General features: G+C 47.2%; 3 protein-coding genes, 1 non-coding gene and 2 pseudogenes across 57 annotated transcripts; 2 read left to right on the forward strand and 4 right to left on the reverse strand.

Moving 5' to 3' along the window:
* The first annotated feature begins 547 nt into the window (after nt 1-547).
* On the forward strand, nt 548-786,799 carry LOC144480519 (CUGBP Elav-like family member 4). Of its 50 annotated transcripts, none has more exons than XM_078200058.1 (15): nt 548-803; nt 3,676-3,758; nt 537,144-537,195; nt 589,628-589,639; nt 609,047-609,064; nt 720,209-720,334; nt 726,716-726,795; nt 733,792-733,935; nt 736,724-736,868; nt 741,448-741,597; nt 752,112-752,174; nt 753,455-753,457; nt 759,756-759,836; nt 765,488-765,571; nt 786,672-786,799. In XM_078200058.1, the coding sequence occupies exons 1-15, from the start codon at nt 548-550 to the stop codon at nt 786,797-786,799; spliced, it is 1,425 nt and encodes a 474-aa protein (XP_078056184.1). The 50 variants fall into 50 exon arrangements, with proteins under 50 accessions (XP_078056184.1, XP_078056187.1, XP_078056183.1 ...); XM_078200061.1 differs by lacking the exon at nt 753,455-753,457 and adding an exon at nt 755,214-755,216; XM_078200057.1 differs by lacking the exon at nt 753,455-753,457 and adding an exon at nt 758,707-758,712.
* Nucleotides 337,706-337,915, reverse strand: LOC144480608 (U2 spliceosomal RNA; annotated as a pseudogene).
* On the reverse strand, nt 343,505-344,392 carry LOC144480419 (large ribosomal subunit protein eL42-like; annotated as a pseudogene).
* Nucleotides 572,590-572,662, reverse strand: trnaf-gaa (transfer RNA phenylalanine (anticodon GAA)). Its single transcript has one exon. It is a non-coding gene; the product is annotated as a tRNA-Phe (tRNA).
* Nucleotides 786,800-836,593: 49,794 nt separating the features above from the next.
* On the reverse strand, nt 836,594-948,462 carry parp6b (poly (ADP-ribose) polymerase family, member 6b). The gene is made up of 25 exons (XM_078200007.1): nt 948,338-948,462; nt 928,198-928,354; nt 924,396-924,512; nt 920,428-920,505; nt 903,384-903,422; nt 893,893-893,987; nt 886,828-886,888; nt 878,808-878,898; nt 877,332-877,398; nt 875,206-875,355; nt 872,227-872,377; nt 867,630-867,683; nt 866,227-866,322; nt 865,464-865,556; nt 862,750-862,875; nt 861,687-861,752; nt 860,628-860,695; nt 856,944-856,992; nt 854,223-854,335; nt 850,164-850,236; nt 845,706-845,775; nt 843,710-843,792; nt 840,376-840,439; nt 838,227-838,311; nt 836,594-836,964 (listed from the first exon to the last, which is right to left on the reverse strand). Exons 2-25 carry the CDS (start codon nt 928,198-928,200, stop codon nt 836,862-836,864), a joined length of 1,995 nt encoding a protein of 664 aa, XP_078056133.1. The 5' UTR covers nt 928,201-928,354; nt 948,338-948,462; the 3' UTR covers nt 836,594-836,861.
* A 53,677-nt stretch (nt 948,463-1,002,139) lies between these two features.
* Nucleotides 1,002,140-1,043,595, forward strand: LOC144480510 (pyruvate kinase PKM-like). 5 transcript variants are annotated; one of them, XM_078200010.1, is made up of 11 exons: nt 1,002,140-1,002,244; nt 1,012,681-1,012,862; nt 1,014,241-1,014,332; nt 1,020,161-1,020,292; nt 1,022,324-1,022,510; nt 1,024,324-1,024,594; nt 1,025,683-1,025,833; nt 1,027,156-1,027,308; nt 1,035,798-1,035,964; nt 1,042,158-1,042,339; nt 1,042,948-1,043,595. In XM_078200010.1, the coding sequence occupies exons 2-11, from the start codon at nt 1,012,700-1,012,702 to the stop codon at nt 1,043,052-1,043,054; spliced, it is 1,605 nt and encodes a 534-aa protein (XP_078056136.1). In that variant the 5' UTR covers nt 1,002,140-1,002,244; nt 1,012,681-1,012,699; the 3' UTR covers nt 1,043,055-1,043,595. The 5 variants fall into 5 exon arrangements, 4 of the variants coding, with proteins under 4 accessions (XP_078056136.1, XP_078056135.1, XP_078056134.1 ...); XM_078200009.1 differs by lacking the exon at nt 1,035,798-1,035,964 and adding an exon at nt 1,035,217-1,035,383 and having other exon boundaries at nt 1,002,146-1,002,244; XR_013495678.1 differs by having other exon boundaries at nt 1,002,149-1,002,244; nt 1,035,217-1,035,964.
* Nucleotides 1,043,596-1,153,433: the final 109,838 nt, after the last annotated feature.

Genomic DNA, 1,153,433 nt, shown 5'->3' on the forward strand with positions numbered 1-1,153,433 from the left:
GTCACTTTAAGGCAGTGTGAGTGTGTGTGCGTGTAGAGGGTGTGTGTATTGGGAGTGTGGGGGTCACTTTAAGGCAGTGTGAGTGAGTGTGGGGGTCACTTTAAGGCAGTGAGTGTGTGTGTGTGTGTGTGGAGGGTATGTGTATTGGGAGTGTGGGGGTCACTTTAAGGCAGTGTGAGTGAGTGTGGGGGTCACTTTAAGGCAGTGAGTGTGGGTGTGTGTGTATTGGGTGTGTGTATTGTGAGTGTGGGGGTCACTTTAAGGCAGTGTGAGTGAGTGTGGGGGTCACTTTAAGGCAGTGAGTGTGTGGGTGTGTGTGTATTGGGTGTGTGTATTGTGAGTGTGGGGGTCACTTTAAGGCAGTGTGAGTGAGTGTGGGGGTCACTTTAAGGCAGTGAGTGTGTGTGAATTCAGCCACATTTGTTTCAGCACCAACCAGGCAACCCTGACGTCAGGACTTGCAGAGTCTCCTAGTTAGAGGCTGACGTGAGCGAGCAGAGAGAGAGAGAGAGACAGAGACACAGAGAGAGAGAGAGAGTGCTTGAAGATGGCCACTGTAACCAACGGAGTGCAGCTAGACAGCAGCAGCAGCAGCAGCGGCGGCAGCAGTAGCAGCCGGATGAACGGATTGAACCACAGCAGCCAAAACACCATCCCCATGAAAGACCACGACGCTATCAAACTCTTCATCGGCCAGATCCCCCGCAACCTGGAGGAGAAGGACCTAAAGCCGCTTTTTGAAGAATTTGGGAAAATCTATGAACTGACTGTGTTGAAGGATCGTTTTACAGGAATGCACAAAGGTCTGTAATCCTCGCTGTCTTTATTCCTCTGTACAGTGTGGATGCTGGAGACAGCCCAGAGCAGTGTGTGTGTGTATGATTGTGTGTGTGTGTGTTTTAACATATAGACAGCCAGGCTGACTTTATTTTCCTGCTTTCCCCCCTCTGGGTTTCCCATCTGCTACCCATATCTGGCCAGTTATTCCCCCCCTTCTCTCTCTCTCTCTCTCTCCACTCCTCTACTTTTCCCTGACCCATCATTAAAGTTTCCTCACAATTTGCAAACACCCATTTGCAGCTCATGTGAAGCAGCGGGCTTTCTCTCTCTCTGTGTGTCCCTTTCTCTCTTTGAACCCCAAATGAAACACTTGCATTTGATAGCTGATTTTTAATTAATTATTTTTTTTTTACAATGGTCAAAATTGTGCTCCATCCCAGTTCCAAAAGAAAAGAAACGCAGCAAACCGACCCTCCCAGCTATCGACAAAGTTTATTCATTTTGGGGTTTTTTTTGCTGGCGATTATTTTTCTTTATGTTTCTTGTTTATGTTTATGTTTGCAAAGCTCAAGATGCAAGATGCACTTGCCCCCTCCTTCTCCCCCTCTTCAGCTATCGACAGTAAAAGTTTAATTATTATTTTTTGGCTGGTGATTTTTCTAAATTTTCATTTGCAAAGCTTAGGTGGGAGCTACACTTACCCTGTCCTCTCCCCTCTCAACCATCGACAGTAAAAGTTTAATTATTTGTTCTTTTGGCTGGTGATTTTAAAAAAAAATTCATTTGCAAAGCTGAGGTGGGAGCTACACTTACCCCCTCATCTTCCTCTCTCAGCTATCGACAAAGTTTAATTATTGTGGGGGGTTTTTGCTAGCTATTATTTTCCTTTATATTTCTGGTGCAAAGCTCAGATGGAAGATGCACCCCTTAGCCAGCGGCAAAGTTTAACTATCTGTTTTTTTTTGCTGGTGATTTTTCTTGTGGAAACTCAGATGGAAGATGTACTTACCCTCTTCCCCCATCCCTCTCAGCCAAAGTTTAATTATTTGCTCTTCTGCTGGTGATTTTTCTTGATATTTCTTGTGCCAAAGCTTAGATGGGAGCTACACTTATCCTCCCCTCTTTTCCCCCCTCTTTGCCAGGGTCTAATTTTTTTTTCTCGCTGGTCATTTTAAATTTCATTTCTTGTGCAAAGCTTAGATGGGAGCTGCACTTTCCTCCCTCTCCCTGTATTTTCACAGAAAACCTAAATTTGTAGCAACGACCGACAAAGCATCCTCTATTCAAATCCGGATAGACGAATTTAACAAAGAAAACACAAAAGTGTATTGGAGTCAATTTCGGTCGCGTAAAGTTTGGTGAAATTTACAAACTCGAGTGTTAGTCTAGTTTAAGTGTATGGTAATCGCCTCTGCTGTCTTGGTTAGGCACTTGCCTGTTCAACTTCAACTTGGATTGCTTTTATTTTAATTCCCTCCTCTGTTTTCACTTTGAATTCTCAGCGTTGTTGGGGAGATGACAGAATCCCGGTGAAAGCACCCACCAGTTTGAACCCTATGTGGCAAATTGCCTATTAAAGGCATGGATTGATTCGCAGTTGCTGAGATTTGTCGCGGTAAAAATCGGATTGACCCTCTTGAGTTTTGAGTTGCACGATTTCGACACAAGTCGAGTAACGTTGTGTGGGGTTCTGTGCTCACTCCCTCTCCCCCTTGCTTTGTTTTGACAGTTTCCCTGACACCCCTTCCAAAGGCTGAATTCACAGCAGGGACTGATAGCAAAAATATATATATATTGTCAATTAATATAATCATCAGTATGCATTGAGTGACCTTAGCTTGGTGTTAAATTGTCAATGGGATTTAGATCTTAATGGAAACTTGTTCCCCTTCATTGGTTTTTTAGGAGTTCATGTAGCTGGAGTTGTCAATAACTTTAGCTTGGACAATAAACTGTGGACATTAATGTCTACCCATTTGCAGGCAAATCTTATTAACACGGATGCTGATGGGCAGATACCTGACTGGCAAACGATTGCATTGTTCACATTACATAAAAGGGAGGGTTGATGGATCTTAAACTGCCAAGAGAAGCAGCAAAACTATTGACATCTGTTGCAGTACATGTTAATAAGATGTGTTCACACTCTCGTGCAGCTTCGAGTTTCTGGAAGTCCTCTTAAGAATGTAATGCTTTGGATTTTTGTTTCTCCCGTTCTGAACTGGGTTGTTGACAGCGGCGAGACGTCGCTCAGTGAGCCTCCTGAGCTGCGCCTGCAACTAATCTTTACTCAAAGCTCCCCCTTTGCATTAATTGTCAGCTGAATATGCGGGTTGTAGACTGGGAATAATGCTGGGCACAGTGGGTGATATTGAAGAATTCGGGTTAAGTTGGGGCACTTGGAGTGGAAAAAGGCTCGCCACAATTCAGGTCTGTGCGGCGGAAGATGTTCTCGTAGGTAACTTGAACCAGTTAGAACACACATCCCCCCCCCCCCCCCCCCCTGTCCAAGGCAAGCTCTGCTTCTCTTCTTTTAAGAGTGGCATTGGGGCAAGTTAGATGGATGATTTGACTGAAAAGTTTCCATTCGCTGTTTCCGCCTGTCAAAAAAAAATATAAATGAAAGCTGCCTGGGCTTTTTATTTTGGACAAAACAGAACATTCCCTGCACTTTGCTTGACTCCAGTCCCCGAGAGTGGATTCTCTTTGAATGGAGGAGGGGGTGGGGGGGAGTGCTCTGGGTGGGGAGGGAAGTAAAATAGGCTGTTCAGGGAGAGAGGGGAAGGCAGATGTGCAAGCAAAGAGGCAGATTCTCACTACCTTACCCTCAGCGCCGGATGAAATGAATTCGTGGTTTCCAAGTAACTTGCTTTGTGTTTTTTTTTGTTAACGCAGGTTGTGCCTTCCTCACGTACTGTGCCAGAGATTCAGCCCTCAAAGCTCAGAGCGCTTTGCATGAACAGAAAACATTACCAGGGGTAAGTCAATGCTATTTTTCTTTGCCTACTGTACGTACCATCTTGAACCCGTTTTTCTCCTCAAGCTCGGTATTGTGCGAGATACAGTGCTTTTGGCAGTTTCTGTTGGTGGGTTTGCCCTTGGATGCACATGTACAAGTGTACCAGTTGCTTCAGCAGAAGGGGAGGGTTTCTTTTCCCGTTGCTTCCCCCCTCAATAAAATAATGTGTCAATCTATCTTGTCAGTTGCAAGACTTGACATTGTCGCAGACAAGATCACCTACAATTGTACAGAATAAATCCACTGAGAAACTCTGCCTCCCTCGATTTTCTTATTATTTTTGGAAATGGGACCTGCCAGTCCCACAGCTGGTGAGACAGGCACAGCACCTACCTGTGTTTTATTTCCCACATTTTCCATCCCTCTGTCCCTTGACATGTTTCCTGTATCGGCGCCTAACGCTGATTTCTAAATGTTGTGCTGCGAGCTTGGAATTAATTGCAACTGTGCCTGAATTTCTTCACACTTTCTCGCTGATGCTGATCAACGTTGCTGGTTTGTGTGTGTGTGTGTGTGTAGCTTCCGAGCTGCCATGGGTTGAATTAAATATATATAAAAAAAAGATGTGTCATGCTGCAGTATTTGCATTGTTCTTCAAGTCACAGATATAAGATGATAAGGTCCATGTATGTGTCACAAGAGCACCTCGCGAAGAAGGGACAATCTGAAGATGGGGTTTTGCAAATTCCAATTGATCCTTGCTGTCATTTGACCAAAAGGGGCTTTGTGAAAGAATTACCGTGATCATTCATCATTTTATTATTGCTATCTGCACTCCAGTCCTCCAAAATACTTGACAGGGACAGATATTATTGCCAAGCATGTTATGGTTGGGCAAACAAGAGAAATAGGGGCAACAGTTCCATATAAAAATTGTTTTGGTGAATTACTATTGCCGTTCGAAATATTCTTTTTTGCATTGAGTGGGAACAAGAGAGTTGGGGACCTGGCGTGACATGATACTAAAGTTGGTAGCAAAGGGTTGCCAGCAAAAGCAACACACCCTCCTGAGTGAGAGCTCTCACACAAGACATGTGGGCTACACTTGACATTTATCTCCACTGCTTAATTTCAAGATAGTTAAGACGAGAGCTGCCTTCCTCCCTGAAGACATCAGTGTTTTTTTTCTCCCCCCACCACCCCGACATCCTATTCAGCACTCCCCGTTTGGATAGTTACTGAGAATCGTGCAATGTTCCAGTCAGGCGTCTGTGACAGGGAGCTGTCCAGCGTTGCAAGCCACTTGAGACGAGGGAGTCTCAATGTATTGTGGCTTATCTGCCTGTCTCCTGGAAGAGTTAGCGTTTAAGATCAACTGCAAAGAGACTGGGTGAAGGAGCGAGCTGCAGTTTGCAGCGATTAATATTATATTAAACGTTCTGTTCCCGAACATATTTGCTTCCCAAATGCCACTGACGTGAAAACTGCAGCAGACACACTCTCGGCACTCCGCACAAGGTTGACTGGGGAAACTGTGTGGGGCTGGTGAAAATTTTATTATGTAAACACAGCATACGGCTCTTCAGGGATTTTTAACTTTCTATTCGGGTGTTGATATTTCCCATGGAAAGTTATGAATATGTATTGTTTTCAAAAAAAAATATCAGGGAAGATATTTAGTCAGTGGCCAATGTTGAGAGGGGAACTCTTTTAGTGCATTTTAACATAGCTTGTTCATTTCACAATATCAGGATGCTGTTCTATTCCCATTCCAATGCTGTTCATCTCTCCCCTTGGGAAATGCTGGATAAATAGCACTTCTGACTGCAAATATTTTATCTTCTGACCCATCTTGCTATAAGTTTTGGATGTGAGGCTGTTTGTGGTTACGAGTTGTCCTGTTGTTAAAATACAATTCAGATTTTTTTTTAAATCTTGTTGTTCTGAGGATATAAAATTACATTCCTCTCCTTACAGGAGCGGTGAATAAATCATTAACAGTCCCCTCTGAGGTTTTGCACCTCAAAAAGGGATTGTGCAATTAATTCAGTGCGGCATTTGCTATTTATTGAGTGACACAGAGGTATCTTGTGAAATTGTCCTTGGGACAATAGATGAGAAATTTCAGCGTGGTGCTTTTCATATTAAATATTTTGCAACCTCTTAAACTGCCATTGTATTTTTCTTTAAAGGCTCCTCCACTTTCTGAATTACTCTCTTCCATTTAATTCTCATTCCGGATTTAATTTTTTGGGGGTATAATGTCACAAAGGATGATTTTTTTCATACACTTTCGGCTTCACAGGGTTTACTGCAGTGTTGAGTCGAGTTGTTATTTTGGACGTTAGGCAGCTGAAGCAGCAAGGGAGGGGTGAGAGGTTTGGGGGGGGTGGGGGGAGGGGGGAGAACAGGTGTAAATCATGCTACGTGGTTGCGCCCGAAACTGAGTGTGGAAATACGACTGCAGGAAACTTTCCAGCATCCCAAGGGTTCAGAGATTAGACAGTTCCAGCAGCCACAGGGCAGATCCCAATAGATATAGAATCACCAAATCCCGACAATGCAGAAGGAAGACATTCAGCCCATCAGGTCTGCACTGACTCTCTGACAGATTATCTTACCAAAGATGCACAGGTTAGGTGGATTGGCCATGCTAAATTGCGCCTTAGTGTCCCAAGATGTGTCGGTTAGGTGGATTGGCCATGCTAAATTGCGCCTTCATGTCCAAAGACGTATAAGTTAGGTGGATTGGCCATGCTAAATTACTCCTTAGTGTCCCAAGATGTGTCGGTTAGGTGGATTGGCCATGCTAAATTGTGCCTTAGTGTCCCAAGATGTGTAGGTGAGGTGGATTGGCCATGATAAATTGTGCCTTAGTGTCCCAAGATGTGTAGGTTAGGTGGATTGGCCATGCTAAATTGTGCTTTAGTGTCCCAAGATGTGCAGGTTACGTGGACTGGCCATGCTAAATTGCGCCTTAGTGTCCCAAGATGTGTAGGTTAGGTGGATTGGCCATGCTAAATTGTGCCTCAGTGTCCAAAGATGCGTAAGTTAGGTGGACTGGCCATGCTAAATTACCCCTTAGTGTCCAAAAATGTGTAGGTTAGGTGGATTGGCCGTGGTAATTGCGCAGGGTTACAGGGAGAAGGTGGGATGGTGGAACTGGATAAAATGCTCTCATGGAGTGATGACTCAATGGGCCGAATAGCCTCCTTCCGCAGTGTAGGGATTTTATGGTTCTACAGCTAACGATGCAGCCACCAGTGGTGGGGGAAATAGGGCAAGGATGCAAGATCTAGGGGAACATAGAGTTCTCACAGAGATAAGGACAGGAGGGGATAAGTTCAAAGGCTGTATAATCCTGTGATTTAGGATGTAGCTTACCACTAAGGCTTTATTGAATGGCCTCCATTCTAATACTTTGGATTTATTTATATAATGCCTCTGACCATTGTGGGAGAAATTTGTGACTTTAGGTGGCGTATCTGTACGTCTCTGGTGCCTGGTATCAACTCCAGGCTAGAGTGATGAAGATCTCCCCCTTACTATGGTAACTCTACTCACCCTTATATGAGATAGCTTGTAACCTCGTTAACGAAGGTTTTAGTAAACTTAAATCTAGAATTGAATGCCATTTGAAGCTCAACTCCAAGGGGAGATGAAAAACGTAAATAGATCAGGGTTTTTATTGGTGCAATGGAGTGTATGTCCTGAAGTTGGGGTGAAGGCACATCTTTCAGAGCACATAGAGGGCATGTGATAACCCCCAGGACTTGCATGGGGAATCACTGATTGACCTCCCCGTAGGACCCATTGAATACGAGCTCCTTGGGGATTGGTAATTAACTCACCAGGTAGAACTCTTCTACGGAGCCCTGTATAAAGCAAGCCCTTGAGCGGGTCCATGATTGCATTGCCCCAGTTGGGACCTGTTTGTGTTCGCCACGGGCCTGTGGCTTTGCTTTACTTTATTCTGTACAATAAAGCACTGTTCCTTTACAGCCAAGTCCTGAAGTTATTATAGGGTGTTTTACATTTGTGCTGACTATGACCAGTGATTATTTGAACACTAAGAACAAAAAAAATAGAAAAATATATGTAGTTTGGTTTTGAGGCCAGCTATTGTACATTGTTTCCCAAACTTTGTTCCAAATGCAGAAGGGCACAGATGAGGATCCAACACCTCCATTTAATTTTGGTGCAGGTTCTATTCTACCCCACTCCATACCTTGCAATGGGTGCCAATCTCTTTCAAACCCACCCACCAGACTATTCCAAATTCTTTATATATTCCTTACAAGCTGTGGCCAACATATCATGTACCTTGACCTGAACATCACTGGGATTGTAAAATGGCTCATTTCCAGCCTCTAACATCCCACCACCCCCCCCCCCCCCCCCCCCCCGCTTCCCCCTCACTAATTAAATTAAGTACACGTGATAAGCTATCTCCATTTGAAATTCCAAATGGATAAAAACAAGGACAATGCAAGAAGAATAAAGGTGTGTATTGAAAGCTTTCGTGGAGACATTAAAAGGCGTCTTGTTTTCCTTTTCGTATAGTTTAAAAGAAGAAATGAGAGATTTTTCAATACCGTTGTGATCCATTTAGATGCATGATGCTTGAATTAATATAACTTTCCTGACCTCTGCTCCCAGTTCTGAGTGTCTGGTTTTATTTATTGATGAGTATCGCACTGATGTTTCGAACATATATGGTTTATTCCAAGCAATGTTGTTAGGTGTACTTGACTTGAATATATTTATTTCTTAAAAAATGGATAGTTTTTTTTTCCCACCGCATTTGAACCAGCATGTATAATGAATGCACTTGAGAAGTAGATTATTAAACTGTTTGACCACAGCAAATCTGATTCCGACACTGCCTCGCTACCAGACAGTAGGTCATCTTTGACTCTCAAATGTAGAAAACGTCACAGTGATTGTGGATGCAGTGCTGCAGATCGGAGCATGTGCCCTCCGATTAAAGTTAAAGTTTATTTATTAGTCACAAGTAGGCTGACATTAACACTGCAATTAAGTTATTGTGAGGATACTGCGAGGCCTGGATAGAGTGGACGTGGAGAGGATGTTTCCACTAGCAGGAAAAACTAGAACCAGAGGGCAGAAAACCTCAGACTAAACGGACCATCCTTTAAAACAGAGATGAGGAGGAATTTCTTCAGCCAGAGAGTGGTGAATCTGTGGAACTCTTTGCCGCAGAAGGCTGTGGAGGCCGGGTCATTGAGTGTCTTTAAGACAGAGGTAGATAGGTTCTTGCTTAATAAAGGGATCAGGGGTTATGGGGAAAAGGCAGGAGAATGGGGATGAGAAAAATATCAGCCATGATTGAATGGCGGAGCAGACTCGATGGGCCGAGTGGCCTAATTCTGCTCCCATGTCTTATGATCTAAAATCCACAATCCGGTGCCTGTTCGGGTACACTGAGGGAGAATTCAGCACGGCCAATGCACCTAACCAGCATGCCTTTCAGAGAGCACCCGGAGGAAACCCACGCAGACACGGGGAGAACGTGCAAACTCCACACGGACAGTGACCCAAGCCAGGAATCAAACTCGGGTCCCTAGCACTGTGAGGCAGCAGTGCTAACCACTGTGCCACCGTGCCGCCCCGATTGTGGGTTTGAAAGAGTTACATGTAGTAATCTCCGGGGGCAACTCTGTTCCTTCAGAAGGAGCTCTTCAAATGCAGACAATAAAAAATAACAAAACTTACTCCAACTTATAAATCAAAGAATTTAATAAAGAAATTTCATTACTCCAAACTTGGGGCCATGCCCTGGGCCAATCCAAGCTCCACACAATTCCCAATAGGTTCTTATTTATAGTGAGTCAGCTGACCATCACATCATTCTGTAATTGGTTCTATGGTTTACTGGGTCAGCTGACCCTTACAGCTTGTTACCTTTGGTCACATTATATCCGATACAAAGTTGTCACCGGTTACATTCGAACAAACTGTTGGGTGGTCGCTGCAGTTGGGAATATGAAGAACTCGATGTATGTCAAATCGTAGCAGCATTTTATTTTCCACATCATGACACATCAGAAGGCATTTCACCGTAGTGTGAGTAAACTATCTATGACATGAAGCCACGTAAGGAGATACTGGGGCGAATTTTACCGTCCTGCCGACTACGGGAATCAGCCCATTCAGCCCATCAGCCATTCAGCCCATCGAGTCTGCACTGACACAATGTACGGATATTGTATAACATCACTATAGTGCAGAAGGAGGCCATTCAGCCCATTGAGTCTGCACTGACTCAATGTACGGATATTGTATAGCATCACTATAGTGCAGAAGGAGGCCATTCAGCCCATTGAGTCTGCACTGACTCAATGTACGGATATTGTATAGCATCACTATAGTGCAGAAGGAGGCCATTCAGCCCATCGAGTCTGCACTGACTCAATGTACGGATATCTCATCGCCTCATTACAATGCAGAAGGAGGCCACTCAGCCCATCAAGTCTGCATTGACTCAATGTACGGATATTGTATAGCATCACTACAGTGCAGAAAGAGGCCATTCAGCCCATCGAGTCTGCACTGACTCAATGTACTGATATTTCATAGCATCCCTATAGTACAGAAGGAGGTCATTTGGCCCATCGAGCCTGCACCGACAGTTATCCCACCCAGACCCTATCCCCATGTATTTACCCTGCTTGTCCCCCTGGCACTAAGGATCAACTTAGCAAGGCCAATCAACCTAACCTGTATGTCTTTGGACTGTGGGAGGTAACTGGAGCACTCGGAGGAAACCCACGCAGATACGGGGAGAACGTGCAAACTCCACACAGACGGTGACCCAAGGCCAAAATTGAAACCCGGGTTCCTGGCACTGTGAGGCAGCAGTATTGCGGTATCGCCAACTTTTATCAGGGAGGGTGTGCCACCCGCATAGAAAATCATTGTGCCACCATGCTGGCCAAAGGGGTAGGTCTTAAAGAGGGTCTTAAAGGAAGAGAGAGAGGTTACGGCGGTATGGCAGCACAGTGGTTACCACTGCTGCCTCACAGTGCCAGGGACACGGGTTCGATTGCGGCCTTGGGTCACTGTCTGCGTGGAGTTTGCACATTCTCCCCGCGTCTGCGTGGGTTTCCTCCGGGTGCTCCGGTTTCCTCCCACAGTCCAAAGATGTGCGGGTTACATTGATTGGCCATGCTAAATTGCCCCTTAGTATCAGGGGGATTAGCATGGTAAATATGTGGGATTACGAAGATAGGGCCTGGGTGGGATTGCGGTTGGAGCAGACTCAATGGGCCGAATGGCCTCCTTCTACACTATAGGAATTCTAAGATTCTATATGAATTTGGTGCTCAAGTAGGCCACTCGGCCCATCGTGCCTGCTTCACCATTCAATAAGATCATGATTTAGGGAGGGTTCCAGAGCTTTGGTCTCGGCAGCTAAAGGCTCCACCATCACTAATAGAATGATTTTAAAATGGCGAACGCACCAGGGGCCAGAAACTGAGGAGTGCCGACACCGTCAGAAGGCTGTGCGGCTGGAGGAGGTGACAGAGATGGGGAGGAACCAGGCCATGGAATGGAATTCAAATCACGGTTGAGAATTTTACAATCAAGGAGAACCAGTTCACCAAGAGCCAACGCAAGCCAGCGAGAACGGGGGTGGATGGTGATGGGCGAATGGGACCGGACCATGAACTAGGTGATCAAGGTTTGCATGAGAGTTTGTGCACAGGGTTAGCACTGTGGCACAGTGGTTAGCACTGCTGCCTCACAGCTCCAGGGACCCGGGTTCGATTCCCAGGTCACTCTCTGTGTGGAGTTTGCACGTTCTCCCCTGGGTTTCCTCAGGGTGCTCCGGTTTCCTCCAAAGATGTGACGGTTAGGCGCATTGGCCATGCTAAGTTGCCTCTTAGTGACCTGGGATGCACAGAGATTAGCGGGGTAAATTTGTGGGGTTACAGGCATAGGGCATAGGTGGGATTGTTGTCAGTGCAGATTCGATGGCCCGAATGGCCTCCTTCTGCACTGTCAGGTTTCTATGATTTCTATGAGATCGGGCATATGATCACCAGAAGGTGGAATGCGAGAAGCAGGTCAAGTGTGAATGGGAATAAGAGACAGTAAAGGACATAGATGAGAGGATTCAGTTGCAGGAGAGCTTTGAATGACTCGGATGATGTTATGGATGTTGAAGTATGTAGTCTTATTTACCTCAAGGCTCAAAAGTTTAATAAATATTTGATTTGATTTATTATTGTCACATGGATTGGGATACAGTGAAAAGTATTGTTTCTTGCACTCTATACAGACAAAGCATACTGTTCAGAGAGAAGGAAAGGGTGTAGAATGTAGTTAGTCATAGCTAGGGTGTAGCTCAATTTAATATAAGGTCGGTCCTATTCCATTAGTCGGAGAGACTAGGATCCGAGGGCACAGCCTCACGAATTTCTTCAGCCAGAGGGTGGTGAATCTGTGGAATCCATTGCCACAGAAGGCTGTGGAGGCCGGGTCATTGAGTGTCTTTAAGACAGAGATAGATAGGTTCTTGATTGGTATGGGGAGCAAAGGTTAGGGGTAAAAGGTGGGAGAATGGGGTTGAGAAAGTTATCAGCCATGATTTGAATGGCAGAGCAGATGGGCTGAATGGACTAATTCTGTTCCTATACCTCATGGTTCAAAAGTCTGATGGCAGCAGGGAAGAAGCTGTTCTTGAGTCGGTTGGTACGTGATCTCAGACTTTTGTTTCTTTTTCCTGATGGAAGAAGGTGGGAGAGAGAATGTCCAGGGTGCGTGGGGTCCTTAATTATGCTGATTGATTATCTCAAGAAAATCAAAGCAAACAGAATCCCAACAGTGCAGAAGGAGGCCATTCGGTCCATCGAGCCTGCACTGACGACAACCCCACCCAGGCCCTAATCCCAGTAACCCCACATATTTACCCTGCTAATAACCGGACACTAAGGAGCAATCTAGCACCAATCAACCTAACGTGTACGTCTTCGAACTGTGGGAGGAAACCGGAGCACCCGGAGGAAACCCACACAGACACGGGGAGAATGTGCAGACTCCACACGGACAGTCACCTGAGGCTGGAATCGCACCCAGGTCTCTGGAGCTGTGAGGCAGCAGTGCTAGCCAATGTGCCACCGTGATGCCCCCAGGTACCAGGTATTTATTTTGTACATCTCTCATGTACACTACAAACATACCTTTTTTTAAAGGCGGTGTTAATTTGCACCAGTCACTAATTAAGTAACCCCAGCAGTTGATTCATTCCTTCGTTTGTGTCTTTTGTTTAGATACCTTTTATTTGGGTGCCTTTCCATTTCGAAGTTTTGCTTCGATTCAATCAGTATTCATACTGCAGACCTTTTAACTTTTATCCAAACTGTGCTGCTATGACCTTTACAGTGTGACATGTGTAAGTATTATTAATTTGATCATACTGGTTCAAAATACAGTGGTTTGATTGGTTGGGTACTGTACATTTAATCTCCATTGACGACATGTTATGCCTTCATACTTTAGTATAGAACGGTCTCAACTAATCACCTCTTCAATGTAATACTGCCTGAGAGTTCTCGGTCATATTTTAACTTGTGCTCGATGTAAAGCTGTGACAGCAATTATGGATATTGGAGGGTGCAGATCTTTCTCTCGTATTTTCTCTCCCCCTCCCCTTCCTGTTTTTTCACTTTCTCCACTTTTTCCTTCTCACATTATAAAATCACAGAATCCCCACAGTGCAGAAGGAGGCCGTTCGGCCCATCGAGCCTGCACCGACCACAATCCCACCCAGGCCCTATCCCCGTAACCCCATTTATGTACACTACCGATCCCCCTGATACTAAGGGGTAATTTAGCATGGCCAATCCACATAATCTGCACATCTTTGGACACCAAGGGGCAATTTTGCATGGCCAATCCACCTAACCTGCATATCTTTGGACACCAAGGGGCAATTTAGCATGGCCAATCCACCTAATCTGCACATCTTTGGACATTAAGGATCAATTTAGCATGGCCAATCAACGTAACCCGCACATCTTTGCACCGTGGGAGGAAACCAGAGCACTCAAAGGAAACCCACACAGACATGGGGAGAATGTGCAAACTCCACACAGACAGTGACTCAAGGCCAGAATTGAACCTGGCTCCCTGGCGCTGTGAGGCAGCAGTTTTTAAAAAATTTTATTCATTTGTGGGACATGGGCATCGCTGGCTGGCCAGCATTTAGTGCCCATCCTAATTGCCCTTGTTGAGAGGGCAGTTGAGAGTCAACCACATTGCGGTGGCTCTGGAGTCACATGTAGGCCCCCCAGCTAAGGACGGCAGATTTCTTTGCCTAAAGGACAGTAGTGAACCAGATGGGTTTTTCCAACAATCGACAAGAGTTTCATGGTCATCAGTAGATCCTTTAATCCAGATATTTTTATTGAATTCAAATTCCACCATCTGCCGTGGCGGGATTCGAACCCAGGTCCCCAGGACATTAGCTGAGTTTCTGGATTAACAGTCCAGCAATAATAACACTCGGCCATTGCCTCCCCAGCAGTGCTAACCACTGTGCCACCGTGCTGTCCATTCTCTCTTCTCTCCTTTCCAAAAAATATTATTCTTTCTCCTTTATACTCTCTTCTCTTGCTGTCATCGCTGATAGTCTCCTTTCTTTCCTTGTCTATTTGTTTTAACGTTATTCTCCCAATGTTTAACCTTCACACCACACAATGTAATCTAGTCGCTCTTTGTGATGTTCTGACATGTCTGTTCCTAGAATTGCAACTCTATGTAACTCCTCACTCTTGACCAATTTCCTCTTCTTCTCTGGAGCCTGAGGTCCTTAAACCTCAAGGTTGGTAACCTCACATCTTAACGTCGCCTCACTTTCCATCCAGCCTTGTTGCTGTCTTGTACTCACGGACCTTGGATCTTTGGATCAGCAAATAAAACATGAAGAAAAAATAATGGAATGAATTCAAAAATAAACAGACTAAATATTAGCAAAGAGCTGTGTTGCATTCTTTCCAAGGACTTGAAGGCAACCCAACCCAGCAGTTTCACAGAATCCTGACAGTGCAAAAGGAGGCCATTCGACCCATCACCGACAACAAACCCATCTAGGCCCTATCCCCATAACCCCACGTATTTACCCGCTAGTCCCACTGACCTACAAATCTTGGGACACCAGGGGGCAATTTAGCATGGCCAATTAACCTAACCCGCACATCTTTGGACTATGGGAAGAATCCGGAGCACCCGGAGGAAACCCACGCAGACACGGGGAGAATGTGCAAACTCCACACAGAGAGTCACCTGAGGCGGGAATTGAATCCGGGTCTCTGGCACTGTAAGGCAGCAGTGCTAACCACTGTGCCACCGTGCTGCCTCAGTTTACATCAGCTCAACTTCTATCTTGTGTACACACAGGACTAACTGTTAATTACATATTGTTCAATAATCATTGCATTTCTAAATAATTAGAATACATTTTTTCAATAATTATTACACATTTTAAAATAATGGTTACACTTTTCATTAATTGTACGTTTTTCAATTATTACATATTTGTTCTATAATTCTTACATATTTTAAAATAATAATTACATTTTCAATAATTATACACATTTTTCAATTATTCAATATTTGTTCTAGAACCATTACATATTTTAAAATAATTATTACATTTTTCAATAATTATTACATATTTTTAATTACAAATGTGTTCAATAAGCATTATATATTTAAAAGTAATTATTACATATTTCAATAATTGCTACACGGTGGCGCAGTGGTTAGCACTGCTGCCTCAGAGCACCAGAGACCCAGATTCAATTCCCGACTTGGGTCACTGTCTGTGTGGAGTTTGCACATTCTCCCCGTGTCTGCATGAGTTTCCTCCGAGTGCTCCGGTTTCCTCCCACAGTCCAAAGATGTACAGGTTAGGTTGACTGGCCATTCTAAATTAACCCTAGTGTCAGGGGAATTAGCAGGGTAAATGTGTGGGGTTACAGGAATAGGGCCTGGGTGGGATTGCGGTCGGTGCAGACTCGATGGGCCAAATGGCCTCCTTCTGCAATGTAGGGATTCTATGTGTAATGACTTTAATCAGGCAATTGAGGTGGGCCTGTTGGAATATGAACTGCCTGATTTAAGGGCCAAATTGATGGGCCAATCAGGGAGCCTCTTGATTTGTATTTAACCAGGCGTGTCAGTTCCTCTGGGACACCTAGTGTAGACTGTTAACTGAAAGCATTCTGTATACTGTTGTCAGACTTGTAAATAAAGGGATTTTTGGTGATGAGACTTCTGCCTCCAAGGACTTATTACACTATGATTCCATGAATTATTACATATTTTTCAACAATTATTACATATTTTAAAATAATACTTACATTTTCAATGCTTACATTTTTCTACTGTCATGTATTTGATTAACAATATATTCAATAATTATTACATTTTTTTCAATAATCGTTGCTTCAGTGGGGAATGATTAACAGCTACTTTCTTGTAGCTATGCTCCCGATCTCTCTTACGTATCAACTTTAAAGTTAAAGTTTATTTATTATTGTCACAAGTAGGTTTACATTCACACTGCAATGAAGTTACTGTCAAAATCCCCTAGTCGCCACACTCCTGTTCGGGTACACTGAGGGAGAATTTAGCACGGCCAATGCACCTATAACCAGCACATCTTTGGGCTGTGGGAGGAAACCGGAGCACCCGGAGGAAACCCACGCAGACACGGGGAGAACGTGTAAACTCCACACAGACAGTGATCCAAGCCGGGAATCGAACCTGGGGTCCCTGGCGCTGTGAGGCAGCAGTGCTAACCATTGTGCCACTCTGGATGAATATGTGAATTAGAACGTGGACCATTATGCTTCTGAAGCACCAACACATGCTGGAGCTCTGGTGCAAGCATAACTTGGAAATGTGTCCCTCTTACGGCAGCTGTTTCATTTATTCTAGTCACCAGGGAAACATAACTTCTGAGGGTGAAGTTCTTTCTGTCAGTGCGAATACTCAAAACAAAATTCTGCTTCTGGTATGATTATTATTCATGCTAATTTTCACCCTTCCATAGTTTCCACATTCTACTGACTGGTTCAGTAACATTAGGCAGCGTACAGAGCTAGGCGATCATTGCCTAATTAGTTGGTCCTGTCGAAGATAGCAGGAAAGGGGGTTATAATTAGTTTGAATTGACCAGATTTCCCAGGCCTGATCACTTTCACAGAACCCTACAATGCAGAAGAAGGCCATTCAGCCCATCAAATCTGCACCGACTCTGCGAAAGTGCATCCCACCCAGGCCCTATCCCCGTCACCTCACATATTTGCCCCGTTAATTCCCCCTAACCTACATATCTTTAGACACTAAGGGGCAATTTAGCACGGCGGCATGGTGGCACACTGGTTAGTACTGCTGCCTCACAGCGCCAGGGACCCGGGTTCAATTCTGGCCTGGGGTCACTGTCTGTGTGGAGTTTGCACGTTCTCCCAGTGTCTGTGTAGGTTTCCTTCGGGTGCTCCGGTTTCCTCCCACACTCTAAAGATGGGCAGGTTAGGTTAATTAGTCATGATAAATTGCCCCTTAGTGTCAGGGGCATTAGCAGGGTAAATAGATGGGATTAGGGGATAGGGCCTGGGTGGGATTGTTGTCAGTGCAGGCTCGATGGGCCGAATGGCCTCCTTCTGCACTGTAGGGATTCTAAGCTCAATCCAACTAACCCGCACATTTTTGGAGGGTGGGAGGAAACCGGAGCACCCGGAGGAAACCCACGCAGACATCGGGGGGAACGTGCAAACTCCACACAGACAGTGACCCAAGACAGAAAACGTTCCAGTGACCCTTTCCTTCCAGGCTCATTCCGGGGATGGCGGGACTGATGTATGAGGAGAGATTGACTAGGTTAGGACTGTTTTCACTGGAGTTCAGACGAATGAAGGGGGATCTCATGGAGACTTATAAAATTCTAACAGGACTAGACAGGGTAGATGCAGGAAGGATGTTCCTGATGGTGGGGGAGTCCAGAACCAGGGGTCACAGTCTGAGGATTCGGGGTAGACCATTTAGGACGGAGGTGAGGAGACATTTCTTCACCCAAAGAGTGGTGAGCCTGTGGAATTCATTGCCACAGGAAGTAGTTGATGCCAAAACATTGAGTGTATTCAAGAGGCAGCTAGATATAGCACTTGGGGTGAATGGGATCAAAGGTTATGGGGAGAAAGCAGGATTAGGCTATTGAGTTGGACGATCAGCCATGATCGTAATGAATGGTGGAATGGAATGGGGGATGGAACATTTAAGTTATGAAGAGAGGTTGGATAGGCTTGGGCTGTTTTCGTTGGAGCAGAGAAGACTGAGGGGTGATCTGATCGAGATTTTTAAGATTATGGGAGACATGGACAGGGTGGATAGGGAGCAGCTGTTCCCCTTACTTAAGGGTCAGTTACGAGGGGAGACAAGTTAAAAGTGAGGGGTGGGAGGTTTAGGGGGGATTTGAGGAGAAACATCTTTATCCAGAGGGTGGTGAGGGTCTGGAATGCGCTGCCTGGGAGGGTGGTGGAGGCGGGATGCCTGGATGAGCACTTGGCACGCCATAACATTCAAGGCTATGGGCCAAGTGCTGGCAAGTGGGATTAGGTGGGCAGGTCAGGGCGTTTCATGCGTCGGTGCGGACTTGATGGGCCGAAGGGCCTCTTCTGCACTGTATTATTCTGTGATTCTAGCAGGCTCAAAGGGCCAAATGGCCTCCTCCTGCTCCTATCTTCTGCTTCTACGTTCCCGTATTGAACCTGCATATCTGATGTGCGTATCAATCGAAGGTGGGATTTGAGCGTCACTAACTTCGCTTCCCCACATATCCGAGATGGAAGGCCTGTCAAAATCCCTTGGCGTGGTACCATTGGAGAGAACCCAGCTGGCAATTCCTGGAAACTCCTGGCCAATCCTAGAGTGTTGGCGACCCCATCGGTGAGGAACGCTACGGCACCAGCCCCGCAGAGGTGGCAAGGACTGAATTGGTGAGATTGGCCCAGCGTACGGTTCAAAGGTTCTGGCCAGAGTTCTCCAGTCTCGCACGACCCCTGCCGGCGAGAATGGCGAAATTGGCGCTCAGCCAAGCCTCCATTCACTGCAGCGGGACTGGAAAATCCCAGCCTGGTCGGAAAATCTGGCCCCTAGTCAGCAAAATAGGTTTCCAATTCTAGACGATTGTGGGGAATGCAGTGGAGGCAGGAAGAAATCCTTCCCATTCACAGTAGCAATGATGTACACAAAGAGAGGCTCCCAGTAATAATGATTCACACTAAATAGCAACCACTCTGCCGCAGTGCCTTATACTAAAGAATGATCTGGCGACTTACACGAAATGGCTGTGACTGTGCATAAAATTCAACAAATGGCCGCAGTAAAATTCGAAAGATTTTAACATAAATAAGGAGAAGCGATTTACAGGCCAGCTATTGTTTCTAATAGACAGTGATTTCGAAGAGATGGTGAGATGTGAAGTATGGGTAATAAATGTCCCCATCATTGGGAAGGGAAGGATCCTGGAAACCTATGTATTAACCTCCTGAAATTCTCGGCAAGCTTCCAATCCGAACTGTTAAGAGGATGGGTAGCAGAGTCTGTGCTATTCGTAGGGTGTCAATTAAATGTCCTTTCAGTGCAAAGGGGCATAATGGCCTTTACAATGTGATTGTCCCTCTCGTCTGATTGCGAAGCAACTGAAGCAAGCTCATTGAGTCTGTGTGCGCATTTGTGTCTGTGTCTGCGTCTGCACGCCTATGTGTGCATCTGTGTCACTCTGCGTGCGCACACCTGTTTCTGTATGTGTGTGTGCATCTGTGTCTGTGTGTGTGTGCGCATCTGTGTCTGTGTGTGTGCGCGCATCTGTATCTGTGTGTGTGCGCATCTGTGTCTGTGTGTGTGCACGCATCTGTGTCTGTGTGTGTGCGCGCATCTGTATCTGTGTGTGTGCGCATCTGTGTCTGTATGTGTGCACGCATCTGTGTCTGTGTGTGTGCGCATCTGTGTCTGTGTGTGTGCGCATCTGTGTCTGTGTGTGTGCGCGCATCTGTATCTGTATGTGTGCGCGCATCTGTGTCTGTATGTGTGCACGCATCTGTGTTTGTATGTGTGCACGCATCTGTGTTTGTATGTGTGCACGCATCTGTGTCTGTATGTGTGCGCGCATCTGTGTTTGTATGTGTGCACGCATCTGTGTCTGTGTGTGTGTGCGCATCTGTGTCTGTGTGTGTGCGCGCATCTGTATCTGTATGTGTGCACGCATCTGTGTTTGTATGTGTGCGCGCATCTGTGTTTGTATGTGTGCGCGCATCTGTGTCTGTGTGTGCGCGCATCTGTGTCTGTATGTGTGCACGCATCTGTGTTTGTATGTGTGCACGCATCTGTGTCTGTGTGTGTGCGCATCTGTATCTGTATGTGTGCGCGCATCTGTATCTGTATGTGTGCGCGCATCTGTGTCTGTGTGTGTGCGCATCTGTATCTGTATGTGTGCGCGCATCTGTATCTGTATGTGTGCGCGCATCTGTATCTGTATGTGTGCGCGCATCTGTGTTTGTATGTGTGCGCGCATCTGTGTCTGTGTGTGTGCGCGCATCTGTGTTTGTATGTGTGCGCGCATCTGTGTCTGTGTGTGCGCGCATCTGTGTCTGTATGTGTGCGCGCATCTGTGTCTATGTGTGTGTGCGCATCTGTGTCTGTATGTGTGCGCGCATCTGTATCTGTATGTGTGCGCGCATCTGTGTCTGTATGTGTGTGTACACATCTGTGTCTGTATGTGTGTGTACACATCTGTGTCTGTATGTGTGTGTACACATCTGTGTCTGTATGTGTGTGTGCACATCTGTGTCTGTATGTGTGTGTACACATCTGTGTCTGTATGTGTGTGTACACATCTGTGTCTGTGTGTGTGTGTGCACATCTGTGTCTGTATGTGTGTGTACACATCTGTGTCTGTATGTGTGCGCGCATCTGTGTCTGTGTGTGTGCGCACATCTGTGTCTGTGTGTGTGCGCATCTGTGTGTGTGTGTGTACACATCTGTGTCTGTATGTGTGCACGCATCTGTGTCTGTGTGTGTGTGTGCATCTGTGTCTGTGTGTGTGTGCGCATCTGTGTCTGTATGTGTGTGTGCATCTGTGTCTGTATGTGTGTGTGCATCTGTGTCTGTATGTGTGTGTGCATCTGTGTCTGTGTGTGTGCGCGCATCTGTGTCTGTGTGTTTACGCGCATCTGTGTCTGTATGTGCGCGCATCTGTGTCTGTATTTGTGCGCGTCTGTGTCTCTGTGGCATATGTGTGTGTGTGTATGTATGCTTTTGTGTGTTTGTGTGCATGGTTCTGTGTTTGCATGTGTGTGTGCGTCTGTGTGTGCATATGTGTTTACATGTGTGTGTGTGCACGTTGAAGTGTGTGTACGTTTCTTTGTGTGTGTGTATGTGTATCGCGCGTGTCTGTGTGCATGTGTCGATGTATTTTTGTCTGCAGTTTTAATACTTGCGTAAATTAACAGGACCTCAAATGTTTACCTTGAATGTGTATATTTTTAAAAAAGAATTAACAATGAGTGATTGACAGGCTTGTGGACTGAAATGTGAAAATGAGTTTGATGTCCTGCTTTTTCTCATTTTTGTGTCAAGTGTTCTGCCGTATCTCACTTTTTGATTTCTAAAGAAAACTAACGGCTTGTTTTAAAAGTAGCATTGAGTGGGCCCCACTTCCCTTCCTCCAGAGCTGCAACATCTTCCATTAAGAAAAACTGTGTGCAGTTTTGGTGTCCTTATCTGAGGAAGGATGTCCTTACCATAGAGGGAGCGCAGCGAAGGTTTACCAGGCTGATTCCTGGGATGGCAGGTCCGTCATGTGAGGAGGGACTAAGTCAGTTAGGATTATATTCACTGGAGTTTAGAAGAGTGAGAGGGGACCTCATAGAAACTTATAAAATTCTCACACGGTTAGGCAGAGTAGATTCAGAAAGAATGTTCCCGATGGTGGGGGGAGTCCAGAACCAGGGGTCATAGTTTGAGGATAAGGGGTAAACCTTTCAGAACTGAGGTGAGGAGAAATTTCTTCACCCAGAGGGTGGTGAATGTGTGGAATTCACTCCCACAGAAAGTAGTTGAGGCCAAAACGTTGTGTGATTTCAAGAAGAAATTAGATATAGCTCTTGGGGCTAAAGGGATCAAGGGATATGGGGGGAAGGGAGCAACAGATATTGAATTTGATGATCAGCCATGATCAAGATGAATAGGGGAGCAGGCTTGAAGGGCCGAATGGCCTCCTCCTGCTTCTAGTTTCGATGCTTTTAAACACTATTAGTGATGGGAGACAGTTCTCAGGTAGCCAGAATCCTGAGGTGATTATTAAAGTCTGTCGACTGTCTGCTCACCTGCTGTTTTGCTGTGTGGGTTAGATATGAAGGAAGTAATTTTTTTCTGATTCAGATTAATGCAGCATTCTGTTTTATATTCATCCCAGTTGAAGAGGAAATTGACTTCCCTCTCCCCAATCATTGAATGGATGAATGAGAGCCATGGAAAGGTTGCAGCACAGAAAGAGGCCATTCAGCCCAGCTTGCCCATGCCAGAAGTGAATCAAGCAACACAAGTGAGACCTCAGCAAGGAATAATCTGAAATTTAGGCGCATTTAACCTGTTTATACTCACGGATCTGCAATAATTATCCAATTACAAATTTGGAGAGGCGCGGTAAGTAGTCTCACAACACCAGGTTAAAGTCCAACAGGTTTATTTGGTAGGACGAGCTTTCGGAGCGCTGCTCCTTCATCAGGTGAGTGATGAAGGAGCGGCGCTCCGAAAGCTCATGCTACCAAATAAACCTGTTGGACTTTAACCTGGTGTTGTGAGACTACTTACTGTGCCCACCCCAGTCCAACGCCAGCAACTCCGCATCGTTCTGCACCGTCCCCCATATCACCTAATTACACTGGCACCCAAACATCTATCATTTCTACCCTCAAAGATTTGATTTGATTTATGATTGTCCCATGTATTGGGATACAGTGAAAAGTATTGTTTCTTGCGTGCTATACAGACAAAGCATATCATTCATAGAGTACATGGGGAGAAGGAAAGAAGAGGGTGCAGAATATAGTGTTACAGTTTATTATTGTCACATGTATTGGGATACAATGAAAAGTATTGTTTCTTGCGCGCTATACAGACAAAGCATACTGTTCATAAAGTACAGAGGGGAGAAGGAAAGGAGAGTGTGGAGAATGTAATGTTACAGTCAAACCTAGGGTGTAGAGAAAGATCAACTTAATATAAGCAGAGAGTCGGAATAAATGGGTGCTTTTCTGGTTGGCAGATGGTAACTAGTGGCGTGCCGCAGGGATCGGTACTGGGGCCTCAACTATTTACGATTTATATAGACGATCTGGAGGAGGGGACTGAGTGTAGGGTAACAAAGTTTGCAGACGACACAAAGATAAGTGGAAAAGTGAATCGTGTGGAGGGCGTAGAAGGTCTGCAGAGAGATTTGGACAGGCTGAGTGAGTGGGCGAGGATCTGGCAGATGGAGTATAACGTTGACAAATGCGAGGTTATTCACTTTGGAAGAAATAATAACAAATTGGATTATTATCTAAATGGAAAGAAATTACAACATGCTGCTGTGCAGAGGGGCCTGGGGGTCCTTGTGCATGAGACGCAAAAACCCAGTCTGCAGGTGCAACAGGTGATTAAGAAGGCGAATGGGATGTTGGCCTATATCGCGAGGGGGATAGAATATAAAAGCAGAGATGTCATGCTGCATCTGTACAGGGCATTGGTGAGGCCGCAGCTGGAATACTGTGTGCAGTATTGGTCCCCTTATTTGCGGAAGGATATATTGGCATTGGAGGGAGTGCAGAGAAGGTTCACCAGGTTGATACCAGAGATGAGGGGTGTTGATTATGAGGAGAGACTGAGCAGATTGGGTTTGTATTCGTTGGAATTTAGAAGGCTGAGGGGGGATCTTATAGAGACCTATAAGATAATGAAGGGGCTGGATAGGGTAGAGGTGGAGAGATTCTTTCCACTTAGAAAGGAAACTAGAACTAGAGGGCACAGCCTCAAAATAAAGGGGGGTCGGTTTAGGACAGAGTTGAGGAGGAACTTCTTCTCTCAGAGGGTGGTGAATCTCTGGAATTCTCTGCCCACTGAAGTGGTGGAGGCTACCTCGTTGAATATGTTTAAATCATGGATAGATGGATTCCTGATCGGTAAGGGAATTAGGGGTTATAGGGATCAGGCGGGTAAATGGAACTGATCCACTTCAGATCAGCCATGATCTTACTGATTGGCGGGGCAGGCTCGAGGGGCTAGATGGCCTACTCCTGCTCCTATTTCTTATGTTCTTATGTTCTTATAAGGTAGGTCCATTCAAAAGTCTGACAGCAGCAGGGAAGAAGCTGTTCTTGTGTCATAGATCATAGAAACCTACAGAAAGAGGCCATTCGGCCCATCGAGTCTGCACCGACAACAATCCCACCCAAGCCCTATCCCCGCTTAGTTACCCTGCTAATCCGTTTAATCTATCACATTCCGGGACACTAAGGGTTAATTTAGCATGGCCAATGCACCTAACCTGCACATCTTTGGACTGTCGGTTGGTATGTGACCTCAGACTTTTGTATCTTTTTAGGGATTCTATGAGAGTAGTCCAGAGGACACGTGCCTCACCAATGATTTGATTTGAATTGATTTGATTTATTATTGTCACATGTATTGGAATACAGTGATAAGTATTGTCTCTTGCGCATTGGGAAAAAGATACAAAAGTCTGAGGTCACGTACCAACTGACTCAAGAACAGCTTCTTCCCTGCTGCCATCAGACCTACCTCACATTAAGTTCATCTTTCTCTACACCTTAGTTATGACTGTAACACTACATTCTGCACCCTCTCCTTTCCTGCTCTATGAACGGTATGCTTTGTCTGTATAGCACACAAGAAACAATGCTTTTCACTGTATCCCAGTACATGTGACAATAATAAATCAAATCATTGGTGAAGCAGGTGTCCTCTGGGCTACTTTCATAGAATCCCCACAGTGCAGGAGAGGCCATTCAGCCCATCGAGTCTGCACCGACCACAATCCCACCCAGCCCCTATCCCCATAATCCTATTTATTTACCCTAAAAGCCCCCTGACACTAAGGCGCAATTTAGCATGGCCAATCAGCCTAACCCGCACATCTTTGGAGTGTGGGAGGAAACCGGAGCACCCGGAGGAAACCCACGCAGATACGGGGAGAACGTGCAGACTCCACACAGACAGTGACCCAAGCCGGGAATCGAACCCGGGCCCCTGGCGCTGTGAGGCAGCAGTGCTAACCCACTGTGCCACCGTGCCGCCCTACAAGGCTGTGCTGTGACTCAGGGGGAGCAAATACCTCGGAGGAACTCCTGGATCTGCATAACTAAAGGGAAAGATGACTCCTCCCCATTCTTTCCGGTTGGGATGAAGGAACTAGACTCCCTCTGTTGGTTGCACTCATGGAAGGTTGTGTTGCTGCCCTTGCGTGAAATCAAAATCTTTCAGCTGTTCGGAATCTGTTCTTGTGCGGGTGTGTTTGCACATGTTGGGTTTACTTCTATTTTTAAGTTTGTTTTCCTTTGCCTTAACGAGAGAGTAGAGGCAGGAATCTGGTGCGAGCCTGTCATAGCTCCTGCTCTCGAGAGCAAGCTTCTGAACGAGTGATTAGAAGGCTATTGACTTTTCACAACAGACAATAAATACCTCCTTTGGCAGTCCTGTTATTACCTCTCCGAGCCACAGCGGGGGAAAATCTTGTCTGTCACTGCAGAGCTCAATTGTCGCCGGGACATTTTGAGAATTTATGGGACCAATTTGTGTTCAGCTAACTCTGGGAAATATTGATTTTTATTTAGGGGAATAATTAAATATTTATTTTCACTTTGTTAAGCTCTGGAGGTCAAAATCCACATAAAAAGCGTACAAGAAATCAATAGATTAGTTTGCGGGCCATAATATTTAATTTTGCTTTGATAAATATTTGCCCAGTCCGAGTTGCTGTGAACACTTGTAGAAATTGCACATTGAGAAAAGGACAAAGACCAAGAAGCAGGAGGAGGCCATTCGGCCCTTCGAGCCTGCTCCACCATTCATTTTGATAATGGCTGATCATCAAATTCAATATCCTAATCCTCCCCTCCCCCCATATCCCTTGGTCCCTTTAGCCCCAAGAGCTATATCTAATATCTTCTTGAAATCACACAACGTTTTGGCCTCAACTACTTTCTGTGGGAGTGAATTCCACACATTCACCACCCTCAGGGTGAAGAAATTTCTCCTCACCTCAGTCCTAAAAGGTTTACCCCTTATCCTCAAACTATGACCACTTGTTCTGGACTCCCCCACCATCGGGAACATTCTTTCTGAACTGACCCTATCTAACCATTGGCACGGTGGCACAGTGGTTAGCACTGCCTCAGTGCCAGGGACCTGGATTCGAGTCCCGGCTCGGGTCACTGTCTGTGTGGAGTCTGCATGTTCTCCCAGTGTCTGCATGCGTTTCCTCTGGGTGCTCCGGTTTCCTCCCACAGTCTGAAAGACGTGCTGGGTAGGTGCATTGGCCATACTAAATTCTCTCTCAGTGTACCCAAACAGGCGCCGGAGTGTGGTGACTAGGGGATTTCCACAGTAACTTCATTGCAATGTTAATATATTTGATTTGATTTATTATTGTCACATGTATTAGTGTACAGTAAAAAGTATTGTTTTTTGCACGCTATACAGACAAAACATATCATTCATAGAGAAGGAAAGGAGAAAGTGCAGAATGTAGTGTTACAGTCATAGTTAGGGTGTAGAGAAAGATCAACTTAGTGCGAGGTAGGTCCTTTCAAAAGTCTGATGGCAGCAGGGAAAAAGCTGTTCTTGAGTCGGTTGGTACGTGACCTCAGACTTTTGTATCTTTTTCCTGATGGAAGAAGGTGGAAGAGAGAATGTCCAGGGTGCGTGGGGTCCTTGATTATGCTGGCTGCTTTGCCGAGACAGTGGGAAGTGTAGACGGAGTCAATGGATGGGAGGCTGGGTTTGAGTGATGGATTGGGCTACGTTCACGACCCTTTGTAGTTTCTTGCGGTCTTGGGCAGAACAGGAGCCGTACCAAGCTGTGATACAACCAGAAAGGATGCTTTCTATGGTGCTTCTGTAAAAGTTGATGAGAGTTGTAGCTGACATGCCAGATTTCCTTAGTTTGAGGTAATGTAATGTAATGTAAGCCCACTTCTGATTCTCATAAATAAACTAAAACTAACCCTGTTAGAATTTTATAAGTTTCTATGAGATCCCCTCTCACTCTTCTAAACTCCAGTGAATATAATCCTCACCGATTTAGTCTCTCCTCACATGACAGACCTGCCATCCCAGGAATTAACCTGGTAAACCTTCGCCGGACTGTCTCTACAGCAATGACGAAGTGAAGTTAGAGGCTCAATGCCACGCATAAAGAAAATTTGCCCACCTTTCTGGTATCCTGCCACGGGTGGTGCTTTGCGTGATTTTAAAAAAATCTCCCCTCTCTTCCTGGCTTGGTGTAAAATGTACGCAGGCCCCTTTACTCAGTTGACTGCTTTTACCCATTCTTTATTGTCACCCACTCGGGATTTTGAATTGATGATGTTATCTGTCTGTGATGGCAACAAATAGCCTTAGGGGTGTTTCCACGGCTATATTTACCTCGGAGACAATTGCGCGCGCTTTCCCTTTTTCAGGAGAGCTCTGCTTTCTCAGAACCCCGATTAGCTAACACGTCATTATCGACGCCAGTGAGGGCAGCCCGTAAGTTTTAAAAATAAAACCCTGGGAAATCACGAGATCTATATATATATATATATATATATATGTTGATTATTTCACCGCAATGTGTGAAGTAATTTCCGAATGGGAAAAGCAAAGGTAATGGATTCTGTATTTTCTCTCTCTCTCTGGGTTTTAATTAGTGTGGCCCAGTGGGTAGTGGCGTCACCTCTGGAGTCAGAATGTTGCATGTCCAGCTTCCACTCTGGAGATTTGAGCATGAAATCCAGGCTGGCACTCCACAGTGCACTGTCAGAGGTGCCATCTTTCAGATGAGATGTCGGACCAGGACCCTGTCTGCCCCCTTGGCTGTATGTTAAAGATAACATGGCATTATTTGGAAGAAGAGCGGGGATACTCTCCCCTGTTTCCTGGCCAATATTCATCCCTTAACCAACACCCAGTGTGGATCATCTGTTTCTGAGGGCGACACGGTGGCGCAGTGGTTAGCACTGCTTCCTCACAGCATCAGGGACCCAGGTTCAATTCCGGTCTCGGGTGACTGTCTGTGTGGAGTTTGCACGCTCTCCCTGTGTCGGCGTGGGTTTCCTCCGAGTGCTCCGGTTTCCTCCCACACTCCGAAGATGTGCAGGTTAGGTGCATTGGCCGTGCTAAATTCTCCCTCAGTGTACCCGAACAGGCGCCAGAGTGTGGCAACTAGGGGATTTTCACACTAACTTCATTGCAGTGTTAATGCAAGCCTATTTGTGACACCCATAAATAAACATTAGCCTCTGCGTCCACAGCCAGATTTAACTGACCGAGCATAGTAAGCATCAATAGTAAACTGACTCTCATAATCAAACACAATTACAATTGAACAGTGCGCAAGTTAAGGTTGCTGACAATCCGAGTGGTGGGATAGTGGCACAGTGGTCAGCACTGCTGCTTCACAGCTCCAGGGACCTGGGTTCGATTCCCGGCTTGGGTCACTGTCTGTGTGGGGTTTGCACATTCTCCCCGTGTGTGCATGGGTTTCCTCCGGGTGCTCTGGTTCTCCAGATGCTCCGGTACCCTCCCACACACCAAAGATGCACGGGTTAGGTTGATTGGCCATGCTAAAATTGCCCCTTAGTGTCCCGGGATGCATAGGTTAGAGGGATTAGCAGAGTAAATATGTGGGGATAGGGCCTGGGTGGGATCGTTGGTGCAGACTCAATGGGTCGAATGGCCTCCTTCTGCACTTAGGGATTCTATGGTATGGTAACCCCATCTACACCCCGGAGCTTCATCCCAGAGGTTCCATCTGACACATGACCTTTAACCCTCCTGGCATTACTTGCTTCCCATTGGTTGCCTGATGCCTACAGGTTTGCAGAACTGCCCAATCAGAACGCAAACTGACTCGTAATCACCCAATTGTCTGGCGCTCGACAATTTGAACCAAACAGACTCTTTATCCCATCCCTAATATTTTAGTAGTCAATGAATGTTAAAAAGAAATGGGGAACATTTATTCTGCCTGTGATTTTTCTCCTGGGCTGCTCGTAGCGGTGTCCTGGTGATTAATCTTTTAAATCTCAGAGACTCCAAGACAATCCTAGCAGTATGGTAACCCTATCTACACCCCAGAGCCATTGAGGCTAATTATAACTCTCAGATTGCTACCCCTGCTAACTGAGCCTATCAGGCAATACACCTGAGACCGCACTGGTCTATATGGATCTGTGCCATACTTGCTAATGATGAATAGTGTATGCAGGAAATATTAATTAAAATTAATTTTTAAACTCCGAGGTCTTGTATCACACAAGCAAAAAAAAATCTCGTCACAAATTTCAGGAGATAAAAATGGCAATGAAAGTTGGGCACGTGAACTTTTGAGGCAGTGCCTAATTTTAAAAAGTTATTCACCAGGCCAGAGAATCAACGCAGGAAGTGATTGGGCTAATGCGACACGCACAAGGATAGGGTCTTGTCTCAACTCTACTTGATCGGAGAGATTGGCTCTCTGGGCTTTTCCTCGGGGGAGAATTCGCTTATTAAACCCTTAAAACAAGTTAGCCGCACAGGAGGCTTCAGTTATTGAAATTCTTGCCCTCACTTTTTCCTCTGATCCTAGTTGATCTCAATGTCTAAAGCAGCCTGCAGCAACAATGACTCCCTTATTGTTGCCAAATAGTAATTTTCTTCCCAATGACTGAACGCTCCGATAAATGTGCCTGACAACTGATATTTCTCTCAGCTCCAATATCTATCTTTCTCTTTCTCTTTTTTTCCCTTTTTCTCTTTTTCCCATTCTCTTCCTCTATCTCGCCCTTTGTTTCTCTCCTCACTTGCTTTCTTTCTCCACCACTATTTCCTCCCTCCATTCCCACCCTCTTTCTCTTCCTCTTTCCCCTTCCCTCCTTTCTCCACCTCTTTTCCCTCCCTCTTTACTCTCACTTCTCGACACCACTTTTTTCTCTCCCCTCTATTTCCCTCCCTATTTTCTTTCCCTCTGTTCCCCATCCCTCTTTTCATTTCCTCTTTCTCTCCCTCCATCTTTTGCTGCCTCCCTCTTTTCCCCTCCTTTTTCCCTTCCCACTCTCTTTATTCACTTCATCTTTTTCCCCTCCCTCCCTCTTTTTCCCCTCCTTCCCTCTTTTTCCCCTCCCTCCCTCTTTTACCCCTCCCTCCCTCTATTTTTCCCTCCCTCCCTTTTTCTCTCACCCTCTCTCTTTTCTCCCTCCCTCTTTTTTCCCCCTCTCCCTCTTTTTTTCCTCCCTCTTTTCTCTCTCCCTCCCTCTTTTCTTTCTCCCTCCCTCTATTTTCCCTCTCTCCCTCTTTTCTTTCTCCCTCCCTCTATTTTCCCTCTCTCCCTCTTTTTTCTCTCCCTCCCTCTTTTTTTCCCTCCCTCTTCCTTTTTTTCTCCTCCCACTTCCCTCAGGGGCAGGGGAGTGGCACTAAATCATGATGCCCATTTGGAGAGCTGGCATAGATACGATGGGCTAAATGGGGGCCTCCTGCACCGTAACAATTCTGTGATTTTTTTTTTGGTGGGACATTCGTTTGATGAGTATCTTTAAGACCAAAACATATCACCAGGACTAAAGGAAAGTTTATCCTCTTTCTGCACTGCTGGTGTTGAGAATCATGGGGTGGAATTTTCCAGTCCTGCCATGGGGATTGTAGCAGGCAGCATGGGGACCATGTAAAGATCCGTTGACTTTGGACAGAAATTTCAGACTTTGGGGCGAGCGTGGCCGGAAAATCCTGCTCATTGTCTCAAATCATTCATAGAATCATAGAACAGAATCGTAGAATCTCTACACTGCAGAAGAGACCATTCGGCCCATTGAGTCTGCACTGACGCCCTGACAGAATATCTTACCCAGGCCATCTCCCCCACCTTATCCCTGTAAGCTCACACATTTACCATGACTAATCCACCTCACCTGCACGCCTTTGGACACTAAGGTGCAATTTAGCATGACCAATCTGTCTAACCTGCACATCTTTAGACAATAAGGGGCATTTTAGCATGATGTGGCGATGCCAGCGTTGGACTGGGGTAAACACAGTAAGAAGTCTCACAACACCAGGTTAAAGTCCAACAGGTTTATTTGGTAGCAAACGCCACTCGCTTTCGGAGTGCTGCTCCTTCGTCAGGTGAGTGGGAGATCTGCTCTGTTTGCTATTTATGAGCAGATCTCCCACTCACCTGACAAAGGAGCAGCGCTCCGAAAGCTAGTGGTGTTTGCTACCAAATAAACCTGTTGGACTTTGACCTGGTGTTGTTAAACTCCTTACTGCATTTTAGCATGGCCAGTGCACCTAACCTACACATCTTTGGACTGTGGCAGGAAACCAGAGCACCCGGAGGAAACTCACGCAGACAAGGGGGGAATATGCGGACTCCGTACTGACACTGACCCAAAGCCGGAATTGTACCCGGGTCCCAGGAGTTGTGAGGCAGCAGTGCTAACCACTGTGCCACCCATCCATAAGATTTCAGAAGCATGCAACACTCTGTGTCTCCCTCAGTGACTCCTTTCCTCCCTTGTATTCTCCTATCCTTCAATTCCCTGAAACTGTCACCTAATCAGTCAGTCCATATTCATTTCATCTCTGCTGCCTCATTCAGTCACGTCCCTCACGCAATGGGACCCTGCTGTCTTTTATTAAAAGAAAACTTCCAAAGCCTGATAATTAATAAAAGTCTGGCATTCAAAGGGTTCCAAATTATGAATCAATACTACATGTGTAACTGCATGAGTCTCCCCGTGCTTTTTTATTTCCGTGTGCAGGGATCTGAGGTCTGATGTGACCAGTAGGCCGGGATTCCACTGAGAACCAGAGGAATGTAGATTTGACAGTAAATGTTCATTTGAGATTTTGAACCGTTTGAACGCTAAACAATTTCAATGAGTGCCACCACATCACTTGTTCCAATCTGAAAAGTTAGCAGTAAGTAATTCAGGTTTGGGATTTGCAGTCGTGAAACGTATGTGCAGCAGCAAAAAAGCCTGACAAGACTTGAATTTCTATTTATTGCTTGTATAGGAGAGATGCATCTGTGAGTGGCACGGTGGCACAGTGGGTTAGCACTGCTGCCTTACAGCGCCAGGGACCCGGGTTCAATTCCCGGCTTGGGTCACCGACTGTTTCCTTCCACAGTCCAAAAGCCATGCTAAATTGCCCCTTGGTGTCCAAAGATGTGCAGGTTAGGTGGATTGGCCATGCTAAATTGGCCCTTGGTGTCCAAAGATGTGTGGGTTAGGTGGATTGGCCATGCTAAATTGCCCCTTAGTGTCCAAAGACATGTAAGTTAGGTGGATTGGCCATGCTAAATTGCCCCTTAGTGTCCAAAGATGTGCAGGATAGGTGGATTGGGCATGCTAAATTGCCCCTTAGTGTCCTTAGATATGCAGATTAGGTGGATTGACCATGCTAAATTGCCCCTTAGTGTCCAAAGATGTGTGGGTTAGGTGGATTGGCCATGCTAAATTGCCCCTTAGTGTCCAAAGATGTGTGGGTTAGGTGGATTGGCCATGCTAAATTGCCCCTTAGTATCCAAAGATGTGTGGGTTAGGTGGATTGGCCATGCAAATTGCCCCTTAGTGTCCAAAGATGTGTGGGTTAGGTGGATTGGCCATGCTAAATTGCCCCTTAGTGTTCAAAGATGTGTGAGTTAGGTGGATTGGCCATGCTAAATTGCCCCTTAGTGTCCAAAGATGTGTGGGTTAGGTGGATTGGCCATGCTAAATTGCCCCTTAGTGTCAGGGGGACTAGCTAGGGTAAATACATGGGATTGCGGGGATGGGGCCTGGGTGGGATTGTCGTCGGTGCAGATTCAATGGGCCAAATGGCCTCCTTCTGCATTGTAGGGATTCTATGATTCTCTCTCATTTGGTGGTATGGGGGAGAGGAATTTTCCCGTCCCGTCCCGCCCGCTACGGGGATTGTAGTGGGTGGGGGGGTGTATCATACAAAGGTCCTCGGGCGGGATTTTCCGGTTTTGGGGGCGAATATGGCCAGAAAATCCCACCCATGCGCTGGAATTCTAACGCGCTGACTGCCAATTTATCAGAGCGGGCGAAGGGTGGAAAATGGAAATATCCATTGACCAGGGGTGGGGCTTTCCAGTCTCGCTCAAGCAAGGCTGTCAAATGCTGCCCCTCATGTCTAATAATATCTCTCTACAGCTCTGAAAATGTCAGCTAGAATTCTCCCATTCCGCCACTGGAATTCTAGTGGGTTCTGTGGGGGGGCATGGGGGAGTGGTGACCCTGTAAGGGTCCATTGAATTCAGGCGAGAATCTCCAGTTTTCAGGCGAGCGTGGCGGAGAATCCTGCCCGTAATGTTTTTTAAGTTTACATTAACATTGCAATGAAGTTACTGTGAAAATCCCCGAGTCGCCACACTCCGGCACCTGTTCGGATACACTGAGGGAGAATTTAGCATGGCCAATGCACCCTAACCAGCACGTCTTTCGGAGGAAACCGGAGCACCCGGAGGAAACCCACGCAGACACGGGGAGACTCCACATAGACAGTGACCCAAGCCGGGAATCGAACCCGTGTCCCTGGTGCTTTGGGGCAGCAGTGCTAACCACTGTGCCACCGTGCCACCCTGTAACTCACCATTTAACCCATCCAAGGCATTTAAAATCGCTTCTCTTGGTGGAGTTTGTTCTGGCTGCGAGCTTGGGCTGTTTTTGTGTGAGCTCCACCCTCTGTGATTTGTCTCCTGTTCTTTTCCGTCTCTCCCATTTCTTTGAAACAAAAATCCCATTCTCCATCAAAGACCACCTCCGGTTCTCTCGAGAGGGTGGTGGCACAGGCGATGGTCAAATGTGCCACAGAGTTGTACAGCCTAAGGAGAGTGCCCTTCAATGGAATTGCGACGCTCACAAAATTGCTGTGGCAATCTGGGTCGCCACTGTCAGCGCAAGATTAGGGCGGCACGGTGGCACAGTGGTTAGCACTGCTGCCTCACAGCGCCAGGGACCCGGGTTCGATTCCCGGCTCGGGTCACTGTCTGTGTGGAGTCTGCACGTTCTCCCCCGTGTCTGCGTGGGTTTCTTCCGGGTGCTCCGGTTTCCTCCCACAGTCTGAAAGACGTGCTGGTTACATGGACTTGTCATGCTAAATTGTCCCTTCAGTGTCAGCGGGATTAGGAGGGTAAATACGTGGGTTTGTGGGGGTAAGGTTTGATTGGGGTTGTTGTCAGTGCAGGCTCGATGGGCTGAATGGCCTCCTTCTGCACTGCAGGGATATTATGATTCCAACCATTGGGTGAAAACAAGCAAGTTGACAGATAAAATCGCCGTCTTGAGCCTTGTTTTGGCAATTCAGCATGTCAGTTCCGATTCTCACCAACCTTTACAGAAAGCATTCTTTCTGATTGTATCACAGCTTGGTATGGCTCCTGCTCTGCCCAAGACCGCAAGAAACTACAAAAGGTGGTGAATGTAGCTCAATCCATCACGCAAACCAGCCTCCCATCCATTGACTCCGTCTACACTTCCCGCTGCCTTAGGAAAAGCAGCCAGCATAATTCAGGACCCCACGCACCCCGGACATTCTCTCTTCCACCCTCTTCCATCGGGAAAAAGATGCAAAAGTCTGAGGTCACGTACCAACCGACTCAAGAACATCTTCTTCCCTGCTGCCATCAGACTTTTGAATGGACCTACCTCGCATTAAGTTGATCTTTCTCTACACCCTAGCTATGACTGTTACACGACATTCTGCACCCTCTCCTTTCCTTCTCTATGAATGGTATGCTTTGTCTATATCGCGCACAAGAAACAATACTTTTCATCATAGAAATCATCATAGAAACCCTACAGTGCAGAAGGAGGCCATTCAGCCCATCGAGTCTGCACCGACCACAATCCCACCCATTTTCACCGTATACTAATACATGTGACAATAATAAATCAAATCAAATCAAATTGTTGTTTCAAATTCTGACCTGTTCCTCTGAGCGAGCAGTGGGAAGTTTGGAACAGTGGAGTGAGTCATTCGCTGTGATGAATGCTTGTAAACACACTTTATAAAAAAGTAGACTGTATTGGGATACCTTTCAGCCTTTGTAATGTTTGAAATAATTTTTGAAACTTGTAAGTCTGATGTGCTAAGTGTAACTTTACAAGATGTAATTTTTTCATAGAATCCTACAGTGCAGAAGGAGGCCATTCGGCCCATCGAGTCTGCACCGACCACAATCCCACCCAGGCCCGATCCCCATAGACCCATGTGCTTCCCCTAGCCAGTCCCCCTGATACTAAGGGGCAATTTAGCACGGCCAATCCACCTAACCCGCACATCTTTGGACTGTGGGAGGAAACCGGAGCACCCGGAGGAAACCCACACGGGGAGAATGTGCAGAATCGCATTTTTAAAGATAGGAGCAGGAGGAGGCCATTCGGCCCTTCGAGCCTGCTCCACCATTCATCACAATCATTGCTGATCATCCAACTCAATAGCCTAATCCTGCTTTCTCCCCATAACCTTTGATCCCGTTCACCCCAAGTGCTATATCCAGTCACCTCTTGGATACATTTCATGTTTTGGCACCAACTACTTCCTGTGGTAATGACTTCCACAGGCTCACCACTCTTTGGATGAAGAAATGTCTGCTCACCTCCGTTCAGAATGGTCGACCGCAAATCCTCAGACCGTGACCCCGCGTTCTGGGCACTCCCACCATTGGGAACATCCTCCCTGCATCTCCCCTATCTAGACCTGTTAGAATTTTATAAGTCTCTATGAAATTCCCCCTCATTCATCTTAAATTTAAGCAAGAGCTGGTGGGACCTTTCTTTACCTGAGCCAAAATGGGGTTTAAATCAGACTTGTGAGTTAAAACAGTCCAGCATTTTATCTCTGGAAGAGCAAATAAGTTCTCCTTTTTGTTACCCATCTGTGAAAAACCCACCAAGTTGTGAGTGTGTCAATTGCGTGATTGTTATGCTGCACTGAGATATTCAATTACTCCACCCAGCAAATTTAAATTGGGGTTTTGATTGTACTTGTTTCCCATAAACCTAGGGATGCGCAAATGTTTAGTCAATTATTAATTCAGAGCTGCGTATTGCTGCCATCTGGAAAAACTCCAAAAACAAATGTCTTTATGGAGGATAGAAATGCTTCAAATTAATCAGCTTCACACTAGACCTTTAAATACACCTTTGCCTCTTCACTCGACGTGATATATCCATTGGCCCAATGTTGGTGGTCGCTCCCAATGCACAATTTGAAAAAAAGAGACATGCCGTCAAAGTTTTTCATCTTGCACTCACCAGGTCAGAATGGCAAGAATATCAAATCTCCATCTCGATGAGTACAAGGTGTAAAAGCTTTGACCTAATATTGATTGATCCATCCAAAACAAACCCTCAGAAGAGGGGTCAATATGGGGGCGGCACGGTGGCGCAGTGGGGAGCACTGCTGCCTCACAGTGCCAGGGACCCCGGTTCAATTCCGGCCTCGGGTCATTTGCACTTTCTCCCCGTGTCTGCGTGGGTTTCCTCTGGGTGCTTCGGTTTCCTCCCACAGTCCAAAGATGTGCGGGTTAGGTTCATTGGCCAGGTTAAATTGACCTTGATGTCAGGGGGATTCGCGGGGTAAATATGTGGGGTTATGGGAACAGGGCCTGGGTGGGATTGCGGTTGGTGCAGACTCGATGGGCCAAATTGCACTATTGAGATTCTAAAATAAAAACCAGGGGGCATAAAAGGAAGGGGCAGGAGATGAGGGATTTGAGGAAAAACGTTTTCACCCAGAGGGTGATGGGAATCTGGAGCTCACTGCCTGAAAGGGTGGTGAAGGTGGGAACCTTCGCAACATTTAAGAAGCATTAAGAAGATGAACATTTGTAACACCATAGCACACAATGCTACGGACCAAGTGCTGGAAAATGGGATTAGAATAGATGGGTTATTATTATACTAGAATAGGTGGGCAGAACAGTGGCACAGTGGTTAGCACTGCTGCCTCATAGTGCCAGTGAACCGGGTACAATTCTGGCCTTGGATCATTGTCTGTGTGGAGTCTGCACGTTCTCCCCATGTCTGCGTGGGTTTCCTCCAGGTGCTCCGGTTTCCTCCCACACTCCAAAGATGTGCAGGTTAGGTCAATTGGCCATGCTAAATTTCCCCTCAGTGTCAGGGGGATTAGCAGGGATAGGGCCTGGGTGGGATTGGTGTCGGTGCAGGCTCAATGGACCGAATGGCCTCCTTCTGTCCTCTCGGGATTCTATGGTTCTAGATTCTTGGGCCGGTACTCTCCCATCCAGTCTGCCACTGGAATTTTAGCGGGCAGTTTGCGGAGAATGTGAAACGCCATTGACGGTCGGGCGGGAATTTCCAGCTTTTAGACCAGCGCGGCTGGAGAATTCTGCCCTTGATGGCTGGCGCAGACACAATGGGCCGAATGGTCAAATTTTATGCTGTAAAACTTGATAACTCTTGAACTATAGTCACTGCTGGAATGTGGGAGATGCAGCAGTGATTTTGTACACAGCAAGCTCCCACAAACTGCAATGTGATAATGACCAGATAGTCTGATCTTGCAATGCTGATTTGAGTGACATATTGAGGGAGCATGTTCAAGGTAGTTCCAAGGGATCTTTTACACCCACCCAATGAGGCAGATGGGGTTCAGTTTACCTGCAGTGCAGCACTCCCTCAGCACTGCCTCCCCGAGTTATGTACTCGAGCTCTGGAGTGGGATTTGAACCCGGAACCTTGTGATTCAGAACCTGCCAACTGAGCTGCAGCTGACATGGAAACATCTCAGCACTGGCGACGGCAGAGGAAAGAGCTGAACCCTCGGGTTTATGAGGCGAGCTTCGTGGAAAGATTTGAAGTTCGGAATATTACTCTCAATATATAATATGTGAGACTAGGACACTGGGACGTGAAGTCAGACTCGTACAAGATAAAATTAGAATTGATATCAGCAATTCTTCACACAGTGATTCCTGTACCCCTGCAGAGTAATTATAATACACACACACACACACACTCACACACACACACACACTCACACATACACACACACACCCACTCACCCACTCACACGCACCCACTCACCCACACACACACACTCACACACTCACACATACACACACCCACTCACCCACTCACACACACCCACTCTCACACACACACCCACTCACACACACTCACACAGACACACACTCACACACACACACACTCACTCACACACACACACTCAAACGTATTATATACACATATGCAAATGCACACACACTTATCTATACATACACATATATGTACACACAGGTGTATATTTATTTATCGATATATATGCATGCACATGTGTATCTATACACGTGCGTATATACACACACACACACGTGCATATAGACACATACATATATCACACACACATTTGAATACACACAATTGCATACGCACACACATATATACACACACACGCATGTGTATATAGACACACATATATATATCACGCATACACATACACACATGCATACACTCTCATATATATCGACACAGATGCATACACACACACACACACACACACACCCCTTTGTGAGCTATGAAACTGTCACAGACACACATGCTCACTCCACCTGGAGCAGGTGGTATGGAGGATGGGCACTGGGTAGCAGGTGTGAGTGGGAGAAGGATTGAAAGCTCAGGAAGCACCTCCCAAGGTAAATAATCCGAATCTATTAGTGAGTGAGCACAGCCTTATCCCACTCCCGTCCAATTCTCCCATCACAACTCTTGTGGAAAGGAAGCGGATGACGTCAAGCCCAATGGACTACTATGGAATTCACACTGTGACTGTTGCTGGCAATCTCCCCGTAGCATAGCCCCTGCTTATGTCCCCTGAGAATGTTTTATTTTAGGACACGCTGCACTAAGACCATGATTTTCTTCCCAGACGGAAACCCTTGTTGAGATATTGTCACTTGGTTTCGCGTTGTTTTGTCAGAGCTGCAGTCCATTTAAGAAGGAATTAATTATAGAACAAATATCTGGCTGATCAGTTGATGTATCTAGGCTAAAATGGAACTGAAGGGAGTACCTGAGATTGGTTCAGTTTCAGCGTCCCTATTTTGATCCAGTAAGCTTGTGGACATACCTTATTAAGCAAGTGCGTTGTTATCCAGATCCCTTGAAACATTGCATTTGGACACTCTAGGTAATTAGAGTAATAGATTCCCTACAGTGCAGAAGGAGGCCAGTCGGCCCATCGAGTCTGCACCGACCACAATCCCACCCAGGCCCTATTCCTGTAACCCCACATATTTACCCCGCTCATCCCCCTGACACTAAGGGCAATTTAGCATGGCCAATCATAGAAGAAACCATAGAAACCCTACAGTGCAGAAGGAGGCCATTCGGCCCATCGAGTCAGCACCGACCACAATCCCACCCAGGCCCGACCCCCACATATTTTATCCACTAATCCCTCTAACCTACGCACCCCAGGACTCTAAGGGGCAATTTTTTTAACCTGGCCAATCAACCTAACCCGCACATCTTTGGAGTGTGGGAGGAAACTGGAGCCCCCGGAGGAAGCCCACACAGACACGGGGAGAATGTGCAGACTCCACACAGACAGTGACCCGAGGCCAGAATTGAACCCGGGTCCCCGGCATACTGAGGAGGCAGTGCTAACCACTGTGCCTCCGTGCCGCCCAAATTGTGGGCACTTCCATAAAACCGGCATCTTAATCAAAGAGCTGAATTTACTCGACCTTTGAGAATGTGGGTGTGTTTCTGAGTCGCACCTTTGCCCCCCAGACAACCCCATTGCTTTTAATTTCGTAAAGATAGTGCCTTGGGGGAAAGAAAGCAGACATTGCAGCAACACTGGGGCTGGATTTTCCCAGCTGGGTCATAGAAACATGGACATAGAAACAGAGAAAGTAGGAGCAGGCGTAGGCCATTCGGCCCTTTGAGCTTGCTGCACCAACATGGCTGATCGTCTATCACAACGCCATAATCCCAATGCTCTCCCCATACCCCTTGACACCTTTAGTGTCTGGAAAGGTGATGGCCTACTGGTATTATCACTAGATTATTAATCCAGAAACTGAGCTAACGTTCTGGGAACCAGGGTTCGAATCCCACCATGGCAGATGGTGGAATTCATTTTATTCATTCGTGGGACATGGGCATCGCTGGCTGGCCAGCATTTATTGCCCATCCCTGGTTGCCCGTGTTCAGAGGGAATTTGAGAGTCAACTATATTGCTGTGGCTCAGGAGTCACATGTAGGCCAGACCAGGTAAGGACGGCAGATTTCCTTCCCTAAAGGACATTAGTGAACCAGATGGGTTTTTCCGACAATCGACAATGGTTTCATGGTCATCAGTAGATTCTTAATTCCAGATTTTAATTTTTATTTGAATTTTTATTTTTATTTGAATTCAATTTTTAAAAATCTGGCAGGTCCATCTGGCTGGAAGGGCTAACGCCATCCTCCCCCCCACCCACGCTCCCCCCCCACAACACCCCACCCAGCCCACAGACCTCCTCCCAGCCTCCCGGGAGCCCCCCTCCAATAAGCTGCAAATCTCTGAGCGAGGCTTCTCCGATGGCATCAAGATATTGGTGCCATTGTATATGATGACGTCAGCCAGGCAAATGAGGTTGGCTTGCTACAGTATGAACCATCCTAATTGATGGTTAAATCAGGGAGCCTCGTGCTCCCTATTTAAAGCAGGTGTGTCAGATTCCCAGCCTGCATTCAGCAGGGAGCAACTGGAGAGCTGGCTGTGCACAGATGTATGGTGTAAATAAAGTAACTTGGTGACGGGACTTTCGCCTCCGTGGAGTTATTACGCATTGCCAAATAGTCCCTGAGTGCACCCATAATCATCCTTCCTGGCAGCCAAATAAACCATAGAAACCCTACAGTGCAGAAAGAGGCTGTTCGGCCCATCGAGTCTGCACCGACAACAATCCCACCCAGGCCCTATCCCCGTATCCCTATATATTTACCCGCTAATCCCTCTAACCCTCATATTTACCTGCTAATCCCTCTAACCTACGCATCCCGGGACACTAAGGGGCAATTGAGTTTGGCCAATCAACCTAACCTGCACATCTTTGGACTGTGGGAGGAAACCGCAGCACCCGGAGGAAACCCATGCAGACACAGGGACAATGTGCAAACTCTGCACAGACAGTGACCCGAGTTGGGAATCGAACCCAGGTCCCTGGAGCTGTGAAGCAGCAGTGCTAACCACTATGCTACCGTGCCGCTCCTGTTGAACTTTAACCTGGTGTTGTTAAACTTCTTACTGTGTTTACCCCAGTCCAATGCCGGCATCTCCACATCAAGCCTACACTGGTCCCAGCCCACCTCTGGGAATTTCCCTCAAGAGGTGGAAATGCGTCAGTGAGCCCTAATCCATCTAACCTGCCCATCTTTGGACACTAAGGCAAAATTTAGCATGGTCAATCCACCCAATCTACACATCTTTGGATGTTAAGGAGCAATTTAGCATGGCCAATCCACCTAACCTACACATCTTTGGACACTAAGGGGCAATTTAGCACGGCCAATACATCTAACCTGCACATCCTTGGACACTAAGGGGCAATTTAGCATGGCCAATCCATCTAACTTGCACATCTTTGGACACTAAGGGGCAATTTAGCATGGCAAATCCACCTAATTTACACATCTTTGGATGCCAAGGGGCAATTTAGCATGGCCAATCCACCTAACCATCTTTGGACACTCAGGGGCAATTTAGAATGGCCAATCCACCTAACCTACACATTTCTGGACACTGAGAGGGCAATTTAGCATGGCCAATCCACCTAACCTGTACATCTTTGGCCACTGAGGGAGCAATTTAGCGTGGACAATCCATTGCTCCCACACTGCCATCTCCCCAGGTATCTGGAAAATTTGGCCCGCTTTGTTTTGTTGTGGTGTCCGGCTTTACGGAAGTGAGGCCTGGGGTCTAGTTCACAGCGGTCCTCGTGCTGACATCGTCAGCGGTTGCCTCCCTCAAGGAAATTGGTGAACCAGATGGGCTTTTCCGACAATCCACAATGGTTTCATGGTCATCAGTAGATTCTTAATTCCAGATATATCTTTTATTGAATTCAAATTCCACCATTTGCCATGGCGGGATTCGAACCCGGATCCCCAGAACATTAGCCGAGTTTCTGAATGAATAGTCTAGGGATAATACCACTGGGCCGTCGCCTCCCCATATTTAATTGCAGATTTTTCTGCATCATTTTTGTTGCTCCCCTTTTCTGAAGAGAATCTTTTTTTACTTCTAATTTTCCAATTCCTCTTGAGGTTAGACAGTTTGATCACTGATAATTAGCAGTAATGAGGAACTCTGAAGTGTGACAGACTTGGGCAATGTATGAAACATCACAGATGCAGATGTAAAGTAATGATGCGAGAACTCAGGCAGACTTATTAAAAACGTCACCCCAGTTCTCTGTTGGTTTTTTTCTAGTCTTCGCTGACTTACAAAGGAAATTTATCTCTGTAGGTTGAAAGGGCAAAAGGGGCAGTTCAGCCTTAACCCAAGTCCATTCGATCTTGTCAATTGATTTTGATTTGATGTGATTTGACTTATTGTTGTCACATGCATTAGCATGCAGTGAAAAGTATTGTTTCTTGCGCACCACACAGACAAAGCATACCGTTCATAGAGAAGGAAAGGAGAGGGCGCAGAATATAGTGTTACCAGTCATAGCCAGGGTGTAGGGAAAGATCAACGTGGTGCGAGATTCGGGGGTGGCTGAGTAGGGGAGGGTTTAAGGGTTTCAGGAGGGGCGGTGGGCTAGAACCATAGAGTTCTTACAATGCAGAAGGAGGCCATTTGGTCCATTGAGTCTGCACCCACTCTCCGAAAGAGGATCTTACCCAAGCCCAACCTACCCCCCCCGCCCAACCCCCACCACCCTATCCCAGTAACCCCGCGTATATAGCATGTCTAATTCACCTAACTTGCACATCTTTGAACACTAAGGGGCAATTTAGCATGGCCAATCCACCTAACCCGCACGTCTTTGGACACTAATGGGCAATTTAGCATGGCCAATCCACCTAACCTACACATCTTTGGACACTAATAGGCAATTTAGCATGGCCAATCCACCTAACCCGCACATCTTTGGACACTAATGGGCAATTTAGCATGGCAAATCCACCTGGCCTGCATGTCTTTGGACACTAAGGGGCAACTTAGCATGGCCAATCCACCAAAGCTACACGTCTTTGGACACTAAGGGGCAATTTAGCATGGCCAATCCACCTAAACTGCATATCTTTGGACACTAAGGGGCAATTTAGCATGACCAATCTACCTAACCCACACATCTTTGGACTGTGGGGGGAAATTGGGGCACCCGGAGGAAACCCATGCAGACACGGGGAGAACATGCAGACTCCGCACAGACAGTGACCCAAGCCGGGAATCGAACCTGGGTCCCTGGCGCTGTGAGGCAGCAGTGCTAACCATTGCGCCACTGTGCTGTGATGGGGGTGTGGTGTGGTTGGAGGGTGAGGGGCTTGGCGGTGAGAGGTGGGAGGAGTGGGAGGGGGTTCAGCGGATGGTGGGATTAGAGGGGGTGGGCTGTTAGGGAGGTGGAGTGGACTAGGTCATCCTATGGTGTGGTGGGGTTTGGGGGGATGGGGTGTTCGGTGGATGGTGAGATTGGAGGGTGGCGGGGGATGGGTTCAGCAAGGGGGTGATAAATCTCAAAATGTAGAGCCAGACCCTTTAGGAGTGAGATTAGGAGCCACTTCTTTGCACAAAGGACATTAGATATTTGGAACTTTCCTCACAAGCAGTAACTGATGCTACATCAATGGTACATCCATTCTTAATTTGATTGATAGAATTTTATGGTAGTAAGGGGTCTGGAGCAAAGGTAATGCATATGGAGTTAGGTCGCAGGTCAGCCATGGTCCCATTGAATTCAGGGACAGACCTGAGGGGCTGAATGGCCTCCTCCCACCTCTCTGCCTCTATGATATCCTCTCTGCCTCAAATCTACTTGTTGCAATGACATTCCAAACCAGGAGAAGTGTTGTCACGTTGCCCCCCCCTACCACCTACCCCTCCTCCTGATAATATTGCAGGGGGTGGCAATGATGTAGTGGTATTGCCATTGGAGAGATCCAGGGTAATGTTCTGGGGGAACCCAGGTTCGAATCCCACCACCGCAGATGGTGAAATTTGAATTCAATTAAAATCTGAGATTGGGAGTCTAATAATGACCACGTCAATTGGTGTAAAAACTCATCTGGTTGACTGACATCCTTTAGGGAAGGAAATCTGCTCTCCTTACCTGGCCTGGCCTACGTAACTCCAGAGCCACAGCAATGTGGTTGGTTCTTAACTGCCCTCTGAAGTTGTTATGTATGTAATTGGGTGAATACTCTTTTGAGAGAGCGGGACAGGTGACCCAGGGCACAAGCTCCATTCTGGGTGGAGCTTGCTAGGGCAGTCCTGTACTGACTGTGCTACAGGTGTTGAATAAAGCGGGTTCCGGTTTGTTTTACACTTACGTAACTCGTGGTCTCTTTATACTCTTTAGACTTCAAGCATAACAGAAATGTCCTGGCGAGTCCCTCAGTTCAAGGGCAATTAGGGATGGGCAATAAATGCTGACCCAGTCAGTGACCCCCACATCGCATGAATGGAAAACAAATTCTGGTCTCTTTCTCCAAAATGCATAGCGGCAAAATTAATCAAATCCACATTGGCTTCCATAGAGCCATAGCCAAGATTACTTTGATTTGATTTATTATTGTCACATGTATTAGTATACAGTGAAAAGTATTGTTTCTTGCACGCTATACAGACAAAGCATACCGTTCATAGAGTAGTGGGTTGTTTTCTCTGGAGTGGCAGAGTCTGAGGCCTGATGGAAGTCTATAAAATTATGAGAGGCATAGATAGGGTTGTCAGTTAGAATCTTTTTCCCAGAGTTGAAATGTCTAATACGAGGGAGCACGCACTTAAGGTGGGAGGGGCAAGTTTTTTTACACAGAGAGTGGTGGGTGTCTGGAACATGCTGCCAGGGGTGGTGGTGGAGGCAGATAGGATAGGGGTATTTAAGGGGCTTTTAGATAAGCACATGAATATGCAAGGAATGGAGGGATAAGGACCAAGGACAGGCAGAAGGGATTAGTTTATTTTGGTGTCATGTTCAGCACAACATTGTGGGCCGAAGGGCCTGTTCCTGTGCTGTACTGTGCTATAAACTTTAAATAAAATATGTAAATAGGGACAAGGAAAGGAGAGGGTTGTGTTGCAGTTACAGATAGGGTGTAAAGAAAGATCACCTTAATATATGGTAGGACCATTCAAAAGTCTGATAGCAGCAGGGAAGAAGCTGTCCTTGAGTCGATTGTGATCTCAGACTTTTGTATCTTTTTCCCAATGGAAGAAGGTGGAAGAGAGTATATTTGGAGTGCATGGGGGTTCTTGATTATGCTGGCTGCTTTTCCAAGGCAGCGGGAAATGTAGATGGAGTCAATGGATGGGAGGCTGGTTTGAGTAATGGATTGGGCTACGTTCACGACCCTTTGTAGCTTCTTGCGGTCTTGGTCGGAGCAGGAGCCGTACCAAGCTGTGATACATCCGGAAAGGGTGCGTTCTATGGTGCATCTGTAAAAATTGGTGAGAGTCGTAGCGGAGTTGTCAAATTTTCTTAGCCTCCTGTGAAAGTAAAGACATTGGTGGGCTTTCTCAACCATAGCACTGACGTGGAGGGACCCGGACAGTTGTTGGCGATCTGGACGCCTAGAAACTTGAAGCTCTCGACCATTTCTACTTCATCCCCATTGATGTAGACTGGGTCAGAAAGAAAACACTAAGGAAGAGACAATTCACACCTCACCTTCCAGCGTCTGGTCCGAACACGTTTAAAAAAAAAATCAGATTCAAACATCAAGTGAGTGGGTATGTTGGCTTCAGAAACGGAGGAGCGGGTCTTAGCCCTGACGCAATGGTAGTCCTATTTCTTCAGAGTCTCCTGAATTGGGAAAAGAAAGATTTCAGATACGCCTGACAACGAGTTGTCAGAAATATGAATCAAGCACCGCCAATCACTGTGCTGTTGAGACTGTCTAATTGGCGGTTAATTGGAACTTTGGAGATAATCTCAGTGGCCAAGGTTATCGATTAGTGAGCCCGGGCGTGAAAGACATTAGGCTTATGACAGAAAGCTCGTGTGTGGCAGCCTGTAATGCATTCTTTCAGCTGGACTAATTACCATGGAACTGCCTGATAATTGGAAACTCTTACATATGGCTTTTTCAATGTGTAGCTGTCTCGTGTCAGACTAATCAGGAGCCTGGCATTAAAAGGCTTGCAATTTCAACTCTTTTAACGCCGTCCCTTTCTTCCTGCCCCGGCGTGCATGCTGCTTCCCTGGGCTACCTGGCTCTCTCTCCAGGCTGCGAATTGATGTACAGTTTGAACGAGCAATTATTAGCCACCCGGCCATACTGGCGATCGATCAGGTAGTCCAACTTGGGCTTGACCCGTGGCATGGTGGCGCAGTGGGTTAGCACTGCTGCCTCACAGTATCAGGGACCCGGGTTTGATTCCCGGCTTGGGTCCCTGTCTGTGTGGAGTTTGCACGTTCTCCCCGTGTCTGCGTGGGTTTCCTCCGGGTGCTCCGGTTTCCTCCCACTGTCTGAAAGACGTGCTGGTTAGGGTGCATTGGCCGTGCTAAATTCTCCCTCAGTGTACCCGAACAGGCGCCGGAGTGTGGCGACTAGGGGGTTTTCACAGTAAACTTCATTGCTTTGTGAATGTAAGCCTACTTGTGACTAATAAACTTTAAATAAAATAAATAAATCTCAGCTAAAAGTCCGAGGAGGAATCGACAGCGCAGGTGGAGGCCATTTGGCCCATCGTGTCTACACCGCCTCTCCAAATAAGCATCATGGCTTAGTGCCGTTCCCCTGCCTTTTCCCCATATGCTAGTTTCTAGTCAAGAAATTATCTAACGCCCTCTTGAATGCCTTGATCGAAGCTGCTTCCACCACACTCTCAGGCAGCGCATTCCAGACCCCGACCTCTCCCTGTGTGAGTGTTTTCTCACAATAGGCAGCAGAACAGAATATAATATATGTAGACCAATGTAAAGTTGGTGGGTGTTACATTTGTAATGAACACAAGCAGCTGCCTTTGGGCCGAACGCACAGAGCACGAGGCAGCAGCAACCTTGGCTTAGACCTCAACCGAAAGGGGCGGCACGGTAGCACAGTGGTTAGCACTGCTGCTTCACAGCTCCAGGGACCTGGGTTCGATTCCCGGCTTGGGTCACTGTCTGTGTGGAGTTTGCACATTCTCCTCGTGTCTGCGTGGGTTTCCTCCGGGTGCTCCGGTTTCCTCCCACAGTCCAAAGATGTGCGGGTTAGGTTGATTGGCCATGCTAAACTTGCCCCTTAGTGTCCTGGGATGCGTAGGTTAGAGGGATTAGTGGGTAAATATGTAGGGATATGGGGGTAGGGCCTGGGTGGGATTGTGGTCGGTGCAGACTCGATGGGCCGAATGGCCTCTTTCTGTGCTGTAGGGTTTCTAAGATTCTTCTAAGAAAGGATGCGCCTCCAACAAGGCAGCACGGTGGCACAGTGGTTAGCACAGCTGCCTCACAGCGCCAGGGAGTCGGGTTTAACTCCAGTCTCGGGTCACTGTCTGTGCGGAGTTTGCACGTTCTCCCCATGTCTGCGTGGGTTTCGTCCAGGTGCTCCGGTTTCCTCCCACAGTCCAAAGATGTGCAGGTTAGGTTGATTGGCCATTCTAAATTGCCCCTTCGTGTCCACAAATGTGTAGGTTTGGTGGATTGGCCATGTTAAATTGCCCCTTGCTGTCCCAAAATGTGTAGGTTAGGGGGCTTAGCAGGGTAAATACATTGGGTTATGGGGATAGGGGCTGGATGGGATTGCTGCCGGTGCAGACTCGATGGGCCAAATGGCCTCCTTCGGCACTGCAGGGATCCTATGATTCTATGATTTAGTCGTTATCTTGATTTCTCTACCACTCCAGATAACTGACTTGTCAGTCTCCAGCCTCGGGATCAGGAGAAGATGCATAGGCATGCTTTGGATTACCAGCTGTAGCCCTCCATGCATTTCTCTCACTCAGTGCGTAGGTTTTTCATCGCGGCCGTCGTGGCCCCAATTTCTGGAATTGTCTCTCCATCCTTCCACCTCCTTCTTTAAGACACTCCTTCCAATCTACGAGTGCCATCTTACCAGCCGGTCACGCCACGCTCCCACTCCCGCTGCAGCGAGGTCGGAGAATTTGGCGCCCAGCCAAATCTCCGTTCACTGCAGTGGGATATAGGACATTCCAGCCGACCTCTTTGACCAAATTGACTCAGCAGCGCTAACCGGGGAAGAAACAAGGTCCTCGTCCATGTCCACTGGACCCCTTTGTCTCCCAACCCCTGTTGCCAAAGCTGCCTCACTCCGCAGACATGTGTATCTGCTCCCATCTGTGTAACCCTAAGGAGGAGACAGCCTCCTGGTATTATCGCTAGATTAATCCAGAAACTTAGCGAATGTTCTGGGTTCGAATCCCACCACTGCAGACGGTGGAATTTGAATTCAATAAAGAAAATCTGGAATTAAGAATCTAGTGAACACAATGAAGCCATTGTCGATTGTTGGAAAAACACATCTGGTTCATTAATGTCCTTTAAGGAAGGAAATCTGCCGTCCTTACCTGGTCTGGCCTACATGTGACTCCAGAGCCACTGCAATGTGGTTGACTCATAACTGCCCTTGGGTAACTAGGGATGGACAATAAATGCTGGCCCAGCCAACAATGCCCATGTCCCGCTAATGTCCTTTATGTGGAGATACCGGCATTGGACTGGGGTAGGCAAAGTAAGTAGTCTCACAACACCAGGTTAAAGTCCAACATGTTTATTTGGTGGTACGAGCTTTCGGAGTGCTGCTCCTTCCCTAGTTGCATGTTCTTTAGGGAAGGAAATCTGTCGTCCTTACCTGATCTGGCCTACATGTGACTCCAGAGCCACAGCAATGTGGGTGACTCTCAACTGCACTCGGGCAACTAGGGATGGGCAATGAATGCTGGCCCAGCCAGCGATGCCCATGTCCTGCTAATGTCCTTTCATGAAGGAAATTTGCCATCCTTACCCTGTCTGGCCTACATGTGACTCCAGAGCCACAGCAATGTGGTTGACTCACAACTGCCCTCATGCAACTAGCTTTGGGCAATGAATGCTGGCCAGCCAGCGACGCCCATGTCCCGCGAATGAATTTTAAAAACCCGCTGCTACCTTTACCTTGTGCCTTCAGGAGGATCCCATGTGGGTTTTGAGCCTCTCACCTTGGCAAACGTCAGTCAAAGCCTTTAGGCAAAAGTGCAGGGGGAGGGGGGGGGGGGGCTTCTGGGTATCAGGGAGGCCATTTTGCTTTGCATTTGAAAAGCCCGAGACAATGTAATCTTGCGCCTACTCCACTAGAAGAAAGTAACCTCGGTATAATCAGCGCGAGGGATCTAAGGCTGAACGCGGGGAAATTAACATTTCTCTGTCGCCATCCGAGATGCGGTGCAAGGGCCAGATTTGGGTTACGATTGTAATTAAGGGCACTGTTCCGCAGTGATTGAACGAACGAAATTCCCTTCGTGCAACACGGATGTCTGGGATCTATAATCAGTGTTTTAAGGTGCGCAGTCCTCCAAATTTGTCCATTTTCTCCGCATGAAGATCGCGAGCCAGTGACCTCAGTCATAATGAACTGTGCATATTAATTGGGCTTCCTTGTCAGGTTCAGTGGTACCATCAGTTGCTCTTTTTAATAAACTGAATCATCATTAACGTGGCAATGCGTGGTGCATATTAATTCGGCCTCCTCGATAATTCCTCCAAACCAGTTCTTGCAACAATGCCGTTATCATTAACCTTGACCTGTATTCCCCCCCCCCCTCACCCCGCCCACAATTCTGTTGATTTATAAATGGTTTATTCATTTCTGTCTTATGAATAATTTACGGCCTCGTATATCACTGGTGGATTTTTTTCAAGGGGGAAAAAAAAGTCTTTGTGTTGTTTTTTTTACTAATGGGTAGTTGGCCACACTGGACGTAACCCTGGAGGTTGTGTCATATGACCTCTGATCACCACCACCACCCCCCCCCCCCCCCCTCAGCCAAAAAGTCTCGCTCCTCGCCTCGAATGCTCACGTAACCAAATAAACGGAGGCGTTTGAAGAACTTTATTTTCAGACACTTTTTGATCTTGCTTCTTTTCCCCCTGGGTTTCCTCCCCCGCAGCATCCAAGGGGTTCATCTTTCATCCCTGGAGGCTCCAGGGAAGATCGTGGCCCAGTGGCATTGTCGCTGGATTAATGATCCAGATACCCGCGGTAATGCTCTGGGGACCCGGGTTCAAATCCCACCACGGCAGCTGGTGCAATTTGAATTCGTAGAGTCATGGAATCCCTGTAATGCAGAAGGAGGACGTTCGGCCCGTCGAGTCTGCACCGACTCTGCAACAGAGCATCCCATACAGGCGCACACCCCTTCCCACCCTATCTCTGTAACCACGTGCATTTACTCCGCTATCATAAAACCCTGACAGTGCAGAAGGAGGCCATATGGCGGGCGCGTCAAGTCTGTACTGACTCTGACAGAGTATCTTACCCCATCCTATCCCTGTAATCCCACACATTTAACATGGCTAATCCACCTAACCTGCACATCTTTGGACACCAAGGGGCACTTTAGCATGGTCAATCCCCCTAACCTACACATCTTGGGGCACTAAGGGACAATTTAGTATGGCCAATCCACCTAACCCGCACATCTTTGGACACCAAGGGGACAATTTAGCATGGTCAATCCCCCTAACCTGCACATCTTTGGACACGAAGGGGCAATTTAGCATGGCCAATCCATCTCACCCGCACATCTTTGGACACAAAAGGGCAATTTAGTATGCAAAGTTACTAACTAGTTTTGCAGGGAAACAACTTGTGAGTGCAGATGAATGAGTAGAAATTGGAAAAAACTCTGATTAAACCTGTTTAGATCCAGGAGAATGCCGACTCGAGTGAGGTACCACAGGTGCTGGTAATCTGTGATCCTCCCTTCCCCTCCCACCTCAGAATTAATTCCTTCCTCATGAGAGGAGGGGGGAGAAGTAGGTCACAAGGGTGGAAACTCATTCAAGGATGATGACTATGGAATGCAACTTCCTGTCCTCAATTATTTCGTAGGTTCTGTCTCCTGATAAAACAGTCCTGCGATAGAATCATAGAATCCCGACAGTGCAGAAGGAGGCCATTCGACCCAACGCATCTGCGCCAACTCTCTGATGGAGCATCTTACCCAGGCCCATCCCATGCCCTATCCCCTTAACCCCACACATTTAACTCGCTAATCCCTCTAACCTACGTACCTTTGAGCTGGGTGGGGGGTTGGGTGGGGGGGGGGGGTGCAATCTGTCATGTCCAATCACCCTAATCCACACCAATTTGAGCCTATCCACTCCTCAGATCTGTATCACAGCTTGGTACGGCTCCTGCTCCGCCTAAGACCGCAAGAAAATACAGAACGTACCCAGTCCATCATGCAACCCAGACTTCCATCCATTGATTCCGTCTTCACTACTCATTGCCTCGGCAAAGCAGCCAGATAATTATGGACCCCACGCACCCCGGACATTCTCTCCTCCACCTTCTTCCGCCGGGAAAAAGATACAAAAGTCTGAGGTCACGGACAAACTGACTCAAGAACAGCTTCTTCCCTGCTGCTGTCAGACTTTTGAAAAGTAAAATCTTTATTTATTAGTCACCAGTAGGCTTACATTAACGCTTCAATGAAGTTACTGTGAAAATCCCCTAGTCACCACATTCCAGCGACTGTTCGGGTACAGTGAGGGAGAATTTTAGCACGGCCAATGCACCTAACCAGCACATCCTTCAGACTGTAGGAGGAAACCGGAGCACCCGGAGGAAACCCATACAGACACGGGGAGACGTGCAAACTCCGCACAGACAGTGACCCAAGCCAGGAATTGAACCCAGGTCCCTGGCACTGTGAGGCAGCAGTGCCAACCACTGTGCCACCGTGCCACCAATGAATGGCCCTACCTCGCATTAAGGTTGCTCTACACCCTAACTGTGACTGTAACACTACATTCTGCACCCTCTCCTTTCCTTCTCCCCTATGAACGGTATGCTTTGTCTGTTTAGCGTGCAAGAAACAATACTTTTCACTGTATCCCAATACGTGTGACAATAATAAATCAAATCAATTTAAATCTATTCGTAGCTACAGTTAACTTGAGATTTTCATGTTGCTTCTTTGAGGAGAATCCGCTTGCAAATTTAGTGTCAGGTTAGCGACTGCTTTGTGATCTGAGTGCTTGCCGATTGGGGACTCAAGATGAGCTAATAATAAGACTTGTGAAAGCTGATGTCGAGGGAGAAAGTATAGTGAGTGACTCAGCCCCTGAAAGCGCAAGATAAGCTCATATTTCAGCAAATTCGTAATCATCTAAAACCCAGTGGAGGTTCTATCTGAAGGAGAGCATTCCCTTCATTGCGTTTTCCCAGCAACCTCCCCCTCAGGCCCAACCTTGGGTTCAAAAGGACATTGGATTTCCCCCACAGCAGGCACGGATTCTTCACACACTTGTTCTTCTTTTTAATTTATTCTTTCATGAGATGAAGCAAGGCCATCGTTTGTTGCCGGTCTCCAGTTGCCTTGGAAACTGAGTAGATGGTTGGATCATTTCTGAGGGCAGTTAATTGTCAACCAAATCACTGTGGGTCCGTAGTCACATGTAGGCCTCATGGGGTAAAGACGTTAGATTCCCTTCCCTGAAGGGGCATGAACGAACCAGGTGCCATCATGGGCAGCACGGTGAGGCACAGTGGTTAGCACTGCTGCCTCACAGCGCCAGGCACCCGTGTTTGATTCTGGCCTCGGGTCACTGTCCGCACGTTCTCCCCGTGACTGCGTGGGTTTCCGCCGGGTGCTTCAGTTTCCTCCCACAATCCAAAGATGTGCAGGTTAAGTGGATCGGCCATGCTAAATTGCCCCTTAGTGTCCAAAGACGTGTGGGTAAGGTTGATTGGCCATGTTAAATTTACCCTTGGTGTCCAAAGATGTGCAGGTTAGGTGGATTGCCCATGCTAAATTGCCCCTTAGTGTCCAAAGATTTGTGGGTAAGGTTGATTGGCCATACTAAATTGCCTCTTAATGTCCAAAGGTGTGCAGTTTAGGTGGATTTGCCATGTTAAATTGCCCCCTAGTGTCCAAAGGTGTGCAGGTTAGATGGATTGGCCATGCTAAATTGCCCCTTAGTGTCCAAAGGTGTGCAGGTTAGGTGGATTGGCCATGCTAAATTGCCCCTTAGTGTCAAAAGATATGTAGGTTGGCCATGCTAAATGTGCAAAGTTCCAGGGATAGGGCGAGAGAGAGAGTAAGATACTCTGTCAGAGAGTTGGTGCAGACAAGATGGGCCGAAAGGCCTCCTTCTGCACTGTGGAGATGCTATGAGTGGGGCTGGACAACAAATGCCGGCCTCGCCAACAACGCCCACGCTGAATGAATAAAAAATGCTTAAAAAGCCACTTAAGGAGTGAAGTTGCGAGATTCGACCTCGCTGGCTCTGGGATTCAGCAGATGGTCTCAAAGAAAATAGTATAGCAAATCAGTTTACATAACTGGATGGACTGTTGTTGCTGAGCAGGGACTTTAGAGCAGCATTTGTGGTGTACACGTGTTTTACACTTGCTGACACATGTTTGCATAGAAGAAGTGAATGATTATTATTGCAAACTCCGAGAAAGGTACCTACCCATTTCCACTTTACCACCATCACCCACCATCCCCCAATCAGCGGCCTTCCCCCAAGCTGTCTTTCAGGCAGGTGAGCGGGACGCCCTCGAGGGTCCTATCATCTGTTTGTCTTCAATGCCATGACGTTGCAGGTGACCTTTTCGAAGGTAAGATGGCAAATGACCATCGCGTGAGCAAGCATTTTCCACCGTGTATTTCAGGCAGCAGTTCAGTTTTAAGGCCTCGCTCTCTACTTACCCAGATTGCCAAGTGTTGGGTGTACAGAATGTTTGCAAGCGCGCTTGAGAGTTGGCTGAAAGCATTGTAATTATCAACATATCGGTGAATCATTGGAGTCCGTTTTCACATTTTAGACAGAATTTTACAGCCACGATTGTCCCCAAGATTAGAAAATCCCGCCTGAGGTCAACGGAACTTGGCATGGTCTGGGTCCCGCCCCCAACGATTAATGTGGCGTGCGGGGTGGGGAAATTCTGCCCTTTCTGCACTTTCTTAAAATTCATTTACAGGGTGTGGATGTCGCTGGCTGGACCAACATTTATTCCCATCCCAAATTGCCCTTGAGAAATTGGCCTTCTTGATCGCTTCAGTCCATGAGGTGGAGTTGCCGGCGTTGGACTGGGATGGGCACAGTACGAAGCCTCACAACACTAGGTTAAAGTCCAACAGGTTTATTTGGAATCACGAGCTTTCGGAGCATTGCCCCTTCATCATTTGATTTAATTTTGATTTGATTTATTATTGTCACCTGTATTAGTATACAGTGAAAAGTATTGTTTCTTGCGCACTAGACAGACAAAGTATACCGTTCATAGAGAAGGAAAGGAGAGAGTGCAGAATGTAGTGTTACAGTCATAACTAGGGTGTAGAGAAAGATCAACTTAATTTGAGATAGGTCCATTCAAAAGTCTGAAGGCAGCAGGGAAGAAGCTGTTCTTGAGTCGGTTGGTACGTGACCTCAGACTTCTGTATCTTTTTCCCGACGGAAGAAGGTGGAAGAGAGAATGTCCGGGGGGCGTGGGGTCCTTAATTATGCTGGCTGCTTTGCCGAGGCAGCGGGAAGTGTAGACAGAGTCAATGGATGGGAGGCTGGTTTGCGTGATGGATTGAGCTACATTCATGACCATTTGTAGTTTCTTGCGGTCTTGGGCAGAGCAGGAGCCCATACCAAGCTGTGATACAACCAGAAAGAATGCTTTCTCTGGTGCATCTGTAAAAGTTGGTGAGAGTCGAAGCTGACATGCCAAATTTCCTTAGTCTTCTGAGAAAGTAGAGGTGTTGGTGAGCTTTCTTAACTGTAGTGTCGGCATGGGGGGACCAGGACAGGTTGTTGGTGGTCTGGACACCTACAAACCTGTAGCCCTCAACCCTTTCTACTTTGTCCACGTTGATGTAGAGAGGGGTATGCCCTCCACTACGCTTCCCGAAGTTGATGACAATCTCCTTCGTTTTGTTGACATTGAGGGAGAGATTATTGTTGCCGCACCAGTTCACCAGATTCTCTATCTCATTCCTGTACTCTGTCTCATCATTGTTTGAGATCCGACCCACTACGGTGGTGTCGTCAGCAAACTTGAAAATGGAGTTGGAGGGGAATTTGGCCGCACAGTCACAGGTGTATAAGGAGTATAGTGGGGGTATGGTCGGAGTATAGAAGGAGCACTGCTCCTTCATCAGATGAGTCTTGTATAGGTTGTGTGAGTCTTGTGTGTTGTAGGTATACCTACAGTTCTGTGACTGCATCATATTTGGATTTTTGTTTCATTTTGTGGTGTTGGTTCCTGATTTCCGATTGTGCTTTATTCGTGGTAGACCAAATAATTTTGACTCATTGTGTTCAGGATCATGAGCAGCCCTGCCTGCCACTTTGCTTCCATTGTCATCAGTTGCGACCTACATCTATGGCAGCCTCTGTATACGATAGATAATCACAACAACTTTCACTTATCTCGCATAGTAAAGCACCCCAAGAAGTGTTATCAGACAAAATTCGACACTGAAGCAGCACGGCGACACAGTGGTTAGCACTGCTGCCTCACAGCGTCAAGGACCTGGGTTCGATTCCCGGCTTGGGTTAATGTCTGTTTGGAGTTTGCACATTCTCCCCGTGTCCACGTGGGGTTCCTCCGGGTCCTCGGGTTTCCTCCCACGCTCCAAAGATGTGTAGGTTAGGTGGATTGGCCATGCTAAATTGCCGCTTAGTGTCCAAAGATGAGTAGATTAGGTGGATTGGCCATGTTAGATTGTCCCTTAGTGTCCAAAGATAACTACTGTGCCACCATGCTGCCCCTGCTTAGCGTCCAAAGATGTGCAAGTTAATTGGATTAGCCATGCTAAATTGCCCTTAGTGTCCGAAGATGTGTAGGTCAAGTGGATTAGCCGTGCTAAATTGCCCCTTAGTGTCCAAATATATGTAGGTTAGGTTTATTGGCCATGCTAAATTGCTGCTTAAAGTTAAAGTTTTTTTATTAGTCACAAGTAAGGCTTACATTAACACTGCAATGAAGTTCCTGTGAAATTCCCCTAGTCGCCACACTCCGGCGCCTGTTCATGTCAATGCACCTAATCTGCACATCTTTCAGACTGTGGGAGGAAACCGGAGCACCCGGAGGAAACCCACGCAGACACAGGGAGATGCGCAAACTCCACACAGACAGTGACCCAAGCCGGGAATCGAACCCGGGTCCCTGGCGCTGTGAGACAGCAGTGCTAACCACTGTGCCACCGTGCTGCCCCTGCTTAGCGTCCAAAGATGTGCAAGTTAATTGGATTAGCCATGCTAAATTGTCCTTAGTGTCCGAAGATGTGTAGGTCAGGTGGATTAGCCGTGCTAAATTGCCTCTTAGTGTCCAAAGGTGTGCAGGTTAGGTGGATTGGCCATGCTAAATTGCCCCTTCGTGTCCAAAGATGTACAGGTTAGGTGGATTAGCCATGCTAAATTATCAAACGATCACAACCACTTGCACGAAAGGAGCCTATGGTTCCCCATGGCTTTCTCCATGGCAACACCTCAGCCAATCAGAGTTGAGTTGCCAACCAATCAGCACCCTTTGTTCCTTGGAGGATAAATTGTTGGGATTGGTTGAAATTTGACATTCTTGTAATTGTCTGCAAAATGAAAAGCTTCGGCGACACCGCTCTCTTTCTTTCATCAATGTACTTTTTTGTGTAAAGGGCTGTAAAATCTTCATAGAGTCATGCAGAAAAGGCCCTTCGGCCCATTGAATCTTTACCGACAATATTTACCACTAAAGGTTCGCTAATCCCATTTTCCTGTACTTGTCCCATACTCTTGAATGTCATGATACTTTCAAGTGCTCATCCAAATATTTTTTAAAGGTTGTAAGGTTTCCGGCCTCCGCTTACTTTCTCACCACCTTTGAGAGAAAAAAGTTTTTTTGTCTTTGATTTTATTTGATTTATTGTCACATGTATTAGCATATAGTGAAAAGTATTGTCTCTTGCGCGTTATACAGACAAAGCATACCGTTCATAGAGAAGGACAGGAGAGAGTGCAGAATGTAGTGTTACAGTCATAGCTAGGGTGTAGAGAAAGATCAACTTAATGCAAGATAGATCCATTTAAAAGTCTGATGGCAGCAGGGAAGAAGCTGTTCTTGAGTCGGTTAGTACGTGACCTCAAAGGACAAAGAACAAAGAAAATTACAGCACAGGAACAGGCTACTTCGGCCCTCCAAGCCTGCACTGACCATGCTGCCCATCTGAACTAAAACCCCCTACCCTTCCGGGGACCATATCCTTCCAAATCCATCCTATTCATGTATTGGTCCAGACGCCCCATAAAAGTCACTATCGTATCTGCTTCCAGCAGCGGGTTCCAGGTACCCACCACTCTCTGTGTAAAAAATCTGCCCCATGCATCTCTTTTAAACCTTGCCCTTCACACCTTAAACCTATACCCTTCGTAATTGACTCTTCCATCCTGGAAAAAAGGGTCAAATCCCCTCTGAATCTCCTGCCCCTTATCCTAAAACTATGCCCCCTTCTGATTGACCCCTCAACCAAGGGGAACAGTTGCTTCCTACTCACCCTGTCCATACCCCTCATAATCTTATCCACCTCAATCATGTCCCCCCCTCAGCCTTCTCTGCTCCAGAGAAAACAATCCAAGCCTATCCAGTCTCTCCTTATAGCTCAAAAGCTCCATCCCAGGCAACATCCTGGTGAACCTCCTGAGGAAGGATGTTCTTGCTCTCGATGGAGTACAGCAAAGGTTTACCAGGCTGATTCCGGGAATGGCGGGACTGATGTATGAGGAGAGATTGACTAGGTTAGGATTGTTTTTGCTGGAGTTCAGACGAATGAGGGGGGGATCTCACAGAGAGTTATAAAATTCTAACAGGACCAGACAGGGTAGATGCAGTGAGGATGTTCCCGATGGTGGGAGTGTCCAGAACCAGGGGTCACAGTCTGAGGATTCGGGGTAGACCATTTAGGACGGAGGTGAGGAGACATTTCTTCACCCAAAGAGTGGTGAGCCTGTGGAATTCATTACCACAGGAAGTAGTTGATGCCAAAACATTGAATGTATTCAAGAGGCGGCTGGATATAGCACTTGGGGCGAATGGGATCAAAGGTTATGGGGAGAAAGCAGGATTAGGCTATTGAGTTGGATGATCAGATATGATCTTAATGAATGGCGGAGCAGGCTCGAAGGGCCGAATGGCCTCCTCCGGCTCCTATCTTCTATGTTTCTATGAACCTCCTCTGCACCCCCTTCTAGTGCTATCACATCCTGACCAGAACTGCACACAGTACTCCAGCTGTGGCCTCACCAACACTCCCATTTAACCCAGTGGGTAAACTCTTGGATTGAGTAACCCTCTCCCCCGCCTTCCTCCATCCTTGCGCATTCTTCCATTGTTTTGCGCCAACAACACGATTTTTTTTTTCCCCTTTTAATCTTCTTCAACATTTTAATGACTGTCTGATCCCAATTGAAACCCTGGAAAACATTAATAAGTGAATGAATATTCATCCATATCTTTTGACTAGTGTTAGACTAATTGCAGCGTTTTAATTGAAATAGAATTTGCTATAAAGTTCAATTGATTCCAATAGGTTTAATCTTGGCAGCAAAGAATGTTAGCAGTTTGTTTAATTTACATAGAAATGAACTCCTGTTAATTTTCTTTTCTGCACTAGACACTCTAAAAACTAGCATCTGCGTATATTCATCACTGACCAAGTTAACAGTCCAGCTTATAATGATGCAATCTGGACAGTTATGGATGTCCCCTTTATTATGAGTGTTCCATATCTGTTTGAGTTTATAATTTAACAATCAGTATCTGACGACGGATCAATTAGGTAGTCGGTTTGAGACAGATTGCCCTGGGAAGAGATTGTCGGTCTGTAACGCAGATGGCTGAACGGTCGGCACGGCGGCACAGTGGTTAGCACTTCTGCCTCACGGCGCCAGGGTCCCGGGTTCAATTCCGGCCTCGGGTCACTGTCTGTGTGGAGTTTGCACGTTCTCCCCCTGTGTCGGCGTGGGTTTCCTCCGGGTGCTCCGGTTTCCTCCCACTGTCAAAAGATGTGCGGGTTAGGTGGATTGGCCGTGCTAAATTGACGCTTCGTGTCAGGGGGACTGGCTTGGGTAAATGCTAACAGGGATAGGGCCTGGGTGGGATTGTGGTCGGTGCAGACTCGATGGGCCGAATGGCCTCCTTCTGCACTGTGGGGATTCTATGAACTTGCCGAACAAAATGCTTTGATGACGCTACTCCTTTTCATTTCATCTTGGCACTCCAGTGAACCAAAGAACGGATGACTGCTGAAAATAAGTTGGAGCAGAAAACCATCACCCAATGCTTAAATGAAAGAGAGAGCTTTGTCGTGTTGGGCAGAGATGGCCTGGTTCTTGCAAAAGCTCGGGGCAGTGCAATCACCTTCAGTGTCCCCGGGTTAACATTGGCTCCCTGGACAGTGATCTGAATTCTTTTTTTAAATCCCTGCTCTTTAAAGCTTTGAAAACAGCAGGTTTCAGCTGCCGTGTCAGTGAGATTTAAAAGAAAAATCCCTCTGCTGGACTGTTTCGATTGACAGCAGCTGGGCATGCCGTTTCAATTGTGGTCTTTGCTGTCATTTCATAGAATCATAGGATGCCTATAGGGCAGAAGGAGGCCATTTGGCCCATCGAGCCTGCACCGAATCTCCGACGGAGCAACTTACCCAGGCCCGATCCATGTAACCTCATGGGTTTATCCAAGGACTGAATTCCTGGCTGAGTTTCAAAAGTTACAATTATCTCAGCAGGTGGCTCTGAGTGCATACAAATGAATGGCCTAGTCGGACCAATGAGCGGCACAGGCTTGGACGGCCGAAGGGCCTGTTTCCTGTGATGTACTGTTCTTTGTTCTTTGTTCTTTGTTATTTGCACAGTTTGATTGACAAGTTAAAGAGGCTATTAAAAGATTGGTTGCCTTCGCTGTGGCTATGGCGTGATGGCACAGCGGTTAGCACTGTTGCCTCACAGCGCCAGGGATCTAGGTTCAATTTCTGATTTGGGTGACTGTCTGTGTGGAGTTTGCACATTCTCCCCGTGTCTGCGTGGGTTTCCTCCGGGTGCTCCGGTTTCCTCCCACGGCCCAAAGATGTGCGGGTTATGTTGATTGGCCATGGTACATTACCCTTAGTTCAGGGGGTCAAGCAGGGTAAATAAAGTTAAAGTTTATTTATTAGTCACAAGTAGGCTTGCATTCGCACTGCAATAAAGTTACTGCGAAAATCCCCTAGTCGCCACACTCTGGCACCTGTTCGGGTACACTGAGGGAGAATTTAGCATGGCCAATTCACCTAACCAGCACGTCTTTGGACTGTGGGAGGAAACCGGAGCACTGGGAGGAAACCCACGCAGACACGGGGAGAATGTGCAAACTGCGCACAGACAGGGTCCCAAGCCGGGAATCGAATCCGGGTCCCTGGTGCTTTGAGGTAGCAGTGCTAACCACTGTGCCACTGTGGGGCTACGCGGATAGGGGCTGGCTGGGACTGTGGTCGGTGCAGACTCGATGGGCCGAATGGCCTCCTTCTGCACCATCGGGATTCTATGAATATAAGTGTGTTTTTATTAGAGAGTAACCCATTGTGCTTTAAAAAAAAACTTTCAATGTGTTTTATGATTTTGCATGATCAAGTAAGCTATTCAAGGGAGGCAGCACCGCAGTGGGTTTATCGCTGGACTCGTAATCCAGAGAGCCGGTATTATGTTCTAAGGACCCGGGATCGAATCCCACCGTGGCAGATGGTGAAATTTGAATTCAATAAAAATCTGGAATTAAAAGTCTAAAGAAAACCATAAAACCACTGTTAATTGTCATATAAACCACTGTGCCACCATGCTGCACCCTTAGCACAGTGAAACATCCCAAATTACTCCACCAAAGAGCATTGCCTGGATGGGTGCAGCTCCAACAACACTCAAGAAGCTTGACATCATCCAGGACAAAGCAGCCTGATTGGCACCACATCTAAAAACATCCACTTCCTCCACCACCAACGCTCAGTAGCAGCAGTGTGTACAATCTTCAAGATGCATTGCAGCAATTCACCAAAGATCCTTAGACCCACGATCACTTCCATCTGGAAGGACAAGGGACAGCAGATACCTGGGAACGCCACCACCTGCAAGTTCCCCTCCAAGCCACTCACCATCCTGACTTGGAAATATATCGGCCGTTCCTTCACAGTGGCTGAGTCAAAATCCTGGAATTCCCTCCCTGACGACATTGTGGGTCAACCCACAGCACGTGGACTGCAGCGATTCAAGGCGGCAGCTCACCACCACCTTCTCAAGGGGCAACTAGGGATGGGCAATAAATGCTGGCCTAGCCAGCGACGCCCATGTCCCGTGAATGAATAATAAAATAACATGGTATATCAAAGTATGATACCGAGTCACATGAGGCGATATTAGGTTGGATGAACAAAAATGATTGGTCAAAGAGGTACGTTTCAAAGAGTGTTGTAAAGGAGAAAAGCGAGAAAGAGAGGTGAGGAGGTGTAGGAAGCGCATTCAACAATGTAGGCAACTGAAGTCAGGGCCACCAACGGTGGAGCAGTTATAATTGGGGAGGCACAGAAGGTCAGACTTAGAGGAACACACATATCTCTGAGTCGCGAGAGGAGATGGTAGAGGGGCAAGGAAGTACAAGGATGTGAAAACACAAATGAATGTTTTAAAATGAAGACATTGCTTTGTATGGGAACCATTCAGAGAGAGCAGGCACGTGAGAGAAATGGGGCTTGGTGCGAATTAATTGTTTGGACGATTTGAGGGGGGAGTTTGAATCCAGAGATGAGGGGTTGAAGAGAGATTGAACAGTTTAGGCTTATACTCTCTGGAATTTAGAAGAATGAGGGGAGATCAAATTGAGGTATACAAGATGATAAAAGGTATGGATAAAATAGACGTGGAGCGGATGCTTCCTCTTGTGGGGCATTCTAGGACGAGAGACCATAGTCTTAGGATAAGGGGTAGCAAATTTAAAACAGAGCTGAGGAGAAACTATTTCTCCCAAAGGGTTGTGAATCTGTGGAATTCGCTACCCCAAAGTGCGGTGGATTCTGGGACAGTGAGTAAATTTAAGGAGGAGTTAGACAGATTTTTAATTGGTAATGGGTTGAAGGGTTATGGGGAGAAGGCTGGAAAATGGGGATGAGGAGTATATCAGCCATGATCGAATGGCGGAGTGGACTCAATGGGCCAAATGGCCTAATTCCGCTCCTATGTCTTATAAACTTATGAGTATGGGAGAACAGCCTGGAGTGCGTTGGAATAGTCAGGGTTGGAGGTAACAGACATGAATGAAGGATAACTCTCAGATTTTCACTCGCGGACACAGAGCTGGAACCTGCGAATGATCATTTGTACTCTCACAGAAAATTGAAGCTAGGATGATGAATTAAGCAACTTAGAAGGAATGTCCATCGTGGTTTATCAGGGAAGGGCTTCCGGCCACTAATATCACAACAGCTGGAATGGACAAACTCAGGAAACTGGAATCGATGGTTCATCCCCTCCAGCTGCGTCAATGATTAAAAGGCCAGTTATATCTGTAGGGGAGGCAGCGGCGTAATGGTATTGTCACTGGATTAGTAGTGGCGGCACGGTGGCACAGTGGTCAGCACTGCTGCCTCACAGCGTCAGGGACCCAGGTTTAATTCCCGGCTCGGGTCACTGTCTGTGCGGAGTCTGCATGTTCTCCCCGTGTCTGCATGGGTTTCCTCCGGGTGCTCCGGTTTCCTCCCACAGTCCGAAAGACGCGCTGGTTAGGTGCATTGGCCGTGCTAAATTCTCCCTCAGTGTAACCCGAACAGGTGCCGGAATGTGGCAAGTCGGGGATTTTCACAGTAACTTCACTACAGTGTTAATGTCAGCCTACTTGTGACACTAATAAATAAACTAAACTAAAGTAATTCAGAGACCGAAGGTAATGCTCTGGGGACCCGGGTTCGAATCCCGCCTGGGCGGATGGTGAAATTTGAATTCAATAAAAAACTGGAATTAAATGTCTAATAATGAGCATGAAAATATTGTCAATTGTTGCAAAAACCCATCTGGTTCACTAACGTCCTTTAGGGAAGGAAATCTGCCGTCCTTACCCAGGTCTGGCCTACACGTGACTCCAGACCCACAGTATTGCCACTCAATTTGAGACCAATTAGGGATGGGCAACAAATGCTGGCCTACCAGGCACACTTACCATGGCCAATCCCTCTATCCTGCACATCTTTGAACATTGAGGAGCAATTTAGCATGGCCAATCCCCCTAACCTACACATTTTGTAGCACGAAGGGATAATTTAGCATGGCCAATGCATCAAACCTTTGATTTGATTTATTATTGTCACATGTATTAGTATACAGTGAAAAGTATTGTTTCTTGCACGCTATACAGACAAAGCATACCATACATAGAGAAGGAAATAAGTGCGTACAGAATGTAGCGTTACAGTCATAGCTAGAGTGTAGAGAAAGATCAACTTAATGCAAGGTAGTCCATTCAAAAGTCTGACAGCAGTAGGGAAGAAGCTGTTCTTGAGTAGGTTAGTACGTGACCTCAGACTTTTATATCTTTTTGCTGACGGAAGAAGGTGGAAAAGAGAATGTCCGGGGTGCGTGGGGTCCTCAATTATGTTGACTGCTTTGTCGAGGCAAATCAAAGGCAGCGGGAAGTGTAGACAGAGTCAATGGATGGGAGCCTGCACATCTTTGGACACTAAGGGGCAATTTAGCATGGCCAATTCACCTAACCTGCACATTTTTGGACACTAAGGGATAATTTAGCATGGCCAACCTGCACATCACTTCCTTATTTTATAATTTATGTCACTCGAATTTCAGTGCCTTATCTGTCTGTGTTGGTGTCCGTCTCTCTTTCTCTCTCTCTTTCCCTCTCTTTCTTCTTCTGTCTCTCCATCTCTTTCTGTCTCTGCCATTCCACGCACGCCCGCCAACAAATATTAAAGCAGATTAACATTGATAGAGCGCATCTCTCCGCTACATCTCAAAGCATGACTCACATTCAATTAATTACTCGGATGTGCGGTCGCTACTGTTGAACACTAAAGGTGAAAGCTAATTTTGTGCCAAGCAAAGAGTCATGAGATGCACAGCCAGATAATCTGAATTTTAGTGACATTGGTTGAAGCAGCAATGTTAGTTTGGAGTTGAGAGAAACTTTGTCAAGTCCCTTGACTCCAGCAGAGCAGGTAAATGTGGCCTCTGAAAGATGACACGTCCATCAGTGCAGGGTAACACGGTGGCACAGTGGTTAGCATTGCTGCCTCACAGCGCCAGGGTCCCGGGTTCAATTCCCGCCATTCAGCCCTTTGAGCCTGCACCGACAACAATCCCACCCAAGCATTACCCCCGTAACCACACCTATTTACCCTGCTAATGTCCCTGACAGTAAAGTTTATTTATTAGCGTCACAAGTGGGCTTGCATTAACACTGCAATGAAGTTACTGTGAAAATCCCCCAGTCGCCCACACTCTGGCACCTGTTCGGGTACACTGAGGGAGAATTTAGCATGGTCAATGCACTCTAACCAGCACGTCTTTCGGACTGTGGGGGGAAACTGGAGCACCCGGAGGAAACCCACGCAGACACGGGGAGAACGTGCAAACTCCACACAGTGACCTCAGGCCAGAAGAGAACCCGGGTCCTTGCCGCTGTGAGCAGCAGTGCTAACCAGTGTACCACCCAATTAACTTTAAGAATGGAGGAAAAATTTTTTTTAAAAGATGAATCTTTCTTCACCCCTCTGGATTTTAAACCATTTGCAATTCCCGAGGAAGATGTCCTCACTGGTTAAGTTTCTCCAAGCTGCCTTTTAGAATGTTCCGGATGTTTGCGAGCAATGGGAATGCGGACTTTTGAATGGGGTTTGATGAAATTTACCAGACCCCAAATTATATCACACGCGCCGCTGGCATGAAGTTTTAACGTAAGCGAGCGAGTGTGGAATATCCCTGTGTGCACTTTGATGTGCGTGTCAAAAAGAAAGTGAGACTCATGTTTAAGTACTTGTGAAGTGATTCCCTGAATGGGAGAAAACAAGTCTTGAAAAAGTGCCAACCCTGCAGTTCAGCAGGAGGCAGCTCCAGGAGTGGGGCGGGAAAGACTTTTTTTTTGTGTTGTTGGGAATTTTAATATCATGTGCTTTGTTTGTTGGATACCAGAAACGTTAAGTTGCCCAATACATCAGTGTGTTAGTCGCCCCCCCCCCCTACCCCCGCACCCCCCCATGTTACCTCTTTAAGACACTGAACTTATAAGTTCATTAAATATAGGAGCAGAATTAGGCCTTTCGGCCCATCCAGTCCGCTCCGCCATTCGATCATGGCTGATATGCTCCTCATCCCCATTTTCCTGCCTTCTCCCCATCACCCTTCAACCTTCATTCCAAAATCTTCCACGTTTCTTCTTTTTCAGACTCCAAGCTCCTCTTGAAGGCCTCAATCGGCCCTGCCTCCACCGCACTCTGGGTGGCACAGTGGGTCAGCACTGCTGCCTCACAGCGCTAGGGACCCGGGTTCGCTTCCCGGCTCGGGTCACTGTCTGTGCGGAGTCTGCACTTTCTCCCGGTGTCTGCTTGGGTTTCCTCCGGGTGCTCCGGTTTCCTCCCACAGCCCGAAAGACGTGCTGGTTGGGTGCATTGGCCATGCTAAATTCTCCCTCAGTGTATCCGAAGAGGCGCCGGAGTGTGGCGACTAGGGGATTTTCACAGTAACTTCATTGCGGTGTTAATGTAAGCCGACTTCTGACACTACTAAATAAATTTAAACTTAAACATGATGAAATGGTGAAATTGAGTAAACTAGGGTTGGTCTCCCTGGAAAGACGGAGGTTGAGGGGCGACCTAATAGAAGTTTATAAAATTATGAAGGGCATAGATAGGGTGAACAGTTGGAAGCTTTTTCCCAGGGCAGAAATGACAAACACAAGGGGTCACAAGTTTAAGGTAAGGGGGGGGGGGCAAAGTTCAATACAGATGTCAGGGGGACGTATTTTACACAGAGGGTGGTGGGGGCCTGGAATGCACTGCCAAGCATGGTGGTTGAGGCAGACACGCTCGGATCATTTAAGACTTATCTAGATAGTCACATGAACAGACTGGGAATAGATGGATACAAACGGATGGTCTAGTTAGGAACACATGACCGGTGCAGGCTTGGAGGGCCGAAGGGCCTGTTCCTGTGCTGTATTGTTCTTTGTTCCTTTGTTTCTATGTGACTCCAGAGCCACAGCAACATGGCTCCCTCTCAAAAGCCCTCTGAAATGGAGGCCAGTTAGGGATGGATAATAAATGTTAACCCAACCAATGATGTCCGCATTCCATAAATGAATTTAAAAAAATTTCAAGTTTCTCAGCTGTTTTAAAACTGAACTCAGTTTCTTAAGTTTCCACATTGGGGTTTGAACTTGAGCACTTTGGTTTTTTAAGACTAATTTATTCATCAATAACGTAACGAGCTACCCCAACTGTATCTGAAAGATTATCTCTGTAAGATATGTAAGCATCATAGAATGGCACAGCACAGTAGGAGGCCATTTGGCCCACGAGGTCTGTACTAGCACTTTGGTGGAGACAGCCAACTAATCCCATTATCCTGTTCTCTCCCCTTTACCTGGCAACGTTTTGTCATTCAAGTATTTATCTAATTCAGTTTCGGATTTTATGATGAATCTGCTTCTTTTTACATTGTGCATTCCAGATCACACCAACTCACCACATCTAAAAAAGAAACTTCTCCTGTATATAGACAAGTAACTGTCCTGGGAAAAGTTAATTAGTTGCGAGGAAGTCACAAGGGAAGTCACTGGCTCACAGTAGTAAAAGGCAAATTAAGCGCTGATGCCACAGAGTAATACATGGGCACGGTGGCACAGTGACTGGGCACTGCTGCCTCACAGCGCCAGGGACCCAGATTCAACTCCCGTCTCGGGTAACTGTCTGTGCGGCGTCTGCATGTCACCATAGAACCATAGAAAATTACAGCTCAGAAACAGGCCTTTTGGCCCTTCTTGTCTGTGCCGAACCATTTTATGCCTAGTCCCACTGACCTGCACTTGGACCATATCCCTCCACATCCCTCTCATCCATGAACCCATCCAAGTTTTTCTTAAATGTTAAAAGTGACCCCGCATTTACCACTTTATCCGGCAACTCATTCCACACTCCCACCACTCTCTGCGTGAAGATCCCTTTAAACCTTTCTCCTTTCACCCTTAACCCATGCCCTCTGGTTTTTTTCTCCCCGAGCCTCAGCGGAAAAAGCCTGCTTGCATTCACTCTATCTATACCCATCAAAATCTTATACACCTCTATCAAATCTCCCCTCAATCTTCTACGCTCCAGGGAATAAAGTCCCAACCTATTCAATCTCTCTCTGTAACTCAGCTTCTCAAGTCCCGGCAACATCCTTGTGAACCTTCTCTGCACTCTTTCAATCTTATTTACATCCTTCCTGTAACTAGGTGACCAAAACTGTACACAATACTCCAAATTCGGCCTCACCAATGCCTTATATAACCTTACCATAACACTCCAACTTTTATACTCGATTCTCCGATTTATAAAGGCCAATGTACCAAAGGCACTCTTTACGACCCTGTTCTCCCCGTGTCTGCGTGGGTTTCCTCCGGGTGCTCCGGTTTCCTCCCACAGTCTGAAAGATGTGCTGGTTAGGTGCATTGGCCATGCTAAATTCTCCCTCTGTGTACTTGGACAGGCACCCAAGTGTGGCGACTCGGGGATTTTCACCATAACTTGATTGCAGTGTTAATATTTTTCTTATTCATGCGTGGGACATGGGCATCGCTGGTTGGCCAACATTTATTGCCATCCCGAGTTACCTAAGGGCAGTTGAGAGTCAACCACATTGCTGCAGCTCTGGAGTCACATGTCGGTCAGACCGGGTAAGGATGGCAGATTTCCTTCCCTCAAGGACATCAGTGAACCAGATGGGTTTTTCTGACAATCGACAGTAGATTCTTAATTCCAGATATTTTTTATTGAATTCAAATTCCACCATCTGCTGTGATGGGATCCGAACCCGGGTCCCCAGAACATTAGCTGAGTTTCTGGATTAGTAGTCTAGCGATAATATCACTAGGCCATTGCCTACTTGTGGCACTAATAAATAAACTTTAAGCTCAACCAAATGATCAAAACAATTGTCCGTCACATTGCTGAATGCATGCCAATTGGCTGTTGCATTTCCTGCATTTTTGGTAGAGCTCGTGACCACAATTTCTTTTTAACTCATTCGTGGGACATGTGCATCATTGCTTGGCCAACTTTTATTGCCCATCCCTAATTGCCCGAGTGCAGTTGGGAGTCAACCACATTGCTGTGGCTCTGGAGTCACATGTAGGCCAGACCAGGTAAGGACGGCAGATTTCCTTCCCTAAAGGACATTAGTGAACCAGGTGGGTTTTTCCGACAATGCTTTCATGGTCCATCAGTAGATTCTTAATTCCTAATACTTACTATTGAATTCAAATTCCACCACCTGCCATGGTGGGATTCGAACCCAGGTCCACAGAACATTAGCTGAGTTTCTGGATTACTAGGGTGGAATTCTCTGGCCATGCTGATCTGAAAGCCGGAAATTCCCATCCGACTGTCAATGGGGTTTCACATTGTCCACAACCTGCCCACTAAAATTCCAGTGGCGGGCGGGATGGGAGGATTCCTTCCACAGTCTAGCAATAATCCCACTAGGCCATTGACAACTTGTGACACTCATAAATAAACTTTAAACTCAACCAAACGATCAAACAAAGGTCCGTCACACTGCTGAATGCATGCAAGTTGGCCGCTGCATTTCCTGCATTGTTGGCGTAGTCCGTGGCCACACCTCTTTGGCTGCAAGGCCCTTTGGGAGGCTTTCCTGAGGCCACCAGGGGTGCTATAGAAATGCACGTCTTCTCTCTGCAGAACGGACATGGTGGATAAAACTCCAGGGAGTGACTACAAAGCAGAAATTCTCATTGAAGATTCCAGATGAATCGTCGAGCGCACAAGTGCAAACCCAACTGGGGGCTGGTAATTGTCTTCGAGATAAGACTGGCCACTTTGAAGTGACTGCCTTTGGGGCCACCTTTTTTCTCTATAATCGTTACTCTATGAAGTCGATGGGGCCAAATTCATTCTTATTTTGCTCTGTGGTATTTTTTCTTTTCTCTTTCGCTGGCGAACGGCCCGGTGACATCAGCAACGAGGGCACTTTGTGTAATCAACGACCACTCCATGTAATTAATGAGCGGCGATGCTCAAACTAAAAGATTAATGATTGCAATGACCGCGGCTTTATCGAATCATAATCTACAATTGATTACGAGGAAATAGCAGAGTCGATATACCATCTACGAGTTGTGTGTTTTAGGTGGCGAGACCGGATTTGCACTCTGTATATTAAGCATTGAAGAATGTGTTAAAATTTATTTATTAGTGTCACAAGTAAGGCTTGTATTAACGCTGCAATGAAGTTACTGTGAAATTCCCCGCAGCCCGGCGCCCGTTCGGGTCAATGCACCCTAACCAGCACGTCCTTCAGAATGTGGGAGGAAACCGGAGCACCCGGAGGAAACCCACGCAGACACGGGGAGAACGTGCAGACTCCACACAGACAGGGACCCAAGCTGGGTCCCTGGCGCTGTGAGGCAGCAGTGCTAACCAAGGTGCAAACGTGCCGTATTCGTTGCAGCCAAGTGTTCTTAAGTTGGTTTTCAGTTCTGTTGCAAAGTACAATAACGTCATGACATTGCGGTTTGTTACATTTATCAATTTAAGTTCGCAAGAGATTAAAACGCAACACGTTTTTCTTCTATTTCTTTGTTCTTGAATGTTGTGCTCATCAAAGGTGTGGGGGCAATGGAGCACTTTAGCATTTATGTCCTGCATGTATGAGAACCAAAGAGTCACTGAGCTACATTTCACAACTGAGGGTAGAACTTGCACTCACGGCCATTCTGCCAGCTAAGAGGTCACCCCTGTACCCTTTGCTCTGGATCAGCCCTCTCCCGTGCCAGTTTTCCAATTCTGCCACGCACCTGTGATGTCTTGCAGTGCCAACAGTTGTTGAATTTTGTATCCTGCGCCCATGCCAATTTGGAAACAATGGCATAGTGGTAATTTTTTATTTTATTTGTTATTGGGATACAGTGAAAAGTATTGTTTCTTGAGCGCTATACAGACAAAGCATACCGTTCATAGTGTATGATGAGGGGATGCTGGCATTGGACTGGGGTGGGCACAGTAGGAAGTCTCACAACATCAGGTTAAAGTCCAACAGGTTTATTTGGAATCACGAGCTTTTGGAGCACTGCTCCTTCATCAGGTGAGTGGAGAGGTAATGGTTTAGGTTAGTTGGTCATGCTAAATTGCCCCTTTTGTCAGTGGGGATTGGTCGAGTAAATGCATAAATGGGATAGGGCCTGGGTGGGATTGTTGTTGGTTCAGGCTCAATGGGCTGAATGGCCTCCTCCTGCACTGTAGAGATTCTATAATTCTGTAATTCTAGTTGCCCTTGAGAAGATGGTGGTGATACAACTGAGTGGCTTGCTAGGCTATTTCAGAGGGCAGTTGAGAGTCAACCACATTGCTGTGCCTCTGGAGTCACGTGTAGGCCAGACCAGGTAAGGAAAGCAGATTTCCTTCTCTAAAGGGCATCAGTGAACCAGATGGGTTTTTCTGACAATCGACACGGGTTTCATGATCAGCAGTAGACTCTTAATTCCAGATGTTTTTTATCCTGGGTTCGATTCCCGGCTTGGGTCACTGTCTGTGCGGAGCCTGCACATTCTGCCCGTGTCTGCGTGGGTTTCCTCCGGGTGCTCCGGTTTCCTCCCACAGTCCAAAGATGCGTGGGTTCGATTAATCAGCCATGTCAAACTGCCCCTTCGTGCCAGAGAGATTAGCAAGGTAAATTGTTGGGGGTTACGGGGAGAGGGCCTGGATGGGATTGTTGTCGGTGCAGGCTTGATGGGCCGAATGGCCTCTTTCTGCACTGTAGGGATTCTATTTTGGGGGGGGGGGGGAATTTTCCCATTCCTCCCACCACGGGAATCGTAGCAGGATTCGAACCCGGATCCCCAGAACATCACCTGAGCGTCTGGTCTAGCAATAACACCACTGGGCCATCGCTTCCCTGACATATATGGAAGCCCAGTGGGAGCAGTACCAACCTCCACAGACACGTGGGAAACAAGAGGAATCCTGCCATATCCCCCACGGACAATAATTAGGGAACAGATGGGTGTTAAGTAGGCCTGGAAGTGAATGATAAATATTTCTATTTGTTAGGCCGTGCCTGGTGGGAATACAGCTACTATGCTACCGGTGATATATTTGGGAGTAAACACAAGGTGGCTGCGAGAGAAGGTTTAGTTCAAAGTTCTGCCTTCTGTACACAGCACAATAATCTGTTATCAGAGTGTGAACGTTACGGCATCTCAAACAATAGAAACACCTGCCGCCAGCCATAAAGCATCTCTTAACGTGCGGGTAAGCAAGTCCTGTGCTTTCCGCTCATTCATCAACATTATTTGAACAAAGAGAAATCAGGTCCGCATGTAAATGTTTGCTCAGAGCCGGCAATCTGAGCGCTTTGTGGAAGCAATTGGGCAACGACCTCTTGGCGCCCAGGCCGATTCCTGTTGCCTGTATTTTCCCAAACCCTGCAAGTGCACGGGGTCAGTGGCTGTCCTCTGAATCAGGAGGTCACGGGTTGAACTCCAGCCCAAAGATCTGAGCGCAATGTCCGGGCAGCACTGAGGGAGCAGCATTGTGCAGCCGATGGCTTGAGAAGTCCCTGGAGCGAGATGTCAAACCCCTGTCCCCATCTGCTCTCTCTCGGATGCATCTAAAAGATCCCACAAGCTGTCCCTGCTCTCCTGGCCAATATTTATTCTTCAACTAACATAACTAAGACACAATAAGAGGTTTCACAACACCAGTTTAAAGTCCAACAGGTTTATTTGGAATCACGAGCTTTCGGAGCGCTGCTCCTTCATTCGGTGAGTATCAGACTCACCTGATGAAGGAGCAGCACCCCGAAAGCTTGTGATTCCAAATAAACCTGTTGGACTTTAACCTGGTGTTGTGAGACTTTACCATTCCCACCCCAGTCCAACACCGGCATCTCCACATCATAACTAAGACGTGCAGTCACTTGGTGGGATGGAGCCTGAATATAGCTGAAAAGAGACATTTTGTCAAAGTTTTTCATCCTGCACTCATCAGAACAAATGCCAAACATCGAACACTCACAACAATTTATACTTGAGGAGAAAGGGGTGCTGATTATTTGGTGAGTCGACTCTGATCACCCTTTCATTGGTGTAGGGCGGGATTTTCCTGCCGTGCTTGCCCCAAAATCAGAAAATCCCAATTCAATGGACCTTTGCAATGTCCGCCCCCCCGCCCACCCCCAACCCCACCCGCTACAATTCCCGTGGTGGGCGAGATGGGAAAATTCCACCCCATAGGAACATAGAAACCCTCCAGTACAGAAAGAGGCCATTTGGCCCATCAGGCCTGCACCGACCACAATCCCATCCAGACCCTATCCCTGTAACCCCACTTATTTACCTTGCTAATCTCTCTGACACTAAGGGGCAATTTGACATGGTCGATTAATCTAACCCGCACATCTTTGGACTGTCGGGAAAAAAACGGAGCACCCGGAGGAAATCCACGCAGACACAGGGAGAACATGAAAACTCCACACAGCCAGTGACCCAAGTCGGGAATTGAACCCGGGTCCCTGGTGCTGTGAGGCAGCAGTGCTAACCACTGTGCCACCGTGTCCGTTGTCCAGTAGCAGCGACAAAATGTGCAGGATCACAGCATTCATGCCAATGGCAATGGGTCACCTCTCAGTTTTTATCATTGAATCATAGAAGCCTTACAGTGCAGAAGGAGGCCATTCAGCCCATCGAATCTGCACCGACCACAATCCCACCCACGCCTATCCCCGTAACCCCTCATATTTAGCCTGCTAATCCCCCTAACACTAGGGTCAATTCAGCATGGCCAATCAACCTAACCCGCACATCTTTGGACTGTGGTAGGAAACCGGAGCACCCGGAGAAAACCCACGCAGACACGGGGAGAATGTGCAGACTCTACACAGAGAGTGACCTGAGGTCGGAATTGAACCCGGGTCCCTGGCGCTGTGAGGCAGCAGTGCTACCTCTTGTATGCCCTGCGTCCTTTACTTTTTATATTCCCTGTTTTATCACAGCAGAATCCTTGTCAAGTTTCAGGTCAGTTTCATATCTTCCACCAATGAGCCCATAGGTGATTTGTAACTGACTTTTTGCACTCCAGCCTGGGCTGGGTGTGAGCTCACCCGAGGAGGTGGCATAGTGGTGGTGCAGCACGGTGGCACAGTGGGTAAGCACTGCTGCCTCACAGCGCCAGGGACCCAGGTTCGATTCCAGCCTTGGGTGACTGTGCGGAGTCTGCACGTTCTCCCCCGTGTCTGCATGGGTTTCCTCCGGGTGCTCCGGTTTCCTCCCACAGTCCGAAAGACGTGCTGGTTAGGTGTTAAATTCTCCCTCAGTGTGCCCGAACAGGCGCCGGAGTGTGGCGACTGTGGGATTTTCACAGTAACTCCATTGCAGTGTTAATGTAAGCCGACTTGTGACACTAATAAATAAATAGGTGGTGGGGCATGGGGTTCAAATGCATTGCTACACCATATCTGTGGAATTCCCTGCCCAGTGAAGCAGTTGAGGCTACCTCATTGAATGTTTTTAAGGCAAGGATAGATAAATTTTTGAACAGTAAAGGAATTAAGGGTTATGGTGAGCGGGCGGGTAAGTGGAGCTGAGTCCACAAAAAGATCAGCCATTATCTTATTGAATGGCGGAGCAAGCTCGAGCGGCCAGATGGCCTACCCCTGCTCCTAGTTCTTATGTTCTTATGTCCCCAGTCCCCAGTGCAAATTACCATAGAACCATGACGAATTGGCGCAGCAGGGAGGCAGATATAAATTATGGGTTATGCTCTATTTTCACTGTGCCGGGTACAGGAGCCACCCTCGGTACCTTATCGCCGGCTCACCGCGGCCTTAAAAACAATTACTTTTATTACTCCTCTCGCGGTAATAGATTGCAAAGCTGGGCCCGTTGGCATGGCAACACCTCTGGCACTTTGCAAAGAAGCTTAAGTGACTTTGGTGTTTAACTTCATCCTCACTGAATTGTAAGCTTTTTAATTAATTGGACATCAGACTCTTTTTGTGGCCCCTGTTTCCCGTGACAGGAATAAGCATGGGACCTGTTACATTGGCTCAGTATAGTGCCAGTAACATTATTCACATTGTTTAAAACATTATTGATTCGTGGGACATGGGCATCGACGGCTGGCTAGCATTTATTTCCCATCCCTAGTCACCCTTGACTTTGTAGCGATTGATACAACTGAGTGGCTTGATTGGCAAGGGGACCAAAGGTTACAGGAGAAAGGCGTGAGAATGGGGTTGAGAAACATACCAGCCATGGTGGAGCAGACTCGATGGACCGAATAGCCGAGTTCTGCTCCTATACCTTATGGTTTTATGGGGAGGTGATGGTCTAGTGGCATTATCGCTAGACTATTAAGCCAGAGACTCAGCTAATGTTCTGGGGGACCCGGGTTCGAATCCCGCTACGGCAGCTGATGGAATTTGAATTCAATAAAAAATATCTGGAATCTCCTGATGACCATTGTCAATAGTCGGAAAAAAACCATCTGGTGTCCTTGAGGAAAGGAAATCTGCCATCCTTACCCGGTCTGGCCTACCTGTGACTCCAGAGCCACAGTGGTGTGGTTGACTCTCAACTGCCCTCCAAGGGCAACCAGGGGTGGGCAATAAGTGCTGGTCCAGCCAGCGACGCCCATGTCCCGCGAACGAATGAAAGGAAAGATGGATTTTGACCTTGTGACCTTTGGCCTTCCCCGAGCCGGGTCCACCAAGTGCTAGACTCGCCAGGCTGCGAGATGCTCCCTTTGTTATTTAAAAGCAAATTAAATCCACGTTGGCCAAGTGTCTGAATGTAATGGCCGCTCAGTCTGTGGCGTCACGGATCAGAGCATCACGCTCTCAGTATGTATGTGGCAAGCCTCTCCCAAGCAGCTCAATTATTAAGAAAGGGAGCAGACACAAAGGCAAAAATGCTAATTCAGACCATAAAAGGTTGAATGTTATTATCATAAGCGATAATTTGTACTACAAGCAACAAAGCATGTTAAAGTGAGATATTTTATAGGGCAGCTAATGGACCAATGCTACAAGCATTTTTATTACCAAGAAATATTAATTTGCAGTATATAGAATTCATTAACCCCCCTCTGGTGTTTTAAGGATGCTGTTTACAGTTTCTTAAGCGCCCAGATTCAATATATGTATCGGCTAATGCATGCACTGATGGCAAAGGCTCCCTGTGTGTGAAGTATAATGATCTACAGAGCCAGAGTATAAATCAGCAAGTGCGCTTCCGTGACGGGGCCTGCCAGCTCAAAGTACAAGAGCGTTACACAAAGCAGAGGTCTACTTTACTGTACTTGGGAATCACTTTCAATTAGCTCAGATCCACGGCCGCTTTCTGTACACAGTTGACTGAGCAGTGAAGGTACCCCGTGCAGTAGCTCTGAAGGTGTGTGTGTGTCTGCGTGTTGCATTCCTGAGAGTGTGCATGTTGTCCATCTGAGAGTGTGTGTATTGTCCATTTGAGAGTGTGTATTGTCCATTTGAGAGTGTGTGTATTGTCCATTTGAGAGTGTGTATTGTCCATTTGAGAGTGTGTGTATTGTCCATTTGAGAGTGTGTGTATTGTCCATTTGAGAGTGTGTGTATTGTCCATTTGAGAGTGTGTATTGTCCATTTGAGAGTGTGTGTATTGTCCATTTGAGAGTGTGTATTGTCCATTTGAGAGTGTGTATTGTCCATTTGAGAGTGTGTGTATTGTCCATTTGAGAGTGTGTGTATTGTCCATTTGAGAGTGTGTGTATTGTCCATTTGAGAGTGTGTGTATTGTCCATTTGAGAGTGTGTATTGTCCATTTGAGAGTGTGTGTATTGTCCATTTGAGAGTGTGTATTGTCCATTTGAGAGTGTGTGTATTGTCCATTTGAGAGTGTGTGTATTGTCCATTTGAGAGTGTGTGTTTTGTCCATTTGAGAGTGTGTGTATTGTCCATTTGAGAGTGTGTGTATTGTCCATTTGAGAGTGTGTGTATTGTCCATTTGAGAGTGTGTGTATTGTCCATTTGAGAGTGTGTGTGTTGTCCATTTGAGAGTGTGTGTTGTCATTCTGAGAGTGTGTGTATTATCATAGAACCATAGATCCATAGAACTTTACAGCACAGAAACAGGCCTTTTGGCCCTTCTTGGCTGTGCCGAACCATTTTTGTGCCTTGTCCCACTGACCTTCACCTGGACCATATCCCTCCACACCCCTCTCATCCATGTACCTGTCCAAGTTTTTGTTAAAAGTGAGCCCGCATTCACCACCTCACCTGGCAGCTCATTCCAAACTCCCACCACTCTCTGTGTGAAGAAGCCCCCCCTAATATTCCCTTTAAACTTTTCCCCCCTCACCCTTAACCCATGCCCTCTAGTTATTTTCTCCCCTCGCCTCAGTGGAAAAAGCCAGCTTGCATTCACTCTATCTATACCCATCATAATTTTATATACCTCTATCAAATCTCCCCTCATTCTTCTACGCTCCAGGGAATAAAGTCCTAACCTATTCAATCTTTCTCTGTAACTCAGTTTCTCAAGTCCCGGCAACATCCTTTGTAAACCTTCTCTGCACTCTTTCAACCTTATTAATATCCTTCCTGTATTTAGGTGACCAAAACTGCACACAATACTCTAAATGTCTTATACAACCTCACCATAACATTCCAACTCCTATACCCAATACTTTGATTTATAAAGGCCAATGTACCAAAAGAACTCTTTACGACCCTATCTACCTGTGATACCACTTTTAGGGAATTATGTATCTGTATTCCCAGATCCCTCTGTTCTACTGCACTCTTCAGTGTCCTACCATTTACCTTGTATGTTCTGCCTTGGTTTGTCCTTCCAAAGTGCTTGTCTGCATTAAATTCCATCTGCCATTTTGCAGCCCATTTTTCTAGCTGGTCCAAATCCCTCTGCAAGCTTTGAAAACCTTCCTCACTGTCCACTACACCTCCAATCTTTGTATCATCAGCAAACTTGCTGATCCAATTTACCACATTATCATCCAGATCATTGATATAGATGACAAACAACAATTGACCCAACACCGATCCCTGCGGCACACCACTAGTCACAGGCCTCCACTCAGAGAAGCAATCCTCCACTACCACTCTCTGGCTTCTTCCATTGAGCCAATGTCTAATCCAATTTACTACCTCTCCATGTATACCTAGCGACTGAACCTTCCTGACTAACCTCCCATGCGGGACCTTGGCAAAGGCCTTACTGAAGTCCATGTAGACAACATCCACTGCCTTCCCTTCATCCACTTTCCTGGTAACCTCCTTGAAAAACTCTAATAGATTGGTTAAACATGACCTACCACGCACAAAGCCATGTTGACTCTACCTAATAAGTCCCTGTCTATCCAAATATTTGTAGATCCTATCTCTTAATACTCCTTCCAATAATTTACCTACTATTGACGTCAAACTTACCGGCCTATAATTTCCCGCATTACTTTTTGAGCCTTTTTTAAACAACGGAAAACATGAGCTATCCTCCAATCATCCGGCACCTCACCTGTGGATACCGACATTTTAAATATATCTGCCAGGGCCCCTGCAATTTCAACACTAGTCTCCTTCAAGGTCCGAGGGAATACCCTGTCCGGTCCTGGGGATTTATCTACTCTGATTTGCCGCAAGACAGCAAGCACCTCCTCCCCTTTAATCTGTGTAGGTTCCATGGCCTCCCTACTTGTTTGCCTTTTGAGAGTGTGCATGTTGTGCACAGACGGACAGTGACCTAAGTCGGGAATCAAACCCCGGTCCCCGACGCTGTGAGGCAGCAGTGCCATCCTGTGTGTGTGTTGTGTGTGTGCGTGGTGTGCATGCCTGCTTGTGTTTTGCACCTGTGCTGCACATGTGTGTACTGTGCACATGTATTACACGTGTGTGTTGTGTATCAGTGTTTTGTGTGCATGTGACTGTGTGCATGTATACGCATGTGTCTGTGAGTGTGTGCGTGTGTCTGTCTGTCTATGTGTGTGTGTGATATGCATGTGTGTGCGTGACATGTACAAGTGTGTGCAGCGTGCGTTTGCATGTTGCACATGTGTGTTGCATGTGTGTGCACGTGGGTCTGTGTGTGCGTGTGTGCGTTCACGTGTATATGTTGTGTATCTGTTTTGTATGTTTCTGTCTGCATGTACACGTGGGTGTGTCACGTGTTATTCACATGATAAATATTCGACTAACAGAGTGTTTTTAAATTGTTGACACGATGGGTGGAATTAGAGACAGGATTTTTTAAAGTAACGATGCAAAGTTGAAGGGTAAATTAGCGATAGAGATTAATACACCTCCCAGGCTAGTTACATACTTCCTGCAGCAGCTCAGTAAATGTGTAGTTTAGTAAAAGCAGTGCTTACGGTGAGATTGAGCTAAAATCTCAGGTCCGACTGTTGCTCTACTGGAGTTAGGTGGCAGCAACCACAAAAGAACTTGAATTTGTATCAAGCTTTCCATAGTCTCGGGCGGGGGGAGGGGGGGGGGGGGTTGTTGGTGGGGGGGGCGGGGGCATAGAGTGATTCACATTCAATTGAGTGCTTTTTGTCAGATCGGGAAGACAACTGTCAGTTTGCGCATAGCATGATCCCACCAGCAAAAATGTGATAAGTGGTCTGCTCGATTACTCCGCAGTTATTCTTCAGAGGGAGAGTAGAACACCTCATTGGTTTGACCTCAACTGGAGTATTGAGTCCAGTTCAGGGCACTGCTCTTCAGGTAAGATGGGAGCCATACGATCCTTACAGCGCAGAAGGAGGCCATTTGGCCCAATGAGCCTGCACTAACTCTCTGAGAGAGCATCCTACCCAAGTCCCACCCCCCGATCACCGTTACTCCGCACATTCACCACGGCCAATCCACCTAACCTACACAGCTTTGGGCCTAAGGGGCCCAAGGTGTTTAAGCTAGATGGATTAGCCAGGCTAAATTGCCCCTTGGTGTCCCAAGACGTGTAGGTTAGATGGATTGGCCATGCTAAATTGCCCCTTGGTGTCCAAAGATGTGTAGGTTAGGTGGATTGGCCATGCTAAATTGTCCCTTGGTGTCCAAAGATGTGCAGGTTAGGTGGATTGGCCATGCTAAATTGTCCCTTGGTGTCCAAAGATGTGCAGGTTAGGTGGATTGGCCATGCTAAATTGTCCCTTGGTGTCCAAAGATGTGCAGGTTAGGTGGATTGGCCATGCTGAATTGCCTTTTGGTGTCCCAAGATGTGAAGGTTAGCTGGATAGGCCATGATACATTGTCCCTTAGTGTCCCAAGGTGTGTAGGCTAGATGCATTAGCCATATGTAATGTGTGGGGTTAGAGGGAGAGCACCTGGGTAAGGTACTCTGTCAGAGAGTCAATGCATACTCATAGAATCCTTACAGTGCAGAAGGAGGCCATTCGGCCTATCGAGTCTGCACCAACCACAATCCCCACCCAGGCCCAATTCCCGCAACCCTACATATTTACCCTACTAATCCCCCTGACACTAGGGTCAGTTTAGCCAATCAACGTAACCCTAACAGCTTTGGACTGCGGGAGGAAACCGGAGCACCCGGGGGAAACCCACGCAGACGCGGGGAGAATGTGCAAACTCCACACAGGCAGTGACCCGAGGCCGGAATTGAAGTCCATTGGATGGGCTGAATGGCCTCTTCTGCAGTGTAGGGAATTCTGTGATGACTCCTACGATTAATGGGGTTAACTGAAACAGGGCTGGAGTGGACCAGACAGCAATATTGACCAGTTGACTGGACGGCCAGTTGTGGTGCTGTTGATGTCTCCATATCACCTCCAACTAGACAGTTGCGTTGGCGACGCAGATGCCAAGACTTCATCAAACTGAGCTCGATCCTCCCACAGGTCATGGAGGGATAAACGTATTCTGTTTTCCCAACACTACCATCCCTCAATCGAATGGAGTGTTTGGTACCTTCAAAGGACCCTGAGTGTAATTTTATTCGACATTGTTCTGTAAGGTTCAGGCAGCGCAAAACAGTTTTGCCTTCACCCAGGCTTCCGAGAAATTCAATGCGATAAAAAAGCCTTGAAGACTTATCCCATTGTTTAACTCATAATTCACTCTGATGGTATTCAGAAAAATCATGAAATCATTATTAGAGATATATTCCAGAGCTTAAAAGTTGGCTCTGTGGCATAAATCACAACTCGGGCCGTCGCACGCTGCAATCAGAGGACGTATAAGTGAGATTTAAATTGATGATCATTGTCTAATGCGTTGCTCGGCACTACAGCACATTTGTCTATCGTGTCACATGCTCTGGCTGCCCCTCCATGAGTTAGACTTTTGAAGGCTTTTTTTTTTAAAACCTCCCGGGTAGAAGCAAAGGCTTGGTTCCTGGGAAATGTAACATTTTGTGGAGGGACTTTACAGAAATTAAATGGAAGCTATGCCACGCGCAGTTGCTTGAGAATCATAGAATCCCTACAGTGCAGAAGGAGGCCATTCTGACCACAATCCCAGCCAGGCCCTATTTCTGCAATCCCACACATTTACCCTGTGAATTCCCCTGACACTAAGGAACAATTTAGCCTGGCCAATCCACCTAACCTGCACATCTTTGGACACTAAGGGACAATTTAGCATGGCCAACCCACCTAACCTGTACATCTTTGCCCACTAAGGGGCAATTTAGCATGGCCAATCCACCTAACCTACACACCTTCTTGGACACTAAGGAGCAATTTAATTCATGGCAACTCCAACTGGCTCTTGACATTAAAAGGCAAAAACAAAACTTCGAAAGGGGCATGACACTCTCACAACACTGTTGGGGGACCTACCTCGGCCATTCAACAGGTGAAGACTTGATAAGACCATAAGACCATAAGACATAGAAGCCAAATTAGGCCACTTGGCCCATTGAGTCTGTTCCACCATTCAATCATGGCTGATATTTTTCTCATTCCCATTCTCCTGCCTTTTCCCCATAACCCCTGATCCCCTTATTAATTAGGAACCTATCTATCTCTGTCTTAAAGACACTCAATGACCTGGCCTCCACAGCCTTCTGCGGCAAAGAGTTCCACAGATTCACCAGCCTCAGGATGAAGAAATTCCTCCTCATCTCTGTTTTAAATGATCGTCCCTTTAGCCTGAGGTTGTGCCCTCTGGTTCGAGTGGAAACATCCTCTCCATGTCCACTCCATCCAGGCCTTGCAGTTTCCAGTTGTGGGACATGGGCGTCGCTGGCTGGCCAGCATTTATTGCCCATCCCTGGTTGCCCTTGAAACTGAGTGGCTTGCTATAGGCCATTTCAGAGGGCTGTTGAGTGTCAACCACATTGCTGTGGCTCTGGAATCACATGTAGGCCAGACCAGGTAAGGATGGCAGATTTCCTTCCCTTAAGGACATTAGTGAACCAGATGTGTTTTTCCGACAATGTTTTCATGGTCATCAGTAGATTCTTAATTCCAGTTATTTTGTATTGAATTCAGTTTTCACCATCTGCCGTGATGGGATTCGAACCCAGGTCCCCAGAATATTTGCTGAGTTTCTGGATTAATAGTTAGCGATAATACCACGAGGCCATCGCCTCTCATTGGCAGAATTACTACGGCGCAGGAGGAGGCCATTTGGTCCATCGTGCCTGCACTAGCTCTCCAAACGAGCGTCATGACTTAGTGCCATTCTCCTGCCTTTTCTCCCGCACCCATGTATTGTTTCTACTCAAATAACCATCTAATGTCCTCTAGAATGCCTTGCTTGAACCTGCCTCCACCACACTTCCAGGCAGCTCATTCCAAACCCTCACATATTATTGTTCATTTTGACAAATGGACTCACAAGGACAAGATTACCCAGCTAATAGAGAAAATGCTGGAAAGTCTCAGCAGGTCTGGCAGCATCTGTAAGGAGAGAAAAGAGCTGACGTTTTGAGTCCAGATGACCCTTTGTCAAAGCTAAAAGGCAGAGAAAGTGGGAGATATTTATACTGCAGGGGGAGGGAATGAAAGATGAGTCATTGCCACAAAAATCAGGGGAAAGGCTGCCAATAGCTACTACCCAGCCAATCCCTAAATGCTGTTTAGCCATTCAGTGCCTGATCTAAATCCCATTCTGATCTCCTTTCCCCAATACCTTGGCTATTACTAAAAACCTTTTCGATCTCGGACTTAGAGAGGCGATGACCTCGTGGTATTATCACTAGACTAGTGCATGATGGACTGGGCTTCACTCACGACCCTTTTGTAGTTTCTTGCAGTCTTGGACAGAGCAGGAGCCATACCAAGCTGTGATACAACCAGAAAGAATGCTTTCTATGGTGCAGCTGTAAAAGTTGGTGAAAATCGTAGCGGACATGCCAAATTTCCTTTGCCTCCTGAGAAAGTAGAGGCGTTGGTGGACTTTCTTAACTATAGTGTCAGCATGGGGGGACCAAGACAGGTTGTTGCTGATCTGGACACCTGAAAACATGAATCTCTCGACCATTTCTACTTCGTCCCCATTGATGCAGACAGGGGCATGTTCTCCACTATGCTTCCTGAAGTTGATAACTATCTCCTTCATTTTGTTGACATTGAGGGAGAGATTATTGTCATCACACCAGTTCACCAGATTCTCTATCTCTTTCCTGTACTCTGTCTTGTCATTGTTTGAGATCCGACCCACTACGGTGGTGTCGTCAGCAAACTTGAAAATTGAATTGTCGGGGAATTTGGCCACACAGTCATTGGTGTATAAGGAGTATAGTTGGGGCTGAGAACACAGCCTTCTGGGGTACCGGTGTTGAGGATGATTGTGGAGGTGTTGTCTATCCTTACTGACTGCGGTCTGTGGGTTAGGAAGTTCAGGATCCAGTCACAGAGGGAGGAGCCGAGGCCCAGGCCACGGAGTTTGTAGATAAGTTTTGTGGGAATAATGGTGTTGAAGGCTGAGCTGTAGTCAATAAATAGGAGTCTGACATAGGTGTCCTTGTTATCTAGGTGTTCCAGGGTTGAGTGCAGCACCAGGGAGATGGGATCTGGGTCTAGAGTACACGGGGTCCTTGATTATGCTGGCTGCTTTTCCGAGGCAGCGGGAAGCGTAAACATTGCCAATGGGTAGGAGGTTGGTTTGAGTGATGGACTGGGCTACGTTCACGATCCTTTGTAGTTTCTTGCGGTCTTGGGCAGAGCAGGAGCCATGCCAAGCAGTGATACAATCAGAAAGGATGCTTTCTATGGTATGTATGTGAAAGTTGGTGAGAGTCGTAGCTGACATGCCAAATTTCCTTAGTCTTCTGAGAATGTAGAAGCATTGGTGGGCTTTCTTAACTATAGCGTCGGCATGGAGAGACCAGGACAGGTCTTTGGTGACCTGGACGCCTAACAACTTGAAGCTCTTGACCATTTCTACTTGGTCTTGGTCTTGGTCAGAGCGGGAGCCATCCCAAGCTGTGCCACATCCGGAAAGGACGCTTTCTATGGTGCATCTGTAAAAACTGGTGAGAGTCGTAGTGGACATGCCGAATTCCCTTAGCCTCCTGAGAAAGTAGAGGCGTTGGCGGGCTTTCTTAACGTCAGGTGTTTACTCTGAACTAGTTGCGCACGGATTCCTCTTGGCGGTTCCTGACTGGGAATCTATTAAGCAAACATGAAGATAAATTCCCGATGCAAAATTCATTAAATCAACGCAATAAAGGAAAATTAAATGAGAGTGGGAGTGGAGAAAAAGCGGAGAGTGTTTAAATAAGAAAGCGAATTGAGAGTACTAATTTTATTTTGGTTGAAAAATTAATTATTATTTTTTTTTAAAAACACCTCAGTTGACTAGGAGTTTTAAAACCCAAATATCATTTGAATAATTTGTCTGAATTGCTGGCCCTTCCTTCTCTCCCTATAGTTTGTTGTGTTCATTATTGCAGCAACTAATTTGAATCATCGGCAGTTTTTGAGATGCTTAATCTAAACCAAAATGAATTTTTACAGCTCGCAATCTCTTTTTTCTTTAACGCCTGTGTGTGTGTGTTTTTTTCCCATATATAAAATATTCTGTGTGCCTAACTGTAAAACAATTTATGCTGTACTGCAAATGAGAATGAGAGTATTCCATCTTTATCCTACATTATAAGCTGACGCTCCTTATAAATAATTGCATTAAAGTTTAATGCGGCACATGTATAATGTCAAACTTGTATTAAACAGTCTCTCTTACAGTAAGGAGCAATAGCAAATATTGTTGTATTTAATATGTCGAGGCCCTGGCAGTCATTTCTCAACGCTCTTTTAATATGAAAGGAACAGTTCCATTAACGTTTTCAAGCCATCCTTTTGTTAACTGTTCTCGTTGTTAAAAAAAAAATAAAGTAAGAGCTGTCCTGTAACGGGGGAACATCAGCTTTAATTAAATTCTGCCTTTTTCATCGAAACATAGGGTCTCTCCAGTGTAGAAGGAAGCCATTTGGCCCATCGAGTGTGCGCCAACCACAATCCCACCACTCGTATTTACCCTGCTAGTCTCCCTGACACGAAGCGGCAATTTAGCCTGGCTAATCCACCTAACCCGCACATCTTTGGACACTAAAGGACAATTTAGCATGGCCAATCCATCTAACCTGCATATCCTTACACACCAAGGGGCAATTTAGCATGGCCAATCCAACTAATCTGCACATCTTGGCACTCGAAGAGTCAATTTACCATGGCCAATCAACTTAACCTGCACATCTTTGGGCACTAAGGGACAATTTACAATGGCCAATCCACCTAACCTACACATCTTTGGACACTGAGGGGCAATTTAGCATGGTCAATCCACCTAACCTACACATCTTTGGATACTAAGTGGCAACTTAGCATGGCCAATCCACCTAACCTGCACATCTTTGGACACTAAGGGACAATTTAGCATGGCCAATCCACCTAACCTACACATCTTTGGACACTAAGGGGCAATTTAGCATGGCCAATCCACCTAACCTGCACATCTTTGGACACTAAGGGACAATTTAGCATGACCAATCCACCTAACCTACACATCCTTGGACACTAAGGGGCAATTTAGCATGGTTAATCCACCTAACCTACACATCTTTGAATACTAAGGGGCAATTTAGCATGGCTAATCCACCTAACCTACACTTCTTTGGATGCTAAGGGGCAATTTAACATGGCCAGTCCACCTAACCTGTGGGCGGAAACCTGAGGACCCGGAGGAAACCCACACAGACACGGGGAGAACGTGCAAACTCCACACAGACAGTAACCTGAGGCCGGAATTGAACCCGGCACCCTGGCGCTGTGAGGCAGCAGTGCTAAGCGCTGTGCCACCGTGCTGTCCTTGATCAACACCTATCTATCCTCTGTAGTTGATTAACATTCAGCCTGCTTGAAGACCCATGCCCGGTGATCTCCGCTGTCTGTCACTTGGTGTGGAAATCACAAATGTGTTCTTCAGAAATGCATATCCAGCCTGGCGACAGCCAAAGCAAATCTCTGAACATTTTCAAATACTATAATCAAATGCAACATGCCAACTGCAAGGACAATCATTGCATTCAAAGTAATTCATTGCATGTGTGACACTGAGGCAATACTTTGAAGCAATGTGCTAATGCTCTCTATAAATGCAAGTCATTTTTACATTATTTCAGATCTTTCTTTATATTTTGAAAGCCCATTTGAAAGGGCTGCCATGAAAAAAATATTATCAAAGCCACTCTCATTGGAAAAGGAAAAAGAAAGGAAAGAATTTGTATTTGACTAGCGCCCTCAGGATGTCCCCTCATTTGCAACCAATGCAGTACACTCCAAGTGTTGCCAATCTTGTCATCTTGTGACTTTTTTTCGTATTCATTTAAGGGGATGTAGGTATCGCTGGCGGGGCCAGCATTTAGAATCATAGAATAGAATCATACAATCCTTACAGTGCAGAAGGAAGCAATTCAGCCCGTCAAGCCTGCACTGACCACAATCCCACCCAAACCCTATCCCCGTAACCTCCACATATTCACCCTGCTCATCCCCCTGACACTAAAGGGCAATTTAGCATGACCAATCCACCTAACCTGCACATCTTTGCATAAACGAAAATTACTGTGAATGCTGGAATCTGAAACCAAAAGACCAAACCAGCCACCCATCCATTGACTCCGTCGACACTTCCGGCTGCCTCGGAAAAGTAGCCAGTATAATTAAGGACCCCATGCAGCCCGGACATTCTCTCTTCCACCTTCTTCCGTCGGGAAAAAGATACAAAGGTCTGAGGTCACGTACCAACCGACTCAAGAACAGCTTCTTCCCTGCTGCCATCAGACTTTTGAATGGACCTACCTCGCATTAAGTTGATCTTTCTCTGCACCCTAGCTATGACTGTAACACGACATTCTGCACCCTCTCCTTTCCTTCTCTATGAATGGTATGCTTTGTCTGTATAGCGCGCAAAAAACAATACTTTTCACTGTATACATGTGACAATAATAAATCAAATCAAATCAAAATGCTGGAAAATCTCAGCAGGTCTGGCAGCATCTGCAAGGAGAGAAAAGAGCTGACGTTTTGAGTCCAGATGAGTCTTTGTCAAAGCACAGAGCTTTGACAAAGAATAGAGCCAACGTTTCCAGTCTGGATGGCCCTTCACCAGAGCTAAGAGCCAGGTTTGAATTGTGTTAGCACAGTGACATTTACATTTCAACAGCGAGCGCACTCCACAACCTCTGAGTACTTTGTTCTCCATCCAGCCTTTGCTAAGATCGGGAGAGACATTGTGAAAACACAAAGTCTATTTTCTTTTCCCTTTTAGTCCATTCATCCCGATCTCTCAATGCACACAGCACGGAAAAGTGCACTGCTTGACGGCTGTATGAGCAGCTGTTCCAGTAAGCACCTGGAAACTCTCCTCACTCTGACGCAGGATTGTGAGAGAGAGAGAGGGAGAGACAGACAGACAGACAACGCCCGCACGCGATAAGATTAAAGCCACAGATTGAAACAAGAGTGTTGATGATTTGTGAAACAAAAGGGGAAAAAAAAGTTCCACGCAAGAGTGGAAAATTAGGAACCTTTATTGTGCAGCGCAACTTGTGAACGAATAACTTGTACATTTGTGTGGTGTATGTGCATGTGCAAGTGTGTGGATCTATGTGTGTGTGTGTGAGAATCTATACATGTTGTGTGAGAATCTATACATGTTGTGTGAGAATCTATACATGTTGTGTGAGAATCTATATGTGTGCGTGTGAGAATCTGTGTGTGTGATAAATCTATATGTGTGTGTGCGAATCTATATGTGTGTGTGTGAGAGAATCTGTGTGTGTGAGAATCTATATGTGTGTGTGAGAGAATCTGTGTGTGTGAGAATCTATATGTGTGTGTGAGAATCTGTGTGTGTGAGAATCTATATGTGTGTGTGAGAGAATCTATGTTTGTGTGTGAGAATCTGTGTGTGTGAGAATCTGTATGTGTGTGTAAGAATCTGTGTGTGTGAGAATCTATATGTGTGTGAGAGAATCTGTGTGTGTGAGAATCTATATGTGTGTGTGAGAATCTGTGTGTGTGAGAATCTATATGTGTGTGTGAGAATCTGTGTGTGTGAGAATCTATATGTGTGTGTGAGAGAATCTATGTTTGTGTGTGAGAATCTGTGTGTGTGAGAATCTGTATGTGTGTGTAAGAATCTGTGTGTGTGAGAATCTATATGTGTGTGAGAGAATCTGTGTGTGTGAGAATCTATATGTGTGTGAGAGAATCTGTGTGTGTGAGAATCTATATGTGTGTGAGAGAATCTGTGTGTGTGAGAATCTATGTGTGTGTGTGAGAATCTGTGTGTGTGAGAATCTATATGTGTGTGAGAGAATGTGTGTGTGTGAGAATCTATATGTGTGTGAGAGAATCTGTGTGTGTGAGAATCTATATGTGTGTGAGAGAATGTGTGTGTGTGAGAATCTATATGTGTGTGAGAGAATGTGTGTGTGAGAATCTATATGTGTGTGAGAGAATCTGTGTGTGTGAGAATCTATATGTGTGTGTGAGAATGTGTGTGTGTGAGAATCTATATGTGTGTGTGTGTGAGAATCTATGTTTGTGTGTGAGAATCTGTGTGTGTGAGAATCTGTATGTGTGTGTAAGAATCTGTGTGTGTGAGAATCTATATGTGTGTGAGAGAATCTGTGTGTGTGAGAATCTATATGTGTGTGAGAGAATGTGTGTGTGTGAGAATCTATATGTGTGTGAGAGAATCTGTGTGTGTGAGAATCTATATGTGTGTGAGAGAATGTGTGTGTGTGAGAATCTATATGTGTGTGAGAGAATCTGTGTGTGTGAGAATCTATATGTGTGTGAGAGAATGTGTGTGTGTGAGAATCTATATGTGTGTGTGAGAATCTGTGTGTGTGAGAATCTATATGTGTGTGAGAGAATCTGTGTGTGTGAGAATCTATATGTGTGTGAGAGAATCTGTGTGTGTGAGAATCTATATGTGTGTGAGAGAATGTGTGTGTGAGAATCTATATGTGTGTGAGAGAATCTGTGTGTGTGAGAATCTATATGTGTGTGTGAGAATCTGTGTGTGTGTGAATCTATATGTGTGTGTGAGAGAATCTATGTTTGTGTGTGAGAATCTGTGTGTGTGAGAATCTGTATGTGTGTGTAAGAATCTGTGTGTGTGAGAATCTATATGTGTGTGAGAGAATCTGTGTGTGTGAGAATCTATATGGGTGTGTGAGAGAATGTGTGTGTGAGAATCTATATGTGTGTGAGAGAATATGTGTGTGTGAGAATCTATATGGGTGTGTGAGAGAATGTGTGTGTGAGAATCTATAAGTGTGTGAGAGAATCTGTGTGTGTGAGAATCTATATGGGTGTGTGAGAGAATGTGTGTGTGAGAATCTATGTGTGTGTGAGAGAATCTGTGTGTGTGAGAATCTATATGGGTGTGTGAGAGAATGTGTGTGTGAGAATCTATAAGTGTGTGAGAGAATATGTGTGTGTGAGAATCTCTATGTGTGTGTGCATGTACAAGTGTGTGAATCTATATGTGTGTGTGAGAGAATCTATACGTGTGTGTGAGAATCTGTGGCCAGAATTTTATCGTCCCGCCTGCCACGGGAATCGGAGCGGGCGAGGGGGCGGACCATGGAAAGGTCCATTGACCTCGGGCGGGATTTTACGGTTTCGGGACGAGTGAGGCCACAAAATCCCACCTTATATGTGCAGGTCTGAGAATATGTGCAGGTCTGAGAATATGTGCAGGTCTGAGAATATGTGCGCGTGTGAGAATCTATATGTGCGTGTGTGAGAATCTATATGTGCACGTGTGAGAATCTATATGTGCGCGTGTGAGAATCTATATGTGCGCGTGTGAGAATCTATATGTGCGCATGTGAGAATCTATATGTGCGTGTGTGAGGTGTGGGGTGGGGTGGGTCAGGGGGAGGGTAGTTGGGTGCAGACTCCAATCAGGGACGGGGTAGGGAGGGCTGGGGAGCCTCTGAAACCTCCATGTCGGGCTGGGTGAAGGTTTATTGCTGTTCTGATTGGGGCACCCTCTAAAGGTGGTGCCTCGATCTTGAGCAGCAGGGGGTTTGCCAGTGTGTTCAGGCCCGTGCCCCCTGTATGACGGAGTGAAACACGCCCCCCTGATCCTTGTTGGCAGTGTTACAAGCTCTGGAGAGAAAGATGAAGTGTTTCGGAAACACGCTGGTTTTCTCACCGGAAACAAAACATCACCATTTTTTGGCGTGTGTGTGTGTATCTATACATGTGAGTGTGTGCATTTATACATGTGTGTGAATCTTTACACATTTGTGTGTGAATCTATACACGTACGTGTGTGTGAATCTATAGGTGGGGTGTAAATCTATATGTGTGTTTATCCATACACATGTATGAATCTTTCCACGTGTGTGTGTGTGAGAATCTATACACGCATGTGTGTGAGTGCGAGTGTGTGTGTGTGAGTGTATGCGTGTGTGAGTGTGTGTGAGTGTGTGTGTGTGAGTGAGTGTGAGTGAGTGTGTGTGAGTGTGTGTGAGTGTGCATGTGAGTGTGTGTGTGTGTGCGTGAGTGTGCGTGTGAGTGTGTGTGAGTGTGTGTGAATGCGTGTGCGTGTGCATGTGTGTATGCGAATCTTTTGGAGGCTTCTGTCCGCAGTTCTCCCAGTGGAGTGATACCCTTTGACAAGTACGACTGGGAATAGTTTGCTAATTCGCTTTGTGACAGATGCTCTTAAATGTTGCTCAGGAAACATGTTTGGTAAAAAAAGGCACTTTAATTATAGAGTTAGCTGCTGGTTACTTTGTACCTGGCTCCCAGATTTCCACTTTCTTTTCCCTAAATAGTACAAGAAGCCATGTGTTCCCTTCTCTGGAAAATAAGCTCTGCTGGCAGTATTATTCATAGAATCCCTACAGTGCAGAAGGAGGCCATTTGGCCCATTGGGTCTGGACCGACTCTCCGAAAGAGCATCTCACCCAGACCATCCACTCTGCCCTATCCCCATAACCCCATGCATTTACCATGGCCAATCCACCTAACCTGCACGTCTTTGGACACTAAGAGGCAATTTAGCAGGGCCAATCCACCTAACCTGCATGTCTTTGGACACTAAGAGGCAATTTAGTATGGCCAATCCATCTAACCTGCACGTCTTTGGACACTAAGAGGCAATTTAGCATGACCAATCCACATAACCTGCACATCTTTGGACACTAAGGGGCACTTTAGCATGGCCAATCCATCTAACCTGCACATCTTTGGACACTAAGGGCCAATTTGGTATGGCCAATCCACCTAACCTACACATCATTGGACTCAAAGAATTAATTTTGCATGGCTAATCCACCTGGCCTACACATCTTTGGGCATTAAGGGGCAATTTAGCATGGCCAATCCACCTAACCTGCACATCTTTGAACACTAAAGGGCAATTTAGCATGGCCAATCCACCTAACCTACACATCTTTGAACTATGGGAGGAAACTGGAGCACCCGGAGGAAACCCACGCAGACACAGGTAGAATGTGCAAACTCTACACAAACGGTCACCCAAGGCCGGGATCGAACCCGGATCCCTAGCGCTGCGAGGCAGCAGTGCTAACCACCATGCTACTGTGTTCAGGAATAACATGCAAAATTGCGATCGATCATCTCCCAAAAGGGCGCATGATCTCATCAAAGCCTCCATTGCAAGAGCAAATAACTGTAAGGTTCAACCTTCTCTTCTTTTTGCCAATTCTACATCTCTGGGGGGGTGGGTGGACGGAACAAAAAAACATCATGACAGTTCTTCGCTGCAACGCCCCTTTGAGGCTAATGTAAGGAGTGTGCAAATGTTTCATGTCTCCATGATTATGTCATGCCCTTAACCCTTTGCAAGTACAACTCCTGCTGTGCCCTCCAGATGGGAGTTTGTTCTGCATCCATCCTTTGACACTCTGGCAATGAAAATCCACTATGACTTCAGACCCCGTATCATATGACCTCTCGCTATGGCAACAGCAGCATTCCATTGCAACAGCGAGAGGATTTGCTTCGGAAATCTTTATCAGGCGCTCGGTTGGAGGTGCCTCTCTGTGACTCCAAGGCAGTCTTGTCGCTTGACAAGCCATCTGGACCCTGCGATTGATAGTAATTAGACAATGTGTCCAACACACGTCATGCCTGCCTCTGGGCTGCAATAAGTGGCAGTGGTTGCAACGAACTTTGTCGCCTTTGCAACTGGCGATAATTGGAAAAATGTGCGATCCCCAATATCAGCCCAGGGTCAGAATCACAGCAGGGCAAGGCGCGCTGGGGAAGAGTGCAGAACCAAACCTGGCCTGGTTTCCTTTCCTGAATAGTAGGCCTTTAGGCTGTCTCATTTCTCCCCTATACATAATAGGTAAGAATTCCTGAACAAGAGGTCACAGGTATAGGTTGAGAGGCGGTAGATTTAAACCTGAGATGAGGAGGAACTACTTCTTGCAGAGGGTGGTGAACTTCATAGAATCCCTACAGCGCAGAAGGAGGCCATTTGGTCCATCGTGTCTACACCGATCACAATTCCACCCAGGCCCTATCACCATTACCCCATGTATTTACCCCAGCCAATCCCCCCTGACACTCGGGTCAATTTAGCATGGCCAATCCACCTAACCCGCACATCTTTGGAGTGTGGGAGGAAACCGGAGCACCCGGAGGAAACCCACACAGACACGGGGAAAACGTGCAGACTCCACACAGACAGTGACTCGAGGCCAGATTTGAACCCGGGTCCCTGGCGCTGTGAGGCAGCAGTGCTAACCACTGTGACACCGTGCCGCCTCCTCTCCCCACTCGAAACCTCAGACGATCCTTTAAAACAGAGATGAGGAGGAATTTCTTCAGCCAGAGAGTGGTGAATCTGTGGAACTCTTTGCTGCAGAAGGCTGTGGAGGCCAGGTGATTGAGTGTCTTTAAGACAGAGATAGGTAGGTTCTTGATTAATAAGGGGATCAGGGGTTATGGGGAAAAGGCAGGAGAATGGGGGTGAGAAAAATATCAGCCATGATTGAATGGCGGAGCAGACTCGATGGGCCAAGTGGCCTAATTCTGCTCCTATGTCTTATGGTCTTATGGTCTTTTCTCTCCTTACAGATGCTGCCAGACCTGCTGAGATTTTCCAGCATTTTCTCTTGGTTGCCTTCATCGCGTTTGCGCGGTCTACAAAAGGTTTACCTAGATGTGGACCTGTCGAGGGGGGTGCCCCTGGGGCTGTAATGGTGATTATAGCCCCCAGGAGAGAGAGACATGGCCAGGCAGTGGCCTGGCGATGCCCCTTAGCACAAATTGCCACTGCCAAGTTGGCACCATGCCACCCTGTCAGTGCCAATCCACATCAAACTGTGAGAGGGGCAGACCCCAGTGGGAGCCACATGGTGGGGAGGGCGATTCATTTATATCTGGTGGTGGGCGAGAGTGAACAGGGCAGCAGGGGATGCCAGCGATGGCAATTTGAGGGGGTTTGGGGGGAGGAGGGGGGGGTGTGCAAGGAGACGGGGAGATGGGTGCTGTCTCCGGTGTGGGGAGAGGAGGTTAAGGGGTCTGATAATTGAGGTGGGTGGGGGGTGGTAGAAAGTGGTGGCGGGGAAGGGCCCAGTGATCGGTGGGGGTGGGGGGTGTTGGCGGAATGAAGGCAGGCTCTAACCGGGTGAGAGGAGGGAGGTGGATGGGTGGGACCTCCATGCTGTACTGGGTGGGGGAAGGACGGGTTGTTGCTGTTCTGATCTTTAAAGATGGCGCCCTGATCTCAGTGGGTGGGCGGAGCTTTGCCCACCACCCTGCATGACAGCATCAAACACCCCACCTCCTTGATTTTTTTTTGGCAGTGTGTGGTAAGATCTGGAGAGAAAACTAACCTGGAGAGAAACACACCGGTTGTGCATGGGCTGGAACTCCTGTGCTGGTGGGCCTGCGCATGATGGTGTCCAATGGGGTGACTTCAAGTGACCCCTGAAGAATAAGAATTTGTACCTCTCGAGTTGTATTTTTGTCTTATTCCTTTCTGGGATTTGGGCATCACGGGCAATTGTTGCCCACTGCTAATTGCCCCTCAAAAAGATGATGCCAGGGCTCCTCCTCAATTGCAACTGCAAATTTGCAGATGACACAAAGAGGGTGTGAGCTGTGAGGAGGATACAGAGATGCCTCAGTGTGATCTGGACAGGCTGAGTGAGCAGGCAAATGCATGGCAGATTCAGTACAATGTGGACAAACGTGAGGTTATCCACTTTGGTAGCAATAAGAGGAAGGCAGATTATTATCCGAATGGGTGTAATTTGAGGGAGGTGGATACTCAGTGAGACCTTGGTGTCCTCGTGCATCAGTCGCTGAAAATAAGTGCGCAGGTACAGCAGGCAGTAAAGAAGGCAAATGGTATGTTGGCCTTCATTGTGAGAGGATTTGAGTGTAGGAATCGGGATGTTTGGCTGCAATTATACAGGGCTTTGGTGGGACCACACCTGGAGTATTGTGTGCAGTTTTCTCTCCTTATCCGAGGCTGGATGTCCTTGCTATAGAGGGAGTGCAGCAAAGGTTTACCAGACTGATTCCTGTGATGACGGGAGTGACGTATGAGGAGAGATTGAGTCAGTTAGGATTATATTCGCTGGAGTTCAGAAGAATGGGTGAGGTGGGGGGGGGGGGGGGGGGGGGTGGATGGAATCTCATAAAAACCTACAAAATTTCAACAGGACTAGACAGGGTAGATGCAGGAAGGAAGTTTCTGATGGAGCAGGAGTCCAGAACTAGGGGTCATAGTCTAAAGATATAGGGTAAACCATTTAGAACAGATACGAGGAGAATTTTCTTCATCCAGAGAGTGGTGAACCTGTGGAATTCTCAACCACAGAAAGCAGTTGAGGCAAAACATTCTATGTTTTTAAGAAGGAGTTAGATATAGCTCTGGGGGCGAAGGGGATCAAAGAGTAGGGGGGGAAAGGTGGGAACAGGCTATTGAGTTGGATGATCAGCCATGATCAATCATAATGAATGGTGGAGCAGGCTTGAAGGGCCGAATGGCCTACTCCTGCTTCTAGTTTCTTTGTTTATTTGTTTCTCTGCCCGACTCACTAGGACAGTTTGGAGGGCAGTGAAGACATTGCTATGGATCTGGAGTCACATATAGAGTAAACCTGACAGGAGATTCTCTTCCCTAAAGGCCTGATGCAAGAAAGACATCCCTGATGGTGGGGGAGTCCAGAACCAAGGGTCATAGTCTAAGGATACAGGGTAAACCATTTGTCAACCAGACGGATCTTTCTGTCGATCCGCCATTTCATGGTCACCATTACTGAGACTAGCTTTTTAATTCCAGATTTATTTAACGGACAGCAGTTTGTATGCTCCAATCTCTTTCCTGGGATCTGCAATTGTGTCTTTATGTTGTTAGTCTACAAGAGCAGGTCAGATGTTAGGAATATTGCGGTGAGTAACTCACCTCCTGACTCCCCAAAGCCTGTCCACCATCTACAAGGCCCAAGTCAGGAGTGTGATGGAATATTCCCCACTTGCCCTGGATGGTACAGCTCCAACAACACTCAAGAAGCTTGACACCATCCAGGACAAAGCAGCCCCGCTTGATTGGCACCACATCTACAAACATCCACTCCCTCCACCACCGACGCTCTGTAGCAGCAGTGTGTACTATCTACAAGATGCACTGCAGCAATTCACCAAAGATCCTGAGACAGCACCTTCCAAACCCATGACCACTTCCATCTAGAAGGACAAGGGCAGCAAATACATGGGAACCTGCAAGTTCCCACCAAGCCACTCACCATCCTGACTTGGAAATATATCGGCCGTTCCTTCACAGTCGCTGGGTCAAAATCCCAGACTTCCCTCCCTAACGGCATTGTGGGTCAACCCACAGCACGTGGACTGCAGCGATTCAAGAAGGGAGCTCACCACCACCTTCTCAAGGGCAACTAGGGATGGGCAATAAATGCTGCCTAGCCAGCAACGCCCATGTCCCGCGAATGAATTTAAAAAAACCTCTGAATAACTAATCCAGGCACATAACAACTATTCCACCATAGCACCCTAAAGAGGGATGTGTCAGTTGAAATGTATCATGGGGCGGCACGGTAGCGCAGTGGTTAGCACTGCTGCCTCACAGCGCCAGGAACCTGGGTTCGATTCCGGCCTCGGGTCACTGTCTGTGCGGAGTTTGCACGTTCTCCCCGTGTCTGCGTGGGTTTCCTCCGGGTGCTCCGGTTTCCTCCCACACTCCAAAGATGTGTGGGTTAGGTTGATTGGCCATGCTAAATTGACCCTTAGTGTCAGGGGGATGTGTGGGGTTACAGGAATTGGGCCTGGGTGGGATTGTCGTTGGTGCAGACTCGATGGACCAAATGGCCCCCTCTTGTACAGGAGGGATTCTATGCTTCCATAAACGTCAGAGGAACAGGCTCAATGGCATTGACTCAGTACCTGTCTCTGTCTGCATTTCCTTAATATTCCTTCTCTGCAACAGTTTTTGTGAAGAGTTGGGGATTGCAGATTCCTTTCTCTCCCTGCCCCTGCCCCCCTCATATAAACACAGTGGCTACAAGGGCAGGTCAGAGGCTGGGAATCCTGCGGCGAGTAACTCACCTCCTCAAGAACCTCCTCAAAAAGACTATAGTCATCAAATCAATCGAACCTCTAAGCCCCAATTTCTAATACAATGGACATCCAAGTTTCAGTCTGAATAAGGAGCAGAAAGTTGAGAACGGTGCTATTAATATTTTATTCCAAGATGAAAATGTAACTATTTATAAAAAATCACACTTCTAACCTCTGTTCAGGGTTCTTGCCTTTGTTTTGCTAATTAATCTCTTGACTACCTCCCACTTGCTAGACCTCTACGGAGTTAGGGAACGTAGGTGGGAACTTTGAAAATACTCCATTAAAATGTGGAAAAATAATCTCCGAACGCAGCCAGTAAACATTTAGTAATACATTTATTGCTGCCATCTGACTTTTGAATATGCAAGATTAGTTATAGTTAAGAAAGTCCTCCAACACCTCTACTTTCTCAGGAGGCAAAGGAAATTCGACACATTCGCTACGATTCTCACCAATTTTTACAGATGTGCCATAGAAAACATCCTTGCCAGATGTATCATAGTTTGGTATGGCTCCCATCACAAGTATGCTTACATTAACGCTGCAATGAAGTTACTGTGAAAATCCTCCAGTTGCCGCACTCCGGCCCCTGTTCAGGTGCATAAGAACATAAGAACATAAAAAATAGGAGCAGGAGTAGGCCATCTCGCCCCTCGAGTCTGCCCCGCCATTCAATAAGATCATGGTTGATCTGAAGTGGATCAGTTCCACTTACCCGCCTGATCCCTATAACCCCTAATTCCCTTACCGATCAGGAATCCATCTATCCGTGATTTAAACATATTCAACGAGGTAGCCTCCACCATTTCAGTGGGCAGAGAATTCCAGAGATTCACCACCCTCTGAGAGAAGAAGTTCCTCCTCAACTCTGTCCTAAACTGACCCCCCTTTATTTTGAGGCTGTGCCCTCTCGTTCTAATTTCCTTTCTAAGTGGAAAGAATCTCTCCACCTCTACCCTATCCAGCCCCTTCATTATCTTATAGGTCTCTATAAGATCCCCCCTCAGCCTTCTTATAGGTCTCTATAAGATCCCCCCTCAGCCTTCTAAGGGGCTATTTAGCATGGCCAATGCACCTAACCAGCACGTCTTTTGGACTGTGGGAGGAAATCGGAGCACCCGGAGGAAACCCACGCAGACACAGAGAAAACGTGCAGACCTCGCATAGACAGTGACCCAAGCTGGGAATCGAACCCGGGTCCTTGATGCTGTGAGGCAGCAGTGCTAATAACTGTGCCACCGTGCTGTGCTAAGGGTTGTGAACAAAGCCCAGTCCATCGATTCTGCCCACACTTTCTGCTGCCTCGGGAAAGCAGCCAGCATGATCAAGGACCTCACGCACCCCGGACATTCTCTCTTCCACCTTCTTCTGTCAGGAAAAAGATACAAAAGTCTGAGATCACGTACCAACCGACTCAAGAACAGCTTCTTCCCTACTGCCATAGACTTCTGAATGGACCTACCTTATATTAAGTTGATCTTTCATAGAATCCCTACAGTGCAGAAGGAGGCCATTCAGCCCATCGGGCCTGCACCAACCACAATCCCACCCGGGCCCTATCCCCACAACCCCACATATTTACCCGACTAGTCCCCCGACACTAAGTGGCAATTTAGCATGGCCAATCCTCCTAGCCCGCACATCTTTGGACTGAGGAAACCGGAGCACCCGGAGGAAACCCACGCAGACACGAGGAGAATGTGCAAACTCCACACAGACAGTGGCCGAAGCCGGGAATTGAACCCGGGTCCTTGGTGTTGTGAGGCAGCAGCGCTAACCACTTTGCCACCGTCCCGCTCGTTTCTCTACACCCTAGCTATGACTGTAACACTACATTCTGCACCCGGTTTGGAGGGTAGGTCTCATGAAGAAAGGTTGAGGGAGCTAGGGCTTTTCTCTTTAGAGCGGAGGAGGATGAGAGGCGACTTAATAGAGGTTTATAAGATGATGAGGGGGATTGATAGAGTGGACGTTCAGAGACTATTTCCTCGGGTGGATGTAGCTATTACTAGGGGGCATAACTATAAGGTTCACGGTGGGAGATACTGGAAGGATGTCCGAGGAAGGTTCTTTACTCAGAGAGTGGTTGGGGTGTGGAATAGACTGCCTGCTGTGATAGTGGAGTCGGACACTTTAGGAACTTTCAAGCGGTTATTGGATAGGCACATGGGGCACACCAGAATGATAGGGAGTGGAATAACTTGATCTTGGTTTCGGACAAAGCTCGGCACAACATCGAGGGCCGAAGGGCCTTGTACTGTGCTGTACTGTTCTCTGTTCTATGTTCTCCTTTCCTTCTCCTCTATGTGTTCTATGAACGTTATGCTTTGTCTGTAAAGCGCGCAAGAAACAATACTTTTCTCTGTGTCCCAATACATGTGACAATAATAAATCAGATCAAATCAAGCAACCATCTTATATAGCACTGCAGAAGAGGGACCTGTGTCCATGTGTCATCCAGAATGTTTTTTGCAATAGTTTTATTGATGTTGACCACTTAGCCGCACCAATTATCCAATCCGCACCAATTCGTAAGTGGCTGTGTGGGTAGCACTCTTGTCTGAGCCAGAAGGTCATGGGTTCAAGCTCCCACTCCAGAGAACCGAGCACATAATTAATCCAGACTGCTACAGGCTTGAGTGTTGTCTGTCATGTCCATCAGAGCGGCACGGTGGCAGTGGTTAGCACTGCTGCCTCACAGCACCAGGGAGCCAAGTTCAATTCCGACCTTGGGGTGTGTCTATGCAGAGTCTGCACCTTCTCCCCGTGTCTGCGTGGGTTTCCTCCGGGTGCTCCAGTTTCCTCCCACAGTCCAAAGGTGTGCGGGTTAGGTGGATTGGCCACTTAGCGTCAGGGGGACTAGTAGGGTAAATATGGAGGTTGTGGGGATGGGGCCTGGGTGGGATTGTGGTCGGTGCAGACTCGATGGGCCGAATGGCCTCCTTCTACTGTAGGGATTCAATGATTCTATATTGCACTGTTGGAGGTGCTGTCTTTTGGGTGAGACATTGAAGGATGTGCGGGTTTGCTGCCAATGCGACGTTGCATTGGGCTGATGCAAGCACAGGCTAACGGCCGCCATCTTTACAGCGGACAAAGTGCAGCAGGGCGCAAGTGTCGCCGCCATCTTTATAGGGGACAATGTGCAGCAAGGAGCATGCATGGCCATCGCTGTTCCTGGCAGCAGGAGGAGAGAATCTTGTGAAATTCCATCCTGCACTGACTGTGACGGATTTTGGAAAGCCCTTTCGCTGGGAGTTTGAAGGATTTGCGACAGGCAATCTAAAATCTTTTCCTGGTGGGATGCTTTACTGCAGCCATGTTGGTCAGTTTTTCTAAACTCTCCCTCACGATGTAATGTAGGCCTTGGTGTTACTGAGACACTGCCCTCTCCCCCATCAGCTTCCCGTAGCCACACCGCACATGGAGATAGAATCATACAACCCCTACAGTGCAGAAGAAGAGGCCATTCGGCCCATCAAGTCTGCACTGACTCTCTGACAGAGTATCTTATCCAGGCCTCCTCCCCCACCCTATCTCCATAACCCCACACATTTGCCATGACTGATCCATCTAATCTACACATCTTTGGGCACTAAGGGGCAATTTGCCATGGCCAAACCAGCTAACCCGCACATTGTTGGACATTATGGAGCAACTTAGCATGGCCAATCCCCCTAACCCACACATCTTTGGACTGTGGGAGGAAGTCAGAGCACACAGAGGAAGCCCACGGATAGGGGGAGAATGTGCAAACTCCACACAGATAGTGCCCCAAGCCAGGAATTGAATCCGGATCCCTGGTGCTGTGAGGCAACAGTGCTAACCACTGTGCCACTGTGCCAACCAATGTGAGATAATGTAAGTGGATTATAGATTTCTGAGTGTTAGACTATATTGCCTCTCCTTCTTCTCCCCACTCTGAGCTCCAGGTTGCAGCGACACCTTTGGATTTTTGTACACGCACGGACCAGTGCATGTGCGCAGATGGGTATCAGCGGCCATCTTGCATGGCCATGTTGTATTGGCAGGAGACACAGCGGGTTGTGAAACCTTGGCACTGTCTGCCATCTCAAATTGATGCAAAAGATCCCGTGGCGCTGTTTGGAAGAGCAGGAGTTCTCTTCTGGTCAAGTTACCGGATGGCCTAGTGGTATTATCGCTAGACTATTGATCCAGAAACTTAGCTAATGTCCTGGGGACCCGGGTTCGAATCCCGCCACGGCAGATGGTGGAATCTGAATTCAATAAAAAAAGAATCTGGAATTAAGAATCTACTGATGACCATGAAACTGTCATCGAATGTGAGGAAAAACTCACCTGGTTCACTAATGTCCTTGAAGAAAGGAAATCTGCCATCCTTACCTGGTCTGGCCTACATGTGTCCAGAGCCCCAGCAATGTGGTTGACTCTCAACTGCCCTCTGAAATAGCCTATCAAGTTACTCAGTTTCAAGGGCAACAAGGGATGGGCCGGCCAGCCAGCGACGCCCATGTCCCACGAATGAATGAACGAAAACTGATCAGATTGCTGTTTGTGGGATCTTGCTATGTCAAAACTGATTGCACTTCAAGGCTGGAATTTTACCGGCCGGCCCACCACAGGAATCGGAGTGGGCGAGGGGCAGAGCATGGGAAGATCCATTGGCTTCCGGCGGGATTTTATGGTTTCGGGACGAGCGAGGCCATAAAACCCCACCCCAAATGTGCACATTATGACCTACAAAGGACTTTTGGACATGAGGGAGGCACGGTAGCACAGTGGTTAGCACTGCTGCTTCACAGCTCCAGGCTCCCGGGTTCGATTCCCGGCTTGGGTCACTGTCTGTGTGGAGTTTGCACATTCTCCTCGTGTCTGCGTGGGTTTCCTCCGGGTGCTCCGGTTTCCTCCCACAGTCCAAAGATGTGCGGGTTAGGTTGATTGGCCATGCTAAAATTGCCCTTAGTGTCCTGAGATGCGTAGGTTAGAGGGATTATTGGGTAAATATGTGGGGATTTGGGGGTAGGGCCTGGGTGGGATTGTGGTCGGTGCAGACTCGATGGGCCGAGTGGCCTCTTTCTGTGCTGTAGGGTTTCTATGATTCTATGAGGGATGGAATTTTTCGACCACGCTCGTCCCAAGACCGGAAAAATCCTGCATGAGATCAATGAACATTTGCATGGCCCTGTCCCAGCCGCTACGATTCCCATGGAGGGCAAGATGGGAAAATTCCGCCCAAGGTTTGTGCAAGTTCCCTCTTCTGTGTCTTTTCTGAAATGACCAATCCTGCTTTTGGCCTCAGTGCTTTTCTGCACAGTGGTCCAACTGAGTCAACATGGGGCCGCACGGTGGCACAGTAGTTAGTACTGCTGCCTCACAGTGCCAGGGACCCGGGTTCGATTCCCAGCTTGGGTCACTGTCTGTGCAACGTTTCCACATTCTCCCTGTGTCTGCGTGGGTTTCCTCCGGGTGCTCCGGTTTCCTCCCACAGGCCAAAAAAAAAAGACGTGCTGGTTAGTTGGATTGGCCATGCTAAATTCTCCCTCAGTGTTACCCGAATAGGTGCTGGAGTGTTGGAAGTAACTTCATTTTAGTAAGCCTACTTGTGACACGAATAATAAATAAACAAACAGACGCTACTCTTCCTTGGCTCCTGGGGATTGCAGGAAAACTATCAACATTGGCTAAACAGGGAACATACAAAGACCTATCTGCTGGAACTCATGTTATGGTAACCTCTCCAAAATGTGCATTATCATTGCTTCAAAATCAGCCCACGATCCTTTCCGTATCTCTCTCTACTCACATTCCCACCAGTTAATTACAGGGAGAAATGTGGAGAAGAGTCACTGGTGTCTCTCTGTTGATTCCCTGGAAAACACTCCAATTAGCACATGTTGTCCTGGTTTTCATTCCCCCATTCCTAATTGGTGAACATCCTGGGGAATTTAATTGGATCCAATGCCAGTGTGGCACGCACCTTAATTAAAAAGACACTTTACTTTCCTTCCCGCGCCTCTGGGACTGCGTTTCGCCAGTTATTTTGAGGGCACTGTCATCTTCAGAGACTTTACCTAGTTTTGTAAACAGAGAAATGATATCATTGAAACCCATTGATCCCTCGAGCTTAAAAAAAAACCCGAAACCAACGTTGCGACGTTTGAGCCACAGGAGGTGGAACATTTGCTGCAGACACGTTTAGCCCCAGTGGCCTCGGCAGCGACTAGATGTGGTTGGGTTTTTTTCTCCCCTCAGAGGATTGTTTAAAAAAAGAACACACCTTTATTCCTTTTAGACGAACGGGGCTCCTTTGACAGCTCGGTTTCCTTTTTGTTGAATCCAGCCTGGAATTGAGATTGTGCGGAAGAGGTGAGAAAGTAAAGGTGTGTGGGTCAAGACCTGCTTAGGGGATTGGCCAAGATAAAGACAAAAAAAAAGAAACAGGGTTGAATGACAAAATAAGAAGGAGGCCATTCAGCTAATTGATTCTATACTAACAACAAGCCCATGACCCATGACAACATCCGACCCAGGCCCTATCTTCGTAACACCACGTATTTACCCTGCTAATCCCCCTGACATTAAGAGGGAGTCTGAGTGGAGTTTGCACATTCTCCCCATGTCTGTGTGGGTTTCCTCCGGGTGCTCCGGTTTCCTCTCACACTCCAAAGATGTGTGGGTTAGGTGGATTGGCTGTGCTACATTGCCCCTTAGGGGGACTAGCAGGGTAAATACAAAGAACAAAGAAAATTACAGCACAGGAACAGGCCCTTCGGCCCTCCAAGCCCGCACTGACAATGCTGCCCGTCTGAACTAAAACCCCCTACCCTTCCAGGGATCGTAACACTCTATTCCCATCCTATTCATGTATTTGTCAAGACGCCCCTTAAAAGTCACTACCGTATCCGCTTCCACTACTTCCCCCGGCAACGAGTTCCAGGCACCCACTCCTCTCTGTGGAAAAAATCTGCCTCGTACATCTCCTTTAAACCTTGCCCCTCGCACCTTAAACCTATGCCCCCTAGTAATTGACTCTTCCACCCTGGGAAAAAGCTTCTGACTATCCACTCTGTCCATGCCTCTCATAATCTTGTAGACATCTATCAGGTCGCCCCTCAACCTCCGTTGCTCCAGTGAGAACAAAACGTGGGGTTACGGGGATAGGGCCTGAGTGGGATTGTTGTCGGTGCAGACTCGATGGGGCAAATGGCCTCCTTCTGCACTGTAGGGATTCTGTGATTCTATGAATGTCCTGATCTCCCCTAGCCTTGATCCCTTTAGCCCCAAGAGCTATATCTAATCTCTTCTTGAAGTCACACAATGTTTTAGCCTCAACTACTTTCTGTGGTCGTGAATTCCAAAGAGTCACCACTCTCTGGGTGAAGAAATTTCTCCTCACCTCAGTCCTAAATCGAACCCGGGTCCCTGGCGCTGTGGGGCAGCAGTGCTAACCACTGTGCCACCGTGCCGTCCCACGATGTGAGACACTTAGCTTACTCGGTTGTGTTGCATGACAGTGCATTGTTTCGAATTGTTTGGAGCTCTCGCTGCCACATTGATCTCAAACTATGACCCCGAGTTCTGGATTCCCCTCACCATGGGGGGATATGGGTCACTGGATGACCCGTAGAAATGTAATGTGTTAAGATGTGCAGAAATGCATTAGCCTGAAGCAGTGGCTATGCTGCTCCGTGTATTATGTTGCTCGGGAGACGGGAAAAACTATCTGTAGACATGTCTTGTGCTGTTTTGTCACTTTTTAATGTGAGGAAAAGGCAATTGTGATGTGATAGTGTGTCGATTTCAGGCTGTATGTTATACTTCTGGCATTACATTAATCCAGAGCAAAAGATTATTCTGCATCATCCCTTCGTTTCTCTCGGTTAGTATGTTATGCTGCATGGCATCACCTTTATGCAAAACAACACCCCAGCTATGACTGTAACATCCTGCACTCTCACCTTTCCTTCTCTATGAACGGTATGCTTTGTCTGTATAATGCGCAAGAAGCAATACTTTTCACTGTATACTAATACACGTGACAATAATAAATCAGATCATATGCCTCACTTAATGTTGCACAATGATGCCAAATAAGATGTTATGTTGTTCAAAATTATAAAGTTTATTTATTAGTGTCACAAGTAGGCTTACATTAACACTGCAATGAAGTTACTGTGAAAATCCCCTAGTCGCCACACTCTGGTGCCTGTTTGGGTACACTGAGGGAGAATTTAGCACGGCCAATGCACCCTAACCAGCACGTCTTTCGGACTGTGGGAGGAAACCGGAGCACCTGGAGGAAACCCACGCGGACACGGGGAGAACATGCAGACTCCGCACAGACAGTGACCCAAGCCTGGAATCGAACCCGGGTCCCTGGCGCTGTGAGGCAGCAGGAATGGGTTAACAGACCTCCCAATTAAGTCCTAACTTGATGTCAATTATTCGGTGGAAGTCACTGATACATAAAGGGGCCACAGGTGGCAACTGGGTGTTGGTAGGGAATTGTATGTGGAGTTGGATCAAAGAAATAAAGGTAGTTTATGTAGAAGCAGAACTCGTGTCTCCTTTACTGAATGGCAACCGAGAGGCTCAAACAGTGCTAAGCACTGTTCCACCACGGGGGGGATAGAGTGTCTGACACCCTATCAATTTAGCTCACTCAGTCACGTTACATGACACTGCATTATTTAGAATTGGTTGTAGTCCACGCTGCCACATTGATTGAGAATAGACAGTTATGTTGGAGAACTATATGGAATTAAGATCCCCGGCCCAGGGTGGATCTCATCACCTTTCATTCTCAAATAAAAGCTCGATACTCCGGATGCTGGAGATCTGAAATACACAGTAAGAAGTCTCACAACACCAGGTTAAAGTCCAAAAGGTTTATTTGGTAGAACAAGCCACTAGCTTTCGGAGCGCTGCTCCGAAAGCTAGTGGCTTGTGCTACCAAATAAACCTGTTGGACTTTAACCTGGTGTTGTGAGACTTCTTACTGTGTTTACCCCAGTCCAACACCAGCATCTCCACATCATCTGAAATACAAGCAGGGAGCACCGGAAAAAACCCTATCAGGTTTGGCAGCATCTGTGGAGAGAGAAACCGTGTTCATCGGGGAGGCAATGGGGCCGAGTGGTATTATCGCCAGACTATTAACCTAGACACACAACTAATGTCCTGGGGACCCGGGTTCGAATCCCGCCACGGGCAGCTGGTGGAATTTGAATGCAATAGAGAAGAATCTGGAATTAAGAATCTACTGATGACCATGAAACCATTGTCGATTGTCGGAAAAACCCACCTGGTTCCCTTTAGGGAAGGAAATCTGCCATCCTTACTCTGTCTGGCCTACTCTCTGGGTAAACTCCAGAGCCACAGCAATGTGGTTGACTCTCAACTGCCTCCCAAGGGCAACTAGGGATGGGCAATAAATGCTGACCAGCCAGCGATGCCCATGTCCCTTGAATGAATAGAAAGAATGTTGTTGCCCTTTGGGCCAGTGGGATCTTACAGTCCCGCTAATGGCGCACCGCCCCTGCGGGTTTTCCAGTGGTGAGGGGGTGCATGTAATGGGAAACCCTGTTGACAATGCTGGGACCCCATGTACTTACCCTGCCAATCTCCCTGACACTAAGGGGCAATTAAGCACGGCCAATCAACCCAACCTGCACATCCTTGGAGTTCATAGGTTGTAAAGCACTTCGGGACTCCCTGAAGTAGTTAAAGGGTAAATTAATGCAAGTCCTCACTTTCTCTGGCTCTCCGAAACTTTGGAAGCTCCACAAAGCAGCAACAAGCCCTGAAAATGTCAGACAATTGGCGATGAATGCTGCAATTTGGCATCTCCAGTCTTTATCTTTGACCATCCTTCAAAGAGCCACTGGCAGCCACCTTGGGAGAGGTGTTGGAGACGTCTGTCACCTTACAGCAGTGAAGGACTGTCAGCAAGAGGCATGAACCACAGTGGCATCTTTCAATTGCAGTCACTGCCAACAGGCACCAGTTGGAATGGGAAGGTCAGGCACCAATGCTGTAACCCACTGCTGTGTGGTTCGCATGCTGCCTCATGGCGACAGGGACCCGGGTTCGATTCCCAGCTTGGGTCACTGCCTGTGTGGAGTTTGCACATTCTCCCCGTGTCTGCGTGGGTTTCCTCCGGGTGCTCCGGTTTCCCCCCACAGTCTGAAAGACGTGCTGGTTAGGGTGCATTGGCCGTGTTAAATTCTCCCTCAGTGTACCCAGAGTGTGGCGACTGGGGGATTTTCACAGCAACTTCATTGCGGTGTTAACGTAAGCCGACTTGTGACACTAATTAAAGAAATAAAATAAATAAAAATCTTTTAAAAACCTGTCAAAGGCGAGCGGAATGACCTCCTTTCCTGCTGCACCTTTCTACGATGCTACGATGATGCTTTTAGGAGCCAGGCTTCAGAGTACGAATGGACTCCAATGGTTCAAGGGCTTGGTTGGTGCTTCCCTGCTGCAGGATCAGAAAATCTGGCCCTAACAGACACCGGGCGTTAAGAGGTTTGACACGTCGTAACTAAGTGCCAGGTGCACGCCTGATTGTCAAACAACCCGGGACCTTCTTTCAGTGCTGACCTGGTGAGTTGAGTGCAATTGTGCATCTGGCAATCATTGGCCCTCTGATTGTTTCCCAGACAACAGCAGAGTAATTGGAGACTGCCGTTGTTCGGCAAGCTGTATTTATCATCCTCTGCGCAGTCAATTAAAGAGGCAAAGGCCCTTATGCTCTGGTTCTGTACACAGCTTCAGAAGGGACAATATCTCTTCTGTACTCTCCCGGCGTACATCTCGTAGAACGCGTCGGGACACAGCGTCAACTTCTGGCTGCTACTCAGACCCTGATTTTTACCTGCAAGGCCGCCCCGAAATCGGGGTGGGCGAAATTGGCAGAACAGTATTCCCCGTTGGCTTCGGGCATGAGCCCCCCGCGTGCGCGCGAGGTGGTAAAGTTAAGGCAAAGTTTATTTATTGGTCACAAGTAAGGCTTACGTTAACACTGCAGTGAAGTTACTGTGAAATTTCCCACACTCCGGCGCCTGTTCAGGTACACTGAGGGAGAATTTAGCACGGCCAATCCACCTAATCAGCACGTCTTTCGGACTGTGGGAGGAAACCCACGCAGACACGGGGGAAACATGCAGACTCCGCACAGACAGCGACCCAAGCCGGGAATCGAACCCGGGTCCCTGGCGCTGTGAGGCAGCAGTGCTAACCACCGTGCCGGCCACAAATCAGGGCCTCAATGTCCTCGGTCTCCGACTCCATGACAGTTCTTTGCCCTCCTCCCCTCCTGAAGAATCGCACAGCTCATCCAGCCTGCCCTGACACGCGAGAAACAGCTGGGGCGGAATTTTATGGCCTCCCTCATCCTGAAACCATAAAATCCTGTCCCAGATCAGCGGACATTTCCATTGCCCGTCCCTCGCCCACTTCGATTCCATGGTGGGCGGGGCGGTGACACTCCAGCCCTGATCTCCCACCTAATCCCATCCACCAGCACTTGTTCGATAGCCTTGTATATTGTGACGCACCAGGTACTTATTAAAGGATGTGAGTCATCCCACCTCCATCACCCTCCCAGGCAGCGGATTCCAGACCCTCACCACCCTCTGGGTGAAAAAGCTTTTCCTCCAATTCCCCCCTAAACCTACTGCCCCTCAGCATTGCTGCCTCACTACGCCAGGGACCCGGGTTCCATTCCCGGCTTGGGTCACTGTCTGTGTGGAGTTTGCACATTCTCCCCGTGTCTGTGTGGGTTTCCTCCAGGTGCTCCGGTTTCCTCCCACAGTCTGAAAGACGTGCTGGTTAGGTGCATTGGCCGTGTTAAATTCCCCCTCAGTGTACCCGAACAGGTGCCAGAGTGTGGCAACTAGGAGATTCTCACAGTAACTTCATTGCAGTGTTAATGTATGCCTACTGGTGACACTAATGAATAAACTTTAAACTTTGAACTTGTGCCCCCTCGTGAATTATAGCTGTGATTCATCATTTGAGGTTGACGGTTGTGCCTCAGATGTCAAAGGTTACCTCAAGGAGGCGACCTATTTTTTGATCTCCCAACATCGGAAACAGAGCAGTGCAGGGTTTAGGCTCAGACGTGTGACTTGAGAAGATTACTCAAATAGGGATGAGCGAGACTGCAGAGGGATTTACAGAGCTAAGGACTCAAAATCCTGAATCCAATCCTCTGGGACCATGCAACAGTATTCACAGCAACGTTGAATGAATATGAAGTTTATTTATTAGTCACAAGTAAGCTTACATTAACACTGCAATGAAGTTACTGTGAAATCCCCTAGTTGCCACACTCCGGCACCTGTTTGGGTACACTGAGGGAGAATTTAGCATGGCCAATGCACCATAACCAGCACGTCTTTCGGACTGTCACTGGGTCACTGTCCGTGTGGAATTTGCACATTCTCCCCATGTCTGTGTGGGTTTCCTCCGGGTGCTCCGGTTTCCTCCCACAGTCTGAACGACGTGCTGGTTAGGGTGCATTGACCCGAACAGGCGCCGGAGTGTGACGACTAGGGGAATTTCACAATAACTTCATTGCAGTGTTAATGTAAGCCTTACTTGTGACGAGTAAATACGACTAGGGGAATTTCACAGTAACTTCATTGCAGTGTTAATGTAAGCCTTACTTGTGACGAGTAAATACGACTAGGGGAATTTCACAGTCACTTCATTGCTGTGTTAATGTAAGCCTTACTTGTGACGAGTAAATACGACTAGGGGAATTTCACAGTCACTTCATTGCAGTGTTAATGTAAGCCTTACTTGTGACGAGTAAATAAATAAACTTCAAACTTTAATAAAACTGTGGGAGGAAACCAGAGCACCCAGAGGAAACCCACGTAGACACGGTGAGAACATGCAGTCTCTGCACAGACAGTGACCCAAGTCGGGAATCGATCGCTGTGAGGCAGTAGTGCTAACTGTTTCTTCAGAAGGAACTCTTCCAATGCGGACAATAAACGTATAACAAAACTTACTCCAACTTATAAATCAAAGAAAGAGTTTAATAAAGAAAATTCATTACTCCAAACTTGGGGCCTCGCTCTAGGCCACTCCAAGCTCCCCACAATTCCCAACAGGTTCTTATTTATGATGAGTCAGCTGACCATCACATCATCATTGGTTCCATGGTTTACTGGGTCAGCTGACCCTTACAGCTTGTTATCATTGGTCACATTACATCCAATGCAAGGTTGTCACTGGTTACATTCTAACACTACCCACTGTGCCACCGTGCCGCTCCGAGTCTCCTTCTGGTAATGCGGTGAGTAGAACCGTACGCAATATTCCAAATGTAGTCAGGCACTTAGAGTGTGGTACGCTGTGTTGGAAAAAACTGAACTGCAATTCATGTTGAAATGTCAAGTTCGAACTGTTATGCAATGTACTTCTACAAACGTTATGAATAAGGTATATTTTTTGGTAGGCTGAAAAAGGCTAGACTAGAATCTATTGCCCCGTATGATCAAAGAAGCTGCGAAACCACGACTGTCGATGTTTTTTCATGGGGAGGTTGACTGCTTCTCTCTGAGATGTAGTAAAGCTGAGTTAGCACTGAGAGAAGGCACAGTAAGTAGCTTCGCAACACCAGGTTAAAGCCCACCGGGTTTATTTGGTAGCATGAGCTTTCGGAGCGCTGCTCCTTCATCAGGTGAGTGCCTGGCGCTCACGACACACGACAGCGCAGAGTCGCCGAGCAGAAACTGATAGCCAAGTTCCACACACGTGAGGACGGCCTCAACCGGGATTTTGGGTTAATGTCACACTATCTGTAACCCCCACAACTTGCCTGGGCTTGCAAACTCTCACTAACTGTCCTGTCTGGAGACAATACACATCTCTTTAACCTGTGCTTAACGCTCTCTCCACGCACATTGTCTGTACCTTTAAGACTTGATTACCTGTAAAGACTCACATTCCAACCATTATTTTGTAAATTGAGTTTGTGTCTTTATATGCCCTGTTTGTGAACAGAACTCCCACTCACCTGATGACGGAGCAGCGCTCCGAAAGCTCGTAGCTTGTGCTACCAAATAAACCTGTTGGACTTTAACCTGGTAGTGTAATTGCATCAGTAATTAGTGCAATTCGCTGATCAGAGATCAGAGTGACATGATTCACAGTGGGGTTTATTTTGCGTGTTGGTCACTTTTGCACTCACCTGCCTTGCCCCTCACACGGACATCCTTTCAGTTTGAGAGGTAAGTGGTATGTGTGTGTGTGGTGTGTGAGTGTGTGTGCGCGTGTTTAAAGTTTAAAGGTTATTTATTAGTCACAAGTAAGGCTTACATTAACACTGCAATGAAGTTACTGTGAAATTCCCCTAGTCGCCTCACTCTGGCGCCTGTTTGGGCCAATGCACCTAACCAGCACGTCTTTCAGACTGTGGGGGGAAACCGGAGCACCCGGAGGAAACCCACGCAGACACAGGGAGAACGTGCAAACTCCACAGAGACAGTGACCCAAGCCGGGAATCGAACCTGGGTCCCTGGCGCTGTGAAGCAGCAGTGCTAACCACTGTGCCACCGTGCAGCTGTGCCCCTCACTTGGGCATCCTTTCTGTTTGAGAGGTAAGTAGTGTGTGTGTGTTTGTGTATGGGTGTGTTCGTGTGTGTACGTGTGTGTACGTGTGTGTACGTGTTTGTATGTCATAGAGTCATAGAAGTTTACAGCATGGATACAGGCCCTTTGGCCCAACTTGTCCATGCCATCCAGTTTTTACCACTAAGCTAGTCCCAACTGCCCACATTTGGCCCATATCCCTCTGTACCCATCTTACCCATGTAACTGTCTAAACGCTTTTTAAACGACAAAATTGTACCCGCCTCTACTACTACCTCTGGCAGCTTGTTCCAGACACTCACCACCCTCTGTGAAAACGTTGCCCCTATGGACCCTTTTGTATCTCTCCCCTCTCACATTACGTGTTTTCTTTTATTAATTCATGGGACATGGGTGTCGCTGGCTGGGCCAACATTTATTGCCCATCCCTAGTTGCCCTTGAGAAGGTGGTGGTGAGCCGCCTTCTTGAATTGCTCCAGTCCATGTTCTGTGGGTTGACCCACAATGCGGGGGCAGCACGATGGCACAGTGGTTAGCACTGCTGCCTCATAGTGCCAGGGACCCGGGTTCAATTCCCGGCTTGGGTCACTGTCAGTGTGGAGTTCGCACGTTCTCCCCGTGTCTGCATGGGTTTCCTCCGGGTACTCCGGTTTCCTCACACAGTCTGAAAAACGTGTTGGTTAGATGCATTGGCCATGCTAAATTCTACCCCAGTGTACCCGAACAGGCGCCGGGGTGTGGCGACTAGGGGATTTTCACAGTAACTTCATTGCAGTGTTAATGTAAGCTTGTGACACTAATAAAATAAACTAAACCCACAGTGTGTGTCTGCGTGTTTCTGTGTGATTGTGTGCTTGTCTGTATGTGCTTACGTGTATGTGTGTTTGTGTGTGTCTGTGAATGCGAGTGAAGTGTGTTTTTCTGCGTGTGCTTTTGTTTCTCTTTGTGTTTCTGTGTGTGCTAGTGAGTGTGTGTGTCTGTGAATGTGATTATGTGTGTGTCTTTCTGTGTGGTGTGTGCATGTGTGTATCTGGGAATGTATTTTTGTGTGTGTGTTTCTGAGCGTGTGTGTGAATGTGTTTTTGTGTGTGAGTGTGTGTGTTTCTGTCTGTGTGTGTGTGTGAATGTGTTTTATGTGTGTGAGTGTGTGAGTGTGCATGTGTTTTTGTGTGTGTGTGCGCGTGTGTGTGAATGTGTTTTATGTGTGTGAGTGTGTGTGTGAATGTGTTTTTGTGTGTGTGTGAATGTGTTTTTGAGAGTGTGTGTGTGTGTGTTTCTGTGCGTGAATGTGTTTTTGTGTGTGTGTGTGTGAGTGTGCATGTGTTTTTGTGTGTGTGTGCGCGTGTGTGCGCGCGTGTGTTTCTGTGTGTGTGTTTCTGTGTGTGTGTTTCTGTGTGTGTGCATGTGTGTGTTTCTGTGTGTGTGTGTATATGTGCGTGTGCGTGTGTTTCTGTGTGTGTGTGTGTGTGTGCGTGTGCATATGTGTGCGTGTGCGTATGTGTGCACGTGTGTGCGTTTCTGTGCGTGTGCGTGCGTGTGTGTGTGTGCTTGCGCGTTTCTGTGCGTGTGCATGTGTGTGTGCGTGCGCGTTTCTGTGTGTGTGTGTTTATGTGCGTGTGCGTGTGTTTCTGTGCGTGTGTGTGTGTGTTTCTGTGCGTGTGTGTTTCTGTGCGTGTGCTTCTGTGTGTGTGTGTGTGTTTCTGTGTGTGTGTGTGTGTGTTTCTGTGCGTGTGTGTGTGTGTGTGTTTCTGTGCATGTGTGTGTGTGTGTGGTGTGTGCCTGTGTCTTAATTTAGTGAGGTGTTGAATGGGAGTCAGTTAATGGAAACGCAGGAATGAAACCATGACGACAAAATGGCCATTTCAGGGTGTGAAGTTACCCTGACCTCGAGGCGGAGGTTCCTGCGTGTGGGATCTCACTTCACACCACACCTTGCACACTCTTGTCGGAAAGTCGGACAGCGACTTTCCATTTATGAGGGTTACCTCATCTCTGTTAACAGCATTTGTCCCCCTCACATTTTTGCGATTACAGCATGATTTCTCTTAGGAGCTATTTAAGGTGAATGATGTAATTATAAAGACATGTTTACAATCAAGCGGCTGCCAGGAGGCACAATTCGAATTGTGTAGTTCAAGTCATCAAAGAGGAAGAAAGTCAGTTCTTTTCCCTGCTGCTTTTTTTTGACCTTGTAACCTACTCTCTCTCCCTAAGGGCAGGAGGCAGGGATTTAAAAGCCTTTGCCAAGGTACAAAAACCTCAACCATTATCCTCTAACTGTACACAGACTTGTGCCTGTGTCCCACAGAGACAGCAGTGGCCTCAAACCTTTGAAATGTTTAAAATTTATTTATTAGAGTCACAAGTCGGCTTACATTAACACTGCAATGAAGATACTGTGAAAATCCCCGAGTTGCCACACTCCGGCGCTTGTTCGGGTACACTGAGGGAGAATTTAGCACGGCCAATGCACCTAACCAACATGTCTTTCAGACTGTGGGAGGAAACCAGAGCACCCGGAGGAAACCCACACAGACACGGGGAGAACGTGCAGACTCCACACAGAACGTGACCCAAGGCTGGAATTGAATCCAGGTCCCTGAAGCTCTGAGTATCATAGAATCCCTACAATGCAGAAGATCTGAACTGCACTGATTCTCTGACAGAGTACATTACTCAGGCTCTCTATCCCGCCCCATCCCTGTGACCTCACACATTTCCCATGCCTACTCCATCTAACCTACACATCTTTGGACGATAAGATACGATCTAGCATGGCCAATCCACCTAACCTGCACATCTTTGGACACTAAGGGGCAATTGACCATGGCCAATCCACCTAACTGACACATGTTTGGACACTAAGAGGCAATTTAGCATGGCCAATCCACCTAACCTACACATCTTGGGACACTAAGGGGCAATTTAGCATGGCCAATCCACCTAACCTACACATCTTTGGACACTAACGGGCAATTTAGTTTGGCCAATTCACCTAACCTACACATCTTTGGGCACTAAGGGGCAATTTAGCATGGCCAATCTCCCTAACTGACACATCTTTAGGCACTAAGAGGCGATTTAGCGCGGCCAATCCACCTAACCTGCACACCTTTGGACTGTGGAAGGAAACCGGAGCACCCGGAGGAAACCCCACGCAGCTTCAGGGAGAACGTGCAAACTCCGCACTGGCAGTCACCCAAGGCTGGAATCGAACCCGGGTCCCTGGCGGCTGTGAGGCAGCGGTACTAACCCCACCGTGCCACCGTGACGTTCTGCGGTGCTATGTAGATGCGAGCTTTCTTTTTTTTTCCTTTTGCCGGCATGGAACGGTTTGGGGTGGGGGGGGGGGGGGGGGGAGTGTAGCGATGGGGATCGCTGCCGTCAAACAGCGGCACCGCGATAAAAAGCAAGGAAAATATGAAGTGAGAATGTGATTTTAAGGCAAGGAGGCTTTCTCGAAAGCAGATTTATGAGAGGACAAGTCAGCACAGGTCTCAGTTTGCGCTGCCGCAGTCTGTGGGTTTTGACAGGTGAAACAGGATATTAGAAAAATCTAATTACTGCTTTATTGAAAAATACGTATTACTGTCAGCATGTTGAGCTGTAATTAGTTTTCTAGAGAAACCTGTGTAAAAGTATATTAGACTGTAGTGTAAGCTGGATCTTGACAGAATACTGCTTGTACTGATTCTGCTCTGATACCTTTTTTTAATATTATATAGACATATATATATATACGTGGATTCTGCCTGCTTTTAACACATTCCTTCTTCGCAGCAAATTTTTGAAACAGTGATCTATGTTGCAACTGCGTTCACTGTTTCACTCAGAGAAGGAAAAAAATGATCTGTACACTAGCCTTGTTCCTCATTTTTATTCGTACCCCCGCTCCCCTCTGCCCACAAGAGATTATTGTGCAGCATTTGTAGATGGATTTGATGGATTGCCTCTCCCTCAATGTCAGTCAAACGAAGGAGATAGTCCTCGACTTCAGTAGTGGAGGACGTGCCCCTGTGGGGAAAGGAGAAAGCCTGGAGGATCCAGGGGCAAACACAGTAAGAAGTCTCGCAACACCAGGTTAAAGTCCAACAGGTTTATTTGGTCGCAAAAGCCACTAGCTTTCGGAGCGCTGCCCCTTCGTCAGGTAAGGGGCAGCGCTCCGAAAGCTAGTGGCTTTTGCGACCAAATAAACCTGTTGGACTTTAACCTGGTGTTGTGAGACTTCTTACTGTGTTTACCCCAGTCCAACGCCGGCATCTCCACATCATGGATCCAGGGTAGACAGTGGCCCTGGTATATTGAAGTCAACATGGAAAACTCTTAAAGTTAAAGTTTATTTATTAATGTCGCAAATCGGCTGACATTAACACAGCAATGAAGTTACTGTGAAAATCCCCCAGTCGCCACACTCCGGCGCCTGTTCGGGTACACTGAGGGAGAATTTAGCACGGCCAATGCACCCTAATCAGCACGTCTTTCGGACTGTGGGGGGAAACCAGCGCACCTGGAGGAAACCCACGCAGACATGGGGAGAATGTGTAAACTCCACGCAGACAGTGACCCAAGCCGGGAATCGAACACGGGGCCCCTGGCGCTGTGAGGCAGCAGCGCTAACCACTGTGCCGCCCATATATACATCATTGAACACTAAGTGGCAATTTAACATGGCCAATCCACCTAACCCGCACATCTTTGGAGTGTGGGAGGAAACCGGAGCACCCGGAGGAAACCCACGCAGACACGGGGAGAACGTGCAAACTCCACCCAGACAATGACCCAAGTTCGGGTACATTGAGGGAGAATTTAGCATGGCCAATGAACCTAACCAGCACGTCTTTCGGACTGTGGGAGGAAACCGGAGCACCCGGAGGAAACCCAAACAGACAGGGGGAGAACGTGCAAACTCCACACAGACAGTGACCCGAGCCGGGAATCGAACCCGGGTCCCTGGTGCTGTGAGGCAGCAGTGCTAACCACTGTGCCACTGAGCCTGAAACAACATAAAGCTGACAGTTGTGTCAAAATCCAGTCAGATGCTAAAGGGAACTTGAGGTGGTAAACTTAACATACTGGAAGAATTTTCGCAAAAAGCAAGGGACAAGAGAGAGAGAGAGAACAAGGCAGAATCCCTGTCCATCATGCAAATAATTATGTATCCGGAAAGATTTGCCAACTGCATATAAATATGTATGTGTGATATAGGGAGATATACACACATGCGTACATGTTCGTAGCCACTTTGAAATTCAGAACAACATGGATATGAAACTGCTTGACAGAGACATCATGCCATAATGAGTTACTTTATCACACACATCTCCAGCCCGTGTAATAGGCTGCTTGCTGTCTGGGTGACTCTGTTTTGCAAATTGCAAATCCAGTCACCTTAGCCTGAGACAGACTTTCTTCAGCCAGAAGGGACCAAATTAAAAATATGTACGGTTCAGTGAGGTGGATGGGCGGAGGGGCGAAGAGGAAGGACAGAACTGGAGAGGGGGAAGAAAACTTACCTTTCTGAGGAAAAAAGGCTCCAGATACGAGTGACTGTTTTGCTGCTTTTGGAGTCAAAGAACAAAAACAAAGAACAAAGAAAATTACAGCACAGGAACAGACCCTTCGGCCCTCCAAGCCTGCACCGACCATGTTGCCCGACCGAACTAAAACCCCCTACCCTTCAGGGGACCATATCCCTCCATTCCCATCCTATTAATGCATTTGTCAAGACGCCCCTTAAAAGTCACTACCGTATCCGCTTCCACTACCTCCCCCGGCAGCGAGTTCCAGTCACCGACCACCCTCTGTGTAAAATTCTTGCCTCGTACGGCACGGTAGCACAGTGGTTAGCACTGCTGCTTCACAGCTCCAGGGACCTGGGTTCGATTCCCGGCTTGGGTCTCTGTCTGTGTGGAGTTTGCACATTCTCCTCGTGACTGCGTGGGTTTCCTCCAGGTGCTCCGGTTTCCTCCCACAGTCCAAAGATGTGCGGGTTAGGTTGATTGGCCAAGCTAAAATTGCCCTTAGTGTCCTGGGATGCGTAGGTTAGAGGGATTAGGGGGTAAATATGTAGGGATATGGGGGTAGGGCCTGGGTGGGATTGTGGTCGGTGCAGACTCGATGGGCCGAATGGCCTCTTTCTGCACTGTAGGGTTTCTAAGATTTCTAACATCTCCTTTAAACCTTGCCCCTCGCACCTTAAACCTATGCCCCCTAGTAATTGACTCTTCCACCCTGGGAAAAAGCTTCTGACTATCCACTCTGTCCATGCCCCTCATAATCTTGTAGACTTCTATCAGGTCGTCCCTCAACCTCCGTCGTTCCAGTGAGAACAAACCAAGATTCTCCAACCTCTCCTCATAGCTAATGCCCTCCATACCAGGCAACATCCTGGTAAATCTTTTCTTTACCCTCTCCACAGCCTCAGTTTTTAAAAGTTTACTTATTAGTCACAAGTAAGGCTTACATTAACACTGCAATGAAGTTACTGTGAAATTCCCCTCGTCGCTACACTCCGGCACCTGTTTGGGTCAATGCACCTAACCAGCACATCCTTCAGACTGTGGGAGGAAACTGGAGCACCCGGAGGAAACTCACGCAGACACGGGGAGAACATGCAGACTCCACACAGACAGTGACCCAAGCTGGGAATTGAACCCTGGTCCCTGGTTCTGTGAGGCAGCAGTGCTAACCACCGTGCCACCGTGGATCAGTGAGCAGTGAGTCAGAAATGGTGGAACCAGTTGAGAATCCTTCAGCTTCACATTTTGGTGTCTGCAACTGTCAGGGTGGTCGAGATAGACGCGGGGGGCAACAGATCTGGAGAAAATATCCACCCTATTGAGTGGGAGCTGGACCAGGTGGCGGGGGGAGAACACATTGTAGACACATTGTGGGTGGCACGGTGGCACAGTGGTTAGCACTGCTGCCTCACAGCGCCAGGGACCTGGGTTTGATTCCAACCTTGGGTGACTGTGTGGAGTTTGCATATTCTCTCCATGTCTGCGTGGGTTTCCTCCGAGTGCTCCGGTTTCCTCCCACAGCTAGTGACGCCCATGCCCCGTGAATGAATGAAAAAGAAAGGTTCATGTGGGCAGATCATCCAGTGCAAACTCAACGCATTAGCTGCTTTCTTACCATTCTTTCCGATATGCTGCATCGTGTCCCGGAGTGTTCGCTTGGAGACTTTTAACCTACATCCCTCATCGATCCAGTTCTCAGGACGGAGGTGTGTGTGCAGCTAATGTCACTTACAGCTTCACTAAAAATAGATACCAAATAAGATTCGGAACGATGGGAATTGAGGCGACAGTGGACCAGGGTCACGTAAGGTCAAAGATTCGTTGGCAAGCAAGTAAATGGAGGGGAGTTACTGCTTCAGTAGAGAGTTCTGAACAAAGCTGTTGAATACAGGGATACTCGAAAAGCTGCCTTGTCAGACAGGTTTGTCGAAACCCTCTGAGATTCCACTGGAGTCACCAGGAATTCAGGATTCATCTCCCGCAAGTAATCGGGGGAGGAAAGGAAACACGGGAGCATTCAAAAAAGTGCTTTGGTCGCTTCGATTGCGCTGGTTATAAATATATATATCAGAGATGAGGAGGACAAGGTGGCTGCTTGACTGGGTGGAAGTGGAAGGTCATGCGATGAAACCTCCAGGATTGGCAACCCTGTTGGGATGGTGGCCATTTTGGCATGGCAGCCATTTTGGCATGGCAGCCATTTTATGCTACACTGGGCTCTTTTGCTAGAGCATACTGCTTTACATTTCTGTGCTACTCTTCTTGAAAGCAATTCTGGTGGAGGTGACGGGTCGGGCAGTCATGGTCACTGTGTGGCCAGTTATGCGTTCAGGGTCTAACTTCTGGTCCCTCATCTCTCAAATTGCCAAGCAACGCAACTTGTTAATTCACCAGGAAAGCTTACTCTGAGAAACCTGGTTATTTGGAAAGAGGGACTGTGAAGAAGTGAGGGAATGTTGTTAACTAAGAGGAGAGATGATGGCCTAGTGGTATTATCGCTGGACTATTTATCGAGAAACTCAACTAATGTTTTGGGGACCCGGGTTTGAATCCCTGGCAGATGTTGGACTTTGAATTCAATAAAAAAAAATAAATCGGGAATTAAGACTGGAATTTTACCGCCTCGCCTGCCCCGATTCCGGGGCGGGCAATGTTCGCAGAACAGAAATTTCCGTTGGCCTTGGGCGGGATTCTACGATCTTGCCCGAGCAAGGTCGTAAAATCCCACCCTAAGAATCTACTGATGACTGTGAAACCATTATCGATTGTTGGAAAAACCCATCTGGTTCACTAATGTCCTTCAGGGAAGGAAATCTGCCGTCCTGGTCTGGCCTACATGTGACTCCAGAGCCACAGCACTGTGATTAACTCTCAACTACCCTCGGGCAACTAGGGATGGGCAATAAATGCTGGCCAGTTAGCAACATCCATGACCCATGAATAAATTTTTTAAAAGTTACTATATAAAAGCAAGCCTCTCTCTATTTACAAGAAAAGATGCAAGTTACTTGCTTGGGCGGCACGGTAGCACAGTGGTTAGCACTGCTGCCTCACAGCCCCAGGGACCTGGGTTCGACTCCCGGCTTGGGTAACTGTGTGGAGTTTGCATGTTCTCCTGGTGTCTGCGTGGGTTTCCTCCTGGTGCTCCGGTTTCCTCCCACAGTCCAAAGATATGCAGGTTAGGTGGATTGGCCAGGCTAAATTGACCCTTAGTGTGTGTCCTGGGATGTGTAGGTTAGCGGGGTAAATATGTGGGGTTACGGGGATAGGGTCTGGGTGGGATTGTGGTCGGTGCAGACTCAATGGGCCGAATGGCCTCTTTCTGCACTATAGGGATTCTACAATTTCTATGACTTCTACTCTGTTTGGAGCTTTAATCGAGAAAAGTGTGATTACAAATTTCTAAACTAGTTCATCGTGGATTTGTAATTTTTAAGCCACAAATTCTTCACCAAACTACTCAGTCTGTATTTGTTTCCTGTTTATGAACCCATTCAGATCATCACAGAATAATGAGTTTATACAGTGTCGCCAAAGCAGCCACCTTAACGAATATTTGATGTGCAAAATGTAACAGTCTGAAGAACATTAATTTGCAGCTATTTTCCTTGGTATTTTGAAGCGATACATTGATGATTCAGACACTCTGGTTTGCCAAAGACGCAACATTTTCAGACTAAGCATTGACTTGCCTTGAGAATCTGAAGGAGATGACGTAAAAGTCCATTCGCCAGTGTTTCTCTATTCTTTTTTCGGGGGATGTGAGTAGCACTAGCTTTTGTTACCCAATCCTAACTGCCCTTGAGAAAATGATGCCTTCTCACTCAGTGGTTGGATCGACCAATTCGGAGGTCAATTATGTAAGAGGCGACCATGTTGCTGTGAGTCTGGCATCACAGGCAGGTGAGGAGAAATTTCTTCACCCGATGTAATAGGTCTGCGGAGGCAGAAGCCCCTTCACCAGAATTCCTTCATTTACAATTCCAACAGCAGTACACAGAGTGCTTGCAGTCAGCAGTCTACCCTCGGGAGTGCCGGAGGAACTGAAACTCCTGGTTAAATACAAGGCAAAGATTCCCTGATTGACCCATCAATTGTATCCTTAATTAGGGAGTTCATGCTCCAATAGGACAATGGCCTGATTGAAGTCATTACACCCAGAGGGTGGTGAATGTGTGGAATTCACTACCACAGAAAGTAGTTGAGGCCAAAACGTTGTGTGATTTCAAGAAGGAATTAGATATAGCCCTTGGGGCTAAAGGGATCAAGGGATATGGGAGGAAGGCAGGATCAGGATATCGAATTCGATGATCAGCCATGATCAAAATGAATGGTGTAGCAGGCTCGAAGGGCCGAATGGCCATTGAGTTTCTATGTTTCTATCAGGTAAAGAAGGCAGATTTCTTTCTCTAAAGGGTGAAGAGGTTAAAATCATTGACTGAATCATCGAATCCCTACAGTGCAGAAGGATGCATTTGGCCCATCGAGTCTGCACGGACAACAATCCCACCCAGGCCCGATCCCCGTCACTCCACACATTTACCCCATGAATCCCTCTAAGCTACGCATCCCGGGACACGAAGGGGCAATTTAGCATGGCCAGTGCACCTAACCCTTACATCTTTCGGAGGACACCGGAGCACCCGGAGGAAATCCATGCAAACACGGGGAGAACGTGCAAATTCCACACAGACAGTGACCCAAACCGGGAATCGAACCCGGGTCCCTGGAGCTCTGAGGCAGCGGTGCTAACCACTGTGCCACATGCCGCCCAATGGCAGTCGTGTTCCCTTGTGAATTCAGTACGGCACATTTCCCAAGGATGCTGCTGTGAAGATGCACATCTTTGGCCACTAAAGGGCAATTTAGCATGGTGAGTCCACCTAACCAGCACATCTTTGGAGCTAACCATTGCAGTATGTGTGGAGCGGGTTTCCCCGCATGCTTTTGATAATCTACACAATTTAAAAAAAAATCAAAGCATGCAAGTACACATCATAAAAGCGGCAGGGGGTCATTATAAAATGAAAACACATCAAAACATACATTGTAGGGTCTCTGGCAACACACGTGTCCTCTTTGTGTCAGTTGTGTTTCAAAGGATTTGTGCATCCGGTTCCAGACCTCCGTAACTTTAACCCAATGACAGTGGAGAGTTGACTATCGATATATTTTTATAAGTTTAAAGTTTATTTATTAATGTCTCAAGTAGGCTTACATTAACACTGCAATGAAGTTACTGTGAAAATGCCCTAGTCGCCACACTCCGGCGCCTGTTCGGGCACACTGAAGGAGAATTTTTCATCGCCAATGCACGGCTTTCAGACTGTGGGGGGAAACTGAAGGAAACCCTCCGTGCACACGGTGACCCAAGTCGGGAATTGAACCCGGGTCCCTGGCACCGTGAGGCAGCTGTGCTAACCACTGTGCCGCTGTGCCGCCCTGTTTATTTCATATAATATGTATGTTATTCACATGCAGGTGCTATGTAACTGAGAGAGGGACTTCATAGAATCCCTACAGTGCAGAAGGAGGCCATTCGGCCCATCGAACCTGCACCGACCACCCAGGCCCTATTCCCGTAATCCCACATTTTTACCCTGCTAATCATGCCTGACACTCGGGTCAATTTAGCATGGCCGGTCCACCTAACCCGCACATCTTTGGACTGTGGGAGGAAACCGGAGCACCCGGAGGAAACCCACGCAGACAGGGGGAGAATATGCAGACTCCACACAGACATTGACCCAAGCCGGGAATCGAACCCGGGTCCCTGGTGAGGCAGCAGTGCTAACCACTGTGCCACCATTCCATTCAAGTGGTAAAGGTTATGGGTTTAGTAAGTGTCGAAAGTGAGCAACTGAACAAAGCCAATGCTTTCTTAATCAATCAAATTCACTGAACGTAGGTGTACTCATACTGAGGAGTTTGATGTGACATTGACCAATGAATGACCCAGGAAAGTCAACTGCTGCGATTTTAATTTGATGTAAAAATCCACAATTAAGAATCCTCTGTGTCTTCAGGGAAGTCGAATGGCCACATTATTCCAGCTTCATTTACATATACTCCAGTTATAATAACTGCAGTCAGAGGGGACCTGCTCAAGATTGGTGAAAGAATTGCCTGCAGATAAATTGCTACAACTCCGAGTCTGTGGGCACAATAGAAATACCGTTTCTCAAAGATGATGCAGAATCCCACAGAGCGCCCAGAACAAAGGACAGGCAATGTTGTTTTAGGGGGATAAAATTGTTAAGATTTGATTTGATTTATTATTGTCACATGGAATAGAATCACTACAGTGTAGAAGGAGGCCATTCAGCCCATCGAGTCTGCCCCGACCACAATCCCACCCAGGCTCTATCGCCATAACTCCATGCATTTACCCCAGCTGGACCCCTGACAATAAGGGGAAATTTAGCATGGCCCATCCACCTAACCCGCACGTCTTTCAGAGGAAACCGGCGCACCCAGAGGAAACCCACCCAGACACGGGGAGAATGTGCAAACTCCACACAGACAGTGACCCAAGCCAGGATCGAACCCGGGTCCCTGGTGCTGTGAGGCAGCAGTGCTAACCACTGTGCTACCATGCCGCTCACATGTATTGTATACAGTGAAAAGTATTGTTTCCTGCGTGCTATATAGACAAAGCATACTGTTCATAGAGAAGGAAACGAGAGTGTGCAGAATGTAGTGTTACAGTCATAGCTAGGGTGTGGAGAAAGATCACCTTAATGCAAGGTAGGTCCATTCAAAAGTCTGACAGCAGCAGGGAAGAAGCTGTTCTGAAGATAGATGCGGGAAACTCACAGAAAATAGGAGCAGGAGTAGGCCATTCGGCCCTTCGAACAGGCTCTACTATTTGATTTGATTTATTATTGTCGCATGTATTAACATACAGTGAAAAGTATTGTTTCTTGCGCGCTATACAGACAAAGCATACCGTTCATAGAGAAGGAAAGGAGAGAGTGCAGAATGTAGTGTAACAGTCATAGCTAGGGTGTAGAGAAAGATCACCTTAATGCGAGGTAGGTCCATTCAAAAGTCTGACAGCAGCAGGGAAGAAGCTGTTCTTGAGTCGCTTGGTACGTGACCTCAGACTTTTGTATCTTTTTCCCAAAGGAAGAAGGTGGAAGAGAGAATGTCTTGGGTGTGTGGGGTCCTTAATTATGCTGGCTGCTTTTCCGAGGCTGCGGGAAGTGTAGACAGAGTCAATGGATGGGAGGCCGGTTTGCGTGATGGATTGGGCTACATTCATGACCTTTTGTAGTTCCTTGCCGTCTTGGGCAGAGCAGGAGCCATACCAAGCTGTGATACAACCAGAAAGGATGCTTTCTATGGTGCATCTGTAAAAGTTGGTGAGAGTCGTAACGGACACGCCAAATTTCCTTAATCCTTGAGAAAGTAGAGGCATTGGTGGGCTCTCTTAACTATAGTGTCGGCATGGATGGACCAGGACTGATTGTTGGTGATCTGGACGCCTAAAATCCTGAAGGCCTAGACCATTTCTACTTCATCCCCGATGATGTAGACAGAGGCATGTTCTCCACTCGGCTTCCTGAAGTCGATGATTATCTCCTTCATTTTGTTGACATTGAGGGAGAGCTTGCTGTCATCACATCAGCTCACCAGATTCTCTATCCCTTTCATTCAACATGGTCATGGCTGATCCACTGTCTCAATGTCACACTCCCGCGCACTCCCTACACCCCCAACAGAGACCGTCTGGAATACTGGGGAAGCGGGGGAAACTCTGATGCTTTTAGCCATGTGCCGAGGCGAGCAGCCTCTAGACAGGAGGCCCTGGTGCCGTGTCCATAGCTGTCCTGACCTGTCACAGACTCATTGGGGCCGCTAGGTTTAGGTGCAAGGTCCTGGCTGGTTTATCGGCTATTTGTGTCTCTGGTCCTCTCTCTTTCAAGTAACAAAACGATCCAGAGGGGTTGCTAAAAATCATCAGTGATAGTTTAATGGTCACCACTTTCTCAGAAGACTAAGGAAATTTGGCATGTCAGCTACGACTCTCACCAACGTTTACAGGTGCACCATGGAAAGCATTCTTTCTGGTTGCATCACAGCTTTGTATAGCACCTGCTCTGCCCAAGACCGCAAGAAACTATAAAGGGTTCTGAATGAAGCCCAGTCCATCACACAAACCAACCTCCCATCCATTGATTCGGTCTACGCTTACCACTGCCTCGGCAAAGCAGCCAGTATAATTCAGGACCCCACGCACCCCACCACCTTCTTCCGTCGGGAAATAGATACAAAAGTCTGAGGTCACGTACCAACTGGCTCAAGAACAGCTTCTTCCCTGCTGCTGTCAGACTTTTGAATGGACCTACCTCACATTAAGTTGATCTTTCTCTACACCCTAGCTATGACTGTAACACAACATTCTGCATTCTCTCCTTTCCTTCTCTATGAATGGTATGCTTTGTCTGTATAGCGGGTAAGAAACAATACTTTTCATTTTATCCCAATATATGTGACAATAATAAATCAAATCAAATCAAACCACTACGACGATTAGCTTTCAATTCCAGGTTTATGTTAATCAAATTGATTAATGAATTTGAATTTGAATTCCACTGGCTGCCTTGAGCCCAAGTCTTTGGATTACCAGCCCAGTGACATTAACACTTTGTGCCTCGGATTTGTAACTGTGGCCGGGAGTCTCCAGCCTCGCCCTCAGCTGCGATTCTCCAGTCCCGCTGCAGTGAATGTAGTTTTGGCTGAGCGCCAAATTCTCCGCTCTTGCTCGCAGTGGTGGTGGAGCAAATGCGATGGGGGAATTCCAGCCCATGAGTGATCCAGGCCAGAATTCTCCAGCCATTCACGCCCCACTGCCAGCCAAGGTGGAGAATTTGGCACTCAGCCAAAAGTCCATACACCACAGCGGGACCGGAGAATCCCGGCTGCGAGCAAGGGCAGAGAATCTGGCCCCGAGTTCCACAGAATCCCGACAGCACAGAAAGAGGCCATCCGGCCCATCGAATCTGCACCAACTCTCTGACAGAGCATCCCATCCAGGCCCTCCCCTCCACCGTATCCCTATAACACCATACATTTACCATGGCCAATCCACCTGATCTATATTTTGGACACTAAGGGGCAATTTAGCATGGCCAATCCACCTAACCTGCACAGCTTTGGACTCTAAGGAGCAATTTAGCATGGCCAATCCACCTAACCTGCACAGCTTTGGACACTAAGGGGCAATTTAGCATGGCCAATCCAGCTAACCAGCACATCTTTGGACACTAAGAGGTAATTTAGCATGGCCAATCCACCTAACCTGCACAGCTTTGGACACTAAGGGGCAATTTAGCATGGCCAATCCACCTAACCTGCACAGCTTTGGACACTAAGGGGCAATTTAGCATGGCCAATCCAGCTAACCAGCTCATCTTTGGACACTCAGGGGCAATTTAGCATGGCCATTCCACCTAACCTGAACATCTTTGGACACTAAAGGGCAATTTAGCATGGCCAATCCATCTAACCTGATCGTTTTCGAATACAAAAGGGCAATTTGGAATAGCCAATCCACCTAACCCGCACATCTTTCGACTGTGGGAGGAAACCGGAGCACCCGGAGGAAACCCACGCAGACACGGGGTTCCACACAGACAGTCACCCAAGGCCGGAATTGAACCCGGTTCCCTGGTGCTGCGGGGCAGGAGTGCTAACCACTGTGCCACCTCTGAAGCCTTTCAGCAACGCAAGTAAAAATGCCATGGTACATGCACTCCCAGTGGGAGGGTGCTCTCGCACAGGAACAGTATGGGTCAGAGCTTTGGACACTAAGGGGTAACCTGCCCCTTAGTGTCCAAAGCTGTGCAGGTTAGGTGGATTGGCCATGCTAAATTACCCCTTAGTGTCCAAAGATGTGCTGGTTAGCTTCAGCGCTACACAAAGCGTTTGATCGCTGAAAAGTCACCTGAGAAGTGGCGAGAGGAACTGATTACTTTTTGGCTGAGTTTCATCGGCACCCTCTTGAATGGCCAGCGACTAATTTAATTCCTTTTATCCTCTCGAACGCGTTTGAGTTATGTCTCTCCTGTTTGGAATGACCTTCCCTGAACTCAGCTCACCTCCAATTAGGTCTCTGTTCTGTCAAAGGTCATCTCATTAGTGAAACTTTATGTTACAGTTGCCCTGAAATACAAGTCAGCCGCTGATTTAAATAATGGATATTGCCATGTTTGTTAGCAGGTCGAATCCTCGAGTGGCGTACATTATTTATCAGGAGCTGACTTCTCGCCAATATCTCTGGCCAGAGGAACAGAGGCTGGCACTGAATGTGATTTAACTTCTCCGAGAGAGAATAACTCCTGCTGAACGAGCTCTGGATGACTGCGGCCTGGGTACAGAGGCAGAGAGGGATTCAGGGATTGATTGCTCAGCTATCAGAGCGAACTGGAAGACACGGTGGCCCATTTTTAGTCCGATTGTTAAGCCATGTTACCTTATTTTAATATCATTGGCCTGACCATTTGCTCTGTGCCACTGAACATTGAATCACGCCTTCTAGTTATTTTGTATGTTTTGTGTTTTATCTTTTTGCTGCAGTTTTTAGTTATTCCCGTACGATGCTGGAACAGAATAGAGCGGCACGGTGGCACAGTGGTTAGCACTGCTGCCTCATAGTGCCAGGGACCCCGGTTCAATTCCGGCCTCGGGTCACTGTCTGTGTGGAGTTTACATGTTCTCCCTGTGTCTGCATGGGTTTCCACCGAGTGCTCCAGTTTCCTCCCACACTCCAAAGATGTGCAGGTTAGGTGGATTGGTCATGTTAAATTGCCCTTTAGTGTCCAAAGATGTGTAGGTTAGGTGGACTGGCCATACTAAATTGCCCCTTGGTGTCCAAAGATGTGTAGGTTAGGTGGATTGGCCATACTAAATTGCCCCTTAGTGCCCAAAGATGTGTAGGTTAGGTGGATTGGCCATGCTAAATTGCCCCTTAGTGTCCAAAGATGTGCAGGTTAGGTGGACTGGCCATGGGAAATGTGGCGGGTTACCTGTGTAAGATGCTCTGTCAAAGAGTCAGTGCAGGCTCGATGGGCCAAATGGCCTCTTCTGCACTGTAGGGATCCCATGATTCTCTGACTTTTATTAGCCAAGGTGTTCAGGCAAAGCTTTGGCATTTTCCACGGTGATCTGAAAGATTTCCAGAGGGTAGCCAGGGGCCTGGGTTCAATTCCGGCCTCGGGTCACTGTCTGTTTTGAAGTTCGCAGGTTCTCCCCGTGTCCGCGTGGGTTTCCTCCGGGTGCTCCGGTTTCCTCCCACTCTCCAAAGATGTGCGGGTTAGGTGGATTGGCCGTGTTAAATTGCCTCTTAGCGTCAGGGGGATTAACAGGGTAAATATGTGGGGTTACGGGGATAGGGTCTGGGGTGGGATTGTGGTCAGTGCAGACTCGATGGGCTGAATGGCCTCCTTCTGCACTGTAGGGTTTCTATGATTTCTATAATATTTCTATGCTTGCCTTCATCGGCCGGGGCATTGAGTTTAAAAATTGGCAAGTCATGTTGCAGCTTTATAGAACCTTAGTTAGGCCGCACTTGGGATATAGGGTTAAATTCTAGACGCCACACTGCCAGAAGGATGTGGAGGCTTCGGAGAGGGTACAGAAAAGATTTACTCGGATGTTGCCTGGAATGGAGGGCATTAGCTATGAGGAGAGGTTGGAGATACTTGGTTTGTTCTCACTGCAATGATGGAGGTTGAGGGGCGACTTGAAAGAAGTCTCCAAGATTATGAGGGGCATGGACAGAGTGGATAGTCAGAAGCATTTTCCCAGGGTGGAAGAGTCAGTTACCAGAGGGCACAGGTTTAAGATGCGAGAGGCAAGATTTAAAGGAGATGTACGAAGCAAATCTTTTACACAGAGGGTGGTAGGTGCCTGGAACTCGCTGCCAGGGGAGGTAGTGGAAGCAGGTATGATAGTGACCTTCAAGGGGCGCCTTGACAAATATTTGATTTGATTTGATTTGATTTATTATTGTCGCATGTATTAGTATACAGTGAAAAGTATTGTTACTTGCGTGCTAGACAGACAAGCATACCGTTCATAGAGAAGGAAAGGAGAGTGTGCAGAATGTGGTGTTACAGCCATCGCTAGGGTGTAGAGAACGATCAACTTAGTGCAAGGTAAGTCCATTTAAAAGTCTGACAACAGCAGGGAAGAAGCTGTTCTTGCGTCGGTTGGTACGTGACCTCAGACTTTTGTATCTTTTTACCAATGGAAGAAAGGGGAAGAGTGAATGTCCAGGGTGTGTGGGGGTCCTTAATTATGCTGGCTGCTTTGCCGAGGCAGCGGGAAGTGTCGACAGAGTCAATGGATGGGAGGCTGGTTTGCGTGATGGATTGGGCTACATTCACGACCGTTTGTAGTTTCTTGCGGTCTTGGGCAGAGCAGGAGCCATACCAAGCTGTGATACAACCAGAAAGAATGCTTTCTATGGTGCATCTGTAAAAGTTGGTGAGAAATATAGCGGACAAATTTGCTCAGTCTTCTGAGACAGTAGAGGTGTCGGTGGGGCTTTCTTAACTATAGTGTCAGCATGGGGGGGACCAGGACAGGTTGTTGGTGATCTGGACACCTAAAAACTTGAAGCTCTCGACCATTTCTACTTCATCCCCATTGCTGTAGACAGGAGCATGTTCTCCACTCCGCTCCCTGAAGTCGATGACAATCTCCTTTGTTTTGTCGACATTGAGGGAGAGATTATTGTCATTGCACCGACGGAAGAAGGTGGAAGAGAGAATGCCTGGGGCGCGTGGTACATGAACAGGATGGGAATAGAGGGATATGGTCCCAGGAAGGGTAGGGGGTTGTGATAAACCACTGTTAGCTTATTACCTGTATATGTGACATGCCTGGACACATCCCTGCCGGCCCTACCCGAGACCCCCCCCCCCACCCCTCCAAGGTCCAGGTATAAAGGCAACTGCTCCCCACCCCCCCTGCCTCAGTCTGGACCAGTTCATCGGCACGGGTGTGCTCCAAGTCTTTGGCTAATAAAAGCCTATTTGTTCTTGCATACAAACTAGTCTTTGCCCGATTGATGGTGCATCAGGGGTTTTACTTCAATCGGGCAGCATGGTCGGTGCAGGCTTGGAGGGCCGAGGGGCCTGTTCCTGTGCTGCAATTTTCTTTGCTATTTGTTCTTATAAACAAATGCAACAAAAGAAAAAAGGCCATGCAAATTTAAATTAAAATGAAGGTTAACGGTTTGTAGCAGCAGAGAGTGCAATGCATTTTTAAACAGCTTGAAGGGAATGTTGATGAACAGTTTGCCTGTCGAATTGCAAGTCTATTTCTTACTCTCTCATTTCCAAACAGCTTCTAAGAGGTGCTAATTGGAAATAATGAGAATTGGGGTACCGCAGGATACAGGTCATCGATTTTTTTTTTGATGAACATCGATACATAAATACCTTCTGATTTTTGCAGACTGTGGCTCATGGCAATTGAGACTTTCCTCCTCTCTATCGTGCCTCTATTTTTAGTCAGGTCTAACACTCGGTGCCCACACCATGCTAAGTCGCTACCGTTTCCATGGTGGTCTGTAATTCACGCCTGCATGGCAGTGCCAGACGTTTGTGGGGGTGGGGGATGGGGGAGGAGACTTACAGTTCTGGTCACCCGATTATAGAAAGGATATTATTAAACTAGAAAGAGTGCAGAAGAGATTTACTAGGATGCGACCGGGACTTGATGGTATTTAAGTCATAAGGAGAGGCTGGATCGACTGGGATTTTTTTTTCCCTGGAGCGTAGGAGGCTTTGGGGTGATCGTATAGAGGTCTATAAAATAATGAGGGGCATAGATCAGCTAGATAGTCAATATATTTTCCCAAAGGTAGGGGAGTCTAAAACTAGAGGGCATAGGTTGAAGGGGAGAGATACAAAAGGGTCCAGAGGGGCAATTTTTTCACAGAGGGTGGTGAGTGTCTGGAACAAGCTGCCAGAGGTAGTAGTAGAGGCGGGTACAATTTTGTCTTTTAAAAATAATTTAGACAGTTACGTGGGTGTAGATGGCTATAGAGGGACATGGGCCAAACGTGGGCAATTGGGACTATCTTAGTGGTAAAACAAAAGGGCAGCATGGACAAGTTGGGCCGAAGGGCCTGTTTCCAAGCTCTAAACCTCTATGACCTCCCACTTCTGCTAATTCAGATGGCACCAGATTTGAGCTGCCGTATCCAGCTCGGAGCTTTCACTGAAGATTTTATTTGTGTTGCAGCAGGGCTCCGGAATTCCTATTTCACACTCTCGAACCTGCCTTTATAATTTTCCGCAGTCCATATTGCGGTTTGTCCAGTCCTAACCCGCTGCAATGTTCGCAACAGGGATTCATTAAAGATGATTACAATCTGTGTGTGCGAGCGCTAATTACATTATCACTATATAATTATATATTATGTAATGATGTTTATCTATATCCTAAAATAAATGTCATTACATCAATGTTTATCAGACACACTGCGTGGGGAAAATACTGATTTGAATCAGGGTGTTATTTATGCTTTCTGAATATTAAACTGGGAAAGAATCCATTTTTTTTTCCTGCCACATTGTTGTGGCTTCTCTTGAAGGGATGGCATATAATCTCACTGATGTTATAAGTCCAAATGGCCATCCCTCATACGGCACGGTGGCACAGTGGTTAACAGTGCTGCCTCACAGTGCCAGGGACCCGTGTTCGATTCCGGGCTTGAGTCACTGTCTGTGCAGAGTCTGCACATTCTCCTTGTGTCTGCGTGGGTTTCTTCCGGGTGCTCCGGTTTCTTCCCACAGTCCAAAGACGTGCGGGTTAGGTGGATTGGCCATGCTAAATTGCCCCTTAGTGTCAGGGGGATTAGCAGGGTAAATACATGGAGATATGGGGATAGGGCCTGGGTGGGATTGTGACCAGTTCAGAGTCGATGGGCTGAATGGCCTCCTTCTGCACTGTAGGATGCTATATGCAAGCGAGGAGATACGCCATCCTTGTAAATCCTCCTCCCGCTTTCCCCAACTTTGAAACAGTAAAGGCCTTCATTTGCAGATGCACAGGTTTGTACCTTATTTCCCTGAGATCTGGGCATTGCTGGCAAGGCCAGAATTTGTTGCACACTCCCCCAACCCACTCCTCCCTGGTTGCTCATGAGAAGGAGGTGGTGTTGGAGTTTCCTACCAATCGTGGTTCTCACAGCCAATGACAGGAAACCAGAACACCCGGAGGAAACCCACGCAGAGACGGGGGAGAATACGCAAACTCCGCACAGACAGTGACCCAAACCAGGAATCGAACCCGGGTCCCTTACGCTGTGAGTGCTAACCACTGTGCCACCGTGCCGCCCCCTGCACCCTCATGGCATCATGGTTATTCCAGCCAATGTCTCATCCCATCTCATCCATTGACTCTGTGCAGTTCAGCCTGCTTTGGAAAAGCAGCCAGCATAATTGAGGACCCCACGCATCGCGGACATTCTCTCTTCCACCTTCTCCCATCAGGAAAAGGATACAAAAGTCTGAGGTCACGTACCAACCGACTCAAGAACAGCTTCTTCCCTGCTGCCATCAGACTTTTGAATGGCCCTACCTCGCATTAAGTTGATCTTTCTCTACACCCTAATGGCAGGGGTGGTACATAGGTTTGATGTTTGACCTCTTGGGACCTGGTGGGATGCCACCACCTGGAACTATAATATACTCAACTCCCAAAATAAGTCTGCTTCAAATGCGTCCAGTATATTAAGCATTCACATGAGTGCCAGATGGCAGAAACAGAGCGCACTAACTTTGGAAAATCTTCATTTCCCCATTAAATGTATATAAAGTGCATTTTTCTTACCTCAACCATCACACATGGTAGTCAAGTCGGAGTCTTTTTTTAATGACCACCCCTCCCCTCCGCCTACCCCCCTCTCTGTCCTGTTGGCAGCCAATCATGTAACACTGCAATTCTGCACTTTTTCCTTTCCTTCTCTATGAATGGTATGCTTTGTCTGTATAGCGCGCAAGAAACAATACTTTACACTGTATACATGTGACAATAATAAATCAAATCAAATCAAGTGTAGCTTCAGAGAAGGAGACTGTATGATATTATTCGCAAAGAGAATGTGGAAATATCATTGACGTTGCTGCCACGGTTAACAACTCAACAAGCGCGTGCAATCGGAAATTTCATACAGGGATACGTTGGCCGCGATATATTTGTTAAGTGCACCTACAGCGCTGTTAGGTAGGGAGTTCCAGCTCCCAGCACCCTGAGACCACAGCTACACAGTGGCTGCTGTAATAAGTCTTCGGAGGCAGAAATCCCTTCACCAGAATCCCTTTATTTACAAATCCGATCGCAATACGCAGAGTGCAATCAGTCAGCAGTCTACTTTCGGGAGTGCCAGAGGAACTCCCGGTTATATACAAGGAAAAGACTCCCTGATTGGCCCATCAATTGACTCCTTAATCAGGGAGTTCATATTCCAATAGGCCAACCTCAATGGCCTGATTGAAGTCATTGCAGCTACATGCTGGACTTCGACCTTGGGGGTGATCCCAGATTTGAGACAAGACCACCTCATTTCCCTTGGGAAGCTGGGAATGTCGGAGCCATTGGGAATGGCCATCTTGAGAGAGTAGTGAATGGCATTGGACGTGCAAACTTGTTGAGCAGGAAAAGACTAGCTAGTCTATCAAGCCTTCTTGACGTACCCAAACCCCCCCATAACCCAGCTCCCCATCTCCTCTCTCTCCTCCCAGCCTAAGAATCAGCCGAGGAAGAATTGAGAAATGAATGCGCATAGAAGGTGCGGAGGGCCCATCGGATAGGTCCTTAAAGGACAAAAAGGAGGGAAGTGTGGAAATTAAGTTACAACAATAAGGCAACACTGTCAGCAAGTCAAACAAGGCCTCATTTGACGTCAGCACTTGCGCATTCAGGATAAGCGACTAATCTAAACCTGGTGTCAGTTTCATAAACACTGCATTCCCGGCCTTGGCCATAGGATGAAACAAAGACAAGTTACCATGACAAATACCAAAAAACAAGATATGTTGACATATTATGCTAATGAAGGAGACGGTTTTCAATTGGATAAGAAAGGGCAAAAAACTATGCTATGGTTGGTGGACTATGTATGCAAATGAAGGATTATAAATTCTATTGGTTGAAAGTAGACACCAAACTGTAAGGCTATTGGTGTTTTAACTGGCATGTTCTCTCTCATTGGCTAAAATGTGCTATAACTGACACTGTTTGTGAAACTCTGTTAGAACACCGGAGTGAAATTTACTGTGTCTGCTCTCCTTAAGAGTTTTAACAACACCAGATTAAAGTCCAACAGGTTTATTTGGTAGCAAATGCCATTAGCTTTTGGAGCGCTGTTCCTTCGTCAGATGGAGTGGATATCTGCTCTCAAACAGGGCATACAGAGACACAAAATCAAGTTACAGAATACTGATTAGAATGCGAATCTCTACAGCCAACCAGGTCTTAAAGATACAGACAAATACAGATACAGATAAAGATACAGATAAAGATACCACATTGTCTGTATCTTTAAGACCTGGTTGGCTGTAGAGATTCGCATTCTAATCAGTATTCTGTAACTTGATTTTGTGTCTCTGTGCCCTGTTTGAGAGCAGATTTCCACTCCATCTGACGAAGGGGCAGTGCTCCGAAAGCTAATGGCATTTGCTACCAAATAAACCTGCTGGACTTTAACCTGGTGTTGTTAAAACTCTTACTGTGTTTACCCCAGTCCAACGCCGGCATCTCCACATCTGCTCTCCTTGCCAGCTGGTAATATAAGCTTAAAGGATTTGAGTACTCATCGTGCATTGTCTGGTTAATCCTCAACACATAACTGGACAGCAATGCTTCAGATATCCCACTATGAAATTTCCAATTGCCCCTTTTCCCTCCATTGCTTTCTTTCTGCGGCAATTGACACCAAATAAATTTTGCTCTGCACCTGGTGTCCAGTATATTAGGACCTCATTGAGTTGTCAACCAGGGCGACAACAGCAATGACAAGGCTGCATGGGTGGTACAGTGGCACAATGGTTAGCACTGCTGCCTCACAGCACTAGGGTCCCAGGTTCATTCCTGGCTTGGGTGACTGTGTGGAGATTGCACCTTCTCCCCGTGTCTGCGTTGGTTTCCTCCGGGTGCTCCGGTCCCCTCTCACACTCCAACGATGTGCAGGTTAGGTGGATTGGCCGTGCTAAATTGTCCCCTAGTTCAAGGAGTAGATGCGTGGGGCTACGGAGATAGGGCCTGGATGGGATTGCGGTCGCTGCAGACCCCGACTGGCCAAATGGTCTCCTTCTGCTCTGTAGGCATTCTATGATCCTTTATGAATAATACCATACAGTCGCCCTGTCTGAAGTTACATTGGCTATAATAACCGTGATGCTACAAGGGTGGCAGGGGGTGGTATGGTGGCACAACGGTTAACATTACTGCCTCATAGATCCAGGGACCCAGGTTCAATTCCGGTTTCGGGTCATTGTCTGTGTGGAGTTTGCACGTTCTCCCCGTGTCTGCTTGGTTTCCTCCGAGTGTTCTGGTTTCCTCCCACACTCCAAAGATGTGCGGGTTAGGTGGATTGGCCATGTTAAATTGCCCCTTAGTGTCCAAAGATGTGTAGGTTAGGAGGATTGGGCATGCTAAATTGTCCCTTAGTGTCCAAAGATGTGTAGGTTAGGTGGATTGGCCATGCTAAATTGTCCCTTAGTGTCCAAAGATGTGCAGGGTAGGTGGATAGGCCATGCTAAATTGCCCCTTAGTGTTCAAAGATGTGCAGGTTAGGTAGATTGGCCATGCTAAATTGTCCCTTCGTGTCCAAAGATGTGCAGGTTAGGTGGATTGGCCATGCTAAGTTGTCCCTTAGTGTCCAAAGATGTGCAGGTTAAGTGGATTAGCCATGCTAAATTGCCCCTTAGTGTCCAAAGATGTGCAGGTTAGGTGGATTGGCCATGCTAAGTTGCCCCTTAGTGTCCAAAGATGTGCAGGTTAGGTGGATTGGCCATGGTAAATGGCTTCTTAATGTCCCAAAGATGTGCAGGTTAGGTGTGATTAGCCATGCTAAATGTGTTGGATTATGGGGATAGCGTGGGGGGAGAGCGCAAGCTTGGAATCCTCTGTCAGACAGTCGGTGCAAACATGATGGGCCGAATGGCCTCTTCTATGTGGTAGGGATTCTATGGTTGGTTGGAAAGTCTGACATTTTGGCAAAGACCTCTTGAGGAGGGTGTCGGTGTACTGGTGAATTGTGTTATTCAATCAGCCATCATGCTTAAATAGTTCAGCAAAACCTATTCAAGCTGGGTACAGTGGGAGGGAAGAACTGAGAGATTCAATCCCCTTAAGCTGCGTCCCAAGTGTCACTTGTTCATCAGCTCTCGTCTATAAAAGGCAGGCAGACAGTGACATCAGAATTGGCATGGTGTGAATGAACCAGCTCCCCTTCTGTATTGACTCCAGTCTATTGAACCGAAACTTTAGTCAGAGCCTCTGTCGCCCCAGCCAGTGCCAGTAGCTGGGGTGAAAGTGAGACTTTGGTCTTCTTTCAGTTCAGGTTTCCCGTGGAACAGAAGCATCTTCATCTTGAAGAAATCTGAAGCCAGTGGCATTCTACGGTCGGAATGTTTGACTTTTCACTTGGCCACCGACAGCGCTGAGCTATTTTTATTTTATTTTTATTTGTAATTCAAACCTGGCTTTTTGATTGCATCGACCCGACACTTGGCCACGTTTCATTCACCCACTTCCCAGCGGCTCATCTCGAGCAAGACACTGGAGAGGAGCGCAGGGTGAACGAGCTTGCGTAGTCTCTCTAAGTGAGCAGCATCTTATTGCCGCTGCAACCTTATTCTGAATGCAGTGCAGCTGGGTCAAGGGGGAATTTCTGGCTTTGTGCCACTCTAGTCCATTGGCACCGATCGGCACATCTTCAGTGTCCACGCCAGTGGCACAAACCCTAAGTCAATGACTCTCCTACCAATTTGTAATCGAATCCGCACCTCCCTGAGTCAAAAATAGAAGCTACACTCACTTGCCAAACACGCACACAATGAGAACAAGGATTGTAAAGGTGACAATGCTGATATCCAAGGCATTTTCAGAGTTCAGATTAAGGGCGGGATTTTCCGACCGCGCTAGCCTCAAGACTGGAAAATCCCGCCCGAGGTCAACCGGAACTTTGCGTGGTCCGTGTCCTGCCCGCTATGATTCCTGTGGCGGGCGGGTCAGGAAAATTCCTGCCCTCAGTCTCAAAGCTGTTGGGGGGGTCTTCATCCTGCGTCTGACCTTGAGGTGTTTGGGTGGGGGTGGGCATCAAGTAGAATTTATGCCACTGTTAGTGCCAACTGCGCTCTCAAAGAAGCAGGGTATGAGTGCACACTCTGCTGCCAGTTTACAATCTTGATTTGATTCGATTTATTATTGTCACATGTATTGGGATACTGTGAAAAGTATTGTTTCTTGCGCACCATACAAACAAAACATACCATTCATAGAGTACATAGGGGAGAAGGAAAGGAGAAGGTGCAGGATATAGTGTTACAGTCACAGCTAGGGTGTAGAGACAGAGCAGCTTAATATATGGTAGGGTCCATTCTAAATTCTGATGGTCGCAGGGAAGAAGCTGTTCTTAAGTCAGTTGGTACGTATCTTTTTCTCGACGGAAGAAGGTGGAAGAGAGAATGTCCGGGGTGCGTGGGGTCCTTAATTATGCTGGCTGCTTTTCTGAGGCAGCGGGAAGTGTAGACGGAGTCAATGGATGGGAGGCTGGTTTGCGTGATGGATTGGGCTACATTCACAACTCTTTATCTTTTACATTTAAAGTTTATTTATTCGTGTCACACGTACGCTTACATTAACACTGCAATGAAGTTACTATGAAAATCCCCTAGTCGCCACAATCCGGCGTCTGTTCGGGTACACTGAGGAAGAATTTAGCACGGCCATTACATCGAACCTGCACTTCTTTCAGACTGTGGGAGGAAACCAGAGCACCCGAAGGAAACCCACGCAGACACGGGGAGAACGTGCAGACTCTACCACAGACAGTGACCCAAGCCGGGAATCGAACCCGGGTCCCTGGCGCTGTGAGGCAGCAGTGCTAACCACTGTGCCACCATTCCACCCATAGTTTCTTTGTCAGAGCAGGAGCCATACCAAGCTCGGATAGAACCAGAAAGTTATGCTTTCTATGCTGGATCTGTAAAGGTTGCTGAGAGTCACAGCGGACATGCTGAATTTCCTTAGCATCATGAAAAAGTAGAGGGGCTTTCTTAACCATAACTAATCTTGCAAATTGCAGTTCCTTCTTACATCTATAGTTGCAGTTAAATCAAAATCGAGCACACTAACATCTTCTCAAAACGGTGGCACATTTACGTTGCCAGATGCACCTTCCCTTCCTGTTTAACCGGACAATCTTTGATCTTTAAACTGGGTAGCAACTACTTTAAGATTTAACTCCACCTTCAGAGAACCATAGATTCCCTACAGTGCAGAAGGAGGCCATTCTGCCCGTCCTGAGAGAGTCAATGTGACCAGTGAGGTTGGCCTCATAGAATGTGATCTCCCCATTTGAGCTCTTTATTGCTTGTCCAATCGGGGAGCCTTTGTTGTATAAATAACAGGGAGTGTCAGGTCCCATAGAATCCCTTCAGTGCAGAAGGAGGCCATTCGGCCCATTGAGTGTGCACCAGCCACAATCCCACCCAGGCCCTATCCCCATGACCCCATGCATTTACCCTAGCTAGTCCCCCTGACAGAGTACCTTACTGAGGCCCCCCACCCGCCGCCCCCCGCCCTATCCCTTTAACCCCACACATTTCCCAGGCCAATCCATCTAACCTGCACATTCTTGGATACTAAGGGTCAATTTAGCATGGCCAATCACCTAACCTGCACATCTTTGGACACTGAGGGGCAATTTAGCATGGCCAATCCCCCTAACCTGCACATCTTTAGACACTGAGGGGCAATTGAGCATGGCCAATTCCCCTAACTGACACACTTTGGGACACTAAGGATCAATTTAGCACGGCCAATCCCCCTAACCTACACATCTTTGGAGTGTGGTAGGAAGCCGGAGCATCCGGAGGAAACCCATGCAGACACGGGGAGAACGTGCAGACTCCACACAGACAGCGACCCAAGCCGGGAATTGAACCCAGGTCCCTGGTGCTGTGAGGCAGCAGTGCCATCCACTGTGCCACCATGTCTCCTGGCACCCCGGATGCTGACTCAGAGCTTGTAACACTATGAACTTAAATAGAGTTGGTAAGTGAAAGGGAATCTGGTGAAGGGATACCGGCCTTGGCTGACTGATTTCAGTGGGTCTTGGACCTTGCTGACAGATTGTCTCTGTTGAAACTATCTGCGCTCAGCTGCCAACTCCAGCTTGAATATATTGTTCGCTGATCTAAATCGGTAATGAAATGTGGTGTCTCTGAAAGTTAAAGTGGCATTAAAGAAAAACGTCCTGGAATTTAATCATTGAAGGCTGGAGATGTTTCAAATTGTGCAGCTAATTGCTTCAACAGAAAAGTTTCATTTCCTGACATCAGTTGTTCCCTCATTATGCCATCTGTACCATGACATGCCCGCCATTGACAATTTTCTCCACTTCTCTGTTTCCCTTTATTTAGCATAATTGGGCCTTTGCAACTTAACGTTGCACACCGCTCTCACATATTAGAGCGATGACATATTCCTTTGTCGGGTGCTACAATTCTACTACTGGTAAAACAGTGCAACTTCCAAACTGGACCAAATCCTAAGCTTCCAACTTCCAAACTGGACCTGCACCAAGTCCCATTCACCTATCAACCCTTTTCCCCGCTGGTGTTCGCAGACTTAGAAGACTTTTTTTTACTCGTTCGTGGGCCATATAACCCAGTCAAAAAAAGCATTTCCTCTGGTTGTATCACAGCTTGGTATGGCTCCTCCTCTGCCCAAGACTGCAAGAAACTACAAAGGGCCATGAACGTAATAGCCCAATCCATCGTGCAAACCAGCCTCCCATCCATTGATTCTGTCTACACTTCCCGCTGCCTCGGAAAAGCAGCCAGAGTAGTCAAGGACTCCACGCACCCCGGACATTCTCTCTTCCACCTTCTTCCGTCGGGAAAAAGATACAAAAGTCTGAGGTCACGTACCAAGAACAGCTTCTTTCCTGCTGCCATCAGACTTTTGAATGGACCTACCTCACATTAAGTTGATCTTTCTCTACACCCTAGCTATGACTGTAACACTACACTTTTCACTTTTTCCTTCCCTCCTCTATGAACGGTATGCTTTGTCTGTATAGCACGCAAGAAACAATACTTTTCACTGTATACTCATACATGTGACAATAATAAATCAAGAAATCTGGAAGGGCATCACTGGCTGGGCCAGCATTTATTGCCCATCCCTAGTTGCCCTTGTTCAGAGGGCAGTTGAGAGTCAACCACATTGCTGTGGCTCTGGAGTCACATGTAGGCCAGACCGGGTAAGGATGGCAGATTTCCTTCCCTAAAGGGCATTAGTGAACCAGATGGGTTTTTCCAACAATCGACAATGGTTTCACGGTCATCAGTAGATTCTTAATTTCAGATATTTTTTATTGAATTCAAATTCCACCATTTGCCATGGCGGGATTCAAAAATGGGTCCCCAAAACATTCACTGAGTTTCTGGATTAATAGTCTAGTTATAATGCCATTAGGCCATCGCCTCCCAGAAGATATCATAGAATCATAGAAACCCTACAGTACAGAAAGAGGCCAATCGGCCCATCGGGTCTGCACCGACCACAATCCCACCCAGGCCCTACCCCCATATCCCTACATATTTTACCCACTAATCCCTCTAACCTACACATCTCAGGACACTAAGGGGCAATTTAAGCATGGCCAATCAACCTAACCCGCACATCTTTGGAATGTGGGAGGAAACCGGAGCACCCGGAGGAAACCCACACAGACACGAGGAGAATGTGCAAACTCCACACAGAGAGTGACCCGAGCCGGGAATCGAACCCAGGTCCCTGGAGCTGTGAAGCAGCAGTGCTAACCGCTGGAACGGAATTAGGCTATTCAGCTTATCGAATCTGTTCTGTCATTCAATCGTGGATGATAAGTTTCTCAACCCCACTCACCCACCTTTTCCCCATAACATTTGATCCCCTTACCAATCAAGAACTCCGAAAATGTGTAGGTCAGGTTGATTGGCCATGCTAAATTGACCCAAGTGTCAGGGGAATTAGTAGGGTAAATACATGGGCTTACGGTTTTAGGGCCTGGGTGGGATTGTGGTCGGTGTAGACCCGATGGGCCGAATGGCCTCCCTCTGCACTGTTGGGATTCTATGATTCTATAATTCTAAGAACCTATCGATGGAGAGAGAGTAGAACCAATGTTGCGAGTCTAGATGACCCTTTGTCAGAAGTTGGCTCTATTCTCTCCTCACAGATCCTGTCAGACCTGCTGGGATTTTCCAGCATTTTCGATTTTGTTTCAGATTTCAGCATCTGCAATATTTTGAGTTTATCTTAAGAACCTATCTACCTCTGTCTTAAATACACTCAATGACCCGGCCTCCATAGCCTTCTGTGGCAATGTATTCCACAGATTCACCACCCTCTGGCTGAAGAAATCCCTCCTCATCTCAGTTCTAAAGGGTTGTCCCTTTACTCTGAGGCTGTGCCCTCGGATCCCAGTCTCTCCGACTAATGGAAACATCTTCCCCACGTTCACTCTATCCAAGCCTTTCAGTATTCTGTAAGTTTCAATGTGATCCCCCCTCATCCTTCTAAACTCCATCGAGTACAGACCCAGAGTCCTCAAACGCTCCTCATACGTCAAGCCTTTCATTCCCAGGATCATTCTCGTGAATCTTCTCTGGTCCCTCTCCAAAGCCAGCACATCCTTCCTTAGATACGAGGCCCAAAGTTGTTCACAATATTCCAAATGTGGTCCACTCACATTGATTCCTCTATTTTAACTCTTCAATTTTTAAATTCTACTCCCTGTTTTCAAACCCCTCACCCACAGAACTCTCCAGCCATTCACGTGGGTGGGATTTTCCAGTCCCGCTGCAGTGAGCGGAGATTTGGCTGAGTGCCAAAGAGAGCGGTGCTGAGAGCGGTGGCAGGGCCGTGAGTAGCTGGAGGATCCCGGCAATGGGGGGGAGTTTTCCCATTCTGCCCGCCACTGGAATTGCAGTGGCTGGGGCAGGGGGTGGGGTGGGTGGGGGGCGAACCATGCAAAGGTCCATTGACCCCGAGTGGGATTTTCCGGTTTTGGGGCGAGTGTGGCTGGAAAATGCCGCCCTTAATCTCTCCCAGAACTCTCTGCGATCACTGGAAGCTGGACTTTCAGCTACTTAGCTTCTAAGCCCTGGAACTGGCTCCCTGAACCTCAATGTCTCTCTGCCTCTTTTTCTCTGCTTTAAGATTCTGAATTTCTTGAAAGAAACTTTGACCGTACACAGCTCCATGTTGGTTTTTTATTTGACGATGCTCCCATGAAGCAGTTTTGGAACGTTTTATCATGTTGAAAGCATGATATGTACGCACATTATTGTTAATGCCCAATGGCTTTTGACAACATACATTAAAAATGAAATGGATTAGCCTGTACTTTGCTCAGTAGATGACGATGTGACTTAAGCCATGGCGTTCCAAAATTAAGTAAGACGTCTCACAACACCAGGTTAAAGTCCAACAGGTTTATTTGGTAGCACAAGCTTTCGGAATGTCGCCCCTTCTTTAAAACAGTCAAACCTCTCTCGCTCAAACCATTACAATCTATTCAGGTCTCTGAATGGAAAGTAACCATTCCATTCACTGTCCTGGTTATTAAACCTTCCCTTAATAGGGACAGATGTTTGCCCAGTCAGAATTTATATGCAATAGACTCCGAGGGATAGAAGATTCCATTGCGAGCTTGCGCCAGTCATTAGGCAGTAACAAAGTGTAAGGATCTTCCTAGGTTTAGATACAAAACAAGTATTTTTAACCTAAAGAAACCGTGAAAAACCTATAGCACAGAAAGGGGCCATTTGGCCCATTGTGAGGGAACAAAATTAATCTAGTCGCTCATTTTAATCCTGCTTTTCAGGCTATAGACCTGCAAATTACAACACTTCAGGAGTACTGGATTGGTACCGGATTGACCGTTTCCATGTCGGTCACTAGTTCCGGCAGTGAATTCCCAACATCCACCACCCTCTGGGTGCAAACGTTTTTCCTCATCTCCCCCCCTAATCCTTTTACCTTAAATCTATGCCCCCAGATAATTGCCCCCTCAGCTGGGGAAACAGGTCCGAAGATGTGCAGGTTAGATGGATTGGCCGTGTTAAATTTCCCCTTAGTGTCCAATGATGTGTAGGTTAGGTGGATTGGCCATGCTAAATTGCCCCTTCGTGTCCAATGATGTGTAGGTTAGGTGGATTGGCCGTGCTAAATTGCCCCTTAGTGTCCAATGATGTGTAGGTTAGGTGGATTGGCCATGCTAAATTGCCCCTTAGTGTCCAAAGATGTGTCGGTTAGGTGGATTGGCCATGCTAAATTGCCCCTTAGTGTCCAAAGATGTGTCGGTTAGGTGGATTGTCCATGCTAAATTGTCCCTTAGTGTCCCAAGATGGGGTTGAGAAACATATCAGCCATGATTGAATGGCAGAGCAGACTCGATGGGCCGAATGGCCTAATTCTGATCTTATATCTTATGATCTAATGATCAGCAGTGCAGCTGCCATGTAAACTTCCTTTATCTACTATTGTAACGTAACACCAGATAGTAACAGTTGACACTTATCTGCTCAACTTGTATCTGCTTTCTGTTTTATTAAGGGAGCTTGAACTATGAACCCCAGCTCTTCACCTAGAATTTGCACTTAAAAAATGATGTGAAAATTTTAACCCCTTCCAAGCAACTGTGGTGTCAACTTTATAGCTATTTATTAGTGTCACGAGTAGGCTTATATTAACACTGCAATGAATTTACTGTGAAAATCTCCTTGTCGCCACACTCCGGTGCCTGTTCGGGTACACTGAGGGAGAATTTAGCATGGCCAATGAACCTAACCAGCACGTCTTTTGGACTGTGGGAGGAAACCGGAACACCCGGAGGAAACCCATGCAGACACGGGGAGAACGTGCAGACTCCACACAGACAGTGACCCGAGGCCGGAATCGAACCCGGGTCCCTGGCGCTGTGAGGCAGCTGTGCTAACCCACTGTGCCACCGTGCCGCCTCTTCATGCCTTCTTTGATGGTTGTCACCCTTTTTTGCAGAACCTGTCTTAACAATTTTGTCGTAACAGCTTCCACGGGGAAGGGGGATTTAAGAACAAAGAACAACACAGCACAGGCCCTTCGGCCCTCCAAGCCCGCGCCGCTCCCAGGTCCAAACTAGACCATTCTTTTGTATCCCTCCATTCCCACTCCATTCATGTGGCTATCTAGATAAGTCTTAAACGTTCCCAGTGTGTCCACCTCCACCACCTTGCCCGGCAGCGCATTCCAGGCCCCCACCACCCTCTGTGTGTTTGATCCAGAAATTGTTAACAAACCCCCTGCATAAATAAAAGTTAAAATAAATACACACTTGCCTTTGAGCTAAATGCAAACCCATTGCCAGGCTGCAAACAGAACAGGAATGTCAGATTTAAGATTCTGTTTGGCAGCTTTGACAGGAGCTATAAAACAAAAGGCTTATGTTGTTCACTTCAAGGTATTTAAACCTTGCCCTCCTCAGGCAGAAACTAAATCAAATGGGCTCTCGCCTAGCCATTTCCCGATAGTTCAGCCTAAGTGTTGTTCTTTGAAGGATGGAGGCTTGTGAGAAAATATTTCTTACATTTTGTAGAGCCGTAACTGGAATCAGCGGCCCCTGAGTTCGACGTATGCCATCTCCACACTTGTGCCACCGCGTCTCTTGGGCAAAACAAATCTTCAAGGGGAGAGATTTGCCCATCTCTGGGGTAAGGGCAAGGGAGTAGGCAGAATTGGGTGGCTCTTTCCAAGATCCGGTGGATCCACGATGGGCTGAATGGTCTCCTTTTGTGCTGTACCACTCATTCATTCTCTCAGTGGCTCAGCTGTTAGTCCTGAAGGACGAGGGAGCGGCGCTCCGAAAGCTCGTGATACCAAATAAACCTGTTGGACTTTAACCTGGTGTTGTGAGAGTTCCTACTGTGTCCATCCCAGTCCAACGCCGGCATCTCCAGATCGGCCCTGAAGGAGTGCCCAGCAAACCGGCACTTTGTCATTGTTAACATTTGGCACAGTTTCTTTTCACCCATGTGTCTACAAGCAATTGTACCAAAAAACGCATTAAAAAAAGAAGCATTTTTCTTTGCTCTTTCATGCGGTGTGGGCATGCATGGCAAGGCCAGCATTCACCCGTCACTAATTACCCTTGGCTTGCTGGGCCATTGCTGAAAGCCTGGAGTCACATATAGGCCAGACCGGGTAAGGATTTCCTTCCTTGAAGGGCATTAGCGAACCAGATGGGTTTTTACGACAATCAGTGATAGTTGTCATGGTCACCGTTGCCGGGACTGGCTGTATATTCCAGACTTTATTTAAAATTTAAATTTAGATTTTGCAACAAGGTATTAGCCAGGGCACTGGGTCCAGTGACGTCAACACTACTCCGCCATCTTCCTGTTTTTCCTCCCTCATCCGATTCTGTGAAAGAAATGGCATGTGCGTGTGTATGTGCGTGTAGATGGGTGTGTGCGTTTATGCGGTGTGTGTATGTTTGTGTGTGAGAGTTTGTGCATTTGTGTGTGTGTGTGCATTTGTGTGTTGTATGTGTGTTTATGTGTGTGCATTTGCACGTATGTGTGCATTTGTGTCTGCATGTGTGTGCATTTGCACGTATGTGTGTGCATTTGTGTATATGTGTGTGCGTGTTTGTGTGTGTGTTTGCGTGTATGCATTTGTGTGTCAGTGTGTGTGCATGCATTTGTGTGTGCTTTTGTGTGTGCGTGTATTTGCTTTTGTGAGTGTGTACATTTGCATGTTTGTGTGTGCATTTGTGTGTGTGTATGCATTTGTGCGTGTGTGCATTTGTGTGTGCGTGTTTGTGTATGTATTTATGTGTGTGTATGCGTCTGTATGTATTTGTGTGTGTGTGTGTGTCTCTTTATCTCTATCGCTTCCTCTCTCTCACTCCACTGCCAAGACGGTTAACCATGATGCATAATTTAGTCGCATATCAGAACATTATAAAAATTAATTTGCTATTAAGTTTGAGACTGCTCAGTGACCGGGAATTTTAAATGTACCTTTCGAATAGATTTGTTGCTCTATTGTGGACAGAAAATAAACCCATTCATGCATTTAAGATATGCTGTCTTAAACTGTTCCCATGCATATGATTCGTGGGCAATGTTCATGCTACCGCATAGTAATATTAGTCCAGATAATAAATGTAAAAGATGCTTATAAAGACCATACCAATGGTTGATGGCATTATATATCCAGAATTAGTTGGCAGGAAAAATCTGTCAGGGATTTCCATTCTCAATGGTCCTGTTTATGTGATGGGTCAAGTGGTTATGATCTGAAATGTATTGGCTAAAAGGGCTGTGGAAGCAGATTCTGTGATTACGGAACTAGATGTAGGCTTGAAGGGGAATTTTAAACTTGCAAGGGTATGGGGAAGGAGAGGGGGAGTGGAACTAATTGGATGGTCTACTTTCTCAGGAGGCTAAAGAAATTCGGCATGTCCACTACGACTCTCACCAATTTTTTACAGATGCACCATAGAAAGCATCCTTTCCGGATGTATCACAGCTTGGTATGGCTCCTGCTCTGACCAAGACTGCAAGAAACTACAAGGGGTTGTGAATGTAGCCCAATCCATCACGCGAACCAGCCTCCCATCCACTGACTCCGTCTACACTTCCCGCTGCCTCTATGAGGTCCCCTCTCACTCTTCTGAACTCCAATGAATATAATGACTTAGTACAGAAACAGAGAACGTGTTCCAGGCTGCTGCAGATGTCTGAGGGTTGCAGGGCTGGAGGAGATCACAGGCAGAGAGATGAAGCCATGGAAGGATTTGAAACAAGGATGTGAATTTTAAAATCGAGGATCAATCAGTTCCTTTTTACAATAATCCAGCCACCTTTTACCGAATTGACCAAATTAATTTGATTTGATTTAGTATTGTCACATGTATTAGCACACAGTGAAAAGTATTGTTTCTTGAGCGCTACACAGGCAAAGCATGCCGTTCATAGAGAAGGAAAGGAGAGAGTGCAGAATGTAGTGTTACAGTCAGAGCTAGGGTGTAGAGAAAGATCAGCATAATGTGAGGTAAGTCCATTCAAAAGTCTGACAGCAGCAGGGAAGAAGCTGTCCTTCAGTCGGTTGGTACGTGACCTCAGACTTTTGTAACTTTTTTCTGACGGAAGAAGGTGGAAAAGAGAATGTCCGAGGTGCGTGGGGTCCTTAATTATGCTGGCTGCTTTGCCGAGGCAGCGGGAAGTGTAGACAGAGTCAATGGATGGGAGGCTGGTTTGTGTGATGGACTGGGCTACATTCACGTCCCTTTGTAGTTCCTTGTGGTCTTGGGCAGAGCAGGAGCCATACCAAGCTGTGATACAACCAGAAAGAATGCTTTCTATGGTGCATCTGTAAAAGTTGGTGAGAGTCATAGCTGACATGCCAAATTTCCTTAGTCTTCTGAGAAAGTAGAGATGTTGGTGGGCTTTCTTAACTATAGTGTCGGCATGGGGGGACCAGGACAGGTTGTTGGTGATTTGGACACCTACAAACTTGAAGCTCTCGACCCTTTCTACTTTGTCCCCGTTGATGTAGACAGAGGCATGTTCTCCACTACGCTTCCTGAAGTTGATGACAATCTCCTTCATTTTGTTGACATTGAGGGAGAGATTATTGTTGCTGCACCAGATTCTCTATCTCATTCTGTCATCTCATCTCATCTCTGTCTCCTCATTGTTTGAGATCCAATCCACCACTAAGTTAAATTTCACAATTTCTTCGACCTCCCAATTTGAAAGCCATAATGTTGTCACGTTTCTTCTCCGAGGCCGGAATTCTCCAGTCACACACACCCCGCGACCGCTGCCACCAAGGATGGAGAATTTGGCGCTCAGCCAAACCTTCATCCACTACAGCGGGACTGGAGAATCCCAGCCGGGGGTAAAGCCGGAGAAATCCGGTCCTCGTATTATTTGGGAAGCTAGGTTTTGTATGTACCAGGCTTTCAGGGATTTGTTAAGCACCAGGTTTGGTTGGGTGGTAGCACTCTGGCTTTCGAGTGTGAAGGTTGTGGGTTCAAGCCCCACTTGAGCACAAAATTCAGATTGATACTGCGGTGCTCCGGTCAGAAATGTTGGGTGCGATTTCATAAGATCGCGTTAGTAAGCCACTCAGTTCAGCACAACGTGAGTGAAGCAGTAAATATGCGGTGATAACCCCCAGGACTTGCATGGGGAATCACTGATTGACCTCTCTATAGGACCTGTTGAATAAGAGCTCCCTGGGGATTGGTGATTACCTTACCAGGTGAAGCTAGTGTACAGAGCCCTATATAAAGCAGGCCCCAGAGCGGGTCTATTGTTCCATTGTCCTGGTTGGGATATGTTTGTGTTCACCACAGGCTTGTGATTTTGCTTTACTTTATTGTACAATAAAACACTGTTGCTTTACAGTCATCTCCTGGAGTTATTATGTATGCCAAGTGCAAAGAACACAATACTTTCTTCTATTTGTTTGATTGCCTTAATCTCAGACCTGGGAAGATCCCGGTGCTGCATCACAAGTGTCTTACCGGCCATTCACGCCACGCTCCCGCTGCAGCGAAGTCGGAGAATCTGGTGCCCAGCCAAATCTCCATTCACTGCAGCGGGATGGGAAACTCCATGGCCCTATTTAGATCCTCGACATGTCCTGGGGGCGGCACGGTGGCGCAGTGGTTAGCACTGCTGCCTCACAGCGCCAGGGTCCCGGGTTCAATTCTGGCTTCGGGTGACTGTCTGTGTGAAGTCAGCATGTTCTCCCCGTGTTTGCGTGGGTTTCCTCCAGGTGCTCTGGTTTCCTCCCACAGTTACTACCAGAAGGACGTGGAGGCTTTGGAGAGAGTACAGAGGAGGTTTACCAGGATGTTGCCTGGTATGGAGGGGCTTAGTTACGAGGAGAGATTGGGTAAACTGGGGTTGTTCTCCCTGGAAAGACGGAGGATGAGGGGAGACTTAATAGAGGTGTATAAAATTATGAAAGGCATAGATAGGGTGAACGGTGGGAAACTTTTCCCCAGGTCGGTGGTGACGTTCACGAGGGGTCATAGGTTCAAGGTGAAGGGGGGGAGGTTTAACACAGATATCAGAAGGACATATTTTACACAGAGGGTGGTGGGGGCCTGGAATGCGCTGCCAGGCAAGGTGGTGGAGGCGGACACACTGGGAACGTTTAAGACTTATCTAGACAGCCATATGAACGGAGTGGGAATGGAGGGATACAAAAGAATGGTCTAGTTTGGACCAGGGAGCGGCGCGGGCTTGGAGGGCCGAAGGGCCTGTTCCTGTGCTGTATTGTTCTTTGTTCTTTGTAGTCCAAAGATATGCGAGTTAGGTTGATTGGCCATGCTAAATTGTGTCAGGGGCATTAGCTGGGTAATTAGACGGGGTTAAGGGGATGGGGTTGGGTGGGATTGTGGTCAGTGCAGACTCGATGGGCCAAATAGCACCCTTCTTCACTGTAGGGATTCATTGATACTATTCTATGTTTCATATCTTGTTAAAGTGAATGCATTTCATTGGTTGTCAAATGCTTTTGAATGTCATGGGGTCATGAAAGGCACCATTCCTTATCCAACACCAACACTCAGCTGGACGCCTGATGCATGTAGCTGGTTGACCAATTATCATCTTTGTTTCAATGCCAACAACAGGAATCTAAGCATCTGGAAAATAAACAAGAGATATACAGTCAGGAATATTTGTTCAGGACAAAGATGTTTTGTTCATTTACGTGAGAGTTAGGCCCTTGTGGTAATCTTTTTTTTAAATCACTTGTGGGACATGGGGGCGTCGCTGGCCGGACCAGCATTTATTGCCCATCCCTAGTTGCCCGAGGATAGTTGAGAGTCAACCATATTGCTGTGGCTCTGGAGTCACATGTAGGCCAGACCAGGTAAGGACGGCAGATTAAGGGCGGCACGGTGCCACAGTGGTCAGCACTGCTGCCTCACACTGCCAGGGACCCAGGTTCAATTCCGTCCTTGGTTCACTGTCTGTGTGGAGTTTGCACATTCTCCCCATGTCTGCGTGGAATTCCTTCGGGCGCTCCAGTTTCCTCCCACAGTTCAAAGATATGTGGGTTAGGTTGATTGGCCATGCTAAATGGACCCTAGTGTCAGGGGGACTAGCAGGGTAAATATGTAGGTTTACAGGAATAGGGCTCGGGTGGGATTGTGGTCGGTGCAGACTCGATGGGCCGAATGGCCTCTTTCTGCACTGTAGAGATTCTATGGGATTCTGTGATTTCCTTCCCTAAAGGGGACATTCGTGAACCAGATGAGTTTTACCGACAATCGACAACGGTTTCATGGTCATCAGTAGATTCTTAATTTCAGATCTTGTTTTTTTTTATTGAATTCAAATTCCACCAGCTGCAGTGCTGGGATTCGAACCCAGGTCCCCAGAACATTAGCTGAGTTTCTGGATTAATAGTCGAGCGATAATACCACTAGGCCATCGCCTCCCTCCCTCGCCTCTGCAGACACTGAAAGACCAAAATTTTCCAGCCCTTCCTTCTAGTGGGATCATCGAGCCCCGCTGATTGTAAACTCCCCACCCACCAAGGCACGTTCCCCAATGGCCGAGAGTGTAGAGCACACAAAACCCCACAGACGTCGGCGAGACTGGAAGATCCCCCTGCCAGCCAATGACAGATCACCTGTGCTGCTGGAAAACATAAAGTTCAAAGTTGAAGTTTATTTATTAGTGTCACAAGTAGGCTTACATTAACATTGCAATGAAGTTACTGTGAAAATCCCCTAGTTGCCACACTCCGGCGCCTGTTCGGGTACACTGAGGGAGAATTTAGCATGGCCAATGCACCCTAACCAGCACGTCTTTCAGACTGTGGGAGGAAACTGGAGCCCTTGGAGGAAACCCACGCAGACATGGGGGGAACGTGCAAACTCTGCACCGACAGTGACCCGAGGACGGGAATCGAACCCGGGTCCCTGGCGCTGTGAGGCAGCGGTGCTAACCACTGTGCCACCGTGCCAAATCAATTGTGCCAGCAGTGGGATTCGAACCCACGTCTCCTTAGGGATTGGATTCTAAATCCAGCGCCTTAGATCGCCGGGCCATGCTACCGCGTATATCACGGGGTTGGGTGGGGGTGGGGGGGGGGGGGGGAGATGGTGGGTGGAGAATCCCACCTTTTGAAATGTAAAACCCAATTTCCCAAGTGTAGCAAATGGAGATGGGTTGAGGTGAAAAAGGGGGTATTGAACTGTCACCCCAGGTTGCATCAAGCACCAGACTGAACTATCAGTCGAACATTGAACTTCCAGCAATCAATGGGAGCCCCACAAGCTGTGTACTTGCAATCACTTGTTCCTCGCTGTGTGAAGGAAAATAGGACACATGATTGTTTGTTTTCCCAATTAACTACATTGGCCTTATTAGCTGCTTTTGTCAAAATGGAGGCTCCTGATTTATTGGTGAAAGAGCCAACAGAATCTGGCCGAAGTGAGTTCCTTTGCTTTACTTGGATGTCGTGTTGGCCTGCTGATGTTCTAGTCTAATCTTGATGCTCACTGAAAGCATTCGTGTCATGCGACAGGTTAATTGCTGTGACAATAATCTCTCCCTCAATGTCAACAAAACAAAGGAGATTGTCATCGACTTCAGGAAGCGTAGAGGAGAACGTGCCCCTGTCGACATCAACGGGAATGAAGTAGAAAGGGTCGAGAGCCTCAAGTTTTTCGGTGTCCAGATCGAAAACAACCTGTGCTGGTCCCCCCATGCTGACAATACAGTTAAGAAAGCGCACCGACGCCTCTACTTTCTCAGAAGACTAAGGAAATTTGGCATGTCAGCTACGACTCTCACCAACTTTTACAGATGCACCATAGAAAGCATCCTTTCTGGTTGTATCACAGCTTGGTATGGCTCCTGCTCTGCCCAAGACCACAAGAAACTACAAAAGCTCGTGAATGTAGCCCAATCCATCACGCAAACCAGCCTCCCATCCACTGACTCTGTCTACACTTCCCACTGCCTCGGCAAAGCAGCCAGCATAATTAAGGACCCCACGCACCCCGGACATTCTCTCTTCCACCTTCATACAAATCATAGAAACCCTACAGTACAGAAAGAGGCCATTCGGCCCATCGAGTCTGCACCGACCACAATCCCACCCAGGCCCTACCCCCATATCCCTACATATTTTACCCACTAATCCCTCTAACCTATGCATCTCAGGACACTAAGCGGCAATTTTGGCATGGCCAATCAACCTAACCTGCACATCTTTGGACTGTGGGAGGAAACCGGAGCACCCGGAGGAAACCCACGCAGACACGAGGAGAATGTGCAAACTCTACACAGACAGTGAGCCGAGCCGGGAATCGAACCCAGGTCCCTGGAGCTGTGAAGCAGCTGTGCTAACCCACTGTGCTACCGTGCCGCCCTTCTCTGTCAGGAAAAATATACAAAAGTCTGAGGTCACATACCAACTGACTCAAGAACAGCTTCTTCCCTGCTGCCGTCAGAGTTCTGAATGGACTTACCTTACATTAAGTTGATCTTTGTCTACACCCTAGCTATGACTGTAACACTACATCCTGCACTGTCTCCTTTCCTTCTCTATGAACGGTATGCTCTGTCTGCATAGCACGCAAGAAACAATACTTTTCATTGCATGTTAATACATGTGACAATAATAAATCAAATCAAATAAAAGGTTTTTTTTATTCATTCGTGGGACATGGGCGTCGCTGGCTGGCCAATGTTTGTTGTCCCATAAATGAAAAGAAAAAGTGTGAGGTGAAAAGTTACGAATTGTGACAGGGATGCCTCCAATCTCCTGTCACCAGCCCTTTTTCAAAATGAGAGTTAAGTTAAGGTTTTGCCATTACTTTTTTGTCTGGAGGACCAAATACAATCTTGAGTGATGAAGTTGTCCCTGTGTTAATAGTTCCCTTATATCTTTCGGCAGTGGCACCAGACAGATCATTTTTTATCAACAACATAAAAGCAAATTCCTGCGGATGCCGGGATCTGAAACAAAAAACAGAAAATGCTGGAAAGCTTCGGCAGGTCTTACAGCATCTTTGGAGAGAGAGGGAGAGAGAGAGGGAACAGAGCTAACCACTCCCTTTGGCTTTTGTGCCATGACATCTTTGGTCATTCCATCTCTCCCGCTCTCTGTCCTATCCCAGGCCTTCTCTCCTATTCTTCCTCCCCCTCCCCCACCTCCAACAACATGTCTACATCTCCTCATTTCTGAAGAAGAGTCACATCAACTCAAAACATTAACTCTGTTTCCCTCCCTATCGATGCTGCCATGCCTGATTTGATTTGATTTATTATTGTCACAGGAATAGTGATACAGTGAAAAGATACTTGCACGCTATACAGGCAAAGCATTCCATTCATGAAGTAATGTTAAAGTTCATTTATTAGTGTCATAAGCAAGCTTATATTAACACTGTAATGAAGTTACCATGAAAATCCCCCAGCCGCCACACTCCGGCACCTGTTCGGGTACACTGAGGAAGAATTTAGCATGGTCAACGCACCTAACCAGCACGTCTTTGGACACTAAGAGGCAATTTAGCATGGCCAATCCACCTAACCCGCACATCTTTGGACTGTGGGAGGAAACCGGAGCACCCGGGGGAAACCCACGCAGACACGGGGAGAACGTGCAGACTCCGCACAGACAGTGACCCAAGCCAGGAATCGAACCCGGGTCCCTGGCGCTGTGAAGCAGCAGTGCTAACCACTGTGCTACCGTGCCGTCCCACAGGGTACATAGGGGAGAAGGAAAGGAGTGAGTGCAGAATGTAGTGCTGAAGTTACAGATATGGTGTAGGGAAAGATCAGCTTAATGTATAATAGGTCCATTCAAAAGTCTGATGGCAGCAGGGTAGAAGCTGTCTTGAGTTGGTTGATACGTGACCTCAGACTTTTGTACCTTTTTCCCGACGGAAGGAGGTGGAAGAGAATATTCCGGGGTGCGTGGGGTCCTTAATTCTGCTGGTTGCTTTGCCGAGGCAGCGGGAAGTGTAGACAGAGTCAATGGATGGGAGGCTGGTTTGTGTGATGGGACTGGCCTTCGTCCACGACCCTTTGTAGTTTCTTGCAGTCTTGGTCGGAGCAGGAGCCATACCAAGCTGTGTTACATCTGGCAAGGATGCTGCGTTTTTGCAGCACTTTCTGTTTTTATTTCAGATTTCCAGCATCCGCAGTATTTTGCTTTGCGTCAGAGCTGATCTTTTAACACTAGCCGACAAGTTCCCGTCTCGCCCGCCATGGCAATCATAGCGGGAGAGGCAGAAAACTTGGCGGACCATTTAAAGGTGCGATGAGCTCAGGTGGGAATTTCCAGACCTGGGGCGCACGCGGCTGGAGAATCCCACCCATTGTGTTGTGAAAGAATGATTGGATTGGGTAAATTCTGTGTGCTGTGCACTTTATGCTGTCTTATCTTTTGCCGCACTGAATAAACTTTCACCGCTTTGCATTACTTACTGGCAGGTACATTCCATTGTGCTATGTCTCCAATCCCTAATCTCTAATTTTGGGTGGCGCGGTGACACAGTGGTTAGCACTGCTGCCTCACAGCGCCAGAGACCCGGGTTTGAATCCTGACTTGGGTCACTGTCGGTGCAGAGTCTGCACATTCTCCCCATGTCTGCGTGGGTTTCCTCCGGGTGCTCCGGTTTCCTCCCACAGTCCGAAAGACGTGCTGGTTAGGGTGCATTGGCCATGCTAAATTCTCCCTCAGTGTACCCGAACAGGCGCCAGAGTGTGGCGACTAGGGGATTTTCACAGTAACTTCATTGCAGTGTTAATGTATGCCTACTTGTGACACTAATAAATAAACTTTTTTTAAAAAGCTTTAAACAGATATAAATCCTTTAAAACTACCTTTATTTTGCTAACAGCACATGCGTGCATGTATGCGCATGTGTGTGTGTGTGTGCATGTGTGCACATGTATGTGCAAGCACATGTGTGTGTGTTGTGTGTGTGCACATGTGTGTGCACATTTGTGCGTGTGTGTGTGCCTGTGTTTGTGTGTGTGTGCCTGTGTGTGTGTGCCTGTGTTTGTGTGTGTGTGCCTGTGTTTGTGTGTGTATGCGTGTGTTTGTGTGTGTATCCGTGTGTTTGTGTATGTATGCGTGTGCGTGTACACACGCACGGTAGAATAGGCTGGCAAAACCTCCTGCTTACCCTCACGGAGGGAGGCTGGCAGAGGGGCTGCAGAATATTGGCTCTTGCGGGACCACAGCCCAGGACAGAGAGCTGCTTGAAGAGAGGACAAGGGAAAGTTGGAGAGGATCCTGCCTCCAGCCCTGACCTTTTGAAATAAATCAATCTGGGCGAATAAAAAGACAATGTGAAGCTGAAATGCGGCGAACTGCGGAAGACAGGGCCTGAAGGTAAACACTCTCTGCCTTCAGCTTTGTTTTGATGTCAAGTGTCTTACCTTCAGCCTGGCAGCATTCAGCATTGTATACACCAGTGGCCAATGCTGCTTCATTCAACCAACATTATACCTGCACTCAGGCTTAGAGTGAGATTAGAGCTGTCCTTAGAAAGTATTGCTGCAGTTCAGGTCATTTGGAAACATGCCAAGACCAAACATTGGTGAGGCCATGTCTTGCTGGTCTCGCGCTATAATTTTTTCTATTCATTCACGGGACATTGGCGTCACTGGCTGGGCCAGCATTTATTGCCCATCCCTAGTTACCCGAGGGCAGTTGAGAGTCAACCACATTGCTGTGGCTCTGGAGTCACATGTAGGCCAGACCAGGTAAGGACAGCAGATTTCCTTCCCTAAAGGAACCAGGTGGGTTTTTCCGACAATCGTCAATGGCTTCATGGTCATCAGTAGGTTCTTAATTCCAGATATTTTTAATTGAATTCAAATTCCACCATCTGCTGTGCCGGGATTCGAACCCAGATCCCCAGAATATCAATTGAGTTTCTAGATTAATAGTCTAGCGATAACACCATTTGGCCAACTGCGAACTTGACCGGAAGAGAGCACCTGCTCTTCCAAACAGCGCCACGGGATCTTTTGATCAATTTGAGATGGCAGATAATGCGAAGGTTTCACAACCCGCTGTGTCTCCTGCCAATACAATGTGGCCATGCAAGATGGCCGCCGATACCCATCTGCACACATGCACTGGTCCGTGCGTGTACAAAAATCCAATGGTGTCACTACTGGAGCCTACAACCTGGAGCTCAGAGTGGGGAGAAGAAGGAGAGGCAATATCGTCTAACACTCACAGAAATCTATCATCCACTTACATTATCTTACATTGGGCGGCATGGTGGCAGTGATTAGCACTGCTGCCTCTCAGCACCAGGGACTCAGGTTCAAGTCCAACCTTGGGTGACTGTCTGTGTGGAGTTTGCTCGTTCTCCCCAGTAGATTCTTAATTCCAGGTTTTTTTTATTGAATTCAAATTCCACCATCTGCCGTGGCAGAATTTGAACTCGGGGCCCAAGAACGTTAGCTGAGTTTCTGGATTAATAGTCCAGCGATCATATCGCTAGACCATTGCCTCCACCATATCTGACAAGGTTAAACATCCCGGACAGGAATGGAGTCTGAATAGATTATTACTTTAGAAAATGTCCCAGTAATGCTGCTTCCCCACAATCAAGCACTCAATACTTCGAGCTCAATTTCACTTCAATTAATAGGGGGCACAGGTTTAAGGTGCGAGGGGCAAGATTTAAAGATGTACGAGGCAGATTGTTTACACAGAGGGTGGTGGGTGCCTGGAACTCGCTGCTGGGGGAGGTAGTGGAAGCAGATACGATAGTGACATTTAAGGGGCGCCTTGACAAATACATGAATAGGATGGGAATAGAGGGATATGGCTCCGGAAGGATAGGGGGTTTTAGTTCAGTCGGGCAGCATGGTCGGTGCAGGCTTGGAGGGCCAAAGGGCCTGTTCCTGTGCTGTAATTTTCTTTGATCTCAGTTGGCTGGGTGGTGAGATGTGGAGTGATGCCAATCCATTCCCTTCTCCCTAGGGTATTTATCTACATTGACACCAATCATCTGAATGTGGCAGCGAATTCCACATCCACGCGACCCTCTCGAGTTAAAAAAAAATCCTCCTCAATTCCTTACTGTCGTACATTTGATGGCCCCGCATTTTGAGCCACCACCTCACCACAAGTGGGAACTTGCGAGATCACATTTCCTGATTTGCTTCTATTAATCGCAAGAAACTACAAAGGGTCATGAACGAAGTCCAGTCCATCACTCAAACCAGCCTCCCATCCATTGACTCCGTCTACACTTCCCGCTGCCTCGGCAAAGCAGCCAGCATAATCAAGAACCCCACGCACCCCGGACATTCTCTCTTCCACCTTCTTCCATCGGGAAAAAGATACAAAAGTCTGAGATCACGTATTAACCCACTCAAAAACAGCTTCTTCCCCGCTGCCATCAAACTTTTGAATGGACCTACCTCGCATTAAGTTGATCTTTCTCTACACCCTAGCTATGACTGTAACACTACATTCTGCACTCTCTCTTTTCCTTCTCTATGTGCGGTATTCTTTGCATGTACAGCGCGCAAGAAACAGTGCTTTTCACTGTATACTAAAACATGTGACAATAATATTCATGTCACATGCATTGGGATACGAAAAGTATTGTTTCTTGCTCACTGTACAGAGAAGATATATCTTTATAGAGTATTTTTTTAATCCATTCATGAAACAGGGGCGTCGCTGGCTGGCCAGCATTTATTGCCCATCCCTAGTTGCCCTTGAGAAGGTGGTGGTGAGCTGCTTTCTTGAATCGCTGCAGTCCATGTGCTGTTAGGAGGGAATTCCAGGATTTATTGACCCAGCGACTGTGATGGAACGGCGATATATTTCCAAGTCAGGATGGTGAGTGGCTTGGAAGGGAACTTGCAGGTGATGGTATTCCCATGTATCTGCTGCCCTTGTCCTTCTAGATGGAAGTGGTCATGGGTTTGGAAGGTGCTGTCTAAGGATCTTTAGTGAATTGCAACTACACAGGGGAGAAGGAAACGAGAGGGTGCAGAATGTAGTGTTACAGTCATAGCTCGGGTGTAGAGAAAGATCAACTTAATGCAAGATCCATTCAAAAGTCTGACAGCAGCAGGGAAGAAGCTGTTCTTGAGTTGGTTGAATCATAGAAACCTACGTTGCACAAAGAGGCCATTCGGCCCATCGCGTCTGCACTGACCACAATCCCACCCAGGCCCAATCCCCATAACCCCATGCATTTACCCTAGCTAGTCCCCCTGACACAAAGGAGCAATTTAGCACGGCCAATCCACCTAACCCACGCATCTTTGAATGTGGGAGGAAACTGGAGCATCTGGAGGAAACCCATGCAGCCACGGGGAGAATGTGCAAACTCCACACAGACATTGGCCCAAGCCAGGAATTAAACGCGGGGTCCCTGGCGCTGTGAGGCAGCAGTGCTAACCACTGTGCCGCCATGCCGTCCACGGTTGGTACGTGACCTCGGACTCTTGTATCTTTTTTCCGACGAAAGAAGGTGGAAGAGAGAATGTCCGGGGTGCGTGGGGTCCCCTGGCTGCTTTTCCGAGACAGCGGGAAGTGTAGACGGAGTCAATGGATGGGAGGCTGGCTGGCGTGATGGATGATATAAGGGAACTATTAACACAGGGACAACTTCATCATTCTAGATTGTGTTGAGAACGAAGAATCAAAAAGGCCATCCCTCAAACATGGGATGGGAGTAGAAATGACCTCCTCCAAGCCAATCCACCAGCTCACCTCGGAGAATTGGACTCCGCTCCTAACGTTGGATGCAAGAGCTCTTGAAATGTGCCTTGGTAATAGCGTGCAAGAGACAGCCATTCATTTCAGCCTCCTGATGTGCTGCAGTTTCCACTGTGCCTGCAAGCCAGGAATGTGTAAAATCAACAAAAGAGCAATTTGTTTTCTTCCCTCTTCACCGGCACCCAACCCAACGCGCCGTGCCATCAATAACACCCAGAAGCACAAGTGTGCATGTGAGTCATGTACTGCCTGCAGTTATGCATGGCTTTGCTGCCCTCCCACAGTGCTTTGTGTACCCATTTGGGCTTGCAAAATGAGCAGATTCAAAGAGTTGCCGGCTGCTGAGGTTGATTATTCCCCGGGACTCGAGTAAGTGCTGGGTCCTCACAGTGAGTGCCGAGCTGACCCACAGAACCCCTACAGTGTGGAAGGAGAACATTTGGCCCATCGATCCGCACTGACTCTCTGAAAGAGCATCTCACCCAGGCCCTCCCACTCCCCCGCCCACTCCCCCGCCCACTCCCCCGCCCACTCCCCCGCCCACTCCCCCGCCCTATCCCCGTAATCCCATGCATTTAGCATGGCCAATCCACCTAACCTACACATCTTTGGATACTAAGGGGCAATTTAGCATGGCTAATTCAACTAACCTACACATCTTTGGACACTAAGGGGCAATTTAGCATGGCCAATCCACCTAACCTGAACATCTTTGAATACTAAGGGGCAATTTAACATGGCCAATCCAACTAACCTACACATCTTTGGATACCAAGGGGCGATTTACCATGGCCGATCCACTTAACCTGAACATCTTTGGACTGTGGAAGGAATGATGTGGAGATGCCGGCGTTGGACTGGGGTGAATACAGTAAGAGTTTTAACAACACCAGGTTAAAGTCCAACAGGTTTATTTGGTAGCAAATACCATTAGCTTTTGGAGCGCTGCTCCTTCGTCAGATGGAGTGCGCCACTCCATCTGACGAAGGAGCAGCGCTCCGAAAGCTAATGGTATTTGCTACCAAATAAACCTGTTGGACTTTAACCTGGTGTTGTTAAAACTCTTACTGTGGAAGGAAGCCAGGGCACTGGTGGAAACCAATGCAGACACGGCGAGAATGTGCAAACTCCACACAGACGGTGACCCAAGCCCAGAATCAAACCTGGGTCCCTGATGCTGTGAGGTAGCAGTGCTAACCACTGTGCTATTGTGCCTGTGGGTTTCCACCCACAGTCCAAAGATGTGCGGGTTAGGTGGATTGGCCATGTTAAATTGACCCTAGTGTCAGGGGGATTAGCAGGGTAAATATGTGGGGTTACATGTGGGTGCAGACTCGATGGGCCAAATGGCCTCCTCTGCCTTGGAGGGATTCTATGATTTTATGAGGTGCTTCATGGCAGTTTCGACAAGAACTGATGTCGGTTCGAAGAAGACAAGATGAGGATAGGTGACAAAATGGTTTGTCTGAAGAGGTAGATTTCCGGGAGGGAATTACACTGATTTAACTTGGATTATTAAGCAATCTCAAATTTAAATGTACAAACTCTCCCATCACTGAGTGTCGTGGTCAGGTTGGGCATAAGTGGAAAGAAAAACTCTTAATCATGTAGCACATTAGAAGCTAGCTGACAAACGCCAGATCATGCTATAGGGACTTTTCGTTTGACCTTTTTATGACTCTTTGGCACACATTTATTGACTCGCGAAACAAAGAATCATCTTGCTATCTCAACTAACAGACAGCTTGCTGGCTAGATGGTCAGGTTTGGTTGCAAACAACTGTTGGGAGGGTGTTTTCACTCATGAAAGAGTGTAGGATCAGAGGGCACAGCGGCAGAACCAGCGGAGACAAGAATTTCTTCTCCCAAAGAGTGGCAAATCTTTGGAATTATTTAATCCCAGGAAGATGTGAAGGCTGAGCCCTTGAACATTTTCAGCTTAAGTTTATTTATTAGTGTCGCAAGTAGGCTTACATTAACACGCCAATGAAGTTACTGTGAAAATCCCCTAGTCGCCACACTCCGGCGCCCGTTCGGGTACACTGAGGGAGAATTTAGCACGGCCAATGCACCCTAACCAGCACGTCTTTCGGACTGCGGGAGGAAACTGGAAGAAACCCACACAGACACAGGAAGAACGTGTATACTCTGCATAGACACAGACGATCTCCCTTGGGGCATAGTTAAGGTAGATAGTCAACATCTTTTCCCAAACGTAGGGGAGTCTAAAACTAGAAGGCAAAGGTTTAATATGAGAGGGGAGAGATGCTAAAGGGTCCAAAAGGGCAATTTTTTCACCCAGAGGGTGGTGAGTGTCTGGAACGAGCTGCCAGAGACGGTAGTAGAGGCGGGGACAATTTTGTCTTTTAAAAAACATTTAGACAGTTACATGGGTAAGATGGGTATAGAGGGATATGGGCCAGATGCAGGCAACTGGGACTAACTTGTAGAATCATAGAATCCCTCACTGCAGAAAGAGACCATTCAGTCCATCGCGTCTGCACTGACCACAATCCTACTCAGGCCCTATTCCCGTAACCCCACAGATTTACCCTGCTAATCCCCTTACACTAGGGTCAATTTAGCAAGGAATCAACCTAACCCGCTCATCTTTGGACTGTGCTAGCAAACCGGAGCACCCAGAGGAAACCCACGCAGACACGGGGAGAATATGCAAACTCCATACAGACAGTGACCCGAATTGAACCCGGGTCCCTGGCGCTGTGAGGCAGCGGTGCTCACCACTGTTTAGCGGTAAAAACTGGGCGCCATGGACAAGTGGGGCCGAACGGCCTGTTTCCATGCTGTAAACCTCTGTGACTCAATGACTCCAAGACAGTGATCCGAGCCGGAAGTCAAACCCGGGTCTCTGGCGCGGTGAGGCAGCAGTGCGAACCACCATGCTGCCCCCAAGGCAGAGATTGCAAGGTATTTAATCAGTCGGGGAATTAAAGGTCATGGAGATGAGGCAGGTAGGTGAGCGTTGGATCAACAGTGACCTTATTAAATGGCGGAGCAGGCTCGACGGGCTAAATGGTCGACTCCTAGCCCCATTCCTCATGGTGTTATGGTCTAACAGTGTTGATGTGATCTCCTTACATGCTGATATTTTTACGGTTTATCCTGTGTGTGCCTCTCCAAGAGTGTCAGATCAATTTGCTCATCTCGTTCACAGTTTATTGGCAAACCACTAATTAAGCATTGAAATCACGGGGAAAGGAGCTTCAGGAGACTGCCGTTAAAGGAATTAGAGTGAGCATTTGAAGTAATGAGAGACCTTTGCACCTTTCCAATCTTTCGGCAACTTTTAATGGTCGTCTTTTTTTTTTAATTGCCATCTGCTAAATGAGACACTTGCGAGAAAGACGTGCGTGTCACAAAGTCATAAGCGCGTTTGTGAAGAATGTGCCCACAATTTTGCTATACAGTGATCAAAAGAGATTCCTTCCTGGGCACCACACAAAACCAAGGCATGGTTTTAATGATTACACGCAGTAGTTTGATCGAAAATAATGATCGCGGAGATAAAATAAAAGCGCAAAACTTTCTTCCAAGCAAATCAAATTATTTTATCGGGACCTTAAGAGACTATGGTAAGCAATTGGGACTGTTCATGTGCATCTTGGTTCCAGGCTAATGTGGTACTTAATTTTACACATTAAATACCTCTCTCTCCAAGGCGACCGTGACTTTTCTCTGCCTTGTCTTTGCTCTAATGATCTTTATTCCCAGGACCGTGTTACACTGTTTATTTGTAGAGTTAGGAATGATGTTGTTATGCGCATCTATTTCCAGAATTCTACATCACTCATGACTGCGCTACATGGGAAGCAATAATGGGCTGAATTTTACATGCCCCTGGGTGGTTGTGGTTCCCTTGTGGGGCACAGGTCTGGCAGCATCTGTGGAGAGAGAGAATAGAGCCAATGCTTCGAGTCAGGATGACCCTCCATCTTTTTTCCTACCCTTGTTTCTCCTACACTTTGGAATGGAGATCAATGTTATGACATTTCCTCTCACGCTCACGGCACTCCTACATTCAATCTCCACCGCAAACTCCTTCCCGCAGACTCCATCCCTGTCCCTGGCTACTCCTCAATTCTTTTTTTTATTCATTCATGAGACATGACGTCGCTGGATGGCCAAGATTTATTGCCCATCCCTAGTTACCCAAGGGCAGCTGAGAGTCAACCACATTGCTGTGGCTCTGGGGTCACATGTAGGCCAGACCAGGTAAGAACGGCAGATTTCCTTCCCTAAAGGACGTTAGTGAACCAGATGGCTTTTTCTGACAATCGACAATGGTTTCGTGGTCATCAGTAGATGGCTAATTCCAGATATGTTTTACTGAATTCAAATTCCACCGTCTACCGTGACGGGATTCGAACCCGGGTCCCCAGAACATTAGCTGGATTAATAGTCCAATGATAATAGCACTAGGCCATCATTTCCCTTGAAGCAGATGGTTCCGGATCTCGGGAAGGATTAATCCGCACCCATCCACCCATGTGACCGTCCAGTCCAGCCAAAAGTCAATGGACAATGGTGACATAAGAACATAAGAAGGAGTAGGCCATCTAGCCCCTCGAGCCTGCCCTGCCATTCAATAAGATCATGGCTGATCTGAAGTGGATCAGTTCCACTTACCCGCCTGATCCCTATAAGCCCTAATTCCCTTACCGATCAGGAATCCATCTATCCGTGATTTAAACATATTCAACGAGGTAGCCTCCACCACTTCAGTGGGCAGAGAATTCCAGAGATTCACCACCCTCTGAGAGAAGAAGTTCCTCCTCAACTCTGTCCTAAACTGATCCCCCTTTATTTTGAGGCTGTGCCCTCTAGTTCTAGTTTCCTTTCTAAGTGGAAAGAATCTCTCCACCTCTACCCTATCCAGCCCCTTCATTATCTTATAGGTCTCTATAAGATCCCCCCTCAGCCTTCTAAATTCCAACGAATACAAACCCAATCTGCTGAGTGGTATGTTTTGTCTGTATCGCACTCGAGAAACAATACTTTTCACTGTATATCAATATATGTGACAATAATAAATCAAATCAAAATCAATCCCGGCATGAATCTACTTAAAAACTGGGAAGCTTTTATCAAAACAAACTTTATTTCAAGACACAGGTTAACAATAACAAATGAATCAGCTTCACTTTTAACAATTGAACAATACTTAAACATGACAAGATACAATTCTTAACTGCTAACGTATCTCTGAGTTCCAATTTAAACAAAATTCCTCTTATAGAATGAAACCCCCTTTTTAAAATTAGTTGCAAAACACAGACATACTTGCTGTGACTTAGGTTACAAGTGCTCTCAGAGAGTCCTATTCGGAGAGAGAGAGAGAAAGAGCCAATGCTTTCTACTGGCAGTCCAGACAGCAACCATTTGTATTTTAACATGAAACTGAAAACCGTGTTTCTTTCCTGCAAGCTTGGCTCCTCCCACTTAGCACATAGCTCAGTCTCTGTCGTTCAACCGAATTGAAACTCTACTCTGAAACCCCAGGGGGAGCCTAAGTAAACACAAATGCATTCGCTCTGCTTAAACAAACACTCCAGATCTAAAACGAGTCCTTATCTTGTGCTCGCAGGTACTAATTTAAAGGCTTTCCTAGACAAATTGGCACCGGGGAAAAAGATTTGAATTTTAAACATACCCCTTACAAGAAACATGATAGAAATATGTTTCTTAAAGGTACAGTATCATCATGTCATCCATTAAGTTCATAAGATATAGGAGCAGAATTAGGCCATCCGGCCCATCGAGTCCGCTCCTCCATTCGACCATGGCTGACATGTTTCTCATCCCCATTTTTCTGCCTTTTCCCCATAACCCTTCAACCCATTAGCAATTAAAAATCTGTCTAACTCCTTAAATTTACTCACTGTCCCAGCATCCACCGCACTTTGGGGCAGTGAATTCCACAGATTCACAACCCTTTGGGAGAAGTAGTTTCTCCTCAACTCTGTTTTAAATTTGCTGCCCCTTATCCCTAAGACTATGACCTCTCGTCCTTGAATGCCCCACAAGAGGAAGCATCCACTCCATGTCTACTTTATCCATACCTTTTATCATCTTGTATACCTCAATTTGATCTCCCCTCATTCTTCTAAATTCCAGAGAGTATGGGCCTAAACTGTTCAATCCCTCTTCATACGACAAACCCCTCATCTCTGGAATCAATCTAGTGAACCTCCTCTGAACTGCCTCCACTGCATCTTTCCTCAAATGCCTCAAATCTTCATTTCAGATCCCTTCATGGCCCTCCATCCTCCCTATCCCTGTAACCTCTTCCAACCCCAAATCCCTCCAATATCTCTACACTCTTCTACTCCTGACCACTTGAGTATCCCTAACTTCCGTTAGTGTCCCTTAGATGAGTACTATCAGAGCCTCTCTGCCAAAAGAGTTTGAAAGAGAAAGAAATTAAAGTAAATACAAAAGAAGTTTTTTTTTTGAAAAAAAGGTGACCTATAAAGGTTAGTGATTTAAAAATAAGAATTAGAATCAGTTACTGAAAGGTCACGCTGGTTCATTCCCTGGAAAGGTCACGTTATAAAGAATCTCAATAAGAAATAATTACAAGAGGAAGAAAGATTGGAAATCTGTGGAGTTCTCCAAGGTAAGTCAATGTGACTGGAAAATGAAAGAAAGGCTAGATTGTATTCGACAAATGAACAGCTACAGTAATCCATAAAGCCACAGGACTTTTGTTTCTGAATGTATGGCATTAATAATTTTAGATAGCACTGTCCATCACTTTGAAAACGAAAAGCCAGCACTCTCACGGCCGGTTACACCATTTTCCATGTATTAACATTGCCTCAAACATGCAAAATATAGACCACCAGTTGGCCCACCGAGATTTTCCTCCCTGAGGCACAGATTGGTTGGCACGGTGGTTAGCACTGCGACCTCACAGCGCCAGAAACCTGACCTTGGGTCACTGGCTGTGTGGAGTTTGCACATTCTCCATGTCTGCGTGGATTTCCTCTGGGTGCTCCGGTTTCCTCCCACAGTCCAAAGATGGGCAGGCTAGGTGGATAGATCATGCTAAATTGCTCCTTAGTGTCTTAAGATGCGCACATTGGGTGGATTGACCGTGCTAAATTGCCCCTTAGTGTCCTAGGATGTGAAGTTTAGGTGGATCGGCCATGCTAAATTGTCCCTTAGTGCCCTAAGATGATCCATTTAGGTGGATTGGCCATGCTAAATTGCTCTTTAGTGTTCTAAAATGTGCAGTTTAGGTGGATTGGCCATGCTAAATTAGTGTCAAGGATGTGTAGCCTGGGTGGATTAGCCATGGAAAATGTGTGGGGTGTAGGGGATGGGGTGGGGAAGAGGGCATGGGTAAGATACTCTGCCAGTGAATTGGTGCAGACTGAATGGGCCAAATGGCCTCTTCTGCACTCAAGGGATTCTATGATTCTGTGATTCTCGCAGCTCCAGGGACCCAGATTCAATTTTGGCCTTGGATGACTGTCTGTGTGGAGTTTGCACACTCCCCCCCTGTCTGTGTGGATTTCCTCCGGGTGCTCCAGTTTCCTCCCACACTCCAAAGAGGCAACCAAGAACAGCTTCTTCCCTGCTGCCATCAGACTTTTGAATGGACTTAACTCATACTAAGTTGATCTTTCTCTATACCCTTGCTATGACTGTAACACTACATTCTGCACTCCTTTCCATCTCGATGAACAGTATGCTTTGTCTGTATAGTGCACAAGAAACAATACTTTTCACTGTATGTTAATACATGTGACAATAATAAATCAAACCAAATCAAGATGTGCAGGTGAGGTGGATTGGCCATTCTCAATTGCCACTTCGTGTCGGAGGGATTAGCAGGATTAAAGGGTGATGCGCGACTAATCCACTCGGGAGGCTGGATCGTACCCGGGAATAAAGGCTTTTATTCGCAACAAGAATAGAGCATACTGCTTAACAATACAATCCCAGACTAAAGGGTCACTGGGAAGTGCAGTGACCTTTATACTCCTATAGGAAGGCGGAGCCAACCGGAGTGTACCACAGAACAATACCAACAGGTGGAACACCCCAACCCTAACCCCAACAGTAACAAGAGTAACATATGTACAAGTACCCATAGTGATAACCATCTATGGTTCAGTACCCATAGTGGTAACCATCTATGGTTCACCACAAAGGGTTAGGTAGATGGGGGCCTGGGTGGGATTGTGGTCGGTGCAGGCTCGATGGGCCGATTGGCCTATTCTACACTGTGTGGAGTCTGCACGTTCTCCCCGTGTCTGCATGGGTTTCCTCCGGGTGCTCTGGCTTCCTCCCACAAGTCTGAAAGACATGCTGGTTAGGGTGCATCGGCCGTCCTAAATTCTCCCTCAGTGTACCCGAACAGGCACCGGAGTGTGGCGACTAGGGGATCTTCACAGTAACTTCACTGCAGTGTTAATGTAAGCCAACTTGTGACATTTGTAATCAATAAACTTTAAACTTTGTTTTCCGGCAGCACAGGTCATTGGCTAGCAGCGGGATCTTCCAGTCTCGCCGATGTCTGCGGGGTTTTGTGTGCTCTACACCCTTGGTCGCTGGGGAACGTGCCTTGGTGGGCCCGTGGGAGGTGGGAGGGGGGGGTGCAGTTTACAAGCAGCAGGGCTGGAAGATCCCACTGGAAAGAAGGGCTGGAAAATTTTGGCCTTTAGTACCTGATCAGGTGCCGGAGTGTGGGACTTGGGGATTTTCATAGAATCATAGAATCCCTACAGTGCAGAAGGAGGCCATTTGGTCCATCGAGTCTGCACTGACACCAATCCCACGCAGGCCCTATCCCCGCTTAGTTACCCTGCTGATCCCTCTAACTATCAAGTCCCAGGGCACTAAGGGACAACTTAGCATGTCCAATCTGCACATCTTTGGACTGTGGGAGGAAACCGGAACACCACCACGCAGACATGGGGAGAACATGCAAACTCCACACAGACAGTGACCCAAGCCAGGAATCGAACCTGGGTCCCTGGAGCTGTGAGGCAGCAGTGCTAACCACTGTGCCACCCATGCCGCCCCTTTGGCAGTAACTTCATCGCAGTGTTAATGTAAGCCGACTTGTGACACTAATAAACAAACGTTAAACGTAAACTTGTCCTTCTAGATGATAGCGGTCATGGATATGACAGTGGGGTGCACAGCATCCAGCCCGCCCTGCCCTGTGAATCATTGAACCCATGCTCCCTCCCCCCAATCTAGTTGTATAATTAATGAGGCTGGACCCCCGCATAAATTCCCAGCAGCCCCCGCGGCAGGGAAAGCCGCCCATTTCCCTGCCCCCCCTCCCCCCCCCCTCCACAGGACTTAGTCCTCGATATTCTGCCCTCCATTTTGATGGGGCTTCACACAAAGCCTTCACGCGCAAATGTTTCTGAGGGATTCTAAGCGGAGACTTTGGAAAAGAGGCAAATTAAATTTAGCGGTAAAACTGGAAGTTCGCAAAAGGCTTCACTTTGATCTGAGCGTTTTAATGAGTGACTTGTTACCTGTCAAAACATAAAAGGTTTATCGTTAGCAATCTAATGTTTTACAGCATTCGAATCACACAAACTCGCCTCATTTCAGCTCTTGTTAGGTGACATTTTATCATCCAGAATTTTTCAGTGTAATCCAAAAATACAATACTTTAAAAGGGAAAATGACACTGATTTCCAGGTAAATAATGCTTTTTTCTTATGCTGGCGAGTGAAGGAAGTTAATTGGTCTCATCTCAGGGAATTACTAACTCTCTCATAAGCATTGCTTTGAAGGGCTAAATTTATTCTCCTCATCAGAGCACTGTGCTCAGTTCTGGTCGCCTCACTATAGGAAGGATGTGGAAAAGATTGAAAGGGTGCAGAGGAGATTCACAAGGATGTTGCCTGGATTGAGTGGCATGCCTTATGAGGATAGGCTGAGGGAGCTCGGTCTTTTCTCCTTGGAGAGACGTAGGATGAGAGGAGACCTAATAGAGGGATATAAGATGTTGAGAGGCATAGATCGGGTGGACTCTCAGAGGCTTTTTCCCAGGGTGGAAATGGCTGCTCCGAGAGGACACAGGTTTAAGGTGCTGGGGGGTAGGTACAGGGGAAATGTTAGGGGGAAGTTTTTCACACAGAGGGTGGTGGGCGAGTGGAATCGGCTGCCGTCAGTGGTGGTGGAGGCAAACTCAATAGGGTCTTTTAAGAGACTCCTGGATGAGTACATGGAGCTTAATAGGATGGAGGGTTATAGGTAGGTCTAGAAGGTAGGGATGTGTTCGGCACAACTTGTGGGCCGAAGGGCCTGTTTTGTGCTGTAGTTTTTCTATGTTTCTATCACTTTCGCTGCTAAACTACGGGATGTGCTCCTTTTTAAAAATTCTGTCTTGAGATGCGGGCATCTCGGTGCAGTGGTTAGCGCTGCTGCCTCACGGTGCCAGAGACCCGGGTTCGATTCCCGGCTTGGGTCACTGTCTGTGTGGAGTTTGCACGTTCTCCCCCATATCTGCGCGGGTTTCCTCCGGGTGCTCCGGTTTCCTCCTCCCACAGTCTGAAAGACGTGCTGGTTAGGGTGCATTGACCCAAACAGGCGTCGGAATGTGGCGACCAGGGGAACTTCACAGTAATTTCATTGCAGTGTTAACGTAAGCCTTACTTGTGACCAATAAATAAACTTTAACTTTATCTCCCGTATTTGTTGCTCATCTGTAATTGCAGAAGGCGGCCATTTGGCCCATCGTGTCTGCACCGGCTCTCTAAATGAGCCTCATGACGTGCGCCATTCCCCCACACCCCTGAGCCAGGAATTCTCCAGCTGTTCAGGCCGGCGCGATCCTCTGGCCTCTGATGGCGCATCCTCCGCCGCAGGTTCCCCAGTGGCGTTTGGTGCAGTCAATTGACAGTGGCAGGAACAGAAGATCCTGTTGCCAGTGAACAGTGAGAAACATGCTATGAGGAGGTCAGAGAATCCCCTGCCATTATTTCTGCTCAAATAATCATCCAATGCCCTCTTGATTGAACCTGCCTCCACCACATTTCCTAGCAGTGCATTCCAGACCCCAACCACTCGCTGTGTGAAAAAGTTTTGTCTCGCATCATATTTGCTTCCTGTGCCCCCTCGGTCTTTCCAAATGGGAGCACTTCTTCCCTATCTAATCTGTCCAGCCCCCTCATGATTTTGAACATCTCTATCAAATCTCCCTTTAGTCTTCTTCTCCCCAAGGAGAACAGTCCCAACCTCTCCAATCTATCCTCATGACTAAAGTTGCTCTTGAGAAAGTGGTGGTGAGCCGCCTTCTTGAAACACGACAATCCTATTGGCTTTTCGATTGTTCTTTGGTAGAACTGAGTGGCTCAGAGACCTGTTGAGAATCAACCACATTGCTGTGGCTCTGGAGCCACATGTAGGCCAGACCAGGTAAGGATGGCAGATTTCCTTCCCTAAAGGACATTAGTGAACCAGATGGGTTTTTACGGTTATTGATGATCATTTTGTGGCACCATTGCTGACATTAGCTTTCAATACCAAATTTATCAATCAGTTGAACTTAATCATAGAATCCCTCCAGTGCAGAAGGAGGCAATTTGACCCATTGAGTCTGCACCAACTCTCCAAAAGAGCATCTTGCCTGGCCCACCACTTCACCCTATCCCCGTAACCCCATGCATTTACTATGGCCAATCCACCTAATCTACAGTTCATTGGACATTAAGGAGTAATTTAGCATGGCCAATCCACCTGACCTGCACATCTTTGGAATCTAAAAGGGAAATTTAGCATGGCCAATACATCTAACCTACACATCTTTGGACACTTAAGGGGAAATATAGCATGGCCAATCCATTGATCCTACACATCTTTGGACACTAAGGGACAATTCACCATGGCCAATCCATCTAACCTACACGTCTTTGGACACTAAGGGACAATTTAGCATGGGCAATCCATCTAACCTACATATCTTTGGACACTTAAGGGGAAATTTAGCATGGCCAATCCACCTAAGATACAGATCTTTGGACTGCGGGAGGAAACCGGAGCACCCAGAGGAAACCCACACAGATACAGGGAGAACGTGCAAACTCCACACACAGGCTGGAAACAAAAGTGGGTCTCTGGCGCTATGAGGCAGCAGTGCTAACCACTGCGCCACTTTCTAATGTGAGCCTTTGGTAACAAGCTGCGTCACCTGAACATTAACCTGGGCCTCTGGATTGCTGGTCCAGGGACATTACCACTGTCTTTAACCTGGCCAATGTCACACAATAATTAGCTGGCCAAGTTGCAGTTCAAAGACTCTTACAGCACAGAAGGACACCATTCGGCCCGTCATGCCTGTGGTGGCTCTTTAACCGAGCTGTTCAATTAGCCGTATTTTCTTATCCTTATCCCATAATCCCATGTTTCCCCGCTTCCTTCAAGTATGTATTTAATTCATTTTGGAAAGTTACAATTGCACCTGCTTTGAGATCTTGATTAAAAGTTTTAAAGTTTATTTATTCATTAGTCGGCTTACATTAACACTGCAATGAAGTTACTGTGAAAATCCCCAAGTCGCCACACTCCGGTGCCTGTTCGGGTACACTGAGGGAGAATTTAACACCTAATCAGCATGTCTTTCGGACTGTGGGAGGAAACCGGAGCACCCGGAGGAAACCCATGCAGACACGGGGAGAATGTGCAGACTCCGCACAGACAGTGACCCGAGCCGGGAATCGAACCCGGATCCCTGGCGCCGTGAGGCAGCAGTGCTAACCACTGTGCCATTGAACTGCCCACTCGCTGCATAAAGAAAGCTATTCTCCTGCAAAAATAAATAAAAGCAAATTATAGCGGATGCTGGAATCTGAAACCAAAAGAGAAAATGCTGGAAAATCTCAGCAGGTCTGGCAGCATCTAGAAGGAGAGAAAAGAGCTGACGTTTTGAGTCCAGATGACCGTTTGTCAAAGCTGACCCTTTGTCAAAGATGGCTCCGACAAGTCTGCTTTGGCTATGGGCCACACCTAGGAGCTTGTGCCCTTGGCCCCTGACCCGAGCTGATGTCAACTGCTCCCTCTCAAAGGCTGAGAGAAGCAGGGTGTGTAACACTTGTGCTTGACGTGAGGGGTGACTGAGGAGAGAGGAGTGCAGGGAAAATCAAATACAGCAGTTGTTTTACACATTCGGGAGCTGAAGGAATGTGAGTTTGTGATGTTTTTTAAGTGATGTTGTTGTTGCTGGCACTCTCGACTCTACTGAGAAGGAGATATCAGGGCAGGAGGGCTGCCGATGGCAGGGATAAACAAAGGCTTCCAGTACATCATTGCCATTACTCTTCCTTGATGTAACTATCATCCTGGGTTCGATTCTGGCTTGGGTCACTGTCTGTGCGGAGTTTGCACATTCTCCCTGTGTCTGTGAGGGTTTCCTCCGGGTGCTCCGGTTTCCTCCCACATTCCAAAGATGTGCGAGTTGGGTGGATTGGTCGTGCTAAATTGCCCATTAGTGTCCAAAGATGTGTAGGTTAGGTTGATTGGCCATGCTAAATTGCCTCTCAATGTCACGGGGACTAGCAGAGTAAATACTTGGGATTACAGGGTGGGATTGTTGTTTGTGCTAAATTGCCCCTTAGTGTCAGGGGGATAGGCTCGATGGGCCAAACTGCCTCTTTCCGCACCGTAGGGATTCCTTTTGTTATTCTTTTAAATTTTATTTATTAGCGTCACAAGTAAGTTTACATTAACACTGCAATGAAGCTATTGTGACAATTCCCTAGTTGCCACACTCCGGCGCCTGTTCGGGTACACTGAGGGAGAATTCAGCATGGACAATGGACCCTAACCAGCACGACTTTTGGACTGCGAGCACCCAGAGGAAACCCACGCAGATTGAACCCGGGTCTCTGGCGCTGTGAGGCAGCAGTGCTAACCACTGTGCCACCATGCTGACATGGAGAGAATGTGCAGACTCCGCAAGGCAGTGACTCAAACCAGGGATCGAACCCCGCTCCCTGGCACTGTGAGAGGCAGCAGTACCAACCACTGTGCCACCATTGATCCCATAGAATGATGGAGCAGACTCAATGGGCTGAATAGCCTACATCTGCTCCTGCGTCCGATGGTCTAAATTCATGAGTTTTATCCCGCGATCCTGTCACAGTTGCCACGTCTCCAGTCCTCCAAGTAAACAATGCTTTTCCTTTCCAATTGCGCCAGCTATTGTTTCTTTGGGAGCTACTTTTGTCTTTTTGGGCCGGGTTTAGAATCATCCGGTGGAAACCAAGTGGAGTAACGTTGCCGTTTTTAATCTGTGCCCTTTCTGGATTAGTGACAGCCTGGCACAGCCTGGCCCGCCGCAAAGCCCTGCGTGAAAAGCACCCATCTGCACAGAAATGGAACTGGCGCCTCGACACCTCCCTCCCCCGCTCAAGGGAGAAGGTTGTTGCGAATACTTACGAATGCAGAACAGGCTCGGGGGCGATAATGAGCCAGAGAAATGATTGGGTTATCAAACCTGTGGTGCAGACTGGAATTATGGACTGAGTTAATGCATGGAAATTCATTCAGAAGAGCAGCGCTCGGAAACCAGCCTCTCCCACACGCACCCCGAGCAACAGTTGTCATTAATAGTCTGTCGGTGTCCTTCGACAGTAGGGCTTGTCACCCTTGAGACCTCATCTTATTGATTTGATTTTTGATCTATTATTGATTTTATTTTAGTGATTATTGATTTGATTTGATTTATTATTTATTTGGGGATCTTATTGAAACTTACAGGATACTGTGGGGCCTGGATAGAGTGGACGCGGAGGGGATGTTTCCACTAGTAGGAAAAACTAGAACCAGGGGGCACAACCTCAGGCTGAAGGGACAATCCTTTAAAACAGAGATGAGGAGGAATTTCTTCAGCCAGAGAGTGGTGAATCTGTGAAACTCTTTGCAGAAGGCTGTGGAGGCCAGGTCATTGAGTGTCTTTAAGACAGAGATAGATAGGTTCTTGATTAATAAGGGGATCAGGGGTTATGGGGAAAAGGCAAGAGAATGGGGACGAGAAAAATATCAGCCATGATTGAATGGTGGAGCAGACTCGATGGGCCGAGTGGCCGAATTCTGCTCCTATGTCTTATGGTCTTGTTATTGTCATATGTATTAGTATACAGTAAAAAGTATTGTTTCTTGCTCACTATATAGATAAAGCATACCGTTTGTAGAGAAGGAAAGGAGAGAGTGCAGAATGTAGTGTTACAGTCATAGCTAGGGTGTAGAGAAAGATCAATTTAGTGCGAGGTAGGCCCATTCAAACATCTGATGGCAGCAGGGAAGAAGCTGCTCTTGTGTCGGTTGGTCCGTGACCTCAGACTTTTGTATCTTTCTCCCAACGGAAGAAGGTGGAAGAGAGAATGCCTGAGTCCTTGATTATACTGGCTGCATTTCCGAGGCAGCAGGAAGTGTAGACAGAGTCAATGGATGGGAGGCTGGTTTGCGTGCTGGACTGGGCTACGTTCACGACCTTTTGTAGTTCCTTGCAGTCTTGGGCAGAGCAGGAGCCATACCAAGCTGTGATACAACCAGAAAGAATGCTTTCGATCGTGATCTGTAGAAGTTGGTGAGAGTTCTTTTGGGGGACCTGTCAGGTCTGCCTCACGATTGCAATCGTATGATCTTTAAAATGAGACGAGAATTAATTCCTTCAGGCTCTCGCCGGCCAAGAGCTCCCGTGCTCTTGAGAAATTTTCACCTCTTTTTAATTTGTTGACTCACCAATGAGAATCAGCTGCTTATTTTTTTTGAATGATTTTCATTCAGGGCGGCACGGTGACACGGTGGTTAGCTCTGCTGCCTCACAGCGCCAGGGACCCGGGTTCGATTCCGGCCTCGGGTCACTGTCTGTGTGGAGTTTGCACGTTCTCCCCGTGTCTGCGTGGGTTTCCTCCGGGTGCTCCAGTTTCCTCCCACAGTCCAAAGATGTGCGGGCTAGGCTGATTGGCCATGATAAATTGACCCTTGTGTCAGGGGAATTAGGAGGGTAAATGTGTGGGGTTACGGGAATATCGCCTGGGTGGGATTGTGGTCGGTGCAGACTCGATGGACCAAATGGAGGGCCAAAGGTTGAAAAGCCTTCATGAATAACCAAAAACCAATCCATCACGCAAACCAGCCTCCCATCCCTTGACTCTGTCTACACTTCCGGCTGCCTTGGCAAAGCAACCAGCATAATCAAGGACCCCACGCACCCCGGGCATTCTCTCTTCCACCTTGTTCCGTCGGGATAAAGATACAAAAGTCTGAGGTCACGTACCAACCGACTCAAGAACAGCTTCTTCCCTGCTGCCGTCAGACTTTTGAATGGACCTACCTCGCATTAAGTTGATCTTTCTCTACACCCTAGCTATGACTGTAACACTACATTCTGCACCCTCTCCTTTCCTTCTCTATGAATGGTAAGTTTTGTCTGTATAGCGCGCAAGAAACAATACTTTTCACTGTATGTTAATACATGTGACAATAATAAATTAAATTAAATCAAATTTTAAAAAATCAAATCAAACTTCAGCCGGTAAGGAATTGAACCTGTGTTACAGCCAGCGCGGTGGAGTCTGCATCGTTAAATGCTTTCAGGAAGGAGATAGATATATTTCTGATTTAAAAACGGGTTAATGTGATATGCGGAATGTGGTAAACCACTGTTAAGCTTATTGCCTGTGTGTGTGTGACATGCCTGGACATGCCCCTGCCGGCCCTGCCTGGGACTCCTCCCCCCCGGTCCAGATATAAAGGCGACTGCTCCCCACCCCCTGCCTCTGGACCAGTTCATCAGCATGGGTGCGCTCCAAGTCTTTTGCTAATAAAAGCCTATTTGTTCTTGCATACAAACTAGTCTTTGCTTGATTGATAGTGCATCAGGGAACAGGTAGGGAAGTGGATTTGAGAAGAGATCTGACATGGCAGCATGGTGGCACAGTGGTTAGCATTGTTGCCTCACAGCACCAGGAACCTGGGTTCGATTCCCGGCTTGGGTCACTGTCTGTGAGAAGTTTGCACACGCTGTTAGCATCGCTCTGTATCACTAACCAGCTGTCCAGCCTATGAAGTGGCCACTTGTTTTGTGGGAGGTCTTCTCTTCCAGGGAATTTGTCTGGTTTTTTTTGGTAGACCTTCCAAAAGTAGTTATACTTCCAGAGAGCTTCATTGGAAACTTCCTAAGATCATGATTGGTGTTGCACCTTGGGTTGCAATGGTTTGAGATCCAGTGGCAGTGATGGAGGGACAGTGAAACCTCAGTTATACTGCTTCATCTGCTCTGCTCATCTGTAGCCAGACAAAGTGAACATCACTGATGGTTATTGTTTGCTGAGGTTGTAAGTCATGATGTGGAGATGCCGGCGTTGGACTGGGGTGAACACAGTAAGAGTTTTAACAACACCAGGTTAAAGTCCAACAGGTTTATTTGGTAGCAAATACCATTAGCTTTCGGAGCGCTGCTCCTTCGTCAGATGGAGTGGAAATGCAACGCTCCGAAAGCTAATGGTATTTGCTACCAAATAAACCTGTTGGACTTTAACCTGGTGTTGTTAAAACTCTTACGAGGTTGTAAGTGACATGGTGAGGAAGTGCCGGGGAGGGGGGTGGGGGGAGGGGTGCTCACTGGGTGCTGCCAACTCTCTGCGAATCTTAAGTGGTGTTAGATTACTTCTAAGAAGTGCCACGCACCATTTACCCCGATGTAATTCTGGTGGCTTCTCACCTGAGCTCCCCAACACAGTTTTCATTAGTATTAGTCTCAACTGACTTCACACTCCTTCAGTGAATACTGGACAACCAAGTTCCATCGTAATGTGCTTCATTCACCCTCCAACACTCCTTACCTACTTGAGGGGACATTATTCTCTTCCACCCTATTTTCCCAGATTGATTCCGGGGATGAAAGGGTTGATGTATGAGGAGAGATTAAACAGTTTGGGCTTGTACTCGCTGGAGTTTAGAAGGATGAGGGGGGATCCGATCGAGGTGTATAAAATACTAAAAGGGATTATTAAAGTAAATGTTGACCAAAATGTTTCCCCTTGTGGGGCAATCTAGAACAAGAGGTCACAGGTATAGGTTGAGAGGCGGTAGATTTAAAATTGAGATGAGGAGGAACTACTTCTCGCAGAGGGTGGTGAATTTGTGGAACTCACTGCCCCATAGCGCGGTGGAGTCTGAATCATTGAATGGTTTCAAGAAGGAGATAGATATATTTCTGATTTTAAAGATGGGTTAAATGCGATATGGGGAACGGGTAGGGAAGTGGATTTGAGAAGAGATCTGACATGGCAGCACAGTGGTTAGCACTGCTGCCTCACAGCGCCAGGAACCCGGGTTCGATTCCCGGCTTGGGTCACTGTCTGTGTGGAGTTTGTGCATTCTCCCTGTGTCTGCGTGGGTTTCTTCTGGGTGTTCCAGTTTCCTCCCATAGTCCAAAGATGTGTCAATTAGGTGGATTGGCCATGCTAAAATGCCCCTTAATGTCAGGGGGATTAGCAAGGTTAATACGTGGGATTATGGGATAGGGCCTGAGAGGGGTTGTTGTCGGTACAGGCCCAATGGGCCAAATGGCCTCCTGCTGCACTGTAGGGAATTCTATGATTAAATATTCTAATTGGTAAAAGTTTTGTTATATTCCAACTGTGTTCTTAAAGTTTGTCTTAAATAAAAGTTTCCTTTATTTATTAGAGTCACAAATAGACTCACATTAACACTGCAATGAAGTTACTGTGAAACTCCGCGAGTCGCCACACTGTTCGGGCACACTGAGGGAGAATTTAGCACGGCCAATGCACCTAGCCAGCACGTCTTTTGGACTGTGGGAGGAAACCGGAGCACCCGGAGGAAACCCACGCAGACACGGGGAGAACATGCACAGTCACCCGAGCTCGGAATCGAACCTGGGTCCCTGGCATTGTGAAGTAGCAGTGCTAACCACTGTGCCACCGTACCACTCATATTGGTGGGCCAATTGCATCATACCTGGAGTGAAACACTTGGCTTGAATCTACCGCCCCGCCCACCACGGGAATCGGAGCGGGCGAAGGGTGGACAATGGAAAGGTCCGTTGACCTCGGGCGGGAATTTATGATTTTGGGATGAGCGAGGTTCGAGAATCATAAAATCACTGTGTGGAATGAGGCCATTCAGCCCATTGAGTCTGCACCAACCATAATCCCACTCAGAGCCTATTGCCATAACCCCATACATTTACCCTAGCTAGTGCCCCTGACACGAGGGTCAAGTTGGCCTGGCCAATCAACCTAACCCGCAGATCATTTGAACTGCGGGAGGAAACCGGAGCTCCCGGAGGAAGCCCACGCAGACACGGGGAGAACGTGCAAACTCGACACAGACAGTCACCTGAGGTTGGAGTTGAACCCGGGTCCCTGGCGCTGTGAGGCAGCAGTGTTAACCACCGTGCCACCTTGCCCTCCCCCCTCCCCCCCATATTGGTGGGTCACTCGAATCATACCCTGGGGCGAAAACACCTTGGTTTGAATTTTACCATCCCGCCCGCCACGGGAATCGGAGCGGGCGAGGGGCGGACCGTGGAAAGGTCCGTTGACCTCGGGTGGGATTTTACGATTCCGGGACGAGCGAGGTCGTGAAATCCCGCCCCTTGTGTTCGCCATGTTGCCAAAAACAAATGAAGTTAGGGGTCTCGGCTAACTTTATAACAGACCTTGGGGTTTCTGATCAGGTCCCTAACAGGACCAGAGCAACCTGAGCAGGCACAGCAGAAGAGGGTGATGAATTAGAGAACGTCTTGGTTCTCTGGGAGAGTGGAATGGAAACTTGGCAGATTCCCGTCCCGCCGTGGGACCCAAGTCAGATTACCATGGCCTTACTGAGCGCAGATTGGGGATTAAAGGTGGGATTGTAAAGCTCAACTCTCCAACTGAACGAGTAATTACCATTGAGCCAACACTGCGAAGAGGGAGTTTTATAATGAGCTCAGAGGTTTAGAGAAAGAGAGAGAGAGAGAGAGAAAACACTCTCGGGCATCCACAGAGATTACTTTCTTCCTGAACCAATCCTGCTGCCCAGAGTGATATGCTAAACACTGCGGGGAGGGATTGCCTGCTCCGACCTGCTGCTTTGAGAGCAACTTGGGATTGGCTAAAAAGCGCAAGCGTGGTTGGGGGGAGTTAAAGAAAAGGCAATAAAAAAACCTCATTCTGAATGCTTTTTACAACACCTATTAACCTAAGGTATAGTTTCGCTCTAACATTCAGTGGCGGGCAGCTGTAAAAACATAGTAACTAGTAGCAGGAGTAGGCCATTCAGTCCTACTAGCCAGCTCTGCCATTCATTCATCCCCACTCACTTGAGGAAGCGGCAGCTCCGAAAGCTCGTGATTCCAAATAAACCTGCTGGACTTTAACTTGGCTTTGTGAGACTTCTGACTGTGCCCACCCCAGTCCAACGCCGGCAACTCCACATCATTCATTTTGAGCATGGCTGATCATCAAAACCAATATCCAATATGATAAGGGGGACCAGTTCACTTCAGAACGGATTGCTGTCCTGTGTTACGAGTGAAAACACAAGGCCAGCCGTCAGTCAAAGCCAGAAACAACTGAAGCTCACATCATAGATTCATAGAATCCCGACAGTGCAAGGAGGAGGCCATTCGGCCCATCGAGCCTGCACCGACAACAAGCCCACCCAGGCCCTATTCCCGTAACACCACACATCTACCCTGCCAATCTCCCTGACACCACCCAATCCAAGTGGAGAATATTGACAACGATCCCACTGCCTCTCATTGAGTCGTATGGAAAAGAATGACCAGTTACTGTTTTGGAGGGCACTGGATGAAGTAAAGTACAGCTCACTCCAAACATACAGATTTCAGAGGATGTGGCAAATAAGAAACAGGCAGTGATCGGCCAGACCTGCTTTTGTCCAGAGTGTTGTAAATATTAATATATGCTATGTTACAACTGTACAAGATATTTGGAGCATTGCAAACAATTCTGCTTGCCCTGTTACAGGAAGGATGTTCTTAAACTGAAATGGGTGCCAAAAAAAGATTTACAAGCTTGTTACTGGGACTGAAAGGTTTGAATTGAAAGGAGAGGCAGGATAGGCTGGGACTTCTTTCCCTGGAGCGTAGGAGGATGAGGGGTGACCTTTTGGAGGTTTATAAAATCATGAGGGGCGTAGAAAAGGTTTTAAGGTTAATTTATTAGTGTCACAAGTAGGCTTACATTAACACTGCAATGAAGTTACTGTGAAAATCCCCCAGTCGCCACACTCCTGTTCGGGTGCAACTGAGGGAGAATTTAGCACGGCCAGTGCACCTAACCAGCACGTCTTTCGGACTGTGGGTGGAAACCAGAGCACCCGGAGGGAACCCACGCAGACACGGGGAGAATGTGCAAACTCCGCACAGACTGTGACCCAAACTAGGAATCGAACCCGGGTCCCTGGCGCTGTGAGGCAGCAGTGCTAACCACTATGTCACCGTGCCACCCACAGTAACTAGTCAAGGTCTTTTTCCCAGGGTTGGGGGGGGGGGGGGGGGGGGGAGTACAAAACTAGAGGGCATAGGTTTAAGGTGAGAGGTGAAAGATTTAAAAGGCAGGGGCAACTTTTTTTCACACAGAGGGTGGTGTGTGTATGGAATGAGCTGCCAGAGGAGGTGGTAGAGGCAGGTATAATAGCAACATTTAAAAGACATTTGGACAGGTACATGGATAGGGAACGGTTTGGAGGGATATGGGCCAAACGCAGACAAATGGGGCTGGTTCAGTTTAGGAAAGCTGGTCAGTATGGAGGAGTTGGGCCGAAGGTCCTGTTTCCCTGCTGTGTAAATCTATGACTCGATAAGAGACGGGGCCTTCTGAGGCTCCATTTAAACCAGCCCCGCCATCAATCACTGTCGCGCACATCCATAACATTCAGAAGCAGTAAGATGTTAAACATATAAGCTTTCCTCCATCGCTGCCAGGATGTGAAAAATATCCACAAATTGTACCTCCAGGAGTAATAAATACTCATTGCTTTACCTCTCCTGCATTTTATGTGGCTTCATAAACCTTTTGCATTTTAATAACAATTATGGTGAAGAATTGATTCAATGGAGTTATTCCAGACATCTACTCGTGAACTGCAGTGACCCCAAGTCAGAATGACTCTTCTAACCTATTGCAAAGTAATAGAAACATCTTGTTTCCCCTCCCAGCACATCAGGTTTCCCTGAAAGCTTTCGGAACCTCACTGAGCTCTGAATCAGCAGACAGCTCGAACCTGCGCCTGATATTCGAAGACTATTTCTCACTCGCGGCTTTGTTATTTTCGGGAAAAATAACTCCGAGGCATCCCTGATGGTTTGCACTGCTGCCTCACGGTGCCAGGGACCCGGGTTCGATTCTGACCTTGGGTCACTGTCCGTGCGGAGTCTGCACGTTCTCCCCCGTGTCTGCGTGGGGGTTTCCTCCGGGTGCTCCGGTTGCCCCCCCCCCCACAGTCTGAAAGATGTGCGGGTTAGGTTGATTGGCCGTGCTAAATTGCCCATTAGTATGGGAGGGACGAGCAGGGTGAATATGTGGCGTGACAGGGTAGGATTATTGTCGGTGCAGTCTCAGAATTGCCTCCTTCTGCACTGTAGGGATTCTATGATACGATTCTATGAACACCCATTTGCCTATAATAATATCCACTACTCCCCTCTGCAAACCCCCTCAGGGCAACAATATCCCTTTTGTGCAGGGACCCAGTGCAAAAGTCGCAGACGGAATCTCTTCATATTTTCCTGAACTTTGCCCTCCCCCTCTCACCGACTGATCTATTTGAATTCTGGGTCGGAGTCATTAATCTTTGACTGTTGTAATGCGTATTAATAGGTGCCTTGTGATCGAGTGTGGAGTGCCACAATTTATCGTTGCTTTTTAAATATGTTATGAATGCCTCTCATGAATTAGACCATTAAGTGATTATTCACCACAGTGAATTATCATTTTAAAATATCTACTGGCGAGAGTCTCCTGGTAATCAACACCATATTATTTCTCGATAAACGTGCTGTTGCTGCAGGAGCAGTCGTCATCCCTGTGAAAGCCTGTACGAGCACAGCTTGGCAGATCAGCCACGTGCTGTTGGGAGGTGTGAGACTGAGCTAAACCTGCCCTGCGAAGGGGCGGCACGGCGGCACAGTGGTTAGCACTGCTGCCTCACAGCGCCAGGGACTCGGGTTCGCTTCCCAGCTTTGGGTCACTGTCTGTGTGGAGTCTGCACGTTCTCCCCCGTGTCTGCGTGGGTTTCCTCCGGGTGCTCCGGTTTCCTCCCACTGTCCGAAAAACTGGTTAGGGTGCATTGGCCGTGCTAAATTCTCCCTCAGTGTCCCCGAACAGGCGCCGGGGTGTGGCGACTCGGGGATTTTCACAGTAACTTCATTGCAGTGTTAGTGTAAGCCTACTTGTGACACCAATAAAAATAAACTTTAAAACTTTAAACTTGAACTGGTATTATCGCTACATTATTAATCCAGAAACTCAGCTAATGTTCTGGCGACTCGGGTTCGAATCCCGCCACGGCAGTTGGTGGATTTTGAATTCAATAAAAAAAATCTGGAATTAAGAATCTACTGATGACCATGAAACCATTGTCGATTGTCAGAAAAACCCATCTGATTCACTAATGGGGCGGCACGGTGGCGCAGTGGATAGCACTTCTGCCTCACAGCGCCAGGGACCCAGGTTCGATTCCCGGCTTTGGGTCACTGTTTGTGCGGAGTTTGCACATTCTCCTCGTGTCTGCATGGATTTCTTCCGGGTGCTCCGGTTTCTTCCCACAGTCCGAAAGGCGTGCTGGTTAGGTGGATTGGCCATGCTAAATTGTCCCTTAGTGTCCAAAGATGTGTGGGTTAGGTGCATTGGCCATGCTACATTCTCCCTCATTGTGCCTGAACAGGCGCAGGAGTGTGGCGACTAGGTGAATTTTCACAGTAACCCCATTGCAGTGTTAATGTAAGCCTACTTGTGACACTAATAAATAAACTTTACTTTAGAATCCCTACAGCGTGTAAAAATGGCCATTTGGTCCATCGGTGGATTGGCCATGCTAAATTCTCCCTCAGTGTACCCGAACAGGTGCTGGAGCGTGGCGACTAGGGAATTTTCACAGTAACTTCATTGCGGTGTTAATGTAAGCCGACTTGTGACTAATAAATAAACTATGAAATTCGAATGTGCTATGTGTAAAACGCACAGGATCCCAGAGTGAACCTGACGCTTTAATGTTCCCTGTCTTCTCCAGGCAAAAGGTGTGTTTAGCTCAGAAGCAATGAGAAGATTTGTCATCATGTGCTCTTCCACACATCCCCCCCCCCACTCCCCCATTTTGATATTTTCATAGTCAACTTGGTTCCTGAATTATCACGATTACATTGTGGGCGCTGACCCAGACTGTTTTCTTAAATTCATCTGTGGGACATGGGCGTCGCTGGCTGGCCAGCATTTATTGCCCATCCCTAGTTGCCCTTGGAGGGCAGTTAAGAATCAATCGCAGCGGCACGGTGGCCCAGTGGTTGGCACTGCTGCCTCACAACATCAGAGACCCGCGTTCAATTCCAGCCTTAGGTCGCTGTCTGTGTGGAGTTTGCACGTTCTCCCCGTGTCTGCGTGGGTTTCCTCCGGGTGCTCCGGTTTCCTCCCACAGTCCAAAAGATGTGCGGGTTAAGCGGATTGGCCATGCTAAATTGACCCTCGTGTCAGAGGATTAGCAGGGTAAATGTGTGAGGTTACGGGAATAGGGCCTGGGTGGGATTGTGGTCAGTGCAGACTCGATGGGCCGAATGGCCTCCTTTTGCACTGTAGGCATTTTATGATTCTACATTGCTGTGGCTCTGGAGCCACATGTAGGCCAGACCGGGTAAGGACGGCAGATTCCTTTCCCTCAAGGGCATTAGTGAACCAGATGGGTTTTTCTGACAATGGTTTCATCAGTAGATTCTTAATTCCAGATATTTTTTATTGAGTTCACATTCCACCATCTGCCGTGACGGGATTTGAACCCGGGTCCCCAGAGCATTAGCTGAGTTTCTGGATTAATCGTCCAGCGATAATACCACTAGGCCATCACCTCTTCATTCTGGCAGAAGAAGGGAGTATTCGATTATTCCTGCACTGTTTTAATTCCATTCCTTTTTTGGTTGGAAGTCTTTGGAACTTCCCTTTCTGGACTGGCTGATATCCCTGGGCAGTTGTCAGCCATCTCATTTGGAAGCAGTTTTCTTTCTGAACTCGAAGCGTTTTGGTTCATGTCCCATTGCGGTGCACAAATTTGGGGTTCGTATGATGACCAGTTTTGGGGGAGGGGGCACTGGAGAGAGTGCTGCGCTGTCAGAAGCACAGGGCAGGATTTTCCATACCCACCGCCCCCACCCCCACCGCCATGTGTTTTCCAGCGATAGAAGGGGCCCGCCAAAGGGTGGCGGTGAGATTTTCCAGTCCTGCCAGGGTGAACGGGTTTTCCAGTTGTTCGCACAGTCATAAAATCATAGAATCCATTTGTGCAGAAGGAGGCCATTCGGCCCATCGAGTCTGCACCGACCACAATCCCACCCAGGCCCTATCCCCCAACCCCACGTATTTACCCTAGCTAGTCCCCCTGACACTAAGGGGCAATTTAGCACGACCAATCCACCTAACCTGCACATCTTTGGACTGTGGGAGGAAACCGGAGCAACCGGAGGAAACCCACGCAGACACGGGGAGAATGTGCAGACTCCGCACAGGCAGTGACCCAAGCCGGGAATCGAACCCGAGTCCCTGGTGCTGTGAGGCAACAGTGCTAACCACTGTGCCACCGTGCCGCCCACTTCGTTGTGGGTTCCTCCACAGTGGGGAGGTGGGGGAGCATGGGGGGGTGGTGTGCCATGGCATCAACAGCACCGGAAGCTTCTGCCGACCGGAACGGCCGTAAAATTTTGGACACTTGTTTTTCAGATGGGATGTTAAACCCGACACCCTTCTGCTATTTCGGGTTGATGCTAAAGATCTGGTAACCCAGCCACTGACAGATCAGTCAACACAGTGGCACAGTGGTTAGCACTGCTGCCTCACAGCGACAGGGAACCAGTTTCGATTCCCGGCTTGGGTCACTGTCTGTGTGGAGTCTGCACGTTCTCCCCGTGTCTGCGTGGGTTTCCTCTGGGTGCTCTGGTTTCCTCCCACACTCCAAAGATGTGCGAATTAGATGGATTGGCCATGCTCAATCGCCCCTTAGTGTCAAGGGGACTAGCTAGGGTAAATATGTGGGGCTACGGGGATAGCGGCTAGATGGGGTTGTGGTCGGTGCAGATTCGATGGGCTGAATGAGCTCCTTCTGTGCTGTAGGATTTTATGATCAACAACGATTGTGTGCATTTTTGGTCTGCTTTTCTGAGGAAGGATGTTCTTGCCCTTGAGGGAGTGCAGCGAAGGTTTACCAGGCTGATTCCGGGGATGGCGGGACTGATGTATGAGGAGATATTAACTAGGTTCGGATTGTTTTTGCTGGAGTTCAGATGAATGAGGGGGGACCACATAGAGACTTATAAAATTCTAACAGGATTAGACAGGGTAGATGCAGGGAGGATGTTCCCGATGGTGGGGGAGTCTAGAATCAGGGGTCATAGTCTGAGGATTCAGGGTAGACCATTTAGGACGGAGGTGAGGAGACATTTCTTCACCCAAAGAATTGTGAGCCTGTGGAATTCATTAGCACAGGAAGTAGTTGATGCCAAAACATTGAATGTATTCAAGAGACGGCTGGATATATGGGGCGAATGGGATCAAAGGTTATGGGGAGAAAGCAGGATTAGGCTATTGAGTTGGACGATCAGCCATGATCGTGATGAATGGCGGAGCAGGCTCGAAGGGCTGAATGGCCTCCTCCTGCTTCTATCTCCTATGTTTTTATGTCCCAGTCACCACTCTCACACAAATAAAACTTACGATCTGCTCAAATGGGTTAGGTGCCAAAAAGAAAATCCTCAAGGTAAGAAAGATCTTCAGTGATCTGTATTTTAATTCACAGGACATGAAAGTCAGTCAATTTGGAGGCAACGGGGTAGAAATTCAAGGAACGACGTTTGTAATATCCTTGAGTGTTTCTCGGTTATGGTTGAGATTGAATTACAGAGTGAGTGATTCAATAGTCCATGGTACAAAGATTTTCAAATTACCTTATTTTATCTGTAGTTTATAGAACTCCTGATTCGAATATGCTTTCTCTTGCAAATTAGTTAGGCATTTATCAAGGTTCCGGGTGGATTTGTGTCCACTGGGCCTACACAGCTCAAAATCATTTCATTTAGTCATCTGGTTTAGCTTTTTGTTTGGCACATCGGCGGGGGGAGGGGGAACAGAAGGACTGTTCATCAAATGGAGTAAGAAGTCTCACAACACCAGGTTAAAGTCCAACAGGTTTATTTGGTAGCAAATACCATAAGCTTTCGGAGCAATGCTCCGTCTGACGAAGGAGCATTGCTCCGAAAGCTTATGGTATTTGCTACCAAATAAACCTGTTGGACTTTAACCTGGTGTTGTGAGACTTCTTACTGTGCTTACCCCAGTCCAACGCCGGCATCTCCACATCAAATGGAAGCCATGGGCAGAATTCCTTTTTAATCCATTCACTGGCCAGCATTTATTGCCCATCCTTAGTTGCCCTTAGAGGGCATTTGAGAGTCAACCACATTGCTGTGGCTCCGAAGTCACATGTAGGCCAGACCACGTAAGGACGGCAGATTTCCGGGTTTTTCCGACAATCGACAAAGGGTTCACGGTCATCAGTAGATTTTTAATTCCAGATATTTTTTATTGAATTCAAATTCCACCAACTGCCGTGGCGAGATTCGAACCCGGGTCTCCAGAACATTAGCTGAGTTTCTGGATTAATGATCTAGTGATAATACCACTAGGCCATTGGCTCCCTTGTGGGCTCCCCGTTTTAAGGATGGTGACCATTGTGTGCTCACCATCCTGAGAGTTGGCGCTTAATGAGCTACCATCCATTCTCTCAAGCCGACAGCCATTTAACACTCACTAGTGCGTTGATGGACAGTGAGAAGGAATTTCCTTCCACCCTCGGAAAAAAGTCCTGCCTGTGAGAGCTGCCGCTCGCCAATCCGTTGCAGGAACAGCGCTGCGGGGGCTGGACGAGGCTCCAGATGAAACTGGAGGAAACCCAGGTGGGCACGGGGCAAACTCCACACAATCACCCGAGGCCAGAATCGAACCCGGGGCCCTGACCGTTGTGGGGCTAACAAAAGAACAAAGAAAATTACAGCACAGGAACAGGCCCTTCGGCCCTCCAAGCCTGCACCGACCATGCTGCCCAACTGAAGTAAAACCCCCCCACTGCGCTACCACGCTGCCCACTTGGCTGTGGGTTCCTCCGCAGTTGCTAACCACCGTGCCATTCTGCATCTTTTTTGGTGTGGGAGGAATTCGAGTGGGGGGTGGCAAGGACTGGGGTGGGGATGGGGGAGGGTGGGGATGTTATTACTGATTGTCGACAACTGCGTTTCAAATTGGAGAACTCTCGTCGAAATTGATGGGGAAACGTCAGCCTATGAGTTACTATGTGTTGGCAATCTGATAATGTCACTGTACAACAGCAGTGTTTGGACCACTTCCAACCACAAGCTTCCACAGCAACTGTCAGGCTTTCTGTCCTGATTTAATACATTCACAAATAGCTGATCAGCCCGAGCCTTAATGTCACCGTAACCTGATGTGGTGAAGAAATAACTGGGTGAGGATCACCTAACCTGCAGAGTCAACATTGAGATAATATAGACTTTGTTTTCCTTTCATTGAGCTCAAAAAACTGATGTTCCACCAGTTTGATTTGATTTGATTTATTATTGTCACATTTATTAACATACAGTGAAAAGTATTGTTTCTTGCGCGCTATACAGACAAAGCATACTGTTCATAGAGAAGGAAATGAGAGAGTGCAGAATGTAGAGTTACAGTCATAGCTAGGGTGTAGAGAAAGATCAACTTAACGCAAGGTAGGTAGGTTTCTTCTGTGCAATACAGACAAAGCATACTGTTCATAGAGAAGGAAAGGAGAGAGTGCAGAATGTAGTGTTACAGTCATAGCTAGGGTGTAGAGAAAGATAAACTTAGTGCGAGGTAGGTCCAGGGGCGGCACGGGTGGCACCGTGGGTAGCACTGCTGCCTCACAGCGCCAGGGACCCGAGTTCAATTCCGGCCTCAGGTCACTGTCTGTGTGGAATCTGCACGTTCTCCCTGTGTCTGCGTGGGTTTCCTCCGGGTGCTCCGGTTTCCTCCCACACTCCAAAGAGCGCCAGGGACCCGGGTTCGTTGTCTGTGCGGAGTCTGCACGTTCTCCCCGTGCCTGCGTGGGTTTCCTCCGGGTGCTCCGGTTTCCACCCACATTCCAAAGATGTGCGGGTTAGGTGCTCAATTGACCCTAGCGTCAGGAGGGTTAGCAGGGTAAATATGATAGGTTGCGGGAATAGGGTCTGGTTGGAATTCTGTTCGGTGCAGACTTGGTGGGCCGAATGGCCTCCTCCTGCACTGTCGGGATTCTATGATTCAAAAGTCTGCTGGCAGCAGGGAAGAAGCTGCTCTTGAGTCGGTTGTTACGTTTGCGTTAGTTTGCGTTACATTTTAATGACCAAGTATCCAGTGCATGATTGGAGGTTTGGCTGTCCATCAAATTCTCCATTCTCAAGGGCAGCGGTGGGGAAATCAGAGAATTCTGGCCATTTGGTTTCACAGCACAGAAGGAGGCCGTTCGGCCTTCCGGTCATCAAACACCAATCTATTCTAATCCCATTTTCCAGAGTCAACCAACATTGCTGTGGCTCTGGAGTCATATGTAGTAAGAGTTTTAACAACACCAGGTATATGTAGGCCAGACCAGGTAAGGATGGCAGACTTCCTTCCCGAAAGGACATTAGCAGGACACGGCGTCTCTGGCTGGGTCAGCATTTATTGCCCATCCCTAGTTGCCTGAGGGCTACTAAGAATCAATCACGTTGCTATGGCTCTGGAGTCACATGTAGGCCAGACCTGGTAAGGACGGCAGATTTCCTTCCCTAAAGGCCTTTCGCGAACGAGATGGGTTTTTCCGACAATCGACAATGGCTTCAAGGTCATCAAGTCCTGGAGTGGGACTCGAACCCAGAGCTTCTGGCTCAGAGGCAGGGACGCTACCCACTGTGCCACAAGAACAGAGCCAAAGTACTGTTCCTTAATTAAACGGTTACACTGGAAATTTGATCGTAGCTTTGAGAACCAACTATGAACTAGTCATTGGGTGTAAATTAGGAGAGGGGAGTGTGGATTTACATGCATTTAAGAAGGGGAAATCATGCTTGACAAGTCTGTTGGAATTCTTTGAAGATGTAACTAGTAGAGTTGACAAGAGGAAGTCAGTCGATGTGGTATGTTTGGACTTTCGGAAAGTCCCGCGTAAGAGATTATCGTGCAAGATTAAAGCGCATGGGATTGGGGGAAGTGTATTGAGATGGATAGAAAACTGGTTGGCAGAGAGGAAACAAAGAGTAGGAATTAATGGGTGCTTTTCAAATTGACAGGTAGTAACTAGTGAGGTGCCACAGGGATCGGTGCTGGGATCCCAGCTACTCACAATATATATCAATGATTTGGATGAGGGAACAAAATGTAACATCTCAAAGTTTGCTGATGATACCAAGCTGGGTGGGAGGGTGAACGGTGACGAGGATGCAGAGATCCTTCAGCATGATCTGGACAGGTTGGGCGAGTGGGCTAATCAATGTCAGATGCAGTATAATTTGGATAAATGTGAGGTTATTCACTTTGGAAGCAAAAGAAAGAAGGCAGATTACTACCTGAATGGGTGTAAATTGGGAGAGGGGAGTGTGCAGCGGGACCTGGGTGTCCTTGTGCATCAGTCGCTGAAGGTAAGCATGCAGGTGCAGCAGGCGGTAAAGAAGGCAAATGGCAAGTTGGCCTTCATTGCGAGAGGTTTCGAGTACAGGAGCAGGGATGTGTTGTTGCAATTATACAGGGCCTTGGTGAGGCCACACCTAGAGTATTGTGCGCAATTTTGGGCTCCTTTTCTGAGGAAGGATGTTCTTGCTCTCGAGGGAGTGCAGCGAAGGTTTACCACGCTGATTCCGGGGATGACGGGACTGATGTGTGAGGAGAGATTGACTAGATTAGGATTGTTTTCGCTGGAGTTCAGATGAATGAGGGGGGATCTCATAGAGACTTATAAAATTCTAACAGGACCAGACAGGGTAGATGCAGGGAGGATGTTCCCGATGGTGCGGGAGTCCTGAACCAGGGGTCGCAGTCTGAGGATTCGGGGTAAACCATTTAGGACGGAGGTGAGGAGATATTTCTTTACCCAAAGAGTGGTGAGTCTGTAGAATTCATTACCACAGGAAGTAGTTGATGCCAAAACATTGAATGTATTCAAGAGGCGGCTGGATATAGCACTTGGGGCGAATGGGATCAAAGGTTATGGGGAGAAAGCAGGATTAGGCTATTGAGTTGGACGATCAGCCATGATTGTGATGAATGGCGGAGCAGGCTCGAAGGGCCAAATGGCCTCCTCCTGCTCCTATCTTCTATGTTTCTATGACTCTCCTTCTATTCTTATTTATTGCAACCGCCATTCCCTGATAACATCTAAGCTTAAAACCAGACATTCATTCAGTGTATTGTAAATACCAGCTGGGAAAGTAAACAGATGCTTTTACCAATGAATGGCCCAGTTGTCCCTTCACTTTGGCTCTGATGAAGGATCATCCAGACTCGAAACATTGGCTCTATTCTCTCTCCACAGATGCTATTAGACCGGCTGAGATTTTCCAGCATTTTCTTGTTTTTGTTTCAGATTCCAGCATCCGCAGTATTTGGTTTTTATCCAGTTGTCCCTTTACCAGCATTACTATGAGCATGATAATTAAGGTACTCCAGTGTTTCAGACCTGCATTAGTTTGTTTACTTATTATTAGTGCCACAAGTAGATTTACATTAACACTGCAATGAAGTTACTGTGAAAATCCCCGAGTCATCACACTCCGGCGCCCACCCTTAGTGTCCATAGATGTGTAAGTTCGGTGGATTGGCTATGCTAAATTGCCCCTTAGTGTCCAAAGATGTATAGGTTAGGTGGATTGGCCATGCTAACTTGCCCCTTAGTGTCCAAAGATGTGTGGGCTAAGTGGATTGGCCATGCTAACTTGCCCCTTAGTGTCCAAAGATGTGTAGGTTAGGTGGATTGGTCATGCTAAATTGTCCCTTAGTGTCCAAAGATGTGTCGGTTAGGTGGATTGGCCTTACTAAACTGTCCCTTAGAGTCCAAAGATGTGCAGCTTAGGTGCATTGGCCATGCTAAATTGCCCCTTAGTGTCCAAAGATACATCGGTTAGGTGGGTTGGCCATGTTAAATTGCCCCTCAACGTTCAAAGATATGTGGGTTCGATGGATTGACCATGCTAAATTGCCCCTTAGTGTCCAAAGATGTGTAGGTTAGGTGGAGTAGCCCTAACGAGCATTAATGAGCCAGATAGGTTCTTAGAACATCCAATGATAGTTTCATGGTCACCATTACTGAGTAGGAAGACTTGCAACACAGTGGTAGCGCCCCTACCACTGGACCAAATTCCCAGAGCATTAGCCTCGGCATTTGGGTTACTAATTAGTGATATTACCACTACACCATACCAATCGGGGATAAGTGTGGGATTGGGGAAGGAGTGGGCAACTTTGCAACCCTGAAGCCGCATTAGAATACGTTCTGACAATGATATTGCTTTCGCCAGCTGTAAGGTTGGAATTACTGAAGATATTGGCAATGCAACAAAGCTGGCTAATAAATCTCAAACATTCCATCATAAATAGGTATGTCCTCTAGATTGGACTTCTTGATAATCGGCAAACACAAATGAGGTAGGCTGTCACGGTGCGATACTGTCTCTTAAAAGGAGAGCCCTATGAAGAGAAGTTAAATCAAATCTATTCAAAACAAAATTGAAATAATGCTGTCATATTAAAGCCATCAAGAAAGGACTAATAGGATTACTGTGTGCCTTGCTGTCTGTGCTTGGCCATCGCTGAAACTACTAACTGGATTCATACTATTATCAGTCTTTAAAATACCTTCAGGCAAAATTGCTTTCTGTAGAGTCAAGAAACACCCAGAATTTAACCCTTCGGAGTCTTCCAGCATTTAGCTTGATTTTAGCAATCCGCCTTTTTTTTATAGAAGGAGTAACGTTGTGACGAGTCACTGTGTAAGGCAGATAGAGAACAGATACGCTAAATAGACAAGATACAAAGAAACTATAAGCAGGAGGAGGCCATTCGGCCCTTCGAGCATGCTACGCCATTCATTTTGATCAGTGGCTGATCATCAAATTCAAGATCCTGATCCCCCCCCGTTTCCGCCCCATATCCCTTGATCCCTTTAGCCCCAAGAGCTATATCTAATTTCTTCTTGAAATCACACAACGTTTTGGCCTCAACTACACTCCTAAAGTGTGTAGGTTAGGTGAATTGGCCATGCAGAATTTTTTTGATTGGATTTGATTTATTATTGTCACATGTATTAACATACAGTGAAAAGTATTGTTTCTTGCGCGCTATACAGACAAAGCATACCGTTCATAGAGAAGGAAACGAGAGAGTGCAGAATGTAGTGTTACAGTTATAGCTAGGGTGTAGAGAAAGATCAACTTAATGCGAGGTAGGTCCATTCAAAAGTCTGACAGCAGCAGGGAAGAAGCTGTTCTTGAGTCGGTTGGTACGTGACCTCAGACCTTTGCATCTTTTTCCCAATGGAAGAAGGTGGAAGGGAGAATGTCCAGAGTGCGTGGGGTCTTTAATTATGCTGGCTGCTTTGCTGAGACAACGGGAAGTGTAGACAGAGTCAATGGATGGGAGGCTGGGTTGCATGATGGACTAAACTACATTCACGACACTTTGTAGTTCCTTGCGGTCTTGGGCAGAGCAGGAGCCATACCAAGCTGTGATACAACCAGAAAGAATGCTTTCTATGGTGCATCTGTAAACGTTGGTGAGAGTCGTAGCTGACATGACAAATTTCCTTAGTCTTCTGAGAAAGTAGAGGCGTTGGTGGGCTTTCTTAACTATAGTGTCGGCATGGGGGGACCAGGACTGATTGTTGGTGATCTGGACACCTAAAAACTTGAAGCTCTCTACCCTTTCTACTTCGTCCCTGTTGATGTAGACAGGGGCATGTTCTCCTTTATGCTTCCTGAAGTCGATGACAATCTCGTTTGTTTTGTTGACATTGGGGGAGAGATTATTGTTGCCGCACCAGTTCACCAGATTCTCTATCTCATTCCTGTACTCTGTCTCGTCATTGTTTGAGATCCGACCCACTATGGTGGTGTTGTCAGCAAATTTGAAAATCGAATTGGAGGGGAATTTGGCCACACAGTCACAGGTGTGTAAGGAGTACAGCAGGGTAACCGTAGAGTTGCCCCTTATTGTCCAAAGATGTGCAGTTTCGGTGGTTTGGCCATCCTAAATTTTCCCTTAGTGTTGGGAGATTAGCAGGGTAAATACGTGGGGTTATGGGGATAGGGCCTGGGTGAGATTGTTGTCGGTGCAGGCTCGATGGGCCGAATGGCCACCTTCTGCACTGCAGAAATGGTATGATTCTGCTTCATAGCCTTGAGGGTGTTATTGGCAGAAAACTATTATCCTGTGAATGGCTCTGGTTAATTATTTTTTACTTTAAAAATGTTAGTTTTAAAATGAAGCATTTTGAAAAACATTACACTTTCAGGAGCTATGGTAACAACATGATCTTACAAAATGGCGGAGCGGGGTTGAGGGACCAATGGCCCACTCCTCCTCCTTTTCCTTGCACTGGATAGGATATTGTACCCTGTGCTTGAATTCCCTATCGATCTTCAGGTGTGAAGAATGAGTGGGTGGTGTGGTGCTGGGTGCGTTACAGTTTACTCGGGGCGCTCCCGTTGCTGTGGCAGATACACGTTGCAGTCTGGAGCTGTGCGCAGTGGTGTTCAAGGCGCCAATTTTCTATCCGTCGCTTGTCTGAGCAGGGATTTCTCTGACTCTTACCGCCTGCTGTTGGCGTGTGAAGAATTTGCGGGTTTATGCCCAATCTCTTTAGCCACATTTGAACGCTCCTTCCTTGAACATCAAGTTGTGGGGTGGGGGTTTCATAAAATCCCAACAGTACAGAAGGAGGCCATTCAGCCCATTGAGTCTGCACCAACCTCAATCCCATCCAGCCCCTATTCCCGTAGCCCAACATTGACCCTGCTAATCCCCCTGATGCTAAGGGGCAATTTAGCATGGCCAATCAACCTAACCTGCACATCTTTGGACTGTGGGAGGAAACCGGAGCACCCGGAGGAAACCCACGCAGACACGGGGAGAATGTGCAGACTCCATACAGACAATGACCCGAGGCTGGAATCGAACCTGGGTCCCTGGCGCTGTGAGACAGCAGTGCTAACCACTGTGCCACCGTGCCGCTATTGAAGAGGAAACAAGACAAGGGAGTATTTAATGACTGCCAGGACTAGGAAGCTCAGAGGAACAGAGGGATCTTGGGGTACTTATTCACAGAGCCCTGAGTTCGGCACTGCAGGTCATAGAAATCATAGAAACCCGACAGTACAGAAAGAGGCCATTCGGCCCATCGAGTCTGCACCGACCACAATCCCACCCAGGCCCTACCCCCATATCCCGACATATTTTACCCGCTAATCCCTCCCAGGACACTAAGGGTCAATTTAGCTTGGCCAATCAACCTAACCCGCACATCTTTGGACTGTGGGAGGAAACCGGAGCACCCGGAGGAAACCCACGCAGACACGGGGAGAATGTGCAAACTCCACACAGACAGTGACCCGAGGTGAATAAGATAGTTAAGAAGGTAGATGGGACACTTGCTTTCATCAGTTGTGGTACAGACTATAAGAGCAAGGAGGTAATGTTGGAGCTGTGCAGAGCATTGGTTAGGCCTCAGCTGGAGTACTGTGTGCAGTTCTGGTCATCTCACCATCAGAAGGATATGATTGCACTAGAGGGGGTCCAGAGGAGGTTCACCAGGATGTTGCCTGGACATTGGAGCTATAAGGAGAGACTGGATAGGCTTGGATTCTTTTCTTTAGAGCAGAGAAGGCTGAGGGGGGACATGAATGAGGTATATAAGATGATGAGGGAAGTGGACAGGTTGAGGAGGGAGCAGCTGTTCTCCTTGGTTGAGGGGTCAATCACGAGAGGGCATAGTTTTAGGGTGAGGGGCAGGAGATTCAGATGGGATTTGACAAAACATTTTTTCACTCAGAGGGCGGTGGGAATCTGGAATGCGCTGCCTAGGAAAATGGTGGAGGCCGGAAACCTTATAACCTTTAAAAAATATTTGGGTGGGCACTTGATCTTCTGGTCCTGTCGGTGTCAACGGGATTTCCTATTGCACCCACTGCTGCCGGGGAACACAGTGGGGTGGGGGGTGTGGGGGTTGCTGTCAGCAGATGGCACAATGGTTAGCACTGCAGCCTCACAGCGCCGGGGGCCCAGGTTTGATTCCCGGCTTCAGTCACTGTCTGTGTGGAGTTTGCACATTCTCCCCGTGTCTGCGTGGGTTTCCTCCGGGTGCTCCGGTTTCCTCCCACACTCCAAAGATGTGTAGGATAGGTGGATTGGCCAAGTTAATGGTGCAGGGTTGTGAGCGTGGGTGTGCCTGGGTAAGATGCTCTTTTGGAGAGTCGGTGCAGACTCGATGGGCCGAATGGCTTCCTTCTGCACTGCAGGGATTCTATGGCTCTAGGTTGGAGATAGATCATTATTAACAAGCGCCACTTGATTACCAGATCTAAAATAAGTCAAGACCCATTTTTATCAGCAGGGAATCTCGGTTTCGAACTGGTGGTTTAGAGATGGCAGAATACGTTGCACCGACTGTCCAAAAGAGCATCTGAAACCAGGCCCAACCACCCCTCCAAACCATGCACCTTTAACGTAGCTAAGTCACAGATGGGGCGACGCGGTGGCAGAGTGGTTAGCACTGCTGCCTCACAACACCAGGGACCCGGGTTCAATTCCCGACTTGGGTCACTGTCTGTGCGGAGTCTGCACGTTCTCCCCGTGTCTGCATGGGTTTCCTCCGGGTGCTCCGTTTTCCTTCCACAGTCCGAAAGACATGCGGGTTAGGTAGATCGGACATGCTAAATTGCCCTCTGGTGTCAGGGGGACGAGCGAGGGTGGGTGCATGGGGTTGTGAGGACGGGGCCTGGGTCGGTGCAGACTCGATGGGCCGAATGACCTCCTTCTGCACTGTATGGTTCGATGAATCACTCCTCCAAACCCTGCACCTTTAATGTATCTAAGGCACAAATCAGGGGGCTGGTCGGGGGAGCGAACTCTTTCTGTCCCCAACGTCACTTCATTTGGATTCAGGGAGACAAGGTGAGCAGCCATCGGTCACACACGGTGCTTAATCTTTAGGGTGCGAGGTACGTCGAGAAAAAAACCAATTTCCTTTTGTTTTAATTTTTAACTCGGAGACACCACTGAAACGAAAAGACAAGGCAGCGTATCTGGTCTTGAATTAAATCGCTTGACGGCCTCAGTATTTTTCAGCAGATGTATGTTTTTTTCTTTCTGTGTTTTGTTGTCGCTCTTAAATTGGTTGCAAAAAAAAAACAAAATCCCCTGACTTGATGTGTGGCAGGAAGTGTATTGTACTGGGGTTAAGGGCTTTACAAATGACATTGCTGTATCGCTAATTGGCCATTAAAAGCCTGCATGGAGCAGCTGGGGAGCTGTACAGTTCAGGTGACGAGGTGTATTTACCAAGATTTCCGCAGGCTTTTGTGACAAGTCCCAGTCACCAAAAGGAGCAGAGACAACTCGTTGCAAGAATAAAAGTGCTAATAAACTGACCCCAAGGAGCGGAAGAAGACAAACAATTTGGATAGCCTTTGGTCGGTTCCAGCTGAGGCTCCTTCCCCTGCGTGACAATAATTGCCTCGTGATGTTTCATTTGATGATAAAATTCCGTTTCTTAAAAATTCCACTTGGAATCTCTTATTTTGCGTTTTATCAAATCCCAGTGCTAATTTTTCTGAGGGTCGTGAGTGAATCGGCAAGAGTTTTGAGGGGAGTGTCAGTTAATTTGATTTCATTTCACAGAATACTGCAGTGCAGAAGAGGCCCTTCGGCCCATCAAGTCTGTACCGATGCATGGAATGCCCCGACCTGCCCTCCTAATCCCACTTGCCAGCACTTGGCCCGTAGCCTTGAATGTTATGGCGTGCCAAGTACTCTTCCAGGTACTTTTTAAAGGATGTGAGGCATCCCGCCTCCACCACCCTCCCAGGCAACACATTCCAGACCCTCAGAGTAACAAGGTTTTTCCTCAAATCCCCGCTAAACCTCCCACCCCTCACTTTTAACTTGTATCCCCTTGTAACTGAGCCTTCAAGTAAGGGGAACAGCTGTTCCCTGTCCATTTGATTTGATTTATTATTGTCACATGTTTTGGGACACAGTGAAAAGTATTGTTTCTTGCACGCTACACAAACAAAGCATACCGTTCATAGAGAAGGAAAGGAGAGGGTGCAGAATGTAATGTTGCAATCATAGCTAAGGTGTAGAGAAAAATCAACTTAATGCAAGGTAGGTCCATTCAAAAGTCTGATAGCAGCAAGGAGAAGCAGTTCTTGAGTCAGTTGGTACGTGATCTCAGACTTTTGTATCTTTTTCCTGATGGAAGAAGGCGGAAGTGAGCATGTCTCGGGTGCGTGGGGTCCTTAATTATGCTGGCTGCTTTCCTGAGGCAGCGGGAAGTGTAGACAGAGTCAATGGATGGGAGGCTGGTTTCTCCGTCACTTAATTATCTCCCCTCATTCTTATTTTACAATCTTGAGGTCCCCGATCATTAATCTCACCATGGTTTCTCAATAAAATGGGGGCGGCACGGTGGCACAGCAGTTAGCACTGCTGCCTCACAGCACCAGGGATCTGGGTTCGATTTCCGGCTTGGGTCACTGTCTGCGCGGAGTCTGCACGTTCTCCCCATGTCTGCGTGGGTTTCCTCCGGGTGCTCCGGTTTCCTCCCATAATCCGAAAGACGTGCTGGTTACGTGCATTGGCCATGCTAAATTCTTCCTCAGTGTACCCGAACAGGTGCCAGAGTGTGGTGACTCGGAGATTTTCACAGTAACTTCATTGCAGTGTTAATGGAAGCCCACTTGTGACGCTAATGAATAAGTAACTAATAATACTGCTCTTACCAGGGTTGCCGATGTTACACTCATTTTTCTGAAATTGGAAGCATCATCTTGACTCCTCTTTCTCTCCCTCCTGGGACAGCATGGTGGCACAGTGGTTAGCACTGCTGCCTCACAGCGCCAGGGGCCCAGGTTCGATTCCCCGTTGGGTCACTGTCCGTGCAGAGTCTGCACGTTCTCCCCATGTCTGCGTGGGTTTCCTCCGGGTGCTCCTGTTTCCTCCCATAATCCGAAAGACGTGCTGGTTACGTGCATTGGCCATGCTAAATTCTTCCTCAGTGTACCCGAACAGGCGCCAGAGTGTGGCGACTCGGAGATTTTCACAGTAACTTCATTGCAGTGTTAATGGAAGCCCACTTGTGACGCTAATGAATAAGTAACTAATAGTACTGCTCTTACCAGGGTTGCCGATGTTACACTCATTTTTCTGAAATTGGAAGCATCATCTTGACTCCTCTTTCTCTCCCTCCTGGGACAGCATGGTGGCACAGTGGTTAGCACTGCTGCCTCACAGCGCCAGGGGCCCAGGTTCGATTCCCGGTTGGGTCACTGTCCGTGCGGAGTTTGCACATTCTCCCCGTGTCTGTGTGGGTTTCCTCCGGGTGCTCCGGTTTCCTTCCACAGTCCGAACATGTACAGGTTAGGTGGATTGGCCGTGCTAAATTGCCCCTTGAGGCTTAGTGCCTGCAAGGGAAGAGGGTTAGGTGGATTGGGAAACAAGTTGGAAGGCGAGATTTTAGAAATGGATAAATTAAAATAAGAATGTAAAGTAATAAAAATGGATGAATAAGATGAAAAGAAGCAATGCAATAAAATCAATGGAGGTGGAGTGGAGGTGGATGGATAGAGTTCACGCTCTGAAGTTGTTGAACTCAATGATTAGAATAGAATCCCTACAGTGAAGAGGGAAGTCATTTGGCCCATCGAGCCTGCACCAACAACAATCCCACCCTATCCCCGTAACCTCATATATTTACCCTACTAATCCCCCTGACAGCCCCCTAACACTAAGGAGCAATTTAGCATGGCCAGTCAACCTAACCCACACATTTTGGACTGTGGGAGGAAACCGGAGCACCCGGGAGGAAACCCACGCAGACACGGGGAGAACGTGCAGACTCCATACAGACAGTGACCTGAGCCGGGAATCGAACCAGGGTCCCTGGCGCTGTGAGGCAGCAGTGCCAACCACTGTGCCACCATGCCACCCCAGTTCAGTCCAGAAGGCTGTCAAGTGCCCAGTCGGAAGATGAAGTGCTGTTACTCCAGTGAGGCTTCAGTTGAACATTGCAAAAGGCCAAGGACAGACACGTAGGCAGGAGAGCAGGGTTGGTGTGTTGAAATGGCAAACAACCGGAAGGTCAGGGTCTTGCTTGCGGACGGACCGAAGGTGTTCATAGAATAATAGAATCCCAACAGTACAGAAGGAGGCCATTCAGCCAATCGAGTCTGCACCGACCACAATCCCATCCAGGCCCTATCCCCGTAACCCCACACATTTGCCCTGCTAATCCCCCTAACACAAGGGTCAATTTAGCATGGCCAATCCACCTAACCCGCACTTCTTTGGACTGTGGGAGGAAACCGGATCACCCGGAGGAAACCCACGCAGACACGGGGAGAACGTGCAAACTCCACACAGACAGTGACCCAAGCCAGGAATGGAACCCAGGTCCCTGGCACTGTGAGGCAGCAGTGCTAACCACTGTGCCACCGTGCCACCCATCTTCTGCCAAGCAGTCACCCAGTTTGCGTTTGGTCTCTCCAAAGTTAGAGTGGGCCACATTGGGAGCAGCGAATGCAGCAGACCAGATTAGATCTGCCCTGCTTCCTTCTCTGCCATTGGTTTTCTTAGGTATCTGTAATCAAGCCCTAAGGCAACAAGAAGTAAATTGCCCCTGTTAACTAAAATAACATTTCCATCGCTTACGTACATCTTCCAGTTCAGTATACATTCCACCAATGATGACCAAAGAATTAACTCAAGCACTGAAGAGCTTGCGTTTCTTCCCCCCCGCACCTCGCACCTTGGAGTTCACAGCTGGAACAGTTCAGGGGAGAGTGTCTTGGCTTCTGTCTCAAAGCTTCAGAGTGTGTGAGTTCTGAAAGAACTCCCAACACAAAGGTCAATGAGACCACCAGCTGTGCTCTTCAGTGCCTGTGTTCTACGCTCTGCTCCTTTCTTTGGCGATAGTTGAATGGCATTGAGTTTGAACTTTGCAGTGCATGCTTTGAAAATCAGATGGTGAAAGCTTAGATCTGGAATCCCCAGGCTGTTTGGGAGTGCTTCAGAGCAGAGAGGATCACTAAAGCACTAAGGAAAGAATACCTCATGTGGAGAGACTCAGACTGTGGAGAACTAAGGATTCAGACACTTTGTTCACAAGCCAGCAATATATATTATATATGTATATAGTTAACTAAGCAACAGTCACTAATACGTCAAAGCAGGAATTCAGGAGAAACTTCTTTACCCAGTGAGTGGTCAGGAGGTTGAACTCGCTCGTAGAATCATACAGTGCAGAAGGAGGCCATTCGTCCCATCAAGTCTGCACCGACCACAATCCCACCCAGGCCCTATCCCCGTAACCCCACTTATCTACCCTACAAATCCCCCTGACTCTAGGGTCAATTTAGCACGGCCAATCCACCTAACCCGCACATCTTTGGACTGTGGTAGGAAACCGGAGCACCTGGAAGAAACCCACGCAGACATGGGGAGAACATGCAAAGTCCGCACAGACAGTGACCCAAGCCGGGAATTGAACCCGGGTCCCTGGTGCTGTGAGGCAGCAGTGCTAACCACTGTGTGACCACGCTGCCCAAATTCCTTCAATTCCTAGAAGGAATAGTTCAGGATATTTTACACAGGAACATAGGAATTAGGAGCAGAAGTAGACAAATTCAGCCCTTCGAGCCTCTCCGCCATTCAAACAGATCATGGCTGATCTCTCCCTGGTCTCAAATCCACCTCCCCACCTGTTCCCCATGTCCCCTTAGCCCTTTTTTATTCGAAATATATCTGTCTCCTTCTTGAAACCATTCAATGATTCAGACTCCACCGCGCTATAAGGCAGCAAGTTCCGTAAATTCACCACCCTCTGCGAGAAGTAGTTCCTCCTCATCCCAATTTTAAATCTACCATCTCTCAACCTATACCTGTGGCCTCTTGATTTGATTTTGATTTGATTTATTATTGTCACCTGTATTAACATACAGTGAAAAGTATTGTTTCTTGCACGCTATACAGACAAAGCATACCGTTCATAGAGAAGGAAATGAAGGAGTGCAGAATGTAGTGTTAGTCATAGCTAGGGTGTAGAGAAAGATCAACTTGATGCGAGGTAGGTCCATTCAAAAGTCTTGACAGCAGCAGGGAAGAAGCTGTTCTTGAGTCAGTTGGAACGTGACCTCAGACTTTTGTATCTTTTTCCCGACGGAAGAAGGTAGAAGAGAGAATGTCCAGTGTGCGTGGGGTCCTTAATTATGCTGGCTGCTTTGCCGAGGCAGTGGGAAGTGTAGACAGAGTCAATAGATGGGAGGTTGGTTTGCGTGATGGATTGGGCTACATTCATGACCTTTTGTAGTTTCTTGCAGTCTTGGGTAGAGCAGGAGCCATACCAAACTGTGATACAATCAGAAAGAATGCTTTCTATGGTGCATCTGTAAAAGTTGATGAGAGTCGAAGCTGACATGCCAAATTTCCTTTGTCTTCTGAGAAAGTAGAGGCGTTGGTGGGCTTTCTTAACTATAGTGTCGGCATGGAGGGACCAGGACAGGTTGTTGGTGATCTGGACACCTAAAAACTCCTGACCCTTTCTATATCCTCCACCTTGATGTAGACAGGGGCATGTTCTACTCTATGCTTCCAAATCAAATAAAATAAAATAAAATAAAATAAAATCCTGAAGTCAATGACAATCTCCTTCATTTTGTTGACACTGAGGGAGAGATTATTGTTGCCGCACCAGTTCACCAGATTCTCTATCTCATTCCTGTACTCTGTCTCGTCATTGTTTGAGATCCGACCCACTACGGAGGTGTCGTCAGCAAACCTGAAAATCGAATTGGAGGGGAATTTGGCCATACAGTCATAGGAATATAATGAGTCTAGTAGGGGGCTGAGAACACAGCCTTGTGGGGATCGGTGTTGAGGATGATCGTGGAGGAGCTGTTGTTGCCTATCCTTCTTAATTGTGGTCTGTGAGTCTTATTCTGGATTGCCCTACAAGAGGACACATTTGGTCTACATTTTCTTTAATAATCCCTTTAAAAATTTTATATACCTCAGTCAGATCCATTCTCATCCTTCTAAACTGAATTGAATAAAATATATCTGGAATTAAAAATCTACTGATGACCATGAAACCATTGTCGATCGTTGGAAAAACCCATCTGGTTCACTAATGTCCTTGAGGGAAGGAAATCTTTACCTGGTCTGGCCTACATGTGACTCCAGAGCCACAGCAATGTGGTTGACTCTCAACTGCCCTCGGGCAACTAGGGATGGGCAATAAATGCCCATGCCAGCGATGCCCATGCCCCATGAATGAATAAAATAAAACAAATGTTTTCCCAGCCAGTGACATCCAGATCTCAAGAAAGAATAACAAAAAAAACATGCTGGGTCAAATAACTAAATATAGATTGAGGATTAGTTACAGGATCAGTTCTGTAGGGTCAGTGCCATGCCAGCTGTTGTGTTTATATGCTTAACCATCGTATTTAAGTTAATTAAAGCTCCTGGCCCCATCTGTCTCTCTCTTGTGAAATCCCGGAAATACAAACAATTTCTCCCGTTTGCCAGTGATCTGAAGATTATAGAATCCCTCCAGGCAGAAGAGGCCATTCAGCCCATCGAGTCTGCACCGACTCTACGAAAGAGCATCCTACCCAGGCCCTATCCCCGTAACCCCACACATTTCCCATGGTTAATCCATCTAACCTGCACATCTTTGGACACTAAGGGGCAATTTAACATGGCCAATCCATCTAACCTGCACATCTTTGGACAATAAAGAGCAATTTACGATGGCCAAACCTGCTGTGCCACCGTGCCGCCCTCTTGTGAAAGACATTTCCGAGGCTATATGTTCCCAGGCTGAGAAAGGAAAAGAAGAGAAGTAACCCCCCTCCCATGAGCGAAGAATCACCTTTGACTGGTGGCACGGGTGGCACAGTGGTTAGCACTGCTGCCTCACAGCGCCAGGGTCCCAGGTTCAATTCCAGCTTCGGGTCACTGTCTGTGTGGAGTTTGCATGTTCTCCCTGTGTCCGCGTGGGTTTCCTCTGGGTGCTCTGGGTGCTCCGGCTTCCTCCCACAGTCCAAAGATGTACGGGTTAGGTTGATTGGCCATGTCGATCAACCCGAGTGTCAGGGGGATTAGCAGGGTAAATGCGTGGGGTTACGGGGATAGGGCCTGGGTGGGATTGTGGTTGGTACAGACGATGGGCTGACTGGCCTCCTTCTGTACTGTAGGGATTCTATGGACTGATTCAACGAGAATTCAATGTCTCCTTAAAGGACATCTGTGAAGTATTTTTTTTGGTTATGCTCAAAGGGAAAGGGGAAAGTTCTATTTAAAGAGTGAGTTGATGACAACGACAGTGGTTAGCACTGCTGCCTCACAGCGCCAGGGACCCGGGTTCAATCTCGATCTTGGATCACTGTCTGTGTGGAGTTTGCACGTTTTCCCCGAGTCTTCGTGGGTTTCCTCCAGGTGCTCCGGTTTCCTAAGTGTCCAAAGATGTGTGGGTTAGATGGATTGGCCAGGTTAAATTGCCACTTCGTGTCAGGGGGATTAGCAGGGTAAATGTGCGGGGTTATGGAAATAGGGCCTGGATGGGATTGTGGCCGGTAGAGACTCGATGGGCCGAATGGCCTCCTTCTGTACTGTAGGGATTCTATGATAGTGTTCAGTCAATAATGCTTATAGTCTGCTCATTACAGTAAATGACTTAAAAGTTGATATCTTGTTTCATCCTTCCAGCTATTAACTGGAAGTTCAAGTTTCACTCTCTCCGAAGATTGTGACTGCGCTTCAGGGGATTTTTACCAATGTCCACCCAACAGATATCACAATGCAAAGTTTCTGTAAAACAATGACTACCCCTCAATAATTGACGTAAAATGCTTCAGTTCATCCTGAGGTTGTGAAAGACATGATATAAATGCAAGTTCTTTCTCTTGAATGAACATTATAGAAGTTGCCATTAAATACGCTTGTCCCATGTTGGATTTTGAACTCCATTTGTCATTTCATGTTACCTCCAGCGACAAGCCTCTGGTGATGCGAAGGCTGCACGTAAACTCTAGACCACAAATTCCAATCCTTTCAAAGCCTTATTCATTCTTGAGGGTTCAAAATTCCACTTGCATTATTGTGAGGGAGGCATATGTTGGGGAGGGGGGAGGGGGAGCAGTTTGGAGAGGGATGGAGTGGGATTAAGGAACCTCCAGGGAATTTGGGGCAGCACAGTGGTTAGCACTGCTGCCTCACAGCGCCAGGGACCCAGGTTCAAATCCGGCCTCGGGTGACTGTCTGTGTGGAGTTTACACATTCTCCCCGTGTCTGCGTGGGTTTCCTCCGGGTGCTCCGGTTTCCTCCCACAGTCCAAAGATCATCATCATAGAATCCCCACAGTACAGAAAGAGGCCATTCAGCCCATCGAGTCTGCACCGACCACAATCCCACCCAGGCCCTACCCCCATATCCCTGCATATTTTACCCACGAATCCCTCTAACCTACGCATCTCAGGACACTAAGGAGCAATTTTAGCATGGCCAATCAACCTAACCCGCACATCTTTGGACTGTGGGAGGAAACCGGAGCACCCGGAGGAAACCCACGCAGACACGAGGAGAATGTGCAAACTCCACACAGACAGTGACCAAGCCGGGAATCGAACCCAGATCCCTGGAGCTGTGAAGCAGCAGTGCTAACCACTGTGCTACCGTGCGGGTTAGGTGGATTGGCCATGCTAAATTGACCCTAGTGTCAGGGGGACTAGCTAGGGTAAATGCATGGGGTTGTGAGGATAGGGCCTGGGTGGGATTGTGGTTGGTGCAGAGCCGGTGGGCCGAATGGCCTCCTTCTGCATTGTAGGATTCTATAATTACAGCCTCCGGCGACTGTCTGTGTGGAGTTTGTACGTTCTCCCCGAGTCTGTGTGGGTTTCCTCCCACAGTCGAAAGATGTACAGGTTTAGGTGCATGCTAAATTGCCCCTTAGTGTCCCAAGACGTGTAGGTTAGGTGGGTTAGCCATGGTCAATTGTCCATTAGTGATCCTGTGGGCATCACGATGCCACAGTGGTTAGCACAGCTGCCTCACAGCACCAGAGACCCCAGGTTCAATTCCAGCCTCGGGTCACTGTCTGTGTGGAGTTTGCACGTTCTCCCCGTGTCTGCGTGGGTTTCCTCCGGGTGCTCCGGTTTCGTCCCACAGTCCGAAACACGTGCTGGTTAGGTGCATTGGCCGTGCTAAATTCTCCCTCAGTGTACCCGAACAGGCGCCGGAGCGTGGCGACTAGGGGATTTTCACAATAACTTCGTTGCAGTGTAAATGTAAACCTACTTGTGACACTAAGACGTAAAATTTTTTTAAAATAACAAAAGGAATCTCTACAGTGCAGAAGGAGGCTGTTTAACCCATCGGGCCTGCAACAACAACAAACCCAGCCCGTAACCTCTAGGGGATTTTCACAGTTACTTCATTGCAGTGTTAATGTAAGCCTACTTGTGACACTTATAAATGTTTTTAAAAGTCTAGGTTAGGGGAATTAGTGGGTGAAAATATGCGGGGCTATGGGGAGAGGGCCTGGGTAAAATGCTTTGTCGGAGAGTCGATGCAGACTATGTGGGTCGAAAGGACTCCTTCTGCACTGTAGGGCTTCTATTATTCTATGAAATTTCTGGGTTCAATGAAAGTAAAGTTTATTTATGAGTCACAAGTCAGGCTTACATTAACACTGCAATGAAGTTACTGTGAAATTCCCCTAGTTGCCACAGTCCGGCGCCTGTTCGGGTCAATGCACCTAACCAGCACGTCTTTCAGAATGTGGGAGGAAACCGGAGCACCCGCAGGAAACCCACTCAGCCACGGGGAGAACGTGCAAACTCCACACAGACAGTGACCCAAGCCGGGAATCGAACGCAGGTCCCTGCCGCTGTGAAGCAGCAGTGCTAACCACTGTGCTACCGTGCCGCCCCATCTCAATGAGATTTGATACTCCCTCCCCATGTGCTTGCAAATGTGTCAGGATTGAAGTTAATGAATCACAGAATCCCTCCAGTGCAGAAAGAGGCCATTTGGCCCATCAAGTCTGCACTGACCACACTCCCACTCAGGCCCGATCCACATAACCCCACGTATTTACCTTGTTAGTACCCCTGACAGCTAAGGGTCAATTTAAAATGACCAATCCACCTAACCCGCACACCTTTGGAGTGTGGGAGGAAACCGGAGCACCCGGACAAAGCCCACACCGACACGGGGAGAACATGCACATAGATAGTGACCCAAGGGTGGAATTGAACCCGGGTCCCTGGCGCTGTGAGGCAGCAGCGCTAACCACTGTGCCACCGCGAGATACTGCAAATCCTGCCTGCGTGATGCATTGGGTCACTGCTCCCATCTGTACTAATGACAGGCACAAACAAGGTGAGGCCACTGTGGGTGAATAGCCCATCAAGGAGACTTGGAAACATGGCTTCGACTGTGGCTGGTACCCGTCTGGACTGATCGCAGTTATGTAGTGATAGGGTATTGTGCGTTGCAAGAAAGCTTTTGTCTGTAGCCAGAGGACAGCTAATACAAACAGATAAAATCAATTTTAATCTTCCCTGAGCTTAAGAAATGTATTCATTTTTTGTTTTTTTCCTTCCCGGCCTCGGACAAATAGTCATGTTCACTGTCAATTTTCTTTTCACACAGTGTTGTGCAAGAGCGCTTGACAGATGATAGGCTGCACAAAGATCAATATCAAACCTCTGTGCTAGGACATGGGTTGGCGTTTCTTGGTTTTTGGGCAAGCGAGAGGTCTTGCCCGCGGAGCCCGCTGTTGGCGGGCATGTCCAAGACCTCATACGCTGGCTTTTTATTTTATCCATTCGTGGGACATGGGCGTCGCTGGCTGGCCAGCATTCACTGCCCATCCCTAGTCGCCCCTGAACTGAGTGGCTTTCTGGGTCATTTCAGAGGGAGGTTGAGAGTCAAATTGGGGAGGCAATGGCCCAGTGGTATTATCGCTCGGCTATTAATCCAGAAACTCAGCTCATGTTCCGCGGACCCGGGGTCAAATCCCGCCACGGCAGATGGTGGAATTTGAATTCAATAAAAAATATCTGGAACTAAGAATCTACTGATGAGCATGAAATCATTGTTGATTGTCGTAAAAACCCATCTGGTTCACTAATGTCCTTTAGGGAAGGGAATCCGCCGTCTTTACCTGGTCTGGCCTACATGTGACTCCAGAACCACAGCAATGTGGTTGACTCTCAACTGCCCTCCAAGGGCAACTAAGAATGGGCAATAAATGCTGTCCATCCAGTGACACCCACGTCCCATGAATTATTAAGAAAAAAATTACATTGCTGTGGCTTTGGAGTCACATGTAGGCCAGACCAGGTAAGGACAGCAGATTTCCTTCCCTAAAGGATGTTAGTGAACCAGATGGGTTTTTCCAAAAATCGACAGTGGTCATCAGTAGATTCTTAACTCCATATTTTTTTTTTATTGAATTCAAATTCCACCCGGGATTCGAACCTGGGTCCCCAGAACATGAGCTGAGTTTCTGGATTAATTGTCTCATGATAATGCCACTAGTTTAAGTTCATTTATTCATGTCAGAAGTAGTCTTACGTTAACACTGCAATGAAGTTACTGTGAAAATCCCCTAGTCGCCACACTCGGGTGCCTGTTCGGGTACACTGAGGGAGAATTTAGCACGGCCAATGCACCCTAACCAGCACGTCTTTCAGATTGTGGGAGAAAACCAGAGCACCCGGAGGAAACCCACGCAGACACGGGGAGAATGTGCAGACTCCACACAGACAGTGACCCAAGTCGAACATGGGTCCCAAGATCATCACCTCCCCCAACAGCTGCCATCCCCCACCCTCCCACCCCCCCCTCCCCCCACGCCTGAGAAGAGTGGGTACTTAGCTGAGCAGCATTTGGCACACATGGCATTCTACCCCTGCAAGAGTCAACCTCTGCAGGAGAGGGCATCGGGAAGGGGAAACAAGCATTCACCAGATAATCCATCATCTTTAAACATGAAGCCACCTCTGATTAAAGTGCAGAGGGCCGGCTGCATTCAGAACAAGTACCAATAGGGGGAAAACCCACAACAAATTGGCAATTATTTATTTGATTGAGAGGTTTAGGGTGAAGGGCCAAGACTTTAGCACAACATTCACTAATGTTCAAACGACCTGAGAAGTAAGGAATTATTAGGTAGCGCTGATTTGAATTGCGTAGCAACCTGGAACAGGAGTAGGCCCTCGAGCCTGCGCCACCATCCAGTTTGATTGTGGCTGATCTGTAACTCAATTCCATTTAACCACCTTAGATCCATTATCTCTTGATACCCTTAAAAAGAACTTTCGAAAACCAAGAAGATTTAAAAAGCCTGAGGAGAGGGGAGGCATAGAATCATAGAATCCCAACAGTGCAGAAAGAGGCTATTCGGCAATTCAGGTCTGCACCAACGAACCCCACATATTTACCCCACTAATCCCCCTAATCTTGGGACACAAAGGGGTAATTTAGCGTGGCCAATCAACCTAACCTGCACACCTTTGGGTACTAAGGCGCAATTTAGCATGGTCAATCCCCCTAACCTGCACATCTTTGGACTGTGGGAGGAAATCGGAGCACCTGGAGGAAACCCAAGCAGACACAGGGAGAACATGCATAGTCACCCAAAGCCGGAATCGAATCCAAGTCCCTGGAGCTGTGAGGCAGCAGCACTAACCACTGTGCCACCATGCTGCCCATGCCTAATGGTATTATCGCTTGACTATTGATACAGAAACTCAACTAATGTTCTGGGGAACTGGGTACAAATCCCACTACGGCAGATGGTGAAATTTTAATTCAATTAAAAAATATCTGGAATTGAGAATCTACTGATGACCATGAAACCATTGTCGATTGTCGGAAAAACCCATCTGGTTCACTAATGTCCTTTAGGGAAAGAAATCAGCCATCCTTACTTGGTCTACATGTGACTCCAGAGCCTTAGCCTCTCAACCACATCCTGAAATGGCCCAGCAAGACACTCAGTTGAAGGGTGACTAGGGATGGGCAATAAATGCTGGCCCAGGCAGCGACGCCCATGTCCCACGAATGAATTTTCTAAAAAGCTCGTGTGTGAGGACCAGGCCATGCCCTCCCACAGTTGGCTTCACAGGCAAGATCTCGCGCTTGCCCAGAATTGGAGTCGTTTCCAAAACACAAGTAACTCCAACCCACATTTTACCACAGTGGTTTGATATTGATCTTCATGTAGCCCCCGAACATCCATTAACTGCTCTTGCGCAATGTGGTTGACTCTCAACTGCCCTAGGGCAATTAGGGATGGCCAGCGAGCAACGCCCAGGTCCCACAGATGAATAAACAAGAAGATGGAAGTAAATGAGAGAAGCAAGGAATTTTAAGACCCTGGGAATGAAGGGAATAGAGTGGGAGGGAGCGCGGGGACATAATTTCAACGCGAGGAGGGGGATTGACAGGTAGCAAAAACATCAGAGGCAATAATCATCCTTCACTGATCGCATTGATTGGGATGTGTGCTGAATTAGTTGATTTAATTTGATTTGATTTTGATTTGATTTGATTTATTATTGTCACATGTATTAGTATACAGTGAAAAGTATTGTTTCTTGTGCGCTATACAAACCATACCGTTCATAGAGAAGGAAACAAAAAAGCGCAGAATGTAGTGTTACAGTCATAGCTCGGGTGTAGAGAAAGATCGACTTAATGCAAGGTAGGTCCATTCAAAAGCCTGACAGCAGCAGGGAAGAAGCTGTTCTTGAGTCAGTTAGTACGTGACCTCAGACTTTTGTATCTTTTTCCCGACGGAAGAAGGTGGAAGAGAGAATGTCCAGGGTGCGTGGGGTCCTTAATTATGCTGGCTACTTTGCCGAGGCAGGGGGAAGTGTAGGCAGAGTCAATGGATGGGAGGCTGGTTTGCGTGATGGATTGGGCTACATTCATGAACTTTTGTAGTTTCTTGTGGTCTTGGGCAGAGCAGGGGCCATACCGAGCTGTGATACAACCAGAGAGAATGATTTCTATGGTGCATCTGTAAAAGTTGGTGAGAGTCGGAGCTGACATACCAAATTTCCTTAGCCTTCTGAGAAAGCAGAGGCATTAGTGGCCTTTCTTAACTATAGTGCCGGCATGGGGGGGACCAGGACAGGTTGTTGGTGATCTGGACACCTAAAAACTTGAAGCTCTCGACCATTTCTATTTCATCCCCATTGATGGGGACAGGGGCATGTTCTCCTCTACGCTTCCTGAAGCCGATGACAATCTCCTTCGTTTTGTTGACATTGAGGGGGAGATGATGTCGCCGCCCCAGTATTAGTTGGCATTATCCCCTCCCTTGCCCAGTGCACATGTTATAAGGGGTAATTACTTGCCCACTTTCTGTAATCCTGATAACCAACTCTGTAACTTTACAAGGATTTACAGTACAATTTTCATACATTACCATTAATAAAGTGAAGCCATACATAATTAATACATTCTTACTATCGAGCGTGGCTTTATGATTTGATTGCATTTCTGGAGCTTTGCATTCTCTCTGTTGAATGGAGCGAAAGGCGCTAATTATTAAATTGCGCGTATTCTCAGTCAATTAGAATTCTTTGCATTGGCCAGTATCTTTACATTTCCCATTAAATGGAAGCAAAAACCAATTAGAAAGGGTTTTTTTTTAATACATGTGGAGGGAATTGTAATCTTTTACTTTACACGGGATCCTGACCTCCTGTTTCACTACAAAGTCATTAATTAAGAGATGTGGGGGAATTCAAAATAAAAAGCAGAATATCATGTAGGCTGCTGGTAGTGTTTTACCGTGACTGCACCACGTATTGTTGGCAAAGAGGGAGCAAGTCGAATCGGCAGTCGGATTCTACACTAATTTAACCTTTTGATTTCCTTCCTTGTTGATTTGATTTGATTTCATACAATTGTAGACTCCCCACAAGTGCCGTTCGGTCCATCAAGTTTGCACCGGTAGCAATCCCATCCAGGCCCTATCCCCATAACCACAAGTCTTTACCCTGCTACTCCCCCTGACACGAAGGGACAAGTTACCATGGCCAATCCACCTAACCGGCACATCTTTGGGAGGAAACGGGAGGAAACCCACGCAGACACGGGGAGAATGTGCAAACTCCACACAGACAATCACCTGAGGCTGGAATTGAACGTGGGTCACTGGCGCTGTGAGGCAGCAGTGCTAACCACTGTGCCACCGTGCCGCCCTCTTGTTAAATCAAAAATTTGATTTGATTTATTATTGTCACATGTATTGGGACACAATAAAAAGTATTGTTTCTTGCGTGCTATACAGACAAAGCATACCGTACATAGAGTACATCGGGGAGAAGGAAAGGAGAGTGTGCAGAATGTAGTGTTACAGTCATAGCTAGGGTGTAGAGAAAGATCAACTTAATGTGAGTACATGCATTCAAAAGTCTGATGGCAGCAGGGAAGAAGCTGTTCTTGAGTCAGTTGGTACGTGACCTCAGATTTTTGTATCTTTTGCCCGACGGAAGAAGGTGGAAGAGAGAATGTCCGGGGTGCGCGGGGTCCTTGATTATGCTGGCTGCTTTTCCGAGGCAGCGGGAAATGTAGACGGAGTCAATGGATGGGATGGGTTTGCGTGATGGACTGTGCGCTGATTCCCTGCACGGTCCTCCAAGACAAGCTAATAACATGGCCGGACTCACCCTGGATGACAATCTTTGCGTTTAAATACAAAAAAAGAAGCAGTCCCCACCTTGTTAATATTCAGACTTGCCAGTGCAAGGTGCTGATAGGGGGATTGCACAAGAGGTTGAGGGAGTTGAGCTGCGCGAGTCAGAGTAACCGCGATGAGGATAAAAGTCTGCATCTTGAATCCCCGTGCATACAAAAAAAATACTTGTGGTCAGAACCTGACCAAGTCACATTGAAAGGCAAAGAATCATGTCTGTTGCACTATCAAAAAACAAAACAGCTCAAATGTTAAGCTTTCATCCACAACCACAAGGGCGGCACGGTGGCACAGTGGTTAGCACTGCTGCCTCACAGCTCCAGGGTCCCGGGTTCGATTCCCGGCTCGGGTCACTGTCTGTGTGGAGTTTGCACATTCTCCCCGTGTCTGCGTGGGTTTCCTCCGGGTGCTCCGGTTTCCTCCCACAGTCCAAAGATGTGCGGGTTAGGGTGATTGGCCAGGTTAAAAATTGCCCCTTAGAGTCCTGAGATGCGTAGGTTAGAGGGATTAGCGGGTAAAAATGTGGGGGTGGGGCCTGGGTGGGATTGTGGTCGGTGCAGACTCGATGGGCCGAATGGCCTCCTTCTATGATTTCTATGATTTCTAACCCTAACAAAAACTTGCCTGCGTTTTAAAGTTTATTAAGTAGTGTCACAAGTAGACTTACATTAACACTGCAATGAAGTTATTGTGAAAATCCCCTAGTAGCCACACTCCGACGCCTATTCGGGTGTCACAGTTGGTTGCCCAAGGCCAGAAATGAACCTGGGTCCCTGGCGCTGTGAGGCAGCAGTGCCTAAAGGAATCAAGGTGTTATTGGGTTAGGAGTGGATAGGATGAGGATAAGGGATCAAAGTTTTAAAGTGGAGTTGAGATGGGAAATCAGCCATCATATTGAATGGCTTGAGAGTTGTAAAGTAAAGTTCATTTATTAGTCACAAGTGGGCTTACATTAACGCTGCAATTAAGTTACTGTGAAAATCCCCTAGTCGCCTGTTCGGGTACACTGAGGGAGAATTTAGCACGGCCAATGCACCCTAACCAGCATGCCTTTCAGACTGTGGGAGGAAACCGGAGCACCCGGAGGAAACCCACGCAGACACGGGGGAGAATGTGCAGACTCCGCACAGACAGTGACCCAAGCCAGGAATCGAACCCAGGTCCCTTGCGCCGTGAGGCAGCAGTGCCAACCACCGTGCCACCATGAGCAATTCAAGTGGAAGTATATTAGTGTGCCAGCTGGCTCTCAAAGGTAAACTGTAACCGGACCATAGGGAGAAGCAAGACATCAAACACTGGAAAGTCCCTTTGGACTCATTTTGCTTTTAAATGTTTGTTTTATAATCTTTCTAGCAATTTTCTTTATCCCCCATCCTTTTTATTTTTCTTTGCCTTAAATGGTATAAGTGATGAACATCCCACTGGATTCTTGAAATTTAGAACATAGAGAACATAGAAAAGCTACAGCACAAACAGGCCCTTCGGCCCGCAAGTTGCGCTGAACAATTTCCTTACCTTCTAGGCTCATCTATAACCCTCTATAGAACATAGAAAAGCTACAGCACAAACAGGCCCTTCACAGAAAGAGGCCACTTGGCCCATCATGTCTGTGCCAGCCCAAGAACGAGCCCATCCCCAGCCACATTCCAACATTCGATCCATAGCCCTGCAGGTTATGGCATTTGAGGTGCAGCGAGTTAAGAGTTTCTTCCTCTAATATCCTTTCAGGTACAGAGTTCCTGACCCTACACTTCTCTGGATGAAAATCCTTTTCCTCATCTCCCCTACTAATCCACCTATCAATCACTTTACATGCAGGCGGCACGGTGGCACAGTGGTTAGCGCTGCTGCCTCACAGCGCCAGGGACCCGGGTTCGATTCCCAGCTTGGGTCACTGTCTGTGTGGAGTCTGCGGGTTCTCCCCGTGTCTGCGTGGGTTTGCTCCGGTTTCCTCCCACAATCCGGATTAGATCATTGGCCGTGCTAAAATCTCCCTCAGTGAACCCGAACAGGCACCGGAGTGCAGTGACTAGCGGATTTTCACAGTAGCTTCATTGCAGTGATAAAGTAAGCTGACATGTGACACTAATAAATAAATTTAAACTTGAACTAAACTCTATCCCCCGTCGTCACTGATCTCTCTGCTGAATAAATAGGCCCTTCCCATATCCACTCGTTCCAGGTCCCTCAGAGTTTTGTGCGTCTCAATCAGATCCCCCCTACTGTATGGGTCTATATTCGATGGAGTATAGGTCCATAGAGTGAAGGGACGTTCCTTTAAAACTGAGATGGGGAGGAATTTCTTCAGTCAGAGGGTGGTGAATCTGTGGAATTCATTGCCACAGAGAGCAGTGGAGGCCAGGTCATTGAGTGTCTTTAAGACAAAGATAGATAGGTTCTTAATCAATAAGGGGATCAAGAGTTACGGGGAGAAGCAGGAGATTGGGTTTGAGAATCATATCAGCCATGATTGAATGGCAGAGCAGACTCGATGGGCCGAATGGCCTAATTCTGCTCCTCAATCTTATGGCCTTATGGTCCTCAGCCTTCTCTGTTCCAAACAGAACAACCTCAGTCTATCCAATCTCTCCTCACATGCAATTTTCCAGACCTGGCAACATCCTTGTAAGTCTCCTCTGTACCCTCTGTAGAATTACACCCTTTCTGTCATGACATGAACTGCACACATGGCGGCACGGTGGCACAGTGGTTAGCACTGCTGCCTCACAGCGCCAGGGACCCTGGTTCAATACCCAGCTCGGGTCACTGTCTGTGTGGAGTTTGCACGTTCTCTCCGTGTCTGCGTGGGTTTCCTCCGGTGTTCCGGTTTCCTCCCACAGTCAGAAGATGTGCGGGTTGGGTGGATTGGCCGTGCTAAATTGCCCCTTAGTGTCAGGGGGATTAGCAGGGTAAATAAGTGGGGATATGGAGATAGGGCCTGGGTGGGATTCTGATTGGTGCAGACTCAAGGGGCCAAATGGTGTCTTTCAACATTGTAGGGATTATATGATTCTATGACTTAAGTTGTGCCCTGAATATTTTATCTATGTTCCAACATAACTAACCTGCTCTTATATTCTATGTCTTGGCTAATAAGTGAAAAGATTCCATATGCCTTCTCAACCATCCTATCGACCTATTCTGCTACCTCAGGAATGTGTGTACATTCACGACAAGCTCTCCCACTTCCTTCACTTCTCTCAGTATCCTCACATCTATCCTCGGCCTTGTCTGACCTCCCGAAATGCATCACTTCACACTTCTCTGGCTTAAATTCCATTTGCCACTTATCCGTCCACCTGGTTGGTCCATTTATGTCTTCCTTTGCTCTACAGTGATCCTCCTCACTCTCAACTCTGCCCCAGAGGATTTGAGTAGAGGATTAGAGATGTTTTACTGCCATTGTATAGAGCGTTGGTGAGGCCACACCTGGAGTATTGTGTGCAGTTTTGGTCTTCTTGTCTGAGGAAGGATCTCTTGTTATCGAGGGAGTGCAGCGAAGGTTTGCCAGGCTGATTCCTGTGATGGCAGGTCTGTCATATAAGGAGAAACTAAGTTGGTTAGGATTATATTCACTGGAGTTTAGAAGAGTGAGAGGGGATCTCACAGAAACTTATAAAATTCTAGCAGGATTAGACAGGGTAGATTCAGAAAGAATGGCCGCGATTTTCCCAAAAGTGCCGAATTGGTGGGAGAACTATTCGAAATCCTGACTGTTCTGTCCATTCAGTTTCTCACCTGAATCTCCGCTCTCTGTGCAATGCAGAGGTCCCAGTCGTGAATCTCATTAAAAACCCAGGGGTGTGGGGTCTATTGGTGCCGGAGTTTGACAGTTCTGGAACTCTGCGCATGCGCAGTGGCTCCGATCTGTCAGACTCTCCGTTTGCTGGCCAGCCTGGGGCCCCCGCAGTGCTGTCCCTCCCATAGCCCGATCGTGGCCCCCACAGCAATTTCCGGGCCAGCCCTGACCAAACCCCCCGTCCCGGAGCACCTCGATGCACAACCCATGCCCCCAGCAATGGCGATCCCCCCACCCCCCTCACCCCGGAAGCCCCCCCCCACTCCCTCCACCCACCATCCGTTGATCTCGTTTCAGGGTCAGAACCCCCTCGGGAGGCAGGCCATCCCCTCCCCCCACTCCCCCGGCAGACCACCGCCCCCCCCCCAGCCCGCCCCAATCGCTGCCCTCCCTCCATCCCAGATCGATTCTGTCTACAGAGTGGCAGCGGGACCTCCACCCCAACCGATCGCCTCTAGGCCCAGCCCACAATGGGCCCCGCCCCCTTGGCACTGCCCGATGCCCAGTGGGCAGTGCCAAGGTGCCCCCCTGGGCATGGGCACTTTGCCCCTTGGGCAGTACCAGGGGCACAGGCTGGTGCTGCCAGAGTGCCCATGCCCGGGGGGCACCACCTCCCCACTGCCCAACCCTCTGTGGGGCCCCGATTGCCCCGCCCTTCATTCTGGCGGGGTCTCCCGCTAGTTCCCCGAGCGTGGGGAGCTAGTCTAAACCCCGCCGGAATGAAGTACTCCTGGCTGGGTGGAGATTTGATCAGGACCAGGAAGTTCCCGATAATTAGTTTTAAGCGACGTTTAAAACATATTAAAAAAAGATTCAAATTATTTACCTGACTTCCCGCCGGTTTTCAGCGTGGTCTGACCGGCAACTGTCCTCCGGCTCTTGGAGATGCGCACACGTTCCCGGCGCACGTGCAAATCCTGGGACAAGGCCGGAGATGCGCATCTCCCACCATGATCCGCCTGAAAAGATGCGGGTCGCAATGGGAGAATCATGGCCAATGTTCCTGATGGTGTGCGGGTTAGGTTGATTGGCCATGCTAAATTGCCCCTGGGGGGATTAGCAGGGAAAATATGTGGGGTTACGGGGATAGGGCCTGGGTGAGATTGTGGTCGGTGCAGACTCGATGGGCCGGATGGCCTCCCTCTGCACGGCAGGGATTCTATGATTCTATGGTAGGGGAGTCCAAAACGAGGGGTCATAGTTGGAGGATAAGGGGGAAACCTTCTAGAACTGAGGTGAGGAGAAATTTCTTCACCCAGAGGATGGTGAATGTGTGGAATTCACTCCCACAGAAAGTAGTTGAGGCCAAAACGTTGTGTGATTTCAAGAAGAAATTAGATATAGCTCTTGGGGCTAAAGGGATCAAGGGGTATGAGGGGGAAGGGGGGGGGGGGGGGACCAGGATATTGAATTCGATGATCAGCCATTGATCAAAATGAATGGCGGAGCAGGTTCGAAGGGCCAAATGGCCTACTCCTGCTACGAGCTTCTACGTTTCCCATCCCCCAACCCAGCATCCCCACGGACAGGGCATATTGGGTTGGGTACCACAGTCTGGCAGGAGCAACCTGTAGCCGAAGGAACAATTCCGAAGGGACATGGTGCGGATTTGCAATCTGCTTGCTGTGGCCTTCGGGGAATTAAAAGGTGTTTCATTAAAAGATTGAGGAGGTGAAGACTGAAGTCTGCGCAGTGACTCCTCACATTAACGTTCGCTAAAACAAGATGTGAGTTGAACATTCAGGCAAAGGTGTTGACTCTCCAACTGTAAGTGGTTCTTGGATATTGTTCTCAGACAAGCTGAAGTGCAGCTGCAACAATTTATTTTTTTCTATATATAAAGGAATTGTTATTTAATTCATGTGTGTATCACTGGCTCGACCAACTCAAGAACAGCTTCTTCCCTGCTGCTGTCAGACTTTTGAATGGACCTACCTCGCATTAAGTTGATCTTTCTCTACACTCTAGCTATGACTGTAACACTACATTCTGCACTCTCCTCTTTCCTTCTCTATGAACGGTATGCTTTGTTGTATAGCATGGAAGAAACAATACCTTTCAATGTATGTAATACATGTGACAATAATAAATCAAAATTTCATAGAATCATAGAAACCCGACAGTGCAGAAGGAGGCCATTCGGCCCATTGAGTCTGCACCGACAACAGTTCCACCCAGGCCCTATCCCCATGACCCCACCTGCTAGTCCCCCTGACACTAGGGGCAATTTAGCATGGCCAATCCATCGAACCTGCACATCTTTGGACTGTGGGAAAAAATCGGAGCACCCGGAGGAAACACACGCAGACACGGGGAGAACGTGCAGACTCCACACAAACAGTGACCCAAGCTGGGAATCGAACCCGGGTCCCTGGCTCTGTGGGGCAGCAGTGCTCACCGCTGTGCCACCGTGCCGCCCCCATCTCAAACTGCCTTGCTGGGTCATTTCAGAGGGCAGACAAAACTCAACCACATTGCTGTGGATCTGGAGTCACTGGCCCACTCCTGAGGGCATTTAAGGGTGGCTCTGGAGTCACATGTAGACCAGACCAGTTAAGGACAACAGATTTCCTTCCCTAAAGGACATGAGTGAATCAGATGGGTTTTCACAACAATCGACAATGGTTTCATGGTCATCATTGGACTTTCAATTCCAGACTTTAAAGTCTAAAGTTTATTTGTTATTGTCACAAGTAGGCTTACATTAACACTGCAATGAAGTTACTGTGACAATCCCTTAGTCGCCACACTCCGGCACCTGTTCAGGTACACTGAGGAGGAATTTAGCACGGCCAATGCATCTAACCAGCACGTCTTTCGGACTGCGGAAGGAGACCAGAGCACCTGGGGGAAACCCACACACAGACACGGGGAGAACGTGCAGACTCAGCACTGACAGTTATCCAAGCCAGGAATGGAATCCAGGCCTGGCGCTGTAAGGCAGCAGTGCTAAGATTAGGTGCAACTGGATTTTTTAAAATATTCATTCATGGGACTTGGGTATTGCTGGCTGGCCAGCATTTATTGCCCATTCCTAGTTACCCTTGGAGGGCAGTTGAGAGTCAACCACATTGCTGTGGCTCTGGAGTCACATGGAGGCCAGACCGGGTAAGGACAGCAGATTTCCTTCCCTAAAGGGCATTAGTGAACCAGATGGGTTTTTCCGACAATCGACAATGGTTTCATGGTCATCAGTAAATTCTTAATTCTAGATATTTTTTATTGAATTCAAATTTCACCATCTGCCGTGGCGGGATTCAAACCCGGGTCCCCAGAACATTAGCTGAGTTTCTGCATTAATAGTCCAGTGACAATACCACTAGGCCATCACCTCCCCTTAATTGGATGAGGGGAAGCTTTTGTGAGCCTCGTAACTGTTTCCCAGTAAGGCAAGATAAATTGGGAAAGCATTGGGGCAAATCTTGACTGTTAACGTAAAAAGTAAAGTTAAAGTTAACCAATTAGTCACAAGGAGGCTTACATTAACACTGCAATGAAGTTACTGTGAAAATTCCCTTAGTCGCCACACTCCGGCGCCTGTTCGGGCACACTGAGGGAGAATTTAGCATGGCTAATGCACCTAACCAGCACATCTTTCGGACTGTGGGAGGAAACCGGAGCATCCGGAGGAAACCCACGCAGACACGGGGAGAACATGCAGACTCCACACAGACAGTGACCCAATCCAGGAATCGAACCCGGGTCCCTGGCGCTGTGAGGCAGCAGTGCTAACCCATTGTGCCACTGTTAGAAACATGGAACATTTGGTCCGTGGGCCAAAGATTCACATTTCAGGCCAATTGAGGGTGCAAATACACGACGCCATGGCTCACCTTGCCAATGTTCTCAAGAATCATGCCATCCATAAGCTCTGCCCCCCCCAACCCACCCACCGCGCCCACTAATTTCTATGGACCAAACCAATCGATTGGTACACGTGGGCATCGCGATGCTTGGCACGCACCTTGCGACAGACGAGGGAGGCTGCCAAATGCGGCGTGCGTTCCCAGGAGCAGATTGTATTCACGTTCGGCTTTGGATGCATACGGATAGAAATGAAAGCAAAGGCTTAGCAGAGCAACAGAAATACCAACAGCCAATTAATTGATTAAATCATGGACTAAACTGAATTGATTGCATGTTTGAAGTCATTACTCTGAGGATTTGCAGTGCTTTAGACTGGATCATTTTTAACTTTGCATTTAATAACAAGACTGGAACTTTGCGACAGGAGTAAGGCAGGAGCCCAGTTTCTTCATTGGCAGGGTTGAACCCCAAATTGAACCATCGAATACCTGCAGTGCACTTGGAGGCCATTCGGCCCATTGAGTTTGGGCCAACTCTCCGAAAAAGCATCTTAACCAGGCCCTATCTTTGTAAACCCACACATTTACCATAGCCGATCCATCTAACCTATGCATGTTTGGACACTACTTTAGCATGGTCAATCCAACTAATCTACACATCTTTAGATACTAAGGGGCAATTTAGCATGGCCAATCCACCTAACCTGCACATCTTTAGATACTAAGGGGCAATTTAGCATGGCCAATCCATCTAACCTACGCATGTTTGGACTCTAAGTGACAATTTAGCATGGCCAGTCCACCTAACTTGCATATCTTTGGACACTAAGGGGAAATTTATCATGGCCAATCCACCTAACCTACACCTCTTTAGGTACTAAGGGGCAATTTAGCATGGCGAATCCACCTAATTTACACGCCATATAGTTATTTATTTGGTTTATTTATTAGTGTCACAATTCAGCTTACATTAACACTGCAACGAAGTTACTGTGAAAATCCCCTACTCGCCACACTCCGGCACCTGTTCAGGTACAGTAAGGGAGAATTTAGCACGGTCAATGCACCTAACCAGCACATCTTTCAGATTGTGGGAGGAAACCGGAGCACCCCGGGGAAACCCACGCAGACACCGGGAGAATGTGCAGACTCCACACAGACAGTGACCCAAGCTGGGAATCGAACTGGGGTCCCTGGCGCTGTGAGGCTGCAGTGCTAGGATTAGATGCAATTGGATTTTTTTAAAATATTCATTCATGGGACATGAGCAACACTGGCTGGCCAGCATTTATTGCCCATCACGGGGAGAATGTGCACTCCGCACAGTCAGTGACCCAAGCCGGGAATCGAACCCAGCTCCCTGGCGCTGTGAGGGAGCAGTGCGAACCACTGTGCCACCTTCTGTGGTAAAAATTGTTGAGAACCATAGCAGACATGCCGAATTTCCTTGGCCTCCGGAGAAAGTAGAGGCGTTAATCGGGATCAGGAAGACAACAGCTTGACAACGATGGGTGGCACGGTGGTTAGCACTGCTGCCTCACAGCGCCAGGGACCCGGGTTCAATTCCAGCCTCGGGTCGTGGAGTTTGCACGTTCTCCCCGTGTCTGCGTGGGTTTCCTCCGGGTGCTCCAGTTTCCTCCCACAGTCCAAAGATGCGCGGGTTAGGTTGATTGGCCGTGCTAAATTGATCCTAGTGTCAGGAGGGTTAGCAGGGTAAATATGTGGGGTTACCGGAATAGGGTCTGGGTGGGATTGTGGTCGATGCAGACTCGATGGGCCGAATGGCCTCCTTCTGCACCGTAGGGATTCTATGGATACTATAAATCTCCGTCTTTTGGACCGCAGTCGCTTGATGGGCCGAATGGCCTCCTTCTGCACCATAGGGATTCTATGGATTCTTTGAATCTCTGTCCTTTTGACCACAGTGGCTTGCTGACAGAGCATTTCAAGCTGCGGACATGTCCTTCTTATCAAACCTGCCTATCTTCCTCCCCTCAGGCCACTGCAGGTGGTTATCCATAATCACACTCTAATAGATAGTTAAAACCATGAAGAGCTTGCAGCAGAGTTAAATTGACTCGACTTTGGGAGCTAAATGAACTATTAACAGATTTGCATTTTGCTGTGTTAGGAATGAGGGTGGGAGTTGTAAAACTACACACTTAACAGAAAGTGACTTGTGTTATTATACACTTAGCAACGACGAGCTTCCATGGACACTCATGAGGCAGACGTTGGCTTTTGAAAAGCTCTGCACTTGCTTGGCAGATAAACCCCTCAGTGGGACAGACTTAACGACTGCCAATTCAGAACATTTTCACTGTCAAATCATCTTCCAATATTTAAATTTACGGATTTAATTTTTGTACATTCATTTTACTCGGAGACTATGCACAGCATAGAAGGCGGTACAGTGGTTAGCACTGCTGCCTCACAGGGACCTGGTTTCGATTCCCGGCTCGGGTCACTGTCTGTGTGGAGTCTGCACGTTCTCCCCGTGTCTGCGTGGGTTTCCTCTCAAGCTCCAAAGATGGGTTGATTCACCAAGTTAATTTGTCCCTTAGTGTCAGGGGGATTAGCAGGGTAAATACGTGGTTTTATGGGGACAGGGCCTCGGGGGCGGATTGTTGTGGGTGCAGATTCGAAGGACCGAATAGCCTCTGTGGGTGGCACAGTGCGAAGTCTGCACGTTCTCCCCGTGTCTGCGTGGGCTTCCTCCAGGTGCTCCGGTTTCCTCCCACAGTCCAAAAGAAGTGCTGGTAAGCTGCATTGGCCATGCTAAATTCTCCCCCAGTGTACCCGAACACCACAATACAGGAAGGATGTGGAAGCTTTGGAGAGGGTGCAGAAGAGGTTTACCAGGATGCTGCCTGGATTGGAGGGTGTGAGCTATAAGGAGAGGCTGGACAAATTAGGGTTGTTTTCTCTGGAGCGGGGGAGGCTGAGGGGAGGCCTGATAGAAGTCTATAAAATTATGAGAGACATAGGTAGGGTTGACAGTTCGAATCTTTTTCCCAGAGTTGAAATGTCTAATACTAGGGGGCACGCACTTAAGGTGAGAGACAGAAAGTTCAGAGCAGATGTGAGGGGCAAGTTCTTTACACAGAGAGTGGTAGGTGTCTGGAATGCACTGCCAGAGGTGGGATTCGATTTGATTCAATTTATTATTGTCATATAGAATCATAGAATCCTACAATGAAGAAGGAGGCCATTTGGCCCATTGAGTCTGCACCGACCACAATCCCGCCCAGGCCTTATTCCCATAACCCCATGCATTTACCTTAGCTAGTCCCCCTGACAGGGGCAATTTAGCACGACCAATCCACCCAACCCGCACATCTTTAGATTGTGGGAGGAAACCCACGCAGACACGGGGAGAACGTGCAAACTCCACACAGACAGTGACCCAAGGCTGGGAATTGAACCGGGTCCCTGGGTGCTGTGAGGCAGCAGTGCTAACCCACTGTGCCACCATCTATGTATTAGCATACAGTGAAACGTATTGTTTCTTGCATGCTATCAGGTGGTGGAGGCAGATACATTAGGGGCATTTAAGGCATCAAAGACGATTTCCTCGGGTGGATGGAGCTATTACAAGGGGGCATAACTATAGGGTTCATGGTGGGAGATATAGGAAGGATATCAGAGGTAGGTTCTTTACGCAGAGAGTGGTTGGGGTGTGGAATGGACTGCCTGCAGTGATAGTGGAGTCAGACACTTGAGGAACATTTAAGCGGTTATTGGATAGGCACATGGAGCACACCAGGATGATAGGGAGTGGGATAGCTTGATCTTGGTTTCAGATAAAGCTCGGCACAACATCGTGGGCCGAAGGGCCTGTTCTGTGCTGTACTGTTCTATAAGGGGCTTTTCGATAAGCACATGAATATGCAAGGGATAGAGGGATACGAACAAAAGGCAGGCAGAAAGGATTAGTTAAATTTGGCATCATGTTCGGCACAACATCGCGGGCCGAAGGGCCTGTTCCTGTGATGTACTGTTGTATGTTTATGTTCCAATGAATATTGACACCACTGTGTCATCCTGTTGTCATGCCAACTCCAACTGTTTGTGCACAAACAAGGCACAGTCCCTTGAGGGGGAAAGGGAGGGCACACAAACCCAGAATTCCCTGGATGACGGAGGAGACGGTTATTGAGGATAAAAGAATAAAAAGTGCGCTCCCAACAGTTGTCAGGTAGAAACTACGATTGAGGACCAGGCTGAATATCGAAGGTTCAAGAGGGCAGGTGAAGAATTATGTGGGAGAGCCAAAGAGAGAGCATGGAAAGAGACTGGCAGCGAACATAATGGCCTCTTCTCATAAAAAAATATCTGGAATTAAGATTCCTAATTCCAGGTTTTTTTTTTCTATTGAGTTCAAATTGCACCACTTGTCGTGGTGGGATTCGAACCCAGGCCATCAGAACATTCGCTGCATTTCCGGCTTAATAGTCTAGCGATAATACCACTAGGCCATCGCCTTCCATTGGCCATGCTAAATTGCCCCTTAGTACCAGGGGGATTAGCAGGGTAAGCATGTGTGGTTATGAGGACAGGGCCTGGGTGGGATTGTTGTCAGTGCAGGCTCGATGGGCCAAATGGCTTCCTTCTGCACTGTCGGGATTCTATGAGCCACCAGCCCCCCTAAATTGGAGGGATAGTCCTTCCAATTCAATCCTGGGACTGCCAGCCCATGATGTGGAGACGCCGGCGTTGGACTGGAGTAAGCACAGTAAGAAGTCTCACAACACCAGGTTAAAGTCCGACAGGTTTTTTTTGCCAAATAAACCTGTTGGACTTCAACCTGGTGTTGTGAGACTTCTTACTGGCAGCCCACACAGTGTTGTAGTTCCTCCATGGCTCGGCATGCCAATATCCAATCCCATTAAGTGTTGTCCTTGTGAATCTGATTACATTTGAGTCTTCGGTGACTTCCTAACCCGATATTCAGCGTTGCAATTTTTTTGCCCTTCACATATTTTTCTAAAAACTCAACAAACCCAAAGTAAAGGACGCATCCCGTTCCGCCCGATAACCGGTCCATTTTCCGTCCCCTCATTCTTGTTTTATTCTCTCTCTCCTGTTGAATTGTTTTGGAGGTTTAGTTTTTTTTAAGCTGGAACAGAACCTATTTACTTCAAATGAAAGCTGTAAAATTCCACACGTCTCCCGGCCTTGACTTTATCCTGGGAACATGAACTGAAGCAGAACTTGTTAAATTAACAATATATCACCCAGGGTTCTGACAAATTGGATCCTGGACGGAGGATAATTTAAAATACCAACTCATCAAAGACCTCAAGGAGCATGTTGAATGCCGAATGGACTGCCGGCGTGACATAAGGATGACTGATTTGCGACTGACAGTTGTGTAAAGAGATGGGTGCTGTAAACTCAGTCAGAAGAATGATGCATCTCATTGAGATGTTGCATTCGCTTGACAGTAGTTACCTCGACTCATTTACTGCGCAGGATCTCAGGCACTGTCACTCACACCGCATTGCAGGGTCACTGGCTAAAGGGGCGGCACGGGGGCACAGTGGTTAGCACTGCAGCCTCACAGCGGGTCTGCTGTTGACAATGGACTTCCCTGCAGTGGTACTGTTTTCTACTGTGGTACCGGGGGAGGCTTGGTTGCTGCTGGTGGTAATGCCGAGTTTCTCAAGTTTCCTGTTCTTGGTGTGCATGTAGATGGTGTAGTTCCTTTGTCTCGTCTGCATGGCAGAGTTTCGCAGCTGGTCTCACAGCTGGCCTCACAGCTGGCCTCACAGCGCCAGGGACCCGGGTTCGATTTCCGGCTTGGGTCACTGTCTGTGCGGAGTTTGCACGTTCTCCTTGTGTCTGCATGGGTTTCCTCAGGGTGCTCCGGTTTCCTCCCACAGACTGAACGACGTGCAGGTTAGGTGCATTGACCCGAACAGGCCCCTGAGTGTGGCGACTAGGGGATTTTCACAGTAACATCCTTGCAAGCCTTTCTAATGAATAAACTTGATAATGATGCAGCTATATAAGACCCTCGTCAGACCCCACTTGGAGTACTGTTCTGGTCAGTTCTGGTCGCCTCATTACAGGAAGGATGTGGAAAAGATTGAAAGGGTGCAGAGGCGATTTACAAGGATGTTGCCTGGATTGAGTGGCATGCCTGAGGAGGATCGGCTGAAGGAGCTCCGTCTTTTCTCCTTGGAGAGACGTAGGATGAGAGGAGACCTAATAGAGGTATATAAGATGTTGAGAGGCATAGATCGGGTGGACTCTCAGAGGCTTTTTCCCAGGGTAGAAATGGCTGCTACGAGAGGACACAGGTTTAAGGTGCTGGGGTGTAGGTACAGGGGAAATGTTAGGGGGAAGTTTTTCACACAGAGGGTGGTGGGTGAGTGGAATCGGCTGCCGTCAGTGGTGGTGGAGGCAAACTCAATAGGGTTTTTTAAGAGACTCCTGGATGAGTACATGGGACTTAATAGGATGGAGAGTTATAGGTAGGCCTAAAAGGTAGGGATATGTTCGGCACAACTTGTGGGGCTGAAGGGCCTGTTTTGTGCTGTAGTTTTCTGCTGCTGTTGCTGTTTCTATCTTTCACTTTCCTGTCTTCCGCACATGAGTGACCGCATCCTATGTTCCCTTCCTCCTCCATATCGGGGTGAATCGGTGCCAACTGGAACACAAAAACAGGGATGTGCTGCTGAGGCTTTATAAGGCTCTGGTCAAGCCACATTTCGAACATTATGAGCAACTTTCATTGAATCGCTACAGTGCAGAAGGAGGCCATTCGGCCCATCGAGTCTGCGCCAACAATCCCACTCAGACCCTATCCCTGTCACCGCACATATTTACCCCGCTAACTCCTCTAACCTACGCATCGCAAGACACTAAGGGGCAATTTAGCATAGCCAATCAGGCGATCCCGCACATCTTTGGACTGTGGGAGGAAACTGGAGCACCCGAAGGAAACCCTCGCAGAATGTGCAATGAAGTTACTGTGAAAATCCCCAAGTCACCACACACTCCAGCGCCTGTTCGGGTACACTGAGGGAGGATTTAGCATGGCCTAACCAGCACGTCTTTTGGACTGCGGGAGGAAACCGGAGCACCCGGAGGAAACCCACGCAGACACGGGGAGAACGTGCAAACTCCACACAGACAGTGGCCCAAGCCGGGAATTGAACCCGGGTCCCTGGAGCTGTGAGGCAGCAGTGCTGACCACTGTGCCACCTTAGATACGGGGCCTTTTGGGCCCCGTATCGAAGGAAAGATGGGCTGGCCTTTGAGAGTATCCAGAGGATGTCATGAAAATGATCGCGGGACTGAAAACTTGATGTATGAGGATTGTTTGAGGACTCTGGGTTTGTACTCGATGGAGTTTAGAAGGATGAGGGTGGGATCTCTTTGAAACTTACAGAATACTGAAAGGCCAGAATAGAGTGGACGCGGGGAAGATGTTTCCATTAGTCGGAGAGACTAGGATCCGAGGGCAGAGCCTCAGAGTAAAGGGACAACCCTTTAGAACCGAGTTGAGAAGGAATTTCTTCAGCCAGAGAGTGGTGAATCTGTGGAATTCATTGCCACAGAAGGCTGTGGAGGCCAGGTCATTGAGTATATTTAAGACAGAGGTAGATAGATTCGTGATTGGGGATCAAAGGTTACGGGGAAAGGCGGATAAATGGGGTTGAGAAACTTATCAGCCATGATTGAATGGCGGAGCAGAATCGATGGGCTGAATGACCTAATTCTGCTCCTATATCTTATGGTCTTATGGTCTTCTGGTCTAACCCCGCCAAGTTGTGTGGTCTTGGCAGTAAGTGAGCTTCTTTTGAGAACTGGCTGGGAAACAAAAACATGACACCGGTTGAGAAAAGTATCCCACGTGTTGGACACAGAAGATCCCAGATTCAATCCTTGCTCAAGGCTGAATTTCCTTTTATGCATTCATGGGCTATGCGCCTCGCTGGCTGAACCAGCATTTATTGCCCATCCCGGAGGGCATTTAGGAGTCAACCACATTGCTGTGGCTCTGGAGTCACGTGTAGGTTATAATGTAACCAATGGTAACATGCTGTGAGGGTCAGCTGACCCAGGGGACAACGTAACCAATGATGTGGGAGTCAGCTGCCCAGCTGACCCAGTATAAATAGAAAGCAGATGAGGATTGTGGGGAGCTTGTGTGGCCCAGGGTATAGCCTGAGTGTTGGTGCAATGAAGTTTTTTTATTAATTTATTTTTCTTTGATTTCCTTTGTGCGGTTAGTTTTTTTATTGCTTGCAACTGAAGTTTCCTTACTGTTGGATTAACAATGTAGGGCTGACCAGGTAAGGACAGCAGATTTCCTTCCCTAAAGAACATTCGTGAACCCAGATGGGTTTTTCCGAAAGTCGACAATGGTTTCATGGTCATCAGTAGATTCTTAATTCCAGATTTTTTTTAATGAGTTAAGATTCCACTGGCTACCGTGGCGGGATTCGAACCCGGGTCCCCTGAACGGTAACTGAGTTTCTGGATTAATAGTCCAGTGATAAGCCCACTCGGCTATCGCCTCCTTTTGTACATGCATTTGTATGGTGCGTTTTGCAACCTCAGATGGCCCAATGCGCTTTCCAGTTAAGAACTTACAACCGTTGAAATGTTAGGGCACAAAAGGTGACCATTCAGCCCATTGTCCTGTGCTGTCTGAAAATGATTTTACAAAAACTAGCTGCCTTTTTCGAAATAATATCATTGGCATAAACGCAGCAAACAATTTATTTCATAGAATAGAATCCCTGCAGTGCAGAAGGAGGCCATTTGGCCCATCAACTATCTGACAGAGTATCTTATCCTGTAACCTTACATCATTACATGTAGGCTGCACAGTAGTACAGTGGTTAGCACTGCAGCCTCACAGCGCCAGGGACCTGAGTTCGACTCCCGGCTTGGGTCACTGTCTTTATGGAGTTTGCACATTCTCCCCATGTCTGCGTGGGTTTCCTCCGGATGCTCCGGTTTCCTTCCACAGTCTGAACGACGTGCTGGTTAGGATGCATTGGCCATGCTAAATTCTCCCTCAGTGTACCCGAACAGGCGCCGGAGTGTGGCGACTAGGGGATTTTCACAGTAACTTCATTGCAGTGTTAATGTAAGCTTACTTGTGACACTAATGAATGAACTTTAAACTTTAAATTCTCCTTCAGTGTTCCCGAACAGGCGCCAGAGTGTGGCGACTAGGGGAACTTCACAGTAACTTCATTGCAGTGTAATATAAGCCTACTTGTGACTAATAAATAAAGTTAAACTTAAACGGGCGGCATGGACAAGTTGGGCCGAAGGGCCAGTTTCCATGCTGTAAACCTCGATGACTCTATGACTCTATAAACATTATTCCGCTAATCCACCTTGACCTACACATCTTTGGACACTAAGGGGCAATTTAGCATGGCCAATCCACCTAACCTTGCCACTCAAGTGGATAGAGTTGTGAAGAAGGCCTATAGTGTATTAGCTTTTATTAACAGGGGGTTGGAGTTTAAGAGCCGTGGGGTTATGTTGCAACTGTACAGGAACTTGGTGAGACCACATTTGGAATATTGTGTGCAGTTCTGGTCACCTCACTATAAGAAGGATGTGGAAGTGCTGGAAAGAGTGCAGAGGAGATTTACCAGGATGCTGCCTGGTATGGAGGGTAGGTCTTATGAGGAAAGGTTGAGGGGGCTAGGGCTGTTCTCTCTGGAGTGGAGGAGGCTGAGGGGAGACTTAATAGAGGTTTATAAAATGATGAAGGGGATAGATAGAGTGAACGTTCAAAGACTATTTCCTCGGGTGGATGGAACTATTACAAGGGGGCATAACTATAGGGTTCATGGTGGGAGATATAGGAAGGATATCAGAGGTAGGTTCTTTACTCAGAGAGTGGTTGGGGTGTGGAATGGACTGCCTGCAGTGATAGTGGAGTCAGACAGTTTAGGAACATTTAAGCGGTTATTGGATAGGCACATGGAGCACACCAGGATGATAGGGAGTGGGATAGCTTGATCTTGGTTTCAGATAAAGCTCGGCACAACATCGTGGGCCGAAGGGCCTGTTCTGTGCTGTACTGTTCTATGTTCTATGTTCTAACCTACACATTTATCTACTTATTTAATGTATTTACCATTATTGTCACAAGTAAGGCTTACATTCACACTACAATGAAGTTACTGTGAAAATCCTCTAGTTGCCACACTCCTGTTCGGGTAGACGGAGGGAGAATTTAGCGTGGCCAATGCACCTAGCCAGCACGTCTTACGGACTGTGGGAGGAAACTGGGAGCACCCAGAGGAAGGCCATACAGACATGGGGGAGAACGTGTAGACTCCATACAAGCCATGAATGGAACCCGGGTCCTTTGCGCGTGTGAAGCGCTAACCACTGTGCCGAGAAGAAGAATAAAACCGAGGCATTTTCTTGTTTCAGAAATGGTCGATTAAAGTCACTCGCTGTGTTCCACTTCTAAAATAACACTCGATTATTTTCCAGGCGTTTTTTTTGGGTTCAGCAATTTGGGAGGAAATGTTTCTTGGATAATCTTTATTTAACTGTCTGATCATTTGTATCTGCTGTTGCAGATTGCGTATTAAAAGCTATTTAATCCTTAATGGGTCTATGTATTCAGATGGCTGAGGGTGGCAGACGGTAGTATGTGTAACAATAAAATATTCTGCACAGCTGTTGCTCATAAACATATGCGAAGGAAAATGTAGCATTGTCATGGAAATCAGAGCCTTCATTTAATGAACATTGCGAACTCCCTCCCTGCTTGACGCTATCATTCATGAATCGCTTCTACAGCACTGGGAAGTGGCTGACTTCCCGTGTGTGGTTCTCACTCTTCTCGGTTGTATTTTGTTGCATTAATCCATAGAATCATAGAATCCCGACAGTGCAGAAGGAGGCCATTCGGCCCATCGAGTCTGCACCGACCACAATCCCACCCAGGCCTTCTCCCCGTAGCCCTACATATTTACCCTGCTAATCCCCCTGACACTAAGGGGCAATTTAGCATGGCCAATCTCCTTAACCTGCACATCTTTGGACACTAAGGAGTAATTTAACATGGCCAATCCACCTAACCTGCACATTGAGGGACACTAAGGGGCAACTTAGCATGGCCAATCCAACTAACCTACACATCTTTGGACACTAAGGGGCAATTTCGCATGGCCAATCCACCTAACCCGCACATCTTTGGATGTGAGGATGAGAGGAAACCGGAGCACCCGGAGGAAAGCCACACAGACACGGGGAAAATGTGCAAATTCCACACAGACCCGAGGCTGGAATTGAACCCAGGCCCCTGGCGCTGTGAGGCAGCATTGCTAACCACTGTGCCACCGTGAACTGGCAATGCTATCAGGAAAGACATAGAGTTGAAACCTGAATTATTTTCTTCCCTCTTTTACCCCCCCAAAAAAAATTGTCGTCGAGATTGGGGAATCAGTAGAAACTTCCAAGACTGAAGATCACCTCTACTTTCTCAGAAGACTAAGGAAATTTGGCATGTCCGCTACGACTCTCACCAACTTCTACAGATGCGCCATAGAAAGCATTCTTTCCAGATGTATCACAGCTTGGTACGGCTCCTGCTCTGCCCAAGACCGCAAGAAACTACTAAGGGTGTGAACGCAGCCCAGTCCATCACCCAAACCAGCCTCCCATCCATTGACACTGTCTACACTTCTTGCTGTCTCGAAAAAGCAGCCAGCATAATCAGGGACCTCACGCACCCCGGACATTCTCTCTTCCACCTTCTTCCGTCGGGAAAAAGATACAAAAGCCTGAAGTCACGTACCAACCGAGTCAAAAGCAGTTTCTTCCCTGCTGCTGTCAGACTTTTGAATGGACCTACCTTGCATTAAATTGACCTTTTTGTACACCCTAGCTATAATCATAAGACTATGTTTTGCACCCTCTCCTTTCCTTCTCTATGTACGGTATGCTTTGTCTGAATTGGGTGCAAGAAACAATAATTTTCACTGTATACTAATACATGTGACAATAATAAATCAAATCAAATCAATTAAGATTTGATTCATTATTGTCACATATCATAAAGTCCATATAGTCCAGAAGGAGGCTTTTTGGCCTATTGGGCCACCGGTCAATCTCCCTAACTTGCACATTTTGGAGTGTGGGAGGAAACCGGAGCACCCGGAAGAAACCCACGCAGACACGGGGAGAACGTACAAACTCCACATAGTCACCCAAGCCGGGAATCAAACCCGGGTCCCTGGCACTGTGAGGCAGCAGTGCTAACCACTGTGCCGCTATGCCACCCAAGGAGGCCATTTGGCCCATCAAGCCTGCACCCACAACAATCCCCCCCAGGCCCTATCCCCTTAACCCCACGTATTTACGCGGCTAATCCCCCTGACACTAAGGGGTAAATTAGCTTGGCCAATTGACTTAACCTGCACATCTTTGGACTGTGGGAGGAAACCGGAGCACCCGAAGGAAACCCACGCAAACACGGGGAGAACTTGCAGACTCAACACAGATAGTCACCCAAGGCCGGATTTGAACCCGGGTCCGTGACGCTGTGAGGCAGCAGTGCTAACCACTGTGCCACCGTGCCGCCCACAAACACTATCGCAGAGTGGAACAGGGGAGTAACCTCTGGAATTCTGGCGAATATGCATCCACCATCACTAAAAACAGATTCATAGAATCATAGAATCATAGAAACCCTACAGTGCAGAAGGAGGCCATTCGGCCCATCGAGTCTGCACTGACCACAATCCCACCCAGGCCCTACCCCCACATATTTACCCGCTAATCCCTCTAACCTATGCATCCCAGGACTCTAAGGGGCAATTTTTAACCTGGCCAATCAACCTAACCCGCACATCTTTGGACTGTGGGAGGAAACCGGAGCACCCGGAGGAAACCCACGCAGACACGAGGAGAATGTGCAAACTCCACACAGACAGTGACCCGAGCCGGGAATCGAACCCGGGACCCTGGAGCTGTGAAGCAGCAGTGCTAACCACTGTGCTACCGTGCCACCATTATTACATTGCTGGTTGTGGGATCTTACTGTGCACAAACTGGCTGTCGTATTTCCTGCATCACAACAGGGCCTACGCCTCATTGGCTATATGGCACTTTGGGACATCTGAGGTCATGAAAGGTGCAAATTAAATGTCAGCCTTTCCTAGTACTCCTGCATCTATGGAAGTTCGGACCTGTGGCTGGGATGTTCCACACACCACCCGGTTTTCTGATGGCAGAGGGATCTCGCCATTGGCCACTGGCAGAATCCCCTGGTCCTTTGGCAGGACCAGAATATCCTACTGGCTGGAAGAGCTGGAAAATCCCAGCCTGTAACTTTGCCGATGGAATAGAAAGTTTAATTTATTTCCCTTCGACAATACTATACTTGTAAACATTGTAGGTTTACTCTCAGCCTCAAGTACAACTCCAAGCCTTGGTCAGTGCTTGAAACACAAACCTGATACCAGCTGATCAAAGCTTTGGGTGACCAGAGAAATACTGAGCCTGAAGTCTTTCCACTTTCTCAATGGACTGCCGCGAGGAGACCTTGGGCGGGATTTTCCAGCTTCGTTCGCGCCAAAGCTGGAAAAGCCTGCCCGAGTTCAACAGACCTTTGCATGATCCGTGTCTCGCCTGCCATGGGAATTGTGGCGGGAAAATTCCACCCCTTGTCTGCCTGTTATGCTGGATTTTCAAGATCCAGTGATAATACGTGTAATGATCTGTCCCGTCCAACATTCCTCCACAACTAGAATCATCGACGAAAAGTGGCCATTCATTTTTCGGCTGCTTTTAAAAAGTAAATTTAAAGTTTATTTATTCGTGTCACGAGTAAATCTAACATTAACACTGCAATGAAGTTACTGTGAAGTTCCCCTAGTCGCCACACTCCGGCACCTGTTCGAGTCAATTTGATTTGATTTTGATTTGATTTATTATTGTCACATGTATTAGCATGATGTGGAGATGTTGGACTGGGGTAAACACAGTAAGAGTTTTAACAACACCAGGTTAAAGTCCAACAGATTTATTTGGTAGCAAATGGCATTTGCTACCAAATAAACCTGTTGGACTTTAACCTGGTGTTGTTAAAACTCTTACATGTATTAGCATACAGTGAAAAGTATTGTTTCTTGCACGCTATACAGACAAAGCAAACCGTTCATAGAGAAGGAAACGAGAGATTGCAGAATGTAGTGTTACAGTCATAGCTAGGGTGTAGAGAAAGATCAACTTAATGCGAGGTAGGTCCATTCAAAAGTCTGACAGCAGCAGGGAAGAAGCTGTTCTTGAGCCGGTTGGTACGTGACCTCAGACTTTTGTATCTTTTTCCCGACGGAAGAAGGTGGAAGAGAGAATGTCCGGGTGCGTGGGGTCCTTAATTATGCTGGCTGCTTTGCCGAGGCAGTGGGAAGTGTAGACAGAGTCAATGGATGGAAGGTTGGTTTGCGTGATGGATTGGGCTAATTTCAGGACCTCTTGTAGTTCCCGTGGAAATTGGAGCGGAGATACAGCCTCCTGAAGGGTCACTGCACCTAATCAGCATGTGGGTGGAAATCCACACAGACACAGGAAGAACATGCAAACTCCACACAGACGGTGACCCAAACCAGGAATCAAACCCAGGTTTAGATGTTGTAATTATTATTTTCTTATTCATTCATGGGATGTGGTTGGGCTGGTATTTACCACACCATCCCTCAGGGCATATTAAGAGTCAGTCACACGTAGACCAGGTCAGGTAAGGACAACAGATTTCCTCCCCTAAAGGGGATCAAAGGTGAATTTTGACAATGGTTTCACGGTCATTATTAGGCTTTTAATTCCAGATTTTTTTATTGAATTCAAATTTCACCATCTGCCGTTGTGGGATTCGAACCCGGGTCCCCAGAGCATTACCCGGGGTCTCTACTAGTCCAGTGACAATACCACTATGCCACAGCCTCCCCACAGTGCAATGACTTGCACTCTTTGCAGGTACTTCATTGTATCAAGCCCTTTGACATGCACATTATATCAACCTCTTACAACGTTACAAAAATAATTCAGAGGCACTAGAGAAAATGCACATAAAAGTTTTTACAACAATGGTGCCAGAAGTGAGAGTTTATAACTGTCAGGGAAGATGGAACATGCTGTGGGTTTGATGAGAGGCGGATGACGGTCCTTGAGAGAGGGCAGACATAGACATTGGTTATCCACTAGTGGAGGAGTCTAAATACAATGAGCCGTAAATATATATCATAATCACTGCTCAATCCTATAGAAAATTCAGGGGAAATCTCCTTAGCTAGACAGCGTTCAGAAAGTGGAAATTACTAGCACAAGGATGAATTGGAAAGTGGAGATGCATTTAAAGTAAAGCTAGGTGAGTCGATGTGGGAGAAAGGAATATTATTTGATTTATTATTGTCACATGTATTGGTATACAGTGAAAAGTATTGTTTCTTGCCGCTATACAGACAAAGCATATCATTCATGGAGTACATAGGGGAGAAGGAAAGGAAAGGGTGCAGAATGCAGTGTTACCCTCATAGCTAAGGTGTAGAGAAAGATCAACTTATTGCAAGGTAAATCCATTCAGAAGTTTGATGGCAGCAGGGAAGAAGCTGTTCTTGAGTCGATTGATATATGTTCTCAGACTCTTGTACCTTTTTCCTAACGGAAGAAGGTGGAAGAGAGAATGTCCGGGGTGTGTGGCGTCCTTGATTATGCTGGCTGCGTTTCCAAGGCAGTGGGAATTGTAGACAGAGTCAACGGATGGGAGGCTGGTTTGCGTGATGGACTGAGCTTCATTCACAACCCTTTGCAGTTTCTTGCGGTCTTGGGCAGAGCAGGAGCCATACCAAGCTGTGCTACAACCAGAAAATATGCTTTCTATGGTTTATCTGTAAAAGTTGGTGAGAGTCGTGGTGGACATGCCAACTTTCTTTAGTCTCTTGAGAAAGTAGACTCGTTGGTGGGTTTTCTTAACTATCGTGTCGGCATGGGGGGACCAGGACAGGTTGTTGGTGATCTGGACACATAAAAACTTGAAGCTCTCGACCCTTCATCCCCGTTGATGTAGACAGGGGCATGTTATCCTCTACACTTCCTGAAGTTGATGACGATCTCTTTCATTTTGTTGACATTGAGGGAGAGATTATTGTCTAAGTACATTGGGCTGTAAAAATATATATCATAGTCACTGCTCAATCTATAGAAAATTCAGGGGAAATCTCTTTAGCTAGAGAGCGGTTAGAAAGTGGAAATTACTCCCACAAGGACTGGATGAATTGGAAAGTGGAGGTACATTTAAAGAAAAGCTAGGTGAGTAGATGTGGGAGAAAGGAATACTATTTGACTTATTATTGTCATATGTATTGGTATACAGTGAAAAGTATTGTTTCTTGCACGCTATAGAGACTAAAACAAACCGTTCATAGAGTACATCGGGGAAACGGAAAGGAGAGGGTGCAGAATGCAGTGTTACAGTCATAGCCAGGGTGTAGAGAAAGATCAACGTAATGCAAGGTAGGTCCATTCAAAAGTCTGATGGCAGCATGGAAGAAGCTGTTCTTGAGTCGGTTGGTATATATTCTCAGCCTCTTGTACCTTTTTCCCGACGGAAGAAGGTGGAAGAGAGTATGTCCGGGGTGCATGGGGGTCCTTAATTATGCTGGCTGCTTTCCCGAGGCAGCGGGAAGTGTCGATGGTGTTGATGGATGGAGGGCTGGTTTGAGTGAAGGACTGGTACGGTAGCACAGTGGTTAGCACTGTGTACGGGGCGGCACGGTAGCATAGTGGTTAGCACTGCTGCTTCACAGCTCCAGGGACCTGGGTTCGATTCCCGGCTTGGGTCACTGTCTGTGTGGAGTTTGCACATTCTCCTGGTGTCTGCGTGGGTTTCCTCCGGGTGCTCCGGTTTCCTCCCACAGTCCAAAGACGTGCGGGTTAGGTTGATTGGCCTTGCTAAAAAATTGCCCTTAGTGTCCTGAGATGCATAGGTTAGAGGGATTAGTGGGTAAATATGTTAGGATATGGGGATAGGGCCTGGGTGGGATTGTGGTCGATGCAGACTCGATGGGCTGAATGGCCTCTTTCTGTGCTGTAGGGATTCTAAGATTCTAAGACTGGGCTTTGTTCACAACCCTTTGTAGTTTCTTGCGGTCTTGGTCCGAGCAGGAGGCATAGCAAGTTGTGATGCATCCGGGAAGGATGCTTTCTGTGGAGCATCTGCAAAAATTGGTGCGAGTTGTAACAGACATGCCAAATTTCCATCAAGCAGTTTGGAGGAGGATGGTGTAGAGAATCAACATAGGCCAGTTGGATAGAGTGACACATATGCTGTGCATTCTAAGCACTAGTTTTTCAGTCACTTTTAGATCTCATTCTTTACGTGTCAATGATTTGTTTTAATAAAAAGGTGCCATGTTAAAGATTTTATCTTGGAGACTCCACAGTGTGAATAGTTAGCCAAGCACCAAGCAGAACCTGTGAGGTTTGCTCAGTGCTTTTTATAACAGAATGGAAGAGGTTGCTGTTTGAGAGAGGAGTCAAGGCATCAGGGCCTGTCACCAAGGCAACGGGGAGATGGAAACAAAACGGGAAAAAAAAGTAAACGGCGGGAATTACACAGCCGCTCAGCCAGCACCTTATATCAAAAGGTCAGCACGTCTGCTTGAATTCCGTGCCAGAGTCCAACTCGTGAAGGTCAGCGCACATTTTGGTAAGGGTCGTTCCCTGTTGATTTTTTATCTTTTTTTTGCCTCGGAGAAAAATTGAGAAGGCGTTGCGGCTAAGTGTTATCTTTCAAGATAAATTGAATTTTCACAGGTTTTTAAAAAGAAAGTCCACAGCAGGTGGTGGAGTTGAAAGGGGGCTATTTTAGACTTCCAAATCACTGGCATCGTGTGTAATGTTGCCTCAACAATGTTTGGTCTCCGTTGAAGTCATCGGGAAGTAAAGTCAGGTGGGCTGTAAAATCAGCAGGCCACCCAGTCTAGCTTCCCACCCGAAGGATGACGTTAAAATCAGCCTCAAATGGGTTCATTTATTCATAGGTCAGGCACTGAATATGCGTGCTCAAGCCAGACCAAGCAGGCGGTGGCATTTTCTGACCCACGGCCCATTTAAGTTAAGATGATGAGGGTTGATGAACCCTCATTAATCCATTATGCGCCCAGTCACATTGAAATTCCCATTACAGAAACCAACCTTTGACTTGACATATTACCATCGTAAAATCGCTCAGCCCCCTGTTCTGCCCAACAACATCCAAGTTAAGCAAGAAATGCAATCAAAGAAATCCCGTTGTCTAATTCCTGAATGGATCTTCCCAATCTGATAGTTTTTAATTTTCATGGAAGAATTTCGTAGAATTCCTACAGTGCAGAAAGAGGCTATTCAGCCCATCGAATCTGCACCAACTCTCTGACAGAGCATCCCACCCAGGCCCTATCCCCGTAACACCACATATTTACCCCGCTAATCATCCTAATTTACACTTCTTAAGGAACAATTTAGCATGGCCAATCCAGTTAAATCTGCACATCTTTGGACACTAAGGGTCAATTTAGCATGACCAATCCAGCTAACCTACTCATCTTTGGATGCTGAGGGGCAATTTAGCATGGCCAATCCACCTACCCTACCCAGCTTTGGACATTAAGGGGCAATTTAGCATGGCCAATCCACCTAACCTACCCATCTTTGGACACTAAGGGGCAATTTAGCATGGCCAATCCACCTAACCCACACATCTTTGGACACTAAGGGGTAATTTAGCATGGCCAATCTAACTAACCTACACATCTTGGGGCACTAAGGGGCAATTTAGCATGGCCAATCCACCTAACCCGCACATCTTTGGACACTAAGGGGCAATTTAGCATGGCCAATCCACCTAACCCACACATCTTTGGACACTAAGGGGCAATTTAGCATGGCCAATCTAACTAACCTACACATCTTGGGGCACTAAGGGGCAATTTAGCATGGCCAATCCACCTAACCCGCACATCTTTGGACACTAAGGGGCAATTTAGCATGGCCAATCTAACTAACCTACCCATCTTTGGACACTAAGGGGCAATTTAGCATGGCTAATCCATCTAACCTTCACATCTTTGAACACTAAGGGGAAATTTAGCATGGCCAATCCACCTAACCTATACATCTTTGGACTGTGGGAGGAAACCGGAGCACCCAGAGGAAACCCACGCAGACACGGGGAAAACCTGCAAACTCCACACAGATAATGACCCAAGCTAGGAATCAAACCCGGGTCCCTGGCGCCGTGAGGCAGCAGTGCCAACCACTGTGCCACATTGCTGCCCTGTTTTAGAGAGAAATGAAATTTTCTTTGCGTAGTTTCTGATGCATTTCGGATTAGCCTGGTGTGTGCTTCCACTGCTCTCTGCGCACCGATGCTTTGGTGCAGTGTCCAATTCTTGTGATTAGGTCCCAGTCGAGGGCCTTGGGCTGTGTGAAAGGCACCATGTAAATGCAAGTTGTTGTTCTTCATGGCGACACTTCGTGGGCCACTGGCATGGGTCACGACTCATGCCAAAGCAGCTCAAAATTGCACATCGCAGATGAGTAATTGTGAAGCATTTTAAGCAAGCGCTTGGTGTTTTATTTCTTTCACTGAAACATCGGTGTGATTTACTCCACTTAAGGCTAAGTAGGGTCCAGTATACATTTGTCTAAAGGCCATTTATTGTCAACAATTTTACTTGACTTTTACTCCTACTGCACTTAAGGGCACTTTTCATTCCTATAGAAAGTCTTTTGATTTGATTTATTAATTGTCACATGCATTGAGATGGGGAGCAGTCGCCTTTATACCTGGACCAGGGCGGGGTAGGAGTCTCGGGTAGGGCCGGCAGGGATGTGTCCAGGCATGTCACATATACAGGTAATAAGCTAACAGTGGTTTACCACATAGGGGAGAAGGATTTGACTTGATTTATTATTGCCACAGGTATTGAGATACAGTGAAAAGTATTGTTTCTTGGGCGCTATACAGACAAAGCATACCATTCATAGAATACATAGGGGCGAAGGAAAGGAGAGGGTGCAGAATGTATAGTGCTGTAGTTACGGATTGGGTGTAGAGAAAGAGCAGCTTAATATAAGGCAGGTCCATTCAAAAGTCTGATGGCAGCAGGGAACAAGCTGTTCTTTAGTCAGTGACCTCAGACTTTTGTATCCTTTTCCTGACAGATAACGGTGGAAGTGAGAATGTCTGGGGTCCTTGATTATGCTGGCTGCTTTCCCAAGGCAGTGGGAAGTGTAGACAGAGTCAATGGGTGGGAGGCTGGTTTACGTGATGAACTGGGCTACATTCACAACCCTTTGTTGTTCCTTGCGGCCTTGGTCAGAGCAGGAGCCATGCCAACCTGCGATGCATGATGTGGAGATGCCGGCGTTGGACTGGGGTAAACACAGTCAGAAGTCTAACAACACCAGGTTAAAGTCCAAATATAAAGCCCAAATAAAGTCCAAATAAACCTGTTTGGACTTTAACCTGGTGTTGTTAACGTGTGATACATCCAGAAAGGATGCTTTCTATGGCGCATCTGTAAAGAAAATGGTGAGGGTTGTGTCTGACATGCCAAATTTCCTTAGCCTCCTGAGAGACTTTAGCTGAGAGCATCTGAATGCCAACAACCCAATCGTCAGCTGCATATCCATAATAAATAAATGTCCCTGGAGGGGGAATGAGGAGGATTTGTTTTGTAAATGCCAGTAAGGAAAGGTAGAAGCAGGTTCGACCTTTCAAAACTTTAAGACGGAAATTACATACACAATTCCAAAGGGAAAAGTGGGACAGAGCTATGGGGGGATACAAGAGAGCCAGACCCAATTGGATCATAGAATCCATACAGTGCAGCAGGGGGCCATTCGGTCCATTGAGCCTGCACTGACCACAAGGCCCTATCCCCGTAACCCCCACATATTTACCCTGCTAATCCCCCTGACACCAGGATCAATTTAGCATGGCCTATCAACCTAACCCGCACATCTTTGGACTGTGGGAGGAAACCGGAGCACCCGGAGGAAACCCACGCAGACACGGGGCAAACGTGCAGACTCCACACAGACAGTGACCCGAGGCCGGAATCGAACCCGGGTCCCTGGCGCTGTGAGGCAGCGGTGCTAACCACTGTGCCACTGGCATGGCTAGACAACTGTTTTAGGAAATTATTCTAAAAGAATAAGTCTCACAAACTAAACAATGAGATCTCTCATCAGATATGCCATCTTGATTTATACTACGCATGCTGTACTGTACGTCAAGGGTTCCCCAGGGGAATCTATGGTAAATAAGCTTTTTTGGATTACCTGAGTCATCAAGTATGAAGTCAAAATACCTTGTAAAAATGGGACTTATTGTAGACACTGTTCAAAGGGCTGATTATATTGGAGCGTGCTTTGAAAATGTCTTCTTTTAAAGAGAAAATGACTTCAGGGGACCCAGCAACCCAATGTGTACACAGGTTTTTCATTAGTGGGTTACAGGATAATGATCAGAGTTGAGGAGTCCATGCAAATATTTCTGACCATCTTTCCCTCCCCTCTTGCCTAATCGGTACCTCCCTCGCAGAGTGGTGTTTCTTGTTAGTCAGTCTGGATCCACTCTGGTCAACCACATTTGGAATATTATGAGCAATTCTGGGCCCCATATCTAAGGAAGGATGTGCCGGCCTGGGAAAGGGTCCAGAGGAGGTTCACGAGAATGATCCTGGGAATGAAAGATCTGACGTATGAGGAGTGTTTGAGGACTCTGGGTCTGCACTCGATGGAGTTTAGAAGGATGAGGGTGGGATCTCACTGAAAGGCCTGGATAGAGTGGAGAAGATGTTTCTATTAATCAGAGAAACTAGGATCCAAGGGCACAGCCTCAGAGTAAAGGGTAAAAACTCTTTAGAACCGAGATGAGGAGGAATTTCTTCAGCCAAAGGGTGGTGAATCTGTGGAATTTATTGCCACAGAAGGCTGTGAAGGCCGGGTCATTGAGTGTATTGAAGACAGAGATGGATAGGTTCTTGATTGGTAAGGGGATCAAAGGTTACGGGGAAAAAGACAAGAGAATGGGATTGACAAATATATCAGCCACGATTGAATGGTGGAGCAGACTCGATGGGCCGAATGGCCTAATTCTGCTCCGATATCTTATGGAGTCACATGTAGGCCAGACCAAATAAGGATGGCAGATTTCCTTCCACTAAAAGACATCAGTGAACCAGATGGGGCTTTGTCACAAAGGTTTCAGTTTTATTGAATTTAAATTTCACCTTGGGCTGTGGTGGGATTCGAACCCATGTTCTCCAGATCTTGTCCTGGGTCTGACTGGATTACTAGTCCAGTGACAATACCACTGCACCACCACCTCGCCTAACTGCAGAGCAACCTGGTGAATTGCAATGAAGGAAGGAGCTATTCTGTACGCACTGCATGTTTAATCATGGCATGTGGGCACCAGGCTGGCATTGTTGCCCTTCAAAGAAACAAAGAAACAAAGAACAATACAGCACAGGAACAGGCCCTTCAGCCCTCCAAGCCCGTGCCGCTCCCTGGTCCAAACTAGACCATTCTTTTGTATCCCTCCATTCCCACTCCGTTCATATGGCTATCTAGATAAGTCTTAAACGTTCCCAGTGTGTCCACCTCCACCACCTTGCCCAGCAGCACATTCCAGGCCCCCACCACCCTCTGTGTAAAATACGTCCTTCTGATATCTGTGTTAAACCTCCCCCCCCCTTCACCTTGAACCTATGACCCCTCGTGAACGTCACCACCGACCTGGGGAAAAGCTTCCCACCATTCACCCTATCTATGCCTTTCATAGTCACAGGCCTCCAGCCGGAAAAAGACCCTTCCACTACCACCCTCTGTCTTCTGTGACCAAGCCAGTTCTCCACCCATCTAGCCACCTCCCCCTTTATCCCATGAGATCCAACCTTTTGGACCAGCCTACCATGAGGGACTTTGTCAAACGCTTTACTAAAGTCCATATCGACGACATCCACGGCCCTTCCCTCGTCAACCATTCTAGTCACTTCTTCAAAAAACTCCACCAGGTTAGTGAGGCATGAATGACCTCCCTCTCACAAAACCATGCTGACTATCGTTAATGAGTTTATTCCTTTCTAAATGCGCATACATCCTATCTCTAAGAATCTTCTCCAACAACTTCCCCACCACGGACGTCAAGCTCACTGGCCTATAATTACCCGGGTTATCCTTACTACGGGACCACATTAGCTCTCCTCCAATCCTCTGGGACCTCACCTGTGTCCAGTGACAAGACAAAGATTTGCGTCAGAGGCCCAGCGATTTCATCTCTCGTCTCCCTGAGCAGCCTTTGATAGATTCCATCAGGCCCTGGGGATTTGTCAGTCTTTATATTCTCTAACAAACCTAACACTTCCTCCCTTGTAATGGAGATTTTCTCCAACGGTTCAACACTCCCCTTTGAGACACTCCCAGTCAACACATCCCTCTCCTTTGTGAATACCGACGCAAAGTATTCATTTAGGATCTCCCCTACTTCTTTGGGCTCCAAGCATAATTCCCCACTTTTGTCCCTGAGAGGTCCGATTTTTTCCCTGACAATCCTTTTGTTCCTAACGTATGAATAAAATGCCTTGGGATTCTCCTTAATCCTGTCTGCCAAAGACATTTCGTGACCCCTTTTTGCCCTTCTAATTCCCCGTTTGAGTTCTTTCCTACTTTCTTGGTTTCCCTCGAATGTGGTGATAGGCCACCTTCTCAAACCTCCACCATTTGCGGGTTTAGGGTGCTCTTATGACGATCCCAAATTAGAAGTTAGTAAATTGTTCTTGATAAGTAAGATTTGCGCTGTGTTTTGCAGTTGCACATTCGATGGCACAGTGGTTAGCGCTGCTTCCTCACAGCGCCAGGGACCCGGCTTGGGTCACTATCTGTGTGGAATCTGCACGTTCTCCCCGTGTCTGCGTGGGTTTCCTCCGGGTGTTCTGGTTTCCTCCCACAATCCGAAAGATGTGCTGGTTAGGTGCATTGGCCGTGCTAAACTCTCCTTCAGTGTACCCGAACAGGCGCCGGAGTGTGGCGACTAGGGGATTGACGCGGTAACTTCACTGCAGTGTTGATGTAAGCTACTTGTGACGAATAAATAAACTTTAAACTTACTGCCATTTCCTTGGATACACACAGACTCCCAATCGTTGGGATTTTCCAGTCCCACCAGCACTGTTGCGGACGGGACAGGAGAATTTGCAGAGTTGAATTTTGATCGTTCTCCAAATTCCCCCACCCTGACCCTCGCAATGCTTGCCATCGGCAGGTCAGGAAAATTCTGCCAGAAATACTCATCCAGCTTCCTTTCAAAATATACCAAGATGGCACGGTGATTAGCACTGCTGCCTCACAGCGCCAGGGACCCGGGTTCGATTCCTGGCTTGGGTCACTGTCGGTATATTCCCCCCGTGTTTGTGCGGGTATCCTCCGGGTGCTCTGGTTTCTTCCCACAAAAGACATGCTGGTTTGGAGCATTGGCCATGCTAGATTTTCCCTCAGTGTACCCAAATAGGTGCCGGAGTGTGGCGACCAGGGGATTTTCACAGTAACTTCATTGCAGTGTTAAGGTAAGCCTACTTGTGACACAAATAAATAAAACTTTTAAAATAACAGCAGACAGTCTGATGTGGAAAGTGGCCACAATGGGCACCACAAGGCTTGTGGATGGGGGAAGGGTCGAGAATGAAAAGGAGATTATAAAATAACTAAGAGGATTCAGAGGAGATAATGAAATAAGTCTATTGATTGCGTAATTCCCTGCTGGGACATGTCCAATATGCGTCAGTAGCAATACTTATTGATCAGTGAATATTTGAGCTATTCATTACTAATGCATTATCAGAGTCAATTTTGCGTCCCTTTTTCAGAATGCATGAATACATGTTCAATGGGAAAGTTAAAACTGTCTTTGCGTACTGTTGCTCTGTATGTGTGAAGCTTTGGTGGGAAAGTGTCAAGGGAGTTGGTTGGCACGCAAAAGAATTTAGACCTGGAAGGAAGGAACTTTCTTATAAAGGTATTCCCTCGTCAAAACTTAGTCAGCATACAAGTTATTATTTTATCATTATCAGCAGGTGTAGGCTCAGATTAAAGAGACAGAAAATGTTGGATAAAACCCAACTGGAGACTTAGCCCTTCTTACGATCGCAGCTGATGTTAATAATGGGCAAGTCAAATCCCAGAGTGAAGCCTGGTTTGGTAGAGCCTAACGTTGCTTCTGTTTTTTAGAAATCGTGGAGGTCAGTTGCTGCGTTCGTTCACAGAGTCTGCAAGTACACAGTTCATACAACAAACAAGATGTTTTTTAAATGTGAATAAAGTCAGCTATGTTACACTAGACAAAAATGCTTGGAAGGATTTCAATACAGATACCATAAAATGATTCAAACTCATGCAATTCTTTTTATCCCAGCAACCCTTACAGACACAAAACCCCAGTGAAGATTTACCACTGTCTTAACACCAAGGTTTCTTGTCTGGATTAGTCTAGTTTAAAGTAGTTAGTTTTCTCTTTCTGGCTGGCTTCTGAGCATCCAATAGATGCATTTTTTCAGTTGGTATCTCTCCCAGAGACATCCAAAATCTGGAATCAAAACTCTATGATTTCAACTTTAGAGCAAACACATGATTTCATAAAACTCAGCTCCCCAGTAAGCTTGCAGGGTTTCCTGTTGGAAAGATCTTTGATTTGATTTGATTTGTCATTGTCACATGTAATGGGATCCAGTGAAAAGTATTGGTTTTTGCGCTCTATACAGACAAAGCATACCGTTCATAGAGAAGGAAATGAGAGAGTGCAGAATGTAGTGTTACACTCATAGCTAAGATATAGAGAAAGATCAACTTAATGCAAGGTAGGTCCATTCAAAAGTCTGACAGCAGCAGGGAAGAAGCTGTTCTTGAGTCACTTGGTACGTGACCTCAGACTTTTGTATCTTTTTCCCGAAGGAAGAAGGTGGAAGGGAGAATGTCCAGGATGCGTGGGGTCCTTAATTATGCTAGCTGCTTTTCTGAGGCAGCGGGAAGTATAAACAGAGTCAATGGATGGGAGGCTGGTTTGCGTGATGGATTGGGCTACATTCACAACCTTTTGTAGATCTTCTTACTGCGCTTGCTACTATGCACACACTAACTGACTGTGATCCTACGCTTCCCTGTCTTTCTGTGTGTCTCTGAACCTTTTACAGTAGCCATAGACACAGTTTTTTTCTATTTAATGTTTTCTTTAACCTCACTATAGCACTAACTGTTAGCACTGCTGCACCAGGGAGCTGGGTTCGATTCCCGACTCAGGTCACTGTGCGGAGTCTGCACGTTCTCCCCGTGTCCGCGTGGGTTTCCGATGGGTGCTCTTGTTTCCTGCTACACGCCAAAGGTGTGCAGGTTAGGTTAATTGGCCATGCTAAATTCACCCTCAGTGTACCCGGACAGGTGCCGGAGTGTGGTGACTAGGGGATTTTCACAGTAACTTCATTGCAGTGTTTATATAAGCCTACTTGTGACACTAATAAATAAACTTCAACTTTAACAGCACCTAACTCACCAAGAGTTGAATGTCAGATCCTTCCATGTCCAGCTCGTTCAAATTGCTCACTGGATTAGCTTATTGAGCCTGCAGAATCAGTCTTTTTTTTATTCATTCGTGGGACATGGGTGTCGCTGGCTGGTCAGCATTTATTGCCCATCCCTAGTTGCCCTTGAAGGTAGTGGTGAGCTGCCTTCTTCAACAACTGAGTGGCTTGCCAGGCCATTCCACAGGACAGTTGAGAGTCAACCACATTGCTGTGGCTCTGGAGTCACATGTAGGCCAGACCGGGTAAGGATGGCAGATTTCCTTCCCTAAAGGACATTAGTGAACCAGATGGGTTTTTCCCAAATTTGACAATGGTTTCATGGTGATCAGCAGACTATTAATTCCAGATTTTTTTTTATTGAATTCAAATTCCACCATCTGCCGTGACGGGATTCTGCCGTGGTCAGATTCGAACCTGGGTCCCCAGAAATGTGTTTCAGGATTATTAGTCTAGTGATAATACCACTCGGCCAATGCCTCCCCTTTTGCTATGCTTGTTAAACTATGAACCTTTTGGTCTGGGAATAATGGACATGCATATACGCACGCATACACACACACACACATGTTCACACAGACATATATGCGTGGACATGCACACAGATGTTGCCTGCTGTCTTAGATATCATTGGCCCTTCAGAAACAGGCCCTTCAGCCCAACCTGTCCATGCCTACCAATCATCCCAAACTGAACTAGCCACGTTTGCCAAACTGTTTCCCAAAATGAACTAGTTTGTTTGGCCCATATCCCTCTAAATCTTTCTCATCCATGTACCTGTCCAAATGTCTTTTAGATGCTGTAATTGTACCCGCCTCTACCACCTCCTCTGGCAGCTCATTCCATATTCCACAAAGAGATCTAGGGGTGCAGGTTCATAGCTCCTTGAAAGTGGAGTCACAGGTGGACAGAGTGGTGAAGAAGGCATTCGGCATGCTTGGTTTCATCGGTCAGAACATTGAATATAGGAGTTGGGACGTCTTGTTGAAGTTGTACAAGACATTGGTAAGGCCACACTGTGTACAGGTCTGGTCAACCTACTATAGAAAGGCTATTATTAAACCAGAAAGAGTGCAGAAAAGATTTACTAGGGTGCTACCGGGACTTGATGGTTTGAGATATAAGGAGAGGCTGGATAGACTGGAGCGTAGGAGACTTAGGGGTGATCTTAGAGAGGTCTATAAAATAATGAGGGGCATAGATCAGCTAGGTAGTCAATATCTTTTCCCAAAGGTAGGGGAGTCTAAAACTAGAGGGCATAGGTTTAAGGTGAGAGGGGAGAGACACAAAAGTGTCCAGAGGGGCAATTTTTTCACACAGAGGGTGGTGAGTGTCTGGAACAAGCTGCCAGAGGTAGTAGTAGGGGCGGGTACAATTTTGTCTTTTAAAAAGCGTTTAGACAGTTACATGGGTACGATGGGTATAGATGGATATGGGCCAAACGCGGGTAATTGGGATTAGCTTAAGGGTTAAAAACAAGGGCGGCATGGACAAGTTGGGCTGAAGGGCCTGTTCCCATGCTGTAAACTTCTATGACTCTATGACTCTATATACGCACCACCCTCTGTGTGGAAAAAGTTGCCCCTCGAGTTTCACAGTAACTTCATTGCAGTGTTAATGTAAGACTACTTGTATCTAATAAATAAACTTAAACTTAAATCTTTCCCCTCTCACCTTGAACCCATGCCCTCTAGTTTTGGGCTCCCCTACCCTGGGGAAAAGACGTTGACTATTCACCTTATCGATGCCCCTCATGATTTGAGAAAATCCTTTGAGGTCACCCCTCATCCTCTTACACTCCAGGGAAAAAAAGCCCCTCCTTATAATTCAAACCTTCCTGGTAACATCCTTGTAAATCTTTTCAGCATCTTTTCCAGGGGAGAATGTGGAGAGCGGTCAAACTCTCCAAACTTTCTTGTCCCGTGGAGAGCGGTCAAACTTTACGGTCCAGTCCACAACAATGGGACTAGAAAATCCTGGCCATTGAGTGAGGTGGAGGGGGGGAGGTTGTGTGTATCGAAGGAAGTGGCGTACATTGAATGACTATTTCTCTTCCAAGACAGAACGCTCAACTCTACCTCTTTGCTGGAAGTGGTTTATATTTCATACAGTCCCATACAATCCCTACAGTGCAGAAGGAGGCCATTTGGCCCATCAAGTCTGCACTGACACCAACCCCACCCAGACCCTATCCCCGCTTAGTTACCCTGCTAATTCCTCTAACGTATCATCTCCCAGGACACTAAGCGGCAATTTAGCACATCCAATCAACTAACGAGCGCATCTTTCGGATTGTGGGAGGAAACCGGAGCACCCGGAGGAAGCCCACACAGACACGGGGAGAACATGCAGACTCCACACAGAGAGTGACCCAAGCCGGGAATCGATCCCGGGTCCCTGGCGCTGTGAGGCAGCAGCGCTAACCACTGTGCCATCGTGACAAGCAAGCTTCCCGTGCTGGCAAAGTGAGCAATTTAATTCCTGGAGCTAAAGCTCTGCGGAAAGCAGAAATGATGAAATCTTAAAACCCTGCCTGTTCACCTGCCATGGCAGTTCGCTGTATGCATGGAGGGAATGGGATTCTGATTAGTAGTGAATAGCTGTGTATTACATTCTAACTGGATATACTCCATTGATTGCTGTAATATGAAAAGTGAATCAGTGCAAACACTTGTCATTAGAGGGATAATTGTGGAGCAGGAGGTGATATTAAAACTGCAATAATTGTATTACAAAATATTACCACAGTGAATAAACCCAAGGCCCAGATATGAATCACAAACTTGTCATTTTCGCCAAGGTGGCCAAACAAGTTTAGTTTATTTATTTGTATCACAAATTGCATTAGTAAAACACTCTTTAAAGACGGAGCAAAAATGTCCCAGGGTGCTTCACAGGAGATCAATCAGACAATATTTGACACTGAGACACATGGTAAGGTGAGTAACAACTTTAAAGTTTATTTATTAGTGTCGCAAGTCAGCTTACATCAACACTGCAATGAAGTTACTGTGAAAATCCCCCGAGTCGCCACACTCCGACGCCTGTTTGGGTACTCTGAGGGAGAATTTAGCCCCTCACCAGCTGGGACTGTAGGAGGAAACCGGAGCACCCGGAGGGAACCCATGCAGACACGGGGAGAACGTGCAGACTCCACACAGACAGTGACCCAATCCGGGAATCGAACTCATGACCCTGGCGCTGTGAGGCAGCAGTGCTAACCACTGTGCCACCGTGCCATTGGTGCATTTGAAAGGAAGCTAGATGAACAATTCTGGCAGGATTCTCCTGACCTGCCAATGGCAAGGTTTGTCAGGGTCAGGGCGGGGGAATTTAGAGAGCGGTCAAAAATCAACTCTGCAATTTCTCCTGTCCCGTCCGTAACAGTGCTGGCGGGACTGGAAAATCCCAGCCACTGGAGGCCTGTTTGTAACGAAGGAAGTGGCTTTAAGTTTATTTATTAGTGTCACAAGTAGGCTTACATTAACACTGCAGTGAAGTTACTGTGAAAATCCCCTAGTCGCCACACTCCGGCGCCTGTTCGGGTTACACTGAGGGAGAATTTAGCACCTAACCAGCACGTCTTTCGGACTGTGGGAGGAAACTGGAGCACCCGGAGGAAACCCACGCTGACACGAGGAGGACTCCACGCAGACGGTGACCCAAGCCGGGAATCAAACCCAGGTTCCTGGCGCTGTGAGGCAGCGGTGCTAACCACTGTGCCGCCGTGCACTGAAAGGCTTGTTCTGGTGCTGCGCATTCTGCTATTTCTAAATTCTAAAGCAAACATCCAGGGGCTTGTTTGATTTTGAAAGTGTGATACCATTTGTCCGCTGTGTTCTCTCAGTGTTTCTGCAGAGGCATCAGTTATAGAATGAGCGTTGCAGCATCTGCAAAGCAAAGACTGGTCAAGTCGCCAATTCTATTCTGTAAGGCAATCCTTTGATAATTTCCTTTACACGCTTCAGGATAGCTCAAAACTGGCAGCAATATTGTGCGAACCAAACTGCAACCTTTTAGAACTTCCAAGTAAATTCAGATGGCATCAAAATGTTTTCAGTATCACAGATATAATCTGAAAGGAATACATATTTTGGAAGGAGAAAAATGTTTCCTTTCATTTCTTTAAAATTGAGTTTGTGTCGACAAACTTTGTATGTGTGTGTGTGTGTGTGAGAGAGAGAGAAGGTGATTTGTGTAGGTGAGAATGGTACACAGAGAGAAAGATGGTGATATGTGTTAGAGTCTGGTACACAGATTGATGCACCATCAATCGAGCAAAGACTAGTTTGTATGCTCGAACAAATAGGCTTTTATTAGCAAAAGACTTGGAGCACACCCATGCCGATGAACTGGTCCAGACTGAGGCAGGGGGGTGGGGAGCAGTCGCCTTTATACCTGGACCGAGGGGGGGGGAGGAGTCTTGGGTAGGGCCGGCAGGGATGTGTCCAGGCATGTCACATATACAGGTAATAAGCTAACAGTGGTTTACCACACAGATAGAGGAAGAGAGATGGCTGTGTGTGTATGTGTGTGAATGTGTGTGTGTATGTGCGTGTGTGTGAGTGTGTGTGAGAGAGTGGTACACAGAGAGATAGATGGCAGTCTGTGTGTGTTTGTGTGCGTGTGTGTGAGAAAGAGAGTGGTACACAGAGGGAGAGATGGCAATCCGTGTGTTTGTGTGTGTGTGTGTGTGTGTGTGAGAGAGAGAGTGGTATACGGAGGGAGAGAGAGAGATGGTGATGTGTGTGTGTGACACAGAGAAAGAAATGGTGATCTGTGGTGTGTGTGTGTGTGTGTGTGAGAGAGATTGGTACACAGAGAGAGAGATGGTGATCTGTGTGTGTGTGTGAGTCTGGTACACAGAGAGAGATGACAATCTGTATGTGAGTGTGAGAGAGAGAGTGGTACACCAAGAGAGAGATGGTGATCTGTCTGTGGTTGTGTCTGTGAGAGAGAGAGAGTGGTACACCGAGGGAGAGAGAGATGGCAGTGTATGTGTGTGTGTGACACAGAGGGCCTAATTTAACCACTTTGATTCTAAGTGCTGAATCTGGGCGCAATTCAGATCTGACTTGGAAACCTGCTTTCAGGCGCCCCCATACGCACTCAGCCAAAAAAAAAATCGCGGGTCCCATTCGCGCTGTGGGCGGGGCTTAGCGCTGCAGGAACGATCGGAGCTCTGAACTGCGCATGCGCAGTTAGAAAAGAAATTTGAAAAAGCGCGCCTGTGTCAGATCGCTCCCGGGCCGCAGAAAGCGGAGAAAGTGGCTCGGGAGCGAAAAGCGGGAGCGATGGCCCCCACACACATCACTGTCCCCCTTATCCACCCCCCACTACCCACACACACCACTGTCCCCCTTATCCAACCACCCCCCACTACCCACACACATCACTGTCCCCCTTATCCACACCCCCCACTACCCACACGCATCACTGTCCCCCTTATCCACACCCCCCACTACCCACACACATCACTGTACCCCTTATCCACACCCCCCCACTACCCACACGCATCACTGTCCCCCATATCCACCCTCCCCACTACCCACATATATCACTGTCCCCCTTATCCGCTCCCCCCCCCCCGCTACCCAGACCGATTGCGACCCCCTGCCCCCTTCCCCCCACCGATCACCCAGAGAGTGGCAGCGGACCACTCGGCCCCCCACCAGCAATCCATCTGCCCCCCCCACCCCCCCACCCCTGCCAGTGAGCGATCAGGCCTCCCCCCCCGACCAGAGATACATCTTACCCACCTCCCTCCTCCTCCTTCCGCCCCCGCCCCCTCCGAGAACGATCTGGCCTCACTCCCCCCCCCGCCCCCCCAGAGGAACATCTGACCCGCCTCCTCCTCCCTCCCCATCCCCTCACCAGGGAATGATCTGACCCACCTACCTCCCTCCCCCCCACCAACCAGACAACGATCAGCCCCCCCCCCCCACCCCCACCCCCACCCACCAACCAGACAACGATCAGCCCTCCTCCCCCCGCACCCCCACCCACCATCAGACAACAATCTGGCCTCACTCCCCCCCCCCCCCCCCCCCCCCGCCCCGCCACCCCCCTGCAGGCCACCGAGCCGTTGGAAGCTCTGAACTCGCCTCTTCAGCAGCTGGAGTGCCCGAAACAGACTTTTATTCAGCAGGTCCATTTCGGCGCGGTTCCGGATCGGCGAACACGGCGGTAAAGAGGGAAATGCTGATAAAGTTGGGCGGGCAGTTCATTAATTCAATTTAAATGCATGCATTGGATCGCTGCCATTCCCGGCTCTCAGTAAAGTGGCCATCTGCGCAGACGCTGGCGCGGATCGCGTGAATGGTCTCACACCCGACCTGACCACGTTTTCGCACCTGAAAACGGGTATGACGCAATGTTAAAATAGGGCCCAGAGAGAGAGAGAGATGGTGATCTGTGTGTGTGTGTGAGAGAGAGAGTGTTACACAGAGGGAGAGAGAGATGGTAGTGTGTGTGTGTGTGTGTGTGACACACAGAGAGAGAGATGGTGATCTGTGTGTGTGTGAAAGAGAGAGTGGTACACAGAGGGAGGGAGAGATGGCTGTGTGTGTGTGTGTGTGTGACACAGAGAGAGAGAGAGAGAGAGAGAGATTGTGATCTGTGTGTGTGTATGAGAGAGAGAGAGAGTGGTACACAGAGGGAGAGAGAGATGGTTGTGTTTGTGTGTGTGACACAGAGAGCGAGATGGTGATCTGTGTGTGTGTGTGAGACAGAGAGAGAGAGAGAGAGATTGTGATCTGTGTGTGTGTGAGAGAGAGAGAGGTACACAGAGGGAGAGAGAGATGGTTGTGTTTGTGTGTGTGACACAGAGAGCGAGATGGTGATCTGTGTGTGTGAGAGAGAGAGAGAGAGATTGTGATCTGTGTGTGTGTGAGAGAGAGAGAGTGGTACACAGAGGGAGGGAGAGATGGCAGTGTGTGTGTGTGAGACACAGAGAGAGAGAGTGGTGCACAGAGGGAGGGAGAGATGGCAGTGTGTGTGTGACATAGAGAGAGAGAGAGAGATTGTGATCTGTGTGTGTGAGAGAGAGAGAAAACAGGAGCGACGGAGGTAAGCTCCAGAGAGATGAGGTAATTTGGGTTTGTGGTTGTCAGATAGTTTCATTGACTTGAAGCAAATGAATGCACCACATTAAGCCTATCAACACCTTGAGTACATTCAATTCAGAGCTGATAAATTGTGGAGGGAGTGTGTGTTTATTGGAATTCTCACTGCAGTGAAAAACAATTGAAGCAGGCCACAGACACCCAATCAGATTAGCTTAATTTTACCAAGACCATGTTGGTTAGAATTCAATTGTACTTAAATTATAGATGGCTTGTGCTACTGTTTGCTGCTGTGGGAATCCTTGGTGATACCTATAGAGCCCTTCAAAAAACAATGCAATCAGTTTATCCAAGTACAGTGGTTATTTTAAGACAATTTATTGCAAGTGTATGAATAATGTTGGTGACAACTTGATGGCTGGAGTCTCCAGCCTGCTTCCTCCTTTGGTGAGCACTGCTGCCTCACAGTAAGAAGTCTCACAACACCAGGTTAAAGTCCAACAGGTTTATTTGGTAGCAAATACCATAAGCTTTCGGAGCACTGCTCCTTCGTCAGATGGAGTGGTCTCTGTTCTCAAACAGGGCACAGACACAGAAATCAAATTACAGAATACTGATTAGAATGCAAATCTCTACAGCCAGCCAGGTCTTAAATGTACAGACAATGTGGGGGGAGGGAGCATTCAACACAGGTTAAAGAGATGTGTATTGTCTCCAGACAGTACAGCTTGTGAAATTGTGCAAGTCCAGGAGGCAAGCTGTGGGGGTTACTGATAATGTGACATAAATCCAACATCCCGGTTTAGACCGTCCTCATGTGTGCGGAACTTGGCTATCAGTTTCTGCTCAGCGACTCTGCGCTGTCGTGTGTCGTGAAGGTACATTGGGGAAACCATGCAGACGCTACGACAACGGATGAATGAACACCGCTCGACAATCACCAGGCAAGACTGTTCTCTTCCTGTGGGGGAGCACTTCAGCAGTCACGGGCATTCAGCCTTGGATCTTCAGGTAAGCGTTCTCCAAGGCGGCCTTCACGACACACGACAGCGCAGAGTCACTGAGCAGAAACTGATAGCCAAGTTCCGCACACATGAGGACGGTCTAAACCGGGATGTTGGATTTATGTCACATTATCAGTAACCCCCACAGCTTGCCTCCTGGACTTGCACAATTTCACAAGCTGTACTGTCTGGAGACAATACACATCTCTTTAACCTGTGTTGAATGCTCCCTCCCCCCACATTGTCTGTACATTTAAGACCTGGCTGGCTGTAGAGATTTGCATTCTAATCAGTATTCTGTAATTTGATTTCTGTGTCTGTGCCCTGTTTGAGAACAGAGACCACTCCATCTGACGAAGGAGCATTGCTCCGAAAGCTTATGGTATTTGCTACCAAATAAACCTGTTGGACTTTAACCTGGTGTTGTGAGACTTCTTACTGTGCTTACCCCAGTCCAACGCCGGCATCTCCACATCATGACTACCATCGACGCCTCACAGTGCCAGGGTCCCGGGTTCGATTCCTGGCTTGGGTCACTGTCTGGGTGGAGCCTGCACATTCTCCCCGTGTCTGCGTGGGTTTCCTCCAGGTGCTCCGGTTTCCTCCCACAGTCCGAAAGACATGCTGGTTCGATGCTAAATTCTCCCTTGGTGTACCCGAAAAGGCGCCGGAGTTGGGGATTTTCACAGTAACTTCATTGCAGTGTTAATGTAAGCCGACTTGCGACACTAATAAATAAACTTTAAAGCTGTTACTCACCTTTCCATGTGTCTCAGTGTCAAATATTGTTTGATCGTTCTCCTGTGAAGCACCCTGGGACATTTTTGCTCCCTGTTAAAGGTGTTTTACAAGTGCAACTTGCTACTGCATTGAGACCATTCTCTGTCCCGCCCGCCACGGGAATCGTAGCGGGCAGGGGGATGGACCATGCAAAGATCCATTGACTTCAGGCGGGATTTTGCGGCCTTGGGGCGAGTGTTAGCAAGGTGTCCGACCGTAGTATGTGGTTGATCCAGCAGAAGGAACTCATTGAATATATTCAAGAGGCAGCTGATCTAGCACTTGGGGTGAATGGGATAAGAACATAAGAACGTAAGAACTAGGAGCAGGAGGAGGCCATCTGGCCCCTCGAGCCTGCTCCGCCATTCAATAAGATCATGGCTGATCTTTTCGTGGACTCAGCTCCACTTACCCGCCCGCTCACCATAACCCTTAATTCCTTTCCTGTTCAAAAATGTCTATCCAAAGGATCAAAGGTTATGGGGAGAAAGCAGGATAAGGCTATTGAGTTGGACGATCAAGCCATGATCGTGATGAATGGCGGAACAGGCTCGAAGGGCCAAATGGCCTCCTCCTGCTCCTATCAGCTACGTGTCTATGTTTCAGTTATAGGCAATAAAATGAAACAAAACTTGCTCCAACTTAAAAATCAAAGAAAAAGATTTAATAATGAAACATCATTACTCCAACATATGAGGCCTCACCCTGGGCCATTCCAAGCATCCTCAAACCACAGCAGCTTCTTATTTGTATCGAGTCAGCTGGCCACCACATCATTTTGTCATTGGTTACATAGTTTACTGGGTCAGCTGACCCTTACAACCTGTTACCATTGGTCACTACAACAGATCCAGTGTTATCATTGGTTACATTCTAACATATGTCATGGGTGAATAACGCATTCACACCCTTGTAGTCCTGGTGTGGAGGGAGGTGGACCTTCTCGTGGTCTTGCTCCTGAAGTTGGCCATTAATAGGTCCAGGCGGGCGGTTGAGGGGATTGTCCATCCTGACTGTCTACCTGTCTTCCATGTTTATGTTCGGTCCTGGGTGCCCCTGAAAAGGGAGTATGCAGTGTCCACTGGCACAACCAAGACCTTCCGTGCCCCATGGGCATCGCAGGGACTGGGGTCTTTTATCAACCCCTTTAATCACATCTTAAGTAAGCCGACTTGTGACACAAATGAATCAACTTTAAACTTTGTTTCTTTCAGTTTCCTGTGAGATTCTGTTTCCTTTGATGCGGCCTTTATCCCACAGTTTGTTGATTTTGTTATTTGGTTAGCACAAAAGAAGCACTCTTGTAGTTTCTGGGAAATGTTTCCGGCTCACCCGCTGATTTCCCATTTTCTATGTTGTTTAAATATAGCAACATAGAAAATAGGAGCAGGAGGAGGCCATTCGGCCCTTCAAGCCTGCTCCACCATTCATTATGATCATGGCTGATTGCCCAACTCAATAGCATGATCCCCTGCCTCTCTCCAACCCCCCCCAAATATCCTTTGATCTGCAATAACTATATCTACTCCATGAAAACATACAGGGTGGGATTTTCCAGTCTCGCTCATCTCAAAACCGTAAAATCCCACCCAAGGTCAATGGGCCTTTTCATTGACCGCCTCTCGCCTGCTCTGATTCCTGTCGTGGGCGGGGCGGTAAAATCCCAGCCACAATATTTTGACCTGAACTGCTTTCTGTGGGAGCGAATTCCACAGGCCAAATACTCTCTGGGTGAAGAAATTTCTCCTAATCTCTGTCCTAAATGGTCTCCGCTATATCCTCGGACTGTGATCCCTGGTCCAACCATTGGGAACATCCTTCTTGCATCTACTCTGTCTAGTCCTTTTAGAATTTTATAGATTTCTATGAGATCCCCATTCATTCTTCTGAACTTCAGCGAATACAAACCTAACCAACTCAATCTCTCCTCATACGTCAGTCCTGCCATCCCAGGAATCTGGTAAAGCTTCTCTGCACTCCCTCTGGAGCAAGAACATCCTTTCTAAGATAAGGATAAGGTCAGGACTTTGAGGCCAATTTCCCCAGCATCGTTGAGGTCGAATACCTTGGTGATAATTTTCTTTTAATTACCAAATTTCACCAAAACTGTGCTTTCCAGCCAAAATGAAAATATAAGTAGCAAGTTTTCTAATTATCCACGGTGGCACAGTGGTTAGCACTACTGCTTCACAGCGCCAGGGACCCGGTTCCGATTCTGGCCTTGGGTCACTGTCTGAGTGGAGTTTGCACGTTCTCCCCATGGGTTTCCTCCAGATGCTCCGGTTTCCTCCCACAGTCCAAAGATGTACGGGTTAGGTGGATTGGCCATGCTAAATTGCTCCTTAGTGTAAGGGATCTAGCTGTGTAAATACATAGGGTAATGGGGATGGGGCCTGGGTGGGATTGTTGTCGAGGCAGGCTCGTTGGGCCAAATTGAGTCCTTCTGCATTGTAAGGATTTCCTCAGAAGTTTAAAGTTTTATTTATTAGTGTCACAAGTAGGCTTACATTAACACTGCAATGAAGTTACTGTGAAAATCCCCTAGTTGTCACACTCCGGCGCCTGTTCGGGTACACCGAGGGAGAATTTAGCACGGCCAATGCACCTAATCAGCACGTCTTTCGGACTGTGGAAGGAAACCTGAGCACCCGGAGGAAACCCACGCAGACACGGGGAGAACGTGCAGACTCCGCACAGACAGTGACCCAAGCCGGGAATCGAACCCGGGTCCCTGGCGCTGTGAGGCAGCAGTGCTGTCCAACGCGCCCCCTTGTCACTCATGGGTGGAATTGTCCCGTCCCACCCGCCACGGGAATCGTAGCGGATGTGGGCGGACCATGCAAAGGTTTATTGACCTCGGGCAGGACTTTTCAGGTTTGGGGCGCAGTCGGAAAATCCCTCCCGATGTTTCTAATGATGACCAAACCCTAAATTGATCGTGAGTATGTCTGTGTACCATTGAACCAACAAAACTGTAGTTAAGTTTGCAGGAATTTGATGTGGATGATGAGACAAGGTCCAATTTTTCCAGCCAAGTAGCGTGCAGTCAATGGTAGTAATTGTTTTATATTGTAAAGCCATCTGGCACATAGACCAACATGTCCCTTGGAAACCTCCAGCCATAATTCTTTTTTTTTTCAGAGCTTTCTACAGATATAAGATGTGGCACCTCATTGATTTACTTTAGTTGTTCATCTTTCAAATAAAACATCGAATTTTATTGTTCTTTTATTTTTCCTTCAGCGCCCAGCTTCTCCGAAGGTTTTACATTGATATTTTACATACCTTACAAAGCTTACTGGCATCGCCCCCCCCACCCCCCGCCCGCCCCACCACCTTCCCCACTCCCACCCCCCACCCCAAGCTCAGATGAGAGTGGGCAGGCTAATTTTTAAAATAATCTCTTTGACGAGATTTTATTGATTAATGTCACACCATACTGAGATACAGTGAAAAATATTGTTTCTTGCGTGCTATACAAACAAAGCATACCGTTCATTGAGTACATAGGGGAGAAGGAAAGGAGAGAGTGCAGAATGTAGTGTTACAGTCATAGAGAGGGTGTAGAGAAAGATCAACTTAGTATATGTCGGTCCATTCGAAAGTCTGACAGCAGCAGGGAAGAAGCTGTTCTTGAATCGGTTGGTACGTGACCTCAGACTTTTGTATCTTTTTCCCAGTGGAAGAAGGTGGAAGAGAGAATGCCCGGGGTCTGTGAGGTCCTTGATTATGCTGGCTGCTTTTCTGAGGTAGCGGGAAGTGTAGACGGAGTCAATGTCTGGAATTTTACCACTGAGCCCGCCACGGGAATCGGAGTGGGCGAGGGGCGGAGCATGGGAAGGTCCGTTGACCTTAGGCAGGTTTTTACCGTTTTGGGGATGAGCGAAGTCATAAAATCCTGCCCAATGGATGGGAGGCTGGTTTGCATGGTGGACTGGGCTACGTTCACAACCTTTTGTAGTTTCTTGCGGTCTTGGGTTGAGCAAGAGCCATACCAAGCTGTGATACACCTGGAAAGGATGCATTCTATGGTGCATCTGTGAAAATTGTGGACATGTCAAATTTCCTTAGCCTCCTGAGAAAGTAGAGGTGTTGGTGGGCTTTTTTAATTCTAGCATCAGCGTGGAGGGACCAGGGCAGGTTGTTGGTGATCTGGGCACCTAAATGCTCTTGATCATTTCAGCTTCATCCCCGTTGATGTAGACAGGGGCATGTCCTCCATATGCTTCTTGAAGTCGATGGCTATCTCCTTTGTTTAACTGATATAGAGTTGGAGGGAAGGAAGGTCTACCTTTGTAGTCTGCCCTTTGCCATTCGGGTGGCTGCTCTTCTTCAGATAGAAGGCCCTCTTTCTTCCTACCTACCCGCAGCCTTAAAGCCGCTCCCCCTGCCACCCCACTCTCCCTGAGGTACCCAAACACTCCCTGCCCAAACACTCCCTACCTCCATCGTACTCCTCCTGGAGTGCTGGCACAAAAAAACCCCATCTGGTTCATTAATGTCCTTAAGGGAAGGAAATCTTCCATCCTTACCTGGTCTGGTCTACATGTGGCTCCAGAGCCACAGCAATGTGGTTGACTCTCAACTGCCCTTGGGCAACTAGGGACGGGCAATAAATGCTGGCCAGTCACCGACGCCCATGTCCCATGAATGAATAAAAAATAAAGTAATCCTATCTCTTGCAGCGCCGGGATGAGATACTCAAGGCTGGTACTGAAGCTTTGTGTATTGTAGAGGAACTTACTCCCCTGGGGAAGACTGACAAAGAAGGTTGCACTCATGCTTATAGTTGCCACTCTTGTATCCTCTCCATCAGCTTCCCATCACTACAATTTTGGACTCAGTTAGTTGTTATTTGATCAGACTCCAAAGACCAATTAAGGAAGATCTAAACTCTTAATATTCCAAGATAAAAATCAACATTGCATAATGGGTTTTTGATTGATGGGTTGTTCCCTCCGTGGGAACATGCTTTTCTGAGGCAGTAATTGATTTCTTGATGGAGTTAAATCAGTGGATGTTGACGTTTGATGAATGGGACAACTTGGCGCAGGATTTTGAGGAACTCAACGGAGTAGCATGTACGTAGGTGAGCGGATGTGGACTTTCACACTGCGGCCTGGTTTGCGAGCACCACTTTCGCCTTTTCCCGGGGGTGAGATGGGGTGGGGGGGGGGGGGGTGGCGGGGAGGAGGGGGATGAGTTGGGGGGGAAGGGTGATGGGAGGGCTGGCCATCTGCAAGCAGCAGAGAGCCAATTACAGTTCTTTAAAGGCACAGTAAGGCCTATCATCAGAGGCTGACTGCTATTTTCCAGTCGTTCCCTGGACCCTCCAGCACTGTTCCAATGTGTAAAATATCTTTTGCATTAACCCGATGTTACTTAGGCATTTTGATGCTGCCACGATCCTTCAATGTGTCACCAAAACCTGGTGAGATTTTTGGTGCCTCCCAATGATTTGCTATTGAGTTCCTTCACAAGTAATTAGACTGAACGCTAATGGTGTCTGAACCAAATGATATTGGATGTCCCCATATGAAATGTGTGCCCTGTGCTTTTTTTTTGGTTTTATTTAGTGAGGTTTGATTAGTATTAAAACTTGGGCTATTGTTAGCATTGTGGAAAAGGAGTCTCCATCCAATTCAATTTTTGATTTGATTTGAATTATTATTGTCATGTATTAACATGCAGTGAAAAGTATTGTTTCTTGCGCGCTATACAGACAAAGCATACCGTTCATAGACAAGGAAACAAGAGAGTGCAGAATATAGTGTTACAGTCATAGCTAGGGTGGAGAGAAAGATCAACTTAATGCCAGGTAAGTCCATTCAAAAGTCTGATGGCAGCAAGGAAGAAGCTGTTCTTGAGTCGGTTGGTACGTGACCTCAGAATTTTGTATCTTCTTCCCGACGGAAAAAGGTGGAAGAGCGAATGTCCGGGGTGCGTGGGGTCCTTGATTATGCCGGCTGCTTTGCTGAGGCAGCGGGATGTGTAGACAGAGTCAATGGGTGGGAAGCTGGTTTGTGTGATGGATTGGGCTTCGTTCACGGCCTTCTGTAGTTCCTTGCGGTCTTGGGCAGAGCAGGAGCCATACCAAGCTGTGATACAACCAGAAAGAATGCTTTCTATGGTGCATCTGTAAAAGTTGGTGAGAGTCGTAGCGGACATGCCAAATTTCCTTAGTCTTCTGAGAAAGTAGAGGCATTGGTGGGCTTTCTTAACTATAGTGTCGGCATGGGGGGACCAGGACAGGTTGTTGTTGATCTGGACACCTAAAAACTTGAAGCTCTCGACCCTTTCTACTTCGTCCCCATTGATGTCGACAGGGACATGTTCTCCTCTACGCTTCCTGAAGTCGATGACAATCTCCTTTTGATGGGTTCAGAATTGGCCTTTGTATTATGAGTTTTGGAGCAACTTGTGGCCACAATATAAGCCAAGATGAGTTGCAGTTATCTGATACCCTACAGGATCACCTCTGGAGATCTTCCCTCCATAGCTTGCAGCCTCCTAGTCCCCCAACCTCACATATCCCACTTTTAGTTCCTTCCCAAAATCCACAAACAGGACTGCCCTGGGAGACCCATTGGCTGGAATTTTACCAGCACGCCCGCCCCAGAATCAGGGTAGGCGGGACTCATAGAAAAATGGCATTCTCTGTTGGCCTCGGCGGCATCTTACGAACCTCGGGTGGGCGAGGTGGTAAAATTCCGGCAATCGTATCAGCCTATCTTGACTCCCTCCTCTCTTACTTTGTCCAATCTCTTCCCACCTAAATCCGTGATTCCTCTGATACCCTACGTCATATCGAGAAGGCAAATGGAATGTTTTTTATTGGAAGGGAGATAGAATATAAAAGTAGGAATATTTTGCTACAGTTTTTGCAGGTATTGGTGAGACCACATCTAGAATACTGTGTGCAGTTCTTTTTAATTCATTCATTGGGCGTCGCTGGCTAGGCCAGCATTTATTGCCCATCCCTAGTTTCCCTTGAGAAGGTGGTGGTGAGCTGCCCTTTTGAATCTCTGCAGTCCATGTTCTGTGGGTTGACCCACAATGCCGTTATGGAGGGAATTCCAGGATTTCGACCCAGCGACTGCGAAGGAACGGCCGATATATTTCCAAGTCAGGATGGTGAGTGGCTTTGGGGGGAGCTTTCAGGTGGTGGTGTTCCCATGTATCTGCTGCCCTTGTCCTTTTGGATGGAAGTGGTCGTGCATTTGGAATGTGCTGTCTAAGGATCTTTGGTGAATTTCTGCACTGCATCTTGTAGATAGTACACACTGCTGCTACTGAGCGTCGGTGGTGGAGGGAGTGGATGTTTGTGGATGTGGTGCCAATCAAGCGGGCTGCTTTGTCCTGGATGCTGTCAAGCTTCTTGAGTGTTGTTGGAGCTGCACCATCCAGGCAAGTGGGGAGTATTCCATCACACTCCTGACTTGTCTCTTGTGGATGGTGGACAGGCTATGGGGAGTCAGGAAGTGAGTTACTCGCCACAATATTCCGAGCCTCTGACCTGCACTTGTAGCCACTGTGTTTATGTGGCGAGTCCGGTTGAGTTTCTGGTCAATGGTAACCCTGAGGATGTTGACATTGGGGGATTCAGTGATGGTAACACCATTGAATGTCAAGGGCAGGTGGTTAGAGTGGTCTCCAAAGACTTTAAATGTATTAGAAGCAGTTTAAAGAAGATGCACTCAACTGATTCTTGGGGTGTGGGAGTTATCTTATGAAGGAAAGGCTGTACTTGTGTCCAGTGGAGTTTAATGTCAGGGGGACTAGCAGGGTAAATACATGAGGTTACTGGGAAGGGTCTGGTTGGGATTGTGGTCTGTGCACACTCAATGGGCCTCCTTCTGTACTGTAGGGATTCTATAACGGCACCAAAAGAGAAAATGCTGGAAAATCTCAGCAGGTCTGGCAGCATCTGTAAGGAGAGAAAAGAGCTGATGATTCGAGTCCAGACGACCCTTTGTCAAAGCTCAAAGGCAGAGAAAGAGGGAGATATTTATACTGCAAGGGGAGGGAATGAAAGATGAGTCATAGCCAGAAAAACAAGGGGAAAGGCTGCCAATGGCAGTCCATAGAGAGAATAAAGGGTGTGAATGGCCAAACGGCAGAGAAGCTGAAATCATAGGGTAAGCGGTGACAGATGGTCTATTTGGCCCATCGAGTTGGCGCAGACCACAATCCCACCCAGACCCTATCCTGGTAAACCCCTGTATTTACCCTGCTAGTCCCCCTGACACTCAATTCCACTGGACACAGGTACAGCCTGTCCAACCTTTCCTTCTATAATGGCATCTCTTTAACCATTAACACATTGTTTGCGTCAGTTAGTTTGTATTTACATTGTTTGGTCGTTAACCCAAGCTCCACAGCTCTTGATTCTGAATATTCCTGGGCCTAATTCTCTTCATTCCCGTGACGAACTGCTTTGGTACAAAGTAATGGATTCCTGTACAATCTAAGAACTCCAAAACTGAATTCAAAGATTTGAGCTCTTGTTCAAAATGATGTGAGTGGACAGGACATGATCAGGAACAGCGTAATATAATTTAAATTGAGGATATATGCAGGGGAACTGTAGACCACTATTTAAACAGAATTCACACAGTACGGAACAGTGGGATATGATTTAAATTAAGGACTCGTGGCAAGGAGCAGTGGGATGTGATTTAAGTTGGCAACGCATTAATTGCTTGTTAAATATTCATTATTAGTAATAAGCGCAAAACATTGGTTCAGCCTCAGTTGGAGAATTGTGCCCATGCTTCAGGGGAGATGTGAAGGCATTAAAAGGGTGCAGAGAAGATTCACGGGAATGGTTCCAGGGATGAGGAACTTCAGTTACGTGGATAGGTAGGGGAAGACGGGACTGTTCTACTTGGAGAAGAGAAGGTTGAGAGGAGATCTGATCAAGGTGTTCAAAATCCTGAGTGGTTGGGACAGAGTAGATAGGGAGAAGCTACGTAGGATAGACGGGGTGGCATTGTGGCATTGCTGCCTCACAGCGCCAGGGACCTAGGTCCAATTCTGGCCTTGGGTGACTGTCTGTGTGGAGTTTGCATTTTCTCCTCATGTCTGCGTGGGTTTCCTCCGTGTACTCCATCAAAAGATGGCGATTATTTCTTTTTTGAAATGTCACGCAACCAAGTTGACCGGCACGCTTTGCATTTGAACAGAGCCGGGCAGTTTACTGTTCCGTGCTATATTTTCCAGGACAACACCTCCACCAATCAGAGTCCACTTGCCAAGCAATCAGTTCCCTCCTCTCATGAATGTTAGAATGTAACCAGTGACAACTTTGTATTGGATGTAATGTGACCAATGGTAACAAGCTGTAAGGGCCAGCTGACCCAGTAAACCATGGAACCTAATTTGATTTGATTTATTATTGTCACATGTATTAACATACAGTAAAAAGTATTGTTTCTTGCGCCCTATACAGACAAAGCATGCCGTTCATAGAGAAGGAAACGAGAGAGTGCAGAATGTAGTGCTACAGTCATAGCTAGGGTATAAGGAAAGATCAACGTAATGCAAGGTAAGTCCATTCAAAAGTCTGGTGGCAGCAGGGAAGAAGCTGTTCTTGAGTCGGTTGATACGTGACCTCAGACTTTTGTATCTTTTTCCTGAAGGAAGAAGGTGGAAGAGAGAATGTCCGGGGTGCGTGGGGTCCTTAATTATGCTGGCTGCTTTTCCCGAGGCAGCGGGAAGTGTAGACAGAGTCAATGGATGGGAGGCTGGTTTGCGTGATGGATTGGGCTACGTTCACAACCTTTTGTAGTTTCTGGCAGTCTTGGGCAGAGCAGGAGCCATACCAAGCTGTGATACAACCAGAAAGAATGCTTTCTATGGTGCATCTGTAGACGTTGGTGAGAATCGTAGCTGACATGCCAAATTTCCTTAGTCTTCTGAGAAAGTAGATTACAGAATGATATGATGGTCAGCTAACCAGCTGACTCACTATAAATAAGAACCTGTTGGGAATTGTGGATAGCTTGGAGTGGCCCAGGGCGAGGCCCCAAGTTTGGAGTAATGAAGTTTCTTTATTAAACCCTTTCTTTGACTTATAAGTTGGAGTAAGTTTTGTGATATTTTTATTGTCTGTATTTGAAGAGTTCCTTCCGAACAAACAATGAAACACATATTTTTGTTTCTCCTGTTCCAATTGGCAATTGCCCACGAGGTGTCCTGATGAGTGCTTGATGAAAAAGTTTGATAGCATGTGTCTTTTGTTCAGCAATACACAAATACATGTGAATCATTGCAGGGACATGGTTTTAAGGCAGAACGATCACAAGCAATTAATTTTTTTCTTGAATCAGATGTTCATGAGCTGTAGTACACAAAGGATATTTGTGCATTTTTTAATTGTATTTATTTTGTGCCAAATGTTTTGATTAGTCAGCTGGGCAGAGAGACTGAGGGGAAGAAAAGTTTCCAACTTAAATTTTAAAAGAAGCTTTAATCGGTTGGTGAATTACAATACTCATAGAATCATAGAGTCCGTTCAGAGCAGAAGGAGGCCATTCGGCCCATCAAGTCTGCACCGACCTCAATCCCACCCAGGCCCTATCCCCATAACCCCATGTATTTACCCCACTAATCCCCCTGACACTAAGGGTCAATTTAGCACGGCCAATCAACCTAACCCGCACATCTTTGGACTGTGGGAAGAAACCGGAGCACCTGGAGGAAACCCACGCAGACACGGGGAGAATGTGCAGACCCTTCACAGGCAGAGACCTGAGGTCAGAATTGAACCCAGGCCCCTGGCATTGTGAGGCAGCAGTGCTAACCACTGTGCCACCGTGCCACCCCAATACTGGTTTAAATTGTGTTCATTTAAAGCTGTATGCAGCTCTGATCCAGGTGTTTTAAGTTTTTAAGTTTATTTATTAGTATCACAAGTAGGTTTACATTAAGACTGCAACGAAGTTACTGTGAAAATCCCCTAGTCGCCACAAATTCTGGTGCCTGTTCGGGTACACTGAGGGAGAATTCAGGATGGCCAATGCATCTAACCAGCACGCCTTTCGGACTGTGGGAGGAAACCGGAGCACCTGGAGGAAACCCATGCAGACACGGGGAGAATGTGCAAACTCCAAACAGACAGTGACCCAGCATTATGTAGGATTATATAAGATGGTACAGCACATTCTCTCTTCCACCTTCTTGCGTCGGGAAAAAGATACAAAAGTCTGAGGTCACGTACCAACCGACTCAAGAACAGCTTCTTCCCTGCTGCTGTCAGACTTTTGAATGGACCTACCTCGCATTAAGTTGATCTTTCTCTACACCCTAGCTATGACTGTAACACTACATTCCGCACTCTCTCCTTTCCTTCTCTATGAACGGTATGTTTTGTCTGTATAGCGCGCAAGAAACAATATTTTTCATTGTGTACTAATACATATGACAATAATAAATCAAATCAAATCACAGTAATAAGCCATTCAGCCCGTCTAGTACATGTTGATGCACACACGAGTTTCCTCCAACCCTACTTCTTCTCACCTATCAGCATTATCTGCCATTTCCTTCCTCCTCATGTGGCTTGCCCTTAAACGTATCGATTCTATTTCACCTTGACTTTCAACAACCTGGGGCTTCTCATTGACCAGAAACTCAATTTGACTGGCCAAATGATGGGGCGAGATCATGAGCCCGCACACTCCATCCGGTGAGATCACGATCTCCAAGTTTTGCCATTCCTCGCCAACGACGTAACCAGGTTCACGCCCATAATGGACATGAATCTGATTTCAATACAGGATCACCCAGACATGAACTCTGGTCATACCCCCTCAGTTCTGGTAAGGTTTTTTTTCTGCACCTTCTCCTACACCCTTTATATAATCTGAAGACCAGAACTGTGCATGCATTGCTTTCCTTATTCATCCTCAGGATTGATGTGTTGTTAGTAATCTCAGTTCTCAGGGGCACGCTAAGTCACTTCAGAGGACAATTATGAGTCAGCTCCAGTGGTGTGGGTCACGTACAGATCCGATCCAGTTACAGACAGCAGGATGCCTCCTCTAAGGATGCAGTGAATAAGGGCAGCACAGTGGCACAGTGGTTAGCACTGCTGCCTCGCAACGCCGGGGACCCGGGTTCAAATCCGGCCTCGGGTGACTGTCTGTGCTGAGTTTGCACATTCTCCCTGTGTCTGCGTGGGTTTCTTCCAGGTGCTCCGGTTTCCTCTCGCAGTCCAAAGATGTGTAGGTTAGGAGGATTGGCCATGCTGGCTGTGAGATTTTCAGTCATGAAATATATCTCTGATTTGTGACTTGCAATCAAAGCATCAAGATGTGCAGGTTAGAATGCTAAATTCATAGAATCCTTGCAGTGCAGATGGAGGCCATTTGACCCATCGAGTCTGAACCAACCACAATCCCACTCAGGCCCCATCCCCGTTGCGCATCATATTTACCCTGCTAATTCCCTGACGCTAGGGTTAATTTAGCACAGCCGATCATCTTAACCCGCACATCTTTGGACTGTGGGAGGAAACCGGAGCACCCGGAGGAAACCCACGCAGACACGGGGAGAACGTGCAAACTCCACACAGACGGTGACCCGAGACCGAAATTGAATCCGAGTCCCTGGCGCTGCGAGGCAGCAAGGACACCAATTGTACCCCTTAGTGTCAGGGGGACTAGCTGGGATAAATATGTGGGGTTACGGGGATAGGGCCTGGGTGGGATTGTTGTCGGTTCAGGCTCAATGGGCCGAGTGGCCTCCTTCTGCGCTGTAGGGATTCTATGATTCTTCTATGCATCATTTCGAGGTTTAGTTCAAAGTACTCCAAGCATATTTTTCCTGCACAATTGACCATCAACTTGAACAAAAGTTCACTCTTTCGCTCATTTATTTTTTCTTCCGTGGTGAGGGGACAGAGTTTGAAGGTAATGGGTGCAAGTAGTTATTGTTCGAGTGAGTAACCTCCAGGAACGTACATCCAGCACAATCTGGGAATGGGTTGAGGTCTATCGTGATGTTGGTCAAATGCTGGCTGTGAGATTTTCAAAATCATAAAATATATCTCTGATTTGTGACTTGCAACCAAAGCATCAAGATACTGCGTTTGTTATATGGGTCACCGAGATCAGTATAATGCCATTGATGCGTTAAAGCAGAAAAGGCTGAAGCTATGCACATCATGTGAAGAGAGCAAAGACACATAACTGTTTCAGCTGTTAACCCTTCATCAAAACCCCATTCACGTTCTTTCCTCTTATCTCTTTCCTGTCTCTTATTTCTTTTTATTATTTCGTTCCTATTTTCTGTTCTATCATTCCTATCTATCTCCTCTCGCCAAGGCCTAGCTCGTGCTGAGGCCTGCCTCACGCTGAGGCCTGCCTCACACTGAGGCCTACCTCACACCGAGGCCTGCCTCATGCCGAGGCCTGCCTCGCGCCGAGGGCCTGCCTGTCGCCGAGGCCTAACTCAGACCGAGGCCTAGCTCATGCCGAGGCCTGCCTGTCGCCAAGGCCTACCTCACACCGAGGCCTAGCTCACGCCGAGGCCTGCCTTGCGCCGAGGCCTGCCTGTCGCCAAAGCCTACCTCACACCGAGGCCTGTCTCGCACCGAGGCCTGCCTCGTGCCGAGGCCTGCCTGTCGCCGAGGCCTAACTCACGCCGAGGCCTAGCTCACGCCGAGGCCTGCCTGTCGCCAAGGCCTACCTCACACCGAGGCCTAGCTCGCTCCGAGGCCTGCCTCATGCCGAGGCCTGCCTCTCGTCAAGGCGTGCCTCACACCGAGGCCTCGCTCTCGCCGAGGCCTGCCTCATGCTGAGGCCTGCCTGTCGCCGAGGCCTACCTCGCACCAAGGCTCTCGGTGAGGCCTAGCCTCGATGGAGTTTAGAAGGATATGGGGGGATCTAATTGAAACGTACAGAATACTGAGAGGCATAGATAGAGTGGACGTGGAGAGGATGTTTCCACTTGTGGGAGAGACTAGAACTCGAAGGCACAACCTCAGAGTGAAGGCACGCTCCTTTAAAACCGAGGTGAGGAGGAATTTCTTCAGCCAGAGGCGAATCTGTGGAACCCATTGCCACAGACGGCTGTGGAGGCCAAGTCATTGAGTGTCTTTAAGACAGAGTTAGATAGGTTCTTGATCAATAAGGGGATCAAGGGTTACGGGGAGGAGGCAGGAGAATGGGCATGAAAATCATATCGGCCATGATTGAATGGTGGAACAGACTCGATGGGCCGAATGGCCTAATTCTGCTCCTGTACCTTATGGTCTAAATACAACTAATCTCCTTCGTGCCTGAGACTGCGCAAAGTAAACATAGTGTCAGAAAATAACAACTTCGAGAAAGGACTCGTGTTGACATAATATTCTTCACAACCTCAGAATGTCCCAAAGTGCTTTACAGCCACTGAAGTGCTCCCGAAATGGAATGACTGTCGCGCTGTAGTAAAAGTAACGCTTAAGGTGTAAGAGAATATTAACAAGTATTTTGTTGTCTCAAAATTCGCAACAGAATAACATACATGATGATTCAAGTTTGACCTTAGCACACAGAAATAACATGCCTTCTCACTATCCTTCATAATAAGGGTTTTCCAAACTGCTTAGACCATAAGATATAGGAGCAGAATTAGGCCATTCGGCCCATCGAGTCTGCTCCACCATTCAATGGCTGATAAGTTCCTCAACTCCATTCTCCTGCTTTCTCCCCTGATCCCCTTATTAATCAAGAACCTATCTATCTCTGTCTTAAAGGCATTCACTGACCTGGCCTCCATATCCCTTTGTGGCAATGAGTTCCACAGATTCACCACCCTCTGGCTGAAGAAGTTCCGCCTCATCTCAGTTTTAAGGGAGAGTCTCTTCACTCTGGGGTTGTGCCCTCGAGGTCTGGTCTCTCCCACTAGTGGAAAGATCCTCCCCACGTCCACTCTATCCAGGCCTCTCAGTATTCTGTAAGTTTCAATTAGATCCCCCCTCATCCTTCTCACCTCCATCGAGTATAAACCCGGACTCCTCAACCACCCCTCATAGGCCAAACCCTTCATTCCTGGGATCAGCTTGATTGACTTGGGGGAGATGTGTGTGTGCGGGGGGGTGATGGTTTGAGGGGGGGTGGGGGGGGAATGTTGTTGCGCTAGTAATCCAGGGGTCATGAGTTCAAGTTCTGCCATGGTAACTGGAGGGATCTGGATTGAATCCAAATCTGGAATTAATCATTTAATAAAAAGCTCGTCTAAATAATGACAATGAAACCCTTGTTGATTGCCCTAAAAAATACATATCTGGTTCACTAATGTCCCTTTAGGGAAGGAAATCTGCCATCCTTGTTTGGTCTGGCCTACATGTGAATCCAGACCCACAGCAATGTTGTTGACTCTCAACTGCCCTCGGGCAACTAGGGATGGGCAATAAATGCTGGCCCAGCCAGCGACGCCCTTGTCCCACAAATGAATTTTGACTCTTGGCTGCCCTCTGAAATGGCCGAGCGAGACATTCAGAGAATGGCCAGAGAATTCTGGCTAATATGTTTACCCAATCCCTTGTGAGTGATTGGTGCCAATATAAAACATGGCAAGCTCAAACTAGTGAATGTTCTTGCATGGGATATGGGCGTCGCTGGATGGGCCAACATTTGTTGCCCATCCCTGAGGGTATTTAAGATTTAACCACGTGGCTGTGGCTCTGGAGGCCAGACCGGGTGAGGGCAGCAGATTTCCTTCCCTAAAGGGCATTAGTGAACCAGATGGGTTTTTCCAACAATCGACAATGGTCATCATTAAACTTTTAATTCCAGACTTTTTCATTCAATTCAAATTTCACCATCTGCCATAGCAGGATTCGAACCCGGGTCTCCAGAACATTACTCTGGATCAGCGCAATACCACCAAGCCACGGCCTCCCATAATCCCAGGGATATGGCATAAAACGATAGATCTTCCTCGCAAGTGGGACAAAGGATGCACTCCACATTCATATGTTGAATCTTCTGTGTAATACACATGTTTTTTCCAAATTTTGAGATTGAAATTTCCGATGAGGACAGAACGTCGACCAGGAATCTGAGGCCAAGATCTAAGGAGCACCAAGATTTCGCACCATCGGTACCCAGTGGGGTGTGGCCATGAGCGGTGATCCTGGTGGATTCCATGGCCATGTCAAAGTCACCTGACTAAGGGCGTTCTTAAGGAATCCCGTCTCCCCTGATATAGCTTCTGTTGCGGGCTGAGTAAAAGTCACTAATGTGCAGCAGGGAGTGGGAAATCAACACGGAGAGTGATCAGCTATCTTCCTGAAGAGGGCGCGGATGGCGATTAGTCGGGCAGCATGGTGGCACAGCGGTTAGCACTGCTGTCTCACAGCGCTAGGGACCTGGGTTCGATTCCCGGCTTGGGCCACTCTCTATGAAGAGTTTGCACGTCCTCCCTGTGTCTGTATGGGTTTCCTCTGGGTGCTCCGGTTTCCTCCCACAGTCCGAAAGATGATTAGGTGTATTGGCCATGCTAAATTCTCCCTCAGGTGTCAGAGTGTGGCGTCTGGGGGGATTTTCACTGTAACTTCATTGCAGTGTTCATGTAAGCCTACTTGTGATACTAATAAATAAACTTTAAACAACCACCCAACTCATGTCACCTTCATTGCTCATAGAATCTCGAAAGGCAATTTGGTCCATCGGGTCTGCACTGACAACAATCTCACCCATGCCCTATCCCCTTAACCCCATGCATTTACCCTGCTAACCCCCCTGATACTAAGGGGCAATTTACCATGGCCAATCCACCTAATCTTTGAAGTGTGGGAGGAAACTGGAGCACCCGGAGGAAACCCACGCAGACACGGAGAGAATGTGCAGACTCCGCACAAGCAGTCACCCAAGGCCAGAATTGAACCCAGGTCCCTAGCGCTGTGAGGCAGCAGTGCTAACCACTGTGACACCGTATCGGTAGATTTAAAATTGAGATGAGGAGGAACTACTTCTCGCAGAGGGTGGTGAGTTTGTAGAACTCGCTGCCCCACAGCGCGGTGGCGTCTGAATCATTGAATAGTTTCAAGAAGAAGATAGATATATTTCTGATTTTTTAAAAATGGGTTAAAGGGATATGGGGAACAGGTGGGGAGGTGGATTTTGAGACCAGGGAGAGATCAGCCATGATCTGATTGAATGGAGGAGCAGGTTCAAAGGGCTGAATTGCCTATATCTGCTCCTAATTCCTGCATTCTCATGTTCCAAGTAACTTTAACAAACGCAGGGGATCCGGCGAGGAGAGCGCAGCTAAAATGATGTCGACCTACAAATGAGCCACCTTTGACGAGGATGATCTGGTCGATTCCACTGTTGATGAGGTGTACCCTCCGAGGGCCACCAGATAAGCTTCAGAAAGTCAAAAGGTTTGAAAGGCTGCTGAACTGACCGGGCCCACCTCCTCGTTGTGGTTATCGTTCTTGCTGTGTCGCCGTTCTCCAGCATCCTTGCACTGGTTTATAAATATGGAAATACCCCGAAGGTTTGTCTAACAGAGTCCTATGTCATAGTTGCCAGCAATGTCCTCAAATCCTTGGATCGATCTGTCGACCCATGCCACAGTTTCTACATTGGGTGGCATGGTAGCACAGTGGTTAGCACTGCTGCTTCACAGCAAGAAGTTTAACAACACCAGGTTAAAGTCCAACAGGTTTATTTGGTAGCAAAAGCCACACAAGCTTTCGGAGCTCTCAGCCCCTTCTTCAGGTGAGTGGGAATTCTGTTCACAAACAGAGCATATAAAGACACAGACTCAATTTACATGAATAATGGTTGGAATGCGAATACTTACAACTAATCAAGTCTTTAAGAAACAAAACAATGTGAGTGGAGAGAGCATCAAGACAGGCTAAAAAGATGTGTATTGTCTCCAGACAAGACAGCCAGTGAAACTCTGCAGGTCCACGCAACCACAGTTCCGCACACACGAGGACGGCCTCAACCGGGATATTGGGTTCATGTCACACTATTTGTAACTCCCACAGTTGCATGGACCTGCAGAGTTTCACTGGCTGTCTTGTCTGGAGACAATACACATCTTTTTAGCCTGTCTTGATGCTCTCTCCACTCACATTGTTTTGTTTCTTAAAGACTTGATTAGTTGTAAGTATTCGCATTCCAACCATTATTCATGTAAATTGAGTCTGTGTCTTTATATGCTCTGTTTGTGAACAGAATTCCCACTCACCTGAAGAAGGGGCTTAGAGCTCTGAAAGCTTGTGTGGCTTTTGCTACCAAATAAACCTGTTGGACTTTAACCTGGTGTTGTTAAACTTCTTACTGTGTTTACCCCAGTCCAACGCCGGCATCTCCACATCATGGCTTCACAGCTCCAGGGACCTGGGTTCGATTCCCGGCTTGGGTCACTGTGTGTGTGGAGTTTGCACATTCTCCCCGTGTCTGAGTGGGTTTCTTCCGGGTGCTCCGGTTTCCTCCCACAGACCAAAGATGTGCGGGTTAGGTTGATTGGCCATGCTAAAAAATTGCCCCTTAGTGTCCTGAGATGCGTAGGTTAGAGGGATTAGCGGGTAAATGTGTAGGGATACGGGGGTAGGGCCTGGGTGGGATTGTGATCGGTGCAGACTCGATGAGCCAGATGGCCTCTTTCTGCACTGTAGGGATTCTATGAATGTTTAGGCTTGCCATCGGTTTTGGGTACAGACAACACTTTAACTGCAGACGACTTGGGTACAAGCAACTCTTAAACCAAGAGTACTCTATTTCTAAGCTTTAATAACTTGTGAACAAGTGATAAAACAAAGCATTGCAGGATGTTCTGCTGATTCATGCAGAAAATAGCAATAGTTATAGTTAATTACAGCAAATGAGAAAATTAGCAACTTTCTCATCATTATTTGCATACATATGCATCAATCATACCACAGCTTTTTGCCCTTTCTTATCCAATCGAAAAGTTTATTTATTAGTGTCACAAGTAGGCTAACATTCACACTGCAATGAAGTTACTGTGAAAATCCCCTAGTCGCCACACTCCAGCGCCTGTTCGGGTACACTGAGGGAGAATTTAGCATGGCCAAGGCACCTAACCAGTACGTATTCTGGACTATCCCTGTCGCCCCATGTATAACCTATGCATCCCAGGGCAATTTAGCACAGCCAATGCACCTAAGCCGCCCATCTTTCGGACTGCGGGAGGAAACCGGAGCACCCGAAGGAAACCCATGCAGACACGGGGAGAACGTGCAAACTCCGCACAGACCCGAGACTGGAATCGAACCCAGATCCCCGGCGCTGTGAGGCAGCTGTGCTAACCACTGTGCCACCGTGCTGCCCCAGAAAACTGTCTCCTGCCAATCCTTCGTTAGGATAATATGGCCCCATGTCTTAGAACAAAGAACACAGAAAATTACAGCACAGAAACAGGCCCTTCGGCCCTCCAAGCCTGCGCTGACCATGCTGCTTGGTATTTAGAACATAGAACATAGAAAAACTACAGCACAAACAGGCCCTTCGGCCCACAAGTTGTGCCGAACACATCCCTAACTTCTAGACCTATCTATAACCCTCCATCCTATTAAGCTCCATGTACTCATCCAGGAGTCTTTTAAAAGACCCTCTTAAAAGATTTAGGTCATGCTGCTTGGTATTCTGTGACGGAAATGTCTTATTTTCCATCCTTTGGTGAAGGCTGGGAATGAAATGTTTATGGAACCTAAACAAGGTGAAGATTAGTCATCTATTCTGAATACGCAAGCGCTGGTTTCACTGTGTGCTCAGAAGCATTTTCCATTGCTTGACAAGAGTTTTTTTTGATAATTATGGAACTTCAACTTTCACAATTATTTGTAACCTAACTTCCACAGGCTCCTGTGCTTAAAATAGGAGAGTGAGTTAAGTGATGGCAAAGTGTGCTTAATACTTGAACCATTTCGCAGAAGAAAGATTCCCAGTGCTCAGTGTAACCTGGCCAGATGTAGTACAAGCACTGCGTTGCTACTTTTTAGAAAATGCTGACACGGGTGCTTTTGCCAGCCAGTAACCTCTGAAGGAACCCTCCTGCGTTGCGTTAATGTGACATCTCTCTCTCTGTCTCTCATGTGCATATAATATTCATGACCTCCCAGTTCAAACGAGATTGGCACCAATTAAACCTGGTTCAGTGCTGCGGGCAGCTCTCCAGGGGGAACCCGACTGAAAGTGTGGAGACTTTTCTTTTTTTTTCGTACGAGAGATAATGTGAGAAGTTACCTAAAAAGGGCAGCGCTGAAGCTGGAGAGCAGGCGGCGCGGTGGCTCAGTGGTTAGCATTGCTGCCTCACAGCGCCAGGGACCCGGGTTCAAAGCCTGGGCGGTGTCCCACAAATTCTTGAAAGTTTATTTATTAGTGTCACAGGTAGGCTGACATTAACGCCGCAATGAAGTTACTGTGAGAACGCCCCCAGTCGCCACACTCCTGTTCGGGTACACTGAGGGAGAATTTAGCACGGCCAATCCGCCTAACCAGCACGCCTTTCGGACTGTGGGAGGAAACCGGAGCACCAGAAGGGAACCCATGCAGGATACACTGAGGTAGAATTTAGCCTGGCCAATGCACCTAACTGGCACCTAGAATTATAGAATCCCTACAGTGCCGAAAGAGGCCATTCGGCCCATCGAGTCTGCACTGACCACAGTCCCACCAAGGCCCTATCCCTCTAACCCACCTATTTACCCTGCTAGTCTGCCTGACACTTAAGGGGCAATTTAAAAAGTAAAGTAAAGCTTATTTATTACTGACAAGTTGGCTTACATTCACACTGCAATTAAGTTACTGTGAAAATCCCCTCGTCGCCACGCTCTGGCACCTGTTCGGGTACACTGAGGGAGAATTTAGCACGGCCAATCCACCTAACCAACACGTCTTTTGGACTGTGGGAGGAAACCGGAGCACCCGGAGGAAACCCACTCAGACATGGGGAGAATGTGCAAACTCCGCACAGACAGTGACCCAATCTGGGAATCGAACCCAGATCCCTGACACTGTGAAGCAGCAGTGCTAACCACTGTGCCATCTCGTAGACAAGTCAAAGGCTATTAAGATGCTTGTTGTAGCTTTAAAGATCCAAGGTGGTATTTTTGGATGAAGACATTTGTGCTTATTAAAATAAATGTGAACTACTGATTAAAAATAGCAGGCACAGAGTGTGGTATGAGTGCCTTAAGCATTTGCACATTAAGTTCACTGATCAAAAAGATACAATTCTACACTGTGTATCCTGCACACTCCACAGTAACAAGCTTATGTTTTGGATTTGGGCCAAACTGTTTGCATTACATCCCCCTGTCAACACCCCCAAACACTGTTAACTTCCAAAGATGTGCTGATCCGCATTAACTCCTTTCCCGTTACCTGTCAGATTTGAGTCAGCGATGGGGATTTTTATTCTCTCAAGACGGGGTGGGTGGGAACCTGTTCTATTGAATCCCTGCCCACCTTTCTGAGATTGCAGTTACAATGAGCGTGGGCGGACGAATGTCCCAGCCTCCCCGCCCTCGCAAGTTGGAAAACAAAAGGGGAACTTGAACCATACAACGGCGGAAAGCCCTGGTGGATTGTGAAGGGAGGCAGCGAATTAGTGTGTGCAGTGCTAGTGTGATATCATGTGCGGTAGCGTATGTGATAGTGTGCGTGTGCTATGCTCGTGGCATGGTTCCCCTGCATTCCAAGGGGTCACAGTCTGAGGATTCGGGATAGACCATTTAGGACAGAGGTGAGGAGACGTTTCTTCACCCAAAGAGTGGTGAGCCTGTGGAATTCATTACCACAGGAAGTAGTTGATGCCAAAACATCATACAGCACTTGGGGCGAATGGGATCAAAGGTTATGGGGAGAAAGCAGGATTAGGCTATTGAGTTGGACGATCAGCCATGATCGTGATGAATGGTGGAGCAGGCTCGAAGGGCCGAATGGCCTCCTCCTGCTCCTATCTTCTATGTTTCTATGTTTAACAAAGTCACCACTGTTGGGAATCACAGAGGCATAAAGTTTAAGTTCATTTATTCGTGTCACAAGTAGGCTTACATTAACACTGCAATGAAGTTATTGTGAAAATCCCCCAGTCGCCCCACACTCCGACGCCTATTCGGGTGTCACAGATGGTTGCCCAAGGCCAGAAATGAACCTGGGTCCCTGGCGCTGTGAGGCAGCAGTGCCTAAAGGAATCAAGGTGTTATTGGGATAGGAGTGGATAGGATGAGGATAAGGGATCAAAGTTTTAAAGTAGAGTTGAGATGGGAAATCAGCCATCATATTGAAATGGCTTAAGAGTTGTAAAGTTTATTTATTAATGTCACAAGTAGGCTTACATTAACACTGCAATGAAGTTAGTGTGAAAATCCCCTAGTCGCCACACTCTGGTGCTTATTCGGGTACACTGAGGGAGAATTTAGCATGGCCAATGCACTTTACCAGCATTTCGTTCGGACTGTGGGAGGAAACCGGAGCACCCGGAGGAAACCCATGTAGACACGAGGAGAATGTGCAGACTCCGCACAGCGACCCAAGCCAGGAATCGAACCCGGGTCCCTGGTGCTGTGAGGCAGCAGTGTTAACCACTGTGTAGAGGATAGAACGTGGGAGAAAAGTTTTAAAGTGTAGTTGAGATGGGAAATCAGCCAATCATATTGAATGGCTTGAGAGTTGTACGGTTAACTCCTGCTCCTATCTTCCATCCTTTAGAATTAGGGCGAGCATTGGAACCAAACATGGGGACAAATAAAACAGAAACTGCTGGAAAATCTCAGCCGGTCTAACGATATCTGCGGAGAGAGAGAATAGGGCCAACGTTTCAAGTCAATGTTAGCCTTTGGATTTGACACAATCCGACAGAATAAAGTAAAGTTTATTTATTTATCACAAGTAGGCTTATATTCACACTGTAATGAAGTCACTGTGAAAATCCCCTAGTTGCCACACTCCGGTACCTGTTCAGGTACACTGAGGGAGAATTTAGCATGGCCAATCCACCTAACCAGCACATCTTTGGACTGTGGGAGGAAACCGGAGCACCCAGAGAAAACCCACATAGACACAGGGAGAATGTGCAAACTCCACACAGACAGTGACCCAAGCTGGGAATCGAACCTGGAATCCCCTAGTCGCCACACTCTGGTGCTGTGAGGCAGCAGTGCTAACCACTGTGCCACCGCGGAAGGACTAACTGTGTTAATAAATTTTTAAAGATTCGTTTTTTACACAGAGGGTGGTGGGTGCCTGGGGGAGGTAGTGGAAGCAGATACGATAGTGACTTTTAAGGGGCGTCTTGACAAATACATGAATAGGATGGGAACAGAGGGATATGGTCCCTGGAAGGGTAGGGGGTTTTAGTTCAGTCTGGCAGCATGGTCGGTGCAGGCTTGGAGGGCCGAAGGGCCTGTTCCTGTGCTGTAATTTTCTTTATTATTTGTTCTTTATGAGCGACACTGATATATTGTGGGGGGCGAGGGGGAGTATTAAGGCACATTTCAATAATATCAATTCACTGCAGCAATACATTTTCAGGCCTGTCTAATGAGGAGTGTATTTCCATCACGGGGACCAAGGGTGATCACAATATCTTGGGATCTTTTACAAGCGTCGTTGCCCAAGATAGTTCAGGTACTGGAAAATTAATGTCACTGGAGACTCCGCTCACATGGAGGTGTCAACTTGCATTAAGTTTGGTTTATCAACTTCCCTCGGATGCTTTAGGACTTAAATGAGCGTATTTTGCAATGCAGTGCTGGCAGATTTGCTTGGCAAGCCCTCCCTAAAGTTCTAACTTTGATCGTTTTGCAGTAAAGTAGCCCCTTCTTTCCGGGGCAAAGGCGTGTATTGGATTTATTTGCTTGCCAATAGGAGTGGTGATGGCCTAGTGGTATTAGCACCAGACTATTAATCCAGAAACTCAGCAAATGTTCCAGGGACCTAGGTCTGAATCCCACTACAACAGTTCATGGAAAGAAGCCATCATACAATCCTTACAGTACAGAATGAGGTCATTCGGCCCATCAAGTCTGGACCGATCACAATCCCTATTCCCGTAACCCCACACATTTATCCTGATGATCTCCCTGACACTAGGGTCAATTTAACATGGCCAATCAACCCAATCCTTACATATTGTGGGAGGAAGTCAGAGTACCGAAACTCCGCACAGTGATCCAAGGCTGGAATTGAACTTGGGAGCCTGCCATTCTGAGGCAACAGTGCTAACCACTGTGCCACTGTGCTGCCCTAAACCACAGCAGCTTACTTCTTTTAATACTTTTAAAAACTGGCCAACTGTAAGCTCATGTCAGATTCTCACTGACGTCAAAACCATCGCTGCATTCTTGTTATCAGCATCATTCCAATCATTAACCACCATCTCACAGATCTATCCCTCCTCTCCCTCCATTTAAATGGATGCCAAATGTGTGGGGAGGTGATGGCCCAGTGGTATTATTGCCAGACTATTAACCCAGGAACTCAGCTTATATTCTGGGGACCCGGGTTCGAATCCCACCATGGCAGATGGCGGAATTTGAATTCAATTTTTAAAAATTGGAATTAAGAATCTACTGATGACCATTGTCGATTGTCGAGAAAAAGCCCATCTGGTTCCCCCATGCCCTTTAGGGAAGTCTGGCCTACATGTGACCTAGAGCCATGACAATCAACAATGGCTTCATGGTGATCAATTGGTTGTTAATTCTAGATTGAATTCAAATCTTATCATCTGCCGTGGCGGGATTCAAACCTAGAACATAAGCTGAGTTCCTGGATTAATCGTCTAGTGGTAATACCATGAGGCCATCACCTCCCAAATGTTCTCCCCCATTACCAAAACAATTCACTTGGTTATTACCTCATTGTCTGGAGGAGCTTGCTGTGCACAAGTTGGCTGCCGGTGCTTCCTACATTACAATGGTTCTTATCTGGATCCATGCCAGCTGGTGAAGTCAAAACTAAGAGACAGAGGGCACGATCTTAGCTGCCATTCATGCCAAGCTCCCACTGCAGCAAGGTTGGAGAATCTGGTTGACAGCCAACCTAATCTCCATTCACTGCGCTGGGATGGGAATATCCCGCTGGGGTGAATGGTGGTAAGATTCCACAGTCAGAAGTCTCACAACACCAGGGTTAAAGTCCAACAGGTTTATTTGGTAGCAAAATCCACTAGCTTTCGGAGTGCTTGCTGCTCCTTCGTCAGGCGAGTGGGAGTTCTGTTCACAAACAGGGCATATAAAGACACAAACTTAATTTACAAAATAATGGTTGGAATGCGAGTCTTTACAGGTAATCAAGTCTCAAAGGTACAGACAATGTGAGTGGAGAGAGCGTTAAGCACAGGTTAAAGAGATGTGTATTGTCTCCAGACAGTTAGTGAGATTTTGCAAGCCCAGGCAAGTCGTGGGGGTTACAGATAGTGTGACATGAACCCAAGATCCCAGTTGAGGCTGTCCTCATGTGAGCGGAACTTGGCTATCAGTAAGATTCCAGCCAGAGCCTTTCCTTGCGGAGAGAGTATAATGACCTGTGTGTTCAATGTCAACACTCCTCACATTCACCCAGTGTCCCAGCCATCCCCTATTTATTTGTAGTCCAATACCCGTATTCCCTTAATGTTAATGATATTAACAAACAGTAACAATGTAATTGAAAAGATATTGACCTCAGTAAGTACACACTTCTACAGTAACACATAAAAATTGATTGCAAAGTTAACATGGACATCCCAAGGATGTAGAAGATGCTATATGAATGCAACAAAGGCAGAAAGTGCTGGAAAATCTCAGCAGGTCAGACAGCATCTGTGGAGAGAGAATAGAGCCAATGTTTCGAGTCCCGATGATCCTTCGTCACACATTCTGATCACTTGGTGGACATTTTTAGCATCTCTCTCAGCCTTCTTCATCCTCATCTACATTCCCTTTGCCCCACTGCAGCTACCCCTCACCCTCAACTTTTCTGATTTTCTTCGCTTTTAGCTCCGATGAAGGGTCATCCAGACTCGAAACATTGGCTCCATTCTCTTTCCACAGACGCTATCAGACCTGCTGAGGTTCTCCAGCATTTTCTGTTTTTTGTTTCAGATTCCAGCATCCGCAGGTTTTTGCCTTTAACTATCTTAATGGCGGCACAGTGGTTAGCACTGCTGCCTCGCGGCGCTAGGGACCTGGGTTTGATTCCCGCTTGGGTCACCGTCTGTGTACAGTCTGCATGTTCTCCCCGTGTCTGCGCGGGTTTCCTCCAGTTTCCTCCCACAGTCCGAAAGACGTGCTGGGTTAGGGTGCATTGGCTGTGCTAAATTCTCCCTCAGTGTACCCGAACAGGAGTGTGGCAACTAAGGGATTTTCACAGTAACTTGCAGTGTTAATATTAGCCTACTTGTGACACTAATAAATAAACTTATAAATGTGAGTTCCCTTTCTCTTCTGTAAGTGTTGTGTAAGTTCTGTAAGCGTTCCCACTTTTGGATATGCACTGCTTGTTTTGTACAGCCAACACCAATGCTGAATGAAACTCAGGGGACTGATTCAGGCCAGCTGTTAGGTGAGTCTGGGTCTCGCCGAAGGACAGCTGGAGCACATCTGTCAGGTTCACTTGAAGGTTGCGGATATACGCACAAGACTTGGAAACCGGGAGCCAATGGCACATCGCCCCTTTGAAAATCAGCTTCGAATTAATGCAACAGATTATGTTCATCGGGTCTCATCTGATTGACTGGCACTTAGAATTATAGAATCCCTACAGTGCAGAAGGAGGTTATTCGGCCCAGCAAACCAACACTCATAATCCCACCCAGGCCCTATCCCTGTAATATAAATTTACCCTGCTCATCCCCCTGACACTAAAGGCGCAATTTCACATGGCCAATCAACCTGACTATCTTTAGACTGTGGGAGGAAACCGGAGCACCCGGACGAAACCCACGCAGACACGGGGAGAACGTGCAGTCTCCGCACAGATGGTGACCCAAGCCGGGAATTGAACCCAGGTCCTTGGCACTGTGAGGCAGAAGTGCTAACCACTGTGCCACCGTGCCGCCTTCTCACTGTGCCGTGCTCCCCTCAGTAATGCACTGCCCCATCGGCCTAGATTACGTGCTCGTGTCACCGGAGTGGAACTCGAACACTCAGACCCTGGAATAAAGTGCTCCCAACTGAACAAAGCTGGCACTGCTGACCCGACCAAAAGTTGTGGACATCTGCATCTGCCTTGTTGACTTTTGAAAGGACAATAAGTCGTTTGACAAAGGGTGTTTCTTTAAAATCTGATTGGGTGATCGCTTTGGGAAATATCACATTGCGGTGACCATCTTGAGGATTCGCATCAGAATCAAAATTGAGTTTGTGTTGGGTCTGGTCCAGCTGGCCGCATTCCTGCCTCTGAGGCACAAGGTTAGAACCATAGAAGCCCTACCGTGCAGAAGGAGGCCATTCGGCCCAATGTGTCTGCACCAGCTCTCTGAAAGAGGATCCTACTCATATTCCCGCTCTGTAACCCAACAAACTTACCAAGACAATCTTCTAACCTGCACATCTTTGGACTGTGGGAAGAAACTGAAGCACCCGGAGGAAACCCATGGAGAAATGGGGAACATGTGCAGTCTCCGCGCACACAGTCACCTAAGGCCAGAATCGAACCCGGGTCCCTGGCGCTGTGAGGCAGCAGTGCTAACCACTGTGCCACTGTATCGCAGTAAGAAGTCTCACAACACCAGGTTAAAGTCCAACAGGTTTATTTGGTAGCAAATACCATAAGCTTTTGGAGCACCATCTGACGAAGGAGCAGTGCTCCGAAAGCTTATGGTATTTGCTACCAAATAAACCTGTTGGACTTTAACCTGGTGTTGTGAGACTTCTTACTGTGTTCACCCCAGTCCAACGCCGGCATCTCCACATCATGACTACCACTGTATCGCCCCAGGATTCAAGTCCCACTTCAACTAGGGCTCAAACGCAGAAATCAAGCTTCCTACTCCCTACCGAGGGAGTGCAGCACTGTTGGAGATGCAGCCTTTCGGAATGGACACTGAGCCAAGCCTGCCTGCTCGGCTGGGTGAAAGATCCCTTTGAAGGTGAGGTTGGAGAAAAGCAGGGAATCTACTGCCCAGTCTCCAAGCCAATATTTGACCCTCAAACAACATCGCAGGAAAAGAAGTTTATCTGACCATTCGCCCATTAATGTTGGTTGGAAATTTGCTGTGTGCAATTTAGCCACCGTGTTTCCGACTTTACTTTAGCAACAACACTAGTACCCCGACACTAAGGGGGAATTTAGTACGGCCAATCAACCTAACCCGCACATCTTTGGACTGTGGGAGGAAACTGGAGCACCCGGAGGAAACCCATGCAGACACGGGGAGAAAGTGCAAACTCCACATAGACGGTGACCCGAAGCGGGAATTGAAACCAAGTCCCTGGCGCTGTGAGACCACAGTGCTAACCGCTGTGCTATCTTATTTACTACAGGATTAATCAGAGCTACCTCCTCACGTCCTGCGCATGCCTCATTTTAAGATCGAGATGAGTTGCCAAATTGTAGTCAACGAGTTAGTTGAGGCGTTTGAACGGAATTGACAAGTACAGATTACACTTTTGTCTATTAGAATCATTCCAGCTAACAAAATAGGTGCCTTATTGCTGCCACGTTTTTGGAGCATTATGTGCAGGGTGACTGATGCAGCTGGTGACTGTTCCCTGTCAGACCTGCACAGGAGCTACAATCTTCACTCGCTGGGCAGTTGATTATATCGCAGGCAGTGCAGGATTCACAAGGGTTGATTGTGGTACATCACAGTTGCACAAACGAAATGGATTTTCTCTTTGTATTCCCACTTTTCTGTGTTAAATTATCAATGTAGAAAGCTAGCTACCTTCCCTCCAACACCATGTCAGTGAAACAAAGTAGATAGTTATCGACTTCAGAAAGCATGATGGAGGACATGTCCCTGTCTCCATCAATGGGGATGAAGTGGAAATGGTCAAGAGCTTCAAGTTTTTAGGTGTCCAGATCACCAGCAACCTGTCCTGGTCCCCTCCATGCTGACGCTACAGTTAAGAAAGTCCACCAACGCCTCTACTTTCTCAGGAGGCAAAGAAAATTCAACATGTCCACTACAACTCTCACCGATTTTTACAGATGCACCAAAGAAAGCATTCTTTCTGGTTGTATCACAGCTTGGTATGGCTCCTGCTCTGACCAAGACCGCAAGGATCTACAAAGGCTTGTGAACGTAGCCCAACCCATCATGTAAACCAGCCTCCCATCCATTGGGCTGGGATCTTACGACCTTGCTCGTCCCCAAAACCGTAAAATCCCGCCCGAGGTCAACGGACCTTCCCATGCTCCGCCCCTCACCCGCTCCAATTCGCGTGGTGGGCTGCGGGGGGTGGGGGGGGGGTCAAATTCTGGCCATTGACCAAAGTCGACACTTCCCACTACCTCAGAAAAGCAGCCAACATAATCAAGGATCTCACGCGCCCTGGAACATTCTCTCTTCCACTTTCTTCCATCAGGAAAAAGGTACAAAAAGTCTGAGATCGCGTATCAACCGACTCAAGAACAGTTTCTTCCCTGCTGCCATCAGACTTTTGAATGGCCCCTACCTCGTGCTAAGTTGATCTTTCTCTACACCCTAGCTATGACTGTAACACTACATTCTGCACTCTCTCCTTTCCTTCTCTATGAACGGTATGTTTGGTCTATATACTCCGCAAGAAACAATACTTTTCACTGTATGCTAATACATGTGACAATAATAAATCAAATCAAATCAAATCAAACCCAAGACAAGGTGTGTAGGTTTAAATGGTGACCCCCAAACGTAGGAATAAAGTGGGGAAAATATATAATTAAAACCAGTATTTCCTGTCGGTGGTCATTTTTAAGATCTCGGAGCCAATTTTCCCAATTGCTACTCTCCTGAAAATGGGAATTCTTCCTGGGGTTATCTTCCTCCGATATCCTTGATCCATTGGTTTCTGACGGAGTGGGTCGTTTTCCCATCTGTGAGCCGACATTGTCTGTCAGCTGCGCTATTCTATCTCGATTACCTACAATCAAAATCATAGAATCCCTACAGTACAGAAGGAGGCCATTCGGCCCATTGAGCCTGCACCAACTACAATCCCACCCAGGCCCTATCCCCGGAACCCCGCGTGTTTACTCTGCTAGCCCGCCCTGACACTAAGGACCAATTTAGCATGGCCAATCCACCTAACCTGCAAATCTTTGGACACTAAGGAGCAATTTAGCATGGCCAATCCACCTAGCCTCCAAATCTGTGGACACTAAGGGGCAATTTAACATGGCCAATCCACCTAAGCTACACATCTTTGGACACTAAGGGGCAATTTAGGTGTGACCATTCCACCTAACCTGCGCATCCTTGGACACTAAAGGGTAATCTAAAATGACAATCCACCTAACCTGCACATTTTTGGAGTATCCGGAGGTAGGGAAGTTGTTGGAGAGGATTCTTAGAGACAGGATGTATGTGCATTTAGAACGGAACAATCTCATTAGTGACAGACAGCATGGTTTTGTAAGAGGGAGGTCGTGCCTTACAAATTTGGTGGAGTTTTTTGAGGAAGTGACAAAAACGGTTGATGAAGGAAGGGCCGTGGATGTCGTCTATATGGATTTCAGTAAGGCATTTGACAAAGTCCCACATGGCAGGTTGGTTAAGAAGGTTAAGGCTCATGGGATACAAGGAGAAGTGGCTAGATGGGTGGAGAACTGGCTTGGCCATAGGAGACAGAGGGTAGTGGTCGAAGGGTCTTTTTCTGGCTGGAGGTCTGTGACCAGTGGTGTTCCGCAGGGCTCTGTACTGGGACCTCTGCTATTTGTGATATATATAAATGATTTGGAAGAAGGTGTAACTGGTGTAATCAGTAAGTTTGCGGATGACACGAAGATGGCTGGAATTGCGGATAGCGAAGAGCATTGTCGGGCAATACAGCAGGATATAGATAGGCTGGAAAATTGGGCGGAGAGGTGGCAGATGGAATTTAATCCGGATAAATGCGAAGTGATGCATTTTGGAAGAAATAATGTCGGGAGGAGTTATACAATAAATGGCAGAGTCATCAGGAGTATAGAAACACAGAGGGACCTAGGTGTGCAAGTCCACAAATCCTTGAAGGTGGCAACACAGGTGGAGAAGGTGGTGAAGAAGGCATATGGTATGCTTGCCTTTATAGGACGGGGTATAGAGTATAAAAGCTGGAGTCTGATGATGCAGCTGTATAGAACGCTGGTTAGGCCGCATTTGGAGTACTGCGTCCAGTTCTGGTCACCGCACTACCAGAAGGACGTGGAGGCATTGGAGAGAGTGCAGAGAAGGTTTACCAGGATGTTGCCTGGTATGGAGGGTCTTAGCTATGAGGAGAGATTGGGTAGACTGGGGTTGTTCTCCTTGGAAAGACGGAGAATGAGGGGAGATCTAATAGAGGTATACAAGATTATAAAGGGTATAGATAGGGTGAACAGTGGGAAGCTTTTTCCCAGGTCGGAGGTGACAATCACGAGGGGTCACAGGCTCAAGCTGAGAGGGGCGAAGTATAACTCAGACATCAGAGGGACGTTTTTTACACAGAGGGTGGTGGGGGCCTGGAATGCGCTGCCAAGTCGGGTGGTGGAGGCGGGCACGCTGACATCGTTTAAGACTTACCTGGATAGTCACATGAGCAACCTGGGAATGGAGGGATACAAACGATTGGTCTAGTTGGACCAAGGAGCGGCACAGGCTTGGAGGGTCGAAGGGCCTGTTTCCTGTGCTGTACTGTTCTTTGTTCTTTGTTCTTTGTTCTTTGAAACCCATGCAGACACGGGGAGAATGTGCAAACTCCATACAGACAGTGACCCGAGGCTGGACTTGAACCCGGGTCCCTGACGCTGTGAGGCAGTAGTGATAACCACTGTGCCACCAGGCTGCCCTAATTCTGCACTAAAGTTAATGTTTATTTATTAGTCGCAAGTAAGGCTTGCATTAACACTGCAATGAAGTTACTGTGAAATTCCGCTAGTCGCCACACTCCGGCGCCTGTTCGGGTCAATGCAACTAACCAGCACGTCTTTCAGACTGTGGGAGGAAACTGGTGCACCCAGAGGAAACCCACACAGACATGGGGAGAATGTGCAAACTCCACACCGACAGTGACCCAAGCTGGGAAACGAACCCGGCTCCCTGGAGCTGTGAGGCAGCAGTGCTAACCACTGTGCCACCGTGCCGCCCCATTATTTTCAAGTTGAAGATGCATAATAAATAATTGCAGAATATCAGCTGTCAGAATCTTTCACACTTTAGCAGTGGGCTTATTTTGCACATCCAACAATTTAGGGGATTTTCTGGTTCCACCGCTGTCAATGGCAATTCCCATTGACATCTATCCATGCCAGTGGGAATCCCGTGAACGGGGGTGCACTGCCGGTGGAACCGGAGAATCCCACTGGTGTGAACTGCCGGAGAATTCTGGCCAATATCTGGAATCTACTGATGACCATGAAACCATTGTCGATTGTTGGGAAAACTCATCTGGTTCACAAATGTCCTTCAGGGAAGGAAATCTGCCATCCTTACCCGGTCTGGCCTACATGTGACTCCAGGGCTCACAGCAATGTGGTTGACTCTCAACAGCCCTCGGGCAATTAGGGATGGGTAATAAATGATGGCCAGCCAGTGACGCCCGTGCCCCATGAATTAATAAAGTAATCCAGGTAAAATAAGTGGTGAAAAATAAGATTTGAACAGCGGTGGCAAAAAATGATGATAAATGGAAAAAGATGCTGGAGAGAATATTTTGAACCCACACAAATATTTTTCGTTCGTTCAGTGCAGAATGGCATTTGGGAAATAAATGGTGCTGGATAATCCCATTGTCAAACCTAATCCTTCAGGATTTCATCTTAAAACATCCAGACAATGAAGGGCGCCCTGCAAAAGAAAAAAATATAGATTCTGTAATGATAAATTCAAGTGCTTTTTGTTTTAAATAAAATTACACGGAGACTATTACTTGATTTAAACTTCAATGGGGTTTATCTCCAGCAAACAGAGGTGTCTTTGGAGTATTTACATTCAGGCTTTAGCTGAATGAATGAAATTGTTTTCAGAAACATTTGAATGATAAAGTAAATAAAGATAGAACCTGTTTCTAAACGTAGTGAGGTGTTATCTTCCTCCACGACTTGTCCTTTTTTTGCCGAGATATGACATTGCACTTGAACACTTGGTTCTCTCTCTCTCCCTCATACAGTTCTGCAAATTGGTCTTCATGTATTGACTTCGTTGGATTTATTATTGTCACATGTATTGGGATACGGTGAAAAGTATTGTTTCTTGCGCGCTATACAGACAAAGCATACTATTCATAGAGTATATAGGAGAGAAGGAAAGGAGAGGGTACAGAATGTAGTGTTACTATGCAGACAAAGCATACCATTCATAGAGTACGTTGGGGAGAAGGAAAGGAGAGGGTGCAGAATGTAGTGTTACTATGCAGACAAAGCATACCATTCATAGAGTACGTTGGGGAGAAGGAAAGGAGAGGGTGCAGAATGCAGTGTTACTATACTATATATACTATACTATATATAGGGATAATGATGCAGCTATATAAGACCCTCATCAGACCCCACTTGGAGTACTGTGCTCAGTTCTGGTCGCCTCATTACAGGAAGGATGTGGAAAAGATTGAAAGGGTGCAGAGGAGATTTATAAGGATGTTGCCTGGATTGAGTGGCATGCCTTATGAAGATAGGCTGAGGGAGCTCGGTCTTTTCTCCTTAGAGAGACGTAGGATGAGAGGAGACCTAATAGAGGGATATAAAATGTTGAGAGGCATAGATCGGGTGGACTCTCAGAGGCTTTTTCCCAGGGTGGAAATGGCTGCTACGAGAGGACACAGGTTTAAGGTGCTGGGGGGGTAGGTACAGGGGAAATGTTCGGGGGAAGTTTTTCACACAGAGGGTGGTGGGCGAGTGGAATCGGCTGCCGTCAGTGGTGGTGGAGGCAAACTCAATAAGGTCCTTTAAGAGACTCCTGGATGAGTACATGGGACTTAATAGGATGGAGGGTTATAGGTAGGCCTAAAAGGTAGGGATATGTTCGGCACAACTTGTGGGGTCGAAGGACCTGTTTTGTGCTGTAGTTTTCTATGTTTCTATGTTTCTATACCAACAAAGCATACCATTCATAGAGTACAAACGGGAGAAGGCAAGGAGAGAGTGCAAAATGTAGAGATACTATACAGACAAAGCATACCATTTATAGAGTACATAGAGGAGAAGGAAAGGCGAGGTTGCAGGATATAGTGTTGCGGTCATAGTTAGGGTGTAGAGAAAGATCAGCTTTATATATGGTAGGTATGGGGGGGCCGGGGAGTGCGAGACTGGAAAATTCTAGCCAATGAGTTATGACCTCCTTCATGCCGTCAGTTTTCTATGTTCCAGTGGAGTGATGTTCAATGCCTCAGCCCTCACTGTCCACCTTTCATTCAGAAAGGTCCAATCGTTGTGGCAAGTGGGAGATTTAAATTCAGTTTATAGAGCCACCTAGTGGCCAGAGCTTGCACTGCACTGTGACAGTTTACATAGCAAAATTCACTGGGAAATGTTGACAACAATTTGTACTGTTGTGTATTAACTGAAAAGTTTTACTTTATTCACTCGTGGGGCATGGGTGTCGCTGGCTGGCCAGCATTTATTGCCCACCCCTAGTTGCCCTTGGAAGGCAGTTGAGAATTAACCACATTGCTGTGGCTCTGGAGCCACATGTAGGCCAGACCCAGGTAAGGACGGCAGATTTCATTCCCTAAAGGACATTAGTGAACCAAGTGTAACCAAGTATCATGACCAGAGGAATAAGATCTGTGGAGCTGACGTACATATAACATGCTAGGTTTTAAAAATGGTTTACTTATCTTTTCTTGACATTGTACATGGGGTTGTGAAGATTTGGGCTGGAATTCTCCAGCTGTTCACGCCCGTGGGATCCTGTGATCCCGCCGGCGACACACCCCTGCCTCGGGTTTTCCGGCGACGTGGTGTGGCTTCAATGGGAATTCCCATTGACAGTGGTGGGAGCAGAGGACCTCACCGGCAGTGAATGGCGCACCACCTCCCTCTGATGGGAAAAACAGTGAGGGGAGGCCAGAGAATCTCACCCATGGCGTAGTCTTCAGGTTAAAGGCATAGGGATAACCAGACCAGAAGTAATTTGGCTCCCATTGTAAAACACATGTTCTCTTCTTGCTTTCTGATTTTCATTCTGAATACTCCTGTCCCTTGTTACAATAGAAACATTGCCTACCTAAACTTGCCCTGCTGTAATTAGACCCTCCTGTCAGTGGTGTGGTTGTAGCCCCTCCTCTGGGGGGAAGGTGCAATTACAGCATGACAAACTTACTTAGGCAATTTCCATTACAAACACGCACCGAGGAATTCAGGAAGGGAAGTAGATACCTTTCCAGTAATTTGCGAGCGCCGCTTACTTTCGGAAGCGAGGATTGAAGATTCAAGAGGTAGCTGGCTGGGACAGATGCGGCACATGTATTTGCATCAATATTAATGCTATAATGAGTCAAGCGTTTAAATAAAGACATTCAATATCAGGCTTGCCTTGAATGCCAGTTAAGAAACAATGAAATCAATAGCCTTTTCTCTCAGAGCCTGTTTCTGTTGATGTGCTATCACAGATGTACCGATATATAGGGTGCATGTTGTATCAGATGAGGAGGCCTTGTGGCGCAGTGGGGTAACATTCCTGCCTCTGAGCCAGAAGCTCCAGGTTTGAGTCCCACCCCAGGACTTGATGGCCAAGGAAGGTGCATTCATAACGCGACCAAACAGGATGGGTGTCAACTTCCAAACACGCCAATGGCTGGCGGTAGGAGCGGGAGAGACTCCTGGTCAGCCACACCTGGTGTGGAGTGGCGCCCCTCAAGCTATAAGCCCCCTGGCGACAGACTAGTGACCTGTTCCGGTAATTACTAGCTACGGAAACTGAGCTCTGCCTTAGTGCACCACCAGATGCGGGAAGGGAATTGGAATTATATCAGATGTGCAGTTGTATGTTATATCAAAGGTACACATACAAATGTGCAGGTGTATGTTATGTCAGATATTCCGATACAGATGTGCAGGTATATGTTGTGTCAGATGTACCTGGACCGATGTGAAGGTATATGTTATGTCAGGTGTACCTGAACAAATGTGCAAGTATATGTTATATCAGATAACCAATTCAGATGTGCATGTGTGTGTTGTGTCAGATGTACTTGTACAGATGTGCAGGTATGTGTTATATCAGATGTACCAGTACAGATGTGCATGTATATGTTATGTCAGGTGTACCGATACAGGTGTGCATGGATATGTTATATCAGATGTACTGATACAGATGTGCATGGATGTGTTATATCAGATATGCTGATACAGGTGTGCAGGTATGTGTTATATCAGATGTACCAGTACAGATGTGCATGTATATGTTATGTCAGATGTACCGATACAGATGTGCAGGTATATGTTCTATCAGGCGTACTGATACAGATGTGCAGGGATATGTTATATCAGATGTACTGATACAGATGTGCAGGTATATGTTTCCATCTGAAACCAAATGCCTCGAGAAAACCGTCAGACAGACAGGCTTTGAGGAATTTCTGAGCCCGACAGTGCGAGGGACCTGAATTAACATCAGCAGATACACTCATTAACCCCAAGCTACTCCAGCAATTGTATAGCTTCCACTCTGCATGTTAATTTCTGTCCGCTTGCCTCATCGGGCTCGATCACTTGCTCAGAGCTGATTCCCGATCGTGCCATCAACCCTGGCTGTTGGAACAAGATGATGCAATGGAAAAGATACACTAACGGATATTCAAATGGACAGACACCCGGAAATAAAAAAACATGGAGGGAAGTACTCCCTATTTTTAATCTCTGCTCACCTGTTTTCATCTGTCCAAAGGAGCGCATCAACTTTGAATCAGCTCTCCAAGTTATTTGTTATAAATCTGTTGGTGTGGCCAAATTAAATTTCACCTTCTGTCATTTGGAAGTAAGGCAGAGTCCAAAGCGATGGACAATAAGCTTTGGGGTCATGACAAAGTTATGGGTTACGGTGCTTGATTAGTGACTGAGAACTTGCGCGTTTGAACGGCTCCCTGGAAAGTTGTAAACATTGGCGTCGGAATTCTACCGTCCTGACCGCCACGGGCAAGGGGCGGACAACGGAAATGTCCGTTGACCTCGGGCGGGAATTTCCGGTCTCGCTCCAGTGAGGCCATGAAATCCCGCCCCAGGATCCGATAAATCTTACACCCTGTGGAGTGGCCACGAAAGTTACTTAGGTTGTCACGTGAATTCAATCAGTGACCCTCTTAGGCTTCCTCCCAAGGAAATCTATTTATTTATTTTGCTGGATGGGGGTGTTGTTGGCTGGGCCAGCATTTATTGCCCATCCCTAACTGCCCCCCATTTCAGAGGGCAGTTGAGAGTTAACCACATTGATGTGGGTCTGGAGTCACGTGTAGGCCAGACCGGGTAAGGACGGCAGATTTCCTTCCCTAAAGGACATTAGTGAACCAGAAGGGTTTTTAACAACAATCAATGGTTTCACGGTCATCAGTAGACTTCCAATTTCAATTATTTATTGAATTCAAATTTCACCATCTGCCATGGTGGGATTCGAACTTGGATCCCCAGAACATTACCCTGGGTCTCTGGATTACTAGTCCAGTGACAATACCACTATGCCATCACCTGTCAGGATAGCGAACTAACGGTACTTTCCTCCCTTCTGTTAACTATCTCCCACCTTCCATCTGGTAGGGTCCAAAGTCTGGCTGGGGCATCATTAATGACTACTGCTATTCCCAAACTGGCCTTTCTAAGTAGCCATTACTCTTGCGCCAGCCTTTTTGGGTCTATGCGACTGATCTTTGCCCTGATGGGGGGCAATTTTCATTGGTATGGGAGCTAGGGGATCGCTGCCACTGTTGTCAAGACTCAGGGGAGAGAGCAGGACAAAGATCACAATGAGGGTAAGACAATGAGGGCACGGATTTAAGATGATGGCCAAAAGAACTGGTTGCGACAGAAGGGAGGTCATTGTAATGCGCCGGTTGGTTAGGACTTGGCTGTTAAGCTGTTGGAGGTAGAGGCTCATAAACATTCAGAAAGGAATTGAGTGACTATTGAACCGAGGGGTGGCACGGTGGCACAGTGGTTAGCACTGATGCCTCACAGCGCCAGAGACCCGGGTTCAATTCCAACCTTGGGTGACTGTCCCAAGTTCCCCGTGACTGCTTGGGTTTCCTCCGGGTGTTCCGGTTTCCTCCCACAGTCCAAAGACATGCGGCCAGGTTGATTGGCCATGCTAAATTGCCCCTTAGGCTGGAATTTTACCGGCACGCCCGTCCTGGATCCAGGGACGGGCGAGACTCGGAAAACAGCATTCTCCGTTGGCCTTGGGCGGGATGGTACAAACCTCGGGCGGATGTGCCGGTAAAATTCCACCCTTAATGTCAGGGGATTAGAGGGTAAAAACGCGGGGATGGTGGATAAGGTGGGGTTGATGTCGATGCAGGCTCAATGGGCCGAATAGCCTATTTCAGCGCTGTAAGGATTCAGTGATTCTAAGAAAAATAATTGCAGGAACGTAGGGGAGGAAGCTGCGATGGGTAGAGTGTGAGGCTAACTGGGTTGCTTTTCAAAAGAACTAGCACAGCCTCAATGGGCCAAAGGGCCCTCGTCTTCTCTGTGCTGTTCTAGAATTCCTGTTCCAATTTCTCCACACTACTCACTTTATTTTCCATTTTATTTTTAATTTTGTGTATTTATTAGTGTCACAAGTCAGTTTACATTAACACTGCAATGAAGTTACTGTGAAAATCCCCCAGTCACCACACTCCGGCGCCTGTTCGGGTACACTGAGGGAGAATTTAGCATGGCCAATGCACCTCACCTGCACGTCTTTCGGACTGTGGGGGGAAACCGGAGCACCCGGAGGAAACCCACGCAGACACAGGGAGAACGCACAGACTCTATGCAGACAGTGACCCAAGCCAGGAATTGAACCCAGCTCCGTGGCGCTGTGAGGCAGCAGTGCTAACCAGTGCAGCCCCACAGCTCCAGGGACCCGATTCCTGGCTTGGGTCACTGTCTGAGTGGAGTTTGCATCTTCTCCCCGCGTCTGGGTGGGTTTCCTCTGGGTGCTCCGGTTTCCTCCCACAGTCTGAAAGACGAGCTGGTTAGGTGCATTGACCCGAACAACCGCCGGAGTGTAGAACATAGAACATAGAACATAGAACATTACAGCACAGAACAGGCCCTTCGGCCCACGATGTTGTGCCGACCTTCATCTGAAACCAAGATCAAGCTATCCCACTCCCTACCATCCTGGTGTGCTCCATGTGCCTATCCAATAACCGCTTAAATGTTCCTAAAGTGTCTGACTCCACTATCACTGCAGGCAGTCCATTCCACACCCCAACCACTCTCTGCGTGAAGAACCTACCTCTGATATCCTTCCTATATCTCCCACCATGAACCCTATAGTTATGCCCCCTTGTAATAGCTCCATCCACCCGAGGAAATAGTCTTTGAACGTTCACTCGATCTATCCCCTTCATCATTTTATAAACCTCTATTAAGTCTCCCCTCAGTCTCCTCCGCTCCAGAGAGAACAGCCCCAGCTCCCTCAACCTTTCCTCATAAGACCGACACTCCAAACCAGGCAGCATCCTGGTAAATCTCCTCTGCACTCTTTCCAGCGCTTCCACATCCTTCTTATAGTGAGGTGACCAGAACTGCACGCAATATTCCAAATGCGGTCTCACCAAGGTCCTGTACAGTTGCAGCATAACCCCACGGCTCTTAAACTCCAACCCCCTGTTAATAAAAGCTAACACACTATATGCCTTCTTCACAGCTCTATCCACTTGAGTGGCAACCTTTAGAGATCTGTGGATATGGACCCCAAGATCTCTCTGTTCCTCCACAGTCTTCAGAACCCTACCTTTGACCCTGTAATCCACATTTAAATTAGTCCTACCAAAATGAATCACCTCACATTTATCAGGGTTAAACTCCATTTGCCATTTTTCAGCCCAGCTTTGCATCCTATCTATGTCTCTTTGCAGCCTACAACAGCCCTCCACCTCATCCACTACTCCACCAATCTTGGTGTCATCAGCAAATTTACTGATCCACCCTTCAGCCCCCTCCTCTAAGTCATTAATAAAAATCACAAAGAGCAGAGGACCAAGCACCGATCCCTGCGGCACTCCGCTAGCAACCTGCCTCCAGTCCGAAAATTTTCCATCCACCACCACCCTCTGTCTTCGATCAGATAGCCAGTTACCTATCCAATTGGCCAACTTTCCCTCTATCCCACACCTCCTTACTTTCATCATAAGCCGACCATGGGGGACCTTATCAAACGCCTTGCTAAAATCCATGTATATGACATCAACCGCCCTACCTTCATCAACACACCTAGTTACCTCCTCAAAAAATTCTATCAAATTTGTGAGGCACGATTTGCCCTTCACAAATCCGTGCTGACTATCCCGGATTAATCCGCATCTTTCTAAATGGTCGTAAATCCCATCCCTAAGGACCTTTTCCATCAATTTACCAACCACCGAAGTCAGACTAACCGGTCTATAATTACCAGGGTCATTTCTATTCCCTTTCTTAAACAGAGGAACAACATTCGCCACTCTCCAGTCCTCTGGCACCATCCCCGTGGACAGCGAGGACCCAAAGATCAAAGGCTCTGCAATCTCATCCCTCGCCTCCCAAAGAATCCTAGGATACATTTCATCAGGCCCAGGGGACTTATCGACCTTCAGTTTATTCAAAACTGCCAGGACATCCTCCCTCCGAACATCTATTTCCTCCAGCCTATTAGCCTGTAACGCCTTCTCTTCCTGAAAAACATGGCCCCTCTCCTTGGTGAACACTGAAGAAAAGTATTCATTCATCACCTCGCCTATCTCTACTGATTCCATACACAAGTTCCCACCACTGTCCTTGACCGGCCCTAACCTCACCCTGGTCATTCTTTTATTCCTCACATAAGAGTAAAAAGCCTTGGGGTTTTCCTTGATCCGACCCGCCAAGGACTTCTCATGTCCCCTCCTAGCTCTCCTCAGCCCCTTTTTCAGCTCATTCCTTGCTAACTTGTAACCCTCAATCGAGCCATCTGAACCTTGTTTCCTCATCCCTACATAAGCTTCCCTCTTCCTTTTCAAGTGTGGCGGACTAGGGGAATTTGCACATTCTCCCTGTGTCTGCATGGGTTCCGACTGAAAGGGCGGCAGGCTGGCACTGTGGTTAGCGCTGCTGCCTCACAGCACCAGAGACCCGGGTTCGATTCCCGGCTTGGGTCACTGTTTGTGTGGAGTTTGCACCTTCTCCCCGTGTCTGCGCGGGTTTCCTCCAGGTGCTCCGGTTTCCTCCCACACTCCGAAGATGCGTGGGTTAGACGCATTGGCCGTGCTAAAATTGCCCCTGAGTGTCCTGGGATGCGTAGATTAGAAGGATTAGTGGAGTAAATGTGTGGGGATAAGGGGATGGGGCCTGGGTGGGATTGTTGTGGGTGCAGACTCGATGGGCCTCCTTCAGCACTGTAGGAATTTTTTCTTTCCATGAGGTGGAGATGCCGGCGTTGGATTGGGGTGGGCACAGTAAGAAGTCTCACAACACCAGCTTAAAGTCCAACAGATTTATTCCTATTACCACTGTGCCACCAAGCCACTGCCCATGTTCCGAACCGGGAGCCAGTTTCCTTTTCTTTGTCCCAACAAGTTTCGATGTAATTCTGTCCCTTTGAGTCTCTGGCTCAGTGGCAGGGAGAAGATTTGCTTCAAATGGCCTTCCATATACTATTATTCTATACTAATTACATGTATTCCCAGGTGCAGGGAAACAGAGTCAGGGCCAGCCATGCAGTAAATACTGCAGTGCCTTATTAGCAAGTGACTTCTCAAGCCATCTCCATTGGGTTAGAAAAAGAAATTTCGGCTGGGGAAACATTCTTTCCTTTTACCCCCCCCCCCCCCCCCCGACCCTGTGTTCCCCTCCCCGCCCCACGCTTCCCATGTTTGTCGTGGTCGATGTTAACTTTGTTACGAGCCAGCGGTTGCGAGCGAGATGAAGCCATGAGATTGCACGCAGCTTAATTTGACAATCGACGTGCTGGGCTGCTGATGGACAGCTTGCTTTGATCCGCGGGAGAGAGATGTGACCTTTTGTCGCATTCGGGTTCCCGTGCAATGAGGTTTGATTGGCATTTACATCCCATCTCCCGCAGATGAAGATCCTAAACCTGTCCAGGAGACTTGTCAGCAGAGCCGTGTGACAGCCATTCAATTACCCAGACCCACTACTTGGCGAGATTACAGGCCCACTCTCCACTCTGCCGCCAGTACCACCCCCCCCCCCCCCCACCACCACCACCACCACCCTTCCTCCTCCTCTCCCCCCCACCCCCGCCCTCCCGCACTACTCCCCTCGGCAGAGCGTTGTAATGACGCTTCTCTGAAACTGAAGCCGTGGTGGGACAGTTTTGCTCTTCAGAGTCTCCACCCCATGCCCCTTGGGAGTGAGTGAGAGACACACACACACACACTGTGGAGGCAATTTAATCACCATTCTTTTAATCATAGAATCCTTACAGTGCAGAAGGAGGCCATTTGGCCCGTTGAGCCTACAAAGGCAACAGTCCCACCCAGGCCCTATCCCTGCAGTCATAGAATCCTACAGTGCAGAAGAAGGCCATTCGGTCCATTGAGCCAGCACTGATAACAATCCCACCCAGGCCCTATCTCTGTAATCATAGTATCCTTACAGTGCAGAAGGAGGCCATTCAGCCCATCAATCCTACAAAGCCAACAATCCCACCCAGGCCCTATCCCTGTAATCATAGAATCCTTACAGTGCGGAAGGAGGCCATTCGGCTCATCGAGCCTGCAACGGCAAGAATCGCGCCCAGGCCCTCTCCCCGTAAGGCACATCAGTTAGCACTGCTGCCTCGCAGCGCCAGGGACCCGGGTTTGGGTCACCGTCCATGCGGAGTCTGCACTTTCTCCCCCACGCCTGCGTGGGTTTCCTCCGGGTGCTCCAATTTCCTCCCACAGTCCGAAACACGTGCTGGTTAGATGGATTGGCCGTGCTAAATTCTCCCTCAGTGTACCCGAACAGGCACCGGAATGTGGCGACTAGAGGATTTTTCACAGTAACTTCGTTGCAGTGTTAATGTAAGCCTACTTGTGACACTAATAAATAAACTTGAAGCATTTACCCTGCTAATCCCCCAACACAATGAATGGTGGAGGAGGCTCAAAATGGCCTCCTCCTGCTCCTGTTTTCTATGTTTTCTCAGGGATGCAAGAATGAGGGAACGATTTGGGACTGAGTTGAGGAGGAACTTCTTCACACAAAGGATTGTGAGTCTGTGGAATACCCTCCCCAGTGAGGCTACCTCATTGAATGTTTTTAAGGCAAGGATAGATACATTTTTGAACAGTAAAGGAATTAAGGGTTATGGTGAGCGGGCGGGTAAGTGGAGCTGAGTCCATGAAAAGATCAGCCATGATCTTATTGAATGACGGAGCAGGTTCAAGGGGACAAATGGCCGACTCCTGCTCCTGGTTCTTATGTCCTAATCATCGGCAAGAGTTTGTTCACTCTGACATTCTTTTAGAAATTCGCACTCCTCTCTCCTGAACATTCGTGCCAGATGTGAGGAAGATTATTTTTTCTTCCTCAGCTCATTATTTGACTTCCCCGTGCGTCCTTCTCCAGTGAAGTTGGTTCCAATTTTTTTTTTCCCATCTCCACCTGTCGGGGTAAAATGCCACGTAAATGTGAAAGGGAGTGAACTGCACCAAAAAAAATGGGAAGATGCTGTTACAGAGTTAATTGCAGTTCAGTGTCACTGGAGAGTGTCCAGGGAGAACATAATAGGCCAAATGAAGCTGCCTGTGCCAGCACTTAAAATAGAGTATCACAGCTGTAAAGCAGCATAATTATAATATATACACAGAAGAACTAAAGTTAAATAAAATATACACAAGTGTTAGATCTCTGTGTAATAGGAATACATGAGCTTTTAACCTCTGTATTGCAGAGGGACTATAATAATGGATTCCCTCCAGTGCGGAAGGAGGCCATTCAGCTTATCAAGTCTAAACCACCTCCCTGACAGAGCAACTTATCCCTGTAGCCCACGTATTTACCCCGTTAATCCCCTTAAGCTACACATCTTTGGACACCAAGGGGCAATTTAGCATGGCCAAACCACCTCACCTACACATCTTTGGACACTAAGGGGCAATTTAGCATGGCCAATCCACCTAACCTGCACATCTTTGGACACCAAGGGGCAATTTAGCATGGCCAATCCACCTAATCTGCACATCTTTGGACACTAAGGGGCAATTTACCATGGCCAATCCACCTAATCTGCACATCTTTGGACACTAAGGTGCAATTTAGCATGGCCAATCCCCCTGAGCTACACATCTTTGGACACTAAGGGACAATTTAGCACGGCCAATCCCCCTAAGACACACATCTTTGGACACTAAGAGGCAATTTAGCAGGGCCAATCCACCCAACCTGCACATCTTTGGACACTAAGGGTCAATTTAGCATGGCCAATCCACCTAACCTGCACATCTTTGGACACTAAGGGGCAATTTAGCATGGCCAATCCCTCTAACCTGCACATCTTTGGACACTAAGGGGCAATTTAGCATGGCCAATCCCTCTAACCTGCACATCTTTGGACACTAAGGGGCAATTTAGCATGGCCAATCCCTCTAACCTGCACATCTTTGGACACTAAGGGGCAATTTAGCACGTGTTTTTCTGTCTGTGCATCCGTGTTTGTGTGTTTTTGTGTGTGTATGTGTGTGTTTCTGTATGTATGTGTGTGTGTTTCTGTGTGTATATGTGTGTGCCTGTATGTGTGTTTCAGTGTGTGTGCGCTTCTGTCTTTGTGTGTCTGTGCATCCGTGTTTGTGTGATTTTTGTGTGGATTTCTGTGTGTATATGTGTTTCTGTGTGTGTGTTTCAGTCTGTGTGCTTCCGTGTTTGTGTGTGTGTGTCTGTGTTTGTTTGTATATGTCTGTGTGTGTGTCTGTGCGTGTGTATGTACATAAACTGAGCCAGTGTATTCCAGAACCCACAGTTACTCTAAACATCCCTGAAAGGTTCAATTTCGTTTCCAGATCATTTGGAAATTGTGCCAATGTCTTCAATATCTATATTGTTCTCATGATCAGGAAGCGATGTTTGGAATTCCCTGGTCACGTCATAAAAAAATCATGAACCTGATGCTGATGACAAATCCGGTGGTAAAAGAGATTGAAGTAGACTAAGAACAATCTTATTAAAAAGCCTCGCAGAAATCATTGTTACGGCGCAGAAGGAGGCCATTTGGCCCATCGTGTCTGTACTGGCTCTCCAAATTTTGATTTGATTTGATTTATTATTGTCACATGCATTGGGTACAGTGAAAAGTATTGTTTCTTGCGCGCTATACAGACAAAGCATACCGTTCATAGAGAAGGAACAGAGAGAGTGCAGAATGTAGTGTTACAGTCATAGCTAGGGTGTAGAGAAAGATCAACTTAATGCGAGGTAGGTCCATTCAAAAATCTGACAGCAGCAGGGAAGAAGCTGTTCTTGAGTTGGTTGGTATGTGACCTCAGACTTTTGTATCTTTTTCCCAACAGAAGAAGGTGGAAGAGAGAATGTCCGGGGTGCGTGGGGTCCTTGATTATGCTGGCTGCTTTGCCGAGGCAGCGGGAAGAGTAGACAGAGTCAATGGATGGGAGGCTGGTTTGCGTGATGGACTGGGCTTCATTCACGACCTTTTGTAGTTCCTTGCGGATTTGGGCAGAGCAGGAGTCATACCAGCATCATGAATTAATGCCATTCTCCTGCCTTTTCCCTGTTCCCTGCAGATTGCTTCTATTCAAGTAATCATCTAATGCCCGCCTGAATGCCTCGATTGAACCTGCCTCCACCACACTCCCAGGCAGTGCATTCCAGACCCCAGCCACTCGCTGTGTGAAAAGTGTTTTTCTCACATCGCATTTGTTGCTTTTGCAAATCCCTCTGTGCACTTTTGATGAATGTACCACCAAGATGATCCATGCCTCCACAGTAAGATTACCATGGTGGCCCATAGTCAGGGCGTGGTATCTGAAGGGAGGGAGAGAGAGGGAGAGATCTTATATTTAATGAAAAATGATTGTTAAATTCTTTGCGTTGACATTCATTCTTCCAATAGTGCTTTAATTTGTTTTCATTGTTTTGTGATATATGTATATAGTCAAAGGGGAGGAGGGAGAGAGGGTTGGGGTTTCACGGTGGCACAGTGGTTAGCACTGCTGCCCCACAGCACTGAGAACCCGGGTTCAATTCCGGCCTTGGGTCACTCTCTGTGTGGAGTTTGCGCCTTCTCCCCGTGCCTGCATAGTTTTCGTCCAGGTACTCCGGTTTCCTCCCGCAGTCCAAAAATGTGCAGGTTATGTGGATTGGCCATGCTAAATTGCCCCTTAGTGTCCCAAGATGTTCAGATTAGATGGATTGGCCATGCTAAATTGCCCCTTAGTGTCCCAAGATGTTCAGATTAGATGGATTGGCCATGCTAAATTGCCCCGTAGTGTCCCAAGATGTTCAGATTAGATGGATTGGCCATGCTAAATTGTCCCATAGTATCCCAAGATGTGTAGGTTAGGTGGATTGGCCCTGCAAAAAAATTGTCCCTTCGTGTCAGGGGGATTAGGGTAAATACGTGGGGTTACAAGGATAGATGACATTGTTCTCAATGTGGGCTCGATGGGCCGAATAGCCTTGTGCACTGTAGGGATTCTATGATTCTATGATTAAAGGGTCACTTAACCTGAAACAAAAGTCTGAGGTCACATACCAACTGATTCAAGAACAGCTCGTTCCCTGCTGCCATCAGACTTTTGAATGGACCTACCTGATATTAAGTTGATCTTTCTCTACACCCTAGCTATGACTGTAACACTACATTCTGCACACTCTCCTTTCCTTCTCTATGTGCGGTATGCTTTGCCTATATAACGTGCAAGAAACAATACTCTTCAATGTATACTAATAGATGTGACAATAATAAACCAAAATGACTGTAACACTACATTCTGCACCCTTTCCTTTTGTTCTCTATGAACGGTATGCTTTGTCTGTATTGCGCACAAGAAACAATACTTTTCACTGTTAATACATGTGACAGTAATAAACCAAACCAAAATGACTGTAACACTACATTCTGCACCCTTTCCTTCTCCCCTATGTACTCTATGAACGGTATGCTTCATCTGTATAGCGCGCAAGAAACAATACTTTACACTGTATACTGATACCTGTGACAATAATAAATCAAATCAAATCAAAAAAGTTGAAAATCACTGTCATGTGAGTCACTACTTCATTCTTTTAAGATGTGGAGATGCCGGCGTTGGACTGGGGTGGGCTCAGTACAATGCCTCACAACACTAGGTTAAAGTCCAACAGGTTTATTTGGAATCACGAGCCTTTGGAGCGTTGCCCCTTCATCACCTAAAACTAGAGGGCATAGGTTTAAGGTAAGAGGGGAGAGATGCAAAAGCGTCCAGAGGAGCAATTCTTTCACACAGAGGGTGGTGAGTGTCTGGAACGAGCTGTCGGAGGTAGTAGTAGAGGCGGGTACAATTTTGTCTTTTAAAAAGCATTTAGACAGTTACATGGGTAAGATGGGTATAGAGGGATATGAGCCAAACGTGGGCAATTGGGACGAGCTTAGGGGTTAAAAGAAAGAGCAGCATGGACAGGTTGGGCCGAAGGGCCTGTTTCCATGCTGTAAACTCTATGACTCTATCACCTGATGAAGGAGCAGCGCTCCGAAAGCCCGTGATTCCAAATAAACCTGTTGGACTTTAACCTGGTGTTGTGAGACTACTCCATTCTTTTAATAACGATCCTAACTTTATTTCTTCTAGCTCAACGAGTGGAAATATAATTTCTCTTGATGAGCCTTACCAAAGCCACTCACTTGAATAATTTCCCTCGGACCTCCTCTTAACAATGATGCTTAGAAGGGCACTCTCAAATATTCCAAGCTTCCCCTAGCTGCCAGTGTTCCTTGCAGAAACCCCGTTAAGTTTTGTCACTTCTTGGAAATGATGCACTTTAGTGGCCAGAAGTGCTGTGGCTGAGTGAAACCCAATTAAAGTTACAGTATCCAATTTACTGATGATCCACTTGTTAATTTCAGGTCAATTTCATCAGCCCAAAATCAAATAACTAGTAATCTCTGTGTATTGATACTGGAAGCAACAGTATGATTGAGTTGATTGCTACAACAAGATGGAATAATTACAGGCATTCAAATGAGACTTATGCAGCAGATTATTTTTTTTTTCTGAAGGCATTCTTAATCTCCAAAGGATTGACAACTTTCCGATGTCTCACATTAAAGCGAATCATCTTGCCTCCCCAGTGACTCAGTTAGGGAACTGAGTTCCACGAGTGTGGGACAGCTCACGATGTTTCTAAGTGAGCGAGAATGCTGGGCAGTGCACAGGACAGAGTTAGGGAAGGAATAGTTGGGGGGGCGGAGGGGGGGGGAAGAAAACATTGCAGAATTAACGTGCTTCCGGGACCTTGTGTTTTTAGCTTTCAGGGGTCAGTGCCGTCCCTGGCGATGTTACTGGGTTAGGTCCAGAAACACAGGTTCAAATCCCACCATGGCAGTGGGGCAATTTAAGTTTATTAAATGTTGGGCGCCATTGTGGCAGAATGTTTCACAGCGCTAGGGATCCGAGTTCGATTCCGGCCCCAGGTCACTGTCTGTGCGGAGTCTGCACGTTCTTCCTGTGTCTGTGTGGGTTTCAAAGAACAAAGAACAATACAGCACAGGAACAGGCCCTTCGGCCCTCCAAGCCCGTGCCGCTCCCTGGTCCAAACTAGACCATTCTTTTGTATCCCTCCATTCCCACTCCGTTCATATGGCTATCTAGATAAGTCTTAAACGTTCCCAGTGTGTCTGCCTCCACCACCTTGCCTGGCAGCGCATTCCAGGCCCCCACCACCCTCTGTGTCAAATATGTCCTTCTGATATCTGTGTTAAACCTTCCCCCCTTCACCTTGAACCTATGACCCCTCGTGAACTTCACCACCGACCTGGGGAAAAGCTTCCCACCGTTCACCCTATCTATGCCTTTCATAATTTTATACACCTCTATTAAGTCTCCCTCCGGGTGCTCCAGTTTCTTCCCACTGTCCCAAAGATGTGCATGTTAGGGTGGATTGGCCATGCTAAATTTCCCCTTAGTGTCCCGAGATGTGCAGGTTAGATGGATTAGCTATGCTAAGTGTGAGGGGTGACGGGGATAGGGCCTGGCTAAGAAGCTCTGTCAGAGAGTCGGTACAGAATCAATGGGCTGAATGGCCTCCTTCTGCACTGCAGGGATTCTATGATTTTTCTATGACTTAATATATCTGGTCTCATTAATAATGAACGTGAAACTACTAGATTGTCATAATAACTCATCTTCTGGGGAATCCAGAATGAGAGGTCATTGTTTTAGGATAAGGGCTAGCAGATTTAAAACAGGGATGAGGAGAAATTACTTCTCTCAAAGAGTCATAGAATCCCTACTGTGCAGAAGAGGCCATTTGGCCCATTGAGTCTACACTGACTCTCTGACAAAGTATCTTATCCATGCCCTTTCCCCCACCCTATCCCCATAATGGGGCGGCACGGTAGCACAGTGGTTAGCACTGCTGCTTCACAGCTCCAGGGACCTGGGTTCGATTCCTGGCTTGGGTCACTGTCTGTGTGGAGTTTGCACGTTCTCCTCGTGTCTGCGTGGGTTTCCTCCGGGTGCTCCGGTTTCCTCCCACAGTTCAAAGATGTGCGGGTTAGGTTGATTGGCCATGATAAAAAATTGCCCCTTAGTTTCCTGAAATGCGTAGGTTAGAGGGATGAGTGGATAAAATATGTAGGGATATGGGGGTAGGGCCTGGGTGGGATTGTGGTCAGTGCAGACTCGATGGGCCGAATGGCCTCCTTCTGCACTGTAGGGTTCTATGGTTCTGTGGTTCTAATATTCTCCTCGTGTCTGCGTGGGTTTCGTCCGGGTGCTCCGGTTTCCTCCCACAGTCCAAAGATGTGCGGGTTAGGTTGATTGGCCATGCTAAAAAAATAATTGCCCTTAGTGTCCTGAGATGTGTGGGTTAGAGGGATTAGTGGATAAATATATGTAGGGATATGGGGGTAGGGCCTGGGTGGGATTGTGGTCGGTTTTTTCAATGGGCCGAATGGCCTCTTTCTGTACTGTAGGGTTTCTATGATTTCTATGAGAACCCCACACATTTACAATGGCTAATCCATCTAACCTTGGGATATTAAGGGGCAATTTAGCTTGGTCAATCCACCGTAACCTGCACATCTTTGGACACTATGGGCACTTTAGCATGGTCAATTCACCCTAACCAGCACACCTTTGGAACTATGGGGCAATTTAGCATGGTCAATCCACCATAACCTGCACACTTTAGGATACTAAAGGACATTATAGCATGGCCAATCCACCATAACCTGCACACTTTAGGACACTAAAGGACATTATAGCATGGCCAATCTACCCTAATTTACATATTTTTGGAGTGTGGGAGGAAACCGGAGCACCCGGAGGAAACCCACGCAGACACGGGGAGAATGTGCAGACTCCACACAGACAGTGACCCAAGCCGGGAATCGAACCCAAGTCCCTGGCGCTGTGGGGCAGCTGTGCTGACCACTGTGCCACCATGGTGCCCTACACCCCAACCCCTACCCCCCCCCCCCCAGCCCCCCCACCCCACACTCCTTAATCTTCTTTGAAACTGTTTCATGGGCTGCTTGAGGGAGAAGATGGAGGTATTAAACTCCATCTTCCTTCATAAACTCCTGGCCTGACCTGAAAAGTGGCGCCTCCAACAGTGCGGCACCCCCTCAGCACTTCAAAGTGTCAGCCGAGTGAAAGTCTGGAATATGGAAACGCTACATGACAAGTGGTTGATTTAAAGCACTGACTAATGGAGCTGCCAGTGTTTGAGGAAAAACAGACATGGATCTTAATCACCACAGTATTATAAATTAATATGATGTGCTCATTATGCTAATGACTTAATGCCTCAAAAAAAAAACCCATTTCCTGACTACAAAGTAAGATGGTTTGTTTCTGGGTCATCACCGTAAACTGTCTGAAATATGACTAGCAGTGTCATAATACAAGTTTGATGATAGGGAAGGGGAGAGAAAGAGTCTTTTTATAGAGCTGTTTGCTGTCATCTCCCCATTCTCATCTGTCGTAGCATTTATGTCTTAAATTACGCAGTTGAATTTGAGCAGTAGTGGATAGCCCCGTGTGGTGGGGAGATACTTGTGCAATGCTCTCCCCTTTGAAGCCTTTGATCTCAGTAATAGCAGATAGTCAGAAATGAGCTCCTGTCCCAGATTCAAATCATAGAATCTCTGCAGTGCAGAAGGAGGCCATTTGGCCCATCGAGTCTGACCGACCACAATCCCACCCAAGCCCTATTCCCCGTAACCCCACATATTTACCCTGCTCATAATCCCCCTGACATTAAGGGGCAATTTAGCATGGTCCATCAACCTAACCCGCACATCTTTGGAGTGTGGGAGGAAACCAGAGCGCCCGGAGGAAACCCACGCAGACACGGGGAGAACGTGCAGACTCCACACAAACAGTGACCCAAGCTGGGAATCGAACTCGGGGCCCCTAGCGCTGTGAGGCAACAGTGCTAACCACTGTGCCACCGATGATTACCTCCTTTCTGTTCCCAACAAAGAACCCCCTCTTTCACCATTCTCCTTCAAGATACACTCCACTGCTGTGGATTCATACTTAGACACGGTGTTACAGTGGTTAGCACTGTTGCCTCACAGCGTCAGGGATCCGGGTTCAATTCTGACCTTGGGTGACTACTTGGATTCCATTTGCACATTCGCCCCGTGTCTGCCTGGGTTTCCTCCGGGTGTTCTGGTTTCCTCCCACAGCCCAAAGATGTGCGCGTTTGGTGGATTAGCCATGCTAAATTGTCTCTTCGTGTCCAAAAATGTGTAAGTTAGGTGGATTGGCCATGCTAAATTGTCCCTTAGTGTCCAAAGATGTGTAGGTTAGGTGGATTGGCCATGCTAAATTGCCCCTTAGTGTCCAAAGATGTGTAGGTTAGGTGGATTGGGCATGCTAAATTGCCCCTTAGTGTCCAAAGATGTGTAGGTTAGGTGGATTGGCCATGCTAAATTGCCCCTTAGTGTCCAAAGATGTGTAGGTTAGGTGGATTGGGCATGCTAAATTGCCCCTTAGTGTCCAAAGATGTGTAGGTTAGGTGGATTGGCCATGCTAAATTGCCCCTTAGTGTCCAAAGATGTGTAGGTTAGGTGGATTGGGCACGCTAAATTGTCCTTTAGTGCAGGATGGTTATCTCTGTTAGGAATGAGTTGGGTGTGCAACCTTCCACTTTAGACCTAATCTTTATGTTAATTGTTTAATAGTACTCACCGGGATATATAAATGGGTTACAGGTGGCACTGGGTGTGTGTATGTGGAGTTGTAAATGAGAATAAAGTGAGTTTGTGAAGAAGCTGGACTTGCATCATCTTTTATGCAACTGAGAGGCTAAACGAGCAGGGCAAATTTGTGGGGTTAAGGGGATAGGGCCTGGGTGGGATTTTTGTCGGAGCCTTCCCCATCACACTTCCACCCACCACCCCTGGTCACTTTGCCCCCTCGGGCCAGGTCTCCCCATGCCCTTGCATGGTTCAATTGTCCCTTATTCCTTTATCCCTGCTTTGTTCTTCTTGTGGAGTGAGTTAGCCTGGGATAGCCGGACGCTGAGGTGATGGGGTGCGGGGGGACCATGTGGAGAACCAAGTCAAGTGGTCTCACCAACAACCTATACAATTGCAACAACACTTCTCTACATTTATCCTCCAGTCCCTTTGCAATAAATGCCAACATCCCATTTGCCTGTTTTATTACGTGCTGTACCTGCATACCTTTCTGTGATTCATGAACACAGACACCCAGATCCCTCTGCCCAGTTGCATTTTGAATCTGCTTTCCATTTAGGTAATAATTTGCCTTTCTATTTTTTCTGCCTCACACTTACCCACATTAAACTCCATCTGCCAAATTTTGGCCCTCAATGTTCTTACCTTATTGTTTAAACCCTGAACAAGTCAACAAGTGATGTTCGGGGGAGAGACAGCGAATGAATCTTACATTCTTTAGCTCTTCTGTAGTGAAGTGATGTCTGCTCCCCCTCTACTCCAGAGGCAAAATCATAGAATCATAGAATCCCACAGTGCAGAAGGAGGCCATTCGGCCCATCGAGTCTGCACTGACCACAATCCCACCCAGTGAAAGCAGGGATAAAGGAGTAAGGGACAATTGAACCATGCGAGGGCGTGGGGAGACCTGTTCCGAGGGGGAAAAGTGACCAGGGGTAGTGGGAGGTGTGATGGGGGAGGGTCCGACAAAAATCTCACCCTGCCCCTATCCCCGTGACCCCATGCATTTACCCTGGCTAGCTCCCCTGACACTAAGGGGCAATTCAGCATGGCCAATCCACCTAACCCTAACCTGGGGCGGCACAGTGGTTAGCACTGCTGCCTCACAGCGTCAGAGACCCAGGTTCAATTCCCGGCTCGGGTCACTGTCTGTGCAGAGTTTGAACGTTCTTTCCCGTGTCTGCGTGGGTTTCCTCCGGGTGCTCCAGTTTCCTCCCACAGTCCGAAAGACGTGCTGGTTAGGCGCATTGGCCGTGCTAAATTCTCCCTCAGTGTGCCCAAACAGGCGCCGGAGTGTGGCGATTCGGGGGATTTTCACAGTAACTCCATTGCAGTGTTAATGTAAGCCGACTTGTGACTAATAAATAAACTTTAAAGCCGGAATCACGTCCGCTCGTCAAAAAATGCATCCCCGGCGGGGTATGTCAGGATGACAATGCACGAGCGGCCTTAAAAGGTGTGCATCTGGCAAGCAACATTCTGAGGGGAGCTTGGAGGTGGCGACTTGCGAGTAAAAAATAAAATGTAACCCGTACATCTTTGGATGGAAATAAGGAAGGTGAACGAACTCAGAAACACGGCAGCTCAGTTGATTTGTGTGCACAATATGGAAATGCATCCTTAAGAGTCATTTATTTTTCCTTGCAATTTGAAAATACAGCCCAAACTCTTCAATAAATAAGTGTCCCGCTTTCGGGGTTCAGCCAGTGTAAAGAGTGAGGTGGAGGTTAAATCCATCGCGGACATTAACTGGGAATTTTCTCTCTCCAGGGTACATCGCTCGGAATTGGATGGTTAATATCAAGAGTGCTAATTGCGTGTATAATGTCAGATTATGTTGATGGTCCCTATTATATGATGCTTATGCACTGTGCCGTCTGTTGCGTCACAACGTTGTCAATAAGTCATTTGGACTTAATTGAGTTCTGCTGGAAAACGGCGCTGAAAGTTAACCATAGAACCATAGAAAATTACAGCTCAGAAACAGGCCTTTTGGCCCTTCTTGTCTGTGCCGAACCATTTTATGCCTAGTCCCACTGACCTGCACTTGGACCATATCCCTCCACACCCCTCTCATCCATGAACCCGTCCAAGTTTTTCTTAAATGTTAAAAGTGACCCCGCATTTACCACTTTATCTGGCAGCTCATTCCACACTCCCACCACTCTCTGCGTGAAGAAGCCCCCCCTAATATTCCCTTTAAACTTTTCTCCTTTCACCCTTAACCCATGCCCTCTGGTTTTTTTCTCCCCTAGCCTCAGCGGAAAAAGCGTGCAGGTTCAGTCGGCAGTTAGGAAGGCAGATGCAATGTTAGCATTCGTGTCGAGAGGGCCAGATTACAAGAGCAGGGATGTACTCCTGAGGCTGTATAAGGCTCTGGTCAGACCCCGTTTGGAGTGTTGTGAGCAGTTTTGGGCCCTGTATCGAAGGAAGGATGTGCTGGCCTTGGAAAGGGTCCACAGGAGATTCGCAAGAATGAAACCTGGAATGAAGAGCTTGTCAAAGAACAAAGAACAAAGAGAATTACAGCACAGGAACAGGCTCTTTGGCCCTCCAAGCCTGCACCGACTGTGCTGCCTGACTGAACTAAAACCGCCGACCCTTCTGGGAACCATTTCCCTCTATTTCATAGAACATAGAACAGTACAGCACAGTACAGGCCCTTCAGCCCTCGATGTTGTGCCGAGCTTAGTCCAAAACCAAGATCAAGCTATCCCACTCCCTATCATTCTGGTGTGCTCCATGTGCCTATCCAATAACCGCTTGAAAGTTCCTAAAGTGTCCGACTCCACTATCACAGCAGGCAGTCCATTCCACACCCCAACCACTCTCTGAGTAAAGAATCTACCTCGGACATCCCTCCTATATCTCCCACCATGAACCTTATTCCCATCCTATTCATGTGTTTGTCAAGGCGCCCCACAAAAGTCACTATCGCATCCGCTTCCACTACCTCCCCTGGCAGCGAGTTCCAGGCACCCACCACCCTCTGTGTAAAAACCTTGCCTCGTACATCTCCTTTAAACCTTGCCCCTCGCACCTTAAACCTATGCCCCCGAGTAATTGACTCTTCCACCCTGGGAAAAAGCTTCTGACTATCCACTCTGTCCATGCCCCTCATAGTCTTGTAGAATTCTATCAGGTCGCCCCTCAATCTCCGTCATTCCAGTGAGAACAAAATGTCGTGTGAGGAACAGTTGAGGACTCTGGGTCTGTACTCGTTGGAGTTTAGAAGGATGAGGGGGGATGTTATCGAAACTTATCAGATACTGCGAGGCCTGGATAGAGTGGATGTGGAGAGGACATTTCCACTAGTAGGATGAACTAGAACCAGAGGGCACAACCTCAGGCTAAAGGGACGATCCTTTAAAACAGAGATGAGGAGGAATTTCTTCAGCCAGGGGGTGGTGAATCTGTGAAACTCTTTGCCACAGAGGGCTGTGGAGGCCGGGTCATTGAGAGTCTTTAAGACAGAGATAGATAGGTTCTTGATTAAAAAGGGGATCAGGGGTTATGGGGGAAAGGCAGGAGAATGGGGATGAGAAAAATATCAGCCATGATTGAATGGCGGAGCAGACTCGATGGGCCGAGTGGCCTAATTCTGCTCCTATGTCTTATGGCGCGCAAAATCGATAACTAAGTTATGGACTGCATTTTGGAATCTGAAACCCGGAATGTCAAATCATTAAACTTACTCCCAAGCAATTGAAGGGTGGGAAACATCTGTGTAACCGTGGTGATTGTGTCCTCGGAAGGAAATATATATAAAAAAACCTTTACCGCTCAGGCCATTTGTAACAGGATTGCCATCCATTTCCTGGAACCCAGACACAATCCTGGCTTTAAATCAAAATGATTAGAAAGGATTCTTTATGACCCCAAGTAGTGCGCGTTGCTTGACGAGCCTTGTTTTTTGATAGAGGCACTACTTTTAATGAAAAAAAAAAGCTTGGCAAATTGTTATCTTGCATTCATCCACACGCAGATGCAATTTGCATTTAAATGCAGCGCGGCTTGTCAACTGGCTAGTGACAAAAATGAACTGCGGCTATTTGTTTTTCTCCTTAGCAACGAATATTTGTTTCCCCCCCCCGCCCCCCCCACACACCCTTTGGCGTGATCCATCTGATCAAGGGCAGCAATTTATCCCCTTGGCACACACTTGTCTTTGAAGATCCTCGTTGCCTCCTTGCCTCCGCTGCAACGCAGTGGGTCTCTCCCCTGTCTCTGGTCGAGAGGGCTACGGTCACCTGGGTTTCCTCCGGGTGCTCCGGTTTCCTCCCAAGATGTGTGGGTTAGGTTGATTGGCCATGCTAAATTAACCCCGGAGTCAGGGGATCAGCAGGGCGGGGTTATGAGAATAGGGCCCGGTTGGGATTGTGGTCGGTGCAGACTCGATGGGCCGAATGGCCTCCTTCTGCACTGTAGGGATTCTATGATTCTATGAACTCCAACCTCCAGCAACTTGAGCACAGACAACAGGGCTGTCTCTCCACTCTGCTATCAAAAAAACAAAGATAATTACTGGATAAAAGCAAAACAGATCAAAGCTTTGACAAAGGGGGTCATCTGAACTCGAATCGTCAGCTCTTTTCTCTCCTCACAGATGCTGCCAGACCTGCTGAGATTTTCCAGCATTTTCTCTTTGGGCTAAAGATAATTACAGCACAGGAACAGGCCCTTCGGCCCTCCAAGCCTGCATCGATCATGCTGCCTATCTACACTTCTGGGGACCACATCCCTCTATTCCCATCCTATTCATGTATTTGTCCAGACACCCCTTAAAAGTCACTATCGTATCTGCTTCCACCACCTCCCCGGCAGTGAGTTCCAGGCACCCACCATCCTCTGTGTAAAAATGTGCCTTGTACATCTCCTTTAAACCTTGCCCCTCACACCTTAAACCTGTGCCCCTAATAATTGACTCTTCCACCCTGGAAAAAGCTTCTGACTATCCATTTGGCTGAACTAAGGCCTCCTTGTTGGATGCCAACAAACCCGTGGCATGGTGTGGCACAGTGGTTAGCACTGCTGCCTCACAGCGCCAGGGACCCGGGTTCGATTCCCGACTAGGGTCACTGCCTGTGCGGAGTCTGCACATTCTCCCCGTGTCTGCGTGGGTTTCCTCCGGGTGCTCCGGTTTCCTCCCACAGTCCGAAAGACGTGCTGGTTAGGTGCATTGGCCATGCTGAAATCTCCCTCAGTGTACCCCAACAGGCGCCGGAGTGTGGCGACTAGGGGTTTTTCACAGTAACGTCATTGCAGTGTTAATGTAAGCCTACTTGTGACACTAATAAATAAACTTAAAGCGGAGCAGAGATATCTTCTGATCGCTTGGCCTTCCTCACTCCGACAATGCCATCGAGAACAAATTGCATGGGAGCTCATCGCCGTTTGTGGGATCCTGCTGTGTTCAAAATGGCCGACCCACAAGCCAACATAAAGAGCAGCGCCGCACTCTGAGTATTTCCCTGGGACGTTCAGCGACACTTCTGGGAAATTTGGTAAACGTGAGCTGCCCATTCCCTGCGGCCTGAGCAGGGTTTTGATTGAGGCAAGCAGTTCTAATGAGGACTGCCTGATGTCTAACTTCCCTGCGACTTCAACGTCGTTGGATCAGCGTCTGCAGCGTGCGAGACTGACCCCGGCAACCGAGTGTGTGAGGTGAATAAATAGCCGCGAGTCAGTTACACGGCTAGTAACTTAATCTACGAATTGAGGTGACCTCATAAACAGAGAGAGCAAAGCTATAAATATCATCTCAAATCCCCATGACTCGGTTGTGACCTTTGACCCCATCCCAAGTGCCATCGCTCAGTGTGAATATATATGTATAATAGAGGTCGTGTGCACATGGAGTTGAAGGTTCAGATGTTGGCTCTTTTGTTGAATCTTCTAATACTTTCCTGCTGTCCCTGTAAACACACTGGATTCCCCGTGCAGTGATAAATGACTTTAAGCGTTGGCAGGGTTTTTTTATTTCCTCCCGCAGACACAGCGCTCGGATCCGCGACTCTTATGCAAGAGTGCCGCATCTTTTTACAATATCATTAATGGATGTTTGTCGGGAACGTTCAAATTTTAAAATGAAGGGTCAGTGCGCCAGACAGTTTTTCAGGTCATGGACCACGTTGGTCTCCCCTTTGACGACTATCATTTTTCTTCCCTGTGCAGCAGGGGAGGTCCTGTGGCGCAGTGGGTTAGTGTCCCTACCTCTGGGCCAGAAAGCTCTGGGTTCGAATCCCACTTCTATTTCCTCGGGTGGATGGAGCTATTACAAGGGGGCATAACTATAGGGTTCGTGGTGGGAGATACAGGAAGGATATCAGAGGTAGGTTCTTTACGCAGAGAGTGGTTGGGGTGTGGAATGGACTGCCTGCAGTGATAGTGGAGTCAGACACTTTAGGAACATTTAAGCGGTTATTGGATAGGCACATGGAGCACACCAGGATGATAGGGAGTGGGATAGCTTGATCTTGGTTTCAGATAAAGCTCGGCACAACATCGTGGGCCGAAGGGCCTGTTCTGTGCTGTACTGTTCTCTGTTCTATGTTCTGATGCCCCGTCCACCACAGAATCGGAGTGAATGAGGTACAGACAATGGAAATGTCCGTTCACCTCGGGTCAAGCGAGACTGGAAAATCCCGCCCATAGAATCATTTTTTTGAGTTCATTTTTGGGACATGGGTGTCACTGCCTGGGCCGGCATTTATTACCCATCCCTAGGGCCCTTGGAGGGCAGTGGAGAGTCAACCACATTGCTGTGGCTCTGGAGTCACCTTGTAGGCCAGACCAGGTAAGGACGGCAGATTTCCTTCCCGAAAGGACATGAGTGAAGCAGATGGGTTTTTCCGACAATGGTTTCATGGTCATCAGTAGATTCTTAATTTCAGATTTTTATTGAATTCAAATTCCACCACCTGCCGTGGCGGGATTCGAACCCGGGTCCTCAGAAAATTAGCTGAATTTCTGGATTAATAGTCCAGCGGTAATACTGCTAGGCCTCCCCAGAGTCATAGAACCCCTGCAGTGCAGAAGGAGACTATTCAGCCCATCGAGCCTGCACTGACAACAATCCCATCCAGCCCCTATCCCCGTAACCCCACTTATTTACCTTGCTAATCCCGCTGACACTAAGGGGCAATTTAGCATGGCCAATCCACCTAACCTGCACATCTTTGGAGTGTGTGAGGAAACCGGAGCACCCGGAGGAAACCCACGCAGACATGGGGAGAACGTGCAGACTCCACACAGACAGTGGCCCGAGGCTGGAATCGGACCCAGGTCCTTGGCGCTGTGAGGCAGCAGTGCTAACAGCTGTGCCACCTTTGCTTGATGTCCACATGGAAGGTGGGTTCAATAACTGGCTAAACAGCTTGATTGCCAGCCTGTGACCCATTCTGATATGCCTGATGACAGGAAGTAAGAAAAGGAGTTTCCTGTTCAGTCATACTGAAGAAGACAAGACACTGCAATGCTTGATATTTGGACCAATCCAATGGAAGTCAATTGTCACCAATGTCCACTCAGGATGGAGGATACAATACACTCTGCTCCTTTTTAGAAGTAAACTCAGATAAACTATTGTAAACAGGTGAGGTCCCCTCTGTAAAACCGAACATTCAAGAATCCAGTGTTTAGGAGGAGTTGTTTACATGACTCCTCCATCCTTGTCAATTCATTAATCAGCTCGCTGGGGAAAGATAGATCTTCCAATTGCTATTATTATCCACAAAAATCAGTGATGGGCAACCGAGGCTAGTGAGTGGAGACATGAGTGGCCCTCCTTCATCGCAGTGGGCCGCAAGATTGAAATCGGGTTTGTTCACTAACCGTGACCCCATGAATAAGATTAAGTACATTTAATATGTATTTAATATGTAGTAAGGGGCGGCACGGTAGCACAGTGATTAGCACTGCTGCTTTACAGCTCCAGGGACCTGGGTTTGATTCCCGGCTTGGGTCACTGTCTGTGTGGAGTTTGCACATTCTCCCCGTGTCTGCATGGGTTTCCTCCGGGTGCTCCGGTTTCCTCCCACAGTCCAAAGATGTGCGGGTTAGGTTGATTGGCCATGCTGAAAAATTGCCCCTTAGTGTCCTGAGATGCGTAGGTTAGAGGGATTAGCGGGTAAATGTGTAGGGATACGGGGGTAGGGCATGGGTGGGATTGTGGTCGGTGCAGACTCAATGGGCCAGATGGCCTCTTTCTGCACTGTAGAGTTTCTATGATTCTATAATACACGCCGAATATTTCACAATGAGTTATAGAAAATGCTGCATCATTTATGTATTAATAGAACGAACCATCATCAACTTCAAATGGTAAAAACAAAATAAATATTGACACTTTGGACACAGAGGGAGCGCACGGCTCTCACAGTCAGTGTTGTGAGCAATCAGCACCCACCTCACTTCATTCACTCGCCCTTGCTTTATGTGCGAATCACTTCAGTCTTTCATCTTACAGCGCAGAAGTAACATAGAAAACATAGAAACATAGAAGCAGGCACAGGCCATTCGGCTCTTTGAACCTGTTCTGCCATTCATTTTGATCACAGCTGATTATCAAATTCAATATCCTGATCCCCCCTTCTCCCCATATCTTTTGAGCCCTTCAGCCCCAAGAGCTATAACCAATTTCTTCTTGAAATCACACAATATTTTGGCCTCAACCACTTTCTGTGGGAGTGAATTCCACACATTCACCACTCTCTGGGTGAAGAAATTTCTCCTCACCTCAGTTCTAAAAGGTTCACACCTTATCCTCAAACTATGACCCCCTAGTTCTGGACTCCCCCACCATCAGGAACATTCTTTCTGGATCTACCCTGTCTAATCCTGTTAGAATTTTATAAGTTTCTATGAGATCCCCTCTCTTCTAAACCCCAATGAATATAATCCTAACCGACTTGGTCTCTCCTCGTATGACAGTAGACGTACAATAATTGGTGGATGGATTGGAGGGGAGTTGAGGAGAATTAGTCTTTACACAGACTCCGGGAGGAGGGGGAGTTGGAGGGGGGGGGGCGGTAGTCTGGAATGCATTGCCTAAAAGGGGCACAAAGGACACTCCCACTTGGATTGAAAACAAATGCTTGCATAGGCACTTAGAGTGCTCATAAAACCTACAGGAGTAAGGAACAAGAAATGGAAAGTGGGATTAGATGGATAACACTGACTCAATGGGCCAAATGACCTCTTCTCTGTGAGTAAATTTTGAAGATAATTTATTTATTAGTGTCACAAGTAGGTTTACATTAACACCGCAATGAAGTTACTGTGAAAATCCCCCAGTCGCCACACTCCGGCGCCTGTTCGGGTACACTGAGGGAGAATTTAGTACGGCCAATGCACCTAACCAGCACACCTTTGGACTCTGGGAGGAAATCGGAGCACCCGGAGAAAACCCACGCAGATACGGGGAGAACTTGCAAACTCCACACAGACAGTGACCCAAGCCGGGAATCGAACCCAGTTCCCAAGCGCTGTGAGACAGCAGTGCTAACCACTGTGCCACCGTGTCACCCCATTGTCTACGTTTCTGCTATGCAATGTGAAAGGCCCTGTCCTTCTGAAAGACCACTCCCTCCAATTGACCACGAGGTTGCTAAGCCAGATTCACCACTCCATTAAAATGCATCGAGTAAACCCATGGACGGCACAGTGGCACAGTGGTTGGCACTACCGCCTCACAGCGCCAGGGACCCGGGTTCGATTCTGGCCTTGGGTCACTGTCTGTATGGAGTTTGCACATTCTCCCCATGTCCGCGTGGGTTTCCTCCGAGTGCTCCGGTTTCCTCCCACAGTCTGAAGATGTGCGGGTTAGGTGGATTGGCCATGCTAAAATTCCCCCTTAGTGTCAGGGGGATTAGCAGGGTGAATACATGAGGCCCTGGGTGGGATTGTCATCAGTGCAGGCTCGATGGGCCAAACGGCCTCCGTCTGCACTGTAGAGATTTTGTTTTAAAGTTTATTTATTAGTGTCACATTACATTAACACTGCAATGAAGCTACTGTGAAAATCCCCTAGTCGCCACACTCTGGCGCCTGTTCAGGTACACTGAGGGAGAGTTTAGCATGGCCAATGCTAACCAGCCCGTCTTTTGGACTGTGGGAGGAAACAGAGCAGCCACAGTCTGAAGATGTGTGGGTTAGGTGAATTGGCCATGCTTTAGGCCGGAATTTTACCAGCACACCCGCACGATTCCGGGGGCGGGCGAGGCTCGGAGAACGGCACTCTCCAGTGACCTTGGGCGGACGTGCCAGTAAAACTCCATCCTTAGTGTCAGGGGGACCAGCAGGGTAAATACGTGGGATTATGTGGATGGGCCCTGGGTGGATCTGGTATCGGTGCAGGCTCGATGGGCTGAATGGCCTGCTCCTGCACTGTAGGGATTCTCTGATAGCTCAACGTCTGCGTACTCTTTGCTGTTGGGTGTATTTGCTCAGATTTTGGAGAGGGAGGGATGGAATTGCCTGAATATAGCCATCATATTATTTCTTTTTTTTTGCAAGAGAACAAAGCAATTTCCCAGAGCACTCACACAAGAAATAATTAGAGCAAAATAGCTTTTTAATGTTTCAGGCAGGGGATGGCCATAATTGTATTGCTGTTACTGAGAATTCTGTGACTGCCCCAGAAGCGCCCAGGGCAGCATGTCCTCCAATATCCATGGCATCTGAATCCAAATGAAAAAACATTATAATCCAATGAGAGATGAAGAAGAGAAAAAAAATTATTTTTTTTCATGTATTTTTGTTTAATAATGGGCACAATCCCTTAAGGTGTCAAGAAGATTGTAAAATATAACGCAGCAAATTAATCTCTAGGCTTGCTTTGTTAGGTGATGTGGAGGGATCTAAGGGAAACTAAGTTGTGCCACATAACCCCCTACAGTGCAGAAAGAGGCCATCCGGCCCATCGAGTCTGCACTGGCTCTCCGAAAGGCAGACAGTGTGGTGAAGAAGGCATTCAGCGCACTGGCCTTTCATCAGTCAGGGCACTGAGTTGGGGCGTTATGGCCGAAAGTTTACCGTCTCGCCCACCTCAGAATCGGGGCGGGCGACGCTCGCAGAACAACATTCTCCGTTGGCCTCGGGTGGGATCTTACGAGCCTTGGGTGGGTGAGGCGGTAAAATTTCTGCATATGTTACAGCTGTACGAGGCCGCACTTGGAGTATTGTGCACAGTTTTGATCTCCCTGTTATAGGAAAGGCACTGATGAACTGGAAAGACTGCAGAGAAGATTTACAAGGATGTTGCCAGGACTAGTGGGCCTGAGAGGTTGGCCAGGCCTAGGAGGATGAGGGATGACCTTATTGAGGCGTGCAAAATCTTGAGGGGCATTGATAGGATGAACACACAGTCTTTTTCCCAGGGAAGGGGAATTGAAAACTTTGGAATCCAAAAATGATTTGAGGATGTTACTGGGACTGGAAGATTTGAATTATTAGGCTGACAGACAAAGAACAACAAAGAACAAAGAACAATACAGCACAGGAACAGGCCCTTCGGCCCTCCAAGCCCGCGCCGCTCCCCTGTCCAAACTAGACCATTCTTTTGTATCCCTCCATTCCCACTCCGTTCATGTGGCTATCTAGATAAGTCTTAAACGTTCCCAGTGTGTCTGCCTCCACCACCTTGCCCGGCAGCGCATTCCAGGCCCCCACCACCCTCTGTGTAAAATACGTCCTTCTGATATCCGTGTTAAACCTTCCCCCCCTCACCTTGAACCTATGACCCCTTGTGAACGTTACCACCGACCTGGGAAAAAGCTTCCCACCGTTCACCCTACCTATGCCTTTCATAATTTTATACACCTCTATTAGGTCACCCCTCATCCTCCGTCTTTCCAGTGAGAACAACCCCAGTTTACCCAATCTCTCCTCATAACTAAGCCCTTCCATACCAGGCAACATCCTGGTAAACCTCCTCTGCACTCTCTCTAAAGCCTCCACGTCCTTCCAGTAGTGTGGCGACCAGAACTGGGCGCAGTATTCCAAATGCGGCCGAACCAACGTTCTATACAACTGCAACATCAGACCCCAACTTTTATACTCTATGCCCCGTCCTATAAAGGCAAGCATGCCATATGCCTTCTTCACCACCTTCTCCACCTGTGACGTCACCTTCAAGGATCTGTGGACTTGCACACCCAGGTCCCTCTGCGTATCTACACCCTTACGGGACCAACACCCGTATCTACACACAAGTGCCACTGCGCACCTGCCGATCTCGACGCTAACAGATCTGCGCATGCGCAGTGGCCTGCTCAATGCTATGCGGCACGGTGGCACAGTGGTCACTCCAGTTTTCACGCAAATTCGACACTTGGAATTTTTTGGGGCGAATCACCGCCCCCCGCCCAGGGTCTTTTATCTAGGGTAGGGGGAGTCCAAAACTAGAGGGTGTATGTTTAAGGTGAGAGGGGAAAGATTTAAACGGGACCCGAGGGGTAACTTCTTCACGCAGAGGGTGGTGTGTGTATAGAATGAGCTGCCAGAGGAGGTGGTAGAGGCGGGTACAGTCGCAACATTAAAAAGCATTTGGATAAGTACATGGATGGGGAAGGATTTGAGGGATATGGGCCAAACGCGGGCGATTAGGACTAGCTGGGAGGGCACCATGGTCGGCATGGACTGGTTGGGTCTGTTTCCATGCTGTGTGGCTCTTTAAGATTCTATAAGGGCCAACTCCACCAGCCCCCCTCCATATCCCTGTACCTGTGTGCATTTACCATGGCCAATTCACCTAATCTGCACGCCTTTGGACACCAAGGAACCATTTAGCATGGCCAATATACCTAACCTACACATCTTTGGACACTACGGGCAATTTAATATGCCAATCCACCTAACCTAAACATCCTGGGACATTAAGGGACAATTTAGCATGGGCAATCCACCGAACTCGCACATCTTCGATCTGTGGGAGGAAACCGGAGCACCCGGGGGAAATCCACGCAGACACGGAGAGAACGTGCAAACTCCGCATAGACAGTGACCTGAGGCCAGGAATCGAACCCGGGTCCCTGGCGCTGTGAGGCAGCAGTGCTAACCACTGTGCCGCCCCATGAAGCTAAGAGAAATGATTCTTAATAAGCAACATGATGTATCATCCAGGTGCAAATATATTATCTTATATTAATTCTCAGTTAGTTGGGCTGTTCATGAATTTCATTTCTTAAAAAAAATTGCTGGCTTAATGTAAAAATACATTATTAATCCTGTCCTTTAAAATTAAACGGTGGGAAAAAATTGGAAGTTAGACTGTAAGCAGAGATGGTGCGGCTTTGCAGCCTGTGGTGTTCCAGCTATACGTTTGACCATAGGAGGAAGAGGACCAACAGGCCTTTGCAAGTGTGCAGATAATGCAAAGAGAAGATTTGATAGTGACATGCACAATCATAAATAATTTTGATAAGATTAAATAAGAAGCAACTGTTTCCATTGTCAGAAGGGCTGATAAGCTGGTGACATTATAGAATCCCTACAATGTTGAAGGGGGCCATTTGGCCCGTTGAGACTGCACCCACACATTGTTTTAATCTTACCCCCCCATATTTACATATTTACCCCACTAATCCCCCTAACCTACTCACCTTGGGACACTAAAGGGCAATTTAGCATGGCCAATCCACCTAACCTAAACATCTTTAAACACCAAGGGGCAATTTAGCAGGGCCAATCCACCTAACCTACACATCTTTAGACACCAAGGGGCAATTTAGCAGGGCCAATCCACCTAACCTACACATCTTTGGACACTAAGGGACAATTTAGCAGGGCCAATCCACTTAACCTACACATCTTGGGATATTGAGGGGCAATTTAGCATGGCCAATCCACCTAAGCTACACATCTTTAAACACCAAAGGGCAATTTAACAGGGCCAATCCATCTAAGCTGCACATCTTTGGACACTAAGGGGCAATTTACCATGGCCCATCCACCTAATCTGCACATCTTTGGATACTAAGGGTCAATTTAGCATGGCCAATCCACCTAACCTACACATCTTTGGACACTAAGGGGCAATTTAGCATGGCCAATCCACCTAACCTACACATCTTTAAACACCAAGGGGCAATTTAGCATGGCCAATCCACCTAATCTGCACATCTTTGGACACTAAGGGGCAATTTAGCATGGCCAATCCTCCTCACCACACATCTTTGGGACACTAAAGGGCAATTTAGCATGGCCAATCCACCTAACCTACACATCTTTAAACACCAAGGGGCAATTTAGCATGGCCAATCCACCTAACCTACACATATTGGGAGAATATGAGGGAGAATTTAGCCTGGCTAATGCACCTAAACAACATGCCTCTCAGACTGTGGGAGGAAACCGGAGCACCCGGAGGAAACCCAAGCAGACAGTGGAAAATGTACGAACTCCGCACAGACACTGACCCAAGCCAGGAATCGAACCCGGGGTACCTGGCGCTATGAGGCAGCAATGCTAACCATTGTGCCATCCCTCTGGGGAGATAATTGCTCTCACAGGAGTTGGGTCAGCAAGTGCCCAATCAGGTGCTTAATCAGTGCTTAATCCCACTGGGCTTCCCAGAATTGCCCCAGGTTGCCATCAGTTGTCCAACCACTGAGGACCCCCCTTCTCTCCCCCCACAGCGACCATTAAAGTCCCAGCTATCTAAGTAGCTTCAATCCCCTACTGTATCCCCATAACCCTTCAAATCATCTCCTTGTCAAGGCAAATATTACATTTCCTTTGGAAAGTTACTCTTGAATCTGTTTCCCACACTATTTCACACCAGAAGAATTCAGGTGCCAAAGGAACTTCTGCATATCTCTCCCCCTGTGGGATTATTTTCTTGAATGAAATGAATTTGAGTTTGTCTCCAATTATCTAACTTGGCATTAATTGAATTATTCTGGTTGTTTCTTGACGTTCTGTGGACGTCTATTCATCCACCTAGAAACCTTTTGGGCATATAACACTCTTCTCCAAGATAGGTAACGTAGATTCCACCTTAGCAGAAGAAATTCACAATTCCTCGGAACTTGTTTAATGGATTCACCTTTGAGTAAGATACCCGTACAGCATGATTTAATGATATCCCAGGGTAGTTCGTTTCCATTGCAATGATTAAAATAGAAGGACTTTATATAATATTTACATGGACCACTTTGATTTAGCGAGTGGGCCATGCTCTTGCGAGTTCAGTTTGCAAGAAAGAGATTCTCTTGCTTTGTGCTTGGGAAGTAAGGAAGCATGAATTTCAAATCCCTTGATAGGTTAGTTAGTAGGTTAATCATTCCATCTATAACCAAGGGTTAAGAACCTCGGCAGCAAAATCTTCATTCAATTAAGCACATGCACTCATTATTTAGGCAAGCTAAGATTAGTGGTATCATGGCTTCTACAGAGCAGGTGGAATTTCTCTGAAATACAGAGCAGCGTACCTTAACGATTTCCATCCCCCGAGTATTCTCACTCTAAAGCCCATCTCTCCTCAAGGAGAGATTTGAAGAGAAAAGTGCCTTTTAAGCATAAGTCCACAAAATAGTTCCAATTCTTCCCGCACCTAGTGGCGCACTTTTGTCTGCTCCCATAGCTGGTAACAGGTCGTTAGTCTGTCGCCAGGAAGCTTATAAAGTTCAAGTTTATTTATTAGTGTCTCCAGTAGGCTTACATTGACACTGCAGTGAAGTTACTGTGAAAATCCCCTAGTCGCCACACTCCGGCACCTGTTCGGGTACACTGAGGGAGAATTTAGCCTGGCTAATGCACCTAAACAACACGCCTCTCAGACTGCGGGAGGAAACCCATGCAGGCACGGGGAGAATGTGCAGACTCCGCACAGACAGTGACCCAAGCCAGGAATCGAACCTGGGTCCCTGACGCTGTGAGGCAACAGCGCTAACCACTGTGCCGCCGTGCCTCCCTACAACTTGAGAAGCACAACTCCACATCAAGCGTGGCTGACCAGGAGTCTCTCTACTGCTCTTACCGCCAGCCATTGGCCTGTTTGAAAGGTTTGACCACATTAAAGACGTAGAAGGAAACAGAAAATAGGTACAGGAGTAGACCATATGGCCCTTCAAGCCTACACCACCATTCAGTATGATCATGGATGATCATGCACTTTCAGTATCCCACTCCCACTTTCTCTCCATACCCCTTGATCCTTTTAGCCACAAGGACCACGTCCAGCTCTCTCTGTGGTCGAGAATTCCACAGGTTCACAACTCTGAGTGAAGAAGTTCATCCTCATCTCAGTCCTGAATGGTTTACCCCTTATTCTTAGACTGTGACCCCTAGTTCTGGACTTCCCCAACAATGGGAACATTCTTCCCACATCTAGCCTGTCCAGTCCCATCAAAATTTTGTATGTTTTTAAGAGGCCCCCTCTCATTCTTCTAAATTCCAGTGAGTACAAGCCCAATCGATCCAGTCTCTCTGCAGATATCAGTCCTGCCATTCCAGGAATCAGTCTGCTGAACCTTCGCTGGACTCCCTCAATAGCAGACTAGGAGACCAAAACTGTGCACAATACTCAAGATGTGGCCTCACCAAGGCCCTGTATAACTGCCGCAAGACATCCCTGCTCCTATACTCAAATCCTCTTGCTATGAAGGCCCACACGCCATAGCTTACCTCAGCTTGGCCATCGAGTCCTGGGGTGTGACTCAAACCCGGAGCATCTGACTCAGAGGCAGGGACAACTACATACTGCGCCAGAAGACCATTTCTACAATGTAGAACGGGTTTTGAATCACGCAGACCAAGTTTTCCCTGAATGGATTTGAATTAATTTGATTTATTATTGTCACATGTATACACAGACAAAACCTACCGTTCATAGAGTACATAGATGAGAAGGAAGTGGGTGCAGAATGGTGATAGGGTGAGTAGAAAAGAATGGCAGTGGAGGACTACATAGAATAGTGTGTAATTTATAGCATAGAAATAGGTCACTGGGCCCAACGAATCAATTATCTATACAAGCTCCAAAGAATAACGGTACACTTCAATAATTGATCCATTTGTACCAGTTATTCCCAATACCAAGTGAATGCTTTTGATTTGACTTGATTAATTAATGTCATAATAATTGGGATACAGTGTATTGGTTCTTGCGCGCTATAAAGACAAAACCTACAATTCATAAACTACATAAGGGAGAAGGAAAGGCGAGATTGCAGAATGTAGTGTCACAGTCACAGCTAGGGTGTAGTGAAAGATCAACTTAATATATGTGAGGTCCTTTCAAATGTCTGATGGCAGCAGGGAAGAAGCTGTTCTTGAGTTGGTTGGTCTGTAATTTCAGACTTTTGTATCTTTTCCCGACAGAAGAAGGTATGTCTGGAGTGCGTGGGGTCCTTAATTATGCCGGCTGCTTTGCCGAGGCAGCGGGAAGTGTAGACGGAGTCAATGGACGGGAGGCTGGTTTGCATAATAGACTGGGCTACGTTCACAACCCTTTCTTGCGGTCTTGGTCAGAGCAGGAGCCATACCAAGCTGTGATACATCCAGATAGGATGCTTTCTATGCTGCATCTGTAAAGATTGTATGGAATGCTATAATTATCCTCCATCCAATTAGTTGTGAAGGATGGTCACCCCATAACCCATCTCAGTGGACCATTCATTAAGACCATAAGACATAGGAGCAGAATTAGGCCACTCGGCCCATCTGCTCCACCATTCAATCATGGCTGATACTTTTCTCACCCCCATTCTTCTGCCTTTTCCCTATACTCCCTGATCCCCTTATTAATTAAAAACCTATCTATCTCTGTCTTAAAGACACTCAATGACCTGGCCTCCACAGCCTTCTGCAGCAAAGAGTTCCACAGATTCGCCACTCTCTGGCTGAAGAAATTCCTCCTCATCTCTGTTTTAAAGAATCGACCCTTCAGCCTGAGGTTGTGCCCTCTGGTTCTAGTTTTTCCTACTAGTGGAAACATCCTCTCCACGTCCACTCTATCCAGGCCTCGCAGTATCCTGTAAGTTTCAATAAGAGCCCCCCCTCATCCTTCTAACTACCATTTTGCAACATCAGTCAACCAGAAGGTCAAGTTAAACAGTAATGTCATCTTTAAAAGGTCAGTTGGATGTCAGATTTCAACTCTTAGCTATTCCTTCAGTGGTAATGAGTTACATGTTTGCATGTGCAAGTGAGAGATGAGTGTTTAATGTTGTGGGATCTTGGTTCTAAATCATCTGAGGGTGAGTGTCCTGACTAAGTGGAGGTGGTGGTACAGTGGTATCGTTACTGGGCTAGTAATCGCGAGACCCAGGGTAATGCTTTGGGGACCCAGATTCGAATTTCGCCACGGCAGATGGTTGACCTTTGCATTCAATGAAAATCTGGAATTAAGAATCCACTGGCGACCATGAAACCAGTGTCGATTGTCGGAAAAAACCCATCTGGTTCACTAATGTCCCTCTAGGGAAGGGAATCTGCCAGCTTACCCAGCCTGGCCAACATGTTTGAGCTTCTCAGTTGCTGTAGAACAATGGAGGCACAAGTTCTGCTTCTTCATAACATAACCCTTACTTCCTTGATCCAACTTAACACACAATTCTCTACCAACAAAATAGTGCCAGCTGCACCTTCCTTATATATCAGTGACTTCTATTGAATAATTGACATCAAATTAGGACTTAATTGGAAGGTCCGTTAACCCATTCTTAACAGTACATATGTCTCCATACTCTAGAGTCCAAAAGACGTGCTGATTAGATGCATTGGCCGTGCTAAATTCTCCCTCAGTGTACCCGAACTGGCGCCAGAGTGTGATTTTCACAGTGACTTCCTTGCAGTGTTAATGTAAGCCTACTTGTGACACTAGTAAATAAACTTGAAAAAACTTGAATACTCAAACATAAAATGCCCTCTGCAAACGGCCTAGCGAGACATTCAAGGGCAATTAGGGATGGGCAATAAATGCTGACCCAGCCAGCGACACTCACGTCCCATGAATGAAAAAAGAAATAAATTTGTGTGTGGAATCTTGCTCAGAGGTTCGAATGTTTGGAGATGAATTGCGCAGTTGATTTTCATCTCTGTTAAGGGTTTCTGGATGACATGTGGAGGAAAGAACATTTATGCGACATTTTTTCATGTGGTTACAATGGCGCAAAGTGCTTTATGACCCATCAAATGCTCGTGAAGCGTCGCTGAACAGAGCGGAGAATTTGTTCACAGCTAGTTAATCTCTCTTGATGGCGCGCTTGCGGTCAACCATTGGGCAGGGCCCTTTTGGCACAGTGGTTAGCACTGCTGCCTCACAGCGCCAGGGACCCGGGTTCGATTCCCGGCTTGGGTCACTGTCTGTGCGGAGTCTGCACGTGTCTGCGTGGGTTTCTTCCGGGTGATCCGGTTTCCTCCCACAGTCCGAAATGTGCTGGTTAGGGTGCATTGGCCGTGCTAAATTCACCCTCAGTGTACCCGAACATCCACTGGAGTGTGGTGACGAGGGGATTTTCACAGTAACTTCATTGCAGTGTTAATGTAAGCCTACTTGTTACACTAATAAAAATAAACTTTAAACTTAAAAACTCAATCCTGTGTGTGTTATGTTGTGTGCATCAGAGCAGCGAAAGGCTGGGTAATTCCCACATTGAAGTGAAACCGTGTTACCAGAGATGGGCAGATGGTCCATTGATGTTCTTACACACCACGATGGTTAGGATGAATATGGTTATAGCTACTGTTACTGAGTGGGATGTTGTGATTTTTGCCTGAAGTGGTTTGTGTTTTAATAGCCCTAACCAGCACGTCAATGCCTTGTATTGGGATTATGATGTTACTGTTCATTATGTTTGGATCTCATTTGTAATAAAAAACAAAGAATAAAGAAAATTACAGCACAGGAACAGGCCATTTGGCCCACCAAGCCTGCACCGACCAAGCTGCCCGTCTGAACTAAAAACCCCTACCCTTCCGGGGACCATATCCCTCTATTCCCATCCTATTCAAGTATTTGTCAAGACACCCCTTAAAAGTCACTGTCCTATCTCCTTCCACTACCTCCCCCGGCAGTGAGTTCCAGGCACCCACCACCCTCTGTGTAAAAAAACTTGCCTCGTACATCTCCTTTAAACCTCGCCCCTCACACCTTAAACCTGTGCCCCCTAGTAATTGACTCTTCCACCCTGGGAAAAAGCTTCTGACTACCCACTCTGTCCATGGGGCGGCACGGTAGCACAGTGGTTAGCACTGCTGCTTCACAGCTCCAGGGTCCCGGGTTCGATTCCCGGCTCGGGTCACTGTCTGTGTGGAGTTTGCACATTCTCCTCGTGTCTGCGTGGGTTTCCTCCGGGTGCTCCGGTTTCCTCCCACAGTCCAAAGATGTGCAGGTTAGGTTGATTGGCCAGGTTAAAAATTGCCCCTTAGAGTCCTGAGATGCGCAGGTTAGAGGGATTAGTGGGTAAATATGTGGGGGTAGGGCCTGGGTGGGATTGTGGTCGGTGCAGACTCGATGGGCCGAATGGCCTCCTTCTGCACTGTAGGGTTTCTATGATTTCTATGATTTCTATGCCTCTCATAATCTTGTAGACTTCTATCAGGTCGCCCCTCAACCTCCGTCGTTCCAGTGAGAACAAACCAAGTTCCTCCAACATCTCCTCATAGCTAATGCCCTCCATACCAGGCAACATCCTGTCCACAAGGTAGGCCTGTAGAACTGAACAAGGGAGGAGCTTATTTCAGATCTTCAGAGCCTCACAGTCAGTCCCAGACAGAAATGTGGTTGACTCTCGACTGCCCTCCAAGGCAACTAAGAATGGGCAATAAATGCTGGCCAGCCAGTGATGCCAATATCCCACGAATGAAGAAAAAGAAAGACTGACTCCCCAGAGCTCTACCCTGGATGGAGTTAGCCCCCAGGGTCATCTGACCCTCACTTTTAAAGGGGCAGCACGTACCCCAACCTACATATACAAGCAATACTCTTTATATTCTCTTCAAGTACAGCTATCTACACTGATATTTTCCTCTCTTGACATTTATGGAGTTATCAAGAAGATAAAGGTAGAAGGGAGATATGTAGAGAAAAAATAATATATATTTTAGTAAATGATTATAGTGGAATAAATCACTCATTAATTAGATATATTTAATACACATGACCCTGGGTGGGTCCTCCACCCCCCACCCCACTTCCCCCTCCCTCCCCCACGCAGGTGTTGTCGCAACGGAGGCAACCCGCCATTGGCCAGTGGTGGGATTTTCCAATCCCACCGCTGTCAATGTCATGTCCCTTTATTCACCGCCTCCACCACTGGGATAACCATGGTGGGAACTCGCCAGCGGGAACAGTGGGAAGAATCCCGCCCATTGTCATTATCAGGCTACTTCCCTGGGTGGCACGGTGGCACAGTGGTTAGCACTGCTGCCTCATAGTGCCAGAGACCCAGGCTTGATTCCAACCTCGAGTGACAGTCTGTATGGAGTTTGCATGTTCTCCCCGTGTCCGCCTGGATTTCCTCCGGGTGCTCAGGTTCCTTCCCACACTCCAAAGATGTGCAGGTTAGGTGGATTGGCCATGCTAAATTGTCCCTTAGTGTCCAAAGATGTGCATGTTCGGTGGATTGGCCATGCTAAATTGCCCCTCAGTGTCCAAAGATGTGCGGTTTAGGTGGATTGGCCATGCTAAATTTCCCCTTAGTATTCAAAGATGTGCAGGTTAGGTGGATTGGCCTGCTAAATTGTCCCTTAGTGTTCAAAGATGTGCAGGTTAGGTGGATTGGCCATGCTAAGTTGCGCCTTAGTATCCAAAGATGTGCGGGTTTCGGTGGATTGGCCATACTAAATTGCCCCTTAGTGTCCAAAGATATGCAGGTTAGGGGGATTGGCCATGCTAAATTTCCCCTTAGTGTCCAAAGGTGTGCGGGTTGGGTGGATTGGCCATGCTAAATTGCCCCTTAGTGTCCAAAGATGTGCGGGTTGGGTGGATTGGCCATGCTAAATTGCCCCTTAGTGTCCAAAGATGTGCGGGTTGGGTGGATTGGCCGTGCTAAATTGCCCCTTAGTGTCCAAAGATGTGCGGGTTAGGTGGATTGTTTGTGCTAAATTGCCCCTTAGTGTCAGGGGGTTTAGCAGGATAAATACGTGGGGTTAAGCGTGGTTGGGATTGTTGTCGGGGCAGGCTTGATGGGCCAAATGGCCTCATTCTGCACTGTAGGGATTCTATGGTTCATCCTGTGATTGTGGGATCTTGCTGTGTGTAAACCAGTTGCCATGTTTCTGACATTGCTGTGGTGACTATAATGTAAGAGTGCTTCACTGGTCGAAAAACACTCGGGAGGGCTACCCCAGGGCATGAAAAGCCCTTTATAAATAGAAAGCCTTTCATTCTTTCAAAGATGGTAAAATGGTTCTATAAATAATTGGCAGTATCAGTTAATTTGGATCAGGCAGTGTTGGAATGATCATCCACAGTAATTTGTAGCAGATTGCAATCCTGTCTCTGCTTGTTCTTCTAAATTCAAAACAAAGTAAAAAGATTTTGCCGAGTGAAAAATATTTAATGACTATATTAAGGAACCTCATTTTGACCATGTACTAATCTCTCTTGTTAGAGGGTCATTGATGAGGCCAGAACCTGCTAGTAAAGGTGGCGTGCATGTGCAAACCAGAATGATTACTTTGCATTGAAGTTAAGTCAGGAGTGGGCCCAATATTGTCTGCTCTGAAATTAGCCCCTTGAGTTGCAATCGACATCCCTTTTTCATGGGTCACTGGATTTTAAAAACAACACCCACTCACTGCAGAGACACACGCATATTTTGCATGGGAAACTTTTGCCGTGACCGACCAGGATTGGACCACCGTTTGGGTGGAAGACAGAGAAAAACAGGGCAGCACGATGGCACGGTGGTTAGCACTGCTGCCTCACAGCGCCAGGGACCCGGGTTCGATTCCAGCCTCGGGTCACTGTCTGTGTGGAGTTTGCATGTTCTCCCCATATCTGTGCTCCGGGTGCTCCGGTTTCCTCCCACAGTCCAATGATGTAGAGGTTAGGTGGATTGGCCATGCTAAAATGCCCCTCAGTGTCCAAAGGTGTGTAGGTTTAAAAAGTTTATTTATTCGTGTCTCAAGTTGGCTTACATTAATACTGTGATGAAGCTACTGTGAAAATCCCCTGGTCGCCACACTCAGATGCCTGTTCGGGTACACTGAGGGAGAATTTATCATAGCCAATGCGCCTAACCAGCACGTCTTCCAGACTGTGGGAGGAAACTGGAGCACCCGGAGAGAACGTGCAAACTCCACACAGACAGTGACCCAAGTCGGGAATCGAACCTGGGTCTCTGGCACTGTGAGGCAGCAGTGCTAACCACTGGACCACTGTGGATTGGACATGCTAAATTGCTTCTTAGTGTTCAAAGATATGTAGGTTAGTTGGATTAGCCATGGTAAATGCACAGGGTTACAGAGATAGGGTGGGGGCTGGGCCTGGATGAAATGTTTTGTCAGAGAGTCAGTACAGACCTGATGGGCTGAATGGTCTCCTTCTGCAGTGGAGGGACTCTCTGAAATTATTCTATGAATAAATTGCCTGAAAGTGTGGTGAGCAGAGGCTTAGAAGCGAATTTCAAAAGGAGATTAGATATGTCCCAGGACGTGAAACATTTGCAGGGCTATGGGGTCACAGGTGGGGAGTGGGACTATTGTGATTTCACTTTCAAAGAACTGGCACAGGCATGATGGGCTGAATGGTTCTCCTCCAGTGCTGTAAGTTGCTATGAACTATAGAGACTGTAATCGGTTATACTGGGCAAATCAGCTTTAGCAGTCACCAGTCTTTAAGACAGAGATAGATAGGTTCTTGATTAATAAGGGGATCAGGGGTTATGGGGAAAAGGCAGGAGAATGGGGATGAGAAAAGTATCAGCCATGATTGAATGGCGGAGCAGACTCGATGGGCCAAGTGACCCAATTCTGCTCCTATGTCTTATGGCCTTATGGTGAATGTATCCATTGGGACCCTAGCAGACATCCAGGATGACAAACATTGGTCATCTTGGCCTAGCAAAGCAACCAAGGGAATCTGATGGAGCCCATTTTGCAGACAAAAAGGCTTTCCTCGAGATGGGGGGATTTGCTTTTGAGTAGAAGCAAAGCTCTCATCAGCTGAGCCCTTGGAAGGACAAAAATTTCACAGCCATTGAATCACTCAACCTTCTGAGATCATTTGTTGATTTGGGGTCTGGGTAGGTTTTGAGTAAAACGCCCACCACTGAAGTACAATTTTTTTATTCATTCGTGAGACATGGGCGTCGCTGGCTGGCCAGCATTTATTGCCCATACCTAGTTGGCCTTGGAGGGCAAATGAGAATCAACCACATTGCTGTGGCTCTGGAGTCATATGTTGGCCAAATAAGGACGGCAGGTTTCCTTCCCTAAAGAACATTAGTGAACCAGATGGGTTTTTCCGACAATTGACAATGATTTCATGGTCATCGGTAGATTCTTTTAATTCCAAATTCTTTTTTACTGAATGGTTAGCACTGCTGCCTCACAGCTCCAGGGACCTGGGTTCGATTCCCAGTGTGGGTCACTGTCTGTGTGGAGTTTGCATATTCTCCCCGTGTCTGCGTGGGTTTCCTCCAGATGCTCCAGTTTCCTCCCACAGTCCAAAGGTGTGCAGGTTAGGTGGAATGGCCATGATAAATTATCTCTGAAATATCCCGGGATGCATAGGTTAGAGGGATTAGCACAGTAAATATTGGAGTTACAGGGATAGGGCCTGGGTGGGACAATGCAGATTTGATGGGCCGAATGGCCTCCGTTTGCACTGTAGGATTTCTATGGTTTTTATGGTAGGTTCCACCATCTGCCATGGTGGGATTCAAACCCAGGTCCCCAGAATATTTGCTGAGTTTCTGGATTATTAATCCAACAATAATATCACGAGGCCGTCACCTTATCCCCATAGCTCTTGATCCCATTACTGATCTGATTTAAGTTTTGGTAACCCACCCAGCTGTGGAGATTGATAGCCTAGCCATAATACCACTAGGCCATCACCTCCCCTTAGAAGAGCAAACATATTTCCTTGCCCCGACTCCCTACCCCAGAGTCCCTTCGTTCTCTGAGTCAGAATATACTTGGAGCTTGCTCCTGAAAATAGGGTGGCACGGTGGCACAGTGGTTAGCACTGCTGCCTCACAGTGCCAGGGACCCGGGTTCGATTCCCGGCTTGCGTCACTGTCTATGCAGAGTCTGCACGTTCTCCCCAGGTCTGAGTGCGTTTCCTCCGAGTGCTCCAGTTTCCTCCCACAGTCAGAAAGACATGCCGGTTAGGTGCATTGGCCATGTTAAATTCTCCCTGAGTGTACCCGAACAGGCGCTGGAGTGTGGCGACTAGAGGATTTTCACAGTAATTTCATTGCAGTGTTAATGTAAGCCTACTCCATACAATCCCTACAGTGCAGAAGGAGGCCATTTAGCCCATCGAGTCTGCACCGACCACAATCCCACCAGGCTCTATCCCGTAACCCAACATATTTACTACACTAATCCCCCTGACACTAAGGGTCAATTTAGCATGGCCAATCAAACTAATCCATCCCTACAGTGCAGACAGAGGCCATTCTGGCTGTGCGGCATGGTAGCACAGTGGTTAGCACTGCTGCTTCACAGCTCCAGGGACCTGGGTTCGAATCCCGGCACGGGTCGCTGTCTGTGTGGAGTTTGCACATTCTCCCCGTGTCTGCGTGGGTTTCCTCCGGGTGCTCCAGTTTCCTCCCACAGTCCAAAGATGTACGGGCGAGGTTGATTGGCCATTCTAAATTGCCCCTTACTGTCCCGGGATGCATAGATTAGAGGGGTTAGTGGGTAAATATGTAGGGATATGTGGATAGGGCCTGGGTGGGATTGTGGTCGGTGCAGACTCGATGGGCCGAATGGCCTCTTTCTGCACTGTAGGATTCTATGATTCATTCGGCCCATCAAGCCTGCACTGTCCCACCAGGCCCTATCCCTGTAACGCCACATATTTACCACACTAATCCCTCTAACAGATGCATCCCGGGACACTTCAGGGGCAATATAGCTTGGCCAATCCACCTAACCCACACACCTTTGGAGTGTGGGAGGAAATCAGAGCACCCGGAGGAAACCCACGCAGGCACAGGGAGAATGCGCAAACTCCACACAGTGATCCGAGGCCGGAATTGAACACGGGTCCCTGGCGCTGTGAGGCAGCAATGCCACCTGTGACCAATAAATAAACTTAACTTTTAAAATAAAGGGTAATGGGGTTTTCCTAGTCTGTGGTCAAACCCATACTTACAATGTCCTCCTGATGCCATCTCCCCGTGCTTCCCGAAAAATTGAATTATCTAATCATTTCAATTAAGCAATGCAAATAACGCAGCAAAGTGGGACTCTAATGCTTAGAAGAAATTGGAAAGCTTCAGATAATTTGAATGGAGAGGAGTAGAATCTCTGCAGAACAAACTCTATTATAGACACCATAGATCAAACATTAATGTGGGTGATATTCACGAACAAATGTGTTTGTATGACCTTTTGCTGTATTTAACGAGTGTGAGCCTATTTTAAATAAATGGGTCAACATCTGTGTTAGAACTGCAGACGTGGGCTTATCAAGTTTGCGTGCGATCCCTTCCTCTGGTAAGTTCCACTCTCAGTGTTACAAATCATTCTTCTGACTGCACTGCATACCCAGCCTGTTATTAAAAAATTACCATTATACCAAAAATCTATTACAGACGTCTCATTAGTGCAACTTATTGTTATAAACTGCTAATAAACGGTGTTCCGACAGCTTCTCTTTATTGTTAACCTTCTATGATGATGAATTATTATTATGAAGCTCTCATTATCACAAAACTCCTTGATTCCATCTCTCATCAGCGTTGAACTTGCTGCAGTATTAGTAATGAACCTGACAATTTGCCCGCGATTTAATTTTTCTTTAACGTTTACAACACAGCTTATTGCATCTCAGGCACTCAACAAAAACTTTGAAGCGAAATCGCTGTTGTTTGGGGAGTCGTTTTACACACAGCAAGGCCGCACAGCAGTCAGAAGATATACTTGCAATGTTGTGTGGGTTAGGTGGATTGGCCATGCTAAATTGATATCTGGGCGGCACAGTGGTTAGCGTTGCTGCCTCACCAGCGCCAGGGACCCGGGTTCAATTCCCGGCTTGGGTCACTGTCTGTGTGGAGTTTGCACATTCTCCCCCGTGGGTTTCCTCCGAGTGCTCCGGTTTCCTCCCACAGTCCAAAGATGTGCGGGTTAGGTTGGTTGGCCATGCTAAATTGCCCCCAGTGTCAGGAGGGATTAGCAGGGTAAATACGTGGGGTTACGGAGGTAGGGCCTGGGTGGGATAGTTGTCAGTACAGACTCGATGGGCTGAATGGCCTCCTTCTGTACTGAAAGGATTCTATAATACTTAGGGCGGGATTTTGGGGTCTCGCTTGGGCGAGGTTAGCCCAAGGTCAACGGAGATTTCCATTGTTGGACCCTCGCCCGCTCCGACTCCATGGCAGGCAAGGTGGCAGAGTTCCAACCTTAGTGTGTGAGGGGGATTAGCAGGATAAATATGTGGGGTTGCAGGGATAAGGCCTGGGTGGGAAAGATGCGTTGGTTAGTTGCATTGGCCATGCTAAATTCTCCCTCAGTGTCGCCGAACCGAGTGTGGCGACTGGGGGATTTTCACAGTAACTTCATTGCGGTGTTGATGTGAGCCTACCTGTGACACTAATAAGTAAACGTAAATTAAATATGAAGCCTAATACTGCATACAGTAATCCAGATCTGGTCTCTCCAGTGCTCTGTCCTTCTGCAGCATAACCTCCCTCCTTTTGTTATCTGTCAATAAATGACAACATTCCAGCAGCTTTCCAGAAGGTAAAAAACAGTTCAAAATTGTCAAATCCTGGTAAAAGACAGTCGTACCGGCACCAGCAATGCTGCAGTTCCATTTAGAGGCCTACAAGACATGTTTTTACCAGTCCGCTTCATTTCTCAAGTTTTATTAGTTTAACCCTTTAGGGAGCTGGCAGAGCATCAGTGAAACCCAAACTCCCAACTGAAGTTATTCAGCACTGAGCCCAAGTTGCCCCTTAGTATCCAAAGATGTGTAGGTTAGATGGATTAGCCATAGTAAATGTGTGGGGTTACAGGGATAGGGCATGGGGGGTGGGCATGGGTTAGACATTTTATCAGAGAGTTGGTGCAGACTAGATGGGCTGAATGGCCTCCTTCTGCATTGTAACTATACTATGATTCTATTCTATGATTCGACGCGGTGTAAAGCGTAGACCTTCCACACGCTGGTTAAACATAAGACCATAAGGTATCGGAGCAGAATTAGGCCACTCGGCCCATCGAGGCTGTTTCACCATTCGATCACGGCTGATAATTTTCTCAACCCCAGTTTCCTGCCTTTTCTCCATAACCTTTGATCCCCTCATCAATCAAGAACCTACCTATCTCTGTCTTAAATACACTCAATCACCCGGTCTCCACAGCCTTCTGTGGCAATGAATTCCACAGATTCACCACCCTCTGGCTGAAGAAATTCCTCCTCATCTCGGTTCTAAAGAGTCATCCCTTTACTCTGAGGCTGTGCCCTCGGATCCGAGTCTCACCTACTCATGGAAACATCTTCCCCATGACCACTCTGTCCAGGCCTTTCTGTATTTATGGGGATGGCGCAGTGGTATTATCGCTAGGGTATTAATTGGAAACTCAGCGACTGTTCCGGAGATCTGGATTCGAATCCCGCCACGGCAGATGGTGGAATTTGAATTCAATGAAAAAATGCCTGCCATTAAGAATCTACTGATGACCATGAAACCATTGTCGATTGTTGGAAGAACCCATCTGGTTCACTTCAGGGAAGGAAATCAGCCGTTCTTACCTGGTCTGGCCTACATTTGGGTGACTGTCTGTGTGGAGTCCAAAGATGTGCGGGTTAGGTTGATTGGCCAGGTTAAAAATTGCCCCTTAGAGTCCTGGGATGCGTAGGTTAGAGGGATTAGTGGGTAAATATGTGGGGGTAGGGCCTGGGTGGGATTGTGGTCGGTGCAGACTCGATGGGCCGAATGGCCTCCTTCTGCACTGCAGGGTTTCTATGATTTCTATGGTGTCTGCATGGGTTTCCTCCGGGTGCTCCAGTTTCTTCTCACAGTCCAAAGATGTGCAGATTAGGTTGATTGGCCGTGATAAATTGCCCTTTAGTCTCAGGCAGGCTAGCAGGGTAAATGTGTGTGGTAACAGGGATGGGCCTAGGTGGGATTGTTGTCGGTACAGACACGATGGTCTGAATGGCCTCTTTCTGCACTGTAGAGATTCTATGACTTTATGTGACTCCAGACTCTCAACTGCCCTCTGAAATGGCCGAGCAAGCCACTCAGTTCACATCATTAGGGATGGGCAATAAATGTTGGTCAACCAGTGACGTCCGTGTCCCACGAATGAATTTTAAAAAACTACAAGTTTCAATGAGATGCCCCCCGCCCCCCCATCCCTCATCCATCTAAACTCCATCGAATACAGACTCAGAGGCCAGTATTTTACCGCCTTGCCCACCCCAGAATCAGGGCGGGCAAAGCTCGCAGAACGGCATTCTCCATTAGCCTCGGGGTGGGGGGGGGGGGGGTGGCACGTTGGCACAGTGATTAGCACTGCTGCCCCACAGCACCAGGGAGCCGGGTTCGATTCCTGGCTCGGGTAACTCTCTGTGCGGAGTCTTCACACTCTCCCACGTGTCTGCGTGGGTTTCCTCCGGGTGCTCCGGTTTCCTCCCACACTCCAAAAAACGTGCTGGTTAGATGCATTTTTTAAAATACTTTTCCAATTCAATCAAATCAAATCCAATTCAGAGTCTCAACAAGTTGAGACATTTCAGATCCAGGCTGACAAGACAGGGCAAGCGACTAAACCACCCTGTCCTGGGCCCGATCTACATGAGCCAAGCTGATTGGAGAAGGGGGAGGTTCCTCCTCCAAGACTTGGGCTCATTTGCATCTTAGCCAAAAGGCCGAGATGCCGCTTTTAAAAATTGCTTCATATGAAACATATGAAGCTTCAATGTAACCTAATGACCTCAACCAAGTGCAGCATCCTCTCCATACTACACTTGATCTTAGCCAAAAGGCCGAGAAGCGATGATGCATTGGCCATGCTAAATTCACCCTCAGTGTACCCGAACAGGCACCGGAGTGTGGCGACCAGGGGAATTTCACAGTAACTTCATTGCAGTGTTAACGTAAGCCTCACTTGTGAACTAATAAATAAACTTTAAACTTTTATTTCACGAGCCTCGGGCAGGCGAGTTCATAAAATACCGGCCGGAGCCCTCAAACACTCCTCGGCTTTTCATTCCAGGGATCATTCTGCTGATCCTCTCCGAGGCCGACACATCCTTCCCTCGCGACGGGGGTGGCGGGAGGGGGGGGGTGAAGTTACTCGCAATACTCCAGAGCCAGGAAAAGGCCGCCAAGTTAACGAGGGGAATAAAACAGCCTGCGCGTATCGCTCTGTAACAGACTTGACTGGAGCTGTACAAATGTTGGATTTTTTTTTCCCCCCCCTGCCAGATCCGACATTAATTTGTGGCTTTCTCTGCGCTGTCAGCTGAGTCTGTGAGCGACTCGCAGTATTAGTCCTTCGAGATCCCCAGAAAGTTTTACAGTGTTGCAAAGTGGATCTGATTTTGATTTATGTTCAGGTGAAAATTGAAATTTTTATTACATTAACGGATCATGTAAACTAATGCTTGGAGAGGCACAGGCTAATACGGCACTGTCAGCGACATGTTGAGGGTACATACACGGCAGGCGTGAGCTGGCAATGCACAGAGCTGATGCAAATAAGCAAAATAAATGATGATTAATGAAGGACATTAAATTATTATAAATTATCGGGTTGCGAGCAGAGAAGCAAGCTTCAACCGTGGGCTTGACAAGTCTTGGATCACCAATGCAGGTATGGCTTGGTGCGTCCAATGATATTCTAATTTATATGCAAATGAACCTTGTATAATGAGTCCAAGGTTAGGCTCCTGACTTGCGCGCTTTCAAGCACCCCCGAACAAGCTGTTTTTTTTTTCCTCGCCACTGTTTGCAACCTGGGCCCTGTAACTGAAGGTCACCCGGAAGATTTTCTGCTTTTTCACCCACATCAGACGGGCGGCAGATGATTTATGGGAAGTAATTTGGTGAGGTGACAGATTGTAATGGTGTATTTTGAATGCTCATGGACGGGGAAATGAATGCGCCGGGACGCGGGGAAAATAATAGCCGGCCAGCAAATTAAACGTGGCATGCGTCGCCCCGCCAAGCTATTACCTGCGGGCCCCTCCCGACCCAACCCGTCCCGGCTCCACACTTAAAAAGTACATCAGGGGCACAGTGGTTAGCACTGCTGCCTCACAGCCGACCCAGGTACAGCGTACCTGACACCAAGACATGTAATAGCTGATAACAAGGTGAGCACTGCTGCCTCGCAGCGCCAGGTTCGATTCCCGGCTTGGGTGACTGTCTGTGTGGATCATAGAATCCCTACAGTGCAGAAGGAGGCCATTCGGCCCATTGAGTCTGCACCGACCACAATCCCCCTAACCCTACTTATTTACCCTACTAACCACCTGACATTCGGGTCATTTTAGCATGACCAATCAACCTAACCCGCACATCTTTGGGCTGCGGGAAGAAACCGGAGCACCCGGAGGAAACCCACGCAGACATGGGGAGAATGTGCAGACTCCACACAGACAGTGACCCAAGCTGGGAACCGAACCCGGGTCCCTGGCACTGTGAGGCAACAGTGCTAACCACTATGCCACCGTGCCACCCCAGTTTGTGGAGTTTGCACATTCCCCTCATGTCTGTGCGAGTTTCCTCCGGATGCTCCAGTTTCCCCCCACAGTCCAGAAGGTGTGCTGGTTAGGTGTATTGGCCATGCTAAATTGCCCCTTAGATTCAGGGGAACTGGCAGGGTAAGTCTGTGGGGTTACGGGAATAGGGCCTGGGTGAGATTGTGGCCGGTGCAGACTCGATGGGTCAAATGGTCTTTATCTGCACTATAGGGATTCTATGATGTGAGGATTAGGTTGATTGGCCATGCTAAATTGCCCCTTAATGTCAGGGGGGCTAGCAGGATAAGTCCGTAGGGTTATGGGGATAGGGCCTGGGTGGGATTGTTGTTGGCGCAGACTCAATGGGCCGAATGGTACTGTAGGAATTCTATGATTCTAAGATATGAAGAGGTATTTGATTTCACTACATGAGGACGTACCTGATATGAAGCCTGTCACTCAGTACAGGGATGTTTGCATTTCCCCCCAAGTTCTTCTGAGTGACTTACAGCAGAAGGCACAACCTTTTCCACTCTCTCTCTCTCTCTCTCAGTCAATCAACAAAAGAAACTTGGCTTTTAAGAGAATGTGCTGAATATTTTTCTCTCTGAAGAATATATTGCTCTTTTCAAATCCCTGGAAACTTGAGGGCGTGATATAACTTCAGGGATCATTACAGGAAGAGTTGGTGTTTGTATGGCACCTTTCACAGTGGCAAGAACTGCCAACGTACTGTTCGTCCAGTCAATTACTCTTGGAGCTGCTGTTCAGAAAGCAAACAATTTCATACACAAGAAACTCCCACACACAAAAGTAGGGAGATGAATGAGCACTTAATCGGTTTTTGATTGTCTCAACTTGAAAATTCCTCGATGTCCTTGTTCCCGCCCCCCCCTCACACTCCTTGTCCATCTGTGTAACTGCCTCTAGACCAATAACTCTCCTAATTTTCCATGCTCCTTTTCTGACCTGTTGAACATCTATCAGCCCAACATTAACAGCTGTGCTTTCAGTTTTGTTCTGTGCCTTAAACTTTGGAATTCTCACCCTAAACTTTTGATTTGATTTGATTTATTATTGTCACATGTATTAGCATACAGTGAAAAGTATTGTTTCTTGCGCGCCATACAGACAGTTCATAGAGAAGGAAAGGACAGAGTGGGGAGAGGGTGGCACAGTGGCACGGTGGTTAGCACTGCTGCCTCACAGCGCCAGGGACCCTGGGTTCGATTCCCGGCTTGGGTCACTGTCTGTGCGGAGTCTTTACGTTCTCCCCGTGTCTGCGCGGGTTTCCTCCGGGTGCTCCGGTTTTCTCCCACAGTCCAAAGATGTGTGGGGTAGGTTGATTGACCATGCTAAATTGACCCTAGTGTCAGGGGGATTAGCAGAGTAAATATGTGGGGTTACGGGAATAGGGCCTGGGTGGGATTGTGGTCGGTGCAGACTTGATGGGTCGAATGGCCTCCTTCTGCACTGCAGGGATTCTATGAAGAATGTAGTAATACAGTTATAGCTAGGGTGTTGAGAAAGATCAACTTAATACGAGGTAGGTGCATTCAAATGATGGCAGCAGGGAAGAAGCTTTGATTTGATTTATTGTTGGTGTTCAGTAAAAAGTATTGTTTCTTGCACGCTATACAAAGCATACTGTTCATAGAGAGGGAAAAGAGAGAGTGTAGAATGTAGTGTTACAGTCATAGCTAGGGTGTAGAGAAAGATTAACTAAATGCGAGGTAGGTCCATTCAAAAGTCTGATGGCAGCAGGGAAGAAGCTGTTCTTGAGTCGGTTGGTACGTGATCTCAAACTTTTGTATCTTTTTCCCGATGGAAGAAGGTGGAAGAGAGAATGTCCAGGGTGTGTGGGGTCCTTGATCATGAGGCAACAGGGGTAAAGCAGACAGAGTCAATGGATGGGAGACTGATTGTGTGATGGGCTGGGCTTCATTCACGGCCCTTTGTAATTTCTTGTGGTCTTGGACGGAGCAGGAGTCATACCAAGCTCTCTGCCTCTCCTTTCTTCTCTAACAATCCTGAAAACCTTTGCCCAACCTGTTTGCCCCAGGTCCAAGTATCTCCTCATGTGACTGAGAGTAACGGTTTCCGTATCGTACTGACCCTTCTGAAATGTCTAATGTCTTCAAGATGGGTTTGAGCTCCATGCCAAGTGAGCCTATAGTATTTGAGGATGTAAGGTTCAACATGAACAACTCTTGAGGCTGGGAGCCATGATCATGTGAAAAAGGAGATCCTTACAACAATAGGTGGGTTATTCACTGTGCGCGTCACAACAAGGGGCTTAAACCAAACACTGTGTAAGTGAGTGTAATGCTGGGGTCAGAACCAATGTTGATATTTATAAAGTAGAAGCTTACAACTGCACAGGATGTCTCATCAACATGTAGAATCATGACAGTACAGAAGGAGGCCATTCGGGCCATTGAGTTTGCACCGACTCTCTGATAGAGCATCCCACCCAGACCCGATTCCCGTATCCCCACCCTACTAATCCCCCTAACCTACACATCTTGGGACACCAAGAGACATCCAGCATTACAGCCTTGTTTCAATGTGTGGTCACTTGTGGCAAATCCACCTAACACGCGCATCTTTGGAGTGTGGGAGGAAACCGGAGCAAACTCTCGCAGACAAGGGGAAAAAGTGCAAACTCCATATAGACAGTCACCCGAGGCCAGAATCGAACCCGGGTCCCTGGCAGTTTGAGGCAGCAGTGCTAACCACTGCGCCACCGTGCCACCTCTTGCTTCAAGGCCGGGGAAGAGATCATATCCGAACAAGGCAAGTGGGTTCAAAGATTGTGCTGGCATTGTCCATGTGTTTTCCTGCAATTGATTGCCCGAGGAGGTCAGAGAGGAACTTGCATCTCCCCTTATGGCTGATGCTCCCTTTTCCTGTGTCAGAGGAGATTCTCAATATTTAATTAAAATCATTTATGTGTTGTTGGCATCATTGGCTCGCTTGGCCATTTCAGAGGGCAGTTGAGAGTCAACCATATTGCTGGGGCTCTGGAGTCACGTGTAGGCCAGACCGGGTTAGGATGGCAGATTTCCTTCACTAAAGGAGACATTGGTGAACCAGATGGGTTTTATTTACAACAACCTATGATAGTTGTCATGGTCACCATTACTGATGCCCTATAGGGAAGGAAATCTGCTGTCCTCACTTGGTCTGGCCGACATGTGACTCCAGGCCCACAGTAATGTGGTTGACTCTCAAATGGCCTACCAAGCCACTCAGTTCAAGGGCAGCTGCCATGGTGGAATTTGAACCCATGTCCCCCAGAGCATTAAGTCTGGGCCGTTGGATGACTAGCGTAATGGCATTACCACTACACCATCATCCCCTCTTCAGCCACTGCAGTGTGTGTTGTGAAGGTGTACCCTCAATGCTGTTAGCAAGGGAGTTTGCCCCAGTGATGATAAAGGAATGATGATATATTTCCAAGGGTCAGATGGTGCCTTCAGAAATGTAGCTTCTCAGTTACTATTATGACATTGCCTTGACTTTTTTTAAATTTTCATAGAATCCCTACAGTGCAGAAGGAAGCCATTCGGCCCATCGAGTCTGCACCAACCACAATCCCACCCAGGCCCTTTTCCTGTAACCCCAATATTTACCCTGCTAATCCCCCCTGACACTAATGTCAATTTAGCATGGCCAATCCACCTAACCTGCACATCTTTGGGACTGTGGGAAGAAACCGGAGCACCCGGAGGAAGCCCACGCAGACACAGGGAGAACGTGCAGACTCCACACAGACAGTGATCCGAGGCTGGAATTGAACCTGGGTCCCTGGCGCTGTGAGGCAGCAGCGCTAACCACCGTGCCGCCCAAAATTTTGATAAATTTTATTGCGAATCCAACAAACACAAAGAATGCAACTCAGAACTGGACGACTTGACCCTTCCTCTTCTGATCTCCTCCCAGCTCAAAGTGCTTGTACCTCTTGCTGGCCAGCATTCTCTTTGACCGACAGTTGGGCTCCACACACTCCAGTCTCAGCGCAACCTTCCTTGTGATCTTAGTCTTTTTCCGATATGGCTGGAATTTTACCGACACGCCTGCCCCAGAATCAGGGCGTTCTCCGTTGGCCTCGGGCGGGATCTGATGAGCCTTGGGCGGGTGAGGTGGTAAAACTCCAGTCACGGGCTTTGTCTGTCCACCGTAACCACTCTGCTTTCTGTCATAACATTTCCTACTCTGTGCGAATAAGGAATCCTTATCCCTCTTGTACTGGGGGCATGATCAATAGAACAACCATAGTCGCAGTGTAGTTAAGCATCTAAGCAGCTGTTATTGTTACTTTGTTTTTATACTATGCAGTGCAGCAACAAGAAGTAAAGATACATTTGCTCTGTTGTCCAACAGTATTCAATAAGGGGGGGCGGAGGCATGGTGGCACAGCGGTTAGCACTGCTGCCTCACAGTGCCGGGGACCCGGGTTCGATTCCCGGCTTGGGTCACTGTCTGTGTAGCGTTTGCACGTTCTCCTCACATTTGCGTGGGTTTCCTCCGGGTGCTCTGGTTTCCTCCCACAGTCCAAAGATGTGCGGGTTAGGTGGATTGGCTATGCTAAATCACCCCTTAGTGTCAGGGGGACTAGCTAGGGTAAATGCATGGGGTCATGGGGATAGGACCTGGGTGGTCAGTGCAGACTCAATGGGCCAAATGGTCTACTTCTGCACTGTAGGGATTCTGTAGGTAACCTTGTGGGGCTGGCGTCTGACTTTTTTTGCGGTACGTCCTCTGGGCCTTTGGTAAGTTGCCCATCTTCCTGGGCTAGCGGTGAGCGGAGAGAGGAAACATTGCCTTGAATTATATAAGGTTGGTATAGGAGGGGCAGAAGTCCTTGATAAGAATCTCCTTAGTTAAGAGTCAATATCTGATAGGGTTTAGCAAAGAACTAATAAAGTAAGATCAATTGACTATTCTATCATGTGGAGTTGCCGGCGTTGGACTGGGGTGGGCACAGTAAGTAATCTCGCAACACCAGGTTAAAGTCCAACAGGTTTATTTGGTAGCACGAGCTTTCGGAGCGATGCCTCTTCATCAGGTCTCACCAGATGAAGGAGCAACGCTCCGAAAGCTCGTGCTACCAAATAAACCTGTTGGACTTTAACCTGGTGTTGCGAGACTGCTTACTCTGACTATTCTATCATAACACCTACGAATGGTCACCAGCCGATATCTGAGACCCCCATCGCCTCTGCAAGATTCCGGCCGGAATTCTCCGGTCGTTCACGCCGGTGGGATTCTCCAGTCTCGCCGGCAGCGCACTCCCGCCCACGGGTTTCCAGCCGGCGTGGGGTGACGTCAATGTGAATTCCCATTGACAACGACAGGACTGGAGAATCCCGCCACTGGCAAACAACACGCCACCTCCCGCTGACGGAAAGCAGGAGACTGAGGGACCGGAGAATTCCGGCCAATATTTAGCAACGCAGAAACGAATGGTGTTGGGCGACAGAGCAAATGTACCTTCACTTCTTGGCGCTGCACCACATACTATAAAAACAAAATAACAGCTGCTTAGATGCTTAACTACACTGCGACTATGGTTGTTATATTGATCATGCTATAATTGCTAATCTCTATTGCTTGTTGCTGAGCTTTTGTCTATCTCGTTGATGTTGCCTAATGGCTTAGACACACGGTAATAAGAGTACAAACTGTATTGCGCAGCAGCAATGTTCCACATTCTCTTTTTAATGTACAAACACAGGTGGACAGATTCTATTTTCTGTACGGTATATTTTGGTTGGAGGGGTGGTTGATAACAAGGGAGGGTGACTTTGTACTCTACGGAAAGGGAGAATGGCTATGGATGGTCTCATGAGAATATCTATCAAATTAGGAAGCATTAAGAACATAAGAAATGGGAGCAGGAGTAGACCTTCTGGCCCCTCTAGCCTGCCCCGCCATTCATTAAGATCATGATATGGAGATGCCGGGTGGGGTGGACACAATAAGAAGTCTCACAACACCAGGTTGAAGTCCAACAGATTTATTTGATGCAATAAGATCATGGCTGATCTTTTCGTGGACTCAGTTCCACTTACCCGCCCGCTCACCATAATCCTTAATTCCTTCACTGTTCAAAAATCTATCTATCTTTGCCTTAAAATATTCAACGGCACGGTGGCACTGTGGTTGGCGCTGCTGCCTCACAGCGCTAGGGTCCCGGGTTCGACTCTCGGCTTGGGTCACTGTCTGTGTAGAGTTTGCACATTCTCCCCATGTTTGCATGGGTTTTCTCCAGGTGTTCCAGTTTTCTCCCCCATTTGATTTGGTTTATCATTGTCACATGTATTGGGACACAGTGAAAAGTATTGTTTCATGCGCGCTATACAAAGCATACCGTTCATAGAGAAAGAAAGGAGACAGTGCAGTATGTAGTGTTGCAGTCATAGCGAGGGTGTAGAGAAAGATCAACTTAATGTGAGGTAGGTCCATTCAAAAGCCTGATGGCAGCAGGGAAGAAGTTGTTCTTGAGTCGGTTGGTACATGTCCTCAGACTTTTGTATCTTTTTCCCGACGGAAGAAGGTGGAAGAGAGAATGTCTGGGGTGGGTGGGGTCTTTGATTATGCTGGCAGGTTGGGTGTCTCCAGGATCCTGTGGATTGCCAAATCGTTCATTGAGAAGGTCCAAAGATGTGCGGATTAGATGGAATTGGCCGTGCTAAATTGCCCCTTAGTGTCGGGGAACTAGCAAAGGTAAATGTGTTATGGGGATAGGGCCTGGGTAGGATTATGGTCAGTGCAGGTTCAATGGGCAGAATGGCCTCCTTCTAAACTGTAGGATTCTACAATTTCATGAGGTTGCCTCAACAGCTGCACTGGGCAGGGGATCCCACAGTTTCACAACCCTTTGGATGAAGAAATTTCTTCTAAATCTGCTCCCCCTTATATTTAGGCTAGTTCTAGAATGTTCTAGTTCTAAAATGGCCACCAGCCAATGTCCAAAACCTAGTTCTAGTTCCACCCACCAGTGAAAACAGTCTTCCTTCCTCAAGCTGGAAAAACTAGGGAAGGGTTTCGCTATGTGCGATAAACAATTTGCCATGTCATCTACAACTCTCACCAACTTTTACAGATGCACCATAGAAAGCATTCTTTCTGGTTGTATCAAAGCTTGGTATGGCTCCTGCTCTGCTCAAGACCGCAAGGAACTACAAAAGGTCGTGAATGTAGCCCAGTCCATCACGCAAACCAGCCTCCCATCCATCTACACTTCCCGCTGCCTCGGCAAAGCAACCAGCATAATTAAGGCACCCCGGATATTCTCTCTTCCACTTTCTTCCGTCAGGAAAAAGATATAAAAGTCTGAGGTCACGTACTAACTGACTCAAGAACAGCTTCTTCCCTGCTGCTGTCAGACTTTTGAATCGACTTACCTCGCATTAAGTTGATCTTTCTCTACACCCTAGCTATGACTGTAACACTACATTCTGCACTCTCTCATTTCCTTTTTTATGAACAATATGCTTTGTCTGCATAGAGTGCAAGAAACAATACTTTTTACTGTATACTAATACATGTGACATTAATAAATCAAATCAAATCAAATCATTTAGCACGGCCAATGCACTTAACCCGCACAGCTTTGGACTGTGGGAGGAAACCGGAGCACCCGGAGGAAACCCACGCAGACACGGGGAGAACGTGCAAACTCTGCACAGTCAGTGACCCGAGCCGGGAATCGAACCTGGGTCCCTGGCGCTGTGAGGCAGCAGTGCTAACTGCTATGCCACCCTGTAGCCCCGAGAATATTAAAGAAGTTATTGTTGTACAACAATGTTTTAAGTTCAGCTTAATGGTGCTGATCGCTGAACTGCTGGAAAAGTGGTGAGATGGGATGTCAAACTAAGCCTAAACCTAACGCTCGTCCTCTGGGGACCTCCATGAACAGGCACGGGTTTAAACCCATCCCAAACTGTTGAGATGGTTGTCCTCATCTTTATCTGTGAGGTGAGTTAGGCCTGTAGCTTCTTCAGCTGCCTCACAGTGCCAGGGACCCGGCGTTCGATTCCTGGCTTGGGTCACTGTCTGTGTGGAGTTTGCACGTTCTCCCCGTGTCTGCGTGGGTTTCCTCCGGGTGCTCCGATTTCCTCCCACAGTCCAAAGATGTGCGGGTTAGGTTGATTGGCCATGCTAAATTGCTGCTTAGTGTCAGGGGGGACTAGCAGCGTAAATGTGTGGGGCTACGGGTATAGGGCCAGGGCGGGATAGTTCTCGATGCAGGCAACTTAAAACACTGTGTCGTACAACAATAATTTCTTGAAAATTCTTGGGGCACCACAGTGATGCAGTGTTTAGCACTGCTGCCTCACAGCGCCAGGGCCCTGTGTTCGATGGGCCAAATGGCCTTCTTCAGCACTGTAGGGATTCTATGATTCTAAGCTTAAGACTTAAGTTTGGGAATAGTAAGGGAAATGAAAAAGAAATGACAAGATACGTGAATTTTAAGGGGCGTCTTGACAAATACATGAATATGATGGGAATAGAGGGATTTGGTCTCCGGAAGGGTAGGGGGTTTTAGTTCAGTCGGGCAGCATGGTCGGTGCAGGCTTGGAGGGCCGAAGGGCCTGTTCCTGTGCTGTAATTTTCTTTGTTCTTTGTTTGATATTTGAAAGAAGTTAAAAGATAGATCACTCCTCTCTGTACAAGACAAGCCGAAAGGTGGAGATGTACGATGGAAGTGGCTGAGTTAAAATGAATGCAGGATCCTTCATAACTTAGCCAGCCAAGGGAGTACAAAGCAATACAAAGATAATTACAAAATAATCATGTAATTAGGGCTGATTTACATTAAGTCCGGGGCAAAAGGTACCAAGCTGGCACACTCATTCCCAGCATCTCGAGTTTGGTGTTTACCTACTGATTCCCCATCAGTTGTTTAATTTGTTGTTCGACTGTTCGGCATGATAAGATGCTTAACGATTTGGCTGCATCCCTACTCTCCGTCGATTGGCTTACGGGGAGGCTGACGTGGAGGGAATCGTCAATTTAGGCAGCCAGGTTTAGCAGGGTAAGCGACTGGACAAATCCTCCCGTCGCCCCCGCTGCGGAACGCCCAGGGTTTTGTATCGGTTGAGAATTTAGCGCAGTGTAATCTCACTGAGGACGGCAGCAGGGGAGGCCATGGTTGCATTTATAAATCGGCTCTGCAGATAATATTCCCCAATTGTGTAGGAAGAATTCGCAGAATTTCTATTCTCCCGACGAAAGTGAATATCTTCACACTTTCCTGCACTGTTGTTCACTCACTTACCTGTTTATTTGTAGCATTCCTATGTCCTCCCCACAGCTTACTTTTCCATCTAACTTTGTATCTAGTAAACTTCGATACGTTACTCCCTGACTCTTCGTAGGTCATAGAATCATAGAATCCTACAGTACAGAAGGAGGCCATTCAGCCCATCGAGTCTGCACGGAACACCATACCCCCGTTACAGTTCCCACGGTTAATCCATCTAGCATACGCATCTTGGGACACTAAGGGACAATAACCCCATGTATTTACCCTAGCTAGTCCCCCTGACGCGAAGGGGCAATTTAGCACGGCCAATCCACCTAACCCACACATCTTTATTAGTGTCACAAGTAGACGTGCATTAACATTGCAAAGGAAGTTAGTCTGAAAATCCCCGAGTCGCCACACTCCGGCGCCTGTTCGGGTACACTGAGGGAGAATTTAGCACGGCCGATGCACCTAACCAGCACGTCTTTCAGACCATGGGAGGAAACCGGAACACCCGGTTGAATTGCATCCCATCTTCGGACTGATCTGACGCTTGATCTTGGCAAAAGGTGAAATTCAATTCTGTAATCATTGCATTGTGTGTCATCCTTGTTAATTCAGTCTGCTGTTTCATTCACTCCCTCCCCATCTTTTCAACCCTCACCTTGAATGCGCATCTAAGAGCCCATTTCAGGGGCAGTGTCTCAGTCTGCACTCAAACCTTAAATGGGAAGCAGGATAGAATCGAATCTTTACAGTGCCGAAGAGGCCATTCAGTCCTTCGAGTCTCCATTGACTCTCTGATAGAGTGTCTGTCCCTCCCCCTTCTCGATACCCCCGCACAGTTCCCATGGTTAATCCATCTAACATACACATCTTGGGACACTAAGGGACAGTTTAGCATGGCCAACCCACCTAACCCACATATCTTTGGACACTGAGGACCAATTTAGCATGGCCAAACCACCTATCCTGCACATCTTTGGACACTAAGGGGCAATTCAGCATGGCCAATCCACCTAACTTACTCATCTTTGGACACTAAGGAACAATTTAGCATGGCCAATCCACCTAACCTACACATCTTTGGACACTGAGGACCAATTTAGCATGGCCAAGCCACCATCTGCACATCTTTGGACGCGAAGGGGCAATTCAGCATGGCCAATCCACCTAACCTACACATCTTTGGTCACTAAGGGACAATTTAGCATTGCCAATCCAATAACATCCAGGACCTAATCCCTTTACCCTACTAATTCACCTGACAATAAGGGGCAATTTATCATGGCCAATCCACCTAACCTGCACATCTTTGGACTGTGGGAGGAAACCGGAACACCCGGAGGAAACCCACGCAGACACGGGGAGAAGATGCAAACTCCACGCAGTCACCCGAGGCCGGAATTGAACCCGGGTCCCTGGCACTGTGAGGCAGCAATGCTAACCACTGTGCCACCGTGCTGCCAATGTCCAGAATTTGGTAGAGAACAGGACAGCCAGCAATGTTGGGAAAGGCGGAAATTTGGGACTGCTCAAGAAGGCAGAATTGGAGATCTCGGATGATTGTGGGGCTGGAGGACATTCGAGATGGGGGGGGGGGGGGGGGGCGGGCGGGGGGGTGAGGCCATGGAGGAAGGTGGGTACAAGGATGAGGAGGAAGAGTCTAAAACAGCTCCCTTTGCTCCCCCAAAGTGGGATTTAGCTTGGAGCTGAGAAGGCTGAACCTTGCTGTACAAGGAAGGCATTTCCGAGCTTGTACACCAACTATTCAATTGCACTGAACTGGCGTCATTGCCAGTTTGGCCCCAGTGGATATTAAATTCAGGCACTTCATTGCTTTGGGCCCTTTGCCCATTAGAAACTGGATTAACAGTGCTGACATTCAATTTATATAGGTTCTCCATTGGCAGGACAGGAACCTCTCATCCCATTAGCCTGGGCTGGATCCGAACCAAGTCTGAGAATTGAAAGGCTGGCATCCAAGTATCTCTTGCGCACAGCCCCTTGAACTTTTCAATTGCTGAAGGTTTAATTCAGCACAGGGCACGGGTTCATCCTTAAATAATTGTCAACAAGAAGGGAATCTCTTGTGACTTCCTGCATCGCAGGATGACTATCGATTGAGGGAAAATGGGTCGATTGTCCACAGCACCAATGAGTCACCTCCATAGCACTGCACTCTGGAGCAGCCAACCCTTCTCAAGCAGCAGTGGCAGCCGTTAATGGGCAAGTTGGCAGGAGCTGGTGGCATCCGACCTGACGCTTTCCAACAGGGAGGGACTGGCAAGGTGAGAAAACTTGCGAGTCTCTCGTTCTAATCTGGAATTAGGATGCTGTGCCCCTAGATGACAAATACACCTCCATGACTCATCTCCACAAACGTTTCTATTGGGCCGCATGGTGGCACAGTGGTTAGCACTGCTGTCTCGCAGTGCCAGGGACCTGGGTTCGATTCCCGGCTTGGGGACACTGTCTGTGCGGAGTCTGCACATTTCCTCGTGTCTGCTTCCTCCGGGTGCTCTGGTTTCCTTCAACAGTCCGAAAGACGTGCTGGTTAGGTGCATTGGCCGTGCTAAATTCTCCCTCAGTGCACCCGAACAGGTGCTGGAGTGTGGCGACTAGGGGATTTTCACAGTAACTTCATTGCAGTGTTAATGTAAGCCTACTTGTGACACTAATAAATAAACTTTAACTTTGAATTGAATCGTTGCTAGTTTGTGACTAAATAAGTGGAAAGGGCAGAAGTCCATCTGTGACAATCATTGTGAAATATCATCGAATCCCTACAGTGCAGCAGGAAGCCATTCGGCCCATCGAGTCTGCACTGACAACAATCCCACCCAGGCCCTATTCCCTTAACTCTCACATATTTATCATGCTAATCTCCCTGACACTAAGGGGCAATTGAACACAGCCAATCAACCTAACTTACACATCTTTGGGACTGTAGGAGGAAACCGGGGCACCCGGAGGAAACCCATGCAGACACGAGGAGAATGGGAAAACTCCACACAGATAGCGACCCAAGGCTAGAATTGAACCCAGGTCCCTGGCGCTGTGAGGCAGCAGTGCTAACCACTTGGTTTGGCTCAATGGGCCAACTGGCCTCCTTCTGTGCTGTAGGGGTTATATTCCATTCTATTCTAGCCCTGTTGATTAGTACCTCTTCCACCACCTTCAACGTGCACTCCCTCCGCCACCAACACACAGTAACAACACCTTCTAAGTTTAAGTTTATTTATTAGTGTCTCAAGTCGGCTCATGCAATGGGCAAAGAAATGACAGATGGAGTTCAATCCAGATAAATGCGAAGTGATGCATTTTGGTAGAACTAACGTAGGGGGGAGCTATACAATAAATGGCAGAACCATAAAGGGTGTAGATACGCAGAGGGACCTGGGTGTGCAAGTCCACAGATCCTTGAAGGTGACGTCACAGGTGGAGAAGGTGGTGAAGAAGGCATATGGCATGCTTGCCTTTATAGGACGGGGCATAGAGTATAAAAGTTGGGGTCTGATGTTGCGGTTGTATAGAACGTTGGTTCGGCCGCATTTGGAATACTGCGTCCAGTTCTGGTCGCCATACTACCAGAAGGACGTGGAGACTTTAGAGAGATTGCAGAGGAGGTTTACCAGGATGTTGCCTGGTATGGAAGGGCTTAGTTATGAGGAGAGATTGGGTTAACTGGGGTTGTTCTCACTGGAAAGACGGAGGATGAGGGGAGACTTAATAGAGGTGTATAAAATTATGAAAGGCATAGATACGGTGAACGCTGGGAAGCTTTTTCCCAGGTCGGTGGTGACGTTCAGGAGGGGTCATAGGTTCAAGGTGACGGGGGGGAGGTTTAACACGGATATCAGAAGGACGTATTTTACGCAGAGGGGGGTGGGGGCCTGGAATGCGCTGCCAGGCAAGGTGGTGGAGGCGGACACACTGGGAACGTTTAAGACTTATCTAGATAGCCACATGAACGGAGTGGGAATGGAGGGATACAAAAGAATGGTGTAGTTTGGACCAGGGAGCGGCGTGGGCTTGGAGGGCCGAAGGGCCTGTTCCTGTGCTGTATTGTTCTTTGTTCTTTGTTCTTTGAAGTTACTGTGAAAATCCCCTAGTCTCCACACCCTGGCGCCTGTTCGGGTACACTGAAGGAGAATTTAGCACGGCCAATGCACCTAACTAGCATCTACAAGATGCATTGCAGGAACTCACCAAAGCTGCTTTGACAGCGCTTTCCATGGGAATACCGCCACCACCTGCAAGTTCCCCCCTCGCAAATTACACACGAGTATATCGCTGTTCCTTCATTGTTGCTGGGTCAAAACCATGGAACTTTTTTAAATTCATACATGGGACATGGGCGTCGCTGACTGGGCCAGCATTTATTGCCCATCCCTAGTTGCCCTTGAGAAGGTGGTGGTGAGCTGCCTTCTTGAATCGCTGCAGTCCATGTTCTGTGGGTTGACCCACAATGCCGTTAGGGAGGGAATTCCAGGATTTTGACCCAGCGACTGCGAAGGAACGGCTGATATATTTCCAAGGGAGGATGGTGAGTGGCTTGGAGGGGAGCTTGCAGGTGGTGGTGTTCCCATGTATCTGCCACCCTGTCTCCTTAACATTGCTGTGCGGTGTATCTGCAACATGTGGACTGCAGCGGTTCAGGAAGGCAGCTCCACCATCAACTTCTAAAGGGCTATTGGGAATGGGCAATAAATGATGGCTTAGCCAGTGACGGGCAGCACGGTGGCACAGTGGTTAGCACTGCTGCCTCAGGGCGCCAGCAACCCAGGTTCAATTCCCGGCCCTGGATCACTGTCTGCGCGGTGTCTGCACGTTCTCCCCGTGTTTGTGTGGGTTTCTCCCGAGTGCTCCGGTTTCCTCCTACAGTCCGAAAGACATGCTGGTTAGGTACATTGGCACAGATGTGCCATAGAAAGCATTCTTTCTGGGTGTATCACAGCTTGGTATGGCTCTTGCTCTGCCCAAGACTGCAAGGAACTGTAAAAGGTCGTGAATGTAGCCCAATCCATCACGCAAACCAGCCTCCCATCCATTGACTCTGACTACACTTCCCACTGCCTCGGCAAAACAGCCAGGATAATTAAGGACCCCACGCACCCCGGACATTCTCTCTTCCACCTTCTTCCGTCAGGGGAAAGATACAAAAGTCTGAAGTCACGTACCAACCGACTCAAGAACAGCTTCTTCCCTGCTGTTGTCAGACTTTTGAATGGACTTACCTCGTATTAAGTTGATCTTTCTCTACACCCTAGCTGTGACTGTAACACTACATTCTGCACTCTCTCCTTTCCTTCTCTATGAACGGTATGCTTTGCCTGTATAGCGCGCAAGAAACAATACTTTTCACTGTATGTTAATACATGTGACAATAATAAATCAAATCAAAATTCTCCCGCAACAGGTGCCGGAGTGTGGCGACTGGGGGATTTTCTCAGTAACTTCATTGCAGTGTTAATGTAAGCCAACTTGTGACACTAATAAATGAACTTTAAACCACATCCCATGAAAGGATCTGAAAAGAATAGCCTCCTTCTGTTCCTATGTGTCTTATCGGTTCAGTGGATGCACAAGAACCCATTTCACTCGTCTGAACATTTCTCCCTGGTGTTCTGGCCAATATTTATCCCCTCAACCAACATCTCTCACACGGCTGATCTGGCCATTACTGTCTGTAAGAGCTTGCTGTGCGCCACTTTGCTGCCACTTTGCGTGCAGTACAACCACAAACAGACATCAAACGTTCTTTGAAGTGTTTGAAAGTGCAGTGAGACGCTACATAAATTCAAGTTCTTTCTGATAATCAACATCTCAAACTTGCACAGCTTGAAGTCTCTCTGTTGTGTCTGATTGGAATGCTAACCATTGACTGGACATTTTCACATCTGCTTACACCAAGACAGAGGCTTTTATAAACATTGAGACATCAGCTATCATCAAGATCACTGTTTTATGGTCACTGAACATGCCAATCTCCCGATGTTTTTTCGGAAACATAGAATTCCAGGTATTTATATTAATCTCAAAGGGGCGGCATGGTGGCACAGTGGTTAGCACTGCTGCCTCACAGCGCCAGGGACCCGGGTTCAATTCCAGCCTGCCTGTGTGGAGTTTGCACGCTCTCCCCGTGTCTGCGTGGGTTTCCTCCGGGCGCTCCGGTTTCCTCCCACAGTCAAAAACTATGTGGGTTAGGTGGATTGGCCATGCTAAATTGCCCCTTTGTACCCAAAGATGTGCAGGGTAGGTGGCTTGGTCAGTTACTGTAATTTTCTTTGTCCTTTTAGGGGGTTTTAGTTAAGGCGGGCAGCTTGGTCGGTGCAGGCTTCGAGGGCCGAAGGGCCTATTCCTGTGCTGTAATTTTCTTTGTTCTTTGTTCTTTCTTCTAAATTGCCCCTTAGTGTCCAAAGATGTGCAGGGTAGGTGGATTGGCCATGCTCAATTGCCCCTTAGTGCCCAAAGATGTGCAGGTTATGGGGATTGGCCATGCTAAATTGCCCCTTAGTGTCCAAAGATGTGCAGGTTAGGTGGATTGGCCATGCTAAATTGCCCCTTAGAGTCAGAGAGATAAGCCGGGTAAATACATGAGGTTATGGGGAAAGGGCCTGGGTGGGATTGTGGTCGGCGCAGACTCAATGGACAGAACTCTACGGAGAAATCGCAGTGGGCGAGGGTCCGATAACGGAAATCTCTGCTGACCTCGGGCGGGAAGTTCTGGTCTTGCCCGAGCAAGGTCGTAAAATCCTGCCCAATGAATCAAGTGGCCTCCTTCTGCACTGTAGGGATTCTATGATTCCAAGACTTTTGTATTTTTGTTTTCTTTCCTGTGAAGATGATGTTTTTATCTGAGTTGTGTGCGCTGAGTCAGATCAACGAGTTTATTTGAATTCAGTTTTGCTTCAATAGAATATAAATATTTTGAAATGGGAGGCAATGGTATTCCCACTGGACTAGTAATCCGGAGATTCATAATTACGTTCTGTGAATCTGGGTTCGAATCCCACCACAGCAGATGGAGAAGCTTGAATTCAATATTAATGCTCTGGGGATAGCCATGAATCCATTGATGTAAAAGCCCCTCCGATTCACTAATGCCCCTTCGGGAAGGTTGATAACCCCCCAGGACATGCACTGGGACTCACTGATTGATCTCCCTGTAGGACCCGTTGAATACGAGCTCCCTGGGGGTTGGTAATTAACTCACCAGACGGGGCTCGTGTACCGAGTGCGGTATAAAGCAGGCCCCCGAGTGGGTCCATTATTGTACCGTCCTAGTTGGGATCTGTTTGTGTTCACCAGAGGCTTGAGGTTATTGTTTATTTAACCTTGTGCAATGAAGCACTGCTCCTTTACAGCTGACTCCTGGAGTTATTACAGAAGGATGGCAATTTGCTGTCCTACATGCGACTCCACTCCCACAGCAATGCGGTTCACTTTGAAATGACCCAGCGAGCCACTCGGTTCAAGGGCAATTAGGTATGGGCAATAAATGCTGGCCCAGCCAGTGATATCCACATCAGCACCACTCAAATTCTAATGGTGACCTTTCAACTTAAGCCCTCATTCTGATCCATGTCCCTTTGCATGTAAGCCACAGAATTATATAATCATATAATCCCTACAATGCAGAAGGAGGACATTCGGCCCATCTTGTCTGTACCGACAACAATCCCACCTCGGCCCTATCCCCGTAAACCCCACAAGTTCACCCTGCTGCTCCCTCAAACCTACGCATCCCAGGAGCACTAAGGGGCAATTTAGCATGGCCAATCCAGCTAACCTGCACATCTTTGGATACTAAGGGGCAATTTAGCATGGCCAATCCACCTAACCTGCACATCTTTGGATACTAAGGGGCAATTTAGCATGGCCAATCCAGCTAACCTGCACATCTTTGGATACTAAGGGGCAATTTAGCATGGCCAATCCACCTAACCTGAACATCTTTGGACTGTGGGAAGAAATCGGAGCACCCGGAGGAAACCCACGCAAGCACGGGGAGAACGTGCAGACTCCACACAGACAGTGACCCAAACCGGGAATCGAACCCAAGTCCCTGGCGCTGTGAAGCAGTCGTGCTAACCACTGTGCCACCGTGACGCATGGTACTGTGGGGAGCACCCATGCCTCTGAGGCAGGAAGTTATGTATTTGAGTCTCCCCCAGAAACTCAGCACCCAAAATCTCTGCTGACATTCTTTTGTCATGACCTTTTGTAGTTCCTTGCGGTCTTGGGCAGAGCAGGAGCCATACCAAGCTGTGATACAACCAGAAAGAATGCTTTCTATGGTGTACCTGTAAAAGTTGGTGAGAGTCGTCGCGGACAAATTGCACCTTCATGTCCAAAGATGTGCAGGGTAGGAGGATTGGCCATGTTAAATTGCCCCTTAGAGTCAGAGAGATTAGCCGGGTAAATACATGGTGTTATGAGGATAGGGCCTGGGTGAGATTGTGGTCGGCGCAGACTCAATGGACAGAACTTGCCCTCCGCTCAACTTGAATAAAACACTCTTTCTCCTTGCCCTGTTAGTCACTTTCCGTGGAGAAAGACAGTGAAAAGGGGCAAGCTGAAATCCAGACATTCCCATGTCTGCATTCCTGCCAGAGAGAATGTCTTATGCAGTTTCTCTGTAAATATCAGAAATGATGTAGAGTCTGTTCCTGTTGATTTGAAGTCATTTTTCGCTTGAAAAGCAATGTAATTACCCAGTACTATGAATGATGCAATTTAATAAAACAGCACGAGGGTGCCTTTTTGCCTGATTTCAATCAAATTAGCATAATCCAAGTTAAGCAGTTTTGAATTGAGGAGCAGAATGCAGTAAGGAAAGGAATAGGGAGCATTTGAACCCTCTTCCTACCTCCGTAAGCCCTCTCCGTACCCTCCTCCAGTCATGGATATCTGCACTCCTCCAATTCCAGTCACCTGCACATCCCCGGTTTTCATTCATAGAAAGAAACCCGACAGTACAGAAAGAGGCCATTCAGCCCATCGAGTCTGCACCAACCACAATCCCACCCTGGCCCTAGCCCCATATCCCTACATATTTTACCCGCTAATCCCTCTAATCTACCCATCCCAGGACACTAAGGGGCAATTTTAGCATAGCCAATCAACCTAACCCGCACATCTTTGGACTGTGGGAGGAAACCGGAGCACCCAGAGGAAACCCACGCAGACACGAGGAGAATGTGCAAACTCCACACAGACAGTGACCCAAGCCAGGAATCGAACCCATTGACTTAAGGAATTATTGTATTTCAGAAGGAGGCCATTCGACCCATCGGAGGGGGTGGTGTTCTCTGGCCTTCAGAGCTTATTCATAACTTGAGGGGTGAGCCTTTTAGGACTGAGGTGAAGAGGAATTTCTTCACCCAGAGGGTGGTGAATGTGTGGAATTCACTACCACAGAAAATAGTTGAGGCCAAAACGTTGTGTGATTTCAAGAAGGAATTAGATATAGCTCTGGGTAAAGGGATCAAGGGATAGGGGGGAAGGGGGGATCAGGATATTGAATCTGATGATCAGCCATGATCACAACAAATGGCGGAGCAGGCTCGAAGGGCCGAATGGCCTATTCCTCCTCCTATTTTCTATGTTTCTGTTTCTCGCGGCATGAATGGGTGCGCCGTTTTCCTGGGCCTGCCACTGCCAATGGGATTTCCCGTAACCTGCACTCCACACCACTGGGAAACCGTGGCAGGGATGCACCATTGGCAGGACCAGAAAGTCCCGCCAGCGTGAACAGCTGGAGAATTCCGGCCATCGTTTCGCCGCTGACTCCCCGAAGGAGCCACTTAACCACTCCCAGGCGTTCCCTCCAGTTCTGCATGTTCCTCCTTTTCAGATGGCAATCCAATTCCTTCGGCTGAATTTGCCTCCACCACTCTCTCAGGCAGTGCATTCTATATCTCGCTGTGTGGAAAAGGGTGGTACGGTGGCACTGTGGTTAGCACTGCTGCCTCACAGCGCCAGGGACCCGGGTTCAATTCCTGGCTTGGGTCACTGTCTGTGTGCAGCCTGCACATTCTCCCTGTGTCTGCGTGGGTTTCCTTCGGGTGCTCCGGTTTTCTCCTCCCACAGTCTAAAGATGTGCAGGTCAGGTGGATTGGCCATGCTAAATTGCCCCTTATTATCCCAAGATGTGTAGGTTAGGTGGATTGGCCATGCTAAATTGCCCCTTAGTGTCCAAAGATGTGCGGGTTAGGGTGGATTGGCCATGCTAAATTGCCCCTTAGTGTCCAAAGATGTGCAGGTTAGGTGGATTGAGCATGCTATATTGCTCCTTAGTGTCCTGGGATGTGTAGATTAGGTTGGTTAGCCATGGTAAATGTGTGGGGTTACGGGGATCGGGAGGATGGGTGTGCATAGGTAAGATGTTCTGTGTAGATTGAGGGGCCTTAGTGGACTAAATATGTGGGGTTACAGGGATAGGGCCTGGGTAGGTGTAATGACTTTAATCAGGCCATTAAGGTTGGCCTGTTGGAATACCAATGCCATGATTAAGGGGCCAATTGATGGGCCAATCAGGGAGAATGTATTTTGTATATAACCAGGTGTGTCAGTTCCTCTGGCACTCCTGAAGGTAGACTGCTGACTGATAGCACTCTGTGTACTGCTGTTGGAATAGTAAAGAAAGGGATTCTTGTGAAGGAACTTCTGCCTCCTCGAACGTATTACAGTAAGATGCTCTGTTGGAGAGTCGGGGAAGACTCAAAGGGCCACACGGCCTCCTTCCTCAAAGTAGGGATTGTATAATTCTTGGCTCTGTGCTAAATTCTGACAGATGATGCTCGATGTGGGATATTTTACCTCACTAAAACTGCCCCGTGAATTCATGTTGTTGGGGGAGGGGTCCTCGGAACAATGAGCAGCTGGGTGAGGGCGGTCTGATAGAATGCCTACCAAGAACGCGGAACCAAAACAGCTCGAAAGAAAAATATGGGCCCCCGACATGTGTGAGAGAATCCAGGAAGGCTAAAAAAGAAAACCCGACATGCTTCAACAGTAAACGGCCAGAAAAGAAGTAAAGCGATCCTTAATAAGAAGTTGTAATCCATTTTATTTAGAGTAATGTGAACTCGAGCGACAGATCACAGTTACAGGAGACTTTGGTATCTCACCCAGTGCTATTATACTTCATCTGCAGAGAGCAAGAATACTCAATTTTCAGGCCTAGCCGGCACCCAGGCTCATTGAATAACCGCTGCCCTCATTTTATTTACTTATCAAGAGCAGATATCAGTCATAATTTTTGGTCACATGACTTTCCCTCTTGTTTGGGCTTTCGGAGAACGCAAACTGTTCCCGCAGTGTTATCGTTTTTTAATTTGCTGTGTTGAATGATAGCTTAAAATAATTCAGGTCCCTCCGACAGGCGCTTTATGAGCTGCTATCTGGGCTAAGATGTGGAGTCTGGGCATATAAACAAAAAACGAAGTGTTCGCTTAATGGGAACCAAACAGACTATGAGATGAATCTCGATTTCAGAGCTGCGAGAATGCTGGGGGAATGGAAAAGCATGTCGAACAATTTTGAGGTGTGGCCATTTGCAATGCTCTGTATGAGTAAAAAACATACTTGATTTGATTGGATCTGTTATTGTCTCACATGTATTGGGATACAGTGAAAAGTATTGTTTCTTGCGCGCTATACAGACAAAGCATACCGTTCATAGAGAAGGAAGCGAGAGGGTGCAGAATGCAGTGTTCCAGTCATAGCTAGGGTGTAGAGACAGATCAACTTAACGCGAGGTAGGTCCATTCAAAAGTCTGACGGCAGCAGGGAGGAAGCTGTTCTTGAGTCGTTCGGTACATGACCTCAGACTTTTGTATCTGTTTCCCGACGGAAGAAGGTGGAAGAGAGAATGTCCGGGGTGCGTGGGGTCCTTGATTATGCTGGCTGCTTTGCCGAGGCAGCGGGAAGTGTAGACAGAGTCAATGGTTATGGTACTAATGTGTCCATAAGCTTGAGTTTGTCGCCTTTCATTCAGGTTAGTTCTGTCGCAAGTGACGGTTGCAGTCAATTTACATTTTTGTTGGGCGGCACAGTGGTTAGCACTGCTACCTCACAGTGCCAGGGACCCAGGTTCGATTCCCACCTTGGGTGACTGTCTGTGTGGGGTTTGCACATTCTCCCCCTGTGTCTGTGGGTTTCATTTGTGTGCTCCGGTTTCCTCCCACAGTTCAAAGATGTGCAGGTTAGGTGGATTGGACATGCTAAATTGCCCCTGAGTGTCCAAAGATGTGTAGGTTAGATGAATTGGCCATGCTAAATTGCCCCTTAGTGTCCAAAGATGTGCAGGATAAGTGGATTGGCCATGCTAAATTGCCCGTTGGTGTCCAAAGATGTGCAGGATAAGTGGATTGGCCATGCTAAATTGCCCCTTAATGTCCAAAGATGTGCAGGATAAGTGGATTGGCCATGCTAAATTGCCCGTTGGTGTCCAAAGATGTGCAGGTTAAGTGGATTGGCCATACTAAATTGACCTTTAGTGTACAAAGATCTGCAGGTTAGGTGGATTGGCCATGCTAAATTGCCCCTTAGTGTCCAAAGATGTGCAGGTTAGGTGGATTGGCCATGCTAAGTTGCCCCTTAGTGTCCAATAATCTGCAGGTAAGGTGGATTAGCCATGGTAAATGCACGAGGTTATGGAGATAGACCGACGGCAGTGGGGAGCGTACTAGCTAAGATGCTCTTTTGGACAATCAGTGCAGACTCAATGGGCCGTTGGGCCGAATGGCCTCCTTCTGCACTGTAGGGATTCTGTGGCTCTGAGGCTGTCTGTGTTATCAATTGACGTCCTAATGCAAAGCTTCACAAAGCAGGATTACTCAGTGGGATTTCACTTATTGTCGGAGAGTCAGGGAGTGGGAACTAAGTAGAAAGAGTTAGCATATTTCTTTTACATTTTTAAATTGATTCTATTCTAAAGGTTATTTCATTTAGGAATATAAGAATTTTGGAATTTAAGGGATTTCAGCCTACAGGGTATAATGTTGTAGTTTTTTTTTCTCTGGTTAGAGAGCTTCTACAGAACCTGAATTCAGCCGCTTTACGTTGGTTGCATATGAGAAAACCTGATTCCTTTAATAATACTTCATTTAAAGTTACACTTTTCAGGAACACAGCATTAAGTGAGGAATCACCGCATAAGGGCACTTGGTCAAATGTGTGGCCAAAAAAGTCGCTTTAAAGCTGCAGTTTAATTGAGGGTGAGTCAGAGCAAGGTGGGATTGGGGGAGTGAAGGAAGTAGTAGATGGGTTAGATGGAGTTAGAGAAATGCTGGGTTCTCAGAGGGTTGTCAGGCTGGAAGAGGTTACAGACTATGGCATCTGGTATGACATGGCTGGGAATCCTGCGGCAAGGAGCTCATCTCCTGACTCCCCAAAGCCTGCCCACCATTTACAAGGCAGAAGTCAGGAGTGTGATGGAATACTCCCCACTTGCCTGGATGAGTGCAGCTCCAACAACACTCAAGAAGCTCGACACCATCCAGCCCGCTTGTTTGCCACCCCTTCCACAAACATTCGCTCCCTCCACCACCCACGCACATTGGCAGCAGTGTGTACCATCCACAAGATGCCCTGCAGGAACTCACCAAGGCTTCTTGGGCAGCACCTTCCAAACCCACGACCACTACTATCTAGAAGGACAAGGGCAGCAGATACATGGGAACGCCACCACCTGGAGGTTTCACTCCAAGCCACTCGCCATCCTGACTTGGAAATATATCAGCCGTTCCTTCACTGTCGCTGGGTCAAAATCCTGGCACTCCCTCCCTAACAGCACTGTGTGGATGTACCTACATCACATGGACTGCGGCAGTTCAAGAAGACAGCTCACCAATTGTTTCCCAAGGGTAATTAGGGATGGCGTAGCCAGCAAGGCCCAAACCTCATGAGTTAATAAAAATAAAATCTACCCTTATACAAAATATTTTCTCCAGAGACAGCCCTAGACTGTGAGGGCAAATGTCTTAATTGGGAGCTATTATGGCTTTTAACCTAACATTGAATTTCCATAGGCTGTTATATTATTCTGAGGTGAATGGCAACCTCAAACTAACCCTTATCGCTCTGACCTTGTTTTCCTGGGTGGCCGGTGGCACAGTGGTTAGCACTGCTGCCTCACAGCGCCAGGGACCCGGGTTCGATTCCCGGCTTAGGTGACTGTCTGTGTGGAGTTTGCACGTTCTCCCCGTGTCTGCGTGTGTTTCCTCCAGGTGCTCCGGTTTCCTCCCACACTCCAAAAGATGTGCGGGTTAGGTTGATTGACCATGCTAAATTATCCCTCAGTGTCAGGGGGATTAGCAGGATAAATATAAGGGTCCAAGGGAATAGGGCCTGGGTGGGATTGTGGTTGGTACAGACTCGATGGGCCGAATGGCCTCCTTCTGTACTGTAGGGATTCTATGGTTCACTGCTGCCTCATCCAGGGACCTGGATTCGATTCCCAGCTTGGGTCACTGTCTCCACATTCTCCCCATGTCTGCGTAGGGTTTCCTCCCACAGTCCGAAAGACATGCTGGTTAAGTGCATCGGCCGTGCTAAATTTTCCCTCAGTGTACCTGAACAGGTGCCAGAGTGTGGCGACTAGGGGATTTTCACAGTAACTTCATTGCAGTGTTAATGTAAGTCTACTTGTGACACTGATAAATAAACTTTAAAAATTGTTTTAACGTATAAAGATCATAAGAAATAGGAGCAAGACTCGACCATTCAACCCATCTAGCCTGCTATCCCATTCAATAAGCCTGATTGTGGCTCCCACTCCAATTTCCTCCTTGTATGCGCCCCACCCCCCCCCGCCCCCCCAAACCATCATGACCCTGAACTCCTTATAGAGAAAAAAAATATTTCTAACTTAGCATTTAATATATTCAATGACCCAATCTCCACTGCTCATTGTGGAAGAGATTTCCAAAGACTATCAACCTTCTGAGACCAGAAATTCCCCCTCATCCCCGTCTTACTTTGAAACCTTGCCCCCAGTTCGAGATTCCCCCATGAGGGGAAACCTTCTCTCAGCATCTGCTCTGTCAACACCTCCTCAGAATCTTATCGGTTTGTATAAGATCACTTCTCATCCTCCTAAACTCCAACGGGTGGAGGCCAACCTTCTCAGCCTTTCCTCACAAGACAACCATTTCACCTCAGGGATCAGCCAAGTGAACCTTCTCTGAACCGTCCCCAAGATAAGTATATCCTTCCTTAGGTACGGCGATCAAAACTGTACACAGTTCCCGAGGTAGAAGGTGTGGAACAAAGAACAAAGAATAATACAGCACAGGAACAGGCTCTTCGGCCCTCCAAGCCTGCACCGATCATGTGTTCCTAACTAGACCATCCGTTTGTATCCCTCTATTCCCAGTCTGTTCATGAAATAAACAGGAATAAGAAAATGCTTGGAGAGACTTGGAGAGTTTATTTCACATTATCCAAAAGTTAATAGTAGTATTAAGGGAAGGAAGTTATAGCCCACGAGGGAAGAAATAGAGTGCAGCGAAGGTTAGGTGGATTGGCCATGCTAAATAGCGCCTTAGTGTCCAAAGATGTGTAGGTTAGGTGGATTGGCCACGCTAAATTGCCCCTTAGTGTCCAAAGATGTGTAGGTTAGGTGGATTGGCCACGCTAAATTGCCCCTTAGTGTCCAAAGATGTGTAGGTTAGGTGGATTGGCCATGCTAAATTGCTCCTTAGTGTCCAAAGATGTGTAGGTTAGGTGGATTGGCCATGCTAAATTGCTCCTTAGTGTCCAAAGATGTGCGGGTTAGGTGGATTGGCCATGCTAAATTGCTCCTTAGTGTCCAAAGATGTGTAGGTTAGGTGGATTGGCCATGCTAAACTGCCACTTAGTGTCCAAAGGATGTGAAGCTTAGATGGATTAGGCATGGGAAATGTGTGGAGAGGGCCTGGGTAAGATGCTCTATTGGAGAGTCGATGCAGACCCGATGGGCCGAATGGTCATTTTAGCACTGTAGGGATTCTATGGTTCTCTGACATTCCACGTCGCCGACTGGCATTCAACCAATAGCACTGGAGCACAATTCTTCCTCCTATTTTCCAGTTGAGATGCACAAATTTGAGGCTGTCCTTTGCCTAAATTAAATGGTGACTGCACTTCTGACGGTATTCATTGATGGTGAAACACGCTGGGACGTCCTGGGGATGCAGTAAGATGCAATGTAAATGCAAATCCTCCTTTCTCTTTTAACTCCCTTCCTTAGATTTGATTCATTGGCCGGCACTCACCGGTGACTCACAAGATTGTGACAGCAAGTTTCACGCCGGCATTTGAGCGTATAATCCTGTACAAATGGACATGAAAGATCCCATTGCACTACAGGGAGCAGCTCTCCCCAGCACTCTTCCCTCAGCCAAAAACAAATTAACCGGTCATTAATCTCACTTAACGTTTGTTGGATCTTAGCCTGTCACTCTACTCTTCAACAGAACTTCACTTCAGGAAAAGTAATTTGTTATTTTTGAAACACTTCAAGAGTACTTGATGAGACGCAGTTTGAATGCAAGTTCCAGTTCGTTCTGTTCTTTTTGTAGAATGCACCATCCAGTCTGCACCAACTCTCTGACAGAGTATCCTACCCAGACTCTCTCCCACACCCTATCCTCGTAACCCCACACATTTACCATGGCTAATCCCCCCAAATCTGCACGTCATGGGTGGGATTTTAAGGCCTCGCTTGTCCCAAAAGCGCAAATTCCCACCCGAGGCCAATGCCATGTCCACCCCCTTGCCCCCTCCGATTCCTTGGCAGGCTGGTAAAGTTCCGGACCTTGTTTATTTATTAGTGTCACAAATAGGCCTACATCAAGACTGCAATGAAGTTACTGTGAAAATCCCCTAGTCGCCACTCTCCGGCACCTGTTCAGGTACGCTGAGGGAGAATTTAGCATGGCCAATGCACCCACATCTTTCAGACTGTGGGAGGAAACCCACACAGACATGGGGAGAATGTGCAAAACTCCACAAAGTCAGTGATACAAGCCGGGAATTGAACTTGGGTCTCTGACGCTGTGAGGCAGCAGTGCTAACCACTGTGCCACTGTGCCGCCACATCTTGGGACATTAAGGGGCAATTTTACCACGGCCAATCTACCTAACCTTGCACATCTTTGGACCACGGGAGGAAACCGGAGCACTCGGAGGAAACCCACACAGACACGGGGAGAATGTACAAACTCTGCACAGACAGTTACCCAAGTGGGGAATCGAACTCGGGTCTCTGGTGCTGTGAGGCAGCAGTGCTAACCACTGTGCCACCGTGCCGCCCCATCTTGGGGCGTTAAGGAGCAATTGTACCAAGGCCAATCTACCTAACCTGCACATCTTTGGATCGTAGGGGGAAACCAGAGCACCCGGAGGAAACCCACACGGGGAGAACGTGCAAACTCCACGCAGATAGTGACCCGAGGCCGGAATTGAACCCGGTTCCTGGAGCAGTGAGGCAGCAGTGCTAACCACTGTGCCCACCATGCCGCCCCAATATGACAATATTTCCAATACCCTGTAATATCGACATGTTGCCAAACCTGAGATGCAATGCCAACCTGATGAAAGAGGCAGTCATTTTCCCTCAATCTGCCTGCATCCTCTGTTAAAATGGTTGTTGTTAACAGGAGGGGATTGGTTTGGGAATCTCAATCACTATTCACATTACCAAAAGAGTCACTTGACAAAGATTCAATAGGATCAGTTCTCCTCTCCTTCCCCAACAAGTGGATCCATCCACTTCAACAGGCAGACAACAAAAATATTAACACTCGGCGAGCACTCAGTGCCAGTTGACTGTGCCATATTCACACAAGTGGATCTAGATGCCTCAGCACCCATGCAACACAATGATAGAGATCGTCACTTGACAGAATGACCTTTAAGCAGAGTCAGAAAAAAAATGTTGATGAGTACAAAACTTGTGCATTGGTTTATCAGAAGATAACCTGACTGCATGCAGTTGCCTACCCGCCCCCCCTTGCCCCCATACTCAGCCATCCCCACCCCACTCCCAATTTGGCCAATTATCCTCCCCTGAAGATTGGCATCGAGGATACAGTTCAAAAGGCTTGGAGAGGAATTCTGTTCCCATGAGCCCAGCTCATAAAGTTTATTTATTAGAGTTATTATTGTTTTAAACTTTATTTATTAGTGGCCAGCTCACCTTCCCATGGTCCGTCCCTCGCCCGCTCGGATTCCGGTGGGGCAGTAGAATTCCCGCTCCTGTTTACTTAGTTTATTTACGATTGTCACAAGTCAGCTTACGTTAAAAACTGCAGTGAAGTTACCGTGAAAATTCCCTAGATAAAAGCAAATTACTGCGGATGCTGGAATCTGAAACTAAAAGAGAAAACGTTGGAAAATCTCAGTAGGTCTGGCAGCATCTGAAAGGAGAGAAAAGAGCTGACGTTTCGAGTCCAGATGATCCTTTATCAAAGATGACTGATCTATCTCTGTCTCAAAGACACTCAATGACCTGGCCTCCACAGTCCTCTGTGGCAATAAATTCCACGATTCACCACCACTGAAGAAATTCCTCCTAATCTCAGTTTTAAAGGAGCACCCCTTCATTCTGAGGTTGTGTCCTTGAACCCTAGTCTCTCCCACTGGTGGAAACATCCTCTCCACGTCCACTCTATCTAGGCCTCTCAGTATTCCGGAGGTCCATGTATGGAGTATGGATGTCCATTCAAAAGTCTGATGGTAGCAGGGAAGAAGCTGTTCTTGAGCTGGTTGGTACGTGATCTCAGACTTCTGTATCTTTTTTCCCGGCAGAAGAAGGTGGAAGAGAGAATGACCGGGGTGCGTGGGGTCCTTAATTATGCTGGCTGCTTTTCCGAATCAGCGGGAAGTGTAGACGGAGTCAATGGATGGGAGGCTGGTTTGCGTTGTGGACTGGGCTACGTTCACCATCCTTTGTAGTTTCTTGCGGTCTTGGTCAGAGCAGGAGCCATACCAAGCTGTGATACATCTGGAAAGGATGCTTTCTATGGTGCATCTGTAAAGGTTGGTGAGAGTCATAGCAGACATGCCGAATTTCCTTAGCCTCCTTAGAAAGTAAAGTTAAAGTTTATTTATTTATTAGTCACAAGTAAGGCTTACATTAACACTGCAATGAAGTTACTGTGAAATTCCCCAAGTCACCAAACTCCGGCACCTGTTCGGGTCAATGCACCTAACCAGCACGTCTTTCAGACTGTGGGAGGAAACCAGAGCACCCGGAGGAAGCCCACGCAGACACGGGGAGAACGCGCAAACTCCACACAGACAGTGACCCAAGCCGGGAATCGAACCCCGGTCCCTCGCAATATGAGGCAGCAGTGCTAACCACTGTGCTACCGTAGAGGCGTTGGTGGTCGCCCCTAACTATAGCGTCGGCGTGGAGGGACCAGGACAGGTTGTTGGAGACACAATGGTCAGTGGCGCAGTAACAGTGCTCTCCTGTGGCATCGAAGAAATCTCCATAAGATGCCACTGCGATTCCCCTGGCAAGAGGTTTAGCTGCATTGTGGGAGGATTCCTTCCTGAGGCACGTCGGCTAACACTGGGGAAAAGAGCTAGCGGTTATGGCCATGGGCAGCAGGCACTGACTACACCACAGTTGCTGACAAAAAAAGTCTGCTGCGGTAAAAACGTGTTGAAAAATCACATTTTTCTTTCAACATAATTAATTTTAAAAGTTAAATATTTAAACACAATTTTACAAAAATTAAAAATTTAAACATCATTTAAAAAATTAAAAATTAAAACATTTTTTCCCAAAATTAAACATTTAAACCTCTTTAAAAGGTACAATAATTTTGAGCAGATAAATCATTTTAAAAAGTGATATTTAAAAAGTGTGATAAATCATACTAAAACATCGTAGATTTGACTTTAGAACGTGGATTCATCCGATTTTTGAAATGTTTCAGGTTTAAAAAATCCAATTTTTACGATGATCTGGGCCCTTTCATTAAATATTTGTGAATTGAAAGGGGCTGTTACATGTGAAAATACAGGTGTCAGATTTGAAAGTGTAATTAAGGACAGGATAAGAATTGGGATGAGGAGTAAGCTATTTGGTCCACTCATGTAGTCATGGAATCCTGGTTTGGCACAATGGTTAGCACTGCTGCCTCACAGTGCCAGGGACCAGGGTTCGATTCTCATCTTGGCTCACTGTCTGTGTGGAGTCTGCATGTTCTCCCTGTGTCTGCGTGGGTTTCCTCTGGGTGCTCTGGTTTCCTCCCACAACCCAAAGATGTGCGGGTTAGGTGCACTGGCCATGCTAAATTTGCCTTCAGTGTACCTGAACAGACGCATGACTAGGGGATTTTCACAGTAACTTCATTGCAGTGTTAATGTAAGCCTATTTGTGACACTAATGGATAAATTTTAACAGAATGAGGCTAACGAGTCTGCATGAGTTCATCTTACCCAGGCATTATCTCTCATAATTTAAGATTATGAGGGACATGGACAGAGTGGATAGTCAGAAGCTTTTTCCCAGGGTGGAAGAGTCAATTACTAGACTCATAAGTTTAAGGTGTGAGGGGCAAGGTTTAAAGGAGATGTACGAGGCAAGTTTTTTACACAGAGGGTGGTGGGTGCCTGGAACTCGCTGCCGGGGGAGTTAGTGGAAGCAGATACGATAGTGACTTTTAAGGGGCATCTGGACAAATACATGAATAGGATGGGAATAGGGGGATATGGTCCCCGGAAGGGTAGCGGGTTTTAGTTCAGTCGGGCAGCATGGTCGGTGCAGGCTTGGAGGGCCAAAGGGCCTGTTCCTGTGCTGTAATTTTCTTTGTTCTTTGTTCCATCCCCACCTACCCTGCTCCCTTACATTTATCGACACTAAGGGGCAATTTAGCGTGGCCAATACACCTATCCCGCACATCTTTGGACTGTGGGAGAAAAGCAGAGCACCCGGAGGAAACCCACAGAGACACACAGGGAGAGCGTGCAAACTGCAAATAGACAGTCGCCTGAGGCCGGAATTGAACCGGGGCCCCTTGCGCTGTGAGGCCGCAATGCTAACCACTGAGCCTGCTCCTTCAGTCAGCAAGGTCATACCTGATCTGATGTGGTCTTACCTCCAATTTCTTTTCACTCCTTCAGAATCCCTGCCTCCCTTATCAATCTGAAATATATCTTATTCAGTGTTGCCAGCCTCCACTATTTTCTGGAGTTGAGAATTCCAAAGATTAATTACCCTCTGGGAGAAGAAATCCCTCCTAATCTCCAACTTAAAATGAAACAGTGGCCATCAATCCACCCCCCCACCCACCCAAGATCTAGACACCCTTATGAGAGGAAACATCCTCCCAGCATGCACTGTGTCAAGCCCCCTCAGAATCTTCCACGTTTCAATTAATTTTTTTTTGAAATTCTTTCATAGGATGTGAGCATCGATGGCAAGGCCAGCATTTGTTGTCCATCCCTAATTGTCCTTGCCAGGCCACTTCTGAGGACAGTCAAACGTCAGCCATCTTTTGCTGTGGGTGTGGAGGCACATTTAAGCCAGACCGGGCAAAGACAGCAGATTTCCTGAATGGCGTTAGTCTAAGTTTATTTATTAAAGTAGGCTTACATTAACACTGCAGTGAAGTTACTGTGAAAATCCCCCAGTCGCCACACTCCGGCGCCTGTTCGGGTACACTGAGGGAGAATTTAGCACGGCCAACGCACCCTAACCTGCACGTCTTTCAGACTGTGGGAGGAAACCGGAGCACCCGGAGGAAACCCACGCAGACACGGGGAGAATGTGCAGACTCCACGCAGACAGTGACCCAAGCCGGGAATCGAACCCGGGTCCCTGGCGCTGCGAGGCAGCAGTGCTAACCACTGTGCCGCCCACATTGAGCCAGGTGGGGCTAATGACGAGCGATGACTACTTACTGGTCACCATTTACTGATTTTCAATTCCAGATTTTATGAATAGAATTTAAATTCCACCAGCTGCCATGGTGGGATTTTAACTGGTGGTCCCAAACCATCAGCCTGGACTGGTCTAGTGACATGATCACTAATCCATTATCTGTTTTCTGCAGCAGACTGTTCCACATGTTGGAGAGTGTCTTCATCACTTAAGCTGCACAAGAATTCTTCAATGTTCAAAGGGGCATTGAGTGCAAGAGTTAGCAACAGGCAGGTGATGGCCTAGTGGTATTATCGCTGGACTATTTATCCAGAAACTCAGCTAATATTCTGCTGACACGCGTTTGAATCCCGCCACAGCAGCTGGTGGAATTTGAATTCAATTTTATCAAAGTCTGGAATTAAGATTTGATTTGATTTATTATTGTCACATGTATTAGCATACAATGAAAAGCGTTGTTTCTTGCGTGTTATACAGACAGAGCATAACATTCATAGAGAATGAAACAAGACAGTGCAGAATGTAGTGTTACAGTCATAGCTAAGGTTCAGAGAATGATCAACTTAATGCAAGGTAGGTCCATTCAAAGGAATCTACTGAGGACCATGAATTCATTGTCAATTGTCGGATAATCCCATCTGGTTCACTCATGTCCTTTAGGGAAGGAAATCTGCCATCCTTACCCGGTCTGGCCTACATGTGACTCCAGAGCCACAGCAATGTGGTTGACTCTCAAATGCCCCCTGAAATGACCGAGCAAGCAACTCAGTTCAAGGGCAACTAGGGATGGGCAATAAATGCTGGCCCAGCCAGTGACGCCCATGTCCCATAGATCAATAAAAAATCATGTTGCAGCTATATAAAACGTTGGTTCAGCCGCATTTGGAATATTGCGTGCAGCTCTGGTCGCCACACTACCAGAAGGACATGGAAGCTTTGGAGAGAATGCAGAGAAGGTTCACCAGGATGTTGCCTGGTCTCGAGGGTGTTGACTGTGGGGTGATGTTGAATAAACTAGGATAGTTTTCACTGGAAAGACAGAGGCTGAGGGGAGATCTGATAGAGGTTTACAAAATTATGAGAGACGCAGACAGGGTGGATAGTCAGAGGCTTTTTCCCCAGGGTGCAAGTGTCAATTACAAGGGGGCACAGGTTCAAGGTGAGAGGGGGAAAGTTTAAGGAGATGTGTGGGGGAAGTTTTTCACGCAGAGAATGGTGGGTGCCTGGAACGCACTGCCAGAGGTGGTGACAGCAGGCACATTCGTAACATTTTAAGCTTATTTGTGAGTGTCACAAGTAGGCTTACATTAACATTGCAATGAAGTTACTGTGAAAATCCCCTAGTCGCCACACTCCGGTGCCTGTTCGGGTACACTGAGGGAGAATTTAGCATGACCAATGCACCCTAACCAGCACGTCTTTCGGATGTGGGAGGAAACCGGAGCACCCGGAGGAAACCCACGCAGACACGGGGAGAGCGTGCAGACTCCACACAGACAATGACCCAAGGCTGGGAATCGAACCCGGGTCCCAGGCGCTGTGAGGCAGCAGTGCTAATCACTGTCTGGAGGGGGTACATGAACAGGGAGGGAATAGAGGGAAAAGGACTGAGTAAGGGCAGAAGTTTTTTTTTCAGTTTAGTTCGGGCATTATGATCGGCACGGGATTGGAGGGCCGAAGGGCCTGTTTCTGTGCTGTACTTTGCTCTGTTCTTCATTCTTTGAACAGAAAGCTCGGCCGAATTAGAACCTTGTCCAGGCCCCCCAGTTGTAGCACAACCAGCAGTGTTGCCGAGCGAGCGTGGCCCACTTCGAGGAAGCAATTTGAAGAAAAGCAAGTGAAAAATGAGCAGGGAGAAAAGGCGCCTTGCTGTCGCCTAGTAACTAGTAACTGCTGTTCAGCGAGAATTGGCTGCTTAGGCAAGGACAGGGTGAAAACTCTGAATTGCTGCTTTAATCTTGTTTTGGGACTGTACAGTTTATTGGTTTGTCTATGCAGCATTTACATCAGTTAATAAATTAACCCAAATTGTGAGCAGATTAAAGACTTCGTAGGAGGCTTTTTTATTATGCGTTTGTATGTTGAGTACCAGAAGTTAGTTGCGAGGTAAGAGTGTTATCTCGGGCGGTGAAGCGTGCCAGTACAACACCTCTCCTTATCTTGCCGAGAAATGCCAATACTCGCCAAATAAAACAATTATAAATGCTAAATTTTAAAGCCTGCTCCATTCCAGTTGCTTGGATATCATCTCCATTTAAACAAAAAGACACACGCACAACACAGCTGGTTGAAGCACTGGTGTTCCAGGAGGTCACTTGCCGAGGATAATGAGATTTGATAGATTCTCCATCGATGAATTAATCTGCAATGCATCAGTTCATTTTTTTCTTTTACATTTTTTATCCACTGTGCCCATCTGAGCTTCACCCGTAAGCGCCGGAACTCTCCGTATCTTTTTGAGGCAATGGCCTAGTGTTATTATTGCTCAACTAATGCGCGGCACAGTGGTTAGCACTCCTGTCTCACAGCGTTTCTTCAGAAGGAACTCTTCAAAATGCAGCTAATACAACAAAACTTACTCCAACTTATAAATCAAGGAAAGAAACATCATTACTCCAAACTTGGGGCCTCGCCCTGGGCCACTCTTCCCACAATTCCACATAGTACCTTATTTATAGTGAATCAGCTGGTCAGCTGACTATTACATCATTCTGTAATTGATTCCATGGTTTACTGGGTCAGCTGATCCTTACGTCTTGTTCCCATTGGTCATATTACATCCAATACAAAGTTGTCATCAGTTACATTCTAACATCAGGGACCCCGGTTCGATTCCCAGCTTGGGTCACTGTCTGAGCAGAGTCTGCATGTCCTGCATGTGTCTGCGTGGGTTTCCACCGGGTGCTTCGGTTTCCTCCCACAGTCCCATTGATGTGCTGGTTAGGTGCATTGGCCGTGCTAAATTCTCCTCAGTGTACCCGAACAGGTGCCGGAGTGTGGCGATTAGGGGATTTTCACAGTAACTTCACTGAGGCACAGTGGCACAGTAGTTAGCACTGCTGCCTCACAGCGCCAGGGGCCCGAGTTCAATTCCCGGCTTGGGTCACTGTCTGTGTGAAGTTTGCACATTCTCCCCGTGTCTGTGTGGGTTTCCTCTGAGTTCTCCAGTTTCCTCCCACACTCCAAAGGTGTGCGGGTTAGTTTGATTGGACATGCTAAATTGCCCCTTGGTGTCAGGGAGATTAGTTAGGGTAAATGTATGGGGATAGGGCCTGTGTGGGATTGGGTCGGTGCAGACTCGATGGGCCGAATGGCCTCCTTTTTTACTGTAGGATTCTATGATTGGAGTATTAATGTAAGCCTACTTGTGACACTAATAAATAAACTTTAAACTTTAGACTATTAATCCAGAAACTCAGCTAAAGTTCTGGGGACCCGGGTTCGAATCCCGCCACGGCAGCAGGTGGAATTTGAATTCAATAAAAAAAATCTGGAATTAAGAATCTACTGATGACCATGAAACCATTGTCGATTGTCAGAAAAACTCCACCTGGTTCACTAAAGTCCTTTAGGGAAGGAAACCTGCCGTCCTTACCCGGTCTGGCCTGCATGTGACTCCAGAGCCACAGCAATGTGGTTGACTCTCAACTGCCTTCGTGCAACTAGGGATGGGCAATAAATGCTGGCCCAGCCAGCGACACCCATGTCCCATGAATGAAGCCTTCAAGACGCACGACAATGCAGAATCGCTGAGCAGAAACTGATAGCCAAGTTCCACACACATTAGGATGGCCTCAACCAGGATCTTGGGTTCATGTCACACGCCGTGTAACCCCCATCATTTGGTCTGGGCTTGCAAAATCTTACTAACTGTCCTGGCTTCACACCTCTTTAACCTGTGATTATCCCTCTCTCCACTCGCATTGTCTGTACCTGTAAAGACTTGATTACCTGTAAAGACTCGCATTCCAACCATTATCTTGCAATTGTGTCTCTGTCTATATATGCCCTGTTTGTGAAACCTACTTCTCCACTCACTAATGAAGGAGCAGCATTCCGAAAGCTCATGATTCCAAATGAACCTTTTTGGACTTTAACCTGGTGTTGTGAGACTGCTCACTGTGCCCACGAATGAATAGCCTTGAAGCCAGCTTCACTCTGCCTTGAATGGCTACCACTTGCACAGGTCTCAATACAGCGCCAAATCCAAAGCTGGGCAGGCAGATTGGTGCGTCGGCCAATGGAGGGAGATCCTGGGCCCATCCGTGTGGCCGTGATGACCTCAGACATTCATCGGCAACGGGGAAACATGCAATTGGGCAGGTTTCACATCCCCTTGGAAGGATGGTGTCGCTGGCAATATGCGGGGTTAGGGTGGGGGAGTGGGTCATAGGATCTTCCAGTGCAGAAGGAGGCCATTTGGCCCATTGAGTCTGCACCAACCATAATCCCACCCAGGCCCTATCCCCATAAACCCATGCGATAATCCTAGCTAGTCCCACCTGACTCAAAGGGGCAATTTAGCATGGCCAATCCACCTAACTAGCACATCTTTCAGACTGTGGGACGAAATCAGAGCTCCCGGAGGAAAGTTTTAAGTTTGTTTATTAATGTCACAAGTAGGCTTACATTAACACTGCAATGAAGTTACTGTGAAAATCTCCTAGTCGTCACACTCGGGTGCCTGTTCGGGTAGACTGAGGGAGAATTTATCATGGCCAACGCACCTAACCAGCACGCCTTTTGGACTGTGGGAGGAAACCGGAGCACCCAGAGGAAACCCAAGCAGACACAGGGAGAGCGTGCAGACTCCACACAGACAGTGACCCAAGCCGGGAATCGAACCCGCGTCCCTGGCGTTGTGAGGCAGCAGTGCTAACCACTGTGCCACTGTGCCGGTGCAGACTTGATGAGCCAAAGGGCCTCCTTGTGCACACTGTAGCGATTCTTGGTGACAGTGAGCGGGAGGGGGAGGGGGTTTGGACTAGGGGGGACAGGTGTGGAAAACAGACCAACGAGAGAAGCTACACGCGTGTGAAGCTCTTTAATCTGATCTACACCTTTCGCATGCCAGATGTTGCAGTTCAAAGGGTCAACACATCTGGGACACAGGCCATCATTGAAGAATGAGAAAGACTGTTGTTGATCAGGGGCCTGAAGGTTGCGCCCACCTTCCAGTCAATTAAACTCTGATTGGCCTCACTGCTTGTTTACTTAACAATAATTAGACTTTATAGCGATCAACAATGACGGAGCGGCAAAATAATTGAGCATTTCATGGCAAGAAAACACAGTTAGGCACCTGATAAAAGCCAAATGCTGCATGCACAGTGGCGCAGTGGTTAGCACTGCTGCCTCACCGCACCAGGGAACCGGGTTTGATTCCAGCCTTGGGTCACTGTCTGTGTGGAGCCTGCACCTTCTCCCCGTGTCTGCGTGGGTTTCCTCCGGGTGCTCCGGTTTCCTCCCACAGTCCAAAGGCGTGCGGGTTAGCTTCATTGGCCATGCTAAATGACCCCTTAGTGTCAGAGTGATTAACAGGGTTAATATGTGAGGGATAGGGCCTGGGTGGGATGGAAAGTTTCAATAAACATATCAAAATAAAAGGGATTGTGGTCAGTGCAGACTCGATGGACCGAATGGCCTCCTTCTGCACTGTTGGGATTCCATGAATCTGAAACCTAAACAGAAAATAGTGGAAATTCTCAGCAGGTCTGACAGCACTTGTGGGGAGAGAATTGAGCCAACGTTTCGAGTGTAGATGACCTTTCGTCAGAGCTAAGAGCAAAAAGAATCAGCAGAGATTGGGCTGGAGTGGGGAGGTGGTGTGGAATTGGACAAAGCGAATGTAAATGAGGATACAGAAGGCCGAGAAAGTGCTAAGAGGGTCAATTAGTGGTCAGAATGCGAGAATGGCAGAACAGAGGCACAGGTTATTTTTTCATTTGATTTATTATTATCACATGTATTAACATACAATGAAAAATATTGTTTCTTGTGCGCTATACAGACAAAGCATACCGTTCATAGAGAAGGAAAGAAGAGGAGCAGAATGTAGTGTTACAGTCATAGCTAGGGTGTAGAGAAAGATCAACTTAATGCGAGGTAGGTCCGTTCAAAAGTCTGGCAGCAGCAGGGAAGAAGCTGTCCTTGAGTCGGTTGGTACGTGACCTCAGACTTTTGTATCTTTTTCCTGAAGGAAGAAGGTGGAAGAGAGAATGTCCGGGGTGCGTGGGGTCCTTAATTATGCCGGCTGCTTTGCCGAGGCAGTGGGAAGTGTAAACAGAATCAATGGATGGGAGGATGGTTTGCGTGATGGATTGGGTTACATTCACGACCTTTTGTAGTTCCTTGCTAAAGGACTGCCTGAAGAATGTGGCAGTTGAACTGTAGGGTGGGGGGAGGATGGGGGGGGGGGGGGGGGGCGCGCGGGGGAGGGGGGGTGGGGGGGGCGGGGGAGGGTGCGGTGTGGAAAGAAGGAGAGCTGGAATGGAGAAATGGAAAAATAAAAGTGAAAAAGAAGAATGGTAAAATGGATGAATGAGGTGGAATAAAATGGAATAAAATGAATGGAAATGGGGTGAAGGTGGAGGAGAGAGTTCATCCTCATCACTCAGTTCATCCCTCAGTTAGCCCTCTGCTTCTCCGTGAGACACGCCATGGCAAAATCCACGTAGTTGTCTGTTTAGTGGCTAGCAATTTAGACATGGAGGGTTTGAATCTTGTAGCTTGTACAGTGTTGGTACGCAGTATCGATAGAATTCCCTACCTCGGCCCCCACCCCGTGGTGATATATGTCTACCATTATGGTTGTATTGAACACAATTACCAAGAAGGTGAGCATAAATAAGCACTTATGTTCCGTGCTCTGCAGAAAGGATTTATCTCATCTGCAATATCGCGAAGAGTGGCAAATGATAACATTTGGGAGGAGCGCGTCGAAAACATTCTATCTGGTTGCATCACAGCTTGGTGTGGCTCCTGCTCTGCCCAAGACCGCAAGGAACTACAAAGGGTCATGAACGAAGCCCAGTCCATCACTCAAACCAGCCTCCCATCCATTGACTCCGTCTACACTTCCCGCTGCCTCGGAAAAGCAGCCAGCATAATCAAGAACCCCACGCACCCCGGACATTCTCTCTTCCACCTTCTTCCAACGGGAAAAAGATGCAAAAATCTAAAAACACGCACCAACCGATTCAAGAACTGCTTCTTCCCTGCTGCCATCAGGTTTTTGAATGGACTTACCTTATATTAAGCTGATCTTTCTCTTCACCCTACCTGTGACTGCAAAACTACATTCAGCATTCTCTCCTTTCCTTCTCCCCTTTGTACTCTATGAACGGTATGTTTATCTGCATAACGTGCAAGAAACAATACTTTTCACTGTATCCCAATGCATACGGCAATGTTAAATCAAATCAAAGTTGCTGAAAGTATCTGTGATGTCGATAAGAGTGGGCGCAGTAAGAACTCTCACAGCACCAGGTTAAAGTCCAACAGGTTTATTTGGTATCACGGGCTTTTGGAGCGCCGCTCCTTCATCAGGTGAGCGGAGAGGTGTGTTCACAAACACGGCATGTATAGGATGTGCCGCCATCAAAATGGCTCCATAGCTCGAGCCTCCCTGACTCAATATTCCAGCTTGAATGTCGAGCTTGGACCATAGGCAAATCCTGGAAGAGAGAAACAAAAGGAGAGAGGTTTTCCTAAGGGCCAAGGGCTCTGCCAAGCTCCACAATCAAAGTAAGTTAAAACAAAATAGAAACTACATTTCTGCTCCCACAACTTACTGTAGAAGTGGTAAAACAAGGTGGAGTATGCACTACATGCAATCTGTATCATTTTCCATGAATCTGTATATTTAAATAAGACAGATCTTTTATTCTACACAAATTATTTGCACTAGGGTGTCACTGGCTAAAATGTTAATTTAATTATTTGTCACAAGTAAGGCTTACATTAACACTGCAATGAAGTTACTGTGAAATTCCCCTAGTCCGCCACACTCCGGTGCCTGTTCGGGTCAATGCACCCTAACCAGCACGTCTTTCAGAATGTGGGAGGAAACCGGAGCACCCAGAGGAAACCCAAGCAGGTACGGGGAGAACGTGCAAACCACACAGTGACCCAAGCCAGGAATTGAACCCAGGTCCATGGCGCTGTGACGCAGCGGTGCCAACCACTGTGCCACCGTGCTCGCTAGGTTACCATCTATCACTGATCCCTTCGAGAAGGTATTGGTAAGTTTATTTGAACTGCTGTAGTCCACCATGGGGTAGGTGCCCCCACGTTGCTGTTCTGGATTTTGACCCATTGACAGTGAAGATACGGAGATATAGGCCAGAATGTTACCACCTCGCCCGTCACGCAGACAGAGCAGGCGAGGGTCCGACAATGGAAATCTCTGTTGACCTCGGGGGAATTTCCGGTCTCGCCCGAGTGAGGCTGTATATTCCAGCCCAAAAGCTGGAACTTTACCATCCCACCTGCCACGGGAATGGGAGTGAGCGGAAGGAGCGGAACATGGAAAGGTCCATTGACCTCGGAGGGGATTTTTCCGGTTTTGGGACGAGCGAGGCCATAAAATCCCGCCCATAGATTCCAAGTCAGAAAATGCTGGAAAATCTCAGCAGGTCTGACAGCATCTGTGGAGAGAGAACAGAGACAACGTTTCTGTATTCAAGGTTGGCTCTGTGCTCGCTCCACAGGCGCCGACAGACCTGCTGCTATTTTCCAGCATTTTCTGCTTGTGTTTGAGATTCTGACGTCCACAGTATTTTGCCTCTATCCCAGTTCCAAGTCAGGATGGGGAGTGATTTTGAAGGAGCTTGCAAGTGGTGGCGTTCCCATGCGTCTGTTGATCTAATCCTTCTAGATGGTAGAGTTCTCTGGAAGCTTCTTGCGAAGGCCAATCTACTTTCTGGCAATTATCAGGGATACCTAAAAGCACCGAGGACCAGTCTGATGCAACCAGGTTTACAACACAGACCCTGCGGCCAAAGATTGGCATGCGTGGTGTCCAATCGGTGCCTGAGAAAATGGACAAGAAAAGAACCCTTCCAAATTTCTCCCTTAAAATCTCCCCAGCCTTGAACCCTGACCTGGTTCTCATAGCGTTAACAACCCAGACCACCGTCACAAAGTCCTTGCGCACCATGAAATCAAACGAAAAGAATGTAATTTTTCTGAACTTTTCCTCACCTTTATCCTTCCTGACATTTTAAAATATCAGTAGGTCCACAAACACAAAGAAATCAATACAGCCTTAATAATACAACAGAGGGGAAAACAGCATCAAATTGAATTCTAAAGTTCTCTTAAACTGCTGAATATTGCATGGGGAAGTATGACGGACTGTTGCTGATGGAGGGACAGAGAGAGAGTGAAGCGTGCTTAATAATTAGCCACTTGGTCTTTCCAGCAGGGCAGTTGCCGACTTGTTGCCTCACAAGAATGCCATTGGTTTGCCCCTCAATGAAGTGGTTCCACTTTTGAGTCAACTAAGGGAGGGAAGGTTGTGGGCAGGGTGCAGGGTGGGGGGGGAGGAGTATCCCGAACAGAATTATTTGGGGTGGCACAGTGGTTTAGCATTGCTGCCTCACAGCGCCAAGGACCCAGGTTTGATTCCCAGCTAGGGTCACTGTCAGTGCAGAGTCTGCATGTTCTCCCCGTGTCTGCGTGGGTTTCCTCCGGGTGCTCCGGTTTTTGATTTGATTTGATTTATTATTCTCACACATATTAACATACAGTGAAAAGTGTTGTTTCTTGTGCGCTACAGAGACAAAGCATACGGCTCATTGAGTACATAGGGGAGAAGGAAACGAGAGTGTGCAGAATGTAGTGTTACAGTCATAGCTAGGGTGTAGAGAAAGATCAACTTAATACGAGGTAGGTCCATTCAAAAGTCTGACAGGAGCAGGGAAGAAGCTGTTCTTGAGTCGGTTGGTACGTGATCTCAGACTTTTGTATCTTTTTCCCGAAGGAAGAAGGTGGAAGAGAGAATGTCCGGGGTGCGTGGAGTCCTTAATTATGCCGGCTGCTTTGCCAGCGGGAAGTGTAGACAGAGTCAGTGGATGGGAGGCTGGTTTGCGTGATGGATTGGGCTACATTCCTCCCACAGTCCGGAAGACGTGCTGGTTAGGGTGCATTGGCCGTGCTAAATTCTCCCTCAGTGTACCCGAACAGGCGCCGGAGTGTGGCGACTAGGGGATTTTCACAGTAACTTCATTGCAGTGTTAATGTAAGCACAATCGTGACACTAATAAATAAACTTTAATCTTTAAAGCGGGACAGTGGCACAGTGGTTAGCACTGCTGCCTCACAGCACCTGATTCCTGGATGGGGGTCACTGTCTGTGCGGAGTCTGCACATTCTCCCCCCGTGTCTGCGTGGGTTTCCTTCGGGTGCTCCGGTTTCCTCCCACTGTCTGAAACATGTACTGGTTAGCTGCATTGTCCCTACTAAATTGCCCCTTAGGGTCAGGGGGATCAGGAGGTTAAATACATGGAGTTACGGAGATGGGGCCTGGGTGGGATTGTTGTCAGTGCAGACATTCGGTGAGGCCGAATGACCTCACCAAATCATAGAATCCTACAGTGCAGAAGGAGGCCATTTGGCCCATTGAATCTACACCGACCACAATCCCACCCAGGCCCTATCCTCATAACACCCTGCATTTACCCTAGCTCGTCCCCCTGACACTCAGGGGCAATTTAGCATGGCCAATCCACCTAACTCACACATTTTTGGACACTAAGGGGCAATTTAGCATGGCCAGTCCACCTAACCTACACATCTTTGGACCTAAGGGACAATTTAGCATGGCCAATCCACTTAACTCACACATTTATGGACACTAAGGGGCAATTTAGCATGGCCAGTCCACCTAACCTACACATCTTTGGACCTAAGGGGCAATTTAGCATGGTCAATCCACCTAACTCACACATTTTTGGACACTAAAGTGCAATTTAGCATGGCCAGTCCACCTAACCTACATATCTTTGGACACTAAGGGGCAATTTAGCATGGCCAATCCACCTAACCTACACATCTTTGGACACTAAGGGGCAATTTAGCATGGCCAATCCACCTAACCTACACATCTTTGAACCTAAGGGGCAATTTAGCATGGCCAATCCACCTAACCTACACATCTTTGGATACTAAGAGGCAATTTAGCATGGCCAGTCCATCCACCTAACCTGCACATCTTTGGACTGTGGGAGGAAACCGGCGCACCCGGAGGAAACCCACGCAGGCACGGGGAGAATGTGCAAACTCCGCACAGACAGTCACCCAAGCCGGGAATTGAACCCAGGTACTTGGCACTGCGAGGCAGCAGTGCTAACCACTGTGCCACCGTGCCTCCTAGGAACTCTATGATTTGTTAGTTGCTTCTCTGTCATGTTTGAGACGGAGAATGAAAAGGGGGAGAAAGAAGGGCGAGCAGGAATTGGCGCGGCGATTTCACTGAGATACTCTTATCCGAGCGCCAGACATCGTCTACAGCTGTGACATTTTGGTCTCCCTGGTGAAGGAGTACTGAGGATTGTTGCCATGGAAACTCATCTGCACTTAATGCACATATAATGATAGTTGGTGACGCATTGCTTTCAACCTGGTCACCAGGGAGAAAGCAGAGAAAAAGAAAGTTTCTGCTCGCATATTTACACCCTGGGTGCCAGTTATCAGTTGCTGCACTTCTCAGATAAGGACCCTATTTCCATGGACTCCCATGATCCTCATTCAGACTAATAACGCAATGAATCGAATCATTTTCAGGTTTTATTTTTCTCCTCTACCCATCTCTTTTGCCGATATCTAAGCCGATGTATTGTACAGAAAGGAAAGTCAACAAAGGTTACTTTTTAAAAAGATGGTGTAGCGCCAACAGACTGCATGGGCAATGTAGCAGGCACGTTGATTAACAAAAGACACGGTTGGATTGAGGTGTCTCAATGTCGCTGATTCCCCTATTGCAACGTTTCTATTCAGTATAAATATATCCTTAATTTCTGCAGAAGTGTTAACGTTTAATAATGCGCTGAGGAGAATTGTGATGCAGATAAAGCCTCGGTGTCACTTGAAGTTAGTCATTCTCGAGATAGTTATGCTTGAGATCCTCCTCCCTCACCTGACGACAACAACTTGCGCTTTTCTTTAACGCAGAAAAACATCCCAAGGCAACTCGCAGGTCTGCAATCAGACAGAAATGAACACCAATGGGGCGGCGTGGCGGCACAGTGACTGCTGCCTCATGGCGTCAGGGACCCGGATCCGATTCTGGTCTTGGGTCGCTGTCTGTGAGGAGTTTGCATGTTCTCCCCGTGTTTGTATGGGTTTCCTCTGGGTGCTCTGGTTTCCTCCCACAGTCCAAAGCTGTGTAGGTTAGATTGATAGGTTATGCTAAATTGCCCCTTAGTGCCCAAAGATGTGCAGGTTAGGTGGATTGGCCATGCTTTATTGCCCCTTAGTGTCCAAAGATGTGCAGATTAGGTGGATTGGCCATGCTAAATTGCCCTTTAGTGTCCAAAGATGTGCAGGTTAGGTGGATTGGCCATGCTAAATTGCCCCTTAGTGTCCAACGATGTGCAGGTTGGGGAATTGGCCATGCTAAATTGCCCCTTAGTATCCAAATATGTGCAGGTTAGGTGCATTGGCCATGCTAAATCACCCCTTAGTGTCCAAATATGTGTAGGTTAGATGGATTGGCCATGCTAACTTGCCCCTTTGTGTCCAAAGATGTGTAGGTTGGGTGGATTGACCATGCTAAATTACCCCTTCGTGTTCAAAGATGTATACGTTGGGTGGATTGGCCATGGTAAATGGTTACGGGGATAGGATTGGCATGGGCTGGGGAAAGATGCTCTTTCGGAGAGTTGGTGCAGACTCAATGGGCTGAATGACCTCCTTCTGCACTGTAGTGATTCTATGAATTATCGCATTTCTGTTTTTGGGATCTTAGTGTCCAAAGATGTGTAGGTTGGATGGATTGGCCATGATAGTTGTCCGTTACTGTCCCAAGATGTTTCGGTTAGGGGGAGTAGTGGGGTAGATGCACGAGGTAATGGGGATAGAGCGGGAGGTGGGCCTTGGTAAGATGCCCTGTTGGAGAGTCGGTGCGGACTCTATGGTCTGAATAGTTTCCTTTTGCGCTGTAAGGATTCAGAGAAAGGGTAAGGGGAGAAAGTGAGGTAGTGGGGCTAACTGGATTGTTCTTTGGAAGAGCCAGCACGGATTTGAGGGGGTGATTGGCCTCCTTCTGTTTGACAGTATTCTTTGATTCTATGATTCTTGGCTGCTGGTATCTCAGTTACATCCAGTGCGACCATGCCAACCTGAAATACTCCTTGCTGCTATCTCCGTCCACCATAGCCTTGGTGCCTGACACATCACCCGTGATCTTCAGGCAGGTTGTTGCAAGAGTATTGCTATAGCAACATTAAAAAAAGATGAGTAAGCCAGGGGTGGTTCCAGCTTTTGATGACTAGATTGCAGCATGGAAGCAACTTCAAGCATTCGCTCTCTAACTGGGGTCCATGAAGCTTTCTCGGGGGGGTTGGCAAGATGATGTGAGAGAAGAGATTGGACCATCTTGGTTTGTTTTCACTACAATGTCGGGTAACCTGATAGAAGTTGACAAAATTATGAGAGGCATAGATAGAATGGATAATCGGATTCTTTTCCCCAGGGTAAAAATCTCAATCGCCAAGGGACACAGTACGAAGTCTCACAACACCAGGTTGGGACTTTATTCCCGGAGCGTAGAAGATTGAGGGGAGATTTGATAGAGGTGTATAAGATTTTGATGGGTATAGATAGAGTGAATGCAAGCAGGCTTTTTCCGCTGAGGCTAGGGGAGAAAAAAACCAGAGGGCATGGGTTAAGGGTGAAGGGAGAAAAGTTTAAAGGAAATATTAGGGGGGGCTTCTTCACGCAGAGAGTGGTGGGAGTGTGGAATGAGCTGCCGGATAAAGTGGTAAATGCGGGGTCACTTTTAACATTAAAGAAAAACTTGGACGGGTTCATGGATGAGAGGGGTGTGGAGGGATATGGTCCAAGTGCAGGTCAGTGGGACTAGGCAAAAAATGGTTCGGCACAGACAAGAAGGACCAAAAGGCCTGTTTCTGAGCTGTAATTTTCTATGGTCTATGGTTTTCTATGGTTAAAGTCCAACAGGTTTATTTGGTATCATGAGCTTTCGGAGTGCTGCTCCTTCATTAGGTCACCTGATGAAGGAGCAGCGCTCTGAAAGCTCGTGATACCAAATAAGCCTATTGGGACTTAACCTGGTTTTGTGAAACTTCTTACTGTGCCCACCTCAGTCCAAAGCCGGCGTCTCCACATTAAGGGACACAGGTTTAAGGTAAAATGGGTAAAGTTTAAAGGAGATGTGAGAGGCAGGTTTTTTACACAGAGGGTGATAAGTACCTGGAATGCGCTGCCAGAGGAGGTGATTGAAGCAGATACAATAGCAATGTCTCAGAGGCTTCTTGACAGATGCATGAATAGGCAGGGAATAGAGGGATACAGACCGCGTAGAGGGGAAAGGTTTATAATTTTGGAAGGCGTCCTCTGTCATCGCAGGCTTAGTGGGCCGAAGAGCCTATTCCTGTGCTGTACTGTTCCTTGTTCTTTGCGCCCTGTGTAGCGCCAGCCTTATGGTTGGCCGATGTGGGGGTGAGAGGCGTCATGGCCAAGCGGAAGTGAATGAGCATTGGCGGAGGTTGCGGGGGGGGGGTTCAGGATGCAGGAGTGGAGAGAGTCAAACGTAACACCAATGGGAGGCAGACTCAGCGGGCGGGATTTTATGGCCTCACTCGAGCGAGAATGGAAATTCTCACCCGACGCCAACCGCCAATGCTCATGGCAGGCTGATACAGAAGGTGAAGTCGTATAGGATCCGAGGTGAGCTGGTAAGATGGATACAAAACTGGCTTGGGCATAGAAAGCAGAGAGTAGCTGTGGAAGGGTACTTTTCTAACTGGAGGTCTGTGACAAGTGGTGTTCCACAAGGATCAGTGCTGGGGCCTCGATTGTTTGTAATTTGGAGGAAAATGTAGGTGGTCTGATTACTAAATTTGCAGATAATACAAAAATTGGGGGAGTAACGGATAGTGAGGAGGATTGTCAGAGGATACAGCAGGATATAAATCAGCTGGAGACCTGGGCCGAAAGATGGCAGATGGAATCTAACACGGACAACATTGAGGGGATGTGATTTGGAAGGTCTACTGCAGAAGGAAAGTATACAGTAAATGGTAGCGCCCTTAGAAATATTAGCATACAGAGGGTTCTAGGTGTGCAGATCCACAGCTCCCTGAAGGTGGCAACTGAGGTGGACCAGGTGGTCAAGAAGGCCTATGGCATTCTGGCCTTCATCAGTCAGGGCGTTGAGTTTAGGAATTGGAAAATCATGTTGGAGCTGTCTAAAACTTTGATTAGGCCGCATTTGGAAAATTGTGTACAATTCTGGTCGCTAGACTACCTGAAGGATGTTGATGCATTGGAAAGGGTGGAGAAGAGATTTACCAGGATGTTGCCTGGTTTGGAGGATATGGACTATGAAGAAAGGTTGAACAAACTTGGATTGTTTTCATTGGAGTGTCGGAGGATGAGGGGGGTACCTGATAGAGGATTACAAGATTGTGACAGGCTTGGATAGAGTGGATAATCAGTCTTTTTCCGAGGATCGAAGGGTCAATTACTCGGGGGAATAGGTTGAAAATGAGAGGGGGAAAGTTTAAGAGAGATGTAAGGGGCATCTCTCTGGGATGGTGAATGCCTGGAATGCGGATGGTGAATGCCTGGAATGCGCTGCCGGAGGATGTGGTGGAAGCAGATTCTATAACAACATTCAAGAGGCATCTGGATAGATCCATGAATAGGCAGGGAATAGAGGGATATGGACCACGTAGAGGCAAGAAAATATTAGATTAGAGAGGCATCTGTGTTGGCACAAACTTGGTGGGCTGAAGGGCCTGTTCCTGTGCTGTACTGTTCTTTGTTCTTTCTTTGTTCTTTGTTCTTTGGACATTTGTGTTGTCTGTCCCTCGCCTGCTAGGATTCCGTGGCAGGCGAGAAGGTAGAATTCGGGTGAGCATCTGAGAAGCTGGCAAACTCGCTCATATCTGTAAGTAATAACTGTTAAACATTAATAAAACACCTTCCTATCATGACACTGCCGCGTTATAGTTCGCACAGTGAGTCAGCATTGCTGTGGCAACCTGCACTTTGCAGACGCATTGTAATCCAGAGCAATGGATGGTGATGGTAGAGGCACCATTTTTCTGTGTACCGTGAATCTCTTACCGCGTGCATTGGAAGGATTTATAGGTTCATCCTCAACATGTTAGGCTGTGTTGTGAACCCACCTTGCGTAGCCATTAGGTCCCTGAATGGGACTTGAACCCAAAGCTCCTGAGGTAGAGGCAGCGATGCTACCCACGGTGCCACCAGACTTCCTCATGACTTCTGTGCCCTGAAAACAGGCCTGACCCACAGCACCAACACCTCCATGTTGGCAGCGAGGTAGGCACTGAATTCACCCCAGCCCAGACAGGAATTGACAGGGGATGGCGCCTATACACTCCATTGCCAACGGTCCAGCCAACCGTTCCCCCCGAGGAGTCTGGGTTGCTGTGGCCACATGCACTGCAACGGGATCTTGATCAATTGGGCCAGTGGGCTGACGAATGGCAGATGGAGTTTAATTTAGACAAATGCGAGGTGATGCATTTTGGTAGATTGAACCAGGGCAGGACTTACTCAGTTAATGGTAGGGCGTTGGGGAGAGTTACAGAACAAAGAGATCGAGGGGTACATGTTCATAACTCCTTGAAAGTGGAGTCACAGGTGGACAGAGTGGTGAAGAAGGCATTCGGCATGCTTGGTTTCATCGGTCAGAACATTGAATACAGGAGTTGGAATGTCTTGTTGAAGTTGTACAAGACATTGGTAAGGCCACACTTGGAATACTGTGTGCAATTCTGGTCACCCTATTATAGAAAGAATATTATTAAACTAGAAAGAATGCAGAAAAGATTTACTAGGATGCTACCGGAACTTGATGGATTGAGTTATAAGGAGAGGCTGGATAGACTGGGACTTTTTTCTCTGGAGCGTAGGAGGCAGAGGGGTGACCTTATAGAGGTCTATAAAATAATGAGGGGCATAGACAAGGTAGATAGTCAATATCTTTTCCCAAAGGTAGGGGAGTCTAAAACTAGAGGGCATAGGTTTAAGGTGAGGGGAGAGATACAAAAGTGTCCAGAGGGGCAATTTTTTCACACAGAGGGTGGTGAGTGTCTGGAACAAGCTGCCAGAGGTAGTAGTAGAGGCGGGTACAATTTTATCTTTTAAAAAGCATTTAGATAGTTACATGGGTACGAGGGAATGGGCCAAATGCGGGCAATTGGGATTAGCTTAGGGGTTTTTAAAAAAAAGGGTGGCATGGACAAGTTGGGCCGAAGGACCTGTTTTCATGCTGCCAATAACTCTATGACTGTATGCATGTTGTAACCAGGAGCTATGGCTAAGGATGGTGGAGGCTCCCAATTTTCATTCCATCAACAGGGATCTCTCCCGTCATTGGAAGGGCTTGCAGATTGATACTCAACCTGGTTAAACGCACCTTCCTCGGCCATCAAGACCTGGTGTGGGACTCGAACCCGGAGCTTCTGGCTCAGTGGCAGGGACGCTAACCCCACAAGACCTCCTCATGAAAAACAGGAACTGCCGTTGACAGCAGCGGAACTGGATCATCCCACCACCGACCGTTGGTGGACGGGCTGCCTCCGCGGGGTGTGGGGTTGGGGGGAGCATGGAAAATCCCGCCAACTATCAGCGATGCTCAGGAATGAAAGCGAATGTCCTCTGTCTGGATTCAAAATGTTGCCATGGGAGTGTTTAGAGGGCAATTGGCAGGGTAGGAAGGATCACAGTTTGGCATCTTTTTTTGTTATTCATTCATGGGATATGGGCGTCACTGGCTGGCCAGCATTTATTGCCCATCCCTAGTTGCCTGGGGGCAGTTGAGAGTCAACCACATTGCTGGGGCTCTGGAGTCACATGTAGGCCAGACCAGGTAAGGACAGCAGATTTCCTTCCCTAAAGGACATTAGTGAACCAGATGGGTTTTTCCGACAATGGTTTCATGGTCATCAGTAGATTCTCAATTCCAGATATCTTTTACTGAATTCAAATTCCACCATCTGCCGTGGCGGGATTCGAACCCGGGTCCCCAAAACATTAGCTGTGTTTCTGGATTAATAGTCGAGCGATAATACCACGAGGTTATCGCCTCTCATGTGATTGGTTGCCACGTAGCACATCGGTGGTTATCACTTGCTGCCTCACAGCGCCAGGTACCCGGATTCGATATCCTCGGTTTGGGTCACTGTCTGTGTGGAGTGAGTATGTTCTCCAACTTGTCTGCATGGGTTTCCTCCGGGTGCTGCTCCCACAGTCCGAAAGACACACTGTTTAGGTGCTAAATTCTCCCTCGGTGTCCCCGAACAGGCGCCGGAGTGTGGCGACAAAGAGAATTTCACAGTAACTTAATTGCAGTGTTAATGTAAGCCTACTTGTGACACTAATAAATGTTAAAATAAGATGGCACCTTTGACAGTGGGACACTCCCTCAGCTCTGCACTGGAGAATCAGCCTAGGTTACGTGCTTAAGCCCCTGGATTCAGAGATGAGAATGCCACCCACATGGATTAGATATAGATAGACAGATAGGTTTCCCCGCCCCGTAACATCCATCAGCAAGTAATACAGAGTAAAAAGGCAAAGAAAGCACCAAATATTTACTCTAAGCTAGCAAAGAGGCTCTGGGGCAGTATGGAGGCATGAATTCCAATCTTGTTTTGGCTACATTCTCCTGTTTTATTATCTGCCCTATCCTAACTTCTGACTGTAATCATGAAATATAAATTTAATTATGGTAAAACACTGGGACTGGGGAAGGGAAATCCTATTAATTAACATTGCAGAAGAAGACAACGCAGTCCCTGAGCACTTAGACAGAAAGTCGGCACATAAATACTCTCGGCGCAGACTTTGCATTTCCATTTTGCTGCACATATTTACGTGGATAAATAGTTTACATTATCTTCACGGTTGTCTCAGACGGCTGAAAATTTGATTTGCCTGCGTAGTCTCGCATTGACAAGGCCATTGTACCCGAAGCCAGATCTGTGAATAAAATAGAAGTGAATTCTAATAACTGGCAACATCACCTTTGAGTCAGCGGCTTATCTCAGAGTTGTGTGGGGCATTGATCAGCGGTCAAGCGTGGGTTTATATGTCTGAGCCATGCCTTCAATCCTTGGCGTGTCCACACTTTTAAGTTCCTCCAGACGTGTCGCTACTTTAAGGGGTGCTGTTTAAATGCATCTTGGGACACAAAAAGGGGCAATTTAGCATGGCCAATCCACCTAACCTACACATATTTGGACGCTAAGGGTAATTTAGCATGGCTAATCCTCCTAACCTACACATCTTTGGACACTAAGGGACAATTTAGCATGGCCAATCCACCTAACCTACACATATTTGGACGCTAAGGGTAATTTAGCATGGCTAATCCTCCTAACCTACACATCTTTGGACACTAAGGGACAATTTAGCATAGTCAATGCGTCGCAACTGCACATCTTTGGACGCTAAGGGGTAATTTAGCATGGCCAATCCACCTAGCTAACACATCTTTGGACTCTAAGGGACAATTTGGCATGGCCAATCCACCAAACTTGTTCATCTTTGGACATGAAGGGGCAATTTAGCATGGCCAAACTCCCTAACCTGTAACTCTTTTGACACTAAGGGGCAATTTAACATGGCCAAACTCCCTAACCTACATATCTTTGGACACTAAGCGGCAATTTAACATGACCAATCCACCTACCCTGCACATCTTTGGACACTAGGGGCAATTTAACATGGCAAATCCACCTACCCTGCACATCTTTGGACACCAAGGGGCAATTTAGCATGGCCAATCCACCTAGCCAACACATCTTTGGACTCCAAGGGACAATTTAGCATGGCCAATCCACCTAACTTGCGCATCTTTGGACACTAAGGGGCAATTTAGCATGGCCAAACTCCCTAACCTACAAATCTTTGGACACTAAGGGGCAATTTAGCATGGCCAATCCACCTCACCTACACAACTTTGGACACTAAAGGTCAATTTAGCATGGCCAATCCATCTAACCCGCACATCTTTGGATATTAAGGGACACTTTAGCATGGCCAATCCATCTTACCTGCACATCTTTGGACAGTAAAGGGCAATTTAGCATGGCCAATCAACTTAACCTACAGATCTTTGGGCTGTGGGAGGAAACTGGAGCACCCGGAAGAATCCCACGCAGACACAGCGAGAACGTGCAAACTCCACACAGAGGGTGACCCGAGGCTGGAATTGAAAGGAGTGGGGCCTTAAATCCATGACTTTTGACTCGGAGCTGAGAGTTCTACTCATTGAACCATGCCAAACAAGTTTAAAGTTTATTTATTTGTGTCACAAGTAGGGTTACATGAACACTGCAATGAAGTTACTGTGACAATCCCCGCATCGCCACACTCCGGCGCCTGTTCGGGTACATTGAGGTAGAATTTAGCATGGCCAATGCACCAAACCAGCACGTCTTTCAGACTACGGTAGGAAACCGGAGCTCCCAGAGGAAACCCATGCAGACACGGAGAGACCTTGCAGACTCCACACAGACAGTGACCCGAGCCGGGAATCGAATCCCTGAGACTGTGAGGCAAAAAGTGCTAACCACTGTGCCACCGTGCCACCCTAGTAAAAGAGAGAGGCCGTGAGGCCTTGCTCTTAATTGAGCTGCGCATCTTGGTACTTTAATAGTTTTCCCGTCTTAAATATCTTTGTCCCGTTGTAAATGATAACAGATTGCCGTTCCGACGCGCCTCGGTATCGCGTTGCCGATCAGACAACAAGAGCAAGTGGTTCCTTCAGTCCAATTTCCCACAGTCTAATATTGCTTTGATCCTGCTGCAGATTGTGATTTGATGCCTCTATATATTACTGGAGCAGGCAGGTCTTATATGTGCAAATTTAATCATTGTTTATGCTCAGGTGAAGCCGCCCTGAGTGAAAAGGACACAGATGAAAGTAGACAAACCAGATGAGGCCAAATGCGGTGGAGATGAGGCCCAGTATTAACTGTCTGCTTCAAAAGAAAAATGGTCCCCCCCTGCTCACCCTCCCGCCCCGCTCCCCACCACCCGAAATGAGGCCAGTTCTACACAGCGATCCCGGAGACAATTGCAAAAACCAATGATGGTGAATGTTATCAGTGACAGTGAAGATAACGTGAGCTGGTTCGGGTTCAAAGGTCAGCTTCCTCAGACTGCATTCGCAAGGCGAGCCTCAGGCCCTTGGAACAGCCGAAATAGAACTGTGTTGTGAGATAATGTCGTACAACAAAATCACCTTTGTATGTAAATCTGATTTTTAAAAATAACACAGCACCTTACGGATAGGAGTCAAATTTTATTTTCAATTCCCAGTGCGCTCCCGACTTATCTGCTGCTAATCAAACCACTCCGGGTCACGCTCGAACCTGTAAAGATGTTCATTTCAGTCTGGGGCTCCCCCATGCCTGGAGAATGATTGTAAGAAATCCAAATGTTGTTCAGGCTTAGTCAGGCAGAACTTGCTCCAATTGTCCAAATTGTAGGTGGCACGGTGGTTAGCATTGCTGCCTCACAGCAACAGGGATCCGGGTTCGATTCCTGCCTCGGGTGACTGTGTGGAATTTGCACATTGTCTGCGTGGGTTTCCTCCGGGTCCTCTCAGATGTGCAGGCAAGGTGGATTGGCCAAGTTAAATTGCCCCTCAGTGTCCAAAGATATTTAGGTTAGGGGGAATTGACCATGCTAAATTGCCCCTTAGTGTCCAAAGATATTTAGGTTAGGGGGAATTGGCCATGCTTAATTGCCCCTTAATGTCCAAAAATATTTGGGTTAAGTGGATTGGCCATGCTTAATTGCCCCTTAGTACCCAAGGATACATAGGTTAGGTGGATTGGCCATGCTTAATTGCCCCTTAGTGCCCAAGGATACATAGGTTAGGTGGATTGGCCATGCTAAATTGCCCCTTAGTATCCAAAGATGTGTAGGTTAGATGGATTGGCCATGCTTAATTGCCCCTTAGTGTCCAAAGATGTGTAGGTTAGGTGGATTGGCCATGCTAAATTGCCCCTTAGTGTCCAAAGATGTGTAAGATAGGTGAATTGGTGAAATGCGGGGATAGATGGGGATAGATGGACTGGCCATGATAAATGTGTGGGGTTACGGGGATAGGGTGGAGCGGAGGGCCTGGGTGGAATGCTCTTTCAGAGAGTCGGTGCAGATTCGATGGGCCAGATGGCCTCGTTCTACACTGCAGCGAATCTATGGTTCTTTTGCTGTGGCTCAGATGGCAGCTCTGAGTCCAAAGTTCCCTGTTGAGTTCCCACTGCAGGGTTTGAATACAAACATCAAGACTGATAGTGCAGTGCTGAGGGAACCCTGCACGGACAAAGTGGCACATTTTGGATGAGGCTTTGAAGCGCTGCTCGTCCTGCTGGGTACTATTTTGGAGAAGAGCGGGGGAGTTTATCCTTGGTGACCTGGCCTATATTCATCCCTCAACTAAAATCACAGAAAAAATCTTCTGCATCGCAATTTTACTGCCCCTCCCGCCACGGGTATCGGAGCGGGCGAGAAAGGTCCATTGACCTCGGGCAGGATTTTACAGTTTTGGGATGAGTGAGGACATAAAATCCCGCCCATGATCTGAGCACGGGGGTGGCACGATGGCAAGGTGGTTAGCACTGCTGCCTCACGGTGCCAGGGACCCAGGTTCAATTCCGACCTCGGGTCACTGGAGTCTGCATGTTCTCCCCGTGTCTGCATGGGTTTTCTCCGGGTGCTCCGGTTTCCTCCCACAGACTGGGTTTGGCTGATTGGCCATGCTAAATTACCCCTTAGTGTCAGGGGGATTAGCAGGGTAAATGTGTGGAACTATGGGAATAGGGCCTGGGTGGGATTGTGGTCGGCACAGATCTGATGGGCTGAATGGCCTCCTCCTGCACAGAAGGGATTTTCTGATTATCACTCTGCTGTTTGTGGGAGTTTGCTGTGTGCAAATTGGTCACTGTGTTTCCGATGAACCACATCTAAAGTGCTTTGAGTTTTTAAGTTTAAATTTATTTATTAGTGTGACAAATTGGCTTCCGTCAACACTGCAATGAAGTTACTATGAAAATCCCCTAGACGCCACACTCCGGCACCTGTTCGGGTACACAGAGGGAGAATTTAACATGGCCAAGGCACCTAACCACATGTCTTTCGGACTGTGGGAGGAAACCGGAGCACCCGGAGGAAACCCACGCAGACACGGGAAGAACGTGCAGACTCCACACAGACAGTGACCTAAGCCGGGAATTGAACCCGGTTTCCTAACCCTGTGAGGCAGCAGTGCTAACCACTGTGCCACCGTGCTGCCCTCCAGAGGTAGTGAAAAGTGTTATGTAAATCTTCCTTTCCTTTCCTATGCAAGACTTCCTTTCCTTACAGTTGAGAAGGTTTCGGGAACGGTAGAAGCTTAAAATTATGAGGTGTCTTTGATTGGATAAATAGGAGAAAACCTTTCCACTGGCAGAAGACTTGGTAACCAGAGGGCACAGGTTTAAGCTGATTGGCGAAATGGAAGCTGCAGTGCATTGATTTATTGGAGTTCAGCTCAAATCGCGGAGATGAGAAAGCAGCATTTTAACTCCTTCCAAAACCAGTCACCCAAATCCTATTTTTTTTAAGTAGAAAGTAATTAAAATAAATTGGTGCAGCGCTGTTCTGTGTTCCCCATCAATCATATTATTAATTCATCAATTTGCAAAGATACGCTGATCTTGTGTCAGTCAATAGCCTAAAAATAGAGAAAAAAACAGTCTTGGCTACAAGTTGCACTCCAGTTTAATCTCGGCCAAATATTCCAATGGGCAGCATGGTGGCACAATGGTTATCACTGCTGCCTTGCAGTGACAGGGACCCAGGTTTGATTCCTGGCTTGGGTCACTGTAAGTGCGGAGTCTGCACGTTCTCCCCGTGTCTGTGCAGGTTTCCTCCGGGTGCTAGAGTTTCCTCCCACAGTCCGAAAGATCCACAGGTTAGATGGATTAGCCATGCTAAATTGCCCTTTAGTGTCCAAAGATATGCTGGTTCGATGGATTGGCCATGCTAAATTGCCCCTTAGTGTCCAAAGATATGCTGGTGAGGTGGATTGGCCATGCTAAATTGCCCCTTAGTCTCCAAAGATGTGGAGGCTATGTGGATTTACCATGTTAAATTGCCTCTTAGTGTCCAAAGATGTACAGGTTAGGTGGCTTGGCCATGCTAAATTGCCCCTTAATGTCAAAAGATGTGTAGGTTAAGGGGGATTAGCCATGTTAAATTGCCCCTTGGTGTCCAAAGATGTATATAGGTTCAGGGAATTAATCATGCTAAATTGTCCCTTAGTGTCAAAAGATGTGTGGTTAGGGGGATTAGCCATGCTAAATTGCCCCTTAGTGTCCAAAGATGTATATAGGTTAGGAGGATTAGCTATGCTAAATTGCCCCGTAGTGTCTAAAAATGAGTAGGTTAGGGAAATTAGCAGTGTAAATTCGTGGGCCTGGGTAAGATACTCTATCAGAGAGTCGGTGCAGACTCGATGGGCCAAATAGCCTCCTTCTGCACTGTGGGGATTCGATTATAAATGTAGGATCAGGGGATTGCTGGAGAGACCAGCATTTGTTGCTCATTTTTTAGCACACCTGAACTGAGTGACTAGCTCGGGCCATTTCAGGGGGTAGTTAAGAAGTCAACCACCTTGTGAGTATATGCCATATTGGGTCACATTGCCAGATTTACTTCCCAAGTGCCGTATTAGTGAACCAGATGGATTTTTATGATAAATGATTACAGTTTCATGACACCATTACCAAAATGAGGTTTCAATTCCTGACTTTATCGATCAATTGAATTTATTCACCATCAGTTACCACCGTGGGATTTGAACCCATGTCGCTGGGCTTATCCTGCAATTCTGAATTGTGAGATTTTCTCTTCATTCTTACACAGGATGTGGGCATCGCTGGCAAGGCCAGCATTTGTTGCCCATCCCTAAATGCCCACAAATCGAGCATCTTGCCACACCTTGGCAGAGGACCACTGAGAGTCAACCACTTTGCTGTGGCTCTGGAGTCACATGTAGGTCAGACCAGGTAAGGACTGGCAGATTTCCTTCCCTAAAGGGCATTAGTGAACCAGATGGGTTTATAGAATCATAGAACCCTACAGTGCAGAAAGAGGCCATTCTGCCCATCGAGTCTGCACCGACCACAATCCCACCCAGGCCCTACCCCCATATCCCTACATATTTTATCCACTAATCCCTCTAACCTACGCATCTCAGGAAACTAAGGGGCAATTTTATCATGGCCAATCAACCTAACCCACACATCTTTGGACTGTGGGAGGAAACCGGAGCACCCGGAGGAAACCCACGCAGACACGAGGAAAATGTGCAAACTCCACACAGACAGTGACCCGAGCCGGGAATCGAACCCAGATCCCTGGAGCTGTGAAGCAGCAGTGCTAACCACTGTGCTACCATGCCGCCCTGTATGACAATCAATGGTAGTTTCATGTTCACTGTTCACTGAGGCTAAAGTTTTAAAGTTTTAAAACTTTAGTTCATTTATTAGTACCATAAGTAGACTTACATTAAGTAAAAGCAAATGACTGCGGATTCTGGAATCTGAAACCAAAAGAGAAAATGTTGGAAAATCTCAGCAGGTCTGGCAGCATCTGTAAGGAGAGAAAGGAGCTGACGTTTCGAGTCCAGGTCACCCTTAGTCAAAGCTCCATTAACACTGCAATGAAGTTACTGTGAAAATCCCCTAGTTGCCACACTCCGGTGCCTGTTCGGGTACACTGAGGGACAGTTTAGCATGGCCAATGCACCCAACAATTTTTAACGATTTATTGTCACAAGTCGGGTTACATTAACACTGCAATGAAGTTACTGTGAAAATCCCCTAGTCGCCACACGCCGGCGCCTGTTCGGGTTCACTGAGGGAGAATTTAGCACGGGCAATGCACCTAACCAGACTGTGGGAGGAAACTGGAGCATCTGGAGGAACCCTGCGCAGAGATGGGGAGAATGTGCAGACTCTGCACAGAGAAGGGAATCGAACCTGGGATCCTGGCACTGTGAGGCGGCAGTGCTAGGCACGTGCCACCTCTGTCGGAGTGTCAGTGCAGGCTCGATGGGCCAAATGGCCTCCTTCTGCACTGTTGGGATTCGATGATCGTACTCTTGGTGACAAGGGGTTGAGATTAAATGGCTGAGTTTCCTGCGGGGGGAGGGTGGGGGGGTGGGGGGGGGGGGGTGGTGGTGGGGGGTGGGGGGGGGGTTGATACAGGCTTACACTGTTCCCCCTGAGTGAGCAGTTTGGGAGAAATCAGTATTTTTTGGGATGATGTAATCGCAATAGGTGATAACAAGTTAAATCTAAAGTTTATTTATTAGTCACAAGTAAGGCTTACATTAACACTGCAATGAAGTTGCTGTCAAATTCCCCTAGATCCTCAAAATCGTTATGGACAAGCACCACTCATCCAATATGACACTGAACACTTTGAACAAGATCGCTGCTTGAGGTTCTGTTTTGTCTCTCAGTGTGATTTATTGCGAAAAAAAACATCAGAACCCAAACTTCAAATACAAGTTTATCACACAGTAAAACCCGCAACCGACAGATGCAGTGTGCATGAATCTAGCCCCAGTGTGAAGTGCGAGACGGAATTTATCGCATTTCCATACCTGCTACAGGTCTGGAATTAGAAGAAAAGAAATCTCAGTCTTAGACAAATCCCCTGGACTATTTATCTTGTCTCTGTATCAGCCGCTGGGATATGATAAGAATTTATTGCAGGAATCACACCAAAACTATAACCGTGGGGAAGAAGTAGATTGGAATAGATTACTGCACTGCTTCAGGCCAATTAGGAGAATAATTGGAGAAATGTTGTTTTTGAGTTGGTTTGGTTTGTTACATCCTGGTGGGACTTATATTCTTTTTCAATCACGTTCTTTCCTTCCCCTTTTCCCGCACTTTTACTCTTCCCCATTCCAGATCAGATTTTAACACGTTCCCATCTTTGTTCCAGAGGGGAATTGTTTGTGGGAAAATTGGGCTGCGGATCTTTCACGATCCAGGGGGGCGGCACGGTAGCACAGTGGTTAGCACTGTTGCTTCACAGCTCCAGGGACCTGGGTTCGATTCCCGGCTTTGGGTCACTGTCTGTGTGGAGTTTACACATTCTCCTCGTGTCTGCGTGGGTTTCCTTCGGGTGCTCCGGTTTCCTCCCACAATCCAAAGATGTGCGGGTTAGGTTGATTGGCCGTGCTAAAATTGCCCCTTAGTGTCCTGAGGAAATTAGGGATTAGTGGGTGGATATGGGGGTAGGGCCTGGGTGGGATTGTGGTCGGTGCAGACTCGATGGGCCAAATGGCCTCTTTCTGCACTGTAGGGTTTCTATGATTTCTATGATCCAATACAGTGACAACCCTCTGGTGGTACTCCGAAGGGTGGAGGATGTACGTATTCAAGGCAAATAAAAAGCAGCCCCGCCTTTTGACTTGCAATCTTCACGAAGCATGGGCCACCCCATGGACGCAAGCGCAAGAGAATCGGGCTGATGCTCTCCACGGCAACGCTGATGGGGTGCAGCACTGTCAGAGGATGAGACATGTAACTGATGAGGCCCCATCTGCCCGCTCGGGTGGATGTATACTATCCCATGACATTGTTCCGAAGGAGTGCAGGGAGGTTCTCCTGGGTGTCCTGGTCAGTACTTATCCCTCAGTCGTGAAAGGAAAGGAAAAACGAGCTGGATTGACACGAACAGGCGCCAGAGTGTGGCGACTCGGGGAATTTCACAGTCAACTTCATTGCAGTGTTAATGTAAGCCTGTGACTAATAAATAAACTTTAATTAACACTGCACTGCAGTTACTGTGAAAATCCCCTAGCTGCCACACTCCGGCGCCTGTTCGGGTACACTGAGGGAGAATTTAGCACGGCCAATGCACCTAACCTGCTCATCTTTTGGACTGTGGGAGGAAACCGGAGCACCCGGAGGAAACCCACGCAGACACGGGGAGAATGTGCAGACTCCGCACAGACAGTGAGCCTCGACGGGACTTGAACCCGGGTCCCTGGCGCTGTGAGGCAGCAGTGCCACCATGCTGCCACTGATCTAATTGAATAGCGGAACAGGGTTGAAGAGCTCAGTGGCTTACTTCTCCTGCTCGAAGGTCCCTTGAACTCCAGCCTCTAAGACTTGGAAAAGCTACAAAGGCGAGTTCTTTGTGGAGTTCTTAGTGGAGTCAGCACAATCATCCTTGCGCTTTCTCTTTATACTGCTTCCAGTGATTGAATGTCTGGCTTGAGAATGTCGGCCAGAATACTTTCAACTTTAGGAGAGGGAATAATACAGCAGGATGGTGGGGAAGCTTGTTGCTTTAAAACATCTGCCTTACGATTATCGACCTGAATTTCTGTCCGATAAACATTTCAAATTTATTATTTTTATTCATGCCATGAAAGTTGCTGGTTTTGTTCTCTCGGGGGCCACTGCCGTGCGCTGAAATACACTTCAAACCCCACGGACCTCAGTTGCAACTCGGATGGGGTAACTTGTTTTTCTCTGTGTGGCACTGAAACTGGAAGGAACGGGTTCTGAGTTGCGATACACTTGAACGATTCAGTAACCAGGGCCTGCGGTGAGTTCTTGATACAAAATCGCTTCCTGTATCCGTGGGCTTGGAAATCATAAGACACAGCGGGAGAGGATTCGCCGACCTCACCTTGCAGCTGGGATTCTCCGGTCCCGCCACAGTGAGTGCCGAATTTTCCATTCTCGCTGGCAGTGGCAGCGGGACTGGAAAATTCTGGCCAGCACCTTGATAGCACTCATCCTTGAGGTTAAGGGATTCTGGATTCTTTTTTTTTCTTCCAGTTTTCTCCCACCTTACGTTAAAGGTGTTGTCACTATCACTTAAAGTAGGAGTAAAGTTTATTCATTCGTCACAAGTCACAAGAAGTCCAAAGATGTGCGGGTTAGGTTGATTGGCCAGGTTAAAAATTGCCCCTCAGAATCCTAAGATGCGTAGGTTAGAGGGATTAGCGGGTAAATATGTGGGGGTAGGGCCTGGGTGGGATTGTGGTCGGTGCAGACTCGATGGGCCGAATGGCCTCCTTCTGCACTGTAGGGTTTTTATGATTTTATGATTTATGAAGTAAGGCTATATTAACGCTGCAATGAAGTTACTGTGAAATTCCCCTATCATGCTTATACAGTGACATAAAGGCACCAATCGTTCATAGGGGGAGGCAATGGCCTAGTGGTATTATCGCTAGACTATTAATCCAGAAACTCAATTCATGTTTTGGGGACCCGGGTTCGAATCCCGCCGCAGCAGATGGTGGAAATTGAATTCAACAAAAGAAATCTGGCATTATAAATCTACTGGTGACCATGAAACCATTGTCGGAAAAACCCATCTGGTTCACTAATATTCTTCAGGGAAGGAAATCTGCCGTCCTTACCCGGTCTGGCCTACATGTGACTCCAGAGCCACAGCAATGTGGTTGACTCTCAACTGCCCTTGGCAATTAATGATGGACAATAAATACTGACCAGCCAGCGATGAATAAAACAAAAGGGATTGTGCATACACATTGTGGGTCCATTTACTGAGACTGGGTACATGGGAACAGATATACACAGATTGAAAACTTGAAGACACCCAGGAGTAGAGCTGGCCGTGCTGTGCTCTGCTTAACATCAACAGTGCAACTAGCATTGGATTGTATGACACACTTCCTTTCGAATTATGTCATGCTGCAGTCCCTTAAAGGCATATTACAACTGTCACTTGCCATGTAATGGCTCCATGGACCCACCAGTTCTACATGTGAGTGTTAGCTCAGGAATGCTGTACACTCAACATTTGCATGGAACCCAACAGAGCTCAGTGAGTAACAATCTCACCATTAAATCCTGTTGTGCAGAGGCTTCTCTTTCAACAGCTACTCAGGTGTCCGGGAACACAGCTCTTTATTCCATCTACTCTCTCCACACTCCAAATGTTGACTGCCCACTCTGGGCGGATCCCAACAGCTCACCCCAAACCCGAGGCCATATGACCCGTTCCCTTACAGGGGCTATGCCCCAACATAGATAACACTCACCATTGCATGGTTATGTCCGACCCTGAGATCAGGGACTGGCTGGGTGATTGTAGGGACTCATATCCCTCTACCAACCAAACAGAGATCAGCTGATCTGAATGCAGCATGGAGGGAAATGCTCTCCAACAAGCAGGAAACCAAATCTTTCCAGTAAAGCTGCCTTTGAATATCAAACATTTATTGTAGTGTGCATAGTCTCAGGTTCCATGGAGACACTGAGACATTGAATAGAACCCAGTGTACCAATTGCCATTGGACAAAATATTGATTGGCCATTTAAAAAATCTTACATGGGAGGTGGGCATCATTGGCTGGGCTGGCATTTGCCCATCCCTAAATGCCCTTCAACTGAGTGGCTTACTAGGCCATGTTTTTTCTATTCATTCGTGGGTCATGGGCATCGCTGTTTGGCCAACCTTTATTGCCCATCCCTAGTTGCCCTTGGAAGGCAGTTGAGAGTCAACCACATTGAGGGCATTAAAGAGCATTTAAGACCCATGTTGTTGTGGGTCTGGAGTCACATGTAGGCCAGATTTGTTTCCCAAAAGACCATTAGTGAACCAAATGTTTTTTCTCTGACAATCAACAATGGTTTCACTGTCACCATTCGACTTTTAATTCTAGATTTTTTTTAAGAGTCCACATTTCTCCATCTGCCGTGGTGGGATTTGAATTCAGGTCCCCAGGTGCATTACGCTGGGTCTCTGGATTACTAGCCCAGTGAAAAAAACACTACACCTCCACCTCCCCCATTTGGAGCATTCATTTGAGATCCCTGTTCCAAACTCGTATTCTTAACCTAGTTATTTGAACTGGGTGAGAACGTTCAGGAAGAAGTTTAACAACACCAGGTTAAAGTCCAACAGGTTTATTTGGTAGCAAAAGCCACACAAGCTTTCGGAGCTCTAAGCCCCTTCTTCAGGTGAGCTCCGAAAGCTTGTGTGGCTTTTGCTACCAAATAAACCTGTTGGACTTTAACCTGGTGTTGTTAAACTTCTTACTGTGTTTACCCCAGTCCAACGCCGGCATCTCCACATCATGAGAACGTTCAGACAGGAATAGACCATTCCTGAGTTGAAAGTGTTGGCTCCAGAGTTGAGAGGGTTGGCTTATGAGGAGAGACTGAGTAGACTGGGGCTATACTCATTGAAATTCAGAAGAATACGGGGAAATCTTATCGAAACATATAAGATTATGAAGGGAATAGACAAGATAAAAAGCAGAGATGTTTTTTCCACTGGGAGGTGAAACCAGAACTTGGGAGCCTAAAAATAAGCGTGAGCAGATTTAGGACTGAATTGAGGAGGAACTTCTTCACACAAAGGGTCGTGAATCTGTGGAATTCCCTGTAGTTGAGGCTACCTCGTTGAATGTTTTTAAGGCAAGGATAGATAAATTTTTGAACAATAAAGGAATTAAGGGTTATGGTGAGCGGGCGGGTAAGTGGAGCTGAGTCCACGAAAAGATCAGCCATGATCTTATTGAATGGCGGAGCAGGCTCGAGGGGCCAGATGGCCTACTCCTGCTCCTAATTCTTATGTTCTTATTTACCCCACTCAAGTCTGTTCCGCCATTCAGTTAGCACATGGTAGACCTGTATCTTAACCCCTCCTTGCTACTGTTATGAAAATCTGTCAAACTCTGGCTAGTCCGTGCAACCGGTGTTCCAAATTTAACCCTTTCTAGACCCCATCTTATTCTGGAGAAACGCCTCCTCACCACTTATAAAGACCAATTTGACCTCCCTGAGATGGATATCCAAGATTGAACACAGTACTTGTGATGTCAAACCAGCACTTTATTCAGCTGGAGCAGTAACTTCATAGAATCCCTGCAGTGCAGAAGGAGGCCATTTGGCCCATCAGGTCTGCACTGACTCTCATACAGAGTATCTTACCCAAGTCCTCTCCCACACCCTGTTCATGTACCCCATGCATTTATGTCACAAATCCACCAAACCTGCACATCTTTGGACACTAAGGAGCAATTTAGCATGGCCAATCCACCTAAACTGCATATCTTTGGATACTAAGGGGCAATTTAGCATGACTAATCCACAAAACGTGCACATCTTTGGACACTAAGGGGCAATTTAGCATGGCCAATCTCCCTATCCTACACATCTTTCGACACTGGATGGCATGGCGGCACAGTGGTTAGCATTGCTGCCTCACAGTGCCAGAGACCCGGGTTCGTTCCCGGTTTGGGTGACTGCCTGAGTGGAGTTTGCATGTTCTCCCTGTGTCTGCATGAGTTTCCTCCGGGTGCTCTGATTTCCTCCCACAGTCCAAAGATGTGCGGGTTAGGTTGATTGGCAATGCTAAATTAATCCTAGTTTTGGGGGTATTGCAGGGTAAATATGTTGTGATACGGGGATAGGGTGGGATTGTTGTCGATGCAGGCTCGATGGGCCGAATGGCCTCCTTCTGTACTGTAGGGATTCTATAATTCAATGATGACTAAGGCAATTTAGCATGGCCAATTCATCTGGCCAAACATCTTTGGACACTAAGGGGCAATTTAGCATGGCCAATTCATCTGGCCAAACATCTTTGGACACTAAGGGGCAATTTAGCATGGCCAATCCACCAAACCAAACATTTTTGGACACTAAGGGGCAATTTAGCATGGCCAATCCACCTAACCTAAACATCTTTGGACACTAAGGGGCAAGTTAGCATGGCCAATCCACTGAACTAAATATCTTTGGACACTAAGGGGCAATTTAGCATGGCCAATCCACCTAGCCTACACATCATTGGACACTAAGGGGCAATTAACATGGCCAATTCAGCTAATTTGCACATCTTGGGACTGTGAAAGGAAACCGGAGCACCCAGAGGAAACCCAGGCAGAACATGCAAACTCCATCGTACCCGGGTCCCTGGCACTGTGAGGCAGCAGCGCGAACCACTGTGCCAGCACGCCTCCCATTTGCATTGCAGCCCCAGAGAATTCAGTCACCTAAATCACAGACAAAAATGGGGGTTTTCGAAGATCCCTTTTGCCAGTTTGCCCTCAGAGAGTGAGTGGGCCGTGTGTCCTCCTTCACACACTGTCATTTCTCCGAGGTTGCCCGGCAATAAGCTCTACCCTGGAGTCTGATTTTCCAAATTGCACTGTTTACGTGGCTTTATTGGGAGAGATTCAAAAATAAATTTGTGTGCTTCGCATCTCCATGGCAACCCTAGTTTGCGAGCAGATGCCCCTTGCAGGAAGCCACAGAGAACCATAGCAACAGATGAAAACTCTTACCCGTCCCTATGGCAACAATCATTGTTTAGTGGCTGGGCTTTGGACCAATCCCTCTAGTGTGAGATATAAAAGCACACAAAAGCCTAAGGGTTCAGGAAGGCGATGTACCTGAATAATGCTTATAGACAGAACACAACAAAAAATAAACATGAGGAAAAACCCAGCCTGCGTTTTGACAGGCTGTACATATTGAATTTCCAAATGTCTTGAAAGTCCGTCACAGCAGCGCAGACGATATTTTCTCTCCCCTGAATGGCGTCAATACACTGCCCTTAGAATTAGAAGCATCACTTTAAAAATTGGAAGAAATATTGCCTGGGAAATCTATTTGACTTGATTTATTATTGTCACATGTATTAGTATACAGTGAAAAGTATTGTTTCTTGCGCGCTATTCAGACAAAGCATACCGTTCATAGAGTGCATAGGGGAGAAGGAAAGGAAAGGATGCAGAATATAGTCTTGCAGTTTATTGTTGTCACATGTATTGGGATACAGTGAAAAGTATTGTTTCTTGCGCGCTACACAAAGTAGGGTGGCATGGTGGCACAGTGGTTAGCGCTGCTGCCTCACAGCGCCAGGGACCTGAGTTCGATTCCTGGCTTGGGTCACTGTCTGCGCGGAATCTGCATGTTCTCCCCGTGTCTGCATGGGTTTCCTCCGGGTGCTCCGGTTTCCTCCCACAGTCTGAAATCCGTGCTGATTCGGTGCATTGGCCGTGCTAAATTCTCCACTCAGTGTACCCGAACAGGCGCCGGAGTGTGGCGACTAGGGGATTTTCACAGTAACTTCATTGCAGTGTTAATGTAAGCTTACTTGTGACACCAATAAATAAACTTTGATTTGATTTATTATTGTCACATGTATTAGTATACAGTAAAAAGCATTTTTTTCCGCTTGCTATACAGACAAAGCATACCATTCATAGAGAAGGAAAAAAGAAAATGCAGATTGTAGTGTTACAGTCATAGCTAGGGTGTAGAGAAAGATCAACTTAATATAAGTTTGGTCCATTCAAAACTCTGACGGCAGCAGGGAAGAAGCTGTTCTTGAGTCGGCTGGTATGTGACCTCAGACTTTTGTATCTTTTTCCCAATGGAAGAAGGAGAAAGAGAGAATGTCCGGGGTGCGTGAGGTCCTTAATTATGCTGGCTGCTTTTCCGAGACAGCGGGAAGTGTGGATGGAGTCAATGGTTGGGAGAGTGGTTTGCGTGATGGACTGGGCTGCGTTCATGACCCGTTGTAATTTGTGACACTAATAAATAAACTTGAAGCATACCATTCATAGAGAAGGAAAGGCGAGGGTGCAGAATATAGCACTACAGTCATAGCTATGGTGAAAAGAAAGATCAACTTAATATATAATAGGACCATTCAAAAGCCTGATGGCAACAGGGAAAAAGTTGTTCTTGAATCAGTTGGCACGTGACCTCAGACCTTTGTATCTTTTTCCCGACAGAAGAAGGTTTGATTTGATTTGATTTATTATTGTCACATGTATTGGGATACAGTGAAAAGTATTGTTTCTTGCGCGCCATATAGACAAAGCATACCGTTCATAGAGTACATAAGGGAGAAGGAAAGGAGACAGTGCAGAATGTAGTGTTACAGTCATAGCTAGGGTGTAGAGAAAGATCAACTTAATGCGAGGTAGGTCCATTCAAAAGTCTGACAGCAGCAGGGAAGAAGCTGTTCTTGAGTCGGTTGGTATGTGACCTCAGACTTTAGTATCTTTTTCCCGACGGAGGAAGGTGGGAGAGAGAATGTCTGGGGTGCGTGGGGTCCTTGATTATGCTGGCTGCTTTTCATTTTAATTGTACTGTATAAATGTTTTATTTTTTCCCACACCCCCCCCCACTACCATCTTACCTTCATTCCTCCCCCACGCCCTCCCCCATCCCCTTCCTCCAACCCCCCCCCACCAGCCCCCTGCCCCCCCCTACACCACCACCTCAGTATATTTTGAGCATGAGTTTAAGAGGGAGCTGCAACATGGAATGCCCGTGTCATGGTAAATTTATCCGCTGTTTCACTGGCACCTGTGTGATTCCTGCAGCTGATTGAATCTGGTGGAATGGTGGAATTTCAATCTCTCGAGACATAGCACTGTCCAGTGTTTTGTTTAAATTGGACCAGTTTTATCGCTGGAGACAAGGAACGTTTTGCTCCACTTCTCCCCAACAATGCCCCATATGGCATAAGGCGGCACAGTGGTTAGCGCTGCTGGCCCACAGCTCCGGGGACCCGGGATCACTTTTGACGGGCACACTCGAACCCAAGACCTTCTGGACACTAAGGGGAAATTTAGCATGGCCAATCCACCTAACCTGTACATCCAAAGGGTTAGGCTGATTGGCCATGCTAAATTGACCCTAGTGTCAGGGGGATTAGCAGGGTAAAGTTTTTTTTAAAAGTTTATTTATTCCGGTAAATATGTGGGGTTATGGCAATAGGGCCAGAGTGGGACTGTGATCGATGTAGACTGGTTGGGCTGAATGGCCTCCTTCTGCATTGTAGGGATTCTAAGATTCTATTCTATGATCTTTGGAAACTAAGGGGCAATTTAGCAAGGCCAATCCACCTAAACTGCACATCTTTGGACACTAGGGGCAATTTAGCATGGCCAATCCATCTAATCTGCACACCCTTGGAGTGAGGGAGGAAACCGGAGCACCTGGAGGAAACCCACGCAGACACGGGGAGAACGTGCAGACACCACACAGACAGTCAAGTCTTCTTGAACCGCTGCACTTGTGTAGGTACACCCACAGGTGTGACCCACACAGACAGTGACCCAAGGCTGGAATTGAACCCACGTCCCTGACGCTGTGAGGCAGCAGTGCTAAACACTGTGCCATTCTAGATTCTATATTCAAATCACTGGTGGTAATGCTTTTCTGCTGCTGTGTCAAAGATCGTGGGAATGTTTTGTTGCAGTAACATCAGGTTGCATCTTTCCAGAAGTTCGATCAATTCACAGAAAGATCCAGTTGTGAGCTTCCCCAATGCCCTAAACTAGGGGAGCCAATGGCCTAGTGGTATTATCGCGAGACAATTAATCCAGAAACTCAGCTTATGTTCTGGGGACCCGGGTTCGAATCCCGCCATGGTGGAATTTGAATTCAATTTTAAAAATCTGGAATTAAGAATCTACTGATGACCATGAAACCATTGTCGGGAAAACCCATCTGGTTCACTAATGTCCTTTAGGGAAGGAAATCTGCCGTCCTTACCTAGTCTGGCCTACATGTGACTCCAGAGCCACAGCAATGTGGTTGACTCTCAACTGCCCTCAGGCAACTAGGGATGGGCAATAAATGCTGGCCCAGCCAGCGACACCCATGTCCCATGAATGAAAAAAAAAATAGTGGATACCGTGATCCAAGCACTCTCGGCATCCGGAATAGTTTCAGCTCTTGTGTATTCTGGCCCCTTGTGCTGCCTTTACAGAAACATTAGTCACTTCTTATAAGTGAAAGGGATCAATATAATGGAACGGGTTTTGTGGATTCAGTGTCGCACAGTAACGTGTCCCAGAACACCTCGCAGAGACTGAAGTTCAAGGAAACTGCAGATTTTCTTCGAGTTTACTTTTTAATCAGATTCACTCCACTGGCACTTACCTTGGCTGAGTGGTTTGGGTTGTGAATACTGCCTCACTTCAGGTCTACGTAGAATTCAATCGAACTCCCTCCGTGGGAGTCTAAACCCCACAGCGTGCAATTCTGTGTTCGCTTGGCTCAATTCGGAACCTGGGAAAGAAGGAGGCCATTCAGCCCCTCATGCTGCCTTCAGATAAGCCATGGCTCAACTGCATCTCAACTCTATTTCTCACCTGCCTGCCAAGCAGAAACCTATCGCCCCTCAGTTTTGAGCATATCAGCTGGGCCACAGCCCGACCACCCTTTTCTGGAAGCAAGTTCTAGATTCCATCTTCCATTATCTTCCTTGTTGTCACCGTTGATCATGATGGCAGCCATTTTTTAAACTCTCGGATTCAGAAAATTGTAGCTTCGTGCCACAGACTTGAGTGCATCTTTTAGGCTAAAGCCCTGGTGCGGAACTCGAAGGGGTGGTACGTGGGTGAGTCGGCGGCACAGTGGTTAGCACCGCTGCTTCACAGCACCAGGGACCCAGGTTCAATTCCGGCCTCAGGCCATTATCTGTGTGGAGTTTGCACATTCTCCTCGTGTCTGCGTGGGTTTCCTCCGGGTGCTCCGGTTTCCTCCCACAGTCCAAAGATGTGCGGGTTAGGTTGATTGGCCAGATTAAAAAAATTGCCCCTTAGAGTCCTGGGATGTGTAGGTTAGAGGGATTAGTGGGTAAAATATGTGGGGGTAGGGCCTGGGTGGGATTGTGGTCGGTGCAGACTCGATGGGCCGAATGGCCTCCTTCTGCACTGTAGGGTTTCTATGATTTCTATGATTCTCTCCGTGTCTGCATGGGTTTCCTCCGGGTGCTCCGGTTTCCTCCCACAGTCCAAAGATGTGCAGATTAGGTGGATTGGCCCCTTAGTGTCACAGTGATTGATTACCAAATGGACTCTACTTGATCAACCTCCCCCCACCCAGGGCAGGCTGATCCAACCTCCTCTGGCAGCTCATTCCATACATGCACCACCCTCTGTGTGAAAAGGTTACCCTTCAGGTCCCTTTTAAATCTTTCCCCTCTCACCTTGAACCTATGCCCTCTAGTTTTCAATTCCCCTCCCCTGGGAAAAAGACAATGGGTGGAATTTTACGGCCTTGCTCGTCCCGAAACCATAAAATCCCGCCCGAGGTCAACGGACCTTCCCATGCTCCGCCTCTTGCTTGCTCCGATTCCCGTGGCGAACGAGGGGCGGTAAAATTCCAGCCAATGTGTATTCATCCTACCTCGACTCCTCATGATTTTATACACCTCAATAAGGTCATCCCTCATTCTCCTACGTTCCAAGGAATAAAGCTTGGCCAACCTCTCTCTATAACTCAGGCCCACTAGTCCTGGCAACATCCTTGTAAATCTTCCCTGCGCTGAAATAATGCTGAATCCTGGAAGACGAACCTTCAATTCCCAGAGGCTACAGGGCAAGCCCAGAGTGTTGGCAACCCGTAAGTGCCTTAAAGACAAAAAGAGGTAGTTGGGGTGGCATGGTGGCACAGCAGTTAGCATTGCTGCCTCACAGCACCAGGGACCCGGGTTCAATTCCGGCCTCTGGTCACTGCCTGTGCGGAGTTTGCACGTTCTCCTCGTGTCTGTGTGGATTTCCTCCGTGTGCTCCGGTTTCATAATAACGTAAGAACTAGGAGCAGGAGTAGGCCATCTGGCCCCTCGAGCCTACTCCGCCATTCAATAAGATCGCGGCCGATCTTTTCGTGGACTCAGCTCCACTTACCCGCCCGCTGACCATCACACATAATTCCTTAATTTCCTCCCACAGTCCGAAAGATGTGTGGCTTAGGTTGATTGGCCATGCTAAATTGTCCCTTAGCGTCAGAGGGATTAGTCGGGTGAACACGTGGGGTTACGGGGATTGTGGTCGGTGCAGGCTCGATGGGCCGAATGGCCTCGTTGTGCACTGTAGGGATTCTATAGACTGTATATATTTCTATATTTAGGGGTAACACGGTGACACAGTGGTTAGCACTGCTGCCTCACAGCGCCAGGGACCCAGGTTCAATCCCGTCTTCGGTCACTGTCTGTGTGGAGTTTGCGCGTCCTCCTCGTGTCTGCGTGGGTTTCCGCCGGGTGCTCCAGTTTCCTCCCGCAGATGTGCGGGTTAGGTGGATTGGCCAAGCTAAATTGCTCCTTAGTGTCAGGAGAACCAGCTGGGATAAATGCATGGGATTACGGGGATAGGGCCTGGCTGGGATTGTAGTCAGTGCAGACTCGATGGGCCGAATGGCCTGCTTCTGCACAGTGGGGATTCTATAGACTGAAAGGTTGAGTGTTGGGGGGGGGATAGCTGGGGCTTCAGAGTCTGGGCAGCCGTGAAAATCGGGAAGGCGCAAGAGGCCAGGCTGACAAAAGGACATCTTTAAAAAAGAAAGTTCAATTTGGCAATACGTGAGATGGACGGGTAATGAGGAGAAAAGGATGGAGGGACGCTGAAGCCAGTTTCCTTCAGTGTCTCATTCTGCGGTATGTTATGAAGAGAATTGTAGAATCAATGATTGAAACAAGTCACTTGCATGTAAATAGAGGATGGAAATGAAGAGTCATATAATAATATACAAAGAACCGACCTGCCAATCAAACGACCCTCAGGCACTTCTGTTCTCTGCTTTCCGAATCCATTAGCATATATTAGCATATATCTTTTTTAGTGTGCAATTTCATAAGGGCTGTACTGTCAGTTGGGGCCTAGTTCAGGTCTGCTGAGCTCTGGGTGGTAGTGCTGCTCTTTCTACTGTGCTCTGAAATGAACTCGTGCAAATAAGCCTCCTGTCGTTCGTATTTATCTTTGGGCTGCATCAGCCCTCAGCGTACTGGAGATGTGTGGGGGTTGGGGGGAGAAAAATTAATTGTGAACGGCACTTTCATTTCTGGCAGTCTTCTCCAGTCTGAGGAAGGCCGGGGTGAAGGCTTTCCTCCCACAGTCCGGAAGGGGCGACACGTTGGCACAGTGGTTAGCGCTGCTGCCTCACAGCGCCAGGGACCCCGGGTTCAATTCCGGTCTCGGGTCACTGTCTGTGCGGAGTCTGCACCATTCTCCCCGTGTTTCCTCCGGATGCTCTGGTTTCCTCCCACAGTCCGTCCAAAGATGTGGTGGATTGGCCGTGCTAAATTGCCCCTTAGTGTCAGGGGGATTGGCAAGGGTGAATGCATGGGGTTATGGGGATAGGGCCTGGGTGGGATTGTGGTCAGTGCAGATTCGATGGGCCGAATGGCCTCCTTCTGCACTGTAAGGATTCGATGATTCTATGATTCTATGAAAGGTATGCTGGTTAGGTGAATTGGCCGTGCTAAATCCTCCCTCGGTGTACTCGAACAGGTGCCAGAGTGTGGCAACTAGGGGATTTTCACAGTAACCTCATTGCAGTGTCAATGTAAACCTCCTTGTGACACTAATAAATAAACATAAACTTTAAGTCTGGCGATATCTGTAGTTGGAACAATCCTGATAGAAGTCTACAAGATTATGAGAGGCATGGGCAGAGTGGATAGTCAGAAGCTTTTTCCCAGGGTGGAAGAGTCAATTACTGGGGGGCACAGGTTTAAGATGTGAAGGGCGAGGTTTAAAGGAGATGTACGAGGCAAGGTTTTTACGCAGAGGGTGGTGGGTGCCGGGAACTCGCTGCCGGGGGAGGTAGTGGAAGCAGATACGATAGTGACTTTTAAGGGGCGTCTTGACAAATACATGAATAGGGTGGAAATAGAGGGATATGGTCCCTGGAAGGGGAGGGGGTTTTAGTTCAGATGGGCAGCATGGTCGATGCAGGCTTGGAGGGCCGAAGGGCCTGTTCCTGTGCTGTAATTTTCTCTGTTCTTTGTTCTTTCACTGCCAGGAGTGGTACACCGCTCACTCGCTAACCCCCAATTCAAATTATTGTTCTTCAGGGGAGTCATCCTGGGCGGCACGGTGGCATATGGGGGAGGCGATGGCCTAATGGTATTATCGCTGGTGTATTAATCTAGAAACTTAGCTAATGTTCTGGGGACTCGGGTTCGAATCCCACCACGGCAGATGGTGGAATTTGAATTCAATAACAAAATATCTGGAATTAAGAATCTACTGATGACCGTGAAACCATTGTCGATTGTCAGAAAAATCCATCTGGTTCACTGTTGTCCTTTAGGGAAGGAAATCTGCCATCCTTACCCGGTCTGGCCTACATGTGACTCCAGAGCCACAGCAATGTGGTTGACTCTCAACTGCCCTCGGGCAACTAGGGATGGGCAACAAATGCTGGCCCAGCCAGCGACGCCCATGTCCCATGGATGAATTTTTAAAAAATGTTAGCACTGCTGCCTCACAGCGCCAGAGACTTGTGTACAATTCTGGCCTCAGGTGACTGTGTGGAATTTGCACATTCTCCCTGTGTCTGCGTGGGTTTCCTCCGGGTGCTCCGGTTTCCTCCCACAGTCCAAAGATGTGCAGGTTAGGTGGATTGGCCATGCTAAATTGCCCCTTCGTAAACAAAGATGTGCAGGTTAGGTTAATTGGTCATGCTAAATTGTCCCTTAGTGTCCAAAGATGTGCGGGTTAGGTGGATTGGCCATTCTAAGTTAGCTCTTAGTGTCCAAAGATGTGCGGATTAGGTGGATTGGCCATGCTAAATTGCCCTTTAGTAACCAAAGATGTGCAGGTTAGGTTAACTGGTCATGCTAAATTAACCCTTTGTGTCCAAAGATGTGCAGGTTAGGGGGATTGGCCATTCTACATTAGCCCTTAGTGTCCAAAGATGTACGGGTTAGGTGGATTGGCCATTCTAAATTAGCCCTTAGTGTCCAAAGATGTGCGCATTAGGTGGATCAGCCATGCTAAATTGCCCCTTAGTGTCAGGGAGATTAGGAGGGTAAATATGTCGGGTTACGGGGATAGGGGCTGGATGTGATTATTGTCAGTGTAGGCTCAGCGGGCCAAATGGTCTCCTTCTGCACTGTAGGGATTCTATGAGTATCTCCTCCTGCCCCCTCTCTTCCTCCTCCAACCCCCTGCACCTCCAACCTTTTTAGAATTAATAGTCTAAAACGTTCAAAGAAAGGAAAGAGTGCCCGTTTTCTTTTAATTCTCCACGGATTCTTCTCCTGAGGTTGTAAAAAGTCGCTATATAAATGCAAGACTTTCTTTAACTCTTTACGGGCATGGGACTTACTCGATCGGTGCAAATCCATAACCTGGTAGGTGGTGATTTGAGCCATGTGCTGTCTGTTTGATCAACAGAAACAGGAATCGATAAAAGTGAGAGGGTGGATGGTTTGGAAAAGAAGTTGAAGTTAATTTGTTGTGCTTGCACTGAAGGAAGTATTCCTTCCACTTCTACCTGGATTACAGCGGCGGCATCTTTCAATTAGTGGAAATGAATCCTTTCCCGGTCCGGCTGACAGGCGCCTCCGAAACCTGGCCTGCACTTGCCATTCCTTTCACAAAACCAGCCCTTAGGCCCATCTTTCACACTCACCGTGGTTGGCACTGCTGCCTCACAGCGCCAGGGACCCAGGCTCAATTCCCTGCTCGGGTCACTGTCTGTGCGGAGTTTGTACATTCTCCCCATGTCTGCGTGGGCTTCCTCCGATTTTCTCCCACAGTCCGAAAGACGTGCTGGTTAGGTGCATTGGCCATGCTAAATTCTCCCTCAGTGTACCCGAACAGGCGCCGGAGTGTGGCGACTCGGGGATTTGCACAGTACTTTATTGCGGTGTTAATGTAAGCCAACTTGTGACTAATAAATAAAATTTAAAACTTAAAACCACCTGGATCAGAGCTGTGCACAGCTTTAAATGAACACAATTTAACCCAGTATTGTTATTCACCAACCGATTATAGCTTCCTTTCAAATTTAAGTTGGAAACCAAGGGACCTGGTTTTGATTCCTTGGGTCCCTGTCTGTATGGAGTTTGCACGTTCTCCCCGTGTCTGCATGGGTTTCCTCAGGGTGCTCCGGTTTCCTCCCACAGTCCAAAAGACATGCTGGTTAGGGTGCATTGGTCATTCTAAGTTCTCCCTCGGTGTACCTGAACAGGCGCCGGAGTGTGACGTCTAGGGGATTTTCACAGTAACTTCATTGCAGTGTTAATGTAAGCCTACTGGTGACAATAAGAAATAAACTTAAAAACTTGGGCCGAATTGCCTCATTCTGTGCTATCCATGCCATGTAATCCTATGTACTTTTGGACGGCACAGTGGTTAGCACTACTGCCTCATAGCGCCAGGGACCAGGGTTCGATTCCCGGCTTGGGTCACTGTCTGTGTGGAGTCTGCACATTCTCCCCGTGTCTGCGTGGGTTTTCTCTGGAAGCTCCGGTTTCCTCCCACATTCCAAAAGATATGCGGGTTAGGTGCATTGGCCTTGTTAAATTCTCCCTTAGGCCCAAACTCTACCACCTCGCCCGCCCCAGAATCGACGCGGGCGAGGGTCTCACAATGGAAATTTCCATTGGCCTCGGGTGGGATCTTACGTTCTCGCCCGAGCGAAGCCATAAAATCCCGTCCTTTGTGTCAGGGGGATTAGTAGGGTAAATACATGGGAGTTATGGCGATAGGGCCTGGGTGGGACTGTTGTCGGTGTAGGCTCGATGGGCCGAATGGCCCCCTTCTGTGTTGTCAGGATTCTATGATTCAATGATGTGCTGGTTAGGTGCATTGGCCGTGCCAAATTCTCCCTCAGTGTACCCAAACAGGCGCCGGAGTGTGGCTACTCGGGGATTTTCACAGTAACTTCATTGCAGTGTTAATGTAAGCCTACCTGTGACACTGAGAAATAAACTTTAAAACTGTAATGACTTCAATTAAGACCATTGAGGTTGGCCTATTGGAATATGAACTCCATGATTAAGGAGTCAATTGATGGGCCAATCAGGGAGCCTTTTCCTTGTATATAACCAGGAGTGTCAGTTCCTCTGGCACTCCCGAAGGTAGACTGCTGACTGATAGCACTCTGTGTACTGCTGTCGGAGTTGTAAAATATGGGCGGCACGGTAGCACAGTGGTTAGCACTGCTGTTTCACAGCTCCAGGGACCTGGGTTCGAATCCCGGCTCGGGTCACTGTCTGTGTGTGGAGTTTGCACATTCTCCTCGTGTCTGCGTGGGTTTCCTCCGGGTGCTCTGGTTTCCTCCCACAGTCCAAAGATGTGCGGGCTCGGTTGATTGGCCATGCTAAATTGCCCCTTAGTGTCCCGGGATGCATAGGTTAGAGGCGTTAGTGGGTAAATGTGTAGGGATATGTGGATAGGGCCTGGGTGGGATTGTGGTTGGTGCAGACTTGATGGGCCGAATGGCCTCTTTCTGCACTGTAGGATTCTATGAAATAAAGGGATTTTAGTGAAGGGACTTCTGCTTCTGAAGACTGTTTACAAAAACTTAAACAATCGGCAGGTTGGCAATGTAGGCCAGAAGCCTACACCCAGCCACTGCCAGACAGTTGGATCTGCATTATTTGCTTACCATGCGCGCGCTGCCCAAACATGGGTGTAGATCGATCCCACAAGGGAACCGACATGGTGGAAATCAGTACTTTTAATGGTTAAATGTGACTAGTCACACATGGTAACATGGCAGCAAACACGTTTGGAAGGATGTGCAGATGTTGAGAGCCGCTTGAACAATGCCTTGGGCTGCCTCTGGAGTTCAGGATGGAGGTCACTCGAAATCCTGGAACTTGGAACACCAAAGCAGTGGGTTCAGGAGAACATCTTCTGTTGGCCCTTCCAGATTTGGGGCGGATACTTCCCATCCCGCCTTCCATGGGAATCGTAGCGGACGGGACACGGACAATGCAAAGGTCCATTGAACTCGGGCGGGATCTTGGGACGAGCGCGGCCGGAAGATCCCGCCTTTGGTGTACTGGAGGGGGTCAACTTTCCAGCCTCGGAATGTTCCAGGAGATCCATCTTTTTATTCCCAGGAGGTCCGCCTTCTGGTCTCAAGGTGCTCCTGGAGATCTGTCTTCATTTTCATCCATCTTCACCTTCTTTCTTCACCAGTTGGAGCCTGTTTAACATGGCGTCCAAGCATGATGGCGGACTGTGCGCTGCCCTGGTCTGCCCCGCTACAGAACAAAACACCCAGGTTACAGAATTAACGAGCTCGGGACCAGAAGATTTGGCGCATTATCCTGCCGGCTTCCGTAGAGTGGATAGTCAGATGCTCTTTCCTGGGTAGAAAAGTCAAGTACTGGGGGGCATAGGTTTAAGGTGTGTGGGGAAAAGTTTAGAGGAGATGTGCGAGGTAAGTTTTTTACACAGAGGGTGGTGAATGTCTGGAACGCGCTGCCCAGGGAGGTGGTGGGAGCGGGTACGATAGCGGCATTTAAGGGGCAACTAGACAAATACATGAATAGGATGGGAATGGAAGGATAGGGATTCCGTAAGTGCGTATGATTTTAGTTTAGTTCAGGCATCATAATCGGCATAGGCTTAGAGGGCCGAAGGGCCTGTTCCTGTGCTGTACTGTTCTTTCTTCTTTGTTCCTGTCCCCACAGGAACTTAGTCTCAGAATGGGAGAGTTCTGCCCATTGGCTTTTGTAGCAGTGCCCCTTTAAGGGGCTGTCACTTTAATTAGTTTATTTTATTCACTATTAATTGAAAAGAGGTTAAAGTGAGACTGCTGGCACATTGGGATCGGAAGTTGGAGGCAGACATACGTCATGCTGCATTCTACATAGAAATGAACCATTCTCACACTTTGCTGATAACAGGCTCCGAAGCCAGACAATGCAGGCTCATGGGAAGCACTTTCTGAGCTGGTACACCCTGGCACAGCCTAGTACACCCTGGTACACTGTAACATAGCCTGTACATTGTGGCATAGTCTGGTACATCCTGGCATAGCCTAATTGATCCTGACAGCCTGGTACACCCTGGCACAACCTGTACACCTTGGCGCAGCCTGGTACACCTTGGCACAGCGTAGTACACCCTGGAACAGCATAGTAAGCTCTGGTACAGCATGGTACACCTTGGCACAGCATGGTACATCCTGGTACACTGTGGAATAGCCTGGTGCATCCTGGCATAACCTGGTTAACCCTGACAGCATGGTACACCCTGGCACAGCCTGGCACACCCTTGCACAGCATGGTACACCCTGGCACAGCCTGGTGCACCCTGGCACAGAATGGTACACCCTGGTATACTGCAGCATAGCCTGCTAAGTTGTGGCATAGCCTGGCATATTGTGGCATAGTCTGGTGCACCCTGGCACAGAATGGTACACCCTGGTACACTGGCACAGCCTGCTAAATTGTGGCATCGTCTGGTACACCTTGGCACAGCCTGATTAACCCTGACAGCCTGGCACAGACTGGTACACCCTGGCACAGCATGATACACCCTGGTACACTGTGGCATAGTCTGGTACACCCTGGCGTAAACTGGTACTCTGTGCAATAGTCTGGTACACTGTGGCAAATCCTGATACATCTTGGATTAGCCCGGTACACTGTAGTTCGGCTGAATCTACTGCGGTATAGTCTGGCCCATTGTGGCACAATCTGGTCCACCGTGGCACTGCATGGTACACCCTGGTACATTGTGGCATAGTCTGTACATTGTGGCATAGCCTGGTACACCCTGGCATAGCCTGATTAACCCTGGCAGCCTGGTACACAGGCACGGGCTAGCACGTTGCGGCACTATCTGGTATACTGTGGCACATGCTGGCGGTACACCCAGTGGCTTTCCTTCTGCAAGAGTCTTTTTGGTGCCATTAATTCTGAGGAGTCTTTGTCGTTGGGATGAAAATCAGTGGCTTATCGTTCATGTACTCGACCTGCCAACGCCTGCCCTTGATGCTCTTGGCTCGATAATTGGCCATGGCCTCTGAATAAAAGGGTGAAAAGGTCGGTAGGGTACACAGTATGTTGTTGTTGCTGCTTAACTCCGGAATCGATGAGTGACCTGGCGCACTGAGATCACACAGGAACGGGCTGGTTTCGGATTCAATAGCCAGTTTGTGTTGATTTGCCCTTCGGGACGTCGGGACAATGGACAATCCAATTGGCCTCATTATCCCTGGAGCAACTCGTTACGGAACAATATCAGCTGGGGGTCCTGACCCTGAATTATTCTCCAGCGACCCGGACATAAAAGTGTGCAGGGGTTAGAGGTCACACATGGGGAAGGATTTGGGTCGATTATAGTGCAACTCACAGCCCCCAGAACCTGGCCAAATAGAATATGGGTCACCTTATTGAGATGCGTTGAAAATCTTTACGGTTTGAAGTTTTATTTATTAGTGTCACAAGTAGGCCTATATTAAGACCCTAAGATACTGGGGCAAGCACGATGGGCCTCACAGCATCAGGGACCCGGGTTCAATTCCCGGCTCAGGTCACTGTCTGTGTGGAGTCTGCAGGTTCTCCCTGTGTCTGCGTGGGTTTCCTCCGGGTGCTCCGGTTTCCTCCCACAGTCCAAAAGATGTGCGGGTTAGGTAGATTGGCCATGCTAAATTGTCCCTTAGTGTCAGGGGGACTAGCTAGGGTAAATGCATGGGGTTGTGGGGATAGGGTGGGATTGTGGGCGGTGCAGACTTGATGGGCCGAATGGTCTCCTTCTGCACTGTAGGATTCTATGATTCTCTAGGAGCAGAATTAGGCCATTTGGCCCATCGAATCTGCTCCGCCAGTCAATCATGGCTGATATGATTTTCATACCCATTCTCCTTAATTAACACTGCAATGAAGTTACTGTGAAAATCCCCTAGCCGCCACACTCCGTGTCTGCGTGGGTTTCCTCCGGATGCTCTGGTTTCCTCTCACAGTCCAAAAGACGCGCTGGTTAGATGCATTGGGCATGCTAAGTTCTCCCTCAGTGTACCCAGACAGGCGCCGGAGTGTGAATCATAGAATAGAATCAGTACAGTACAGAGAGAGGCCATTCAGCCCATCGAGCCTGCACTGACAACAATCCCACACAGACCGTGACCCCACGTGTTCACCTCGCCAATCCCTCCGACAATAAGGGGCAATTTAGCACGGCCGATCTACCTAACCTGCACATCTTTGGACTGCGGGAGGAAACCGGAGCGCCCGGAGGAAGCCCATGCAGACATGGGCAGACTCCACGCACGCAATGACCCAAGCCGGGAATCGAACCCGTGTCCCTGGCACTGCGAGACAGCAGTGCTAACCACTGTGCCACTGTGCCGCCCACTGTATTGCCAAGATAAACGCGAATGTGTTCAGCATTGTTTGAGGAGTGGTCACTAAGCCGGATGCATAGATTGAAAGAAGTCGGTGGAAGGATTAGCAAATTAAGAAACACTTTGTTAGGCTCCTGAGAAGCAATCATAGAATCATAGAATCCCAACAGTACAGAAGGAGGCCCATTTGGCCCATCGAACCTGCACTGACAAGAATCCCACCCAGGCCCTCTCTCCACGTATTTACCCTGCTAATCCCCCAGACCAATTTAGCATGGCCAATCCACCTAACCTGCACATCTTCAGTTATGCTTGTAACCATACAATACTGTAACCTCCAGGGCTACGGATCAGTCTTTACAGTACAGGGCGGCACGGTGGCGCAGTGGTTAGCACTGCTGCCTCATAGCGCCAGGGACTCAGGTTCAAATCCGGCCTCGGTCACTGTCTGTGTGGAGTTTGCACTTCCTCTGCGTGGAATCCTTCGGTTACTCCGGTTTCCTCCCACACTCCAAAGATGTGCGGGTTAGGTTGATTGGTCATGCTAAATTAACCCGAGTGTGGGGTTATGGGAATAGGGCCTAGGTGGGGTTGTGGTCGGTACAGACTTGATGGGTCAAATGGCCTCCTTCTATACTGTTGGGATTCTATGATTCTCCGAGGAGATTGGGGTTAGACTGGTTGACTCTTTTTCAGCAGACACAGAGCATGATGGACAAAATGGCCTCCTTCTGTGCCGTAAATCTTTCCACTGCGGTAGATTATTTCCTTGACCCCTTTCTCTCCCTCTCCCACCCTTAAAAACCTAACCTTGTTCAAGCTTTTGGCTAATGATTCCTCAGAATTGAATGGAGACAATGAGGGTCCCGCTCATCAGCTCAAGGTCCCCACATTACGACACGGTGGCACAATGGTTAGCACTGCTGCCTCACAGCGCCAGGGGCCTGGGTTCAATTCCCGGCTTGGGTCACTGTCTGTGCGGAGTCTGCTCGTGTCTGCGTGGGTTTCCTCCGGGTGCTCCGGTTTCCTCCCACAGTCCAAAGATGTGCAGGTTAGGTGGATTGACCATGATAAATTGCCTCTTAGTGTCAGGGGAAGTAGCAGGTTAAATGCATGGGGTTATGGGGATAGGGCCTGGGTGCGATTATGGTCGGTACAGACTCGATGGGCCAAAAGGCCTCCTTCTGCACTGTAAGGATTCTATGATTCTATGGGGATAGGGTGTGGGTGGGATTGTGGTCGGTGCAGACTCGATGGGCCAAATGGCCTCCTTCTGCACTGTAGGGATTCGATGACCACCTCCTTTTTGGAAGGCCTCGTGAACTAACTGACAATCAGGCACTTCACTGGGCAGCAATGGACACCAAGCTCTCCCGTTGGTTATTTGACTATTGGGCAATCCCACCCCCCCATGCCAGTAGGGGAATAACATCCGCAGAATTACTCATTGGCAGATGACTCCGCACCAGATTAAGTTTGCTATTCCCAAACCTGGTGTGCGGGGCAGAGGGGAAGGTGGAAAAACAACAGGAAGGCCAACGCAAAGGCCACGACAATAGCAGCCAGGAGAGGCAGACCGGTGAAAAGGTTTGGGTAAAGAATTACGCAAATGGTCCCGCATGGTTATCTGGAATGGTTGAGTCTAGGACGAGGCCTGTATCCTACAGAATATGCTTGGCTGAGGCCATCCTGAAAGAAAAACATCCGGATCGGGTGCGGGCTTCGGAATCACATTTCGCCCCAGAGCCAACTCTGTCCAGCAGGCAGAGACCCAGGGAGGGTCCCCCCAAACCAGCCAGCCCTGCCTCCCCGTCTCCCGCAGTTTGGACCTCGGAGTCCGAAACGGACACTGCCCACTAAGCTGCTGCCGCCCGAGGAAGGGGGTGAACTAAAACTCTGGCGCCCCCCGGCCAGACTTAACTTGGGGGGGGGGGGGGGGGGGAGGGGGGGGGGTGCAAAGGCAATGTCATCACTGGAGAGACGATGGCCTTGTGGTCTTATTGCTAGCGTATTAATCCAAAAACTCAGCTAATGTTCTGGGGGACCCGGGTTCGAATCCCGCCACGGCAGATGGTGGGATTTGAATTCAATAAAAGGTTTCTGGGATTAAGAATCTACTGATGACCATGAAACCATTGTCAATTGTCCAAGAAACCCACCTGGTTCACTAATGTTCTTTAGAGAAGGAAATCTGCCGTCTTTACCTGGTCTGGCCTACATGTGACTCCAGAGCCACAGCAATGTGGTTCACACCTCAGGATGGGCAATAAATGCTGGCCAGCCAGCGACGCCCATGTCCCATGAAAAAAAAACCTACCACCTTCCCAATAAATGCCCGCTGCCTCCAACCATGCCACAGGGGAGGGCATTAAATACCGCACAATATCCTCTTCCCTGGCTTGGGGAAAGTTAAACTTTGTTCGGCTGTGGCGCACGTTGAGGGATTAACGACGCTAGATTAATGCAAGTTGTTGGAAGTAGAGAGGGGGTGGGGCAGCGAATAATAAAGGACTTAAGAATGTGCCGGATAACCGACAGGAAGCTGCACCAACCCTGCGCACGGCAAAGTGGCTGCATCTTAAAATATGACATTATTGGGCAAATTATACCCTGAAGGGGACGGCAAGATTGCGCGTCCCATCAAAAATAGTTTGGCATTATCTAAACTGAGGACACAGGGGGGTAATTCACACACAGCCGAGCGCTTTGTCAGCCTGTCAGCGAGCGAAGCTAAGAACTCAGGAGAAATTAGCTATTTCTTAACTCATAAATTCACAGGACAATACTGTATAAATTCTGCCGAGAGAGAGAGAGAGAAAGAAAGTCATCAAACATCAGGGCAGTAAGATTTCTAGTGGTCCTGTCATTGAAATGGGACTCAGGTTGAATGTGCTGCTCACACTGTATTGTGCTGTAATATAATAGCACTACATTCATATTTTGTGTGGTCTAGCAAGCTCTAGCACAGCACCCTGGGGACAACAGTCATTGGTAGACTATTCATCATGCATGTCTTGGCTATGCCAGTGTTAAAATACAAACTAAATGTTCAAATCTGATGCTGGCTTTACTGTGCAAACTCTGCGTCAAGACCCATCACCCCCCCCCCCCCCCCCCCCCCCCCCCCCCCCACCCCCTCGCTCGCTCATTTCCGAGCCTGTGCACCTCCATTTTAAATAGACCATCTTTCTCTTCCGATCCCTCTTGGTCCTCTTGGCTCCCTAACCTCCTCCGGCCCGACAACAGTCCCGGGTCTCTGCGCTCCTCCGTTTCCAGCCCCCTGAGGGCTTCCCTGGTTCTCATTCCTCAGGAGGGCGGCACGGTGGCGCGGCGGTAAGCACCGCTGCCTCACAGCGCCGGGGACCCGGGTTCAATTCCGGCCTGGGCTTCACTGTCTGTGTGGAGTTTGCACGTTCTCCTCGTGTCTGCAAGGATTTCCTCCCACAGTCCGAAGATGTGCGGGTTAGGTGGATTGGCCATGCTACATTGACCCGAGTGTCAGGGGATTGGCAGGTTAAATGAATAGGGTTATGGGGATAGGGCCTGGGTGGGATTGTGGTCGGTGCAGACTCAATAGGCCAAATGGCCTCCTTCTGCACTGAATCTTGGGACACAAAGGGCCTTCTTCGATGAAAAGCTGCTTTACCAGTTGCTAAATCAGAAGGGCATTTCCTCTGTTCCATATACTGGTCTGCAGTCGATAAGCAGACACTGACTGTCCGCAAAGCTTTGACATGTGTTTCAATTGGGATTGTGGTTGGTGCAGACTCGATGGGCCAAATGGCTTCCATCTGCACTGTATGGATTCTATGATTCTATGGCCTGATCGAGGTACATAATATGCTAAAAGGGATTGCTTAAAGTTTATTTATCAGTGTCACAAGTAGGCTTACATTAACACTACAATGAGGTTACTGTGAAAATACCCTAGTCGCCACACTCCGGCGCCTGTTCGGGTACACTGAGGGAGAATTTAGCACGGCCAATCCACCTAACAGCACGCCTTTCAGACTGTGGAAGGAAACTGGAGCACCCGGAGGAAACCCACGCAGACACGAGGAGAACGTGCAAACTCCACACAGACAGTGACCCAAGCTGGGAATCGAACCCTGGTGTCTGGCGCAGTGAGGCAACAGTGCTAACCACTGTGCCACCGTGCCTGAGGCCTTACAAAGAGAGGGGAATAGTATGTGACCAAGAAGATGGTGACCATCACTGAGTGGCAGAGAAATACTGAGAATCTTTAAAGAGGGTGGAGATCTTTTGGCGCAGTGGGGTTAGCAACCCTGCCTCTGAGCCAGAAGCTCCAGGTTCGAGTCCCATCCCAGGACCTGATGGCCAAGGAAGGTGCATTGATAATTTCTTTGCCCAGAGAGTGGTGAATGCGTGGAATTCACTACCACAGAAGGTAGTTGAGACCAAAACCTTGTCTGATTTCAAGAAGAAATTAGATATAGCCCTTGGGGCTAAAGGGATCAAGGGATATGGGGGGAAGGGGGGATCAGGATATTGAATTTGATGATCAGCCATGATCAAAATGAACGGCGGAGCAGGCTCGAAGGGCCGAATGGCCTACTCTTGCTTCTAGTTTCTTTGTTTCTATGGTCAAACAGGTTTAGTGTGTCAACCTGTAAATCTTTCCAATTGTTGGCGGTAAGACCAGGAGAGACTCCTGGTCAGCCACGCTTTATGTAGAGTGACGTCCCTCAAGCAATAAGCCCCCTGGAGACAGACCAGCGACCCGTTCCAGGAATTATTGGTTTGGAAATGGACAAATCCAGCCTCGTGCCCAGTATCTGTTGGGATTGGCTCCGACTCCCCGCGCCCCGGATTGGAGTGAGCGGTTAAGTGAAACTGACGAAAGTCTGTCTTCGTGCACCACGAGGTGCAGGAAGGGGATTGGGATTGGGATTAGAGAGGGAAATGGGCAAAGCAAGAAGAAAATATACACTGTGGCAAGCGAGAGAGAGAGCGAGCAAGAAAATGAAAGCAGAAGCAGATTCTTCCCTGTCCTTGCCACTTCACGACACAATTTGTGACATTTAATTTTCTACGCATCTTTGCCGAACAAAATTAGCCAATTGAAACACATGTCAAAGCTTTGCGTACAGTCAGTGAATGCTTATCGACTGCAGACCAGTATATGGAACAGAGGAAATGTCCTTCTGATGTAGCAACTGATAAAGCAGCTTTTCATCGAATCATAGAGTGCCTACAGTGCAGAGGAAATTTGTCCCATCGAGTCTGCACCGACCACAAGCCCACCCAGCCCCTATCCCCGTAACCGCACGCATTTACCCTGCTAATCCCCTGACATTTAGGGGCAATTTAGTATGGCCAATCCACCTAACCTACTCATCTTGGGACACGAAGGGATAATTTAGCATGGCCAATCCACCTAACCTGCATATCCTGGGACACAAAGGGGCAATTTAGCATGGCCAATCCACCTAACCTGCATATCCTGGGACACAAAGGGGCAATTTAGCATGGCCAATCCACCTATCCTGCACATCTTTGGACACTAAGGGGCAACTTAGCATGGCCAATCCACCTAACCTGCACATCTTTGGAGTGTGGGAGGAAACCGGAGCCCCCGCAGGAAACCCACACAGACACGGGACGAACGTACAAACTCCACACAGACAGTGACCCCCGAGGCCTGAATCGAACCCGGGTCCCTGGCGCTGTGAGGCAGAAGTGCTAACCACCGTGCCGCCTATCATTCAAAATAGTCCCAGGATTGATCTGAAATCTCTATTTAGTTTGGCCGTGTGGGGAATAATAAAGCATCTGGGATGCAGGAGGAAAGGAATTTGCCGGGATGGGGTTGGGGATGAGGGGGAAGGTTTCCCTGCTGTCCAGTTTTAGAGGGTTTGCAGGAGAGCCACCGTGCCGCCCTTTTCTCAACTGTAATTGCAACAACAAAAATCCTTGGCCACTGTCAGTGAAAATTAACCAGAAAAAACAGCCCCTGTAATGTGTTTCAGCCGGGAAGGTGGCAAAGATGCTTTCACCTCAGTGAGTTTTAGCTCCAATGCTTTATCCCTCTCTGCCTACGAGAGAGAATGAAGAAAGCACCCAGTCACACATCACCATTGCCCCTAAACCAAGTCGGGAGAAAAATTTATCGCCGCCTTTACTTCAGATGACTGTAACCTCAATAAAAAGGAGTCGTAAAACCTCGACTTGTTAGTGGGGGAGGACGGGAAAAGAAAGAATGGCGGGGTCAAAACCTCTGAGGTCAAACAGGGATGGAGGCGATCCCAGGTTCAAATGGACAATTGGGATGAGTGTGTGTGCGCAGTGACAGTTAAAAGGGAGAAGATATAATTCCTGCTTTGTGGAAGACAGTAAGAAGTCTCACAACACCAGGTTAAAATCCAACAGGTTTATTTGGTAGCACAAGCCACAAGCTTTCGGAGCACTGCCCCTTCATTCATCTGATGAAGGGGCAGCGCTCCAAAAGCTAGTGGCTTGTGCTACCAAATAAACCTTTGGACTTTAACCTGGTGTTGAGAGACTTCTTACTGTGCTTACCCCAGTCCAACGCCGGCATCTCCACTTCATTGTAGAAGACAGCCTGATAAGCTAACTGTTGATGTTCGCCGTGTGGATCTGTATCCATCCCTGGTGACATTATCAAACTCTCCCGAACAGAAAGGAATGGAATGCCCAAATCACCTTGCGTACAGTAGTCAGTGTGATAAGAAGTGGTGGGGGTCATTTGAACAACTGATCGGTGGTACACTGTGACCTGGCTCCTGTGATACACGAGTGATTGATGCGATGTGGATGGGAGATTCGACTCAGCTCAAGGAATGGGCTTGGCTGCTTGAGTGTGAAGAATGGGCAGACATCTTAGTACTTTTTTAATCTTCCCTCTCTGCTCTCCTGGCTGAGCGAGCTGACGAGATAGATGCCAAGTGGCAAATTCCTCTGACATCATCCGATTTCTCTACATTAACCTTTTCATTGGCCCCTGGGCTGGGTGTGGGCAGAGAGAGAGAGGCAGGCAGCTGGAGTAAACATAATTACTTCTTTTGCTTGTATCGCGTGTGATTAGTCAAACTTCATGACCTCCTCTCGAAGGAGCCTAGATTGCAACCAACCAGAACCTGATGTATTTATACAGCTGGTGGGAGCGTCTAAACTGCGCACTCAGGACACAGTCAAGAGTGTCTGGTTCAATCAATGAGGTGTAGAACCTCGATGCAAAATAACCTGCAGGTTCCATTGTACATGTGAAAATTGTGGGGAATGTCAGATCAAGTTATTCCACTGCGATACGTTCCGTTGCTGTGTCTGTCAGCTCAGAGAAACACCTCGTTCAAGCCTCCTTCTCCATTTGCGTGGGGTGGTGTAGCTTACTCCCTGAGTCCAGTTGTCCTGTTGAGGTGTTGGTGCATTTTCTCCTTAAAGACATGTACCCCGGCCTTGGGTCACTGTCACTGTGTGGACTTTACATGTTCTCTCCGTCTCTGCATGGGTTTCCTCCAAGTGCTCCAGTTTCCTCCCACACTTGCACCACAAGATGTGCAGGTTAGGTAGATTGGCCATGCTAAATTGCCTCTTAGTGTCCAAAGAGTGTAGGCTAGATTGATTGGTAAGGTAAATCGCCCCTTAGTGTCCAAAGATGTGCAGGTTAAGTGGATTGGCCATGCTAAATTGCTCCTCAGTGTCAGAGGGTTCAGCAGGATAAATATGTCGTGTTACAGGAATAGGGCCTGGATGGGAGCGTGGTCGGTGCAGACTTGATGGGCTGAATGGCCTCCTTCTGTACTGTAGGATTCTATGATTCTATGAACTTGCTTGCTAATAGCCGGCTTGGCATTGGGGGTAAGCCATTTTCAGGCATCATGCCTCTCTTTGGGAAAGTGGACTCCTTTGACCCTGTGGAGGACTGGTCCTAATATGGGGAATGACCCTAAAGAACACTGCAGGTGCCATCGTGGCACAGTGGTTAGCACTGCTGCCTCAAAGCGCCAGGGACCCCGGTTCAATTCCAGCTTTGTGTGACTGTGTGGAGATTTTTTTCAGGCTATTGACATTGTGGCCGGTGAAAAGCAACAGGTCATTCTTCCGACCACTCATGGACTGTTGGCATTTGCCGATTATTCACAGCTAAACTTTCCTGGAGACACCAGGTATGAAAACCTTCCAGGAATTGGCGGACCTAGTGAGGGAATATTATGCATCTCAGGCACCTCTGATCCTGAGACAGTACCGGATTTACTTGGCACTCCTGTTCGGTGTGGGGATCGGTAACCAGGATTCTGGCCAATCTGCAGGTGAATGCATGGCGACATTTCAGGGTGAGAGGTCATTCGGAGATGGCCGCCCTTCTGCCATGTTGCTTTTCTGGCCCTTCTCAGTGGTGGAGGTCTCAGAAGACCAGCAGCTGGCCGCACAAGTTTGTTCCATCAAATGATTGACTCAGTAGGCTGAACGTCTGACCCTTCCCCACCTCCATGGGCCATAGAAGCACTACAGTGCAGAAGGAGGCCATTCAGCCCATCAAGTCTGCACTGACTCTCCGAAACAGCAGCTAACGCAGGCCCACACCCCCGCCCATCACTGTAATTCCACATATTTATCATAGCTAATCCAGCTAACCTATACATCTTTGGACACAAAGGGGCAATTTAGCATGGCCAATCCATCTAACCTGCACAACTTTGGACTGTGAGAGGAAACTGGAGACCATCAAGTCTGCACCAATTCTGACAGAGTATCTTACCCAGGTCCTCTCCTACAGCCTACCCTCATAATCCCACACATTTACCATGGTCAATTGATCTAACCAGCACATCTCTGGACACTAAGGGACAATATAGCATGGCCATTCCACCTAACCTGCACATCTGCGGACACTAAGGGACAATATAGCATGGCCAATCCACCTAACCTACACATCTGTGAACACTAAAGGGCAATTTAACATGGCCAATCCATGCAACCGACACATCTTTGGATCCTAAGGGGCAATTTAGCACATTTCCACCCAGCCAGCACATCTTTGGAGTGTGGGAGGAAACCGGAGCACCTGGAGGAAATCATGCAGACAGGGGGAGAACATGCAAACTCCACACAAACAGTGACCCAAGGCCAAAATCAAGTTATGGCCAAAATTCTCCATTCTCACTCGCAACGGGGCAGGCACAGACGAGATTGGAGAATCCTACCCCAGATAAAGATGTGAGGGAGAAAGGAATAAAAGGATATACTGGTAGGTTCGAGGAGCCTCGTGCTTGATGGGCTGAATGGCCTCCTTCTACACTGTCGGGATTGAATGATCCTATGCGGAGTGTAAACACCAGCATAGACTGGCTGGGCTGAATGGCCTGTGCCTGTGTTGTAAATACTGTCCAATTCTATGTAATATTCAGGTGAATGTTAAAATTCCAGTGGATTTCCAGAGATCCTGGCTACCATTCCAGTCTCAACCACCAGGGCCAAATATAGATGAAAAGATCATCTATCTCATCGCTGCTTGTGAATCACTGGTTGGTACAGGATGTTTACTGCGTGGCAACTAATCAGTGAGCTCCGAAGGTAGTGATTATGTGAATTGTTTTTTAAATATGTCCACCGAATCTAACACAATATTGAGGCAAGTATTGTGGTAACAGTCGTTATGTTTGGCATGTCTTTCATTTCGCAAAAATGATGATGTCAATGGTGTCAGCAGTGCGCCATGTAGTGCAAAAATATCACTCCACTTCTGACATGGGGCAGCACGGTGGCACAGTGGTTAGCTCTGCTGCCTTACAGCATCAGGGACCCAGGTTCGATTCCCGCATTGGGTGACTGTCCTGTTTAGAGTTTGCACTTTCTCCCCTGTGCCGGCTTTCCTCCGGGTGCTCCGGTTTCCTTCCACACTCCAAAGATGTGCAGGTTAGGTGGATTGGCCATGCTAATTTGCCCCTTAGTGTCCAAGATGTGTAAGTTAGGTGGATTGGCCATGTTAAATTGCCCCTTAGTGTCCAAAGATGTGCAGGTTAGGTGGATTGGCCATGCTAAATTGCCCCTTAGTATCCAAAGATGTGCAGGTTAGGTGGATTGGCCATGCTAAATTGCCCCTTAGTGTCCAAAGATGTGCAGGTTAGGTGGATTGGCCATGTTAAATTGCCCCTTAGTGTCCAAAGATGTGCAGGTTAGGTGGATTGGCCATGTTAAATTGCCCCTTAGTGTCCAAAGATGTGTAGGTTAGGTGGATTGGCCATGCTGAATTGCCCCTTAGTGTCCAAAGATGTGCAGGTTAGGTGGATTGGCCATGTTAAATTGCCCCTTAGTGTCCAAAGATGTGCAGGTTAGGTGGATTGGCCATGTTAAATTGCCCCTTAGTGTCCAAAGATGTGCAGGTTAGGTGGATTGGCCATGTTAAATTGCCCCTTATGTCCAAGATGTGCAGGTTAGTTGGATTGCCCATGCTAAATTGTCCCTTAGTTTCCAAAGATGTGCAGGTTACATGGATTGGCCCAGGTAAATGTCCGAGGTTACTGGGATAGGTTGGGGGCATGGGCCTGGGTAAGAGGCTCTTTCGGAGAGTCGGTGCAGATTTGATGGGTTGAATGGCCTCCTTCTGCTCTGTAGGGAGCCAATGGATTCAGTTGCTGAAATTTTACCCCCTCGCTGGCCCGAGGCCTGAGGCTAATGGAGAATGCTGATTCTGGGGCGTGCGAGGTGGTTAAATTCCGGCCAGTGTATTTGCTTTCTCAGCCCATCAGGGCACCACAACTGGTTTGAGTTTGATATTTGAATGATAAAAGCATTTTCCTTTTTTCTTTAAAGTCAGGGAATTTTTCATGAGGCGAGCGAGAATGAATGCAATGAAATCTCATTGTACTTTGTTAGAATCCCCAGTTGATGTGGGCAACAATGTAATACCGTAAACTGTCCACTGGAGACTCGCCTGGTGATGCCCTTGACCTCCTGTTTAAGGGAAGGATTCTCTCACAAAGCTTTGTACTCTGTTCATTCATTCAGCCTAGTCCCTGGCTGGACTATAGTCTGTTGTGAGGAATTATGATCTAGAAAGAAGCAAATCGTACCATTGTGTCTTTGCAGACTTCATCTAATCCTGCTCCCCTTCACCTTCTCTGTACCCTCCCTGCACCTTCCTGCAAAATATTTTTCTAATTTTACCTTGATCCAAAGTTAAAGTTTATTTACTAGTCACAAGTAATGCTTACATTAACACTGCAATGAAGTTACTGTGACATTCCCCTGATTTCAGTGGCTGTTTCTGGTCTCATTAAAAGGTTTATACCTGAGGGAGATCACTCATGTTCTTTCCCCTTTTATTCCTCCGCTCTGCTTATCTTCCTGAACCCCAAATTATTATTTTTTTTTGTCTCAACGTCTTCTCACTTCTTGAGCTCCTGCCAGGTTTGGAGCAGTTAACCTGCTTAGGTAACTTGGAACCGTGTGGGCCGCTGCGAGTGACAACTGTGAATTCACAGTCACCTGCTGATGCCCTGGGCGTGACTGGGGCAGATCCACCAGTTTGAGAAGCCCAGCATGTTATGGGACTGAATAATGAAACCATAGAGTCACTACAACGCAGAAAGAGGCCATTCAGCCCGTCGGGTCTGCACCAATTCTCCGAAAGAGCATCCCACCCTAGCTCTCCTCTCTGCCCTATCCCCGTAACCTCACACATTTGCCATGGCCAATCTGCCTAACCTGCACATCTTTGGACACAAAGGGACAAGTTAGAATGGCTAATCCGCCTAACCTACACATATGGACGCTAATGGGCAATTTAGCATGGCCAATCCACCTAACCTGCACATCTTTGGACACTAAGGAGCAATTTAGCATGGCCAATCCACCAAACCGACACATCTTTGGACACTAAGGGGCAATTTAGCATGGCCAATCCACCTAACCTACACATCATTGGACACTAAGGAGCAATTTACATCTTTGGACACTAAGAGGCAATTTAGAATGACCAATGCACCTAACCTGCACATAGGGGCAATTTAGCACGGCCAATCCACCTAACCTGCACATCTCTGGACACTGATGGGCAATTTAGCATGGTCAATCCATGCAACCTGCACATCTTTGGACACTAAGAGGCAATTTAGCATGGCAAATCCACCTAAGCTACATGTCATTGGACACTAAGGGGCAATTTAGCATGGTCAGTCCACCTGACCTGCACATCATTCGGGGGATGTGGGCATGACTGTCTGGCCAGCATTTATTGCCCATCCCTAGTTGCCCATGAACTGATTGGCTTGCTAGGCCATTTCAGAGGGCAGTTGAGAGTCAACCACATTGCTGTGGCACTGGAGTCACATAAAGGCCAGATCAGGTAAGCACAGCAGATTTCCTTCCCTAAAGGGATATTAGCAAATGAATTACTCACCAGAGAGTTGGCCTGGATACATGGGGCGAATGGCCACCTCCTAGAATCATAGAATCCTTACAGTGCAGAAGGAGTCCATTCAGCTCATCGAGCATGACCCTACAACAATCCCACCCACGCCCTAGCTCTGTAACCCCGCGTATTTACCCTGCTAATCCCCCTGACACTAAGGGGCAATTTGGCATGGCCAATCCACCTAACCTGCAATCTTTGGAGTGTGGGAGGAAACCCGAGGACCCGGAGGAAACCCCCACAGACACGGGGAGAACGTGCAAACTCCACACGGACTGTGACCCGAGGCTGGTATTGATCCCGGGTTCCTGGCGCTGTGAAGCAGTGGCACTAACCACTGTGGCGCCCTGTGCTATAAAGACTTTGCGAAAAGGCGTGGAGCCTCAGGTCACTGTCTGTGTGGAGTTTGCACATTCTCCCCGTGTCTGCGTGGGTTTCCTCCGGGTGGTCTGGTTTCTTCACACACTCCAAAGATGTGCTGGTTAGGTTGATTGGCTGTGCTAAATTGCCCCTTACTGTCAGGGGGACTAGCTAGGGTAAATACGTGGGGTTACAGAGATAGGGCATGGGTGGTATTGTTGTCAGGGCATGCTCTGTGAAAAGGGCACTACGGCTTACCGAGTTAGGGTGGGTGGATGGAGCAATGGCACAGATGAGCCAGGATTGAAGAGAATGGCAGAATAGGCTGGAGGGGCTGAACGGCCTCCCCCCTGCTCCTCAAGCTGAGCCTCGGACTGCGAAGGCTCCGAGTCGTGCATCTCGCTTCCATCTAGACGAATCGCAAAACTCCATGCCTGGGAGACAGGCAGTGCCGAGTCCCGAGAGAGGGAGCGAGAGAGAAAAAAAGAAAGAACCTTGTCGTTATCAGACGCCCAGCAGCCGGACGTCTGCAACACCACTCAGACAGTTGGGCTGCCGTGGTTCTTATTATTTATCTTTGCTTCCCCAGCACCTCACGGCTGGCGAGCTGCGGCTGTTTGGGAGATTAGAATTACAGGTTTCACACTTTTAACTGCTTTAATAGTGCGAAATGGAGTCAAAAAAGGATTAGATGATAATTCCAGCGGCCTACAATGATAGTTTACAGTGTGATGCTGTGCCATTGTGTTATGGTGGAATTATCATAAGGATGTAAGTACTACACAGTGCAGTCATGGCTAGCCATGTTATTACAAGATGGTTTAATTTGAATTTTATGTAAAGTAGCTAGTTACTTCAAATCAAAGCTGCAGCAGCCCTCATCCTGGGCTATTTATATTTCATTCTACTGTGCAGAAACAGGCAGAGGTGCAGAGTGATCCTGTTAAGTATCTAGGCTGGCTTTACAGGGCTGGAAGAGCGAATGGTGCCTTCCAATATCTTATGCCTGAGACCGATCGGTCACTCCGGCTTTCACCTCGCTGTGGGGCCGTATAGAATGTACAGCACATAGCTGGGCCATTTGGTCTCCTGACTCGATACCAGTGGCTGTGGTCCACATGAGCCTCCTCCCATCCCATTTCCTCTAACCTTATCAGCGTAACCTTCTATTCCTCTGACCCTCATGTATTTTTTTCCAGTTTCCCCCGTAGGGCATCTATGCTAGTCACCTCAACGCACCCCGACATTCCTTCCACCTCTACACCTCAGCTATGACTGTAACACCATGGGCTGGATCTTCCGGCCTCGTTCACTGTGAAAGCTAAAAATCCCACCCAAGATCAACGGACCTTTCCATGATCCGCCCCTCGCCCCTCTTCCCGTGGTGGGCGGGATGGTAAAATTCGCCTCTGCATTCTTCACCCTCTTATTTCCTTTTCCCCCTATGAACTCGATGAATGGTATGTTTTGTCTGTACAGCGCGCAAGAAACAATACTTTTCACTGTATGTTAATACACGTGACAATAATAAATCAAATCAAATCAAATGTTCCTTTGGGAAAAGGATACAAAAGTCTGAGAACACGTACCAACCAACTCAAGAACAGCTTCTTCCCAGCTGCCATCAGACATTTGAATGGAACTATCAGATACTAAACCAGGGGTCATAAGAACATAAGAACTAAGAAATAGGAGCAGGAGTAGGCCATCTAGCCCCTCGGGCCTGCCCCGCCATTCAATAAGATCATGGCTGATCTGAAGTGGATCAGTTCCACTTACCCGCCTGATCCCTATAACCCCTAATTCCCTTACCGATCAGGAATCCATCTATCCGTGATTTAAACATATTCAACGAGGTAGCCTCCACCACTTCAGTGGGCAGAGAATTCCAGAGGTTCACCAAACTACGGCCCGTGGGCCACATCCGGCCCGCAGCGGGCCGCTTCTGGATGGGAGTTTGGAGACCGCTGTACTAAACTAATCTTTCTCTACACTCTAGCTATGACTGTCACACTATGTTCTGCACCCTGTCCTTTTCTTCTCCCCTATGTACTCTATGAACAGTATGCCTTGTCTGTATAGCACGCAAGAAACAATAAGTTTATTTATTAGCGTAACAAGGAGGCTTACATTAACACTACAATGAAATTACTGTGAAAATCCCCTCGTCGCCACACTCCGGTGCCTATTCGGGTACACTGAGGGAGAATTTAGCATGGCCAATGCACCTAACCAACACGTCTTCTGGACTGTGGGGGGAAACAGGAGCACCCAGAGGAAAACCACGCAGACACGGGGAGAACGTGCAAACTCGACACAGACAGTGACCTAAGCTGGGAATTGAACCCAGGTCCCTGGCACTGTGAGGCAGCAGTGCTAACCACTGTGCCACCATGCCACCCAATGTTTTTCACTGTACCCTAATACATGTGACAATAATAAATCAAATCAAATTAAAATCAAACCTTCTTCGGGAAAAATATACAAAAGTCTGAGGTCATGTACCACACGACCCAAGAACTTCTTCCCTGCTGCCATCAGACGTTTGAATGGACCTATCATATATTAAGTTGATCTTTCTCTTCACCCTACCTGTAACTGCAACACTATATTCTGCACCATCTCCTTTCCTTTTCCCCTGTATACTCTATGAACGGTATGCTTTATCTGTTTAGTGCTCAAGAAACAATACTTTTCATTGTATGCCGATACATGTGACAATAATAAATCAAATCAAATCAAACCTTTTTCCGTCGGCAAAAAGATACAAAAGTCTGAGGTCACGTACCAACCGACCCAAGAACAGCTCCTTCCCTGCTACCGTCAGACTTTTGAATGGACCTACCTGATCTTATTAAGCTGATATTAAGCTGATCTTTCTCTACACTCTATCGGTAACTGTCGCATTGCATTCTGCATCCTCCCCTTTCCTTCTCCCCTATGTACTCTATGAACGGTATGCTTTGTCTGCATAGCGCAGAAGAAACAATACTTTTCATTGTATCCCCATACGTGTGACAATAATAAATCAAATCAAAACCATACAATGTGGTGGTGCATTCCATCTCGGGGTGAGGGGAATGCATGGTAGCATAACGGTATTGTTAGTCTTGGAATGAGGAGACATCTTTTGGGATTATTGAATTCCTACATTGCAGGAAGAGGTCATTTGGTCCATCAGGTGAGACTCTCTGATTGGTCAGGCAATCATTACCTCAACCAGAGAGCTCATACTCCAAGGGGCCCAACTCAGAGGCCTTGTTGAACTCATTAACCAGCTGAATCTTCCAGTTCCGTCGATGTCTCTCGTGTTTTGCATGGTTTGCTCCTTCTGCCATTTTGGAACTTGCCGCGAGGGAGTGTGGGGTTGCTATGACGGGATCCCGCTGGCAGCAAGGAAAATCTCACCCCTGGATTGAAGGTCTGGAGACATGAGTTCAAATCCTGCTGTGGCAAACAGGAGGATTATAATTCTCAGAATTAATTAACCCTGGAATAAAATGCTGGGCTCATTAATAATGATCTCAAAGTTACCGGATTATGGTTAAAAACTCATCTGGTTTACTAATGTCCTTCAGGGAAGGAAATCTGCTGTCCTTACCTGGTCTGGCCTACATGTGACTCCAGAGCCACAGCAATGTGGTTGAATCTGAACTGCCTCTCTGAACCGGCCTCACAGACAACTTAGTTGTATCAAATCTCTGCAGAATAATATCCTGTGGATGTGCCTAAACCACTGTGGTGGTTCAATGAAGGCTGGACTATGTGGAGTTGGCATGTCCTCTCTGTGTGTGCGTGGGTTTTCTCCCACACTCCAAAAATGTGCAGGTTATGTGGAGCCATGGTAAATTGCCCCTTAGTGTCCAAAGATGTGCAGGTTGGGTGTATTGGCCATGCTAAATTGCCCCTTAGTGTCCAAAGATGTGCAGGTTAGGTAGATTGGTCATGCAAAATTGCCTGTGTGTTAAAAGATATGTAGGTTTAGGTGGATTGGCCATGCTAAATTGCCCCTTAGTGTCCAAAGATGTGCAGGTTGGGTAGATTGGCCATGCTAAATTGCCCCTTAGTGTCCAAAGATGTGCAGGTTAGGTGGATTGGCCATGCTAAATTGCTCCTTAGTGTCCAAAGATGTGCAGGTTAGGTGGATTGGCCATGCTAAATTGCCCCTCAGTGTCCAAAGACGTTCAGGTTAGGTGGATTGGCCACGCTAAATTGCCCCTTAGTGTCTAAAGATGTGCAGTTTAGGTGGATTGGCCATGCTAAATTGCCCCTTAGTGTCCAAAGATGTGTAGGTTAGGTGGATCGGCCATGCTAAATGTGCAAGAGATAGGACCACAGGGAGGACTTGGGTGGGATGGTCTTTCGGAGAGTCGGTGCAGACTCGATGGGCCGAATGGCCTTTTCTGCAATGTAGAGATTTTATGATTCTTTCACAGAGTGGTGGGGGGGGGGGGGGGGGTGGTGTCTTAGGGGAAGAGACATAAAGTGGAGTTGAGAGATGAAAGAAGAAAGAAAATGCCATTTCACTAGCTCGACTGACGGACTGTATTTACTGTATAATGAGCTGCAACATTGACCTGATCAGATGAGGAATGAATAGATTAGCATTTACAAAGGTGAGATTGGAGCCACTTAATTTGTTGGCTATGTTGTGGATTGACTGCAGAACCACGCACTTAAATGAAAATTAGCCTACGCCTGCAGCACTTCAGGGAAATCCGGATCTGGGAATCGGACTCAGAATTCCAATTTAAGGATCTCTGAAATTGAAGTTCAGTGCTCCTTAACTGTGTAATCAGCTTCACACCTAGCCTCAAGTGTTCCGCCTTAGAGAGAGGCAGCAGGAAGATTGAATTTGCAACACCTGGGCAAATCTGAACATACTCAATTCAGAAATGACTTGGAAGCGTGTTTTCAAAAGTTTATTTATTAGCGTCACGAGTAGGCTTACATTAACGCTGCAATGAAGCTGCTGCGAAAATCCCCTAGTCGCCACACTCCGGCGCCTGTTCGGGTACACTGAGGGAGAATTTAGCACAGCCCAATGCACCCTAACCAGCACGTCTTTCAGACTGTGGGAGGAAACCGGAGCACCCGGGGGAAGCCCACGCAGACACGGGGGAGAAAGTGCAGACTCCACACAGACAGTGACCCAAGCCAGGAATCGAACCCGGGTCCCTGGCGCTGTGAGGCAGCAGCGCTAACCACTGTGCCCCCATACCACCCCACACTTGCAGACATGTGGAGCCAGATACTCCGAACTTGCAAAGCAAGGGAAATGGCTTGTGTGACCGAAGCCGGGAATCGAATCCGGGTCCCTGGCGCTGTGAGGCAGCAGTGCTAACCACTGTGCCACCGTGCCGCCCACGCCAGGGACCCGTGTTCAATTCCAGCCTCAGGTGACTGTCTGTATGGAGTTTGTACGTTCTCCCTGTGTTCGCGTGGGTTTCCTCCGGGTGCTCCGGTTTCCTCCCAAAGCCCAAAGATGTGTGGATTAGGTGGATTGGCCATGCTAAATTGACCCTTAGTGCCCCAGGATGCGTAGGTTAGGGGGATTAGCTGGGTAAATATGTGGGGTAACGGGGATAGGTCCTGGGTGGGATTGTTGTCAGTGCAGACTCGATGGACCGAATGGCCTCCTTCTCACTGTAAAGATTCTATGAATTCCCCACCTTTGTACCCAGTCTTCCAGCCCCACGTAATCAGAGATCCCTTCGCTCTGACGAAGGGTCATCCAGACTGGAAACATTGGCTCTCTTCTCAGATGCTGTCAGACCTGCTGAGATTTTCCAGCATTTTTCTGTTTTTGTTTCAGATTCCAGCATCCGCAGTAATTTGCGTTTGTCTTAGATCCCTGCCCTCCTTTGATTTCGAACCACTCAGCTCCAAATTATTTTTTATGAAAGCAAAGCCCCGCAAATGCTGGAAATCAGAAACAAAAGCAATAAATCCTGGAAAATCTCAGCAGGCCTGGCAGCGTCGGTGGAGAGAGAAACAGAGTTAATGTTTCGAGCCCGTGTGGCTCCTTCAGAAAGACTCCAAATGCTAACTTTCGGGAACCCGTCTTGCAGGGGTGGTCGGGGGGGCTGGGTGGGTGGCACCAGAAGCTCCCGCTGGTTGGATGGTGGGAAAATCCCACCCTTTGTATCTCCCCCAAAAATTGCTGCTGAGTTTACCCAGGGTCTTCTGTCCACATTGCTTTTGCTTATCATTGGCAGCCATACCTTCAGCTGCCTGGTTCCTCAGCTCTTGAAATTCCATCCCTAAACCTCGGTGTCTCCCCACATCTCTCGCCTCCTTTGGTGGCTCCCCAAGGAATCATCTCCCCGAATCTGTCCGCTCAAACCTCCTCCTGTAAAATACCCCTCAAAACCTCCTGCTTTGACCAAGTCAAATGGTAAATGGTAAAAACAGCAAACGGTATGTTGGCCTCCACAGCGAGAGTATTCGAGTACAGAAGAAGGGATGGCTTGCAGCAGTTATACTGGGCCCTGGTGAGGCCACATCTGGAGTATTGTGTGCAGTTTTGGTGTCCTTATCTGAGGAAGGATGTTCTTGCTCTGGAAGGAGTGCAGAGAATGCTTGCCATGCTGATTCCTGGGATGGCTGGACTGATGTGTGAGGAGAGATTGAGTTGGTTTTCAAGTTTATTTATTCGTCATAATAGGCTTATATTAACTCTGCAATGAAGTTACTGTGAAAACCCCCCAGTCGCCACACTCCGGCGCCTGTTCGGGTACACTGAGGGAGAATTCAGCATGGCCGATGCACCTAACCAGCATGTCTTTCGGACAGTGGGAGGAAACCAGAGCACCCGGAGGAAGCCCATGCAGAGGCGGGGAGAACGTGGAGACTCCACATAGACAGTGACCCAATCCGGGAATCGAACCCGGATCCCTGGCCCCGTGAGGCAGTAGTGCTAACCACTGTGCCGCTGTGCTGCATTGTATTCACTGGAGTTCAGTAGAGCGAGGGAGGATCTCATAGAAATCTATAAAATTCTCACAGCGCCGGACGGGATCGATGCAAGAAGGGTGTTCCCGATGGTGGGGGTGTTCAGAGCCAGGGCTCACAGTCTGAGGAAACAGGGTAGATGGTTTAGGACCAAGACGAGGAGAAATTTCTTCACCCAAAGAGTGGAATTCACTACCACAGAAAGCAGTTGAGGCCAAAAAATTGAATGTTTTTAAGAAGCAGTTAGATATCACACTCGAGGCAAGGGGGAATCAAAGGATAGGTGCAGGAGACGGGATCGGACTATTGAGTTGGATGATCAGCCATGATCACAATGAATGGCGGAGCAGACAGGAAGAGGGCTAAATGGACGACACATGCTCCTATTTTCTGCATTTGTCCTGCTGTCTCCTCAACTGACTTGGGGTCAAATTTTGTTTGATTACGGCCTTATCTGTTTTTTGTACGATGTTCAGGGTGTTGTTCCTTGATGCCTTGCGAACAGAGTAAAAGAAAAATAGGCACAACAGCAACCATTGTGTCACCGCAGCTTGGTGTGTACACGATTCTGCCTTGCTACGGACACTCTCGAATTTCTATTGCTGTTTTTTTTGTGACTTGGAGTTGGTCTTTCTGGGGGTGGGGAACGGAGGGGCGGGGGGAGGGGGTGGGGGGGGGGGGTTGCAAAATCCATGCAGAGGATGGTCATGAAAAGCACTATTTGCATGAAGATCAAAGCCGTCACATCAAAGGAATTTGTCAAATCCAAAACCCTTTGCTCAGATTTTTCAACACAGAAGACATGCGGTAATTAGTATTCTGCGCCAGAGACGGAGTCACTGTATTCTCAAAAGGGAGCACGCAACCCCCTCTCAAAGATCAAATGGTTAACAGAAGCTGCGTGATGAGGTTTACCATCCGCGCTGCGTATTTGTTCTCTCTAAGGCCCACTCTGGTTAATGGGTTACAAAATGTGCCAGACCGGTAGAAATAATGGTGTAACATCAAAACCAGCAAGGGCCTAGTGACTCAGCTGGAAGGGGGGCGGGCGATGTCCCAGTGGTATTAGGCAGCATGGTGGCACAGTGGTTAGCACTGCTGCCACACAGCGCCAGGGACCTGGGTTCGATTCTCAGCTTGGGTCACTGTCTGTGTGGAGTCTGCATGTCCTCCCCATGTCTGCATGGGTTTCCTCCGGGTGTTCCGGTTCCCTCCCACAGTCTGAAAGACGTGCTGGTTAGGTGCATTGACCCCGAACAGGCGCCGGACTGTCCAATCTTTCCTCATAAGACAACCCACCCATTCCAGGTATAGGTCTGGTAAACCTACTCAGAACTGCTTCCATTGCATTTACATCCTTCCTTGGCGCGGCACGGTGGCGCAGTGGTTAGCACTGCTGCCTCACAGCGCCAGGGACCTGGGTTCGATTCTCAGCTTGGGTCACTGTCTGTGTGGAGTCTGCATGTCCTCCCCATGTCTGCGCGGGTTTCCTCTGGGTGCTCCAGTTTCCTCCCACAGTCCGAAAGACTTGCTGGTTAGGTGCATTGGCCATGCTAAATTCTCCCAACTGGTTTCTGTCGTAGCGAATTCCACTCTCTGGTTGAAGAAATTCCTCCTCATCTTAGTCCTAAACCAACTACCCTGTGTCCTCAGACTGTGACCCCTGGTTCTGGACACACCCACCATCGGGAACATCCTTCTTGCATCTACCCTGTCTAATCCTGTGAGAATTTTATGAGTTTCTATGAGATCCTCCCTCATTCTACTCCAGTGAATACCATGCAATACGGTTACACAGTGGTTAGCACTGCTGCCTCACAGCGCCAGGGACCCGGGTTTGATTCCCAGATTGGGTCACCGTCTGAGTGGAGTCTACACGTTCTCCCCGTGTCTGCATGGTTTTCCTCCGAGTGCTCTGGTTTTCCCCCACAGTTCAAAAGATGTGCTGGTTAGGTGCATTGGCCATGCTAAATTCTCCCTCAGTGTACCCAAACAGGCACCGGAGTGTGACGACTGGGGGATTTTCACAGGAACTTCATTGCAGTGTTAATGTCAGCCTACTTGAGACACTAATAAATAAACTTTATCACTGGACTATTGATCCAAAAACTCAGCTAATGTTCCGGGGACCCGGGTTCGAATCCCGCCACGGCAGATGGGGGAATTTGAATTCAATTTTTTAAAATCTGGAATTAAGAATCTACTGATTGCCGTGAAACCATTGTCGGAAAAACCCATCTGGTTCACTAATGTCCTTTAGGGAAGGAAATCTGCCATCCTTACCTGGGCTGGCCTACATGTGACTCCAGATCCACAGCAATGTGGTTGACTCTCAACTGCCCTCTGAAATGGCCTTGCAAGACACTCAGTTGTATCAGCGATGCCAGAAGGCAGCTCACCATCAACTCCTCAAGGGCAACTAGGGATGGGCAATAAATGTTGGCCAGCTAGTGATGCCCATGTTCCACGAATGAATTTTTAAAAACTGCCTCGATGCCCAACACCTTCAGCTTGCAATTGGCCACGGTTTGCCCGCAGAGTCATGTGCCACCCAGTGAATAGTTGGTCTAATGTGTGCCACCAAGGCTGGAGCCCAGACAGCAGACGTGGCTGAGTAGGCCAACTCCTCCGCCTAAAGGATCAAAAGAGGGAGCGCAAGACAACAGCCATTCAGCCCTGAGCCGACCCTCTGAAAGGCAATTCTAGATGCGCATTGACCAAGGAAGCCATAGCAAGGTGGAATGCAATACCTCACCGCTTATTCGGAGCAGGCGAATAGGGTAGTTAAAAAGGTGGAGTGCTGTCTTCAGTTCTGGTCATTGTGTTCAGTCCTGGGCACTTGGTTTTATCAGTCATGGCATCGAGAATAAGGGTTGCGTGCAAAGGTTGTGAGCATAGCCCAGTCCATCACGCAAACCAGCCTCCCATCCATTGACTCCGTCTACACTTCCTGCTGCCTCGGAAAAGCAGCCAGCATAATCAAGGACCACACACATCCTGAGCATTCTCTCTTCCACTTTCTTTTGTCGGGAAAAAGGTACAAAAGTCTGAGGACACGTACCAACCGACTCAAGAACAGCTTCTTCCCTGCTGCCATCAGACTTTTGAATGGACCTACCTTATATTAAGTTGATCTTTCTCTACACCCTAGCTATGACTGTAACACTGTGTTCTGCATCCTCTCCTATCCTTCCCCCTATGTACTCTATGAACAGTATGCTTTTTCTGTAAGAAACAACACTTTTCACTGTATCCCACGACATGTGACAATAATAAATCAATCAATCAATCAATCAAGAGCAAGGAGGTAATGTTGGAGCTGTACAGAGCATTGGTTCGGCCACAGCTGGAGCACTGTGTGCAGTTCTGGTCACCTCACTATCGGAAGGATATGACAGCACTAGAGGGGGTGCAGAGGAGGTTCACCAGGATGTTGCTGGAGATGGAACATTTGCACCCTAAGGGAAGACTGGATTGACTTGGATTGTTTTGTCTAGAGCAGAGAAGGCGGGGGTGGGGGTGGGGGGGGGGGGGGGGGGGGGGGGTAGGTGGTGGCGGGGTGGGGGAACATGATTGAGGTGTATAAGATTATGAGGGGTGTGGACAGGGTGAGTAGGGAGCAGCTGTTCCCTTGGTTGAGGGATCAATCACGAGGGGGCATAGTTTGAGGGTGAGGGGGGCAAGAGATTCAGAGGGGATTTGAGAAATAAAATTCACTCAAGAGGGCAGTGGGAATCTGGAATGCGCAGCCTGGGAAGGTAGTGGAGGCCGGAAACCTTACAACCATTAAAAAGTATTTGGATGATCACTTGAAGTATCATTAACATTCAAGGATATGGGACAAGTGCAGGAAAATGGGATCAGCGCGACTTTAATGGTAGTTGTTGTTGGTGCACACTCGATGGGCTGAAGGGCCTTTTCTGCGCTGGGGGATTAGCAGGGTAAATATATGGGGTGGCGGGAATAGGGCTTGGGTGGGATTGCGGTCGGTGCATGGGCCGAATGGCCTCATTCTGCACTCTACGGATTCTATGACTATGACTTTAAGAGTAGGCCCCTCAACCTTGCTCTGCCATTCGCTAAGATCATGGCTGACCTGATTATGGCCTTAACCGCCCCCCCGCCTTTCTGTCTGCTGCTGCGTAACCTTTAACTCCCTTGTCGATTAAAAGTCTGTCTAACTCAGCCTTGACCGATTATGTGATCAACAGGGGTGAAAAACCATCATGGATTGGTTGCAAAGGATATTTAACTGCTTGACTTAATGGCTGCTTCTGAATGGCAATGAATGATTATGTGGACAGATGAAGTACCCATGAACGCCACCTTTCAGTGACACTCGTGATGTTTTCATGGAGGGATGTTGACCAGGGACATGAGGCAAATTCCTTCTCTTCTATTTAAAGAGTGTGAGGTAGCCAGGGCCTCGAGGCTGGCTCAGTGGCAATGGGAAATGGAGATATTTCCCAAGTGTTCCTGTGAATGATTCCAGAGTAACAGGAAGACATATTATTACTTGAATGGGGGTAAAGAAAGAGATGGATACTCAGCAAGACCTTGGAGTCCTCATGCATCAGTCGCTGAAAGTAAGCACACGGGTACATCAGGCAGTAAAGAAGGCAAATGGTATATTGGCCTTTAGAAATATAGAATCCCGACAGTGAGGCAATTTCCTCCCACAGTCCGAAAGACGTGCTGGTTAGATGCATTGGCCATGCTAAATTCTCCCTCAGTGTACCCGAACAGGCACCGGAGTGTGACGGCTTGGGGATTTTCACAGTAACTTCATCACAATGTTTACGTAAGCCTATTTGTGACGCCAATAAAATAAACTTCAAACTCTCTCATCAGCTTCTTTACACTCGACTGAAGGAGTAAAGATGGTTTACTGCAATTGCCTAGGGCATTGATGAGGTCACACTTGGAGTATTGTCTGCATTTTGGTCTCCTTATCTGAGAAAGGATGTTCTTGCTATAGAGTGAGTGCAGCAAAGGTTTACCAGGCTGATTCCTGAGATGGCAGGTTTTTCATATGAGGAGAGACGATGTCAGTTAGGATTGTATTCACTGGAGTTTAGAAGAGTGAGAGGGGGATCTCATAGAAACTTATAAAATTCTAATAGGATTAGACAGGGTAGATTCAGAAAGAATGTTCCTGATGGTGGGGGAAGTCCAGAACTAGGGGTCATAGTTTGAGGATAAAGGGTAAACCTTTCAGAACTGAGGTGAGGAGAAATTTCTTCACCCAGAGGGTAGTGAATGCGTGGAATTCACTCCCACAGAAAGTAGTTGAGGCCAAAACATTGTGCGATTTCAAGGAGGAATTAGATATAGCTCTTGGGGATAATGGGATCAAGGGATATGGGGGGAGGGGAGGATATGGATATTGAATTTGATGATCAGCCATGATCATAGAAACCCGACAGTGCAGAAGGAGGCCATTCAGCTCATCACGTCTGCACCGACAACAATCCCACCCATGCCCTAACCTCACACATTTACCCCACTAATACCTCTAACCTACCCGGGACACTAAGAGGCAATTTAGCACGGCCAAGCAACCTAACCCGCTCATCATTAGAGCAGGAGCAAGCTCGAAGGGCCGAATGGCCTACTCCTGCTTCTAGTTTTGATGTTGCTATGATGCATTGTTGGTGACTCCTGCAGCCTCCACCCAACTCTCCTACCCCCCTCGCCAAACCCTACTGTCACACGAGCCCCGAAGAATTCTGTGTTCTTCAGGGCAACCAGCCCATCCTGCTCCCTCCCTCACTCGCCTCTATTTAAAATCCCATGGAGAGCATAGCACGTCCAACAGTACGGCACTCCTGCAGTGTGAGCTTCAGTTGGATGTGAGGGGACGGGAGGCTCGAACAGACCATCAGCAGACCAGAAATTGGAAGAAACATAGAAACATAGAAGATAGGAGCAGGAGGAGGCCATTCGGCCCTTCGAGCCTGCTCCACCATTCATCACGATCATGGCTGATCATCCAACTCAATAGCCTAATCCTGCTTTCTCCCCATAACCTTTGATCCCATTTACCCCAAATGCTATATCCAGCCGCCTCTTGAGTACATTCAATGTTTTGGCATCAACTACTTCCTGTGGTAATGAATTCCACAGGCTCACCACTCTTTGGGTGAAGAAATATCTCCTCACCTCCGTCCTAAATGGTCTACCCCGAATCCTCAGACTGTGACCCCTGATTCTGGACTCCCCCCACCATTGGGAACAATCTCCCTGCATCTACCCTGTCTAGTCCTGTTAGAATTTTATAAGTCTCTGTGAGATTCCCCCCTCATTCGTCTGAACTCCAGCGAAAACAACCCTAACCTAGTCAATCTCTCCTCATACATCGGTCCCGCCGGAATCAGCCTGACAAACCTTCGCTGCACCCCCTCGAGAGCAAGAACATCCTTCCTCAGAAAAGGAGACCAAAACTGCACACAATTTTCTGGGTGTGGCCTCGCCTGGAATATTGTGTGCAGTTTTAATTGCCCAATCGACACGTGACAACAAAATGAAGGGGCGAGAACAAAACCAGCAAACAGCTGGGAGTAACTGAAAGGTTAAAAAGCTTCTCACTGGAGCAGAACACTAATCATCGAAAACAAAGTGACCCCAGAGATATACAAGGCCTCAGAGACACTCCAAAAAAAGAGACTTTGAACTTTTCAAGTTGAAACCCTGGAGGAGAAGGAGCCCGCAGGAGGCTGAGGCGGGAATTTTGCGCTCCGTCCCAGATATCTGGTGCAGACAGCTGCTTCTCCTTAAACCAGTCGGAGATAACCTGAATGTGCCAAGATGTTGCAGTTCTGTCTGTGCCCTGCATTATTCAGCCTTCAGCCACTTTTTGACAAGATCCATCCCTGTCACTCAATCGTGAGTTATAATGGCTGCTTTAAAATCTCAGAAGGGACATTGAATCGTAGAATCATAGAATCCCTACAGTGCAGAAGGAGGCCATTTGGCCCATCGAGTCTGCACCGACAACAATCCCATCCCCACATACTTACCCCGCTAATCCCTCTAACCAATGCATCCCGGGACACTAAGGCCGGAATTTTACCTGCACGGCTGCCCGAGGCTCGTAAGATCGCGCCCGAGGCCGACGGAGAATGCTATTTTGCGAGCCTTCGGGGCGGGCGTGCTGGTAAAATCAGGGCCTAAAGGGCAATTTAAGCATGGCTAATGCACCCAACCCGCACATCTTTGGACTGTTTGAAGTTATATAATCCCAGCCTGATTTTCCTTTGTGATATGCCAGGGAAAAAAAAAGGGAGAGGAAGACAAGGCCTTTCATTAGTCACCTTCGGGTGGGATTTTTCTCCCTCTCTCTCGCTGCATGTTTGGCAATGGCAGGAGGTGGCATACCCATCACTGGCGACGGGGATCTTACGGAGCCGCCATTGTCAACGGGGTTTCCCATTGAACCCACCCCTCGCAGCCAGGAAACCCACAGCGGGGGTGCGTCGTTGGCAGGACTGTAAGATCCCACCGGTGTGAAAGGCAGCAAGATTACAGCACATGAGTTGAGATCTGGAATGCATTTCCTGCAAGCGTGATAGAAAAAGATTCAGTCGTAACTTCGGGAAGGGAATTGGCTAAGTACTTTGAAGGAAGGGCATTGCACTGCCTTGGGATGAATTGGAAAACAATATCAAGGGCTGAAGCAGGGATGATGAGCCAAATGGTCTTTGTGTTGTTTCTGTGCGGTTACAATACAATAAGCATTGAGGACAAAGCAGCCCAGCTGATTTGGCACCCCATCCACCATAAACATACCCTCCCCCCACCACTGGCACACAGTGGCAGCAGTGTGTACCACCCTGCAGCACCTTCCAAAACAGTTATATAATCCCAGCCTGATTTTCCTTTGTGATATGCCAGGGAAGAAAAATAGGGAGAGGAAGACAATGCCCCCTTTCCTTTGTGATATGCCAGGGAAGAAAAATAGGGAGAGGAAGCCAATGCCCCCTTTTATTAGTCACCTTAGGGTGAGATCTCAACTCACGTGCTGTAATCTTGCTGCCTTTCACACCGGTGGGATCTTACAGTCCCGCCAATGACGCACCCTCGCTGCGGGTTTCCTGGCTGCGAGGAGTGGGTTCAATGGGAAACCCCATTGACAATGGCGGCTCCATAAGATCCCCATCGCCAGTGATGGGTATGCCACCTCCTGCCATTGCCAATCTGCTGCCCTTGCCACCTAGAAGGGGCAAGGGCAGCAGATGCATGAGCGGCACAGTGGCGCAGTGGTTAGCACTGCTGCCTCACAGCGCCAGGGACCTGTGTTCGATTCCCGATTTGGGTCACTGTCTGTGTGGAGTTTGCACATTCTCCCCGTGTCTGCGTGGGTTTGTTCCAGGTGCTCCGGCTTCCTCCCACACTCCAAAGATGTGCTGGTTAGGTGGATTGGCCACGCTAAATTGCCCCCTAGTGTCAGGGGGACTAGCTAGAGTAAATGCATGGGGTTATGGGGATAGGGCCTGGGTGGGATTGTGATCAGTGCAGACTCGATGGGCCGAATGGCCTCCTTCTGCACTGTAGGGATTCTAATCTATGGAGTGCAGCGGTTCAAGAAGGCGATTCGCAACCAAGGGCAATTAGGGATGGGCAATAAATGTTGAGCATAGCTAGCAAGCCCATATCCTGTGAAATGATTCGAAAAATGTCTTTTATGATTTCACTGTTGATAAAAAGCCACAATAATTTCTTTTTTAAAAGTTTATTTATCAATATGCTTACATTAACACTGCAATGAAGTTATTGTGAAAATCCTCTAGTCGCTACACTCTGGCACCTGTTCGGGTACACTGAGGGAGAATTTAGCATGGCCAATGCACCCTAACCAGCACGTCTTTGGACTGTGGGAGGAAACCTGGAGCACTCAGAGGAAACCCACGCAGACACGGGGAGAATGTGTAAACTCCACACAGGCAGTGACCCAAGGCCGGGAATCGAACCCGGGTCCCTGGCGCTGTGAGGCAGCAATGCTAACCACTGTGGCATCGTGCTGCCCCATGCAAGAATGCTCATTTTGAGTCAAGTCAGTTCAACGGGAGCCAGTGGAGGAGGACATGAATGGGATTGTGCTGGACATGTGCACAATGACACTTGACCTAATGTTTGCTTTCCACCAATAAAAGAAGTTAAATCTGATCTATAATTTTCTCTCTCTCCAACAACAACAAATAGCGTTTAAGAAGTGTCTTTAACCACCTTGGTTAGATGTTAATCAGTTAAAAATTTACAATGAACCATGGAGTTCTGCTGGGCAAAAACATGGTCAAAGAGAGAAGGTTTAAGGAGCGCCTTATGGAAGAAGGGAGAAAGAAAGGTTTGGGGAGGGAATTCCAGGACTTCGGCCTTTAGGCGGGATTTTTCGGCCTCCGATACCCGTGCTGGGTGAGGAGATAAAATTCAGGCCCACATCTGACTGCACATCCACAGTGGCACAGTGGTTAGGGCTGCTGCTTCACTGCGACATGTCACTGTCTGTTTGGAGTCCACACGTTCTCCTTGTGTCTGTGTGGGTTTGCTCCAGGTGGCTCTGGTTTCCTCCCACAGTCCAAAGATGTGCGAGTTAGGTGGATTGGCCGTGTTAAATTGCCCTTAGTGTCCAAAGATCTGCAGTTTAGGTTGATTGGCCATGCTAAATTGCCCCTTAGTGTCCAAAGATGTGCAGGTTAGGTGGATTGCCCATGCTAAATTGCCCCTTAGTGTCCAAAGATGTGCAGGTTAGGTGGATTGGCCATGCTAAATTGCCCCTTAGTGTCCAAAGATGTGCAGGTTAGGTGGATTGGCCATGCTAAATTGCCCCTTAGTGTCCAAAGATGTGTAGTTTAGGTGGATTGTCCATGCTAAATTGCCCCTTAGTGTCCAAAGATGTGCAGGTTAGGTTGATTGGCCATGCTAAATTGCCCCTTAGTGTCCAAAGATGTGCAGGTTAGGTGGATTGCCCATGCTAAATTGCCCCTTAGTGTCCAAAGATGTGCAGGTTAGGTGGATTGGCCATGCTAAATTGCCCCTTAGTGTCCAAAGATGTGCAGGTTAGGTGGATTGGCCATGCTAAATTGCCCCTTAGTGTCCAAAGATGTGTAGTTTAGGTGGATTGTCCATGCTAAATTGCCCCTTAGTGTCCAAAGATGTGCAGGTTAGGTGGATTGGCCATGCTAAATTGCTCCTGGATTAGCAGAGTAAATATGTGGGGTTACGGGGGTAGGGACTGGGTGGGATTGTTGTCGGTGCAGACTCGATGGGCCGAATGGCCTCCTTCTGCACTGTAGGGATTCTATGATTCAATGTAAGAAGTCTCACCACGCCAGGTTAAAGTCCAACAGGTTTATTTGGAATCACGAGCTTTCGGAGCGCTGCCCCTTCCTCAGGTGAGCCTCCGAAAGCCCTTGATTCCAAATAAACCTGTTGGACTTTAACCTGGTGTTGTGAGACTTCTTACTGTGCCTACCCCAGTCCAACGCCGGCACCTGAATCCACATCATGATTCAATGTAGTTGACTCTCAAATGCCATCTGAAATGGAGGGCAGGTAGGGATGGGCAATAAATGCGGACCCAGCCAGCGACGCTCTCATCCTGTAAATGAACAATAAAAAAATATTCTGTATGTTTGTTTATTTTTAATATTATTTATTCATTGGTGTCACAAGTAAGCTTACATTAACACTGCAACGAAGTTACTGTCAAAGTCCCCATGTCACCACACTCCGGTGCCTGTTCAGATATATTGAGGGAGAGTTTAAAGTTTATTTATTATTGTCATAAGTAGGCTTACATTAACTCCGCAATGAAGTTACTGTGAAAATCCCCGAGTCGCCACACTCCGGCACCTGTTCGGGTACACTGAGGGAGAATTTAGCATGACCAATGCACCTAACCAGCACGTATTTTGGACTGTGGGAGGAAACCCACGCAGACACGGGGAGAACGTGCAGACTTCGCACGGGCAGTGACCCAAGCTGGGAATTGAGCTCATGTCCCTGACACTGTGAGGCAGCAGTGCTAACCACTGTGCCACGTTTTTGCCTCCACGCTGTCTGTATCCCTCTATTCCCTGCCTAATCATGTATCTTTTGCAATTTCTTTCAACTAACATTCTTTATCCTGCCAACGCAAGTGGGTCAATTTGCAATCTTTGTTTCCAAAATGATATTCTGCACTCTGACTTGAATTTGCCACCCCTGAAAGAGCTTTGAATCCTCCCACACCTCAACAGCAATGGTTGCAGCCAATGCACCTAAACGGCATGTCTTTTGGACTAATACATTGACAATGAGCCGGGAGTTGCGGGGCATTGTGCATTTTGTCTTCTTTGGTTGCTGTGTTATCCATGTTATCTGTCTCAAAGCCTCGAAGTTTGTGCTAATGCGGCCTCCAATTCAACAAGGGGTTAAGCAAAGGGACGCAATCTCTTTAACCTTGATTTTGTGATGAATGACTTTTAAACAGCCCAGAAGAGCGATGATTCTGTCCAGCCCATCTGTTGAAGGCACGGATCTGATCGCTGCTTGTAATCCAGCGTTGCCTTGGATTAACTGGTTGGATGCAGAACATGCATTTGCGAGGCCTGATTCTCTTTCTGTGGCTCAGGCTGCGAGGCAGACTGACTGACAGTTAATTTAAATCCTGTGTCATCTCATTTTCCATGTGTCATTGCCCCAGCAACTACGGGATCATTACATCTAATTAAATGTGTTCAAACTGCAAATGCATATAAATGATCGTCTATTGAAGTCAGAGACCAGGCTGGTGGGGTGGGGGTGGGGGTGGGGGGCAGGGTGGTTGGGTGTGGGGGTGGGGAGTCTTGTTGTTTGCACAGAGTACACTCCCTACTCCAAAACTGCACACTTGGCCAATGACTCTGCAAGTGTCAGTTGGGACAGGTAGCTGGGACGGACTTGATCGCTGACTTTCCCCGGGTGCACTGAGATGCGCTGCTCCCTGCATTATCGGGATGTGACCTCTTTTTTCCTGTTTTTTCGCTGGTGAGAGTGTAACGGCGTTTCCGTAGCCTGCACGGGAATGCATCATTCACGCGGGATCATGGATAATGGCGGAATTGGGGAAGTGATGCCCTGTTTATCATCGTCTTTATTTACCCTCACTTCAACGCCACTGTAAACAAGCTTAAATTTCTACGTTCAAAAGAAATGTGCTGAGGGCATTAGCCTCCGCCAGACCCTTACTCCAATTATTGCAGACAGTGAGCGAGATAGTCAGTATCCAATCTGTTTCTCTCTTTATTCCATCGTTTCCGCCTCTTTTTCATAGATTTCACAGAATCCCTACAGTGCAGAAGGAGGCCATTCAGCACATTAAATCTGCACCGAATCTGCAAGCATCTTACCCTGCACCACACCCACCACCGCCCCCCCCACCCTCCGCCCAATCCTTGTAACCCGCACATTTAGCATGGCCAATGCACATAACCTAGACATCTTTGGACACTAAGGGGGGGGAGTTCATAGAAATCATAGAAACCCTACAGTACAGAAAGAGGCCGTTCGGCCCATCGAGTCTGCACCGACCACAATCCCACCCAGACCCTACCCCCATATCCCTACATATTTTACCCGCTAATCCCTCTAATGTACGCATCCCAGGACACTAAGGGGCAATTTAGCACGGCCAATCAACCTAACCCGCACATCTTTGGACTGTGGGAGGAAACCGGAGCACCCGGAGGAAACCCACGCGGACACGAGGAGAATGTGCAAACTCCACACAGACAGTGACCCCAGCCGGGAATCGAACCCAGGTCCCTGGAGCTGTGAAGCAGCAGTGCTAACCACTGTGCTACCGTGCCGTTTTACCGGCACGTCTGTCCGTGTTTCATACGATCCAGCCTGAGGCCAATGGAGAATGCCATTCTCCGAGCCTCGCCCACCCCCGGAATTGGGACGGGCGTGCCGGTAAAATTCTGGCTTAAGAGGCAATTTCGCATGGCCAATCCACATGGCCTACACATCTTTAGACACTAAGAGGCAATTTACCATGGCTAATCCACCAACCTTACATATCTTTGGGCACTAAGAGGCAATTTAGCATGGCCAATCCACCTAACCTGCACATCTTTGGACTGTGGGAGGAAACCAGAGCACCCGGAGAAAACCCACGCAGACACGGGGAGAATGTGCAAACTCCGCACAGATGGTCACCCAAGGCTGGAATCAAAACTGGGTCCCTGGTGCAGTGAGGCAGCAGTGCCATGTCATCTAGAATGTTGCTGCCCGTGTCCTATCTCGCACTCCCATTCCCCTCCCTCCTCTGTACTCGCTGTGCTACATTGGCGCCAGGTTAAGCAAAGAATTAATTTTCAAATTCTTATCCTCATTTTCAAATCACACCCCCCACCCATCTGTATAATCTTCTCCAGCCAATCATACTCCTCCAAGATATCTGTGCTCCCCTAATTTTGGCCTCTTGAACATCCTAAATTTTAACTGCTCCACTATTGGGGGCATGCCTCCAGTTGCCTGAGCTTTAAACTCTGGGATAACCCCCCCTGCTCTATTCTATATCTCGACCTGGCTTTAATCATTTAAGAGAGTCCTTAAAGCCTACCTCTCTAGCCAAGCTTTTGATTTTGATTTGATTTGATTTATGATTGTCACATGTGTTGGGATACAGTGAAAAGTATTATTTCTTGCGCGCTATACAGACAAAGCATGCCGTTCATAGAGTACATAGGGGAGGAGGAAAGGAGTGGGTGCAGAATGTAATGTTACAATCATAGCTAGGGGGGTAAAGAAAGATCAGTTTAATATAAAGTAGGTCCATGCAAAAGTCTAATGGCAGCAGGGAAGGAGCTGTTCTTGGTCATCTGGCCTAATATCTCTTTACAACAGCAGAAAAATGCTGAAAAGTCTCAGCAGATCTGGCAACATCTGAGAAGAGAGAGTAGAGGCAATGTTTTGAGTCTAGATGACCCACAAGGGTCATCTAGACTCGAAACATTGGCTCTGTTCAATCTCCACAGATGCTACCAGACCTGCTGAGATTTTCCAGCATTTTCTCTTTTTGTTTCAGATTCCAGCATTCACAGTAATTTGCTTTTATCCTAATATCTCCTAATGTGGCTCACTATCACATTTGGTTTTATAATGCCCCTATGAATTGACTTGGGGTATTTTATGTTAAAGGCGAGATATAAATACAGGGTTTTGTCTTTGTTAATTAATCTGATAAAGTCTTCATCCTATGGTCATGTTTGACTTTGAACTTCTAGATGGTAAGCAGTGAGTGTGGAGCAGCAGTCTACCTGTGGCAAAGGGAACAAGAATAAACATGATAGTATTGTGATTAAAATAAATTCACATTTTAATTTGTTTTATATAAGGCTTCTGCCTTAATCCCACGTGTATGTCCCAATCATTTATCTCTCTGTAAATGGTTTAGTCAAAAGCAAAGGATAATTGGTACATTTTATTTCTTTTCTTGTTCATTCGTGGGACATGGGCATCGCTTGCTGGCCAGCATTTATTGCCCTTGCTGAGTTACTGTGTACAGTTCTGGTCACCCTGTTATAGAAAGGATATTATTAAACTAGGAAGAATGCAGCAAAGATTTACTAGGATGCTACCGGGACTTGATGGTTTGAGTTATAAGGAGAGGTTGGATAGACTGGGACTTTTTTCTCTGGAGCGTAGGAGGTTGAGAGGTGATCTTATAGAGGTCTATAAAATAATGAGGGGCATAGATCAGCTTGATAGTCAATATCTTTTCCCAAAAGTAGGGGAGTCTAAAACTAGAGGGCATAGGTTTAAGGTGAGAGGGGAGAGATACAAAAGGATCCAGAGGGGCAATTTTTTTACATAGAGGGTGGTGAGTGTCTGGAACGAGTTGCCAGAGGTAGTTAGTAGAGAAGGGTACAATTTTGTCTTTTAAAAAGCATTTAGACAGTTACATGGGTAAGATGGGTATAGAGGGATATGGGCCAAACGCGGGTAATTGGGACTAGCTTAGGGGTTAAAAAAAGGGGTGGCATGGACAAGTTGGGCTGAAGGGCCTGTTTCCAAGCTGTAAACCTCTATGACTCTATGACCTGAGGGCAGTTGAGAGTTCCTCATGAGTTCCTCATATGTGAGCCTGCGGAATTAGCGCTAGCCAGCTATTTAACCCTGGGATGCTTGCGAAGGGGGATAAATCCAATGTCAAATCAGATTACCAACCCCCTCATATACCAACTCATGGGCAATAAATATTGGCCTAGCCAATGGTGCTCACATCCCATAAATGAATAAGAAGCAATGAGATGTGTAAGATAAAGTCAGCATACTTAAAGCTGTGGAGACAGTGGGCCATGTCCCTGCTTCTGAGCTGGAACCTCTGGGTTCAATTCCCACCCCGGAGCTGGGTGGTAAAGGAAGATGCGTTCATAATGTGGCCAGACATGTTGACCATTAGGGCGGCACGGTAGCACAGTGGTTAGCACTGCTGCTTCACAGCTCCAGGGTCCCGAGTTTGATTCCCGGCTCGGGTCACTGTCTGTGTGGAGTTTGCACATTCTCCTCGTGTCTGCGTGGGTTTCCTCCGGGTGCTCCGGTTTCCTCCCACAGTCCAAAGATGTGCGGGTTAGGTTGATTGGCCAGGTTAAAAATTGCCCCTTAGAGTCCTAGGATGCGTAGGTTAGAGGGATTAGCGGGTAAATATGTGAGGGTAGGGCCTGGGTGGGATTGTGGTCGGTGCAGACTCGATGGGCCGAATGGCCTCCTTCTGGACTGTAGGGTTTCTATGATTTCTATGATTTTCTATGATCAACCTTCAAACGTACACCAATGACAGGCGGTAAGAGTATGGGGAGCTTCCTGGTCAGCCATCTGATAGAAAGAATTTTGGAGCCTGTACAGTCACTGGCCATAGTTCCAGACTGCAACATGCATGTCAAAGGTGGCACAGTGGTTAGCACTGCTGCCTCACAGCTTCAGGGACCCGGGTTCGATTCCCGACTTGGCTCACTCTTGTGTGGAATTTGCACGTTCTCCCTGTGTTTGCGTGAGTTTCCCCCTGATGCTCCAGTTTCCTCCCACAGTCCAAAGATGTGCAGGTTAAGTTGATTGGCCATGATAAATTGCCCCTTAGTGTCCAAAGATCTGCGGGTTAGGTGGATTGGCCATGCTAAATTGCCCCTTAGTGTCCAAACATGTGCTGGTTAGATGCATTGGGCATGCTAAATTCTCCCTCAGTGGAACCTAACAGACACCGGAATGTGGCGACTCGGGGATTTTCACAGTAACTTCATTGCAATGTTAATGTAAGCCTACTTGTGACACTAATAAATAAGCATAAACATAAAAGTCCACGCTGCCAGAGGAACACAGACTTCCTGAGTGACCTGTGACACGCCACCGCCACTTGGAGTTATGACACACGGAATAAAGGTGTGATCGTCAAGTATGATAACACTGACTCTTCCACACAGTCACCTTAATAGATGGTATTTCTAGTTTCAGTAGGTGTCTTTACTTTTTTTTATTGATTAGTGTCACAAGTAGGCTTACATTAACACTGCAATGAAGTTACTGTGAAAATCCCCTAATCGCCACACTCCTGTTCGGGTACACTGAGGGAGAATTTAGCATGGCCAATGCATCTAACCAGCACGTCTTTCAGACTGTGGGAGGAAACCGGAGCACTCGGAGGAAACCCACGCAGACACGGGGAGAATGTGCAAACTCCACACAGACAGTGACCCCAGCCGGGAATCGAACCCAGGTCCCTGGCGCTGTGAGGCTGCAGGGCGGCACGGTAGCACAGTGGTTAGCACTGCTGCTTCACAGCTCCAGGGACCTGGGTTCAAATCCCGGCTCGGGTCACTGTCTGTGTGGAGTTTGCACATTCTCCTCGTGTCTGCGTGGGTTTCCTCCGGGTGCTCCGGTTTCCTCCCACAGTCCAAAGATGTGCGGGTTAGGTTGATTGGCCATGCTAAAATTGCCCCTTAGTGTCCTGGGATGCGTAGATTAGAGGGAATAGCGGGTAAGATATGTAGCGATATAGGGGTAGGGCTTGGGTGGGATTGTGGTCGGTGCAGACTCGATGGGCCGAATGGCCTCTTTCTGTACTGTAGGTTTTCTATGATTCTATGATTCAGTGCTAACCCACTGTGCTACCGTGCTGCCCTATTCTCAAAAACAGTGGCTGGAATTTTGCTGCCCCGCCCACCACGGGTATCGGAGCGGGCGAGGGGTGGACAACGGAAAGGTCCGTTGACCCCGAGCGGGATTTTACGGTTTCGGGATGACCCGAGGTCCAATGTGTTTACAATCACTGTGTCCAAAACCGGGGTGTTTGAGAGGTGTGTCGTAATGTGCGAAAGCTGATTGGCGCTGGAGCAAGGGGACTGTGGGTGTTTGGGGGGGAAGGGGGGAGGGGGTGGGGTGGGGTGGTGAACTAGTTACGGTTTCATCATTTCTTGGTGAATTGACCAAGACTCTTATGGTAAGCAACTCCTCCCCTTCACGAGGCGATGGACGAAACATTAACTACTTTGTGTCACATTTTCTCGAGACTTTGATTAATACGGGGGGGGTGGGGGGGGGTGGGGAGGTCAGTGCTGGCGGGGGGGGGGGGGGGGTTCTGTCTGTTATTAACCAGCACAAAAGAAGCAGTTGATGATGGAGTTGAAACAGGGCAGCGAGGTGCTTTATAGAATATGTGTGGAGGAATTTTTATCCTTGATTTGGAAAGGCAGCTTTAACTTTGTCCAAATACCTGACTCGGATGCTTCAAGCCTGGGTGGAGGCACTTAAACATAGCACCATCGAGATTGTTTTATTTATACATATTTTTTTTTAAAGTGCAGTTCTCTTCTTCCTTTCTACCTTATCATTATTGCCGACTGTTTCTTCCTTTAAAAGGGTGATGATGATTTAATTGGTATCCCTCGGTAGTTGGCGCCTGGTTTGATCTGATCATTTATCACGCGCTTGTCATTTGCTGGGCTTTCATTACTTTAAAGCCCCATTGTCAGCAATTAGTTTGCTTGCTATCCAGAAATTTGCGTTGACAAATATCTGAACAATAAGGGTCCTGGCTGGATTAATGGCAAAGTGAAGACTGATGGATGGTTCTCTACACAATTAGAATCATAGATTCCCTACAGTGCAGAAGGAGGCCCTTCACGTCTGCGCCCACCACAATCCCACTCAGGCCCTATCCCCGTAACCCCACTTTATCTACCCTACAAATCCCCCTGACACCAAGGGGCAATTTAACACGGCTAATCAACCTGCCCTGCAACATCTTTGGAGTGTGGGAGGAAACCGGAGTACCCGGAGGAAACCCACGCGGACACGAGGAGAACATGCAAACTCCACACAGACTCAGTAAGTAGTCTCACAACACCAGGTTAAAGTCCAACAGGTTTATTTGGTACCACGAGCTTTCGGAGCGCTGCTCCTTCATCAGGTGAGTCAAGGGGCAGTGCTCCGAAAGCTCGTGCTACCAAATAAACCTGTTGGACTTTAACCTGGGGTTGTGAGACTCCTTACCGTGCTTACCCCAGTTCAAACTGGTAACTCTACATCATGGCTTCCACACAGTCACCCGAGGCCGGAATGAACCCGGGTCCCTGGCGCTGTGAGGCAGCAGTGTTAACCACTGTGCCACCGTGCTGCCCAATTGTACGATAGCTTTTTGGTTGCTCAGATGCAGGGTCGGATAGACTATGTTGACCACTGCAGTGCAGAATCAGTGAAAAGGCCTATACAATAAAACCCCTCCCCAATTCTTAATAGGAAAAGCTGAACAAGCTGGGACTCTTTTCTCTAGAAAAGAGAAGGCTGAAGGAGGTCTGATGGAGGTCTGATGGAGGTCTTTAAGATTATTAAATGGTGGACGTTGAAGCAGATGTTTCCTCTTATGGAAGAATGGCCATCGATGGTGTTTGATAAAAGCAAAATACTGTGGATGCTAGAAATCTGAAATAAAGTAAGAAGTTTAACAACACCAGGTTAAACTCCAACAGGTTTATTTGCTGGCAAAAGCCACTAGCTTTTGGAGCCTTAAGCTCCTTCTTCAGGTGAGTCACCTGAAGAAGGAGCTTAAGGCTCCTAAAGCTTGTAGCTTTTGCTACCAAATAAACCTGTCAATCTGAAATAAAGACAGAGAATGCTGGAAAAACTCAGCAGGTCTGACAGCGTCTGCGCAGAGAGAAACAGAGTTAATGTTTCAAGTTTGTATGTGGTGATTGTCCCTTTAAGGGCAACACAGCAGAATAGGGTCATCTGGCTTGGGAGACCATTTGGGACTGGGAGTAGGTAATCACCTCACCTCAGGGGTGGAGTCCTCTCTTGGGTAGAAGATGGCACGGTAGCACAGTAGTTAGCGCTGCTGCCTCACAGCGCCAGGGATCCGGGTTCAATTCCAGCCTCTGGTCACTATCTGTGTGGAGTTTGCACTTCCACCTCCGTGTCTGCGTGGGTTTCCTCCGGGTGCTCCGGTTTCCTCCCACAATCCAAAGATGTGCAGGTTAGGTGGATTGGCCAAGATAAATTGCCCCTTAATGTCAGAGGAATTGGAGGGTAAATATGTGGGGTTACATGGATAGGACAGGACCTGGGTGGGATTGTTGTCAGTGCAGGCTAGATGGGCCAAATGGCCTCCTTCTGCACTGTAGATTCAATGATTCTAATGGCTGGGACAGCCATTTGACAGCTCTAGGGCTGCTGGAGGACTGCCGGCCTCTGTACACTTTTTCTTTGTTAATAAATACCCCGTTGTGTCCCTGTTGAAGTCTGCATTTTGCATCGTTAGACTCTTCTTCAGAATTGGGGAGGTTGAGTGTCTTGGGTTACAGGAAGATATAGACGAGATGGTCAAATGGGCGGATAAGTGGCAGATGGAATTTAACCCTGAAAAGTGTGAGGTGATGCACTTTGGAAGGAGTAATTTGACAGGGAAGTATACTATGAAAGGTCTGACACTGGGAAGTTCTGGAGAACAAAGGGACCTTGGCGTGTTTGTCCATAGATCTCTGAAGGCGAAAAGATAGCTTGATAGGGTGGTGAAAAAGGCATATGACACACTCGCCTTTATCAATCGAGGCATAGATTACAAAAGCAGTGAGGTCATGTTGGAGTTGTATAGAACTTTGGTGAGGCCACAGCTGGAGCACTGTGTGCAGTTCTGGTCGCCACATTATAGGAAGGACGTGAACGCACTGGAGGGGGTGCAGAGGAGATTCACCAGGATGCTGCCTGGGATGGAACATTTAAATTATAAAGAGAGGTTGGATAGGCTTGGGTTGTTTTCTGTGGAGCAGAGAAGACTGAGGGGCGACCTGATTGAGGTGTTCAAGATTATGAGGGGCATGGACAGGGTGGATAGGGAGCAGCTGTTCCCCTTAGTTGAAGGGTCAGTTACGAGGGGACACAAGTTAAAAGTGAGGAATGAGAGGTTTAGGGGGGATTTGAGGGAAACATTTTTACCCAGAGGGTGGTGAGGGTCTGGAATGCGCTGCCTGGGAGGGTGGTGGAGACGGGATGCCTCACATCCTTTAAAAAGTACCTGGATGAGTACTTGGCACATCATAACATTTAAGGCTATGGACCAAGTGCTGGCATGTGGGATTAGGTGGGCAGGTCAGGGCATTTCATGCATCGGTGCAGACTCGATGGTCCGAAGGGCCTCATCTGCACTGTAGTATTCTGTGATTCTGTGATTCTGGAGAGAGGTAGAGATGTGATGGGTTATATTGTGTTGAGAAAGAGGGTGGGGATACCGTCAGGTAGAACAAAAAAGGACAGGAATAGCTCAGAGGGCAGGGGACTTGTTTATCCTTTTGGGATGTGGCCATTGCTGGTTAGGTCAGCATTTATTACCCATCCCTAATTGCCCTTGAGATGGTGGTGATGAGCTGCCTTCTTGAACCGCTGCAGTCGATGCGATGGTGTGGGAACATCCATAGTGCTTTTCACAAGGTCTACCTAGAAATACTGAGGTAAGTCTTGTGATTGGCTACTGAACGATGATTATGTTTTTCTCCTCATCAACTGCAAGTATATGCACACTCACACACACACACTCACACACATACACTCATACACACACACACTCTCACACACACACACACACAACGCACACACACACTCACACACACACTCACACTCATACACACACACACTCTCACACACACACACTCACACACACACACACAACGCACACACACTCACACACACAATGCACACACACACTCACACACTCACACACACACACACAACGCACACACACTCACTCACACACTCACTCACACACTCACACACACACACAACGCACACACACACACTCACACATACACACACACACTCACACACACACTCACACACACACACACACACACACACAACGCACACACACTCACACACAACGCACACACACACACTCACACACACACACACAACGCACACACACACACTCACACATACACACACACACTCACACACACACTCACACACACAACACACACACTCACACTCACACATACATGCACGCACATGCACACGCACACGCACATATACGTTAATACATACACATGCACCCACATTCACAGACGTACATATATTAAGACATGCAGATGCACCACAAGGATGGCACAGTGGCACAATGGTTAGCACTGCTGCCTCACAGCGAAGGAAGAAACTGGTATCATCAACAGTGAACTGAAGTTACTGGATTATTGTTGAAACCCACCCAATTCAATAATGTCCCACTGGCCAACACGTGACTCCAGACCCACAGCTGGACGCTTAACTGCCCCCTGAAGTAGTTAACGCCGCTGCCTAACAGCGCCAGGAACCCAGGTTCAATTCCAGCCTCGGGTGACTGTCTGTGTGGAGTTTGCACGTTCTCCCTGTGTCTGCGTGGGTTTCCTCCGGGTGCTCAGGTTTTCTCCCACATTCCAAAGATATGTAGGTTAGCTGGATTGGCCATGCTAAATTGCCCCTTAGTGTCCAAAGATGTGCAGATTAGGTGGATTGGCCATGTTAAATTGCCCCTTAGTGCCCCAAGATGTACAGCTAAATTGTTCCTAAGTGTGTCCAAAGATGTGCAGGTTAGATGGATTGGCCATGCTAAATTGCCCCTTAGTGTGTCCAACGATATGCAGGTTCGGTGGATTGGCCATGCTAAATTGCCCATTAGTGTCCCAAGAATGTAGGTTAGGGGGATCGGTGGGGTAAATATGTGGGGTTACAGGGATAGGGCCTGGGTAAGATGCTCTGTCGGAGAGTTGGTGCAGACCCAATGGGCCAAATGGCCTCCTTCTGTGCTGTAGGGATTCGATGATTCTGTGAAAAAACAAGTTGCTCAGTTGTAACAGGGTGGCAGTAAATGTTGGCGATGCCCACTTCACATTAATGAAAGGAACATCTTCGATAGGGTGCAATTGACTGTGAAGCATTTTGGACCAGCTGCAGAATGTGAAGGGTGCGGTCAAAGCGTGAGTATTGAATTTACCATCTCAATGTTATTCAGGCACCCCAGGTCCAGGAGTTGCGCAATGTCATGGGAGATTTGTAGGGGATAAGGTAACTGTTTGGTCTCTGCACAATGAAACAGCTGAATGACAGACTTCTTAAAACAAAACATGGTGGTTTCAACTCTCTGTGAGCAAGTTCATAGGGTAGGTGGCACAGTGGTTAGCACTGCTGCCTCACAGCACCAGAGACCCGAGTTCGATTCCTGGCTTGGGTCACTGTCTGTGTGGAGTCTGCAAATTCTCCCCGTGTCTGCGTGGGTTTCCTCCCACAGTCCAAAGATATTGTTAAACTAGAAAGAGTGCAGAAAAGATTGCCCAGGACGCTGCCAGGACTTGATGGTTTGAGTTATGAGGAGAGGCTGGATAGACTGGGACTTCTTTCCCTGGAGCGTAGGAGGCTGAGGGGTGATCTTATAAAGGTCTATAAAATAATGAGGGGCATAGATCATCTAGATAGTCAATATCTTTTCCCAAAGATAGGGGAGTCTAAAACGAGAGGGCATAGGTTTAAGGTGAGAGGGGAGAGATACAAAAGGGTCCAGTGGGGTAATTCTTTCACACAGAGGTTGGTGAGTGTCTGGAACGAGCTGCCAGAGGCAGTAGCAGAAGCGGGTACAATTTTGTCTTTTCAAAAGCATTTAGACAGTTACATGGATAAGATGGGTATAGAGGGATATGGGCCAAATACGGGCAATTGGGACTAGCTTAGTGGTTAAAAACTAGGTGGCATGGACAATTTGGGCTGAAGGGCCTGTTTCCATGCTGTGGACCTCTATGTGCAGGTTAGGAGGATTGACCATGCTCCCTTAATGGAGAAGCGATGGCTTAGTGGTATTATTGCTGGACTCTTAATCCAAAAACTTAGCTCATTTTCTGGGGGACCCGGGTTCAAATCCTGCCACGGCAGATGGTGGAATTTGAATTCAATAAAATATATCTGGAATTAAGAATCTACTGATGGCCATGAAACCATTGTCGATTGTCGGAAAAAAACCATCTGGCTCACTAATGTCCTTTAGGGAAAGAAACCTGCCATCCTTACCTGGTCTGGCCTACATGTGACTCCAGAGCCACAGCAATGTGGTTGACTCTCAACTGCCCTCAGGCATAAAAACATAAGAACATAAGAAATAGGAGCAGGAGTAGGCCATCTAGCCACTCGAGCCTGCCCCGCCATTCAATAAGATCATGGCTGATCTGAAGTGGATCAGTTCTACTTACCCGCCTGATCCCTATAACCCCTAATTCCCTTACCAATCAGGAATCCATCTATCCGTGATTTAAACATATTCAACGAGGTAACCTCCACCACTTCAGTGGGCAGAGAATTTCAGAGATTCACCACCCTCTGAGAGAAGAAGTTCCTCCTCAACTCTGTCCTAAACTGACCCCCCTTTATTTTGAGGCTGTCCCCTCTAGTTCTAGCTTCCTTTCTAAGTGGAAAGAATCTCTCCACCTCTACCCTATCCAGCCCCTTCATTATCTTATAGGTCTCTATAAGATCCCCCCTCAGCCTTCTAAATTCCAACGAGTATAAACCCAATCTGCTCAGTCTCTCCTCATAATCAACACCCCTCATCTCTGGTATCAACCTGGTGAACCTTCTCTGCACTCCCTCCAAGGCCAATATATCCTTCCGCAAATAAGGGGACCAATACTGCACACAGTATTCCATCTGCGGCCTCACCAATGCCTTGTACAGATGCAGCAAGACATCTCTGCTTTTATATTTTATCCCCCTTGCGATATAGGCCAACATCCCATTTGCCTTCTTGATCACCTGTTGCACCTGCAGACTGGGTTTTTGCATCTCATGCACAAGGACTCCCAGTTCCCTTTGCACAGTAGCATGTTGTAATTTTTTTCCATTTAGGTAATAATCCAATTTGCTATTATTTCCTCCAAAGTGAATAACCTCACATTTGTCAACGTTATACTCCATCTGCCAGATCCTCGCCCACTCACTCAGCCTGTCCAAATCTCTCTGCAGACCTTCTACGCCCTCCACACGATTCACTTTTCCACTTATCTTTGTGTCGTCTGCAAACTTTGTTACCCTACACTCAGTCCCCTCCTCCAGATCGTCTATATAAATGGTAAATAGTTGAGGCCCCAGTACCGATCCCTGCGGCACGCCACTAGTTACCATCCGCCAACCAGAAAAGCACCCATTTATTCTGACTCTCTGCTTCCTGTCGGATAGCCAATCCCCAATCCACGCTAACACCCTACCCCCAACTCCGTGTACCCCAATCTTCTTCAGCAACCTTTTGTGAGGCACCTCATCAAACGCCTTTTGGAAATCCAAAAACACCGCATCCACCGGTTCCCCTCCGTCAACCGCACTAGTCACATCTTCATAAAAATCCAACAAGTTCGTCAAGCACGACTTTCCCCTCATGAATCCATGCTGCGTCTGCTTAATCGAAACATTCTTATCCAGATGGCCTCCTATTTCTTCTTTAATGATGGATTCCAGCATTTTCCCAACTACAGACGTTAAGCTAACCGGCCTGTAGTTACCCTCCTTTTGTCTATTTCCTTTTTTAAACAGCGGCATAACATTAGCCGTTTTCCAATCCGCCGGCACTACCCCAGAATCCAACGAATTTTGATAAATAACCACTAACGCATCCGCTATTACCTCTGACATTTCTTTCAGCACCCTGGGATGCATTCCATCCGGGCCGGGGGACTTGTCCACCTTCAGTCCCTAGTTACCTTCAGGCAACTAGGGATGGGCAATAAATGCTGGCCAACCAGCAACGCCCATGTCCCACAAATGAATTTTAAAAAGTACATAGGGTTGCGGGGATAGGGCCTGGGTGGGATTGTTGTCAGTGCAGACTTGATGGGCTGAATGGCCTCCTTCTGCACCGTAGGGATTCTATGACTTGGTGGAGGATAATAGGGCTGGTTTGAATTGAATTCAAAAGTGCGGGGGGGGAAATGTTTTAATAATGCCAACCTTGCTCAGATTAAAAGGCAAGGGGAAGAGAGAGAGCGAGTATTGCTGTAGTCAGCTTGTATTGTAATGTTGCATTCTGCACATGTGGTGAAGGTCACAGTTATTTGCCTGGGCATTATGACGATGACAACCACTGTGACAAGGCCCAGTCCTTGACTTGACATGAGTGGGAACTCAGGGCCCTTCTCCTTCTGTCAGTCATTGTCCCACAGATGCCTGCACCATATGCCTGCGTGGTGGGATTAAAGGAGGACGAGGCGTCGACTGAAGTTCGATCAGGCAGACATGAATTAAGGGGTGAAAGCTGTCAACTAAGTGCTTCTTAGCGCCGATAATAATTGCACAGCCAGAAGTACGCAGGAGCGGGGAGCGAGCGCTTAAATTGCCAGCGGACGCTTGTCTATTGGAATGCAGCACGTGTTGAGCTGAAGATGTAACCGCCCCCCCCCCCCCCCCCCCTCCCCGCCCTCACCTCCTTTGCTCTCTGTCGCAATTTAAACCCTTTAACAAATGAACATGGGGAGATAAGGAAAGACGTCAGGATCAGTGGCGTGCTGTGATAGATAACGGGGAAAGTTAGCTTGATGAATGGCAAAGTCAGTGGAGGGATAAGGTCAGTCATACAATCTTACATCGATTGTGGTGTATTGCGAGCAGTGACTTATCCAGCTCTGACAATCACAGTATATTTTCCCGAGGAGAGCGAGATTGACACGCCGTATATTTACATGCTCTATCTGCACTGTATACACATCTGAAATTGAGGAAGGTACAAGCGATGGAGACACAGAGGGGGAGAGAGTGGGATTAATCTTGCAGCCCTCTGTTGACGAGTCAGCAGCCAATACAATGTGAGGGATTGGAGGGTCTGTTCATTCCTTTAGGATAGACGTAGGCGGCACTTGGTCCGATTTTCAAAATGATTTTCTTTATTGAATAGGGCGGCACGGCGGCACAGTGGTCGGCACTGTTGCCTCACAGCGTCGGGGACCTGGGTTTGATTCCCGGTCTCGGGTCACTGTCTGTGTGGAGTGATGCGCTATCAATTAGGCAAAAGACTACTTGTGTGCCAATACAACTGTAGGCTTTTATTCATAACAGAATCAGGAGCACATCCCAACAGGTAACCGACCCAAACTGAACAAGGGGGAGGAGACAGCCACCTTTATACTAGGTGACAAGGGGAGGAGCCAAGCCGGCAGGGGATGTGTCCAGGCATAACAAACACAACGGTGGTCCAGGTAGGACAAAGGCACAACTGAAGTCCACCACATGGAGTTTGCACCTTCCCTCCGTGTCTGCTAGGGTTTCCTCCGGGTGTTCCGGTTTCTTCCCATAGTCCGAAAGACGTGCTGGTTGAGTGCATTGGCTAAATTCTCCCTCAGTGTACCCGAGCAGGCACCAGAGTGTGGCAACTAGGGGATTTTCACAGGGGAGTTTGCACGGGATTTTCAACCGGGCGTCTGCGCGTTCTCCCCGTGTCTGCGTGAGTTTCCTCCGGGTGCTCCGGTTTCCTCCCATAGTCCAAAGATGTGCAGGTTAGGTGGATTGGCCATGCTGAATTGCCCCTTAGTGCCAGGGAGACTACCTAGGGTAAATGCATGGGGTTATGGGGATAGGGGTGGGATTGTAGTCAGTGCAGACTCAATGGGCCGAATGGCCTCCTTCTGCACTGTCGGGATTCTAAGAGTGCTACCCACTGAGCCACAGTTGACAACAGGCCAAAGCAAACTCCTGCAGATGCCGGATGTCCGAAATAAAAATAGAAAAGCTTGAAATACTCAGCAGGTCAGGCAGCAACTGGGGAGAGGGAAGTGGAATTAGGGCTTCAGATCAATGGCCTTTTATCAGATCAGATGGAACAGATGAAAAGTCATTGACCCGAAGCATTAAGTCTTGTTTCTCTCTCCACAGATGCTGCCACACCTGCTGGGAATTTCCAGCATTTTCTTTTTTTAATATCACAGCTGAGGCTAGTGCGAAGATTCCCTTTCACAGAACAGCCATCTGGAGAGTTTAAGGTTACATATTCAAGCAAAGCAAATGCAAATTTTCTAACTGTTCATGTGGATAAAGACTGAGCTAAGTGACAAAGGTGTGATGTACAACTGACTTTGTAAAAGGGGTTCAGACGTTTCTCACCATCATTTCATTCCTATTCTCTTCCTACATCTAAAGCAGACTTTCCATAACTAGTAATTACCGGAACAGGTCATTAGGGAAGGTGACGGCCTAGTGGTATTATCGCTAGACTATTAATCCAGAAACTCAGCTAATGTTCTGGGGACCTGGGCTCGAATCCCGCCATGGCAGATGGTGGAATTTGAATTCAATTAAAGAAAAATCTGGAATTAGGAATCTACTGATGACCATGAAACCATTGCCGATTGTCAGAAAAACCCATCTGGTTCACTAATGTCCCTTTAGGGAAGGGAATCTGCCGTCCTTACCCGGTCTGGCCTACATGTGACTCCAGAGCCACAGCAATGTGGTTGATTCTCAACTGCCCTCGGGCAACTAGGGATGGGCAATAAATGCTGCCCAGCCAGCGACGCCCATGTCCCATGAACGAATTTTAAAAAAGGTCTACTAGTCTGTTGCCAGGGGGCTTATAGGGAGGCGCAGTGGCACAGTAATGAGGTAAGCGTTACTGCTTCACAGCTCCAGTGACCTGGGTTCGATCCCAGCCTCGTGCAGTTCTACTTGTGTCTCTGGATGCTTCGGTTTCCTCCCACAGTCCAAAGACGTGTGGGTTTGGTGGATTGGCCGTGTTAAATTGCCCCTTAATGTCCAAAGATGTGCGGGTTAGGTGGATTGGCCGTGTTAAATTGCCCCTTAATGTCCAAAGATGTGCGGGTTAGGTGGATTGGCCGTGTTAAATTGCCCCTTAATGTCCAAAGATGTGCGGGTTAGGTGGATTGGCCGTGTTAAATTGCCCCTTAATGTCCAAAGATGTGCGGGTTAGGTGTATTGACCATGCTAAATTGCCCTTGGTATCCCAAGATGTTTCAGTGTGATGGATTAGCCATGGGAACTGTGTGGGGCTACTGGGATAGAGCAGGGGAAAGGGCCTGTCAGAGAATCAGTACAGACTCGATGGGCCTAATGCGCTCTTCTGCACTGTAGGGATTCTCTGATACTATGATTATAGCTTGAGGAGCGCCACTCCACATCAAGTGTGGCTCCAACTCTTACGACCAGTCATTGGCGTGTTTGGAAGGATTTACAGCTTGATACTCCATCTGTTTGGCCGCGTTATGAACTTCCTTGGCCATCAAGTCCGGGGGTGAGACTCGAACCCAGAGCATCTTGCCGGAATTCTACCGCCCCGCCTGCCACAGAATCGGAGCGAGCGAGGGGCAGACAATGGAAATGGCCGTTGACCTCGGGCGGGATTATCCAATCTTGGCTCGAGCGAGCTCAGAGGCAGGGAGGACCTCCCTCTCGCAATCATTGAGTTGTTATAAAACTGTTCATTTGTCCTGTTCAACAGATGAAAACATCAGGACACTGAGATGAGTAATGAGACAAGTCTCGGGAAAGGGAGGAAGCAGTTAGCATTTATTTAGATAGATTATTTACAGAAAATAAGATTTTGGGAGGCAGTGTGTGAGTAATTTGAGACTTGGCATGTGGTAAGTAAAACAGGCTTGGGAGGAACAGGTTAATGTGGACCCATGCTGTACACAGCTCTTCACCACTGGTGGGGAGGTTTCCTCACCTCATGACTGGATCTGTTGTAGATTAATTGATAGAGATTGATCACTGTTATTCATCAAGAACTTCATTATTGCCTCATTCAGCAATCAGGATGTTAGAGGATAAACTGCATGAGTTTTGGTCCAACTCTTTCACCCAGTCACCCCTATATCCCAGTATCACAAGTGTTCGAAGTGTCGAAGGTTTACCAGGCTGATCCCTGGGATGGCAGGTCTGTCATATGAGAAGAGACTCCGTCAGTTAGGATTTTATTCATTGGAGTTTAGAAGAGTGAGAGGGGATCTCATAGAAACTTATAAAATTCTAACAGGGTAGATTCAGACAGAATGTTCCCAATGGTGGGGGAAGTCCAGAACTAGGGGTCATAGTTTGAGGATAAGGGGTAAACCTTTTAGGACTGAGGTGAGGAGAAATTTCTTCACCCAGAGGATGGAGAATGTGTGGAATTCACGACCACAGAAAGTAGTTGAGGCCAAAACGTTGTCGGATTTCAAGAAGAAATTAGATATCGCTCTTGGGGCTAAAGGGATCAAGGGATATGAGGGGGAGGGGGGATCAGGATATTGAATTTGATGATCAGCCATGATCAAAATGAATGGAGGAGCAGGCTCGAAGGGCCGAATGGCCTATTCCTGCTTCTAGTTTCTATGTTTCAGAAATGACGATTTACCCATATATTCTTGATAAGTGAGGGTTGGGGAGCAGAGCAAACTAATAAAAGTGCATGCATGTCGTAGTGTTGCACAAACTGCGGGCAAAACCAGATGACTGAGGGGCTATTCTGAATCTTTTCCCATGATCATGGGACGGTGGCACAGTGGTTAGCACTGCTGCCTCACAGTGCCAGGGACCAGGGTTCAATTCTGGTCTCGGGTGACTGTCTGTGTGGAGTTTGCACGTTCTCCCCGTGTCTGCGTGGCTTTCCTCCGGGTGCTCCGGTTTCCTCCCACACTCCAAAGATGTGCAAGTTAGGTAGGATTGGCAGTTTTCCTTTGCAAACACTTGACAGAGGTCATAGGTTACTGAAGGGTCAAGTGACTGTAGAATGGCTAAAGGTTCTGTCCAGGTTCTGACTCAGAGGAAGGGTTAAATTATCAAGCACAGGACGGGAGATTAGGAACGAATTTTGACCCAAACTGAAATCATAGAATCCTACAGTGCAGAAGAAGGCCATTCGGCACATCGAGTCTGCACCGACCACAATCCCACTCAGGCCTTATTCCCGTAATCCCACAAATTTACCCTGCTAATCCCTCTGACACCAATGGTCAATTTAGCATGGCCAATACACCTAACCCGCCCATCTTTGGACCGCGGGAGGAAACCAGAGCACTTGGAGGAAACCCACGCAGACACGGGGAGAACCGTGCAAACTCCACACAGGCAGTGACCTGAGGCTGGAATCGAACATGGTCCCTGGCGCTGTGAGGCATCAGTGCTAACCACTGTGCCACCCTGCCAACGTGAATGTGCATGTATTCTGTAGCTCTGACGGCCAAGAGGGAATCTGGTACTTAATCCGTGATTGAACGACACCCTTCTTGTCTCCACCCCTTGTGTCCTGGGTCACCTGACCCATTCTCTTAAAGGGGCATGCCCCAAACAAACATAACAGGTGTGAGACAATTTCATTGCCTGTCAGTGCAGTTGCACCTACAGTGCAGAAGGAGGCCATTTGACCCATCGAGTCTGCACCGACCACAATCCCACCCAGGCTCTATTCCCGTAACCCCACATATTTACCCTGCTAATCCCCCTGACACTAGGATCAAATTAGCATGGCCAATCAACCTAGCCTGCACGTCTTTGGACTGTGGGAGGAAACTGGAGCACCCATTTCTTATAAAGTTGTCTTCTTGTTTGTCCTTCGAGGCAAAGGTTGCCATGTTTGTCATCTGGAGTGTTTGGTAGGGTTCCAGTGGGGCATGACTGCTAAAGGCCGATTTGCGCCTCTAAGATATTGCTGTAAATAGGATAGGATATCACAGATGATTAAGTTTTTAAAAGCTGCTGTCTCAGGATTTCTACTTCTGGCATTCCTACTCTCTCTGTCTGAAATGCGCTTGAGCACCAAGGAGGCAAGGTGTGGTGATAGCGGGACTTGACGCCAACATCAGAACTCTTAAACGAGGCTTTCCAGGCCCTTGTCTGTCACAACTGAGTTCGGCTGCTCAGGTAACGAGAGTGCAAGAGCTGGCGTACTAAAGCGAATCATCTGTAGGGAGCCTGAATCTGGGGTGTGCCCTCACGGTGGTCAAAGCTAGCGCTACATTGAATTGAATTAAATTGATTTATTCTTGTCACGTGTATTGGGTTACAGTGAAAAGTATTGTTTCTTGCGCGCTATACAGACAAAGCATACCGTTCATAGAGAAGGAAAGGAGAGGGTGCAGAATGTTACAGTCATAGCTAGGGTGTAGAGAAAGATCAACTTAATGCGAGGTAGGTCCATTCAAAAGTCTGATGGCAGCAGGGAAGAAGCTGTTCTTGAGTCGGTCGGTACGTGACCTCAGACTTTTGTGTCTTTTTGCTGACGGAAGAAGGTGGAAGAGAGAATGTCCGGGGTGCGTGGGGTCCTTGATTATGCTGGCTGCTTTTCTGAGGCAGCGGGAAGTGTAGACAGAGTCAATAGATGGGAGGCTGGTTTGCGTGATGGACTGCGCTATGTTCAACAACCCTTTGTAGTTTCTTGCGGCCTTGGTCAGAGCAGGAGCCATGCCAAGCGGTTTCACTTTGGAATTTGGAGTTAGAAAAGACATGGAATCTGAACCCAGAGCCCCAGTTCCAACCCGACACTCTTGCTGGAAGTATCTTCTGAGTAGACCTGTTCACGATTCAGCACAATTATCTCTCACTCTTTGAAAATGATTACTTAAATTTAAGCCTGGGGGAATGAATCCTAAAAAGGAATAAAATACATCTCCAGTCTAAAAACGAGAAGTGCCGCATTTACATAACAATTCATCATGTCTCTCAGAAAGCTCTCAAAGGCGCTTCATGTAAAGTGGGTTCCTTTGACTGACTGACTATTGGGGTAAACACGGCGGCCATTTTTGCGCAGAGCAATTCCTGGCTGAATGGCCCTGATGTACGGCCCTTTCCTCTGGTTCTTGTTCTGTTGGGCTGAGCAAGGGCAAACATGAGAACTCTTCTGCTTCAGGTGCAGACAAGTCTGATTACTGGGAAAGTGAAGAGTTGGAGACTTTGATTTGATTTGATTTATTATGGTTACATGTATTACCATACAGTGAAAAGTATTGTTTCTTGCATGCGATACAGACAAAGCATACTGTTCATAGGGTACACAGGAAAGAAGGAAAGGAGAGGGTGCAGAATGTAGTGTTACACACGGTGGTTAGCTCTGCTGCCTCACAGCGCCAGGGATCTGAGTTCAATTCCAAGTGTGGGTTACTGTCTGTGCAGAGTCTGCATGGTTGCCTGAGCAGAGATACGTGACCTGAATCAAAAGACGGCACCTCTGACAGTGCAGCCCTCCCCCAGTACGGCACTCGAAGCGTCTAGCCCCAGAATGTAGCTTTCACCTGGAACCTTGTGAATCAAAGGTGGAACCAACAGAGGTGGCTGACACTCAGAGACAGAGAGAGAGTACATTGACGCTGGATGCAAATAGAAGAACAATTTCCATCCCTTCACGCCAACATCCCTTAGCTTAAAGCAATGGAATCTTTTAAAACAAATCACTGTCCCTGAATTGAGGAGGCGATGGCCTAGTGGTATTATCGCTAGACCGTAAATTCAGAAACTCAGCTAATGTTCTGGGGACCCGGGTTCAAATCCCGCAGCTGGTGGAATTTGAATTCAATAAAAAAAAATCTGGAATTAAGAATCTACTGATGACCATGAAACCAGAAACCGGAAAAACCCATCTGGTTCACTAATGCCCTTTAGGGAAGGAAATCTGCCATCCTTACCCTGGTCTGGCCTACATGTGATTCCAGAGTCACAGCAATGTGGTTGATTCTCAACTGCCCTCCAAGGGCAACTGGGGATGGGCAATAAATGCTGGCCCAGCCAGCGACGCCCATGTCCCACGAATGAATAAAAAAAAGCCTTTTGTTTTGCATTAAGTGTTATAGATGCGAATTCCTCCTCCATGCTGAAGCTAGTTTCTGCCATAATTTACAGGGCAGGAAAGTTTAAAAGTCTGTGCTTTTCTGACCTGGGAACAGAAAGGAGTGAAAGTGCGCGATTTGTGTCAGTGTGATTGTTAAGAGTACAGAAACTCCTTCAGGCTAACAAGGCCGACAAGGCCTCAGGCTTGGTTAAGAAAAGAAAACGTCAACATCAACAATTGGCACCTTTAAGCTGTTGAGAATAAAATCAACAGTGGAAAATTGCTGGCAGGAATCGGAAGGGAGGAATTTTGTGTGATCCGGGCTGAGAAATCTTTTGAATCATTCACAGCAGAGAAATGCCTCTCTGCTCCATTCTGGTATTTATGCTTGCTGCCATCTTCACCTGATCCTGAAAACATGGGCAGCAGGGTGGCACAGTGGTTAGCGCCACTGCCTCATAGCGCCAGGGACCCCTGTTTGATTCCAGCCTCGGGTCACTGTCTGTGTGGAGTTTGCACGTTCTCCCCGTGTCTGCGTGGGTTTCCTCCGGGTGCTCCGGTTTCCTCCCACACTCGAAAGATATGTGGATTAGGTGGATTGGCCATGCTAAATTGTCCCATTGTGTCCAAAGATGTGCAATTTAGGTGGGTTGGCCATGGTAAATTGTCCCTTAGTGTCCAAAGACGTGCAGGTTGGGCGGCACTGTAGCACAGTGGTTAGCACTGCTGCTTCACAGCTCCAGGGACCTGGTTCGATTCCTGGCTTGGGTCACTGTCCGTGTGGAGTTTGCAAATTCTCCTCATGTCCGCGTGGGTTTCCTCTGGGTGCTCCGGTTTCCTCCCACAGTCCAAAGATGTGCGGGTTAGGTTGATTGGCCATGCTAAAAATTGCCCTTAGTGTCCTGACATGCGTAGGTTAGAGGGACTGGTGGGTAAATATGTAGGGATATGGGGTTAGGGCCTGGGTGGGATTGTGGTCGGTGCAGACTTGATGGGCCGAATGGCATCTTTCTGTACTGTTGGGTTTCTATGATTCTATGAGGTTAGATGGATTGGCCGTGCTAAATTGCCCCTTATTGTCCAAAGATGTGCAGGTTAGATGGATTGGCCATGCAGAATTGCCCCTTAGTGTCCAAAGATGTGCAGGTTAGGTTGATTGGCCATGCTAAATTGCCCCTTAGTGTCCAAAGATGTGCAGGTTAGATGGATTGGCCATGCAAAATTGCCCCTTAGTATCCAAAGATGTGCAGGTTAGGTTGATTGGCCATGCTAAATTGCCCCATAGTGTCCAAAGATGTGCAGGTTGGATGGATTGGCCATGCAGAATTGCCCCTTAGTGTCCAAAGATGTGCAGGTTAGGTTGATTGGCCATGCTAAATTGCCCATTAGTGTCAGGGGGATTAGTAGGGTAAACACGTGGGGCTGTGGGGCTGGGTGGGATTGCTGTCGGTGCAGGCTCGATGGGCCGAATGGCCTCCTTCTGCACTGTGGTGATTCCATGAAAGTGTTTGAAGGCAAAAAGAGTGACAGCGAAGTAAAGAAAGAAGTAAGGGAAAAGTTCCAGAGTGTTGGACATTACAGAGCGTAGATCCATTTGCACTACCTCCCCCGAAAAGTTATAGAGAATATATAATGGTAAAATTAAGTGTTAGAATTTGCTCCACACTGTAATTGATGGAGCCAAGATCTTGTTACTGTGCCAGTCGACTGTATAAAATACAATTTTCAGTTGAAGTATGTCTATGCTGCAAATTCTCTTGTCACTTTGACTAATTTCTTTAAGTCTTATCTCTCTTAATATTCTTCTCAACTGTATAAGATAGGGGGGAGTAAAATTAATGTACTGAAAAAGTACCAATATGTAATGATGTATGGATTTCTGTAGCTGTAGAAGATGTCAGTCCTTTGGGTTGAAGATAAGTTAAGAGCAATTCTTTTCATTTGACTTTTCATCTATTATCACGAGAGTGACTGTTAAGTATATCAAATACATGAAAGAGGGGCTTTATTAACCAAATTAAAGAAGTTCTCTTTACTTTCTGCCAGCATAACTGTATTAATCATTTATTCAAACTTCTGTTCCTCACTTCTTTTATTTAAAACAAAACTCAAGATGAAAGTTGCGTCTCTTGGCTTGATGGATGCCCATTGCCTGAAGACCCTTTTATTGCCGTATGGTTCTGCAGCCCCATTTATCCTCTCCCATTCCCCCTCCTGACTATGTTGCCTTCATTCTTGATTGCTATCCTACAGCCAAAGAGGTACTCTTCGCTGGTGAGCACAGAAACACAGAAACTAGAAGCAGGAGGAGGCCATTCAGCCCCTTCGAGCCTGCTCCGCCATTCATTTTGATCATGGCTGATCATCGAATTCAATATCCTGATTCCCCCATTCCCCCCATATCCATTGATCCCTTTAGTCTCAAGAGCTATATCTAATTTCTTCTTGAAGTCACGCAATGTTTTAGAATAATAGAAACCCTACAGTGCAGAAAGAGGCCATTCGGCCCATCGACTCTGCACCGACCACAATCCCACCCAGGCCCTACCCCCATATCCCCTACATATTTACCCACCAATCCCTCTAACCTACGCATCTCAGGACACTAAGGGGGCAACTTTAGCATGGCCAATCAACCTAACCCGCACATCTTTGGACTGTGGGAGGAAACCGGAGCACCCGGAGGAAACCCACGCAGACACGAGGAGAATGTGCAAACTCCACAACTACTTCCAGTGTTTTATTAGGATTGATTTATTAATGTCATGAGTGGATTTACATTGATACTGCAATGAAGTTACTGTGAAAATCCTCTAATCGTCACACTCTGGCGCCTGTTCGGGTACACTGAGGGAGAATTTAGCATGGCCAATGCATCTAACCAGCATGTCTTTCGGAAACTGGAGCACCCAGAGGAAACCCATGCAGACACGGGGAGAACATGCATAGAATCCCTACAGTACAGAAGGAAGCAACTTGGCCCATCGAGACTGCACCGCCAACAATCCCACCCAGGCCCTATCACCGTAATCTCATGTATTTACCCTCCCAATCCCCCTGACACTAAGGGGCAATTTAGTATGGCCAATCAACCTAACCCGCACATCTTTGGACCGTGGAAGGAAACCGGAGCACCCGGAGGAAACCCACGCAGGCACGGGGAGAACGTGCAGACCCCACACAGACAGTGACCCAAGCTGGGAATCGAACTCAGCTCCCTGGTACTGTGAGGCAGCAGTGCTAACCACTGTGCCACCGGTGGTTGTGAATTTCACAGATCCACTATTCTCTGGGTGAAGAAATTTCTCCTCACCTCAGTCCTAAAAGGTTTACCCCTTATCCACAAACTATGACTCCCCCACCATCGGGAACATTCTTTCTGAATCTTCCCTGTCTAATCCTATTAGAATTTTATAAGTTTCTATGAGATCCCCCTCTCACTCTTCCAAACTCCAGTGAATATAATCCTAACCGACTTAGTCCCTCCTCATATGACAGACTTGCCATTCCAGGAATCAGCCTGGCAAACCTTCGCTGCTCTTCCTTTTCACCCACGAAACAAATTTAAGGAGGAGATGGATATGTTTTTAGTTAGTCGCGGGACGAAGGGTTATGGGGAGAGGCAGGGAGGTGGAGATTAGGCTGAGGTGAGATTACCATATTGAATGACAGAGCAGACTCGAGGAGCCGGATTTCCTACTCCCACTCCTTGTTCTTATGTTCACCCAGTCCTCACCCCAACACTCCTGTTCAGAACTCATTCAACCCCTGAAGCCTGTTCCGCAATTCAGTTAGATCAAGTCTGAAATGTTACATTCCAATGAAATTGGTGGCACAGTGATTAGCACTGCGGCCTCACAGTGCCAGGGACCCGGGTTCAATTCCGGTCTTGGGTCACTGTCTGTGTGGAGTTTGCACGTTCTCCCCGTGTGTGCGTGGGTTTCCTCGGGGTGCTCCAGTTTTCTCCCACAGTCCAAAGATGTGCGGCTTAGGTGGATTGGCCATGCTAAATTAGCCCTTAGTGTCCAAAAATGTGCAGGCTAGGTGGATTGGCCATTCTAAATTGCCCGTTAGTGTCCAAAGACATATAGATGATCTGGAGGAGGGGACGGAGTGTAGGGTAACGAAGTTTGCAGACGACACAAAGATAAGTGGAAAAGTGAATCGTGTGGAGGACGGAGAAGATCTGCAGAGAGATTTGGACAGGCTGAGTGAGTGGGCGAGGATATGGCAAATGGAGTATAACGTTGAGAAATGCGAGGTTATACACTTTGGAGGAAATAATAACAAATGGGATTACTATCTCAATGGAAACAAATTAAAACATGCTACCGTGCAAAGGGACCTGGGGGTCCTTGTGCATGAGACGCAAAAGCCCAGTCTGCAGGTACAACAGGTGATCAAGAAGGCAAATGGGATGTTGGCCTATATTGCGAGGGGGATAGAATATAAAAGCAGGGATGTCTTGATGCACCTGTACAGGGCATTGGTGAGGCCGCAGCTGGAATACTGTGTGCAGTATTGGTCCCCTTATATGAGGAAGGATATATTGGCATTGGAGGGAGTGCAGAGAAGGTTCACCAGGTTGATACCGGAGATGAGGGGTTTGGATTATGAGGAGAGGCTGAGGAGATTGGGTTTGTACTCGTTGGAGTTTAGAAGGATGAGGGGGGATCTTATGGAGACTTATAAGATAATGCGGGGGCTGGATAGGGTGGAGGTGGAGAGATTCTTTCCACTTAGTAAGGAAGTTAAAACTAGAGGACACAGCCTCAAAATAAAGGGGGGTCGGTTTAAGACAGAGTTGAGGAGGAACTTCTTCTCCCAGAGGGTGGTGAATCTCTGGAATTCTCTGCCCACTGAGGTGGTGGAGGCTACCTCGCTGAATATGTTTAAAGCGCGGATGGATGGATTCCTGATCGGTAAGGGAATTAAGGGTTATGGGGATCAGGCGGGTAAGTGGTACTGATCCACGTCAGATCAGCCATGATCTTATTGAATGGCGGGGCAGGCTCGAGGGGCTAGATGGCCTACTCCTGCTCCTATTTCTTATGTTCTTATGTTAGGTGGATTAGCCGTGGTAAATGCGTGAAGTTACAGAGATTGAGCCTGGGTAAGATGGTCTTTGGGAGAATTGGTGCACACACGATGGCCAGACCCTTACTTCGCATTGTAGGGATTCAATGTTTGAAAAACAGCACCAATGCACTTTGGGTAGGTACATCATTGCAAATGGGATCATCCAACTCTTCCGCCCTGATTCACCTTCCCCAGTTTGGAGGCCTGTTTGCATCTGGAACTGCTTTGGAAAAGTGCGGTCTGCATCCTTATCAGGCACTTGTGTGATGATGGATTAGTCGTGTGCTGTTGCTCTGGGTAAATCGCAAATCTAAATACATCGCTCCGAGATTGCAAAGCTTCCTGGTGGGGCTTTAATTACATTTGGAGAATCGCACCAAGTTTGGAGGCTTTGCAAAAAACAAATGCAAAATCCATGAAGAAAATTTCAGACCAATTAATCAAGGAACTGGCAGTGTTTGTGTGTGAGAGAGAGGTGTGTGTGTGTGTGTGTGTGTGTAATCGTGTGTGAGAGAGGTGTGTGTGTGAGAGAGTGTGTGTGTATGTGTGTGTGAGAGAGAGGTGTGTGTGTGTGTGAGGGAGAGAGGTGTGTGTGTGTGAGTGGTGTGTGAGAGAGGTGTATGTGTGTGTGTGTGTGAGAGAGAGATATGTGTGTGAGTGGTGTGTGTGAGAGAGATGTGTGTGTGTGTGTAATTGCGTGTGAGAGAGAGGTGTGTGTGTGAGAGAGTGTGTGTAAGAGAGGTGTATGTATGTGTAATTGTGTGTGAGAGAGAGGTGTGTGCATGTGTGAGAGAGCGTGTCTGAGAGAGAGAGACGTGTGTGTGTGTATGTGTGTGAGAGAGAGATGTGTGTGTGTGAGCGTGTATGTGTGAGAGAGTGAGGTGTGCGTGTGTGAGAGAGATGTGTGTGAGTGTGAATGTGTGAGAGTGTGAGGTGTGTGTGAGAGAGGTGTATGCGAGTGTGTGTGTGTGTATGTGTGAGAGTGTGAGGTGTGTGAGTGTGTATGTGTGAGAGAGAGAGAGGTGTGTGTGTGTGTGAGAGTGTGAGGTGTGCGTGAGAGAGGTGTATGCGAGTGTGTGTATGTGTGAGAGAGAGGTGTGCGTGTGTGAGAGAGATGTGTGTGAGTGTTAGGTGTGTGTGAGAGAGGTGTATGTGAGTGTGTGTGTGTGTATGTGTGAGGTGTGTGAGTGTGTATGTGTGAGAGAGAGAGGTGTGTGTGTGTGAGAGTGTGAGGTGTGTGTGAGAGAGGTGTATGCGAGTGTGTGTGTGTGAGAGAGAGGTGTGTGAGTGTGTATGTGTGAGAGAGAGAGGTGTGTGTGTGTGTGAGAGTGTGAGGTGTGTGTGTGTATGTGTGAGAGAGAGAGGTGTGTGTGTGTGAGAGTGTGAGGTGTGTGTGAGAGAGGTGTATGCGAGTGTGTGTGTGTGTGTGAGAGTGTGAGGTGTGTATGTGTGAGAGAGAGAGGTGTGTGTGTGTGTGCGTGCGTGTGTTTGAGACACAAATTTCACGCAGTAAAGTTTATTATCCATGGAAAGTGACCAGCACCTTTTTGTAATGTGGCTACACATCAGGACGAAGCTAATTAATGCCAGGCCTCAGGCTCCCTGCAGCCTGTCACGGTGATGGGATCATGGTCAGGTTAAACAACGTTAATTGACGTTTATGACAATCCAATGGCGACAGCAAAACATCCTTTCCCTTTTGCTGTTGTCCGGAAGAGCGAGGGAAGAGAACACTTTGGAGGACTGGACTGTCTCTCTCCCTCTCTCTCGAATGCAAGGTGCAGATTTGAACGAGAGCTTTGGCTGTGAGGCAGAGGTGATGTAAAAGGGGGAAAAAAATCAGGAAGGAGATTGAGCTAAGCGAGACAGTTAAATTGATCGCTGCCACCATCTGGTTCCTTAGTTAACAGTTAACCCGAGCAGCTGCTGCAACACACGTTGCAACAGCTAAGTGGCTGCATCTTGCCGTTTATAGACTTTGCTTCACATTAAGCCCTGATGGCCCGGGAAGGCTTTGTCAGATTCGCATTGTTCACGTAACATCGGAGCAGTTAAAAAAACAGGGCCGAGCTTCAAGCTAAATACGTCTCGCACTGTTCAGTTCATTTGGCGGTCGCGTCTCCATTTTGCACCGGCAGCCGTTGGCCCTGCCGCGCGTGCGTGCTTGGTGCTGAGATGCAGCCAGGATCAGGGGCGGCATGGTGGCACTGCTGCCCCACAGCGCCAGGAACCCAGGTTCAATTCCGGCCTCGGGTCACTGCCTGTGTGGAACTTGCCCATTCTCTCCGTGTCTGCGTTGGCGTTTCCTCCGGGTGCTCCGGTTTCCTCCAAAGCTGTCCGGGTTAGCTTGATTGGCTATGCTAAATTGCAGGGGGACCAGTGGGGTAAATGTGTGGGGTTACGGGGATAGGGCCTGGGTCTCGGTGTAGGCTTTGTGGGCCTTCTGCACTGCAGGAAGATTCTGTCGTCAAAAGAGCTTGCATCTTTCTATCACAGCCTTAGTTGAAGAAAGGCGTTTAGCAAGGTGTTAGCAGATGAAGGGAGGGATTTTCCAGCCACACACGGCCCAAAACCAGAAAATCCCGCCCGAGGACCTTTGCATGATCCGTCCCCTGGACATTCTCTCTCCCATCTTCTTCCACCAGGAAAAAGATACAAAAGTCTGAGGTCACGTACCAACCGACTCAAGAACAGCTTCTTCCCTGCTGCCATCAGACTTTTGAATGGACCTACCTCGCACTATGTTGACCTTTCTCTACACCCTAGCTATGACTGTAACACTACATTCTGCACTCTCTCCTTTCCTTCTCCCCTAGCTATGAATGGTATGTTTTGTCTCTATAGCGTCCAATACTTTTCACTGAATTCCAATACATGTGGCAATAATAAATCAAATCAAAAGTCAAAAGAAATCTGAAGCAACATTCCCCAGTTGACTGGAGATGGATGGGGGGAGAGTCAGTTGAAAATTTCAAAAGGTCCATCAATTTTTAAATGGCAGGAGTGTGCAGGGAAGAGTTACACAAACAAGGCAAAGGGATGGAGTTTGGTACAGATCAACTATGATCAGGCAGAATGAGAGAGCACGCTTGAGGGGCTGAATGGCCTCCTTCTCCTCCAATATTCCCCTGAGGGACTTTTGCCTCAGAGTTGTTAAGACACAGGCAGAGTTTTAACAATGTGCCAACCTAACATGGTCGCACAGTGGTTGGCACTGCTGCCTCACAGCGCCAGGGACCTGGTTTTGATTCCGGCCTCGGTTCACTGTCTGTGTGGAGTTTGCACGTTCTTCCCGTGTCTGCGTGGGTTTCCTCCGGGTGCTCTGGTTTCCTCACACTCCAAAGATGTGCAGATTAGGTGGATTGGCCATGCTAAATTGCTCCTTAGTGCCCAAAGATGTGCAGGTTAGGTTGATTGGCCATGGTAAATTTTCCCTTAGTGTACAAAGATGTGTTGGTTAGGAGGATTGGCAACAGTAAATGCATGGGGTTATGAGATAGAGCGGGGGGTTGGGACAGAATAAGATGCCCTTTTCCCACAACCGACCCGCAAACCACTATCTCCCCGCCCTCGAAATCCATCACTTGCGACTGTAACCTCTTCATAGAATCATAGAATCCTGACAGTGCAGAAGGAGGCCATTCAGTCCATCGAGCCTGCAGAGTCGATGCAGAGTCGATGGACTGAATGGCCTCCTTCTGCACTGTCAGGATTCTATGATTCTATGAAGAGGTTACAGTCGCAAGTGATGGATTTCGAGGGCGGGGAGATAGTGGTTTGCGGGTCGGTTGTGGGAAAAGGGCACAAGAGCAAGTGTGAATTGTAGGGGTGGCATAGGGCAAGTCCAACATGAAGACAGCAAATCGAATAAGCGGGCTTGAGCTGCACTCTTGGGCTGTTTCCAAACATCGGGCAGCTGTCGGGTGTGTGATTTATGATGAGAAGGAGACCAATCATCCAATGATTTATTTACACGGTGCTGGGCTTATATTTGAGAGTGCGATATTTTATACATACAGTGCAGGAACAGGCCATTCGACCCAACTGGTTTATGCTTCACCTGAGTCTCCTCCTGATATATGTACTCTCAGCAATTCCCTTTGCTCCATTTCTCCCTCATTGCTGACATAGTTTCCCCTCAAATGCACCTGTGGAAATATAGAAAATAGAATCAAGAGTAGGCCATTCAGCCCTTCGAGCCTGTTCCACCATTCATTTTGATCATGGCTGATCATCAAATTCAATACCATTGACCAGAAACTCAACTGAAGTCTCCGCAGTGTCTGCAAGAGCAAGTCAGGTGTTAGGAATACGGCGGTAACTCACCTCCTGACTCCTCAAAGCCTGTCCACCATCTACAAGGCACAAGTCAGGAGTGTGATGGAATACTCCCCACTTGCCTGGATGGGTGCAGCTCCAACAACACTCAAGAAGCTTGCCACCATCTAGGACAAAGCAGCTCACTTGATTGGCACCCCATCCACAAATATCCACTCCCTCCACCACCGACGCTCAGTAGCAGCAGTGTGTACTATCTACAAGATGCACTGCAGCAATTCACCAAAGATCCTTAAACAGCACCTTCCAAACCCACGACCACTTCCACCTAGAAGGACAAGGGCAGCAGATACATGGGAACACCACCACCTGCAGGTTCCCCTCCAAGCCGCTCGCCATCCTGACTTGGAAATATATCGGCCGTTCCTTCGCAGTCACTGGGTCAAAATCCTGGAATTCCCTCCCTAACGGCATTGTGGGTCAACCCACAGCACGTGGACTGCGGCGATTCAAGAAGGCAGCTCACCACCACCTTCTCAAGGGCAACTAGGGATGGGCAATAAATGCTGGCCTAGCCAGCGACACCCATGTCCCACGAATGAAAAAAAAAACTCATTGCCCCATTGCACGGTGGAGTCTGAATCATTAAATGGTTCCAAGAAGGAGATAGATTTTTTTCAGATGAACAAAATGGGTAAAAGGGATATGGGGACCAGGTGGGGAGGTGGATTTGAGACCAGGGAGAGATCAGCCATGATCTGATTGAATGGCGGAGCAGGCTCGAAGGGCTGAATTTGCCGACTTAGAACATAGAACATAGAACAGTACAGCACAGAACAGGCCCTTCGGCCCACGATGTTGTGCCGAGCTTTTTCTGAAACCAAGATCAAGCTATCCCACTCCCTATCATCCTGGTGTGCTCCATGTGCCTATCCAATAACCGCTTAAATGTTCCTAAAGTGTCTGACTCCACTATCACTGCAGGCAGTCCATTCCACACCCCAACCACTCTCTGAGTAAAGAACCTACCTCTGATATCCTTCCTGTATCTCCCACCACGAACCCTATAGTTATGCCCCCTTGTAAGAGCTCCATCCACCCGAGGAAATAGTCTTTGAACGTTCACTCTATCTATCCCCTTCATCATTTTATAAACCTCTATTAAGTCTCCCCTCAGCCTCCTCCGCTCCAGAGAGAACAGCCCTAGCTCCCTCAACCTTTCTTCATAAGACCTACCCTCCAAACCAGGCAGCATCCTGGTAATTCTCCTCTGCACTCTTTCCAGCGCTTCCACATCCTTCTTATAGTGAGGTGACCAGAACTGCACACAATATTCCAAATGTGGTCTCTTCTGCTCCTAATTCCTAGGTTCCTATCCATACGTCAGTCCGGCCATCCCAGGAATCAGTCTATAAACCTTCACTGCACTCCCTCCATAGCAAGAACATCCTTCCTCAGATAAGGGGTGAATATGTGGGGTTACATGGATAGAGACTGGGCAGGATGCTCTGTCGGAGAGTCGGTGTGTGCGTGTGTGTGCGTGTGTGTCGGTGCATGTGTGTGTGTGTCTGTGTGCACATGGACTGCAGCGATTCAAGAAGGCAGCTCACCACCACCTTCTCAGTGGGCAACTAGGGATGGGCAATAAAGCTGGCCAGTCAGCGACGCCCGTGTCCCACGAATGAATAAAGAAAAAATATCCGAATCAGATGTTATTCACTTCAACTACTCCATGCGAGGGCAAATTCCAGATTCTAACCTCTCTCTGGGTAAATAAAAATAAAGTCTTGTTTTGAGACCGAAATTAAAGTAACTTTCTCTCCTAAAGAATGGTGGATTCAGTGGACCAAAGCCTGTTTGTGGCTGCAATTTGCACTGAATACGCACACAGCTACAGGGGGATGCGAAGCTTCATCTGAACTTGGACTCGAACCAAGGCTCCCGACTGATCAGTGGGCTGTATCACTGCAGCCTGGAGCCAGTGCCTTCAGCTCCCGGGAGCACAAGATGTAGATACGGAGTTTTGGGTTGATGAGAAAGCTCTCCGCAGAGCTGAAGTGCCAATGCCTGCTCGAGCAGCTGGCAAAAAGATTAACTGGTGCAGCGCTAGACCTTATGAATACTTTATACCGCTTCCCAGTACTGACTCGAGCTGTCTGGCGCTCGCTTGTCTCAATATAATCAAAACAGGCCTGGTGTCAAAAAAAAAACGTATAGACCCTTTGCAAGATTTCTGAATCAAAATTCTGGTGTCTCACGGTGCACAGATGCATTTCTGGGGAAGATAGATGAACACACAATGGAGAAAACATAGGAATTAGGGAATGGACAATTCAACCATTGTAACCCGCTCCGCCATTTAACACAATCTTATCCTGGTCTCGACTCCACTTTCCTGCCTGCTCCCCATAGCCTGTAATCCCGCTTTGCATCAGAAACATGCAGAAATGTAGAAACCAGAAGCAGGAGTAGGCCATTCGGCCCTTCAAGCCTGCTCCACCATTCACTCCAATCATGACTGATCATCAAATTCAACACTCAGTCCAAAAGATGTGCAGGTTAGGTGGATTGGCCATGCTAAATTGCCCCTAGTGTCAGGGGGATTAGCAGAGTGATGGGAATAGGACTTGGGTGGGATTGTGGTCGGTACAGACTCGATGGGGCCGAATGGTCTCCTTCTGTACTGTAGGGATGCTATAATTCTATAATATCCCAATACTCCTTCCCCCCATATCCCTTGATCCCTTTAGCCCCAAGAGCTATATCTAATTTCTTCTTGAAATCATGCAATGTTTTGACCTCAACTACTTTCTGTGGTAGTGAATTCCACACATTCACCACCCTCTGGGTGAAGAAATTTCTTGAAAGAAATAGAACAGTAGACTAATGAGGTTCTTTGAAGATGGGTATGAGTTTAAAGTTTATCTATCAGTGTGACAAGTGACTTACCTTAACACTGCAATGAAGTCACTGTGAAAATCCCCTAGTTGCCACACTCCGGCGCCTGTTCGGGAACACTGAGGGAGAACTTGGCACGGATAATGCACCTAACCAGCACGTCTTTTGGACTGTGGGAGGAAACCGGAGCACCCGAAGAGAACCCACGCAGACACGGGGAGAACGTGCAAACTCCACACAGAGAGTGACCCAAGCTGGGAATCGAACCCGGGTCCCTGGAGCTGCGAAGCAGCGGTGCCAACCACCGTGCCGCCCATATGCAGGAGCAGCCGCTGTTATGAGAGATCAGTACCCGTTCCAACATCTGCTTCCATGCTGAAGATGGTAGCTGGTTGGGTGGGGGTGGGGGAGAGGGTGGGTGTAGGTGGAGGGCACCCACCCCATTTTGTGGCATTAATACGGTGTCCTCCCGCCACCCCCCCCCCCCCCTGTCAACTGACCACAAATAGTCCTTCCCCACTTTGCATCCCAGGGTTTTCTGAATTTCATTCTGTGTAGCATTTGTATTTGTGGACACGGCCTCCCAGAACACACACTGGGGAATACTTCAGCCTTGGAGCTGCAGAAAAGAAAAATGAATTAACTTTCAATGATCTTGAGCGACGATGAACTAATGTAATTAAATTTTGTTAATCAGGGCTCCAAATCCTTGTGATTTAAGTAGAGATTAAATAAGTCACGCACACTAACTCAGGAAGCCTGTTTGCCAAGACAAAGGAGGAGACAAGCACTTGGCAAAGGTGGGTGCTGGGTTCCTGTGTCGAAATCTCCATCAGGTCTTCATCATGAGCCCACCTGGCTACACCACCTCTGAAGCTATGAGAAGAGATTGAATAAACTGGGATTGTTGTCCCTGGAAAGACGGAGATTGAGGGGGCGACCTGATAGAAGTTGATCGGCACAGTGGCACAGTTGTTAGCACTGCTGCCTCACAGCGCCAGGGACCCGGGTTCAATTCCCGGCTTGGGTCACTGTCTATGTGGAGTTTGCACATTCTCCTTGTGTCCGCGTGGGTTTCCTCCGCATTGTCTGGTTTCCTCCCACAGTCCAAAGATGTGCGGGTTAGGTGGATTGGCCACGCTAAATTGCCCCTCAATGTCAGGGGGACTAGCTAGGGTAAATACAGGGGTTATGGGGATAGGGCCTGGGTGGGATTGTGGTCGGTGCAGACTCGATGGGCCGAATGGCCTCCTTCTGCACTGTAGGATTCGATGATTCTATGAAAGTTATGAGGGGTGTAGATAAGGTGAACAGTTGGAAGCTTTTTCCCAGGGCAGAAATGATAATTACAAGGGGGCACAAGTTCAAGATAAGGGGGGAAAGGTTCAGTGGAGATGTGCGGGGGGAGTTTTTTACACAGAGGGTGATGGGGGCCTGGAATGCACTGCCAAGTGAGGTGGTCGAGGCAGATACGTTCGTGACATTTAAGACTTATCTGGATAGACACATGAACAGGTGGGGAATAGAGGGACACAGGCGGTTGGTCTTGATAGGACAAGGTGATCGACGCAGGCTTGCAGGCCCAAAGGGCCTGTTCCTGTGCTGTACTGTTCTTTGTTCGTTGTTCTTTGAAGCAATAAGTAGGAAGATAATGGGGGATCTCGGGATGGCAATTATTATATTTTCTTGTCAATAATCAAGTGAGCTAGGAGATTCAACCAGACTTACATATTGAAGTCAGTTGTGCAGGGCAGAATGTTCTTTAATAAGTATACTTTATTTATTAGTGTCAATTAGTAAGCTTACATTAACACCGCAATGAAGTTACTGTGAAAATCACCTAGTCGCCACGCTCCGTTGCCTGTTTGGGTACACTGAGGGAGAATTTAGCACGGCCAATGCACCTAACCAGCACATTTTCAAACTGTGGGAGGAAACCGGAGCATCTGGAGGAAACCCACGCAGACATGGGGAGAACGTGCAAACTCCACACAAACAGTGACCCAAGCCGGGAATCAAACTCAGGTCCCTGGCGCTGTGAGACAGCAGTGCTCACCACCCCATGCTCGCTGACCAACCTTGTCTCACGGTTAAGCAATGCTTTGTTTTTAAGACATGCATTCTTCTTTTCAGTTCACCACCCAGTTCACCACCCAGCTCCCGCCCGCAACCTTCCAGGATCTCCGCGCTGCTGCCTCACAGCGCCAGAGACCCGGATTCAATTCCAGCCTCGGGCCACAGTCTGTGTGGAGTTTGCACGTTCTCCCCGTGGGTTTCCTCCGGGCGCTCCGGTTTCCTCCCACGCTGTGTGGGCTAGGTGGATTGGTTGTGCTAAATTAACCTTAGTTTTTGGAGGATTAGCAGGGTAAATATGAGGAGTTACAGGAATAGGGCCTGGGTGGGATTGTGGTCGGTGCAGACTGAATGGGCCGAATGGCCTCCTTCTGCAGTGCAGGGATTCTATGAGTCTATGGATTCTATCTAATTCTGGCCTCTGGGGCATCCCCAGTTTTAATCACTCGTCCATTCGCAGAGAAACTAGGAACTGGAGTAGGCTGTTTGGCCCTTCGAGCCTGCTCTCAATATGATCAAGGCTGTGCCTGTCTCTCAATGACATTTTCTCACTTTCACCCTACCCCCTTGATGCCATTAAAATCAAAATAATCTATCCCTTTCTTGAATACATTCAGTGACTTGCCCTCCACAGCCTTCTGTAGAAGAGAATTCCACACATTGACTACCCTTTAGCTGAAGAAACCTTTCCTCATTTCAAAGCAGGAAGCAGTGGCGTTGTGGTATTGTCACTGGACTAGGGATCCAGAGACTCAGATTAATGCTGTGGGGGTTCGAATCCCACCCCAACAGATGGTTAAATTTGAATTCAATAAAAATCTGGAATTAAGAATCTACTGATGACCATGAAACAATTGTCAGAAAAACCCATCTGGTTCACTAATCCCCTTTAGGGAGATGTTTGTCATCCCAGATCTACAAGACATGACTAAGATTCACGCACTCATTATGGAACTCTTCGACGCACCTTACGAAGGAGGCCTTTTTTATTTTTCTCTTTCGCTGCCCTCCTGACTATCCCTTCCACCCACCAAGAGTCAAGCTGATGACATTACGGGAATGCCTTTTATCTAAGGCATTCAGCTCCCCATTTGCAGAGTGCAGCACAGCTAACCACTGTGCCACCGTACTGCCCCAGCACTGCCCAGGGCAGCACGGTAGCACAGTGGTTAGCACTGCTGCTTCACAGCTCCAGGGACCTGGGTTCGATTCCCGGCTTGGGTCACTGTCTGTGTGAAGTTTCCACATTCTCCTCGTGTCTGCGTGGGTTTCCTCCGGGTGCTCCGGTTTCCTCCCACAGTCCAAAGATGTGCGGGTTAGGTTGATTGGCCATGCTAAAATTGCCCCTTAGTGTCCTGGGATGCGTAGATTAGAGGGATTAGTGGGTAAAATATGTAGGGATATGGGGGTAGGGCCTGGGTGGGAATGTGGTCGTTGCAGACTCGATGGGCCGAATGGCCTCTTTCTGTACTGTAGGGTTTCTATGATTTCTATGGATATGGGAGGGGGAATCAGGATACTGAATTTGATGATCAGCATCATAATGAATGGCGGAGCAGGCTCGAAGGGCCGAATGGCCTACTCCTGCTTCTAGTTTCTATATGTCAGGATGCTGTTCATTCTAAAAATATAGGGAGATTAGGAGTGGGGGAGTGAATGAGAAAGACGCATTGGAAAAGGATCACTTCTTCATTCTAACTGACGAATTGTGTTGGCAACCCAGAGCCCAGCAAGTCCTTCTAGATTCAGTGAAAGGGGTTGGGGGTTTAAGCTCTTGTCACTCCCCTTCCCTATTGGTACATGGAGTGCGGGGGCCATGTCAGCAGCCGTCAAGTACCCAGGGAGTTTAGAGCTTTAGCTTGGGACGGCGTTAATTGCCAACTCTATCCACAGCTGTGAGCTGCTATTAATTAGGTTTTAGTTCACTGACCCCCACTGGAACGTTCAAACTCTCGGACCTATGTTAATTATCTGACCGAAGAGAGGATGATTTTATTTGCTTATGAAGTGTCTCGAGTTGTTCAGACAGTTAATGTGTAGCTTTTTGTTTAATGGTTGTGTTTATGACCAGCGCGAATAGTGTGCTTGCTGCAGCCGTATTAAGAGGCCGGATGGCTGCCTTATATTTAGGAAAGAGCTTTCACAACACTTGCAAAAAAAGCATAGATGCTACTGGGTTCTCGTAACAGGCCAGGTCAACTGTGGTATGAGCTCTCCTTGTCTCTATCGTCAGCTGTGACAGCTCAGTCTCGCAGTCATAGAGTCACAGAGGTTTACAGCATGGAAACAGGCCCTTCGGCCCAACTTGTCCATGCCGCCCTTTTTTTTAAAACCCCTGAGCTAATCCCAATTGCCCGCATTTGGCCCATATCCCTCTATACCCATCTTACCCATGTAACTGTCTAAATGCTTTTTAAAAGACAAAATTGTACCCGCCTCTACTACTACCTTTGACAGCTTGTTCCAGACTCTCCCCACCCTCTGTGTGAAAAAATTGCGCCTCTGGACGCTTTTGTATCTCTCCCCTCTCACCTTAAACCTATGCCCTCTAGTTTTAGACTCCCCTTCCTTTGGGAAAAGATATTGACGATCTAGCTGATCTGTGCCCTTCATTATTTAATAGACCTCTATAAGATCACCCCTCAGCCTCCTACGCTCCAGAGAAAAAAGTCCCAGTCTATCCAGCCTCTCCTTATAACTCAATCCACCAGGACCCGGTAGCATCCAAGTGAATCTTTTCTGCACTCTTTCTAGCTTAATAATATCCTTTCTATAATAGGGTGGACCAGAATTGCACACAATATTCCAAGTGTGGCCTTACCAATGTCTTCTACAACTTCAACAAGACATTCCAACTCCTGTATTCAATGTTCTGACCGATGAAACCAAGCATGCCGAATGCCTTCGTCACCACTCTGTCCACCTGTGACTCCACTTTCAAGAAGCTATGAACCTGTACCCCTCGATCTCTTTGTTCTGTAACTCTCCCCAACGCCCTACTATTAACTGAGTAAGTCCTGCCCTGGTTCAATCTACCAAAATGCATCACCTCGCATTTGTCTAAGTTCAACTCGTGCACCCCATTAACCATAGAATCCCCACAGTGCAGGGGGAGGCCATCGAGTCTGCACCCACTCTCGGAGGAAAAAGCACCTTACTCAGCACCTTACTCCCTATCCCGCTCCATAACCCTGCGCACTTTACCATGGCTAATCCACCTAACCTACGCCGCATCTTTGGACACTAAGGGGCAATTTAGTGTGGTCAATCCACCTAACCTACACATCTTTGGACACTAAGGGGCAATTTAGCATGGTCAATCCACCTAACCCGCACATCTTTGGACACTAAGGTGCAATTTAGCATGGCCAATCCCCTTAAACTGTTCATCTTTGGGCGCTAAGCGACAATTTAGCCTGGCCAATCCACCTAAACTACACATCTATGGACACGAAGGGACAATTTAGCATGGACAATCCACCTAACCCGCACATCTTTGGACACTAAGGGGCAATTTAGCATGGCCAATCCACCTAACCTGTACATCTTTGTAATCAAGGGAGTGATGCACTGTCAGAAATGTTGCCATTGGGGTGAGCTAGTCGGCCCTCACCGGTGGAGAGGGAAGATCCCACAAGTAGAGGACCACCCCTCCCCTTCCCCTTGCTGTCCCGGCCAACATTCATCCCTCAATTCACATTGCCAAAACTGAATAACTGGGCATAGAAACCATAGAAACCCTACAGTGCAGAAAGAGGCCATTTGGCCCATCGAGTCTGCACTGACAACAATCCCACCCAGGCCCTACCCCAGTATCCCTACATATTTTACCTGGTAATCCCTCTAACCCTCATATTTACCCACTAATCCCTGCATCCCGGGACACTAAGGGGCAATTTAGCTTGGCCAATCAATCTAACCCACACATCTTTGGACTGTGGGAGGAAACCGGAGCACCCGGAGGAAACCCACGCAGACACAGGGAGAATGTGCAAACTCCACACAGACAGTTACCCGAGCCGGGAATCGAACCCAGGTCCCTGGAGCTGTGAAGCAGCAGTGCTAACCACTGTGCTACCGTGACGGCCCACAGGTGTTACATAAATGCAAGAGGTTTCTTTTTAATATCTCTGTCTTCATTACATCCTGAACAGACCCCCGATGTCTGTCTCTTTTATTTTTCTCTGATCCAAATCAAACAAGGGAACTTTGAGAGGAGAATTTCACAAGTTCCAGAGCATTAAACGACTTGTTTGATGCTTGTTAAAATATGGTTTTAACCCTCTTATTTATGTAATCATAAAATAATTGCATCTTGCAGCCCAGAAGGCCTGTTGTGCATGTGTTTCTTTGAAAAAGACATCCGATTTAATCACGCGCCTCACCCTCTTTGCAACTAGTCCCCTTCAAATATATGTCCAATTGCCTTTGAAACATTCCCTTGCAATCTGACTCTGGCACAACCCTCTTGTCCTCCTTCGTCCTTTTGTCAACTATCTGGAAACTGTGAGCCCTGGTTACCAACCCACCAGCCTTGAGGAAATGATTCCCTCCTCCCCCCTCATTTACCCCATCAAAATCCCTCAGAACTTTGAATGCTCCCCCAGGTTTTACACCATAGAAAGCATCCTTTCTGGTTGTGTCACAACTTGGTATGGATCCTGCTCTGTCCAAGACTGCAAGAAACTACAAAGGGTCGCAAATGAAGGCCAGTCCATCATGCAAACCAGCCTTAGAATTGTAGAATCCTACAGTGCAGAAGGAGGCCATTTGGCCCATTGAGTCTGCACTGACAACAATCCCATCCAGGCCCTATCCCCACAACCCCATGCATTTACCCTAGCCAGTCCCCCTGACATTAAGGGACAATTTAGCACGGCCAATCCACACAACCCGCACATCTTTGGACTGTGGGAGGAAGCTGGAGCACCTGAAGGAAACCCAATCAGACACGGGGAGAATATGCAAACTCCACACAGACAAGTGACTCAAGGCCAGAATCAAACCCGGGTCCCTGGCACTGGGAGGCAGCAGTGCTAACCACTGTGCCACCGTGCCGCCCATTGACACTGTCTACACTTCCTGCTGCCTCCCACCCATTGACTCTGTCTACACTTCCTACTGTCTCGGAAAAGCAGCCAGCATAATTAAGGACCCCGCGCACCCCGGACATTCTCTCTTCCACTTTCCTCTGTCGGGAAAAGGATACAAATATCTGAGGACATGTACCAACCGACTCAAGAACAGCTTCTTCCCTGCTGCCGTCAGACTTTTGAGTGGACATTAAGTTGATCTTTCTCTACACCCTAGCTATGACTGTAACACTACATTCTGCACTGTCTTCTTCCGTCTCGATGAACAGCATGCTTTGTGTGCATAGCGCGCAAGAAATAATACTTTTCACTGTGTACTAATAAATGTGACAATAATAAATCAAATCAAATCACAGTATCTATCGCCTTCTCTGCTGTTGGCAGCATCATGCCGACTTTGCCAGTCCCTGCATGCAACCGCAGCCTCTCATTCCTGGTGGCATCCTGGAAAATCTCCTCTAATCCCTCTCCCATTGTCAAATCTGTTGCCAAGTTTTGTATCATCTGCAAATGTTGGAATTGTACTCCTTATGCTCCAGCCCAGGGCATGCGTGTGTATAAAACAGGAAGCAAAAAATAGTCCAATTACTGATCCCTGATCAACACAAATCCTTCCAACCTTTTATTGTTTCTTGTTTGCAAGGGGCCCATGGAGCCTATTGGAAGGAAGGGCATGGAGGATTGTTGAGATTTACTAATTTTTTAAACGTTTATACTGTATGAGAGTCGGTACCATCGGGAGAGGATCGGGAAGGAATGCAAGAGGTGTGTGTGCCTTTGTGCGTATGTGTTTTTATCTTTGTGTGTGTGAGCCTGAATGTGTATATGTGTGTGTGCGTGTGTGTGTGTGCCTGTGTGTGTGTGTGTATGTATATGTGTGTGTGCCTGTATGTGTGTGTCTGTGTTTGTGTGTTCGTGCGTGTGTGTGTGTGCCTTTGTGTGTATGTATTTGTGTGTGTACCTGTATGTCATAGATTCATAGAGGTTTACAGCATGGAAACAGGCCCTTTGGCCCAACTTGTCCATGCCACCCCTTTTTTTTAAACCCCTAAGCTAATCCCAATTGCCCGCGTTTGGCCCATATCCCTCTATACCCATTTTACCCATGTAACTGTCTAACACTTTTTAAAAAACAAAATTGTACCCGCCTCTACTACTACCTCTGGCAGTTTGTTCCAGACACTCACCACCTTGTGTGTGAAACAATTGCCCCTCTGGGCCCTTTTGTATCTGCAAAAAAATTGCCGCTCTCACCTTAAACCTATGCCCTCTAGTTTTAGACTCCCCTACCTTTGGGAAAAGATATTGACTATCCAGCTAATCTATGCTCCTCATTATTTTATAGACCTCTATAAGATCACCCTTCAGCCGCCTACGCTCCAGAGAAAGAAGTCCCAATCTATCCAGCTGCTTTCTGGCCTTGCTTGTATGTGTGCATTTGTGTACAACAGGTTGAGACAGGATTTGCCTCAGCTGTGATGTTCTTCATGTTCAACTGACCTGTGGATTCTTGGTGTCCATGTTGACAATTGAGTGAGGAACCAGGACTCATTGCTTATAGGACCGTGAGAGTCAGCACCATAAGGAGAAATAGAATGGAGGGTTGTGTGTGTCTGTGTATGTGTATGTGTGTATCTGTGTGTGTGTGCATGCCTGTATATGTGCATGTGTGTGTCTATATATGTGTTTATGTGTGCATGTGTGTCTGTATATCTGTGTATATCTGTGTGTGTATGTGTGTGTATGTGTGTGTGTATGTGTTATGTGTGTCTCTATATGTCTGTGTCTGTGTGTATGTATGTGTCTTTCTGTGCATGTATCTGTGTGTGTGTATGTGTTTGTGTCTGTGAGTCTATCTGTCTGTGTCTCTGCCTGTTTGTGTGTGTGTGTGTGTGTGTGTGTGTGAATCTGTCTGGCTGTGTGCGTATGTATGTCTGGCTGTATATATCTGTGTGTGTGTATACATGTGTCTGTCTGTGTGTCTGTGTCTATGTGTCTGTCTTTCTGAGTGTGCATATGTATGTCTGGTTGTGTGTGTGTCTATCCGTCTGTGTATGTGTCTGTGTTAGTTTGTGCATGTGCGTGTGTGTGTTAGTGTGCGTGTGTGTGTGTATTTGTCTGTGTGTTTGTGCATGTGTTAGTGTGTGTGTGTTTGTTTGTGCACATGTGTGTGTGTTAGTGCATGTGCGTGTCTGTGTATTTGTCTGTGTGTGTGTGTTTGTGCATGTGTTAGTGTGTGTGTTTGTTTGTGCATATGTGTGTGTGTTAGTGTGCGTGTGTGTATTTGTCTGTGTGATTGTGTGTTTGTGCATGTGTGTGTGCGAGATCCATCAATAGTTGAATGATGTGTCCATGGACATATTAACTAAAGCTGCACCTGAAAGAAATCAGCCTGGGAATACAGCATCAACTGAACTGACCCCACTTGCTGGATCTGTGCTGCCTCTTGATTGGCAACCATTAATTTCTATCAGTTTTGACAAGTACCGTTGACTGCGGTATTTTCATTGAAGTTCAGCAACCTGTGAAGGCTGCGGTACAGAGCTGATTCTTAATGCTTTCTGAAACGTCTTGGTGGTCCAGCGAAGGAGATGCTGTCTCCTTCCAGTCATCTGAAGAACACAGGGAGAAATTCTGACTGGCACATCAATGGCAAGCTTCTGCGTTCTCGCCTAGAGTTAAGAAAGGGCTTGGGCTGCACTGTGATCTTGCTGCTCATTTACACAGCAACTCCCAGTACAAGCATAAGCATTCAACTTATCAACAACACTCAGCATTGTTATGAGAGAAAGTGAGCGCGCTGTTGTTTTAAAATAGGCTTTTGCTTCTGTTGGTAGCTAAAGATAGCTGTCGTTGTTAAAGTGGGAACCCTCCACAGGCAATCCAGTTGCTCCAGTGTCTAACAACCAAGATTGGAGCTCTGACTCCACACCAACATTTGCAATCTATTGTCCTAATTGGGAGTTCATGTTCAGCAGGTTTAGAAATAATGGATTTCAGATGAAAGTTTGAGAGAATTCAGACGCTTATTCCATTCAGCCCATCGAGTCTGCACTGACTCTCCAAAAGAGAATTTTACCTCGGCCCACTCTCCCAACTGCCCTATCCTCATAACCCCACACATTTCCCATGGCCAATTCAGCTAACCTCCACATCTTTGGACACTAATTGGCAATTTAGCATGACCATTCTACCCAACCGGCACATCTTTGGACACTAATTGGAAATTTAGCGATGCCATTCGACCTAACCTGCACAGCTTTGGACACTAATTGGCAATCTAGCTATGTCATTCCACCTAACCTGCACATCTTTGGACACTAAGGGGCAATTTAGTATGACCAATCCACCTAACCTGCACATCTTTGGACACTAATTGGCAATTTAGCTATGCCATTCCACCTAACCTGCAGATTATTGGACACCAAGGGGAAATTTAACATGGCCAATCCACCTAATCTACACATCTTTGGACACCAAGGGGCAATTTAGCTTTGCCATTCCACCGAGCCTGCACATCTTTGGACAGAAAGGAGCAATTTAGCTTGGCCCATCCATCCAACCTGCACACCTTTGGACTGTGGGAGGAAACTGGAGCACCTGGAGGAAAGTAGGCACAGGGAGAACGTGCAAACTCCGCACAGACAGTCCCCCAAGTTTGGAATCGAACCCGGGTCCCTGGCGCTATGAGGCAGCAGTGTTAACCACTGTGTCGCCTTTTTAAAGTACTTTTGATGTGTAGCCAGTGTGCGAAGGCCAGTAAAATATTACAGAGATAAGATGCAGAAATGTCATTATGCAGACGAACTCCCTCCACCCACCCCCAGAAGACTGGATTACCAAGACACACATTCTTTCTCGACGGATGTGTGAGTCAGGTTAGATCCTTTCAAGTTAATGCGCTCGTGAGTCTAGCACTGTGAAAACAAGCACACGAAAAGGCAGGGATGCACATCTCAATATAGGTAGATCATTATTGTAATTAAAGGAACGGTTTCGCTGCCTGGGATTCATAGCTATTCGGTCCCAGGTCGTATTTTAGTGGAGTGGGGGTGTGTTTAGATGCAGAATGGCCGCGGTGCTGAAAGGACAGCTCCCACACTCCTGTTTGTCTCTGTCCCCCAGTCTGATACTGGAGTGTGGAGCCGGCGATGGTGCTGAAAGGACAGCTCCACCGTCCAATTACTGCCGTGTTCCTGCGCTCTTCCAACTCTGATCACCATTGCTCCCCAATGCCATCTCCTGTTATCAAAAGATCCCATTTAATATGCGTTCCTGTTTTGAATTTAAATGCCCAGATAAACTGCCTATTTTTTTCTCAATGTAATTTTCATTGCAAAACGTACAATTCGGCCTTTCCACTTATTTGCTTTTGTTTTTAAAAAAAAAAAGTTTTCAAGTTTTATTAGAGTCACAAGTAGGCTTACATTAACACTGCAATTAAGCTACTGTGAAAATCCCCTAATCGCCGCACTCCGGCGCCTGTTCGGGTACAATGAGGGAGAATTTAGCACGGCCAACCAGCACGTCTTTCGGACTGTGGGAGGAAACAGGAGCACCCGGAGGAAAGCCACGCAGATACTTTTCATAGAATCTCTACAGCATGGAAGAGGCCATTCGGTGCATCAAGTCTGCACTGATTCTCTGACCGAGTATCTTACCAGGCTCTCTTCGCCCACTCTAGCCCTGTAAAATCATAGAAACCCTACAGTGCAGAAGGAGGCCATTCGGCCCATCGAGTCTGCACCAAACACAATCCCACCCAGGCCCTACCCCCACATATTTACCTGCTAATCCCACTAACCTACGCATTTCAGGACTCTAAGGGGCAATTTTTAACCTGGCCAATCAACCTAACCCGCACATCTTTGGACTGTGGAAGGAAACCGGAGCACCCGGAGGAAACCCACGCAGACACGAGGAGAATGTGCAAACTCCACACAGACAGTGACCCAAGCCGGGAATCGAACCCAGGTCCCTGGAGCTGTGAAGCAGCAGTGCTAACCACTGTGCTACCGTGCCGTAATCTCACACATCTATGATGGCTAATCCATCTAACATACACATCAGGTCTGTATCAACTCTCCAAAAGAGCATTTTACCCAGGCCCTACACCCCCACTCCCACCCCACCCTATCCCTGTAACCCCACACATTTTAGCATGGCTAATCCAACAAACCCGCAGATGTTTGGACACTAAGGGGCAGTTTAGCATGACCAATCCACCTGACCTGCACATCTTGGGACACTAAGGACACAGTGCCAGGGACCCAGGTTTAATTCCGGCCTTGAGTCACCGTCTGTGTGGGGTTTCTATGTTCTCCCCCTTGTCTGTGTAGGTTTCCTCCGGGTGCCCAGGTTTCCTCCCACAGTCCAAAGATGTGTGATGCAGGTGGATTGGCCATGCTAAGTTGCCCCTTAGTATCAGAGGGACTAGTAGGGTAAATACGTGGGGTTATGGAGATAGGGCCTGGTGGGATTGTTGTTGGTGCAGGGTCGATGGGCTGAATGACCTCCTTCTGTACTGTAGGAATTCTATGATTCTATTCTATGATTGTTTTGTCAATGTCTTAAAGTTTATTTGGTAAGAGATGTCAAGTGATTCTATTATCTACAGATGTACTGTGGATAATAGAATCCATGCTAAATTGCCCTTTAGTGTCCAAAGATGTGTAGGTTAGGTGGATTGGCCATGCTAAGTTGCCCCTTAGTATCCAAAGATGTGTAGGTTAGGTGGATTGGCCATGCTAAGTTGCCCCTTAGTATCCAAAGATGTGTAGGTTAGGTGGATTGGCCATGCTAAATTGCCCTTTAATGTCAGGGGGGTTAGTAGGGTAAATACATTGGGTTACAGAGATAGGGCCTGAGTGGGATTGTTGTCGGTGCAGACTCAATGGGCCGAATGGCCTCTTTCTGCACCATTTGTATTTTATGATTCTATGATGAACAATTTCTACTCATACACTCTTTCACTGACATTTGCCGTTGAAAGGGTTGACGACTTAATCAAAATACATCCCCAAGATTGGTTCTATTCATAGTTCTTTGTGACGGAAGATGTGATCACAAAAATGCCAAGTATTAATTATGCAAATACCCACTTTTCATGCAAATGAACGGAGAGGTCCTCTGTCTATTGTTCTTTTACAGTTAATATCAACAGGGAAAAAAAACCAATCTGTTGAAATCTGGCTTGCTGCATGTTAAGACATTAAAGTCGAGGGCAAAATTGCATCCAACATGTTTCTTGTTGGCGAAGAAGCAACCCAGGATGATTTATGGGAATTGATAAAATGTCAGCTTTTGAAAAGTTGCAGGTTAAACCACTGTGGACCTCGACATTAAAGCAGTTTTTTTTTCCCAACAGTGATGTAAACGGTGTTCTGCTCACAGTTAAAGAGACAGCACATTAAATCTTGTTTCCTTCTTTATCCAAACTCTGCTGTCCATACTCTAATTCACACCAAGTGCTGTTCATCCATCACGCCTCCCCCCCCAACCCCCCTTGCTTAGTGACCTGCACGGGCACCTTCCCTGGCCTCCATTTTTAAACATTCTCTCTCATTTAAAAATCTATCCATGGCCTCACCCCCTCTCTATTGCCTTCGGAAGGAACTCTTCAAATGCAGCCAATAAAAATATAACAAAACTTACTCCGACTTATCAATCAAAGAAAGGATTTAATAAAGAAACTTCATTACTCCAAACTTGGGGCCGTGCTCTGGGCCAAACCAAGTTCCCCACAATTCCCAACAGGTTCTTATCCGTAGTGAGTCAGCTGACCATCTCATCATCCTGTAATTGGTTCCATGGTTTACCGGCTCAGCTGACCCTTACAGCTTGTTACCATTGGCCACATTACATCCAATGCAAAGATGTCACCGGTTACATTCTAACACTCCAGCCCTGAACCCACTGAGATCTCTGCGTTCTTTGCCTGTGCTAAATTCTCCCTCAGTGTACCCGAACAGGTATCGGAGTGTGGCGACAAGGGGATTTTCACAGTAACTTCATTGCAGCGTTAATGTAAGACTATTTGTGACACTAAAAAATAAATTTTAAACTTTAAACCTTAAACTTAGATTCTGCATTGACTCTGACAGAATATCTTACCTAGGCCCATCCGTCAGTCCCATTCCCATAAACCCACGCATTTACCGCAGTAATCCCCCAACCTACACATCTTAAAAAAAACTTATTGAAATCTACCACTTTGGCCAAGTTTGTTTTTGATAACGCTCTTGTGAAACACCAAAGGACATGTTCTCCCAAGTTAAAGATGCGGTATAAAAGGGCGGCACGGTGGCACAGTGGTTAGCACTGCAGCCTCACAGTGCCAGGGACCCGGGTTCGATTCCCGGCTTGGGTCACTGTCTGTGCGGAGTTTGCACATTCTCCCCATGTCTGCGTGGGTTTCCTCCGGGTGCTCTGGTTTCCTCCCACAGTCTGAAAGATATGTGGGTTAGGTTGATTAACTAGCTAGGGTAAATGCAAGGGGTTATAGGGATAGGACCTGGGAGAGATTGTGGTCGGTGCAGACTCGATGGGCCGAATGGCACTGTCGGGATTCTATGATTTGTAATTAGTGTGACTCTTGTGTGATGGAAACATTGCCGCTTCAAAGCTAATTTTTTTAATGCAAAGTACTGCCTCAGAAAATATGACACAAAACATAACCATGGCGCCCGGGCGTGCATAGATTGCAGCGTGTCGGATTGACTTTTAGAAAAAAAATCAATGGTGCTGCAAACTCACCGTACAATGTCTGAGGCAGCAAAGGATTGCATTGAATCTGTCAGCCTCACGTACAGTGACAGATTCGGAGACGCAGCAGAGGTTCTGTAAGATATAAATAGTTTGATTTCATCAGGAACATTTAACATTTTTTTTTTGGTGTCTGGCAGACACTTTGCCTTTGAGGCAAATGTGTGGGACAAGTGGATTTGAGCCAAGTGCCTCTGATAAGGTGTATCTGTCAAGGCACATGTCCCGGCCCCGAGCGGTGAGTGAGATGTTTTTTGGCATGAACTCTCTTGGTCTCTGGCATAGCCATTTGCCTGCCTCTATCTGACCCTGTAACCTCTCAATTTGACTCCCTCTTCCCCTGCACCTCCCCCCCCCCCCACCCCCCGACATCCCCAGCGCCCCAATGGCATTCCACCGCCCCCCCCCACCCTGGAACCCCCACCCTGTTGGCAACTTGGCCCCATTGAACAAAGAACAAAGAACATTACAGCACAGGAACAGGCCCTTCGGCCCTCCAAGTCTGCGCCCATGCTGCCCGACTGAACTAAAACCCCCTCCCCTCCGGAAAGAACAAAGAAAATTACATTGCTTGTACAAAGAAGAACAAAGAACAGTACAGCACAGGAACAGGCCCTTCGGCCCACCAAGCCTGCACCGTTACGTGGTTTCTATCCCTCTGTTCGCCTCCCGTTCATGTATAAATCGAGATACACCTTGAACGTTACTAAGCTGTCTGCTTCCACCACCTCCACTGACAGCCCGTTCCAGGCACCCACCACCCTCTGTGCGAAAAACTTCCCCCCCGCACATCTCCCCGAAACTTACCCCCCCTCACCTTAAACCTACACCCTCTTGTAGTCGACTCTTCCACCCTGGGAATAAGCCTCTGACTATCCACCCTATCCATGCCTCTCATAATTTTGTGGACTTCCATCAGGTCGCCCCCTCAGTTTCCGTCTTTCCAGTGAAAACAATCCGAATTTATCCAACCTCCCCTCATACCGAAAACCCTTCAGACCAGGCAACATCCTGGTAAACCTTCTTTACACCCTCTCCGAAGCATCCACATTTGGGGCGGCACGGTGGCAGAATGGTTAGCACTGTCTGGGGTGGAGCATTTAAGAGGGTTGGATAGGCTTGACTTGTCTTCTTAGGAGCAAAGAGGACTGAGGGGGCAACCTGATCGAGGTGTACGAGATTATGAGGGACATGGACAGAGTGGATAAGGAACAGTTGTTCCCCTTAGTTGAAGGGTCAGTCACGAGGGGACACAGGTTCAAGGTGAGAGGCAAGAGGTTTAGGGAGGATGTGACGAAAAGTTTTTTTTACCCAGAGGGTGGTGATGGTCTGGAATGCGCTGCCTGGGAGGGTGGTGGAGGCGGGATGCCTCACATCCTTTAAAACGTACCTGGATGAGCACTTGGCACGCCATAACATTCAGGGCTATGGGCCAAATACTGGTAAATGGGATTAAGTGGGAATTCGGGTGTTTCTCACATATCAGTGTGGACTCGATGGCTGAAGGGCCTCATCTACGCTGTATGATTCTATGGTTGGCTGTGAGGCACTTTAGGACGTCTTCTGGTTGAGATAGGTGCCTCAGAAATGCTTGCCTGCCTTTTCCACGACAGTCGCATCCCGCCATACACTTAGCCAGTCCCAAATCTTTTGATGTAAATATGGAAACCTTGGTTAATAATACTGAATGGATTCCAATATTCCTAACTCTCATAGAATCATAGAATCCTACAATGCAGAGGGAGGCCACTTGGCCCATTGTGTCTGCACTGACTGCAATCCCACCCAGGCAAAATTCCCGTAACCCCACATATTTACCTTGCTAATTCCCTGACACTAGGGTCAATTTTGCATGGCCTAATCCACCTAACCCGCACATCTTTCGGACTGTGGGAGGAAACCGGAGCACCCGGAGGAAACCCATGCAAACACGGGGAGAACGTGCAAACTCCACACAGACAGTGACCCAGTTGAACCTGGGTCCCTGGCGCTGTGAGGCTGCAGTGTTAACCACTGTGCCACCGTGCCGCGCCCTCTGTCTGTCCTGCTCTCTGCCCTAGTCACACATCCAGATCGTTGCTTGATTAATACAAAGGGAATAGCTTCATAGTTATCCTTTCGGTAGGCATGGAAAGCTATTTGAGGCCATTATTGTTGGTTAGAATCATAAAATCCTACAGTGCAGTAGGAGGCCATTCAGCACGTCGAGTCAGCACCGACCACAATCCCACCCAGGTTGATTGATCCCAAATATTAGGAGTGGGTGCTGTCACTTTCTGTCTCCAGCCACCCCTGGACAATTTGTCTGGGTTGTTTTACAACCCTTTGAAGGACCGTTTACAGCTGGATCAAGCCGGATAACCAGAAACAAAGTCATCTTTCCACTCAATTAAAAACAGGACGCCTTGTTTGTTTTTGGTCACTCTGCACAAAGTTATCACAAGCATATTTTCAACCACGGAGTTTGAGAGAGGCCTATTCTTTGCGAGTCCTGGCTAGTTGTGATGATGCTGTACGGGCCACAGTGGGCAGGTGGATCCATTGTGCTCGGCTCAAAGTCTTCACGGATTCAGTCTTTGCAAATGTCCACAAATGTTCATAGAATCCCTACAGTGCAGAAAGAGGCCATTCGGCCCATCGAGCCTGCACCGACAACAATCCCACCCAGGCCCTATCCCCATAACCCCATGCATTTACCCTACTAATACCCCTGACACTCAGGGGCAATTTAGCATGGCCAATCCACCTAACCCACACATCTTTGGACTTTGCGAGGAAACCCACGCAGACACTGGGAGAATGTGCAAACTCCACACAGGCAGTCACCTGAGGCCGGAATTGAACCCGAGTCCCTGACACTGTGAGGCAGCAGTGCTAACCACTGCGCCACCGTGTCACCCTCATGGTTGAGAGGTCAGCGACATCACTGCAAAACACAAATGGTTATTTTTACAGTTGGCAGTGTTTTTAAGGGGATTGAGATATAGTTTATTTATTAGTGTCACAAGTAGGCTTACATTAACACTGCAATGAAGTTACTGTCAAAGTCCCCTAGTCGCCACACTCCGGCGCCTGTTCGGGTACACTGAGGGAGAAGTTAGCATGGCCAATGCACCCAACCAGCATGTCTTTCGGACTGTGGGAGGAAACCGGAGCACCCGGAGGAAACCCACGCAGACACGGGGAGAACGTGCAGACTCTGCACAGACAGTGACCCAAGCCGGGAATCGAACCCGGGTCCCTGGCAGCAGTGTTAACTGGGGCCCATCTGGGTTCTGAGTGCGGCCCCTCGAGACATTTTGTTGACCGCGCAGGGTTGCCGCATTCCAGCGATTTCCGTCCGTGTCGTTTTTTTCCTCCCGCTGTGACTGAAGTGATTCGCATGTAAAGCAAGGGCGAGTGAAGTGAGGTGGGTGATGATTGCTCACAACACTGACTGTGAGAGCCGTGCGCTCCCTCTGTGTCCAAAGCGTCAATATATATTTTGTTCTTGCCATTTGAAGTTGATAGTCCTATTAATATATAAATGATTAAACATTTTCTATAAGTGTTTGATTTAATTTATTATTGTCACATGTATTAACATACAGTGAAAAGTATTGTTTCTTGCGTGCTATACAGACAAAGCATACCGTTCATAGAATCCATAGAATCTCTACAGTGCAGAAGTAGGCCATTTGGCCCATTGAGCCTGAACTGACCACAATCCCATCCAGGCCGTATTCCCGTACCACCACTCATTTACCCTACCTAATCCCCCTGACACTAGGGTCCATTTAGCATGACCAATCAACCTAACCCACACATCTTTGGACATTCATAGAGTACATAAGTGTGAAGGAAAGGGGAGGATGCAAAATATAGTTACAGTCATAGCTAGGGTGTAGAGAAAGATCAGCTTAATGCGAGGTAGGTCCATTCAAAAGTCTGACGGCAGCAGGGAAGAAGCTGTTCTTGAGTCTGTTGGTGTGTGATCTCAGACTTTTTGTATCTTCTTCCCGACAAAAGAAGGTGGAAGAGAGAATGTCCGGGGTGTGTGGGGTCCTTGACTGCTTTACTGAGGCAGCGGGAAGTGTAGACGGAGTCAATGGATGGGACGTATTCAGCGTGCATTAAATGTATTTCACCTTACACTTGGGGGTCATGGTGAGTGAACAAGCCCGATTTCAAACTGAGATGAAGGAGGGCCACTCACTAGCCTAGGTTGCCCATCACTGCATTTGCTGATTTTACACCTTTGCTTTGTCCTCCTTTCTCTTCTGCTCTGACCCTTTGAGCAGTTACCCAGGCCTCCTTCCCTCGGAATGGTATGCTTTGTCTGTACAGAGCGTAAGAAACAATACTTTTCACTGTATGCTAATCCATGTGACGATAATAAATCAAATCAAATACCCCCGGACAACCGGGTTTTATGGTTTCACCAGAAGTAGAAAATCTTTGCGTTTTGGTTACCATATTGCTAACAAGCGCGAGGAATGATCAATAATAACAGGCTGTGCGTTAAGCCGACGTTAAATCTTTTCCCTTTTATGGGATGACTCTGGCATCATCTGTCTCAGCTATAGCTGATCTATAATTAAAAGCTTGTTGCGTATTGGTGTTTTCTCTCTCTCTCTCTCAGCTCTTCACCACAGACTCTCTCCTTCCTATCCTATCTCTATTTTAGTGAGGTGGAACATTGTCCAAGAAATGTATGTGGGAGATGAGCATGAGCAAGGGAGGAATGTGTCCTGTGCTATTGCTATCTTTCCCCTCCGAAGCTCCGGATACCCTCTCTGTTTGTTCGCTTCTATTCATTCCTGGGATGTGAGCATCACCGGCAAATGTCAGGATGTGTTGCCCACCCCTTATTGCCCTTGGGAAGATGGTGGGGAATCGCCTTCTTGAACCGCTGCAATGCAGGGCGGCACAGTGGGGGCGGCATGGTGGCACAGTGGTCAGCACTGCTGCCTCACGGCACCAGGGACCGGGTTCAATTCCAGCCTTGGCTGACTGTCTGTGTGGAGTTTGCACATTCTCCCCGTGTCTGTGTGGGTTTCCTCCGGGTGCTCCGATTTCCTCCCACCCTCCAAAGATATCCAGTTAGCTGGATTGGCCATGCTAAATTGCCCCTTAATGTCCAAAGATGTGCAGGTTAGGTGGATTGGCCATGCTAAATTGCCCCTTAGTGCCCAAAGATGTGCAGATTAGGGGGATTGGCCATGCTAAATTGCCCTTTAATGGCAGGGAGATTAGCAGGGTAAATACCTGGGGTTACGGGAATAGGGCCTGGGTGGGATTGTTGTCAGTGCAGGCTCAATGGGCTTGAGTCACTGTCTGTGTGGAGTTTGCACGTTCTCCCCGTGTCTGCGTGGGTTTCCTCCGGGTGCTCCGCTTTCCTCCCACAGTCCGAAAGACGTGCTGGTTAGGTGCATTGGTCCATACTAAATTCTCCCTCAGTGTACCCGAACAGGCGCCGGAGTGTGGTGACTAGGGGATTTTCCCAGTAACTTCACTGCAGTGTTAATGTAAGCCTACTTGTGACTAATAAATAGATAAACTTCATGGCCTCCTTCTGCAGGGATTCAATGATTCTTTGAGTTCCTGTATGGTTTGTTATTTGCATTGAAAATGGGTGAAGGGTAAGGCCCCGGGCACATTAATGTTTCGGCACTGTGTGGGCAGATGCACTGAGTTGAAGGCTGGCTGTCAGTGCTGCTTGGGGAGGGGTTAAATAACTTGGCTGTTTTCTGAAGAGCTGCCTTTGTGAATGCACGTCTCTCGGGTGGAGTTGCGCCACCCTGTCTCCCTCTAGTGGTCACATCTGGTGATGCGACAAACGTTCATCCTCTCAAAACCGACAACACAGGCCCAAATTCTGATTTCTTATCCCGTTGGACAGCTCCAGAGCAAATCAACTCGCGGCAGCATCGGATTCCGTTTCTGATTTCGTGTTTTGATTTTTTAAAACAAGATTTTTTTTTTTAAGAAAGGCATTTCTTGTGTCGGCAACATGTTATTTAAGGTTCTGCATGGAAGGGTTTGATTGGTGAGGTAATTTACGCATCCAGAGGGGAATCTTAAGTCTTCAGGGGAGTGCAGTCGAATTTCGGAATAAAACTCAAGGTTAAAAACCATCAAGGTAGATCTTGGGAGCCATCACGGAACACCTGGATACTAGGAGAGGGTGTACGTTGCTTTGTGTAGGTGAATTAAGATGGGCTGAATGGCCTTCCTCTTTTGTGTCTTGACCTAGAATCATAGAATCCCCACAGTGCAGAAAGAGACCATTCGGCCCTTTGAGTCTGCACCGACTCTCTAACAGAGCATCTTACCCAGGCCCAACCCAATTACCCCACATGTTTACCCTGCTATCCCCCTAACCTGCACATCTTTGGACACTAAAGGGCAATTTAGCATGGCCAATCCATCTACCCTGCAGATCTTTGGACACTAAGGGGCAATTTAGCATGGCCAATCCACCTAACCTGCACATCTTGTGACCATAAGGGGCAATTTAGCATGGCCAATTCTCCTAGCCTGCAGATCTTTGGACACTAAGGGGCAATTTAGCATGGCCAATCCACCTAACCTACACATCTTTGGACACTAAGGGGCAGTTTAGCATGGCTAATCCCCCTAACCTGCACATCTTGTGACCTTAAGGGGCAATTTAGCACGGCCAATCCACCTAACCTGCAGATCTTTGGACTGTGGGAGGAAACTGGAGCACCCGGAGGAAACCCACACAGGCACAGGGAGAATGTGCAAACTTCACACAGACAGTGAGCCAAGGCGGGAATCGAAGCTGGGTCCCTGGCGCTCTGAGGCAGCAGCGCTAACCATTGTGCCACCGGGCCTAGTGTTGCTGCAGCACTGCAAAGGAGGCCATTTGGGGAATGACGTTTTGTCTCTATCTCACTGCAAAACTTGGTAGTGTAACCCGGATTGGTTGTCTAGTTGCTTACATGGCCACAGAGGGTGTCCATTTTCAATCCATTCTGGGGATGTGGACATTGGTGGCAAAGCCAGCGTTGAATATCCATCTCGAATTGACCTTGGGATGGTAGCGGGGATCTGTGTTCTTGAAATGCTGCTGTCCATGTGGCAAAAATATTGGTCGGAATTTTCCTGCCGGCGGGATTCTCTGTGCCCGGAGAATTCCGGCCATTACTTCATTGGTGGCCGTTCAGAGAAGGTTCACTGGGATAATACCCGGCATGGAGGGATTGTCTTGTGAGGAAAAGATTAAACAGGGAGGGACTCTACTCATTTTGGAATTCAGAAGAATGAGAGGTGATCTCACATATGGGTTTATTAAGGGGTTTGACAGGGGTAAATGCTGAAAGGATGTTACCCCTTCATGGGACAGGCTAGGACCAGAGGGCATGGTCTCAGAATAATGGGGCACCAATTTAGGACTGAGATGGGAATGAATTTCTTCTCTCAGAGGGCTGGGAGTCTTTGGAACTCCTTGGCGCAGAGAGCTGTGGGGACAAAGTCCTTGTGTATATTTAAGGCTGAAATAGATAGATTTTTGATCAGTAAGGGAAACAAGGGTTATGGGGAAATGGCAGGAAAGTGGATGTGAGGAATGTTGGACCAGCCACGATCCTATTGAATGGGGCAGAGCAGGTTCGAGGGGCCGAATGGCCTACTCCTGTTCCTATTTCTTATGGTCTTATTAAGATACTCCAGGAATGTTGGTTGGCAGGAAAAACTTTGGTCGGAAAAATGGGACGGCGACTTATTATCTAAATGAGGAGAGACTTTGGAGTGCTTCGATGCAGAGGGATCTAGATGTCCTCAAAGAACAAAGAACAAAGAAAATTACAGCACAGGGACAGGCCCTATGGCCCTCCAAGCCTGCACCAACCATGCTGCCCGACTGAACTAAAACCCCTTACCCTTCCGGGGACCATATCCCTCTATTCCCATCCTATTCATGTATTTGTCCAGACGCCCCTTAAAAGTCACTATCCTATCCGTTTCCACTATCTCCTCCAGCAGCAAGTTCCAGGCACCCACCACTCTCTGTGTAAAAAACTTGCCTCATACCTCTCCTTTAAACCTTGCCCCTCACACCTGTGCCCCATAGTAATTGACTCTTCCACCCTGGGAAAAAGCTTCTGACTATCCACTCTGTCCGTGCCTCTCATAATCTTGTAGACTTCTATCAGGTCGCCCCTCAACCTCCGTCGTTTCAGTGAGAACAAACCAAGTTTCTCCAACCTCTCCTCATAGCTAATGCCCTCCATACCAGGAAACATCCTGGTAAAATCCTCATTCATGAGTCACAGGAAACTAGCATGCAGATAATAAAGAAAGGGAATGGAATGTTGGACTTTATAGCTAAAGGAATAGAATATAAAGGTAAGGAAGTATTGTTGCAACTATACAAGGCATTGGTGAGGCCACTCCTGGAGTATTGTGCACAGTTTTGGTTCCCTTATTTGAGGAAAGATGTAGTGGCATTGGAGGCAGTTCAGAGGAGGTTCACTAGATTGATTCCAGAGATGAGGGGTTTGTCGTATGAAGAGAGATTGAACAGTTTAGGCCGATACTCTCTGGAATTCAGAAGAATGAGGGGAGATCAAATTGAGGTATACAAGATGATAAAAGGTATGGATAAAGTAGACGTGGAGCGGATGCTTCCTCTTGTGGGGCATTCGAGGACGAGAGATCATAGTCTTAGGATAAGGGGTAGCAAATTTAAAACAGAGTTGAGGAGAAACTACTTCTCCCAAAGGGTTGTGAATCTGTGGAATTCGCTGCCCCAAAGTGCGGTGGATGCTGGGACAGTGAGTAAATTTAAGGAGGAGTTAGACAGATTTTTAATTGGTAATGGGTTGAAGGGTTATGGGGAGAAGGCAGGAAAATGGGGATGAGGAACATATCAGCCATGAATGGCGGAGTGGACTGGATGGGCCGAATGGCCTCATTCTGCTCCAATATTTTATGAACTTATGATAAGTTCCTCAGATCTTCCCCCAGCAAATTTTTGAAAGCAATATCAAGGCCCCTTTTAATTGCTGACTGCAATTGAGAATAAAACAACAGGATGGTTCATTCGCAGCACGATCATTCTCAGCACTCCCCCCCCACCCCCCCGTTTCCGTGTCAACCATGCTGTGAAGGCCAGGACAATTAATTAACAATTAATTCCTACCCAGGCACCGAATAATCCCAGAACTCTTCACAGGGACAGGAGAAGCTGCTCAATAGTGATAGGTCCCAGCGCGGATGAGTAATACCATCTCCTACTGTCACTACTCCACAGCAGGCAGGGCTGGTGAGATTCCTGGGCACTGAGACATCCAGCAACCGGTGGCAGACTCCGGAGGCTATCAGGAACCTCTGCCCGAGTGCCAGCACCCGGATCGGGAGCGCTTGTTTGTCATTACGAGTGAGAAAACCATTTGGAATTTGCTTCAACCTCGATGAGCTATTGATGCACTGTTCCAGTCACCTTCCTGCCACAGTCCAAAAGATGTGCCAGTTAGGTGCATTGGCCATGCTGAATTCTCCCTCAGTGTACCCAAACAGGTGCCAGAGTGCGGCAACTAGGGGATTTTCACAGTAACTTCATTGCAGTGTTAATGTAAGTCTACTTGTGACACTAAGGAATAAACTAAACTGGATTGGTCATGCTAACTTGTCCCTTCGTATCCAAAGACGTGCTGGTTAGGTGCATCGGCCGTGCTAAATTCTCCCTCAGTGTACCCGAACAGGCGCCGGAGTGTGGCGACGAGGGGATTTTCACAGTAACTTCATTGCAGTGTTCATGTAAGCCTACTTGTGACACTAATAAATAAAGTTAAAAACTTGAAAAAGAAACTTTAAAAAACTTTTAACTTCATTCGTCTGAACTCCAGCAAATCCAATCCTAACCGACTCAGTCTTTCCTTTTACGTCAGTCTGCTATCCCAGGAATCGGTCTGAACCAAGATTATTGAAAGAAACAGATTATCTAGCCGTTTATCACATCATGGGATCTTACTGTGTTGAAAATTGGCTGTTGTGTATACTGAATTACAACAGCGCTAACACTTCATTGGTGTAAAGTGGGTTGAGATGTCTTGTGGTACGACAGTTCTGTCTTCCTGCACTTCCAAAACACAGATTTTAATTTTCCTTAACTGACTTTGCTTCTAACAAATTATCCAGCCCTGCTGTGTGTAGGTTTACTGGCATGGCTTCGAATGATATCCCTTTTTAAGAAATCTACTTACCCCTCATTTGCAACGACAAATTGAAAGTTAGGACGATTAGCAAGAGACCAGGTGATTTGATTCGAGAGGCAGACTGCAGAACAGGTCACCTGACATCCTTAATTTTTTGATTTGATTTGATTTATTATTGTCACATGTATTAGTGTACAGTGAAAAGTATTGTTTCTTGCGTGATATACAGACAAAACATACGGTTCAAGTTTTTTTATTAATCACAAGCAAGGCTTACATTAACACTGCAATGAAGTTACTGTGAAATTCCTCCAGTCGCCACAGTCCAGCACCTGTTCGGGTCAATGCACCCTAACCAGCACCTCTTTCAGAATGTGGGAGGAAACCAGAACACCCGGAGGAAACCCACGCAGACACGGGGAGAACGTGCAGACTCCGCACAGACAGTGACCCAAGCCGGGAATCAAACCCCAGACCCTGGCGCTGTGAAGCAGCAGTGCTAAACCACTGTGCTACCGTGCCGCCCCGATCATGGATAAGGAAAGGAGAGAGTGCAGAATGTTACAGTAATATCTAGGGTGTAGAGAAAGATCAACTTAATGCAGGGTTGGTCCATTCAAACATCTGATGGCAGCGGGGAAGAAGCTGCTGTTGAGTCGGTCGGTACGTGTCCTCAGACTTTTTAATCTTTTTCCCGACGGAAGAAGGTGGAAGAGAGAATGTCCGGGGTGCGTGGGGTCCTTAATTATGCTGGCTGCTTTGCCGAGGCAGCGGGAAGTGTAGACAGAGTCAATGGATGGGAGGCTGGTTAGCGTGATGGATTGGGCTTCATTCGCGAGATCTTGTATTTTTTTGTAGGTGGTAAGCCTGGCAGAAGAAACTGGCCCACCTCCCATTCATAATTTAGGTTTTAAAGCGAATTGGCCGTCATTGGTTCACTGGAGCTGACCCAGTAAGCTCACTCCACCTGAGAACCAATTAGTCAACCAATGACGTGTGGACAGAAACACGGCTAATGTTCTAGGGACCCGGGTTCCAATCCCGCCACGGCAGATGATGGAATTGGAATTCAATAAAATAAATATCTGGAATTAAGAATCTACCGATGACCATGAAACCATTGTCGGAAAAATCCATCTGGTTCACTAACGTCCTTTAGGGAAGGAAATCTGCTGTTCTTACCCGGTCTGGCCTACATGTAACTCCAGAGCCACAGCAATGTGGTTGGCTCTCAAATGCACTCCAAGGGCAACTAGGGATGGGCAATAAAGGCTGGCCAGCCAGCAACACTCACGTCCCACGAATAAATAAAATAAAATTACTTTGTCGAATCTTATTTACATGTCCTTCCATTCCTTTCTCCCTCATATACTTAACTAACTTCCCCTTCAATACATCCATGCTATTCACCTCATCTACTCCATGGGCGGCACGGTGGCACAGTGGTTAGCACTGCTGTCTCACAGTGCCAGGGACCCGGGTTCAATTCCGGCCTCAGGTCACTGTCTGTGTGGAGTTTGCACGTTCTCCCCGTGTCTGCGTGGGTTTCCTCCGGGTGCTCCCGTTTCCTCCCACACTCCAGAGATGTACGGGTTAGGTGGATTGGCCATGCTTAATTGCCCCTTAGTGTCAGGGAGACTGGCTCGGGTAAATGCCTGGAGTTATGGGAATAGGGTGGGATTGTGATCGGTGCAAACACGATGGGCTAAATGGCCTCCTTCTGCACTGTAGGATTCTACGATTCTGCGGCAGCGGATAGAAATCTGCAACTCTCTCTCCCAAAAAAGTGTTGAGGCTGGGAGGGGAGGGGAGGGGAGGGGAGGGAGGGGGGGAGAGGAAATCTAGGGGAGGGAGGTGCGGGAGAGCCGTTAGAGGATGGAGGCAATTGAAAATGTCCAAACCGTGACTGATAGATTGTTGTTTGGCAGGGATACTGAGGGCTAGGGAAGCAAGCTGGGAATTTGAAGTTAAGATACAGGCCAGCCACGATATAATGGAATGCTGAATGCCATTGAGGGGCCGAATGGAATCTTCCTGCTCCCAAAATTCCGACTTAAGATCAAGGAAGCGTTCCCTCTGCCCTTGGGCAGATTGGAAACCAGATCCCAGATGTGCAGGGCAATCTGGTAGAGCTCACACAGCCCCCAGTGGTGCTCAGTTAATAAATCCTACTGCTACATGTGTAGCTGCTGCAACCTTCAGCTACGTGGAGATCTTCCCAGACCTGCTTGACAGGGAGATGAGCAATTCTCTTAGATCCGAGGCTAAATCCCCTGCAACCAGTTTTCCTTTCTGCCAAAGCTTTTGAATCCCACTCAATGCTCAACCCGCTCCCAAAAAACGGGATTCGAACTCAGTTGAGGGTGGGCACCAGTTTTGTAACTTTCCCCATCTGACCCACATTTGATGATTTGATTTGATTTATTATTGTCACATGAATTGGGATACAGTGAAAAGTATTGTTTCTTGCGTGCTATACAGACAAAGCATACCGTTCATAGAGAAGGAAAGGAGAGAGTGCAGAATGTAGTGTTACAGTCATAGTTAGGGTGTAGAGAAAGATCAACTTAATGCGAGGTGGGTCCATTCAAAAATCTTATGACAGCAGGGAAGAAGCTGTTCTTGAGTCGGTTGGTGCGTGACCTCAGACTTTTGTATCTTTTTCCCGACGGAAGAAGGTGGAAGAGAGAATGTCCGGGGTGCGTGAGGTCCTTGATTATGCTGGCTGCTTTCCCGAGGCAGTGGGAAGTGTAGACAGAGTCAATGGATGGGAGGCTGGTTTGTGTGATGGATTGGGCTACATTCATGACCCTCTCTAGTTCCTTGCGGTCTGGGGCCGAGCAGGAGGTATACCAAGCTGTGATACAACCAGAAACGACTCATTCAGGATTTCCACCACAGCAACAGGACTCGTTTATTTACTTTAAATAAATGTGAATAAACTTCCAAACCGATACTGGATAATGGAATATTTTAAGCTTTGTGTCTCCAAATGAAGCGTCAGGAGCTCCACAATAAGATTTAATTAATGGTTAGCACTGCCACCTCCCAGCACCAACGGACCCGGGTTCAATTCCGACCTCAGGTCACTGTCTGTGTGGAGTTTGCATATTCTCCCCATGTCTCTGTGAGTTTCCTCCGGGTGCTCCGGTTTCCTCCCACACTCTGAGGAAGTGTAGGTTAGATGGATTGGCCACGCTAAATTGCCCCTTAGTGTCCAAAGATGTGCAGTTTAAATGGATTAGCCATGCTAAATTGCCCCTTAGTGTCCAAAGATGTGCAGTTTAGGTGAATTAGCCATGCTAAATTGTCCCTCAGTATGTAAAGATATGCAGTTTAGGTGGATTAGCCATGCTAAACTGCCCCTTAGTGTCTAAAGATGTGCAGGTTAGGTGGATTGGCCATGCTAAATTGCCCCTTCGTATCCAAAGATGTGCAGGTTAGATGGATTAGTGGGATAAATACATGGGGTTACGGAAAAAGGGGCTAGGTGGGATCTTCTGTCGGAGAGTTGGCGCAGACTTGATGGGCTGAATGGCCTCCTTCTGTACTGTAAGGATTCTATGATTCTAAATGAACATAAAGGTGAAGTTGTACTGCTGTTTTTTAGGCCAACTCTGAGCAATGTTGGACGCAGATCAGAGAACAGGCAAGCAGTGAGTTGCTTCTTGTACCCCCTTAAGTTCACACAAGCTGCAGTATAACTCCATTCCTAATTCCTTCCTTAGATCAAAAGCCTTTTTAAAGGAAGTTCAAAACAGGGAGGGATATTAACACCAAGCTGTTCGGGGTCAGGGAGAGCGGGTCGGTGGGGGGGGGGGGGGGGGTGTTTCTGTCAGGAACTCTTTGACAGAGTTCCTTTCGCAGGGGTAACAGGGAATCTGGGATGGTAACCTTGGGAAAGCTGTGGAGACTGAGAGGGAGGTGAATTGAAGATATCAGAATGGTGGTTGGTGGCTTTTCATTGGGTCAGTTAAGGGGCACCAAGGATGGAATTAAGATACAGGTCAAATCTGATCGAATTGCACGACAGAACAGGATCGAGGGGCTGAATGGCCTACACCTGATCGTACATTCCTTAAAATAGAGGCAAGCAATCAAGACCCATTGAGTAGGATGTTGCTATGAATGAAAAAAAGGGGGAGAGAGAAGGTGAGGTGATTCTAAGATCGGATGGATGGGTGAGACTTTGAATATGCTGAAGTCTACAGAGGATTAGGAGTACATAGAACATAGAACATAGAACATAGAACAGTACAGCACAGGAACAGACTCTTCAGCCCACAATGTTGTACCGAACATGATGCCAAATTAAAGTAATCCCTCCTACCTGCCCTTGGTCCATATCCCTCTATCCCTTGCATATTCATGTGCTTATCTAAAAGCCCCTTAAACGCCCCTCTTGTATCTGCCTCCACCACCACCCCTGGCAGCATATTCCAGACACCTACCACTCTCTGAGTAAAAATCTTGCCCCTCCCATCTGCTTTGAACTTCCCCTCTCTCACCTTAAGTGCATGCCACCTCGTATTGGACATTTCAACTCTGGGAAAAAATTCTGGCTGTCAACCCTATCCCTGCCTTATATCATTTTGTAGACTTCTATCGGGCCTCCCCTCAGCCTCTGTCGCTCCAGAGAAAACAACCCCAGTTTGCCCAGCCTCTCCTTATAGCACATAGAATAATTGAGCTGGGAAAGGTATAATAAGGGTTTCAACAGGAACTGGGATATTAACTGGGTGGCACGGTGGCACAGTGGTTAGCACTGCTGCCTCGCCAGGGACCCGGGTTCTGTTCCAGCCTCGGATCACCGTCTGTCTGAAGTCTGCACATTCTCCCCGTGTCTTGCATGGGTTTCCTCCGGGTGCTCCGGTTTCCTCCCACAGTCCAAAGGTGTGCGGGTTAGGTTGATTGGCCGTGCTAAATTGCCCCTCAGTGTCCGGGGGATTAGGAGGGTAAATATGTGGGATTACAGGGATGGGACCTGGCTGGGATTGTTGTCGGTGCAGACTCAATGGGCCGAATGGCTTCCTTCTGCGTTGTAGATTCTATGATTAAATTCCATTAATTATTTGACAAAAGGATTTTTTCATTCAAAAGGGGTTGCTGTGACCTAGAATCTACTGGTTGTTAAGATGGCAAAGGCCAATTCAACAGTAATTTTCAAAGGGGTATTGGATGGTCAACAGGAAAGAATTTGCAGGGCAGCGGGTAAAGGGCAAAAGGTGGTGGCAATTGGATAGCTCTCTCCAAGAGCCAACACAGGGCCTATGGCACGAATGGCCTCATTCTGAGGCTGTGTAGTTCTGAGATTCTATTTTAAAAGGGTAAATGAAACGTTGGGGTATTGAAGGGATGAATTTCCCTCAAACGGGTTAGCCCGCTGGTGATAAACAGATTTCACGATTTCTGTAAAAGCCAGCCTACCTGGATGGGGGAGCAGTGTCCCGAATCGGAAGGGGCGGCACGTTGGCACAGTGGTTAGCACTGCTGCCTCACCGCACCAGGAACCCGGGTTCAATTCCAGCCTTGGGTCGCTGTCTGTGTGGAGTTCTCCCCGTGCCTGCGTGGGTTTCCTCCGGGTGCTCCAATTTCCTCCCACAGTCCAAAGATGTGCTGGTCAGGTTGATTGGCCATGCTAAATTGACCCTAATGTCAGGGGGATGAGCAGGGTAAATGAGGGTTATGGGAGTAGGGCCTGGGTGGGATCATCATTGGTACAGACTCGCTGGACCAAATGGCCTCCTTCTGTAATGTAGGGATTCTATGAAAGGTGTGATCCAGGGATGAGGGGTTTGTCGTGAGAAGAGAGATTGAACAGTTTAGGCCGATACTCTCTGGAATTTAGAAGAATGAGGGGAGATCGAATTGAGGTATACAAGATGATAAAAGGTATGGGTAAAGTAGACGTGGAGCTGATGCTTCCTCTTGTGGGGCATTCTAAGACGAGAGGTCATAGTCTTAGGATAAGGGGTAACAAATTTAAAACAGAGTTGAGGAGAAACTACTTCTCCCAAAGGGTTGTGAATCTGTGGAATTCGCTCCCCCAAAGTGCGGGGGATGCTGGGACAGTGAGTAAATTTAAGGAGGAGTTAGACAGATTTTTAATTGGTAATGGGTTGGAGGGTTATGGGAGGGAGGGCAGGAAAATGGGGATGAGGAGCATATCAGCCATGATCGAATGGCGGAGCAGACTTGATGGGCAGAATGGCCTAATTCTGCTCCTATATCTTATGAACTTATGAACCCAGAAACCCTACAACCATACAAACCAGCCCTTACTGTATCAGGTCTACTGACACGGGGTAGCTATTCACAGTGGCATCATGGTTGGAACCATTGCCTCACAGCACCAGGGGCTTGGGTTCGATTCTGGCCTCGGGTCACTGTCTGTGTGGAGTCTGCACGTTCTCCCCGTGTCTGTGTGGGTTTCCTCCAGATGCTCCGGTTTCCTCCCACAGTCCAAAGATGTGTGGGTTAGGTGGATTGGCCATGCTAAATTGCTCCTTAGTGTCAGTGGGGCTAGTAGGATAAATGCACAGGGATAGGGCCTGGGTGGGATTGTTGTCGGTGCAGGCTCGATGGGCCGAATGGCCTCCTTCTGCACTGTAGGGATTCTATGATTCTATTTATTGACTGAATAAACAGGTTGCTCTCAGGCTTTGCAAAAATCAGTCTAAAAATCGACAGTGTAGCTTCACTCCTTCAAGACATTAACGATATTACAACAGTCCTGAATCACAGCAGCTGAGCCCTGACCTTAACAAGATATAAATGTGATGATCCTCAGTTTAAGTTAATAAACTCCAGCACCCGGGCTCAAAGGTGAAACTGTTCCATTGATTTCCTTCACCACCTCTCCCCGCCCCCCTCCCCCTCCCCCACCCCCACCACCCCCCACCAGGCACACCCCACCTCCGCTTAAAAGAAAGTTAACAAAAAAATGACCTGTTGTTGGATGGATGAGGTTATATCAGGGAGCAAGAAGAGTAACAAAGGAATACTCGACGAGTTTTGGTCTTTATTGTGAGATAAATAGAGTAATTGAATCCTACAATGCAGAAGGAGGCCATTCGGCCCATCGAGTCTGCACTGATCACAATCCCACCCAGGCCCTATCCCCGTAACACCATGCATTTACCCGGCTAATCCCTCGACACTAAGGGGCAATTTAGCATGACCAATCCACCTAACCTGCACATCTTTGGACTGTGGGAGGAAACATAAGAACATAAGAACTAGGAGCAGGAGTAGGCCATCTGGCCTCTCGAGCCTGCTCCGTCATTCAATAAGATCATGGCTGATCTTTTTGTGGACTCAGGTCCACTTACCCGCCCGCTCACCATAACCCTTAATTCCTTTACTGTTCAAAAATGTATCTATCCTTGCCTTAAAAACATTCAATGAGGTAGCCTCAACTGCTTCACTGGGCAGAGAATTTCACAGGTTCACAATCCTTTGTGTGAAGAAGTTCCTCCTCAAGTCAGTCCCAAATCTGCTTCCCCTTATTTTGAGGCTATGCCCCCTAGTTCTAGTTTCACCCGCCAGTGGAAATAACTTTCCTGCTTCTATCTTATCTATTCCCTTCATAATCTTATATGTTTCTATAAGATCTCCCCTCATTCTTCTGAATTCCAATGAGTATAGCCCCAGTCTACTAGGGTGAACGGTGGGAAGCTTTTCCCCAGGTCGGTGGTGACGTTCACGAGGGGTCATAGGTTCAAGGTGAAGGGGGGGAGGTTTAACACAGATATCAGAAGGACATATTTCACACAGAGGGTCGTGGGGGCCTGGAATGTGTTGCCGGGCAAGGTGGTGGAGGCGGACACACTGGGAACGTTTAAGACTTATCTAGACAGCTATATGAACGGAGTGGGAATGGAGGGATACAAAAGAGTGGTCTAGTTTGGACCAGGGAGCGGCGCGGGCTAATTGTTCCTGGTTTCTCGTTTCAAGGCTTCATTCTACGATCATCTTGCTGGTGCCAGTACAGAGTGAGACTGCGGATAGTTGGGAACCTGTCTCGGGGGCAGGGAATTCATATGGTGTTCGTGGAAGTGGAAATGACTAGGGTTGGGAAGCATTTTCCGATCGGGGCCATTGTGATCTCCTGGACTCGTTTCGATCGCCTCAGGGGGTCGGAGAGGAATTTCCCAGATTTTTTTTTTTTCCCCATATTGGCCCTGGGGTTTTTCACTCTGGGTTTTCGCCTCTCCCTGGAGATCACATGGTCTGGAATGGCGGGGTAGGGGTGAGTTAATAGGTTGTAATGAACAAAGCATCATAGCTGTGAGGGACAGCTCGGTGGATAGGATATTGGTATGTAGATAGGCTGGAAAATTGGGCGGGGATCCTGGATTCAGGATTCAATCCTGGACCGGGGAGCGGCGCGGGCTTGGAGGGCCGAAGGGCCTGTTCCTGTGCTGTATTGTTCTTTGTTCTTTGTTCTTTGTACTCAGTCTCTCCTCATAAGCCAACCTTCTCAATTTTGGAATCAACCAAGTGAACCTCCTCTGCACCCCCTCCAGTGCCAGTATATCCTTTCTCAAGTAAGGAGACCAAAACTGTACACAATATTCCAGGTGTAGCCTCACCAGCACCTTATACAGCTGCAACAGAACCTCGCTGTTTTTAAACTCCATCCCTCTAGCAATGAAGGACAAAATTCCATTTGCCTTCAGAATTACCTGCTGCACCTGCAAACCAACTCCTTGAGATTCCTGCACAAGGACACCCAGGTCCCTCTGCACAGCAGCATGCTGCAATTGTTTACCATTAAAATAATAGTCCATTTTGCTGTTATTTCTACCAAAATGGATGACCTCACATTTACCAACATTGTACTCCATCTGCCAGAACCTCACCCACTCACTTAGATTATCTATATCCCTTTGCAGACTTTTAGCGTCCTCTGCACACTTTGTTCTTCCACCCATCTTAGTGTCATCTGCGAATTTTGACACACTACACTTGGTCCCCAACTCCAAATCATCTATGTAAATCGTAAACAATTGCGGTCCCAACACTGATCCCTGAGGCACACCACTAGTCACTGATCACCAACCAGAAAAACACCCATTTACCCCCACTCTTTGCTTTCTGTCAGTTAACCAACAGAAACCGGAGTAGCCAGAGGAAACCCACGCAGACACGGGGAGAACGTGCAAACTCCACACAGACAGTGACCCGAGATCAGAATTGAACCCGGGTCCCTGGCGCTGTGAGGCAGCAGTGCTAACCACTATGCCGCCGTGCTGCCCTGTCTGTGTGGAGTTTGCATGTTCTCCCCGTGTCTGCGTGGGTTTCCTCCGGGTGCTCCAGTTTTCTTCCACAGTCCGAAAGATATGCGGGTTAGGTGGATTGGCCATGCTAAATTGCCCTTTAGTGTCAGGGGGACTAGCTAGGGTAAATGAATGAGGTTATGGGAATGGGGCCTGGGTGGGATTGTGGTCGGTGCAGACTCGATGGGCCGAATGGCCTCCTTCTGCACTGTAGGATTCTATAATTAGATGGCTGGGTAAGATGCTATGCAGGCGACTCGGTACATACGAGATGGGTGAATGGCCTCTTCTGCACTGTCGGCAATGTATGGCTCTGTAGGATTATATGATGTCTCGGACTGGATAAGATGCAATGCAGGCAAGTCGGTACACACGAGATGGGGTGAATGGCCCTTTTGCGCTGTGGGGGATTGTGTGATTCTATGAAATGGACCTTGGGGAACATTATCCAATTCCAGAAGTGGCTGAGGGGAGAAGGATAGTAAAACATCATAACCTGGTGTAATTATCATCCAATCATTTTGATCCCCATCTGGTCCATTTGACTGAATAATCCTATATGGTTTCTTTCATGTATAGTTTTGCTAAATGCAAGTGGAGTTACCGCGATCTGGGATGCCCTCACTGTCTGGTGGAAGCAGATTCCGTAACAACTTTCAAAAGTTAATTGGATAAATAATTGAAGCGGAATAAAAATTTCAGGACCATAGGGGAAACGCCAGAAGTGAGACCAATTAGATAGCTCTGTCAAAGAGCTGGCATGGATTGGACGGGCCAAACGACCTCTTTCTGTGCTACATGATTCCAAGCGAAAAATCAGGATTAAAAAGGGCACCGCATCCAATTCCCTGGAAATGGGATACCTTGACTCCGAGGTAGTCAGGTGAGTCGGGTCAGACAAAGTCGCTCTGAATTAGTGAAAGGTAAAATTTAAAACCAGCATGAAGAAGAATTTTTGATGAACTGGATACTAAAAGCATTTGAACGCGCTTGCCAAGCAGTGTAATGGAAGAGCCATGATTGGAGTAATTTAAAATGCAGTTGGATGCTAAACTTGGACAGTGAGGTTGTCAGAGGAATAAGCTTTGATAGGCAAACTAGGGGCTCAGCTTCTGCCACTTTCTTAGAAGTGTAATGGGTTCAAACCCAGCTTCGGGACTTGAGTACGTCATCTTGGCTGACACTTCTGCCACTGAAGAGGCTTATTGTCCAAATTTCACTCCGTGGAGAGGAGGTTTGAGCAAGGAAAACACTGCTTTTGTTTGTTCGTGTGGACGTGGATGATCCAGGGGCCACGTCAAAGGATTGGAAGGTTCTCCCGCTGGTACTAAAGACGGGAAAACCGCTTTGGAGTACTCAGTAGGTCTGGCGGCATCTACTGGGACAGAAACGGGGTTAATGTCTCAGGCAGGAGACCCTTCATCAGGGGTTCTCCCAGTGCTTGGAGCCAGGCTCTCCTTTCTCCACACCATGGAAACAAACTAATTGGTCATTTGTCTCAACTTAGTGAGGGAATGGATTGGCGATAACTGGCTGCCATTCCTGCTTCTACAACAACAACGGAGTGAATCATCAGATGTGACATTCTTCGAAACGTCAGGAGGATGGACTTCGCTGGACTTACGGATAGTGATGAACATTGTCAGACAATACAGCAGGATATAGATAGGCTGGAAAATTGGGCGGAGAAATGGCAGATGGAATTTAATCCAGATAAATGCGAAGTGATGCATTTTGGAAGAATTAATGTAGGGAGGAGTTATACAATAAATGGCAGAGCCATCAAGAGTATAGGAACACAGAGGGACCTAGGTGTGCAAGTCCACAAATCCTTGAAGGTGGCAACACAGGTGGAGAAGGTGGTGAAGAAGGCATATGGTATGCTTGCCTTTATAGGACGGGGTATAGAGTATAAAAGCTGGAGTCTGATGTTGCAGCTGTATAGAACGCTGGTTAGGCCACATTTGGAGTACTGCGTCCAGTTCTGGTCGCCGCACTACCAGAAGGATGTGGAGGTTTTAGAGAGAGTGCAGAGAAGGTTTACCAGGATATTGCCTGGTATGGAGGGTCTTAGCTATGAGGAGAGAATGGGTAAACTGGGCTTGTTCTCCCTGGAAAGACGGAGAATGAGGGGAGACCTAATAGAGGTGTACAAAATTATGAAGGGTATAGATAGGGTGAACAGTGGGAAGCTTTTTCCCAGGTCGGAGGTGACGATCATGAGGGGTCACGGGCTCAAGGTGAGAGGGGCGAGGTATAACTCAGATATCAGAGGGACGTTTTTTACATAGAGAGTGGTGGGGGCCTGGAATGCGCTGCCAAGTAGGGTGGTGGAGGCAGACACGCTGGCATCGTTTAAGACTTACCTGGATAGTCACATGAGCAGCCTGGGAATGGAGGGATACAAACGATTGGTCTAGTTGGACCAAGGAGCGGCACAGTCCTGGAGGGCCGAAGGGCCTATTTCCTGTGCTGTATTGTTCTTTGTTCTTTGTTCTTTGATGCAATAAAGATCACGATACACATTTACAGGGTCTTCTCATTGATTTTGACATTGTACTTTTGATTTGATTTGATCCAAGTCTATCCACTCTCTCCTTATAGCTCAAATGTTCCATCCCAGGCAACATCCTGGTGAACCTCCTCTGTACCCCCTCTACTGCAATCACGTCCTTCCTATAATGAGGTGAACATAACTGCACACAGTCCTCTCGCTGTGATCGAACCAACTCTCTGTACAGTCCAACATAAATCCCTTGCCAAAAGAGAAAATGTTGGAAAATCTCAGCAGGTCTGGCAGCATCTGTAAGGGGGGAAAAGAGCTGACGTTTCAAGTCCAGATGACCCTTTAAAGGGTCACCTGGACTCGAAACGTCAGCTCTTTTCTCTCCTTACAGATGCTGCCAGGCCTGCTGAGATTTTCCAGCATTTTCTCTTTTGGTTTCCGATTCCTGCATCCGCAGTAATTTACTTTTATAAACTCCTTGCTGTTGATTCAATGATTTATTGATTTATTTATTATTGTCACATGTATTGGGATACAGCAAAAAGTATTGTTTCCCGCGTGCTATACAGACAAAGTCAGGGAGGACCTCTTGCCAGCGGGTGACTGGAAGACCTTTAGATCTCAGAGCTAGTAAAACGGCCTGCCAGACTGTCGCGTTCTCCCTCTCTACCTGTCCGTTCCCCCTGGGGTTGTAGCTGGTGGTCCTACTCGAGGCTATGCCTTTGGAGAGCAGGTACTGTCGCAGCTTATCACTCATAAAGGAGGATCCCCGGTCGCTATGGGTATAGCTAGGGAAACAGGGTGAATTTGTCAAGTCGACGGCACGGTGGTTCATAGAAACCCTACAGTACAGAAAGAGGCCAGTCAGCCCATCGGGTCTGCACCGATCCTACCCCCATATCCCTACATATTTACCCGCCAATCCTTCTAAACTACGCATCTCAGGACACTAAGGGCAATTTTTAGCATGGCCAATCAACCTAGCCCGCACATCTTTGGACTGTGGGAGGAAACCGGAGCACCCGGAGGAAACCCATGCAGACACGAGGAGAATGTGCAAACTCCACACAGACAGTGACCCAAGCCAGGAATTGAACCCAGGTCCCTGGAGCTGTGAAGCAGCAGTGCTAACCACTGTGCTACCGTGCCGCACTGCTACTTCACAGCTCCAGGGACCTGAGTTCGATTCCCGGCTTGGGTCACTGTCTGTGTGGAGTTTGCACATTCTCCTCGTGTCTGCGTGGGTTTCCTCCGGGTACTCCGGTTTCCTCCCACAGTCCAAAGATGTGCAGGTTAGGTTGATTGGCCAAGCTAAAAGTGACCTTAGTGTCCTGGGATGCGTAAATTAGAGGGATTAGTGGGTAAATATGTAGGGATATGGGGGTAGGGCCTGGGTGGGATTGTGGTCAGTGCAGACTCAATGGGCCGAATGGCCTCTTTCTGCGCTGTAGGGTTTCTAAGTTTCTAAGTATCATTCATAGGGTACATAAGGGAGAAGGAAAGGAAAGGGTGCAGAATGTAGTGTTGCAGCCATAGCTAGGGTGTAGAGAAAGATCAGCTTAATGTATGGTAGGTCCATTCAACAGTCTGATGGCAGCAGGGAGGAAGCTGTTCTTGAGTCGGTTAGTACATGATCTCAGACTTTAGTATCTTTTTCCCAATGGAAGAAGGTGGAAGAGAGAGTATCCGGGGTGCGTAGGGTCCTTAATTATGCTGGCTGCTTTTTCGGGGCAATGGGAAGTGTAGACGGAGTCAATGGATGGGAGGCTGGTTTGCGTGATGGACTGGGCTACGTTCACAATCGTTTGTGGTTTCTTGAGGTCTTGGTCGGAGCAGGAGCCACGCCAAACTGTGATACATCTGGAAAGGATGCTTTCTATGGTGCATCTGCAAAAATTGGTGAGAGTTTAAAGTTTAAAGTTTATTTATTAGTGTCACAAGTAGGCTTAGATCAACACTGCAATGAAGTTACTGTGAAAATCCCCTAGTCGCCACACACTGGTGCCAGTTCTAGGACACTGAGGGAGAATTTAGTACGGCCAATGCACCTAACCAGCACGTCTTTCGCACTGTGGGAAGAAACTGGAGCACCCGGAGGAAACCCACGCAGACACGGGGAGAACGTGCAGGCTCCGCACAGACAGTGACCCAAGTCGGGAATCGAACCTGGGTCCCCGTCGCTGTAAGGCAGCAATGCTAACCACTGTGCCAATGTGCTGCCCAAATCGTAGCGGACATGCCATAAATCCTCAGCCTCCTGGGAAAGTAGAGGCGTTAGTGGGCTTTCTTCACTATAGCGCCGGCTGTAGCAGTCCACCAGAGCAGTCATGATCTTGTTGAATGGTGGAGGAGACTCGATGGGCTGAATGGCCTGCGTCTTGCGGGACAGCAGAAAGCCCCAGCAGGATTCCGATGTCCAATTTGATTCACATCTCTCTCGCAGGAAATTGGATTCAGGGTCTCAAAGCAGGGAATCTATTGTGCTGTTATATCCCTTCAGCGGCAGCCACTGTAAATATAACGTGACTTTTTTATTTACTGAATGTGTCACTAATACCACATCACGTAAAGTGGCAGAACGTCAATACTGTCCCAACCTTTGTTTTTTATTATATTGACAAGTTGTCTAATTTAAGCACCTTAGAATGCTATCTGCTACATTCAATTGGAATGCTAATTGTCCAATGAATAATTGGACATTTCGAGAGATGTTCACTCGTTGCTCTGTGTAAACGCTGGACTCTTTTTTTGCTTTCTCACGCCTGGTGAGATTGGAAGAGCATTCTGAAAAAATAGATTTAAATTGACATTCGGAGGAGCTTCTCTCCTGCTTCAGAACATGAAGCAATCACGGGAGATCTCCCCCCAAAACCCAACTCTCGACAGTCCACCCCTCCCTCCCACCCCCTTCCAATAAATGTCTGAAACACAGAGTTATAATCCAGGCCAGTGTCCCAGCAGACACGGTGGCACAGTGGTTAATACGGCTGCCTCACAGCGTCAGGGACCTGGGTTCGCTTCCCGGCAGTGCTGGATTTAGGCATAAACTAAACAAGCTACAGCTAAGGGCCTCACAAAATTTCAGAAGGTTTACAACGAAGAGAACATTTAAGAGCGGATACCAGAAAAGAAAAAGAAAGCACCAGTTTGAAGAGCAACTCAAAAAATTACCAAAATCTATGAGAGAGATCAAGCCACCCAAATGATAAATATGTAATCAGTAAATGCATTCATTTGAAAATAATTTGTATTTTTCACTTTAAATACCTTGCTATTAAATAATTAAAAGGCATAATTATGTTTTCAATTTTTTTGTGGGGACCCAAGGTCCTGTTTTGGTACGCACCTTTGTGAGACCTTTTGGTGTAACTTTTTAACAAGGGGCCTCCAAGCTTTATATAGCTTAGGGCCTCAGCAAGTCTAAATCCGGCACTGATTCCCGGCCTCGGGTCACTGTCTGTGTGGAGTTTGCATGTTCTCCCCGTGTCTGCGTGGGTTTCCTCCGGGTGCTCCGGTTTCCTCCCACAGTCCAAAGATTTGCAAGTTAGGTTGATTGGCCATGATAAATTGCCCCATAGTGTCAGGGGGATTAGCAGGATAAATATATGGGGTTACAGGGGCGGGGCCTGGGTGGGATTTTTGTCGGTGCAGGTGCGATGGGCCAAATGGCCTCATTCTGCACTGGAGGGATCCTGTGCTTCTATGTGCAGGGTGTGTGGATTGGCCATGCTAAATTGACCCTTAGTGTCCCAAGATGTGCAGGTTTGGTGGATTGGCCATGCTAAATTGTCCCATAGCGTCCCAAGATGTGCAGGGTGGGTGGATTTGCCATGCTAAATTGCCCCATCGTGTCCCAAGATGTGCAGGTTTGGTGGATTGGCCATGCTAAATTGCCCCATGGTGTCCCAAGATGTGCAGGTTAGGTGGATTGGCCATGCTAAATTGACCCTTAGTGTCCCAAGATGTGCAGGTTACATGGATTGGCCATGCTAAATTGTCCATTATTGTCCCATGATGTGCAGGTCACGTGAATTGACCATGCTAAATTGCCCCTTAGTGTCCCAAGATGTGTAGGTTGGGTGGATTGGTCATGCTAAATTGTCCATTAGTATTCAAAGATGTGTAGGTTGAGTGGATTAGCCATGGTAAATGTATAGGATTACGGGGATAGGATTGGGGTGGAGCTGGGTAAGATGCTCTTTCAGAGAGTTGGTACAGACTCAATGGATCGAATGACCTCCTTCAGCACTGTCTGGACTCTGTGGATTATCGCATTTCTGTTTTTGGGATCTTACTGTGCAGCACACCTGCCAAGCATTTCCCACATTACAACATATTTCAAAGCCATTCCTTTTGCACAAAGTGCGGGTACTTTCAATCTTTCAGAAATGTGTGATTTAAAAAATCACTGCGATGTTATTTAAAATTACCCCGAGGAGGTATGTGTCCATTGTTGATTGTGATTCTGACTCTGTGCTTGTCAGTGTAACGGACAAGTCACATTTCGGCTCAATCGCAGTGACCCAAGCTCAGGAACACCAATGTCCGATGATCCAAGGAAAGACAATTCTGATTTTCTGATGACAACATGGTCCAACCATTCGGCAGGCAACAGGTAGACTAATGTGGTCAACATTCAGTTGCAGGCTCGATGGGATTTTCCGGCCTTGCTCAGGCGAGATTGTCAAATCCCACCCAAGACCAACAGAGATTCCCATTCTGGAATCCTCACCCACTCCCATGGTAGAGTCTCGGATGAATCCCAAAACTAAGTAGAATTCTCACCTCCACTGACAGAATCCGTTCACCGTCACAACTGACTCTCAGGGAATGAGTTGAGGGCTGACATTTTTTTTCTGACAAATAGCCAGAAGTCTATACCATTGCTGTTCTAAAGTCATGAGGTGCCGGCGTTGGACTGGGGTTGGCACAGTAAGAAGTCTCACAACACCAGGTTAAAGTCCAACAGGTTTATTTGGAATCACGAGCTTGCGGAGCGCTGCTCCTTCATCAGGTGAGCGACTGTTGGACTTTAACCCGGATGTTGTGAGACTTCTTACTGGGTCTAAAGTCTGGCTCTGTCTCTGGAATGTTACCTTTGACATAGTGCCAGATTTTCCTGCTCGGGTGAGCGAGCAAACTCGGCAACCTTAGAATCCCTACAATGCAGAAGGAGGCCATTCGGTCCATCAATCTCACACCATCTCTCCAACAGAGTATCTTATCCAGGTCCATCCCCCCCAGCACTCATCACACCCAACTCCCTTTTATTTATTTATTTATTTATTAGTCACAAGTAGGCTTACATTAACACTGCAATGAAATGTGGAAGTTAAAATGTTCAAATTAAAAATGTCATGCTTTTTCTGAACAGCAGTGGAAAATGTTTATCAGTTAACTGACCTTCAAAAGGAGTCTGCTATTTCTTCACAGGCCCCCATAACATTTTCCTTTTTTGACCTTCACCGGAGGGTGAGCAAGACCAGATTTTTCCACAACAAATACCAAAGGCGAGATATGGGGATATGCTATGCAAATGAAGGATTCGCAGAAATCAATTTTTTATCCAATGAGAAAGGGATTTAATCGGTGGATATGTATGTCAATGAAAGATGTGAAAAATTGCTTGTTCCTGATTTTCTGTAATTGACTATAACTCTAATAAATAAACTTTGAGCTTAAAATCCATGTGACACAGCAGTGCAGCGCTGAGGGAATGCTTGATGATTGATTTGATTTGATTTGTTATTGTCACATGTATTGGGATACAATGAAAAGGGTTATTTTTTGCACGCTATCCAGACAAAGCATACCGTTCATAGAGTTAATAAGGGTAAAGGTAAAGAGAGGGTCCCCAAGTATTAATCAGCCCATTACTTTTAAACACTTCCCTCTCATTCTAGATTCTTCCAGAAGGGTCTATTGACCAGTTAATCCATTTCTGTTGAAGTCATTCGACAGATTATTGGCCAGGAGACCAGGAATTTCCCTCCTCTATTTTGAAACGATGTCCACCTGCGAGGGCGGGCAATATCTTGATTGGCCATCACATTCGCCACAGCTTGGTATGACTCCTGCTCCGACCAAGACCGCAAGAAACTACAAAGGGTCGTGAACGTAGCCCAATCCATCACTCAAACTAGCCTCCCATCCATTAACTCATTCTGCACTCCCCGCTTCCTCGGAAAAGCAGCCAGCATAATTAAGGACCCCATGCACCCCGGACATTCTCTCTTCCACCTTCTTCCATGGGGAGAAAGATACAAAAGTCTGAGCTCATGTACCAACTGACTCAAGAACAGCTTCTTCCCTGCTGCCATCAGACTTTTGAATGGACCTACCTTAGACTAAGCTGATCTTTCTCTACAGCCTAGCTATGACTATGACACTACATTCTGCACCCTCTCTTTACCTTTATCCTTATTAGCTCTATGAACGGTATGCTTTGTCTGGATAGTGTGCAAAAAATAACCCTTTTCATTGTATCCCAATACATGTGACAATAACAAATCAAAAAGAAATCAATCATCAAGCTTTCCCTCAGCGCTGCACTGCTGTGTCACATGGATTTTAAGCTCAAAGTTTATTTATTAGAGTCACAAGTAGGCTTACATTAACACCGCAATGAAGTTACTGTGAAAATCCCCTAGTCGCTCCGACACCTGTTCGGGTACACTGAGGGAGAATTTAGCACGGCCAATCCACCCAACCAGCACGTCTTTCGGACTGTGGGAGGAAACCGGAGCACCCAGAGGAAACCCACACAGACATGGGGAGAACGTGCAGACTCCGTACAGACAAGCGGGGAATCGAACCTGGGTCCCTGGCGCTGAGAGGCAGCAATGCTAACCACTGGGCCACTGTGCCGCCTATTTAGGTTTCTAGAGAGGGCTGTGACTGAGAGGAGCCTTGAGCCATGGCTGACAACACATGAAGCATCCCTGGTGCTAGCTAAAGTTAAAGCAAAGTTAAAGTTTATTTATTAGCCACAAGTAAGGCTTACATTAACACTGCAATGAAGTTACTGTGAAATTCCCCTAGTCGTCATAGTCCGGCACCTGTTCGGGTCAACGCACCTAACCAGCACGTCTTTCAGAATGTGGGAGGAAACCAGAGGAATCCCACACAGACTTGGGGAGAAAGTGCAAACTCCACACAGACAGTGACCCAAGCCAGGAATTGAACCCGGGTCCCTGGCGCTGTGAGGCAGCAGTGCTAACCACTGTGCCACCGTGTCACCCCATGCTGCAGCAATAGTCCTCCTGACCTCAAAAGCGACACACGTCACTCCCAGCATGATATTTATCTTTTAACAAGCTGCATTATATCAAAAATCAGTCAGCCAACCAATTGTGTTCAAGCATCCTTGTCAAGCATAAATCAACATGTGTTGAACTCACAGTTCACGGGACAAACTATACATTATTCAGCCTGTTGAAATCCATCCCAACTGAGGGCAGTTTCTATAGGCGGGCTAGATGCTACAAGATTTACACCAATCAAGCTTTCGCAACTTAGTGGTAAACCCAGTATCCAACAGATACAGATGCCACAGCGCAGTTATGGGCGCCACGGATGCACAGTGGTTAGCAGTGCTACCTCACAGTGCCAGGGACCTGGGTTCGATTCCCAGCTTGGGTCACCGTCTATGCGGAGTCTCCCCGCGTCAGCGTGGGTTTCCTCCGGGTGCTCTGGTTTCCTCCCACAGTCTGAAAGACGTGCCGGTTAGGGTGCATTGGCCGTGCTAAATTCTCCCTCAGTGTACCCGAACAGGCGCCGGAGTGTGGCGACTAGGGGAATTTCACAGCAACTTCATTGGAGTGTTAATGTAAGCCTACTTGTGACACTAATAAATAAACATTAAACTTTAAATTCTCCCTCAGTGTACCCGAACAGGCGCCAGAGTGTGGCGACGAGGGGGTTTGCACAGTAACTTCATTGCACTGTTAATGTACGCCTGTGCACTGAGGGAGCATTTTAGAATGGCCAATGAACCTAACCAGTAAGAATTTCGGACTGTGGGAGGAAACCGGAGCACCCGGAGGAAACCCATGCAGACACGGGGAGAACGTGCAAACTCCGCACAGACAGCGACCCAAGCCGGGAATTGAACCCAGGTCCCTGGCGCTGTGAGGCGGCAGTGCTAACCACTCTGCCACCCGTGCCAGAAAATCCCGCCCACAGTTAACGCTTACAAGTCCAATCAACGTGACTTCTTCAGAGCAGCGGTGGCGCTCGAGTGGCGGGCGCAGCTGCTTCCTAAGCAGCCGGCGTGGGTTCGATTCCCGGTGTCGCAGCCTGTGACCTTTGAGCCACTCAAATCAGAAACTCCAAGCGTGAAACTAAGGTTGATGGGCAGAGATTTAAATCTCTCGTTCTGCGCCTCTTTAAGCTCTACCTACCCGCCTGAGATTGCTGCTCTGTGGCTTGTGTTGTTAATGAGTGTTGTCAGACGGAGAGCAGTATGACGCGGTGATGTCATCGAACACCGTTTTCACACATTTGCCATGTTGTGAAGATGTTGTTATAACAGTTAGATGCCCAGACTGTTTAGCATCTGTTGTGGATTTTCAGTAGTATATGCTAATGAGCCACTCACAACTCGAGCAGCGAAGCCAGAGGAGGAATATTAATGCACTTGGCTCTCTCCAGGTCTCCATAGAGACGTCCCATCGACTGGACGCCAGCACCATAACGACAAATATGACAGTTAAAGGGCCGCAGTGTTTGTCTGATTTGTTCCCCCATCCCCTTTACATTTGGCCAACAATTAATGCAGCAAGGCTATTCACAGTGTGGGACAGTGTGAAGTTATGTACTCTGGTAAGAAGAATAGAGGTGCAGGCTATTTTCTAAATGGGAAAAGGCTTCGTTCACCTCAAGCGCAAAGGACTTGGGAGTCCTGGTTCAGGATTCTCTTAAGGTTAACATGCAGTTGCAGTTAGGAAGGCAAATTCAATGTCAGCATTCATTTCTAGAGGGCTCGAATACAAGAGCAGGGATAGAATCCCATCTATCATCGAATCCCCACAGTGCAGAAGGAGGCCATTCGGCCCATTGAGTCTGCACCGACCACAATCCCACCCAGGCCCTATCCCCATACAGTTACCCTAGCTAGTTCCACCCGACACTAAGGGTTAATGCATCATGGCCAATCCACCTAACCCGCACATCTTTGGACTGTGGGAGGAAACCGGAGCACCCGGGGGAAACCCATGGGGAGAATGTGCAGACTCTGCACAGAGAGTGGCCTGAGCCGGGAATGGAACCGGGCTCCCTGGCACTGTGAGGCAGCAGTGCTAACCACTGTGCCACCGTGCCGCCCCAATCCAATGAGTGCATTCATTTCTGGAGGGTTAGAATACAAGAGCAGGGATGTACTGCTGAGGCTGTATGAGGCCCTGGTCAGACCCCATTTGGAATATTGTGAGCAGTTTTGGGCCCCATACCTAAGGAAGGATGTGTTGGCCTTTGAGGGGCTCAGGGGGAGGTTCACAAGAATGACCCCAGGAACAAAAGGTTTGTCATATGAAGAGCGGTTGAGTAGTCTGGGCCTATACTCAATGGATGAGGGGGGAATCTAATTGAAACTTACAGGATACTGTGAGGCCTGGATGGAGTGGACGTGGAGAGGATGTTTCCACTAGTGGGAGAAACTAGAACTCGAGGGCACAACCTCAGAGTGAAGGGACGCTCCTTTAAAACTGAGATGAGGAGGAATTTCTCCAACCGGAGGGTGGTGAATCTGTGGAACTCATTGCCACAGAGGGCTGTGGAGGCCAAGTCAGTGAGTGTATTTAAGACAGAGATAGATAGGTTCTTGATCAATAAGGGAATCAAGGGTTATGGGGAGAAGGCAGGAGAATGGGGATGAGAAGCATATCAACCATGACTGAATGGCAGAGCAGACTCGATGGGCCAAATGGTCTACTTCCGCTTCTATATCTTATGGTCTTATGGTCTACATCAAGGTGCATGATTGCATCTCACACACGTTACCTTGAAGTGCCTGACTTCCTAAAGCTAGCCCATCATTCTAGAATTGATTGAGGAAAAGTCTCATTGCTTCCCAAAGCTGAGCGACATAAATAATGTACAGGAATCAGGATATTTTCTTTGGCTGGAAGAAGAATCAGGCTCCCAAGCCTGGCATTAAAGAACATAGAATCATAGAACTCCTACAGTGCGGAAGGAGACCATTCGGCCCATCAGGTCTGCACTGACTCTCCGACAAAGCATCTTACCCAGGCCCTATCCCCGTAACCCCATACATTTAACACGGCCAATCCACCACACCTGTTCATCTTTTGGACCATGGGAGGAAACCGGAGCACCCGGAGGAAACCCACACCGACACAGGGAGAACGTGAAAACTCCACACAGACACCCAAGGCTGGAATTGAACCCGGGCTCCTGGCGCTGTGAGGCAGCAGTGCTAACTACTGTGTCACAGTGCCGCTGAGAAAACTCGTAATACCAGTTATCAAGAAAAGCTTCGAAAAATGGTTTCAAGTTCAATGTTTTGTAATATCTTTAAATGATTGTAATTTTTACTTGAATTTATGCCAATTATCAGCCTTATACTGGAGTATTCCTTTTGAGGAAATATCCTTCACTCTTATACCCTGTGCAATGTCACAATGGACCGGAAGACCCTACTGACATGAAGGACTGGAAAATTCAGGCCTTTGAGTGGGATTCTGAGTTAGGTTCCAATCTAACACTTCTGGGCAGCACAGTGGTTAGCACTGCTGCTTCACAGTGCCAGGGACCTGGGTTCGATTCCCGGCTTGGGTCACTGTCTGTGTGGAGTTTGCACGTCCTCCACGTGTCTGCGTGGGTTTCCTCCGAGTGCTCCGGTTTCCTCCCACAATCCGAAAGACATGCTGATTAGGGTGCATTGACCATGCTGAATTCTCCCTCAGTGTACCCGAACAGGTGCCGGAGTGTGGCGCCTCGGGGATTTTCACAGTAACTTCATTGCAGTGTTAATGTAAGCCTACTTGTGACACTAATAAATAAACTAAAATTCTGATGCCATTACCGAATTGACCAAATTTATTTTCTCAACTGATGTCCCACAAGAACAATTTGCAGTTAGACAATTGTTAATATAGTAAAACATACAGTAAAACACTGTGCCACCGTGTGGCGGCACGGTGGCACAGTGGTTAGCACTGCTGCCTCACAGCGCCAGGGACCCGGGTTCGATTCCCGGCTTGGGTCACTGTCTATGTGGAGTTTGCACATTCTCCCCGTGTCCACGTGGGTTTCCTCCGGGTGCTCTGGTTTCCTCCCACGGTCCAAAGACGTGTGGGTTAGGTTGATTGGCCGTGCTAAATTGACCCTACTGTCAGGTTAGCAGGGTAAATAAGTAGGGTTATGGGGATTGTGGTCGGTGCAGACCTGATGGGCCGAATGGCCTCCTTCTGCACTGTAGGGATTCTATCTCGAGGAGCCGTATCAAGCACAATTTGAATATAGCTGTCTCAGGCCAGCATTTGTTGCCCATCTCTAGTTGCCCTTGAAACTGAGTGGCTTGTTAGGCCATTCCAGAGGGCAGTTGAGAATCAACCACATTGCTGTGGCTCTGGAGTCACATGTCGGCCAGACCAGGGAAGGACGGCTGATTTCCTTCCCTAAAGGACATTAGTGAACCAGATGGGCTTTTCCGACAATCGACAATAGTTTCGTGGTCATCAGTAGATTCTTAATTCCAGATATTTTTTTACTGAATTCAGATTACACCACCTGCTGTGGCGGGGTTCGAACCCAGGTCCCCAGAACAATAGCTGAGTTTCTGGATTAACAGTCTCGCGATAATAACCATGAAGTATTATCTGAAGTTTCTGGATATCAAGATAGTGTAGTAACATGGCCCTTTAAGGGGGGTTGTTTCCCAAGGGTCACGTGACCAACGAGGGATCATTCCAGCAGGAAGCTGAGCCAATGCCACGTGCCGAGGAGGCACTCCTAGTTGGGGCCAGGAAGTCGAGCAGAGCAATCACTTTTGTAATCTAGTCTGACCTTGTTGTATATATTAAAATATATATAGATATATTTCTTCTCTTGGCAATAAAGACTTTTATTGTTAAAGCTACATCGAGTCGCCCACGATCCATTCCAGATGGATAACCTAAATCTTTGTCAACGAGGCTTTGTCAAGGAGTAAACTAAAAGAGGAGAGAGAGGGAATTCCAAATTTTAGGCCTTTGGCAACACTGAAATCCTGGCCAACTGTCCTGGGGACCCGGGTTCGAATCCCGCCACGGCAGATGGTGGAATTTGAATTCAGTTAAAAAATATCTGGAATTAAGAATCTACTGATGACCATGAAACCATTGTCGGTTGTCATACAAACCCATAGGCAGCACGGTGGCACAGTGGTTAGCATTATTGCCTCACAGCGCCAGGGACCCAGGTTCAATTCCAACCTCAGTTGACCATCTGTGCGGAGTTTGCACATTCTCCCCCGTGTCTGCGTGGATTTCCTCCAGGTGCTCCGGTTTCCTCCCACAGTCCAAAGACGTGCGGGTTAGGTTGATTGGCCGTGCTAAATTGACCCTAGTGTCAGGTTAGTAGGGTAAATAAATAGGGTTATGGGGATTGTGGTCGGTGCAGACTCGATGGGCCGAATGGCCTCCTTCTGCACTGTAGGGATTCTATCTTGAGGAGCCATATCAAGCACAATTTGAATATAACTGTCTCAGGCGATTTTGTTTTTTATATTTAGTTGTGGGACATGGGCGTCGCTGGTTGGCCAGCATTTGTTGCCCATCCCTAGTTGCCCTTGAAACTGAGTGGCTCGCTAGGCCATTCCAGAGGGCAGTTGAGAGTCAACCACATTGCTGTGGCTCTGGAGTCACATGTAGGCCAGACCAGGTAAGGACGGCTGATTTCCTTCGCTAAAGGTCATTCGTGAACCAGATGGGTTTTATCGACAATGGTTTCATGGTCATCAGTAGATTCTTAATTCCAAATATTTTTTTACTGAATTCAGATTACACCACCTGCTGTGGCGGGGTTCGAACCCAGGTCCCCAGAACAATAGCTGAGTTTCTGGATTAATAGTCTAGCGATAATAACCATGAAGTATTATCTGAAGTTTCTGGATATCAAGATAGTGTAGTAACATGGCCCTTTAAGGGGGGTTGTTTCCCACGGGTCACGTGACCAACGAGGGATCATTCCAGCAGGAAGCTGAGCCAATGCCACGTGCCGAGGAGGCACTCCTAGTTGGGGCCAGGAAGTCGAGCAGAGCAATCACTTTTGTAATCTAGTCTGACCTTGTTGTATATATTAAAATATATATAGATATATTTCTTCTCTTGGCAATAAAGACTTTTATTGTTAAAGCTACATCGAGTCGCCCACGATCCATTCCAGATGGATAACCTAAATCTTTGTCAACGAGGCTTTGTCAAGGAGTAAACTAAAAGAGGAGAGAGAGGGAATTCCAAATTTTAGGCCTTTGGCAACACTGAAATCCTGGCCAACTGTCCTGGGGACCCGGGTTCGAATCCCGCCACGGCAGATGGTGGAATTTGAATTCAGTTAAAAAATATCTGGAATTAAGAATCTACTGATGACCATGAAACCATTGTCGGTTGTCATAAAAACCCATAGGCAGCACGGTGGCACAGTGGTTAGCATTATTGCCTCACAGCGCCAGGGACCCAGGTTCAATTCCAACCTCAGTTGACCATCTGTGCGGAGTTTGCACATTCTCCCCCGTGTCCACGTGGGTTTCCTCCGGGTGCTCCGGTTTCCTCCCAGACTCCAAAGGTTGGGTGAATTGGCCATGCTAAATTGGTGGGCAGGGTCATGGCATTTGGAGAGTAGGTGCAGAAAAGATGGGTTGAATGGCCTTCGTCTGCGTTTTAAGCATACTGTGAATCTGTGATTTGTTTAGCGGGTAATTAACGATCAGCACGCGAATGCAGCAGACTGAGGGAATCTCCTCTGTTGGAAACACTTTGTACACCTCGGTACATGTTGGGTGAACAGTCCACTTGTGAGGACTTAGTTTACACTGTAGGCAAATCTCAGTCTGGATTAATTTCTGAATGAATTATTTATTTTCAAGAATGAGGAGGGTCGAATGAACGCAGACCATTAGAGAAGAAGATTAATTTTGAAATAAAGAATTTACGACGGATTAAGCTATTACATTTGGGCATTGTGAATTGGTAAAGGGGGAGGTGGGGATGTCTATTATCCAGATATTTAAAAAAATTAATTCCCTCAAAGAAAAATAGACTTTTAATTGTGGAAACCCAGCAATGAAATAAATCATTCAAACACGAAGAAAATTACTTAGCAGAAAAAAAAAAGTAATTGCTCCAATTCTTGCCCATGCTGGGTGGCACTGTGGTTAGCACTGGTGCCTCACAGCGCCAGGGACCCGGTATCTATTCCCAGCTCAGGTCACTCTGCGGAGTCCACACGTTTTTCCCCCGGGTGCTCCGGTTTCCTCCCACAGTCCAAAAGACGTGCTGGTTAGGTGCAATGGCCGTGCTAAATTTCCCCTCAGTGTACCCGGAGCGCGGCAACTAGAGGATTTTCACAGTAACTCCATTGCAGTGTAAATGTAAGCCTACTTGTAACTAATAAATGAACTTTATGCTTGCCAGATTTTTTCAAACCGTCAAACAATCTCGCACTAATTTGGGCTGCATGGTGGCACAGTGGTTAGCACTGCTGCTTCACAGTAAGCGTTAAGCGTTCTCCAAGGTGGCCTTCACGACACACGACAGCGCACAGTCGCTGAGCAGATTACAAACTGCCGCCTCACAGTGCCAGGGACCCGGGTTCAATTCCCAGCCTCGGGTCACTGTCTGTGTGGAGTTTGCATGTTCTCCCCATGTCTGCGTGATTTTCCTCCGGGTGTTCCGATTTCCTCCCTCAGTCCAAAGGTGTGTGGGCTAAGTTGATTGGCCATGCTCAATTGCCCCTGAGTCTTAATACCTCAGCTTGGTATGGCTCCTGCTCTCTACAAGACCGCAAGAAATTACAAAGGGTTGTGAACGTAGCTCAGTCCATCACGCAGACCAGCCTCCCACCCATTGACACTGTCTACACTTCCCGCCGCCTCTGAAAAGCAGCCAGCATAATTAAGGACCCCACACACCCCGGACAAACTCTCTTCCACCTTCTTCCATCGGGAAAAAGATTTTGAAGGACCTACCTTATATTAAGTTGATCTTTCTCTACACCCTAGCTGTGACTGTAACACTACATTCTGCACCCTCTCCTATCCTTCTCCCTGTGAACTCTATGAATGGTATGTTATGTCTGTATAGTGCACAAGAAACAATACTTCGCACTGTATACCAATACATGTGACAATACAGAACGGTGGCACAGTGGTTAGCACTGCTGCCTCATAGCATCAAGGATCCGGATTCAATTCCAGTCCCGGGTGACTGTGTGGAGTCTGCATGTGCAGGGTGGGTGGATTGGCCATGCTAAATCCCCCCTTAGTGCCAGGGAGATTGGTAGGGTAAATACCTGGAGTTATGGGGATAGGGCCTGGGTAGGATTGAAGTCGGTGCAGGCTTGATGGGCCGAAGGGCCTCCTCGTGCACTGTAGGATTCTATGATTACAGGGATAGGGCCAGGGTGGGATTGTGGTCGGTGCAGGCTCAATGGGCAGAATGGCCTCCTTCTGCACTGTAGGGATTCTATGATTTTAATGATAAATGAAAATCAAATCCACTCTGGGTGTATCGCTATCAGCCATGAATGCTTTGCTAATGTTTCCAACTCTGGGTGGGAAGGTTATGTGCTCAAATTTGCTGTTGCATTGTGAGTTGTCGAGGAGACAGAGGTATTCTGTCGTTTTTGCTTTAGCTCTTCTGCTGAAACATATTTCTCTCCGGGATGCCTAACCGTCCTCTCTTTCTTGCTTCTTTTTTTTTGCAGATGAACCGCCCAATTCAGGTGAAGCCTGCAGACAGCGAAGGTCGAGGAGGTAGTTATCAAATCCAAAATTAGACTTGCACCTTTTTTTTAATAATGGGCCTCCGTCAGCCCAAGCAGCCTGACCCTGACAAGTCACCACATTGTGTTGTGTGCAGCGAGCTAGCCAAGAGAGTTAATCGATAATCATGGGCTTGCATTCACTGAGAAATAGCAAAGTGTGCCAAGTGCAATTTAATTTGCCCACTTAATGTCCCTTCTCTCAATTGGCAGATACACAAATGTGTCGCTTTACTGACAGTCGGGAGTGCTGTTTACAAATAATCCTTTCTTTTCCCTCTCCACCCCCACTCCCCCACCACCCCCCTCACCCCCCCCACCACCCCAACCATGTTGGCAAATGTCAGAATGTGAAAGCAATTGCTGTCAGCATCAAGGCTGACAAACCTTAAGGTGTTAGTCTCGGCCTCTGTGCCTGGCTTGTTGGGGGTTCTGGTTAACCGCTTGTGGGCATTTTGTTACCTCTGCTGGTTGGTGATGTCAAGCACTGTTCCCTGTCAAATGGCGAGTGTGACTATCTTCTCCTCCCATAGAGTGGCAGAAATCAAGGGAGCTGGGAACGACACGCGTTGAGCCAGTGTGAAACTAAGGGTTTAGTCTAGAGCAGCTCTGGTTTAAGGGGAATTTACTCCAAATGCCATGCTTTAAGAATGGCTAGACCCCCTTTGTATAACTCACACCTGGTGTCGTCATCCGCCTTATTGGTAAATTATTGCACTAATCGTGGTCAATGTTCCTTTTTGTTCATGCACTTCATTCATCAACTAATACATTTCCCTATTTGTGATAGACCTGTAACTGTATAGACTTCACCCGAGTGTTTTGTTTGATGTTGATCGCAGACGTGTTGGAGTTTGACAAAAGAGAATCTGTGGTTGTCCCACTGAGATTTTTACAGTTCAGGTTGAATTTAGCAGGAAGATTTTACACTCGGGCCATCCCGCATTGCTGAAAGCTTAGAACTCAAAACAACATTTTGTTTCTTGATGTTTATTCCCCTCCGTTTTTAAAAACAATTTGTGATTCCTGTGTCTGCCTGGGAAGGAAGTGAAGATCAAAGTTCAAAGAACAAAGAAAACTACAGCACAGGAACCAGGCCCTTCAGCCCTTCAATCGCCGATCATGATGCCCGACCTAAACTAAAAACAAACTTCTGCCCTAACTCCGACCATATCCCTCTATTCCCTCCCTATTCACGTATCCATCCAGATGCCTCTTAAATGTTGCTCATGTACCTGCTTCCATCACCTCCTCTGGCAGGGTCCCCACCACTCTCGGTGTGAAAAATGTCCCCTGCACACCTCCCTTAAATTTTCCCCCTCTCACCTTGAACCTGTGACCCCTTGTAATTGGCGGCACAGTGGGTTAGCACTGCCGCCTCACAGCGCCAGGGACCCGGGATCGATTCCCAGCTTGGGTCACTGTCTGTGCGGAGTTGGCACCTTCTTCCCATGTCAGCGTGGATTTCCTCCGGGTGCTCCGGTTTCCTCCCGCAGTCCGAAAGACGTGCTGGTTAGGGTGCATTGGCCGTGCTAAATTCTCCCTCAATGTACCCGAACAGGCGCTGGAGTGTGGTGACTAGGGGACTTTCACAGTAACTTCATTGCAATGTTGATGTAAGCCTACTTGTGACATTAATGGTAATAAGTCTTCGGAGGCAAAAATCCCTCCATCAGAATCCCTTTATTTCCAATTCAACAGCAGTACACAGAGTGCTATCAGTCAACAGTCTACCCTCGGGAGTGCCAGAGGAACTGACACTCCCAGTTAAATACAAGGAAAAGACTCCCTGATTGGGCCATCAATTGACTCCTTAATCAGGGAGTTCATATTCCAATAGGCCAACCTCAATGGCCTCACTGAAGTCATTGCACTAATAAATAAACTTAAACTTAAAGATTGACACTTCCATCTTGGGAAAATAAGATAACATCAATTGATGTTTGCTTACCCAGAATGCAATTAAGTTTCTTTTTAGCATTCCAACTGCACCAGTTCGTTCAACCTCAGCACAGGGTCAAAGTGAATGGCTCAACTGAGATGAATGCATTAGCGGCCAAGTTATTTGTTGAATGTTGTTATCAAACCAATTTCACCATGATTGTGCTATCAACATCCAGGTTTTTTTTCTCTCATCTCACCTGCTTGCTGTCTCTCAATGACTATCGGTTCAGCTTGGGGTCTTCTTCCAAATGGTGGAACCCAGTGGCACGTCCCTCAACCCTCAACGCCACCTCTGTGCCATCGGACCAGTCATGCACAAGGCGAACTACTTGCCAACTAAATAGGAAAATGGAAGCCACGAACTCTGCCACTCTGCCCTCCTGACTCCACTCCCCTCTTCAACACTCACTATATCAAATCTCTTGAGCCCTTCAATCATAGAATCATAGAATCCCTACAGCGCTGAATGAGGCCATTCAGCCCATCGAGTTTGCATCAACTACAATCCCTCTCAGGCCCTAGTCCTGCAACCCCACACATTTACCTCCATTAATCCCCTGACACCAAGGGCCAATTTAGCATGGCCAATAAACCTAACCCGCACCATCATCCCAGCCCATGTTTCGCACTGCTGCCTCACAGCGCCAGGGACCTGGGTTTGGTTCCCAGCTTGGGTCACTGTGTGGGGTTTGCACATTCTCCCCGTGTCAGCGAGTGTTTCCTCCAGGTGCTCTGGTTTCCTCCCACACTCCAAAGATGTGCATTGGCCATGCTAGATTGCCCCTTCGTGTTAGGGAGACTAGTTAGTGCAAATGCATGGGGTTATGGGGATAGGACCTGGATGGGATTGTGGTCGGTGCAAACTTGAGGGGCCAAATGGCCTCCTTTTGCACTGTAGGATTCTATGTCTCTATCTTTGGAGTGTGGGAGGAAACCAGAGCAGCCAGAGGAAACCCACACAGACACAGGGAGAACATGGAAACTCCACACAGATAGTGACCCGAGGCTGGAATTGAACCCGGGTCCCTGGCGCTGTGCGGCAGCAATGCTACTTGCCGTCAGGAATGTTGATTAGACTGGAATGCAGAGCAGACTGTCTCCAGTTACTCTGTTGATAGAAGCTGGGACTGTTCCCTGCAGACCAAAGAAGGTAAAGTCAGATTTGACGAGTGTATGGCACAGGTCCCTGGCGCTGTGAGGCAGCAGTGCTAACCACTGCGCCACCGTGCTATCCTGTTTGACCCAGAGCTGGGACTCAAAGCCCGAGTCCTATCCATGCACCAAAACCATTTCTTTCCAAATCAATAAGAGTATTGCCCATTTCTGGCTCTATCTTAGTCTGAGCACAACTCAGAAAAATGTTTCCATTCTTTCATCCCATTAACATCTAATTTCTCCAATGATGGACGCTTCTCATAGAGTCATAGAGGTTTACAGCATGGAAACAGGCCCTTCAGCCCAACTTGTCCATGCCTCCCTTTTTTTTAAAACCCCTAAGCTAGTCCCAATGGTCCGCATTTGGCCCATATCCCTCTATACCCATCTTACCCATGTAACTGTCCAAACGCTTTTTAAAAGACAAAGTTGTACCCACCTCTACTACTACCTGTGGCAGCTTGTTTCAGACACTGACCACCCTTGTGTGAAAAAATTGCCCCTCTGGGCCCTTTTGTATCTCTCCCCTCTCACCTTAAATCTATGTCCTCTAGTTTTAGACTCCCCTACCTTTGGGAAAAGATATTGACTATCTAGCTGATCTATGCCCCTCATTATTTTATAGACCTCTATAAGATCACCCCTCAGCCTCCTACACTCCAGGGAAAAAAATCCCAGTCTATCCAGCCTCTCCTTATAACTCAAACCATCAAGTCCCGGTAGCATCCTAGTAAATCTTTTCTGCACTCTTTCTAGTTTAATAATATCCTTTCTATAATAGGGTGACCAGAACTGTACACAGTATTCCAAGTGTGGTCTTACCAATGTCTTGCACAACTTCAACAAGACGTCCCAACTCCTGTATTCAATGTATTCTTCTCTTTAGAAACTGTAAATATGTCAACACGTAGACACCTAAATCATGTTTGTTGCCTCACCTATATTATTGTTGGTTCCCATCTGCCAACATATTGAAGTTAAACCCTTGATGGCACCCAATCTCCACAACTTCCTTCAATTCAGCCTAATTTCATAGAATCCCTACAGTGCGGAAGGAGGCCATTCGGCCCATCGAGCCTGCACCGACAACAATCCCACCCAGTCCCTATCCCCAGAACCCCAGATATTTATTCTGCTAGTCCCCCTGACATTAAGTGGCAATTTAGCATTAATAATCTACCTAACCTACACATCTTTGGACACTAAGGAGCACTTTAGCATGGCCAATCCCCCTAACCTGCGCGTCTTTGGAGTGTGGGAGGAAACCGGAGCACCCGGAGGAAACCCATGCAGACATGGGGAGAACATACAAACTCCACGCAGTCACCCAAGGTTGGAATCGAACCCGGGTCCCTGGCGCTTTAAGTCAGCAGTGTCAACCACTGGGCTGCCCTAATGTTTTTAATTTTTAAAAAGTTTATTTATTAGTCACAAGTTGGCTTACATTCACACTGCAATGAAGTTACTGTGAAAATCCCCCAGTGGCCACACTCCGGCGCCTGTTCGGGTACACTGAGGGAGAATTTAGCACGGCCAATGCACCTAACCTACACATCTTGGTACTGTGGGAGGAAACTGGAGCACCCGGAGGAAACCCATGCAGACAGGGGCAGAACGTGCAAACTCCACACAAACCTAAGCCAGGAATCGAACCCGGATCCCTGACCCTGTGAGGCAGCAGTGCTAACCACTGTGCCACCATGCCACCCCAAATCAAATCAGCCCTAACTTGCCCCTTAATGTATTGTAGCATCCTTTGACCTGCTGACCTTAGCCGACCCCCCTTCCCTCCCCATCTTGCTAAAACCGGACGTTAAATCCTCTTCGATTCTCTCTCTGCCTCTTCAAACCTTCGTGAAGTCCATTGCTTTGACCAGGTTTTTGGGTATCTTCTACTTCTTCACCCTCGTCCTTCCCCTATTGCCATTTATTCACTCTCGCTCCATCCCAAGCACACCATGGGACATTTTCTGTGCTGAAGACATCGTGTACAAGCAAGAGCTTGCTGGTGCTTGCTGAAGATGCCATCGTTATCCCAGCTAATTGTCCGACAATGTATGTCAATTCCCTTGATGATGTCTTCTGCTCTTCAGCTACCTGTGACGATGTCATTAGTGTATAAGTGAATCCTTCATCCGCGAGTAAACATATTGAAAAAGTCAGCAAAAATGAAGAATGTGAACAATTATTCAGTCACCATGCCAACGAGTTTAATATTGTGATGAGGTTTATGTTTGCTTTTCTGAATTTTTAGGAGGGGATTCTCTTCATAGAAAATTGTCTTCAGAGTAATTTGTTACTTGCGGAGGGAGAAGAACTGGAGAGTTCATTGTTTCTCTTGCAATAGCACAACGGGGGCAATGCCATGTGACGCTGACATTGCGTGGGCAAGCAAAACACAAAGACCTCGTATGAGCAAAAACTGACCATTCGCTTTGAATTGTGTACTCTTAACTCCTTCAAAAAAGTCATCTCACTGCTACTCTCCCAAGTTCAAATTTAGCTCGCAAACATTTAGGTTTCTTCATGAAGGTTTAATCATTTCAGTTAATGTTTTAACCCGATTCTAGCCAGCACATACTCTTCGGTGTCTAATCCAACCATTTGGGTGCCAGAGTGCAACATTCAGTCTCTCCAACACATGCTATCATTCACTTACACCATGGCTGCTGTACCTGAGTTCCAGTTGACTATATTCCTCGGTACCCTAGTCTAACAAAAATCTATTGATAGTCGTCTTGTCAATTCCAATTGTCCTCGCCTTTTGGGAGCGAGGAACCTGTCTTTCCATATGAAGGAGATGAACCATCAGGATTATAAAGCTGACTCACTTTCGAGACTACTTTTGTAAGACTTCCTTATTGTGTGTAACACTTAACATTCTTCTTCCTCGAACCACAGTCATTATGGTGACAGTTATTGATTGACAAGAGGCTTTGCACGAATCATGTCGGTTGATGCATAATGATACATTGCCGCGCAACAGTAGCAAGCACCAATGTTGGGATGTGTGATACTGTGAAAATCATAGCTTGTACACCATATAGACCACTCAGTGACTTTAACTCCTGTCTATCAATGATGTCGTATGGATGCGGATCTGATGACATTGTATTAACCATGAGTAGCCATTTTATACATGGTCAATGTTTGCCTTAGATTTCAGGTTACTAATTATCTAAAATTTCAGAAAGGGAGTTTCCCCACCCCCCTTATTATTGTTATGCAAATGAAAAGCTGTTACGTGAAACAGTGTAGCGGGAGTTGTCATAAATTGGGCAAATCTCGCCACCGCTTAAAAGATGGTATAAGGCCAGGTGAAATGGGAGAGCCTGAGGACAGATATTCTTCAGGGCATAGACCAGAACCGCTCCTGCCCTGCTTCTTGCTTGCTCTCGCCCTCTCTCTCACCCTCTCTCTCTCTCTCTCGCCCTATTTCTCTCTTGCTCTCTCTCTTGCTCCCTCACACTCGCCCTCTCTCTCCCTCGCTCTCTCTCTCTCACCCTCCCACTCTCGCATTCTTCCTCTCACACTCTCCGTCGTGCCCTCTCTTTTCCGCCCTCTCTCTCTCTGTCTTCCCCCCTCACGCTCTCTCGCCCTCTCATGATGCATCTGTAAAAATTGGTGAGAGTCATAGCGGGCATTTTGAATTTCTTTAGCCTCCTTAGAAAGTAGGTGGGCTTTCTTAACTATAGCGTCGGTGTGGAGGGACCAGGACAGGTTGTTGGTGATCTGGACACCTAGAAACTTGAAGCTCTCGACCATCTCCACTTCATCCTCATTGATAGAGACAAGGGCATGTCCTCCATTACACTTCCTGAAGTTGATGACAATCTCCTTAGTTTTACTGACATTGAGGTTAATGATGTTATGGAAATATCAGACATTGTCAGTAAACCTTTGCTCGATGATATTCGAGGACAGTAGGACTGCAAACTCTTGAGTAACGGTAATATTTCTTCAACAAAGAGAAGACTCGCGGACAAACAGCTCATGAAGAAGCCACACTCTCAGGAAAGACATGAATGGCAACGTATGTTCCTCGTAGAATGTAATAATGTGAGATGCTCACTCTGGCTCACCTTCTCAAAAATTACTCATCGGATATTTCCTGCTTTTGAGTTTACCCCTTAAAAATGCAATGTGGTCTCTCCTCCTGTTTTCTGTCTTCTGTTAACGATACCCCAATCAAACTGTGCCTGTTTGAAAGGCCAAGTCTCCAGCTCAGTCCCTTCCCACACAGCCCTGCGGCTAATCAATTAGAAATGTGTGAGAAAGGATCGGAGTTGTACTTCTTCCGCATTTCCTCTCGCCGTTGTGGCTGGTTCCCACGAAGACACGGTTAATTGTTGGCAACCCTGGAATAGGAGAACTGTAGCTGTAGAACTTGCATCCCAGGGCCCCGACAGGGAACAGAGAAGGAGATTTGCTCACTGTGTTCGGCTGATGTACTTTTATTCGTGTCACAAGTAGGCTTACATTAACACTACAATGAAGTTACTGTGAAAATCCCCTAGTCGCCACACTCCGGCGCCTGTTCGGGTACACTGAGAGAGAATTTAGCACGGCCAATGCACCTAACTAGCACATGAAGATTAACCAACAGAATGAAATAAAAGTGCCGTAGAACGTTTTGAAGTTTATTTATTAGTGTCACAAATAGGCTGACATTAAAACTACAATGAAGTTACTGTGAAAATCCCCTAGTCGCCACACTCCGGCGCCTGTTCGGATACACTGAGAGAGAATTTAGCACGGCCAATGCACCTAACCAGCACATCTTTTGGACTGTGGGAGGAAACCGGAGCACCCGGTGGAATCCCACGCAGACACGGGGAGAATGTGCAGACTCCGTACAGCCAGTGACCCAATCTGGGAATTGAACCCGGGTTCCAGGCGCTGTGAGGCAGCAGTGCCAACCACTGTGCCACCGTGCCGCCCTACTTGCCGTCAGGGATGTAGATTAGACTGGAATGCAGGGCAGACTGTCTCCAGTTACTCTGTTGATAGAAGCTGGGACTGTTCCCTGCAGACCAAAGAAGGTAAAGTCAGATTTGACGAGCGTATGGCACAGGTCCCTGGTGCTGTGAGGCAGCAGTGCTAACCACTGTGCCACCATGCTGTCCTGTTCGGCCCAGGTTCTATTCATGCACCAAAACCATTTATTTCCAAATCAATAATAGTATTGCCCATTTCTGGCTCTATCTTAGTCTGAGCACAACTTAGACACACAAATGTTTCCATTCTTTCATCCCATTAACATTTAATTTCTCCAATGCTGGACGCTTCTCTTGTATAAACTCTAAATATGCCAACACGTAAGCATCTCCATTATGTTTGTTGCCTCACCTATATCGTTGTTGGTTTCCATCCACCAACACATTGAAGTTAAAGCCTTGATGGCACCCAATCTCCACAACCTCCTGCAATTTAGCCTAATTTCATAGACTCCCTACAGTGCAGAAGAAGGCCATTCGGCCCATCGAGCCTGCACCGACAACAATCCCACCTAGGACCTATCCCCAGAACCCTGTGTATTTACCCTGCTAGTCATCCTGACACTAAGTGGCAACTTAGCATGGCCAATGCACCTGACCAGCACGTCTTTCCTACAGTGCGGAAGGAGGCCATTCAGCCCACCGAGTCTGCCCCGCCCACAATCCCACCCAGACCTTATCCCCATAACCCCATGCGTTTACCCTAGCTAGTCCCCCTGACACTAAGGGGCAATTTAGCAAGGCCAATTCACCTAACCTGCACGTCTTTGGACTGTGGGAGGAAACCGGAGCACCCGGAAGAAACCCAAGCAGACACGGGGAGGACGTGCAGACTCCGCACAGACAGTGAACCAAGTCGGGAATCCAACCCAAGTCCCTGGCGCTGCGAGGCAGCAGTGCTAACCACTGTGCCGACAGGCATTATATCAATTCAGGTTTTTCTCTCTCTCTTTGTAGTTCAAAGTATAATTTTGCTTCCTGCGGCAGAATCAAAATCTGCCAAAAAAAGAAGGCATTCTGAAAATGCGCTGTTGCCCATTGAGTGGCATGCGCGGTTTGCCATGCGGACGAGGGTGCGATGGTGCCAAGCGGTGACAGGGACGGTTTGGGATCAGAAGGCAGGGATCAATCCCCTTAACCTCGAGCTACACCAGAGAATCCTATTTCTGCAGCGACATTGCAGGAATCGATGGTTATCTTGGACAGACAATGTCCGAATGGGACAGCTCAGGATACAAGCCAGGACGTTCAGAGAGATCAAGTGGATGTGTGACTCAAACTTCAGTGAATGAGCTCTTTAATCATACAATCCAGGGTAAAAGAGCTGTCAAAAAAAGAAAATGGAATGAAATAACTAAAAAAAAACAGTAGAATAAGCACCGATTTTCCTGGGGCATTCTGCCCTCTCGTTGACCTGATTGGCTACCTGTCATGCCCACTGGGATTTAGTGCCATTTGAAGTACTTCTTTTTCAAGGTTGGCATTGCCTGCCTGGATACAATTGGGGAAGGGCAACTCCCCAGACAAAGCATTCTGTCCATAGAGTACATAGGAGAGAAGGAAAGGAGAGAGTGCAGCTTGTAGTGTTAGAATCATAGCTAGGGTTTGATTTGATTTGATTTATTATTGTCACATGTTTTGACATACAGTGAAAAATATTCTTTCTTGCGCGTTATACAGACAAAGCATACCGTTCATAGAGAAGGAAACAAGAGAGTGCAGAGTGTAATGTTACAGTCATAGCCAGTCATAGCTAGGGTGTGGAGAAAGATCAACCTAATGCGAGGTAGGTCCATTCAAAGGTCTGACAGCAGCAGGGAAGAAGCTGTTCTTGAGTCGGTTGGTACGTGACCTCAGACTTTTGTATCTTTTTCCCGATGGAAGAAGTTGGAAGAGAGAATGTCCGGGGTGCGTGGGGTCCTTAATTATGCTGGCTGCTTTGCCGAGGCAGCGGGAAGTGTAGACAGAGTCAATGGATGGGAGGCTGGTTTGTGTGATGGATTGGGCTACATTCATGACCTTTTGTAGTTCCTTGCGGTCTTGGGCAGAGCAGGAACCATACCAAGCTGTGATACAACCAGAAAGAATGCTTGGTGTGGAGAAATGGTGTAGAGAAAGAGCAACTTAATGTATGGTGGGTCCATTCAAATGTCTGATGGCAGCAGCGAAGAAGCTGTTTTTGAGTCGGTTGGTACATGTCCTCAGATTTTTGTATCTTTTTCCCGACGGAAGAAGGTGGAAGAGAGAATGTCCGGGGTGCGTGGGGTCCTTAATTATGCTGGCTGCTTTTCCAAGGCAGTGGGAAGTGTAGACAGAGTCAATGGATGGGAGGCTGGTCTGCGTGATGGATTGGACTACGTTCACAACCCTTTCACAGAATCATCGAATCCCTACAGTGCAGAAGGAGGCCATTCGGCCCATCGAGTCTACACTGACCACAATCCCACCCAGGCATTATCCCCGTGGCACCCATGCATTTACCCTGCTAGTCCTCTTTGACACTAAGGGACAATTTAGCACGGCCAATCCACCTAATCTGCACATCTTTGGACCATGAGAGGAAACCAACGCAGACATGGGGAGAATGTGCAGACTCCGCACAGAAAGTGACCCAAGCCAGGAATCGAACCCGGGTCCCTGGAGCTGTGAGGCAGCAGTGCTAACCACTGTACCACCGTGCCGCCCTTTGTAGTTTCTTGCGATCTTGGTCGGAGCCATACCAAGCTGTGACACATCCGGAAAGGGTGCATGTGTAAAAAACGGGTGAGAGCCGTAGCTGACATGCCAAATTTCCTTAGTCTCCTGAGAAAGCAGAGGCGTTGGTGGGCTTCCTTAACTGTAGCGTCGGTGTGGAGGGACCAGGACAGGTTGTTGGCGATCTGGACACCTAGAATTGAAAGGGAAACCAGGAAGTTTGATTAGCACATCTTTTAATCTGATGCACTTTATGGTAAGCAACTGCGGCTAACTGCAGAAAGGAACAAAGTGATGTTAGAACATCTTCAAACCCATTGCATTAGACTTCATTAGGTTGTAAAATGGAGGCCGTGTGAGAGGCTGAATGCAAATGCATTATTTTCATCTGATGATTATGTTCAAAGCTTTTCCTTTTATACACGAGCACTTTGGAAATGATTTTAAATAGATGTATTTTATTGACTGAAATCAAGTTGCATTGATGTTATTCAGATGAAAATTATTCCGCAAGTCGGGAGGTCAAATCGAACCCTCTAATCCTGGAACTAATGCAATATGTTACCAAGGAAAGGCCATTCACAACACAACGGTTCTGGAGACAGCTGGAAGTGTTAATGGAGAGAGCCGGAATTGGGGGACATAAAGGTAGATTAGGCAAGTGATCCGGGAGCCTTGGTTGATGGAAATGGGATTCTGAGGGCAACCTTTCTGATTTTCAGTCTCCCAGATTTTTCTAGTCGTTAATTTTAATTACATAGAACATAGAACAGTACAGCACAGAACAGGCCCTTCGGCCCACGATGTTGTGCCGAGCTTTATCTGAAACCAAGATCAAGCTATCCCACTCCCTATCATCCTGGTGTGCTCCATGTGCCTATCCAATAACCGCTTAAATGTTCCTAAACTGTCTGACTCCACTATCACTGCAGGCAGTCCATTCCACACCCCAACCACTCTCTGCGTAAAGAACCTACCTCTGATATCCTTCCTATATCTCCCACCATGAACCCTATAGTTATGCCCCCTTGTAATAGCTCCATCCACCCGAGGAAATAGTCTTTGAACGTTCACTCTATCTATCCCCTTCATCATTTTATAAACCTCTATTAAGCCTCCCCTCAGCCTCCTCCGCTCCAGAGAGAACAGCCCTAGCTCCCGCAACCTTTCCTCTTAAGACCTACCCTCCAAACCAGGCAGCATCCTGGTAAATCTCCTCTGCACTCTTTCCAGCGCTTCCACATCCTTCTTATAGTGAGGTGACCAGAACTGCACACAATATTCCAAATGCGGTCTCACCAAGGTCCTGTACAGTTGCAGCATAACCCCACGGCTCTTAAACTCCAACCCCCTGTTAATAAAAGCTAACACACTATAGGCCTTCTTCACAGCTCTATCCACTTGAGTGGCAACCTTTAGAGATCTGTGGATATGGACCCCAAGATCTCTCTGTTCCTCCACAGTCTTCAGAACCCTACCTTTGACCCTGTCATCCACATTTAAATTAGTCCTACCTAAATGAATCACCTCACATTTATCAGGGTTAAACTCCATTTGCCATTTTTCAGCCCAGCTTTGCATCCTATCTATGTCTCTTTGCAGCCTACAACAGCCATCCACTTCATCCACTACTCCACCAATCTTGGTGTCATCAGCAAATTTACTGATCCACCCTTCAGCCCCCTCCTCTAAGTCATTAATAAAAATCACAAAGAGCAGAGGACCAAGCACTAATCCCTGTGGCACTCCGCTAGCAACCTGCCTCCAGTCCGAAAATCTTCCATCCACCACCACCCTCTGTCTTCAATCAGATAGCCAGTTACCTATCCAATCGGCCAACTTTCCCTCGATCCCACACCTCCTTACTTTCATCATAAGCCGACCATGGGGGACCTTATCAAACGCCTTACTAAAATCCATGTATATGACATCAACTGCCCTACCTTCATCAACACAACAGCCGAAGAACCGTTTTCATTGCGTTCATAGAAACATAGAAGATAGGAGCAGGAGGAGGCCATTTGGCCCCTCGAATCTGCTCCGCCATTCATTACAATCATTGCTGATCATCCAACTCAATAGCTTAATCCTGCTTTCTCCCCATAACCTTCGATCCCATTCACCCCAAGTGCTATATACAGCCGCCTCTTGAATACATTCAATGTTTTGGCATCAACTACTTCCTGTGGTAATGAATACCACAGGCTCACCACTCTTTGGGTGAAGAAATGTCTCCTCACCTCCGTCCTAAATGGTCTATCCCGAATCCTCAGAGTGTGACCCCTGGTTCTGGACACTCCCACCATCAGGATCATTTTCCCTGCATCTACCCTGTCCAGACCTGTTAAAATTTTATAAGTCTCCATGAGATCCCCCACTCATTCGTCTGAACTCTAGCGAAAACAATCCTAACCTAGTCAATCTCTCCTCATAAATCAGTCCCACCAGCCCCAGAATCAGCCTGGTAAACCTTTGCTGCACTCCCTCGAGAGCAAGAACCTCCTTCCTCAGAAAAGGAAGCCAAAACTGCACACAATATTCTAGGTGTTGCCTCACTGAGACCCTGTATAATTGCAACAACACATCCCTGCTCCTGTACTCGAAACCTGTCGCAATGAACATGCCATTTGCCTTCTTTACCGCCTGCTGCACCTGCATGCTTACCTTCAGCGACTGGCGCACAAGGACACCCAGGTCCCGCTGCACACTCCCCTCTCCCAATTTACAGCCATTCAGGTAATAATCTTCCTTCTTGTTTTTGCTTCCAAAGTGAATAACCTCACACTTATCATGCGGACCACCGGGTCCCATTTCTCTTCATCTCAGTCTTTGTGACTTGATTTGATTTATTATTGTCACATGTATTAGGCTACAGTGAAAAGTATTGTTTCTCATGCGCTGTACTGACAGGAGGGGTGGCGATCGGTTCGGGGGTGGGGGTGTGGTGATCAGTCTGAGCGGGGTAGGGGGGCGCTGGCATCAGCCGGGTGGATGGGTATAGGCAACAAAGACCCCCATATAACTTGAGTGTGGAAATCTGCACATGCGCAATTGTGCCCTCAGCTGTTATTAGCCGGCTTTGGGGCGATTGAGGCGCTGCCCACTCCCCCAGCTGGATTTCAAGTTTTACTTTTTTGACTGTCAGGTAAGATTGAACTTATAATTTGTCCAAAAAAAGGCTAATTTCTCCAGTTTTCACACTCGTTTGACACTTTGAGTTATTTTGGTAAGATCGCCCCCATAGTGTTTTGGCCTCGGCAGCTTTCTGTGGTAGTGAATTCCACAGGCTCAGCACTCTCTGGGTGAAGACTCATAGAATCCTACAGTACAGAAGGAGACCATTCAGCTCATCAAGTCTGCACCAACCACAATCCCACCCAAGTCCTATCCACCATAACCCCATGCATTTGTCCTAGCTAGCCCCCCCAATGCTAAGGGGCAATTCAGCATGGCCAATCCACCTAACCTGCACATCTTTGGACTGTGGGAGGAAACTGGAGCACCCGGAGGAAACCCACGCAGACAATGTGCAAACTCCATACAGACAGTGACCCAAGTCGGGAATCGAACCCGGGTCCCTGGCGCTGTGAGGCAGCAATGCTAACCACTGTGCTACCATGCCGCCCTGTAAGAAATGTCTCCTTTTCTCAGTCCTCAAAGGTTTAGCCCGTATCCTTAGACCATGACCCGTGGTTCTGGACACCCTTGCCATTGGGAACATCCTTCTGGCATCTACTCTGTCTGGTCCTTTTAGAATTCTGGCTTTACTATCAATGCCTATTTCTTCAGAAGGTATTACAGTAAAAATCTGCTTGGTCTGCTGGCTGTGAAGGCCCATATTGAAATGAGCCTGGCTTTTACTTGATCCACTTCCTGGTGGCTGGAGCCATGAGCAGAAAGAGATGCATAGCTGAACAATGGCTTTCCAATTCAGAGACAAAGTGGCCACAGGAAGAGCATATCAGAATTGGGAAGATCCTATATTAGTATTGTCAGGCATGTTCTTTACAGGGCTTGATGCAGAGCAGAGGGAGAAACGAGAAAGTTTATTTATTAGTCACAAGTAGGCTTACATTAACACTGCAATGAAGTTACTGTGAAAATCCCCTAGCCGCCACACTCAAGCGCCTGTTCGGGTTACACTGAGAGAGAATTTAGCACCTAACCAACATGTCTTTCGGACTGTGGAGGGAACCGGAGCACCCGGAGGAAACCCACGCAGACACGGGGAGAACATGCAGACTCCACACAGACAATGATTCAAGCCGGGAATCAAATCTGGGTCCCTGGCGCAGTGAGACAGCAGTGCTGACCACTGTGCCACCGCTATGTTTTGTATCAACCTGTTATATGATTCTAACCCAAATGTTTACAGGAATGTATCCACGGATGAGGAACTTCAGTTACGAGGATAGTTTGGAGAGATTGGGACTGTTCCCCTTAGAGACAAGAAGGCAAAGAGGAGGTTTGATAGAGATGTTCAAAATCATGAGGGAGCTGGAGAGCGTAGATAGAGAGACACAAGGATTGAGAAAGAGAAGGCACAGATTTGCACATTCTCCCCATGTCTGCATGGGTTTCCTCCGGGTGATCCAATTTCCTATCACAGTCCAATGATGTGCAAGTTAGGTCAATGGCCATGGTAAATTGCTCCTTAATATCCAAAGATGTGTAGGTTTGGTGGATTGGCCATGCTAAATTGCTCCTTAGTGTCCTAAGATGTGCAGGTTAGGTGGAGTGGCCATGCTAAATTGCCCTTTGGTACCTCAGAATCCCTACAGTGCAGAAGGAGGCCATTCAGCCCATTGAGCCTGCACTAATAACAATCCACCCAGGACCTATCCCCGTAGTCCCATTCACTTACCCTGCTAAATCCCTGATACTGAGGGAGAATTTAGCTCGGCCAATGCACCCTAACCAGCATGTCTTTCAGACCGTGGGAGGAAACCGGAGCACCCGGAGGAAACCCACGCAGACACGGGGAGAATGTGCAAACTCCGCTTTGGTGTCCAAAGATGTGCAGGATAGGTGAATGGGCCATGATAATTTGCCCCTTAGTGCCCCAAGATGCATAGGTTAGATGGATTAGCCATGATGAATGTGTGGTGTTATGGGGACAGGGCGGGGGAGAGGGCCTGGGTTGGGGAGTCAGCATAGACTCGATGGGGCTACGGGGTTAGGATTGGGGTGGGACTGGGTAAGATGCTCTTTCGGAGAGTTGGTGCAGACTCACTGGGCCGAATAATGACCTCCTTCTGCACTCCAATTTAGATGATGCGCGATAGAAGCAAATATAATGTGATGAACAGAAAAACTTTGTCACACAGCGAGTGGTTAGGGTCTGAACGTAAGTTAGCAGGCCAGGTCACCGGCCCTCCAACTGCAGTCCGCCATGTCCGCACTTGGTGCTGACCATCATGCCTGACGAAGGAAGCCTCAATTCACCGTGATTTAAGGGGTTGGAGGCAAGGAGAAGGGAAGGGAGTACGTTGCAGGCGAACAGGCAGGTAAAGAGTTAAGAGAGAGGAAGTTTTCTTTGCCTTTGTGAGCGTCCAGTCATTATAACATCTGATGGACGTCACACACCAGTGGAAGCAATTAATTTAATGGCTACCATGCACTTTAGCAGTGAAGAACTCATTTATCCTTTGTTTTCCCTTCTCATTCCTTTTCACACGAGATTACATGTCTAATCAAGCCTGAAGGCAGCAACATTAATGCTTATTGTAGTTACAATAGAAAAGAGCCCAGAATAAAAAGTACTCAATGTCACAGTCTCTCTCTTAATTTAATATATTTTGTATTAGTTGGTAGGGGGGGGAATAAAAGACTTTTGTATAACAGCGAAAGAATTGCATTTCCCCCTGTCTATATGTGCTGTACCCCTTTTCCATTACAAGGCGGCCTCACCCTCCCCTTCCCCCTCCCCTCGCCGCTCCCCCCCCCCTCCCAAAAATAGTCTTGATGTCCACGGTGATGGTGAACATCAAATGGTTTTAGTCTTTCCACCTTACAGGATTGGGTGGCACGGTGGCACGGTGGGTTAGCACCGCTGCCTCACAGTGCCAGGGACCTGGGTTCGATTCCGGCCTCGTGTCACTGTCTGTGTGGAGTTTGCACGTTCTCCGCCGTGTCTGCTTGGGTTTCCTCCAGGTGCTCTGGTTTCCTCCCACACTCCAAAGATGTGCAGGTTTGGTGCATTGGCCGTGCTAAATTGACCCTTAGTGTCAGGGGGTATTAGCTAGGGTAAATATGAGGGGTTATGGGGATAGGGCCTGGGTGGGACTATTGTTGGTGCAGGCTTGATGGGCCAAATGGCCTCCTTCTGTACTGTAGGGATTCGATCTTTTCTATTCCCTCCATAACTTTATATGTTTCTATAAGATCCCTCCTCATTCTTCTAAATTCCAATGAGTATTGTCCAAGTCTACTTAGCCTTTGCTGTTGGCCAGACCTGGTAAAGACGGCAGATTTCCTTCCAAAAAGGACATTAGTGAACCAGATGTGTTTCCAACAGAAGGAGAAACGATGGCCCAGTGGTACTACTGCTAAACTATTAATCCTAAAACTCAGTTAATGTTCTGGGGACGCGGGTTCGAATCCCGCCATGGAAGCCACTGGAATTTGAATTCAATAAAAAATATCTGGAATTAAGAATCTAATGATGACCATGAAACCATTGTCGGAAAAATCCATCTGGTTCACTAATGCCCTTTGGGGAAGGAAAGCTGCAAACTCCACACAGACAGTAACCCAAGGCTGAAATTGAACCCAGGTCCTGGTGCTATGAGGCGGCAATGCTAACCACTGTGCCACCCATCTTAATGGAGTGACGGGAATAGGTTGGAGGGGACTTCTCCTGATCCTGTATTCAAGGCAGTCTCATCTGAATAACAGAAAGATGGAGTGGGGAGTTGACGGCCCAGTGGTGTCATTGCTAGACTATTAATCCAGAAACTCAGCTAATCTTCGGGGGACCCGGGTTCGAATCCCGCCACGGCAGATGATGGAATTTGAATTCAATAAAAACAATATCTGGAATTAAGAATCTATCAATAACCATGAAACCATTGCCGATTGTCGGAGAGACCCATCTGGTTCACTATGGGGTGGCACAGTGGCACAGCAGTTAGCACTGCTGCCTCACAGTGCCAGGGACCCATGGTCGATTCCCGGCTTGGGTCACTGTCTGTGTGGAGTCTGCACGTTCTCCCCGTGTCTGCGTGGGTTTCCTCCGGGTGCTCTGGTTTCCTCCCACAGTCCGAAAGACATGCTGGTTAGGTGCATTGGCCGTGCTAAATTCTCCCTCAGTGTATCTGGACAGGCACCAGAGTGTGGCGACTAGGGGATTTTCACAGTAACTTCATTGCAGTGTTAATGTAAGCCTACTTGTGACTAATAAATAAATAAACTTTAATGTCCTTTAGGGAAGGAAATCTGCCGTCCTTATCCAGTCTGGCCGATATGTGACTCCAGAGCCACAGCAATGTGGTTGACTCTCAACTGCCCTCCAAGGGCAACTAAGGTTGGGCAATAAATGTTGGCCCAGCCAGCGATGACTCTGTCCCACGAGTGAATAAGAAAGAATCAGTGGCTGCGAAAAGGGATGGAATAAAAAGAAATTCAATTTTCAGTCAGCATTCCACTCTTAATGAATGAATGAATACTCACAAAGTTAGGATGAAAGAACAAAGAAAATTACAGCACAGGAACAGGCCCTTCAGCCCTCCAAGCCTGCACTGACCATGCTGCATGTGTGAACTAAAACCCCCTACACTTACAGGAACCATATCCCTCTATTCCCATCACTATCGTATCTGCTTCCACTACCTCCCACAGCAACGAGATCCGGGCACCCACCACCCTCTGTGTAAAAAACTTGCTGTGGAGATGCCGGCGTTGGACTGGGGTAAACACAGTAAGAAGTCTCACAACACCAGGTTAAAGTCCAACAGGTTTATTTGGCCTACCTGACGAAGGAGCAGCGCTCCGAAAGCTAGTGGATTTTGCTACCAAATAAACCTGTTGGACTTTAACCTGGTATTGTGAGACTTCTTACTGTAAAAAACTTGCCTCATACATCTCCTTTAAACCTTGCCCCTCGTACCATAAACCTGTGCCCCCTAGTCATTGACTCTTCCACCCTGGGAGAAACCTTCTGGCACAGTGGTTAGCACTGCTGCCTCACAGCGCCAGGGACCCGGGTTCGATTCCGGCCTCGGGTCACTATTTGTGCGGAGTCTGCACGTTCTCCCCGTGTCTGTGTGGGTTTCCTCCAGGTGATCCGGTTTCCTCCCAGAGTCCAAAGATGTGCAGGTTAGGTGGATCGGCCATGCTAAATTTCCCCTTAGTGTCAGGGGGACTAGCTAGCGTAAATATATGGCATTATGGGGATAAGGCCTGGGTGGGATTGTGGTCGGTGCAGACTCGCTGGGCCAAATGGCCTCCTTCTGCACTGTAGGATTCTATGATTCTAGCCACTCTGTCCATGCCCTTCATAAACTTGTAGACTTCTATCAGGTCAACTTTTCAACCTCTGACGTTGTTGTGAGAACAACCCAAGTTTCTCCAACCTCTCCTCATAGCTAATGCCCTCCATACCAGGCAACATCCTGGCAAACCTTTTCTGTACCCTCTCCAAAGCCTCCACATCCTTCTGATAGTGTGGCGACCAGAGTTGGACACAGTATTCCAAATGCGGCCTAACTAAGGCTCTATAAAGCTGCAAAGTGACTTGCCAATTTTGCCTGAAGCATGATGATGGCATTGTCAGCCCGCTGTCCACAGTTGAAGAACTGGTGGCGTTCTGTGTTTATTCAGTTAACAGAAAATTGACTGTGGTAATATCGCGGCCCTCCGTCACAAAACATTGCCTGAGATCGCCGAGATAACCCAGGGAGATGGTAAAATAACTGGACAGCATGGCAGGCTATTAAAAACCCTTCCCAGCTTTAGAAATGAGCCTATTACTATTCCCCTGTCCTTCACAGAATATAACGTGGCTTGCCGCAGAATACCAATTCCATCCTGTAATTAGAATGAAAGCAGTGGGATTTCTCTTAAAAGTTGTGCAAATATTTTACAAGGGGGAAGAGTACACATTTTATCACCGGGTCTTAACAGATCTGACCTCATTCTCTTTGCCCCTCTTGGTATTAAATGATGGCTCCCTCCTTGATCATGTCTGATAGTAAAGGTTTGTTATCTCAACAGCAGCTGTTTGTTTCCTCCCCGGAAAGAGTTCAGCAAGCTGCCTGATGTTAAATCTGTCCAAGCACCATTGCGGCAAACAGATCCTGCTCCCCCCCCCCCCCCCCCCCTGCCCCCGTGGGCAGACTCATCAACCCAAAGATGTGCAGGTTAGGTGGATTGGCCATGCCAAGTTGCCCCTTAGTGTCCAAAGATGTGCAGGTTAGGGGGATTGACCATGCTAAATTGCCCCTTAGTGTCCAAAGATGTGCAGGTTAGGTGGATTGGCCATGCTAAATTGCCCCTTAGTGTCCAAAGATGTGCAGGTTAGGTGTATTGGCCATGCTAAATTGCCCCTTGGAATCATAGAAACCCTACAGTGCAGAAACAGGCCATTTGGCCCACCGAGTCTGCACAATCCCACCCAAGCCCCTGCCCCATATCCCTACATATTTACCCGCTAATCCCTCTAACCTACGCATCTCAGGACTCTGAGGGGCAATTTTTAGCATGGCCAATCAAAATAACCAGCACATCTTTGAACAGTAAGCAGGAAACAGGAGCACCCGGAGGAAACCCACGCAGACATGGGGAGAACGTGCAGACTCCACACAGACAGTGACCCAAGCCGGGAATCTAACCCAGGTCCCTGGAGCTGTGAAGCAGCAGTGCTAACCACTGTGCTACCGTGCCACCCAAAGTGTCCAAAGTTTAGTGTCCAAAGATGTTCAGGTTAGGTGGATTGGCTATGCTAAATTGCCTCCTTGTGTCCAAAGATGTGCAGGTTCGGTGGATTGGCATGCTAAGTTGCCCCTTAGTGTCCAAAGATGTGTAGGTTAGGCAGATTGGCCATGCTAAATTATCGCTTAGTGTCCAAAGGTGTACAGCTTTAGTGGATTGGCCATGCTAAATTGCCCCTTAGTGTCCAAAGATGTGTAGGTTAGGTGGATTGGCCGTGCTAAATTGTCCCTTAGTGTCCAAAGATGTGCAGGTTCGGTGGATTGGCCATGCTAAATTGCCCCTTAGGTGTCCAAAGATGTGCTGGTACGGTGGCACAGTGGTTAGCACTGCTGCCTCACAGCGCCAGGGACTTGGGTTCGATTCCCGGCTTGCGTCACTGTCTGTGTGGAGTCTGCACATTCTCCCCGTGTCTGCGTGGGTTTCCTCCAGGTGCTCCGGTTTCCTCCCACAGTCCAAAGATGCGCGGGTTAGGTGGATTGACCATTCTAAATTTCCCCTTAGTGTCAGGGGGACTCGCTAGGGTAAATGCATGGGGTAATGGGAATAGGGCCTGGGTGGGATTGTGGTCGATGCGGACTCGATGGGCTGAATGGCCTCCTTCTGCACTGTATGCTTCTATGATTCTACGATTCTATGAGGTTAGGTGGATTGATCATATGAAATTGCCCCTTATGTCCAAGAATATGCAGGTTAGGTGGACTGGCCATGCTAAATTGCTCCTTAGTGTCCCAAAATGTGCAGGTTAGGGGGATTAGTGGGCTAAATATGTGGGGTTATGAGGATAGAGCCTGGGTAAGATGCTCTGTTGGAGAGTCAGTGCAGACATGATAGGCGTCCTTCTGCGCTGTAGGGATTCTACAAATCCGTCCTTCCCCATCTGATAGTGTTCCAAATGTCCTCGCTCGAGAGCTGCGGGTGCCAGGGAGAGTGAATAATGTGTTTTACATAGAAACATAGAAACTCGAGACAGGAGGAGGCCATTCGGCCCTTCAAGCCTGCTCCCCCATTCATTTTGATCATGGCTGATCATCAAATTCAATATCCTGATCTTGCCTTCTCCCCAATATCCCTTGTTCCCTTTAGTCCCAAGAACTATATCCAATTCCTTCTTGAAATCAGACAAGGTTTTGGCCTCAACTACTTTCTGTGACAGTGAATTCCACACATTCACCAGTCTCTGGGTGAAGAAATTTCTCCTCACCTCAGTTCTAAAAGGTTTACCCCTTATCCTCAAACTATGACCCCTAGTTCTGGACTCCCCCACTCATTCTTTCTGAATCCACCCTGTCGATTCCTGTTTTGTGCCCCGAGTCATCTCTATGTGGGTTCTTCCCCCTCTCACCCAATGCCTTGCCTGATGTGTACACAAGAATGTGTTCCGAAAAGAGGAGGGGGAAGATGGGAAGGGAACAAATGAAAATTAAGTTTATTTATTAGTCACAAGTAAGGCTTACATTAACACTGCAATGAAGTTACTGTGAAAATCCCTAAGTTGCCACACCCCGGTGCCTGTTCAGGTACATTGAGGGAGAATTTAATGCGGCCAATGCATCCAACCATAAGTTCATAAGATATAGGAGCAGAATTAGACCATTCGGCCCATTGAGTCTGCTCCGCCATTCGATCATGGCTGATATGCTCCTCATCCCCATTTTCCTGCCTTCTCCCCATTACCCTTCAACCCATTACAAACAAAGAACAAAGAACAATACAGCACAGGAACAGGCCCTTCGGCCCTCCAAGCCCCCGCCGCTCCCCGGTCCAGGATTGAATCCTGAATCCAGGATCCCCGCCCAATTTTCCAGCCTATCTACATACTAATATCCTATCCCCGAGCTGTCCCTCACAGCTATGATGCTTTGTTCATCACAACCTATTAACTCACCCCTACCCCGCCATTCCAGACCATGTGATCTCCAGGGAGAGGCCAATTAAAAATCTGTCTAACTCCTCCTACTCACCGTCCCAGCATCCATTGTACTTTGGGGTAGCGAATTCCACAGATTCACAACCCTTTGGGAGAAGTAGTTTCTCCTCAACTCTGTTTTAAATTTGCGACCCTTTATCCCGGGACCTCTCGTATTCGAAGGCCCCACAAGAGGAAGCATCCGCTCCGCGTCTACTTTATCCAGACCTTTTATCATCTTGTATACCTCAATTTGATCTCCCCTCATTCTTCTAAATTCCGGAGAGTATCGGCCTGAACTGTCTTCAGACGACAAAGCCCTCATCTGTGGAATCAATTGAGTGAACCTCCTCTGAACTGCCTCCAATGCCACTACATTGTTCCTCAAATCTTTCGGAGTGTGGGAGGAAACCCACGCAGACACGGGGAGAATGTACAAACTCCACACAGACCCAAGCCGGGAATCGAGCCCGGGTCCCTGGCGCTGTGAGGCAGCAGTGCCAACCGCTGCGCCACCGTGCAGGCATAGAAGAGAAAACTTTAGCTATGTGCAACTTCAAGACCCCCTTCCCTCCCCACCCCCCAACCCTTTGGACACAGCCAAAAAAGAATAACCTTTATGTGTGAGGGTGAGAAGAAGTTGAGAATAAAAACTGGAGGACGTGTTGCTAAAAGTCTAATGGTTGTGTTAGCATTCTGCCCGAGACAGCGCAGGGTGATTGCAACTTGATAGAGAAATCCATGATTGGTTTGTGATACCGCCTGTTTTTTTTTCCCCTCGCTCTTGTGAGATAGCCTAATTTGAAGTCTTCCCAGACAATCCTGATTGTCTCATCACACGCAGTTTTTTCTCTCTCTCTCTCTCACCCCAGTGAGTCCTCTCTCCTGCCATTGTGCTTCTTCAGCTTTCCAATTTCATGCTTTCCCATTTCAGACTCATCATTTTGTCCGGGCACATCGCTCCTGCGGCCTTCGTTCAGAGCACAGCTCCGACGTTGTAACCGTGACAGCTCGCTAATAGGACCGAGCGCTGATGGCTGTGACTTCAGGTCTTTAATTCTCACTGCTGCCTGCGTGGAGAGAGAGGCCGCTGAACCCTGGCGTTGCTGAGTAGCTCAGCTTAATGTGAAAAATTGGATGTGTGTGTTTGTGCAGCTCAGTCGAGTGAGTGTCAGAGACAGGGACGTCTGCAGAATGGGGATATATCTGCCTCTGATCTCCAGCGCAGTCCATTTCCCTCCAGTTGTTTACCCAACTGAATGAGTATTGACACAGCCGCTTCCAATAGATTCAACAGTGTGTTTTCTGCATCTTTTACCGAGAGTGTCACAGCATAGAATGAGGCCGTTTGGCCCAACTCGTCTATGTGGCCGGCACGGTGGTTAGCACTGCTGCCTCACAGCGCCAGGGACCCGGGTTCGATTCCTGGCTTGGGTCACTGACTGTGCAGTCTGCACGTTCTCCCCGTGTCTGCATGGGTTTCCTCCGGGTGCTCCAGTTTCCTCCCACAGTCAAAAGACGTGCTGGTTAGGGTGCATTGGCCATGCTCAATTCTCCCTGAGTGTACCCGAACAGGCGCCAGAGTGTGGGGATTTTCACAGTAACTTTATTGCAGTGTGAATGTAAGCCTACTTGTGACTCATAAATAAACTTTACTTTTACTTTACATAGCGGTTTAAGATCCATGCTAGCCTCTTCCCATTTCTATTTATATAGAAACAGGATACATAGAAACATAGAAAGTGGAAGCAGGGGTAGGCCATTCGACCCTTCAAGCCTGCTCCACCATTCATTTGGGTCATGGCCCCCTCTGCACTGTAAGGATTCTATGATTCAAATTCAATATCCTGATCCCCCCTTCACCCCATTTCCTTCGATCCCTTTCGCTCCAAGAGCTATATCTAATTTCTTCTTGAAATCAGACAAAGTTTTGACCTCAACTACTTTCTGTGGCAATGAATCCCACACATTCACCACTCTCTGGGTGAAGACATTTCTCCTCACCTCAGTCCTAAAATGTTTACCCCTTATCCTCAAACTATGACCGCTAGTTCTGAACCCACCCACCATCGGGAACATTCTTTCTGAATCTACCCTATCCAACCCTGTTAGAATTTTATAAGTTTCTATGAGATCCCCACTCACCCTTCTGAACTTCAGTGAATATAATCCTAACCGACTTAGTCTCTCCTCATATGACAGAGCTGCCATCCCAGGAATCAGCCTGGTAAACCTTCGCTGCGCTCCCTCGATAGCAAGGACATCCTTCCTCAGCTGATCAACAATTCCTTTCTCCCTTGTGTCCTTATCCAGCTTCTCCATAAATGCATCCACACTAATTGCTGCAAATATTCCACGCGGTGGTAAATTTCACATTTATTTATTAGTGTCATAAGTAGGCTTATTAACACTGCAATGAAGTTACTGTGAAAATCCTCCAGTCGCCACATTCCGACACCTGTTCGGGTACACTGAGGGAGAATTTAAAGTTTCAAGTTCATTTAGCAGTGTCACAAGTAGGCTTACATTAACACTGCAATGAAGTTACTGTGAAAATCCCCTAGTCGCCACACTGTTCAGGTACACTGAGGGAGAATTTAGCATGCCCAATGCACCTAACCAGCACGTCTTTCGGACTATGGGAAAAAAACGGAGAACCCAGAGGAGTCACAGATAGGGTGAAGAGAAAGATTAGCTTAATGTATAACAGGTCCATTCAAAGGTCTGATGGCAGCAGGAAAGAAGCTGTTCTTGAGTCAGTTGGTCCGTGATCTCAGACATTTGAATCTTTTTCTTAACGGAAGAAGGTGGAAGAGAGTGTGTCCCGGGGTGCGTGGCTTCCTTGATTAAGTTTAAGTTTTTAAGTTTATTTATTAGTGTCACAAGTAGGCTTACATTAATATTGCAATGAAGTTACTGTGAAAATTCCCTAGTCGCCACATTCCAGCTCCCGGGTGTTCGGGCACCCCGAGGGAGAAATTAAAGTTTAAAGTTCATTTATTAGTGTCACAAGTGGGCTTACATTAACACGGCAATGAAGTTCCTGTGAAAATCCCCCAGTCATCACATTGTTCGGGTACACTGAGGGAGAATTTAACATGGCCAATGCACCTAACCAGCATGTCTTTCAGACTGTGGGAGGAAACCAGATGAACCCGGAGGAAACCCACGCAGACACGGGGAGAACGTGCAGACTCCGCACAGACAGTGACCCAAATCAGAAATTGAAACCAGTTCCCCAATGCTGTGAGGCAGCAGTGCTAACCATTGTGTCACCATGTGGAATGGCAAGGAAGGATTATTAGTCTGTGCCTGCTTGGCACAAGATGCCAGATTCAATTTGCTGCCAAGGTGATCTGCCACTGAGATGCCCTCAGAAGCAGCTGTACCTTTGAAAGTAGACTGATTTTTACTGTAAATAACCCCTTCAATTATATCCTGCTTCGTATCAAAGATGTGGAGATGCCGGCGTTGGACTTAACCGGGATATTGGGTTCATGTCACACTATCTGTAACCCCCACAGAGTTTCACTGGCTGTCTTGTCTGGAGACAATACACATCTTTTTAGCCTGTCTTGATGCTCTCTCCACTCACATTGTTTTGTTTCTTAAAGACTTGATTAGTTGTAAGTATTCGCATTCCAACCATTATTCATGTAAATTGAGGTTGTGTCTTTATATGCTCTGTTTGTGAACAGAATTCCCACTCACCTGAAGAAGGGGCTTGCAGCTCCGAAAGCTTGTGTGGCTTTTGCTACCAAATAAACCTGTTGGACTTTAACCTGGTGTTGTTAAACTTCTTATCGTATCAAAGACACAGGTGACTTTGGAAGACCCGGTCCGTCCTGGAATTTTGTTGCAAGGCAGTTGTTTTGGTAGTTACGTAATGTGGCATTGCTCCTGAGGGAACAGGTTAGTAATAGATAAGCTGTGAACAAATAGATTGCAGGGCTATTACTGTTGTTACATTAAACATCTCTTTGGACAGTACGAGCATTATAAATCTGTTTGTATGAAGCTCTCTGTCTCACCACTGTCCAAAATGTACTCTGTCTTTTAGAATTAAATCACCTCACACTTTCAGGAGTTAGGTCGGCCGAACCGGGAAAGAGAAAGAGAGCTCGGGGAACCGAGAGAAAATACACACGGTAATATTCCAGAAGCACAGGGCAGGTCTGGCAAGAGAGGGAAATCGAGTTGGTGGGCGGAATTGGTGGGGTGGCACAGTGGTTGGCACCGCTGCCTCACAGCGCTAGGGACCCGGGTTCGGTTCCCGGCTTGGGTCACTGTCAGTGTGGAGTCTGCACGTTCTCCCCGTGTCCGCGTGGGTTTCCTCCGGGTGCTCCGGTTTCCTCCCACGTGCTGGTCAGGTGCATTGGCCATGCTAAATCCTCCCTCAGTGTACCCGAACAGGCACCGGAGTGTGGCGACTAGGGGATTTTCACAGTAACTTCATTGGGAACGGCACAGTGGCACAGTAGTTAGCACCGCTGCCTCACAGCGCCAGGGACCAGGGTTCAATTACCGGCTTGGGTCACTGTCTGTGTGGAGTTTGCACCTTCTCCCCGTGTCTGCGTGGGTTTCCTCTGAGTGCTCCAGTTTCTTCCCACAGTCCAAAGACGTGTAGGTTAGGTGGATTGGCCATGCTAAATTGCTCCTTAGTGTCCAAAGATGTGTAGGTTAGATGGATTGGCCATGCTAAGTTGCCTCTTAGTGTCCAAAGAATCATCGAATCATACAGTGCAGGAGCCTATTCGGCCCATCGAGTCTGCACCAACCACAATCCCACCCAGGCCCTACCCCCAAAATCCCATCCATTTACCTTAGCTAGTCCCCCTCACACTAAAGAGCAATTTAGCATGGCCGATCCACCTAATCCGCACACCTTTGAACTGTGGAAGGAAACCGGAGCACCCGGAGGAAACCCACGCAGACACGAGGAGAATGCGCAAACTACACACAAACAGTGACCCAAGCAGGGAATCGAACCTGGGCCCCTGGCGCTGTGAGGCAGCGATGCGAACAGTGTGCCACCGTGTTGCCCAAGATGCGCTGGTTAGATGCATTGGCCGTGCTGAATTCTCCCTCAGTGTACCCGAACAGGCGGCAGAGTGTGGCAAGTAAGGAATTTTCACAGTAACTTCATTGCTGTGTTAATGTAAGCCTATTTGTGACACTAATAAATAAATTTTAGAAGAATCTTGCGGAATCGTGTGGGGTCTTGCCTGCCTGCTAGGGGTGGGTCGGCTATGGACCCGCGTTGCCTCTTTTTGGTTGTATTCTGCTAAATCACGAGGCAATCAGGCAGTTGGGAGGCCACCAGCCTAGCCTTTCCACAGGATCAGGACACCGCCCCTAGAAGCCAATCAGAGCCCAGCAGCACGATTGGTGAGGCCGTAACTGTTGGCCAAACTGAGACAAGCCAGAGACCCAGGATTGAGGAGTGACCCCCACCGACACCCCCCCCCCCCCCCCCCCCCCCCCCCGCCGCCACCCACCCAGAGGTCAGGAACAGTTGGTATGCTGCCATGGGGTAGAGGGTCTGGCAGCAATTAAGGACAGGGACATTGGCAATCATGGGCATCCATGGGATTGGTCCATGATTACAGTTGGCAAAGGTTTGCAGTGGTTTGCCATTGCTTTTGGCAGAATGACTGACCAGGGAACGCTACTGCTCTCCACTGCCCACCATCCGGAGTATTGGAAGGAGTTACAGGCTGATCTTTTCAAATCATACACCCGCCTTCCATGTCCATCAAGTCCTGAAGTGGGACTTGAACCCAGAGTTTCTGAGCACAGAGGCTACCCACTGTGCCACATGACTTCCCTCCCAAAATGCTTCACAAAAGTGTCATCAGACCAAAGTTGACACCAAACCAAAGAAAGGACACATTAAGACAGGCGACTGATCATTGGTTAAAAGCGGTTTTCATGAGGGCCTTAAGAAGGGAGAGAGCGGAGATGGTTTAAGGAGGGAATTCCAGAGCTTAGGAAGAGGTAGAATCATTGAATCATAGAATCCCTACTGTGCAGAAGGGGGCCATTCGGCCCATCAAGCCTGCACCGACAACAATCCCAGCCAGGCCCTATCCCTGTAACCTCACCTATTTACCCTTTCTAATTCCCCTGACACTAAGGGGCAATTTAGCATGGCCAATCCCCCTAACCGACACATCTCTGGACTGTGGGAGGAAGCCCACGCAGACACGGGGAGAATGTGCAAACTCCACACAGACAGTGACCCAAGGCCGGAATCGAACCCGGGTCCCTGACGTTATGAGGCAGCAGTGCTAACCACTGTGCCACCGTGCCTCCTTTTGGCTGTCGCCCGCCAAATCTCGAGCCTATCAGGCAGTCGAGAGGCCACTGGTTTAGCCTTTCCACAGGATCAGGACCCCCCCCCGCGCAGAAGCCAATCAGAGCCCAGCAGCGCCATTGATAAGGCCGTGATTGCGGGAGCTAGAGGCACGGTTGCCAACGGTAAACTGAAGGGAGTTGGAGAGGTACAAGAGGCCAGAATTAAACCGAGTAATGGAAGCAATCCCATGAAGCACAGTGTGTCAGCCCACGTTCTAAAGGGCCCAATAAAAATAGGATTTAGCCCTTTGCATTCCAGAAATGTTTCAACAAATGGGATGAAGCAAATGTATATTTGTTCTCTTATTCCCTTCGCACGAGCATTGTAAACACTATGGAGATTAATAAGACCCAGAGGGTAAGTGAAACCTTGTTAATCTCCTGCCTGTTTGAGACAGCAAAGCTTATTAGTTGAGTTTTACGTGCAGCCAAGTGTAAGTCCCCCTTTTACATTGCAATTTGCAGTGAATCCAAACTGGATCGATCCCCGGAGTAGAACTTTCAGCGGGATAAGTGTCCAGAACTTCTGGCCCTCGAACCGTGATCAAACTGTTGTAATTAAAATGGCTTCTCATATCAGTGAACTCACGTTCTCCTTGCATTCCAGCGCTTTTAAAGTAAATCGTAGAATCCCTACAATGCAGAAGGAGGCCATTCGGCCCATCAAGTCTGCACCGACCACAATCCCACCCAGGCCCTATTCCCGTAACCCCATATATTTACCCGGCTAATCCCCTAATACTAGGGTCAATTTAGCATGGCCAATCAACCTAACCTGCACATCTTTGGACTGTGGGAGGAAACTGGAGCACCCGGAGGAAACCCACGCAGACATGGGGAGAACGTGCAGACTCCACACAGACAGTGACCCAAGCCGGGAATCGAACCCGGGTCTCTGGAGCTGTGAGGCAGCAGTGCTAACCACTGTGCCACCGTGCTGCCCAAGTTTATTTATTAGTCACAAGTAAGGCTTACATTAACACTGCAATGAAGTTACTGTGAAATTTCCTTAATCGCCACAGTCCGGCATCTGTTTGGGTCAATGCACCCTAACCAGAACTGTGGGAGGAAACCGGAGCACCCGGAGGAAACCCTCGCAGACACGGGGAGAACATGCAAACTCCACACAGACAGTGACCCAGTGACTGTGGTGTTTGAAATGTCCGAATGGCAAAACTTTCATTTTGGTGGTCCAGTATGGGGGTCTTGGCAGTTCTTGTGGTGCAGTGGAAGTGTCTCTACCCCTGGACCAGGAGCGCTGGGTACCTTTTTTGTTCTTCGTTCGTGGGACATGGACTGGCCAGTATTTATTACCCATCCCTAAAGTTTAAAGTTTATTCATTTGTTAGTCACAAGTAAGCTTTCATTAACAGTGCAATGAAGTAACTGTGAAAATCCCCTAGTCGCCACACTCCGGCGCCTGTTCGGGTACACTGAGGGAGAATTTAGCACGGCCAATGCTCCTAACCAGCACGTCTTTCAGACTGTGGGAGGAAACCGGAGCACCCGGAGGAAACCCACGCAGACACAGGGAGAACGTACAAACAGTGACCCAAGACGGGAATTGAATCCAGGTCCCTGGCGCTGTGAGGCAGCAGTGCTGACCACTGTGCCACCGTGCCACCCGAGGGTTATCCCTGTTTGCCCGAGGACATTTGAGAATCAACCACATTGCTGTGGCTCTGGAGTCACATGTAGGCCAGACCGGGTAAGGATGGCAGATTTCTTTCCCTAAAGGACATTAGTGAACCAGATGGGTTTTTCCGACAATCGACAATGGTTTCATGGCCATCAGTAGATTCTTAATTCCAGATATTTTTATTGAATTCAAATTCTACCATCTACCGTGGTGGGATTCGAACCCGGGTCCCCAGAACATTAGCTGAGTTTCTGGGTTAATAGTCTAGCGATAATACCACTGGGCCATTGCCTCCCCTAATCCAGCACCAGGACTTGTTGGCCATGGAAGGAGCATTCATAACGTGGTTCAACAGGCTGATAATCAGCTCAGAAATCCTTCCCCCTACCCCCTGACATCCCCACCTATTCCCCAATGTGTGTGGGTGAGGATACGCAAAAGGAAAGTATCAACGGTGGCACAGCGCTTAGCACTGCTGCCTCACTGCGCCAGAGACCCGGGTTCAATTCCTGTCTTGGGTCACTGTCTGTATGGAGTTTGCACATTCTCCCCGTGTCTGCGTGGGTTTCCTCCGGGTGCTCCGGTTTCCTCCCACAGTCCAAAGATGTGCAGGTTCGGTGGATTGACCTTCTCACCTTGAACCTCTGCCCCCCCCCCACACCGCCCCCCCTCCCCGCCCCCCCCCCCCCCCCCCCCCCCTTGAAATTGACACTTCCACCTTGGGAAAAAGCCTCATAATTTTGTAGACCCCTCTCAGGCCTCCCCTCTTTCCAATGAAAACAATCCTAGCTTATTCAACCTCTCCCCATAGCCAATGCCCTCGAGACCAGGCAACACTCCATGTTCCCGCCACCGCAAAGGGACTCAGTCCCAGATGGGATAATTCCTCCCATTGTTACGAAGGTATAATGGGATAATTGATCCTTTATGCTTCATTAACATTTCAGGATGTGCATGGTGTTCTGTGCAGAGACTATTTATACAACATAACAGAATTGTTAGGTGAGACCAGAATGTGTGAGTCAGTATAAGATTAGAACACAGTGATCGCTGATGCGTTGGAATCTCTTGATCTAATTTTGGCTGTGGTGTCATGGTATTGTCACTAGACTGGTAATCTAGAGACCCAGGGCAAGATCTGGGGACCCGGGTTCAAATCCCACAATAGTAGATGGTGAGATTTGACCATGACTTCATTGTAGTGTTAATGTAAGCCTACTTGTGACACTAATAAATCGAAACATAGAAGATAGGAGCAGGAGGAGGCCATTCGGCCCTTTGAGCCTGCTCTGCCCTTCATTACGATCATGGCTGATCATCCAACTCAATCCTGCTTTTTCCCCATATTCTTTGATCCCATTCGCCCCAAGTGCTATATCCAGCCGCCTCTTGAATACATTCAATGTTTTGGCATCAACCACTTCCTGTGGTAATGAATTCCACAGGCTCACCACTCGTTGGGTGAAAAAATGCCTCCTCACCTCCGTCCTAAATAGTCTACCCTGAATCCTCAGACTGTGACCCCTGGTTCTGGACTCCCCCCACCATTGGGAACATCCTCCCTGCATCTACCCTGTCTGGTCCTGTTAGAATTTTATAAGTCTTTATGAGATCCCCCCCTCATTCGTCTGAACTCCAGCGAAAACAATCCGAACCTAGTCAATCTCTCCTCATACATCAGTCCCGCCATCCCCGGAATCAGCCTGGTAAACAACACACACACTTTGACAGGATCACATTTGAAAACATTGATTCAGGCTAGATTTTAAAACGCAAAAGAGAAAATGCTGGAAAATCTCAGCAGGTCTGGCAGCATCTGGAAGGAGAGAAAAGACGTTTCGAGTCCAGACGACCCTTTTTAAAAGCTTTGACAAAGGGTAATCTGGACTCGAAACGTCAGCTTTTTTTCTCTCCCCACAGATGCTGCCAGACCTGCTGAGATTTTCCAGCATTTTCTCTTTTGGTTTCAGATTCCAGCATCCGCTTTTATCTGCTTTTATCTAGCTTTTCGATCAAGTTTACTCTGTGCTTGAGTGATTATGATGTGGAGATGCTGGCGTTGGACTGGGGTAAACACAGTAAGGAGTCTAAAAACACCAGGGTTAAAGTCCAACAGGTTTATTTGATAGCAAATGCCACTCGCTTTCGGAGCGTTGCTCCTTCGTCAGATGGAGTGGAAATCTGTCAGATTTCCACTCCCTCTGACGACGGAGCAGCGCTCCGAAAGCTAGTGGCGTTTGCTACCAAATAAACCTGTTGGACTTTAACCTACTTGAGTGATTAGGCAGAGGGATTTACATTGTACAAGGGATTGTCTGCGTGGGAGTGGTCATTGTACCAGAAAGGGAATTGCAATGTGTTGTGGCAATGTGGCAAGCGTAGACAGTTAATGCACCCATGAGATCATTTCAATTTGCTACTGCCCCCAAAATGGGATTAAAACATTGATAGCAAATATCATAATAAAATGGGAATTATCGGAAGGTCGATAAAGCCGGACTATAGGAGCAATGCAGGATGTGATCACAAGCTGGTGATTCTTATTTCCACTGGAATGGGTGACACTTATCATCATTTCAGAAGTTAAAAGACAAATTGTATCTGAGCCACTCCTGACTGCCGCCTCCTGCCAGTATAGGGGTGGGATCCGATCGATTGTTCAACACATAATACTCAAATGGACTCTAAAAGGGACGATAGATAAACTGCCCTGTAATCCTCAATGTTGAAGGGAAGATGACTGAACAAGTTGTTCCCTTATTCTTAAAACACTGTTTATGCGTTGGAATTGCTTATTCAAGTCCGCCCACAGTGAGACATGTTATACAGAACTCTCCGTGATGTGACATGATGAAGTTATGTTCCAGCTGCATCATGAATAGCGTGAGTGGGCTGTGTACATATTGTTCAATGTTCTATCCTCTTCCCTTGTGCTCACTTGTACAGAGCCAGCAGCTCCAGACTCATTTACATCCTCTGTTTATCTGGGCCATTCTTGGTGAGTGGCGCTATTTGATTGGACTGGGGCCGGGGCTGAGACAGAGTATCGGAGAAGCCAAGGGCATCTTTATGAGGAGTGGAATTATCACCAGACTATTAATCCAGGAACTCAGCTCATGTTCTGGGGACCTGGGTTCGAAGCCTGCCACGGCAGAATAGAATAAATCCCTCTGCCGAATCACTCAAGCACAGAGTAACGTGTAACGAGAGGATTGTTGGCGGTGCAGACTCGATGGGCCAAATGGCCTCTTTCTGCACTGCAGGGATTCTATGATTCTATGACCTCAGTTCTAAAGGGCCCTTTACCCTGAGGCTGTGGGGGCTCCAGGACTCCGTGGGAATGCCAGACCTTCCCAGTTTGCATAGGCCGAGTTACAAATAGGCTTTGCCAAGTAGACGGTCAAAGAAGTGCTTTTTGAAGTCTTGCTAGTTTGCAAACAAAAACTCACTGTGGCTCAGAAGCACAGTTTTTCCACGAGGTCACTCGTATCAGCATTAAGCATGCAATTGAGGCGGACACAAAAGGACAGAATGTCCACTTGAAAGAAAAAGAACGGGTGATAATTGAACTTCTGCAAAAGGTCTATCATTTAGAAAGGTGAGGGAGGAGGGTGTGGAAGTCTGAATTGACTGGATGTTCCTGGCGCAGATTGATTTTGATCCTTGGAGAATGATTCATTCAATGTTAGACGCGATTCAATTGCCTCTGTCGCTGAATCTAACCTTGGCTGACCTTGGAAAGCGTAGACAAATGCGAGCTGATGAAACGCTCAAGCCATGGAGACTGCAGATAGAATCATAGAATCCCACAGTGCAGAAGGAGGCCATTCGGTCCATTAAATCTGCACTGACCACAATCCCACCCAGACCCTACCCCAAAATCCTACGTATTTACCCTGCTAATTCCCCTGATACGAGGGGCAATTTGGCATGGCCATTCAACGTAACCCACACATCTTTGGACACTAAGGGGCAATTTAGCATGGCCAATCCACCTAACCTACACATCTTTGGACACTAAGGGGCAATTTAGCATGGCCAATCCACCTGACCCACTCATCTCTGGACACTGAGGGGCAATTTAGCATGGCTAATCCACCTAACCCACTCATCTTTGGACACTAAGGGGCAATTTAGCATGGCCAATCCAACTAACCTACACATCTTTGGACACTAAGGGGCAATTTAGCATGGCCAATCCACCTAACCCACACATCTTTGGACACTAAGGGGCAATTTAGCATGGCCAATCCACCTAACCCACTCATCTCTGGACACTAAGGGGCAATTTAGCATGGCCAATCCACCTAACCCACACATCTTTGGACACTAAGGGGCAATTTAGCATGGCCAATCCACCTAACCCACTCATCTCTGGACACTAAGGGGCAATTTAGCATGGCCAATCCACCTAACCTATACATCTTTGGACACTAAGGGGCAATTTAGCATGGCCAATCCACCTAACCCACTCATCTTTGGACACTAAGGGGCAATTTAGCATGGCCAATCCACCTAACCCACTCATCTTTGGACACTAAGGGGCAATTTAGCATGGCCAATCCACCTAACCTGCACATCTTTGGACTGTGCGAGGAAACCAGAGCACCTGGGGAAAACCCATGCAGACACGGGGAGAACGTGCAGAGTCCACACAGGCAGTCTGGAATTGAACTCGAGTCTTTATCGCCGTGAGGCAGCAGTGCTAACCATTGTGCCACCTTGCTGCCCCGAACAGATAGCAAAGAAAGCCAACAGGTGGGCTCATGCCGAATGCTGGGATTGAACCAGGGACCTTTAGGTCTTCAGTCTAATGCTCTCCCAACTGAGCTATTTTGGCTATATAGCAGGCCAAAGACTAGGAGTGGGTCAGGGCGTTCATTGCTACCCATGCAAGGGGGACTTCTGCCAGTGAGGGAACGCAGGGTTAAAGTTTACAATGTTGCGCAGTCGAAATGTAAAAACTTTGGGAAATTTGATCCTCAAACTTCAACTAAGCTAAATCTTACAGCCAACAGGATGGCAGGCTAGATATTCATAATAAAATTCGAGGGGAAATATTAATGTACTTATGTGTGTATTTGTGTACATTTATCTTAAAGCTGTCCTCTGTTATTTTGAAATGCGATGCACAAGCAACTACATTAGGGTGGCACGGTGGCACAGTGGTTAGCACTGCTGCCTCACAGCGCCAGGGACCCGGGTTCAATTCCAGCCTTGGGTTACTGTCTGCGTGGAGTTTGCACATTCTCTCCGTGTCTGCGTGGGTTTCCTCCGGGTGCTCTGGTTTCCTCCCACAGTCCAAAGATGTGCGGGATAGGTTGATTAGCCATGCTAAATTGCCCCTTAGTGTCAGGGGGGGAAAATGAGTTGGGTTTTGGGGATAGGGCCTGGGTGGGATTGTTGTTAGTGCAGACTCAGTGGGCCGAATGTCCCAGGATCACAGTGGCACAGTGGTTAGCAGTGCTGCCTCACAGCGACAGGGACCTAAGTTCGATTCCCAGCTTCGGGTCACTATCTGTGCGGAGTCCGCACATTCTCCCCGTGTTTGCGTGGGTTTTCTCCAGGTGCTCCGGTTTCCTCCCACAGTCTGAAAGACGTGCTGGTTAGGTGGATTGGCCATGCTAAATTCTCCCTCAGTGTACCCGAACAGGCGCTGGAGTGTGGAGACGAGGGGGTTTTCACAGTAACTTCATTGCAGTGTTAATGTAAGCCTACTTGTGACTAAAAAATAAACTTTAAACTTCTGTATGTAGGGATTCTATGACTCTATGATCTGGCCATTGAATCTGTATCGACCACATCCCACCCATGCCCTGTTTCAGTAACCCCACACATTTGCCTGCTAATCCTCCTGACACGAGGGTCAATTTAACATGGCCAATCAATCACGGCCATGTTGGTACAGACTCAATGGGCCGAATCATAGAGTCATAGAATCCCCACAGTACAGAAGTTTAAAGTTTATTTTTTAGTCACAAGTAGGCTTACATTAACACTGCAATTAAGTTACTGTGAAAATCCCCTCGTCACCACACTCTGGCGCCTGTTCGGGTACACTGAGGGAGAATTTAGCATGGCCAATGCACCCTAACCAGCACGTCTTTCAGACTGTGGGAGGAAACCGGAGCACCCGGAGGAAACCCGCGCAGACGCGGGGAGAACGCGCAAACTCCACACAGACAGTGACCCAAACCGGGAATCGAACCCGGGTCCCTGTCGCTGTGAGGCAGCAGTGCTAACCACTGTGCCACCATGCTGCCTCACATTTAAAGCAGTATAATATAGCGTTGACTAGATATCTAACCAGCAAGTGAAATCCTACAATAAGGCTAATTTTTGGGGCTGTCACAATTCAGCCTAAACTTGCGTCTGTTTTGATTTCCTGTGCCGTCAGTATACGCGGCAGGTCATAGAAACCCTACAGTGCAGAAGGAGGCCATTCGGCCCATCAAATCTGTACCGACCACAATCCCACCCAGGCCCTATTCCCACAACCCCATGCATTTGCCCTGCTAATCCCCCTGACGCAGTAAGAAGTTTAACAACACCAGGTTAAAGTCCAACAGGTTTATTTGGTAGCAAAAGCCACAAGCTTTCGGAGCCTTAAGCTCCTTCTTCAGGTGAGTGGGAATTCTGTTCACAAACAGGGCATATAAAGACACAAACTCAATTTACAGAATAATGGTTGGAATGCGAATCCTTACAACTAATCAAGTCTTAAAGGTACAAACAATGTGAGTGGAGAGAGCATTAAGACAGGTTAAAGAGATGTGTATTGTCTCCAGACAGGACAGCCAGTGAGACTCTGCAAGTCCAGGCAAGCTGTGGGGATTAGCACGGCCAATCAACCTAACCCGCACATCTTTGGAGTGTGGGGGGAAACCGGAGCACCCGGAGGAAACCCACGCAGACACGGGGAGAACGTGCAAACTCCACACAGACAGTGACCCGAGGCCGGAATTGAACTCGGGTCCCTAGCACTGTGAGGCAGCAGTGCTAACCACTGTGCCACCATGCCACCCTTACTTCTGGTGTTGCTCACAGAGTTTGATATTTCTCCTGTTCCAGGGGAGCTGTATTGAATCTGCTGTGCCACTGAAAATTCACGTGTACAATCGCTGCTGTAAATATCCTGAGGCCAATTAGAGGTTAATTGCTGCCACTGAGACAAACACTTATAGATTTCCAACTCCAGGGCAAAAGAAAGCAGTATGAAATGGCTGCCTTTCATTCTCTATTTTAATACTTTTGATACATTGAAATGTTCCATCTGGTGCAACACGTGTGTGCTCTGACTCTTCCCCCTATATTTACGTGTGTAGTTATGCGCATGCATGTGTGGCACAGTGGTTAGCATTGCTACCTCACACCACCAGGGACCTGGGTTCGATTCTGACCTTGGGTCACTGCCTGTGTGGAGTTTGCACGTTCTCCCCGTATCTGCGGGGGTTTCCTCCGGGTGCTCCGGTTTCCGCCCACAGTCCAAAGATGTGCGGGTTAGGTGGATTGGCCATGCTCAATTGCCCCTTAGTGTCCAAAGATGTTCAGGTTAGGTGATTGGCCATGCTCAATTGCCCCTTAGTGTCCAAAGATGTTCAGGTTAGGTGGATTGGCCATGCTAAATTGCTCCTTAATGTCCAAAGATGTGCAGGTTAGGTGGATTGGCCATGCTAATTTGCCCCTTAGTGTCCCAAGATGTGCGGGTTAGGTGGATTGGCCATGCTAAATTGCTCCTTAGTGTCCCAAGATGTGCAGGTTAGGTGGATTGGCCATGCCAAATTGCTCCTTAGTGTCCCAAGATGTGCGGGTTAGATGGTTTGGCCATGCTAAATTGCCCCTTAGTGTCCCAAGATGTGCAGGTTAGGTGGATTGGCCATGTTAAATTGCTCCTTAGTGTCCAAAGATGTGCAGGTTAGGTGGATTGGCCATGCCAAATTGCTCCTTAGTGTCCCAAGATGTGCGGGTTAGATGGTTTGGCCATGCTAAATTGCTCCTTAGTATCCCAAGATGTGCGGGTTAGGTGGATTGGCCATGTTAAATTGCTCCTTAGTATCAGGGAGATTAGCAGGGTAAATACGTAGGGTACAGGGATAGGGCCTGGGTGAGATTGTTGGCGGTGCAGGCTCGATGGGCCGAATGACCTCCCTCTGAAGAGTAAGGATTCTATGTGTGCACTTGAATCTATCTTAAAGCTATCACTGTCATTGTGAAATTCATGATGTGGAGATGTTCTCCAAGGCGGCCTTCACGACACACGACAGTCGCTGAGCAGAAACTGATAACCAAGTTCCACACACATGAGGACGGCCTAAACCGGGATGTTAGGTTTATGTCACACTATCACTAACCCCCACAGCTTGCCTCATGGACTTGCAGAATCTCACTGGCTGTCCTGTCTGGAGACAATACACATCTCTTTAACCTGTGCTTAATGCTCCCTCCACTCACATTGTCTGTATCTTTAAGACCTGGTTGGCTGTAGAGATTCGCATTCTAATCAGTATTCTGTAACTTGATTTTGTGTCTCTGTATGCCCTGTTCGAGAGCAGATTTCCACTCCATCTGACGAAGGGGCAGCGCTCCGAAAGCTAATGGCATTTGCTACCAAATAAACCTGTTGGACTTTAACCTGGTGTTGTTAAAACTCTTATTGTGAAATTCAACATGGTAACAATTCAGTTGCATACGTATTATGTAACATAATTTTACTGATCATTCATCTCAATCTGTGCATGGGTTTGGTACACAATGGCTGTTGCATTAGTCCGCATAACAACAGTCATTACATCCTTTTGTCTGCAAAACACTTTGAAAGCTTTCTAAGACGTTGGTCCTTGTCACATGCTGGGATTTTTAAATAATTTTCTCACAGAATAAATTCAGAAAAGAGTGCCACATAAATGTTGCTCTTTTTTTAAAAAGAAAAAGAAAGATGTTTTGAAACATTTTTTTCTTTCCTCGGGTGTTAAGGATAATCTTGTACAGCAGTGACAAACCTGATGACCTCACAAGACCATAGAATCATAGAATCCCTACAGTGCAGAAGGAGGCCATTCAGCCCATCGAGTCTGCAGCGACCAGAATCCCACTCCAGGCCCTATCCCAGTAACCCTTAGAAATCATAGCTGTCTGATTGGCATCATGTTAAGAAGCCACCTGGTAAGGGTGCTGTTGGGAGCACGGGAAAATAAAATTCCAGGACAGAAACACCAGGATTTTCCGCAAAGAACTGTTAGGATGGCCAGTCACTCGGTGGCACAGTGGTTAGCACTGCTGCCTCACGTCAGGCACCCGGGTTCCGATTCCCGGCTTGGGTCACTGGGCGGGGTTTACGGCCTCACTCGCCCCGCAACCTTAAATCCCGCCCGAGGTCAATGGACATTTCCATCGCCCCCACCCCCCTCACCCCATGCCCACTCCGATTCCCCTGGCGTGCGGGATGGTAAAATCTCGGCCATTGTCTGCGCAGTGTCTGCACATTCACACCGTGTGGTATATAGGCCCCCAAATAATAATGTTGACGTAGGGAGGGCTATAAACAAGCAGATAAGGGATGCGTGTAAAAACGGAACGGCAATAATCATGGGGGACTTCAACATGCACATTGACTGGCAGACTCAAGTCGGTAAGGGTGGAATGGAGGAAGAGTTCTTAGAATGCTGTCGGGATAGTTTCCTTGAACAGCATGTTACGGAACCGACGAGGGAACGAGCTATTTTGGATCTGGTATTGTGTAACGAGGTAGGTAGAATTAAGGAACTTATTGTGAAGGACCCTCTTGGGTCTAGTGACCACAATATGGTCGAATTTCTGATTCAGATGGAAGAGGAGAAAGTTTGGTCCCAAACCAGTGTCCTCTGTTTGAACAGAGGGAAATATGATAGGATGAGGGATGAATTGGCTAAGGTAGACTGGGAGAGCAGGCTGGCAGGTAGGATAGCTGAGGAACAGTGGAGGATTTTTAAGGAGATCCTTTTCAGTTCTCAGCAAAAATATATTCCAGCAAAAAACAAGGATTGTAAGAAAAGGGAGAACCAGCTGTGGATAACGAAGGAAATAAAGGAGAGTATTAAAATAAAAACAGCTGCGTACAGAGTGGCCAAAAATAGTGGAGAAACAAGTGATTGGGAAAAATTTAAGAAACAACAAAGAGAGACTAAGAAAGCGATAAAGAAAGGAAGGATAGACTATGAAGCTAGGCTAGCAACTAATATAAAAAATGATAGTAAAAGTTTTTATAAATATATAAAAAGGAATAGAGTGGCTAGAGTGAATGTTGGACCCTTGGAGGACGAGAGGGGGGAGTTAATAGTGGGAAATGAGGATATGGCTGAGTCTTTAAATAAGTTTTTTGTGTCGGTCTTCACGGTGGAGGACACAAATAGTTTGCCAAATATTAACGATAGAGGGTTGGCAGCAGGAGAAATACTTAATACAATTAATGTTACCAGAGAGGCAGTGCTGGGTAGACTAATGGGACTGAAGGTGGACAAGTCCCCGGGTCCGGATGGAATGCATCCCAGGGTATTGAAAGAAATGTCAGAGGTAATAGTGGATGCGTTAGTGATTATTTATCAAAACTCGTTGCATTCTGGGGTAGTGCCGGTTGATTGGAAAACGGCTAATGTTACGCCGCTGTTTAAAAAAGGAAGGAGACAAAAGGCGGGTAACTATAGGCCGGTCAGCTTAACGTCTGTAGTAGGGAAAATGCTGGAATCCATTATTAAAGAGGAGATAGCAGGGCATCTGGATAGAAATGGTTCGATCAATCAGACGCAGCATGGATTCATGAGGGGAAAGTCGTGCTTGACGAACATGTTGGATTTTTATGAAGATGTGACTAGGGCGGTTGATGGAGGAGAACCGGTGGATGCGGTGTTTTTGGATTTCCAAAAGGCGTTTGATAAGGTGCCCCATAAAAGGGTGCTGAAGAAGATTAGGGCACACGGAGTTGGGGGTAGTGTGTTAAAGTGGATTGGGGGCTGGCTATCCGACAGGAAGCAAAGAGTCGGAATAAATGGGTGTTTTTCCGGTTGGAGGAAGGTAACTAGTGGCGTGCCGCAGGGATCGGTACTCGGGCCGCAACTGTTTACCATTTATATAGATGATCTGGAGGAGGGGACAGAGTGTAGGGTAACGAAGTTTGCAGACGACACAAAGATAAGTGGAAAAGTGAATCGTGTGGAGGACGGAGAAGATCTGCAGAGAGATTTGGACAGGCTGAGTGAGTGGGCGAGGATATGGCAAATGGAGTATAACGTTGAGAAATGCGAGGTTATACACTTTGGAGGAAATAATAACAAATGGGATTACTATCTCAATGGAAACAAATTAAAACATGCTACCGTGCAAAGGGACCTGGGGGTCCTTGTGCATGAGACGCAAAAGCCCAGTCTGCAGGTACAACAGGTGATCAAGAAGGCAAATGGGATGTTGGCCTATATTGCGAGGGGGATAGAATATAAAAGCAGGGATGTCTTGATGCACCTGTACAGGGCATTGGTGAGGCTGCAGCTGGAATACTGTGTGCAGTATTGGTCCCCTTATATGAGGAAGGATATATTGGCATTGGAGGGAGTGCAGAGAAGGTTCACCAGGTTGATACCGGAGATGAGGGGTTTGGATTATGAGGAGAGGCTGAGGAGATTGGGTTTGTACTCGTTGGAGTTTAGAAGGATGAGGGGGGATCTTATGGAGACTTATAAGATAATGCGGGGGCTGGATAGGGTGGAGGCGGAGAGATTCTTTCCACTTAGTAAGGAAGTTAAAACTAGAGGACACAGCCTCAAAATAAAGGGGGGTCGGTTTAAGACAGAGTTGAGGAGGAACTTCTTCTCCCAGAGGGTGGTGAATCTCTGGAATTCTCTGCCCACTGAGGTGGTGGAGGCTACCTCGCTGAATATGTTTAAAGCGCGGATGGATGGATTCCTGATCGGTAAGGGAATTAAGGGTTATGGGGATCAGGCGGGTAAGTGGTACTGATCCACGTCAGATCAGCCATGATCTTATTGAATGGCGGGGCAGGCTCGAGGGGCTAGATGGCCTACTCCTGCTCCTATTTCTTATGTTCTTATGTTCTTATGTGTCTGCGTGGGTTCCCTCCACTTTCCTCCCACAGTCCGAAGGACGTGCAGGTTAGGTGCATTGGCCGTGCTAAATTCTCCTTCAGTGTACCCGAACAGGTGCCGGAGTGTGGCGACTAGGGGATTTCCACAGTAACTTTATTGCAGTGTTAATGGAAGCCAACTTGTGACACTAATAAATAAACTTAAAACTTGGTTTGTACAGAACTTATATATTGCTAAAGAGAAAGGCATGTTGCTGAAGCTTTTCATCGTGCACCCATCAGTACAATCACAAGAATGTCAAACATTTACAACAATCTATCCAACATTGGGGCGGCACGGTGGCACACTGGTTAGCACTGCTGCCTCACAGCATCAGGGATCTGGGTTCAATTCCGGCCTTGGATGACTGTCTGTGTGGAGTTTGCACGTTTGCCCCATGTTTGCGTGGGCTTCCTCCGGGTGCTCCGGTTTCCTCCCTGTCATAATTGAGGTCAGAAATGCCAAAGTATTTTATGAAATCCGCTTAGAACATAAGTTTTGCACTTAAGCTCCCACTAAGGAGCTTTAATCAAACAAAGTTTATTTAAGATTATAGTTAACATATATAGTAAGAAAATTAGAGATAACATTTATCAATTACAAACAAAACAAAACAACCACGATAATGTATAACCCTTAACAAATATATCTAAAATGTTCCAATCAAACAAAACTTCCCATAGATAAAAGCCTTTCCACAGGTTTAACACAGCAAGGACTAATGCTCACGTGATACTGGAACTGAGTCCTTTGGTTGGAGAATTGAAACCCTGATCTCTCAGCCTTCTAGCAGCCCTCTAGATATACCCAGAATAGTCAGAGCAGCTTCCTAGAACACCAGGAAGACTCTCTGGTCAAGCCACCAACACTAGATTTTCTACGGTACGAAGGTGAGAAGCCTTGCTTTAAGCTAAGCAGCAGATTTTCCAAAACCAGGGCGAGAGAGAAACACTTCTTTTCAGCTTGATGTCCCTTCTAAAACAAAAGCTGCAGCCAAGCAAACAGAAAACAAAACCTTACATTCCCTCGGAAGGAAAATAAACTGTCCAAAAACACACGATTGCCAACCAGTCTTCCTCCTTATAATGCAGGGTCATATAAATTCCCAGAGTTAAAAAAAACAACCCATTTAAGCCATTAAAGTAGCAATAAAAGGACTTCTACAAACAACCCGGCAACACTGAGAGCTGAAGCTGTGAGATCTGCAGAGAACATGATTTGAAAGAAATTTCTAAAAGGTACACGAACATCACACTCCCACAGTTCGAAGATGTGCAGGTTAGGCAGACTGGCCATGGTAAATTGCCCCTTAGTGTCCAAAGATGTGTAGGTTATGTGGATTGGCCATGGTAAATTTGCAGGGTTACGGGGATAAGGCGGTGGAGTGGGACTGGTTAAGATGCTCTTCGGAGAGTTGGTGCAAACCTTATGGGCCAAATGGCATCCTTCTGCACTGTAGGGATTCTATGATTCTAAGGCAGGAGAAAAGGGTGCCAATTGCTTGGCAAGTTGACTCAGAATTTCAGTGCTCGTCTATTTATAGATGTGATTGAGTGATTGGGCAGCACCTGCTGAATAATCCTGAGTGTGCCAATAGCTACACTAATGACAAAAGGATTATCTTCAAGTCTTTTATGAAATAACCCGTGAGTTTCTGGAGCCGATAGTTCCTCATTGCTTTCTCCATGGCAATGCCTCAGCCAATCAGAGTCAACTTGCCAACAATCACAATCTTTCCTCCTGTAGGTTAAATTGTTGTAACCACTTAAAATTTGGCATTCTTGTTTTTGTCCTGGCATACGAGGAGAAAAGGTTTTGGCAACATGTCTCTCTTTTCATCACCATTACCTAGTTATAAAGCTTAGAGCGCAGGAGGGCCCTTGGAAACTATTTTGCTAAATAACCCCAGCCTATCCAATCTCTCCTTATAGTGATATTTTTCCAGCCCTGGTAACATTCTTGTAAACCTCCACTGCACTCTCTGCAGAGCAATTACATCCTTCCTGTAACACGTTTAAAGTTTATTTATTATTGTCACAAGTAGGCTTACATTAACACTGCAATGAAGTTACTGTGAAAATCCCCTAGTCGCCACACTCCGGCTCCTGTTCGGGTACACTGAGGGAGAATTTAGCACAGCCAACGCACCCTAACCAGCACGTCTTTCAGACTGTGGGAGGAAACCAGAGCAACTAGAGGAAATACAAGAAGGGGCAATTTAGCAAGGCCAATCAAAAGAACCCACACATCTTTGGAGTGTGGGAGGAAACCGGAGCACCCGGAGGAAACCCACGCAGACGCGGGGAGAATGTGCAAACTCCACACAGACAGTGGCCCAAGGTGGGAATCGAACCCTGGTCCCTGGCGTCCAGAGGCAGCAGTGCTAATCACTGTGTCACCGTGCCGCCCTCGGTGACCAGAAGTGCACATAATACTCTGCTTGTGGCCTCATGTGTGTTTTAATACAATTAACCAGTGTTTTTAAAATTGCAACGAAGTTACTGTGAAAATCCCTTAGTCACCACACTCTGACGCCTGTTCGGGTTGCACTGAGGGAGAATTTAGCATGGTCAATGCACCCTAACCAGCACGTCTTTCTGACTGTGGGAGGAAACCGGAGCACCCGGAGCAAACCCATGCGGGGAGAACGTGTAGTCTCCGCACAGACAGTGACCCAAGTCGGGAATCGAACTTGTGTTTTATACATCGAACTAGTTCTAAGTCATTCCTAGATTTTTAAACATATGTTAAGGATGTCAGGTTGCTAACCCATCAGCATGAATGTTATAGTGTAGCAGTAACACGGTGGACTTACCCAGTGACTGACACTGTCTCGAAACCTGGTTTCACCGCTGATCTGTCTGTTTATTTCCCCTCGCATGAACAGATGTGAAAAGCGGAGATATTTCAGTGAAAGGTGTCACATTGCATTCCGACACTATAATCTGGCATTCTGGGATATTACTGACTCAAATGTTATCTCATTTGGCATCTGATTCACCTCTTCCAGCAAGTATTTTTCCCTTTATTGCTTCTTGATGTCTCCTTGCAGCATGTGCCATCCTGGGCTGAGAAATGTGTCGGTGCGTGATGGACGCTATTACAGAGAATTATTGACATTACGGTAGCAGGCCCTTCAGCCCGACTGGTCTATTCCGCTGTTTGTCCTCTACGAACCCTCCTGCTGCCCTCATCATCTCGTTCCATCAGTTAAACCTTCAACTGTTCCTGTGGCTGCCCCGTAAATGCATCTAAACTATTTGCCGGGTGATAATAAATGTCACTCTGCAATTCATGTGTATATACATGGGGGCAACACAGTGTTCGCACTGCTGCCTCACAGCGTCAGGGACCCGGGTTCGATTCCCGGCTTGGGTCACTGCCTGTGTGGAGTTTGCACGTTCTCCCTGTGTCGGCGTGGGTTTCCTCCGGGTGCTCCAGTTAGTTCGAAAGATGAGCTGGTTTGGTGCGTTGGCCATGCTAAATTCTCCCTCAGTGTACCCGAACAGACGCCGGAGTGTGGTGACTCGGTGAGTTTCACAGTAACTTCATCGCAGTGTTAATGTAAGCTGACTTGTGACATTAATAAATAAACTTAAACTTATAATATATATTGAGTATTGCTGAAAATGAAACATGTCGAAGCATTTTGTCTTGCGCTCATCAGCACACTTTGCAAGAATAAGGGGAAAACAAAATTCAGGCTGTATGAGAAGAGACTGCTGATTGATTGGCTGACGCATTGCCATGGAGAATGCACAAGTTGACGGTGACTGACAGTTAACTGCCAAGCATTGTTTGAAATTTCAACCAGGCAGCTTGACCCTGATTGGTCAAGGCCCTGGGGAATGAATCAGCGAATGGCTGTCACTTATTTTGTTTAGCCAAAACAGGCGCAATATGTCTCCATGGTCTTTCTGTCTGCAGAAAAATGGTCCCCATGTAATAATATAAGTAGCTTCCAGTACGCGCAAATGCACGATACTGAGACCCCAAAAGACAATTTTAGATTGCTTTGTCAGTATAACGCTTAGCACACTAAGGATTATTTAACAAATGTCTACATGTCTCTTTTTGTTATGGTTCAGGTCAGAAACGCCAAAGTGTTTTGTGAAGCCCGCCTGAACCACAAGTTTTGCATCTTGAATTTGGCTAGGATAAGCATGAGATGTTTCACTTTAGGTATAATTCAAGTGACCCACTAGGGAGCTTTTATCAAACAGAGTTTATTTAAGAATATAGTTAACATGTATAGTAAGAAAATTAGCAACAACTTTTCTCAATTACAAACTAAAACAAAACAACCACAATAATGTATAACCCTTAACCTATATATATATATATATATATATATATATATATATATATATATATATATATATAATATGTTCCCATCAAAACCAACATCCAATAAACAAAATCCTTTAAACAGATTTATCACTGCGCAGGCTAAAGCTCACATGATATTATAATCCAGTTCCCTGGGTTGAATGCCAATTTCAAATGATCTTGAAAACTCAGAGAAGCTTGTAGCTTCTTCAGCTCCTCAAAACACCAAAACACAGATATTTTATAGCAGGATGGCAAACAAGATGTGCTTTCAGCTAACTGGTAAATTTTCAAAATAAAAACAGAGAAAGAAACTTCTTACAGCTATGCTTCTAACACTGCAGCCAAAACAAAATGAAAAACAACTCTTGGCACCTGAGCTGCACCCAGTTTTTTTTTGCTCCTCCCACCAATGGCATCACCTAAGGTTGTGAGCTGAGAAACACTGACTGTGAGAGCTGCAGAGATCATGATTTAATAACAATCCTCTTAAAGGGACCCTAATGTCGCATTTTTACAACCATACTTCAGTTGTGTACGACCAAATAATTCTTAATATGTATATTTAGAGAAGTATAATATTTTTGTGAATACAGTCATATAAATATATTTCGTAGGGGAAAACCTGTGGTTCAGGCAGAGAAAGTAATAGACAACAAGCCTACTTCCGGCCCTTGCAGCACAACCTTTGAGCTCCATGAATAGATTTAATGAGTGCTCCAACTGGATAATCTTTTTGTGTTGTCTTAGTAGCCTCAGTGTAATCTATCAGTGTGACTTGAAGCATGCTTGTGCCGATACCAGTGACACTACTTTGTATGCGTCTCAGGGCTCACAGAACAATCTGTGATGGTGTTTCTCCCCGCATGATCCCTCCAGCTAATCCAGTTTGTTCCTGCTGCCCTTTGAGATTCCTCTTTTCAAGCGACTGTCTAATCCTTAGTTAAAATAATTTGTGAACTTCGCATCAAAAATCAGTCTCTGGTCATGAATTCCAGATCCCAATCACTTTTTGGGTAAATAAGGTCAGTTTGTGACCTTTTCATACATGATCTCATCTCGCTAACTAATTTAAACTATCTGACACTATTTGCCTGATCGGCTAAGCTTAAAGAACTCAAAAACCCTTCTCAGCTCAAGAGAAAAAGGCCCGCGTTCTCTTTGTAAGTATACAGCCCACTGCCCCCATCTCTAGTGAAATCTTTGTCAATCTACACTGTCCATTTTCACCATTCATAGAATCCCTACAGTGCAGAAGGAGGCCATTTGGCCCATCGAGTCTGCTTGACCACAATTCCAGGGCCTATCCCTGTAGCCCCACATATTTACCCTGCTAATCCCCCTGACACTAAGGGGAAATTTAGCCCGGCCAATCCACCTAACCCACACATCTTTGGACTGTGGGAGGAAACCGGAGCACCCGGAGGAAACCCACACAGACATGGGGAGAACGTGCAAATTCCACACAGACAGTGAACCAAGCCATGAATCAAATTCGGGTCCCTGGTGCTCTGAGGTAGCAGTGCTAACCGCTGTGCCACCAATTGCTATTATCGTTCTTCTAATGATAGAATCCCTGCAGTACAGAAGGAGGCTATTTGGCCCATCGAGCCTGCACCAACTCTCCAATAGACCATCTTACCCAGGCCCTATCCCTGTAACCGTACATATTCATTCTGCCAATCCTCCTAACCTATACATCTTTAGGACACTAAGGGGCAATTTATCATGGCCAATCCCCCTAACCTATAGATCTTGGGACACCAAGGGGCAATTTAGCATGGCCAACCCCCCTAACCCTCTAGATCTTGGGACACCAAGGGGCAATTTAGCATGGCCAAGAGGAGTAGGGGGATAGGCCTGGGTGAGATGCTCTGTCGAAGCGTCGGTGCAGACCTGATAGGCCAAATGGTCTCATTCTGTACTGTAGGGATTCTATGATTCAATGATGACTTGAATACAAACAATGTGTAGGGGTACAGAAAAGGCAGGGGAATGGCACTGAGTCATGATGTGGGTTTGAATTGTTTTGCTTTGATTTATTATTGTCACATATATTGGGATAGAGTGAAAAGTATTGTTTCTTGTGTGCTCTGCAGATAAAGCATACCATTCATAGAGTATATAGGGGAAATGAAAAGGAGAGGGTGCAAAATGTAGTGTTACAGTCATAGCTCGGGTGTAGAGAAAGATCAGCTTAATATATGGCAGGTCCATTCAAAAGTCTGATGACAGCAGGGAAGAAGTTGTTCTTGAGTCGGTTGATACTTGACCTCAGACCTTTGTGTCATTTTCCCCATGGATGAAGGTGGAAGAGGGTATGTCTGGGGCGTGTGGGGTCCTTAATATTGCTGGCTGCTTTTCTAAGACAGCGGGAAGTGTAGACGGAGTCAATGAATGGGTGGTTGGTTTGCGTGATGGACTGGGTTACATTCGCAACCCTTTGTAGTTTCTTGGAGAGCTGGTCAGACACGATGGGCCAAATGGCCTCTTTTTGTGCTAATCTGTGATTCAGTATGCTGCACCTCTAGATAAAAAGCGAAAGATTTTGTTTTCATTTTTACGGCCCTGCTGACTTGTTCTGACACTTCAGTTTCTGCGCTCTAAGCTCCATTTCCATCTCCATTAAAAGTGCATCGCCTCTTCTGAATCTTCAACTCACCCCATAAAATGAAACTGTCAACTCTTTCACTTAACATTTTCTTTTTGTGAAGAGATTTATCCTGAAAATCTTATTGGTGTCTGTGTAACAAGAAATGTTTCCACTGAGTGTGTGTTTGGAGATTGAGAAAGAGATGGCTTTGCAACGTATTCATACTCATAGAGTCATAGAGGTTTACAGCATGGAAAGCGACCCTTCGGCCCAACTTGTCCATGCCACCCCTCTTTTTAAACCCCTAAGCTAGTCCCAATTGCCCGCATTTGGCCCATATCCCTCTATACCCATCTTACCCATGTAACTGTCTAAATGCTTTTTAAAAGACAAAATTGTACCCGCCTCTACTACTACCTCTGGCAGCTTGTTCCAGACACTCACCACCCTCTGTGTGAAAAAATTGCCCCTCTGGACCCTTTTGTATCTCTCCCCTCTCACCTTCAACCTATGCCCTCTAGTTTTAGACTCCCCTACCTTTGGGAAAAGATATTGACTATCTAGCTGATCTATGCCCCTCATTATTTTATAGACCTCTATAAGATCACCCCAAAGCCTCCTATGCTCCAGAGAAAAAAGTCCCAGTCTATCCAGCCTCTCCTTACAGCTCAAACCATCAAGTCCCGGTAGCATCCTAGTAAATCTTTTCTGCACTCTTTCTAGTTTAATAATATCCTTTCTATAATAGGGTGACCAGAACTGAGCACAGTATTCCAAGTGTGGCCTTACCAATGTCTTGTACAACTTCAGCAAGACGTCCCAATTCTTGTATTCAATGTTCTGACCAATGAAACCAAGCATGCTGAATGCCTTCTTCACCACTCTGTCCACCTGTGACTCCACTTTCAAGGAGCTATGAACCTGTACTCCACAAGTTGCAGATCACACAGTCAAACTTTTGAAGCGTAAAAAAGTTTAACAGAAAATGCTGAAGCACTCAGCAAGTGAGGCCACATCTGTAAGAAAAGGAAGATACTAATGATACAGATCTTCATTAGGTTGTTCATTAAAAAATTTGCAGTAGACATGATAGTGAAGCTTTTGTTAAATACCATATAAGTTAGTTTATTTATTAGTCACAAATACGCTTATATTAACACTGCAATGAAGCTATTGTGAAAATCCCCTGGTCACCACACTCCTGTTCGGGTCCACTGAGGGAGAATTTAACATGACCAAGTCAGCTAACCAGCACGTCTTCTGGACTGTGGGAGGAAACCGGAGCACCCGGAGGAAACACACGCAGTCATGGGGAAAATGTACAAACTCCATAGAGACATTGACCCAAGCTGGGATTCGAACCCGGGTCCCTGGTGCTGTGAGGCATCAGTGCTAATCATCTACAAATGTGTAGGGAAACACAGAAAATCAAAGGTTTCTGTCCAATTTGCCTTACTCCACAACAGATTTCACTTCACCATTTCCTTGCCAAGAAATTTGGTATTTCAGCCATGAATAATGTGAACGTTATGGTACTTAGCTTGTGCCAGAAAATGTGGCAGCAAAAGTTGGCAGTTTCCCATTAAAGTGTAAGTGTTTTTCTTTTAACGGGGTGTGATGAGCCTTAATTGTTGGCAAACAACTTCTTTGGACATGAAAATTTACAAGTGTGGAGTCTCATCCCTGCAGATTTGAATTAAAAAATTTACAGTTTATTTAGTCACAAGTATCATCATAGAAATCATAGAAACCCTACAGTACAGAAAGAGGCCATTCGGCCCATCGAGTCTGCACCGACCACAATCCCACCCCCCATATCCCTACATATTTTACCCACTAGTCCACGCATCCCAAGACACTAGGGGGCAATTTTAGCATGGCCAATCAACCTAACCCACACATCTTTGGACTGTGGGAGGAAACCGGAGCACCCGGAGGAAACCCACGCAGACACGAGGAGAATGTGCATCCTTCCTCTTTTATCCCTCTTTTATAATCCTGTTCTTTTCTCTCTCCCCCCCCCCCCCCTATTCTGCATTCTGTACATGAGTTTGCATTGAAGTAAATTTTCTTTAAGTCACTTCCTGGCTTAGATTCTGAATGCCTGTGAGAGGATTCTACAGTCGATTTGGTTGGAGAGACACACTGGCCGGAATTCTCTGGCTGTTCACGCCCCGCCATCGTTGCAAGCGAGGATGGAGAATTTGGCGCTCAGCCCAATCTCCGTTCACCGCAGCGGGACCGGAAAATCCCATTCATGTCAACGGCTGGAAAATTCCACCCACTGTTCCCAGATACCCCGTGAAGGCTGCCTTTCCTCCAGGTTGAACAACTGCGGAATTCATTTTGAAAGGATTTCTGACTGCTTCAGATCTTCGCTGGCAGTACCTTCCTGCTCAAAAGCCCAGAGAGAGTCTGTGAGTAGCTGTTAGCATGATGGACGTGGATGTTGTTCCCTCACCACTAACAACAAAACCTAGGGCAACACATCCGCAGCATTGGTCTGAAGCAAAATTGCTACAATTTTGATTATGATGCAGCCTAAGAGAATATTATATATTTAACTGGTTGTATGATTGCTTTAAGAGCGGGTCACATAACTTTTCCATGAGGTCATTGATGCTTCACAGTATCATAGAATCCCTACAGCGCAGAAGGAGGTCACTCAGCCCATCGAACCTGCACGACAACAGGCCCTATCCCCATAACTCCACATATTTACCCCGCTAATCCGTCTAACCTATGCACCCTGGGGCTTCTGTCAGAAGCACAGGCTTCTGTCTGAGTTTTATTTTCTGCTCTGTGCACAGAACATCTCTTTCAACAAACCTGTTGTGTGTTACTTTGACTTTACGTGTGCAAACCACGTCTTTTGTTTTTATTTAAAACCCACAACACCGTAACATAGTTTGGACATTACTGTAGGGATTCGATGGTTCTGTCTGAACTCCCTGATGTTTGTATTTTCTCAATTCTGGTAACATTCTTGTAAATACATGGGTTAATCAAGAAGGTTATGTCTTCCGAATGGACATAGCAATTAATTCAAAAGTTGACCATCGGTGTAACATTTATGAGATTAATGGCAGCTTACAATCTCCATCAGTACTTCTGTCTTTTTACAAACATAAAATTCCTACAGTGCAGATGCTATTCAGCCCATCAGGCCTGTTGCGACTCTCTGGCAGAGTATCTTACTCAGGCCCTCTCCCCTGCCCTATCCCCATAACGCCATGCATTTTACCATTGCTAATCCACCTAAACCTACACATCTTTGGACACTAAGGAGCAATTTAGCATGGCCAATCCATCTAACCTGCACATCGTTGGACACTCAGGGATAATTTAGCATGGCCAATCCACCTAACCTACACATCTTGGACACTAAGGGGCAAGTTAGCATGGCCAATCCACCTAACCTGCACATCGTTGGGCACTCAGGGATAATTTAGCATGGTCAATCCATCTAACCTGCACATCTTTGGACACTAAGAGACAATCCAGATGGCCAATCCACCTAACCTACACATCTTAGGACAGTAAGGTGCAATTTAGTATGGTTAATTCACCTTATCTGCACATCTTTGGACACTCCGGAGCAACTTACCATGGCAAATCCACCAACCTATACATTTTTGGACACAAACAGGCAATTTAACATGGTTAATCCACCTAACGTACGGATCTTCTGGAGTATGGGAGGAAACAGGAGCACCCGGCGGAAACCCACGCAGACACAGGGAGAACGTGCAGACTCTGCACAGACAGTGACCCAAGCTGGGAATCGAACCCTAGTCCCTGGCGCTGTGAGGCAGCAGTGCTAACCACTGTGCCACCCGAAGATCTTCATTGAAATGAAGATCAATACAAGGTGGAGAGGAGCTGGATTAATCAGTGAGGAAAAGGCTAAACTGAAGATAATAATAGAATTTTGATTATTTTCATAAAATCATAGACTCATACAGTGCAGAAGAGGCCTTTCAGCCCATCAAGTCCGCATCGGCACATTAGAAACACCTTAACTCCTAGCTAATCCCATCTGCCAGCACTTGGCCCATAGCCCTGAATGTTATGATGTGTGAAGAGCTCATCCATTTTCAGATAGGACGGGGAAGAAGATAGGTTTATTTCAGAGTTGGGTGTCAACAGGTATTGGATAGGGGGAAAGACAGCAAAATAAGATGTTCACCTGTGGACGATGTGAGGCTGACAAGCCTTTTCTTTCACTAGATTTAATTCTTAAAATCCCAAGTAGGGATAACAAGGCATGAAAAGGAAGTCAGAAACTCTGTAATGCTGTCTCATAAGGAGGTTGCAAATTGCACAAATTGCAGGTGGGAAAGAAACCATATGTTGCACGAGAGATATTTCCAGTCACAGCAACACTTTGCTTTTCTCCTGTTATACCTACTGGCACAACAGATATCACTTGACAAAGATGGCAAAGCATAGTACAGAGTCAGCATCGGAGGTGCTACACTTCTTAACAACAGAAGGGGAAAACTATCAAGTGCTGTTGGACTCCTGGTAAAATCCTGTCCTGCGGTAATAAACCGTACGAGGTGTGCATTGGGCAGCACGGTGGCACAGTGGTTAGCATTGCCGCCTCACAGCGCCACGGACCCCGGTTCGATTCCCGGCTTGGGTCACCGTCTCTGCGGAGTCTCCATTTTCTCCCCGTGTCTGCGTGGGTTTCCTCCGGGTGCTCCGGTTTCCTCCCACAGTCTGAAAGACGTGCTGGTTAGGTGAATTGGCCATGACAAATTCAACCTCAGTGTACCCGATCAGGCGCCGGAATGTGGCGACGAGGAGATTTTCACAGTAACTTCATTGCAGTGTTGATGCAAACCTATTTGTGAAACTAATAAATAAATTAAACTAATTAATCAATGATTATTCCATGTTAAAAAGGGGGAGGCAATGGCCTTGTGACATTGCCACTTAATTGCCAAATTAATGTCCAAATCTTAAGACATGTCCAATGTCTTAGTGTCCAAATATGTGCAGGTTAGGTGGATTGGCCATGCTAAATTGTCCCTTAGTGTCCAAAGATGTGCAGGTTAGGTGGATTGGCCATGCTAAATTGCCCCTTAATGTCCAAAGATGTGCAGGTTAGGTGGATTGGCCATGCTAAATTGCCCATTAATGCCCAAAGATAAATAGTTTAAGCGGATTGGCAGGGTAAATATGTGGGGTTACTGGGATAGGATCTGGGTAAAATGCTGCATTGGAGAGTTGGTGCATACTCGATGGGCCAAATTAGGTGGAGGCGGAGGATGTGCAGATTAGGTGGATTGGCCATGCTTAATTACCCCTTCATGTCCGAAGATGTGCAGGTTACGTGGATTGGCCATGCTAAATTGCCCCTTAGTGTTAAAAGATGTGAAGGTCAGGTGAATTGGCCATGCTAAATTACCCATTGGTGTACCCAGAGATGTGTAGGTTAGGTGAATTGGCCATGCTAAATTGCCCCTTAATGTCAGGGGGATTAGCAGGGTAAATACGTGGGGTTACGGGGATCGGGCCTGGGTGGGATTATTGTCAATGCGAGCTCGATGGTCTGATTACTGTAGGGATTCAATGGTTCTATATATCTTTTACAGAACAATTTAAAAATAGATACAACTGAACTTCAACAAAGGCAGTTGTAACATAGGAGAGACTTGGATAGGAATTTCAATTTGGACTGTATGATAAAATGCACATTATTCAAATGACGTCACCTCTTTAGTTTGGAGTCTCCCACTGTTTTATCCCATTAGTGAATGCTAATAGGTTTTTAATTGCTCGAGTATGTCTGTTTCGACTGGGGTGAAAAACTCCACTTTGTCTGGGAACCCCACTGCCGGATAAGCCTGGACCTCCCTGGAGTCAGATGCATCTTAGTTCTGAGGGTAAACAGTCAGATTGAATGACATTTGCCCTTCCTTTAATGGACAGTTGTCATTTGTAATGTCACCTTGATGCTCGTTGTGTGAGTGCTTCTGAAGTTCCTGCCAAGTTTGATGTTGTAAACGTTCCCAGGAAGACAATTCAAGGTTAGAATGGCGAATAGATTGAAAATCTCTCCGATAGTGCGGTAGGTTGTCGACATTTGCTGGTCAAAATAGATTGGCAGGAACAATTGTCTAATTACAATTTTCTTACCCCCCTTCTAACTCTCATTTGTTAAGCAGGGAGAATATAAAGATTTACCAAAACTCATTGGATATTCAAAAAATTAAGAATCTACTGATGACCCTGAAACCATTGTCGATTGTCGGAAAAACCCATCTTTGGATACACTAAGGGGCAATTTAGCATGGCCAGTTCACCTAACCTACACATCTTTGGACACTAAGGAGCAACTTAGTATGGCCGATTCATCCAACCTGCACATCTTGGACATTGAGGGGCAATTTAGCATGGCCAATCCACTTAACCTGCACATTTTTGGACACTAAGGGGAATTTAGCATGGCCAATCCACCTAACCTGCACATCTTTAGACATTCAGGGGCAATTTAGCATGGCCAATTCATCTAACCTGAACATCTTTGGACACTAAGGGGCAATTTAGCATGGCCAATTCACCTAACCAGCACATCTTTGGACATTAAGGGGCAATTTAGCATGGCCAATTCATCTGACTTGAATATCTTTGAACACTAAGGAGCACTTTAGCATGGCCAATCCACTTAACCTGCATATCTTTGGACACTAAGGGGCAATTGAGCATGGCCAATCCACCCGACCTGCACATCTTTGGACATTAAGGGGCAATTAAGTGGCAATAATGCTACTAGGCCATTGCCTTCCCTTATTAACATGGAATAGTTATTGATTAATTAGTTTAGTTTATTTATTAGTGTCACAAATAGGCTTATATTAACACTGCAAGATGTTACTGTGAAAATTCCCAAGTGGCCATACTCCGGCGCCTGTTCGGGTACACTGAGGGAGAATTCAGCATCTAACCAGCATGTCTTTCAGGCTGTGGGAGGAAACCGGAGCACCCGGAGGAAACCCACGCAGACACAGAGAGAACATGCAGACTCCACACAGACAGTGACCCAAGCCGGGAATCGAACCTGGGTCCCTGGTGCTGTGAGGCAGCAGTGCTGAGCACTATGATTCTCTGATTCTCGGATGTGAATGTCCGAGGTTACAGAGAGGTGAAGCCACTGGAGGTGATTTGGATAGACGGGATGCGAATTTGCAAACCCCGTGTTAGAGGGGACACAGTTTTGTTAGAGCATTTAGGCAGAAGCCAGGATCCTTTGCAATACCAGGTGTCCTCTGATTCCAACCAGGAGCCAGTTTGTACCGGTTATTTACTCAATGTAATGGATGCTGTGCACTTTTGTACTCTAGTATTATTATACCAGTCATGTCTATCCCAGGACATTTTTAAACTCTAATTATATACTTAAAAAAAAGGGGAAATAAATTGCAACAGCTTGCAGTAGAACAAATTTAGCATCTGCTGCAGCTCAAATAGACCCCAGTGACCGAATTGTTGGACTGTTTGAAGAACATAATCTGCCAGAACCTCCCCCACCCATGTGGCAACACTTTTAAACCTGCCGTAAGCCTTCTGTTGTTCTACAGCTGCACCACAATGCTGCCACGAACTGGGAAATAAGGGAGGATGTTTCAGAGAGGATAAATCTCCACCTGAAGATTTAAACCAGAGGCTTCTTCAGAACGCCCGAAAGGAGGAAACACGAACGCCCGAGCTCTGTCTCACTTTTCCAGGAGGCCGTGCGGTCACTTCTGTTCCACCTCCCTTCCGAGGGCGGCACAGTGGCACAGTGGTTAGCACTGCTGCCTCAGAGTGCCAGGGACCTGGCTTGATTCCCGGCTTGGGTCAGTCTGTGTGGAGTGTGCACCTTCTCCCCATGTCTGCGTGGGTTTCCTCCGGGTGCTCCGGTTTCCCCCCACAGTCCAAAGGTGTGCAGGTTAAGTGGATTGGCCATGCTAAATTGTCCCTTAGTGTCCAAAGATGTGCATGTTAGGTGGATTGGCCGTGCTACATCGACCCTTAGTGTCCCAAGATGTGTAGGTTAGTTGGATTGGCCATGCTAAATTGTCCCTTAGTGTCCAAAGATGTGCTGGTTAGGTGCATTGGCCATGCTAAATCGACCCTTAGTGTCCCAAGATGTGTAGGTTAGTTGGATTGGCCGTACTAAATTGCCCCTTAGTGTCCAAAGATGTGTAGGTTAGGTGGATTGGCCATAGCAAATTGCCCTTTAGTGTCCCAAGATGTGTCGATTAGGTGGATTGGCCATGCTAAGTTGTCCCCTTAGTGTCCAAAATTGTTTAGGTTAGGTGGATTGGCCATAGTAAATTGCCCTTTAGTGTCCAAAATTGTGTAGGTTAGGTGCATTGGCCATAGTAAATTGCCCTTTAGTGTCCAAAATTGTGTAGGTTAGGTGGATTGGCCATAGTAAATTGCCCCCTAGTGTCCAAAATGTGTAGGTTAGATGGATCAGCCATGCTAAATGATTTGATTTATTATTGTCACATGTATTAGTGTACAGTGAAAAGTATTGTTTCTTGTGCGCTATACAGACAAAGCATACCATTCATAGAAAAGAAAAGGAGAGTGTGCAGAATGTAGTGTTACAGTCATAGTTAGGGTGTAGAGAAAGATCAGCTTAATGTGAGGTAGGTCCATTCAAAAGTCTGACGGCAGCAGGGAAGAAGCTGTTCTTGAGTCGGTTGGGTACATGACCTCAGACTTTCATATCTTTTTCCTGACAGAAGAGGTGGAGCAGAGTATGTCCGGGGTGCATGGGGTCCTTAATTAATGTGTGGAATTACGGGATGGGCCGGGTAAGGACCATGGCGAGTCTTTTGGAGACTCGGTGCAGACCCAATGGATCAAATGGCCTCCTTCTGCACTGTAGGGATTCTATGGTTCTATGGAACGTGGAAAATTATGGGCACAAAAAATGTCCCACGTAATCGCATTGGTGTGTCACCTTGTAAAAGAGGTTACCAGCCAGAATATTCGCGGTTATATCTCCCTTTTTTAGCGATGAGACCACTTCTGACTATCGAGTCATAGAGGTTTACAGCATGAAAACAGGCCCTTCAGCCCAACTTGTCTATGCCACCCCTAATTTTAACCCCTAAGCTAATCCCAATTGCCCACGTTTGGCCCATACCCCTCTGTACCCATCTTACCCATAGAACTGTCTAAACGCTTCTTAAAAGACAAAATTGTACCCACCGCTACTACTAGCTCTGGCAGCTCGTTCCAAGCACTCACCACCATCTGTGTAAAAAAATTGTCCCTCTGAACCCTTTTGTATCTCTCCCCTCTCACCTTAAACCTTTGCCCACTAGTTTTAGACTCCACTACCTTTAGAAAAATATATTGACTATTTAGCTGATCTAAGTCCCTCATTATTTTATAGACCTCTATAAGATCATCCCTAAGCCTCCTATGCTCCAGAGAAAAAAAGTCCCAGTCCATCCAGCCTCTCCTTATAACTCAAACCATCAAGTCCCGGAAGCATCCTAGTAAATCTCTTCTGCACTCTTTCTAGTTTAATAATATCCTTCCTATAATAGGGTGACCAGAACTGTACACAGTATCCCAAGTATGGTCTTACCATTGCAATTCAGTCTCTTTAGGATGGAGGCTGAGTTGTACCATGACTTGGTGCAAGTTCAGTAAGAAGTCTCACAACACCAGGTTAAAGTCCAACAGGTTTATTTGGTAGCAAAAGCCACAAGCTGTCGGAGCGCTGCTCCTTCGTCAGGTAAGTGGGAGTTCTGTTCACAAACAGGACATATAAAGACACAAACTCAATTTACAAAATAATGGTTGGAATGCGAGTCTTTACAGGTAATCAAGTCTTAAAGGTACAAGTTGGCAGCAACTTGCAGTTGGTGCAAGTTTCTGTTCCAAGTGCCTGTTTCCCCTCTTCCCTCCATTTGTGTTTCACTGGAATGTAAGTCCTCCAAAGCAGCAAGAAGAGGTTGGTGGTAATAGTCTCCTGCTGAGCCAACACGTGGGCAAGGAAAGAAAAGAGGCGAGCTGGAATTCTCCCAAAGAAATTCTAAGTGTTGACTTCGAGTGAGAGCTGGAGTAATTTACGCTGGTTTCTCTCACACTCTGTGCGCTCTCAAACTCAACTCATGAGGCAAATTTTCCCATTCCACCCACGACGGGAATTCTAGCGGGTGAGGGGCGGACCATTAAAAGGTCCGTTGACCTCAGGCAGGATTTTCCAGTTTCGGGGTGAGCGCGAGGGTTCTGGGCAGCAGGGCTCCAATCCCGCCACGGCAGATGGTGGAATTTGAAAAACATCTGGAATTAAGAATCTACCATGAAACCAATGTCGATTGTTGGAAAGAAAACATCTGATTCCTTTCGGGAAGGAAATCTGCCGTCCTTACCCGGTCTGGCCTACATGTGACTCCAGAGCCACAGCAATGTGGTTGACTCTCAACTGCCCTCGGGCAACTAGGGATGGGCAATAAATGCTGGCCCAGCCAGCGACGCCCATGTCCCGTGACTGAATAAAAAAAAGAAAATAGGCTAAATGCTACTGCCCTGTACCTAGAGAATGGCAGGACGATGGTGCCCGAATGCCAGTAGGAACATGCACAGAAAGTTTAAAGTTTATTTATTAGTGTCACAAGTAGGCTTACATTAATACTGCAATGAAGTTACTGTGAAAATCTCCTAGTCGCCACACTCCGGCACCTGTTTGGGTACACTGAGGGAGAATTTAGCACGGCCAATGCACCCAACCAGCACATCTTTTAGACTGTGGAAGGACACCGGAGCACCCGGAGGAAACCCACACAGACATGGGGAGAACGTGCCGACTCCACACAGACAGTCACCCAAGTGAGAATTGAACCCGGGGCTCTGGCACTGTGAGGCAGCAGTGCTAACCACTCTGCTAAGTTTATACACAATAGACGGCTTTCAAGTGCTTCCCGCCTCTTTCTTTCCCATCTTCAGCTCACCACGCAACTTGAATTGAGAACATCACCCATCGCACAACAACCACAGATGCTACACACCAGTGCATGCGTTTTCAAAGCCATTTTAATATTCATATCTTGAGGCTTTGAAATGACTCCTTGGGGTCCTCAGAATTGAACTTTGAAGTGTTCATTCGAGATTCCTCCCATTGCCGTTCCATCAGTGACATTTATCTGCTTAAAGGTACAGAAACAGGGTTTCCCGCGCTCCCACCATTGTTTGCCGGCATCCTACTGGATAATTCCAGGGCATAAGCTTAATACCGGACTTGAAAATAGTTTGTAATAGTCGACGCAATTGACAGTGTGAAGCGGTTCTCCAATTGCTGAGTGCCTCCCACAGCAACGCTGCCTGTATGAACCCCCAGTCCAACACCGGCATCTCCACATCATGTACAAACACAGTGCCGTGTCCTACGAGACATTGTACCACAGTGTCTTTGAAGACACCAGACGCACCAGTCCACTCAAATTCAGGACAAGCAAAGATTCAGAAATTCGCACGTCTTGTAATTTCTCTGTTCTCTCCCCGGTTGGCAAAGGTAGTTCTTTTGCTTAAAAATAAAACTGCTGCGATAAGACATATTTAAAAGCCCAAAGTGTAATTTCACACATAATGTGATAATTGCTGGGTTTTATTCGAAATTCAGCTCGATCCTTCTCTTTCACCTTCTTGGCGACACTTCACCCACATTCAGCACTCTCAATGATAACCATAGTTCATAGCAACCCTACAGAGCAGAAGGAGTCCATTGGGCCCATCGAGTCTACACCGACCACAACTCCCACCCAGGCCCTATCCCCATAACCCCATGCATTTACCCTAGCTAGTCCCCCCCACACTAAGGGGCAATTTAGCATGGCCAATCAACCCAACCCGCACATCTTTGGACCGTGGGAAGAAACCGGAGCACCCGGAAGAAACCCACGCAGACATGGGGAGAATGTGCAGACTCCGCACAAACAATGACCCAAGCTGGGAATCAAGGTCCCTGGCGCTGTGAGGCAGCAGTGCTAACCACTGTGCCACTGTGCTGCCCCCAGGTGACCTCTTACCGTTTCAATGCCATAATCATAGAATAGATTCATAGGAGCTTATCAGAGACCTAAGAATTGAACACCGTCTTTATCACCTGCTTGGTCAGAACATTGAATACAGGAGTTGGGACATCTTGTTGAAGTTGTACAAGACATTGGTAAGGCCACACTTGGAATACTGTGTACAGTTCTGGTCACCCTATTATAGAAAGGATATTATTAAGCTAGAAAGAGTGCAGAAAAGATCTACTGATGCTACCTGGACTTGTGGTTTGAGTTATAAGGCGAGGCTGGATAGACTGGGGCTTTTTTCCTGGAGCGTAGGAGGCTTCAGGGTGAACTTATAGAGGTCTATAAAATAATGAGGGCAAAGATCAGCTAGATAGTCAATATCGTTTCCCAAATGTAGGGGAGTCTAAAACGAGAGGGCATAGGTTTAAGGTGAGAGAGGAGAGATACAAAAGGGTCCAGAGGGGCAATTGTTTCACACAGAGAGTGGTGAGTGTCTGGAACGAGCTGCCAGAGGTAGTAGTAGAGGCGGGTACAATTTTGTCTTTTAAAAAGTGTTTAGACAGTTACATGGGCAAGATGGGTATAGAGGGATATGGGCCAAACGCGGGCAATTGGGACTAGCTTAGTGGTAAAAACTGGGCGGCATGGACAAGTTGGGCTGAAGGGCCTGTTTCCGTGCTGTAAACCTCTATGACTCTAGTTTAGGAGGATTGGCCATGCTCCCTTAGTAGGGTAAATACGTCGGGTTATGGGGATAGGGCTTGGGTGGTGATGCGCGATTAATTCACTCAGGAGGCTGGATCGTACCCGGGAAATAAAGGCTTTTATTAGTAACAAGAATGGAGCATACTGCTTAACAATACAATCCCAGACTAAAGGGTCACTAGGCAGTGCAGTGATCTTTATACTCCTATAGGTAGGCGGAGCCAACCAGAGTGTACCACAGAACAATACCAACAGGTGGAACACCCCAACCCTAACCCCAACAGTAACAAGAGTAACATATGTACAAGTACCCATAGTGATAACCATCTATGGTTCAGTACCCATAGTGGTAACCATCTATGGTTCACCACAGGTGGGAATATTGTCGGTGCAGGGTAGATGGGCTGAATAGCCTCCTTCTGCACTGCAGGGATTCTGTGCTTTGGTGGAGGATAATAGGGCTAGATTGAATTGAATTCAAAAGGGAGAGGGGAGTATTATTGGAGTTGCACTCATCCAGGCAAGGGGAGAGTATTCCATCACTCTCTTGACTTGTGTCTTGTAGATTGTGGACAGGTTTTGGAGAGTGAGGAGGTAAATTACTCATTGCAGGATTCCTAGCTTCTGGCCGGCGCTTGTGGCCCCAGGATTTATATGGCTAGTTCAGATAGGTTTCTGGTCAATGGTAGTCCCCAGGATTTATAGTGGGGGATTCAGTGATGGATTATCATTGAAAGTCATGGGGTGATGGTTAGATTCTCTCTTGTTGGAGATTATCCTTACCTGGCACTTGTGTGGCACGAATGTTACTTGCCACTTGTCAGCCCAAGCCTGGAAATTGTCCTGATCCTTCTTGGGTCATGAAAGAGGCTATATAAATGCCGGAGGCTGTTTATTTCAAATGAAGGTTAAAATGGGTTTGTCGAGATTTGGTTAGTATTCATAGAATCATAGAATCACAGAATCCCTTCAGTACTGAAGGAGGCCCATTTGGCCCATCGAGTCTGCACCAACCACAATCCCACCAGGCCCTATCCCCATAACCCCATGCGTTTACCCTAGCTAATCCCCCTGACACTAAGGGGCAATTTGGCACGGCTAATCCACCCAACCCGCACATCTTTAGATTGTGGGAGGAAACCCACGCAGACACGGGGAGAACGTGCAAACTCCACACAGACAGTGACCTGAGGCCCGAATTGAACCCGGGTCCCTGGTGCTGTGAGGCAGCATGCACTGCCCAGTAGTGTTGAAATGGCTGCTACGCTACATCTTTAAGCCTGCCATATAGATAGGATATAGATAGGCTAGGAGAATGGGCCAACATTTGGCAGATGGAGTTTAATGTGGATAAGGGTGAGGCAGAAAAAATAAAAGGGTAAATTATTATCTAAATGGAAAGCAGATTCAAAATGCGTCCAGGCAGAGGGATCTGGGTGTCGTTGTCCATGAATCACAGAAAGTCGGTTCGCAAGTATATCATGTAATAAAAAAGGCAAATGGGATGTTGGCATTTATTGCAAAGGGACTGGAGTATAAAAGTAGAGAAGTGTTGTTGCAATTGGATAGGGTGTTGGTGAGACCACATCTGGAGTATTGTGTCCGGTTTTGGTCTCCTTATTTGAGGATGGATGTGGTGGCATTGGAGGCAGTTCAGAGGCGTTTCACCAGATTGATTCTAGGGATGAAAGGGTCGATGTATGAGGAAAGATTAAACAGTTTGGGCTTGTACTCGCTGGAGTTTTGAAGGATGAGGAGGGATCTGATCGAGGTATGTAAAATACTAAAAGGGATTGATAGAGTAAATGCAGATCAAATGTTTCCTCTTGTGGGACAATCTAGAACAAGAGGTCACAGGTATAGGTTGAGAGGCGGTAGATTTAACACTGAGATGAGGAGGAACTACTTCTCGCAGAGGGTGGTGAATTTGTGGAACTCGCTGCCCCACAGCGCGGTGGAGTCTGAATCATTGAATGGTTTCAAGAAGAGGATAGATATATTTCTGATTTTAAAAATGGGTTAAAGGGATATGGGGAACAGGTGGGGAGGTGGATTTGAGACCAGGGAGAGATCAGCCATGATCTGATTAAATGGCGGAGCAGGCTCGAAGGGCTGAATTGCCTACTTCTGCTCCTAATTCCTATGTTCCTAAGTTCCGATGCCATGAGTAACACAATGGACCTTTCAGACCTGCTTCTCTGTTACTTTGTTAAGATTAGGTCACAGGGAGAATTTTCAGAAAGTGGTTTTTAAGTTCAGAATGTTTATAACAGCTTCAAACCTGTTTGGCATCACTGATTGCATCATTGCTCTCTACTTTATTTTACTAACCCAATAAATAGGCCTGTAAAACAATTTACTTGATGAGAATTGCCCTTTAAATATATTCCACTTGAATGTCACTTCTTGTTTTACATCCTCTACAGGCTTCTAGTTAAGGCCCCAGGAAAAATAAGGATCGAGAACGTGCCTCTTGCCCTATTGAGGCCATCTCTTTCCATTAGCCTGTATACAATCTCTACTCTTGTGGAATCAAAGTTTTTTTATTAGTCACAAATTGGCTTACACTCACACTGCAATGAAGTTACTGTGAAAATCCCCTAACCCCCTACTCCAGCACCTGTTTGGGTACACTGAGGTAGAATTTAACACGGCCAATGCACCTAACCTGCACACCTTTGGATTGTGGGAGGAAACCGGAGCACCCGGAGGAACCCCCTGCAGGCACGGGGAGAAAGTGCAAACTGCGCACAGTCACCCGAGGCCGGAATCAAACACGGGTCCCTGGCGCTGGGAGGCAGCAGTGCTAACCACTGTGCTACCCTGATCTGTGACCTTACTCCCTATACCTGCCTTTGGTCCATATCCCTTAATACCTTTGCTTAACAAAATATTATCTATCTCTGACTTAAAGGTAGCAACTGATCTAGCATCGACTGCCATTTGTAGAAGAGAGTTCCAAACCTTTCCCACCCTTTGTATGTAGAAGTGCTTACTGACATCTCTCCTGAACGATTTGGCCCTAATTTTTAGAGTATGCCCCCTAGTTCTAGAATCTCCAACCAGTAGAAATAGCCTATTTTTATCAACTCTCTCTTTTCCTGTTTGTACCTGATTTAATGTGATTTGATTTGATTTATTATTGTCACATCTATTGGGATACAGTGAAAAGTATTGTTTCTTGCGCTCTGTACAAAGCATACCATCCAGAGAGTACATAGGGGAGAAGGAAAGGAGAGGGTGCAGAATATGGTGTTGGAGTTACAGATAGGATGAAGAGAAAGATCAGCTTAATATATAATGGGTCCATTCAAAAGTCTGATGGCAGCAGGGAAGAAACTGTTCTTGAGTCAGTTGGTACGTGATCTCAAACTTTTTCCCAATGGAAGAAGATATGTCCAGGTTACGTGTGGTCCTTGATTAAGTTTAAATTTACTTATTAGTGTCACAAGCAGGCTTACATTAATATTGCAAGGTAGTTACTGTGAAAATCCCTTAGTCGCCGCACTCCGGCGCCTGTTTGGGTACACAGAGGGAGAATTTAGCACGGCCAATGCACCTAACCAGCACGTCTTTCGGACTGTGGGAGGAAACTGGATCGCCCGGAGGAAACCCACGGAGACACAGGGGGAACGTGTAGGCTCCACACAGACGGTGACCCAGGCCGGGAATCAAACCCGGGTCCCTGGCATTGTGAGGCAGCGGTGCTAACCACTGTGCCACCATGCCGTCCCATTATGCTGGAGGCTTTTCCAAGGCAGCGGGAAGTGTAGACAGAGTCAATGGATGGGAGGCTGGTGTGCGTGATGGACTGGGCTACATTCACACCCTTTTGTAGTTTCTTGCGGTCTTGGTTGGAGCAGGAGCCATACCAAGCTGTGATACATCCAGAAAGGATGCTCCGAACAGGCCTAATTTGTGAAAACTTTCCTCATAACTTAACCTCTGAAGTCCTGGTATCATTCTTGTAATATCCTGTGTTTCCTACATTACAGCAATGACAACATTTTAAAAAGCACATTAGTTGCAGAGCACGCTGTGACATAATGAGGTTGTGAAAGATGCCATAGAAATATGATTCTTCCTGAGTTCTCTGCCCAAGTTCAGGTCCCTGGTGATCAGCAGTAAATTGCCTCAATACTTTTTTTTAACTATGAGCAGGGCGAGGAAGCAGTCCCTCGAATCTACCCAATCCGGAACAGGGATCGAAGCTGTCGACATTAATCTGATCCACACGGAAACCATCTATCCTCCACAAAAACACAAATACCAACTTTCCAACCACTGTAATAATATCAAAAGTTAACCAGCTGTAACTCATATAATGTGAACAGCTGAGAAACTCTCAACTTGTAACAAAATACAAAGGTTTCAGTTTGGAAAAAAAAGACCATTGTGGCTGGCTTCAGAGTTCTAAACATGTTAATAATCATAGAATCATAGTGCAGAAGGAGGCTATTCGGCCCATCACGTCTGCACCGACTCTCCGACAGAGCATCTTACGCAGGCCCACTTCCCACATTATCTCCGTCACCCCTCACATTTACCTTATTAATCCACACAACCTACACATCTTTGGACACTGAGGAGCAATTTAGCATGGCCAATCCACCTAACCTACACATCTTCTGACACTGAGAGGCAATTTAGCATGGCCAATCCACCTAACCTACACATCTTTGGACACTAAGGGGCAATTGAGCATGGCCAATCCACCTAACCTACACATCTTTGGACACTGAGGGGCAATTTAGCATGGCCAATCCACCTAACCTACACATCTTTGGACACTAAGGGGCAATTTAGCATGGCCAATCCACTTAACCTGTACATTGTTGGACACTAAGGGGCAATTTACCATGGCCAATCCACCTAATCTGCATATCTTTGGACATTAAGGGGCAATTTAGCATGGCCAATCCATTTAACCTGTACATCGTTGGACACTAAGGGGCAATTTGCCATGGCCAATCCACCTAAACTGCACATCTGTGGACACTAAGAGGCAATTTAGCATGGCCAATCCCCCTAACCTGCACGTCTTTGGACGCTAAGGGGCAATTTAGCATGGCCAATCCCCCTAACCTGCACGTCTTTGGACACTAAGGGGCAATTTAGCATGGCCAATCCACCTAACCTGCTCATCTGTGGAGTGTGGGAAGAAACCAGAAACCCGGAGGAAACTCACGCAGACACGAGGAAATTGTGCAAACTCCACACGGTCCCCTGAGGCTGGAATTGAACCCAGGTCCTTGGCGCTGTGAGGCAGCAGTGCTCACCACTGAGCTACTGTGCCACCGCAAAGTCAGAATCTGGAGTGCCAGTAGCCCTACACATGTTTGGACACTTTGGGAGCAATTTAGCATAGCCACTTCAGCTAAGCTGCACAGCGGGGGGGGGGGGCGGGGGGGGGGGGCACGGGGGCACAATTAGCACTGCTGCCTCACACTGCCAGGGACCTGGGTTCGATTCCCGGCTCGGGTCACTGTCTATGCGGAGTCTGCACGTTCTCCCCGTGTCTGCGTGGGCTTCCTCCGGGTGCTCCTGGTTCCTTCCACAGTCCGAAAGATGTGCTGGTTAGGGTGCGTTGGCCGTGTTAAATTCTCCCTCAGTGTATACTCCTCAATATATACACAGGTGAGACTCCCTGATTGGGCAGGCAATCGTTACCTCAATCAGGGAGCTCGTACTCCAAGAGGCTAGCCTCATGGGTCTCACAGAACAAAACATTTTCTGTTTAGTCACCCAAGTACGGAAGGAGAAACAAACATAACACAGTGGGATAACAGTGTCTTATATAATTTTACTCATGATTCAAAGATCAGGTACCAATTATTTTCCTATTTTAAGATGATGATCAAAATGAAACAATATTTTGGGTTAAAGAACCAATCAGGTCACAATACAGAAGTTGTGCATCTGTTTAGCTATTGAGAGGGTTCACACCAGCTGCATACATTTCCATGAATCGAAAAATAAACAGTGTGATATCTGAAGTGAGCGTAGATTTTTGCTTTGACGGATCAAAGCTGTTAAGTTTTATCTGGCTACAGTTTGCTCCTACAATCCCAACATGTAGACTTTAGCCCCTGGCACTCTGCACCAAAGTAAAGAGTGTTTCAGCAAATATCAGAAGCTGTCCACGGCTGCACAGTGGTAAACTCTCCCTCAGTGAACCCGAACAGGCATTGGAGTGTAGCAACTAGGGGGGGTTTTTACAGTAACTTCATTGCAGTGTCAATGTAAGCCTACTTGTGACACTAATCACTAAAGTTTAAACTTTTAAAGTATGGTCACTGTCATAATGTAGGAAACGCAGCGGCCAATTTGCGCACAGCATGCTCCCGCAATGCAACAGCGGCACTGTGGTTAGCACTGCTGCCTCACAATGCCTGGAACCCGGGTTCGATTCCCGGCTTGGGTCACTGTCTGTGTGGAGTTTGCACGTTCTCCTCGTGTCTGCGTGGGTTTCCTCCGGGTGCTCCGGTTTCCTCCCACATTCTGAAAGACGTGCCGGTTAGGTGCATGGACCCGATTAGGCGCCTGAGTGTGGCGACTAGGGGTATTTCCTCCCACAATCTGAAAGACGTGTTGGTTAGGTATATTGACCCGAACAGGTGTTAGGTACATGATGCACTATCAATCAAGCAAAGACTAGTTTGTATGCAAGAACAAATAGGCTTTTATTAGCAAAAGACTTGGAGCGCACCCGTGCCGATGAGCTGGTCAAGAGACTGAGGCAGGGGGTGGGGAGCAGTCACCTTTATACCTGGACCAGGGGGGGAGGAGTCCCGGGCAGTGCCGGCAGGGGCATGTCCAGGCATGTCACACACACACAGGCAATAAGCTAACAGTGGTTTACCACAGTACATTGACCTGAAGAGGTGTTAGACTGTGGCGACTAGAGGAATTTCATTGCAGTGTTAATCTAAGCCTTACTTGTGACTAATAAATAAACTTTAACAAGTTGCCATCAAAACGCTGATCTTCCCTTCCCGAGTGATGATGGGTTAGTCTTTTTTAAAGACCTTCCTGATGCAACCTCCCCTCTTCGAAGCTATCCCAGAGTGAACATCACTCTTCAGGCGGGAAGCGAAGATAGAAGCACGGCTGACGTTCAGCAGCTTTGTGCTGAATGTCTCGAGAGCAGTTTACAATGCATTTGGAGTTTGTTTTTGCGAGAATCTTTCCTGCATTCCCTCTCCGAGTATGCACAATTCCTTGCCAGTCGGAAGGTGGAACAAAAGCCTTGAGGATATGCCACAGAAAATAAGGTAATGTCTGATCTTATAAATGTTACAAACCAATAACATGTACATGGCTTGTTCAAAGTTCAAATTACCTCGAGTCAAATCACGCAATGCGATCACGGTTTTGTTCCATCTCTCTGACATTACCAAGTAGCATCCTTGTCTCATATGTGTTTCTTCATGTGCTAAGAATTTATTTTCATGGATGCATATGTACAAAATGTCCAGGAATATGCTTCAGGGCACAAGCCAAACTCCACAAATGATGGAGCATCTTTTCTTCAACAGAATCAAACAGTTGTTATCGCATGGACGGAGGCCATTCGTCCCCACTGCGCCTGTACCTCTCTCCAAATGAGTGCCATTCCCTTACACTGAGGGAGAATTTAACACGGCCAACGCACCCAACCAGCACATCTTTCAGACTGTGGAAGGAAACAGGAGCACCCGGAGGAAACCCACGCAGACACAGGGAGAACGTGCAGACTCCGCATAGACAATGACCCAAGCCGGGAATCGAACCCAGGTCCCTGGCAGTGTGAGGCAGCAGTGCTAATCTTGGGCCACCGGGCCTGTTCCTGTGCTGTAATTTTCATTGTTCTTTGAGGCCATTTGGCCCATTAAGTCTGCACCAAAACTCTGTCAGAGCATTTTACCCAGGACCATCTCCTCACCCTAGCCCTATTGCCCCATGCATTTACCCCACTACCTGACACATCTTTGGACACTGAGGGGCAATTTAGCATGGCCAATCCACCTAACCTACACATCTTTGGACTGTTGGAGGAAACGGGAGCACCCAGAGGAAACCCACACAGACATGGGAGAGAACATGCAAACTCCACACAGACAGTGACCCAAGGCCAGAATTGAACCCGGGTCCCGGGTGCTGAGAGACAGATGTGCTAACCACTGTGCCACCGTGCCACCCATACCATGATGTTAGGGGAGATGGCGGGGGAAATTTGCCGTAGGATAATTTAAATCCACCCGAGAGGGCAGATGGAGCCTCAATTAAACATCTCACCTGGAAAGTAGCACCTCCACTATGCAACAACCCACTGAAGTGACAGCCTGGATTGAGTGCTTGAATCTTTCGTGTGGGCCTTGAATCTACATGATCCGTCTCAGAGAAGAGATTACAAACCAAGCCACTGCTAACTTTGAGCCTGGTGTGAGCAGAATGCCTATCTTTTATTTTATTCATTCATGGGATGTGGGCATCGCTGCCTGGGCCAGCATTTATTGCCCATACCAAGTTGCCCTTGAGAAAGTGGTGGTGAGCTGCCCTCTTTTCACGTGGCATGGGTACACCCGTGGTGCTGTGAGGGACGGAGTTCCACACAAATGCCAGGCAATGACCATCACCAATAAGAGACACTCTAACCACTGCCTCTTGACATTCAATGGTGTTACCATCACTGAATCCCCCACTGTCAACATCCTTGGGGTCACCATTGACCAGAAACTCAACTGGACTCACCACAAAAACATGGTTACAAGAGCAGGTCAGAGGTTAGGAATACTGCGGTGAGTAACTCACGTCCTGACTCCCTAAAGCCTGTCCACCATCTACAAGGCACAAGTCAGGAGTGTGATGGAATACTCCCCACTTACCTGGATGGGTGCAGCTCCAACAACAGTCAAGAAGTCTGACACTATCCAGGACAAAGCAGCCCACTTGATTGGCACCACATCCACAAACATCCATTCCCTCCACCACTGGTGCTCAGTGGCAGCAGTGTGTACTATCTACAGGATGCACTAAAGCAATTCACCAAAGATCCTTCGACAACCCCTTCCAAACCCATGACAACTTCCATCTGGAAGGGCAATGGCAGCAGATACATGGGAACACCACCACCTGCAAGTTCCCCTCCAAGCCACTCACCATCCTGACTTGGAAATATATCGGCCGTTCCTTCGCAGTCGCTGGGTCAAAATCCTGGAATTCCCTCCTTCACAGCATTGTGGGTCAACCCACAGCACGTGAACTGCAGCGATTCAAGAAGGCAGCTCACCACCACCTTCTCAAGGGGCAACGAGGGATGGGCAATAAATTCTGGCCAGCCAGCGACGCCCATGTCCCACAATGAGTAGAATAAAAAGAAAATTAAAAAAGAAAAAAAATATTTGGACCCAGCGACAGTGAAGAAACGACCGATATATTTCCAAGTCAGGATGATGAGTGACTCAGAGGGGAACCTCCAGGTCATGGTGTTCCCATGTGTCTGCTGCCCATGTCCTTCTTGATGGTAGTGGTCATGGGTTTGGCAGGTGCTGTCTAAGGAAGTGGCCATGGGTTGGGAAGGTCTGACATCGATACAAAGATAAGGCAAAATTGTGATCCCCACTAGACATCTGACCCTCCCCATCCACTGGGCGGCACGGTGGCACAGTGATTAGCACTGCTGCCTCACAGAGCCACGGACCCGGGTTCGATTCCCAGCTTGGGTCACTGTCTGTGCGGAGTCTGTGCGTTCTCCCCATAGCTGCGCGGGTTTCCTCCGGGTGCTCCGGTTCCCTTCCACAGTCCAAAGATGTGTGGGTTAGGTGGATTGGCCATGCTAAATTGTGCCTAATGTCAGGGGGATTAGTAGGGTAAATGTGTAGGTTTACGGGAATAGGGTCTGAGTGGGATTGTGCTCGGTACAGACTCGATGGGCCTAATGCCCTCTTTCTGTACTGTAGGGATAATATGAGTCGATGATGATTCTAAACATGGTGGCATGGTGGTTCGCACAGCTGCCTCACAGCGCCAGGGACCAGGGTTCGATTCCCAGCTTGGGTGTCACTGTGCGGAGTCTGCCCGTTCTCCCCGTGTCCTGTCCTGGTTGGGTCCACTGACCCGAACAGGCGCCGGAGTGTGGCGACTAGAGGAATTTCACAGTAACTTCATTGCAGTGTTAATGTAACATTACTCGTGACTAATAAATTAACTTTTTTTTTCTTTCCATTTAAATGTGGCTGTTTGGGGGTTCCTCATTGTCAGTCTGTGATGCTGAATGGAGTTGGGTCGTACATTAACGTGTTTAGCTGCGGTTTGTTTTAATATGTGCACCGTCATTTGGGGGTTTGGTGGGGTTGACTTTGGGGAACCTAAATATTTTAATTCCAGGCTGTTATCGTTTGACCTCGGCAGAAAGGGCACCCATAGTGACATTTAGAAAAATGCTTCATTTGACATTTGCTTCCAATTTAAAAGTCTGCGGCTAACATTTACAAATATTATAGCTAGTTGTCATGGAAAACTTAGCGCCTTGAACTTGCATCCTCGTTTTGCACCAAATATTTGCATTACAGATTTTAATTGGAATTTTAATATGTCATTAATATCTGATTAATATTGCATTTTAATACCATAAGTATTTGTGAGGCAAGCTTTCAAATCGGGGGAATTTGGAGTGTCTGTGTTTCCCGTTGCATTTGAAAGTCTTCTAAAAGCTGTGATTGGAGTGAGAGGAAACATAAACGTTTTTATGAAATACCTGCATTTATATAGCAACTTTCACAGCTTCAGCACGTCCCAAAGTGCTTTGCAGCCGGTGGGGTAAGGGCAACACGGTGGTACAATGGTCAGCACTGCTGCCTCACAGCGCCAGGGACCCGGGTTCAATCCCAGCTTTGGGTGAATGTCTGTGCGGAGTCTGCACATTCTTCCCGTGGGGGGATTGGCCATGCTGAATTGCCCCTTGGTGTCCAAAGATATGTAGGTTAGGTGGATTGGCTATGCTGAATTGTCCCTTGGTGTCCAAAGATATGTAGGTTAGGTGGATTGGCCATGCTAAATTGCCCCTTGGTGTCCAAAGATATGTAGGTTAGGTGGATTGGCTATGCTAAATTGTCCCTTGGTGTCCAAAGATATGTAGGTTAGGTGGATTGGCCATGCTAAATTGTCCCTTGGTGTCCAAAGATATGTAGGTTAGATGCATTGGCAACGCTAAATTGTACCTTAGTGTCCAAAGATTTGATTTGTTTTGATTTGATTTGATTTATTATTGTCACATGTATTAGCATACAGTGAAAAGTATTGTTTCTTGCGCGCTATACAGACAAAGCATACCGTTCATAGAGAAGGAAAGGAGAGGATGCAGAATGTAGTGTTACAGTCATAGCTAGGGTGTAGAGAAAGATCAACTTAGTGCGAGGTAGGAGCATTCAAAAGTCTGATAGCAGCAGGGAAGAAACTGTTCTTGAGTCAGTTGGTACGTGACCTCAGACTTTTGTATCTTTTTCCCGACGGAAGAAGGTGGGAGAGAGGATGTCCGGGGTGCATGAGGTTCTTGATTATGCTGGTTGCTTTGCCGAGGCAGCGGGAATGGATGGGAGGCTGGTTTGTGTGATGGATTGGGTTACATTCACGACCTTCACGATGTGTAGGTTAAGTGGATTGGCTATGTTAAATTGCCCCTTAATGTCCAAAGATGTGCAGGTTAGGTTGATTGGCCATGCTAAATTTCCCCTTAGTGTCCAAGGATGTGTGGGTTAGAGGGATTAGTGGGGTAAATATGTGGGGTTATGGGGATAGGGCTTGAGTGGGATTGTTATCGGCGCAGGCACGAAGGGCCGAATGGCCTCCTTCTGCACTGTTGGGATTCTATGATGTTCCCGTCCCGTCCAACACGGCGGGTTGCATGGAAACTCCCACCCCATAATCTTTGATACCTTTAGCTAGCAAAACTTGACTGAGCTCAGATTTAAAATGGTTAATTGAGATCGCACCTTTCAGCGGGAGTGAGTTTCAATATCCATGACTCGTCGCGTGAAGATATGTTTCATAGCTTTAAGTTTTCAGTTTATTTATTAGTGTCACTGATAGGCTTAATTAACGCTGCAATGAAGTTACTGTGAAAATCCCCTAGCCGCCACACTCCGATACCTGTTCAGGTACACTGAGTAAGAATTTAGCACAGCCAATGCACCTAACCAGCGCGTCTTTCAGACTGTAGGAGGAACCCAGAGCACCCACAAATCATAGAATTCTACAGTACAGAAGGAGGCCATTCGACCCATCAAGTCTGCACCTACCACAATTCCACCCAGGCCCTATACCCACAACCCCATGATTTCCCCTCCACCTGACACCAAGGGGAAATTTAGCAGGGCCAAACCACCTAACCAGCACATCCTTTGGATTGTGGGAGGAAACCGGAGCACCTGGAGGAAACCCACTCAGATACGGACTGGAATTTTCCCGTCACGGGAATCGGAGCGGGCGAGAGGGGCGGACCGCGGAAAGGCCCGTCCACCTCGGGCGGGATTTTCCGGTTTCGGGGCGAGCGAGGCTGGAAAACCCACCCCTTTGTTTCTATATTTCAATTCGAAAGGACGCTCGATTAAAAACTCGGAGACTTCTGAGTAATGCGGCCTCGATGCATTCATCCAGGGCTGCTAAAGAACCTCTGGATTCATTTGCGCCAATTTATTTTAATGGCGGCGCAGTAAAAGTGTGACATTTTGTCAATAAGTTTTACTCCGTCAATAAAAGAAAACTTTTGCAATTGGACGCGGGCTGGCCCAAAGTACTGAAATGAAAATGTGACCTTTAAGTGGGGGGAAGAGAAAAAAAAAATCAAGGAAAAAGACGTTAATAACCATAAAATATAAAAGAAAATTCAGTCAAAAGATCAGAACCGCGACATGAAACAATTTGCCTCTCAAAAGGGCGACGGGTCCCAGTGCGTTACTTTTGCAAACACATTAACCGAAACATGGCTTTCTGGACGCAAAGGGGACGAGATGTGCTGTTAAGATTAAAAATGTTAAGTAAGAAAAGCAAAATGACATTATAATTTATTGGGCTGCCTTCTCGCATAATACAAAAATGTCAAACTTGTCACTTGACCTTTTAAAGAGTAAGTTATGGAAAGGGATGTGGTTAATAATGCAACATAAGAAATGTGTTCACCAATAGCTGTACTGCCTCTTAGACCTCATCGATCTGAGGCAGGGTACGCTTTCTCCAATTAGGGGAAGTGAAAAGAGAAGGATGTTTCCCCCCCCCCCCCCACCCGTCTAAAACTTTTCGAATCTCTGTTAGAAAGTTGGATTTAAGCTTAAAGGGTGGCACGGTGGCACAGTGAGTTGGCACTGCAGCCTCACAGCGCCAGGGACCCGGGTTTGATTCCCGGCTTGGGTCACTCTCTGTGTGGAGTTTGCTCGCTCTCCCCATGTCTGCGTACTTGATTTTGGGTCTCTGTGCCCTGTTTGAGAGCAGATTTCCACTCCATCTGACGAAGGAGCAGCGCTCCGAAAGCTAATGGCATTTGCTACCAAATAAACCTGTTGGACTTTAACCTGGTGTTGTTAAAACTCTTACTGTGTTTACCCCAGCCCAACGCCGGCATCTCCACATCATGGGTTTCCTCTCACAGTCTGAAAGACGTGCTGGTTAGGTGCATTGACCTGAATAGGGGCCGGAGTGTGGCGACTAGGGGAACTTCACAGTAACTTCATTGCAGTGTTAACATAAGCCTTACATATGAGAAATAAATAAAATTTAACTTTAAAATCAGAACCAGGAGAGAAGCGGGGAGGGGGGGGGGGGGGGGGCGCGGGGGGCACGGCGGCACAGTGGTTAGCACTGCAGCCTCACAGCGGCAGGGACCGGGCTTCGATTCCCGGCTTGGGTCACTGTCTGTGTGGAGTTTGTACGTTCTCCCCGTGTCTGCGTGGGTTTCCTCCCACAGTCTGGAAGACGCGCTGGTAAGGTGCGTTGACCCCAACAGGCGCCGGAGTGTGGCGACCAGGGGAATTTCATAGTAACTTCATTGCATTGTTAATGTAAGCCTTACTTGTGGCACTAATAAATAAATGTTAACTTTAAAATCAGAGACAGGAGGGCTGTTCTGGTGACACAGTTGTTAGCACTGCTGCGTCATGACGCCAGGGACTTGGGTTCGATTCCCGGTTTGGGTCACTGTCTGTGCAGAGTCCGCACGTTCTCCCCGCGGGTGGGATTTTCCAGCCGCGCTCACCCCAAAACCAGAAAATCCAACCCGAGGTCAGTGGACCTCTGCATGGTCTGCCCGCTGCCTGCTACCATTCCCGTGGCGGGCGGTATGGGAACATTTGCCCCATCGAAACTAGAAGCAGGAGTCGGCCCTTCGATCCCGCTTCACCAGTCATTTTGATCATCAAATTCAATATCTTGACCCTGCCGTCCCCCATTCGGCCCAACCCACCTACGTAGCGGTTTAAGGTCCATGGTAGCCTCCTCCCACCTCTATTTATACAGAAAGAGGATACATAGAAACTAAAAGCAGGAGGAGGCCATTTGGCCCTTCGAGCCTGCTCCGCCATTCATTTTGATCATGGCTGATCATCAAATTCAATATCCTGATTTCCCCCTTTCTCCCATATCCCTTGATCCCTTTAGCCCCAAGAGGTCACGTACCAACTGACTCAAGAACAGCTTCTTCCCTGCTGCCATCAGACTTTTGAATGGACCTACCTCGCACTAAGTTGATCTTTCTCTACACCCTAGCTGTGACTGGAACACTACATTCTGCACCCTCTCCTTTCCTTCTCTATGAACGGTATGCTTTGTCTGTATAGCGGGCAAGAAACAATACTTTTCGTTGTATACTAATACATGTGACAATAATAAGTCAAATCAAATCAAAACCATATCCCTTGATCCCTTTAGCCCCAAGAGCTATATCTAATTTCTTCTCGAAATCACACAACGTTTTGGCCTCAACTACTTTCTGTGGGAGTGAATTCCACACATTCTCCATCCTCTGGGTGAAGAAATTTCTCCTCACCTCAGTCCTAAAAGGTTTACCCCTTATCCTCAAACTATGACACCCAATTTGGACTCCCCCACTATTGGGAACATCCTTTCTGAATCTACCCTGGTTAATCCTGTTAGAATTTTATAAGTTTCTACGGGATCCCCTCTCACTCATCTGAACTCCAATGAATATAATCCTAATCAATTTCATCTCTCCTCACATGACAGACCTGCTGTTTCCTACACATTTCATTGGGAAGACACTAATGATAATGGTGGGGGTGGGGGTATATTTTCACCTTAAGTACTTGGCAGCAAAATATCATTGTAGCGCTGCCGGAAGTGAAAATGTAGGTATCGTACACCCATAATGGGGTTACGTTCTGTACTGGAGACGAACCATTGTTTCCTGCCTCGCAACTAACGGTGAAACTCTGTTCATATATTCTTGAGCTGCAATAATACTAGCTCCTTGACAAGTCTGAAAAATGAAGCACTTGCGTTTATATAGCACCTTTCACCACCTCGGGATGTCCCCCAAATACCTCGAAGCTGACAACAAACTCTTTTGAGCTGTTACAGAATGCGGCACGGCGCCACAGTGGTTAGCGCTGCTGCCTCATAGCGCCAGGTGGGATTGTTGTTAGTGCAGTCTCGACGGGCCGTATGACCTCCTTCTCCACTGTAGGGATTCTATGATTCTATGACGACAGCGAACCCATGCTCAGCAAGGGGCTCACACCTCCAATCGCAGCTCCTTTTGTTCTCAAGCAGCACATTCCCTGACTCACCATCAGCAGCTGAACACCGGGTCCCCAGTGCTTATGGTGCCTTTGTAAGAAGCCTTGTTGCTTCTGAGTCAGGAGATTGAGGTCCAAGTCAATTTAAGGGGCAACTTATTTTGGCCAATCCACCTTAGCTGCACATCTTTGGAAACCCACGCAGACATGGGGAGAACGTGCAAACTCCACACAGACAGTGAGCCAAGGCCGGGAATCGAACCCAGATCCCTGGCGCTGTGAGGCAGCAGTGCTAACCACTGTTCCGCTGTTGCATTGCGGGAGCATGCTGTGCGCAAATTGGCTGCTGCGTTTCCTACATTATGACAGTGATCATACTTCAAAAGTTTAAACTTTAGTGATTAGTGTCACAAGTAGGCTTACATTAACACTGCAATGACGTTACTGTGAAAACCCCCCTAGTTGCTACACTCCGGTGCCTGTTCGGGTACACTAGGGCAGCATGGTAGCACAGTGGTTAGCACTGCTGCTTCACAGCTCCAGCGACCTGGGTTCGATTCCTGGCTCGGGTCGCTGTCTGTGTGGAGTTTGCACATTCTCCTTGTGTCTGCGTGGGTTTCCTCCGGGTGCTCTGGTTTCCTCCCACAGTCCAAAGATGTGCGGGTTAGGTTGATTGGCCATGCTTAAATTGCCCCTTAGTGTCCTGAGATGCGTAGGTTAGAGGGATTAGCGGGTAAATATGTAGGGATATGGGGGTAGGGCCTGGGTGGGATTGTGGTCGGTGCAGACGCGATGGGCCGAATGTCCTGTTTCTGCACTGTACGGTTTCTATGTTTCTAATTTAGCATGGCCAATACACCTAACCTACACATTTGACCCGCACATCTTTCGACTGTGGGAGGAAACCAGAGCACCAGGCCGAAAACCACGCAGACATGGGGAGTATCCCTTTTGGATGGAAAGTACTTCAGCGCAAAGCGAAATGTGTGATATGACTGCGAAACAAAGAACAGAGAGTGTTAAATGAATAGAAATGCACAGCAGATCCTGCAGCACCTGCGGGGAGAGAAACAGTGTTAATGTTTCGCGTCCAATACTTGTTCAGAACAGAAGCTGACTCAATGTTAGCTCTGTGTCTATTCTCCCGATAGATGGGCTGAATGGCCTCCTTCCGCACTGTAGCATTTCTATGATTTTCGCACATGAATGAGATTGCTTTCTTTAGCAGGGTGGAATTTCAAAGCGGCGCCTTGACAATAGGGCTCCGGGGATGGTTCGAAAGCGTTTGTGTTTCGCCGGCCTTGTGTGTAGATTACCTGAACCCCATGATTACATTTTGTGCCGTGTAACCGCTGGCAAGCATCCATTACTCTCCATTTCGGCCGAGGGTTCGCGGCAGCTTTCAAGGTTGCCCCATGCCGCTGTATGATTGCTTGACTGCTGCCTCTCTCTCCGTTCATCTCGGGCGGCCTCATAAAATGACCTATGTCATTCTGATCTGGATATTGTCAACATTTTAAATGAAGCAGCCGCTTGCATTACCTCCAGAGAACATCCCCAGTATGTGGAGGCTATTGACTTGTGGCTGATTTAGTGCAGAAATCAAAAAAGTGCCCTTGGTTACACCAGTCGAACGAGAGACTATAAACGCGCTGGCATTATTGGTAAATAATTTATGTTTTGATAATTATTGTTTCTTTTTATCTGCTTTATGTCTCAATAAATATTGTAGCTATTTATCTCCATTAAGGAGGGCCCATTCTGCGCAGTAATTCCTTTATCTTACAGAGACATATGGGAGACACTACACCCTGCGCAGCAACCTAAATGAAGTAAATTTGTATACGTTAAGGGTTGCTCCAAGTTTTTGGAGCTCGTGGGCTTGGCATCCGCCGGAATTAAAAACCTATTTCTCCCAATAAAACTCACCATCTTCTATCAGCCGCAAGACAATCTTCTCCCTGATTTGCCTCAGAGACGACACAAAAAGAAATCAGAGCGCTGAGAGCTCCGAAAGTCAGTACTGAGATAGTCTCACATGGCGCCAAGTGGATGGATGTACCCTTTTTCGCTGTGTACCGGTGGCACTGTGTTCGCCACATTATCCTTGGTGCTGGGTAAGCCCATGGTGCCTCGCATGGCATTGCACATGGTGCACTACGCCACACCATTTTTTAATGCATTTGTGGGACATGGGCATCGCTGGCTGGCCAGCATTTATTGGCATTTGCTCATGGCATTTGCTACCAAATGGGAAGTGGAAATGGAGGGATACAAAAGAATGGATTAGTTTGGACCAGGGAGCGGCGCGGGCTTGGAGGGCCGAAGGGCCTGTTCCTGTGCTGTATTGTTCTTTGTTGTTCTTTGTTCAAATAAACCTGTTGGACTTTAACCTGGTGTTGCTAAAACTCTTACTGTGTTTACCCCAGTCCAACGCCGGCATCTCCACATCAGCATTTATTGCCCATCCCTAGTTGCCTGAGGGAAGTTGAGAGTCAACCACGCTGATTTGATTTCATTTGATTTGATTTATTATCATCACATGTATTAACATGCAGTGAAAAGTATTGTTTCTTGCGCGCTATATAGACAAAACATACCGTTCATAGAGAAGGAAAGGAGAGGGTGCAGAATGTAATGTTGCAGTCATAGCTAGGGTGCAGAGAAAGATCAACTTAATGTGAGGTAGGTCCATTCAAAAGTCTCTTGGCAGCAGGAACTCCAGAGCCACAGCACATTGCATGTAGGCCAGACCAGGTAAGGATAGTAGATTTCCTTCCCTAAAGGACATTAGTGAACCAGATGGGTTTTTCTGACAATCGACAATGGTTTCATGGTCATCAGTAGATTCGAAATTCCAGATATTTTTTTATTGGATTCAAATTCCACCATCTGCCGCGACCAGATTTGAACCCAGGTCCCCAGAATATTAGCTGAGTTTCTGGATCAATAATACTCTGTCCTTTCCTTCTCTATGAACGGAATGCTTTGGCTGTATAGAGCGCAAGAAACAATACTTATCACTGTATACATGTGGCAATAATAAATCAAATCAAATCAAATGTGGGGACCTTGGGGGTGCCATCGCTGTCCACATAGGTTCTTCTTTTATTCATTCGTGGGACATGGGCGTCGCTGGCTGGCCAGCATTTATTGTCCATCCCTAGTTGCCCGAGGGCAGTTGAGAGTCAACCATGCATTGCTGTGGCTCTGAAGTCACATGTAGGCCGGGTAAAGGCAGCAGAATTCCCCCCTAAGTTACATTAGTGAACCAGATGGGTTTTTCCGACAATCGACAATGGTTTCATGGTCATCAGTAGATTCTTAATTCCAGATAATTTTTATTGAATTCAAATTCCACCAATTGCTGTGGTGGGATTCGAACCCGGGTCCCCAGAACATTAGCTGAGTTAATAGTACAGCGATAATGTCACTGAGCCATTGCCTGCTCGATGTGCCATCTCTCACTGGCTGTAGTTTAACACTGTGTGTCCATGTGTCCCACTGGACTCTTCCATCCTCTGTGTGTGCCCAGCACTAGTTGAATGTCATAGAGAGGCCAATTACTGCTGCTTCCTTCAGTCCAGCCTAAGCAGCTACACTCACCCTTCATTACTGGCAACAAAGCAATCTCATCCCAGAAGAGTTTGATTTGGATTAAGCTGCAATGAGGGCTGGCACTTGGGACGTTCTGCACCTCTTGCCTATGAGTCTTTACCAGTTAAACATAAACGAGACGACCATCTGGTCATTTGGTAATGTCTGTGTCCAGTATTGCAATCAGTACGCACGTCGTGTAATACTCTGTGCCAGGCTGCACCACCTCCTGCATTCCAACAGTGTCTCTGCTTTAAAGGTTCATAAATTGTAGGAAAGTGTTTTGGGATATCAAGATAGGCACAGTGGCACAGTGGTTAGCACTGCTGCCTCACAGCGCCAGGGACCCAGGTTCATTTCCAGCCTTGGGTCACTGTCTGTGTGGAGTCTGCATGTTCTCCCCGTGTCTGCGTGGGTTTCCTCCAGGTGCTCCGGTTTCCTCCCACAGTCCGAAACACGTGCGGGTTAGGTTGATTGGCCATGCCTAATTACCCCTTAGTGTCCAATGATGTGCAGGTTAGGTGGATTGGCCATGCTAAATATACAGGGTTACAGGAATAGGACAGGGGTGGACCTGGGTAAGATGTTCTTTCGCAGAGTCTATGCAGACTCGATGGGCCGAATGGCATCCTTCTGCACTGTCGGGATTGTGCTGATAGGTGCTATATAAATGCAAGTTCTCTCCTTCAACAGTGAATAAATCCCACAATACCTTTTGAAACCCATACCAGTAACCCGCCTAGCAAAAATTATCAACTGGGCTATTTTTCAAACACTCACATGCACACACATACGCGCACATACATACGCACACACATACTCGCACGCACACTCATACACACACACTCACACACACACAAACACACACACTCACAAACATTCACACACTCACACACTCTCACACACACACACACACACACACACGACTCACACACATACACACACGCACGCACACACACTCACACACACTCACGCTCACACACACACTCACACACACTCACGCTCTCACACACACACACACTCACACTCACACACACACACGCACACACACACGCGCGCAAACGACTCACACGCACATGACACACACACACTCACGCACACACACACGACTTACACACACGACTCACACACACGCACATACACACACACGCACACACTCACACACACACACATGCACACACGCAACAACCATGTTGCAAGCGAGTAAACATTAAAAGTGTCAGCCCTCTCGACGCACTATTAAACTTGATTCATCGACAGAGAGTTATAAAATTTCAAGCCTGTAACTTTCCATCTCGGGGCTGCTTCTTCCAACAACGTCTTCAGCGATCAAGCTCTTGAGAAAAAAGAGAGATGTCTTCATTGGCAGGATGTGAGATTTGAAATGGATAAAAGGGCACTGAATGGTTTGATTGACTGTGTTTACCCAAACCAAAATCAGGAGAAGCATCAGAGGTTTAAATAAAGCATTACGAATCCATATTCCTTTCGTAAGCAGTGTTAGATGTTTATAAGAGAGAGCACTTAGAACTGCGCAGTATTTTCACACAACGTTGTCCTTCCCCAAACACTAAAGCTGCTTTCAGTGGAACAAACATTTCCCCTGATGCCAGTAAATAAATAGTTTATCAGTCAAAAAAAACCCAAAAGCCTTCCAATGTAGGGACGACAAATAAAAACAATGACTCTTTTCTCTGACAAATTGAACTTGTAATATAAACATCTCTGAGGGCGGAAAACTGCAATAAGAATCCAATTCTTGTGGCGTGCACTATTTTTTGTTTTGCCTTGCCAAGCTAGAAGTCTCACAACACCAGGTTAAAGTCCAACAGGTTTATCCGGTAGCACGAGCTTTTGGAGCGCTGCCCCTTCATCAGATGAGTAACTGACCTCTCTCACCTGATCACACACCTGATGAAGGAGCAGCGCTCCGAAAGCTCGTGCGACCGAATAAACCTCTTGGACTTTAACCTGGAGTTGTGAGGCTTCTTACTGTGTGCTCACCCCAGTCCAACGCCGGCATCACCTGGAAACATAGAAATCCTACTGTGCGGAAAGAGGCCATTTGGCCCATCGAGTCTGCACCGACCACGGTCCCACCCAGACCCTACCCCCATATCTCTACATATTTACCCGCTAATCCCTCTAACCTATGCATCTCAGGACACTAAGGGGCAATTTTTTAGCATGGCCAATCAACCTAACCGCACATCTTTGGACTGTGGGAGGAAACCGGAACACCCAGAGGAAACCCACGCAGACACGAGGAGAATGTGCAAACTCCACACAGACAGTGACCCAAGCCGGGAATCGAACCCAGGTCCCTGGAGCTGTGAAGCAGCAGTGCTAACCACTGTGCTACCGTGCCGCCCTACATCTCTCCACATCTTGCAAAGTTTGCAGTGAATTTTGCTCTTGTTGTGATGCAGATGATGTGGCAACAGAATGGGGCACCGGGCAGCATCAGAGAGAATCATAGACTCCCCGCAGTGCAGAAGGAGGCCATTCGACCCATCGAGCCTACACCAGCAACAATCCCTATCCAGAGCCTATCCCCGTAACCCCACGTGTTTACACCGCCAATCCCCTTGACACACAGGGCAGGGTTTTCCGGCCTCGCTTGCCCCAAGGCTGGAAAATCCTGCCTGTGGTCAATGGGCCTTTGCAAGTTCCGCCCCGCCCACTACGATTCCCATGCCGTGTTGGATGGGAAAATTTCTTCCTAACGGGGCAATTTAGCATGGCCAATCCACCTAACCTGCACATCTTTGGACACTAAGGGGCAACTTAGCATGACCAATCCACCTAACCTGCACATCTTTGGAGTGTGGGAGGAAACCGGAGCACCCGGGGGAAACCCACGCAGACACGGGGAGAACGTGCAAACTCCACACAGACAGTGACCCAAGGTCAGAATTGAACCCTGGTCCCTGGCAATCTCTCCTCATTGCTGCATGCTTCAAGCCCTGGCAACATTCTTGTAAGTTTTACACTGGTCAGCCTGCAAACCGTCTTGTCTCATCCCTGATGTGGAGATACCGGCGTTGGACTGGGGTGGGCACAGTAAGACTTCTCACAACACCAGGTTAAAGTCCAACGGGTTTATTTGGAATCACGAGCGCTGCTCCTTCATCGGGTCAACCTGGTGTTATCTTATCCCAGTGTTGCTCCCATATCAAAAAGGCCTTTTTACATGGACTGTTTGAGAGCCTGAATCACAAGCGCTGACCAGAAAACTATCCAAAGCCAATCAATAACTTGAAAAAAAAGCTACTGCCGTCGGGGAAAGGCTGACAGCCAAATAAACAGCCCTTACTGTGGGCTCCCTGACACATCAATGCACTGAAAGTTCACTAAGATACAATCTTGCCATAACTTAAATCGAAAGTAGAAGTCGTCACCCCGGAGCAATCATTTATCGAAGAGTCTGGGAGCGAGCCAGCTCCTGGCCCGTAAGCTAAGGGAATGTGGGAAAAGGGGTGAAAATTGGAGAGGACAAAATGAATAATGAAATAACAGCCGGTCTTACTGCCTTTGAGAGGCTGGTTGTGTTCCGACACAGTTGCAAATTGACAAGTGTGATTCAGAACCGTCACTGACGCAGTAAGAGTGTTCTTACTGTTATTGTGGACAAATCTATAGACAATAAAAGAAAAAGACGTTCATTTAGATAGGGAATTTCATCACTGTTGGACACCTCCACCCGCATTGGTAGCGAAGGAAGTACTGTCGAAGTGTAGTCACTGTAGGAAAGAAGGTAGCTCATTTTCATTGAATCCCTATAGTGCAAAAAAGGCCATTTGGCCCAGCAAGTCTGCACTGACTCACTGGCGGAGCATCTTATCCAGGCCCTCTTCCCCATCCTATCTGTGTAATCCCACCTGGGCATTTTCCATGGCTAATCCACACAGTTTTGGACTGTGGGAGGAAACCAGAGCACCCGGAGGAAACCCACGCAGACACAGGGAGAATGTGCAAACTCCACACAGACAGTGACCCGTGGCTGAAATCGAACCCGAGGCCCTGGCACCATGAAGCAGCAGTGCTAACCACTATGCCACCGTGCCGCCCTAATTATGCATAGCAATCTGCCGCACTCAGCAGTGTGTTAGTGGATAATCTGATCGCTGCAGGTTGAGGGGCAAATTCTGTACAGGACAGCGAGGAGAACTCTCTTCCACCTTCTTCTGTCAGGTAAAAGTTACAAAAGTCTGAGGTCACGTACCAACCAACTCTAGAACAGCTTCTTCCCTGCTGCTGTCAGACTTTTGAATGGACCTACCTCGCATTAAGTTGATCTTTCTCTACACCCTAGCTATGACTATGACACCACATTCTGCACTCTCTCCTTTCCTTCTCTATGCTTTGTCTGTAGCGCAAGAGACAATACTCTTCACTGTATACTAATACATGTGACAATAATAAATCAAATCAAATCAAATCAAATCATCCACTCAGCCCATTAAGCTTGCCTCCTTTGCTCTCATCACTACCCCCCCCCCCTCCCCGCCACCTCACCACCCCACCCCCATTCCCCGCCAACCCCCACCTCCAAGGGCAACGAGGGATGGGCAATAATGCTGGCCAGCCAGGGCACCCATGTCCCACAAATGAATAAAAAAGTAGTAGGTTCCCTTGCAGGACCAATAGGCAGGTCTGCAGCAGTGGTATATTAGCAACTCCATGGTCTAGAGTGGAAGCTGCCAATATGGGTAAGGGAGAGAGAGGGAGTGCATCACAATGGCTGACTCTTCCAAGGAGAAGATCAAAATCATTCATGTTAAGAAGGCCCCAGGTGCCAGGCCATTTTTGTAGAAGGGCATGGTGGAGACCCATGGCAGGTATGGCGTGTGGCGGGGGGGGAAGGGGTGTCCTTAGTGTGCTGTTCCCATTTCATCCCCCCACCCCCACTCCCTGGACGGTACCTCTGCCCCCCCCGGCTATGTTTCAGCCTCAATGGAGGAGGTCCCAGAAGCCAACTTGCATGTTCCAGCCGGCTTCTGCTGTGTGGACTGGATGGGCCATTTAGTGACCTGCACGAAGACAGGTAACCATCTCTCCGATCCCCCCTCCCACTTCACACCCTTGAATCCAGTCCTCCTAAAGGAAAATAATAACTTTGAGGTGGGACACAGCAGGTCACTCCAGGAGGCCAATTTTCAAGATCGGAGAATCTCATCCATCGGCACAGTGGTTAGCACTGCTGCCTCACAGCGCCCGGCTTGGCTCACTGTATGTGTGCAGTCTGCACGTTCTACCCGTGTCTGCGTGGGTTTCCTCCGGGTGCTCTGGCTTTCTCCCACACTCCAAAGATGGGCAGATTTGATTGATTGGCCAAACTAAATTGTCCCTAAGTATCAGGGGATTAGCAGGCTAAATACATGGGATTACAGGGGATTGGGCCTGGCTGGAATTGTTGGTGCAGGCTTGATGGGCCAAATGGCCTCCTTCAAGAAGACATTAGATATGGCTCTTGGGGCTAAACGGATCAGAATATTGAATTTGATGATCAGCCATGATCAAAATGAATGGCGGAGCAGGCTCGAAGGGGCTGAATGGCCTACTCCTGCTTCTATGTTTCTGCACTATAGGGATTCAATGAATCATAGCACCCTTACGGTGCAGAAGGAGGCCATTCGGCTCATCGAGTCTGCATCAACAACAATCCCACTGAGGCCCTATCCCCATATATTTACCCTAGCTAGTCGCCTTGACACTAAGGGGCAATTTAGCATGGCCAATGGACCTAACCCGCATATCTTTGGACTGCGGGAGGAAACCGGAGCACCCGGAGGAAACCCACGTGGACACGGGGAGGAAGTACAAAGTCCACACAGACAGTGACCCAAGGCCGGGAATTGAACCCGGGTCCCTGGAGCTGTGAGGTGGCAGTGCTAACCACTGTGCCACCGTACATGACCTGCCCAGCTCCCCATCGATATGAGGCATCCAAGTGAAGGAAAGCCACACAAAGCAGATAGAAATGTTTCAGCATTTCCTCGTCTCCGCACTAAAAATAATGATTCCTCTTGCGTTTGGATGAATATTTTAGTGGGAAAATCATATTTATTTTTTACCATTTTCAAATTACAGTAAAATTAAATGAACATCATCATGGAAAATTGATTATGGATTGATCCGCACCATCAAATCCGTTGCATTGTATAGACTTAAGCGTGAATTTAACCATGTGCCATCACATCATGTATATTTTATGCAAAACTTGGGCGCAGGGGAAATGTATAAATGGCTGGGTAATTGTTGTACTGCAGTAGTTTATAGGGCGAGTGTGTGGTCTGCCTTTAGCATTAGCAGAATGCTTCATCAGACTAAAATTGATGAGCATTTTTTTTCTTGTGGTATAGAATCATCGAATCACACAATGCACAAGAGGCCTTTCGGCCCATCGAGTCTGCACTGACACATTAGAAACACCTGAACTCCCAGCTTTTTGATTTGATTTATTATTGTCACATGTATTAATATACAGTGAAAAGTATTGTTTCTTGCGCGCTATACAGACAAAGCATACCCTTCATAGAGAAGGAAACGAGAGAGTGCAGAATGTAGTGTTACAGTCATAGTTAATCCCATCTACCAGCACTCAGCGCATAGCCCTGAATGTCATGACGCGCCAAGTGCTCATCCAGGTACTTTTTAAAGGATGTGAGGCATCCCGCCTCCACCACCCTCCCAGGCAGCGCATTCCGGACTGTCGCCACCTCTGGGTAAAAATATTTTTCCTCGCATCCCCCCTAAACCTTCCACCCCGCACTTTCAACTTGTGTCCCCTCGTGACTGACCCTTCAACTGAGGGGAACAGCTGTTCCTTGTCCACCCTGTCCATGTCTCTCAGAATCTTGTACACCTCGATCAGGTCACCCCTCAGTCTTCTCTGCTCCAACGAAAACAGCCCAAGCCTACCCAACCTCTCTCCATAACGTAAATGTTCCGTCCCAGGCAGCATCCTGGTGAATCTCCTCTGCACCCCCTACATCGGTGGGCTGTGCGCGAATGAGAGAAAGACAGTGGCAGCAGACGGGGTGGGGCGAGTGGGTCGAGGTGGCAGGGGGATGGGTGGGGGGGTGCCTTGCAGAGCTGATCTCTGTAATCAAGTTAGCGGTAGGGAGACGAAGAGTTGACGACATCCAATTTCAGAGAATCCTGCTGCTATCAAACAACGTGTCACTTTCCACTGACGAGAAACACACGGCTGGGAGGCTGGAGAATTTCATCCATCATGTAACAATTACATGCTTTAAAATCTTTACTGCATCAAATGACTAAAAACACTATTGAACAAAGAACAAAGAAAATTACAGCACAGGAACACGTCCTTCGGCCCTCCAAGCCTGCACCGATCATGCTGCCCGACTGAACTAAAACCCCCTACCCTTCCGGGGACCACATCCCCCTATTCCCATCCTATTCATGTATTTGTCAATAAGCCCCAAAAGTCACTACCGTATCCGCTTCCACTACTTCCCCTGGCAACGAGTTCCAGGCACCCACCACTCTCTGCCTTGTACATCTCCTTTAAACCTTGCCCCTCACACCTTAAAGCTGTGCCCCCTACTAATTGACTCTTCCACCTGGGAAAAAGCTTCTGACTATCCACTCTGTCCATGCCTCTCATAATCTTGTAGACTTCCATCAGGTCGCCCCTCAACCTCTGTCGTTCCAGTGAGAACAAACCAAGTTTCTCCAACCTCTCCTCATAGCTAATGCCCTCCATACCAGGCAACATCCTGGTAAATCTTTTCTGTACCTTCTCCAAAACCTCCACATCCTCTGGTAGTGTGGCAACCAGAATTGAACACTATATCCCAAGTGCCTAACTAAGGTTCTATAAAGCTGCAACATGACTTGCCAATTTTTAAACTCGATGCCCTGGCCGATGAAGGCAAGCATGCCGTATGCCTTCTTGACTACCTTCTCCATCTGCATTGCCACATTCAGTGACCTGTGTACCTGTACACCCAGGGTTCTGCTATTTACTGTATACTTCCTATCTGTATTAGACCTTCCAAAATGCATTACCACACATTTGTCCGGATTAAACTCCATCTGCCATCTCTCTACCCAAGTCTCCAACCGATCTATATCCTGCTGTATCCTCTGATGGTCCTCATCGCTATCCGCAAATCCACCAATCTTTGTGTCGCCTGCAAACTTACTAATCAATCCAGTTATTTATATATATTACAAACAGCAAAGGTCCCAGCACTGATCCCTGAGGAACGCCACTTGTCACAGCCCTCCATTCAGAAACGCACCCTTCCATTGCTACCCTCTTCTTTGACCGAGCCAGTTTTGTATCCACCTTGCCCCCTCACCTCTGATCTCATGCGACTTCACCTTCTGCACCAGTCTGCCATGAGGGACCTTGTTTACTTACTGAGTAAACATGTTTTTTTTGAAGGCAACACTTATACTTCCAACTATAGAATTAAACAATTCCTTTTTTACCCTTCACACATCACACTCTCCATGGAATTTACAGTTATTATCACAAACAGTTCACCGGTGCTTCCAACTCCCAATGGTTTGTTTCCATTTCGATTTACCAGCCGGGTAACTTCTAATCCCAGAATTATGTCCCACTGAGAAGTTTACATGGTAAATTTATTCCTCTGGTACCAAGCTAGGCAAATCTTCCAGCCTCCTTCGACTCCTCACAAATTTGATCTTCAATCTGTGTGTGTGTGCCTCACTCTATCCTGTGGGGTAAACAATAGAATCAACATTTTCTCTGCTTAAGGTGCAGATTCTATTTATTCTTCTGTCTATCTCTCAGGTGACCACATGAGGCAAGGAGTAACTGCCAACTGCCTCTGATATTCATGGTTTTATCAAGAAGCCTGTAACCTGATCTCAATATTTCTTTACCCTTTTCCCCATGGCAACAGGAAACACATCCGCATTGTATCAAAGTAGAAATGCTAATTAATGCTAATTAGAAACTCATCTTCATCTTGGAAGTAAACTGGATAGTTTACAGCACTGCCATTTACAACTTGAAAACGATAAAATATAAAACAAGGAGACATAACAACTACTTGATTGGGAGAGGCTGTTTGAGGGTAAATCCACATCTGGTATGTGGCAGTCTTTTAAGGAACGGTTGTTAGGGCTACAGGACAAGCATGTGCCTGTAAAAAAGAAGGATAGGAAGGGTAGGATTAGAGAACCGTGGATAACCAGGGAAATTGAGGGACTGGTCAAAAGGAAAAGAGAGGCGTATGTTAGGTCCAAGCAGCTAAAAACGGAGGGAGCTCTGGAGGAGTACAATGAAAGTAGGAAAATACTCAAACGGGGAATTAGAAGAGCAAAAAGGGGTCACGAAATGTTCTTGGCAGACAGGATTAAGGAGAATCCCAAGGCATTTTATTCATACGTTAGGAACAAAAGGGTTGTTAGGGAAAAAATCGGACCTCTCAGGGACAAAAGTGGGGACTTATGCTTGGAGCCCAAAGAGGTAGGGGAGATCCTAAATGAATACTTTGCGTCGGTATTCACAAAGGAGAGGAATGTGTTGACTGGGAGTGTCTCGGAGGGGAGTGTTGAACCGTTGGAGAAAATCTCCATTACAAAGGAGGAAGTGTTAGGTTTGTTAGAGAATATAAAGACTGACAAATCCCCAGGGCCTGATGGAATCTATCCAAGGCTGCTCAGGGAGACGAGAGGTGAAATCGTTGGGCCTCTGACGCAAATCTTTGTCTCGTCACTGGACACAGGTGAGGTCCCAGATGATTGGAGGATAGCCAATGTGGTCCCGTTATTTAAGAAGGGTAGGAAGGATAACCCGGGTAATTATAGGCCGGTGAGCTTGACGTCCGTGGTGGGGAAGTTGTTGGAGAAGATTCTTAAAGATAGGATGTATGCGCATTTAGAAAGGAATAAACTCATTAACGATAGTCAACATGGTTTTGTGAGAGGGAGGTCATGCCTCACTAACCTGGTGGTGTTTTTTGAAGAAGTGACCAAAATGGTTGACGAAGGAAGGGCCGTGGATGTTGTCTATATGGACTTTAGTAAAGCGTTTGACAAAGTCCCTCATGGTAGGCTAGTGAAAAAGGTTGGATCCCATGGGATAAAGGAGGAGGTGGCTAGATGGGTGGAGAACTGGCTTGGTCATAGAAGACAGAGGGTGGTAGTGGAAGGGTCTTTTTCCGGCTGGAGGCCTGTGACTAGTGGTGTACCGCAGGGCTCTGTATTGGGACCTCTGCTGTTTGTGATTTATATAAATGATCTGGAAGAAGGAGTAACTGGGGTGATCAGTAAGTTTGCGGACGACACAAAACTGGCAGGACTTGCAGATAGTGAGGAACATTGTCAGAGGCTACAGAAGGATATAGATAGGCTGGAAATTTGGACAAGGAAATGGCCGATGGAGTTCAATCCTGATAAATGCGAAGTGATGCATTTTGGTGGGAATAATGTAGGGAGGAGCTACACGATAAATGGAAGAACCATAAAGGGTGTAGAGACGCAGAGGGTGTGCAAGTCCACAGATCTTTGAAGGTGACGTCACAGGTGGAGAAGGTGGTGAAGAAGGCATATGGCATGCTTGCCTTTATAGTACGGGGCATAGAGTATAAAAGTTGGGGTCTGATGTTGCAGATGTATAGAACGTTGGTTCGGCCGCATTTGGAATACTGCGTCCAGTTCTGGTCGCCACACTACCAGAAGGACGTGGAGGCTTTGGAGAGAGTACAGAGGAGGTTTACCAGGATGTTGCCTGGTATGGAGGGGCTTGGTTATGAGGAGAGATTGGGGAAACTGGGGTTGTTCTCCTTGGAAAGACGGAGGATGAGGGGAGACTTAATAGAGGTGTATAAAATTATGAAAGGCATAGATAGGGTGAACGGTGGGAAGCTTTTCCCCGGGTCGGTGGTGACGTTCACAAGGGGTCATAGGTTCAAGGTGAAGGGGGGGAGGTTTAACACAGATATCAGAAGGACATATTTCACACAGAGGGTCGTGGGGGCCTGGAATGTGTTGCCGGGCAAGGTGGTGGAGGCGGACACACTGGGAACGTTTAAGACTTATCTAGACAGCTATATGAACGGAGTGGGAATGGAGGGATACAAAAGAGTGGTCTAGTTTGGACCAGGGAGCGGCGTGGGCTAATTGTTCCTGGTTTCTCGTTTCAAGGCTTCATTCTATGATCATCTTGCTGGTGCCAGTACAGAGCGAGACTGCGGATAGTTGGGAACCTGTCTCGGGGGCAGGGAATTCATATGGTGTTCGTGGAAGTGGAAATGACTAGGGTTGGGAAGCATTTTCCGATCAGGGCCATTGTGATCTCCTGGACTCGTTTCGATCGCCTCAGGGGGTTGGAGAGGAATTTCCCAGATTTTTTTTTCCCCATATTGGCCCTGGGGTTTTTCACTCTGGGTTTTCGCCTCTCCCTGGAGATCACATGGTCTGGAATGGGGGGGTGGGGGTGAGTTAATAGGTTGTAATGAACAAAGCATCGTAGCTGTGAGGGACAGCTCGGTGGATAGGATATTGGTATGTAGATAGGCTGGAAAATTGGGCGGGGATCCTGGATTCAGGATTCAATCCTGGACCGGGGAGCGGCGCGGGCTTGGAGGGCCGAAGGGCCTGTTCCTGTGCTGTACTGTTCTTTGTTGTTCTTTGTACTCAAAAACAGCTATTATTGTCTCCAAATATAAATACATTGATCTTTCTCCTCACTAAAATGATCAGAGGCTTCCTTTCATCTCGACAATCAAACCACCCAGGATTTACTGAGAGGCAGATTCCAGAACAGGTCACTTGACCCCTCTATTTTTTTGATTTGATTTGATTTGATTTATTATTGTCACATGCATTAGTATACAGTGAAAAGTATTGTTTCTTGAGCGCTGTACAGACAAAGCATACTGTTCATAGAATGCACAGGGGAATAGGAAGGGAGAGGTGCAGAATGTAGCGTTACAGTCGCAGCTAGGCTTCAGAGAAAGATCAACTTAATATAAGGTAGGTTCATTCAAAAGTCTGACAGCAGCAGGGAAGAAGCTGTTCTTGAGTCTGGTTGGTACGTGACCTCAGACTCATGTATCTGAAGAAGGTGGAAGAGAGAATGTCCAGGGTGCGTGGGGTCCTTGATTATACTGGCTGCTTTTCCCGAGGCAGTGGGAAGTGTAGACGGAGCCAAAGGATGGGAGGCTGGTTTGAGTGATGGACTGGGCTACCCTTTGTAGTTTATTGCGCTCTTGGTCAGAGCAGAAGCCATACCAAGGTGTGATACAACCAGAAAGTTTGCTTTCTATGGTGCATCTGTAAAAGTTGGTGAGAGCTGTAGTGGACATGCCAAACTTCCTTAGTCTTCTGAGAAAGTCGAGGCGAATTTAAAGCCACAATCTCAAATGATATCAATCATATCAGCCATAAAATACAATCCTAAACCATGATCATCTTATAAACGTTGCAGTTGTAACAGCAGCTTTAATGCTTTCCCCAAATGCTTAAAGTGGTGTCTCCAAACAGTTAAGCAATTAATTTCTCAGAAGCCACTCTCCATAAATCCGAGTTTGAGCGAGTACAAAATATGTCCCTTAAGGACAGAGCAGCCTGCAAAAGATATGAGAACATGAGAGAAGCTGAGAATTGCATCGCCTGATCTGTTTTGTTCCTTTAATGATCTGGAAGAATGTTAAACAAGAGATAGACTAGAATGACGCTCTCTAAATATGATAATGGTTTATTGCAAACGGGTAGACAATGCAAGAGAAATATATGTGGCTTTCTGCCGGGAGCACTGGCTGGTCAGAAAGTCCTGTCACCGTTCGCGATACTGGTCCTAGGTGAAGTCCAACATAACCGGGTCAAAGCCCCCCCTTTTGCAGTGGGCACAGTAAGAAGCTTCACAACACCAGGTTAAAGTCCAACAGGTTTATTTGGTATCACGAACTTTCAGAGCCGCTGCTCCTTCATTAGGTGAGTGGAGAGTTGGGTTCACAAACACGGCATGTATAGACAAAGACACAATTGCAAGATAATGGTTGGAATGCGAGTCTTTACAGGTAATCAAGTCTTTACAGGTACAGACAGTGCGAGTGGAGAGAGGGATAATCACAGGTTAAAGAGGTGTGAATTGTCTCAAGCCAGGACAGTTAGTAGGATTTTGCAAGCACAGGCGGTGGAGGGGGTTACACGTGACATGAACCCAAGATCCTGGTTGAGGCCGTCCTCATGCGTGCGGGACTTGGCTATCGGTTTCTGCTCAGCGATCCTGCATTGTCGACAACGCAGAATCGCAGAGCAATCTTTTTATTGTGCTCACCCCAGTCCAACGCTGGCATCTCCACATCTTCTACAGTGTGACGCAAACAACTTTACATGAGACTTGATACAAACACTTAGATACAATACACAAAGATAGCAGTAGAGGGTCATTTTGTTATTACAATGAGACTATGGTGCCAAATGCATACAAAACACAGCTGCCTTAGGATCCCACTGCATGAATATTGCTATGATGTGGAGATGCTGGCGTTGGATTGGGGGCAGTGGGGGGGGCGGGGGGAGGGGGGGGCGGGGAGGTGGGGGACAGTAAGAAGTCTCACAACACCAGGTTAAAATCCAGCAGATTTATTTGGAATCATGAGCTTTCGGAGCGCTGCTCCCTCATCAGGTGAGTGCTCCAAAAGCTCGTGCTATCACGTACACCTGTTGGACTTTAATCTGGTGTTGTGAGACTACTTACTGAATATCGCTAAGTAGGCTGGCAAATATGTTCGTAGAATCATAGAATGCTAACAGTGCAGATTGAGCCCATCGAGCCTGACCTGACAACAATCCCACCCAGGCCCTATCCCCGTAACTCCATATATTTACCCTGCTAGTCCCCCTGAGACTAAGGGGCAATTTGGCATGGCCAATCAACCCAACCTGCACATTTTTGGACTGTGGGAGGAAACCAGAGCATCCCCGGAGGAAACCCACACAGACACGGGGAGAAGGTGCAGATTCCACGCAGATGGTGACTCAAGCCGGGAATCGAACCCAGTGCTTGGCACTGTGAGGTAGCAATGCCAACCACTGTGCCACCGTGCCGCCTGTGTTAACTCTTAACTCTCTATATATTGCCCCGCCATCTCCCCGATAAACCCAAAGGAGTTGGCTTGACTGTAAAGGGGCCTATTCCCTTACTGTTTTTGTTTGATCTTGTTTTTTGAGTTTTGTGTTTTGCAATGTCCACTATCCCTTCAATGGCAACAATCAACAGCGAATCACGCCCATGCAAACCTTCATTAACCAACCTGAAGCATCACTCTGATGCCTTAACTGTCACCTGGCCTGTCCTCCTCACGAGGGCCTGGATGGAACATCTCACCATCGAAGAAGCAATTCCTCACGAAGTCCTCATTGACCACTATTTTTTATTCATTCATGGGACCTGTGCATAGTTAGTTGGCCAGCATTTATTGCCCATCCCTAGTTGTCCAAGGGCAGTTGAGAGTCAACCACATTGCTGTGGCTCTGGAGTCACATGTAGGCCAGACCAGGTAACGACGGCAGATTTCCTTCCCTAAAGGACATTAGTGAACCAGATGGGTTTTTCCGACAATGGTTTCATGGTCATCAGTAGATTCTTAATTCCAGATTTTTTTTGATTGAATTCAAATTCCACCATCTGCCGCGGCGGGATTCGAACCCGGGTCCCCAGAACGTTAACTGAGTTTCTGGATTAACAATACCACTGGTCCATCGCCTCCTCTTAAAACCCAAGATGCAGGAGCGACGGAAATGTCTTTGTGGCACCCGTGGGCTTTCACGCATCACCGTTTAGAACATTGAGGTTTGTTAGGTAATTTAGATAAATACACTGCCCCTTTAATTGCATGCAGTGAGAAATAACCTTTAAATGTGCTATAATTTCACAAAGAGGCGCCACACTTAAATCTAAAAATAAATGCAACTCTGTGGGCAGGATACATGTGTGATCTTTTCACTGAAGATTAAGCAATTGTTCTTTCCTTTGTGAGAGGGCAGGTAACCAAGGCCATGAAATGTTTAAAAGCGTAGAAACTAGAAGCAGGAGGAGGCCATTCGCCCTTCGAGCCTGCTCTGCCATTCATTTAGATCATGGCTGATCATCAAATTCAATATCCTGATCCCCCCCTTCCCTTGATCCCTTTAGCCCCAAGGGCAATATCTAAGTTCTTCTTGAAATCACACAGCATTTTGGCCTCAACTAGTTTAAGTTTATTTATTAGTGTCGCAAGTAGGCTTACATTAACACTGCAATGAAGTTACTGTGAAGATTCCCTAGTTGCCACACTCCGACGCCTGTTTGGGTACACCGAGGGAGAATTTAGCACGGCCAATGCACCTAACCAGCATGTCTTTCGGACTGGGGAGGAAGCCAGAGCACCCGGAGGAAACCCACGCAGAGAACGTGCAAACTCCACACAGACAGTGACCCAAGCCGGGAATCGAACCCAGGTCCCTGGTGCTGTGAGGCAGCAGTGAACTACTTCTATGACCCCCTAGTTCTGGACTCCCCCACCATTGGGAACATTCTTTCTGAATCTACCCTGTCTAACCCTGTTAGAATTTTATAAGTTTCTATGAGATCCCCAATGAATATCATCCTAACGGACTTAGTCTCTCCTCATATGGCAGACCTGCCATCCCAAAGATCAGCCTGGTAAACCTTCGCTGCACTCCCTCTATAGCAAGGACATCCTTCCTCAGATAAGGACACCAAAACTGTCAGTGAATTTTCTATGAGTGAGTTTTGTATGTGAATTGGAGAGGATGCTGAGAGAGACAGAGCAAGAGAATTAGAATAGTTATATCAGTGATAAGACTGGTTACTGCAGTGTACATGAGGGAGAAAGGAATCAAAGCACGTATCGATAGCGTTAGCTGAAGAGAGGTGGATGGGGCTCAGCACTATCTATAAGGGAATGTCAAAAAGAGATTCTTACCCAGCCTCTCCGTGGAAGCGGCAAAGAATGAATCAGAGGGAAACCGTATATAGGAAAGTGTCCCAAAATGAAGCAGTAGTAATTACAGGCCAATCAGCTGAAATGTTACTGCAACATTTAATATACCAGGAATGCTAAGAATACAGGTCCCTAAATTATAAAACCATCCAATCATTTGGAGCAGAGGGGGATAAAAAAGACATCATACGGAATGCTTTTAGCCGCAAGGCCCTTTTTGCTGATTTAATTTAGCGACACATAAAATATTTTTCTGCAGTGTCTTTACAAGTAAAAACAAAGCTGACAAACTGTATCCCGACGTCAATTTGCAAAGCCGCGGCTGTAGGGGGTGGTACTGCAACGCTGATGTGCCAACCTGGAACGCTGACGTGCCAACCTGGAACGCTGACGTGCCAACCTGGAACGCTGACGTGCCAACCTGGAATGCTGACGTGCCAACCTGGAACCAAGGGAAAGGGAAAGGGCAGGAGTGATCTCCCAAATCCGCAAATCGGGACCACATTCCACCACGTTGGAACATCTATATGGGGAAGTGATGGCCTAGTGGTATTATCGCTTGTCTAGTAATCTAGCAACTCAGCTAATGTTCTGGGGACCCGGGTTTGAATCCCGCCACGGCAGCTGGTGGAATTTGAATTCAATAAAAAATATCTGGAATTAGGAATTCACTGATGACCATGAAACCATTGCCGTTTGTCAGAAAAATCCATCTGGTTCACTAATTTCCTTGCCTGCTCTGGTCTACACATGACTCCAGAGCCACAGCAATGTGGATGGCTCTTAAAAATGCCCTCAGGGATGGGCACCAAATGCTGGCCCAGCCAAAGATGCCAACATCCTTACCCTGTGCGTGGCCAGTGGCAATGGCCTAGTGGTATTATTGCTAGACTATTAATCCAGAAACTCGACTAATGTTCTGGGGACCCGGGTTCGAATCCCGCCACGGCAGATGGTGGAATTTGAATTCATTAAAAAATATCTGGAATTCAGAATCTACTGATGATCATGAAACCATTGTCGATTGTCAGAAAAACCCATCTGGTTCATTAATGCCCTTTCGGGAAGGAAATCTGCCATCCTTACCTGGTCTGGCCTACATGTGACTCCAGAGCCACAGCAATGTGGTTGGCTCTCAACTGCCCTCTGAACAAGGGCAACTAGGGACGGGCAATAAATACTGGCCAGCCAGTGATGTCCATGTCCCATGAATGTATTTTAAAAATCTACATGTGGGGCGGCAGGGTGGCACAGTGGCAGGGCACAGCATTGCTGCTGCACAGTGCCAGGGACCCAGGTTCAATTCTGATCTCGGGTCTGTCCGCAGTCTACACGTTCTCCCCGTGTCTGCATGGGTTTCCTCCCACACTCCAAAAATGTGTGGGTTAGGTTGATTGGCTATGCTAAATTGTCCCTTAGTGTCAGAGGGATTAGCAGTTTATGTTTATTTATTTATTAGTGTCACAAGTAGGCTTACATTAACACTGCAATGAAGTTACTGTGAACATCCCCGAGTCGCCACACTCTGGTGCCTGAAAATGTTTCTGGCCAGGGTCGAACTGGGAACCTTTTGCGTGGAAGGCGAACTTGATAACCGCCACTCTGCAGAAACATTGGTGGCAGCGTTGGTTAGTTGGGTGTCTGTAAATGTCCATCAGGCCACAGGATCCAAGGAGGAAACAAGAGACACAGCCCAGCTTTGCCTGCTCTCAACAAATATCTGGCACGGTGGCACAGTGGTTAGCACTGCTGCCTCACAGTGCCAGGGACCCGGGTTCAATTCCCGGCTTGGGTCACTTTCTGTGCGGCGTCTGCACATTCTCTCCGTGTCTGCGTGGGTTTCCTCCGGGTGCTCTGGTTTCCTCCCACATCGAAAGATGTGTAGGTTGGGTGGATTGACCAGGATAAATTGCACCTCAGTATCCCAGTATGTGTAGGCTAAGTGGATTGGCCATGCTAAATTGCCCCTTAGTGTCTAAAGATAGAATATAGAACATAGAAAAACTACAGCACCAACAGGCCCTTCGGCCCACAAGTTGTGCCGAACACATCCCTACCTTCTAGACCTACCTATAACCCTCCATCCTATTAAGCTCCATGTACTCATCCAGGAGTCTCTTAAAAGACCCTATTGAGTTCGCCTCCACCACCACTGACGGCAGCCGATTCCACTCGCCCACCACCCTCTGTGTGAAAAACTTACCCCTAACATCTCCCCTGTACCTACCCCCCAGCACCCTAAACCTGTGTCCTCTCGTAGCAGACATTTCCACCCTGGGAAAAAGCCTCTGAGAGCCCACCCGATCTATGCCTCTCAACATCTTATACACCTCTGTTAGGTCTCCTCTCATCCTTCGTCTCTCCAAGGAGAAAAGACCGAGCTCCCTCAGCCTATCCTCATAAGGCATGCCACTCAATCCAGGCAACATCCTTGTAAATCTCCTCTGCACCCTTTCAATGTGTAGGTTAGATGGATTGGCCATGCTAAATTGCCCCTTAGTGTCCAACGATGTGCAGGTTAGGTGGATTGGCCATGCTAAATTGCCCCTTAGTGTCCAACGATGTGCAGGTTAGGTGGATTGGCCATGCGAAATGGGGGAGGGGGGGGGGGGAGGTGGCATCTGTTCTATCTGGTCCTCAGCCTCCCTGGTCGGGCCTACGCAAAAGCCTTTCCAACCCTCAAGGAAGCAGGGATGAGAACCAAATGCTGCCTTCTTTTTAACCCAGATCCCAAGGACAAATTAAACAATTAAAAGGGTCAACCATCACTATCCACCACAGTAAAACTCAAACCTTTCATGGACATAAATCTTAACATCGCGAGGAACTTTTTCACCAGCTTCTTCTTAAACATTGCGGCCTTCAGAGCAATCCATCTTGAAAGCGTGAAATACATTTTCAAAGACGCATTGATTTTTGCCAGTTCGGTGCTACTGTGACTCCCCGCAGCCAAAGCCACTTAACAACTGAGAACCCGTTCCTTCCAAACACAGCTACAGTGTTTGTGAATGCAACATACCATCTGGCTGAACACATCGAGGCGAGGGGAGACCTGATTTGAGGGTGCCCTCAACAGTTGTTTGAGTTTTTGTTTATTTATTCATTTGACGGGATGTGGGCGTCACTGGCTGGGCCAGCATTTATTGCCCATCCCTAGTTGCCTTTGAGAAGGTGGTGGTGAGCTGCCTTCTTGAACCGCTGCAGTCCATGTGCTGTGGGTTGACCTGCAATGCCGTTAGGGAGGGAATTTCAGGATTTTGACCCATCTCAGAGGGCAGTTGAGAGTCAACTACTTTTCTGCAGCTCTGGAGCCACATGTAGGCCAGACCAGATAAGGACGGCAGATTTCCTTCCCTAAAGGACATCAGTGAACCGGATAGGTTTTTCCGACAATCGACAATGGTTTCACGGTTTCTACTGATTTAAGAATCAGTAGATTCTACTGATTCTACTGATTTAAGAATCAGTAGATTCAGTAGATTCTTAAATTCAGACTTTTTTTATTGAATTCAGATTTCACCATATGCTGTGGTGGGATTCGAACCCAGGCCCCCAGAACATTACCCCGGGTCTTTGGATAAAAGCAAATTACTGCGGATGTTGGAACCTGAAACCAGAAGAGAAAACGTTGGAAAATCTCAGCAGGTCTGGCAGCATCTGTAAGGAGAGAAAAGAGCTGACGTTTCGAGTCCAGATGACCCTTTGTCAAAGCTAAAAGGCATCGAAAGTGGGAGATATTTATACTGCAGGGGGAGGGAGGCTCCAAAATAGTCATCAATGTACCGGTAAAGGAGTTGTGGGAGGGGACCTGGGAAGGCCTGGAACAAGGAATATTCCACATACCCCATAAAAAGACAAGCATAGCTCGGACCCATCTGGGTCTCTGGATTACTAGTCCATTGACAATACCACTATGCCATTGCCTCCCCAATAATGCACAGCTACCTCTCGCTTAAAGTGGGCAGGATTTTCCAGTCCTTCCCGCTGGTGGTATCTTCCCGTCCCCAATTGGCAATTGGCCACGGCGCATTTCTCCTGTGGTGGGATGGGCAAGATCACCCCCTCATTATTCTAAATTCCAATGAGTATAGCCCCAGTCTACACAGTCTCTCCTCATAAGCCAACCCTCTCAACTCCGGAATCAACCGAGTGAATCTCCTCTGCACCCCCTCCAGTGCCAACATATCCTTTCTCGTGTAAGGAGACCAAAACTGTACACAGTACTCCAAGTGTAGCCTCACCAGCACCTTATACAGCTGCAACATAATTTCCCTCAGGAAATTTGGCATGTCAGCTACGATTCCCACCAACATTTTCAGATGCACCATAGAAAGCATTTTTTCTGGTTGCATCACAGCTTGGTATGGGCTCCTGCTCTGCCCAAGACCGCAGAGGAACTATGAAAGGTCGTGAATAAAGCCTAATCCATCACGCAAACCAGCCTCCCATCCATTGACTCTGTCTACACTTCCCGCTGCTTCGGTAAAGCGGCCAGCATAATTAAGGACTCCACGCACCCCAGACATTCTCTCTTCCACCTTCTTCCGTCGGGAAAAAGATACAAAAGTCTGAGATCACGTACCAACCGACTCAAGAACAGCTTCTTCCCTGCTGCTGTCAGACTTTTGAATGGACCTACCTCGCATTAAGTTGATCTTTCTCTACACCCGAGCTATGACTGTAACACGACATTCTGCACTCTCTCCTTTCCTTCTCTATGAACGGTATGCTTTGTCTGTATAGCGCGCAAGAAACAATACTTTTCACTGTATGTTAATAGTGTATGTTAACTGTATGTTTCACTGTATGTTAATACAGACAATAATAAATCAAATCAAATCAAATCAAAATGAAAGGAAAAACGCTTTGGGAAAAATATACTTCTCCAGCAGAGCGATCTGTGAGGGAAAAGGAACGTAGACGGGGGTATTTGAAAGAGATTCTGTCGGCCAGAGTTTCAGTTGCTGTCCCGTCAGGTTTGATTAGTGTCGGTTTGAGGGAACACATTGTTCAAGCGAAGAATGTCATGTCACTTGGCATCAGAGTCCGCACTTGATGCACAGACCCAGGCGTTTAACTTCATCTCAGCTTGTTTCCCATTAAAAATAAATAAATAACATCAAGGTTGGAATCACTGGATCCCACCTCCCCCCAGGATGTGGGCGGGTGGGGGGGCGGGGGGGGGGGGGGGGGGGGCGGAGCGGAGGGGGGGAGTGACAGGCAGCAGTAAAGCAGAGGAGGAGAGGTCACTTTTTGTGGGGACATTGGCTTGTCTTCTGCAACGCACCAAAATGAGCAGCCCAGTTCAGAGGTCAGTGCGCACATCGATGGGGTATGCGTCATCGCTTTCAGCCAGAATTGCTACGGCTAGTTCCCGGTAAAATCCAATTACTTGGGATGTACAGCACAGAAACAAACTGATTCGCATCCAACCAGTGGTGAGTGGGTCAGTCAGCCCAAAGAGCAAGCCCACTCATTGCCCGGTCGTAGAAGTTGGCGTCGGGTAAAGGTGGCCTGCTAAGGTCCACCCCTCATAATAGAATCGTAGAATCCCTACAGTACAGAAGGAAGCCATTCGGGCCTGCATCGACAACAATCCCACCCTAACCCCGTAACCCCACATATTTACCCTGCTAATCCCGCCAAAACTAGGGTCAATTTAGCTTGGCCAATCAACCTAACCCGCACATCTTTCAGACTATGGGAGGAAACCGGAGCACCCAAAGGAAACCCACGCAGACACAGGGAGAATGTACAAACTCCACACAATCTTTCTTCTAACCTCCCTACCACTCCCCCGCCCCGCCACTTCCCCCACAAGCCAGTGACCCAGTCGCTGTTTTAATGTTTATTTATCAGTGTCACAAGTAGGCTTAGATTAACACAACAATGAAGTTACTGTGAAAATCCCCTAGTCGCCACACTCCGGCGCCTGTTCGGGTACACTGAGGGAGAATTTAGCACGGCCAATGCACCCTAACCCAGCACGTCTTTCGGACTGTGGAAGGAAACCGGAGCACCTGGAGGAAACCCACACAGACACGAGGAGAACGTGCAGACTCCACACAGACAGTGAACCAAGCTGGGAATTGAGCCCGGGTCCCTGGCGCTGTGAGGCAGCAGTGCTAACCACTGTGCCACCGTGCCACCCATCCACACTCACCTTTAACCTTCGGGCTCTCTTTTAACCTGGGCCTTTGCTGGTTACATTGTCAGCACTTAACCATAGAATCCCTATGGCGCTGAAGGAGGCCATTCAGCCCATCTGCACTGACTCTCCAAAAGAGCATCTTACCCAGACCCACCGATAAGCCCTCCTGGATAATCCCCGTAACCCTGCACATTTACCATTGCTAATCCAGCTGACCTAGGCAGCTTTGGACACGAAGGGGCAATTTGGCATGGCCAAGCCACATAACTACACATCTTTAGACACTAAAGGGCAATTTAGCATGGCCAATCCACCTAATCTGCACATCTTTAGACACGAAGGGGCAATTTAGCATGGCCAATCCACCTAACCTGCACATCTTTGGACACTAAGGGGCAATTTAGCATGGCCAATCCACCTAACCTACACATCTCTTGGAGATTTGAGGGTAATTGAGCACGGCCAATACATATAATGGGCAGGATTTTACGGCCTTGCTCGAGCGAGTCCAGAAATTCCCGCCCGAGGTTCATGGAGATTTCCATTGTCGGACCCTCCCCCGCTCCAATTCCGACGCGGGCAAGGTGGTAGAGTTCTGGCCAATACGTATGCAAAACTTTGATGACATTGCGGAAATTTTCAGCGTAATTTGGAAACTAGCCCCAAAATATCGATCCGAAGTGACAAATAAAAATCAGCCTGTGTAACCTCACGGATCTTTGACTTCCCTTGCAATACTCCAGGAATTGGCTTCAATCTTTTTCATTTCAAAGCGGCGATCCCAGCCTAAAATCTTCCAGCCGTTCCCAAAACCTGGCACCAGAATTAAAGCCACATCGACTACAAATGGGCACAACTCCCTCGTCAGTGAGGACAACAGAAATGCAAGACGTGGATTTTCTTTTGATTTGGTGGGGCGGTGGGGGGGGGGGTGGGGGGTGGGGGTGGCGGGGGGGGCGGTGGGAGGGGGCGGTGGGGTGGGGGGGTGGGGGGTGCGGTGGGGGGGGGGGTGGGGGGGGGAGCGGGGTTATTTTCTTTGTGATACATTTTGCGGAGGGTCAGTAGGAAGCACGGGGAGATCTCCAGTCCTGCTCTGTGTTTTACAGCAATTTTCGGGCATTCTTCTTCCCTCTGCCAGTGTACGTGGGTGTTTCTTTGGAGTAATTGTACTTCGTCATGGCAACAAGAGGCTGATCATTGTGGAGAGCAGCAGTGGTCCAGCAGAATTATAACAGCTATTAACAGAGACAATTCACTGTTTCTGCCAGTCTCACGGCCGGACCTGTGTGTGTGTGGGCGTGTGTGCATGTTTGTGTGTGTGTGTCTGTGTGTGTGTGTGTGCATGTTTGTGTGTGTGTGTGCGTGTGTGTGTGCATATTTGTGTGTGTGTGTGCGTGCGTGCGTGTGTGCATGTTTGTGTGTGTGTCTGTGTGTGTGTGTGCGCGTGCGTGTGTGTGTGTGCATGTTTGTGTGTGTGTGTGCATGCATGCGTGTGTGTGTGTGTGCATGTTTGTGTGTGTGTGTGTGCATGTTTGTGTGTGTGTGTGTGTGCGTGCGTGCGTGCGTGAGTGTGTGTGTGTGCGTGTGTGTGTGTGCGTGCGTGTGTGTGTGTGCGTGCGTGTGTGTGCGCGTGCGTGTGTGTGTGCATGTTTGTGTGTGTGTGTGCGTGCGTGCGTGTGTGCATGTTTGTGTGTGCGTGTGTGTGTGTGCGTGCGTGCGTGTGTGTGTGCATGTTTGTGTGTGTGTGTGTGTGTGCGTGCGTGTGTGCGCGTGTGTGCGTGTGTGTGCGTGCGTGTGTGCATGTGTGTGTGTGTGCGTGTGTGTGTGTGCATGTTTGTGTGTGTCTGTGCATGTGTGTGCGTGTGTGTCTGTGTGCATGTGTATGTGGGCAAGTGTGTGTATGCGTGTGTATCTGTGTGCATGTGCGTGCGTGTGAGTGCGTGTGTATTGGTAAAAGAACTGAATGTGAATAAGATTTGAGATGGTGGCTTCTTCCTGAGTTGTAACCCCCACACATTTAGCATGGCCAGTCCACCTAACCTGCACATCTTTGGACACTAAGGTACAATTTAGCATGGCCAGTCCACCTAACCTGCACACCTTTGGACACTAAGGAGCAGTTTAGCATGGTTAATCCATCTAACCTACACATCTTTGGATCCGAAGGGGCAACTTACCATGGCCAATCCACATAACCTGCACATTTTTGGACATTAAGGGGCAATTTACCATGGCCAATCCACCTAACCTGTACAGCTTTGGGACTGTGGGAGAAACCGGAGCACCCGGAGGAAACCCATGCAGACACGGGGTGAATGTGCAAACTCCATACAGACTGTTGCCCAAGGTCAGAATAGAACCCAGGTAACTTTCTCTGTGAGGCTGCAGCGTTAACCACCGTGCTGCCTGGGTAAGTTGGCCCTTGTTTTTGGCACCATTTGCCTCCCCTTCCATGTCATCCTGTCTGTCAGTGTACCATCTTGAGAAAACTGGCAAGGCTGACCTGGAATGGTTGGTGAGGTGTCAGAATTCCAAACTTGAAATCCCAACCAACAGATCTATGCCACTAGGTCACAGGGGTGCCGATGTGCCAACTAATCAAATAGAAAGCAGGCTCTTCCTAAAGTGCAATTTAGAAGAATGAACTTGCACTGAGAAAGCACCTTTCACATTCCAAAAGAGCTCCCCAGCCAGTGGATTAAAGTGGAGTCACTGTTGTAATGGAGGAGCCAATTTGTGCACAGCAAGCTCCCACAAACAATGACGTGATAATGTTCACATGTGTCTTGGTGAGGTTGGTTGAGGATGAATGTTGGGCAGGGTACAGGCCAACTCCATCTTGTTCGAAACTATGAGCAGAATTCTCCTGTGCCCCAACCGAACGGGTTCAATAATGGATGAGTTGGTGGGTCGGGGGGTGCGAATTCAATAGGAGGCCCAAAAATCAGTTTTACGTCAGCGTGAATTTCCTGCGGGACCTTCTGTTGGTGCCCACCATGGTGGACCCCAGAAAGCCATTGGAGGTCCCCTGCATCCCCGCTAGTAGGAAGCAGATGAATGGAATCTTCCGCCCACGCCCAATTCTCCGTGATGCCAGTCAGGAAGACATGCTGGTCCAGAGCACATGGGCCTGCAGAAGACCGGATTAACTTGGACACTGCCTGGACACTCCAGATTTCAGAATGGAGGCCACCGGCAACCCTGGACTCCGGAATACCATTGCGGTGGGGAGTGGGAGCACCGGCAAGTGGACCTTCAAGCTTCGGTGTCAACGATGAGTCCGATCTTTCAGCCTCAGGGCGTTCCTGGAGATCCAGCTCCTTTCTTCAACAGTGGCTCAGTGATATTGGGTGCGTTTTCAATATGGCACCCAGATGCAATGGTGGGACCCATGCCATCAGGTCCGCCCGGCTCTGCCATGGCGCTAAACCCCCCGGTACATGATGAATGATTTCGGGCCAGAAGATATTGGGTGGCACGGTGGCACAGTGGTTAGCACCGTTGCCTCACAGCGCCAGGGATCCGGGTTCGATTCCCGGCTTGGGTCACTCTCTGTGTGGAGTTTGTACATTCTCCCCGTGTCTGCGTGGGTTTCCCCCAGGTGCTCCGGTTTCCTCCCACACTCCAAAGATGTGCTGGTTAGGTTGATTGGCCGTGCTAAATTGCCCCTTAGTGTCAGGGGGACTAGTTAGGGTAAATACATGGGGTTATGGGGATAGGGCCTGGGTGGGACTGTGGTCGGTGCAGACTCGATGGGCCAAACGGCCTCCTTCTGCACTGTAGGATTCTATGGATTCTATGAAGCTATGACATGGCATGCTTACCCTCCAGCTTCTACAGGGGGAAACACTCCACTTTTCCAGCCCCCCCCCCACCCCTTTCCACCCTGGGACCTAATCCCAGATGGGTGAATTCTACCCAAAGTCTTGTGGGGGTGGGGGGTGGTGGGGGGCGTTGGGGTTCGTACCGGCTCATCATGCTGATGTCAACGTGGCACGCCGGTAAGATGGGGCAAGAAGCAAAAAATGGGGCGCTAACCCGATTTTCCGCCTCTCGTCCAATCTTACCGGCTGTGTACACACAGCATGCCCACTGAGTTTAAAGTTCATTAAAGTTTATTGATTAGTCACAAGTAAGCTTACATTAACACTGCAATGAAGTTACTGTGAAAATCTCCCAGTCACCACACTCCGGCACCTGTTCGGGTACACTGAGGGAGAATTTAGCACGGCCAATGCACCTAACACATGGTGCACTGGGAGATCAAGGCACCTGTGCAATGGCACCCTGAAAGCTCAGCAGCCGGCTTCCTGGTGAGAATAGGCTCCGCCCACTCCACTGGGTCACGGATGTCTCCGAGAGGATAGGAGGCATATTAAAAGGGGAAGATAAAGAAACGGATGTCATTATACACATTGGTGGAAATGACGTAGATAGGAAGAGTAGGGGGATCCTAAGAGAGCAATTCAGGGAGTTGGGAAATAGGTTAAAAAGTAGGGTCACTAGGGTGGCCATCTCTGGGCTGCTCCCAATGCCTCGTGCCAGTGAGGCTAAGAATAGGGAGTTGGTACAAATGAATGCCTGGCTAAAGGACTGGTCCAGGAGGGAGGGCTTCATTTTCATAGATCAATGGGAAGTTTTCAGGAGAGGATGGCACCTGTACAAGAGGGAAGGGTCACAACTAAGTTGGAAGGGCACAAATATCCTGGCTGGGAGCTTTGCTAGTGCAGTTCGGGGGGGTTTAAACTAGTATGGCAGGGGGGTGGGGATCAAAATATTAGGTCTACAAGTGTGGAGGCTGGGGACGAGCTTGGGGCTGGGACAAGGCTGGCAAAGAAGAAGAGCACTCTGGGGGAGGACGACCTCACTGGGCCTGGAGGTCTGGAGTGCTTATACTTCAATGCAAGGAGCGTAGCAGGTAAGATGGACGAACTTGGGGCCTTAATGCGCACGAGGAATTTGGATGTGGTTGCGGTGACAGAGACTTGGTTGAAAGAGGGACAGGACTGGCAGCTGAATATTCCAGGGTACAAGTGTTTTAGGCGAGACAGAGGAGGGGCCAAAAGAGGTGGGGGATTAGTTGGAGAGCATATTACAGCGGTGCAGAGGGAAGACAATTCAGAGGGGTCGTGTAACGAGTCACTCTGGGTGGAGCTTAGAAACAGGAAAGGCGCAGTCACTATGTTGGGGGTGTACTACAGGCCCCCCAACAGCCCAAGGGAAGTGGAAGAATGGATATGTCAGGAGATACTGGATAGGTGCAGGAAAAATAGGGTTGTTGTAGTGGGAGACTTCAATTTCCCTGGTATAGACTGGAAATCGCTGAGGGCAGGGACTCTGGATGGGGAGGAATTTGTAAAATGTGTACAGGAGGGTTCGTTGAAACAATATGTAGACAGCCCGACTAGAGAGGGGGCTATACTGGACCTGGTACTGGGGAATGAGCCCGGTCAGGTCTTCAAAGTTTTGGTAGGGGAACATGTGGCAAATTGTGACCACAATTCTGTTAGCTTTAGGATAGTGATGGAAAAGGATGAGTGGTGTCCCAAGGGTAAGGTGTTGGATTGGGGGAAGGCTAACTTTAGTGGGATCAGGCAGAAATTGGCAGCTCTTGATTGGGAGAGGCTGTTTGAGGGTAAATCCACATCTGGTATGTGGCAGTCTTTTAAGGAACGGTTGTTAGGGCTACAGGACAAGCATGTGCATGTAAAAAAGAAGGATAGGAAGGGTAGGATTAGAGAACCGTGGATAACCAGGGAAATTGAGGGACTGGTCAAAAAGAAAAGAGAGGCGTATGTTAGGTCCAAGCAGCTAAAAACGGAGGAAGCTCTGGAGGAGTACAAAGAAAGTAGGAAAGTACTCAAACGGGGAATTAGAAGAGCAAAAAGGGGTCACGAAATTTTCTTGGCAGACAGGATTAAGGAGAATCCCAAGGCATTTTATTCATACGTTAGGAACAAAAGGGTTGTTAGGGAAAAAATCGGACCTCTCAGGGACAAAAGTGGGGACTTCTGCTTGGAGCCCAAAAAAGTAGGGGAGATCCTAAATGAATACTTTGCGTCGGTATTCACAAAGGAGAGGAATGTGTTGACTGGGAGTGTCTCGGAGGGGAGTGTTGAACCGTTGGAGAAAATCTCCATTACAAAGGAGGAGGTGTTAGGTTTGTTAGAGAATATAAAGACTGACAAATCCCCAGGGCCTGATGGAATCTATCCAAGGCTGCTCAGGGAGACGAGAGGTGAAATCGTTGGGCCTCTGACGCAAATCTTTGTCTCGTCACTGGACGCAGGTGAGGTCCCAGAGGATTGGAGGATAGCTAATGTGGTCCCGTTATTTAAGAAGGGTAGGAAGGATAACCCGGGTAATTATAGGCCGGTGAGCTTGACGTCCGTGGTGGGGAAGTTGTTGGAGAAGATTCTTAAAGATAGGATGTATGCGCATTTAGAAAGGAATAAACTCATTAACGATAGTCAGCATGGTTTTGTGAGAGGGAGGTCATGCCTCACTAACCTGGTGGTGTTTTTTGAAGAAGTGACCAGAATGGTTGACGAAGGAAAGGCCGTGGATGTTGTCTATATGGACTTTAGTAAAGCGTTTGACAAAGTCCCTCATGGTAGGCTAGTGAAAAAGGTTGGATCTCATGGGATAAAGGGGGAGGTGGCTAGATGGGTGGAGAACTGGCTTGGTCATAGAAGACAGAGGGTGGTAGTGGAAGGGTCTTTTTCCGGCTGGAGGCCTGTGACTAGTGGTGTTCCGCAGGGCTCTGTATTGGGACCTCTGCTGTTTGTGATTTATATAAATGATCTGGAAGAAGGAGTAACTGGGGTGATCAGTAAGTTTGCGGACGACACAAAACTGGCAGGACTTGCAGATAGTGAGGAACATTGTCAGAGGCTACAGAAGGATATAGATAGGCTGGAAATTTGGGCAAAGAAATGGCAGATGGAGTTCAATTCTGATAAATACGAAGTGATGCATTTTGGTGGGAATAATGTAGGGAGGAGCTACACGATAAATGGAAGAACCATAAAGGGTGTAGAGATGCAGAGGGACCTGGGTGTGCAAGTCCACAGATCTTTGAAGGTGACGTCACAGGTGGAGAAGGTGGTGAAGAAGGCATATGGCATGCTTGCCTGTATAGGACGGGGCATAGAGTATAAAAGTTGGGGTCTGATGTTGCAGATGTATAGAACGTTGGTTCGGCCGCATTTGGAATACTGCGTCCAGTTCTGGTCGCCACACTACCAGAAGGACGTGGAGGCTTTGGAGAGAGTACAGAGGAGGTTTACCAGGATGTTGCCTGGTATGGAGGGGCTTGGTTATGACGAGAGATTGGGGAAACTGGGGTTGTTCTCCTTGGAAAGACGGAGGATGAGGGGAGACTTAATAGAGGTGTATAAAATTATGAAAGGCATAGATAGGGTGAACGGTGGGAAGCTTTTCCCCGGGTCGGTGGTGACGTTCACGAGGGGTCATAGGTTCAAGGTGAAGGGGGGGAGGTTTAACACAGATATCAGAAGGACATATTTTACACAGAGGGTCGTGGGGACCTGGAATGTGTTGCCGGGCAAGGTGGTGGAGGCGGACACACTGGGAACGTTTAAGACTTATCTAGACAGCTATATGAATGGAGTGGGAATGGAGGGATACAAAAGAGTGGTCTAGTTTGGACCAGGGAGCGGCGCGGGCTAATTGTTCTTTGTTTGTCGTTTCAAGGCTTCATTCTATGATCATCTTGCTGGTGCCAGTACAGAGCGAGACTGCGGATAGTTGGGAACCTGTCTCGGGGGCAGGGAATTCAGATGGTGTTCGTAAAGCAGAAGTGGAAATGAATAGGGTTGGGAAGCATTTTCTGATCAGGGCCAGTGTGATCTCCTGGACTCGTTTCGATCACCACAGGGGGTCGGAGAGGAATTTCCCAGATTTTTTTTTCCCCATATTGGCCCTGGGGTTTTCACTCTGGGTTTTCGCCTCTCCCTGGAGATCACATGGTCTGGAATGGGGGGTGGGGGTGAGTTAATAGGTTGTGATGAACAAAGCATCGTAGCTGTGAGGGACAGCTCGGTGGATAGGATATTAGGATGTAGATAGGCTGGAAAATTGGGCGGGGATCCTGGATTCAGGATTCAATCCTGGACCGGGGAGCGGCGCGGGCTTGGAGGGCCGAAGGGCCTGTTCCTGTGCTGTATTGTTCTTTGTTCTTTGCTGGCGGGAATCACATCCGGGCTCCTTTAATTTTCTAAGTACTGTACAATTGCGCCCCCAAAAAAATGGGTGCCATTCTCTCCCATTTTCACGCTCATTCGGCACTTCGAATCTTTTCGGTAAGATTGCCCCTTGGAATATTTCCGATTCAGCTGAGCGGAGAAATGGAACATCTCATCCGAAAGATAGCGCTTCCGACATTTACAATAACCATTCATTTTATTTTCTGTCTCCTGCTGTACAACTTGCAATTAATGGGACATTGAAATGTTAATCGACTACATCTTAGAGTGGATCGATCAATAAATCATGGTAGTTCTTATAGACATCGTCACAATAGCAGCTGCAATCCTCCTTCTATGGGTTACACCACCACAGAGGAGCAAGTGAAAATAGACTGTCAGTGGTGAAATGATTTCTTTTCAATTTCTCAGCCTTTGCCCGGGACTAAATGAAAACTCTAAATTACAGTCCCTGCTCCCTGTTCATGGTGTTATCCCAAGCATTGTTGAAGTGATTGTGATGGAACTTCTCCTGAAAAATGCTATTATTTTCCTCCTCAGTCACTTTGGCCAAGCATAGGAAGGTCTCAGTGGGTAGCCTTAGCCAGCGCAGGCAGGTACGGTGGTGTTTGCCGTGTGAGAGCGAAGGCGAGTCGCGTCTGAAAGTTGTTGCGGAGTTGCTTTCCGAATCTGAAATAACCGACAAAGAGGGTTGGTAAATTGCAGCAGGTTTTTGGCACTGTGTCAACTCTTGAGATCCCTGTTTTGCCCCTAGCCTTAGAGGCGCAGTGATCCTGAATATTCCTCCTATGATTGCGGTGGCGATTTGTACCAGCGTCATCAAATTGCCCGCTCAAGCGTGGGTTTCTTCCCACGAGCGGCATGGTGGCACAATAGTTAGCACTGCTGCCTCACAGTGCCAGGGGCCCGGGGTTCAATTCCAGCCTCGGGTCACTGTCTGTGTGGGGTTTACACGTTCTCTGCATGGGTTTCCTCGGGTGCTCCGGTTTCCTCCCACAGTACAAAGATGTGCAGGTTAGGTTGATTGGCCATGCTAAGTTGACCCTAATGTCAGGGGGATTAGCAGGGTAAATGTGTGGGTTTATGGGAATAGGGCCTGGGAAGGATTGTGCTCGGTATAGACCCGATGGGCCGAATGGCCTCCTTCTCTACTGCAGGGATAATACGAGTCGATGATGATTCTAAACATGGTGGCACAGTGGTTAGCATTGCTGCCTCACAGCGCCAGGGTCCCGGGTTCGATTCCCGGCTTGGGTCACTGTCTGTGCAGAGTCTGCACATTCTCCCCGTGTCTGCGTGGGTTACCTCCAGGTGCTCCAGCTTTCTCCCACAGTCTGAAAAAAGTGCTGGTTAGGTGCATTGGCCATGCTAAATTCTCCCTCAGTGTTGCCAAACAGGCGCCGGAGTGTGACGACTGGGGGATTTTCACAGTAACTTCATTGCAGTGTTAATGTCAACCTACTTGTGACTAATCAATAAACTTTAATGAACTTTGAACTCAATTGGCATGCTTGTCTGCGAGACCCCTTCTGCCTCCACTGATTCAAGATGGAAAAGTAGTGGGGCTGCCACACCCATCTGATTAAATACCCCCCACACCACCCCGACCTCTGAACTCTCATACCATTAAAGTCGAGCCGCACAGTGGGTCCCGTTTAAAATAAATTGTTGGGTGCCAGGTGAAGACACAATGGACGGGATTCTCTGCTCCTCCCGCCACCCCACCCCTTGGCATGTTTTCCAGTGGCGGAGGTGGCGTAAGGGGGGTCTTCCAGTCCCGCCGAAAATCAGTGGCTATTTGCGTGGCCCTGCTACTGGGGGAGCATGGGAAATAAAGAACAAAGAACAAAGAACAATACAGCACAGGAACAGGCCCTTCGGGGCCCTCCAAGCCTGCACCGCTCCCTGGTCCAAACTAGACCATTCTTTTGTATCCCTCCATTCCCACTCCGTTCATGTGGCTATCTAGATAAGTCTTAAACGTTCCCAGTGTGCCCGCCTCCACCACCTTGCCCGGCAGCGCATTCCAGGCCCCCACCACCCTCTGTGTAAAATACGTCCTTCTGATATCCGTGTTAAACCTCCCCCCCCTCACCTTGAACCTATGACCCCTCGTGAACGTCACCACCGACCTGGGAAAAAGCTTCCCACCGTTCACCCTATCTATGCCTTTCATAATTTTATACACCTCTATTAAGTCTCCCCTCATCCTCCGTCTTTCCAGTGAGAAGAACCCCAGTTTACCCAATCTCTCCTCATAACTAAGCCCTTCCATACCAGGCAGCATCCTGGTAAACCTCCTCTGCACTCTCTCCAAAGCCTCCACGTCCTTCTGGTAGTGTGACGACCAGAACTGGGCGCAGTATTCCAAATGCGGCCGAACCAACGTTCTATACAACTGCAACATCAGACCCCAACTTTTATACTCTATGCCCCATCCTATAAAGGCAAGCATGCCATATGCCTTCTTCACTACCTTCAGGAGCAGAAGTAGGCAACTCAGCCCTTCGAGCCTGCTCCGCCATTCAATCAGATCATGGCTGATCTCTCCCTGATCATCAACCCACCTCCCCACCTGTTCCCCACACCCCCTTTAACCCGTTTTTAAAAATCAGAAATATATCTATGTCCTTCTGGAAACCATTTAATGCTTCAGACTCCACCGGGCCATGGGGACAGCGAGTTCTACAAATTCACCACTCTCAGTGAGAACCTGCCATGGGTGTGCGGGAATGGGAATGCAGGCAGTGGTGGTGTTGTTGACCATTGCAGGACTGGAAGATCCAACTAGCTGGACGGGGCTAAGAATCCCAGCCAATGACACGGATCTGCAGCTGCGTTCCCTGGAAAGGAAATGCCTTGAAGTTCATGAAAGGCATTCGGCCACAAGGTATCGTTAGCCCCTTGTATCAATGCGGCATGGGTATATGAGCACCTCCTGGTCCTACTTCACATGTACTGCACCGTTCTTTCCCTTACCTCTGAGGGATATATTGAATTTTCTTGACATGCATGAGAGGCGCAGCTTTGCAGAACAGAGTCTAAGTGAGGGAGCGCAAAAAATATATTCGGTTAGGTAGAGCGAGGCGCAGATTCAGGTTGCCAAGTTAATATTAATTCTCTCATTTAAATGCATTCCTGCTGTGTTTTTCAGTTCACTAATCTGGAATTACATTAATCGGCGGGTGGACTTGGGAACAAGCACTTCGAGCAGAATGTTTTCTGCATCCTGTTGAAATATATTCTCAGTTCCGAGAGGCAGAGGTAACTGAGCTTTGGGCAGGATGATTCATCCGAGTTGTACTCACAGGAAACTGGGTGAAATAAGTGAGCTAGAAGTGAGATGGTACACTAAGAGACAATTTAGTATGGCCAATCCACCTAACCTGCACATCTTTGGACACTAAGGGGCAATTTAATATGGCCAATCCCTCTAACCTGCACATCTTTGGACACCAAGAGGCAATTTAGCATGGCCAATCCACTTAACCTACACATCTTTTGGACATGAAGGGGTAATTTAGCATGGCCAATCTACCTAACCTGCACAAATATGGACACTAAGGGGCAATTTAGCATGACCAATCCACCTAACCTGCACAGCTTTGGACACTAAGAGGCAATTTAGCATGGCCAATCCACCTAACCTGCACAGCTTTGGAAACTAAGGGGCAATTTAGCATGACCAATCCACCTAACCTGCACAGCTTTGGACACTAAGAGGCAATTTAGCATGGCCAATCCACCTAACCTGCACAGCTTTGGACACTAAGGGGCAATTTAGCATGACCAATCCACCTAACCTGCACAGCTTTGGACACTAAGAGGCAATTTAGCATGGCCAATCCACCTAACCTGCACAGCTTTGGACACTAAGGGGCAATTTAGCATGGCCAATCCACCTAACCTACACATCTTTGCAGTTTGTGAGGACACCGGAGCACCCGGAGGAAACCCATGCAGACACGGGAAGAACATGCAAACCCCACACAATCACCCAACACTGGAATTGAACCTAGGTCCCTGGTGCTTTTTATCGCAATTTTATGTTCACAACAGTGGTTAGCACTGCTGCCTCACAGTTCTAGGGACCCGGGTTCGATTCTAGCCTCTCTGTGTGGAGTTTGCACATTCTCCCCATGTCTGCATGGGTTTCCTCCGGGTCCTCTGGTTTCCTCCCACAGTCTGAAAGACGTGCTGATTAGGTGCATTGACCATGCTAAATTCTCCCTCAGTGTGCCCGAACAGGCGCCGGAGTGTGGCAACTCGGGGATTTTCACAGTAACTTCATTGCAGTGTTAATGTAAACCGACTTGTGGCACTAATAAGTAAATAAATCTTTTGTCTACTGGTTCACTGCTTACCTTTGGGGTTGTGGAGGGAGTGAGGGAGGCACCTCGGCTTGGGTGAGGAGACTATGTTTGGACTAAGAATCCAAAGGACCAAACCATGAGGTTAATGTAAGCACAAGATCACTAAACACTTCCTCATACAAAGAATGATTGATTAATAGGATGAAAAATCCAGGCGCTGTAACAGAAGCCAAAACCTTGGAACCACTTCCGAAACAGAGGCTTGAGCGGGGAGATCTCTCTGAACAAAGAACAAAGATAATTACAGCACAGGAACAGGCCCTTCGGCCCTCCAAGCCTGCACCGACCATGCTGCCCGTCTGAGCTAAAACCTCTTACCCTTCCCGGGGACCATATCCCTCTATTTCCATCCTATTCATGTATTTGTCCAGATGCCCCTTAAAAGTCACTACCTCCCCCGGCAGTGAGTTCCAGGCACCCACCACCCTCTGTGTAAAAAACTTGCCTCGTACATCTCCTTTAAACCTTGCTCCTCGCACCTTAAACCTGTGCCCCCTAGTAATTGACTCTTCCCCCCTGGGAAAAAGCTTCTGACTATCCACTCTGTCCACGCCCCTCATAATCTTGTAGACATCATTAAGGTCGCCTCCCCATCGCCCCCACCACAAAACTTCCATTGTTTCAGTGAGAACAAACCAAGTTTCTCCAACTCTGGATAGATGAACTGAGATGAACCAACTGTAGCTGACTTGTTATATGCGCACAGCCTGGGGGCTTTCCGGCCTCCCAGCCTCATGCTTCCTGCCAGTGAGAGGTGGTGCATAGTTTGCTAGCGGTGGGATTCTCCAGTCCCGCCGCTGGTCGATGGGAATTCCCATTGACGTCACCCCGCTGCCGGCGGGACTGGAGAATCCTGCTGGCGTGAACGGCCGGAGAATTCCGGCCTACATATTTCAAGCTACCTTTATTCCTTATGTGTGTTCTGTTCTATTTAATATGCATTCGACTCTGAAGGGTTAAGGTTATTAAATTTAACAACTGTGAAAGTAAACGTTCAAGTTTCCCCAACAAGTGCCAAAGCCCATTGTTGGGCAATTTTCACACGAGCTGATTAAAAGTCTCAGTGATGCTAAGTGCTCACTAACACTTAATTATCGAGGACTGCTCAGGAAAAGGCCCTGCTAATTTGACACTGGGACAGGAAATTAAAAAACACGGCCTGCTTCCAGGATTGAGGTTAGGGGCGGCACGGTGGCACAGTGGTTAGCGCTGCTGCCTCACAGCGCCAGGGACCCGGGTTCGATTCCCAGCCTCGGGTCTCTCTCTGTGTGTGAAGTTTGCACATTCTCCCCCGTGTCTGCGTGGGATTCCTCCGGGTGCTCCGGTTTCCCTCCCACACTCCAAAGATGCGCAAGTTTGGGTGGATTGGTCGTGCTAAATTGCCCCCCAGTGTCAGGGGGACTAGCAAGGGTAAGTGCATGGGGTTACGGGGATAGGGCCTGGGTGGGTCGGTGCAGACTCGATGGGCCGAATGGCTTCCTTCTGCACTGCAGGGATTCTATGATTCTGAGGAAGGTCAGGTTTCCTGCCTCGTTCGAGATGGTAGCTGGCTGTGCTGGAGCAGGTAACATTAAAACGCTCAGCGGTTCATGGGACCATCGGGCAAACATTTGCCAGCTGCAGCGTCCCTGTGTGTGCCAGGCACCTCTGTTGTGAAGGTGTAAATCAGGGTGGCCACATGGGATAATGAAAGCCTGGAGGAGATGGGAACAGGTCAACCCACAGTGGGTGCTGGAAAAGGCTGGCTATGCCAAAAGTGAAGTCCCGATTTTGGGATGCATTGTCAAACTCAGCCTCCATCTGTTTGTTCAGGTGAATGTAAGAGATCTCCCGGCATTTTTATCCCTTAGTGACAACATCCCATACACAGGAGCCCTCTGTTTGCAAATTAGCTGCTATTTGATTAGATTTGGTTTGATTTGATTTGATTTGATTTATTATTGTCACATGTATTAATATACAGTGAAAAGTATTGTTTCTTACACGTTATACAGACAAAAGAATACCGTTCATAGAGAAGGAAAGTTGAGGGTGCAGAATGTAGTGTTACTGCCCCAGCTAGGGTGTAGAGAAAGATCAACTTAATCCGAGGTAGGTCCGTTCAAAAGTCTGATGGCAGCAGGGAAGAAGCTGTTCTTGAGTCGTTTGGTACGTGACCTCAGACTTTTGTATCTTTTTCCCGATGGAAAAAGGTGGAAGAGAGAATGTCCGGAGTGCGTGGAGTCCTTGATTATGCTGGCTGCTTTCCTGAGGCAGCGGGAAGTGTAGACAGAGTCAATGGATGGGAGGCTGGTTTGCCTGATGGACTGGGCTTCGTTCACGATTCTTTGTAGTTTCTTGCGGTCTTGGGCAGAGCAGGAGCCGTACCAAGCTGTGATACAACCAGAAAGAATGCTTTCTATGGTGCATCCGTAAAAGTTGGTGAGAGTCGTAGCTGACATGCCTAATTTCCTTAGTCTTCTGAGAAAGTAGAGGTGTTGGTGGGCTTTCTTAACTATAGTGTCGGCATGTGGGGGACAAGGACAGGTTGTTGGTGATCTGGGCACCTAAGAACTTGAAGCTCTCGACCATTTCTACTTCATCCCCATTGGTGTAGACAGGGGCATGTTCTCCACTACGCTTCCTGAAGTCGATGAATATATATTTGTGAGGTGCAAAATGGAGGCTGCTGACTAACGCAAGGCCTATAAGAGGGAGTCATCTTATACGCCAAATATATGCAACAAAGAAATTTTGTATTCTGGGAAAATAGGTTCGTCTGAAATGCCAGGTCAACTTACACAGATTATGGAAATCTGGCATGTCAGCTACGACTCACCAACGTTTACAGATGCACCATAGAAAGCATTCTTTCTGGTTGTATCACAGCTTGGTATGGCTCCTGCTCTGCCCAAGACCACAAGAAACTACAAAGGGGTTGTGAATGTAGCCCAATCCCATCACGCAAACCAGCCTCCCATCCATTGACTCTGTCTACACTTCCCACTGCCTCAGCAAAGCAGCCAGCATAATTAAGGACCCCAGACACCCCGGTCATTCTCTCTTCCACCTTCTTCCATCAGGAAAAAGATACAAAAGTCTGAGGCCACGAACCAACCGACTCAAGAACAGCTTCTTCCCTGCTGCTGTCAGACTTTTCATGGAATCATAGAATCCGTACAGTGCAGGAGGAGGCCATTGGGCCCATCGAGTCTGCACCGATCTCAATCCCACCCAGCCCGTATCGACGTGGCCCCACATATTTACCGTGCTAGACCCCCTGACACTAAGGGGCAATTTAGCATGGCCAATCAACCTAACCTGCACGTCTTTCGGGGTGTGGGAGGAAACCGGAGCACCCGGAGGAAACCCATGCAGACACAAGGAGAACGTGCAAACTCCACACAGACAGTGACCCAAGCCGGGAATACGAACCCGGGTCCCTGGCGCTGTGAGGCAGCAGGTCTAACCAATGTGCCACCGTGCCGCCCGAATAGACCTATCTTATATTAAGCTATGATGTGGAAATACCGGCGTTGGACTGGGGTGGGCACAGTAAGAAGTCTCACAGCACCAGGTTAAAGTCCAACAGGTTTATTTGGAATCACGAGCTTTCAGAAAACGGAAATGTCCTTTGACCTCGGGTGGAAATTTCTGGTCTCGCTCGAGGCAGGCCGTAAAACCCCGCACACTGTAGCAACACAGATACAGTTTAAATTTAAAGTTTATTTATTAGTAAGAAGTCTCGTGACACCAGGTTAAAGTCCAACAGGTTTATTTGAAACCATGAGCTTTCGGAGCGCTGCTCCTTCATCAGGTGAGTGGAAAGGTAGGTTTCACAAACAGGGCATATATAGACAAAGACACAATTGCCTATATATGCCGTGTTTGTGGAACCTACCTCTCCGCTCACCTGATGAAGGAGCAGCGCTCCGAAAGCTCGTAATAATAAACCTGTTGGAATTTAACCTGGCGTTGTGAGACATCTTATATTAAGTTCATCTTTCTCTGTGCCCTAGCTATGCACACCCCTCTTTCCTTCTCTATGAATGGTATGTTTTGTCTGTATAGCGCGTAAGGAACAATACTTTTCACTGTATGTTAATACATGTGACAATAATAAATCAAATCAAAAAAAATGTCTCTGAGGTGCGCCAATCATCATGCATCGAATAAACGTATCTCGGTTTCAGATGAATTATTTTTAACATCGGGATAATCTATAATCTGATCAAAGATGTGAACGGTTGGCTGTTCATTCAGTTGGCCCACATGACATGCACAGCTAGGTTTTCGAGTTATTGTGTTGCCCGGATTATACTAATCCACCATAGCAACGACAGCCTCGTCTTTCGACTGTGTTCAAAACTTAAACAGCTCCATAGCAACCGCTTACCGACCGCTGTCGGCTCATTGGAAGCAGGCTGTTGATTCTTTCGCATTCGTGGGTTAAACAGAGACGGGCACTTTTCTACTTATTTAGAATGCGCATAATTGATGGACACTGATTACGGAGAGTAATTGCTGGCTCGATGGCACAATACAATGTTGGAAGTGTGACAGAGACTCAAGAATTAATACATTATTTGGGGAACGCAATCTAACCCCACCTCTGCTCCCGTGACATTGGGCTGAATTGAGTACAAGAGACTAAGACTCCGACAGTGAATTTATTTATTATTGTCACATGTATTGGGATACAGTGAAAAGTATCGTTTCTTGCGCTCTATACAGACGAAGCATACCGTTCATAGGGGGGGAAGGAAAGGTTAGGGTGCAGAATGCAGTGTTACAGTCATAGCTAGGATGTCGAGTCCAAAGATGTGCGGGTTAGGTTGATTGGCCATGCTAAAATTGCCCCTTAGTGTCCTGAGATGCGTAGGTTAGAGGGATTAGCGGGTAAATATGTAGGGATATGGGGGGAGGGCCTGGGTGGGATTGTGGTCGGTGCGGACTCGATGGGCCGAATGGCCTCTTTCTGCACTGGAGGGTTTCTATGATTCTAGAGAAAGATCAACTTCATATTTAATTTGATTTGAGCTTGCATGTTCTCACCGTGTCTGCGTGGGTTTCCTCCGGGTGCTCTGGTTTCCTCCCACACTCCAAAGGTGTGCGGGTTAGGCGGATTGGCCACGCTAAATTGCCCCTTAGTGTCAGGGGGACTAGCAGGGTAAAAATGTCGGGTTGCCGGGATAGGGCCTGGGTGGGATTGTTGTCGGTGCAGACTCGATGGGCCCAATGGCCTCCTTCTGCACTGTCGGGATTCTATGACTGTTCTAAGTTGAGCGCAGTAAGAAATCTCACAACACCAGGTCACCTGATGAAGGAGCAGCGCTCCGAAAGCTCGTGATTCCAAATAAACCTGTTGGACTTTAACCTGGTGTTGTGAGACTTCTTACTGTGCCCACCCCAGTCCAATGCTGGCATCTCCGCATCATGTTCTAAGTTGGTGACTGTGCCTCCAACCTCTCAGGTCCTAAGTTCTGTAATTCCCCCCCACCGAAACCTTTCTGTCTCTTTACCTCTCTCTACCCCCTTACCATACTCCTTAACACCTATTTCTTTGACAAGATTTTGGCCATCTGACCTAATATCTCCTGTAACAGCATGGCACCACCTGGGGTGACGTCAAGACAATTCAGGTTTCATTTGGAACAGAACGTATTTATTGATAGCGAGAAATTGGGGATTGCAGCCCATGGCTGCCAGGAACAGAGCTCCAGGCATTCCATGTTGACTACATGGCTGCCTGAAGTATTCTGCCTGAGAGAGGATTCCACCCTCTGGGGTGATCACTTTGCCCTCAGTTCCCATTGGTCCCTCAATCTAGGTGACCCTGTTCTGCTGTGCTGCCTTAAAGAGACAGACTCCACAGTGACCCTTTTTATGGAACCATAGAATCCCGACAGTGCAGAAGGAGGCCATTCGGCCCATCGAGTCTGCGCCGACCACGATCCCACCCAGGCCCTATCTCCGTAACCCCTCATATTTGCCCTGCCGATCTCCCTGACACTGGGGTTAATTTAGCACGGCCAATAAACCTAACCCGCATATTCTTTAGATTGTGGGAGGGAACCGGAGTACCCGGAGAAAACCTACGCAGACACGGGGGAGAATGTGTAAGCTCTACACAGACAGTGACCCGAGGCCGGAATCGCACCTGGGTCCCTGGCGCTGTGAGGCAGCAGCACTAACCACTGCGCCACCTGCTGGGTTGTCTTAAGGAGACAGTCCCCACAATCACTACACCTCCTTAAATGGCTAGGTGTCGAATTCTGTTTAAAAGCACTCTTACGAAATGCTTTGGAACATTTTACTAGTGGTAAAGGCACTATATAAATACAAATTACTGTTATCCAGTGACAAGGCTGCAGATCCTTGGGTTTTAACATTGCAAGGGCATAATTATACCGAGAGTTGTCAAAATCCAAGTAAGAGATTAGACCTAGAGTGGGTACTGGGGAATATCAACCGTGCAATCATTGTATTATTAATCTTGTGAGTCACGTAATTTGGGAAGAAATAAGCACGAAAGCGTTAGTTTTTCTCGTGACACTGACTCATCGCTTGAGAGAAAGGCAGCATTATCAGCCCAGAGTTAATTATCAGTTTATCGCAAGAGCTTTCAGTCAGCTGTGCGTTTAAGAATTTTCTACGCCGTGCTGATTGTGTTTGTATTGTCTGAGCCTTCATCTGGTACCTAACCGAAGCTTGCTTTAAAATCAAAATGTCCGACAATTCTCGGCCGCCCTCCTTCATCTCCTTTCCAAAGTCTCGGGAAAGGCTTGGCGGACGTGGTTCATGGTTCCGTAGATGTTGGCACGTCACTGAAATGGGCGTTCTCAAGATCATAAGAGCAGCATAGGCCATTCGGCCCATCGAGCCTGCTCTCCCATTCCATAAGGCCATGGCTGATTTAATATTCGCCTTCATGCCACCTTCTTGCCTGCTCCCATATTCCATGTCAGTCAAAACCCTGTTTAACTCAGCCTTGGATATATCATAGAATCCCTACAATGCAGAAGGAGGCCTTTCAGCCCATCAAATCTGCACCGTCATCAATCCCACCTAGGCCCGATCCCCATAATCCCACATATTTACCCCACTAATCCCTCTAATTTATACATCCCCACTTTAGAACCTAATCCGCACATCTTTCGGATTGTGGGAGGAAACCGGAGCAAACTCACACAGACACGGGGAGAATGTGCAGACTCCACACAGACAGTGACCCAAGTTAGGAATCGAACCCAGGTCCCTGGCGCTGTGAGGCAGCAGTGCCACGGTGCCACCCACTATATGACCCAGACTCCACTGCCCTCCGTACAAGACAATTCCAAACACTAGGAGTGAAGAAGTTCTTCATCATCTGTGTCTTAAATGGGAGGCCCTTTGGGTGGAATTTTCCCGCCCCGCCCGCCACAGGGATCGTAACAGACAAGGCACAGATCATGCAAAGGTCTGTTGACCTCGGATGGGATTTTCCAGCCTTGGGGCAAGCACGGCTGGAAAATACTGCCCTCAGTTCTAGATTTCCCTCATGAGAGGAAACATTGGCCGTGATTCTCTGGCCCTCCCCTGGCGGGACCCATGGTGGAGGATGTGGTGGGTCAGGACAAAGGACTTTCGGTGGGTCCAAGAAAATCCCAGACAACATCTGAAGCATCAACTCTGTCAAGCCCCCTGAAATCTTATTTCTTTCAATAAGATCACCTCTCATTCTTCTAAACTCCAATGGGTACAGACCCAACCTGCTCAGCCTCTCCTCATAAGACAATCCCTTCATCAAAGGAATCAGCCTCGTGATCAGGGGTGGCATGGTGGCATAGTGGCTCGCATTGCTGCCTCACAACGCCAGGGACCCGGGTTCGATTCCCGGCTTGGGTCACTGTCTGTGCGGAGTTTGCACAATCTCCCCATATCTGGGTGAGTTTCCTCCCGGTGTTCTGGTTTCCTCCCACAGTCCAAAGATGTGCGGGTTAGGTGGATTGGCCATGCTAAATTGCCCCTTAGTGTCGGGGGACTAGGAGGGTATTTGCATGGGGTTATGGGGATAGGGCCTGGGTGGAATTGAGGTGGGTGTAAACTCGATTGGCCACTTTAGAATCCTATGAACCTTCTCTGAACCATCTCCAATGTAAATATACCCCTCCTTAAATAATGAGACCAAAATTGTACATAATATTCCAAGTGCATTGTCACCAATGCCCTGTCTAGTTGTAGCAAGATGGCCCTACTTCTACACTCCACTTAGGTGGCATGGTGGCACAGTGGCAGCACTGCTGCCTCACAGTGCCAGGGACCCAACTTTGATTCTGGCCTCTGTGCGGAGATTGCATTGCACGTTCTCCCCGTGTCTGCGTGGGTTTCCTCCGGCTGCTCCGGTTTCCTCCCACACTCCAAGACACGCAGGTTAGGTTGATTGCCCATGCTAAATTGCCCCTTAGTGTCAGGAGGATTCGCAGGGTAAATATGTGGGGTTACAGGGATGGGGCCTGGGTGGGATTGTGGTCAGTGCAGACTCGATGGCCCGAATGGCCTCCTTCTGCACTGTAGGGATTCTATGATTCTCCTCACAACAAAGGCCAACGTGCAACTTGCTTTCTTAATTATGTCTTGTACCGGCATGCTAACTTTCAGTGATTCATGTACAAGAACATTCTGATCCAGCTGTACTGCAGCATTCAGCGACCTCTATTCATTTAAACAATCTTCTGGTTTTCTATTCTTCCTGCTGGAGTGAACAACCTCATGTTTTCCCAAATGTTACTTCTTCTGCTAATCTTTTACTCACTTATTTAAACTACCTCTTTCCCTTTGCGTCTCTGTATCCTCCTCGCAACTTACTTCCCTGGTTATTTTTGTTTCATCTGCAAATTTGGCTGCAAAGTATCTGAACTTGCATCCAAATCATTGGAGTAGATATAGAATCATAGAATCCCTACAGTGCAGAAGGAGACCATTCGCCCCATCGAATCTGCACCGACCACAATCCCACCCACGCTCTATCCCCATAACCCCATACATTCACCCTAGCTTGTCCCCCAGACGCGAAGGGGCAATTTAGCATGGCCAATCCACCTAACCCGCACATCTTTAGGACTGTGGTAGAATAGATTGTAAACATTGATCCCTGCGGCACTCTTCGAAGTCGGCACGGTGGCACACTGGTTAGAGCTGCTGCCTCTCAGCGCCGGGGGCCCGGGTTCAATTCCTGGCTTGGGTCACTGTCTGGGTGGAATTTGCACATTCTCCCCGTGTCTGTGTGGGTTTCCTCCGGGTGCTCCAGTTTCCTCCCACATTCCAAAGATGTGCGGGTTAGGTTGATTGGCCATGCTAAATTAACCCTAGCGTCAGGGGTATTAGCAGGGTAAATATGAGGGGTTACAGGAATAGGGCCTGGGTGGGATTGTGGTCGGTGCAGACTCGATGGGCCAAATGGCCTCCTTCTGCAGTGTAGGGATTCTATGATTCTGTGATGAAGTCGCAATTTCCCCAGCGGGAATGGACCCATTTTCATGACTCTCTGCGTACTCAAGAACTGCTTCTTCCTTCAAGAACTGCCATCAGACTTTTGAATGGAACTACCTTTGCAGGGTCGGCCCCCCGCCCACTACGATTCCCGTGGCAGGCAAGATGGGAAAATACTTCCCTTAGCCTCTTCTCAGCCAAGTCCAGCAACACAACTAAACAATACTTGTGTGGAAAGTGTGAGAAAATTAAAGGAAGGAAGAGTAAGGCTTGTGTAGGTCAGGGTGAGGGCAGTTTGCCTGGTAGCCCATTGGCACACAGTTGGCAGTGATAAGTTCCAGTGGTCCTTTTTCTAGCCTGGGCTCCTAGCCAGTTCTGGCAGCTATAATAGATTTGATTTTGATTTGATTTGATTTATTATTGTTACATATAGTGGGAGGGGAGCTCTCCACTTGGAACACCAGCTCCCGCAATCACCCCTTGAGTGTCTACATCCTATTTGATTTGGTTTGATTTATTATTGTCACATGTATTAACATACAGTAAAAAATATTTTTTCTGGCGCGACAAAGCATACCATTCATAGAGAAGGAAAGGAGAGAGTGCAGAATGTAGTGTTACAGTCATAGCTAGGGGGCAGAGAAAGATCAACTTAATGCGAGGTAGGTCCATTCAAAAATCTTATGACAGCAGCAGGGAAGAAGCTGTTCTTGAGTCAGTCGGTACGTGACCTCAGACTTTTGTATCTTTTCCCCGACGGAAGAAGGCGGAAGAGAGAATGTCCGGGGTGCGTGGGGTCCTTAATTATGCTGGCTGCTTTGCCGAGGCAGCGGGAAGTGTAGATGGAGTCAATGGATGGGAGGCTGGTTTGCGTGATGGATTGGGCTATATTCACGACCCTTTGTAGTTTCTTGCGGTCTTGGGCAGAGCAGGAGCCATACCAAGCTGTGATACAACCAGAAAGGATGCTTTCTATGGTGCATCTGTAAAAGCTGGTGAGAGTCGTAGTGGACATGCCAAAGATCTTTCTTTCAAAGCACTGCCATCCCTATCAAAGGACTTGTCCTTCGAAGGAGCCACCCTGTGACATGCCTTGATCCCTGACCTTTCCAGCCATCTTTTCAGTTGCATTGCATTGAGACATTTCTGCCACTTATACTTCAGCTATGTTCTGCGGAGCTTTGGCCCATGTTAACACTCCTCTCTTACGTGACAGGAATAGCCTTTCTCTTGAATTTGTGACTAAGTAGTAAAATTATCAGACTTCGCAGCAGCAGAGTTTGCAGATGTGAATCTCCAACACTGAGACAAACTCTAAGCCTTATTATACAAAGGATATAGAGGCCCTGGAGATGGGTACAGATAAGATTTACAAGGATGATACTGGAAATGCATGGTATACATATCAGGGAAGGATTGGCAGGCTGGGCCTTTTTTTCTCTTCAATAGAAAATGCTGAGGGGTGACTTAATAGAGGTCAAATGAACATACAAGTACAAAGTAGGAGCAGAAATAGGCCATTCGGCCCCTCGTGCCTGCTCCGCCATTTGATAAGATCATGGCGGATCTGTCTGCGATTCAAGTTCTACATTCCCATCCACCAAGGTGGCACAGTGGTTAGTCACTTTAGAACAGAGATGAGGAGAAATTTCTTCAGCCAGAGAGTGGTAGGTCTGTGGAATTCATTGCCACAGAAGGCTGTGGAGGCCGAGACGTTGAGCGTCTTCAAGACAGAAATTGATAAATTCTTGATTTCTCGAGGAATTAAGGGCTATGGGGAGAGAGCGGGTAAATGGAGTTGAAATCAACCATGATTGAATGGTGGAGTGGACTCGATGGGCCGAATGGCCTTACTTCCGCTCCTATGTCTTATGGTCTTATGGTCTTATTGCTGCCTCACTGCACCAGGGACCTGGGTTCGATTCCCGGCCTTGGGACTGTGTGCGTGGAGTTTGCACGTTCTCCCCGTGTCGGCATGGGAGAGTCTGCACCGACTCTCGGAAAGCACATCCCAACCAGGCCCTTCCCACTCTATCCCTGCAACCTCACACATTTACCATGGCTAATCCATCTAACCTACGTGTCTTTGGAGTGTGGGAGGAAACCAGAGCACCTGGAGGAAACCAACACAGACACGGGGAACGTGTAGACTCCACGCAGACAGATTCTATGATTTCGGGGTACTTGTCACAGAATCATAGAATCCCCACAGTGCAGAAGAAAGCCATTCGGCCCATCGAGTCTGCACTGACAACATTCCCATCCAGGCCCTATCCCCATAACCCCACATATTTACCTCGCTAATCCCCCTGACACTAAGGGGCAAAACAGCATGGCCAACCCACACCTCTTTGGAGCGTGGGAGAAAACCGGAGCACCCGGAGGAAACCCACACAGACACGGGGAGAACGTGTGGACTCCACACAGACAGTGACCCAATCCGGGAATCAAAACCAGGTCACTGGCGCTGTGGGGCAGCAGTGCGAACCACTGTGGCACCGTGCCGCTCATTTCACCAAGGCACATTCGGCAAATCAGATTTCCCGACTCGAGATCCCCGTCTCGGTAACAATAATCCGGCCTGCGAGCTTCTCCTCTGTGTCTCTGGTTGCAGTCTGAATTGAATAGCGTGGCAGGCAGATATTTCCTTGGGTCCCCTGCTGAATAAGGGCAGTGTATCACGGATTCCGTAATGCACATCCCCTGAATGTAGTACGGCTTCGAAATGGGCATTTAGCTAATATATTTGTAATGTAATGGGAGTGAAGCTGTTGCAGTCATTACTCCAATGTTTGTTTGACAGACAGGAACAGGGTAACCTCCTCCAATCATCTTCTGCTGGGTTTTTACAACTTTCAAAGGACGTTCTTTAATATATCCAGCTGTGCCTCGACTTCTGGATGGGAAGATACTTAACGCACTCCATGTTGAGTCGAGGGTCCCTGAAGACTCATCCATATTTATTGTACAGTACCTGCCAATGAGTTATTCTGCAAATTGATTTGTCAGATTGTAGTCTACAGATAGCCTGCATCAAAAACCATTACTTTATAAATTATCCTTTCAACTTTCCAGGGTAAGGATACATGAGGTTTTAACGCTTGCAACACTTCAGAGTGTCTGCTCTTCTTCCTTGCAAATTGGGAGAAGTTATACCTTCCCAGATAAACTGGTGAGTGACAGACAGGGCCCATCTTGGCAAATCAGAAGCAATATTCCTTGCGTTATGCATAACAAGGTCATTACACGCCACCTTCTCCCACATGCCTATAATTGAGCTAATAGCCAACTGTATTAGTGGGACTGTTTACAGAATGCCAACGAGCGTCAGAATCAGAGTGAGGCGTTTTATCTGTTCAACCTAGCTGCGTTACCGTTCACCCCCAAGGCCGTTCTGTTAAAACGCCCCGCAGAATGGAACAGATCCGTTTACTGCCGGAGAGGAATTTCAACAAAGGGTCGTGAACGTAGCCCAGTCCATCGTGCAAACCAGCCTCCCATCCATTGACTCCGTCTATACTTCTCACTGCCTTGGGAAAAGCAGCCGGCATAATCAAGGACCCATTGCACGCCGGACGTATGGCCACGGTGGCACAGTGGTTAGCACTGCTGCCTCACAGCGCCAGGGACCCAGGTTCGACTCCGGCCTTGGGTAGCTGTCTGTGTGGACGTTCTCCCCATGCCTGCGTGGGTTTCCTTCGGGTGCTCCAGTTTCCTCCCACAGTCCAAAAATGTGCAGGTTAGGTGGATTGGCCATGCTAAATTCGCCCCTTAGTGTCCAAAGGTATTCAGGTGAAGTGGATTAGCCACGATAAATTTCCCCTTAGTGCCAGGGGGATTAGGAGGGAAAATATGTGGGGTTACAGGGATAGGGCCTATGTGGGTTGTTGTTGGTGCAGCCTTGATGGGCTGAAATGGCCTCCTTCTGCACTGTAGATTCTATGATTCTATACTCTCTTCCACCTTTTTCCGTTGGGAAAAAGATACAAAGGTCACGTACCAACCGACTCAAGAACAGCTTCTTCCCTGCTGCCATCAGACTTTTGAATGGGCCTATCACATATTAAGCTGATCTTTCTCTTCACCCTATCGGTAACTGTAATTCTATATTCTGCACCCTATCCTTTCCTTCTTCCCTATGCACTCTAAGAATTGTACGTTTTGTCTGTATGGTGCGCAGGAAACAATACTTTTCACCGTATACTAATACATGTGACAATGATAAATCGAATCAAATCAAATCAAACCATATCACAACCATCACTGAATTCCCCCACGATCAACATCCTGGAGGTCCCAATTGACCAGAATTGCAACTGGACTAGCCATATAAATGATCCAGCCACAAGAGCAGGTCAGAGGTTAGGAATTCTGCAAGTAATAATTCACCTCGGGGGAAGGGGATGGCCTAGTGGTATTATCGCTGGAAACTCAGAAACTCAGCTAGTGTTCTGGGCACCGAGATTCGAATCTCACCACCGCAGATGGTGGAATTAAGAATCTACTGATGACCATGAAACCATTGTCGGTTGTTGGAAAAACTCATCTGGTTCACTAATGTCCTTTGGGGAAGGAAATCTGCCGTCCTGACTTGGTCTGGCCTACATGCGACTCCAGAGACACAGCAATGTGGTTGACTCTCAACTGCTCTTGGATAACTAGAGATGGGCAATAAATGCTGGCCAGCCGGCAATGCCCATGTCCCACAATTGAATAAAAACAAATCTCCTGACTTTCCAAAGCCTGCCGCCAAGGCACAAGTCAGGAGTGCGTTGGAATAATAGAACATAGAACATTACAGCGCAGTACAGGCCCTTCGACCCTCGATGTTGCGCCGACCAGTGGTACCAATCTAAAGCCCCTCTAATCTACACTATTCCAATATCACCCATATGTTTATCCAATGACCATTTAAATGCCCTTAATGTTGACGCGTCCACTCCTGCTGCAGGCAGGGCATTTCACGCCCTTACTACTCTCTGAGTGAAGAACCTACCTCTGACATCTGTCCTATATCTCTCACCCCTCAATTTAAAGCTATGTCCCCTCGTGCTAGCCATCACCATCCGAGGAAAAAGGCTCTCACTATCCACCCTATCTAATCCTCTGATCATCTTGTTGCCTCTATTAAGTCACTTCTTAACCTTCTTCTCTCTAACGAAAACAACCTCAAGTCCCTCAGCCTTTCCTCATAAGACCTTCCCACCATACCAGGCAACATCCTAGTAATCTCCACTTGCCTAGATGTGTGAAGCTCCAACAACACTCAAGAAGCTCGACACCATCCAGGACTGCAATCTGCTTGACTGGTACCCCTTCCACCACCATCAACATCCACTTTCTCCACCAGGGGTGCACAGTGGCAACAGTGTGTATCATCTACAAGATCATCACGGCTCCTTCAACAGCGCCTTCCAAACCTAAGTGGGTCCACCACCATCTAGAAGACCAAAGACAGAAGATGCTTGGGAACACCACCTGCAAGTTCCCTTCCAAACCACACACCACCCTGACTTGGAACTACATTGCTATTCCTTCAAATACTGGAACTGCCTCCCTAACAACATGATGCACATGGATCGCAGCAGTTCAAGAAGGCAGCCCACTACCACCTACTCAAGGCCAATTAGCGATGGGCAATAAATGCTGGTTTAGCCAACAATCCCCCAAAAGATTTTTTTTTTAATTGTTCTGTGTTTGATTATATGAGTCTGGTAATTGATCTATGCTCACTGTGCTTGGTTGGCTAAGCCAGGACGTTGACTCAGAGATGGGTAAAGAGTTAACACAGAATCTACTGGAAGCTGAGCTAACAGCATGGGGTAGATATTTTAAAGAATTCTATAAAACTCTGTAAAATAAGTTCCTTTTCAATTAGAAACCATCTTGTTTTGAGGCAAATCAATTTTTTTTTAAATTAGTGTCACAAGAAGGCATACATTAACACTGCAATGAAGTTACTGTGAAAATCCCCTAGTCACCACACTCCACCGCTGGTTCGGGTACACTGAGGGAGAATTCAGCATGACCAATGCACCTAACCATTTTCGGACTGTGGGAGGAAACTGGAGCACCCGGAGGAAACCCACGCAGACACGGGGAGAACGTGCAGACTCTGCACAGACTGTAACCCAAGCGGGAATCGAACCCAGATCCCTGGCACTGTGAGGCACCAATGCTAACCACTATGCCATATATAAATGTTCAACATTTGGCAAGTCTTCTTGGACAGTGGCACAGTGGTTAGCACTGCTGCCTCACAGCGCCAGAGGCCTGGGTTCGATTCCCAGTTTGGGTCACTGTCGGTGCGGAGTTTGCACATTCTCCCCGTGTCTGCGTGGGTTTCCTCCGGGCGCTCCGGTTTACTCCCACAGTCCGAAAGACATGCCAGTTAGTTGCATTGGCCGTACTAAATTCTCCCTCAGTGTACCCAAACAGGTGCTGGAGTGTGGTGACTAGGGGATTTTCACAGTAACTTCATTGCAGCGTTAATATAAACCAGCTTGTGACACAAATAAATAAAGCCATGATGTGGAGGTGCCGGCGTTGGACTGGGGTGGGCACAGTAAGAAGTCTCACAACAGCAGGTTAAAGTCCAACAGGTTTATTTGGAACCACAAGCTTTTGGAGCGCTGCTCCTTCATCGGGTGGGTAGAGAAGTTCATCGTGATTCCAAATAAACCTGTCAGACTTTAACCTGGTGTTGTGAGACTTCTTACCAATAAATAAACTTTAACTTTAAATTTTATCTGTGTTGCTACGGTGGGCGAGATTTTACGGCCTGCCTCGAGGCGAGACCAGAGATTCCCACCCGAGGTCATTTCCGTTGTCCGCCCTTCACCCGCTCCTATCCCGTGGCGGGCATGGAGGTAGAATTCCGACGATATAAGTAACAGACTGGAGGAAACTACTCTGCCTATTCTTGACACAGTTTTAGAAGAAAAATATTTTGCTCATTGCGGCCTTGAGGAGATGTTTGCCTTGAAAGATTCAACAGGCTGAGGTGGAGAATGAACATTTGGCAGTGCAAAAGCCATGTCTTTGAAAAGGCCGTATGAATTTTTCATGTTGTTTGTCGACAAATTGAAAGGTTAGGCTAGAAATCCGCCGGTAAACGTGCCGTGCTTTATGGAGATGCGACGCTTTATTTGCGACGGCGTGGCTTGCCTGCGCCATTTTAATTTGCATTCTGAGGATATCATTCAAGTTTATGTGCCTCTCTCTCTCCTTTGTCTTTTCCTCTCTGTCTTTCTTTTTTTCTCTCTGCGAAATAAGCAGCCTGTGGATGTTGGGAAAGGTTATCAGATTGCCAGCGATTCCATCTGCAGTTGTCAGCAAGATCACTGATAGGAGCAGATGAAGTTTTGAACAGTATTTATTCTTGTTATGATGAAGGTCGATGCCTCTGTGCTATCGTTCCTTCTGATCTGTGCTGGATTTTTTGCAATGGGGTGTCACTGAGGTCCTCAAACACCTGGGGCTTGGGTCCAATTACTTTGCAGGCATGAGTGTTGCTGTCTAGAAGTGTTGGCACAAATGGAACCCTTTCACTTTTAACTCTTTTCTTGTCTGGGGTCTCGTGAATCCATCCCCCAGGCAGGCATTGCTGACTCGGGTAAGCAGCCCCTCTCTGTCCAGCCGTCTTGGATCACTCACGGCACAGTGGGGGCAAATTCGACCAAGAGGGTTACAATATAGAATCCCTACAGTGCAGAAGGAGGCCATTCAGCCTATTGCGTCTGCACCGACAACAATCCCACCCAGGCCCTATTCGCGATAGCCCACATATCTAAGCTGCTAATCCCTCTAACATACACATCCCGGGACACTAAGGGACAATTTAGCATGGCCAATCAACCTAACCCGCACATCTTTGGACTGTGGGAGGAAACCGGAGCACCCGGAGGAAACCCACGCAGACACGGGGAGAACGTACAAACTCCACACAGACAGTGACGCAAGCCGGGAATCGAACCTAGGTTCCTGGAGCTGTGAGGCAGCAGTGCTAACCACTGTGCTGCCCCGGTTATTTATTTATTTATTAGTCACAAGTAAGGTTACATTAACACTGCAATGAAGTTACTGTGAAAATCCCCGAGTCGCCACACTCCGGTGCCTGTTCAGGTACACTGAGGGAGAATTTAGCACGGCCAATGCACCTAACCAGCACGTCTTTCAGACTGTGGGAGGAAACCGGAGCACCCGGAGGAAACCCATGCAGACGCGGGGAGAATGTGCAGACTGCACACAGACAGTGACCCAAGCCGGGAATCGAACTTGGGACCCTCTTGAGCCTGCTGCAGCTGGGGCGGCACAGTGGCACAGTGGTTAGCACTGCTGCCTCACAGCGCCAGGAACCTGGGTTCGATCCCAGCCTCGGGTCACTGCCTGAGTGGAGTTTGCACACTCTCCCTGTGTCTGGCTGAGTTTCCTCCGGGTGCTCCGGTTTCCTCCCACAGTCCAAAAGACGTGCTGGTTAGGTGCATTGGCCGTGCTAAATTCACCCTCAGTGTACCCGAACAGGCCCCTGAGTGTGGCGACTAGGGGATTTTCACAGTAACTTCATTGCAGTGTTAATGCAAGCCTACTTGTGACATTAATAAATAAATAAAATACTTATCTGGGTGGCACAGTGGTTAGCATTGCTGCCTCACAGCGCCAGGGACCCGGGTTCAATTCCCAGCTTGGGTGACAGTCTGTGTGGAGTTTGCACATTCTCCCCATGTCTGCGTGGGTTTCCTCCAGGTGCTCCGGTTTCCTCACGCAATCCAAAGATGTGTGGGTTAGATTGATTGGCAGTGCTAAATTGACCCTAGTTTCAGGGGATTAGCAGGGCAAATGTGTGAGGTTACAGGGATAGGATGGGATTGTGGTCGGTGCAGACTCGATGGGCCGAAAGGCCTCCTTCTGCACTGTAGGGATTCTATGATTCTATGACATGGAGTGGATTCCGTCACATACTTGAATTGGCCCTGTCGATGGACAGGCTATGGCAAGTCAATGGAGGTGGAAGTCACTCACTACAGCATACCCAGCCTCTGACATTCTCCCATAGCTGCAGTACCTTGTGGCCGGTTCCCATAGGGGATCTCATAGAAACTTATCAAATTCTCACAGAATTAGACAGGGTAGATTCAGAAAAAATGTTCCCGATGGTCCAGAACTAGGGGTCATAGTTTGAGGATAGAACATAGAACATGGAACATTACCGCGCAGTACAGGTCCTTCGGCCCTCGATGTTGCGCCAACCAGTGAAACCAATCTAAAGCCCCTCTAATCTACACTATTCCAATATCATCCATATGTTTATCCAATAACCATTTGAATGCTCTTAATGTTGACGAGTCCACTACTGCTGCAGGCAGGGCATTCCACGCCCTTACTACTCTGAGTAAAGAACCTACCTCTAACATCTGTCCGATATCCCTCACCCCTCAATTTAAAGCCTGTAGCTCGATAAGAGGTAAACCTTTTAGAACTGAGGTGAGGAGAAACTTCTTCACCCAGAGGGTGGTGAATGCATGGAATTCACTAACACAGACAGTCGTCGAGGCCAAAATGTTGTCTGATTTCAAGAAGAAATGAGGTATAGCTCTTGGGGCTAAAGGGATCAAGGGATATGGGGGGAAGGCGGGATCAGGATCTTGAATTCAATGATCAGCCATGATCAAAATGAATGGGGGAGCAGGCTCGAAGGGCCAAATCTTGCTTCTAGTTTATATGTTGCCCTTGAACTGAGTGGTTTGCCTGGCTTTTTCAGAGGGCAGTTGAGAGTCCACCATGTTGCACATTCATGGGATGTTGGCATCTTTGGCCAACATTTGATGCCCATCCCTGAGGGCATTTTTAAGCGTCAACCACATGGCTGTGGCTCTGGAGTCACATGTAGGCCAGACCAGGTAAGGATGGCAGATTTCCTTCCCTAAAAGGACACTGGTGAACCATTTGGGTTTTTCCGACAATGGTTTCATGGCCATCAGTCGATTCTTAATTCCAGATATTTTTTATTGAATTCAAATTCCACCATCTGCTGCGGCGGGATTCGAACCCCGGTCCCCAGCTGAGATTCGGGATTAATAGGCTAGCGATAATGCCACTAGGCCATCGCCTCCCCCTCATCAGTTTACACTCATGTGTAGTCATCAGCATCAACTGCGAAAAGACAAATCCCACCACAATTATCAGACAAAAGAACTGGCAGTTCTTGTTCTTCAAGCCATAAGCTTGAAAACTTAGAATCTTGAAAGAGCTTAAAGGGCGGCACAGGGGTTAGCACTGCTGTCTCACAGCACCAGGGACCCGGGTTTGATTCCCGGCTTGGATCATTGTCTGTGTGGAGTTCGCACGTTCTCCCCTGCGTGGGTTTCCTCCGGGTGCTCTGGTTTCCTCCCACTCTCCAAAGGGTTAGGTGGATTGGCCATGCTAAATTGCCCCTTAGTATTAGGGGGACTAGCTAGGTTGAATGCATGGGGTTATGGGGATAGGGTCTGGGTGGGTTTGTGGTCAGTGCAAACTCGATGGGCTGAATGTCCTCCTGCACTGTAGGATTCTATGATAAACAGCTAAACTATTATATTTTTTGTTGAGCAGTTCTGGGCCCCATATCTAAGGAAGGATGAGCTGGCCTTGGAAAGGTTCCAGAGGAGGTTCACATGAATGATCCCCGGAATGAAGAGCTTGTCGTATGAGGAACGGTTGAGGACTCTGGGTCTGTACTCGTTGGCGTTCAGAAGGATGAGGGGGGATCTTATTGAAACTTACAGGATACTGCGAGGCCTGGATCGAGTGGACATGGAGAGGATGTTTCCACTAGTAGGAAAAATTAGAACCAGGGGGCACAACCTCAGGCTAATGGGACAATCCTTTAAAACAGAGATGAGGAGGAATTTCTTCAGCCAGAGAGTGGTGAATCTGTGGAACTCTTTGCCGCAGAAGGCTGTGGAGGCCAGGTCATTGAGTGTCTTTAAGACAGAGATAGATAGGTTCTTGAATAATAAGGAGATCAGGGGTTATGGGGAAAAGACAGGAGGTTGGGGATGGGAAAAATATCAGCCATGATTGAATGGCGGAGCAGACTTAGTGGACTGAGTGGCCTAATTCTGCTCCTATGTCTTATGGCCTTGTGACCTTTGACATGTTGAGGTTTAGCCATATTTGTAGCCCGTAGCTATCTTGGGGAATATTGACTGTGGACCCAACACAACAGTAGCCAAAGATATGGACAGCATTTATCTCAAAGGTTTGTCTCCCACTTGTAAAAGTGCTGTGACAACATATCAACCACATTAGGTTAATGGGTAGTGACTGGAACCAAACAATCATATATTGAATCTGCGAACACCATAACTCACCAGCGTATCATCAGCATTATCAACTGAAGTTGGTTGGGGAAGCTCTGTCATTCATCATGCCCAGATATTTCCCCTGTCAGGGAGTTGCTGATGAAGTGTGGCAGCTTGAATCATTCGTCTCGTGGAAGTCCTCATCTTGCGATGTGCAATTTCAAAGGCCGGATTCGTACTGCTGCCTGGGACTGGGATTCCCGTTTGCGATCCCATTGCCCTCGTGTCGATGTCCGACGGTGCGGAATCCAGGCCAGGCTGCCGTGTTCGAGGGTTGGAACGAAAGCAGAAAATGCTGGAAAATCTCAGCAGGTCTGGCAGCATCTTTGGAGGGAGGACAGAGCCAATGTTTCGAGTCTGGAGGACCCTTCGTTAGAGGCTGGATGACATTAATGCACATCTCTCCACAGATGCCTCCCCCCCCCCTTTCCCAATCATGTGCCTGGTACTCTAATCATAGAATCATAGAATTCCTACAGTGCAGAAGGAGGCCATTCAGCCCATCGAGTCTGCACCGACAACAATCCCACCCAGGCCCTACCCCCATAACCCCACATATTTACCCTGTGAATCCCCCTGACACTAAGGGGCAATTTAGCATGGCCAATCAACCTAACCTGCACATTTTGAAGTGTGGGAGGAAACCGGACCGCACGGAGGAAACCCACACAGACATGGGGAGAATGTGCAGACTCCACACAGACAGTGACCCAAGCCGGGAATTGAACCCAGGTCCTTGGCGTTGTGAGGCAGCAGTGCTAACACCTGTCCAAAGGTGTGCGGGTTAGGTGTATTGGCCATTCTAAATTGACTCTGGTTTCGGGGGATTAGCAAAGTAAATACGTGGGATTACAGGGGTAAAGTGGGATTGTTGACGGTGCAAGCTTGATGGGCCGAATGGCCTCATTCTGTACGGTAGGGATTCTATGATTCTGATACAACTGCACAATGCATTCCTCCATGTATTATTTTTCCATACATTTTTGGGTAATCATTTGGGAACATATTAAATGATTGTCCATGAACTTTGCCAGTGGGAATTTCTGCTTCGCAGAGTACAGTATCTTATCAATTTCCCAATGGGCTCCAATCAGACCGTCTTTCTGAGACTGGAAGGTTTGAATTATAAGGAGAGGCTGGATCGGCTGGGACTTTTCTGCCTGGAGCGTAGGGGGATGAGGGGTGACCTTATAGAGGTTTATAAAATTATGAGGGGCATAGATTAGGTGGATAGACAAGGTATCTTCCCCAGGGTAGGGGAGTCCAAAATTAGAGGGCATAGGTTTAAGGTGAGAGGGAAAAGATTTAAAAGGGACCTGAGGGGCAACATTTTCACACAGAGGGTGATGCGCATATAGAATGAGCTGCCAGAGGAGGTGGTAGAGATTTGATTCGATTTATTATTGTCACATGTATTGGGATACAGTGAAAAGTATTGTTTCTTGTGCGCTACGCAGACAAAGCATACCGTTCATAGAGTACACAGCGCAGAAGGAAAGTCTGACAGCAGCAGGGAAGAAACAGGGTAGACGGGGTACAATTACAACATTTAAAAGACATTTGGACAGGTACATGGATGGGAAAGATTTCGAGGGATATGGGCCAAGTTCAATCATAGAAATCATAGAAACCCTACAGTACAGAAAGAGGCCATTCGGCCCATCGAGTCTGCACCGACCACAATCCCACCCAGGCCCTACCCCCATATCCACCCACTAATCCCTCTAATCTACCCATCTCAGGACACTAAGGGCAATTTTTTTTTTAGCTTGGCCAATCAACGTAACCCACACATCTTTGGACTGTGGGAGGAAATTGGAGCACCCGGAGAAAACCCACGCAGACACGAGGAGAATGTGCAAACTCCACACAGACAGTGACCCAAGCCGGGAATCGAACCCAGGTCCCTGGAGCTGTGAAGCAGCAGTGCTAACCACTGTGCTACCGTGCCGCCCGCAATCAGTTCAGTTTAGGAAACCTGGTTGGCATGGACAAGTTGGGCCGAAGGGCCTGTTGCTATACATCTCCATGGCTCTATGGCCGGAATTTTAACGGTCCACCCACCATGGGAATCGGAGCGGGCAAGGGGCGGGCCATGGAAAGGCCCGTTGACCTCGGGTGGGATTTTACAGTTTCAGGACAAGCACGGCTGTATTATTCCACCAAATGACTCTTTCATTCACACCACAAGTTCACTCCTTGCCGCAACACCAAAAAACCAATAATGTCCCCTCATCTCAGAATAACTGGTTCCATAGGACGCAGGAAAAGAAAAGGTGATGGGCGGCACGGTGGCACAGTGGTTAGTGTTACTGCCTCACAGCGTTAGGGACCCAGATTCAATACCGGCTTCAGGTCACTGTCTGTTTGCACATTCTCCCCGTGTCTGCGTGGGTTTCCTCCGGGTGCTCCGGTTTCCTCCCACACTCCACAGATGTGTAGGTCAGGTTGATTGGCCATGCTAAATTGACCCTAGTGTCAGGGGGATTAGCAGGGTAAATGCATGGGGTTGCGGGAATAGGGCCCAGGTGGGATTGTGGTCGGTGCTGACTCGATGGGCCAAAAGGCCTCCTCCTGTACTGTAGGGATTCTATTGGCGTCTTTTCCCATTCAGAAGTTGCAGCCCAAGATTGTTGAGATAAACTGAGGTAGAAATGTTACATCCAGAGTTCCAAGCCTCGTTTCCTTTTAGTAAGAGACTGATTGCTCCCTGACCAAGCAATTGTGTAGCTTCAATGTTTGCCTTATATGTCTTAAGTCGTATAATGCTGTGTTATTGATCTAACTGCCATTGTAAATCAACATCTCAAAACCAAATGACTCACTGTTGGCCTGAATATGATTCAGTAACTTGACGCTTGGTCAAGTACAAGCGAAATGGCTGAAGGGGTGAAGCAGAATCTCAGGAGTATTGCGGCCTACAGGAGGTTGTAGCCAGGTTCTGAAGGCCCATGCTGTTACACCGGTGAACATTCATTTTTCAGTTTAAACTGTTGGAGAATCATTCTTCTTAAGGAGCATCGATGTTACTGAAACAATAACAGTAAAATGCTGGAAAATCTCAGCAGGTCTGACAGCATTTGTGGAGAGAGAGTAAAGTCAACGTTTATAGTCCAGATGAGCCTTCGTCAGCCCCTCCGTCTGAACGGCCCTGACGAAGGGTCATCCAGACTCGAAACGTTGGCCCTATTCTCTCTTCACAGATGCTGTCAGACCTGCTGAGATTTTCCAGCATTTTTCTGTTTTTGTTTCAGATTCCAGCATCTGCAATATTTGCCTTTATATAAATGTTACTGATCCAAGGTTATCCATTATCAGCAGAGTACCTCAGGGCTGGCACAGTTGGGTGGCACAGTGGTTAGCATTGCTGCCTCGCAGTGCCAGGCACCCAGGTTCGAATTCCGGCTTGGGTCAATGTCTGTGCAGAGTCTGCATGTTCTCCTCGTATCTGCGCGGGTTTCCTCTGGGTGCTCCGGTTTCCTCCCATGGTCTGAAAGAAGTGCAGGTTAGGTGGATTGGCCTTATAAGTTCTCCCTCAGTGTCCAATGATGTGTAGGTTAGGTGGATTGGCCATGCTAAATTGCACCATAGTGTCCAAAGATATGTAGGTTAAGTGGATTGGCCATGCTAAATTGCCCCTTAGTGTCCAAAGATGCACAGGTTAGGTGGATTGGCCATGCTAAATTGCCCCTCACTGTCCAAAGATGTGTAGGTTAGGTGGATTGGCATGTTAAATTGCCCCTCACTGTCCAAAGATGTGTAGGTTAGGTGGATTGGCATGTTAAATTGCCCCTTAGTGTTCAAAGATGTGTAGATTAGATGGATTGGCCATGCTAAATTGCCCCTCACTGTCCAAAGATGTGTTGGTTAGGTGGATTGGCATGTTAAATTGCCCCTTAGTGTCCAAAGATGTGTAGATTAGGTGGATTGGCCATGCTAAATTGCCCCTTGGTATCCAAAGATGTGCAGGTTAGGTGGATTGGCCATGCTAAATTTCCCCTTAGTATTCAAAGATGTGCAGGTTAGGTGGATTGGCTGTGCTAAATTGCCCCTTAGTGTCCCAAGATGTGTAGGTTAGGGGGATTGGCCATGCTAAATTGCCCCTTAGTGTCCCAAGATGTGCAGGTTAGGGGGATTGGCCATGCGAAATTGCCCCTTAGTGTCGGGGGGATTAGCAGGGTAAATATTTGGGTGGATGGGGCCTGGGTGGGATTGTGGTCGGTGTAAGCTCGATGGGCCAAATGGCCTCCTTCTGCACTGTCGGGATTCTATGATTCTAGTTTAAAGTTTAAAGTTCATTCATTAGTGTCACAGATAGACTTACATTCACACTGCAAAGAAGTTAAGTAAAGGGGAGAGCAGTCTACGGCCATCTGGGACTGTGGCGACTTTACTTACTCAACTCAGTGCTGCTGGGCCCATGCACTGGCGTGGAAATACTGACTCGAGGATCTCAGTGCATCAAATCACTTTCGCTAGAAATATACACTTTGCCTGATTCCAAAACTCGGGCTGGGAATATATCTTTGAGGCGCGTTGCTCAAAACGTCAATTCCATTTCTCTTGACTATTTTCTTTGCCTCACTGCATAAAACAAACCTTCGCAAAGCTATGTTTTCCAGCCCCTTGTCCACTGCTCGTCCTAAGCACTGAAATGTAAATGCCTCTTGACAGCATCAACCTAGTAGAAAATTAGCCCTGACAGCATCTGCCTCTTAATTAAATGTGACGCGTTTTCCTGGGTCAGCGAGGAATTTGCGATGTTGACCCTTAGCTTCTAACTAAGAGATGTATTGTCAGAGCGTGCTGAAAACCTATCCTGCAGTTGTTCAAGAACCGGAGACATCTCCTTAATTTTCTTTTTGAACAGAAATGTGTGGCCTTTTTTCTTCTCCTTGTTTGAATCATAGAACAGAATCTGTGTGTCTGTGTGGAACTTGCACCTTCTCCCTGTGTCTGCGTGGGTTTCCTCTGGGTACTACAGTTTCCTCCCACAGTCCAAAGATGTGTCGGATAGGGGGATTGGCCATGCTAAATTGTCCCTTAGTGTCCAAAGATGTGCAGGTTAGGTGGATTGGCCATGCTAAATTGTCCCTTAGTGTCCAAAGGTGTGCGGGTTAGGTGGATTGGCCATGCTAAATTGTCCCTTAGTGTCCAAAGATGTGCGGGTTAGGTGGATTGGCCATGCTAAATTGTCCCTTAGTGTCCAAAGATGTGCGGGTTAGGTGGATTGGCCATGCTAAATTGTCCCTTAGTGTCCAAAGATGTGTGGGTTAGGTGGACTGGCCATGCTAAATTGTCCCTTAGTGTCCAAAGGTGTGCGGGTTAGGTGGATTGGCCATGCTAAATTGTCCCTTAGTGTCCAAAGATGTGCGGGTTAGGTGGATTGGCCATGCTAAATTGTCCCTTAGTGTCAGGCGGACTAGCTAGGGTAAATGCGTGGGGTTTTGGGGATACGGTCTGGGTGGGATTGTGGTCGGTGCAGACTCGATAGGCCGAATGGCCTCCTTCTGCACTGTAGGATTCTATGGTTCTATGATGATTCTATGAATCATAGAATCGTTACAGTGCAGTAGGAGGCCATTCAGCCCATTGAGTCTGTACCGGCCACAATCCCACCCAGGCCTTATCCCCATAACCCCACACATTTACCCTAGCTAATCCCCCTGACACTAGAGTCAATTTAACATGGCCAATCCACCTAACCTGCACATCTTTGGACTGTGGGAGGAAACCGGAGCACCCAGAGGAATCCCACGTAGATAACCACCAAGGCACCAAGCATGAATATGGGATCGGTGAACACAAAAAGAGATAGAGTCATTTATTAACCATTTGAGAAGTTGGTAGCATTACACAGTTGGTGAACCTGTACACATAGCTGAGTTTCTGGTTTCAAACTGAGACTCTCCAGCATGGTGGCACAGTGGTTAGCATTTCTGCCTCACAGCGCCAGGGACGCGAGTTCGATTCCCGGCTTGGGGTCTGCACTCTCTGCACGTCCTCCCCGTGTCTGTGTGGGTTTCTTCTGGGTGCTCCGGTTTCCTCCCACACTACAAAGAGGTGCAGGTTAGGTGGATTGGCCTGGCTCAATTGCCCCCTTAGTGTGGGCCTGAGTAAGACACTATGTCGGTGCTGAGTGATGGGCTGAATGGCCTCCTTCTGCATGGTAGGGATTCTATGATTCTCACCAGCGGGATTTTATAGGTTTATGGTGAGAGGGCAGAGTTACAAAAGGGTCCAGAGGGGCAATTTTTTCACACAGAGGGTGATGAGTGTCTGGAACGAGCTGCCAGAGGTAGTAGTAGAGGCGGGTACAATTTTGTCTTTTAAAAAGCATTTAGACAGTTACATGGGTAAGATGGATATAGAGAGATATGGGCCAAACGCGGGCAATATGGACTAGCTTAGGGGTTAACAAAAAGGGATGGCATGGACAAGTTGGGCCGAAGGGCCTGTTTCCATGCTGTAAACCTCTATGACTGTGGGCGGGATTTTTCTCCCCCACACCCTCCTGCGTTGGCAGGAGGTGGCACACCGCTCGCTAGTGATGGGATCATCTGTTCCCGCCATTGTCAATGGGAGTTTCCCTTCAAATGCACCCCTGGCAGCCAGGAAACCCGCAGCGGGTGTGTGCCACAAGACCTCGCTGGCATAAATTGGTGCAAGATTTCGGTGTAAATCTGAATCACACAATGCATTGCATCATTTCCCCTGTGTAATGTATATAAAAAACATAAACACACCCAGTTAAAGGTGTACCACAATAGAATGCATCTTTACTGCGCATCCTTGAATTATCTCTCACATCTCTTTTTAAAAACGCATGTTTCTTCTCTGATTGTTTTGGGTAAATCCACCACATGATGGGGTCATGTGGAACAGATCCTCCCACGTTCACGTTGAGCTGCCTTAACGTTGCCAGGACAACACTGTTGGCATTGGTCTCGACTTATATGGGCTGGAGGGGAGAGAAAATATCAGGCTGATCCTGAGCACGACGAGTGAGAGCGTGTGTATGTGTTTGCGAGAGAGTGAGGGGGTCAGAGAGTGAGAGTGTGTGGGAGTGAGAGTGGGAGTGTGAGGGAGTGTGTGCGAGAGAGTGAGAGAGCGAGTGGGTCAGAGAGTCAGAGCGTGAGAGAGTGTGAGAGAGAATGTGGCAGCGAATGTGTGTGTGTGAGAGAGTGAGAGAGCCAGTGGGTCGGAGAGTCAGAGCATGAGAGAGTGTGAGAGAGAGTGTGGCAACGAATGTGTGTGTGTGAGAGAGTGAGAGAGCCAGTGGGTCGGAGAGTCAGAGCATGAGAGAGTGTGAGAGAGAATGTGGCAGCGAATGTGTGTGTGTGAGAGAGTGAGAGAGCCAGTGGGTCGGAGAGTCAGAGCATGAGAGAGTGTGAGAGAGAGTGTGGCAACGAATGTGTGTGTGTGAGAGAGTGAGAGAGCCAGTGGGTCGGAGAGTGAGAGTGTGAGAGAGAACGTGGCAGCGAGTGAGTGTGTGCGAGAGATTGAGAGAGCCAATGGGTCGGAGAGTGAGAGCGTGAGAGAGTGTGAGAGAGAGCGTGGCAGCGAATGTGTGTGTGAGAGAGCGAGGTCAGTGTGAGTATGTGTGGGACGAGGACAAGATGTGAGTCTCCCTATAGCACAAGACCCTAGCTGTGGATGTGGAGCAGTGATACCAGTCCCGAGAGGGGAAGAGCAGAGCTCCACTGGGACCACTGACAGAGATAAAATGTGACAAAGATACCAAACCAAACAATTTCTCAAATAAAAATGATGATGAGACACCTCACATTTCCTCTTTGTATATTTTTCTTGCTCAGTGCACAATGGAGTATTTAACAAACTGAACAATCCCCATGGTAGCGATCCAAGCAGTATTATTAAATGATACTGTATTATGTTTGATTCTCTGTGTGGCTATATGATTCCCTATTGAAATGCATATCCCTCTGCCATCAGTACCCCACAGGGAAACTACGGGATCGCTGGAAGAATTGGAAGTCTTTTCATTAGCATACAAAATACACCTTCCTCTTTTCAACTTGGGCAAGTATAGGAGTGCTGAACAATGGACTGTCGATTTTATTCTAACTCCCCCTTATAATGTTCCCTTCATCACTTCTCTCTGCCAAAGAACTGACTCGTGCCGTTTCAGGAGTGACTGAATCCCCCTTCGCTACTTGTTGTTGTTACATTGCAATAATTTGTGTTGAAAAAATTCTGATGATGTCCTTCGGCCAAGACCTATTCTAATTTTTGGGGACCTGGTTCCAGTTGGCGATTTGACGATTATTTTGATTTGATTTGATATGTTGGCTGGAATTTTGTCATCCCATCCGCCACGGAAATCGTAGCAGGCGGGAGATGGACGACGGTAAAGGTCCATTGACCTGGGGTGGGATTTTTTGGATTTGGGGTGAGCACGGCCAGAAAATCCTGCCTATTACCCTCACATGTATTTGTATACAGTGAAAAGTATTGTTTCTTGCGCACTATACAGACAAAGCATACCGTTCATAGAGTACATAGGGGAAAAGGACAGCACAGCAGAATACAGACAGTTACCCATTGTAGATGATTTGATTTATTATTGTCACATGTATTGGGATACAGTGAAAAGTATTGTTTCTTGCGCGCTATACATTCAAAGCATACCATTCATAGTTCACTCAGGGGAAAAGGAAAAGGAGAGGGTAATGAACTTAGTGTTACAGTCATAGCTAGGGTGCAGAGAAAGATCAACTTAATATATGGTAGGTCCATTCAAAAGTCTGACAGCAGCAGGGAAGAAGCTGTTCTTGAGTCAGTTGGTACGTGACCTCAGACTTTTGTATCTTTTTCCCGATGGAAGAAGGTGGAAGAGAGAATGTCCTGGGTGCATGGGGTCCTTAATTATGCTGGCTGCTTTGCCGAGGCAGCGGGAAGTGTAGACAGAGTCAATGGATGGGAGGCTGGTTTGCGTGATGGACTGGGCTACGTTCATGACCCTTTGTAGTTCCTTGTGGTCTTGGACAAAGCAGGAGCCATACCAAGCTGTGATACATCCGGAAAGGATGCTTTGTATGGTGCATCTGTAAAAATTGGTGAGAGTCGTAGTGAACATGCCGAATTTCCTTAGTCTTCTGAGAAAGTAGAGAGTAGGCTTTCTTAACTATAGTATCGATGCATATTCCTCCAGTCATAGACAGCAAATTCCTGTTAACTTTAAGGAGACGGTGGTGTAGCAGTATTGTTACTAGACTAGTTACCCAGAGGCCCCAGACTAATGCTCTGGGGACGTGAGTTCAAATCCCACCATGGCAGCTGGTGGAATTTAAATTAAGTGAATGACACTGGAATTCAAAGCCAGCCTAATGAAACTAAAATTGATTATCATAAAAAACAGTTTGGTTCACTAATATCCTCTGAGGGAAAGAAATCTGCCATCCTTACCCAGACTGGCCAACATCTGACTCCAAACCCACAGCAATGCAGTTGACACTGAAGTGGCCCAGCAAACTCAATCACTTATACCAAACCATCTGACATCAACCTTGATAGGCACTGGAAATGACAGTGTTGACCCTGCAAATTACCCCATTCGGTCATCTCCATGACCCCACGTACTTACCCTGCTCGTCCCCCTGACACTAAGGGGCAATTTAGCATGGCCAATCCGCCTAACCCGCACGTCTTTGGACTGTGGGAGGAAACCGGGCACCCAGAGGAAACCCACGCAGACACGGGGAGAATGTGCAGACTCCACACAGACAGTCACCCGAGGACGGGAATTGAACCCGGGTCCCTGGCGCTGTGAGGCAGCAGTGCTAAGGGCCTAGGTGGGATTGTTGTGGGTGCAGGCTTGATGGGACGAATGACTTCCTTTTGCACTGTAGGGATTTTATGGTTCTATGATCTCTTTTGATTTGATTTGATTTGATTTATTATTGTCACATGTATTGGTATAGAGTGAAAAGTATTGTTTCTTGCACGCTATACAGACAAAGCATACCGCTCATAGAAAAGGAAAGGAGAGGGTGCAGAATGTAGTGTTACAGACATAGCTAGGGTGTAGAGAAAGATCAACTTAATGCAAGGTAAGTCCATTCAAAAGTCTGATAGCAGCAGGGAAGAAGCTGTTCTTGAGTCAGTTGGTACAGACTTTTGTATCTTTTCCCGATGGAAGAAAGTGGAAGAGAGAATGTCCAGGGTGGGTTGGGTCCTTAATTACGCTGGCTGCTTTTCCGAGGCAGCGGGAAGTGTAGACAGAGTCAATGGACGGGAGGCTGGTTTGAGGGGTGGACTGGGCTTCGTTCACGACCCTTTATTCATGATCTTGGTGTTTGTATCAAAATTGAGGGAGCTGTCCCCACAGACTGGTCAATCAATAGCCTGACATCGTCATACTTACTGAATCATACCTTGCAGTCACTGCATCAGATTCCCACATCATTCTTCCTGTGTATGTCCTGTCTTGTTGGATTGCAGAGGTGATGGCACAGTGTGATATTGTGGGGAGAGGGTTGCACAACGAGTCCTCAACATTGACTCTGGACTCCATGAAGCCTCATGGCACCAGGTCAACCATGAGTAAGCAAACACCCTACTGATTACCACCTACTGCACCTCCCGTCTCACCTCTCAGCTGATGAGTCAGTGATTCTCCATGTTGAACATGATGGTGAACCTCGAAGTGGCTTGGTAGCACCACTACTGGATGAGCCAGTAGAGTCCTCAAGAACATAAGACGGGGCAGCACGGTAGCACAGTGGTTAGCACTGCTGCTTCACAGCTCCAGGGTCCTGGGTTCGATTCCCGGCTCGGGTCATTGTCTGTGTGGAGTTTGCACATTCTCCTCGTGTCTGCGTGGGTTTCCTCCGGGTGCTCCGGTTTCCTCCCACAGTCCAAAGATGTGCGGGTTAGGTTGATTGGCCAGGTTTAAAAAAGAATTGCCCCTGAGATGCGTAGGTTAGTGGGATTAGCGAGTAAATATGTGGGGGTAGGGCCTGGGTGGGATTGTGGTCGGTGCAGACTCGATGGGCCGAATGGCCTCCTTCTGCACTGTAGGGTTTCTATGATTTCTATGAAGACCATAAGACATAGGAGCAGAATGAGGCCACTCGGCCCATCGAGCCTGCTCCACCATTCAATCATGGCTGATATTTTTCTCATCCCCATTCTCCTGCCTTTTCCCCATAACCCCTGATCCCCTTATTAATCAAGAACCTATCTATCTCTGTCTTAAAGACACTCAATGCCCTGACCTCCACAGCCTTCTGCAGCAAAGAGTTCCACAGATTCACCACTCTCTGGCTGAAGAAATTCCTCCTCATCTCTGTTTTAAAAGATCGTCCCTTTAGCCTGATGTTGTGCCCTCTGGTTCTAGTTTTTCCTACTAGTGGAAACATCCTCTCCCTGTCCACTCTATGCAGACCTTGCAGTATCCTGTAAGTTTCAATAAGATCCCCCTCATCCTTCTGAACTCCAACGAGTACAGACGCAAGGTCCTCAACCGTTCCTCGTACGGCAAGCTCTTCATTCCAGGGATCAGTCTTGTGAACCTCCTCTGGACCCTTTCCAAGGCCAGCACATCCTTCCTTAGATATGGGGCCCAAAACTGCTTACAATCATTAAAGTTCATAACTGCGTCTGGGCTAGATGCTCTGTGAGAGACGGTGCTGACTTGATGGAACATACTGGGCTTGCAACAGGGAAGCAACAAGAAGCAAAAACCTACTTGACCTCACCCTCACTAATCTATGTGTTGCATCTGCCCATCATACAACACTTGCTGAGTTGAAGTCCCACCTGTTGCCTCAGACCCCCCCCTCAGTCTAACCATTGCCCATCAAGCCAGGGGAGCAACTTTGGTTCAACGAGACATGCACGAGAGCATGCTGGGAGTAGCACCAGGCATCTCTAAAAAGGACATGCCAACCTGATGAAGCTAAAGGCCTAGACAGGACTAAATGAATGAGCGGAAGCAGCACGCGATAGACAGAACGATCCCAAAAACAAGAAAAGGTCAAAACCTCTACAGTCCTACCATTGACGATGGACAATTAAGGAACCAACAGGAACCATAGAATTCCTACAGTGCAGAAGGCATCCATTTGACTCATCCTCAAAAGACCATCTTATCCAGGCCCACACCAACCCCCTACATTCACCATGGCCAATCCACCTAGCCTACACATATTTGGACACTAAAGGCCAATTGGCCAAGCATGGCCAATCCACCTAACCTGCACATCTTTGGACACTAAGGGGCAATTCAGCACGGCCAACCCCCCTAACTGCACATCTTTGGTTACTAAGGGGCAATTTAGCATGGCCAATCCACCAAAACCTGCAGATCTTTGGATACTAAGGGGCAATTTAGAATGACCAACCCAGCTAACCTGCACATCTTTGGGCACTAAAGGGCAATTCAGCATGGCCAATCCACCTAAGCTGCACATCTTTGGACATTAAGGGGCAGTTTAGCATGGCCAATCCACCTAACTTGCACATCTTTGGACACTAAGGGACACCTTAATATGGCCAATCCACCTAACCTACACATCTTTGGACTCTAAGGGGTAATTTAGCATGGCCAATACACCTAACCCTGTACATCTCTGGAGTGTGGGAGGAAACTGGAGCACCCAGAGGAAACCCATGCAGGCAAGGGGAGAATGTGCAAACTCCACACAGACAATAACCCGAGCCAGGAATCGAACCCGGGTCCTTGGTGCTCTGAGGCAGCAGTGCTAACCACTGTGCCACCGTGCCGCCCATACATCTGATTTCTCTCTAATCCTCCACACAAGTGGCCCAGACCAGTCCAAACTAAGCCCAGGCATAGCCTAAGTGTTATCTTGTCAAGCCATTTGCTGAGGAATTTCTTCAGCCAGAGAGTGGCAAATCTATTGAATTCATTGCCACAGAAGGCTGTGGAGGCCAGGTCATTGAGTGCATTTAAGACAGGGAGAGATAGGTTCTTGATTGGTAAGGGGCTCAAAGTTTACGGAGAAAAGGCGGAAGAATGGGGTTGAGAAATATATGAGCCTTGATTGAATGGCAGAGCAGACTCGATGGGCTGAATGGCCCAATTCTGCTCCTATATATTATGGTCTTATATTCCATCTGACACGATCTCAGCCCCTATCAAGAAATGCTCTAGCACACTTTTGATGGTTTAGAGAATGTTAGGGTCCTCCACACTACACATCTTTCAAAAATTAAGATTTAGCACTCTTCGGTTTCCATCCCTTGTCCTTTTGAGCACCATATTCTCACAAAAAAACAAGGCATTTTGAAAGATGCACCAAGTCCCGGGCAGGAAGCGTTCCGTGGAGGTAGGCCCCTGAATCCTGTTGAGTTTCAGGACTGACTTTAGTGTTGCAAAAATTCAAAGTCTTGCAAAGTGTTAAAGTAAAGGTCAAAACATGTACAAATCCCTTGGCGAAGCATGGTTTGGAAAAAGGCCAGTTAATTCATTGAAGGTACTAAGTGTACAAGGCAAGCTGTCAATGGGCATTATTCTTAACACTCAAGCAGACCCAATCTAATTCCACATGTGTTTAGCACAAGTTGATTGAATGGAAGTGTATGAAAATTGCTTTTGTTCTGTAGAGATCTCCTGAAGGAGAGAGTAAATAAAGAGGAAAACACTTTTTTTCCAAAGGAACATATTCGCTCTCAGATTCTGTGAAGAGACGCTGAAAACCTCTTACCTAAAAATACAGGCTTAGCTCCCTCATGCAATCCTACAGTGCAGAAGGAGGCCATTTGGCCCATCGAGTCTGCACTGACCACAATCCAACCCAGGCCCCACCCCCACACATTTACCCCAGCCAGTTCCCCTGACACTAAGGGAAAATTTTGCCCATCCACCTAACCAGCACGTCTTACGGAGTGTGGGAGGAAACCGGAGCACCCGGAGGAAACCCACGCTGACACAGGGAGAATCATAGAATCATAGAATCATAGAAACCCTACAGTGCAGAAGGAGGCCATTCGGCCCATCGAGTCTGCACCGACCACAATCCCACCCAGGCCCTACCCCCACATATTTTACCCGCTAATCCCTCTAACCTACACATCCCAGGACTCTAATGGGCAATTTTTAACCTGGCCAATCAACCTAACCCGCACATCTTTGGACTGTGGGAGGAAACCGGAGCACCCGGAGGAAACCCACGCAGACACGAGGAGAATGCGCAAACTCCACACAGACAGTGACCCAAGCCGGGAATCGAACCCGGGTCCCTGGCGCTGTGAGGCAGCAGTGCTAACCACCGTGCCGCCCCCATTCGCAGCTTCCTGCACTCACCTGAGAACCACTTAATCGAGGCACCACCAACAGCAACTTGTAATTGTATATGTAGCACCTTTAATGTAATGAAACATCTCCCATGTGGGCGGTACGGTGGCAGAGTGATTAGCACTGCTGCCTCACGGCACCAGGGACCCGGGTTCGATTCCCGGCTCGAGTCACGTGCGGTAAACGGGATGTGGCTGAGACTGTCTGTAAATTTGAGTTCAAGTCTCGAACTCCTGGCAATCCGTTTGCTGAACTGTGCCTCGGAGCTGGATTCAGTGTCTGAACCCTCAGTCATATTGACACTTCTAGATTTCTATGAAGGATACAGCAGGAGAGATATTGTACAATTGGATAAATGAATGAGAGACCACAAGTTCAAATCGGGCCATGGCAAATTCCAAAGACACCAAAGTACGGCCATATGAATTAGAAGCAGGAATAGGCCATTCGGCTCCTCAAGCCTGCTCCGCCATTCAATAAGATCGTGGCTGATCTGATTGTAACCTCCTGCCTACCCCCATGACCTTTATCCCTGTTGCTCACCATAAATCTATCTACCTTTGCCTTAAAAGTATAAAAAGACTCTGCTTCCACAGCCTTTTGAGGAAGAGAGTTCCAAAGAATCATCGAATCCCCACAGTGCAGAAGGAGGCCATTCAGCCCAGCGAGCCTGCACCGACAACAACGACTCATGACCCTCTGAGAGAAAATAAATTCTCCTCATCTCTGTCTTAAATGACTGACCTCTTATTTTTATACAGTGGCCCCCTGGTTCTACATTCTCCCACAAGAGGAAACGTCCTCTCCACATCCATCCTGTCAAGACCCCTCAGGGTTTTAAAGATTTCAATCAAGTCACGTCTTGCTCTTCTGAACTCCAGTGGATACGGTGGCAGAGTGGTGAACACTGCTGCCTCACAGCGCCAGGGATCCGGGTTCGATTCTGCCTGTGTGAGGCTGTCTGTGTGAGGCTTGCATGTTCTCCCCATGTCTGCGTGGGTTTCCTCAGGGTGCTCTGGTTTCCTCCCACAGTCGGAAGATGTGCAGGTTAGGCGGATTGGCCATGCTAAATTGCCCCTTAGTGTCCAAAGATGTGCAAGTTAGGTGGATTGGCCATGCTAAATTACCCCTTACTGTCCAAAGATGTGCAAGTTAGGTGGATTGGCCATGCTAAATTACCCCTTAGTGTCCAAAGATGTGTAGGTTAGGTGGATTGGTGGGGTAAATATGCAGGGTTATGGGGATAGGGTCTTTGTAAGATGCTCTGTCGGAGAGTCAGTGCAGACCTGATGGGCCAAATGGCCTCCTTCTGCACTGTAGGGATTCTATGATACAAGCCTAGACCTTTCCTCATCAGACAAACCCCCAAGTTGTGAAGCTGCGCTGCACAGATTTAGAATCATAGAATCCTACAGGGCCGAAGATGGCCATTCGGCCCATCGAATCTGCACCGACCACAATCCCACCCAGGCCCTATCCCCATAACCTTACTCATTTACCCGACTAACCCCCTGGCACTAAGGGGCAATTTAGCATGGCCAATCAACCTAACCCATCTTTGGACTATGGGGGGAAACCGGAGCACCCAGAGGAAACCCACGCAGACACGGGGAGAATGTGCAAACTCCACACAGACAGTGAATCAAACCCGGGTCCCTGGCGCTGTGAGGCAGCAATGCGAACCACTTTGGTAATTTATGGGCTGGCACCAGGGGAAAAGAATATTTTCTGCTGCATTGTCTAAAAAAAAAGCACATAGGAACCTATTATACCTGACCATAGCAAGCCCCAATCTGGCACTATCCAGTTGATTCGCTGTACCCTTGAAAATCATTCTTCAGAGAAGAATTGGTGAAGAAACTAAGGATAGGCAATAAATTCATATCCCGCAGACAAATCCTGAAAAGCAGGAATCGCAGATGTGGCATTATAAATCGAACAACAGCACGACATCAAAGCCCAGAAAACTTCCGTGGAATTTTCCAGCCACGCTCGCCCCGAAGGCTGGAAAATCCCGCCCGAGGTCATCGAACCTTTGCATGATCCGTGTCCCGCCCGCCACGATTCCCGTGGTAGGCGGGACAGGAAAATTCCGTCCGCGAACTTTGAAAGTGGGGGAGTGTGATTGGATTCATTCCCAGTGCAAAGTATCCATTACGTGGGGAGGTCACCCCACACGTCTGTAAGATGGAGGAAGCCTGGGTTTATTCTGAGGTGCCTCGACAGAGCTGTGACCCAAAGGGTATCCAACGTGAAGAAGGGGTTGCTAATGGTAACTGCGCTTTACAATTTAATCATGGATGTCTGAGTGAGCTGTGTTTCAATGAAAATACTGGCTGTGTTTCAAGAAGGTGATTTTGCACTGATCCCGGCAGGGTATCCTTTAAAGGGAAACTAGATAAACACAAGAGGGAGAAAGGCAGAGAAGGTTATACTCATTAAGTGAGATGGAAAGGGATGGGAGAAGCGCGGTGGAGTCTGAATCATTGAATGGTTTCAAGAGGGAGATAGATATATTTCTGATTTTTAAAAAAGGGTTAAAGGGCTATGGGGAACAGGTGGGGAGGTGGATTTGAGACCAGGAAGAGATCAGCCAAGATCTGATTGAATGGCGGAATAGGCTTGAAGGGCTGAATTTAAAGTTTAAAGTTTATTTATTACTGTCACAAGTAGGCTTGCATTAACACTGCAATGAAGTGTACCCAGACAAGCACTCAGATCCTGCACGGACTAGTTGGCGGGCTATTCGCAGACATCTTCAACCTCTCTTTACAACAATCGGGGTGGCACGATGGCACAGTGGTTAGCACTGCTGCCTCACAGCACCAGGGACTGGAGTTCGATACCTGGCTTGGGTCACTGTCTGTGTGGAGTCTGCACGTTCTCCCCGTGTCTGTGTGGGTTTCCTCCGGGTGCTCCGGTTTCCTTCCACAGTCCAAAGATGTGCGGGTTAGGTGGATTGGTAATGCTAAATTGCCCCTTAATGTCAGGGGGACTAGCTGGGGTAAATGCATGGGGTTATGGGGATAGGGCCTGGGTGGGATTGTGGTCAGTGCAGACTAGATGGGCTGAATGGCCTCCTTCTGCACCGTAGGATTCTATGGATTCTATGAAATCTGAGGTCCCTATCTGCTTCAAGAAGACGACCATCATCCCGGTACCAAAGAAAAGCCAAACAGCGTGCCTTAATGACTATCGGCGTAGTGGAGAACGTGCCCCTGTCTACATCAATGGGGACGAAGTAGAAAGGGTCGAAAGCTTCAGGTTTTTAGGTGTCCAGATCACCAACAACCTGTCCTGGTCCCCCCATGCCAACACTATAGTTAAGAAAGCCCACCACAGCCTATACTTTCTCAGGAGGTTAAGGAAATTTGGCCTGTCAACTACAACTCTCACCAACTTTTACAGATGCACTATAAAAAGCATTCTTTCTGGCTGTATCACAGCTTGGTATGGCTCCTGCTCTGCCCAAGACCGCAAGAAACTACAAAGGGTCATGAATGTAGCCCAATCCATCACGCAAACCAGCCTCCCATCCATTGACTCCGCCTACACTTCCCGCTGCCTCGGGAAAGCAGCCAGCATAATCAAGGACCCCATGCACCCCGGATATTCTCTCTTCCACCTTCTTCCATCGGGAAACAGATACAAAAGTCTGAGGTCACGTACCAACCGACTCAAGAACAGTTTCTTCCCTGCTGCCATCAGACTTTTGAATGGACCTACCTTGCATTAAGTTGATCTTTCTCTACACCCTCACTATGACTGTAACACTACATTCTGCACCCTCTCCTTTCCTTCTCTATGAACGGCATGCTTTGTCTGCATAGTGCGCAAGAAACAATACTTTTCATTGTATACTAATACATGTGACAATAATAAATCAAATCAGTTACTGTGAAAATCCCCTAGTCGCCATACTCCAGCGTCTGTTTGGGTACACTAAGGGATAATTTAGTACGGCCAATGCACCTAACCGGCATGTCTTTCGGACTGTGGGAGGAAACCAGAGCACCCTGAGGAAACCCACACGGAGAACTCGCAGGCTCCACACAGACAGCGACCCAAGCCGGGAATGAACCCGGGTCCCTGGTGCTGTGAGGCAGCAGTGCTAAGCACTGTGCCACCGTGCCTATTTCTGCTCCAAATTCCTATGTTCCTATGAACCCTCGAGTACTGAGGGGGGTTTGTTTCCAGTGTGTAAAACACCGGCATGTTGACTGTGAAAAAGACCCTTCGAAATGGTATCAGCTCCACATCTATAATGTCAGGTGTTGCGAAGTAGGATTGGGGAGTGATACTGAGCTCCAAGTCACTTCTTAATTCATGTCGTGGAGTTTTTTTTAAAAAGCAGTTATATCTTGGTGCAGGGATGGTGATGCCTTGGCCAGGAAGGGGTTAAACATTAAATGCACCAATCCGTCGCAGCTAAATCCTTGCGGTATTTTGGAATGGCAGCACCATCTACAGGTCAACTGGTGGATGTGCAGTAGATGCTTCCAGACAGAATGCTCAGGACATTTTCAATTGAGTTCGACAGATCTTGTTGGTCGTAATGGAAATGTCATTGAAAATCTTACTGTTGTCTCTATATTAGAAGTAAACGTGGGGGAAAAAGCTGTAGCTTTAAAGAACGTGTTTACCTCAGCGTGTCGAAAGAGAAGACGATGGCATGGTGTTAGTGTTCCTGGACTAGGAATCCCAAGACCAGGTTTATAATCTGGTACATGAGTTCAAATCCCACCGTGGCAGCTGGTGGAATTTAATTTTAGGGTGGCACAGTTGTTAGCACTGCTGCTTCACAGCGCCAGCGACCTGGGTTCGATCGTAGCCTTGGTTGACTATCGGAATTTGCACATTCTCGCCGTGTCTGCGTGGGTTTCCTCCCACAGTCCAAAGATGTGCAGGTTAGGTGGATTGGCCGTGCTAAATTGCCCCTTAGTATCCAAAGATGTGCAGGTTAGGTTCATTGGCTATGCTAAATTGCCCCTTAGTGGGGGGTATTAGCAGCGTAAATACGTGGGATTACAGGGATCGGGTCTGCATGGGATTGTGGTCGGTGCAGGATCAATGGCCCAAATGGCCCCCTTCTGCACTGTAGGGATTCTATGATTCTCTGATTCATTGGAAGATTGTCCTAATCCCACTCCAGAATGGTCCGATTCTCGCTTTTGGATCATATTTCCTTGTCCTTGTCACACCAACCAGTTTCTCGCAATCTATCCTACCTGTTCCCGTGAATATCTTGGAAACGTAGGTTGAATCACGTTTTGACCACCTTAATTTCAGGCAATCCAACCCTAGTTTGCGTGATCTGCGTTCAAAATTCAATCTTTGGAATCCAGGTATCATCCAGGGAAACGTAAGATACATTCCCATCCTCCCTAAGACGTGATGTCCAGAACTATCATTAGTATTCCAGATGTGGGTCAGCCCTAGGCAACTGAAGGTGCAGATGGCAATGGTGGGACCAAGGTAAATGATGTGAAGAAATGGAGAGTTTACGTGACTCGCAAAGGCACGGTGGCACAGTGGTTAGCACTGCTGCCTCACAGCGCCAGGGACCTGGGTTCGATTCCCAGTTTGGGTCACTGTCTGTGTGGAACTTGCACGTTCTTCCCCATGTCTGTGTGGGCTTCCTCCGAGTGCTCCGGTTTCCTCCCACAGTCCAAAGATGTGTGGGCTAGGTGGATTAGCCATGCTAAATTGCCTCTTAGTGTCAGGGGGGACGAGCAAGGGTAAATGTATGGGGTTAGGGTTGGTGCAGACTCGATGGGCTGAGTGGTCTCCTTCTGCATTGTAGGATTCTATGACTGGTGGGTAATAGAGATGGAAAGAGTGGTACATAGTGAGCAATGCTTTAAATATATCCTTGATTCTACCCCTTTACTATATCACCCAAGAACTTCGCAGGTTCTACATGTGCACTAACATCAGATTGACCAACTCAATGTACAATATTGAGCCCATTGCCCCTAGCCCCAGATTGTACGCTCACGGGATGTTGTGTTTCACTCAATTCAGGCCTTTAAAACTCAAACGTGCAGAGTAATCGCTCTCCTCCCATTTCCACCCTCTCACAGCCCTGGTTATGAATCTACCCCTACCTTCAGAGCTCTGGCAATGCCCACCCCCATCCACTCTCACAGCCCCCTACTCTTCTCAGCGAGAGTTGTTCACCCTGGCACAGTGGTTGGCACTGCTGCCCCACAGTGCCAGGGACCCAGGTTTGATTCCCAGCTTGGGTCACTGTCTGTGCGGAGCCTGCACCTTCTCCCCGTGTCTGCGTGGGTTTCCGCCGGGTGCTCCGGTTTCCTCCCACAGTCCGAAAGATGTGCTGGTTAGGCGCACTGGCCATGCTAAATGCTCCCTCAGTATCCAAAGATGTGTAGGTTAGATGGATTGGCCATGCTAAATTGGGCAACATGCTGTTGCCTCACAGCGTCAGGGACCTGGGTTCGATTCCCAGCTTGGGTCACTGTCTGAATGTTCTCCCCACGCCTGTGTGGGTTTCCTCCGGGTGCTCCGGATTCCTCCCACAGCCTGAAAGACACGCTAATTAGCTGCATTGGCCATGCTAAATTCTCCCTCAGTGTACCCGAACAGGCGCCAAAGTGTGACGACTAGGGGATTTTCACAGTAACTTCATTGCAGTGTTAATGTAAGCTTACTTGTGACACTGATAAATAAACTTTAAACTGATGATGTCCAGTTCTACCTGAGCAACATTGAACCCTTCTGGGGTCTCTGGTTTGTTCTCAAAGTGTTTGAGATGTGAAGGATTGCAGCCATGTAACTATTTCGGTAGAGTACTGGCTGTATTCAACTAGTCCATGCTGGCAAGGCTCAGCACACACTATTGAACATTTGATTTGATTTGATTTATTATTTTCACATGTATTAGTATACAGTGAAAAGTATTGCTTCTTGCGTGCTATACAAAGTATACCATTCATAGAGAAGGAAAGGAGAGGGTGCAGAATGTAGTGTTACAGTCATAGCTAGGGTGTAGAGAAAGATCAACTTAGTACGAGGTAGGTCCATTCAAAAGTCTGATGGCAGCAGGGAAGAAGCTGTTCTTGAGTCGGTTGATACGTGACCTCAGACTTTTGTATCTTTTTCCCAACGGAAAAAGGTGGAAGAGGGAATGTCCGGGGTACGTGGGGTCCTTAATTATGCTGGCTGCTTTTCAGAGGCAGCGGGAAGTGTAGACGGAGTCAATGGATGGGAGGCTGGTTTGCGTGATGGACTGGGCTTCATGACCCTTTGTAGTTTCTTGTGGTCTTGGGCAGAGCAGGAGCCATACCAAGCTGTGCTAGAACTAGAAAGAATGCTTTCTATGGTGCATCTGTAAAAGTTGGTGAGAGTCATACTGGATATGCCAAATTTCCTTAGTCTTCTGAGATAGATGTGATGTTACATATCATATGATAGATGTTAGAGGTAATCCCACGATTGGACAGCTCTTGTTGAATGACCCCAGGGTGTTTTAAGAATGACATTCGCAGCTAAATTAAGATGATCAGTTGGGCTTGTAATATGACTGATGTATGCTTGCCCCAGAAGTTACATATATTCATATGCATGGACCTGCACTCTGCAAAAAAAAGAAACGTGTGTCAATGGCATTGCATCTTTTTGAAATAAACAAAAGCATGCGGAACAGTAGAACAATAGAATCCCTACAGTGCAAAAGGAGGCCATTCAGCCCATTGAGTCTGCACCGACCACAATCCCACCTAGGCCCTATCCCCATAGCTCCACCTATTTACCCTGCTAATCCCCTGACACTGGGGTCAATTTAGCATGGCCAATCCACCTAACCCACACATCTTTGGACTATAAGAGGAAACTGGAGCACCCGGAGGAAACCCACATTGACACGGGGGGGGGGGGGGGGAGAACGTGCAAACTCCACACAGACAGTCACCCGAGGCAGGAATTGAACCCGAGCTGTAAGGCAGCAGTGCTAACCACTGTGCCACTGTGTCGCCCTGTACTAAATGTACTGTGGATAGAGGATGTGAGGGCAGTGAACAGAGCAAGGTATCTCTCTCCCTCTCTCTGTACCTAAGTAGTTCCCCCAGCGCATCTCCATGGCAACACCCTGACCAATCAGAATCCAACTCCTAGCCAATCAGCACCCTGTTATCATGCAGCGTTAATTATTGCCCGCTTTGAAATTTGGTCTGTCCTGATGAGTGCAAGATGAAAAGATTCAGCAGCATGTTTCTTTTTCAGGAATAAATCGATTTCTATTGGATTTCTTGCTCTAATCTTACATGTCACCGTGTTACTTTAAAAGGGAACGGCTGGTACTGAGTGATAATAGTTTCCTGGGCCATGCTGGCAGCAGCAAGGTTAACATGCTGGGCTACATTCTTCACAGAATCAAAAGAACCTATTACAACAAAAAATCTTAGAGGACTAGAGTCTGTTTATATGCAAATTAAGAAACATCTGGCCCATTGTGTTGCATTGTAATCATACCTCTGAATAATCCTGTCATTATGTGCGTGGAATGAGATGTGAGCGGGACAGTATTTGCAACATTGGATAATACTGTTATTTTATTGTATAAATGGAATGAGGTGACAGTGTCACCCTATACCAACCGTAGGATAATCCCTTTATTGTACACACAGACTGAGGTGTGACCGCCCTTTATCTGTTACGCATTTTCTTTTGTCCAAAGTATCCTGTTATTGGAGGAGCTTTAGGAATATTAGAAATTAGATAACAGCGACTCAGGCAAACTCTGTAGCGACACGCCATCATTTTATTCTCTTTGCCTATGAGGGTTTAGGTGCCTATTTATCTTCAGTTGCCAGATCATTCCGAGCAGAGCTGGCATTTCCTTGGGGGCGGCACAGTGGTTAGCATTGCTGCCTCACAGCGCCAAGGACCCGGGTTCAATTCCGGCCTCAGGTGACTATCTGTGTGGAGTTTGCACGTCCTCCCCGGGTGCTCCGGTTTCCTCCCACAGTCCAAAGATGTCCAGTTTAGGGTTAGGTGGATTTACCATGATTAAGTGTCCCTTAGTGTCCAAAGATGTGCAGGTTAGGTTGATTGACCATGCTAAGTTGCCCCTGAGTGTCCAAAGATGTGTAGGTTAAGTGGATTGGCTATGCTAAATTACTCCTTAATGTCCAAAGAAGTACGAGTTAGGTGGATTGGCCATGCTAAATTGCCCCTTAGTGTCTAAAGATGTGTAGGTTAGGGGGATGGGCCATGCTAAATTGCCCCTTAGTGTCCAAAGACGTGTAGGTTAGAGGGATTGACCATGCTAAATTGCCCCTTAGTGTCAGGAGGATTAGTTGGGTAAACACATGGGTGTTATGGGAAATGTGGCTGGGATTGTTGTCAGTGCAGGCTCAATGGGCCGAATGGCCTCCTTCTCCACTGTAAGGGTTCTATGGTTATAGTCCAGTGACAGAGTTAGTGCACTACAACCTCCCCATATGAGGGCATCATTTGAGGATAGGATGGGCCATGATTCCATTCTTTTTCCTGGACATGTGAAAACTGAGGTACCAAAGATCATATTCCCACTCCGAGGACTCGAACGCAGCGTCGTATCGCATCTTCAGACAAGAGAGGATAATGGACCAGAAATATAATGTGTAGCTATAGCTAAGAAATAGTCCTGAAGTAGTTGAACAGAATGAGTTGACGGAAATGTGAGCATTTAGGTGAGTTGTGTTACTGGGCTAGTAATTCTGAGGTCGGACGATAGTACTGCAGATCATAGAATCATAGAACCTTACAGTACAGAAGAAGGCCATTCAGCCCATCGAACCTGCACAGACAACCATCCCACTCAGGCCCTCTCCCCGTAACCTCACGTATTTACCCAGCTAAATTTATCCACCGGGCAGCACGGTGGCACAGTGGTTAGCACTGTTGCCTCACAGTGCCGGGGACCCAGGTTCAATTCCTGGCTTGGGTCACTGTCTACATGTTCTCCCCGTGTCTGCATGGGTTTCCTCCGGGCGCTCCGGTTTCTTCCCACAGTCCAAAAGAGGTGCTGGTTAGGTGCATTGGCCATGCTAAATTTTCCCTCTGTGTACCCGAACAGGCGCCGGAGTGTGGCGACTAGGGGATTTTCACTGTAAGTTCATTGCAGCATAAGCCCACTTGACTCACTAATAAATAAACTTAAACTTTAAAAACTTAGCTAATAACCCTGGCACGAAGGGGCAATTTAGCATGGCCAATTCATCTAACCAGCACATCTTTGGACTGTGGGAGGAAACCGGGAAGAATGTGCAGACTCCACACAGACAGTGACCCAAGCCGGGAATCGAACACAGGTCACTGGCGCTGTGAGGCAGCAGTGCTAACCACTGTGCTACCGATAACATGGACTAGATTTGACCAGCCTTCTGGAGGTGAGCTGGGAGATGGGTGCCTTTGAATGTCTTTAAGACAAAGATAGATAGGTTCTTGATTAATAAGGGGATCGGGGGTTATGAATAAGGCAGGAGAATGGGGATGAAAAAAATATCGGCCATGATTGAATGGCGGAGCAGACTCGATGGGCCGAGTGGCCTAATTCTGCTCCTCTGTTTTATGGTCTTTCTGGCTGTGGAAGATATTGGAGGGTGACAGGCAGCTAATTAAATTTCATCTGTTTCCCCAATTCCAATCCTTGTCTTTAGTTGTTTAGACCCCGAGCTCTGGTTGTGCCTCCCTTCCACCTCTCCATCGCTCTCCCTCACTCCCCTCCTTTAAGACATCCCTTAAAGCCTACCACCTTGACCAACATTTTGGTCAGCTGACCCAAAATGTGGCTCCGTGTCATAGTTTGCTTCATACCTCTCCTGCGAAGTACCTTGGGTCAATTTTGTTACCTTGAAGGCGATGGATAGATGAATATAAAGTTGTTGCTGTTTGGGGGTCATTTGTGGATGGATGCATTGAAATGGACTGAATGGTGTTCCTCATCCATAATTATCTTATGATCTTATTGGTGTATAACGTATCAGTTATGTAGATACAATGCAGTTTATATGTGTGACTTTTTTGCAGATGGCTGGTCTCTTCCAAATTCTCTGCTGTTCACAGGTAAGAAGGTCCTTGTGAGAGATCAGATGCCTCAGGCTATCTGTATGTGAATGTGGGCAGTTGGATGATAAGCAATGAAACTATGTTTGCAATGAAGTGGCAGGTAGCAAGCATAGGTGAAGGCACATGATGCTCCTTGGTAAAGTCACCACAGACCCAGATTTGATTTGATATGTCCCATGTATTGGGATACAGTGAAAAGTATTGTTTCTTGCACGTTGTGCGGACAAAAGCATACCATTCATAGAGAAGGAAAGGAGAGGGTGCAGAATGTAGTGTTACAGTCATAGCTAAGGTGTAGAGAAAGATCAACTTAAGAACATAAGACCATAAGAACTAAAAGCAGGAGTAGGCCATCTGGCCCCTCGAGCCTGTTCCGCCATTCAATAAGATCATGGCTGATCTTTTCGTGGACTCAGCTCCACTTACCCGCTCGCTCACCATAACCCTTAATTCCTTTACTGTTCAAAAATGTATCTATCCTTGCCTTAAAAACATTCAATGTGGTAGCCTCAACTGCTTCACTGGGCAGGGAATTCCACAGATTCACAACCCTTTGTGTGAAGACGTTCCTCCTCTAAATCTGCTCCCCCTTATTTTGAGGCTACGCCCCCTAGTTCTAGTTTCACCCGCCAGTGGAGACAACTTCCCTGCTTCTATCTTATCTATTCCCTTCATAATCTTATATGTTTCGATAAGATCTCCCCTCACTCTTCTGAATTCCAATGAGTATAGCCCCAGTCTACTCAGTCTCTCCTCATAAGCCAAACCTTCTCAACTCCGGAATCAACCTAGTGAATTTCCTCTTCACCCCCCTCCAGTGCCAGTATATCCTTTCTCAAGTAAGGTAACTTAGTGCGAGGTAGGTCCATTCAAAAGTCTGACGGCACCAGGGAAGAAGCTGTTCTTGAGTTGGTTGGTACGTGACCTCAGACTTTGTTATTTGCCCTCCAGAACCTGGCTGAAGCAGGTTGATCGGTCAGTGGGTCTGAGTGATCCTGATCCCCATCTACACTGTGGTCAGGAGTGGCACCCTCTTTTAAAATGAGGGGTGGCCCTTTTAGAATAGAGATGGCGAGAATTTTTTTCTCTCCGAGGGTTTCACCATTTTGGGACTTTCTGACTCAGAAGGCAGTGGAGACAGAGTCATAGGTCATGGAATCCCTACAGTGCAGGAGGAGGCCATTCAGCCCATCGAGTCTGCACTGACAACAATCCCACCCAGGCCCGTAACCCCATGCATTTACCCTAGCTAGTCCCCCTGACGCTAAGGGACAATTTAGCACGGCCAATCCACTGAACCTAGGAGGTACACCAGATTGATTCCAGGGATGAAAGTATGAGGAGAGATTAAACAGTTTGGGCTTCTACTCGCTGGCGTTTAGAGGAATGTGAGGGGATCTGATCGAGGTATATAAAATCTTAAAAGGTATTGATAAAGTAAACGTAGACTAAATGTTTCCTCTTGTGGGACAATCCAGAACAAGAGGTCACAGGTATAGGTCGAGAGGCGGTAGATTTAACACTGAGATGAGGAGGAACTACTCCTCGCAGAGGGTGGTGAATTTGTGGAACTCGCTGCCCTATAGCGCGACGGAGTCTGAATCGTTGAATGGTTTCAAGGAGATAGATATATTTCTAATAAAAAATGGATATGTGGAACAGGTGGGGAGGTGGATTTGAGACCAGGGAGAGATCAGCCATGATCTGATTGAATGGCGGAGCAGGCTCGAAGGGTTGAATTTGCCTATTCCTGTTCCTAATTCCTGTGTTCCTATGTTCCAGATGTACATAGGGGAGAAGGAAGGGAGAGGGTGCAGAATGTAGTGCTACAGTCATAGCTAGGGTGCAGAGAAAGATCAACTTAATATATGGTAGCTCCATTCAAAAGCTTGATGGCAGCAGGGAAGAAGCTGTTCTTGAGTCAGTTGGTACGTGATCTCAGACTTTTGTATCTTTTTCCCATTGGAAGAAGGTGGAAAGCAGCATGTTTTAAAGTTTAAAAAGTTTATTTGTTAGTGTCACAAGTAAGCTTACATTAACACTGCAATGAAGTTACTGTGAAAATCCCCTAGTCTCCACACCTGTCTGGGGTCCTTGATTATGTTGGCTGCTTTTCCAAGGCAGCGGGAAGTGTAGACGGAGTCAATGGATGGGAGGCTGAGGCAAACTCTCCCTTGAGGGGAAGAAGGGTGATGATTTTAAACTGAGGATCACCACACCTCGGGTAAGGGGCAAGATTGAGAAGGTGGTTAGAACATAGAACATTACAGCGCAGTACAGGCCCTTCAGCCCTCGATGTTGCGCCGACCAGTGAAACCAATCTAAAGCCCATCTAACCTACACTATTCCAATATCATGAGGGTTGGCCCTCATGAATAACCTCAGCCAGCACGGGAATTGAACCTGTGCTGTTGGCATCGCTCTGCATCACAAACCAGTCATCCAGCCAACTGAGCTAAACCGACCCCCAATTTCCAGTGATATTAATATAGCTGTGTGTGTTATTTTCCTGTACCAGGTACCACTGTATACATGTAACATTCGTCTCGTGATTCACTGTTGTTTAAGTTTATTTATCAGTGTCACAAGTAGGCTTACATTAACATTGCAATGAAGTTACTGTGAAAATCCCCTAGTCACCACACTCCGGCGCCTGTTCGGGTACACTGAGGGAGAATTTAGCGCAGCCAATGCACCTTAACCAGCATGTCTTTTGGACTGTGGGAGGAAACCGGAGAACCCGGAGGAAACCCACGCAGACACGGGGAGAATGTGCAGACTCCATGCATACAGTTACCCAAGCCAGGAATCGAACCCGGGTCCCTGGCACTGTGAGGCAGCAGTGCTAACCACTGTGCCACCGTGCAGCCCTGTTTCATTTGGGTATCATACACTCATCAAAGTGAGGGAGGTTAATGCTGGGAATTGGAACAGTTTCCATTTTCAGTGTCTAGTTCCTAGCTGCAAAGACCATAAGATATAAGAGCAGAATTAGGCCATTCAGCCCATTGAGTCTGCTCCACCATTCAATCATGGCTGATAAGTTTCTCAAAACCCATTCTCCCGCCTTTTCCCCGTATCCTTCGATCTCCTTACCAATTAAGAAACCATCTGTCTTAAATACACTCAATGACCCGGCCTCGACAACCTTCTGTCTTTTAAGAAGCATTTAGACAGCTACAAGGGTAAAATGGGTATAGAGGGATGTGGGCCAAACACGGGCAATTGGGACTAGCTTAGTGGTTAATAAAAAGGGCAACATGTGTAAGTTGGGCCGAAGGGCCTGTTTCCATGCTGTAAACCTCTATGTCTCTCTGAAATGAATTCCACAGATTCACCACCCTCTGTCTGAAGAAATTCCTCCTCATCTTGGTTCTATAGACTCATGGGTCTGATCATAGAATCATAGAATCCCTACAGTGCAGAAGGAGGCCATTTGGCCCATCGGGTCTGCACCGACCACAATCCCACCCAGGCCCTATCTCACATACTTACCCTGCTAATCCCCCTGACACAAGGGTCAATTTAGCACGACCAATCAACCTAACCCGCACATCTTTGGACTGTATGATGGTTGACTGCGGAGTAAAATTCCACAGCCCCAGTGTCAGGGGGAGTATCCTTTTACAGCACTTCCCCATTAGCCTGGCACACCCCCATCTCCCACGCCATCCGATGAGATTGTTAACTTATCATGGAATTAAGGGCTTTGGATCCATGCCCGCTTGCAACCAGATTAAGAGTCACATAAGCGCATTTCACAGGGAACGGCCAGCAGAGAGCTAAGACTTTTTTTTGATCCCATTGGCGATGTCTGGATTTGAAGCAAGATCCCCGAGATTGACAGCCAGTGGTGTCCTGCTCAAGGCTTAAGTTTTAATGAGAACTGAAAAGGTCTCCATAAAATGCCCTCACCCCATTGCCTTTATGCTACGTGCCTTGTGTCTGGATCTGAGGGTACTAAAACCTATCATTTCCAATTCACATGGAGTTTATTCAGCATTTTGCTGAGTTTAAATTGAAAGTGCCACACCTCTTGTCCTTTGACTCCATTTTTTCATGTCATAATCCCAAAGCATTCCTTTAAGCAAACAGGAATCAAACTTTCCTCAAACGAAACTTCTAATGGCCAGAATTCTCTTGCTTTACCTGGTATTGTATGTTTTTACTCAAATTACAATACCCCATAAGGAGATTGTACACTATCTTGTATGCCAATGCTTTTGATCTAATTTCCTAGCATGCCAAATTTCATCCCTACACTGCAGAAGGAGGCCATTCGGCCCATCGAGTCTGCACCGACCACAATCTCATCAGAGCCTATTCCCACAGCCCCACATTTTTACCCTGCTAATCCCCCTGATGCTAGGGTCAATTTAGCATGGCCAATCTACCTAACCCGCACATCTTTGGACTGTGGGAGGAAGCCGGAGCACCCGGAGGAAACCCACGCAGACACGGGGAGAACGTGCAGACTCTGCACAGACAGTGACCCAAGCCGGGAATCGAACCCGGGTCCCTGGCACCATCAGGCAGCAGTGCTAACCACTGTGCCACCGTGCCATCCTCATGATGCCCTTTACTTAGTTTGGGGGACGGGGGGTGGGGGGCGGGGATGATGGTGGCTCAATTTGTTCACTGTGCGATCATTCAGGGTGGCACGGTGGCACAGTGGTTAGCACTGCTGCCTCACAGCGCCAGGGACCTGGGTTCAATTCTGGTCTTGGGTCTGGGTGGAGTTTGCACTTTCTCCCTGTGTCTGCGTGGGTTTCCTCCGGGTGCTCCGGTTTCTTCCCACACTCCAAAGATGTGCGGGTTAGATGGATTGGCCGTGCTAGATTGCCCCCTAGTGTCAGGGGATTAGCAGGGTTAAAATGTGGGGTTATGTGGATAGGGCCTGGGTGGGATTGCCGCCAGTGCAGGCTCGATGGGCCGAATGGCCTTCTTCTGCATTTCTTGCAGATTTCCTTCTGCAAATCTCAGCAGATCTGACTGCATCTTTGGAGAGAGCGTCGAGCTCTATTCTCTCTCCACAGATGCTGTCAGACCTGATGAGATTTTCCAGCATTTTTCTGTTCTTGTTTCAGATTCCAGCATCCATGGTATTTTGCGTTTATCTATGATCCCATCTACTTGTCTCTGATATGATCAAACTCCAGGGCCAACCAATGGTCATCAGTCTTACTATAGAAACATAGAAAATTGGAGTAGGAGGAGGTCATGACCTCAGCTGCCAACCCTGTCCCTTCACCTTCAGACTCGCTGCCTGCCAGAGAGGTCACCCTAGCAATGAGCAACAGCCAAACAGGCCAGCGAGAAACCCCGATACTTTACATAGAAAAATAGAAGCATAGAAGATAGGAGCAGGAGGAGGCCATTTGGCCCTTCGAGCCGGCTCCGCCATTCAACACGATCATGGCTGATCATCCAACTCAATAGCCTAATCCTGCTTTCTCCCCATAACCTTTGATCCCATTCGCCCCAAGTGCTATATCCAGCCGCCTCTTGAATACATTCAATGTTTTGGCATCAACTACTTCCTGTGGGAATGAATTCCACAGGCTCACCACTCTTTGGGTGAAGAAATGTCTCCTCACCTCCGTCCTAAATGGTCTACCCCGAATCCTCAGACTGTGACCCCTGGTTATGGACTCCTCCCACCATTGGGAACATCCTCCCTGCATCTACCCTGTCTGGTCCTGTTAGAATTTTATAAGTCCCCCCTCATTCGTCTGAACTCCAGCGAAAACAATCCTAACCGAGTCAATCTCTCCTCATACATCAGTCCCGCCATCTCCGGAATCAACCTAACCAGCTTATCATGGAATCCCTACAGTGCAGAAGGAGGCCATTCAGCCCATCGAGTCTGCACCGACCACAATCCCACCTAGGCCCTATCCCCATAGCCCTTCACTGCGAATCTCTTTTTGTTTCCCAATCAGAAAATCTATGGCATCATTCCTTTAATGGGTTATAATTACTCAGATTCACTTTTCTATTTGTCTAACGTATACTGAAATTGAAACAATTAGTATTCCCGAATGCCAATAATTTGACAAATCCTCCCTTTGCGTTTCTGTTTTCCAACGCTGTGGGTCGGGTTCTAAGAATCTCTCGTTTCAATTCTCGTGAAATTCTAAACCCTTTACGACAAATCTAAACAGGAAGATAAGCATTAGTGAGTGAAATGGAAATTTGGTTAATTTGAAGTGAGACTCATTGGAGTGTGACTAAATACCTTTTGACTCTGGAACCATTCCAACTTATGAATGAGATTAATGCAAAGGATCCTTCCTTCTGTCTCGCAAAATGTCACTATTTACACAACAAGTACCCCCCTCATCCCGAGCGCTCTCTTTTATCCGTACTTTGGAAAACAATCTCAGCTGCTGAGTCCAATGTGTTTTAAAATAATGGTGGCATTAAGTGACACCGCTATCCCTGGACAGACAACAGATGATTGGGTAACTCTCATGCCAATCAATGGGGGAGGCAATGGCCCAGTGGTATTATCGCTAGATTATGAATCCAGAATCCCATCTAAAGCTCTGGGGACCCGGGTTCGGATCCCGCCACCGCAGAATTTGAATTCGGTAAAAAACACCTGGAATTAAGTATCTACCATTGTCGATTGTCGGGAAAACCCATCGGGTTCACTAATGTCCTTTAGGGAAAGAAATCTGCTGTCCTTACCCGGTCTGGCCTACATGTGACTCCAGAGGCACGGTGGCACAGTGGTTAGCACTGCTGCCTCACAGCGCCAGGGACCCGGGTTCGATTCTGGTCTTGGGTCACTGTCTATGTGGAGTTTGCACGTTCTCCCCGTGTCTGCGTGGGTTTCCTCCGGGTGCTCCGGTTTCCTCCAAATATGTGCGGGTTAGGTTGATTGGTCATGCTAAATTGACCCTAGTGCCAGGGGGATTAGCAGGGTAAATATGTGGGGTTACAGGAATAGGGCCTGGGTGGGATTGTGGTCGGTGCAGACTCAATGGGCCGAATGGCCTCCCTCTGCACTGTAGGGATTCTATGATATGCAGGTTAGGTTGATTGGCCATGCTAAATTAACCCGAGTGCCAGGGGGATTAGCAGGGTAAATATGCGGGGTTATGGGAAAGGGCCTCGGTGGGATTGTGGTCGGTGCAGACTCGATGGGCCAAATGGCCTCCATCTGCACTGCAGGGATTCTATGATTCTATTCTATGAAAACTGCCACCTTTACCTGGTCTGGCCTACATGCGACTGCAAAGCCAAGGCAATGTGGTTGACTCTCAACTGCCTTCAGGCAACTAGGGATGGGCAATAAATGCTGGCCAGCCAGCGACGCCCAAGTCCTACGAATGAATAAAAACAAACTCTGCAGGTAACTAGGATGGATTCTACGCACATAATGTCTTTGATGTAACTGTCCTCCACTCTATACCACTGAAGAAATCATCTTGTTTTTTTGTCTGGGAAAGTTGCTGCAGTTTGTCTGTGAGTTCTGTTACTGTCGTTTGTGGAGGTCACGTCAAATAGACTCCGTAAATAGACTTTGCTTAATTTGCTGCTGGTTTTGCGTGTTATAAGTCGGGCCCTGCAATTGTACAGATTTATCCACAGTGCCCTTCCTGTTAAATTAGGATCAAAAAAGCTCCATTTATGGTACTCTGGTTCAGGTTAGTTCACATTTTCGGAGTTCTTCGGAGTGAAGATTTTTTTTTCCTAGAACTCCTTATTTGATCTATTGATTTTCATTTTAGCGAGCCTCAAAATAGCCTCCAAATATTTGTTCTTGTTTTCCCATCTCTAATTGTCCTTGAGAAGGTGATGGTGAGCCGGCTTGTTAGACTGTTCAACTTTTGCCAGGCCGATTCCTGGGATGGCAGGTCTGTCATAGGAGGAGAGACTAAGTCGGTTAGGATTATATTCACTGGAGTTTAGAAGAGTATGAGGCGATCTCACACCATTATAAAATTCTAACAGGATTAGACAGGGTGGATTCAGAAAGAAGGTTCAAACTCCACAATGTGTGCGTCTGTTTGCTTGTTCTCCCCGTGTCTGTGTGGGTTTCCTCCAGGTGCTCTGGTTTCCTCCCGCACTCCATAGATGTGCAGGTTGGGTGGATTGGCCATGCTAAGTTGACCCTAGTGTCAGGGGGATTAGCAGGGAAAATATGTGAGGTTGCGGGAATAAGGCCTGGGTGGGATTGTGGGCCAAATGGCCTCCTTCTGTACAGTAGGGATTGTATAATTGTATGATTCTATGAATGTTCCCGATAGTGGGGAAGTCCAGAACTAGGGGGTCATAGTTTGAGGATAAGGGGTAAACCTTGTAGGACTGAGGTGAGGAGAAACATCTTCACCCAGAGAGTGGTGAATGTGTGGAATTCACTCCCACAGGAAGTAGTTGAGGCCAAAACGTTGCGTGATTTGAAGAAGGAATTAGATATAGCTCTTGGGGCTAAAAGGATCAAGGGATATGAGAGGAAGGGGGGGATCAGGATATTGAATTCAATGATCAGCCATGATCAAAATGAATGGCGGAGCAGGCTCGAAGGGGCTGAATGGCCTACTCCTGCTTCTAGTTTCTATGTTGGTGCACCCCAGGGGAGTGGAGAGAGGAGAGGGGGTTTGACCCACCGGCAGTGAAGGAACGGCAATATAGTTCCAAGTCAAGATGGTGTCTGATTTGGATGGGAGCTTTATAGATGGTGGTGTTCCCATGAACCCGCTGACCTTGTCCTCCTGGGTTTAAGTTTAAGTTTATTTATTAGTGTCACAAGTAGGCTTACATTAACACTGCAATGAAGTTACTGTGAAAATCCCCTAGTCGCTGCACTCCAGCGCCTGTTCGGGCACACTGAGGGAGAATTTAGCACCTAACTAGCAGGTCATTTGGACTGTGGGAGGAAACCGGAGCACCCGGAGGAAACCTACTCAGACATGGGGAGAATGTACAGAGCTGCACAGACAATGACCCAAGCCAGGAATCAAACCCAGGTCCCTGGCGCTGTGAGGCAGCAGTGCTAACCACTGTGCCACCACGCCGCTCTCCTGGGTGTGAAGGTGCTGTCGAAGGAGCCTTGACAACTTGCTGCTGTGCACCTTGTAAATGGCACACACTGCTATCAATGTGTGGCAGCAGTGGGGGGATTAGACGTTTTAAGCTGGTGGTTGGAGTGCTGATCGAGTGTCCTGGATGGTTTCAGAATCCTTAAGAATCCTTAAGAACAAGTGGCATTGATAAAAATAAAAAATGCTGGAATTACTCAGTAGTTCGGACAGTATCTGCGGAACAGAAACCTGCTTCCCTCCCCATACTCGCTGCCAGACCTGCTCAACATTTGGAGTACTTCCTGTTTATGTCATTATTTCATCATCTGCAGAATTTTGTTTTCATATACGTGGCATAAACTTGACTTGTACTCCTTGGCATATAAAAGATTGAGGGGTCACCTGTTTAAATTGTTCGCACGATTTAATGATTAGGGCGGTACGGTGGCACAGTGGTTAGCGCTGGTGCCTCACAGATGCCAAGGACCCGGGTTCAATTCGATTCCGGCTTTGGGTGACTTTCTGTGTGGCGTCTGCAAGAACTGTGGACGGTGGATTATTGGAGGCTCTGAAGATGAAGATTGATAAATGATTGTTCAGTGAGCGTATTGAAGGACGTAAAGTGAAGGCAGGTAAATGGATCTGAGGTACGGATCAGTCATGACTTAACTGAAAGGCAAAGCAGAGGGGCTGAATGGCATCTTCGAGTTCATTCAAAGTGGTGCCAGTTTAGTTCCCTTTCTTATTGAGTTGTATCAAATAGATTTTTTAATTATCAGTTCATAATCTAACTACCAGTAGAGGGAGAGAGATGTCGATTGGCAGGCTTGTGTGCTACTCCTGCGAGATGTGGGATATTGTGGATACTTCAAATGTCATCTGTGGGAAGTGCATCAAGTTGCAGATGCTCACCGATGGATCGGTTAGAGCAGCAGCTGGAAGCACTGGCGAGCACACAGTTATAGATAATAGCTACAGAGATGTGGCAGCACCTCAGGTGCAGGAAGATAGATGGGTGACCACCAGACGGGGTAGGCAGCCAGTGTAGGGGTCCCCTATGGCTGTCCCCCTATCTAACAAGTATGCCATTTGGAGACTGATGAGGAGGAAGGTCCTTCAGGGGACAGCAACAGCAGTGGCCAGAGCGAAGGCACCATGGCTAGCCCTGCTGCACAGAGTACAAAGCGTAGCAAAGCAATAGTGGTCGGGGATTCAATAGTCAGGGGCATAGATTGGCGCTTCTGTGTTGCACGCGAAAGGGACTCCAGGATAGTCGTTTGCCTCCCTGGTGCCAGGGTCCTGGATGTCTCTGAGTGAGTACAAAGCACCCTAAAATGGGAGGGAAATCAGACAGATGTCATTGTCCACATTGGCACAACATAGGTAGAAAGAGTAGCGAGGTCCTGCAACAACAATTCAGGGAGTTGGGTAGAAGATTAAAAAGCAGGACCTCTAGGGTAGTTATCTCAGGATTACTCCCCATGCCACGTGCTCGTGAAGCTAGGAACAGGGAGATAGTGCAGCTGAACACGTGGCTAAAGAACTGGTGCGAGAGGGAGGGCTTCAGATTTGTGGATCATTGGGATGTCTTCCAGGGAAGGTGGGGCCTGTACAAGAAGGATGGGTTACACCTGAACTGGAGGGGCACCAATATTCTGGCTGGGAGGTTTACTAGTATGGTTCAGTTGGATTTAAACTAGTGTAGCGGGGGGGGATAGGAATCAGAACAGTAGGTCAGCAAGTGTAGAGACTGGGGATGAGCATGGGACCAAGGCCAGGCTAGCTCAGAGGAAGAGCAGGCTGGGGGAGGTCGAACTCAGTAGGACATGAAGAGCATGTTTCCACTAGTAGGAAAAACTAGAACCAGAGGGCACAACCCTCAGGCTAAAGGGACAATCCTTTAAAACAGATGAGGAGGAATTCCTTCAGCCAGAGAGTGGTGAATCTGTGGAACTCTTTGCCACAAAAGGCTGTGGAGGCCAGGTCATTGAGTGTCTTTAAGACAGAGATAGATAGGTTCTTGATTAATAAGTGGGTCAGGGGTTATGGGGAAAAGGCAGGAGAATGGGGATGAGAAAAATATCAGCCATGATTGAATGGCGGAGTGGACTCGATGGGCCGAGTGGTCTAATTCTGCTCCCATGTCTTATGGTCTTATGGTCTTATGGCCTGGAGGTCTGGAGCGCATCTGTTTCAATGCAAGGAGTATAACAGGAAAGACAGATAAACGCAGAGCCTTGATTCATGCGCGGAACCTGGGATGTGGTTGCGGTAACAGAGACTTAGTTAAAAAGGGGACAGGAATGTCAGCTAGCTATTCCGGGATACAGATATTTTAGCTGAGACAGAGGGGAAGGAAAAAGATGTGGGGGAGTTGCAACGCCGGTTAGGGAACATATTACAGCTGTACAGAGGGAGGACACCTTGGAAGAATCATGTAACGAGACACTGTGGGTAGAGCTCAGAAACAGTAAAGGGTCAGTCACTATGATGGGGGTGTACTACAAGCCTCCCAACAGCCCATGGGAAGTTGAAGAACGGATATGTTAGCAGATCCTGGACAGATGTGGAAATAATAGGGTTGTTGTAGTGGGAGACTTTAATTTTCCTCACATTGACTGGAAATCCCTTAGGGCCAGGGGTCCGGATGGTGAGGAATTTGTTAAGTGTGTCTAGGAAGCTTTTTTGGACCAATATGTGGACAGTCCGACGAGAGAGGGGGCTATACTGGACCTGGTACTAGGGAATGAGCCCGGCCAGGTCATCAAAGTTGCAGTGGGGGAAGGTGTGGCGAACAGTGACCACAATTCCGTTAATTTTCAGATACTCATGGAAAAGGACACATGTTGCCCTACAGTTAAGGTGCTAAATTGGGGGAAGGCTAACTACAGCCGGATTAGGCAGGATTTGGAGGTTGTTGTTTGGGAGAGGCTGTTTGAGGGTAAATCCACATCTGGCATTTGGGAATCTTTTAAGGAGCAGTTGATCAGAATGCAGGACAGGCATGTGCCTATGCAAAGGAAGGACAGGAACTGTGGATGAACAGGGAAATTGTGAGTCTAGTTAGAAAGAAAAAGGAAGCGTACATAATATCTAAGCAACTAAAAACAGATGAAGCTCTTGAAGAATACAGGGAAAGTAGATAATAACTCAAACAGGGAGTTAGGAGGGCAAAAAGGGGTCACGAAATGTCCTTGGCCGGCAGGATTAAGGAGAATCTCAAGGCATTTTATACATATATTAGGAATAAGAGGGTAGCTAGAGAAAGAGTTGGTCCACTCAAGAATAAGGGAGGGAAATTATGTGTAGAACCAAAGGAAGTGGGTGAGATCCTTAATGAGTACTTTGCATCGGTATTCACAAAGAAGAAGGATATGTCGATTGATGGTGTCTTGGGGGGGTGTGTAAACCCTCTAGAGCAAGTCATCATTACGAAGGAGGAAGTGTTAGGTGTATTAAAAAGAATTAAGCTAGACAAATCCCCAGGGCCAGATGGCAGTGTCCCAGGTTACTGAGGGAGACAAGACAGGAAATTGCTGGGCCTCTAACAGAAATCTTTGTTTCCTCGTTGGCCACAGGTGAGGTGCCAGAGGATTGGAGGATAGCCAATGTTTTCCCGTTATTCAAGAAGGGTAGCAAGGATAACTCAGATAATTATAGACCAGTGAGCTTGATGTCAGTGATGGTGAAATTGTTGGAGAAGATTCTTAGGGATCGGATTTATGCACATTTGGAATTGAATTGGTCTTATTAGCGACAGGCAGCATAGTTTTGTACGAAGGACGTCATGTCTCACTAATTTGATTGAGTTTTTTGAGGAGGTGACAAAAATGATTGACAAGGGAAGGGCCGTGGATGTTGTCTACATGGACTTTAGTAAAGCATTTGACAAGGTCCCTCATGGCAGGCTGGTGCAAAAGGTGAAATCACACGGGATCAAGGGTGAACTAGCTAGATGGATTCAGAACTGGCATGGCCATAGAGACAGAGGGTAGCGGTGGAAGGGTGTTTTTCTGAATGGAGGTCTGTAACTAGTGGTGAGTGGTGAGCAATCACTGAACGGCATCTCCACATCATGACTAGTGGTGTTCCACAGGGATCATTGCTGGGATCTCTGTTATTTGTGAGATATGTGTAAATGATTTGGAAGAAAATGTAGCTGGTCTGATTAGCAAGTTTGCGGATGATACTGAGATTGGCGGAGTTGTGGATAGTGATAAAGATTGTCAGAGAATACAGCAGGATATGGCTGGCTGGAAAATTGGGTGGAGAAATGGCAGATGGAATTTAATCTGGACAAATGCGAGGTGATGCATTTCGGTCGATCCAATTCAGGTGGGAGCTATAAAATAAATGGCAGAACCATCAGGAGCATAGACACACAGAGAGATCTGGGAATACAGGTCCACAGATCCTTAAAAGTGGCAGCACAAGTGGAAAAGGTGGTGAAGAAAGTATATGGCATGTTTGCCTTCATTGGCTGGGGCATGGAGTATTAAATCTGGCAAATTATGTTATAGTTATTTAAAATGTTGGTTAGGCCACATTTGGAATACTGTGCCCAATCCTGGTCACCACACTGCCGAAGGACATGGAGGCTTTGGAGAGAGTGCAGAGAAGGTTTACCAGGATGTTGCCTGGTATGGAGGGTATTAGCTATGAGGAGAGATTGAATAAACTGGGATTGTTCTCCCTGGAAAGACGGAGGCTGAGGGGCAACCTGATAGAAGTTTATAAAATTATGAGGGACATAGATAAGGTGAACAGTTGGAAGCTTTTTCCCAGGGCAGAAATGACAATTACAAGGGGGGCACAATTTCAAAGTAAGGGGGGAAAGGTTCAGCGGAGATGTGCGGGGGGAAGTTTTTTACACAGAGAGTGATGGGGCCCTGGAATGCACTGCCAAGTGAGGTGGTCGAGGCAGACACATTTGAACATTTAAGACTTATCTGGATGGACACATGAACAGGCGGGGTATAGAGGGATACAGGCGGTTGGTCTAAATAGGACAACGTGATCGGCACAAGCTTGGTGGGCCAAAGGGCCTGTTCCTATGCTCTACTGTTCTTTGTTCTTTGTTAGATGCAGTTCTTGGGGCGAAGGGCATCAAGGGATATGGGGGGAAAGCAGGAACAGATTACTGAGTTGGATGATCAGCCATGATCATAATGAATGATGGAGTACGCTCGAAGGGCTGAATGGCCTCCTCCTGCTCCTATTTTCTATAGATGAGGCTCACTGCAATCACAAAACATTACAGTACCGATTCAGACCCATTGGGCCATCTAATCGGTACTGGTATTTTTCTCTATATGAGACCTCCAGTCTAATCTTTCCTTTTAATATTACTTCGTTTCAAGCAATGCTTTGTTGATGTGTTACCAAAATATCTGGAAAGAAATCACTTCAATCTTTTAAAAAATCAAGTTAAATCGTGTGTATATCTTTGTTTGGGTTACGTTTCTGTAATGTAACTTAGATGACAAGCTATGGTTCATTGCTTGGAGGACAGTAAGAGGGGAGGCGGTGGCCGAGTGGTATTATCGCTAGACTATTAATGCAGAAACTCAGCTAATGTTCCGGAGATCTGGGTTCGAATCCCACCACGGCAGATGGTGGCATTTGAATTCAATAAAAAATAACTGGAATTAAGAATCTACTGATGACCATGAAACCATTGTCGGAAAAACCCATCTGGTTCACTAATGTCCTTTAGGGAAGGAAATCTGCCGTCTTTACCTGGTCTGGCCTACATGTGAGCCACAGCAATGTGGTTGACTCTCAACTGCCCTCCAAGGGCAACTGGGGATGGGCAATAAATGCTGGCCAGCCAGTGATGCCCATGAATGAAAAAAAAAGTAAGGGATGAAAAGATTTATTTGCATTCATTCCTAAGATGTGGGTGTCGCTGGCTGGGCCCAGCATTTATTGCCCATCCCTAACTGCTCTTGAGAAGGTGGTGGTGAACTATCTTCTTGAACCGCTGCAGTCTATGTGGCGTAGGTATACCCATTGTGCTGTTGGGGTGGGAGTTCCTGGATTTTGACAGTGAAGAAATGGCCGATATATTCCCAAATCAGGATGGCGAGTGACTTGGAGGGGAACTGCTCTTGTCCTTCTCGGTGGTAGAGATCACAGCTCTTGAAAGGTGCTGCCAAAGGAGCCTTGGTGAGTTGCTGCATTGCAGGTAAAGGGAAAGTCACTACAATCCCAGATGACCACAGGCTGTGACTTAACCTGAGGATCGCCACACCTCAGGCAAGGGGCAAGGTTGAGAAGGCGGGCGGGTCCTTCATGAATAATCTTAGCTGATACAGGAATTGAACCCATGCTGTTGGCACCACTCTGCATCACTAACCAGCTGTCCAGCCAACTGAGCTAAACCAACACCCGCTACAATGCATCTTATAGCTGGTACACCCTGCTGTCATTGTGCATCAGTGATGGAAGGAGTGAGTGTTTAAGGTATTGGATGACGTGTCAGTCAAGAGGGCTGCTTTGTCCTGGATGGTGTCGAGCTTCATGAGTGCGGTTAGAGCCTCACTAATCTGGACAAAGAGAATGTGCCACCACACTTCTGACTTGTATCTTGTAGTTAGTGGACGGGCTTAAGGGAGTGAATTACTCACCTCAGGATTCCCTCCCTTTAGCCACAGTATCTATAGTGTTGGCTCAGTTCAGTTCCAGATCAATGGTAACCCGCAGAATGTTGATCTGGAGCTTTCAGCAATGGTAATGAAGTTAAAGTTTATTTTTTAGTGTCACAAGTAAGCTTACATTAACACTGCAATGAAGTTATTGTGAAAATCCCCTAGTTGCCACACCCCGGCACCTGTTCGGATACACTGAGGGACAATTTAGCATGGCCGATCCCCCTAACTTGCACATTTTTGGACACCAATGGGCAATTTAGCATGACCAATCCACCTAACCTACACATCTGGACACTAAGGGCAATTTAACATGGCCAATCCACCTAACCTGCACAGCTTTGGACACTAAAGGGCAATTTAGCATGGCCAATCCACCTAACCTACACATCTGGACACTAAGGGCAATTTAACATGGCCAATCCACCTAGCCTGCACAGCTTTGGACACTAAAGGGCAATTTAGCATGGCCAATCCACCTAAAATGGACATTTTTGGACTGTGGGAGGAAACCGGAGCATCCGGAGGAAACTCACACAGACACGGGGGTGAACATGCAAACTTCACACAGACAGTGACCCGAGGCCGGGAATTGAACCTGGGGCCCTTTACGCTGTGAGGCAGCAGTGCCAACCACTGTGCCACCACTGCCACCATGCTGCCTGTTTCCCCTAACAAGCTGGAAGTCTTCTGATGGGCCCTCTGTCTTTAAGAGACTGCCCACGACCCTTGGTTCGACAGGGAACCCATCACCATGTCAATTAAGAGTGCCTGTCCCCTCCTTTTACACCCCCCCATACCCACCCCCCCCCCCCCCCTTCAGGACCTGGAAACATCCCCGCTTCCTGTCCATCCCATCCCACGCAAAGCAAATGTTCGGCCCAGGCAACATACTCATCAAAGGTGTACCTAAAAAGTTCTCAGTAACCTGGAGATAACACCTCAGTTCAGGATGGTGGAGGAAGAAAGATGTTTTGATGCAATAATGTCGCGCCTTCTGATGACAGCCCAATGAATTGACGCACGACTCTTGATTGAAGTCGTGACGATGCTGGTTTCTGTAGCAGCTGGATAATAACTGTTCTTTGATCTGTCACCAAAGATAATGCCACAGCTAAACAACCCATCAGCTGTTTTTTTTTATTTATCTTGATAGCGCAGGGGCTGTTTATACTTGAGAGGTGCCTTCTATTGCTAGTTTTCATTTAATGTAATTATCTGTGGATAATGAGTGCACTATGCTTACTATTAAACAAACAAGGCGATAAGAACCTTGTGGACTGAATAGACGAAGTATAAACCAGCAGAGTCTTCGGAGGCAGAAGTCCCCTTCACCAGAATCCCTTTATTTACAATTCCGACAGCAGTACACAGAGTGCTATCAGTCAGCAGTCTACCCTCGGGAGTGCCAGAGGAACTGACACTCCCTGTTAAATACAAGGAAAAGACTCCCTGATTGGCCCATCAATTGACTCCTTAATCAGGGAGTTCATATTCCAATAGGCCAACCTCAATGGCCTGATTGAAGGCATTAGGGTCATCTAGTTCTAAAGCTGGCCAATGAATCAAATTGGGAAGGGTCATGTTCGGGCCTCTTGCGGCTGGGAGCAACACGATTCATGTCATTGCTGGGACCTGACTTCCTCTGACAGGTTGGCATCAAGGTGTTGCCGTTACCACAGCAACACAACAGCGCGACCTCTCTGCAGAGGGGTGGCACAAAACGGGGTAGATCAGGCTGCCCATCAGTGACCCTGGGGTCCACAGGGTATACTCAGTTGCCTCAGGTACAGAGAGAACGAGAGAGAGAGATACCTTCGTCTGCTTGCTGCCCTCACACCCTCTATCCACAGTACATTCAGTACAGGGCGGCACAGTGGCACAGTGGTTAGCACTGCTGCCTCAAAGCGCCAGGGACCCAGTTTCGATTCTGGCCTTGGTCACTGTCTGTGAGGAGTTTGCACGTTCTCCCCGTGTCTGCGTGGGTTTCCTCCGGGTGCTCCGGTTTCCTCCCACAGTCCGAAAGATGTGCAGGTTAGGTGGATTGGCCATGCTAAATTGCCCCTTGGTGTCAGGGGGATTAGCAGAGTAAATGTGTGGGGTTACGGGAGGCAGAATGGCCTCCTTTTGTATTGTAGAGATTCTATATCGGACACGATCTTACCGCTCGGTGACACCACGTTCCCACTGCGGCAAGGTCGGAGAATTTGGCAGCTAGCCAAATCTCCATTCACTGCGGCAAGGTGGGAAAATCCCACTGGCATGAACGGTGGGAAGATTCTGGTCATTGTGTGAGAAGGTCAGCCTGGGTGGGATTGTGATCAGTGCAGCCTCAATGGGCCGAATGGCCTCCTTCTGCACTGTCGGGATTCTATTATTCTATGAATTCATCCAACAATGCTCTCTGAATCCTTATCAACTGTGCCGACCATGAACAGGTTATTAGCTGGTTGGATGAGAACAGTTCCTCTGTAGTTTGGTAACAGTAATTGGTACATGTTTCCAGGAAAACTCTTGACTGACCCAGTTTGTGGTCCATTACAAGCCATTGTGTGGCCTCTTGTGAAACACATGACAAAGGTGGAAGATATTTTGATAAAAAGCTGTAGGAGTGAAAATAATTTTTATGCATACGTGTCCTCCCTTGGTTCATGAATAACATACTGGAATCCTGCATGGCTTCACCAGGTATGAGTTATTAGGTTTTTATTTTAAAAAGCTTTAATTTCTTGTGGCTAAACCCCATGCCAAGGTGCTGGGAATAATTTTCGCCAATCAGAATGCAGACCCGAGTCAAGGTGTGCACGAGACTGTGAGAGATGAGGAGGAATTTTTTTCCCTCAGAGGATAGGGAATCTGTGGAATTCTTTACCACAGAGGGCTGTGGAGGCTGGAACGTCATAAAATCACGACAGTGCAGAACAAGAATCCCACCCAGGCCTTATCCCCATAACTCCACGTATTTACCATACTAATCCCCCCTGAAACTAAGGATCAATTTAGCATGGACAATCGACCTAACCTGCAGATTTTTGGACAATAAGGGGCAATTTAGCATGGCCAATCCACCTAACCTGCAGATCTTTGGACAATAAGGGGCAATTTAGCATGGCCAATCTACCTAACCTGCAGATCTTTGGACAATAAGGGGCAATTTAGCATGGCCAATCCACCTAACCTGCACATCTTTGGACACTAAAGGGCAATTTAGCACAACCAATCCACCTAACCTACACATCTTTGGACACTAAGGAGCAATTTAGCATGGCCAATCCACCTAACCTGCACATCTTTGGACACTAAAGGGCAATTTAGCATGGCCAATCCACCTAATCTACACATCTTTGGACAATAAGGGGCAATTTAGCATTGCCAATCCACCTAACCTGCAGACCTTTGGACAATAAGGGGCAATTTAGCATGGCCTATCCACCTAACATACACATCGTAGGACACTCAGGGACAATTTATCATGGCCAATCCACCTAATCTACACATCTTTGGATAATAAGGGGCAATTTAGCATGGACAATCCATCTAACCTGCAAATCTTTGGACACTAAGGATCAATTTAGCATGGCCAATCCACCTAACCTGCACATTTTTAGACTGTGTGAGGAAACTGGAGCACCACGCAGACATGGGGAAAGCATGCCAGCTCCACACATACAGTGACCCGAGGCCGGAATCAAACACATGTCCCTGGTTCTGTGAGGCAGTATTGCTAACCACTGTGCCACCATGCCACCTTCTCTTCGCTTGTGTATGTGTTCGTGAGATTGCACAGCTTCCAAAAGTTAATGAACTCTGCTCCCTTCCTGCAGTGACCTTCATTGAATGCCTCAGCAGAATGTCGGACCCAAGTTGTCCCCGGACACTGCCACACTTCACACACTGCCTCTGCCAAGAGAGCAGTCATCTTGCAGCTGAAGTGCTGGCGTATGAATCACTACTCTGTCAGAGGGTCAGTGCAGACTCAATGGATCAAATGGCCTCCTCTTGCACTGGGATGCTATGAGAGAGGCGGACACTAGTTTTATTTGCACAGTGGAATGACTCCACGGAGGCGAAGGTCCTGTCACCAAAAGTTCCCTTATTTACAAGACATACCATACAACAGAGCGTGTGTGCTCCCTGCTTCAGCAGGCAGAGAGACTGACACACCTGCTTTAAATAGGGAACATGTGGCTCCCTGATTGGGCCATCAATTAGGACTCAACCAGGTGCATTTTTTGATGTGGACTCAATCAAGGATTTCTTTTGTTTCTGACAAATACGTTAATACAAAAACAGTTACAAATATTCAAAATATAAATATGAAAGATTCATTACCAATGGTAAACGCCATCCATTTCTCAATAACCTGCAATTACTAATTTCTATTTAGGAAGGGTTCATTGTCGGTTATAACTTTACAGGGCATTGCCCAGGACGCAATCAGGGAGCTCATACTCCAACAGGCCAACATCATTTGCCTGACTGAAGTCATCACACACAGTTAATTCCCTCATTTTTAATTGAATTTCGATTCCACAATGATGGCGCTAATGGGTCAATGGTCCCCCCATCCCATCCACATTACAGATTTTCCCCTCACCTCTTGCCACAATGGGAGCGGCAGGATTTGCGGGAATTCTCCCCACGTCTCCAACCTGGTGATAAACGCGATGCTGGTGGTGTTTGCAAATGCGCGACGGCCATCGGCTCCCCAGAGGATTAAGATGCCCTTTCTTTGTTTCAGAAGACAGAAAGCTCTTTGTGGGCATGCTGGGTAAACAGCAAACAGAGGACGATGTCAGGAGATTATTTGAATCCTTCGGCTCGATTGAAGAGTGCACCATTCTCCGAGGACCAGATGGAACCAGCAAAGGTTAGTCATCCCCTTTCTACCCTTATCTGCCTTAAACAGACTGTCTCCACTTGCTACCCAACTTGGACTTGAACGCCAGCCAGACGTTGTGTAGATAAGGTTGGCAAGTTAACCCAACAGCAGTGACATAGTTTAATTTTAATGTTTATCTATTAATAGCATAAGTAGGCTTACTTCACCTTTCATTTCTGTATCTCCCACTTCACCCACTCATGGTGGCACAGTGGTTAGCACTGCTGCCTCGCAGTGCCAGGGACCCGGTTCGATTCCTGGCTTGGGTCACTGTTTGTGTGGAGTTTACATGTTCTCCACGTGTCTGCATGGATTTCCTCCAGGTGCTCCGGTTTCCTCCCACAGTCTGAAAGACGTGCTAGTTAGGTGCATTGACCCGAACAGGTAGCAGAGTGTGGCAACAAGGGGAATTTCACAGTAACTTCATTGCATTGTTAATGTAAGCCTACTGGTGACTAATAAATAAACTTTAACTTTAACTCTGTCCAGCTCAATGTGATGATGTGGAGATGCCAGCATTGGACTGGGGTGGGCACAGTAAGAAGTCTCACAACACCAGGTTAAAATCCAACAGGTTTATTTGGTAGGACAAGCTTTTGGAGCACTGCCCCTTCAGGCAGTGCTCTGGACGCTTGTGCTACCAAATAAACCTGTTGGACTTTAACCTGGTGTTGTGAGACTTCTTACCCAGCTCAATGTGTCCAGCCTATCCCTTCCAAATATTTCCAAATCCTCTTCTCCTGCCTCCTTAACTCCAGTGTCTCACTTCTCAACTTCTTTACTCTCCTCCTAGCCCATCTCCAGACCGGTGCCAACGCCCACCCCCTACTCCACTTCAATAGCGTAAAACCAGAGGGTTCAAGTTTATATTTCTCACCATGGAACTTAAAGTCACCTCAAAATAAGTTGAGAAGTTTTATTTATTAGTGTCACAAGTAGGCTTACCTTAACATTGCAATGAAGTTACTGTGAAAATCCCCTAGTCGCCACACTCTGGCGCCTGTTCGGGTTACACTGAGGGAGTATTTAGCCCGTCCAATGTACCTAACCAGTACATCTCTCGGACTGTGGGAGGAAACCGGAGCATGCGGAGGAAACCCACACAGACACGAGGAGAATGTGCAAACTCCACACAGACAGTGACCCGAGCCGGGAATCGAACCCGGGTCCCTGGCGCTGCGAGGCAGCAATGCTAACCACTGTGCCACCATGCCGCCCTCACATCGTTAGGTCGCTTCAAGCGATTGACAACTGACAAGATTGACAATGGTTTACCAATCTGCTGATTTTGTGAACCATTTCAGGAGTTAGCCAGCTTAGTTATCGAATCAAGATTAGCTTTGGGTTTTTATTTATTTGATTTGATATGATTTAATTCAATTTGATTTGATTTCATAGAATCCCTACAGTGCAGAAGGAGGCCATTTGGGCCATCAAGCCTGCACTGACCACAATCCCACCCAGGCCCTATCCCTCTTACCCTATGTATTTACGTTGCTAGTCCCCCTGACACAGAGGGCCAATTCACCTAACCTGCACATCTTTGGAGTGTGGGAGGAAACCGGAGCACCTGGAGGAAACCCACGCAGACACGGGGAGAATGTGCAGACTCCACACAGACAGTCACCCGAGGCCGGGAATTGAACCCGGGTCCCTGGCGCTGTGAGGCAACAGTGCTAACCACTGTGCCATCATGCCTTCCATTTGATTTGATTTAATTTGATTTATTATTGTCACATGTATTGGGATACAGTGAAAAGTATTGTTTCTTGAGCGCTATATAGACAAAGTATACCGTTCATAGAGAAGGAAAGGAGAGTGCAGAATGTAGTGTTACAGTCATTGCTGTTGAGAGGGATATGGGCCAAACGCAGGCAAATGGGACTAGTTCAGTTTAGGAAATCTGGTCGGCATGGACAAGTTGGGCTGAAGGGCCTGTTTCCATGCTGTATATTTCTATGACTCTGTGACTCTAGTCATGATGTGGAGATGCCGGCGTTGGACTGGGGTAAACACAGTAAGAAGTTTAACAACACCAGTTGTCCAACAGGTTTATTTGGGGGCCAATGGTTCCGTGACTCTATACAGACAAAGCATTCATAGAGTACATAGGGGAAAGGAAAGGAGAGAGTGCAGAATGTAGTGTTACAGTCATAGCTAGGGTGTAGAGAAAGATCAACTTAATGCAAGGTAGGTCCATTCAAAAGCAGACTCATTTAAACTGGGATCTAATTGTTTAAACGATTGATTCGCTACTGTCCACTGTTGAGGTAGCTGGCTTTCCTTTTATTCACTTATATGTTGTCAGCATCGCTGTCTAGGCCAGCATTTCCTGCCCATCCCTAATTGCCCTTGAGAAGCTGGTGGGGACCCACCTTCTTGAATCGCTGCAGTCCATGTGGTGTAGGTACACCAAATACCAAATAAACCTGTTGGACTTTAACCTGGTGCTGTTAGACTTCTTACTGTGTAGGTACACCCACGGTGCTGTTCCAGATACTCCAGTGGTTAGCACTGCTGCCTCACGGTGCCACAGGGACCTGGGTTTGATTCCAGCCTTGGGTGACTGTCTGTGTGGAGCCTGCATGTTCTCCCCATGTCTGCGTGGGTTTCCTCCGGCTGCTCCGGTTTCCTCCCACACTCCAAAGATGTGCAGGGAAACAGGCAGGAGAATGGAGTTGAGAAACTTATTAGCCATGATCGAATGGCGGAGCAGACTCGATGGGCCGAATGGTCTAATTCTGCTTCTATATCTTATGGCCTTATGGTCTTAGGTTAGTTGGATTGGCCAAGCTAAATTATCTCTTAGTGACCAAAGATTTGTAGGTTAGGGAGATTAGTGGGTAAATGTGTAGGGTTACAGAGATATTGCCTGGATAAGATGCTCTGTCAGAGAGTCTGTGCTGACTTGATGGGCCAAATGGCCTCTTTCTGCACCGTAGGGATTCTATGGTTCTATCTGACCCGGCGACAGTGAAAGAACGATAATGTAGTTCAAAGTCAGGATGGTGTGGGTCTTGGAGGGGAATTTGCAGATCATAAGATATAGGAGCAAAATTAGTCCATTCGGCCCATCGAGTCTGCGCCACCATTCTCAACCCCATTCTTCTGACTTTTCCCCAGAACCTTTAATCCCCTTACCAATCAAGAACCTCTGTCTTAAAAACACTCAATGACCCGGCTTCCACAGCCTTCTGTGGCAATGAATTCCACAGATTCACCACCCTCTGGCTGAAGAAATTCCTCCTCGTCTCGGTTCTAAAGGGTCGTCCCTTTACTTTGAGGCTGTGCCCTCGGATCTCCGACTAATGGAAACATCTTCCCCACGTCCACTCTATCCAGGCCTTTCAGTATCCTGTAAGTTTCAATGAGATCCCACTTCATCCTTCTGAACTCCATCGAGTACAGACCCAGAGTCCTCAAACGCTCCTCGTACGTCAAGCTTTTCACTCCCGCAATCATTCTCATGAACCTCCTTGGGATCCTCTCCAGAGACGTGGGGTGTGGGGGGGGCGGGGGGGTGGGGGGGAGGGGTGAGGGGGTGGTCGTTGAAAGGTGTTGCTGAAGTAACCTTCATGAGTTGCTGCAGGGCACATTGCACACTACTGCCACTGGGATCCAGTGGGGGAGGGCGCAAATGGTTATGTTGATAGATAGAATGCCAACCTAGTGGGTGTTGTTGGAACTGCGCTCGTTCAGGCAAGTGGGGAGTATTCCATCACACTCCTGTCTTGTCTATTTCAGATGGTGGGAAGCCTGGGTGTGAGTGACTCTCCCCAGAAAACCCGGCCCTCTGATCTACCCTTCTCCCAGACTATTTATATGGCTCAAACCAAAAGAGAAAATGCTGGAAAATCTCAGCAGGTCTGGCAGCATCTGTAAGGAGAGAAAAGAGCTGACGTTTCAGGTCCAGATGACCCTTTGTCAAAACTAAAAGGCAGAGAAAGTGGGAGATATTTATACTGCAGGGGGAGGGAATGAAAGATGAGTCATAGCCACAGAAACCAGGGGAAAGGCTGCTAATGGCAGCCCATAGAGAGAATAGAAGGTGTGAATGGCTAAAAGGCAGAGAAGCTGAAATCAGAGGGTAAACTGTGACAGATGAAGAGGTGGGGGGAGGGGGGAGATGGGTGGGAGAGAGGTAAAATTGAGAAAAAGGGGGGGAAGGGGAAGCAAAGGGGGAGAAAAGGGGAATGGGGGATAAAATAGGGGGAAAAAGTAGGGGGGGTGGAAGAACATAGAACAGTACAGCACAGTACAGGCCCTTCGGCCCTCGATGTTGTGCCGAGCTTTGTCCGAAACCAAGATCAAGCTATCCCACTCCCTACCATTCTGGTGTGCTCCATGTGCTTATCCAATAACCGCTTGAAAGTTCCTAAAGTGTCCGACTCCACTATCACAGCAGGCAGTCCATTCCACAACCCAACCACTCTCCGAGTAAAGAACCTACATCGGACATCCCTCCTATATCTCCCACCACGAACCCTATAGTTATGCCCCCTAGTAACAGCTACATCCACCCGAGGAAATAGTCTCTGAACGTCCACTCTATCAATCCCCCTCATCATCTTATAAACCTCTATTAAGTCGCCTCTCATCCTCCTCCGCTCTAAAGAGAAAAGCCCTAGCTCCCTCGACCTTTCCTCATAAGACCTACCCCCCAAACCAGGCAGCATCCTGGTAAATCTCCTTTGCACTCTTTCCAATGCTTCCACGTCCTTCCTATAGTGAGGTGACCAGAACTGCACACATTAAAGAAAAATAAAGAAAGACAATGAAGAAATAAAAGGTGCAAAATAAAATTGATACGGCTGGTCCAGTTAGGTTTCTAATCAATAGTAACCCAAGGTTTTGATCTGGGGAGGGAGGAAGTTGCAGAGGGGGAATCGGGGGTGGGCTGGGGGGTATTTCAGTGATGGTAATGCCATTAAAGATTAAGTAGAAGTGGTCACTGCCTGGCACTCGGTCAGTAAGGTGAATACCAGTCCGCTATCCGACGGGTTAAGTTGATTTGGCCATTGACCGATATTCTCCCATTTGCTGCGCTCTTTTCTATAGAAAATAGAAGGTTGCAGGATGACCGAAGAGATGTGGAGGAAATGTCTCTTCTTGTAGGCGAGTCCAAAAATCATAGAATAGAATCCCGACAGTACAGAAAGAGGCCATTCGGCCCATCGAGTCTGCACCGACCACAATCCCACCCAGGCCCTACCCCCATATCCCTACATATTTTACCCACTAACCCCTCTAACCTACGCAGCTCAGGACACTAAGGACAATTTTTTTTTTAGCATGGCCAATCAACCTAACCTGCACATCTTTGGACTGTGGGAGGAAACCGGAGCACCCGAAGGAAACCCACGCAGACACGAGGAGAATGTGCAAGCTCCACACAGACAGTGACCCAAGCCGGGAATCGAACCCAGGTCCCTGGAGCTGTGAAGCAGCAGTGCTAACCCACTGTGCCGCCCCGAGGGTCAGAGGGTTATGAGCATAAATAGTGGGCGAGTTTTTACAGCCTCACTCGTCCCGGAACCATAAAGTCCTGCCCGAGGTCAACAGAACTTGCCACGTCCCGGCCAAATTTTCTGTCCCGCCCGCTACGATTCCCGTGGCGGGCATGATGGGAAAATTGCCCCCAGGGAATCGCCCTTTTGTGTGGAACTTGCTACCACATAGGTTGGTTGAGGTGATTAAGATAGATGAGCGTCCCAAGAGAAAGTAGTCCAGTAAGAAGTCTCACAACACCAGGTTAAAGTCCAACAGGTTTTTATTTTGGAATCGCGAGCTTTCGGAGCGCTGCTCCTTCATCAGGTGAGTGGCCCCACCCACTGACCTGCATTTCTCCCAGACTATTTATATGGCCCAACCCAAAAGAGAAAATGCTGGAAAATCTCAGTCGGTCTGGCAGCATCTGTAAGGGGAGAAAAGAGCCGACGTTTCGAGTCCACATGACCCTTTGTCAAAGGGTCACCTGATGAAGGAGCAGCGCTCCGAAAGCTCGTGATTCCAAATAAACCTGTTGGACTTTAGCCTGGTGTTGTGAGACTTCTTACTGTGCCCACCCCAGTCCAACGCCGGCATCTCCACATCAAGGAAAAGTAGATTTATGCTAACAGGATTGGATGAAGAGACATTAACAGGAGATGGCAATGGTGCATACATGCTAGGAATGGAGCAGCTGGGCCGAATGGCCCGTCCCTGGGCTGTAGACGGGATTGGTAACTCACCGTCGCGTTCCCAATGTGTCGCGATTACGGCCCTGCAATTTGTTGAACACCAAGAGAGTGGGGCATCATGAGAAATAATCTCGCAATCAGATAATTCTCTCTGCTTTCTTGTCTCTTTTTTTTTCCCCTCTCCTCCCAGGCTGTGCTTTTGTAAAATATTCCTCTCACGCAGAAGCCCAGGCAGCCATTAACAGCCTGCACGGAAGCCAGACTATGCCAGTAAGTCAGACGCGAAGGAAACAAGCTCATGAATAATTTGAGGCTTGTCGAGCACTCTGATGGTATTTACTTACCTTGCGTTGTCACTGATATTATAAAGGTCTCTGCAGCATGTTCATCTACGCTTTGCCTCATTAAAAATAACGCGATATGCCTATATATATGTAGTTATCTGCAAAAGCTGGACCTGGAAGATTACAATGCCATCTTTACTTTTCAATACAACTTACTGCTGGGTTGAAGATTATCATCGTTAACCTCCTCCCCTCAATTGCATAGACGATCCTTTCAATAGCATAAAACCAGAGGGTTCAAGATTATCGTTCTCACTATCCAGAACTTAAAGTCATCTCAAAATAAGTTCAAAAGCTTATTTATTAGTGTCACAAGTAGGCTTACCTTAACACGGCAATGCAGTCACCTGTGAAAATCCCCTAGTCGCCACACTTCGACACCTGTTCGGGTACACTGGGGGAGAATTTAAAGTTTAAAGTTTATTTATTAGTGTCATAAGTAGGCGTACATTAACGCTGCAATGCAGTCACTGTGAAAATCCCTCAGTCGCCACACTCTGGTGCCTTGTCGGGTGCACTGAGGGAGAATTACAGTTTAAAGTTTATTTACTTGTGTCACAAATAGGCTTACATTAACACTGCAATGAAGTTGCTGTGAAAATCTCCTGGTTGCCACACTCTGGCGCCTGTTCGGGTACACTGAGGGGGAATTTTACACAGCCGATGCACCTAACCAGCATATCTTTCGGACTGTGGGAGGAAACTGGAGCACCCGGAGGAAACCCACGCAGACACGGGGAGAACGTGCAGACTCCGCACAGACAGTGACCCAAGCCGGGAATGGAACCCGGGTCCCTGGCGCTGTGAGGCAGCAGTGCTAACCACTGTGCCACCATGGCACCAAAGTACAATAACTGTTTTATTTCTCTCTTTATTCCTCAGCTTCCCCTTCTTTTTTCTTGGCGTTGTTTTTCCCTGGTGAAGGAATTATTCTGTGAGCGAGGCCATGTTTTCAGAGAAGCATAGAATTGTTGCAGCACGGATGAGGCCGTTTGGTCCTTTGTATCCCTGCCGGTTCTGTGCATGAGCAAATCAGCTCGTCCCACGCCTCAGGCTTTCGTTGGAGCCCAGCAGATATATTCGAGATGTTTATCCCATTCTCTTTTGAAATCCACAATTGAATCTGCATCCACCACGCTCACAGGCAGTGCATTCCAACCAGTCGCTGTGTTAACAAAAAAATGCTTTTCCTCATGTTGCCGCCATTGGTTCTTTTGCGACTCACCTTATTTTGGGGTCCTCTGTGAGCTTCTGTCGTGGACTCTGATGTCAGACTTTTAATTGATCACAACTTTACCTTTCAAGTAACCAGACCAAGTCACAGAGTTCTCTTAAACAGATATTTCTAATCAAGCTATAGCAAGGACGCTGGACAGCCACAGCTCACAGTCTGTAATGAGCCAGAGCCCAGAATTCAGGAATACATGAGCAATTATAGTTTCAAATTCGAGTACAAGTAATTAGCCGAACACGAATCAAGGTATAGGAAACTACTTCTATCCACTCACACTTATTATGGGTGGAACGGTGGCACAGTGGTTAGCACTGCTGACTCACAGCACCAGGGACGCAGGTTCAATTCTGGCCTCGGGTCACTGTCTGTGTGGAGTTTGCACTTTCACCCCCGTGTCTGCGTGGGTTTCCTCCGGGTGCTCCGGTTTCCTCCCACACTCCAAAGATGTGCGGATTAGGTTGATTGGCCATGCTAAATTGACCGTAATGTTAGGGGGATTAGCAGGGTAAATGAGGGGTTATGGGAATAGGGCCTGGGTGGGATTGTGGTCGGTACAGACTCGATGGGCCGAATGACCTCCTTCTGTACTGTAGGGATTCTGTGATTCTATGATTGACTAAGGTTGCATCATTCATAAGGTACTGGTATTAAAACCAATCGCAATCACCTCACGCTTGCTTGATTATAATATCCAATCAGCATTAATATTTAATCTGTTAGTTGACCTAATTCAGCATTGTTCCAAGTTATCATTGATGGCCCAGTTTGTGTCAGTGTCTGTGGACATCACTCCCTTATTCCAGTTCCAAATGTCGGATTGAATGAATTCTCTCAGACTAAAGGCCTTGATGCTTATCTGTGAAGACTTGTACAAAGACCTTTTTTGTTCTCATAGCAGCTTACGTGACTTTTAAACTTGTATGATCATTAACCCTTTCAGCTTCAGTCATGAGAGTCAGGTACACCTAATGAGGAAATTGTAACCTAGATTGAACGGCTAGAGTCAGTAGTGGGCCACCAGCAACCCGGGGGGCCACATGTGGCCCAACTGGGTTCTGAGTGTGGCCCAGGAGACACTTTGTTGACCATTGCCCCACGCAGTGTTGCCACACTCCGCTGATTTCCATCCGTGTAGTTTTTTTCCTTCCGGTGTGACTGAAGTGATTCACACACAAAGCGAGGGTGAGTGAAGTAAAGTGTGTACAGCACTTTTCAGAGGCGAGCTGGCAAGTCCTCCTGTGATCATGGCCCAGTGTAACCTCTCAGACAATAACAGCAAAACACATCTACTGGTTACTATCTGTGTGAGCTTGCTGTGCACAAATTGGTTGTTGTGTTTCCCACATAACACTTCAAAAGTAATCAATTGACAATAAAGTGCCGAGGGGGATCTTGGGGTGATGGAAAGTAGGCATACCGATTTCTTTCGTGGGTGGCACGGCGGCACAGTGGCGAGCACGGCTGCCTCACAGCACCAGTGAACCAGGTTCAGTTCCAGTCTTGGGTGACTGTCTGTGTGGAGTTTGCACATTCTGTCCCTGTTTGTGTAGGTTTCCTCCGGGTGCTCCGGTTTCCTCCCACAGTCCAAAGATGTGTGGGTCAAGTGCATTGGCCATGTAAAATTTCCCCTTAGTGTCCAAAGGTGTGTAGGTTAGGTGGATTGGCCATGCTAAATTGGCCCTTAGTGTCCAAAGATGTGCAGGTTAGGTGGATTGGCCATGCTAAATTGGCCCTTAGTGTCCAAAGATGTGCAGATTAGGTGGATTGGCCATGCTAAATTGACCCTGAGTGTCCAAAGATGTGCAGGTTAGGTGGATTGGCCATGCTAAATTGCCGCTTACTGCCCCAAGATGTGCAGGATAGGTGGATTGGCCATGCTAAATTGCCCCTTAGTGTCCAAAGATGTGCAGGTTAGGTGGATTGGCCATGCAAAATTGGCCCCTAGTGTCCAAAGATGTGCAGGTTAGGTTGATTGGCCATGCAAAATTGCCCCTTAGTGTCCATAGATGTGCAGGTTAGCTGGATTGGCCATGCTAAATTGGCCCTTAGTATCCAAAGATGTGTAGTTTAGGGGGATTAGTGGGGTAAATGCGTGTATTACAGGGATACGGTGGGGGGGGGTGGGGGGGGGGGGGTGAGGGCCTACGTAAGATGCTCTGTTGGAGAGCAGGTGCAAACTCGATGGGCCAAATGATCTCCTTCTACACTGCATGGATTCTATGGATTCTATGCCACATGTTTGTCATCCAGGGTTTTTCTATCTACCCTACCTGAACAAAGAACAAAGAACAGTACAGCACAGGAATAGGCCCTTTGGCCCATCAAGTCTGTGCCGACACAGATGCCTCTCTAATCTAATATTTTCTTGCCTCTACGTGGTCCATATCCCTCTATTCCCTGCCTATTCATCTATCTATCCAGATGCCTCTTGAACGTGGTTCTAGAATCTGCCTCCACCACCTCCTCCGGCAGCGCGTTCCAGGCATTCAGCACCCTCTGTGTGAAAAACTTGCCTCTTACATCTCCTTTAAACTTTCCCCCTCTCACTTTCAACCTATTCCCCTGAGTAATTGACCCTTCGACCCTGGGAAAAAGACTCTGATTATCCACTCGATTCCAAGCCTGTCATAATCTTGTAAACCTCTATCAGGTACCCCTTCACCCTCCAGCACTCCAATGAAAACAATCCAAGTTTGTTCAACCTTTCTCAATCGTCCATAACCTCCAAACCAGGCAACATCCTGGTAAACCTCTTCTGCACCCTTTCCAATGCATCAACATCCTTCTGGTAGTCTGGCGATCAGAATTGTACACAATATTCCAAATACGGCCTAACCAAAGTCTCACACAGCTGCAACGTGATTTTCCAATTCCTATACTCAACATCCTGACCGATGAAGGCCAGAATGCCATGCGCCTTCTTGACCACCTTGTCCACCTGAGTTGCCACCTTCAGGGAACTGCAGATCTGCACACTGAGAGCCCTCTGTATGCTAATATTTCTCAGGGCTCTACCATTTACTGTCCTTCTACTGTAGACCTTCCAAATTGCATCACCTCACATTTGTCCGGATTAAATTCCATCTGCCATCTTTCGGCCCAGGTCTCCAGCTGATTTATATCCTGCTGTACCCTCTAACAATCCTCCTCACTATCCGCTACTCCCCCAATTTTTGTATCATCTGCAAATCTCCAATTCAGACTACGTTTTCCTCTGGGTCATTTATATATATTACAAACAACACCTGCCTTAATACCTTGAAAGCTATGGGCAGATCCCTCCATCGCCTTCTAAATTCCTAGGATTCACCCTAGTGTATGTAATCTCTCTTTGTAATTTAACCCCTATCCTGGTGATGTGTCTTGTTACCTGCCCACAGCACCTTCAACGGTACTGCACCTTCTCATTGCAGCACTGGAGTGTTTGGGCTAGATTTCTATTGACAAATCCTTCAACTGCAGTGAATGGAGCTTTGTTTGTATCCCACAAGCTTCCAACTCAGAAATGGGAATGCTACCAACTGAACCACTTCAGGGAGGCGATAGCCTAGTGCTAGACCATTAATCCAGGAACTCAGCAAACTTTCTGGGGACCTGGGTTTGAATCCAGCCACAGCAGATGGTGGAATTTGAATTGAAAAATAAATTGGAATTAGGAATCTACTGATGACCATGAAATCATTGTCGATTGTTGTAAAAACCCATCTGGTTCACTAATGTCCTTCAGAGAAGGAAATCATAGCATCATACAGTGCAGAAGGAGGCCATTTGGCCCATCGAGTCTGCACCAACCACAATCCCACCCAGGCCCTATCCCCGTAACCCCATGCATTTACCCTAGCTAGTTCCCCTGACACTAAGGGGCAATTTAGCATGGCTAATCCACCTAACTCGCACATCTTTGGACTGTGCGAGGAAACCGGGGCACCCAGAGGAAACCCATGCAGATACGGGAGAACATGCAAACTCAAATCAAATCAAATCAAATATTAAGCTGATCTTTCTCTATACCCTAGATATAACCGTAACACTACATTCTGCACCAAATCTGCACATCTTTGGACACTAAGTGGTAATTTAGCGTGGCCAATCCACCTAACCAGCATGTCTTTGGACTGTGGGAGGAAACTGGAGCACCCGGAGGAAACCCACGCAGACACGGGGAGAACGTGCAAACTCCATACAGGCAGCGACCCAAGCCGGGAATCAAACCCGGGTCCCTGGCGCTGTGAGGCAGCAGTGTTAACCACTGTGCCACCCCTAAATCTGCCATCCTTACCCGGTCTGACCTACATGTGACTCCAGAGCCACAGCAATGTGGTTGACTCTCAACTGCCCTCGAGCAACTAGGAATGGGCAACAAATGTTGGCCCATGCATCACAAATGGATGAAAAATAAAAAACGCAGCTGTACGAGATAATGAAAAATGCATTAACTTGCATTTGATGGCAAGATGCATTGAGGAGTGGCCAATATCATTGATGGTCTTGTGTGAACATGCGTCATAGCCTTTTGTCTAGTGTGTTTTTTGCATCAAAGCCCTCTCTGATTTATATGGGTTCTCCCAATTGGCCACTGCCATTACTTCTCACAATCGTGAGACTCAATCATTTTGAGGGAGTATCTGATTTACGTCAAAAATTACAAAGAAAAAGAGGCAGCCTGGTTAAAAAAACCTGGCTGCAAACACAGGCAGGTGGTGAAGCGAAGTTAGAGAGGGTCATATTTCACTGCAATGTATTAAGCTATCGATCTTCAGTACTTAAGCCTCAAAGCATCAGTGTTCACTCTAACCGTGTGATATTCTGCAATTGATCCTTAAGCAATCGCGTGTCGTTGCCAAAAGTCTCTTGCGTTACTCAAATGGGAAAGGAAAAGTAGCATTTGAAGTATTGGGACGACACAGTGGTTAGCACTGCTGCCTCACGATGCTAGGGACCCAGGTTCAATTCCAATCCAATCAAGGCAGCAGTTGGATATTTGGAGGGATAGTCGGGTAAGTAGATGAGGGATAGTCATGCCAGGTTGGGGGTAAGCCCAGGTGTTAAGAGTGGGGGGGGTTAGTCAGATAGGGTGGCATGGTAGCAGAGTGGCTAGAACTGCTGCCTCACGGCACCAGGGTTCAATTCCGGCCTCGCGTGACTGTGTAGAGTTTGTACGTTCTCCCCGTGTCTGCGTGGGTTTCCTCCCACAGTCTGAAAGACCTGCTGGTTAGGTGCATTGGCCATGCTAAATTCTCCCTCAGTTTGGTTTGATTTGATTCATTAATGTCGCATGTATTAGTACACAGTGAAAAGTATTGTTTCTTGGGCGCTATACAGACAAAGCATACCATTCATGGGGAAGGAAAGGAGAGAGTGCAGAATCTGGTGATACAGTCATAGCTAGGGTGTAGAGAAAGATCAACTTAGTGCGAGGTAGGTCCATTCAAAAGTCTGATGGCAGCAGGGAAGAAGCTGTTCTTGAGTCAGTTGGTACGTGACTTCAGTGTACCCAAACAGGTGCCAGAGTGTGGCGACTAGCGGATTTTCATAGTAACTTCATTGCAGTGTTAATGTAAGCCTACTACACGAATAAATAAACTTTAAAACTTGTAACTCCGCAGAGTTGCAAAGCGGACAGGAGTCCAAACGGCCAGCCAAGGTGTTCCTGTCCTGCTGAATGTCTCTTTCTCTCCTCTCTTCCAGGGCGCATCGTCCAGTCTGGTGGTGAAATTTGCAGACACGGATAAGGAGCGCACTCTGCGGCGCATGCACCAGATGGCAGGGCAGCTTGGCATCTTTAATCCGATGGCAATCCAGTTTGGCGCATACGGAGCATACACTCAAGCGGTAGGTAAACCAGCCACCTGCCAGCCTCAATACGCCAACGCCACAGTCCACTAAATTAGGCACAGATGGCGTGATGAGTTTATTTTGCTCCTTCATGCCAGGGGCTTCACAGCCCTGGATCAATGGACTGGAGGACATTCAGCCCATCACTTTCATGCCATCCCTCCGAAAAATGGATCTATTTCACACCAATTGCTTTATGGATTCGTCTTTTCCCTCTCTCTGGAATTGTGCTTCCTGTGCCAACAGCCCTCTGTGTTTGAGGAATTCCTTCCAACATCTCCCTTTGATTCCTCAGTGCTAAACTTTAAATGGATGCCCTTTATTGTACCAGCTCTCAGACCAATGGGCATCACTTTTAATTGGCAAAACCCTTCGCAATCCTGAACCTTTCTATCAGACCACCGATTAACCTTCTGTTTTCAAGTGAAAATCGCTCCAGTTTCCCCAGTGCTCTTTCATTAAGAAAAAACAATTGACAAATTCATAAGTGTGCTCTGTACATCTGATATCTGGGCCAGTGTTAGGGGCCAGGTCAGAAAGTCCAGGGCGGCACGGTGGCACAGTGGTTAGCACTACTGCTTCACAGCACCAGGGACCCGGCTTCGATTGCTGGCTTGGGTCACCCTCTGTGCAGAGTCTGCACGTTCTCCCCGCGTCTGCGTGGGTTTCCTCCGGGTGCTCCGGTTTCCTCCCACAATCCAAAAGTCATGCTGGTTAAGTGCATTGGCCAGCACCCGAGTTCGTTTCCGGCCTCGGATTACTGTCTATGTGGAGTTCTTCCCATGTCTGCGAGGGTTTCCTCCCACAGTCCAAAAGACGTGCTGGTTAGGTACATTGGCCATGCTAAATTCTCCCTCAGTGTACCCGAACAGGCGCCGGAGTGTGGTGACGAGGGGATTTTCACAGTAACTTCATTGCAGTGTTAATGTGACACTACTTGTGACACTAATAAATAAACTTTAAAAAAAAACCATGGTATGTTCTGGAGTTAACCTAAACCCCAACTTTTTTAGATTTTGGCATTAGGGTGAGCATAAGATGTTTCACTCCAGGTATGATTCAAGTGACCCACTAGGAAGCTTTTATCAAAACAAACTTTATGCTTAACAATACAGTTAAAATATAATAAAAAGAATTTGTGTATATTTTACCAATTGGAAATACTTACACATGACAAGGTATAATTCTTAACAGCTAACCATTTCCAAAGTTCCAATGTAAACAGTATCTTCATAGACATAAATCCCTTTTTTTAAGCACAAAAACAGATATGCTCTGTATGTGGGCAGATGCAGAAAAATATCTCTCTTCTGTCTCCCACGCAACAACCTCCAGAGAAAGATACATCCCCAAATTGCAGAATCTCAAAGAAAGAGACTGAATTTTTACAGAACCCAATCTCCAAATCCAGGGAGAGAAAGAGAGGCACTTCTCTCCGACAATTCCAAACAGCAACTGAGCTTGATTTCTCTGTGTAAGCCTAGCTCCACCCAGTACTTCTCATTGTTCTTTGTTCTTTGTACTCCATAATCATTTGCTTCAGCCTGGCCCATCAGTTGAACCAGTATAATGAAACTCATTCTGCCCAGCCCCCTTAATCATCAACATCTACTGTTTCTTCATGCCCCTTTCCATATATACGGCCTGCCTTGGGGCCCAGAGAAACTAAAACCCCCTCTTGATAGCATTTCTAGTCCAGGTGTAGCTGGATTGAGGGGAAGGTTGTCAGTGTCGGGAGCAGGGGAGGGTGGGGGAACAGGCTGGATTCTCCTTGCCAGACATGGAGAAGAGATTCCCTGTTTCCCAGTGCAAATATTGTACCCAAGCGCATTGGATCCTGCTTCTGGGGCATCGACCAAGATGTAAGTGTGGAAATTAAGTCGTAATTCCAGCTATGGCCAAATATTTAATTCACTTTGTTCTGCAAGATTAAGGATGCTCACTTCAAATAAAGCACCATGGGGTTGCTGCAAAACGAAAGTTAAAAGCAATTAAAAACTGCAGATACTGGTGTGGAAAATTAACTTACAACAACCAGGCAACTCTGTCAGCGAGGATGGGAAAAAAAATATCAACATAGCCTTCAGTGAGGCCGGCACTTGCGTATTCAGGATAAACGACTAATCTAAACCTTGTGTCAGTTTTGTAAACACTGTGTTCCCAGCCTTGGCCATGGGATGGAACAAAAACAAGTTACCATGACAAATACCAAAAAACAAGATATATTGACTGTAATAAGTCCTCGGAGTCGGAAGTCCCTTCACCAACATTCCTTTATTTACAAGATACAACAACACCATACAGAGTGTTCTCAGTGTGCAGTCTGCATCCGGAGTGCCAGAGGAACTGACACTCCTGTTTAAATACAGAGCATGGGGCTCCCCAATTTGGCCCTTAATCAGGGAGTTCATAATCGAGCAAGCCAAGCTCAATTGCCTGATTAAAATTGTTACATTGACATGTCACGCTCATGAAGGAGACAGTTTACTATTGGATAAGAAAGGGCAAAACGTTATGCTATGATTGGTGGACAATGTATGCAAATGAAGGATTAGAAACTTGCTCGTTTCTCATTTTGTTGTCATTAACTATAACTGTTAATTATCTGTATGAAGCAACAGAACATCACAGCGAAATTCACTGTGTCTTTTCTCCTTGATAGCACGTAATAAAAGCTCAGATGATTTGAGTACTCACCGTGCATTGTCTGGTTAATGCTCAACATAAGCACCCCACCCCCAGCGAAACGTGCTGTGTTGAAAGTCTTGTTTCCGTTCTCTTTCAGTTGATGCAGCAGCAAGCAGCACTCATGGCAGCAGCGCAGGGGACTTACTTGAATCCCATGGCTGCAATTGCAGCAGCACAAATGCAGCAGATGGCAGCCTTCAATGTGAACGGACTGGTAGCAACGCCAATGACGCCATCATCAGGTACGTCACTGACCCATGCTAGAACTCCATTGTGGCTCCGCCCCCCCCCCACCCCTCTCCCCGCCTAACAGGTTTCTCAGGGGTGGTGGCGATTCCGATTGAGATCGAGCAGCACGGTGGTTAGCACTGCTGCCTCACACTGCCAGGAACCCGGGATCAATTCCAGCCTTGAGTCACTGTCTGTGTGGAGTTTGCATGTTCTCCCCGTGCCTGCACGGGTTTCCTCACACAGTCCGAAATATGTGCAGGTTAGGTGGATTGGCCATGCTAAATTGCCCCTTAGTGTCCAAAGATGTGCAGGTTAGGTGAATTGGCCATGCTAAATTGCCCCTTAGTGTCCAAAGATGTGCAGGTTAGGTGGATTGACCATGCTAAATTGCCCCTTAGTGTCCAAAGATGTGCAGGTTAGGTGAATTGGCCATGCTAAATTGCCCCTTAGTGTCCAAAGATGTGCAGGTTAGGTGAATTGGCCATGCTAAATTGCCCGTTAGTGTCCAAAGATATGCAGGTTAGGTGGATTGGCTATGCTAAATTGCCCCTTTGTATCCAAAAATGTACTGGTTAGGTGGATTAGCCATGGTAAATTGCCCCTTAATGTCCAAAGTCTAGGTATCATTTTGGTAAATGTATATTGTATTCTCTTCAAGGTGTAGGAGAGGCAGTGTCATAGTGGTATTGTCACTGGACTAGTAATCCAGGGACCCAGGGTAATGCTCTGGGGACCCAGGTTCGAATCCCACCGTGGCAGATGTTGAAATTTGAATTCAAGTCTAATGATGACCACGAAACCACCACTGATTGTCATTAAAAACTCATCTGGTTCACTAATGTCCCTTTAGGGAAGGAAATCTGCCGTCCTTACCCGGTCTGGCCTACATGTGACTCCAGAGCCACAGCAATGTGGTTGACTCTCAACTGCCCCCCGAAGTAGTCTAGCAAGCCACTCAGTTCAAGGGCAATAAGGGATGGGGCAACAAACGCTGGCCCAGCCCCATGAGCGAAATTTAAAAAAACAAAATGGCTGACCGATGTGGTCTGAGCAAGCAGGAGGAGGCCACTTGGCCCTTTGAGCCTGCCCTGCCAGCATGATGTCTTGTATTCGACAATGCCAGTGTTAAATAAATACAGGCAGGAATTTACTAAGAGCAAATCACTGCTGAAAGAGCAAGATTGCCGATAGGAGTGGCTTGTACTGTCATCATAAATGCAATTATAAAGGCCTTGTTATTTTCACTACAACTGGTGAACCCCTTCACTATTTAATTACGTGTAGCAACTAAACACATCTGACTTTGTACTTTGCTCTAATATTGTTATATTATGTTGAAAACATTGCTCCAGGTATCTCCTTTGCTCGGCCTGGCTCCAGTTCAATGGGACTATATGGGTGGCACAGTGGTTAGCACTGCTGCCTCACAGTGCCAGGGACCCGGGTTCGATTCCCGGCTTGGGTCACTGTTTGTATGGAGTACCAGACATTCTTCCCCGTGTCTGCGGGGGTTTCCTCCGGGTGCTCCGGTTTCCTCCCACAGTCTGAAAGACGTGTTAGTTAGGTGCATTGGCCTTGCTAAATTCTCCCTCAATGTACCCGAACAGGCGCCAGGTATATCACTGGCATATCATAGAATCCCTACAAAGAACAAAGAACAAAGAACAGTACAGCACAGGAAACAGGCCCTTCGGCCCTCCAGGCCTGTGCCGCTCCTTGGTCCAACTAGACCAATCGTTTGTATCCCTCCATTCCCAGGCTGCTCATGTGACTATCCAGGTAAGTCTTAAACGATGTCAGCGTGCCTGCCTCCACCACCCTACTTGGCAGCGCATTCCAGGCCCCCACCACCCTCTGCATAAAAAACATCCCTCTAATATCTGAGTTATACTTCGCCCCTCTCACCTTGAGCCCGTGACCCCTCGTGAACGTCACTTCTGATCTGGGAAAAAGCTTCCCACCGTTCACCCTATCTATCCCCTTCATAATCTTGTACACCTCTATTAGATCTCCCCTCATTCTCCGTCTTTCCAGGGAGAACAACCCCAGTTTACCCAATCTCTCCTCATAGCTAAGACCCTCCATACCAGGCAACATCCTGGTAAACCTTCTCTGCACTCTCTCTAACGCCTCCACGTCCTTCTGGTCGAACTGGACGCAGTACTCCAAATGTGGCCTAACCAGCGTTCTATACAGCTGCATCATCAGACTCCAGCTTTTATACTCTATACCCCGTCCTATAAAGGCAAGCATACCATATGCCTTCTTCACCACCTTCTCCACCTGTATTGCCACCTTCAAGGATTTGTGGACTTGCACACCTAGGTCCCTCTGTGTTTCTATACTCCTGATGACTCTGCCATTTATTGTATAACTCCTCCCTACATTATTTCTTCCAAAATGCATCACTTCGCATTTATCCAGATTAAACTCCATCTGCCACCTCTCCGCCCAATTTTCCAGCCTATCTATATCGTGCTGTATTGCCCGACAATGCTCTTCGCTATCCCCAAGTCCAGCCATCTTCGTGTCATCCGCAAACTTGCTGATTACACCAGTTACACCTTCTTCCAAATCATTTATATATATCACAAATAGCAGAGGTCCCAGTACAGAGCCCTGCGGAACACCACTGGTCACAGACCTCCAGCCGGAAAAAGACCCTTCGACCACTACCCTCTGTCTCCTATGGCCAAGCCAGTTCTCCACCCATCTAGCCACTTCTCCTTGTATCCCATGAGCCTTAACCTTCTTAACCAACCTGCCATGTGGGACTTTGTCAAATGCCTTACTGAAATCCATATAGACGACATCCACGGCCCTTCCTTCATCAGCCGTTTTTGTCACTTCCTCAAAAAACTCCACCAAATTTGTAAGGCACGACCTCCCGCTTACAAAACCATGCTCTGTCACTAATGAGATTGTTCCATTCTAAATGCACATACATCCTGTCTCTAAGAATCCTCTCCAACAACTTCCCTACCACGGACGTCAAGCTCACCGACCTATAATTTCCTGGGTTATCCCTGCTACCCTTCTTAAACAACGGGACCACATTCGCTATCCTCCAATACTCAGGGACCTCACCCATGTCCAAAGAAGCGACAAAGATTTCCGTCAGAGGCCCAGCAATTTCATCTCTCGTCTCCCTGAGCAGTCGAGGATAGATGCCATCAGGCCCTGGGGCTTTGTCAGTTTTAATGCTCCCTAAAAAACCTAACACTTCCTCTCTTGTAATGGAGATTTTCTCTAACGGGTCAACACCTCCCTCCGAGACACTCCCGGTTAACACGCCCCTCTCCTTCGTGAATACCGATGCAAAGTATTCATTTAGGATCTCCCCTATTCCCTTGGGTTCTAAGCATAATTCCCCTCCTTTGTCCCTGAGAGGTCTGATTTTCTCCCTGACAACTCTTTTGTTCCTAACGTATGAATAGAATGCCTTAGGATTCTCCTTAATCCTGCCTGCCAAGAACATCTCGTGACCTCTTTTTGCCCTTCTAACTCCCCGTTTGAGTTCTTTCCTACTCTCTCTGTATTCCTCCAGAGCTCCATCTGTTTTCTGTTGCCTGGACTTAACGTACGCCTCCCTTTTCATTTTAATCAGATCCTCAATTTCCCTGGTTATCCACAGCTCTCGAATCCTACCTTTCCTATCTTTCCTTTTTACAGTGCCGAAGGAGGCCATTTGGCCCATTGAATAGGCACTAACTCTCTGACAGGGCATCCCAAACCCCCGCTGCCCTGTCCCTGTAACCCCATGCATTTACCCCTAATTACTCCTCACCCACACATCCTGGCACACAAAGGGGCAATTTATCATGGCCAATCCACCCAACCTGCACATCTTTGGACACTAAGAGGTAATTTAGCATGGCCAATCCACCTAACCTTCACATCTTTGGACTGTGGGAGGAAACCGGAGCACCCGGAGGAAACCCATGCGGGGAGAACGGCAAGACTCCGCACAGACAGTGACCCAAGGCTGGAATTGAACCCGGGTCCCCGGCACTGTGAGGCGGTTTCATTCCACAGTCTGAAAGACGTGCTGGTTAGGTGCATTGGCCATGCTAAATTCTCCCTCAGTGTACCCGAACAGGTGCCAGACTGTGACGACTAGGGGATTTTCACAGTAGCTTCATTGCAGTGTCAATGTAAGCCAACTTGTGATACTAATAAATGACAAAAAATAAATAAAGACCTTGCTATTTTCCACTGCAACCGGCGAACCCCTTCAATGTTTAATTACGAGTAGCAACTAAATGTGTCTGACTTTGTGCTTTGCTTTAATATTGTTAAATTATGTTGAAAACATTGCTCCAGGTATCTCCTTTGCTTGGCCTGGCTCCAGTTCAATGGTGTCATAGTAATTCCACTACTTGGGGTAGGCCGTGGTCTCAACTTAGCTCACACAGGGAAAGCAATGTGACCAACTCATTTTCTACCTTAAATTCCTGTCCATCATTGGAGCCTCCGGCCTTGCAAGGGGGTGAATGGCAGCCACTGTAAATAAAGAGCCCAGTTTTGCTTCAGGCCTCCGCTTACGGGAGTGTATTTTCTTCACAGATTGTTGTTCATTTTCCTCTATAGGCACCAGTACACCCCCGGGCATCAATGCAGCCACTGTACCCAGCATAGCTACGCCCATTGGGGTCAATGGGTTCAGTGCCATGCCACCACAGACCAACGGGCAACCAGCATCAGACGCCATCTATGCCAATGGCATCCATCCGTACCCAGGTGCGTGCAAGGAAACCAGTCACACATTTACGGGCACTTGATTTCAGGGGAGGGGGTTGAGGGGCGGATGTGAGATTGCAATTCTAAAGCAGAAGAATGCACACTGGGTCGGAAGTGGAGTTGAGCAGTACAATGAAACCTTCCCTGGTATCTTTGAGTCAAGACCGAAGAGCAAGTTGCGAGAGAGCGAGCGAGAGACGGAACAGATGCCGCAGGGTAATTGGTCCACGAAGCATCTGTCGATAAATGAGTGCGGATTCTTCCGATCCTGTGTCCCGATGTTCCACATTGCCATGGCGCATTGAAAACAAGAAATTCCGAAAATAGCCTGCCCATCCGGCAGTACGGATACTTCAGTTGCAAGCAACAAAAGAACTAATTCCACAAAGTAAATCAAAGAAGATGGTTTAATAAAGGAACTCCGTTACACCAACACTTGGGGGCCACACCCTGGGCCACACAACCTCCATCTGCTTTCCATTTATACAGGGTCAGCTGGTCAGCTGACCACCACATCATTTTGCCATTGGTTACATTATCTACTGGGTCAGCTGACCCACACAGCATGTTACCATTGGTTCCATTATAACAGATTCCAATGTTACCATTGGTTCCATTGTAACAGATTCCAATGTTACCATTGGTTCCATTGTAACAGATTCCAATGTTACCATTGGTTCCATTGTAACAGATTCCAATGTTACCATTGGTTCCATTCTAACAGATTCCAATGTTACCATTGGTTCCATTCTAACAGATTCTAATGTTACCATTGGTTCCATTATAACATTTCAATGTTACCATTGGTTACAGTATAACATAGTGAATGCACGCCCACGTGAGTACTTACCATCTGGTGAAAAGAACAGTCGGCACTTTTCTCGGCACACCCGACTGTCTCGGCATCCCAAATATCCAGACACGACCCAGCTGCGTGGCTCGGAAAAGCCGTACCAAAATGCCTTGGATCATAAACGATATATCAAAGCAAGCCATCGTGAGGGCGCTTTTGCATAATATTCCCATCAGCAGTGCAGTAGCTGTGGTCGTTCTGCATCAAGAAACTTGCGCGAGGAATCTTGTCTGCTCACAGTTTGATGTCCTGCACAAGAATTTGCTTTTCAGGGTCGGAGGACAGAGCAGTGCTTTGTTTCCTTATTTAACTTTTCTCCAAAACAAGGAAAGTGGAGAAGAAGGTACACTGCAGTAATACGGGGCAGCGAGGAACCAGTTTTGGCACTAACGTGCAACAGCATTGTGACTGGAAACGCATGAAGGTGTGTCACTTTCAATTTACATGTGCAAACCGCTTCTTTTGTTTTTATTTAAAACTCACAACCGCCTAAATTAAACAGAAAAATGCTGGAAAATCTCAGCAGGTCTGACAGCATCTGTGGAGAGAGAATCGAGCCAACGTTTCGAGTCTAGATGACCCTTCATCAGAGCTCGAAACATTGGCTCTCTTCTCTCTCCACAGATACAGTCAGACCTGATGAGATTTTCCAGCATTTTCTGTTTTTGGTTCAGATTCCAACATCCACGGTATTTTACCTTTATAGTCACCTAACTTAGTGATGCACCATCAATCGAGCAAAGACTAGTTTGTATGCAAGAACAAATAGGCTTTTATTAGCAGAAGACTTGGAGCACACCCATGCCGATGAACTGGTCCAGACTGAGGCAGGGGGGTGGGGAGCAGTCGCCTTTATACCTGGACCGGGGGGGGGGGGGGGGGGGGAGAGGAGTCTCGGGTAGGGCCGGCAGGAATGTGTCCAGGCATGTCACATATACAGGTAATAAGCTAACAGTGGTTTACCGCATTTAGTGAGTGCATTACAGAGAGATTGATGACAATAGAGGGGGACAGAGAAAGACAGGGTGGCACAGTGGTTAGCACTGCTGCCTCACTGCGCCACTGACCCGGCTTCGATTCCAGCCTTCGGTCACTGTCTGTGTGGAGTCTGCATGTTCTTCCTATGGTCTGCGTGGGTTTCCTCCGGGAGCTCCGGTTTCCTCCCACACTCCAAAGATGTGTGGGTTAGGTTGATTGACCATGCTAAATTGCCCCTTAGTGTCAGCGGGGTGAGCAGGATAAATACGTGGGGCTACGGGGATAGGGACTGGGTGGGATTGTTGTCGTTGCAGACTCGATGGGCCAAATGGCTTCCTTCTGCACTGCAGGGATTCTATGGCTCCGGGTCACAAGGTCGCAATAAGAACACCCACTTAACACTTTCTTCTGTCTGAAATAGGCTTCCTGCATCTTGGAACGCCCAGTCTGACACCAGTCATTCAGCTTAGCAACACATGATTTAAAACCCCAAATTCAAAAACTCTTCATTACGCCTCTCACCGTGAACCTGCCACCTCCAAGAATAAAAATGTAGCAGGAAAAATTGCAAAGTAAAGTTTGCATTTGTATAGTGCCTTTCTTGACTTCAGAACCTCTGAAACTTAACAGCCAGTAGAGACACTAATGTAATGTGTCGCAATATTTTTGGGTAAACTAATGGGCTACACTGCTACGTCACAGCTCCGGGGACCTGGGTTCGATTCCGGCCTTGGGTCACTGTCTGTGTGGAGTCTGCACGTTTTCCCCATGTCCGTGTGGATTTCCTCCGGGTGCTCTGGTTTCCTCCCATAGTCCAAAGATGTGCAGGGTTAGGGGGATTGGCCGTGCTAAATTGCCCCTTAGTGTCCAAAGACGTGTAGGTTAGGGGGAGGATTAGTGGAATAAATACATGGGGTTACGGGGAGAGGGCCTGCATAGGATGCTCTGTCGGAGAGTCAGTGCAGACTCGATGGGCCGAATGGCCTCCTTCTGCACTGTAGGGATTCTATGATGAGCAGAGTCACTAAAAATACCCAGTGGAGGACATTACGATCCTATGTAAAGTGGTAATTTTGTGACACTCCGTTCTCTGTAGAGAACCCCACCGGTGATGGGGAGCATGGATGAGGCTGAAGAAATTGAGTCCTTATGTTACAGTGCCTGCCTTAATGGAGACAATGCATCACGCAATATTACATTTTGACCGGAGTAATTATTCTTTTCTCTCATTCACACAATATTCTAAGATATCAGGTTTAATTTACCGTATGAAACATATCGGGGGAATTTTCCCATCCCGTCCACCACAGGAATCGTAGTGGGCAGGGAGATGGGGGGGTCCACTGACCTCGGGCAGGATTTTCTGGTTTTGGGGTGAGCGCGGCTGGAAAATCCCACATAAGGTAATCCATTCCGTGCATTAAAAAATAAACAGAACTCTTCTGCGTCTTAAATGGCAAGAGTCGACATGTCCCTTTGGGGTGTCATTGGATCCCACTTAAGTCTAGTTGGAGATGAGTCCATTGGAACGGCACAGTGGCACAGTGGGTTAGTACTGCAGGCTCACAGGGACCTGGGTTCAATTCCAGCCTCAGGTGACTGTCTGTGTGGAGTTTGCACGTTCTCCCCTGTGTCTGCGTGGGTTTCCTCCGGGTGCTCCGGTTTCCTCCCACAGTCCAAACATGTGCAAGATGGGTGGATTGGCCATGCTAAATTGCCCCTTACTGTCCAAAGATGTTCAGGTTAGATGGATTGGCCATGCTAAGTTGCCTCTTAGTGTCCAAAGATGTGAAGGATGGGTGGATTGGCCATGCTAAATTGCCCCTTAGTGTCCCAAAAGATGTGCAGGTTAGGTGGATTGGTCATGCTAAATTGCCCCTTAGTGTCCCAAAAGATGTGAAGGATGGGTGGATTGGCCATGCTAAATTGCCCCTTAGTGTCCCAAGAGATGTGCAGGTTAGGTGGACTGGCCATGCTAAATTGCCCTTTAGTGTCAGGGGGATTGCTGAGGTGTCCCTTTGGGGTGTGATTGGATCCCACTTACGTCTAGTTGGAGATGAGTCCATTGGAACGGCACAGTGGGTTAGTACTGCAGGCTCACAGCTCCAGGGACCTGGGTTCAATTCCAGCCTCAGCTGACTGTGTGGAGTTTGCATGTCCTCCCCGTGTCTGCGTGGGTTTCCTCCAAGTGCTCTGGTTTCCTCCCACAGTCCGAACATGTGCAAGATGGGTGGATTGGCCATGCTGAATTGCCAGATTTTCCAGTTTTTGGGCAAGCGTGGCCAGAAAATTCTAATGATGTGGAGATGCCGGCGTTGGACTGGGGTAAACACAGTAAGGAGTCTTACAACACCAGGTTAAAGTCCAACAGGTTTATTTGGTAGCCAAAGCCACAAGCTTTTGGAGCGCTTCTCCTTCGTCAGGTAAGTCTGACGAAGGAGCAGCGCTCCGAAAGCTAGTGGCTTTTGCTACCAAATAAACCTGTTGGACTTTAACCTGGTGTTGTGAGACTTCTTACAGAAAATCCTACCCAAGGTAATCCTTTCCACGCAATTAAAAAATAAACAGGACTCTCCCTCATCTTAAACGACAAGAGTCGATGCGTCCCTTCGGGGTATCATTGGCTCCCACTTGAGTCCAGTTGGCTGGAAGCTGCCTCGCAGAGTTGAGCTTGCCTCAGGCAAACGATAGCCTTCCCGAACTCTCGAGTGCGCACACGCCAATCTGTTTGGGTTGGTTCTACTAAGACGTGTAATTTTTAATTAAGGCAGAGCAATTTCCCTTCATTATTCAAGTTTGCACTTGTTTTCCACTTTCTGTGAAGTTACCCAGCTATGCTTGGCTCAGTTTAATAAGATGTGTTCATTTTCATAAACCCACTAATACAACTTAGAACTCTTCTATAATTACAATCATTGAGCGCAAAATTGCAGCGATGGAATGCAATTGCATCTCATTATAATAGAAACTATCAGTCAAATGGATTTTTAAATGGTATAATTAGACAGAATTTATTTGCTCAAAAGTAATTGAGGTTAGATGTCAGCAGATTCTGAGCGCATTTTGTAGCCAGCAGCTGTTTCGATGCAGAAAAGTTTTGGTCAGTCACGATTAATGATCTATGATCTGGTCTAGTTGCTTGTCTGCTTTGATTTGTACTCGTGTATTATTTTTTAGAAGTGGATGGCTTTGTAGATATATTAGCTGTCGAAGCAGGGGATGGATAAATGGATTAAATAAATAGACAAAAGAACGGCTAGATAGTCAGTCAGGTAGACGCGCAGCTGAATGGGTAGGCTGAGAGAATATTGTCAGCAATTTTGGGCCCCCCCCGTATCTAAGGAAGGATGTGCCGGCCTTGGAGAGGGTCCAGAGGAGGTTCGCGAGATTGATCCCTGGAATGAAAGGCTTCAAAGAACAAGAACAAAGAACAAAGAACAAAGAAAGATACAGCACAGGAACAGGCCCTTGGGCCCTCCAAGCCTGCACCGACCATGCTACCCGACTGAACTAAAACCTACCCTTCCGGGGACCATATCCCTCCATTCCCATCCTATTCATGTATTTGTCAAGACGCCCCTTAAAAGTCACTACCGTATCCGCTTCCACTACCTCCCCCGGCAATGAGTTCCAGGCACCCTCTGTGTAAAAAAACTTGCCTCGGACATCTCTTTTAAACCTGGCCCCTCGCACCTTAGACCTATGCTCCCTAGTAATTGGCCTTTTCACCCTAGGAAAAAGCTTCATACTATCCATGCCCCTCATAATCTTGTAGACTTCTATCAGGTCGCCCCTCAACCTCCGTCATTCCATTGAGAACAAACCAAGTTTCTCCAACCTCTCCTCATAGCTAATGCCCTCCATTCTAGGCAGCATCCTGGTAAATCTTTTCTGTACCCTCTCCAAAGCCTCCACATCCTTCTGGTAGTGTGGCGACCAGAATTGAACACTATATTACAAGTGCGGTTTCATGGAATCATAGAGCCATATGGAGCAGAAGAGGCCCTTCAGCCCATCGGGTCTGCACTGACAGATTAGAAACACCTCAACTCCCACCCAATCCCATCTGCCAGCTCTTGGCCCATAGCCCTGAATTTAACGACATGCCAAGGGCTCATCCAGATATTTTTCAAAGGATGTGAGGCAACCCACCTCTACCACCCTCTCAGGCAGCGCATTCCAGACCTCTGGGTAAAAAAGTTTTTCCTCACATCCCCCCTTGGCTTGACATATGAGGAATATTTGAGAACTCTGGGTCTGTACTTGATGGAGTTTAGAAGGATGAGGGTGGGATCTTATTGAAACTTACAGAATACTGAAAGGCCTGGATAGAGTGGACGTGGGGAAGATGTTTCCATTAGCCGGAGAGACTCGGATCCGAGGGCACAACCTCAGAGTAAAGGGATGACCCTTTAGAACCGAGATGAGGAGGAATTTCTTTAGTCAGAGGGTGGTGAATCTGTGGAATTCATTGCCACAGGAGGCTGTGGAGGCCAGGTCATTGAGTGTCTTTAAGAGAGAGATAGATCGGTTCTTGATTGGTAAAGGGATCAAAGGTGGCGGGGAAAAGGCGGGAGAATTGGGTTGAGAAACTTATCAGCCGTGATTGAATGGTGGAGCAGACTCGATGGGCCGAGTGGCCTGATTCTGCTCCTATGTCTTATGATCTGCAAACTCTCCTCCAAAACCCACACCATCCACTACATTGCCGTTCTCTTTCTGTTGCAGGGTCAAATAGAACCATACCACCACAGAATCCCTACAGTGCAGAAAGAGACCATTTGGCCCATCAAGTCTGCACTGACTCTCTGACAGAGCACCTTATCCAGGCCCCCCTTAACCCCACACATTTACCCCACTAATATCCCTAACCGACACATCTTTGGTCACTAAGGGACAATTTTCACAGACTAAGGGACAGACCCCGATGGGCCGAATGGCCTAATTCTGCTCCTGTACTTAATGGTCTTACGGAGATAGACAGATAGGGAGGGGAGGGATAGTTCTCCCTCAGGAAGAAGCACATAAAGAAATAAATAGAAAATGGATGGAATAACGATATTAAGGAATGACTGGTTAAATAGAATACCTAGATGAATTGTCAGACGGAAAAGTGGAAGGCTCGATGATATTGCACTGGCGAGACAGATGTGTAGATCAGATAGATAGATCGGAGAGATAGATGCACTAAATAGAAAAATAGGCATATGGGAAGCCTTGATTGAAAGCTGCTGTGCAGAATTATCTGGATAGATTAATGGGTGGATGATTAGATGAATGGTCAGACTGGACGGATTGTCAAGATAGATAAATATATTACTTTGATAATTGGACGCAAGGCAAGACAGAACCCAGATGGATTTATTGATGTAGAGATGTGTGGATGGATTGCTTGATTAAAGGTAGACTACCAACTCGAAATAAATTTCTGTCTCCTACCAAACATGTAAAGAAAATATGATTGAGCTGCTCAACTTCTATTCCATAATGGTTGTAAAACTAAGCATGGCTAGGTATTGACAAAACGAACAATTACTGTTGTCAAGCAGTGCTGGGGATGAAATACCAGAATGGATTTCAATTAGACGTGCATTGGTCTGATGGCATAAAAATTGACCAGATTCAGTGAATTGATATGCCAGCACCTCAGAGGAACTGCTACTCTACTGCTGCTTAAAATATTTATTCTCCAACTTTATTACAAATCAGATGCCCAATCTCTCTTCTCAGCCGCAAGCGTGCTGAATGTGCGGGCAATCGAGGTGTTGCGTTTCTGCTACAGTGGCACAGTGCTGCCTCACAGCGTCAGAGACCCGGGTTCGATCCCCGGTTTGGGTCACTGTCTACAAAGAGTTTGCACGTTCTCCCCGTGTCTGCGTGGGTTTCCTCCGGGTGCTCCGGTTTCCTCCCATAGTCTGAAAGATGTGCTGGTTAGGCGCATTGGCCGTGCTAAAATCTCCCTCAGTGTACCCGAACAGGTGCCGGAGTGTGGCCACGAGGAGATTTTCACACTAACTTCATTGCAGAGTTAATGTAAGCCTACTTATGACAATAATAAATAAACTTACACTTCATTACCATTGCCGATATATACCGTCTTCCCATAACTTTTTTCCGACCTCGATCCCTGTCCATTTTTCTTCCCATGTGCACTCATTTTGCATCTTCTGCGGATCTTGTGTCAGACTCAAAGTTTTTGTGAAGTTTATTCATTAGTGTCACAAGTAAGGCTTACGTTAACACTGCAATAAAGTTACTGTGAAAATCCCCTAGTTGCCACACTCCGGCGTTTGTTCGGGCCAATGCACCTAACCTGCACACCTTTGGACTGTGACAGGCAACCGGAGCACCCGGAGGAAACCCACGCAGACATGGGGAGAATGTGCAGACTCCACACAGGCAGTGAACCAAGCCTGGAAGCGAACTCAGGTCCCCGGCGCTGTGAGGCAGCACTGCTAACCACTGTGCCACCCGTGCCATCCATAAGTGCTCCTCGTCTGCACGTCTGGATTGGTTCTTCCGACCAAACGGATTGTGGGGCAGACTCTTTGCTTGCCTGGTCGGCTCGGGCATTTCTCTTTGCTTCCTCGATGTTTTTCTTTGTATGGGCTTTGCACTTGAAAATGGGTGTAGTCCAGCTAGTTACAATTGTTGAGCTTTGCAGTTAGTTAATCCCTACAATCTAGCGCTTAAATATAAATGCGCATAGGCAAAAAATATCTTAAAATGAAAACTCTGTGTAGACTGACGCAAACAGGACTGAAGCATACACAGGGTCCCTCGGATACTAATAAATAAACTTTATGTCCATATATGCAAATATACATACATGTAATAGGGAAACAGCTCAATTACATTTCAGGTGTTTGATTTCAGATGTGCACTCGAATAAGGACTTCATTTCTGAATTCATGATGTAATATTAGAACATCTGAGTGACTATTTGAGTGCGAATTGAGGTTAATAAATATTTTTTTACTGTAAGCACATAAGGGCATAGAGGTTCCAGGTTTTACTGGTGGCTTCCAACTCAAATCTCATTCCAAACTGATGACTGACATGGAAGTTTTATGTCAAAAGCCTGTAAATCCACCTCTTGCAGATCATTACGATTCACCACGTGGAATATTAAGCTGTGCAATCTGTGTGTTATTAAGCTATAATTCCGCGACTATTATTCCGCTGGCACATTGCGACTAAATTTTATTGACTCGGTTTAAGTATGTGTTTGAATCCGAGATTACAACGTCTCGAGGTATTTCTTGTCAAGTCTCAGCTGAAAGAATTGCGTTATTTTAAATGGTCCGACTGTCCGTTAGACCCAATGGGTGGACCTTTACCATCTTGCCCGCCCGGGGCTCGATCCCGCCCAAGGCCGATGGAGAATGCCGTTCTGCGTGCCAGTAAAATTCCAGCCAATGTGTCATTTTTAACTTCATTCGTGGGACATGGGCATCGCTGGCTGGGCCATCATTTATTGCCTATCCCTTGTAGCCCTTGAGAAGGTGGTGGTGAGCTGCCTTCTTGAATCGCTGCAGTCCACGTGCTGGGGGTTGACACACAATGCCGTTAAGGGAGGGAATTCCAGGATTTTAACTCAGTGAAGGAACGGCCTATATATTTCCAAGTCAGGATGGTGAGTGGCTTGGAGGGGAACTTGCAGGTGGTGGTGTTCCCATGTATCTGCTGCCCTTTGTCCTTCCAGATGGAAGTGGTCATGGGTTTGAAAGATGCTGTCCAAGGATCTTTGGTGTATTTTATGGAATTTCAGAGTGTTCCTATTGACTCCTATTCTGTGAAATTCCAATTCGCATTTCATCCCTTGAAATATGGGGCATTAAATCACCGCCCATGTGTAGAATTCCTAAATGAGGCATCTGAAATATTCGCCGGAACTCTACCATCTGACCCGCCATGGAATCAGAGCGGGCGAGGGTTCCACAATGGAAATCTCCGTTGACCTTGGGCAAGAATTTCCGGTCTCACCTGAGCGAGACTGTAAAATCCCGGCCATTCTCTCCTACACATTTTGTCCTCCGTGTAATTAAATACTACCTGGCTCAGGAAAAACATGACAACCGCTATTGCTCTATTCAGAAGTCATGGAAAGTTACGCATGGTCCCCCCATATGAAGATCCAATGAGTTCAAAGACAAGTTGATGAGTGAAGCCTGGATCAGTTCAGTCGCTGCTCAGTATCAGGTCATATGGGAGAGGGGGCATGTTAAGGTGCACTGGATGACCCGAGGCAACAGTTCCTACATTGTGCGGTACATGAACCTACAGAAATGATGGGCAGGGAAAGACCAGTAGGTCCGTCAAACCCCAGCCCCATGTTCCTGATGGTTGGACCAGAAGCAATCCCAGCAATGGAATCTCTGCGGAGACAGCAAGGTCACAAGAAACCTGGGAAACATCTCCGTTCACCCCTGATCGAAACCAGTGCGATGACCCATGTGTGTGTGCTCCTAGATTACGTGCTTGTGTTGTGTTTTCTTGTGGTTACGATATGCTAAAGAATCTATGCCTTCGGTGTGGCCGCTCCTCCTCTCTCGCTCGCTCTCTCTCTCTTACCCTGTGGCTCCATTCTGCTTTAGAGGGGGGTTCGTGGCTTCCCTGTTGTGTTTTACTGTGACCAATCTGCCTTATTCATTCTCTGCTTTTCCCTCTTTTTTCTCCTCAGCGCAAAGCCCAACAGTGGCCGACCCCTTACAGCAAGCTTACGCTGGCATGCAACACTACACAGGTCATTAATATATTGCCTTCCTAATTTTGGCCATTTTTTCCTGTTTGATTTGGAAAAATGGCCTGTTTTGTCTCAGTTCCCTTTCTCGTGTAAAACTCAAACTTGGTGTCATGTTAATAAGTCAAAGCCAGTGACGTTACAGCAGCAAGGGAATCACTGCAGTGAGAAAGGGTCTGTCATCAGGTTAAAGGGTTCGTTTCTCCATTATATCCTGGTTGAATGGGGATACTTGGGCAGCATGGTGGCACAGTGGTTAGCACTGCTGCTTCGCGGCGCCAGGGACCCGGGTTCGATTCACGGCTTGGGTCACTTTCTGTGGGGAGTCTGCACGTTCCCCCCGTGTCTGCATGGGTTTCCTCCGGGTGCTCAGGTTTCCTCCCACAGTCTGAGAGACGTGCTGGTTAGGTGGATTGGCCTTCTCCCTCAGTGTACCCGAACAGGCGCCGGACTGTGGCGACTAGGGGATTTTCACAGTAACTTCATTGCAGTGTTAATGTAAGCCTACTTGTGGTACTATTAATAAACTTAAACATAGCGAGTAGACATTGTATGAGACGGGTTTGGAGGAATCGCTGCAGTGAGAAAGGGTTAAAGGGTTCGTTTTTCCATTATATCCGGGTTAAATGGGGATACTTGGGTGGCATGGCGGCACGGTGGTTAGCACTGCTGCTTCACAGTGTCAGGGACCCGGGTTTGATTCCCGGCTTGGGTCACTGTCTGTGTGGAGTTTGCATGTTCTCCCCGTGTCTACCTGGGTTTCCTCCGGGTGCTCCGGTTTCCTCCCACACGCCTAAGATGTGTGGGTTGGGTTAATTGAACATGTTAAATTGACTCTTAGTGTAACTGGGGTTAGCAGGGTAAATACATGGGGTTATGGGGTTAGGGCATGGGTTGGATTGTTGTCGGTGCAGACTCGGTGGGCCGAATGGCCTCCTTTGGCACTGTAGGGATTCTAGTTTGTTTTTTTATGCAGTGAGTTGCCCCAATCTGCACTGCCCGAGAGTGGAATGGTAACAATAGTGGCTTACTGAAGAGAATTGGGATAAATAATTGAAGGAGAAAGGTTTCCAGTGTACAAGGGCAAAGTATAAGGAGTGGTGTGCTCTACCAAAGAACCAGCACTGGCACAATGGGCCAAATGTCTTCCTTCTGTGCTGTATCATTCTGAGGTTATGTTAAGCCAGGCAGACTACAAGACTTCCAGGTTTGATTTGTGGTCTATGTTGCGTTAGCTGAACTGAGCCGCACTCACCATCAGGCCCTCTGCACCAGGGGAAGAGGTCGTCTGGGAAGATGCCTGCCCAATTGCTGTTGCCCAGTGTCTTGGTGTGGGACATGGTGGGGGCATCGAGCGAGGGCTGGGCCAGGCGCCGCTCTTAGTCAAGTAGGACCCCGGCACCTGGAGTCCGGGCTCAGATACGAACTGTGATGGTTGGGGTGAATTGCGAGTGAGACCCCAACCCCAGACAAGAATCAACTCTTCAGGGGGTGGGAGAAAATGTGAAAATAGCTTTTGAGAAGCATTAATCTCAGGGTGACTTTGCACATTGTGGGAAGGATATTTGAGTCTACTATCTTGAAGAGACATATTGTGATCTATTGCCTGTATAAATGCACTGAAACGTCCAATGGGACAGCATTGCACTGTTTTGTTGGCATTATAATGATGACCAGATCATGATGAAATTGGTTTAATGGTGAGATCTATTCTACAGGATAATCAATTACCAAAACTTAAAGTATTGTTAAGTTGACAGAACGTTGGAAGAACACTAAAGTGGGTGGGGGGAAGGCTACGGCAGCCTCGTTGTTGGAGCAAAATGCCTAACTTTGCGGCAAATCTGAAAGAATTGTTGACTTTGTGACATAACTGAATGTTGCCAATAGTGTGCACAAGGACTGTGATGCGCCATTTCTGTTCCATATGCTTTTGATTTTGTTTAGAGTCTTATCAAATCACTATTTATACACTCAGCTAGCTTGGCCAATCCATGAGAACAGGACTAATCAGTATCGTAATTCTATTTTCCCACTTTTGCTCCATATCATTTGATATCCGTATGGTGGCACAATGGTTAGCGCTGCTACCTCAGAGCACCAGGGACCTGGATTCAATTCCAGCCTCGGGTCACTGTCAGTGTGGAGTTTGCACATTCTCCCCGTGTCTGCGTGGGTTTCCTCTGGGTGCTCCGGTTTCCTCCCACAGTCCAAAGATGTGCAGTTAGGTGGACTGGCCATGCTAGATTGCCCCTTAGTGTCCAAGGATGTGCAGGTTAGGTGCATTAGCCAAACTAAATTGCCCCTTAGTGTCCGAGGATGTGCAGGTTAGGTGCATTGGCTATGCTAAATTGCCCCTTAGTGTCCAAGGGTGTGCGGGTTAGGTTGATTGGCCATGCTAAATTGCCCCTTAGTGTCCAAGGATGTGCAGTTACGTGCATTGGTGATGCTAAATTGCCCCTTGGTGTCCAAGGATGTGCAGGTTAGGTGGATTGGCCATGCTAAATTGCCCCTTAGTGTCCAAGGATGTACAGTTAGGTGCATTGGTGATGCTAAATTGCCCCTTGGTGTCCAAGGATGTGCAGGTTAGGTGGATTGGCCATGCTAAATTGCCCCTTAATGTCAGGGGCATTAACAGGGTAAATACATGGGGGATAAGGGGATAGGACACGGGTGGAATTGTTGTTGGTGCAAACCCAATGGGCCGAATGACCTCCTTCTGTACTGGAGGGATTCTATGATCCTCACCTAATAAAAGTCCATCAATCTCAGCCTTTGATTAGCCCAGTATCCTCAACGTTTTGAAGGGAGGGGGGTGCTGGGGGGGAGGGGGTGCTGATGCAGTGATCCCGCCGGCAAGCTTGGCCAGGAAATTCCAGGCCTTACGCGTACCCGGGCAGGGTCAGTTAGGTTGAATGACTGTGCGGATTATCCAGAAGGGAACAGGAGAGAAGGCAACAAACAAAATAAGAAAAAAACAATAAAGAGAATTCCGCTTTGACGAGAAGCAAAGTTTAGACTTTTAAGTTGAGGCAGCGAGAGCTGGTGTTTTTCTGACAGGTGTGCGGAACAGATTGTAAGCTCATTTCTGCGCATCCTTCATCCAACCCAGGTCCCCGTGCAGTGAGCCTTTGACATGACCACCTGCAGTCTGCGTCAGTCACTCCAACCGAGCCAGAGGGCCCATGAAAGACTGGGTTGGCGATTCAATTCTCTTGGTATTTTTACCTCGGATTAAAATGAAGAAAAGCCCTCCTCCCCACCGCCCCCCTCCCCAATAATTGTCACACCGCCACAGTAAAGAAAAGTGCAGTGAAACCAAAGCAGTCTGTTGCATTCTGAGCCCGTTTGACACCACAGTTGCCTCGAGCCAGGGGGAGTTGGCACTCTGCTGCTGAGTAATCGTGTGGCAGAAGTGGCATCGGCTGGGCATCACGCCACAATCTACTTTTCAAAGAAATAAGCAGAAATTAAAAATCCCTGATCTGACAGCGGCCTGCTGTCATTCTGTCAATCCACGCGAAGATTTAATATTCCAATCAGAAATTAACAATAACGTAAACAGCATCCTGAATTTTTATCGCCTGGTAACAATGTCCCAGGTCTTTTCTCCAAATATAGGAAGGGGAGTTAATCATTCAGCCCCCTCGAACCTTCAGTTGGATCACTGCCCCGGCTGTATCGCAACTCTTTACTATGCCCCTTAGTGTCCAAAGATGTGTAGGTTAGGTGCATTGGCTATGCTAAATTGCCCCTTAGTGTCCAAAGATGTGCAGGTTAGGTGGATTGGCCATGGTAAATTGCCCCTTATTTTCCAAAGATGTGCAGGTTAAGTGGATTGGCCATGGTAAATTGCCCCTTAGTGTCCAATAGTGTGTAGATTAGGGGGAGTAGCCATGCTCAATTGCCCCTTCGTGTCCAAAGATGTGCAGGTTACATGGATTGGCCATGCTAAATTACCCCTTAGTGTCCAAGGGGCAATTTAGCATGGCCAATCCACCTAACCTGCACATCTTTGGGTCACTGTCTGTGTGGAGTTTGCACATTCTCCTCGTGTCTGCGTGGGTTTCCTCCGGGTGCTCTGGTTTCCTCCCACAGTCCAAAGATGTGCAGGTTAGGTTGATTGGCCATGCTAAAATTGCCCTTAGTGTCCTGGGATGTGTAGATTAGAGGGATTGTGGTTGGTGCAGACTCGATGGGCCGAATGGCCTCTTTCTGTACTGTAGGGTTTCTATGATTTCTATGATCTTTGGAAATTAAAGCACAGCGTTTTCACAATTCTTTCAACCCAACCAGAAATCATCCAAACACAATTTTGAAACTTACGAGTGATTCCCAGGGTGGGATTTTCCAGTCGTGCTCGCCCCAAGACTGGGAAACCCCGCCCAAGGTCAACGAACGTTTGCGTGGTCCTGTCCCGCCCGCTACCATTCCCGTGGCGGGCGGGACAATCAAATTCTGCCCTCCCAGTCTCGACAGCTTTATAGGGAGACACTCCCAGGTTTCCGCTGGCTTTTCTGTGAAGGAATGCTTCTTGATATCTCCCCCTGAATGAATCTTAGAATCACAGTTAGTGCAGTGCAGCAGGAGGCCATTTGGCCCATCGGGTCTGCACTGACTCTCTGGCAGCATCTTACCCAGGCCCTTTCCATCACCCTATCCCTGTAACCCCACACAGCTACTTGGCCAATCCATCTAACCTAAATGTCCTGGGACATTCAAGGTTAATTTAACATGGTCAATCCACCTAACCTACACATGTTTGGACACTAAGGGGCAATTTAGCATGGCCAATCCCCCTAATCTATACACTATTGGACACTAAGGGGCAATTTAGCATGGCTAATCCCCCTAACCTACACAGCAGGGTGGGGGGTGGAGGGGGAGGGGGGGGGAGGTGGAATTTTCCTGTCCCGCTCGCCACGGGAATCGTAGCGGGTGAGACAGGACCATACAAAGGTCCATTGACATTGGGCGGGATTTTCCGTCCTTGGGGTGAGCGCAGCTGGAAAATCCGGCCCATAGAAAGAGTCATGAAGTCATGAGGAAAAGAACAAAGAAAATTACAGCACAGGAACAGGCCCTTCGGCCCTCCAAGCCTGCACCAACCATGCTGCCCGACTGAACAAAAACTCCCTACCCTTCTGCGGACCATATCCCTCTATTCCCATCCTATTCATGTATTTAAAAGAAGACCTCTGTCCCATTTTGTCTACACCGGCTGTCATGTACCTATCTATTCTAATCCCATTTTCCAGCAGTTGGTCCGTAGTCTTGTATTGCCACGGTGTTCCAAGTGCTCTTCTTCTTAAATGCTTCTTAAATGTTGTGAGGGTTCCCGCCTCTACCATCCTTGCAGGCAGCGAGTTCCAGATTCCCACCACCCTCTGGGCGAAAAAGCTTTTCCTCAAATCCCCCCTAAATCTCCTGCCCCTTCCCTTAAATCTATGCCCCCCCCCCCCGCCCCACCCAGTTACTGACCCCTCTGTTAAGGGGAAAAGTTTCTTCCCATCTACCCTATCTATGTCCCCTCATAATTCTATACAGCTCAATTAGGTCCCCTACTCAGCCTTCTCTGCACTAAGGAAAGCAACCCCAGCCTAACCAGCCTCTCTTCATAGCTGAAACACTCCAGCCCAGGCAACATCCTGGTGAATCTCCTCTGCACCCACTCCAGTGCAATCCCATCCTTCCCATAATGTGGCGACCAGAACTGCATTCAGTACTCTAGCTGTGGCCTAACAAGCATTTTATACAGCTCCATCACAACCTCCCTGCTCTAATATTCTATGCCTTGGCTAATAAAGGTAAGGATCCCATATCTCTTCATAACCACCTTATAGAAACATAGAAACTAGAAGGCCATTCTGCCCTTCGAGCCTGCTCTGCTATTCATTTTGATCATGGCTGATTATCGAATTCAATATCCTGATCACCCCTTCCCCCCCTATCTCCTTTGGTCCCTTTAGCCCTAAGAGCTATATCTAATTCCTTCTTGAAATCACACAACATTTTGGCCTCAACTACTATTTGTGATGGTGAATTCCACACATTCACCACCCTCTGGGTGAAAAGATTTCTCCTCACCTCAGTTCTAAAAGGTTTACCCTTTATCCTCAAACTATGGCCCCAAGTTCTGGACTGCCCCACCATCGGGAACATTCTTTCTGAATCTACCCTGTCTAGTCCTGTTAGAACTTTATAAGTTTCTATGAGATCCCCTCTCATTCTTCTAAACTCCAGTAATTAGAATCCTTACCTACCTGTCCTGCTGCCTTCAGGGATCTTTGGACATGCTCCCCAAGGTCCCTCTGGTCCTCCTGTTCTTTACCTGTCTCTGCGGTTAAAATTGAGAATTAGCCTTGTGGGAAACCCTGGGCCTAAAGTGGCATCATGCTATTACATGTGGCCAACACTGCCACATAGCTTTGAAATAATAACCCATGTCCATTCTGACATGACCGATCATTGGGGTGGGGGAGGATGGTAACAACAGGCCCCAAAGCAAAAAAATCATCACGAATGATTGTCATAGGACCTTGTGCACACTGTCAGGCCCATCGAAGCACTGTCCATAACCTCAAACTTCTAAATTTGATTTCATAATGTAGCATTGTTTTGACAATATTGCCTGCCTATGAAAAGCCAAAATAAGGAGGAAAGGAGAAAGTATTTGGTCTCTAAAGGCCGCAGGCTTTTTAAAATCGAGACAGGATTTGGGATGTTGTATCATTGTTGTTCGGTCTCTGAAGGCTGCTGGCTTTTTTAAAATCGAGACAGGATAAGGGATGTTGTATTATTGCTGTTTGGCCCCTGAAAGCTGCAGGCTTTTTTAAATCGAGACAGAATTTGGAATGTTGTATTACTGTTGTTTGGTCTCTGAAGGCCTCAGGCTTTTTTTATTCGAGACAGGATTTGGGATGTTGTATTACTGTTGTTTGATCTCTGAAGGCCGCAGGCTTTATTTAATCGAGGCAGGAGTTGGGATGTGGTGCTATTGTTGTTCAGTCTCTAAAGGCCTCAAGCTTTTGAAATCGAGACAGGATTTGGAATGTAGTATTATTGTTGTTTGGTCTCTAAAGGCCTCAGGCTTTTGTAATTGAGACAGGAGTTGAGACGTTGTACTATTGTTGTTCGGTCTCTAAAGGCCTCAGGCTTTTTAAATCGAGACAGGATTTGGAATGTTGTAATTATTGTTGTTTGGTCTCTGAAGGCCTCAGGCTTTTCAAATCGAGACAGGATTGGGGATATGGGCCGGAACTCTACCACCTCGCCCACCACAAAATCAGTATGGGCGAGGGTCCGACAACGGAAATCTCCGCTGACCTTGGGTGGCTGTAAAATCCCACTCAGAGTGTTATTGCTGTTGAACCAAACATTCTTGTCCATGCCAGTTGTGATTAAACTTCATTTTCTAATGGAAGGATATCCCTGACTTCATTCTAGAGTACCACATGATGTGCCAGCAGTCTTGGAGATTTCCTGTCCTGCTTTTTAATGATAAATGATTATTGACACTGTCTGAATATGCTGAAGGAAATTAAATGGCTGACGAGACTGACTTGTTCTTTTGCAACCCAACAGCGGCCTATCCAGCAGCCTATGCTCCTATTAGTCAGGCGTTCCCACAGCAACCCCCCATAATTCCTCAGCAGCAAAGGGAAGGTAAGACAATGGAGGCTTTGCCTAATTTTACTTCAATGTCCTTGCCACTTTTGAAACAGCATTGTTCAAAATATCCACCCAAGGAAGACGCAGTATAGGATTCCCGTCAACAAAGATGTGTCTTTATTGTGTTACCGTCAGGTGAGGAGGGGGTGAAATGTCTCCCCTCGTTTCCTTCTCTGCGTTTGACCGCAATGATTTTCTGTGATTTGAAAAGGATATGCTTGCCACGTTAGTGAGTACTTAAATGTTAACAGGCTGCGATCGTAAAGGAACCAATCAATTAGAGTTTCTTGATTCGGACAAAGAAAGAAGCTTGCTTTGTTATACTTAAACCGATTTAAGTAAAATAATAAAATACTGACACAGTGTCTCACGCACACACACACACACACGTGTCTCACGCACACACGCACGTACGCCTCACACGCACGTACGCCTCACAGGGTGAGGGAATGAAAGATGAGTCATAGCCACAAAAACAAGGGGAAAGGCTGCTAATGGCAGTCCACAGAGAGAATAGAAGGTGTGAATGGCCAAACGGCAGAGAAGCTGTAAGCTGTGACAGATGAAGATGTTGGGGGAGGGGAATGGGACAGAGGTAGAATGTAGAAAAGGGGAAGCGGGGGGGGGAGAAAAGGTAAGGGAAAGGGGGATGAGATAGAGGGAAAGAGTGGGGGAGGGGGAAGAAAAACAATAAAGAAATAAAAGGTAGAAAACAGTAAAAAATTAAATAGAATGAAAACAAAGGGGTGGAGGTGGGGTGGAGCCAATCATCTGAAGTTGTTGAATTCGGTGTTGAGCCCGGAAGGCTGTAATGTGCCCAGCCGGAGGATGAGAGGCTGTTCCTCCAGTTTGCGTTGAGCTTCACATTGCAACAGGCCAAGGACAGACACGTGGGCAGAATCGTATGTTAAAATCTCCTTTGGTTTCAGATTCCAGCATCCGCAGTAATTTGCTTTTAGCCTTTATCCCTCTATTCCCCGCCTGTTCGTGTGTCTATCCAGATAAGTCTTGAATGTCGCTAATGTAACTGCCTCAGCCACCTCACTTGGCAGCGCATTCCAGGCCCCCACCACCCTCTGTGTAAAAAACTTCCCCCACACATCTCCACTGAACCTTCCTCCCTTACCTTGAACTTGTCCCCGTGTGATTGTCATTTCTGCCCTGGGAGAAAGCTTTCAACTTTTCACCTTGCAACTTTAAGCAATTCACGTCAGGGAATCCCCTGGGGTAGGGGTAGTGAGGATAATTAATTTGGCTATTTAAATGTGGCGCCCTAATCACTTCCATTTGTTCCATCAAAGTTCCTTTGGAATGTAGAGTTGGCAGCAACTGTTAAGTATCAAATAGACACACATACTTTTCTTGATAATCAGTTCATTAATGGGATGCAGCATTCAATCTTTAAAAAAAGAACTTTAAAAAATAACTTTAATTTTTAAAACATTAAAACTTTAACTGATAAGCAGTTTGTTCACCGGGTGCAACATTGAATATATCTGCTTGCTACCCACGGAATTTTCCTGTCCCACCCGCCACTAGAATCGTAGCAGGCGGGACATGGACTATGCAAAGGTTTGTTGGCCCCAAGCGGGATTTTCCGGTCCTGGGGCAAGTGCAGCCAGAAAATCCAGCCTCCAGTGTTCCAGCGGTCTCTCTTTGTAAGTGCTCTTTGCACTTAATTAAACAATTCCCATGTAGCTTAACAATAGAATTAACATATCATTAGCAGTAACTTGATAAAAGTCGTGTTGAGTCTATGGATACATATGATCATCTGAAAGTGAGGCGACACGGTGGCACTGTGGTTAGCACTGCTGCCTCACAGTGCCAGGGACCTGGGTTCGATTCCCATCTTAGGTTACTGTCTGTGTGGAGTTGGCACATTCTCCCCATGTCTGTGTGGGTTTCCTCCGGGTGCTCCAGTTTCCTCCCACAGTCCGAAGATGTGCAGGTTAGGTGCACTGGCCATGTTAAATTCTCTCTCAGTGTACCCGAACAGGTGCCGGAATGTGGTGACTAGGGGATTTTCACAGTAACTTCACTGCAGTGTTGATGTAGGCCTACTTGTGACTAATAAATAAACTTCAACTTTTTAAACAGTCCTGTTTTCCCATTTTTAGAAGATATTTTTAAGGAGCTAATCATCACCTGGCACATACATACAATACAAGAGATGATTCCCGCTGTCTTTATCTAAATTCTCCTCATTGTGCACCTTTTTATCAATATTCGTTCAGGGGAGGTGGGCGTCGCTGACTGGGCCAGAATTTATTGCCTATCCCTGATTGCCCTTGAACTGAGTAGTTTGCTAGGCTATTTGGAGGACACTTAAGAGTCAACTGCATTGAGGGTGGTCTGGAGTCCCATGTAGGCCAGACCAGGTAAGGGTAACAGATTTCCCTGAAGGATATCAGTGAACCAGATGGAATTTTACCTGTGTAGGGCAATCATTAGACTTTTAATTCCAGATTGTTATTGAATTCAAATGGGGTGGCACGGTGGCACAGTGGTTAGCATTGCTGCCTCACAGCGCCAGGGACCCGGGTCTGATTCCCACCTTAAGTTACCGTCTGTGTGGAGTTTTCACATTCTCCCCGTGTCTGCGTGGGTTTCCTCCGGGTGCTCCGGTTTCCTCCCACAGTCCGAAAGATGTGCTGGTTAGGTGCATTGGCCGTACTAAATCCTCCCTCAGTGTACCCGAACAGGCGCCGGAGTGTGGCGACTAGGGGATTTTCACGGTAACTTCATTGCCGTGTTAATGTAAGCCTACTTGTGACCCTAATAAATAAACTTTTAACTAATCTGAGATAGATATATTTCTGATATAAAACGAGTTAAAGGGATATGGGGGAACAGGTGGGGAGGTGGATTGGAGACCAGGGAGAGATCAGCCATGATCTGATTGAATAGCGGAGCAGGCTCGAAGGGTTGAATTTGCCTACTTCTGCTCCTAATTCCAATGTTCCTATGTAATTGGTCAAATTTCACCAGCTTCCAGTGTGGGATTTGAATCAGTGAGCCAGAGCGTTAATCTGCACCTCTGGATTAATTATCCAATGATATTACCACTGTGCTGCCTGCCATCTTCCCCCAATTCCCCCTCCTCCCCAATTACCTCTCTATTACAACACATACATCAACACCAGTTGACAGACAGGTGCAACCACACATTATATCCTTAGTTGTAAGGGTGGCATGGTGGCACCGTAGTTAGCACTGCTGCCTCACAGCTCCAGGGACCCGGGTTCAATTCCGTCCTTGGGTGACTATCTGTGTGGAATTGCACATTCTCCCCGTGTCTGCGTGGGTTTCCTCCAGATGCTCCAGTTTCCTCCCACAGTCCAAAGATGTGCAGGTTAGGTGGATTGGCTATGCTAAATTGCCCTTTAGTGTTCCCCAAGATGTGTAGGTTAGATGGATTGGTCATACTAAATGTGTGGGGTTACAGGGATGGGATGGGAGAGGGTGCCTGGGGTAGATACTCTGTCAGAGATTCAGTGCAGAAGCGATGGGCCGAATGGCCTCCTTCGGCACTGTCAGAGTTCTATGTTTCTAGGTAGCCAAAGCACTATGCCTTAAATAGTGGGGAGATGATGGCTTAATGATATTATCACTAGACTATTAATCCAGAAACACAGCTAATGTTCTGGGGACTCCGGGTTCGAATCCCGGCACGGCAGATGGTGGAATTTGAATTCAATAAAAAATATCTGGAATTAAGAATCTATTAATGACTGTGAAACCATTGTCGGAAAGACCCACCTGGTTTACTAATGTCATAGAGGTTTACAGCAGAGAAACAGGCCCATCAGCCCAACTTGTCCATGCTGCCCCTTTTTTCAACCACTAAGCTAGTCCCAATTGCCCGCGTTTGGCCCATATCCCTCTATACCCATCTTACCCATGTAACAATCTTTTTAAAAGGCAAAATTGTACCCGCCTCTACTACTGCCTCTGGCAGCTTGTTCCAGACACTCACCACCCTCTGTGCGAAAAAAATTGCCCCTCTGGACTCTTTTGTATCTCTCCCCTCTCACCTTAAACCTATGCCCTCTAGTTTTAGACTCCCCTGTCATTGGGAAAAGATATTGAGTATCTAGCTGACCTATAGATGTATATATCATAGAATCATCATCGAATCCCTACAGTGCAGAAGGAGGCCATTCGGCCCATCAGGTCTGCACCAACCACAATCCCACCGCAGTCCCTATCCCCATAACCCCACACATTTACCCCACTAACCTACATGTCCCGGGACACTAAGGGGCAATTTAACATGGCCAATCCACCTAACCCACGCATCTTTGGAGTATGGGAGGAAACCGGAGCACCCCCCACGCAGACACGGGGAGAACATGCAAACCCCTCACAGACAGTGACACAAGCTGGAAATCGAACCCAGGTCCCGAGAGCTGTGAGGCAGCAGTGCTAACCACTGCGCCACCGTGCCACCCCTATCTATAAAGGTCCTTTAGGTCTGTCCTAATGTGACTCCAGAGCCACAGCAATGTGATTGACTCAACTGCCCTCAGGCAACTAGGGATGGGCAATAAATGTTGGCCAGCCAGCGACGCCCATGTCCCATGAATGAATAAATAGAAAAAAAGGCAAATGCAATGTTAGCATTCATGTCGAGAGGGTTAGAATACAAGAACAGGGATGTACTTCTGAGGCTCTGGTCAGGCCCCATTTGGAGTAATGTGAGCAGTTTTGGACCCCATATCTAAGAAGGATGTGCTGGCCTTGGAAAGGGTGCAGAGGAGGTTCACAAGAATGATCCCTGGAATGAAGAGCTTGTCGTATGAGGAACGGTTGAGGACTCTGGGTCTGTACTCATTGGAGTTTAGCAAAATGAGGGGGGATCTGATTGAAACTTACAGGATACTGTGAGGCCTGGATAGAGTGGACGTGGAGAGAATGTTTCCACAAGTAGGAGAAACTAGAACCAGAGGGCACAACCTCAGGCTAAAGGGACGATCCTTTAAAACAGAGATGAGGAGGAATTTCTTCAGCTAGAGAGAGTGGTGAATCTGTGGAACTGTTTGCCGCAGAAGGCTGTGGAGGCCGGGTCATTGAGTGTCATTAAGACAGAGATAGATAGGTTCTTGATTAATAAGGGGATCAGGGGTTATGGGGAAAAGGCAGGAGATGAGAAAAATATCAGCTGTGATTGAATGGCGGAGCAGACTCGATGGGCCGAGTGGCCTAATTCTGCTCCTATGTCTTATGGTCTTATGAGTTATATACTCATCATATACTCATCAAATGCTGGCCAGCCAGCGATGCCCATGTCCCACGAATGAATAGAAGAAAAGATGTGTCACATACTCATCATTTGTGCTTACAGACAGTATCAGCATGCTCATAGTTAATCGGTCCGAGGCTAATGCCATCTGCTATTTATAAATGGATAGGAACTAAGATGTTACAATGGAATGGTTGATCCAGAGATAAATCACCGTGACACGAGACACGCTCCTTGGTGCTAGGCCGATGGATGGTACCCATCGGGAAAGCGTACATGTCGGTAGTAACTTCTTGGCCTCTGCATTCTTCAAAGCGCAGCGATGTGAAACAGTTTAATCTTCAGCACTTTGGCACTCGGCTACTGTCAGCATCTAACGGCGCTATTTGTTTTCCTTCAGGGCCAGAGGGTTGCAATCTGTTCATCTACCATCTGCCGCAGGAGTTTGGAGACGCTGAGCTCATGCAGATGTTCATGCCTTTTGGCAACGTGATCTCTGCCAAAGTCTTTGTTGACCGCGCCACCAACCAAAGTAAATGCTTCGGTGAGTGAAATCCTTCATTGACTTGGGAGGGAGGGGGGGGAAGAGGCGGGGGGGTTGTTGGACGAGGCGGGGGGGGGGGGGGGAGGGGGGGGGAGGGTTAGTATAGTAATTGGGGCCAGATCATCGATTATGTCTGAGATGTTGGGGCTACGTAGGGGAACCAAGACTTTGTCATGTTTGCAGCATTTTCTATTGAGGCATCTTTATCAAGTGAATTCAAGGTGTTAAGCATAAAGTAACTAGAATCAGGACTTGAGAGAACAAAAGGAAAGATAGACAACACATCGTTTCATTTAAGGCCACGATCTTCACATCAGCATGTGGAGATGCCGCGTTGGCACAGTAAGAAGTCTCACAACACCAGGTTAAAGTCCAACAGGTTTATTTGGAATCATGAGCTTTCAGAGCGCTGCTCCTTCATCAGGTGTGTGGAGAACTTCATCACCTGAGGAAGGAGCAGAGCTCTGAAAGCTCTTTTTACAGTTTATTTATTAGTGTCACAAGTATTAGTGTCACAACATTAACACTGCAATGAAATTACTGTGAAATTCCCCTAGTTGCCACAGTCCAGTGCCTATTCGGGTCAATGCACCTAAACAGCACGTCTTTCAGGCTGTGGAGGAAACCAGAGCACGCGGAGGAAACCCAGGCAGACACGGGGAGAACGTGCAAACTCCACACAGACAGTGACCCAAGCCAGGAATCGAACCCGGGTCCCTGGCGCTGTGAGGCAGCAGTGCTAACCACTGTGCTACTGTGCCGCTCGTGATTCCAAATAAACCTGTTGGGCATAAACCTGGTGTTGTGAGACTTCATACTTCGCATCAGAAGTCATCTGAATCTCGAAATACAATTGTACGTATGCGAATGAATGTACGTTTCTTTTGTGAGCGTTGCGGCGATTGATCGGGGGACATGCCTGGGAGGACTTGCTAAGCCTGGAAGTGTGGGAGAATTGCTCCAGCTTTATTTTTAAAAATAGGCCGTACGCATTGAAATGTTAGCATCAGTCAGTATGGTCTCCTGCATGTTATCAGGGATTAACATTAGCAGAGGTCTCAGATGACTGAAGTACAAGACTGGAAGAGCTCAGAAGGAGAGCGTTAGAGGACAGAGTCTCACCTCAGGTGTAGAGGGCAACAGGAAAAAGGTAAATGCAAGACGTTACTGGCCAGTGAAAGGAGGCAGCACAGGCATCATCAAGCAACAAAAGTAGTTTTCCTTAACACCACAAGATTTCAGTTTGTGAATTGGTCAGTAGTTCTTGCATTAGGTTAAGAAGACAACTGATGTTCAGGTGGGAAGGCAATATTGCTGTCTAAGTGAATTAACTGAGATGCATTGCAAGGGGTGACTTTGCAAGGCTACACAACTGATGCATTTGATAAGAAAATGGGGACATCGATCTGTCTATAGCACCGTGCTCCTGATTCACACGCTGATAGCTGATCCGTACTCTGCTGCGACGGTTATAACCTGAGATCCATCGATACCATTTGTAGGATTTGAACCCCAAGTCCTCCTCCCTTGTAAGACTAACGCTAATGGAACAAAGACTTTTATATTCTAGGTTGTGCTAAATGGAAGGGTTTGTTGATAGGATTGATAAGGTTCAGTGGACAGAGGTGTCATAGAGTCATAGAGGTTTACAGCATGGAAACAGGCCCTTCAGCCCAACTTGTCCATGCCGCCCTTTTTTTAAACCACTAAGCTAGTCCCAATTGCCCGCATTTGGCCTATATCCCTCTACATCTATCTTGCCCATGTAACTGTCTAAATACTTTTTAAAAGACAAAATTATACCCGCCTCTGCTACTCCCTCTGGCAGCTTGTTCCAGACACTCACTACCCTGTGTGTGAAACATTTGCCTTTCTGGACCCTTTTGTATCTCTCCCCTCTCACCTTAAACCTATGCCCTCTAGTTTTAGACTCCCCTACCTTTGGGAAAAGATGTAGACTGTCCAGCTGATCTATAGGTGGGAGGACACTCGCACGAAGCAGTGTTGACTAGTTGGGTTGAATGGCCTGGTTCTGCGTTGTAGGTTCATTGTAATTTTGGCGTAACAACTACCTCACTTACTGGGACTGAGGCCTACATTTGGGCATGTAGCTCCCTGCTGTGGTGGAGTTTGTGGTGTGGTTTATGATGCGGGTAAATTAATTGTGAAATTGTGACTGTGTGATGTATGGCTGGATGTATCAGCGAGTTTTCTATATCGGCGAGGTTTTTGTGACACCTGTACTTGCCATGAATGGGTAATTTCCTGCCTGTTTTGGACACATGGTAAACTGAGGCACAATAGACTAGCATTAAAACCAACTGAAGTTTGAGTGAGGCGAAACAGCGGAAGAAATAAATTAATCAGTCGAATGTTTTCGAATGACAGTGTCAAGTTCCGAATGTTCAATAAAGATTTCAAAAGTGACTCTTTATTGAGGAGAGCGTGAAGAGGCCAGTTTTCTTTAAGAATAATTTTCAGTCCAGTTTTGTCTTGGATTCTCAGTTGGATAGCAGATCCCTGGGTTCCCCTCAACTTCTCCAATCACTTACCCCAGTTCCTATCTTTGAACTAGTGAGGCTTCTCGGGCTATTCGCTCGGGAAGGGCGTCACAGTTCAGCCTGATCCACTCCGCAAAGGCACACGTTCCAGCAGGGAATGCGATGGCTTAGTTCTCCCACCCCTCCAGGTTAGACAGCAATCACACGAGGGCGGCACGGCGGCACAGTGGTTAGCACTGCTGCCTCATGACACCAGGGATCCGAGTTCAATTCCCGGCTTGGGTCACTGTCTGTGTGGAGTTCCTCCGGGTGCACGTTGTCCCCGTGTCTGTGTGGGTTTCCTCCGGGTGCTCCAGTTTCCTCCCACAGTCTGAAAGACGTGCTACTTAGGTGCATTGGCCATGCTAAATTCTCCCTCAGTGTACCCGAACAGGCGCCGGAGTGTGGCGACTAGGGGATTTTCACAGGAACTTCATTGCAGTATTAATGTAAGCCGACTTATGACACTAATCATAGAATCCCTACAGTGCAGAAGGAGGCCATTCGGCCCATCGAGTCTGCACCGACCACAATCCCACCCAGGCCCTACCGCCACATATTTACCCGCTAATCCCTCCAACCTACGCATCTCAGGACTCTAAGGAGCAATTTTTTTTTAGCGTGGCCAATCAACCTAACCTGCACATCTTTGGACTGTGGGAGGAAACCGGAGCACCCGGAGGAAACCCACGCAGACACAAGGAGAATGTGCAAACTCCACACAGACAGTGACCCAAGCCGGGAATCGAACCCAGGTCCCTGGAGCTGTGAAGCAGCAGTGCTAACCACTGTGCTGCCGTGCCGTCCCAATAAATAAACTTTATGGTCATTGTCAATTTCCAAAGTTAATATGACACGGTGTCACACTGGTTAGCACTGCTGCCTCACAGCACCAGGGACTCGGGTTCAATTCTAGCCTTGGATCACAGTCTGTGTGGAGTTGGCATGTTCTCCCCATGTCTGCATGGGTTTCCCCTGGTTTCTTCCCACGGTTCAAAGATGTGCAGGGTAGGTGGATTGGCCATGCTGAATTGCTTTTTTGTCTCCAGAGATGTGTAGGTTTAGGTGAATTAGTGGGGGAGATACATGGGGTTATAGGGTGAGGTGGGATACTCTGTCGGAGAGTCGGTGCAAACACAATGGGTTGAATGGCCTGCTTCTGCACTAGAGGGATTCTGTGATACCAGCCACTAATTCACGAGTAATGAATCCAATGGGGAATTCTAGAGAGTGGAGAGAATGTGAACCTTGTTACCAAGAGGTGTAGATGGAGTGGTATTGATGTACTTAAGGAGACGTTCGGTAAGTAGAAATTTATTTATTTGTCATAAGTAGACTTACATTAACGCTGCAATGAAGTTACTGTGAAAATCCCCTAGTCGCCACACTCCGGCGCCTGTTTGGGTACACTGAGGGAGAATTTAGCATGGCCCATGCACCTAACCAGCACATCTATGGGACTGCAGGAGGAAACAGGAACACCCGGAGGAAACCCACGCAGACAAGGGGAGAACATGCAGACTCCACACAGACAGTGACACAAGCCAGGAATCGAACACGGGTCACTGGCGCTGTAAGGCAGCAATGCTAACAACTGTGCCACCGTGCTGCACCACTAAGCACATTGAGGGTGACAGGAATAGAAGGGTTTGTTGATGGGGCTCGATGGACAAAGGTGGGAGGAGACTAGTTGGGCTGAATGGCCTGGTTCTGTGTTGTAGTTTCAAAGTAATTTGATGTAACACCTCCCTCGCTGACTGATACTGAAAACAATGTTTGTACATTCATCTCCCGACCATAGTAGAGTTCAGCACAGATCAAACTCCCAACCTTCTGGTATATGTGATCCAGACAAGAAAATGGTGCATGTACGCCATTCAACACTGCTAGGGCACCAGAAGGGGTGTATTAATGCCATGTGTAATGAATTACAGTTTATCGCGACTATCTGTAATTTTTGAATTGAATAAGTTGATTTATTATTGTCACATGTATTGGTATGCACAGTGAAAAGTATTGTTTCTTGTGCGCTATACAGACAAAGCATACCATTCATAGAGGACATAGGGGAGAAGGAAAGGAGAGGGTGCAGAACATAATGTTTCAGTTACAGATAGGGTGAAGAGAACGATAAGTTTAATGTGTGATAGGACTGTTCAAAAGTCTGACAGCAGCAGGGAAGAAGCTGTTCTTGAGTTGTTTGGTACGCGACTTTTGTTCTTTTTCTCGATGGAAGAAGGTGGAAGAGAGGATGTCTGGGGTGCATGGGGCCCTTAATTATGCTGGCTGCTTTTCCAAGGCAGCGGGAAGTGCAGACAGAGTCAATGGATGGGAGGCTGGTTTGCGTGATGGATTGGGCTACGATTTTGTAGTTTCATGCGGTCTTGGGCAGAGCAGGAGCCCATACCAAGCTGTGATACAACCAGAAAGAATGCTTTCTATCGTGCATCTGTAAAAGTTGGTGAGCGTCTAAGGGGACATGCCAAATTTCCTTAGTCTTTTCTTTAAATAACCACAACGTGAGTTTATAGAAGCTTTCTGAGGTATACTTGCGATCATAAAAGAATAATGTGGCAGTGAGGTGAAGGCGGGTGGGTGCAACTGGGCAGTGACACTGAAGACTTAATGTGAAATTATGCAGGAATTATTAACCAAATGGAATTGTCAAGCGGCATTGAAAGGCACTTTCCTCATATAAATTTGATGAAATGAGTGTGAAGGTGGGCAGTTCCCAGCAAGAAACATCAGCCACTTGGCACAGAACATGGTAAGTGGTCGACAAGAAGGTCTTGAAATAGTGATTAATTTTAGGTAGAAAGGTATGCAAATGGGGTTAGATGAAGTAGGGTAGGAAGAGGCGTGTGACAGCATGGATCTGCTGGGCTGAATGGACTGTTGTGCATGTTGTATATTCCTTATAATGTAAATGGCAGGACAGGCTGGGTCATCTGCACCTCAGTGGGCCGCCTCTTGCCTGCAAGGCTCCGAGCTCAAACCCAGCTCCAAGGGCTTGAGCACGAAACATCGACTGGAATTTTACCGCCTCGCCCTCCCGAGGCTCGTAAGATCCCGCCTGAGGCCAATGGAGAATGCCGTTCTGCGAGCCTGGCCCTCCCCGATTCCGGGATGGGCGTGCCGGTAAAATTCCGGCCATTAGTGGTAATGTTCCAGTGCAGTACTGAGGGAGAACCTCACTGTCAGAGGTGCCGGGTTTTTTTTCGCATGAGATCTGGGTGGACGTAAATGATCCCAAGGCACTGTTTTGTAGAGGGGCGGTGGGGGTTCTCCTCCGTCTCCCTGGTTGTCCAAAAACAAGAAGCTAAAAGCAGATTATCTGGTCGTTATCACATTGCTGTTTGTGGGATCTTGCTGTGCACATATCATGTTGTGTTTCCAGTGACGAGAGTGTTTCATTGACAGTCAAGCACTTTGAGACATCAAGTGGACATGAAAATATAAGTCGAAGAAAATACTGGAGAAACTCAGCAAGTTTGACAGCATCACGGGGTGGCACAGTGGTTAGCATTGCTGCCTCATAGCGCCAGGGACCCGGGTTCGATTCCCGGCTTGGGTCACTGTCTGTATGGAGTTTGCACATTCTCCCCATGTCTGCGTGGGTTTCCTCCGGGTGCTCCGGTTTCCTCCCACAGCCCAAAGATGTGCGTGTTAGGTTGATTGGCCATGCTAAATTGACCCGACTGTCAGGGGGATTAGCAGGGTAAATAATCAACCTAACCCGCACATTTTGCGAGGATAGGGCCTGGGTAGGATTGTGGTCGGTGCAGACTCGACGGGCCGAATGGCCTCCTTCTGCACCGTAGGGATTCTGTGATCAATGGAGAGGGAATAGGGCCGACGTTGAGAGTCTGGATGACCCTTTATCACTCACTTGGCTCCATTCTCTCTCCACAGATTCTGTCAGACCTGCTGGGCAGGATTTTCCGGCCGCGCTGGCCCCAAACCCGGAAAATCCTGCCGTAGGTCAACGGACCTTTGTCTGGTCCTGAATCGCCGTGGAGGGCGGGAACGGGAAAATTCCACCCACAGAATTTCTCCAGCATTTTCTGTTTTTTGCTTCTGATTTCAGCATCCGCAGTATTCTGCTTTTATCTAGATGAAAATATAAATGTTCCTCTTTCTTTTTTCATGATAATATCACCCCTTAATTTAATTCTGTATGAAGGCAAGGTTGGGTATTAAGCCCGTGCATTTGAAGTGGAAAGGTTGAGGGGAAGCAGGGCGAGATAGATTGCAGATATCGGAAAGAAGCGTGCCGCCATCCCTTATTGGATTCCTCCATTCCCATTAATCTTCATGAAGACATTAGGATTCAGAGCTTTGGTTGGCTTTGCTCTCCTGAGGGCCAACAGCAATGATAATTGTGTGCAAACGGACAAATGCATACACATGAGGACCCGCTATTAAGCGCGGTAGTTAACAACTATTGAAGCGATAAATGTGTCTCGCACCAAAAAAATAGCTGGGGAGAGCAAGGATTCCTAACATGGAAACAGACTTTTCTGAAACTGTGCCCTTTCTGAGTAATTACTTTAGAGTGTGAAAGGAATTGAACACTGCAATGCGGTAGCTTATTTTAACCTTCAGAACCTGGGTTTGACTCCAGTACAGGCAGTTGGGGTGAGGCGGGCTTCTCCAGCCGCGCTCGCCCCAAAACCAGAGAACCCCACCCAAGTAAATGGACCTTTATGTTGTTTACCCCCTCCCACACCCACCCATGGGAGAATTCCCCCCATCTTTTCCATTTTCTTGAAGGGTCCCAAGTCTTCAATTCTGGTCACCATACTAAACAGAAGGATGTGGAGGCTTTGGAGAGGGCACAGAAAAGATTTACCAGGATGTTGCCTGGTATGGTGGGCATGAGCTATGAGGAGAGGTTGGAGAAACTTGGTTTGTTCTCACTGCAACGACGGAGGCTGAGGGGGCGACCTGACATAAGTCTACAAGATTATGAGGGGCATGGAGAGAGTGGATAGTCAGAAGCTTTTTCCCCAGGGTGGAAGAGTCAATTACTAGGGGTTTAAGGTGCGAGGGGCAAGGTTTAAAGGAGATGTACGAGGCAAGGTTTTTTAGCCAGAGGGTGATGGGTGCCTGGAACTCGCTGCCGGGGGAGGTAGTGGAAGCAGATATGATAGTGACATTTAAAGGGGCATCTGGACAAATACATGAATAGGATGGGAATAGAGGGATATGGTTCCTGAAAAGGTAGGGGGGTTTTAGTTCAGACGGGCAGCACGGTCGGTGTGGGCTTGGAGGGCCAAAGGGCCTGTTCCTGTGCTGGAATTTTTTTTTTCTTTGTTCTTTGAGATGACTTCGGATGCGCAACACAGTTCCGCAGATGGTGATAAGTCACAGGGTTCACTGATATTAATGTACCCCTTGCATCTTTGGCATGCTTGCTTATACATGTTGATGTTAAAGATAGTACGAAGAGTTCAGTCTGTCGAACACCCTGCAGTGAAAGTGCACCTCGAAATCTGTCAATTGTTTTCGTGCTGGGATCTTGCTATTCACTTCTATGTGAGTCGGTTTGTGATATTTGCTTAGGTCCAGACCGGAAACTCCATGGTATATAATGCAGTTAGCCTAGATCGCAACTTTTGCATTTCATTTTGGCATTAGGGTGAGCTTAAGGTGTTTCACTCCAGATATGATTCAAATGACCCACTAGGAAGCTTTTATCTGTGAGCTGACCGCATGTCCTAATGGATAAGGTGTCTGACTTTGATGCTGCAACTGATGATATCAGAAGATTGCAGGTTCGAGTCTTGTCATTTTGGGGTGACACAGTGGTTAGCACTGCTGTCTCACAGCGCCAGGGACCCGGGTTCGATTCCCGGCTTGGGACACAGTCTGTGTGGAGTTTGCCCATTCTCCCCGTGTCTGCGTGGGTCTCCTCTGGGTGCTCCGGTTTCCTCCCACAGTCCAGAGATGTGCGGGATAGGTGGATTGGCTATGCTAAGTTGTCCCTTAGTGTCAATAGTGTTATTTATCCATAGCTAGGGTAAATGCATGGGGTTATGGGGATAGGGCCTGGGTGGGATTGTAGTCGGTGCAGACTCATTGGGCCGAATGGCCTTCTTCTGCCTGTAAGATTCTATGGAAAACAAACTTTATTTAAGAACACAGTTACAATATAACTTTTACTCATTAAAATACTTAGACAAGGCAAAGTATAATCCTTAATAGCTAGCTATCTCTGTTGTTCCAATTTAAAGCAATACCCCACAGACATATATCCTTCTTCAGAATTAGTCAGCACTAAATCAAGATTGCTCACATGATGTTGGATTTTCAGTCTTTTAACACTTCTGGACAGAGATCCAGACAGCAGGTTCCAAAGCAGCACCTCTCAGAGAAAGATCAACTCTCATACAGCAGAATCTCCAAAAAAAGAAACTTATCTCCTGGCAGATTCCAATCTCCAACTTCAGAGAGGCGTAAAGAGAAAGATTTCACTCTCTCTCCACTCAAAAAGCAGCATTTAAATTTGAATATTCAGTGTACAACCAACTTCCTGTCACATGACTATACCTGCCGATCATCCCAATCAAGCCCCACTCTGCAGAGTCCCAGGGGAAAACAGCAGAACAGCATTAGTTCAGATTAAAACCAACATTCAAGTCATTAGAAGCAATTATGCTGTTGCAGCAACAATACAGGATGCCGGTAGAGAGGACAGCTCTGAGTGCATAAAAAACTGCTACAACAGATCCTGCACAAGAACACGGCACAAATACATTTCTTAAAGGAACAGTACCATTACATATTTCTGAGGAGCACTTCCTTGACTCGTCAAAGAGTCAATGGGGATAAATGTCTGGTACAGTTTGATTGTGATTTTCTGATGTTGAGGAACACTCACAGATTATGGTTAGTCAACGGTATGGATTATTCAAAATGGTAAGTTCTCAATCTCTCAACACTACCAATCCGCTCTGACTTGGTTGGGTAGCAGGTCCCATATCTGGGTCATGAGGTGTGGAATTTGACTCCACTGTAGGAGACCAATTTTAACTTTGGGCAATATTGGGTTTGTTGTCCATTGTTGACATCGCTGAATGCATGAAGTTTGCATATTCTCCCCGTGTCTGCATGGGTTTCCACTGGATGCTCCAGTTTCCTCCCGAAAATGTGCAGGCTAGGTGGATTGGCCATGCTAAACTACCCCTTAGTGTCCCAAGATGTGTAGATTTGGTGAATTGGACATGCTAAATTGCCCCTTAGTGTCCAAATATGGGCAGGTTAGGTGAATTGGCTGTGCTAAATTGCCCCTTAGTATCCCAAGATGTGTAGGTTTGGTGGATTGACCATGCTAACTTGCCCCTTAGTGTCCAAAGATGTGTATGTTAGGTGGATTGACCATGCTAAATTGCCCCTTAGTGTCCAAAGGTGTGCATGTTAGGTGGATTGGCCATGCTAGGTTGCCCCTTAGTGTCCAAATATGGGCAGGTTAAGTGAATTGGCCATGCTAAATTGCCCCTTAGTATCCCAAGATGTGTAGGTTTGGTGGATTGACCATGCTAACTTGGCCCTTAGTGTCCAAAGATGTGCAAGTTAGGTGGATTGGCCATACTAAATTGTCCCTGAGTTTCCCAAGATGCGTAGGTTAGGTGGATTAGCCATGATATATGTACGGGGTTACAGGAATCGATGCTCTTTTTGAGAGCTGGTGGAGATTCAATGGAGCAAATGGCCTCCGTCCACACTGTGCTGATTCTGTGGTATTAGTTTAGATGAAGATTTACTCTGAATGTTTATTATTCGTGTCACAAGTAGGCTTACATTAACACTGCAATGAAGTTACTGTGAAATTCCCCGAGTCGCCACACTCCGGCGCCTGTTCGGATCAATGCACCTAACCAGCATGTCTTTCAGACTGTGGGAGGAAACCGGAGCACCCGGAGGAAACCCACGCAGACACGGGAAGAACATGCAGACTCCGCACAGACAGTGACCCAAGCCGGGAATCGAACCCGGGTCCCTGGCGCTGTGAGGCAGCAGTGCGAACCACTGTGCCACCGTGCCGCCCGACAGTCAAGTGGCGCCCTATATCGATAGAATTAATTTCTCATCACGCTGATGCAGGCAAGAGCCAAGGAAATAATAAGATACCGGCGGCATCACGGTTGCCTTAGAATGTTGGGGGCGTCTTACCGTTGTGCTCCACCGCCCGATTGTGCGAGCCAGCAAGATCGCCGAGAAATCATGTTCATGCTCGATTTCTCCCCTCTCGCGATCTTGTCGGCACCGGATACCCAGCGCGATCAGCCTCGTGCCCATTTCTCCGCCGCGAGAGACCTACGCATGCGCAATGGCGCCCTCTGCTGCTCTCAACCAGCGTTCAGGTGACTGAAGCCCCGCCCCCTCCCCCTAGAGGCAAGAAACTGCTGTTTTTTCATGCACCAAGTGGGTAAGATCGCAGATTTGAACTCGCCCAAAAAAACGGATCTGAAACTTTCCCATTTTCCCATCCGCCTTGGAAATTCGAATACTTTTGGTAAGATTTCCCCTCCACCCCCTTGTGCGCCTTGGAGACAACAAAAGCCATCTATTGAATTATTAATCCAGTGTCTAATCAAGAAAAAGTGGACAACTCAAAAATAACAAAAGATGTCGACGGACATCTGAACAATTGAATCTGGTGCCAAAATTTTGAAAATTGAAAGGATTCTTTTACTTAATCAGTAGCTTAGAATATCTTTGGATACTAGATAAAAATTCCAAAATGGCGGCACTACTTAGCTTTCTTACTTTGTGATCTCAGTCACAGCCAGTGACGCCCACATCCAAGGATTGAGTGAAAAATAACAGCCTCCCAGTGGCAGAACTGCAGAACTCCTAGCAGGTCGCACGGTAGCACAGTGGTTAGCACTGCTGCCTCACAGCGCCAAGGGGCCTCAGTTCAATTCCCAGCTTGGGTCACTGTCTGTGTGGAGTTTGCACATTCTCCCCGTGTCTGTGTGGGTTTCCTCCGGGTGCTCCGGTTTCTTCCCAAAGTCTGAAAGGTGTGCTGGTTAGGTGCGTTGGCCGTGTTAAATTCTCCCTCAGTGGATCCAAACAGGTGCCAGAGTGTGGCGACTAGGGGATTTTCACGGTAACTTCATTGTAATGTTAATACAAGCCTACTTATGACATTAATAATAAACTTTTAAAACTTAAACAGTGGTTAGCACTGCCGCCTCACAGCTAGGGACCCGGGTTCGATTCTGGTCTTGGGTCACTGTCTGTGTGGAGTTTGCACGTTCTCCCCGTGTCTGCGTGGGTTTCCTCCCACAGTCCAAAGATGTGCGGGTTAGGTTGATTGGCCATGCTAAATTGATCCTTAGTGTCAGGGGGACTAGTAGGGTAAATATCATCATAGAAATCATAGAAACTCTACAGTACAGAAAGAGGCCATTCGGCCCATCGAGTCTGCACCGACCACAATCCCACCCAGGCCCTACCCCCATATCCCTACATATTTTACCCACTAATCCCTCTAATCTACACATCCCAGGACACTAAGGGGCAATTTAGCATGGCCAATCAACCTAACCTGCACATCTTTGGACTGTGGGAGGAAACTGGAGCACCCGGAGGAAACCCACGCAGACACGAGGAGAATGTGCAAACTCCACACAGACAGTGACCCAAGCCAGGAATCGAATCCAGGTCCCTGGAGCTGTGAAGCAGCAGTGCTAACAACTGTACTACCGTGCCGCCCCTAGGGCCTGGGTGGGATTGTGGTCGGGGCAGACCCAATGGGCCGAATGGCCAACTTCTGCACTGTAGAGCTTCTATTAGCTGGATTTTACAACCCCGCTCGGGCGAGGCTCGTAAAATCGCGCCCGAGGCCAACGGAGATTTCCGTTCCGCGAGCCTCGCCCACCCCGGTGGTAAAATTCCAGCGTATGATTCTGTGAACTGTAAACAGGTTAAGTACCTTGGCTGTTCCTTGAGCTCTCCTGGACGCAAGGAGCCTGGAGGGGACCCCTTTAAAATTTAGAGCAGAGAATTCGAGAGAAAATGAAACAACTTGCCTGTTGGAAGCCAGGAAGGTATTGTTATCGAAGTGCCACTCAAAAGGGTAACATTAGCATGTCTGTCCACCCATAGTTGTAACGTGACCTGCTGTTATGTGATTTGATCTATAAATGGCAGCTGGGAGCTTGATAATTCATGCAGTTAGGCACGGAGATGTTCCAGCCAGTGAAAATGAGCTGTCAGTCACGCTACTTGATATCTCCATATCACTCGCTCTTGAATTTCCAACAGCTTGGACCACAATATAATGGTAATACTTTATTCATACGGTCAAGTCATGGAAAAATGTCACTGCCATTTTCAAAACTGCAATATGCACACAGTCCGGAATGAATTCCCTGGCCACATCAAGTCAGATTCACTGTCAACCGTCAGAGAACAACAGTGCACTCTGCCTAGCCTTTGAATATTTGGGCTTTTGTGAATGCCTTTAAAATCCTATTGATGCTCTTTGTTGGAACCACTCCAGTTTATTGTTCTTCTGTTGGCTCCAAGGCAACAAGCTACACTGGCTGTTTGCAATACAATGCCAGGATAAAATAGTCATCGCGCTCTCTTTCTCTCTCTCTTGGTTTCTCCTGCTTTCTCTCTCTCTCAGTTTCTCCCTCTTTCTTCCTCTCGCTCAGTTTTAGTCTCTCTCTCTCTCTCACTCACTCTGTTATCATGGAATCCCTCCAGTGCAGGAGACCATTCAGCCCATTGAGTCTGCACCAAGTCTCCAACAAGGGATCCTATTCTGGTCCTTTTTCCATAACCCCTGCTAATCCCCCTAACCTACACATCTTTGGACACTCAGCAGCAGTTTAGCATGGCCAATCCCCCTAACCTACACATATTTGGACACTAAGGGGTAATTTAGCATGGCCAATCCACCTAACTTGCACATCTTTGGACACTAATGGGCAATTTAGCATGGCCAATCCACCTAATCTGCACAACTTTGGACACTAAGGGGCAATTAGCATGGCCAATTCACCTAACTTGCACATCTTTGGACACTAAGGGGCAATTTAGCATGGCCAATCCACCTAACCTACGCAACTTTGGACACTAAGGGGCAATTTCCCATGGCCAATCCACCTAACCTGCACATCTTTGGATACTAAGGGGCAATTTAGCATGGCCAATCCAGTTAACCTGCACATCTCTGGAGTATGGGAGGAAACCAGAGCACCCGGAGGAAACCCACGCAGACACGGGGAGAACATGCAAACTCCAACCAGTCACCTGAGGCCGGAATTGAACCCGGGTCCCTGGGCTGTGAGGCAGCAGTACTAACCACCGTGCCGCCTCCAGACTATTCCTTCACTGTCACGGGGTAAATGCCCAGGAGCCCCCTTTCTAACAGCAATATGGGTGTACCTACACCACACAAGCTGAAGCATTTCGAGAAAACAGCTCACCCCCACCACCTTCTCAAGGGTAACTAAGGATGGGCAACAAATGCTGGCATAGCCATTGGTAAGAAGTTTAACAACACCAGGTTAAAGTCCAACAGGTTTATTTGGTAGCAAAAGCCACACAAGCTTTCGGAGCTCCAAGCCCCTTCTTCAGGTGAATGGGATTTGGTGCCCACATCCACTGGAAGAGTAAAAAGCTGCTCTGAGTTAGACAACACGGAGCAGTAATACTGTCCCATTGATCTCACTGAGCCTGGGCATTAGTGGTAAAAGTAGATAATGTGATTATCTGTCCTGATAAATGACTGGATGGTGTGGGATTATCAATTGGCCAGAGCAGGCAATGGAACATAACTCGCCAAAAGATATTAGGAATGCGTAACTCCTGAATCTCGATAACTGGTCAGATAATTTACGTCAGTACAAAAGCAAATAATGATTATGAAAGGAAGGTCAAAGGTGAATGCCCAAGACAAACCAAATTTGGGCATTTTGAGTTTGGGTTGGCATCAGCCTACCCTCACTGTGCTGCAAAGATCTTTGATAAGAAAAGTCTCAGAGCATCATCGCAGGCCACACGATGTGTAGATTCACTGCCATCCCTTCCTTAGCTCAAGGTGAAATCCTGAAATCACTGTCTCACCTCGTGAGTCCAACATAACTACAGGGGCTGTATCAGTTCAAGAAGCAGCCAAATCCACCATCACCCAAAGGAGGGGCAATAGTTACAGCTTTGCCAACATTGTCCATGCCTGAGGACTCGCCCAGTTTGCCCCATGTCTGCGTGGGCTTCCTTCGGGTGCTCTGGTTTCCTCCCACAGTCCAAAGATGTGCAGGTTCAGTGGATTGGCCATGCTTAAAAGTTAAAGTTTATTTATTGGTCACAAGTAAGGCTTACATTAACACTGCAACGAAGTTACTGTGAAATTCCCCTAGTCGCCACACTCTGGCGCCTGTTCGGGTACACTGAGGGAGAATTTAGCACGACCAATGCACCTAACCAGCACGTCTTTCAGACTGTGGGAGGAAACCGGAGCACCCGGAAGAAACTCACACAGACACGGGGAGAATGTGCAGATTCCACACAGACAGTGACCCAAGCCGGGAATCGAACCCAGGTCTCTGGCACCGTGAAGCAGCAGTGCTAACCACTGTGCCACCGTGTCGCCCCTTTCTCACAAAACTAAGGAAATTTGGCCTGTTCACTATGACTCTCGCCAACTTTTACAGATGCACCATAGAAAGCATTATTTCTGGTTGTATCACAGCTTGGTATGGCTCCTGTTCTGCCCAAGACCACAAGAGACTACAAAGGATCACTCAAACCAGCCTCTCATCCATTGACTCTGTCTACACTTCCTGCTGTCTCGGCAAAGCAGCCAGCATAATTAAGAACCCCACGCACTCCAGCCATACTCTCTTCCACCTTCTTCCGTCGGGAAAAAGATACAAAAGTCTGAGGTCACGTAGCAACCGACTCAAGAACAGCTTCTTCCCTGCTGCTGTCAGACCTTTGAATGGACCTACCTTGCATTAAGTTGATCTTTCCCTACACCCTAGCTATGACTGTAACACTACATTCTGCACTCTCTCCTTTCCTTCCCTATGAACGGTATGCTTTGCCTGTACAGCGCGCAAGAAAGTTTTCACTGTATACCAATACATGTGACAATAATAAATCAAATCAAATCAAAAATTGGCCCTTAGTGTCCAAAGATGTGCGGGTTAGTTGATTGGCCATGCTAAATTGCTCCTTAGTGTGAGGGGAGTAGCAGGGTAAACACATGGGGTAATGGGAATAGGACCTGATGGGATTGTTGTCAGTTCGGGCTGGATGGGCCAAATGGCCTCCTTCTGCACTGTAGGGATTCTATGATTCTATGATCCTAGGACAGGATGGCGGAGGGAATTTGAACTTGGTAATTCCCATGCATCTGCATGCATTGTCCTTCTCATTAGTAGGGACGGTATGCTCAGAAGGCACTATCAAAGGAACCTTAATGATTTGTTACAGTGCATCTTATATGTGGTAAACACTGCTGTCACTGTGCACCAGCATTGGGGAGAGAGTGACTTTTTAAGCTTGTGAATGAGGTACCAATCAAACAGATCGCTTTGTCCTGGATGGCGTCGAGCTTTTTGAGTGTTGTAGCCGCACTCATCAAGGAAAATGGAGAATATTCCATCATTTTCCTGACTTGTAGATAGTGGACAGGCTTTATGGAGTTAGGAGGTAAGTTACTCATAGAATCCCTACAGTGCAGAAGGAGGCCATTCGGCCCATCGAGGCTGCACTGGCCACAATCCCATCCAAGTCCTATTCCCATAACCCGACATATTTACCCTGTTAGTCCCCCTGATACTAGGGTCAGTTTAGCATGGCCAGTCAACCTAACTAGCACATCTTTGGAGTGTGGGAGGAAACCAGAGCACCCGGAGGAAACCCACAGTGACCCGAGGACAGTGACCCGAGGCTGGAATTGAACCCGGGTCCCTGGTGCTGTGAGGTAGCAGTGCTAACCACTGTGCCGCCGTGCTGCCACAGAATTCCCAGTATCTGGCCTGTTCTTGTAGCTACAGTATTTATCCGGCATCCCGTTAAGTTTCTAGTCAGTGGTGATCCCTCTCCCCAGGATATTGATAGAGATAGGAAAGTGAGCGTAACTCTTTGGGCAGTTGTAGGACATCTCACTGTTATTCAGGAGCAGCAGACACCCTTATCAAGGTAAAACAGGAAATGCTGGATAATTTCAGCCGGTCTGACAGCATCTGTGGAGAGAGAAGAGAGCCAACGTTTCGTGTCTGGATGACCCTTGGTCAGATTCGTCAGCCCATGGTGTTGGTTGAGGGACAAATATTGACTACTCTATTACTCTTGTCTGAAATAGTGACATGGGATCTTTCGCATGCACATTAGGGCGTTCAATGTCTCATCTGAAATATGGCTTCTCTGATGGTGAGGTGCTCCCTCAGTGCTGCGCTGGAGTGTAGGCCTAGATTTTGTGCTCAAATCTCTGGTGTGGGATGTTGTCACAATCTTCTGATTGGAATCTTTCTTTAATATCATTAAATCTGCAATCATTACTATTCTGTGGGAAATTGCTCCAGCCGTTTAGCTCCAATCTGTAACTGTAATACCAATGACCAAACTGTCAACCTACTCCTACACATGTGAGCACAGGCAAGAACCCAATTAATGTCCCTCACCAAAATACCATTAACCCATTCAATTAACACACTGGACTAACACTGGATTAATGCACAGAGCTGTGACGATGGACCATTCTGACTCGAAACATTGGCTCTATTCTCTCCCCACAGATGCCGTCAGACCTGCTGAGATTTTCCAGCATTTTCTGTTTTTATTTCAGATTCCAGCATCCGCAGTTTTTTTTTTAGTTTTTATGTTGAACTTCTAGACGTATCTGGATACAAATGATAACTGGAAAAGACAACAGATGGTCAACCTTGGGTTGTTTCCATAGAGCTGGTTACTAATAAAATTAAGTAGTAAGAACTTTGGAAAGCCGAACGGCATTCTTCATTTTTTTCTGTCTGTCAGACACCAATTAGCATGACTCAGAAGTAGAACTCTCATCTCTGAGTCGAAAGGTTACGGATTGAAAGCATCACTCCCAAAGGCTGGAACATATACTGTAGGCTAACGTTTTAGTGGAGTGCTGCACTGCTGGAGGTACCATCTTTTAGCAAAGGTCTATTTTTCCCTTCAGGTGGACATAAGATATTCCATGGCTATCATAAAGAAAGGCAAGGGATTTTTTTTTATTTCCAAGTGTGCGTGGACCAATCCCTCAGCCAGCATTACGAAGAAACAGATTATTTTGCTGCCCCTGGGTTCTTACCGTGCACGGATTGGCAGTTGAATTTTGAGCTTATAAGGTGTGGAGATGCCGGGATTGGACTGGGGTGGACATAGGAAGAAGTCTCACAACACCAGGTTGAAGTCCAACAGGTTTATCTGGTAGCACGAGCTTTCGGAGCACTGCTCCTTCATCAGGTGAGTGACTCACCTGATGAAGGGGCAGCACTCTGCAAGCTTGTGCTACTACATAAACCTGTTGGACTTTAACCTGGTGTTGTGAGACTTCTTACTGAGCTTATAAGAGTCACTGCAAGGAAGTGGGGAGGCAGTGGTGCAGTGGTATTATCGCTGGACTAGTAATCCAGAGACCCAGGGGAGCGTTCTGGGGACCAAGGTTCAAATCCCGCCACGGCAGATGGTGAAATTTGAATTCGGTAAAAAATGCTGGAATCTACTGATGACCATGCAAGCGATTGTTATAGAAACCAATCTGGTTCACTAATGTCCATTAAGAAAGGAAATCTGTTGTCCTTATCTGGTCCAGAACCACAGCAATGTGGTTGATTTTTATATGCCCTCAAGGATGGGTCCAGCCAGCGACGCCCACATCCCATGAATGAAGTTTTTAAAAATTGGCCGTAATGCGATTTCCCGATGTTGTGAACTTATTTGTGCCTATCTTACATTTATGAGCCCTAGTTTTGGACTCCATCACATTTCTCAAACCCTGTCAAAATTTTAAAGGCCCCTTGTTAGTTCACCCCTCGGTCTTTTGTGTTTCATAGAGAAGATGGTGCCATCCTATTCAATCTTTCTTGATAGGTAAACTCTCAGTTCTTTTTGCGCCTTTTTCAGTGCCTATTTGTCTATTTTGTTTTCTGTCTTATGAAGACCAGAACGGTCCCAAGTGTGATCCAGCCAAGGTTCTTTACAATTGTAACATCATTTCTCTGCTTTTCAACATTCTTCCTCCAGAATAATGATGGAACAAGGATAAAAGGTTTACTTATTTCATGAAAGCCATGTTCCATCATGTCCCAGACTGTCACATTTGGATATCACACTTCAATTATCATATTCAACACATCACCAGGGAACCTGTCAGTGCGCGAGTATACTTTAACAAATAAATATTGTAAGAAAAAAATTGGAGAAAGAAAGTCAATTGTTATCTTTGGGCCTTCATCATCTGGCTTCTTTGTGCTGAAGAGCCGTGGGTAAGTAAGTCGCTACTGATCTATGGAATTGAGGGATGACTGAACCAGTTCCTTCTGTGCAGTTTCTGCAGGATGGGGCTATAGTGCTCCATTGTAGGATTTAGTTACTGACCCCTTTCCCCAAATTCACTCCCCCGAGGCGTTAGTCTCAAATTGATATTGTGATGTTCCTCCCCCAGAGGTTGCCCATGAGCCTTAAAGGGCCAGCCCATTTTAAGCAGCGTGCTATTTTAGGCCGTTCTCTCAAGGCGGTTCTCTAACATCCGTTAAGAAAGGAGGCTTATTCCTGGACTCATACATCGTGTGTTACGGGGTGTAAACCTCCTCTTGTTATCAGACGACCTGCCCTTGGATGTTCCGGGATCATGAGAAACACATGGGTAATCGGACGAGGAGATCGCCATGGTGGTCATGAGGATTGGAACAGGTTTTTTAAAAATGGTCAGGACTTTACATTGAGGGTGTGACTGACATTGTCCAAAGATGTGCAGGTTAGGTGGATTGGCCATGCTAAATTGCCCCTTAGTGTCCAAAGATGTGCAGGTTAGGTGGATTGGCCATGCTAAATTGCCCCTTAGTGTCCAAAGATGTGTAGGTTAGGTGGATTAGCCATGCTAAATTGCCCCTCAGTGTCCAAAGATGTGTAGGTTAGGTGGATTGGCCATGCTAAATTGCCCCTTAGTGTCCAAAGATGTGTAGGTTAAGGGAATTGGCCATGCTAAATTTCCCCTTAGTGACCAAAGATATGTAAGGTAAGGGAATTGGCCATGGTAAATTTTCCCTTACTGTCCAAAGATGTGTAGGTTAGGTGGATTGGCCATGCTAAATTGCCCCTTAGTGACCAAAGATGTGCGGGTCAGGTGAATTGGCCATGCTAAATTGTCCCTCAGTGTCCAAAGATATATAGGTTAGTGGGATTAGCGGGGTATGAACGTGGGGTAGCAGGGGAAGCCTGGGTATGAGTCGGTGCAGACTTAATGGGCCAAATCTGTACCATAGGGATTCTATAATTCCAGGCAAGTGTATCTCAGTATTGATGTTAGTCCGATATGAGGAAGTTAAAAGGATGTATACTTGGGCGTTTTGGGAGAGGGATTGGGAATATTAAAGCCCAGCCCTCTCCCCCCCAGCCCTTTAGATTTTCCAGTCACGGTGGCACAGTGGTTAGCACTACTGCCTCACAGCTCCAGGGACCCGGGTTCAATTCCGGCCTGAGGTGACTGTCTGTCTGGGGTTTGCACGTTCTCCTCCATGTCGGCGTGGGTTTCTTCCGGGTGCTCCGGTTACCTCCCACAATCCAAAAATGCACAGGTTAGGTTGGTTGGCCATGCACGGTGGCCAGTGAGGTTAGCACTGCTGCCTCACAGTGCCAGGGACCCAGGTTCGATCCCCGGCTTGGGTCACTGTCTGTGCGGAGTCTGCACCTTCTTCCCATGTCTGCATGGGTTTCCTCCCACAGTCTGAAAGACATGTTGGTTAGGTGGATTGGCCATGCTAAATTCTCCCTTAATGTACCCTCAAAGTTTAAGGGCGATGCGCGGGGGAAGTTTTTCACACAGAGAGTGGTGCCTGGAACGCGCTGCCAGAGGAGGTGGTGGAAGCGGGCACATTAGCAACATTTAAGAAGCCTCTGGGCCGAAGGGCCTGTTCCTGTGCTGTACTTCCTTGTTCGTTGAACCCGAACAGGCGCCGGAGTGCGACGACTAGGGGATTTTCATAGTAACTTCATTGCAGTGTTAATGTAAGCCTACTTGTGACACTAACAAATAAATTTAAGTTGCCCCTTAGTGTCAGGGGGGGCTTAGTCGGGGTAAATAAATACGTGGGGTTACGGGGATAGGGCCTGGGTGGGGTTGTGGTCGGGTGCAGGCTCAATGGGCCGAACGGCCTCCTTCTGCACTGCAGGGATTCTATGATTTGTGTCTGAACCCCCCCTGGCCCACGCCTCCGGGAGCTCAGTAACTGGGGCAACCAGTAGCTTTCACCATTCTGAAATGTATCTTTTGCTATTTCCAGGGTTTGTGAGTTTTGACAATCCTACCAGTGCTCAGGCTGCCATTCAGGCAATGAACGGCTTTCAAATTGGGATGAAGAGGCTAAAAGTACAGCTGAAACGGCCAAAAGATGCTAACCGACCATACTGACCTTCCCACCGCTCCTAAACAGGTAGACATCCCAGCGCTGTGTGGGCATGGGACAGGCTGCTGTTAACATGCTGGTGCAGGCATGAGAATATTACCACAGGTTACTCACTCCAGTCATGCGAATGTCAGAGTATATCTTGCTTTACAAGAAGAGAATAATAATAATAGTCCGGTCGTAGTTAAAATAATTAGAAAAGTGTACTTGTCGCATTTTAAGCACTTTGGGCTTTCGGGGGGGGGGGGCGGGGGTGGAGCGCGTGGGGAAATCAAGGCAAGCCAAAGAGAGAGTCGCACCTTGAAGCCAAATTTAATTCCCATCTCGCAATTTAATAGCTGAGATGTACTTCCGGCAGAGGGTGGTGAATTTGTGGATCTCGCTGCCCCCCATAGCGCGGTGGAGTCACAGAGGTTTACAGCATGGAAACAGGCCCTTCAGCCCAACTTGTCCATATCACCCTTTTTTTTTAAAAACCCCTAAGCTAGTCCCAATTGCCCACATTTGGCCCATATCCCTCTATACCCATCTTACCCATGTAACTATCTAAAAGCTTTTTAAAAGACAAAATTGTACCCGCCTCTACTACTACCCCTGGCAGCTCGTTCCAGACACTCACCACCCTCTGTGTGAAAAAATTGCCCCTCTGGACACTTTTGTATCTCTCCCCTCTCATCTTAAACCTAAGTCTGAATCGTTGAATGGTTTCAAGAAGGAGGTAGATATATTTCTGATCTTTAAAAAAGGGATAATAAGGAGATATGGGGAATAGGTGGGTTTGAGACCAAGCAGAGATCAGTCATGATCTGAATGAATGGTGGAGCAGGTTTAAAGGGCTGAATTTGCCTACTCCTGTTTCCCACCTTTCTAAATCGGGGATAGTGAATGGGATTTGATGCTTGGGCAGTGCAAGGGAACTATAACGCTGAAGACCTCCTCACGAAAGGAGGAGCTCCAGAAGTGGAAATGAATTACACCGAGAATATTAAGACTGACCGCAATATTAGTGTTCAGAAAAGAGACATCTTGCCAAAGCTTTTCATCTTACACTCATCAGGACAAATGCCAAAAATGCCAAATTTCAAACGCCCAATTTATACTACCCATAGTTCTCCACTGCTTTCGCCATGGCAAAGCCTCGGCCAATCAGATTCAACTTGCCAACCAATCAGCATCCTTTCTTCGCCGGTAGTATGCATGAAAGGCCTGGACAGAGTGGCCGTGGGGAAGATGTTTCCATCAGTGGGAGAGACTGGGATCCGGGGGCGCAGCCTCAGAGTAAAGGGACGACCCTTTAGAACCGAGATGAGGAGGAATTTCTTCAGCCGGAGGGTGGTGAATCTGTGGAATTCATTGTCACAGAAGGCTGTGGAGGCCGGGTCATTGAGTGTATTTAAGACAGAGATCGATAGGTTCTTGATTGGTAAGGGGATCAAAGGTAACAGGGAAAAAGTGGGAGAATGGGGTTGAGAAATTATCAGCCATGATCGAATGGTGGAGCAGACTCGATGGGCCGAATGGCCCAATTCTGCTCCTAAATCTTATGATCGTTGGAAATTTGGCATTCTTGCATTTGTCCTGATGAGTGCAAGATGAAAACCTTCGACAAGGTGTCTCTCTTTGCAGCAATATTCAAGTTCTGTACTGCCAAGTGGTCGATGTAATTCTGAATTAGTGGAAATATTCTATTTTTATATTCAATGCAAGATATTACAGCATTCTTATTCGGGAGCCCATCAGAATTGCAGCCGTCTTTAACATCAAGACATGACATTCTTGATATTATTTTGAATAGTGATAATGACCCCCATTAGCCTCACACCATCTCAATCTCAGATAAACCGGGATTTTGGTTTTCCGATCAGGGATCTATGAAAGAGACAGATCAGTTTAACCATACATTGACAGAACCATAACCCAATGGTTGACATTGCCTAACAAGACACAGTTCAAGGACAGGAGAAGAACTTGAGTGACACGGCAAGATTATCAAGTTGGGGTCGATGGAGCGTAGAACCCCTCCAGAGAACGTGCAAACTCCACACAGACAGTCACCCAAGGCCGGAATCGAACCCGGCTCCCCGGCGCTGTGAGGTAGCAGTGCCGCCCTTTGCCATCGTGCCATTCCCCCTTTCAGGTTAGAACCAAAATGAGCAGAAAAATACATTCCAACCATGAGAAGGATGAGGGAAATGAGTAAAATGAACCTTTTGGGAAGATATCAAACAAGTTGACCTTGAAAATTGGGAGGGTTGCAGAAGAAAATATTTCAGTTGAGTTCTTAGATTTTGGAAGAGATGTGAAACGTGAAGAGCATTTCAGGGAAGAATATGAAGATAATTAGTCTACTAAATGAACTCGTTCTCCATAATTAGCGATCAACCAGACAGCACGACTAACTTTGAGATGAATGAGATGTGGGTGGTAGACATGAGTCAAAACCGAGAATGTCTAGTGAATCTCAAAATGGATAATGCTGAAGGCTCCTGTTTATAAAGTTTTTAAAGTTAAAGCTTATTTATTAGTCACGAGTTGGTTTACATTAACACTGCAATGAAGTTACCATAAAATTCTCCATGCACAGAAGGTACTTTTGCCGGCCATTTTTTCCCGCCCGCGCTAACAATTTTGCCAATGATTGTTAAAGCTTAAAGTTTATTTATTCATGTCACAAGTAGGCTTACATTAACACTGCAATGAAGTTACTGTGAAAATCCCCTAGTCGCCACACTCCGCCGCCTGTTCGGGTACACTGAGGGAGAGTTTAGCACGGCCGATGCACCCTAACCAGCACGTCTTTCAGACTGTGGGAGGAAACCGGAGCACCCGGAGGAAACCCCCGCAGACACGGGGAGAACGTGCAGACTCCATACAGGCAGTGATCCAATCCAGGAATTGAACCCGGGTCCCTAGCGATGTGTTCAATTCATTTATTAGTGTCACAAGTAGGCTTACATTAACATTGTGATGAAATTACTGTGAAAATCCCCTAGTCGCCACACTCTGGTGCCTGTTCGGGTTACACTGAGGGAGAATTTAGCACGGCCAATCCACCTAACCAGCACATCTTTCAGACTGTGGGAGGAAACTGGTGCACCTGGAGGAAGCCCACGCAGACACGGGGAGAATGTGCAGACTCCACACAGACAGGGACCCAAGCCGGGAATTGAACCCGGGTCCCTGGTGCTGTGAGGCAGCAGTGCTAACCACTGTGCCACCCATATATGAAAGCACCCTTATAATGAGCTATTTCACAAAATGCAGCTTGTATCCAAGCCATACCAAGTCCTGTTTACCCATCTGTGTGAGGATCGCTCATCTTGGCTCCCGGTGTGTCAACCCCTTGATTTAGAAATTCCTTTCCTCTTTTACTGGGGTGTGTCTCTCTTGCCCTCCCCTGACCTCAGCTGCCAACCCTGTCCCTTCACCTTCAGGCTCGCCTCCTGCCAGAGAGGTCACCCTAGCAATGAGCAACAGCCAAACAGGCCAGCGAGAAACCTCGATACTTTACATAGAAAAATAGAAACATAGAAGATAGGAGCAGGAGGAGGCCATTTGGCCCTTCGAGCCTGCTCCGCCATTTATTACAGTCATGGCTGATCATCCAACTCAATAGCCTAATCCTGCTTTCTCCCCATAACCTTTGATCCCATTCGCCCCAAGTGCTATATCCAGCCGCCTCTTGAATACATTCAATGTTTTGGCATCAACTACTTCCTGTGGTAATGAATTCCACAGGCTCACCACTCTTTGGATGAAGAAATACGGGGAGGCAATGGCCTAGTGGCATTATCACTAGACTGTTAATCCAGAAACTCAGCTAATGTTCTGAGGACTCAGGTTCGAATCCCACCACGGCAGGTGGTGGAGTTTGAATTCAATCAAAAATATCTGGGGTTAAGAATCTACTGATGACCATGAAGCCATTGTCGATTGTCGGAAAAACACATCTGGTTCACTAATGTCCTTTAGGGAAGGAAATCTGCCATCCTTACCCGGTCTGGCCTACATGTGACTCCAGAGCCACAGCAATGTGGTTGACTCTCATCTGCCCTCTGAACAAGGGCAACTAGGGATGGGCAATAAATGCTGGCCAGCCAGCGACGCCCATGCCCCACAAATGAATTTTTTAAAACGTCTCTCATCTCCGTCCTAAATGGTCTACCCTGAATCCTCAGACTGTGACCCCTGGTTCTGGACTCCCCCCACCATCGGGAACATCCTCCCTGCATCTACCCTGTCTGGTCCTGTTAGAATTTTATAAGTCTTTATGAGATCCCCCCCCGCCCCCCGCCCTCATTCATCTGAACTCCAGTGAAAACAATCCTAACCTAGTCAATCTCTCCTCATACATCAGTCCCACCATCCCCGGAATCAGCCTGGTAAACCTTCACTGCACTCCTGTGCAAAGTGTCCTGCACAAGCCATCATTTTCATCTTCATAAATGAAGGAGATTGAAACTTCTCCCGCGAAACATTCCCTTCATAAAAATAAAGGCACGTGAAAGGTTTCAGTTGGAGAGCATGCAACAGAAATGTGCCAGCACAACAGGGGAGCTGAGCCTGCCAGTGCATTTTCCTGATTGAAGCAAAAACTCCCCTTTTAACCCACATCGAGGGAGAATTTAAAGTTTAAAGTTTATTTATTAGCATCACAAGTAGGTTTACATTAACACTGCAATGAAGTTACTGTAAAAATTCCTTAGTCGCCGCACTCTGGCGCCTGTTCGGACACACTGAGGGAGAATTTAGCATGGCCAATTCACCTAACCTGCACAACTTTGGACATTAAGGGGCAATTTAGCATGGCCAATCCACCTAACCTGCACAACTTTGGACATTAAGGGGCAATTTAGCATGGCCAATCCACCTAACAATATTTATTTATTGTCACAAGTAGTCGCCACACTCCGGCACCTGTTTGGGTACACTGAGGGAGAATTTAGCATGGCCAATGCACCCAACCAACACGTCTTTCGGACTATGGGAGGAAACTGGAGCACCCGGGGGAAACCCGTGCAGACACGGGGAGAACGTGCAGACTCCGCACAGTCCAAGCCGGCGATTGAACCCGGGTCCCTGGCGCTGTGAGGCAGCAGTGCTAACCACTGTGTCGCCGTACTGTATGTATAACGAGTGTCTTTTCCTCAAAGTGCTGAGGTACCCCCCACTGAAGTTTAAAGCTTTTAAAAGTTGATTTATTAGTGTCACAAGTCAGCTGACATGAATGTTGTGATGAAGATTAAAACAAGTTACTGTGAAAATCCCCTAGATGGCGCCTAGGGTCAACGTTCTTGCAAAGTTGCGACTATTCTCCCTGCAGAGAAACGCAGCCCGACGCACCCCAGCAGGGCCGAAACCTCCGTCCTCTTCTGTGGCTGGGGACTCTTCCCCCGTGCCGCTGAGTTACGGGTTGGAACGTCAAGCTTCACACTGAGCGGGGGGCGGAGGAGGGGGAGGCACGGAAGGGATTGGAGAACGCAGATTACAAAAGCTTTACTCCTAACTAGAGAGTAATCAATGTACAATACAGGGAACAATGTCTGTCTTTATCTGGAAACTGTTTTGTGTTTATACTTGACATGTTTGCTCATTTAAAATCACTTCAAGGGTACATTTGCTTCCTGATTTATACATAACCTGTTTCTCCTGAGTACATGGTCCTCCTCATGTTCGATCTTGAGACTGGGTAGCAGAGCGATAGCTTGTCCACGTCTCCATGTGTGTTGTGCGTCTCCATATTTGAGGTACTTTCACTTATAACATCAGACAGTGTGGGTTCATGGAGAATTAAAACAAGCACAGCTTTTATAACTGTTCCCCAAGATGATGAGGAAACATGAACTCACTTGGCAGCGAGGCTGTTCGTCAAGGAGAAATCCTGATCAATTTCTGAGAATGGACATTTTCATAGAATCCCTACAGAGAAGAAGGAAGGTTTTCAGCCCATCGAGTCTGTACCGACTCTCCGACAGAGCATCCCACCCAGACCCAATCGCTGTAGAAATCATAGAAATCATAGCAACCCTACAGTGCAGAAGGAGGCCATTCGGCCCATCGAGTCTGCACCGACCACAATCCCACCCAGGCCCTACCCCCACATATTTTACCCACTAATCCCACGCATCTCAGGACTCCAAGGGGCAATTTTTAACCTGGCCAATCAACCTAACCCGCACATCTTTGGACTGTGGGAGGAAACCGGAGCACCCGGAGGAAACCCACACAGACACGAGGAGAAAGTGCAAACTCCACACAGACAGTGACCCGAGCCGGGAATCGAACCCGGGACCCTGGAGCTGTGAAGCAGCAGTGCTAACCACTGTGCTACCGTGCCGCCCAACGTGTTTACCCCGCTAAGTCACCTAACCTGCACACCTTTGGACACTAAGGGGCAATTTAGAATGGCCAATCCACCTAACCTACACATCTTTGGACACTAAGAGGCAATTTAGCATGGCCAATCCACCTAACCTACACATCTTTGGACACTAAGAGGCAATTTAGCATGGCCAATCCACCTAACCTACACATCTTTGGACACTAAGGGGCAATTTAGCATGGCCAATCCACCTAACCTGCACATCTTTGGACACCGAGGGGCAATTTAGCATGGACAATCCATCTAACCTGCACATCTTTGGACACCGAGGGGCAATTTAGCATGGCCAATCCACCTAACCTGCACATCTTGGGACACTAAGGGGCAATTTAGCATGGCCAATTTACCTAACCTGCACATCTTTGGACACTAAGGGGCAATTTAGCATAGCCAATCCACCTAACCTGCACATCTTGGGACACTAAGGGGCAATTTAGCATGGCCAATTTACCTAACCTGCACATCTTTGGACACTAAGGGGCAATTTAGCATGGCCAATCCACCTAACCCGCACATCTTTGGAGTGTGGGAGGAAACCAGAGCACCCAAAGGAAACCCACGCAGACACGGGGAGAACATGCAGACTCTACACAGACAGTCACCCAAGCTGGGAATCAAAGTTTTTTTTAAGTTTAAAGTATTTTTATTAGTGTCACAAGTAGGCTTACATCAACACTGCAATGAAGTTACTGTGAAAATCCCCTAGTCGCCACACTCCGGCGCCTGTTCGGGTACACTGAGGGAGAATTTAGCACGGCCAATGCACCTAACCAGCACATCTTTCGGACTGTGGGAGGAAACCAGAGCACCCGGAGAGAACCCACACAGACACGGGGGGAGCGTGCAGACTGCACACAGACAGTGACCCAAGCCGGGAATCAAACCCGGGTCCCTGGTGCTGTGAGGCAGCAGTGCTAACCACTGTGCCGCAGCACATTGCTTGTAGATTCCCTCAGTAATCCGAAGCCCCAGGTTTGGAGATGCCCTCCCTGGTTCTGTCTGCCTCCCTCATCTCCTTTAAGGTGCTCCCAACAAGATGCCGCTTGACCAAGAATTGCGTCGAATCCTTGTTAGCCGGCTCGGAGTCACCTTTTGTTGGATCGAGCACCTGTAAAGCACCTCGGGCCCTTGTTACTATGTTAAGTGCACCATAAAAATGCACGTTATAGTTATTAATCTCATTGTGATTCCAGCGGACAAGAGACTTACTTAACCAGTGTTAAATGGGAATGTGACTGTCAAGTCAAATATAATGTTGACCTGGAAGAAATGCTTTGTGTGAGATAGAAGTAGGGGCAAAAAGTCATCAGGGATAAAGTCCTGTTTGAGTGGGTTTTATCCTGAAGGGATACCTGTGCGAGCCAGAACAGGGGTGTAAGTTTTAGCTTTGCCACAAGAGGGGGCAATTGCACCAACGAAGTCACAGAAACTGGGAAATGCCAGTCGACTTTGGAGCTTAATGTGCATTAAAGGGGATTAATTTATCCACTCTGTACACCGTGGCGACACTGGCCAGAGTCCTAAAGAAAACAGCTGGGTCGCTCTGTGACCCAGAACCTTCATTAGATAGTGAGAATTCTGCACTCCAGAATTCTTACTGACCTGCATGCAGGGTGCAGTCTATATACAATCCATAGAATCCCGACAGAGCAGAAGAAGGCCATTCGGCCCATCGAGTCTGCACCGACCACAACCCCACCCAGGCCCTATTCCCGTAACCCTACATATTAATCCTGATAATCCCCCTGACACTGAGGGGCAATTTAGCAATGGCCAATCCACCTAACTCGCCCATCTTTGGACTGTGGGAGGAAACCGGAGCACCCGGAGGAAACCCACGCAGACACGGGGAGAAAGTGCAGACTCCACACGGTCACCCGAGACCGGAATTGAACCAGGGTCTCTGCCACTGTGAGGCAGCAGTGCCACTGTGCCACCGTGCACGGAGTAGACCATCAAGATAGGTAAAATCGGAGCGTGATTTTCAAAAGCCATAAAACTAACCGTGGACAGGGAGAGGAATTCATTTCACAGGCTGAGAATGAACTTTCTCTGGCATAAATCATAGAATCATAGAATCCCTACAGAAGGCCATTCAGCCCATTGAATCTGCACCAAACCTCCGACAGAGCATCCCAACCCCCCGCCGCCCTATCCCCGTAACCCCATGCATTTACCCCACTAATTCCCCTAACCTACACATCCTGGCACACTGAGGGACAATTTATCATGGCCAATCCACCTGACCTACGCATCTTTTGACATTAGGGGGCAATTTAGCTTGGCCAATGCGCCTAACCTACACATCTTTCGACAGTAAGGGACAATTTAGCACGGCCAATGCACCTAACCTGCACGTCTTTGGAGCGTGGGAGGAAACCGGAGCACCCGGAGGAAACCCACGCAGACACAAGACTCCGCACAGACTGGAATTGAATCCAGGTCCCTGGCTCTGTGAGATGGATTCCTCCCATAGTCCGAAAGACGTGCTGGTTAGGTGCATTGGTCGTGCTAAGTTCCCCCTCAGTGTACCCGAACAAGCGCCGGAGTGTGGCGACTAGGGGAATTTCACAGTAACTTCACTGCAGTGACACTAATTGTGACGTTAACATCCCTTTAAAAGATAGCTGGACTCTCCTTGGCTGTTATCCTTTTTCATCCCCGTCTCTGGCTGCTAAAGACTTGGTTTTCAAAGTACAAAGGGAGAGGGAAAATAAATATTTGTCAGAGTCAATGCGTGCTAAGTCTATAATAATTCAATTCTGTAACAATTCTATAATACTCTCTGAGAGGCCATTTCTTGACAAGTGAAAGTACCATCAAAAAGATACATTCACGTGAGCCTTTGGGATCTGATTCACTCAGGTCTGAGTCTGTGTCTGATTGTGCTGTGTTGTTTTTGCGTTTTAATTGGAGCTTCATAACCTGTATTCTTTTGGGGAAGGGGTGGGTTTGACTTAAAGACCCTCGTAACAAATGTAAGAGGTGGGTTAGGTTCCATTGATCAGTTAACCAACTAAAAACAAAAGACAAATAAAATTTGCTACCGCCCAAACAGTAATGGGTGCTGGCGGCAAGGGAACGAAACATGAGGTCCTACATTTTGTTGGGAAGAGGTGGTTAATGACTGCAGTGGTGGGACGTAAGAGCAAACCTCTTTACGAGCAACCATTGACGTTGTTTCCTCATGCCTTTGGGTGGCCTTCTAAATGCCTGATTTTCAAATAACAAAGATGTATATATATTGTACACAGGTGGTCTCTTCTCTTGATATTGACGTTTGAATTGGGAAGCAAGATTGATGGGTTCGAGTACACGTCAGCCCTCTTTATTAACCCTTTGTGCTTTGACACTTGGCCGCAATGCCACAAAATGGCAGCCGGGGTTGCTGGTTCTCAGTCGCCATTGGGGAAACAAAATTGGCCCACGCTGCCAGCCCCAGGCCACAATGGCCGCCAACTGCAGCAGGGCCCGGTAATGCCGGAAGCTGACTGGAGGAGGCGGTAGACATGACTGGCCTCCAGCGGATTCTCAGCCGGGCCTCGCTCCTGGGATCAGACCTCATGAGACTGCCTTTCAGGACTGTAGCAAAGCTTTTAGGCGCCTTTAATTAGTCACCCGTGGTCGCAAATTGGTTCATCATTGTGTATCCTCCGTCTTTTCATAAAATCATGGAAACTCCAGCACAGAATGTGGCTATTCAGCCCACCATGTATGTGCCAGTTCTAGCACCACATTGCGGCTCTCCCATTCACCCCATAATCCCTTCTCTTCTCAATATGTTTTCAAATTTATTCAAGTTTATTTATTAGTATCACAAGTAGGCTTACATTAACACTGCAATGAAGTTACTGTGAAAATCCCCTCGTCGCCACACTCTGGCGCCTGTTCGGGTACACTGAGGGAGAATTTAGCACGGCCAATGCACCCTAACCAGCACGTCTTTCAGACTGTGGGGGGAAATCGGGGCACCCGGAGGAAACCCACGCAGACACGGGGAGAACGTGCAGACTCCACACAGACAGTGACCCGAGGCCGGGAATCGAACCTAGGTCCCTGTCGCTGTGAGGCAGCAGTGCTAACCACTGTGCCATCATAAGATGGGTAGGTCAGGGGAATTAGCCACGCTAAATTGTCCCTTAGTGTTCAAGCATGTGCACGTTAGAGGGATTGGCTTTGCTTGTGGTCGGTGCAGACTCGATGGGCCGAGTGGTCTCCTTCTGCACTGTAGGATTCTATGATCATGGCTGATCATCCAACTCAATAGCCTGATCCCACCTTCCCCACATATCCTTTGATCGATTCCCTTCGCCCCAAGAGCTATCATAGAATCATAGAATCCCTACGGGCGGCACGGTAGCACAGTGGTTAGCACTGCTGCTTCACAGCTCCAGGGCCCCAGGTTCGATTCCCGGCTCGGGTCACTGTCTGTGTGGAGTTTGCACATTCTCCTCGTGTCTGCGTGGGTTTTCTCCGGGTGCTCCGGTTTCCTCCCACAGTCCAAAGATGTGCGGGTTAGGTTGATTGGCTAGGTTAAAAAAATTGCCCCTTAGAGTCCTGGGATGCGTAGGTTAGAGGGATTAGCGGGTAAATATGTGGGGGTAGGGCCTGGGTGGGATTGTGGTCGGTGCAGACTCGATGGGCCGAATGGCCTCCTTCTGCACTGTAGGGTTTCTATGATTTCTATGATTTCTACAGTGCAGAAGGAGGCCATTCTGCCCATCAAGTCTGCAGTGACAACAATCCCGTCCAGGCCCTATCCCCGTAACCCCGCATATTTATCCCACTAATCCCTCTAGCCTATGCATCGTGGGGCACTAAGGGGCAATTTAGCACGGCCAATCCACCGAACCCGCACATCTTTGGAGTGTGGGAGGAAACCGGAGCACCTGGAGGAAACCCACGTAGACACGGGGAGAACGTGCAGACTCCACACAGACAGTGGCCCAAGCCAGGAATCAAACCCGAATCCCTGGCGCTGTGAGGCAGCAGTGCTAACCACTGTGCCATTGTGCCACTATATCTAACTCCTTGAAAACACGTAATGTTTTGGCCACAGCTGCTTTCTGTAGTGTGAATGCTACAAGCTTTCCCCAATCTGAGTGAAGAAATGTCTCCTCATCTCAGTCCTAAAAGGTTTACCCTGTATCTTTAGATAATGACGCCTGGTTCTGGACACCCCCAGCATCAGGAACATCTTTCCAGTGTCTATCCTATCTAGTCCTGGTAGAACTTTATAGGTTTCTATAAGATCCCCCCCTCATTCTTCTGAACTACAGCGAATATAATCCTAACCGACTCAATCTCTCCTCATACGTCAGTCCCGCCATCCCAGGAATCAGTCCGGTAAACCTTCGCTGCACTCCCTCTATAGCAAGAACATCCTTCCTCGGATAAGGAGACCAAAACTGCGCGCAATATTCCAGGTGTGGCCACACATGTGTCTCCACCTCAGGGACTGCAACGGTTCAAGAAGGCAGCTCACCACCGCCTTCTAGAACAGTACAGCACAGGAACAGACCTTCGGCCCACTATGTTGTGCTGAGCATGACGCCAAATTAAACTAATCCCTTCTGTCTGCCTTTGGTCCATATCCCTCTATTCCTCGCATATAACAGTTTATGTTAGATTAATTGCGATTGTCTGTGGAATTGAGTTCCAATGAAATTGGATTAGGATGCAAAATTATATTTTTTATTATTCATTCATGGGACGTAGGCGTCGCTGGCTGGGCCAGCATTTCTTGCCCATCCTGAGGGGTATTTAAGAGTCAACCACATTGCTGTGGATCTGGAGTCACATGAAGGCCAGACCGGGTAAGGACGATAGAGGGACCAATGTCCCTCAAGGACATTAGTGAACCAGATGGGTTTTTGCGCCAATGGTTTCATGGTGATCAGTAAATTCTTAATTCCAGATTTTTATTGAATTCAAATTCCACCATCTGCTGTGGCAGGATTCGAACCCAGGTCCCCAGAGCATTACCCTGGATTAGTAGTCCAGCAACAATACCACTATGCCACTGCCTCCCCTTGCTTGACTGTGGAGAAGGGTGACATGGGAGGGATGTTTCCAGGGTAGGCCAGGAGGGTGGGAATTTATCAGAAATAGATAGATGCATTGGACTCGATGGTTCATTTCCCATTCCAAAAATGTCCTTTTTTATTGTTAACTAAGCAACCTGTCAAAAGAGATAGCGAGGACAATCAGACCTTCATTATCCGACAAGCGCAGGGAATGAGTGCTACTGGTGAATAAAAACTGCCGATTAATGAGTGTCCTACTTGCCAATAGTGCAATACGTTACACATTGTGCAAATACCCAGGAAGTAAAGAACTGTATTCTGTTCACTTCTAATTTTCATCAGTATATCCAAACACACCTTAAAGTATAAAACAATATAGTATACAGGTATGGGCTTCAGGTAACTTCTAGTTGGGAAAGTGACAATTTGCAGTCGGGGAACAGGGCGGCATTATGGCACACTGGTTAGCACTGCTGCCTCACAGTGCCAGGGAGCCGGGTTCGATTCCAGCCTTGGGTGATTGTCTGCATGGAGTCTGCACGTTCTCCCGGGTCTGCATGCATGGGTTTCCTCCGGGTGCTCCAGTTTCCTCCCGCAGTCCCAAAGATGTGCAGGTTAGGTGGATTGGCCATGCTAAATTGCCTCTTAGTGTCCCAAGATGTGCAGGTTTGGCGGATTGGCCATGCTAAATTGCCCTTTAGTGTCCCAAGATGTGCAGGTTAGGTGGATTAGCCATGCTAAATTGCCTCTTAGTGTCCCAAGATGTGCAGGTTTGGTGGATTGGCCATGCTAAATTGCCCTTTAGTGTCCCAAGATGTGCAGGTTAGGTGGATTAGCCATGCTAAATTGCCTCTTAGTGTCCCAAGATGTGTAGGTTAGGTGGATTGGCCATGCTAAATTGTCTCTTAGTGTCCCAAGATGTGCAGGTTTGGTGGATTGGCCATGCTAAATTGCCCTTTAATGTCCCAAGATGTGCAGGTTAGGTGGATTAGCCATGCTAAATTGCCCCTTAGTGTCCAAAGATATGTAGGTTAGGTGGATTAGTCATGGGAAATGTGTGGGATAGGGTGGGGGAGAGGGGTAAGATACCCTGTCAGAGAATGAGCTGAATGGCCTCTTCTGCACTGTAGGGATTCTATAATTCTATGAACATCAGCAATTCCGGTTAGTGGGAACTTTGGTTGCCGAAATTCTCCCATCTTGCCTGCCGCATAAATCATAGCGAGCCAGACAGAAACTTTGGCGGACTGTGTAAAGGTGAGCTCGGGTGGGAATTTCTGGCCTTGGGGGCATGCACAGCCAGAGAGTAGTTTACTTTAACTTGGGAAAATAACCTTTTTTTAATCGTTGAATCATTCTGCACAGGAGGAAGTTATTTATTCTCTGAAGGAGCTACCCACACTCCTTTGCTCTATTTCTATAGCTGTGCATTTTGTTTTAACCCCTTTCAAATATATATCTAATCCTCTTTTGGAAGTTATAGAGTCATAGATAGCATCATAGAGTCATAGAGGTTTACAGCATGGAAACAGGCCCTTCGGCCCAACTTGTCCATACCGCCCTTTTTTTTAAAACCCCGAAGCTAGTCCCAATTGCCCACATTTGGCCCATATCCCTCTGTACCCATCTTATCCATGTAACTGTCTAAACGCTTTTTAAAAGACAAAATTGTACCTGCCTCTACTACTACCTCTGGCAGCTTGTTCCAGACACTCACCACCTTCTGTGTGAAAAAACTGCCCCTCTGGATCCTTTTGTATCTCTCCCCTCTCACCTTAAACCCATGCCCTTTAGTTTAAGACTCCCCTACCTTTGGGAAAAGGTATTGACTATCTAACTGATCTATGCCCCCCCCCCATTATTTTATAGACCTCTACAAGATCATCCCTCAGCCTCCTACGCTCCAGAGGAAAAAATCCCAGTCTATCCAGCTTCTCCTTATAACCCAAACCATCAAGTCCTGGTAGCATCCGAGTAAATCTCTTCTGCACTCTTTCTAGTTTAATAATATCCTTTCTATAATAGGGTGACCAGAATTGCACACAGTATTCCAAGTGTAGCCTCACCAATGTCTTGCTTACTAATAAAGAACAAAGAAAATTACAGCACAGGAACAGGCCCTTCGGCCCTCCAAGCCTGCACTGACCATGCTGCCCGACTTAACTAAAACCCCCTACCCAAAGAACAAAGAAATGTCTTATCAATATCTTGCAAAGTTGCTATTGAAATCACTACACCATTGTCCATTCAGATCATAACAACTTGCTGTGTTAAAAATAATTTTCTTCATTTGCCCTCTGGTTGTTTGGCCAGCTGTGGTAACTCTGCTTCCTCTGGCTACTGACCTCTGCCAACCCCTATCATCAACAACACATCCTCCCCAACACTACCACCCATCACAAGTCCCAGTGGAAACAGTTTCTGCCTTTCACGCCGATCAGAACTCCTCAGAACTTTTAAAGACCCCTTAAAACCCCCTTTAATCTTCTCCGCTGTAAGTGAAGGTTGCTTTAATCTCCACACGGCTCATTATAAAAGGCAAACACTGCAGATGCTGGAAATCTGAGGTTAAAAACAGAAGATGCTGGAAGATCTCAGCCGGTCTGTGGACAGAGAGAAACAGAGTTAACGCCTCGAGTCGAATATAAAACCCTTCACCGATCTTTTTCCAGCATTTCCTCTTTTTAATATCTTGCCCTTGGCTGCATTGGAGTCAACCTCTTAGAGTCATTGGTCAGAACACTACCACCTCTCCCGCCACGCAATCGGGCGAGAGTCCCACAACCGAAATCTCCATTGACCTCGGTGGGAATTTCCAGTCTCGCCCGAGCAAAGCCATAAAATCCCGCCCACAGAGTCGCACAGCACGGAAACAGGCCCTTCGGCCCAATCACTCCATGCCGACCATGGTGCCCTCCCAGCTAGTCCCAGTTTCCCACAGAGCTATTCTCCAAGGCCCTGACGGCCCTCCCCGAAATGTGGTGCTCGGAACTGGACACGATACTCTAACTGAGGCCTCAGGTGGTCGAATCATTCTTCTGAGAAGTAGCATTGATTCCCGGCCTTTTGGCTAAGATCAAGTGTAGTATTGGCAGTCCTGCACTTGAAAAAAGTCAATGGGGTTACACTGAGGTTTCATTTGAAGTAAGTTTTTAAAAATGGCATCTAGGCATTTTGCCTAAGATGCAAATGAGATCAAGGATTGGGAGGGGGTGAAATGCCTGCTCCTATCAGCTTGGGGATCATGGAGATCAAGCCCAAGACAGCAAGAGGCTTGCCTGTCTTGTCAGCTTGGATCTTTAATGTCTCGCAGGTTAAGACTTTGAATTGGACTTTGATTGGATATAGCTAAAAAGAAAAGTCACAGTAAATGAAGTGAAGCTTTGGTACAGTCCTACTGCCCACGGGGGTTGGTCAAATGTTGAGCCCAAGGGCGTAAAGATGCCCCGTGAATGCATTATCTTGTCCTGTTGTCTAAGTTATGTTGTCGCGCCTTTGTTGAATGTCTTTTGTTTCTGTCGTTGTAATAGTCATGTGCAACCGAGGTAAAATGCTTTGTAAGAACAGAAAGTCAAACTGGAGAGAGATTAAGAAAAAAAAAGCAAAATCAAGATAACAGCTTTTGTCTACATATCCAAACATTTTTTCTTCTTTTGCAACTAACCACAACCAAACCAGGCAGGGCCTAATCATAGCCCCAGATGACCACAAGTCATACTCAAAACTCTTGTGACGTTACCTAGCAACTGTAGCAGTCACGGGGGAGACATTTCCCGACCCGTAAGTTGCCCGTTTGCAGTGAAGGTGTCATTTGATGACGTCATGTGACAGACTGTCGCTGCGTTGCATGACGTGGGGTCACGTTTTTTTATTTGCGGTTGTGACGTGCGTGAGTAGTATTGCCCATGGTAACCGTTAGTGGTCGTTGTAAGTAAACTTGGAGTGCTGATTGGTCTACCTTGACCAGAACGTGACCTTTGACCTTTGCTGTTGTAGTGTGAGTTCCGTGTTGTGGTGCCTTATTAAATGTGTGATATATCATTGAGAAAAAAAATAGATATACAGTCGGCTTTATTCCTGCAATCTCCTTGCTATTTCACCACTGGTTATGAGTATCTATGTCAGCAAGTGATGCCTTCTTCATGTCTCCATTTTAATGATTATCTACCCAACTATTGAAGAAATTCAGGGACCTTTTTCACTTGATTCATAACCCAGTGCCTTGTTGTTCATGCGGTTCCAGTTCTATGGCATGTCATCCCATTACATCAAAGTTCTTTTGAAATAAAAACAGTGACGCAAAATTGCCTGTATGCACCTCTGAAGCAAAATCCCAACACTCTGGCCGGAATTCTACCGCCCCGCCACGGGAATCGGAGCGGGAGAGGGGCGGACCGTAGGAAGGTCCGTTGACCTCGGGTGGGATTTTACGGTTTCGGGACGGGCGAGGCTGGAAAATCCCGCCCGCTGTCTCCTTTGATGTCTTGGCGTTTGTTCTATTTCAGATTAACAAACAGTGATGCTCGGATGTAAAAAATTAGAACTCAGGCTTTGAGATTAAAGTATTCAATATAATCCGATTCCTTCATATCTCCTCACTCAATCTCACCGTCATTGTGTAACTTGGCTACAGTGGCAGAGCGGAAACCTTCAGTCATGGGGCCGAAATTTGTCTTTTCTTGCCACTTCCAGCCCAAGACTGACTAAAAATTCATCACCGTATTGGCGAGATGCAGATCCCAGAATCACTACAGTGTAGAAAGACACCATCCAGCCCATCAAGTCTGCACCGACTCTCCAACAGAGCATTTCATCCAGGCCCTAGCCCCATAAATCCCATGTATTTACCCACTAATCCCCATAACCTTCACATCTTGGGACACTAAGGGGCAATTTAGCATTTGGACACTAAGGGGCAATTTAGCATGGCCAATCCACCTAACCGACACATCTTTGGGCACTGAGGGGCAATTTAGCATGGCCAATCCACCAAACCCGCACATCTTTGGACACTAAGGGGCAATTTAGCATGGCCAATCCACCTAACCCGCACATCTTTGGACACTACAGGACAATTTAGCATGGTCAATCCACTTAACCTGCACATCTTTGGACACTAAGGGGCAATTTAGCACGGCCAATCCACCTAATCCGCACATCTTTGGACACTAAGAGGCAATTTAGCATGGCCAATCCAACTAACCTACAGATGTTTGGACACGAAGGGATAATTTAGCATAGACAATCTGCCTAACCTACACATCTTTGGTCACTAAGGGACAATTTAGCATTGCCAATCCACCTAACCTGCACAGCTTTGGACACTAAAGGACAATTTTGCACGGCCAATCCACCTAACCTGCACATCTTTGGACTGTGGGAGGAAACCGGAGCACCCGAAGGAAACCCACACAGACACGGGGAGAAGACTTCCGACATTTCTTCTTTTTTATCAGCCAGGAATTTTATTGATTCTGTTGACATAGAAACATAAAAAATAGGAGCAGGAGTAGGCCATTCAGCCCTTCGAGCCTGTTCCGCCATTCATTATGATCATGGCTGATCGTCAAATTAACAATATCCTGATCCCCCCTCCCCCCATATCCCTTGATCCCTTTAACCCCAAGAGCTAAATGTAATTTCTTCTTGAAACCACACAATGTAAGTTAAGCATCTGATGGGAAACAATCATTTAAACTTCACAAAGGGAATAAAAAATCATTCACTTACTTTTGCCAAAAATGTTTTAACCCAAAACCCTCCTCACGATTCTCCTTCGACACTATTAAAGCTTGGCACGTGTGGGCAACGCACTCTTCCCTTCCTCATAGGAGAGGTAGCCACCTCCCTTTGATCCAGAAGATCTTGAGTTAACATAGAAACATAGAAACTAGAAGCAGGAGTAGACCATTCAGCCCTTCAAGCCTGCTCCACCATTCATTTGGATCATGGCTGATCATCGATTTCAATATCCTGATCCCCTCCTTCCCCCCATATCCCTCGATCCCTTCAGCTCCAAGAGCTATATCGAATTTCTTCTTGAAATCACACAATGTTTTGGCCTCAACTGCTTTCTGTGGGAGTGAATTCCACACATTCACCACCCTCTGGGTGAAGAAATTTCTCCTCACCTCAGCCATAGAACCCCTACTGTGCAGAAGGAGGCCGTTCTGCCCATCGAGCCTGTACCGACAACAATCCTACCCTGGCCCCATCCCCGTAACCTCAGACATTTACCCTACTAATCCCCCTGACATCCCCCTAACACGAAGGAACAATTTAGCCAGGCCAATCAGCCTAACCCGCACATTTTCGGACTGTCGGAGGAAACCGGAGCACCCGGAGGAAACCCTCACGGACATGCGAAGAATGTGCAGACTCCACACAGACAGTGACCCAAGCTGGGAATCGAACCTGAGTCCCTGGCGCTGTGAGGCAGCAGTGCTAACCACTGTGCTACCGTGCCACCCCTAAAAGGTCCTAAAAGGTTTACCTCTTATCCTCAAACTGTGATCCCTAGTTCTGGACTCCCCCACCATCGGGAACATTCTTTCTGAATCTACCCTGTCTAACCCTGTTACTCTTCTTAACTCCAGTGAATATAATCTTAACCGACTTAGTCTCTCCTCATATTACAGTCCTGCCATCCCAGGAATCAGTCTGGAAAACCTTTGCTGCGCTCCCTCTATAGCAAGGACATCCTTCCTCAGATAAGGAGACCAAAACCGCACACAGTACTCCAGGTGTGACCTCATCAACACCCTATACAACTGCAGTAAAACATCCCTATTCCTTCAGTCGAGTATAAAGAAGCTAATGAGAGAGTTTAAAGTTTATTTATCAGTGTCATAAGTAGGCTGACATTAACACTGCAATGAAGTTACTGTGAAAATCCCCCAGTTGCCACACTCCGGCGCCTGTTCGGGTACACTAAGGGAGAATTTAGACAGTGTCCAAAGCCGGGAATCAAACGTGGGTCCCTGCCACTGTGAGGCAGCGGTGCTAACCACTGTGCCACCGTGCCAAAACTATGCCATGAGTATGTGGGCACCGAGGGAGAATTTAGCACGGCCAATGCCAGTCTTTCGGACTGTGGGAGGAAACTGGAGCACCCGGAGGAAACCCATGCAGCGAGAACATGCAGACTCCGCACAGACAGTGACCCAAGCCGGGAATCGAACCCAGGTCCCTGGCACTGTGAGGCAGCAGTGCAAACCATTGTGTCACCATGCCTCCTACCCAGAGAGAGAGAGAGAGAGACAGGGCAGTGGCAGGAGTGAATGGGCTCAGGGCTGCATACTGAATGGCAATTTTGTGGTACCTCATCTATTGATCTCATCCTAGCTCCGTGAAGATCGCAAAGCAAATGAAAAGGGTCCTCCGATGGATATTGGTGTTGCTGTGGGGTTTGCCAGTTGTGACTGTGTTTTATTTCTGACATTAGAAAGAGCTGCAGTGTGTGCGTTCAATGGAACTTAAAATGAGCATGATTGTTCCTTCAATCCCAGCATGCCTCAGTGCCAGCATATGAACCAATTAATTTGTTCTCCTTTCTTTTTAAAATTTGTTTTTTGGTGAAAATTCTTCATTTAACCAGCTTGGTTGTACCTGTAACCTTCAGATGAAGTGGACCTGTGAGACTGGATGAATTAAGCTCAATGTTATTCAGTGGCAGAGCCAGGTTATATAACAATGCACAATTCCTGAAAGAAACATCATTCCATTTGTCCACTGTGTCACCATACATTCGATTTCACTGTGGAGAGGTGGTGGCGTAGTGGTATTGTTAAAGGTTATTTTATTAGTGTCGCAAGTAGGCTTACATTAACGCTGCAATGAAGTTACTGGGAAAATCCCCTAGTCGCCACACTCTGGCGCCTGTTCGGGTACACTGAGGAAGAATTTAGCACGACCAGTGCACCCTAACCAGCACGTCTTTCGGACTGTGGGAGGAAGCCAGAGCACCCAGAGGAAACCCACGCAGACACGGGGAGAATGTGCAGACTCCGCGCAGACGGTGACCCAAGCTGGGAATCGAACCCGGGTCCCTGGTGCTGTGAGGCAGCAGTGCTAACCACTGTGCCACAACTATGCCATGGCAACGCGAGCAGCTCATACACACAGAGAGTTGTGGGCGCCTGGAACGCGCTGCCAGAGGAGGTGGTGGAAGCAGGCACATTGGCAACATTCAAGAAGCATCTGGATGGGTACATGAATAGGGAGGGAATAGGGGGAGATGGACCGAGTAAGGTCTGAAGGGCTTTTTTTTTAGTTTGGTTAGGGCATCATGATTGGCACAGGCCTGGAGGGCCGAAGGGCCTGTTCCTGTGCCGTATCTTTCCTTGTTTTTTCATGAAGTTGCCAGCCATGACCTAATCTCAAATTGCAAGGAATTTCAAAGGATCGGACACTAATCTCGCAGCAATGAGCTCACAACAGCCGGATCTTGTGACAATATATATGTCAAAACATTCAAAAGAGTTATGGAAGCAGTCTAGAACTTAGAAGAGGGACAATGAAAAAAAAGTTTAAATTTAAGAGTGACAAGTGTTTGAGACTGTGCCAATGGAGTTTAGTGATTGGTGGGCAGGAGGGGAGTGATGACTATCTTAGCAAATCAAAGAGAGTGTTGGAAACATACTCAACCCCCGGAAACAGATGACCTTTTTTTGACTTACTATTTCATGGGATGTGGGCATCACTGGCAAGGTCAGAATTTCTTGCCCATCCCTATTTGCCCTTGAGCTTTTTTCTTATTCATTCGTGGGACATGGGTGTCGCTGGCTGGCCAGCATTTATTGCCCAACCCCTAATTACCCTCAGAGGGCAGCTGAGAGTCAACCACATTGTTGTGGCTCTGGAGTCACATGTAGGCCAGACTGGGTAAAGACGGCAGATTTCCTTCCCTAAAGGACATTATTGAATCAGATGGATTTTCAGACAATTGACAATGGTTGCATGGTCATCAGTAGATTCCTAATTCCAAATATTTTTTATTGGGTTCAAATTTCAACATCTGCCATGGTGGGATTCGAACCCGGATCCCCAGAACATTAGCTGAGTTTCTGGATTAATAATCTAGCGGCAATACCATTAGGCCATCACCTCCCCTAAGCTGAGTGGCATGCTGGGCCATTTCAGAGCGCAGTTACAAATCAACCTCATGGTTGCCGTGTGGGTCTGGGGTGGTTTAGCTTGGATAAGGACAGCAGATTTCTTTCCCTAAAGGGACATTAGTGAACCAGATGGGGGTTTTTAACAAACAAGGGCATCTTCATTATTGGGACTAGCTTTATATTCCAGATTTTACCAATTGAATTGAAATTCCACCAGCTGCCGTGGTGGGATTTGAACCCATGCCCCCAGTGCGTTAGCCTGGACCTACACCACTGTTCGAAGGACAGGAGAGCTATTGTACAATCTGAGATTTCCTAGAACTGGGACCAGAATAGCATTGGTTATTTCTGATTCTGTACATAGAATCCCTATAGTGCAGAAAGAGGCCATTCGGCCCATCAATCCTGCGACAACAACAATCCCACCGAGACCCTATCCCCGTAACCCCACGTTTTTACCCTGATAATCCCCCTGACTAAAGGGAAATTTAGCATGGCCAATCCACCTAGCCTGCACATAGAATCGTAGAATCCCTACAGTACAGAAGGCCATTCAGCCTGCACTGACAACAATCCCACCCAGGCCCTATCCCCCTGACACTGGAGTCAATTTAGCATGGCCAATCCAGCTACACCCGCGCATCTTTGGACTGTGGCAGGAAACCGAAGCACCCGGAGGAAACCCACGCAGGCACAGGGAGAACGTGCAAACTCCACATAGACAGTGACCCGAGCCGGGAATCGAACCCGTGTCCCTGGTGCTGTGAGGCAGCAGTGCTAACCATTGTGGTACCTTGCCTAAACTATGCCATGAGTGTGTGCGGATAGCTCATTCAAACACAAACCTCAAGTCCCCAGGCACATTTCTTCACATTTCATTTCAGGCCAGGAAGTTAATCCTGCCCTGGATCGAGATTCAGGTTAAAATATGCCTGACAGTCACCCGAGGCCGGATTCGAACCTCCAGATTTTACCACAATGGTGCCCCTGGCACTGTTGCCCCTGGCACTGTGAGGTAGCAGTGCTAACCACTGTGCCACCCTGCTGCCCATCCCCATGTTCACACGTCACTCTTTACAGTACAGCCATTCCAGCGATAGAGACATGAACACGATAGTATGCAGACCACCCTGATTTTCATTTTAATGCTTTCACCCCCTTTTACAACTCTTCAGCAACATCTGAACACCTTCTACTGACGTGTTAATGAAACTCTCTTTCATCTCATTCAAGTTCCTCTTCTCTTAAACCTCTATTTTTTTTTGGAGGAGCCATTTTAATATCACAAATGTAGCCCCCCACCACTGAAAAAGGAAAATTGGTAGGAGCACTCTGGTCTATTTTAAGACTGAGATAGGAGGACCGATTGTACACACCGTGGTCCCAATAAGATTGACTGGGAGAGTTTATTGTGCGTCTGCCATGAGTTCCTACCTTAGCTGACAAAAAAATCAACAGAAAACGTACACCTAATTATCTGATTTTCACCGCACTTGCTGAGAACTTTGACAGGACTGTGGCTGGATGGAATCAGCTGGCTTTCATTTGCAGAATGATAGAATCAGCTGGGTTTCAACTTCTCCTGGTGCAGTTTAGACAACTGGCAGATTTGCCTTAAGAACTTATCACTCACGTCAATCTACATGAAAGGGCAATCCATTTGGTAGTTCCGTTCTTACTTGTCTCCATTACTTCACAGTAGTCCTGAACCGTCCTTTGTTTCTGAATTTCTTTCGTGCTCGCTTGATGGCCAACCCACCGAACCACCCACAGTCCAAAGAGGTGCAGGTTAGGTGGATTAGCTATGGTAAATGTGTGGGATTACAATGGAGGGGGATGTGGGGTGTACCTGGGTAAGATGCTCTTTTGGATAGTCGGTGCAGAGTTGATGGGCTGATTGGCCTCCTTCATAGAATCATAGAATTCCTACAGTGCAGAAGGAGGCCATTTGGCCCATCGAGTCTGCACCGACCACAATCCCACAACGCCCTATTCCCGTAACCCCTGCTAATCTCCCTGAGACTAGTGGCAATTTAGCATAACCAATCAACCAAACCAGCACATCTTTGGACTGTGGGGGGAAACCGGAGGACCCGGAGGAAAGCCGCGCGGACACGGGGAGAACGTGCAGACTCCACACAGATAGTGACCCAAACCGGGAATCGAACCCGGCTCCCTGGCACTGTGAGACAGCAGTGCTAACCACTCTGCCACTGTGCCTCATCTCTGCACTGTAGCATGGTGACAGAGTGGTTAGCAATGCTGCCTCACAGCGCCAGGGGGCCGGGTTGAATTTCGGCCTTCGGTCGCTGTCTGTGTGGAGTTTATACATTCTCCACGTGTCTGCGTGGGTTTCACCCAGGCGTCCGGTTTCCTCCCACAGTCCAGTGATGTGCGGGTTAGGTGGATTGGCCGTGTTAAATGGCCCCTTAGTGTCCAAAGATGTGCAGGTTAGGTGGATTGGCCATGCTAAATTGTCCCTTACGGTCCAAAGATGTGCAGGTTAGGTGGTTTGGCTATGCTAAATTGTCCCTTACGGTCCAAAGATGTGCAGGTTAGATAGATTGGCCATGCTAAATTGCCCCTAAGTGTCCCAAGATGTGCGGGTTAGGTGGATGGGCCATGCTAAATTGCCCTTTAATGTCCCAAGATGTGCGGGTTAGGTGGATTGGCCATGCTAAATTGCCCCTTAGTGTCCGCAGATGTGCAGGTTAGGTGGATTGGCCATGCTAAATTGCCCCTTAGCGTCCGCAGATGTGCGGGTTAGGTGGATTGGCCATGCTAAATTGCCCCTTAGTGTCCAAAGATGTGCAGATTAGGTGGATCAGCTATGATAAATGTGAGGGGGTTACAGGGATAAGGCAGACGGGGTAGAACTGTGTGGGACGTTCTGTCGGAGAGTTGGCACAGACTCAGTAGTCCGAATGGCCTGCTTCTGCACTGTAGGGATTCTACGTAATACAATTGGGTTTAGAAAAGCCAATGAATACAAATATCTTTTCAGCTAATTACCAGTCACAGTTGCTCATGAGTAGTTATGTTAGAGAAAATCAGAAAGTTTCCCAGTACGGGGGGGGGGTTGAAGAGGAAAGTTAAGGCCAGGGAGATTTGAGGTTCAAGTCTCTGCCCAACCAGTCATCGACACTTATTTTTTACTTACTCTATAATTTAGTCAGCATTAAATATCCTTGCTCTCCAAGTAAACACCCGGACTTCATTCCCATCTTTGTTTACTATTGCCATGAAGAAATCTAGCAACAAGGTGGGTATCTGCCAATTGTCCAACTGTGCTGGGTGTTAGGTGTTTGGCAGAATTAGCCCCGAGACTATAGTCTCAGGATTTGAATACATCAGAGCATCCACTGTGTGAAAAAACCATTCAGCCCATCTAACCCATTCCATCAGACTCCACCTAGTAAGTTCAAGTTTAAAGCTTATTTATTGGTGCCACAAGTAGGCTTACATTAACACTACAATGAAGTTACTGTGAAAATCTCCTAGTCGCCACACTCCGGCGCATGTTTGGGTACACTGAGGGAGAATTTAGCATGGCCAATGCACCTAACCAACATGTCCTTTGGTGGACTTTTTAAACCCATGCCACTTGTCTATCCGTTGTCACGTTCATTCTCACCCTTGATTTAAAACAAAAATCGTGCTATCTCCCCCTTCGCAACAAGCATCGATGCAGTAACTTTTCAAAGATGTTGCTGACCTCAAATCTACTCCCTCTATAGAAACCTGTTGCTACACCTGTGGGAAGAACAAAGCTTTCCTAATCTCAAACCTTGCTCAAATCTTTTGAACTCTATACTTGTGTTCTATAGTCCCACACTCTTTGTGCGCATGTCTTGAATTTTAATGGAATCCTTGTATCGTTCTAGAGTGAGGTTTAGTCACATATTAAACACATTGGTTTACTCCATCATTTGAGCTGTCAGAACTCTGGTAGATATTTCCCCACTGTTAACTCAAGCCCACTGGGACTCTGGCACAGTGGTTAGCACTGCTGCCTCACAGCGCCAGGACCTGGGTTCAATTCCCGGCTTAGGTCAGTGTCTGCGTGGGTTTCCTCCGGGTGTTCCAGTTTCCTCCCACAGTCCGAAAAACATGCTGGTTAGGTGCATTGGCCATGCTAAATTCTCCCTCAGTGTACCCGAATAGGAGCTGGAGTGTGGCGACTAGGGGACTTTCACAGTAACTTCACTGCAGTGTTAATATAAGTTGACTTGTGACACTAATAAATAAACTTTAAAAACTAAGTTTCGTAGAATCCCTGCAGTGCAGGAGGAGGCCAAATGTGCAAAAATTTGGTTTCACAGAAGGTCCTTCCATTTATTGCAAATGTTTCAGTTTATTTATTAGTGTCACAAGTAGCTTTTCATTGACACTGCAATGAAGTTACTGTGAAAATCCCCTCGTCGCCACACTCCGGCACCTGTTCGGGTACACTCGGAGAATTTAGCACGGCCAATGCACCTAACCAACACGTCTTTCGGACTGTGGGAGGAAACCAGAGGAAACCCATCCAGACACAGGGAGAACGTGCAGACCCCGCACTGATAGTAACCCAAGGCCGGAATTGAACCCGGGTCCCTGCCACTGTGAGGCAGCAGTGCTAACCACTGTGCCACCGTGCCGCTCAAATGTTTGCCAAATCTTTAACATAATGGGGCTTGTAATACTTTGTTTTTATTCAATCATGGGACATGGGCGTCACTGGCTGGCCAGCATTTATTGCCCATCCCTAGTTGCCCTTGAATTGAATGGCTTTCCAGGCCATTTCAGAGGGCAGTTGAGAGTCAACCACATTGCTGTGGCTCTGGAGTCAGATGTAGACCAGACCGGGTAAGGACGGCAGATTTCCTTCCCTAAAGGACATTAGTGAACCAGATGGGTTTTTCCAACAATGATTTCATGGTCATCAGTAGATTCTTAATTCCAGATTTCTTTTTAAAAAGTCCACCATCTACCGTGGCGGGATTCGAACCCGGGTCCCAGAACATTAGCTGAGTTTCTGGATTAATAGTCTTGCGATAATAACACTAAACCATTGCCTCCGTGATGTGGAAGCTTTCAAATTCTAGTATCTGCCGTGGCGGGATTCGAACGCTGGTCCCCAGAACGTTAGCTGAGTTTCTGGATTAATAGTCTAGCGATAATACCACTAGGCCATCGCCTCCCGCAATACCGTAGGAGGAAAGACAGATATATATTGAGGGTAATCTTCCACAGCCCAATAAGCCATTTTGAACACCGTGTCATCCATTTTAGATCATTCCAGGGCCTAGCTTTGCCACTGAATTGTTTAATGATGGTCACAAACGGTTACTGTTTTCCCGTCGTATTAACTCGCCTTTTTCTCTTTTCTGTCCTTCTCTCTTTCTTTCTCTCTCTCTCTCTCTTTCTCTCTCAGGATGGAAGAATCGCCGCATTCAGTGATCCTTTGTCACAAGTGCAGTCTGAAAACTATGACTCTTATATTTTGCTGTGTATCACTGTGGAAGATGACAAATTAGATTTCAAAAAAAGGGGAAACACTTCAGGAGCGACTTGAGAGTGGTGGGGTGGGAGGGGGAGGGGGAGGGGGTGGTGGGGGGAGGGAGGGGGAACTAAAAAGAAAAAAGAGGAAGGAAGTTGGACGGAAACAAAAAAAAAATGACAAACAAAAACACAAAAAAAAAACGACGACACAAAAATAAATCATATTCGCACTGGAACTGTGATGAAGACATTGCGACAAACCACCATGGCTGAATTAATCCGCAAGTACTGAATAACTCTTGTTCAGAGGATTAAATGGTAAATACTGACTTTTTAAAAAAAACCATACCAAAGCCAGCTGGAGAAGATTGTGTGCCTATAGCCAACATGATACATCCTTGCCTCCGAAGTGAGAAGGATATCAACAGATAGAAAAAAAAAGGACATTACAAAAGCTGGCACAGGGATTTAAAAAGTTCTAATACTGTAAAGTCATATCATTCCTTAGATGATTAGGGACCAAAGGACCAAACTTTTTTAAATCTTATCTTATAGTTGTAAGTAAAAACGGAAAAAAAATAGATCATAACATTTCATGGTGATTTAGAGGGGCAGGATGGGGGGTTAAAATAACTTGCGTACAAGAAAAGGCTTCATAGGATTTAAGAGTCATTTTAGGAACACTTATGTAATTTGGGAGGCACTCAGACAGTGAAGAGACAATCGATTCTGCAAATATATGTGAGCGGAACATTCATTTTATATTACGGAGGAGCTGGCTCATGAGCTATGTCCTTATGTACTGGGATACTGAGAAGTTCACCACAAAAGCACTAGCGGTTACTTGTAACATATCGAAATGCTGTTGTTGCTGTTCCCAAGTGTTTATTTCACGGTCTAGATACTCAAGATTGTTCATAGTAGACCCCGCCACCGCCCCATGATGACCAATCTTATGTTTCTCGGGCAATGTAGCCGTTCTGTTGCTCTGGGGCGTTGGGTTGTTTTTAACTTTGGGAGCTCGCCGTCGCTGCTGCAGCGGCGGGCCAAACTGGAGAAAGCGTGCGCCGTCAAGCTCCGTTTCGAGACGCCACTCGACGTAAGCGGCGGAAGAGTAACGGAGTGGAACTGCTGGCTTCGGCGGGCAGAGGCGACAGGGACGGAACCAAGGGAGCGGAGGATGGGGCGCATGCCTGATTACGTAAGCAATCCGTGCTGCGTGTTTGTTTTGCCTGCGTTTCGACGGAACGCACGACAGGTACCGATGAATGGAATATTTCTGTGCTTTTTTTCTGCCTTGTTAGTACCAGTGCATCCTGCCGTTTTGGCACAGCTCTCCAAACATTGGCCGAAATTTTACCGTCCCGCCCATCCCGGGAATTGTAGCGGGCGGGAGAGATGGACCATGCAAAGGTCCGTTGACCTCGGGTGGGGATTTTCCAGCCTTGGGGTGAGAGCGGCTGGAAAATCACACCCAATAACTTTGTATACACATCAATCTGAACCTTGCATTAATAGCTCCCACGTCGACACCTCCTACTGTCGTGAAGATACCATCAAACATAGCGCCTGGACACTCCTCACTAATGTTCCTTGTCCACTGCCCTGCCACTCAACTCTGCAAATCCAATGGCTTGATTTGATCTGATTTATTATTGTCACATGTATTGGGATACAGTGAAAAGTATTGTTTCTTGCGCGCTATACAGACAAAACATACCGTCTCTCGAGTACATAGGGTAGAGGGAAAGGAGAGGGTGCAGAATGTAGTGTTACGCTCATCGCTAGGGTGTAGAGAAAGGACAGCTTAATATAATTTTTCATGATCATCCTTAGTATCAAGTATGACCGTACCTTTATCATAGAGTCCCTACAGTGCCTGAATGGAGGCCATTCAGCCCATCGAGCCTGCACTGACGACAATCCCAAACAGGCCCTATTCCCGTAACCCCATTTATTTACCCTGCTAATCCCCCTGACACTAAGGGGCAATTTAGCATGGCTAAGCGCACACATCTTTGGAGTGTGGGAGGAAACCGGAGCACTCGGAGGAAACCCACGCAGACATGGGGAGAATGTGCAAACTCCACGCAGACAGTTACCCGAGGCCGGAATTGAACCTGGGTCTCTGGCGCCATGAAGCAGCAGTGCTAACCACTGTGCCACCGTGCCACCCATTTAAACATTTAAAAAAAAGATCGTTTGAGACAAGATTGGTCGAATTAGCTAATCTCAGAACCTATTACATTTATTTAATCAGGGATTCTAAAAATGAATGCTCCGTAAATTGCTGTCCCTTTCTTGTCCTCCAACAGGACAATGGGGAAAATAGGATGGTCTTCCTTCATGTACATTCGATAAGCAGTGCTTAAAAATATCAAGTCTCCACTTGGGGAGGTGAGATGCATCTGGTGTCAACAGCTTGTGGAAGGGTAGGTCACCACGCATAGAATCATAGAATCCCTACAGTGCAGAAGGAGGCCATTCAGCCCATTGGGTCTGCGCCGACATGCTTGCAGATAGTTCCTTGAGGGCATGTGGAGATACACTTGTGTTGGTAGATTCAAAACATTCATTTCCTTAGCCATCGCCAAGCACTTTATGTGACGGACAGGCTGAGTACCGACAATACAGCAGATGGCAGCAAAATAATGTGAAGGCCCAATCAACTACGGACATTAAAAGCCACCTCAGGAAAACAGTGGTCAAAATTATTTGGATTTTTCTTTCCTTTATGCCAAAGAGTATTTAGCTGAAACTTGCTTTGAAGAGTTGCCACGCAAGAAATAAACAGGTTAAAATCCTACCAGTGTGCTTTGTATCCATTGGCTAAACCCACCAGAGGATCATGCACCGGACTTTTACCGCCTCGCCTGCCCGAGGCTCGTAAGATCCCGCCCGAGGGCTAACGGAGAATGCTGTTCTGCCAGCCTCGCCCGCCCCGGAATCGGGCCGGGCATGCTGGTACAATTCCTGCCATGGTCTCCAATTTGCCACCCTTAAGAATTATTTTCCCAAGTCACTTTCACCTACTGTCCTAATCTCGCTGGCTTCAAATTGACTTTATTTTTCCCCATTGGATCTTTTAAAGGTACAAGTTTAACATTTCCAATCCTTATGATTCTCTCATGAGGCTCCAAGGTCCGTTGGGAGATAGTCAAATCTCTTTCCAATATCACAATCCCTTCTCTTGGGAAGGTCAGACCCGTCTAACAGATTTGACATTTTGTCAGGTAGGGAGCAACGTTGGGTTAATAGGGTTTGTTGTGATATGCCTTTAAGGAACTGCAGCATGACGTCACACGAAAGGAAGTGTGTCATGATGTACAGTCCCTTAAAGGGCCGTTACGACATGGTTGAGATAAAGATAGGCCCATGACGTAATTGAAAGGTAGAGCAGGCTCAATGGGGCTTACTCCAGTTCTTAATATTCCTGACATTGTTCCTCATATCCAAGTTCTGATACCAAATATCCTTATTTGATGACGGACATGGTGGAGGCAGTTCAGAGGAGGTTCACCAGATTGATTCCGGGGATGAAAGGGTTGAAGTATGAGGAGAGATTAAACAGTTTGGGCTTGTACTCGCTGGAGGATGAGTGGGGATCTGATCGAGGTATATAAAATACTAAAAGGGGTTGATAGAGTAAGTGTAGACCAAATGTTTCCCCTTGTGGGGCAATCTCGAACAAGAGGTCGCAGGTATAGGTTATAGAATCCCTATAATGCAGAAGGAGGTCATTTGGCCCATTGAGTCCTCACTGACCACCATCTCACCCAGGCCCTATTTCTGCAACCCCACATATTTACCCTGCTAATCCCCCTGACACTAGGATCAATTTAGCACGGTCAATCCATCTAACCAGCACATCTTTGGAGTGTGGGAGGAAACCGGGGGAAACCCACAGTAAGAAGTCTAAGAACACCAGGTTAAAGTCCAACAGGTTTATTTGGTCGCAAAAGCCACTAGCTTTCGGAACAGGCTGTCCCTTCGTCAGGTGGGTGGGAGTTCGGATTACAAACTGATTAAACCTGTTGGACTTTAACCTGGTGTTGTGAGACTTCTTACTGTGTTTACCCCAGTCCAACGCCGGCATCGCCACATCAAAACTCCACACAGACAGTGACCTGAGACCGGATTTGAACGTGGATCCCTGGCGCTGTGAGGCAGCAGTGCTAACCACTGTGCCACCATGCTGCCCATTGAGAGGTGGTAGATTTAAAATGGAGATGAAGAGGAACTACTTCTCGCAGAGTGGGGGAGGGTGAATTTGTGGAACTCGCTGTCCCATAGTCCGGTGGAGTCTGAATCATTAAATGGTTTCAAGAAGGAGATAGATATATTTCTGATTTTAAAATGGGATAAAGGGATATGGGGAACAGGTGGGGAGGTGGATTTGAGACCAGGGAGAGATCAGCCATGATCTGATTGAATGGCGGAGCAGGCTCAAAGGGCTGAATTTGCCTATTCCTGCTCCTAATTCCTATGTTCCTGTGCAAAACATTCCTCTTGGGCAGTGCATTTAATCAAAGGGCAATCAAGCTCAAAGAACATCAAATACCGACTTAATCCCCAGAGGATTTCTGGTGTCAATAACAAGATTACTTGTTTTCTTAAAGCCTTGAAGAAGCTTGGCTTCTTCTCAACTCACCTCAGCTAATACCATTGTCCCAACTGAGCAGATGGCCGGAGATGTTCATTCAGACTAAATTGCCAAAGTCACACCCCCCTCCCCCCCCCCCCTCCCCCCTACAAACAGTCAACAATCATTTATATCAGAATTCATTACAAGCCAAAGTTACTGCGAAACTGTCGTAGGACCTCAAACACAGGAAACTGGCACCTGCTGACCAATTGAGATTAAGGGCGGCACGGCGGCACAGTGGTTAGCACTGCTGCCTCACAGCGCCAGGGACCCAAGTTCAATTCCGGCCTCGGGTCACTGTCTGTGTGGAGCTTGCACACTCTTCCCCGTGTGGGTTTCCTCCGGGTGCTCTGGTTTCCTCCAAAAATGTGCGGGTTAGGTCCATTAGCCATGCTAGATTGCCCCTTAGTGTCCCGGGATGCGTAGGTGAGTGGGATTAGCGGGATAAATATGTGGGGTTGCGGGGATAGGGCCTGGGTGAGATTGTTGTCGGAGCAGGCTTGATGGGCTGAAATCCATCTAACCTGCACTTCTTATGTTCATCCAGCAGAAGGCACTCTTCAGTTAGAGGCAATAAATGAAAACAAAACTTACTCTGACACATAAATCAAACAAGCAGGTTTAATAAAGAAACTTCATTACTCCAACACTTGAGGCCTCACCCTGGACCACTCCAAGCTCACCAACAATTCCCAACAGGTTTTTATTTACACTGAGTCAGCTGGTCAGCTGATCATCACACCATTTTGTCATTGGTTACATAGTTTACTGGGTCAGCTGACCCTTACAGCTTGTTACCGTTGGTCACACTACAACAGATCCAATGTTATCATTGGTTACACACTGACACTTTGGACTGTGGGAGGAAACCGGGGCACCCGGAGGAAACCCACGCAGATACGGGGAGAATGTGCAAACTCCACACAGACAGTGACCCAAGCCGAGAATCGAACCCGTGATGCCATGAGGCAGCAGTGCTAACCACCATGCCGACGTGCCATCCCTCCGCATTGTTGCATCGTCTGAAATTTGGTATCCAAAATTGGCAAAGAAATGTGGGCTTCATGCAACATGTCTGGTGGACTTCTCAAACCAACGCCCTTACAGAATCAAACATTGGATCACAATAAATCAATATCCCTTGTTTTATTCCGACAGATAGGTCGGACATTCCAGAGAAATGAGCCCGGGCACTCTTCTCTTCTCATTGCTGATGGCTCCAGCCTCATCAAGATAGATACTCATCCCTTTAAACGGATGGCAAATCCAAGGAAAATTAGACAGTGCTCATAAAAATGCAAGAAAAACACAAAGGCAGCAAATCTGCCATTTCTCAGTCGACTGTGACTCTGATGAAGGGTCATCCAGGCTCGAAACATTGGCTCTATTCTCTCTCCACAGACGCTGTCAGACCCACTGAGATTTTCCAGCTCTTTCCATTTTTTCTGTGACACCCGACTCTCGCCTCTTGACTTTATGAGTCACGCTTCAGTTACAAGTATCACAAGCTTGATAGAAACATAATGCTGGAATTATGGAGAGAAGGTGGCTGGAGTAGTCTGCAGGAGAATGGGAATCCTCAAGAAGTCTTGGCCCTGTTTGCTACTATCAGTGTTGGCTATCAAAGCCAATGATTGTGCTTAAAACCCCCCCCCATCTTTTGTCGCTGGACTTACCCAAAGTAAAAATCTGCGTTAATACCTTTATGTATTCGATGTGGTAGAAAGCACGTCGGAACTGTCAGTCTTGGGCAAGATTATAACTGGAGAGGCATCACGAGAGTTGCTAAGCAGACACCCACATATGTCTGGAAAGTTGGAATGATTGCTGTTTGCAGCTTAACATATTGTACAAGCATTGGAACATGCAAGAATGTCAGACAAGAAAGAGATAAGCTAGTCCATGTGCCATACAGTTGAGACACTTGAAGACTCCTTACACCCAACTCAAAATATCAGCACAGAATATCTAGAGCAGATTCAAAATGATATTTCTTCTGCCTATCTCGCACTCATCAAACCAATAATGTTTAATACTGAGCGAATCATAGAATCAGGGAAAAGAATCATAGAATCCTACAGTGCAGAAGGAGGCCATTCGGCCCATCGAGTCTGCACCGACCACAATCCCGCCCAGGCCCTATCTCCCATAACCCCATGCATTTATCCTAACTAGTCTCCCTGACACGAAGGGGCAATTTAGCATAGCCAATCAACCTAACCCGCACATCTTTGGACTGTGCAGAAGGAGGCCATTCTCTGGCAGAGCATCTTAACCAGGTCCACTCCCCCACATATTTATCCCGCTAACCGACACATCTTGAGACACTGAGGGCGGGATTCGCCAGCCGCGTACGCTCCCAAAAACCGGAAAATCGCGCCCGAGGTCAACGGACCTTTGCAAGGTCTGCCCAAAAGCCCACCCAACCCCACCCCCACCCGCTATGATTCCCAATGCGGGCAGGATGGGAAAATTGCCTCCTAAGTGTCAATTAGTGAAGTGGAGACGTAAGGCCTTCTCCTGTTTTAGGCAGCTGCTTTTGGATCGAAGAGGGCTATCGTCTTTCCTGGCCAAAGTCAGCTCACCCTAGATATGGATTCTTTTCCGCTGGCAACTTTCCACAAGGTCTGGCCGTCGGAAGACAAGTATTGAAGAGTGACATGAAGACAACTGCTCTTGCCCAAATCTTCCGACTGCTCAGGGAATGTTACAGCATCGTCAAGGTGTGTGTTACAAATTGAGTTGCAGGAGTGCTGCACTATAAAGAAAGGCAGTAGGCCTCACATAGCCTTACAAAATGCTTTCCAACCCATATCCACTAAGTCAAGATTACGGTGCCACTGTTGCCTCACAGTGCCAGGGACCCAGGTTCAATTCCGGCCTTGGGTTACTCTGTGGAATTTGCACATTCTCGCCATGTCCTCCCACAGTCCGAAACGCCTTCTCTTTTTAGCTTAGAAAGGAGACCCTTTATTTTGAAACTGTAGCCACAGGTTCTAGACTCCCCCATGAGGAGAAACACCCTCTCATTACCTAAGCCCCTCCGAATCACATTTTTTCAATACCATCACCTCTCATTCTTCTAAATAGGTATAGGCCAAGCAATTAACCTTCTCTGAACTACTTCCAATCGCCCTCTTCAAGTAAAATGACAAAACTGTATGCAAAACTCCAGTGTGGTCTCACCAATGTTCTGTACTGTTGTAGCAATTTAGAATCATAGAATCATACATTTAGAATCATAGAATCATAGAATCATACATTTAGAATCATAGAATCATAGAATCAGTTCAGAAGGAGGCCATTCGGCCCATTGGGTCTGCACCGACCACAATCCCAACCAGGCCCTATCCCCATCACCCTACTTACTTACCCTACTAACCCCCTGACACTAAGGAGCAATTTAGCATGGTCAATCAACCTAATCCGCACATTTTTGGAGTGTGGGAGGAAACAGGAGCACCCGGAGGAAACCCACGCAGACACGGGGAGAATGTGCAAACTCCGCACAGACAGTGACCCAAGCCGGGAATCGAACCCGGGTCCCTGGCGCTTTGAGGCAGCAGTGCTAACCATGCCACCCTCCTCGCAATGAAGTCCAGCATTCCATTTGCCATCCTAATTACTTGCTGTACCTGCACACCGCCTTTATGTGATTCATGGGCAAGGTTGCCCAGGTCCCTCTGTACGGCAGCAATCTGTAGTGACTCCCCATTGAATGTATATTCTGCTTTTCTATTCTTTCTGCCGAGGTGGACAACCTCACATATTTTTTCACATTATACTGCATCTGCCAACCTTGTACTCTCCTGAGGGTCGGTAGTTCAGGCAGGTTGTATGAGAGGGATGATAAACTTTGGCCAGGAATGTCATATGTCCCGTGAGAATGGGGAATTTGGCGCTCAGCCAAATCTCCTTCCTCTGCAGCGGGACCGGAGAACCCCAGCCGCGGACGAGTTCGGAGAATCCCGGCCCAATGTGTGGCCAGTGAGTGCTTGTGCCATTAATATGGAAGTCTGTCCTTTCTTTCCATTCACCTCCCACACTTCGATTCGCACAGAAATGAATGAATATCATTTGCCCAAAATGAGAGAAGTTATTGTTCAATTGTTATTCTGTGCAGAGGATACAGATTCCAGAGCACGGTTGATGCAAGGTTGAAGTTAATAATTTTAACAACAATACGAACAAAGTCAATGTCAAATAATCTGACATTGGAAGAGAGAAATTGGGTCACATCAGTAGAAATTGCATTGAGCAATTTTAGTAAGAACTTGTCCATATAAAATTCCTTTCTCCACAATACTATAAAGAGAGGATTAGTTGTCAAACAGTGGATATCCATTCTTTAGGCTATTTCCCTGCGGTAACAAACATTGGTGAAATTTGGTCTAATGCCGTCATGGAACTTACCACCTTGGGAGTTCTCCAGTGTTTCAGGAGACATGGTTTTTCCTGTAAGCTCAAACTGGCATGCTTTTCTTGTTCAAATCAATAGTACTAAGCTTAAATAGATCCTGCAAAAGATTCCAATCCAATGCTAGGTCATGACCATTGAGGCTCCCAGCTCATTTGACCCAGAATGTTTCATTGCTGAACTAGCAGAGAAAATAAGGTGAACAACTGAGTTGAAGTTTGAGAAAATTAAAGCAATGGGCCGGGATTCTCCCCAAAAAATTCTAAGCCCCCAATTCATGTGAAAACAGGAGTAACTCCCGTTGTTTCTTTTCAGAGTGAATCTCCGGCACTCTGAGCACCGCAGAGTGCCCCAGCGGGATTCCCTCTGGAAATCTTACCCAGGCCCAACCCTATCCCCATAAACACACGCATTTACCATGACTATTCCCCGTAACCTACACATCTTTGAACACTAAGAGGGAATTTAGCATGGCCAATCCACGTAACCTGCACATCTTTGGACACCAAGTAGCAATTTAGCATGGCTAATCCCCCTAACCTGCACATCTTTGGGCACTAAGGGGCAATTTAGCATGGCCAATCCACCTAACCTGCACATCTTTGGGCACTAAGGGACAACTTAGCACGGCCAATCCACCTAACCTGCACATCTTTGGGCACTAAGGGGCAACTTAGCACGGCCAATCCACCTAACCTGTACATCTTTAAACACTAAGGGGCAATTTAGCAAGGCCAATCCACCTAACCTGCACATCTTTGGACACTAAGGGGCAATTTAGCATGGCTAATCCCCTGCACATTGTTGGACTTTGGGAGGAAACCAGAGCACCCGAAGGAAACCCACGCAGACACGGGGAAAATGTGCAAACCCTACACAGCCACCCATGGGCGGAATCGAATCCGGATCTCTGGCGCTGTGAGGCAGCAGAGTTAAACACTGTGCCACCATGCCACCTAATCTCAGTCAGATAACAAGTGATCTAAGTCAGAGAATAATTGAGTAGTTTTAAATGTGGTTTACAAACTCAAGGATTGTAGATTTTCACATCAGAACTGATACTTTTGAATCCACTATGTAGTTTTATTTTTTGGGGGGGGTTGTTTTTCATCAATATATTAAATTGCATCAATTTCATATTATGGCACCTCTGCCATGTCTTATTAAATTCTTACAGCTGCCCATCTACAAATTTTTACTCTCTGTTCTCAGTTTTGGTCACACTTTTCTGTTAACTTCTCCCGGTATAGATTTCTCTATCCGCTGTCAGAGTGAAAGATGGCTATGTAAACGTGTCACGTTGCAGTTACATCTTCCCAACAGTGGTGGTGCTGCACTCTCTGCACCTCCGATTTCCTCAGCCTGTTTTGCACACAAATCTCTGCACACCAACCAACTCTTCTGCTCTCCGGATTCTCATAAACTCACACCTTTGAGCCCCGGTTCAATTCCTTCGATCTTCACTTGCCGGCCACACATGAACTTACCTCCCATGGGTAATGATGGATGCACTGGTATAATACAATGCATGTATCATCGTTTCGTAGCACAGAACTTGAGTAATGCTGAAAAAAGACATTTTGTCGAATCTTTTCATCGCGCACTCATCAGGATAATCGCAAGAATGCCAATGTCAGGAGGAACAACAACCCAACACTTTATAAGAGAGCTCTGACTGGTTGGGAAATGGGCTCTGATTGATCGAGGCATTGCCGTCGAGAATGCACTAGTTGATGGTGGCGGACAGTTAACTGCCAAACGTTGTTTCAAAATTTAAACCAGGCAGCTTGATATTGATTGGCAATGACAGGGCAAAGATAGTGATTTCCGTGCGATTGTCTTGATGAGCACAAGATGAAAAGTTTCAGCGAAGTGTCTCTTCCAGCAATACATAATGCATACGAGGAATTTTGCTCCTGCTCAGCACAGTTTGATGCTACCTAAGATGGAACTTAATTTTTAAATCCTTTACCTTGGGTTCGGTTTGGCATGTTAAAAGTGCCATTGCCAGAGTAATTTATAGATTGCAAGCTAACTATTCTTGTATACGAACAGCAAAGTGTTTAATTGTATTATTACCGTGTGCCTCAAAGCATTTGCTTTCTGTGTAATTTTGTGACTTCATTCTTGCACCAAGGGAAAGAAAAAGAACTCAATCTGTCCCTTATTGTCCAAAAGCACTGGAAATGTTCACAGCAATGAGAGTGTGTTATACAGTTACTCCAGAAAGTTCCCAAAGGTTAATGTTCAACTTTTATGGGAAGTGCACCTATGAAATAGTTCTCTCATTGTACACAATTCAACTGGACTTACCTATCATTGGCCAGCTTGGCTAGTTGAGGTATTGTATGGGTGGATGGTAGAGGGAGTTCCCGGAGCAAAGCACCTTTAGATGTCTTGGGTTTTGAGGCTGCTCTTAAATATACAAGGAAATTTTTCCATAGGGATCTCCTTCCATAGGATTCCCCCGGCAGAATTGCCAGAGAAATGGCACAGGTGGTGGCATTTCTCCGAGATGGTGAGTTGTGGAGTTGGTTCCGTTGACCCCCTTGGTGTCCAAAGGAGTGTGGGTTAGGTGGATTGGCCATAGAAAATTGCCTCTTAGTGTCGGGAACTGGCAGGTAAATACGTAGGGTTACAGGGATAGGGCCTGGACGGGATTGTTGTCGATGCAGACTTGATGGGCCGAATGGCCTCCTTCTGCACTGTAGGGATTCTATGATGGGTGGATGACCCTTGGCAGTGGTTCTGAGTCAGCCCACCTGCCAAACCTAAGACCAGAAGAGATGGAAGTGTTTCCCATTCTGGCGCAGTGTCACGTTGTGGGGGATGGAATTTAGTGAAGAATTGGATTCTGCTTCCCTGGCTTTAGAATGGAAAAGAAACAGATACTTTACTATTTAAAAAAAAGGCCCTTTACAAACCTGTAGAGCAAGTCAAAAGGATATGAACCACCTGCCCGTTTAGAACTATTATTGCCATATACGAGATCATTTCTAATGCCCATCTCTGTACCTGGAGGTTGTATGGCTCAGGAGACAGCACCCTCACCCCTTAGCTGAGAGGACCCGGGTTCAGGTCCATCTCCAGGATTTGAAGGGACATTGAGGATGTGGCTCAGAATGCGGTTATTCAGCATACAAATCTTTCCAGTTTCCCCAAGCGAGGGACAAAGGGTCAGATTATGTAAAACGATCTCCTGCGTTACCCGATCACTCTTTGCAAACTAAAACTGGGCGGGGTGGGGGAGCTATGAGTCTCTGTTCAGGCGAACAACACGGCTTGTTCATCGATTTAAGACAGCAACCATCTTTGCAGCGAAATATACCAGCCCATTATTTGCTTTCCTGTTGTGTGGTCGCACAGAGCAAGTCAGGCCTCGCTGAAGAACATTCTCCACCTGCCGCACATTGTGGAAGTGCCCAACAGAATGAACGAGTCCATCAAGTCTGCTGAACACTCGTGATGGTCAGATACTTCCTACCCATCCTCCTGCCAAACCCCAAAATTCTAAAACTGCCAAGGTGGCATTTGAACTCACATTTTCTGGATTACTAGTCCAATAACCGCGACCACTACACTCCCTAGATGATCCAATTCGTCAAGTGGCGCACCAACCAGATTATATGCCTACTAATTATAATTTATGAGGTCTTGTGGGCGCAGTGGGGTTAGCGTCCCTGCCTCTGAGGCCAGAAACTCCGGGTTCGAGTCCCACCCCAGGACCCGATGGCCAAGGAAGGCACGTTCGTGACGCGGGTCAAATAGGGGACGATCATTCCCACACACGCCAACGACAGGTGGTAAGAGCCGTGCGGTGAAAAGAAAGTTGGCGCCTCTACCGCCACTAGTCCAGGCTACAGTGAAGGAGATGAATGTACGAGTTGCCACGGCGACTCAGACCCCCTGGGCGAACGGCCACCAATCATGATGTATACAAAATGGAAGGCAGGTTTGGTCAGATCATGACTTGACGGTGTGGAATCGAAACTACATTGCCCGAGAAACATACAATTTAGCTTGTGTAGCATCTTATTTTAGTCATTTTCGATTACGAAGAGAAACAGTAAACAGCAGTAACATGTAAAAAGAAGTCAGACATTAAGAAAGAGGGATAAACATATCTTACATTACCACAGATAATTGTAAAATGCCTTTGCTTCTGCTCTGCATAGACTTTACAGTAATGAAGGTCAGCCAGGATAAAAGGCTATCATATTTCCATTAAGCCAGCGAGAAAATACATAACAGAAATAAAAGCTTTTAATCAACAGATTCCTCTAATTACAGGTACTCCAAACTAGCTACTGAGATCTTGCTGCACTTGTATATATACGAAAGCATATTTTTCTTTCTTTATCAATGGTTTTCTTTATAACTCACAGAAGAAGAAAAGAATTTAAGATTTTCAGTGTTTTACCATGAGGAATAATATTAAATTAAATGAAAAATGAAATCCAGGCCATGACAAATGTTTGAATGGTCTGTCTATTTAAATCCAATATTTAAATAATTTATTATTTGCTATTTATGGATCAGGTTTAAAAGTATTCTGGGTGTAAATTGTTATTATTGTTGCTTCTCGAATTCTAATAATTTAATTGTCACCATTACTTTTATTTATTTTTTTTTGGAGGAGATCTTCGCCGCTCCCTTCCCATTTTCTTTCCTGCCAGAGGTTGTAACTTAAGTTAGAGGTTGTATTCACAAGCAGAAGATGCCCTGTAATTCTGACAATTTAATGTAGTGTAAAAATTCAGTAGTTCTGTAGTTAATGCTATTCTGCTTTCACTGAAATAAAGCACAGCCCAGTGGAAAGCTTCACCCAACTGTGTGGTCTTCTGTTATTCGAACGTTCGCCAGCGAATTTGCTTTTTCCATTCATTCATTCATGGGACGCGGGCGTCGCTGGCTGGGCCAGTATTTATTGCCCAGTCTGGCGGCACGGTGGTCAGCGCTGCTGCCTCACGGCACTAGGCACCTGCGTTCGATTCCCGGCTTGGGTCACTCTCTGTGCGGAGTTTGCACGTTCTCCCCGCGTCTGTGTGGGTGTGGTGACTTTAATCGGGCAATTAAGGTTGGCCCTGCTTCCCTGACTGAAGCCTAATTAATCAGCGAGCCCCATGCTCTGTACTTAAACAGGAGTCAATGATGTGGAGATGCCGGCGTTGGACTGGGGTAAACACAGTAAGAAATGTCACAAAACCAGGTTAAAGTCCAACAGGTTTATTTGGTGGCTCAAGCTTTCGGAGCACTGCCCCTTCATCAGATGAATGAGGAGCTGTGTTCACAAACAGGGCATATACAGACACAAACTCAACTTTACAAGATAATGGTTGGAATGCGAGTCTTTACAGGTAATCAAGTCTTAAAGGTACAGACAATGTGAGTGGAGAGAGGGTTAAGCACAGGTTAAAGAGATGTGTATTGTCTCCAGACAGGACAGGGCTTTCACCTCCGAGGGAATATTACAGCGGGTTTCCTCCGGGTGCTCCGGTTTCCTCCCACAGTCAAAAGATATGCGGGTTAGGTGGATTGGCCATTCCCACTTGCCCCGCAGACAGGCTCCAGAGTGTGGCGACTAGGGGATTTTCACAGTAACTTCATTGCAGTGTTAGTGTAAGCCTACTTGTGACGCAAATAAATAAACTTTAAACTTTAGTTGCCCAGAGGGCAGTTGAGAGTCAACTAGGGGAGAAAAAAACCAGAGGGCATGGGTTAAGGGTGAAAGGAGAAAAGTTTAAAGGGAATATTAGGGGGGGCTTCTTCACGCAGAGAGTGGTGGGAGTGTGGAATGAGCTGCCGGATAAAGTGGTAAATGCGGGGTCACTTTTAACATTTAAGAAAAACTTGGACGGGTTCATGGATGAGAGGGGTGTGGAGGGATATGGTCCAAGTGCAGGTCAGTGGGACGAGGCATAAAATGGTTCGGCACAGACAAGAAGGGCCAAAAGGCCTGTTTCTGAGCTGTAATTTTCTATGGTTCTATGGTTCTAACCACATTGCTGCGGCTCTGGAGTCACATGTAGGCCAGACCAGGTAAGGACAGCAGATTTCCTTCCCTAAAGGACGTTGAGCAGGATTTTGCGGCCTCGCCCATCCCGAACAGGAATATCCCGCCCGAGGTCAACGGAACTTTCCATGGTCCGCCCCCTCGTCCACTCCGATTCCCATGGCGGGCAGGATGGTAAAATTCCGGCTATGAAGTTTTAAGTTAAAGTTTATTTATTAGTGTCACAAGTAGGCTGACATTAACACTGCAATGAAGTTACTGTGAAAATCCCCTAGTCGCCACCCTCCGGCACCTGTTTGGGTACACTCAGGGAGAATTTAGCACGGCCAATGCACCCTAACCAGCACGTCTTTCGGACTGTGGGAGGAAACCGGAGCACCCGGAGGAAACCCACGCAGACACGGGGAGAACGTGCAAATTCCACACGGACAGTGACCCAAATCGGGAATCGGACCCGGGTCCCCAGTGCGGTGAGGCAGCAGTGCTAACCACCGTGTCACCTCGACGGCATTAGTGAACCAGATGGGTTTTTCCTACAATCGGCAATGGTTTCATGGTCACTCAGTAGGTTCTGAATTCCCCAGATATTTTTGATTGAATTCAAATTCCGGTATCTGCCATGGTGGGATTCGAACCCTTGTCCCCAGAACATTAGCTGAGTTGCTGGATTAATAGTCCAGCGATAATACCACTAGGCCATTGCCTCCCTGGCCCAGTGGAAAGAAGGAGACCTACAAACAACCCCCAATCCCCAATACCTCTGTATTGCAAATACTGAAACCAAAGGTTTAGCACAACACTAAAGTTGAAGATATTCTCCTCATGTTTTCTTCCACCCATGACTGTGGAGATCAGCGATACTGCATAGAATGGAGCAACCTTTGTTCAAATTATTGCGATTTCAGGTCATTCGATTTTCAGATGCCACACATAAACTTGTATCACAGCAGCCTATAACCCTCAATGTACAAGCAAGGCCTCGACTTTACGACGGTCAGTTTAAATTGTATTTATTAGTAGGCTTACATTAACACTGCAATGAAGTTACTGCGAACGTCCCCTAGTCGTCACACTCCGGCGCCTGTTCGGGTACACTGAGGGAGAATTTAGCACGGCCAACACACCGAGCCAGCACGTCTTTCAGACTGTGGGAGGAAACCGGAGCACTCGGAGGAAACCCACGCAGACACGAGGAGAATGTGCAAACTCCACAAAGACAGTGACCCAAGGCCAGAATCGAACCCGAGTTCCTGAAGCTGTGAGGCAGCAATGCCAACCACTGTGCCACCGTGCCGCCCAATTTACAATGATTGGCACCTACAACATTGATAAATTGAGGTCCCAACATCGTTTTTTTTGAATTTATGATGCCACACCAGCGAACAGTTCAAGCCATCATATGTGTGCATTGACGTCCTGTGCGACCTATCTCCCCGACCCAAGACACTCAGTGAAACATTTTTACTTGCTGAATCTCTGGCCAGAATTTTCCATCTGTTCACCACCCTGCTGCCAAATCTCCATTCACTGCAGCGGGACCAGGAAATCCCGCCGGCATTAATGGCCAGAGAAATCAGTCCGTACTTTGTGTTTCCAAACATTTTTTTTAAGCTTTATAATAAAAATTTATTACTATATTACTTTATTTTATTATTAAGCACGGTGGCACAGCAGTTAGCACAACTGCCTCACAGCGCCAGGGACTCAGGTTCAATTCCTGGCCTCTATCTGTGCGGAATTTGCACGTTCTCCCCGTGTCTGCGTGGGTTTCCTCCGGGTGCTCCGGTTTCCTCCCACACTCCAAAGATGTGCAGGTTAGGTGGATTGGCCGTGCTAAATTGCCCCTCGCAGCGCCAGGGACTCGGGTTCAATTCCAGCCTAGGGTGACTGCCTGTGTGGATTTTGCACATTCTCCTCGTGTCTGCATGGGTTTCCTCCGGGAGCTCCTGTTTCTCCCCACATGCCAAAGATATGCAGGTTAGGTTAATTGGCCGTGCTAAATTGCCCCTTAATGGCCAAAGATTTGCGGGTTAGGTGGATTGGCCATGCTAAATTGCCCCTTAATGTCCAAAGATTTGCGGGTTAGGTGGATTGGCCATGCTAAATTGTCCCTTCGTGTCCAAAGATGTGCGGGTTAGGTTGATTGGCCATGCTAAATTGCCCCTTAGTGTCCAAAGATGGGCAGGTTAGATGGATTGGCCATGCTAAATTGCCCCTTAGTGCCCAAAGATGTACAGGTTTGGCGGATTAGCCACGCTAAATTGCCCCTTAGTGTCCCAGGATGTGGGACACTAAGGGGCAATTTCAGATGGGATTCTCCAGCCCCGCTACTGTGGATGGAGATGGGATTGTGGTCGGTGCAGACTCGATGGGCCGAATGGCCTCCTTCTGCACTGTAGGGTTTCTATGATTTCTATGATTTCTATGTGTGGTTTAGGGAGATTAGCGGGGTAATTACGTGGGTTGCAGAGATAGGGCCTTGGGCAGGATGACCTGTCAGAGGGTCGGTGCAGACTCGATGGGCCCAATGTCCTCCTTCTGCACTGTAGGGATCCTCTGGTTCTATGATTATGGGCCTAATTCTCCCACCTCAGATGGGATTCTCCAGCCCCGCTACTGTGGATGGAGATTTAGCTGCGATTTGGCCAGAGAACCCTGGCCTATATTTCTCTCTTTCTGGGTAAGGGTCTTATCTTCACATGGTGATGGCCTAGAGTGATGTTGTTCAAATTAGGAGCTCACCCATGTCCAATCACTTTGCGATGCATAACATGGCCTAATTCTTGAGAGTGGCCCTTGTCTCACGTCAGCTCTGATTGGAAGTTTTCCGAAAGGCATCATCACATGACCACCTGGATGACCAATCCCACAATGCCATTTGTCACTTTACATATTCATCACTTTTGAATAAGCCTAAATCAAAAAATCAATGGTAAAACATTTGTACTGATTTTATTAAAGAAATGAAACAAAAACAAGTGTTAAATGAGGTTTGTTCGTTGGAAGATGGATTTTCTTTTTACCAACCCGAGGGTCTAAAACTAAATTTCATATTCCTTACACCACGTTTAAGTTTATTTATTACTGTCGCAAGTAGGCTTACATTAACACTGCAATGAAGTTACTGTGAAAATCCCCCAGTCGCCACACTCCTGTTCGGGTACAACTGAGGAAGAATTTAGCACGGCCCAATGCATCTAACCAGCACGTCTTTCAGACTGTGGGTGGAAACCGGAGCACCCAGAGGAAACCCACGTAGAAACGGGGGGAAAACTTCCTTTGGCTTGAATGAGCCTTCCAATGAGAAATGGGAGGGGCCATAAACAAGAAGAGGCGGAAAAGGTTATTGGCTTAAGACAGGGGTCAAAGGGCATGCTGGTGGCATGACCTGGAAGTTTATCTGGAATTATATCCATGATACGTTCTTCTTAATACGGAACACCAAAGATAATGGGGGTGATTCGCTCACCCTGTTCACCACTGGCGGAAACCCCGATGACTTGCAGAATGGGGTGTCGGGGCTAAAATAGGATTCCCAACATACATCAATCCCGTCACCTTTGACCCGGCCTGCCTCGTTGGAATCACCCCCATTTGGAGTTCAGTATTGCAGATTGATTATGAGGAATATATCATGGAAATAATTCCAGATAAACTTCCAGATCATGCCACTATCATGGCCTTTGACCTCTCCCATTTCCCATTGGAAGGCTCATTCAAGCCAATGCTTTGGTGCCTATTTTATTTGATGTTTATGGCTGGTTAGGTGCATTAGCCGTGCCAAATCCTCCCTCAGTGTACCCGAACAGGCACCGGAGGGTGGCGACTAGGGGCAAACAGTTTCCCGTCCAGTCCAGGTGGGGACCCGGTGATTATTGTAAACCACTCATTTCAAATTAACTAATGGGATTTAAACCCCAATCAAATCCCTCCCACCATTCACCCACCTCCCAATGGGATCTTCACTGGGCAGGTTTTAGGTGTTCATGAGCATCGTGGACCTGGCGTGCTGGACCCCGAGGGGGGGATTAAGGAGGTAAGTGCAATGCTCATGTGTCCCTCTGCTGCTGCCAGGAAGGGTTCCCCAAGGGCCCTTAGGGCTGGGTGGGCAGGGGTTGGGGGCAAGAGTTGGACCTCTGCACTCTCCCCCGGGATGGTGATCCAGTGGCCCAACTGCCCCTTCTGGCCCTGGGAAACCTGAACATCACTCCTGATGGTGTGATTTCAGGCATTTCTCTGATCAAAGTCTTCATTCCAGTCTGTCAACTGTGAAAGCTTTGAAGTGGCCTGGTCACTTCAATCTCCATTTCCCCTGGACACATGGCAGTCTTCGCAATCCCAGCAGCATTCCATTCAGCAGAAGGGTTCCCCCTTTCTCTCTATAAGAAGCTGCAGGTGTGAGAAGACCCCATTCAGGTTCACTGACAAAAGTCAGTTGCTTTCATTGTGCCTTCTCCACAGCTGCTCACGCAGCCCCAATCTTTTAACACAGCATTTACTTCAAGTCTCTGAGCCTTCATAGAAAGCTCAAAGGCTTTGAAATCTCTTCAATCCCTTTGAAAAACTTTGGGCCCTATTTTACTATTTTGATTCTAAGTGCTGGGCGGACTTGAATTTTGGAGTGTTTCAGATCCGACTTTTAGACCCGTTCTCAGGCGCCCCCATACGCACTCTGCCTGAAAAAATATCAGCAAGTCTGAATCGGCTGCACAAGTCTATGGGCGGGGCTTAACACACCCAAAATCCTGCAGCTCTGATCGGCGCCTCCAACTGCGCATGCGCAGAAAATAAATGATAGAATGCAGCTCCCCTGACACATCCTTCCCAGGCGGAATAATGCCTCCCACTAGCCCCCACAGACATTGCCCCACGCCCACAAAATTAATGACCTTCTTATCCCCCCCACCTCCTCCGCCACCCACAGCAATCCCGGGCCCCTCCCCCCTTCCCCCCCCACTGATCGCAGGCAGAGTGGCAGTGGACCCCCCTTCCGTCCCTACCGATCTCAAGCAGAGAGCCATCGGACGCTTGGCACTTACCTCCTCACTAACTGGAGCGCCCGAATCGGACTTTTATGGACTTTTTTTCACGCCGATTCTGGTGGGTGAACACGGTGGCAAAGGGGGAAGTGCCAGTAAGGTTGGGCGTGTAGCCAATAAGTCAATTTAAATGCATTGGGGCAAATGCATTTAAATTTACGTCGCCCCCATTTCAGTCGTGGTCCCGATCGTGGCCATTTTCAGGCCTTGGTAAAGGGGAAACCGGCGCAGAGGAGGGCGTGGATCGCACTCCTCGCCTCACGCCCAACATTACCAAGTTTTCGTGCCCGAAAATGGGCACAGCACAATGGTAAAACAAGGCCCTTTGTTTCCTGTCAGTCCTGTCCTTTTAACTCCCCTTTGATTCATAGAATCATAGAAACCCTACAGTGCAGAAGGAGGCCATTCGGCCCATCGAGTCTGCACCGACCACAATCCCACCCAGGCCCTACCCCCACATATTTTACCCGCTAATCCCTCTAACCTACACATCCCAGGACTCTAAGGGGCAATTTTTTTAACCTGGCCAATCAACCTAACCCGCACATCTTTGGACTGTGGGAGGAAACCGGAGCACCCGGAGGAAACCCACGCAGACACGAGGAGAATGTGCAAACTCCACACAGACAGTGACCCGAGCCGGGAATCGAACCCAGGACCCTGGAGCTGTGAAGCAGCAGTGCTAACCACTGTGCTACCGTGCCGCTTCCATTGACACAAAAGAGGAACTGAAAGCGCTTAGCTGCTTTTGAAGTTGCCTGCAGCTGTGACCAGAAGAAGTTGGTTTTTAGGCAGCATGCAGTCAGCTGTATTTGGTTATATTTCTCTTCACAGTTGAATGCAGCTTAGGTAACCCCCCCTCCCCCATTCTGCATAATCGCAATGTTAACACAAAGGAGGACTTGAAAGCACTTAGGTACTTTAACATTGCCTGCAGCTTCTTCTGGTCACAGCTGCAGGCAACTTCAAAAGCAGCTAAGCGCTTTCAGTTCCTCTTTTGTGTCAACATTGTGGTTAGGTCCTGCCGCTGTCAACCGGGTTTCCCATTGTATGCATTCTCCGCCACTGGCGAAGCTGTGGCAGGGGGTCGCCAAAGAGGGACCGGAAGATCCCACAAGTGGGAATGGATGGGCAATCCCACCCAGCACTTCCGACAGTGCGGCCCTCCTTCAGTGGAATGTCAGCCCAGACTTTGTCCAAGCCGGCATCGTGGCACAGTGGTTAGCACTGCTGCCTCACAGGGCAAGGGACCCAGGTTCGATTCCCAGCTTGGGTCACTGTCTGTGCAGAATCTGCATGTTTTTTTTGTGTCTGCGTGGGTTTCCTCCGGGTGCTCCGGTTTCCTCCCACGGTCCGAAAGACGTGCTGGTTAGGGTGCATTGGCCGTGCTAAATTCTCCCTCAGTGTTACCCGAACAGGTGCCGGAGTGTGGCGACTAGGGGATTTTCACAGTAACTTAATTGCAGTGCGAGTGTAAGCCTACTTGTGACACAAATAAAATAAACTTGAACCTGTGCTTGGATCTCTAGAGTGGGATCTGAATCCACAGCCTTCTAAACCATGGGCAACGTTGTCACCAACTACGCCAACCCATTTAACATCCAAAATTATCGGTAAACATTTTAAGTTAGCGAGGCTGGCTGGCATCAACGTGCTGCAGTTCATAGAAAGAATCATAGGAAACCTACAGTGCAGAAGAGGGCCATTTGGCCCATCAAGTCCACACTGACAACAACCTCATCCCAGGCCTTATCCCCACAACCCCGCACATTTACCCTGCTAATCCTTCTAGCCTACACATCTTTGGACACTAAGGGGCAATTTAGCATGGCCAATCAACCTAACCCGCACATCTTTGGACTGTGGGAGGAAACTGTGTAGAAGAATGAGGGGAGATCTTATAGAAACATATAAGATTATGAAGTGAATAGATAAGATAGAAGCAGGGAAGTTGTTTCCACTGGCAGGTGAAACTAGAACTAGGGGGCATAGCCTCAAAATAAGGGGAAGCAGATTTAGGACTGAGTTGAGGAGGAACTTTTTCACCCAAAGAGTTGTGAATTTGTGGAATTCCCTGTCCAGTGAAGCAGTTGAGGCTACCTCATTGAATGTTTTTAAGGCAAGGATGGATACATTTTTGAACAGTGAAGGAATTAAGGTGAGCGGCCGGGTAAGTGGAGCTGAGTCCATGAAAAGATCAGCCATGCTCTTATTGAATGGTGGAGCAGGCTCGAGGGGCCAGATGGCCTACTCCTGCTCCTAGTTCTTATGTCCTTACTAAACCAGAGCACCCGGAGGGAACCCACGCAGACACGGGGGAGAACGTGCAGACTCCGCACTGACAGTAACCCAAGCCGGGAATCGAACCCAGGCCCCTGGAGCTGTGAGGCAGCAGTGCTAACCACTGTGTAAGTGGTCTCCTTACTTGAGAAGGGATATACTGGCACTGGAGGGGGTGCAGAGGAGAATCACTAAGTTAATTCCAGAGTTGAGAGGGTTGGCTTATGAGGAGAGACTGAGTAGACTGGGGCACTTTTAAAATAACTAAAACGATTAAAAATATCACATAACCAGTCAAAATTGTGCAAAATATTTATTTTTTCAGACAGATAATTTAATGAAACCGATGATATTTTCTTGTCAAACATACACAATACAGTCATACAAAAAAGCACAATTATATATATATTTAAATATATATCATTATATTACTTATATAATATATATATTTAAATATAAAACACCATTACAGCACTGATGCATCATGAGGACAAACTAATTCTGACTTCTCTCTTATCCTGGCTTTTAAAAAAAAACGCTTTTCTGCTGAAAATATTTATAAAGACTCATTGCAAAAGCCAGGATAGGAAGGTTGGGAATGATCGTGACGGGTCTCAAGTCTGTGGGGAATCCTTTGGAATTTTTCTCAAGCATCCCTCTGGGTCTCAGCTTGTATAAACCTGAGTTCCAATCACACGCATTATTTCCTTCTGGATTTTGGGGTCCTGAGTATTGATGTTGGCATCGCCAACCTGCCCATCTTCATACCTGCAAAGTATAGAGTCATGGAGTCATAACAATGCAGCACGGAGACAGGCCCTTCGGCCCAACCGTCCATGCTGACCATGGTCCCTTCCCAGCTAATCCCGAGGTGTATAAAATCGTGAGGGGCATAGATCGGATGAAAACACATGGGGTGGAATTTTCCCGTCCCGCCCTCCATGGGAATTGTAGTGGGCGGGGGGTGGGGGGGAGAGGTTGGGGGAGGGGGACGCAGACCATGCAACGGTCCATTGATCTCGGGCGGGATTTTCCGGTTTTGTGGCGAGTGCGGGCAGAAAATCCCATCCATAGTCTTTTTCCCAGGGAAGGGGTGTTGATTGGCCCATATCATAGAATCACAGAGTCCCTACAGTGCAGAAAGAGGCCATTCGGCCCCCTGACACTAGGGTCAATTTAGCACGACCGATCAACCTAACCCGCACATTTCTGGACTGTGGGAGGAAACTGGAGTGCCCAGAGGAAACCCACGCAGACACAGGGAGAATGTGTAGACTCCACACAGACCAGTGACCCAAGCTGAGAATCGAACCGGTTCCCTGGCGCTGTGAGGCAGCAGTGCCAATCCATCTGGTCCCCAGTCAAGCCTGGACCTTGGGGAGCGAAAGGGGCATGGACTGGTTGATAGCATCCCCAGCCTTTTTTAAATTCATTCCTGGGACATGGGCGTCGCTGGCTGAGCCAGCATTTATTGTCTGTCTCTAGTCACCTTTGAATGGAGTGGCTTGGTGGACCATTTCAGGGGGCAGTTGAGTGTCAACCACATTGTGGTGGCTCTGGAGTCACATGTAGGCCAGACCGGGTAAGGAAGGCAGACTCCGCACAGACAGCGACCCAAGCCGAGAACTGCCCATCCCTAGTTGCTCGAAGGCAGTTGAGAGTCAACCACATTGTGGTGGCTCTGGAGTCACATGTAGGCCAGACTGGGTAAGGACGGCAGATTTCCTTCCCTGAAGGACATCAGTGAACCAGGTAGGTTTTTTCCGACAATGGTTTCATGGTCATCAGTATATTCTGAATCCAGATTTTTTTTAGTGAATTCAAATTCCACCATCTGCCGTGGCGGGATTCGAACCCGGGTCCCCAGAACATTAGCTGAGTTTCTGGATTAATAATCTAGCGATAATACCACTGGGCCATCGCCTCACCTAGCTTCGAGTCAGAATCTTGAAATCAGACCAATTTATCTTGGCAAACTCAATATGATCAGCGCGATTGGACTCAACCTCACTGCTGTTCGCGGTACTCACATGAAAAAGAAGCGAGTGCAAACATGATCGGACACAGGACAGACCCAGATGTTCCCATGTTTCTGGAGATCTTTCGAAGTTATAACTAAGGGATAGAGAATAAAAAGCACCCAGGGGCTGGTTAAAAAGGAACATCGTATTCAGTCACACTGTCAATGTTGTTTCACCGTAAACTCTTTGACAATCTCAGCTAATATCATGCAAAGTTTAAGACAAAAGATGTTGCTGGGAGGCTACCAATTGACCACCACTTTTCAAACAGTTTTGTCCTTGATGACTAGTAACGATAACATGCCAACGTTCGGCACAAGTAGATAAGGTGGTAAAGAAGGTGTGCGGCATGCATGCATTTATTGGTAGGGGCATTGAGTGCAAGAGTCAGGATGTCATGTTGCAGCTTTATAAAACTTTGGTTAGGCCGCACTTAGAGTATTGCGTTCAATTCTGGTCGCCAGATTACAGGAAGGATGTGGAGGCTTTGGAGAGGGTGCAGAAGAGGTTTACCAAGACGCTGCCTGGATTAGAGGGAATGAGGTATAAGGAGAGGCTGGACAAACTAGGGTTGTTTTCTCTGGAGCGGCGGAGGCTGAGGGGAGACCTGATAGAAGTCTATCAAATTCTGAGAGGCACAGAGAGGGTTGACAGTCAGAATCTTCTTCCCAGAGTTGAAATGCCAAATACTAGAGGGCACGCACTTAAGGTGAGAGGGGGAAAGTTCAAAGGAGATGTGAGGGACAAGTTTTTTACACAGAGAGTGGTAGGTGTCTGGAAGGCGCTGCTAGGGGTGGTGGGGTGGAGGCAGATACGATAGGGGTGTTTAAGGGGCTTTTAGGTAAGCACATGCGGCACGGTGGCACAGTGGTTAGCATTGCTGTCTCACAGCGCCAGGGACCCGGGTTCGATTCCTGGCCTCGGGTCACTGTCTGTGCGGAGTCTGCACTTTCTCCCCATGTCTGCGTGGGTTTCCTCCGGATGCCCCGGTTTCCTCCCACAGTCCAAAGATGTGCTGGTTAGGTGGGCTGGCCATGCTAAATGGCCCCTTAGCATCAGGGGGACTAGCTAGGATAAATGCATGGGGTTGTGGGGATAGAGCCTTGGTGGGATTATGTGGTTGGTGCAGACTTGATGGGTCAAATGGCCTCCTTCTGCACTGTAGGATTCTATGATTCACATGAATATGCAAGGAATAGAAGGATATGGACCAAGGGCAGGCAGAAGTGATTAGTTTAATTTGGTGTCATGTTCGGCACAACAGTGTGGACCGAAGGGCCTGATCCTGTGATGTACTGTTCTATGTTCTAAATGTATTATTCCAGGAGTTTTTAAAGTACATGTGGCTCCATTGCAAAAAATGGCAGCCCTTCATGAATTTCCTGCAGATACACAGGTACTTCCAGATATCCAAAGTTATTAAATGGATGGTCAGTTTGGTGGACTGTTTAATTTTGCGTGATCTGGAGTGCTCCAACTCATTATGTACTCCACATCTCCATTAATAAAGCCTAGAATGCTGTACACTCGGATGCCTGGCAACTGATATATTTAAAAGGGTTGCAAGTTGCTTTAAGGGCCGATCACATGATTTGATTGTGGCATCATTAGGGTGTTGCCACAGGCTGCTGTTTCACTTTCAGTTTGTACTCTGAGCAGTGCAGAAAACATTTCTTTCAATAAAACCTGTTGTGTTGTTAGTTTTAATCCACATGTGAAAGCCTCGGTCTTTTTGTTAAAAGCCACATCAGGTGAGTGATGATGAAGGAGCAGCGCTCCGAAAGCTCGTGATTCCAAATAAACCTGTTGGACTTTAACCTGGTGTTGTGAGACTTCTAACTGTGCTCACCCCAGTCCAACGCCGGCATATCTACATCATGTCCTAACAGTGTTAGGGGGCTGTGGGTTTTAGCAAAAAGAAAAAACTGAGGTTTTGTTGAAAGAGATGTTCTCTGCACTGCTCCTTAGCATCCCATAGATTCGGGAGACTGGCCATGGTAAATGCGTGGGGTTACGGGAATAGGGCAAGGGAGAGGGCCTGGGGAAAATGAGAGAGTCGAGACAGACTCGATGGGCTGAATGACCTTCTTTTGCACTGTCGGGAGTGTATGGAGACTTCTTATAGTTAGGACATTACACAAACAAAGATGATTCCTACCTTCACAAAGTGCTATACAGTTCAGGTTTCGACTCTGTAGGAATCTGGACTGAATGGGTCTCGTCTGTTGAAGAAACGTTCAAGGATTAGTCAGGATAACACAAGGAATAATTGAACTCTGCTCTGGCAGATCGGAAACAGTCCTTTACAATTTGATGAGGGGAGGATGAATCCCTCAATGAAGTTTGGATACCGCTGACAGCATTCGCTGCGCATTTCAAATTGGCTTGTGAGTGACTTGCTACGCCATTTCAGAGGAGCAGTCAAAGAGTCAACCACATTGTGGTAAACCCCTGTTAGCTTATTACCTGTATATGTGACATGCCTGGACACATCCCTGCCGGCCCTACCCGAGACTCCTCCCCCCCTCTGGTCCAGGTATAAAGGCGACTGCTCCTCACCCCCCTGCCTCAGTCTGGACCAGTTCATCGGCATGGGTGTGCTCCAAGTCTTTTGCTAATAAAAGCCTATTTGTTCTTGCATACAAACTAGTCTTTGCTCGAATAATGGTGCATCACACATCCTGGTCTGGAGTTGCATGTCGGAGAGTCAGTGCAGACTCGATGGGCCGAATGGCCTTCTTCTGCACTGCAGGGATTCTATGTTGGCCAGAGCAGGTAAGGATATCAATGAGGTGGGTTGTATTCAACAATCAATGATAGTTTCATGGGACTAGCTTTATTTATCTTTTATCCATAGAATCCCTATAGTGCAGAAGGAGGCCATTCGGCCCATCGAGTCTGCATCGATTCTCTCACGGGGTATTTTCCCCAGGCCCTCTCCCCCACCCTATCCCTGTAACCCCACACATTTGGGGTGGAAGGGATTGTTAAATGTTTTAACATTCCGTGCTGATGTTATATCTCTATGATTCTATGGTGCCAAAAATGGCAGCCTCGCACACCACTGCATATTTAGCAACATAACGTAGCCCACAGGAATATGGAAAGGAGATGAGAGCTGAACTGGAAACAATACCTGGAGACAATACCTGACGTACACACATTAACACCGCCTAAATCTCAGCTCCAACACTGCTGAACAACCTGCCAGGAAATCAATGAGGAATTCACTTACCTGGGAGACCTGCCGCAGGTATGTACCCTGATAATCCACAGGGGATCCCTTCTAATTCTCAATATGATTCATCACAGGATGCTGTGCCAAGCACAACCAAGCATAGAAGCACTCAATTAACCAACACTGCCAGCGTGGTTCTAAGTTACCTCCTCCAATGTGTAAGGACTTGACCACCTCATCAAGCAGATGATGCTCCCCACACACACCCCCCATCGGAGCTCCCTACACACTCCCCCCACCCCGACCGGAGCTCCCTACATAATTCCCCCCTCCCTCACCCCGCAACCCCCGGGCCTCCCTATACACTCCCCCCCATCCCCCCCCCGGAGCTCCCTACATTCCCCCCCCCCTCGAGCCCCCTACATTCCCCTCCCCCCCCCCCCCCCCCCCGGAACCGTCCACACTCCCCACCCCGGAACCCCCTACACTCCCCACCCCGGAACCCCCTACACTCCCCCCCTGCCCCCCCGGAGCCCCTTACACTTCCCCACCTGGAGCTCCCTACTTTCCCTCCCGCAGAGCCCCCTACACTCCCCCCCTGGAGCTCCCTACACTCCCACCCCCCCCTGGAGCTCCCTACACTCCCCCCCGCCCCCCCCCCCCCCCCCCCACCGGAGCCCCCTACACTCCCCCCCCCCTCCCCACTGGAGCCCTCTACATGCCCCCCACCCCTTCCCGGATCCCCTACACTCCCCCCCCCCACCCCCCCGTAGCCCCCTACACTCTGCCCCCCCCCCCCGGAGCCCCTACACCCTCCCCTCCCCCCCCCCCCGGAGCCCCCTACACTCCCCCCCCCCACCCCGGAGCCCCCTACACTCCCACCCCTCCCCCCCCCCCCGGAGCCCCCTACACTACCCCCCCCCCCCCCGGAGCTCCCTACACTCCCTCCCCGAGTCCCTACAATCCCTGGAGCCTCCTACACTTCCCCCCTGGAGCTCCCGACACTCCCGTGGAGCTCCCTACACTCTCCCCCTGGAGTTCCCTACACTCCCCCGGACCTCCCTGCACTCCCCCTTGCCAGACTTGCTATTTATCATTCTAGGAATTTGAGCATTGCTAGCAAGGCCGACATTCATTGATTATAGGCATCCGTGGAGAGAGAATAGATCCAATGTTGCGAGTCTGGGATGACCCAGCATCGAAACGTTGGATCTATTCTCTCTCCAGGGATGCTGTCAGACCTGCTGTGGGATCCTTTGTATGGTTTGCTTCAGTTAATGCAAAGACTTCATTTGAAGATATTTCTGCCTATGTAACTAACTCTGCTGGGCTTTAAAGTTAACGTGGCCACATTTTAAAACTCAGCAGGCATGCTGAGATAGTTTAGAAATTGACTGGATTTTTGAAAGGTAAACAAGCTTTTCATAAACCACAAGCTGCAAGGTAAAGTCAGGGACAGTATGTGCCAAACAATTTCATAACACAGATAAGAATTATCTTATATGGTGGTCACAGCTCTATGTTTAGTCAGTTCAGTCCAGAATGTGTTTGGAATTAAAGATCATCTCAGCACATGTTTTGATTTGTACAGGACTGACTTTTGTCTCTCTCTCTCTAGTCTTTTTAGTTTTCTGTAATGTGTTAATATTATTTTTTTTAAATTTGTTCATGGGATGTGGGTGTTGTCGGCTGGGCCAGCATTTATTGCCCATACCTGAGGATAATTAAGAGTCAACCACATTATTGTGGGTCTGGAGTCACATATGGGCCTGACCAGGTAAGGACGGCAGATTTCTTTCCCTAAAGGACATTAGTGAACCAGATGGGTTTTTCCAACAATGGTTTCATGGTCATCAGTAGATTCTTAATTCCGGATTTTTTTTAGTTCAAATTTCCCCATCTCCCGTGGTAGGATTCGAACCCGGGTCCCCAGAGCATTGCCCTGGGTCTCTGGATTACTAGTCCAGTGACAACACCACTATGCCACTGCCTTCCCGTGAAATTCTGCTCAATAAAAGAAATTCAACGTATCAGTGCTGTCTCCGTCTATTCTGAGGAATGAATGGATCCTATACCTGCTGAGATTTTCCAGCATTTTCTCTTTTTGTTTCAGATTCCTGCATCCGCAGTATTTGGCTTTTATCATAGACCACATGAAATGGTGCTGTTTGGATCCCAAAAAGCCGGAAGTCCTTATTTCTACTCACTCGTCTGCCTTAACAAGAATTCTGAATCATACACGTTAACGAATAGTTGTGACGCTTGGTAGTCAGGGTCTTTGCTCGCAGAGACTGAGGAGGAAATGAGGTACTAATACCTGGGGAATCGTGTTCATCCGGTTGTATCGGAGTACTAGTTCGTCCTTTGATGGCATGCGATGCTGTCCTTTGCCCATTCCTACAAAGGAAACTCGTGTTTAATGCCCTGTTTCACAAATGAAAGAATGATCACCGCGCTATTTATATTTTGTCCCTCCAAATGATTTCAGCGAACTGACATAGGAGAATGCGGTTCTGAATGGATACTGTTTTCTGAGATGGCAGATTTCCTTCCCTAAAGGACATTAGTGAACCAGATGGGTTTTTCCGACAATCCACAACGGTCCCATGGTCATCAGTAGATTCTCAATTCCAGATTATTTTTTATTGAATTCAAATTCCACCATCTGCCGTGGCGGGATTCGAACCCGAGTCCCCAGAACATTAGCTGAGTTTCTGGATTACCGGTCTAGTACTAATACAACTAGGCCAGTGCCTCCCCTACAGACTGGGTCTGCATTCACTGGAATTTAGAAGGATGAGGGGGGGGTCTAATTGAAACTAATTAAATTCTGACAGGGCTGGACAGACTGGATGCAGGGATGTTGTTTCCTCTGGCTGGGGGAGGGGAGGTCTAGAACAAGGGGTCACAGTCTCGGGATACGAGGTAGGCCATTTAGGACTGAGATGAGGAGAAACTCTTTCACTCAGAGGGTGGTGAACCTGTGGAATTCTCTACCACAGAAGACTATGGAGGCCAAGTCACTGAATATATGTAGGAAGGGAATAGATACATTTCTGGACATTAAAAGCATCGAGGGGTATGGGGAGGCTGCGGGAGTATGGTGTTGAGATTAGCCATGATCACGTTGAATGGTGGAGCAGACTGGAAGGACCAAATGGCCTATTCCTGCTCCGATTCTCTATGTTTCCCATCCATTGACTCCGTCTACACTTGCTGCTGCCTCAGGAAAGCAGCCAGCATAATCAATAACCCCCTGGACCCCTTACCAACTTTTACAGATGCACCATAGAAAGCATTCTTTCTGGTTGTATCACAGCTTGATATGGCTCCTGCCCTGCCCAAGACCACAAGAAACTACAAAGGGTCATACAAAGGGTAGCTACAAAGCATAATTAAGGACCCCCACGCACCCCAGACATTCTTTCTTCCACCTTCTTCCTTCAGGAAAAAGATACAAAAGTCTGAGATCACGCACCAACCGACTCGAGAACAGTTTCTTCCCTGCTGCCGTCAGACCTTTGAATGGACATACCTTATATTAAGTTGATCTTTCTCTACACCCTAGCTATGATTGTAACACTATATTCTGCACTCTCTCCTTTCCCTCTCCCCTATGTACTCTATGAACGGTATGCTTTGTCTGCGCAGCGCGCAAGAAACAATACTTTTCACTGTATCCCAATACATGTTGTGGAGATGCCGGCGTTGGACTGGGGTAAGCACAGTAAGAGTTTTGATAGCCAAGTTCCGCACACATGAGGACGGCCTAAACCGGGATGTTGGGTTTATGTCACACTATCAGTAACCCCCACAGCTTGCCTCCTGGACTTGCAGAATCTCACTGGCTGTCCTGTCTGGAGACAATACACATCTCTTTAACCTGTGCTTAATGTTCTCTCCACTCACATTGTCTGTATCTTTAAGACCTGGTTGGCTGTAGAGATTCGCATTCTAATCAGTATTCTGCAACTTGATTTTGTGTCTCTGTGCCCTGTTTGTGAGCAGATTTCCACTCCATCTGACGAAGGAGCAGCGCTCCGAAAGCTAATGGCATTTGCTACCAAATAAACCTGTTGGACTTTAACCTGGTGTTGTTAAAACTCTTACTCCCAATACATGTGACAGTAATAAATCAAATCAAATCAAATCAAATTCTATCTATTGCAATAGATCCCTGCATTTGCTTCTACAGGATCAAAGTGGGTGTGCCATTTGAAATAGAGGGGGTAGTTTTGTATACAAGGGTTGATAATAGACTAAACTTGCCTCGGAGCAGCTGAAGCGAGGTGCAGAGAAAGCTCACTTACCTGAGTATCCAAAAGAAATGCTGGAGATTGGGCTGAGATAGATTCCTTTGCCATAGGCTGCACCGTGCAGCTTGTAAGAGACAGCAGTGTGATCATTACGACTATAGATGAGCAAATATTTGGACTGCAATCAAAGGCTTAAGTATATCACAGTATTTGCAAGGACAACAAGCTTCATTGGAGTGTGAACGTCACACCAACTACTCTGTAAAGCATATGGAGCTGTGATGAAATCAGAAAACTCTCGAGGGGAGACAACTGCTTAGATTAATTATCCCTTATTATTTACAAAAGAGTAAATTCCACTGTTTTCTTTTCCTTTTCTTTAATGATCACTCCTTTATTATTTGGAGACTATATTCAACATATTTAATTTCAAAAGGCTTTGAGCTCAAACACAGATGTTATAATTTGGAGTCCGACCCGCTGGCATTTTGTTCTATTCATTTATTTATTAGTGTCACAAGTAGGCTTACCTTAACGCTGCAATGAAGTTACTGTGAAAATTCCCCCAGTCGCCACACTCCGGCTTCTGTTTGGGTACACTGAGGGAGAATTTAGCACGGCCCAACGCACCTAACCAGCATGTCATTGAATCATAGAATCTGTACAGTACAGAAGCAGGCCAAACGGCCCATCGAGCCTGCACTGACAACAATCCCACCCTCTCCCCATAACCCCCATGTATTCACCCTGCTAATCCTCCTGATACTAAGGCTCAATTTCCCCTTCTCGCCACACTCCGGCGCCTGTTCGGGTGCACTGAGGGAGAATTTAGCACGGCCAATGCACCCCTAACCAGCACGTCTTTTCAGACTGTGGGAGGAAACCAGAGCACCCGGAGGAAACCCACGCAGACACGGGGGCACATGCAAACTCCACACAGACAGTCGTGGCCATGAGCGTTGCTGGCTAGGCTAGCATTTATTGCCCATCCCTAGTTGTCCTTGAGAAGGTGGGTGGTGAGCTGCCTTCTTGAACCGCTGCAGTCCCCGAGATGTAAGGACGCCCACAGTGCTGTTAGGCAGGGAGTACAAGGATTTTGACCCAGTGACCGTGAAGGGATGGTGAGATATTTCTCAATCAGGATGGTGGTGGTTGTGGGATGAAAAGTGTTGGAGAGGCTTTGTGAGTTCCTGTATTGCATCTTGTAGATGGTACACATGGCTGCCATTGCACGTCGGTGGTGGAGGGAGTGACTACTTGTGGAAAGGGTGCCAAACAGGAGCTGCTTTGTCCTGGATGGTGGTGAGACACTTGAGTGCTGTTGGAGCTGCATTCATCCAGGCAAGCGAAAGTATTCAATGCTATTATGCATACAGCATTTACACAGTATGGAGTTCTGTTCCTATACCCTTCTTGCTCATCACAACCCTTCCCTCCTTCACTAAAGATCTCACTCCTTGACCACTCATTTGGTTACCTTCACCAAGACTTCTGCTCCATACCCAATCCCTAGTATCAATATTTACTTGTGGAAGTGTGTGTGTGTGTGTGGACGTGGGTGTGTCTGTGGAGGGGTTGCAGATGGTAGGGAGGCTTGGGCCAAGAGATGGGTCATCAATTATGTTACCCTGATACCGGTGCAATTCCTGTCAACTGATTTCAATGTAAGATTACAACAATTGTCGTCAAGCCCATAGTTTAGTCTTCCCACCATTTGGTTGTTGGAGGGATTGGGGGAGGGGCTGGAGACTCGTGTTCAATGTTCTATCATAGAATCCCTACAGTGCAGAAGAAGGCCATTCGGCCCATCGAGTCTGCACTGACAACAATGCCACCCAGGCCCTATTCTCGTAACCCCACATATTTACCCATATAGTCCCTAGACACTAAGGGGTAATTTAGCATGGCCAATCAACCTAACCTGCACACCTTTGGACTGTGGGAGGAAACCGGAGCACCCGGAGGAAACCCACGCAGACATGGGGAGAACATGCAGATTCCACACAGACAGTGACCCAAGGCCGGAATCGAACCCGGGCCCCTGACGATGTGAGGCAGCAGTGCTAACCACTGTGCCACCGTGCCGCCGATTGCTGGGAGTGTGAAATTGAGCAGTTAAGTCGCCACAGTCTCAGATGACCATAGACTGTTCTCCCCTTTGAGAGGGAGAGCTGACTGGTGGTGCTTTAACCTGAGGGTCACCACAACTCAGGCGAGAGGTAAGGTTGAGAATGAAGAACCTCAGCCGCTACGGGAATTGAACCCATGTTGTTGGCGTTACTCTGCATCACTAACCAGCCATCCAATCAACTGAGCTGAACCAACAGTAGAGAGCAGTTAGGGTCTCATCCTTGCCCCTCACCTGAGGTGTGGTGACCCTCTGGTTAAATCACCACCGGTCAGCTCTCCCCCTCAAAGGGGAGAACAGCCTATGGTCATCTGGGACTGTGGCAACTGAACAGCTATGTCTATTGGGAATTGGGAAAGGAATCAGAAGGAAAAGTAACAGTTACTCAACAGCAAGTTTATTAAACAGACCTCCGAATAAACCTCATCTTGACAATTGGCCGCTTATATTCTCCTCAGTTTGGGTCGCACTTTCAAATTTTTTTCTAAGGAGTGTTTATAGCTGGAACATGGAGCAGAGAATATCACACTGCTTGGGTTCAACACCATCTGGAGTTTAATTAAGAAGTAGCAACAAATTTGGCAGAGAAAATACTCGGCGTGTGGGAATCTCTTTCGAGTTCACTGAAAGTATCTTGAGTACGGGAAATCCAATTCTCTCTCTGCAAGATACAGGAGAGCCAAGAATGGAACTGTACCCGTGTAGAACAGCCCATTGATAAAGCTACGCTAGGCAAGATCCATAGGGAAAGGCTGGAACCTCATCGCTAGGCCAATTGAAGGTCTAATCACACAGGAAGATTAGTCATTCGGACAACCTGTTATATCAACACGATCAAGCTCAAATCATAGGGGTTTACAGCTTAGAGGGGGTTATTCAGTCCTTTGTTTCTAGCCTCTGAGAGAGTGATCTACCTGGCCCAACCATTTGCTCTTTCTCCATAGAATCCCTACAATGTAGAAGGAGGCCATTTGACCCATTGAGCCTCCACTGGGAACAATCCCACCCAGGCTCTATCCTCGTAACCCCACGGGCGGCACGGTGGCACAGTGGTTAGTACTGCTCCCTCACAGCACCAGGGACCTGGGTTCGATTCCTGGCGTGGGTCACTGTCTGTGTGGAGTTTGCACTTTCTCCACATGTCTGCGTGGGTTTCCTCCGTGTGCTCCGGTTTCCTCCCACACTCCAAAGATGTGCGGGTTAGGTCCATTGGCCATGCTAAATTTCCCCTTGGAGTCGGGGGACTAGCTAGGGTAAATGCATGGGGTTATGTGGATAGGGCCTGAGTGGGATTGTGGTCAGTGCAGGCTCAATGGGCCAAATGGCCTCCTTCTGCACTCAAGGATTCTATGATTTATTCTGCTAATCCTCTTGACACTAAGGTCTAATTTAGCATGGCCAATCAAGCCAACCCGCACATCTTTGGACACTAAGGAGCAATTTAGCATGGCCAAACCACCTAACCTACATATCTTCGACTGTGGGAGGAAACCGGAGCACCCAGAGGAAACCCACGCAAACACGGGGAGAACGTGCAAACTCCACACAAACAGTCACCCGAGGCCGGAATCGAACACGGGTAACTGGCGCTGTGAGGCAGCAGTGCCACCGTCCCACCCCATTTCATACCATTTTGTTTTCTTGTTTTTCAAAAGCTTGTCAATTTCCTTTATACAAACTATGGCGGATCGTGCTTCAGCTGTTTCTGGGTAGACATCCCATACCCTGACTGCTCTGTACGTGTGGCTTTTGCTACCAAATAAACCTGTTGGACTTTAACCTGGTGTTGTTAAACTTCTTACTGTGGTTGGTTTAGCACAGTTGGCTGGACGGCTGGTTCGTGATGTAGAGTGACGCTGACAGCGCAATTCCTGTACCGGCTGAGGTTATTCATGAAGACTCAACCTTGCCCGAGGTGTGATGACCCTCAGGTTAGATCACCACCAGTCAGCTCTCTTCCTCAAAGGGGAGAATAGCCTACGGTCATCAGGGACTGCGGAGACTTAACTGCTCTGTACATTAAAAGTAAAATGCTCCTGACCCCCCCATTCATACTTTTCTTGCTCTTAAACTTCATCTCGCCTCTTGCTAACTTATTAACCAGGGGAGATCAACAACCTTATCCTTGGCACCCTTGGTGATTTTGAACATCTCGATCAGATATTTTCCAATGGCGCGTACCCCAATTCCTCCTGCATAACTGAAGCCTGCCAGCCCTGTTATACCTCAGTGAATCGCTTCAACAGCCTCCATGTTGCTACATCATGTCAAATGCAAAGTAGCCCAACCTGACCGCAATATTCTAACGGAGAGAATGCTCTGTAAGTCCTTGAGAGGGTCAGGACGCAACTGACATCATTACATCTCATTTATAAGGTACTTACTTGTAGTTTTGTATAAGAAGCGTTGACCAGGCCATTTCTCAGAATGGAATGCCAATTCTCAATGTGTGAGCCACTGTTAAGGAATCAAAGGGAGAGACTCAACATTGAGCACAAGTCCATTAAGTAGCACAACGCTTCAATCCCCAACATTTCTGGAAATCAATGGCATTAATTGTGGATGTTGTGAAGTAGCAGTGCTAACTACTGTGCTACCGTGCCGCCCAGTTGTCCTTGAGAAGGTAGTGGTGTGCCACCTTCTTGAATAAATGAGTGGCTTGCTAGGCAATTTCATAATCAACCACATTGCTGTGGCTTTAGAGTCACATGTAGGCCAGACCAGATAAAGCCGGCAGATTTCCTTCCCTAAAGGACATTAATGAACCAGATGGGTTTTTCTCAAAATGGTTTCATGGTCATCAGTAGATTCTTAACTCCAAATATTTTTATAGAATTCAAATTCACCACCTGCTGTGGCGGGATTTGAACCCGGGTCGCCAGAACATTAGCTGAGCTTCTGGATTAATAGTCTAGCGATAATACTACTAGGCCATTACCTCCCCTTAAACATTGATGCACCTGAACCCCCAAGTTTCTTTGGACATCCACTTTATTGAACCTCCTACTATCTGATCTATCCTTCTTCAGTCCAAAATGAACCTCACACTTGCTTGGATTGAAATCCACCTGCCACAGTTTTGCCCATGATGCAAGTGTATGCAATTTTTGTTTCCATTCATTCATGGGACGTGGAGCATCGCTGGCTGGCCAGCATTTATTGCCCATCCATTCTTGATTAATAAGGGGATCAGGGGTTATGGGGAAAAGGCAGGAGAATGGGGATGGGAAAAATATAAGCCATGATTGAATGGCGGAGCAGACTCGATGGGCCGAGTGGCCTAATTCTGCTCCTATGGTCTTATGGTCCCCTAGTTGCCCTTGGAGGGCAGCTGAGAGTCAACCACATTGCTGTGGCTCTGGAGTCACATGTAGGCCAGACCAGGTAAGGACAGCAGATTTCCTTCCCTAAAGGGACATTCGTGATCCAGATGGTTTTTTCCGACAATCGACAATGGTTGCATGGTCATCGGTAGATTCTTAATTCTTAATTATTTGAGCATCATCTGCTCATTAAAATTGGTCACTTTGTACCTTTCTGTTTGAGTTTCCCTGTGTGTAATACACGAATGTAGAATCACACTGCGCTAAGTGGTGTTCTTGTGACACAGTGGAGAGTGCCCCCTACTCCGGGACCAGAAACTTTGGGTTCAAGTCCAACATCAGGACTTGTTGGCCACGGAAAGAACATTCAATGCAGTTCAACCGGTCAATAATCAGCTCAGGAATCTTTCCCCTCACTATTCTCCAAAGGTAAAAAACAGGTGGTGAAGATACGCTGAACAAAAAAACAAAGCCACTCATCGGCTGAATCCTCCATGAAGTGGCAACTACCGTCAAGGTCGTCACTCTGCTGCTTGACTGGAACTGAATGCTCCTCACTTTGACCTCTGACCCAGGCCCAGTGAGAAACATGCCACCTAGAAGCTCTTTTGCAGTGCAAGATTGGTGGGGAGAGTGAAGCCACACTCCCTATTCGCAGCATTGCAAATAAGCCTTGGTGAGGCCACACCTGTGTACAGTTTTGGTCTCCTTTTCTGAGGAGGGATGTTCTTGCTCTCGAGGGAGTGCAGTGAAGCTTTACCAGGCTGATTCTGGGGATGGTGGGACTGATGTATGAGGAGAGATTGACTAGGTTAGGATTGTTTTCATTGGAATTCAGACGAATGAAGGGGGGATCTCATAGAAACTTATAAAATTCTAACAGGACTAGACAGAGTAGATGTAGGGAGGATATGGGGGAGTCCAGATGATGGAGGAATCCAGAACCAGGGGTCATAGTCTGAGGATTCGGTGAGCCTGTGGAATTTATTACCACAGGAAGTAGTTGATGTAAAAACATTGAATGTACTCAAAGAGGCAGCAATGGCCTCGTGGCATTATCGCTGGAGTATTAATCCAGAAACTCAGCTAATGTCCCGGGGACCCGGATTCGAATCCCACAATGGCAGCTGGTGAAATTTGAATTCAATTTTTAAAATATCTGGAATTAAGAATCTACTGATGACCATGAAACCTGACTGATTGTCAGGGAAAACCCATCCGGTTCACTAATGCCCTTTAGGGAAGGAAATCTGCCATCCTTACCAGGTCTGGCCTAAATGTGGCTCCAGAGCCACAGCAATGTGGTTGACTCTCAACTGCCCTCTAAACAAGGGCAACTAGGGATGGGCAATAAATGCTGGCCAGCCAGCGACACCCATGTCCCACGAATGAATAAAAAAAAGATATAGCACTTGGGGCGGATGGGATCAAAGGTTATGGGGAGAAAGCAGGATTAGGCTATTGAGTTGGATGATCAGCCATGATCGTCATGAATGGCGGAGCAGGCTCGAAGGGCCGAATGGCCTTCTCCTGCTCCTATCTTCTATGTTTCCATTCAGGAGATTTGGGGAGGATGGAGGTGGGGGGGGTTGCAGTTATTATCATAGTTATCCAGGTGTTCGAAGTGATTTTTAATTCTCCCAACATTTCCTGGCCAGCTATTCTGCTAAGTACCATCTAAAGCCTCCGATTTAAGTCAGAGTTTCGGAACCCAATGCGATAATACGGTACCGACTGAGAAATAAGAGTACTGGTTCAAACTGGCGTTCCATTTTAAGGTGCACAAGACAAGCTCAGGCTCGTACCATTATTTCCCAATTTGTACTCGGTTTTTTTTCGCATGGGGAGAGTTTGGGGGGCAAGATAATTAGCACTGCTGCCTCACAGTGTCAGGGACCCGGGTTCAATTCCAGCCTCAGATGGCTGACTTGTCTATGTGGAGTTTGCACCTTCTCCCCGTGTCTGCGTGGGTTTCCTCCGGGTGCTCCACTTTCCTCCCACACTCCAAAAGATGTGCGGGTTAGCTAGATCGGCCATGCTAAATTGCCCCTTAGTGTCCAAAGATGTGCAGGTTAGGTGGCTTGGCCATGCTAAATTGCCCCTTAGTGTCAGGGGGATTAGCAGGGTAAATATGTGGGGTTACGGGGATAGGGTCTGAGTGGGACTGTTGTCGGTGCAGACTCGATGGACCGAATGGCCTCCTTCTGCACCGTGAGGATTCTACGATTCTGTGATCATTGCTCAATGGAATTTTAAGCTCTCCAGGTAATCCCCATACAGTCCTTACATGGGGAGTTTTGGTTGAAAGTGGGGAGTGGTAGGCATCCCAGTGTGTCTTCTAGGTACCTCACTGGGATGACCCCCCCCCGCAAGGGTAATGGAAGATCTGGACCATTGTTTCTGGAATGACTCATTAAAGGACCCATCCAATGAGTCCCACTTCCCAACTCTTTCTCCAGTCTTGCGTGTTTTCCCCCTTTTCCGATATTTATCCATTTCAAAGAACAAAGAACAAAGAAAATTACAGCACAGGAACAGGCCCTCCAAGCCTGCACTGACCATGCTGCCCGACTTAACTAAAACCCCCGACCCTTCCCTCTATTCCCATTCATGTATTTGTCCAGACGCCCCTTAAAACTCATTATCGTATCCACTTCCACTATCTCCCCCAGCAGCGAGTTCCAGACACCCACCACCCTCTGAGTGAAATACTTGCCTCGTACATCTCCTTTAAACCTTGCCCCTCGCACCTTAAACCAACACCCCCTGGTAATTGGCTCTTCCACCCTGGGAAAAAGCTTCTGACTATCCACTCTGTCCATGCCTCTCATAATCTTGTAGACTTCTATCAGGTCGCCCCTCAACCTCCGTCGCTCCAGTGAGAACAAACCACGTTTCTCCAACATCTCCTCATAGCTAATACCCAATTCCTCTGCGAAAGGCACTACCAAATTGGCCTCTGAGGCAGCACATTCCGCACTCATATCATTTGAAAAGAGCCGCGCTCCGGGGGAATGAGGAAAGATAACAGTAGATTAGATATTTTGGACGGGGCTCTTGGCTCGTGTTTTCGCTTGTTCCCGTTTCGCCAGGTCAGCAAGACAATGTTGTGGAACTCACTGGAAGGCGAAGGTGCTGCCGTAGAGCTTTTTGGCAGTGCGGAATCGAGCTTCCTTCGCCGGGGGGCTGCTGAGTAGGAGGAACTGATGCGATGTGTGCATGAATTTCAGCTGCTGTGAAGAAAAAGACATGGCAGGTTCACGAAGTCACTGCACTGTGGACAGCTACCTGTACTCTCTCCCCAAACACCCTCCCCCCTGGCCACCTCCCTCAGCGCCCCCCCATCCCGTCAGCCCACACCTCCCCCACCCACCTCTATCACCCCCCCCCCCCCCATTTACCCACAGACCACCACACCCCGGCCACCTCCCTCACCCCACCCCCCCTGCCCACACCACCCCCCCTCCGACCACCTCCCTCACCCCCGCCCCGCCCACACACCCACTCCCCCACTCTGACCACCACCCTCACCCCCCTCCCCCCCGCCCACACCCCCTCTTGTCCCCCCCGGCCACCTCCCTCACCACCCCGCCTCCCCACCCCCTGGCCACCTCCCGCTCTCCCCGGCCTCCTCTCTCACTCCTCCCCCACCCCACCCCCCGGCACCTACCTCACTCACCCCCCCCCCCTCCCCCACCACCTGGGCCATGTCCCTCACTCCTCCCCCCCTCCCCCCCACCTCCCTCACTCCCACTGCCCCCACCCCCCACCCGGGCCACCTCCCTCACCCCTGCACCCCCCCCATCTTCCCCCCCCGGCCAACTCCCTCACCGCACCCTCCACCACCCACCCCGGCTACCTCCCTCACCCCCCCCCCCCCCCACCTCATTCCTGGCCACCTCTCTCACCCCCGACCGTCCCCCAGCCATCTCCCTAACCCCCAACCCCCCAGGCAACCTCCCCACCTCCCCCCCCCCCACCCCACAACCCCGGCCGGCCGCCTCCCTCACCCCCGCCCCCACCACCCCTCACTCAATAATCTTGACCAATGAGGAGCCAGTACGCATCAGGCTCCTGCACCTCCTGAAGTTGATCATCTCTGTGCGGGAGTACGGTTCTCCGTCAACTTAGAAACCATCCTGGCGGCAGGGTGGCACAGTAGTTAGCACTGCTGCCTCACAGTGCCAGGGACCCGGGTTCAATTCCGGCCTCGGGTCACTGTCTGTGTGGAGTTTACAGGTTCTCCCCATGTCTGCATGGGTTTCCTCCCACGCTCCAAAGGTTTTGCAGGTTAGGGGGAATCGGCCATGCCCGATCTCAAAGTGAAATTGAAGAAGCCCTCCCTCCCACCATGGACATCGGGACCAGCCCCCCACTGAAGGTCTGCTTCCTCCCCTCCCCAATATAAATAACTAGCCAGATCACCCCACAGCCTTGAACATAGATTGTTGGCATCGGGGCATTGGGGCCATAGCAATAGGACCCCCTTCATGCTCAGCACCCTTCATGCCCCCCCTCATGCCCCACCCGCTATCATGATCCACACCCTTTATGCCCCACTTCCTGTCCTCTTCAGTGCCCCTCAGGCCCTGTCCCCTTCAGGCCCCACCCATTTAGCACTACCCCCGGCATCCTGGCAGTGCCAACCTGGCAGTGCCCTGACTGGCAGTACCAGTGTGCCAGGTTGGCATTGCCAGTGTTCTAGGGGGCATTGCCAGGGTTTCGATGGCAGTGCCAGGTAAGCACTTCAATCACCCAAGATATCCAATGGCTTCCAAAGTCCCCCAAGCCTGGTCATTATGCCAGGTCTCCATTTGTGCGTGGAGATTCCCAGGGGCAACACAGTGGCACAGTGGTTAGCACTGCTGCCTCACAGCGCGAACCCCAACTGGTCTTCACTGGAGACCAAGCATGATGGTCATGCTGGGAGGGCTTGGAGGCCAATGAGACCCCTGGGTGATAAGGGACACAGCTGGTCATTGCTCACTGGCTCCTTGGCAGTGCCAACTTGGCAGTAACCCCTGGCATCCTGGCAGTGCCAACTTGGCAGTTCCCCCTGGCATCCTGGCAGTGCCAACTGGTGGTGGTGCCAAGGGGGCAGGGTCTGACGGGGTGGGGCCTGAAGGAGGTGTGCTGTGTTAGAATGTAACCGGTCATAACATTGGATCCGTTGACCAATGGTAACAAGCTGTAAGCATCAGCTGACCCAGTAAACCATGTAACCAATGATAGAATGATGTGATGGTCAGCTGACTCAGTATAAACTAGAACATGTTGGGAATTGTGGGGGACTTGGAATGGCCCAGGGTGAGGCCTCAAGTGTTGGAGTAGTGAAGTTTCTTCATTAAATCTTTCCTTTGATTTATAAGTTGGAGTAAGTTTTGTTCATTTTTATTGTCTGCATTGGAAGAGTTCCTTCTGGATCAACATACTGTGTTTGTTTCCACAGTCCCATAGGAGCAATTGATGCTTTTTTAATATCATTATAATACACACAACAAAATGGGCGGCACAGTGGTTAGCACTGCTGCCTCATAGTGCCAGGGACCCAGGTTCGATTCACAGCTCGGGTCACTATCTGTGTGGAGTCTGCACGTTCTCCCCGTGTCTGCGTGGGTTTCCTCCGGGTGCTCCGGTTTCTTCCCACAGTCTGAAAGACGTGCTGGTTTGGTGAATTGGCCGTTCTAAATTCAGTGTACCCAAACAGGCGGCGGACTGTGGCGACTCGGGGATTTTCACAGTCACTGCATTGTAGTGTTAATGTAAGCCTACTTGTGACACTAATCAATAAATAAATAAATAAAATTAATCAATATTATTTAATGGAATGAAGTCACTTACTCTGCTGAGTGGTAACTTCACAATGTGCGACCTGTTGCTTGAGATAATCCTAGAAAACAAACACAGACATTTGTGTTGTTAAACTCCCGTGTTTTTTTCCCAAACCAAACTCCCATCCCTCCCTCCAAACGATGAAGGATGAAGATTAATGATTTGTTCTTGGAAATACTTTGCTGAAAGCCCCTTTAGATAGAGTCATAGAGGTTTACAGCATGGAAACAGGCCCTTCGGCCCAACTTGTTCATGCTGCCCTTTTTATAAACCGTTATACTAGTCCCAATTGTCTGCCTTTGGCCCATATCCCTCTATACCCATCTTACCCAAGTACTTGTCTAAATGCTTTTTATAAGACAAAATTGTGCTGCCTCTACTACTACCTCCGGCAGCTCGTTCCAGACACTCACCATCCTCTGAGTGAAACAATTGCCCTCTGGACCCTTTTGTATCTCTCCCCTCTCACCTTAAACCTATGCCCTCTAGTTTTAGACTCCCCTACCTTTGGGAAAAGATGTTGACTATCCAGCTGATCTATGCCCCTCATTATTTTATAGACCAATTGCCAAATCCAAACAGATCAATCAACTGTCATTTGTACCGACCAGGTTCCATCTCTGCTGTATGGAATTCGCACTGTTTCACATAACAAGCCAGCCACCCGTGTAAAAATATCTATCGTGGTGCACACAACACTTCTAAACGGGGCCGATTGACGAGTCAGGCTCCAGAGGTTCCCCTCACAAATCGTCATTCAGAGAAAAAAAACAATTTCATCTTTCAGAATTATTAGTCATGAAGTTAGAGCTTGGGGGAAAATAATCTACTGGAGATTGGAGCCACAAATCTTTCGACACAGCTTTGAGAGAGGTTTGTGAAGTTCCTTCTGATTATTCGATTGTTGGAGTATTTTTGTGAATAGCGTCAGGGGAATTTGTAGAAAAACTCTTTTTGTTCATTGCCTCTGATTGCACCATGAAACCACAAGATACTTTTTCTTATCCCCTCTTAGTTTTAGACTCCCCTACCTTTGGGAAAAGATGTTGACTATCTAGCTGATCTATGCCCCTCATTATGTTATCGACCTCTATAGGATCACCGGTAAGTCTCCTACGCTCCAGGGAAAAAAGTCCCAGTCTATCCAGCCTCTCCTTATAAGTCAAACCATCAAGACCCAGTAGCATCCTAGTAAATCTTTTCTGCACTCTTTCTAGTTGAATAATACCCTTTCTATAACAGGGTGACCAGAACGGTACACAGTATTCCAAGTGTGGCCTTGTACAACTTCAACAAGATGTCCCAACTCCTGTATTCAATGTTCTGACCATGAAACCAAGCATGTCAAATGCCTTCTTCACCAGTCTGTCCACCTTGGACTCCACTTTCAAGGTGCTATGAACCTGTACCCCTAGATCTCTTTGTTCTATAACTCTCCTCAACGCCATACCATTAACTGAGTAATCCTGCCCTGGGTTTAGTCTACCAAAATGCATTTATACAGAAAGACTTTCACGATCTCAGGATGTCCCAAGTTACTTTGACAATCAATGATATACTTCTGAAACAGTAAGAAGTCTCACAACACCAGGTTAAAGCCTAAGAGGTTTATTTGGAATCACGAGCTTTCGAAGCGCTGCTCCTTCATCAGGTGAGGAGCATCTACTTCAGGGGCAGCGCTCCGAAAGTTCTTTTTTTTAAACCCCTAAGCTAGTCCCAATTGTCCGCATTTGGCCCATATCCCTCTATACCCATCTTACCCATGGAACTGTCCAAACGCTTTTTAAAAGCGTTTAGACAGTTACACGGACCAAGATGTCTAACATGTGCGCAAGTTAAAGGGTGTGTCAGGAAACCCCACGGCGCAATGAAAGTGAAGGTTTGTGCGAGTCGACCGAGGTGGGATCCCGCCACCCCACGCGGCGGGCGCACCACCGGCCCATCTCACCTGTTCCGGCGGGGAGGTGGAGCAGGAGCGCACGTGTTAGGACCCGAAAGATGGTGAACTATGCCTGGGCAGGGCAAAGCCAGAGGAAACTTTGGTGGAGGTCCGCAGTGGTCCTGACGTGCAAATCCAACCTTGGTAGAGGGGTGAAAGACTAATCGAACCATCTAGTAGCTGGTTCCCTCCGAAGTTTCCCTCAGGATAGCTGGTGCTCGTCCACACGCAGTTTTACCCGGTAAAGCGAATGACTCGAGGCCTTGGGGCCGAAACGATCTCAACCTATTCTCAAACTTTAAATGGGTAAGAAGCCCGACTCGCTGGCTTGGAGTCGGGCGTGGAATGTGAGTGCCTAGTGGGCCACTTTTGGTATGCAGAACTGGCGCTGCGGAATGAACCGATGCTCATCAGACCCCACTAGCCAAGTGGGAGAATCTCCGAGGAAATTTTAAGCAACTCAAGATAAATTTCAAGCTCTTTATGGTAGGGCTCAAGAACCACATCATAGAAAGCCCCACATTGCAACAGACTATTCCCTCCACAGGGTAGAACCCCATTTTACTCTTTGGTGTCCACAGGGAGATTGGCAATTGCAGGAAGAGTTGCTTGGTAAGTTGCATGTCCACATTGGCCCAGTCTTCTCTATAAATAGTCCCATTCCCCTATCTGCATGCTTGCTGACCTACATTGGCTACTGGTCAAGGGTGCTCTTGATTTTAAACTTCTCACCTATGTGGGTCGGCACAGTGGCACAGTGGTTAGCACTGCTGCCTCACTGTGCCAGGGCCCTGGGTTCAATTCTGGCCTCGGGTCACTGTGTGGAGTTTGCACATTCTCCCTGTATCTTCATGGGTTTTGTCCAGGTGCTCCAGTTTCCTCCCAAAGTCCAAAGATGTGCAGGTTAGGTGGATTGGCTATGCCAAATTGCCCCTTACTGTCCAAAGATGTGTAGGTTCGGTGGATTGGCCATGCCAAATTGCCCCTTACTTCCAAAGATGTGTAGGTTAGGTGAATCGGCAATGCTAAATTGTCCCATAGTGTCCAAAGATGTGTAGGTTAAGTAGATTGGCCTTGCTAAATTGCCCCTTACTGTCCAAAGATGTGCATGTTAGGTGGATTGGCCATGCTAAATTGCCCCTTCCTTCCAAAGATGTGTAGGTTAGGTGGATTGGCCATACTAATTTGTCCCTTACTGTCCAAAGATGTGCAGGTTAGGTGGATTGGCCATGGTAAATTGTCCTTTAGTGTCCCAAAACGTGTAGGTTAGATGGATTAGCCATTGGAAATGTGTGGAGTTGTGGGAATAGAGCGGGGGAGAGGGCCTGGATAATATATTCTGCCAGAGAGTTGGTGCAGAACTGATGGGCCAAATGGCCTCTTCTGCACTGTTGGGATTCTATGTTTTCATATTCCTCCATGGACTTGCCATTCCTTACTTCCTCCAACCCCACAGTCCTCTGAGATATCCGCACTCCTCTAATTCTTGTACATTCCCAATCGTAATCGCTCCACCATTGGTGGCCACGCGTTCAGTTGCCTGGGCTGCAAACTCTGGAATACCATCTCTCCACCTCTCTGCCTCACTTGCCTCAATTAAGGCACTTTATTACGAAATGTGTCTGGCAGTTCAATCCTCCTGTCTTCAATAGATAGCATGCATTGTACGAGTGGAAAAAACATGAAGCGATATAACGGCACTTTGCGTGCAATATCAATAGACATTCCACAAATACACACTAAGACAGAGATACCATTGCAGCAACGGGTGAGCCAGAGGGTCCAACTTGTCCATTTGTTTTTTGATTTCCAAGTATGATCCCTATAAGAGATATGACAAGGTATTAATCTCAGAGGGAACCCTCACACTTTAGCCTTAATTTGAAAGCAAAATTCTGATCAGAAGATAGATAAGAATAGCAAAGCCCACTCAACCCACCATACCATATCCATCCATGCTAACATTGCCCCTTAGTGACCAAAGGTGTGCAGGTTAGGCGGATTGGCCATGCTAAATTGCCCTTTAGTGACCAAAGATGTGCAGGTTAGTTGGATTGGCCATGCTAAATTGCCCCGGGTCCAAAGATGTGCAGGTTAGGTGGATTGGCTATGCTAAGTTGCCTCTTGGTGACCAAAGATGTGCAGGTTAGTGGATTGGCCATGCTAAATTGCCCCTTAGTGACCAAAGATGTGCAGGTTAGGTGGATTGGCCATGCTAAATTGCCCCTCAGTGTCCCAAGTTGTGCATGTTAGGTAGATTGGCCATGCTAAATTGCCGCTTAGTGTCCAAAGATGTGCAGGTTAGGTGGATTGGCCATGCTAAATTGCCCCTTAGTGTCCAAAGATGTGCAGGTTAGGTGGATTGGCTATGCTAAATTGCCCCTTATCATCCAAAGATGTGCAGGTTAGATGGATTAGCCATGCTAAAGTGTCTCTTAGAGTTCAAAGATGTGCAGGTTAGGTGGACTGACCAAGGTAAAATTGCCCCTTAGTGCCCGAAAATGTGTTGGTTAGGTGCATTAACAGTGGCAAATGCAGGGGGGTAATGAGCTAGGGTAAGATGCGCTTTCAGAGGGGTGGTGCAGACTCGATGGGCTGAATGGCCTCCTTCTGCACTGTCGGGATTCTATGGTTCTATTGTTTCGAAACGGATAACTTATCCGTGAGGCTAGTTAAAACCTTGTGGCCCTATTGAAAATCTACCCCATTAATTACCCCAATAGTTTACCCACTTAATCTCAGTGGGTAAATTTCTGTCTGAACAGTGAGGGAACCATAATGAGATAAAGGGTAGCCGTGTGCTGCTCTCATACCTGCGTCATCTCTCTGATGGACATGACACTATCCAGGGCTTTCTGCAGCCTCTCGTAGTTCTTCTTCTGTAAGCGGGCAACAGGAAAATGGTTAGGACACAGGTCATTCTGTGGGTGAATGATTTCAGTTCACAACAGCCAAAGCTGCCAATATGGTCAGCGCGGAGTGAGAATTTCCCGCCCCAAGCTGGAGAGATTTCTAAGTTGAACAATGAGTTTGTGAGATAACAGGAAACAAACGGTGGACATTAATGACCAGATGGACACAAGGTCCAGTGGAACTCCTGATGGATCATTCCCAAAACCTTAAGTGGCTTGAGTAAGAAATTCTTCCAACGGCACGGTGGCACAGTGGTTAGCACTGCTACCGCACAGCGCCAGGGACCCGGGTTCAATTCTGGCCTCGGGTCACTGTCTGTGTCGAGTTCACATATTCTCCCCATGTCTGCGTGGGTTTCCTCAGGGTTCTCCGGTTTCCTCCCACAGTCCAAAGATCAGAGAATCATTGAATCCCGACAATGAACAAGGAGGCCGTTCGGCCCATCGAGTCTGCACCGACCACAATCCCACCAAGGCCCTATTGCCGTAGCCCCTCATACTTATCCTGCTAATCCCCAGCACTAGGGCCAATTTACCATGGCCAATCAACCTAACCCGCACATCTTTGGGCTGTGGGAGGAAACTGGAGCACCCGTAGGAAACCCATGCAGACAGGGGGAGAACGTGCAGACTCCACACAGACAGTGACCTGAAGCCGGAATTGAAGGTGGTTTGGGAAGCGTAGTGGGCGGATACGGGAAGTGTAGCGGGGGGGGGAGAGGGCGATCCATGAAAAGGTCCGTTGACCTCGGGCGGGATTTTCCGGTTTTGGGGCAAGCACGGCCAGAAAGTCCCACCCAATGAAAAAGATGGAATGAAGTTGGGAATTGGGAATTCATCCAAAATCTCGCCTACAGCAAAATAAGGATAATTGGAAGTGGATTTGCTGAGGTGACTTCAACTCCAATGTACAAGATCAGCGATAGCAATTCGACTGTCAGAGTTCGATATGGATTTACCTCACCTTGGGGTTGAATGCCAGAGTTTTGGGATCATTTGGGTCCACAACAGAAGGGTAAGGCTCAAAGATGATGCTTTTCCTCGGAGACTCCAAGGCAGCTCGGCACATTGCTACCAAAAGGTCCACCACCTAAAAGAACAAATCCTCACTCTCACTCTTTGAGTCAAGCAACGTTTCCCGACTTTTAATCCACACCCAACATTAGCCGGGGCCATTCAAAAGAAGAAATGCTTAGGTTGGTTTAGAATATGTTGAATCTCAACATCCTCAATGACTGAATTGAGACCTTTGAAATATGAGGGGTAGGCGATAGCCTAGAGGTGTTATCTATTAATCCAGAAACTCAGCTAATGTTCTGGGGACCCGGGTTCGAATCCCATCACGGCAGGTGATGGAATTAAAATTCAATTAAAAATATCTGCAATTAAGAATCTACTGATGACCATGAAACCACGGTCGGAAAAACCCATCTGGTTCACTAATGTCCTTTAGGGAAGGAAATCTGCCGTCCTTACCTGGTCTGGCCTACATGTGACTCCAGAGCCACAGCAATGTGGTTGACTCTCAACTGGCCTCAGGCAACTAGGGATAGGCAATAAATGCTGGCCCAGCCAGCGACGCCCATGTTCCATGAATGAATAATAAAAATTAAGGATTACGGGGCATACAAAGAGAAGATATTTGCACTTGTTGGGGACTCTAAATCGAGGGGGTCATAAATAGAAGAGAATCACTGATTAATCCATAAGGAAATTCAAGAGAAGTTTCTTTACCCAGAGTGATTAGAATTTACATATATGACGATAAAATGAGGAAATAGTCACTCGGTCAGGCGGCATCTTTGGAGAGAGGAACAAAAGATAATGGGCAGAATCTTGTGCTCTCACTGGTGGTAATTCAGCAAGATGGCGGCATACCAGAGTCACGCCTTCTTCCCACCTATCGCAGCCTTTCTGCCTCGCCACCAATTGATTTGATTTGATTTTGATTTCAATTTGATTTATTATTGTCACATGCATTAGTGTACAGTGAAAAGTATTGTTTCTTGCGCGCTATACAGACTAAGCATACTGTTCATAGAGAAGGAAAGGAGAGAGTGCAGAACGTAGTGTTACAGTCATAGCTGGGGCGTAGAGAAAGGTCAACTTAATGTGAGGTAGGTCCATTCAAAAGTCTGACGGCAGCAGGGAAGAAGCTGTTCTTGAGTCGGTTGGTATGTGACCTCAGACTTTTGCACTTTTTCCTGACTGAAGAAGGGGGAGGAGAGTATGTCCGGGGTGCGTGGGGTCCTTAATTATTCTGGTTGCTTTGCCGAGGCAGCGGGAAGTGTAGACAGAGTCAATGGATGGGAGGCTGGTTTGCGTGATAGTCTGGGCTACATTCACGGCCTTTTGTAGTTTCTTGCAGTCTTGGGCAGAGCAGGAGCCATACCAAGCTGTGAAGCCGTTGAATGGCCAATCAATGAGCGCTTAAGGGCCTCATCCTGTCACCACTGATATTAACTGAGTGGCGGGTGGGCGGGTCTGTTGCCATGCAACATTCAGGAGGGGTAAACCAGTGCAAGCTTCTTGTCACCTCCTGGGGTGGTGGGCAGGAGGAGGGGGGGGCTTTAATGGCACCATCATTGGTGGCTGCACCTTATGTTGCCTAATCCCCAAGATCTGAAATATCTCCCTCTACCTTTCTGCTCTTTTCACTTATAAGAGACTCCTTCACATCTACTTCTGAATCAAAGCATTTTGTCATCTGAATTAACATGTCCTTGGTGTCAGTCTAAATTTAAATTCTGAAGAAGATTCAAGTTGGACTCAAAAGAGGGAATTTTCCTGTTCTGTCCGCCATGGGAATCGTAGCGGGGGGGGGGGGGGGGGGGGCGTTCTCCCAGTGTCTGGGTGGGTTTCCTCCGGGTGCTCCGGTTTTCCCCCCCACAGTCCAAAGATGTGCGGGTTAGGTGAATTAGCCATGGTAAATTGTCCCTTAGTGTTCAATGATGTGCAGGTTAGGTGATTGGCCATGCTAAATTGCCCCTAAGTGTCCAAAGATGTACAGGTTAGGTGGATTGGCAATGCTAAATTGCCCCTTAGTGTCCAAAGATGTGCAGGTTAGGTGGATTGGCCATGCTAAATTGTCCCTTAGTGTTCAATGATGTGTAGGTTAGGTGGATTGGCCATGCTAAATTGTCCCTTAGTGTTCAATGATGTGTAGGTTAGGTGGATTGGCCATGCTAAATTGCCCCTGAGTGTTCAAAGATGTGTAAATTAGGTGGATTGGCCATGGTAAAAATGCATGGGGTTACGGGGATAGGACGGAGGAGGGGACGGCTTGGATGAGATGCTCTTTCTGAGAGTCGGCGCAGACTCAATGGGCCGAATGGCCTCTTCCTGCTCTGTAGGGATTTCTATGCTTCTATAGTTTTCTGTTGCCGGCCTGCCATTGGTTGGTGGGATCTTACGCTCCCGTCAATGTCAATTGTGTTTTGTGTTGTTTGCCGACTGTGCTGCCACAGGAAGGGTGGGGAGGAATTGATTGTCACCGGCGGGACTGGAAGATCCCTTGGGTGGGAAGGGCTGGAAAATTCAGCCTTCTTTCCTTTTCTCTCTCCATAGATGCCACCAGGCCTGTTGAGCTTTCCATGCACTTTGTGTTCTTATTTATATAGCTTGGTGGTTGGGTCAACTAGTTTCCATTTCTTCAAGAGGCAAAGCACGATTACCCACCTCTGCTCCAGTGGCAACCTCTTCCGCTGCTCCAGACATCACTCCCAGTGTGTAGAATGAAAAAACACAGAGCTCCCGGGTGCACACAGCAGGCTGGGAATAATGGAGTCAAGAAAGGAGACCGTCAGTCCACCCAAACTCAAACACCGTGGGCACAATTCTCTGATCTCGTCCTTACCCGTCACCGTTGCCAGCAAGAATTTGGTGCTCAGTGATAGCAATTCAATTGGCAGAATTCAATATAGACCCTAGTGCTAGAAGTTAAAAGGCTGAGAAGTCAGGGTTTCAAGTCTCCAACCCAAGGTGTGAAGCTGTTCGGTCTTTGCGTACCTCAAGAGAACTGCAGCATTCAACCAAAGGACTAAATTCCAGTATCACGTGAGCATTAGTCTTTGCTCTATTAAACCTGTGGCAAAGATTTTGTTTGTGGGATTTGTTTTGTTGGAACGGTGTTTAGCTGTTAAGGTTTATACAATATCAAGATTATTATTTCTTTTCTTGTTTGCAATTGGTTAAAGTTATTGCTCATTTTCTTTCTATACGTGTTAACTGTATTCTTAAATAAACTTTGTTTGGTAAAAGCTCCCTAGTGGGTCATTCGAATCGTACCTGAAGTGAAACATCTCATGCTTACCCTCGCTAAATTCAAAGTGCCAAACTTATGATCCAGGCGGACTTCATAAAACACTTTGGAGTTTCTGACCTGAATTATAACACCGGCCTACATCTACCATACTGCAAAGTTCAGTTAAATTGCGCTTACCTTTAACATTGATCCATTCTGAAAAACATGCTGTTCATCACACACAACACAGTATTCGTTCAGAGTGGGAATCCTTTGCTCTGCATATTTCATGGTCTGAAAGAGTGAGGTATAAATGAATGACAATACGCCCATTGCGAGGTGCTTTTGGAGCTGTGGCAATTTTCCGTGCTACCGCAAGAGTAATCTGCACTGGCTCCACGCAAGTATTTCACGGCCGCCGACCTCATGTTTGGAGGCATGCAAGAGAGGGGGATTATAGACGCGTATGGCACAGGAAGGGATCATTCGATCCATCTGACCTGTACTGGCTCTTTAAAAGAAACATAAAATCCCTACGGTGCAGAAAGAGGCCATTCGGCCCATTGAGTCTGCACCATCTCCCCAAGAGAACATCTTACACAGGCCCTATCCCGTAGCCCCGCTCAATTATCACGGCCAATCCACCTAACCTTCACATCTGTGGACACTAAGCGGCAATTTAGCAAGGCCAATCCACCTAATCTACACATCTTTGGACACAAAGGGGCAATTTAGCATGGCCAATCCACCTAACCTTCACATCTTTGGATACTAAGGGGCAATTTCGCATGGCCAATCCACCTAACGTGCACATCTTTGGACACGAAGGGGCAATTTAGCATGGTCAATCCATCTAATCTACACATCTTTGGACACGAAGGGGCAATTTAGCATGGCCAATCCACCTAATCTACACATCTTTGGACACGAAGGGACAATTTAGCATGGCCAAGCCATCTAATCTACACATCTTTGGACACTAAAGGGCAATTTAGCATGGGCAACCCAGCTAAATTACACATCTTGAGACACCAAAAGGCAATTTAGCATGGCCAATCCACCTAACCTGCACATGTTCGGACATTAAGGAGCAATTTAGCATTGCCAATCCACCCAAACTGTACGACTTTTGGACTGTGAGTGGAAAGCGGAGCACCCGAAGGAAACCCACGCAGACACGGGAAGAATGTGCAAACTCCACACAGACAGTCACCCATGGCCGGAATCGAACCTGACTCCTAGGCGCTATGATGCAGCAGCGCTAACCACTGTGCCGATCCATTAAAATGGATGTCTGACCGGGAAAAAGGTTTGGCAAGCACTACAATAAAGTTTTTTTGAATTTTACTCCTATATCTATGCTATGCAATCTTCCCTTTCCTCCAACAACAGTCTCAAAATGAGGACACTGCTCTCTAAGGAGATGCTATATGGAGCAGTTGTTTTGACTAGAAGGTTTCCCACGGCCCGGCTAAAGTGGCAATGATTGGGTAATTTCTCAGTCAACTTCACCTAGATTGCTGAAAAGGGCTGGGATTTATTTTATACTATCCTCTCACTCACTGCATTTTTCTGGGAAAATACTCCTGCTCAGAGTTTACCTGTACAAGAAAGCCATATTCTAACGTCGGAATGTTCTTACAGTGAGTCCCGGCCTGTGGAGAAATGGATAATATTGGTGAGACATTAGGTAAATACAAAAGATCTTCATGATAAATTAACCTTGGTCTCAAATAGATGATGATGTGGAGATGCTGGCGTTGGACTGGGGTGGGCACAGTAAGAAGTCTCACAACACCAGGTTAAAGTCCAACAGGTTTATTTGGTAGCACAAGCCACAAGCTTTCGGAACACTGCCCCTTCGTCAGGTGAGTGACTCACCTGATGAAAGCGCAGTGCTCCGAAAGCTTGTGGCTTGTGCTACCAAATAAACCTGTTGGACTTTACCCTGGAGTTGTGAGACTTCTTACTCAAATAGATGGGTAGTGCAGTTCTGGCATATGTACAAGATGCCTCATCCCAGCAAGTTCTGGCCCAATCTGATGGATTAGAATCAAATTCTTCCTAAATTGTAAAATAATGTAGAATCATGGAATCCCTACAGTGCAGAAGGAGGCCATTGGGCCCATCGAGTCTGCACCAACTCTCCGACACGGCATCTTACCCAGACCCTATCCGCGTAACCCTGCAAATTTTCCCCTCTAATCCCCCTAACGTTTCCATCTTTGAACACTAAGGGGCAATTCAGCATGGCCAATCCACATAGCGTACACACCTTTGGACACTAAGGGATAATTTAGCATGGCCAATCCACCTAACCTGCACACCTTGAGACACTAAAGGGCAATTTAGCATGACCAATCCACCTAATCTGCACATCTTTGGATAATAAGGAGCAATTTAGCATGGCCAATCCACTTAACCTACACATCTTTGGACACTAAAGGGCAATTAAGCATGGCCAATCCGCCTAACCTACACACATCTTTGGACATTAAGGGGCAATTTAGCATGGCCAATTCACCTAACCTGCATGCCTTCTGGAATGTGGGAGGAAACCAAAGCATCTGGAGGAAACCTATGCAGACACGGGGAGAACATGCAAACTCCACACAGTCACCCAAGGCCGGAATCAAACTCGGATCCTTGGCATTATGAGGCAGCAGTGCCGCAGAGAGACACATTTGCTAGTACAGAGCTTCAGTATCACTGGAAAACAAAAGAGACTTTTTTTGTCAAAGCTTTTTGTCTTGCACTCATCAGGACATTCGTGGGAATACTAAATGTAAGGGAAATAACACATTTATAATGTATGAGATTGGAGTGCTGATTGGCAGAGGTATTACAACAAATACCAATCAGAATCCACTTGTTCCCTTACATTTAGTATTATTGCGGATTGTCTTGATGAGTGCAAGACAAAAAGCTTCAACAAAAATTGTCTCTTTTGTTTTTCAGCAATAGTTAGGAATGCATTGGTGCTGCTTTCTTCCATTAACAAATCTCCACCGACGCATTGCCAATGCATCTGTGGTATGGTAGAAAACAAGCACATGGGCACAGGAAGGAACGTATCATGAAATGCAGTATATCGCTGTAAAGAATACATTATATAATGATTTGGTATTTTTGGTCAACTGGAAAATTTGTCATTATTATGACTGGAAGATGCATTTCTGATGTGATGATACTGTGTCTTTAAGAATTATATTTCTATCATGTTTTTTGTGAGGGGTATGTTTGGCCGGTGCCAATTTGTCTGCATCAGGAAGCCCAGAATGCAGGAGAATAATTAATCATAGATAATGGGGTGTTTGTTTTAATCTGAGCTAATGCATTTTTTGTTTATTTTTGATTTTTCCCCTGGCGTTCATAATAGGGTTTAATTCGGTTGTTTGAAAGAGGCGGAGTCATGTGAAGGGGAGGAGCTAAGTTTACAGAGCAAAGCAGGCAGTTTTTTTGCTTGGGTCTGCAAGAGCAAGAGGTATTTTTCTCTCTCTCTCTGAAGGCTGTTGTTCGAGTGTTAGAAGACAGGTGTCTTTCTGTATCTCTTTTCAAAAGTGTTCAAAGTCTCTAGAACTGTTCCCAAATAAAATCATGTAAACCTGTATTATACGCTACCTGAATTGGTAGAGGAGTTTAAGTCTATAAGAGGAATATTGCTTGAATTGGAACTAATAGAGATAGCTTAGCAGTTAAGAATTGTATCTTGTCATGTTGATGTTTTTCAATTGGTAAACGTTAAGTTAATTCATTCATTATAGTTAAACTGTATTGTTAAATAAAATTTATATTGATAACAGCTTCCTAGTGTGTCAGTAGTTTTAGTTTATGTATTCGTGTCACGAGTAGGCTTCCATTAATACTGCAATGAAATTAATGTGCAAATCACCTAGTCGCCACACTCCGGTGCCTGTTCCGCAGGGATCAGTGCTGGGATCTCTGTTGTTTGTAGTATATATAAATGATCTGGAGGAAAATGTGATTGGTCTGATTAGTAAGTTTGTGGATGAGACGAAGATTGGTGGAGTTACTGATAGTGCTGGGGATTGTCAGAGAATACAACAGGATATAGAGACTTGAGCGCAGAAATGGCAGATGGAGTTTAATCTGGACAAATACGAGGTGATGCATTTTCCTCCCATCCACTGACTCTGTCTACACTTCCTGCTGCCTCGGCAAAGCAGCCAGCATAATTAAGGACCCCACGCACCCCGGACATTCTCTCTTCCACCTTCTTCTGTCGGGAAAAAGATACAAAAGTCAGAGGTCACATACCAACTGACTCAAGAACAGCTTCTTCCCTGCTGCCGTCAGACTTTTGAATGGACCTACCTTGCATTAAGTTGATCTTTCTCTACACCCTAGCTATGACTGTAACACTACATTCTGCACTCTCTCATTTCCTTCTCTATGAATGGTATGTTTTGTCTGTATAGCGCACAAGAAACAATACTTTTCACTGTATGTTTATACATATGACAATAATAAATCAGATCAAATTTAGGTGTGAATTATACTGTAAATGGCAGGACCTTGAGGAACATTAACACACCAAGGGATCTGGGCGTGCAGGTCCACAGTTCCCTAAAAGTGTCAACACAGGTGGCCAATGTGATTAAGAAAGCAAATGGCATGCTTACCTTCATCGGCCAGGGCATTGAGTACAAGAGTTGGGAAATCATGTTGCAGCTATATAAAACCTTGGTTAGGCTGCATTTGGAGTTTCGTGTGCAGTTCTGGTCACCACACTACCAGAAGGATATGGAAGATTTGGAGAGAGTGCAGAGAAGGTTCACCAGGATGTTGCCTGCTCTCGAGGGCGTTGACTGTGAGGAGAGGTTGAATAAACTATGATTGTTTTCACTGGAAAGACGGAAGCTGAGGGGAGGTCTGATAGAGGTCTACAAAATTATGAGAGGCACAGACAGGGTGGATAGTCAGAGGCTTTTTCCCAGGATGGAAGTGTCAATTACAAGGCGGCATGGTGGCTCAGTGGTTAGCACTGCTAACCCCACAGTGCCAGGGACCTGGGTTCAATTCCGGCCTCGGGTCACTGTCTGTGTGGAGTTTAAACATTCTCCCCGTATCTGTGTGGGTTTCCTCCGGGTGCTCCGGTTTCCTCCCACAGCCCAGCGGGTTAGGCTGATTGGCCATGATAAATTGCCCCTTGGTGTCAAGGGGATTAGGAGGGTAAATATGTGGGGTTACGGGGATAGGACCTGGATGGCATTGTTGTCGGTGCAGGCTCAATGGGCCAAATGACCCCCTTCTGCACTGTAGGGATTCTATGATTCTAAGGGGGCATGGGTTCAAGCTGAGAGGGGGAAAGTTTAAGGGAGATGTGCAGGGGAAGTTTTTCACACAGAGAGTGGTGGGTGCCTGGAACGCACTGCCAGAGGAGGTGGTGGAAGCAGGCACACAGCAACATTTAAGAGGCGTCTGGATGGGTACATGAATAGGGAGGGAATAGAGGGATACGGACCGAGTAAGAGCAGAAGATTTTTTTTAGTTTAGTTAGGGCATCATGATCGGCACTGGCTGGGAGGGCTGAAGGCCCTGTTCCTGTGCTGTACCTTTCTTTGTTCTTTGTTTACTGAGGGAGAGTTTAGCATGGTCAATGCACGTCTTTTGGACTATGCGAGGAAACCAGAGCACCCGGAAGAAACCCACACAGACATGGGGAGATTGTGCAAACTCCACACAGACAGTGACCCAAGACGGGAATCGAACCCGGGTCCCTGGCGCTGTGAGGCAGCAGTGCTAACCACTGTGCCACTGTGCCGCCCCAATAGAATCACACCTAGAATGAAACACCTTATCTTCACACTAATGCACAAAATACAAAAAATTGGGGTCTAGTCTAACTTCATAATGTACCCTGGGGTTTCTGATCTGCTCCCTGACACTACTTGGAAGTAAAACAGTTGGGATGAACACCATTCCTCAGCAAGTGAAAGTTGGTTGTTTAGATATTCATGCCACACAAGTAGGTTTTATGCACATGGGGCGGAATTTTACCAGCACGTCCGTCCGAGGTTTGCACGATCCCGCCCGAGGCCAGCGGAGAATTCCGTTCTCCGAGCCTCGCCAGACCCCTGGATCAGGGGCAGGTGTGCCGGTAAAATTCCGGCCGTGGTGTCCATTTGAATGACCCAGCAGTTGCCGATCCTTTGCGCCAAACCAGGTGAAACTTGCCTGATTGGCAGAGGGGTATCCAAAGAGTTCGGGTTTGGGGGTTTTCATAGTGCAGGAGATGGAACGATTAATGATGCGATTGACTCGGAGATCGGGCACCCCGAGTTTGCTCTTTAACATGGAGTCCTGGATGAGGGGAAAACTCGGAGATCTACAATGAGAGATAGAGAAATAATTTCATCAGCCAGCAGAACAATATCAACATTCACAAATGACCAAAAGGCATTGGTGGACAACCACATCATAATGACCCAATGATTTTAATCACTCGACTTACTAATGATGGTAATAACATAACAGCTGGGATTTTATTTATTTACTGGTGTCACAAGTTGGCTTACATTAACACTGCAATGAAGTTACTGTGAAAATCCTCCAGTCGCCACACTCCGGCGCCTGTTCAGATACACTGAGGGAGAATTTAGCATGGCCAATCCACCGGCAAAGCAGCCAGCACAATCAACGCACCCCGGATATTCTCCCTTCCTTCGGGAAAAAGATACAAAAGTCTGAGGTCACGTACCAACCGACTCAAGAACAGCTTCTTCCCTGCTGCTGTCAGACTTTTGAATGGGCCTACCTCGCATTAAGTTGATCTTTCGCTACGCCCTAGCTATGACTGTAACACTGCATTCTGCACACTCTCCTTTCCTTCTCCCCTATGTACTCCATGAACGGTATGTTTTGTCTATAGAGCACGCAGGAATTAATACTTGTCACTGTATCCCAATACATGTAACAACAATAAATCAAGTCATAGAGAATAGAATATTCATGGAAACCCTACAGTGCAGAAGGAGGTCATTCGGCCCATCGAGTCTGCACAAACAATAATCCCACCCCTGGCTCTATGCCCACAACCCCAAACACTTACCAAGAGGTGCCCAAAGGTACTGAGTTTGAGAGTGACCCTTTAAAGGACGCACTTAAAACTAAACTTATTACCTTCTGCCCTGCAGCTAAGTAGAAAGGGTCGAGGGCTACAGGTTTTTAGGTGTCCAGATCACCAACAACCTGTCCTGGTCCCTCCATGCTGACGCTATATTTAAGAAAGCCCACCAACGCCTCTATTTTCTCAGAAGACTAAGGAAATTTGGCATGTCAGCTACGACTCTCACCAACTTTTACAGGTGCACCATAGAAAGCATTCTTTCTGGTTGTATCACAGCTTGGTATGGCTCCTGCTCTGCCCAAGACCGCAAGAAACTACAAAAGGTCGTGAATGTAGCCCAGTCCATCACGCAAACCAGCCTCCCATCCATTGACTCTGTCTGCACTTCCCGCTGCCTTGGCAAAGCAACCAGCATAATTAAGGACCCCACACACCCCGGACATTCTCTCTTCCACCTTCTTCCTTTGGGAAAAAGATGCAAAAGTCTGAGGTCACGCACCAACCGACTCAAGAACAGCTTCTTCCCTGCTGCCATCAGACTTTTGAATGGACCTACCTCGCATTAAGGTGATCTTTCTCTACACCCTAGCTATGACTGTAACACTACATTCTGTGCTCTCTCCTTTCCTTCTCTATGAATGGTATATTTGTTTGTATAGCACGCAAGAAATAATACTTTTCACTGTATGTTAATACATGTGACAATAATAAATCAAATCAAATCAAATCAAAAGGAACCAGGTGAGCTAACAAACACTGCAGGCCCAGATACGTAGCTTGCCATTGTTGAAGAGCAGGTTGGTTTAAGTTACTCCATAAGATGCCTCCATCGGTTATTAATGGAATCATATATTGACCAGATTTGTAAAAGAAGTCTTTTAATGCAGGGTCATCAACATTCCAAGTTCTCCAAAAATTAACGGCTAATCTTGCAGATACTTTTACAAGCAAATCGGGAGATAACTCACAATGACGCTGGCGGCTGGGATTTTCCGATGCAGTGAATGGAGTTTCGGCTGAGTGCCAAATTCGCCAATCCCGCCGGAGCGGGAACTAACGAGATCGGAGAACCTCGCCCCCGATTTGTCATTTTCTTCTCACACTTTCCTGCGTTAGTTATAAAAATATTTGGAGATTGGCAGGAAGCAAAGCAGTCTGACTGTCCGGGAGGCCATGTGATGAAACTTCCAGGAACACGTGCGATTAGAATTGGCAACTCTACTCTCTTAATGCTTCCATTAGGGGGAGGCGATGGCCTCATGTCATTATCGCTAGGCTATTAATCCAGAAATTCAGCTAATGTTCTGGAGACCCGGGTTCAAATCCCACCACGGCAGCTGGTGGAATTTGAATTCAATAAAAATATTAAGTTAAATATTCAGTTCAAATAAAAATTAAGAATCTACTGATGACCGTGAAACCATTGTTGATTGTCGGAAAAAACCCATCTGGTTCACTACTGTCCTTTAGGGAAGGAAATCTGCCGTCCTTACCCAGTCTGGCCTACATGTGACTCCAGGTCCACAGCAATGTGGTTGACTCCTAAATGCCCTCATGAATGGGCAATAAATGTTTTTCCTGACTAAATAATCACCAGACACCATAGCAACGCAATTGCACAACTGATTTTCTGTGCCATGATATTTAATAGTGCCACAATGGGTTATCCCATCCCATTCAGGATCTATGTGGGGAGGCGATGGCCTAGTGGTATTGTCGCTAGACTATTATTCCAGAAACTCAGCTAGTGTTCAAGGGACCCGGGTTCGAATCCCGCCACGGCAGATGGTGGAATTTGAATTCAATAAAAAAAATCTGGAATTAAGAATCTACTGATGACCATGAAACCATTGTCGATTGTCGGAAAAACCCATCCGATTCACTAATGTCCTTTAGGGAAGGAAATCTGCCGTTTTTACCCAGTCTGGCCTACATGTGACTCCAGAACCACTGCAATGTGGTTGGCTCTCAACTGCCCTCGGGCAACTAGGGATGGGCAATAAATGCTGGCCCAGCCAGCGACGCCCATGTCCCACAAATTAATTACAAAAAAACGAACACGGAACAAAATTCCCGATGCCCTTTACTTTGGGATTGGCGAGAAGATGCTAAGCCCAGATCGGAACTTCTTCACCGTGCCATTTGACTTGAACCAGCTCTGTCTCTTCTCCTGCTGACGTTTAAGGAAGTCGTTACTCAGGTTCTTCCACTGTTGAGACGTAAACATTCCCAGAATTCTGCAAAGGAAGAGACACAAGACACTGACCATCGCATTCCCCGCTCTCACAACCTGAACAACTCGGTTCATCCCTGTCTCCGGAATTAGCCGGGTACTTACAGTCATAGAGGTTTATAGCATGGAAACAGGCCCTTCGGCCCAACTTGTCCATGCTGCCCCTTTTTAAAAAAAACCCTAAGCTGGTCCCAATTGCCCGCGTTTGGCCCATATCCCTCTATACCCATCTTACCCATGTAACTGTCTATAGAGTCATAGAGGTTTCTTCCTCAGAGCCGTGCCCACGTCACCACCTTAATTTTGCCAGGGGTGTCACGGGCACCCAATTTACACTTAATAAATGGGTTCACCACCTTTGCCCTAGTTTTTTTTAACCTTAAGCTCAAAGTTACAAAGCCAATGAGCAGAGTGCACAGGGTGAGCCATTAAGCCATCTCCTTGCTTGCTCCAAAAATCAATTCAAATTGAATCCAACTCATGGTCACCACAAGAAAGACATACAAGATCCAAGGTGACATGAACAGGCATTGCAGCTGATCTCATGTTTGACTCTCCGCTTGATCTTAGCTTCGGGGAGGTGATGGCCTGATGGTATTATCGCTAGACTGTCAATCCAGAAACTCAGCTAATGTTCTGGGGACCCGGGTTCGAATCCCACCACGGCAGGTGGTGGAATTTGAATTCAATTTAAAAATCTGGAATTAAGAATCTACTGATGACCATGAAACCATTGACGGAAAACCCATCTGGTTCACTAGTGTCCCTTTAGGGAAGGAAATCTGCCATCCTTACCTGGTCTGGCCTACATGTGACTCCAGAGCCACAGCAATGTAGTTGATTCTCAACTGCCCTCGGGCAACTAGGGACAGGCAATAAATGCTGGCCCAGCGACGCCCATGTCCCACAAAATGAGTTAAATAAAAGCCTGTACATTTGATCCACTTTGAAAATACAACATTGGGCCCGATTTTACCATCAAGTTGCAAATGCAAATGCATTTAAATGGCCGTCGCGCCCGTTTTCGGGCACGAAAACATGGTAAAGTCGGGCGTAAGGCGCGTAGCACGATCCGCGCCCGCCTCCGCGCCAGTTCCCCCTTTACCAAGGCCCAAAAATGGCCACGATCGGGACCGTGCCCAAAACGGGCACGACGGCCATTTAAATGCATTTGCATGCAATTAAATTGACTTAATGGGCTGCACGCCCAACCTTACCGGCACTTCCCCCTTTACCATCCCATTCGCCCATCCAGAATCGGCACGAAACAGACCCTCCAGTTAGTGAGGAGGTAAGTGCCGAGTGTCCGACAGCTCTCTGCTTGAGACCGGGGGAGTGGGGGGGGGAGTGGGGTCCACTGCCACTCTGCCTGAGATCGGTGGGGGAGAAAGGGGGGAGGGGCCCACAATCGGCCTGGGTGGCAGGGGGTGGGGGGGATAAGGGGGTCAGTAATGTTGTGGGGCTGAGGCAATGTCTGTGGGGGCCAGGGGGGGGCATTATCCGGCCCAGGAGGGATGTGGCAGGGGAGCCGCATTCTATCATTTTATTTTCTGCACATGCGCAGTTGGAGGCGCCGATCGGTGCTGCAGGATTTCGGGCGCGTTAAGTCCCGCCCGCAGTCTTCTGCAGCACGATTCGGAATCGCTGATATTTTTTCAGACAGGGTGTGTATGGGGGCGCCTGAGAACGGGTCTAAAAGTCGGATCTGAAACACTCCCAGTTTCAAATCTGCCCGGCACTTAGAATCAAAATGGTAAAATAGGGCCCATTCTCTCAAAAATAAAGACCTGCTTTTAGATCACACCCTTCAAGACTTCCGGATGTCCCAAAGCGCTTTGCGACCAAGTAGGTAATTTATGAAGTGTAATCACTATTGTAGGGAACACAGCAGCCAGTGTTACACACAGCAAGATCCCACAAACAGTGACATGATAATAACTTGTTATAGTGACATTGTTCGATACAGACTACTGTACTCACTTTTTCAGCTGTAGTCCCAGGCCAAATCCCTCTTTGTTCGATGGCTGAAAAACGTCTACTGATGGTTCTGTTGGATGATCACAGGGCATCATTGTAAGAACTTATGGTACTTTCAGGATAAACTTTACTGGCTCAAAAAGGTAACATCCATTGTGCATCAGCAGTCCCCAAATGCACATTCATTTGATATTGGTGTGGTGGCACAGTGGTTAACACTATTGCCTCACATCTCCAGGGACCACTTCTGGCCTCAGGTGACTGTCTGTGTGGAGTTTGCACATTCTCCCCGTGTCTACATGGGTTTCCTCCAGGTGCTCCGGTTTCCTCCCAGACTCCAAAGATAGAATCGTAGAATTCCTACAGTGCAGAAGGAGGCCATTTGACCCATCGAGCCTGCACCGGCAACAATCCAACCAGACACTTTCCCTGGAACCTGCTCATCCCCCTGACCATAAGGGGCAATTTAGCATGGCCAATCCACCTAACCTGCACCTAAATTCTCCCTCAATGTCCCTGAACATGCGCCGGAGTGACTAGAGGGTTTTCACAGTAACTTCATTGCAGTGTTAATATAAGCCTACTTGTGACACTAATAAATAAACATTAAACTTGTGTCACCTTTGTTTTTTGAATGTCACTTTCACAGCTTTGTTCAGGGCAGTGTAATGATCTTTAGAGGTTGACCTAATGAGTAGGTGGAGATGCAGCTTCATGTACCCGTGCAGAGGGAGCCATGGAGGAGTTATGGTAAAATATATGGTAAAATACATTGGTGCCTTGGCTGGTTCCATGGCTGGAAGTAGGGACAGGAGATGGAAGATAACATGTTGCTGATTTGTATCATAGAATCCCTACGGTGCAGAAGGAGTTCATTCAGCCCATCATGCCTGCGCCTACAACAATCCCACCCAGTCCTTATCCATGTAACCCCAAGTATTTGCCCCGCTCGTCTCCCTGACACTAAGGATCAATTTAGCACGGCCAATCCACCTAACCCCCGCACATTTTTGGAGAGTCATAGAAACCCTACAACACAGAAAGAGGCCATTCGGCCCATCAAGTCTGCACCGACCACAGTCCCACCCAGGCCCGACCCCCATATCCCTACATATTTTACCCATTAATCCCTCTAACCTACACATCTCAGGACTCTAAGGGCAATTTTAGCATGGCCAATCAACCTAACCCGCACATCTTTGGAGTGTGGGAGGAAACCGGAGCACCCGGAGGAAACCCACGCAGACACAGGGAGAATGTGCAAACTCCACACAGACAGTCGCCCGAGGCCAGTATTGAACCCTGGTCCCTGGCGCTGTGAGACAGCGATGCTAACCTCTGTGCCACCGTGCCACTCTACTGTGTGTTATTAAGCAAGCACTCTCCATTCACCAATTTCCATGTTTTGCATTGACACTTCAGGTGTACAATCCCTCCGGGTAGCTTTTGAGAAGAGACTTGAATGAAATTCATACTTACCGGGTCCATCCAGGTACTGAGAGAGAGAAAATCTCAGTCTGAGTACAATGGGCTCAATCCTTGCCACCTTCCAGGCTGTCGCGATCTCCTCCTGTTAACAAACAGCACTGGTTACAGGCGGCAAGTCCTGGACTGCGGACACAGTCGCGAGGTCTAACTTAAGATCTGATCCTGAAATGGCTCGGAACTGTCGTGGGCTAACTTATATACCAGGACTATACATATCAGGACTATGGGCGGCACGGTAGCACAGTGGTTAGCACTGTTGCTTCACAGCTCCAGGGACCTGGGTTCGATTCCCGGCTTGGGTCACTGTCTGTGTGGAGTCTGCACATTCTCCTCGTGTCTGCGTGGGTTTCCTCCGGGTGCTCCGGTTTCCTCCCACAGTCCAAAGATGTGGGGGTTAGGTTGATTGTCTATGCTAAAATTGCCCCTTAGTGTCCTGAGATGTGTAGGTTAGAGGGATTAGTGGGTAAATATGTAGGAATATGGGGGTAGGGCCTGGGTGGGATTGTGGTCGGTGCAGACTTGATGGGCCGAATGGCCTCTTTCTGTACTGTAGGATTTCTATGATTTCTATGACTAACAAAACACCTGCGTGTTTGTGAAATTTAATGAATGATATTGTTAACAGCCTGGAAAACATGAAGCATGTAAAGGTCACGATGCTTTAAGGATCTGACCCCATCCAGTGGGATGCAGAAAATGAATACCGTAATGACTTTAATTGGGCCAATGATGTGGATCTGTTAGACTACGAGCTCCCTGAATAAGGCAGTAATGGCTTGTCCAACCTGGGAGCCCTGTATGTGCACATTGTTTTTATTCATTCATGAGTTGCGGGCATCGCAGGCAAGGCCAACATTTGTTGCCTGATGTACTATCAATCAAGCAAAGGCTAGTTTGTATGCAAGAACAAATAGGCTTTTATTCGCAAAAGACTTGGAACACACCCATGCTGATGAACTGGTCCAGCGACTGAGGCAGGGGGGTTGGGAGCAGTCACCTTTATACCTGGACCGGGGGGAGAGGAGTCTCAGGCAGGGCCGGCAGGGGCATGCCCAGGCATGTCACACACACACACAGGCAATAAGCTTAACAGTGGTTTACCACATTGCCCATCCCTAATTGTCCTTGAACTAAGTGGCTTGTTAGATCATTTCAGAGGGCATTTAAGAGTCAACCACATTGTTGTGGGTCTGGAGTCACAGGAAGGCCAGACCGGGTAAGGATGGGCGATTTCCTTCCCGAAAGGACATATGCGAACCAGATGAATTTTTATGGTTTCACGGGTCATCATCAGATGGCACAGTGGGGCGGCACAGTGGCAAAGTGGTTAGCACTGCTGCCTCACAGAGCCAGGGACCCGGGTTTGATTCCCAGCTTGGGTCACTGTCTGTGTGGAGTTCGAACGTTCTCCCCGTGCCTGTGTGGGTTTCCTCCGGGTGCTCCGGTTTCCTCCCACAGTCTGAAAGACGTGCTGGTTAGGGTGCATCGGCCGTGCTAAATTCTCCCTCAGTGTACCCGAACAGGCGCCTGAGTGTGGCGACTAAGAGATTTTCACCGTAACTTAATTGCAGTGTTAATGTCAGCTACTTGTGACACTAATAAATAAAAAACCTTTTTAAAAAAAACTTTTTAATTCCAGATTTTTATTGAATTTAAATTTCACCAACTGCCGTGGTGGGATTTGAACTTGGGTTCCCTGGTTCTCTGGATTACTAGGCCCTGATTTTACCGGCACGGCCGCCCGAGGCTCATAAGATCGTGCCCGAGGCCAACGGGGAATGCTGTTCTGCGAGCCTTGCCTGCCCCGGTTCTGAGGCGGCCGTACCAGTAAAACCAGGGCCCTAGTCCAGTGACACTACCACGACGCCACTGCCTCCCAAAATGTGGAGTGTCAGGGTGACTGGCACCCTGGGGTTTTGCTCTGTACAAGGACGTAGCTGTCTGAGTGTTGCTGGCCATGTAAATAAATCTCAACTGGGTGAAGGGACACCGGCCTCGGAGGAGGTATTTCAAATACTGTCACGGGCTTTGTTCATGTGCTTAATCTTTAAATGGCCGCAACTGTTGGAAGAAAATCTTGCTGCCGCTGAATTTTATCGCTGGAGGGGCATCAAACTGTTTGTTTTTTCTACCCTGTCCTTGGAAGCAGATCCCACATTGTTCAATAAATGCGGAGAAGCTACGGGCCTGTCATTATGGTGTAGAGTTTGGATTAGGTAAGAGCGGGCCACCAGGTGGGCCAAGTGCCTACGTGCTGTGGACTTTTTTTTAATGACTTTATTGACTCTGTTCCAAGCTCCATCTGAACCTGGAGGTAAAGGTCATTTTAATATTAAAAGCCAAACATGCAATCTGCACTTCCTGAGGCTTGCTGCAGTGACTGGCACTGCTGGTTCCCTCCGGTTCTACCTTTCTCTCATTCTATGCGTCCTTTACAGCAAAGAGTCACTACTTAATGCCTTTTCTGTTCATGTGCAGTTTTAAAATTCCAACAACACCCAAGAAACTTGACACCATCCAGGACAAAGCAGCCCCGCTTGATTGGCACCACATCTACAAACATTCACTCCCTCCACCACTGACGCGCAGTAGCAGCAGTGTGTACTATCTACAAGATGCACTGCAACAATTCACCAAAGATCCTCAGACAGCACCTTCCAAACCCTTGACCACTTCCATCTAGAAGGACAAGGGCAGCAGATACCTGGGAGCACCGCCACCTGCAAGTTCCCCTCCAAGCCACTCACCATCCTGACTTGGAAATATATCGCCGTTCCTTCGGGTCAAAATCCGGGAATTCCTTCCCTAACGGCATTGTGGGTCAACCCACAGCACGTGGACTGCAGCGATTCAAGAAGGCAGCTCACCATCACCTTCTCAAGGGGCAACTAGGGATGGGCAATAAATGCTGGCCCAGCCAGCGATGCCCATGTCCCATGAATGAATTTTAAAAAATTATTTTATTGCCATGGGGGGCTTTAATGCGACAATAATTAACCCTGGTTTGAGAACATAAAATTCTGTTTTTAGTTGGATCGACAATGCAGAGGCATCTTACCCATTGTGCACAGTGTGTTAGCACTGCTGCCTCACAGCGCCAGGGACCCGGGTTCGATTCCGGCCCCGGGTGACTGTCTGTGTGGAGTTTGCACGTTCTCCCCGTGTCTGTGTGGGTTTCCTCCAGGTGCTCCGGTTTCCTCCCACAGTCCGAAAGTTGTGCAGGTTAGGTGGATTGGCCGTGCTAAAATTGCCCCTTGGTATCAGGTGGATTAGCAGGGTAAATACGTGGGTTTATTTGATTTGATTTATTATTGCCACATGTATTAACATACAGTGAAAAGTATTGTTCCTTGCGCACTATACAGACAAAACATACCATTCATAGAGAAGGAAAGGAGAGAGTGCAGAATGTAGTGTTACAGTCATAGCTAGGGTGTAGAGAAAGATCAACTTAATGCAAGGTAGGTCCATTCAAAAGGGGATAGGGCTTGGGTGGGATTGTTGTCAGTGCAGACTCCTGCACTGTAGAGATTCTATGAATTCCACTAAATCTGACCTGGACTTAACCAAAGGCTGGGCAGAGACCCATTAACACTTGGATAAGCAAGACATAGAATCATAGACATAGAATCCTACAGTACAGAAGGAGGCCATTCAGCTCATCGAGTGCACCGTCCACAATCCCACCCAAGCCCTATCCCCATAACCGCATGCATTTACCCTAGCTAGTCCCCCTGATAGTAAGGGGAAATGTAGCATGGCCAATCCGCTTAACCCGCACATCTTTGGACTGTGGGAGGAAACCGGAGCACCCGGAGGAAACCCACAGAGACATGGGGAGAACCGTGCAAACTCCGCACAGACAGTGACCCAAGCCGGGAATCGTACGCGGGGTCCCTGGTGCTGTGAGGCAGCAATGCTAACCACTGTGCCACCGTGCCGCCCATTTGCTTAACGGCTGGAATTTCTCCCATGTTCCTGAGCGCAATGCCTCCTTTGCAGACTCCACACAGACAGTGACCCAAGCCGGGAATCGAAACGGGTCCCTGGCGCTGTGAGGCAGCAGTGCTAACCACTGTGCCACCGTGCCGCCCACAGCTAGCACAGGACTCCAGGCAATCTGCAAATGAGCCAAGAAAAAGCCTGGAGACAGAAGTAGCCCCTTCAAAATAAGCCGAGAACAGGAATCGGCTGGAATAAAGACATGGACAATAACTCCCCAACCAGTAGGTGTGCTGTTTATGTGAGACCGTCTAATTATTAGATGTGAAAATATAACCTTTGGGAACCTGCCTCAGAGTTTCACAGATAAATGGATTTCTTTGTTTTGTTTGAGTACAGAAATGTTTTTTTTATGTTTTCTACCCCTGGGCTGGAGCTCGTTGGCCCCGATCGAGGGCACGGCCAGATTGGGGATGTAGCATCTGTTGTCAGACCTACAGCAGCGTCAATAAATGGAGCATATGGCACGATTCATGCTCCAGTTCCCAGTCGCGGTCCGTCATCTCTGCTCCCCCTTCCGCCGTTCCGCTCGGGCAAGTCGACTCACAGAATAAACAGTGCTAATTTCTATCAGGATGACGACCAATATCCGCACAAACCCTGTACCAAGCATTGATGTGTCACTTGAACATATCTCAAACCAAACCCAGTCAACCGGAATCTTTTACAACAAACAGGGAAAAAAAAAATCTCAGGCTCCCCTGAGCAAACGGCAGATCATACGGGATCGCTTCCTTCATTGCGAGGGAGCTATTTTTAATTGCTTTGCTAACCCAATTGTATCCACTCCAATTCTTTTCCCATGCGAGCAGGCTGTCACAGTTCATATATTGCAGTGATGGTCACCTGGTCTGCTTCACTCCGATTGACATCTGCCCACAGGGAGCGTGTAATAGGCTGGATGAATGAGTTACATAGAAACCAGGAGGAGGCCATTCAGCCCTTCGAGCCCGCTCCATCATTCATTATGATCATGGCTTGTTGTCCAACTCAATAGCCTGATCCCGCCTTCCCCCCAATTTCTTTTCATCCCTTTCACCCCAAGAGCTATATCTAACTCCTTCTTGAAAACATACAGGCCGGAATTTTATCACGGGAGTCGCAGCAGGCGCGGGGTGGACAATGGAAAGGTCCGTTGACCTCGGGCGGGATTTTACAATTTCGGGATGGCTAAATGGAGAATGGTTATTACTTAAACCACAATCTTCCCTGGGTACAGCTCATAGCAGTACAGATAATAGGATCAGGAGTAGACCATTCGGCCCTTCGAGCCTACTCCACCATTCAATATGATCATGGCCGACCCTCTATCTCAACGCCATACTCCCCGCTCTCTCCCCGTACCCCCTGACATAGGGGACATAGATTTAAGGTAAGGAGCAGGAGGTTTAAAAGGGATTTGAGGGAAAACCTTTTCACCCAGAGGGTGGTGGGAATCTGGAACTCACTGCCTGAAAGGATGGTAGAGGCGGGAAAACCTCACATCACTTAAGAAGCATTTAGATGCGCACTTGAAACATCATAGCATAAAAGGCTCCAGACCATGTGATCCAAAATGGGATTAGAATAGGTAAGTGCTTGACAGCCAGAGCAGGCACGATGGGCTGAAGGGCCTCTTTTGTGCTGAATTATTCTATGACACCTTTAGAGTCTAGAAATCTATCCGGTTCATTCTGAAATACATTCTGTGACTTGCCTTCCTCAGCTTTCTGTGGCAAAGATTTCCACAGGTTCACCGCCCTTTGAGTGAAGAAATTTCTCTTTATCTCAGTTCTAATGGGCTATCCTCTATCCTGAGATTATGACCCTTCCAGACCCACCCTCCCCCAGCCAGAGGCAACAACATCCCTGCATCCTATATGTCCAGCCCTATCAGAATTGACATATTTCAATTAGATCCCCTTTCATTCTTCAGTGATATACAGGCCTAGTCGATCCAATCTCTCCTCACACGACAATCCTGCCATCCCAGGAAGCAGTCTGGGTTAGAAACATGGAATCATAGAATCATACAGTGCAGAAGGGGCCCTTCGGCCCATTGGGTCTGCACCAACATGCGAAAAACACCTGACCTCCCACCTAATCCCATCTGCCAGCACTTGGCCCATAGCCCTGAATGTTATGGCGTGCCAAGTGCTCATGCAGGTACTTTTTAAAGGATGTGAGGCACCCCGCCTCCACCACCCTCCCAGGCAGCACATTCCAGACCGTCACCACCCTCTGGTAAAAAGATTTTACCTCACATCCCCCCTGAACCTCCTGCCCCTCACCTTGAACATGTGTCCCCTCGTGACTGACCCTTCAACTAAGGGGAACAGCTGCTCCCTATCCACTCTGTCCATGTCCCTTATAATCTTGTACACCTCGATCAGATCACTCCTGTCTTCTCTGCTCCAACAAAATCAACCCAAGTCTATCCAACCTCTCTTCATAACTTAAATGCTCCTTCCCAGGCAGCATCCTGGTGAATCTCCTCTGCACCCCCTCCAGTGCAATCACATCCTTCCTATAATGTGGCGACCAGAACTGCACACAGTGCTCCAGCTGTGGCCTCACCAAAGTTCTATACAACTCCATCATAACTTCTGAGAGATCCTATGTATGCTTAGCCCTGTATCATAGAAAGAAGAAACCCTACAGTGCAGAAAGAGGCCATTCGGCCCATCAAGTTTACACCGACCACAATCCCACCCAGGCCCTATCCCCATAACCCCATGCATTTACCCTGGCTAGTTCCCCGGACACTAAGGGGCAATTTAGCATGGGCAATCCACCTTACCCGCACATCTTTAGACTGTGGGAGAAAACCGGAGCACCCGAGGAAACCCACGCAGACACGGGGAGAACGTGCAAACACCACACAGACAGTGGCCCAAGCCGGGAATCGAACACAGGTCCCTGGCACTGTGAGGCAGCAGTGCTAACCACTGTGCCACTGTGCTGCCCATTTGCTTCAGTCTATGCAAAGGCTTCATCTCTGCAAAGACTTTACTTTAAGATAGTTCTGCCTATGCAATTACATTTAAATGCTAGAGTGTGGGGGTTAACTTGACTACATCATAAAGCTTACTTGACCACATTGTAAAACTCAGAAGGCATGCTGGGTTAGCTAAAAATTGACTGCATTCCTAAAGGGTACACAGCAGGCAAACAACCACAGCTGCAAGGACTTGTTTCTCTGGATAGAGACAGCTTATGGAAAACATTTCTAATAACTAGATAAGGGTTGAGATATGGCATGGATTTTGGGTGTGTGCTTGTGCAGTTTGTTTTCAAGATCAGTGCGTTCAGTGTGTCTCAGGACAGGGATTGACAGTGAAAGCCAGTCTCTCCAAGTTCGCCTTGCTTTTCCTTTTCGCTTCTGCAATTATTTAATTTTCTGTCAGTTCTGTTCAATAAAAGAAATTCATCTTAAACTTCGTACCAGTGCCAGCCCCTTGTCTGTCCAAGGGAATGAATGTTTCTTCAGAAGGAAGTCTTCAAATGCAGACAATAAAAATATAACAAAACTTACTCCAACTTATAAATCAAAGAAAGGGTTTAATAAAGAAACTTCATTACTCCAAACTTGGAGCCATGCCCTGGGCCACTCCAAGCTCCCCACAATTCCACACAGGTTCTTATTTATAGTGAGTCAGCTGGCTATTACATCATTCTGCGGTTGGTTCCATGGTTTACTGGGTCAGCTGGCCCTTACAACCTGTTATCATTGGTCACATTACATCCGATACAAAGTTGTCACCGGTTACATTCTAACAATGAATGGGCCTTACAACTTCCCTGCTTTTGTAATCTATGCCTCGACTGATAAAGGCTTGACTCAGAGGCATGGTTCAAAATGAATCGATGGATGTGTATTGCATCATTGCAGTCGGAACATTGGCAACAAATGTGCGACGGGGAAAGTGTTACAGGAAGTGTTTGAGGCACCTCTGGGAAGTAATCCCGACAGAGTTTTAATACATTCCCAATGGAACGTGCAGCAATTGATGCTGCAGCCAGTACTTACATCCAGAAAACTCATATTAATGTGCAGGTCCACATCCACATCATCAATCGTCCCATATTCCCTGCGGAAAGAAATATTTCAAATAAATAAATCACAGCCTGTCGAAACGTTAAACATCCTCCTCCATTATGCTGCTCAAAATATGCACTTGAAACATTAGACCAAGAGTAAGCCATTCAGCCCCTCAAGGCTGTTCCGCCATTCAATATGATTTGATTGGATTTGATTTATTATTCATAGATGTACACATCATACAATCCCTACAGTACAGAGGGAGGCAATTCAGCCCATCGAGCCTGCACCGACAACAATCCCACCCAGGCCCTATCCCCATAATCCTACACTTACCCTGCTTATCCCCCTGGTACTATGGGTCAATTTAGCATGGCCAATCAACCTCACCCGCACATCTTTGGACTGTGGGAGGAAACCGACGCAGACACGGGGAGAGCGTGCAAACTCCACACAGACACTCGCCCGAGGCCAGAATTGAATCCGGGTCCCTGACGCTGTGAGGCAGCAGTGCTAACCACTGTGCCACCGTGCACCCCTATTGGGATACACTGAAAAAGTATTGTTTCTTGTGCACCATACAGACAGAGCAAACCGTACATAGCACGGTGGCGCAGTGGTTAGCACCGCTGCCTCACACTGCCGGGGACCTGGGTTCAATTCCCGGCTTGGGTCACCGTCTGTGTGGTGTTTGTACCTTCTCCCCGTGTCTGCATGGGTTTTCTCCAGGTGCTCTGGTTTCCTCCCACACGCCAAAGATGTGCGGGTTAGGTGGATTGGCCATGCTAAATTGACCCTTATTGTCAGGGAGATTAGCTAGGGTAAATGCATGGGGTTATGGGAATAGGCCTGGGTGGGATTGTGGTTGGTGCAGACTCGATGGGCCAAATGGCCTCCTTCTGCACTGTAGGGATTCTATGATCTATAGGAAAAAGTAGTAAATTGTAACTTACTACTATTATTTTGGTACCTTATCTTCCCCACCCACACATTAATCTCCTGCTCCTTATTTTTAAATAAGACAATTGATTTCCTCTTTTAGTTCCTCACTTGCCCGCTATCCCATCATGTTATTCATTGACTGAGAGATCTGTTAGGTTACCTGCCCCATTGATTTATTATTGTCACATGTATTAGTATGCAGTGAGAAGTATTGTTTCTTGCACGCTGTACAGACAAAGCATACCGTTCATAGAGAAGGTAAGGAGAGGGTGCGGAATGTAGTGTTACAGTCATAGCTAGAGTGTAGAGAAAGATCAACTTAATATAAGATAGGACCAATCAAAAGATGATCTCCATCTTAAGATGCCCTGTATCTTAACACTATTCCATTAACTTTGGCTGCAGGCCATGAAAATGCCAGATTTAAAATTATTCATCGGGCCAGCATCTACTGCTTTGCGCCGCAGAGAGTTCGACATCTTGAAGAAAATGAAGAACTGTTCCTTGACTTCTCTCCTGAATGGATTGCCCCTGACTGTAAGGTTACCTCCCATTGCCCTGGACTCCCCCACCACTTGCAGTTTCTCGGGGATTTCTTCCAGTCTCCTGCTGTAATCCTCAGCAGGACAGTGGGGCTGCACGGTGGCACAGTGGTTAGCGCTGCTGCCTCACAGCGCCAGGGATCCGAGTTCAATTCCGGCCTCAGGTCACTGTCTGTTTACACATTCTCCCCCGTGTCTGCGTGGGTTTCCTCTAGGTGCTCCGGTTTCCTCCCACACTCCAAAGATGTGTAGGTTAGGTGGATTGACCATGCTAAATTGCCCCTTAGTGTCCCAAGATGTGTAGGCTCGGGGGATTAGTGGGATAAATACTTGGGGTGATGGGGAACAAGTCTAGGTGGGATTGCCCCTTGGTGTCAGGGGGATTATGTAGGGTTACAAGGATAGGGCCTGGATGGGATTGTTGTCGGTGCAGGCTTGATGGGCCGAATGGCCTCCTTCTGCACTGTAGGGATTCTATAATTCTATGGGCCCTGGGTGGGATTGTTGTCAGTGCGGGATTGTTGTCAGTGCAGGCTCGATGGGCCGAATGGCCTCCTTCTGCACTATAGTGATCTTATTGCCGGAATTTTCCTACCGTTCATGCCAGCCGGATTTTCCCATCCCGCTGCAGTGAATGGATATTTGAGTTGCCGTCTTCACTGCTACGGGAGGATGGCATGGATGCGTGGTAAAATTGCACCCAATGACTCAATGAACCCTGGCGAAATGGCTGGCATTCCCTAGGGAAATGTTGACTAAGCCAACTTGAAACTCTAGAAAGTTATCATCTGAAGTCTGGGTTGATAATTCAATACAGGTTACTTATTGCAGATGTCAAAGGCCGAGTAAAGTTTAAAGTTTATTTATTAGTGTCACAAGTAGCCTTACATTAACACTGCAATGAAGTTCCTGTGAAAATCCCCTAGTCGCCACACTCGGGCGCCTGTTCGGGTACACTGAGGGAGAATTTAGCACCTCACCAGCATATTTTTCAGACTGTGGGAGGAAACTGGAGCACCCGGAGGAAACCCACACGGAGAACGTGCAGACTCCACGCAGACGCTGACCCAAGCCGGGAATCGAATCTGGGTCCCTGGCGCTGTGAGGCAGCAGTGCTAACCACTGTTGGCAAGAGGAAGCACTTCTTCACACAAAGGGTAGTGGAAAGTTGAAACTCAACCCCCAAAATGCACTTCAGTGCAAAGCTAAGACTGGTTGATTTTTGTTCGGCCTGGCCATTAAGGCTTATGCGACTAAAGCAGGAACTTTGGGTTAGGATTCTGTGCCTCATCTAACTGAACGTCAGCACAGGGTCAAGGGGCTGAATGGCCTTTATCCGCTCCTGAGTTCTTTCAATGGTTTAAACTTTAGAGGGTAAATGAACACTTGCTGCTAGTGCTAATCACTGTGTCACCGTGCCGCCCTATGGCAGCAGAGTATGGCAGCATACCGGTTAGATTGTTGGACTGGTAGCCCAGAACATAATCCACAGAGCCTGAGTTCAAATCCCTCTGAAGCAATTTGAGGTGAGCATGTTTACAAAAAGTTGTTTGTTGAAAAGCTGGATAAAGAAAGCAACTACAAAAACCATGTTTGCCCTTTCAAGAAGAAAGTCTACTCTTTTGACTCAGTGTAGTCTCACACCAATAACTTTAATCTGCCCTCTGAAGTGGCCTAGTCATATTAATTTGTCACAAGGAGCACATTCCCCCAGCATCCCTTAAACCTTTAAGGCTTAAGGTGAGAGGGGAGAGATACAAAAGGGTCCGGGGGGGAATTTTTTCACACAGAGGGTGGTGAGTGTCTGGAACAAGCTGCCAGTGTTAGTAGTAGAGGCGGGTACAATTTTGTCTTTTAGAAAGCATTTAGATAGTTACATGGGTAAGATGGGTATAGAGGGATTATAGGCCAAACGTGGGCAATTGGGCCTAGCTTAGTGGTTAAAATAAAAAGGATGGCATGGATAAGTTGGGCCGAAGGGCCTGTTTCCATGCTGTAAACCTCTATGACTCTCTATCTACGGCAACTAGCGATAGTCCATGAATAAAAGCAAAATATCGCGGATGCTGGAATCCGAAACAAAAACATAAAATGCTGCAAAATCTCAGCAGGTCCAACAGCATCTGCAGAGAGAGAATAGAGCCAACGTTTCGAGTCTGGGTCATCCTGACTCACAACATTGGCTCTATTCTCTCTCCACAGATGCTGATAGTCAACGAATGTCGACCTTGCCGGCAATGCTCAAATTCCTAGAATGAATTAAATAGCAAGTCTGGCAAGGGGGAGTGTCGGGAGTGTAGGGCGCAGTGTAGGGAGCTCTGGGGAGGGCGGGGGGGCGGAGTGTAGGGAGCTCCGGGGGGTGGAGTGTAGGGAACTCCGGGTGAGTGTTGGGACCCTCGGGAGGAGAGGTCCTGAGGATAAAACTGCGACAACAGGGGCAAAACACAACGGGCGAAATTCTCCGGCCGCGCTGGTCTAAAAGCCGGAAACCGTCAATGGGGTTTCACATTGTCCAGAACCCGCGCGCTAAAATTCCAGCGGCAGGCGGGCTGGGAGAATTCCGGTCGACAATTTATTCTTGGGCATTTTTATGAACAAAGCAATCTTTCTCTTTTAGCATTCCCCACTGACACAAACGACTTGAGCAAGTTTTAGGCATTACAGGGCTAGCCCAAACACTGATGAATGGCCACTGAGCAGAGAGGGTTTCTCTCTCTCTCCACACATGCTGTCTGACCTGTGTTCTTTCAGCATTTTCTGTTTTAGTTCTTTGTGGCCACAGACAGTTAATATAGACCAAGATACTCTGCAGACAAGGAAGGCTATTTAAAAGCAAGGTTACTTAGGAAAAACATGCTTGTAAACAAAAAAGATTTATGTAAAAACCACAGAATCCCGACAATGCAGAAGGAGGCCATTTGGCCCTTTGAGTCTGCATTGACTCTCCGAAAGAGCATCTTACCCTGGCCCATCCCTCTACTCCATCCCATAACCTTATGGATTTACTTTGGTTAATCCACCTAACCTGCATGTCTTTGGACACTCAAGGGGTAATTTAGCATGGCTAATCCATCTAACCCACACACCTTTGGACACTAAGGGGCAATTTAGCTTGGCCAATCCACCTAACCCACACATCTTGGGACATTAAGGGACAATTTACCATGGCCAATCCACCTAACCCACACATTTTTGGACACTAAGGGGCAATTTAGCACGGCCAATCCACCTAACCTGCACATCTTTGGCCACCTAAGGGGCAACTTAGCATGGCCAATCCACCTAACCCACACATCTTTGGACACTTAAGGAGCAATTTAGCACGGCCAATCCACCTAACCTACACATCTTTGGAGTGTGAGAGGAAACCGGAGCACCTGGAGGAAACCTATGCAGACATGGGGAGAACGTGCAGACTTCACACAGACAGTGACCTGAGGCCGGAATCGAACCCAGGTCCCTGGCGCTGTGACATCATGCCGTTGTTTGAAGAAATCCACAAAATAATTTTTCATCACATCTTGGGCGGGATTCTCCAGGGCGGGAACCAGACCTGCCCTGGTTCAATCTACCAAAATGCATCACCTTGTATTTGTCTAAATTAAACTCCATCTGCCATTCGTCAGCCCACTGGCCCAATTGATCAAGATCCCATTGCAATCGGAGGTAACTTTCTTCACTGTCCACTATGCCAGCAATCTTGGTGTCATCTGCAAACTTACTAACCATGCCTCCTATATTCTCATCCAAATCATTAATATAAATGACAAATAACCTGAGAAAAACAAACTTGCAGGGCCACAGTTCATTTCATTTATTAATCACAAGTAGGCTTACATTAACACTGCAATGAAGTTACTGTGAAAATCCCCTAGTCGCCACACTTCAGCGCCAAACAAAATAGGGATAGAGCTGGGCTAATGGGACTGGCTAGATCGTTCTACAGGGAGTCGGAATGGTCTCAATGGGATGAATGGCCTCCTTCTGCACCATAACTGGACCAGTGGGCTGACGAATGGCAGATGGAGTTTAATTTTGATAAATGCGAGGTGATGCATTTTGGTAGACTGAACCAGGACAGGACTTACTCAGTTAATGGTAGGGCGTTGGGGAGAGTTACAGAACAAAGAGATCTAAGGGTATATGGTCATAGCTCCTTGAAAGTGGAGTCACAGGTGGACAGAGTGGTGAAGAAGGCATTCAGCATGTTTGGTTTCATCGGTCAGAACATTGAATACAGGAGTTGGGACATCTTGTTGAAGTTGTGCAAGACATTGGTAAGGCCACACTTGGAATACTGTGTACAGTAGTGGCCACCCTATTATGGAAAGGATATTATTAAACTAGAAAGATTGCAGAAAAGATTTACTAGGATGCTACCGGGACTTGACTTATAAGGAGAGGCTGGATAGACTGGGACTTTTTTCTCTGGAGCGCAGAAGGCTGAGGGGTGATCTTATAGAGATCTATAAAATACTGAGGGGCACAGATCAGCTGGATAGTCAATATCTTTTCCCAAATGTAGGGGAGTCTAAAACTAGAGGTCATAGGTTTAAGGTGAGAGAGGAGAGATTCAAAAGTGTCCAGAGGGACAATGTTTTCACACAGAGGGTGATGAGTGTGTGGAACAAGCTGCCAGAGGTAGTAGTAGAGGTGGGTACAATTTTGTCTTTGAAAAAGCATTTAGACAGTTACATGGGTAAGATGGGTATAGAGGGATATGGGCCAAATGCGGGCCATTGGGATTAGCTTAGGGGTTTATAAAAAAAGGGCGGCATGGACAAGTTGGGCCGAAGGGCCTGTTTCCATGCTGTAAACCTCTATGACTCTATGACTATAACGATGCTAAGACAGAGGATGAACTATGAGAAGTCGTGAACGCACTCTTTTCCTCTGGCACACCAATAACTTACAGCCCCCATTGTATTCTAACAATGTCATCCAGAACCCCCCCACCCTCCCGCCGACCCAACTAGTTAAGTGCAAAATGCATTTGATAGATGGCCAAGAAGTTTCAACAATGCGTGGACATACTGCAACGATAAATTTTGGCGCTCGGAAGAGAGGGTGTGACTTGGAAAACAAATGATGCTGAACGCAATGACTTAAATCGGAATAAATAACTTTGAATGAAGTACATATCTGAAAGGTGTGGGTCGGAGTCAGTGGTGGGATGGGGGAGGAGGAGGGCAGTGGGTCCAAGTTCGAGACCAAACCCCATGTAGGTTTGTCATGCTCCATCTTTGGACAGAGGGGTCGGTAAACCGTAGAGGCCCAGTCCCGTACTGCAGTGCTAATCTGGAAGCAACAACGGCAGAACCTATACTCTATCCAGTTGGAATGAAGCCTAGTAGCAAAGAGCGAAGGGGGGAGGGAGGAAAGAAATTCAAACCAAAAAAAAAGACCCAAGTAAGGGTTTTTTTTTAAGAAAAAGAGTCTTTAGCTCCTATTCCCTGAAGAATCTCGCAACATTATAAGCAAAATGTCAGGTTGCAACAACAAAACAAAAAGCATAATAAAAATTACCATCAGTTCTGCAACACTTGAAAATGGAACGTTTAACACTCACCTAACAGAGACAGAATTCTCTCCATAAATTTCCTTCACTGCTTCAATGTCTGCATCGAGCTGTGGGTGTCGGTATAGATCAGCTGCACAGCTGCCCTATAAAAACAGACACACACTAATATATTGCTGGTTTGTCTGAGAAAGAGCTGTCACTGTGGGCATTGCCGACATTTCGGCCTTCCTAGGGTTCCGGCCAGCTCAGTCGCTTCCGTCTCCTCGCTGTCTCATTCTCGCTTTTTTATTTGTGTATGTTCCCCCCTCTCTCTCTCTCCCGTCTGTCTCTCACTTCTTTTTTCTGTCTGGGCTCCAGTGATGTGTATGGTGTTTGAATTCAGCGTTAAAGGGGAAAGCCCTTACTCGTGGGTTTTTCCCAGTACCCACGTTGGGAGGTATTATGTGTGCAAGTGGGGCGGCCATCAGAGGGCAATTAAAGTTTTAAAGTTTATTTGTTAGTGTCACACAAGTAGGCTTTCATTAACACTGCAATCAAGTTACTGTGAAAATCCCCGAGTCGCCACACTTCGGCGCCTGTTCGGGTTCACTGGGGGAGAATTTAGCACGGTCAAGGTACCCTAACCAGCACGTCTTTCGGACTGTGGGAGGAAACCGGAGCACCTGGAGGGAACCCACGCAGACACGGGGAGAACGTGCAGACTCCACATAGACAGTGACCAGAGCCAGGAATTGAACCTGGCGCTGTGAGGCATGTGGTAAACCACTGTAAAGCTTATTGCCTATGTGTGTGTGACATGCCTGGGCATGCCCCTGCCAGAGACTCCTCCCCCCCCCTGGTCCAGGTATAAAGATGACTGCTCCCAACCCCCTCTGCCTCAGTCGCCGGACCAGTTCATCAGCATGGGTGTGCTCCAAGTCTTTTGCGAATAAAAGCCTATTTGTTCTTGCATACAAACTAGTCTTTGCTTGATTGATAGTGCATCAAGGCAGCAGTGCTAACCACTATACCACTGTGCCGCCCCAATTTACTCTGCAAGAGCGCCCTGAGTCATTCCATGGGTCTGATCAATTTGCTCTATCTACAGCAGTGTGAATCTCCCCCACCGCCCCCCCCAACCCACCTGTTCCCACTGAACCTCTGAAAAAGTTAGCCCAACTTGAGAGGCTGGCATCTTTTCGTAATGCAACACATCCAATAACTGCCTGCGGTGTCCGGGTTTCTTTCATCTGTACATTTTACTCTGGTCAACATTGACCTAATTTTTTTCTTTATTCATTCGTGGGACATGGGCGTCGCTGGCTGGCCAGCATTTATTGTCCATCCCTAGTTGCCCTTGATTGATACAACTGAGTGGCTTGATGGGTCATTTCAGGGGGCAGTTGAGGGTCAACTACATTGCAGAGCTGTGTGTGTGAGTGTGTGTGAAAATTGCTTTTTCCCCTGCAGAGGTAGATCCCATACATTGATCAGAAAGTGTTCCAGTGGGACTTGTGGGACATGGGCGTCGCTGGCTGGCCAGCATTTATTGCCCATCCCTAGTTGCCCAAGAGCAGTTGAGAATCAACCACATTTCAGTGCATTTATGGGCAGTGCACAATGCAGCTACTGTGCATCGGTGGTGGAGGGAGTGACTGTTTGTGAATGGGTGCCATCCCGGATGGTGTCAAACTTCTTATGTGTTGTTTGAGCTGCACTCGTCCAGCCAAGGAGAGATTTGTGCCTCGTAGATGTTGGACAGGCATTGAGGTCAGGAGGTGAGTTACTCACCAGAAGATTCACAGACTCTGACTTGCTCTTGTAACGACAGTATTTATATATTTTTTATTCATTCATGGGACATGGGCGTCGCTGGCTGGGCCAGCATTTATTGCCCATCCCTAGTTGCCCGAGGGCAGTTGAGAGTCAACCACATTGCTGTGACTCTGGAGTCACATGTAGGCCAGATAAGGATGGCAGATTTCCTTCCCTAAAGGACCGGATAGGTTTTTTCCAACAATGGTTTCATGGTCATCAGTAGATTCTTAATTCCAGATACTTTTTAATTGAATTGAAATTCCACCATCTGCCGTGGTGGGATTCGAACCCGGGTCCCCAGAACATTAGCTGAGTTTCTGGATTAACAGTCTAGCGATGATACCATTAAAGTTTTTAAAGTTTATTTATTAGTCACAAGTAAGGCTACATTAACATTGCAATGAACTTACTGTGAAATTCCCCAAGTCGCCACACTCCGGTGCCTGTTCGGGTCAATGCACCTAACCAGCATGTCTTTCAGAATATGGGAGGAAACCGGAGCACCCGGAGGAAATCCACGCAGACATGGGGAGAACGCGCAAACAGCACACAGTAACCCAAGCCGGGAATCGAACCTGGGTCCCTGGTGGTGTGAGGCAGTAGTGCTAACCACTGCTGCCCTGTGGGAGGAAATATGAGGAAACCCAGGCAGACACATGAGGCCATCGCCTCACCAAACACCAAAACAGGCCATTCGGCCCATCCGGGCTATGCCAATAGTCTGTGCTTCACAAGAGTAGACTCCCAATGTAATTCGTGACATGCTTCTATCCTTTTCTCCATCATGCGCAAACCTGAGTTCCACCTTTAGTTTCTTCAGTTCACTGGCTGAAGGGGTCAGCTCCGACTCACAGAGCCATGACCTCAACCTGGGGTAAGGTAAGGAGGTCAGTCCTGAATTCACCCTAGCCAGAATAGTGATTGTATCTGGCATTAATCTCATCTGCACTGGCTGACCAACCAGCCAACCAGCCCTCCCACGAAGTATGAATTGCTGTGACGATGTACACTTTCACGTGTAGTCTGGAGCTATGGATAGCGATGACAGAGGCTTTAGTATTCTGTCTATCACACGGCTGACCAGGAGTGCCAACCACTCTGGCCGCCTGCCCTTGGTGCGTGTTGGAAGGGTTTGGGCCATGTTATAAAGGCACCTTCCTTGGCCAGCAAGTCCTTGAGTGGGACTCGAACCCAGAGCTTCTGGCTCAGCGGCAGGGAGTCTACCCAGTGCTTCACAAAACATCCTTCCCCTTAAATATATTCATGCTATCTAAATCAACTATTTCACATAGTGTTCCAAGCCACATTCTCAAGTTTCCCCTGAATTCCTATTTGGATTTATTCGTCACCATCTTATATGGGGCAGCACAGTGGTTAGCACTGCTGCCTCACAATGCCAGGGACCGAGACCCGAGGCCGGAATTGAACCAGGATCCTTGGCGCTGTGAGGCAGCAGTGCTAACCACTGTGCCATCCTGGCAACAATCCCACCCAGGCCTTATCCCCATAAATCCACATTCTGTTGGAAAATGGGTGCAGACTCGATGGGCCGAATGGCCTCCTTCTGCAGTGTAGGGATTCTATGATTTCTGACCTGCCAGTTTTGGACTCCCCCCACAAATGAATAAGTGTTCTCTATGTTTAGCCTATAATAACACTTCATAATTCTAAACACCTCCATTCGGTCATCCCCCTCGGGGGAATCTTTAGAGATGCAATGCGTTCATGCCGTGCATACAACTTCGTCTGAAAAACCTGCGGGAATTCCATGCATGCTCCCTTACCAGTATTGCTGTAAGATTATCATTATTCACCGCAATAATACTGGGGCTTAAAGGGTTAAATCATAAGGATAGCTGGACAATCTTGCATTGCCTTGAGTATTTTTTTAATTTAAAATTTTTTTATTTTATTAGTTTCACAAGTAGGCTTACATAAAGTCACTGTGAAAATCCCCTAATCGCCGCACTCCGGTGCCTGTTCGGGGACACTGAGGGAGAATTCAGCATGGCCAGTGCACCTAACCAGCACAACTCAGGTGTTCAAGACAGACAGTGACCCAAGACGGGAATCAAACCAGGGTCCCTGGCGCTTTGACGCAGCAGTGCTAACCACTGTGCCAACCACTGTGCCACCATGCTGCCCATGTGCCACTGTGGTGGACTGATTTGATTTGAGTTGTTATTGTCACATGCATTGGGAGACAGCGAAAAGTATTGTTTCTTGCACGCTATACAGGCAAAGCATACCATTCATAGAGTACATAGGGGAGAAGGAAAGGGTAGAGTGCAGAATATAGTTGCAGTTACAGGTAAGGTGAAGAGGAAGATCACTTTAATATATCATCATAGAATCCCTACAGGGCAGAAGGAGGCCATTCAGCCCATCGAGTCTGCACCAACCACAATCCCACCCAAGCTCTATACCTATGGTAGAACCACTCAAAAGTCTGATGAAGAGAATGTTTAGAAGCGTTTTAGAGTTCAGTTTTGAAAGCACACAACAAGAGTACAAAGATGGAATTGGAGGGTATGCTGGGAACAGCTCGTAAGATATCGCCTCACTCCGGTACCATCTTTTGTTTTGGCTGTTACTAGTCAGCACTTGTTGCCCATCTCTAATTGCCCTCAATCTGCCTTCCGAGCAGAATAGAATTGCAGTACAAGTGAATGAGGACATTGAATGGAAAATACCGGGTGGAATCTTGTGAGGGTGACAGGGGACCCATCTGGACAGCCAGCAAGAGTCCTGCGTCACCTCTCTTAGGGAAGGTCCACCTGCGCCACTCATGTCACCTGTCAGGCCAGCTGGGATCAAAGACCCAGGGACACAGGTCCCCGCACGGCGAGAGCTGCCAGCCAAACCCGAGGCTTGGCGCCCCTTTGGCACTCAGTAGTGCCACTGGAAAGGCGGTGGCTGCTGCTGGTAACTACAGCCACCCGAGGCCATGGATCGAGGAGTGACGCAGGTGGGTGGTGAGTGATGGTGGGAACGGGGTCGTGGGGAGGGTGGAAGTGATTCGACCACAGGAGGTCATGAGGTTTTCAGCCGGCTCACCCCCCTCCCCCACCAACCTGCCCCACCCCCCAACTACCTGCCACCTGGTTCCTCAATTAAGCACCAAATGCTTTTGGGTGGCACGGTGGCACAGTGGTTAGCACTGCTGCCTCACAGCGCCAGGGACCCAGATTTGATTCCCGTCTTGGGTGAATATGTGTGGAGTTAGCACGTTCTCCTCGTGTCTGCGTGGGTTTCCTCCGGGTGCTCCGGTTTCCTCCCACAGTCCTGGTTAGGTGCATTGCCCATGCTAAATTCTCCCTCAATTTATTATTCATTTGTGGGACATGGGCGTCGCTGGCTGGCCAGTATATATTGCCCATCCCTAGTTGCCCGAGGGCAATTGAGAGTCAACCACATTGCTGTGGCTCTGGAGGCACATGTCACCAGGTAAGGATGGCAGATTTGCCCATCTCTAGTTGCCCTTGAACTGAGTGGCTTGCTAGGCCATTTCAGAGGGCAGTTGATAGTCAACCACATTGCTGTGGCTCTATTCATTCGTGGGACATGGACATTGTTAGCTGGGCCAACATTTGTTGTCCATCCCTATTTGCTCTTGGAGAGTAGTTGTTGTGGCTCTGGAGTCACATGTGGGCCAGACCAGGTAAGGACGGCAGATTTCTTGCCCTAAAGGACATCTGTGAACCAGGTGGGTTTTTCCGACAATGGTTTCATGGTCATCAGTAGATTCTTAATTCCAGACTTTTTTTTATTGAATTCAAATTCCACCATCTGCCGTGGCGGGATTCGAACCTAGGTCCCGGAACATTAACTGAGCTTCTGGATTAATAGTCTAGCGATAATACTACTAGGCCATCCTCCCCGAACCTGACCAGGTGCCGGAGTGTGACGACTGGGTGATTTTCACAGTAACTTCATTGCAGTGTTAATATAAGCCTACTTATGACACTAATAAATAAACTGAACCCGTGAGTCTACAAGTGACCCCGTACAGATCTGCTTGTCACACTCCCTGCCTGGGGTGGCCACCTTGGGTGAGTACCATTGGTGGGATGAGGCTTCTACGTAAGCATTAATTGCCCAATTAGGACCTCAATTGAAGACGGGGCAAGAAGGTCATTCATGAACCTTCTTCCCACCTGAGCTACAATCAGGGTGGGCGCAAGAAGGGAGCGGGGTCCCCACTGACTATCTAATCAAACATCCCAATCAGCAACTCCCCACAGAGGGAAGGCCCAAGTATCTACCCATCCATGCTGATTTTTGAATCATGTCACAGGATTCACATCATTAAGGGGCTGGTGATTTGCTCCAAAACCTCCGTGTCAACAAAACAAGGTTAAAAGTGAATTCTGTTGACAGTTATCTTAAATCTTAAGTCTCATTTATTACCTGTCATTTTGGAACTCTGAGCAGGCAAATTATCCCGTCATGTGTCTGTTACAACACCTCAACGATCTCTATCATTTTATGAATTCAATTACAGAACTGCTTTGGCATTTTTGCAGACACTCAGCATGGGTCAAGTCTGGCGGTAAATATATTTTGGGAAGTGAGTGTAAAATTTAAAAGGAGCTGCATGCTGAATGTATTGCTATGTTACTAGTCAGTCACCTAAGCCATTGCACACAGGAAGACAGGAGAAATTCTAGCCGTTAAGAGAACGGGCGGCATGGTGGGACAGTGGTTAGCACTGCTGCCTCGCAGCGATAGGGAACCAGGTTCAATTCCGGCCTTGGGTGACTGCCTGTGTGGAATTTGCATGTTCTCCCCGTGGGCTTCCTCCGAGTGCTCCGGACTCCTCCCATCGTCCATAGATGTGCAGGTTAGGTGCATTGACCATGCTAAATTGCCCCTTAGCATCCAAAGATGTGCGGGTTAGGTGGATTGGCCAAGCTAAGTTGTCCCTTAGCGTCCAAAGATGTGCGGGTTAGGTGGATTGGCCAAGCTAAGTTGCCCCTTAGCGTCCAAAGATGTGTGGGTTAGGTGAATTGGCCAAGCTAAATTGCCTCTTAGTGTCCAAAATTGTGCGGGTTAGGTGGATTGGCCATGGTAAATTGCCCCTTAGTGTCCCAAGATGTGCAGGTTAGGTGGATTGACCATGATAAATTGCCCCTCAGCATCCAAAGATGTGCAGGTCAGGTGGATTGGCCATGGTAAATTACCCGTTAGTGTCCAAAGATGTGCAGGTTAGGTGGATTGACCATGATAAATTGCCCCTCAGCATCCAAAGATGTGCAGGTTAGGTGGGTTGGCCATGGTAAATTGCCCCTTAGTGTCCAAAGATGTATGGGTTAGGTGGATTGGCCATGCTAAATTGCCCCTTAGTGTCCAAAGATGTGCAGGTTGGGTGGATTGGCCATGCTAAATTGCCCCTTAGTGTCCAAAGACGTGCAGGTTGGGTGGATTGGCCATGCTAAATTGCCCCTTAGTGTCCAAAGACGTGCAGGTTGGGTGGATTAGTGGGGTAAATATGTGGGGGTATAGGTATAGGGTCTGGGTAGGAAGCTCTGCCAAACAAAAGTTGGTGCAGACTCGATGGGCTGAATGGCCTCCTTCTGCACTTTAGGGATTCTATGATTCTAATTGGAATTAGAAGGCAGGAGTCAAGTGGATTACACCAGGGAGACATAATTCTGTAACTTTGTACAATTCTGCCCTTAAGTTTCTAGAATAGTTTTATTTTATTACTATATAGAGCTAAGTGCTAAACTTATAATGATTTAGTAATAGAATTGGTTGGAAGAGTTTCCCTAACAAGTTGAGGGACAAAGGTGGCACAGTGGTTAGCACTGCTGCCTCACAGCGCCAGGGACCCGGGTTCAATTCCCGGCTTGGGTCACTGTCTGTGCGGAGTCTGCACGTTCTTCCCGTGGTGTCATGGGTTTCCTCCGGGTGTTCTGATTTCCTCCCATAGTCCGAAAGATGTGCTGGTTAGGTGGATTGGCCATGCTAAATTGCCCCCCCTTAGTATCAGGGGGTTAGCAGGGTAAATACATGGAATGGAGCCTGGGTGGAATTGTTGTCGGTGCAGGCTTGATGGGCCGAATGGCCTCTTTCTGCACTGTAGAGATTCTATGATCATTCTAAATTAAGGTGCTACAATGCCAGGTGCTTGTACTTAAAGCTAAATATCTTTACACCGGTACTTTCCAAGATTAATGTGGACGTCGGACTTTACGGTGCGAAATGTTGATTAAAAAAAAGTGACCAAACATAATAGAATGTGTGCAAATTGTGAAGGATTAATAATGGGATGACCCAACTTAATCGAATTGCTGTTTGAAAGTTAACAATTGAGTCACAGATGTGTCACACCATTGAAATAAAGTTGTTTCTTTTTCTAGAATGGTCAGTTCAACTCTTCCTCTTTAAGTAATTCAGGTAATGTTGACATGACAATTTGTTTGCTCTCATTATGCATTTGTGCCGGTTGTAAATGCTCGATACTCCAGCACACAGTCACTCACACAATATAAACGCACTAACAATGAGGAGTCCGCTGAGCTTCCCTGTGGCAATTCAAATTATATTCAGAGACTCTGAGATATTGTGCATTGCAAGAGGATTCAACGAATACCCTTTTACCCATTACTTAAGCCCAGTTCTATATTCATAGAATCATAGAATCCCGACAGTGCAGAAGGAAGCCAATCAACCCATCGAGTCTGCACCAACTCTCCATCAGAGCATCTTACCCAGAAGCACCCCCCACCCTATCCTCGTAACCCCACACATTTAACCCACTTATCCCCCTAACCTGCACATCTTTGGGCATTAAGGGGAAATTTAGCATGGCCAATCCACCTAACCCGCACATCTTTGGACATTAAGGGGATATTTAGCATGGTCAATCCACCTAAACTGCATATCTTTGGACACTAAGGGTCAATTTAGCATGGCCAATCCACCTAACATGCATATCTTTGGACACTGTGGGGCAATTTAGCATAGCCAATCCACTTAACCAGCACATGTTTGGACACTAAGGGGAAATTTAGCATGGTCAATCCACCTAAACTGCATATCTTTGGACACTAAGGGGCAATTTAGCATGGCCAATCCATCTAACCTGCACATCTTTGGACACTAAGAGGCAATTTAGCATGACCAATCCACCTAACCTGCACATCTTTGGACTGTGGGAGGAAACTGGAGCACCCGGAGGAAACCCACATAGACATGGGGAAAACTCCAAATAGGCCAAGGTCAGAATTGAACCCGGGTCCCTGGCCCTGTGAGGCAGCAGTGCTAACCACCGTGCCATCGTGCCACCCCAACCATACAGTGAAAATAGATGGTTCAAAATTAATCCACAACATTTCCCAGACTGTGCGAGTTAAACAGAAAGTGAAGGAAAATTGAAATTGTAATTAAACAATATTAAACTTCAGACGTCAAAGCCTATTACAACCTTTTGAAGGGCCTAAAATGTCCATACAATTTCAACAAGCCATCTGGTGTCACATTAATATACTGAGTCACCACATCTGATATTAAATTTGGTTTTTTTTTTGCAATTGCTCCCTTTCACCAGACGTTAACCGCAGTATATTTGAAATCAAATCCTATTTCAGCTCAATTGTCCCCTGGCAAATGAACACTGACCTTTAAGAGAACTCTAATGGAATAAAGTCAATCAACAGCAGTTACACAATAAACAAAATGTTGAATGCTCTCACAAGCAGAGAGCTTTACTGTGATCTGTCCAAAGGATGTCCTACCTGTTGGGTTGATATTTCTGACTGGGCCATCTCATGTATCTATTGGAAAGGAAGCACTGTATTATTTTTAAGCAATAGCTGTCCAGTACTTTAATAACAAATCATCAAGGTTCAAGTGTAGAAGGGAGAAGGTGTTTACGCGGGAGAATGGGCAATGTATTTCTTCTCGTAAGCAGACAACAACATTATCCCTAAGAGACGTGTATGACATTTTATCTGTCCCTGAGAAATGTATGCATCTATTACTACTTGCCACTAAGTGAGCTCCCTACTCTCTGTTATCCTATGTAGGACGTCAGAGGTGAATCTAGAAGAACTCCCTTGCTCAAAGTAAGTTATCCAATATGCTCTTTTGTCCTTTTAAGATGTGGAGATGCCGACGTTGGAGTGGGGTGGGCACGGTAAGAAGTCTCACAACACCAGGTTAAAGTCTAACAGGTTTATTTGGAATTAGAAGCTTTCGGAGCGCTGCTCCTTCATCAGGTGAGTGGAGAGGTGGGTTCACAAATATGGCATATATAGGCAAAGACAATATACAATTGCAAGATAATGGTTAGAATGGGTGTCTCAGCAGGATGCGGGTCTTTATCTGTAAAGACTCGCATTCCAACCATTATCTTGCAATTGTGTCTCTGTCTATATATGCCGTGTTTGTGAAACCTACCTCTCCACTCACCTGATGAAGGAGCAGCACTTCGTGATTCCAGATAAACCTGTTGAACTTGTGAGGTTTCTTATTGTGCCCACCTCAGTCCAACGCCAGCATCTCCACATCTTAAGATGATAAGATAGCAGATTGGCTAGCTTACTTTAACCTGGTGTTGTGAATCTTGTTTTCATTATAAAATTTATTGATTAGTGTCACAAGTAGGCTTACATTAACACTACAATGAAGTTACTGTGAAAATACCCTAGTCGCCACACTCCGGCGCCTGTTCGGGTACACTGAGGGAGAATTAAGCATGGCCAATGCATCTAACCAGCACGTCTTTCGGATTGTGGGAGGAAACCCATGCAGACACGGGGAGAAGGTGCAAACTCTGCACAAACAGTGACCCAAACCGGGAATCGAACCCGGGTCCTTGGCGCTGTGAGGCAGCAGTGCTAACCACTGTGCCACCGCATCGCCCATCATCATGAGAGCATCATAGTGTGTATCATTCTGCTGCTGAGTTGCAACATTATATAAAATGGCCCGTCATTTTAAACCCACAGGGCGGAATTTTCCCGTCCCGCCCGCCGCGGGAATTGTAGCGGGCGGGACAGGACCATGCAAATGTCCGTTGACCTCGGGTGGGATTTTCCGGTCATGGGGTGAGCGCGGCCGGAAAATCCCACCCACAGAGTCCAATAATTGCTGTAGATCCAGGGGTCAGTTTGAGGTTAATTGCATGAGATGGGGTGGGGGGGGGGGGAGGAAGGGGGGGTGGGGTGGGCGCGGGGGGGGGGGGGGGGGGGGGGGGGGGGCGCGGGGGGGGGGAGGGAAATTTGCAGATTGATGGGTACCTGGATGTTTCTAGCTCCAGATCAGAAGGAACTCATAGGAAATGACTGACAGTCTTTCAACATTTTATTTCCATGTTTTACCAACTTGAAAGTCACATTCCAGACCTGACACTATTCACCGTGTAGTGGCTCGCTGGCTTGTATTTTTGACTATGTAATCGATCTGCAATTTCCCATCCAATTTAGCAGCAAGATTTAAAGGTGTCGCTTTCCATCTCAGATTTATCGATAATCTAGATTACAAACAGTCGCCTTGAACGTACACCTTGAATATCTGAAAAGGGACACCATTGCTGAAGTTTTTCATCTTGCACTCATCACGCATGACTTTCAGCACTGGTGTGATGCCAGTTGCTGGGTTCCGATTGGCTGATCAAATTAAAAACCTGTTTCTCTGGCTGTTCCTGACAGGTCGTGTCCAGCTCTTGCTCAACCAACCCACGCTTGCAAAACCCAAAACAAAAGAAAAGTACCACTGAATGTGATTCTGTTACTGGACAGCACCTTCTGAACAATCCTGATTGCGCTAATAGCTACACTAACAACCAATATAAGATAATGGGTGACACGGTGGAACAATGGTTAGCAGTGCTGCTTCATAGCGCCAGGGACCTGGGTTCGATTTGCGGCTTAAATCACTGCCTGTGTGGAGTCTGCACGTTCTCCCCGTGTCTGCGTGGGTTTCCTCCCAAAGTCCAAAGATGTGCAGGTTAGGTTGATTGGCCATGCTAAATTGACCCTTTGTGTTAGGGAGATTAGAGGGCAAATACATGAAGTTATGGGGATTGGGCCTGGGTCGGATTGTTGTCGGTGCAGGCTCAACAGACCGAATGGCCTCTTTCTGCACTGTAGGGATTCTATGATTCTATCCCACAAAGTCATAGATTCTCTGGAGCTTTGTCCACATTTATTGAAGATTCCATTGATGTTATCATGGGTTTCCTCCGGGTGCTCCAGTTTCCTCCACAGTCCGAAAGACATGCTTGTTAGATGCATTGGCCGTGCTAAATTCTCCCTCAGTCTACCCGAACAGGCGCCGGAGTGTGGCAACGAGGGGATTTTCACAGTAACTTAATTGCAGTGTAAGCCTAATTGTAACACTAATAAATAAACATTAGAAAGTAATCAGTCAAGCTCATAACATGGCTCATTTACATTCACTAGAAGCAACTTACCTTCATAAAGTCCTCTGCAAACAAAAGGAATATGTTCAAGCCTTGAGCCCTGCTGTTTAAATTGCCTGAGAACTTGGGGAGTCTGTAGTTCCCCGTTTCCTTCTCCATGGCAAAGTCACAGAAAATGAGAACTGACTTTCCCAACTAAGCAACACGACTTATCTCCTGTAGTATTACATTTGGATTTTGGCATTCTTGCCTTTGTTCTTATCATAGAATCCTGAACAGGGCAGAAGGAGGCCATTCGGCCCATCACATCTGCACTGACCACAAACTCACCCAGGCCCTAATCCCAGGCATTTACCCTAGCTAGTTCCCCTGACATTAAGGGACAATTTAGCACGGCCAATCAACCTAACCTGCACATCTTTGGACTGTGGGAGGAAACCGGAGCACCCGGAAGAAACCCACGCAGACACGGGGAGAACGGGCAGCCTCTGCACTGTGCCACCGTGCTACCCTATTCTGCGTTTGGGTACTACTTCTATCTGGGGAGTGCCATTTCTGAACTGGGTTTGACGATAATCTGGGTCCCACTTTGTTTTAGACTACTCAAAGATCAGTAGGTGAATTCCTTTGATTATCTATCAGCTTCCTTCAGGTCATCTTACAACAGGTCCAGCACCGGCAAAGAATATGCGCTAATCCCTGGACCATTAGTTGTCACTTTTTTTTCATGGGACATGGGCATTGGCGGCAAGGCCGGCATTTGTTGCCCATCCTTCTTTGCCCTCGAACTTAATGGTTTTCTCACCCATTTCAGAGGGCACTTGAGAATCAACCACATTGCTGTGGCTCTGGAGTCACAAGTAGGCCAGACCAGATAAGGACGGCAGATTTCCTTCCCTAAAGGACATTTGTGTACAAGATAGGTTTGTAGAATCATAGAATACCTCAGAATTCAGGGGAGGCGATGGCCTAGTGGTATTATCGCTAGACTATTAATCCAGAAACTCAGCTAATGTTCTGGGGACCGGGGTTCAAATCCCGCCATGGCAGCTGGTGGAATTTCAATTCAATAAAACATACTTAGAATTAAGAATCTACTGATGACCATGAAACCATTGTCGATTGTCGGAAAAACCCATCTGGTTCACTCATGTCCTTGAGGGAAGGAAATCTGCCGTCCTTACCCGGTCTGGCCTACATGTGACGTGGAGATGCCGACGTTGGACTGGTATACACACAGTAAGAAGTTTAACAACACCAGGTTACAGTCCAATAGGTTTATTTGGTAGCAAAAGCCACACCAGCTTTCGGAGCTCCATGCCCCTTCTTCAGGTGAGTGGGAATTCTGTTCACAAACGGGGCATATAAAGACACAAACTCAATTTACATGAATAATGGTTGGAATGTGAATACTTACAACTAATCAAGTCTTTAAGAAACAATTTTGTTTAAGAAACAGTTTTGTTTCTTAAAGAGTTGATTAGTTGTAAGTATTCACATTCCAACCATTATTCATGTAAATTGAGTCTGTGTCTTTATATGCCCTGTTTGTGAACAGAATTCCCACTCACCTAAAGAAGGGGCTTGGAGCTCCGAAAGCTGGTGTGGCTTTTGCTACCAAATAAACCTGTTGGACTTTAACCTGGTGTTGTTAAACTTCTTACTACATGTGACTCCAGAGCCACAGCAATGTGGTTGACTCTCAATTGCCTTCGGGCAACGAGGGATGGGCAATAAATGCTGGCCCAGCCAGCGACGCCCATGTCCCACAAATGAATTTTTAAAATTCCTACGGTGCAGAAGGAGGCCATTTGGCCCGTCAAGCCTGCACCGACCACAATCGGCTTTATCCCTGTAACCCCACATATTTAACCTACTAATCCCCCTGACACTAAGGAGCAATTTAGCATTGATAGTCAACCTGATCCGCACAGTTTCTGGACTGTGGGAGGAAACCGGAGCGCCTGGAGGAAACCCACACAGACACTGGGAGAATGTGCAACCTCCACACAGGCAGTGACCCAACCCGGGAATCGAACCCTGCACTGTGAAGCAGCAATGCTAACCACTACGTCACCGTACTACAATGAATGTTCATGATTAACATTACTGAGGCTAGTTTACAATTCCAGAATTTATTCATTGAATTTAAGTTCCACCAAAGTTTAAAGTTAAAGTTTATTTATTAGTGTCACAGGTAGGTTTACATTAACACTGCACTGAAGTGACTGTGAAAATTCCCAGCTGTGCATGGTGGGATTTGAACCCATGTCTCCAGAGTCTTGGCCTGTTCCTCTGGATTCCTAATCCATTTGCATTACCACGACACCACCACCTCCTCAGTAATGGATAAGCCAGCTTCTTGTCTCCTCACAATAGCCCCATTTGTGGACTGCAGTACCAGTCTCCTAACATTACAACAGGTTACAAAATAATGACACAATGGAGATTAGAAGGATGAGGGGGGATCTCATTGAAACTTACAGAATACTGAAAGGCCTGAATAGAATGGACATGGGGAAGATGTTTCCATTAGTCGGAGAGACTCAGATCCAAGGGCACAGCCTCAGGGTAAAGGTGTGACCCTTTACAACCGAGATGAGGAGGAATTTCTGCAGCCAGAGGGTGATGAATCAGTGGAATGCATTGCCGCAGAAGGCTGTGGAGGCCAGGTCATTGAGTGTATTTAAGACAGAGATAGATAGGTTCTTGATTGGTAAGGGGATCAAAGGTTACGGGGAAAAGGTGGGAGAATGGGGTTGAGAAACTTATCAGCCATGATCGAATGGTGAAGCAGACTCGATGGGCTGAATGGCCTCATTCTGCTCCTATATATCCTGGTTTTCCTCTTTTGTTCCCATTTTGCCCTCTTCTTAGTTTTGCAGGAAGTCTCCTCCCTGTTAACCATAATTACTTTGCCGGGTCTCTGAAATATTCTGAATATTAATCACTCCATTAAATTCTGCTCTATTGCTTCAGAGGTTATTAAAATCAACAAACATTTTCATTCATAAAAACATCAGTGGAATCTTCAATAAATGTGGACAAAGCTCCAGAGAATCCATGACTTTGTGGAATAGAATCATAGAATCCCTACAGTGCAGAAAGGGGCCATTCGGCCCAATGAGCCTGCACCGGCAACAATCCCACCCAGGCCCAATCCCCTGCTAATCCCCCTGTCACTAAGACCAGAATTTTACCGGCACGCCCGCCCCGATTCCGGGGCATTCTCCAATGGCCTCGGGTGGGATCATACGAACCTCGGGCGGAGGTGCCGGAAAAACTCCGCCCTAAGGATCAATATAGCATGGCCAATCCACCCAACCTTCACATCTTTGGACTATGGGAGGAAACCAGAGCACCCGGAGGAAACGCACGCAGACACGGGGAGAATGTGCAAACTCCACACAGACAATGACCCGAGGCGGCACGGTGGCACAGTGATTAGCACTGTTGCCTCAGAGCGCCAGGGACCCGGGTTCGATTCTGGTCTTGGGTGACTGTCTGTGTAGAGTTTGCACATTCTCCCCGTGTCTGCGTGGGTTTCCTGCAGGTGCTCCGGTTTCCTCCCACAGCCCAAAGATGTGCCGGTTAGGTAGAGTGGCCACGATAAATTGCCCCTTAGTGTCAGGGGGACTAGCAGGATAAATATGAGGGGTTATGGGGATTGGGCGTGGGTGGGATTGTGGTTGGTGCAGACTCAATGGGCCGAATGGCTTTCTTCTGCACTGTCGGGATTCTCTGATTCTATGAAACCGGAATTGAACCCGGGTCCTTGGCGCTGTGAGGCAGCAGTGCTAACTACTGTGCCACCGTGCCGCCCTCTTCTCTTATCTTTTTACAGAGATGTCCATTAATTACTTCCACCCAGAGATAGGAATTAATTTAAGATTCAGCTACATCTTATAAAATAGATAATCAAATATTTTATTATGTTCATTTCTCAGTGATAACTTGATTACTCTAACAGTGCACTTCTTCCTGGTTTTTCTGATCCATACTGGACCCCAGTACAACAGTGAAACAAAACCAAAATACTGCGGGTGAAAAATAAAATGTTTTGACAGAAAATGTTGGGAACACAAGGCAGGTTAGATATCCACCGTGGAACGAGAAACACAGTTAACGTTTCAGGCTGACAAATACTCTTCAAATCTGTGTTGAGTTCTGATCAAAAGTCATTGACTTGAAGATTGGGCAGAAATTTACTAACTACCCAGTCCAAAGACGTGTGGGTTAGGTTGATTGGCCATGCTAAAATTGCCCCTTAGTGTCCTGAGATGCGTAGGTTAGAGGGATTAGCAGGTAAAATATGTAGGGATATGGGGGTAGGGCCTGGGTGGGATTGTGGTCAGTGCAGACTCGATGGGCCGAATGGCCTCTTTCTGCACTGTATGGTTTCTATGATTCTACCCAGATAGTGAGAACAATGCAGCAGGTCTGGAGGGGGAAACAGTGGTTCCCCAGTGGCAAGTTTAAGTTTAAGCTTATTTATTAGTGTCACAAGTAGGCTTACATTAATGCTGCAATGAAGTTACTGTGAAAATCCCCCCGTCGCCACACTCCTGGTACATTGAGAGAGAATTTAGCACGGCCAATGCACCTAACCAGCACGTCTTTCGGACTGTGAGAGGAAACCAGAGCACCCGGAGGAAACCCACGCAGACACGGGGAGAACGTGCAGACTCCGCACAGACAGTGACCCGAGCCGGGAATCGAACCCGGGCCCCTGGCGCAGTGAGGCAGCAGTGCTAACCACTGTGCCACCCTGCCATCCTCACAGGCTGTAAGAAAAATGGGCTGCCAATTTGCAAACTTTAGGATCTTGAGCGGAATTCTCCGGTTTTGCTCACACCCTGCTACCACTGCCAGCGAGATCGGAGAATTTAGTGCTCGGCCAAATCTCTGTTCACAGTGCTGGTACTGGATAATCCCAGCCGCAGGCGTGGTCAGAGAATTCCAGTTCTTATCTTTTTTTATTCATTCATTGCCCATCCCTCGTTGCCCTTGGAGGGCAGTTGAGAGTCAACCACATTGCTGTGGCTCTGGAGTCACATGTAAGCCAGACCAGGTAAGGATGGCAGATTTCCTTCCCTAAAGGACATTAGTGAACCAGATGGGTCTTTCCGACAATCGAGATTCCTAATTCCAGTTTTTTTTTTATTGAATTCAAATTTCACCAGCTGCTGTGGCGGGATTTGAACCTGGGTCCCCAGAACATGAGCTGAGTTTCTGAATTAATAGTCTAATGATAATACCACGAGACCATCGCCTTCCCAATTAATTACAGCACTGGAATTTTGCCAATTGTGGTCCAGGCCCCTAGTACGTGTGGAATCCACCAGGTTAATGGACCTCCCTGCTGCAGCCCAGAAGGACCAGACGCACACTAGCCCAAACTTTGGGAAGCAGGAAAAGCCCCAGTGCTTTCCCTGAAGGTGACATCCACTCTCCAACCCCAATCCCACAGTCCTTTTAAAATAAAACTAATTTCCTCATCTGGACCCCCCCCCTGAGGTCACTTACCTGCCTCAGCAGCACCCACCTCACCGAGGAGGGTTGCCCAGGCTTCAGAGCTGTGGACCCTCTGATTGGATCGACAGCATCAGGAGCCCACATATTTTCCTTAAATGGTTGGACCAATCACTGAGCTAGTCCCGTTGCCGCGAAGTGCAGGCTTGGGGCGCATTTTTTGCCTGGACATCGGGATCCTGCAACCCGAAGTCAAATCCAACCCTTTATCCCTCTTTCCCATTCTATTTACCGACCAGCCAAGGATATCTAGCATTTTCAGTCCAAAGATGTGCAGGTTGGGTAGATTGGCCATGCTAAATTGCCCCTTAGTGTCCAAAGATGTGTAGGTTAGATGGATTGGCCATGCTAAATTGCCCTTTAGTGTCCAAAGATGTGTAGGTTAGATGGATTGGCCATGCTAAATTGCCCTTTAGTGTCCAAAGATGTGTAGGTTAGATGGATTGGCCATGCTAAATTGCCCTTTAGTGTCCAAAGATGTGCAGGTTAGGTGGATAGGCCATGCTAAATTGCCCCTTAGTGTCCAAAGATGTGTAGCTTGGGTGGATTGGCCATGCTAAATTGCCCCTTAGTGTCCAAAGATGTGTAGGTTAGATGGATTGGCCATGCTAAATTGCCCTTTAGTGTCCAAAGATGAGTAGGTTAGGTGGATTGGCCATGCCAAATTGCCCCTTAGTGTCCAAAGATGTGTAGCTTGAGTGGATTGGCCATGCTAAATTGCCCCTTAGTGTCCAAAGGTGTGCAGGTTAGGTGGATTGGCCATGCTAAATTGCCCCTTAGTATTCAAACATATTTATGTTCGGTGGAACCAAAAGAGAAAATGCAAAAGTAAATTTCAGCATTTTCTCTTTTGGTTCAGATTCCAGCATCCGCAGTAATTTACTTTTATTATGTATGTTAGTGGATTGGCCGTGTTAAATTGCCCCTTAGCGTACAATGGTGTGCAGATTAGGTGGAACGCCCATGGTAAATGCGCGGGGTTACGGGGCTGGGATGGAGGGGAGGGCCTGGATGGGATGCTCTTTTGGAGAGTCAGTGCAGACTCGATGGGACGAATGGCCTCTTTCTGCACTGTCAGGATTCTACGATCTTGTGTTTATATTTCCAATTCTAATGTCTTTCTAACTTGTTCTTTGGGACAGCTGTATGTCCTTTTCTCCGCATCATTTCTGTAACACGCAGCTTGTGCAGGCTCCGTATGGGCCGAATGTGCCCCGGGGCTTCTAGGGTCTATTGAAAAACAAAGGAGAGTGCCCCAAGAGCCCATTCACTTTGGATACGGGAGTGCAAGAGTCCCCAGACCATAAGGCTATCAATTTAGGTCAATGGTTCTCACAGACATACATCCCAAAGGACATGCAGACATGCGTAACGCATGCAGCGACATGCATGCATGCAACCTCAAATGCTTTTTAACAAAAGAAAACACATCTATTAAGCTGTCAATATGGACGTTAATTGACTACCTAGATTGTGGAGTCTGACTTTCATGATGACTGTAATGAAAGGTACTTCCAGCCTAGTTGTTTTGCCTCTGCATTGTGGATGATTTAAGCAGTAATGCTTAAAGTAATGAAACATTCCTGACTGAAAAAAGCTTTTAAAAAATGTCCCAATGGAGTTCCCACAGAAACATAACAAATTCAGTCAGCTCTGATGGTTAACTCAGAGAGTATAATTGACGTTAAGCACATGGACAATCTAAGTGTTATATGTGACCTAATTCCTACTACACTACACTTGGACCAAATCAAGTTTGTTTCTCGTCAAGCGTGTTATAAATTCTCATGCTCCCAAAGGAAGATCCTTTTCCCCATTGGGTATCTGCATTGATAGTTTGGCAACGGTGTCCAGTGTGCAATCCGCATCATGGGCTTTTTCTCAAAGGAAACGATCAGTTCGGGCAGCATGGTGGCACAGTGGTTAGCACTGCTGCCTCACAGCGCCAGGGACCCGGGTTCAATTCCAGCCTCGGGTAACTACCTGGGGTGGCATGGTGACACAGTGGTTAGCACTGCTGCCTCACGGTGCCAGGGACCCGGGTTCAATTCCAGCCTCGGGTAACTACCTGGGGTGGCATGGTGGCACAGTGGTTAGCACTGCTGCCTCACAGCGCCAGGGAGCCGGGTTCAATTCCAGCCTCGGGTAACTACCTGGGGTGACACGGTGGCACAGTGGTTAGCACTGCTGCCTCACGGTGCCAGGGACCCGGGTTCAATTCCAGCCTCGGGTAACTACCTGGGGTGGCATGGTGGCACAGTGGTTAGCACTGCTGCCTCACAGCGCCAAGGAGCCGGGTTCAATTCCTGTCTTGGGTCACTGTCTGTGAGGAGATTGCACATTCTCCCCGTGTCTACGCGGGTTTCCACCGGGTGCTCCGGTTTCCTCCCACAGTCCAAAAAAAAGACGTGCTGGTTAGGTGCATTGGCCATGCTAAATTCTCCCTCAGTGTACCCGAACAGGCACTGGAGTGTGGCGACTAGGGGATCTTCACAGTAACTTCATTGTAATGTTAATGAAAGCCTACTCGTGACACTAATAAATAAACTAAATAAAATGGAATGGGTAAAAGGTGCCCGAGGACTGAATGTTTTGGAGTAAGGAGATTGCAGAGATGACACGGTGGCACAGTGGTTAGCACTGCTGCTTCACAGCGCCAGTGAGCCGGGTTCAATTCCAGCCCTGGGACACTGCCTGTGTGGAGTTTGCACGATCTCCCGGTCTCTGCGTGGGTTTCCTCCGGGTGCTCCGGTTTCCTGCCACAGTCCAAAGATGTGCGGGTTAGGTGGATTGGCCATGTTAAATTGCCCATTAACGTCAAGGGGATTAGCAGGATAAATACATGGGGGTTACGGGGACAGGGTCTGGGTGGGATTGATCTCGATGGGCCAAACGACCTCTTCCTGTACCATAGTGCTAATGTCAGCCTACTTGTGACACTAATAAATAAACTTTAAACAGTGTGATTGCTTGAAGTGAAAATCAATTTGCAAACACCCCAATTGAACCATTTTGCTAACCTTTGCAGGTACTGGACAATATGCAGAATTCAGGCAGTTTGGGGTCTGGGTTGTCCAAGAACAAAGAACAGTACAGCACAGGAAACAGGCCCTTCGGCCCTCCAAGCCTGTGCCGCTCCTTGGTCCAACTAGACCAATCGTTTGTATCCCTCCATTCCCAGGCTGCTCATGTGACTATCCAGGTAAGTCTTAAACGATGTCAGCGTGCCTGCCTCCACCACCCTACTTGGCAGCGCATTCCAGGCCCCCACCACCCTCTGTGTAAAAAACATCGTCACCTCCGACCTGGGAAAAAGCTTCCCACTGTTCACCCTATCTATACCCTTCATAATCTTGTACACCTCTATTAGATCTCCCCTCATTCTCCGTCTTTCCAGGGAGAACAACCCCAGTTTACCCAATCTCTCCTCATAGCTAAGACCCTCCATACCAGGCAACATCCTGGTAAACCTTCTCTGCACTCTCTCTAACGCCTCCACATCCTTCTGGTAGTGCGGCAACCAGAACTGGACGCAGTACTCCAAATGTGGCCTAACCAGCGTTCTATACAGCTGCATCATCAGACTCCAACTTTTATACTCTATACCCCATCCTATAAAGGCAAGCATACCATATGCCTTCTTCACCACCTTCTCCACCTGTGTTGCCACCTTCAAGGATTTGTGGACTTGCACATCTAGGTCCCTCTGTGTTTCTATACTCCTGATGACTCTGCCATTTATTGTATAACTCCTCCCTACATTATTTCTTCCAAAATGCATCACTTCGCATTTATCCGGATTAAACTCCATCTGCCACCTCTCCGCCCAATTTTCCAGCCTATCTATATCCTGCTGTATTGCCCGACAATGCTCTTCGCTATCCGCAAGTCCAGCCATCTTCGTGTCATCCGCAAACTTGCTGATTACACCAGTTACACCTTCTTCCAAATCATTTATATATATCACAAATAGCAGAGGCCCCAGTACAGAGCCCTGCGGAACACCACTAGTCACAGACCTCCAGCCGGAAAAAGACCCTTCGACCACTACCCTCTGTCTCCTATGGCCAAGCCAGTTCTCCACCCATCTAGCCACTTCTCCTTGTATCTCATGAGCCTTAACCTTCTTAACCAACCTGCCATGTGGGACTTTGTCAAATGCCTTACTGAAATCCATATAGACGACATCCACGGCCCTTCCTTCATCAACCGTTTTTGTCACTTCCTCAAAAAACTCCATCAAATTTGTAAGGCACGACCTCCCTCTTACAAAACCCAGTCCAGTTCCACATAAAGATCCAGCAGTCCACCAGTTCAATTGTGGCCTTCCATGCCTCGTGAACAATGTGGGACAGGGGTGTGTCATTGACCCCTTTAATCACCTTTTGATTTCATGTTTTAAATTTCCTTTAGAATTTGTTCTTGATTGATGCAGTGTCCCTCTAAGGAGCTGCCTCTTTTTATTGTTAATTTAGTTTTACTGATCATAGAATTACAGAATCTCGACAGTGCACAAGGAGGCCATTGAGCCTATTGAATTTGCACCGACTCTCCAACAGAGCAATTTACCCAGGCCCTCGCCTGGGTTACGGGGAAAAGGCGGGAGAATCGGGTTGAGAAAAGTATCAGCCATGATCGAATGGCAGAGCACACTCGATGGACCGAATGGCTTAATTATGCTCCCAGATCTTATGGCCTTATAATGGATGAACTTTGTCACAGCGATTACAAATCAGTGCCAGAACTGTCAAGTTCAGAATGGCACTGGCGAATTGAAGTTGGGATACTTGGGATTGATTTTACTAACTGCGTCCCCCTGTATAAGACCATTAAGAGTTTTAACAACACCAGGTCAAAGTCCAACAGGTTTCCTGTTGGACTTTAACCTGGTGTTGTTAAAACTCTTACTGTGTTTACCCCAGTCCAACGCCGGCATCTCCACATCATAAGACCATTAAACCAGATACATGCTATTCAAGTCCTTCACCTTTGACACAAGTCTCCTTCGTGTGAAGGGGCCTTGTGCTGTAGTAGTTCTGAAAGGTGCCTGCATGTATCACATAGCTTAGGTCTGTTCACCCGGCTTCCAATTTACATCAAATCCATTTGTAAAATTTGCCCTTTTTTTTCAGGCATCGTAATCGTATTTCAGAGTAGTCCTAAGCTGTAGAGTCAGAGAGTCATTGTCATAGAGGTTTACAGCATGGAAACAGACCCTTCAGCCCAACTTGTCCATGCCGCCCTTTTTTTTAAGCCAGTCCCAATTGCCCACATTTGGTCCATATCCCTCCATACCCATCTTACTTATGTAACTGTCTAAATGGTTTTTAAAAGACAAAATTGCACTGCTTCTGGCAGCTCGTTCTCTAGACTCACCACCCTCTGTGTGAAAAAATTGCCCCTCTGGACCCTTTTGTATCTCTCCCCTCTCACCTTAAACCTATGCCCTCTAGTTTTAGACTCCCCTACCTTTGGGAAAATATGTTGACTATCCAGCTGATCTGTGCCCCTCATTATTTTATAGACCAATTGCCAAATCCAGACAGATCAATCAACTGTCATTTGTACCGACCAGGTTCCATCTCTGCTGTATGGAATTCGCACTGTTTTACATAACAAGCCAGCCACCCGTGTAAAAATATCTATCGCGGTGCACACAACACTTCCAAACGGTGCCGATTGACGAGTCAGGCTCCAAAGGTTCCCCACACAAATCGTCATTCATAGAAAAAAACAATTTCATCTTTCAGAATTATTAGTCATGAAGTGAGAGCTTGGGGGAACATAATTTACTTCAGGTTGGGCGGCACGGTGGCTACCTCACAGCGCGAGGGACCCGGGTTCGATTCTGGTCTCGGGTCACTGTCTGTGTGGAGTTTGCACGTTCTCCCCGTGTCTGCTTGGGTTTTCTCCAGTTTCCTCCCACAGTCCAAAGGTGTGTGGATTAAGTTGATTGGCCATGCCAAATTAACACCCCCCCCATCTTACCCATGTAACTGTCTAAATGTTTTTTAAAAGACAAAATTGTACCCGCCTCTACTACTATCTCTGGCAGCTTGTTCCAGACACTCACCACCCTCTGTGTGAAACAATTGCCCCTCTGGGACCTTTTGTATCTCTCAGGGGGATTAGCGGGGTAAATATGGGGGGGTTATGGGAATGGCAGCAAAAACACTGCGGATTGGACAACTGCTCCATGCCTCCGGATGTCAAAGTGTCTCCCGCTCCAATGTGGGGTCGGGTCCCGCCCCCGCATTGTTATCGGACCTGGGTTGACCAATGGAAAGAGTTGGAGCACCGGAAGTGGACTTGTCCTTCAACCAATGACAGCATGGCCTTTGTGCCAATGGCTACACTGAGCTTACCCCATTGTCTGAATGTGGAGCTTGTGAAGCTCATTTTATGTATAGGTGGGATTGTTGTCGGTGCAGACTCGATGGGCCGAGTGGCCTCCTTCTGCACTGTAGGGATTCTATTCTATGAAATATTTCGTCACAGCTTTGAGCGAGGTTTGTGAAGTATTTCCTGATGATTCGATAGTTGGAAGTATTTTTGTGAGTAGCGTCAGGGGAATTTGTATCATAGAATCATGGGAGTGGAGGGATATAAACGATTGGTCTAGTTGGACCAAGGAGCGGCACAGGCTTGGAGGGCCGAAGGGCCTGTTTCCTGTGCTGTACTGTCCTTTGTTCTTTGTTCATAGAAACCCTACAGTACAGAAAGAGGCCATTCGGCCCATCGAGTCTGCACCGACCACAATCCCACCCAGGCCCTACCCCCATATCCCGACATATTTACCCACTAATCCCTCTAACCTACGCATCTCAGGACACGAAGGGCAATTTTTAGCATGGCCAATCAACCTAACCCGCACATCTTTGGACTTTGTAGAAAAACTCTTTTTGCTCATTGCCCCTGATTGCATCATGAAAGCACAAGATATCTTTTCTATAGTAAAGAAAGGAAAGAGAAATATAATTGGCCAAATAAATTCAAAACTTTTACGCTCTTCAAGGCCGGGTCTTGATATGAGAATTTGTGGCAAGACCTTTTTTTGCCAAAATACAAAAGTGGAATGTAATGTAATTATTTAATGTAACGGGACGGCCAACTGGGCTGCATCAGTGGTTAACACGGCTGCCTCACAGCGCCAGGGACCCAGGTTCAATTCTGGCCTCGGGTGACTGTGTGTGTGGAGTTTGCACGTTCTCCCCGTGCCTGCGGTGGGTTTCCTCCGGGTGCTCCGGTTTCCTCCCGCACTCCAAAGATGTGTAGCTTAGGTGGATTGGTCATGCTAAATTGCCTCTTAATGTCCCAGCATGTGTGGGTTAGGTGGATTGGCCCTTAGTGTCCAAAGATATGTAGGTTAGGTGGATTGGCCATTCTAAATTGCCCCTTAGTGTTCCAATATGTGTAAGTTAGGAGAATTGGCCATGTTAAATTGCACCTTAGTGTCCAGAAATGTGTAGGTTAGGTGGATTAACCATGGAGATAGGGGGAGTGGGGGATGGAATGGTGTGGGCCTCGGTGAGATGTTCTTTCAGGGAATCAGTGCAAACGCGATGGGCTGAATGGCCTCCTTCTGCACGCCAGGGATCCTATTATTCTACGGTCTGTTGCTAATGTATAAGAGCTTGCAACATGCAAGGCTCATCAAGTCTCATTTCTCATTCCAAAGGAAAGAAGTATGATCACTGAACCCAAGATTTCTACATTTCCATTTAAATCAAAGAGATCTACCATGTGTGCCTGAGCCACCCTTCCTGGCTGATATTGATTCAGTTCTTTCATTTCATTTCCACAAGTCAATTACAATCTCTGCTAATGTGCCCCACATACCAAGTGTCCAATGGAAATGCAGGATTGTCCACCTCCAAGTTCCTCCAACCCATCCTTTCTTCCCTCACCCCAGCCTCCAGCCACCTTTGACACCACCTGTGGAGAGAGAAGGGAGCCAACGTTTCGAGTCTGGATGACCCTCCGTCAACTTAGAAAGGTCATCCGGACTCGAAACGTTGGCTCTATTCTCTCTCCAGAGGTGCCGTCAGACCTGCTGAGATTTTCCAGCATTTTCTGTTTTTGTTTCAGATTCCGGCATCCGCAGTGTTTTGCTTTTATCTCCAGTCACCTTTGTTCTGGAGTTGCCTCCGTCAGCCACCTTGCTTCTATCATCTTTAAAAAAACTTTCCTCGGAGCTCATCTCTTTAACCACCTCTTCTCACGTTACCAATTTCTAATTCAGTGGGTTCAATTTTACCGGCATGTCCGCCCAAGGTTCATACAATCCCGCCCGAGGCCAATGGAGAATGCCGTTCTCCGGGTGGGCGTGCCAGCAAAATTCCAGCTGATGTCTGATCTCCCCTGCCCCTGTTTGTGACATTCATTATACGAAGGACATTACTTAATATAAGTTGATATGAGTGATAAAACTAGGAGTTGGGCAGTCTATAAGGAGGCCATTTTGTCTGTGTTGTCTCTTTGGGAGTCCTATCGTAATTAGTCCCATAGCCTTGCTCCTTCCCCAAGGCAGGAATTTTACCGCCTCACCCATCCCAGAATCGGGGCGGGCAAGGCTCGCAGAACGGCATTCTCCGTTAGTCTCGGGTGGGATCGTACGAGCCTCGGGTGGGCAAGGTGGTAAAATTCCGACACATGACCCTACAAATTTCTCCTTGTGGGATGATATCCAATTCCCTGCTGAAGATGACGATTGAAAGCGTAATGCAAGACGATTCAAGTGCTGATTTTTTGAGGCCTTGTTTACAGGCCTTCTGTCTCTGTCCACAAATCCAGTGTCTCTTCAATCTCTGGAATTATGAACTCACAAAAGAGGATATTTACCCTGGTCTGTACCGTAAGTGAGCAAAATCAAAATTGATTACCTGCACTCCATACAGGAATTCATCCGAGTCATTGTCCCCATCAGAATCCTCATCGGGCCTGTGCTGACCTTTGATGTCCTAAAGGAAAGTAATGGATATAAAAACAAAGTCATGTCTTGCATCGCTTGAACGCATTCGCCTGCATAATGGCACCAAGCTCCAAACAGAAATAATCCATAGAATCCCTACAGTGCAGAAGGAGGCCATTTGGCCCATCGAGTCTGCACCGAGCACAATCCCACCCAGGCTCTATTCCCATAACCCCACATATTTACCCTGCAAGAAGTATAGACAGAGTCAATGGGTGGGAGGCTGGTTTGCGTGTTGGACTGGACCAAACACCGGCAATTGGGACTAGCTGGGAGGGCACCATGGTCGACATGGACTGGTTTGGGCCGAAGGGCCTATTTCTGTGCTGTATTGCTCTATGACTCTCAACAACCCAACTCTTAACTGCCCTCTGAAATGGGTAGGAAGCCACTCAGCTAGTTAGACATGGGCAATAAATGCTGGCCCAGCTCGCGATGCCCACTTCCCATAAATGAAGTTTTTAAAAAATCTTGATTTCCTTTTGATTTTTTCTAAGCAATTTGGGCAGCACAGTGGCACAGCGGTTAGCACTCGTGTCAATTTAGCATGGCCAATCAACCTAACCAGCATATCTTTCAGACTGTGGGAGGAAACCAGAGCGCCCGGAGGAAACCCACACAGACACAGGGGGAATGTGCAAACTCTACACAGACAGTGGCCCGAGGCCGGAATTGAATCCGGGTCCCTGGCACTGTGAAGCAGCAGTGCTAACCACTGTGCCGCCGTGCCGCCCAAATAGTTTAGAAAAAATCAAAAGGAAATCATGATTTTTTAAAAATTCATTTATGGGAAGTGGGCATTGCTAGCTGGGCCAGCATGTATTGCCCATCCCTAACTAGCCTTGAGCTGAGTGTCTTCCTACTCATTTCAGAGGGCAGTTAAGAGTTGGGTTGTCAAGAATCATAAAGTCATTGAGCAATGCAGCATGGAAATAGGCCCTTCAGCCCAACCGGTCCATGCTGCCCTCACACCTAGTCCCAATTACCTGTGTTTGGCTCAGTCCATTACACAAACCAGCCTCCCATCCATTGACTCTGTCTACACTTCCCGCTGCCTTGGCAAAGCAGCCAGCATAATTAAGGACCCCACGCACCCCGGACATTCCCTCTTCCACCTTTTTCCATCTGGAAAAAGATGCAGAAGTCTGAGGTCACGTACCAACCGACTCAAGAACAGCTTCTTCCCTGCTGCCATCAGACTTTTGAATGGACCTACCTCACATTAAGTTGATCTTTCCCTACACCCTAGCTATGACTGTAACACTACATTCTGCACTCTCTCCTTTCCTTCTCTATGAACGGTATGCTTTGTCTGTATAGCGCGCAAGAAACAATACCTTTCACTGTATTCTAATAAATGCGACAATAATAAATCAAATCAAATCCTTTCCCATTTATGTCCTTATACAAATGCTTTTTAAATGTTGCGATTGTACCGGCCTCTACCACCTCCTCTGGCAGCTCATTCCATATACGCAACACCCTCTGCGTGAAGAAGCTGCCCTCAGGCCCCTTTTAAATCTTTCCCCTCAACCACATTGCTGTGGCTCTGTAGGCTAGGCCGGGTAAGGATGGCAGATTTCTTTCCCTAAAGGATATTAGTGAACCAGACTGGTTTTTACGACAAGCAACAATGGTTCATTGTCATTATAACACTTTATTTTTAGATTTTTATTGAATTCAAATTTCACCACCTGCCATGGTGGGATTCGAACCCGTGTCCCCAGAACATTAGCCTGGGTCTCTGGATTACTAGTCCAGTGACAAATCCACTACCCCACCTCCTCCCTCACCTGGAAGTCAACTTAATTAAAACAGAGAATTTGATTTTTCTATTTGCAAACAAAATATTATGGATTATCAGGACATCATAAGATTTAAGTAACATCAAGAGTGTGGTCCAGTATTCTAGCCCCTTGTGTCATGGGCTATTGCGAGATGGGTCCACAAATCTAACTGCTGACATGGCAAGATCCCATTCTTGACAATGTCTTCAGGATTAAGTGCCCAAGAGAACCATGGTGCTTCGTCCACAGATGGAGAGGAAGAGTGACAATGTAGGTTTTTCCCAGATGGTAGGTTGAGAAAGGTTATCCCCCTCAACCCACAGATCTATCAGCTAACCCGATTTTCAAGTCTGCTGATGACACCATCGTAGTGGGTCGGATCTCAACAATGATGAGACGGAGTACAGGAAGGAGATAGAAAATCTCGCGAAATGGTGTGATGACAAAAATCGCTCCCCCAATGTCAGTAAAATGAAGGAGATCGTCGTCGAAGCATAATGGAGAACATGGCCCAGCCTACATCAAGGGGATGAAGTGGAAATGGTCGAGAGCTACAAGTTTACATAGAAACATAGAAAAACTACAGCACAAACAGGCCCTTCGGCCCCACAAGTTGTGCCGAACATATCCCTACCTTCTAGGCCTACCTATAACCCTCCATCCTAATAAGTCCCATGTACTCATCCAGGAGTCTCTTAAAAGTCCCTATTGAGTTTGCCTCCACCACCACTGACGACAGTCGATTCTACTCGCCCACCACCCTCTGTGTGAAAAACTTCCCCCTAACATTTCCCCTGTACCTACCCTCCAGCACCTTAAACCTGTGTCCTCTCGTAGCAGCCATTTCCACCCTGGGAAAAAGCCTCTGACAGTCCACCCGATCTATGCCTCTCAACATCTTATATACCTCTATTAGGTCTCCTCTCATCCTACGTCTCTCCAAGGAGAAAAGACCGAGCTCCCTCAGCCTATCCTCATAAGGCATGCCACTCAATCCAGGCAACATCCTTGTAAATCTCCTCTGCACCTTTTCAATCATTTCCACATCCTTCCTGTAATGAGGCGACCAGAACTGAGCACAGTACTCCAAGTGGGGTCTGACGAGGGTCTTATATAGCTGCATCATTATCCCCGGACTCCTAAACTCAATCCCTCGATTGATAAAGGCCAGCACACCATACGCCTTCTTAACCACCTCTTCCACCTGCGGGGCCGATTTTAGAGTCCTATGGACCCGGACCCCAAGGTCCTGGGTGTTCAGATCACCAACAACCTGATTTGATCTCTGCACTCCGACACGAAAGTTCAGAAAGCCCACCAATGCCTCTACTTTCTCAGGAAGCTAAGGAAATTCAGCATGTCCACTACGACTCTCACCAATGCATCCTCTCCAGATGTATCACAGCTTGGTATGGCTCCTGCTCTGCCCAAGACCAGAAGAAACTACAAAGGGTCAGGAAAGTAGCCCAGTCCATCACGCAAACCAGCCTCCCATCCATTGAATCCATCTACACTTGCCAATGCCTTGGAAAAGCAACCAGCATAATCATGGACCCCACACGCCCCAGACATAACCTCTTTCACCTTTTACCATCTGGGAAAAGATACAAAGTCTGAGATCACATACCAATTGACTCAAGAACAGCTTCTTCCCTGCAGACTTTTGAATGGGCCTGCCTTATATTAAGTTGATCTTTCTCTACATTGTAACACTACACTCTGCATCCTCTCCTTTCCTTCTCCCCTATGTACTCTATGAACGGTATGCTCTATATAGCACGCAGGAAATAATACATTTCATTGTATCCCAATAGATGTGACAATAATAAAATCAAATCAAATCAATGGGGCAGGGGACATAACAGATTTCTCAGTCAATGAATCACATGATCGGATAGGAGGCAAGTGAAGAACTCAAAGGGGAAATAAATTGTTTCTTTAAAAAGAAGGAGCTGGAGATTAATGTGTGAGTGGGGAAGATAAGATACAAAAATAATAGGAGTATGTTAGAACAAAAAGAGGATCTAATCCCCGTTCTGGCAACACTGAGCAGATTAGAGACACTAACCAGTATTTGGCAATGTGATCCCACCTGTTGACAGCTCTGATTGCCTCCTCCCCATCCTTTCAAGCTTGAGTGAGGAAAGCGCCACACAACTGGGGAAAGCCTAGTCAGACAGGCCGCACCTCGTTCTGTACTGTTGGCAGCCTGAGGTGAAAGCAATACCAGAGGTAAGCACACAAATACAACCACCGTCGCCACAACTCAGAAGGTACAAGCAAGTGGTAAAAATCAACAGTCAATTCCCATGCACTAATTGCGGATATTTAAATATCATGTGGTAGCGATATCGTTGTATCAGAATTTTTTTGTTTTCTTCATTCATAGGACATGGGCGTCGCTGGCTGGCCAGCACTTATTGTCCATCCCTAGTTGCCCTTGGCTAGGCCATTTCAGAGGGCAGTTGAGAGTTTCTGGATCAATAGTTTAGCGATAATACCACTAGGCCTCAATGGGCTGAATGGCCTCGTACTGCACTGCAGGGATTCGATGCTTCTATGATGGCCATTTTCCCTTCTTGTTATGTCTATATATTTAGAATCATAGAATCCCTACAGTGCAGAAGGAAGCCATTTGGTCCATCAAGCCTGCACCGATAACAATCCCACCCCACATCCCATGAACGTATAAAACAAAAAACTTCTCATACAACGATATTGCTGCCACATGATATTTAAATATCCGCAATTAGTGGACAGCCAGGTTGCATTCAAAAACAAATGTGATAATATACCAGATCACAGGCTAAGCCAGCGCTTCTTAAACTATGGATGGCCATCGCCATTGGGGTCACTGAAACAGTGGAGAAGGTCGCGAGGTGCTCCTTCTCGGAAACTGTGCCCTACTCCAGCACCAAGGCCTAGGTGGCTTCCTGCCTTTGCCCTGCTTGTCTGATGAAATGGAGGGGAATGACAACCCTGAGGATGCATGGGGAGATGCCTAGCGTAGACTGAGAACTCTGAATGAAAGGGGGCTGGTCCCACATTGGCACCAAACAGGACAGCAGCTGCAATGCTTTCCCGAGGACAGGCCTGGATTAACAGCCGCCATTTTTATAGGGGGCAATGTGCAGCAGGGTACATACATATCTGCTATCTTTGTAGAGCGCAACATGCAGCAAGGCACATCCACGGCTGCCATCTTTGTAGGGGGCAATGTGCAGCAAGGCATACAAATACATGGCTGCCATCTTTGTAGGGGGCAATATGCAGCAAGGTGCATTCATAGCTGCCATCTTTGAAGGGGGCAATGTGCAGCAAGGAACATTCATGGTCGCCATCTTTGTAGGGGGCAACATGCAGCAGGGCACATGTGTGGCTGCCATCTTAATCAAGGGTGATGTGTTGCAGACACATGCCCAGCCACCCTGGATCAAGAAACAGGAGAAGATCTTTACTGACTCCTTCCACTGGATAATATACAGAGCTTAGCTGAAGTGCCTAAAACAATAATATGTTTACAAAGGGCTTTAAAAACTCAGATTTTTATATTTACATAATGTATTGTACACTGATCTATAATGTACAATCTTTAATAATAATACAGTGAATGTGTTGATTCTGTTTTACTGCTGTTATGTTTTTTTCTTAGTGTCGGTGGTCATGACAACTTCCAAATGTTAAAATGGGATGTCACGATGGCACAGTGGTCAGCACTGCTGCGCCAGGGACCCGGGTTCAAAACCAGTCTCGGGTCACTGTCTGTGTGGAGGTTGCACGTTCTCCCAGTGTTTGCGCGGGTTTCCTCCGGGTGCTCCGGTTTCCTCCCACAGTCCGAAAGACGTGCTGGTTAGAGGCATCGGCCATGCTAAATTCTCCCTCAGTGTGGCGAGGAGGGGATTTTCACAGTAACTTCATTGCAATGTTAATGTAAGCCTACTTGTGACACTGATAAATAAACGTTTTTAAATTTTAGGGTAAATATGTTGGGTTACAGGGATAGGGCCTGGGTGGGACTTTGTAGGGGGCAATGCACAGCAAGGCACATCCATAGCTGCCATCTTTGTAGGGGGAAATGTGCAGGCTCGATGGGCCGAATGGCCTCCTTCTGCACTGTAGGGATTCTAAACATGTTGGAAAATAGTTGGGCAAACACTGGACTAAGAATTTCCACACAGATTCTCTGTGCACAATTTCCAACTCACTGCTTAATATGCTCCCCAAGTTCCTGTCATATATTTAAGAGTTGCTTTAAGAGCTCATCACATGATGTGGTGGCACTGTCATTCGGGTGTTGGCATAGGGTGCTGAATTACTTTCAGTACTGTGCAGAGCAGAGAACATCTCTTTCAATAAACCTGCTGTAATGTTAGTTTGAATGTACATGTGCAACCCAAGTCTTTATGTATAAAATTCACAATCCTTAATATTTTAGTCCCCAAGTTGTCATCCATCTTATTTTAACATATTTTAAATACAACTCAATACCAAAGATAAGAAATTTATGCAAATATATTAACCAGTAATAGTAGAGGGAAGTAAACACTTATTAGATACCTGTGATTTGTAACAATTACAGAATAAATATATACAGTGGGCTATCTGCAATTAAAATGCAGAAAAAAATATATATTTAATTCATTTGTGGGACATGGGCGTCGCTGGCTGGCCAGCATTTATTGCCCATCTCTACTTGCCCTTGGAGGGCAGTTGAGAGTCAACCACATTGCTGTGGATCTGGAGTCACATGTAGGCCAGACCAGGTAAGGATGGCAGATTTCCTTCCCTAAAGAACATTAGTGAACCAGATGGATTTTTCTGACAATCGACAATGGTTTCATGATCATCAGTAGGTACTTCATTCCAGATATTACTTAAACAAGAAGTGGCCGGCTCATTCTGCGTCTATCATAGAATCATAGTGCAGAAGGAGCCCATTTGGTTCATCGGGTCTGCACCGACTCTCCGACAGAGCCTCTTAAGTTGGCCCACCAGTTCGCCCAATCCCCCGTAAGCCCATATATTTAGCCCACAAATCCACCTAACCCACAAATTTTGAAACACTAAGGGCCAATCCACCTAACCTGCACGTCTTTGGACTGTGTCAGGAAGAAGTTTAACAACACCAGGTTAAAGTCCAACAGGTTTATTTGGTAGCAAAACCAAATAAACCTGTTGGACTTTAACCTGGTGTTGTTAAACTTCTGTGTTTACCCCAGTCCAACGCCGGCATCTCCACATCATGACTGTGTCAGGAAACCAGAGCATCCGGAGGAAACCCACTCAGACATGGGGAGGACGTACAAACTACGCACAGATAGTGACCTAAGGCTGAGAATTGAACCCGGGTCCCTGGTGCCGTGAGGCAACAGTGCTAACCACTGTGCCACCGTGTCGTCCAGTCTACTATTTCACCTTGATATCTATTATGATATCAAGGTTAAATCATCAATTATTAATGTCATTTTGCTCAGTTTATTTATTTATCAGTGTCACAAGTAGGCTTACATTAACACTGCAATGAAGTTACTGTGAAAATCCCCTCGTCGCCACACTCTGGCGCCTGTTCGGGTGACACTGAGGGAGAATTTAGCATGGCCAATGCACCCAACCAGCACGTCTTTCAGACTGTGGAAGGAAACCAGAGCATCTAGAGGAAACCCACGCAGACACGGGGAGAACATGCAGACTCTGCACAGACAGTCACCCAAGCCAGGAATTGAACCCGGGTCCCTGGCGCTGTGAGGCAGCAGTGCTAACCACTGTACCACCCTAGTTGACATGACTAGTGAAGTATAATTTGATGGTGGGGTTGGACATGAGGCACTGAAAGAGTTACTGAAACCCTTGGTGGTCAACGTGCGGTTGGCGAAAAATTCCATGATCCCACTCACCATTGGTGCTGAAATTCAGAGACGTGCCTGAATTAGGAGTAGGCCTCGGTCCTCCATAACGCCGGGTGGGTTGGAAATAACGAAGAAAAAGGCCCCGCAAACAGTCGCCAGCGTCGTGCAATCTCCTTGCCCACAGATGATCTCTCAACAATTTCTTCTGTCGATGAAAGGGAAGGAAGGCAAAAAAACAAATCAATAGAAACATAGAAACTAGAAGCAGGAGGAGGCAATTCGGCCCTTCACACCTGCTCCCCCATTCATTTTGATAATGGCTGATCATCCAAATTCAATATCCTGATCCCCCCTTCCCCCCATATCCCTTGATCCCTTTAGCCCCAAGAGCTATATCTAATTTCTTCTTGAAATCACACAACGTTTTGGCCTCAACTACTTTCTGTGGTAGTGAATTCCACACATTCACCACCCTCTGGGTGAAGAAATTTCTCCTCGCCTCAGTCCTAAAAGGTTTATCCCTTATCCTCAAACTATGACCCCTAGTTCTGGACTTGCCCACCATTGGGAACATTCTTTCTGAATCCACCCTGCCTAACCCTGTCAGAATTTTATAAGTTTTTATGAGATCCCCTCTCACTCTTCTGAACTCCAGTGAACATACTCCTAACCGACTTAGCCTGTCCTCATATGACAAACCTGCCATTCCAGGACTCAGCCTGGTAAAATAGGGGAGGTGATGGCCTAGTGGTATTATTGCCAGACTATTAATCCAGAAACTCAACTAATGACCTGGGTTTGAATCCCGCCACGGCAGATGGTGGAATTTGAATTCAATAAAAGAATATCTGGAATTAAGAGTCTACTGATGACCATGAAACCATTGTCGATCGTCAGAAAAACCCACCTGGTTCACTAATGTCCTTTAGGGAAGGGAATCTGCCATCCTTACCCGGTCTGGCCTACATGTGATTCCAGAGCCACAGCAATGTGGTTGACTCTCAACTGCCCTCCAAGGGCAACTAGGGATGGGCAATGAATGCTGGCCCAGCCAGCGACACCCACGTCCCATGATCGAATAAAAGGAACCTTCGCTGTGCTCCCTCTATAGCGCCCGTAACTTTGAATCATGTACGTAAGAAAAATGTTGGCGAAGGTTAAATCTGAAGAGCGACGCTGCAAAATATTTAAAGTAACCACGTTAGCAGCAAGAATCTGCTGACTGAATTATGGACATGTTACTTCAGGTTTATTTTCTCTCTCTCTCTCATTTTCTCTCCATCTGTTTCTGTGGGGGAAAGCTGTGAGGTAAAGCCAGCAGCTGCGCACTCTGCACAGTGGGAACAAGAGATTGACATCTGCGAAGTTCGAAGCTATTGTACCCAGGGTACCCTTTTTAAGTGGAGAACAGATGTCACCAGGGGTGAAACAAAAAAAAAGAACAATGGTGCGTTCTCAGACGGCTTCACTGGGGTGGAGGAGGCAGCAGGAACCGTGCTGGGCTGAAAGAGGGCCGACAGCTGGACACACTGAGGTGGACACGGGTAACAGCTCTCAACGGTGGGGGTGCTGAGCAATGTGAGGAGCGTAGCCATATGCTTGGAAATACCAACATGTCATTTATAATTGATTATTTTTAGCTGCAACTGCAAAGATAGATCCATTACAATGACCACCACTCCCGGAGCAATCAAGACAATTCAGGAGTCGAACGGATTTCAACCCCATAAATGCAGGACAGAAAGGTAATCCCGCAACCTACACATCGTGGGACACTAAGGGGCAATTTAGCATGGCCAATCCACCTAACCCGTACATCTTTGGACACTAAGGGGCAATTTAGCATGACCAGTCCACCTAATCTGCATATCTTGGGACACTAAGGGGAAATTTAAAATGGCAAATCCACCTAACCCACACATCTTGGGACACTAAGGGGCAATTTAAAATGGCAAATCCACCTAACCTACAGACCTTTGGACACCAAGAAGCAATTTAGCATGGCCAATCCACGTAACCTGTACATCTTTGGACGTTAAGGGGCACTTCAGCATGGCCAATCCACCTAACCCTCACAATTTGGGACACTAAGAGGCAATTTAGCATGGCCAATCCACCTAACCCATACATCTTTGGACGCTAAGAAGCATGGCCAATCCACCTAACCTGCACATCTTTGGACACTAAGGGGCAATTTAGCATGGCCAATTTGCATAACCTGCACATCTTTGGACATTAAGGGGCAATTTAGCATGGCCAATCCACCTAACCTGCACATCTTTGGACACTAAGGGACAATTTAGCATGGCCAATCCACCGAACCTGCACATCTTTAGACTGAGGAAACCGGAGCACCCGGAGGAAACCCACACAGACACGGGGAGAACGTGCAAACTCCACAAGATAGTCATTCAATGCCAGAATTGAACCTGGGTCCCTGGCACTGTGAGGCAGCAGTGCTCACCACCGTGCCGCCTTTTAACTAACAAAAAAAAAGTCTGTTGATTAACCTCAGTCTTGAAAATTTAGTTGTCCCAACACCCACAGCCACTTCTCCACATGTAGATAACATTGGGAACATTTATCCATTCAGTCCAACTGGGACGGCAGCCTGGGCTTTGGTTTGATGCTTCACTTGAAAGATGGTGGGGTGAATTTACTCATTCCGCCTGCCTTGGGAATCATAGCAGGCGAGGGTCAGACCGTGGAAAGATCCGCTGACCTCAATGGGGGGGCGGATTTTCCAGTTCCAGGGCGGAAAATCTCACCCGGATCCTCCGACAATGCTGCACCCCCTCAGTACTGCACTGGAGTGGCATCCTCGGACGCTGCGCTGTAAACTCCGGAATGGGTGAACAATTGCCAAGTTCCCCAAATTCCTGGGAGGTGGGAGTGGCTTTTTAAATATGTTTTGGCAACGCACAGTCGATGGATGTGGTCAGTTTACCCGCAAGGTATTCATGGCATTGGCTTACTCCTCATGTGCTAATGCGCATTTAGAATTGCCAATTTGTTCATGCCAGTCTCCACAGGACGTTGAAATGATGGTTGTACTGAACTCTGCCTGTTGTTGAAGTTGGCACATCTACAGATGCCATGATGTTCTGCACTTGGATTCTGATTCACTTCCACGGGAGTTGAGTTATGAAACGCTGCCACATCTCAGCAAAGAACAGCAAGAGGCACAGGCACTGAGCAAAGCGGTCCAAGTGGGGAAGCTGGAATCAAAAGGGAATGTGAACACAACTAAGGATGTTCCAGCTGACAAAAGATGACGTTTAAATATATCAATTGCTTCGCAGTCCACCCCCTTTTCTTCCGCAGTTCCATCACCCTCCCCCTCTTCCTACTGTGACTTATCCTGAAGTAGCAAGTTTGTTAGTATCATTACAGGTACATAGAATCCCGACAGTGCAGAAGAGGACATTCGGCCCATCGACCCTGCACTGACTCTCCGACTGTCAGCAAGAGTATCTTACCCAGGCCCTCTCCCCAGCCCTATCCCTGTAACCCCACATATTTAGCATGGCCAATCCACCTAATCTACACATACTTGGAAACTAAGGGACAATTTAGCAGGGACAATTTACCAAACCTACACATTCTTGGACACTAACGGGCAATTTTGCATGGCCCATCCACCTAACCCACAGATCCTTGGACACTAAGGGGCAATTTAGCATGGCCAATCCACCTGACCTACATATCTTTGGACACAAAGGGACAATTTAGCATTGCCAATCCACCTAATCTACACATTTTTGGAGTCTGGGAGGAAACCCGAGCACCTGGAGGAAACCCACGCAGTAACGGGAGAACGTGCAAACTCCACACAGTCACCCAAGGCCATAATTGAACCCGGGTCCCTGGAGCTGTGAGGCAGCAGTGCTAACCACCGTGCCGCAGAGTAAATATTTGGGGTTACGGGGATAGGGCCTGGGTGGGATTGTTGTCAGTGCAGGCTTGATGGGCCGAATGGCCTTCCTCTGCACTGTAGGGATTTGATGATAATTGAGCGTATACAGTAATTGTTAGATTATTGAAACACTGTACCCAAATCTGTCCTTATTTTAAATTTGTCCAAGTCTCCTTGGCAAAGCCAATGGATTGTTAATAGAAGCATGAACCTTCTCCCACTTGCCTGTAAGTGTCTGGGGCCACTTTCTGTGCTCATTGGCACTTCAGGCCCGATATAACAACCTACTAAATGGAGTGGAGAGAACAAAACAAAGTCAAATGGTGCACCATAGGAGCAGGTATGTGCTGCCTGCTTATGTTATGAGCAGTGCTGGGGCTCAAGATACATATACTGCTGTACAGAGTCCATCAACCTCACTGAAATTATATAAATTGGACTCCGTGAGACCATAAGACATAGGAGCAGAATTAGGCCATTCGGCCCATCGAGTCTGCTCCACCATTCAATTGTGGATGATACGTTTCTCAACCCCATTCTCCTGCCTTTTCCCCGTAACCTTTGATCCCCTTACCAATCAAGAACCTAGCTATCTCTGTCTTAAATACATTCAACGACCCAAGCCGGAAATCGAGCCCGGGTCCCTGGAGCTGTGAGGCAGTGGTTAGCACTGCTGCCTCACAGCTCCAGGGACCTGAGTTCGATTCCCAGCTTGGGCCACTGTCTGTGTGGAGTCTGCATGTTCTCGCCATGTCTGCGTGGGTTTCCTCCGGGTGCTCCGGTTTCCTCCCACAGTCCAAAGATGTGCGGGTTAGGTGCATTGGCCATGCTGAATTGCCCTTTAGTGTCCCGGGACATGTAGGTTAGAGGGATTAGTGGTGTAAATACGTGGGCTTACGTGATAGGGCCTGGGTGGGATTGTGGTCGGTGCAGACCCGATGGGCAGAATGGCCTCCTTCTGCACTGTAGGGATTCTATGATTTCTATGACCTGGCCTCCACTGCCCTCTGTGGCAATGAATTCCACAGATTCACCACTCACTAGATTCCTCTTCATCTCGGTTTTAAAGGGTCGTCCCTTTCCTCTGAGGCTGTGCCCTCACATCCCAGACTCTCCCACTGATGGAAACATCTTCCCAGTTCCACATTTCCAGCTGATTCTTTTCTTCAGCTGGGGGTTGAATTTTTAGCTCTTGATGGGGGGTATGGTGGGTGGGGGGGATGGGGGGTATGGTGGGTGGGGGGGATGGAGGGTATGGTGGGTGGGGGGGATGGTGGGTATGGTGGGTGGGGGGGATGGGGGGTATGGTGGGTGGGGGGGTATGGTGGGTGGGGGGGATGGGGGGTATGGTGGGTGGGGGGGATGGGGGGTATGGTGGGTGGGGGGGATGGTGGGCGGGGGGGGATGGGGGGTATGGTGGGTGGGGGGTATGGTCGGTGGGGGTGATGGGGGGTATGGTGGGTGGGGGGGATGGGGGGTATGATGGGTGGGGGGGATGGGGGGTATGGTGGGTGGGGGGGATGGGGGGTATGGTGGGTGGGGGGGTTGGGGGGTATGGTGGGTGGGGGGGATGGTGGGTGGGGAGCGGTGGTGGGTGGGGGGGATGGGGGTATGGTGGGTGGGGGGGATGGTGGGTGGGGAGCGGTGGTGGGTGGGGGGGATGGGGGTATGGTGGGTGGGGGGGATGGGGGGTATGGTGGGTGGGGGGGATGGGGGGTATGGTGGGTGGGGGGGATGGGGGGTATGGTGGGTGGGGGGGATGGGGGGGTATGGTAGGTGGGGGGGATGGGGGGTATGGTGGGTGGGGGGTATGGTGGGTGGGGGGGATGGGGGGTATGGTGGGTGGGGAGCATGCAGGTGGTCAGCATCCCACCAGTAAAAACGGTAAAGTCGCTACAGTCCCAGATGACCAGAGGCTCACTCCCACCTTCGAGAGGGAGAGCTGACTGGTGGTGATTTAACCTGAGGGACACCACACCTCAGGCGAGGGGCAAGGTTGAAAAGGTGAGGGCTTCATGAATAACCTCAGCTGGTACGGGTATTGAACCGCCATTGTCGGCCTCACTCTGTGTCTCAGACCAGCCGTCTAGCCAACTGAGCTAAACCGGCCCCCAATAGCAGTATCCAGCCACTTTGCTCAGAGACGGATAGCCAATTAAATCCATCTAACCAGTCTATAGTTAGAAGCTAACTGTGAACATTGGGGACAGTGTCGCTGCCTGAAGGCAGCCTCCCAGCAGTGGAACGGCGCGGGCTACATTGCGGGAAGGCCTAGCGGCCTGCTCTGCCTGAGTGGCTTCCTGCACGGAGATCCACAATGGCAGCTTGACTGCTGCGGCCATTTTGTTTATTGGAAGGCTGGAAAATGTTGGCGAGAAGGTATCTCCATCTTGGGGCACCACCCTCCACCCACCCCCCACCCCCCCACACCCCCGTCTCTCTCTTATCTAAAGGGTGGCTTGCTGCTTCTTCTGAGTTGGATAGCCTCCTATTGGCTGCCCAGCTTCGAGAGCCCATCCCCAACTGGATGGTGGGGTCATCAACTGGCCAGTTCAGGAAAATTACAGGACAGTGAGTGCTCTCCACACAGTGCGAGCTACAAATCTTTGATCCTGACTAGGGTCCTGAAACCAGCATGGGAAATCCTGGCATTGAATATCTAGTCGGCAGGATAAAACTCACAGAGGCTGCAGTGTCTCTTGCGATTAAAAGCCACAGGCAATTTCGTGTTCCACTGCATTTGTGCACCAGTCATCACTATTTTCTGTGGATTAATGATTCTTTAGACCAGTTATACTGCTGACTTTTGTTCATCTTAATCTGCAACTACAGTTAAAGGGATTTGCCTCTTACTTGAAAACATCCACCACATGACATTCCTTTCAAAGATATCTCACTCTGCAGGAACTAAACGTTGATGGAGATATGTGGGGACGTAAGAGTATTTACAATGGAAGAAGCCTTATAGTACCTCTTTTTTATTTATTCATTCATGGGACATGGGCATCGCTGGCTGGCCAGCATTTATTGCCCATCCCTAGTTGTCCTTGGAGGGCAGTTGAGAGTCAACCACATTGCTGTGGCTCTGGAGTCACACGTAGGCCAGACCAGATAAAGATGGCAGATTTCCTTTTAGGGCTTTATTTTTATTCATACATGGGACATGGACGTCTCTGGCTGGCCAGTATTTACCAGGATGGCAGATTTCCTTCCCCAAAGGACATTAGTGAACCAGATGGGTTTTTCCGACAATGGTTTCATGGTCATCAGTAGATTCTTAATTCCAGATTTTTTTTCATTCAAATTCCACCATCTGCCATGGTGGGATTCGAACCCGGGTCCCCAGAACATTAGCTGAGTTTCTGGTTTAATAGTCCAGGATAATACCACTAGGCCATCGCCTCCCCAATTCCGAATATTGCCATTGTTATTTGGAGATGTCCATGGGACTGTACCGCAAATGTTTACCAATGAGGCAATCCCTGAACTTTGACCGCTTCCATGGCAAGACATCCAAACCTCTTTCAAGACTGCGGGAGGCCCATCTGAGGTGGTGCAAGTCACTGCTGCCTTGAAACCAAATTCCTGTGGCTCATTTGAACCAACAAGTCATTTACAGTGCCAAAGGAGCCAATATCTGAAATATTGTGCACAGTTTTGGTCCCCTTATTTGAGGAAAGATGTAGTGGAGGCAGTTCAGAGGAGGTTCACTAGATTGATTCCAGAGATGAGGGGTTTGTCGTATGAAGAGAGATTGAACAGTTTAGGCCGATACTCTCTAGAATTTAGAAGAATGAGGGGAGATCAAATTGAGGTTTACAAGATGATAAAAGGTATGGATAAAGTAGATGTGGAGCGGATGCTTCCTCATGTGGGGCATTCTAGGGCGAGAGGTCACAGTCTTAGGATAAGGGGTAGCAAATTTAAAACAGAGTTGAGGAGAAACTACTTCTCCCAAAGGGTTGTGAATCTGTGGAATTCGCTACCCCAAAATGCGGTGGATGCTGGGACAGTGAGTAAATTTAAGGAGGAGTTAGACAGATTTTTAATTGGTAATGGGGTTGAAGGGTTATGGGGAGAAGGCAGGAAAATGGGGATGAGGAGCATGTCACGGGTGAGGTGCCTGAAGATTAGAGAGTGGCAAATGTTGTGCCTTTGTTTAAAAAGGGCTGCAGGGAAAAGCCTCGGAACTACAGGCCAGTGAGCCTCACATCTGTGGTGGGTAAATTGTTGAAAGGTATTTTGAGAGACAGGATCTACAGGCATTTAGAGACGCAAGGACTGATTAGGGACAGTCAGCATGGCTTTGTGAGTGGAAAATCATGTCTCACAAATTTAATTGAGTTTTTTGAAGGGGTAACCAAGAAGGTAGATGAGGGCAGTGCAGTTGAAGTTGTCTACATGGACTTTAGCAAGGCCTTTGACAAGGTACCACATGGTAGGTTGTTGCATAAAGTTAAATCTCACGGGATCCAGGGTGAGATATCTAAATGGTTACAAAATTGGCTTCTTGACAGAAGCCAGAGGGTGGTTGTAGAGAGTTGTTTTTCAAATTGGAGGCCTGTGACCAGCGGTGTGCCTCAGGGATCAGTGCTGGGCCCACTGTTATTTGTCATTTATATTAATGATTTGGATGAGAATATAGGGGGTATGGTTAGTAAGTTTGCAGATGGCACCAAGATTGGTGAGGAAGGTTATCTCCAATTGCAGCGGGATCTTGATCAATTGGGCCAGTGGGCTGACGAATGGCAGATGGAGTTTAATTTAGACAAATGCGAGGTGATGCATTTTGGTAGATTGAACCAGGGCAGGACTTACTCAGTTAATGGTAGGGCATTGGGGAGAGTTACAGAACAAAGAGATTTAGGGGTACATGTTCATAGCTCCTTGAAAGTGGAGTCACAGGTGGACAGAGTGGTGAAGAAGGCATTCGGCATGTTTGGTTTCATTGGTCAGAACATTGAATACAGGAGTTGGGACGTCTTGTTGAAGTTGTACAAGCCATTGGTAAGGCCACACTTGGCCACACTGTGTGCAGTTCTGGTTACCCTATTATAGAAAGGATATTATTAAACTAGAAAGAGTGCAGGAAAGATTTACTAGGACGCTACCGGGACTTGATGGATTGAGTTATAAGCAGAGGCTGAATAGGCTGGGATTTTTTTCTCTGGAGTGTAGGAGGCTGAGGGGTGACCTTATAGAGGTCTATAAAATAATGAGGGGCATAGACAAGGTAGATAGTCAATATATTTTCCCAAAGGTAGGGGAGTCTAAAACTAGAGGGCATAGGTTTAAGTTGAGAGGGGAGAGATACAAAATTGTCCAGAGGGGCAATTTTTTCACACAGAGGGTGGTGAGTGTCTGGAACAAGCTGCCAGAGGTAGTAGTAGAGGCAGGTACAATTTTATCTTTTAAAAAGCATTTCGATAGTTACATGGGTACGATGGGTACAGAGGGATATCCATTCTCCCTGTGTCTACGTGGGTTGTTTCCTCTGGGTGCTCCGGTATCCTCCCACACTCCAAAGATGTGCGGGTTAGATGGATTGGCCATGCTAAATTGACACTTAGGCGGATTTACAGATGTACTATAGAAAGCATTCTTTCTGGTTGTATCACAGCTTAGCATGGCTCCTGCTCTGCCCAAGACCACAAGAAACTACAAAGGGCATGAATGTAGCACAATCCATCACTCCCACCAGCCTCCCATCCATTGACACTGTCTATACTTCCCGCTGCCTCTGAAAAGCAGCCAGCATAATTAAGGACCCCACGCACCCCGGACATTCTCTCTTCCACCTTCTTCCATTGGGAAAAAGATACAAAAGTCTGAGATCACGTACCAACCGACTCAAGAACAGTTTCTTCCCTGCTGCCATCAGACTTTTGAATGGATCTACCTCGCACTAAGCTGATCTTTCTCTACACTCTAGCTATGCCTGTAACACGACATTCTGCATGCTCTCCTTTCCTTCTTTATGATTGGTATGCTTTGTCTGTATAGCCCGCAAGGAACAATACTTTTCACTGTATACCAATACATGTGACAATAATAAATCAAATCAAAAAATTCAAATCAAATCAAATCAATGAGGTAAGTAGCTGGGATTATGGGGAAAGGGCCTGGGTGGGATTGTGGTCGGTGCAGGCTCGATGGGTCGAATGGCCTCCTTCTGCACTGTAGGGATTCTATGATTTGATTCGAAATATTTGGGGTTAAGGGGATAGAGCCTGGGTGGGATTGTTGTCGGTGCAGGCTCGATGGGCCGAATGCCCTCCTTCTGCACTCTCGGGATTCTATCAGTATGTTTTTGGACCATCTTGGAAGAAACATCCTCCCAGCATTCCTACGGGCTACCTCTGAGAACCAGACCTTGGTTCATGGTAATGCTAAAACACGGAGAAACTGAGAACAATGAGCTCTTCATGCTTATGAAGCAGACAATAAGCCACTGGAGCCTCATAAATTTAGAAGAATCTGGAGAGTCGAGCTTTGAAATTGGAAATTGTGGCCAAAAATAGCTCAACGTGAAGCTAGATTGTCAAAACTGTGCGAGTGCTGACTGATCTCATCGTAATGTGAGGCAAGGATGTTATTTTTCATTGAAGCAAAATACTGTAGATGGTGGACCATTATTCTCCCGTTAACACATTCTGATACCTTACCTTTGCTCACCAGCTAGCACCTTCTCTTGTCATTAATACTTCCCGTGTCATGACCTGCATGTCACTTCTCCTCGCTCCCACCATTCACTACCCTTCAACCTTGCCCCACCCCCTTTTAAATAGTATACAACCCCAACACATTTCTGACACATTTTGTGGTCATCCAGACTCGAAACGTTAGCTCTATTCTTTTGTGGCACAGCGGTGAGCACTGCCGCCTCACAGTGTCAGAGACCCAGGTTCGATTCCCGGCTTGGGTCACTGTCTGTGCAGAGTCTGCACGTTCTCCCCCTGTCTGTGTGGGTTTAAGAACATAAGAACTAGGAGCAGGAGTAGGCCATCTGGCCCCTCGAGCCTTCTCTGCCATTCAGTAAGATTCCTCCGGGTGCTCTGGTTTCCTCCCACAGTCTGAAAGACGTGCTGGTTAGGGTGCATTGGCCGTGCTAAATTCTCCCTCAGTGTACCCGAACAGGCGCCGGAGTGCGGCGACTAGGGGATTTTCACAGTAACTTCATTGCAGCGTTAATGTAAGCCTACTTGTGACAATAATAAATAAACTTTAACTCCACAGATGCTGTCAGGCCTGCTGAGATTTTCCAGCATTTTCTGTTTTTGTTTCAGATGCCCAAGCATCCACTGCATTATGCCTTCCACCCAACACATTTCTCCCTCCCTCTGTGGCTCTGAAGAAAAGTCATACAAACTCGAAAGGTTGGGCTCCTCAAAGTGCCATGTGCTGTATTGAAAGACACACGGCACATTACGGAATGCAATAGAATAGAATCCTTACGATGCAGAAGGAGGCCATTTGGCCCATCAAGTCTGCATCGACCACAATCCCATTCAGGCCCCATTCCCATACCCCACATAAACCTGCTAATCCCCCCTGACACTGAAGGTCAATTTAGCATGGCCAATCAACCTAACCCGCACATCTTTGGCCTTTAGGAGGAAACCGGAGCACCCGGAGGAAACCCACGCAGACACGGGGAGAACGTGCAGACTCCGCACAGACGGTGACCCGAGGCCGGAATTGAACAAGCGTCCCTGGCGCTGTGAGGCAGCAGTGCTAACCATCAGTGCTATCTTTGAACGGCTCAATATTCTTACTTTCAACTGTTACGGCTGAAGTATATTTTTGAGGGAAAATGACTCATGTAAGTAAAGACTGGGGTTGGAATTTTCACCACTGTAGTTGGGGGAGGCACCCTTCTGAGAGAACAACGAACTTGTGAGCCTAGTCAAAAAGAAAAAGGAAGCATTTGTCAAAGCTAGGAGGCTGGGAACACACAAAGCAAGTATGGAATACAAGGAAAGTAGAAAGAAACTTAAGCAAGGACGAAGGAGGACTAAAAGGGGTCACGAAAAAGCATTGGCCAGCAGGATTAAGGAAAATCCCATACATATGTAAAGAGCAAGAGGATAGCCAGGGAGAGGGTTGGCCCACTCAAGGACAAGGGAGGGAATCTATGCATGGAGCCAGAGGAAATGGGCGAGGTATTAATTGAGTACTTTGTGTCAGTATTCACTAAAGAGAAGGACTTGCTGGATGATGAGTCTGAGAAAGGATGTGTAGATAGTTTGAGCCATGTTGAGTTCAAAAAGGAGGAGGTATTGAGGTTCTTGAGAAACATTAAGGTAGACAAGTCCCCAGGGCCTGATGGGATATACCCCAGAATACTGAGAGAGGCAAGGGAGGAAATTTCTGGGGCCTTGAGAGAAATCTTTGCATCCTCACTGGCTACACGGGAGGTCCCAGAGGATTGGAGAATAGCCAATGTTGTTCCTTTGTTTAAGAAGGGTAGCAAGAATAATCCAGGTAATTACAGGCCGGTGAGCTTTACATCAATGGTAGGGAAATTATTGGAGAGGATTCTTCGAGACAGGATTTATTCCCATTTGGAAATAAGTGGATGTATTAGTGAGAGGCAACATGGTTTTGTGAAGGGGAGGTCGTGTCTCACGAACTTGATCGACTTTTTCGAGGAAGTGACGAAGATGATTGATGAGGGTAGGGAAGTGGATGTTGTCTACATGGACTTCAGTAAGGCCTTTGACAAGGTCCCTCATGGCAGACTGGTGCAGAAGGTGAAGTCGCATGGGATCAGAGGTGAGCTGGCAAGGTGGATACAAAACTGGCTCAGTCAAAGAAGACAGAGGGTAGCAGTGGAAGCGTGTGTTTCTGAATGGAGGGCTGTGACAAGTGGCGTTCCTCAGGGATCAGTGCTGGGACCTATGCTGTTTGGAATATATATAAATGATTTGGAGGAAAATGTAACTGGTTTGATTAGTAAGTTTGCGGACGACACAAAGGTTGATTTGTGGATAGTGATGAGGACCATCAGAGGATGCAGCAGGATATAGATCAGTTGGCGACTTGGGCGGAGAGATGGCAGATGGAGTTTAATCCGGACAAATGTAAGGTAATGCATTTTGTAAAGTCTAATACAGATAAGAAATATACAGTAAATGGCAGAACCCTTAAGAGTATTGATAGGCAAAGGGATCTGGGTGTACTGGTACACAGGTCATTGAAAGTGGCAATGCAGGTGGAGAAGGTAGTCAAGGCGGCATACGGCATGCTTGCCTTCATCGGCCGGGGCATTGAGTTTAAAAATTGGCAAGTCATGTTGCAGCTTTATAGAACCTTAGTTAGGCCGCATTTGGAATATAGTGTTCAATTCTGCTCGCCACACTACCAGAAGGATGTGGAGGCTTTGGAGAGGAACAGAAAAGATTTACCAGGATGTTGCCTGGTATGGAGGGCATTGGCTATGAGGAGAGGTTGGAGAAAATTGGTTTGTTCTCACTGGAGCGACGGAGGTTGAGGAGCGACCTGATGGAAGTCTACAAGATTATGAGAGGCATGGACAGAGTGGATAGTCAGAAGCTTTTTCCCAGGGTGGTAGAGTCAATTACTAGGGGGCACAGGTTTAAGGTGCGAGGGGCAAGGTTTAAAGGAGATGTACGAGGTAAGTTTTTTTACACAGAGGGTGGTGGGTGCCTGGAACTCGTTGCCGGGGGAGGTAGGGGAAGCGGATACGGTAGTGACTTATAAGGGGCGTCTTGACAAATACATGAATAGGATGGGAATAGAGGGATATGGTCCCCGGAAGGGTAGGGGGTTTTAGTTAAGTTGGGCAGCATGGTCGGTGCAGGCCTGGAAGGCTGAAGGGCGTGTTCCTGTGCTGTAATTTTCTTTGTTCTTTGAAGCTAAGAGCTGAACTCAGAGCTATTTCTCTGGCAGGTGGAAGTTGCTGTCTGCTTTTGTCCCACTCCGTCCTTCCTTTTATACCTGTGATGACATATCAATATCTCCCACAATACAATTGGTCCCAGGTTGCCAATCCTTTTGACTAAACGAGTAACTAAATCGAATTAACTGAGGGACAAGTTAAAAGGGGCAGACCCCAAAAAGAAGGGAACCACCCGAAACTGAAGACAAAAGTAGAAAGGAAACTTAAAACATCAAACTACAATGTGATTAAAGGGGTCGATAATACACTCCAGCCCCTGCGGTGCCAAATGGGCACGGAAGGCTTCAACAGTGCCCTTGGACACCACGTGCTCCTTTTCCACAGGGACATCCGGCCCTAGTGGGGACTAAAAAAATCAACCCAGAAGCTTTCTGGGTGCCCAGCTTGTGGCTTCACGCAAGTGATAATAGACGCCGCCTCTGAGAGTGCAGAGCATCTACAGCACCAAAAGGTCACCAGCAATGATGTATTTCTCCAGGGTGCGTCATCTGCATCCCATGCAGTTTTGCAGTCGGCCGTGTAGCCAACTACAGACACGACTCCTCCAGTTGGGGAAGCGTTGAGTGGTGGAACTCAGCACAGGGAAGTTCACAACACACAAGGGGCAAACGCAGCAACAGAATCCATTAAACACACCAAGCACAGCCCGTTTTAACAGCAGAAATTCATGGCTGCCGAGCCTGTCACCGTACAGGAAATTAAGGGGAGGGATTTTACGGCCGCGCTCGGGCTGAGACCGGAAATTCCCGCCCGAGGTCAATGGAGATTTCCGTTGTCAGACCCTCGCCCGCGCCGATTCCGCGGCAGGTGAGGTGGTAGAGTCCCAGCCTAAGTGTCAGTTGCCCAGATGCTCAATACAGTCCCTGCACAAGCAGCATGCATTAATCGGGAATGGCAAACACCGGTTTGGCAAATGCATTCAAAGGGAATCCCAATTGCAGAGTTCTTTGCAAGAACTGGGCAATGAGACTCTCATGCGCCTGTCTTCACCCTTACCCTGGCTGATCTACTGTTGCTTTCATCAGTGACATTTGCTGAGGACTGAAAGATACTGGTGATGAATCCTAAATGCCACAGTGGTCTATTGGCATCAGCCAAATCCAAAGATTCCATCGATTCCTTGCAGTGCAGAGGAAGGCCATTTGGCCCATCGAGTCTGCACAGACCTCTACTTAGTCTCATTCCCCCACCCTATTCCTGTAACACTGCGCATGGATCACAGCCAATCCTAACGGGCACACCTTTGGACACTAAGGGACAATTTAGCATGGCCAATCCACCTAAGTTGCACATCTTTGGACACCGAGGGGCAATTTAACATGGCCAATCCACCTAACATGCATATCTTTGGACACTAAGGGGCGATTTAGCATGGCCAACCCACCTAACCTGCACATCTTGGGACACTGAGGGGAAATTTAGCATGGTCAATCCACCTAACCTGCACATCTTTGGACACTAAAGGGCAATTTGTCATGGCCAATCCACCTAACTTGCACACCTCTGGAGTGTGGGAGGAAACCAGAGCACCCGGAGGAAACCCACGCAGGCACAGGGGAGAGAACATGCAAACTCCACACGTGTAGTCACCCAAGCCAGGAATCGAACCCGGGTCCCTGGCGCTGTGAGGCAGCAGTGCTAACCACTGTGCCATCGTGCCGGGCTACATGCAGTTTAATGAGAAAGTGGATTCAAATCAAAGTGGGGCCACTTTGTAGTGTAGCTGGAAATGTGGCCCATAAAAATCAGAGTTTGGAAAAGTCCAACTTAACATAAAGAAACATTTAGCACATGGTTTGACAATTTGCAATTCCCTAGCTTGTGATTCTTGGCAGAGATGGGCAAAGAGTGCCTAAATCTTGGGAGAAAAAAGGAAAAATTAACTGATTATTCAGCTGCATTTAGCAGCTGCTCTAACCAGGTTCATCTTCCCAAAAAAAAAACAAGAATAGCAGAATAGTTAAATAAAAAGGCCAATTAAACTTGTTACAACGATACTCATAGCTGATGGGGCAATTCAACAGGTGAGTATTTAACTCGCGGTCAAACTTGGTGCTAATGCAAATAATTAAGGTGCAAAGCAATTCAGCTATTTCCTTAGAAACATAGAAACTAGAAGGAGTAGGCCATTCGGCCCTTCGAGCCTGCTCCCCCATTCATTTTGATCAATGGCTGATCATCGAATTCAATATCCTGATCCCCCCCCCCCTTCCCCGCATATCCCCTGATCCCTTTAGCCATATAGATGAGCTATATCTCATTTCTTCTTGAAATCAGACAACGTTTAAGCCTCAAATACATTCTGTGGAAGTGAATTCCACACATTCACCATCCTCTGGGTGAAGAAATTTCTCCTCACCTCAGTTCTAAAAGGTTTGCCCCTTATCCTCAAACTATGACCCCTAGTTCTGGTCTCCCCCCACCATCAGGAACATTCTTTCTGGATCTACCCTGTCTAACCCTGTTACAATTTAATAAGTTTCTGTGAGATCCCCTCTCATTCTCCTAAAGTCCAATGAATATAATCCTAATCGACTTAGTCTCTCCTCATATGACAGACCTGACATCCCAGGAATCAGCCTGGTAAACCTTCACTGTACTCCCTCTATAGCAAGGACATCCTTCCTCAGATAAGGACACCAAAACTGCACACAATACTCTAGGTATGGCCTCACCAATGTGCTATACAATTGCAGCAAAACATCCCATTCCCTATTCTTAAATCCTCTCACTATGAAGGCCAACATACCATTTGCCTTCTTTACTGCCTGCTATACCTGCACACTTACTTTCAGCGACTGATGCATGAAGTCTCCAAATTTTCATTGAGTATACAGCTCATTCAACTTACATCCATTCAAGTAATAATCTGTCTGCCTATTTTTGCCACCAAAGTGGATAACCTCACATTTATCCACATTATACTGCATCTGCCATGCAGATGCCCACACACTCAGCCTGTCCAAATCACGCTGAAGCATCTCTGCATCCTCCTCACAGCTCACCCTCCCACCCAACTTTGTATCATCTGCAAATTTGGAGATAATACATTCAGTTCCCTCTTCCAAATCATGAATATATATTGTGAACAGTTGGGGTCCTAGCACAGATCCCTGCAGAACTCCACTAGTCACTGACTGCCAATCAGAACAAGATCCTTAATAGAAACAACTGCTTCCTGATGTCTGAAAGTACAATGTGGCTGAAAGAACTGGTGCCAATGGTGTGAAAAACTGACAGAATAAAACCATAGAATCCCTACAGTGCAGAAGGAGGCCACTCGCCCATCCAGTCCACACTGATCCCCTAAGCATCCTACCCAGGCCCTAGCCCAGTAACCGCACGTATTTACCCTGCTATTCCCCCTAACCCACACATCTTGGGACACTAAGAGGCAATTTACCATGGCCAATCCACCTAACCCGCACATCTTTGGACACTAAGGGGCAGCTTAGCATGGTCAATGCACCTAACCTGCACATCTTTGGACACTAAGGGACAATTTAGCATGGCCAATCCACCTAACCAGCATATCATTGGACTCTGAGAGGAAACCGGAGCACCCGGAGAAAACCCACGCAGACATGGGGAGAACATGCAAACTCCACACAGACAGTCACCCAAGGCTGGAATCGAACCCGGGTCCCTGGCGCTGTGAGGCAGCAGTGCTAACCGCTGTGCCACCCTGCCGCCAAAAATAACTGATTAACCCTGGAGGTTGTTATGGATCAAATGGCAGGCTCCATTCACAACTTCCCTCTTCAACCTCAGCCTTCTCAGCAATGACTTAGTCGAGTGAGTGGTCCCTCCTTCATCTCAGTGGGTCGCAAGATTGAAATCGGGTTTGCTCACTAACCGTGACCCCATGAATAAGATTAAATACATTTAATACACACTGAATATTTCAATGAGTTATAGAAAATGCTGCATCATTTATATATTAATGGAATTGTCATCAACTTCAAATGGTAAAAACAAAAGGAATATTGACACTTTGGACACAGAGGGAGCGCACGGCTCTCACAGTCAGTGTTGTGAGCAATCAGCACCCACCTCACTTCACTCGCCCTTGCTTTAGTGTGAATCATTTCAGTCACACCGGTAGGAAAAAAACTACACTGACAGGAATCAGCGGAATCTGGCAACCCTGCCCATGGTCAACAGTCAATACAATGTCTCATGGGGCTGTACTCAGAACCCAGATGGACCGCATGTGGCCCCCAGGCCGCATTTTGCCCACCACTGATCCTCAAGCATTGCTTCTCCATCACCCCTTCGTTAGTGTAATGTGGCAAAACCATAGTCTTGGAGTCTTAGTTGCTGAGATTCATCTCAATGGCCTCTATGCACCCCTCCGCCTCCTCCACCTCCAGTTCCACCAGGCGATTGCCCCTACGTGCATGCCTTCCATCATTGCTTCTGCCATAGTCATTGCTGCACACAAGCATCCACCTCCCTCTCGCTGCCAGACCCGGAGTTAAATACTCTCTCCAATTCCTCTATCCTTTCATTTACAGTGGCGTAGCGGTATTGTTGCTGGACTAGTAATCCAGAGACTCAAGGTAATGCTCGTGGGACCCGAATTCAAATCCCACCACTGCAGTTGGTGAAATTCGAATTTGATACAAATCTGGAATTAAAAGTCCACAAAGCCATTGCCGATTGTCGTAAAAACCCACCTGGTTCACTAATGTCTCTTTAAGGAAGGAAATCTGCTGTCCTTACCCGGTCTGGCCTACATGTGACTCCAGAGCCACAGCACTGGTGGCACGGTAGCACAGTGGTTAGCACCTTTGCCTCATAGCAACAGGGATCCAGGTTCGATTCCCGGCTTGGGTCACTGTCTGTGTGGAGTTTGCATGTTCTCCCCATGTCTGCGTGGATTTCCTCCGGGTGCTCCGGTTTCCTCCCGCAGTCCAAGTATGTGAGGGTTAGGTGCATTGGCCATGCTAAATTGCCTCTTGGTGTCCCGGGATGCGTAGGTTAGAGGGATTAGCGGGGTAAAAATGTGGGGTTACGGGGATAGGGCCTGGGTGGGATTGTTATTGGTGCAGACTCGATGGGCCGAATGGCCTCTTTCTGCACTGTAGGGATTCTATGATTCTAGCAATGTGGTTGACTAATGAAAAACCGCCCTCAGGGATGGGTCATAAATGTTGGCCCAGCTGACGACGCCACGAACAAATAAAAAAAATCTCAAATTGCTGCTTTGGGATCTTTACAGCCAAACTGCCAACAGAACTAACAACCTTTCTCCAAACATTCAAAGGCCTACAAAATTCAAACAGGACCAACTGATGAACAAAGGACCAGAAGACGACACTAAATTTGCACAATTAGATTGCCAGCACTGAAGTGAATGCCACAAATTGGACGGTCTTAGATTAGACAGTGATGGCCCTGTAATCTGTGCATCGGTGGGGAGGGAGGGGGGGTGCGTTCTGGGTGCACACAAGTGCGATAGATAGCCCTGGGGTTACCACGGACACTGAATTCAGGGGTCTGTGCGAATTTCCATCCTGCTCCCCTGTCAGATCCTCTCAAAATCGTAATTAATAATTGACTCAAACAAAATGCTTTCAAACCATGACAAAGAGATTTCATTGGCACAATATAACGGTCATGTCAGGTTATAAATTGGGATCAAAAATCAAATAAAAATAATTGTGAGGAAATCGTTATAGCGATATTTCGTAGCAACGATGGAACTGGTCTGTTGACTCGATCAGTTCGCATGGAATAAAAAAAGCACAACATTCTCTTTACATCCTTCCCCCAGCCTCCCCCTTGTTGAATCTGATCATCTTGCTTGGAAAAGACGACTTGGTACCCGTGCCATTTTTAATAATTGGTCGAAAAATGAGTGCCAGGCCGGGGTTCACTGGTCACTCTTTCCAAATTATTCTCCACTCCCCCCCCCCCCCCCCCCCCCCCCCGCCCCCCTCCCTCCACCGGCAGCAAGACGGGCCCCGGAGCTTCCCAGTCGGGAATGAGGACAGGGAATGCGAGAGGGATGAGATTGGCACAGTGTGTCATCCCTCCCTTCAGATCTGAGGTGGACTAACAAACGATAGCGCCTTAATTTACCCAAACCTGTGGGGGAAAAAAAAACCCCCACCACCCCATGCAAGCACTAAAAAAGAAATAGAAAAATCAATTGTTTTAGTGAATACACTGTGAGGATTAGCAGTTTTGGATTCCAGCAAAGCAGAAAGGCTGGGTGGGGGAGCATTTTACTTGGAACAGTCGGGTAGGTGGGTTTAGTTCTGTTCAGCAACACTGCCTCTTGTCATTTCTTTTCTGATTAAAAGCTGCCACTGCCATGAGACGTGGCAACAGTCGGTACTTACTGTGGCCACCCGATGCTGTTTTCGCACCCCCCCCCCCCACCCTGCCCAGGATGCCGGCTGTGTCACCGTGAGGGGGACGAGAGGGAGCAGAGCCGACAGGGGATGAATCTCAAAGCTCCGTGTTCTCTCAGCTTTTGTATTTAGCTGTACTCTGGGCTGCTCTGCTAGCTTCGGGCATGCTCTGTGCTACGTAAGTCACATGACTGCCAGCCGAGTGACCTACCAAACCCTAACCATATAAAGAGAGTCGAAGATAACAATGAGAGGATGGGATTTGTTTTTTTTTTATCCACGGTGTTCTACACGCATCTCTCTCAAAATTATCTGTGTTCTACCCTTGCTCTGTATCCAACGTGGGGGGGGTTGTCTGGTCACTTGAACTGCCCCATTAAAAAGACAGCTTCTTTTAAAATGATTTCAAAGAATCCATAGAATAGAATCCCCACAGTACAGAGGGAGGCCATTCGGCCCATGGGGTCTGTACCGACCACAATCCCACCCAGGCCCTATTCCCGTTAACCCCACACATTTACCCGAGCTAATCCCCCTGACACTAAGGGTCAATTTAAGCATGGCCAATCCACCTAACCTGCACATCTTTGGACTGTGGGAGGAAACCGGAGCACCCGGAGGAAACCCACGCAGACACGGGGAGCAAAAACATTACCTTCACTCACTTTCAGTGGTGGAGGTAATAATGATCGGCCACTCATTTGAAATCATAGAATCATCATCGAATCTGATGCACTATCAATAAGGCGAAAGACTACCGATATGCCAATATAAGTGTAGGCTTTTATTCACAACAGAATCAGGAGCAGATCCCAACAATTAACCGACCTGGACTGAACAAGGGGGAGGAGACAGCCACCTTTATACTAGGTGCTGAGGGGAGGCACCAAACTGGAAGGGGATGTGTCCAGGTATGACAAACACACACAACGGTGGTCCATATAGGACAAAGGCACAACTGAGGTCCACCACAGAATCCCTACAGTTCAGAAGAGGCTGTTCGACTCATCGAATCTGCACCCACTCCCTGACAGAGTGTCTTATCCAGGCCCTATCTCCATAACCCCACGCATTTACTCCACTAATCCCCTAACCTACACATCTTTAAACACTGACGGGCAATTAATTTAGCATGGCCAAACCACCTAACCGACACATCTTTGGACACTAAGGGGCAAATTAATATGGCCAATCCATCTAGCCTACACATTTTTCAACACTAAGGGGCAATTTAACATGGTCAATCCGCCTAGTCTACAGATCTTTGGACACTAAGGGGTAATTTAGCATGGCCAATCCACATAACCTGCACATCTTTGGACACTGAGGGGCAATTTAGCATGGTGAGACATAATTACTAGAATCAACTTGCTGAATCCCTGTCCCTCACTTTACTGGCTTTGGTTAAGATAAACTCGAAGCACAAAGTTTGTCGTTCAATGCAGTTGATGTTGCTTTTTAAACAGTGGCACAATGTGGGCGGCACGGTGGCACAGGGGTTAGCACTACTGCCCCACAGTGCCAGAGACCCAGGTTCAATTCTGGCCTTGAGTGACTAACTGGGTGGAGTTTGCACATTTTCCTCTTGTCTGCATGGGTTTCTTCCGGGTGCTCCGGTTTCCTCCCACAGTCCAAAGATGTGCGGGTTAATTGGATTGGCCGTGCTGAATTGTCCCTTTGTGTTCCAAGATGTGTAGTTTAGATTGGATGAGCCGTGGTAAAATATGTGGGATTACAGGAATATGGTGGGGGAGAGGGCCTGGGTAAAATACTCTGTCAGGGAGTCGGTGCAGTTTCGATGGGTCGAATGGCCTCTTCTGCACTGTAGGGATTCGATGATGATTCTATGATTTCAAATGGGTGGCTGATCATTATTACCTCCATCACTGAAAGTGAGCGAAGGTAATGTTTTCACTCATTATCGTCCAAAAAGAATATATCTCAATAACTAATGGACTGAGTTCAATGAAACCTGATACCAAGATAGGGTATGGCCCAGGTAAGAATTGATTAGTGTTTGTTGAAATGCAAATCCGGATTCTTTAAGGATCCATTAACATTGGGAGATAGGGCAAGTTCAATTTTTTTTGTAATGTCGTGGGTTGTTTTATTTAGAATGGTGTTGACCATAATAGAATGTCTGGTTTGTAATAGCCAACATAGTAGAATTTGCCACAGCTATCAAAATGTGAACAGAGTTTTCAGAGCAGGTTGTTAGATGCCAATTGGCCTGGAGACTCTTCTTTGAGATGGAGGCTCTTAATAAAAAAGATTTACTTTCTCCCCTTTGGGTTGACAGAGCATCAACCTTGAGCTTAAGCCTCAAGGAAGAGTGGAGTAGAGTTGAGTTCACACAACAAGGCGGAGGAGACATACTCTCTACTGAGCAACCTCCAGTTACTATGTTTGTGCCCTCTTCACATGTTGACCAGTAAGATTGATTAAAATTGTTATCTTTTTAAATTAGTTTACAGGATGTGGGTGTCGCTGACTAGGCCAGCATTTATTGCCCATCTCTAATTGCCTAAGGACAGTTGAGAGTCAACCACGTTGCTGTGGCTCTGGAGTCACATGTAGGCCAGACCAGGTAAGGATGGCAGATTTCCTTCCCTAAAGGATATTAGCGAACAAAGTTGTAACCAAGCATCATGACAAGAGGAATAAGGTCTATGGAACATATAATATGCTAGGTTTTAAAAACGATTTACTTGTCTTTTAGTGAACCAGATGGGTTTTTACGACAATGTCGATCTTTAAACTTTCGTAATTCCAGATTTTTTATTGAATTCAAATTTCACCATCTGCCGTGGTGGGATTCTAACCCAAATCCCCAGATCTTGTCCTGGGTCTGCGGATTACTCATCCAGTGACAATGCCACTATGCCACTACCTTCCCTTGCAATAAGGACAATTCTATTGCTCAATGGGTGCACACTAATTTTGCTGAATGCAGAATTTCCTGAGTAATTAATGAAGGATTATTTTTGAAAGCATGTCCCGTGGGATCATCACTGAAGGCGGCTTGCTGTGTGAGTGGCACCACAAGTTAATGGCAGACCATGCTGGCAGCATTGTTGATAACAAAAACTATTAGCCCAACAAATAGGTCTTATCACTGGGAAAACACCTACATTAGGTGAAGTATGTACCATGAATTGTGAAATCGCGGAGACTCTAATCTTGCTGTTCACAATTTATGGTATCGCATAGAAACTTATAAAATTCTAACAGGATTAGACAGGGTAGATTCAGAAAGAATGTCCCCAATGGTGGGAGAGTCTAGAACTAGGGGCCATACTTTGAGGATAAGGGGTAAACCTTTTAGGACTGAGGTGAGGAGAAATTTCTTCACCCAGAGGGTGGTGAATGTGTGGAGTTCACTGCCACAGAAAGTAGTTGAGGCCAAAACATTGTGTGATTTCAAAAAGAAATTAGATATAGCTCTTGGGGCTAAAGGGATCAAGGGATATGGGGAGAAGACGGGATCAGGATATTGAATTCGATAATCAGCCATGATCAAAATGAATGGCGGAGCAGGTTTGAAGGGCTGAATGGCCTATTTCTGCTTCTAGTTTCTGTGTCTGAAAGCTTTTGGACTAAATTCAACTAGACCATAAGACCATAAGATACAAGAGCAGAATTAGGCCATTCGGCCCACCATGTTTGCTCCGCCATTCAATCAAGGCTATAATTTTCTTCACCCCATTCTCCCACCCTTTGGCCGTAACCTTTGATCCCCTTGTCAATCAAGAACCTATCTATCTCTGTCTCAAATGCACTCAATGACCCGGCCTCCACAGCCTTCTGTGGCAATGAGTTCCACAGATTCACCACCTTCTGGCTGAAGAAATTCCTCCTCATCTGGGTTCTAAAGGGTCGTCCCTTTACTCTGAGGCTGTGCCCTCAGATCCTAGTCTCACCTACTAATGGAAACATCATCTCCACATCCACTCTATCCAGGCCTTTCAGTATTCTGTAAGTTTCAAAAGCCAGTGTTGTGAACTCTTGCTAAGTTTAGTCTCTTCCAAATTTTGAAAATTAAGTTATTTTGCAGGAATGCCTTCATTATCTCTAGAGGGCGAATTCAGCACATACTTTAGTGAAATACTTCCTCTCGGCATGTCCAACCCCAATCTAATATGCAAAACACTACAGAACCTTCTAACACCTACCTAATGTGAACAAATGTGTTGCTCACTGGATGAAGAGATAAGAATGTCAAGGTCTGCCCTCGTAGTTAATCTTTCAATTCCTTCTCCACCGTTTTTACAACATTTTTAAATTGACCTTTTTCCCGTTGACAGTGAGTCCAGGATAGACTCTGTAATGAGCCGTCCTGTGCTTGTCTCTATCTGTCTGTGGGCACTAAGAGTGTGGTGCCCACAGGTCGCTTTCTCCCACGTTCACTTCTGCTACTTGCCTTGGCACAGGTCGAGATTGGAGGTCAACTTGGCCGCTGTAGCGCAAATCTTCCTGCCTAGGTGTGGTGCTGTGGCCCCCTTTTAAGGGCTCGATCCTTTGAGGGTCACGTGATCGGGTTAAACCTTATGGAGAGGGAAGCCGAGCCAATCGGGAGCAAGGTGCGCGTCCCGGAATGTGGAGGGACCTCAGTTGGAGCCAGGGAGGAGAAAAATGTAGACCTGTGTACTAGTTCTGTCAGACCCCTATCCTGTGTATATAATGGCAAGAATGTTATCAATGTTAAGACTGGCAGGATTTTCCCATCCCGCTGCAGTAAACAAAGGTTTGGTTTGGTGCCAAATTCTCCGATCTCGCTGCAGCAGGAATGTAGTGTGAACGGCCAGTAAGATTGCTGCGATTATATTAATTAATAAACCATTCCTTGTTGTAGCCACAATGTAGCCTTTAAATTTACTACAATAAAGAAAAGTAAGTTTATTTATTAGTCACAAGTAGGCTTACATTCATAATGCAATGAAATTTACTGTGAAAATCCCCTAGTCACCACACTCCGGCGCCTGTTCGGGTTCACTGACGGAGAATTTAGCATGGCCAATGCACCTAACCTGCACACCTTTGGACTGTGGGAGGAAACCGGAGCACCCAGAAGAAACCCACGCAGACACGGGGAGAATGTGCAGACTCCGCACGGACAGTGACCCAAGCCGTGAATTAAACCCGGGTCCCTGGCGCTGTGAAGCAGCAGTGCTAACCACTGTGCCACCGTGCCACCCCAATAGATAGTACACTGGAATTTTTGATTTGATTTATCATTGTCACATATATTGGGATGCAGTGAAAAGTGTTGTTTCTTGCGCACTATACAGACAAAACATACCATTCATAGAGTACATAGGGAGAAGGTAAGTTGAGGGCAATGAATAGAATGTTGCTGCTACAGATAGAGAAAGATCAGCTTAATATATGGTAGGTCCATTCAGAAGTCTGATGGCAGCAGTGATCTCAGACTTTTGTATCTTTTTCCCGACGGAAGAAGGTGGAAGAGAGTATGCCCGAGGTGTGTGGGGATCTTGATTATGCTGGTTGCTTTTCAGAGGCAGCGGGAAGTGTAGACAGAGTCGATGGATGGGAGGCTGGTTTGTGTGATGGACTGGGCTACGTTCACAACCCTTTGTAGTTTCTTGCAGACTTGGTCAGAGCAGGAGCTACCCCAAGCTGTGATGGTTTCGAGATTTAAAGTTTTTTTATTAGTGTCACAAGTAGACTTACAGTAACACTGCAATGAAGTTACTGTGAAAATCCCCTAGTTGCCACACTCCGGCACCTGTTCGGGTACACTGAGGGAGAATTTAGCGTGGCAAATGCACCTAACCAGCATGTCTTTTGGATTGTGGAAACCCACGCAGAGACGGGGAGAAGTGCAGACTCTGCTTAGACAGTGACCAAGGCCGGGAATTGAATCTGGGTCCCTGGCGCTGTGGGGCAGCAGTGCTAACCACTGTGCCACCATTCTATGGTGCAAGTATAAAAATTGGTGAGAGTCGTAGCGGACATGCCGAATGTCCTTAGCCTCCTGAGAAAGTAGAGGCATTGGTGGGCTTTCTTAACTATCGCGTCAGCGTGGGGGGAATCACAGAAAGGGAAAAGTAGCAGAGTGGACAATAAGCAGCTATCATCCATTTTACACTTCCATTAAACCTCAAACTCTTGGTCTCCATCTCCAGAACCGAGTGCCAAATGCTCTCGTGGTGGGACTCGAACCCATAACCCAGAGGCAAAAGAATGCTGTCTTACTGAGCGCATCTGACTGTCGAATAAAGAAAAGGAAGGCAATCGAAGCAACATGTAGCCACACGGAAAGCTCACTGGTCGGAAGGGAGTCCGCACGCAACATGTCAAGCACGCTGATCGTTGCCAGAATTTCAGGGCAGATGCTACTAGGTCTCTGCATCTCTGAGCAAGGGAAAGGAAGTATCAGCTGGAGTTCGCACTGCTAATTGTTTACCAGCGAATCCTGCTGGAAGGTGCATGTGTGTGGAAGTCAGGTGAGCACTCAGCTGTGCTGTAGCCAATAGTTAATCCACCTGCCAATTCTCACTGTCCGCATCTGAATACTGTCCAAGTGCTGGATAATGGCCAGCAAGGCTCAGTGGCTTTGAGAAGCCGAGACAAAGGCAGAAAATTAGAGGGAAGGAAAATAAAATGAAAGACAAATTTCTAAAGTTTTAGTCGTGCTTCATTGCACAATTAGAAGCAGAGAACCGGCCTCACTGCTGATAGAAATATCAAACAGGAGAAAGCAGTCCAACATCAGTGGATTTTCAGGACGAAAGCGGTAATGGCACTGGACTAGTAATCCAGAGGCCCCAGGCTAATACTTTGGGGGCCGTGGGTTCAACTCCTGCCGCGGCAACTGGGGGGGGAATTTAAATTCAATTAATAAAATCTGGAATATAAAGCTAGTCTCAATGATGGCCGCCATGAATTCATTGACGATTGTCGTAAAAATCTCCCGGTTCATTAATGTCCTTTCAGAAAGAAAAGATAGAAACATAGAAGCTAGAAGTAGGAGTAGGCCATTCGGCCCTTCGAACCTGCTCCACCATTCATGGCTGATCATCAAATTCACTATCCTGATCCTGCCTCCCCCGCTCCCCCCCCCCTTCCCCACTCGCATATAGCACTGCTGCCTCACAGTGTTAGGGACCCAGGTTCGAATCCCGGCCTCGGGTCGCTGTCTGTGCGGAGTCTGCACATTCTCCCCGTGTCTGCGTGGGTTTCCTCCGGGTGCTCCGGTTTCCTCGCACAGTCCAAAAGACATGCTGGTTCGGGTGCATTGGCCGTGCTAAATTCTCCCTCAGTGTCCCCGAACAGGCGCCGGAGTGTGGCGACTAGGGGATTTTCACAGTAACTTCATTGCAGTGTTAATGTAAGCCTAATAAATAAATAAACTTAAACTTTGTTTTCCTTACTAATCATTTGTTTGTGGGATGTGGGCATTGCTGGCAAGACCAGCATTTATTGCCCACCACTATTTATCAAGTTGGCCTTGCCAGCAACACACACATCCCATGAACAAATAAATAAAATAAAAAGGTAGTATACTGAATCATTGCATGACTCACTGAGAATGTGGTAGCAATAATGTATTGTCATTGCAATGACATACTGTTACATTTGTATTTACAATCCCAAAATAATACACTTCGGTGTCATCTTTCTAAATTAAAGTGATAATATATTGTTTCCATTCTAATAACCATGTGCACATTAATAAAAAACCTGGCCGGCTATGTAAGCTTCCAGTATCTATAAATGTAGATACCACTTTTCTAATTGACTAATTATTTACACTCAACTTAAATATAAAACCTCGATACGTGGGTGCCTCTTGTAAAGTCTAAAAGATGGGCGACACGGTGGCACAGTGGTTAGCACTGCTGCCTCACAGCACCAGGGACCCGGGTTCAATTCCGGCCTTGGGTGACCGTCTGTGTGGAGTTTGCGCCTTCTCCCGGTGTCTGTGTGGGTTTCCTCCGAGTGCACCGGTTTCCTCCCACAGTCCAAAGATGTGCGGGTTAGGTGGATTGGCCATGCCAAACTGCACATTAGTGTCCCAAGACATATAGATCAGAAGAATTAACAATGGCAAATGTGTGTGGGTAGGGTCTGGGGAGAGAGCCTGGGTAAGATGCTCTGTCGGAGAGTCGGCGCAGACTCGAATGGCCTCCTTCTGCACTGTAGTGATTCTATGAAAAGCCTGATTGGCCAGATAAGTGATTCCCAATCTTTTCAGTAACACGGCACACATTTGAGACAAACTATAGGGCAGCACAGTGGCACAATGGTTAGCACTGCTGCCTAATAGTGCCAGGGACACAGGTTCGATTCCGGCCCTGGTTGACTGTCTGTGTGGAGTTTGTACATTCCCCCCATGTTTGCGTGGGTTTCCTCTGGGTGCTCCGGTTTCCTTCTAGACTCCAAAAACATGCGGTTTAGGTGGATTGGCCATGCTAAATTGCCCCTTAGTGTCGTGTCAGGTGGACTAGCAGGGTGGAGTTACGGGGATAGGGCCCAGGTGGGATTGTTGTCGGTGCAGCCTCAATGGACCAAATGGCCTCCTTCGCACTGTAGGGATTCTATGATTCAATTCCACGACGCACCCACTTTTTTTCAGCTGAATCGATTGGTCATAAACACCCCACAATGAAGTAGCGAACTGACAGTGGCCAGTCACATACAAGGGATGGGGCCACCCGTTGTCTCGTCTCCATGGAGATAGAACATTGGTGCCGCTGGGCACTGCCTGAAACATTCACATCCTCCAACACTGATGCACCGTGGCAGCAGTATGTACCATCCGCAAGATGCATTGCAGGAACTTGCCAAGCTTCCTTCGAATGAACCTGGCCAAAGCTGCAACCTCTTCCACCCAGAAGGACAAAGGTGGCAGACATAGGAACATGAATGACCACCTTGAAGCTCCCCACCAAGTAACATGCCATCCTGACTTGGAATTATATCACTGTCCCTTCTGCATTTTGCAGATGGTACACACTGCTGCCATGGTGCATCGGTGGTGGAGGGTGCGAATGTTTAAGGCAGTGCCCAGCGACACCAGCGTTCTATCTCCATGGAGATGGGACACTGGGTGGCCCCATCCTTTGTATGTGATTGGCCACCGTCAGTTCACTACTTCATTGTGGGGCGTTTATTACCAATCAATTCAGCTGAAAAATAGAGCATTGAAGGAGCATCCCACCCAGGCACTTCCCTTCACCCTGTCCCAGTAAGCCAATGCATTTACCATGGCTAATCTACCTAACCTACACATCTTTGGACACTAAGAGACAATTTAGCATGGCCAATCCACCTAACCTGCACATCTTTGGACACTAAGGGACAATTTAGCATGGCCAATCCACCTAACCTACACATCTTTGGACACTAAGGGACAATTTAGCATGGCCAATCCACCTAACCTACACATCTTGGGACACTAAGGGACAATATAGCATGGCCAATCCACCTAACCTACACATCTTGGGACACTAAGAGACAATTTAGCATGGCTAATCGATCTAACCTGCACATCGTTTGACACTAAGGGGCAATTTAGCATGGCCAATCCATCTACCCTATACGTCTTTCGGAACGTGGGAGGAAACTGGAGCACCCGGAGGAAACCCAAGCAGACACAAGGAGAACGTGCAAACTCCACACAGACAGTGGCCCAAGCCAGAAATCTGATCTGGTCCCCAACAACATCAAGAAAAGAGGAACAATGACTGGATGTTAACGAGACGCTGATGTCGAGATGGATGTGTGGAGTGACGAGAAAGGATGAAATCCGGGACCGACATATCGGGGGAGGTCTGTTAAGTTTGTGGGAGTGTTGAAGGAAGTAGCCGAGAAGTGACTGAAGTGGTATGGTCACCTATTGCAATGAGAGAAAGAGAAAGAAAGAGAGGAGATGTGGTGAAGTGAGCGATGGAGATGGGAACCACCGGGAAGAAGGAGATGAAGACCTAAGACCAAATATAGAGGTCCTGCAGCAACAAAACTTAAACACAGCAGAAAAGGAGGAGGAACGGCGGGTGGACTGACAGGAGGAAGTGGGGAAGGGTGGTCAACCAGCATTACGATGACCCCAAGTAAAATGGGAGTAACCAAAAAAGACCCAAGTGTGGCATCGATATGACCGTGACAATCTGGCCAAATTGGGAGGGGCATGTTGCCCTCAGTAACCTGCTTATACTCTCTACACAGCAACAAAGCTGCACATTGGGTAGGGAAATAAGCGTTAGCCTACCATTTAAAATGCATGTCTTGTGGGCGTAGGGAATCTATGAAAGAATAGTTATATTAACAGCAGGAGATAATGGAGCAGTAACCTCTTGGGCTTCATAGCACTGAAGACTTCTATAATTTGGAGTGTTGAGATCAGAGAATAGAATCATAGAATCCCTACAGTGCAGAAGGAGGCCATTCAGCCCATCGAGTCTGCACGGACAACAATCTCACCCAGATCCTATCCCTGTAAACCCACATAGTTACCCTGCAAATCCCCCTGACAATTGGGACAATTTAGCATGGCCAATCTACCTAACCTGAACATCTTTGGACACTAGGTTAATTTAGCATGACCAATCCACCTAACCGGCACATCTTTGGAGTCTGGGGGAACCGGAGGAATCCCACGCAGACAAGGGGAAAACATGCAAACTCCACATGGACAGTCACCCAAGCCGGGAATCGAACCTGGGTCCCTGGCACTGCTAACCATTGTGCAATCATGCTGCCCGTATTCTTTTTACTGTCCTTTTAATCCGCATATGAGGCACCCACTTTTTTAAAAATTGCAAAGTCCATCCACCTTTAAAAACATTGTGAGTACTAGTGAGGCTGGAGAGAGGGTCATAAGTTCTTTTTGCACATCCTTCCCATGTCCCACAAGTGAATTTTCAAAAATGGCTCCAGACCATTCCAAGCCAATTGAGGACTATTTTTTTAAGTGTAGTTGGTCTCTGTTGTAATGTAGGAAACACAGCAAGATCCCACAAACAGCAATGCGATCATGGCCAGACAAATCTGTCTGCATGGGTTCCCCCTGGTGTTCCGGTTTCCTCCCACAGTCTAAAGATGTGCAGGCTAGGTGGATCGGCCATGCTAAATTGCCCCTTAGTGTCCAGAGATGTGCTGGTTAGGTGGATTGGCCGTGCTAAATTGCCCTTTAGTGTCCAGTGATGTGCTGGTTAGATGGATTGGCCATGCTAAATTGCCTCTTAGTGACCAAAGATGTGCAGGTTAGGTGGATTAGCCATGCTAAATTGCTCCTTAGTGTCCAAAGATGTGTAGGTTAGGTGGATTAGCCACGGTAAATGTGTGGGGTTACTGGGTTAGGGTGAAGGGGAGGGTGGGATGCTCTTTCGAAGAGTCGGTGCAGACTCGATGAGCCGAATGGCCTGTTTCTGCACTGTCGGGATTATGGGAATATGAGGAAGAAGGATTGGAATTTATATAGTACCCATCATGGGGAGACAATGGCCTAGTGGTATTATTGCTTGACTATTAATCCAGAAATTCACCTAATGTTCTGGGAACCCGAGTTCAAATCCCGCCACGGCAATTCTTAGAATTGAATTCAATCAAAAATGTCAGGAATTAAGAATTTATTGATGACCATGAAACCATTGTTGATTGTCAGAAAAAAAATCATCTGGTTCACTAATGTCGTTTAGAGAAGGAAATCTGCCGTCCTTACCCGGTCTGGCTTACACATGACTCCAGAGCCACAGGAATGTGGTTGACTCTCAACTGCCCTCTGAAATGGTCTGGCAAGCCACTCAGTTCACCACCTTCTCAATGGCAACGAAGGATGGCCAATAAATGCTGGCCAGACAGCGACACCCATATCCCACGAATGAATTAAAAAAACTTGCTTCAGACCATCCCAAACCAATTGAGTACTATTTATTTTTCCCTGCACTGTAACGTAGGAAACACAGCAAGATCCCACAAACAGCAAAGCAATCGTGGCCAGATATATCTGCTTTTGGTGAGAATGGGTGAGGGCTGGGGAGAACACCCTTCATCAAACAGAACAAAGGGACCTTGCACTTCCAACTGAGAGGACAGATAGGCCTTCAGTTTAACAACATCTGAAAAGAGGACATTTAAGTGCCAGCCTAGATATTTTGGTACTCAAAATCGTGGAGTGGGACTGTGACTCAACCATCTTACTCAGAGGCGAGAGTGCTCCCAGCTGAGTCGCAGCTGACAGCTTACAGCGAACAATCCTTCACCATGACATCTACGCTATATGTCTTTTGACGGATGACCCTTAAAATCACACCCTTAGCACAAGTTCCCTTAGGGCTTAAATAAATAAGATTTAAAGTGCTCTGTACTTACCGTAACATATTGCCGTGCCATAGGATGCTTGTTTGTTCTTTCACCAGAAGAGGGAGGTCTTCGCACAATTCAGTGAAATAACTTCTAATAATTCTTATTCATTGTGACATCCTATCTATCCAGCTTATTGTAACATTGCGATGGATGAACTTCCCTTTTTTTCATTCTTCGACAGAATGTGAGCATTGCCATCTGGACCAACACTTATTTCCCATCCCTAATTGCCCTTGAAAAGGCAGTGGTGAGCCGCTTTAGAATCCCTACAGTGCAGAAGGAGGCCATTTGGCCCATCGAATCTGCATCGACTCTCTGAAAGAACAGCTTACCCAAGCTCTCTCCCCAGATCCTACCACGCTAACCCCACATATTTGCCATTGTTAATTCTTCTAACCTACACATCTTCGGACACTTAGGGGTAATTTAGCATGGCTAATCCACCTAACCTGCACATCTTTGAATACTAAGGGGCAACTTACCATGGCCAATCCACCTAACCTGGACATCTTCGAAACTAAGGGACAATTTAGCATGGTTAATCCACCTAACCTGCACATCTTTGGACACTAAGGGACAACTTAGCATGACCAATCCACCTAACCTGCACATCTTTGGATACCAAAGAGCAATTTACCATGGCTAATCCACCTAATTTACACATCTTTGGACACTAAGGGGCAATTTAGCATGGCCAATCCACCTAACCTGCACATCTTTGGGCTGTGGGAGGAAACCGGAGCACCCGGAGGAAACCCACACAGACATGGGGAGAACGTGCAAACTCCACACATAGAGTCAACCAAGGCCGGAATTGAACCCTGGCACTAAGGCAGCAATGCTAACCACTGTGCCACTATGCCACTTTTTTCATGTGGGTGAGCTTTTGGTTGGCATAGAGACATGCTTCTTGTCCAATTAAGGGTGGCGAGTGGGCTCTCTCAAGGCTGGAGAGCCAATCAGTGGCCTTCCAGCTTCACAGAAGAACGTGGCTACAGTACAATATAAGTGCCTGGGAGGGCTCATAGGTAAGTAGTTTGTGTTTAGACACATGACGCGCTGTGATGTGCAGACTTAATGGGCCAAATGGCCTCCTTCGGCAGCGCAGGCATTCTATGAAAATCTTAATTTTATACGTTCCCACCAACCCCCCAAATTTCCAACCTGGAAACGAAGCATGGTTCCTGCTTCCTGTCTCCATATCCATAATTCAATCCCTAAACATCTGGAATGATTATTTTAGAAGATAGGAGCAGGAGACCATTCGGCCCTTCGAGCCTGCTCTGTCATTCATTACGATCATGGCTGATCATCCACTCAATAGCCCAATCCTGTTTTCTCCCCATAACCTTTGATCCCATTCGCCCGAAGTGCTCTTTCCAGCCACCTCTTGGGTACATTCAATGTTTTGGCATCAACTACTTCCTGTGGTAATGAATTCCACAGGCTCACCACTCTTTGGGTGAAGAAATGTCTCCTCACCTCCGTCCTAAATGGTCTACCCCGAATCCTCAGACTGTGACCCCTGGTTCTGGACTCCCCCACCGTTGGGAACATCCTCCCTGCATCTACCCTGTCTGGTCCTGTTAGAATTTTATAAGTCTCTGTGAAATCCCCCCTCATTCGTCTGAACTCCAAGGAAAACAATCCTAACCTAGACAATTTCTCCTCATGCATCAGTCCTGCTCCCCAGAATCAGCCTGGTAAACCTTCTCTGCATTCCCGTGACAGCAAAAACATCCTTCCTCAGAAAAGGAGACCCAAACTGCACACGATTCTGTAGGTGTGGCCTCACCAAGGCCCTGTATAATTGCAACAACACATCCCTGCTCCTGTATTCGAAACATCTCACAATGAACATGCTATTTGCCTTCTTTACCGCCTGCTGCACCTGCATGCTTACCTTCAGCGACTGGTGCACAAGGATACCCAGGTCCCGCTGCACACTCCCCTCTCCCAATTTACACCCATTCAGGTAGTAATCTGCCGCCTTGTTTTTGCTTCCAAAGTGAATAATCTCACATTTATCCAAATTATACTGCATCTGACATTGCTTTGCCCATTCACCCAACCTGTCCAGATCATGCTGAAGGATCTCTGCATCCTCGTCACCGTTCACCCTCCCACCCAACTTGGTATCATCTGCAAACTTTGAGATGTTACATTTTGTTCCCTCATCCAAATCATTAATATATACTGTGAATAGCTGGGATCCCAGAACCGATCCCTGTGGCACCTCACTAGTTACTGCCTGCCAATTTGAAAAGCACCCATTAATTCCTATTCTTTGTTTTCTCTCTGCCAACCAGTTTTCTATCCATCTCAATACACTTCCCCCAATCCCATGCGCTTTAATTATGCACGATAATCTCTTATGCGGGACTTTGTCAAATGCGCAGGTTACGCAAATGCACATTAGAGACAGTAAATTTATTTATAGGAAGGTCTTGTGGGTTAGTGTCCCTGCCTCTGAACCAGAAGCTCTGGGTTCGAGTCCCACCCCAGGCCTTGATGGCCAAGGGAGGTGCTTTCATAACGCGGCCAAACAGGTTGAGTGTCAACCTGCAAAATCCTTCCAAACTGGCCAATGGCTGGCGGTAGGAAGGGAAGAGACTCCTGGGGTGAAATTTTCTCATCACGGACCGTACAAAGGTCCGTTGACCTCGAGCAGAATTTTCCGGTCTTGGGGTGAGCACAGCCGGAAAATCCCGCCCATGGTCAGCCACGCTTGATGTGGAGTGGCGCCCCTCAAGCTATCAGCCCCCTGGCGACAGACTGATGACCTGTTCCGGGAATGACTGGGTATGGAAACAGATGAAAGTCTGCCTTAGTGCAACCACGAGGTGCGGGAAGAGAATTGGAATTGGAAACGTACTTATCTTTCTTTTATCGCCTTACCATTCTCAACAGGATTCTGGCCGGAATGCTTGCAAAAAGAAATGAAATTGTGTGGTTAATTTGTGTGAAGATCTCGGACTGTCAGCTACCTTGTCAGCTGTGAGAAGTTGCAACCTCGGCAAGTACTCTGGAACATGGGTTATGAGGCAGTTTGGGTGACAGCAGTCCTGACGCAAGGGCTCAGTCAGCACTTTCCAGCTGGAAAAAGAGCAGAAATAGTCGCAAAGCTGGCTCATCAGCTGGCTTGAAATAAGAGCATGATGGCGCAGTGTGTTAGAATCCAGGTCAGAAACTCTAAGATATTTTATAAAGTCAGCCTGGATCATAAGTTTTGCACTTTGAATTTGGCTAGGATAAGCATGAGATGTTTCACTTCAGGTGTGATTCAAATGACCCACTAGGGAGCTTTTTTCAAACAAAATTCATAGAATCGTAGAATCCCTACAGTACAGAAGGAGGCCATTTGGCCCATCAAGTCTGTACTGACCACAATCCCACCCAGGCCCTATTCCCATAACCCACATTTACCCTGCTTATTCCCCTAATACTAGGTTCAATATTACTGTGCGAGGATGCACCCCGGCTAATATTCTTTTTAACTCTGGACCATTCTAAGAGGGCTCTGACCCGAGCTCCTTGCTTACAATAAAGTTTGGCCAGTAAGTTGATTAAATTTGGCGGGTGTCAACCAGAGTTTCTCGTGTGAGACTGAATTGAATGCCTCCTCAAAAGGGTGGCACAGTGGCTAGCGCTGCTACCTCACAGTGGCCAGGGACTCAGGTTCAATTCCAGCTTTGGGTAACTGTGTGGAGTTTTCACGTTCACCCCGTGTCTGTGTGGGCTTCCTCTGGGTGCTCCCACTTTCCTCCCACGTGCTGGTTAGGTGCATTGGGGCCATGCTAAATTCTCCCTCAGTGTACCCGAACAGGTGCCGGAGTGTGGGGACTAGGGGATTTTCACAGTAACTTCATTGCAGTGTTAATGTAAGGCTACTTGTGACACTAATAAATAAACTTTAGATGTATAGGTTAGGGGAATTAGTGGGATAAATGCATGGATTTAAGGGAATGGGGCGGGCAGGCAGGCAGGTGGGGGTGGGCCTGGGTAAGATGCTCTTTGTGAAAGCCAGCTCAGACTTGATGGGCTGAATGGCCTCCTTCTGCACTGTAGGGATTCTATGATTCTATGAAAATCAACGGACCGCACCTGTCTGATTGCTGAGGTTCTTGAATTTTGCGCATTGTGATTGGAAGATGAGTGACTGGATCTTTGGTGCCTCTCCCATGTTGGGATTGCAGCTTGCTCCCAGCAGTCTCGCTCTCCGTCATTCCCGGAATCCATCCCGGGATGATCCTGAATGGGATTTTATTAGCATGGGAGATCAAAGCAATTGTTCTATGATTTGTGCACTGTTTTAGGGTCACCTTCTTTCGGAAGAGGGGTGAAGGTAAAGTCAAACCAGTCCTCCAGCCAATCGATGCTCTCCCCACTGTGCCATGTATATCCTTATACCAATGGTTCCCAACTGGTGCACCGTGGCACATTGGCATGCCACGAAAAGAGATCCAAAATGATTCAAATTTCACCGAATCACAGAATACTACAGTGCAGAAGAGGCCATTCGGCCCATTGAGTCTGCACCCAACGCATGAAAGGCCCTGACCTGCCCACCTTATCCCACTTGCCAACACTTGGCCCATAACCTTGAATGTTATGACGTGCCAAGTACTCATCCAGATACTTTTTAAAGGATGTGAGGCATCCCGCCTCCACCGCCCTCCCAGGCAGCGCATTCCAGACCGTCAACACCCTCTGGGTAAAAAAGTTTTTCCTCAAATCCCCCTTAAACCTCCCACCCCCACTTGTAACTTGTATCCCCTCGTAACTGACCCTTTGACTAAGGGGAACAGCTGCTCCCTATCCACTCTGTCCATGCCCCTCATAATCTTGAACACTTCAGTCAGGTCACCCCACAGTGTTCTTTGCTCCAGAGAAAACAACTCACGCCTATCCAACCTCTCTTTATAACTTAAATATTGCATCCCAGGCAGCATCCTGGTGAATCTCCTCTGAACACCTTCCAGTGTGTTAACGTCCTTCCTATAATGTAGCGAGCAGAACTGCACACAGTACTCCAGCTGTACGTTTCATGTAATTAAATTAAAACGAACCTTCGTCTCCAGCTCTGTGGTTGGCCTTTCCAACACCTGACGAATCACGGACCTCCCGTGCATGTGATGTTTGAGAAAGAGCCACACATGCGTGGTTTAGATTTTTTAGGTTGGTCAGAACCATACGCATTGCCCACCGGGACTTGGAGCTGAAGACAAAGGTCCCCATGCGCCCGCACAACAAGCAAAAACTCAAAAAGGGTGCAAAAGTCCTGGGAGAAGCCGGAGACAGGGGGAGCTTAAAAAAAAACACAGGCGAGAGGGCAGGGAGGAGTTAAAAATCAAGCCGCCAGTGAGGGAATAAGACACAGAGAAAATAGGCAGTGTGCCTCAGAATATTTTTCTAGTATAGTATGTGCCATGACATTTACAAGGTTGGGAACCACTGCTCCATACAGCTTGCCCACTACTGGTTCTTAATCATAGAATCCCTACAGTGCAGAAAGAGGCCATTCAGGCCATCAAGTCTGCACCGACTCTCCGACAGAGCATCCACACCCAGGCCCCATCCCCATAACCCCATGTATTTACCCCACCAATCCCCTAGCCTGTACATATTTGGGCACTAAGGGGCAATTTAACAAGGCCAATCCACCTAACCTGCACATAGCACCATAGAATCCAGGGGTGGGACTTGAACCCAGATCTTCTGGTTTAAAGGCAGGGATACTACCCACTGCACCACAAGAGCTCTCTGATTTGGTTGACTGGAATTCTTCAAGGATGAGACTAGTATAGTTGATGAGGGGGAGCCAGTGGATGTGGTTTATTTGGACTTTCAGAAGGCTTTCAACAAAGTCACACGTAAGGGATTAGCATGTAAAATTAAAGCACATGGGATTGGGGGTAGTGTATTGAGATGGATAGAAAACTGGTTGGCAGGCAGGAATAAACAAGTCTTTTTCCAAATCATAGAATACATACAGTGCAGAAGGAGGCTATTCAGCCCATTGAGCCTGCACCGACAGCAATCCCACCCAGGCCCTATCCCCGTAACCCCACGTATCTACCCTGCTAGTCCCCCTGACACTAAGAAACAATTTAGCATGGCCCACAAATCCCCCTAACCTACAAATTTTGGGACACCAAGGGGCCAAGCCACCTAATCCGCACATCTTTGGAGTGTGGGAGGAAACCGGAGCACCTGGAGGAAACCCACACAGACACGGGGTAGAACGTGCAAACTCCACACAATCACCCGAGGCTGGAATCGAACCTGGATCCCTGGCGCTGTGAGGCAGCAGTGCTAACCGCTGTGCCACCGTGCCACCCTAATTTCTTCACATCTGATATAATTTGGCCAGTCTAGCATCCGCGCTATCCAATGAATGACTTACTGTATAGAATCATAGAAACCCTACAGTGCAGAAAGAGGCCATTTGGCCCATCAAGTCTGCACCGACTGCAATCCCACCCAGGCCCTACCCCCATATCCCTACATATTTTACCCACTAATCCCTCTAATCTACGCATCTCAAGACACTAAGGGGCAATTTAGCATGGCCAATCAACCTAACCCGCACATCTTTGGACTGTGGAAGGAAACAGGAGCACCCGGAGGAAACCCACGCAGACACGGGGAGAATGTGCAAACTCCACACAGACAGTGACCCAAGCTGGGAATCGAACCCAGGCCCCTGGAGCTGTGAAGCAGCAGTGCTAACCACTGTGCTACCGTGCCGCCCGAGCTGTACCTCAGCTCAAAGTGGAGGAGAAGTGGGCATGAACCAATTAGTGACAGAATCATGGTTGTGTTAACGTAACACCAAAGACATTCATAGATCATAGAATCCTTACAGTGCAGAAGGAGGCCATTCAGCCCATTGAGTCTGCACTGACCACAATCCCACCCAGGCCCTATCTCCATAATCCCATGCATTCACCCTGCTAATCCACCTGACATGTAGGGGCAAGTTCGCATGGCCAAGCCACCTAACCCACACATCTTTGGACTGTAGGCGGAAACTGGATCACCCGGAGGAAACCCACGCAGACACGGGGAGAATCCACACAGACAGTGACCCAAGCCGGGAATCGAACCCGGGTGCTGTGAGGCAGCAGTGCTAACCACTGTGCCGCCGTGCCGCCCTTCCACTGCAAGGCATTACCTCGGATCAGCAATGGTTTGGTACGCAATTTTCTGGAGTGGGAATTTGAACTTTGAAATCAGAAGCAAGTGAACTTCTGTATCTTGCTTGTGCTAAATGAATGATAACAGACAAAATAAAATGATCCGGGACTCGATGAGCACAGCAACAGCTGAGGGACTATAATTCACAGCACCGTGTGTTAGGGTGAAATATCAAGCTGTGTCAGCTGTCGGAGTGTGCAAAGGCCATCTGAATTCCTTTGGGTGCAATCCCAAAGGTTATGTCACTTGGCAGGCTTGCACAGGCTCCTGTCTTCTTTTTTTATTCATCTGTGGGACATGGGCGTCGGTGGTTGGTCAGCATTTATTTCCCATCTCTAATTGCCCGAGGGCTGTTAAGAGTCAACCACATTGCTGTGACTCTAGAGTCACATGTAGACCAGACCAGGTAAGGGTGGCAGATTTCCTTCCCTAAAGGGCATCAGTGAACCAGATGGGTTTTTCCGACAATGGTCATCAGTAGATTCTTAATTCCAGATTTTAAAAAATTGAATTCAAATTCCGCCATCTGCCGCGGCGGAATTCGAACCCAGATCCCCAGGACATGAGCTGAGTTTCTGCATTAATAATCTCGCGGTAATACCACTAGGCCATCGCCTCCCCAATGTCTCCTTAGTATTCCTCTCAACCTCCAAGATTAAGGGTCCAAATGTACCACAAGTCTCTCTCTCTCTCCCCTCACAAGAGTCTACCTTCTTGGCTTGGATCCAATCCAGTGGGGCCTCATGTGTGTCCCTGTGGAGGCCGCTCATCTGGCATACTGATCCTCACATGGACACCAGCTTTTTACTGTGTGAAGATCCTGTGCCTTTAAGAAATTTATTTGAGTCATGTTTCTGTGCAGAACATTTTTTAAGAGTCTGTTCCAACACCAGAGCCACTTGGTCTGCAACTGGCATCCCAGGAATCAGTCTGATAAACCTCTCTGCATTCCCTTAAAGTTAAAGTTTATTTATTAGTGTCACAAGTAGGCTTACATTAACACTGCAATGAAGGTTACTGAAAAATCTCCTAATCGCCACACTCTGACGCCTGTTCAGGTACACTGAGGGAGAATTTAGCACGGCCAATGCACCTAACCAGCACGTCTTTTGGACGGTGGGGGAAAACCGGAGCACTTGGAGGAAACCCACGCAGACACGGGGAGAACGTGCGGACTCCGCACAGACAGTGACCCAAGCCGGGAATCGAACCCGGGTCTCTGGCGCTGTGAGGCAGCAGTGCTAACCACTGTGCCACCATGCCGCCCCACTGTGTCACTGTGCCACCCACTCTAGAGCAAGAACATCCTTCCTTAGATAAGGAGACCAAAACTGCGCACAATATTCCAGGTGTGGTCTCATCAAGGCCCTATATAATTGCAGTGAGACATCTCTGTTCCTGTACTTGAATCCTCTCACTGTGAAGGCCAACATACTACCTTGAGTACAAGAGTCGGGAAATCATGTTGCAGCTATATAAACCCTTGGTTAGGCCACATTTGGAGTATTGCATGCAGTTCTGGTCACCACGTTACCAGAAAGACGTAGAAGCTTTGGAAAGAGTGCAAAGAAGGTTCACCAGGAGGTTGCCTGGTCTCGAGGGTGTTGGCTATGAGGAGAGGTTGAATAAACTAGGATTGTTTTCACTATAAAGACGGAGGCTGAGGGGGGACCTGATAGAGGTCTACAAAATTATGAGAGGCACAGACAGTGTGGATAGTCAGAGGCTTTTTCCCAGGGTGGAAGTATCAATTACAAGGGGGCACAGCTTCAAGGTGAGAGGGGGAAAGTTTAAGGGGGATGTGCTGGGAAAGTTTTTCCAAGCAGAGAGTGGTGGGTGCCTGGAACACGCTGCCAGAGGAGGTGGTGGAAGCAGGCACATTAACAACATTTAAGAGGCACCTGGATGGGTACATGAATAGGGAGGGAATAGAGGGATACAGACTGAGTAAGGGCAGAAGTTATTTTTTGGTTTAGTTAGGGTATCATGATCAGCACGGCCTATTCCTGTGTTGTACTTCTCTTTGTTCTTTGTTCTATCTACCTTTTTTACTGCCTTCTTGTTGCACCTGCATGCTTGCCTTCAGTGATTGGTGTACGAGGACACCCAGATCCTGCTGCACACTCCCCTCTCCCAATTTATGGCCATTCAGATAGCAATCTGCCTCCCTGTTTTTGCTACCAAAGTGGATAACCTCACATTTATCCAAATTATATTGCAGCTGCCAATCATTTGTCCACTCACTCAACCTGTCTGAACTAAAGAATCTCTGCATTCTCCTCACAGCTGACCCTCTCAGCCAGCTATGTGTCAGCTGCAAAGTTGGAGATATTACATTTAGTTCCCTCATCTAAACCATTAATATATATATAGTGAACAACTGAGGTCCCAGCACTGATTCCTGTGATACCCCACTTGTCACTGCCTACCCTTTGGGTGGCACGGTGGCACAGTGGTTAGCACTGCTGCCTCACAGCGCCAGGGACCCGGGTTCGATTCCCGACTTGGGTGACTGTCTGTATGGAGTTTGCACGTTCTCCCCATGTCTGCGTGGGTTTCCTCCGGGTGCTCCGGTTTCCTCCCACAGTCCAAAAATGTGCGGGTTCGGTTGATTGGCCATGCTAAATTGCTCCTTAGTGTCAGGGGGGTTAGCTCGGGTAAATATGTGGGGTTATGGGGATAGGATCTGGGTGGGATTGCTGTTGGTGCAGGCTCGATGGGCTGAATGGCCTCCTTCTGCACTGTAGGGATTCTATGATTTGGAAAAAGAGTTATTTATTCCTTGTTTGGTTCCTGCCTACCAACCAGTTTTCTATCCATCTCAATACATTACCCCCAATCCCATGTGCTTTTTCATACTAATCTCTTACGTGGAACTTTGTTGAAAGCCTTCTGAAAGTCCAAATAAACCACATCCACTGGCTCCCCCACATCAACTATACTAGTCTCATCCTTGAAGAATTCCAGTCAGTTAAACCAAGTCAGAGAGTTCTTGTGGCACAGTGGGTAGTATCCCGCCTTTAAGCCAGAAGATCTGGGTTCAAGTCCCATTCCTGGACATGATGGGCACAGAAGGTGCAATTCTTAATGTGGACAAACAAGTAGTGAATCTAACTGCAAATTCTTCTAACACATGCCAATGGCAGGTGGTAAGAGATTCCTCATCAGCCATGTGATGGAAAGAACATGGGAATCTCTATCTTAAGATTTGGAGCAGAAGTAGGCCATTCAGCCCATCGTGTCTGCTTCAACATTCAATGAGGTCATGACTGATCTGATGTGATAATCCTCAACTCCACTTTCCTGTATTATCCCCTTAACCCTCTATTTCCTTACTGATTGAAAATCTGTCTATCTCAGCCTTGAACATACTTAACCCAGCCTCTACAGCCCTCTGCAGTCACGCATTCCACAGATTCACTACCCTCTGAGAGGAGAAAATCCTCGTCATCTTTGTCTTAAATGGGTGACTCCTTACTCTGAGATTATGCCCGCTGGTCCTAGGCTCTCCCACAAGACTAAACATCTCAGCATCTACCTGACCAAGCCCCCTGAGAATCCTGTAATAAGGTTGCTTTTCATTCTTCTAATTCTTACAATGAGATCACCTCTCATTCTTCTAAACTCTAATGAATATGATTCCAACCTACTCAACCTCTCCTCATAAGAAAATCCCTCCATACCCGGGATCAACCTAGTGAATGTTCTCTGGATTGCCTCCAATGCCAACATATCTTTCCTTAGATAAGGGGACCAAAACTGTTTGCAGTATTCCAGGTGCAGTCTACCTAGTGCCTTGTATAATTTTAGCAAGACTTCCCTATTTTTATACCATCACTATGCATAACTCTGAACTACATGTAAAAGTGTAAGTTGCCGCAACGACTCAGCCTCCTGGAGTGAAAGGCAACACACCCACCGTCAACCCAAATCTTGCCACTTCCTTTGGTTAAAATTCCACCCCAAAATCCCAACATCAACACAACCAAAAGGAAACGCACAACAACATGAAATCGCAATTTATTAGAGTCGCAAGTAGGCTTACATTAACACTGCAATGAATTTAACATGGCCAATGGCATGGCAATAGCACCTAACCAGCTCGTCTTTGTTTAACTGTGGGAGGAAACCGGAGCACCCGGAGGAAATCCACGCAGACACGGGGAGAATGTGCAGACTCCGCACAAACAGTGACCCAAGGCCGGGAATCGAACCCGGGTCCCTGACACTGAGAGGCACCAGTGCTAACCACTGTGCTACCATGCTACTCATTGATTGCGATTAAATTCGCTCCAGAGTTTAGAAGAATGAGTGGGTCAAATGGTATCATTCTGCACTGTAATGGGCCACGGGAATCGGAGCGGGCGAGGGGCGGACCATAGAAAAGTCCGTTGACCTCGGGCGGGATTTTCCGGTTTCAGGGTGAGTGAGACAGAAAACTCCCACTCAATTACGAAGTTATTGCATGTGTCTATTATTATGTGGACGAAACTAACTCAGTTCTCACCCTTGCAGTCTGTAGCAGCGAGCTGGGAATAGAATAACTGCAGCAGTACCAACTGACAGAATCCACTATAGCTCTATGTTAAAGTTTTAAGTTTATTTATTAGTGTCACAAGTAGGCTTACATTAACACTGCAATGAAGTTACTGTGAAAATCCCCAAGTCGCCACACCCCGGCGCCTGTTCGGGTACACTGAGGGAGAATTTAGCACGGCCAATGCGCCCTAACCAGCACATCTTTTTTTAACTGTGGGAGGAAACCAGAGCACGCAGAGTGGCTCAGTGATTAGCACTGCTGCCTCACAGCGCCAGGGACCCGGGTTCAATTCCCGGCTTGGGTCATTGTCTGTGTGGAGTTTGCACGTTCTCCCGTGTCTGCGTGGGTTTCCTCCGGGTGCTCCGGTTTCCTCCCACAGTCTGAAAGACATGCTGGTTAGGTGCATTGGCTGTGCTAAATTCTCCCTCAGTGTACCCGAACAGGTGCCGGAGTGTGGCGACTACTGGAATTTCACAGTAACTTCATTGAAGTGTTAATGTAAGCCTACTTGTGACACTGATAAATAAACTTTCAAAACCCATGCAGACAGTGGAAGAACATGCAAACTCCACACAGACAGTGACCCAAGCCAGGAATCGAACCCAGGTCTCTGGCGTTGTGAGGCAGCAGTGCTAGCCACTGTGCCACCCATTGATTGTTTGGAGGGAAAAGGAGAACATGCGGGCTAGAAAGAAATATGTGCACTTCTGTCGGGCAGTGCAGAGCATCCCCAAGTGCTTCAGAGTCAGTGAAGAGCTTTTGGAGTATTGTCACTTTTGGAATGTGGGAAAGATGGCAGACAATGTGTGCACAGCAAGATCCCACAAAATGTGACAACGACCAGATTATTTGTTTCATTTCATGGTGTTGGTTGAGGGGCAAACATTAGAATCCCTACAATGCAGAAGGAGGCCATTCAGCCCATCGAGTCTGTACCGACCACAATCCCATCCAGCCCCTATCCCCATAAACCCATGCATTTACCCGAACTAGTCCCCTGACACTGATGGGCAATTTGGCATGGCCAATCCACCTAACCCGCACATCTTTAGATGGTGGGAGGAAACCGGAGCACCTGGAGAAAACCCACGCAGACACGGGGAGAACCTGCAAACTCCATGTAGACAGCGAATCGAACCCGGGTCCCTGCTGATGTGAGGCAGCAGTGCTAACCACTGTGCCACATGCCGCCCCAGGACATTGTCCAGGACTCTTGAGCTGGGTCTCTGTGCCACCTCAGGCACCAGTACTAACCTCTTTAAATTACAGGGCTAATGCCAGGGCAGAGATTCTAAACTGCAACGCCTGAGAGCCACAGTAGAAATATGACAGCAGTGTTCTGAACTACCTTTACTTACACCTATCATGGTGTTCAGTCACATCATGTCATGCTAACTCTCAGAGACAAAGCCATTTCGGTTGGTAAGTTAAACATGCATATGACCGTAAAAACGACAGCACTGAACCAGAAAAGATATCTGGGCCGTCCAAAAAGATCTTCTCGCCTTGTGGAATCCGAATGTTTCTTAAAGGATGCCGGGGTCTCTTTTTTGCCACTTGTCTATGTAGCAGTCTCTTTGGTGCAAAGAATAGTGCTTGACTGAGTGTTGCAGAGAGGCACATTCCAAGGTCCAGGACCACGTGTTGAGGGTATGCACTCATAGAACCATAGAATCCCCTGCAGCGCAGAAGGAGATCATTTGGCCCATCGAGCCTGCACCAACAACATTCCCATTCTAGACCCTATCCCTGTAATCCCACGTATTTACCCTGCTAATCCCCCTGACACTAAGGGGCAATTTAGCATGGCCAATCCACCTAACCTGTGCATCTTTGGGTTGGGGTGGAAACCGGAGCACCCGGTGGAAACTCATGCAGACACGGGGGAAGAACGTGCAAACTCCACACAGATAGTCACCCGTAGCCGGAATCGAACCCGGGTCCCTGGCGCTGTGAGACAGCAGTGCTAACCACTGTGCCGCCATGCTACCCACAAGCTTGGGGCAGTCACTGCCAAGGCATATTGGGGAAAGGCCACCATATAAGGACTTTCAGCCAATGTAGTCCAGGGGACTGGTAACTGGATAAAACGCCTTAGACTATGTGTACAATTTCTAACTGTACGTAACTCTATTAAAGCACCACAGAGTGCAACATGACCAATGTACATAGCTTCGTGAAGAACTTTGGACTTATATTGAAATATATGTAATGTTCTTAAACTGAACTTAGCATGACTTTTGATCTCAGGGAAAAATGTAAATATGATCGAACTTTACTGTTGTAATGAATTGAAATGTTTTGTAATGCGTTTTTATATGAATAAAGTATATTTTGGGGGGAAAACAAATCTAACGTCAGGTCAAGCACAAGATGGGTTGCAATACCTTATCTTGTCAGCTTGATCTTGTTTGTCTCTCTTGTGGGGACCATGAACTGGGTTCAATTAGATTTTGAATTTGGCTTTTGGAGCAAGCAAGGAATGGATTTGGGTTTACCCGGTCCATTCTGAGCATTGACTTAGATCACGTACCAACCGACTCAAGAACAGCTCCTTTCCTGCTGCCATCAGACTTCTGAATGGATCTATCATATATTAAATTGATACTTCTCTACATCCTAGCTATGACTGTAACATTATATTCTGTACTCTCTCCTTTTCTTCACCCCTATGTATTCTATGAATGGTATGCTTTGTCTGTATAGCACGCAAGAAACAATTATTTTCAATGTATCCGAATACATGTGACAATAATAAATCAAATCAGACTTTTGTATTTTTTTCCCGATGAAGAAGGTTTGATTTGATTTGATTTATTTTTGTCACATGCATTGGGATAGAGTGAAAAACATTGGGTGCCACTGCTGCCTCACACTGCCAGGGACCCAGATTCGATGTATCAATGCTTGATATGGCTCCTGCTCTGACCAAGGCCGCAAGAAACTACAAAGAATTGTGAATGTAGCCCAGTCCATCACGCAAAACCAGCCTCCCATCCATTGATTCCATCTACAATTCCCGCTGCCTCGGAAAAGCAGCCAGCATAATTAAGGACCCCACACACCACGGACATTCTCTCTTCCACCTTCTTCCGCTGGGAAAAAGATACAAAAGTCTGAGATCACGTACCAACCAACTCAAGAACAACTTCTTCCCTGCTGCCATCAAACCTTTGAATGGACCGACCTTATATTAAACTGATCTTTCTCTACACCCTATCTGTAACTGTGGGGGAGACGATGGTCTAGTGGTATTATCATTAGACTATTAATCCAGAAACTCAGCTAATGTTCTGGGGACCCGGTTCAAATCCCGCCACAGCAGATGATGGAATTTGAATTCAATAAAAAAAATCTGAAATGAAGAATCTACTGATGATCATGAAACCATTGTCAATTATCAGAAAAACCCATCTGGTTCACTAATGTCCTTTAGGGAAAGAAATCTGCCGTCCTTACTCGGTCTGGCCTACATGTGACTCCAGAGCCACAGCAATGTGAATGACTCTCAAGTGTCCTCTGAACAAGGGCAACTAGGGATGGGCAATAAATGCTGGCCAGCCAGCAACGCCCATGTCCCATGAATGAATAAAAAACTGCAACACTATATTCTGCACCCTTTCCCTTTCCTTCTCCCCTATGTACTCTATGAACAGTACGCTTTGTCTGTACAGCGCGCAAGAATCAATACTTTTTATTGTATCCCGATACATGTGACAATAATAAATCAAATCGATTCAAATTAAATCAAAATCAACTTTATGAATTGGGTAAGAAAAGTTCAAAAAAATTTTGGGAAGAATATTTTTGTTATCCATATATCATTTCTAATTTTATTTTTTTTAATAAGGTGAATTGATATCCCCTTGTTAAGCTCAGCCCACAACTGACACCTGGACTGAAAATCCTCAGACCCCTGAAACATATAAAATCTCCATAGTGCAGAAGGAGACCATTCAGCCCATCGAGCTTGCACTGACAACAATCCCACCCAGGCCCTATCCCCGTATTCACCCCATGTTTTTACCCTGCTAATCCCCCTGGGGCGGCATGGTTGCACAATGGTTAGCACTGCTGCCTCACAGTGCCAGGGACCCAGGTTCAATTCCCGTCTCAGTTCACTGTGTGGAGTCTGCATGTTCTCCCCGTGTCTGCGTGGGTTTACTCCGGGTGCTCCGGTTTCCTCCCACATTCTGAAAGGCGTGCTGGTTAGGCGCGTTGACTCGAACAGGCGCCGGAGTGTGGCGACTAGGGGAAATTCACAATAACTTCATTGCAGTGTTAATGTAAGCCTTATTTGTGACTAATAAATAAACTTTGACACCAAGGGGCAATTTAGCGCGGCCAATCCACCTAACCCGTACATCTTTGGACTGTGGGAGGAAACCGGAGCACTCGGAGGAAACCCACGCAGATGCGGGGAGAATGTACAAACTCCACACACACAGTCACCCAAGCCGGAATCGAACCCGGGTCCCTGACGCTGTGAGGCAGCAATGCTAACCACTGTGCCACCATGCCATGCTCTTAAAGAGACCATTCTCTGTGTATAATTGTGGGAAACACAGCAAAGTTTGCCCATCTCCAGTCTGAGATCAAGTCTGCAAATACATGTGATGTTAGGGGTTAGACATCAAATCAGCCTGAAATCCTCCTCATCCCCAGAACCAGGACACAGCAGACCTGCAACTATTCTTTCAAGCCGCTTTTGCAAAATTTCCGATTGGTTCAAATCTCCCTCCCCCCCATGCCAGTTTAGCTGATAATTGATTGGACAAGACAAGCCAGGCTGGTGTTATTCTTGACAATCATTGGTGAGCTGAGAAGGTCAGGCAAGATTCTGGCAGGTCCCAACTGTTATTGGCTGGAGGGACATGTCAATCAAGCATCCTCCCCGCCCTCAGGTTGCTCTGATTGGTGGAGGAGCAACCTGAGTCTTGAATGTTTCTTCCTCAGTCAAAGTGAGGAATGTTGCAAACCTTTTAGAAATTGCACAGTGGCAGTAACTGTTCATCTGGCATGGGCATCGGTGCAAGCAATGTCAAAGTGTAAGTACCGGCTAGCGCAGTAGGTGTAATGACTATGAATGAATAGGCTTTTAAATATAATGTTTAAAAATTTTGGCATTGTGTTGCTGTGGGGCAATTTAAAAGCCAGAATGTGTATTGTTCTGACATTAAAAAAACCTCATTTATGCACCTTTAAAAAAAGTTTATCTCAACATGATTTCTAATTCACAAACATTTCCTCCTCAGATCCTATGGGTCATTCTGTAATGTCACAATTTAATGTTATATTTAGTCAAGTCAGTACATTTAAAAAAATATTTCCTTTATATTTGTTGATTTCTCTTTGGGTTTTACTGAGTATGGAACCATACATTCATTTCATTTGATCGTGGTGTCTGATTAATCGTTAAGCCATTATCCTCTTACAAGGGTCAGGTGGATTTTATAAATACATATTTACCCATATGGCTCCAGCAGTTGTCCTGTTCTGTGGCAGACCAAACACACGATAGTGAAACAGTTCATCTACCCAATGGCCTAGTGGTATTCTCGCAAGACTATTAATCTAGAAACTCAGCTGACATTCTGGGGATCCGGGTTCGAATCCCGCCACGGGCAGCTGGTAGAATTTGAAATCAATTTTTTTTAAAAATCTGGAATTAAGAATCTACTGATGACCGTGGAACCATTGTCGGAAAAACCCGTCTGGTTCAATAATGGAGCGGCACGGTGGCACAGTGGTTAGCACTGCTGCCCCACAGCGCCAGGGATCCGGGTTCAATTCCCAGCTTGGGGGTCACTGTCTGTGCGGAGTCTGCACGTTCTCCCCGTGTCTGTGTGGGTTTCCTCCGGGTGCTCCGGTTTCCTCCCACAGTCCGAAAGATATGTTGGTTAGATGGATTGGCCGTGCTAAATTCTCCCTCAGTGTACCCAAACAGGCGCCAGAGTGTGGCGACTAGGGGATTTTCACAGTAACTTCATTGCAGTGTTAATGTAAGCCTACTTGTGACACTAATAAATAAACTTTAAACTTGAGCCTGCTCTGCCAGCCAATCAGATCATGATTGACCTGTGACTTAACTCCATAATACCTGCCCCACTATCCATTAATACCTTTGGATAACAAAAATCTATCAACTTCAGTTTTTTTACATTAATCTAGCCTCAATTGCCATTTACAGAAGGAAGTTGCAAACCTCTTCCACTCTGTGTGTGAGTTTCTTTACTCTTGAGAAGGCTTTAATTCCTAGACTATGCACTGCACTGCTGCCTCACAGGGATCCGAGAATTGAAAGTTATGATGATGAGGCATTCTCATAGAATCATAGAATACTTATAGTGCAGAAGGTGGCCATTCGGCCCATTGGGTCTGCACCGACTCTCCAACAGAGCACCTTACACATGTTCACCGCACCCCCCCCCCACCCCCTCCACACTATCCCCATACATTTACCCCGCTAATGCCCCTAACCTACACATCTTGGGACACTAAGGGGCAATTTATCATGGCTAATCCACCTAACCCGCACATCTTTGGATTGTGGTAAAAAACCGGAGCACCCGGAGGAAACCCACGCAGACACGGGGAGAACATGCCAATGCCACACAGACAGTCACCCAAGGTCGGAATTGAACCCTGGTCCCTGGCGAGGCAGCAGTGCTAACCACTGTGCCTCCATGCCAAATGAGTTTCCCAGTCTGCTTAGGGAGGGCGAATACGACCCTAAATCGTATAAGCCCTCCTCACATTCAACCTCACAGTCCCGGTGCCATTCTGATAAATTTATCTTGCATTCGCTCCAAGGCCCAATCTTCTTAAGTTGTGGTCCAATAGCACTATTTTTTTTTAAAATCATCTTATGGGGTGTGGGCGTCACTGGCCAGGCCAGCATTTATTGCCCATCCCTTGGTGCTCTCCAAGAAGGTTGTGCTGAGCCGCCTTCTTGAACCTCTGCAGTCCCTGAGGTGTAGCTACACCCAGAGAGCTGTTAGGGAGGGAGTTCCAGGATTTTGACTCAGCGACAGTGAAGGAACAGTGATATATTTCCAAGTCAGGATGGTGAGTGGCTTGGAGGGCAACCTTCAGGTGGTGGTGTTCTCATGTATCTTGTCATCCTTTACCTGCTCTTGACTTCTAGATGGTAGTGGTTGTGTGTTTGGAAGATGCTGCCTTAGGAACCTTGGTGAGTTCCTGCAATGCATCTTGTAGATGGTACACATGACTGCCACTGTTCATCGGGATGGAGGGATTGAATGTTTGTGGAAGGGGTAACAATCAAGCGGGGCTGCTTTGTCCTGATGATGTTGAGCTTCTTGAGCGTTGTTGGAGCTGCACCCATCCAGGCAAGTGGGGAATATTCCATCACACTGCTGACTTGTGCCTTGAAGATAGTGAACAGGCTATGGAGGGTCAAGAGATGAGTTACTCACCACAGGATTCCCAGCCTTTGACCTGCTCTGGTAGCCACATGGCTAGTCCATTTCAGTTTCTGGCCAATGTTAACCCCCAGGTTGTTGATAGTGGGGAATTCAGCGAAGCTGTTGAGTGTCAAGGAGCCACAGTTAGATTTTCCTTTGTTGGAGATGGTCATTGGCTGGCACTTGTTTGGCACGAATGTTATTTGCCACTTGTCAGCCCAAGCCTGGATATAGAAACATAGTCCTGTTAGAATTTTATAAGTCTCTATGAGGTCCCCTCTCATTCATCTGAATTCCAGCTAAAACAATCCTAACTTAGTCACTCTCTCCTCATACATCAGTCCCGCCATCCCCGGAATCAGCCTGGTAAACCTTCGCTGCACTCCCTCGAGAGCAAGAACATCCTTCCTCAGAAAAGGAGACCAAAACTGCACGCAATACTCTAGGTGTGGCCTCACCAAGGCCCTGTATAATTGCAACAACACATCCCTGCTCCTGTACTCAAAACCTCTCGCAATGAAGGCCAACTTGCTATTTGCCTTCTTTACCGCCTGCTGCACCTGCATGCTTACCTTCAGTGACTGGCGCACAAGGACACCCAGGTCCCGCTGCACTCTCCCCTCTCCCAATTTACACCCATTCAGGTAATAATCTGCCTTCTTGTTTTTGCTTCCAAAGTGAATAACCTCACATTTATGCAAATTATACTGCATCTGTTATTGATTAGCCCACTCATCCAACCTGTCCAGATCATGCTGAAGGATCTTCGCATCCTCATCACAGTTCACCCTCCCGCCCAACTTCGTCCAGACCTTGCTGCGTTTGAATACGGACTGCTTCAGAATCTGAGGAATCGTGAATGGTGTCGAACATTGTGCAGTCAACTGCGAACATCCCCACTTCTGACCTTATGACGCAAATAGCAACCAAGCTATTCAGACGTTAATTATTTGCCTACATGTCACGGGGGTAGATAGGAATGTGGAATTCGAAACAGCCATGATCTTGTTGAATGGGGTCGCAGGCTCGATGGGGCTGAATGGAATACTTTTGTTATAGAGTCATTGAGTCATAGAGGTTTACAGGAAGGAAACAGGCCCTTCGGCCCAACTTGTCCATGCCGCCCTTTTTTTTAAAATCCCAAAGCTAATCCCAATTGCCCGCATTTGGCCCATATCCCTCTATACCCATCATACCCATGTAACTGTCTAAACACTTTTTAAAAGACAAAATTGTACCCGCCTCTACTACTACCTCTGGCAGCTTGGTTCCAGACACTCACCTCTGTGTGAAGAAATTGCCCCTCGGCGCACTTTTGTATCTCTCCCCTCTCACCTTAAACCTATGCCCTCTAGTTTTAGACTCCCCTACCTTTAGGAAAAGATATTGACTATCAAGCTGATCTATGCCCCTCATTATTTTATAGACCTCTATAAGATCACCCCTCAGCCTCCTACGCTCCAGAGAAAAAAGTCCCAGTCTATCAAGTCATTCCTTATAACTCAAACCATCAAGTCCCGGTAGCATCCTAGTAAATCTTTCCTGCACTCTTTCTAGTTTAATAATATCCTTTCTATAATAGGATGACCAGAACTGCACACAGTATTCCAAGTGTGGCCTTACCAATGTCTTGTACAACTTCAACAAGATGTCCCAACTCCTGTATTCAATGTTCTGACCGATGAAACCAAGCATGCTGATTGCCTTTTTCACCACTCTGTCCACCTGTGACTCCACTTTCAAGGAGCTATGAACCTGTACCCCTAGATCTCGTTGTTCTGTAACTCTCCCCAATGCCCTACCATTAACTGAGTAAGTCCTGCCCTGGTTCAATCTACCAAAATGCATCACCTCGCATTTATCTAAATTAAACTCCATCTGTTATTCGTCAGCCCACTGGCCCAATTGATCAAGATCCCGTTGCAATCGAAGATAACCTTCCTCACTGTCCACTATGCCACCAATTGTGGTGTCATCTGCAAACTTACTAACCACACCTCCTATATTCTCATCCAAATCATTAATATAAATGACAAATAACAGTGGACCCAGCATCGAGCCCTGAGGCACACTGCTGGTCACAGGTCTCCAGTTTGAATAACAACCCTCTACAACCACCCTCTGGCTTCTGTCATCAAGCCTGTTGCTATTGTTATTGTTGCTATTTTGGATGTTCATATGTTCGAATCAGTCTGAGGTATGTCTGAGAAAAGTGCTGAGCATCATGTAAAATTTAATCCTTCCTCTTAATTTTTGAATGTAGGGTGTACTGTTGTGAGGCAAACAAATACACTGCCAATCAATGTGATATAAGCGAACAATGAGGTTTATAGTAGCATTGACTGAGAGAGGAACATGGTCCAGAATACCAGGAAAAGACCCTGCTCTGTATAATCATAGAAAGAAATCATAGAAACCCTACAGTGCAGAAGGAGGCCATTCAGCCCATCGAGTCTGCACCGACCACAATCCCACCCAGGCCCTACCCCCACATATTTACCCGCTAATCCCTCTAACCTACGCATTTTAGGATTCTAAGGGGCAATTTTTAACCTGGCCAATCAACCTAACCCGCACATCTTTGGAGTGTGGGAGGAAACCGGAGCACCCGGAGGAAACCCACGCAGACACGAGGAGAACGTGCAAACTCCACACAGACAGTGACCCGAGCCGGGAATCGAACCCAGGACCCTGGAGCTGTGAAGCAGCAGTGCTAACCACTGTGCTACTGTGCCGCCCTGCTTTGTAATGCTTTGTAATATTTAATATCCACCTGAATAGGCATGAGTTTAATGTCACATCCAAAGATTGGCATATCAACAGTGCAGCATGTTAGGAATGGGTTAACAGAACTTCCAATTAAGTCCTAATTTGATGTCAATTATTTAATAGAAGTCACTGATATATAAAGGGGCTACAGGTGGCACAGGGGGTTGTTGGAGAATTGGATGTAGAGTTGGATCAAAGGAATAAAGGTTCTTCATGAAGAAGCAGAACTTGTGTCTCCTTTCCTGAACTGCAACTGAGAGGCTCAAACACAGCCATCCCTTAGTAAGAAAGTAGTTGAATTTATTTAACTCCCACAACTCCAGGATGACCCTATGGGTGGGATTTTATGGCTTTTGTTTAGGTGAGATTGTAAAATCCTGCCTGAGGCCAATGGAGATTTCTGTTCTGGGTTGTAGGGTTTTGGCCAAAGTGTTTGATGGACAATAATTTTGACTTTTTGATTTGATTTATTGTTACATACATTTTGAGACAGTGAAAAGTATTGTTTTTGTGTGCTGTATAGGCAAAGCATACTGTTCATGGAGTACATTGGGGAGAAAGAAAGGAGAGTGTAGTGTTAGTCATAGTTAGGGTGTAGAGAAAGATCAACTTAATGTGACATATGTCCATTTGAAAGTCTGATAGCAGCAGGGAAGAAGCTGTTCTTGAGTTGGTTGGTATGTGACCTTGGACTTTTGTATTTTTGTCTAGGTGGTAGAAGGTGGAAGGAAGTATGTCGAGGGTGTGTGGGGTCCTGGATTATGCTGGCTGCTTTTCCGAGGTAGTGGGAAGTGTAGATGGAGTCAATAGGAATACATGATTGTAATGAAGAAAACATGGCAGTCAATTTATGCATAGCAATGTCATAATGACCAGGTGATCAGTTTTAGTGTGATGTTAGTTGAAGGGTCACAGAATATTTTTTCCAAAACTATACTTTATTTCTAAAATTTATATAAAAACATGACCATTTGTGTTGACATTACATAAGGTGCAAAACCAAATCTGCTTCTTCCAATGTGGTATGTTACTCATTACTTTTACAAAAACCATTAATATTAACAGTGTTTGTTAGATATTAATTATGTAGCCTAAGGCGTCTTAGCCAATTTCCAGCCCATCAGTGTACAATAGCTGAACGGGCATAGACCAGTGAGGGGCAACCCAGGTCAGTGAGTGGCCCTCCTTCATCATAGTGGGCCGTAAGATTGAAATCTGGCTTGTTCGCTAACCGTGACCCCATGGATGAGATTAAATACCTTTAATACACACTGAATATTTCAATGAGTTATAGAAAATGCTGCATCACTTGTATATTAATAGAACTGCCGTCAACTTCAAATGGTAAAAGCAAAAGAAATATTGACACCTTGGACACAGAGGGAATGTACTGCTCTCACAGTCAGTGTTGTGAGCAATCAGCACCCACCTCCCTTTACTTGCCCTTGCTTTACGTGCGAATCACTTCAGTCACACCGGTAGGAAAAACATTACGAAGACAGAAATCAATGGAATGTGGCAACCCTGTACGGGGTCAAGGGTCAACAAAATGTCTTGTGGGGCCGCACTCGGAACCCAGATGGGTTGTATGTGGCCCCCAGGCTACAGGTTGCCCACCACTGCCATAGACAGTGGTCTTTCACTGCGACACCTGTGCTATGGTTACCCTAGTACCTGGTTAATTTATTAATTAATGGGTGTTGGGGCGGTGAGGTGGCAGGGGGGGCTGTAGGAGCGGTGAGGATTGGTGTGGTGAGGTGTTGGGGGTGGAGAGTGTGGGAGGAGTTGAGGGGAGATGGACCTGGGTAAGATGCACTGTTGGAGAGATGGTGCAGGCTTGATGGGCCGAATGGCCTCCTTCTGCACTATCGGGATTCTATGGTTGCTGAGTTTGCTCGTTCACCCTGGCCGGAAAATCTGGCACTGTCAATGACGACATTCCAGAGATCGAGCCGAAGACAGAGCCTGGCTTTAGACCCAGAAAGAAGTCTCCCAACACCAGGTTAAAGTCCAACAGGTTTATTTGGAATCACAAGCTTTCGGAGACTCACCTGATGAAGGGGCAACGCTCCGAAAGCTCGTGATTACAAATAAACCTGTTGGATTTTAACCTGGTGTTGAGACTTCTTGCCGTGCCCACCCCAGTCCAATGCCGGCATCTCCACATCATGGTTACCCTAAGCTTTAGTTTTTTTAAGTTTATTTATTAGTGTCACAAGTAGGTTTACATTAACGCTGCAATGAAATTACTGTGAAAATCCCCTAGTCGCCACACTCTGGCGCCTGTTCAGGTACACTGAGGGTGAATTTAGCATAGCCAATGCACCTAACCAGCACGCTTTTTGGACTGAGAGGAACTAGGAGCACCCAGAGGAAACCCACGCAGACACATGGAGAATGTGCAAACTCCACACACGCAGTGACTCAAGCCGGGAGTTGAACCCAGGTCCCTGGTGCTGTGAGGCAGTAGTGCGAACCACTAGGCCACCATGCCACCTAATGCATCCCTCAGCACCTAGTCCTGGAATTTGGATTGTACCAGTTGGTTGTGGATAACTCTTTGCGCTAAAGGCTAGCAGGTTTCGGACAGACCAAAGAGCATCTTTCCTCCAACCTCAGTTGATTCATTTAAGTTCCGGATGCGACTTGAACCTGGGGCTTCTGGCTCAGAGGCAGGGATGCTACCCTCAGTGCCACAAGATTGCCAGCAAAAGGTTTGGTTATTATTTCATTGCTGCTTGATAGCTTTTCATGTCTAAACTTGGGGTGGTACAGTGGTTAGCACTGCTGCCTCACAACACCAGGAGCCCAAATTCGATTCCGGCTTTGAGTGACTCTGTGGAATTTGCACATTCTCCACGTGTCTGCGTGGGTTTCGTCCGGGTACTCCAGTTTCCTCCCACAGTCCAAAGATGTGCGGGTTAGGTGGATTAGCCATGTTAAATTGCCCCTTCGTATTCAAAGATGTGCAGGTTAGTTGGATTGGCCATGCTATATGCACAGGGTTATGGGGATAGGGTGGGGAGAGGACCTGGTTAAAATACTCTGTCAGAGAATCAGTGCAGACTCGATGGGCTGAACAGCCTCGTTCTGCACTCTGGGGATTCTGTGGTTCACTTTTTTGCATCAAATAGAACTGATACTGCACTGCCCCTGTTCCCATGCACCTGGTCAGCGTCAGAGAACTCCTAACAGCCGCCCACCCCAATGAAGATCTCCGGAGATCAGAAGGCTAGCTCTTCATGTGCTCTCTAATAACCTGAACTGCCCAGTTAACAAGGTGGGCGACTTTGCTTTCCCAGCCAGCCCTCTCTCCCATCTCCAGTCAACCTCTGTCCTCGGATAAGGCAGGATCGGAGAGGACAGACCCACAAGTGGGTTGCAGACGCTGCATTTCTTGCCACCCTGCCTCCATTTCATCCCATTTCAGAGCCGCAAACCCAGCCCACTGACTCCAATCCCCAACGTTCCAGCTGCACTCAATCACCCAACTCACTTGTAGGATGGGAATGTACACCTACAACATGGGTGACACGCACTTCCACGGTGACTTCTGACCCTGCTCAGTGGTCTTGCTGATCTACATACGATTCAGCACGAAGCTGGATGTTTGATTGTCATAGCGTGGCCCTTTTTAAGAGGGGCACGAGATTGATTTGGACCCAATGGAGAGACTGGCTCGGCTTCCCGCGCTATCAGGAGCAAGGGGGCGCGTCCTAGATCAGAAGGAGTCTCCACAAGACCACAACATATCGGAGCAGAATTGGGCCATTCGGCCCATTGAACCTGCTCCACCATTCCATCATGGCTGATAGGTTTCTGAACCCCATTCTCCTGCCATGGATAGGAACGGTGGCACAGTGGTTAGCACTGCTGCCTCACAGCGCCAGGGACCCAGGTTCAATTCCTGGCTTAGGTCACTGTGTGGAGTTTGCACATTCTCCACGTGTCTGCGTGGATTTCCTCCCACAGTCCAAAAGGCGTGCTGGTTGGGTGCATTGGCCGTGCTAAATTCTCCCACGTATACCCGAACAGGCGCCTGAATGGGGCGAATAGGGGATTTTCATAGTAACTTCATTGCAGTGTTAATGTAAGCCTACTTGTGATGCTAATACATAAACTTAAACATAAAGTTATCTCCAATTACAACGGGATCTTGATCAATTGGGCCAGTGGGCTGACGAATGGCAGATGGAGTTTAATTTAGACAAATGCGAGGTGATGCATTTTGGTAGACTGAACCAGGGCAGGACTTACTCAGTTAATGGTAGGGTGTTGGGGAGAGTTACAGAACAAAGAGATCTAGGAGTACATGTTCATAGCTCCTTGAAAGTGGAGTCACAGGTGGACAGAGTGGTGAAGAAGGCATTCGGCATGCTTGGTTTCATCGGTCAGAACATTGAATACAGGAATTGGGACGTCTTGTTGAAGTTGTACAAGACATTGGCAAGGCCACACTTAGAATACTGTGTGCAATTCTGGTCACCCTATTATAGAAAGGATATTATTAAACTAGAAAGAGTGCAGAAAAGATTTACTAGGATGCTACCGAGACTTGATGGATTGAATTATAAGGAGAGGCTGAATAGACTGGGACTTTTTTCTCTGGAGCGTAGGAGGCTGAGGGGTGATCTTGGAGGTCTATAGAATAATGAGGGGCATAGACAAGGTAGATAGTCAATATCTTTTCCCAAAGGTAGGAGAGTCTAAAACTAGAGGGCATAGGTTTAAGGGGAGAGATACAAAAGTGTGTAGAGGGGCAATTTTTTCAGAGGGTGGTGAGTGTCTGGAACAAGCTGCCAGAGGTAGTAGTAGAGGCGGGTACAATTTTATCTTTGAAAAGCATTTAGATAGTTACATGGGTACGATGGGTATAGAGGGATATGGGCCAAATGCGGGCAATTAGCTTGGGGGTCTTTTTTAAAAAAAGGGGCGGCATGGACAGGTTGGGCCGAGGGGTCTGTTTCCATGCTGTGGGCCTCTATAACTCTATAAAAAAACTTTTTCCTCATAACCTTCGATCCCCTTACCAATCAAGAACCTATCTATCGATTGAATTCTGATAGTTTGAGGATGAACGCAAGAGGTCCATGACCAGTGCTGGGACCTTTGCTGTTTGTAATACATTTTCCTCCAAATCATTTATATATATATATAACTGGATTGATTAGTAAGTTTGCGGACGACACAAAGGTTGGTGGATTTGTGGATAGCAATGAGGACCATCAGAGGATACAGCAGGATATAGATCAGTTGGAGACTTGGACTTTTGTGAGGTAATGGATTTTGGGAGCTCTAATACAGATAGGAAATATACAGTAAATGGCAGAACCCTTAAGAGTATTGAGAGGCAAAGGGATCTGGGTGTACAGGCACACAGGCCACTGAAAGTGGCAATGCAGGTGGAGAAGGTAGTCAATAAGGCATACGGCATGCTTGCCTTCATCGGCCGGGGCATTGAGTTTAAAAATTGGCAAGTCATGTTGCAGCTTTATCGAACTTTAGTTAGGCCGCACTTGGAATATAGTGTTCAATTCTGGTCGTCACACTACCAGAAGGATGTGGAGGCTGTGGAGAGGGTACAGAAAAGATTTACCAGGATGTTGTCTGGTATGGAGGGCATTGGCTATGAGGAGAGGTTGGAGAAACTTGGTTTGTTCTCACTGGAATAACGGAGGTTGAGGGGCGACCTGATAGAAGTCTACAAGATTATGAGAGGCATGGACAGAGTGGATAGTCAGAAGCTTTTTCCCAAGGTGGAAGAGTCAATTACTCGGGGGCATAGGTTTAAGGTGCGAGGGGCAAGGTTTAAAGGAGATGTACGAGTCAGATTTTCTACAGAGTAGTGGGTGCCTGGAACTCACTGCCGGGGGAGGTAGTGGAAGCGGATACGATAGTGAGTTTTAAGGGGCGTCTTGACAAATACATGAATAGGATGGGAATAGAGGGATACGGTCCCCGGAAGGGTAGGGGGTTTTAGTTCAGTCGGGCAGCATGGTCGGTGCAGGCTTGGAGGGCCAAAGGGCCTGTTCCTGTGCTGTAATTTTTTTTGATCTTTATTCTGTCTTAAATACACTCAATGCCCTGGCCTCCGCATGTTCTGTGGCAATAAATTCCACAGATTCATCACCTGAAGAAATTCCTCCTCACCTCGGTTCTGAAGGGTCGTCCCTTTACTCTGAGGCTGTGCCCTCAGATCCTCATCTCTCCTACTAATGGAAACATCTCCCACCCCCCCCACACGTCCACTCTATCCAGGCCTTTCAGTATTCTGTAAGTTTCAATAAGATTCCCCCCTGCCCCCCACCTCATCATTCCAAACTCCATCGAGTACAGACCTAGAGTCCTTAAACGCTCAGTTGGAACCAGGGAGGAGGGTAGACAGTCCAAAGATGTGTGGGTTAGGTTGATTGGCCATGCTAAATTGACCCTAGTGTCAGGGGCATGAGCAGGGTAAATGAGCATTATGGGAATAGAACCTGGGTGGGATTGTGGTTGGTACAGACTCAATGGGCTGAATGGCCTCCTTCTGTACTGTAGGAATTCTATGACATAGAACATAGAAAAAATACAGCACAAACAGGCCCTTCGGCCCACAAGTTGTGCCGGTCATGTCCCTACTTACCTAGGCTTATATATAGGCTTATCTACTGTGCTCAGTTCTGGTCGCCTCATTACAGGAGGGATGTGGAAATGATTGAAAGGGTGCAGAGAAGATTTACAAGGATGTTGCCTGGATTGGTTGGCATGCCTTACGAGGATAGGCTGAGGGAGCTCGGTCTTTTCTCCTTGGAGAGACGAAGGATGAGAGGTGACCTGATAGAGGTGTACAAGATGTTGTGTACAGATCGGGTGGATTCACGGAGGCTTTTTCCCAGGGCTGAAATGGCTGCTACGAGAGGACACAGGTTTAAGGTGCGAGGGAGTAGGTACAGAGGAGATGTCAGGGGTAAGTTTTTCACTGAGGGTGGTGGGTGAGTGGAATCGGCTGCCTCCACCACCACTGACGGCAGCCGATTCCACTCACCCACCACCCTCTGGAAAAACTTACCCCTGACATCTCCTCTGTACCTACTCCCTCGCACCTTAAACCTGTGTCCTCTCGTAGCAGCCATTTCAGCCCTAGGAAAAAGCCTCCGAGAATCCACCAGATCTGTACACAACATCTTGTACACCTCTATCAGGTCACCTCTCATCCTTCGTCTCTCCAAGGAGAAAAGACCGAGCTCCCTCAGCCTATCCTCGTAAGGCGTGCCGACCAATCCAGGCAACATCCTTGTAAATCTTCTCTGCACCCTTTCAATCATTTCCACATCCCTCCTGTAATGAGGCGACCAGAACTGAGCACAGTACTCCAAGTGGGGTCTGGCGAGGGTCATGATTGCAGTTCTGGCCGACCATTGTTTGCCAGATCATTATTTGTAATATAAACTCTTCATAACTTGAAGCCACAACAAGTCACCTTTGAAGTCATTACATTGGGGTTTTGGGATTGATTCTTACAGTTGTCTTCACAGAAAAGATCTAAACTGAGTTATGTTGAAGTGTGTGCATCGAAGTGGCGATTGTGCACTTTTCAAAGTGGGAGGACTTTGAAAATGTATCTTAAGGTCAGAAGAACCAGCTTGTGGAATGTCACAGCACGTCAACCGAGCTCAAACCGATACAGGGATCTGTTTGACTCAATGTCAAAAACAAAGGAACTGCTTTCTTTAAATCATTACACCAAGACAGGGTGGGGAGATGGTCTGTTTTATTGATAGCCAGCTAGTGAGTTCTAGGCCGGGGAAAGGATCAGAAGGGACAGCCCTCCGAACGGGCTGGGAAGACAGAGGAAAGGTTAGCCTCACGGCTAGTTCTTGATTGGCGTTACATCCGGAACCTTAGCCATGGGCCCAGAATCAAAAACACTGAACAAGCGCGATTAAGTGAACCTGATAATAGAGATAGTGTGGTCTATTTTTATTATTTTTCTTGGAGAGGATTCTTCAGTTAGTGGAATCAAGGTGAGATTTGATTCTGAATGTTACTCTGTACATTCACTTCCTGACTGTAAATCAAAGGCGGTTTAAGAATCATAGAATCCCTACAGTGCAGAAGGAGGCCATTTGGCCCATCAAGCATCGCTTGTCCAAAAGAGCATCTTACCCAGGCCCACCCCTTGTCCCCCTAACCCCTTGGCATTTATCTTGGCTAATATACATAACCTACATATCTTGTGACACTAAGGGGCAATTTAGCATGACCAATCCATTTAACCTCCACATCTTTGGACACCAAGTGGCAATTTAGCATAACCAATCCACCTAACCTGCACACCTTTTGGAGTGTGGGAGCGAACCGGAGCACCCGAAGGAAACCCACGCAGACATGGAGAGAATGTGCAAACTCCACACACATACTCTGTTATGATGGCCACAGGAGGATCGTCAACAGATCTCCCTCATGGGCCTCATTGAGTATGAATTCCCCTATTAAATGAGTGGAGGCTTGCCCAATAGAGAGAGAACAGTGGGGGAGGGGGGGTTAAAACAAGTTGGCTCCACTGAGGTTGGCAATCAAAGGACTGTACCCTGTAGCTGCAGAAGCGGTATCTAACGCACATTGTAAATAAAGGATGTTGGTGACAGAAGACAAGCCTCAGTGAGATTATCACACAGGCACCTAGGCTGGAATCAAACCCGCTATGTAGGTGAATGGAGCAGCTCATTTGTGCACAGCAAGATTCAACAAACAGAAAATTGATGTGCTTCTGGTGGTGTTGATCAAAGAACAAATGTTCACCAGATGAATCACAGAATCCCTACAGTGCAGAAGGAGGCTATTCAGCCCATCGAGCCTGCACCGACAACAATCTCACCCAGGCCCTATCCCCATGTATTTACTCTTCTGATCCCCCAACACTAAGGGGCAATTTGGCATAGCCAATCCACCTAACCTGCAAATCTGCAGTGAAGTTATTATGAAAATCCTCTAGTCGCCACACTCCGGTGCCTGTTCGGGTACACTAAGGGACAATTTAGCACGGCCAATGCACCTAACCAGCACGTCTTTCGGACTGTGGGAGGAAACCGGAGCACCCGGAGGAAACCCACGCAGATACGGGGAGAATGTGCAAACTCCACACAGACAATAACCCAAGGCCGGAATTGAACCTGGGTCCTTGGCGCTGTGAGGCAGCAGTGCTAAGTGCTGTGTCACCATACTGCCCATGCCTCACTTTTCAAACACTGCACTGGAACAGCCAAATATAACCTCAAATTTGCATCTTGATCAAATCCTGCTGCAGTATTGAGCTGCAGTGGACTCGAGGGCACTTTACTGTGATCAGAATTTGTGTTAAATGCAAATTAAAATCTATTACAATTAATTTAAAAGCACAATTAAACAAATGAAAGAACAGTTGTGCAGTGTAGAGGGAAAATTTGTAACAACTGAATCTAGAAACACAGCTACAATTAAATTTTTTCGAATCATAGAATCCCGACAGTGCAGAAGGAGGCCATTCAGCCCATCGGGCCTGCACCGAAAACAATCCCATCCTGGCCCTATCCCCATAACCCCACGTATTTATCTTGCTAGTCCCCTGACACTAAGGGGCAATTTAGCAATGGTCAATCCACCTAACTCGCACTGTGGGAGGAAACTGGAGCGCCCGGAGGAAACCCACGCAGATAAGCAGAGAACATGCAAACTCCCCACAGTCACCTGAAGCCATAATCGAACCCGGGTCCCTAGCGCTGTGAGGCAGCAGTGCTAACCACTGTGCTGTCGTGCCACCCATAAGATCACAAACAAATGGGGGTGGCATTTGGAAAACCCCAGCAGGTCTGACAGTATCTGGGGGGAGAGAATAGAGACGATGTTTCGAGTCAAGATGCCCCTTCGTGAGTGCAGACTCAATGGGCCGAGTGGCCTCTTCTGTACAGTAGGGATTCCATGATTCTACAAAAGGAATAGAATTATTTTTTTAAACATAAATACTGTTAGATTATTGGAAAGCAAAAGGCTTCCCCAGCTTACCAGGTGAAGCCAGAGCGACAAGAAAAGAGCTTGAGCAACCGAATGGGAGAAGAAAACTCGGGAGTAGTAAAGAGGCCCGGTGGCACAGTGGTTAGCACTGCTGCCTCACAGCGCCAGGGACCCGGTTTCGATTCCGACCTCGGGTCACTGTCTGTGTGGAGTTTGCACGTTCTCCCTGTATCTGCGTGGGTTTCCTCCCACAGTCCAAGGATGTGAGGGTTAGGTGGTTTGGCCATGCTAAATTGCCTCTTAGTGTCGGGGGGGGGGGGAGCTAGCTGGGTAAATACATGGGGGTTACAGGATAGGGCCTGGGTGAGATTGTGGTCAGTGCAGACACGATGGGCCGAATGGCCTCCTTTTGCACTATAGGGATTCTATGATTCTAATTCGGGTAGCCCCCTTCCAGTACTCCTTCCTTCGGGAAAAAGATACAAAAGTCTGAGGTCACGTACCAACTGACTCAAGAACAGCCTCTTCCCTGCTGCTGTCAGACTTTTGAATGGACCTACCTCGCATCAAGTTGTTCTACACCCTAGCTATGACTGTAACACTACATTCTGCACTCTCTCGTTTCCTTCTCTATGAACGGTATGCTTTGTCTGTATAGTGCGCAAGAGACAATACTTTTCACTGTATACTAATACATGTGAGAATAATAAATCAAATTAAAATCAAAGTACAGAATGGGAATAGGTAGCAAGCAGAAAAGTGGAAGTTTGCTTTTATAAAGAAGGAGAGGTTGACACAGTGATCTTACTCAGCGGTGTCAGGCAAGTGCCTGCCCTTGAGAAGGTTTGAACAGCGATGGAAGAACCCTTTTGTGAACTTCCTGCACATGCATGTTGGTGACCTTTCCAGGAAGGATTGATCCGTCATCGAAGAGTCGAGGGTTCCTTTTGATGCACAGTGTTTCGCAGACAAAACAATGGGTGGCGGAAAATTCCCACGAGCTGAGGGTTGACCCCACCATTGACGACCTCAATGCGCATCTCACTTGCTTTGTAGCTGGGATGAATGCAGCAAGGACGAACAGTGGAAATTGATCCCACCTATTCATGCCAGAAGGCTCGTGTGAACAGCAGTTACTGAGAGACAATGGATTAAGCCACTTCCATATCAATCATAGAATCCCTACAGTGGAGAAGGAGGCCATTCCTTCAGCATGGTGGCACAGTGGTTAGCACTGCTGCCTCTCAGCGCCAGGGACCTGGGTTCGATTCCCGGCTTGGGTCACTGTCTGTGCGAAGTTTGCACGTTCTCCCCGTGTCTGCGTGGGTTTCCTCCGGGTGTTCCGGTTTCCTCCCACAGTCCGAAAGACGTGTTGGTTAGGTGCATTGGCCATGCTAAATTCTTCCTCGGTGTACCCGAACAGGCGCCAGAGTGTGGCGACTAGGGAATTTTCACAGTAACTTCATTGCAGTGTTGATGCAAGCCTACTTGTGACAGTAATAAATAAACTTTAACATTCGGCCCATCGAGATCGCACCGATCACAATCCCACCCAGGCCCTATCCCCACAACCCGACTTATTTACCCTAATAACCCCCTGACACTAAGGGGCAATTTAGCACGGCCAATCCACCTAAAACCCGCACATTTTTGGACTGTGGGAGGAAACCGGAGCACCCGGAGGAAACCCACACAGACACGGGGAGAACATGCAGACTCCGCACAAGACACTGACCCAAGCCGGGAATCGAACCCGGGTCCCGGGCTCTGTGAGGCAGCAGCGCTAACCACTGTGCCACCGTGCTTTTCAGGGTTCTGACCCTTTATTTCCAAAGATAACCCTGTTTTTTTTCCACAGAGGCTGCTATCAGTGAAAATGAAAACAAAAATACTGCTGTTGCTGGAATTGCTGAACTCAAAATTGAACGTCCTCGGTATTTTCTTATTTTTGGACGTACTGTGAAAGCCTCTGACTTGGGGCACTACTTTTTGTCTATGGACAGGCAGCTTGCATCTTAGTAGCCATGATTTACCCGAGTCTGGGAATATCTGTTGACCAATTTGTGAGCTGTCTGTTTATTTCAATGTGTGGCACATTTCGTATCACTACATGATCTCTCTCACACACACACAGGTAGGAATTCACTCCTCACCTCAACATCTGTGCAGGCGAAAGGATGTGCATTTATGTAGTGCCTTTCACGTCATAGAATCCCTACAGTGCAGAAAACGACCACTCGGCCCATCAACCCTGCGCCAACCACAATCCCAGCCAGGCCCTACCCCCAGGACTTCTCAAAGTGCTCTGAGGCCAGTGAGGTACTTCTGAAATGCAGTCACGGTTGTTGGAAGCATAGAATCCCTACAGTGCAGAAGGAGGCCGTTCGGCCCATCGGGCCTTTTTAAAAATTCATTCATGGGACATTGGGCGTTGCTGGCTGGGCCAACATTTATTGCCCATCCCTAGTTGCCCTAGGGCAGTTGAGATTCAACCACCTTGCTGGGGCTCAGGAGTCGCATGTAAGCCAGGCCAGATACAGACAGCAGATTTCCTTCCCTCAAGGCATTAGTGAACCTGCACCAACAACAATCCCACCCCGGCCCTAACCCCACGTATTTACCCTACTAGTCCCCCGACACTAAGATGCAATTTAGCATGACCAATCCACCTAACCCACACACCTTTGGAGTGTGGGAGGAAACCCACGCAGACACGGGGAGAACGTGCAGGCTCCACACAGACAGTGACCCAAGCCGGGAATCGGTGCTGTGAGGCAGCAGTGCTAACCAAGCCAACACAACAAGCTCCCATGAACAGCAATGTCAGAATGGCAGAAAATCAATTTCTTTTTGTGGTGTTGATTGGGGGATAAATACAATAAGAGTTTTAACAACACCAGGTTAAAGTCCAACAGGTTTATTTGGTAGCAAATGCCATTAGCTTTCGGAGCACTGCTCCTTCGTCAGATGGAGTGGATATCTGCTCCCAAACAAGGCACACAGAGACACAAAATCAAGTTACAGAATACTGATTAGAATGCGAATCTTTACAGCTAATCAAGTCTTAAAGATACAGACAATGTGAGTGGAGAGAGCATTAGGCACAGGTTAAAGAAATGTGTATTGTCTCCAGGCAGGACAGCCAGTGAGATTCTGCAGGTCCAGGCAAGCTGTGGGGGTTTTACCTGGTGTTGTGAAAACTCTTACTGTGTTTACCCCAATCCAACGCCGGCATCTCCACATCATGGATAAATACAAGACAGGGTTTGCTCCCCTATTCCTCTTTGAAATAATGCAATGGGACCCTTTAAACCTGAGGGAACAGACGGGACCTTGGTTTAGCATCTCATGCAAATGATGGCACTTCTGGCAGTACGGCACTCCCTCAGCACTGCACTGAAGTGTCTGCCTAGATTTTTGAGCTGAAGTCCCTGCCGTGGGAGAGGAACAAAGTGAAAGATTAATGTTCTTTCGTCAGGTGTTGATGAAGCTTTGGACAAATTCTAAAACAGGACAAGTAGCAGTATCTGGGTGTATTTAATAAAAGCTAATGACTGCACATTCATAGAATCATACAGTGTAGATAGAAGAAGCCCTTCAGCCCATCAAATCTGCACCAACACAGTAGAGCAACCTGAACTCCCGCCTAATCCCACCTGACAGCACCCAGCCCATCGCCTTGAAATTTAATAGTGATCTATTGCTTTTGACAATTTACACATTTGAACCATAGGACCCTCACAGTGCAGAAAGAGGCCATTCGGCCCATCGTGCCTGTACCGACTCTCCTGAAGAACATCCCACCCAGGCCCTCCCCTCATAACCCCACCCACCTAACCTATACACCTTTGAACACGAGTGAGCAATTTAGCACAGCCAATCCACCGAACCGGCGCATCTTTGGACAGGAATGACTGACGAGGTTAATTTGGAACAACTGGCAAGATAAAAAGCAAGAACTTTGGATTGGTATGTCACATTTTCTCCAAAGCAGTGATCTACATCTGTAACACAGCCACTATTATTCAGCTGGCAATCACAGAAGGGTTCCACAGACAGTAAATGCGACTTCTGGCCAATTAGTGATCGGATTGTGGTGGTTTAGAACGTGCAATCCAAAAAGTTGGCGGAAGTGAATTCAATAGTAACTTTCGAAAGAGAATTGTATATATACTTGAGAACGGAGAAATTGGAAGGGCTATGGGGAAAGAACAGGAGATGGACCAATGGGATAGCTCTTTCAAAGAGCTAGCACAGATAAGATGGGCCAAATAGCCACCCTCCTTTCGGTCTGATTCTGTGACTTTGGTTGAGGGATGAACGTCGGCCAAGGCCAACTCACTGCGTTTCTTTAAATAGCACCAAGGCAGCCTTGACAAGCCTCTGAATTAAGTTGGATTTCAGTTTGGCATCCAACCTGACATAGAATCCCTCACTAGGTTGCTCGTGCCCAGTAATCAGTTCGTCATGGCTCCGTCCCCTCTGCTATTAGTTCACAAGAGACCAGTGACATGTTTTAAGGTTACATTTGGGAGAGGGGTGCAATCAGATGCTTCCTTAGAACTGTTACATACTGCAAAAGGCTCCAAATAATAGTTCATTTATTAGTCACAAGTAAGGCTTACATTAATACTGCAATGAAGTTACTGTGAAATTCCCCTAGTCGCCACACTTCGGCACCTGTTCGGGTCAATGCACCCTAACCAGCACGTCTTTCAGACTGTGGGAGAAAACTGGAGCACCCGGGGGAAACCCACGCAGACACGGGGAGAACGTGCAAACTCCACACAGACAGTGACCCAAGCCGGGAATCGAACCCGGGTCCCTAGCGCTGTGAGGCAGCAGTGCTAACCACCGTGCCGCCCTGCGCAACATGTTCCCATTTAACTACCATTCAAATAATAAAACGAAACCTTTGGCAAACTTCACCTTGCTGCGTTACTTGTAAACAAATCTGCACAGTCGGAGTGGGGGTGTTGTTTCTGAGTCAGCACTATTCTCTCCAATTAGACACGGTGTCATTGTATTCCCAAGTGATCTATAGTCCCATATTGCAAACACAAAACATGCATACCAAATGCCTTGAGTCAGAAATCTAAACCACACAATAGTGACATACAAACAGCAAGTTTAGCCTGTGGGGGTTTAATGGACCTCAAACAGTTCTGATTTATGATTTATATTTTATAAACTGAGCGATTACCAAGGGATAGATTTTTTTAACCCAAAGAGAAAATGCTGGAAAATCTCAGCAGGTCTGGCAGCATCAGCAAGGAGAGAAAAGGACTGATGTTTCGAGTCCAGACGACCATTTGTCAAAGCCCTGTGCAGCTTAACGTATCTTTGGTTTCAGCTTCCAGCATCCGCAGTAATTTGCTTTTATCCAGTATTTTGATAGGAGTTTTTTGCTTTATTACCTCGTTTTCAAATGTTCCCCCCTTCTTTGTCCCACCTATCACAAGCCACACATCATTCCCCAGCTGAATGTCTCTTGGATAATTTTCCCTCAGATTGTCTCCCTCAGTTACTTTAATAAAAGAAAACCCCAAAACAGCAGCCAGGAGTTGGGGACCAGCCTTGAATCGGGATAGATACATTGGCCATGCTAAATTGCCCCTCAAGTGTCCCAGGATATGTAAATTAGAGGGATTAGTGGGGTAAATGTGAGAGGTTATGGGGATAACCCTAGGTGGGTTGGCGGTGTAGACTTGATGGGCCAAATGGCCTCCTTCTGCACTATAGAGTTTCTCTGATTCTAAATTCCTTTGCTGAGAAGCTCCCTTTAATGTCTCCACTGCCTACAAAAACAAGTGATTTTGCTTTATGTAGAATTGCAAGATTCAGACAGGGTGGCACAGCGATTAGCATTGCTGCCTCACAGCACCAGGGACCTGGGTTCGATTGCCAGCTTGGGTGACTGTCCGTGTGGAGTTTGCACATTCTCCCCGTGTCTGCGTGGGTTTCCTCCAGGTGCTGTGGTGTTTTTCCACAGTGCAAAGATGAGCAGGTTAGGTGCATTGGCTATGCTAAAATTGCCCCTTAGTGTCCAAACATGTGTATGTTAGGGGGATTAGCAGAGTAAATGCATGGGGTTATGGGGATAGATATATTTGTTTTAAAAGATGGATGGGACCAAATTGCCTCCTGCACTGTATGAAATCCTCTCCCTTTCCAAAAGCTATTTAGACTGGGGTGGGCCATGATTGGGTGGGTCAAGTAAAAATGTCAAAACCAAGATTGATAGATTTTTGGGTATTAATGGTTATGGAAATAAAGATCGATTGAGTTAAGATACAGATCAACCATGACCTAATTGAATAGTGGAATAGGCTAGATGGGTTGAATTCTTACTCTTGTTCCTGTGTTCCACCAATACATATCCTACCATTCTGTACTGTGTCACTACTGGGCCTGAAAGTCTTTGATGGGGGAATTATCTTTCAGTTCTATTAGGCAGTGTTTTTGTTGTTCCTTTTCTCACTTCCTGATGTTCTAAATGCAAGAGTTGCATTAGCTTCCTCTCTGACACCACGCTTTGACAAAGTAAAGAGATACAGAAACCTCCCAACATTTGCTGAATGCTAAACTTCAGTCAACCCTCCCTTGATAACTCAGTGCAATGAGTTGAATTGGTGATGTTGTTTACTTTGCTAAATTTCCACGGCGAACTTAATACACGTTTATAATCCAGCGCCCATCTGTAATATATTCACTCTAAAATATATACTTTTCAGTGGCCTCAAAATATAATAATCAAATGCTTCATTAGTCAGGGCGTTGAGTGCAGGAGTTGAGACATTGTTTGTTGGTGAGTCGTTGGGAGTATTGTGTACAGTTTTGGTCCCCCTGCTATAGCAAAGACATTGACAAATTGGAAAGAGTGCAAAGAAGATTTACAAGGATTTTGCCAGGATTAGTAGGCCTGAGTTCTCAGGAGAGGTTAGGACTTTATTCCTTGGCACGTAGGAGAATGAGGGGTGACCTTAATGAGGTGTATAAAATCATGAGGGGCATAGATAGGATGAACACACATAGTCTTTTTCCCAGGGTAGGGGAATTGAAAACTAGAGGGCATAGGTTTAAAGTGAGAGGGGAAAGATTTAAAAGGAACCTGAGGGGCAACTTCTTCACGCAGAGGGTGGTCTGTATATGGAATGCACTGCCAGAGAAAGTGGTTGAGGCGGGTACAATAGCAACATTTCAAAAGCATTTGGATAAGTACATGGATGGGAAAGGATCAGAGGGATATGGGCAATTGGGACTAGCTGGAAGGGCATTATGGTTGGCATGGACTAGTTGAGCCGAAGGGCCTGTTTCCGTGCTGTATTGTTCTATGACTCCACGATACAGAAAGCTATATTTTCCTGTGAGCTAAAGATACATACGAGTCTATTTTGAGATGATTTGATTTGATGTTTTATTGGGATACAGTCAAAAGTATTGTTTCTTGCACACTATGCAGTCTAAACTTACCGTTCATAGACTACATGGGGGAAGAAGGAAAGGAGAGTGTGCAGAATATAGTGTTACAGTCAAAGCTAGGGTATAGGGAAAGGTCAGCTTAATGTATGGTAGGTCCATTCAAAAGTCTGAAGGCAGCAGGGAAGAAGCTGTTCTTGAGTCGGTTGGTACGTGATCTCAGACTTTTGTATCTTTTTCCCGATGGAAGAGGGTGGAAGAGAGTATGTCTGGGGTGCATGGGGTCCTTGATTATGCTGGCTGCTTTTCCGAGGCAGCGGGAAGTGTAGACAGAGTCAATGGATGGGAGGCTGCTTGATGGTCTGTGGACCTCAGTGGCGATTTCTGGTCTCGAGGCAGTAGTGATCGGAAAATTCCACCCAGTTTCTCTGTACCCTTTTCCCTTAATACTTTGAAAGCTTCAACCAAAACTATTCTAATGTTATGCTCTCTTACCTGACCATTTTCATCAGTACATTATATGCATGGCGTAGCACAGTATAGGACAAAATACCAGGCAAATCTGTGGTGCTTCATTTATCTTATTGTCGCTTGTTAATGGACCTTGCTCAAACAGACTGGTTGCCAAGCATGCAGACACAACAAAAAGTAATTTGTTGGTTGAGAAATGCTTTGAGATGTCACAAAGCCATGAAAAACACAAGTTCTTCCCTGCTTTTATTGATTTAATTGCAAGCTTCAAGAAGCATTTAAATCCCTACGGTGCAGAAGGAGACCATTCGGCCCATCAAGCCTGCACTGACAAACCCCATCCCCCATGGACGGGTTCATGGATGAGAGAGGTGTGGAGGGATATGGTCCAAGTACAGGTCAGTGGGACTAGGCATAAAATGGTTCGGCACAGACGAGAAGGGCCAAAAGGCCTGTTTCTGAGCTGTAATTTTCTATGGTTCTATAACCCCACATATGTACCCTGCTAATCCCCCTGACACTACGGGGGCAATTTATCATGGCCAATCCATCTAACCTGCACATCTTTAGACTGTGGGAAGAAATTGGAGCGCCCGGAGGAAACCCGCGTCTAATGTGCAGACTCCACACAGACAGTAACCCGAGGTCAGAATCAAACCCGGCTCTCCGAAAGAGCAACTTATAATTTTGAGTGGAGTAATTTATCACTCAATTTGAGGTGTAGATATGTGTGTGGGTGGGGAGAGAGGATGTCACTTAAGATAAAGCAGCAATTGTTGGAAAGCCTTTTAGTGTGATTTTTGAGCAAGTAAAACCAACAAGGTGTTGACAAGAGTAATGTTTAGGGGGTGGGAAAGATTTATGTTCAAAACAACAAAACAGAGTGGTCAACCCACTTAAGCTGCTGCATTTGTCTTAGGAAGTGGAAAATAACACATAAATATATCACATTTTAACCAAAGGAGCCATTCCTAGTATTAAAGAGGTTAACTATTCCTGAGCAAATAAAAGATTGTTATACTTGTTATTATTGTAGATGTAGTTGTTGTTGCTGTAGATTTTGTTGTACTTGTTGTTGTAGATGTAGTTGTTGTACTTGTTGTTGGTGCTGGAGGTGGTATTGTTCTAGTTGTTGTTGTTGTAGGTGTTGTTGTTGTACTTGCTGCTGCCTGAGCGTGGTCACGTGCACCTCTCTCTGCGCTGGCTGACGGTTGCGTCACCCCACCTCTGCAGCCAAAATCCATCCGCCAGGAGACCGAGTCCCTCCTTTGCCTTCCAACGCCTTGGCCGCCGCTTTTCGGACCCAAACCCCCGGGCAAGGGTGTCGAGCGGTACAAGGCGGGTGGACCAAAAGTCCGTGGAGCGGGGTGGCGGGGGTCTTCCCGCGATTGAGGCATTCGGTCCTCCGACGGTGAAGCGGTCGGTCCTCCGGCGGAGCGGCACACGATTTTGTGTGGGGGGGGGGGGAGAGAGAGAGAGTGCTGAGCGGATGGATACGGGGCGGCCGGTCCTCCCAATGTGAAGTGGTTAGTCCTCCGGCGGAGCGGCACGCACGAGCGGTGGTGGGCGGGGCAGCGAGCGAGCGAGGTTGCTGTTGGTGGACGGATACGGGGCGGCCGGTCCTCCCAGGGTGAGGCGGTCGGTCCTCCGGCGGAGGGCGACGCAGGCGACTGGACGGAAAGGGTGAGTGCGGAGGCTGGGCGCAGTTTATATGAGGAGGCAGCGCGGGCAGAAGGGCGTTTTGTCGGAGGATCTGGTCTAATCTCGGTCAGGTTTGTTGGAGGCGCGGTGGGGATGGTGGGGGGAGGAGGAGGATTCGGGGGGAATGGGCTTTCCAACCCCCTCAGTGAAAATTTTTTTGGGGGGGGGGCAAAGAGGGGCACTCCAGCCCAGGGAGGCTGCAAATAGACATCCCCAGAGGCACCTTCCCCAATGCCCTCACCCCTCTTAGAGCCCAACAAACCCCCTCAGCCTCAAACTCCCCTCCAAATGGGTCTCCTTCCCCTCTCAAACTCCCTTTAATTCTGTTTCTCTACCTCTCCCTTTAGAAAAAAATCTTCCCCCCCCCCTTATAATTTTCATGAATTCAATCTTTTCTCCCCTTTTCTGTAATTCAATCTTTCCAAATTTTCTTAAATTCCATCCCTTTCCCCTTAATTTTCTCAAATTTAATCTCCTGCCCCCCCCAAAAGAAGCTTGAATTTCTATCTCTCCCTGAATTCCACTTTTCCCCCTTAATAATTTTCTCAAATTCAATTTCTTCCCCCTCCCCCTTATAATTTTATTTAGCTTCATCTCTCTCCTCCCCAAAAAAGGTTGAATTTCTATCTCTTCCTGAATTCCATTTTTTCCCCCCTTTAATAATTTTCTCAAAGTCAATCTCCCCTCCCCCCCCCATTATTTTCTGGGCATTTCAATCAATCTTCCACCTCCCCTTTTTAATTTTCTTGAATTCTATCCCTTTTCCCCTATGATTATTAAATTCCATCTCTTTTTTTTCTCCACCCCACCCACCCCCCTTATAATTAAATTCAAATTCTTCCCCTTTGTTTTCTGGAATTCAATCCTCCTTTCTCCTTCACCTTATTATTTTCTTAAATTCCATCTCTTTTCCCCTCCCCGTATAAATTTATTGAATTCAATCTCTTTCCCCTTCATAATTTCCTTCCATTCCATCTCAATTTTCTTGAGTTCAATTTCTTTCCCCTTATAATTTTCCGAATTCCATCTCTTCCCCCTATTTTGAATTCAATCTCTTTCTCTCTCTCCCCCTCTTCTCCCCCCCCTCTTAAAATTGCCCCCAATTCCTTCTGTCGTCGCCCCTGCCTCTTAATAATTGCCCTTTTTAATGTTTCTCTTGCCCTTAATCATTGCCCTTTCCTCCTCCCCCTTCCTCTGAAGGACGCTGGCTTTCTTGCGACCTCTCATCATGCGGCACTATCCTAGCACGTAGGCTGCCCGTCCTTGCCGCATTCAAGTTTGAAATTATAAAATGCCCTTTTTTTAAAAAAAAATGCAATTCGTGGTGGCGGCTGGACTTGGGGCGTGTTTTATTTTTTGATCCGCATTAAATGCTCTTAATGGAGTTGCAGCTGGGTTGTCCCTGATCCGCAAGAGGGCAGGGGACAGATGGGATGAAATGTACTCTATATACTGTGTGTGCCCTTGAAAAGATGTGCATGTTTACTTGTGTTGTGCTGCCTTTATGGAAATTGCATCTAGGTTCTGTTGGAACTTGGACTTCCCTCCATCAGGTCCTCTGAATTAGTTAACTGTCACTTCCAAAACTTTGCATCTCCAAGATTACTTACTACTCAAGTTAGTTTTAATCTCCAGTAACTAGATTCCTTTTTTTTCATGGAGGAAAGACACATATCCTTGGCCCCTGCATGCTGAAGGAGGCAGTAATAATTCCTCGTGGCCAGCAATGTGATACCTGGCGTTCATGTGGCGAAGCGTTCATCCAATGTGCCTTTGATATCGAATTATCCAGTGGAGAGAGATCTCTATCTATCTTAACCTTCCCGAGCGTTTGGTGTCTCTGATGTCTTGTAACCTAACCCAGAGGAGCTTTTGAGGGCCTGGAGTGACCCAAAAGAGTTCGTGTAAATTCTGGAAACTCTTTGTTCTGAACGGAAATGTGTCGCAGTCTGAATTCTTTACCGAGCAAAGATTAATTTTCACACAGAATGAAGCAATCCAACAGCAATTCGGCTAATCTCCTCTCTCTCTTCCCCCCCCCCCCCCCCCTTAACCCTGCATGAATTTGTCCTAAAGGTATTTTTTTTAAACTTCCCAATTCCCCTTTTGAAAGCCACGATTGCACCCCCCGGGTTCTTTTTGAAGTTTAAACCTCGCACATGGGTTGCCTGTTCCAAGAACCCTGTCTTTCCCCGGGTCGCTCTATCTAGCTAAACTAAAATTTGCCCTCAAATGCTGGATAATCTCAGCAGGTCTGGCGACATCTGTAAGGAGATTTCGAGTCCAGATGACCCTTTGTCAAAGCTTTGCTGCAGCCAGACCCTGCTGAGATTTTCCAGCATTTTCAGATTCCAGCGTCCACCCCCCTTTTTATGGGGGGGGGGGGGGGGCGCGGCGGGGAGAGATTAAATTTGAGAAAATTAAGGGGAAAGGAATGGAATTTAAGAAAATTTCTAAAGAGATTGAATTACAGAAAAGGGGAGAAAAGATTGAATTCATGAAAATTATGAGGGGGGAAAGATTTTGGGTTTCAGATTCCAGCATCCGCAGTGAGTTGCTTTTATTCTTCTAAAATTTAGCACTCCCCCCATCTTTTAAAATCTGGGATTGCAAAGGCCAGTCTTTCCCCAAGTATTTCCATCTGGTTAGATTAAAATCTTGCCCTCCCCAGTTTAAAATTTGGGAGAGAATAATAATGTTCTTCGCCTCTTCAGAAGGCGGAGTGTAGTGTCAGCCGGCTGAGGGAGTTTGCAGTGTGGCTTTGCTTGAAATGTGGAGACAGCAGAACATGTCCCTAATATGAATCAGTGGGACCCAAGACATTCTGCTGCATTTTGTGTCTTGTGTGGGGGTGGGAGATGGAAAGGAGTTTGTAAATGCTTCACCCACTTGACCTGTGAAGTCTATTGCAGCAGTCACTATGCCTGTGGCGCATCCTCCAATTATATTCCGCTTGATCACTCAAAAGAGAAGCGGTTCCATTCATTCTCCATCCCACGTTTAAATGTTACAACGCACATTTTGCTTTTTCCATCGCGTCATTTGAGGTTCCGGGTTTCTCTCCATGTTTTGGAGTTGGTTTCTTTTTCTCTCTCCAGCAATCTTTCGAAATGATTAACTCGTTTTTTTTCCAGCCTGTCTCTTAACGGCGTTTTCATTTCGAATTCCTTCCGCACTCGGGGTGAGTCAGGGTATTGGGGGGGATGCGAGTCAGCGTGCACGTACACTCGGTGCTACTGGGACGTGACTGCCACAGCGCCCAGATTAATATTGCCGAGAGGAAAAAAAAGAGCATCTCTAATCCCCACATCCAGCCAAATCCAACCTTTCCTTGCCCTATATTAGAAAAAAAAAATCTATTTTTGGATTGAAGGTTTATTTGCAGATTTATATTTCATTGAAATTAATGCTGCAATTTAAACAAAAAACAGAATACTTCAGATGCTGGAAATCCAAAATGTTGGGTACATTATCTTGAGAGCAACATTAACATTTCGCATTTACCACTTGCATTTTCCGAATGGTGTCTTTAGTCCAGAACTGCCACAAATCAATGACCTTGATGTGTCCTTGCTGTTTTAATATGACAATTTATAGATACTGGCAAACCTGCTTGAGTTTTTCCAGTATCCTTGATTCTTGTTTCAGATTCCAGCATCCGCAATATTTGGCTTGTAATAGACATTTCTTCATAAGAATCATCACAGAGTCTTAATAGAACCCCTACAGTGCAAAAGGAGGCCATTTGGCCCATCCAGTCTGCACCGACCTTTGTTTGCAGGTGTGGCAATTCATTTTGTTTCTCCCCCTTCTTTCATTTTTGCCCTCCTTGACCAGCCCCCCCACCGCCAGCATCAGAAAACAGCTCTTTTTGCAAAGAATCATAGAATCCCTGCAGTGCAGAAGGAGGCCATTCGACCCATCGGATCTGCACCAACCACCATCCCACCCAGCCCCTATCCCCGTCAACACATCAGAGCGTTTTAAGCAGAGTTTCGTTTAGAATAACTTGCCCATGGTGACAGATACTGCGCAGAATTTTCCCACCTTCCCCGAGAGCTCGGAAGCCCAAAAACACCTGAGCTTTTTGTCGTATCTGATTAATCCATGTTTACTAATGTGCACAATTTATTGTCAATCTTGTGTTTAGTGAGGTAAAATGTCAAGCATTTTTTGTTCATTTTAAAATGTTAAAAGAAGCATTCAGATGAACATTTTGAAATACCACAGCATACAAGACTACAGACCAAGTGCTGGAAGAAGGGATTAGAATAGATAGGTGCTTGGACCATAAGATAAAGGAGCAGGATTAGGCCATTCAGCCCATAGAGTCTGTCCTGCCTTTCAATCATGGCTGATAAGTTTCTCAACCCCATTTTCCTGCTCTTCTTCCACCCCCCATAGCCTTTAATCCCCTTCCCAATCAAGAATCTATCTATCTCTCTCAAATACACTCAATGACCTGGCCTCCCCAGCCTTCTGTGGCAATGCATTTAATCGATTCACTGCCCTCTGGCTGAAGAAATTCTTCCTCATCTCAATTCTAAAGGGTTGTCCTGTTACTTTGAGGTTGTCCTCAGATCCTAGTCTCCCTTACTAATAGAAACGTCTTCCTCCGCGTCCACTATCCAGGACTTCCATTATTCTATAAGTTTCAATGAGATTAACCCCCCCCTCCCCCATCATCCTTCTAAACTCTATTGAGTACAGACCCAGAGTCCTCCAACGTCAAGCTTTTCATTCCCGGGATCATTCCCTGCTTGATGGCCAGCACAGACATGGGCTGAAGGGTCTCTCTCTGCGCTGTAAGGCTCTGACTATGACTTGAGCTTTATGTATTGTAATAATTGCCTGAGGGATAAAATGAACTCGTGTTCACTAGTGTTATTCCATGTTGCAATTACACTGGGTACCAAATTATTAAATCGTGTACTGCTTGCAGTTGGGAATCCAGTATAAATGGCCTCTATTATCCTAAGACCCAGTGCAACCTGCTTCTATCAAAAATAGTCCCTTAATCTTGTGGGCGGTTTGTCCTTAAAAATGGCAGCCTTCCAGTTAGGTATGTTAGACCTAATTAATAAATGGCGTTTAATATTTCTGGGATCACTAATGAAGACTGATCATAGTGATTGTGGTTGATTGCAGTATTGAAGTGGATTATAACTTTAAATTAGGCATTCTGGACCCACGTGGTGCTTAACCACAAATTTCACTTTGCGCTTGAGTGTCACAACCTAGTTTTCACTTTTCCCAAAACCTCAAACTCTCAAGTCTGCCATTTTCCCTTGCTATTTTGTCTTTCATCTGCCAGATTTGGTACCCTGTTGACTCCAACTGGTTTGTCCAGTTGCTGTATGTGCTATGTAGCTTTAGCCAGGGGCTGACCTTGGGAGTTTGTCACATCTGGTAGCTGAGGTCTTGGGCACTCTTTTCTTATGTACCCTCATAAATTGGTTTTGAGAACTGGAGGTGAATCACAGGACGGTGGCACAGTGGTTAGCACTGCTGCCTCGCAGCACCAGGGACCCGGGTTCGATTCCCGGCTTGGGTCACTGTCTGTGTGGAGTCTGCACATTCTCCCCGTGTCTGCGTGGGTTTCCTCCCACAGTCCAAAGATGTGTGGGTTAGGTGGATTGGCCATGCTTAAATTGCCCCTTGGTATCAGGGGGACTAGCTAGGCTAAATGCATGGGATTGTTGTTGGTGTTGACTCGATTCTGCACTGATCTATGACTTGTCATCTTAATCTTGACCTTGATGGCTACCAGGTTCTGAAGCAGCAATGGTCTCTGCTCCGGTAGTTATCCAGATAGATAACCTGAAATCATAGAATCCCTACAGTGGAGAAGGAGGCCATTTGGCCCATCGAGTCTGCACCAACCACAATCCCACCCAAGCCCGATCCCCATACCCCCATGCGTTTACCCTAGCTGACCCTAAGGGGCAATTTAGCACGGCCAATCTACCTAACCCGCACGTCTTTTGGATTGTGGGAGGAAACCGGGGCACTCGGAGGAAACCCACACAGACATGTGGAGACATGCAGACTCCACAGAGTGACCTGAGGCCAGAATTGAACCCGGGTCCCTGCCTGCAGTGCTAACTACTGTGCCACCGTGCCGCCCCTTTGGTAAGAAAGTAAGAAATGTAAGGGAGAGTTTGCTGTAATCTATACAACTATCTCTATCTGCCACTAGTTTGGGCCTATAATCTTGGCCTAGTGAGTGGAGCTCCTGACGATTGTTAGCAGCCTTAAAATTAAGGTGCCGAGAGAGGAGGATCAGACCTTGAATGTTGCGTGAAATATTCGCACAAATGGACCATCGGGTCCAATCAGTCAATGCTGGTGTTTGCTCCTATTCAGCATAATCTAATCAAGGAGCATATTCTGCACGTCCATTTCTCTTACACTTGCGTAGCTTCCCTTTAAATTCCCATCTGCCTCGGCTGCTCTGGTAGGAATGCCACCTTTTTTTGCACATTGGCTGTTTCACGATAGTGGAGCATGGGTTCTATTCCTGTGCAGGCCGAGGCTATTCATAAAGGCCTTGCTTTCTCAAGCTTGCCCCTCGCCTGAGGTGTGGTGGTGCCCAGATTAAATAACCACCAGTCAGCTCTTCCACCCCCCCCCCTCAAAAATTATGTTTGTCTGAAAGTGTGGTACCTTTAACCTTACTCTCTCTGTAGAGAAGTTTATTTTCCCTCTATCAAAACGTTTAATAATTTTGACTGCCAACTACCTCTATTCAGTCAAGGTTTTGTTAATGGAGAAAAAAAGTGAGTCTGTTCCTCCTTTGCTGGTGGGTATGACTCCACAATTAAGTTAGATAAGATTTCCTGTTGATGAAATATACTTTCTCAGATTAGTTGTTTCTGCTGCCACTTGTGGGGGAAATGAGTATGGTTCCTTTTTTGTTGCCCCTATTGTGGTTTGGGGGGGAGGCCCCAGTAGACAAATGCAGTGACGTAGTGAGAATGAGCCGTATGGAAAGTCCTGAATTGATAGCTCATGCGGCTAGCTGATATCTGCAGGGGCTGATTACTAATCAGTGTCGCACCTTTCCTTTTGATCAATGTAATGTGTCCTGAAAGCTGTAGCCCAAGAGGAAAACGGGACTTGCATTTAACATTGGAAAGCTGAGGACATGAAAGATGCACACTGCTTCTCAGCCCATGAAGTACAGTCACTGTTGTGCGGAAAGGTCTGACTCGAATATTGAACCCAGATGAATTGCAGTCTGTAAGCACTGCTGCGGTCAAGTGGGAAGAAGCTCTTTATTCAGAGCCTTGTCTCTTAATTGAAGTCAATCTAAATTGGAATCTTAAGTAAACTGTGAATAAAGCAGTTGATTATGGAGATATGCAGAGAAAGGACATTGAGCTTTGTTGTTGACTAGTGTCAGTAAATTATTGGGATTTTAAGTAGGGGAAGGATTTTTAACAGCTCCTTGTGCAGCATATTAATCGTTGCCAATAAAAATGGTGCAAAAAAACTCCGAGGAGAAAAATTAAATGATAATGTTTCCTCTTGATTTTTTATTATTATAAAATTTCCAAATTCACTATTGGTGGTACATTGTATAGAAAAGCGCTGGCAACATTTTTGACTTTGATTCATGAGCTATTGATAAATATTATCATAGAATTCATATTGTACAGAATGTGGCCATTCAGTCCACCAAGTCTGCACAAACTCATGCCCAGGCTTACCCTGTAACCCCATGTATTTATCCCACTAATCCCCCTAACCTACGTATCCTCGGACACTAAAGGGCAATTTAGCACAGTCAATTCACCTAAGCTGCACACGTTTGGACTGTGGGAGGAAACCGGAGCCATCCGGAGGAAATTCACGCAGACACAAAGATAGAGAGCAAGTTTCAGGAATTCCAAGTATCCAGTTCTGCTGTGCAAACCACTCCCTGCACTCCTCCATTGGTAGTAACACCTGCAAACAATGCAGTGGGGGAGGACGCAAGAATGGAAGTTGGTGACAAGTGACTTCAGCTTGAGCACGCACAAATCCAGCAACGTTCTGTGTACAAATCTAATGTAGTTTGTACAGCCAGACATTTTGTGATTGCTGATGTATTAATGTACTCAATGGTTTATTAAAGATAGTAAATGCATTTCACTGCATGAACTTAGACATCTAGAGCTGCTTTATTGCTGAAACAATAATTTAGTAAACGTTTTTACTCTCCTCTACACTCAGTTGAATGCATGTTGAACACTTAGTTCCAGTTAACTTTGAATTCAGGAATTCTGGTTTCCTGTTAGGAATTGAGGTTGCGTGAGTTTTGCAACTCCTTGGTTCAAGTGGTCTGGTTGGGCCGAAGGGCCTCTTTCTGTGCTGTGTTGCTCTATGACTCCAGTCTGGAGCGACCAATGCTACTATTTCTGGTTCCTGTTTCTCACCAGTGGTGGTATTTCTTCCTCTGTCCACAGACTTGCTGGACTCCCCTTTGCAGCCATGAGGTTCTGCTCAACACTGTTGAACTCCAAACTCTGCATCTTTTCACAAAGGCAACTTGCTCATCTGCCCTGACCTCCTTTGGCCCATCAAGTCTGCACCAACCACAATCCCTTTATCCCTCTGAAGCTCACTGCTTCAATCACTTCCTGTTCAAAACCCTGCATGTAACATGTTGCACTTGCCCATCATCATTGTCTTAACTGACCAACAAATGGCTCCTAACCTCTGCTCCATTCCAAGAAATACCATTTGTTAATCCCTTAATAAATCTGTCTGCTTCCAACCTGAACCTGGCCTGTATTTTCCCTCCTTTAACTTGTCTCACCTCTCCTCTAATTATTCATAACTGCTTTCTTTTCAATTAAGTCCATCTTCCTGAAATTCTTCCCCAACTCTTTTTCAACTTCAATTCCTTCTGAAAGCCAGCACATCCTCAGACTAAGCTTTTGGTTAACTCAAGAATGGCTCCTTCCCTGGCTCGGTATTCAGTTTCCTGGAAGCGCATTTTAATCCTTCGCACTAAGCATGCTCTCTAAATACAAGTTGATTCAAACTTTTGCCCTCCGATTTTCTTGCCGCACAGATATCTAACTTGGTTTTATTAGTGTTGGAAAGTATATCCCTTGTGCTTGGACAATGGGCACCAACACTGGCTGCAGCCGCAGGAACTAGTCTTATTGAACTTGCTTGTTCTTGAATGAACGTTGAAAATACAATGTTCATTTGTAATTTTATTGTGAAATGCAGGCCTTAACTTCAGGAAGTTGCAAGACTTGATTACCAATGTGTGCTGCCAACTATTTAAAGCCATGATGTCTTCTATATTTAAGCAAGGCGTGTCAGTGAAAGGAGTCAGTGTGTCCTTGGTAAAGATTATCTTATGAGCGTAGCTTTTGCATAAGCTAGCCGCTTAATACATTCAGCTGCACTGTAGAGCTGTTGTGACCTTTACATTTACAATTTCCATCTTAAAAGTTTGCCAGTCAGTTGTACACTAAACCAGTGGTCTTGATATTGTGAAATCGGATATTACGCATAAACAAATGTTTGCTGGCAGTTTTTGTTAACAATGATCTTATTGTGTTTATGGTGTGACAGCCTATTGAAGTGTGAATCTGGCACAGCCAGCAGTAACTCCGCTTTGCCCTTGCTGAATGCCTTAAGGTCGTGGTATAGTGATTTCAGTGAAATAACTTTTCAATATAGTGGCCATTTGGCATGTCTAGTTCAAAATATGATGCTACGAGTGACCAGATGATTGGTCGTTGAGGAAAGGAAAATTGTCTTGCAGACCAGGCGCATTTCCAATCTACGCAACGGATCTTCAACTTTCATTTAAGCCACTTGAATAGTTAGGGCCATAATCTTAACACCATTTTTCAATTTAAAGGACAAGCGTTTGAGTACTCCACTTCCTTGCAAGAAGCCTCACAACACCAGGTTAAAGTCCAACAGGTTTATTTGTAATCACGAGCTTTCGGAGCGCTGCTCCTTCATCAGGTGATTAAGTTCTCCACACACCCGATGAAGGAGCAGCGCTCTGAAAGCTCGTGATTACAAATAAACCTGTTGGACTTTAACCTGGTGTTGTGAGGCTTCTTACTGTGCCCACCCCAGTCCAACGCTGGCATCTCCGCATTACCACTTCCATGTGATCGACAATCCTAGTGCCAGGAGAAGTGTGCTGATTGTTTAAACATGGAGAGCTGCTCTGTGGATGTCACTCTTAATTAAAACTAAGAGCCACTTCTAAATGTCTGGATGACATCAACAATCTCACTTCCTCATGTTTTTAATCTCGAGTGTTTCACAAATTTTTACTTCATAATCCTCTTTCGATGGACTTTGTGCACTTTTTGACTTGTGTTGCTATCCAACACCTTCAGTGTATTACCATGCCCCATGGGCTTCCAAGCGCAATCGAACAAAAATTGATAGCACGTCGTAAGGGAAAAGATGTTGGGTGGTGTTTCCTAAATGCAGCTCCTCATCGGCTAAGTATTTCTGTTTTCTCTCCACATCAGGATAGAATCTACTGCTGCAATGCCAACCACAAAAGCAACTCCGCACGAAATGGGCACGGCGTTCGTTCAGCACCAGCAGCTGAATGCTGCCATGGCTGACACCTTCCTGGAACATCTGTGTCTGTTAGATATTGATTCTGAAGCTACAATCGCACGGAACACCGGCATCATCTGTACCATTGGTAAGTATTGCAGAATAGCCACAAAATGCTTTCTAAGATTTGATGTTAGTCTGGTGTGAAGTTGGTTCGGATCTTTGTATTTGACCTTTGCGGATTGAGTTTGCTGTTTTGAGGTGTTGTCACCGCAGCCCCTTTCTTCAATCCAGCCGTACATAATGCGTGCTCTCCTTTCTACTGAGCTTTTCTTTATTTGTGTAGCAATGTATACTGTTCAAAAATATTGCGCTTCATTTCTTCAAAGTGAACCTTCTAGCTTCATAGAATCATAGAATCTCTACAGTGCAGAAGGAGGCCAATTGGCCCATCAAATCTGCACCGACTCCCTGACAGTATCTTTACCCAGGCCCTATCCCCATAACCTCAAGTATTTACCCCACTAATCTCCCTAACCTACGCATCTTGGGACACTAAGGGGCAATTTAGCATGGCCAAAACACCTAACTGGCACATCTTTGGACTCTGGGAGGAAACTGGAGCACCCGGAGGAAGCCCATGCAGACAACGGGGACAATGTGCAAACTCCACACAGTCGCCCAAGGTCAGAATTGAACCCGGGTCCCTGGCGCTGAGAGACAGCAGTGCTCACCACTGTGCCAACTTGTTCCTTATTAATGTTGAAGATTTATTGTGATTTCCCAGGAGCATAAAGTTCTACTGCTAATCACATCCAGATCTAGTGGCCTAATTAAAACCACTTTTATTAAAGCATCACACTTGGTCATTATCTAATTGATTTCCCCTCTATTGCATGCTTATCTTTTTATTCATTGGTAGTTGCATTCCAAATTTATTGCAGTACATTTCCCAAGAGGGTTGGCCACAATCTCCTGACTTTACCCTTTTCTCTAGCTCATCAGCCTTATTTGTTGAGAATTCCAGTATATATAGTAACAGCACACTGCCTCTCAGGCAGTCCCTTAGGATCCAGGCTGACTTGCTTCCATTCTGCTTTGGCAAGCTCTGTATTGACTGACAAGTCCAATGTGTGATAAGCAGACTGTTTCAAATGTGGGGCAGGCTGTACCTGAAGATTTGGGTAGATAAGTTTGAGATTTGATCACTCCCTCAAGCTTTGCCCCTGTACGTTCCTGACAAAGTCTCTGGATTTGGTGCCTTCCCAAATGAGCCTTCTCCATTTTGGTCGAGTCACTAGCTGGGGGTATCGCGTGAGTTGACTGGCTTGTTTGACTCTTCAGGGCATGCTTTGAGGAAATTCCTAAAGCATTTGTGCCACCTCTTGGAGTTCAGAGTGGAGCAGTAGCTTCAGGAGTCTTGTGTCAGGCATATGAGCAATGTCCTCTGTCATTGGTCAGCGGAAAGTAAAATATTAGTCACCAGTTTGAAGGAACTGTTGTAATTCTGCTGTTTGCCTTCCCAGGGCCTGCCTCCAAATCTGTTGAAATGCTGAAGGAGATGATCAAAGCTGGGATGAATGTAGCACGAATGAATTTCTCGCATGGGACACATGAGGTATTAGCGTAATTCAACTCTCGACTAGCACGCTATGTCGAGCTACTTAGTGCGGCACTAAGCTGTGCAAGTCGGTCGGAAGCTTCTGGTTTGACTCTGCTGTGCAGTTAGCTGACTCAGCCAGGGCCGCCATTTGAACTGTGGGAACAGGGGTCAGCCACTCTTGGATAAGAACGAGATAAACTAGGATTCATTTGGCATTTTAGTGACCCCTTTTAACACGTTGAGGGGAGGAGACTTGTATATTTAAATGGGTTGCAGGTTGCTTTGAGTTGATCACCTGATTTGATGGTGATGTCATTCGGGTGCTTGCACACGGTGCTTGATGGTTTACTTTCAGTCTGTACCCTGCAGTGCAGAGAACATCTCTTTAAATAAAACCCGTTGTGGTTTAGTTTGAATCAACGTGTGCAACCACAACTTTTCTTGTTTAAAATCCACAACCCCTAATGTAGTGAAGAGTTTACATAAAAAGCTCGAATATAATGCTGCTGTTTGGTGGGTAAGGGGTGCCTGAAAATTGACTTTGTGGACAAGGTACTGGGGGACTACTACTGGCTGAGAGATGGCATTTTTTTTAGAAAGGGAGATTACTATCAGGAAATAGTCTTTAAAAATGCATCCACGTACTTCAGGTCATAAAAGGCCAATTTTTTGTCCGAAGCAATATCAAAGATTCTTGCCCTGAGAGAATTTCACTATTTATAAGTGATTCTAGGTGCCTGTTTGGCTAGTCTTGGTTTAAACTAAATGAAATTGGTTCTAATAAACTACCTAAATGACTGTCTCTTTAACCTGTTGGGGGGCTGTTTCTTTTGCCAGTCTAGCTAGGTCATTGACTGGTGATTAGATGATAGGACAAAGTTCTTGTGTTGTCACTTGCAAAAATACAGAAGGGTGCATGGAAATTGACTTGCCTGTGGCTGTACTCAAAATAGAAGATTTAATCTTAGTAACTAGTGGCTGCTGTTTCATGGGGCAGCACGGTGGCACAGTGGTTAGTACTGCTGCCTCACAGTGCCAGGGACCTGGCTTTGATTCCCGACTTGGGTCACTGTCTATACAGAGTCTGCACATTCTCCCCGTGTCTGGGTGGGGTTTTTCCGGGTGCTCCGGTTTCCTCCCACGGTCCGAAAGATGTGTTGGTTGGGTGCATTGGCCATACTAAATTCTCCCTCAGCGTCCCCGAACAGGCACCAGAGTGTGGCGACTAGGGGATTGTCAATGTTAATGTAAGCCTACTTGTGACACTAATAAATAAACTTTAACGTCACTGTAGACTTTGGGTTAAATGCCTCGCTGTTTTCGTTTTTGGATTTTCTCGCCAATATTTTGCTTTTGTGTTTGTGGAAAGTGGATAACAGATGCTATTTTCAACCCTGAGGCAGCAAGTATTGAATTTTAGTGCTCATGGAATCATAGTATCCCTACAGTGCAGAAGAGGCCATTCAGCCCACCGAGTCTGCACTGACTCTTTGACGGGCCCTCTTTCCCCTGCCCTATCTCTGTAACCCCACACATTTACTATGGCTAATCCATCTAACCTAGAGATGTTGGGACACTAGGGGGCAATTTAGCATGGCCAATCCACCTAACCCGCACATCTTTGGACTGTGGGAGGAATCCAGGGCACCCGGAGGAAACCTGCACAGACACGGGGAGAACGTGCAAACTCCATTCTTTCAGCCAAAGCTGGAATTGAACCCAGGTCCTGGTGCTGTGAGGCAGCAGTGCTAACCATGCCGCTCGTCTTGCTAACTTCCTTTGACTTCAGGGCAACGATCATCTTGACAGACAAGTTAGCGCTATGATGCACCAATTGGCAGTTGAAAGCATGTGGGGCATATCTGGGTTGGGCGCATCTCCAATTAGGATCTCGCGTACTTGACCTATCAGATGCAGGCGGGTCAGTGAACCTATCTGACTGTCTGCTAGACCTTTTCAGCTGTTGAGACTGGAATGTGCCACTTACTCTGTATAGTAGAGGTCAACTGAAATGGAATATGTTCCATTGATCTGGCTTGTCTATTTATAGGATCTCTGGCTGTGCTGTGTAACAAATTGAATCCTTTCTAAATACTTCATGTAGCATGGTGCCCTATAGTAATTGGTATTATGGTAGAATTCTCCAAATAATGCACAAGATGGATCTGGGGAAAATAAAACATGTTAGCATATGAAATTTGGCCTAGTTAAGTTTAAAGTTTATTTATTAGTGTCACAAATAGGATGACATTAACACTGCAATAAAGTTGCTGTGAAAATCCCCTAGTCGCCACTCTCTGGCACCTGTTCGGGTACGCTAATGCACCTACCCAGCACGTCTTTCAGACTGTGGTAGGAAACCAGAGCACTCGGAAGAAACCCACGCAGACATGGGGAGAAAGTGCAGACGCCAGACCATTTTAATAATGCAGCTTCAGAATAGTTGGTGCGTAAGTCACTATCAGAATTTATGGGAATAGGGCCTGGATGGGATAGTGGTAGTGCAAACCTGATGGGCCGAATGGCGGCCGCCTCCTGCACTGTAGCGATTCTATGAAGTGAGGGATGCATGCTGAAAAGCTAATGCTCTTGCCGACTAGGTTCAACATAATGTTCTGGTTTCGAGCAAAACTCCTGACTGCAAGTCATCCTCACCACAATTATACTTTGAAACAGTGGGTTTGCCTTTAACTTTTATTCACTTTGTTTAAGGTGAGATTCCATTGCTCTCTCCAAAGATGAAATCAGAATGTTCTTACACGGGCATCATGGAGTGTTAGAGTTCTTTGTGGAATTAGTATGTTTTGAATGGCACTTTAAAATATTTTTATATATTGTCTTCAGGTTGCATTGCATTTTCATGTGTTGCCCTCCAAGTAGCCTCCCAAGTAGCTAGCTTCTCAAGTGTAGACAAAATGTTGGTGGCTTGACAGTGGGGAGCAGCACAGCAGAGCTTGCTGCTTTCATCTGGTTCCTAGTAGGAATTAAGAGGTGAGAATGACCTATGCTAGATGACCCAAGATCTGCAACTCCTCGCATCTGAGCAATACAACATCAAATCTTGTTAAAATGGTTCAGTGCAATTCCAGACGGTGCATTTCTTAATAGTGCCATTACATGCGCCTCAATAACTTTGTAGACAGTTATAATTGAGATTACTTTGTCTGTGTCAAAGACCAATGTCTGACCTGACAACTGAGGTTGAGAAATGTTGAAGCTTTGCCCTTTAAGAAAGCACGCAGGTAAGGGTGGCAAATGGTATGTTGGCCTTCATAGCGAGAAGATTTTGAGTATAGGGATAGGGATGTTTTGCTGCAGTTGTACAGGGCTTTGGTGAGGCCACACCTGGGGTATTGTGTGCAGTTTTGGTGTCCTTATCTGAGGAAGGATGTCCTTGCTGTGGTGGGAGTGTAGCAAAGGTTTATCAGGCTGATCCCTGGGATGGCAGGTCTGTCATGTGAGGAGAGACTTCACTGAAGTTCAGAAGGGGTGAGAGGGGATCTCATAGAAACTTATAAAATTCTAACAGGGTTAGACAAGATTTTGATTCAGAAAAAATATTCCCAATGGTGTGGGAGTCCAAAATTTGGGGTCATGGTTTGAAGATAAGGGATAAACCTTTTAGGACTGAGGTGAGGAGCAATTTCTTCACCCAGAGGATGGTGAATGTGTGGAATTCACTACCACAAAGTAGTTGAGGCCGAAATATTGTGATTTCAAGAAGGAATTAGATATAGCTCTTGGAGCTAAAAAGAGTCGAGGGATATGGAGGGTGGGGGGGAAAGGAGGTGAGATCTGGATATTAAACTTGATGATCAAAATGAATGGCGGAGCAGGTTCTAAGGGCCGAATGGCCTACTCTTATTTTGTGTTTCTACATTTTACCTTTTGGTGAATCTGCAGTGTAGCTAAGCAGCTTCTTGCCAAAGGATCAAAATGTTGATATCTGGGATTGCCTTTTGGGCCGTTACTTGCGGCCATACCGGATTGTGCATCCCCTTTGTGGGTGACTCTGGCAGTTTTCCAGCGATTGAAAAGTAGAAGTAGGCACGCCTGTTCTCAAATTGGGAGCGAATGCTTTAACATTGAAGCACCTACTGGCTGGGGATCAAATACAAATTGGCACTGTTGTATAACATAGCAATTCAAACCTGATCTGCTTGCTGGCACTGCAAGGCAGTACTTGACCCTGGACCTGCCTGGAATTACAGCTACAGTTTTTTTGCAAATCCAGCCAGCGGTTGTGCCTGATAAGGTTGTGTAACATCTGAGTTTGCTCTATTCAACTGTTTGAATTCCATTGCTGTATAGCTTTTAATGGCTTAAACACAGCTGCATATTTTGCAATATTGTTGCACAACTTTATGGAATCGTTTCTCTTGATTTGTACCCTCTGGTTTATAGACAAAACATTTTTCAGGGAAGGGTGACTTTGTGGAGTTTGTACATTCTCCCCATGTCTGCATGAATTTTCTCCGGGTACTCTGGTTTCCTCCCACAGTCCAAAAGATTAGGTAGATTGGCTGTGCATTCGCGTCCAAAGGTGTGTAGGTTGGGTGGATTGGCCATGGTAAATTGTTCCTTGGTGTCCAGTGATGTGCAGGTTAGGTGGATTGGTCATGCTGAATTGCCCATTACTGGCCAATGATGTGTAGGTTAGATGGCTTTGCCATGCTAAATTGCCCATGAGTATCCAAAGGTGTTGTAGGTTAGGTGGATTGGCCATGCTAAATTGACCCTTGGTGGCAGGGGAACTAGCAGGGTAAATATGTGGGGGTAGGCCTGGGAGGGATTGTTGTTGGTGCAGGCTCAATGGGCCAAATGGCCACCACCTGCACTGTAGGATTCTATGATCCTATGAAATAATTAATAAAAATGCCAAGTGCTATAAAACGAATAGCGATCAGCTGGAGCCGAGCGATCTAGTCTACTATTTTAGAGTAGTTCAGTTCTCTGAAGATTTAAAAGCTGGTCGTCTGGGTGGGGGAGGGGTAGCTGCATTAGTGTTTGTAGGAACCGGCGCAGTATTTGTTCAAATGGCCAGTTAGCTGGCAGTGAAAGTTAAAATTGACACCACCACGTCAATGAAGATAACCAAATTTTGAACTGGGGGTCACTTGATTTGTTCTAATCTCATTGCTGTATAAACAGAATGTTCACAGATAAACATTGCTAACTTGTGTCCACACAACCTCCGTTGTAGTCTAGGTCTGTTTTTTTTAAATGGCTTTGTATTCGAGCCTCTGCGTGTTGGTTTTAAAAATTTGGCTTGCCTGAATGGGCACATTGCAGAATTAATTGCTGTTGAGACAACTACACCAAGTTGAGTTACAAGAACTGTGAATGTTTGAAGTGGCACGTTTCAGACTCTGCTTCTGGGGTACAGCAGAGGAGTTGAGAGCTGGGATGATGCCCCCTGTATCATGACTAGGGAGATTATCTGTAATTTTGTTAGACTGCGTGCAGGTAGAAATGGAAATAAGTTTGGTAGTGTTGGGTATGCTTGGGTGGTTGTAGGTTTTGCATTGGTAGGAGCAAATTATCAAGTTGCTTTTCCTTTTTCGGCCCTATCTGCTCAAGATGCTCTACAAATGGTCACTTAGCTTTAGTACATGAGAAATGAGCTGTTTTTTTAAGGAAACGAGGCAGTACACTTGAAGGCACTCTCCCTTGGGGAAAATTGCATTTTGTTTTGTATTCATTTGGAATTAATATCCACACCAGTGATGCTGTGTAACAACAATTTTTTTGGAAGCTAAAATTTACCTGAAGGCTTCACAAAGGCACACTGTCAATTTCGGAGTCAACTTCCAGAAAGTTAAACTGAACTCCTTGTCTTACAGTACCATGCAGCAACCATCAAGAATGTCCGTGAGGCTACAGAAAGTTTTGCTGGCGATCCCATCAGCTACAGACCAATTGCTGTTGCTCTGGACACAAAGGGACCTGAAATCCGCACTGGACTTATCAAGGGAGTAAGTACTTTTTGTGTGGTGCTTTTTTTTCGATCCAACCCCAATGTACTTGAAATGAAACCAGTGTAAAGAATGCCATTCCCCCGGGTGGTGGGAGTTAAGTAGCACAACAAGGTTAAGGCTGCTCAATCACACTAGTTTTGTCATACCAACAGGTTGCTCCAGAAATAAGCGTGAGGAATCGAAGGAGATTTGCTGTCAGCGGTTTGAGTCTCTCGATGAAGTGGGGAACCATAGAACCCCTATAATGCAGAAAGAGGCCATTCGGCCCATCGAGTCTGCACCGACAACAATCCCACCCAGGCCCTATCCCCATATCCCTACATATTTACCCGCTAATCCCTCTAATCTACACATCCCGGGACACTAAGGGGCAATTTAGCACGGCCAATCAACCTAACCAGCACGTCTTTCGGACTGTGGGAGGAAACCGGAGCACCCGGAGGAAACCCACGCAGACACGGGGAGAATGTGCAAACTCTGCACAGACAGTGACCTGAGCCAGGAATCGAACCCAGGTCCCTGGAGCTGCAAAGCAGCAGTGCTAACCACTGCTACCGTGCCGCCCACAATGAGTTGAACCATTTTTAGCTTGGGTGCATTCAAATTTTGGGGGGGGGGTTTAGAATTTCATTTTAAAGTTTAAAGTATTTTTTAATAGTGTCACAAGTAGACTCACATTAACACTGCAATGAAGTTACTGTGAGAATCCCCTAGTCGCCACACTCCGGCGCCTGTTCGAATACACTGAGGGAGAATTTAGCACGACCAATGCCCCTAACCAGCACGTGTCTCGGACTGTGGGAGGAAACCGGAGCAGCCGGAGGAAACCCACGCAGACACAGAGCGAACGTGCAGACTCCACGTGCACAGTGACCCAAGCTGGGAATTGAACCCAGGTCTCTGGTGCTGTGGGGCAGCAGTGCTAACCACTTGCCACTGTGTGTCTTGAGCCAGAGGCTACCACGACTGATTAGAAACACATGTACTGAGCATAACTGTTCAGTTTTATACTGTATCCTGCAAAGTGCAAGCGCAAACTGTTTACTAAAAGGCAAACACTTTTGTGTGCAAGATGTGCGTTACTGCTCTCTAATTGGTGTACTTTGTAGGATCAAGTATTTAAATCGGAGAGTCGTAGTGCTCAAGTTAAAATCATTTGTTTAAAGTTTTGACAAAGGGTCACCGGGGCTCGAAACGTCAGCCCCTTTCTCTCCTTACGGGTGCTACCGGACCTGCTGAGATTTTCCAGCATTTTCTCTTTTGGTTTCAGGTTCCAGCATCTGCAGTAATTTACTTTTATCCAGTGTTTTAAAAATATTGTTTACTTCAAAAAAAAATAGTTTGTATTTCAAGTTAATTGAAAAAAATTGAAAAAAAATCATTGCAAATTTTGAATGCGTGCAAGTTGCTGTTGCCTGAACAATGATCTGGAATATTGTCGAGAGAAGCAGGAAAATTCTTTTTGCTTTTTGCCATAGGTACTTTGAAATTGTTTAGCTTAGTTACCCAGTTCCTTTGAAAAGTAAATATTGTGTAATTTTTCTTAATTTTTAAAATGGTTGCAGTTTTTGTCATATTGCTCTAAGCTTCTATGCGTAACTCATAGATTCCACACGTCCTAAGCTATAGTTAGTCCATTTTGTCGCTGAAAAGGAGGACAAATTGCCAAAAATCTTTGTCCTTCATTCATCCGACAACACCAGGATGCCGAATTTTGAGCAGTCGACAATTTATATGACGGGAGCAAAAAGTGTCGATGTCTCCTTTTCCATAAATTATTTGAAATTTGATGTTCTTGCATTTGTCCTGGTGAGTGCAAGATGAGAAGCATGAGCAATATTCAAGTTCAGTATCACTAAGCAACTGGCCTATTTTGAACACCATAATTCCATTTGACATCTTAAAACCAGTTCCAGCTATAGGCGACTCTCGTGATTTTCCCCATTGCCATTCTCGGAGGTTGCAAAATGAGTTTTGGCGAGTCTGGCATTATTAAAACCAATTGTCCACTTTTTTCTTTTGCCGCAGAGTGGCACTGCTGAGGTTGAACTGAAGAAAGGAGCAAAGCTGAAGATCACGTTAGATGACGCGTACAAAGAGAAATGTGATGAAAATATACTGTGGTTAGACTACAAACACCTGCCTAATGTGGTTGACGTAGGGAGTCACATCTATGTGGATGATGGCCTGATTTCTCTCCGTGTGCTGCAGAAAGGTAGGTGCTTTATCAAGATGTATTCTGATTCCACACTCCCTAGTAACTTGTGTAAAGCTAGTTTTCTTAAATTTCCTGTTATTTTCTGGAGGAAATTAGAATCATGAGTGGCACAGTGGTTAGCACTGCTGCCTCTCAGTGCCAGGGACCCGGATTCATAGAACATTACAGTGCAGTACAGGCCCATCGGTCCTTGATGTTGTGCCGACCTGTGAAACCAATCTAAAGCCCATCTAACCTACACTATTCCAATATCACCTATATGTTTGTCCAAAGACCATTTAAATGCCCTTAATGTTGGCAAGTCCACTACTGCTGCAGGCAGGGCGTTCCACGCCCTTGTCACTCTGAGTGAAGAAGCTACCTCTGGCATCTGTCCTATATCTATCACCCCTCAATTTAAAGCTATGTCCCCTCGTGCTAGCTATCACCATCCGAGGAAAAAGGCTCTCACTATCCACCCTATCTAATCCTCTGATCATCTTGTATGCCTCTATTAAGTCACCTCTTGACCTTCTCTCTAATGAAAATAACCTCCAGTCCCTTAGCCTTTCCTCATAAGACCTCCCCACCATACCAGGCAACATCCTATTCCCGGCTTGGGTCACATGGAGTTCGCACGTTCTCCTAGTGTCTGCATGGGTTTCCTCTGGATGCTCTGATTTCCTCCCACGCTCCAAAGATGTGCGGGTTAGGTTGATTGGCCGTGCTAAATTTCCCCTCAGTGTCAGGGGGTTAGTAGGGTTATGGGGATAGAGCCTGGGTGAGATTGTGGTTGGTACAGACTGGATGGGCAAAATGGCCTCCTTCTGCATTGTCGGGATTCTACGGAATTAACCTTTTGCGGATTGAGTGTGGTCATTCAGTACACTTTTCCTTCAAACCAAGTGCTGTTTTTGACTTCCCCATTTTGCTCCTCTTTACTGTCCAGCATCAGCCAGCAAGATGTTTGAGCGTTTTAAAAACTGGTTAAATTTTGTATCACTCATTTGCCCTTATTTGGCAAGATACTGAACAAATGTGGTCATAGTTTCAGTTTGGTACCCTGTTTAAAAACTGCACTGCTGTCTCAGGGCCAGGGATCCGGGTGCTCCGGTTTCCTTCCACAGTCCAAAAATGTGCTGGTTAGGTGGATTGGCCATGCTAAATTTCCCCTTGGTCTTCCAAAATGTGCAGGGTAGGGGGATTAGGAGGGAAAATGTCTGGAGTTATAGTGATGGGGCCTAGGTAAGGTGCAGTGTTGGAGCTGATCTGAATGGCCTCCTTCTGCACTGTAGGGATTCTCCTGGTGACAAATTGCTATGGGATAAGATGTTTCCATTCCCTGAAGCATGGCGTTGACTGTGGCGTTTCATTAAAATGAGAAAAGATGCATTAAAGTACCTCAAATATTCTGTGGCTCTGATGTGGGAACGGAGTAGCTTTCTAGGCCATTTCAGAGAGCATGAAGAATCAATCACGTTGTTTTGGGTCTGGGAGTCATGTAGGTCGGGTAATGATGGCAAATTCATCTTCCCTGAGGGCATTAGTGAACTAGATGGGTATTTAAGTTTCATGATCACCATTTCTCTTGAATCTTCAGACGAATGTGTGACCTAATTGTGAATAAAATGTTTTATTAGTCAAAGCTGTATAATTCTAACTACATAAAGGTGGTTTTCAAAAGCCTTTGTCTGCGCTGAAGTAACTCTTCGCTCTGCCTCCTTGATATGATTTGTATTAAGCCACTTTCCCTGTATCCAAATCAGGTTTATAAGCTTGTCTCCTGTTCTGTACTGCCTGAATGCACATAACCTGGTTTGTCTAATTACAGGTGCAGACTTTTGTGACACCGAGATTGAGAACGGAGGATTTCTGGGCAGCAAGAAGGGTGTAAACCTCCCTGGAGCAGCTGTTGACCTTCCAGCGGTGTCTGAAAAAGATATCGCTGACTTGAAGTTTGGCGTGGAGCAAGGTGTAGACATGGTGTTTGCCTCATTCATACGCAAGGCTTCTGATGTCCATGCTGTCCGGGAAGTGCTGGGTGAAAAAGGAAAACACATCAAAATTATTAGCAAAATTGAGAACCATGAGGGAGTTCGCCGGTGAGTGACGTTGAGATTATTGTCTCACGTGATCAGGGCTTTGGAGCAAATACCATGACTGTATATTGGGAGTGCGAGATATACAAATTTTGGCTGGTGTTCATTTTGTTATATATCCGTAGCCTTAATGACATGATTTCTGACTAGCTTAGAGGTCAGTCATAGAGGTTTACAACATGGGAACAAATCCTTTGGCCCAACTTGTCCATGCGGCCTTTTTTTTTAAAACCCTAAGCTAGTCCCAATTGCCCTCATTTGACCCATATCTCTCTCTATCCATCTTACCCATGTAACTGGCTAAACGCTTTATAAAAGGCTAAATTGTACCTGCCTCTACTACCTCTGGCAGCTTGTTCCAAATACTCACCACCCTGGAGTGTGTGTGGAAACAATTGCCCCTCTGGACCCTTTTGTGTATCTCCCGTGAAACCCACGCCCTCAAGTTTTAGACTCCCCTACCTTTGGGAAAAGATATTGACTATCTAGCTGATCTATGCCCCTCATTTTATAGACCTCTATAAGATCACCCCTCAGCCTCCTACACTCCAGAGGAAAAACGTCCCAGTCTATCCAGCCCCTCCTAATTCAAACCATCAAGTCCCGCTAGCATCCTAGTAAATCTCTTCTGCACTCTTTCTGGTTTAATAATATCCTTTCTATAATAGGGTGAACGCTTTAGACGGATAGATTAAGCATGTAAGAAATAAGATTGTTCATTCCATCCGGAGTTTTAACTGGCTCAGATTGAGAAGGGGTATGTTTTATAATTGAATGAACAGCTCCGGATGAATACTAGAAGTCTAAAACCTTGATATTTTTTAAAACAAAGGTTATCTCCAGCTTTTGAAACTCATGACTTCCAACGCATTTTGTTTGTAAAGTCTGCTTAAGCTCCATTGAATGTTGCTCAGAGGCTGAAATACAACTACAGTGTCATGTTGGAACAAAGCTGCAGAAAGTAACTTTTGGAGAAACCCAACTGCTTTTGCAACTTTTTTGGGTAAAGCTGTTTGCTTGATCTATAACTGGAGAACCCAGAATGAGCATCATAAAAATTGGCTTCTCAACTGACTGTTCCTCCCTTTCAGATTTGATGAGGTCCTGGAGGCTAGTGATGGCATTATGGTTGCCCGTGGAGACCTGGGTATTGAAATTCCTGGCGAGAAAGTTTTCCTTGCTCAGAAGATGGTGATTGGACGCTGCAACAGAGCTGGCAAACCTGTCATCTGTGCTACTCAGGTACATAGTTGGCTTTTTTCAAAGTGTGATGGTATACGCACAGATTGCTGCTGGGTTGCAGTTTCTACATCCATCTTGGAATACTCACTGGTTGCTACTTTTCAATTGTATATTTGTAATCATAGAATAGAATCCCTACAGTGCAGCAGGAGGATATTTGGCCCATCGAGTCTGCCCTGACCACAATCCTACCCAGGCCCTATCCCTGTAATCCCGTGTGTTTTACCCTAGCTTGTCCCCCTGACATGAAGGTGCAATTTAGTCTGGCCAATGCACCTAACCTGCACACCTGGACTGTGGGAGAAAACCAGAAGAAACCCAAGCAGACACGGGGACAACATGCAGACGCCGCACAGTGACCCAAGCCGGGAATCGAACCTGGCGCTGAGGGGCAGCAGTGCTAACCACTGTGCCACCATGCTGCCCTATTACGTATAATGTATTAGTTCATGCCTGAATAAATGCCCTTAAAATAAATGTACGTGGAGCTGGCCTCTTTTACAGAGACTTGTGAAGATTAATTGCTGTTCAGTTTGTGCTTACAATACAGCCTAATTGAAATTGCATATTTCTGTGGTTCTGGATTAGGGAATGCACAAGATTATGCCAAATTGAAAATCAAGTGAAATTTTCTAGTCCAGAAAGAAAACTACTTGTTTCTGGTGGAGATGTTAACTTGGATCTTTACATAAATATTGACGAAAAGAGAAGTTGTTGCTGAAACTTTTCATCTTGCGGTCATAGAATCATAGAATCCTACAGTGCAGAAGGAGGCCATTTGACCCATCGAGTCTGCACCGACCCTAACCTCGCCCAGATCCTACCCCCATAGCCCCACATATTTACCCTAGCTAGTCCCCGTGACACACTAAGGGGCAATTTAGCATGGCCAATCAACCTAACCCAAGTCATCAGGATAAATGCAAAAATGTCAAATTTCAAACCACCGCAATTTGTACTGCAGGAGAAAAAGGTGCTGATTTCTCCTAAAGGATAATTCCTGTTGGTTTGAAATTTAGCATTCTACTGTTTCTTCTGATGATGAGATGAAAAGCTTCAACTTGTCTTCAGCAATACTCAGAATCTTTACCTAACTTGGGATGGTACTGTCCTCCATAGTTTGCAGAATATTCTCTCCCTAGAATGTTACCTGTCCAGCTGAGTTAAGAGATTCAGACATTACCGGATTTGTTCACAGCAAGGGTAACAATTTAAGAAAGTGTAGTAATTTGTACAGAGGTTGACTTGAGCTTGATGCGCTTGTTTCTAATCATGTTCGTGGAACGGATCTTATACCCTGGGTTTTTTTTCACCTTTTTCAGATGTTGGAGAGCATGATCAAGAAACCCAGACCTACCCGAGCTGAGGGCAGTGACGTAGCTAATGCTGTACTAGACGGTGCAGACTGTATCATGCTGTCTGGAGAGACTGCGAAAGGAGACTACCCCCTCGAGGCTGTAAAAATGCAGCACCTGGTACGTAGTTAAACCTTGTGTGGACCACTTTTTTTGGAAGCAGTTAGCACTTGCAAGAGTAGAGGTAGGAATCTGATCTAGGAATTAATGATGAATGCGCAAGTAGTGTAAGATGCCTACTTCCAGTTCCTGTCGGGAGAACAAGGGAAGCAATTTGGGGGAAATGTGGCGATAGTACAATGACTTTGCAACAGTATTGATGTTGCATTTATAATTCCGATCAGCATGTTCCTGGGCTGTTGAACTGTTGCATTAGATGTTACTTAGAATAGTATTGGCACTTGATGCTTTGCTTTCTGTCTTGGGGCGACTAGAAATTTGTTTGATCCGTCCACCTTAACCACCATTTAGCAAGTTGACTGATTTTGTCCTTCACCTGACTAATTGCCATTTCATCTCATTGCCAGATCAATGTAAGCTGGTTTTATAGGAAAAGTCATGCTGAACCTGCCATGCATGCAATGGTGGGGGCAAAAAAGTCACTGGCTTATTCAAATCAGTGGGTGAAAGTGTGCTGTGCAGCAAGATTTGAGTAGTGGATTCTGCGTACTGAAATCCTTGTTCTTCTGGATGTGTAACTGCTACAGGGCACAAAATATATGTTAACACCATTATTTGCGTTTGCATCACCAATTTCCAGGGAGACGTGAAAAACAAAATCCTGTTCTAATTTGGGGTCAGAACAAGATTGAAACACACTAATCCCATGACAGGGTGTTTGAGAGATCTGAGAGTCTGTATTGATGGGAAGCCACCCACCCTGGGCTGTCTTTTTCTCTCAACGCAAGTCAATACTGGTTTGGAACCTGTCTGGCTCCTATCAATCTAAACTGCAGCAAGCAACCTGTTCCACAGGTTATAAATTGCTGAAAATTAACTCCTGACATTTAACCAAATTCAATACAAGCTTTATGTCTTGTATTTGTGTTCCTTTATCCACAATAATCGATCCTACTCCTGTTCTATCTACTAGGGCCAATTATCTGTACCTCAATCGAATATCTTAATTTTCCCCTTTGAGCATTAAGCCACGTGCTGTCGTCCTTTTTAAAAAATATATTATTTCATGGAAAGTGGATGTCATCGGCAAGGTCAGTATTTGTTGCCCATCGCCAATTGCCTTTGAACTAATCGGCTTGCTAGGCCATTGCAAAGGGTGAATATATACACTAATAAAATAAACTTTATTGTGGTGCTTTGATGCACTTTTTTCAACCCCCAACTCCCACCAACTAACGATTCACCCAAGTGAAGACACAACCACCCTTTCCAAAAGCTGTGTTGAGTTTCTGATTATTTCTGTTCATACAGAGCATAACTAAATTAACTGTTAGTAAGTGAAGCAGATGAGTTTTTAGATTAATCGTCGGAAGGTTTGATGGCCACCATTATGAGAGTAGCAGCATTATATTCCAAATTTGTTAGTTGGATTTAAATTCCACCAAACTACTATGGTCGATTAATCCATGCATCTAGACATTAGCATTAGTCTGCGCTTTGGGATTACTAGTCCAATGACATTTACCACCATGTCGCAGTCTTCCTTCTATTGTGCTAATAGAGTAAATAATAAGTAAAGAGCCTTTTAAATTGGTAACATTCTTCTGACCCTTTATGACTCAGCACAAGGGAGCTAAGTTAGTTCCCATTGCATGCTTGCAATCCTTGCTTTTGCACTAGCCTTGAGGCACTGAATACTGTGCGCACACCTTGAGATTGAGGAAACCACATCTGAGTCTCCTACCAAAAGCCTTTGCACCCTACAGGGCATATAAATGTTCGGCCCTATCCACTTGCAGCAGTGCACGTATCCATATTAAATGTTAGATGCAGACCTATTTTCTCCCTTTGCACCTAATCTGTGCCAAATAGCTGTGCTGTTTCCTTTGCCCAACCTGCCGTACCTTCAATTCCCAATTATTTGAAGAGCAGCCAACATCATTCCTTTTTTTAAAAAAAACTTGTAGTAACAAGTTCCAGTGCCAAACACTGTCTCCACTAAATAATTTTGTCTCCAGGGATACAATCAATTTATTAGCTTCTCAAAAAGGTATTGGCTAATCCCATAGTGAGACTTAAGAAGTAGTGTATTGGCGCCGGATTTTTGCTAACCACTACCACAGTGCTGCCCACAGTCCGAAAGACGTGCTGGTTAGGTGCATTGGCCAGAATAAATTCTCTGTACCCGAACAGGTGCCGGAGTGTGCCGACTAGGGGATTTTTACAGTAACGTCATTGCAGTGTTAATGTAAGCCTATTTATGATTAACTTTATTGTGGTGCTTTCTTTGACGCACTTTTTTCAACTCCTAACTCTGCGATTCACCCAAGTGGAGACACAACCACTCTTTCCAAAAGCTGAGAGTTTCTGATAACAATTTCTGTTCATACAGAGCATAACTAAATTAACTGTTAGAAGCCAACTAAACCACCATGTCTATCAAAATGCGTAAGCATTTTATTTGAAGTGATTGTGATCTTTACCCTTGCCCGTCACTTTCACCCTCCCACATTCCTTCGCCGTTTGGTGAATGCAAGGTTTAAATCAAGATGAGACCTGTACCTTGCTGCAGGAAGAAATGTCACCTTAAATGACTCCATGTTCTGACCTCAATTATTTACCAATTTCTTTCCGTGAGACCTTAAGCTGGTTAGAACACAAATCAACTTGGCCTTTTAAGCCTGATTTTATTGTAACAAAATCTTTAGATTTGGCATGCTACAAATTTCAAATTCGAAGCGTTTCAGTGACAGTCACCAAATCCAATACTTAAATCTTGCTACAAACTGGATAAAGCAAAATGTAATTTGCATATCATGTGCTTGTTGACTAAGCTGGTCAGCTAAACTTGTGCAAAAGATGTTTTACTCTTGACTCCTAATATTGCAGCGTTTACACTATAACGTTTTAAATTTTCAGAGCTGTGGCAAGACTGGTTTACTGTATGTTTGGATTGCTTAATGTAAATTATTCCATTAACCAATGCAAATAATCGGAAATGTGGTGCTTGGAATGGAGAAGTAGACTGCATATGTGGCTTGAGTTGAAGATTTAACTCGTGCAGTTTTTTGCATGAGATCTAATTGATTATTGCATACATGAAATTAGAAGTGTAGCAGTCAATGTTTTGCCAGACCTAAAATTTCGTTCCCAAGATGCTGCACTTTTGGTATGGAGGAGGGATTTTTATATTTGTTCCCCTCGCTGATGAGTACATGCGATGCAAACTTTGAATGTACACAGCTGCTTCCAAAGCACGTGCTGTAAACTGGCTGGCTGTGCACATGGTTCTGAAGTCCACATGGGCAGGTTCATTGAGCTGCTTGTGGTTTTCCTTCCTTCCTTTTCAGTCTAGCCTGGAGGTCCGTGTGCATCTGCTGAATTTTTCTCTTTGAACCCTAATCCGCAATCTTTTGTGCTTTTCTTCCTCCTGTGCTCTCTACGTGCCTTTTCCAGTCATTAAAGTTTGGTCATTAGTATGGGCTTGTGCCGACAGTGGTCAGGTTAGTAAGTGACTGCAGTTGATTGGAGAGGGCAGTCCCACTGGATTGTGACCTCTGCAGTATCGGGAGAAAGTGGATAGCTGTCTGCTCCTTTGCTTTCAGAGATTCAGGGGTGTTTTTTGTGAAGATGGATCATGTACAGCCTCTCCCCAAGGGAAATGGCTTGGTACCATGCTGGGTTTGATGCCTTCCCGTGAGGAGAGTTTGGTGGCAGGTAGATATTTAATGGGGCAGGGGTGTGGTGGCGAATGCCTCAATTATTCCACAGTGGCACTGCAGGAAGCTTGTGAACAGTCGTAGAATCGTGCAGTGCAGAAGAGCCCCTTCAACCATCAAGTCCGCACCGACACGTGAGAAACACCTGACTCCCACCTAATCCCATTTACCAGCACTTGGCCCATAGCCTTGAATGTTATGACGCGCCAAGTGCTTATCCAGGTACTTTTTAAAGGATTAATAAGGCTCTCACAACCCTCCTGGTATATGTTGGCAGCAATCACGTTTCTCCCACAGTGTAGAACCGTGACCTTACTGCAGGAATCTGAGACTTGATTTGGAGGGGGGGAGCAGTCTGTAATGGGCACTTCCACAGCCTCTACCACCCTCCTAGATGGTGCATTCCAGACCATCACCAGGTTTTAAAGTTTTTCCTCACATCTCCCTCCTTCCCCTCACCTTGAACTTGTGTCCCCTCCTGACTGACCCTGCAACTAAAGGAACAGCTGCACCTTAGTACTCTGTCCATGGCCCGCAATCTTGTACACCTCGGTCAAGGTCAGGCCTCTATCTTTTCTGTTCCAACAAAAGCAACCCAAGCCTATCCAACCTCTCTTCCTAACAGGCAGCATACTGATGAATCTGCTCTGCACACCCTCCAGTCTTCCTGCCCAGCTGCCAACTGTGAGGCTCTTTTAAGTTTTTATTGTTTACTCTTTCATTGGATGTGGGAGTCACTGACAAGGCCAGAATTTGTTGCCCGTCCCTAACGGCCTTGAGCCAAGTGGCTTGCTAGGCCATTTCAGAGGACAGCTTAGAGTCAAGTACGTTGTTGTGGGTCTGGAGTTTCATGTAGGCCAGTCCAGTGAGGACAGCAGCTTTCCTTCCTCTGAGGGCATTCGGGAATCAAATGGGTTTTGTGACAATTGCCAGTGGTTTCGTGATCACCATGACTGAGCCTAGCTTCTCAATTCCAGACTATTAATTGATTTTAAAAAAAATTCTATCTGCTGCCCTGCTGGGATTTGAACCCATGTCCCCTGAATTTTAGCCTGGGTATCTAAGTCACTAGTTCAATGACCTATGCCACCATCTCTTCACCGCCCCTTCCCAAAGCGAGGCTCTTTAATGTCTACATAAGGGGCCTCCTTTGCCTGTCTCCACTGATGCTCACTGCTGGTAACCAGACAGGGACTTGCATTGCGGGAAGTCCAAAAAAGCAAACCTTGAGTGAGTTCCTTGTGGGCATCTGGGAGGGGGAAAAGAGGAGACCTCTTGTTCAAAGACACTCTTGTGCCACACCACCCTCAAGTGATGCTTCCAATTCATCTTAGTTGCTGCGACTCCCTCACCTCTGGGGTCCTTGATCTTGTGGAGGCCTGCATCACCCATTTGGCAGTTACTGCAGCCTTCCCATAAGGAGACCAACTATATGGGACCCTTGTTGGTTCTGCAGGTGACATCTACATTGCGTACATCAAATTTTGCCTCGTGTCAGCAGTGAAGACATTATGCAATAATCAATCATTCTGCAGCTATGTTAGGTTGGCTGATTTTAATTTCATTGTTCGTTTATTATCAGAGCCCAAATTTTTACAAATTTGCCGATAGCAGTTTTCTCATGGTAGTTGATGTTTGCCTTGCTAATCCTGCCTTCAATCATGCAGCTACTCACTGCTTTCTTGCTAATACTGCCTTCAGTCATGCAGATACAAGAAGCTGACAGATCTGCTTTAGGCAATTAAGAGGACAATAGTGCAAAATGTTCAACCTCCTGGTGATTATTCGGAGGAAACGATGCATCCTCTAATGGAATTTGGAAGATGTATGGGTTACATTGCTTTAGCGTGGGCCTTGATGCATGAGAGTTCTAATCTTCAATTGACATTCGAGTTAGTTGAGTTAATCTTTAAACAAGAAGGGAGGTATTGTTGGTAAATGGTTCCTGGACCTATTCAGCTCGGGAGCAGTGCAGTATTAATTTTGTTAGTGAGCAGGCATATCCCAGACAGTGCTATTCCATGAAGTAGCAGGGTCTGGCGGAAGTGAACATGCTGAGTTGGTTTGGTTCTTTCATGTCATTCCACCTTGATTTTGGTTGCGTCAATCTTTCCCTTCAGCAGAGAATCTGACAGCCTGGAATTTGCTGCCCATTTTTCCACACGTACAATTATGCGCCATATTGTCCATCTTTTTTGCGAATTGGTCACACAGCCCAAATGTCCCCACTGCCCATAAAGGCCCAGTTCCCAAATTGGAGCTTTGAGCATGAGTTTACTTCAGTTATGCTTGGCCAGACATTATCTTCCCATTTGAGATTTTCAAACCTGCCATTTGTCAAACTGAAGCAGCTTTTAAAAAATTATTTCATGGGATGTGGGCATCGCTTCCTGGGTCGGCATTTATTACCCATCCCTGAGGGCAGTCAAGAGTCCACCACATTGCTATGGCTCTGGAGTCACATGTAGGCCAGGCCAGGTAAGAACGGCAGATTTCCTTCCCTAAAGGGCATTGGTGAACCAGATGGGTTTTACAACAATTGACAATGGTTTCATGGTGGCGAACTAGACTTTTAATTCCAGATTTTTATTGAATTCCAATTTCACAATCTGCCATGGTGGGACTTGAACCTGGGTCACCAGGGCATTACCCTGGGTGTCTGGATTACTGATCCAGTGACAATACCACTGCACCAATGCCTCCCTGGCTGCTGAATGAACAAGTTGAAGCTGTTCTGTTAATAAAGAAGATCATTTTGTTAAAATGAAGTAAAATTGGCTTTCTTTTTTTCTCCAATGCTCTGAGGAACTTCATATTTCTCAGGAAGTATGAAGTACCACTAGTGAGGCAGTACCCCAGACACACCTAGCGAACCTGTTCTTAAAAGTAATGACATTTTTAGGAAGAAGATCCTCTGCCCAGCACAATGGTAGTTGTCTGCCTCCAGCTAATGGAGCTTACTGGGTGTTTTTTCTTGTAGGTTAGCTGTAGAAATTTTTTTTTAAAAACTTAACGAAGGACGTGTTAACCTTTTAGAATTAGTATGAAAGTTAGATGTTGTATGAAGTTCTTAACTAACGTGTGGATCCCAAATTATGTTCATGTCCTGGTTGCGCCAAATATTTTCCTTCCATGGTGCCACACGTGTGTTAAGAAAAAAAATTACAACAGCGGGACTACCCAGAAGGGGCTTCACAAAGCGTTCATTCAGTCCAGTGACTCCCAACCTGTATCCCAAACTAATTGTTTCCCCTTTGCAATTAGCACTGCACAAAGCAAGATTGAACACCTATTCCATGTGATTGATTGGACTTGCACCCCTTTGCTCCATGCTCTTAACCATTGTACTTTTTTTCCCCTAAAAACAAAACTTACCCACTCAATTTTGTTTTGAAAGCGTTTGACCAATCTGGTGTGGAAGCAGCATTTTTATTTGGAAATTTTTTTTGAACCCAATTCCATGACACACGACCGGAGATCTTTTGACTTTGTAAATCTTGTGACTTATGGCAACAACTCAAAAAACAAAAACAAATGGAGAATGAAGAATTAATGGGATGTATCAGCAGCCTTTCCCTCGAAGACCTCGTGGTATCAAATCTTTTTTTTCTTTTCTCCCCAGCACCACCTCCCCCCCCCCCTCCATTTCTCCCTTTTCCTCTTCCACAACTTCATCTCGAATCTAGTTATCTAAGGACCCATCACTTCCCAATAAATCAATAGACCAACTAACAGTGCCAGTGGACATTATGATTTGTCTTGTGTTCTAACTTTTCGATTAAATTTGCATGTGTTCAACTTATTCTTTTGCATGACCTAGAACACTGGCATGTTTAGGTGGCAGTTGTGCAATATGCATGTAACTTTCAATAGAACCCGTGGCAATTTGGACCCTGTATAGATTGGCTTCCATTACCAATTAATTATTAAAATTCTGCATTGGTTTCAAACATCTGGTGCAGGTCGAAATGAGGGAACGGCGCCCTTCCAATTTAATCAGGCCTCAAATTACTTTATTCCCCTAAAGAGAGACCTCAGAAAACACAAGTGGGCTTTTAATTCCCCTTCTGCTCATGTTCCCACCATACGAATGTTGCACAACTACCTAAATCTTGCTTTCACTAATGTGTCACGTATACCTGACTCTCTTGCATCTTTCTCTGTTCCTGTCTTATTTTGTGGCCTACAGATAGCTCGTGAGGCAGAGGCTGCAATGTATCACCGGCAGATGTATTCGGAGATCGCTCATCTCGCGCCTTCTACGGTAGACCCTACGGAGACTGCTGCCATTGGCGCTGTGCAAGCCTCTTTTAAATGCCTTGCTGCTGGTATTATAGTCTTGACCAAATCTGGCAGGTAGAGTAGCCAAGGAGTCATACTGTGCAGAAGGTTTAGAATTAACCCTTTCTTCTTGCAGGGTTCTGGACTGTTCAAATTGCCTGGCAGCTGCGTAGCCAAGTGTTGCTCGTTTTTGAAAGGGCACTCTTCTAGAAGTGAAATAAGCTGGATATATGAAATGACCCCCCCCCCCCCAATGTTCTTTCAATGATCCAGAAGGAATCTGCTGGTTTAGTTAAGCTGCCAGGTAATTGGCTATGTCCAATGAAGGGGGCACACACGTCAAACTGTGTGCTGAACCTGGCTGGCAGGTAGGTGAAGGGTAGCCTGAAACTCAAGTGCACAAGGCGTAGGCAGGATGAATGGAGCAGAAGTGGCGGTGACTGACCGGAATGTTCCCTTCCCTGGTGCTGTTTTATGTGGCATCTGCAGATTGCTCGTGAGGCTGAGGCTGCCATGTACCACAGGCAGCTATTCGAAGAGCTGCGTCGTCTAGTACCCCTCTCCCGAGATCCATCAGAAGTAGCAGCCATTGGTGCCGTGGAGGCCTCTTTCAAGTGCTGTGCTGCAGCTGTGATAGTGCTGACTAAGTCTGGAAGGTAGGAATTATTCCGTTGCTTGTCCCTGAACTGTTGACATTTCACTAGCCTATTTTTGTCTGTCAGCTGGTCACCCCTTTCCTTACAGGGTGCAGAGGCAGGCCAAACTGCAAATGTCAGTCCGATTTTAAACTGTTGATATCTGCAGTACTTCAGTAAAATTACGTTGCAAGACTGTGTTCTGTACACTTAGTGTTGCATTTGGTATTCTGTGTTTTGAAGATGTAATTTGACGCTGGTGTTTAACCAGCTAGAAACCTGAGCTCGTGACCTCGTGGATTTCTTGCTGTCTCAACTGGACCTGAAATCTACTTTTAAAAAGTTTTGGCTCTTGCAGCTACTTTTTCATCCTCGGCAAGTAGGGCAACCAGTCAATGGTAACTGGAACTTGAGCCTGCAAATGACAAACACATTACTAGTCTTCTCCTTGGATCATTTCCAGCTTTACTATTTGGGTTTCCTGTTCTGCAAGTTTGTCACAAGAATCAAATGAACGTAGTCCCCAGACATTGGGGTGGCATGGTGGCACAATGGTTAGCGCTGCTGCCTCACAGCACCAGGGACCCCGGGTTCGATTCCTGGCTTGGGTCACTGTCTGTGTGGAGTTTGCACATTCTCCTCGTGTCTGCGTGGGTTTTCCTCCGGGTGCTCCGGATTCCTCCCACATTCTGAAAGACGTGCTGGTTAGGGTGCATTGACCCGCACAGGTGCCGGAGTGTGGCGACTAGGGGAACTTCACAGTAACTTCATTGCAGCGTTAATGTAAGCCTTGTGACGCATGAATAAACTTTTTTTTAAAAACTGCCTCCATAGACCGATGGAATTGATGTATACATTTTACCATTTATCTCTAACTTGACCGCTCTCTTTATTCTGAACTCTGAAGTATGTTGTGTTGTGCAAAGTCCAGCTACAATTTTGACTTTGTTCTCCAGATCTCAAGTTCTTGGCTTCCAGTCACCTTTTTGAAGTGTGTTCACTGATCTCGTCTATCCTCTTGCGTTTCCTTTCTTCCCCCATCTTCCTCAGTACACGTGTTAGGGAATTTCACAGGTACCCAGTGACCATCTACTTCACTCCCTTCGAGAGACCAGACAAGGGAGTTTTTACATCTGCCTTTATTCAAGCTATAGCAGGGAAGTCTGACTCCACGAGGGGGCATACGGACTTCCTGAGCAATACATTGCATCAGTAATTATACCTTTTGGTTATCTTGCAAGTAATTTGCATACACCAGTCACAAGAAAACTTCTGTTCTGAAATCATTGATATCCAGTTACAACCAGTAGTTCTGATTACTCTGTCAGGTAAATGTAATTAACCAACTACAAGCTCTATATGTTTATATAATTGTAATATTCAGTTACTAACAATCATTTCTACATGGCAAACCATCCACACCCCCAGGCCACGGCTCTTATGGCATATTCATTGCCCCTTGTTCATTCTGTTTGTGCAGCCCTTCTGCAGCTGTGGTAACTTTGCAAACATCACTGCAGCTTCCCAGGGGAATTCTACTATACTCGGTTCACAGGGGAACTCTACTGTGTTCAATGATTTTAGCCCCTTCGACATGGGAGGTGAACAAGAGTAGGCCACCTGTCGTACCCTCCTTCTCATTTATTGACTTAAATCAAAGATGATATAAAAGGCCGCCATATTAGATTTTTGGCTGTTTTACACTTTCAGCAGAAGTTTAAAATGACCTTTGTAGAATCTATAGAACAGAAGCTGGCCTTCGACTCAGGTGACCTATGCCCATTTATGTTCCCCACACATCTCCTTCCATTCCTAATTACCTCTCCCAACTTTCCTTGTCTTTTCCCTTCTCTCTCCATGTATCTGGTCTGTCCTTGAAGGTATCTTGTCTGCATCAACCATTCTCCTTGATGTGGAATTCCAATCTCCTTTATTGTGTAAAAGGAAGTCTTAAATTATTTTTGACTTCCTGGTGGTTGGCTTGTATTTATGGCCCAATGTTCTGAGCTCAAGTTGAATGCTTTCTCTGTACCCATACTTTTGGAAGCCTTCATAATCTATTAGATCTCCCTTTAATTTCTATCCCAGCAAGAGACCTAGACTGTATTTGGGTGCACCATCATCTTGATATGCTTGAAAACCTTTTCTGTACTTGGTCATGTGCCTCAGCATGTTTCCTGATGTGTGGTGACCAAAACTGCAGCATCACGGTTTGCTCACCAAGTTTTCTTGCTTTCTATTCCTCTATGATTGGTTCTTTTGCATTGTTTAACTCAGTTTTTGTATCTCTGCTCTTGATCTCCTGCTCCTCTCTCCCTCTATGGTGTCCCTTGACCGATTGAAAATGAACAACCTCTCGCTTATCGTAATGGTCCTATCTCTGGTCACTGCAAGGGCCCGGTTCCTACCATAGAAAGCTTCTATCTCCATTTTGTGCTGTAGATACTTTTCTGCTATCTTCTCTACGACTCCTCTTTCCTTTCCTTGTTCTTTGTCAAAGATCTCTCTTGGAAGCACCTTTTTTGCGCTTTCTGAAAAGTCCATTAATGTCATGCCCATGACTATTAAGAATAGAAGACACTGAAAGGGGTCCTGTTGTGAGAGATTCTGACTTTTGCATTCATCGTTAAGTGGATTGGCCATGTTCAATTGCCCATGATTCTATGATCATTGAGGTTATCTATTACAGGCTTCTGGTATTTTGCTATCATTGAAATTGAGAACTCATTTAGAACCTGGGATGAGGGCAGCACAGTGGTTAGCACTGCTGCCCCTCCGTGCTAGGGACCCGGGTTCCTGGGTCACTGTCTGTGCGGAATGTGCACGTTCTCCATTTGTGTGGGTGTCCCCCGGGTGCTCCGGTTTCCTCCCACAGTCCAGAAGACGTGCGGGTTAGGTGTATTGGCCATGCTAAATTCTCCCTCTGTGTACCCGAACAGGCACCAGTGTGGCGACTAGGGGATTTTCACAGTAACTGCATTGCAGTGTTAATGTAAGCCTGTTTGTGACTAAAAAATAAATATAACCAATTTAACATGAGAATTGTCCACCAGTTTTATGGCAATATAATTTTTTTCTGAATTTGGATATTTGCGCCACTGTTATCTGGACCCAGGCTTTGTCCTCCAATTTGACTTGTTATCTCCTATTTCAATCTTATAATTCCTCTATTGTTGGCATTTTCTTTATCTCTGACAATGTTTCCTTCTGTGGATTCATCACCACCTTTCCTTATTGACTCTATGCATTGTGCAAATGTGTTACTCCTTGTGTTCATTTGTTTCCTCGTTGTCTATTTAATCTTCTAAACTGCTCAAAAATTAATGTTCACTTGAATACTTTTGTATCTGCCTTCTTTTGAATTCGGTTTCATCCTCACACCCCATATATCCATGGTGTCACAGTCCCTCCATCATCTAGCATACAGACTTGTCTGATGCATAACAGTGGCTGTACTGTCCTGCGTTTCATTGCTATGTAGCAGTAATATTCTTTCTTCTCCCACCCCCCCACCCTACTGAGCTTTCATCAGACTGTGTGGGGCTTTGGTTGAATCTTTATCATCGGTCCGTGAAACATTTAGTGGCCAGAGGTTTGTAGCTCTCGATTTTATGGGTGTATAAACGCGGTGGAACACAGCAGCAGCAAACGTTTCCTTGGATTGATTTGGAATGATACAGGTAGTTCTTTGCCTTTAACCCTTTGTGTAGAGATTCTGTAGTGCAGCACTACAAAGCAGAAGGATGAAGTATGTAAAATTCAGCTGGCCCCCAGTTGGGCAACTAATTGTCAGATGGATTGATATTTAAGTCAGTAATCCATTCTACCAGAATATAGTTCCTTTTCTCAATGCAATTTTTCCACAAACATCCACTCCAGCCACCGACGCTCAGTAGCAGCAGGATGTACAATCTGCAAGATGCACTGCAGCAATTCAAAGATCTTTAGACACCACCTACCAAACCCACGACCACTTTCATCTAGAAGGGCAACAGATACATGGGAACACCGCACCTGCAAATTCCCCTCCGAGCTACTCGCCATCCTGACTAGGAAATATATTGTCAATTCCTTTGCAGTCACCGGGTCAAAGCCCTGGAATTGTGGGTCAACCCATAGCACTTTATAATGTTGGCAAGATGGCAGCTCACCATCACCTTCTCAAGGGCACCTGGGGGTGGGCAATAAATGCTGGCCTGCGAATGCATGAAAAAAAAATGCAGTAATAGTTTCTTCATTTCCGATTGCAGTTCTCAAACCTGTAGAAAAGGCATTCTGTAATGTTAAGCTTCACATTAAGTGGGATGTGATTCACACACTCTGGTTACCTTTTTTGCCCAAGTTTTGATTGTTGCTGAGTGACATAGTAATTATAGAAACTAGAAGCAGGAGTAGGCCCTTCGTGCCTGTTCTGCCATTCATTATGATCCATGGCTGATCATATTCCATATCCTGATTTATTTTTTTTACCCCCCCAATCCCCTTGACCCCTTTAGCCCCAAGAGCTGTATCTAATTTTTTTCTTGACATCAGACAACGTTTTGGCCTCGGCTACTTTCTGTGGGAGCGAATTCCACACATTCACCACCCTCTGGGTAAATAAATTTCTCCTCGCCTCCAGTTTGCCCCTTATCCTCAAACTATGGCCTCTAATTCTGGGCTCCCCCACATTGGGAACATTCTTTCTGAATCTACCCTGTCTAATCCTGTTAGAATTTTATAAGTTTGAGATTCCCACCCCCACCCCCGGCTCTTCTAAACTCCAACGAATATAACCCTAACCAATTTAGTTTCTCGTGACAGACCTCCCATCCCAGGAATCAGCTGAGTAAACCATTGCTGCACTCACTCTATAGCAAGGACATCCTTCCTCAGATAAGGACACCAAAACTGCGCACACTACTCCAGGTGTGGCCTCACCAACACCTATTTAAAAAGCTTTACAAGGGAGGCTTGGGATTGAATACATCTTTTTAGAACTTGTAAGAATCCCATCAGTGTGACCACTATGTCTAGAACTTGACTGAAAAGGGCAAACAGCTCAAGGTTGATTGGCTGTTATTAACACTTTATTGCATTGTGAAAATAAAAATGTACTCACTGGATCTTGCACAAGATACAACTAACTACATATTCTTTTGTGCAAAACCAGTTTTACAATTTGTGGCTAGGTTTGGTTGCAATGCTAGCATTAAGGAATCTGCATCCTCTGCTGTGGAGGACAGATATTTCTGCTCACTGCTGATGTTGGGTAAAGACAAAGGGGACTTTGATTAGCTTGCTGACTTTGTGGTCTAGGTTCACCCTCAAAATCATAGCCTGACCGGACATTGAGGCCACATAATCTGTGGCACTCCATTTGAGTTACTGTCTTTAGGAGGGTTGAATGAAAATGGATATTAGCCCCAAGATCTGAAGAACATGAAACGCTTAATTAAAGCATAATGCTATTTTGGGGTGGCACAGTGGTTAACACTGCTGTCTCTCAGCGCCAGGGACCTGAGTTCCATTCCGGCCTTGGGTGACTGTGGAGGTTTGCATGTTCTCCCCATGACTGCGTGGGCTTCCTCCGGGTGCTCTGCTTATCTCCCACAGTCTGAAACATGTGCAGGTTAGGTGGATTGGCCATGCTAAATTGCCCCTTGGTATCCAAAGATGTGTAGGTTAGGTAGATTGGCCATGCTAAATTGCCCCTTAGTATCCAAAGATGTGGAGGTTAGGTGGGTTAGCCATGGTAAATGTGCAAGGTTACAGAACTGGGTGGCGGGTGTGGGCCTGGGTGTGATGCTCTTTTGGAGAATCGGTGCAGACTCAATGGGCCGAATGGCCTCTTTCTGCACTGTTAGGATCCTGACAAGCGGATGCTGGAATCTGAAATAAAAACGGCAAATGCTGGAAAAACTAAGCAGGTCTGGCAGCTGAGGAGAGAAAATAGCGAGGCTTGAGAGAGTTGTATGGAATCGAGACATAAACTCTCTTCCCTTTCCACAGAGGCTGCCAGACCTGAGCTTTTCCAGCATTTTCTGTTTGTGAATGAACCACTTGAGCCTGTCTCTGCAATGTTGCCCATTAATTGCATCTTGTAACTTGGGAGGCCAAATCTAAGGCCGTATCTTTGATTCAAGCATGGTTGATTTGAAGAATCGCCCTATTGCAAAGCTGTAACTGTTTCACCCCATGATGTTTGAGTGCTGACGACGTTGTTTGTGTTTAGGTCTGCACACCTGGTGTCCAGGTACCGCCCACGAGCTCCTATCATTGCCGTAACTCGTGAAGCTCAGACTGCTCGTCAGGCCCACCTTTACCGTGGTATCTTCCCTGTCCTCTTCAAGCCACCAGCTGATGCGGTGTGGTCCGATGACGTTGACCACAGGGTGAACTTTGCCATGGAAGTTGGTAAGTTGAGCACAGATGAAAATGTATTTCCTTAAACAAAACAGGAGGCGTTGGAAATAATCAACTCTGTCCGCATCTGCGGAGAGAGAAAAAACAACCAAATATGACTTCAGAGCTGACTGCATTTCCTTAGTGGAGGTCAGGGTGGGGACTGCATGAATCTTGGAGTGGATTGCATCACTTTCCATTTTATTCTGCATAATTAGTTTGGGGCACCACACTGGTTAGCACTGCTGCCTCACAGCTCCAGGGACACGGGTTCAATCCCTGCCTCACAGCTCCAGGGACCTGGGTTCAATTCCTGCCTCAGGTCACTGTCTGTGCTGAGTTTGCACGTTCTCCCCGTGTGTGGGTTTCCTCCGGGTGCTCTGGTTTCCCCCCCCCGCTGCACTCCCAAAGATGTGCAGGTTAGGTTGATTGGCCATGCTCAGTTGCCCCTTGGGTTAGATGGATTGGCCATGGGAAGGCATGATGTTACAGGGATAGGGCAGGATGGCAGGCCTGAGTAAGATGCTGAGCTGATGCAGACTTGATGGGCCGAATAGCCTCTTCTGCACTGGAGGGATTCTATGATTCAATGAATTACTTGAATTTTGTTTAATCTGCAGGCAAGACACGTGGTTTCTTCAAGGCCTGCGACATGGTGATTGTGCTGACAGGCTGGCGCCCAGGATCTGGTTCCACCAACACCATGCGTGTGCTGCAAGTGCCCTGAACGGCTGGGATCTCCATTTGATGTCCACTGCAGTACCACCACCTCCTCCCTTTAGGCAGTTATCGCTTTGTGTACTGCGGAGCAGCTGCCAGCTGCTAACCTCCGAGCACCTCCTACTTAAGCAAGTTAACGAACGCAGCACTCTTGGTCCTCAATTCAGCTCCTTATCCAGTTACTCTGTACTGCACCTGACTGTCTGATGTAAGACTATTATAAATGTTTCAGTCAGTGTATTATGTTGTACTAAGAACACCATACCTTCACAAACCTTTATTTATATTTTTGTGGTTGGAATCTATACTTTAAAAAAAATCCTCAATAATGCACCCTGATATTAATCTGGCGGCAGTGTTTTGGTTAAATTGGTTGTGCATTATTCTGATACTGTACAATTCTGTTTTAAAAATTCAGCCTGTTTTGCAGTTGCAGAGATTAGACCAGATGTTTCACTTGGTACAACATGCTTTTCTGTGACTATAGGAGTAAAATGCAGTTTAATTGTTGCACATTGGTGGATATCAATAAAAGCTAGCTCCCACAAGTTTCTTGTCTCATCTCTCTTCGAACAATGGACTAGAATGTCGTACTGCGATCCTAGGCATATTCTGACCACTTGTGAGCCATCAGTTCCTGTGTTCTACATACACCCTGGTGCACAACTTGGGATAAACACATGTGAAGAGGGTGAAAATGGCAGGGTTTTTTTTAAAGCTAAGTAATGGTTTTATGAGCCTAGACTTGTTTGCACCGTCACGTGTAGCATTTAACTTTGACAACATTTGAGGAAGCCAGTTCATGCTTGTGTAAGTATTACTGAATCGGACAGACTCCCATGGGATGGTGATACAGCGCAAGAGTTTTAACAATACCAGGTTAAATTCCAACAGGTTTATTTGGTAGCAAATACCATTAGCTTTCGGAGCGCTGCTCCTTCGTCAGATGGAGTGGATATCTGCTCCCAAACAAGGCACACAGACACAAAATCAAGTTACAGAATACTGATTAGAATGCGAATCCCTACAGCCAACCAAGTCTTAAAGATACAGACAATGTGGGTGGTAGCCAAGTTCCGCACACATGAGGACGGCCTAAACCGGGATGTTGGATTTATGTCACATTATCAGTAACCCCCACAGCTTGCCTCCTGGACTTGCGGGCTATCCTGTCTGGGATTCAATACACATCTCTTTAACCTGTGCTTAATGCTCCCTCCACCCACATTGTCTGTACCTTTAAGACCTGGTTGGCTGTAGGGATTCGCATTCTAATCAGTATTCTGTAATTTGATTTTGTGTCTCTGTATGCCCTGTTTGAGAACACATTTCCACTCCATCTGACGAAGGAGCAGCGCTCCAAAAGCTAATGGTATTTGCTACCAAATAAACCTGTTGGACTTTAACCTGGTGTTGTTAAAACTCATACTGTGTTCACCCCAGTCCAACGCCGGCATCTCCACATCATGGTAATACAGCGACAGGAGGTGGTCATTTGGCTCATCAAGTCTTCATCTGATGGTAGCTAAGTTTGGAATTGCAAACATTGTTCCTAACTGACATGCACAATGTTTACAAGACCATTACTGGCCACCTGCAAGGTTGCTACACCAGCCAGTCTAATTGGGTGCCCACAGGGCATAACATCTGGCTATGAGGGTACAATGTGAAATGAGGCTAGGTTATGGGGTGTAAATGGAAAATTGTTCCCAATTGACAACTGAATTGACCATTTTATTGAGATCGTGACAGGAAGTTGTATTCAGGCTCCTTCAGGAGTGAGCCAATCCTGATGGCATCCTCCAGCGAGGAGGTGCCCCCTGGCATTGATGCAGTTGGCTACCTATTAAGTTTTCATGGGACAGCCACCCTAGCAGTGTACAGTGGTATGCCACCAGTTACCAGGAGAGAGAATTACATTCTGCAGGTAACTCCCTCACCCTCGCACTGAGGTGAGGCTAAGTCGGTTCACTTTAAGCCTGCATTCTCTCAAAGAACGATGTCCTCTGCTTTTCGATTCGATTGAGAAAATTACTGCTGCAGGCAACTTGCTTACCTGCTGTAAGGATGGGTTCCATTTTCAGGTATAAAGAAAAGGTCTCAAAGATGGAGATTGGGTGTGCTGCTTGATAGAAATAAGGTATAGGGAAGAAAATAAAGTTTAAATAGTCAAAAGTGGCCTCAAATACTTCACACAATGTACAAAACATTGACAAGATTGCATATATACAGCTCAAGTTAACTAAGTCACAATTAAATGCCAGAAATGCTTTTGGGGGGAAAAAACATCCCATCAGGTAGCAGCCCTATAGTGAAACGTAATTTCTATTGTTGGAGAAACTACATAGGTTCTTTGAAAGATTTAGCACAGTGCTAAGGATTGAGGTGTAGGATGTGGCTGAAATGTAAATGTTTTGTATTTATTTTCAGTCGAGGATTATAGTGGTAAGTGCAAGTGTTTTAGATATTGACTCCTTGAATGCAAATGCATAAATGACCTTCGCTTGAATTTAGGCACAGAAGATGATCTAGCTGCTGGACGTGATAACATTTGCCTGAAATGCTGTGGAAAATCCAAGGAAGAGGGCACACTGTGTAGGGGTGGGGCAGGAGCATGGGGAAAAGAGGTAAGTGGGGGTGAGGGGAAGTAGTGGGAGGAGGGGGTGGAAGCGAAGGGTTGCGCACAGTGTAGAGCGCTTGCCGGGAGGGGAGTGTGTGTGTGTGCAATAGTTAGGTTTCAACTTGCAGGTTAGGGTGGCACAGTGGTAAGCACTGCTGCCTCGCAGCACCAGGGACCTGGGTTTGATTCCTGGTGTGGGTCACTGCCTGTGTAGACTCTGCACATTCTTGCCGTGTCAGCATGGGTTTCCTCCGGGTGCTCTGGTTTCCTCCCACAGTCTAAAGATGTGTGGGTCAGGTTGATTGGTCATGCTAAATTGCCACTTAGTATCAGGGAGACTAATGGGGTAAATATGTGGGGCTACGGGGATAGGGGCTCGGTGGGATTGTGGTTGGTGCAGATTTGATGGGGCTGAATAACCTGCACTGTAGGGATTCTGTAATCAGCACAGGGTTCCAAACTGTAAATCATCCGTTGCTCAGGTCTCGAGGTAACTGTGTACAAGGATTTCAGCAACTAATGGGTTGAGGCAAGGGCAGAGTTAAAGGTTGGATGTAGACGGCCTTACTGATGGCGCTGGTATGTGGTAGGAATCTAATCTTGGGGGTCAAGTGTGATGGCAAGCTTTGGCCTGAGACGGTTGCCAGGAAAAGGGGATGATTTGGGTGGTGTCAAAATGGAGTTTGTCATGAGAACAAAGGCAGTGAATTGAAAATTTCTATCTGTTGTGCCCAGCAGCTGAAGGGAAATGAAATGGAACTCTTTCAGAAATACTGAAATTCCATTTCCATGAGTAAGTGAATCAGTAACCAGGGGCACTGTAGAATTAAGTACTGGAGAGCAAGATGTGGCGTGGAATCTTTTGGCACATTATTGGAACATGGAGCATATTTACAGGTAACTTGAAGTTGAAACTGAAGAATGTGTTTTGAGAGAAGATTTAAAAGTTGTGGGCTAAACTGGGTGATATCCCAATTGCAGTTTGCAGTAGGCTGAGCTGATGTATGCTTGTGCAAACAAATGAATAAGAGGTTTAAGATTCCATGATCTCATTTGGTTGAACAGCAGAGAATCATAGAATCCCTACAGTGCAGGAGAAGGCCATTTGGCCCATTGCGTCTGCACCAACTCCCTGACTCTGTCTTACCCAGGCCCAATCTCCTGTAGCTTTGCACATTCACCATGGCTAGCCTACCTAACCTACACATCTTTGGATACTAAGGGGCAATTTAGCATAGCCAATCCACCTAACCTGCACATCTTCGTCGTGTGGGAGGAAACTGGAGCAGCCAGAGGAAATTCACACAGACGCAGGGAGTGTGTGCAAACTCCAGTCACCCAAAGCTGGAATAGAACACAATTCCCCAATGCTGAGAGGCAGCTGTGCTGTCCATTGTGCCACTCCCTAATGTTCAACACTGACATTTCCACAACTATAGAATGGACTGTCAGGAGGACGGAGTTCGTCCTGGTTAAGGAACTCATCAACTTAACCACACACTGACCTTTGTGGGATTCAGTCAGCAATGTGGATTTTTTTTAAAATCCCACTTTCCCCCTCTTCGCCCCACTGCTCCTTCCAAATGGAAAAATGTAATTCCTATGATTATCAGTTGGCTGACAGTTTGTTGATAAAGAATGAAACATTCGATTGTTCAATGCGTTATCATTTATATTACACTGAGTCATAGTGCTTTGCAGCTAATGAATAAAGTGCAGTCACATTTATCTTGTCAGATGTTAGGTGAATTGGCCATGCTAAATTGTCCCTTAATGTAATCCAGAGAACGTAACTGGGATAACAGGTACTAATGAAAAGGGGGGTATAAAGGGGTATTCTGATTCAGTGCTCTGTAAATTTTACTTGCAGAAGTTGAACATGAAGCAATAATATGTTGACTTAGTCGGGCAGTACAGTGTCACTGGGATCTGATTTCCATTCCGGCCTTGGGTGACTGTGTGCCCTTTACACGTTTTCTCCATGTCTGCGTGGGTTTCCGCCGGGTGCTCCAGTTTTCCCCCACAGTCCAAAGATGTGCTGGTTAGGTAGATTGGCCATGCTAAATTGCCCTTTAATGTCCAAAGGTGGATTAGTCATGGGAAATGTGTGGGGTTATAGGGAGAGGGCCTGGTAAAATACTCTGGAGTGTCGGTGCAGACTCAATGAGCTGGATGGCCTCTCTCTACACTGGATTCTGTGACGTGGCAGCCATTTTGCACATAAGATCTTAGAGGCCACAATAAGTAGAAGCTGGTTCATGTGTCTGTTTGGCATTGATGGTAGGAAAGAATATTTCACATGGTGGTACAGGGTCTTATACGAACGACTAGAATAGGTAAATCAGGTCTATTTAAGCTTATTCAGTGACTGCTGCGCTGACATTGCAAACCCTGTATTGCGATTTAAATGCACCGTTTTGCACTGATAAAATGTAATTATGAATTGGGGGGGTCTCAGAATTTGGATTCTAACTTGTTTCACGCATTGTATCATGTTAAGTTTATCATTCAATCCCCACTTTTCGTATACAAAATAGTACAGCACAGGAACAGGCCCTTCGGCCCTCTGAGCCCGTGCCGATCATGATATCCTAACTGAACTAAAAAAAAACACTTCTTCTTTGGTCCGTATCCCTCTATTTCCAACATATTTATGTGCCCATCCAGATGCCCCTTAAATGTTGCTAATGTGCCTGCTTCCACCACCACCTCTGGCAGCACGTTCCAGGCACCCACCACTCTCTGCGTGAAAAACTTCCCCTGCAAATCTCCCTTAAATTTTCTCATCTTGAACCTATGCCCCTTTGTAACTGGCACTTCTACCCTAGGAAAATGCCTCTGACTATCCACCCTGTCTATGGCTCATAATTTTGCAGACCTCTATCAGGTCTCCCCTCAGCCTCCGTCTTTCCAGCAAAAAGAATCCTAGTTTATCCATCTCTCCTCATAGCCATAGAGGGGCGTTAGTGACCATGGGCTTCGTCTATGACTCCGCTTGGCAAAGAACCGCAGAGGTATGCCATTGCTTTCGCAGTATGGTTGACCAGGAAACTCCCCTGCTCTTTACCATCAGGCATATTGGAAGGACTCACAGGCTTGATCATCACTCTCTTTGGCCAGGTTATGTGCACAACATCCGTGGCCATCAAGTCCTGAAGTGGGACTTGAACCCAGAGCTTCTAGGCCAGAGGTAGGGATGCTACCCACTGCGCCACAAAGCCTCCCTTGTAGTTCACTATTCAACACACCTATTCACAGTCTGTCATTAATATTTTCCTCGAGCAGTTCTGATCCAGTCCCTCAACTTCCCTGAAATAGTTTCACAATAGAAATGTGTCATGTGGAACCTCCCCCTTTAACAATCCAAATAAACTTCCAAAGAATTCCTAATAAACTAGTTAACCTCTAGCGATTTGGGTTTGCTTTCCATGGGTGGCCCATGACAGGAGTAACACTGGGTGCAGCTCCAACAACACTGAAGAAGCTTGACACCATTCAGGACAAAGCAGCCCCGCTTGATTGGCACCACATCTACAAACATTCACTCCCTCCGTCGCCGATGTTCAGTAGCAGCGATGTGTACTATCTACAAGATGCACTGCAGCAATTCACCAAAGATCCTTAGGCAGCGCCTTCCAAACCCACGACCACCTTCCATCTGGAAGGACAAGGGGAGCAAATAAATGGGAACACCTCCACCTGCAACTTCCCCTCCAAGCCACTCACTGCCCTGACTTGGAAATATATCGGCCGTTCCTTCATTGTTGCTGGGTCAAAATCTTGGGATTCCCTCCCTAACCGCATTGTGGGTCAACCCACAGAACATGGACTGCAGCGATTCAAGAAGGCAGCTCACAACCACCTTCTCAAGGGCAACTAGGGATGGGCAATAAATGCTGGCCAGCCAGCGATGCCCATGTCCCAGGAATGAATAAAAAAAACACACAAGAATTGGGAACAGGAGTAGGCCTATCAAGAGAGACGATATAGCCTGGGTCTGTATTCCTTGCTGTTTGGAAGAGTGGTGACTTTATTCAAACAGATTAGATACTGATGGGGCTTGACAGGGTAGATGGTGAGATGTTTCACTAGTGGGATAGTCTCAAACAAGGGGACATAGGTACAAGATAAAGGGTCAGTCATTTAAAACTGGGATGCATAGAAATTTCTTCTCGCAGAGGGTGGTGAATCTCTGGAATTCTCTGCCCCAAAGGGTGGTGGATCTTTAGAAGTATTTAAAGTGGAGGTGGATAAATATTTGGTAGATCGAGGAATAGAGGGCTGTGTGGAAACGGCACAGAAGAGGAGTTGAGACCATCATAGATCAGCCATGATCATATTGAATGGCAGGGCCGACTTGAAGGGCTTGGTGGCCAACTCCTGCTTCTATTCCTTGTGAAGATGCCAGCGTTGGACTGGGGTAGGCACAGTAAGAAGTCTCACAACGCCAGGTTAAAGTCCAACAGGTTTATCTGGAGTCATGAGCTTTTGGAGCGCTGCTCCTTCATCAGGTGAGGAAGGGGCAGTGCTCCGAAAACTCATGATTCCAGATAGACCTGTTGGACTTTAACCTGGTGTTGTGAGACTTCTTACTGTGTCCATTCCTTGTGTTCTAAGCCATTCGGCCTTTCAAGCCTACTCCATCATCTGATAAGATAATGGCTGACCTTCTTGAAGTCTCAACTTCTGTTTCCGAGTATTGCAGGCAGCATGCGTTTTGTATTCAGTGGGGGAAAAATGTTAAGTTGATATTTTCTTTGGTTTCAACTACAATTGCTCCAGAAAATGGCATTCCTGAAGACAAGAAACTTGCAAAAGCCAGAAGTAAAATTCAAAGGATGGCTCTGGACTTGTGAGGAAGTTGTTGCCTGGAGACTGTGGTTTAGTGATTGTCATCTACTTCACTGGGGAGGATCAGAAAACTATCGAGATCAACAGGTTCAGTGATGTTGGTAAGTGTTTCAAACATTGTGCCATTCACTCTTCATAAATTTAGACTACAGGGTGAAAACCAATGCAATACTAACAAATTCACCAATAATATTTTTTCCATTTCTATGAATACTTGACATAGTCCTTAGTCACTTGACCCAAGAAGGCCCGAGGAAGCTTTGGCCTGTGCTGAGTTGACCTCTGTTCTTTAGTGTTGCGGGGGTTTTGGGGGGAGTGGGAAGAGTGGGGGAGGAGGCATCAACCAGGATTCCCATGCCTGAATGCCATCCGGCAGGGCCTGCAGAGTGAAAAGACGGGGCTCGGCTGTGATGTCCTCCCCCACTGGTCTCATGACTTTCTTCAGTTTACATTGAAGGAATGGCCACTGACGTCAAATATGAAGTGGCACTGGACATTGGTCGGTCCATACCCACCCTGGCTTCGTGTGTGTAGAATTCTTCTTAAACAAATGTCTGAAATATTGGACCTGCACATTATTTAGTCATAGAATCACTACAGTGCAGAAGGAGGCCATTTGACCCATCGCATCTGCACTGACTCTCCGACAGAGCATATCACCCAGGCCCTTTCCCCGTAACCCCACGTATTTACACCGCTAATCCCCTCTAACCTACACATCCTTGGACACTAAGGAACAATTTATCATGGTTAATCCCCTCTAACCTGCATATCCTTGGACACTAAGGGGCAACTTAGCATGGTTAATCCCCTCTAACCTGCATATCCTTGGACACTAAGGGGCAATTTAGCATGGTCAAACCACCTAACCTGCCCATCTTTGGACACTAAGAGGCAATTTAGCCTGGCCAACCACCTAACCTGCACATCTTTTGGACTGTGGGAGGAAAGCAGAGCACCCAGAGGAAACCCACGCAGACACGGGGAGAACGTGCAGACTCCGCACAGACAGTGACCTGAGGCCAGAATCGAACCCGGGTCCCTGGCGCTGTGAGGCAGCAGTGCTAACCACTGTGCCACCCAAGTAATTCAACATATTGCTTCATACTGAACTTCTGCAAGCAAAATCAACAGAGCATTGAATCGGAGTACCCCTTTATACCCCCTTTAGTTTAGTACCTGTTAGCCTGGTTATGTTCGCTGGGTTACTGTCTTCCCCAACCCAACCCTCCCAACACCCCCACCCCTCACCCCCAGCCCCCCAACCCAACAACCCCCCAACCCAACCCCCCAACCCTCACCCACCAACCCCCCCACCAACCCCCCAACCCCTCACCCCACCACTCCCACCCCCCCGCCCCCCCCCCCCCCTCCTCCAAATCGACCAGTCCAGTCACATCGCAACCCGTGGCAGAAACCTGTGACCTTGAGTAGACGCCATCCTCGGGTGGAAGGGAGTCCAACAGTGATAAGCAACAAGCCAAGGTTCATCTTTTATTCCACTGTCAGCTTTTTCCATCAGTTGTGGCATCTGTAATGATATGAAAACACACATACAGCATTAACAATACGTACATTGTAAAGAAAAAGATGAATTATATGTCCAAACTGTTTCTACCATATACATCCAAAGTTATTGAAGGTTCAAGTTGCACAAAGAATTTATAAGCAGCCTGCATTTTGCAGCCTGCACATAGAACTGCATTAGAATCATAGAGTGATACAGCGCTGAAGGAAGGCATTCAGACCATCATGATGCATTTGGTGCAGCACAGGTTATGGGGATAAGTGAAGTTGAGGATTATCATATCAGGTCAGTCATAAACTCATTCAACGGTGGGGCAGACTCGATGGGCCGAATGGCCTACTTCTGCCCCTACATCTACCCAATTTACCTTCTCCTCCAACTTTTTCCCCACAACTCTGCCAAAGCAAAGCTCCCCACCACTTCTTATTCAACTCTAATTTGTGTTGAAATCGAACATACAATCTTAGAATCCCTACAGTCCAGAATGAGGCCATTCAGCCCATCGAGTCTGTACCGAATACAAGTCCCACCCAGGCCCTATTCCTGTAACCCCACATATTTGCCCTGCTGATCCCCCTGATACTAGGGTCAATTTTAGCATGGCCAATCAACCTAACCCGCACATCCTTGGACTGCAGGAGGAAACAGGAGCACCCAGAGGAAACCCATGCAGACACAAGGAGAATGTGCGGAATCTTCACGTTCTCCCCATGTCTGCGTGGGTTTCCTCCGGGTGCTCCGGTTTCCTCCCACAGTCAGAAAGGCGCGCTGGTTAGGTGCATTGGCCGTGCTAAATTCTCCCTCAGTGTACCCGAACAGGCGTCGGAGTGTGGCGACTGGAGGATTTTCACATTAACTTCATTGCAAAATTAATGTAAGCCTACTTGTGACACTAATAAATAAATTAATAAAGCAAAACTAATGTAAGTCTAATTGTGACACTAATAAATAGTCTTTTAAACTTTAAACCTCTGTCTAAAATCCGGCCTAGTTCACTGTAGAGTAAAGGAAACAAGTTCAAGTCATTTCTTTCCTATTTACTGCAATGCTTTCAGAACCACAAACTTGATTTGAAGCCAATTTGTCCCAATGCCCTATTATTATTAATAGAAGTTCAGGTGTGTATCGTCATGGAAAATTTATAAAGAGAGTGTTGAGTTGAATTTTACCACGAGTATTGATACATAATAAAGCAGCCAGAATAGCACGGAAAGACAGTTGGATTACAAGACAGGTAGTCCACCTGCAAAGCTGTGGCTATTTTTGCTGCCGCTCTCCTGTACTATAGCTGAAGGATGGCCTGATAGAAAAGTCTTAATGATTATGAGAAGATTAACGATATGCGTCAAAGCAGGGGTCATTTAGAATCATAGAATCTACAGTGCAGAAGGAGGCCATTTGGCCCGTCGATCCTGCACTAACAATAATCCCACCCAGGGTCCTGTCCCATCTCCGTAACTCCACATATTTACCCTGCTAATCCCACTGATACTAAGGGGCAATTTAGCATGGATAATCAACCTAACCCACACATCTTTGGATACTAAGGAGCAATTTAGCATGGCCAATCCACCTAAGCAAGAGTTTTAACAACATCAGGTTAAAGTCCAACAGGTTTATTTGGTAGCAAATACCATTAGCTTTCGGAGCACTCCTTCGTCAGATGGAGTGGAAATCCACCTAACCCATACATCTTTGGACTTTTGGAGGAAACCGGAGCACCCGGAGGAAACCCACGCAGACACGGGGAGAACGTGCAGACTCCGCACAGACAGTGACCCGAGGTCGGAATCGAACCTGGGTCCCTGAGCACCCTGAGGCAGCAGTGCTAACCACTGTGCCACCGTGCCACCAAGCTGCCCTGGCTCGCTACACCCTATGGTTCAGTGTCTACCCAATTCTATATTTGTAGCTTCCACTGTCTTACCTAGAAATCCATTCCATGTTACTCACTACTTCTGGGACGAACTTCGCAGGCAATAAAATCAGCTTTCTGTCCCTTCAACCTGTGTGTCTTTTCCCCTCAACTGTCACAGTTTAATTTGGAGCCGTGTTCCGATTTATTTCTGCATCCTCTGTAAAGATTTCAAATTCTCCCCTCAGTGTACCCGAACAGGCGCCGGAATGTGGCAACTAGGGGATTTTCGCAGTAACTTCATTGCAGTGTTAATGTAAGCCTACTTGTGACGCTAATAAATTAACTTTAAAAGGTTCTACAGCACTTGTATTTCATCTAAGGGCGGCACGGAGGCGCTGCCTCACAGCGCCAGGGACCCGGGTTCGATTCCGGCCTTGGGTCTCTGTCTGTGTGGAGTTTGCACATTCTCCCCGTGTCTGCGTGGGTTTCCTCCGGGTGCTCCGGTTTCCTCCCACACTCCAAAGATGTGCAGTTTCGATTGATTGGCCATGCTAAATTAATCCGAGTGTCAGGGGATTAGCAAGGTGTGGGGTTACGGGAATAGGGCCTGGGTGGGATTGTGGTCGGTGCTGACTCGATGGACCGAATGGCCTCCTTCTTCACTGTAGGGGTTCTGTGATCCCTGAGGCATCTCATTTTTTTGCAGCCTCAGTTTTAAATGCCTTTTGTCATAAATCAACCCTTTAGATGCACCTCTCGGGCTTTATATCAGGGATGGCCAACCTGTGGTCACACATCTTGGGTCCTGGATGCGATTGTGGTCAGTGCAGGCTCGATGGCACCTGTAGGGATTCTATGACTGAAATGATTCGCACATAAAGCAAGGGTGAGTGAAGTGAGGTGGGTGATGATTGCTCACAACACTGACTGTGAGAGCCGTGCGCTCCCTCTGTGTCCAAAGTGTCAATATTTATTTTGTGTTTACCATTGGAAGTTGATGATGGTTCATTCTATTAATATCTAAATGATGCAGCATTTTCTAGAACTCGTTATGAAATTTTCGGCGTGTATTAAATGTGTTTATTCTTATTCATGGGGTCACAGTTAGTGAACAAGCCCAATTTCAATCTTGCGGCCCACTGCGATGAAGGAGGGCCGGTTATGCGGCCCACTCACTAGCCGAGGTTGCCCAGCACTGCTTTGGAGCCACTTGCTACATTCTGAGGAGATCACGAGTTGCGTAGTGGTTTGCAGCTGCAGTATCCTGGGCTGCAGATGGCAGTCTCTTACTGAACAAAACTTTTACTGAGAATTCACCGGACTAAAGATACAAAAACAGAGGTAAGAAATGTTCCTTGATTACTAATTTGCCTATTCTAAAGTTTCATTATTTAACTGCTGTCATCTTCCATGTCTTTTTACATCTACTGTGACGAGCAGGATTTTGTCCGTAATTTCATAATTTGCTGATCTCAGTTTATTTATTTATTATTATTTATTTATTAGCGTCACAAGTAGGTCTACATAAACATTGCAATGAAGCTACTGTGAAGATCCCCTAGTTGCCACGCTCCGATGCCTGTTCGTGTACACTGAGGGAGAATTCAGCATGGCCAATGTACCTAACTGGCACATCTTGGGACACTAAGGGGCAATTTAACATGGCCAATCCCCCTAACCAGCACATCTTGGGACACTAAGGGGCAATTTAGCATGGCCAATCCCCCTAACCAGCACATCTTGGGACACTAAGGGGCAATTTAGCATGGCCAATCCCCCCAACCTGCACATCTTGGGACACTAAGGGGCAATTTAGCATGGCCAATCCACCTAACCTACACAACTTTGGACACTAAAGGGCAATTTAGCATGGCCAATCCCCCTAACCAGCACATCTTGGGACACTAAGGGGCAATTTAGCATGGCCAATCCACCTAACCTACACAACTTTGGACACTAAAGGGCAATTTAGCATGGCCAATCCCCCGAACCAGCACATCTTGGGACACTAAGGGGCAATTTAGCATGGCCAATCCACCTAACCTACACAACTTTGGACATTGGACACTGGGGAGGCGATGGCCTTGTGGTGTTATCGCTGGACAATGAATCCAGAAACTCAGCCAATGTTCTGGGGACCGGGGTTCGAATTCCACCATGGCAGATGGTGGAATTTGAATCCAATAAAAAATCTACTGATGACAATGAAACCATTGTTGGAAACCCATCTGGTTCACTAATGTCCTTTAGGGAAGGAAATCTGCCGTCCTTACCTGGTCTGGCCTACATATGACTCCAGAGCCACAGCAATGTGGTTGACTCTCAACTGCCCTCAGGCAACTAGGGATGGGCAATAAATGCTGGCCAGCCATGTCCCACAATGAATTAAAAAAAAGCTAAGGGACAATTTAGCATGACCAATCCACTTAACCAACACGTCTTTCGAACTGTTGGAGCAAACCCACGCAGACACGGGGAGAATGTGCAAACTCCACACAGACAGTGACTCAAGCCGGGAATCGAACCTGGGTCCCTGGCGCTGTGAGGCAGCAGTGCTAACCACTGTGCCAAGATCTTGCTGAATCTTTATCTAATAGATGCAGTGATTTGCACAAATGTCAGTTTCTGACACCTTCGTATTTGGAGAAATCAATTTAAAGTACACTCCTTGTCTGTGCGCTGTCAGTCCGGCCAGCGAAGTGGGAAACAATTAGCATGCCAAATTTTAAAATGTTCCTGAAGTGACAGCTTTCATCTTGTTTCCTGCTTTCCGCCTACAACTTTGCAGACTGTTCAGCAAATTGCAATGTCAAACAGTGATGCTGGCTAGGCATGTGAGATAGCAGCGACCGGCAAGTCCCTTCACAGTACCTGTCTTCACATATTCCGCATAATCATGTTAGACTTTGGACAACAGTTCAGCAATAATTAACGCAAATTTATTTCTGCCGGTTTGCTGGACATGTCGGGGCAGGAATTTCCGGCCGCGCTCACCCCAAGACCGGAAATTTCCGCCCGAGGCCAATGGACCTATGCACGGTCCTGTCTCGCCCGCTGTGATTTCCGTGGTGGATGAGACGGGAAAATTCCGCCTGTTGTTTCCTCCCCAATTTAAGCACTGACTGTCCCATAATAATTGGCAACATTTCCTGTGAGATTTGATCAGTTTAGCTCACCCTTCTGTTTTGCTTGCTGTTCTATTCTCAATCCTAATTCGCAGACACAGTGCCGTCATTGAAGGGGAGGCGGTGGTGCAGTGATAATGTCACTGGACTAGTAACTGAAGGAATGTTCCAGAACACCAATATTATGTTCCGAGGACAAGGACAGATCACACCAGATCAGTCATAATCTCATTGAATGGCAGAGCAGATTCGATGGGCCGAATGGCGTATGTCGTATGGATTCAAATCCCACTACAGCAGCTGGTGGAATTTAAACTCCATCAATCAGATCAGCAACGTGAAGCCATTCTCTTGAAACTCTCATTGGTTCTTGCAAAAATCTTACTGCTTCTTGTAAAAATCCATGTGGTTCTGGAATTAAGAATCGACTGACGATCATGAAACCATTGTCGATTGTCGGAAAAACCCACCTGGTTCACTAATGTCCTTCAGGGAAGGAAATCTGCCGTCCTTACCTGGTCTGGCCTACACGTGACTCCAGACCCACAGCAATGCGATTGACTTTTAATTGTCCTTCAAGAGAAATTAGGGATGGATAATAAATGCTGGCCCAGCCAGCGACACCAATATTCCATGAACAAATACAGAAAACAGTCCTTCCAGGTGAAGCAGCAATTTATCTGGATTTCCTTCAATTTAGTCTACTGTATTTGCTGCTCACAATTGGTCAGAACATTGAATACAGGAGTTGGGACATCTTGTTGAAGTTGTACAAGACATTGGTAAGGCCACACTTGGAATACTGTGTGCAATTCTGGTCACCCTATTATAGAAAGGATATTATTTAACCAGAAAGAGTGCAGAAAAGATTTACTAGGATGCTACTGGGTCTTGGTGGTTTGAGTTATAAGGAGAGGCTGGGTAGACTGGGAGTTTTTTCTCTGGAGCGTAGGAAGCTTAGGGGTGATCTTATTGATGTCTATAAAACAATGAGGGCATAGATCAGCTAGATAGTCAATATCTTTCCCCAAAGGTCGGGGAGTCTAAAACTAGAGGGCATAGGTTTAAGGTGAGAGGGGAGAGATACAAAAGGGTCCAGAGGGGCAATTTTTTCACACAGAGGGTGGTGAGTGTCTGGAACAAGCTGCCAGAGGTAGTAGTAGAGGCGGGTACAATTTTGTCTTCAGACGGTTTAGACAGTTATATGGATAAGATGGCTATAGAGGGATATGGGCCAAACGCGGGCAATTGGGACTAGCTTAGGGAATAAAAAAAGGAGTGGCATGGACAAGTTGGGCCGAAGGGCCTGTTTCCATGCTGTAAACCTCTATGACTCTAATGTTGTCTCTGTTACATTGGAAAGACCAAACACAGATTGGAGTGGCTATTGTGTGGAACACCTCCATTGAGTCCACACGCATGACCCCAAGCTTCTAGTGGCCGGCCATTTTAATTCTCCACCTTTGCTCTCATGCTGGCCTCTCTGTCCTTGACCTGCCGCACTGTTCCAACATAACATTGAGGAAAGGCATCTCATATTTGTATTCAGATCTTTCCAACCTTCCAGTATTGAGTTCAAAAATTTCAAATCATAATCTGTGCTCGTTACACGGCTGGTGCAATTTTTTTTGTTGTTGTCATTAAAACTATTACTGCCCTCAAGTAGTCAGACAAAGTAACAGAGTGGTTTAAGATTATTTATTGACAACTGTAGCGCTACAGGACTCCGACTAAGCCATTCAGTGCAGACTTCAGAAATAAACAAGCAATTATAGTTTCAAATTCAATTACAAGTAATTAGCATATACCAATAAAAGTATAGGAGTTATCTTTATCTTTATGGGCGGCACAGTGGTTGGCACTGCTGCCTCACAGCACCAAGGACCCAGGCTTAATTCCAGCCTCGGTCACTGTGTGGAGCTTGCACTTGTGTGGAGCTTGCCCCGTGACTGCGTGGGTTTCCCCCAGGTGCTCCGGTTTCCTCCCACAGTCCAAAGATGTGCGGGTTAGGTTGATTAACGATGCAAAATTGACCCTAGTGTCAGGGGGAATAGCAAGGTAAATGTGTAGGGTTACGGGAATAGGGCCTGGGTGGGATTGTGATCGGTATAGACCCGATGGGCCAAATGGCCTCCTTCTGTATTGTAGGGATTCTATGATTCTCTCACAGTTATTGATTAAGGTTACATCATGCATACATAAGGGTATAGTATCCAATTATAACTTGTATCCCTAGCTAGATCATCAAGAAATTATAGCTCTATCTCTGACCAATGGTCTATCCCTTTCCAATGTTCCTTGTTCTAAAGGGGAAACATGAGCTCCTGCTGCACATGGTTCAATTAAATGGTTCTTGACCCTTATCTGGGTCTGCTTTAATCAAGGCCTGTGGCTTTCACATAGCTTTCCCTGTGTGACTGAGATTTTTAAACTTGAGATTTCCAGTGCTCCATTTTGTTTAATTTTGTTTGCTTGGACTGCTTTATTTTTCTGTCAGCAGCACATATACTCTGGGCAGTTTCTCTTCTTGCTCCAACACCTTTTCCCTTTGGCCCTGGGGGACTTAACTCCTCTAGCGTTCAATCTCTCCTGTTCTCCACCCTATCAGAGAACTTTCTTTTGTCCTTGTGGTCCCATCCACTTCTTGCTCAAAACCTATTTACACCTCAAACTTCTCCCAGTTCTGTCGAAAGATCTCAGATCTGAAACATTAACTCTATTATCCCCTCCTCCACAGATTGTCAAAACCCATTGAGTTTTTCCAGCGTTTTCCATTTTTAATTTCAGATTTCCAACATCTGCAGAGTTCTCTTTTTCAATTATTGAGGGAATTGTACTCTCATAGAATCACACAGTGCAGAAGAGGCCCTTCGGCCCATCGAGTCTGCACCAACACGCGAGAAACATCCAACCTCCCACCTAATCCCACTTGCCAGCACTTGGCCCATAACCTTGAATGTTATGACATGCCAGGTACTCATCAGGTACTTTTTAAAGGATGTGAGGCAACCCGCCTCCACCACCCTCCCAGGCAGCGCATTCCAGACTGTCACTACCCTCTGGGTAAAAAAGCTTACCTCAAATCCCCCCTAAACCTCCTGTCCCTTACCTCGAACCTATGTCCCCTCGTAACTGACCCTTCAACTAAGGGGAACAGCTGCTCCTTATCCACTCTGTCCATGCCCCTCATAATCTTGAACACCTCGATCAGGTCGCCCCTCAGTCTTCTCTGCTCCAGAGAAAACAACCTCTCTTCATAACTTAAATGCTCCATCCCAGGCAGCATCCTGGTGAATCTCCTCTGCACCCGCTCCAGTACAATCACATCCTTCCTATAATGTGGCGACCAGAACTGCGCGCAGTACTCCAGCTGTGGCCTCACCAAAGTTCTATACAACTCCATCATGACTTCCATGCTTTTCATCGGATCCCTACAGTGCAGAAGGAGGCCATTCAACCCATCGAGTCTGCACCGACCACAATCCCACCCAGGCCCTATCCCCGTAACCCCACATATTTACCCAGCTAATCCCTCCAACAGGCCCTATCCCCGTGACCGCACATATTTACCCCCTAATCCCTCTAACAGGCCCTATCCCCGTAACCCCACATATTTACCCCACTAATCCCGCTAACCTACGCATCCTGGGACACTAAGGGGCAATTTAGCATGGCCAATCCACCTAACCCACATATCTTTGGACCGTGGGAGGAAATTGGAGCACCCGGAGGAAACCCATGCAGACACGGGGAGGACATACAAACTCCACACAGACAGTAACCCAAGCTGGGCATCGAACCCTGGTCCCTGGAGCTGTGAGACAGTGGTGCTAACCACTGTGCCACCATGCCGCCTCCAGATTTGTAATCTGTTGCCTCGAATGATAAAGGCAAGTGTCCCATAAGCTTCTTCACCACCCTACTAACATGCCCTTCCATCTTCAGAGATCTTTGGACAAACACGCCAAGGTCTCTTTGTCCCAAAGATCCACAGTTCTCATGGGGTAAGATGGTTGTTAGGTGACATCATCAAGAAAAGATCCTTATTCTGATTTTGTTGGAATTAATGGTATGGAATGTCATGTCTCCAACCCAGCGATCAGAGGAAAACTGCCCTCAAATGTCCTTCTCCCTCCCCATTATTTTATTTGACATAAAATACATCATCGACAAGCTATGTGTCTTTTTGCACCACCATCCTTCTTCATACAAACCCTCCCCTGAAAGGCAGTGTCCTTGTGCTTTCCTGTTCTTTAGTCCGTCCCATCAATCAGTCAGTGATCCACATCATAAAACCTTTTAAATGCAATTGCTTATTCATAAAGGATAAGAATCCATGTGTCATCTTCCTTCAAGACCACGAACCTGATGGGTTATCACGATGTGCTTTTGAAGTGTAATCTCTGACAGATTAATCAGTGCCCTTGAACATTCTTGTTGTGTCTCAGGAGAACATAGGACCGAGGAGTATCGCTAACACATAAAACAAGAAAACTAGAACAAAGCACAAAGAACAAAGAGAAGTACAGCATGGGAACAGGCCCTTTGGCCCTCCAGGCCTGCGCTAATCATGAAGCCCCAACTAAACTTTAAAAAAACCTTCTGATCTTACTGGGGCGGCGCGGTGCCACAGTTGTTAGCACTGCTGCCTCACAGCGCCAGGGACCCGGGTTCGATTCCCGGCTTGGGTCACTGTATGTGCGGAGTTTGCACATTCTCTGCGTGGGTTTCCTCCGGGTGCTCCGGTTTCCTCCCACGCTCCAAAGATGTGTGGGTTAGGTGGATTGGCCATGCTTTAATTGCCTCTTGGTGTCAGGGGGACTAGTTAAGGTAACCATGTGTGGGGCTATGGGAATAGGGTCTGGGAGGGATTGTGGTCAGTGCAGATTTGATGGGCCAAATGGCCTCTTTCTGCACTATGATTCTACTCGGTCCATATCCCTCTATTCCCTGCCAATTCATGTACCCATCCAGATGCCTCTTAAATGTTGCTAATGTGCCTGCTTCCATCACCTCCTCTGGCAGCATGTTCCAGGCACCCACCACTCTCTGCGTGAAAAACGTCCCCCTTAAACATTCCCCCTCTCACCTTGAACCTGTGCCCCCTTGTAATTGACACTTCCACCCTGGGAAAAAAGCCTCTGACTATCCAACCTGTCTGTGCCTCTCATAATTTTGTAAACCTCTATCAGGTCTCCCCTCAGCCTCTGTCTTTCCAGTGAAAACAATCGTAATTTATTCAACCCCTCCTCATAGCCAACGCCCTCGAGACCAGGCAACTTCCTAGTGAACCTTCTTTGCACTCTCTCCAAAGCTTCCACGTTCTTCGGGTAGTGTGGCGTCCAGAACTGCATGCTGTTATGGTTCAGTTCAGAAACTCCAAAGTGTTTCATGAAGTCCGCCTGGATCATAAGTTTTGCACCTTGAATTTGGCTAGGGTAAGCATGGGATGTTTCACTTAAGGTATGATTCAAATGACCCACTAGGGAGCTTTTACCAAACAAAGTTCATTTAAGAATATATTTAACATGTATGGTAAGAAGAATAGCAAGAACGTTTATTAATTATAAACAAGAAACAAAACAACCACGATAATGTACAACCCTTAACAAAGATATCTAATGTGTTCCAATCAAACCAATCCTGTAGACAAAAGACTCTTTTCACAGGTTTAACACAGCAAAGACTAATGCTCACGTGATACTGGACTTGAGTCCTTTAGATGAACTCTGCAGTGCTCTGGATAGATTCAGAATGGTTCGAAGTCAGAACAGCTTCTCAAAACACCAGGGATTCTAGGCAAGCCACCAACAGCAGATTCCCCCCTTTAGAAAGGCAAGACCTTGCTTTCAGCTAACCAGCAGAATTTCCAAAACCAGAGAGAGAGAGAACCAGTTGTCCTCCTGACAATGCAGAGTCATAAACATTCCAGGAAAAAGAAACAAACCCCCATTTAAGCAGCAACAAAAAGACTCTCGTAGACAGCCCGGCAACACTGCGACTGCATCCTGAACTTCCTAACCCACAGACCGCAGTCAGTAAGAATAGGCATCAACACCTCCTCCACGATCATCCTCAACACCAGTGCCCCACAAGACTGTGTTCTCAGCCCCCTACTATACTCCTTATACACCTATGACTGTCTGACCAAATTCCCCTCCAACTCGATTTTCAAGTTTGCTGACGACACCACCGTAGTGGGTCGGATCTCAAACAATGACGAGATAGAGTAGAGGAACAAGATAGAGAATCTGGTGAACTGGTGCGGCAACAATAATTTCTCCCTCAATGTCAACAAAACAAAGGAGATAGTCATCGACTTCAGGAAGCGTAAAGGAGAACATGCCCTGTCTACATCAATGGGGATAAAGTAGAAAGGGTCGAGAGCTTGAAGTTTTTAAGTGTTCAGGTCAACAACAACCTGTCCTGGTTCCCCCATGCCGACACTATAGTTAAGAAAGCCCACCAACACCTCTACTTTCTCAGAAGACTAAGGTAATTTGGCATGTCAGCTACAACTCTCACCAACTTTTACAGATGCACCATAGAAATCATTCTTTCTGGTTGTATCACAGCTTGGTATGGCTCCTGCTCTGCCCAAGACCACAAGAAACTACAAAAGGTCATGAATGTAGCTCAATCCATCACGCAAACCAGCCTCCCATCCATTGACTCTGTCTACACTTCCCGCTGTCTCGGCAAAGCAGCCAGCATAATCAAGGACCCCACGCTGCCTGGACATTCTCTCTTCCACCTTCTTCCGTCGGGAAAAAGATACAAAAGTCTGAGGTCAGGTAACAACTGACTCAAGAACAGCTTCTTCCCTGACTTTTGAATGGACCTACCTCGCATTAAGTTGCTCTTTCTCTACACCCTAGCTATGACTGTAACACTACATTCTGCACACTCTCCTTTCCTTCTCTATGAACGGTATACTTTGTCTGTATAGCGCGCAAGAAACAATACTTTTCACTGTATACTAATATGTGACAATAATAAATCAAATCAAATCAAATCAATGGGAAAAACAATCTGAAAAGGTTTGCTTACAACTGCGGAATACATGATTTAAAAAAACACTTTGTAAAGGTCACAATGCAATACTCCAAATTCAGCCTAACCAATGTTTTATATAACTGCATTATGATTTGCAACTATATTGCCTGTCACTATTGCGCCAATAGCCATTCATGATATTGTGATGCCTTCCATGGCCTGTCACAATGTCCTTTGCAGGCACCAGGACCTCAGTAGGGAGAATGAGTTTCTTTGTGCCAGGAATGACTGCAACCAGTGGAGGGTTTTCCCTCTGATTTTCATCGACTCCTGTTTTGCTAAGGCTCCCTGTGTTTTAAGTGAGCTAACCACCCCTTTTTCAAAGCAAGAAATTTCATATGAATGCATTCATGTTTCATGTGCTAATATTCACGTCAAATAATTTCAAGGCCAATGTTTTTAAGGTTTTCTACCAGTCGGCTGAAGTTTTGCTAATAATGGCTATGATTACCGTCAACATGTGCACCTTCTATAGCCCAAATTGTAGAATCCCTACAGTGCAGAAGGAGGCCATTTGGTCCATTGAGGCTTCACCGAACACAGTCCCACCCAGCCCCTATCCCCGTAACCCCATGTACTTACCCTAGCTCGTCCCCCTGATGCTAAGGGGCAATTTAGCATGGCCAATCAACCTAAACCGCACATCTTTGGACTGTGGGAGGAAACCAGAGCACCCGGAGGAAACCCATGCAGACATGAGGAGAATGTGCAAACTTCACACAGACAGTCACCCAAGCCAGGAATCGAACCTGGGTCCCTGGGGTTGTAAGGCAGCAGTGCTAACCACTGTCTATAGTGTGTTGCTTAAATTACTTTTTTTTAGTTTAGTTACTTAGTTTGAATTACTTTATAATCAAAATTGTTTACAGAAATAAGACGGCATTGCGTTAACAAGACGTTAGGAACCAGATCATAAACTCCAAGGTATATTATGAAATTAGCCTTGACCCCAACATTTCTGATTTTGGCATTAGTGTGACCATAAGTTGTTTCACAGGTATGATTCTATTAACCCAGTAAGATTTGTTAAAACAAACTTTATTTAAGAACATAGTTAGAATATAACAAAAAGAATTAACATAACTTTTACCAGTTGAAATCCTTAAAGACTTAAACATGACAAGATAACATTCCTATCTATCCCTATAGTTCCAATTTAAGCAATATCCCCGCAGACATACATCCTTCTTCAGAATCAGCTAACGCAAAACACATAGCTCACATGGATGCTAAGTTTCCAGCCTTTTAACACCTCTGGACAGAGATCCAGGAAGATGCATGCCTTCTGATTCCCATATAGCAGTCTCCAGAGTAAGATCTAAAATCAAATAGCAGAACTTCAAAGTAAGAGACCTACTTTCTGGCAGATTTCATTCTCCAATCTTCGGAGAGAGAAGGAGCTGCTTTTCTTTATAGCACAAGCAGCAAGTTTGTTTCTCTCTGTAAGCCAAGCCCCACCCAGTCACATGATTTTTCCTGTCAATCAACCTAATCAAGCCCTACTCTGAAAAAACCCCAGGGAAAACACTAAAATTACAGATCTGCATTAGCCCAGAATAAAAACAAATATTCCAGCAATTAGGATCAATTATGCTTCAGCAGCATCAACATGTAGGCTGCTGGTTACAGACAAAGCGGCACCGGTAAATAGAACTTACTGCTAAAAAAAAATCCTGCACAAGAAACATGACACAAATTTCTAAAAGGCAGAGTATAGTCACAAAGGTAACCTGTGTTTCTCTTTGTGGGACAGAGGGTATTTGGAAAGGCTAATGGAAGACCTGGGCATTGATTTTTTTAACTTTTAAAAAGCTTGTTTCCTCTTTACACAAACTCACTATGCGTTTTCTGCACTGCCAAACAGAAAACATAGGCTAACCCAACCCCACTGTAATTAACTTTCTATTTACCCTTTGATTCTTAGCTGCCCAGCGATGTGCAGGTTAGGTGGAATGGCCATTGTTAAATTGCCCCTTAGTGTCAGGGGGATGAGCAGGGTAAATACGTGGGAATAGGGCATGGGTGGGATTGTTCTTGGTGCAGGCTCGATGGGCCGAACAGCCTCCTTATGCACTGTAGAGATTCTATGATTCTATCAGATCTGGGCATCGATTATTTTATCAAAGATATAAAGCTAAACATTGAACAATGTAATTTAGTGTACAACTGCAGAACACTGCATATTAAATTACATTTCCCCCTATATTTTGAAAGAATTAAATCAATTTCTACTGCGTGGCGTCATTTCTAAGTAATGATTAAATAAATTGATTTGTGGTGAAGGATGCTTTTTTTAAATTCTCGCTACTCCAAATAATGCTTAATGGACAAGTTCTTTTGACTGAAATTTGTATAACCTTTAATTAAATAGGAGTTCCAAATTAAACCTGAGTTAATGCAAAGCAACCCAAGACTTGTCTGTACGGACTAAAAAGACTTCACACGCAGAACACAGCCTAACATCCGACGTAATTGTCTAATCTCACAGTTGCGGGAACATGCTTTTATCTAAGTTTCCAATAGGTGGTAGCAATTGTCTATTCTGACACAGAACTCATCGACTGAAGATGAGTTCCCCATGTTTCCTGTCCTTATTATGTTGCTGCCAGAACTCCTCCTGTTGACTGTCAGCATGTGGACAAAGGCGGCACGGTGGCACAGCACCAGGGACCCGGGTTCGATTCCCGACTTGGGTCATTGTCTGTGTGGAATTTGCATGTTCTCCCCGTGTCTGCCTGGGTTTCCTCCGGGTGCTCCGGTTTCCTCCCACACTCCAAAGATGTGCGGATTAGGTGGATTGGCTATTGCTAAATTGCCCCTTAGTGTCAGGGGGACTAGCAGGTTAAATATGTGGGGTTATGGGGATAGGGTCTGGGTGTGATTGTGGTCAGTGCAGACTCGATGGGCTGAATGGCCTCCTTCTGTTGGAGGTAGCGGTGCTAACCACTAATTTTCTTACTGTACATGTTAACTATATTCTTAAATAAACTTTATTTGATAAAAGCTCCCTAGTGGGTCATTTGAATCACACCTGAAGTGAAACCTATCATGCTTATCCTAGCCAAATTCAAGGTGCAAAACTTATGATTCATAAAACATCTCATGCATGAACTGAAAAACAATTCTTAAAAGTGCACTAACATCACACCATTCTCATGAATCTTTTCTGCACTCTTTCTCATGCCCTCACAATTTTCCCTATGGTGTGGTACCCAGAACTAGATATAATACTCCAGTTGAGGCTGAACCAGTGTTGTATGCATTATATACATTGTTCAATGGTTGTCCCATGTCACTCCAGAAGAATTTACAAATTCCTCAAGATGCCATGTTGCAGCTTTATAAAACTTTGGCTAGGCCGCACTTAGAGTACTGCTTTCAATTCTGGTTGCCACATTACAGGAAGGATGGGGAGGCTTTGGAGAGGGTGCAGAAGAGGTTTACCAGGATGTTGCCTGGATTAGAGCTGTAAAGAAAGGCTGGACAAACTAGGGTTGTTTTGACTAGAGCGGCGGAAGTTGAGGGGAGACCTAATCGAAGTCTATAAAATTATGGGAGGCATAGATAGGGTTGACGGTCAGAATCTTTTTCCCAGAGTTCATAGAATAGAATCATAGAATCCTACAGTGCAGAAGGAGGCCATTCAGCCCATCGAGTCTGCACTGACCACAATCCCAACCAGGCCCTATCCCCACAACTCCATGCATTTACCCTAGTTAGTCCCCCTGACACCAAGGGGCAATTTAGCATGGCCAATCCATCTAACCCGCACATCTTTGGACTGTGGGAGGAAACCAGAGCACCCGGAGAAAACCCACGCAGACACGGGGAGAACGTGCTGACTCCACACAGACAGTGACCCAAGCCGGGAATCGAACCCGGGTCCCTGGCGCTGTGAGGCAGCAGTGCTAACCACTGTGCCGCCGAGCCGCCCCAGTTGAAATGTACAATTACTTCGGAGCAAGCACTTAAGGTGAGAGAGGGGGCAAGTTCAAAGGAGACATAAGGTGCAAGTTTTTTTACACAGAGAGTGGTAGGTGTCTGGAATGCACTGCCAGGGGTGGTGGTGGAGGCAGATACGATAGGGGTGTTTAAGGGGCCTTTAGATAAGCACATAAATATGCAAGGAATAGAGGGATATGGACCAAGGGCAGGCAAAAGGGATTAGTTTAATTTGGCGTCGTGTTTGGCACAACATTGTGGGTCGAAGGGCCTGTTCCTGTGCTGTATTGTTCTATGTTCTATGTTCATCTTCTGCTTGTCCTCATTTTGGAGAGGAGGGATATATTATTAGTGGAAGCGTTCATGCCTTTTGCATGAAAGACCCTTCTTGGTTCTCCTTTTAATCATGTACCTTTTTGTTGTTGCTGTTGCTTGGTCTATGAACACAATGGGACCGTTGGTTCCCCATTGTTATTCACTTGGATTGTCCGAGTGATTCTGTGGCTGCCTTCCAGCAGGAAGGGATGAATATTTATTTGACGGTGCACTTATGTAAACGAGGCGCACTCTACAATAAGTAACCGTGTGCCAAGCTCGAAAGGAAGTGACATTATCAGTCTTCAATAGAGAGCTGGAATTCATTCCAAAGGCTAAAAATACACAGGGAACAAAAGAACAGAATATATGAATAGCAAATCAAAGCCACAGTGCATATTTTGTACCTTTACCACCCAGGCAAATATGACCCTCGGGCACATGTTTTCTGTGTATAACTACTGCAAAAAAAAATAGCTTTGCAATCTTAAATTGAGAATGCTGCCCTTTGGCCAGTTGGATATAGGCACCGACCTAAAAATGTCTGGCGTGTGTGGGTGAACTGATGCTTAGTTTGTTAGTGGGATTTGCCCTTGTCTTTGGAGCAAAAATAAGCCTTTAATCTGAAATGAGGTGAGATAGAGGACAGGAGGTTGTGACGCCGACACTTTAGGACTTCCTTCCATTCTCCAGGCAAAGAATTTCTCGGCTAATATCCAATGACTAATGAGGGGTGCTTAACGCCGCATGTTGGTCACTTGATTGGCATCACAGCTTGGTATGGCTCCTGCTCTGACCAAGACCGCAAGGTGCTACAAAAGGTCGTGAATGTAGCCCAATCCATCAAGCAAACCAGCCTCCCATCCATTGACTCTGTCTACACTTCCCGCTGCCTCGGCAAAGCAGCCAGCATAATTAAGGACCCCACGCACCCCGGGCATTCTCTCTTCCACCTTCTTCCGTGGGAAAAAAGATACAAAAGTCTGAAGTTATGTACCATCCAACTCAAGAACAGCTTCCTCCTTGCTGCCATCTGCCTCTTTGAATGGACCTACCCTATAGTAAGCTGATCTTTCTCTGCACCCTAGCTATGACTGGAACACTATATTCTGCATACCCTTCATAGAATACATAAGGGAGAAGGAAAGGAGAGGGTGCAGAATTGATGCACCATTGATTACGCGAAGACACGTTGTTGTGAAACAACAGGCTTTTATTTACAAAGAACTGGAGCACTCCCAAACCGATAGCTAATCCGAACTGAGGCAAAAGGGGCGGAGAGCAGCCACCTTTATACCCCGAGAAGGGCGGAGCCCCGGATTGAGGCAGCAGGGGCGTGTCCAGGCATATCACATAAACTATCACATAAACAGGCAACCACAGTGGTTCACCACAAGAATATAGTGTTACAGTCATAGCTAGGATGTAGAGAAAGATCAGCTTAATCTAAGGTAGGTCCATTAAAAAGTCTGCACATTCTCTGCGTGGGTTTCCTCCAGTTTCCTCTCACAGTCTGAAAGACGTGCTAGTTAGGTGCATTGGCCATGCTAAATTCTCCCTCAGTGTACCCGAACAGGCGCCGGAGTGTGGGGATTTTCACAGTAACTTCATTGCAGTGTTAATGTAAGCCTACTTGTGACACTGATTAAATAAACTTTAAAAAACATACAAGTAACTCATTTGGCATATCTGATCTGTGCCAGTGTTTCTCTCCACATGTTACACCTCCTCTAATCCAGTATTTCTGTTCGCTTTCAATAGCCGTTAATATTCATCATTTTGTCAAGCACTATTTAATCTTCTTTGAAAAGAATGCATGTACGCTGCATGAATAATGTTTCCTGGCAAGAAATTCTGTATTCTAACCATGACCTGAATCTCTAAACTCCTTCCACTGACACACCCTTACATTTCTATTGCCCTACAAGTCAAACATGCCTGTAGAATCATAGAATCCCTACAGTGCACAAGAGGCCATTCAGCCCATCGAGTCGGCACCGACTCTCTGACAGAGTATCTTACCCAGGCCCCCTCTCCCACCCTATCCCCGTAACCCTGTGCATTTACCACAGCTAATCCATCTAACTTACACATCTTGGGACGCTAAAGTTTATTTATTAGTGTCACAAGTCGGCTTACATTAACACTGCAATGAAGTTACTGTGAAAATCCCCTAGTCGCCACACTCCGGCACCTGTTCGGGCACGCTGAGGGAGAATTTAGCATGGCCAATCCACCTAACCTGCACATCTTTGGACTGTGGGAGGAAATTGGAGCACCCGGAGGAAACCCATGCAGACACGGGGAGAATGTGCAAACTCCACACAGACAGTAACCCAAGCTGGGAATCGAACCCCGGTCCCTGGCGCTGTGAGGCAGCAGTGCTAACCATTGTGCCACGGGGGCAATTGTGCATGGCCAATGCACCTAACGCATTATGATAAAATCGTTTTAGGGACACGGAAACAAGAAGCAGGAGGAGGCCATTCGGCCCTTCGAACCTGCTCTGCCATTCATTTTGATCATGGCTGATCATCAAATTCAATATCCTGATCCCGCCTTCTCCCCATATCCCTTGATCCTTTTAGCCCCAAGAGCTATATCTAATTTCTTTTTGAAATCACACAATGTTTTGGCCTCAACTACTTTCTGTGGGAGTGAATTCCACACATTCACCACCCTCTGGGTGAAGAAATTTCTCCTCACCTCAGTCCTAAAAGGTTTACCCCTTATCTTCAAACTATGACCCTTAGTTCTTGGACTCCCCCCACCATCGGGAACATTCTTTCTGAATCTACCCTGTCTAACCCTGTTAGAATTTTGAAAGTTTCTATGAGATCTCCTCTCACTCTTCTAAACTCCAGTGAATACAATCATAACTGACTTAGTCTCTCCTCATATGACAGATCTGCCATCCCAGGAATCAGCCTGGTAAACCTTCGCTGCATTCCCTTTTGCCTAGAATTGCACTAATTGACCAGGATTTTGTAGAATTAGGTGTTTCATGAAATTCTAATGTATTCCCCATGGTAACGGGCAGATGTTCTGCGGTGGAATTATACTGAACATTTCGAGCATATTTTGCAATATTTTGCAATGCAATAAAAGTTTGTTTCCACTGGACAGCAAAATAGTATTAAGAAACATACATGTAATAATCACGGGAAAAAAATTAAGAAGGAGGTTAGATACTAAAAGAATTCCTTTCAAAGGGGATTGAATGGTTGCTTGAGCACAGTGGCACAGTGGTTAGCACTGCTGCCTCACAGCGCCAGGGACCCGGGTTCGATTCCAGCCTTGGGTCACTGTCTGTGTGGAGTTTGCATGTTCTCCCCGTGCCTGCGTGGGTTTCCTCCGGGTGCTCCGGTTTTCGCCCACAGTCCAAAAGATGTACCGGTTAGGTTGATTGGCCATGCTAAATTGCCCCTTAGTGTCAGGGGGACTAGCAAGTTAAAGATGTGTGGTTACCGGGATAGGGTCTGAGTGGGATTGTTGTCACTGCAGGCTCGATGGACCGAATGGCCTCTTTCTGTACTGTAGGAATTCTATGATTCGTCTATAAAAACAAGAATATTAAAGAGTGTGAAACATGAACTGGAGTGTTGGATCATAACTTCCGTTATTGGGATAGATTGGAGAGGTTGGGACTGTTCTCTTTGGAGTGAAGAAGGCTAAGAGGAGATTTGATAGAGATGTTCAAAATCATGAGGGGCTGGACAGAGTAGAGAGAGAGAAACTGTTCCTGCTTGGAAAAGGATCAAGAGGTTATGGCGGCATGGTGGCACAGTGGTTAGCACCGCTGCCTCACAGCGCCAGGGGCCCGAGTTCGATTCCAGCCTCTGGTCACTGTCTGTGCGGAGTTTGCACATTCTCCTCATGTTTGCGTGGGTTTCCTCCGGGTGCTCCGGTTTCCTCCCACAGTCCAAAGATGTACGGGTTAGGTTGAATGGCCATGCTAAATTGGCCCTCGTGTCAAATATGTGGGGTGACAAGAATAGGGCCTGGGTGGGATTGTGGTCGGTGCAGACTCGATGGGCCGAATGGCCTCCTTCTGCACTGTCGGGATTTCATGATTCTATGAACGAGGGGGCACAGATTTAAAGTGATTTGCAAAAGAAGCTAATTCGCTGTGTGAAAAAACATATTCACACAGCAAATGGTTGGGTTTGGAATGCATTGCGTGGAAGTGTGGTGGAGGCAGGTTTGCATGAGACATTCAAGAGGGCATTAGATGATTATTTGAATAGAAACAATGTGTAGGGGTACGGCAGGGGAATGGCGCTAAGTGATGACATTGGTTTGGAAAGCTAGTGCTGGCACGATGGGCCAAATGGCCTCCTTCTGCATCGTGACAGTTTTCTAATTCTGTGATGTGAGGTGATGTTGCAAGGGGAGAAAACTACTGGTGCAGACTCAATGGGTCAAACTGCCTCCTTCTGCACTGCAACACAGTGGGAAGGTGGTTAACACTGCTGCCTCACAGCGCCAGGGAGCTGGGTTCAATTCCTGGCTTGGGTCACTGTCTGTGCGGAGTCTGCACATTCTCCCCGTGTCTGCGTGGGTTTCCTCCAGGTGCTCCGGTTTCCTCCCACAGTCTGAAAGGCATGCTGGTTTAGGGTGCATTGGCCGTGCTAAATTCTCCCTCAGTGTACCCGAACAGGAGTGTGACGACTGGGGGATTTTCACAGTAACTTCATTGCAGTGTTAATGTAAGCCTTACTTGTGACACTAATAAATAAACCTTACTTTTACTTTAATTCTGTGATTTGAGGAGGCGTGGCAGGTGGAGAAAAACACTGGCACAGACTCGATGGGCCGAATGGCCGGTCACATTTCACATTTGCCTCTTGTAAATTGGTGTCAGGATGAAACTTCGTTCAGGCCGCGGCTTATCCGGAGGTCTGACTGAATCCGAGTCCGCAACCTCGAGAAACTCACTCCAGGGAGCCACCTGGGGGTGAGGATTTGCAAGTGCATTTGTGACAGCTTGCTGAAAATGTTGACATAGCCACTCACAGTGCTGAGTACTAACGGTGAGGTGGCAGGCTCACCAAAGCCAGAAATCTCCCCCAGTGAACTTTGATTGGGACAACAGTGCATGAGAATGCATTTTACAGCTTCATACATGTCGATTAGACACATTCTTGAGTCAATCAACAGCTGTCAATAATAGGGTGTATATTATTTTTGTAATCAACTTCCTCACAATCCGGCAATGCTACAGTGGTTAGCACTGCTGCCTCACAGCACCAAGGACCCTGGTTCGATTCCCGGCTTGGGTCACTGTCATAAGTTCACAGGATCTGGGAGCAGAATTAGGCCATTCAGCCCATCAAGTCCGCTCTGCCATTCGATTACGGCTGATATGCTCCTCATCCCCATTTTCCTGCCTTCTCCCCATAACCCTTCAACCCATTACCAATTAAAAATCTGTCTAACTCCTCCTTAAATTTACTCACCATCCCAGCATCCACCGCACTTTGGGGCAGCGAATTCCATAGATCCACAACCCTTTGGGAGAAGTAGTTTGTCCTCAACTCTGTTTTAAATTTGCTACCCCTTATCCTAAGACTATGAACTCTCGTTCTAGAATGCTTAGATGTCTGTACGGAGTTTGCACGTCCTCCCCGTGTCTGTGTGGGTTTCCGCCGGGTGCTCCGGTTTCCTCCCACAGTCCGAAAGACGTGCTGGTTAGGTGCATTGGCCGTGCTAAATTCTCCCTCAGTGTACCCGAACAGGCGCCGGAGTGTGGCGACTCGGGGATTTTCACAGTAACTTCATTGCAGTGTTAATGTAAGTTTACTTCTAACATTAATTGTGACGTTAGTGTCCCTTTAAGAGATGACGAGATCAGGTGTCGGAGTGTGGCATGGACAGAGTGGATAGTCAGATGCTCTTTCCTCGGGTAGAAAAGTCAAGTACTCGGGGACAGAGGTTTAAGGTGCGTGGGGAAAAGTTTAGAGGAGATGTGCGAGGTAAGTGTTTTACACAGAGGGTGGTGAATGTCTGGAAGGTGCTGCCCAGGGAGGTGGTGGGAACAGGTATGATAGCGGCATTTAAGGGGCAAGTAGACAAATACATGAATAGGATGGGAATGGAAGGATACGGACTCCGTAAGTGCATATGGTTTTAGTTTAGGCAGGCATCATGACCAGCGCAGGCTTGGAGGGCTGAAGGGCCTGTTCCTGTGCTGCACTGTTCTTTGTTCTTTGACTAGGGGGTTTTCACAGTAACTTCATTGCAGTGTTAATGTAAGCCTACTCGTGACACCGATAATAAATAAACCTAAACTATCTCTTCTCAGTAAAAGGGGTGGCATGGTGGCACAGTGGTTAGCATTGCTGCCTCACAGCACCAGAGACCCGGGTTCGATTCCTGGCTTGGGTCACTGTCTGTGTGGAGTTTGCACATTCTCCCCATGTCTGCATGGGTTTGCTCCGCTTTCCTCCTAAAGACATGTTGGTTAGATGTATTGGCCGTGCTAAATTCTCCCTCAGTGTACCCGAACAGGCGCTGGAGTGTGGCGACTCGGAGATTTTCACAGTAACTTCATTGCAGTGTTAATGTAAGCCTAAACCTAAATGACACCCAAGTCGGGAATCGAGCCCAGGTCCCTGGCACCGTGAGGCAGCAGTGCTAACCACTGTGCCACCGTGGCATCCACATAATGGGATTTGGCTACACCGTCCATTTTGAATTATCTGTAACAGAGTCATAGAGGTTTACAACATGGAAACGGGCCCTTTGGCCCAACTTATCCATGCCGCCCTTTTTTTGAAACCCCGAAGCTAGTCTCAATGAACTTTAGTTTAAAACTCTATGCTGTGGTCTGGTGCCGTGGGTTAGGCTACAGTAAGTGTTTAAAAAGGGACAATTAATGATTTGGGAGAAAATTGGGCAGCAGTAAAAAGTACCTGGCTTGGAACTAAAGACTTGGCTCACGTTTTCAACTCACTTCATATCAGCAATACATTATCGGCAAAGGAATGAAGGATGCATCACTTGAATCTCAGCTATAATAAACTAAAAGGATTCGCAGTAACAGGTGCGTAGAAGGTCAATTACTCTGAGGTAAACTGACAGCTGCCTGCACGAAAATGCAAAAGAGGCGAACTCGACGGAAATGAGTCAAAGTTGGGGAGAGCGGAGTAATTTAAAGGGGTAATGGCCTGTTTAGTGAGCTGGCCATTAGGTGGGATTGTGAAGTGAGGTGTGTGTCCGTTAAAAGGAAGGGTTAAAGTTAATTTAATTTATTAGTCACATTTTTTGGGGCGGCACGGTAGCACAGTGGGTTAGCACTGCTGCTTCACGGCTCCAGGGACCTGGGTTCGATTCCCGGCTCGGGTCACTGTCTGTGTGGAGTTTGCACATGCTCCTCGTGTCTGCGTGGGTTTCCTCCGGGTGCTCCGGTTTCCTCCCACAGTCCAAAGATGTGCGGGTTAGGTTGATTGGCCAGGTTAAAAATTGCCCCTTAGAGTCCTGAGATGTGTAGGTTAGAGGGATTAGTGGGTAAAATATGTGGGGGTAGGGCCTGGGTGGGATTGTGGTCGGTGCAGACTCGATGGGCCGAATGGCCTCCTTCTGCACTGTAGGGTTTTTATGATTCTATGATTCTAAGTAGGCTTACATTAACACTGGGCCGTGCCACTATGTGCCATTATCCTTGAGGTGAATGATTGCCTGCACAATCAGGGAGCCTCACCGGAACATATATTGAGGAGTGTCAGGCCCACTGACACTCTGGATTCTGACTGGGTAACTGAAGCACTCTTAAGTGTCGAATAGAGTTTGTAAATAAAGTGTGGTAAACCACTGTTTTATGTTTTCTGTAGTGGTTAACCACTGTAGTTAGTATTTCTCAGTACTTGTATATGTGGCACATCCCTGTCGGTTTCTGCCCAAGTCTCCTCCCCCTGGTCTGGGTATAAAGGCGGTGGCTGCTCCCCCTTGCCCTCAGTGCAGGCCAGATCACCGACAGGGATGGCTCCAAGTTCTTGCCAATAAAAGCCTGTTTGTCTTGCTCACAACTAGTCTCGGCTCGATTGATAGTGCATCATAAAGGCAATCTGGTGAAGAGACACCGGCCTCTGAGGAGTTACTTCAGACGCTTTACCCTGGCACCCACAATCTACTTCCTGTTTTGATTATGATAATTGGAGCCAAAGGTGGAAAAGTTTTATATCAGCTACCAGCTCACCACAATGAACACACAAATCGACAGAAAGATTCAGCTTAGAGTAACCTTTGAAGAATAAGCCACTTCAATCAGTCATGTAATGGGTCTTATTGCCAAATATTTCTCCCTCACTTATTTCAAACCTGAAGCATTGATTTTTAAACACAAACATTTTAAATATTTTAGAATGTCAGTGAGTCACAGAGGAGAAAATTCGAGGAAATCTTTTGTCTGAAGTGGTTGCGAGAAACTAAACAGGTCACAGAAACTAATCCCGGTGTCCACATCTGAATAGATTACACAAGAGGAAGGTTAACATTAACTCAATGACTCTCAATTCTGTAGCCGGAATTTTATCGCCTCGCCCGCACAGATTCGGGGTGGGTGAGGCTCGCAGGATGGCAATCTCCATTGGCCTTTTGGCATGAGCTTACGGCCCTCGGGCAGGCGAGGTGGTAAAAATGTGGCTCTTTGACCACACCCTCCAACCATAGGTTCACCCCGAGTCCAGCCCAGCCAAATCAAACCCTGGATAAAAGCAAATTACTGCGGATGCTGGAATCTGAAACCAAAAGAGAAAACGCTGGAAAATCTCAGCAGGACTGGTAGCATCTGTAAGGAGAGAAAATAACTCTGGGATAACCCAGTCCACTCCTCCACTATACCCAACACCTCTCCCGTCACTCATGTGACACTCCGCTATAACCTAGTCCACTCCTCCACTATACCCAACACCTCTCCCGTCACTCATGGCCCTTTCCCATGCAATCGCAGGAACTTCACTCCCACTGTCAACATTCCGCAGAGACCATTCTCTACGGGATAACCTAGTCCACTCCTCCACTACATCCAACACCTCTCCCGTCACTCATGACACCTTCCCATGCAATCGTAGAAATCATCTTTCATCCCCTCACCCTACAGTGTAAATATCTCCCATTTTCTATGCCTTTTAGCTTGATTTGATTTGATTTATTATTGTCACATGTATTAACATACAGTGAAAAGCATTGTTTCTTGTGCGCTACACAGACAAAACATACCGTTCATAGAGAAGGAAAGGAGAGAGTGCAGAATGTAGTGTTACAGTCATAGCTAGGATGTAGAGAAAGATCAACTTAATGCGAGGTAGATCCATTCAAAAGTCTGACGGCAGCAGGGAAGAAGCTGTTCTTGAGTCGGTTGGTACGTGACCACAGACTTTTGTATCTTTTTCCTGATGGAAGGAGGTGGAAGAGAGAATGTCCGGGGTGCGTGGGGTCCTTAATTATGCCGGCTGCTTTGCCGAGGCAGCGGGAAGTGTAGACAGAGTCAATTGATGGGAGGTTGGTTTGTGTGATGGATTGGGCTATATTTACGACCTTTTGTAGTTCCATGCGGTCTTGGGCAGAGCAGGAGCCATACCAACCTGTGATGCAACCAGAAAGAATGCTTTCTATGGTGCATCTGTAAAGATTGGTGAGAGTCGTAGCTGACATGAAAAAATTTCCTTAGTCTTCTGAGAAAGTAGAGGTGTTGGTGGGCTTTCTTAACTATAGTGTCGGCATGGGGGACCAGGACAGGTTGTTGGTGATCTGGATACCTAAAAACTTGAAGCTCTTGACCCTTTCTACTTCGTCCCCATTGATGTAGGCAGGGGCATGTTCTCCTCTATGCTTCCTGAAGTTGATGACAATCTCCTTCATTTTGTTGACATTGAGGGAGAGATTATTGTTGCCGCACCAGTTCACCAGATTCTCTATCTCATTCCTGTACTCTGTCTCATCATTGTTTGAGATCTGACCCACTACAGTGGTGTCGTCAGCAAACTTTTAGCTTTGACAAAGGGTCATCTGGACTCGAAATGTCAGCTCTTTTCTCTCCTTACAGATGCTGCCAGACCTGCTGAGATTTTCCAACATTTTCTCTCTTGAAATCAAACCCCGTGCTCATAGTATCAATATGAACCACAGCGACCATTTAAACCACTGCCCTCTTCCCACCTCCCCCCCCACCCCCATGAAAGAAGTGCAAGTTGCTGTGGCGACACACTCCTTTACACAGGCGTTGTAGTCGAGTGTGTATTGTGATGGTGTGGATCCAATTTTCTTTGCATCACATGTCTGCATGGGAATCTCTCCCACCCTTACTGCCTGTCACTGGCGTGTGTTGGTGGGATTTACAGGTTGATACTTACCTGTTTGGCCACATTATGGATGCACCTTCCTTGGCCGTCAAGTCCTGGGGTGGGAATCATAGAATCCCTACAGTGCAGAAGGAGGCCATTCAGCCCATCGAGTCTGCACTGACTCTCTGACAGAGGAGCCCACCCAACCCCTTTCGCCTAACCCCACATATTTAGCCCGCTAATCCCCCTAACTTACACGTCTTGGGACACTAAGGGGCAATTTAGCATGGTCAATCCACCTAACCTGCACATCTTTGGACATCAAGGGGCGATTTAGCATGGCCAATCCACCTAACCTGCACACCTTTGGACACTAAAGGGCAATTTAGCATGGCCAATCCACCTAACCTGCACATCTTTGGACACTAAGGGTCAATCCACCTAACCTACACGTTTTGGGACATTAAGGGGCAATTTAGCATGACCAATCCACCCAACCTACACGTTTTGGGACATTAAGGGGCAATTTAGCATGACCAATCCACCTAACCTACACGTTTTGGGACATTAAGGGGCAATTTAGCATGACCAACCCACCTAACCTACACGTTTTGGGACAACAAGAGGCAATTTAGCATGGCCAATCCATCTAACCTACACATCTTTAAACACCAAGTTGCAATTTAGCATGGCCAATCCACCTAACCTGCACACTCCTTTGGTGGAAACTGGAGCACCCGGAGGTAACCCACGCAGACATGGGGAGAACGTGCAAACTCCACACAGACAGTCACCCAAGGCTGGAATTGAACCCGGGTCCCTGGCGCTGTGAGGCAGCAGTGCTAACCACTGTGCCACCCGTGCTGCCTCCGGAGCCTTTGGGCGGGATTTTCCGGCCGCGCCTGCCCCGAAACTGGAAAATCCTGCGCAAGGTCAAAGGAACGGACCTTTGCATGGTCCGTGTCCCGCCTGCTATGATTCCCGTGGCGGGTGGGATGAGAAAATTCTGTCCTCTGTCTCAGCGGCAGAGATGCTACAAACTGCACCACAAAACCTCCTTTCAATAATGCTGGAAATATTGCAAGCCCCCGCGATGGAATTGTAATAAATATTATACTGTAATGGATTAAAATGATGTTCCTCAGTGCGAGCGTAGCAGGTTTTACAAATGAATCTACAAAAGCATGAGGGGAATTTTCTGCAAGTGTTAATGTGTGCAGCACTCCCTCCGAGAGTCACTTCAGTCTTTTCAAAGCTTCAGTCGAAGTTAGTCTGCAGCTTTGTCACTAGATGGCATTCACAGAGCCTCTGTAATACATGTTGAGGGGATAGGAAGAGAGCAAGGAACTGCAATGATGTTGCCTAGTATAGTCAGCAGAGAAACAAGCCTCTCCCTGGAGTCCCTGTCACAGTGGTGGGCCACCTGAGACCTTGGGAGAGTGGGGGAGAGTGGGGGGGGGGGGGGGGGGGGGGGGGGCGGGGGAAAGAGAGATATATGGTCCATCTGGGTTCTGAGTGTGTCCCACGAGACATTGTGTTGACTGTTGCTCACTCGCGGGGCTGCCACATTCCTTCCGTGTAGTTTTTCTTTCCTACCGGTGTGATTGAAATGATTCGCACGTAAAGCAAGGGCGAGTGAAGTGAGGTGGGTGCTGATTGCTCACAACACTGACTGTGAGAGCCGTGCGCTCCCTCTGTGTCCAAAGCGTCAATATTCCTTTTGCTTTTACCATTTGAAGTTGATGACAGTTCTATTAATATATAAGTGATGAAGCATTTTCTATAACTCATTGTGAAATATTCGGCGTGTATTAAATGCATTTAATCTCATTCATGGGGTCACGGTTAGTGAACAAGCCCGATTTCAATCTTACGACCCACTGGGATGAAGGAGGGCTACTCACTAGCCTGGGTTGCCCATCGCTGTTCTAAGCAATTCCCTTTGCAATTGACTCTTATTGTGACGGAAAGTGCTTTGCCCTGTTCAACATAGGTGACTGCCTCTGATAAACATGGACAGGAATGGTATAGTAGAGCTGTTTGCTCCATACAATGTCTTTCTCAATATCCTTCTTGTGCAGACTGCTTAAGTATTAACATTAGTCTCCTTGATTGCACGCTTTTTAAGAGTCATTTTGGTTCACTGTTCAGTATCTGTCACTGATGTGAGAAATGCCGCTTCTCTTTGGTATAGCATACACCGCTTTTGGCATTGTTGCTGCCTAGATCGATGGGGCAAGGGTGAAATAACTTCTGAGAGGCCAGTGTCCCTTCACCCGCACAGTGGTTGGCACTGCTGCCTCACAGCCCAGGGAACCTGGGTTCAATTTCCGGCTTGGGTCACTGTCTGTGTGGAGTTTGCACGTTCTCCCCGTGTCTGCGTGGGTTTCCTCCGGGTGCTCCGGCTTCCCCCCTACCATCCAAAAGACGTGCTGGTTAGATGCATTGGCCGTGCTAAATTCTCCCTCAGTGTACCCGAACAGGTGCCGGAGTGTGGTGACTAGGGGATTTTCACAGTAACTTCATTGCAATGTTAATGGAAGCTTACTTGTGACATTAATAAAGAAACCTCAAATTTATTTGCAATGGTTTGCAATACTCAGACAGCTACTTCCCCATACAGAGCATTCACCCCGAGTGCTGGTGACCCGGACATGCCACATTATGGGCGGGACTTCACAGCCTTGCTTGAGCAAGACCGGAAATTTTCACCCGAGGTCAATGGAGATTTCTGTTGTTGGACCCTCGCCCGCGTGGATTCCATGGCAGGCAAGGTGGTAGAATTCCAGCATATATTATTTTTGATTCATTTCTTTTAAATTAATTCGTGGGACATGGGTGTCGCTGGCTGAGCCAGCATTATTGCCCATCCCTAGTTGCCCGAGGGCAGTTGAGAGTCAACCACATTGCTGTGGCTCTGGAATCACATGTAGGCCAGACTGGGTAAGGATGGCAGATTTCCTTCCCTAAAGTGAACCAGATGGGTTTTTCCAATGGTTTCATGGTCATCAGTAGATTCTTAATTCCAGATATTTTTAATTATTGAATTCAAATTCCACCACCTACTGTGGCGGGATTCGAACCTGGATCCCTAGAACATTAGCTGAGTTTCTGGATTAATAGTCTGGCGATAATACCACTAGGCCATCGCCTCCCCCATTTGTCTCCAAAGAGCTCTCTGAGTGGGCAGCCTTAACAGGTCTCAATTAGGGAGCGCATATTCCAGCAGCTCCAACTCATAAAGCTTGTTGAAGTCAGTACAAAGAGCCAGTGCCTGTGAATTCCCCCTTAGCGAGTAGCTGTTTTCTCAATGGGGCCCAACTGAAGATGAACAAGAATGGATGGGGAAGCTTCCAGGACAGGAAGACATGTTATTTAGATGCAAACCTAAAATTGTTCAAGAGCTGACACTGAAAGCAGAAGACATGTCTTATCCCATCATGTGGATGAATTGTTCGCCTTCATCCAGTGCCGTAAGTACATAGGAACAGGAGGAGGCCATTCAGCCCCCCAAACCTTTTCTGCCATGCAGTGTGGTGACTGACCTGTAACCTAACTCCAAAGGCTCTCCTTCACTCCATATTCCTTCATACCTTCACTTAACAAAAATGATGGGGGTGGGTGGGGCGGGGGGGCGGGTGGGTGGGGGGGCGATCTTACCGGCTCGTTCCGCCGGTCGATCAGCAAGATCGAGCCGGTAAGATTAGGTGAGAGGTGCAAAATCTGGTCCGTGCCCAGCTTATCACCTCTCGTGATGTTGTTGGCCCCGTTTTGCCAGTGAAATTGGCTTCGACCCCATAACGGGCAGTGATTGGGGAGGAGATGGAGGGGAGGGGGGCGGTGTTGAAGTCCAGGAGGGGGTGACATCTCCCAGTGCACGGTGTACACACTGGGAGATTGGGGCACCTGCACAGTGGCGCCCCCTCGAACTCAGCAGCCGGTTTTCTGGTGAAAATAGGGCCTTCCCCCTCCCCCTGCTGGCGAGAATCACGATTGGGCTCTCTTTTTCTCGAAATGCTGTACGGTTGTGACTGAGAGCTCACCCAAAGAATCGGTACGATTCTCTCCTGTTTACATGTTCCTTCGGCACTTCGAATGTTTTTTGATAAGATCGCCCCGCCCCCGTCTCCCCATTTCCCTCCTTTAGGATAAAACAGAACCAGAGAATGTAATTTTAAAAAGGGGTCTCCCATATAAGATCATAGAATCCCTACAGTACAGAAGGAGGCCATTCAGCCCATCAAGTCTGTACCAACCACATCCCACCCAGTCCCTATTGCCGTAGCCCCACACGTTTACCCTGCTAATCCCCCGGCACTAGAGTCAATTTAACATGGCCAATCCACCTAGCCCGCACATCTTTGGAGAGTGGGAGGAAACCGGAGCACCCGGAGGAAACCCACGCAGACACGGGGAGAATGTGCAAACTCCACACAGACAGTGACCCAAGCCGGGAATCGAACCCGGGCCCCTGGCGCTGTGAGGCAACAGTGCTAACCACTGTGCCACCTGTAGATAGAGATAAGAGTTTTATTTTCTCAGTGGGTCGTTAATCTTTGGAAATCTCTTTCCCAGAGAGTGGAGGAGTTGGGTTCAATGAATATTTTTAAGGCAGAAACAGATAGATTCTTGACTAAGAAGGAAGTCAAAAGTTACCAGGGGTAGGCAGAATGTGGAGTTGAGGCCACAATCAGATCAGTTAGGATCTTATTGAATGGCAGTGCTGGCTGGATGGGCAGAATGGCCTACTTCTGTTCCTAAATTGATTTGATCTGATTTATTATTGTCACATGTATTGGGATACAGTGAAAAGTATTGTTTCTTGCGCGCTATCCAGACAAAGCATACTGTTTATAGAGAAGGAAAGGAGAGAGTGCAGAATGTAGTGTTACAGTCATAGCTAGGGTGTAGAGACAGATCAACTTAATGCGAGGTAGGTCCATTCAAAAGTCTGACAGCAGCAGGGAAGAAGCTGTTCTTGAGTCGGTTGGTCAATAATCTCAAGCTTTTGTATCTTTTTCCCGACGGAAGAAAGTGGAGGAGAGAATGTCCGGGATGCGTGGGGGTCCTTGATTATGCTGGCTGCTTTTCCAACACAGCAGGAAGTGTAGACGGAGTCAATGGATGGGAGGCTGGTTTGCGTGATGGACCGGGCTTCGTTCACAACTCTTTGTGGTTATTTGCGGTCTTGGTCAGAGCAGGAGCCACACCAAGCTGTGATACATCCAGAAATGATACCAGGTTTCCCATTGAGGCTTTGATTTGATTTGAACTGATTTATTATTGTCACATGAATTGTGATACAGTGAAAAGTATTGTTTCTTGCGCGCTATCCAGACAATTACAGACAATATAATTCATACATTTATTTATATTTCTACGTGTACCTATCAAATTTGGATTTAAAATTAGCAATTGATTTAGCATCAATTGCCATTTGTGTAAAGGAATTCCAAACTCCTTTTGCCTGTCATGTGCCAAAGAGATTCCCCCTTCCACTATTAAATTGGTCTTGCTCTAATTTTTAGGCTTTCCCATCTAGTCCTAGATTTCCCCACCAGTAGAAAGAGTTCCTCTCCATCTATGTTATTTGACCTATGGGGCAGCACGGTGGCACCGTGGTTAGTACTGCTGCCTCATAGCTCCAGGGACCCGGGTTCAGTTCCGGCCTCGGGTGACTGTCCGTGTGGAGTTTGCACATTCTCCCCGTGTTTGCGTGGGTTTCCTCCGGGTGCTCTGGTTTCCTCCCACGCTCCAAAGATAGAACATAGAACATAGAAAGCCACAGCACAAACAGGCCCTTCGGCCCACAAGTTGCGCTGATCATATCCCTACCTCTAGGCCTATCTATAGCCCTCAATCCCATTAAATCCCATGTACTCATCCAGAAGTCTCATAGAAGATGTGTGGGTTAGGTTGATTGGCCATGATAAATTGCCCCTTAGCATAGGCCAGGGGGATTAGCGGGGTAAATGTGTGGGGTTGTGTGGATAGGGCCTGGGGCGGAATTGCTGCCGGTGCAGACTCGATGGGCCGAATGGCCTCCTTCTGTAGGGTTTCTATGATTCTGTGACCTGAGACTCTGAATGCCTTGCCAAAGATTTCCACGGTAAGTTCCCAAGATCGACAGATGGTTATAAATACATTTGTAAGAACAAAGCAAAAGCTTTGTAATAAGCCATGAATATTCCTGTCAGGTTCAGCCACTCATTAAACCCTTTAAAAGAAATTTGCAAAACAGCGGAATCAAATGAAATCATAAAAAAATGTTTAATTAAATTGGTATAGAAGATTGCAGCTTAATTACCCTCAGGTCCTATCATTTGGAATTAAGTATTATTTAATACAATCCAAAATGTTCATCAATCTCAGTTTCTCTCCATCATTAGCATGATGACAAGGGGACTACGGGAAGGAATAAAATAAATGTTTTTCTCTTTACAAGAGTATTATTTCTCCCCAGTGAATAATACATCAAGGAAGTTATGTGCTCGTTGGCTATTGGATTGATATCATGGCCGCAAGCAAGGCCGTTCTCAGTGAGGTGAACTCGCTATTTAAGACAGAGATAGATAGGTTCTTGATTGGTAAGGGGATCAAAGGTTACGGGGAAAAGGCGGGAGAATGGGGTTGAGAAACATATCAGCCATGATCGAATGGCGGAGCAGACTCGATGGGCCGAATGGCCTAATTCTGCTCCTATATCTTATGGTCTAACTGAGGGCTATGCTACTGGTGTCACTCGGTCTCTTGGTGGTATAGAAACTGAATATCCCTGGAAAGACATGCTGTCGAAGCTTTTCCCCCTGCACTCATCAGAACAAATGCAAGAATACCAAATTTCAAACAGCAATTTATACTCCAGGGGAGAAAGGGTGGCAGGTCGACTCTGGTTAGTCGAGATGTTGCTGTGAAGAATGCAAGGACAACTATGGTCTCCCCATTGCCTCCCACACAATAGGGCAATGTCGCGTATGAATTTCAGTACTGGTGCAATGCTGGGTGCATAGGCTGCACAGCTAAAAAGGTGGCAATCAACTCAAACAGCAGGTTTCTTCAGTTTGCGTGACTGTGTGGGGTTTGCACGTTCTCCCCGTGTCTGCGTGGATTTCCACTGGGTGCTCTGGTTTCCTCCCACGGTCCAAAGATGTGCAGGTTAGGTAATTGGCCATGGTAAATTGTCCCTTGCTGTCCAAAGATGTGCAGGTTAGGTGGATTGGCCATGATAAGTTGTCCCTTAGTGTCCAAAGATGTGCAGGTTAGGTGGATTGGCCATGCTAAATTGCCCTTTAGTGTTCAAAGAAATGCAGGTTAGGTGGATTGGCCATGCTAAATTAACCCTGCGCCCAAAGATGTGTAAGTTAGGAGGGAATTAGCAGGGCAAATGTGTGAGGTTATGGAGATAGGGCCTGGGTAAGAGACTCTGTCGGAGAGTGGGTGCAGACCCGATGGGCCAAATGGCCTCCTTTTGCACTGTAGGCATTCTATGATTCTGAGACTCCACATAAAAGAATAAAAATGTACACTGAGGTGTGAAATATGAATCAGTCCTTAAACACTGTAACATTGTGGACAACATGGGGTGAAATAAGCTTGTTCATGAAATTCAAAATGGTGGAATTTTTATCACAGAAGGCCTGATTTTACATGTTATATTTTTCTTTATTTATTTTTCATGCCGTGTGGGTATCACTGGCATTTGGTGACCCATCCCGACTTGCCCTTGAACTGAGTGGCTTGACCATTTCACAACCAGTTGAAAGTCAAATCTCGGCCAAACTGGGGAAGTTTGGCAGATTCCCTTCCCCACAGGGTATCAATAACAACAATAATCCCATGGCCACCATTACAGAGACTAGCTTCCAATTCCACATCATAAAATCCCTACAGTGCAAATGGAGGCCATTCAGCCCATCGAGTCTGCACCAACCAAAATCCCACCCAGGTCCTATTCCTGTAACCTTCCATATTTACCCTGCTAATCCCTGACACTAGGGTGATCCACCTAACCTGCACATCTTTGGACAATAAGGGGCAATTTAGCATGGCCAGTCCACCTAATCTGTACATCTTTGGACAATAAGGGGCAATTTAGCATGGCCAATCCACCTAACCTGCACATCTTTCGGACTGTGGGAGGAAACTGGAGCACCCGGAGGAAACCCGCGCAGACACAGGGAGAATGTGCAAACTCTACACAGACAATGACCCGAGGCCGGAATTGAACCCGGGTCTCTGGCGCTGCGAGGCAGCAATGCTAACCACTGTGCCTCCGTGCCACCCCAAAATCATAGTGGAGAATGTGAGCAACGATCCCACTACCTCTCACATGCCAAGCGAGAGGTAGTTTGAACTGGATTAAAATTTCACCAGCTGCCAGTGCAGGGATTTGAACCCATGTACCTAGAGCATTGGCCTGGCGCGCTGGATTACTCATCCAGTGACTAGTCCACCACACCACCAACACGCTAATTGCTGAAGTTCCCTGGGCAGCATGGTGGCACCTCACAATGCCAGGGACCCGGGCTCGATTCCCGTCTGTGTGGAGTCTGCACGTTCTCCCCGTGTCTGTGTGGGTTTCCTCCGGGTGCTCCGATTTCCTCTCCCAGTCGGAAAGACGTGTTGGTTAGGTGCATTGGTCATGCTAAATTCTCCCACAGGCGCCGGACTGTGGCGACTTTCACAGTAACTTCATTGCAGTGTTAATGTAAGTCTACTTGTGACACTAATAAATAAACTTCAAAAACATAATGCTCCCCCTTGTCCCCCCTACACAATCTATCAAGCCCTGTTTCAAATACTGATCAACTTCTTCTTATATGCAGAGAACTCTTCCTCGACTGGACATGACTTCAATACTTTTGTATATTTTATATTTGCAACAAAAGATCCCACTTGTACCTCGGAGTAACATAGGAATGGCTGGATGAATATAAGGACCTGGGTCCATCTAGTTTGTCTTCTGCAATTCTGAAAGTCTCACGACACAGCAATAATGGAGCTGTTGACTAATCCTAAAAATCAATCTCTATTAATTAGTCTACAACATCTATTTACATGCCTATAATTGTAATAATTAGTGTCGGCAGTTTCTAAAACATGGTGCGGGCTATTATAAGTATGGCTTCAGTTAACACTAAATGACTTACTACTGTTAATTACCACATATCTGAGCTTGAGTAGAAACAGCAACAGAACCGAATTAAGAATCTATTGATTTGCTGTTGGAGCTTTCTGTTTTGGACTCAGCAGGACAGAGGCAAGAATGCCAAATTTCAAAGGGAGTAGCAATTGACACTGCATGAGAAAAGGGTGCCGATTGGTTTGCAAGTCACCTCTGATTGGTCGAGGGGTTGCCATGCCAAATGCACCAGGAAATGATTGGTCCCCATGCTGATATTTAATTGAAGTTTATTTATCAGTGTCACAAATAGGCTTACATTAACACTGCAATGAAGTCACTGTGAAAATCCCCTAGTCACCACACTCCAGTGCCTGTTCGGGTGCACTGAGGGAGAATTTATACGGCCAATGCACCTAACCGGCACGTCTTTCGAACTGTGGGAGGAAACCGGAGCACCCGGAGGAAACCCACGCAGACACGGGGAGAATGTGCAAACTCCGCACAGGCAGCGACCCAAACCGGGAATCGAACCCGGGTTCCTGGCACTGTGAGGCAGCAGTGCTAACTACTGTGTCACCGTGCCACATTCAATAATTCAATAAAAGCGCAATGCCTGGACATGTTCCTTTTGCCTGCAGAGATCAGATACCTGCGTATAAATATAAGTATCTTCTACCAAAAACTTTACAAAACCCGACAGTTTGATTTTCAAAATTATGGCACATTTTGCCCAAAGAACCATTGCTGATCCATAGCCGACTGATTGGTTGTTAGAATTGTAACAATTTCAGGGACTTGGGTCGCTGTCTGCGTGGAGTTTGCACGTTCTCCCTGTGTCTGCGTGGGTTTCCTCCGGGTGCTCTGGTTTCCTCCCACAGTCCAAAGATGTGCAGGTTAGGTGGATTGGCCATGCTAAATTGCCCCTTAGTTTCCAAAGATGTGCAGGTTAGGTGGATTGGTCATGCTAAATTGCTCCTTAGTTTCCAAAGATGTGTAGATTAGGTGGATTGGCCATGCTAAATTGCTCCTTAGTGTCCAAAGATGGGTTGATTAGATGGATTATCAGGGTAAATGCATGGGGTTGTGGGAAACAGGCGGGGGATGGGCCTTGGTAAGATGCTCTGTTGGAAGTGGGTGTAGAGTCGATGGGCCAAATGGCCTCCTTTTGCCCTGTACTGATTCAAAAACGCCATAGACATTGATGGGACTGGAAGATCCCACTGGGGGCCAACGGCGTGCCATCTCCACCATCCAAAAATCCTGCCCTATGAAACTGGAAAAAGAAGAAGGGCCTCAGACCAATGGCCTTCTGTGTTCCATCCTTGGCTGGACTAGGGTATACTTAATCTGAAATCATGCACCAGCTAACTAAATCCACTACTAATTAATACGCAAGTGGATTGCAAATCCATCAAGGCTTCACTTCTTCATACACACTCTCGATAGAGTTAGCAGTAGGACAAGCATGCTTCAGTCAGTACAGTTGCATATATTGAGTGCATTAATTAACAAGGGAACCATTGAGATTTATTCTGACAGATCGACAGAGTGTTGCTCTTTTCTGCAGTTGTAAGAGGCTTACACGAGTTCACTGAACAATTGGCCAACAGGATAAAATTAACTCAATTGACTCTTCAGCCATGAAGTCAAATATTCAAAATCTCTGCGGATGTCAATCTGTTGAGAATTCAACATTTCTCCCCCTCTGTCATTTTCCAAAATTTAGTTCAAGGTATTAATGTGCAACGATTCAGGAAAACAGCACGGTGTCACAGTGGTTAGCACTGTTGCCTCACAACGCCAGGGACCTGGATTCGATTCCTGGCTTGGGTGGAGTTTGCACATTCTCCCCGTGTCTGCATGGGTTTCCTCCGGGTGCTCTGGTTTCCTCCCACACTCCAAAGATGTGCGGGTTAGGTGGATTGGCCATGCTAAATTGCCCCTTAGTGTCCAAAGATGTGTAGGTTATGGGGATTGGCCATGCTAAATTGTCCCTTAGTGTCCAAAGATGTGCGGGTTTGGTGGATTGGCCATGCTAAATTGCCCCTTAGTGTCACAGGGATTCGCATGGTAAATATGTGGGGATTACAGGGGTAGGGTCTGGGTGGGGTTGTTGCTGGTGCAGACTCGATGGGCCGAATGGCCTCATTCTGCACTGTAGGGATTCTGTGATTCTATGAAAACAAAGACAAATGATGGAGCTTTCCGCTGATCATGTCACCGGGATCTACTGGTCCTGCCGACGGCACACCCCTGCCGCGGGCTTCCTGGTGGCAAGGGGCCCATTCAACCGGAAACTCCGTTGACTACAGCAGGACCTGAAGATCCCACTACATTGGGGGCCGTATCTGCTCCAGTAAAACACGTGTGGAAAATCGGGCCCAAAGAGTGGGACTTTCCAGCCGTTCCCCACTAGCGGAATCTTCCAGTCCCGCTCATGGTAACTCTCTGCCACAGGTGCCCCAGTGGCAGAGGGTGTGACCAGTGGGAAGTACTGTTGATTGCGGCGGGCCCAGAAGGTTCGTCGCTGGCCAATGATGGGAGGCTTCCGCCACGGCACAACACAATGCGGAGGGCATGGAAAATCCCCCCCAAATGAAATGAGTAAAACATTGCGAATGCACAAGCGTCATATGGACTTGAAACACTGGGTGGAATTTTCCCCATAATTATTCAGTCAGAATTTGATGGAAAACCGATATGTAGCTCCCCAGCAGCACAGCCCAGTTTTCACTCCAGATCTTGAGACTGCCTGGATAAGATAAAATCTTTTGGCAGTGTTTACTCTTACAGGGCTGGGCCTGATAGACCGGGGCCCACCTTTAAAGGCATTTAGCACACTGGCCTTCATCAGTCAGAGGGCGTTGAGTATAGGAGTTAGGGCATTATGTTACAGTTGTACAAGTCGTTGGTGAGGCCGCACTTGGAGTAGTGTGTACAGTTTTGGTCACCCTGTTATAGGAAAGACATTGATAAACCCGCAAGAGTGCAAAGAAGATTTACAAGGATGTTGCCAGGACGAGTGGGCCTGAGTAATTCGGGAGAGGTCGGCTAGGCTAGAGCTTTATTTCTTGGAATATAGGAGAATGAGGGGTGACCTTATTGAGGGGGCGGCACGGTGGCACAGTGGTTAGCACTGCTGCCTCACAGCGCCAGGGACCCGGGTTCAATTCCGGTCTCAGGTCACTGCTTGTGTGGAGTTTGCACGTTCTTCCCGTGTCTGCGTGGGTTTCCTCCGGGTGCTCCGGTTTCCTCCCACAGTCCAAAGATGTGCGGGTTAGGTTGATTGGTCATGCTAAATTGATCCTAGTGTCGGGGGATTGGCAGAGTAAATAATTGGGTTAAGGGAATAGGGCCTGGGTGGGATTGTGGTCGGTGCAGACTCGATGGGCCGATTGGCCTCCTTCTGCACTGTAGGGATTCTATGAGGTGTATAAAATCATGAGGAGCATAGAAAGAATGAACACACATTGTTTTTTTTTTGCCAGGGTAGGGGAATTGAAAACTAGAGGGCATAGGTTCAAGGTGAGAGGGGAAAGATTAAAAGGGATCTGAGGGGGCAATTTTTTAATACAGAGGATGGTGCGTGTATGGAATGAGTTACCAGCGAAAGTGGTTGAGGCGGGTACAGTCGCAACATTTTAAAAGCATTTGGATAAGTACATGGATGGGAAAGGATTAGAGGGATATGGGCCAAACGCGGGCGATTGGTACTAGCTGGGAGGGCACTATTGAGGAAGTAAAGGTACATAGGAATAGACTAGGAAGGTGGAGTTGATGTGAGGTTTTGTCATGATCTAACCAGATGGTGGAGCTGTCTCAAGGGGCTGCACTCACAGAATCATAGAGTCCCTACAGTGCAGAAGAGGCCATTTGGCCCATCAGGTCTGTACCGACTCTCTGACAGAGCATCTTACCCAGGCCCTCACCCCCGTCCTATCCCCATAACACCAAACATTTCCCATGGCTAATACATTTAACATACACATTTTGGGACACTAAGGAACAATTTAGCACGGCCAATCCACCTAACCTGCAAATCTTTGGACTGTGGGAGGAAACTGGAGCACCTGGAGGAAACCCACGCAGACACGGGGAGAATGTGCAGACTCCACACAGACAGTCACCTGAGGCTGGAATTGAACCTGGGTCCCTGGCGCTGTGAGGCTGCAGTGCTAACCACTGTGCCACCCCACCTCCTCACAGCTTACTCTTATTTCTCATCTTCTTATTCCATATAATGGAGATGGTAGAGAAGTAACAATATCTCAAAGATATCAGGAAAATTATCAGTAGAGAAGTTTCTGCACTCTCTACAATCATGTCAGTTGTTGTACAAGATAGTTGTACGGTTATATCAATAGCAATGTATGTGATGTTGCTTTTCATACCTCAAGGACAAAAGCACATGGTGTCAGTGTCAGGACTGAGGTTTTAATGTCCGAGGCAAATCAATAATATAACACTCTTTACACAAATCAACTCTGAGATCCTTTAGACCAATTCTCAAAGCTTGCCTTGGAAATTTACCACAAATAACATGCAGATGGCAGATGGACAAGGCAACATTTTTATGCAAAGTCTTATACATGCAATTTCTGCAATAATTGTATGTCTGGAGATTGGTGTCATAGTGGCTGGCACTGCTGCCTCACAGCACCAGGAACCCGGGTTCAATTCCCGGCTTGGGTGACTGTGTGGAGTTTGCACGTTCTCCCCGTGTCTGTGTGGGTTTCCTCCGGGTACTCCGGTTTCCTCCCACATTCCAAAGATGTGCAGATTAGGTGGATTGGCCGTGATCAATTGCCCTTTAGTGTCAGGGAGGTTAGCAGGGTAAATATGTGGTGTTACGGGAATAGGGCCTAAGAGGGATTGTCAGCGCAGGTTCGATAGGCTGAATGGCCTCCTTCTGCACTGTAGGGATTCTATGATTCTATTCCACCTCGGGCTGGGCATCACTGATGAGCAGAGGACACCCCAAATAATGTATATCCCACTTCTATGGATGTGTAGCTTAGGTGGATTTGCCACGGTAAATGTGTGGGGTTACGGGAACATGGTGTGGGGGTGGCCTGGGTAAGATGCTTTTTCGGAGAGTTCCCCGTATTGTGTTCCACGGCACCGCGGCCAGCGAGCAATGCAAATGGCCATTCAGACATTGACTTCAGGGGACTGGAAGGTTCCGCCAGTTGGTGAGATGGTGAGACCTCACCACTGGCGGTGGATGGGGGCAGGGGGGTGGAATCACGGCCTAACATTTGAAGATATTGTGGGGCATAGATAGAGTAGGTAGAGAAACTATTTCCCCTTGTTGGGGAGACTGGATTCGGGGGCTCAGTAAATAATAAAGACTAACTCTTCAGAAACAAAACTAAACACTTCTACACACAAGGCATGGTAAAGGTTTGGAATGCTAGATTAATTCTTGTTTTTGAAATTGAGATTGATAGGCGTTTTGTTGATCCAAGTTAAAGTTTATTTAGAACAATACAGCACAGGAACAGGCCCTTCGGCCCTCCAATTTATTAGTGTCACAAGTAGGCTTACTTGTGTAGGCTTACCAAGTAGGCTTACCATCCATCCATCAACTCTGTCTACACTTCTTGCTGCCTCGGCAAAGCCCCCAGCATAATTAAGGGCCTCACGCACCCCGGACATTCTCTCTACCACCTTCTTCGTTCGGGAAAAAGATACAAAAGTCTGAAGTCACGTACCAACTGACTCAAGAACAGCTTCTTCCCTGCTGCCGTCAGACTTTTGAATGGACCTACTTCACATTAAGTTGATCTTTCTCTACACCCTAGCTATGACTGTGACACTACATTCTGCACTCTCTCCTTTCCTTCTCTATGAACAGTATGTTTTGTCTGTATAGCGCACAAGAAACAATACTTTTCACTGTATGTTAATACATGTGACAATAATAAATCAAATCAAATACATTAACACTGCAATGAAGTTACAGTGAAAATCCCTGAGTCGCCACACGTCTGTTCGGGTATATTGAGGGAGAATTTAGCATGGCCAATCCACCTAACCTGCACATCTTTGGACACTAAGGGGCAATTTAGCATGGCCAATCCACTTAACCTACACATCTTTGGACACTAAGGGGCAATTTAGCATGGCCAATCCACCTAACCTGCACATCTTTGGACACTAAGGGGCAAGTTAGCATGGCCAATCCACCTAACCTGCACATCTTTGGACACTAAGGGGCAATTTAGCATGGCCAATCCACCTAACCTGCACATCTTTGGACTGTGGGAGGAAACTAGAGCATCCGGAGGGAACCCATGCAGACACGGGGAGAATGTGCAGACTCCACACAGAGAGCCACCCGAGTTCCCTGGCACTGTGAGGCAGCAATGCTAACCACTGTGCCGCCAATGGACAACGGGTCTGGATGGTAGGGAACTTCTTTCCTTTTTTCAAGGTCAAAGCCCAAAAGAAGACCTCAAGGTCTCCCCATGAGTTGCTGGAGGCTGCCTGAGAATGATTGAGTTCACTTTTAGGTGGTGGACTAATAGATTTCTCTGATATGACAGAGCTAACTGAGCACCATTAATCTTCCCAAATTCATTTATGACAGGACCATTAGTTTGTAGTCTTTTGGGAACAGCTGTTGAATTCAGTCATTGATCCAATGGAGAGCTCCATTAATTCAAATGGCTATAAGGCACCCTCCTGTCACGTGAGGGCCACGCATTCAGACCTGGCAAATTGATTCATTCAAGGGAGGTGTAAAGATCCAGTTCTACTCATTTGTTCCGACTCTGAAGGTCACCAGCAGAGCTCTCCTGATTAATGGATGGCTTCTCAAAACCACTGGCTAGCACAATGCTGTAATTTAATGAGGTGAGTTACCACTTCATTATTAAATAGAGCTTCTGCGGGAAATTTATTGCAACTGAACTACAAACTCTTGTAGTTAGAGGACTTCCTGGCACCTGTTTTACATCTTTTTGGGGTGGCACAGTGGTTAGCACTGATGCCTCACAGCGCCAGTGACCCGGGTTCCATTCCGGTCTTGGGTCACTGTCTGTATGAAGTTTGCACGTCCTCCCCATGTCTGCGTGGATTTCCTCCGGGTGCTCTGGTTTCCTCCCACAGTCCAAAGATGTGCAGTTAGGTGGATTGGCCATGGTAAATTGACCCTTGTGTCAGGAGGATTAGCAGGGCAAATAAGTGGGCCTACGGGCATAGGGCCTGGGTGGGATTGTGGTCGGTGCAGGCTTAAAGGGCCAAATGGCCTCCTTCTGCACTGTAGCGATTCTATGACTGTCTATGGGGAGTTTGCACGTTCTCCCCGCATCTGCGTGGGTTTCCATTGGGTGCTCCGGTTTCCTGCCACACTCCAAAGATGTGTAGGTTAGGTGGATTGGTCATGCTAAATTGCCCCTTTGTGTCCCAAGATGTGCAGGTTAGGTGGATTGGTCATGCTAAATTGCCCCTTTGTGTCCCAAGATGTGCAGGTTAGGTGGATTGGCCATGCTAAATTGCCCCTTAGTGTCCCAAGATGTGTAGGTTAGGTGGATTAGTCGTAGGAAATGTGCGGGGTTATAGTGGTAGGTTGGGGGAGAGGGCCTGGGTAAGTAAAAGCAAATTACTGCCGATGCTGGAATCCGAAACCAAAAGAGAAAATGCTGGAAAATCTCAGCAGGTCTGGCAGCATCTGTAAGGTGAGAAAAAAGGGCTGACATTTTGAGTCCAAATGACCCTTTGTCAAAGCTGACCCTCGACAAAGGGTCATCTGGACTCGAAACGTCAGGATTTTTTTCTCTCCTCACAGATGCTGCCGACCTGCTGAGATGTTGCCGGGCCTGGGTAAGTAACTCTGTCAGCGGGTTGGTGCAGACTCAAAGGATCGAATGGCCTTTTCTGTACTGTAACGATTCTATGAATCCTTCATTGCATATAGTTCTTCCCAATCAATAAATCCTTTAGATTGTTACTTGCCACATTGAGCCACCTCGATGCAACCACTAACACGGCGGGCTAACTGTGCCGAATTCTTGTTACAGGAAGATGCTTCCGTCACATTTTCCACTTCCTGTGCCAGGGTAATGCTAAGCCTATAACACAGCTGTTTGCTCCTAGTATGTTCCCGCGATTCCATCAGTACTCCAGTGTATACTTTGTTGAAAAGGTCAAGTTAAAAAATCTTAGCATCTGCGCAAGCTCTCTACCTTGTCACCTTGTCTTTCCCAAACAATGGGGGACAGCATAAAAGACATACATCCACTTGAAGCCCCTCAACAGAATAAAATATCTCAAGGCAACATCATAGGCAACACCTCTACTTTCTCAGAAGACTAAGGAAATTTGGCATGTCAGCTACGACTCTCACCAACTTCTATGATGCACCATAGAAAGCACTCTTTCCGGATGTATCACAGCTTGTTATGGCTCCTGCTCTGCCCAAGACCGCAAGAAACTGCACAAGGTTGTGAATGTAGCCCAATCCCATCACACAAACCAGCCTCCCATCCACTGACTCTGTGTACACTTCCCGCTGCCTCGGCAAAGCAGCCAGCATAATTAAGGACCCCACGCACCCCGGACATTCCCTCTTCCACCTTCTTCCGTCGGGAAAAAAATACAAACGTCTGAGGTCACGTACCAACCGACTCAAGAACAGCTTCTTCCCTGCTGCTGTCAGACTTTTGAATGGACCTACCTCGCATTAAGTTGATCTTTCTCTACACCCTAGCTATGACTGTAACACTACATTCTGCACCCTCTCCTTTCCTTCTCTATGAACGGTATGCTTTGTCTGTATAGCACGCAAAAAACAATACTTTTCACTGTATGCTAATACACGTGACAATAATAAATCAAATCAAATCAGAAGAGTAGCAACATTTCATGCCAGCTCACATCAGGTGATATTGGAATGCGTGACCATAAGCTTGGTCAAAGAGGTAGGTTTTAAACAGCAACTAGGTGGGGTGGGGAAGTGGGGCAAAGTGGCAATTCCCAGGGGGCACCTTAGCACTGCCCACCAGGCATCGGGCAGTGGCAAGTGGGCAGGACCTAATGGGGGCCGGAGCCTCGCGGGGTGGGGAGGGGGGGCGATCGGTGGGGATGGGGGGGGAGGCACTGCCACTCTGCACTACGATCACTAGGAGCAGAGGGAGGGAGGCCAGAAATCGGGGCTGGCATCCTGGTGGGGGTTGGGGGAGGGTCGGCCTGCCAGAAGAGGGGCGGGGGGGGGGGGGGCGGGGGTTGAGGCTGCAGTTGAGGGGGTAGGAGGGGGAGATCGGTACTGCCGGTGGGGATAATGAGATCAGGGCTGCCGGGGGACGGGGGAGGAGATCAAAGCTTGCCAGGGGCGAGGGGAGGGAGGACTCCAGGCTGGTCTGGATATGTTCGGGGGGCCAGTGATTGGGCAATGGGACGGGGGGGGCGGTGGTGGTGAAGGGGTGGTGGGAGTTCGCAGGGGCAGCGATGTGGAGCTGTGGGGTTGGCCAGCGATCGGGAGGCCGGCAGTGCGGGACTACTGCGCTGACAGATCGGCGCATGCTCAATGGCCCACTCAGCGCTATTCTGCCGGCCTCTCCAGCGGGAATAGAACCCGCCCCTGGATTTTTTGTGTGATTCACGCTCGGGCACTCTGCAGCACAGAGTGTGGGAAATTCATTTTGAAAATCCCGTTGGAAATAAACCCAGCGGGATTTATCCCAGCTTTTGCACAAATTCGACACATTTTGGGAGAATCTCCCCCATAATGGGGGAAGAAAACACCAATCGCATATGACTTTTTATTTATTAGTGTCACAAGTAGGCTTACATTAACACTGCAATGAAGTTACTGTGAAAATCCCCTAGTCGCCACACTCCGGCGCTTGTTCGGGTACACTGAAGGAGAATTTAGCATGGCCAATGCACCTAACCAGCACGTCTTTCGGACTGTGGGAGGAAACCAGAGCACCCGGAGGAAACCCACGCAGACACGGGGAGAATGTCCAGACTCCACACAGACAGTGATCCGAGGCCAGGAATTGAACCCGGGTCCCTGGCGCTGTGAGGCAGCAGTGTCAACGACTGTGACACCATACCACCCATACCATACCGCGTGTAGGTATGATCTTCTTTGTTCTAATTCAATTAGTTCTTTGGAATACCACTGGGCTGAAATGTAACTTCTACCTGCGATACATTTTAACTTTCACAATTACCATTTTAAATAGATACAGATATCCTTGTACAGATACTCTCCTACATAAAGCAGCCCCTTGTAAAAAGCTAATCAAAATAATTCTTAGGATTTAAAGGATATTATAAAACTTTTGGAGACTTCATTAGTAGAACCATAGAATCACTACAGTGCAGAAGGAGGCCATTCGGCCCATCGAGTCTGCACCAACCACAATCAGGCCCTACCCCGATAACCCTATGCATTTACCCCAGCCGGTCCCCCTGACACTAAGGGGCAATTTAGCATGGCCAATCCACCTAACCTGCACATCTTTGGAGTGTGGGAGGAAACCGGAGCATCCGGAGGAAACCCATGCAGACACGCGGAGAACGTGCAAACTCCACACAGAGAGTGACCCAAGCCGGGAATCAAACCCGGGTCCCTGGCACTGTGGGGCTGCAGTGCTAACCATTGTGCCACCGTGCCACCCCAATAACCGAAATAACAGAAGATTTAATGACCAGAATCTACAGAGGCAGTGCCATGTCTGCAGCTAATTCTGGAATGCCTTTGCGTACAGAACTTCTCCCCCTCGGGCGATTTTCCACTCTGAGTCCTGATTGGTTACACAGGTCAGGTGACCCTTGCTCTGCTGTGTTGCCCTTAAAGGGACAATCACCACAGTCGATGCAACACAGCGGATGCTTTGATTATTAAGTGTTGCAACATCAACGGTTAAGACTTTCTTCTGAGCTTTGTGATTCTGACTGGGGAGTACATGAATAACTCACATGGGTTGCCCAGATCACTGCCCGATTCAGAGGCTAAAACGTAAATGCAGCTGGTCAACCTCGTTTCACTTTGTGCACTGGGACTTTTTAACTCACGCACAGAATCACAGAGTTTTTATAGTGCCGAAGGAGGCCATTCGACCCATCTCCCGATTGTACCAGCTGTACCTCTGTGGGCGGCATGGTGGCACAGTGGTTAGCGCTGCTGCCTCACAGCGCCAGGGACCCGGGTTCGATTCACAGCTTGGGTCACTGTCTGTCTGGAGTCTGCACGTTCTCCCCGTGTCTGCGTGGGTTTCCTCCGGGTGCTCCGGTTTCCTCCCACACTCCAAAGATGTGCTGGTTAGGTCGATTGGCCATGCTAAATTAACCCAATGTCAGGGGGGTTAGCAGGGTAAATATGAGGCGTTACGGGTGAAGGGCCTGGGTGGGACTGTGGTTGGTGCAGGCTCGATGGGCCCAATGGCCTCCTTCTGCATTGTAGGGATTCTATGAAAACAAGCATTATGGCTTAGTGCCATTCCCCTGCCTTTTCCCCTAACTGTTGCACATTGCTTCCATTCAAATGACCATCTAACTCTCTCGTGAATGCCTCGATTGAACCTGCCTCCAGCAGGTTTCCAAGCAATGCATTCCAGACCCCAACCACTCGCACATCATCCCTCTCCCCCACGCCTTTCTGGGGTGCAATCCTTGAAATCTAAGACAAACAGAGAATATAGAATGCAACAACGGAACATCATGGGTCGAATTTTATCATCCCTCACATTGGCGGGATTTTTGATTTGATTTATTATTGTCACATGTATTGGGATACAGTGAGAAGTATTGTTTCTTGCGCGCTATACAGACAAAACATACCGTTCATAATATACATAGAGTACATAGAGTTCATAGAATTCATAGAGTATAGGAGAGGTGATGGCCTAGTGATATTATCACTAGATTATTCATCCGGAAACTCAGCTCATGCTCTGGGGCCACCACGGCAGGTGGTGGAATTTGAATTCAATAAAAAAAAAATATCTGGAATTAAGATTCTACTGATGACCATGAAACCATTGTTGGAAAAACCCATCTGGTTCACTGATGTCCTTTAGGGAAGGAAATCTGCCGTCCTTACCCGGTCTGGCCTACATGTGACTCCAGAGCCACAGCAATGTGGTTGACTCTCAACTGCCCTCGGGCAACTAGGGATGGGCAACAAATGCTGGCCAGCCAGCGCCGCCCATTAAGTAAAGCTTTTAGAACTGAGATGAGGAGAAATGTTTTCACCCAGAGGGTGGTGAATGTGTGGAATTCACTCCCACAGGAAGTAGTTGAGGTCAAAACATTGTGTGACTTCAAGAAGAAATTAGATATAGCTCTTGGGGCTAAAGGGATCAAGGGATATGGGGGGAAGGCGGGATCAGGGTTTGAATTCGATGATCAGCCATGATCAAAATGAATGGCGGAGCAGGCTCGAAGGGCCGAATGGCCTTCTCCTACTTTAAGTTTCTATGTTAAACGTCTGACAGCAGCAGGGAAGAAGCTGTCCTTGAGCCGGTTGGTGCGTGACCTCAGACTTTTTTATCATTTTCCCGATGGAAGAAGGTGGAAGAGAGGATGTCCGGGGTGCGTGGGGACCTTGATTATGCTGGCTGTTTTTCCGAGGCAGCGGGAAGTGTAGACGGATGGGAGCGTGTCCTGCTAACAAAGAACAAAGAACAAAGAAAATTACAGCACAGGAACAGGCCCTTCAGCCCTCCAAGCCTGCACCGACCATGCTGCCCAACTGAACTAAAACCTCCTACCCTTCCGGGGACCATATCCCCCTATTCCCATCCTATTCATGTATTTGTCCAGATGCCCCTTAAAAGTCACTACCATATCCGCTTCCACTACCTCCCCCGGCAGCGAGTTCCAGGCACCCACCACCCTCTGTGTAAAAAATCTGCCTCGTACATCTCCTTTAAACCTTGCCCCTCGCACCTTAAACCTATGCCCCCTAGGAATTGACTTTTCCACCCTGGGAAAAAGCTTCTGACTATCCACTCTGTCCGTGCCCCTCATAATCTTGTAGACTTCTATCAGGTCGCCCCTCAACCTCCGTCGCTCCAGTGAGAACAAACCAAGTTTCTCCAACCTCTCCTCATAGCCAATGCCCTCCATACCAGGCAAGATCCTGGTAAATCTTTTCTGTATCCTCTCCAAAGTCCCCACATCCTTCTGATAGTGTGGCGACCGGAGTTGAACACTATATTCCAAGTCAATGGACCTTTGAACGGCTCCCTCCATTTTATACCCCGCCCCATGAGGGGGCCATGAAATTCCGCCCCATGTTTTAATGCACCACACTTTACATCTCGTACTATTTTATCAGTGCTGCATTTTTTTAAAAGTTTATTTATTAGTCACAAGTAAGGTTTATGTTAACACTGCAATGAAGTTACTGTGAAATTCCCATGGTCGCCACACTCCGGCACCTGTTCAGGTCAATGCACCCTAACCAGAACGTCTTTCAGACTATGAGAGAAAACCGGAGCACCCGGAGGAAACCCACGCAGACACGGGGGAAAACGTGCAGACTCCACACAGACAGTGACCAAAGCCAGGAATCGAACCTGGGACCCTGTGAGGCAGTAATGCTAACCACTGTGCCACCGCTACTTAAACTGCTTACCTCAATTCTTGCGATGTGAGAGCGTTAAAGCCACACGTCTTTCATTTAAAAAATAAAGTTCTGGCCTACATCCTTGCTGAGCTATTTGGTCATGGGGATGTTACAATCTCTGCTGAGTAGCAACAGTTACTGAAAAACCTTGAATTCAGCACATTAAATTGTTTCTCGCTCACTGGGATGAGTTCCACATCTTGATAGCTCACAGAGAGATTCCTGTTTTTATCTTTCGAGAAGTTTCACCTTTGGAACTGAACTATCTTTCTGGAAGCTTCATCATTCATCCTACAGCTCAGGTATCATGTATCCAGCATCGCTCGTAAATGGATTATTGAGTCCAAAGTGCAAGGATGAATACACGTCAATAGATTTGCCAGTTACATTTTACTCATGCTGTATTCTTTTATGAGAAGAATTTCAGTTTATTACCAAACATTTAAACCCCATGTGGAAAAGTCTTTGTTAATCGTGCAGCAAATGGTATCGCAAGAAGTTGATTTATACTCAACCGCGCTTAGAGAAAACATGACTGAGGGAGGTTTGTCGTGCAGTGTATGTGAAGCAAGGCTGGCATTTTGGTATAGTGGTTGGCAGCGCCAGGGACATGGCCTTGGGTGACTGTGTGGAGTTTGCATGTTCTCTTCGGTTGCTCTGGTTTTCCACCCACAGTCCAAAGATGTGCAGGTTAGGTGGATTGGCCATGTTAATTTGCCCCTTAATGACCAAAGATGTGCAGATTAGTTGGATTGGCCATGCTAAATTGCCCCTTAGTGTCCAAAGATGTGCAGGTTAGGTGGATTGGCCATGTTAATTTGCCCCTTAATGACCAAAGATGTGCAGATTAATTGGATTGGCCATGCTAAATTGCCCCTTAGTGTCCAAAGATGTGCAGGTTAGCTGGATTGGCCATGCTAAATTACCCCTTAGTGTCCAAAGATGTGCAGGTTAGGTGGATTGGCCATGTTAATTTGCCCCTTAATGACCAAAGATGTGCAGATTAATTGGATTGGCCATGCTAAATTGCCCCTTAGTGTCCAAAGATGTGCAGGTTAGGTGGATTGGCCATGCTAAATTGACCCTTAATGTCCAAAGATGTACAGGTTAAGTGGATTGGCCATGCTAAATTGCCCCTTGGTGTTCAAAGATGTGAAGGTTAGGTGGATTGGCCATGTTAATTTGCCCCTTAATGACCAAAGATGTGCAGATTAGTTGGATTGGCCAAGCTAAATTACCCCTTAGTGTCCAAAGATGTGCAGGTTAGGTGGATTGGCCATGCTAAATTACCCCTTAGTGTCCAAAGATGTGCAGGTTAGGTGGATTGGCCATGCTAAATTGCCCCTTAGTGTCCAAAGATGTTCAGGTTAGGTTGATTGGCCATGTTAAATTGCCCCTTAGTGTCCAAAGATGTGCAGGTTAGATGGATTGGCCATGCTAAATTGCCCCTTAGTGTCCAAAGATGTTCAGGTTAGGTTGATTGGCCATGTTAAATTGCCCCTTAGCGGCCAAAGATGTGCAGGTTAGGTGGATTGGCCATGCTAAATTGCCCCTTAGTGTCCAAAGATGTTCAGGTTAGGTGGATTAAAACATGACTGATTAATTACAAAGGAAACTTCAAGAGGGACACATTTGTTGAGAGGTGAATGGAACCCAGACAAGGAACCTACACATGCTATTGCACTTAGTAAATATTGATAACATTTCCCAACACATATATAAGCTTGAAGGGATAACAGAATTGTTACAGTAAAATCACCAACCTCTTTGAGAAAATCAAAATTATATACAGAATAAAGGTACTTCATGCTAAACTGCCCTTTTGTGCCAAGGGGATTAGCAGGGTAAATCCCTGGGGTTATGGGGATACGGCCTGGGTGGGATTGTTGTCAGTGCAGGTTCGGTGGGCCGAATGGCCTCCTCCTATAGGGATTCTATGAACGTCTAGCGTCTCTTTATGTAGTGTCATAGAATATTTTGTGTCCATTTGCGCAGACAGAGTCCTAATTTAGTGCCACATTTCGAAGAGAGTACCCTCTCAGTGCCACATCGAGACGCGCCATCTTGGATTATATGGTCAAGATGTGGAATGGGGGCATCAACCTTCAGCCTCAGTCACATGCCAGTGCTACTGAATGGACCAAGGGGACTGTTCGCCAATATGTATGGAGACAGGTGTGCCAACAGTCAGTGGCCATAATTTCACCATATTGAAATGAATCCAAATTGGGATGTGGGTTCCACTAATCAGGTATGAGTGGAATTAAGAGTCTAATGACGACCATGAAACCATTGTCGATTGTCGGAAAAACCCACCTGGTTCACTAATGTCCTTTAGGAAAGGAAATCTGCCATCCTTACCTGGTCTGGCCTACACGTGACTCCAGAACCCAATGTGGTTGACACATAAATGCCCTCAGGGATGGGCAATCACTGCTGGCCCAGCCAGCGAGATATCCCACGAACAGAAAGAAATTTAAAAAAGGTCAGGTGGGACCCTGAAGTGGCCAGTTGTGTGCCTTTGAGGCTTTGCATGTCTCCCATAAAGTAAGCAACTGGTTGGTGGATTGTGGGGTTCAGGAGGGTAATGGGGTATCAAGGCCACCTCAGAGATTTGAGCCCCCACCCACCCCCACCTGCCTCGAGGGGCAAGTGTAAACTGTTAACCCTGAACTAAGATCTGATGGAAGGTCATCAAATGGAAATGTTAACTCTGCTTCTCTGTCCCGAGTGCTTTCTGTTTTTGTTCTCCATTAATATTTGTCTCCCTTCCCTTGCTGGGCATTGTCAATGGCTTGTTCCCTTTTTCATTTCAGGTAGAGGATTGCTCCGTGAAATGTGAACCTACCTTATCACTTCACGCCAGCCCGGTGTACCTGCTGTACATTTCCAAGTTTTCTCTTCAAATCGCAAGCGTGGGTGGCACGGTGGCACAGTGGTTAGAACTGCTGCCTCAGAGCACCAGGGACCCGGGTTTGATTCCCGGCTTGGGGCACTGTCTGTGCGGAGTCTGCGCGTTCTCTCCGTGTCTGCGTGGGTTTCCTCCGGGTGCTCCGATTTCTGTCCAAAGATGTGCAGGTTAGGTGGATTGGCCATGCTAAATTGGCCCTTAGTGTCCAAAGATATGTAGGTTAGGTGGATTTTCCATGCTAAATTGCCCCCTTAGTGTCCAAAGATATGTAGGTTAGGTGATTGGCCATACTAAATTGGATCTTAGTGTGCAAAGATGTGCAGGTTAGGTGGATCGGTCATGCTAAATTGCCCCTTAATCTCCAAGGATGTGCAGGTTGGGTGGATTGGCCATGCTAAATTGCCCCTTAGTCTCCAATGATGTGCAGTTTGGGTAGATTGGCCATGCTAAATTGTCCCTTAGTGTCTCAAGACGTGCTGTTTAGATGGATTGGCCATGCGAAATTGCTCCTTAGTGTCCAAAGATGTGCGGGTTGTGTGTATTGGCCATGCTAAATGTGTGGGGTTAGCAGGCTAGTGTGGGGCAGAGAGCCTGGGTAAGATACTTTGTCAGCGATTTGGTGCAGTCTCTTCTGCACTGTGGGGATTCTATGATTCTGCGTGTTATTTTTTAGCCCTCCTCCCCTCCTTTGTGTCTCCATTATATTTCTTTGGTCCGAGGTTATCAGCGCTGCTTTCTCTTGGCCCCGAGCTGCCAGCGATGGGAATAACAGCAGGGGGACCAGCCATCAGAACGCAGTGCGCGCTAATTAACAGCAATCAAACTGCGGCAAGTAAGATGCTGCCCTACCTCAATAATGAAAAGGGCTACGTTTCAGATAATGGATCACCGCACAGCTTACTGCACTTTGATAGAAGTAATTACAATCATAGAATGATTGTGGCTGTCTCACAGAATCCAGTGACCGACAGAATGTAGTTGAGTTGGAACACAGAATCATCTTAATTCGGCTCACTTTCGAAGACTTTAACTCCACCGTCCTTCTTCCTTTGTTCAGGATAAAACCAACGCACACGATCGTGAGCACAAGAAAGTTCTTGGCACGATTTTGGGAAGGGAACAGAAATTCCTTGCAAGCTTTTGGTTGAGGAGAATGTTTCAAGTTTGTAATGGATGCATTTTGGCACTTCCGAGCTTGACCACTTGGTGGGGCACTTTACTGACACACACACACACACACAGCAGAATGGAGAGACAAGGCACTTGCATTTCTCTGGCGCCCGGTTAGATCCTCAGGATGGCCCAGATTGCCTTGAGCCGAGGTAGGACTTTTTAAGGTGTAGTCACTGCCATAAAGTAGGAAATTCTGCAGCCAAATTGTGCACAGCAAGCTCCCACAGACCACCATGTGACAATGACTGATAATGTTTTTAGAATCATAGAATCCCAACAGTGCAGAAGGAGACCATTTGGCCCATCGAGTCTGCACCGACCACAATCCCACCCAGGCCCTATCCCCGTAACCTCATGCATTTATCCTAGCTAGTCCCCCTGACACTAAGTTAAAGTTTATTTATTAGTCACAAGTCGGCTTACATTAACAGTGCAATGAAGTTACTGTGAAATTCTCCTAGTCGCCACACTCTGGCGCCTGTTTGGGTCAATGCATCTAACAAACATGTCTTTCGGACTGTGGGAGGAAACCAGAACACCCGGAGGAAGCCCACGCAGACACGGGGGAGAGAGTAAGGGGCAATTTGGAATGGCCAATCCACCTAACCAGCACACCTTTGGACTGTGGGAGGAACCGGAGCACCCGGAGGAAACCCACGCAGACACGAGGAGAATGTGCAAACTCCACACAGACAGTGACCCAAGCTGGGAATCGAACACTGGTCCCTGGCGCTGTGAGGCAGCAGTGCTAACCACTGTGCCACCGTGCCGCCCCTTATATGATATTGGAAAAGGGATGAATATTGGCCTGGCAAACCCTCCCCCACCCTCCCCCCCAGTTGGCTGGATGGCTGGTTAGTGATGCAGAGTGATGCCAACAGCACGGGTTCGATTCCCGTACCGGCTGAGGTTGTTCATGAAGGGCCCACCTTCTCAACCTTGCCCCTTTGCCCTGAGGTGTGGTGACCCTCAGGTTAAATCATCACCAGTCACTGGTCATTTGGGACAATGGATCCTCAGGTTAAATCATCACCAATCACTGGTCATTTGGGACAATGGCAGCTTTACCATTACCTTTTAGTTTGAGACTGTCTCTTCAGAATTTAGGCTCATGGGTTGGAGTCTGACTAACAATAAGGGGGTGGGGGGGAGGAGGAGGTTTAATTTTTAGAGATCAGAAGAAGACCTTAGGTTGTGTTATTGAGAGGGATGTGCACAGTAGTTGCACTTGGAGAGAATGATAGCTATTCCTAATCTACAATGGGTAGACTATGGGTGTAATCTTTCCACCCCGCTGTACTGGTCGATTATCATAGTGGGAAATCTGAGCGAGGGAGGCTAAAAATAGGAATGGCGCCTGGCAAGGGTTGTTCATGGTCCTCCCAGGCCACTTTTGCCAGCATAATTAACCTTGTTCCTGGGAAGGATGCAAGGCTGATTTAATGGTTTCGGCTCACTAGCTTTCCGACCTCACCCCTGGAGCTCCTCACCGGTAAGGATCACAGACGGTTCCCACCAACGGGGAACATGTGATTGATGCCTTGTTCGTGGGGCCAGAGGCCATTGAAGCTTCCCCCCCCCTCGGGTGGTCAATGACAGGGCCGGGCAGTGGCACTGCCAGCCTGGCACCCTGGCACTGCCAGCCTGGCACCCTGGGACTGCCCACCGGACACTGGGCAGGCCATGAGGCCTGATGGGGCCCCCTGTTGGGAGGGAGGAGTTAGGTAGGAGGGGAGGGAATGGGGGAACTCTGCATGGGAGGATGGGGGTTAATGCTGGGGCCAGCGATTGGGGGTCGGGGCTACCAATTGGGGGTTGGGGCTGGTGATCAGGGGTCAGGGCTGCCTATTGTGGGTTGAGGCCGGCGATCGGGGGCGTGGTGAGAGGCTGGAGGCCAGCAACATCTTGCGGGGGGGGGCGGTCAGCCATTTCCATGGGAGTGAAAGGCCATGTCCGTGGCAGGATGGAGGGAGGTTGTAATCAAGATCTCCCAGTTTACTGGGAGACCGATGCACACGTGCACTGGTGCCCTGAGCAATCTTCTTCTGGCCTCTCTGGCAGGATTAGGCTCCCCCATGCCCCCCACTGGCTGCCAAAAGAATTGGCACGAGTGTGGGAAAATTGACAATTGACAAGAGAAAATTGCGCAGGGTAGCTCACTGAAAAACTGGAGTGCACATTCAGACTTCTCAGTCAAAAGGGAGTTGGGATCAGAGATAACAAATTAATATTTTGACTTTGATACAAATCTGATATGTTGTTTTCCATTGCCATGGGGAAGAGGGGGAGGAAGACATTTTGAGATCAGGTTACAGGCTTCCCTATAAACCCAGAAATATCACAGGCATGAGGAGTTGATACTTGTGGAGGAGAGTAGGAGAAATAGTGTCAATTAACCCTGCACTTTAAGCAGAGAAAATGCTGATTATTCATCACATGGAATGCAGCTGAGAGCTCACGCTCAATTTGAAGACTAGGTTTGAAAGGAGATAAGACAAGACTGGAGGATTCGACTAGCCAGAGTGAGAGTCTCTCCCAATGGTATTAAGACATATGGCCTTTGGTTTAGTTCTGGGAAAATTTGATGTCAACTTAACATGGCAAAATTGGTGTCTTTGGTTGTCCATTACAAGTAGAATGAGGCTAATTCTGTTTGGCAGTTTAAAGTATGAGTTGTCTACATAAAGAGATCAGCTTTTCACGAATTACATTCCTTTTGCTTTTGTCACAGTAAAAGCATTTAGAATCATGGAGTCTCGACAGAGCAGAAGGGGGCCTTTTGGCCCATCAAGTCTGCACTGACAACAATCCCACACAGGCCCTATCATGTAACCCCACGTATTTACCCTGCTAATCCCCTGACACTAAGGGGCATTGACTCTGTCTCCACTTCCCAGTGCCTTGGAAAAGCAGCCATCATAATTAAGGATCCCACGCACCCCGGACATTCTCTCTTCCACCTTCTTCCATCGAGAAAAAGATACAAAAGTCTGAGGTCACCAACCAACTCAAGAACAGCTTCTTCCCTGCTGCCATCAGACTTCTGAATGGACCTACCTCGCATTAAGTTGATCTTCCTCTACACCCTAGCTATGACTGTAACATTACGTTCTGCACTCTCTCCATTCCTTCTCTATGAATGGTATGCTTTGTCTGTACATCATGCAAGAAACAATACTTTTCATTGTATACTAATACATGCTCTGGGGACCCGGGTTCGAATCCCACCACGGCAGATAGTGGAATTTGAATTCAATAAAAAATATTTGGAATATATATTTGGAATAAAGAATCTACTGATGACCATGAAACCATTGTCAATTGTCATAAAAACCCATCTGGTTCACGAATGTCCTTTAGGGAAGGAAATCTGCCGTCCTTACCTGGTCTGGCCTACATGTGACTCCAGAGCCACAGCAATGTGGTTGACTCTCAACTGCCCTCGGGCAACTAGGGATGGGCAATAAATGCTGGCCCAGCCAGCGACGCCCATGTCCCGTGACTGAATAAAAAAAATGACAATAATAAATCAAATCAAATCAAAATCAGAATTTTGCACAGCCAATCGACCTCACGTGACGTGCCCATCTTTGGAATGTGGGAGGAAACCCACGCAGGCACGGGGAGAATGTACAAACGCCATACACAGGCAGTGACCCAAGGCCGGGAATCGAACCCGGGTCCCTTGGTGCTGTGAGGCAGCAGTGCGAACCACTGTGCCGCCCGTTAACCGTGAACTTTGCCGAGGGCAAAACCGGCAGTTCAAAATTTCCTTTCAGAGTGATCAGAGAGTTGGCAACAAAACCGAGACGTCAGTGCGAAAGTGAGGCCCCAGAGGGAGATGAGGACTTAGTGTGCAGACGGAACGGAGCTTGTATTGTTTCCTGACCTGCTTCCATAAACTAATCAACGGCCATGAAAAGAATAAATAAAAGCAGCCTCTACCAATTAAAGAGTGGCAAGTCTCCACTTGAAAGTTGTTGCGGACCAGTTGCGAATTGCTTTCGATTATTCTACGCTTGGAAACTAATTAATGGGAAATCACATTGCTTCAAGACAGCTGGAGAGAATCCATCAAAGGTTCCTTTGCAGCTGGCGGACGGACTGTGCTCCCCCGTCGTGTTTGTTGTTGCTGAGTCAATCGAATTTAGGAGGATTCTCTGGATAAAATAAGCTGCAAAGAGATCTATCTTCTGCAAAGCCTCCTCTACAGGATTCCTATCAAAATGCTTGTATTGTATTCCCTATAATTTATCATGGAAATATAGAAAATGGGAGCAGGAGTAGGCCATTTGGCCCTTTCCAGCCTGCTGTGCTATTCATTATGATCAAGGCTGGTCCTGTATCTCAACGCCATGCACCGGCCCTCTCCCCGTACCCCTCTAGGGCCAGGCTCCCTGCGCAAACTGCGGAAAAGGTGGCCATGTCCCCTCCTGGGTCTCCAGGTGGCCACCCTGAATAGGCTCTGGAGCCGACATACGAAGGTGCCCTCCAACCCGCTTACCCAACTAGCACGGTGGCACAGTGGTTAGCACTGCTGCCTCACAGCCTCAGAGACCTGGGTTCCAATTCCGGCCTTGGGTGACTGTCTGTGCGGAGTTTGCACATTCTCCTCTTGTCGGCGTGGATTTCCTCCGGGTGCTCCGGTTTCCTCCCAAAGTCAAAAGATGTGTTGGCCATTTTAAATTGCTCCTTAGTATCCAAAGATGTGCAGATGTGCCATGGTAAATTGTCCCTTAGTGTCCAAAGGTGTGCAGGTTAGGTTGATTGGCCGTGCTAAATTGCCCCTTAGTGTCCAAGGATTTGCAGGTTAGGCGGGTTAGCGGGATAAATACGTGGAGTAATGGGTTAGGGCCTGGGTGGGATGCTCTGTTGGAGAGTTAGTGCAGACTCGATGGGCGTGTGTTTCCTTCTGACTTGGGTCACTGTTGGTGCGGAGTCTGCACATTCTCCCCCGTGTCTGCGTGGGTTTCCTTCGGGTGATCGGGTTTCCTCCCACAGTCCGAAAGACGTGCTGGTTAGGTGCATTGTCCGTGTTAAAATTTTCCCTCAGTATACCCGAACAGGCGCCGGAGTGTGGCGACTAGGGGATTTTCACAGTGACTTCATTGCAGTGTTAATGTCAGCCTACTTGTGACACTAATAAATAAACTTTAATTTAGTAAGCTTGGTATGTCTCCTGCTCTGCCCAAGACTGCAAGGAACTACAAAAGATCATGAATGTAGCCCAATCCATCACGCAAACTAGCCTCCCATCCATTGACTCTGTCTACACTTCCCGCTGCCTCAGCAAAGCAGCCAGCATAATTAAGGACCCCACGCACCCCGAACATTCTCTCTTCTACCTTCTTCCGTTGGGAAAAAGATACAAAAGTCTGAGGTCATGGATCAACTGACTCAAGAACAGCTTCTTCCCTGCTGCTGTCAGACTTTTGAATGGACCTACCTCGCATTAAGTTGACCTTTCTCTACACCCTAGCTATGACTGTAACACTACATTCTGCACTGTCTTGTTTCCTTCTCTATGAACGGTATGCTTTGTCTGTATAGTGCGCAAGAAACAATACTTTTCACTGTATACCAATACATGTGACAATAATAAATCAAATCAAAACCAAATCAAATCAAATCAAATTGCTCTGTTTTAAATCTGCTATCCCTCATCCTAAAACGATGACCTCTCGTTCTAGAGTGCCCCACGAGAGGAAACATCCTCTCCACATCTGCTTTGTCAACCCCCCTAATCATCTTGTATTAAATCCCCTCTCATTCTTCTCAACTCTAGAGAGTTAGGCCCAAACGGCACATTCTCTCTTCATAAGACAAAACTAACTCCCGCTGCAATGCCGTCAGGATTCAGAGGCCAACGAAATTCCAAACATTGCCAACAGCTAAAAAGCGAGGCCACAGACACTGAAATTGACCTTTCAAAGGTAAAAACCTCAAGGTGAATTGTCTGAGTTTTTCGCAGCAAAGAAAATGTAACCCACCCCCACACCGCCACCCACCCCACCGCCATCCTCCTCCCTTATCTTCATTTCCTGATTCCCAAATGCAGTTAGCAATTAGCCGCGACGCGCGTTTTAATGAGATATTTTCCAGGTAATTAAACATCTCTGCAGCACAATTACAATCTACCAGAACCAATTCAAAGGGTGCATTGCATAATCAACATCAAGATCAGAGGAGGAGGGCGTAGGGAGGGCCCCCGGTGACAGTGGCGAGGATTAACCGAGTTTGTTCCGTCAGAGGAAAATGGCTGAACTTGGTTCGTTCGGGAGGGAGGTAAAATGTCCCCAAGGCTTTCGGGCCAGCGCAGTTAACAAAGCAGAGTGCAGCACACACAGAACTCCCACTCCCCCCCCAACTAAAACAAAACCATTGGCTTGGCTTTTACGGGAGGGCCCTGCCATCACCCACCCACCCCCCCCTCCCCCACAATCACCTGAATGAAAAGTAGGATTTGATGGCATTGGGTTGGCGTTACTGTACAACATTGTCAAGCCACTCTCCATAATTACGCAGGGTGACACAGTGGTTAGCACTGCTGCCTCACAGCGCCAGGAACCCGGGTTCAATTCCAGCCTTGGATAACTGTCTGTGTGGAGTTTGCACTTTCTCTGTGTGTGTTCCTTCTGGCTTGGGTCACTGTTTGTGCTGAGTCTGCATGTTCTCCCCGTGTCTGCGTGGGTTTCCTCCGGGTTCTCCGGTTTCCTCCCACAGTCCGAAAGACGTGCCGGTTTGGTGCATTGGCCGTGCTAAAATTCTCCCTCAGTGTACCCGAACAGGCGCCGGAGTGTGGCGAGTAGGGGACTTTCACAGTAACTCCATTGCAGTGTAAGCCTACTTGTGACATTAATAAACTTTAATTTAATAAGCTTGGTATGGCTCCTGCTCTGCCCAAGGGTGCAAGGAACTACAAAAGGTCGTGAATGTAGCCCAATCCATCACACAAACCAGCCTCCCATCCATTGACTCTGTCTACACTTCCCGCTGCCTCGGCAAAGCAGCCAGCATAATTAAGAACCCCACGCACCCCGGATATTCTCTCTTCCACCTTCTTCCGTCGGGAAAAAGATACAAAAGTCTGAGGTCACGTACCAACCGACTCAAAAACAGCTTCCTCCCTGTTGCTGTCAGACTTTTGAATGGACTTGCATTAAGCTCTCTACACCCGAGCTATGACTATAACACTACATTCTGCACCCTCTCCTTTCCTTCTCTATGAATGATATGCTTTGTCTGTATAGTGCGCAAGAAACGATACTTTTCACTGTAGGTTAATACATCTGGCAATAATAAATCAAATCAAATTAATGCTCTGTCCCCTCCGCCATTCTGGCCCACCGAAAAGCGGGGGGTAAACAATTCCCTCCCCCATATTAACTTTGTTTCTTCTCTCTCCACGGATGCCGCCAGATCTGCTGATTCCTTCCAGCATTTTCTGTTGCTGTTTCCGATCGAGCCAGCCTGTCCCGTACGGTTGGGACATCTGGCGAACTGGAGCACCAATGTCCTCCATCTGAGCCAGGAACCGTGTGGCCTCAAAGACCAATCGCTCACCTTCATATAACTCTTAAAATATTGATCAATGTAGAAAAAAAGAAATGAAGAATCCAATTCGCAGAGTAATTGTGCTCCAGTCAGAGTGTTAAGCTAATTGTTTTGGCATTTGCTTTATTATTAATTTCTCAAGCACTTCCCATCTGATCCCCACGCTCAGCAGGGAGAGTTCCTGCTCGATGCTGAAGTGCTGTTTGAAATCGGGGATTGGTTATGCAGCATCAGTTGAAACTGTATGTGGTTTTCTTTTGGCCTTTGCCTCCCAGCCGCTTGGGGTGACCTATTGAAGGTGCGTTGGTGGTGGGGTGGCGCTGCCCGCCGTCCGGGCAGCTGGCTGACCAGGCCACCCTCGCGGGCAGCGCCAATTTGGAAAATTGGCCGGATGATAAGGGATTTAACCTTATTTTTATTTCCGTTGGATTTGGGGCCAGGCGAATGTCAGATTCAATGTAGATCTGATACAAGGTAAAGGGAACAAATTGCCCGTGTGCGGCAGGTGTCACAGAAATCAGAATCATAATGTTTTTGATTGTGGTCACACTGTCCTTAAGCACAGGGGTTAACTTCCTGTTCCTATAGCTTGGGTTCCAGTCAGGAATGGGCAGACTGTCATGTGGAGTGTGCCATTAAATTCCCAATATGTCCCAAAACTATCAGCTTAGTTCCCTGGGAGCAGTTTTACTCCAGACCAGGTAACATGAGCGCACATTAGGGTGGCACATTGGCACAGTGGTTAACGCTGCTGCCTCACAGCATCAGGGACCCCGGTTCAATTCCGGCTATGGGTGACCGTCTATGTGGAGTTTGCATGTTCTCTCCGTGTCTGCGTAGTAAGCCGGATGTCGGTGGTGGGGAAAATTCTAGAATCCATTATCAATGGATTAATCCATTACGGGCAGCACGGTGGCACAGTGGTTAGCACCAGGGATCTGGGTTCGATTCCCGGCTTGGGTCATTGTCTTGTGTGGAGTCTGCACGTTCTCCCCGTGTCTGCATGGGTTTCCTCCGGGTGCTCCCACAGTCCGAAAGACGTGCTGGTTAAGTGCATTGGCCGTGCTAAATTCTCCCTCAGTGTTACCCGAACAGGCGCCAGAGTGTGGCGACTAGGGGATTTTCACAGTAACTTCATCGCAGTGTTAATGTAAGCCTGCTTGTGATGTTAATAAATAAACTTTAAACTTTAAAAAATCCCGTCCAACAATTCAATCCAATAGTGAGGGAGTGCTGTGTTGTTGGAGGGGTTGCCTTTTAACGGAGGTTCCAAATCCAGGCCCCTCTTCTTGTGCCACTGGGCGGCACGGTGGCACAGTGGTTAGCACTGCTGCCACACAGTGCCATGGACCCAGGTTCAATTCTGACCTTGGGTGACTGCCTGTGTAGAGTTTGCGCATTCTCCTTTTGTCTGCGTGGGTTTCCTCCGGGTGCTCCGGTTTCCTCCCACACTCCAAAGATGTGCGGGTTAGGTGGATTGGCCATGCTAAAATTGCCCCTTCAGATCAGGGGGATAGAACATAGAACAGTACAGCACAGAACAGGCCCTTCGGCCCACGATGTTGTGCCGAGCTTTGTCTGAAACCAAGATCAAGCTATTTCCTCCCTATCATCCCGAAGTACTCCATGTGCCTATCCAATAGCTAGCAGGGTAAATGTGTGGGTTTACAGAGATAGGGCCTGGGTGGGATTGTTCTCGGCGCAGGTTTGATGGGCCGAATGTAGGGATTCGGCCCTACTTTCTGTGGGGATTCTATGATTCTATAATAAGGGACCAAGGGTTAACTGGCGAATGACACACCCACTGCATGATGCACAGTGTCACCTGGTACCTGAGAGAACAGTCTACAAGCAACAGTGTGCTAGTTAGCAGCTAACCAGCGTGGTGGAGACGCCCCATGCATGGCTTGGAAATGTAAATAGTTAAAGCCTACCAATAAAGGATTCATGTTTAAACAAACAAGTCTCAAGATCTCATCAATGAGGCACCTCCACCGAAGCGGAAAGTATCCACATTGCGACACTTGTCTCTTTAGATAGATGTAAAAGTTTCCCAGTGCTACTCAAAGAAGAGCAGGAAAGTTTTCCTGGTACCCAAACAGCAAATGCTGGAAACGCTCAGCAGATCAGATAGCATCCGTGGAGAGAGAATCAAGAGGGAGTGTTTCAGATCACTCTTTCGTCAGGACTTCCCATTGTAGGGGTGGCGAAAGAATTGAGGACTTCTTCTAGGTGGGTAAGCATAGAATTCCTACAGTGCAGAAGGAGGACATTCAACCCATCGCATTTGTCCCAACTCTCCGATGAAGTACCTGACATAGGCCCTTATCTCCATTACCCCACGTACTTGCCCCACTAATCCCCTTAACCTACACATCTTGGGACACTAAGGGGCAATTTAGTATGGCCATCCCACCTAACCCTCACACCTTTGGACTGTGGGTGGAAACCGGAGCACCCGGAGGAAACCCACGCAGACACGGGAAGAATGTGCAGACTCCGCACAGGCAGTGACCCAAGCCGGGAATCGAACCCGGGTCCCCAGCGTTGTGAGGCAGCAGTGCTAACCACTGTGCCACCCATACCATGTTTTTTTTACATTGCTGAGTGGGACAATTGAGAATCAACATGTAGGCCAGACCCGATAAGGACGGCAGATTTCCTTCCCTGAAGAACATTAGTTTTTACAACAATCGACAATCGTCATCATTAGACTTTTAATTTGAGTTTCTTATTGAATTCAAATTTCAATATCTGCCGTGGTGGGATTCGAACCCGGGTCCCCAGAGCATTACGCTGAGTCTCTGGATTACTAGTCCAGTGACAATATCTGTACACCACCACTAATCTGTCTTTTGTCTCAAACAGAAACAGAAAATTCTGGAAAATCTCAGCAGGTCTGACAGCATCTGTGGAGAGAGAACAAAGTTAACATTTTGAGTTTGGATCACACTCGGATTACCGAGACTCGAAATGTTGGCTCTATTCTCTCTCCACAGGCGCTGTCAGACCCGCTCCGATTTTCCAGCGTTTTCCATTCATAGAATAGTAGAATCCCTACAGTGCAGAAGGAGGCCATTTGACCTATTGAGCCTGCACTGACAACAAACCCACACAGGCCATGTTAACATGGTGGCACAGTGGTTAGCACTGCTGCCTCACAGCGCCAGGGACCCGGGTTTGATTCCCGGCTTGGGTCACTGTGCGGAGTTTGCATGTTCTCCTCGTGTCTGCGTAGGTTTCCTCCGGGTGTCCTGGTTTCCTCCCACAGTCTGAAAGATGCGCAGGTTAGGTGAATTGGCCATGCTAAATTCTCCCTCCGTGTACCCGAACAGGCGCCTGAGTGTGGCAACTAAAGTTTGTTTGTTTATTGGTGTCACAAGTAGGCTTACATTAACACTGCAATGAAGTCACTGTGAAAATCCTTTAGTTGTCACACTCCGGCACCTGTTCGGGTACACTGAGGGAGAATTTAACATGGCCAATGCACCTAAGGGATTTTCACAGTAACTTCATGTGAGCCTACTTGTGACAGCAATAAAAATAATTTTAAACTTTAAACATAACCCCACCTATTTACCCTGCTAATCTTACTGACACTAAGGGGCAATTTAGCATGGCCAAACCGATGTGGTTTCAGATTCCAGCATCCGCAGTAATTTGCTTTTATCTATCTTTTGCCTGCATTGTTCAGTTCAAGTCACAAGTGTGCGAGTTTTGAGCACAGTGCGGGGAGACCGGACGTTCGCTGAAAGGGTTAGCATTTCATAATGAGCAGCGATTGACAGAGTTAAAGAACTGATGGAGCGAGCCATTAATCACGATTCTTTCTAATGTGATTAAGTAAACAGGACATGTTTTCCTCTTCAAGGCTAATGGTTAAACATTCTTTCACGCTTGATCAGGGATGGAAAATCAATGCGTTTTAGTTTAACACTCAGGCTTTGAATCCTCCTGTCAATATGAACCCTCCTGTTTTGAATCAATTCCATGTCAGATCAATCTGCAATAAGCAGATGTGGGCAGCACAGTCACCAGCTGATGCCTTATAGTGTCTCCAACTCCATCTGACAGGCAGACCTTGTGTTTCCAGACTGATTAGAGTCCGCGCTCTCAAGCACTTCCAGCTTTCTCAGGGATGACTTTATTTATAACTCGGGCTAAATCTTGAAGCGCAGGCTCCCCCCCGCTGAATCCGGGAATCGATGCTTGGAGAAGCCCTGACTTCTGTACTCCTGGCTTTTGTCTACATTTGGGGGATATCGCTGGACCATCTGGGACCTCAGGCACCCACTCAACACAAACTCTCTCCCATCTCTGGGCAGCAACCCAACTGATCCATGCATGGCCCCAAAGGCTACCAAATTTAGGTAACATAGCCACCAATCTACACCCCACCATCCTCAAGACTAACTAATCTCCTGCACCCAGTGGCAAACAAGTTGCCTTTGACCCCAGTTTGATTCCCTCGATGTCAGTAAAACGAAGGAGATAGTCATCGACTTCAGGGATGGCACGGTGGCACAGTGGTTAGCACTGCTGCCTCACAGCGCCAGGCACCCGGGTTCGATTCCCGTCTTGGCCCACTGTCTGTGTGGAATTTGCACGTTCTCCCCGTGTTTGCGTGGGTTTCCTCCGGGTGATCCGGTTTCCTCCCACAGTACAAAGATGTGCTGATTAGGTGGATTGGCCATGCTAAATTGCCCCTTAGTGTCAGGGGAACTAGCTCGGGTAAATGCTTAGGGTAATGGAGTTATGGGGATATGGCCTGGGTGGGATTGTGGTTGGTGCAGAATTGATGGGCCGAATGGCCTCCTTCTGCACTGTAGGGATTCTGTGATTCTAGGAAGTCTAGTGGAGGACATGCTCCATCTACACCAACGGGGATGAAGTGGAAATGGTTAAGAGCTTCACGTTTCTAGGGTTCAGATCACCAACAACATGTCCTGGTCCCTCCCATTGACGCTATGGTTAAGAAAGCCCAACAATGCTGCCAGGAGGTTAAGGAAATTTGGCATGTTCACTCCGACTCTCATTAATTTTTACAGATGCACCATAGTGAGCATCCTTTCCAGGTGTGTCACTGCTTGGTATGGCTCCTGCTCTGGCTAAGACCACAAGAAACTACAAAGGGTTGTGAACATAGCCCAGTCAATCATGCAAACCAGCCTCCTATCCATTGACTCTGTCTACATTTCCTGCTGCCTCGGAAAAACAACCATAGAGGCATAGAGTCATAGAGGTTTACAGCATGGAAACAGGCCCTTCAGCCCAACTTGTCCATGCCGCCCTTTTTTTTTAAACCCCTAAGCTAATCCCAATTGTCTGCATTTGGCCCATATCCCTCTATACCCACCTTACCCATGTAACTGTCTAAATGCTTTTTAAAATACAAAATTGTACCCGCCTCTACTACTACCTCTGGCAGCTTGTTCCAGACACTCACCACCCTCCGTGTGAAAAAATTGCCCCTCTGGGCACTTATAGAATAACTTAATCATTTGGCTACTGGACCCTCACTTAACCACTGGGCTACTGGACCCTCACTTAACCACTGGGCTACTGGACCAGCATAATCAAGGACTCCACGCACCCCTGACATTCTCTCTTCCACCTTCTTCCGTCGGGAGAAAGATACAAAAGCCTAAAAACACGTACCGACCGACTCAAGAACAGCTTCTTCCCTGCTGCCATCAGACTTTTGAATGGACCTACCATATATTAAGCTGATCTTTCTCTACACCCTAGCTATATCTGTAACACTACATTCTGCACTCTCTCATTTCCTTCTCCCCTCTGTACTCTATGAACTTTGTCTGTATAGTGCGCAAGAAGCAATACTTTTCACTGTATCCCAATACATGTGACAATAATAAATCAAATTAAATCAGAAAAGCTCGGATGTGGGAACAAGTTTCTCCAACAGTCCAGAGGTGAAATGTCTTAATGAACGGTGTGTGGGATTATTTATCAACTCTCAAAGATGTGTCACCGTGCATATAACTATATAACGACCTCATAAAATATAATTATGAATATGCCTTTAATTGCATAACAGCTTCATAAAGAACAGGCACACTTTCATAGAATCATAGAATCCCTACAATGCACAAAGAGGCCATTTGGCCCATCGCGTCTGCACCGATCACAATCCCTCCTAGCTAGTCTCCCTGACACTAAGGGCAATTTAGCACGGCCAATCCACCTCACCCACACATCTTTGGATTATGGGAGGAAACCAGAGCACCCGGAGGAAACCCACGCAGACACGGGAAGAACGTGCAAACTCCACACAGACAGTCACCTGAGGCCGGAATCGAACCCGGGACCCTGGTGCTGTGAGATAGCAGTGCTAACCCACTGTGCCACCGTGCCGCCCCTTTTACATACAGCAGGTGAGATTCTCCGATTTCCATTCATGGCAGGACCCTTTGGAGCCAAAACTCCAATCACTCTTAACTGCACTGGAAACTCCCAGCCATGGATGAGGTGGGAAATTGTGGCCAGTGTATAATGGCTTCATATATCCTGACTCGCCTAAAAACCGGAGTGAATCCCAGGATTTTAAAAGTGAATCTCCCACACTTTGAACACTGCAGTGTGCCTCAGTGTAAATCACACTGAAAATCAGTGGACGGGGCCGATTCCCACTGGAGAGGCCGGCAGCACAGCGCTGAGCGGGCCACTGCACATGCGCCGGTCTGACAGCATCAAGATTGATGCATGCTCAGTGCCGGTCTCCCGTTCGCTGGCCAGTCCCGCGACCCCCACATTGCTGCACCTATGACTCCCTGCTGCCCTGATCGCTGGCCTCCTGGACATCCCTGGGCTAGCCCCGACACTGCCAACACCACCCCCCCCCCTCCCCCCGGCAGTCCCAAGCTCCTGATCTCCTGATACCCCTCCCCGCAGTACTAACCCTTCACCCCTCGCAATCCCGACACCCCTGACAGACCGAACTCCTGCCCCCACCTCGATGGCCATCTCCGATGCCCGGTGGGCGTTGCCACTTTGTCCCTTCGGCAGTGCCGGGGGACCAGGCTGGCAATGCTCAGGGAGCACCAACCCCCCCCCCCCCTTTTCTCTGACCTCTTGAGGGGCCTCTATGGCCATCCTTTGCTCCAGCAGAGTCGAGCTACAAGCACCCCGCAAGTGGAAAGCTGTTGTAAACTCCGCTGGAGTGAACCACTCCTGCTGTGGGAGAGAGGCTAGTGAGCCCGGAGGCTTCAGGTCCAGGCCCGCTAATAAGATTAAAATCTTCATTTAAATATTGAAAACAGCTCCACGCCGGAACCTGGGGCCTGGAAATGGGCAGAATCTGTGGCGCCAGTGGGAAGCCCCATAAACAGCCTCTGCTTATTTATGCCAGCCCTCTGCGCTGCTAGAGCAATGCAATGGGCTGGGGGAATCATCCCCATGTACATTAGGTGGATTGGCCATGTTAAATTGCCCCCTAGTGTCCAAAGATGTGTAGGGTCAGGTGGATTGGCCATGCTAAATTGCCTCTTAGTGTCCAAAGATGTGCGGGTTAGGTGGATTGGCCATGCTAAATTTCCCCTTAGTGTCCAAAGATGTGCAGGTTAGGGGGATTGGCCATGCTGAATTTCCCTTTAGTGTCCAAAGATGTGCAAATTAGGTGGACTGGCCATGCTAAATTGCCCCTTAGTGTCCAAAGATGTGCAAATTAGGTGTATTGGCCATGCTAAATTGCCCCTTAGTGTCCAAAGATGTGCAAATTAGGTGTATTGGCCATGCTAAATTGCCTCTTAGTGTCCAAAGATATACAGGTTAGGTGAGTTGTCCACACTAAATTGCCCCTTAATTTCTAAAAACGTGTGGAGGGATTAGCCATGGTAAATGCGTGGTGTTACGGAGATAGGGCAGGGAGGGGGCTGGTCTGGGCAAGGTGTTCTTACAGAGTGTCGATGCTGATTCGATGGGCCGAATGGCCTCCTTCTGCACTGTAGGGGTTCTGTGGTTCTAAGATTTTGTTTTCTGGTAGGGTTTCATTTTTGTTATTTTTTTCCCATTACCTGGTGTGCAGGTTTAGTGAGTGACAGGAAACATATTTTCATGTCTACACTCTGAGGCAGATATAAAAGATTTCCTTTTGTAGAAGAGCAGGGGAGTTCTCCCCAATGCCCTGACCAACATTTACCCCTCAGTCGGCACCTAATACAGATTCTGTGTTTGTTCGATTTGTTTGCATTTTCGGGATCATGCTGTGTGCAAAATGGCCGCCGCTCTTCCTGCAATAGAACAATGACCGCATCCACGTAGCTCATTGGTCGTAGAGGGTTTTGGAACATCCTAAGTTTGTATAAGGCCCTACACAGGTGTAGATCCCCCCTTTTCATTGCTGAGATTGGGTGGGGTTTTCCAGCCCTTCTTGCCAATGGGATTGTCCAGTCCCGACGAAGGCGACCCCCCCCCCCCCCCCCCCCGCCCTCCCAACCCCTGAGAGATTAACCATGATCTGATTGAATGGCGGAGCAGCTCAAAGGGCTGAATTTGTCAACTTCTGCTCTTAAAATCTATGTTTTTATGCCCCCCTCCCCACCCCACGGCAGGCTCTCGAGTAGTGGGATGAATCAAATTTTCATGGGTGACCAATGACAAGCCACATCCGTCGTCGGAAAACATACCATGGGGGGCGGGGGGAGGGGCAGGAAAATCCTGACCATTGAGTATATTGGTGGATTAGGACATTAATTGGGGGGAGGCAGTGACATAGTGGACTAGTAATCCAGAGACCCAGGGTAACGTTCTGGGGACCCGGGTTCGAATCCCACCACGGCAGATGGTGGAATTTGAATTCAATGAAAAGATATCTGGAATTAAGAATTTACTGATGACCATGAAAGCATTGTCGATTGTCGGAAAAACCCATCTGGTTCACTAATGCCCTTTAGGGAAGGAAATCTGCCGTTCTTACGCGGTCTGGCCTACATGTGACTCCAGAGCCACAGCAATGTGGTTGACTCTCAACTGCCCTCAGAAATGGCCTAGCGAGACACTCAGTTCAAGGGCAATCATGCATGAGCAATAAATGCTGGCCAGCCAGTGACACCCATGTCCCATGAAAGAATAAAGAAAAAAAATCCTTTTCACCGTCATACTCCCTCGCCATTCTCACATCAACATTTCCACCCTCTTCATAAAATCATCAAATTCTACAGTGGCACAGTGGTTAGCACTGCTGCCTCACAGCAAGAAGTTTAACAACACCAGGTTAAAGTCCAACAGGTTTATTTGGTAGCAAAAGCCACACAAGCTTTCGAGGCTCTAAGCCCCTTGTTCAGGTGAGTGGGAATTCTGTTCACAAACAGAACTTATAAAGACACAGACTCAATTTACATGAATAATGGTTGGAATGCGAATACATACAACTAATCCAGTCTTTAAGAAACAAAACAATGGGAGTGGAGAGAGCATCAAGACAGGCTAAAAAGATGTGTATTGTCTCCAGACAAGACAGCCAGTGAAACTCTGCAGGTCCACGCAACTGTGGGAGTTACAAATAGTGTGACATAAACCCAATATCCCGGTTGAGGCCGTCCTTGTGTGTGCGGAACTTGGCTATCAGTTTCTGCTCAGCGACTCTGCGCTGTCGTGTGTCGCGAAGGCCGCCTTGGAGAACGCTTACCCGAATATCAGAGGCCGAATGCCTGTGACCGCTGAAGTGCTCCCCAACAGGAAGAGAACAGTCTTGCCTGGTGATTGTCGAGCGGTGTTCATTCATCCGTTGTCGCAGCGTCTGCATAGTTTCCCCAATGTACCATGCCTCGGGACATCCTTTCTTGCAGCGTATCAGGTAGACAACGTTGGCCGAGTTGCAAGAGTATGTACCGTGTACCTGGTGGATGGTGTTCTCACGTGAGATGATGGCATCTGTGTCGATGATCCGGCACGTCTTGCAGAGGTTGCTGTGGCAGGGTTGTGTGGTGTCTTGGTCACTGTTCTCCTGAAGGCTGGGTAGTTTGCTGCGGACAATGGTCTGTTTGAGGTTGTGCGGTTGTTTGAAGGCAAGAAGTGGGGGTGTGGGGATGGCCTTGGCGAGATGTTCGTCTTCATCAATGACATGTTGAAGGCTCCGGAGGAGATGCCGTAGCTTCTCCGCTCCGGGGAAGTACTGGACAACGAAGGGTACTCTGTCCACTGTGTCCCGTGTTTGTCTTCTGAGGAGGTCAGTGTGGTTTTTCGCTGTGGCGCGTTGGAACTGTTGATCGATGAGTCGAGCGCCATATCCTGTTCTTATGAGGGCATCTTTCAGCGTCTGGAGGTGTCTGTTGCGATCCTCCTCATCCGAGCAGATCCTGTGTATACGGAGGGCTTGTCCGTAGGGGATGGCTTCTTTAACGTGTTTAGGGTGGAAGCTGGAGAAGCGCCTCACAGCGCCAGGGACCCAGGTTCGATTCCCGGCTTGAGTCACTGTCTGTGTGGAATCTGCACATTCTCCCCATGTGTGCGTGGGTTTCCTCCAGGTGCTCCGGTTTCCTCCCACAGTCTGAAAGACGTGCTGGTTAAGTGCATTGGCCATGCTAAATTCTCCCTCAGTGTACCCGAACAAGCGCTAGAGTGTGGCGACTGGGGGATTTTCACAGTAACTTCATCGCAGTGTTAATAGAAATCATAGAAACCCTACAGTACAGAAAGAGGCCATTTGGCCCATCAAGTCTGAATCGACCACAATCCCACCCAGGCCCTACCCCCATATCCCTACATATTTTACCCGCTAATCCCTCTGATCTACGCATCCCAGGACACTAAGGGGCAATTTTAGCATGGCCAATCAACCTAACCCGCACATCTTTGGATTGTGGGAGGAAACCGGAGCACCCGGAGGAAACCCACGCAGACACGAGGAGAATGTGCAAACTCCACACAGACAGTGACCCAAGCCGGGAATCGAACCCAGGTCCTGGAGCTGTGAAGCAGCAGTGCTAACCACTGTGCTACTGTGCCGCCTAATGTAAGCCTACTTGTGACTTTAAAAAGTCACTTTACAGTGTAAACTTTACAGTGCAGAAGGAGGTCATTCAGCCCATCAAGACTACACTGACACAATCCCACCCTGGCCCTATCCCCAGAACCCCCATGCATTCACCCTAGCTAGTTCCCCTGACACTTAAGGGGCAATTTAGCATGGCCAATCCACCTAACTCGCACCTCTTTGGACTGTGGGAGGAAACCGGAGCATCCGGAGGAAACCCATGCAGACACGGGGAGAACGTGCAGATTCCACACAGTGACCCGAGGCCGGGAATCGAACCCGGGTCCCTGGCGCTCTGAGGCAGCAGTGCTAACCACTGTGCCACCGTGCCACCCATTTTGGGTCCGCAAAGCATTGCAGAATATAGGCAAAAGAGGGACATTCTGTCAAGGTTGGCCTCTCTTTGCCAAGATACAAGGGAGGGATTGCAAACGCATCTCCCGTGAACTTGGCAAGGTTGGTTGATCCAGAAATTTGTTAAAGATTTTTTTTGGGAGGTTTCATTTTGGGTGCAAATTGATCTGGACACCTCAAGGACTTTTGCAGGTGTTTGAGATGCGGAATGCTAATAGGCAATTAATCACTTGTCTTCCCTGTTAATGTTCTTTCGTATTGTACTTTTTATCACAACAAATTGACCGCATCTTCTCTAACCTGTGTAAAACAAAAATAGAAATTTGCCCATTCTCGTATGAAGGACAGGGGTTTCCACGGGAGGTCATGGCACACCCAATTATTGTACAGCATTTTAACTGATTCCAGAGATGAGGGGCTTGTCTGGAATTTAGAAGAATGAGGGGAGATCAAATTGATTTGATTTGATTTTGATTTGATTTGATTTACTATTGCCACATGTATTAACATACAAAGAACAGTACAGCACAGGAAACAGGCCCTTCGGCCCTCCAAGCCTGTGCCGCTCATTGGTCCAGCTAGACCATTCGTTTGTATCCCTCCATTCCCAGATTGCTCATGTGACTATTCAGGTAAGTCTTAAACGATGTCAGCGTGTCTGCCTCCACCACCCTACCTGGCAACGCATTCCAGGCCCCCACCACCCTCTGTGTAAAAAAACGTCCCTCTGATATCTGAGTTATACCTCGCCCCTCTCACCTTGAGCCCGTGACCCCTCGTGATTGTCACCTCCGACCTGGGAAAAAGCTTCCCACTGTTCACCCTATCTATACCCTTCATGATTTTGTACACCTCTATTAGGTCTCCCCTCATTCTCCGTCTTTCCAGGGAGAACAAGCCCAGTTTCCCCAATCTCTCCTCATAGCTAAGATACAGTGAAAAGTATTGTTTCTTGCGTGTTATACAGACAAAGCATACCGTTCATAGAGAAGGAAAGGAGAGAGTGCAGAATGTAGTGTTACAGTCATAGCTAGGGTGTAGAGAAAGATCAACTTAATGCAAGGTAAGTCCATTCAAAAGCCTGATGGCTGCAGGGAAGAAGCTGTTCTTGAGTCAGTTGGTACGTGACCTCAGACTTTTGTATCTTTTTCCCGAAGGAAGAAGGTGGAAGAGAGAATGTCCGGGGTGCGTGAGGTCCTTAATTATGCTGGCTGCTTTGTCGAGGCAGCGGGAAGTGTAGACAGAGTCAATGGACGGGAGGCTGGTTGAGGTATACAAGATAATAAGAGGTCTGGATAAAGTAGACGTGGAGCGGATGCTTCCTCTTGTGGGGCATTCTAGGACGAGAGGCAGCAAATTTAAAACAGAGTTTAGGAGAAACTACTTCTCCCAAAGGGTTATGAGTCTGTGGAATTCTCTATCCCAATGTGCGGTGGATGCTGGGACAGTGAGTAAATTTAAGGAGGAGTTAGATATTTTTAATTGGTAATGGGTTGAAGGGTTATGGGGAGAAGGCAGGAAAATGGGGATGAGAAGCATGTCATGATTGAATGACGGAGTGGACTCGATGGGCTGAATGGCCTAACTCTGCTCCTATATCTTATGAACTTATGAAAAGGGAAGGCTTCCCTCAGCCTGAGCTCATCTGACACACGACTGCCTTTTTCTAAATGCGCACCAAATCCCATTCACCCTCCCACCTTGTGTTTGCTGACCTACTTTTGCTGTGAGTCGGCCTCGCTCATCCCGAAACCATAAAATCCCACCCAAGATTGACGGACCTTCCCATTGTCCGCCCCTCTCCTGCTCCGGTTCCCGTGGCCGGCAGGATGGTAGAATTCCGGTCCTTATCTCACTTTTCAGTTCCCTCTCATCTTTCTTCCTTATCTCAGTAACCTTCTCCAGTCTTTACAACCTTCCGCGATCATAGAATTGCTATAGTGATTTGATGTGATTTGATTTGATCTGATTTATTATTGTCACATGTATTAACATACAGTGAAAAGTATTGTTTCTTGCACGATATACAGACAAAACATACCGTTCATAGGGAAGGAAGCGACCGAGTGCAGTGTTACAGTCATAGCTAGGGTGTAGAGAAAGATCGACTTAATGCGAGGTAGGTCCATTCAAATGTCTGACAGCAGCAGGGAAGAAGCTGTTCTTGAGTCGGTTGGTATGTGACCTCAAACTTTTGTATCTTTTTCCCGAAGGAAGAAGGTGGAAGAGAGAATGTCCGGGGTCCAGGGGGTCCTTAATTATGCTGGCTGCTTTGCCGAGGCAGCGGGAAGTGTAGACAGAGTCAATGGATGGGAGTTTGGTGTGGAAGGAAGCCATTTGGCCCATCGATTCTGCACCGAACTATAAGGAGAGATTGGATAGGCTTGCATTGTTTTCTTGAGAGCAGAGATGGTGCAGGGGAGACATGATTGAGGTGCATAAGGTTATGAGGGGTATGGACAGGGTGAGTAGGGGGCAGCTGTTCTCTTGGTTGAGGGGTCAATCACAAGGGGGCAGAACTTTAGGGTGAGGGGCAGGAGATTCAGAGGGGATTTGAGAAAACATTTTTTCACTCAGAGGGTGGTGGGAATCTGGAATGCGCTGCCTGGGAAGGTAGTGGAGGCCGGAAACCTTATAACTTTTAAAAAATATTTGGATGAGCACTTGAAATATCATAATATTCAAGGATATGGAGGAATCTGAGATTAGTATGCCTTTAGTGGTAGATGCTGTCAGTCCAGACTTGATGGGCTGAAGGGTCTTTTCCACATATGGCCAGAATTTCCCCCTCCTGCCCACCATGGGAATCCTAGCGGGTGAGACGTGGACCATGCAAAGGTCCGTTGGCCTCGGGCAGGATTTTCCGGTCTCGGGGTGAGCGTGGCTGGAAAATCCCGCCCACAGACTGACTCTCTGATAGTGACTAACCCAGGCCATCTTCCCTATCCTATCCCTGTAACCCCACACATTCACTATGACTATGGTAAATTGCCTCTTAGTGTCCAAAAATGTGAAGGTTAGGTGGGTTGGCCATGCTAAATTGCCCCTTAGTTTCCAAAGATGTGCAGATTAGGTGGATTGGCCATGCTAAATTGACCCATAGTGTCCAAAGATGTGTAGGTTAGGTGAATTGCCCATGCTAAATTGCCCCTTAGTGTCCAAAGATGTGCAGGTTCGGTGGATTGGCTATGCTAAATTGCCCCTTAGTGTCCAAAGATGTGCAGGATAGGTGGATTGGCCATGGCAAAGGGTTACAGGTATAGGATGGGTAGGGGTGGGGGTGGAGGGGGGGAGGTGGTGGTGGGGGGCATGGTGGTGACTGGGCCTGGGTGAGGTGTTCTTTTGGAGACTATGCAGACTCGATGGGCCAAGCGGCCTCCTTTTGCAAAGTAGGGATCCTACGATTCTATGGTTCTAAAATCCAGGTGGGGGGGGGGGCAAAACCCCACCCTAAATTCTTTCATCCCTAAAAAGAAATTTGGGGAGAAAATGTGAACGGTAACAGCAGCCAAGATTTGCCGATGACATTCTGCTTTGCCAGAAGGTGGTAGTTTTTAAAAAATGCTAATCAGATTTGGGCAGGAGAGCTGTAAATGATTTTAGATTAGCCATCGCCTTACTATCTCAAACTGATTAACATCTTGGCGCTAATACATTCCTTCCTGATCAGCGAAAAGTCTCCTGTGGGGCAATTATGGGCCATCTCTGCCGCAAGCTAGTTATCACACTCAACCGAGCACCGGCTGCACTGTCAGAGTGCCCCCGTCACAGTAACAAGCTCCTTACCTTATAAGGGAGAGGTGATATTCTGAGCACACTGTGTGTGGCGTTCAATGCAGGGAAAGCCCACATACTGCCTGCGTTGATTAGTAAGTATCCCTGACAGAGTGTCAAGACAACATCAGCACCTTGGTATTCCCAAAGGCGTGACCGCTATCTGACCCCTGGCCACTTCCCACTTTTAGCGTAAATAATATCCCGGGGTGTAGAATTCCCGCTTTGGGTGCAATTAAAATCTTAACCTGTTTTGAGAAGTCATTTTTCTCTCAAAAGTCATTTGCATATCGTCGAACATAAAAATTGTCGCGTCCCACCATTTCAAAACTTTCATCAGTGCTTTAAAAAAAATTGTGATTAAAAATTGATTCCAGCTGGGTTAGAGCAAAGAACAGTACAGCTCAGGAACAGGCCCTTCGGCCCACCAAGCCAACGCCAATACGCATTTTCTATCCCTCTGTTCGGTTCCCGTTCATGCGTCTGTCAATATTCTCACAGGCAGCACGATGGCACAGTGATTAACACTGCTGCCTCACAGCACCAGGGACCCGGGTTTGATTCCCGGGCTTAGGTCGCTGTCTGTGTGGAGTTTGCACATTCTCCCTGTCTCTGCGTGGGTTTCCTCCGGGTGCTCCGGTTTCCTCCCACAGTCCGAAAGACGTGCTGGTTAGGGTGCATTGGCCGTGCTAAATTCTCCCTCAGTGTTACCCGAACAGGCGCCGGAGTGTGACGACTAGGGGATTTTCACAATAACTTAATGTAAGCCTACTTGTGAAACTAATGAATAAATTTTAAAACACCTTAAACGTTGCTAACGTGCCTGCTTCCACCACCCCCACTGGCAGTGTGTTCCAGGCACCCACCACCCTCTGAAAAACTTTCCCCGCACGTCTCCCCTATATTTACCACCTCTCATCTTAAACCTGTGCCCTCTTGTAGCCGACCCTTCCTGGGAAAAAGCCTCCGACTATCCACCCTATCTATGCCACTCATAATTTTGTGGACTTCTATGAGGTCGCCGCTCCTCACCCACCCCGCGCTCCCCTCACCCACCCCGCGCTCCCACCCCCCCCCCCCCCCCCCCCCGCCCAACCCCGCAGTTTTTCCAGTGAAAACAATCCGAGTTTACCAACCTCTCCTCATACCTAAAACCCTCCAGACCAGGCATCATCCTGGTGAACCTTCTTTGCACCCTCTCCAAAGCATCCACGTCCTTCTGGTACTGTGGCGACCAGAACTGCACGCAATATTCCAAATGCGGCCTAACTAAAGTTTTGTACGGCTGTAACATAACTTGCCAACTTTTATACTCGATGCCCTGGTCGATGAAGGCAGGCATGCTATATGCCTTCTTGACTACCTATGTTAGAAAGCATAGAAGCAGGAGTAGGCCATTCGATCCTTTAAGCCTGGGCCACCATTCAACATGATCATGGCTGATTTCCTAATCTCCGCTCACTCCTCTATCGCATGCTCCCACACTCTTCCCCCATACCCCTTGGAGCCTTTAGAGTCAAGAGATCTATCCACTTCCTTCTTAAACATATTCAGTGATGTGGCCTCCACAGCCTAGTGTGGTAGAGAATTCCACAGGCTCACCGCCCTTTGAGTGAAGAAATTTCTCCTGATCTCAGTCCTAAATGTCCTACCCCATATCCTGAGATTGCGACCCCTTGTTCTAGGCCGCAACACTTCCCCCCCCACCCACCACACAAGCCAAGGGAAACAACACCCCTGAAACTAGGGCTAAATAGATGCAGTTTTATCGATATGATTGGAAATGGCCTTATCACAAAATAAATCACTCTTAATCAGAAACGTCAGTCCATCACTTGTGAGCAACTCGATTATAAATAATTGAAAATGACCGTATAAAGTTACAGCGAAACAATTCTGAGTTGTATTCTAAACTCCAATGAGTACAGACCTAGAGTCCCCAACCCTTTTAAACCTGACCATTAGAAAGGGCAGTCAGTGGGGAGGAATGCGAATTTCAAGGATAACTCCACTCACGTGGTTAACAATCATTCTAATTAACCGATGTGAAGGTAAAGGCTCGTTTAAACAATCAGCAGCAGTAAGAACAAGGAGTCAGCTGTTTACTGCACATCTGGGAGCTTGTTGCCCCTTCAATCAGGCGTGAACTGGAACTCTTACTGAGTGAAAGCATGAAGGCATCGCCACTAATGTCAGCTGGTTAGCAAAAAAAAAAATTGTTGTTCAAATCAACTCCGCCATTATCCAGGCATCATTAACCTGCTTGTTTTTCTTTGAATGGCTTCTGATTTTCCATTGAGGGACATGTACAAGTCTGACACAGATAAACCAAGAGGGAGGTGTGCTCAGGAGACTTTTGAACAGAAATCAAAGACTTGCATTTATGTAGCACCTCTCCACAATCACGGCACATCTTTGATTTGATTTGATTTATCATTGTCACATAGAATTGTTTAAATAGAATCCAGACAGTACAGAAGGAGGCCATTCGGCCCATCGGGTCTGCACCGACCACAATCCCACCCAGGCCCTATTCCCGTAACCTCTCATATTTACCCTGCTATTTCCTCTAGGGTAACTAGGGTCAATTTAGCACGGCCAATCCACTTAACCCGCACATCTTTGGACTGTGGGAGGAAACCGGAGCACTCGGAGGAAACCCACGCAGACATGGGGAGAATGTGCAAACTCCACACAGACAGTGACCCGAGGCCGGAATTGAACCCGGGTCCCTGGCGCTGTGAGGCAGCGGTGCTAACCCACTGTGCCACTGTGCTACCCTAATGTGTTAGTATTCAGTGAAAAGTATCGTTTCTCGCATGTTATACAGACAAAATATACCATAAATAGAGAAGGAAAGGAGAGATCACAGAATGTAGTCACAGTCATAGCTAGGGTGTAGAGAAAGATCAACTTAGTGCAAGGTAGGTCCATTCAAAAGTCTGACAGCAGCAGGGAAGAAGCTGTTCTTGAGTCGGTTGGTACGTGGCCTCAGACTTTTGTATCTTTATCCTGATGGAAGAAGGTAGAAGAGAGAATGTCCGAGGTGTGTGGGGATATAAATTATCAGGCCTTGGGGATTTATCCGCCTTCAATCCCATCAGTTACCCCAACACCGTTTCTCTACTAATACTGATCTCCTTCAATTCCTCTCTCTCACTAAACCCTGTGATCCCCAACATTTTTAGTACCTTATTTGTGAACCAAAGTATGTATTCAGTTGGTCAGTCATTGTTTTGTTCCCCATTATAAAACTTGCCGTGTGTAAATTGTCTGTTGCGTTTTCTGCGTTATGACAGCAACAGAACTTGAAAAATTGCTTCTGGGTTGCGGAGTGCTCTCACCGACTTCTACAGATGCAACATAGAAAGCATTCTTTTCTGGTTGTATCACAGCTTGGTAGGGCTCCTGCTCTGCCCAAGACCGCAAGAAACTACAAAGGATCATGAATGAAGCCCAGTCCATCACACAAACCAGCCTCCCATCCATTGACTCCGTCTACACTTCCCGCTGCCTCAGAAAAGCAGCCAGCATAATTAAGGACCCCATGCACCCAGACAGTGAACCAATCCGGGAATCGAGCCCGGGTCCCTGGTGCTGTGAGGCAGCATTGGTGCTAACCAATATGCCACCATGCAGCCCATATTACACTGTAAATGTCTGGGCTATGGTGCAATAGGCTTTCTGGTGAACTTACAAGTGACTAAAATATTCAGGACACTGGGTCGTTCATGATTCAAGCTAAGTGAGTTGAAATCATGTTGAGAAATAGTAAATACCTTTCTCTGTTAATCTGCTACAAGTGTCATCCTCAAAGGAAAAGACAGTTTTTTAAATACAGCGTTTGGTATGATGCACTTTAAGTGGAGAAGATAGTGCCACTCGTGGGGGAATTCAATACCAGGAAAAACATAGTCACTGTTTGTGTGAAGTTTGCATGTTCTCCCCATGTCTTCCTGGGTTTCCTCCCACATTCTGAAAGACATGCTAGTTTGGTGCATTGACCTGAACAGGCGCCGGACTGTGGCGGCTAGGGGAATTTCACAGTAACTTCATTGCAGTGTTAATGTAAGCCTTACTTGTGACTAATAAATAAACTTTACTTTACTTTACAGCGCCAGGGACCCGGGTTTGATTCCCAGTTTGGGTCACTGTCTGTGTGGAGTTTGCACATTCTCCCCGTGTCTGCGTGGGTTTCCTCTGGTTTCCTCCCACACTCCAAAGATGCATGGATTAGGTTGGTTGGCCGTGCTAAATTGCCCCTTAGTGTCAGTGGGATTAGCAGGATAAATACGTGGGATTATGGGGATAGGGCCTAGTTGGGATTGTTGTCGGTGCAGACTCGATGGGCTGAATGGCCTCCTTCTACACTGTAGGTATTCTATTCTATGAATAAATTCAGTGAGTAATTTATGCAATTTATGATAAACCGACTTAAGGTAATCGGCCATGCGTGCAACATGTCTCATTTACACTTTCTATAAGCGATATAAGGGGCTGGATAGGGTAGAGGTGGAGAGATTCTTTCCACTTAGAAGGGAAACCAGAAATAGAGGGCACAGCCTCAAAATAAGGGGGGGCCGGTTCAGAACAGAGTTGAGGGGGAACTTCTTCTCTCAGAGGGTAGTGAATCTCTGGAATTCTCTGCCCATTGAAGTGGTGGAGGCTTCCTCGTTGAATATGTTTAAATCACGGGTAGATAGTTTTCTGATCGATAAGGGAATTAGGGGTTATGGGGAGCAGGCGGGTAAGTGGAACTGATTCGCTTCAGATCAGCCATGATCTTGTTGAATGGCGGGGCAGGCTCGAAGGGCCAGATGGCCTACTCCTGCTCCTATTTCTTATGTTCTTATACATTCATACGCAAGAGCCCATACGCGACAAACAAAAGGAATATGCTCAAGCCTCGCACTTTACAAATTAACCGGGAGTTTGGGGAACCCATAGTTTCCTGTTGCTTTCTTTATAGCAACACCTCAGCCAATCGGCGTCAACTTGCCAACAATCAACTCTCTCTTCATCTATAGTGCAAGTTGTTGTGATTGTTGGAAATTTTGCATTCTTGCATTTGTCCTGATGAGCGCAAGGTGAGAAGTTTCAGCAACATGTCTCTCTTTTCAGCATTGTTTTACTCAGAGAATGTATGTAATGGGGCAGCACAGTGACATGTGAGTGTATGTGTGTGTGTGAGTGTGTGGGTGCGTGTGTGTGTGTGTATGTCTGTTTGTGTATGAGAGTGTGAGTGTGTGTGAGTATGTGTATGTGTGTGAGTGTGTGTGAGTGTGCGTGTGTTTTTGTCGGTGTGTGTGCGCGCGTGCGTCTGTGTATATATTTGTATGTGCGTGTGCGCATGTGTGTGTGTCTGTGTGTGCGTGAGCATGTTTATGTATGTGTTTGTGTGCATGCGTGTATGTATGTGTGTGTGCGCATGCATGTGTGTCTGTGTGTGTCTGTGCCTGTGCATGTATCTGTGTGTGTGTGTGTGTGTGTGAGTATGCGTATGTATGTTTCTGTGAGTGCATGCATGTGTGTGTGTGTCTGTGTGTGTGTGCGCGTGCGTCTGTGTAAGCATGTGTGTGTGTGTGCATGTGCGCATGTACGCATATCTGTGCGTGTTTGTGTGTGTGTACGTGTTGTCGTTTGTGTGTCTAAGTGTCCGTGTAAATATGCGTGTGTGTACACATGATGGACTGGCATCCCATCCTGGGTGTTCCCTGTCAGTCAGGATAGGCTCCGACATCTCGCAACCCTGAAGTGGAGTAAGCAGTGAGTGAAGTGAAGAAGTTTATGCAATGTGCAATTTTCTGTTATATTGAGCAGCAGGGGCCAATAGCAGAGATACAATTCAGGGAAAATGGAGTAAGTTCATGAATTACATGTACTAACAAAGAACAAAGAACAGTACAGCACAGGAAAGAGGCCCTTCAGCCCTCCAAGCCTGTGCCGCTCCTTGGTCCAACTAGACCAATCGTTTGTATCCCTCCATTCCCAGGCTGCTCATGTGACTATCCAGGTAAATCTTAAACGATGTCAGCGTGCCTGCCTCCACCACCCTACTCGGCAGCGCATTCCAGGCCCCCACCACCCTCTGTGTAAAAAACATCCCTCTAACATCTGAGTTATACTTCGCCCCTCTCACCTTGAGCCCGTGACCCCTCGTGAACCTCACTTCTGATCTGGGAAAAAGCTTCCCACCGTTCACCCTATCTATCCCCTTCATAATCTTGTACACCTCTATTAGATCTTCCCTCATTCTCCGTCTTTCCAGGGAGATCAACCCCAGTTTACCCAATCTCTCCTCATAGCTAAGACCCTCCATACCAGGCAACTAGCATTAGTTGAGATAAGGCAGGAATAGCTTTGACTGAAGCCTAGACATGAGTTACCAAAGCTAGACCAGCTCCTTTTGATGCAGTCACATCTAATACGGTGGCACAGTGGTTAGCGCTGCTGCCTCACAGCACCAGGGACCCAGGTTCGATTCCAACCTTGGGTCACTGCCTGTGTGGAGTCTGCACTTTCTCCCCGTGCCTGTGTGGGTTTCCTCCGGGTGCTCCGGTTTCCTCCCACAGTCCAAAGATGTGATGTGGAGTTGCCGGCGTTTGACTGGGGTGGGCACAGTAAGAAGTCTCATAACACCAGGTTAAAGTCCAACAGGTTTATTTGGAATCACGAGCTTTCGGAATGCTGCTCCTTCATCAGGTGACTCATCTGATGAAGGGGCAGCGCTCCGAAAGCTCATGATTCCAAATAAACCTGTTGATCTTTAACCTGGTGTTGTGAGACTTCTTACTGTGCCCACTCCAAAGATGTGCAGGTTAGGCAGATTGACCATGTTAAGTTGCTCCTTAGTTTCCCAAAATGTCCAGGTTCGATGGATTAGCCTGGTAAATGTGTGAGGCTCCAGGGAATAGGGCAGGGGGAGAGATCCTGCGTAAGACTCTGGGCGGGATTTTATGGCCTTGCTCGGGTGAGACTGGAAATTCCTGCCTGAGGTCAATGGAGATTTCCATTGTTGAACCCTCGCCCGCTCCGATTCCATGGCGGGCATGGTGGCAGAATTCCGGCCACTATGTCAGAGAGTTGGTGCAGACTTGATGGACAAAATGACCTCTTCTGCTCTGTAGGGATGATTCTAAGACTTAGAAATAGCAAAATATGTTACAAGAATTCGGATGTCAGTGAGGTATCTAGTCCTATACGTAAGCGTTCAACACAACGGCATGGCGCATGGTGATACAGTGGGTTAGCACTGCTGCATCACAGCGCCAGGGACCCGGGTTCGATTCCGGCCTCGGGTCACTGTCTGTGTGGAGTTTACACATTCTCCCTGTGTCTGCGTGGGTTTCCTCCGGGTGTTCCGGTTTCCTCCCACAGGCCAAAGATGTGCTGGTTAGGTGGATTGGCCATGTTAAATTGCCCCTTAATGTCAGGGGGATTAGTAGGGTAAATATGTGGGGTTACGGGAATAGGGCCTGGGTGGGATTGCAGTCAGTGCAGGTTCGATGGGCCGAATGGCCTCCTTCTGCACTGTAGAGATTCTATGATTCAATGATTTACAACAATGGACAGAGGTGTGGTACTAAGAGGAAGCAAATAGTTTAAAATGGGCCGTGTATATGGACTTAGGTGCACTGTGAACAAGTGGCCAAGGACGTTAACTGGTTCTGATGTATATGTATTCCGTCAATATATTTATAAAGGAGAATGCAAAGGAAACAGGTTAGCAGTGAGCAAGGGACTTCACCACAAATTCCACGAATTTCAAGTTAGGTCACAAATCAGCCATGATCTTATTGAATGGACAGAGAAGGTTGGTTATGACGATCGATAGATCTATCCCTGGGCTTCGTGGGGCATGAGTGACCTTGTTTAGCGAGCGGAGGAGGCTCGCGCAATGGACAGCAGGGCATACCTACCCCGTAACCCCACACATCTACCCTGCTAATCCTGTATATCTTGGGACACTAAGGAGCAACTTAGCATGGCTAATCCACCTAAGCTGCGCATCTTTGGACTGTAGGAGGAAACTGGAGCAACCCCCATGCAGACATGGGGAGAACGTGCAAACTCCACACAGTCAAGGCTAACCACTGTGCCACCTGTGACGATACTGTGCCTTTAAGAAAGGTATTTCAATCACATTTCTCTGCAGGATGTTTCTGCAGCCCTTGACAATTTGTCGGCACCATGTTGTCTGTAGCTGGTGTCCTTTATTGTTGCTGAGGCAGTATAATTGTAGGTCGTGAGGTGGAGGCTACCTGACCTTAAGCAGCGAACATGGCGTTCCCCTCTGGCTCACAGTAATGGGCGTTCGCCACCAGGAACTGGTGTTTGGCTGAATTACTGCAAGGTTCATGACGCTAAGTGGGCCTACTCTTGTTGCCAGTGTTCCTATGTTTCTGACGGTATGAAGTATCCCAGGTAGATTTAGGTGTTCTCTACCCTGTCCAGGGGGAGGCACAGAACTTGCCAAATCCACTTATCAGGCATAGCCCAAGAGGCCGCAATGGGGCCCGATGTATAAGATTTGAGTAATTGGCTCAGAAAGTGTCAGGAGCTTAACATCACAACCCAATCTTTAAAACGCAAGTCAGGTAGTGTTTCTGGGATAAGGTGTTTGGCAAGTGCGGATAGCTGGTGAAGATGGCTGCCAACACGTCCTCTCTTCCTTGTGCCGATGAACCATCTCGGGTATGGTGTTTGATTTGATTTGATTTATTATTGTCACATGTATCAGCATACAGTGAAAAGTATTGTTTCTTGCGCGCTATACAGACAAAGCATACCGTTCATAGAGAAGGAAACGAGAGAGTGCACAATGTAGTGTTACAGTCATAGCTAGGGTGTAGAGAAAGATCAACTTAATGCGAGGTAGGTCCATTCAGAAATCTGATGACAGCAGCAGGGAAGAAGCTGTTCTTAAGTCGGTTGATACGTGACCTCAGACTTTTGTATCTTTTTCCCAAAGGAAGAAGGTGGAAGAGAGAATGTCCGGGGTGTGTGGCGTCCTTAATTATGCTGGCTGCTTTGCTGAGGCAGCGGGAAGTGTAGACAGAGTAAATGGATGGGAGGCCGGTTTGCGTGATGGATTGGGCTTCATTCAGAACCCTTTGTAGTTCCTTGCGGTCTCGACACAAGAGATAATTCACACTGAAGTAACTCACCTTGGAAGCAATGTAAGATACTTTGGTGTTCAGAGACATCTTTAGTCCATATTGAGGCCCATTCCACATCTGAGTGCTTGATGAAGACATTAGGGTTTGGGGAAATGAAATTGGTTGCACTCGATTTTTTTTATTATTGATTTGATTTATTATTGTCACATGTATTAACATACAGTGAAAAGCATTGTTTCTTGCACGCGATAAGGACAAAACATACTGTTCATAGAGTACCCAGGAAAGAAGGAAAGGAGAGGGTGCAGAATGTAATGTTATAGCTAGGGTGTAGAGAAAGATCAACTTAATGTGAGGTAGGTCCATTCAAAAGTCTGACAGCAGCAGGGAAGAAGCTGTTCTTGAGTCGGTTGGTACGTGATGTCAGACTTTTGTATCTTTTTCCCGATGAAAGAAGGTGGAAGAGAGAATGTCCAGGGTGCGTAAGGTCCTTAATTATGCTGGCTGCTTTTCTGAGGCAGTGGGAAGTGTAGACTGAGTCAATGGATGGGAGGCTGGTTTACGTGATGGACTGGGCTACATTCACAACCCTTTGTAGTTTCTTGTGGTCTTGGGCAGAGCAGGAGTGATGCGCTATCAACTGAGGTCCACCACAAGGAGCCACACCTAAACGGTGATATATCCAGAAAGAATGCTTTCTATGGTGCATCTGTAAAAATCGGTGAGAGTCGTAGAGGACATGCCAAATTTCCTTAGTCTCTTGAGAAAGTGAGGCTTTGGTGGGTTTTCTTAACTATAGCATTGGCTTGGAGTCCATATTGAGCCCCATCCCACATCTGAGCGCTTGCTGTGTTCGAGAAATGAAATAGTTTGCACTCAATTTTATTTTACAGTTTATTTATTAGTGTCACAAGTAGGCTTACATTAACACTGCAATGAAGTTACTGTGAAAGTTACCCAGTCGCCACGCTCCGTTGCCTGTTCGGATACACTGAGGGAGAATTTAGCACGGCCAATGCACCTAACCAGCACGTCTTTCGGACTGTGGGAGGAGACCGGAGCACCCGGAGGAAACCCACGCAGACATGGGGCGAACGTGCAGACTCCACACAGACAGTGACCCGAGCCAGGAATTGAACCGGGTCTCTGGCGCAGTCACGGGCATTCAGCCTTGGATCTTCAGGAAAGCGTTCTCCAAGGCGGCCTTCACGACACACGACAGCGCAGAGTCGCTGAGCAGAAACTGATAGCCAAGTTCCGCACACGTGAGGACGGCCTAAACCGGGATGTTGGATTTATGTCACATTATCAGTAACCCCCACAGCTTGCCTCCTGGGCTTGTAGAATCTCACTAGCTGTTCTGTCTGGAGACAATACACATCTCTTTAACCTGTGTTGAATGCTCCCTCCATCCACATTATCTGTACCTTTAAGACCTGGCTGGCTGTAGAGATTTGCATTCTAATTAGTATTCTGTAACTTGATTTCTGTGTCTGTGCACTGTTGGAGAACAGATATCCACTCCATCTGACGAAGGAGCAGTGCTCCGAAAGCTTATGGTATTTGCTACCAAATAAACCTGTTGGACTTTAACCTGGTGTTGTGAGACTTCTTGCTGTGAGGCAGCAGTGCTAAGCACTGTGCCACCGTGACAGCCCAGTTTTCCTTGCCTCGATCAGAACCAAAATATCGTCCAACATTTTAAAACCTGTCGTAAATAATGAAATGACGGACATTGAAATTGCACAAAGCTGTCTGAGGGACAATGTAATCTCACTCTCTGGATTTGCGATCTGCAGTAGGAATTCTTTGTTCCATCGTCACTTGATACTTTAGGCATATTTCAGTTAAGCAGCAATGAGAATAATTCTTCTATCAGTCGAGTGGTTGGCAGGAAGCAATGCAGTCCTTATAGTCCCCAGTGTGACAATATCTCCAGCAACATTTACGTTTCCAATGAGATCTACTCAAAACACCAAGGACTTCAAACACCGTGGTTGGATTCACTTTCTAACACCTTCACAGCTTGAGAGAAAAATTCTAAACTGATCAAATCAGATGCCCAGCGAGACGTATATTTTATCAATCAGTGCAGTTACCTGCCCGCTCCTTATGCCCCTTAGCACTTTGTGAATAATCTCCACTCCAAGGTTAGGTTATTTACTGATAGAGTGGTGGGAATGTAGCATAACATTGTCATTTAAAAAATAACGCATGTCTGTTGTTTGGGCTTTTGACACAGTCAGGCTAAGGTGCTTGCATTCCACTGGGGTGCAGGATGTTGCTGTGAATCTAATTACGTTGGAAACAAAGGATTCGCGTTGAAGCTATTATTCCATAATAAATACTGACTATGTTATTTGTTGCTATTGCCTGATTAAACCTGTCATTGATTATTTTATGATTTATAATTCTACGCTGTCACTGGCAATGCAAATTGAATAATATCGAGTGAATGTAAGTGTCAGACATAATGCTCAAATTAGTAGTAAAGGATTTAATTTGTATCGTAATCAGCAAAAAGAGGGAGTAGGAGATGGAAAGTTCTACTTTATAAAGAAAGTACTTTAATTTCTCTCTGAGAGATCCTATGTATGCTTAGTACTGCTTGCTTCAGTCTATACAAAGGCTTCATCTATGCATTGTAAGATATTTCTGCTAATGCAACATAACTCTGCAAAGTTTAAAGAATCTTCTGCTAACTTAATTCCATTTTAAATCTCAGAAGGCTAAAGGTTAGCTGAAAATTGGCTGCATTCCTGAAGGGTACACAATTCAGGCAGCTGAAAGAATTGCTTTTTTTTTAGGCAGAGATAGACTGCGTAAAACATTTCCAATAACGAGATAAGGATTGAGATATATTCCGGAACTGTACCGCCTCACAGAACGGCATTCCCCGTTGGCCTCGGGCAGGTGAGGCAGTAACATTTCGGCAATAGTTTGGAACTGTGTGTTCAGTTTGTCAGTTTGTTTTCGAGATCCCGTTCAAGGTTAGCAGGTTCTAGCCTGAGGATTTGTCATCGAGCTTAAGTACTGAGGGAAACCAGGCATCCGTTGGAATATTGTCCTGGTTTGCAACAGGTTCTATCAAAATAGGAGGTGTAATGAGGAGATGACGGTCCAGTGGTATTATCACTAGACTATTCATCCAGAAACCCAACTAATGTTCTGGAGACCCGGGTTCGAATCCCACCACGGCAGATGGTGGAATTTGAATTCAATAAAAAATATCTGGAATTAAGAATCTACTGATGACCGTGAAACCATTGTCGATTGTCGGAAAAAACCCATCTGGTTCACTAATTTAGGGAAGCTAATCTGCCGCCCTTACTGGGTCTGGCCTACATGTTACTCTAGAGCCACGGCAATGTGGTTGACTCTCAACTGTCCTGGGTCAACTAGGGATGGGCAATAAATGCTGCCCAGCCAGCAACGCCCAGGTCCCCCGAATGAATTAAAAATATATATATTGGAGAGGGAAAATACTGAGATGGAGGCCAGTAATGGTCGAATTGCTCCCTTAGTGCCAGTCAGAGCATAGGTCAAAGTGTCTGACCTCTGAACTATGGTTTTGTGAAAAGTATGGGCAGAAGTAGGCCTTCAGGTCTGCCCAGCAATTTGATCTTCCAGTTCAACAACATGTTCCACCACCTTCCTCAGATATTCTACAAAATCTATCTTGAACGGTGAGCAATGTGCTCGTCAGACTGCTCTCTCAATAGGATTAGGTGCCAATGCAGCTTGGGAGAAACTCAGCAAATGTCGTTCGGACCTTGTGGCAAATGCAAATGCGTCATCACAATGGTCCTTCAGGCTGGCATAGGGATTGATTCATTATGTGTAAGGAGTGAGGATCTGCATGTACATCCTTCAAACCATTTATGTGGTGTGAGGAACCCAACTAAATGAACAATCGCTATGTACGGTCATAGTTTTGGATGCTGAGTTTCACGCAGTCCAACATCTGCGGGAGGAGTGCAGACAAAGCTTTGCGCAAACGCAACTAATTAATATCTGGGAGAGAGACACCCTACTCTGTGTGGGGATCAGAACAGTGGCACAAACACAGCAAGACTTGAGGGTTCTTTCGGAAAATAAGGCCAGTGCAACCTGTAGAAGTAGTGTAGACTTAGTCAATTATTGAGTCACCCAGATTTGGATGAACTTAGGTCCAACATACAAACCACGGCATGCATTTATATGACACCTGAACCAGAGAAAAATCATGTTAAGATCGGTCACAGAGTAATAAGCACTGTTCCCCGAGAGCAAAGTGGAGGAATTAAGCAGGGGCTCCTCAAAAGATGAGTGGGAGGTGTAGAGACGAGTTATTGAGGAGTCATAAAAAAGAACATAAGAATTAGGAGCAGGAATAGACCATCTCGAGCCTGCTCCGCCATTCAGTTAAATCATGGATGATCTTTTCGTGGACTCAGCTCTGCTTACCCGCTCGCTCACCATAACCCTCAATTCCTTTACTGTTCAAAAATTTATCTATCCTTGCCTTAAAAACATTCAACGAGGTGGCCTCAACTGCTTCACTGGGCAGGGGATTCCATAGATTCACAACCCTTTGGGTGAAGAAGCTCCTCCTCAATTCAGTTCAGTCTTTAGATACAAAACCAATGAAGGGATATGGGAATGGTGCAGGAAGTTGGAGTTGCAGCGAAGGTGTACCAGGCCAATTCCTGGGATGGCAGGCCTGTCGTATGAGGAGAGACTAAGTCGGTTAGGATTATATTCACCGGAGTTTAGAAAAGTGAGAGGGGATTTCTTAAGTAGAAACTTATAAAATTCTAACAGGATTAGACAGAGTAGATTCAGAAAGAATGTTCCCGATGGTGAGGGAGTCCAGAACTAGGGGTCATAGTTTGAGGATAAGGGATAAACCTTTTAGGACTGAGGTGAGGAGAAATTTCTTCATTGTCTGATTTCAAGAAGAAATTAGATATAGCTCTTGGGGCTAAAGGGATCAATGGATATGGGGGAAAGGGGGGATCAGGATATTGAATTCGATGATCAGCCATGATCAAAATGAATGGCGGAGCAGGCTCGAAGGGCCGAATGGCCTACTCCTGCTTCTTTTTGTAATGTCCTAATTATATTAGCATGGCCATTACACCTAACCAGCACATCTTTCAGACTGTGGGAGGAAACCGGAGCACCCGGAGGAAACCCACGCAGGCACGGGGAGAATGTATAGACTGCGCGTAGACATTGATGCAAGCTGGGAATTGAACCTGGGTCCCTGGCGCTGTGAGGCAGCAGTGCTAACTACTGTGATAGCGTAGCCAATCCACCTAACCTGCACATGTTTGGAGTGTGGAAGGAAACCGGGGGCACCTGGAAGAAACCCACGCAGACACGGGGAGAACGTGCAGACTCTGCACAGACAGCGACCCGAGGCCGGAATTGAACCCGGGTCCCTGGCACTGTGCTAACACCTTTCAGCATTAAGTTCATCTGCTTGATTCCACCTCGGGAAAGATGCACTCCTTTGCTAATACGTTCCCCCCCCCGGATAATCTGAAGGATGGAGCTAGGTCATCATGTGTATCTGTAGCAACTCAGAGTCCATTACCTTCCCTCAGAAGGGATCCTCGGATTAGAAAGCGTAAAGCTTTTAAAATTAAATGCTTAGAAGGCCAGCTGAACGGGATAGAGCAATTTGCTGGGCTGATACACTCAAAGGGGCCTTGATGAATAAGGATTTATCATGTGGATACACTGACATTTTGTAAATTCTTCGGAGGGCCCACGTAACATTTACTTGGTTTCTACTGAGCCCTTCATTTTCGTTCTGACGAGGTTTGCCTCCTTCCTGGTGAACCTTGAAAGGTTGGGGCCAGTCAGACCAGACGTGCTACGGAGAATGCACTCTGCAAGCACTCATTCAATGGCATTCACTTCCAGGAACGTGGAGCTCGGTAGCCCAAGGGACAATCAAACCTGATAGATGCGATGGCAAAAATTAGCCCCTGAGTCGTTTCTCAATACAGGCGATAAAAATCAAGGAGAAATTGTATGAGAAATGTCAAACCGGAGTGTTTGTTTCACTTGGCTTGTGCATCCGGATTACTTTGCAGACCGCAGTGGTCACTTTAGCTGTGTCAGAGAAGCCTTTAATGTGTGCGCTGGAGTAATGGCTCACAGTTCTCTGTGCTGATAAGGTGAATTGCTGCACAGTGTAATTATGCTTGCCTACACAACAGCGGTCAGTGCGTCGCAAAGACATTTATCAAACGACATTTCAGAGATGCGATAAGGCACCGCATAAATGCCAGCCTCTTTTAAGACCTTTAACTGAACGCTACCCGCGGTGTAAAGCTTCTCTCTGACCTTCTGAAGTCCTTTTTTTTAAACACTAGAAAGAAAGGGGTTTGCCCATCCGTGAGTGAGGAATCTTACATTTGGCTGCACCACCAGAGAATATGTTTCCGGAGGTTTTGGATAAGATGAATTGGTCCATCAGCCAAGGTCTTCAGTTTAGCATGTCGCCTGAAAGAATGGCAGTGCAGTAATCCTCAGAGCGGCACATAAGGGCAGGATCTTTAGCCCCCATTGGAGCGGGGGGGGGCGCAGAGCAGAGGTGGAGAGGGGGCCGGCGCAAGGGATAGCGCATTTGAGCTTTAAGGAGAAACTAGATAGGCTCTGGTTGTTTTCTTCAGTAAGAAGTTTAACAACACCAGGTTAAAGTCCAACAGGTTTATTTGGTAGCAAAAGCCACACAAGCTTTCGAAGCTCTAAGCCCCTTCTTCAGGTGAGTGGGAATTCTGTTCACAAACAGAGTTTATAAAGACACAGACTCAATTTACATGAATAATGGTTGGAATGCGAATACTTACAACTAATCAAGTCTTTAAGAAACAAAACAATGGGAGTGGAGAGAGCATCAAGACAGGCTAAAAAGATGTGTATTGTCTCCAGACAAGACAGCCAGTGAGACTCTGCAGGTCCACGCAACTGTGGGCGTTACAAATAGTGTGACATGAACCCAATATCCCGGTTGAGGCCGTCCGCGTGTGTGCGGAACTTGGCTATCAGTTTCTGCTCAGCGACTCTGCGCTGTCGTGTGTCGCGAAGGCCGCCTTGGAGAACGTTTTCTTCAGAGCAGAGAAGGCTGAGGGGGGGACATGATAGAGGTGTATAAGATTATGAGGGGTATGGACAGGCTGGATAGGGGGCAGCTCTTCCCCTTGGTTGAGCGGTCAATCACAAGGGGGCATAGTTTTAGGATAAGGGGCAGCAGGTTCAAAGAGCATTTGAGAAACAAACTTTTTCACTCAGTGGGTGGAGGGAATCTGGAATGCGCTGCCTGGGAAGGTAGTGGAGCTCGGAAACCTTACAAGCTTTAAAATATATTTGGATGGGCACTTGAAATATCCTAACATTCAAGGATATGGGACACGTGCAGGAAAATGGGATTGGCGCACCTTTAGTGGTAGATGGGCTGAAGGGCCTTTCCTGTGCTGTACAGCTCTATGGGCGGGATTTTCTGGCCATCCCAAAACTGGAAAATCCCTCCCGAGGTTCCTCATGGTCACCCACTCCCCGTCCCTGGCCCCCCATTACCGAATCCCATGGCGGGCAGGACAAGAGAATTCCTGCCATGACTCTAAGATCAAACAGTACACAAGTAGACACAGGAGGTGATTAACAAAGTTTAAGTTTATTTATTATTGTCACAAGCATGCTTACATTAACACCGCAGTGAAGTTACTGTGAAAATCTCCTAGTTGCCACACTCCAGCGTCTGTTCGGGTACACTGAGGGAGAATTTAGCACCTAACCAGGTGCTAAATTTCAGACTGAATTTCAGACTAAATTTCAAACTGGAGCACCCGGAGGAAACCCACGCAGACACAGGAGAACATGCAGACTCCACACAGACAAGCCGGGAATCGAACCCGGGTCCTTGGTGCTGTGAGGCAGCAGTGCTAACCACTGTGCCACCGTGCTGCCCAGTTGCAACTGTTCTTCATTGCTGCCTCAGGCAAAGTAATTAGAAAACATGGACCTTGTGATCCCACAATACACTGGCTTACAAAGTATGGCCAGTTGGAGAGAGCATATAATACAAAACAAAATGGCTGCCAATGACTTAATTCAACATTGTTGTTGTTAAGCTTAAAGGACCAAGTATAAGATTCATGGAAGCTTTCCTGCGATGAATACTGACTGATGAGGATTATGCTAAGTGCACTGTCAACCCTTCTCCTCATTCTCTCCAGAGGTTAACGAAATTAAACAATTATTTGTGACCAGACATTGCTTGAAATTACTAATACTTATGAGAGATAAATAATTTATTTTTGTGTCCAAGCAAATTAATCAAATCCATTAGATCTGTCTGTGTATAATAATGTTTCACATGGTACTTGTAACTCAATGATGTTGCTGTTATATGTGATTGTTTCAGATTGTGTAAGATGTTTAACATATGTTCACTTGGTTTAATGTTACTTCAGACCAGAAGATCATAGAGTCATAGAATCCCTACAGTGCAGAAAAAGGCCATTCAGCCCATTGTGTTCGCACTGACTCTCCAGCAGGGAATACCACCCAGACTTGATCCCTGTAACCCCACATATTGAGCTTGCCAATCCCCCTAACCTACACATTTTTGGACACTCAGGGGCAATTTAGCATTGACAATCCCCCTAACCTACACATCTTGGGACACTAAGGGCAATTTAGCATGGCCAATCCACCTAACCTACACATCTTGGGACACTAAGGGGCAATTTAGCATGGCCAATCCCCCTAACCTACACATCTTGGGACACTAAGGGGCAATTTAGCATGGCCAATCCCCCTAACCTACACATCTTGGGACACTAAGGGCAATTTAGCATGGCCAATCCACCTAACCTACGCATCTTGTGACACTGAGGGGCAATTTAGCATGGCCAATCCCCCTAACATGCACATCTTTGGACACTAAGGGGCAATTTAGCATGGTCAATCCCCCTAACCTACACATTTGAGACACTAAGGGGCAATTTAGCATGGCCAATCCACCTAACATACACATTTTGGGACACTAAGGGGCATTTTTGTATGGTCAATCCCTCTACTCCACATCTTTGGACAATAAGGGACAATGGCCAATCCTCCTAACCTGCATATCTTGGGGCATTAAGGGGTAATTTAACATGGCCAATCCACCTAATCTGCACATCTTTGGACTGTGGGACGAAACTGGTGCACCCGAAGGAAACCCACGGAGGCATGGGGAGAAAATACAAACTCTACACAGATAGTGACCCAAAGCTGGAATTGAACTCGGGTCCTTGGCGCTGTGAGGCATCAGTGCTAACCAGATAAACTAGTTAATGTGAAATCTCTTTCTGTATTTGGGGTGTCCTTATTAGTTGATTTCATAGCTGGTGTTTTGTATTTGAATCTATCTTCCTTTATTGAAGAGGTCCCTATGGCTCCCAGCCCAGCAACATCTCAATTTTACAATCACAGAATTGTTACAGCACAGAAGGCCATTCAGCCCATCATGTCCACATTGGTTATCCAAATGAGCATTATGACTTAGTGCCATCTTCCTACCTTTTCCCCATACCTCTGCACAATGTTTCTGCTCAAGTCATCATCTAATGCCACCTTGAATGCCTCGGTTGAACCTGCCTCTACCAGACAATGCATTCTTCAAAACTCTCACCCTTGTTTTCACATTCCTCTGTGCACCTCACCATCTCTGTAATCTCCAGCCCCACAACCCGTCAAGTTCCTGTTGTAATCCGTTTTCAAGGGAGATCAGGATGACATCAATGGAAGGGAAATGTGTCATGTGATCCAGTCTTAGTCTCACTTTTTACTTTGAGCAGAGCACACACACTCACAGCTGACACCTTTGAGCTGTATTTCTATGTATAACTATTCTCATTTACCTCATCTTAATAAATGAACCCATGATGTAGTTACCCAGTTCCTTCTGAGCGATTGGTACCTTGTGTCTTGGACTGTAAATACACCTGAGGTATTGTACCATTAACCACATGATGGTTCCCCAAATTCCCTCCATTGTAGCCTTTTGCTCACCCATGGGTCGGAATTCTCTGGCCGTTGACGCACCCCCGCACTACGCCGCCAGCGAGGATGGAGAATTTGGTGCTCAGCCAATTCACCATTCATGCAGTGGGACTGGAGAATCCCACTGGTGTGGACTGCTGGAGGATCCCACCCAATGATTTTCTTCTGTCCAGCATTAGACATTGTACCTTTCATCAAATAGTTGAAGAACTCAACTATTTGACGAAATAGTCATATGAGGAGAGACTAAGTTGATTGGATTATATTCACTGGAATGAGAGGGGATCTCATAGAAACTTATAAAATTCTAACAGGGTTAGATAGGGTAGCTTCAGAAAGAATGTTCCCGATGGTGGGGGAAGTCCAGAACTAGGGGGTCATAGTTTGAGGATAAGGGGTAAACCTTTTAGGACTGAGGTGAGGAGACATTTCTTCTCTCAGAGAGTGGTGAATGTGTGGAATTCACTACCACAGAAAGTAGTTGAGGCCAAAACATTGTCTGATTTCAAGAAGAAATTAGATATAGCTCTTGGGGTAAAGGGATCAAGGATATGTGGAGTGGGGGGGAAGGGGGGATCAGGATATTGAATTTGATGATCAGCCATTATCAAAATGAATGGCAGAGCAGGCTCGAAGGGCCGAATGGCCTACTCCTGCTTCTAGTTTCTATGTTTCTATTTAGCATGCAATAAGGGAAGGAGATGGCCTAGTGGTATTATCGCGAGACTATTAATCCAGAAACATAGCTAACGTTCTGGGGGCCCGGGTTCAAGTCCCGTCACAGGCAGATGGTGGAATTTGAATTCAATTAAAAATAAACCTGGAATTAAGAATCTAATGATGACTATGAAACCATTATCGATTGTTGGCAAAACCCATCTGGTTCACTAATGTCCTTTAGGGAAGGAAATCTGCCGTCCTTACCCGGTCTGGCCTACATGTGACTCCAGAGCCACAGCAATGTGGTTGACTCTCAACTGCCCTCGGGCAACTAGGGATGGGCAATAAATGCTGGTCAGCCAGCGACGCCCATGTCCCATGAACGAATGAATGAATAAATAAAATTGTTGGGAAAACCCATCTGGTTCACTAATGTCCTTTAGGGAAGGAAATCTGCCGTTCTTACCCGGTCTGGCCTACATGTGACTCCAGAGCCACAGCAATGTGGTTGACTCTCAACTGCCCTCGGGCAACTAGGGATGGGCAATAAATGCTGGCCAGCCAGCGATGCCCATGTCCCACGAATGAATAATAAAACACATTGGCCCTGTCATGCGTAACCATCATGATATGATACCGATTTTAAATAAAAAGCACTTCTGTCTCATTTCCTAGCAGCCTGCTGGTAAATAACAGAAAATTGATCCCAATTAAATATCAAAGCTGTGTTATTTAACGTGACAAGTTATGAAACAATAGGATTTCAGACACATTATAATGCAGAGTCACAGCGGCATTACACATGACAGCAGATTTTAAATTCCTCCCTCTCCGCTCTCTCAAGTGCTATTTAAAATAGATTAAAATTAGTGTAGAAGGAGGCAGGAGAAAGTAGTTCTCATGGTGATGGAAGTGGGTTTTATAAGCACTTGATATACAATCAGAATGATTACAGACAGGAGGTAAAATTTAGAGTAATTGAAATTCAGTCACTAAAACCAGACAGGAATCTTAGCTCTCGATGGGAATTTGACTTGTGGAATGAACTGGTCTCAATGGGTGCGGGAGAGTCGTAGAGTTAATTAAAGGTCTGAGGATGAAAGCTTGATCATATCATGCCCCGACATTGATTTATAGACAGTACGCAATTTAAACTCAAACTCATTTTCATTTCATCGAAATTCAGGAACAGAATTTATGCCACCCACTGGAGGGAGCAGGATGTTAAATTAATCATCGCAAGAGCATCCCCTTAGCTGCCATTCCTGAGACCTTCATGAAGGCCTGGTTTCACTACCTTTCTTGTGAGAGCAGCACTTATCCCTCAATTAACATTGATGGCAGGCACGGTGGCACAGTGGTTAGCACTGCTGCCTCACATCACTGGGGTTGACTCTCAACTGCCCTCAAGCAAATAGGGAAGGGCATTGAACACTGGCCGGCTGGGCAATGTCCCACGAATGAATGAATGAATAAAGAAAATAGCACTGCCAGGGACCCGGGTTCGATTCCCGGCTTTGGGTCACTGTCTGTGTGGAACCATAGAACCCTTACAGTGCAGAAAGAGGCCATTCGGCCCATCGAGTCTGCACCGACAACAATCCCACCCAGGCCCTATCCCCGTATCCCAACATATTTACCTGCTAATCCCTCTAACCCTCATATTTACCCGCTAATCCCTCTAATCTACGCATCCCGGGACACTAAGGGGCAATTTAGCTTGGCCAATTAACCTAACCCGCAAATCTTTGGATTGTGGGAGGAAACCGGAGCACTCGGAGGAAACCCATGTAGACACGAGGAGAATGTGCAAACTCCACACAGACAGTGACCCAAGCCGGGAATCAAACCCAGGTCCCTGGAGCTGTGAAGCAGCAGTGCTAACCACTGTGCTACCGTGCCGCACGTGAAGTCTGCACGTTCCCCCCGTGTCAGCGTGGGTTTCTGCCGTGTGCTCCGGTTTCCTCGCACTGAGACCAACTCATTCCACAAGTCAAATTCCCATCGAGAGCTAAGATTCCGGCTTGGTTTTAGTGACTGAATTTCAATTACTCTAAATTTTACCTCCCGTCTGAAAGACGTGCTGGTTAGGGTGCATTGGCCGTGCTAAATTCTCCCTCAGTGTACCCGAACAGGCACCGGAGTGTGACGACTGGGGATTTTCACAGTAACTTCATTGCAGTGTTAATGTAAGCCGACTTGTGACACTAATAAATAAATAAATAAGGACAACACAGAAGCAGATTAGCTGCTCATCATCAACGGTGGGAGCTTGCTGGGCACAAATTGACCACATTTTAGACATTGTGGTTGGAATTCTCTGGATGGTCTGACGGATACAGTGAAAAGTATTGTTTCTTGCGCACGATACAGACAAAGCATACTGTTCATAGAGTACATAGAGGAAAAGGAAAGGAGAGGGTGCAGAATGAAGTGTTACAATCATAGCTAGGGTGTAGAGAAAGATCAACTTAATATACGGTAGGTCCATTCAGAGGTCTGATAGCAGCAGGGAAGAAGCTGTTCTTGAGTCAGTTGGTACGTGATCTCAGACTCTGATTTATTAGTGTCACAAGTAGGCTTGCATTAACACTGCAATGAAGTTACTGTGAAAATCCCGTAGTTGCCACACTCCAGCGCCTGTTCGGGTACACTGAGGGAGAATTTTGCATGGCCAATGCACCTAACCAACCTGTCTTTTGGACTGTGGGAGGAAACCCACGCAGACACGGGGAGAACGTGCAGATTCTGCACAGACAGTGACCCAAGCCGGGAATCGAATCCAGACCCCTGGTACTGTGAGGCAGCAGTGCTAACTGTATACAGTTAGAAATATGGTTTCTTACGCGCTGTACAGGCAAAGCATCCCGAATATAGAGAAGGAAAGGAGAGAGTGCAGAATGTAGTGTTACAGTCATAGCAAAGCTGCAGAGAACGATCAACTTGATATGAGGTTGGTCCATTCAAATGTCTGATGGCAGCAGAGAAGAAGCTGTTCTTGAGTCGGTTGGTACGTGACCTCAGACTTTTGTATCTTTTTCCCGGGGTGCGTGGGGTCCTTGATTATGCTGGCTGCTTTTCCAAGACAGCGGGAAGTGTAGACGGAGTCAATGGATGGGAGGCTGGTTTGTGTGATTGGGCTTCATTCACGACTCTTTGTAGTTTCTTGGGGTCTTGGTCAGAGCAAGAGCCATACCAAGCTGAGGTACAACCGGATAGGATGTTTTCTATGGGGCATCTGTAAAAATTAGTAAGAGTCATAGTGGACATGCTGAATTTCCTTAGCCTCCTGAGAAAGTAGAGGTGTTGGTGGGCTTTCTTAACTATCGTGTCGGCATGGAGGGACCAGGGCAGGTTATTGGTGATCTGAACACCTAGAAACTTGAAACTCTCCACCATTTCCACTTCATCCCTGTTGATGTAGACAGGGGTACGTCCTCGACGAGGCTTCCTGAAGTCAATGACTATCTCTTTCATTATACAGACATCGAGGGAAAGATTATTGTCGTAGCGCCAGTTCACCAGATTCCCTACCTCTCTCCTGTACGCCATCTCGTCATCGTTTGAGATCCGGCCCACTGCGGTGGTGTCATCAGCAAACTTGCAAATGTGCTACTGCTGTAGGAGGAGATGGACTATTGAAGGAAGCTATGAGTTGGAGCAGCAATGATATGCAAGGACAAACAAGTGTTGAATTGAATGACATTAACAAGTTAGACTGTCACCAGTCCCTGGCGAGGTAAAGTCTCTGTGGAATTATTTTGCTGTTGTGTTTGGTGGGATATCAGTGAGCAGTTGTCAGGGGCGAGCTGTATATTTGGCAAGGAGAATTCAATGTCTGCGCTCCTGCTAAACCCAATTTAGATTTTCAAAGCTCGTAGAAATGTAGCAAATTCTTTCTTTTGACAACCAGTCAGTCGATTTTAACATCTTAAAAGGCACATTCACTGCAGTCAGGCTCATGGGATGAGGTTGTAATTACATAGAATCCCTACAGTGCAGAAGGAGGCCATTCGGCCCATCAAGCCTGTACCGATCACAATCCCACCCAGGCCCAATCCCTGTAACCTCATGTATTTGCCCCGCTAATCCCCCCCGACACTAGGGCCAAGTTAGAATGGCCAATCAACCTAGAATCCCTACAGTGCAGAAGGGGTCTGCACCGACCACAATCCCGTCCAGGCACTATTCCTGTCACCCCACATGTTTACCCTGCTAATCCGCCTGACACTACGGTCAATTTAGCATGGCCAATCAACCTAACCCGCACATCTTTGAACAGTGGGAGGAAACCGGAGCACCCGGAGGAAACCCACGCAGACACGGGGGAGAAAGTGCAAACTCCACACAGATGGTGACCCAAGGCCGGAATTGAACCCGGGTCCCTGGCGCCGTGAGGCAGCAGTGCTAACCACTGTGCCACCGTGCCGCCCAATTGCAGTTGTCCCAGAAACCCTTCCCAAGTTGCGTCGCTTCATTTTAAATCAGCCAAGTTCTCAGGCCTGAGGAACTATTGCTGTGAGACTGCGGCAGAGGTAAATCATCGGGATCTAGGCAATTTCAGTGAGGCATCACAAGCTGCGAGGAACTGTAGTCACTAGTCGAGAGACAGACGAGGAAGGTCACCTCTACTGTCGTCTTACAGGATACAGAAGGGTAGGAGGAACAAATTGGTTTGCGTGGCACAGAACCAGAGCAGAATGCAGGGAAGCATATATTCCCTCTGGCAGATATTAAAGGGTAGATAACTGTTGTTGCGACAGCTCATAGCTGAGGGCAGCATTAACTCTGAAAAGCTCCCTACAGTGCAGAAGAGGCCATTCAGCCCATCGAGTCTGTACTGACTTAGAGTATTGGACGTGGTGGCACACAGCGTTTAGCACTGCAGCCCCACAGCACCACGGACCCAGGTTTGATTCCGGTCTCAGGTCACTGTCTGTGTGGAGTTTGCATGTTCTCTCTTCCTGCGTCAATTTCCACCGGGTACTCCGCTTTCATCCTACAGCCCAAATATGTGCTGATTGGGGTGGATTGGGCGTGCTAAATTTGATTTGATTTGATTTATTATTGTCACATGTATTAGCATACAGTGAAAGTATTGTTTCTTGCGCGCTATATAGACAAAGCATACCGTTCATAGAGAAGGAAATGAGAGAGTGCAGTGTTACAGTCATAGCTAGGGTGTAGAGAAAGATCAACTTAATGCAAGGTAAGTCCATTCAAAAGTCTGATGGCAGCAGGAAAGAAGTTGTTCTTGAGTCGGTTGGTACGTGACCTTAGACTTTTGTATCTTTTTTCCGACGGGAGATGGTGGAAGAGAGAATGTCCAGGGTGCGTGAGATCCTTAATTATGCTGGCTGCTTTGCCGAGGCAGCGGGATGTGTAGACAGAGTCAATGGATGGGAGGCTGGTTTGCGTGATGGACTGGGCTACATTTATGACATTTTGTAGTTGTTTCCGATCTTGGGCAGAGCAGGAGCCATACCAAGCTGTGATACAACCAGAAAGAATGCTTTC

Source organism: Mustelus asterias, chromosome 29 (genome assembly GCF_964213995.1).
Source record: "Mustelus asterias chromosome 29, sMusAst1.hap1.1, whole genome shotgun sequence".
Taxonomy (NCBI): Eukaryota; Metazoa; Chordata; class Chondrichthyes; order Carcharhiniformes; family Triakidae; genus Mustelus; species Mustelus asterias.

What these genes read in the sequence shown, in the direction of transcription:
- LOC144480510 (XM_078200010.1), top strand. Translation starts at nt 1,012,700, where the DNA reads ATGCCAACCACAAAAGCAACTCCGCACGAAATGGGCACGGCGTTCGTT. An exon ending in TCTCGCATGGGACACATGAG is followed by an intron (nt 1,014,333 to 1,020,160) that starts GTATTAGCGTAA and finishes CTTGTCTTACAG; the next exon opens with TACCATGCAGCAACCATCAA. An exon ending in CTGTCATCTGTGCTACTCAG is followed by an intron (nt 1,025,834 to 1,027,155) that starts GTACATAGTTGG and finishes CACCTTTTTCAG; the next exon opens with ATGTTGGAGAGCATGATCAA.
- parp6b (XM_078200007.1), bottom strand. An exon ending in CTTCTTATACAAAACTACAA is followed by an intron (nt 845,776 to 850,163) that starts GTAAGTACCTTA and finishes GTCTCTTACAAG; the next exon opens with CTGCACGGTGCAGCCTATGG. An exon ending in TGCACTCGCTTCTTTTTCAT is followed by an intron (nt 836,965 to 838,226) that starts GTGAGTACCGCG and finishes TATACTTTGCAG; the next exon opens with GTATGAAGATGGGCAGGTTG.
- LOC144480519 (XM_078200040.1), top strand. Translation starts at nt 548, where the DNA reads ATGGCCACTGTAACCAACGGAGTGCAGCTAGACAGCAGCAGCAGCAGC. An exon ending in ACGGAAGCCAGACTATGCCA is followed by an intron (nt 726,796 to 733,791) that starts GTAAGTCAGACG and finishes CCTCTCTTCCAG; the next exon opens with GGCGCATCGTCCAGTCTGGT. An exon ending in TCCTCAGCAGCAAAGGGAAG is followed by an intron (nt 759,837 to 765,487) that starts GTAAGACAATGG and finishes GTTTTCCTTCAG; the next exon opens with GGCCAGAGGGTTGCAATCTG.